At 45.5% G+C, this 1,120,111-nt stretch overlaps 7 protein-coding genes, 3 non-coding genes and 6 pseudogenes across 39 annotated transcripts; 9 read left to right on the forward strand and 7 right to left on the reverse strand.

The window, feature by feature from the left end:
• The first annotated feature begins 6,234 nt into the window (after positions 1–6,234).
• Positions 6,235–6,360, forward strand: LOC118146581 (small nucleolar RNA SNORA27). Its single transcript, XR_004732435.1, has one exon. It is a non-coding gene; the product is annotated as a small nucleolar RNA SNORA27 (small nucleolar RNA).
• A 45,476-nt stretch (positions 6,361–51,836) lies between these two features.
• CPPED1 (calcineurin like phosphoesterase domain containing 1) lies at positions 51,837–309,059 on the forward strand. Of its 9 annotated transcripts, none has more exons than XR_013524651.1 (11): positions 51,837–52,017; positions 75,854–76,072; positions 153,448–153,873; positions 193,047–193,384; positions 197,522–198,771; positions 218,509–218,614; positions 222,627–222,714; positions 223,477–223,674; positions 224,819–224,880; positions 230,595–230,733; positions 308,573–309,059. XR_013524651.1 is itself a non-coding variant. In XM_002755915.7 (4 exons), the coding sequence occupies exons 1-4, from the start codon at positions 51,948–51,950 to the stop codon at positions 193,274–193,276; spliced, it is 945 nt and encodes a 314-aa protein (XP_002755961.1). In that variant the 5' UTR covers positions 51,837–51,947; the 3' UTR covers positions 193,277–194,772. The 9 variants fall into 9 exon arrangements, 3 of the variants coding, with proteins under 3 accessions (XP_002755961.1, XP_009007434.1, XP_009007433.1); XR_013524652.1 differs by having other exon boundaries at positions 223,477–223,551; XR_013524654.1 differs by lacking the exon at positions 75,854–76,072 and having other exon boundaries at positions 223,477–223,551.
• On the reverse strand, positions 106,287–106,427 carry LOC118146631 (U4 spliceosomal RNA). The gene has a single exon (XR_004732471.1). It is a non-coding gene; the product is annotated as a U4 spliceosomal RNA (small nuclear RNA).
• Positions 267,472–858,545, reverse strand: SNX29 (sorting nexin 29). Of its 8 annotated transcripts, none has more exons than XM_035266111.3 (21): positions 858,456–858,545; positions 838,907–838,968; positions 834,617–834,669; positions 810,698–810,822; positions 796,513–796,693; positions 792,541–792,611; positions 790,386–790,634; positions 786,199–786,574; positions 778,140–778,258; positions 770,230–770,305; positions 768,788–768,870; positions 722,213–722,276; positions 719,298–719,426; positions 646,871–646,953; positions 562,146–562,252; positions 484,229–484,345; positions 441,839–441,894; positions 437,113–437,194; positions 362,273–362,413; positions 317,348–317,487; positions 267,472–273,084 (listed from the first exon to the last, which is right to left on the reverse strand). In XM_035266111.3, exons 1-21 carry the CDS (start codon positions 858,460–858,462, stop codon positions 272,955–272,957), a joined length of 2,451 nt encoding a protein of 816 aa, XP_035122002.1. In that variant the 5' UTR covers positions 858,463–858,545; the 3' UTR covers positions 267,472–272,954. The 8 variants fall into 8 exon arrangements, 6 of the variants coding, with proteins under 6 accessions (XP_035122002.1, XP_078200859.1, XP_009007435.3 ...); XM_078344733.1 differs by lacking the exon at positions 858,456–858,545 and adding an exon at positions 847,869–847,967; XM_009009187.5 differs by lacking the exon at positions 858,456–858,545 and adding an exon at positions 847,714–847,931.
• On the forward strand, positions 544,328–544,454 carry LOC118146612 (small nucleolar RNA ACA64). The gene has a single exon (XR_004732459.1). It is a non-coding gene; the product is annotated as a small nucleolar RNA ACA64 (small nucleolar RNA).
• Positions 560,691–561,248, reverse strand: LOC108587791 (large ribosomal subunit protein eL39-like; annotated as a pseudogene).
• On the forward strand, positions 592,487–611,515 carry LOC103796563 (fructose-bisphosphate aldolase A pseudogene; annotated as a pseudogene).
• LOC144578525 (putative uncharacterized protein FLJ32790) lies at positions 744,726–759,384 on the forward strand. The gene is given in 7 exon segments (XM_078344110.1): positions 744,726–744,731; positions 745,092–745,193; positions 745,450–745,514; positions 757,059–757,169; positions 758,976–759,101; positions 759,103–759,161; positions 759,164–759,384. Coding segments are annotated over 7 exon segments (690 nt in total).
• On the forward strand, positions 767,107–767,567 carry LOC100396948 (ribosomal protein L30 pseudogene; annotated as a pseudogene).
• Positions 858,546–869,527: 10,982 nt separating the features above from the next.
• Positions 869,528–1,005,189, reverse strand: TNFRSF17 (TNF receptor superfamily member 17). Of its 7 annotated transcripts, none has more exons than XM_035267005.3 (5): positions 1,004,746–1,005,189; positions 964,721–964,817; positions 872,059–872,176; positions 871,222–871,368; positions 869,528–870,023 (listed from the first exon to the last, which is right to left on the reverse strand). In XM_035267005.3, exons 1-5 carry the CDS (start codon positions 1,004,856–1,004,858, stop codon positions 869,746–869,748), a joined length of 753 nt encoding a protein of 250 aa, XP_035122896.2. In that variant the 5' UTR covers positions 1,004,859–1,005,189; the 3' UTR covers positions 869,528–869,745. The 7 variants fall into 7 exon arrangements, 4 of the variants coding, with proteins under 4 accessions (XP_035122896.2, XP_078200863.1, XP_035122899.1 ...); XM_078344737.1 differs by having other exon boundaries at positions 964,721–997,508; XM_035267008.3 differs by lacking the exons at positions 964,721–964,817; positions 1,004,746–1,005,189 and adding an exon at positions 881,367–888,336.
• On the reverse strand, positions 932,258–938,593 carry LOC144578590 (mitochondrial import inner membrane translocase subunit TIM14 pseudogene; annotated as a pseudogene).
• GSPT1 (G1 to S phase transition 1) lies at positions 953,848–994,799 on the forward strand. Of its 2 annotated transcripts, none has more exons than XM_035267003.3 (15): positions 953,848–954,473; positions 970,514–970,555; positions 970,666–970,707; positions 971,250–971,477; positions 972,978–973,011; positions 976,506–976,583; positions 978,320–978,500; positions 979,147–979,301; positions 979,460–979,600; positions 981,018–981,111; positions 983,187–983,267; positions 985,542–985,715; positions 986,902–986,991; positions 987,152–987,320; positions 989,849–994,799. In XM_035267003.3, the coding sequence occupies exons 1-15, from the start codon at positions 954,098–954,100 to the stop codon at positions 989,899–989,901; spliced, it is 1,938 nt and encodes a 645-aa protein (XP_035122894.2). In that variant the 5' UTR covers positions 953,848–954,097; the 3' UTR covers positions 989,902–994,799. The 2 variants fall into 2 exon arrangements, with proteins under 2 accessions (XP_035122894.2, XP_035122895.2); XM_035267004.3 differs by having other exon boundaries at positions 971,253–971,477.
• An 86-nt stretch (positions 1,005,190–1,005,275) lies between the features above and the next one.
• Positions 1,005,276–1,020,782, forward strand: RSL1D1 (ribosomal L1 domain containing 1). The gene is made up of 9 exons (XM_078344736.1): positions 1,005,276–1,005,394; positions 1,006,457–1,006,596; positions 1,009,593–1,009,731; positions 1,010,821–1,010,969; positions 1,011,061–1,011,162; positions 1,014,924–1,015,017; positions 1,015,104–1,015,229; positions 1,018,058–1,018,351; positions 1,019,953–1,020,782. Exons 1-9 carry the CDS (start codon positions 1,005,314–1,005,316, stop codon positions 1,020,277–1,020,279), a joined length of 1,452 nt encoding a protein of 483 aa, XP_078200862.1. The 5' UTR covers positions 1,005,276–1,005,313; the 3' UTR covers positions 1,020,280–1,020,782.
• LOC118146625 (5S ribosomal RNA) lies at positions 1,019,477–1,019,595 on the reverse strand (annotated as a pseudogene).
• Positions 1,020,783–1,058,538: 37,756 nt separating the features above from the next.
• Positions 1,058,539–1,064,286, reverse strand: LOC118146199 (large ribosomal subunit protein uL30 pseudogene; annotated as a pseudogene). The gene has a single exon (XR_013524666.1). The product of XR_013524666.1 is annotated as a large ribosomal subunit protein uL30 pseudogene (transcript).
• Positions 1,064,287–1,064,547: 261 nt separating this feature from the next.
• On the forward strand, positions 1,064,548–1,108,606 carry ZC3H7A (zinc finger CCCH-type containing 7A). Of its 7 annotated transcripts, none has more exons than XM_078344739.1 (23): positions 1,064,548–1,064,660; positions 1,078,550–1,078,651; positions 1,079,450–1,079,557; positions 1,082,114–1,082,311; positions 1,083,882–1,084,040; positions 1,084,260–1,084,340; positions 1,084,433–1,084,471; positions 1,085,781–1,085,814; positions 1,086,270–1,086,556; positions 1,089,443–1,089,647; positions 1,091,301–1,091,365; positions 1,091,891–1,092,077; positions 1,092,845–1,093,006; positions 1,094,740–1,094,936; positions 1,095,182–1,095,282; positions 1,096,184–1,096,365; positions 1,097,078–1,097,154; positions 1,098,078–1,098,211; positions 1,098,616–1,098,721; positions 1,101,343–1,101,451; positions 1,103,193–1,103,326; positions 1,106,106–1,106,269; positions 1,107,691–1,108,606. In XM_078344739.1, exons 4-23 carry the CDS (start codon positions 1,082,309–1,082,311, stop codon positions 1,107,878–1,107,880), a joined length of 2,616 nt encoding a protein of 871 aa, XP_078200865.1. In that variant the 5' UTR covers positions 1,064,548–1,064,660; positions 1,078,550–1,078,651; positions 1,079,450–1,079,557; positions 1,082,114–1,082,308; the 3' UTR covers positions 1,107,881–1,108,606. The 7 variants fall into 7 exon arrangements, with proteins under 7 accessions (XP_078200865.1, XP_002755967.1, XP_078200866.1 ...); XM_002755921.5 differs by having other exon boundaries at positions 1,079,450–1,079,489; XM_078344738.1 differs by lacking the exon at positions 1,064,548–1,064,660 and adding an exon at positions 1,065,159–1,065,226 and having other exon boundaries at positions 1,079,450–1,079,489.
• Positions 1,108,607–1,120,111: the final 11,505 nt, after the last annotated feature.

Raw genomic sequence — 1,120,111 nt, forward strand, 5'->3', positions numbered from 1 at the left:
AAATGAGTCTTTCTAAACAGAGAGTTTTCTCTGGATGGTTGTAGGGGGAAAAAAGTCAGAGAGATTTAAAGCATGAGAGAGATTCAATTTGTTCAAAGTTCTCAATTGCTAAGATGGAGGAACCACATGGTCAGAACCTAGGAGTAGACTGTAGAAGTCAAGAATGATCCACGGGCTGAACACAGTGCACAGCAGCTCACATCTGTAATCCTAGCACTTTGGGAGGCCAAGATGGGCAGATTGCTTGAGCTCAGGAGTTTGAGATCTGCCTGGGCAAAAGGGTGAAATCCCATCTCTACAGAAAAATCTCTAAATTAGCCAGGGGTGGTGGTGTGCGCCTGCAGTCCCAGCTACTTGGGAGGGCTGAGGCAGAAGAATGGCTTGAATCTGGGAAGTTGAAGCTACAGTGAGCCATGTTTGTGCCACTGCACTCCAGCCCGGGCATCAAAGCAAGAGGATATCTCAAAAAAAAAAAAAAAAAAGTCCCTGTCCAGCAACAGACAACAGGAACCTCAGCTTTACAACCACAAGCAAATGCACTCTACCACGTACTTACAGGAATTAGAAATGCACCTTGCACCTTCCCTAGTTGAATCTCCAGATTAGGATACAGCCCAACAGACACCTTGATTTCAGCCTTGTCGTGTCATTAGCAAAGAACTCAGCCTCACTATGCCAGCTTCTCACCTGTAAAACTCTGAGCAAATAATGTTGCTCTCAGCTGCTAAGTTTACTGTAATTTGCTTGACAGCAATCAAAAGCTAATATACCCCGTATTAGCCAGGATAAATCAGGTTATAGTTTTTTTAAAGTATTTATTTTAGAAACCACAGAATCTCAGAATCATAAAATCACCAAGGTTTCTTTCTCACTCATACTAGCATCTAGTGGGGGTCATCAGAAGGGCTCCACTTTTAGTTACTCAGGGACCTATGATGCGGGAGGCTTGCGTGATTTTAGGATGCATGTCTATGATTGCTGCAGGAAGCAGAGCTAGGATTTTTATGCCAGCAGTTAAATATGCAAGCCTGGGAGGGACACACATCTCTTCTGCTCACTGGCACCCAAGACCTGAGCTAGTCCATGGCCCTGCCTGGTGATAAGGGAGCTAAAAAGTGCAATCCATTTGTGTGCATAGGAAAACAGAACAGGATAACCATGGACAGTATTAGTTTCAACCACTGCTTCTCTCCTCCTTTGTCTCCTCACTTCCAGATTTTGGCAGATTCTGCACAGTACCAGGCATGTGGGGCTGGACTGGAAAACACACTCATTCGAGGTATCAGACTGGTGGTGTACAGGGTTGATGAATCAAGCCTGCAGGCATATGCAGTGAAGACTACATGCTGTAAATGTTTTCATTTGTTGCCAACATTTAAAATATCAGAACGTTTCCTATAAAAGCCAGGATCTAGGGTTTCTCTCAAAACATTTGGAAGATCTTGCAGTGATCTGTTTCAAGAAGGAGGTGGAACTATTAATATATAGATTGATCTACAACATTTCCTAAAGAGTATTGGGGTGGTTGGTGGGTTTGTATTTTAAGTTTTGAGATAGGGTCTCACTATGTTGCCCTGGCTGCTCTCGAACTCCTGGGCTCAAGCGATCCTTCCACCTTGGCCTCTCAAGTGCAGGTATCAGCCCCTGCACCTGGCCTAAAGAGACTTGTTATATGAGAAGAAAATCAAATAAAAAATTTGTGTTCAGGTGCAGTGGCTCACGCCTGTAATCCCAGCACTTTGGGAGATCGAGGTGGGTAGGTCACAAGGTCAGGAGGTCAAGACCAGCCGGACCAAGATGATGGAACCCTGTCTCTACTAAAAATACAAAAATTAGCCAGGTGTGGTGGCATGTACCTGTAATCCCAGCTGCTCGGGAGGCTGAAGCAGAGAATTACTTGAACCCAGGAGGTGGAGGTTGCAGTGAGCTGCGATTATACCACTGCACTCCAGCCTGGGCAACAGAGCGAGACTCCATCTCAGAAAAAAAAAATTATAATTTGTTCCCACATATGCACACATTTTAAAAGATCAAAAGATCTAGAATAATAAATATACCAAACTATAAATCATAGGTACTGATTGGGAATGAAGTGATTTGGGAGGATTCCACAGCACCCCGAAATTTAAATGAAGGATATTATCTGGCCAGGACAACTCACCAAGTTTGGATGCCACCTTAACAGAGATGAGGACAAGCTTAATGCCTTAAATTGAGAAAAAGGATGTTGATTTTCTTAAATGTAGCAGAATAAAATTTCAATTCACTAGGGCCTTCACGTAACCATTTTTCTGAATTCTACACTTAAGAAAAGGACAGACAACAAAAGAACAGCATAGGCAGGAATTTTTTAAAACTTCAGGGAATAGCTGGGCATGGTGGCTCATGCCTATAATTCCAGCACTTTAGGAAGCTGAGGCAGGTGAATCACCTGAGGTCAGGAGTTCAAGACCAGCCTGGGCAACATGGTGAAACCTTTCCTCTACCAAAAGTACAAAAAAAAAAAAAACAAATTAGCTGTGCATGGTGGTATGTACCTGTAGTCCCCATTACTCAAGAGGCCAGGTGGGAGGATGGATGGCTTGAGCCCAGAGGGTGGAGGTTGCAGTGAGCTGAGAACACACCACCGCACCCCAGCCTGGGTGACAAAATGAGACCCCATCACCAAAAAAAAAAAAAAAAAAAATAGAGAGAGGCAAAAAATGAGAATCATAGGGAGATAAGAGAAACAGAAGACCAGACTCAGAGAGGGATGCAACCCTTGCTGTTAGCTTTGAAGATGTAAGAAAGCATGTAAGACCCAAGGAAAGCAGGCAGTCTCCAGAAACAGAGAAAGACAAGGAAATGAATTCTCCCCTAGAACCTCCAGGTGGGAACACATCCTGGCCAGTACTTTGATTTCAGCTCAGTGTCAGACTTCTGGCCTCTAGAATCAGAAAATAATAGATTTGCGTGGCATTTAGCCAGTCAATTTCCAGTCGTGTGTTACAGAGGCAATAGGAAGCTGATACATGAATACTCACTTCTGGAGTATTCACTGCTGGAGAAGCCGGGCTGGGATTTCCGACAGGTCATGCCTCTTGTCACCCTCAGATGGAACCTCAGCAGCATCTCTGCTCTGCTCTTCTCCCAGTTTGACTCAACCTTTTCCCTTTGCATGACTTTCAAGAATCCCACTAATAAAAGTAACCTTTGGTTGCAGTTGATTGGATTTGGACCAATCACTTGCAGTTAAGAGTCCTGATTCCAACTGGAGCACGACGGCTCATACCTGTAATACCAACACTTTGGGAGGCTGAGGCGGGAAGATCACTTGAGGCTGGGATTTTGAGACCAGCCTGGTCAACATGGTGAAATCCCATCTCTACTAAAAATACAAAAATTAGCCAGGCATGGTGGCACACCCCTGTAATCCCAACTACTCAGGAGGATGAGACATGAGAATCGCTTGAACCCGGGAGGTAAAAGTTGCAGTGAGCCGAGATCACCACTGCCCACCAGCCTGGGCAACAGAATGAGACGCCATCTCAAAAAAAAAAAAAAAAAGATTCCTAATTTCATTTGCTAAATCAAGCAGAGGACCATTTGTCAATAGATTTTTTATTTGCAAGGACTGAAATAAAAAGAACTGTAGTGTTTCAAGAACAGAAAATGAAATACCGCATGTTCTCACTCATAGGCGGGTGTTGAACAATGAGAACACATGGACACAGGGAGGGGAGCACTACCCACTGGGGTCTGTTGGGGGGAACAGAGGAGGGACAGCGGGGGGGTGGGGAGTTAGGGAGAGATAGCATGGGGAGAAATGCCAGATATAGGTGAAGGGGAGGAAGGCAGCAAATCACACTGCCACATGTGTACCTTTGCAACTATCTTGCATGTTCTTCACATGTACCCCAAAACCTAAAATGCAATAAAAAAAATAATTGTAGTGTTCGTTAACTCTTAGTTAACCAGTTAATGACAGTAGGTAGAAGTGCCTGTGAGTAGTCAAGATTTGGGTTTGTTTTTGTGATTTCTTTGTACCATTATTTTACTGAAAAAGAGAATAAGAACAGAAGAATAGGGTAGGTAAGTGCCTGGGCTCTGGAGTCATGTGGATCAGAGTTCAAATCCCATCTTCTCTGCTCACCAGCTGTGTGTGTGACCTTCCACCTGTGGCATATTGGAAAGCAACATCCATTCACAAGGCCACCAGTCTTCCTCCTCGTGGTGTTTTGATCTCCTTGTTTCTTTTTCTTTTTCTTTCTTTCTTTTTTTTTTTTTTTTTTGAGACAGAGTCTCATTCTGTTGCCCAGGCTGAAGTACAGTGGAGCGATCTTGGCTCAATGCAGCCTCTGTCTCCCGGGTTCAAGCAGTTCTTCCGCCTCAGCCTCCTGAGTGGCTGGAATTACAGGCACGCACCACCATACTCAGCTAATTTTTGTATTTTTAGTGGAGATGGGGTTGGGCAAGCTGGTCTTGAACTCCTGACCTCAAATGATCCTCCCGCCTCAAGTGCTGGGACTATAGGCATGAACCACTTCGCTTGGCCTGATCTCCTTGTTTCTGACTACTGTCTCTTGTTCCTCAGTTTGTTTCAGAAGTGTTTATCTATTTCTCCCTGCCCCTCCATAAGAATGGAAACGTGTTAACATTCCTTATGCATGCTTTTCTCACCTGTGGTATGAACAATGGCACACAGGTTTTAAAGATGGAATGAGATAATATGCACAAATAAATTATACAGATGCTGGCACCTAGCAAGAGTACTCAATATATGCTAATTAACAAAATAAAATCAAGAACAAATGAGCCTCTTTGAGCCTTGAGTTCCTTTTTCCTAAGAGAGTATTGGCATCTTTCTCATATATATGCAGGTAGGACTTTAAAAGATGGAGTATTGGCCAAGTGCAGTGGCTCATGCCTATAATCCCAGCATTTTGGGAGGCTGAGGTGGGCAGATCGCCTGAGGTAAGGAGTTCAGCAGCCTGGCCAGCATGGCGAAACCCCATCTCTACTAAAAACACAAAAATTAGCAGAACATGGTAGGCGCCTATAATTCCAGCTACTCAGGAGGCTGAGCCAGGAGAATCGCTTAAGCCTGGAGGGCAGATGTTACAGTGAGCAGAGATCATGCCACTGCACTCTAGCCTGGGTGAAAGAGTGAGACTCTGCCCATCCAAAAAAAGGATGAAGTATTTTAAGTGCTTGCCTGGCACACAAATTTTTGTTTCCTCAACCTTCCTCTTATGTTATTACCTGACGTAAATGTGGTAGCATCAGCATGAACTGGTTCTTTTCTTCCCTCTGGTCCATCAGCATCCTCAACAGCTTGGCCAGCATGGTGAAACTCCATCTCGATTAAAAATAATCACTTTCAGACATTAAGACAAGATGTGAGGTCTGTACAGGATGTGAGGTCTGAAACTCTTTGCCAAATACGTAATCACGTTGTCTTGGTTAATCCTGTCTTCATTTGAAGAACGGGAAGCAATCACTTCCTGATTTTCCAGAAAAGTCATTCCTTGGACCTGTTCTATTCCTGCAGTCCCCAAAAAGTCAATCACTTGGCGGATGCTTCCGTATGAACTACTTCTCCAACTCTGGGACTTTAAGTTCTCTGCTTTTCAATCACTGTTTTGCTAAAATTTCTTATAAGCATTGACTAAGAATTTGAGGGCAAGATGACTTAAAAGAAAAAAACAGGCTGAGCACAGTGGCTCACCCCTATCATCCCAGCACTTTGGGAGGCCAAGGGGGAGGATCACTTGAGGTCAGGAGTTTGAGACCAGCTTGGGCAGCATGGAAAAACCCCATGTCTATTAAAAATACAAAAATTAACTGGGCATAGTAGTGGGCACATGTAGTCCCAGCTGCTCAGGAGACTGAGGCATAAGAATCGCTTGAACCCGGGAGGTGGATGTTGCAGTGAACCCAGATCACACCACTTGCACTCTAGCCTGGGAGACAGAGCAAGACGCTGTCTCAAAAAAAACAAAAAACAAAAAAAGATTCCCCGTTGAGACATATGATAAACTAACACACAGTTTATCTGGGTTACTATCATCTTTACTAGCAGGTAAGCTATTCAAGCATATAAAATGCATCTCAATTCTACAATTACATCATTGGGGGGAAATCTAAACATTTTTCATGGTACATGAATTGAAAGTGATTCTTAAATATTTTGTAAGGGAAAACATTACTTTTACTTTACTTATATATATTTTACTGTGTATTCAAATCTGGTAGAACCCCCTTTTCACTTTGCCAATTGGACTTACGTCATTATTGATCATTCAGGTGGGCAAAGAAAATATGCTTTAAAAACTCAGGCAAACTAGGTGTTGGTCTTGTATCCTGTTGAAGGAAACAAATTGAAATAGAAAAAAAAGTCTGGTAGAAAATTATTAACTCTAAATGTGGAATAATATTGAATTAACTTAGAAAATATATATGTATATAATCAGCTAAGGGAAATATTTTGCAATGAATGATATGTTCCATAGCAAAGTTAGAGGAATCATAAATCCAAATCTAATACATTCACGCATTAACCTTACTTTACCTCTAATGATTTTTATGATCTGTGGCTTATTTTTGGTTTTGTCTTTACCAGTTGTTATTAGTAACAGTTACTAGTTGTTATTATTAGTTATTATTTTGTTGTTACCTGACACATAATAATGACATATATTTATGGGGTATAGTGTAATGTTTCAATATATATATGCATTGTGTAAAAATTAAATCAGGGTATTCACCATGTCAATCACCTCATACGTTTATCAATGCTTTGTGGTGAGTACATTCAAAATTCTCTCTTCTAGCTATTTCAAAATATATAATACAATACTGTTGGCCAGGCACAGTGACTCACGCCTGCAATACCAGCACTTTGGGAGGCCAAGCTAGGCAGATTACCTGAGGTCAGGAGTTCTAGACTAGCCTAGCCAACATGGTGAAACGTCAGCTGCACTAAAAATACAAACCTTAGCTGGGTGTCATGGTACGTGCCTGTCATCCCAGCTACTCTGGAGGTTGAGGCAGGAGAATCACTGGAACCTAGGAGACAGAGGTTGCAGTGAGCCGAGATTGTACCACTGCACTCCAGCCTGGGCAACAGAGCGAGACTCCATCTCAAACAACAACAACAAAAACAACATTGTTAACCATAGTCCCCCTGTTGTGCAGTAGAACACGAGAACTTATTCCTCCTGTCTAACTGAGGCTTTGTACCTGTTGACCAATCTCTCCCTATTCTCCTCTCCACTAACCTCCCCAGCCTCTGGTATCCACTCTTCTGCTCTCTACTTCTATGAGATCAACTTCTTTCAATTCCACATGGGAGGGAGATTTTGTGGTATTTGTCTTTCTGTGCATGGTTTATTTCATTTAACATAATGTCCTCCAGGTTCGTGCAGGTTGCTGCAATGACAGAATTTCCTCCTTTTTAATGACTAAATAGTACTCCATTGCATATATGTATTCTTTATCCACTCATCTGTTAATGGACACTTAGATTGATTTCACACCTTGCCTATTATGAATAGTGCTGCAATGAACATGGGAGTGCACATGTCTCTTTGACATATTGATTTCATTCCCCTTAGAAATATACCCAGTAGTGGGATTGCTGGATCACATGGTGGTTCCACTCTTAGTTCTTTGAGGAACCTCCATACTGTTGTCCAGAAAGGCTGTACTTATTTACATTACCACCAACTGTGTATGAGGGTTCCCCTTTCTCCATATGTATGCCAGCATGTTATTTTTTTGTCATTTTGATAGTAACCATTTTACCTGGGGTAAGATGATATCTCATTGTAGTTCTGATTTGCATTTCCCTGATGATTAGTGATGCTGAGCATTTTTCATATACCCGTTGGTCTTTTATATGTCTTCTTTGAGAAATGTCTATTCAAGTCTTTTGCTTATTTTTAATTGGATTGTTTGGGGTTATGTTCTATTAAGTTGTTTGTGTTCCTTATGTATTCTGGATATTAACCCCTGGTCAGGTACATAGTTTGCAAATATTTTCTCCAATTCTGAAGATTGTCTTTTCACTCTGTTGATTGTTTTCTTTGCTAAGAAGAAGTTTCTAGCTTTAAATAATTACCTTTTTTTTCTGTTTTTGCTTTTGTTGCCTGTGCTTTTCAGATCTTATGCAAAAAAAAAAAAAAAGGAAAAAAAATTTGCACAGACCAATGTCAAGAAGCATTCTCTATGTTTTCTTCTAGTAGTTTTGTCATTTTATTATTTCAGGTCTTAAGTTTAAGTCTTTAATCCATTTTGAGTTTATCTATTTTTGTATATGGTGATAGATAGGTATCCAGTTTCATTCTTCTGTGTAGGGAGATCCAGTTTTTCCCAGCATCATTTACTGAAGAGTATGTTCTTGGCAAATTTGTCAAAAATCAGCTGGTTGTAAGTGTGCAGATTTATTTCTGTGTTCTCTATGTTGTTCCATTGGTCTGTGTGTCTATTAGTATGCCAGTACCATGCTGTTTTGGTTACTCTAGCTTTGTAATATATTTTGAAGCTAGGTAGTATGATGATCCCAACTCGGTTCTTTTTGCTCGAGACTCCGTTAGCTATACAGGATGTTCTGTGGTGCCATACAAATTTTTGAATTGTTTTTTCTATTTCTGTGAATAATGTCATTGGAATTTTGATAGGGATTGTATTGAATATGTAAATTGCTTTGGGTTGTATGAATATTTTAACAATATTAATTCTTCTAAGCCATGCATATGGGATATCTATCCATTTATTTGTGTCTTCTTCAATTTCTTTCATCAATGTTTTACATTTCATATCTTTGGTTAAATTTATTCCTAAGCATTTTATTTTGTAGCTATCATAAATGGGATTGGTTTCTTGATTTCTTTTTCAGATCATTCACTATTAATGTGTAGAAATGTTAAGCCCAAAATTAATAGGAGGAAAGAAATAATAAAGATCAGAACAGAAAAAGAGGCTTAATGGACAGCTGTGGTGGCTCACACAAATAATCCCAGCACTTTGGCAGGCCAAGGCAGGTAGGTTGCTTGAGCCCAGGAGTTCAAGACCAGCCTGGGCAACATGATGAAACCCCATCTCTACTAAAAATACAAAAATTAGTAAGGCATGGTGGTACACACCTGTAGTCCCAGCTACTCAGGACACTGAGGCAGGAGGATTTTTTGAAGCCAGGAGGCCAAGGATGGAGTGAACTGTGATTGTGCTACAGCACTCCAGCCTGGGTAACAGAGCAAGACCCTGTCTCAAAACAAACAAACAAACAACAAGGAAAACAACAACAAAAAGTCAAGAAGTCCCAAATCTTACCATCTAAATCAAGCTTGGGTGCAACTCTGGGTATGGTGAATCCTGAGGCAAAAATCTTCTTCATCTGTGGAAATGTGAAAGTATAAAACAAGTTACCTGATTCCAAAATTCAATGACAGGACAGATATAGGGAGACATTCCTATCTCTAGAGAAAGAAAATGGAAAGAATAAGGGGGTCACTTGGCCCAAGTGAGTTTAAAATTCGGCAAGACAAGGCCAGGCATGGTGGCTCACATCTGTAATCCCAGAACTTTGGGAGGCCAAGGTAGGTGGATCACCTGAGGTCAGGAATTTAAGACCAGCCTGGTCCACATGGCAAAACCCTGTCTCCACTAAAAATACAGAAATTCGCCAGGCTTGGTAGTGCATGACTGTAATCCCAGCTACTTGGGAGGCTGAAGCAGGAGAATCACTTGAAACTGGAAGGCAGTGTGTGGCTGCAGTGAGCTGAGATCACACCCCTGCACTCCAGCCTGGATGACAGAGCAAGATTGTGTCTAAAAAAAATTTAAAAATTAAAAACCTCAGCCAAGACAAATTTGTATAAGGTCTCAAGTCCTGAAAATAATCCTCAAAGGGCTGATGCTCTGCCTTCTGAGGCTACAGAAGCCCTGCAAGTCTCAGGGATGTACTAAGAGTCATTCTTCCTTTTTCGTGGAGGAAACACATTTGAAGCTCAGTACCTTTATGAGCTCATATACTGCCTGCGACATTTTGGAAATCCAACAGCTTCACTTCATTTCATTCTGCCTCTGTCCCTTTCAATTTGGAGTGACAGTAATTGTGCTGATACAACATTCTCAAAGCTTCGTGGGTCTCCTGTGCAACTCAGAATCCACACCATCAAGTAAGAGTGTTCTCCACATATCTTTCCTGGATATCCCCATCTCTATTCCTGGCTTCTGCTAGGATGGCTGATTGTTGCCATTAGTCAAATGTTCAGCCTCTTTAGGAACAAGAAACAGCAGTCAGAAACAAGGAAATTAGGCCATGCATGGTGGCTCACACCTGTAATCCCAGCACTTTGGGAGGCTGAGGTGGGTGGATCACTTGAAGTCAGGAGTTTGAGACCAGCCTGAGCTACATGGTGAAACCCTGTCACTACTAAGAAATACAAAAAATTAGCTGGGTGTGGTGGCATTCACCTGTAGGCCCAGCTACTCTGGAGGCTGAGGCATGAGAATAACTTGAACCTGGGAGATAGAGGTTGCAGTCAGCCATGATCCCACCACTGCACTACACCCTGGGTGATGGAGAGAGACTCTCTCTCAAAAAAAAAAAAAAAAAAAGAAAAGAAAAGAAAAATTCAACCTCTTTAGCAAATGGTTTTCCAGCTACTCCGGGAATTCTCTCCAGAATGTTTTATCATCTTTTGAAATATAGATAGACTGGGATTATTTCAAATCACCAAGTTCTGTCTCCTTCTTGCTTAATAGGTTTTTCCTCGATTTAACTCTTTCGTCTTGCATTTTACTGATAAATGCAAGGAGAAATCAGGCCACACCTTCAATGCTTTGCTTGGAAATCTCCTCTGCTAAACAGGCAGATTCGCTGCTTACAAGTTCTACTTTCCACAAAATAGTAAAACACAATTCAGCCACATTTCCTGGCACTTTATAACAAGAACCACTTTTCCTCCTCTGTGCAAGTTATTTTGATTTCCTCATTTTCTTCTTTTTTTATTTTTATTTTTTTATTTTTTGGTTTCCTCATTTCCTGCTGAGGTCTCAAGAGAAGCACCTTTCATTATTATATCTCTATAACAGACTGTTTGTGACAATATATGTATTCTCTAAAACAATAGCAGTTTTCTTTACCAACCTCTTCCCTTCCCTTTGAGTTCTCATCAGTACATCTCCTTTGTCCATATTTCTACCAATAATCTCTTCAAGGCAATGTAGGCTTCTTCTATCAACGCCTCAAAATTCTTTCAGCCTCTACCCACTAGCCAATTTCAGAGCCACTTCCATATTTTCAGATTCTTTCTTCTTTCTTTCTTTCTTTCCTTCCTTCCTTCCTTCCTTCAGTCATTCCTTTCTTTGTTCTTTCTTTTGAGACAGAGTTGCCCTCTGTCAGCCAGGCTGGAGTGCAGTGGTACAATCTCAACTCACTGCAGCCTCTGCCTCCCAGGTTCAAGCAGTTCTTGTGCCTCAGCCTTCCAAATAGCTGTGACTACAGGCATACACCACCACGCCCAGCTAATTTTTGTATTTTTAGTAAAGTCAGGGTTTCGCCATGTTGGCCCAGCTGATCCTTAACTTCTGATCTCAAGTCATCTGCCTGCCTTGACCACACAAAGTGCTGCGATTACAGGTATGAGCCACTGCGCCTGGCCTCTTCCTCCATCTTTACTTGCCTCCTTTTCTGAGCATCTTGTCCTTGTCTCTATCTCTGAATCACCCTCTTCTTTCTTTTATAAAGATACCAGTCAATGGAGTATGGTCCCCCAAGCCTGAATGACCTCATCTTAATTTGATTGATTACATCTGCAAAGACCTTGTTCACAAATATGGTCACATTCACAAATACCAAGGGTTAGAACTTGAACTTATCAATTTTTTTTTTTTGAGATTGAGTTTTGATCCAGCTGTGCAGGCTATAATGCAATGATGCAGTCTCAGTGCACTGCAACCTCTAACTCCTGGGTTCAAGTGATTCTCTTGCCTCAGCCTCCCAAGTCACTGGAATTACAGGCATGTGCCACCATACCTGGCTAATATTGTATTTTTAATGGAGCTGGGGGTTTCACCATATTGGTCAGGCTGGTCTCAAACTCCCAGTCTCAGGTGATCTGCCCATCTCGGCCTCCCAAAGTGCTAGGATTACAGATGTGAGTCACTGTGCCCAGCCTTGAACATATCATTTTAAGGGGCACAATTCAACCACCTATGATGACAATGATAATGATTGATGATGATGATGATGACAATGGAAAAAGAGGGAGAATAAGAGAAAGAAGATGATAAAGATAAGACAAATAAATGATCTTTGAGCACTTACTAAGTGCCATGTAGTATGCAAAGTGCCTTATCTGAATTATTTCATAAAATCATCTATAACCCCTATGAGAAACATCATAATCACATTATCCTCACTGTTCAAATCAAAAAAACTTAGGCTCTGAGAGATTTAAGACCATTATCCAAGGTCTCTCTACAGGCAGAGTGAATCTGAGATTCCGTTCATTTCTGTTGGAATCCTGAGCCTAGGCTCCTAACCACGATGCTATCTTGCCTCTAATGATACTACGTACTGTTCTGTAAGGGCCCAAAGCCAGATAAATGAATAGACTTAGGTTTTTACCTGCAGAAAAAGATATACCAATTTTTGTCCAAAGTGAATAGTAGACACGTTGATTTTAGGCAGTACACAGATGCAGGTCACACGGGGAAAATAATACTCCCCTCCGTGTATTTTTTTTTGAGACAGAGTCTCACTCTCTTACCCAGGCTGGAGTGCAGTGGTACAGTCTTGGCTCACTGCAACCTTCACCTCCCAGGTTCAGGTGATTCTCCTGACTCAGCCTCCTGAGTAGCTGAGATTACAGGCATCCGCCACCATGCCCAGCTAGTTTTTGTAGTTTTTGTAGAGATGGGGTTTCACCATGTTGGCCAGGCTGATCTTGAACACCTGATCTCAAGTGATCTGGCTGCCTCAGCCTTCCAAAGTGCTGGGATTACAGGCATGAGCCACCGTGCCCAGAAAATTTTATTTTTATTTTGAAATAGTGCAGACCTATAGGAAGTTCTCACAAAAATAACACAGAAAGTGCTGTGTATGCTTCAACCAGCTAAATGGTGACATATAACTTTAGTGCTATATCAAAATCAAGAAATAGGCATTGGTACAATATTGTTAACTAGCCTACAGAGTTCATTCAGATATACCAGTTTTTACGTATTGTGTGTGTGTGTGATTCTGTGCAATTTTATTCTGTGCATACCTCTGTACAACCATGGCCATAATCCTGATACAGAACCTACCACCACAAAGGAGCTCCTGGCAGTATTCCCTTTTCGATGTCCTTTATTGCTTTAAGGAGAAAGCCTTGGTTTGCATTTACTGTTTCTTTACCACCTGACACTTTCATCCTCCTTCTTGATCCAAGAGATCTCAAATCTCAGTCTCAAGGTCCCCAGCAGACAGCAGAAGCTACCTAACAGGTATTGATATTGTTTTGTTCCCCCTCTAATTTTATACATGTCTATTAGTGGCCAGAGATGCTAGTTTCCTAGTATTTCCTACTATTAATTTTTCACTTTTTTTTTTTTTTTTTTTTTTGAGATCGAGTCTCCACAGGGTAGAGTGCAGTGATGTGATCTTGGCTCACTGCAACCTTTGCCTCCCAGGTTCAAGTGATTCTCCTGCCTCAGCCTGCAAAGTAGCTGGAATTGCAATCACCATCACACCTGGCTAATTTTTGTAATTTTAGTAGAGACAGGGTTTCGCCATGTTGGCCAGGTCAGTCTTGAACTCCTGACCTCGGGTGATTCACCTGTCTTGGCCTCCCAAAGTGCTGGGATTACAGGCATGAGCCATCACCCCGGCCTGTTTTCCACTTTTAAGCCAAGGTATTTGAGTAACAAAAGTGAATCACAGTAAAGAAAACTAGAAAGGAAATAATAACACAGGAGCCAGGCAGGTAGGGCAAAGAAATTAGGGAAGATGGCAGGCAGATGCTGAAATTTACAGAACACTGGGGGAAGAAAGAATTTGGAACCTAATTCAAGTTCAGAGGTGTTACATGGCATCCCAATAGAAAGAAGCACATGCAAGCATCCTCCCTGGAAAGGGATTTAATTCCCACGAAAACTGGAAATTAGAATGCATTTGGATTCCTTTATTTCAAGGCCTTTCCATTAAAGGAGATTTCGATTTGGCTGGTCACTCACAACAGTGACTCATCTCACCAGTGTTTGTATTCTTCATGTTATTAAATATTGCTGGTGCAGGGGCGGCGGCAGGCGAGGGCTCAGACAAGGAAGCAGCTCCGTGGGGAAGGTCTGGCAGGCAGCTCCTGTGCTGCAAGGACATGATGTCACCAGAGGGCAGGTCTGCAGTTTCCTCCAGTGAGCAGGAAGGAGAATGAGGAGAAAACTCATCCGATCGGTCCCCGGAAGACCCCAGTGTGCACTGAAGCTTACACTGCAGAGACAATGCTGAAAGGCAATGAATGCAACGTGCTAATAGAGATGGCTCGACTAAGTGTTTAACTCATTATTGCAGCTTTTGGATCTCTAATTATTTGAGTAATTCAAAGGATATATTGTAGTGCTTTTGGATAAATGGTTTAAGCCCACACTAAGTGAGTCAAAAAATCAATTAATTTATGAAAACTTACCACTGGAAATAATAGGAGGTCCACCATCTTCCAGGCAGGAAATTTTTCAAGGTGATTTGGCTTATGGTCTTTGGAGTTTCACTTTGTATGTGAAATAATAGAGTTAGTTTTTTTGCTTACAACATTCATGCACTTCATTTATTCAATAATATTTATTGAGCATTGAGCCTCTACAATAATGAGAAACAGTACTGAGCGCTGGAGATATGTAGGAACTGCGCCAGGCATGGTGGTTCATGCCTGTAATCCCAGCAGTTTGGGTGGCCGAGGCAGGTGGATCACCCGCCGTCAGGTGTTTGAGACCAGCGTGGCCAGCATGGCCAAACCTCATGTCTACTAAAAATATTTTTTAAAATTATCTGCATGTGGTAGCTGACACCTGTCATCCCAGCTACTCAGGAGGCTGAGGCAGGAGAATCACTGGAACCCGAGAGGTAGAGGTTGCAATGAGCTGAGAGATTGCAACAGGAGGGAAACTCTGTCTCAAAATAAAATAAAATATAAAATAAAATTCACAGCCTGTCTCAGGCACTGTGCAGTGTGGGTGGCAGCTGCTCTGTCCCACATGCAAACTCTCCAGCAGGTTAAGACAGCTGCAGCCCACACCACTTCAGAGGAACCCTGAGTGGGTCAGCATGTCTGACAAGATATTGCCCCTTGCATCTTTTTTATTTTTTAGTTCCATCTCTGTTGGAAATAGATGCTCGGTGCTGCAAAGAAAATCAGCACTGAGACAAAGGACCTTTCAGCAATGCAGTTTTTACTTCCTGGACTGCAGGAAGGGGACTCCCTCTAGCCATCTTGCCACAAGAGCACAATGAACAAGGGAAAACACACAAATTTATTCCTTACACTTTTGGGGTCATCCTTACTGCTGTGTCTGATCTCCATTAGCTGGAGCCAGACCTCACAATCTAAACTAAACCCTAACTGGCTAATAGCTTAAAACCCTTCTAAAGAGGTAAGCCTGTGAGCCTGTCTAACACAGATACCTTGTTACAGTACAAGGACGTAGAATATACTAGGTGCCTGTAAGCATGGCATGTCTAACAGCTACATAGGATAGGGCTTAACAAAGTTATTATCACACTTACTCTTTAACAAAAAAGGAAACTTTGAAAAGGAACTTTTCTACTTCCCACACTCTCCGAAGAGGAAGACCAGACAATTTAGTGGTTACACTTCTGCTGTAACAAAAGTCTGTCTACCATTCTGTGCTGAAGGGAAAGCACAGAAAGCTACTCGGGAGGCTGAGGCAGGAGAATTGCTTGAATCTGGGAGATGGAGGTTGCAGTGAGCTGAGATTGCACCACGGCACTCCAGACTGGGTGAGTACAGATGGGAAAACTACTATTTACTAAGTAGGTTAGAGAGAGTAGGGTGCAATTCACAAAACACAGCATCTTTTTTGTGGGTGTCACAGTCTGTCCCTACATTGTCATTGGAGAGAGGAGGCGGGATATGTGGTACGATGCAAGCAGATGGCAGGCAGGTTCATATGAAGATGAAGGGAAAAGATAAAGAAGACAAAACCACTGTCTTTGAGAGTAGAACAGACAAGGTCTTGCTCTGTCACTCAAGCTGAGTGCAGTGGCACAGTCCTAGCTCACTGCAGCCTCAGAGTCCTGGGCTCAAGCAATCCTCCTGCTTCAGCCTCCCAAGTGGCTGGGAGTACATGGGCACACCACCACATTCGGCTACATTTTTTTTTTTACTAGTTTCCTAGACATGGAGGTCTCCCTATGTTGACCAGGATGGTCTTAAACTCCTGGCCTCAAGTAATCCTCCTGCCTCAGATTCCCAGAGTACTGGGATTACAGGTGTGAGCCACCATGCCCAGCTGAGTGCTTTCTTTATCTCTTCTTTCTTCTCCTCAGTATTTCTTTCTTTTTTTTATGCCCCCCTTCAGCTCCTACCCCCTCCCCATCCTGCCCAACTGTCTTAATTTCCAAGTTTTGGATAGTCTTCATTAACATTAATAAAATGCTTTGGAATTAAACCTGAGATTGAACCCCAGTTTCTTCTGTTACCAGCTGTGTAATGATGGGCAGGTAATTAAACTACAACTGGACTAACTTGCAAGTCTTCCACAATGGTTAAGTGTTGCTACTAAAAAAAGAAAAACATAAACTACACAGAAGGCTAATCTCCATCTTTGTTGACATTCAAGATGGCCTAGGCCAGGTGGAGTGGCTCACACCTGTAATCCCTGCACTTTGGGAGGTGGAGGCAGGCAGAGCACCTGAGGTCAGTTCAACACCAGCCTGGCCAACATGGCAAAACTCCATCTCTGCTAAAAATACAAAAATTAGCCAGGCATGGTGGCATGTGCCTGTAATCCCAGCTACTCGGGAGGCTGAGGCAGGGGAATTCCTTGAACCTGGGAGGAGGAGGTTGCAGTGAGCTGAGATTGCACCACGGCAATCCAACCTGGGTGACAGAGAGAGATTCTGTCTTAAAATATGTATATATATTGATTTCATTTAAGTATTTCATTGCTTTCAACTGGCCTTGATGGAAACACTCAGAAGTAACGTTCATGCCCTATTTGTTTCATATATGTAGTTGTATCTGTGTTTTATATTACAGCGAATCCAAGACTTTTAAAGCTGAAGAGTCCTTAGAAATAATGTATTACAGGAGGCTGAGGCAGGAGAATTGCCTGAACCCAGGAGGCAGAGGTTGCAGTGAGCCAAGATCACGCCATTGCACTTCAGCCTGGGTAACAAGAGCGAAACTCCGTCTCAAAAAAAGAAAAAGAAAGAAATAATGTATTACACATAGGCAGGAAGATGGGAACTGCAGACCCTGGGAACTACTAGAGGTAGGGACAAAAGATGTGGGCTGGAAAACTACCTATTAGGTCCTGATACGGTTTGGCTCTGTGTCCGCCGCCCTTCCCAATCTCATGGCAAATTGTAATCCCCACATATCAGGGGCCTGGTGGGAGGTGATTGGGTGGATTTCACCCTTGCTATTCTCATGATAGTGAGTGACTTCTCAGGAGATCTGATGTTTAAAAGTGTGTGGCACCAACTCCTAGCTCTGTCTCTCCTGCTCTGTCATGGGAAGACATGCCAGCTTCCCTTTGCCTTCCGCCATGATGGTAAGTTTCCTGAGGCCTCCCCAGACAAGCCTCCTGTACAGCCTGCAGAACTGTGAGTCAATGAAGCATCTTGTCTTCATAAATGATCCAGTCTCAGATAGTTCTTTATTGCAGTGCAAGATACATGTACTACGATTACCATCTGGGTGATGGGGCCACTCATATCCCAAACCTCAGCATCACAAAATATTCCATGTAACAACCCTGCATAAGCACCCCACTGACCAAAATAAAAATAAAGAAATAATACATAATTTTTCAAAGCATCCCTCATGGCGAGGGAAATATTTATTTATTGTATTTTTATTTTTTGAGACAGTTTCATTCTTGTTACCCAAGCTGGAGTGTAATGGTGCAATCTCAGCTCACCACAACCTTTGCCTCCCAGGTTCAAGCAATTCTCTTGCCTCAGCCTCCCAAGTAGCTGGGATTACAGGTATGCACAACCATCCCCAGCTAATTTTGTATTTTTACTACACACAGGGTTTCTCCATGTTAATCAGGCTGGTCTTGAACCCCTGACCTCAGGTGATCCACCTGCCTCGGCCTCCCAAAGTGCTGGGATTACAGGTGTGAGCTACCACGCCCAGCCGGCAAGGGTGATATTTATGATGCCCATTTCACAGAAAGGAAATTTGAGTCTCAGGGAGTGCGACGGTTAATACTGAGTGTCAACTTGATTGTACTGAAGGAGGTGAAGTATTGACCCTGGGCGTATCTGAGGTGTGGTCAAAGGAGATTAACGTTTGAGTCAGTGGGCTGGGGAAGACGGACGCACCCTTAATCTGGGGGGCACACTCTAATCAGCTGCCAGCAAATATAAAGCAGGCAGAAAGACGTGAGGAGGGGAGACTGGCCTAGCCTCCCAGCCTATGTCTTTCTCCCATGGTGCATGCTTCCTGCCCTTGAACATCAGACTGGCTCTCCTTGCTTCTCAGCCTGCAGACAGCCTATTGTGGGACTTTGAGATCATGTGAGTTTAATACTTAATAAACTCCCCTTTATATATACATTTATCCCATTAGTTTTGTTTCTCTAGAGAACCCTGACTAATAAAGGGAGGTATCTTGCTGCTAGTCGCAGACCTAAGTGAAAGAATCAGGACTCAAATCCAACTCCTCATAAATCCAAAATGGAAATGGAAGCTCTAGCCAGGCACAGATGTTCAGCAGCATCCCTGGCCTCTACCCACTAGAGAACAGTAGCACCACCACCAGCACTTTAGGAGGCCAACGTGGGCAGATCACCTGAGGTCAAGAGTTCGAAACCAGCCTGGCCAACATAGCGAAACCCCGTCTCTACTAAAAATACAAAAAATAGTTGGGCATGGTAGTGGGCGTCTATAATCCCAGCTACTTTGGAGGCTGAGGCAGGAGAATCACTTGAACTCAGGATGCGGAGATTTCAGTGAGCCAAGATTGCACCACTGCACTCCAGCGTGGGCAACAGAGTGAGAAAAAAAGAAGAAAAAAAGCGAAAAAAAGAAGCTCAAAATGACAAAAAAATAATAATGTTATTATAGCTAGCATTTCTTGGGCAGTCGCTCTGCATGAAGTGCCTTTTCCAAAGGATTTCTCCACCTTGGAACCATTGGTATTTGGGCCAGATACTGCTTAGTTGTAGGGGGCTGCCATTTGCATTATAGGATGTTCAGCAGCATCCCTGGCCTCTACCCACTAGATGCCTGTAATACCACCAGCACCTCCCCCCAGTATGATAGCCAAGATGTCTCCAAACCCTGCCAAATATTTCTGGGTGACATTTGAGAATCACTTCCCTACAATCTTTCACAGTATTGCTCATGGCAATTGTGACAACCATTTTACAGATAGGGAAACTGACTCTCAGAGAGATATCTTACAGCTAGTCACAGAGCTAACAAGTGAAAGAATCAGAACTCAAATCCAACTCTGCATAACTCCATGTGATATTATAATTATGGTAACTACCAATGAGTAAGCATTTATCCATTACCGTGCTAAGTAAGCACTTCAGGCATACACCATCACAAACCTCACATCAACTGTCAGAAGCAGATACACTCATATTTATTTCAATAAAATAGATCATTGTTTTCAAATAGCCTTGAGGAGCAAACTGAGGCTCATGCAGGGTTATATAACCTGGCCAAGGTCATACAGCTGAAAAGCTGTACAAAAATTACATTCCAGTTTCTGAATTGGAATATAGCTCTGTCTGACTCCATAGCCTATGGTGTTTGCCAACACAAACACCCACGAAGCCTGAGGTCTCGTTACACTGTACTCTTTGCCAATGGAGGATGGGAGAAAATGAGAAACAATGATTTAATCATACATTTACAAGTAAGGGGACAGGCACGGTGGCTCACACTTGTAATCCCAGCACTTTGGGGGACCGACGCAGGTGGATAATCTGAGGTGAGAAGTTCGACCTTGTGGCCAACATGGTGAAACCCCATCTCTACTAATAATAACAGATTAGCTGGGTGTGGTGGCAGGTGCCTGTAGTCCCAGCTACTCAGGAGGCTGAGGCAGGAGAATAGCTGTAACCTGGGAGGCAGAGGTTGCAGTGAGCCAAGATCACATGACTACACTCCAGCCTGGGTGACAGAACAAGACTCTGTTTCAAAAAAAAAAAAAAAATGAGTAAGGTCTGCTCTAATTGAGCTCAGTGGTCATTCATTCATTCATTCCCTGCATATGCTGAAACACTGGAAAGGCAGTATCACACAATCCAAAGAGCATGGTCTCAAATCCTGCTCTACTAATTACTAGCTGTGTGGGCTTGGAAAAGTTACTTAAGTTCTCTGGGCCACCAGCTTCATTTTCCTTATCTGTAAAATTAGGTAATTACCTATGTTTTAGGATTTTTATGAAAACATAATGAAATAACGCATGGAAAGTGTGTAGTCTAGAATGACTACACGTTAAGTGATCAATAACAATTTTTAACAAATTTTATGATTGTTACTGTTTCTCCCCATGAGGAATGGAGCTGGCTACATTCTGAATGCATGCAGAGTTGAATAATATTAAAATAGCCAAAGATAAAATCGTCATTCCAGGGAAATACAATTGAAACACCAAAGCAATCTCTAAGCAGTATGACAGGACAGCATTTAACTGCTGTTCCATATGTTAGCTTTTGGGGGAAAAAATTGTACATGAATCTATGTTTGTCACTTAAAAATTTTTTAAAAAGCTTTTGACTAAATGGTTGGCAAATGCAATGAAATACACTTGCAACACAAGTTGCACTTTTAAAAACATGAAATGCATCTACAGTTTTCTAGATTTCTTGTCATCGTTTTTGCCTGTTTCTACTTTGAGGATTTGGGGGCGAAAAGAAAACAACTTCTGTTGCTAGGAACATTTCAATAAATGAAGACGTATTGCTGCCCACAAAAATGCCCCATGAACCAGTCCTCCTGCTCTCCCACAAACCAAATTATACACAGATGTACGGCTGAGTCTGAAGATGTTTGCTAAGGCTAGTCATTCAATTCTGAACTTAGTTACACATTCAAGACACAAAAGGGGAGGGAAAACAGGTTGAGGGGATAGTCTAGATTCTTTCTCCCAGGGAAGCTCTGCTTATCTTCTTTGAATCTAATCATCTGTCTGACTTGTTTTTGTCTTTATGCAAATTGGTCAAATGTTCTAAAAATCATATGGGAAGGCTAGGTCTAATAGTTCAAGGACAAGATGGATCATTGGAACTCTTCAGGTAATTAGTCTTCCTTTCTAAAGTTACCTCTTAAGAAAATTAATAAAACTAGTAAATCCATTCACTTTGGCTAGATCTTTCAGCTCTCACTTAAGAGAATAGATTTAAAGAGAGAGAATAACTCATTGAGATAAATACTGGAGTCCATATTAGAATAACCAGATTAATATTTATGAGAAGTAATCAGATTAATTTGTGTGGAAGGCAGTAGAGCTTAATGGTTAACTGTAGGGAGCATCAGAGTTTGATGGAACTGGCTTCACATCCTGGCTTTGCTCTTTAATTGCTGGTAGACTTTATATGGCCCAGTGACTCCCACCTCCTGGTCTTTGTGCAGTTGTGCAATCCTCTCCCCTAATGTGGATTGCCCTGGTGGCTTGATTCTAACCAACAGAATATGGTCAAAATAATTGGATGCTATTCTGTGATGAAGCTACACAAGATATGAGTTTTGTCTTGCTAGAAGATTCTGTCCTTGCTGCTTTGGTGAAGCAAGTTTTCATGTTGTAAGCCACCATGTTAGAAAGTGCCATTGCCAAGGAACTCAAGATGGTCTCCAGCCAACAGGAAACTGAAGCCCTCAGGCCAAGAATCCTCAAGGAACTGAATCCTTCCAACAATCATGTAAGTGAGGTTGCAAGCAGACCCTTCCCCAGCTGAGTCTTCAGATGTGACCCCCATCCTGGCTGACATGTCAGTTACAGCCTCTTGAGAGCCCATAAGCAGAGTATTTAGCTAAGCTTTGCCCAAACTCTTGGCCCCCACCAACTGTAAAATAATACATATTTGTCAGTTAAGGATGCTAAGTTTGTGGTAATTTGTTAAGTGGCGTATCAGTCTGTTCTCATGCTGCTAATAAAAACATAGGAGAGACTGCATAATTTACAAAGGAAAGAGGTTTAATGGACTCACAATTCCACCATGGCTGGGAGGCCTCACAATCATGGTGGAAGGCAAAGGAGGGACAAAGTTACATCTTACCTGGTGGCAGGAAAGAGAGCTTGTGCAGGGAAACTCCCATTTATAAAACCATCAGATCTTGTAAGACTTACTACCACAAGAAGAGTAAGGGGAAGCCACCCCCATAGGAGGAGAAACCACTCCCCAGGTAAGAGATTCAATTATCTCCAGCTGGTCCTCTTGACATGTGGGGATTATTACAATTCAAGTGAGATTTGGGTAAGGACACAGCCAAACCATATCAAGTAGCAATGGACAATGAATACAGTAGCTATGCCACCTTGGATGAGTGAGTTAACCTCTGAGCCCCAGTTTTTTCTGTGTAAAATGTGAACGCCAATAGCTACTTCTCAGTGTGGCTGTAAAGATTCAATAAAACAATGTTTAATATTGTAGCTGGCACCTTGGAAGCTTACTTTAAAATTTACTTTTTTTTTTTTGAGACAGAGTCTTACTCTCACTCAGGCTGGAGTGCAGTGGTACAATCTCAGCTCACTGCAACCTCCACCTCCTGGGTTCAAGCAATTCTCTGCCTCAGCCTCCCAAGTAGCTGGGATTACAGGCACCCACCACCACATCCAGCTAAATTTTATATATTTTTTTAAAGGTTACCAATGAAAATTTACTGTTTGAGTTAAGATGTGCTACAAATATAAAATTGGGGGCAGGAAGGATGGGGAGGGATAACACTGGGAGAAATTTTTTGTATTTATAGTAGAGATGGGGTTTCATCATGTTAGCCAGGATGGTCTCAATTAACCTGCCTAGGCTTCCCAAAGTGCTGGGATTACAGGCTGAGCCACTGTGCCTGGCCAAAATTTACTTATATTTTGTGAATCACAACTCAGGAAATAATGAATGTGATATACAGGAGTTTTAAATATATGAATCAATTTTTTTTTTAAATCACGTGTCAGGAAATTCAGTGTTATAGTTGTCACAAAAGGAGGCACAGTTTCAGTTTTGTAAACCAAAAATAAAATTCTAAGGACACACAGTCACGTGAATGGACCCCTCCTCTTAGCCAAGGGCATTCCAAAGTTAACCTGACTAGTTCAGGCCATGGTTGGTGGAGAGTCGGACATGCCTCTTTATACTCTCCCCACTTTTGAAATTCAGGATAAGCCAACCGGCATGAACATCAACACAGACCTTAAAGCTGACACAAAACATTTACAGGCCCGGCACGGTAGCTCCTGCCTATAATCCCAACATTTTGGGAGGCCAATGCAGACAGATCACTTGAGGCCAGGAGGAGTTCAAGACCAGCCTGGGCAACACTGTGAAACCCCATCTCTACTAAAAATACAAAAATTAGCCAGGCGTGGTGGTGGGTACCTGTAGTCCCAGCTACTCAGGAGTGTGAGGCAAGAACATTGCTTGATTCCAGGAGGCCGAGTTTGCAGTGAGCCAAGATTGCACCACTGCACTCCAGCCTGGGCAACAGAGCAAGACTCCATTTCAAAAAAAAAAAAAGAAAAGAAAAAACATGTACAATCTATTCTCTCCGAAACCTGCTACCTGGAGGCTTCATCTGCTGCATGTTAAAACTTTGGTCTCCACAACCCATTATCATAGCCCAGATATCCTTTTCTATTGATTCCAGGTATCCAGATAATAACTTAACTCTTTTAAGCAACTGCCCATCAGAAAATCTGTAACTCTACCTGTAACCTGGAAGCCCCTGTTGCAAGTTATCCTGCCTTTCCAGCTCGAACCAATATACATCTCACATGTATTGACTGATTGATGTCTAGCTAAAAAATATAAAAGCAAGCTGTACCCCAACCACCTTGGGCACATGTCACCAGGATGTCCTGAGACTGTGTCACAGGCATGTCCTTAACGTTGGCAATATAAATATAAACTTCCTAAATTGATTGGAATCTCTCTGGGATACCTGTTTGGGTTCACAGTTTCTACTGCCTAATTCTTGTGCAATGAGGGTTGAGGGGGCAGCTGTGTGTCTGTATGCCAGAGGAATGATCACCCTGAAGGGAGGCAACAGGATACAAAGATCCACAGAAAGATCTCATGGAAAGAGGAGTGCATACGTATTTCATAGGAGTAAACTGGTTTAGGGCTGGGCGTGCTGGCTCACTCCTGTAATCCCAGCACTTTGGGAGGCCGAGGTGGGCAGATCACCTGAGATTAGGAGTTTAAGACCAGCCTGGCCAACATGGAGAAACCCCATCTCTACTAAAAAAAAAACAAAAATTAGCTGGACATGGTGGTGGGTGCCTGTAGTCCCAGCTATTCGGGAGGCTGAGGCAGGAGAATCACTTGATCCTGGGAGGCAGAGGTTGCAGGGAGTCGAGATCACGCCACTGCACTCCAGCCTGGGTGACAGAGCAAGATTCCATCTCAAAAAAAAAAAAAAAGAAATAAAGCAGTTTGCCCATAACTTATAGATTAGATTGCCAGGTATGAGGGAAACTCGGGAGCCCCTTACACTACTGGTGGTTAAATGGTATGGTGACGAAACCCTTCAGCATTTTACATGTATGAACCGTTTAGCCCAAAGATCCCATTTCTAGGATCCCATTTCTTATCCTAAAGAAATGTTCCAGCTGGGTGCAATGGCTCACACCTGTAAGAGGCTAAGGCTGGTGGATTATGAGGTCAGGAGTTCAAGACCACCCTGGCCAACATAGTGAAACCCTGTCTCTACTAAACATACAAAAATTACCCAAGTGTGGTGGCAGGCACCTGTAATCCCAGCTACTTGGGAGGCTGAGACAGAGAATTGCTTGAATCCAGGAGGCGGAGTTTGCAGTGAGCCAAGATCACACCACTGCACTCCAGCCTGGGTGACAGAGGGAGACTCCATTAAAAAAAAAAAAAAGAAAGAAAGAAATTCTCCAAAAAAGGGCACCAATATATTTAAGCTGTTTATTGCAATAGTCCTCATAGATAGTAGGTTGAACCATATGAAATGGCTGATATTTGGCTATTTTTGACCAATGAACACAGCAATTTGATAGAGTTCTGCCTAAAAGAATAGCATCCGAAACAACTTCAGAATCCAAGTGTAACTGTCAAACTGTGGAATATTTTGTACACACATATATATATGGCATATCACCATATGCACACACACTCACATGTAAAATTACTTATGGCATCATCATGTTAAGTAAGAATGCAGCTTGCAAAATAACATCCTGTAATCCCACCATTTTGGGAGGCCAAGGCTGGTGGATCACTGGAGTCACAGAGGGTAGATCACTTGAGTTCAGTAGTTCAAGACCAGCCTGGGCAACATGGTGAAGCCCTGTTCTCCATCTCTCTTAAAAAAAAAAAAATAGCTGGGCATTGTGGTGCATTCCTGTTGTCTCAGCTACTCAGGAGGCTTAAATGGGAGGAACACGTGAACCTGGGAGGTGAAGGCTGCAGTGAGCCATAATCACACCATTGCTCTCCAGCCTGGGCAACAGAGCAAGGACTTGTGCCAAAAAAAAAAAAAAAAAAAAAAACAAGCATGATTTTACTCCCCTAAGCACTGTCATGAAGCTTTATGGCCAGTAGCAAAAGCTCAGGGGGGAAAACTATCCATTAGTTTTTTATATGCACTATTCCCCACTCCATCATGTTTCTAGTATAGGAACTTCCATCTCAGTAACATTCCTAATCCCTCTCCATCCCTTCACAACTCCCCAGGGAAGGAGAAATAACTTGTGCTCGGCATTTGGCAAAAAGGAACTCAGCGTAGATGGCCCAGCCCTTCTGTTTTCTCTTGGTTTAGCCTGGTTCCAGAGACAGCTTGTTCTTACTGCTTCCTGAAACCATGCAAGTTTGGAGGGACAGGGTCTAATTACATATGGCATCAGCATATTAAGTAAAGAAAGCAGCTTATTGGCCAGGTGCACTGGCTCACGCCTGTAATCCCAGCACTTTGGGAGGCCAAGGCAGGTGGATCACGAGGTCAGGAGTTCGAGACAAGCCTGGCCAAGATGGTGAAATGCTATCTCTACTAAAAATACAAAAATTAGCTGGGTGCAGTAGCAGGCACCTGTAATCCCACGTACTCAGGAGGCTGAGGCAGGAGAATCACTTGAACCCTGGAGGCAGAGGTTGCAGTGAGCTAAGATGGCGCTACTGTACTCTAGCCTGGGTGACAGAGCAAGACTTTGTTGCAAAAAAAAAAAAAGGAAAGCAGCTTACAAAATAGCATTCTATTTTGTTGGGACGGGCCCATTCTTGTCTGGCTATGTAATGACTGGGTGACTTTGTCTAACTCTGGCAGAAAGCATTAGAAAACTGACTTGAGGCTGGGGACAGTGGCTCACGCCTGTAATCTCAGCATTTTGGGAGGCCAAGGTGGGTGGATCACGTGAGGTCAAAGTTTGAGACTAGCCTGACCAATATGGTGAAACCCCATCTCTACCAAAAATACAAAAATTTGCTGGATGTGGTGGCGTGTGACTATAGTCGCAGCTACTTGGGAAGCTGAGGCAGGAGAATTGTTTGAAACTGGGAGGCAGAGGCTGCAGTGAGCCAAGATTGCACCACTGCACTCCAGCCTGGGCAACAGAGCAAGGCTCTACAAAAAGAGAAAGCTGACTTGGAGCTGGGCACAGTGGCTCATGCCTGTAATCACAGCACTTTGGGAGGCTGAGGCAGGCAGATCCCTTGAGCCCAAGAGTTTGAGACCAGCCTGGGCAACATGACAAAACCCTGTCTCTACAAAAGTTAGCTGGGCATGGTGGCATGCAGCTATAGTCCCAGCTACTCATGATCACTTGACCCAGCGAGGCTGAGGCTGCAGTAAGCTGTAATCACTCCAATGCACTTCACTGGGTGATGGAGTGAAACCCTGTCTCAAAAAAAAGAAAAGATGACTTGATTTTCCACACCAGCTTTGCCCTCCAAACTTAAAAGACATATTGACCTCCCTGTATATCTAATAAAATATCTTTGTTATCTAACAAAGGAGATATATTGATTTCTGCCTGCCTAATTCCCATGCCCACCTCTCAGTTGTTTGTGAACCAAAATGGAGAATGATGGTGCTAGTTCTTAGATACCCTAAACTATACACACATCCACATTTCTATAGACATTAAAAAGTAGGAATATATGTGCACACACACATATATATATATTTATACACACACAAACACACACACACACACACCCTGCCAACTGGTCTGGGAAAAACTTAATTACAAGAAACTTTCAGGCCAGGTGAGGCACCGCACACCTGCAACCGCAGCACTTTGGGAGGCCAAGGCAGGAGGATCCTTTGAGCCCAGGAGTTGGAGAAGACCCTTGGCAACATAGTGAGATCCTGTCTCTACAAAACAAATTTTTTTTTTTAAATTTAGGAAGTCATGATGGTGTGTGCATGTAGTCCCAACGACTCTGGAGACTGAGGTGGGAGGATCACTTGGGCCTGGGAGGTCCAGGCTGCAGTGAGCCATGATTGTGCCACTGCACTCCAGCCTGAGTGACAGAGCAAGACCCTGTCAAAAAAAAAGAAAAGGAAAAAAAAAAACTCATTTGCTTTTTATTGCTTTAGTATTTCATAGAGACCGTATTTTTATTAGGCAATAAAACTTCCCTGGAGGCTTAGAGACATTTCTTCAATTTCACACATTACCATTTGCATTAACTGTAATGTCAGCACACTCAGGTGGCCAACGAAACATAAACAGACCACCAGCAAAAAAGGGTTGAAGAAGGAGAAAAAAATGGAAAGAATTTTATATATAATATTTCAATAACATAAGCATCTAAGGTGCCAATGATGGAATAAAATCAGAATTTTATTGGGCTTTCTCATCCTGATTTTGGTATTATTTCCATTATGAAGAAAGGAGCGTGACGATTGCAGTTCTTAGGACTCTCAAAGCCTCGAGCCAGTGTTGGCATCATGAAATTTTTACATGGACTTGACCCAGGACGTACTGTTTCCGTAGAACAGCTTCTCCTAATAAGGCAGTAAGGGACAACACAGGAAAACAAATCTCCTTGCTCTCTTGTTTTTGAATATCATTTGCTCTAATAGTCTGTGTCAAGACCTGCATGGCGGAATGTCAGACTGTGCTGTGCTTGTGGCTGTTGTGCACATGCTGAGAAAGATGTTCACAACTGGATGGTGGGTTGTCACAGCACTGGACATAGTGGCCAGCATTGCTCAGGAACACAGCTGAGGGCTGGGCATGGTGGCTCACACCCATAATCCCAACTTTGGGAGGGCGAGGCAGGTGAATCATCTGAGGTCAGAAGTTCGACACCAGCCTGGGCAACAGGGTGAAACTGTCTCTACTAAAAATTCAAACGTTAGCCAGGCGTGGTGGCAGGCACTTGTAGTGTCAGCTAATCAGGAGGCTGAGGCACAAGAATCGATTGAACCCGAGAGGCAGAGGTTGCAGGGAGCCAAGATTGCATCACTGTTCTCCAGTGTGGGTGACAGAGTGAGACTTAGTCTCACAAAAAAACACAGCTGAGGAACTGATCTGCGGCCAGTTCTACTGAGGATCCCATCTGAGGGCTTTTATAAAAAACTTCAGGCCGGGTGCAGTGGCTCACACCTGTAATCCCAGCACTTTGGGAGGCTGAGGTGGGAGGATCACGAGGTCAAGAGATCGAGACCATCCTGGTCAACATGGTGAAACCCCGTCTCTACTAAAAATACAAAAAATTAGCTGGGCATGGTGGCGCGTGCCTGCAATCCCAGCTACTCAGAAGGCTGAGGCAGAAGAATTGCCTGAACCCAGGAGGCAGAGGTTGCGGTGAGCCAAGATTGCGCCATTGCACTCCAGCCTGGGTAACAAGAGCGAAACTCCATCTCAAAAAAAAAAAAAAAAAATGTGTATATGTGTAAAATTTAAGGGGATCTAAGAAATAACACTAGCTGGTTGCAGTGGCTCTCACCTGCAATCCCAACACTTTGGGAGGCCAAGGTGGGAGGACTTCTGCTTTAGTCCAGGAGTTCAAGACCAGCCTGGGCAACATGGTGAAATCTCACCTCTACAAAAATACAAAAATTAGCCGGGTGTGGTGGCATGCCTGTAGTCCCAGCTACTCAAGAGCTCAGGCTGGAGGACTGCTTCAGCCCAGGAGGCATAGGTTACAATGAGCCTAAATCACACCTCTGCACTCCAGCCTGGGCAACAGAGTGAGACCCTGACAGAAAGAAAGAGAGAGAGAGGGAGGGAGGGAGGGAGGGAGGGAGGGAGGGAGGAAGGAAGGAAGGAAGGAAGGAAGGAAGGAAGGAAGGAAGGAAGGAAAAAGGAAAGAAAAGGAAGGGAGAGAGAGAGTGACTTACTGTGCTAGTTCTAGATTTCCAATAATTGATGAAAAAGTTTTATTCTATGTAACTTTGGATGAGTGATTTAAACATTCTGAGCTTCAGTTCCCATGCTTGAGAAATGCGGAAATTTACAGAACACCCCTTGCTGAGTTGCTGCAAGGATAAAATGAGCATATATAGATGCTCAGTTCAACAGCCATTGCTATAGTTCTTCAATTGACCCTAGATTCCCTGAAATCTCTTTGACATCTATGCCCCTGATATGGTTTGGCTGTGTCCTCGCCCGAATCTTGAATTGTAACTCCCACAATTCCCACATTTCATGGGAGGAATCTAGTGGGAGGTGACTGAATCATGGGGGCAGGTCTCTCCCATGCTGTTCTCGTGATAGTGAATGAGATCTGATGGTTTTAAAAACAGGAGTTTCCCTTTAAGTCTGTTATTGGTGTATAGGAATGCTTGTGATTTTTGCACATTGATTTTATATCCTGAGACTTTGCTGAAGTTGCTTATCAGTTTCAGGAGTTTTTGGGCTGAGACGATGGGGTCTTCTAGATATACTATCATGTCGTCTGCAAATAGAGACAATTTGGCTTCCTCCTTTCCTATTTGTATACTTTTTATTTCTTTTTCTTCCCTGATTGCTCTGGCTAGAACTTCCAGTACTATATTGAATAAGAGTGGTGAGAGAGGGCATCCTTGTCTAGTGCCGGATTTCAAAGGGAATGCTTCCAGTTTTTGCCCATTCAGTATGATATTGGCTGTTGGTTTGTCGTAAATAGTTTTTATTATTTTGAGATACGTTCCATCAATTCCGAGTTTATTGAGGGTTTTTAGCATAAAGGGCTGTTGAATTTTGTCAAAGGCCTTCTCTGGGTCAATTGAGATAATCATGTGGTTTTTGTTTTTGGTTCTGTTTATGTGGTGAATTACGTTTATAGACTTGCGTATGTTGAACCAGCCTTGCATCCCCGGGATGAATCCTACTTGATCATGATGGATAAGCTTTTTGATGTGCTGTTGCAATCGGCTTGCCAGTATTTTATTGAAGATTTTTGCATCTATGTTCATCATGGATATTGGCCTGAAGTTTTCTTTTCTTGTTGAGTCTCTGCCAGGTTTTGGTATCAGGATGATGTTGGTCTCATAAAATGATTTGGGAAGGATTTCCTCTTTTTGGATTATTTGGAATAGTTTCAGAAGGAATGGTACCAGCTCCTCTTTGTGTGTCTGGTAGAATTCGGCTGTGAACCCTTCTGGACCTGGGCTTTTTTTGTGTGGTAGGCTCTTAATTGCTGCCTCAACTTCAGACCTTGTTATTGGTCTGTTCATAGTTTCGGCTTCCTCCAGGTTTAGGCTTGGGAGGACACAGGTGTCCAGGAATTTATCCATTTCTTCCAGGTTTACTAGTTTATGTGCATAGAGTTCTTTGTAATATTCTCTGATGATGGTTTGAATTTCTGTGGAATCTGTGGTGATTTCCCCTTTATCATTTTTTATTGCATCTGTTTGGTTATTCTCTCTTTTCTTTTTTATCAGTCTGGCTAGTGGTCTATTTTGTTCATCTTTTCAAAAAAACAGCTCTTGGATTTATTGATTTTTTGAAGAGTTTTTCGTGTCTCTATCTCCTTCAGTTCTGATCTGATCTTAGTTATTTCTTGTCTTCTGCTAGGTTTTGAGTTTTTTTTATCTTGCTCTTCTAGCTCTTTCAATTTTGACGATAGGGTGTCAATTTTGGATCTCTCCACTCTTCTCATGTGGGCACTTATTGCTATATATTTTCCTCTAGAGACTGCTTTAAAAGTGTCCCAGAGATTCTGGTATGTTGTGTCTTCATTCTCGTTAGTTTCGAAGAACTTCTTTATTTCTGCCTTCATTTCATTGTTTATCCAATCAGCATTCAAGAGCCAGTTATTCCGTTTCCATGAAACTGTGTGGTTCTGAGTTAGTTTCTGAATTCTGAGTTCTAACTTGATTGCACTGTGGTCTGAGAGACTGTTTATTATGATTTCAGTTGTTTTGCATTTGCTGAGGAGTGATTTACTTCCAATTAAGTGGTCAATTTTAGAGTAGGTGTGATGTGGTGCTGAGAAGAATGTATATTCTGTGGATTTGGGGTGGAGAGTTCTGTAAATGTCTACCAGGTTTGCTTGTTCCAGGTCTGAGTTCAAGCTACCATTGACTTTCTTCACAGAACTGGAAAAAACCACCTTGAACTTCATATGGAACCAAAAGAGAGCCCACATAGTCAAGTCAATTCTAAGCAAAAAGAACACAGCAGGAGGCATCACACTACCGGACTTCAAACTATACTACAAGGCTACAGTAATCAAAACAGCATGGTACTGGTACCAAAACAGAGATATAGACCAACGGAACAGAACAGAGGCATTGGAGACAACACAATATATCTACAACCATACAATCTTTGATAAACCTGACAAAAACAAGCAATGGGGAAAGGACTCCCTGTTTAATAAATGGTGTTGGGAAAACCGGCTAGCCATGTGCAGAAAGCAGAAACTGGACCCCTTCCTGACACCTTACACTAAAATCAACTCCAGATGGATTAAAAACTTAAACATAAGGCCTGGCACCATAAAAACCCTAGAAGAAAATCTAGGCAAAACCATTCAGGACATAGGAGTAGGCAAGGACTTCATGACCAAAACACCAAAAGCATTGGCAACAAAAACCAAAATAGACAAATGGGACCTAATCAAACTCCACAGCTTCTGCACGGCAAAAGAAACAGTCACTAGAGTGAATCGGCAACCAACAGAATGGGAAAAAATTTTTGCAGTCTACCCATCTGACAAAGGGCTGATATCCAGAATTTACAAAGAACTCAAACAGATTTACAGGAAAAAAACAAACAAGCCCATTCAAAAAAGGGCAAAGGATATGAACAGACACTTTACAAAAGAAGACATACATGAGGCCAACAAACATTTGAAAAAATGCTCATCATCACTGGTCATTAGAGAGATGCAAATCAAAACCACATATTGATACCATCTCACGCCAGTTAGAATGGCGATTATTAAAAAATCTGGAGACAACAGATGCTGGAGAGGATGTGGAGAAATAGGAACACTTTTACACTGCTGGTGGCAGTGTAAATTAGTTCAACCATTGTGGAAGACAGTGTGGCGATTCCTCAAGGACCTAGAAATAGAAATTCCATTTGACCCAGGAATCCCATTACTGGGTATATATCCAAAGGACTATAAATCGGTCTACCATAAGGATACATGCACACAAATGTTCATTGCAGCACTGTTTACAATAGCAAAGACCCGGAACCAACCCAAATGCCCATCGATGATAGACTGGACTGGGAAAATGTGGCATATATACACCATAGAATATTATGCAGCAATCAAAAATGATGAGTTCATGTCCTTTGTAGGGACATGGATGAATCTGGAGAACATCATTCTCAGCAAACTGACACAAGAACAGAAAATGAAATACTGCATATTCTCACTCATAGGCGGATGATGAACAATGAGAACACATGGACACAGGAAAGGGAGCACTACATACTGGGGTCTATTGGGGGGAATAGGAGAGGGACAGTGGGGGGGCGGAGCTGGGGAGGGATAGCATGGGGAGAAATGCCAAATGTGGGTGAAGGGGAGAAAGGCAGCAAAACACACTGCCACATGTGTACTTATGCAACTATCTTGCATGTTCTGCACATGTACCCCAAAACCTAAAATGCAATTAAAAAAAAAAAAACAGGAGTTTCCCTACACAAACTCTCTCATTCTTCTCTTGTCTGCCGCCACATGAGACATGACTTTCACCTTCCACAATAATTGCAAGGCCTTTCCAGCCACGTGGAACTGTAAGTACATTAAACCTCTTTCTTTTGTAAATTTCCCAGTCTCAGGTATGTCTTTATCAGCAGCATGAAAATGGACTAATACAACCTCCTTTCTCTTGTGTCCTACACGATTCCATCTAAACTCTCTTTTTCGGTCTCCTTTATTGCCTTTCATCTTTCTCATGTTCTTAACTTTGACCATCTTTAGCAGTGGGTGAATATTCTCTGTCCTCAGTTCTCTGATTTTCTTTTTTCTTTTTCTTTTCTTTCTTTTTTTTTTTTTTTTTTTTTTTGAGTTGGAGTTTCACTCTTATTGCCCAGGCTGTGTCTCTACCCAAATCTCACTGAATTGGAACAATCCCCACGTGTCAAGGGCAGGGCCAAGTGGAAATAATTGAATCATGGGCACGGTTTCCCTCATACTGTTCTGTTAGTGAATAAGTCTCATGAGATCTGATGGTTTTATAAAGGGCAGTTCTCCTGCACATGCTCTTTTGACCACAGCCATGGAAGAAGTTCCTTTGCTCTTGCCTTCTGCCATGCTTCTGAGGCCTTCCAGCCATGTGGAACTGTGAGCCCATTAAACCTCTTTCATTTGTAAATTACCCAATCTTGGGTGAGTCTTTATTAGAAGCATGAGAACGGACTAATACACTAGTATTCAAGGTTCTCCATCATCTGGCCTCATTAACCCCAGGGATGTATTCTCTTCCCTTCCCTTCTCACACAGTCTGTTACCCACACTCACCTCCAGGGGGCGCTCAAGTCCCTCCTCCCTTTCCATCAGTTGACTATTGACCAAAGATCACAACTGGGCCATATTAAGAGGATGAAGCTGGAGCAGATCAGAGGTAAATTCTGATTCCTCCTCTTGAAAGCATCCTGGCCAGTTTCATCTATTTAATACCAATGAAATAATGTATTCAACATGTGATATAAATTAAATGAATTATTTTAATTTAATAAATTGTCAATGTACATGAATATTTAATATTGATTATTTAATGTCAATAATAATAACAAAGTACTTTTTTTGAGACAGGATCTCGCTCTGTTGCCCAGGCTGCAGTGCAGCTCCCTGCAGTCTACCCCTCCAGAGTTCAAGCTGTTCTCCTGCCTCAGCTTCCCTAGCAGCTGGGATTACATGCATGTGCCACCAAGCCTGGCTAATTTTTGTATTTTTCATTGAAACAGGGTTTCACCATGTTGGCCAGGCTGGTCTCAAACTCCTGACCTCAAGTGATCTGCCTGCCTTGGCCTCCCAAAGTGCTGGGATTGCAGGCAAGAGTCACGGCACCCGGCCCAGGTATCCTTTTTGAGGGCTTACCACGTGCAAGTTCATTGTGTTTACCTGCAGTTTCTTATTTCATTTTCCCCAAAATTCTATGAAGTATTTCATTTCGAAGATGAAGACAGTGTGGTTGAGAAAGACTAGGGGACTTGTTCAAGATTATATGGTCAGTGGTGGGGCTGAGATGCTACCCAGGTCTGTGGGCTCCAAGCTCTCCATCCACATGTGATGCTTTCCCACAGCCCTGGTGTAGATTCCAGTGGTGGGGCCCACATCTAACTTCTTGGCATCCTTCATACTGCCTCAGATTTTTCATCCATCAAATGGCAACAATAACAAGCTGTAATAGTTTCCCAGGGCTTCCATAACACCGTAGCACAAACTGGGTGACTTAAAACAGCAAAAATAGACTCTCTCTCATATCTGGAGGCCAAGAATCTGCGATCAAGGTGTTGGCGGTGCCATGCTTCCTCTAAAGGCTCTAGGGAAGAATCCTTCCTTGCCTTGCCTCTTCCTAGTTTCTGGAGTTTTGTTTGGTTTGGTTTTTTAATGGTCTGGCTCTGTCGTCTAGGCTGGAGTGCAGTGGTGCGATCTCAGCTCACTGCAACCTCTGCCTCCTGCGCTCAAGCAATTCCACCACCTCAGCCTCCTGAGTAGCTAGGACCATGAGTACACAGGACCACACTTAGGTAATTTTTTTTTTTTTTTTGTAGAGACAGGTTCTTGTTATGTTGCTGAGGCTAGACTCAAAGTCCTCGGCTCAAGCAGTTCTCTCACCTCAGCCTCCTCAGTAGCTAGGACCATGAGTACACAGGACCACACTTAGGTAATTTTTTTTTTTTTTTGTAGAGACAGGTTCTTGTTATGTTGCTGAGGCTAGACTCAAAGTCCTCGGCTCAAGCAGTTCTCTCACCTCAGCCTCCCAAAGTGCTGGGATTACAGGAATGAGCTGCCATGCTGGGCCCTGGCTTCTGGCAATCCTTGGTATTCTTTGTCTTGTAGATGCATCCTAGCCACACATTCCAATCTCTGTGGGTGTCTTCATGTTGCTTTCTCTGTGTGTCCTCTTCTCTTCTTAAAAGACATCAGGCCAAGGTGGGCAATCACGAGGTCAGGAGATTGAGACCTGGCTAACATGATGAAACCCTGTCTCTACTAAATACACACAAAAAAATTAGCCAGACGTGGTGGCACACACATGTAGTCCCAGCTACTCAGGAGGCTGAAGCAGGAGAGTCGCTTGAACCTGGGAGGCTGAGGTTGCAGTGAGCAGAGATCGCACCACTGCACTCCAGCCTGGGTGACAGAGTGAGACTCCATCTCAAAAAAAAAAAATCAGGCCAGGCTTGGTGGCTTATGCCTGTAATCACAGCACTTTGAGAGACCCAGGCAGGAGGATCACTTGAGCCCAGGAGTTCAAGACCAGCCCGGACAAGATATCCAGTCAGAAACTCCCAGGGTGAAGTCTTAGGATGAATATGCTTCAAAAGTTCCCCAAGAGATTGTAGTATGCAGCCAGGATTGAGAACCACTAATTGACACTAATATGTTCAGAGTCACAGAATCCTGCTGTGGGAGTGCCTCTGGGTATAGACTTTATATCTCCAGAATATTAAATGCTCAATAAAAATCCAGGCTAGGCTGAGCCTGGTGGCTCATGCCTGTAATCCCAGTACTTTGAGAGGCTGAGGTGGGCAGATCACTTGAGATCAGGAGTTTGAGATCAGGAGTTTGAGACAAGCCTGGCCAACATGGCAAAACCCTATCTCTAAAAAAAAAAAAAAAACCTATCAAAAAAAAAAAAAAAGCCAGGCATGGTGGCACGTGCCTGTAATCCCAGCTACTTAGGAGGCTGAGGCAGAATTGCTTGAAACTGGGATGCAGAGGTCGCGGTGAGCCTAGATTGTGTCACTGCACTCACTCCAGCCTGGGCAACAAGAGTGAAACTCCGTCTCAAAAAAAAAAAAAAAAATTTAAAGATATCAGTCATTGGCTTTAGGGCCCACTGTAACCCAGTATGAGTATTAACTTGATTACATCTACCAAGATCTGATTTACAGTTAAGCTCATATGCACAGGTTTTGGATGGACGTGAATTTTGTGAAGACATTATTCAATCATTCAATCCTATGCATAAAATATCAAGACTTTGGTGAAGCTAAAGTGAGACTCTGTATTAAAAGGTACATATCCCAGTGCCCAGTGACTCTGCAGTGTTTTTGTCTCATCTCACCAGCAATAAGCTGTATTTTTCCCTTGCTGTTCACTTGACTTAGGTGGTTGGCTTATTTCATTTTATATTCTTTTCTTTTTTCCTTTTTTTTTTTTTGAGACGGAGTTTTGCTCTTGTTACCCAGGCTGGAGTGCAATGGTGCGATCTCGGCCCACTGCAACTTCCACTTCCTGGGTTCAGGCAATTCTCCTGCCTCAGCCTCCTGAGTAGCTGGGATTACAGGCACGCGCCACCGTGCCCAGCTAATTTTTTGTATTTTTAGTAGAGACGGGGTTTCACCTTATTGACCAGGATGGTCTCGATCTCTTGACCTCATGATCCACCCACCTCAGCCTCCCAAAGTGCTGGGATTACAGGCATGAGCCACTGTGCCCGGCCCTTTTTTCTTTTTTTTTTTTTTTGAGACAGAGTCTCACTCTGTCACCCAGGCTGGAGTGCAGTGGCACAATCTAGGCTCACTACAACCTCCACCTCCCAGGTTCAAGTGATCCTCCTGAGGTAGCCTCCCACATAGCTGAAATTACAAATGTGCACCACCATACCTAGCTAATTTATTTTTGTATTTTTAGTAGCAATGGGGCTTCACCATGTTGTCCAAGATGATTTTGGACTCCTGACCTCAAGTGATCTGCCTGCTTGGCTTCCCAAGGTGCTGGGATTACAGGTGTGAGCCACCGTGCCCAGCCATTTGGCTTATTTTACCATGTGGACAAGCAGTTCTCCACCCTAGCTTCATATTAGGATCACCTGGGACATTTAAAGACCAATGCTGAGTTCTCAGCCAAGACTCTTCCAATCATAAATTCCCGGGGTGAAGTCCTGGAACGAACAGGCTTCAAAATCTCCCCAGGTGATTTCTAATCTAATCCCACAGCTAGGGTTCAGAACCACTAATTGAGACTATCATGTTCAGAGTCCCAAGAGAGAAAAATCCAGAATCCTGCTGTGGGAGTGCCTCTGGGTATAGACCTTATTTCTCCAGAATATTAAATGCTCAATACAAAAATCCAGACTAGTTCTTTGGGAAGATTAAAAACCAGTAAGATCTGATAGAGTCAGACATGTGTTTTCCCTCCTAGAAAACAAAGTACAGTTATCAGGTTAGCAAACACAGGATTTGGCTTCAATCAAACCGTGCCCAGCAGGGGGAAGATGGGAAAAGAAAATGAAAACGTAGAAAGAGTTGCGTGTATCGACAGTGTTTTCCGACAAAATCGGTGGCGTTCAATTTTGCCCTGAACCCCCAATGACAAAAATGTCATCCTGAGAGGGCCAGGAACCAACTGCAGTTACTTTGCAAGGACAAGTGACAAATTAAACAAGAAGGCAAGAGATGGGGGCTGAAGTATGTGAAATTCTGTTGCTGTTATTCGTTGTGAACTCACCCAGTACCAAGGCTCATGGAGAAACTAAATGGAATTTGAAATCTGCCCTCAGGATTCTCAACATTAGTAAGTTGAACCGAGAAGCAAATTCCACTTTGATTAAGGGCTTTTTATTAAGGGCTTTGTACTCATTAAGGGCTTTCTATGTGTCAGGTCCTGTTCTGGACACTTGGTGTATTCTAATGGATACATAAGCCTTGGGGAGCTTATACCTCTGCAAAGAGCTTAAGTTGTACAGTCAATGTACAGTTGAGTTCAGGAAGTGGAGCTTTAAGGAATACTCTTATTCTTGTTGGAAAAGGGGGAAAAGGTCATTTCACAACCCAAAGTGAATAACTGCAAAACATTTAAATGCTTCAGGATGCTGGGTTCATTATTCAAATGGAAAAAATGAAGATTAGAAAGTTGGCCAGGCACAGTGGCTCAGGCCTGTGATTCCAGCACTTTGGGAGGCCAAGGCAGGTGGATCACCTGAGGTCAGAAATTTGAGAGGAGACTGGCCAACATGATTGGATAAGTCTTGGATGAGATCTCCATCTCTACTAAGAATACAAAAAATTAGCCAGGCATGGTGGTGGGTGCCTGTAATCCCAGCTACTTGGGAGACTGAAGCAGGAGAATCTCTTGAACCTGGGAGGCAGAGGTTGCGGTGAGCTGAGATCACACCACTGAATCAAGCCTGGGCAAGAAGAGCGAAACTCCATCTCAAAAAGAAAGCAATCAGGTATGCATTTTGTCTCACATGAGCAGTGGGATGACTGAGTTCTATCTGTCCTTTGTCCACAAGGAATTTCCTTGTGGGCAAATTGTGAGGGAGGTATGTAATGTTTTTATTTTTGTAGCTATTTTATTTTAGGAATAAAATGGAAGGCAGTTTTGCCTGATGCACTTCTCAGCCTGACTTTTCCCTTTGGCTTAGTGATTTTGGGGTCCCAAGATTTATTTTGCGTTCACAGTATATACAGTCATGTGCGGCATTGTATTTTGGTCAACAACCTACCTACCACATATACTCACATATGATGGTGGTCCCATAATATTATAACACTGTGTCTGGGCGCAGTAGCTCACATCTGTAATCCCAGCACTTTGGAAGGCTAAGGTGGGTAGATCACGAGGTTAGGAGTTCAAGACCAGCCTGGTCAACATGGTGAAACCCCATCTCTACTAAAAATACAAAAATTAGCCAGGTGTGTTGGCACGCACCTGTAATGCCAGCTACTCAAGAGGCTGAGGCAGGAGAATCACTTGAACATGGAAGGTGGAGGCTGCAGTGAGCCAAGATTGTACCACTGCACTCCAGCCTGGGTGACAGAGCGAGACTCCATCTCAAAAATAAATATATATTATAACACTGTATTTTTACTTTACCTTTTCTATGTTTTGATGTATTTAGATACACAAATACTCATCATTGTGTTACAGCTGCCCACAGTATTCAGTACAGAAACATGCTGGGCAGGTGTGTAGCCTGGGAACCATAGGCTATATATACTACACAACTAGGTGCGTAGTAGGCAAGGTCATCTAAGTTTGTGTAAGCACACTCTATGATGCTCACACAATGCTGAAATCACCTAATGACACATTTCTCAGAATGTATCCCTGTCATTAAGTGATGCATGACTGTGTACAGATTAGAGAGAAAAGCTGTCAAGTCCAAAATCTGCAGGGTGGGCCATAAGGATTGGGACCAGGAAGAGCTGCTGCTGCAGTTTAAGTCCAAAGGGGTCTGCTGGGAGGCCAAGGCAGGTGGATCACTTGAGATCAGGAGTTCGAGACCAGCCTGGCCAACACGATGAAACCCGCCTCTAATGAAAATACAAAAATTACCCAGGCATGGTGGCACACTCTTGTAATTCCAGCTACTCAGGAGGCTGAGGCAGAAGAATCACTTGAACCCAGGGGGCAGAGGTTGCAGTGAGCCGAGATTACACTATTGCACTCCAGCCTAGGCAACAGAGCAAGACTCCCTTTCAAAAAAAAAAAAAAGCACTCCCATGGTGAGGCAGGAAAAGAAGGCCTGGAGGCAGGGAATCTAAGGACTTCCTAGAACTAAATCAAATGGAAACACTTCAGTTATAACAGGAAATATCCTCTTCATTTACATAGCACATATACCATACACCCAGTAAACACTCTATAACTTTACTTCATCTTCTTCATTTATGCAGGGTGTGTGCCAAGTAATTTTGTAACTTTACTTTACCTTTTTATTTACATAGGGCATATAGAAAGTAACCAGTGGAAACCTCTAAAGGGTATTTAAACCCTTTAAATACCCTTTACAGAATATTCTGTAACTGAGCTCTTGAGTCCCTATGCTCAGGCCTGCTCCCACCCCGTGGAGTGTACTTTCATTTTCAATAAATCTCTGCTTTTGTTGCTTCATTCTTTCCTTGCTTTGTTTGTGCATTTTGTCCAATTCTTTGTTCAAGACAAGACTCTGGACGCCCTCCACCAGTAACAAGAGCAACATTCAGAATGTTTGACCACATAACTGAGCATTGTGGGCGAGCCAAGTTGACCCATAAAATTAGCCATCACACAGCCTTACCAGGAATGACTGTAAGGCCCAAGTGCTTCTCTCTAAATGAGGCCTTAGGCTTTTATGCCAAGCCCACTGGCTCCAATCCATAAACCAACCTAGCTCATAGTCTTAACAAGCTTTGTCATCCAGCTTCACAAACTGGGGCAGATGAGAAACAAGGGAAAGAGAAAGACAGGACCTGGAAGAGATGCAACAAAAAGCAGAGTGATGGCTCACAGACTGGGAGCAAGGAAACGGAAGATCTATAAAAAGTAGACAGAAGAACTATAAAAGCTCAGCAGCCTAGGGCCTTTGAGTGTTAGGACAAATTGTTCTGCCTGCTTCAAGGAGTGAGGCTATTCTACAGCCCAGTACAGTAACTAAAGTTCTTAATCATATATCTGGGACCGTAAATAACAGTACATTTAGATTAGGGCTTTTTACAAGTATAGCTGTTATAAGAAGTGGGAGGGAAGAAAAAGGGCAGCTTTTTTAAAAGGGTAGAGATCAGGGATGGTAGTAACTGGCCTTTGTGACTTCCACACCCCCACTTCAATACCCACTCCTACATGGGGAATGTAATGGATTATCCACTGGCTCTTTTTAGAAATTGGTTGTTTTTCCTTTCTCAGGGCAATGTCGTCAAGATTTCATTTTAAGAGAATTGTGCTCCCTGTTCTATTTTTTTTTTTTTTTTTTTTAGACAGAGTTTTGCTCTTGTTTCCCAGGCTGTAGTGCAATGGCGTGATCTCGGCTCACTGCAACCTCCACCTCCCAGGTTCAAGTGATTCTCCTGCCTCAACCTCCTGAGCAGCTGGGATCACAGGCATGTGCTACCACACATGGTTAATTTTGTATTTTTAGTAGAGATGGGGTTTCTCCACATTGCTTAGGCTGGTCTCAAACTCTTGACCTCAGGAGATCCGCTTGCCTTAGCCTCCCAAAGTGCTGGGATTACAAGCATGGGTCACTGTGCCCAGCTTGTGCTCCCCATTCTTAGGCATGTAACTAGGGCGAAATTGATACCATGCCTTTTCCAGGGCGGGTCTTATGACTACAGTCAATTTAAACATGCTGTCTATCCTTCCGACCTTGGTTTTAGGTTTTAAACTGGCATTGCAGTGATGCAATGGGATGTTTGCTAGGGACTTCAGAGAAAAAAAAGACACTTCCTTCCTCACCTCCCTAAGTGGTGTCTGGTGAGAATGGGTTCTAGAACTGCTGTAGCCATTCGGCTCCCATGAAGGGGAAGCCTGGAGCTTCCAAGTGATTGGGAGGAAGCCTTCACTCTCTGTAGAGAGTGAAGATAAAGCCAAAATTATAAAAGGCAGAGGGTGTAAGTACCCAACAAGTTCTCCTTGTCTGCTGGCTGGACAGAGCCAATTTATCAAAACAGGGGAATTGCAATAGAGAAAGTTTAATTCACTCAGAGCTGGCTGTATGGGAGACCAGAGTTTTATTATTATTCATATCAGTCTCCTTGTGAAAATTTGGGGATCAGGTTTTTCAAGGATAATTTGGTGGTTAGTGGGCCAGCAAGTTGGGAGTGCAAACTGGTTCGTTCAGAAATGAAATCATAGGGAAGTTGTCCTCTTGGTGCCAAGTCAGTTCCTGGGTGGGGGCCATAAGACTGCTACTGGAAAGGGGTCTCTATCCAGATGCCAAAAGAGGATTCTTGGATCTTGCACAAGGAAGAATTTGGGGCAAGTCCATAGAGTAAAGTGAAAGCAAGTTTATTAAGAAAGTAATGGAATAAAGGAGGGGTACTCTATAGGCAGAGCAGCCCTGAGGGCTGCCGGTTGCACATTTTCATAGTTATTTCTTGATTATATGCTAAACAAGGGGTGGATTATTCATGAGTTTTCCAGGAAAGAGGTGGGGAATTCCTGGAACTGAGAGTTTTTCCCCCTTCTTAGACCTTATTAGATAACTTCCTGATGTTGTCATGGCATTTGTAAACTGTCATAGTGCTGGGGAGAGTGTCTCTTAGCATGCTAATGCATAACAATTCGTGTATAATGAGCAGCAAGGATAACCAGAGGTTGCTCTCATTGCCATCTTGGTTTTGGCTGGCTTCTTTACTGAAACCTATTTTATCAGCGAGGTCTTTTTTTTTTTTTTTTTTTTTTTGAGGTGGAGTCTCACTCTGTCACCTAGGCTGGAGTGCAGTGGTGCAATCTCAGCTCACTACAACCTCCACCTCTCAGGTTCAAGTGCTTCTCTTGCCTCAGCCTCCCAAGTAGCTGGGACTACAGGCACCTGCCACCACACCAAGCTAATTGTTGTATTTTTACTAGAGATGGGGTTCCTCCATGTTGGCCAGGCTGGTCTCAAACTCCTCATCTCAGGTGATCTGCCCGCCTCAGCCTCCTAAAGTGCTGGGATTACAGGTAGGAGCTACTGTAATCATACATAAAGCCCAGCCTAGCAAGGTCTTTATGACTATATCTTGTGCTACCCTCCCAGGGTCCATCCTGTGACATAGAATGTGTAACCTCCTGGGAATGTAGCACAGCAGATCTCAGCCTTATTTCACCCATTGCTATTCAAGACAGAGTTGCTCTGGTTCTGACACCTCTGGCAAGATGGCTGGGCATGGTGGCTCACACCTATAATCCCAGCACTTTAGAAGGCCAAGGCAGGGGGATCACCTGAGGTCAGGAGTTTGAGACCAGCCTAATCAACATGGTGAAACCATATCTCTACTAAAAATACAAAATTAGCCGGATGTGGTGGCGCCTGCCTGTAATCCCAGGTACTCAGGAGCCTGAGGCAGGATAATTGCTTGAACCCAGGAGGTGGAGTTTATAGTGAGCTGAGATAGTGCCATTGCACTGCAGCCTGGGCAACAAGAGCAAAACTCTGTCTCAAAAAAAAAGACCATATGAGCCAGTTTATTGATCCGGGGGGTGTCAGTTTATCCATTAAGTGTAGGGTCTGCAAAATATCTTAACCACTTATCTTAGGTTTCACAATAGTGATGTTATCCCCAGGAGCTATCTGGAGAGGTTTAGAATCTTCCAGCCTCCAAATGGATGACTCCTAAACCATAATTTTATTTTTTATTTTGAGATGGAGATGCTCTGTTACCCAGGCTGGAGTGCAATGGCACAATCTCAGCTCACTGCAACCTCAGCCTCCTGGGTTCAAGTGATTCTCTTGCCTCAGCCTCCTGAGTACCTGGTATTATAGGCATGCACCAACACATCCAGCTAATTTTGTATTTTTGGTAGAGATGGGGCTTCTCCGTGTTGGTCAAGCTGGACTCAAACTCCCCAACTTAGGTGATGTTCTCACCTCGGCCTCCCAAAGTGCTGGGTTTTTAGGCGTGAGCCACTGTGCCCGGCCCTAAACCATAATTTCTAATCTTGCAGCTAATTTATTAATCCAATAAAGGCAGTCTAGTCCCCAGGCAGGAAGGGGGTTGTTTTGGGAGAGGACTGTTGTCATCGTTGCTTCAAAGTTAAACTATAAACTAAGCTCCTCCCAAAGTTAGTTCAGCCTAAGCCCAGGCGCACACAAGGACAGCTTGAAGGTTAGAAGCAAGATGGAGTCAGTTAGACACGATCTCTTTCACTGTAATAGTTTTCCTGGTTATAACTTTGCAATGGTAGTTTCAAGAGGATAAATGGAGAGAAGTTGGATTCTTACAACATCATATGGGCACCTGGATCAAACCTCACCAAACTGCAACAGGGTTTTAGTTTATATATGCCAATTAATCCTTTTTCTGATTACGCTATTTTGAACCGATATTGTATAATTTGCAATGAAACAATGCCTGACTAATTTAAGAGGTGACACTTGAATAAAATCTTGAAAAAGGAATAAGATTTGCCTACGAAAGGATCGATTGAAGGACACTGTAACAATAATTACAACAGTGCTAACAATACAAACCACAGCAAAATGTATCAAACCTTTTACATGTTCCAGAAATTCTGCATCGCATCTTATTTAATTCTCACAAAAACCATATGAGGTTGGTGCTTTTTATTTTATTTATTTATTTTTTTGAGAAGGAGCCTTGCTCTGTCACCCAGGTTGGAGTGCAATGGCATGGTCTCAGCTCACTGCAACCCCTGCCTTCCAGGTTCAAGTGATTCTCCTGCCACAGCCTCCCAAATAGCTGGTATTACAGGTGCCCGCCCCCACGCCTGACTAATTTTTGTATTTTTAGTAGGGATGGGTTTTTACCATGTTGGCCAGGCTAGTCTCAAACTCCTGACCTCAGGTGATCCAACCACCTCAGCCTCTCTAAGGGCTGGGATTACAGGCATGACCCACTCCACCCAGCCTGATTATCTCATTTTAGATGAAGAAGTGAAAGGTCAGAGATTAATTGGTTTAAAGTCACTCAGCTGCGAGATAGACTGAATGGGTCTGCCTGATGCTCAGAAATATGCTCTTCTCATTAAAAAAAAATATTTTTTACATTTATTTTTTATTCCAGTAGGTTTTTGGGGAACAGGTGGTGTTTGACTATGTGAATAAGTTTTTTTGTGTTTTGTTTTTGAGATGGAGTCTTGCTCTGTCATCCAGGCTGGAATGCAATGGTGTGATCTCAGCTCACTGCAACCAACACCTCCCAGGTTCAAGCAATTCTCCTACTTCAGCCCCCCGAGTAACTGGGATTACAGGCACCTGCCACCATGCCTGGCTAATTTTTGTATTTTTAGTAGAGACAGTTTCACCATGTTAGCCAGGCTGATCTTAAACTCCTGACCTCAGGTATTTAACCCGTCTCAGCTTCCCAAAGTACTGGGATTACAGCCACCACACCCAGAATGAGATGGTGCACCCAAAGAGTATACACTGTATTCAAGGAATACACACTTCTCTTGTTGCCTGTTTGTCTCCTTTCAGTCTCCAGGAATAAAACCGCCTTTGCCAAACTTCTAACAGTGAGAAAATTATGGCACTGAAGGAGATCTGACCTGGCCATCCCCTATCTTGCCTTTGGCCTTCAAGTTGCCCTTATTTATTCCTGGACTTAGGCCAAGCTAACTTTGAGACACATTTAATTTGTAGTTGAAATGATAATAGCCCTCCCCCAAATTCAACCGCCTTTGTAAAAGCTAATGTGAGACCACCAGGCTAGGAGGAAGGGAGGGGCTGAATTGTGCTAAAGTATAGTTGTAAATGATTGCCAGCCATATTCTGGAGGCAGCATGATATGCATTTCTCCGATTACTTCTGCAGATAACATCACGATTGCAGAAGCTAAAGTTGACTTTTTTTTTTTTTTTTTTTTTGACAGAGTCTTCTTCTGTCTCCAGGCATGAGGCTAGAGTGCAGTGGCATGATCTCGGCTCACTGCAACCTCTGCCTCCTGGGTTCAAGCAATTCTTCTGCCCCAGCCTCCCAAGTAGCTGGGACTACAGGCCCATGTCCAGCTAATTTTTGTATTTTAGTGGAGACTATGTTTCACTATGTTGATCAGGATGGTCTTGTTCTCTTGACCTTGTGATCCGCCTGCCTTGGCCTTCCAAAGTGCTGGGATTACAGGCGTGTGCCACCGCACCAGGCCAAGATGGGCCTTTTAAGATTTTTTTTCAGGTTTTTTGTATGGCTGAGGACGCATGGCTCCACCTGGACCCACCAGCTGCTCCTGAGGCACCACCCAGAAGCAACTCAGCCTGCAGGAGGACCATTTCCCAGACCCCTGTGATTACAGCCATAAACAATCAGCAGCGAGCACCCATTACCTAGCCAACCCCAGCCCTTTCCCCAAACTACCTTTGAACAACCCTAGTCCCCAAACTCTCAGAGAGATTGATTTAAGTAATAACTCCATCGCCTGTGTGGCATGGTCAGCCTGTCAATTACATTCTTTCTTTACTGCAATGCCATGGTATCCATGAATTGCGTTTGTGCGGCAGGCCAGAAGAAACTGTCAGGCGGTCACAAGCAGACAAGTGAAAAGAAGTGGGTATGAGCTGAAAGAGTACAGTCAGAAGAGATGGGAACAACTGACCTGTGTAGTGATGAGTGGAAGGAGGAGGCAGACATGAGGCTAATAAGAGGTTCCCGGAACTAACCGATGACAGAATTTAGTCATGTGATTAAAAACTTTGGCCAAATTAAATTCAAAGTAGTTTAATTGAGCAATGAATGATTTGTGAATCGGGTAGCCCCAGAATCACAGCACATTCACAGAGACTCCAGGAGTGTCTCATGGTCAGAACCAATTTTTTTTTTTTTTTTTTTTTGAGACAGGTTCTTGCTCTGTCCTCTAGTCTGGAGTGCAGTGGCATGATCTCAGCTCACTGCAACCTCAGCCTCCCGAGTTCAGGTGATTCTTCTGTCTCAGCCTCCCAAGTAGCTGGAATTATAGGCACATGCTATCATGTTCAAGTGATCCGCCTGCATCGGCCTCCCAAAGTGCTGGGATAACAGGTGTGAGCCACTGCACTCAGCCTTGGTAGCTAACTTTTTTAGGAATAAAATGGGAGGCAGGTGGCTGGCTGCAGTGGCTCACGCCTATAATCCTAGCACTTTGAGAGGCCAAGGCAGGCAGATCACCAGAGGTCGGTTGTTCGGGATCAGCCTGGTCAACATGGAGAAATTCTGTCTCTACTAAAAATACAAAACATTATCTGGGCATGGTGGTGTATACCTGTAATCCCAACTACTGGGGAGGCTGAGACAGGAGAATCACTTGAATCCAGGAGGCGAAGGTTGCAGTAAGCCAAGATTGCACTACTGCACTCCAGCCTGGGTGACAAAGGGAGCGAGACTCCATCTCAAAAAAAAAAAGAAGGGAGGCAGGTTTGCCCTCAGCAGTTCCCAGCTTGACCTTTTCCTTTGGCTTAGTGATTTGGGGTCCCAGTATTTATTTTCCTTTCACAGTTGCAGCTATTGCTATCACCCAATGCACTGGTGCAGTTTTGAAGTTGCTCCAGATCGCCCAATAGAGCCATTCCCAACTGCTGCTGAGGTTTGGAATAGGGTTATCTTGTCAAGATGTTCATAACCCATTTATTAATGCAACAACCTTTTAGTGTCTATGCCTCAGGCATCCTGCTTGGTGAGCTAGACAGTCAAGGTAACCATCCTTGGCTTTGCGTTGGTGGCTCATGCCTGTAATCCTAACACTTTGGGAAGCTGAGGCAGGAAGATTACTTGAGTTCAAGACCAGCCTGGGTAACCATCTCTATAGAAAAAGATAATTTTTTTTTTTTTTTTGAGACGGAGTTTTGCGCTTGTTACCCAGGCTGGAGTGCAATGGTGCGATCTCGGCTCACCGCAACCTCCACCTCCTGGGTTCAGGCAATTCTCCTGCCTCAGCCTCCTGAGTAGCTGGGATTACAGGCACGTGCCACCATGCCCAGCTAATTTTTTGTATTTTTAGTAGAGACGGGGTTTCACCATGTTGACCAGGATGGTCTCGATCTCTTGACCTCCTGATCCACCTGCCTCGCCTCCCAAAGTGCGGGGATCACAGGCTTGAGCCACCGTGCCCAGCCATAATAATTTTTTTTGAGATGGACTCTTACTTTGTCACCCAGGGTAGAGTGCAGTGGCACAATCTTGGCTCACTGCAACCTTCGCCTCCCAGGTTCAAGTGATTATCCTGTCTCAGCCTCCCGAGTAGCTAGAATTACAGGCGTGCACCAATGCCTGACTAATTTTTATATTTTCAGAAAAGACAGGATTTCACTATGTTGGCCAGGCTGGTCTTGATCTCCTGACCTCAAATAATCTGCCTGCCTTGGCTTCCTGAAGTGCTGGGGTAACAGGTGTGAGCTACAGTGCCCAGCCAAAACAATACATTTTTTAAAAAGGTAACCAACCTCACAGACCTTATATATGAGCTGGGAAAGTCAACATTTAATAAATAATTACACCTCCAAAAATACAATTATCAACTGTGCAAAGTGCAATGAAGGACAAAAACAGGGTGCTTTAACAAAGAATGAGGGAGGCCTAGTTTAGATCAGCAAAGTGTACAAATGAGTAGGGTATGGCGTCTCCATCGAAGTGTTATTTAAGTACAGGCCTTCAGGTTCAAATGTGCTTTAGCTCAGCAGGGGAAGAGGCATTTTAAGCAGAAAAAACTACATATGCAGCAAGGGAAGTGAATTTGCATGTTTAATGAACTGAATGGCCAGTATGGCCGCAAAACTAGTGGATAAGAGGCAGGGCTTTGAGGCCACCATTAGGACTTCAGTTTCTATTATTCATTCTCTCCTTCACATTTCTTTTTTTTTTGAGACGGAGTCTTGCTCTGTCGCCAGGCTGGAGTGCAGTGGCGTAATCTTGGCTCACTGCCACCTCTGCCTCCTGGATTCAAGCGATACTTCCGCCTTAGCCTCCCGAGTGGCTGGGACCACAAGCGCATGTCACCACTCCCGGCTAATTTTTTGTATTTTTAGTAGAGATGGGGTTTCATCATGGCCAGGACGGTCTCAATCTCTTGACCTTGTGATACGCCCGCTTTGGCCTCTCAAAGTCCTGGGATTATAGGCATGAGCCAGTGCGCCTGGCCTTTTTTTTTTTTTTTTTTTAATGTAATAGAGATGAGCTCTCACTATGTTGCTCAGGTTGGTCTCGAACTCCTGAGCTCAAGTAATCCTCCTGCCTAATCCCAAACTGCTGGGATTACAGGCATGAGCCATTGTGCCAGCTTCTCTTTCACATTTCTTTTTCTTTTCTTTTTTCTTTTTTGAGACAGAGTCTTGCTCTGTTACCAGGCTGCAGTGCAGTGGCACAATCTCAGCTCACTGCAACCTCCACCTTCCAGGTTCAGGTGATTCTCCTGCCTCAGCCTCCTAAGTAGCTGGGACTACAGGCACACGCCACCATGCGCGGCTAATTTTTGTATTTTTAGTAGAGATGGGGTTTCACCACATTGGCCAGGATGGTCTTGATCCCTTGACCTAGTGATCTGCCTGCCTTGGCAGGGATTACAGGCATGAGCCACCACGCCCAGCCTCCTTCACATTTCTTGGTACTCTTCCTCTGGGCCAGGTCATATTCAGGGAATAGGGATATCATAATTAATAATAACAATGGCTGATATTCATTGAGTATCTACCGTTTGTTATTAGAACTATCATTCTAAGCACTTTGATACATGAACTTATTTAAGACTCTCAGCAACTCTATGACCTAGATGCTACTATTGTTCCCATTTCACAGATAGGGAAACTGAGGCATAGAGAAGCTATGCAATTTTCAAGAGCATACAACCAGCAAGTGGGTAGAACCAGGATGAACCCAAGTTGACTGACTCAAGGACTCATAGGCATTTATACTCTTAACTGCTATGATTCATGGGAGACTCTTGTCAAGGAATAGAGAATGGTAGTTGTTGCCATATTAGCTACTCAAACAGTGCTTTGGATGTAGGCAGTTACTTTAGAAAAGAATTTCCCAAATTTGTAAGATCATAAGACCTCCCCTGTAGTGCTTGTTAAAAACAGATCATTTTCAGGCCAGGCACAGTGGCTCATGCCTGTAATCCTAGCACTCTGGGAGGCCCAGGTGGGCAGGTTGCTTCAGCTCAGGAGTTCCAGACCAGCCTGAGCAACATAGTGAAACTCGTCTCTACTAAAAATACAAAATATTAACCAGGTGTGGTAGTGCATGCCAGTAGTGTTAGCCACTTGGGAGGCTGACGTGGGAGAATCAGCTGAGCCCAGGAGGTCAAGACTGCAGAGATAGTGCCACTGCACTCCAGCCTAGGCAACCAGAGCAAGACCCTGTCTCAACAAAACAGAACAAAACAACAAAACACAGATCATTTTCATAGAGATTTGGATTCAATGGGTCCATTCTGGAATTTTTATTTTCAACTTTGGACAAATGCTAGCTGAGTAGTTCAGTGCAATGGCTCTTGAGCTGGAGATATCCTAATTTGGATACTTGAAGCTTTACCACCACTGTAGATGTTTGTCGCCTTGTGCAAGTCCCTTCATCTCTCTGAGCGTCAGCTTCCCCAAACGACTTATGCAGCTAATAACGGCACCACCTCCTAGGGCTGTAGTGGCGATTCAGTTAGCCGCATGCAAAGTGCTTAGCGCCCTGCCTAGTGAACAGCCAAGCAAAGATAATAATAGAAAGATGGTGGCAGCCACTGGAAGTTCAAGCTGAGACAGTCCTCCAAGTCATCCACTACAATCTATAATACGTAAGGCACCTTCTCATTTTATTTTATTTTTTTTTGAGACGGAGTTTTGCTCTTGTTACCCAGGCTGGAGTGCAATGGTGCGATCACCGCTCACCGAAACCTCCACCTCCCGGGTTCAGAGAATTCTCCTGCCTCAGCCTTCTGAGTAACTAGGATTACAGGCACGCGCCACCATGCCCAGCTAATTTTTAATATTTTACTCTCCCTGTGTTGCTCAGGCTGATCTCCCACACCTGGACTCAAACGATCCTTCCTCCTCGGCCTCCCATAGAGCTCGGGTTACAGGCGTGAGCCACCCCAGCGGCTCCTTCTGACCTTATGGTAGAATTGTCAGATTAAAAAAAAATCAGGACGCTTCCATTCAAACCTGCAAAAAGAGAAAAATTTAAAAAAATTAGGACGCCCAGTTCAATTGGAATTTCAGATAATGAAAAAAAATAACAAGTAGCTCCCAAATATTGCATGGGACATATACTAAGTTAATCTTTCTTTAAAAAAAAATCTGAAATTCGAATTTAACTGGGAGTCCTGCAGTTTTACTTGTTAAATCTAGTAACTCTTCCTTTAAAGAAAGACTGACACTAAAGCCTTACCCCCGCCCACGCGTGCCCTAGACCCTAGGTCTCCGCTCGCCAGGCGCGCAGATCGATCCCTGAGGGGCCGCTCACGCCTCCGCCCTGCCCAGGCAGCACTAGCTGCACCCCGAGCGGCAGGCCTCACCCAGTCCCTCCCCGGTCCCGCCCCGAGAGCAAAGGGCGCTGCCCAAAGCCGGACAGGTCTAGCGGCTGGCCTGTGTGAAGTCGCGCGGCTCCCTCCCACGCAGTGTTGTGAGTGAACCCCGGAAAGTTGATCGCCATGTCGACTGCAGAGGCGGGGGGTGTTTTCCATAAAGCCCGGAACAGGACCCTGGACGCGTTTCCCGCAGGTACTGCCCGCCCTCACCCGGGGAGGGTACTCTGGGATGCAGAACCTTCCGCTGGGGGAACCTTTCGTTCACGTTTGCGCGCTGTCAGTCGGACACCATCTGGGGCTGCACCGGGGTCTGCGGGCCGCCATAGCTGCATCAACGCCTGCTCTTAGGGATTCCAGGCGTGCAATTGAGAGTGGGGTCCGAGAGAGTGGTCTAGTCTAGGAGCCTCCCTGGCTTTCATATGACTTCCCCCAGAGAAGGGAAGTAAGGGGAAGGCAGCAAAGAGTAGTTAATGATAGCCTGGGCCCTGCAGCGAGACCGGGTTTCCCAGTCCCCTGCCATCCTCAGCATCTTGGCCTCAGCTTCCACATCTGTAAAACGGGAATACTTGTGGATGTTATTGGATAAGCGCTCGGTGCGTGTTAGAGGCCGTCCGTTTATTAAGGTTGTTCACCGTTATGTATTCTATACTCCATAATTACAGTCATTTACTATAAGTCATTTACCGAAATGGTAACAGTGCCCCATCAGAGCAGTAGAGAGGGAGGACAGTCGGAAGTCGTGGTAAAGTGCCAGGATTTTGGATTTAGATTACCTAATAATCTAAATAATTTACATTATTTAGATTAGTGTCAGACGCATGTTAGGTGCTAAGTTGAGAGGGAGGTTTGTTTCTGGTTCCTTGATTTCCCTCTGTGGCTTTTTGTTGCTTAGAGCCAGAGTGTCTCCCAGGCTCTCACCGCTTTATACCCCCAGGGTAATCACCAGCAAAGTCACCCTAAATGCCCTACGTGATCCGGCTTGTGTCCACCTTCCTTCAGGCTTGTCATTCTCTCCCTTGCCCAATTCTGAAACAGGTTTTGTTGTTGCCGTTGTTTGAATTGCATTTAAAGAGGCCAAGGCCTTTCTTTCCCTGAGGGTCTTGGGGCTTGCCCTTTTCTGCTGCTTTAGCACAGTTGTCGACCTAATTGTAAAGTTCATTCACTTCCTCAGAGACTTTACCTGCTACCTTATCTAAAGTAGGCTTCTCCTGTAATTCTATGGTAAAACCTATTTATTTATGGCAGAGTCTTGCTCTGTGGCCCAGGATGGAGTGTAGTGGTGGGATCTCGGCTCACTGCAACCTCTGCCTTCCCGGGTTCAAGCGATTCTCCTACCTCAGCCTTCGGAGTAGCTGGGACTATAGGCATGCACCACCATGCCTGGCTAATTTTTGTATTTTTAGTAGTGATGAGGTTTCGCCATGTTGGAAAGTCTGGTCTCGAACTCCTGACCTTAGGTGATCTATCTGCCTGGGTCTCCCAAAGTGTCGGGATTACAGGTGTGAGGCACCCGCCCAGCCAAACCTTATTTTTCTTCTTTGCAACTCTTGGTGGAGGAGTGGCAAGGTCAGGAAGACATGTGGGAGCCATACAGCAATGGTGGATTTGAGAAAGTACAATCTGCTATAGTGCCATTCCCTGTGTACATTTGGCCTTCTGTATCTACCAGTTGTGCATCCTCAGATTCACCCAACTGAAGACCGAAAATATTTGGGGAAAAAAGCAATAAAAAGTAACAATATGGTGATAAAAATGATACACATTTAAAAACTAATACAGTATAACTATAAGCATTTATGTTGTATTAAGTATTATAAGTAATCTAGAGATGATTTAAAGTATTTGGGAGGATATGTATAGGTCATATGCAATTACTGTGCTATTTTATGTAAGGGACTTGAGGATTCATGGGTTTTCGTATCCCTGGGGGTCCTGGAACCAATCCCTTAAGGATATCTAGGGATGACTGTATTTTAATGCAACTTGTCTTTTTTAACCAACATGAAGTTTTTGCTCTTTTGCTGGGCAACATTGCACTGGATGATTATATATTTTATGATTCTGTTGATGGATATGCTGAATATGTTCCCTTTGCCTCTCCAAACCTCTCTCCCTTCCCCACCATGCTCCAGGGGGTTGGCCTCCATAAACTACATCAGTGGGCTCCTTGCCTTTTGGTTGTTTTGGGGGTTCAGCTGGTGGGGATCCTGAGCAGAAATTGGAGCAGCGAGAGAAGCCAAAGGCAGCCGTATTTATTCTTGCAGTTTACTCCCTGTGGGGTTTCCTGGCTTGGCTGTCTTCCTCCCCACCCCTGAAGGCCAAGGTCACTGCTTCTCTCAAGACAGCTTTTCTCCTTGTCCTCTCTCGTTCCTGATTTGAGTAACCACTTCCTCCTTTGAGGTATGGAAGTGGCAATGGTTCTACTTTTCTTTTCTCTCTCTCTCTTTTTTTTTTTTTTTTTTTTGAGATGGAGTTTTGCTCTTGTCGGGCAAGCTGGAATGCAGTGGTACAATCTCTGCTCACTGCAACCTCTGCCTCCTGGGTTCAAGCAATTCTCCTGCCTCAGCCTTCCCGAGTAGCTGGGATTACAGGCATGCGCCATCACACACTGCTAATTTTGTATTTTTAGTAGAGACAGGATTTCTCCATGTTGGTCAGGCTGGTCTCAAACTCTGACCTCAGGTGATCACCCACCTCAGCCTCCTAAAGTGCTGGGATTATAGGCCACCGTGCCTAGCAAGTTCTGCTTTTCTCTCCTTGGGCAACTACACTCGCTGCCTTCTGGTTTTCATCCACCTAACCCACCCCAAGTATCCCTTTTTAAACCCTTTTTGAAAGTATCCTAATTTGAGAATGCCAGCTATTTCCTGCAAGGACCCTGACTGATGCAATGGCTGTTTAGTTGTTTCTGGTTTTCGCCCTTGGTAACAGTGCTGCTATGAACGTTCTGTACAAATCTCTTTGTGGACACATGGGAGGGAGAGTTACTCCGAGGCATATACCTAGGAGCTAAGTTCTGGGTTGTAGGGTATAATCATCTTCAGCATTACTAGATATGGTCAAAGTGGTAGTGCCAATTTATATTCCCACCAGCAGTGTAAGAGAGTTCCCTGTTACTCTGCTATATTTACTTATTTATTTTTCAGTTCAAGAAATATTTGTTGTGGGCTGGCTGCAGTGGCTCATGCCTGTAATCCCAGCACTTTGGGAGGCTGAAGCGGGCGGATCACCTGAGGTCAGGAGTTCAAGACCAGCCTGACCAACATGGTGAAACCCATCTCTACTAAAAATACAAAATTAGCTGTTTGTGGTGGTGTATGCCTGTAATCCCAGCTCCTAGGGAGGCTAATGCAGGAGAATTGCCTGGTAAGCAGAGGTTGCAGTGAACTGAGAATGTGCCACTGCACTCTAGCCTGGGCAACAGAGTGAGACTCCATCTCGAAAGGAGGAGAGAAAAAGATGTGTGTGTGTGTGTGTGTGTGTGTGTGTGTGTGTGTATTTTTAAGATTTGTGTTTAAGTTACATGTTTTCAGAGGCTCATAATAATCCAGGCACAAAGCTAGGGTACAAAAAATAATGCTTGGCGAGTGGTGGACTCTGAGGACATTCAGGCAGGGCTTCCCTGAGGAAGTGTTGCTTCCTCTGATTGCTGGAAGAGGAGTATGAGTTAACTGGGCCACAAAGGGAGGGAAGACCATTGTGGACCATGGGCAGAGCAAGTGTGAGAGTCCTAGGGCATGGCAGGATAGGAAAGGTAAGAATGAGGCCTGAAAAAAGTCTTTGAGTCTGGAGCAGAAAGATGAGGTTGGGGCGTGGTGTGGGATGAGGCTGGAGAGGAGGGGTGGTGGTAACTAAGGATTTTCGTCATTTTTCAGTTCAAGAAAGATTTGTTGTGGGCTGGGTTGGGTGATGCTAATACCCTAACAGCATCAAAAGGCTTCAAGCTGGGGATGTGAGGAAGCAGGGACACGTGATCAGATTTTTGTTTTGAAAAGAGTGGTCTGGTTACAGCAAGGGCAATAAAAGCATTTCTACTTTAGAGCAACTTGGGGTGCAATCCAGTTGGAAGCTGGAGCTGAAGGACTTGTCTTGAAGCTACATTTCTGTAGACTCCCCATTATTTACTTGGTTTGTTTTTTGTTTTTTGTTTTGAGACAGAGTCTCACTCTGTCACCAGACTGGAGTGCAGTGGTGTGATCTCCACTCACTGCAACCTCCACCTCCCAGGTTCAAATGATTCTCCTGCCTCAGCCACCCGAGTACCTGGGATTACAGGCATGTGCTACCACACCCAGCTAATTTTTGCATTTTTAGTAGAGACGGGGTTTTGCCATGTTGGCCAGGCTGGTCTCAAACTCTTGAACTCAAGTGATCCACCTGCGGTGATCCATCTGGCTCAGCCTCCAAAAGTGCTGGGGTTTATAGGCGTGAGCCAGCATGCCCAGCCCCTATTGTTTACTTTGAATGTTTTCATTTGCTATAGCTGGAGGTGCCTGTTGGGTTCGGGGTATCTTCCAGTGGAGATGATGGGAGTGCTAAGGTATAGAAGTTTTCTAGGCCATTGCAGCTGCCAGGGGGCCACCGTGGGACCAGAGGATCAGAGAGCATCTCCCCTGGATAAGAATGGGGGTGCTGGAGAGAGACTCGAGACGATAAATCTGTAAAACCCTGCTTATAGGAGGAGAGAGAGTGACCCTGAACTTTTCTTAGCCCTGAGTAAATCTAAAAGTGGGGCCAGCACTTGGTCTCCTCTGTGAGCCACGCAGTCCTATAGACACACCCAGGATTGGTCATTTAACAGAGGGTCTTGAGAGGTCCAGCCTCAGAGTGTTCTGAGAACCCCAGACTTGTGGTTCATGTTATTAGGCACTGAACCTTGGCCTACCATTGCTGCTTCCATTGCACTCACCAACAATTCCCCTGGTCCTGACTCTCTTAGCATCACTGGCAGGTTGGAGAGGTGCCCTTAGAGGTGTCAGAGGCCTCTCCAGACTCCTTGGGAAGCCAGTAGAGTTGCCCCGTGAGCAGACTGAGAAGGTTCAAGAACTGGCTTTTGAGACTGAGTGCAGTGGCTCACACCTGTAATTTTAGCACTTTGAGAGGCAGAGGTGGGTGGATCCCTTGAGGCCAGGAGTTTAAGACCAGCCTGACCTACATGGTGAAACCCCGTCTCTACTAAAATACAAAAATTAGCTGGTCATGGTGGCATGCGCCTATAATCCCAGCTACTCAGGAGGCTGAGGCAGGAGAATTGCTTGAACCTGGAAGGCAGAGGTTGCAGTGAGCTGAGAGAGCACCACTGCACTCCAGCCTAGGAGACAGAGTGATGACTCTCTCAAACAACAACAAACAAACAAACAAAAACCTGGCTTTTCCCCTTTTGCCAAAACACACACCGTCAGAGGGATTTGATTAACTCAAGAAACAGTCCCGAAAAATCACAGCTCTGAACCCGCCGCCTGCACTCCGGAATTAGCTCATTGAGCAGTCTGTTTTTCAAGTGTAGCCTGCAAATTAAATGAAGGAGCTCTGCTTTAAGACCCGTTTTCTGCCCCCACTGATTTACCCGAGTGACAGTATCCCCATCAACTGCTTCCAGTACTGGTATGTATGACGCTTGGTTTCAGTCATCCATTCCCTGCTCACATCTGCTAGGCTCTGTCGACGGATGTTTATTAAAAAAACTTGTACACGTCTCACCTGAGAAAGCTCACATTCCTAAGTCATGTTCAGATATTCATTTTAATTAGGTGAATTGATAATTATGTTTCCTTGACACATATCCTAATTAGGACTACTTTCTCCTAGTAAGTAATTGTCTTTTGAGAAGTTTATGGCTTCCATTTTGAAGAGTCCTAAAAGGGAGAGCTATCAAGATAAAATATGCTTTTAAAATGACTTATATTTAATTATTTTTAGGTCCAAATCTGTTTTTCTAGTTCATTATTTTCCTTTTAGAGAACAAGGCTTATGGATTGTATTCTTAAAACGATTATTTTCTGTCCAGGTGTGGTGGCTCATGCCTGTAATCCTAGCACTTTGGGAGGCCGAGGTGGGTGGATCACTTGAGTTCGGGAGTTCAAGATCAGCCTAGTCAACATGGTGAACCCTCGTCTCTACTAAAAATACAAAAAATTAGCCAGGCGTGCTGGCAGGCGTCTGTAATCCCAGCTACTTGGGAGGCTGAGGCAGGAATATCACTTGAACCCAAGAGGTGGAGGTTGCAGTGATCCAAGACTGGGCATTGCATTTCAGTCTGCACAAGAGTGAAACTCCATCTAAAAAAAAAAAAAATTATTTTCCTGGACATTTCAAATCTCTGTTGCTGTTTCTAAGAAACCGACAGAATTTGCTCCTCCTGAATCTTTCCTTGTACTCTCTGGAAAACTTCTCCAGTGGCATAGACTCAGAAACAAAAACAAACAAACAAACAAACTTGTCTCTTGCAGTCTCACCTGAGAACCTTTCTAGAAACAGTAGACCTGGAAATGCATCTCCAAGTTTGAACAGGTTTGAAAATACTGTGATTTTAAAACTTTTTTTTTGTTCCTCAATTAAACTCTTAAGTGATTTTAAAACTTCTAACGTGATGATGATGATGAAATAAATGCTTTCAATTGTGCCATACATTTAGGCCAAACTGGTTATCTCTTATTTGAAATATGTTTGAGGATCCTCTTAGTTGAGGGTTCCTATAACCAAATAGGACTTATGACTGTTTTTCATCTCTTCGTTCTAATCATCAGTCAGGAGAGGGTGTGACCAGCACACATGTAAAAAGTGCACACTATAACATTTCCAGAAAACAAAATTAATTTTATTTTGGTATGTCAGGGGTTTTCCTCGTTTTTAATTTTTTATTTATTTTGTTTTATTTCTTTTGAGATGGTCTTCCTCTGTTACCCAGGCTGGAGTATAGTGGTGTGATCATGGCTCATTGAAGTCTCAATCTGTGGGGCTTAAGTGATCCTCCTACCTCAGTCTCCTGAGTAGCTGAGACTACAGACATCTGCCACCATGCCTGGCTAATGTAAAAAAATTTTTTTACTCAGGAGGCTGAGGCAGGAGAATTGCCTGAACCCAGGAGGCAGAGTTGCGGTGAGCCGAGATCGCGCCATTGCACTCCAGGCTGGGTAACAAGAGCGAAACTCCATCTCAAAAAAAAATTTTTTTAGAGACAAGATCTTACTATGTTGCCCAGGCTGGTCTTGAACTCCTGAACCCTAGCTGTCCTCCCACTTCAGCCTCCCAAACTGCTGGTACAAGCTTGTCCAACCCGTGGCCCACTGGCCACATGTGGCCCAGGATGGCTTCGAATGTGTCCCAGCACAAATTCCTAAACTTTCTTAAAATTTGAGAATTTTTGCGATTTTTTTTTTTTTAAGCTCATCAGCTATCATTAATGTTCGTGTATTTCATGTGTGGCCCAAGACAGTTCTTCCCTTGTGGCCCAGGAAAGCCAGAAAATTGGACATCCCTGTGCTGGATTACAGATGTGAGCCACTGTGCTTGGCCTGCTTAAAAAATTTTCTTTGGAGACAGGGTCTTGCTCTATCACCTAGGCTGGAGTGCAGTAGCACAATCTCCACCCATGGCAACCTCCCCTTCCTGGGCTCAAGCAATCCTTGATCCTCCTACCTCCACCTCCTCAGTAGCTAGGACCACAGAAGGTGCTACCACACCTGGCTAATCTGTATGTTTTGTAGAGACAGTTTCGCCATGTCACCCAGGTTAATCTTGAACTCTTGGACTCGAGGAATCCTCCTGCCTCAGTCTCCAAAAGTGCTGGGGTTACAGGCATGAGCCATCGTGCCTGGCCAGTTGAGCATTTTTTTCTTGTGACTGCTGTGTTTTTCTACCTGTAGGCTATACATTCCTGAGGAGCACAAAGCCCAGACCTACGATGGTGGACATTCAGTGGCTTTTTTATTTTGAGACAGAGTCTTGCTCTGTCGCCCAGACTGGAGTGCAGTGGTGCGATCTCAGCTTACCGCAACCTCTGCTTCCCGGGTTCAAGTGACTCTTCTCCCCTCAGCCTCTCGAATAGCTGGGACTACAGGCACATGCCACCACACCTGACTAATTTTTGTGTTTTTGGTAGAGACATGGTTTTACCATGTTGGCCAGACTGTTCTTGAGTTCCTCACCTCAAGTGAATTGCCCACCTCGGCCTCTTGAAGTGCTGGAAATACAGGCATAAGCCACCATGGCTGACCTCAGTGACCATTTGATATTGAGTAAGTGGATGAGTATGAATGAATACACTCCACCTGTGCCACTTGTGTGTATCTGTGCAACCCACTGTTCTCATGCACCACAGTCTCTCTGGATTGAACAAAGCTGGGACCAAAGTATTGATCAAACCAATAGAAATTGGTGACCAGTTGCAGTGGCTCATGCCTGTAATCCCAGTAATTTGGGAGGCTGAGGGGAGTGGATCACTTGAGGTCAGGAGTTCGAGACCAGCCTGGCCAACATGGTGAAACCCCATCTCTACCAAAAATATAAAAATTAGCTTGACTTGGTGGTGGGTACCTGTAATCCCAGCTACTCGGGAGGCTGAAGCGGGAGAATTGCATGAGTCTGGGAGGCAGAAGTTGCAGTGAACTGAAATCATGCCACTGCACTCCATTCTGGGCCACAGAGCGAGACTCCATCTCCAAAAAAAAAAAAAAAGAAAAGAGAAGAAGTTGCATGACTATGCCAGGTGGTCATGCACTGTGCACTACTCAAGGCATCTGGAGGCATAGGTTTTGCCTACCAGGTAGGAGCACATCTGCCTGGAGGGAGGGTTACCTTCTCTTTGCATCTGGGTTTTCTGTTAGCCTGGCCTCATGCCTACATAGATGATTCTGCCCAGAGAAGGCGCCTTCTACCAGTTCTCCCCAGAGTGCTGCCTGGGACAGCAGCTGCCTGCTGTCTTGTTAGGGAAATAGGGGGGAAAAATCACAGCAAACATCCACCAAAAACAGGCAAACCCCAAGTGGAGTTCTGCTCTTGAAAAGTGAGAGAGGTTCTAGAAATGTCTTTTCCCCCTCTAAATGTTGTCTTGAATGACGTCTGCCAAAACCAGTGATGCTGAAAGCCGCCTGGCCACAAAGTCCCAGCCCATCTGCTTTCTTAGTTCTCTGAAGAGTTGCAGATAAAGATTTTGGCAGGATGGCCAGTGTGGCAGCCAAGCCATGACTCAGAAGCTTTTGTGTGTCTCAAAAACTATCTTTTGGATGCATTTAGGCCAAGTAAAGAGAGGTTGGGTAAATTTACCTTCGTACGGGTTGAGCATCCTAATGCAAAATGCTGTAACATCCTGAACTTTTTGAACACTAACTTGACGATCCAAGGTCATGCTCAAAAGCATTTTGGATTTTGCATTTTACATATTAGGAATGCTCTACTAGTTTGTATATGCAAATGTTCCAAAATCTGACAAAACCTGGAATCCAAAATTTCTGGTCTCAAGCATTTCAGATAAGAGATATGCAGCCTGTACTTAGGACAAATCATTTGGAGACTCTGAGGATATTGCTGTCACAGTTAATTATTTTGGGGGTGAGGGGAGGGACAGGGTCCTCAAGGACACTATTTTTTTTTGTTTGAGACAGAGTCTCATTCTGTCGCCCTAGCTGGAGTGCAGTGGCACGATCTTGGCTCACTGCAACCTCCACCTCCCAGGTTCAAGCAATTCTGCCTCAGCCTCTTGAGTAGCTGGGATTACAAGCGCCCACTTCCACACCCAGCCAATTTTTGTATCTCAGTAGAGATAGAGTTTCACTGTGTTGGCCAGGCTGGTCTCTAACTCCTGACCTTGTGATCCACCTGCCTCGGCCTCCCAAAGTACTGGGGTTACAGGCATGAGCCACCGTGCCCACGCCCCCCCCCCCACACTTTTTTTTCCCTAACAACTCAGCATACCCTATAGTTCACTATGTGAATTGTTAATTAAACAATATTTACCACTTTGGGATTCTTTCTCATTCAGCAGTCTTAATGTGTACAATTCAGTGGCTTTCTGTATACTCAGAGGTGTCACCACAATGAATTTTAGTATATTTTCCTGAATCCAAGAAGAAACCCTGCACGCCTGAGCTGAAAGTGCCCCAAAGTCCCCCAACCCCTAAACAGCCACTAATGAAGGGCATTATTATCTGCTGCATACCATTCTGGCGGCTTTACAGTGGGGACATTGAGATTGTTAAGTCAGAAAGAGTCCCAAAGTGATAAATATTGTTTAGCTATTCCTCGTTGTTGTTTTTTTTTTTTTAACCACTAAAATAAGATTAGTCCCCAGAGCAGATGAAGGGTATTGCTGGAGACATTTGGATTGTGATTCACTGTGCAGATTGCTATTGTGAGAAACTGCAAAAATTGCATTTTGTTGCTGTTTGCTCTTTAGCCAGTAAGCCTCCAGGCAGCTGTAAAGCTACCCATCTTTGCTCCTTTATAACCAAAGCAATATCCACAGTATATAAAAGAAAAGGGTTGTGGGCGGAGCGAAATTAAAAAAAATATATATATATCTATATATAAAGGAAAAGATGTTAAGAGCAAAGCATGTAAATATATATGTCTCTCTTATCACATGTTTTCTCAGCCCCACCATGTGCTGTGGGAACCAAGAGATGGGGGAGTCTTTAAAAAGCCTGTCTCTGCTGAGATAAGGGGAGGGATTACTATGAATGGTAGTCATGGTACCAGTAACTCACTTTAACCACTTGCTCTGTGCCTAGTTCGAATGCTTTACATGTTTCAAGTCATTGATTCTTCACAACAACACTTTTGAGGTAGGTGCCATCATTCCTACTTTGCAGATAAGGCCCAGAGAGGTTCAGGAACTTGCATCATGTTATGTAGCTGGTGAAGGATAGAAGTGGGCTTTGAACTTGGACACTCAAGCCTCAGTCTGGGCTATACTGGAAGCAGATTAAGGGTTTCAGGAGATGGAGGCCCAACACAGTTGTCCAGCATGGTCTGTCCCCTGCTTCCTGCTTCAGCCTTCTGGTCCCTCAGGGTCTGGGTACTTGCAGGGTCCCCTGCCTAGAGTGCGTCCCCACAGCCCCACCCACTGGCTACTCTGTCTAGTGATCATTTGTAAAGATGGAAAAGTGTAATTGACTTAGTTATTTGCTTGTTTGTTGTGCATCTCCCCCACTGTCATGTAAGGTTTTAAGAAACAAGACTCGTCAGCATTGCTCACTGTTGAATGTCCAACTGCTGATAGCCAGTGTCCTAGAGCAGCTGCTTAGAACATACCTGCTTGAATGAGTGAAGGAGGCTGAGCTGCATCTGCCTACACGGCAGGGAGCATTTGAGCTGTCAGGGGGAAGGGTAGAACGGATTTCAGCAGGAAGAGTTGGTAAAATGGAGAGCATACCCTGGAAAGAGGAAGAGAAGTCCATTCTCATGCTGCTAATAAAGACATACCCAAGACTGGGTAATTTATAAAGGAAAAATGTTTAATGGACTCACAGTTCCACGTGGCTGGGGAGGCCTCACAATCATGACAGAAGACGAAGAAAAGAAAAGGGTTGCTTACATGGCAGCAGGCAAGAGAGCATGTGCAGGGGAACTGCCCTTTATAAAACCATCAGATCTTGTGAGACCTATTCACTAGCATGAGAACAGCATGGGAAAGACCAGGCCCCATGATTTAGTTACATCCCTCTGAGTCATTCCCATGACATATGGGAATTATGGGAGTTACAGTTCAAGATGAGATTTGGGTGGAGACACAGCCAGACCATAGCTGAAGTATGGGGTGTGCTGGAGAAGCAGACAGTGGTCTGTCTGGGAGGAATCCTGGGGTATGTCTTGAGTAGGGTTTCTCAACTCCCAGCATTGTTGACATTTATGGACTGGATTTTGTCGTGGGTTCCTGTCCTGTGCATTATGAGATGTTTAGCAGCATCTCTACCCTCTATCCACTGGATTCCAGCAGCACCACCCACCTCCCAGTGTGACACCCCAGAATGTCTCTAGTCATTGTCATGTGTCAAAATCATCCCTGGTCTGATGGGATTACAGCCACTGGTCCAGTAGGACCAGTGAGATACAGCTAAAAGAGTCCAGGCACAGTGGTTCAGGCCTGTAATCCCAGTACTTGGTGAGGCTGAGGCAGGTGGATCACTTGAGGTCAGTAGTTCAAGACCAGTCTGGCCAACATGATGAAACCTCATCTCTACTAAAAATACAAAATATTAGCTGGGTGTGGTGGCAGGCATCTGTAATCCTGGTTGCTCAGGAGGCTGAGGCAGGAGAGTTGTTTGAACCTGGGAGGTGGCGGTTGCATTGAGCCAAGATTGTGCCACTGCCCTGCAGCCTGGGTGATAGAGCAAGACTCCATCTCAAAAAAAAAAAAAAAAAAAAAAGATACAGCTGGAAGGGCTTTGGGCCCCTTTTAGGCCCAAGTGCTAGAATGAGTGGGGATCCATTGATGTCTTAATCTTTTTCTTCAGCAAATATTGTCTGATGCCTGCCATGTGCCAGACTGAATAATACAAGTGGTTGATATGCTAGAAAGGGAATGCAAACGTGGGCCTGCCCTGGAGCTTTCAGGGTGGTGGCTCTGTAGCCAGGAATTTGATGATCTGGTTAAGGGGTTAGGAAGAGACATATGACAGCAGCTGCCTGAGATGGACCGGAGTAGGGAGAGCTGCAGGAAGCCATCCTGGCAGCCCCCTTCTCCCAGGTGGGAATGATGAAAACCTGGCCCAAGAGTAGGTGGTGGTGGGAACGTGAAGGTGGGACTGCTGCAGGGATGTTCCAGATGTGGAATTTCAGCTTGGCTGGCTACATGCACAGGATGACACTTGATCCTAAGATCTATAGATTGGTGGACTAGGGATGACGTGGCAAAATTAGTGAGCTATAGGGACGGAGCCAGTCTAAAGAAAGATGTGCAGCCATAGAGAAGCAGGAGTTCATGTCCTTTGCAGGGACGTGGATGAAGCTGGAAGACATCATTCTCAGCAAACTAACCCAGGAACAGAAAGCCAAACACTGCATGTTCTCACTCATAAGCAGGAGTTGAGCAACGAGAACACATGGACACAGGGAGGGGAACACTATACATCGGGTGGGGAGTAAGGGGAGGGAGTGCATTAGGACAAATACCCAATACACATGGGGCTTAAAACTTAGATGATGGGTTGATAGGTGCAGCAGACCACCATGGCACATGTGTACCTATGTAACAATTCTGGACGTTCTGCCCATGTGTCCCAGAACTTAAAGAAAAATAGTAATTAAAAAGGATGATGGATTTGCCTGTGGAAGGTTGAATTTAAGATCCTGATGGGACAAGCTGGGAGTTTGGATGTATCCAGAAAGACAAACATACTAATACTATGTTGTACTCATTTTTAAGTTAATTCTGTGGCTTTCTAGTTAGATGGAGAAACGCAACCCCCTAATATTCCCAATTCACGTATTATTTTGAATCAGATTAACAGCAGCCAAAACCTTGAATTCTTAAATATTCTTACTATATAATGATGGGATGTTGTCATGAGAGCCTTGCTAATCAGACTGCTTGATCTCTATCTTACCTTTTTAACTCTGCCTTCCAAAAGGCTAGATTTAGAAAATGTGACTTTTCTTACAAAAATGAAGTTAAGAAAGCTATTTATCATTGCATTCTACCTTGGAATATTTGAAGTTCCATCCAAGTAACAGGTTGAGCATATCGTGAAGGCACAAATTATTATAATGTTGGGTATTAGGTATTACCTAACAAGGTGGCTGGCCCCAGGCCTTTTCCTAGTTGGGTAATGAAAACAGTGATTCGTTTGCCTATGGGGGCGCATTTATTATAGTTAGTCATTGATCACCTAGTAATAGCGAAAGAATCAATGAAATTTCTAATTCTTGGTATATATTAAAAAGTCAGCTTTCATTAGCTTTGACAAATATGCCTAAAAGGGCTAACAAAAAATGAGAGGGGAGATATATTAGCAGAAGCAAATCCAAGAAAACATTTAGTTCATGATTTTAAAAGTTCAGTGGTAAAGAGCAATTGCAATTTGAACATCTGTCTTTCAGGCAGGATACTGGCACATAAACAAAGGCTCATAGGAAAGACTGATGGTAAAGCATGTGTGAATTCTTCCAGGTTTTTAAGATTCTTCTCTGTATGTAGTTGCTTTGCACCTGATAATGTTTAAAGAAAACCTACAGGCCTTTTCTGTCCTTAGTTTGATGTTACCCAAATTCACTGTGTATTTATCCCTCAATTTTGAAATCTGGTTTCTGTGACAGTCTTTTATAATTTAGCTGAAATGTGGAAGTGGCCAGATTTTGTTATTCTCTACACAACAGGTGAATCTGATTTCTAAGGTCAGTTTTTCATTTAAAAGTATTTCAAAGTTAATTTTACAATTGGATTTAGAAAATTATGGTAACTCAGGGTGGATGCAGTGGCTCATGCCTGTAATCCCAGCCCCTTGGGAGGCCAAGGCGGTCTGATCACTTAATTTTAAGAGTTCTAGACCAGCCTGGCCAACATGCAAAACTCATTCTGTACCACAAATACAAAAAAGTAACTGGGCATGGTGACACACATCTGTGGTCCCAGTTACTTGAAAGGCTGACATAGGAGGATCGCTTGAGCCCTGGAGGTAGAAGTTGCAGCGAACCAGGATCATACCACTGCACTCCAACCTGGGTGACAGAGTGAGACCCTGGTTAAAAAAAAAAATTATAGGCCGGGTGCAGTGGCTCACGCCTGTAATCCCAGCACTTCGGGGGCTGAGGCTGGCGGAACATCTGAGGTCAGGAGTTCAAGACCAGTCTGACCAATATAGTGAAACCCCATCTCTATTTAAAAAAAAAAATTGTGGTAACTCATTAACTTACTTTTCATCTTGTTTGAATAGAACTAGGCATTTCTAGCTTGGATACTACTGTCTTCTCTATAGTAATTTCACCTCTCCTTAAATGTGGGAGAGTGATGTCTGTGGCAGATTATGCAGAGTTGAAGGCCTGGGTTGCCTCTCAATGTTTGTAGATCTCCGTCAATGTATTTTCCTTTGCTGGGTCTCCTCTTCCTCACCTCTAAGCAAAATGGAAGAATTACCATAGATAAGGGCTTTTCACTGCAGATGCCAATGGCAGCCAGGTGGTAAATTGGGCCAGGTGGGGACTGTGGCAAATTCGAGACCATAAGCCCCATGTAAAGGCACAACCACTGTGCAGACCCAGAGAGTCACTAGCACACTTCATTTGGGTCTGATGTGGCCAGATTTTCCAAGAGAATCCAGAAAACCAGGTATATATATGAAACTCATGAATTAAAAATGTTGGCAACAAATTCAGAAGTGTATAAATGCTGCTTGGGCCCAAAGCACATACCTGCTAGCCAGATCTCATCCACAGATGTCGAGTTTGTCATCTCTGGAAGAGATCACCATTGAGCACTCACAGAAGATGGATGTCTGGGCCCCAGCCTGTGCCTCAAATCAACCCTGTGCTCTTGGCAGGGACCCTGAACATCATGGCCGACCAGGAAAAAGCTCTGGGTCTTGCCATCATTGTCTTTGTGTACAGTCAGCTAATTTATCAAGATGTTCCATTTGAAGGAAACTTTTTGGAGACAAAAATGTGGGTATCAAGGTGGAAAACTTGGGGGCAGCCCAGAGCATATTCTCTCTTCTTCATGGCTCTCTCCACTCCAGGCCACCCAGCCCAGCAGCACTGAGATTCTGAATAGCTCTTGGGTAGAAGTTGTTGGGTCTTTATTTTGTGATCTTGAACTTGAGTCCTGCAAGACCCACCTCCCTTCCCCGCCACTACCCAGGCGTCAGTATCTCCCTCTTGGTTTTTAATGAAAGGCTGGTTAAAGTAACTCTGAGAGTCCCTCCAGCACTGCCAATTTCTACTACATAGATGGGAAGAAGTGGGCTTCTGTGCATTAAGCTTTGTAATCTCACCAAGGTGAGCCTTATTCAGTGGCCTTATTCGGTGCAGTACTGGAAGATCAGGTGCAGATGTGAAATTAACTGAGATAAGTATGTGAGGTTAGCCCTCAGGTTTATATTATCCATAGCAGACTCTCAGCTGAGCCCAGTGATCTCACCTCCAGGTGTTCATGCCCTCTGTGATCCCCTGCCCTTAAGGTGGGGGCCTAGTGATGTGAGTGTAATGAGCAGAACACAGCAAAAGTGATGGGAGTTACTTCCATTGTGATGTTATATAAGATTGTACCTTCCATTTGCTAGCAGACCCTCTGCCTTGTCTGGTTCAATAAAGCAGGTTTTCATGTTGCAAGCTGCCATATTGGAGAAGCCCATATGGCAGGGAACTGAGGGTAGCCTCCAGCCAGCAGCCAGTGAGGAACTGAAGCCATCAGTCCTACAACCTACAAGGAGCCGAATCCTGCTATCCACTATGCAAGTGAGCTTGGAAACAGATCCTGCCCCATGTGAGTCTGTGAGAGACTTGGAGCAGAGGACTAGCTAAACCATGTCAGACTCCCACAGAGACTGTGAGATAATCAGTGTGGGTTGTTTGAAACTGATACATTTGTGGTAGTTTGTTACACAGCAGTAGACGGCTAAATTATCGTCTCTATGAATCTGTTAAAAGAATTAACATTAAAAAAGTTCAATTTGTTGGCCATGGGTGGTGGCTCACATCTGTAATCCCAGCACTTTGGGAGGCCAAGGTGGGTGCATCACAAGGTCAGGAGTTCAAGACCAGCCTGCCAACATAGTGAAACCTCTTGTCTACTAAAAATAAAAAAATTAGCTGGGTGTGGTGGCACATGCCTGAAGCCCCAGTTGCTCGGGAGGCTGAGGCGGGAGAATCGCTTGAACCCAGGAGGCAGAGGTTGCAGTGAGCCGAGACCATACCATTGCACTCCAGCCTGGTGACAGAGTGAGACTCCATCTCAAAAAAAAAAAAAAAGTTAAATTCATTCTGGACATTCTTATTCATAACAGATTTAGGTATTTTAGTTAAATAAATATGCTTTTACCAGGTATTTAACCCTAAATACCTTATAGGTATTATCCAGAGCTTTGTGTCAGTTGTTTCCAAAGTTTATCATCTTGTTTTGATACCATCTGGGTCAGAAATGAGACCTTAACACTTTAATTCCTTCCACACATATTTAAGTTTGTCTCAAAATTTGACCTTGGTCTTATCATAGTCATCAGTTAGGGCCTGCGACTGGGTTCTTTTTTAAATCCATTTTTGAAGAAAAAGACAGACTTCTCTGTTGTATACTGGAGAACGTGTGTGCGTGCGCACGCGTGTGTGTATGCATGCATGTGTGCTCTACACTCATACCTGCTAATGGGTGCTTTTCCATAAAGTTGTAAAAATAAATTAGAACTCACTAATTAGTAATGATTAACTTCTTACTTTCCAAGAATCTTGACACTGTGTTTTGCAAGGCAATATAACGGGTGATGACTAGATAGTAATGAGTAACACCGAGAAATATTTAGGGCCCAAATTCATAACCTGTACATAGGCAGACATCTAACAATGATCAGGAAAGTATATAAAACCAAACCAAAACAAAATAAAAAATAAACCACCACTCACAATCTCCCTCTTACTGAGACCCCCACACAGGCAGCGCTGAAGGCATTAAGAAGCAGACACCTGGATAGAATAGCAAAGTGGGACTATCTAGAGGCCAACAGCCTTCTGAGCTGAGAGCTTCAGGGAGTGACAGCATCCCGGGCTTCCAGGCTGAGGGCCTTGAGAGACGCTGACCCACGTAGTTATTCTCTCTGAACAGGTGATTATTATTAACAAACAGGTGTTTTTTGTTTTCTCATAGAACCAAGATAAACTAGGTAGGCAGCTGGTGCCTGCTTACCACTGATACTAGAAAGTATTCTCCACGAGGGAGTCTTAAAGAATTGTTTTAACCTGTGTATGATTTACATATGCTGTTTTTCTGCTTTAGAATGCCCCAAGTCGTTTTCCCCTTGGGGTGGGGGGCGGGTAGGTTTTCCTTGCTGCTGTTGATAGCAAACAATATGTTTTATCATACACTCAGCATTTCTCAGCACCCTCTGAAGTGTTATTTTAATTTAAGGATGCCACAGTCACTGTGCTTCTGTTTCTCAACCAAGATATGTAAGTTGCAGGCCAGTAGAGTTTCTTGGTTAGTTGTAGACTGTTGCTTCCCAAATTTGGATGTGCACGTAAGTCACCCGGGGCTCAGTAAAATGCAGATCCCAACTCAGTGGATCTGGGCTGGGGCCAAAGATTCTGCATTGTGAACGTGCTCCCATGCGATGCTGATGTCACACCTAGAGGAATAGGGCTGTGGCTCAGCCCTGCCATCTCTGTGCCATGAGCAACCTGCGGCCTTCTGTTGTCCAGTAACCCTCACCTCATCCCTCTTCATCAGCCTTGTTGCCAGCCAGCTCTCTCCTTCATTAGCATTGTCAGGCAGGTACCATTTGACTGGGCAGTTTTACGTTTAAGCTTTTTCGCTAGGAAAGGTAGGGGAAAAGCTGGATCCGAGTGTCTTTTTTTTTTTTTCCAGTAATGACACTGTCATACTTAGAGTGCCTTAGGAGTGAAACTCAGTTTATACCTCCTTCCATGGCTCAGGCTGCTGAAAGAGTGCTTCCAGAGGGTTTCCAGAGAAGCTGGACTGTGCCTAGGACAGACACGTGATTTTTCCTAGAAAGGATCGTGTTACAAGCTTTCCCTGGCCCTAGTAGATGTCATTCAACTAATACTTAAGCACTGTCCTGGAGGTAACTCTGGGCTTTAGTGAAATAATTTTAATGCAAGTATTGTTAAGAATTCATTTTCAGCTGAGTGAAGTGGTTCATGCCTGTAATCCCAGTACTTTGGGAGGCCTAGGCCCAGGTGGGCAGATCAGTTAAGGTCAGAAGTTCTAGAGCAGCCTGGCCAACATGGTGAAACCCCATCTTTACTAAAAATACAAAACTTAGCCAGGTGTGGTGGTGCATGCCTGTAATCTCAGCTACTCAGGAGCCTGAGACACAAGAATCGCTTAAGCCTGGGAGGCAGAGGTTGCAGTAAGCAGAGATTGCAGCATTGCACTCCAGCCTGGGTGACAGAGGGAAACTTCATCTAAAAAAAAAAATCACTTTTGTCTGGGTATGGTGGCTCATGCCTGTAATCCCGGAACTTTGGAAGGCTGAGGCAGGAGGATCACTTGAATATGGGAGGTCAAGGCTGCAGGGAGCCATGATTGTGCCACTGTACTCTAGCTTGGGTAACAAAGCAAGACCCCATCTGTAAAAATAAATTTAAAAAGGCCAGGCGCGGTGGCTCAAGCCTGTAATCCCAGCACTTTGGGAGGCCAAGGTGGTTGGATCATGAGGTCAAGAGATCGAGACCATCCTGGTCAACATGGTGAAACCCCGTCTCTACTAAAGATACAAAAAGTTAGCTGGGCATGGTGGCGCGTGCCTGTAATTCCAGCTACTCAGGAGGCTGAGGCAGGAGAATTGCCTGAACCCAGGAGGTGGAGGTTGCGGTGAGCCAAGATCGCACCATTGCACTCCAGCCTGGGTAACAAGAGCGAAACTCCGTCTCAAAGAAAATAAATAAATAAATAATAAAAATAAATAAATTTAAAAAAAACCAATTCACTTACATAATGTAAAAAGTTGCCTTTTTAAGGAATGGAGAGATATACATTTACAAAAGATTTCTCCTTCTAGAACTATGCATTGTAAGCTCCAGATATCTTTAATTCAGCCTTGATGAAAAGAAATTGTGATGAGACCAAAAATCACCAGCTTCTGTAGCAGGAACCTTAAGATCATCCAGTTCCTTTTGAGAATGAAGATTCCTGAGTAAAAAAATACCTCATTAGATAGGGAAGGTATATTGAATACTTATATGGGAGTTGTCATTTATTTTAGGTCAGATCTATTTATTTTGTATCTTGTCATCATAAAATTGAGATTCTAAAGTTTTTAGTAAGTAAACAAGTAATAATGAAAGATTTATTTTAATAGCTCCAAGGACTATTGACTTTTTGAAATTCTGACTATTTGTCATAGGAAACGATTTGCTGAAATTTTTGCTGTAGGGAGCTGTTTATAAACTCCTTTATAAAAGACTGATGTATGCTGCTACCTTGGGGTGCTGGCGATCACCTCCCTTTTTTGGTTCTGATTAATTCATCCAGCTTAAATGGCTCTGCATACAGCTCGGAAACAAACACAGCTAGAAGCGTTCGTTGGTGTAAAAAGGTTATGCAAGCAAAATAAATGATTAATAATGTTAAGACACAAAGCAGAATCTCAGTTTTCTTTCATGACACAACTTTCAGATCTTTAGGAAATCTTGTCTACTTCTTGACCGCTTATCTCTAATGCCTCATTCACAGGGATCTATTACTGTGTAACAAATTACCCTGAAACTTCATGGCTTATAAAGCAAACATGTATCATGTCACAGGATTTTGTCAGAAATTGGGGTACAGCTGAGCTAGGTTCTTCTGCCACAGAGTCTCATAAGGCTTCAATCAAGGTATCTGTTGGGGCTATGGTCTCATCTGAAAGCTTGCCAGAGGTGTATCCTCTTCTGAGCTGACTCAGGTGGTTGTTGGCAGGATTGGTTCCTCATGAGCTGTTAGCAAGAGGGTTCCTTTCTAAGTGGAGAGGCATTTTGTTTAACACTGGCCTCTCTAGGGATAGTCACAAGATGACCCCTTTTAATCTCCAGAGCAAGGACTCAGAGAAAGAGAGAGAGAGAGAAAGAAATGAAAGTCATGGTCTTCTTTTAGCCCACTCAGAAGGGACTCCCATCACTGTATTCCATTTATTAGAAGTAGGTTGCAGCACACAGGGAGTGTGTTGCAAAGGGATGTGAATATCGGGGGCAGGGATTTGGGGGGATCTTAGAGTCTTTCTGTCACACACAATCAGTGCTCAGTGAATGACAGTCGACTTCCTTAGTCCCTGCTGGATATGCCATATTGCTGTCTTTCTCATGAGATGCACACACCAGGGTTTCATGCAGCCCTTGTTCAGATTGAGTTCCAGCTGGTTGTGATGTGATTGAACACTGTGCTCTAAGTCGAGGGCTGGTGGGTTTATGTGTATTTACAATTTTTTCTCTAAAGTGCGGAGAGGCATTTTTGTTTATTCACTTCTTTTTTTCTTGTTATTGAGACTGAGTCTTGCTGGCTGGAGTGCAGTGGCGACATCTCCACAAACTGCAACCTCTACCTCCTGGGTTCAAGCAATTTGCCTGCCTCTGCCTCCTGAGTAGCTGGGATTACAGGTGCCCACCACTATGCCAAGTTAATTTTTATATTTTTTAGTAGAGATGGGGTTTCACCATGTTGGCCAGGCTGGCCTCAAACTCCTGACCTCAGGTGATTCACCTGCCTTACCCTCTCAAAATTCTGGAATTACAGGCGTGAGCCACTGTACCTGGCCAGTTTTTTTTTCTTTAACCCTGACAAAGGAATTAAGAAGGGAAAGGAGCCTTGAAGCCAGAGTCCACTCTAAGGTGATAGTAAGCTCAGTATGATGGGTGGAAAGTGGCCATAGAATTTAAAAAGGTTTTCACTGGCCCTTCCTTGCCATTTAGATCTCAGCTTAAATATCACCACTTCAGAGAGGCCTTTCCTGTCTTATTTATTTTTATTTAGTTTTGAGGTGGAATCTCTCTGTCACCCAGGCTGGAGTGCAGTGGCATGATATCAGCTCACTGCAATCTCCACCTCCTGGGTTAAAGCATTCCTCTCACCTCAGCCTCCCAAGTAGCCAGAACTACTGGTGTGCACCACCACGTCTGGCAAATTTTTGTATTTTTAGTAGAGACGGGTTTCACCATGTTGGCGCAGGCTGGTCTCAAATTCCTGACCTCAAGTGATCTGCCCGCTCCGGCCTCCCAAAGTGCTGGGATTACAGGCATGAGCCACCACACCTGGCCCTGTCTGTCTAATTTAAACTAACCATTGGCTCACTCTTCATCTGCATAGTCATTAACAGTCTCTGAGTCTATTCCCTGCTTGTTTACTAGGTTTTCTCCCCCTATGAGCACTGAGTGCAGGGACTCATCCGTCTTAGTCACCCTCATATTGTCAGCACCTCTCATAGGGCCTGGCAAACCAAAGGCTCCCTGTATGATACTTACCCAATAGACAAATGAATCAAACACATGGACATGAAGTGATTTCAAAGAGCTTTTTGGAAATTACAGTATCATCATGACTTCCAAAGAAAATGCCATTTATTCAGTTAACATGGATTGTACATTAAATAATTATAATTATCATTATTGAGATAGAGTCTCGGGCCGGGCGCGGTGGCTCACGCCTGTAATCCCAGCACTTTGGGAGGCCGAGGGGGGTGGATCACAAGGTCAAAAGATCGAGACCATCCTGGTCAACAGGTGAAACCCCGTCTCTACTAAAAAATACAAAAAATTAGCTGGGCATGGTGGCGTGTGCCTGTAATCCCAGCTACTCAGGAGGCTAAGGCAGGAGAATTGCCTGAACCCAGGAGGTGGAGGTTGCGATGAGCCGAGATCGCGCCATTGCACTCCAGCCTGGGTAACAAGAGCGAAACTCCGTCTCAAAAAAAAAAAAAAAAAAGAGATAGAGTTTCATTATGTCGCCCAGGCTAGAGTGCAGTGACGCAGTCTCAGCTCACTGCAACCTTCACCTCCTAGATTCAAGCGATTCTTGTGCCTCAGCCTCTCGAGTAGCTGGGATTGCAGGTGCTCACCATCACGCCTAGCTAATTTTTGTATTTTTGGTAGAGACGGGGTTTCATCATGTTGCCCAGGCTGATCTCAGACCCCTGACCTTAGGTGATCACCCACCTTGGCCTCCCAAAGTACTGGGATTACAGGCATGAGCCACCACGCCTGGCCATACATTACATTATGAAAAAGGAAAAAAAATAGCCTCAGGATGACAGGGTAGCTCTGTCCCTGCGACTAAGTGCTAGCGGGTCATTCAGCAGGTTCTGTCGCCTCTCTAGACCTCACTTTTCTCAGAGGATAAACGAGGGGGGGCCGCAGATTGGAGGTCGTCACACTGTGCTGTGTCCAGCACCAGATCTGTCTCTGGCACCAGAAGTTACAGGTGCTATTCTGTAAGAGCAAGCGGCTTTGCTTGGCATGTTTTTTCAACATTGGTCTGCCATGTGTGATTTTGATTAGAGAAAGGATTCTGTGGCCAAATAATTTTTTAAGCAAGTGAAATCAACAGCGCTTCTGTGCCCATTAATGGCCATTCCAGCTCTGCCTAAGCAGGCACCAGTGGCAGTTCTGGCAGATAAGAGTAGAAACCCAAGGCCCACAAAGCTTTGGCCCCGCAGAGCCAATGGAAGAGCAAGCAGAATGATTTCAGGTGGCCTAGATCCCTTTCCAGGAACATAAAGAGTCCCCACCCCCAGCCTCACACCTCACGGCTGCCCACATCCTACTGCCTTTGAAATGTTAGCATCGATTTTTGTTTCTTCTCTTTTTTTTTTTTTTTTTTCCCACATTGACTTACTCATTTCAGGATTTCATTTCTGGCACCACATCTCCCACCAGATAGCCAGAGCTTCTGAGCGCCAAGTTTTATAATTAAAATTCTGTCACATCCCCCGAAATGGTGGAAGTGATGTGATGCCACGAAGCCTCTCAGTAAAGATTTGTAAGCACTTCACCTAGTAATTTAAATATAATACTTCTGGCAGTATTCAATTTTGGGTGTTGTATTCTAATTTAAAGACGATTATTGAGCACGAATATCCTCTGCGCAGTGTTCTGTTGTGGCTTCGTGCTTCCTTTTGGCCGCCTAGCTTGTCAACAAATGGCTAGATTGTATGGCTGCAGAAGCCCACGTGGACAGTCCTGGCCTTTGGGTATCACCACGTCCCAGGCGTAATTAGTATAAATCAAAACCTCTAGACTATGACAGGAAAATGGTATGTGTGAACAGCAGCTTATTAAAATGACCTACTTAGTTTAAGAAAAATAGTATATCCACTTGCATGGTGACCTGGTTGCATTTTATAACAGATTTTATAACATTTCTCCTTCTTCCTCTCTCCCCCTTTTTTTTTTTTTTTTTAAAGAAAAGGAAGGGGAATGGAAAGGCCCATTCTACTTCATCCTGGGCACAGACCCACAGTTTGGGTTGATGAAGGCCTGGTCCACTGGGGACTGTGACAATGGTGGTGACGAATGGGGACAGGAGATCCGTCTAACTGAGCAAGCTGTCCAGGCCATCAACAAGCTGAACCCCAAACCCAAATTCTTTGTTCTGTGCGGCGACCTCATCCACGCCATGCCCGGTAAGACTTGGGTCATCGCTTGTGACCTTTTCTCCTTCAGCCAGTCATGACTGCATTTGCAGGGAAAAAGATTCTGTTTCAAAGGCATCTTTGTTCAGTCACGGACCATTCTTTCGCTTCATGATTGTTGCAGTATCATTGAACATCCGAAAATGCACACTCACTTTATGTTTAGAGTTTGGCAAGATTAATCACGGTAATTAGGCACAGCTACAGTTCTGATGATTTGAGCTTAATATGAAAAATGGAACAGATTCCCGCACATCACCTTTCTGCATTTCCAGGGACAGACTTGAACTGCTTCCAGATACTATATCCATAAATATAATCTCTCCTCATTTCCTTTCTTCTTACACTTTTATTTCTTCCTTATTTGTTGGTGCTTTTTTGGTTGCAAGTGACAGAAATCAAACTTAAAATGGGATTCCTTGTTTTTTTTTTTAAAGTATGTGTTGCCTCATGGGACTGTAAAGTCCCGGAGCAGATCTGGATTGCAGGCACAGCTGGATCTAGGGGCTCAACTTGGTTATCTGGACTTGATCTGTCTATCACTCTGATTGGCCTTCTTCTGGCTTGACCTCATTCACATTCAGGCTCTCTCTAGATAGTGGCTTCTGGGAGCTCTACGTTTGCATCCTTTTGACAGAAACCACAACAGAAAGCAAGTGCCTTATGCTGGGTAGTCCAGCGTCCCAGGCTGCTGGGCGTAGTGGCTCACTTCTGTAATTTCAGCACTTTGAGAGGCTAAGGTGGGTGGATCACTTGAGCTCAGGAGTTCGAGACCAGCCTGACCATCATGGTGAAACCCCATCTCTACTAAAAATACAGAAATTAGCCTGGCGTGGTGCTGCATGTCTGTAGCCCCAGTTACTCAGGAGGCTAAGGCACAGGAATTGCTTGAACCCGGGATGTGGAGGTTGCAGTGAACCAAGATTGTGCCACTGCACTCCAGCCTGGATGAAGGAGTGAGACTCCATCTCAGAAAAACAAGCAAACAAAAATCAAAGTCTCAGGCTGACACCCCTCTAGCTCACATGGCCCCCCTTCCGCCAGGGTATGGGGTCAGCTTCACTGCAACCACATGGTCTAAAGTACAGGACAGTCTCACCCGCGAAAAAGTGAGATGCTGGAAATGCGACAATGACAGATACCTTCTAGAACTCTTTCCCTTTTCATTTTGCCTACTCTGATGTCCTTCTCTCTCAGGCAAGGATATAGCCCAGCAAGCATATATAAGCAAATGGAGAGTGCCCCTGTCCCTCAGGGAGGCGAGGGACCTTAGACCATTGCAGAAAACCCAGTAGTGGCTGTGGGTGTCTGTTTGGGGCTAGCTGTACCTTGTAAACCAAGGCTGTGAGTCTCACGATGATGTCTAACTCCTTTAGAAGCCGAGGTACCCTGTAGTAAGCCTGGGTATATCAGTTCCTCCTCATCGTGACTCTTGTCTGGCAGCCCACTTATTCAGAACAAAACCCATAATGAAAATGTGAAAATGGTCTGGCACGGTGGCTCACACCTGTAATACCAGAACTTTAGGTGGCCGAGGTGAATGGGTCACTTGAGATCAGGAGTTTGAGACCAGCCTGGCCAACATGGTGAAACCATGTCTACTAAAAATACAAAAATTAGCTGGTTGTGGTGTACATGCCTGTGGCAGGAGAATCGTGTGAACCTAGGAGGTGGAGGTTGCAGTGAGCTGAGATCACGCTGCTGCACTCCAGCCTGGGTGACAGATCCAGCCTGGGTGACAGAGTGAGACTGTCTCAAAAAAAAAATTAAGAAAGGGAAAAAAGAAAGAAAAAATGTGAGAATGGAAAAGGGCAGCGCAGAATTGCTCCCTCCAAAGTCTGGAAAGTGCAGGCAGCAAGGAGAACCCTCAGATCGCCCTTGATTCTCTGTTTCCTGATATTTTACCCAAAGCCATGAATGTGAACACGCCCATGTCATTGATGCCTACCCGATAGAACCCCAGGATGTCCTCCCTGGTGAAGCAGCCATTTTAGAAAGTGGCAGGACAGGCAAAAGGGACATGAAAACAGTAGAGAAAGACCTGAATTAGAACTCAAGTGGCTGGGATGCCAGCCCATGTCTGCCACTGATGCACTGGGTGAGCGTGGACAGACCTCTCATCTTCTTAAGGTCTCTGGTTCTGAGCCAAGAGCCCACTGACACAGCAAAAATCTAAACCCTCCAAGTCTGGAGCTATATAGTACAGGGACAAACAATTCCATGGTAGAGGGAACATCTTGGCAACTCAGCACAGGAACATGTTCACAATAACGGTCCTGAGTTCTGTTTGGTTTAGAGGTAAACTCTTAACCTGACTGTAAACTTGGCTACCCTTGGTGACTCTTGGCCGAGGGTTTCTGGATGCCCAGATTGTACAGTACTGAGAGAGTATAGGTGCCTCAGCTTCTAGAGGAGTTAGAAATCATAGCAGCCCTTGCTGGGCACAGTGGTTCATCCCTGTAATCCCAGCACTTTGGGAGGCCAAAGTAGGCAGATCACCTGAAGTCAGGAGTTCGAGACTAGCCTTGCCAACATGGAGAAACCCCATCTCTACTAAAAAATACAAAAATCAGCCAAGTGTGGTGGCCTGCACCTGTAATCCCAGCTACTTGGACGGCTGAGGCAGGAGAATCCTTTGAACCCAGGAAGGGGAGGTTGCAGTGAGCTGAGATCGTGCCTCTGTACTCCAGCTTGGGCAATGGAATAAGACTTGGTTTCTATTAAAAAAAGAAGAAAACATAGCAGCCCTTATAGCTAGTCTTGGGTAAAACAATGATATAGATTGACCAAAGAGATGAATAGATTAATAAGACTTCCACGTCGTCCGATTTGCAGTCTGCCGGTTTCACCGGGGTCATACAGCCCTGTGTGTAAATCAGTTAGAGCTCTCACTCTGGACTACACAGTAAGAAAACTTATTTTTTCTTAACTCCTTTTACTATCATCCCTAAACTTCTGCTTTTACTGAACACATGAAAATAAGATTTCAGTTTGGGCATACCTATAATCCCAGTGCTTTGGGAGGCTGAGGTGGGAGGATCACTTGAGGCCAGGTGTTTGAGACCAGCCTGGGCAACATAGTGAGACCTCATCCCGAAAAACATTTTTTTCAAATTAGCCAGGTGAGGCCGGGCACAGTGGCTCATGCCTGTAATCTCAATACTTTGGGAGGCTGAGGCAGGTGGGTCACTTGAGGTCAGGAGTTTGAGACCAGCCTGACCAGTTTGAGGCCCACATTGTGAAACCCTGTCTCTACTAAAAAGTACAAAAATTAGCTGGGCATGGTGGCAGTTGTCTGCAACCCCAGGAGGCTGAGGCATGAGAATAGCTTGAACTCCAGAGGCGGAGGTTGCAGTGAGCTGAGATTGCACCACTTCACTCCAGCCTGGGTGATAGAGTGTGAGACTCAGTCTCAAAAAATATATATATATATTAGCCAGGCATGGTGTTGCATGCCTATAGTCCCAGCTATGAGGGAGGCTGAGGTGGGAGGATCACTTGAGGCCAGGAGTTTGAGGCTATAGTGAGCCATGATCATACCACTGCCCTCCAACCTCCAGACAGCAGAGAGAACACCGTCTCTAAAAAAAAAAAGAGAAGAAAAAACAGAAGAAAAGATTTAAAATATTTCTGTTCAATGGTTTCTTCTGTTTAAAAACAGAATATTATGGGGCTCACTAGAATTATATAACATGTTTTTATAGATGTTTATCAACTTGTTCTGAATTCTGTTAACGTATTCAGTCGTATTTCAAAATCAGATTTAAAAAGATTTTCATGCAATTACATTGCTTTTTAAGTAACGTATACCAAGCATACATTAAAAATTGTAAGTTAAAAGATACGAGTTTTATAATCAACCCTGCAAGTTGGTCAAGACTTTGTAAATGTGAATTGGCAAACTTTTTAAATGTGAATTTTATATACAGTGCAACTCAAGCAGAATTTATAATTTGTTCTGAAGTCTTGGATTGTTTTCTGGGGTTTTAATTGAACCAGTGAAAGGAATATTTTGAATATTGTGGTTTGAGATTAAACAGAGCCTTTTAAAACTAGTTACCATTTTTTAATGTGCAATAAGTGCCTTCCCTCTCATTTAGCTCATATGGAGGGTTAGACACGAGAAAATAATTGTTCGCTCTGACTACTTATCACATTCTTCATTATCAAATGCATATATTAATAGGCAAATAAAATCAGAAAGCATTCTTTTAGTTCTGCCGTAAATAGTATCTTGAGCCTGGCCAGGTGCATTGGTTCATGCCTGTAATCCCAGCACTTTGGGAGGCCAAGGTGGGTGGATCACCTGTGGTCAGGAGTTCAAGACCAGCATGGCCAACATGGTGAAACCCTGTCTCTACTAAAATACAAAACGTAGCCCAGGTATGGTGGTGCACACCAGGTATGGTGGTGATCCCACCTACTTGGGAGGCTGAGGCAGGAGAATTGCTTGAACCCAGAAGGTGGAGGTTGCAATGAGCTGAGATTGCACCACTGCACTCCAGCCTGTGCAACAGAGAGAGACTCCATCTCACAAAAAAAAAAAAAAAAAAAAAAAGAAAGAAAGTATCTTGGGCCAAGTGGATTTAAGTTGAAAATGGAGAAAGGCCAGGCACAGTGGCTCACGCCTGTAATCCCAGCACTTTGGGAGACCTAAATAGGCAGATCACTTGAGGTCAGGAGTTCGAGACCAGCCTGGCCAACATGGTGAAACCCCGTCCCTACAAAAATTAGTCTGGCATGGTGGCGTAGGCCTGTAATCTCAGCTTCTTAGGAGGTTGAGGGAGGAGATCACTTGAACCCAGGAGGTGGTGATTGCAGTGAGCTGAGATTGCACTGCTGCATTCCAGCCTGAGCAACAGAACAAGTCTCATCTCCAAAAAAAAAAAAAAAAAAAACCCAAAAAATAGAGAAAAGAACTTTCAGAGTCATTTTTTTCATGAAAGTAAAAATATGCTTTTCCATTATAACTATCCATTATAATATTTATTGTCCACAACAATGTCTTGTGTGCAAGCTAAGTACCAGTTACAATGCTAGATGCTACAGATGTGATAGTGGAAACAAGAGACCAGGTCGTTCTGTGGAGCTAGAGTCTGGGGAGAGATGCACAGAAATGTGATGGGAAGTAGAGTCCTTGGTGCCAAGCGCCCAGGAAAAACCTTAAGAGATGGAAGCTTGTTTCTCACGAAGTCCATTTGGTTTTGTAACACATTTTCGTTTCACAAGCATCTTTTGGGTTATCTTGGTATTTTCTTCTAAAGCTTTGTTATGGGGTAAGCCACATTATAAGTATCAAAAGAAGATTTGTGCAAGTATTGAGACCCATTGATGTTCATCCTTCACTCTTAATTTAGGGTTACTCTTGTCAGTCCTACTGAAGCTGAGGCATCCACCCACTGTTTTTGTCCCTAGGAGCCTTGTTAAATTTCAGCAATTACGTGTGAAGCTGACAAATCAGAACGTGATAATACCACTAGGGTGCAAGGGATTCCTTTGAGTCTTTAGAACAGTTTGTTACTAACATACATGTCCATCCCTGTTTATTAAAAATTGCCATAGCCATACAAAAACAGTTAATACAGGATGATTTCTTCCCTTGATATTAAGTCTTCTTGAAGAGTTCTTCATGTATTGACCTGCACTTGGGCATCTATTCCGTGACTTAGTTTCTGTTGATGATTTAGCCCTGGGAACTCCGATGTTCTGTAAGGGGAGGGAAGCCTGCTTTAGTATTTGTATTAGTCTGTTTTCACCCTGCTGATAAACACATATTTGAGACTGCGTCATTTATAAGCAAAAAGATATTTAATTGCCTCATAGATTCGCATGGCTGGGGAGGCCTCACAATCATGGCGGAAGGTGAAAGGCAAATCTTTTTTTTTTTTCTGAGATGGAGTCTTGCTCTGTCACCCAGACTGGAGTACAGTGGCATGATATTGGCTCACTGCAGCCTCTGCCTCCTGAGTAGCTGGGACTACAGATGCACACCACCACAGCTGGCTAACTTTTGTATTTTTAGTAGAGACAGAGTTTCACCATGAGGATGGTGTCGATCTTCTGACCTCATGATCCACCTGCCTTGACCTCCCAAAGTGTTGGGATTACAGGTGTGAGCCACCACACCTGGCCAGAGGCACATCTTACATAGTGGCAGATGAGAGAAGAGAGGTTGTGCAGGGAAACTCCCCTTTACAAACCCATCAGATCTCTTGACGCTTATCCACAATCTTGAGAACGCCATGAGAAAGACCCACCCCTGATTCAGTTACCTCCCACCAGGTCCCTTCCACAACATGTGGGAATTGGGGGAGCTACAATTCAAGATGAGATCTGGGTGGGGCCACAGTGAAGCCATATCGGTATTATTCCAAAGGATGGTGTGTTAGTTTCCTGTTCCTGCTATCACAAACTACCACCAACTTAGTGGAATCAAACAGTCCCAGAGGTCAGAAGTCCAGCAAGAGCCTGCAGCGGTGTTTTCCTTCTAGAGGTTCCAGCTTCTAGAGGCCAACTACGTTTCTTGGCTCATGCTCCTTCTTCCATCTTCAAAGCCAGCAGCATTGTACCTTTTCTCCTCTGTGACCTCTGCTCCATCCTCTCATATTCCATTACTCTCATTCTCCTGCTTTCCTCTTGTAAAGACCCTGGTGATTATATTAGGTCCATCCAGATAACCCAGGATAATTTTTCCATCTCAAGATCTTTAACATAATCCCATCTGCAAATTTCCCTTTTGCTGTAGAAGGTAGCATATTTGTAAGTTCCAGGAGTTGGGATGTCGAATATCTTTGGAGGGACATTGTTCAGCCTACTGCAGATGGCAGGGACTGAAATTCAGGGTCTGTTATCTGCCAGGAACTGTGTTACTAGCTCATCTACTCATTACAGTCTTGCAAAGGAGGTGTCATTGCTATTTCCATTTTAATTGATGGGGAAACTGGCTCAGAGCAGCGAATTGCTTTTCCCAAGACCACTCAGCTTGTAAACGGGGAACTCTTGTTCATCTGTTTCCAAACCTCATGTGCTTTGTTCTGTAGCCTGGATGGTTAGACAGAAGGTGATGCCCAGAGCAGCAGATGGAGTTGTTAGAGTCGTAGAATCTCTGCCCTACCCAGACCTAGTGGATCCGAATCTGGATTTTAATACAATTCCCAGATGAGTCTGTGGACAGAGAGGTTCAAGAAGCACTTACAGATTGAACATCCCTAGTCTGAAAATCCAAAATGCTTCAAAATGTGAAACTTGTTGAGCACTGCCATGATACCACAGTGGAAAATTCTATACCTTTGGTCCCAAGCATTTTGGATAAGAGATACTCAACCTGTGATAGTGATGATGAGGATGATGGCAACACTGCAGGAAAAGTGCTCATAGATGACATGGTGAAAATGTATGTCTCAGTCTGTTTTCTCTTGCTTATAATGGAATACTTGGTACTGGGTCCTTTATAAGAAATGAAATTTATTTCTTTCAGTTTTGGAGGCTGGTAAGTCCAAGGTCAAGGGGCTGCATCAGCTGAGGGCCTTCTTGCTGCTGGGGACTCTGTGCAGAGTCTCAGAGTGGTACAGAGCATCACATGGGGAGGGGGCTGAGTCTGTTAACTCGAGTCTCTCTTCTTAAAAAGTTACCAGGCCAGGTGCAGTGGCTCACATCTATAATCCCAGCACTTTGGGAAGCCAAGGCAGATGGATCACTTGAGCTCAGGGGTTGGAGACTAGCCTGGGCAACATAATGAAACCCTGTCTGTACAAAAAATAGAAAATTAGCCAGGCATGATGGTGCATACTGGTAGTCCCAGCTACTCGGGAGACTGAGGCGACAGGATCGCTTGAACCTGGGAGGCCAAGGCTTCAGTGAGCCATGATCATGCCATTGCACTCCTGCTTGGGTTCATTAATCCATGAATGGATTAATCCATTCATGAGGGCAGGGCCCTCATGATCCAGCCACCTCTTAAAAGCCCCACCTCTCCACTGGGTGCAGTGGATCTCGTCTATAATCCCAGCAGTTTGGGAGGGGGAGGCAGGTGGATCACAAGGTTAGGATATCGAGACCATCCTGGCCAACATGGTGAAACCCTGTCTCTGCTAAAAATACAAAAAAATTAGCTGGATGTGGTGGCTCACACCTGTAATCCCAGGTACTTGGGAGACTGAGGCAGAATTGCTTGATCTGGGAGGCCAAGATTGCAGTGAGCTGGGATCATGCCATTGAACTCCAGTCTGGGTGACAGAGTGAGACTACCTCTCAAGAAAGAAAAAAAAAAACCCTACCTCTCAGTACAGCCACACTGGGGATTACATTTCAACATGAGTTTTGGAGGGCACAAATGTTTAAACTATAGCAATGTGTGAGGAGCTATTGAAGGACTAGAGCAGCATGCATTCATAATAGATCGAGAAATTGTGTCAGTTAATAAAACAGACTTCTAAGACAAAAACCCTTGTTAATAAGGCAGATGACTCTTATCTGCCTTTTTAACTTTTTTCTTTTTTTTCTGAGACAGTCTCACTCGGTCACCTAGGCTGGAGTGTGGTGGCATGATCTTAGCTCACTGCAACCTCCGCCTCCCAGGTTCAAGTGATTCTCCTGCGTCAGTATCCTAAGTAGCTGGGATTACAGGCACCTGCCACTGTACCTGGCTAATATTTGTAATTTCAGTAGAAGTGGGTTTTTGCCGTGTTGGTCAGGCTGGTCTTGAACTCCTGACCTCAAGGGATCCACTTGCCTTGGCCTCCCAAAGTGCTGGGATTATAGGCATGAGTCACAGTACCCAGCCTGGAGGAAACATTTGTAAAAAGCCATCTTCGTCCTCATCCCTGGCAGCCTCACTTTCTGGACCCTCAACTGCTTGATGTTTCTTCTCACCTAAAAAAATAAACTACAGTGCACAGGAGCCTTTCAGTCAGAACTCAGCATTGTGGGTGGGGACTGCTGCCATCATCTGTTGCTGCTACTGTTGAACAGCTGAGGCAGGTATTCTGATGATGCCACTGTGCTAGTTAGTTTCCTTGGGCACGTTATTTTCTCATTGTGTTGATGGTGTGTCGTATTTTTTACTGTTAAGAACTTAGGTGTGAATAAATGTAACAAAATGATTGTTTCCCAGTAGCATGTAAATTCAGAGTTAGGAATCACAGTGACACCAAATAACCAGAGATTGTTCACATGGGTGGCTGAGACAGGCACTTTTAATTTTGTTATTTATTTATTTTTATTATATTTTTTGAGGCAGAGCCTTACCCCGTCGCCCAGGCTAAGAGCACTGTCATGATCTCGGCACACTGCAACCTCCACCTCCTGGATTCAAGCAATTCTCGTGCCTCAGACTCTCGAGTAGCTGGAAATACAGGTGTGTGCCACCACGCCTGGCTAATTTTTGTTTTTTTAGTAGAGACGGGGTTTCACCATGTTGGCCATGCTGGTCTCGAACTCCTGGCCGCAAGTGATCTGCTTACCTCAGTCTCCCAAAGCGTTGGGATTACAGGCATTAGCCACCACACCGAGGCACGGCCACTTTTTAATGTACTAAATGTCATCGTGTGTGTATGCAAGTGGTTTGTGAACATTCCTTTTAACTGGTAAAAATAATGGTGGATATCAAGAGAACCATTATTCCTTTAGACTTACACATGCTCAGCATTCAAAGGGGAATGCTTTACGTTTGTAGGTTTGTTTTGCTTTTCACACAACACTTTGAATAAAGCAGGATGACCTCTTCTTACAGGACTTCTAGAATAGCACTTTGATGTTCAGGAAAACAGCCACACATGTACACTTTAAAAGGGTCTTTATGTGGAACATTTGGGAGAGCTATAATGGGTTCTTTCATTTGGGTAGTGCATTTGTACATAATCCCTTACCTGCCATCTCAAAGTTCAGAAACCTCTGAAAACTAAGAGTTTTTTCTTAAGTTTGAAGCTAACTCAGCTGGTGGCAAAACTGCCTTCAAGTGACATGAGGCTATTTATGGTCTTTATTGATCCCAATATTTAGTGAGCATATTCATATGTTTTGCTAACAGAATATTACTGGGTTTCATTATGGGGCACCGCCCAAGTCCCAGCTCAAAGTGTTATTTAATATGTGATCTGAAAAAAAAAAAATGTGATCTGTGCCCTGTCTTACCGTTTGAAGGTTAGAAAAATTTGGAATTTCAAAGGAGATCTGGCCTAGGGGGGGTTGGGGTAAGAGCTTATGGATCTGCAAAGTTGATACTTTGGGATTATAGATGAGGAAGCCTTTCATCACTAAAAGCAGAAGGCTTTTCTGATTTAATGTAGTTCCCAAGTTAACTTTAGCACATCCATTGCTCAGTAACTGCATTTTCAAAAGTTAAAAGGGTCCCAGACATCATATTTGAATTTTGGGGACCATTTCTGTTAAGACCAAAGAGACTCAGTACGAAAATGGAATTGAATTTAGAAATGATTCCAACAAATGGAGGAGAGGGAGCATGCACCAAAGTGATATTCGCTATAGATAAAGCCGAATAATCCACTTAGGAAGAAAGGTCTTAACTTCAAGGTAAAGAAGGGCTGGACTTGTGTAGATATGGGTGCAAAAGGCTGGAGAGGAGAGGAAGCAAATCAGTAGAGTGTGGTTAAGAATGGGAGATGCTGTGGGAATGTAAAGTAGAGTTACTGATGAAAGGAGCTAGGCTTTTCTATCAGGAAAAAGCCCCACTGAGACCTGAAAGGTTCTAATTCATCTAGTTTGGTAGCTATTCCCTTTAAATTAGATGTCAAGGGCAAGACCAAGTTCCCCATAAGAGTAGCCATGGCCAAATGACCATCAAGACTCTTTCCTCACTAGGAGATTTTTTTTTTTTTTTGAGACACAGCCTGTCGCCCAGGCTGCAGTTCAGTGGCGTGATCTTAGCTCAGCTCACTGCAACCTGTGTATCCCGGGTTCAAGCAGTTCTCCTGCCTCAGCCTCTCGAGTAGCTGCGATTACAGGTGTGTACCACCATGCCCAACTAATTTTTGTATTTTTAGTAGAGACGGGGTTTCTCCATGTTGGCCAGGCTGGTCTCAAACTCCTGACCTCAGCTGATCCACCTGCCTTGGCCTCCCAAAGTTCTGAGATTACAGATGTGAGCCACTATGCCTGACCCCCACTGGGAGATTTCCAATTCTGTAATGAATGTATAGAATTGGGAAATAAAGCCACTGAACAAAGATAGAATGCTTGGGTGTGCTGGGCATCAGACAAAGAATAAAGCCCTTTGTCTTTCTTTGGTTCCGCAATCCAGCAAGGGTGATATTCATTTTTCTCCAGCTAGGCAGTTGCAAACCCATGAATGTAATTCTGGTAACGAGACAGACCATGATAAGCAAAGCCTCGGAGGCATAATTTTGAAAACCAAAGCCAGGATTAAGGCTCTGGCCAGGAAAGGCCTTATCTCATTGCTCCAACCTCCAAAAGTTCTCCTTCCCCCAAGATTAGTTCCAAGTTCCTAAAGGAAAGAGTGTGTGTGTGTGTGTGTGTGTGTGTGTGTGTGTGTGTGTGTATTGGTGACTATTTTCATTTAGTGCCCAGTGCAAGGCATGTGGAAGGTATTCAGTGAATGCTGGTCAAATGAATCACTGTATGTTTCCCATGGTCTTTAGCAAGAAGACAGCACATGGTAGGCACTCAGTACAAATTTCTGGAATACATGAATAAATAGTCAATTCATTTATTTAACAAATCTGTATTGAGTGTCTGCCTTTTACCAGGCAGTGTTCTAGATGTTTGCACTGTGGTAGTGAATGAAACAGACAGAAATCTGTGCTTCATTTAGAAATAAGGAATATAGATACACGTAGATACATGGAAACATGAAACTCTTTGTGCTTTTTGTTGCTGTCATTCTAGTCTTCTGCAGCATTTAAATGAGGGTAGATAGGGATCTTTTCATTGTTACCTTATTAGATTTTTTAATTCTACAAGTAATACATAGAGACATTCTCCTTGTAAATTTAAAATCTATATTTAAAATAAACTTTGACCTTCCCCCAAGTGCTTTTCTCAAGGACACTATGGTTAAAACTGTGCTTGAATGTAAGCATCCTTTTCTTCTTTCCTTTTTTTTTTCCCTCCCTCCCTCCTTCTCTCTCTTTCTTTCTTTCCTCTTTCTCTTTTCTCTCTTTCTCTCTTTTGTCTCCTTCTCTCCTCCTTCTCTTCTCTTCTCCCTTCTCCCTTCTCTTCTTTTTGAGACAGTCTCGCTTTGTCACCCAGGCTGGAATGCAGTGGTGTGATCTCTGCTCTCTCCAACCTCCACCTCCCCGGTTCAAATGATTCTCCTGCCTTAGCCTCGTGAGTGGGTGGGACTACAGGTGTGTGCCACCACACTAGCTGATTTTTGCATTTTTAGTAGAGACGGTATTTTGCCATGTTGGCCAGGCTGGTCTAGAACTGCTGACCACAGGTGATCCACCCATCTTGGCCTCCCAAAGTGCTGGGATTATCGGTGTAAGCCACGGCCCCCCAGACAGCACGCTTTTCTGAAGTACAAACGTGATCATACTGTGTGCACATTGTTGTGTGGCTTACCTTTTTCTCTTTCATCTGTCTAGAAAATCTTATGTTTGTACATAAAGATTTATATGAGGCTTTTAATAACTACATTGCATTCTGTGGATGGGCATTTCATAATCGGTTAATCTTGCAGAAACTCCAGGTGGGAGTTAACCTGAACAGTGCTGCAATGAGCATCCTCAGATGTGCTATTGTGTAATCAAGTAAGTATTTCTTTAGACTTGAAGTCAAAGTGGCTTACCTGGGTTTGTAATCTGCACTGCCATTTGTACTGAGGGAACACTGGCCAGTTGTCTTAGTAGTTCCTTGGGAAACATCTTTGGAACAAGAAAATGACCAGCGCTTTTCTTCCATGTTATCTCTTCTTTGTAACTGACAGCCTCCATCCCTGTAATGTAAGCAGTATGTTCCCGCACCGCCCCCGTGTCATAGATACTCAGAACATTTCCATTGAGCAGAAACCCTTTTGTTCATAATAAAGTAGGATCTGCTTGTTTTGTTTGGTTTTGTTGTTAAAGAGGCTCAGTTAAATCATGTTCATTTCTGCAGATGGATCATTAGCCTTGAGTGGTTATGTTTAAATATCTACTCCAGGCTCCAAGAAATGCCACTATTTAAAGACAGTTTACCCTGCAGTTCAACACAGAGAAACATAAAAGAGGAGTTCTATGTGTGCAAGAAAGTGACGCCTTAGTTGAAATACCACCAGCCTCTGGAATGGGCTGGGGCTGTCTTTGCTCAGATTTTCCAGCGGGCCGTGTACGAGCCAGATGCTGAGCAGTAATCCGGGAGCAATCAGCCGAGCCCCCTGGCTCCTGCGCTCCTTCACATCCATTACGAACCCTGTGAAAGCATCCAGACAATCAGTGACAATGCCACCCTTCTGGTGAGGCTGATTAAAAGTGGTTGGAACTAATTTACCTTATATGACTAATTAGGGAACTTGGAACATTACTTAAAAAGTTGTTTTCTGATTAGGTGTGTGATCGCCCTTCCACTCCTGCCAGCATTTTCCTCGTGCGACCTGGCGGCTGTCAACCCTTTATTCCAAGTCTCAGCGTCTTAACCCGTTTTGTGCCTCAGATTCCTTCATGAAGTTGCTGAAGCCCCTGGACCCCATCTCAGAATAATTTTTCTAAATATGTAAAATAAAATTCCTAGGATTTTGAAGGAAACCAACTCTATTGAAATATGGTTATCAAAATATTTTAAAAATTGTTAGATATAGTAATATTCATTCTTCTGTGTTGGTCTGTTATATAACAATCTAACAGCAGGCTAATAACTGTCATAGTTTCAAAATGGCAGTGAGTTTAAGGCCAGGCACAGTGGCTCATGCCTGTAATCCCAGCACTTTGGGAGGCTGATGTAGGTGGATCACTTGAGGTCAGGAGTTTGGGACCAGCCTGACCAACATGGTGAAACCCCATCTCTACTAAAAATACAAAATTAGCCGGCATGGTGGTGCATGTCTGTAATCCCAGCTACTTAGGGGGCTGAGGCAGGAGAATTGCTTGAATCCAGGAGGTGGAGGTTGCAGTGAGCCGAGATCACGCCACTGCACTCCAACCTGGGCAACAAGAGCCAGACTTCGTCTCAAAAAAAAAATAGCAGTGAGTTTAGACCATACTCTGAGTTAATCTGCAACAAGTGTGATGTGATGGGGGAAAAAAAAATCCATGTGATTTCTGTTGGTGCAAAATTCAAGGGGGATGTTAATACCTCTGTAATTTCTACTAACTTCTTAATAGAAGGAAATGCTAAATATCAGAAGTTAATGAAAAATCAAGTTTTCTTCCCATCCAAGTTCACAGGAGGAACCCCAAGTCGCCGTGGCCCCAGATTAAGAGCCCACACCCTTGTGCACGTGCACACATACTCCTGTTCTTTGACTTATTGGGACTACCTCTTTGTAGTCAACACGTAGATATTGTAATTGGCCAAAGTATAAACTCATTGGTGGAAACTTTACCTTTAATTAAAGGCCAGAAACCTTCATTGTAGCTAGGAAAATGTGCATATTTGATTATTCAATGAGAAGAAGTAGCAGGAGCTCAATAATTGGGACTAGTTAACAGTTGCCTTTTGATTAGGTTTAAAAACAGAGAAAGTGGCCAGGTGCAGCGGCTCATGCCTGTAATCCTAACACTTTGGGAGGCTGAGGTGGGCGGATCACCTGAGGTCGGGAGTTTGAGACCAGCCTGACCAACATGGAGAAACCCTGTCTCTACTAAAAATAAAAAATTAGTTGGGTGTGGTGGCACGTGCCTGTAATCTCAGCTACTCAGGAGACTGAGGCAGGAGAATTGTTTGAATCCGGGGGTAGAGGTTGTGGTGAGCTGAGATTGCGCCACTGCACTCCAACCTGGGCAACAAGAGCGAAACTCTGTCTGAGAAACAAAAAAACAACAAACAAAAAGCATAATCTTTCTGTCTGGTTTCCAGTGTTCAGATCAAAAATTGAAAACTGAGAGAGCCTTGCTTTATTTGTTTATTTGTTCAGTGGAGCATTTGAGGAGGCTTAAAATGAACGAAAACACAGTAGAGAAGAAATATAAGTCAGGATCGAAGAAAATAAAAGTTCATATAGGAAGAGAAGACCAGAGGCTGAAACAGATAGTAAGATCTTAGGAATCCTGGTGGTTGATAGAATTCAGTTGACAGTTCAGCCAGAGAGAGTTTGTCAAAGAAGCAAAACCTTATCCATATGTAAGAGGAATACAGCTCTTCCTGGAAAATCTTATTTTAAAAGAAAATTTTTATGAAAATTTCCTTCTGGGGCACTAAGTAATACAGTGTCCAGTAAGGCAGTTTCTTTTTTCTTTCTCTTTTTTTTTTTGAGACAGAGTCTCAATTTGTTGCCCAGGCTAGATTGCAGTGGTGTAATCTCTGCTCCCTGCAGCCTTCCTCCTGGGTTCAAGTGATTCTCTCGCCTCAGCCTCCTGAGTAACTGGAACTGCAAGTGCCCACCCCCACACCCAGCTAATTTTTGTATTTTTAGAAGAGACAACAGTTTCACCATGTGGGCAAGGCTGGTCTCGAACTCCTGACCTCAGATGATCCTGCCACCTTGGCCTCCTAAATGCTGGGATTACAGGCATGAGCCATTGAGCCCCAGTAGGGCAGTTTGTAGGTGTAGGTTTCTTTACCTGGGTGTGAGCTTCATGAATGGGCTTCATCCAGCCAGTGGGCCCTGTCAGCTCTGCAAAGTCCAGTGTATTTGCATAGATGCTTGAGGTTGTGGGGATGCTTTGGGGACTGCAGTAGGGAGAATGTCCATAGCTTTCATCAGATCCTTCAAGGACCTGGTGATGGTTCAGTTTACGTGTCTGCCTGGCTGGGCTAAGACGTGCCCAGATAAGCTGGGAAAACATGATTTTTGGGTGTGTCCATGAGGGCATTTCCAAAAGAGATTAGTTTTTAAATCAGTAAACCGAGTGAAGATCTGCCTTCACTATTGTGGGCAGGCATCATCCAATGCATTGAGGGTTTGAATAGAAGAAAAAGATGGAGGAAGGGTGAATTTGCCTCCTGTTTGAGCTGAGACATCTCCTGCCCTCAAACACTGGCACTCCTGTTCCTCAGGCCTTTAGATTCAAACCAGCACTCACACCATCAGTTCCTCTGATTCTCAGGCCTTTGGATTTAGATTGAATGAAACCCCTGGCTTACACATGGCAGATGGTGTGATGTCTTGGCTCTTGTGATAGTGTGAACCATTTCCCGTACTAAGCCTCCTCATATATCTGTGTATCTCCTGTTGGTTCCCTGGAGCACATGACTGATACAGGCTCTGTGACTCAAAAAGACGAGGACCTCTGAGCAATCATTGAGCCAAAATGATGTGGGATCTGAATGCTCTTGTGTTCTGCTCCTGCCTGGGGATGCTGTCCCTCGTAGCAGTCCATGACTGTAGAGGCTGTTAGGCAAATCACTTATGGCAGTCTAATCAGAGATACCAGACCAGCCCTCTGAGCAGAACAGTACTGGAGGCTGCCTCCACCCTCTGTGCTTCCTTGGGGGTTTTCTGCTTTTGTTTTAGTTTGAGATGAAGTCTCGCTCTGTCTGTCCCCAGGCTAGAGTGCAGTGGCATGATCTCAGCTCACTACAATCTCTGCCTCCCTGGTTCAAGAGATTCTCTTTCCTCAACTCCCAAGTAGCTGGGATTACAGGCACCTGCCACCACACCTGATATGGTTTGGCTTTGTGTCCCCACCCAAATCTCATCTTGAATTGTACTTCCATAATTCCCATATGTGGCGGGAAGGACTCGGTGGGAAATAATTGAATCATGGGGAGGTTTCCCCCATACTGTTCTTGTGGTAGTGAATAAGTCTCATGAGATCTGATGGTTTTATCAGGGGTTTCTGCTTTTGCATTTTCCTCATTTTTCTGTTTCCACTGCCACATAAGAAGTGCCTTCTGCCTCCCGCCATGATTCTGAGGCCTCCCAGCCATGTGGAGCTGTAAGTCCAATTAAACCCCTTTTCCTTCCCAGTCTTGGGCGTGTCTTTATCAGCAGCATGAAAATGAACTAATACAACACCCAGCTATTTTTTTTTGTAGAGATGGGGTTTCACCATGTTGGCCAGGCTGGTCTTGAACTCCTGACCTAAGATGATCCACCTGCCTCAGCCTCCTGTTGGGGTTTTCTGGAGCTAGTGAATGCCTTTTGCAGAAGTTTGTGGGATCCCCTGGCAAGCCAACTTGCTGTAGACAAAGTGAGTGTCTTTCTAGCTTGTGCTTAGCTGACTGGAATATTTACATCTTCTCTTTCATCGTTGTTTTTGCTCTAAACACTCATTTCCTGGAGTTAGAACATTTTGCCTCCTTGATGGGCCTATTTTCTGTCACTAAATGAAGCACTAAAAAGGAGCATGATCCCAAAGGGGTTCAATTATCAGGTAATTGGTCAAGTGATCAGAATGTGGAATGAAGAAAAATAATAAGAGGTTGGAAAATGGAGCATTTGAATGCCAGAATGGCTGAGGACATGTATTTCGCAAACCCAGAATTTAGAAAGTCACCTGCATGTTTCAAATTCTGTGTGGTTTTTCCCCAGTTCCTAAGTAGTGTATTGGAAAGCCATGGTAGGTTCTATTCAATATATATTACTTGGTTTGTATGAAAAATTTACTGTTCCCTTCTTTATATATTATTTGAGTGAACTACCACTGTCATCATCCATATTCTTGTGAAGAAATTTTATATTGATCTGCAAGGTAGCACCTTAGGAAATTTCACTTGGATAGTATACCTTTCTTAATTTTTTTTTCTAAAGCACATGAAAGCATATTTTATATTATACTAAAGCCGCTTATTATGTCAACAGTTAAATCTCTTTTATTAATTGTATCCTAAGCAGGCTAACAGTACAGAGTTGACAGTGAGTTGCTATAAATATCTAGCAGCCAATATAATCAGCTGTAGCTGTTAGATGTGACATTAAATGATTCTTGTTTAGTAACATGTATAATTTAAAAACTAGTAGAGCCTGATGAAGCTTCATCTGTTAGCAGTGTGGTGCTGGATCACTACCTGAGTAATGTTTATGCCTGCAAAGTTTTAGATCAATGAATTTACATCTCTCCGTTAATTAGGAAGAGATAATGAACAGCATTAGAGATGAAGGGGATTATGACTCCGTAAATTCTCTGGGACTAGATGAAAGTAAATGTGTTTAATCAAAGGAATAAATCACTTAGTTGAGTTCCACTCCAGACTTCTTAGATCACTGTGTTCCCAGGGCTAGCAGGAACGCGGTTCGTATGACAGACATGGTTTAGAGCATGACACTCTTCTGTTCCACCAGTCACTGCTCATGACCTTGAGGCTGGCAGTTGAGGTCAAGTTGTTGGACTTTAATTCCTTTGCTCATTTGTTTCTCAGATGGGAACAGAGGGGATCTGCCTATGTGCCTGTCCCTGCTTAGTAAGAAACAGATATGGTGTCTATCCTCAGGAAACTTATAGGCTAGTCAGAGACAGAGTCATGAGGCATCTGGAGTTACAAACAAAATGGTGGCTCCGAGCATGTGATACCCAAGAGGGTGGGAGGTGGGTGAGTTAGAGAAGGCTTCCTTGAAACTGGAGTAGGGCTGGGTAGCCCTCACCAGGCTTATGGTTTATTAAAAATTAAATCAGGCCAGGCACGGTGGCTCACATTTGTAATCTCAGCACTTTGGGAGTCTGAGACGGGAGGATCACTTGAGATCAGGAGTTTGAGACCAGCCCTAGCAACATGGCAAAACCCCAACTCTACAAAAAAATACCCAAATTTGTCTAGGTGTGGTGGTTCATGCCTGTAATCCCAGCACTTTGGGAGGCCAAGGCAGGCAGATTGCTTGAGCTCAGGAGTTCAAGACCAGCCTGGCCAGCATGGTGAAACCCCTGTCTACAAAAAAATACAAGAATTAGCTGGGCATGGTGGCATGCACCAGTAATCGCAGCTACTTGGGAGGCTGAGGCACAAAAATCACTTGAACTTGGGAGGTGGAGATTGCAGTAAGCTGAGATCTCGCCACTGCACTCCATCCTGGGTGACAGAGCAAGACCCTGTCTCAAAAAGAAAAAAAAAAACAAAAAAATTCAAATCAAACAATACCAAAAGATATCCAGAAAAAACCTTGATGTTCCTGTCACTATTGACCTGCTTCTCACAGAAAGCTGCAGTTATGTTTTTTCATTAAAAATTATAGAAAATTGTTAAGTGTGGGTACACTTACATATGTAGCATTTTGTTAAAAAAAAAAAAAAAGGCTAGGCATGGTGGCTTACACCTGTAATCCCAACATTTTGGGAGGCTGAGGCGGGTGGATCACAAGGTCAGGAGTTCCAGTCCAGCCTTACCAACATGGTGAAACTCCATCTCTACTAAAAATTCAAAAATTAGCTGGGTGTGGTTGTGCATGCCTGTGATACCAGCTACTCGGGAGGCTGAGGCAGGAGAATCACTTGAACCAGGAGGCTGAGGTTGCGGTGAACTGAGATTGTGCCACTGTACTCCAGCCTGGGCAACAGAGCAAGACTCTGTCTCAAAAAGGAAAAAAAAAATTGCAAATGGGAGCAAAAAGACACAAAGTTTAAATACCTTGTTGTTGTCCTGGTCTTTCCATAGCAGTATATGCGGATATGTTTCACTTTCTTCAATGGACAAAATACCAGCTTGTATTAGGTTGGTAATACAAACAACCTAACACAACCTAAGTAATAAAAGTAATTGCAGTTTTGCCATTACTTTCAATGGCAGAAATTGCAGTTACTTTAGCACCAATTAAATATTTGAGGTTCGGACTGTGCCCAGAATCCTGCCAGAACCAGCAGTGCAGGGCCCCTCCCGGAGTCTGTATATTTGTGTACATGGCCACAGCTGAGAACTGGCCTGTGATGTTGGATGGCTGTAATTCAAATTCTGGCTCTCTTATTTCCTGGCCAAATAGATTTGGGCATGTTATCTCATCTCTCTGTAGCTGAATTTCCTTATCTGTAAAATGCAGATAATAATGGTACCCACTTCATAGGTTTCTCATAAGACTTAAATGTATAAAAGTGCTTAGAATATTGGCTGGCATTTAATACAGCCCAATAACTATGATTACTTCTGTTTTATTTTTAATAAGGACTCTATTGAGATTGGACTCCATACCATGCCACTCATCCATTTCGATTCGTTGGTCTTTTGTGTATTTGCTGAGTTGTATAATGATCACTAAAATCATTATTAAAACATTTTTATCAAGGCAAGGCATGGTGGATCGTGCCTCTAATCCCAGCACTTTGGAAGGCCAAGGCAGGAGGATAGCCTGAGCCCAGGAGTTGAAGACCACCCTGGGCAACTTAGCGAGAACTCATTTCTTTTATTTTGTTTTGAGATGGAGTTTCACTCTTGTTGCCCAGGCTGGAGTGCAGTGGTGCCATCTTGGCTCACCGTAGCCTCCACCTCCATCTTAGGTTCAAACAATTCTCCTATCTCAACCTCCCAAGTAGCTAGAATTACAGGTACCCGCCACCACACCTAACCAATTTTTGTATTTTTGTAGTAGAGACAGGGTTTCACCATGTTGGCCAGAGTGGTCTCGAACTCCCAGCCTCAAGTGATCTGCCCACCTCGGCCTTCCAAAATGTTGGGATTACAGGTGTCAGCCACTGCGCCTAGTGCAAGACCTCATTTCTACAAAAAAAAAAAAATTTATTAGCTGAGTGTGGTGGATGTGCCTGTATTACCAGCCACTTGGGAGGCTGAGGTGGGAGGACTGCCCGAGCCCAGGAGGTGGAGGTTGCAGTTAGCTGACATTGTGCCACTGCACTCCAGCCTGGAGGACAGAGTGGGACCCTGTCTCAAAACTAAACAGAACATTTTCGTGAACCCCGAAAGAAACTCTGTCCCTGTTAGTTGTCATCCCCTATTTCCCTTCACCTCCCACTCCAGCTTTAGGCAGCCACTAATCCACTGTCTGTGTAGATTTGCCTATTCTGGATATTTCATATAAATGGAACCATACAGCATACAGTCTCTTGAGACTGACTTCTTTCACTTTTCATGTTTTGCAGGGTTCATCAGGTTGTAGCTATTGTTGAGTGATACTCTACCGTATGGATGTACCACATTTCATCTACTACTACTACTTTTTGTTATCCTATGGGATAAATTCTTATAAGTAGATTGTGGATTAATTTGAATCACTTTATTCAAATGATAACATTAAGGAAAATGAAATTTAGACCCTAACCCTGACATATAGCATAACTAATACAATGTCATATCTGTACCTCCGTTACTAAAGAATATCCCTGGTGGTCCCGGAAATCGAATTCACCATCTCCTTCGTATTACCTTCTTCCCTTGAAAAATAATTAAAAATAAATGAGAGAGTATTTTTAACATGGAAATTTCAGTCCCAGGGAACTAAGCAAAAGAGAGAGATCCAGTTCCCTGCCTTTGGGCAGACCCCAGGCTGTCCTCTCAAATAGCCGAGGATCTGTTTATTTTAAGACTATACTCTTCTTTCCATTGTTCCCATTTAAAAAAAAAAAAAATTTACCTTTCCAATGGTGCTGACATTGTTCACTTTTTTTTTTTTCTTGGAGACAGAGTCTTGCTCTGTTGCCCAGGCTGGAGTATAGCGGTGCGATCTCCACTGCGTTCAAGCAATTCTCATGCCTCCAGATTAGCTTGGATTATAGGCACCCACCACCACGCCCGGCTAATTTTTGTAATTTTAGTAGAGATGAGGTTTTGCCATGTTGACCAAGCTGGTCTCAAACTCCTGACCTCAAGTAATTCGCCTGCCTCAGCCTCCCAAAGTGCTGGGATTATACCTTTAGTCACTCTGCCTGGCCCACATTTTTAATCAAGAATATTTTGTCTGAAGAGTAAGCCCAAATTTTTTGAAAGTAGGAAGCAGTTTTAGTAAGTGTAGTTCCACTGCTGGCATCCATAGCTTTCATTTATTTCTAGTTAACTAGTCACTTCACAGGACACTGTTTTCCCTGATTGATTTCTTATCATTAGGTAAACCTAAGCGGTCACTAGAAATTGGGAAGAGCTTGTTACTAATGTAAATAATACTACTTATAATAGTGTAGAGACGCAAGGATTGCTGTTTCATTATGAAATAATTGTACCTTTATCCCTTTTTGTAAATGAGCAAACTGTCAGGTCAAACAGTGTGCCTGGCACTGCCCAGCTGATGGGTAGTGACCCTGTGGTTCCAGCCCATCTCAGAAACTGAGAGCTTGGCCTCTTTTTTTTTTTTTTAGACAGTCTGGCTCTTCGCCCAGACTGGAGTGCAGTGGCACGATCTCAGCTCACTGCAACCTCTGCCTCCAGGGTTCAAGCAATTCTCCTTCCTCAGCCTCCCAAGTAGCTGGGATTACAGGTGCCTTCCGCCACACAGCTTGGCCATTTTTCTACCCCTATTTGCCAACTCACAGCCATCCTAGGGGAAACTCTTATCTGCTGTCTTCTGATGGGGTAAGGCTACCTGAAAATTGGGGAAACAGGTACTGAAGGGGAAGACAGGTATTCCTTATTCAAATTTCATGACAGCCAGCCCAAGATGCCCTTTGCATCTATACCTACCTGGTATAAAATGACCTGTCTGTATGTCTCCATCAGGGCAAAGCCACGTGTCTGCAAATGGAAGCAGGCGATGCCTAGTTACAGTCCAGGCCATGCTGCCAGCCCTGGGCCACATCAGTATTATCAGGTTTAGCTTAATAGGATGATGCTGGCCTGGGAATTGCTTCTCTTTGTTTAATAGGCTAGGGCAGCAGTACTCAAAGATGTCACATTTTAAAACTTTACTTATCAGTAAATTAAAAGCCGTCCCCAGAGTCCCTGATCTAGTCCATGATCTAAACACTTGGCACACAATGCAAGAGATTTTAAGCACTTCTGAATAGGAGACAGTTTTGTCAGTTTCAGTACTTGGGACTGCTGACAACATACGCCAGCAGCAGCAGGCCCACACTGGCGTATGACCATATTGGTACATTAAGGCCCCCAGCACACCCTGGAAACACCAGACCCCCAGCATAGTGTATGACCATAGTACAGCAGTCCCCAGATTCCAGTAGACATCAGGGTGACCATCTTGTTCAGAATCTCAGCATCACCATCTTAAACTCTGCACTTTCTGAGACATGTAAAATTGTTTCTACTGGTGAAGGGCAAATTTAGCAATCAGTTATCATTGTCCTTTGTTATCCATGGGGGATTGGTTCCAGGACCCTCCCAAGGATACCAAGATCCACCAATCCTCAGGTCCCTGATATAAAATAGTGTGGTATTTGTACATAACCTACGCACACCTTCCTGTATACTTCAAATCACCTCCAGATTACTTATACCTAATACATTGCTGCATATCACTTCATTCTCATGGATTCAGCGTCATACTTAGCACACGGCAAGTTCAAGTTTTGCTTTTTGAAACATCATGGAATTTTTTTTCTGAATACTTTCGATCAACAGTTGAATCCATGGATGTGGAATCCATGGCTACCGTCAGAAGGGTGACTTCATTTAGAAAAGACAGAACAAGGAGCTTTCAGTGGACGCACATTTGTCCTTTCTGACCTCCCAGTACTTTTGTATTCCCTTCTGACTTTGGAGAGTTTCCCTGGTGTTAGTCCGTTTTCACACTGATATAAAGATACTACCTGAGACGGGTTTAATTGACTCACAGTTCCACATGGCTGAGGAGGCCTCAGGAAACATATAATCATGGCAGAAGGCAAAGGAGAAGCAGGGAACTGCTTCACAAGGTGGCGGAAGAGAGAGAGAGCACAAAGGGCAACTGCCCAACACTTTAAAACCATCAGATCATGTGAGAACACACTCACTGTCATGAGAACAGTATGGGGTAACTGCGCCCCCCACCTCCATGATCCAATCATTTCCCACCAGGTCCCTCCCTTGACACACAGGGATTAAAATTTGAGATGAGATTTGGGTGAGAGCACAGAGACAAACCATATTACCCCCAAATATGTCCACCTGCTTTCTGGTGTAAACCACCTGCATGATGGAAGCTAGATGGCCTGATGGCCTCTCTGCTTTCTTTGCAGTTAGGACTCAGGCATGTAACCCACACCTGAGTACTCAGACTCACCTGAACCAGATTTTGAGCCTTTAGTGAGCAACACAAGGAGAAGGCAGGATCCATGCTCATGAGGAAAGTGGCAGGAAAGTGGCAGCAGAGGCGGGGGTCCTAGCATTAGCATCCAGCACCTGCCATCAGTGGGGTTCTGTGGCCAGGCTTGTGTTTCTCCCTGAAAGCAGTTTTGCATGTGATTTTTTGGCTGCTTCTGCTTTAAATCTGGTTCTGTAGCTTTCTTTCTTTCTTTCTTTTTCTTTCTCTCTTTCTCTCTCTCTCTTTCTCTCTTTCTCTCTCTCTCTTTCTTTCTCTCTCTTTCTCTTTCTTTCTTTCTTTCTTTCTCTCTCTCTCTTTCTCTCTTTCTCTCTTTCTTTCTTTCTTTCTTTCTTTCTTTCTTTCTTTTCTTTTCTTTTCTTTTCTTTTCTTTTCTTTCTTTTCTTTCTTTTCTTTCTTGACAGAGTCTTGCTCTGTTGCCCAGGCTAGAGTGCAATGGTGTGATCATACCTCACTGCAGCCTCTACTTCCTGGGCTCAAGTGATCCTCCCACCTTAGCCTCCCAAATACCTGGGACTGCTGACACATGCCACCATGTCCAGCTAAGTTTTAAATTTTGTGTAGAGATAGGGTCTTGCTCTCTTTCCCAGACTGGTCTCAAACTCCCGGGCTCAAGTGATCCTCCCGCCACTGCCTCCCAGAATGCTGTGATTACAGGCATGAGCCACTGCTCCCAGCCTCCATTTTTGTAGTTGCTGTTGTCATTGCTGTCATCATCATCATCATCATTGTCATCATATCTGCTTTTTAGATTCAGCTGCGGTTCCTGTGTTCTTCCTGAATGCTTCTCCAGAAGTACCGGTTTTTGGCAATTCCTTTTGGTTGTGAGGTATATAATCAGTCTACTTCATTAACACAGTTAATGTTGGTTGGGCTTTCATCTCTTACCGTTTATCTCAGGCACATTGGTGAAGAGTCTGCGTTTCAGAGTCAGAAAGTTAAGACTGCATGGAAAGTAGTACCTTTGTCACTGGGCTGGTGGGAGGCTGGACTGAAGCCTGAGTGGGAACAATGCCTGGCATGTGATAGGCACTCAGTAATTGTCATCACCATGAGTAATGGCGTTTCTTGTATTCCCTTCCAGCTTGTGGGCTTCTTGGAGAGGTTCTCTGCCATTTATCTGATTGCATCCCAAGTATCTGCCTCAGTGCCTGATGACACATTATAGACACTCAAAACATAGAGACTTTTTGGAGATTGTGTTTAAAACTCAATGTCATTTAGGAGCTATTTGACCACCAGCAAGCTCCTGGACCTCAGCTTCCTTATCTGTATAGCAGGGGTGATGATATCGGTATTCCTGGGTTGATTGGAGGATTAAACAGGATTATAAATTGCAGGGCCTGTGAGGGACACTGGGGGCGGCAGTAATGGAGTGATGTCATGGCTGCTTTCCTTTATCCTCACTTGACACAGTGTTCAACTGCGTGGCACCGTGTCCCTTTTCCTGCAGGAAGTGAAAGTGTGGGGGATAGCAAGGGGCTTTGTTTTCTCTTTCTTTGACTCTCCAGCTCTTACTCAGAATATTCCAAAAGCTTGCATGGAGAAGCAGCGACAGCCAAGATGCCCTATGACAAAAAGCGGATATTCATTGCATGATTTGCCTCAATAACGTGTTCTTCTTCTGCCTTTTGTTGCCATATGTTTTGCTCTGTTTTAGAGCAGCTGTAGCTATCTCTCAAATTTATTTGGAAACAGGGTCTTTCCACCAAAATGCTCTGACGCCCTACTGTCTCCTGTAAATAATTACACAGTGTTTTAATCTGGCAGCATGTGTCAGTGTGCTAGAAGGTCTGGTCATCCTTTATTAAAAGGTTGCCATTACAGGCCAGGTGTGGTGGTTGCCATTGTCATTGCTTTCATCATCATCTTCATCATTGTACCTGTAATCTCAGCACTTTTGGAGACCGAGGTGGGCAGATCACTAAGGTCAGGAGTTCAAGGCCAGCCTGCCCAACATGGCGAAACCCCTATCTTTAATAAAAATACAAAAACTTCGCTGGGTATGGTGGTGGGCACCTGCAACCCCAGCTACTCAGTAGGCTGAGGCAGAAGAATTGCTTGAACCCAGGAGGCGGAGGTTGCAGTGAGCCATTACCACGCTACTGCACTCCAGCCTATGTGACAAGAGTGAAAATCTGTCTCAAAAAAAAAAAAAAAAAAAAAGGTTACCATTAAGACTGGTTTGGCAGATCATCTGAAAGGCATGAAGCCCATTGTGGATGCAAAGCATTATTCGATAATAATATCTCGGCTGCTAAGGCCCCCAGCGCGCCGCCTAGGAAGAATTTGTGCACGCACATGCTCCCTTACATAACTTAGCAGTTTTCCCTTTGCAGTTTCCCCGGTGTGAATACAAGAGGTACAAACAGGATCTATGTGGAATATCTACACCCAGGATCTGAGGCTCTGTCTGTAAAATACAAAGCATTCCAAGGGAAGCCAGTAGAGACATTCAATTTTGTGGGTTTTATTTTCCCCATGTAAGTCAGATCCTCCTGTGCAGTTCTGGCAGGCTGACTGCATTGTATTAGGCCCTTGAAATGTGTAGTCATACTTGCAGTTATGCTTTGGAATCTGTCTTCTTCCAAATTATGGTGACCACCCAGCCTGGTCTGTCCAGGACTATTCTGGTTTTAGCACTGAAGTGTCCCACATGCTGGGAAAACCCTCAGCTCGGGCTAACTTAGTTGGTTACCCTCGAGGTGCTATATTAGGGTCCTACCTTACCCTGATTCTAGTTTGTGAAGATAAACATTTTTTTCAGGGGATTGAATCTAAAAATTTTAGAAGTAAGATATGGAAAATTGTTGACATACATTTAACATGAATATTTAACATTCTCTAGGGGAAAAAAAAACGCTTTTGGGAGAGCACCGTAGTTGTCTATAACTCTGATCTCAAGGTCAAAACGGTATCCTCAACTTCCCTAGGGACGCTTACTTGCTTTATTTTGTCTGATTTATTACTCTGCTGGCTGGCTTTCCTGGCATGTGTCAAGGGCATCCTATCGGTTTTTATGTTTTTTGTTTTTGTTTTTTATTTTTGAGACAGGGTCTAGCTCTGTTACCCAGGCTAGGGTACAGTGGCAGAATCTCGGCTCACTGCAACCTCCACCTCGTGGCTTCAAGTGTTTATTGTGCCTCAGCCTCCCGAGTACCTGGGGTTACAGGTGTGCTCCACAATGCACTCACACCCAGCTAATTATTTTGTACTTTTAGTAGAGACGGGGTTTCACCATGTTGGCCAGGCAGGTCTTGAACTCCTGACCTCAAGTGATCCTCCCGCCTCAGCGCTGGGATTACAGATGTGAGCTACCGTGCCTGGCTCACTGTTCTTAAATGCATCTCTGCTGCCACCTCCCAGAGCAGTTTGCGTGGAACTGCCCACATGAGATGCCATGTTGTTACAGATCACTCTCATAATTTGCAGCATTTTGCGCTTGTGAATTTCAGTTTGGGATTCCTATTTAAGACCATAACTATCTACATCCACAGCTTCTCAGTATGGACAGCGTGTCCTTCCCAAATTGCTAGTCCCGTGGACATGTCATTGTATGCGTTTCAGCTGATCCAGAGCTGAACCAACTTCCAGTTCTTTGAGGCATGTTGCAGAGCGCCCCCACCACGCCCCTGCCATGCACATTTCATATATGCCACATAATGTGGATTTAACATCGCGCTGTCCCAAACGTATCTTCTAAATTTGCTGAATGTGTCTAGCTGTTTTCATATGATGAAGCAAATTAGTGAATTAATTTTATTCTGTGGGTATTAGCCTTCTGGAGAGTATTTATACCTATTGCAAAAATGCCCTAATATCCTAACAAGTCGACACATAAAGATATGTATTGAAGCAGGATGTGGTGGCTCATACCTGTAATGCTAGCATGCAGAGAGGCTGAGGTGGGAGGATTGCTTGTGGCCAGGTGTTCATACACCAGCCTGAGCTACATAGGGAGACCTCATCTCTACAAAAAATGCAAAAATTAGCCAGGAGTTGTGGTGTGCATCTGTAGTTCCAGCTACTCAGGAGGGTGAGATGGGAGGATTGCTTGAGCCTGCGAGGTTGAGGCTGTGTTCATGCCACTGAACTGCAGCCTGGGTAACAGAGCGAGACCTTGTCTCAAAAAAAAAAAAAAAATGAGAGAGAGAGAGAAAAAGATGGATGTTGAAATGCTTGTGAAAAGGTCGCCCTAAGAGAATGTCAGCGATTAATATATGAGCATCACTGGCATAGTTGTGATAAAAATGATGTAGTTCCAAGGCCAGAAGAGACCCATTAGAGACCATTTGACACCATTTTTGCAGCTTTATGTCCAGGAGGAAACTGCTCACCTTAGTCTTGAATATGCCACATTTGCCTGCAGCTTCCTGGGAGCAGTTGTTTTACAGTGAATCTGACTTAACTTTTTCTGCTACACATTTTTTTTTCTTCTTTTTGGAGACAAAATCTCTGTGTTGTCCAGGCAGGAGTGCAGCAGTGTGGTCACGGCTCACTGCTGCTTCTAACTTTTGTGCTTAAGCCATTCTCCCACCTCAGCCTCCTGAATTTTTTTCTTTTTTTTGTAGAGACGGGTCTCACTATGTTGCCCAGGCTGGCCTCGAACTCCTGGCTTCAAATGATCCTTCTGCCTTGGCCTCCCAAAGTGCTGAGATTACAGGTGTGAGCCACAGCACCTGCCTGTGCTACAGTTTAACATTTTCTTCAGTTGGGTCTATTGTGAGTCCAAAGAAAAGCTGATATTCTCCCTTTTGGCCTCTGGCTGTCAGCTGTGGAGAAGTTCCTGCAAAATTGGATTTCTATAAATACAATATGCAGGGGGACCTTAGAGGGACTCTCTAGTGGACGCTTTTGTAAGGTGAAGAATCTGCTTATGATGTGCACATATCCCTTTAATTTGTTAAATCAGATTTGTAGACATCGGGTTTAGAAATTGGGCCCTGTTCCCTCGGCGTATTGAATGTGAGTACTTTTAGTATGGGGGGGGGCTTCTCACGTTGGGGAAAAGAGAGGCACCCCTGTGTGTGTTTACCACAGCAGATCTGTGGCTAAGAAGCAGTTACTGGTGAAATAAAGTTGCCTTGAACTAAGGGCTTCATCTGGTTTTTGGTTTGGCTTGAAAACACTCTGTCGAAATGATCTAGAGATGGAGCCAGTTTTAAAATCAATATTATTTCATCTGTCATCAAACAGAGCCTCTAAAACCTCAAGTGGGGGGGTTCAAAAGCCACATTGTACCTGAGTGTGCCCCTTCCATTACTGAGATGCAGTTTATAAACTGTCTCTCTGTTTTCTTCCACCTGAAAAAGCAATGGTTTACAAAGAAATAAAAAAGTCTGCATGCAGAGCCTCAGAGGGCTGTCAGCTGGAAAGGAGGCCTACCAAGATCCCCATGAGACTGACTTTCTCATAATGAAATGGCCAGGATCACCCTTTCAAGCAACCAGAGCTGTCATTCATTACACTGGAGGGCCAGCTTCGTTTCCTCTTTTCCTGGATCAGTCACCAAATAGGATTGGATATCCTCAGAAGGCTATACTTTATGAAAGGGAGACATTAAAAGAAAATGGGAGGGGGCTCCCTGTGGAAAATAGGTTGTGTGTTCACCTTAGGGGCAGAAGGGCACGTGGACATGTGAATTCTGGAGAAGGGGGAGTTTATGAATGTATGAGGTGGCTGGGGTTGTTGAGACTTGTGAAGATTGAGAATCCAGGGGCAGAAAGGGTGGTCAGACCTGAGAGAGGAAGGGACAGCCTAGGCACAGGGATCAGTTACCAGGAAAGGCGGCAATCAGGAACCAGGAAAGGTGGCGATCAGTGACTTTTGCCATTGCTCGGACCACGTGGCCTTCTGCTGCTGCTTTTTTTTTTTTTTTTTTTTTTTAAAGACGGGGTTTCACCATGTTGGTCAGGCTGGTCTTGAACTCTCGACCTCAGGTGATCTACCCGCCTTGGCCTCCAAAGTGCTTGGATAACCGGCGTGAGCCACCGTGCCTGGCCTTTTAATGTTTTTAATATGATTCAGTCTCTGTAGAGACTGCCAAAAATTGCCAACGCCTACTCTATTTCAAGTCATCATGGCGGGGTATTGGGAAAAGTTTTCAATTAGCAATAATTGCGCCTCGGATAAACCTCATTGGCTACGATACTGCCACTGCGCAAAGCTGTTGCTGCTTTTTTTTATTGTTGTTATTCCTTTGCCAAAGACCATCTTTCTTGGTTTTGGTGCAAACGTGGGACTACCCCTGCATGCCTTCGTAGGATTTCACAGCTCAGCTCTTTAATGAGTTACATTGACATCAAAATATCAACAGCTGAAAGTAAAGGTGAATGGCTCAGCTGGGGACAGACATCTCCCGAGGCCAGGATGACACTGCAGAACAGCATCGTTGGGGGCTGGGATGTCAGCATACAAATTTGGGAGTGATACAGACATTCAGTCCATAGCAGCATGTAAAGAAATCCAGTAACTTTTCCAAGAATTGTTTTTTCACAATGAATAGAATAATAGGATAGTAAAAAAAAATTTAGATCATAAATTCACACTATACCAAATTTGTGAAGGTTCAGACATACTGAATTTGCTTAACTGAACATCATTTTGCTATATGTCTTCAGCTTGTAAATCTGAAAGGCAAGAGAGTTTGGAGTTTATGACTACAGAGGCAGAAATAGATAAAGATATATGTTATTAATATAGTAACATTCATGTATTATATAATGTATGTTGATATAATTGTATAATATATTAATAATACAGCTAGTATATTAATACATAATCTAATTAATACATTTATATATTATGTAATGTCTTACCAGAGATGAATTTTAATAGATAATTTCTACTAGATCCAAATGTTTTACTTAGTGTTTTTTTTTTAACCTGGTGCAATTTTTGAAAGCACTTCATTTTTGGCATGTGTCTTAATTTGTAAAATTTTATATATATAAATATATATAGTATATAATATCATAAATATATATTATATAATATATAAACATAGATATAATATATACTATTCTATAAATATATATACTTTTGTATATATGTACATTTTTATACCATTACATATTATCTTTCTTTTTATTCATTGGTTTACATGCCAGGATAGCCTTCAAATGACTGATTTCAGAGTCTAATAAATTTGATCTACTCAGAGCTGACACACATTGATTTATTCCCAACAATCTAAAGACAACCGTGGTTGGACAGAAGGCCGTTATAGAGAATTAAGTGAGGGCTGTCACGATTAAACAAAGCTTCCCTTTTTCATGGGGTAGAGTAATAGATTACATGAGAGTTTCTTATCAAGCGTGACAACTCATTAAACCCCTAACAGAGATTCAGGTGCAAGTTTATGTTATAAACTAACATCATTTAGGCTTTTTAAGAGCAGAAGATGCTTTTCACACCAAAATCCAGTTACAGCCTGTGATGTTTTCTTAATAGACTTTCTTAAAGAAAGCGGGAGACTTTTTATATTCGAACAGTACTTTAACCTCTGCTCTATTCTCATTGTGTTTAATTTTATAAACCAGAACTAGTTTTTATTATGAGAAAGCTTTAATCTTCAAAGCAAAGTTGTGCTTATATACTCAGTAATTTGGGGTAGGGTGGGAAGCGCTTGGACCTGGGGAGTCAGGCAAAGCTGGGTTTGAGTTCTGTGACTGTGGTGGCTCTAGGAAGCTTTCTTTTTACTTCGTATTCAGAACTGCCTTCCGTAGACATTCTTCATTTATGTTATCACTGAGTCCTCAAAATCTTACTGAGGATTAGGTATTGGGCTACAGTTTCTTTTTAACTTTTAAATGTTTCAACTTCTTAGAAAAACTGAAAAGTATAAAAATACCAAAAATAGTCTAAAGATTAATAAAATGAGTACGCATGTTTCTACCAGCCAGCTTTCAGAGGTAAAACATTATCAGTCCTGTTTAAGCCTTCTGTGGGCCAGTTTTAGTTAGGGATTTAGGGCATGTGACAAGAAAATGCCAGGAACAGTGGCATATGTTAAGAGTTTATTTTTGTCTCAGGTAATGGGACGTTTGGAGGCAGGGGTTCCTAGGACCTGGGCTTTCTTAGCTTTTTGCTCCTTCAAGGGTGTGGCCCTTGTCTTCATGCTTACAAAACGGCTGCAGGAGCTGCAGCCATCACATCTGTATTCTATGAAGGAGGAAAGGCCAGTAGCAAAGCGCTTTTCAAGGAGGTCTATCCAATGACTTTTACACTAGAGACCAGAATTGTACAGGAAAATGTAATGTATTTTCTTCTTGTGGCTGGTTTGATCTTCTGATCACTTTCTCCATATCAGCAATAAGGCTGTTTCACTTTTTTATCATGTGTGTGTGTACTGGAGTAGCACTCTTAATTTCCTTAAGAACACTCTGGTAGTGTTACTAGCAGAGACCACTTGCTGCCAACAAAAGGAAGGGTTATTAGATAGGAAGTTAGCAGCTTCTTCCTGAGAACACTCCTATGCTTCCCTCCAGAGGTAAATGTTGTCCTTGATTAAGAGTTTTGGGTTTTTTATTGCATCTCTTTGTATTTTTATTATGGGCATACCTTATTTTATTGGGCTTCTCTTGATTGAAGTTTACATATACTATGTTTTTTACGTACTGAAGGTTTGTGGCAACCATGCATCCAGCATCAATTTTTCTTTTTTTGTTTTTGTTTTTGTTTTGTTTTGTTGAGACAGAGTCTCACTCTTTCACCCAGGCTGGAGTGCAGTGGCATGATCTTAGCTCACTGCAACCTCCACCTCTCAAGTTCAAGGGATTCTTCTGCCTCAGCCTCCCAAGTAGCTGGTCCAGGCATGAGCCATGATGCCTGGCTAATTTTTGTATTTTTGGTAGAGACAGGATTTTACCATGTTGACCAGGCTGGTCTTGAGCTCCTGACCTCAAGTGATCTGCCCACCTCAGCCTCCCAAAGTGCTGGGATTATAGGCTTGAGCCACCACACCTGGCCTCTATTAGCGTCATTTTTTCAACAGCATGTTCTTACATTTTGGTAATTCTTGGAATATTTTGAACTTTTCCTTTTTTACTATATCTATTATGGTGATCTGTGATCAGTGATTTTTGATGGTGTGATCATTGTGGGGCACCACAAACCACGTCCATTAAAGGCGGCAAATTGATAAATAAGTGTGTTGTGACTGCCCCACTCGCTGGCCATTTCCCTGTCTCTCTCCCTTTTTGGGGGCCTCCATATCCTTGAATCACACTAATAATAAAATTAGGCCACTCAATAACCCCATACTGGCTTCTAAGTGTTAAGTGAAGGGAAGAGTCATACATCCTTTGCTCTAAATAAAAAGCTAGAAATGATTAAGCTTAGTGAGAAAGGCATACCGAAAACCGGGAGGCTGAAAGCTAGGCTTCCTGTGCTGAACAGCCAAGTTGTGCTTGCAAAGAAAAACTTTTTAAAGGTGATTAACAAGTGCTACTCCAGTAAACACACAAATGATAAGAAAGTGAAACAGCCTTATTTCTGATGTGAAGAAAGTTTTAGTGGTCAGGACGGGAGATCAAAGCCACAACATTCCCTTCAGGTTCACGAAGTTTAAGGAAAGCAGCAATCTCCACAACAGAAATGTGTAAAGTGAAGCAGCAGGTACCCATGGAGAGGCTGCAGCAAGTTATCCAGAAGCTCTAGCTGAGAACATTGAAGAACACTAAACAGCACCTTTATGCTCCCCTAGGACTTTCATAGCTGGAGCGGATCCATGCCTGGCTTCAAAGCATCAATGGACAGGCTGACTCTCTTGTTAGGAGCTAATGAAGCTGGTGACTTTAAGTTGAAGCCAGTGCCCTTGTGCCATTCTGAAAGTCCGATGGCCCTTCCCAGTGATGCCAGATCTACTCTGTGCTCTGTTAATAAAACAGCGAAGCCTGGCTGGCAGCACCTCTGTTTACAGCATGGTTTACTGAATATTTTAAGCTCACTGTTGAAACTCACTCTCAGAAAGACTCTTTTTAAAATACTGCTGTTCATTGGCAGCATAGCTGGTCACTCAAGGTCTCTGATGGAGATGTATAAGGAGACAAATGTTTTTACATTTGCTAACATCCATCCATTCTGCAGCCATTTCAACTTTCAAGTCTTATTTAAGAAATACATTTCATAAAGCAATACCTGACATACATAGTGATTCCTTGGATGGATCTGGGCAAAGTAAGCTGAAAACCTTCTGGAAAGGATTCACCATTCTAGATGCCATTAAGAACATTTGGGATTCGGCCGGGCGCTGTGGCTCACGCCTGTAATCCCAGCACTTTGGGAGCCTGAGGCAGGTGGATCATTTGAGGTCAGCGGTTTAAGACTAGCCTGGCCATGATGGTGAAATCCCCCGTCTCTACTAAGAATACAAAAATTAGCCAGGTGTGGTGGCGCGTGCCTGTAGTCCCAGCTTCTTGGGAGGCTGACACAGGAGAATCCCTGGAACCTGGAAGGTAAAGGTTGCAGGAGCTGAGACGGCACCACTGTACTCTAGCCTAGGCGCAGAGTGAGACTCCATCTCAAAAAAAAAAGGACATTTGTGATTCACAGGAGGAGGAAAAATATTAACATTAACAGGAGTTTAGAAGAAGTTGATTCCTTTCTTCAAGGATGACTTCAAGGGGTTCGAGACTTCAGTTGAAGACAGAACTGTGGATGTGGTAGAAATAGCAAGAGAACTGGAATTAAAAGTGGAGTCTGAAGATGTAACTGAATTGCAATCTCATGATCAAAACTTGAACATATGAGGAGTTGCTTCTATGGATGAACAAAGAAAGTGGTTTTCTTGACATGGAATCTACCCTTGGTGAAGGTGATTGAACATTGCTGAAATGACAACAAAGAATTTAGAATATTCCGTAAATTCATTTGATAATGCAATGGCAGGGTTTGAGAAAATTTATTGCAGTTTTGAAGGACATTCTGTAGGTGAAATGCTATCAAACAAAGCAGGTTCACATGCTACAGAGATCTCAAAGAAGGAAGGGTCAGTTGATATGGACAACTTCATGATTGTCTTCTTTGAGGAAAGTGCCCCAGCCACTCTACTCCTCCAGCAGCTAGTGTCCTGGTCAGTCAGAGACTCAATGTCAGGGCAGGACCCTCTATCAGCAAAGAGATTATGATTCACTGAAGGCTCACATGATTGCTAGCATTTTTTAGCAAAAAAGTATTTTTAATTAAGGTTTTTGTTTTTTTTTTTGAGACGGAGTGTCGCTCCCTCACTAGGCTGGGATGCAGTGGTGCAATCTCAGCTCACTGCAACTTCTACCTCCCGGGTTCAAGAGATTCTCTTGCCTCAGCCTCCTGAGTAGCTGGGACTATAAGCACCTGCCACCACATCTGGCTAATCTTTTATATTTTACTAGAGACGGGGTTTCACCAGGATGGTCTCGAACTCCTGACCTTGTGATTTGTTTTTAGATATAATGTTATTGCATACTTAATAGACTACAGCGTAGTGTAAATATAACTTTTATATGCACTGGGAAACCAAAGAACTTGTGTGACTTGCTTTATTGAGATACTTTATTGTCACGTCTGGAACTGAACCTGCAATATCTCTGAGGTATGCTTTTAATATTTGTATGTATTCCTCAGAAATACATAAGCTTATTTCACATGTTTTTAAACTACATTAAATGACATCATATCGCAGGTGTGTTCTTTTACAGATTGATTTTCCTGTATGCTAGAGAGGCTTCTGTATTCATATGGATCATTCATATGGATCATTCTAGTTCATTAGTTTTCATTGTTGTAGAGTATTGCAGTATATGACTCTACTACAATTTAGTTAACCATTGTGCTGTTGTCGGGCATATAGATTGTTTTCAGCCTTTTGCTACTACAATTATGCCACTATGACTCAGCGTTCTCCTCTGTTACTGTGCCCATATGCAAGAGAATCTGGAATAATCACTTCAGCGTTCCAGGATATTACTAGATTTTGTCTGCAAAATGGTATGTTAATTTGTACACCTAGCAAAAATGTGTGTGAATGTCCACTGGCCATTTCCTCACCAACACTTTCAGTTGTTGGACTTCTAATATATATTTTTTTGAGATGAAGTCTCACTCTGTTTCCCAAGCTAAAGTACAGTGGAGCGATCTCAGCTCACTGCAACCTCTGCCTCCCGGGTTCAAGTATTTCTCTGCCTCAGCCTCCCGAGTAGCTGGGATTACAGGCACCCACTATCATGCCCAACTAACTTATATGTTTAGTAGAGATGGGGTTTTGCCATCTTGGTCAGGCTGGTCTTGAACTCCTGACTTCATGATCTGCCCACCTCAGCCCCCCAAAGTGCTGGGATTACAGGCATGAGCCACCACGCCCACCCTGGACTTCTAATTTTGACCAGTCTCTTGGATGTGAAATGGGCACTGCGTGGTGTTCTTCTTTTAGCTTTATAGAGATATAATTGGCATACATTTAAAAATGCACACACAGTGAACAATTTTTAAACAGCTTTATTGGAAGATAATCACATACAAAGAACAGCACGTTTAAAGCGTGCAATTTAATAAGTGTTGACATGTATATACCTGTGAAACTGCAATCACAGGGAGTGCACACATCACATCCAAAGTTTCCTCTTTAAGCCAGGCGTGGTGGCTCACGCCTATAATTCTAACATTATGGAAGGCTGAGGTGGGCAGATTGCCTGAGCCCAGGAGTTCAAGACCAGACAGCCAGCATGGGCCTGGAGTTTTCATTGTGTGTAGGTTTTTACACGTTTAACTTATTTAATAGCTACAAGGCTATTCAGGTCATGTATTTTTTCTTGAGTGATTTTTCAGTATGATGTGCCCGTAGAGGGATTTTTTTTTAATATATATATGGAATGTGATTATTGATTTTTTTTGTTTTTTCTAGGTCAGGGTCTGCCTTTTTCATCCAGGCTGGAGTGCAGTGGCACAATCACAGCTCACTACAGCATCAACCTCTCAAGCACAATCGACTCTCCCACCTCAGACTCCTGAGTAGCTGGGACTACAGATGCCAGCCACTGTGCCTGGCGAATTTTTGTATGTTTTCAAAGAGGTGGGGTTTTGCCATGTTTCCAGGCTGTTCTGGTACTCGTGGGTTCAAGCAATCTGCCCACCTCATTCTCCCAAAGTGCGGGGATTATGGGCATGAGCCACTGTGCCCGGCCTTATTGATACTTCTATTGGTAGAATTCAAACCTATCATGTTGCCATTTATTTCCTCCTCCTCCTCCTCCTCCTCCTCCTCCTCCTCTTCTTCTTCCTTCTTCCTTCTTTCTTCTTCTTTTTTTTGGGGGGTAAAATCTGAAATGCCTGCATTCTAAAAGAGCTGTAACACTATTTCTCATTTTTATATATGTTGTCCCTTCCCCCTTTTCCTCTTTTCCTGACTTCTTTCGGATTATTTTTCTTGATCCCATTTGAGTTCTGCTTGGCCCATTAACTCTAACTCTTTGTTGTGGTATTTTCAAGGTTGCATTAGAGTGCACAGTATATACATCTTTAACTTTTCACAGTCCACCATCACGTGATATGACCCCACCTCACACATTACGTAAGACCTTTATAACAATAGCGTCTTCCACTCCTCCTTTCCTGTCCTTCGTGCTATTGGTGTGGCATATTTTACTGCCACAAATAAATACTAAAAACCCTGCCATATGCTGTCATGATTTTCTTTTTCTTTTACAAAGGCAATTTCCTTTCAAAGAAATTTAAATAGTAAGAAGAAAAGGATTCTATGTTTGCCCACATAGTTGCCATTTCTGATGGGCTTCGTGCCTTTGTCTGGATCCAGAGCTGCATCTGTTATTGGTTTCCTCCTGCTTCAGCCTTTCTTTAACCCTTCTTCATGTAGCCAGCGCCACGCTGCTGCTGATGTACTTTTGCAGAATGCCGGTGAAAGTTTTTATGTTACCTTTGTTTTCACTGGACATCAAATTTTTTTTTTTTTTGAGACAGAGTCTGGTTGTCTAGGCTGGAATGCAATGGTGTGGTCTCAGCTCACTATAACCTCTGCCTCCCAGGTTCAAGCAATTCTCCTGCTTCAGCCTCTTGAGTAACCGGGATCACAGGCATATGCCACAACACCCAACTAATTTTTGTATTTTTAGTAGAGACGAGGTTTTCCACGTTGACCAGGCTGGTCTTGAACTCCTGACCTCAGGTGATCTGTCCACCTCAGCCTCCCAAAGTGTTGGGATTACAGGCATGAGGTACTGTGTCAGGCTGGGACATGAATTATGGTTTGACAATTTTGATTTGTTTTGATTTTTCAGTACTTAAATTTATTTTCTTCTGGTTTGTACTACTACCAAGAAGAAACTGCTGCAATCCTTATCTTTGGTTTTAAGCAATTTGATTATAATAGGCCTGGGTGTCATTTTCTTTATGTTTCTTTTATTTTTCATTTTTGGGATACGTATAAAGGTTTGTTACATAGGTAACTTGTACTATTGTTGTCACATATTTGACTTCCACAGTAATAGGGTTTTGTCATACATACTATTACATCACCCAGATATTCAACTCAGTACCCAATGGTTATCTTTTCTGCTCCTCTCCCTGTTCCCACCCTCCCGCCTCAAGTAGACCCCAGTATCCGTTGTTTCCTTCTTTGCCCTCATAAGTTCTTATCATTTAGCGCCCACTTATAAGTGAGAACATGCAGTATTTGGTTTTCTGTTCCTGGGTTAGTGTGCTTAAGATAATAGCCTCTAGCTCCATGCATATTCCTGCAAAAGACATGATCTTGTTCTTTTTAACAGCTGCATAATATTCCATAGTGTATATGGACCACATTTTCTTCATCCATTCTGTCATTGATGGGCATTTAGATTGATTCCATGTATTTTCTATCGTGAACAGTACTGTAGTGCACATTCACATCCGTGTGTCTTTTTTTTTTTTTGAGACGGAGTCTTGCTCTGTCACCCAGGCTGGAGTACAGTGGCACAATCTTGGCTCACTGCAACCTCTGCCTCCTGGGTTCAGGTGATTTCCCTGTCTCAGCTTCCGAGTAGCTGGGACTACAGGCATGTGCCACCATGCCTGGCTAATTTTTTTGTATTTTAGTAGAGGCAGCTTTCACCATTTTGGCCAGGATGGTCTCCATCTTCTGACCTCATTATCTGCACACCTCAGTCTCCCAAAGTGCTGGGATTACGGGCATGAGCCACCGCACCCGACCTCATGCATGTGTCTTTATGGTAGAATGCTTTATATTCCTCTGGATATGTAACCAATAATGGAATTGCTGGGTCGTCTTTATGTTTCTTTCATTCAGTGTTCGTTGAGCTTCTTAGATCTGTGACTTTATAACTTGCATCGTATTTGAGGAAATTTTAGCCCGTATTTCTTCACATATTTGTTCTGTCCCCATTTCTGTTTGAGGGATTTCTGTTGCACACCTATTAACCTGCTTGAAGTTGTCCCAGAGCTCACTGATACTCTGGGGGTGTTTGTTACTGTTTTTGTCTCTTTTCCCTCTGTTTCCTTTCAGACTGCCTTTAAGTTCACTGATCTTCCCTTTTGCAGTGTCTAATCTGCTGTTATTTTTTACTTCTGGTTTTTCATTTTTGAGACAAAGTCTGGCTGTATTGCCCAAGGCTGGAGTGCAGTGGTGCCACCTTAGCACACTGCAACATTTACCTCCTGGGCTCAAGCTGTGTGCCTACCTCAGCCTCCCAAGTAGCTGGGATTAAAGGCACACACCACCATGCCCAGCTTATTTTTTTATTTTTTGTAGAGATGGGGTTTGCCATGTTTCCCAGGCTGGTCTTTAACTCATGAGCTCAAGCAATCCACCTGCCTCGGCCTCCCAAAGTGCTGGAATTATAGGCATGAACCACCATGACTGGCTTCTGCCCTTTAAACTCTTAATGCCTTGATGCCTGCACTCCCAGCTCTATTTTCTCATCTCAGGGAGACGATCAGATCCTGCCTGTGTTCCCTCTTTGTAGCATGGCCTGGAAATCCTGCAGCAGTCTGACGCCTATAGGGTCCATCTCACTAATGTCCTATCTCTTACAGGTCACTGACTACCATAGCCTGCAGGTCCATGTTTTGAGTACTGTGATTTCATTTGTCTTGTCCAGTTTTTTAACTGTTCCAGGCAGGAGGGTAAACCTAGTATGTGTTCCTCCTCCTTGGATAGAAGAAGAAATAAGTCCTGGCTGTGGTATTAATTTTCTTTTTTTATTTCTTAGAGAAGTAGAGCGTCTTTCTTTCTTTTTGGTTTTTGTTTGTTGTTTGAAACACGGTCTTGCTCTGTCGTCCTGCCTTGAATGCAAAGGTGTGGGCATGTTCACTGCAACCTCAACCTCCCAGTCTCAAGTGATCCTTCCACCTCAGCCTCCCAAGTAGCTGAGACCACAGGCATGAGCCTCTATGCCCAGTTAGTTTTCGTATTTTTTGTAGAGATGGGGTTTTGCCCATGTTGCCCAGGCTGCTCTCAAACTTCTGGGCCCAAGTGATCCGCCTGCCTTGGCCTCCCAAAGTGCTGGGATTATAGGCATGAGCCACCGCGCTTCTGAGCACATGGATTTCCTTCTCTCTGCATTCTCTTTTCATCTCAGCCTATTAGTTCCATTGGGATGTCTTTTTCTTAGTAACTTAGAGTATTTTATATATTTACAGATTAATCCCTTATCAACTTATATCAGTTGCTGCTGCCTTTTCTTAGATTTAATTGTCTTTTCATTTTAAAAATTACATTGTTTCAATGAACAGAATTTTTAAGTTTTCACATAGTCCATTTTGTCCATTTTCTTTATGATCAGTGCATTTTGGGGTCTTGTTTATGAAATCACTCTTTATCCTGAAGTCATAAAGATAGTCTACAATAGGCAGGGCACGGTGGCTCACACCTGTAATCTCAGCACTTTGGGAGGCTGAGGTGGGCGGATCATGAGGTCAGGAGTTCAAGACCAGCCTGGCCAACATAGTGAAACCCTGTCTCTACTAAAAATATAAAAATTGGCAGGGCATGGTGGTGTGTGTCTGTAGTTTCAGCTACTTGGGAGGCTGAGGCAGGAGAATCGCTTGAACCTGGGAGGTGGAGATTGCAGTGAGCCCAGATCATGCCACTGCACTCCAGCTTGGGCAACAGAGTGAAACTTTGTCTCAAAAAAAAAAAAAAAAAGAAAGAAAGAAAAGGAAAAATAAAGATAGTCTACTATATTTTCTTCTAAGATCTAAAATGTGCTTTTATATTTAGGTCTTTAGTTTATTTGAGATTGGCTTTTATGTCATGAGAATAAGGATCACAATTTTATTTTATTTTTTTTTCCACTTGGTTATGCCAGTGGCCCTGGTTCCATTTACTGAATAGTCTTTCTGTGCAGAAAAGACTTAACTAGTAGAGAAATCCTGAGATTTATCCTTCAAAAGGCCCATTCACAAGGCTGGCACTTGGTGTGCACCTGAGAACCTGGATTTGGGGATGGTTCCTACAACGTGGGTTATGCTGAACACCCATCTTTCCTCCTGGGAGTCTGGAATTTGGGTACATGTTTGGCAGAGACTGCCAAAGTGACCAGCTTCAACAACAGCCCTGGGTGCTGAGTCATTCATGAGCTTCTTCGACAGGCAGAATGCCACACATGTTGTCACAGCCTACTGCTGGAGGAGTTAGCGCGTCCTGTGTGACCACACGGGGAGAGGAAACCGGTTCCTTGTTCCATGTGTGTTCCTCCCACTCATTCAGCCCCTTTGCTGATCTTATTTCGTGTCCTGTTGCTGAGGTAAATCACATCCAGGAATATGACTATATGTGGAGTCCTATGAGTCCTCCTAACGAATCGTGGAATCTGGGGGTAGTCTTTGGGATCCCCAACAGCTGTCATTTCCCCACTGATATTAAAATAACTGAGCAGCAGCTACAGGGCAGTATTCCAAACTGTCCTTGAACATTCATTTCTTCATCTGAACATCCATCTACTACCCCTGATTTTTCAATGCAGGGAGCATATCCTGTTCACCCAATAAATGATCACTGATAACCGTAGGGAAGGAACAGTCAAAGAGCCACGGTGGCTTGGAGGAGGGTGGCACGCAATCAGCGCTCACTCTTTTCAGCACATCTATTTTACGTTTTTGCAATGAGGGAAATAAATTTTCCCGTATCTATTTAAGGTTGGCAATCATCATCTTTTTATCATCTTGGGACATTTGTAATTCCTTTAATATCTTCAGTTAGGAATTTTCCACCTTCCTCATCTTGTCCGATCATTTAAAATCTCAGGGTTATTTCATAGGCTCCTCATTCCTGCCTGTGTGTCACTGTATGATTTCCAACATGCCAAGCTATGCAACCACTTGCTTTTACTCATAGAGCATTTCTTTAGGGAATAGCTTATTATTGGTTATGTGATTACATGACAGTGTTTTAAAGACATGTCTGTGGTTATGTAAAATGCTGTTTCTCTGAGGATCATGGTCATTTCCACATATTTCTTTATTCATGTAATTATAAGAATATATTCATTTTTGCAGTGTTTTATTTATTTATTTAAAATTTTTTTTTGAGGCAGAGCCTCGCTCTGTCAGCCAGGCTGGAGTGCAGTGGCGCGATCTCAACTCACTACAACCTCCGCCTCCCAGGTTCAAGTGATTCTCCTGCCTCAGCCTCTCGAGTAGTTCGAATTACAGTTGTGCACCACTGTACCCAGCTAATTTTTTGTATTTTTAGTAAAGACGGTGCTTTACCATGTTGGCCAGGCTAGTTTCGAACTCCTGACCTCAAGTGATCCGCCTGCCTTAGCCTCCCAAAGTGCTAGGATTATAGGCGTGAGTCACTGCCCCCAGCCAATTTTGCAATGTTTTAGATACTGTGTTTGAGATGATAGAGACACACACATAGACGATGGTGATTAGTGTTATATACTAGAAAGTGCAAGGTGTAGCGCAGTTAACAGTGAGCCATCTCATAAAACCCTAACAGATGTCTCGTTTGTCCATAAAGGGCATTCTGTCCCATAGAAATTCATGTACCCAACCTGCTCTTCAACCAGGAATTTTTCTCTGGTGGCTTGCATGAACAGATTAATAGTGTCCCCCTAATTTCTTCCTCCGCTGAGGGAAAGCAAATAATCAGGCCCATTGCAAAAACTGCTCTGAGTTGAGCTTCCTGCCTTAAATCACACCCACAGTGAATGGCATCCCTTTATCACCACTAATGACTCTGACATCTCTCTCCACTCACATGTGAGTCTCCCCAGCTCTTCATAAACAAGTCTGTCTCGGTTCATTTATTCTACAAAAAAAAAAAAAAAAAAACGGCAGCCAGCAGAGGATTTATTTTTTTCTGCTGATTTTAAAAAGTCTGATATAAAACCATTCTGAGCGTCTGTGGTGCCATTTATGAGGCAGAACCATTCTTTCTGATGATTTACTCTCTCTGCCGTCCTGCCCAATATATTATGAGTACCGTCCTAGTTGGCCTGAAGTTATTATCATATTTTGTCCTAATTGGGCCCCATTATATTGCTATGCCAGGCAGTTTTCCTGGTTTAGAATAGGCAGCATTATCTAGTGCAATGCTGGCTCCTTAGAGATGTGGATTAAATGACTTGCTAAGCATGTCAAATAGATGTGGACTCTTATTCTTTTCTCTTATGATAATCCAGGAAGGCTGGTGGATCACTTAAGAGAGTGTTTGGCTGCAGGTAACATGCCACCCAGTATTGGGAGCTGAAAGCAGTCGGGGGCCACAGTGTTGCAGCCCAGCGGCACCCTCCCAGACCACGGGCTGTCTCACCTCCTAACATAGTCTCACACTTTGTACTCTCCTTTTCTGCCCCGGGGCCTTGTACCTGCTGTTCACTCTGCTGGGAATTCTCCCCTTCACCCTGCTCCCCCAGGATTCTCATCATCCACTCAGGGAAGCTGCTCTTGACCCTGCAACTGGCTGAAAACCCCTGTTATATAAACAAGGATATATATATATATATATATATATACTGCTGATCCTAGGATCAGAGCAGGAAAACTCCTGTGTTTGACTTTTCTCTACCAGGAGCACCATGCCCAGCCTATAAAGGAGAGGGCCAAGCACTTCCTTCTTCGTAACACTAATAATACATTCTAATTTTACATGTATCTGTAAGGCCCTTCGATTGTCCTCATCCCCAGTAGGTGGTAAACTCCCTGAGTGCAAGGACCAGACCTAATTATAGTTATAATTGGTATTCACTAGCAATGCTTTCGGCTACAGGTTTTTTTAAAGTATCTCTTTTTTTTTTCTGAGGTGGAGTCTTGCTCTGTTGCCTAGGCTGGAGTTCAATGCAACCTCTCCCGCCCAGATTTAAGCGATTCTCCCACTTCGGCCTCCCACATAGCTGGGACTACAGGTGCCTGCCATACCTGGCTAATTTTTGTATTTTTGTAGAGATGGGGTTTCACCAAGTTGTCCAGGCAGGTCTTGAACTCCTGACCTCAGGTGTCTGCCCACCTTGGCCTCCCAAAGTGCTGGGATTGCAGCCGTGAACCACTGCACCCAGCCTGAAAATACGTTTTTGTTTTTTGATGGAGTTTTTTGCTCTTGTTACCCAGGCTGGAGTGCAATGGCGCGATCTCGGCTCGCGGCAACCTCTGCCTCCTGGGTTCAGGCAATTCTCCTGCCTCAGCCTCCTGAGTAGCTGGGATTACAGGCATGCACCACCATGCACAGCTAATTTTTGGTATTTTTAGTAAAGACGGGGTTTCACCATGTTGACCAGGATGGTCTCGATCTCTTGACCTTGTGATCCACCCACCTCGGCTTCCCAAAGTTCTGGGATTATAGGCTTGAGCCACTGCTCCCGGCCTGAATATATCTTAAATAAAGCAGGGCTGTTTTTTTCTTCTTCATGTAATAAGAAGACAAGGGAGCTCTGAGCATAGGCTCATTTGCTTTACACTGTCATGATCAGTGTCTTTGCCAATTTCTTGTTATTTTTCTCACGGTTGCAAAGTGGCTGCTCTAGTCCAGCCATCACCTCCTTGTTTAAGAGAAGAAGGCAGGAAGGGAGGCAGTACCACTGACACCTAACTCTCTTATCAAGAAACCAAAAGTTTCCCTAGAATCCCCCACACCCCCAGGTAATTTCTGCTTGTGTCTCCTTGCCACTTGGTCACCTCTAGTGAGAGAGGAGCTGCAAACCATGTTGTAGCTTTGGCAACCTCTATACTGAAGGTGAAAGGGGAGGAAAAGGAGAAAATGAGAGTGGGGCTAGCCTACTAGTAGCAATCTGCCCCACCCCTGCAGCCCCAGTGTTTACCAAAACAAGCAGTTTGGTTTTTTGGTGTGTGCGTTTGTGTGTGCGTGCGTGTGCGTGTGCATGTGCGTGTGCGTGTGTGTGTGTGTGTGTTTTGTTTTGTTTTGTGATGCAGTTTCACTCCTGTTGCCCAGGCTGGAATGCAACAGTGCAATCTTGGCTCACTGCAACCTCCACCTCCTGGATTCAAGTGATTCTCCTGCCTCAGTTTCCTGAGTAGCTGGGATTGCAGGCACCCACCAACCATGCCTGGCAAATTTTTTTTGTATTTTTCGTAGACACAGAGTTTTACCCTGGTGGCCTGGTCTCGAACTCCTGACCTCAGATGGTCCACCCACCTCAGCATCCCAAAGTGCTGGGATTATAGGCGTGAGCCTCCATGCCTGGCCAGCACTTCGGTATTAATGGACAGGTGGAAAAAACTCACCTGCTTTGACTGTTTGTCCATTCATTGATCCATTCATTCAGTGTCCAGGGCAAGCCAGTCTCTCTACTACTAATTCTGCATGCACACTTTCTTATTCTCATGGCTGTTCTGTCCAGGTAGGCATCACTGTTTTTGTGATTAGAAACAATCTCGGGAAGAATCAATACCTTGCTCAAGGTTACACACAGCTCTGTAAGTGGCAGACCCAATACTCAATCCCGAGGCCGCCTCCCTCCCAAACTCATCCATCCTTCACTGTGTGAGCACTGCTGATCCTCGGATTAGAGTAGGAAGACTCCTGCGTTTGACTTTTCTCTACCAGGAGGTAATGATTATTAGCCTGCCAGAGATTAGCTGCTACATTCAACATGTTTTGGCAAAACAGTTGGCTAATAACATTGCAACTGAACAAAACATATTGAATCTGTAATTTTGGGGTGATTTTATATTTGGGGCCTAAGTAGGTGACATTTATTTTATGAGCAGGGTTATAATTTTTAGCACAGGGCCTTGTAAGGTAGAATAGTAAATAGGAATTTACCCAGTGGTTAGTCTATACCCATAAACTCTAAATAATTTGCATAATTTTTTTCCTGTTTAAGTAGGTAAGGCATTTGCCAGGAGTTTTTGCTTTTTCTTTCTTATTCCTGAAAAATCTGAGCATTCTTGCTTCTGAGTAAATGAATCAGTGATTGTCTGTATTCATGTCCACAGCTTATAGTTTCGTATATGTGAACTAAAATATTTAGAGACATTTCATCTCAGCAACGTTTTTTTATAATAAGCAGGTGTGTGTGTGTGTGTGTGTGTGTGTGTGTGTGATTATAAAAGTAACAGATGTGCAATCAAAAGAAATGTTACAAGAAGATTGAGAAAAATCACTCATAATTCTGTATCATCCAGAGGCAATAACTATTAACATTTCTGGCATATTTCCTTCCTAATCTTTTTAAGTTTTTTTCTTTGCATAGCTGAATTCATACATTATTTGCAGTTTTGTGTGCTGCAATTTTTCATATAATATCAACAACCTCCTTGTTACTACACACATTGTTGTGAATGGCTGCGTAATGTCCTCCCATTAAGAACGCAGCAATCCTCTACTGGGCTGCTCTTCTCATGAGGGACATTCGGATTATTTCCCAGATACATGATGTGTGCCTCGAATTGTTAACATTTTGTAAAGGAAGAACAGTTCGAACCATGACGCATCTGCTAACAGGCCCTCTGCCTGCATCAGGTATTGTGTTAACCACTTATCCCCAGGAAGGCATCAGTCATTATCATTGCCATGATGACTTTGTCCTGGTAGAACAGGATGCTGGCAATTTTTATACTTTAAAAAATGACCAGATTCTTCAGTCTAGCAGGCAGCAGTCCCCTGACACAGGGAAGATGAATACCAAGAAGACAGTGAGAAAATTGCTCAAGTGTTCCTCCAGCCGCTCCCTCCCACTGTGCCATATCTGGCGGCCACTCTGGCGACCTCAGAGCCCTTTTGCTGCCCAGCTCCACTGTCCCTTTTCTTCTCATGGCTCAGCAGCCCCTCTGACCACTGCAGCCTCACACGGTTCCTAGAAGTCTTCAGGGCAGGGCAAGAGTAAGCTGCTCAGACCACCTATTTACTTTTCAGTCTTCCAAAATGTGGCCAATAAAAGCGTTGCAGCCAGAGAGGTTATTTGAAAGCTCAGCCCTGAGCATACCCTTGCCTGCTTAAAAGCTTCCTGGGGGCCAGGCATGGTGGCTCATGCCTAGAATCCCAGCACTTTGGGAGGCCGAGGCCGGTGGATCACGAGGTCAGGAGATCAACACCAGCCTGGCCAACATGGTGAAACCCTGTCTCCACTAAAAATACAAAAATTAGCCAGGTGTGGTAGTGTATGCCTGTAATCCTAGGTACTCAGGAGGCATAAGAATCATTCGAACCCGGGAGGCGTAGGTTGCAGTGAGCCGAGATTGCACCATTGCACTCCAGCCTGGGCATCAGAGTAAGACACTGTAAATCAATCAATCAATCAATCAATCAGTCATTCCCAAGGTGTTTAACCTTTTCCTCATCTGTTGAAGGAGTTTAGTTATATTTGGATATGATATTCACAGCCTTCAGCCCACTTCTGAGTTTGAGGCTTCTCTTGAAGGCCCAGACTACCCTAGACATAAGGACCTGCCCCATTCCCTGCTCACGCTGACAAAGTCAGAACAGAATACAGAAGGGCCAGGCGCCAAGCTCCGTCAGGCTCCAGGGCCCAGGGGATCTTGCTTCCTAGGTGGGAGGTGACCTGATCTTTTTGTAGGTGACCTGGTCCCTTTATCCCTTGGTACAAAGTGATAGCCCATCATGGTCTCTAGGTCTAACCCTCTTCCACCATTAGGGGCAGTTTAAATATAACTTTCTTTCCTTACTGGGGCACTGAGGGGTACAGGCCTCTTTTTAGTCTCACGCAAAATGTTTCAACAGCACGTGAGCACAATGTGTGGACAGAGAGGGACTTCTCACCACGCCTTAGTAAAAAGTCATGTCCTCTTCCCCTGTTTTGTTTTATTTATAATAACTGACATTTATATAGGGCTTACGTGTTCCAGGCATTGTTCTAAGCTCTTTGCAGAGATGAACTCACTTAATCTTCATAACAGTCGTATGAAGCAGGCAGTATAATTGTACATATTGTTACATTGAGTGTAATTATCTTTAGGGTGCCAGGTACTGTGGCTCATGCCTGTAATCCCAGCACTTTGGGAGGCTGAGGCGGCAGATCACTTGAGGTCAAGAGTTTGAGTCCAGCCTGGCCAACATGGTGAAACCTCGTCTCTGCTAAAAATACAAAAATTAACTGGGCACAGTGGCATGCACCTGTAATCCCAGCTACTTGGGAGACTGAGGCAAGAGAATCTGTTGAACCCAGGAGGAGGAGCTTGAGTGAGCCAAGATCGCGCCACTGCACTTTAGCCTGAGCAACAGAGCAAAACTCTGTTTATTTTTTGGGAAGGGGCCATTGGATCTTGGTGCAAAGTGCTTTATCATCATAGTCTGTTCATCCCATTCTCTTTTCTCAGGAGAAAGGCAAAAACAATCATCGGACCACGGAGTATGTTGGGAGCAGATTTTGAGGTCCATAAAATGGAATTGTACCTGACATCTCCTGGGCATCCACGTACTTGGGACAGTAGCCACACAAGCCTTCCCTGGCTCTCTGCTGCTGGTGACACTCCAGATAGTACTCCCGGCTGCTTCTTTGCCTGTCAGTGGGGTTCACCCCATTGCCCTAGCTTTGACCCAGGATCTATCCTGAGCCTCCTTGCCTTGCCTGCTCTCTGCAGTCTGGTGATGGGCACTGGAGAGCTGGGGAGCGCTGGCTAAGACAGGATCCCTTTACTGCCTGACCCAGGTTCATCCCTGTGTGCCTCAAGGCTTGCACTTGGATTGCGATTTTTCTGGGGTGAGATTCACGGTCTCCTTTGTTCCTGTGAGGGGACCATGAGAGGACCCATCTCTCTGATGAGTGATGCCATGGGAACCCTGTATACTCTTAGGGGAGTTGAACCACATCCTGGAGCCAGACATTTACTGGGGAACAGGAAAGTTATTTGCTAGTTAAAAAATTACTGTGTGGCTGGGTGCAGCAACTCACACCTGTAATCCCAGCACTTTGGAAGGCCAAGATGGGCAGATCACTTGAGCATAGGAGTTCGAGACTAGCCTGTCAACATGGCAAAACCCCGTTTCTACTAAAAATACAAAAATTAGCCAGGCTTGGTGGCACATGTTTGTAATTCCACCAACTTGGAAGACTGAGACAGAATCACTTGAACCTGGGAGGCGGAGGCTGCAGTGACCCAAGATCATGCCAATGCACTCCAGCCTTGGTGACAGTGTGAGACACAGTCTCCAAAAAAAAAAAATTATCATGTAATTTGAAAACAGAGACAAAAACAAATTATTGTCCTGTGATTATTGCCAACTAGAAGCAATTATTGTGTAATACTTTGTATAGGTTATGAAATTGCTGTTTTATAGGAAGCAAAAACAAGGTTATGATTTAGATTCTTTTTTTAAATTTTGTTTTCCATCTTTATTCACGTTACAAATGAATGCAGATTAACAAGTCAAGTAGTTGTATCCATCAAGTTATACAAAGCAACAGCACACAATTTCTCACTGGCCCATTGCTCACTCCTAGAGGCAGCCACCCTCTGTGAGTTGAGCTAATTTTGTGGATCTTCACTTTCATTGTTCTAAACAACATGTTTGTCTTGCTGTTTCTGGATCTACTTGCTGTTGTATATTGAATTTGTGTCCTGGTGAATGAGGATTTAGCCTGTCCTTCTCTCCATCCCACTCTGATATTTCATCCCCATGTCTTTCCAGTGTCATTAATCCTAATTTGGTTGACCACATACAGTGGCTCACACCTGTAATCCCAGCACTTTGGAAGACTGAGGGAGGCGGATTACCTGAGGTCACAAGTTCGAGACCAGCCTGGCCAACATGCTGAAACCCTGTCTCAACTGAAAATACAAAAATTAGCTGGATGTGATTGATGGCAGGCGCTTATAATCCCAGCTACTCAGGAGACTGAGGCAGGAGAATTGCTTAAACCCAGGAAGTGGAGTTTACAGTGAGCCGAGATTATACCACTGCACTTCAGTCTGGGAGACAGCACAAGACTCTGTCTCAAAAAAAAATCCTAATTTGCGTTATATCAGCATTTAGTATTTATATATTGCCTGTACATACATTGTTTTAAACATCATTCACAACAGAGCCACTTGGAAGGCATGATTATTTTTTCTGCATGCTTTGTTTGTTGTGGTTTTAAAATTAAGTTTTTGAAGAATGCTAATTCAGCCTCAAACTCTTCTTCCAAAAGTCTGAGTGAACCAATTTCCTGTCAACAAATTTAAAATAATAACCAATCTCAGCTTTTTGGCAGAATGTCTCATGGAGCTATTTCCTGATTGATGCTCTGTAGGCCTGCTAACAACTGTGATTTTAGGATTTCTGTGTCCAACCTAGGAACCCTCTGCACTTCTCTCTCCTTCTTAGATGGATTCCCTCTAAGAAGGAGGCAATGGTAGGTCCAACATGAGAAGAATTTACATCAAAAGATGTCTTCATTCCACCCTCACATTAAAGTGATAGTTTGATAGTTTGGCTGGGTATAGAATGACAGGTGAGTATTTTGAAGGCTTTGTCTCCTTGTCTTTGTTCTTTCAGTCTGGATTTTAAGAAGTTCAATTTTATTCTGATTCTTGATCTTTTATATGAAACCGGAAACACACATAGGATCTTCTCTTTGCATTTAGGGTTCTGCAGTAATACTGTGAGGAACTTTGGTGTGAGTCTGTTTAAACTCATGCCCTTTTGTTCTGGGAAGTCCTTTTGAATTATTTCATCAATTTTCTCTCTCTCTTTCTGAGTGTGTGTGTGTGTGTGTATGTGTGTGTGTTATATGTGGGCAGGGGAGTTCCCCTATACTCTGATACTCATAGTCTGCAAATGTTGGACCTTGTGTTCTGGTCCTCAAATATTATTTCCCTTTTTTTCACTTTCTTGCTTACTCTACTTTTTGAGATGACTCCTCACCTTTATCTTCTAAGCCTTCTACTGAGCTTTTCATTTTTGCTGTCATAGTTTTAATTGTCAAGAACTTTTTTGGTCATTACTCCTTTTCAAATAGCATCCTGTTTTGAAAAATACAGTATTTTCTGTCTCTGAAAATGCTAATATTTTTTGTTTTTGGTTTTTGAGATGGAGTTTTACTCTTGTCGCCTAGGCTGGAGTACAGTGGCGTGATCTCCGCTCACAGCAACCTCTGCCTCCTGGGTTCAAGTGATTCTACTGCCCCAGCCTCCTGAGTAGTTGGGATTACAGGCATGTGCCATTACACCAGGCTATTTTTTGTATTTTTAGTAGAGATGAGGTTTTAGCCTGTTACCTAGGTTGGTCTCCAACTCCTGACCTCAGGTGATCCACCCGCTTTGGCCTCCCAAAGTGCAGGATTACAGGTGTGAGCCACCGTGCCCAGCCTGCTAATGAATTTTTTTTTCCTTCTCTCCATATGGTCTCTGTTTCTTACCATTGGAGTTGTTTTGTTCTTTTTTTCATATTAGAAACGTTCCTTATATGTCTAACGATCCATTTAAAAGTGTATTATTTTTTAAAAAGAATGAAAAAGAGTACAGCCCAGAAAAGCCGATTATTGTGGGGGAGGGAGGCCTTCTTGCCCATGGCCTTCACCATAGCATGGTGAAGGCTCCCTATTTCTATATTATCGGTGGCTTTTGGTTGTTTCTTTTTGGCTCTCGGATTCCCCAGAGACCACTCCTGTTGGAGACTCTGCCTGGCTGCTTTCATTTCACTCTGAGTGTTCTGGGAGCCAACTGAAAGGAAAAGGCTCCATCCTGAAATCCAGGATAAAACCTTTCATATTTACCTCCTTTTTTCACTGGGAAACCCCCGCCCCAGCAGTGTCAGCTGGCTCCCAGAACTCCTTTGTTTACTCTTTTTTTAAACTAAAAAAAGTTTTTTTTTGAAGAGACAGGGTCTCCCCGTGTTGCCAGACTGGTCTTGAACTCCTCTTGATCCTCCCACCTTGGCCTCCCAAAGTGCTGAGACCTTTGTGTACTCTTTACAAAGGCTAAGGCTCCCATCTCCTGCCAAGGTGGTCCAGCTTCATGCAGTTTAAAGCCATCTTTCTGTTTTAGCTTTTCACTCCCGTATCCAAGAATAGCCAAAAATTGAGGTTTTTCTGAAACTAAAATGCAGTTAATCTGACGTGAAGAGCTGGAGCACACAGACCCATCCTTTCCGCACCACTCGAGTTAAGATGCAGAAGATTTGCCAGATTCCAGAAGGCTCACTCATGCCCCTTCTCTGTCAGCAATCTTTCTGTCACCAGGACTCATTGATTTTGCCTGTTCTTAAATGTCATAAAAATGAAATCATGCACTATTTAGTCTTGTGTCTTCTGGCTACTTTGGCTGTGTGTGATGTCTGAGATTCATCCGTATTATTACATGTAGCAGCAATTGGTTCTTTGTTAGGCCATGTAGTATAACCATCTAATGAATAGATCACAATTTATTTATCCATCCCACTGCTGATGGACATCTAGGTTATTTCTATGTGGGGGCTATTGTGAATAAAGCGGCCAAGGGCATTCTGGTTCATATCTTTTAATAGACCTACACATTAATTTCTTTGGGTCTATTCCGAGGAGTGGAATTACTGGGTCATTGGGAAGATGTGGGTTTGTCTTTGGCAAATACTGCCCAAGAGTTTTCCAAAGCCTGTAGATTCTTGACTTTTCTTGCTGCCAGCTGAATATTTAAACTTAGTCAGCTACAGCTTGGTGCAGTGGCTCACACCTGTAATCTGAACACTTTGGGAGGCCAAGGTGGGAGGATTGCTCAAGGTTCGTAGTTCAAGACTAGCCAGAGCAACAAAGCAAGACTCTGTCTCTATAAAACATAATAAAAAATTAGCTGGCTGTGATGGCTCACATGTGTAATCCCAGCAACTCAGGAGGCCAAGGCAGGAGGATCGCTTTAGGCCAGGAGTTTGAAATCAGACTGGGCAACATAGCAAGGCCCCATCTCTACATAAAATTTAAAAATCATCCAGGCATGTTAGTGTGTGTCTATAGTCCCAGCAACTGGGGATACTGAGCTGGGAGGATCACTTGAGCCCAGGAGGTTGAGGTTGCAGTGAGCTGTGATCATGCCATTGCACTACGGCCTCGGAAACAGTGTGAGACACCCCCCGCCCCCACCAGTCTCAAAAGAAGTAGTAATAACTTGGATAAACCCTTTGCCACTTGTCCATGTACTTTCCAGTTTCCAAATTATGTGCCATTCTCTCCTCTCCTGTTTGTCCTTGAGAGTTTCCTGCCTTTACAGTGGGATTTGTGGAAGGAACAAAGCTGAATGTGTTTTCAGTCTGCTATCTTTAACTGGAAACATTTATTATGACTTTAAGATGGCTTTTTAGCTCACTCAGTCTCCCTGAACAGAATACACTTGTGTTTCTTCTGAGTCATTTCTGCTCAGTGGCTTTATAAAAAAAAAAAAAGGTTTAATGCCTCTGCCTCTTACTGGTACTCCAGATGTCATTTTCTGCACTCTGCATTGCCAACGAGATGACAGCATGATTCTGAGTCCACATCTTCATTAGATATTATGATTAATAAACAGTCCAAACTGAAGTTACAGTCTATGGGATGCTTTCCCTTAAATTTTTTTTTCTTGTGTTTGCAAAAATCTTTGTATACAATTATATGGATGTTTAAGCTGATCAAGTCCTTCAAGTCCAGGCAAATCAAAACATCTTAATATTTAACCTTGTAATGTCCCCAAATTAACCTTGTAATATTAATAATATCCCTGGGGTCCAGGTGTTCCCCTGGAGCCATCTTCATTATTTCGGTTAGGGTATGCCAGGGCTAGGAGGCACAGTTGAACTTCTAGAGCCCTGCAGTGGATGTCAGATCAGTTTTCCCCAAAGAACTAATGATATATACTCGACTCTTCACACCTCCCATCCCGGGGCTCCCTGTGGGGCTTCCTTCAGTGCAGAGTTGGTGATAGGCAGGTCAGAAATTGCAAGGAAAACTCAGAGACACCCATGTTTCCAGTGACGGTAACCTCACCAACAGAGAAGAACAAGCACACTCAGTGCTAAGATGCTCCCAAGCTTACAGACTCGGGGATCCCATTCACTTACTACTCAGGTCCTGCCCCAGGGAGCTCACCTTTTGTCCTCTGCTTCAATTCCTGGCACACTTTTTTGAAGAGACAGAGTCTCCATATGCTGCCCAGGCTGGTCTCAAACTCCTGGGCCTTGCGTTTTGCCTCACAGAACTGGCCAGGCCTCACTGCTTCTCCCCTGGTGACAGCTTACTTCATCTTATGTCATTTTACTCATTAAAATAGCGGTCAACCAGGAATGTAGCATCTTGTTGTAGAAGAGTAACAGGCTAGGAAGATTGCAATCACGCAAGTAAAGAATATCCCAGTGCTTGCCGCGTGGTCAGGGTTCCGTGAGTCATGACTAGTATATTCATCATCTATTCTATAGAGTGAATTTCTGAGCAGCTCAGGAACTGTTTTGCTTCACTTGGTCAAACCCAAATTGTAGTTGGCTCCTCTCACTCTTCCTTTGGGGGGTGGAGGTCTCAAGATTATAACCAACCTGTACTCCTTTCTTCACCTCATTTGCTTTTTTATATATCAGGGATATGTTATCCTAAATCTATGAATTCGGTATATTTTATTTCTAATAATGCAACAAATAGTATTTCTCAGTATAGATAATCACATAATTATTACCTCTATGGACCCTCTAATCAAATGTATTGAATATGCTTATTACTCCATGTAATACATTCCCCCCTCTCTCTCATACTGAATTCCCTTATGATCATTGCTATTATACCTGTGGGTATAAATAGTGGTTAGCTTCCTGTACTTGCTGATGAGAGCAATTTTGAAAAGCGGAAAAAGACACAAAATCCACCAATAATAACAGAAATCTCAAATATTTTCCTGGGAAAGAAAACCACGCAGCAAGGGAAGGAAGCGTGATTGTAACCTTTATGAAGTTGAATTAATATATTCATCTGCATTGTAGTGGAATTCAGTTTGTGTGAGTTAGTCTGAGATTTCACCATCAGTTATAACGTGATCTCTGTGACCAGCCATAGTTGCATTCCAGGCGACTAGTTAATGAACAAATTTTTGCACACCATCCATTTGTAAGGTGAAGATGACTAGGAGAATAGTAGTATGTTATAATTCTGGTGTCTTTGCTTTTTAATACCGCTGGCTGCTGCGAGGGGAGATAATTTACAAACAGCGTGTTAGTAAGTTCATGTTGTAATGTTCTTGAGTGCAGGGTTATGATGGATTCGGAAATTGTAGAGTCTTGTCATTATTTGAGGAATTAATATTACTCCATCAGATTAAAATGTTTGAATTCGGATGGCTTTGGGTCAGGCACAGTGGTTCATGCCTGTAATCCCAACACTTCGGGAAGCCAAGGTGTGAGGATCACTTGAGCCCAGGAGTTCAAGACCAACCTGAGCAACATAGTCAGATCCCATCTCCACAAAAATTTAAAAATTAGCCAGATGTGGTGGTGTATGCCTGGTCCCAGGTACTTGAGAGACTGAGGTGGGAGGATGGCTTGATCCCAGGAGGTCAAGGCTACAGTGAATCATGGTCATGCCACTGTACTCTAACCTGGGCGGCAGAGCAAGATTGTATCTCAAAAAACAAACAAAAGGCTTTGATATCCAGACTCTCCCCTGCAGTTCTAGGGACCTCGTTGATAACCTCTGGGTAGATTTGATCATTGGGTGCTGCCGTTTTGCCCATTGCCACCAGCCAGAATGCCTGTCTGGATAATTAAACTGGAAACATTCCGACAGTGTCTAAAACTCCTCTATACTGGACACACATTTGGTTGTACTGTACTGAACGGAACATGGCCAACCCAGGGCACCAGTTGTATATGGTCTGAAGCCTGCGAGAGTTATTCGCTCTTGGTGATCACTTAGTTGACGGTTCCTTGACAGTGCTGTGAGGACAGTACTTAGAATTGAGGGGCAGCGTCCTTCCGCTGAAAGCTCTGGCACAAGCTTCGTGTGCACAGTCTGAGCTTCACAGTCAGGGACACCATCCCGTTCACCACACTCTCCCAGGCACCTAGCCCTATACCCGTAACACCATTGCTTTTCTTTGAAGATAGATACAAGTTCACTATTGCTGCTTTATTTTTATTGTATTCATTTATTTATTGTGAGACAGAGTGTTGTTCTATCATGCAGGCTGGAGTACAGTAGTGCCAACACAGGTCACTGCAGCCTGGGTTCAAGCCAACCTCCTATCTCAGCCTCCCAAGTAGCTGGGAATACAGGCATGCACCACCACATCTGACTAATTTTTAAATTTTTTGTAGTCCCAGTGCAGTGACTCATACCTGTAATCCTAGCACTTTGAGAGGCCAAGGCAGGCAGATCACTTGAGGTCAGGAGTTCAAGACCAGCCTGGCCAACATGGTGAAACCCCGTCTTTACTAAAAATACAAAAATTAGCTGGGTCTGGTGACGTGAACCTGTAGTCTCAGCTACTCGATTACTCAATTTGATTAATTGTTGTAATCAAACGATGCTCTCAGGCTGAGGCAGGAGAATCATTTGAACCTAGGGGGCAGCAACTGCAGTAAGCTGAGACCACCTCACTGTACTCCAGCCTGGGCAACAGAGTGAGACTCTGTATTTTAAAAAAACAATTTTTTTTTTTTTTTTTTTTTTTTGGTTAGAGATGGGATCTCCCTATATTGCCCAGGCTGGTCTTGAACTCCTGGGCACAGGTCATCCTTCTGCCTCAGCCTCCCATAGCACTGGGATTACAGGCATGAGCCACCATAGCTGACCTATTGCTGCTTTATACCTAGAGAAATTAAGACAGCACACGGCTAAGAGGTGGTGTTATAATGACAATAGTTATTGTCAAGATGAATATGTATGAAGTACATGGCCTTGGTGCTCTGGCAGATAGAAGCACTTGTTAAAGGTAGCTAAGGCATGCTGTCATTCACTGTGGCTCACAAGAGTACAGCTAGTGGTCACTGAGGTAGATTTGAACACGAGGTCTCCACACTTCGTCCGTCTCTACCTGTGGTCCCGTCGACAAGATAGTTTCCAGGCTGCCCCTCTCTGGCTGTGCTGAACCCCTTGCAGCTGAACCCTGAGTCCTCATTCCTCCCGTCCCCCTCCCCCATAACTGCACTAAGCCTCAGTTTGCTCATCTGTAAATGATTGTGGTGGAACAATGGGACTGATGCTGCTGAACCCAAAGTACTGCGAAAAAAATAAAAGCCTATCTTGTAAGTGATCCCAGTTACAAGTCCTTTCAAAGTAAACACTTGTCAAGAATCGTGTTGGCCGGGCGCACTGGCTCATGCCTGTTATCCCAACACTTTGGGATTACAGGTGGGCAGATCACTTGAGGTCAGGAGTTTGAGACCAGCCTGGTCAACATGGCAAAACCCCGTCTCTGCTGAAAATACAAAAATTAGCCACGTGTGGTGGTGGTGCATGCCTGTAATCCCAGCTACTCGGGAGGGTGAGGCATGAGAATCACTTGACCTGGGAGGCAGATGCTGCAGTGAGCCAAGATCGTACCACTGCACTCCAGCCTAGGAGAGAGTGAGACTCCGTCTCAAAAAAAAATTGTGTCGTTTCAGAGTTGGTGATGAGTAGTTGCAAAACACTTTCCCTACTCTTGCAAAATGGCGTGGACACTTCAGCTGGTAACAGAAATACACCATTCTATTGTAGAATTAGTCTTGAAATGTTCAAGCCTTGAAATGGGCAAGGTTTTCTAAAAGGATCTCTTGCATAAGATACCACAAGGCCATTCACAGCACCAGGGAAGGGATGATGTAAGGTGTCAGTGGGATAAAGGATCTGAAGATGAGATGAGTGTGGGAAGCTGTGAGTGTTTTATGGTTGGAAGAGGCCAAGCTGCTGACAGCTGAAAGAGCCGCCACTGGTAGCTGCACGAGAATTGATTGCACAGACCACTCATGGAAGCCATGGGCCGGTCAGGAGGTTACCGTTGTCTCCCAGGCAGTGAACTGTAACCAGGAGAAGCAGTGTGGTCTTGCTGGTTCTGCAGGGCAGGAGCGATGAGTAAAGTGTGTGAGGAATTAAAGCAGACGACAGAGGTTGGGCCTGGGTAGTAAGTAAATCGCCCCTAGTCTGTGAGCTCAGGGGCGTCTTAGCACTTAACATGCCGTTTTTGTCTGCCGTTGAGGCTGCCACCACTGTGAACATAGAAGGTGTCTGTGACCCCCTCCTTGTCATTCCTGACCTTTAGGAATCCCCAGAGGGAGCCTGGGGGCTGGAGTGGGGAATGGTTAGCATACATCACAGGTTATTGGGGAAATGTACTCTGACTCAGGCAAGGGAAGCCATGCACCATGGAGAGGCTTGAGAGATGTTTGGGAAGTGTGGTCACCAAGACGTGGTGGTGGCTGGTTTGAGGGCGGCGGAAAGGGAGCGATCAGGGATCAGATCTCTGAGTCGGCAGCTCGGTGGATGGCAGCCTTTCCCTGACTGGTGGAGGCAGTGGCATGGGTAGAAACCAGAGGGGAGAAGTGAGGCATGCTACAAACCCACCTGCTATCCTACACAGCAGCTGGTAGAATTTTCCAGAGAACATTCCTTCTCCCAGAGTATCAGGAGGCTTCAGGTAAGGGAAGTACAGCTGCTCTGACCACACCCCACTGTCCGCTCTCCGGGGGAGTGAATCCCTTTCCTGTAGGACTGGAAGGACCACAGGCTTGGAACTGTACACAGCAGAAATTTACTTTCTCATAGTTTTGGAATCTGAAAGCCTGAAACCAGTGTTGGCAGATCAATTCCTTCCGAGGCCTCTCTCCTTGGCTTGCAGAGGGCGACTTCTCCTTGTATCCTCACGTGGTCTTCCTCTCTGCATCTGTGTTCTAATCAATCCCTCATCTTATAACCACGCCAGTCAGACTGAATTAAGGCTCACCCTAAGACCTCACGTTAGCTTAATTACCTTGTTGGAGACCCCGTGTCGAAATGCAGTTATATGATGAGGCAGTGGAGTCAGGACTTCAGATAGAAATTTGCAGGGACACAGTTCATCCATAGCAGGCATATCCTGCCTGTTACAGCTTCACAGATGGCAGTGAGCCAGAAGTCACACCTGTAATTGCCTAAGGCTTGCCCGCTGCTCTGTTAGGGAAAGAGGCTATAGAAGACAAAGGAATAACACCCTGTGTGCATGTATATGTGTGCGCTATATGTGTGCATGTGCAGTGTGTGTATGCACACATACAGAAGTTGGATGGGAGCCGGATGGAGACGTTGCCAACCCCTCTGTTTGCATCAGAAAGGGGTGAGGAGAGTTGAGAAGTGGGTATCCCAATGTCTTCCTGTTATTTTCTGCCCTCCGCTGATTTCCCATTAGACCACCCCACACACATCTACTGAACATCTTTATTGCACAATGAAAACACACTGGAGTCTGCATCTTACGGTGTCACCCAGCCTTGGGGTCCTTGGTGAAGCCAGTGGCTGGAATTCCAGGAAGAAAGAAACCCCTGAAAGCCAGGACAGGCCGAGGAAACTGCAAGTGGGAAAGGACTTTTTTTTTTTTTTTCTTGAAATAGCGCCTCATTCTGTCTCCCAGGTTGGAGTCCAGTGATGCAATGACAGCTCACTGCAGACTTGACCTTCCTAGGCTCAGGTGAGCCTCCTGTCTCAGCCTCCGGAGTAGCTAGGACTAGAGGTGCACACTACCATGCCCAACTGATTTTTGTATTTTTGTAGACACAGGGCCTCGCCATGTTGCTCAGGCTGGTTTAGAACTCTGCGGCTTGGGTAATCCACTTTCCTTGGCCTCTCAAAGTGCTGAGATTACCGGCATGAACCGCCATGCCCAGCTGGGAAAGGATTTGACAAAGTATGGCAGCAGTCTTTCCAGCAGGGAATTCTTCCTCACTGCAGTTTGTCATTCATCTGGCTGCTCTGCAGCTGGCCTCAGCTGGAGAAATAATTTGGTTTGCAGGTAACTGCTCAGTGTCTACTTACTCCAGGGCCATATTGATTTCATTGTTCTTTTGGCTGCTGCTTATATTGAACCACGAAGTCTGCTCTTTACCTCCCCGAATGAGTAAAAGGCTCCATTAGTGGCCTGTTACATCACCTGACTGTTTCTCCACTTGCTAAGGTTGTCCTGCTATTTAATTTAAAATCTTTCGGCAGCAGTTGAGTGTATCATCATCAGTTCTCCTTAGAGTTGCCATGCCTACAGGGAACAGGGATTAGAGAGGTCTGTCTTTAACTAAGCGGCATCTTTTCTTGTCTCTTTGCCTCAGAGAACACTGGTTTGCTTGTTCTTACTGAGGAAAAAAAAAAAAGAAAAACCTTACCAAGACAGTACATGGATGGATTCATAACATAGTTGAAGTCTATTCACAGAACTTCCATAGGGAAGAGAAAATAGTTTGAAGGTCTCAGAGGTGGTTGGTTATTAACAATTATTTGCCAGTAGAATCTCGTCATCTCTGCATACTGCTGGTTAGGATGGCCTGGTTGTTGTTTTTTCATCTGTTTTTGCCTTTTTTTTTTTTTTTTTTGAGAGTCTGGCTCTGTCTCCCAGGCTGGAGTACAGTGGCATGATCTTGGCTCACTGCAACCTCTGTCTCCCAGGTTCATGTGATTCTCTTGCCTCAGCCTCCCTAGTAGCTGGGACTACAGGTGTCCACCACCATGCCTGGCTAATTTTTGTATTTTTAGTAGAGACAGGATTTCACCATGTTGGTCAGGCTGGCCTCGAACTCCTGACCTTAGGTGATCCACCTGCCCCAGCCTCCCAGAGTGCTGAGATTACAGGTGTGAGCCATGGTGCCTGGTAACAGCCAGCTTTTTTGTATTTTTTCTCTACTCCTAGTTTCCGCAAGCAGAGGGATGGTCTGGTTGAATGGGAATGTCAACACTTGGGTTTGCCATTTGTTTCTTGTTTTGTCTGTTTTATAATCGGGTTATATTCCTTGGTACTTTGCAGCAGTTTCCTTCTTCTTTTACTCCCAGAGGGAAACACAAAATCTGTATCATCATGATGTCTTGCGCTTGGCAGGGAAGCACGAAGTTTCAGTGATATCTGCCTCTTTCTGATTGAGATGGACTTTCAGTGAAGCATAGCGGTCATTTTCCCTTCAGAAGATGGAGGCTTAATCTGAAAAAAATAATGGTGGTAACCTGGACACCTTTGTTCTTGGAAATGCAGTCATTCCACCTAGGTTCCCAGTAAATAATAAATTGTACTGTATTAAAATCCTAAGAAAAGCTTTGTGGCCAGGAGCTCATCCTGTCTATCTAGGGCTTTACCAGTGACTTCTGAGCTATTGTGGCAACGTGCCACTCATAGCCATCCTAGGGACATTCTAAATGTTGTTTACTTTTAGTGCCCCATGCTAAAAGAGTTTAATTGAGGGATAAATGAGTTGAGCATGGAATTTTTAGCCTAATAATAACATATAATTTTATTTGTGTTGAGCTGTAACTTAAGCTTTGCACAAAATATATATAAAATAAAACACTTTGGGCTGGGCACAGTGGCTCACACCTATAATCCCAGCACTTTGGAAGGCTGAGACAGGCGGATCACTTGAGATCAGGAGTTCAAGACCAGCCTGGCCAACATGGTAAAACCCTGTCTCTACTAAAAATACAAAAATTAGCCGGGTATGGTGGCGCACACCTGTAGTCCCAGATACTCAGGAGTCTGAGGCAGGAAATCACTTGAACCCAGGAGGCGGAGGTTGCATTTAGCCAAGATTGTGCCACTGTATTCCAGCCTGGGTGACAGAGCGAGACTCCATCTCAAAATAAATACATAAATAAAATAAAATAAAACATTTTGTTAATTAATGTCAAAGGTACAGAAAACAAGAAGTATTCTTCCCTGAACACCTTTTTAGGAAAAGCTTGCTAGTAACAGTGTTACTTTCCCACCTGCATAGTTTCAAGCCAAGTCACAAACAGGTGCTTTAGAACACAGAAGAAAAGCTGACACTTTTGTATTTTTAGGGCAAAGACTTCCTTCTCCAAGGCTGAGAAAGGCCTGGTCCCTCACTGCTCTGATGGATTTATCTGGGGTGCCATCTCCTGGGGAGAAGACCAGTGCCACACACTCACCAAACCAAGAGTGCATCTCTCTTGGGAAGACAGGATCTGTGTGGAAACATCTGTGCTCTCCTGTCTAGGCCTGTCCAGAACTATATGAAGTCATTCAGTTTTGTTCAGTTTTAACGATGGCCTGATAAAAACGTACAGATGTGTGTGTGTGTGCACAGAGTGTAATGGATGTATAATCAACACACACACATTTATATAGGTGTTTAATTTTTTTTTTCCTAAGACGGAGTTTTCCTCATTGTCCAGGCTGAGTGCAGTGGTGTGATCTCGGATCACTGCAACCTCTGCCTCCTGGGTCCAAGCGATTCTCCTGCCTCAGCCTCCCAAGTAGCTGGGACTACAGGCATACATCACCACACCCAGCTAATTTTTGTTTTTTTATTAGCGACAGGCTTTCACCATGTTGGCCAGGCTGGTCTCCAACTCCTAACCTTAGGTGATCCACATGCCTTGGCCTCCCAAAGTGTTAGGATTACAGGCGTGAGCCACCGCGTCTGGCCTATAGGTGTTAACTTTGAAGGTCATTTGTGCATATGGAGGGAAAAACCAAATCCTATATATAGGTAAGGTATATAGAACAGGCAGGCAAGAGAGAATGAGAACCAAGAATGGTAAGTCAGTCTTTCCCTCTTCCCTTCTGGAGACCACAGCCAGTTTCTTGTAGATCTTTCTGAGAGACATTTCTAAGCATATTTGCATATTTTTCTTAGTATCTTTTATTTTCATGATTTTGCTTCGTTTTTGATATGGTTTGGCTGTGTCCCCACCCAAACCTCTTTTTGAGTTGTAATAATCCCCACATGTCCAAGGGTGGGGCCAGGTGGAGATAATTGAGTCATGGGGGCCGTGGTCTTCATACTGTTCTCATGGTGGTGAACAGGTCTCAGGAGATCTGATGGTTTTATAGGGTTTCTTCCCTTGTTGCTTGGTTCTCATTCTCTCTTGCCTGCGGCCGTGTTAACATGTGATTTTCACTTTCTGCCGTGATTGTGAGACCTCTCCAGCCACATGAAACTGAGTCCATTAAACTTTTTTGCTTTATAAATTACCCAGTCTCGAGTTTTGTTGTTGTTGTTGTTTTGGTTTTTTTTGAGACAGAATCTTGCTCCATTGCCCAGGCTAGAGTGTAGTGGCAGGATCTTGCTCACTGCAACCTCCACCTTCTGGGTTCAAATGATTCTCCTGCCTCAGGCCTCCCAAGTAGCTGGTATTATAGGTGTGGGCCACCACACTCAGGTAATTTTTGTATTTTTAGTACAGACAGGGTTTCGCCATGTTGGCCAGGCTGATCTTTAACTCCTGACCTCAAGTGATCTGTCTACCTCAGCCCTTCCAAAGTGTTGGGATTACAGGCGTGAGCTACTGCGTCCAACCGAATGTGCATTTTCAAATTTGAGTAAAAGAAACCATTTATATCCCAGTCAGCCATATAAGAGAATGCCTGTTTCCCCATGCTCTCTCACCAACAAATCATGTTATCAACACTTTTTTTTTTGAGACAGAGTCTTGTTCTCTTGCCCAGGCTGGAGTGCAATGGCACAATCTTGACTCACTGCAACTTTTGCCTCCTGGGTTCAAGTGATCCTCCAGCCTCAGACTCTCAGATAGCTGGAACTACAGGCACCTGCCACCAGGCCTGTATTTTTAGCAGAGACGAGGTTTCACCATGTTAGCCAAGCTGGTTGTGAACTCTTGACCTCAAATGATCCACCCACCTCAGCCTCCCAAAGTGCTGGGATTACAGGCGTGAGCCACTCCGCCCAGCCAAACAACACTTTCTGATTGTTGCCAGTCTGATGGATAAACACATCAAGAAAAACGTGGCCGAGCTGACTTACTGCTTGAGGGATTGGACCTGAAGTCATAATCTTGTATCTCAACATAGAAATTCATGGAGCTAACTACAGCTCCCTCCTCTACCCCAGTAGAGTTCACCCTGTATCTGCTGTTGGTGCTGACTAGGAGACAGTGTTGTAGTCTTTCCCGTTCATAGCTGAAAACGCCAGCTCTGGAGTCAGGCTGGGTTATCCCAGATGAGGTTTGAGTTTAGGAAGGGTAGATCTGATCATAAAAATATAGGAACAGGCTGGGCATGATGGCTCACACCCAGCCTGTAATCCCAGCACTTTGAGAGGCTGAGGTGGGCAGATCACTTGAGGTCAGGAGTTCAAGACCAGCCTGGCCAACATGGTGAAACCCTGCCTCTACTAAAAGTACAAAAATTAGCTGGGCGTGGTGGCAGGTGCCTATAATTCCAGCTATTTGGGAGGCTGAGGCAAGAAAATCTCCTGAACCCAGGAGGTGGAGGTTATAGCAAGCCAAGATTCACACCACAGCACTCCAGCCTGGGCAACGGAGCGAGACTCTATCTCAGAAAGTAATAATAACATATGCATATGTGTGTGTATGTCTGTGTGTATTTAAGCAAAAATATTACGTGGAATATAGTTATACTAAAAAATGATCCCAATAGCATTCTTGTAAAATCAGATAAGATAATCTGTGTAGAGTACTTAGCCAGGGGTCTGGTACATCGTTGGTGCTTCAGAAACCCAAGCCTTTTCTATTACTCTGATTTGTATACTCTTTTCTGCCCCACTTTACAAAAGGCACCCTGGTCTTTTTACCTCTCCACCCTCACCCATTCCCTTTGGTTAGGAAACCCCCCCCTCCCCTCCTTCTTTCCCCCTCTTCAGCAGGCCCCAGTTCCACCTAAGCCCGGTGATGTTTGGTGGGAATGTTGCTTCCTCCGGGGAAGCACTAAGGGGCCTCCCAGCAGGGCTGGTTACCCCATCCCGAGCTTCCACGGCACCCAGTGCTTCCATGACATGACTTCATAACTCATGCAGCACCACAAGGTCATTGCCTATCCCCATGTTTGGGTCCCTCCCTAGAGCTTGGGTCATTGAGAACAAGGATACTGTCTCACTCATGCTGGTCTGGCCATGACCTCACACATAGTGGGTAGCAGGGGTGCATTGAATAAATGCCTAACTGAAGACAAATAACTTTTGTGCTTCTAGCCCTGTAATGACTAAGACTGCTTAGATTTTGCCTCTGGCTTTGAAAGAACAGTGTCTATATGTGGAATTTAACTATACAACTCTTACTGACTTTTCATTAGGTTACGTATTTAAAATCCCAAATGGGACTGAAGATTTAGGGGCATAGCCACCAACACCTGAGTTCAGAGTGTAAAACTGAACCTTAAAGTTAAAAAAGCAATCATTCTAAATAAGACTTGTTCATGGATTTGACACTCCAGAATCTCTAAACAGAAATTGTGCTCTTTCCTTCCACTGAAGGGACTTGGCAGTAGTGAATCCCTGGATATCACATTGTCCATTGTCAGTCTTGAGCAATGCCTTGTGTGTGCCCAGTGCCCAGTTTGTTAAACTGAATATTCTTATGATGATGTATGTACACACCTTATAGCAGCACCAGCATTAGCTCTAAAGAAGGTGGATACAGGAGAGATGATAACCTGGGAAGAAAAATAATTCATGGAAAACCTTGGCCAGAAGTAACAAGTTCAGTGACATTCACAATTACATATTTTTCTCTTTCATGTTTTTTATTCAAGCAGAATAAAACTCACACATGTTAGATGATTGTCTTCTTTTCTGTGCCCAGTATCACAGTTCTGTTCAGTCCATATTACTTCTTGGCTGAAAACCGTAATATCACCACTTTGCCAGCCCTTCTCCCTCTACTCTCTTCCCCCTAAACCAGGGATGTCCAGTCTTTTGGCTTCCCTGGGTCACTTTAGAAGAAGAATTGTCTTGGGCCACACATAAAATACCCTAATACTAATGATAGCTGATGAACTAAACACACACATACACACACACACACACATACACACACACACACGCCTCATGTTTTAAGAAAGTTTACCAACTTGTGTTGGGCTGCATTCAGAGCCGACCTGGGCTATGTACAGTCTACAGGTTGGACAGACTTGTTCAAAACTATTCTATCTGCCTTTGACCAGTAAATCATCACAAAGACAGTCCTCCCATCTGAGAACATGATTCACTTTTCAGAACATGTCCGGACTCCCACAGCCTCACCACTTCCCTCGCCTGCTGCCCCCATCCACCCAGCACTGTGGTTCTAGAAGGTACCCATGGTGGCTAGCATGCCATTTTCATAAGTCTACATTAGCTTCAGTCTCTGGGTGTGGGCCAGCTCTGCTGGGTCACAGTTCAAGCTTAGAAGAATATCCAGCATGCTGTAGGTGTGTCTGCAGTGACAGAAACTCCACCAATAGTGGCTTAAACAAGATGAAAGTTAATTTCTCTGTTATGCTGTGGTCTTGTTGCTTGTTGTCAAGGTTGGTGTGGAAGGCTCACTGGATGATAGTGCTAGCGTGTAATGTCTTGCTCTTATAATGTGTTGCTGAAGATCAGGTTTGGTTTCTTTATATCTATCTGTCTATCTGAGATAGACTGTCACTCTCTCACCCAGGTTGGAGTGCAATGGTATGATCTCATCTCACTGTATCTTCTACCTCCTGGGTTCAAGCAATTCTCCTGCCTCAGCCTCCCAAGTAGCTGAAGTTACAGGCACCTGCCACCACGCCTGGCTAATTTTTGGTATTTTTAGTAGAGCGGGGTTTCACCATGTTGGCCAGGTTGGTCTCAAACTCCTGACTTCAGGTGATCCGCCCACCTCGGCCTCCCAAAGTGCTGGGATTACAGGGGTGAACCACCTCCCCAGCCCAGACGTTTGGTTTAGAAATTACAAGGTGGTTTTAGTGTGGAGGATCACTGGGGACTAAACTAGAAGCAGAGAGACTTGTAACTCAGAGGCTGTGACAGTAGATAGACAAGAGGCAGTGCTGATCTCAACCAAGGTAGTGTCAGGGGATGGAGGAAGGTGGCCAGAGTCCGCTGTAGCTTAAATGTCGCTAACTTCACAGAGCCATGATTATTTCCTCCAACTGGAAGGACCTTCCCTCTGACCCTCAGAACCATCATACTTTAAGAATGCCTAGGCTGGGCACAGTGGCTCCTGCCTGTAATCCTAGCATTTGGGGAGGCTGAGGCAGAAGGATTGCTTGAGCTCAGGAGTTTCAGAGCAGCCTGGGCAATGTAACAAGACCCTGCCTCTACAAAAAAAATTAAAAATTAGATGAGTGTGGTGGCATGTGCCTGTAGTCGCAGCTACTCAGGAGGCTGAGGGGAGAGAATGGCTTGAGCCTGGCAGTGTGAGGCTATAGTGATCCTTGTTTGTGCCACAGCACTCCAGCCTGGGCCACAAAGCAAGACTGTCTCGAAAAAAAAAAAAAAAAAGTAAAGTAGCACTCACTTATCACTTGCCTTCTCATATTAATTGATTCTGGAAGATAGCCTACCTTTCCTAAAAAGCTGTAAGCTGCTGCTTTTATATATATATAGAGAGAGTCTCGCTCTCTTGCCCAGGCTGGAGTACACTGGCATGATCTTGGCTCACTGCAGCCACCACCTCCCCAGTTCAAGCAATTCTCCTGCTTCAGCCTCCTGAGTAGCTGGGATTACAGGTGTGTGCAACTATGCCTGGCTAATTTTTATACTTTTAATAAAGATGGGGTTTCACCATGTTGGCCGGGCTGGTCTCAAACTCCTGACCTCAGGTGATCTGCCCACCTCAGCCTCCCACAGTGCTCAGATTACAGACATGAGCCTCCACACCCAGCCTAAAGATGTAAGCTTCTTAAGTGTTGGACCTTGACGTTATTTCTCCTTGATTACACAGTTACCACAAGCTGATCCTAAATTTCATATGAAAATTCTGAGGACCCAAACAACCTTGAAAAGGAATAATGAAGTTGGAAAACTCATAGTTTCTGATTTCAAATTTACTAGAAGGCTGCAGTCATCAAAACATTATGGTACTGGCATGAAGATAAACATAAAGATTAGTGGATTAGAATTGACAGTCCAGAAATCCTCATGTTTAGGGTCAGTGGATTTTTGACAAGGATGCCAAGACAATTCAATGGGGAAAGGGTAGTCTTTGCAACAAATGGTGCAGGGACAGCTGGATATCCACATATAAAAGAGTGAATTTGGACCCCGACCTCACACCATATATAAAAATGAACTCAAAATGGATCAAAGCCCAAAGAAGAACTAAAACTAGAAAACTCTTAGAAGAGAGTATAGGCAGAAATCTATGTGATCTTCTATTAGAAAGTGATTTCTTAGAAATAACATAAATGCACAGGTGACGAAAGAGAGAATAGATAAATTGTACTTTATGAAACTTGAATACTTTTGTACCTCAAAGGACATTATCAAAGAAGTGAAAAGACAGCCCACCAAATGGAAGAGAATACTTGCAAATCCTGTATCTGATAAAGGTCTAGTATTCATAATATATAAAAAACTCTTAGAATTAAATATTAATAGTGAAAAGACAAATAGTCCAATTGAAAAATGGGCAAAGGATCTGAATAGACATTTCTTCAAAGAAGATATAAAAATTGCCAGTAAGCACAAGAACAAATGTTTAGCATCATTAGTTATGTAAATGCAAATGGAAACCACAATGAAATTTTACCTCACACCTACTAAGATGGCTACAATTAAAAAGGTGAAAAATAACAAGTATTGATGAGGATATGGAAAGATTGGGACCCTAATACATGGCTGGTAAGAATATAAGATGGTGCTTTGGAAGACAGTCTGCTAGTTTCTTAAACGAGTAAGCACATACAGTTACTATGTAACTCAGAATTTCACTCCTAGGTATACAATCAAAAGGGATGAAAGATATCCACATAAAAACTTGCACCTGGATTTTCATAGCAGCATAATCCATAATAGCCAAGAAGTAGCAACAGCCCAAATGCCCATCAGCAGATAAATAGATAAACAAAATATGATGATATATTTGTACAATAGAATAGTATTCAGCAATTAAAGAATGAAGCACTAATACAGGCTACAAAATAGACGAACCTTAAAAATATCATGCAAAGTGAAAGATTAGTAACAAAAGACTGCATATTGTATGATTCTATTTCTCTGAAATGCCTGGAGGGAGAAATCTATAAGGTAGATTAGTGATTGCTTAGAATTAGGGCAGTGGGAGTGGGGGCAATGGCGAGGGGCTGCTGATGGATGAAAGTTCATTTTGGAGTGATGAGAATGTCCCACAATTGATTTTCATGACAGTCTACAACTCTGAATATTCTAAAAACTACTGAATTACATACCTTCAGAGGATGAATTGTAATGTTTGTATGTTTATATCTTAAGCTGTTATCAGTGGAGGGGAGATTATGAAAATGTCTAATTTTTAGGCTCCTTGGGGTAGCAATAGTGGACAAAAAAGTTGAGAAACACGTCATATTTTAGTAAGATTGGAGATAAGAAACTACATTTGTGGTCAGGCGTGGTGGCTCACACCTGTAATTCCAGCACTTTGGGAGGCCGAGGCAGGTAGATCACCTAAGGTCAGGAGTTCAAGAGTAGCCAATATGATGAAACCCCATCTCTACTAAAAATACAAAATTTGGCTGGGTGTGGTGGCACATGCCTGTAATTCCAGCTACTTGGGAAGTTGAGGCAAGAGAATCCCTTGAACCCAGAAGGCAGAGGTTGCAGCAAGCCAAGATTGCACCACTGCACTCCAGCCTGGGTGACAGAGCAAGACTCCATCTCAAAAAAAACAAAAAAGTAAAAAAAGAAACTAGATTTACAAGACCAGGACAACCACTTTCTCCTTTGGTGCTGTTTCATTCAGATATCAAAATAATAGCAGAGACATCGTGTTGTCTCTAATACTCACTCGGTGTTGACTTTTGAAGTCATCTGCTTTAGAAGAAAACTCTCTTTATGAGAATGTAATTATTCAGAAAGAACACAATTTGTCCTGAGTCCAATTTTGCTGTACATTTTTTTAAATTGAATTCACCCACCGTGATTATTTTTTTAAGAATTTCGTTTAGAAGTACCTTTCTTATACTCTCTCTTTTCCCCATTTTCTCTCTTACTGAGATTTAAGAATAGTACTTATGCAACTCACCTTGTCATTTGTTTTGTATTTGTTCCCATTATAATTAAATATATACTTGTTTACATAACAAGATCTAATTTTTATACATTTGTGATTTTTTAATGTCTTGATTATTTTTCTATAATGAAAGTAACTTATGCTCATAAAAAATGTCATTTTTGCAGGAAAATGAAATGTTTTCTGTCCTTTGCTTCCCCACAGACAGCTACTATTAACAGTTTTGCCATGGTTTTTTAGATATTTTTGTCTCTGAATATACCAACTTGTTGATTTATTTATAACAAAATTGTGTCATACATACTAGCTCTTATAACTTCCTGTTTTCACTTATATCCCCCACTGAGATTTAAGAATAGTACTGCCAGCCACGCCTTGCTCCCCAAACCTTAACAATGCACCTTGTGTGTGTATGCCTGACCACTAAATCCGGATCTCCTTCATTCTTTGCGATGCCTGTTTATTACTCTGTTCATATTATCCATTCCTTATTAATGAACATTTAAGCCAAGTCAAATTTTTATATCTTCTCAGTGATTGCTACAATGAATAGTTATCTTTTTGCACACTTGAGTATGTGCCTGTAGGATAAATGCTGATGAATGGAATTGCTGGCTCCCTCGATATCATGAAGTTATTAAAGTTTGAATGGGTATTTCCAGATGCCCCTTGAAAGGAGTTCTAATTGCCCCCTGAAAGGAGTTTTAATTACTGAGCTATGATCTTAATCATATAGTTGATGCCCTGACTTGACTATTCTCTGGAAATTCTTGTCATTGATATGCTTCCTGCTCTGTGCAAGGGCCTAAGCACCATCTCATACATGTGTCCATCTGTCTTCAAGACAGGTGTGGCCTCCAGGCACCACAGCAGATGAGTTGTCAGGTAAACATGAGCTCTGGGGTAAGATGTCAACATGCAGGCATGTGCTGTTCTTCCCTGCATTTCTCGGGGACAGCAGCAGAGGTGTTGGGGGCTAAGCTCCCTGAGAATGAGGGAAGTGCAAGGGAGATCTCAGAAAACCCGAGACCTGCCTCCCTCCTCCCCGTCACTTCCCTGGGTAGGGGAGTGTTGGAAAGAGGGGAAAGGAAGGTATGCACATACTACATACTGGGTACTTTAAATATGCAATCTCATTTATCTCACAGAATTTCCATACAAGAGGAGATAAGGTGTTTATTTTAGGGGATAGAAGACAGGTTCAGAGGGTAATGTGCCCAGAGGACACCCCTAGTAAAAAGCAACCTCAGGTCCTCTGAATCTATGCATCTCCTTGAAAAGCCACGGGCACCTATGCATCTCCTTGAAAAGCCAACGGGCACCATCATGGGGGCATCTATTAGAATTATGGTGAATGTGGCTGCTTCCAGCCCCACCCTCCACTGAACACCAGACTCAGATCCAGCTGCCCTCTGAACAGCCCAGCCTGGAGGGATCATGAGTATGTTGATAACTTTGGCAGTTTCTTCTCTTTTCGTTTAGCATGGCAGAATGTACACAGCATTACATGTACTACCTTAATCATTCTGAATGTACCATTCAGTGCCATGAGTGTATTTCTATTCGTTGTGCAACCATCACCACCATCTGTCTCCATGGCTCTTTTTATCTTCAAAATGGAAACTCTGTACCCATTAAACAATAACTTGCCATCCTTCCCTCCTGAAAGCCCTGGCAACCAGCATTCTACTTTCTGCCTCTATGAATTTGACCACTCTAAGTGCCTCATATAAGTGACATCACACAGTATTTGTCTTTTCTGTGTGACTTATTTCACTTCGCATATATCCTAAAGGTTTGTCCATGTTGTAGTGTGTGTCAGAATGCCTTTCTTTTTTATGGTTGAATAATATTCTGTTGTATGGATATACCACAGTTTGCTTATCCATTCATCTGTCAGTGGGATTTGGGTGGCTTCCCTGTTTAAGTTATTGTGAATAATGCTAATGTTAACATAGGTGTGTGTCCAAATGTCTCTTTGAGACCCTGCTTTCAGTTATTTTGGGAACATACCCAGATAGAGAATTATTGGAGTATATGGTAATTCTATGTTTAATTTTGGGGGGACCACTATGTTGTTTTCCACAGTGGCTACACCATTTTTCATTCCCATCAACAATGCACAAGGTTTCCAACTTCTCCACATCCTCACCAATACCTGTTATTTTCTGTCTCTTTGATACTAGCTGTCCTCATGGGTATGAGGTGGTGTCTCCTGGTTTTGATTTGCGTTTCTCCAATGACTCCAATGTCCTTAGTGGCCATTTGTATATCCTCTTGGAGAAATGTCTATTCAATCCTTTGTCCACTTTTGAATTGGGTTGTTTTAGTGGTTGTTGAGTTTTAGGAGTTCTCCATATACTTCGATACGAATTCCCTATCAGATATTTAATTTGAGAATATTTTCTCCCATTCTGTGGTTTGCATTTTTTTCTCTGCTGATAGTGTCTTTTGATGCACAAAGTTTTAACTTTTCATGAGATCCAATTTGTCTGTTTTCCCCTTTATTTGCCTGTAACAATACATCAGATTTTGTATTCAGAATGAGTTTTTGATTTCTACCTGTAACCTGTTTCTATCCTAGTCTTTTCCCTGTAAGTAAACATGACCAGCCTCCCAGTTGCTCAGATGTTTGGGAATTAATTTTGAGTTCTTCCTGTAACCAGTACAATGAGGACTTTTGTCAGTTCTACCTCCTGAGTATCTCTTAAATCCTTCTTGTTAAATCTCTAATTTTTTTTGTTAGGATATAGAAATACTATTGATTTTTATATATTTATTTTGCATCCAAGCTAATTTCTCTTATTAGTGCTGGGAGTCTTTGATGTTTTGTTTTATTTTATTTTTATTTTTTGTAGATTATTTGGGATTTTACTATGGAGACAGTTATGTCTCCTGAGAATAGACTGTTTGATTTCTTTCTAATCTGTATGCCCCTCCTTCCTTCCCTGCCTTCCCTTCTTTGCTTCCTTCCTTTCTTCCTGCCTATTGCACTAACCTGAATTTCTGGTATGTTGTTCAGTGAGAGTGTGAGAGCAGACCTCTTCTTCCTGATGTTAGGGAGAAGGCAGTCAGTCTTTCACCAGTAAGTATGATGATCGCTATACTTGTTTATGGATATTGTTTATCCAATTAAGGTTGTTTATTTCTTTTCCTAATTCACAAAGCGATTTTATCAGACAGTGTATTTTAAGGCTATTTGGAAAACAACCAAGATACTAATGTCTGCCTTAATGAATACTGACAAAAATAAATCATACCTCTCAGGGTACCACTGGTGTAAGAATTTTGTAATTATCGTTATAATGCTTTTTAATGTCCTTGAGTGTACCATTAAATTAAAATAGAACTAGGACCTCCAATAAAACTAGGAGGTCCTAGTTTTATTTTAACTGATTGCTTTAAAAAAAATTTTTAAGCGTTTTAAACATTTAACAGCTTTCCACACCGCTCCTGCCATTCCTACCCAAGGTTTCTCTTCATGGGGGTCAGGTGTGTGCTGACATTGGGGTTCCTGTACTCTTGACACCCACTTCTTGGCAGATACCTATCATCCACTTTGGAGACCCACCCAGAACAATACTTCTCTATCCCTCTTCTAAGTCATTTCTTGACATTTTTCAGACTCTTTCCCCTTGTTTCCCTACCTTTCTTCCTATCCTTTATACACATTCTTTTTGTGAGCACAGAACCCTGCTTGAGACAAGAACTCATTGAAGCTTTGTGTCCTTGGGAAGGTTTCTATTTTTTCTGTTCATGATGCTGGTGAGGTTGGCTTTTGGATTTGGGTTCCCATATACGGTGGGACTGTTGCGCAGGCTAGAGTGCATTGGCGCGATCTTGGCTCACTGAAACTTCTGCCTCCTGGGCCCAAGCATTTCTCCTGCCTCAGCCTCCTGAGTAGCTGGGGTTACAGGTACGTGCTACCACGCCCCGCTAATTTTTGTATTTTTAGTAGAGGTAGGGGTTTCGCCATGTTAGCCAGGCTGGTCTTGAACTCCTGACCTCAAGTGATCTGCCCGCCTTGGCCTTCCAAAGTGCTAGGATTATAGGTGTGAGTCACTGCGTCTGGCCATAATGGGACTATTTTTTAGTAAGCTCTGCTAAGTTGTGCTGTGATCTTTCTTAATACTAAGTTGTCGTTAATATTGTAACCCTACAGAGATTCTGATATATGCAAATGAGAGCTTGTTAAAGATCATGCAAATGTTTACATTAAATTTGGCTTTTTGTAATCTAGGATTTACTCTTTTATTTCTAAATTATGTACTAAAAACTATTTCTGTCCCTGGGAAGATTTTTATTTCTTCCCAATTAACTGGTTGTTATGCACACACAGTAGGTCACTGACAAATACGGGAGAATTGATTACATCTGGGGGGTGGGATGTGGAGAGCAGACAGCTGACAGCTTTGCATTCTTGTTTGTACCAGACTCTAGACATCATTATCTTACTATGAATTCTTACAGCCATTCCCAAGGTATGAGAATTATCATCCCCATTTCATACACAATGAAACCAAGACTCAGAGGAACCAAGGGATGTACCCAAGCCATGCAGCTTGTAAGGGGCAAGAGACCAACCCCAGGGCACACTCACTCCACCTCAGCACTTGGGACTCCATGCAAGAGGTATAGAAAGTGTTGGAAAAGCTACTCAAGAAAGAGGCTCATCTTTTTTCGTTTTTTAAACAATAAATAAACAGACACTTTTTTTGAGACAGAATCTCTCTCTCTTGCCCAGGCTGGAGTGCAGTGGCAGGATCTCAGCTCACTGCAGCCTCCGCATCCCAGGTTAAAGTGATTCTCCTGCCTTGTCCTCCCAAGTAGCTGGACAACAGGCATGTGCCGCCACACCTGGCTGATTTTTCTACTTTTTGTAGAGATGGTGTTTCACCATATTGGCCAGGCTAGTCTTGAACTTTTGACCTCAAGTGATCTGTCCGCCTCAGCCTCCCAAAGTGCTGGGATTACAGACATGAATCACTGCGCCCAGCCACCAGGCTCATCTTTGCTGGAGGAAATTCAGGGAAGATGAGCTGCATGGTTTTTTTTTAACAGATTATTGGGTGATATTGATGGTTTCCCTAAAAGCAGCATCTCTCTTTGTTTAGAAGCAAATTTCATGCTACTGTGTGTAATTCCCAGCTCTTCCTTCTTGGTTGCTTCCTAGATGAAGTTTCCTTCCCTTCAAAAGAAAAGTAAGCCTTTCTTTTGAACTGCTCCTTAACTTTTCTGCTTATGGTCATTAAGTCTTTGGACATTTTCCATACCTACCTTGATTAGCATGCAAAAGGCCATGACCAATGCCCTTGAAAATCAGGAACAGGAGATGTTCTGCACCCCAGGGTATTATGAAGTCCTCATCCTGTGCCTCAGGGCAGCCAAGAGAAGTCACCCAGGCAGCAAGGACCTTAGTTTGTGACGAGGACAGTATAGACAGCACCCTGAGCTAGCCCACCAAGTTCAAATCCCCGTTACTCCACTGGGTGTCAGAGAAAGCGAGTTGGTGCACACACAGCTCTGCAATCAGTGTGTGGCCTGTAGGAAGTGCTAGGAAGTATTGTCAGTGATTGAATATCCCAAAATCCCCAAGTCAGTGTGAACAGAAAGAAGAAGTGAGAAGGGCGCCTTGGAGGTCTTTAAGAAAACCCGGTGAGGAAAGTGGTGATGAATCAGCCTTGGGCCACAAGGGTCTCTGAGAGAGTTTGCTATGTTCAAAGCCACAAAGGACTTGTTTTTCCTTAACTAGCATGGGAAAAGAACCAACCAGTAGCGTCTTAGAGAGGATCATATATAAGTCAACACAGATGTCTGCAGTCCCAGTTCGGCTAAAGAAGTAATGTCAATCAATGGCACCTTCGATGTGGACAGTGGGTGAATGAACCCCCAGCACCCCTGAGAGAGAGGCTTCCTGGTCCCTGGTACAGGCAGAACCTGCTTCTCCCCAAGGCTCCTTGCATTGGGCTTCAGGCCATGCAGCCCCTCCCATCTCTGGGACCAGTGGAATGGGCTCAGGAAAGGCTGGCTGATGGCTGCAGCAGGAGCTGGGGTCTGATGTCCAGCCTGCTCAGCCTCCGGTAGAAGTATGTCCTGCTTGCTCCAGGGACTGTGAGTCCTCATTTGTCTGCAGTCCATGCTGGCCTCATGGCTGGTCTGAGCTGGTTCAACCTTGTCCTGGGGCTCCCAGTCCAAACGTTCATTCCAGCCACTTGGCTGGCTTCCTCAAACTTTAAGCCCTAGATCCATAGGGCTAAAACCTTTGCACTCTTTTTTTTTTCAATGAAAATTGTATGTAAACTTGGAAAAAGGAAGGAAAAGAGGGAAGGAAGGGAGAGAGGCAAGGAAAGATCTGGCCTAATTTTCATTTTATGAAGACAGGATTTCATGATAGTGCCCAGGTTTGTCTTGGAACTCTTCGGCTCAAGTGATCCCTCCCACCTCAGCCTCCCAAAGTGCTAGGATTATAGGTGTGAGTCACTGCACCCAGCACACTAATATTTAATCTCAGGATTGACTTCACACCATCAACTCAGCAACCTGGGGCAGGGGGCCGTGTAGACATTGAATCACTAAGGTGTCCTGAAGAAGGATGGGCAGAGGCCCCCAGTGGACTTGTTGATTTGCTTTTAGCACATGACTGCAGTTTCCCTGTGGCAGACGGAGTTAATTTCTAGATTGTTCTCTCTTAATTTTATGTTAGTAAGTACTTAAGTTAGTTATTAAGTTAGTAAGCCTCTGGCTGTCTCAGGACATGACCCTCGCTCTTCCAGGGAAGCCGTGGCGGAAGGAGCAGACAGAGGACCTGCAGCGAGTGCTCAAGACCGTGGACAGGGCCATCCCACTGGTCCTTGTCAGCGGCAACCACGACATTGGCAATGTCCCCACATCCGAGACCATTGAGGAGTTCTGCCAGACTTGGGGAGATGACTACTTTAGCTTCTGGGTCGGAGGTGTGCTGTTCCTGGTCCTCAACTCCCAGTTCTACGAGAACCCCTCCAAATGTCCTGGCCTGAAGCAGGCACAGGACCAGTGGCTGGATGAGCAGCTGAACATCGCGAGGCAGCGGAACTGCCAGCACGCCATCGTCTTCCAGCACATCCCACTGTTCCTGAAAAGCATCGATGAGGATGACGACGACTACTTCAACCTCAGCAAGCCCGCTCGGAAGAGGTTGGCAGACAAGTTCATCCACGCAGGTAGAGGCTCCGGGCCACGAGTTTCAGGGAGGAAGGGCAAGTCTAGAGACGGCATTTCCAGATCCTTCTCCCATCCCTATGCAATGTGGCAAAAAGGGAGAGAGGACTAGGCTGGGGTTCTGAGCTCAGCTCTTGGACTCACAGGCTGCACGCCTGGCTACCTGATATTCCTGTGTCTGGATTTCCTTGTCTGTAAAACAGGAAGAGTAGTAGTAGCTGTCTTGCAGGATGGCTTTGAGGATTAAATGAGAAAGGCCTGCAAGACATGGAGAGCAGCCCCCAGCCTAAGTACTCAGTGTGTGTCATAGCTGCTCGCACAGTCGCGGGGTTCTGGAGGTGGTGGGAGGGGTTTAGTGGGGAAGGAGACCGGGTGGTACAGGTGGGTGTGAATGTGACTTGCATGTGCCTTGGGAGAAGGCAAGATGCCAGGGACATCTTTTCTCACTTCTCTGGGAAGCAGGCCCTTGCTCAAGGGCAGATGATCTTTAAGAGCCAAGCTTCCCACCCATCTTGATCAGCGATGACCCAGAAAATCCTGGGATGTGGCTTTAGTGTACAGTTCACGGGCCATCACCAGTTTTCCTCTGGCAAGGTGGATTAAGTTCTTCAGACTCAGGAGAGAATAATGGATTTAGTCCCATCTTTTGCCGCCAGTCATACATGTGACACACGTGCACACACAGAATGAAGACACTTCATTTCCGGAGGTCACACCTCAGCTTCTGATGGCGCTCTAAGGCAGTAGCCCACCCACCTCCTTTATCTTTGTGGCAGCAGCTACCATGGGCCTTTTAAGAGAAACATTGTGTTCTAGGCGGACACAGGTTACCAGTAACTTAACAGATTTCGATTTTGACAACTGTTCTGATTCTTCTCTTTGTCATCATTTTTCCTTTCAGATCTTTCATTTAGATCTTTACTTTCTCTTTCTGAGACAAAGTCTTGCTCTTTTGACCAGGCTGGAGCACAGTGGCACCATCTCGGCTCCACCTCTGCCTCCTGGATTCAAGTGATTCTCCCCAGCCTCCTGAGTAGCTGGGATTATAGGCGTGTGCCACCACGCCTGGCTAATTTTTGTGTTTTCAGCAGAGATGGGGTTTCACCATCTTGGCCAGGTGTTCAGTCGCTTGAGTTCAAACTCCTGACCTAAAGTGGTCCACCCGCCTCGGCCTCCAGAAGTGCTGGGATTACAGGCGTGAGTCACCATACGCAGCCACCAGGGCTGACTTTCACCAAACACTTCAAGAGTTTAAATATATTTATTATTTGTTATGGGTTAGTGGGAGACAGGTGGCCTGATCCAGTAGCAAGTATTCATTAAAAAAGAAACATTCTGATGCTCTTCTTTTCATCTTTGAGGATTACGTATGTTTGCATTTACTTGTGAAAAGTACAAAAGATCCGGGCCGGGCGCGGTGGTTCAAGCCTGTAATCCCAGCACTTTGGGAGGCCGAAGCGGGTGGATCACGAGGTCAACAGATCGAGACCATCCTGGTCAACATGGTGAAACCCCGTCTTTACTAAAAATACCAAAAATTAGCTGTGCATGGTGGTGCATGCCTGTAGTCCCAGCTACTCAGGAGGCTGAGGCAGGAGAATGGCCTGAACCCAGGGGGCGGAGGTTGCGGTGAGCCGAGATCACACCGTTGCACTCCAGCCTGGGTAACAAGAGCGAAACTCCGTCTCAAAAAAAAAAAAAAGAAAGAAAGAAAAGAAAAGAAAAGTACAAAAGATCCTTTTGTATTTTCTTCTTTTTGGGGGGTTGGGGCGGCAGTGGAGACAGAGTTTCACTCTGTTCCTCAGGCTGGAGTGCAGTACCACAATCTTGGCTCACTGCAACCTCTGCCTCCTGGGTTTGGGTGATTCTCATGCCTCAGCCTTCCAAGTAGCTGGGATTATAGGTACTGACCACCATGCCCAGCTAATTTTGTATTTTTATTAGAGACGGGGTTCCACCACATTGGCCAGGCTGGTGTCAAGTTCCTGACCCAAGTGATTCACCCTCCTTGGCCTCCCAAAGTGCTGGGATTACAGGCATGAGCTACTGCAGCCAACTATGTCTAATGTTAAATGATGTGAATGTCATGTCCATGACTTCCGTGAGTTATTCGTTCTTGTCAACCACATTCCTGAGTGGTATGCAGTTCCGGGATTTTCCCATTGTAGGACATAGCACCTCCAGATATCAACAAGACCCACAGCTCTAATATTTTCTATTTATTATTATTATTTTTGAGAGACAGTGTCTTGCTCTGTCACTCAGGCTGCAGTGCAGTGCTGCGATCATGGCTCACTATAGCCTCGACCTCCTAGGCTTAAGCAGTCTTCCTGCCTCTGCCTCCTCAGAAGCTGGGACTACAGGCACATGCCACCGTGTCCAGCTAATTTTTTTAATTTTTTGTAGAAATGGGGTCTCACTGTGTTGTGCCAGGCTGGGCTTGAACTCCTGGCCTCAAATGATCTCCTTGCCATGGAACCCCAAAGAGCTTAGATTACAGGCATGAGCTCTAACAGGGCACCCTTGGGAGAAGGCTGTTGACCACCCCCCAAGGGCCCTACAGGGTGACATCATATCCATGATGACCCAGCCCCCTGCCCACTCAGGACTGCAGCCCCTCAACCTCAGGAACAGAGTCATTGGCAAACCAAGGGCTGGTCTGTGTCTCCAAGTATTCCAACTTCCTGAGACAGATAGCTATAACCAGAATGGCAGTTAATTGATTTAGAGCAAGACCACAGCGCTGGCCTCCACCCCAGCAGTGCAGTCTCTTCCCATACGCAGAGCTACATGGGAAGCCCAATTATAGTCAGGAGGTTGCTTGGTAGGCATGAGACAGAACAGGAGGGTTAGTTCCCTTTTTCCACTCTCAGTGACATCAGGCACTAGAATCCAGTGGCTCTGTCTCCAGCAGAAGCTCGCTAGCCTGATGGCGCTTGGTTATTTCATGTCTCTATAGTCTGTCCGCTTCTTCAGGCCTCCCACTATCTCATCTGGGTCCTAGAAGCAGCTCGGCACTGTGCTCCCCGCTCTGCTCTTGCCTGTTCTGGTTTATTCTGCATCTACCAGCAAGAGGGGAGTATAACTGACTACACAGCATGAGGCTTTCCTTCACCCCCAGGTACGGCCCAGCTCCTCACCGCAGCATCCAGGGCCCTTCCCAGTTGCATCTGCCTTCCCCTCCAGCCTCTTCTGGTTCACCTGCCTAGGCCCACTCAATTTTTTTGGTCTTTTGAGATGGAGTTTCACTCTGTCACTCAGGCTGGAGTGCAGTGGAACAATGTTGGCTCACTACAACCTCCGCCTCCCAGGTTCAAGTGATTCTCCTGCCTCAGCCTCCCAAGTAACTAGGATTACAGGCGCGTGCCACCACACCTAGCTAATTTTTGTGTTTTTAGTAGAGACGGAGTTTCACCATGTTGACCAGACTGGTCTTGAACTCCTGACTTCAGGTGATCTGCCCACCTCTGCCTCCCAAAGTGCTGGAATTACAAGCATGAGCCACTGTGCCTGGCCTCGACATTTTTTTTTCTTGAGGTGGATTCTCACTGTGTCACTCAGGCCGGAGCACAGTGCTGTGATCATAGCTCATTGCAGCCTCGGATTCCTGAGCTCAAGTGATCCTCCTTCCTCAGCCCCCCAAGTAGCTGGGACTACAGGGGAGTGCTACCATGCCTGGCTAATTTTTTTAATTTTTTGTAGAGATGGGGGTCTCACTATGTTACCCAGGCTAGTATCAAACTCCTGGCCTCAAGTGATCCTCCCACCTGGGTATCCCAAAGCACTGAGATTATACATGTGAGACACCACCTCTCACCTCCCACTCAACTTGGACACCTTCTATATAAGGTTCTCCCCTCCTTCCTACACAGGTTTTTCTTCAGCTTCCCTCATGCCGGCACTTGTCAAGTGCTCAACTCTCAGCTCCCTGCCAGTAGGGACAGGGTTTTACTCAGCTATGCAGTTGGGAGACCTGGCTCAGATATTCGTTCATAATAAATGCTTCATCAGTATTTGTGGAATGAATGAATGAATGAATGAATGTCTTTGGGCCAGGCATGGTAGCTCCTGCCTGTAATCCCAGCACCTTGAGAGGCCAAGGCAGGCAGATCACCTAAGGTCAGGAGTTCGAGACCAACCTGACCAATGTGGCAAAACCCAGTCTCTACTAAGAAATACAAAAATTAGCCAGATATGGTGGCTCACGCTTGTAGTCGCAGCTACTTGGGAGGCTGAGGCAGGAGAATAGCTTGAACCTGGGAGGTAGAGATTGCAATGAGCCAAGATTGCACCAGTGTACTCCAGCCTGCATGACAGAGCATGTTCAGACCATTAAGTTTCCAACACATGACCTCTGTGGTCTTTGGTCTTAGGGAAGCCACTTTTGCCTCTCTCTGCTCTGGTCCCCAGTCTGGCTCTCCAGGGTCACTCAGCAGTCTGTCTCTCTCTTCCCAAGCTCTCCTTTCCACTGCTTCCTCCCAGCACCACCTTCAGGTATACAAAGACACCTCTTCTTGGCCACTGGCCTAAGGGTCTTCACCTAAACCTGCTTCACAGAGGAGACCAGAGAGAGATGAGAGCCCTTTTCGCAATCCCCTGTCAGTTTCAGTGGCCTGCCAAACCAGGCCATTTGCTGACCGACCTTCCAAACACAGAACAAACCTTAGGCAACATCAGAAAGAGATATGAGTCCAGTGTGGATGCTCTCTGCTGTAGGCAGAGAGACTTGCTAGGCTTGGAAACACAGGTAGGTGGGCTCTCCTGGGGGCTGTATGCATCCATGACTCAGTTATGCAGAAAGTGGCTCAGGTCACAACAACGTAATTGGAACTAATTTTGGAAAGCCAGAAGTTCAAGTAATAATATGTAAAATTCATTAACTTAAAGGCTGGGATAAAATTGGGGGTGACAATGGCAGTTGATATTTAATATTGCCTTTGGTTTCTCCCCTCCATGGCAATATTATTTCCTACTACTGTTTCAGTCTCATTTATCTCCTTGTGCTGAAATGCCAGTACTCAAAAATATGTCAAAAGCTCATCAGAATATCAGGGTAGCTTTTAATTATGATAATTGTGTTGTTACAAAATATCCTTTTAAAGAGCACATCTCTCCCCAAACCACCGTGGAGGTAAAACCCATCTTCCTTCCAGCAAGCTTAATGAATAATTCTGAGTCATTGTGTGGGATGAATAAATGATTTAATAATGAGCATCAACAATCATCTCTCATTGTTGCATTAATTTTTTAAAACGGGATGAGGTAAACGAGGAGGAGGGTGTCACTGTGCAGTGGACCACCGGGAGCAGAGGGGTGTGCTGCGTGAATCGAAGGCCGCCAGCTTCCAAGCTCAGGTTTCCTTAGAAACAGATGCATCCTGATTCTACTTTAGAAGCTCAGTGAAAAACCTTCTTTGTATAATAGGAAAACATTGTCAGTAGCCAGTACAAATAAGCAGTTATCAGGGCAGGACAGATGTATCAGTGTGAAGCGGCACCTGTTATTTTCTGTCTTCGTTTGCCCTGCGTGAGGATAATCAATTTCATCACATCCAAGGGATGCAGAAATTGGTTTTCCCCATAATTCTCCCGATACCTAGCTGGAGTAAAAAGGCAGATAGTAGATAATGAAATCTTGGCTGAACCTGGACATTGTCTCTGTCCCTCATGCCTCTTTCAGCAGAGGGTTAATATGTGACCCATTTAATATGGATTCCAATTTAGAAACTCAGTCTTAAAAAACAAAAGCTAGCTCTGTAACTGACCATGTTTCCCTTGATGTCTCGATACATTTTCTTTGTTTCATTCTCAGCAGAGAGATTAGAACTGAGTATTAGAAAGCCCAGAGCAAATTTGGCAATTATGAAAAATTCTAATAAGTTGATCTTCCCTGCAAAAGTTAATGAGTCATTTCACAGAATTAGAGTTTCATTTATAGTATTTATGCTTTTTTAGAAAATGAGAGAGAGAGAGAGAAGAGAAATCTTAGCCTGTGGCTATGGTTTTAAGATTTCAAAGTTTTGGCCGGGTGCAGTGGCTCACACCTGTAATCCCAGCACTTTGGGAGGCCAAGGTGTGTGTATTGCTTGAGGTCAGGAGTTCAAGACCAGCCTGGGCAACATAGTGAAACCCTATCTCTACTAAAATACAGAAATTAGCTGGTCATGGTCATGGGCACCTGTGTCCCAGGTACTTGGGAGGCTGTGGCAGGAGAATCACCTGAACCCTGGAGGCAGAGGTTGCAGTGAGCTGAGATAGTGCCATTGCACGCCAGTCTGGGCAACAGAGCAAGACTCCATCTCAAAAAAAAAAAAAAAAAAATCAGAGTTTTAAAGAACAAAAAGGTCAGTTTCCCAGAATCTACTTTATAGGAAGATAAAACATCAAATTCTGCTTTGACTTCCTATGAGCTGTATCATAATCACTTGTTTAGATCCTGATTCTTCCAGGAAGCAGAGGCTTCGCCTTATTTACCTCTGTAAGGCCAGCTCCTAGCCAAGACTGTCATATAGTAGCCACCCAATAAGTAAATAGTTGTTAATAGAATTGAATTAAGCATGATTCAAGTCTGCTTATCAGCAGGTAATATTGATATCATTTGTGAATTGGTGTTTATGAGCTGACTTTTTATTTGGTTGGGTGAGGGACAGAGTCTCACTCTGTCACTGAGGCTGGAGCAGTGGCACAATCTCCACTCACTGCAACCTCTGCCTCCCAGGTTCAAGCAGTTCTGCCTAAGCCTCCCAAGTAGCTGGGATTACAGGCCCACACCACCATGTCCAGCTAATTTTTATATTTGTGGTAGAGACAGGGCTTCACTATATTGGCCAGGCTGGTCTTGAACTTCTGACCTCAAGTGATCTGTTCGCCTTCACCTCCCAAAGTGTTAAGATTACAGGCGTGAGCCACCGCTCCCAACCCACAAGCTGGCTTTTGTATGGGAAATACTTCACCTAGAGCAGGGGTCAATAGACCTTTTCTATAAAGGGCCAGACAGTAAGTATTCTGGGCTTTGTGACTCTGTGGTCTCTGTAGCAACTACTCAACTCTGCCTTCATAACGAGAGCAGCCACAGACAGTGCACAAACAACAGGGTATGGTGGTGTTCCAATAAAACTTTATTTATAAAAATGACCAATGATAATTTTTCAACCCTTGACTTGGAGAAATGTTCCCATTACAGGGGAACACTCTTGTTCTCCGCAGAACCTTGTCCACATTCTGTGTGTGTCTAGGTCCAGGATGACCACATCCTGGCAACCCCATTGTGGCAACTGCCTGACTCACGGAAGGGTCTGCCGAGAACAAGCCACCTGTAAGTCCTCAGTAGAGGGCATGCCTGGGTGAGGTACATGTTCCCCCAAAGACCAGGATGTGATTTGGAAATGGAGTGTGGATGAGAGGGTCCATGGTGCATGTAGGATATCTAATAATTGGGTGATCAGCTTCACATATATTAGGAAAAATATAACTAGCTTATCAATATAAAGAAAATGATTGAATGATCACCTGAGCTCAGGAGTTTGAGACAAGCCTGGCCAACATGGAGAAACCCCATCTCTACTAAAAGTACAAAAATTAGCCATGCGTAGTGGCACACACCTGTAGTCATAGCTACTTGGCGGGCTGAGGCAGGACATTCGCTTGAACCTGGGAGGCAGAGGTTGCAGTGAGCCAAGATCTTGCCACTGCACTCCAGCTTGGGCCACAGAGCAAGACTGTGACTCAACAAATAAATAAAAATAAAGAAAATGGTTGAGTAAATAACAGTCTGAGTACTGTACAGATAAGGCAAAACTTGTGGGTTTGTACAGGGGGAATTGGTGTCTGGGCTGGTGGGCGGGGGTCCTAGAACGTGGGAGGTGAACCAACAGGATTTGGCTTCCTACATGGCTGGGGATAAGCCACTGAACATTTCTCTGCCTTAGTTTTCTCACTTGTAAAATGAGGGTACTCACCCAACCTTGTAGGGTTGGTGCATCCCTTAAGGGGAGTCCTATATAAAATCATCAGGCTGGCGCAGTGGCTCACGCCTGTATCCCAGCATTTTGGGAGGCCAAGGCAGGTGGATTACCTGAGGTCAGGAGTTCAAGACCAGACTGGCCAACATGATGAAAGTCCATCTCTACTAAAAATACAAAAACTTAGCCGGGCCTGGTGGTGGGTGCCTATAATCCCAGCTACTCGGAAGGCTGAGGCATGAGAATCTCTTGAACCCGGGAGGCAGAGGTTTCAGTGAGCCAAGATCATGCCACTGCACTCCAGCCTAGGTGATAGAGTGAGACTCCTTCTCAAAAAAAAAAAAAGGAAGTGACTTAGCACCATCCCTGGCCCACAGTGAGCATGCAATAAGAGTGTGTTTCTTGTGATCTGTGAGTTTTTCTTGTGATCTATGATTCCAAACCGTGTTGGGATCCCACCATGGGCAAATGTGCTTTATCCATTTGCTACACCAGCACACTTCTCACCCCTGTGGTGCTGGCATCCTTTTTGAGGAGGTTGGTGAGAATCTCTGGGCAAGGACAGGTGGGCCTGGTTTGGGGACATGCCTGCTGCCTGGCCTGCTGATATAGCTGTGTAGATTTAAAAGTGAAATGATGATCAACTCTGTTCACAATGCTAACTGTAGGAAATATAATTTGCATTATAGTTTAGTATAGGAAGTGAGCCAAAATTCTCTTGGCTCCTGGGGTATGCGGGAAGATAGATGATTGCAGCCAATCTGAGATTTTTCAGGGTAGATGAGAAAGGCATGCTACTTTTAATTTTAAGAAAAGGGGGTACTGGTTTAAAAGGATGATAATCATTGAAGTAGGTGAAAAATTTTTATGGAATTTAGTGATAAAATTTAAACTTTTGTTTATTTTTTAAAGCACATACCTGTTTCAAAAGAAAAAACCGTAGACAAATTAAAGTTCACAGTTTAATTAAGCAAAGAATGATTTGTAAATCAGGCAGATCCTGAATCAGAATAGAGGCTCAGAAAGGCTCCAGTACAGCTCCATGGTGAAAGATTTATGGACAGAAAAAGGAAAGTGACCTGCAGAAATCAGAAGTGAGGTACAGAAACAGCCAGATTGGCTACAGTTCAGCGTTTGCTTTGTTTGAACACAGTTTGAACAGTTGACTGCCTGTGATTGGCCAAAACCAGATGATTGGCAAGAGTATGTTATAGTCTGTTTACACATCCAATTCACTATATATACAGAGAAACTTTTTGGCTGAAATTAAAATGTATAAGGAAGGCTGGGTGTGGTGGCACACTCCTATAATCCTAGAACTTTGGGAGGCTGAAGCAGGAGGATCGCTTGAGCCTAAGAGTTCGAGACCAGCCAGGCACCATGGTGAGACTCCGTCTTTACCAAAAAGAATTTTTTTTTAACCAGGCATGGTGGTATGCACCTGTGGTCCCAGCTGCTCAGGAAGCTGAGGTGGGAAGATCTCTTGAGCCCCAGAAGCCAAGGACGCAGTGAGCTATGATTGCACCACTGTATTCCATGCAGGGCAACAGAGCAAGACCATCTCTCAAAAAAATAAGTAAATAAAAATAAAATATGTAAGGAGGCAGCTTGAAGCTCAACTTAACATACATCACCAATTAATATGTTAGTAAACACACCTTTCTCTTTTTTTTTTTATTAGAAAATGAAGTTTATTTTGGCATATGGTTTTACAGGCTGTACAGAAAGCATGATGCTGGTATCTGCTCCTGGCAAGACCTCTGGAGGCTTACAATCATGGTGGAAGGTGAAGTGGGGGTGGGCGCTACACATGGTCTGAGCAGGAGCAAGAGGGAGAATGGGGAAGTCTCAGACTCTTAAACAACCAGATCTCATGTGAACACATAGAGAGAGAACTCACTCATTACTGTGAGGACGACACCAAGCTATTTATGAGGGATCTGCCCCATGACCCAGAAACCTCCCATGAGGCCCCACCTTTAACACTGGGGATTACATTTCAACCATTTATAGAAGACAAACATACACAGTATATCAAACCAATCCTTCCTTCCTTCCTTCCTTCCTTCCATACCTTTCAATGTGTAATTTCATAGTCAGATTTTTTCCAAATCTAGCAAATGTGTCCATAGGGCAGTGCCATCATGTTACAGTGCCCTCTCATTTAAAATGAATTGTTTAGGCTGGGTACAGCAGCTCATGCCTATAATACTAGCACTTTGGGAGGCCGAGGTGGGCAGACCACATGAGGTCAGGAGTTCAAGACCTCAGCCTGGCCAACTTGGTGAAACCCTGTCTCTACTAAAAATAAAAAGATTAGCCTGCATGGTGGTGTGCACCTGTAATCCCAGCTACTCGAGAGGCTGAGGTAGGAGACTCACTTGAATCTGGGAGGCAGAAGTTGCAGTGAGTGGAGATTGCACCACTGCACTCCAGTCTGGGGTACAAGAATAAAACTCTGTCTCAAAATAACAGAGGATTTTGTAAAAACGATCTCAAACTCACCCCTTTCTTTCTTTCTTTCTTTCTTTTTTAAGCATCCATAGAATCCAGAGTGTCTGGGGGCTCATCAGCTTGAGGGAGTTTACCGTCTTTGTTTTATTTCCTAAGATTTAAACTTGGATTCACTTTTTCAGGTTTGGCCTGTTTTAGGTTCTGATCAATTCACCGTAAAACATCACACACTAGTCATTTAATATCTGATTCTTATTCACTGTAAACCTATATAAAAGACCAACTGCCAAAGCTACATCTGGTGTGAAGTGATGGATTAGATTTCTCACTTTGGAGGTATCCTTAACAGTTGGGCTAATTAAAGTTAAAATCAAGTCCTGATGGTAAATATTTATAAATTGAGAATCTGGCATGTGTAAATGTATACTGCTGATTCCTGAAGTTAAGTCAACATTTATCCATTTAGCAAATAGCATGGATCCCGTGCTAGGCACTGAGGATGGAGGGATGAACAAAACAGACGTTCCCTCTCTGAGGCTGTAGATTGCTCTTCAACTAAAAATGCTTGTTTTGTTTTCTTTTGTTTTGACATAGTCTCGCTCCGTTGCCAGGCTAGAGTGCAGTGGCTTAGTCTTGACTCACTGCAACATTCCCGTCCCTGATTCAAGCAATTCTCCTGCCTCAGCCTCCCAAGTAGCTGAAACTACAGGCACCTGCCACCACTCCTGGCTAGTTTTTGTATTTTTAGTAGCTGTGGAGTTTCACCATGTTGGCCAGGCTGATCTGGAACTCCTGACCTCAAGTGATCTGCCCACCTCGACCCGTCTTAAAGTGCTGGGATTGCAGGCGTGAGCCACCGTGGCTGACCAGCTAAACATGATTTAATTTTTTAATTCCATCACAACATTTCAAAAAGGAGCCCCCAGTGAATGGGAAACAGCAGTGTCTATTGAAGTTTATGAAATCAGAATATTATATCTTTTCTTTTGAGGTCATGTTTCAAAAATAGCAATTAGTGTCGTTTTGAAATTAGCAGTGGGATTCCTTTGTAAAACTCCAGTATCCACAGCTTAGTGAAATGCTCATTTCGTCTATTAGTTCAAGTTATTTTTTTATTTACTGCAGTTACCTTCACTTAAAAGACATTTTCCCCAACTATTTCTCACAGTTTAAGGACAAAGCTACAACACTGCTTTGTGAAATAAACTCAAAATTGCTTTAATTTCATTGCCTTTTAAATTTGACTTTAAAATGTTTGCATATTAATGGATTGATTTGGAAGTAAAAGAATAGCATGGTCAGGTGCAGCGACTTACTGCAGCACTTTAGGAGGCTGAGGTGGGCCGGCCACTTGAGCCCAGGAGTTCAAGACCAGCCTGGGCAACATGGTGAAACCCTGTCTCTATGAAAAACACAAAAAACGAGTCCAGGCATTGTGGTTCACACCTGTGGTCCTCGCTACATGGGAGGCTGAGGTGGGAGGATCGCCTGAGCCTGGAAGGTTGAAACTACAGTGATCCATGATGGCACCACTGCACTCCAGCCTGGGTGACAGAGTGAGACTCTGCCTCTAAAAGAAAATACCACTCATTTAGGTAAAGCCCCCTGGGTGCCAGGCACTATCCTGTGAGCCCCTCTGTGGTGACCTTAAAGATGTTTTCTCCAGGTGTTCAGCCCAGTGTGGAAACGGAGCACATTGGTTGTAAGGAGCAGCGGCCCTGTAACTCTTGAGTTTATTTTAAATTTCACAGGCATGGGAAGAGGAAAGGAAGTATTTTTTCTCACACATCTCCCTTCTGTAAGCACTATGCTGTATGCAGTCGGAAGTCCAGATGAGGGGATTGTCCCTTGGCCATTGAGCCTCCTCCTGGGCCGCCCTGCTAGGTAGAGCCCTATGGTCTGTGCTCTGTCTCCCTAGGAACCGTAATATTCTCCGATCTCACTCCTTCATGGTGCCACTGAAGGCACCGAATAAAGCGGTCTCTCCCGAAAAATGCAGATGAAAAGGTTTCTTGAGAGCCATGGTCAATGTTCACTTTTATCTTTATTCACAGTATTGTCAGTGGCTGCTCCCATGGTGTGGCAAACCTACACCACAACCCCACAACGTAGTGATATTTTTTCCATTTTACTGACAAGCAAATTCAGGTCCTAGAGGCTGAGTTGTTCATTCAGTCACAAACTATGAAGCAGGTGCAGGAATAGCTGAGGTTTCTGCGGGGATCAGATGAAAGAATCCAGTACCTTGAGACAGTGTCTGGCTCCCAGTAGGTGCTCAGTGATGGTAAACCTCTGTTCTTATCATTATCATCATTACTGAAAAACATTTTCAATGATTGAACGTGAAAAGGAGGCATAAGGGACAGTGTCTGATTTTCCTGGAATTGGTTCCCCTGACCCACTGCTGAGTGTTGCCATTGGGAACCGAAGTCTTCCTGGCAGCATTTGTTCTGTCACTCTGCTGCTCACCACTCCAGGGTCCCATGGCTCCGTAAAGTGCCACCAGTGGGCACTAAAAACCAACCTCCTCAAGGGTGGGTTTGACTCCAGTAGTCATTTAAAACACAGTGGACACAGCCAAGCATGGTGGCTCGTGCCTGTGACCCCAGCACTTTGGGAGGCCAAGGCAGGCAGATGACTTGAGGTCAGAAGTTTGAGACCAGCCTGGCCAACATTGTGAAACCCCATAGCAACTAAAAATACAAAAATTATGGAGGCATGGTGATGCGCACGTTTAATCCTAGCTATTCAAGAGGCTGAGGCAGGAGAATCGCTGGAACCCAGGAGGCTAAGATTGCAGTGAGCCGAGATCGCACCACTGCACTCCAGCCTGGGCAACAGGAGTGAAATTCCATCCCACCCCCCCAGCAAAAAAAGAAAAGGAAACACACACAGAGGATACTATACTAGTAAAATAATAATAATGACTACTTAATAAATAGTATGCCACAGAGACTGTTGCTCTGATTTTGTAGACAAGGAAATAGCAATCCAGGGAGATAAACTGTCTACCCAGCATCATTTAGCCATGAAGCAATGGGCCTGGGCTTGGGGACTGGGCAATGGCCCTTAGTTCCATGTTCTCAATGAGAATTGCTGTTGGGTTCCCAGAGCACTTAGATGAGCAGAATGCTCCATGGGCATGGGTGTTGATGGCAAGTAGAGAGGAGCCAGGAGGAGCTGGTGCAGCGACCACGGAGGCTCAGCACCAGGATGTCCAAAGGGATCTGCCAAGTGAGGGTCCCAGGAGCCCCCTCGGCATGGAATACAAGGGTGTGGAATTCCCCTTTGGCCTTAGCAGGCAGGAATTTTTCTTTCATAGTAAGCCTCTCTGTTTATCCTTTGACCTTGAGTATGTGAATTGTTCCTTCTGCAGACAAGGATGCTTACTTCTTACCTTTTTCTTCTTCTTCTTTTTTTGGTAGAAACAGGGTCTCACTATTTTGCCTGAGCTGGTCTCAAATTCCTGAACTCAAGCAATCTGCCTCCCCCAGCCTCTCAAAGTGCTGGGATTACAGGTGTGAGCTACCACACCTGGCCTTTTTTTCTTTCTTTCTTTCTTTCTCTCTCTCTTTCTTTTCTTTTCCTTTCTTTCTTTCTTTCCTTCTTTCCTTCCTTCCTTCCTTCCTTCCTTCCTTCCTTCCTTCCTTCCTTCCTTCCTACCTTCCTTCCTTTCTATCTATCTATCTATCTATCTATCTATCTATCTATCTATCTATCTTTTCTTTTCTTTCTTCGAGATGGAGTGTTGCTCTACTGCCTAGGCTGGAGTGCATGACCTCAGCTTACTGCAACCTCTGCCTCCCGGGTTCAAGCAATTCTCCTGTCTCAGCCTCCTGAGTAGCCAGGACCACAGGTGCTCCCCACCACCTGTAGTAATTTTTGTATTTTCACTGAAGACTGGGTCTCACCATGTTGCCCAGGTTGGTCTGGAACTCCTGAACTCAAGCGATCTGCCTGCCTTGGCCTCCCAAAGTGCTGTGGTTACACACGTGAACCACTACACCTGGCCTTCTTCATGGTGTCTTTCATGAAACAGGGAGGGATCTGTGCCCACCCCCGCAGATTCTGGCCAGCCCCTCATGGGTTCAGGCCCAGGTGGGCTCCTTATCTTAAGATTATGGCTGCCAAAAAATAAGCTCACCTAAAATGCAGACCGTGGCTACAGAAAATGGCGATAAAATAAAAACAAAGGTTGGTTTGAGGAATTGTCTTGAGTAAAGAGACAAATTTTGGCAATCAGTAAATTTCAATTGTATTTGATAAAATGGTTATTACTGCCAGTATACACCAACTCAGAATGAATGGAAAAGTAATCAAGTGTCAACTTGGTTTCCTTGGAGTAAATGATCTGAAAAAATTCTTTGACAGCATCCTGTAGTTTGACAGCATCTTAAGGGTCTGTTTCTGAATCTGTCAGTAATCTGATGATTGGCTTCTCAGGAGCTAAGGTGAGCGTGTATATTTACTCCGAGGGAGCCTTATTTGCCGATGACCTTCCCAGTGTCATTTTCTTCAGTTCTTTGTGACATCCTGCATCTTTACTGTGATTTGTGGTCACATGTACAGATGCACTCTAGTTGCACAGCTTGGGGGATCTGGGGTAGGCGCTTGGTTTATAAGCAGTCCATTTATGAGCAGTTTCTTGTTAATAAGAAATGCTGGCTGGATGTGGTGGCTGTCACCTGTAATCCCAGTGATTTGGGAGGCCAAGGTGGGAGGATCAGTTGAGGCCAGGAGTTTGAGACCAGCCTGGGCAACATAGCAAGACCTCACCTCTACAAAATATACTTTTTTAATTAGCCAGGCATGGTGTGGTGTGCACCTCTGGTCCTACCTACTTGGGAGGCTGAGGTGGGAGGATCTCTTGAGCCTGGAAATTCGAGGTTGCAGTTAGCTGAGATCGCACCACTGAACTCCAGCCTGGAGGACAGAGTGAGACCGTATCTACTTTAAAAAAAAAAAAAAAAAAAAGCCCTCTTTTCATACAGTTGATCATATATGGACATTTAGAAAGCATAAGATTATGTTATACAAAGCATTATCTCATGTCATTAAAAATGTTCCCCCAGACCACAGCTCACTGTACTCCATAGATGTACCATGTTCATTTAACTCTTGTCATTGTTGGACATTGAGGCTGTTTCTCTGTCATACATAATCCTGCCTTGAACTTCTTCATGCATAAACAGACCCAAATCTTAACATAAAGATGCTGTGCATTTTCATATTTATGGAACAAACATCTGAAATCATTCTTGGTAAGGCCACATGTGACTGTGTGTCATGTTTTGCTGAAGATATGTAGCATTCTGACTGGAGCTCTTAACATTGGGGTCAGGATTTTACTTAGTGTTATATTCGTCTGTACATTGTTTAACATTGACTGCACATGTTCTCTGCATGTTTCCACGTGTTCCTTGGCGACAAGGGGAACATGTGAGGTGGAGTAAGCATCTGTCCTGCCTTCAAGAAGCTCAGAGGCTTAGAGAAAAGTCAGGAAAGAAACTAGAGAATTACACTTAATGCAGAAGTCATGGAGTTGGGGCTGGCCTCCACGAATCTCACCTGTAATTGCAGAACTTTGAGAGGCCGAGGCAGCCAGATCACCTGAGGTCAGGAGTTCGAGACCAGCCTGCCCAAAATGGTGAAACTCCGTCTCTACTAAAAATACAAAAAAATTAGCTGGGCACAGTGACGGGCACCTGTAATCCTAGCTACTCAGAAAGCTGAGGCAGAAGAATAATCACTTGAACCCAGGAAGAGGTAGAGGTTGCAGTGAGCTAAGATATTGCCACTGCACTCCAGCCTGGGTGACAGAGCAAGACTTCATCTCAAAAAAAAAAAAATCCTGGAATGGGACTCCAGGACACTTTACAGTTGTTTCTTATTAAATAAATTTCTCTCCCCATAAATCACATGGGCAGGTGTTCAAGTAGTTTGCTTGCTACCTATTGAATGGGGCTGTGGTTCCTCTTAAGAATGTATGAGTGTGTGGCATACACCTATAGTCCCAGCTCCCCAGAAGGCTGAAGTGCTAGAATCACCTGAGCCTGGGAGGTCAAGGCTGCAGTGAACCATGATCGCACCACTGCACTCTAGCCTGGTAGATGCAGTAGAACGCTGTCTCAAAAAAAAAAAAAAAACAACCCGGTATGAGTTGTGGGGCACCTGCTGCCCTTGTGACTTTAACATTAGTGACATTCCATTCCTCCTTGCTTCTTCCTTCCCTTCTTCTTTCATTCTTTTGTGGTGGTTGGTCCTTTAATTTATAACAACCTTTACTTCATGACTGTATCTTCATAAAATCACTCCATCAAGCGTCTGCTTTTGAGGCATCTATTCAGTTCATTGAGTATAAATTTGGGGATTGCCCACTCTGTGCCAAACTCAAAGGAAACTTTTTTATGTGATTAATCCATCAGTACACAGGAGTATTGTGACCTGGTGCCTCTGTTTTCTGTCTTCCGGTCAGGGTTATGGAATAACCATTTTCTCGGCTCACTGTGACCTCAGCCTCCCGAGTAGCTGGGATTACAGGTACCTGCCACCACACGTAGCTAACTTTTTTGTTTTTAGTAGAGATGGGGTTTCACCATGTTAGCCAGGCTGGTCTCGAATTCCTGACCTCAGGTGATCTGCCCGCCTCGGCCTCCCAAAGTGCTGCAATTACAGGCGTGAGTTACCGTGCTGGGCCTAGGAATAACCAGTCTTAATCTTGTTGAGGTCACTGACACTATGGCCAAATCCCTGGCCAGGCCCTATCCCAAGAAGGAGCACATTGCTTAAAGGTAAAGCTAAGACCCTCTTGCAGAGGGAGCAGTTCAAGGGGACTTGGGCTATCATTATAATATTTCTTTTTTAAAAAAAAAAAATAAAAGCAGTTATTGCAAGATGTTAATATTTGTTATCTCTGGGTGGTGGAATTATGAATGTTACTTTTTTTTGAACTGGCTGTATCTTTTAAATTTCTCAAAACGTGAAAAAAGAATAATATTATAAGAAGAATCCCTGTAGTGGAGTAAGTATAGGTCAAGAGTTGGCCAACAGTTGCTGTAAAGGGCCTGATTAAATAGTTTAGGTTTTATGAGACAAGAGGCAAAACTGCGGCTATGTTACACGTACTTACATAAACCTCAGTGCAGCCATTTGTGATAGAAATGTAAGAAGCATTCTTAGCTCACAGGCCCCGTCAGAAAGCGAGCGATGGGCTTCGGTGTGCCAGCCCCTGATGTAGGTATCGAATCAGTCACCACTGACGCTTGTATTTAAGGATCCTAGTTACAGAGTCATCAGTTCTTTTCAAAAAATTATGCCGCTTCACATTTTCCACACATAATCTCTTCAGCCACAAGTGAAAGGCCACAGTCTAAATCAAAGAGGAAGCGATTGTCTTTGTTTTCAAGTTGCCAACATATTGGGTGATTTAGTGACTGACGCTCTGCCTCTCATATCTGTTGTCCATTTCTCACTTCTGAATTGCCTCCAGATTGTCATATAGACAGGGCCCAGGGTTACTAAGCCACCGTTCCCATCCCAGTGTCCTTCCCTGTCTGATGAGGAACGGGCCGCAGCACTCACTACGTTTGAAGCTGTGCGTGCCTTTGTCCTACCGAATGCAAATGGCTTGGGAAAGGAGGAGTAGAAACAATGCAAGATTACCGGCAAAATTGTATTCCAGTGGAGTCTCACTGAATGCCACCCTGACAAGGAAACCCTCTGGGACCTCTTGGAGAACAGGGGAACTCTATTATTTTGTAGGACTTTCCAAAGGCCAACTTACATAGTGTTTGTTCACAAATGGATTCTTGGACATGGTGGCTCATGCCTGTAGTCCCAGCTACTGGGGAAGCTGAGACAGGAAGATTGCTTGAGCCCAGGAGTTCATGTCCGGACTGGGCAACATAGCAACCCCATCTCAAAAAATACATATAGAATTAATTAACAAGCAGTCTTCAAAAAATATGGATTATTGGCCACCCCAAAAGGAGAGTGACTATTCTAACTAGTATAGGATAGTACCAATAGCATCATTTCCTTCAGGCTGTACAGAACAGGAAACGTCCATCACCCACCTCAGAGAATAAGGAAGTTCTCTGTGTGGACAGAGGGCCACAGGTGGCTCAGGCTTTCAGCCTGGCTGAACGCATGACCAGGATCTCTATGTGCGCCTGCTGTGCTTCCCCGTCATGACCCGTTCCTTAGGCTGGACTTCTCAGCTGGCTGACGCACTTCTGCACGTCATCTTCACACTGCACAGCCCCAGAGGCAGAAAGGGGGACTTTTTAAAAGAAACGTCACCTTTCTCAGACACCCGGATGGTTTCCTCCTAATCTGTGCTCCTGCCCAGACCCTGGGTGGCAGTGGGAGGAGAATGCTCACAGCCGCATCCATCCTGGTTTGAGGAATGAAGCTTGTGGCCTCCCTGAGCTTTATTGCCCAGAATAAAATCAGAAGGAAAAGGGAGGGTGTGGATATTGAGAGGCAACCAGCACTGTCTCTAAAGACAAGGAAGAAAAGTGCCGCTGTCCACACTTTATTCCAAACACAGTGCCAAGAAGCATCGGGTGCCCAGCATGTTTGATAGTAAGTAAGCCAGGGGTTTAAACACATCACATCTGAAACAACAGCCCCAGGAAGCTGTTATTATTTGAGATGGAATCTTGTTCTCATGCCCCAGCTGGAGTGCAGTGGCATGATCTCGGCTCACTGCAACCTCCGTTTCCCAGGTTCAAGCAATTCTCTTGCCTCAGCCTCCCGAGTAGCTGGGACTACAGGCGCCCATCACCATGCCCGGCTAATATTTACATTTTTAGTAGAGATGGGGTTTGACCATGTTGGCCAGGCTGGTCTCAAACTCCTGACCTTAGCTGATTCACCCACCTTGTCCTCACAAAGTGCTGGGATTATAGGCGTGAGCCACTGTGCCTGGCTGAGAGATCTATTGTCCCCTTTTCAAAATTGAAGTAACAATGTTTGGAAGGTGCAGTCGCTTGTCATTTGGCATTTAAGTAACAGAACTTCAGTGCTCATTCCACTGTCTCCAGTTTCCACCCTCTTGTGATAAGGCCTCCTTTCATAAGGAACATGGTAGTTCTTTTGTAAAATCAGAAATTATGGAACTCTCACTTCCCTTTGATAATATTGGCAAAGACGGGAGATTTGGGTTTCTCCTCCAGGATACTAAAGTATAGCCTCTGAATTGCCACAAGTTTTATTTATTCATTCACTGTCCATCCATCCATCCATTCATTTATCCAGCAGTCTGAAGGGTCACTCTCTGCTATTCATCCTGGAGATGGGTATTCAGTTAAACACATGTAGCCTCTGCCCTTTAGGAGCTCATTAACCAGTCAGGGGAACGAAGGTGGGAGCCAGACATCAGGGCAGAAGTAAAGGAATGTGCAAGGAACAGGACGAAGAAGCGGCAGCCCTGTCTACCTAGACCAGGGATGCTTTCCCACTGGAGGAAAGGAATGAGCAGGGCCTTGAAGGATGAATAAGAGTTCATCAGGCAAACTGAGGCAGAAAGAGGGCACAACATGGGCAGAGGCTGGAGCCACAGAACAGCTTGTCCTATACCAGCGCTGGCAGTGGAGTTGCTCAGTGACTGGACTAAGCTCAAGTGGAGGCATTGTGTTTGGTCACACAACAACATCTAAGGTGTTGGGGAATCCTCAAATTTTACTTGAAGAAGTGGCACAAGTGGGTTTTGCTTTTTTAAAAAAAAAATTACAGAGATGGAGTGTGCACTTGATCACGTCAGGGGCACCGCCTGAGACGTCGGTCACTACCTGAGGAAGTCTGGCCTGCAGACCCGGACTCAACGACGCATGAATGAATGCACACTCACACCATTACAGTGATTCAGGCAGGCTAGGGATGACCGTTGGCTGCTTTCAGAGGGTCAAATGCAACCAATCAACCCAGACTCTCTGTCTATCCACACGATTATTCACCCCAGATTTTACAACAGAGGTTCTAAGTTAACACACTTGTGGATGATTAACATGGGTAAGAGAATGGTTTTACGACTAGTAAAAGCTTCAGATTCCGGGGCCCAGAGTAGTAACAATGGGGTCTCACTTTGTTGCCCAGGCTGGTCTCAAACTCCTGGGCTTAGGTGACCCTCCCACCTCAGCCTCCCAGAGTGGGATTACATGCATGAGCCACCGTGCCTGGGTTTTGCATTTTAGAAAGATGGCCCTGCACAGTTTACCCGAATGCATTTCCTCTGTGTTCCTTCCTAACAGAGCCTTGGTTTTGTTCAGGGCACTAGCATGGCAGGCTGAAACACTCCTTCTCCAGAACCCCATACAGCCGGGTGTGGCCGCATGATCTAGTTCAGGGGTTTAGCAAGTGGGGCTTCCAGAAAGACTTTTTGTTGGCCCTTTCCTCTTCTTCCACCTTGGAACTTGGACCCAGTGCCGGAAGCCCTGCAGCCATCTTGCAGGTTTGAGGATAGAGGCTACAAACTGAGGAAGGCAAAACAGAAAGATGGAAGGAAGCTGGATCCTTAGTGAAATCCTGGAGAGGCTGCGCCCACCTGGGACTGCTCACCTCCTCTCTTTTTATGGGATACATAAATCATAATTAAGCACAAATACAGCCTTTACTTATTTAAGCCACCGTAGCCACTGACATCTGAATGTCATACAGGAGATGAGGCAGCTAGGAAGAACACACCGAGGATGGAGAGGAGATGGGGGTAAGTGTGTTCAGGCAGCCAGGCCAACAGGATGCACTGACCAGGCAGAGGAAGGCAGTCTCAGGTGGCTCCCTCATGCCTGGGTTGGATGACTTCATGGTGCTCCAGTTAAACCCACACAAAGGGGTGGGCATTGGGGCAAAAGAAGTGAGTGGGTTGAGTTTGCAAGCTTGCAAGGATGTCAGGAAGAGAGGTCCACAGAGCCTAGGAACTGACTGTTGGCTGGGAAATGATTCTGAATTTTTGGCAGGTGAAGGTGGTTGAGGTTATAGCAGAAGCTGTGGTTATCAGGGAGAGGGAAAGGGCCAAGAGGAGGGGAATGGACAGAGCCCGGGGAAGGCCACCATTGAAAGGGGTTGTGAGGTCAATAGATCGAGACCATCCTGGTCAACATGGTGAAACCCCATCTCTACTAAAAATACAAAAATTAGCTGGGTATAGTGGCGCACGCCTGTAGTCCCAGCTACTCGGGAGGCTGAGGCAGGAGAATTGCTTGAACCCAGGAGGCAGACGTTGTGGTGAGCCGAGATCGCACCATTGCACTCCAGCCTGGGTAACAAGAGCGAAACTCCATCTCAAAAAAAAGAAAGAAAGAAAAAGAAAGAAAGGAAGGAAGGAAGAAGGAAAGGAAAGAGAGAGAGAAAGAAAAAGAAAGGAAGGAAGGAAGGAAAGAAAGAAAGAAAGAAAGAAAGAAAAAGAAAGAAAAAGAGAAAGAAAAGAAAAGAAAGGGCTTGTGGAAGCTGGGGATTTATGCACAAAGAATAAACTGTTAACTCTAGAAGGAAGTGCCTTGAAGGCAGAGGTAAAGAAAAACGCGCACATTTCATGAATGTGTGTTCTTTAAGGGATCATCACCTTGCCCCTGTTATTCATGCGGAATCTGACTTACCCAAGACCCTCACGTGTTGATGGCTGCAGTATCCCCTTCTTGACTTTCCCTGGCTCAAGTCAGAGGCAGGGCACTTTCTCCCTAGCAAATTTCATCTTGAACAAATTCTGCAAAACATTTTCCTTCCATGACTGGCCGCCACCTCTGTCTACCTCGAGTATTTTTGGATGGATTTCCAATTTGATACATGAACATTCTGTCAGTCAAAACAATCTTTTTAATGAGCCTCTTGTCCTGACAGCTGTGTTTAAGATAGGGCATGGAAATCTAGAAAATTGTCCATTCTGGATTGAAACATTAATGTGTGCCCCACGCTCCATTTCACACACAAGCTGCCATCTTCTTTTAAAAATAAAGAGGAAATTATGAATAGTGAGAAAGATGTAATTTGTGCAAATGAAAAGAAAAAGGTCTTCTGATCAGATACTTAGAGAAGGATGAGAGGAAAGTATAATTATTGAGTGCTGCCTGAGTACAAGACACACAGCTTCCTGCTGTGCCACCCAGGGCGTGTCTCTGATTCTCATTTGATCTTCCCAGTGGCCCTGCGGCTGGTTGATACTAGTCTTGCCTTCCAAATGAGGAAACTCAGGCTCACATATGTTGCTGCCCATGCCATACCTACACAGCTCAGCAACAGCAGAACTGAGGTTCAAGCCTGAGTCTCCCAAGCCCTAGCTCCCACCCCAGGCTCCCTCCGCTTTTCTGGCATCCAAATATTAGTATTAACGAGATATAGCCCTCGTGTTGTATATTCTACAAGTTGTGAATTTGTAAGTCATCAAGGGGAAAAAAATTGAGCATAGCCTCTCACGTAGAAAAGTAATAAAGGGGCCAGGTGTGGTGCCTTATGCCTGTAATCATAGCACTTTGAGAGGCCAAAGTAGGCAGATCACCTGAGTTCAGGAGTTCAAGAGCCGCCTGGCCAACATAATGAAACCCCATCTCGACTAAAAATACAAAAATTAGCCGGGTGTGGTGGTGGGAACCTGTAATTCCAGCTACTCGGGAGGCTGAGGCAGGGAGAATTGCTTGAACCCAGGAGGCAGAAGTTATAGTGAGCCGAGATCGCACCCCTACACTCCAACATGGGTGACAGAGTGAGACCCTGTCTCAAAAAAAAGGGGCAGTGAGTAGAGGTTGGAGGAACATAACTAGTCCTCGAGTCCAGGATAGCGAAGTGATGCTGTAATAACACTCTCAAGGCTGTGTACTCAAGAGGGCAGCCAGGTACCTCCAAGCCCTGGAGAGTGATTATTTCTCAATACTGCTCTTTTCCCTGGAGCATGAGAGCACATCCTCATGCCCTTTCTAAGTGGGATGTAACGTTATGAACAGGAACGTGGCACCCCTCAGCTGCTTCCAGGTATTGGTGTGACGACTGTGACCTCTGAACCTCTTCCATCCACTCTTTCTCAAAACTTGTGCAGCAGAACTATTTCCGTCCTGGTTAAGCTGAAAGTGCACAGCCCTCGGTGTTCTCTTGGCCACTTCTGTGCCATCCCCATCTCCCACATTCTTAATTTTAATTCAGAGAATTTTAATCCTTGAAAAGGGAAGGATATAATTTTTATTGATCAGTAATCAGGTGAGGCAAGAAAAGCATAATTTACATGCTGTCTCAGTTGGTTTGTGCTGCTATAACAGAATACCTGAGACTGGGTAATTTCTGAAGAACAGAGATTGATATCTTGTAGTTCTGGAGGTTGGGAAGTCCAAGATCAAGAGGCTGCATCTGGTGAGGGGCATCCCTGACAAGAGTGAGGAGGAAGGGCAACTGGCCAAACTAATTCTTTTTTTAAATCAGGAAGCCACTCCTCTGATAACAGCATTAATGCATTCAAGAGGGCAGAGCCCTCGTGACCTAATCATCTCTTAAAGGCCCACCTCCCAGGACTGAGCGTGGTAGCTCTCACCTGTAATCCCAGCACTTTGGGAGGCTGAGGTGGGCAGATCACCTGAGATCAAGAGTTCGAGACCAGACTGATCAACATGGAGAAACCCTGTCTCTACTAAAAATACAAAATTAGCCAGGTGTGGTGGCACATGCCTGAGAATCACTTGAACCCGGGAGACAGAGGTTGCAGTGAGCCAAGATCATGGCATTGCACTCCAGCCTGGGCAACAAGAGCAAAACTCCATCTCAAAAAAGAAAAAAAAAGGTCCACCTCCCAATGCTGCTGCATTGGGGATTAAGTTTATAACACTTCAACTTTGGGGGACACATTGAAATCATAAGGCATGGCTATTCTTTAGGGGAGGAAATGGGGGTGGAGGGAAGAATCCTTAAAGCAAAGAAATCCCTTCAAGTTTTAAAATATGAGCTGGTTTTAGGTGAAGGTCATTTTAACAACTGGACCATTGCTTCCTACCCAAGCAAAATGTTAAAAAGAAAGAAAGAGGAAGAGAATCTCAAGAGGAGGCTGTGAATCCTAAGCAAAATGCTTTATATCACATGGACCAGACGTGTGAGCAAATGCCTGAAATGACCAAGCATATAGGTGTTAATGTGGCACCCGTAAGAGGAAACAAGGCTTGAACCCAGGTTTCCAGCAGGATTCAAACCAGGAGCATCTGGACCATCACAGTGAAATCCTTGAGACGCTCAGCTCTGGAAGAAGATATTGCTCCCACAACCTACCCCAGGTCTCACAGGGACAGAGCTGCTTGGCTTGGGCACTCTGTCACCCACGAGTGTCTCTTCTTATGCTGATGATACAGCAAGCAGGAGTAGATGGGCTTCTCCCCCAAGATCCAGGCCAGAGGGGCTGTGCAGATAATACTCCTTTGCTGGGGCAGTCTCTGCCCCCAGAATCCTGGATGCTCTCTAAGAAGCCATAGTAACTATGTGCGTCCCCCTGCCTGTGAGTAGTCCTTAGAGGGCTGAAAGGCTCGGAACTCTCCTGACCTCCCAGTTTACAGTATTTTATTATTAAAATATAGAATGTTTATCTCACAGCCTAGATTTTACATAGCAGTGTGGGGGCAGAGGGAAAGCTGTTGCTCCACTTTCTGAAGGTGCAGTACAGAAATGAACTGACAATAAACAGGTGAACAGGAGAAGCAGCATACAAATGAATTAATGTGCTGAACTTGAGAGCCCTAGGAAAATGAGACTCAAGGGACAAATAGTTGAAGCTTATGTACCCTCTTCCTGGGGGAGAGGGGGATGGAAGAAAGTAGGCAATTTTGAGCAGTCATAAATGATTTTTAGGGGAATTGAATGGGCCTAGGAAGCAGACATTATCTTGTAAATGATTGTTGTAGGAAAGTGAGTGGGACCAGCAAGTTATGGGAAGGTGAGGGGCAGAACTGTGTTGTGAAAAAAAGGTTGTCTTATTATGTAGATAAAGTCTCCCAGGTAATCTCTTGGAGCTGCCCTCAAAAGAGTGGAAGAAAAATCTGCCTGGGCATGGTGATGACTTTTAGTCTCTTCTCTTCTCCATTGGCTAAACTTTCTTGGTTATTTGATGAGATTCCTATGGAGGGATTCTTAAGATAATTGCATTTCTTTTAGAAGAAATTTTCTTAGTCAGACAAGGAAATTCAAGAGAGAGTCTGTCACTGTTCTTGGGGGAGGGAAGGTCAGAGAGAGACCTTGAGGCTGCTGCTTTAGTTCAGCATGTCAAAATGCTGTGTTTTGGGGTACGATTTCTGAGCCCCGACACCAGAATTAAGTTTTCAGAATGGTAGTGAGTAACTCTGAGACAGGGCAGCATATCCTGAATTGAATAAGTGAAAGATGCATTATGGAGTGTATAAAAGCAAGTTGCAAATCCATATGTAGCCTATCCCATTTTTCGGAAATTTTATGTATGTGTATATGTTTCTTTAGATCTATATCTAATATATGTATAGTAGTATACACATTTAAATTATCTGGAAAATACACACTGAATTCCTAAAATAGGAACAGGGATTTCAAGAAACTCCCCTCCTCCTCCTACTTTTTTTTGTTTGATATTCTGTATTTTTGCAACATTTGGGTTTCATTTTAGCAAGTATGCATTGTTTTTGTTTTGTTTTGTTTTACATTTTATTTGGAAATACTTTCAAGCTTACAGAAAAGATACAAGAAAAGGAATAGTGAAAGGAACACCTGCCTACTCTTTACACACACTTCCAACCATAGTAAGTCCTGTGAACATGCTTTGTTCAGGGGAAGATAAAAGGGATTATCCAGCATGAAAAAAGAATGGGGAGGATAGCAGTTACTCCGAAGTTCTGGAACAACAAATACTTATTTTAGGTCCTCCTGAGAAGCTTCCCTTTTAATATTTGCAAGGCTTTTGTGAGATCACCAAACAATGAACTCTCATTCTTCAAACACTCAAACCCTTGGTGGATATTTAAATTAATTAAGTTGTTCTGAAAAATAATTTGGCAGTCATATCAAAAGCCTAAAAAATAAGAATATGAAAACTACATTTATAACCAACAAGAAAAAGGGTGACTGTTTTCACCATTACTTTTTCACGTTGTATTGGAGATCCTAACTATTGCAAAAATCAGATAAAGAAATAAGAGACATGAAGATAAGAAATAAAATGACCTATTTTCAGATGATGTTATTTTTTTAACTCAGAAAATCCCAGGAATCTACACAATAATTACTAGAACTAATAAATGAATTTAACAAAGTCTCAAGATACAAGGTTAATAGACAAAAATAACTGTGTTTTTATATACTATCAGCAAGCAATTGTTAAATGAAATTGCAAAAATAATTCAATTTGCAACAGCACCATAAAATATTAAATTCCTAGGAATAACAGAGGATGTTCAAGACCTCTACCTCTACAAAACATTGCTGAAAGTAATTTTGAAAGACCTAAGTAAATGGAAATGTAGACTATGTTCATGGATTAGAAGGCCAATGTTAATATGGCATTTTCTCCCAGATTGATCAACAGATTCAACAAAATCCCAATCAAAATTACAGCAGTTTTATTATTTGTAGAAATCAGCAAGCTGATTGTAAAATTTCTGTGGAAATGCAAGATACCTATAATGGCCAAAACAGTTGAATTAGATCTGAGTTACTTTTTTAGATGGAAGAGTGTAGACCCTTCGAATTTGAAGTAGATATAGAAGTCTCTTTCTGACCATCAGGACAGATGCTCTTACTTAGAGAATAATTGGCCTTTTTTGTGTGTTCATTAACACAATTCCCTTGCCTGCCTTGTTTGAAATGGCATCCATTGTTTTATAAATGAACCCTTTCACTATGTCCCCTGGCAGTCCTAGGCCACAGATATTGGGGCACTGGGGAAGATAAATACCAGGGAAATTCTGATGAATATGAATAAGTATGCTGGAATCTAGAATTTCCCAGTTGACAACACAAAACTTTTATTTGTTTTTGTTTTTTTGAGACAGAGTCTCACTCTGTCGCCTAGGCTAGAATGCAGTAGCACGATCTAGGCTCACTGCAACCTCTGCCTTATGAGTTCAAGCAATTCACCTGCCTCAGCCTCCTGAGTAGCTGGGACTACAGGTACGTACCACCACACTAATTTTTGTATTTTAAGTAGAGATGGGGTTTCACCTTGTTGGCCAGGATGGTCTTGAACTCCTGACCTTGTGATCCTCCCACCTCAGCCTCCCAAAGTGCTGGGATTACAGGCATGAGCCACCAGGCCAGACCAACAATGCAAAAGTTTTAATAGTGAAGAATCTCTTCCTGAACGAGTCAGGTGGGCTTAGCCATGACTTCATATTCACAGTCTGTACCTCCCAAACCCACTTAAGAAACCTCTGTCTCTTCCCCTTTGCCTCCTGGCCACCCCTGGCCAGAATCTCTCATCTCAAAGCCTGCTAAGGAAATTCCTAACTGGCAGGAGGGATTATTTATGCTTACTTTCTATACGTTCACACCCAACCTTCCTTTTTTTAACTCTTCGTTTCTCTCCCTCTTTTTTCTTTGTGTCACATTTTTCCCTACCACTGAGGCAGAATAAATGCAGTGTGAGTGATGGTTTGCATTGCAGTTCTTACTGTTCTAGCTGGCAACACAAAGCTGGATCACATTTTTACAAATACAGTCTCATGCAGGATGAAAGTAACGGCTGTCCAGTTGGAGTGGATTTCCACTTTCCAGGTCTAAGCCCCAACACCAAGGCATTAAAGAAGTCCAGTGTTTAGTATCGGAATTGTCCTAGGTTGCATCTCAATCTCCTGACTGATTTGAAGCAGGTTTCCAATATTAGAGTATTAAATTATACAGAGACTGTATCCCAATCCTCTGATTGATTTGAAATGAACTTGAATCAGGATAGCTTAAAAATAACTTTTATAGCATCTTCATGACTTGATACCTTGGAGAAAAAGGAAAAATAGGAAGCTAATGCCACAGAAGTCATCCTCTCTTGATGCAGTGGCTGCCTTTGCTGGAAATTCTTCAGGCAGCAATTTAAAAAGATGCTTGTCATCTCCTTACAGCAGTTCATAGCTCAAAAAGAATCTGTACATAACACTCAATTAAGGAATCTTAGAGGCATGTCAGCCACGGATGACTGATGCACAGGCTGAGTGGAAATTCTGCCCAACTCTTGAAAACCACTAAAATCAATCCCCCGTCAGGGAAACCAAGATTTATTAATACTCTTACCTCCATTGAGTTGTGAATCAATGTTCCCCTATCAAAAGCTAATAGAAAGCTGAGATGGAAAACTTCGTACGGGTCCTCGTGGCCCCTCGGCATGAAAGGGGCAGGATTATAACTCAGAGAGAGGTTAGCTGTTGCAGAGCTGGACTGCCCTGCTGTGTGCCCCATTCCAGCAGTGAGCAACCGGCCCTGCCCTGGAGAAGGCCTGCTGGATGGGGGCAGTGATGAGCTTGTTACCGACACCCTGCCCCATGCCGCCCCCCACCCCAGACCTCTGCTTCCCATGAGATGGGCTGTCATTATTATTCCATGTACAAATAAGGAAATGCAAGCTCACAGAGGTCAGCAATGGGTCCAAGGTCCCAAAGCAGAATGGGCTCTGATGTCTCGCTGTGTGGCTTTGTGTTTGTTTCTTAACTTCTCTGGGCCTCAGTTTTCTCATCTGTAAAATGGAGATGATGTGAGTCCCTAGGACAGAGGTGCTTTGGGAGGATGAGAATACAGAGTGCTCCACTGCTGTGCCACCCCCTTCCAGGTCCCTCCTCCTTCCACTCCACCTGGAGCTGTTGCCCTTACTGGAGGTGGAACTAGGAGAACATACTCCAGGTTCAGAACTTCCAGGCCTCCGTGGAGCTGAGAAATAGATTCAGAAACTCACCACACTTCTTCTGGATATGGTTCCAACTCAAGAAGAGGCTCCCTCATTGTCCAACTCAACATCTCATCCCTCATTTCAGACTCCTTGAGCCAACCAGGAACATCCCAGAGCCTTGAACTCAGCTTGAGAACCCAGGAGGAGGGAGTTAGTCACATCTTCCTACTTCTGAGACAGACTTTGGCCTCCTGCCTGCCCATCTCTTTGTAAACCCATCACATAGTCATTGCTTGATTTTTTTCATGCAGGACCCCAGAAGGCCAAGTTTCTCATTGGAATTGGGGGAGAAATCTCTTTTACCAGAAGGAGAAGGTTTTGAACAAGACTGCTTTGCTCACTTGTAGTTTCTCTCATCTTTGTTTATTATTATTTTGATCCAGGGTCTTGCTATGTTTCCCAAGCTGGAGTACAGTGGTGCAGCTGTGGCCCACTGTAGCCTCCAACTCCTAGGCTCAAGCAATCCTCCCTCCTCAGCCTCCTGAGTAGCTAAGACTACAGGCATGCACCCCCACGCCTGGCTAGTTTGATAATATTGTGTAGAGACAGGGTCTCACTATGTTGCCCAGGCTGGTCTCAAACTGCTGGCCCCAAGCAATCCTCTTACCTCGGATTCCCAGCTGGAATTACAGGTGGGAACCACCATGCCTGGCCTCATCTTTTTGGCTAAGTCCTCTTACAGCTAAGAACCCTCATTCGGTCACATTTTCTGTAACTTAGGATGTTAATAATAATTGGTGAGCCCTGAGGGGCAGATGTAGGGGACATGCATATTACAGAGAAGTGCAGCTGTTCTCAGTCTGGGGAGATCGGCTCTGAGAGGCCCTCTGGGCACTTGAACAATCACCATTAATGCTCCCCTCTCTGTTAATGCCAGTCAGTATGGCGTGAAATTTAAACATAAATGAGTTTTTACAGCTAATTATGGCTAATGCAAGCTTCTTTCAAAATTGCCATTTTTTCCAGAATAGTACAGTTTGCAACTATGAGTTAGGCATGAAGAGCCAAATCTCATCAACATAATTCAGCATGCAAACAAAAATAGTAATAATGCTCAGTGCTCTCTATCCAGCCATTCAGTGTTCCCCCAGACAGGGCTGATCTCATGCGATCCCATTTGAGCTAGACACTGGCTTTGAAACCCCAGGAAAGCTATAGAGGAGGGAGTCATTTCCACTGCCCCTCCAGTCCGCACAATGGGAGCCATTCAGTTCTCTACTTGTGGTGAGGATCCATTGGGCGCCCAACCCAGTGGTTCCAGCTGCAACCTGAGAACTGCAGTTTGTGCCCTGGAGTGGCCGTGGCTGCATCTTTCATTCCACCCTGCCCTGTTTATGCCATCTTGATTTTTCTTTCTTTCCTTCCTTTCTTTCTTTCCTTGTTTCTCTCTCTTTCTTTCTTTTGCTTTCTTTCCTTGTTTCTTTCTCTCTTTCTTTTTCTTTCCCCTCCCTCCCTCCATCCCTCCCTCTCTCCCTTCTTCCCTCTGTCCCTTCCTCCCTCCCTTCCTCCCTCCCTCCCTCCCTCCCTCCCTCTATCCTTCCTTCCTTCCTTCCTTCCTTCCTTCCTTCCTTCCTTCCTTCCTTCCTTCCTTCCTTCCTTCCTTCCTTCCTTCTTTCCTTTATGATGGGGTCTCACTCTGCCACCCAGTGGGAGTGCAGTGGCACAATCTCAGCTCACTGCAATCTCCACCTCCCAGGTTCAAGCAATTCTCTTGCCTCAGCCTCCTAAGTAGTTGGGATTACAGTTGCCTGCCACCAGGCCCAGCTAGTTTTTGTATTTTTAGTAGAGATGGGGTTTTGCCATGTTGGCCAGGCTGTTCTAGAACTCCTGACCTCAAGTGATCCACTCACCTCGGCCTCCTAAAGTGCTGAGATTTCATTCCCGATCACCAGATTAGTAAACATTACATTACTTCAATAAGTATTGTAAGCATTACACTACTATAAGAGAGAATGATGCATCTCTCACTAATCCTACCCCACCTTGCTGGGACCTAAAACCCACCACTATTAGTAGGTTAGTGTCTATGCACACATACCCTCTTAGGTATATGTATGCACACATACCCTCTTAGGTATACATATGCACACATACCCTCATATGCACACATTCCCTCTTAGGTATACATATGCACACATACCCTCTTAGGTATACATATGCACACATACCCTCATATGCACACATTCCCTCTTAGGTATACATATGCACACATACCCTCTTAGGTATACATATGCACACATATCCTCATATGCACACATACCCTCTTAGGTATACATATGCACACATATCCTCATATGCACACATTCCCTCTTAGGTATACATATACACATACCCTCTTAGGTATACATATGCACACATATCCTCATATGCACACATTCCCTCTTTAGGTATACATATACACATACCTCTTAGGTATACATATGCACACATTCCCTCTTAGGTATACATATGCACACATTCCCTCTTAGGTATACATATGCACACATATCCTCATATGCACACATACCCTCTTAGGTATACATATGCACACATATCCTCATATGCACACATACCCTCTTAGGTATACATATGCACACATTCCCTCTTAGGTATACATATGCACACATTCCCTCTTAGGTATACATATGCACACATATCCTCATATGCACACATACCCTCTTAGGTATACATATGCACACATTCCCTCTTAGGTATACATATGCACACATATCCTCATATGCACACATTCCCTCTTAGGTATACATATGCACACATACCCTCTTAGGTATACATATGCACACATATCCTCATGCACACATACCCTCTTAGGTATACATATGCACACATTCCCTCTTAGGTATACATATGCACACATATCCTCATATGCACACATACCCTCTTAGGTATACATATGCACACATACCCTCATATGCACACATTCCCTCTTAGGTATACATATGCACACATACCCTCTTAGGTATACATATGCACACATATCCTCATATGCACACATACCTTCATATGCACACATACCCTCATGCACACATATATTCATATGTACACATACCCTCATATGCACACATACCCTCAAATGCACATATTCCCTCATATGCACACACACCTTCTTAGGTATACATGATTTTACACTAGATCACATGATGTTTTTGCAGTAGCGTGCTATACATATTAATGGTATTTAGCACCTTTTGGTGCCATTACACATAAATTATCTCTTTAAAAATGTGCATACTATCATTTAACAGGTCTTCCAGAAATAAATATTGCTAATGGTACTGGGATGCACATTGAACCATATATTAATGTCCACAGGCACAACACACATACATTTGGACATTTCCCTGGGGATTTCTGAAGGATAAATATCTACCAAAATGTTTTTGTTGGGCCAAGGGAATGTACAGTAAAACATGCGACAGTATTGATAGATTGCCCCTTGACATGAGTTCTTTCTGTTCAAATTCTAATAACAAGTAAATGGAATTGCAGTCCTGCATCATTAGGCAATCTTGTCATTGTGTGACCATCCCAAAGTCCTTACGTAAACCTGGATGCTGTATGCTATACACCTGTAGCCTATGGCTCCTAGACTGCAAACCATACAGCATGGTCCTGTCCTGGGTACTGTAGGGCACTGAAACACAATGGTAGGGATTTGTATAGCTAGACATACAGAAGGTACCGTGAAATACAGCATTATAATTTTACAGGACCACCTTCATATGTGCCATTCATCACTGACCAAAACATCAGTGTGCCGCACGTGACTGTAGCTGTTTCTCTCCACCTGCGGCTGTCTTAAGTAGGGAAGGCTGAGTACCCTTCCTTTTTGCCCCTGAGCTGATCCACCTGCCCACAGGTGAATCTGCAGTTCCTGCCAGAACCACAGTCCTGAGAGGTCTCTTTACAGTCTCCTAGAATCTCACTCACCAGAAGCATCGGCTATAGTCCTTTCATGCCTTTCTTTCTCTTTTGCTTTCCTTGCTCTCCTGTTTCCTTATTTTTTTTCCCCTTGCCCCTCTTTGCCACTATTCTCAATCCCTGTTTCCTTCCTTGTTCCCCAGCCTGGAACTGGTAAAAATCATTCAGATCCTGAAACAGAAAAAGGACATTAGGAAAAAACTAAAGGAATCTAATCATGGGCTTTAATAAATCTTAATATGTCAATATTGGCTCATTAATTGTAACAAATGTTATTATCCTGATGTAATATGTTAATGAATGGGGAAAACAGTGCAGGGGATATGAGAATTCTCTGTCTTTGTGATTTTTCCATAAATATAAATTGTTCCAAAATTAAAAGTTTATTTTTAAAAATACGGCCGGGTGTGGTGGCTCACACCTGTAATCCCAGCACTTTGGGATGCTGAGACAGGTGGATCACCTGAGGTCAGGAGTTTGAGACCAGCCTGACCAACATGGTGAAACCCCATCTTTACTAAAAATACAAAAATTAGCCAAGTGTGGTGGCGAGTGCCTGTAATCCCAGCTACTTGGGAGACTGAGGCAGGGGAATTGCTTGAACCCAGGAGGCAGAGGTTGCAGTGAGCCGAGATCGCACCATTGCACTCCAGCCTGGGGGACAAGAGTGAGACTTCGTCTCAAAAAAAACTATACCCTTTGAACAGAAGTCAGGATGCACATCCCACACCTAACGGGTGAGGAAAGATGCTGTACTTCCTAGAGGGTGAGGTGTCTATGTCTTTTGTTTGTCACCCTTCTGTGTGTAGGAGATGTTTCTCCCCCTACCATTTATTTATTTCTTCAGGAATTTATCTATATTATTATGGTCTTGTGAAGTTTTTGTTGGTTTGTTTTTAGAGACAAGGTCTCTCTGTCACCAAACTTGAATGCAATGGCGCAGCCGTAGCTCACCTGTAGCTTTAAACTCCCAGGCTCAAGCAGTCCTCCCACCTCAGCATCCTAAGTAGCTCAGACCACAGATGTGAGCCACCACAGCTGTCTAATTTGGTAATGTTTTGTGGAGACGGGGTTTCACTCTGTTGCCCAGGCTGCTCGAGCTCCTGGCCTCAACCGATCCTCTCGCCTTCGCCTCTCAAAGTGCTGGAATTGCAGGCATGAGTCACTGCACCTGGCCGCCTTATGGGTTTTTTTTATACTTTGGGTTATCATTCCACACTAGTTTATTTGGTTGCTCAGATTGGTAAGCTTTGGCCACTGGGAATCCTGTCGCTTGATTCCTGGGTCCCTTTGCCATACCCCATCGTTGCAGGGTTTTTATTTCTGAGCATCGCTTTCCTTTCTGGCAACACAAGATGTTCCAGGCTCATCTTCTGTATTTCCTGCTCAGTGGTACAGTAGCCATTTCTCCAAGGAGCCATGGTTCCTTTTATTAGAGAATGCTTGCTAGGAAGCGAGATCTGACTGCGAGGCACTCTCATTGCTAGTACGTGCTTCTAGGGGCTCTCAACTGACAAAGCAAGGAAACGAATGTCTGTGTACTGGCCTCTGTATGTACACATCCATAAATATTTCTATGTGAAACCATCCACAACGATATTAAGCTAAACATGAATTACCACTGATATCTCCAACTCTAATCCATTATTACCATATGGATCATTTTAGCTTCCTCCTCTTCCTGTAATTTTTTTGCATTTTTTATTGAGCTGTAATTCACATACCATAAAATGTGCTCTTTTGAAGTATCAAATTTAGTCGTTTTAATGTATTCACAAGGTTGTGCAACCATCACCATGATCTAATTGCAGACCATTTTTACCATTCCACAAAGAAACCCTGCACCTGTTAGCAGTCACTCTCCCATTCCATCCTTCCCTCAGCCCCTAGCAACTGCCGATCTACTTTCTCTGTGGATTTAGCTATTCTCGACGTTTGATATAAATGAAAGCATACAAGATGGGGCCTTTTGCAAGCAGCTTATCTCATTTAGCTTAATACTTTCAAGGTGCATCTACATTACAGCATGTATCAATACTTTATTCCTTTTCATGGCTGAATAACATTCCATTGTATGGGTAACCACACTTTGTTTATCCATCATCAACTGATGGACATTTAGGTTCCTTCCATATTTTAGGAATGCTGCTATCAACATTCACATGCAAGTTTTTGCATGGACTAATGTTTTTGTTTCTCTTAGATACATACTGAGGAGTGCAACAGCACAGTTGTGGTAAATATGCGTTTAACATTTGAGGAATTGCCAAAATGTTTTCCAAAAGAACTGTACCATTTTACATTCCCTCCAGCACTGTATGCAGGGTCTAATTTCTCCAAATCCCCATGAACCCTTGTTGTTTTCCAACTCTTTCATCAAAGCCATCCAAGTGGACAGGAAGTAGTTATCTCATTGTCACTATTCACATTTCCCTAAAGATAAATGATGTTGAGTGTCTTTTCACATGGTTATTGGGCATTTGTATATCTCCTTTGGGGAAATGTCTTTTCACATCCTTTGCCCACTTGTTAATTGGGTTTTCTTTTGGTTGAGTTGTAAAAGCTCTTTAAGTTTTCTAGATATTAGACCCTTATTAGATATATGATTTGCAAATATTTTCTCACATTCCATGGCTTATCTTTTCATTTTTTATAACGTTATTGGGGCACAAAAGTTGGTAATTTTGATTAAGTTCAGTTTATTTATTTTTAGTTTAGCTGTTATGCTCTAACATTTTAAAGAAATAAGTAACTATACATTTTTTCTGGCAAAGTATCAGGTTATTCAGTATTATTATCTTCCTTCCAAACATGGCAATAATTTTTATATGCTTTAATATTATACTGATCTCCCTATCTTGACATTTTTTTATTTTTAGTTTCACTTTTAACATTAAAAAGTTTTCTTAAAAAATCAATAGTTAATTCAATTTACCAAAATACTGGGGTTTTCTTGTTATCATTTTTTAATGTTTCTTTCCTCCTTTCTTTTGCTGAAACATACGTTGTTTCAGCAGTTCTTTCAGTGAAGATTTAGACATGGTAAATTTTTAGTTTTATATTCCAAACATGTCTTTTTTTGCCCTCAAACTTAAATGAAAGTTTAGCTAGGTATAAAACTTGCGGTTCATAGGTATTTGCTGTCAGGATTCAGAAGACATTACTTTTTGAGTCTGTTATTGTTAAGATGCCTGCTATCTGTGTGATTATCATTTCTTTGTAATATTTTTATTGCAACTGTCTTTCTGTGGTTTTTCTCTGTGTTTTCTGTACCACAATTTTATTGAACCATGTATCAGTATGAATTAACTTTCATGTTTCCTGTGTAATACTTTTTATCTAAGGACCTGTGTCTTCCTTCTTTCTGGAAAATTTCTGTGATTTCTTCAAATTCTTCTCACTATTATTTTCTACTTTCTCCTACACCAGCTCTTCTAAACGTCTGCTATTCTTAAGCTATCCTTTGAATTCTTTGAACTCAAATCAAGAGCATGTTCCTATTGCTTATGTCTGAGTCTCTGTATTGTCTTCTGGTTCGTTTTCTCAGTTTTACCTCTCAATTCACTAATTTCCTCTTTGATTGATGTATAGAATTGATCTCATTTATTTATTTTATTATTTTTTATAGTGATGGAGTCTTGCTACATTGCCCAGACTGGTCTCCTACTCTTGGCCTCAAGCGATTCTCACACCTTAGCCTTTCAAAGTACTGGGATTATAGGCACAAGCCACAATGGCTGGCCTATCTCTTTTACTGAGGGTTCTTTTTACCTTAAATTTTAATGGGTATTTCTTTTGTGTCCACCACTTCTAAATGTTCATTAGTGCCTACTCTCATTCAATTTATGCCTATTTTGTTTCATAACATATTTTTATGGGTGTTGGTCCTTTATTAAGGATCCTTTGATATCTCAAATGCATTTATTTGACATATTTGTTAGTTTTAAATAATTAATTTCATCTGGAGTGAAGTTATGTTCCAATTGAAGGGTTCATAGACTGTCTTCCCACGTGATTTCTTCCTGGCAGCTGACTTTAATTGCAGGGTCAGTGCGAGTAAGGGCTATGTTTTTTGTTTTGTTTTCCCTCATTCTTTCTTTCTTGACTAACTCCCCTCTCTCTAGTGGTTTTCATTATCTGCACCTTTACCCCCATTCAGGACCAGGCCTTATAATAGTAGTTTAGAGCCCTACAGGATAAACGTTTGGTTCCTAGACTTGAGCATGTGTCTCTCCTTCCTTCCTAGACTCTCTGGTTGCAACAAGCCTTAGTGCAGTGATGTGCTGGAAACAGCTTCTGCCTACTCATTAGGACCAATCATTATGTTTTAAGGAATGTTGTGAGCTGGTTGTTAAGTGACCATCATTAATAATCAGATTATATAAACTCACCATTAAATAAATTATATTAAAAAGCAAAGGTAATACATGCTCAAAACTGATCACTTGGTAATTCTTTTGCTAAATATTGCTATGATCCATGCTCGTGAGCCTGTTGGCAGCTTTTGTATCTATATCGTAGAAACAGATCTGATATATATGTAATGAGCACTACTGGGCATCTCTTCTACATCTGGTTCAGTGACATCACCTTGGCAACTTGAAATCAGCCACAGCCACGATGGGAGTATTTACACCATGGAAATTGACAAATATGACAGATCAGGTCTTTAAAAAAATAATAACGTGTTAAACATTTACTAGCCTACTATTTCCCCAGCCCCAGGCAGCAGCAGCCTCCTTCCATAAATGGAGGCGCCCACAGCAGCCCCTCTTCAGCCTCCTTCCATAAACGGAGTTCTTCAGCCTCCTTCCATAAACGGAGGTGCCCACAACAGCCCCTCTTGCAGCAGGGAACCAGGCTTTATTTTCCCCATTTTCTCCTGAAAATGCTTTCAATCTCTGTGATCTTCTAAGAGCTGAACTCCTGGTGGCATTTTACTCCCACTCATGCCTTTGCCTCTCCGTTTTGTGTCTGGCCTGTGGAGCTATTTGTTTTGTTTTTGAGCCTACTTATGTCTTTGGGTTTTCTGTGTTATATTTTATCCATTACGGCTGTTTGGAGCAGAGGGGCTTCATCAAATGTCAAAATGCTCTGCTATCTTAATTAGAAGGCCATAAGCGTTATTTTATCGATTGATTGATTCATTGAGATGGAGTCTCACCCTGTCGCCCAGGCTGGAGTGCAGGGGCACAATCTCAGCTCACTGCAACCTCCACCTCCTGGGTTCCGGTGATTCTCCTGCCTCAGTGTCCCAAGTAGCTGGGACTACAGGTGTTCACCACCGTGCCTGGCTAATTTTTTTTTTTTGCCTGGCTAATTTTTGTATTTTTAGTAGAGACAGGGTTTCACCATGTTGGCCAGGCTGGTCTTGAACTCCTGACCTAAGGTAATCCACCTGCCTCGGCCTCCCAAAGTGCTGGGATTACAGGCCTGAGCTACCATGCCTGGCCAATTTTTGTATTTTTAGTAGAGATGGGGTTTCACTATGTTGGGCAGGCTGGTCTCGAACTCCTGACCTCAAGCAGTCCACCCACCTCGCCCTCCCAAAGTGATGGGATTACAGACATGAGCCACCATCCCTGGCCATAAACATTATTTTTAAAAGTTATTTTTATAACTTCTGTCATCCAGATATTTTTACAGGCCTCAACATGTTTTCTTCAGTCTCCTTTGTCTCCTCTCAAAGTCATTCACTTCATCTTCCCTCATTTTCTTCCCTAGTGCTTCTTTGTACTAGCTATGACAAATATGTTAATAATATATTGTATATATAAATTATCCTTACAGAGGTTCTGGACATCACATACACTTTCTATTTGTTGATTATATACCGAATAATACTATACATTTAATATGCTAATTCCACATGATGGTATAATAACATATTTAATATATTACTGTTCATAGAATAAAACACTGGAGACCCCAGGCTACCTAGTGGAAGTCCTCAGCCCCCTAATGTCTCTTCTTTCCATTCCCTGCAGGTGTCAAAGCCGTGTTCTCAGGCCACTACCACAGGAATGCTGGGGGCACCTACCAGAACCTCGACATGGTGGTGTCATCCGCCATCGGATGCCAGCTGGGCCTAGACCCCCACGGGCTCCGAGTTGTGGTGGTCACTGCTGACAAAATTGTTCACCGATACTACAGTCTGGATGAGCTGAGTGAGAAAGGAATAGAAGACGATCTCATGGATTTGATAAAGAAAAAATGACGGTCTTTCCTGTTCCGTTCACTTTTTACTTGCACTCTTTTTTTATTTTCTGCCAGAAACAGCAGCTGCACACAACCCCTTGCTGAAATACAAAAATAGCCCAGGCAGGTTTGTGAATTTATGTTCTTCTGCATAACTCAGAGAGCTGGTGCCCTACCCTGAATTATGTTCAAAATAGAATTGCATTTCCTTTAAAATGGAGCAAGAGAGCCTAGAAAAAAGTTTTAAAAATGATATTAGACTATCTCTGCATGGATGTTTGAGTAAATTCTCCTAATGCTGTGTTTCTGAACTCCACTTTTGAATTGAATTGTTTTCTGGTCGGCATACAATCAAAGCCTGCCTGTCAACCTCAATTCCTATCAGATATCCAAGTATGATTTTTGATAATTCCTTAAACAAACTATACCTGATTGTATTAAATTGTGACTATGATTACCAAATTGCTGGGCAAAACAAACTTCATCTCCTGCCCTTCCCAGCAGAATGAACAGCTGTATTCCTTATTATGAGAGCCATGCAGACTTAGGTAAACAAGGAGCCAAGGAGCCACCTTTCGCTGTTAAATTCTGAGACTTCTGTTATTGCTGATGATAGGAACAGAATGCAGTTCATACAGCTCAGAGCTTAAATTTGCCTTCCTGGGTGCCTAGGAAAGTCACCTTTGCACATAAATTGGCCATTTATCAAAATCTCATCCCTAGAGACTGAAACCGCAGCTCTAAAACGCCCCTTCTCCAGTCGCTGGGCAGCACATTTCAAATTTGTTCACATCCACATTCTGTAGCCACTTTGCAGATGGTTGGTCTCATGGGATCAGAATCCCCCTTCATTTATGTGACTCTTAATTATGTCCACTTTGACAGAAAAAGTGGGAATGTATGCCGAGCTCTCAGAAGAAACAAAGCAGTTTAGGTCTTCGTGGAGAAATGGAAAAAAAAAAAAAAAAAAAGAAACAAAGCAGAAATTCTGGTGGGACCAAAACGGTGCTTTCAGCCACATCCTCTAAATTGGCCCTGATTTTGATTAAATGTACTAATGCAATATCCCTTGACCAAAGAGCGTAGCTTATTTCAAATCAGCATTGTTTTTATGTAACCTGTTTTACTGCATCTTCCCAGCAGCTCCTGACCACTGCTAGGAAGCGGTCAGGCCGTTTACAGCCATTGTTCTGCTGGACAAATAACCTAGGTACTAGGGACTCCAAATCCTGGTAGGGAAAATGTACAGGGTTACGAAACAGCACTCAGTGGGCACTCAATAATGCTAAAATAACTTCCAAAGCTGGTTACCCATGAACTGCAAAGTCCATCAAATGAAAAGACTTTCTTGTTACAAAGTTTTAGTCAACGTAGCAAAACCATGGGAAATTAAATAGATAATTAACTATATAAATTCATAAGAAACAAAAGACGAGAAGTTAATTATATGATAGATTGGTGACACCACAGTTCATTGTTATGTGGCACAAGAAAATTAAAAATTTTTTTGAACAAGAATGCTCTTCTTTTAGTGTTTCACTGCAATCTTGTTTTGCATTTGTTTCTTTACAACAGGTGTAGGTATAGGAAGTCAAGAAAAGGAGTTCAGTAAAGGTCATAGCTACTAACAACCACATATTGGGCCAGACACAGTGGCTCACGTCTGTAGTCCCAGCTACTCAGGAGGGTGAAGCAGAATGATCGCTTTAACTCAGGAGGCAGAGGCTGCAGTGAGCCGAGATCACGCCACTGCACTCCGGCTTGGGTGACACAGGGAGACTCCGGCTCAAAAAAAAAGAATAAAAATACAAAAATTAGCCAGATATAGTGGCACACACCTGTAATTCCATCTACTCGGGAGGCTGAGAGAGGAGAATTGCTGGAACCCAGGAAATGGAGGTTGTGGGGAGCCAAGATTGTGCCATTGCACTCCTGGGCAACAGAGCAAGATTCTGTCTCCCCCCCCCCCAAAAATAAAAAATAAAAAACAAAAATAAAAGCGTGTGGTGACACTTGGATCATAAACACAGAGGGCTTCATTTCCAGGATGGGGTCTTCTCCAGGTGCAAATGAGAAGGAGCCCTCATTGTGGTCTTACACACAAAAAATGCTCTGAATTGTGGCACATGGCTTTGCAGAAGGATGATGTAAAAGTAATGAAAATGAAACTTACCAAATTGCCTTCCCCAAAAACTTAATAAGTAAAAGAACTGATTTAGAAGTACCCCAAGAATATGCTAAGAAAAGGAAATCACATCCAAGGATGATTGGATAAAGAACATGGGGTATGTATACACAGCGGAATACTATTCAGCCATAAAAAATAATGAAGCCATGTATTTTGCAGCAACATGGATGGAACTGGAGGCCATTATCTTAAGTGAAATAACTTAGAAGTGGAAAGTCTAATACCTCATGTTCTTACTTATTACTGGGAGGTAAATAATGTATACCTGTGAACATAGAGTGTGAAACAGACATTGGAGACTCAGAAGGGTGGGAGGAGAGTAAGGGGTGAGAAATTACCTAATGGGTACAATGTACACTGTTCTGGTGTTGGTTGAAGGAAAAGCCTGGACTTCACCACTTTACACATATCCATGTAACAGAACTGCACTTGTACACCTTAAATGTATCCAAATTTAATTTTTTAAAAGGAAGAATCATAATATATTCTGACCACTTTTTAAGCAAACAGCAGTATTTCCCAGTAGGAAGAGGTTCAGAAAGAAATCAGGAAATGTTTTTGTAGATGAGCATTTTGTTATTCTGATGGGTCATGACTAGTGTGTTCACTTGTGGTTCCTTTGCCTTTAAAAAAAAGGGAATGATATTAAAATAAAAAATAAGTGCCTTATACTGTGAAAAATGGTAAAAGGACTCCTGATTCTAAGTGCTATGGTTTTGAATGTTTATTGTGTTTTAAGTGCTTTGGCTCAGATCATGTGGCCAAGGTCACTCAGCTCATCTTGATGGAAAAGGAATTGGATGTAGATGGCCCGAGGCTCGAGTCCACGCTTCTCAACACTGTCCTGTCTTGGAAAACATTTCTCAGGGATGAGAGGTTGTGTCAGCTCAGCCAGTGGCAACGCAATGACTACGGTATTCAGCACCTTAGGCAGCGTTGGCTGGAGGCCGGGGGATTTCCTTCCAGCTCTGCAAAGCCTAGACCAGACCCTGATTGTACTAAGTTCAGGGGGCTGAAGCTTTTCCAAAGAGCAGATGGTTCCAGGGGGTGGATTTTTACTGGAGGAGATTTAGAAACCAAACTGAACCATTATGAGTGATGGGATGCAGTCCTGTCTGCCTCAGTAACTGTCCTCAGCTCTAGCAGATGATGCTTCATTCCATGTCTGGAGTTTCCGTCCTAGGGTGTAGGAAACCACCACAAGCTGTCTCAAGGCAAGGAATGTCACCTAATGCTCCCCTTCCCAATTAATCACTTTTATTGGAGGCAAAAACAAAAACACAAGGGCCTGCTACAGGGGGAAGGTTTTTAAAAGTGACCTCAAGTTGGATTGCAAAGGCACATGTGACTTTGGGAATGGGGCTGAGATATGATCATTTATTTTTTACAAGAAATAATTTTTTTTTTTTTTTTTTTTTTTGAGACGGAGTTTCGCTCTTGCTACCGAGACTGGAGTGCAATGGCGCGATCTCGGCTCACCGCAATCTCCACCTCCTGGGTTCAGGCAATTCTCCTGCCTCAGCCTCCCGAGCAGCTGGGATTACAGGCACGCACCACTGTGCCCAGCTAATTTTTTGTAATTTTAGTAGAGACGGGGTTTCACCATGTTGACCAAGATGGTCTCGATCTGTTGACCTCGTGATCCACCCGCCTCGGCCTCCCAAAGTGCTGGGATTACAGGCTTGAGCCACCACGCCCGGCCTACAAGAAATAATTTTATCTCACATCTTCAGTCATGTCTCTCCTAAGATTGGGGAGAATGGGGAAAAAGTCTAGTAAGCTTTATGGGACTAGCAATTGAACGTTTTATCCTACCTTGTGATTTTCAGTATTATGAGATTATTGGTCACTTGCAGAGTTACAAGGCAAGCACTCATTTTAAGCCTGAATAAGACTAGGGCCATTGACCTTATACGCCTGTAAAAGATACTGTGGTGTATGTAACTGTAGAAACGGTATACACACTGTACTTTAATACTCTAGTCTGTATTCCAGTGCAGAATCTCTTGAGAAACAGTTGCAAAAGCTTCATTTGCATTTACTTGAACTCTTATATTTTTTTTTTTTTTGAAACAGGGTCCCGCAATATTATGTTGAGCTGGGAAAAAGAGAAGATTTAGGAGTAAATTGCCAAGGCAAGTTCAATTAAAAGCTTTCTGTAATAGACACCAGGGATTTTTTATTCAGATAACCTCAACAGTTTTGATTGCACATGTAACATAGTATTCAACAGGTAATACTGATTTTTATAACTTCATAGAATACTCTCAAGCTATGGGAGAGCTCTTATGTATTTTTTAATGAGTGTGTGTGTGTGTGTGTGTGTGTATATACACACACAGTAAAAGTGGAGAATTCTTTTCTTAGAATAATAATTTCAGCGTTTATCTAGAAAAGATTTTGCTGACTATATTTTCTTTTTCCATCAATGGATTCTTAAACATCAGTGCATGTTTAAGAATTTTTCCTTTATGTTTTATCTATGTAAATGAAGTTGACTAAATGTGAATAATCATGTTACCCTTCATTATTATGACTGTTACATTTAAGAAGTAGATGTCTTCGTTAGAGGGGTTTGCAGCACACTTAGAATGAGTGACCTCTGTGCCTGTCTAGAAACTGGTTTCTTGTTATCATTTTGACATCCGCTAAAACATCACTGCTGAAAGTGGCATCCTGCCTGATGTGTCCCCACCCAAATCTTATCTTGAATTGCAATCCCCAAAATCCCCACGTCAAGGGACAGACCTGGTGGGAGGTAGTTGGATCACGGAGGCGGTTTCTCCCATGCTATTCTTGTGATAGTGAGTTCTCACAAAATCTGACGGTTTCGTGTTGGACAGTTCCTCCTTCACACTCTGTCTCCTGTTGCCATGTAAGACATGCCTGCTTCTGCTTCCACCATGATTGTAAGTTTCCTGAGGTCTCCCCAGCCATGTGGAACTGTGAGTCAATTAAATATCTGTCTCTCTCTCTCTCTCTCTCTCTCTAATAAATTACCCAGTCTCAGGCAGTTATTTATAGCAGTGTGAAAGGGGACTAATACACTGCTCCACCCTGTCTAAGGTTAAACTCCTGGTCCTAGCATTGCATCCTCATTCTTTTGCTTGTTTTCTTCAGAGAAATGTCCTTGCTTAATTATCTTTAAGTGTAACCACACACACAAACACACACACACACACACACACACACACACACACACACACCAGAATGCAAGCTCCAGACAGCAGGAACTATGTCTCTTACATTTGCCACTTTATCCCCAGCATCTGGAACTGTGCCTAATGGCAGAGAGTTGCTGCTCAAAGAATACTCAGCAATGGATGGTGAGTAAAGCTGTATAGTTGGCCAGCCACGGTGGCTCATGCCTGTAATCCCAGCACTATGGGAGGCTGAGGCAGGTGTATCATGAGGTTGGGAGTTCAAGACCAGCCTGGCCAAGATGCTGAAACCCCATCTCTACCAAAAATACAAAAATTAGCTGGGCATGGTGGCAGGCGCCTGTGATCGCAGCCGCTTGGGAGGCTGAGGCAGAGAATTGCTTGAACCCGGGAGGTGGAGGTTGTGGGGAGCCGAGGTCGCACCGTTGCACTCCAGGCTGGGCAACAGAGTGAGACTCCATCTCAAAAAAAAAAATGCTATATAGCTATGGTGAACATCAGTAATCTATACCGATTGTCACTATGAACTCCTAACTGGTAGGGGAGGAAGAAAGGGAAGGAGGTGATATTCCTAAGCCTGGTAGTAGTCCTTGTGGGATTGTCCTCAAAGTGAAGTATTGTCAGAAGCTCCATCACTAACTAGCAGCATCATTGCCGTCTTCAGTTCTGTGCTCTCAATGAAGAAATTGGAGGTGATAACAAAAAATATCCTCCACTTATTAGTAGTAATTATTACTTAGTAGTAATTCTAAGCCTGGTTCACTCAACAAATACTGTGCAGTAACCAAAGCTAGTGAGCCAGACAAGAGAGTGACTCTAGACTGAAGGTTCTATGTGAATATAAAAGAGATGGCTTGAAATACAAGCATGAAACTCAGGAAACAATGAAAACTGCATTGTGGGAGTGCATGGGACATGGGAATGAATAAGATTCCTAGGAAAATCCAGCAGCACTGCGAGATGCCTAAGGAGAGAACCTTGAAACAGATGTTTAGGCAAAAGACAAGAAAGATGGAAGTCACAGAGGAGTAAAGGGGAATCTGAAAACTCCAGGCTGTGCACCCTGAACAAAAATGGAATTGGCTTCATCTGGAGTTCAGTGGTTTAAGCCCCCACCGACCAAACTTCCTGCAGATAACTTTATAGACAAAAATACCTACCTGGCAATATGGAGAGTGAACACGTGCAAGGAACTCAAAACCTTGGTGAGTCTCCTGTCCCCTGCATGTTGTTCTGAGGGCAAACCACAATTGCAAAGCAGCACACCTGAGGTCAATAAAGTTTTTCTCAAAATTCACTTTTTTTTTGACATGGGATCTCCCTGTGTTGCTCAGGCTGGAGTGCAATGGTGCAATCTCAGCATGTGGCAATCTCCACCTCCCAGGTCTAAGCAATCCTCCTGTCTCAACCTCCCAAGTATCTGGAAGAAAAGGCAGGCACCACCACATGCAGCTAATTTTTTGTATTTTTGGTAGATGGAGTTTCACCATGTTGCTCAGGCTGGCCTCAAACTACTGGGCTCATGTGACTCACCTTCCTTGACCTCCCAAAGTGCTGGGGTTACAGGTGTGAACCACCAGGTCTGGCCCAAAATTCACTATGTATTAGAACAGAGATACCAGAGGAAGAAGCCCAGGTCACTGGGGAGTGAGGAGTTCCAGCAGGGAGACACCTGGGGAGAAGAATCCTCTAATTTGTATGTGAGCTCCACATGAATCTCTTGCTTACCCACAAAGCATGCATGAGCATGACAGAATTGGCAGCACAAGCTTAAAGAATTAAACCAAGATTTGACTCACTGCCCAGAGGAAGCAACAGAGAGCTTACCATTGGAGTCTGATCAAGCTAATTACCTGCAAAAGCCTCAACATTCTTCAGAAGAATATAACTGAATCCCAGCTCTCCACAGTGTATTATTTACCTAGCCCAGGATACAACCCAAAATTGCTTAACATACAACAAAAGCAACAACAACAATAAAAAGAAAATACCTCACTCTCCAAGGAAAAGACAGTCCACCTTAAGAGGCCCCAGATGTTAGAATTATCACTCCAGGGGAAAGAGCAGCTACTATAACAAAGCTTTATAAAGTAAAGGAAAATATACCTAATATGAACAAAAAGAAAGGATATCTCCTAGAACATAGAAAAAATGAAAATTTCAGAACTGAAAAATATAATATCTAAAATTTTGAACTTACTGGACAGGCTTAATAGCAGAGTGGAGAAGAGGGAGGAAAGTCAGGAAACAGGAAGACAGATCAATAGAAAGTTTTCACCCTAAAACCCAAAGACAAAAAGGATTTTATTAAGCAAACTTCACGACCCTGTATCAAAAGTCTAAAGTACAGTGATGAGTACCAGAAAGGAAACAGCATGAGCCACAAAAAAATATTTGGAGAAATGATAGCCAACAACTCGTATTTGGTGAAATAAAACAAATGTAAATTTCATATGCTCAACAAACACAAAATATGAGTCACAAGGCAAAATATTACTAGATTGGACTTTATAAAGAATTTGCTCTTCAGTGATATTAGAGAGTGGGAGGCAAGCCTGGAAGAATAAATTCCAGCACATTTATCAGATAAAGGGCTTGTATCCAAAATATGTAAAGAACTGCATCCTGGGCAACATAGCCATATCTAGAACCCCTACCTCAAGTGATCCGCCCACCTTGGCTTCCCAAAGTGCTGGGATTACAGGCATGAGCCACCGCACCCAGCCAAGCCCTTCTTTCTAGAGACCAGAATGGAGGGAATGGAAAGGGTGATGAGGCTAGGGCAGTGGGTGGAGACCTGGGATAATGTAATTGATCAATTATTTCCTAGACACATGTTCATTTCCTGCTGATTCCTCCCTGAGAGGCACTCTGTGCTGTGTTTCATGGTGAAGCAGGTGAGGCTTTCTGGATTTATGCACAGCTCACCTTGGTCTTGTCAGGAAAGGGCCAGCATCTGTATAGAACGGGTGACATCTGCCTATCATGGAATCCCTGCTTCTGAGCAGACTGTCTGGGTGTGTTCTAGGCAGTGAAGGAGAGCAGATTCAGGATGTAGCCTATTACTGTGATGTGTGAAAGTCTCTCCTTGGTCTTCCAAGCTGTCCTTTCAGGCTTCCACAAAAACAGCTAATAATTTCATCTCATAATATTTTTGAAATACTCTTTGGATTTGCTCTCTTAAAAAGCCACCAAGGAGGCTGGGTACAGTGGCTCATGCCTGTAATCTCAGCACTTTGGGAGGCTGAGGTGGGTGGATCACCTGAGGTCAGGAGTTCGAGACCAGCATGGCCAACATGGTGAAACCCCATCTCTACCAAAATAAAAAAATTAGCCAGGCATGGTGGCACACGCCTGTAGTCCCAGCTACTCCAGAAGTGGAGGCAGGAGAATCGCTTGAACCTAGGAGGTATAGGTTGCAGTGAGCTGAGATCGCAACACAGCACTCCAGCCTGGAGGACAGAGTGAGTGAGACTCCATCTCAAAAATAAATAAATAAATAAATAATAAAAAGCTGCCAAGGCAGGTTTTTGGCTCAGTGGTGCAGTAGTTCATGCCTGTAATCGTAGCACTGTTGGTATTCTGAGACGGGAGGATTGCTTGAGTCCAGGAGTGCAAGACAAGCCTAGGCAACACAGTGAGATCACCCCTCCCATCTCTACAAATATAAAACATTAGCTGGGCATGGTGGCACACATCTGTAGTCCTAGGTACTTGGGAGGCTGATGTAGGAGGATCACTTGAGCCCAGGAGGTTAGGGCTGCAGTGAGCTGTGTTCATGCCATTTCACACCAGCCTGGGTAACAGACCAAGACCCTGTCTCTGAAAAAAAAGAAAAGAAAAAAGGCTACCAAACTGCAATATCACACCCTTAAACCACCTATCTTGGTGTGAAAAGCTATTAAAATGACATGGTATTGTATTTACCGTATAGGTCCCTGTTTTCCTGTTCTCTTATGTCGTGGGATGAGATCCAACATGATACCCTGAGGGCAGGAACACCGTCTTCATAGCTGCTGGGCCTTCATTGCCTGGCCTGGGACTTGGCCCTCCTTATAAATGTGTGTTGCTTCATTGTGGCTTCCTCTGTGCTGTGTTTCATTGTGAAGCAGGTGAGGCTTTCTGGATTTAAGGCTTCCCTGCTCAGCAGCCCTCCCAACACCATCAACCTTCCCTCCAATTATTTATCCATTCCAAAGACATTTGCCGAGGAAGTACTGTATGCACCCTGTGCCTGGCCCTGGTGAACAGAGAGCAGCCTTAGTCTCCAGCAAGACGACTTAAACACTGCTGTTTCCTGTGTCCGGGGCAGACTTCTCTGCTCCCTGACGTTCCTGGGAAACCTGACCAACACCAATCACATTCATTTCTATGTATGTGATGACATTTCCCACATAGAATGATTTTAAGACAAGATGGGAACTTCTGTGCGGGCTGGACAGCATGACAGTGTCCCCAGAACAACTCATACACACCATTTCCAAACTTTAATTCATCTCCCTTCTCCCTTCCAAAATCACTTTCCCTTGTTTTTTGTTTTTTGTTGTTGTTGTTTTTCAATTTTTTTCTTTTCTTTCCTTTTATCGAGACAGGGTTTACCTCTGTCACCCAGGCTGTAATTCAGTGGCACGATCTCAGCTCACTGCAACCTCTGCCTCCCAGGTTCAAGCCATCCTCCCGCCCCAGCCTCCCCAAGTAGCTGGGACTACAGGCACCAACCACCATGCCTAGCTAATTTTTGTGGGGTTTTTTTTTTAGTAGAGACAGGGTTTTGCCATGTTTCCCAGGCTGGTCTTGAACTCTTAACCTGGTGATCCACCCACCTCAGCCTCCCAGAGTGCTGGCATTACAGTCATGAGCCACTGTGCCTGTCTTGTATTTCCCTGTCTTGACAAGTAGCAGTAGACCCTACCTATGTGCCTTAAAGCAGAAACTCAGGTTCCGCCTCTTTCCTGTGCTCCAATGTCTCACAACTTTCAGTTGCTACGGCCTCAGGACTCTCCTTGGAGAGGCCGCCTCCTCAGGGCCTCCTTGCCTTAGGCGTTTCCTGGTGATGTTCCTTAGTTAGAACAGCCCCCACAGGCTGGGTCCGGTGGCTCATGCCTGTAATCCTAGCACTTAGGGAGGCTGAGGAGGCAGATCACTAGGTCAGGAGTTCGAGCCCAGCCTGACCAACATGGTAAAACCCCATCTCTATTAAAAATACAAACAAACAAAAATTAGCTGGGTGTGGTGGTGTGCGCCTGTAATCCCAGCTATTTGGGAGGCTGAGGCATGAGAATCACTTGAACCCAGGAGGCAGAGTTTGCAGCGAGCCAAGATTGTGCCACTGCACTCCAGCCTGGCAACAGAGCAAGACTCCGTCTCAAAAACAAACAAACAAATAAAAAAAGAACAACCCCCATCCCACCACTCTCCCCAAACTTCTTTCAGGGCCCAGCGCCAGTCTCCCCTGCTCCCTGGCTCCCCCAGCCATACCTGAGTACCTCCCCAAGCACTGCCAGGAGGGCAGCACAGTACAGAAGTTTCTAGTCTACTCCTCTACGAGCTGCGTTTATAGTGAGCACGCAAGACACAAAACGTCACCTCCAGGGCAGGGTGTGTCTCCTCAATTCCAAGATGTACATTGTTTTTCACGTTTTACTGTTTCTGAAATCAAAAATCAGGCTCACCATCAGTGGCCTCCTTAACACTGAGAAAATGCTAGAAAGATAGATACACTTCAAAATGGGTAGGGCATGGTGGCTCATTCCTGTAATCTCAGCACTTTGGGAGGCTAAGGCAGGTGGATCACTTGAGACCAGACTAGCCAACATGGTGAAGCCCCATCTCCACTAAAAAGTGAAAAAGAGGTCGGGCACAGTGGCTCACGCCTGTAATCTCAACACTTTGGGAGGCCAAGGTGGGTGGATCAGAAGGTCAAGAGATCAAGACCATCCTGGCCAACATGGTGAAACCCATCTCTACTAAAAATACAAAAATCAGCTGGGTGTGGTGGCATGCACCTGTAGTCCCAGCCACTTGGGAGGCTGAGGCAGAAGAATTGCTTGAACCCAAGAGGCAGAGGCTGCAGTGAGCCACCACTGCACTCCAGCCTGGTGACAGTGCAAGATTCTGTCTCAAAAAAAAAAAAAAAAAAAAACAGCCAGGCAAAGTGGTGGTGCATGCCTGTAGTCCCAGCTTCTCAGGAGGCTGAGGCAAGAGAATCACTTGAACCCAGCTCATGCCTGTAATTTCAGCACTTTGGCAGGCAGAGGCAGGTGGATATCACCTGAAGTCGGGAGCTCGAGACCAACCTGGCCAACATGGTGAAACCCTATCTCTACTAACAATACAAAAATTAGTCGGCATTACCTGTCTTGCATGTTCACTACATGCACAGCTCTTAGAGGAGTGGACTAGAAACTTCTGCACTGCCTGGCAGTGCTTGGGGAGACGCTCAGGTATGGCTGGGGGAGTCAAGAAGTGGGTGAAAGGTTGAGGAGGCAGAGGTTGCAGTGAGCTGAGATCATGTCATTGCACTCCAGCCTGGGCAACAGAGAGACTGTCTCAAAAAAAAAAGAGAGAAAAGAAAGATAAAAAATGAAAGGAAGGAGAAAAGGGAGGGAGAAGTTAAAGGGATGAAGTTGGCCCACCTGGTTCCAGTGCTGGCTCTGCCACTCAATAACTGTGGCCTTGGGCAGGTAGTGTCCTGTTTCTGGGACTCAGTTTCTTTATCTATAAAATGGGGACAATATAGTACCTTCCCCTTAAGATTAACATGAGCCTACTTGACACCCTAGCACTGATACGTGAACAATCTTGGCAGACTATAACCAAATGCTTCTGCACTATGCATTGTGTCTGTGCAGAGTATTTGTATAATAGATAATCATGGCATTTTTCACCTTCAAACATCACATGTTGTTTCTGAACCCTCATCTTCCAGCACAGAGCCCAGCCATGCATCCAGCTGAGCCTCCCAGACTGGGCTTCTTAAAACTAGATTAGGGCTGGGTGTGGTGGATCAAGCCTGTAATTCCAGCACTTTGGCAGGCAGAGGCAGGTGGATATCACCTGAGGTCAGGAGTTTGAGACCAACTTGGCCAACACGGTGAAACCCCATCTCTACTAAAAGTACAAAAATTAGTCAGGATTGCATGCCTGTAATCCTTGCTTCTTGGGAAGCTAAGGCAGGAGAATTGCTTGAACCTGGGAGGCAGAGGTTGCAGTGAGCCGAGATTGCCCCATTGCACTCCAGCCTGGGCGACAGAGAGACACTGTCTCCCGTTAACTGCAAAAAAAGAAAGTAAATTATGTTCATCCTCAAGTCATGTCTCCACTGACAAATAGAACCAAGTTTATTTATTTCATTATTCAATTTAGTTAAGTGTTTTTTTTCCTCTCCAAGGAATTCTAGCAATAAAGTCACACATTACCCAAAAGATCTCTGGCAGAGGGATTTCTGGGTCAAGGTAACTCACCTACAGAGAGTCTGGAGCTCCTAGCCTGGATGAAAGGAAAGTTCGTTAGCTTTATTTACTTCTTCCGACATAATTGGTCAGCAGAGTATAAATGCTGAGGTCATGTCTAATTAGCGGTGGCCTCTGCCCTTCTGGTCACAGCACCGCGTCTGGCATGTTGGTGTGGATGGAGCAGTTTCACAGGGAGTATCTTTATGAACTAGCTCTCCCATGGAGCTGCTCTAATTATCATTTAAGAAAACAAGCTTTTTGATGTTGTATAGACAGTTCAGCAACATCTCCCCAACAGGGCTGATAATTGTAACAGCCTTTCAGTCCATGATGGGCTTTTCCACAAGTGATCACATCAGATCATGGGGAACTAGAAACTGGGACCTCATCTCTGCTCATGTCAGTCCTGGACACCTTGCCCATCTTGGCTCGTCAAATACCTTCAAGGGCTCTAAAGCTAATCGTTTGTATTGGCACAGATTTTGCCTGGTGTCCAAAATCCAGATTTAAAAACCAGTGGCAATCATTGTGCTCCTGGGTACCATTTATTGTCATGAAATCAAACACAGCATAAAGGAAAACTGTTCAATATCTAAAAGATTAGCGTGGATACAAATATTTGTGGATATTAGTACATTTTATAACTGTTTGTTTAAAAACAAAAACAAGTAGGGGAATAATTTGAATTCCTCAGTCGCAGGATTCCACTGAGTTTTTGAGAGGTGAAGATTTTTCACAAAGTGAGTTACAGACTGAGAGTATCAATCTGACAACACTTTGTTCTTGGCTCACACCATTCAGTTTCATAAAATCAGTAAGATAAAAGCCACGCACCACTGGGGGAGAGAGGAGGTGAGCTCCACCTTCTGTTTCCCTCTCTGTCTGTCTCACACACACTCCAACACCAGTGACCTCTGCTTTTCCATCCAAACACAGGACCAATTACCAGACTCCAGGTTGCTTCCAGGATTTTTTACGGGACCCTGGAATTTAGTGTAGTTATTTGTGTAGTTGTGATCCCCTCCGAGATTGTGAAATCCTTGAGGGAAAGAGTTAGTGCCTAATAAATTTAGGCACTAATTTTATTCTACCCTGAAATTCTACCATGTCACTCACCCATATCGTCCTCTCCATGCGGACTCTAGCTCAATCCCTCAATCCAGTCTTCTGTTCTGTTTTTTTTTTTTTTTAATTGTTTTGTTTTTTGAGACAGAGTCTCACTGTCACCCAGGCTGGAGTTCAGTGGTGTAGTCTCAGCTCACTGCAACCTCCACCTCCCAGGCTCAAGTGATTCCAGAGGCCCACTTACACTCTTCGATGCACAATACTGGTGGTTTCATGCTTTCCCTGAGGCCCCTGCATGGGCCCCGGAACTTTCCAACCCCTTTGCTTATGAATGAATTGCCTCTACCCCATCACACGCCTCTGCATTCCAAATATCTCCACCTTTGCCTGAGCTGCTCCCTAAAATACCTTTCCACTTTCTATCCATCAAATCCCACTAGGATGTAAATTCCTTGAGGACAGGGCTCTGACTCATTCACTGTTCTATCTCCTCCGCTTCAGCCTGCACCTGCCCATAGTAGATGCCCAAAGGTGTTTGTTGATAGACAAATTCAAAAAAATATATTTATTCAGTGCTTACCATACTCTAGACATTGGAGATACAGTGGTGAGCTCCAGTAGTCATGATTTCTATTCTCGTGGAACTACCAGTTTGGAGGACGTCTTCATTATTTATTGCCATGTAACACAATACTCCAAAATTCACCAGTTTAAAGCAATAAACATTCATTGTCTGACATATCTCCTAAAGGTTGGGAATCCAGGAACGGCTTAGCTGAGTGGTTCTGGCTCAGGGTCTCCCACAAGGTTTCAGTCAAGCTGGTGGCTGCATCCTCTGGAAGCTTGAGTGAGGCCGCATCATCCGCCTCAAAGCTCACTCACATGGCTCTTGGCTGGCTGCAGTTCCTTACTGGCCATAGGTCTTTGTTTCTTGCCACATGCCTCTCCAAAGGCTGCCGTGAATGTCTTCATGACCCCATGACATGGGAGTTGGCTTCCCCCAAAGTTAGTGATCCAGGGGAGAGAGAATCTTCAAGATGGAAGTCATGTTTTAAGACCTAATCTTGAAAGTGACATACCATCACCTCTGCCATATGCAATTGGTCACAGAACCAAGCCTGGTACAGTGTGGGAAGGGATCTCACCTTACAGGGTGTAACAGCAGGAGGTGGAGAACATTGGGTGCCATCTTGGAGGCTGTTCCCACAGTGGGGGAGAAAGACAGTAATCAAACATCACATAATGCACATGTAATTGCAAACGGAGCTATGTGCTCTCAAAATACAGCCCATGGTCCTGTGAGGGCGTATAACTAGGGGTCCAACTTAGACATAGGTGGAAACCACAGATGAAACTTGGCCATGGCCTCTAAGGGATGTGTTGATAAGAGATGAGGAAAGGAAAAAGGGCATTCTAGTCCATTGGCTCACAAGCTTGGTTGCTCATTGGAGTCATCTGGCAAGATTTTTAAAATACCGTTGCCCAGACTACCCCTCCAAAGACTCTGATCTAAATGTTCTGGGGTAAAGCCTGGACATTAGGATGCTTTTAAGCTCCCAAGGTGATTTCAATGTGCAACCATGTTAGAGAACAACTGTTGTAGGATAGGGAACCACTCGTTGCAAATGTCTGTTACCAGAGGGAGACTGACATGCTTGAGGAGCTGAGGGTCAGGAGGGCTGGAGGGTAGAGAGTGCAGGAGAGCAACGTGGAGTGGGGGCGAAAGGTGGGCAGATGCTGGATCTGGTGATGTACCCCAGAGAACACCTTAGGGAGGCTGGGCTTGGAGGGTATGAGGAGAGTGAGGCAGTGACAAGATCCAACTGGCATTTCCAAAAGATGCCTCTGGCTCAGATTCAAGAACAGATTGAAGGGGAGCCCTAGGGTGGGGGTACCATTCTGGAATGATAGAACTTTGGTTCCAACTGTGATAGGCAGTGAGGACTTGGACTAAGGCAGTGACAGCAGGTGACAGCAATATGTTGGGCAGAGTCAAGAGTTTTGTTACTAATTCCTATGATCCACTTCAAAACTTTGATTTGACAAATGGGAAACTGAGGTCAGAGAGATGACAGGGCTCATCCAAGGTCATTCCACAATAGGATAAAGCAGAAGGAAAGAGAAACCAGCTTGGCCCTGACAACCTGTGGTTTTAAATGATAAACAAAACCAGAGGAGAAGAGAAAAGGAAATGAGGATGAGAGCATCAGGCGAAGATAAAAGAAGACACATCTAACACCCACACACACACGCTTGCATGCTCACAAATGACAAGACCAAAAGGTCACTGGCAAGTTGAAAAATAGATGGTGTAATTATAAAGCTGTCTGAAATGCCAGCCAGGGTCAGCCCTGTGACCTGTCCTTCCGCGCCTGGCAGGGACACTGGGGGAGGGCTGGGGAAAGCTGCCAGCCCTCTTGACATTCAGCTTCTGTGGCGTGGAGTGGAGGGAGTGTTTCAAGCCATGCCTTGCCTCTGTTCTCCATGGCGGAATTTGTGACTTCCTCATCAAGACAGCCCAGGCCCCTTGACAGCCTGTCCCAACTCTGTGGTCACATGGGAAAAGGTTATTTCCAGCACCCTACTTTTAGCCACACATTAAACAGTTGGGGTCCTTCCTTTTCCATTGGTAATGATCCCCTGCCTCTAAAGAGGTGACTTCTTGGTGTCTTTCTTGAGAAAAGGAGATGGTGACTCACATCGTACCAGCCTGAAATAATTAGTTTCAGGCAAGTGCATGTAGATATGGGTAAATACTTTAAAGTGAAGCCCTCTAATCAATAGTCTCTATGTTTATCAGGAAATGAGCAGATGGTGTGAGGTTTCCTAAAAAACACAGAGACAAGAAACAAATAATTCCACGACATTCTGGGTTAGACAGATCATTAATTGGGTACTAAATTCTACTGAAGGTTTAGGGAAGAATATATCATTCTGAAATGTTAGGGCTAGAAGGACTCTCTAAGAAAATGTAGTCTATGGATGGCCAATAAATGGCACACGTTTCCCTGCATACCCACACCAGACATTAATAATCCATCACAGCACTACTGACCTCTGAGTACTCCTGAAGACAGTATTCCAGGTATGTATTATCAATCATGGTTGTCACCCAAGACCTGCATTATCTTTATATAGTAAAATTAAAATTTTAAATTCTGTGCCTCTGTTACACTAGCCACCTTTCAAGGGCTCAATAGCCACATGTGGCTATTGGACAGCACAGAATAGAACATTTGAATCACTGCGTAAAGTCCAACTGGACAGCCGTAGAATCACATTTCCCAAATGGCAGTCATTTATATATCATCTTCGCACTTTTTGCCACATTGACTCTTAAAAAAATTATCTAATAAGGAAATGTTAAAAATTATCAAAGGAAATGGAAAGCCAGTTTCCTCTTTTTTTTTTTTTTTTGGATAGTCTCACTCTCTCACCCAGGCTGGAGTGCAGTGGTACCATCTTGGCACACTACAACGTCTGCGTCCTGGGTTCAAGCAATTCTCTTGCCTCAGCTTCCTAAGAAGCTGAGATTACAGGTGTGTGCCACCCCAACTGGCTAATTTTTGTATTTTTAGTAGAGACAGTGTTTCACTATGTTGTCCAGGCTGGTCACAAACTCCTGACCTCAGGTGGTACACCTGCCTCAGCCTCCCGAAGTGCTGGGATTACAGGCGTGAGCCACCACACCCAGCTAAGCCTTTCATGAATTGCACACTGTCATGATTAGCATGGACTGAGACAACCTATGAGAAGAAGAGGAGTTTGCTCAAGGTCTGTAAAGAAGAATGGTGAGAGGAGGGGGGATGGCATGCACACATGCATGTACACAAACGCAGGCACACGCACACACTCACAGAGGCATTGAAAATAGTGGCTATCGGGGTGGGTTCCGGGCTAGGCTTCTCCAAATTAGATAATGTCTCTGAGCCTCAGCTGCCTCATCTGTAAAATTCAGAAAGGGTGAAGCAAATCATACCCAGCTGAAGGATGCCTGGAAGTCAGATTTCTTAACCTCAGCAGTGTCAGCACTTGGGGGCTGGATCATTGCTTGCTGTGGGGGCTGTCCCGTGTGCTGTAGGATGTTAGCAGCATCCCTGGCCTCTCTATTCACTGGATGCCAGTAGCACTACCCCTCCCCTGGTTGTGACAACCAAAAATACATTGCCCAGTGTCCACTGGGGGGCAAATTCACCCTTGGTTAAGAGCCACTGCTGAAAGGATGAGAGATGATGTATGTAAAACAGCTCATGGTGCCTTGTGTACAGTAAGTGTTCAATTAATCATCACCATTGTTAATTGCATTCATATTTGCATTTGGAGGGGGGTCTATCATCCCCACTTTACAAGTAAGGAAACAAAACCATAGCCAGGTTTTGAGCAGAGTTCTGGTTGTTTCCTGCATCTGTGTTCCTGCCCCACTTCAGGCAGCCCTACCTAAGCTTGCATCACCTGGACTCCACTGTAAAACCCCACATCAGCTCAGAAGGATGCAGGTGGCCAGAAAAGAGGTTTTCTGCATTTGAACTGGGTTTCTGCACTTCCCACCAGCCAGCGCATCAGACCAGGCTGAGGCAGAGAGGCTCCCTGGAGCTCTCAGGAAGTATCTCAACAATGCCAGTGTTTGTCCCCCATCTTGAGGCTGACAATGATGCCAAGAAAAGCGCAGCTTCTAACCCACGGGAGATGACGTACTGAGGTCGTTTGGAAATTGCTTTAATGCCTTCAAGTGCAACAAACTTATCTGACCTCTCAGTGCCCATGCACACCGTCCCTCTTTCGATGAGCTCACTGAGGGTCAGGACGGTGACTTCCACAGTCAGGGCAGGGCACTGGGGCTACACTGTGAGGCTGCATTTTCTCTGTTGACTTCCTGAGCTTTGTTTGCTCATCCCGCGAAATCCACTTTGCAACGCCTGGCCATTTTCCCCCTCCAAGCTCATCCCTCTTCATTCGGTTTTGGACCTATTGCCCTACATTGATGTTTTTGCCACGATAAACTCTTTGAGCAAAACAGGGTTAGTCTTTAAGTCAGGATGAGAGACACGATTCACTCCCTGCTGTCTTAGCAATTGACAATGCACGGTAGTTTGCTAAAGGCCCTAAGATGTTCCACATTAAGGAAATTCATTTCTTTGTTTTATTTATTTTTTTTTCTGTCTTTTAGTTTTTGTTTTTGAGAGTCTCACACTGTGGCCCAGGCTGGAGTGCAGTGACGTGATCACAGCTCACCAAAGCCTCAACATCCTGGGCTCAGGGGTCCTCCCACCTCAGCCTCCTAAGTAGCTGGGACAACAGTTGTGAGCCGCTACCTCGTTGGCTATATCTTTGTATTTCTTGTAGAGATGGGGTTTCACCATGTTGCCCAGGCTGGTCTCAAAGTCCTGGGCTCAAATGATCCTCCTGTCTGGGCCTCCTAAAGGGTTGGGATTACAGGTGTGAGCCCCGTCTAACTGTTTTAAAAACAACTTTTCCTAAGTCTATTTCATTACAAACGCTTTTCCACTGTGGTGGCAAAGACTGTCTAGCAGTTCACTCAATCCACTTCCTTATTCCAGGTACCCAGACAGACAGTCTCCCTTGCAGTTCAGTCCAGCCACACGATGGAGTTCTAGCAAACGGGACAGGAGATGAAGTATCAGGCACCTCTTCCAGGCTGCCTCGTACAAACATCCCATACAGTGCTTTATTCGATTTCCCTGTCTGCCAGCAGAGTAGAATTGACCCAGGGGGATGAGGAAGACAGATGGAAAGAGCTTGAACCCTCGAACTATCATGTGGAAGGCTGCCTGCCACACACTTGCGTGAACCTATAATGTGCATCATTGATATGGTGGGATGTTTTATTACTGCAGCTGCTATTACTCATCCTGACTACTTGTCATGAACTACTGGTTTCCCCCACCAAATTCATACATTAAAGCCCTAACCCCTATGTGGCTATATTTGGAGATGGAGCCTCTAAGAAAGTAATTAAGGTTAATTGAGGTCAAAAGGGTGGGGTCCTGATCTGATAGGATTTGTGTCCTTATAGTAAGAGACTCCAGGTGGCGCTCAGTGGCTCACACCCGAAATCCAAGCAGTTTGGGAGGCTGAGGCATTTGAGGCTAAAAGTTTGAGAGCAGCCTGGGCAACATAGCGAGACCTGATCTAAAATGTCTTTAATTAGTTGGACATTGTGGCAAGCACCTGCAGTCCTAGCTGCTCTGGAGCCTGAGACAGGAAGATCACTTGAGCCAAGTAGGTTGAGGCTTCAGTAAACTAGGATTACACCAATCTGTTGCTCCAGCCTGGGCAACAGAGCGATACCTGTGTCTAAAAAGATTTTTAAAAAGCAAATACACCAAAGTGTTTGCTCACTTTCTTTCTCTCCACGTGCACCAAGGAAAGGCCAGGAGAACAGCCCTCTGCAAGTCAGGAAGAGATCCAGTGCCAGAAACTGAATTGGCCAGCACCTTGATCTTGGACTTCCAGCCTCCAGAACTGCAAGAAAACAAATGTCTGTTGCATAAGCCACTTAGTGTTTGATACTGCATCGTGGCAATGTAACAAATTTCCGAGTAACAAATGAATTACTACAGCATGCAACACAAAGAAACATCAGGGTGATCAATGTTTTCCAGCTCATACTTGGAGAATTTGTGCCTTACACATAATTCCCGTGAAATTGAACATTCAGTGATATTTGGATAGGCCACATAGGTTAATGTTCACAGAGACCCACACAGGGTCTAAAATGTTGCTGCATGATAGCTCCCTCAAGTATTATATTTTTTAAATGGGAATATTATTCAGTCTTTAAAAAGGACTTCCTACCATCTGTGGAATGGTACCTGGAGGACACTATGCCGGACAAGTCCCAGCACTTTGGGAGGCCAAGGTGGGTGGATCACTTGAGGTCACGAGTTTGCGACCAGCCTGCCCAACATGGTAAAACCTCATTTCTACTAAAAATACAAAATAATAATAATTATTATTATCCAGGCTTTGTGGCAGCTGCCTGTAGTCCCAAGCTACTCGGGAGGCTGAGGCAGGGGAATCAGTTGAATCCAGGAGGCAGAGGCTGCAGTGAGCGGAGATCACACCTCTGGGCAACAGAGCAAGATTTTATCTCAAAAAAAGAAAAAAAAATACTGTATCAATATACACCTTATTCATCCCACATAACTCCAGCTTTACACCCTTTGACACCATCTCCCACTTCCCCACCCCTGGCTACCACTGTTTTACTCTCTGTATCTATGTATTTATCTTTTTAAATTTCCACAAAGAAGTGAGATTATGTGATGTTTTTGTTTCTGTCTCTGGCTAATTTCACTTGGCATAGTGTCCTCCAGGTACCATTCCACAGATGGTGCCTGGCCTGATACAGTATTATAATGATAGTCCTCATGTTGTATATTACACTTCAATTACCTCTTGAGGTGTAATTCACAATATGAGGACTATCATTAATAATACTGTAATATGTACTGGAAATCTGCTAAAAGGGTAGATTTCAAGCACTGTCACCAACATACATGTGCAACAAGTGGTGGAAAGCTAACTCCAATCAGCTTACACCAAAACAATAAAACTGTATTGGCTCATGGGATGAAGAATGGGTGGTGCACCCAGGTCAAGGGAAGGGGGTGGGGAGAGAGTGTGGTCTCAAGGATCTCAGTGTCTCCAAGTCATCCACCTTGTTCCTTTTCACTATGCCTTCACTCCCTCATACTATGGACTCTTATGTTCATGCACCAGGTCCCGATCTTATCATTTCTGTCACCAACCAGAAGAAAAAGAATGACTTATTCCTGGTTTAAAGAATCCTCAGAGAAAACCCTGATTGGCTGGCTTAGGTCAAGTGCCTAATTTTGACCAACCAGCTATAGGCAGAGCAGGGCAGGGTCACTTCAGTAATACAGACAGAGCTGTGGGGGTTCCATTCCTGTGATTGGAGACCTGGCCCCCATGAAATGTCTCGTTCTGAGCGGGCTGTCCTTTGAAGGGGCATGCACCAGATGTGTTCTGAGCACCATGGCTGTTTGGGAAGGTACATATTGATACCTGTGTTAGTTTCCTATTGCTGCTTTGAGAACTCACCCATTTTACGGCAGCTTAAAACAACAGACATTTATTCTCTCACAGTTCTGAAGGCCAGAAGTATGAAATTGAGGTGTGGGAAGGGTTCATTACTTCTAGAGGATCTGAGAGGGCATGTGTGCCATGCCTCTCTCCCAGCTGTTGGTGGTTGAAGCAATCTTTGGCATTCCTTGGCTTGTACACTATCACTCCAGGCTCTGCCTCCGTCTACACATGAGTTCACATGGCTTTCTCTCCCACGTCTGTGTATCTTAAATTTCCCATTCTTTTTTCTTAAAAGGAGACTAGATTGGATTTAGGACCCACTTAAATAATCCAGGATGATTCCATCTTGAGATACTGAACTGCATTTCAAATAAGTTTCCATTCCCAGGTACCTGAAGTTAGGGCATAGACATATCTTTTTAGGGACCACTCTTTAGTGCATACCTGAAAGTACCAGCTCTATTCCTTCAGGGACATATTGGATAATTGTACTTTTATATGACAAGGCATTGAGAGTTATTTTTATTTTTCCTCTCTCTTTTTCTTATTTTTCAAGGTAACATTTGTTGATCTACATAAGACATTCTACATCACTTAAGTGTGTTGGAAATTAAATTTAATGAAGAAAAGACAAGGGTTTGGGGAAAAGCTTCAATTTCATCTTCAGGAAGTCCTTTTCTGGACATCCCTTTTGCACTGTTTATGGAAATTTGCTGTTTTTCTGTAGGTTCCCATGGTAGACACAGTCACCCAGACCCTCCTCTTTGACAATTACCTGCTCCACCAATGAGCAGGCTACTTGACTCCCTAGCCATAACCGATTGGTCCAGAAGTAGACAGGTGGCCCATTCTGGGCCAGTCAGATGGTCTTTCCTTGGAGGAGTCCTGTTGCTATCTGGGCTGGTCTCCTCCATGGAGATTATATGTATCTGAGTCATGGAGATGATATATATCTAAATCAAGGAGGGTCATTTTCTGCCCTGTGCTCTGAAGGCAGCTGGATGATGAAGGCAGAGGCAGATCCACAAAAGGAGGCAATGGTGAGAGAAGGGAAGACAGGACTGGCTTAGACGCAAAAAATAGTAGGTTTGTCCTACTTCCTATTTTTCCTGGGGGAGGACTAGCTACAATGTCTGCACTTCGATGACAGGCATTACATGAGGCCGCTGGATCCCCATGTCAAATTTCCTCCATTTAAAAAAATTGCTTAAAGTAGCCTTGAAAGAGTGTTAACTGTCAGCAGAGAACTCCAGAGAATTCTCTTCTTTGTTAGCCAGTTAACTTCCATTACCTCCCAGTCCACTGCTGCACTTTTTTCTGGATCTTAATTTCCTCATCTATAAAATATGAATAATAAAAGCTACCTCAAAGGATTGTCATAAGAATTAAATAAGATAAATCTGGGAGTTTTTTCTGAGATCTTTTTCAAAAAATATTAATATGGAATATCACATACTGGGGGCAGTTGGCGGGGGTGGCCAGGGGAGGCACAGTGGAGGGGTGGGGAGGCTGGGGAGGGATAACATGGGGAGAAATGCCGGATATAGATGAAGGGGGAATAGAGGCAGCAGACCACCTGGTTATGTATGCACCTATGCAACAACCCTGCATGACCTGCACATGTACCCCAGAACCTAAAGTACAATTAAAAAAGAAACTATTAATATCATATATTACCCTTTTGGTGTTAGACTGTGAATTACTTAACAGCAAAAACCATCACTTGTTGTTGTTTTTTTTTTTTTTGGAAACAGAGTCTTGCTGTCACCCAGGCTGGACTGCAGTGGTGCAATCATAGCTTACTGCAGCCTCGAACTCCTGGGCTCAAGAGAGCCTCCTTCCTCAGCCTCCTGAGTAGCTGGGACCACAGGCATGTGCCATCACACATGGCTAATTAAAAAGAAAAACTGTAGAGATGAGGGTCTCATGATGTTACCCAGGCTAGTCTCAAGCTCCTGGGCTCAAGGGGTCCTCCCTCCTCTCCTCCCGAAGTGCCAGGATTACAAGCATAAACCATCTCATCCAGCCCTTTAAAACAATTTTTTGGCCGTGCACAGTGTCTCACACCTGTAATTCCAGCACTTTGGGAGGCTGAAGCAGGTGGATCACTTGAGGTCAAGAGTTCAAACCCCGCCTGGCCAACGTGGTGAAACCCCATGTTTTCTCTCATTTTGTCTCTACGGGAAATACAAAAATTAGCTGAATGTGGTGGCAGCCACCTGTAATCCCAGCTACTTGAGAGGCTGAGTCATGAGAATCACCTGAATCCGGGGGGGCAGAGGCTGCAGTGAGCCGAGATCATGCCATTGCACTCTCGCCTGGACAACATAGTGACACTGTGTCTCAATAAATAATAAATAAATAAATAAGTTTTAAAATCTCCAGCTCCTGACATGAGATTTGGCACCTACTAGTGTGCTTGATAAAGGTTTGTTAATGAAACAAATAATTGCTATTTGACGACCTCAAACAGCAAATGACTCTTCCTACAAATGACCTCATTTAAATCTTATATCCCCTGGAGAGCTAGATGTTATTATTAACACCATCTTACTAATGAGGAAACAAGGGCTCAGAAAAGGTGGGTACAGTTCTCAAGGCTGCACAGTCAGTGGTTGAAGCAGGCTTTTTAAATTTTTTTTAAGGCAGAGTGTCACTCTATCATCCAGGCTGGAGTGCAGGGGCATGATATCAGCTCATTGCAACCTCCACCTCCAAGGTTCAAGCAATTCTCCTGCCTCAGCTCCCGAGTAGCTGGGATTATAGGTGCACACCACCAAACCTGGCTAATTTTTCTATTTTTTTAGTAGAGACTGGGTTTCATCATGTTGACCAGGCTGGTCTTGAAATCCTGACCTTAGGTAATCCACCCACCTCGGCCTCCCAAAGTGCTGGGATTACAGGTATGAGCCACCGTGCCTTGCCTGAAGCAGGTCTCCAAGGCACCTCTCTCTCTGCACTGTGAGCTTACACTCACAGCCATCACATGAGACTCGACACAGGTGGGCTTCAAGGCACGGTAGCCACTCCTTGAACCTGGGAGGAGGCTTTTACAGCAGAGAAAGGGCAGGTGGGCTGCCCGGACGCTGGAGGCTGAACCCTCTGCTGCCCTGCATCTGTTGTAGGAAAAAGCCTCGTGAGCTGGGTACTGATCTGGGAACGTGTGGTCTGAACTCCAGCTGCCCAGGCTTAGGGGCAGAGGGAGGTTCGGCGTTCCCCATGCTCAGCACGCTAGCTTCCCGCTGCGGTGGGGCCAGTGACAGATGCATTCCGAGAACAAGCAGACACCTCTGTGCTCACCCACTTTAATTAGGTGAAGGAGTCAGGACCCATTAGGATCACCTAGAAATACCATGCCGGGCCTGTGCTCCACCCACACATGCTCCAAATCGCTGCCTTCCCACTGCAACTACTGTTTGGTGAGTATTTCTTTATTTGTAGTTTTTAAAAAATTAAGCAGATAATACAACCGCATGGTAATTTTTTCAAACAGCACAAGAAGATACGTTATAAAAATCAGCTGGGCACAGTAGCTTACACCTGTAATCTCAGCACTTTGGAAGGCAGAGGTGGGAGGATCCCTTGAGTCTCAGAGTTCAGGACTAGCCCGGAGAAACATGGAGAAACCCCATCGCTAGAAAAAATAAAAAATTAGCCAGGCAAGCTGGTGCATGCCTGTAGTCCTAGCCACTTAGGAGGCTGAGGTGGGAGGATCACTCAAAGTTGGAGGCTGCAGTGAGCCATGATAGTGTCATTCCACTGTTGCCCACCAGGGTGACAGAGTAAGACCCTGTCTCAAAAGTAACTACATAAACAAATAATCTGGTCTCACTCTTATCACTGACTGCAAGGCTACCTCCCCACAAGTCATGACTATTTTAACAGTCTCTTGTGTATCCTCCTTCAATAAATGTTTTGTTTCTGAAAAAGTGCAGTGGCACTATCGGCAGCCCCAGATTCCCAGGCTCAAATGATCCTCCTGCCTCAGCCTCCCAAGTGAATGGGCCCACAGGCACGCACCAGCATGCCCAGCTAATTATTTTTATTTTTGTAGAGACAGGGTCCCTATGAAAATATGAATGCTCATGTCCAGGAATACTTATATCTAATATTTAAAAACAGGCACACAATTTTTTTCTAGTTAATAAGACATTTTGGAAGTGGCTCCATAGCACAAAGGATGCTGCATTTCCATGATGTTCATTACATCATTTCCGTATTGGGTGGATGGACGTCTGTGGTGTATGGAGTCATCTGTTATCACCAACAGTGGCTCAACGAGCTCTTTACAGCCTCAGTCCTTGCTTTATGTGCAGTGCATTCACAGAAAACAATTCCTTGTGGTGCAATTGCTGGATCAAAGACTAAACTTTTTTCTTTTTGTTTTGTTTTTGTTTTTTTGAGACAGGATCTTGCTCTGTTGCATGAGCTCTGTTGCAATTCTCCTGCCTCAGCCTCCCAAATAGCTGGGACTACAGATGCACGCCACCACACCCAGCTAATTTTTGTATTTTTTTTAGTAGAGACAGGGTTTCACCATGTTGGCCAGGATGGTCTCAATCTCTTGACCTTGTGATCCACCCGCCTTGGCCTCCCAAAGTGCTGGGATTACAGGCATGAGCCACTGTGCCTGGCCTATTTTTATTTTTTTTGAGACAGTCTCGCTCTGTTACCCAGGCTGGAGTGCAATGGGGCGATCTCGGCTCACTGCAACCTTCGCCTCCCAGATTCAAGTGATTTCCCCTGTCTCAGCCTCCCAAGTAGCTGGGATTACAGGCATGCACTACCATACCCAGCTAATTTGTATATTTTTAGTAGAGATGGGGTTTCACCATGTTGGCCAGGCTGGTTTTGAACTCCTGACAGATGATCTGCCCACCTTGGCCTCCCAAAGTTCGGGGATTGCAGGTTTGAACCACCACACCTGGACTGGATGTGTATCTTTAATTGCAATAGATATTGCCACCCAGTTTAATGTCACCAACTGATGATCTCCCAAGAACATGTCAGTCTCTAAGACAGGTTCCACTTCACTCTGTTTCCCGATGTTTGCGTCCAGTTTGTCTCTTGGAAATCCCACAAGTGTTCCCCTCACTCCAGCCAACTGCCCAACTCTAGGGAAATCCTCTCACACAAGTTATAAACCAGAATTATGAGTCTGGCTGGTAAAAGATCTTTTAAAAATCATTTGCATAGTATACAAAATAGTATACATAATATAGAAATATAAAATAATGCATGCTCATATGAGTGATTGAAATCCAATGGTGAAGGGAAATGGTTAGGAAATAATATTAAATAACAAAGGCAGAATGCAAAGAGTGGTTCTTACTCTTGGCTGGGTACATTGGCATCCCTGGGAACTAGTGGAAATATAGATGCCGAGACCCCCAAACCTGGGGATTCTGTTCAGTAGGCTAGGAATAGATAGAACAAGAGCAAAAGCCAGCATTTTTAGCCAGCTTGCCGTCAGAGGCTATGCACCCACAAAATGTTATCTATTCACTGTGATCTCAAACGGGATCAAAGAACAAAAAATGAGGAACCCAACCAGAAGGAAACAGCGCTTGTCTCCGGGTTTGCTGAGTCTGCGATGCATGTTTTCCTCTGTGTTTTCCTGTGGTTTTGCAAACTTTCCTACTGAGAAAGGATGTTTAGAAATAAAAGAATGTTCTAAAAATGTAGAAGCTCCCTCCCTCCCTCCTTTCCTATTTTTTTCTCTCCTTTCTTCCCTCTCTCCCTTTCTTTCTTCTTTCTTCCCTTCTTTCTTTCCTCCTTTCTTTTTCTTCTTTCTTTCCTTTCTTCCTTTCTTTCTTTCTTTCCTTCTGTGTGTGAGATGGAGTTTCACTCTGTCGCCCAGGCTGGAGTACAGTGGCATCATCTCACCTCACCGAAACCTCCACCTGCTGGGTTCAACCAATTTTCCTGCCTCGGCATCCCAAGTAGCTGGGACCACAGGCACGTGCTACTATGCCCAGCTAATTTTTGTATTTTTAATAGAGATGGGGTTTCACCATGTTGTTCAGGCTGGTCTCAAACTCCTGACCTCAGGTGATCTGCCCGCCTTGACCTTCCAAAGGGCTGGGATTACAGGCATGAGCCACCATGCCCAGCCCATCCTTTCTAATTCAGTTCAGATTGGAGACGACAGTCATAAAGATTGATGACAGCATGTGATCCTGAACTGTGTCCCTTTGCTGTAACGAGCATCACTGGGACAATTATCAGCACTTGAATAAGGTCTCTGAGTGAGAGGTATAGGGAAGTTCTTTGTTCTAATATTGCAGTTTTTCTGTAAATTGGAGGCTTCGAGGCTTCACGGAAGCATCTCTCCATCACTTTGCTGAGATAAGACTTTTTTGGCCAGGCGCAGTGGCTCACCCCTGTAATCCTAGCCCTTTGGGAGGCCAAGGCGGGAAAATCACTTGAGGTCAGGAGTTTTAGACCAGCCTGGGCAACATAAGGAGACTCCATCTCTACCAAAAATACAAAAATTGGCTGGGCATGGTAGCATGCAGCTGTAGTTCCAGTTACTCAGGAGGCTGAGGTGGGAGGATGGCTTAAGCCCAGGAGGTGGAGGTTGCTGTGCACTCCTGAGTAGCTGGGATTTATTAGCATGTGCCACTATGCCATGCTAGTTTTTGTATTTTTTAGTAGAGGCGGGGTTTCACCATGTTGGCCAGGCTGGTCTTGAACTCCTGATCTCAAGTGAACCACCTGCCTCAGCCTCCCAAAGTGCTGAGATTACAGGCATGAGCCACCATGACCAGACTGGGTGAGAGTGAGACTGTTTAAAAAAGAAAATAGAATTGACGTTGACATGGCACTGTGATCTAATCTTCAGATCAATTTCCACCAGAATGTATCTCATACCAAAATTTTAAGAGCTGTTCTAGTTCAGGATTCCATCCAAGATTTTCCATTGCATTTAGTGGTCATGTCCCTTTGATCTGCTTTCACTTAGAATGTTCCTCAGCCTTTCATGACATTGATTTTTTGTTTGTTTTGAGACGGAGTCTCACTCTGTCACCAGGCTGGAGTGCAGTGGCTCCATCTTCTGCTCACTACAACCTCTGCCTCCCAGGTTCAAGCGATTCTCCTGCCTCAGCCTCCTGAGTAGCTGGGATTACAGGCACACACCACCATGCCCAGCTAATTTTTGTATTTGTAATAGAGGCTGGGTTTCACCATGTTGGCCAGGATGGCTTCGATCTCTTTACCTTGTGATCCATCCACCTCAGCCTCCCAAAGTGCTGGGACTGTAGGCATAAGCCATCGCACCCAGCCTGACATTTTTGAAGAGTACAAGCCACTTGCTAGGTATTCGTCCCTTGATGCTGTTTGCCTGGTGTGTTCTCGTTATGCAATTCAGGTTTTGCATCTTTGGCAAGATGATAACAGGCTAATTTTGTGTTTTCCTTCGCATGCCAGGTGAAGCCCCAGATGTCGGTTTGTCCTCTTCTGACTTGTTCACATTGATTACTCAATTAATGGTCCTGCCAGTTTTCGCCAATGTAAAGTTAGTACTCTTTTCTTGGTAATTGACAAGTAATATGCAGGGAAATATTTTGAGATCATGTAAATATCCTGTTTCTCACTAAACTTCCATCCTTTAATTTTTGCTTCCATGAATGAATCTCCACTGGAAAAAAAGTATTCTCAGGATGGTTGCAAAGTGTTACTGCATTCTTGAGAAGCCTAAAAGCAAGCGTGTATCAGGGACCTTTAGTGTCCTGGCTTTATTTCAAGGGGGATATCTCAAAGCAACAGGAAGAAATGTGAAGAAATATTTAGATGCAAAGATTTTAATTGCAACAGTACTTATAAGAGTAAAACTTAGAAATAACCTGAGTTAAGCAATACAGTAAATGAACATCAAGAAATACGAAGCAACCTGTAAAACAGTGTTTTTGAAGAGATCTCCACCACATAATGCTTAGTCATATGCTAAGTAATGTAATATTCGGCTAAATGCAATGTGAGATGCTGGATTGGGTGGTGGGACAGAAAAAGGACATCAGTGGAAAAGCTGATGAAATTCAAGTACAGCCCATAGTTCAGTTAATAGTAATGTGCCAATATTAATTTCTTGGGTTTTATTTAATAAATGTATCATAGGCATGTAAGACGTTCATATTGGGAGGACTGAGTGAGAGATGAAGGAGAATGGTCTCTACTGTCTTTGCAACTTTTCTGTCAACTTGGATTATTCCTAGATAAAAATGCCATTGAAAACTTAACCTGGAGGTGTTAGAAATGTTCTTTTTTTTTTTTTTTCCAGATGGAATCTCGCTCTGTCTCCCAGGCTGGAGTGCAGTGGTGCAGTCTTGGCCTCACTACATCCTCCACCTCCCAGGTTCAAGTGATTCTCCTACCTCAGCTTCCGAAGTAACTGGGATTATAGACACCTGCCACCATGCCCGGCTAATTTTTGTATTTTTAGTAGAGATAGGGTTTCACCATGTTGCTGGGATTACAGGTGCGAGCCACTGTGCATGGCAGTGTTCATTATCTTGATTGTCATGGGTGTATACAAGTATGAAAATATATTACACACATGAAATAGATGCTATTTAATTATGTCAGTTATACCTTTTATGTCAATTATACCTTAATGGATCTTTTTTAAAAAAAAATGCTGTATTTGGTAAGCTCCTCACTGTGCTAAAGTATATACATGGGAAACAAACTGGATGAAGAAATATGAACATATTAATGGATGTTGGTGTCTGTGGCTAGTAGGATTATGAGTGATTTTAATTTTTATTTTACTTTATTATTTCTTGAGACAGAGTTTCTCTCTGTCAGTCAGGCTGGAGTGCAGTGGTGCAGTCATAGCTCACTACGTCCTTGAAGTCCTGGGCTCAGGTGATCCTCCAGTCGCAGCCTCCAGAGGAGCTGAGATTGCAGGTGCACGCCACCACACCTGGCTAAATTTTTTATTTTTTGTAGAGATGGGGTTTCACCATGTTGCCCAGGCTGGTCTCAAACTCCTGGCCTCAAGCGATCCTCCCACCTCAGCCTCAAAAAGTGTTGGGATTACAGTCCTGAACCACCACACCGGGATGGTATAATTTTTATTTTTGTATTTGGCTGTAGTTTTCAAATTCCCTGTAATGGGCATGCAAGACTTGAATACAGAGGGGACCCGCTGTGTTCAAACGGCCTGATGTATGATAATAAACCATTGTTTCCCTGTATGTAAAGTTTCTGGCTCATGGTTGGGGGTGAGAACTGAGTCCCTCCCTTGCTTGCTGAGACAATGCGATAAAACACAAAGAAGAAAACCCGTCAAAACTGAGACCTCTCCGATCTCCTGGTAATAAAGAGCCCAGAAATAGACACACTGAGACCGGAATCCAGGAGGAGGAGTCCTCTGTGTGGGTCAGGGTGGGAGGAGACGGTATTCAATGCTTGCGAAAATGCTGATTCCCAGGCCCCACCAGCAGCAGCACTGGCTTTGGGGCAGGGCCAGGAGGTGTTTCTCAAGCACCCTGGCGAAGCCAGCACAGGTGGTGGAGGTCGAGGCTCCACCCTGGGGCCCGAGTTTGCCTCGGGCTTGCACAAAGCTGGGGCAGGTGTAGGTCATATTAACTGGCCCCTTATTAATCGTCCATGTTCAGGCGCAGCTGCACCTCCTTGGATCCTCCATAGCCGCCAGAAGACGCTCCGGGAAGTCAGAGAGGTGAGTTTCTCCCTCGCTCCGCAGACCTCAGACAAGCCATTTCCATTTTCCTAGTGACCCAACCCTGGAGCAGGCCCCTGAGCTGCCAGTCAATCAGGGGACTCAGTTGGCTGCTGAAGTTCAGGAAGGAGAAGGAGCGAGGGCGTTGCTTGAGAAAAGCTTGGTGTGGCAGGAAGAGGCAGAGGCAGAACATCTCAGGGGACAAAGGCCAGAGCGAGGCTGGATAGTCTTGGTTACAGTGAGCACAACAGGGACAGAGAGGAGCCAGTGGCAAAGGCCAGAAGAAGGCCTTTTTTGTTGTTGGTTTTTTTGAGACATCGTCATACTCTGTCAGGCTGGAGTTCAATGGTGCAATCTCCATATCTGCTCACTGCAACCTCCGCCTCCTGAGTTCAAGTGATCTCTCTTGCCTCGGCCTTCTGAGAAGCTGGGATTACAGGTGCCCGCCACCATGCCCGGCTAATTTTCATATATTTAGTGGAGATGGGTTTCACCATGTTGGCCAGGCTAGTCCCGAACTCCTGACCTCAGGTAATCCACCCACCTCGGCCTCCCAAAGTGCTGGATTACAGATGTGAGCTGCCGTGGCTGTCCTGGAAGAAGCCTTTTTTAACGTGGGAGCTACACATTTTGGGTACTGTTCTTGGAGACAGGGTGGGCGTGCAGAAAGCAGAACGATACCCCTTTGGCTCCCCCCCTCTGCAGGCAGTGACTTAACTAGGAGGCAGCTCCAGAGGCTACATCAGGGGAGCCCCCACCACTTCCTGGGTCATCATTCATCCCTGGAAACGGAAGGGTCTAAGTCCTGGTTCTGGCAGTCCCTATACTTGTGCCAGCTTCCCTCGAGCAGGCCCACATTGCCCCTTCCATCCAGTCTAGGAAAACACCTACTCCTCCCGGGCGGTCGTGACATAAAAGCCCGTTCGAGAGTGGGGCAGGTCCTGGCATCAGAAGCTTCACTGGAAGTAGAGAGACTGGGACCCCTGTTCATCAGCAGGTGTATCAGGGGCAGGGGGGTGTGCCTCGGATGTCAGCCACATCCCTGGCTCCTACACACTAGTGCCTGGTAGCAGCCCCTGAGTTGTGACAATGAAAGTGTCTCCAGACATTGGCAGATGTCCCCTGGGGGACACAATCAATCCTGGCTGAAACCGCTGACCCTGGAAAGATCCTCTTTTTTTTTTTTTTGAGACGGAGTCTCGCTGTGTCATGCACACTGGAGTGCAGTGGCGCCATCTCAGCTCACTGCAGCCTCCACCTCCCAGGCTCCAGCAATCCTCCCACCTCTACCCACTGCCCCCCAGAGCCCCCACTACCAAGTAGCTGGGACTGCAGGCATGCATCACTACACCCAGCTCATTTTTGTATTTTTTGGTAGAGATGAGGTTTCTCCATGTTGACCAGGCTGGTCTCAAACTTCTGAGCTCAAGCGATTCACCTGCCTGGGCCTCCCAAAGTGCTGGATTATACATGAGCCACGAAGCCGGCCAAGAGAGATGCTCGTGAGGCCTGAGGAGATAAGTCGTGGTGCTTTTCTGCCCAGAACCCTCCTAAGACTTTGGTCTCACTCAGAGTAAAATCTGGGCCCTGAGCCTCTGAGTCACCTGCCAGCCACCCCCAGCCCTCGCCACCAGTCTCGCTGGTTCTCAAAGGCACCAGGCATCCCAGCCTCGGGGGCTGTGCCCCTGTAGTTGCCTCTGAATGTCCCTGCTGGGATGTTCTTGCCATCTTTGCTTTGCCCCTTGAAGCAGGGCAAAGGGATCCTCAGTGCCCAATGGCTAAATGGAGAGAGAGCCTCACTGGCTGACCTCCTAGTCACCAAGCTGTAGGCTTTCTTCTGGGCGTGGCCTTTGCTCAGATGTTTCTAAGCATTTTGCCTGGTGCCTGGCACATGGTGCAGTGTTTGAAAAATGTTAACCTGCCATCATTACCTGCCAGATCTAGGCTCTTTGCAACCTTCACTTTCCCCGCAAGACCAAATCAATCAGCATTCTGTTAAAATCTCTCGTTGTGTGCCTTTTTTTTTTTTTAGATAGAGTCTCTCTCTGTCGCTCAGGCTGGAGTGCAGTGGTGTGATCTAGGGTCTCTGTAACCTCCCCCTCTGGGATTCAAGCTATCTTCGTGCCTCAGCCTCCTGAGTAGCTGGGACTACAGGCATCCGCCACCACGCCCGGCTAATTTTTGTGGTGTTAGTAGAGGCTGCGTTTCACCCTGTTGGTTAGCTGACCTTGATCTGACCTCATGATCCACCCTCCTCAGTCTCCCAAAGTGCTGGGATTACAGGCATGAGTCACCACACCCGGCCTCAACGTGTCCTTTTTTTTCTTTAAGTTAAAGGTTTCTCAGCCAGGTGCGTTGGCTCGTGCCTGTAATCCCAACACCTTGGGAGCTCAAGGCAGGAGAATCACTTGAGCCCAAAAGTGTGAGTCCAGCCTGGGCAACATAGTGGGACCCAGTCTCTGCAAGAAGTAAACATTAGCCAGACATGGAGGTAGTGGCGCTATACGGGAGGCTGAGATGGGAGGATGGCTTGAGCCTGGGAGGTCCAGGCTGTGTTGAGATATGATTGTACCACTGTACTCCAGCCTGGGCCAGAGTGAGGCCTGTCTCCAAAACAAAAGAAAAACGTCTTTCTACAGTATCTGTTGAGCTTATGTCTCACTGGGCTAATCCAAATATATTAGGTTATGCTGCAGTCACAAATGGCAACATCCCAGTGGCTGACCCACCCAAGCCTCCTCTTGACTCTCTCAGTGCACTGACTACACTGCCCTCCATGTGGTGCCTGAGGATCCAGGCAGGTTCTACTCTGATTCCACCCGCTCAGTCTGTGGTCCCCAAGGAGGAAGCTGAGAGTCATGCCCCAACTTCTAATTGCTTCAACCTGGAGTTGACACCTGTCACTGACGTTTTGGACAGATCACATGGTCCCAGCTGACTGCAGGGGGCCTGGGAAGTGGCGAGTGAGGGAGGCAGCACGTGCGAACTTGGTGATGAGTCAGTGTTTCTGACAGTCGCCCACTAGGGATTTACCTCCTGGGAGTCGGAATTGTCAACGAAATGGTTAAAATAACAGGCACTATAGATATAAAGAAACCAAAGCGGACTGTGTTCTGAGCCAGTTTTGAGGGTGACAGCCCAGAAACACCGACTTAGTGCAAACCAAGAAGCCTGGAGTGGACGAAGAAGCAAAAGTGACATTCTTATAATTCTGACTGGAAAGGTGTGACGTGAGGAGGGGGGCTTCCAGGTCCTACATAGATAAGTGACAAATGGTTGCATTCTTTTTTCTGTTGTTTTTTTTTTTTTTTTTTGAGATGGAGTCTTGCTGTGTCACCCAGTCTAGAGTGCAGTGGTACAATCTTGGCTCATGGCAACCTCCACCTCCTGAGTTTAAGCAGTTCTCCTGCCTCAGCCTCCCAAGTAGCTGAGATTACAGGCATCTGCTACCAAACCTCGATAATGTTTGCATTTTTGGTAGGGATGGGGTTTCACCATGTTGGCCAGGTTGGTCTCAAACTTCTGATCTCAGGTGGTCCATGCAGCTCAGCCTCCCAAAGTGCTGGGATTACAGGCATGAGCCACTGTACTACCCAGCCGCATTCTTTTGAGTTGCTGATTAGCCTCTCCAAAGAAGCCAATCGGATAAGCATTTTTCTCGGTCAGCAGAGGCCTGACTTTGAAGCGAATGGGAGGCAGGTTGGCCCTGAGCAGTTCCTGGCTTCACTTTTCCCTTCAGCTTAATGATTCCTTTTCCTTTCATAGAATATTGGATAAAAAATTGGTTGGATGTGATGGCTCACACATGTAATCCCACCATTTTGGGAGGTCAAGATGGGCAGATTACCTGAGTTCAGGGGTTCAGGACCAGCCTGGCCAACATGGTGAAACCCGTCTCTTCTAAAAATACAAAAATTAGCCAGGCGTGGTGCCATGTGCTCGTAATCCCAGCTACTCAGGAGACTCAGTTGAACCTGGGAGGTGGAGATTCAAGTGAGCCGAGATTGTGCCATTGCATTCCAGCCTGGGTGACAGAACAAGACTCTGTCTCAAAACTAAAGTTACAAGTATGAAGGCCTCTCAGGGTCTGCAGAGGGATAACTGAGTCTCTCCTGCCTTTGCCCTTCATCTGATGGCAAGGTTGTGGTCGTTGCACCGCAATGACATACCTGATGAATGCCAGCCTGACTGGCAAGGGCTCAGATTTCATTCATAGGCTTAGTTCCTATTATCCATATGTCCAGCCTACAGCTTTCTTGGGCTGCTTTTTAAGAAATCGTTCAGGTTTTCCTTTTTCTGACAGGTTCACATCTGTCTTACTCATTTCTGTATCCCAGTTGCCTCAGCACACAGGAGGTGTCTCATAAATGGTGTTTGCCTTTAAGAATAAAGGAGAAAGTGTTCCAAGTGAACTCTAAGTTCAGGGTGTGGTGTAGTGCCCCCAACTCTGCTGTTGACTTGCCTTGCGGTTTGTGACATGCCATGGTTACCTTGGTTTTTGTTTTAATCTGTGAAATGCAAATGTTAGCACCTCAGCCATAGGCTTGGAAGAGACTTGCATGTGGGAATACAGGCAAATGCTTCATGTGCTTCTGGAGCAAGGTGGGGGCCCAATGATCCCAACACAGTGGTCTCTGGAATGGCTTATTATGGGTCAAGTGCACAGTAATGAAAGGACTCTTGGCCGGGCATGGTGGCTCATGCCTGTAATCCCAGCACTTGGGGAGGTCAAGGTGGGCAGATCACCTGAGGCCATGAGTTCGAGACCAGTCTGGTCAATGTGGTGAAACCCAATCTCTACTAAAAATATAAAAACTATCCAGGCATGGTGGTGGGTGCCTGTAATCCCAGCTACCTAGGATGCTGAGGCATGAGATGGCTTGAACCTGGGAGGCAGAGGTTGCCAGCAGCTGAGATCAAGCCACTGCCCTCCAGCCTGGGCCACGGGTTAAACTCCATCTCAAGAAAAAAAAAAAAAAAAAGACTCTTGCTCAACACATTGTGGATAATAGTCTAGTAGGGCCATGGACCCCTGAGACCAGGACCATGATCATCTCAGAGGAAGAGATGGAGGCATGCGGTAAACACGGCCTGGTGGGCCTCCCCTGCATCACCACCCTCCTGGGGAGGGAACAGTCTTCCACCAGATCCCAGCCCCACAGCTTCCCAAGCTGTTTGCCTTTCAGTGACTCACTTGTTCTCTGTAAAATGGTGATTACAGTTCTGACCTCACAAGTAGCTGTGAGAATTAAGTGAGCATCTATATAAGGTACCTAGCACAGTAGCTCTTTACATAGATACAGGTCAATTCCCACGTGGGGGTTTCCTTCTTATCCTTTGTGCCGTCTTGGCCAAATGTCTGAGAAGAAGCAATGTCCCAGGTGGGGTCCCGCTGACCCAGTCCTCAAGGAGCTCTGGGCACCATGTTGGTGACTGGGGGAGGGAGCTTGCACACACAATTGGCACAGAACCTTGGGGAACGGGGGAGAGCATGGGGCTTGGGGCCAGTTAGGTCTGGTTCCAAGGACGAGTGACTCTTTCCGTACTAATACTGAAGCCCTAATATGTCCTTTTCTGAGCTTGTTTCCTGCATGTAAGTGGAAGGGGTACAGATGATTGATTTAAAAATGCAAAGCATTTAGCACACAGTCTACTTGATAAAAGGAGTCTGTTGCTTTTAGTATCATTCTTATTCCTGTTATTACAATTTACAGTGTGAGAACTCAAGAGGTGGCAGTTGAGTAAGAACTGGGCTGTGTGCATCGTGGTGAAAGTCACAGCAAGAACAGGGAAGATCCAGGGGATGATCAATCGGAGGAGGACTGGAAGGCACCTGTGGATGAGGCCAGGAGGGTGAGTCTGGAAACCCTGGTGAATATTGATCAGAGAGCGCCGTGGTGTCAGGGCTTGGGAGATTCCAGAAAGAGCTGCCTCCATCTGCAGTGGGGACCTGGGTTGGGCAGGTGTACGTATCACAGAACTGCAGCCTTCAGTATGGCAGCCACCAGCCACAGGTGTTTGATGCATTTGAAGAATGGCCAAGGTTGGGTGGGGTGTGGTGGCTCAAGCCTGTAATCCCAGCACTTTGGGAGGCTGAGGTGGGAGGATCACTTGAACTAAGGAGTTGCAGACCAGTCTGGGCAACATGGTGAAACCCTGTCTCTCTACCAAAACTACAAAAATTGGCCAAGCATGTGTAGTAGCTGGGACAAATGCCTATGGTCCCAGCTACTCCAGGATGCTGAGGTGGGAGGATCACTTAAGCCTAAGAGATGGAGGCTGCAGTGAGCTGTGATCGCACCACCACACTCCAACCTGGGTGACAGTGTGAGACCCTGTCTCAAGAAAAAACCATGTGGCTGGGGTGACAAAGGAACTGAGGCTTGAATTGTATTAATTTTAACCACTCCTGATTAAGTTGTAAGAGCTGTTACTCTTTCTATTATTGGGAAACTTAATATGTTTGAAACAACTTGAGTATGTGAATATCTTTACAATGGAAAATTTTATGAAACTTACGTTTGTAGTAAAAAAAAAAATTGCATCTGGATTGAGATACAGTAGGAGCCTAAGATACAAATCTCAGAGAATTAGTACCACTTAAAAAAAATGAATAGCTTATGAATGTTTATAGTGACTTGAAATAATACTCTTGATTTACTGTGTTAGATACAGTATTAAAATGACACATGTTTCTTTTTAAAGGGGATTTTAGTAACCTTAAAAGTTACGTATATGGCTTGTATCTTTTTCCTTTGGACAGTACTGCTTGGAATGGTTTATCCTACTTTCTCTTTGTCAACATTAAGTATTTTATTTTCATTTTGGACCAGTTTGGTGGCCAAAAACAAATGGTATTACATTTGTTTAAATTTCTCCACCTGCCACCTGAGGTCAGATATGTTCTTGGGTCTGTTGGCTTAATTCTAGAAACTGTGTGCCTATTCATGTAGAATTGTTGGTCTTTTCTACCTTGCTGTGTGGAAGATCTTTCTATACTGCATATGTGCTTATTGCTCTTTCAGATTTGTCTGCCTTTTGATTTTTGACTTTTATCATTTGATATAGAGAAGTTAAGGTTTTTATGGTTACACATACAAAATATTTTCTCTATGTTCAGGAAGCTTTTTTTATGCTTTCATTTCTACAACTTGGCTGATTATTTCATCTGGGCTTTTAGAATGTGGTATGAAGTGTGTATCCAACTAATGGGAAATTTGGGGGACAAAACAGCTTCTATTTGTAAATGGGTTTTTAATTATTCAGTTTGTTCATCCTTTAGTCTTGGAAACAATCTTAAAAATCGAGACACAGTCCTCTCTGTTACCAGCGACAAATCCGTAAATGTCTGCAGAAGAAAGGTTTTTTTTTTTTTTTTTTTTTTGGTCAGAGTCAAAAAAAAAAAAAAAAAGTTGAGCCTGATGCCCAAGCTGGAGTGCAGTGGTGTGATCTTGGCTCACTGCAACCTCTGCCTCCCAGGTTCAAATGACCCTCCTGCCTTAGCCCCCTCAGCAGCTGGGACTAGAGGTGCATGCCACCATGCCCGGCCAATTTTCGTGTTTTTAGTAGAGACAGGGTTTCACCAGGTTGGCAGGGCTGGTCTCAAACTCCTGGCCTGAAGTGATCACCCACCTCAGTCTCCCAAAGTGCTGGGATTATAGGCATGAGACACCATGCCCAGCCAGAAGAAAGAATTTGACCCAGGGGCTTATGGCAGAAGAAGAGACAGACCGAGGCAAGTTTTAGAGCAGGAGTGAAAGTTTATTAAAATGTTTTAGAGGAGGAATGAAAAGAAGTAAAGTACACTTGGAAGGAGGCCAAACAGGTAACTTGAGAGATCCAGGCACCGGCTGACCTTTGACTTGGGATTGTATGTTGGCATGCTTCTGGGGTCCTGGGTCCCTTCTTCCCTTCCAAAAAAAATTAGCCAGGTGTGGTGGCATGTGCCTTGTAGTCCCAGCTACTCAAGAGGCTTAAGTAGGAGGATGTCCAGTGGCATGGACAGTGCCACTTTGACAAACTTAATTGTGAAAGTCTGTAACAGCACCAAGTTCATAAATAATTGCCTGTATTTCATTCTATTTAGATAGTTTGAGGTTCCGCTAAAGGTTACTTTTGTGTGTGATGGCATAGTGTTCCAACATACTGATTTTTCTGGATGCATGGGCCGTTGTCTCAAGACTATTGAAGTCCTTCTCTGCTCATTTAACATTTAATAACATACATAACAGTTAACAAATGTTAAATACCCCCTTTAATATATGTTAAACCTCCGTGTCTCTACCCAGGTTTGCATTCTTTCATTGGTTTGTATGTTCTTGCCCTGGTTTCATGTAGCTTCGTAATGTGTTTTTGGTATCTAGTAGCAAAAGTTTCCCTTTCTTTTTCCTTAACAAAATTGTCCTAGCTCATCTTCTGCATTTCAGAGTAAGTTTTTCAAATTCTACAGAGAATTGACATGGGACTAGGGATGTGATGTATTAAATTCATAAAATTTGGGAAGAATGGACTGACATAATTGAGTCTTTTTCATTTACGAGGATGATATATCTCCATCTATGTCAGTCTCCTGTCATTCAGTAAAGATTTACAGCTTTCTATATACAGATCATTTAAAATAAGGCTTAGCTTTGTGACTGTTTTTAAAAAGCTTCCTGTCATATCTTTGACTTGCTTGTTCGTTTCTATGTTGATATAGTGCGGCTACTCTGCTCAATGTAAACGTTTGTCAGTTTTTTTCCTGAGTATTTTCTAGCTGGGACAATTAAATCATCTGTAAATAACAGCAATGTTGTATCTCCCTGCTACTTAAAATTCTCATTACATAAGCTACAACCTGCAATGCAATTTTGAAAAGTAGCAATGGGCAGGGTGCAGTGGCTCTGGCTTGTAATCCCAGCACTTTGGGGGGAGAGAATGGCTTGAGCCTAGGGGTTCGAGACCAGCCTGGGCAACATGGCAAAATCGTGTCTCTGCAAAAACTACAAAAAAAAAAAAAAAAATTAGCCAGGTGTGGTGGCATGTGCCTTGTAGTCCCAGCTACTCAACAGGCTGAAGTAGGAGGATCCTTCCAGCCTGGGGAGGTCGAGGTAGGAGGATTTGAGCTTGGGGAGGTTGAGGCTGCAGTGAGCCATGATTGTGCCACTCCACTCCAGCCTGGGTAACAGGAGACTTTGTCTCAAGAAAAATAAACAGTAATGAAGACATGCATCTTTGTCTTGTTATTTTAAAAAAATTGTAACTTGGGGCCATCTTAAGGGTATTAATTCAGTTCCTATTGATCAGAGAGTTACATCACGCTGCTCTATCTATCCAAGCTTTACATTACATTTTAATATAGATGGCAGAGTCATCTGACAGTCACTTTTTTCTTTATTGCCCTCTCTTTTGATGTCTTTGCTCATGTTTAAACATGAGAACAGTAACTTGGTTTGGCATAAAATTGTCAGGTCATGGCTCAGTCCTTTAAACTTTGTTCTATTCTGGATTTTTTTTTAAACTGGCCTATTGTGGTTAACATTTTCTTATCCTGGATATATGCAGAATTGTTGAACCTCATGATATAAGAACTTTGCCAAGATAGAGAGCTGCTTTCACCAGTTTCGTTTATCCTTTCTGATCTATAAAATGAGGAGTATTTTCACCTCCAAGTTTCTTCAGCTATGTCCTTGTTAATTCTGTTTTAATTACTAGGAAAAGCATCAGTTTCATGATTCACTCTTTCTTGTCCTCCATATTCGTTACCATCTTTTTGGGTCTTCTCCTTTGTGATGTTTTCTGGTCCGTGGCCGTTTCTTCTGCTTTATGGGACAAATGGACTTTCTAATGTTATTTCTGTTCGTTATCTCCAATGCTGAGTTACTGACTACCCCACCCTCCCCTCCTTCTTTTTAAGACTACAGTGGTATGATCACAACATCCACCTCCTAGGCTCAAGTGATTCTCCTGAGTATCTGGGACTATTGGTGCATGCTACCATGCCTGGCTCACTTTTAAAGTTTTGTAGAGATAGGGTCTTGCTATGTTGCCTAGTGTTAGATGTAAAATTTTCAGTGCCACAAAAGAAGTAGCACTCGAAGATAAATTTCCTCAGCAAGGCAATTTACTTCTGCAGAAGGGTGCGGCTCACAGATTTAACAGTGGTGAGTGCACACCTGGACAAGGGAGGGGAAGGGGTTCTTATTCCTGATGGAGTTCACCCCTACTGCTGTATTGTTCCCCTGTTAGCTAGGGTTAGACAGCACAGTCTAGACTAATTCCAACTGGCTATTTTAAAGGGAGCGGTGGTATGAGACACCGTGGTGGGGTACATGGTTTGGTGGGAAGGACGGTTACGAACAGGCAAGAGCAGTAACGAGGGGTCAAAGCAGATGACCAGAGCAGGTGACCAGATAAGTCAGGATGGAGCAGGGGGATGGAGGAACACATGTGAGCTACTGATTAGAACTGGTGAAAAAGGTTTTTTACTGAAACTACAAGTTAAACTTCAAAATGGAGAATTGAGTAAGAGAGCTGAACATACTGACACACTGATTCTTTGAAGAGAAAGTTGACGTTCACTCTATCTAACACTAGGATGGTCTCAAACTCCTGGAGAGCCATCCTCCTGCCTTGGCCTCCCGAAGTGCTGGGGTTGTAGGCATGAGCCACCACCCCTGGCCTGACCCTCTCTTCAGTGCAGTCATGTCTTCTGTGACAAGGTTCTCTTTTAATTTGGGGGAATGGCTTGTTTTAGGCAAAAACAAGGTTTCTTAGTCTTTTTCAGTGATAAGAACGTCTTGCAGGTATGATAATGGATTATATGTGCACATCATGACTCAGATGCTTTGATAGGCATCATCTGATTTGATTACCACAGTCATGCATTAAAGAGATTAGTGTATCCTTTTTTAAAGGATACACTAAGAGGTGAACTAATAATGTTCTGTAGCTACTGAATGTTGTAATTCGTAGGTTAAAGTAGAGAGTCTTTAACTCCTAGTCCCCATATCGGCTGACCACTGAATTGCCCAGGCAGCTTCCTAAATGCATTCTTGCTGCAGTACTAGTCACTAGATCTGCCTACAGAAAGTACACGCAGGTGCGTGTGGAAGGCAGGAGGGCTGAGGGTTCAAGAGCAAAGTCTCTAGACTCAGAGCATGTGGCATACATCTGCAACCCCGAAAATCCTAAACAGATTTCAGTTAATCTAGAAAGTTTATTTTGCCAAAGTTGACATGCCCATGACACACAGCCTCAGGAGGTTCTGATGACATGTGCCTGAGGTGGTCAGAGCACAGCTTGGTTTTGTCCATGCTGGGGAGACAGGAGACGCCAATCAACATATGCAAATGAACACTGGTTAGGTCTGGAAAGGCAGGGCAGGTCTCGAAAGCCAGGACAACTGGAAACAAAGGTGGGAAGGTGTGAGCTCAGGAGGAGACTTCCAGGTCCTATGTAGACAACAGACAAATGGTTGTGTTCTTGTGAGTTTCTGGTTAGCTTTCCCAAAGGAGGCAATCAGGTGTGCATTTTTCTCAGTGAGCAGAGGCGTGACTTTGAATAGAAAGGAAGGTAGGTTGGCCCTAAGCAGTTCCAAGCCTGACTTTTCCCCTTAGTTTAGTGATTTGGGGTGCTCATGACATCTTTTCCTTTCACACCTCTGAGATTGCCTACTGTGTTACTTGAGCCTCAGTTTCCACATCTGTAAGTGGAGGATGACAGTACCTAGGGAGAGTGGTAATTAGTAAATAAGATAACCCACATATATCATAATACCCAGCACACCATAAATACTGAAACTCTGCCTTTGTTTAATTATAGCCATTCCCATCACTGTTGTTCCATAATACTTTGGAACAGAAATGGACAAGTCACATTTAGACCTTTGACCTCTTCGCCAGCCCTTTCCTTCCTCTCCATTGATTATCTCCCATTGGGTAACATTCGTAACATTTATAAAGGTTTACAAAAGTTTTTGTTTCTTTGTTTCTTAAGAGATGGAGTCTTGCAGTGTTGCCCAGGTGGGTCTCGAAATCCTGGACTCAAGCAATCTGCCCACCTCAGCCTCCCTAAGCCCTGGGATTACAGGCATGAGCCACTCACTGCACCTGGCCAAGGTGGTTTTTTGTTTTTGTTTTTTTTTTTTATGTAACTTACATTTTGTTAAAGACTTAGATTATGGTTTTTATGGAGTTTTTTACCCTGAGTCCTAAGCTAACTTGGCTGGCTCTGAAACTGGAGGTATGTTCACGAGAAAACTAGGACTCGCACATCACGATTTTAGTATACATGGTTAAACACTCATTGTTATTGCAGAATCCATTCTTTCTCCATGATTTCAAGCTACAAACTGTTACTGCATAACCTCGTCTGAAAACAGCCCGTATGCCTGCGGAGGGCAGATGTGCATGATCACGGCTTCGGCCCTGAGCGTCATGCTGCTTTTCTCTTGGGAGAGTGGATTCCAAACATAGCAGCTGCCAGAGGCTTCTCATGGACCAAGAGGTGGTGGAGGGCATGGAAGGAAAAGAGATAAGCATCATATCTTGGTCCCTGTCCCTCAGCCCTTGAGTTCAAAGGGCAGAGGCATCCAAATATTTGTCAGATTAATAAATTAATAACATCTGGTCTCCCTCAGAGCACAGCCAAGGTCTATATCTCCTATTCCTCCCCCTCTCTCTGGCTTGATCTGTGGTTTTCATCTAATTTGCAAAAAATTGCATTGAAATGACAATCTCAAGGCTGAAAGAGACTTTAACCTCAAGCACCATGTAGCCCAGTAATATTTTTTTTGTGTGGAGGTGAGGGTTGTGGAGATGGGGAGGAGGAGTAAGAAGCTTTCTGGTTCTGTTGTCAGAGGCATTTGAACCAGAGCAATTCCAGTGAGGGTTCGGAAAATGAGGCTGGGACTTGCCTGGCTGCATTCTGGAGTGTAAGGTATCTCTAGCCTCTAGATGTTTATGGTTAAGGGAACAGATTCATAACACTAAAGAGACCCAGACTTGGGAGTGTCCCAATATCCCGGTATCTTGAACAGAAGTGTTACATGTAAATTTTCATTGCCTCAAAAGAAGTAGCACTTGAATATAAATTTTCTCAGCAAGGAAATTTACTTCTATAGGAGGGTGCATCTCACCAATGGAGCAATGGTGAGCATGCACCTGGACAAGGGAGGGAAGGGGTTCTGACTCCTGACAGAAGTCGCCCCTACTTCTGTGTCATTCCCCTATTGCTAGGGTTAGACCACACAGTCTAAGTTAATTCCATTGGCTATTTTAAAGAGAGCAGGGGTATGAGCTGGAGTGGCAGAGTAGGTGGTTTGGTGGGAAGGACGGCTACTGAAGAGGTCAGAGCAGGTGACCAGGGGTAACTCAGGTCAGAGCAGGTGACCAGGGGAACAGATGTGAGCTACTGATTAGAACGGGCAGGAAAGCTGTTTACTGAAACTAGAGGCAAAGGGGCAAAGAGGACCAGGAAGTTAAACTTTAAAGTGGAGCTGAGCATACTGACACACTGATTCTTTGAAGAGAGACTTGGAGTTTACTCTAACAGAAGCATTCCTAATTTTGGTTTAAAGATGATAATACGGATTCTTGCAAAGTACAGTGATTAAGAAAATTATTCCTTTATCACAAATCTTGTAGCAGAGCATGTCTCTCCCCATGAGCTCTCTCTCTGTTTTTGTTTTTGTTTTTTTTTAAAGACAGTCTTGAACTTTTCCCAGGCTGGAGTGCAGTGGTGCAATCCAAGCTCACTGCAACCTCCACCTCCCGGGTTCAAGTGTTTATCCTGTGTCGCCCTCCCGAATAGCTGGGATCACAGACACACACTACCACCCTTGGCTAATTTTTTATTTTTTAGTAGAGATGGGGTTTCACCATGTTGGCCAGGCTGGTCTCGAACTCCTGACCTCAAGTGATTCACCCACCTCAGCCTCACAAAGTGCTGGGATTACAGGCATGAGCCACCATGTCAAACCCCCCCCCCCCCATGATCTTATTTATCCTATATAAAGGAGTGTTGTACTAGGGTGGACACACTTCCCCTCTTCCTTTCAGGAACGCCCTACTCTATGGAGTAACCATACTGTCACTACTTTACTTCCTTAATAAACTTGCTTTTGCTTTGCCCTGTGGACTCGCCCTGAATTTCTTGTGCAAGATCCAAGAACCCTCTCTTAGAGTCTGGATCGGGACCACTTGCCTGTGACATTGCTGTGTCTCTTTTCCAACAAAGCAGCCTCCCTTATCAGTTTATTCTAACTGCATTTTGTGTGTGGAGCCCTAAAACCAGCTGGCATCTCCAGGCCCCTTAAGATCTAGGTATTATTTGGTGAGTTTTCTTAATCTCCCATTTCATGGGTTTTTGGAAATTAAAAGTGTCCTCCAAGATTTTCCCAATTCCCAGCTGCTTCTAACATTATCATTGTTACAGGAAAGGGGTCCTGGATCTCACAAAAGGAAGAATTCAGAGCGAGTCTGTTGATTAAAGTGAAAGCCAGGTTATTAGGAAGGAAAGGAATGAAGTGTGACTGCTCCACAGAGCAGCTCTGAGGGCTGCTGGTTGCCGTTTTTATGGTTATTTCTTGACATGCTAAACGAGGGGTGGATTATTCATTCCTTCCCTTTTTTTTTTTGAGATGGAGTTTCGCTCTTGTTACCCAGGCTGGAGTGCAATGGCGCAATCTCGGCTCACCACAACCTCCGCCTCCTGGGTTCAGGCAATTCTCCTGTCTCAGCCTCCCGAGTAGCTGGGATTACAGGCACGCGCCACCATGCCCAGCTAATTTTTTGTATCTTTAGTAGAGACGGGGTTTCACCATGTTGACCAGGATGGTCTCGACCTCTTGACCTCGTGATCCACCCGCCTCGGCCTCCCAAAGTGCTGGGATTACAGGCTTGAGCCACCGCGCCCGGCCCATTCCTTCCCTTTTTAGACGATATAGGGCAACTTCCTGACACTGCCATGACATTTGTAAGCTGTCAGGGCACTAATGGAAGTGTAGCAGTGAGGACGACTCGTCACCATCTTGGTTCTGGTGGGTTTTGGCTCCTTTACTGCAACCTGTTTTACCAACAAGGTCTTCATGACCTGTGTCTTGTGCCGTCCTCCTATCTCATCCTGTGACTAAGAGCGTCTTACGGTCTGGGAATGCAGCCCGGTACTTTCAGCCTCATTTTACCCAGCTCCTATTCAAGATGGAGTTGCTGTGGTTCACACACTTCTGACATCATCACCCCATTAGAAATTCTTTCTTAGGCTGAAGGGGTCAGCAGACTGCCTGGGCCACCTTGTGTCACCGTACTGTGCTGGGTGGAGGCTACCGCCCCTTATAGACTTTGTCTCTTGGGCCTCGAATACCCAGCAGTGACTTTGCAGGGTCATCTCACTGCACAACAGGTCACTACCCCAACAGGAGCATCGAAGCCCAGACTGGGTCAGGCCCAGCAGAGCATAGGGAAACGAGAACAGGCTTTCGTGTTAGAATCCGGGCTGTGTGACCTTCGGCAACTTCCTTAACTTCTCTGAGGCACTTATTTAATCTGGAGAATGGGGCTAAATCTTGGTGAGTTATTCTGAGGATAAATGTAAGGCAGCCGATAGCGGTAAACAGCAGATTAAAGGTGAACACCTTTATTCAATCTTCAGCACAAAATCTGTTTGTTTTCTTACCACACCTCCCTTCCTTCCCCACTTTGTAAAGGACAGAGGAGGACACACACCTCATTGTTTCAGATCTAACATGCACCCCCATCCCCATGACTGGCTTTCAGTAGATTATTTACAGGGTTGCAGAGGTCAGCCAACTTTGGCCCGCCTGTTTAGTAAATAAAGGTAAATTGAACAGAGCCTTGTTCACACTTGAGTGTTGAATAGTTGCACGAGAATCTCGTGGCTTGCAAAGCCTAAAATATTTACTATTTGGCCCTTTAGAGAAAGAGTTTGCCATCCTCTGGCTCATAGCAGTTATTCTTTCCAGAGCTGGGATTCAGGCGGCCTCAGTTTGTCTAATCAGATCTGCATTCAGTTGACTGAATCAGCTAACAAGGGTTCACTGCTGTGGGTTCACGGTGTGCTTGGAGAGGGGAGTGTGTGTGGGGTGGTCACAGCCTTAATCCACAGCCCTGCTTCCAGGAAGCTTTCGGTCCATTTGTGTGTGGATTAACAAGGCAAGCTGGGCGCGGTGGCTCACGCCTATAATCCCCACACTTGGGGAGGCAGAGGCAGGAGGATTGCTTGAGCTCAGGAGTTGAGACCAGCCTCAGCAACGTGGCAAAACCTCATCTCCACTAAAAATACAAAAATTAACCAGGCATGGTGGCATGTGCCTGTAATCCCAGCAATCTGGGAGGCTGAGGAGGGAGGAGTGCTTGAGCCCAGGAGGCAGAGGCTGGAGTGAGCTATGATTGCACCTTTGTACTGCCGCCTCGGTAACAGAGCAAGACCCTGTCTCAAAAATAAAAACAAAGCCATGAGAGCCACAGGCCAGAGCTTTAATCTAGACTTGTACACTGATTTGCTTCAAACTTTTAATCTGTCTGGGCCTCAGTTTTCCCATCCATTAAATGGCAATAGTAATAGGAGCCACCTCCCACCCCTATACCATCAGTGTAAAAACTGAATGAGTTATTTTTCTTTTAGAAGTTCTTGATTTGAACAGCATTTGGGCAACACGTGATCTCTCACTTCACATCCACTCCCAACTTTGCCTGGAAAATGTGTTCACCCCTAGAATGACCTGAGGGACCCCACCTCGGGTCCATCTGTCCTTGTGCCAGCCTTCCCACCTCAGTTCCTTCTTTTCCCCACCTGCATTGCCTGCTCTGGCCAACTCATCATTGTATCATGACTGGGCCTCTGCCTGGACCCCGCCCCTACCGACCCCCAGTGCTGACCAGCTGCTGCAGGTGACCGCGTTCTCACTGAGAAGACCAAGGGCCACTCTCTAGGTGGAAACCATGGGAACAGCATCTGCCTGCTAAGGGCATCAGCAAGGACACCTGGGTCCCTGCAGCCCAGACCTTGAGACGGCTGCACTTTAAAGTAAATTGGGGTCACCGAGTCTACATCTGTCCCAGTCCCTCCCATTTCCCAAAGCCCTGGAGCAGATGGTGGTCATTTTCCTCCATTCCCCTCCAGCCACTCCTCATTAACGTGTGCCTTTCTCCGCTGGGGCCTCTCTTAGCAGATGGTAAACGAGGACCCTGTTCATGTCAAATGTTCCTGCAGGGACAGAGGAGGAACTTTAAAGAATGTCAGCAGTTTTGGGAGTCTGTTGTTGAGGGGAGGACGTGATGGAAGGGATGTTCCACCCCCATACCTCCTTCATCCCATCCCTACCCTGAGTCCGAAAGGGCAGCCACCGTGGCCGCCCCTGGGATCTGTCCTCCGGTGCTTCTCCTGCATGGGGGCCCTGGGCTGGGCTTCCAGGCCCACCTGTGTGGATGCTGCCATAGCGGCCTGTTGGGGCTGCTTGCATCTGCTTTCGTGTTCCAGTCAACCCCACAGCAGCAGTGTGGGATTTACGAAAGGGGGACTGGGGGAGGCCAAGCACCGTCCAGTTGTTCCTGTTTCCCAATACTGCTCACCACGCACCTCCCTCCACCTGGAGGCAGCCAGGGCTGAGCAGCTCTCCCTGCACCTTGGGCCCTGCCCCCAGCCCTTCAAAGGTGTCTACCTGCTAATCCTTGGAACCTATGTAGGACAAAAGGAACTTCATTAGCAGCTGTGATTAAGGCATCTGAGATGGAGATTATTCTGAATTATCCAGGTGTGTCAAACAGAATCACTCTGTCTTGGAGACAGAGTCTTGCTCTGTCCTCAAGGCTGGAGTGCAGTGTCGTGATCTTGGCTCATTACAACCTCCGCCTCCTGGGTTCAAGTGATGCCCCTGCCTCAGCCTCCCGAGTAGCTGGATCTACAGGCACGTACCACCATGCCCGGCTAGTTTTTGTATTGTTAGTAGAGACAGGGTTTCACCATGTTGGCAGGCTGGTCCTGAGTTCCTGACGTCAGGTGATCTGCCCCCGGCCTTAATCACAGAAGCTCCTAAAGGCAGAGAGCCTGTCTCAGCTGTGTTCAGAGACAGACGCTACAGGGCCCTGAGAAGTGCAGCAAAGCTGGGAGGAGAGGTTTTGAAGTGAGGGGCTACTTTCACCTGGCTTTGGAGATGAAGCAAAGAGTCCGCAGCCCAAGGAATGTTTTAAGCTACTGACTGCTCCCGTTTCAGCAGCAATAGGAGCCTAATACAGTGTTTTACCTAGGGATGGAGTCTTCGGGGAACAGGGCAACAGGGCACATAGGTCTTCCACTTCTCTAGACGGGATCACATTGCTCTCTTTCAAAAGTCTGAAATGAGTCTCTCTGGGGTAAAACCAAGTTGTCAGCTGCATTCCTTTAGGAAGTTCTAGGGGAGACTGTTGCCTTTTTTCCAGCTTCTAGAGGCTGCACGCATTCCTTTGGCTTGTGGCGCCTTCCGTCCTCAAAGAGCATCTCTTGGCAATGGCTTCCTCTGCCTTTCTCTTCTACTTCTAAGGGGCCCTGTGATGCTGCTGGGCACACCCAGCTAATCCAGGATAACCTTCCCATCTCAGCTGGGTGGCAACCTTGATCCCATCTGTATCCTTCATGCCCTCTTGCCATCACCAGATCCTTAGGGTGTTGCTTCACCAGCTGGAAGTCCCTGTGGCCAGCGGTGCCTTCTCTCTGAGCATTGCTTGCACCCACTGGGCTCATTCTGCCCACTTGGCCCAGCAGGCTGCACTTGGCTTATGCCACTGCCCAAGATCCTATACCTGCGAAGGGTGAGCCAGGCACAGAGGGGTGAAGAGCATGTGCGTGAGCAAGCGCAGGTCTGGCCACTGCACACAGCCTGACATGTTGGCTGCTGCAGCAGGGCAGGCAGCTGCGGGCACTGGCACAGGTGTGGGCTCTTTGCAAGGCTGTGCTTGGACCAGATGTACCACACATGGCTTCCGCTATGGATTCCTGCATCTGAATAGGGGAATGTAGCGGCACCCAGAAGCTTGGAGACACCAGGAACTGCTGAGCCCCAAAGATGGTGTCACAGCCCTGGTTTGGGGAGTCCTAGGTCTGGGTTCCCTGGAGGGCCCACAGCTCTTCTCTTCTTGTCGCCTGCACTGTGGCAAGTTAGTGGGGGGTGGGGGGCATGTTTCAGCCTTGTTTGTGTCACAGCTCCTTCAGTCCCAGCGTTCAGTGGGTCCCAAGTTCTTGGCCTGTGTCCTGGAAGAATGAGGTACATGGATAACTGGAGGGTGAGCAAGGTGGAGAGGAGCTTCGTTGAGCAACAGAACAACTCTCAGGAGACCAGCAGTGGGTAGCTTCTTTCCGAAGGCAGGTTGTCCTGATGAGTGTCCAGCTCTCAGCGGAGAGGAGACCCGAAGTGAGTAGCTCCTTCCCACCGCTGGTAGCCCTGACTTCTGTTCAACTCTGGCTGAGTCTGGGGTTGTTACAGGCTCAGAAGAAAGGAAGTGTGTGCTGATTCGTCCACAGGTAGCTACGAGCAGGCGCAGGAGAATACTAGAAGTTCTGACTGTAGGCTGCAGACTCCACCTGGAACTGACAGCCCAGGCTTCAGGCCATCCCTGGCTTGAAGGTGAGGTTTCCCCAGGGACCTGCACCTTTGCGCCCAGAAACTGCTGGGCCTCCCACCATCAACATGCTGTCCATGGTGCCCAGCCTGTTTGTGCTGAGGGGTTCTTGCAGGCCTGTGCTAAGATGCCCTCAGCCACCCAGACCTCCTTCCTGCCCTCTTTGGCGCCCAAAGTCCAGAGGGGGCCAAGGCTGGGGTGGGGGTGGTGGTGTGTGTGGGTGTTTCAGTATCGCCCTGAGCACACGTACACCTGGCGTGGTTACAACAGTGCCCAGGCTTGGTCACAACTTTGCTTTGAAATTAGAGTGCAGGGAGAGGCCAAGAAGTGGGATCAGGCACTTCTGGGCCTCTGGGGGCAGGGGAGGCTTCCCAGGCCCCTGAGAGCACAGGGATGCCCAGGTCCAGAGCCATGGATGGGCGGCTGCAGCTGTGCCCAGGAGGGCGGGCTCCCACCTGTTCCCAGTTCCTGCTGGCTCTGGATTGGGCAGCCCTGGCCACACCTCCCCCTCTGCAGCTGGCACCCTGGCAGTGGCTGCTCCAGATGTGCTGCTGCTGCCATCACCATGTCCCATGACAGGTGCCAGGGATGAGGAGTTAGATGCCTGCAGGGGCCATTTTTCTGCCTACCACAATGTATTAGGCTTGTACATTTCTGCCAGCCTGGCATGGCTAAAATGGGAAATGACTGTGGTCTTAATTTGGATTCATCGGAGGCATGTTTTTGTATGAGGAACAGTAATGTCTTGAGGCTTAGAAGCGGTGATAAGCGTTAACATGCTCTTAAGTGTTACTTAAGTGTTATTGACTTTGGTATTTGTGGACTTTAAACGAAGAGTGCTAACTTGGGAGTTGGCCACCTTGGGTGTGAGTCTGGCCCTCACTCTCCTATTTGTGTGGCCTTGCTCTGGGAGTCACTTCCCACCTCACATGGTAGCTCTAAAATGTGTTAGCCACCGGTCCCTGTGAGTAATAGATGCTCAAACAATATGACTTTGAAACCAGGGAAGACGAGCAGGATCAAGGGTGGGATCTGCTGTGTGAGGAGGAGGACAGAGTCTTCTTGAACTATAGAGTCCTCAGTCTGAGAACCCAAGAAAACAAAGGCCAGCCTGTGTCTCCAGGCCTCCTTTCACCTTGATGATTGCCATTCCCATGGGATGAAGCTCCCCAATGGTGGGAGGCTGATCATTTAAGCAGTATTCACATTATCTACACGGCAGCCAACCTGTAGCCAAAGGTGGATGCTTCATTGTCCAAACAGTGCTCTTACTTGAGGTGTAAGAGGCTGGCTCACCGAAGCTGAGCTGTGTGTGTAAGATCTTGTGATGTTTTTTGAGTAGAAGGAAGAGTTAGGATTGCTTTTAGTAACTCAACCTCAGATGGAAATCCTGGATCTCTTTAAAGCTGCTGTGTACAGTTGAGCAGGTTGTACACAATTCCAGAATGTCCTTTGATGGAACCAGTAGGAGGTGAAACCTGACCTGTGCCCTACTCGCTAAGCCTGTAAAGCTAATTGTAGGGCTGCATCTGTGTAGGGGAAGAAACATCTCTTTCTCATTTACACAGAGGCAACTTACAAGTTAACAGCAACTTTGTCCCTTGCAATATTCAACCAAAGTTCTTTTAATGCATTTGGGGCAGTGAGAAGTGGGTTGTTCTAGGTCTCTGCCAGAAACCTGGAAACTAAGCTTGTGTTGTATCTATACAAACAAGGACTTAAAGCACAGTGGGTCTTACTTTTTGGCACCATGTGGTGATGGACACACATTGATGTGATATACCTGAAAATGAAGGATTCCTTTGTCACTGATGTTTCCTAAGAGATAGAAAACTTACTTATGGATGTCATGGGACTTGAGGGCTCTCCCGCATTCCTTCTCTGACAGCCTGGTAAGGTTTATCTTTTGTGGGCTGATTGGGAGTTTGTGAAGGATACGGGAGATCAGCAAGGAAGACCTATTGTGACTGGGACGTGGCCAGAAATTAGTCTTACAGGCTGGACACAGTGGTTCATGCCTGTAATCCCAGCACTTTGGGAGGCTGAAGCAGGTGGCTCATTTGAGGTCAGGAGTTTGAGACCAGCCTGGCCAACATGGTGAAAACCCCATCTCTACTAAAAACACAAAAAATTAGGTGGGTGTGGTTGGGGAAGGGTGCATGTAATCCCAGCTACTTGGGAGGCTGAGGCAGGAGAATTGCTTGAACCTGGGAGGTGAAGGTTGTAGTGAGCTGAGTCCACATCACTGCACTCCAGCCTGGGTGACAGAGTGAGACTCTGTCTCAAAAGGAAAAAAAGAAATTAGTCCCATGGCCACGCTTAACTTCCAGGAGGCTAGGAAACATAGTCTGTATAGTCTGTATCCTGGGTGGTCATGTGACCCATTGAAAACTGGATGTTGTGTTCTAGAAGGAAGCAGGAATGGATATTGGTGGCTTCAGGGATGTCCACCACAATGGCTTCCAGAAATGCTCTGGCTACTGGGAAGTTCTCACAATGTGCGGGCAGAGTGTTACATACTTCCTCAGCCCAGCTGCATGGTCCAGCCCAGTTCAGCCATCTTTAACAGAAAGCTCTACAAAGAGGTGGAAGAAAAGGACATGAAGATGAAAGGATGGACACGGCCCTAGTTGCCTTTGGTCCCATTCTCTCAGCCTGAATCCCAGGGCCCACTCTCTCAGCCTGAATCCAGGGCCCATTCTCTCAGCCTGAATCCCAGGGCCCATTCTGTCAGCCTGAATCCCAGGGCCCACTCTCTCAGCCTGAATCCAGGTCCCATTCTCTCAGCCTGAATCCAGGGCCCATTCTCTCAGCCTGAATCCCAGGGCCCATTCTCTCAGCCTGAATCCCAGGGCCCACTCTCTCAGCCTGAATCCAGGTCCCATTCTCTCAGCCTGAATCCCAGGGCCCCTCCTCAAGAGGAGTGTGGCTGGTGACACCTGTGAAGGTAATGACCCTCTTGGGACAGAACGTTGGGCTGTTGGACTAGAGTTCATTCACTACCATTGTACTCGTAGAACTGGCTGAGAAAAGTCTTACAAGCTCCATCTAATGCGAGATTGCCGTGATGGGGTCTGTGTGCCCCAGAGGACACATAAGACCAGTCGTTGGGTAGATGTATAAATCTAAAAGTCTACTTTTGAAAATCTCATTATTTCAAAATTTTCCTTTGGGGTACGTGTTGTAATATAAGTAGCATATTGGAATACATTTTATCATTTCTAAACTGAAAATCTGTTAGGAGTTCATGCTCAGAATTTTTGCTGACAAGGGCACGTGACAAGAACATGTGAAAGCACTGCACCAAAGGGAGGGAGGTTGACATTACTGTAGTTCCCTTCACGCTAAGGCCCCTTCTGGGCCACCATCCTTCTGTCCATCTGAACCAACCCCTCCCCTAAAACCCATGCACCAGAATCACGGCTGGGGGCGGTGGCTCAGCCTGTTTGGGAGGCAAACGCAGCACGATTGCTTGAGCCCAGGAGTTTGAGGCCAGCCTGGACAATATAGTAAGACCTCATCTCTACCCCCCAAAAAATGAAACGTAAATTAGCTAGGCGTGGTGGCGTGTGCTTGTTGTTTGTCCCAGCTACTTAGGAGGCTGAGGTGGGAGGATCACTTGAGCCTGGGAGATGAAATCTACAGTGAATCTTGATTGTACCACTGCATTCCAGCCTGGGTGACAGAGTGGGACCCTGTCTCAAAAAAAAAAAAAGAATGGAAGGGTGCCTGTCTTGCGTACTGAAGTTAATATAGTACAGATTTTTAGTTCGGAGAGTCTAGTTGAATATTAATATTAGAAATTAACACACTTGTCTGGTCATATCCCGTCATCTGGCACAAAGTTTCCTCGGATATTGTCCTGGTCTGTTTCCTGAAAGTGTGGGGTCTCTGCCTCCACATGTCCATTTTTATCCCACGCTTGTGTTATTGATGACAATGGAGCTGTCTTGAAGCTAATGCTTTACTTTTCATTACACAGCACGCTAGACCTCGAAGGCAAACCATTTACACACAAAATACGGGCCGATGAGAAGCCAGCCTTTCAGACAGTTGTGTTTTTTGGTGCTTCTTTAACGATTTTACCTTTCAAGCTAATTTTTGCAGTTGATTTAGAAGAGCAAAGTTGCTGAGAGCGGAGAAGAGCATGGTTATTGTTCGTCCTGCGGTTGGGCCTGATACTTGTCTGTGCATCCACCCAATAGATGACTGGGAGTTAGGAATCTAAAGAGAATAAAACACATGGCTGCCTTGCAAGAGGGCACATTCTAGTGGGTAGAGAGATGGGAGCAAATAAATAAGAAATACATGTTATGTCTGACCATCATGGAGAAACAACGTCAGGAATGCCAGGGCTGAAACATGCTATGTCCAAAGGTCACATAACAGCTTTAAATGAGCCAGGCATGGTGGCTCATGCTATAGTCCCAGAAGCTTGGACCCAGGGTAGGCAGACCACCTGAGGTCAAGAGTTCGAGACCAGCCTGGGCAACATGGTGAAACCCCGTCTCTACTAAATAATAAAAAAAAAATTAGCCAGGTGTGGTGGCAGGCACCTGTAGTCCCAGCTACTCGAGAGGCTGAGGCTGGATAATTGCTTGAACCCAGGAGGCAGAGATTGCAGTGAGCTGAGATCACGCCACTGCACTCCAGCCTGGTGACAGGGTGAGGCTCCGTCTCAAAAACCAAACAGCTTTAAATGGGGTAACTTGGGAAGGCCTCACTGGGAGAGCGACATTCTGGGAAAGACTTCAAAGAGATCAGGGAGGGAGCCATGGTAATATGGAGGGTGGCTTTCTCAACCTCAGCACCATGGGTGTTTGAAGCTGGATAACTCTTTGCCTTGGGTGCCGTTCTGTGCATGGTAGGGTTTTTAAAGCAGCATGATTAGCCTCTGGCCAGTGAATGTGAGTGGCACCCCCTGCCACTTGGCTGGATAAGGCTACCTCCAGGCACGACCACACGTCCACTGGGGAACAGGGTGTTGGAGAATTCCAGTTTGACCATGTCTAGGCCAAAAGTTACTATTTCCTGCCTTTTACATTTTAGGATTTTGATGAGTATGAAGTGCTGCCTTAATTTGCATTTTCCTGATGACTAATGACTCAATGCTTTTTCACGTATTTATTAGGCACTTTTTTTTTTTTTGTCACAGAGTCTTGCTTTGTCACCCAGGCTGGAGTACAGTGGTGCAATCTCAGCATACTGCAACCTCCGCCTCCCAGGCTCAAGCAGCTCTCCTGCCTCAGCCTCCTGAGTAGCTGGGTCTACAGGTACCCACCACCATACCTGGCTGATTTTCATATTTTTAGTAGAGATGGGGTTTCACAATGTTGTCCACGATAGTCTCGAACTTCTGACTTCAAATGATCCTCCTGCCTCAGCCTCCCAAAGTGCTAGGATTACAGGCATGAGCCACTGCACTCAGCCTATTGGCCATTTTTTAGTGAAGTGTCTTGTCAGGTCTTTTGCTCGTTTTTCAATCGGGTTGTTGTTACTGCTTTGTAGGAGTTCTTTATTTCCTGGATGTAGTTGTCTGTGGGATAGGATATTGCACGTGTATTTCCCACCCTTGGGTCTTGAAGGCCGTGATTTGTATTTGCTTTCTGTTGATGCATGAAGAATGATCACAAACACAGCAGATTGAAACTGCCTACATGGATTGCTCTTCTGTAGAGAGAGGTTAGCAGAGCACGGCTAGGTTCTCTGCTCAAGGTGTAATATAGCTGGACTGAATTCTCACGTGGAGGATGTGGGGAACACACTTCCAAGCTCATTCTCTTTCTGTCTGTCTGTCTGTCTTTACTTTTTCTTCTTTCTTTTTCTTTCTTCTTTTCTTTTCTTGGAATCTCCCATTGCTGCCCAGGCTGGAGTGCAGTGGCACAATCTTAGCTCAGTGCAACCTCTGCCTCCTGGGTTCAAGCAATTATCTTGCCTCAGTCTCCTGACTAGTTGGGACTACAGGTGTGCACCACCACTCCTGGATAATTTTTGTATTTTTAGTAGAGATGGGGTTTCACCATCTTGGCCAGGCTTGTCTTGAACTCCTGGCCTCAAGTGATCCACCTGCCTTGGCCTCCCCAAGTGCTGGGATTACAGCCAACCTTGTTAATGTCACTGGCAGGTTCTATGCCTTGCAGCTGTAGAACTATGGTCCCTGTTGCCTTGCTGGCCATCAGTTGGAACTGACATTAGCACCTTAAGGCCACCTGTGTTCCTTTCCACATAGGCCCTTCCATCAGCAAAGCCAGCAACGGGACTTCAAATCCTTGCTGCACTTTGAGATTCTGGTCACAACGATCTCCCAGCTCTAGAGCCAGATTTAAAGGGCTCAGGCAGTTAGGCCAGGCTCCCCAGATAATCGTTTGGATTAGCTCAGAGTCAACTGATTAGTAACCTTAATTACATCTGCTGAATCCCTTTTGCCTCCACATAAGATAACATAATCACAGGTATCCTGTCAGGTCGGGCTCACCTGACAGCATCAATCACGGTGTCAGTCGAGAATAATGATGAGACAGGTGTCAATCATTTTAGGAGGTTTATTTGCCAAAGATTAGGAGGTGTGCCCAGGAGAGAAGTCTGTGCCTTTCTCTGAAGATGATTTTGAAGGTTCCAAATATAGAGAGGAAAGGGGGATATATTGAGAAGTACACAATTTTCTCGTAACAGTGGGAAAGAGGAAAATATTCATGTTTTTGGCTCAGTGAATGTGCATTTTTTTTTTACACAAGATGACATAGATAAATGAGGCAGAGGAAAAATACAAGGAATCTACATTTTTTCATAAGATAACATAGACAAAAATGGGGCAGGAGTCAATCCTATGCATTTGTGCCTGGTGGGCCCTGGGTGACTGCACCTGTGAAGATAAGCTATCAGTTGACATTGCCATGGTGACATTTTAACAGAAACACCTTAGGGTAAGGATCTTGGAGCTCCCCGTTTCTTGGTGGGTAAAATATGGAAGAGGCTTGTAGCTCTTCATCTTGTCACCATCTTTTTTAGGAACCAAAGCGGGGAGGCAGGTTTGCATGAGCCACTTCCCAGGCTGACTTTTCCCTTTGGCTGAATGAGTTTGGGGTCCCAGGATTTATTCATTTTTTATTTTTGAGAGATGGAGTCTTGCTATGTCACCCAGGCTGGAGTGCAGTGGCACAGTCTTGACTCACTAAAACCTCCACCTCCCAGGTTCAAGTGATTCTCCTGTCTCAGCTTCCCAAGTAGCTGGGGCTACAGGCATGTGCCACCACGCCCAACTAATTTTCTTTTAATTAATTAATTTATTTATTTATTTTTGTAGAGACAGGGTTTCATTACCTGTTGGCCAGGTTGGTCTTGAACTCCTGAACTCAGGTGATCTGCCTGCCTCGGCCTCCCAAAGTGCTGGGATTATAGGTGTGAGACACCGCACCCTGCCCTGTTTTGTTTTGTTTGAGACTGGGTCCCATTCTGTCACTCAGGCTGGAGTGCAGTGGCATGATCATAGGTCACTGCAGCCTTGACCTCCTGGACTCAAGCAGTCCTCTTCTTTCAGTCTCCCAAGTAGCTAGGAGTGCAGGCGCAGGCCACCATGCCTGGCTAATGTACTTTTAAAATCCTCTTTGCAGAGATGGGGTCTTGCTATATTGCCCAGGCTGGTTTCAAACTCCAGGCCTCAAGTGGTCCTCCCACCTCAGACTCTCAAAGCTCTGGAATTACAGGCATGAGCCACCATGCCTGGCTGGATCTGGATGTATTTTGATAGGAATTGCTGACAAATCGGGTGTGAGGTGTGAAAGGAAGGACTGAGAGCCAACTCCACACTTTCTGGCCTCCTCACTGCAGTTACTCAGGGATCCTGGGAAGGGAAGCCTATAGGTGGAGCAAGTTTGAGAGCAGGACCAGGAGCTCCCTTTGGAAATGGGAAATTTGAGAGCTTGATGAGATGGCAGGCAGTGGTGTCAAGTGAGCAGTGAAAATCCAGGTCTGCAGTTTGGGAGAACAGCAGGGAATACAGATGTGAACTTGGGGGTCAACAGGATGTGGCCTCTAGTTATACAAGCAGGAGGCTGAAGTCACTAAAGCAGAGAGAAAAGGGCCTGGGACTGAGCCCTGGGAGTCTGGGGAGATAAGAGAGGCTAGGCAGGAGTGCTGTGGGGAGGAAGGAAGCTGGGAGAGAGTCATGTCCTGAAACCAGGCAAAAGGGTCATGAGGAGGAGAGCATGAGTGGCCATGTCAGATGCTGGCCAAGTAACATGAGGACCAGGACTTGACCACTGACCTTCACTCTGTAAAAGTCACTGGTGACATTAACTTTACAAGAAGCAGTCTGGGTGCAGTGGCTGGGTAAGCACAAGATCAGACAGCATCCAAGAGAGAAGCAGGCCGGGCATGGTGGCCCACGCCTGTATCCCAGCACTTTGGGAGGCCAAGACTGGTGGATCACCTGAGCACAGGAGTTTGGGACCAGTCTGGCCAACATGGTGAAACCCCGTCTCTACTAAAATACACACACATACAAAATTAGCCAGGTGTGGTGACCTGCATCCTTAGCCCCAGCTATGTGGGAGGCTGAGGCATGAGAATCACTTGAACCCAGGAAGTGAAGGTTGCAGTGAGCTGAGATTGTACCACTGCACTCCAGTCTGGGCAACAGAGTGAGACTCTGTCTCCCCCCAGAAAAAAAAAGAAAGAGACAGAAGGGACATGTAGAGGGTGTATGTTTAAAACAAACAAACAAACAAACAAAAAAATCCTGTATGGGTCAGGATACAGTAGGTTATGCTGCAATAACAAACACCCCCCAAGGACATTGTCTTCACCCAGTAAGTTCGTTCCCTGCTTGACATATCCATTCTATGCAGGCCGGCATCGGGGTTTGGCCATTGTGCTTCCTCTGGGAGGAGGCTGGTGGAGGGTCTCTCTACATGAGCTTGGTGATCGTCACCCACAGCAGAGGGAAGGGAAGGTAAATCCCACACCAGGCTTCTGAACTCACACCTGGAATGGACAGGGATCACTTCCTTTCGAATGTCATTGGCTAAAGCAAGATGTGTGACTACTTCTCACCTCACTGGGTGCCTTGAAGAAGAGAACTGGGGTACCAACAAATGGAGTTCATGAATTACACGGAAGGCACAACCTGTGCTTGAACCGTTCTGCAGATCATTTACTCAAAAAACATTTGAGGGTGAACTGCTTTGCCAGAAAGTTATTCTAGGGGCTGTGAGAGCAGCAGAGAGTAAGGCAAGGTCCCTGCTCCCGCTTTGCTCTCTGGAACACAGCAGTGTGTGTGGTGCTGTTTCAGACAGAATGGCCAGTGAAAACCTCCCTGAGACTATGAATTGAACAGATGGTAAGGAGGATTCCATAGGTGCACACTCAGGTCAGTGTCACCTTGAGCCCGAGACATGCTGGGCCTGGGGAGCAAGGGAAGGGCCTGGGGGCCAGGAATCAGGGTCACCTAACAGCAGTGGGCTGTGGCGAGGGCTTCATGTTTCAGGCCAAGCCCACTGGCAGCTGGGGTCAAGTTTTCAGCACAGGGAATGACCGCTGATTCTATTTATTTTTTGAGATGGAGTTTTGTTCTTGTTGCCTAGGCTGGAGTACAGTCTTATGATCTTGGCTCACTACAACCTCCATCTCCCAGGTTCAAGCAATTCTTCAGCCTCAGCTTACTGCGTAGCTGGGATTACAGGTGCCTGCCACCACACCTGGCTAGTTTTCATATTTTTAGTAGAGACAGGGTTTTGCCATGCTGGCCAGGCTGGTCTCAAACTCCTGACCTCAAGGGATCCACTTGCCTCGGCCTCCCAAAGTGCTGGGATTACAGGTGTGAGCCACCACGCCTGGCCTCTGTTTTACAAACATCACTGGATATAATGGAATAAGTCTGTGATAAGATAATGGCTTACTGATACACACAACACCATGGATGAATCTGAAAAAGATCATGTTGAGCAAAAGAAGCCAGACAGGACTATCACACACTACACGACGTGATTTACATGATTCCGGGAATATGCCAACATAAGGTGGCCGCCTGCTGAGTTCAGGTTGGGAATTAGCTGGAAAGGGGTGGGAGGGAAGATTCTGGGAAGGAGGATTCTGTATTTTGTGGGGTAGTCGGAAGTGTATGTTACATATGACATATACACGTATACACCTATTTAATACAGTTTATGTGCTGGGTGTCGTGTCTCATGCCTGTAATCTCAGCACTTCGAGGAGTCGAGGTGGGAGGATCATGTGAGCCCAGGAGTTTGAGACCAGCCTGGGCAACACGGCAAAACCCCATCTCCACTAAAAATTAAAAAAAAATTAGCCAGGCATGGTGGTGGGCACCTGTAATCCCAGCTACTCGGGAGGCTGACGCAGGAGGATCTCTTGAGCTTGGAAAGTTGACTGCAGCACTGCACTGCAGCGTGCGCAACAGGAGTGAGATCCTGCCTTAATGTATACACATAGATGTATATACACACACACAGCTTATGTGTTCATACATTTACATCGTATGGAGGTATATATGTGCATATAAAATATTTGCCTATTATAGGGAAAAAGCGGGATAGGGTGGAGACCAGTGGAAGGCTGTGTCATGTCCCAGCAGATGCTCACGGTGACCTGGAAGAGGGTGTGGCAGCAGAGATGGAACCATGTAGATGGCTATGGGTGGAGAATGTGTTAGTTTATTTCTGTCTTTTTTTTTTTTCTTGAGACGGAGTCTTGCTGTGTTACCCAGGCTGGAGGGCAGTGGTGCAATCTCGGTTCACTGCAACCTGTGTCTCCCTGGTACAAGCAGTTCTCTCACCTCAGCCTCCTGAGTAGCTGGGATTACATACAGGTGCCCACCACCATGCCTGGCTAATTTTTGTATTCTTAGTAGAGATGAGGTTTCGCCATATTGGCCAGGCTGGTCTCGAACTCCTGACTTGAAGTGATCCACCCACCTTGGCCTCCCCAAAGTGCTAGGGTTACAGGTGTGAGCCACTGCGGCCAGCTGAGTTAGTTTCTTTCTAGGGCTGGTGTAACACGTGAGCGTGAACTTGACGGCTTAGTGGAAGTTGATTCCCCAGCAACTGCAGAGGCTGGAGGGCTGGAATCCCGGTGTTGGCCTCCCTTCCTCTGAAGAGCCCTTCCTTGGCTTCTGTGGTTTTCAGTAATGCTGGGTGTTTCTTGGTGTGTGGCTGCGTGGTTGTGTGGCTCCAGGCTCTGCCTCCTCACCAGGCCTTTTCTTGGTCATTTCTATTTCCATGTTGTCACTTCTTAGAAGGGCACCGGCATTAGATGGAGGACGCAGTCTAATTTAGTATGACGTGACTTTAATGTAACAAACTACATATGCAAAGAGCCTATTTCCAAATAAGGTCATGTTCTGAGGTTCTGGGAGGACCCGGATCTTACAGGGCTACTCCTCAGCACACTGCAGGTACTGGATGTGGGGCTATTCCTCAGCACACTGCAGGTACTGGATGTGGGGCTATTCCTCAGCACACTGCAGGTACTGGATGTGGGGCTATTCCTCAGCACACTGCAGGTACTGGATGTGGGGCTATTCCTCAGCACACTGCAGGTACTGGATGTGGGGCTACTCCTCAGCACACTGCAGGTACTGGATGTGGGGCTATTCCTCAGCACACTGCAGGTACTGGATGTGGAGCACATGGGACTGGCTGATTTGCTGGGTATCGTGGGAAGTGGGTGAGGGCAGCAGATGACTCAGGTATGACTCAGGTGTGAGCTTGAAATGCTGGATGGAGGCGCCTCTGCCATCATGAGGGACAGAAGGAATGGGGTGGGAGGACTCTGGTTCTGCTTGGGCCGTGTGACATCTGAGATACCTATGAGATACATACATGGGAGAGTTGCGAGTGTGTGGTTGGTATTGAAAGCAGCAGACGAGACTGGGAAAGGGTGTCAACAGAAAGAGAAGAGGCCAAACACCCAGACTTGAGCCCTTAACCTTGAGAGGTTTCCAAACGGCAGGGAGGGATGGAAGTACAGCAGCCTCTGTGATCCTTCAGACAGAAGCAGATGCAAGCTCCAGTGATGGTCATCAAAGAAGGCAGATGAGGCCGGGCGCGGTGGCTCACGCCTGTGATCCCAGCACCTTGGGAGGTCAGGAGTTTGAGACCAGCCTGGCCAGCATAGCAATATCCCATCCCTACTAAAAACACAAGAATTAGCCAGGCGTGGTGCCATGTCCTTTTTTTTTGAGACGGAGTTTTGCTCTTGTTACCCAGGCCGGAGTGCAATGGCGCAATCTCGGCTCACCGCAACCTCTGCCTCCTGGGTTCAGGCGATTCTCCTGCCTCAGCCTCCCGAGTAGCTGGGATTACAGGCACACACCACCATGCCCAGCTAATTTTTTGTATTTTTAGTAGAGACGGGGTTTCACCATGTTGACCAGGATGGTCTCGATCTCTTGACCTCGTGATCCACCCGCCTTGGCCTCCCAAAGTGCTGGGATTATAGGCTTGAGCCACCACGCCCGGCCAGTGCCGTGTGCTTTTAATCAGAAAACTCAAGTACAAGAATCACTTGAACCCAGGAGGCAGAGGATGCAGTGAGCTGAGGTCACATCACTGCACTCCAGCCAGGGTGACGGAGCAAGACTCCATCTCAAAAAAAAAGGCGGATTAGGCCACTGCAGTTGCACTGCGGAGAGAAATCAAATTACTTTCCATGCATTTGTGTAGCTTGTTGAAGCAACCTACTCGGACTCGCCTAACTCGGTTCACACAGGACAGGGAAATGCTTCTGGTTTTCAAAGAATGAAAAAGCTGTTATGGCTACTTGAGGGGCTGAGGCAGGAGAATGGCTTGAACCTGGAAGGTGGAGCTTGCTGTGAGCAGAGATCGCACCACTGCACTCCAGCCTGGGTGACAGAGTGAGTGTGACTCCCTCTCAAAAAAAAAAAAAAAAAGCCATATGATATTCAGCATCAGAACATTTTGAGCCTTGGGTGGATTAAGATGTTCCTTTTGCTCTTTCTCGTCAGGGTTAGGTAACTACAGATGTCTCTGCAGAGGACACAGGATTCCCCTGACCCAGGACACAGGGGCTTCCCAGATTTCTGCTAGATCAGCCCTTGTCCTTGGAGACAGTCTCTGGGCTGTTCTTCAGGGGTGAGGACAAGCTGAGGTCTCAGGATTTGGGAAACTTTTTTTTTTTTTTTGAGATAGGGTCTTGCTCTGTGATCCAGGCTGGAGGGGAGTGGTGTGATTATGGCTCACTGTAGCCTCAACCTCCCAGGGCTCAGGTGATCCTCCTAACTCAGCCTTGCAAGTAGCTGGGGCTACAGGTATGGGCCACCACACCCAGCTATTTATTTCCTTCTTAATTATTTTGGAGAGATGGGGTCTCATTATGTTGTCCCGGCTGGTCTTGAACTCCTGGGCTCAAGCAGTCCTCCTGCCTTGGCCTCCTAAAGTGCTGGGATTACAGATGTGAGCCACTGCACCCAGCCCCAAGGAGGCTTTTGAGGATCCAGATAAACCCACATCCCCTGGTTCCAGTCCTGATTGAGGGTTTGTAGCCACCTGAGCTGGATATCTACACCCAGAAAAGGCTCAGAAGACCAACATGTCACGCCCAGCCACAGAGCCCCTGCTCGAGGGCTGGACATGAGACCCGTGCAGCCATCACTGAGACGCAGGTCAGAGCCTTTGCCCTCAGCTGCCACTGCTCAGCGCCTAGGGCCGGGTCGGTGTCTTCACAGCCAACCTTTCAGGGAAGTCCTGTGAATGGTGGTGGGATCATGGTGCCTTTTCACCAGGAGAGATGCAGAGGAGCCAGCAACAGATGAGGGGTGGAGCACTGAGTACACAGTAAGTGCTCAATAAGTGCAGTAGATACATAAGTAAGTGATCAGTAAGTAGATCACTTAGCGTAAGTGACGGTTACTTATTTCCTTCATTCACTGAAACACCCGAGTGTCTCTTAAGTTCTGGCAATGGTGAGTAAAACCAAGGCGGTCCGCTCCCTCTCCAGCCCTCTGGGTGATGCTGGGGTGCAGCCCACCAAGGAACTGAGCTGGGTGGGGTTTTAGTGTCACTCTGGGGAGACCAGGAGCTGGGGAAGCAAGCTGGCAGGACTGAAGGCATTGAGAGCTGCCACCTCGACAGCCCTGCCCCGGCGTTGGAGGAGGGTGGCACGGGGACACAGGGTTGTCAGCCTCTGGTGAGCTGGGTTCACCACTCTCAGTGCCTCTGTCACCCACAGCGATGATGCGGATGTTCCCGCGGCAGAAGGTGGCTTCCTCGAGCTCCGGGCTGGGCTTGTGTCCTGGGGTGACAGCTTGGCAGGTCACTGCAGGGGGACTGACAAATTCCAAAGCCTGTGCAAACAGGACTTCCACTGATGCCTCACCTTGCTGCGTCCCAGAACTCCTGGTTCAATCAAGAGCGAGAACACAGAATGATAAGCACTGTTCCTTAGGAGGAAGTGAGGGTAGGAAACGGGGCAGGCAGACACAGCAGGCGGACAGCGCATGGAGAAGTCAGGACGCCTGCGGCAAAACATTAGGTTAGAATCAACCTGTTTTTTTCCTGAAAAAGGCATCTCTTGCCTGAGCTCCTCGTCTCTCTGTGCCCATGATACCTCCAGGAGTGAGTCAGGTGTCCTGGGGAGGCAGCGATGAGACTGGGACTCAGTAGTCCCCTGGCCCCCTGCAGGGACCCCCTCCTTCCCTGCATCCTGCTGTGCTCGCACTGAAGTCTGCCTTCCAGTGCTCTGTGGCTTTGGGCACATTTCTCTACCTCTCTGGGCCTCAGGTTCCTTGCAGGGTTGGTGTAAGTCTTATAAGTGTTGTGAAGGGTGAACATGAAGGGCTTAGCCCAGGACCTGGCACATAGTAGGTGCTCAATACATAAAAATAATCAGCAATACAAGGTGTCCTTTAAAAAGTCTATGTGCCTTTGCCTGCCACAGTGGAACACTTTAATGGGACTACCCCGTCTCCACACCAAGGGAAGGGGACTGCCCATCTATTGAGCACTTACTGTATACTCGATGCTCCATCCCCTCATTTGTTTCTCCCGACAACCCCATGAGGTGAGTGATGCTGTCAGTCCCACCTGACAAACAGGCCTCCGAGAACAGGGTACCTGCTTGAGCCATTCTCCCTGCCGCTCTGGAGTCTTGGAGCTGCTTTTAGGGTTTTCTTTGGTATCTATGTAATTTGCCTTCTGTAAACTTGTTTCCTTGTTGGGGAAAATGGGGGTAATGAGGATCCCTGCCTCGTGGGATTGTGAGGATTTTAAATAAGACAAGGTGGGCAGAGGCTCGCTGGTGCCTTCACTGTCTGAGATGTTTCTGGGTCCTGGGTCGTGCCCCAGGATCTTGCTATGGACTGGGACCAGGATCAGAGCAGAGAAGGTAGAGGCATGAGCTGGGGCAGAATGTGAGGACTGAACAGCAGCTGTGTGCGCAGAGGTCAGGAGACCCTTCGGAAACGCTTGCTCGTGGCCAGGTGGTGTTCTGAGCACTCTATACATCTTACTCATTTAGCACGATCATCAGCAGGAAGGTCATTTTTCAGATGGAAGATACTGAGGCCCAGAGAGGTTGAGAGACGAGGCCCAGCTCCCATAGCCAGGCAGGGCAGAACCGGGCCTGGGACCTGGTAGGAGGTCTCCACCCCATGCCCTCAACACTCTTGCTATAATGCCTTTTCTGGTGCTCAGGCTGGAGTGCAGTGGTGCGATCTCGGCTCACTGCAGCCTCTGCCTCCCAGGTTCAGGTGATTCTCCTGCCTCTGCCTCTTGAGTAGCTAGGATTACCAATGCGTACCACTGCACTGGCTAATTTTTATATTTTGAGTAGACACGGGGTTTTACCATGTTGGCCAGGCTGGTCTCGAACTCCTGACCTCAGGTGATCCGCCTGCCTCAGCCTCCCAAAGTGCTGGGATTACAGGTATGAGCCACCACGCCCAGCCAGTTAGTAAGTTTTCATGCATGGGCGGGCGGGGGCTTCATTCTCCTTTCACCTGATTTTTCTGGTTCAGACACCATCTTTGAAGGGGGTGACCCTGGGGAATTGTGAAGCGCTGGCTGTGTCATCAGAGGGAAACCCTGTTTGTGAGGGGCTGGCTTCCCAGGGGAGCCCTCCCTCTTCCCCAGGGAACCTGCTCCACCTCCCTGTGGACTTTGGGCATATCTCAGAAGTCACGTGGCCAGCCCCTGCCTTGGATAGTAACTCCCACCCATTCTCTGTGTGATCAAAAAGCTAACCTCTCCCACTTGCTGCTGAACAGCCCCGTGATAAATGTTACCCTTGTTCGACTTCATTTCTTAAGCAAACTTGGTTGGCCATCTCAGCTGGTGTCAGCCCCGTTGAGACATTGAGCTCCACCTATGGAGGTCTGGCCTACAGACCCTGACTCAATGATTAATGAAGGAGTGCACGTTCACACCCTTCCAGTGATACAAGTGGGCCAGGGATGGTGGCTGGCTGCTTTCAGAGGGCGAAATGCGACCATTCCGCCAGGACTCCCTGTTCGTCCACACTTCTATTCCCTAGATGTTACAACAGACGTTTTAACACATTTTGTGGATAATGAACATAGTTAAGTAAATAGTTTTATGACTGATAAAAGCTTTAGGTTCCAGGGCCCAGAGTAAATACTAGTAACAACAAATTCCCCTTTATCTTCCCTGGTGAGGGCTATCAGCACAAAGCTTACGACAGTAAACAGTGGATACAAAGGGATGTGGGGGAGGCCTTTGATCCTCTCTCCTATGCTAATGGAAATGAAGCGGCTGCCTTCAGCGTGCCTCAGTAAAACCTTTCCCCTTGCAAAATGTTTGAGATTACAATCTATAACTTTTTCTAATAGTTAATATCCTGCCAGCCACCTCGAGTGAATGTCGACACCCAGTTAATGGCACGGGACGGGAAAACAATCCCGCACTGGTGGACTGTCCACCCTCTTTCACCGTCCTCCTAGCTGCCCTTTCACTCTGTGGGAAGAGCTAAGATTCTGGGATAGAAAAGCTTGGGTTTGAATCTGCAGTGATACCGTCTCGAAGCGGCCGGCACTCAGGCAAGCTTCCTGCCTCTCTGGGCTTCAATAGTCTCATCTGCAAAATTGGCATGTTGATTACTGATTTTATTGTAGTCAAATGCACAGGTCGTGAGGGTCTCATCCTAAGTATGTGTAGGTGTGCCGCTGCGTGGCATTCGGTACTTTCACGTTGTGGTGTAGCTGTCACTGGCATCCGTCTGCAGAACTCTTTCATCTTCCCAAACTGAAACGCACGCATTCAACACAAACTCCTCATCCCCCTCTCTCCAACCCCTGGCCACTGGCTTTCTACCTTCTGTCCCTATGACTTTGACTCTTCTAAGAAACACTATTAAGTACATCAGACAGAATCACTCATTCTTGGTAACTGAGTTATTTCAGTAAGCATAATGTCTGTTCTCATGTTATAAAAGGACTGCCTGAGGCCGGGCATGGTGGCTCACACCTGTAATTCCAGCACTTCGGGAGGCTAAGGTGGGCGGCTCACCTGAGGTCAGGAGTTCGACACCAGCCTGACGACATGGTGAAATTCTGTCTCTACTAAATGCAAAAAAAAGTAGTCTGGTGTGGTAGTGTGGACCTGTAGTCCCAGCTACTTAGGAGGCCGAGGTAGGAGAATCACTTGAACCCACAAGGCAGAAGTTGCAGTGAGCCGAGACTGTGCCACTGCACTCCAACCTGCGCAACAGAGCAAGACTCTAGTCTCGAGAAAAAAAAAAAAACAACTACCTGAGACTGGGTAATTGACCACAGTTCTGCAGGCTGTACAGGAAGCATGGCTGGGAGGCCTCAGGAAACTTACAATTATGGCAGAAGTCGAAGGGAAAGCAGGCAGGTCTCATCTTGGCGGAGCAGGAGAGACAGCAGAGTGGGAGGTGTACACACTTGAATAACCAGATCTCTTGAGAACTGTCCCAATATCAGGAGAACAGCAACGGGGAAATTATCCCCCATGATCCAGTCACCTCCCACCAGGTCCCTCCCGCAACACTGTGGATTACAGTTCTACCTGAGATGTGGGTGGGGACACACAGCCAACCCATAACAGTCCTCAAGGCTTATCCATGTGTCAGAACTCCCTTGGTTTTTAAGGCTAAGCCCTCTTCCCTTGTGTGGAAAGGGCCAGTGGTGTTGACCCATTCATCGGGATGATGATTTTTGAGAGGCCATGTCCTGTTTTTGCTGCAGGAAACATAATTAAATCCTTTAGGATAACCTCAAACTGTGAATTCTTTTTTTTCTCCAACTTTTATTGTAGGTTCAGAGGTGCAGGTTTGTTATGTGGGTAAACTGGGTGTCGTGAGGGTTTGGTGCGTGGATTATTTTGTCACCCAGGTAATAAGCCTAGCACCTGATGGGTAGTTTTTCAGCCTCCAAGGAGTCCCCAGTGTCTGGTGTTCCCTTCTTTGTGTCTATGTGTACTTGATGTTTAGCTTCCACTTGTGAGAACATGAGGTGTTTGTTTTTCTGTTCCTGCATTAATTCTCTGAGGATGATGGCCTCCTGTTGCACTCATGTTGCCGCACAGGATGTGATTTTGTTCTTTTTTATGGCTGCATACTATTCCATGGTACCACATTTTCCATGTACCACATTTTCTTTATCCAATCCACTATTGATGGGAACCTAGCTTGATTCCTTGCCTTTGCTGTTGTAAATTCTTTAGGTGCTCTCAGAGTCATCACAGAAGACACCTGTCCTCCAGCAGTGCGTACTGTTGTAGTGACTTCAAACACCTTTCCTAATGGCTCCTTCCCAGGCCCGTCTCAGCTTTTCTAGATCCCAGGGTTCAGCCTAGGACTGGCATGGAGAGGAGTGGTGGGGCTGTGGAAGGTCCGGCTGCCATAACGCTGGCCACACTGCCTCCCTCAGCTGGCCACTGGTGGCCAGTTTCAAGGAGTCGCTGGATGCCCATGTTAGCCCTGGGGTTGGCACTGAAAGGGTGACATTGAGAAGGCGCATGAGTTCCCTGCCTTTTCTGGCTTCCAGAAGCCACCTGCATTCTCTGGCTCAAGGCCCTTCCACCGTCTTCCAAGCCAGCCTGGTGGCATTTTCAAGTCTCTCTCATCCTATCCCTCGTCTCTCTCCTTCTACCATCATGTCTCCTCTCCTGACTCCAGCCCGCCTACCTCTTCTAAGGACTGTTCTGATGCCACTGGGCCCGCCTGGATGATGGGGATGATCTCCCATCTCCAGATCTTCCAGTTAACTTACCTGCAAAGGCCCTTGCACCACATGTATTGGTTTCTGGAGCTGCTGTAATGAGTGATCATAAGATGGGGGCTCAAAGCAATGTATTCTTTTACTTCTAGAGGCCAGATGTCTGAATTCAAGGTGTCAGCACCACCGAGTCCTTCTGGGGGCTCTGAGGGCTGGCGTCCTGTGCCCCTCTCCTGCCCTCTGGTGGCTGCCAGCACCCCTGGGCGCTCCTTGGGTTGTAGCTGCCACATCCCAGCCCCCGCCTGTCTTCCCTCTTTGTGTCCAGATTTCCCCCTTCTGGCAGGGACACCCGTTACTGGGTTACTACCCACTTAAGTGCAGTGTGACCTGATCTTGATGACATGTGCAAAGATCCTGTTTCCAAATGAGGCCACACTCAGGTTTCAGGCAGGCATGAGTTTTGGGGGACACTTCAACCCATTGCCCCTTGTAAGGTCATACATTCATAGGTTCCAGGGATTTGGGTGTCTTTGGGGCTGCTGTTCAGTCTGTCACAGATGGCATCTCACAGAGGTATGGGGCCTCTAGGAAAAGCAGTCCACATGGAGAATCTGGGCCTCATCGGCGTGTCTATCAGTCATCAAGGCTCACAGGGGTCCAGGTTGATGCCAGTGAGGCCTTAATTACCCATCACTTACATGCACATAGAACAGGATCCTCAGAAGCTTCAGCTACAGATGTGGAGCCTTTATTGTCATCGTGGGCTTTGAGGCCACTGTCGGGACAAGTTTCTATGACAGCCCCCCACATCCCTGCCCCTTCATAGTGGATTTTAGGTGGTTTTTTTGTTTTTGAGACATGGGCTCACTTTGTTGCTCAGGCTGGAGTGCAGTGGCATGATCACAGCTCCCGACAGCCTCCTGGGCTCAAGCAATCCTCCCACCTCAGCCTCCTGAGTAGCTGGGACACAGGCATGTGCCACCATGCCCAGCTAGTTTGTGTATGGGTACACACACACACACATGCACGCACACACACATTTTGTGGGTTCTTTTTTTTTTTAGAAATGGAGTCTTACTATGTTGTCCGGGCTGCTCTCCAGCTCCTGGGCTCAAGTGACCCAACCTGTGTTGGCCTCCCAAAGTGCTCGGATTGCAGGCGTGAGCCCCAGTGCCCGGCCAGTACTTCTTAAAGCACTGTCTGCCATGAGGAGAGGTCCCCAGGAGCAGAGCAGGGCCGAGTGCTCAGGAGGGTTGTGATCAAGTGAGTGACCCGAAACAATGTAAAAGGTCACAGTGGGTGCTGCGTGGAGAGGAGCCCGAATGGCAGTGTGATGGCATGGGGAGTGACTGGGGAGGACAGTGTGGTCCTCACATCATGAGAGGCAGTGGCAGCTCTGAGCACAGTGGTGGTGTTAAGGGGTGGGGCCAAGGGCAATAGTGTACCTTACCTGTCTTGCTCACTGCTGTATGCCCAGCACCTGGTATACAGTAGGTGCCTAATAATGGTCTGTTTCTTATGGGAGTGAATAAATAGGAACCTGGTCAACTAGGTAGGAGTAATGGGACAGGAAGAGGCAAGGACTGGTGGCCTCTGCAGCTGCTAGGACAGAGCCCCGATTGCCTCAGCTGGGGAAAGTCATGGGTAGGAGCAGGTTTAGGGCAGAAAACAGATGCATTTTAGTTTGGTTTAAGATGCTCATGAAGCGATGCAGATGGAGTGCTGATTAGGCATTTGGACATGAGGCTGACAGAGGTTTGGGAGCTGAGGGTCCACAGAGCTCTGCTGCCCAGTACAGGAGACATCAGTTATCCGGGGTCCTGAGCACCTGAGACGCAGTCTGCCCAAGCTGAGCTGTCTGGTGCACAAAATAACACTAGCTTTGCAAACTTAGTACCCAAAATGCACGTTGAAATGATGATGTCTTATATGTACTGGGTTAAATGAAATACACCATCATTTTCAGTTGCGTTTTAAAAATATTTTTAATGGGGCTACTAGAATTTGTGTTTATGAAATAGGATCTCACTGTTGCCCAGGCTGAAATGCAGTGGTGTGATCACTGCTCACTGCAGACTTGAACTCCTGGCTCAAGCGATCTGCTTGCCCTGCCTCCTGAGTAGCTGGGAAGACAGGCGCATGCTACCATTTGTGGCTAATTAAAAGAAACTAACAAAAAAATTTAAAAAACCTTTGTAGAGACAGGGTTTTGCCATGCTGCCCAGGCCGGTCTTGAATACCTGGCCTCAAGCTGTGCTCCTGTTTGGGCCTCCCAAAGTGCTGGAATTACAGGCCTGAGCCACGGTGCCCAGCTGAAAAAATTAAATGGCATGCATGGCTAACATGCTATTTCTGTTGGACAGCACTGGTCGAAGTGGCATGGGTAGGGGGTCACTTAGGATGGTGCAGGACAGGAGCAGCAGCCTGAAGACTGTACCCTGAGGTCTCTCCGTATTCCCCTACTGCGGCCTCCTAATTTAATGCTCAAGGCAACGCAGCTGTGGGGTGCCTAGCATGGTGTTCACATCACCACCCTCCCCCAACAGAAATGCCTGCACACCTCCTCCATCTGCAACAGCTCACAGCGGTCTTTGCCCAGCTGGGCTTGGAGGTCCACCTGCAACAATACCTTTCATGGCGCCTTAGTGGGAACTTGCCTTATGCCTGGATTCTCATCCCAAAAGCCTTTCTTTTCTCAGTTCACATAACTAGGTTAAAAATGTCAATTATCTTGCTGTAGGGTCTGAGATTTCAGCCGGTGTAAATTATTTGGGGGGTACAGGGCCAGTGTCAAGTTTCTTTCTCATCCTTTAGGTCTCAGCCTAAAAGTCACTTTAGCCAAGAGGACCCCTTGGCCTTAGCCCCATGGCTCTCCACTGGCCCCCCCTCACCCCACGGGACCTCTGGCCATGTCTGGATGTCACCAACTGTCATAAATAAAGGGGTTCTCCTGGCATCTAGCAGGTGGAAGCCAGGGAGGTTGCTGCACATCCTACAATGTACAGGACAGCCCCTCGCAACAGAGAATCATCCAGTCCGCAGTGTCAGCAGCGCCGAGGCTGAGAAACCCTGGTCTACTCTGTTTAAGGTAGATTCTGGGTTGGAACCAAGAATCTCCAATCAATCCCCAATACTCTTCTGCAATAGTTACTGTGGTCTGAGATTATCCAGATAGTTGACTTTTTTTTTTTTTTTTTTGAGTCAGAGTCTCACTCTGTCACCCAGGCTGGAGTGCAGTGTCGCTATCTAAGCTCACTGCAACCTCCACTCCCTGGGTTCAAGCAGTTCCCTGCCTCAGCCTCCTGAGTAGCTGGGATTACAGGTACGTGCCACCATGCCTGGCTAATTTTTTATAGAGATGGGGTTTCACCATCTTCACCAGGCTAGTCTTGAACTCCTGACCTTGTGATCCACCCGCCTTGGCTTCCCAAAGTGCTGAGATGATAGGCGTGAGCCACCGTGCCCGGCCCGGGATGGTTGACTTCTTAAAAAAACTCTTTTATCTGTCTGTGTCATCTCCATCATGACTCCAACAGTGCCCCGTACCTGTCTTGCTCACTGGTGTATGCCTGGCACCTGGTAATACAGCAGGTGCCTAATAATGGTCTGTTTCTTAAAAGAGTGAATACATAGGAACCTGTAAAGAGGGGTGTTTTTTTCTGTATGAAACTACAATTCCACACTGCCAGTTTATCTAGATCTGCCTAATATAATTAACTCAAAATGGGATTTTGCTCCACTTCAATTCAAAGATAACACGTGTATTAAAAGTCACCTCAATCTCCAGTTGTTGAAAAAGAAATGAGACAGAGACCATACACTCAAGTATCCAATTTATAAAATGTCACCATTTTTATTTTGTCATTGTAAAGAGGTTTATCTCAACCAGGTTGTAACAAAATTTCCACAGCTTATTCCAAAAGAAAATTTTAATACAAGAGATCTTAAAAAATTAAACACATTTGTTTAAAAATCCTATTATGTAAACCTTAACATAAGAGGGTAAGGAGAACATACAGGTTTCAGGGCTTCTCCGGAGACATCTATACCTTATGTACACACAGACTATAATGGACTCTAGATTCACGGCTCTCTCACCCCGAAGACACTCACTGGGACCCGATCACGGGTAATGGGCCAGGCCAGGCGCCCCCCGCAGTGGGGTTACCGTTGCTTCTCCATTCAGAAGACTCGCTTAAGAAGTCGCTGTCAGATGAACAGGCATTCTACCCAGCAGCTAGGCAGAGAGGCCAACATTCTTCTTAGGAGGAATCCTGGCTAACAAAAATTCTAATGAGCTCCACCCACTCCCCTTCACTCCAGGAAATCTGCAGTGTCTGGGGTCACTTAGGAAGCGTTCAGTTGCTCTGGGTGCAAATGTTCGATCCCCCATTGTGTGTCCTTCTGTCCTACACTGATGGTGAATGAGTGGCGTTTCCTCTGCAGTTCACGGAGACTGGTGGCAGAGCTGAGCACACTCGCGGGAAAGCAGGTGGCCTGGGTGAGCAGTGTTCCAGTTAGAATAGGAAAGCATTTATGCACCAGTAAGGGCCTCAAACTGTGAGTGAATCTAGAATCTTCTGCCAGAGGGCTGCTTGTTCATATCATAGGCTCCGTCATCATTTAAGGAAACCAGATTTCTTTTTCTGTTCTCTCTCGAAATTAGCTATAAGGAAGGATACTCCACTTGGTGGTTGGGATTTAGAAACGGAATCGTGTGCTCCATGACAGAATTCAGTGTACCCAAGTCAGGCCCAGATGACGGCAATGGCTCATGGCTAACATGAGGAACACCAGAGATGACGGATCTGGGTGCACATCAACATCCGTGGGATGAGTGGCAGGATCGGTGTGTCTGGGCCGGGAGACCCTGGATGCCGCGCCCTCATTCCTATTGACCCAGGAGCTGAAGCTTTATTTTAGAAACATAATCAAGATTGTGTATTACAAAAACATGAAGATGAACTTTTTTGGCACAGAAATGTGAGATAAAATATACAGTGCTACAGCTGTGCAAAATTAGCACAGAAGCCAATCTGAAAACAGCAAACATTTAACATTAGCGTTAATGAATTAATGCACAATATTTTGAAAAATGTTTGTTACCATCAACCTTGCTCATAAGCAGGCTCCTGCCTTCCAGAAACAGCCGAAGTCTGCCATGACCCTGAGCCAAACACCAAGGCAGAGTCAAGATAATCCTCGCCTTTGGGGTTGAAACCTGGGCGTTAGACTGCCCCCTCCCTTGATGCCTCCTAGCCAGTCTGAGGTACTGGGGAAGGAGGAGTGAGGTGATGTCTTTCTCAGGCAGGTCCCAGGAGCTGAAAACCCAGCCCTTCTTTTGGCATCGGTTCTGTGCCGAGGCTGGAAGATGCTTCTGGAGGGCAGGGCCTCACCCATGTGGGTGCTGCAGCTCATATAGGAGCTCAGCTGAGGAATGATGGATGGATTCTGGGGATGGGTGGAGAGGAGGGGGCTCACTGGGAGCCCAGAGAACATGGCTGAGCCTCCCTGTGAGGGGCTGGATGGAGTCATAGCCCCATAGGAGTTTGAGCAGGTGGGGAGGAAGGCTGAGGCCCAGAACCTGGTCCTAGGGGTGGGCAAAGCATCACATGCACAACAAAGAGAGGCGTCCACAGCTCGCCTGGGCCACCAAGCCCTGGATCAGGGTGTCAGGAAATAAGCTGCTGCTCATCTACCAGGCAGGCTGGGGCTTCACTCCCGTTTCCTACTGTGGGTCATGATCACTGGCCCTAGCCCCAGTTTGTGGCATTGGCTACAGCCCTGCTATCCATCCGCCTGGTGTAAGTGGCTTTCAGGTGCCTCTGGTTTTAAAGCACAACACATCACCTGCCACGGTTCTGAAAAAAATTAAATGGTTATCAAAGAAATCATCTTAATAAGCTCCAAGGTATGAAGCAGGGCCAAGGGCTATGAGCAGATAGGTCCAGGTCCCGCCCCTGCCTCTTCCTAGATCTTGTAAGATGGCACCCTCGTTTACAACTCCACTGGACGATAATCCCTTCTGGAGCAGGCAGTCCCTGGATGCAGCTGGTGACTGGATGTGAGGATGGCCACCACCACGGGCTGTAAGAGCCTCTTCTGTCAAAGTGTCTTCCTCCACCAGAGGCTGCTGATGTTGTTGCTAGCCCCTAAGTGCAATCAGAGAAGCTGAATTTCAGACTGAGTCCAGGAGAATAGCTGAGAAGGTTCTGTCCCAGGTCAGGAGGGCAGGGCTGGGCTGGGCTAGATTTCTAGCAGGCTTGGACCTCCCTTCCTGGAAGCTTTCCTTCTCTCCCAAGGAGAGACACTTCTACCCAGCCCTGCCTTTCCTGAGTCTTCTTTCATCTGGGGGCGAAGAAACAAAAAATGGGATGATGCCAAAGACGGAACCTGGTGATGTTCTGTTTGAGCCACCGCAGGCCACGAAGAAAAAGGATTTGGTGGGGATGATTCTTCCCAGCAGAGGCAGTCACAGAAATCCAAGGACCTCGAAGAGAGAGACAGGCAGGCCTCCCGGGTTCTTCTCTGAATGGGGAGCATTTCCTTTCTCAGATGCTGACTTTGGAGAACCCTGAGTCATATTGGATAAAGGAGACAGACATGAGGTGTGAGGGATCCTTTCTGCAGGGGGGTTTTGCCACTGCTGGGTCATGGGCTGAGCCAGCCCTCAGAATGGAATCCAGGCTTAGGGGCAAATGACACATCTCTGGGGGTGGAGTTCAGGGACCAGATTCCAGCTGCAATCTTGCTAGGCCTAGGCATTTCTGCCCCATTTCTCCAGGAACCGGGAAGACTGCCAGTCCTCTCTGTTGCCTGAAATTCATCCCACTGCACCAGAGAGCAAGACAGGGGTCATCTGAGCAGCGGGATGGGCCCATTCACTGCAGAATATTCTATGAGATTTCGAAGGGGAGGCTTTGGGGAGCCGCTGTCATGCGCCGGTCACACACTTGTGAGCAAAAATGAGGAGATGGTCTGCATCTTGAAGAAGGCTCTAGGGTCTGTGTGTGATCATGGGAGGGGTACCAGGAGCAGGCAGCTGGGATGGTCCCCACGTGAGACCCAGGAAGACGGGAGGGCATGTTTTCTGTGAATAATTCAGCCTTATAAAACAGGGAGGCAGACCTTCTCCCGCTGTTAAATACCAGCTGAGTGCACACTCGTGTCTCACGGGTTCGCATCTGTCCGTCTATCATTGATCTGGGGGACTTTTTTTGCCTTGTTTCTTAACAACATGCAGAAAGTCCAAGGTGCTTCCTGGTGGGGTATCTGGAGAGGGTGAGGACTGATTCGCATCCTGTGTTTTGGATGCAGCTGGAAGAAACGGCTGCGGGTCAGAAGCGTGAGCACAGGGGGATGTCGGAGAGGGGAGGTTCCCTTCGGTATCTAACAGAGAACAGGGAGAGGATCTGCAGTGCAGGTTTCCTGGTTAGGGAGGCACTCCTGGGACCATCTCTGAGTGGGCATCAAAGACATACTTAAAAGTGAACTATGTGGCATAAACCCAACCTGGGGGCCAGGGTGTAGGGCAGCTGGAGCTTTCAGACGGTCCCTGCCTCAGTGCGTGATGGTTCTCTATTGAAAGTTGCCAGCCACGTGGGCTGATGTGCACTCCGGGCCGTGGAATTTCAGATAAGGTATGTGCATTGCAGTGACGTTGGCAGACGAGGGGGCGGGAGACCAGGGCATCTCCGCTACTTCAAACTGGCAGGAGCTGACTGCCGGGGTCCCCACCTCCATACTCACTCAAGCTCATTTGGTCTCACCTGGGCGTGGCTTATCTGGCCCAGGGTCCCCTCAGAAGTTACGGAGACCTCCTCGGTTTCTCTGGAGGGCTGTGTGTGAGTGATCTCAGCTTTCTTTCAAGGCCATGAACAATTGTCCCTTCTTGCTACGAGGGGAACACACAGCATAAACCTTCCAGATGATTCCCTAGAGATTTCCTTGAGCCAGGAGATGCTCCATGCTCACCTGGGCTGTTCCCAGTTTAAGTGTTCCCTGGAACTTCCAGCGTTGAAGCAGTTCCAGGACAAGCCGACGGCTTACCATCTAACCATCACCATCCACCTGTGTCTCTACCTCAGGTGAAGGCGGAACACACAAACTGACGCTTGCATAGTCCGTTTCAGGACCCCTCCTTCCTAGTTACTTAATGTTTACCCCAGAATGCAAACTCAACTGTGCAGAGCATCTGAGGAGGGCTCTGGTCCTTCGAGGTGCTCTGATGTGGGCTCACTAGAGGAGCCCTGGGGGGCCACCAAGCTTTTTGGTCCCCATTCTCCTCTCCACCTGCCAAGGCGCCTGTACTCTGACAGCCACATTGAGATGGGAGGAACAGAGGACCCCATCTTAGGGATGCAGAGTTCTGTTCCCATGGGCAGTGTATGGGGGACAGTTGGGGGTGGAAATGAATCTTGAGTGGAGATAAACGTGATCTGTTCAGTGTCCATGCTGGGTCCAAGTTCACAGACATGGGCCCTGGTCTGAAAATCATGGAACTTTCTGCGGTGGTTCCCTAAGCCAAGTTTCTCATGACGGTGGGGCCAAGGCCACTGCCTTTTGGATAGATTGGATGACACCAGGTTACCGGGTTGCTGCTGACAGCTGGGCCAGATATCTGAGTCCCCTCCAAGGCTCCTAGGGCATGGTCCTTTCGAAGCCAGCGTGGGGAGGTAGGGGAAGTTCTCCGAACTCAAGTTAAACCTCACTAATGGCTCCTTGCCAAGGCCCTGGGAACATCTCTCTGGAAAACAGAGCTGTGTCCCTGCTGGGTGTCTAAATGGCTGTTGGTGGAGGTTGCAATGAAAGGAACCAGTACCCCCCATCCCAGCCCTCTATCAGTTGGACCAGACAATAACCTTTAAAAGCAAAAGGCGAGGCTACCAGTCATGCTAGTTTGAGTGGGAGAGTGGAGAGGCTGGCTCCGCAGGAATCTTTCCGTGTAGGGGATCAGCCGTGCATCTCAACCAGAGGGCACCCAGCCTGACCTGGCGCCCACCCTCCTGCCAGCCATGAACTGCAGGGAGGCCAACAAACAGCCACTGCAGCCCAGGGAAGACCCCATGAGAAGAGGGCCCATGTGTCCGAGTGTGTCCAGCGAGGTGCCACCTTGCTCTGGGGCCAGGGACAGTGCGACTCTGAGAATGACCAGTTTAATCAGGGTGTCATGTGACCAGTGGGGATTGTGTGCTCTCAGGGTCACCAGATGGATGTGGTCGTCACGCCGAGGTGTGAGGGGCCAGCAGCAGTGGCCCAGGTGTAGGCAGCTGGCATGACGTGTAAGGCCCATGGCTGGGGTTCCGTCGAGGTCAGAGGTCGCCGCTCTGGGGCTCCACGTTGCGTGTTTCCCGGGGCTGACCTCGGGACAGTTTGGGGAAGCGGGAAGCCACTTTGGGACGGCTGTTCCTGTTCATGGGCTCTCCGGGAGGGGTGATGTCACTGAAAGAGCAGGGAAAGAATCAGGTTAAGTCTGGGGTTCAAATGCAAATGACCACAGGCCAGGAGGTGAGCCAGGTGTGCACGCAGCAAGAGTGACAAGGTTGGGGTCTGTGACCAGCTCACTGGAGCCACCTCTGGAGAAATGGGAAATGGAAAACCCATATTGTCATGTAAACTTTCCATCTTTTAAAACGACTCCAAGCCTTTGGGTTCAAGCAAGCTTGGCTGTGAGTCTGAGCTAGCTTTACCACCATTCAGGTCTGCGTTTTAAGGCCAGGAAAGCATGTCGTAGGCGTGGCTTTCTTCCCCACATTTTCAGATCATTTTCAATGATCTTCCAGCAAAGGTACAGTTGTCAGTGATGACTCTGGAGAACGCTGTATGTGAAGTCACAAAGGTGACTACACCTACACAGAGGTGTAGAAATACAGGACAGGGGCTTCCTGTGGAACTGATCCTAAGAAAGGCATCAGGGTCCAGCTGTAAGGTGGTTGGGGGTGGTATTGTGCGAAAGAGCCAGGAACAGAAAAACCAGAAGATGCCACTAAGAGGGGGACACCGATCCCGGTTCTGAAGCAGCACACAGCAGCATAGTATGTGCGGTGCCCAGGGGACGGGTCTGGGTTGGGAGGCCCTCACCACATTTGAGGGGACAGGGTAGAGGCCAGGGTGGCTGCACCCTGAGAGTGAAGGGTGCCTGCTGGAGGGCGCTCAGCAGGGAATCTTGTGATGCGGTCGCATTAAAAACAATTAAGTTGTATTTTTTTGTGACAGATTCTTAACTCTGTTGCCCAGGTTAGAGTGCAATGGTACAATCATAGCTCACTGCACCTCCACCTCCTGAGCTCAGCCTCCTGAGCAGCTGGGACTATAGGTACTAGCCACCATGCCTGGCTAATTTTTAAACGTTTTTTGTAGAGATGGGGTCTCACCATGTTGCCCAGGCTGATCTCAAACTCCTGGACACAAGTGATCTTCCTGCTTAGCCTCCAAAAGTGCCAAGGTTACAGATGTGAGCCAGTGTGCCTGGCCAGTCCTTAATTTAATCATGTCTACAAAGTTCCCTTCGCCACATAAGGGGACATGTAAATTCTGGGGCTGGGAATGCTGTTGTTACTCTGTCTACCACAGGCCATTTGACTAGGAAATAAACATCAACAGGACTCAGCAGTTGACCACTAAGAATGATCTTGGTTGGGCGCAGTGGCTCACACCTATAATCCCAGCACTTTGGGAGGTTGAAGCAGGAGGATCACCTGAGGTCAGGAGTTTAAGACCTGTCTGCCCAACACAGCAAAAACCCCATCTTTATTAAAAACACAATAAATTAGCTGGGTGTGGTGGTGGGCGCCTATAATCCCAGCTATTCGGGTGGCTTAGGCAGAAGAATTGCTTGAACCAGAGGTGTAATGAGCCAAGATCATGTGGACTGCACTCCAGCCTGGGTGACAAGAGTGAAACTCTGTCTCAGGAAAAAAAAAAAAAGAATGATCTCTAAGTGGTAAGATTACAGATGTTAGGAAATAGAAATAAGAAAAATCGACTACAATAAATATCTCACTGGGATAAAATGCTTTAAAACAAAACAGAAACCTAATGAGATCTATGTTTGCTCCTGCGTCCTGAGGGCCTCTGTCATGTTGTGGCTTTCTGGATGTGAGCTCTGGGCCCGCTAGACCCTGAAAGGGAAGACAGGACCCCACCCACAGCTAGCTCCGTCCCTGGTTCAGGGAGGACCAGGGACACCTAGTAAGTCTCAGATCAGGATCATCCACCCCCAGCTGTCTCCAAGCACAGTTTCACAAAGAGTTAAGGAGAGACTTGTGTTCATAAAGAAATCATTCCCCTAGAGAGGTGCGTGCAGGATTCCCTGAAATAGCTCAGTGTCTTCGTGCGCCTCAGGAGTGATTCTCTTTACAATGATCTGGTTTGCGTTGCCCCTTTCAGGGATGTGGCCAGTGTGTGAGAGGCCTCTTGCTTCCAATTTCAACTGACATCCTGATAAGCTAACAAAATGAAGACCCCTTTTAATGACTGCCTTCTCCTCCTGTAAGTCAAGTTGTGCTCTGCATTCTGTGCGTGGATGGAAAAGAAACATCTGACCTTGAACAAAGCCAGAGCTGCCCCGAGTTGTTTCTGAGCCCGTCCAGCCTGGTGTGTGCCTCCTATTCCTCCTTGAGGTGGGCGTCTGGCCGCAGGTCTAAAGCGATACACCTCTCTCTTCCTTCATAAGACGACCTGCCTTACCAAAAGTCTTTTTATTCTGAACACTCCTTAGAGGATGTGTCGAAGTTGCTGGAAGGAGGTCTTTGTTCACAGTGTAGGGGACGGATTCTTAAAAACATACAGGAAAGCTTAGATGTAAATGTCAGCTTCAACTGATGCCCTCACAACCCCCTCCCAACATGCTGTTCAGATCTGCGGTGGAACAGCCACTCCTTAGCCTGCCATTACTTGGCAAGGCCAGGATGGGCCCTGCCTGCAACGACCAGAGCCTGGGGTGGGGCCTTGGAGTAACAGTCTCTGAGAGGGGCTGGGAGAAGCCAGTGCCTCATCGGCGTGAGAAGAGAGGTAGCAGTTGGTGGGGCCAGGAAGCTTTTTTAACAAACAGCACCTGCCGTGCAGGGTGGAGAGAGGTCGGACTCTGAGGCAAATGCCTGTGTTCAGTCCTGCTGTGGACCATGCTGTCTGAGCCTTGGTTTCCTTGTCTGTCATTTGGGGATGACTACTGTGTGCACGTCCTAGTGCTGTGGTGCACTTAAGGGCTACTGAAAGCCACCAACTAGCTGTGTTTCTGTAGGCAAATGCCTGCCGTCCCTGAGCCCTGCAGAGAATACAGGTGGGGTGGTTTTAAGCATCATGTGGATCAAATGTGTAGAAGTGATGATGACTGGGCAGCGGCAAACATTCAAACTCACATGAGCTGTGTCCCCAGACACCATGCTGGGCACAAAGCGGTGCAGAAGTGGCCTTGGGCTTGGAGAGCCACAGTCTTGTTGGGGATGGGGAGGGCAGACTCTGGACAGATCGCTGTGGTGGAGTGCAGTGAACACCCCACTGAGGGGGAGCCCAGGTTGTTGTGAGCAGGGCGAGCAGGAGTGAGCTGAGGGTCGCTGTGCGAAGGGCCCTCTAGATGTGAAGATGAGCGTGGGTGACGGTGCAGGCCCTTGGGGAGGGGAGGACTTACAGCCAGGCAGACCCCGCCCAGCTACTTCCTCTTCCCAGAAGGCAGGGTTAGCTCGGGGCATGCACTGAGCAGTCATGGGGCTGTGTCTGTCACATGCCTGTGCCTGACACTCGGGGACTCGCAGTGAGTGTTGGCTGCTGTAGTTGAAGCTGCGACAGTGAGCTTGTGTGACATGCAAGATGGCTTAATCCTTAAGACTCTGTGCAGCAGTGGCGATAGGCAGAGCCACGTCTCATGACTCAGGCTTGGTGGGTGGTGAGATGGGCGCATGCAGGTGGGCTGGAGTCCGGGCTGCTCAGACTCCTGAGAACCTGCTCGGACTCCTGAGAACCCAGGATGAGAACAGGCAGGCCAGGCCACAGGAGGATGGGCTTCATCTGGGACAAGTTGAGTGGATGATGCCTGCAGAAATCTGGCTGGAGGAGGGGCTTTGGTGAGTGCATGATAGCCGGGAAACCCAGGTCTGCATTTTGCTGAGCATGGTGAGCTTGAGCGGAGAGTGCTGGAAGCTGCCAGCATATGTGAGGCTGAACCTCTTGCAACCGCCATCTTTGTAGGTCGAGAACAGCCTAACACTGGTAATGCTGTCTGGCTAAGTAACAGGATCTGAAGGCGTGGGATGGGTGGGCCTGCAAGTGTGAAAACTGGGGAAGGAAGTGGGGCTGCCGGGGATGGAAGAAGAGTCAGGGCCAATGAGAATGCTTAGCCGGACCCGTTCCCTACAGGGGAGAGATGAGGCCAGTGCCATGCTTCCTCCAGGACCGAAATCCAGCGGTAGAGACGCGCGGGCTGTAGCTATGCACTTTCCAGGGAAGCTGAAATGCCTCATGTTTATGATGACACCCTTAAATAAGAGCCATTGATTTCTTTTAACCAAGGCTCTCCCCAGTCCCTGCTGCAGAGGCCTCCTGGCACCATCCTCACAGTGAAATTCTCATCCCTCATAGCCCTTATTAGCTGCCGACCTCTGCCGCGTGCACCACCGATAGTTCTGGAATGACAGCACCGATTCTTAGCTGGCTCCAGTGATAGAAACCAGACCACCAAAAAGCAAACTGTCACTTGCCTGGCATGACTGCATTTTTGTAAGAAAGTGGGCTCGCAGCTCTGCAGCCTAGGCAGGAGAGGAATGCGTGGACAAGGTACGTTCCTGCTGCCCAGCAGGGACTCTCTTGATGCTGGGGCTAGATCTGCTGTAGTTTTACAAACAAGAAAAAGCGGGGTCTGGATGGCAGGAGGAAACGCTCTAGCTTAGCCATGAGAATGGACTGCCAGAGGCCTTAACTCCATAGTCAGTCGGAAAACCTGGGTTCCTTCTGTTAGACACTACAAGACCCTGGAGAAGGAGCCATGCTCCCCGCCCCAGAAACAGTTTTCTCATATATGAAATGAGGACAATGGTGTCAACTGTACATTATTCAGTACAGATTTATGGGATTGGTGATGATTAGAAATAGATTTGGCTCTTTTGACATCCTGAAATGAGAAGGGAAGAGGCACCCGTGAAGTCTGGCCAGCAAAGTCATGGGAACTTTTGTATCTAATACACCAAAGGAACTGGGGAAAGACTTTTTTTTTTTCTCTTTATTTCTTGTTTAGAGATGGGGTCTCACTATGTTACCCAGGATGATCTCAAACTCCTGGCCTCCAATGATCCTCTCACCTCGGCCTCCCAAGTAATGGGATTACAGGCATGAACCACATACCCAGCCAAGGAGGCTTTCACAAAGATTTTACAAACTCCCCAAATACAGCAGACTTCCCAAACTCCCTACATCTATCTAACCTGGGGGAATGGGGCTGGAGGGAGCAGAGGGAACCTTCTCTGAAAAGCCCATCCTCGTCTTTCTGGAACAAGATCAGCCTCTAGGTGCGGGTCTTAGGCTGCCTGGTCCTGACACAGCAGAGGCCCCAAAGGGCTACAAGAGATGGGTATTCAGGAGGGCTGTTTACAGACAGCCTGAAGAAAGAAAAGGCAGTGAGCAAATAGGTGGCTGTTCCAGACTTAAACCAGGTCGGCAAACAAGGGTGGGAGTGGGAGTGTCATCTCTGACATTCTTCATGTTTCCTCTTAGCTGGGGCCAAAACCCATCATGAGCTCTTGGGAATTCAAGAGAAAACACTGTTTACCCTGAAGTGGCCAGAACAGCTCATAAGAGGCACAGAGGCCAAACTAAGCCACCACTCAAGGGTGCAGATACCTCAGCCAGTGGTGCGAGATGTCCCATCATCTGTTAGATTTGGGGAGTGGTCTCCCTATTACTGGCCCTATTCCTTGAGCCAATTATGTTACCCTATTAGGTTGCGAAGGACATACCACCAGGAACAAAATCCAGTCCCCATCTATGTCACCTCATGGGTGAAAGAAAGAGCAACATGACGATAGCGGCCATGCTCAGGGTAACGGCCACTCCTTCAGGTTGACTTTCGCTGGACCACAAAGCAGACTTTCCGAGCCCTGGATCCAGATGCTGATGCTCCTCTATACCTGGGGGGTCAGTGATAAGGGGAAGGCCACTTTCAGGGTGTGATCCTCAGAATCCCGGCATCTTGATTATGGGAAGTGACATCCCTGAGGCCCAGAGTCACCCATCTGGAGCTGAGATAAAGACATGTCGCGACCTTTCCCTGGCTCCGTTTTGATCATCTGTGCTGTATGTTCCCTGTGCATCTCCTACATAACATGGTACGTTTCTCTTTCAGTACCTTTATTTTTAGGTTACCATGGCCTCTGTAACAATATTCATAAGCATGGTTTTAAAGGCCCATTGGAGAATTTAAAAAGCTTTTCTTACGCACCACCCCTCATTCCTTTGCTACCCCTTGTACTGGGTGAACGTTTGCTTCTTACCATGCGGGTTTTGGCACCATCCCATCCCAAACCTGCCCCACATCTGAGTCCATTCATAGGCCTCTTTGGAAAAGGCAAAACTATGAGGACAAAGAACAGACCAGGAGCTGACTATAGAGGAATATTAGGGAATCTAGCGGGGGGTAAAGGAGCTGTTCCGTATCTTGAGGGTAGTGGCTACAGGGTACCACGCCTTTGTCAAAACTTACAGAACTATGCCATAAAAATGAGAAATGGTAGCACGGTAAGCCTCCATCTCAACCTTGACTCAAAGAAGGCAGTATGTAGACTTTTCCAGCATGAAAGAGCCCCTCAGGGAAAAGCCCGATCGCCTGAAGCACCCAGGAGCCAGTGACCTTTGTCCCTGTCTCTGGGTAGAAAGCAGGCACCCTGGGGACAAAGTCTTGGATGACTGCTGACCATGTCATTCACCATCGGGGGACCTGAGCCGGTCTCGATGCCCCTCTCTGGGACTCAGATTCTCTGCCTGTGAAGGGGGATCAAAGTAAAACTACAGAGCCGGGTGCACTTTAAACGGAAGGGTATGGAGTGTGAGCTGTATCATCTTGAGCTGTTTTAAAAAGGGGTGCAAGTAAAAATACATGAAGGAGGAAATCACAGGATCTGCCCTGCAGTTCTGAGACAAAGCCAAGGATCACACTTAGTGCTGGGATGGAGCACAGCCCGCAGGGGTGCCGCTTAGTGAATGTCCTCTCCCTTTACTTCTGAACTTGGCCTTGGCTGCCTCCAGCAGGGTTCACTCCTCCTCTGCGAACCCGGTGCTCAGGTCAGACCTCGGTCCTATTCCTCAGAGCTGTTATTGCTAGAGCCATTTTGGGGTCACAGAGGGAGAGGATGGCCTTGGAAATGTAGTCCAGACTACTGGGCAGAAAACATGGGAAGGAAATGGCACAGAGGATTCTGTCCCCAAATCCAGAGAGTGTTGGCCTCCTGGGCTGCACAGCCCACTGTCACCAAGCTGGAAAACTTTCTGGGGACGTCACTTATCCAGGGCTGCACCTGTCTCTGAGCTCACCTGGAAGGCAACTGGAGAAAAGAACTGGGATGCAGCTGTCAACAAGGAGACAGCACACGCATCCCCATGGTTCCCCTGCCCTCTGCTAGTGGGAGAGGGATGTAAGCAGCGGTGGCAGGCCATGAGTGTTCCTGACTCACGCTTAGTTTCAGAAACTTACTCAGTCTCCATCCTCCCCGCTCCTGGCAACTATCCCGGCACTGGAGGGTGGGGGCGAAGGGGTCTGTGGCTGAGGGCCCCAAGGGTGGCTGTTCTTTTTAAATAAGCCTCTGGGGGGCATTGCATGCTGCCCTGTTGCCAGCATGCAGGTGAAATTGATCTGAGGGCCTCAACTGCTCATCAGTGAAAACGACTGTGAGGAGAGATTAGCTTTTCATTTTGCTTCACCTATGGATCTAGGTTTGGGGAGCTGGTCAATATTCCATTTGCTAGGACCTGCCTTCTGATCTTGGAGCATGGCATCACACAGGCCAAGCCTGCAGCCGAGCTGGATCCCTGCAACCCAGCTAGGACTGAGCTGTGTGGGCGGCAGGGATGTGGATGCAGTCCCCCACTACCCAGCTCCCTGACGAGTCTCTGCATATACGAGTTTAAAAACTCAAGTTCTGTCTCCAAGACATTGAAATCACATAGAATGTGCTCCGCATCTTAAAACCCTTGGATCTGTGGAGTGGGAGGGAGTGGCCTTGCCCGGCCGTGAGGGTCCCGCTGGGAGTTATCAGTGCAACAGGCTGAAAAGCCTTTGCGTTCATTCCTAGGCCACACCTGGGTCTCAGGACTGCGTGGTGGGTGCCCTGTGAAGGTTCAGTACCACAGTGCACTCCCTGCACTCTGCTGGCATCTACCAAGGCTTCTGTCTCCTGCCTCTTGGTTTGAAGTGGGTCTCCAAGACTTCGACTATCCACAAGTGACCCAGAAATGGCTCTGGCAGTACCAAGTGTTCCCTGAAGGCAGCTCTGGGTCTGGTTCTCTTTGGATCCCAACACCACAAGGCACCTGATTTAATTATTTTGGGAGGATTAAAGAAGCTACCGCTTGTTAAGTCTTGAGCTGAAGGAATAACACAAATTCTCATACTATCCTCATGCCGGCCATGTGAAGGGGACGCTGTAATTACCATTGTAACTTTAAAGGTGTGGAAACTACAGGAGGGAGGGTAAATCCAATAGCTAATGAGGAGCAGAGGCTGGTCTTGAATGTGCCATCTGAGCCCAGAGTGCATGACTAGACGCAAATACCTCCAATCTGAGCCCCCAAGAAGCTGCAGTTAGGCGGGGGCTCACATTGGTATGTGACAAGGCAGCTGTTGGCTGCTTTATGAGACGTACGGATGGACAGATAGCAAGGTCTGAACCATAAATAGAAATGGTCCGGAAGGTGGAGGCCATGACAGGCATGCCCAGAAAAGCAAGGGGTACATGGGACTCCCAGGGAAGAACCCAGAAGACTCGGGCAGTGATACAGAACAGGGATGACACAGGACAGACACTGTGACTTTTGGGAAATGAACTCAAAACACTGAGGACACGATCTGCCACCAGATGAATGCAACTCCCTTTGGTAAGGCCAGCATTGTTTCAATAACACTGTGACATTGCTGCTAGGTTTCTGATATTTTTAAGCTTCAGGCCATTCTTCAGCAAGCTCTGGCTGTGTAGCTGGTCCGCTACAAGCACAAGTTAAATAGTGAAAAGGGAAGCGGTAAGAATGTAGAGAAATCTTTTTTTTTTTTTTTTTTTTTTTTAAGAGTGATACAGGCTCATTAAAAGAACAGAACTGAAACAGCTTGTCTACCTACCCTGTGTGGATAACCACCGTTAGGACAGTAGGATATAGTTTTCTAGTTATTTTTTTTGTGTGTTTGTCATAGACTTCCAAAATGAAAGGAAAGCTGCTTTGAAAGTTGGTATTAAGTCAAAGCATTCTGGTCTTGGAATGCCACAGATAATGGTGAAAATGGCCTGGAACAGGGTAAGGATGAAGGTGCTAAGAGGCTCACTGAGTGACCGTGTGGCTGGGCATCACTATTTCTTGTCACCATGGGAGACAAGAAGCTCAAGAAGTAACTGGCCCCTCACCCCTGGCCAATGTTGGAGAAGCAGAATGTGGCTTACAGGGGTACAGGGCCATGTCCAAGGTCACGTGGTAGTAGTCCCCAACCTTTTTGGCACCAGGGACCAGTTTTATAGGAGACAATTTTTCCACCAACTGGGGGAGGAGGGTGGTGTTGAGATGATTCAAGTGCATTACATTTACTCTACATTCTATTACTACGTTGCAATAAAAAACAATTACACAACTCACCCTAAGGTAGAATCACTGGGAGCCCTGAGCTTGTTTTCCTGCAACTAGACCATTCCTTCTGGTGCTGATGGAAGACAGTGACAGATCATCAGGCATTAGATTCTCATAAGAAGTGTGCAGTCTAGATCACTCACATGCATAGCTCATAACAGGGTTTGCACAGTACATGAATCTAATGCTGCTGCTGATCTGACAGGAGGTAGCACTCGGGCAGTAATGCGAACGATGGGGAGTGGCTGTAGATACAGACCAAGCTTTGCTCACCCACAGTGTGGCCCAGTTCCTAACAGGCTGTGGTCCGTACAAGTCCAGGGGTTGGACACCTCTGGCCTACGTGACAGAGCACGGACCCAAGCCCCATCTGATGACTGCTCATCCTGGGCTAAGTGGCAGAGGACAGAGCAGTAGACCTCAGGACTTCTGGGAAGACCCTGCAGTTACTTGAGGCAGTAACCTGCCTCAAGGAAGTCTTTTCTCCCTTTCCCCCATATTCGTGTATCCTTCTGTATCAACCATCTATGAGATCAGACAAGACAATGCATTCAGAGCCCCAAGCCAATTGGGCACATTCTCTGCTAATGGGCTGCCTAGGTCCCATGGTGGATCTTGGCGACTGCAGACCTGTCCCTCGGGAGCCCCATCAGGTGGATACACCACTCCAGATGTATGTGTGAAGATCACCATTAGGGACAAAGACAAGCCTGAGCCAGGGCACCTTGTGGTGAGGCTGCTACAGCCCCCAGTAGAAAGATACTGAGGTCAGAACCGGGATGGGGGTGGATTCAGATCCCAGGCACAATGACCAGTAGGATGGGAGGACAGAGAATGGACTTCTTTTGAGCTTGGGGCCTGGATGGTGGGAGCAGCTGGGGCACAGACTGACAGGTGTATGGATCCACCGGGGTCAGGGTACTGAGAGGCGTGGCACTGTGGGACGTGAGCATCCCCGCGGTAAGCAATGCTCATTAAAAACTAAAGATGCAATGTTTCAAGGATGGCTTAAATTCATACAACAGTCTACCAGTGCTTTCACAGACATCAGCTTTCACCATTTCAAGGCTAAAAGATCACTCTGGGTAAAATTCTGATCATCGCCAACAACTGTGGTAATGAGGGCCTTTGTTGGTAGCCCCTGGTCACCTAAAGTGAGTATCTTGGGTTTCAGAGCTCACTTGGGCTGACATTTCAGAGGGCCTCGTATATCATCTAGTAGGCTGGGCTGAAGTGGGGTTGCAGGATGGTTCTGCTGGTATAAACTGTGCTGACTAAAAACTAAAAGATGCATTACACCTAATTTTCCAAGGATGGTAAAGATTCTCCCTGAATCCCCCCAAACCTAATTTTCTGAGGATGGAAAGGATTCTCCCTGAATCCTGCTCCTCTTGTATTCTCAGTCCCCCTTGTCCCCTCTTTGCATGGGACGCTCCGAGCACATCATCTCTCTGTTGTAATCCTGGCCACCTCCCTCACAGTGCTCTCCCCACCACAGCACCCAGCCCAACAAACTCTGGCCAGAAACCTAAGTAGAAGACCCTCAGGAAGACAGACGAGGCAAGCAGTGAATGAAGAACACAGGCAGCCTGCCCTGAGGACTTGAGAGAGTCCTGCAGTTCCTTGCACGGCCCCTCTTCCGCTTTCTGAAATGGCTGTGGTCACCTGTCGCACGGATGATGTTCCGGTCAACAACAGACTGCATGTATCATGATGATTCCGTAAGATCCTGATGGAGCTGAAAAGTGTACCACACTACTGTGTCTGAGGTGACGCTGGTGTCAACAGGCCTGCTGCACTGCCAGTCACTGTAAAGATTTTAGGGCTGGGCGCAGTGGCTCAGACCTGTAATCCCAGCACTTTTAGAGGCCAAGGAGGGCGGATCATTTGAGGTTGGGAGTTCAACATCAGCCTGGCCAACATGGTGAGGAAGAGTGATACAGTCCATTGATATGACGCCCAAGCGATTTTTTTGTGTTTTCAGTAGAGACATCAGCCTGTCGATCAGCCCATCTATCAATCAGCCTGTCTACCAGCCCGTCTCTACTGAAAATACAAAAATTGCTTGGGCGTGGTGGTGTGTTCGTGTACTCCCAGCTCCTTGGGAGGCTGAGGCAGAAGAACCACTTGAACTCAGGTTTCAGTGAGCTAAGACTGTGTCAGTGCACTCCAGCCTGGGTGACAGAGCCAGACTCCACCTCAAAAAATTAAAGGCAGAAAAAAACTCAAGAGTAGGGATATTGTATCTAAGTGTTGTTATGAAAGTCAAGAAGTTTAAAAACTTTATAAAGTACAAAACTTATACACAAAGGGGATTATTAAAGGAAAATCTCTTTTAAAGTCAGGATTGCCTAGGGGTCCCATATCTGTAAAGTCCACAGGAGTGCACATGGCCTCCTGGGCCTTCACCTTCCCTTACCGCTCAGCCAGAACCACTTCCAGTCCTGCAGCTTCAGCCACAGGCAGGGCCCCACACAGGTGGGCCACTTTCCACTTCTTACCACGTTTCAAGATCCACAAATACCCCTGGGTTACAGGAATGTGCTGTACAGGTTTGTGTAGGCGCACTGTGTGACATTCACACACTACGACAATCACCTAATGACCCATCTCCCAGAATGTATCCCGTCATTAGATGACGTGTGACTGTATTTGGCACAGCTGGTCTGGTGCATCCCAATGGACAAAACCAAATTGGAATCACTCAAGCCCAATGCCACCTAATTAAACTACAACTTTAAGCAGGAAGGCCCCCACGCAGGCAATGCAGTGTACCTGAGACAGCAGAAGGAGGAGGTCCCCTCTGTTTAACTCTTAACAAAAAAAAAAAGTCACCTGAGGTAACCTGCTGTCTAACCGATCCATTATTTTTCCCTCGTCTTCCCTTCCTTGCCCCCACCTCTCAAAACCTACTGTTCTGCCACTGCTCAGTGGGAACTCTCATCCTATTTTGTACAATGGAGGCTGCCTCAATTCGTGAATCACAAAAGCCAGTGGAATCTGTATCTAGATTTACTGTAATTCTGTCTTCTGCCACTATTCACTCAGAAGGCATCAGCGTACAGCCTCCCACTCCTGCTCCTGGAGAATGCCCACCCCTTTATTGGGCCATTCCCCAGTGGCTTCCTCCAGGACTCGGCTCTGCAACTCCATAGCTCCCCTCTCCCATGGCCTCACCTCTGACGGTGCCCTCTCTCTCGGCCTCCCAGCCCCTCTGGCCAGCACTGAGTCTTCATCCTCTATCTCAGGAGAACTTCTTAACAGACTGGTAGGCAACAACTGACTTCCTCGCCTCACCCAACCCCGTGACTCCACTTTTAAACTCTCAGGAAAGTCACCAATGACCACTGTGTTGTCAAAGCCCTGGGTGGCGCTGGGTGCAGTGGCTCACACCTGTAATGCCAGCACGTTGGGAGGCCGAGGCAGGCGAATCACTTGAGCTCAGGAGACCAGCCTGGCCAACACGGTGAAACCCTGTCTCTACTAAAAATCCAAAAATTAACTGGGTGTGGTGGTAGTGCCTGTAAACTCAGCTATTCAGGAGGCTGAGGAAGAAGAATCACTTAAATCTGGGAGGCGGAGGTTGCACTGGGCCGAGATGACGCCACTGAACTCCAGCCTGGGTGACAAGAACAAAACTCCATCTCAAAGAAAAAAAAGCCAACAGTGGCTTGTTCTAGTTGTATTTTCTCGACCAGTCAGCATCTCCACCCTCTTGTGACATTCCTCCCATCTCTCTGAGGACTGCTTTGCCACTAAATCATGGAGGGTCCCGGGTCTTTGCTGCCTGCACTGCTGCTGTGTTCTCGCCCAGTCAGATGGCTTTCTGTAGATCCAAAATGGCAAAGCTTCCCAATTTCACATGTTGGCCCAGAGTTCCAGAGTCCATGTATCCAGTGCCAATTTTGGTGTTTCCATGAATGTCTAGTAAGTATCCCTACCTTGAACATGGCCAAAACATAAATTCTGGCCAGGTGCAGTGACTCATGCCTCTAATCCCAGCATTTGGGGAGGCTGAGGCAGATGATGGCTTGAGCCCAAAGGAGTTTGAGGCCAGCCTGGGTTGCAGAGTGAGACTCCATTGCTACAAAAAAATACAAAAATTAGATGTCGTGGCATATGCCTGTAGTCCAGCTACTCAGGAAGCCAAGGTGGGAGGGCTGCTTGAGCCTGGGAGGCAGAGGCTGTAGTGAGCCAAGATCACACCACTACACTCCAGGCTGGACAACAGATCGAGACCCTATGTCAGAAAAAGAAAAAAAACGAAATTCTGTTTTTTCCCCATCAAACTTGTGTTCCTCCTCTGAGCTTCCATACTCAAGAAATGGGACAGCTGCCGCCTCCACTGTTCAGACCAGCAGTCTGGGGAGCACCTTGCCTTCTCCTTTTCTTCCCATCACATACCAAATCCATCAATGCCCAGTGGCCTCTGGCTTCTGCCTCCAGACACATGTTCACTGCTACCTCCACTACATCTCCGCTGCGACTCCTAAACCCACACATCTCCCTTCTCACCTAGACCGGCAGAGCTCACTCCCAAGCAGTCTCCTGGCTTTCTCTACATTCATCCAAAGGTCTGTCATTCCCTCCTCAGACAAAACCCTCCCATGGCTTCCCTCTGCGTTCAGAATGAAATGCAAATGCTTTTGCCAGGGCTGCAATTCCATGGTCACTTCCTCCAGATACAAGGACTGCTGGCAATGCCCTAACTCCTCCTTGGATGATCAGCCTTCATCCAAAAGTCCCCTCTAGTCACACACCACTGCATTAGTCCCTTGGAGTTTCTTCACAGGATCTGTCACCATCTAGTGTCGTCTTGCCCCCCATATCCCCAGTGCCTAGAATTATGTCCGGTGCACTCAACCCGGTGAGAGAAATCACAAGTGGACTGCTCCCCACTAGCCTCACAGCACCTTGCATTTGCCAGCTTAGACAGGGAGATGGGGTATAACACCAGGACACCAAACTCGCAATCAGAAAGCCCTGGGGTAGATTTCAGACTTGGCAACATCCGGGATGTGTCGTGATGACAAAGCTATTTAACCTCTCCAAGGATGACTTTCAGTTACTAGGAGTGATAATCCATACTCACCTCTCTCAATGGAAGTGGGGATTATGTTACTTTTACAAGTCCATTAATAACAAAAGTGTCCTCTAAGCCTCAGATAATGCTATGGTGACACGGCATGAGTCCAGAGGACAAATGAGCAAAAATAAAATACATTTGAAAATTGATACTACACAGGTGGCGTTACAAGTCGGCGTGATGTAAACACACCTGATACCACATGCAAAAATATATAAGGGTCAAGACGGAGAGCTGTGACTCCCTGCAATGAAAGACGGCCTGGGAGATGGCAGCTAGGGAAATGCCCCGAGTGTGGGAAGGGGATCCCAAAGAGCAACCAGAGGGGCCGGCAGCCCAGCAGACACACAAGGAAAGGCAGCGCCTGCCTCATGGGAGAAAGGCTGACCAATGTGTTTTTCAGTAATTCCAGCAACATCGGTGACCCTTCCACATGCCAAGTAGTACCAGGGCTACAAGAGGAACAAAGCGGACAGCGTCCCTGCTCTCTGGGAGGTCATACCCTGGGTCTGGACACCCTCATCTCTTACTCATCTGCTGCCTACAGTCCAGGCTCCATGCCTCACCTGAGCGACCCAGCTGATACCAGGCCAGATCTCATCACTCCTGCACCAAGCCTTTCTAGGAGAATAAGCCTTCCTATACTCTGAGATCCTCCCTGATCTGCCCTTTCACCTTTCCTCTTCCTTCCCTCCTCCCCACCACTCCAGCCACCCTCAAGGTTCCTGGGTGGCACCAGGCAGGAACACTCCTGTACCCCGTTGCAAGAAAGAAAGGCACTACAGCTGGATGACCCCCTCGTCGCCTCTCACTTTCTCCAGAGGCCCTCCTTGCTGCGCTCCCCGCCCCATCCACCTCCCCTGCACCGACTGTTCTGCATGACATGCTGAGGTATCTGTCTTCTTCCCCAGCACCCTGCCACCTACGGAGACAGAGTGGAACAGAGCAGGTGCTCAATACAAATGTCGGGAATAAATAAGTGTATTCTAAGGGGGGAGAGCGCACATTTCAATACACTTACCTTTATGGGTAACAGGAAAATGCAAACTGAAAAACACTCAAAGGCGGCTCTTACCAGGCACTGGGAGGTTCTAAGGAATGGCGCTCACGCGAAATAAACCGGTATAACCTCAGAAAACCGACGCGTGTGTGTGCATGTGTGTGTGTCTGTCCTCCTCTAACTTGGGAGCTCCATGTCTCGGTGTCTCCTATACAAAATTGTTGAACAAGTTCACAAAGACGCGTGTGAGGATGTTGAGGACAGCGTCCTTCTGAGGAGGAAGCGTGGAAATAGCCCCATGCCCATGCGTGGGACCCATGGACCTGGGATAGCAGGGGAGCAGAAGCAGCACGACACACACCCACTGCAGGGACACAGAGACATCCGCAGGACCTGAGTAAGTGAAAAGCTTCAGAACAAGACACATCTGGTCCCATTTCAGTTAAAACTGAAACCACACATGAAGCAAGTACCCATGTGTATACAGACACGCCAACGGGCAGAGACGAGGACGCAGCCAAGGACGACGTTCATGTTCCACTCTGTACACGCTCATCGTTAAAACAGCTTTAGCCACAACTTTTCCACACACTGCTCATTTGATTAAGAACAAAGCATCCTGGCTGGGCACGGTGGCTCAGACCTGTAATACCAGTGCTTTGGGAGGCCAAGGTAGGAGGACCACTTGAGGTCAGAAGTTTGAGACCAGCCTGGGCAACGTGGCAAAACCCCGTCTCTACCAAAACTACAAAAATTAGCTGGGCGTGGTAGTGCACACCTGTAATCCCAGCTATTTGGAAGGCTGAGGCAGGAGAATCCCTTGAATCCTGGGAGGCAAAGGTTTCAGTGAGCCAAGCTCATGCCACTGCACTCCAGCCTGGGTGAAAGGGTGAGACTCCATCTCAAAAACAAAAAAGAACAAAGCATCCTGCAAAAGAGCCCACAACTGCTGCTTAGAGATCCCCCTAGAACACTCTGCTGGGCCCCTCTTCCTGCGCTGTGATGGCAGGTGTGCACCAGCACTGCCTGCTCTAAGCAGTTGGGGCTAGTCTGAGCTGGTCTACACCAGGCTCAGCAGGTTGGAATGAGTCAGACCCGGTTTTCAGCAACAGAACTACTTAAAAGTTCAACCAGTGAGCACATCTCGCAAGCTCTGAGCAGACGGGCTTGCCTTCTCTACGTCTCCTCCAGCAATTTCCCAGGGTTGGCTGGCTACTCATTTCTCACCTTCCTCCATAGGCCTTCACGGGTGGCCCGAGTGGTCTCGTACAATCTCCCCCACGAATTTCCAACTCCCCATCTGCTAGCACGGCCTCTGGAAATAACTGCAGCTGTGCACTGACCCCAGAGCTGTGAGCCAGATGCCCAATACCTCCCCAGCCTGCAAACCCCAGGCCAAGCCTGACCTACACGGAAGTCAGTGTTGCGGGAGTTACCATCTCTACTTAGTGTCCACAGCCTCTTAAAGCTGGTCATATCCCACTCTCCTGATTTCAGCCCCTCACATGCTGCCTGCTGTCCTCGCCTGTCCTGTCCCTGTGTCCACACCTGCCCATGCCCTGCCATCTGCCACTTGCTATACCCCTCCTGTGGCACGTCAGGGCCTCACACTGCTGGCTGCTCCCTCCTCGGGATGACTCAAATCTCAGAGCTGAGAGGAATTCACATCTTAGCTCAGAAGTGACTTCACTGGAGATACCATGTCTCTTACCAGTCTCCCAGTCTACACCTCCCTCACCCCCAACCCTTGTAAATGCCCTTCATGGCCTGTGTCTCCCACTGCAGTCATTCCATTTGTTTGGTGAGAGCCAACTTGAAAGCAATTTGGTTTTTGCTCTTTCAGTCACCCCCATGAGAATGTAAACTCCATGAGGGCAGCAAGTTGGCTGGCCTGTGTGCTGGTGCCGGAGACATCATTGACGAATGAAGGCCTATTTTTGAGCAAGATTCCTGAGGACTGATGGTTGGTGATATGATGGACCGAGGTATTTCACTCCAGCACTTGAGCCAGAAAATCAACCATGTCCTCACCCCTGCTCTGAGCCAGGCACCGTCCTCGCTGTCTTACAGGTATTGGCCCATCAAACCCTCACAAAAGCCAGGAGGGAAGTTCCGTTATCATCTCCTCTTCCAGATGAGGAAACTGATACACAGAAGCTAATTGGTCCAGGCTTAGAAGCCCCTAGGAGGCAGAGCTGGGGTGTGGTGATGGATGTCGGACTCCAGGGCCCTCCCCTGCCTCATCCGCCGCTGTCTCCCTTTCTGCAGAATCTGTAGATTAAGGTGTACTGGAATGAAGCCTCAGACACTTCCGGATCATCCATGGTTGCACTCTCACTGTGATAGCACAGCTGAGACAGTGGCCCAAAAACCCTTCCCATCTGAGCCCAGACTCACCACCATTTCTACAGACATGGACCAGCAGGAGCTGCTATCACTGTGCTGGGCACAGCCTGGCTGAGTGGTCTCACTGGATCCTCATGGCAGCTCAGTATGGTTGGGTATAGCGATCTCCACCTTACAGCAGACAGAGGCTCAGAATCATCATCTACCTGGTCTGTATCCCCAGCCACTAAGTGGCAGAACCAAGATGGGGAAGCCAAAGTTTGACTCTGACAACCATGTGCTATGGAAGCAGGCCCTGGTTATGCAATGAAGCATCCAGGAAATGATTATTTCTTGTCAGCTGCTCCCTTCCAGAAGTTCCCAGTGGAAGGAGGGTGGCACTTGCATCCTATCGCATGGAAATGGAAACGAAAGCTCAGAGAAAACATTTGGGCCTGAGTCTCACAAGAGGAGGCCGGGCTGATGCCTCAGACTCAGATCTGACTCTGGCACCAGAATTTGCTCCATCCAGCCTTTTGAAAGCAGGGCTTCTCAACTTTGGATGCACCTTAGAGTCACCTGAGGAACTTAAAAAAAAAAAACGGATGCTCAGGCCCAAGCTCCAGAGATTACTGTTGCATTAACTAGGCAGGTTAACGCACCTGGCATGCTTTTAAAAATACAAAACCTGTCCTTTGTATTTTTAAAAGCATGCCGGGTGATCCCATGTGCAAGCTGTGGGTGAGACCCGACTTGAAAGCAGTCTTATGGCTGGGGAAATTCTGCAAATGTAAAGACTAGCCCCCAAAAGAATGATTTCCCCCTATGTCTGAGGTGACAGGTGGCTTTTTGGTGGGTTGAGAAGCTGGTTACATTCAATGGTGTCTGAACCTCCTGGAGAAGTAATTTCTCGACTGTCCTCACAAGATGGCAGATCTGAGCATACTCTGTCGCTGAAGGCTCCCTGTGGGGAAGTCTGCGCGATGGTACTGAGGATGTCCTAAGACTTTCCTGGCAGCTATGGACCACTGTTTCATCATTTCAGACCAGCTATCATTCAAGGAAGGAGGATCACCTGATGATGAAAACGGCAGGCTTCCCTCGCCTGGATGGCACCTCTTTTAGGAGCCTGTCACTCGGCTGAAGAAGAAATATTTAGATGAAGGACACCTTTCCACTGTGCCCTAAGCTGTTCTACCTTTATGATTCAACTAAAAATGTATTTCCGCTTTTGAAAAAACCCAGCAATTCTGAGCTTCCCTCACAGGTTTCCTCCCAGAAAGAGTCTATCATGAAAACACCACTCAAAACTCTTCCATGACAGGGTGAAGAAAATAAAGCAAAACATATTCTTTTCTCCGTCCTATCTCAGCTCTTCAGCCTCAGTATGCTTTTTAAACCATTTTAGTTTGTCACCTTTTTTGAATAGGTAACACAGAAAGGAGTGCTGAGTAAAAGCATGAGGAGGTGAATGCATGGAAATGTGAGTCTCCCCATCTCAGTCCGCCTGGAAGCCATGGTTGTTTTTTAATGTATCTTTCTAGAGGTATCCATTACATATAGAAGCATGTAATGCACAGGTGTGAGTATCCTCATATTTGCTATTTCTTTTTTTGGGGAGACCGAGTCTCGTGCTGTTGCCCAGGGTGGAGTGCATTGGCACAATCTTGGCCCACTGCAACCTCCACCTCCCGAGTTCAAGCGATTCTCATGCCTCAGCCTCCTGAGTAGCTGGGACACCAGGCGTGCAGCACCACGCATGGCTCATATTTGTATTTTAGTAGAGATGGGGATCACCACATTGGCCAGGCTGGTCTCAAACTCCTGACCTCAGGTGATTCGCCTCTTCATGCCTAAACCACTGTGCCTGGCCCATATTTACTATTTCTACAACTAGAAAGGTATTATGCGTGTTCCTATTCCGTGCTTTTTCCTCTTAGTGATTATATCACGGAGATTTTTTCCGTATCACTACACGTGGTATAGAAGGTATTCCCTTCCACGTGGGTGTCTATCAGTCTCAGTATTCTAGCCCATAGGTTGGCAAACTTCCTGTAACAGGTGAGACTGTAAACATTTAAGGCTCCAGGGAGCCATTCGGTCTCTGTTACAACTCTTCAACTGTGCCCTTATAGCAAGAAAGATGCTATAGATGAAGTGTGAATGAATGGGTGTGTTCCAATAAAACTTTATTTACAAAAACAGGCGGAGGGTAGGATTTGGCCTGTGGGCTGTAATTGGCTGACCTCTGTTCTAGTCTGAACAATCTCTGGTTGTTTAACCACAGTCATATGCCCACACAGGGCCAAAGAGGCAAGGCATGCCAGCACAGGGCACAGAAACCATGATGGGCCTTGGCTGCAAATGGAAATCACCTCATAATTACCAACAGATCTCAAAGTAAATGCTGGAGCAGACTTTGTATGGGGACTGTCCTGGGCCTCCTGAGCGGCATCTGGAATAGCAAGATGCCAGGCCTTGGGACTGCCTCAAGCTAGCTTCAGCAGCTGTGCTTTCCTACCAGAGACCATGTGGGGGTGAGGGCTCCGGAGCAGAAGGCGGCATGGGCCTTACGGCTGGGGTCCTGGGGTCCTAGAGTCCCTTACTGGTTTTGTGAGAGGATGAAAAAGACATGAGCATCTCTCTGTGTGTGTGTGTGTGTTAGGATCACCCTGTCACCCAGGCTGGAGTGCAGTGGCACAATCTTGGCTCACTGCAATCTCCACCTCCCAGGTTCAGGAGACTGTCCTGCCTCAGCCTGACAAGTAGCTGGGACTACAGATGCACACCACCACCCCCAGCTAATTTTTTAATTTTTGGTAGAGACGGGGTTGTGCCATGTTAGGCTGGTCTCCAACTCCTGACCCCAAGTGATCTGCCACACCTCAGCCTCCCAAAGTGCTGGGATTACAGGTATGAGCCACTGTGCCCAGCGGACACAAGCAACTTGAGGGGACCTGGCTCATGTATACACTCCATAAATAGCAAACATTATCATGATGATAATTGCTATATCAAAGGTCAAAACTCTACCCCAGGATTTTCCATCTGCTGTGTCCCTAAGAAATAACACTGTGTAACATAAAACTGAACACAACGATGCCTACCCAGCTGCAAGAGCGGCCTTGCCTTCAAAGATACTCCATAAGCTTTTTATGCTGACCCAAAAGGACCTAAAACACGGGAGAGCAGGGGCCTCGCCAGTCCTCTTGCTGGAGAGTGCCTGGCCATAGCAGGTGCCAGAGAATACCTGCTGCCCAAGTGAATGCCAGTATTGGCAGGATCCACGCCAAGGTCCCTGGATGCAGAGCTGAGGAACTGAGAGCTGGACAGAGCTGGGCCCGCCCCGGGGAAAACACAGCCCCGCTCTGACCCAGAGCCCTGTGGGCGGGGGAGATGGGGGATGAACTCAGCCCAGAAAGCACCTTGGAGCACGGGACCTGCCCCTTCTACACCAAAACGATGCCCTGAGGTGCCCTGGGTTTTAAACTAGTTCCTGCTGAGTTGAGACCAATTGAGGCCCCTGAGTAGCCTCTTCCTCTGTGGGGCTTGGGCGGAGTACCCCAGCCTGGAAAGTATGTGGGGTCTTATGGAGAATTCACCCTCATGGAAAGGCCACAGACAGAGGCAATTCTCAGAAGGCTTCACCCTCAAGGCATCTGTCCATATAAGACACAGCCATGACCACTCATCCTGAAAGCCCAGTGCTGTCCAAGAGACCCACATGACATGCTACAGGGGTGAGGCATGGTCTGGGGGCCTGGGGGTGGTTTACAAACAAGGAGACCTTGAAAGGTGTGGGACTCCCTTCCATGTGGGTGCAGAACCTGCACTGTCATTCCCCAGGGAAGCACCAAGCAATGAGAGCAGGGCTCCATGAACTACAACCTCCATCCTTCCCAGTCTGGTCCACACCTGCTGAGCCAGGAGGAGGGACAGATGACCCAACACTGTGGCAACATCCAGTGTGGCCTGTGTGAGTCCCTGTGGGAATGAGTTTGTGTGTGGCCAGGATTAAGAATGAAAAAAAGGGATTAAAAAATTCCTCCTGGACCCAAGAAATGGACCTCAGTGTCCCTTAGTGACATCTTCTTACATCACACCTGCCCATGCCAGGGGTGGTACCTGCCTTCTCTATAAGCATGAGCAGTGCAAAAGTCCGGGATGCCACCTTCACTCTAGACTACTGTGCCATGCTGCATCCCCTCAGCTCCCAATAGAGCAGGCCGGAGGGTAAGGTGTCCCCAAACCCCTGGCATGGGCCCCTGTAGAGCTCTGGAAATGCTACTGAAGGAAGCAGCTCATTTTGCTCAACTCCAGTTTGGAATTTGGGGCTCAGTAAGCCTGTCCCTGTGGCACGCCCTTGTGCCCATCTTGCTTGGTGGCAGGCAAGTGTGAACAGCTGTAGGTTCACAGCAGGAGGCTTAGAGAGGCAGTGATGAGTGACATGCTGTGCAGATCCCAGACATGAACTTGGGGGCCAGGTTTCATTATAGGAGATGGTGCTCGGGGGTAGGAATCCTACCTCTGTCCCATGGGACAGCTTGGTGGTGCTGAGGCCGACTCTGTGGCAGGACATTTAACCCTCACCATCCCCTTGTGAGGTAGGGGGAGGCTGTTAACCTCATCTCCAGACTCTGTTCTTCCAGTTCCTCACTCCTCTTTCACATCCGCAATCAAACCAGCAGCAGGTTTCGGTCGCTCTGCTTTCAGAATACCCCTGGCAGGCTGCCCCAGGCACATCCCCTATCCCCGGGGTGACCATACGATCCCCTAAGTGCCTGTTCCATCAGCCACAACAGAGTTCCGCTCTCTGCTGGCTCCACATGGCAGCCAGAATCCCCCTGGCTGCAGCTTCTATGCGAGAGCTGCCCTGGCTTCCGTGCTGTTTCTCCAGGATACCAAATCCACGCAGCCTCAGGACCTTAGCACCTGCTGCGTCCTCTGCCTGGCTCACTGCCTCAGGTCCCCAATTCATGTCAAACCATCGTAGTGGTCTTCCCGGAGCACAAACAGCACATCCCCAGCCGGCCTCTTTTCCTCCGCAATGACTGTGATGTCCTTTCCTACTGTCCTCTCCCCGGTAATCACCACCCAACATACTCACGTCTCCTTGGTTCTTCAACGTCTGTGTCCCCCATCAGAACATCTGAGAGGGCAGACACTTTGTTTTATCTGCTGTTCAACTATCAGCATGGTAAGTACTTATTGGAGGAACAGATGGATGGAGGGCGGGGAACTGACCTTGTCATGTCCGCTCTCATCCTCCTAGGACTTTCATCTCCACTCCCAGCCCAGCCCTGGAGAAAACCAAACCAGCCTGATCTCACCTGTGACTGTTTCATGTTAATCCCTTTACTTTCATGTATTTTGAAAGCAATCCTAATCATTTATATTTAAAACTTCCTTTAATAAATGTTCTTGCATGGAAGGTAGCTGCTTAAATGTCTCTGTAATTTTCTCATCATGTTTTCTTAGTTTTCTAGTCAAAATAACAGCTTTAAGCACAGTGGTTCTAGATGGATTCAGAAATGAAGATTTTCCCTCTTTTTTTTTGGTAACTGTTTATAATTATCAGTAGATCAATCTGGTATTTCTGTTCTACCCGTGTTATCCTCTTGGGTTAGTGATACAGTTTGGCTGGATCCCCATCCAACTCCCAGATCTCATCTTGAATCCCCACATGTCATGGGAGGGACCCAGTAGGAGATGACTGAATCCTGGGGACAGGTCTTTCCTGTGCTATTCTTGCGATAGTAAGTCTCATCACTTGGTTTTATAAGGGACAGTTTCCTTGCACAAGCTCTCTCTCTGCCTTGTACCCTCCACTTAAGATGGGACTTGCTCCTCCTTCCCTTCCACCATGACTGTGAGGCCTCCCCAGCCACGTGGAACTGGGACTCCATTAAATCTCTCTCCTGTAAATTGCACAGTCTCAGGTATGTCTTTATCAGTAGTGTGAAAACAAATGAGTACAGTTGGGCAAAAGATGGAAAAGGGAGGTCAAGTTTTCCTCCATAGCAATGAGCACCTACTATGTGCCTGGATGCTTTATACTCCCTGCGTCAGCCCCCATCACTATGTTACCAGCTCGGGTTTATTAGCTCTGTTTTGTGGATGAAGAAATATAGGTGCAGAGAGGAGAATACATTGTCCAATGTTGCACAGGTAAGTAACAGACTGAGGACTCAAACCCAGGCCTGCTTCACCCCGTCGTGTGCACTGAAGTGCATTTTGTTTTGCAATGTTGGCATCGAGGTATTCAAACTACAGTCCCCACTGAAGCACACATTTGCCCTCAGTTGTCCGAATAAATATTAGTGGCCCCAAACACCTGGAATGCTCAGGGTACCCCACCCCCACAGCATAGGCTCTTCTCTCAAAGTGACTCTCAAGCAGAGGTGGTCACTGCCCAGGTGTCTGGAGAGTCACAGCAGGGATGTCTCTGTGCCGGCTTTGCTGTTGGGAGCTGAGCAAGGCAGCAGGTGCAGCAGGAGACCTGGCCTGGCATCTGCAGGGCTTGGCGGGCTCAGCTGAGGGACGTCTCTGCCCTGCCCACTGCAGCACCCCCCAGAGCGGGCTCTAGGTGTAGATTCCAAGGGCTGCTGTCTGCCTAGTGGCAAAAGCTGTGTTTCAAGGCTGCCTCTCCACCTCAGGTTAAAATCTGAAGGCTTCTCATCTCCTGGCACCAGCCACTCCCCTTAACTGGGAGTCAAAAGGGTGGGGAAAGGCCAGTCTAGACTGAGAGAACGGAAACAAACAGCCAGACCCTTGCTTTCTGTATGTCTGCATTCCAGAGGAAATGGGTTCCTCCGTCTATTCAAAGGTTCCTCTGTTAAGTCCTCTGCTGGCAAAGGCCCTGGTCACCCACTCCAACAGGACACAGTCTCACCACGGCTGCAGGAGGGGAGTCACCAGCACTCTATCCGTTCACAAGCCCTGGAAGGAACAGTCCCGGGGGTGGAGCCAGCTGGGAAGGGGGTCCGTGCACCTGGTGTGTGACAAAGGGTTGTTGCCATCTGTATGCACTGGGAGTATGTGACACCCTTGCTCTGGAGGGGGAAGGTCTTCCAAATTTAAAAAGGTCCACATGGCAAACCATTCAACAGTACTCTTTGGAGCTGCTTGAGAGCAGGGGCCCTTTCCCTGTTATTACCCACCGCACTCATTCCTTTTTGGTCCCAATCATTTTTGCTCCTCTGAGGGCTGGCAGAATGTCTGTAATTCATGGCTGTGCTAGGGGAGTGGGGCCTCACAGAGCTGGCTTCTGAAGCCCGAGTCTGCTGCTTTCTAGCTGTGCCACCTTGGACAAGTTCCTCAACCTCTCTGAGCTTCAGTTTCCTCATCTGGAAATATGGTGAACACAGGATGCTGATGATAACATCTAACAGTTATTGATTACTGATCCATTTGCCACAGGCCAGGGCTCTGTCGACACAGGCTGTCTGTAGGCATTTCCCCACAGTTCTTGCTGAATAAGTCAGCATGAAGCAGCAGGTAAGAGCTTGCGTTCTAGAATCCTGGCTCTGCAGTTTACCAGCTGTGCGACCCAGAGCAAGTCACTTCACCTCTCTGGGCCTAATCTTCCCCTCCTATTGAAGGGATGGTGAGGGGAGAGAACTAGAGTGATAGCTCTCTCAAGGGCTTCGTGAGAAGTAAATAGAATCTGGCATGAACCTGCGGATCCCAAGGCCTGACACGGAGTCAGAAATGACAACTCATTAAGAAATGCTTGCGGAACAAATGAATCCCTTAGTGGAACATTCTGGAGAATGTTCCTAAGCCACAAAATTCCCCACAGAAAAATGCCACTGAGACACCCCCCCCGCAACCATCATGAAATCGACTTCTTCAGAATAAGACAAGGTATAGAAAGAAACTTTCAAGTCCCTGTAGCTGACAGATACTTAATGTTTTACCAGACAAGCCCCATGACCCCTTCCACTCCCAGTCTCAGTATTGACTGTCGCTGCCTCATGACTCTGGGGTCCACCTTCCCTGACCATGCCTGCGTGTCAGGAGACACCCTTTCCCCTGTGGCCTGGAGGCCGTCTCAGAGTCTAAGGTCCTATTCAGGTAGACGGTGAGTTGCAATCTGGGTGTGCTAAGGAATCAGCTGTCATGGTTCTGGCCCTCGGCTGATGTGCACACCACCCCTTCCCATCCACCTGTTCTCAGGAATGGCACAGGTGAGGATGGTAGGACTATGGACTTCTTTCCCATAGCAGCCTTCAGCAACCAAACCTGCTGCAACACCTTTGCCCCTACACGTGACTCCTGTGGGCTTGCCATGTGATAAGTCAACTGGGTCTAGAGTCCAGGGCCTTTGAGTTTAACTCATGGCATGACCGTAGCTGAGAGCATTTCTCCCACCAGATGGGCTCCTCACTTATAACAAAAGCATGCTGGATTCCACCTTGGCCAATCCAGGATGAGGGAATACGCACGCTCTTGTAGTGTGGTAAGAAAATGTTCTATCACTGGCTTCTCTCTTTCAAATAGAAAGGTGTTCCTGTCTCATGGGCTGGGCCAAATCTTTAAAGCACCAGAGACAGCTTAGCAAATAAACTTGGAAAATCTCCTCCAGTCAAACCCACTCCAACTCCAGAATTCATTAATTCCCATGGTTAATATTTTCCAATATGACTGCCTTATAGAATGCAGGCTGGAAGCACGTCTGGATACAGATGGCATCAGCTGCAGAGTGCTGGGGCACTGCCCACTCCATTGGGGAGGATCAACTGGGACACATCACAGAAGTGTGATCTCGTGGCTCAGTGGGCGTGGAAGCCTGGGCCAAAGGTGTCACAAGCTTCTTACATAGCAGTTCGCTGGCACAGGTGGCTGTGGCTTCACTGACAGTTGTACACCAGACCCCGCAGCACGAGCATATGTTTGCCCACCCACCACCTCTCCTTTCAGGGAATCGTGTCCCCTCCTTCTGGAACGATCCTGTTCAGTCCATGAGCTTAGGCAGGCTGAACGCTCTACCCCTCTGCCCCAGATTTGGCTAATCAAGGTGCTCCATTCCCGGGGCCACAGGCATGGACCCAGATGGACGGATGACCCAAAGCTGTGCCAATCAGAATCTCCCTAGAATTTCTGATGCAGCTATGAGGAGCAACATGATGAATGAGATTTTTCCTAGGACTTTTGTAGGAGCTAGTGAGACCCTCATTCTTCAGGGCCTAGATCTAAACAGTCTGTAAGGTACACAGCTGCCAGGATCTGTCTTTCTATCAGATAGAACAGGCTTGAGAATGAAACCAACAAAGTATCTGAGCCTCTGAATCCAGCCATTCCGGAATCTAGCCTTGTCCCTGGACTTTCCAGTTACACGAGTAGTAAGTACTACTTTTCCACTTTAAGCTAATTTGAAGTGGGCCTCCATAGTTTTGCTAAGCAGAGTCCCTAATGACACATGCTGTTTCTGGGACCTCTAGAGATTCAGATATTTAGCATTTTTAAGTACCTCTCATGGTTCCACACACCTTATTAGATGCTTTTGTTTCACTTGCCCATTTAACTAATGGTTTGTTTAAAAAAAAACAGGCAGTGATAGTCTAGGGCTTATATGCACAGGATTTAAGAGTAAGAGACTGGAACCAACACCAGCCTGGCCCCAAAGTCCATGCTCCCAACACTCTGCCTTCAAACAGAGGTTTAAGAGTTAGACCCAACACCAGGTGCCGTGGCTCACACCTGCAATCCCAACACTTTGGGAGGCTGAGGCATGTGGATCGCCTGAGGTCAGGAGTTTGAGACCAGCCTGGCCAACATGGTGGAACCTCGTCTCTACTACAAATACAAAAATTAGCCAGGCATGGTGGTGGGCACCTGTAATCCCAGCTCCTTGGGAGGCTGAGGCAGAAAAATTGCTTTAACCCAGGAGGTGGAGGTTGCAGTGAGCTGAGATCGAGCCATCACACTCCAACCTGAGTGACAGATCGAGAGACTGTCTCAGGAAAGAAAGTCAGACCCAAGTTCAAACGGTAGCTCTCAAACTTACCAACTGTGTGATCTCAGGCAAGTTCCCCCACTTCTCCAGGTCTCAGTTTCCTCATCTATAAAATGGGAATAACAGTAGGTCCTACGCCTCTTAGAATTGAAGATTACATGAGACCCTGCATGGAAAAGGCTTAGCACAGGGCCTGACACCCAGCAGGAGTCCAGGCTGCATGGGCTGCATTGGAAATAGTGGATCAGTTTAGGGGATCCTTCTGGGAAGAGACAGTATTGCAAGGTTTGGACTAACTGCAAACTAGGGATATCTTTGCCAAACTAATTTTTTAAAAAAGAAAACAGAGGATTGCCACAAACATGAGCCCTTCTGGACTCATGAGACAAGCCAAATCTCCTGAAGTAGACCCAACATCACATGTGGGCCCTAGGATGTACCACAGGCAATCAGGAGAAAATAGCTGTTGGTTCCTCACAATAAACATTCGCCAAGCATAGACTAGTTTCCAGACATTGTACTACACAGCTGGGAGAAGAGGGGAAGAGGTGAGGTTCCTGCCCTCTGGACCTTTCCATCCCAGGGGGTGGGAAACGCACAGGCACTGGCTGCCACAGTGGGGGAAAGATGGGAGGTGATGGGAATCCAGAACTCACTCCCCGCCCAAGGTAGAGGTAAATGGGTGTCAGCACAGCTGCATTAGGAGCTGGCTGAAGGAAGACGTGGCGGAGCCCAACAGAGATGTAGCCGAGAGTGTGACCGCAGGGTGGAGGTCCGGCACGGAGAACCAGTTGGCAGCCTGATTGGGGAGGCTGATGAATAAGTACACACTGGAGTGGTTATGGCCTGGGACTCAGATCACAGAAGTTTGGGTCTGAGATCCTGGATCCATCATGCAGTAAGTGTACATACTTTGAAAAGTTGATGACCCTCCTGAGCCTCAGTTTCTTTATCTGTACCAGGGGTCTGCACATGGTAACTGCCCTCAGAGGGAATACTGTGAAAATTAAAGATAGTAATTCAGGCACTCAGAAGTGCTCCATCAGGTTTGACCATCCCCACTGTTCGCTGTATTCCCCTGCTTATGGCAAGCTCTCCAGGACCCGATATGATACATGGTTCCATAGTCCTTCCTTTCATGCACTAATATCCCCTAATGCTTCGGGATAGACAATGCTGAGAAAGGGGATCCAGGTGTGCATATCATGTAGTAAGGTAACTTCCCCCACGTCTCCCACCAATGTAGCTTTCAAACCTGGAGCGGATGCACCAGGCAGCTAGTCAGTGACTCAGGAAGTAAACAGCAGCAGGTGGGCTTCGGAGATAATCAGCTGTTGCTGTCCCATCAAACCTGCAGTGAGTTCACCATTTTCCCCCTCTAGAACCCTCCAGCCTAGACAGCAGGCAGCCAGACCCCAAAAGTGGGCAGGGAGTGAACAGGCAGAGCTTTCAGAGAAGCCCTGAAGCTCTGGCTCCAGGAGTGGAAAAAGGGACTGCTACTTTTTAGAAAGGGTAGAGGGACCATGTTTTTCTTTTCACCCCTTCTCTCATGCCTCAGCCTGAAGCACCTGATGCTCCTGGGGAGGGAGCAGTAAGATGAATGGTTCCCCCAAAGATGCCCAGGTTTTTATCCCTGGAGAAGCTGGCAGCTGTGGTTACATTCAGGCTTTTTAGATGGGAAGACGATCCTGGACTCTTTAGATGCACCCTGTGGAATCTCAGGGTCCCAGAGTAGTTGCTGGAAGTAAGGAAAGGGCCATGGCATGGGCAGCTTCCAGGAAGTCAGGAAACAGATACCAGCTCATGGCCTCCAGAAGGCACCAGCCATGCTGACAACTTGACTGTAGTCCAGCAGACCAATCTTGGACTTTTGGCATGCACAGAGGCTAGAGAATAAATCTGTAATTTTCAGCCACTAAGGTTATGCTCATTTGTTATGGCAACAATAGGAAATTAATACAGGGGAAAACTTTGCTCTTTAACCAGAAGAGCTGTGGTCCCAAGAGGGTGGGGGCCAACCCATAATGCCTCTCTTTTGTCCTGTCCTCCCTCCACTTGACCTTGGGCAGTGGGGTAGCCATGGGAAGTAGGTTAACTTTGACCCAATCCTTGCATCTTAGACAAAAGTCCACTTGAAATGAATCACAGATCTAAATGCAAAGCTATAAAACTTTCAGAGGAAAACCTAGGAGAAAATCTTTATGACCTGGGTTTAGGCTAACAGTTGTTACACATGACACCAAAAGTCTGATCCAGAACAGAAAAAAAAAAAAAAGTAAGTTGAATTTAATCCAAATTGAGAAGTTTTGTCATGCAAAATACACTGTTAAGAAAATGAAAAGACAAGCTGAAGACTAGAAGAAAATATGTGCCAGTCACATGTTTCGACAAAAGTTTTATATCCAACATATACAAAGAACCCTCAAAACTCAGCCTATGTAAAACAACAAACAACCTAGTTTTTAAGAACAGGCAAAATACTTGAACAGACATAATTCCCCAAAGAGGATGTGTGAAAGAAAAATCTGCACATGAAAAGCTCAACATCATTCGTCATTAGGGAAACGCAAGTTAAGACCATGATGAGATACTATACATCCCTGCGAAGAGCTACAGTAAAGAATCATGACAACATCAAATACTGGCCAGGGTGCAGAGCAGCTGGGCTGCTCCTACACTGTGAGAATGCACAGTTTTTTACATTTAGCATAGGACCCAGTCATCCTGTCTTAGGTATTTGCAGTAGAGAAATGAAAATTTCTGTTCACACAAAAAGCTGCACTTGAACGTTTCCACCAGCTCTATTCAAAATTGCCAACAACTAGAAACGACGCAAGTATCTTTTATGAATGAAATAACAAACTGTGGTATATCCATTTAACCAAACATTGCTCAGTCATAAAAACAAACTACTGATTCACCCAACAACTTGATGACTCTCAGACGTACTGAGTCAAAGACGCCAGCCTCAAGAGGTTACTTACCACATGATTCCATTTATATGACATTCTTGAAAAGACAAACTATAGGGATGGGGACAAGGGCTTGGTGGGAGGGAGTGGCCAGAAAGGAAATGAGGAAAAAGAATAAAGAAGATTTTTAGGGTGATGGAACTGGTCTATATCTTGATGGTGATGGTGGTTACCCAAACTTATACACGTGTTTAAATTCACAAACCTCAATATGAACAACGAAAGACAATTTCACTGTGTGTTAATTTAAAACTTTTTTTTTGTGAAAGTCAAGGCAAGCAGAACTCTGGTCAATCTATTAAACTTGGCCCTATCCCAGAATACACAGGGGGATGCCTTTCTGAGCCCCAGTGTGGATGCAGAGGCAGTTTTGGCTTGAATTACTAGTCTGTGTTTCATCTTCTTCTTACGTATAATGTCACTTTCTTAGCACTTCACGGCAGTGCTGCACGCCCATAGACACCCTTTATCCTACCTAGGTCATTAATCTGTGCAAGTGCACAAACGGCCCCATCATCTACCCTACTCTGTGCTCCTTTGCCACGTGACTGTGCAGTACCCTCCCACTCTGACTCTGATTTCTGCCTTGTGACCTGCCTTGGCAATGGGGCATCAGCCAATGTGACATGCTGAGAGCTTGGATGGCACCTGTGTGGGTGGACTTGCCCTGCTTGTGTTCCCTGGAAGGAGGATAGAAGATCTGTGCCTCTTTCCATTTCACAGCCCCGTTTTTCCGTTCTTCCCAGTCAAGGCCATCCTGCAACCACAGCCAGCTGCTGATCACCAGACATAGACGTCAGCTCAGCCAGCATGAGCTAAGCCCCCTAGCCCATCACCTGATGCATAAGCAATACGTTATTATCACATACCACCAGTATCATGCATGTTTGTTATACAGCAATGACATGGCAGGAGATCACTGATAACCAAACCAAGTAACCATTCTGTTATCACTCCCAGACATCATTTTAAAAGGGCAAGGGGAGGTCCGGCCCAGTGACTCACACCTGTAATTCCAGCACTTTGAGAGGCTGAGGTGGGAGGATTGCCTGAGGTCAGGAGTTTGGGACTAGCCTAGCCAACATAGCGAAACCCCGCTCTACTAAAGATACAAAAATTAGCCAGGCATGGTGGTGCATGCCTGTAATCCCAGCTGAGGCAGGAGAATCGCTTAAAGCCAGACAGGTAGGTTGCAGTGAGCCGAGATCATACCACTGCCCTCCAGCCTGGGTGACAGAGTGAGACTCTGTCTCAAAAATAAATAAATAAAAATAAAAAGTACAAGGGGAAATGCAGAAAGCTGTGAATTTGCTTGACCCACTGAGAAGAAAGCTGTCCCCAAAAGCAATTATACTGTGGCAGGACAGGACAATTTTGGTCTATAAATGGCAGTCAGTTTCTTGTATGCCATGGACACATCTCTCTGATACAGGAGATATTTTATTACTTGTTTTTTAAAGCAAATCCCACATAGGATGGAGGTCATTGTGCCAAAAATACCTAATCTGCTTCCCTTATTCCAAAGTGAAGTTTCAGATGTTCCAATGTTTAAAAATAAAAGACATGAAGTAGGGCAAGCAATTGTAATAATATCTAAGCTGCCAACTCAAATCATTTTGGGACTGAAGTGAGAGTTTGAGCGGAGAAGTAAAAAATACAGTCAAAATACCTTCCCTTTGAGAAGCTCCTAGTACGTAATATTTCTTTTAATCCTCCCAACAAGCCTGTGAGATCTCTGCCACTATCCCCCTTTTATAGATAGGGATGCTGAGGCAGAGGTCAAGTTCACAAGGCTTCTATGTAGCTGAGCTGGAATTTGAGCCCAGGTCTGTTTTGCTCAAACTCTTGCTTTTTCTGTCATGTACCAAGCTGCTGATGAGCTCCTGTAAGAAATTACTTACAGAGCTTTGGCTTAGCCACTGTACTGAAATCTGACCACGGACCACACTAACCACTTTACTGCAGTGAAAAGAAGATCATTATTTTGGGTGTTCCTGGCACTTGCAGTCTGGTCTCTCCACTCAGCAGCTTAGGGCCTGGCCAGCGGATGGCATCTTTATGCTAACAAGATCCCAGAGTCCCAGCCTCCGAGATCGACCTGACCAACAGCTGGGAGGAAAGTGAGTGACCGTGGGTGGAGACAGGAGAAATCTACATTGTCTCCTAAACATGCTCAACCAATGTGCTTGCTGTGTGTTCCTCTGGCCCCCCATGACCTGAACACATCTTTTTGTTTTTGAGACAAGGTCTCACTCTGTCACCCAGGCTGGAGTGCAGTGGTACGATCTTGGCTTGCTGCAACCTCCACCTCCCAGGCTCAAGTGATTCTCTTGCCTCAGCCTCTTGAGTAGCTGAGATTACGGGTGTGCACCGCTGCCATGCCCAGCTAATTTCTGTAGTGTAAATAAAGAGGGGGTTTCACCATGCTGGCGAGGCCGGTCTGAAACTCCTGACATCAACTGATCTGCCTGCCTTGGCTTCCCAAAGTGCTGAGATTACAGGCATGAGCCACTGTGCCCAGCCCCCTGAACACCTCTTAATACCAGCTCTGCCCTGCATCTAAGGAACCCAGAAATTACCTGTGTACACTCCTGCTAGCCACAAAAGTGAATCCTGCTGCAGCCACAGCTTACACTGTGCAGGCTGTGAGCTCTTCAACCTCCTGAGGTAGCAGCTATAATTAGTCCCATTTGACAGAGTGGAAAACAGAAGCACGAAGTCCCTAAAGGCTCTAATCCCAGGTCATTTATATAGTAAATGGCACAGCCTCAAGTCAAAACCAGGCCTGCACGGCTGCTGCGCTCCTCCTCATGGATGAGGCCATTCTGCCTGTACCTTTAATGTGAAAGTCATAAACAAGCCTCGCCCCCAACCCAGAGAGTATGGCTTGTTTGCTACTGCATTAGTAATTTCTCAATCTGCCTTCCCAGAACAAGCTAGTGAGAAAAACATCCTCAACTCTGTCACAGCAAGTTCTCATGTGTAAAAAAGAAAAAGAAAAACATGAAATCCTGTTCTTACTCAGCAAGCCGTGACCTGCTTTATCTTCTGAGTGACACTTGCTAAGCCAGCAGATTGAGCACTCATGGACGAGTGATGGGGCCAAAGCTGGGCTTTGTTCACCCTTCTCTCTGGTCCAGGTAAAACATCCTGGGTGTGTTAGATGAAAGAAGACAAGGGGCTCGGCTCATGGGCAAACAAGCAAGGAATGGTGTTGAACAGGTATCAAAGACCCGTTTTCTCAGCTGGGGCCAAAGCTCTCAGAAGTTCCTTAACCCTCCCTAGCTCAACTTTGTAGCCCTTTCTGCAATTACCTCAAAGAAGGGGCGATGGATAGCACCTTGGACAGTACCAATAGACCTCACGTGGACACAGCGGCAGCAGGGCTTACACAGTGGCTGCAGCCTCTGTACTCTGAGGGCCTCCAGAGGAGACACACAGTGGTGGAAGGCGAGTGTGACCAAGCCTGGCCTCATTTCCTCGGGGCACAGAGGACCCGCAGTTAAAATGCAGGACCTGGAAAGCCCCAACCCCAAAGATATTTAGGAGTGCTCTTTAAGTGCTTCATTTTGGTGTGACAGTGACAAAGGGTAGAGGCTCAGCTCATACTCCCCACACTGCCATGTCCCAGCTGTGAGACTATGGCTTGGCCACTTCACTCCGTGAGGCTGTTTCCTTGTCTGGAAAAAAAGGACTGTAACAACAACCTCAAAGAAAGGATGTGCAAACTTAATTAATGAAAAGCCGACCAGGTGCGGTGGCTCACACCTGTAATCCCAGCACTTTGGGAGACTGAGGTGGGCAAACCACTTGAGGACAGGAGTTCGAGACCAGCCTGGCCAATAACTTCTGTCCTATACAGTGAAACCCCAACTCTACTAAAAATACAAGAATTTGCTCGGCATTGTGGCACACGCCTGCAAACCCAGCTACTTGGGAGGCTGAGGCACGAAAATCACTTGAGCCTGGGAGGCAGAGGTTGCAGTGAGCCAAGATTGCACCACTGCACTGCAGCCTGGGTGACAGAGCCAACTCTGTCTCAAAAAACAAAGAAATGAAAAACTCTTGGCCTAATACCTGGACCCCGGCAGGTGCTAAATACACCTTGGTTTCTCCTCCCTCTGTCTTTCTTGACTGTTGAGTCCCAGGACTTTGTAGCTGGTTTTATAAGACCCAGCGGGCCAGCTTCTCAGGCCAGGTCTGGGCTTCTCAACCTTGGCATTACTGACGTTTGGGTCAGATAACTCTGCTGTGCAGGGAGGAGGCTGTCCCGTGAGATGTAGGATGCTCAGCACATCCCTTGCCTCTACCCACTAGATGCTGGTAGCACTGTCCCCCATGGTTGGAACAACCAAAAATGTCTGCATTCACTGCCAGCTGACCTTGGAACTGGGGAGTAAGACAAAATTGCCTCTAGTTAAAAACCAGAGGGATAGAGGCACAAGGAAACGCACTAGGGTTTAGTAGGGCAGAGGGCAGTGAGTGACAGGGGAGTGGCAACACCAAGAGAAGCACAATCAAAGGTCCTCCCACAGCGCTCTGCAGGAACTCCTTCAGGTGAGTTGTACCCATGAACAGAATTTTGCTTTTTGAATTTAATAGGTGAGAATATCAGACTTTCTTTCAACTCTACTAACCTGTGACCAATTCCCTTGAACAGACACAACTGCCCTCCAAAGACCCACTTTTCTTGGTGAGCTGCTAAAAGCCAAACAAACAAAAAAACTCAAAACCAAAAACCAAACCCTCCATAATCACTGGCTGTGTTCTTTCTACAGGTAACCAAGAGCAGCTGCTGGCTACACAGAGAGGAAAAGAAGCAAAAGGAGCTGCCATAGAGAAGGTGTGAGAAACGCAGGACACCTCCCCGAAGAGCAGGGCATTTGGCTGTGTAGACAGGCCTCACATGGAGTAAGAGGACAGGTGTGCAGGCGGTACTTGGGCACTGAGCGGACATCACTTGCCCAGGGATTAATACAATGGACCTATTTCTCATGGAGCCCAAACTCTTATGAGGACCTCAGTCAGAACTGCAGGGGCCGCTCTGCCCTGAGGCCTGGTGTTGGAGCTGTCCTGCTCAGCACCTTGTCATCGTGATCCCCTGGGGTCAGGTGGGATGCCCTGCTGCCCTCACCCTGCACTGCTTCACATGTTAAACTCATTTATGCACCGAAGTCCCCTTTTGCCCTGGAAGGCTTTTGAGGTACAGTGGACCCCATGCAGCTCACGGATGTGTTAAATAAAGGAGTTGCCAACCGACGTAAACATGAAGAGTTTATATCAAGATGTGCATTTCTGCCACCTCTTGAGAAGGTCAAGGATTTTTGTCTGGCTAGCTGCAGTCCTATACAATGGGAATCAACTGGGTGAGGAGTGGCTCATCCCTTTAGATGGGGCCTATGAGCTGCGCTCCGACACCACTCCCTGCTGACAATTCAATGGCTTAATTCGCTTAGATGATATTCCTGGACCTGCAGGCACCTGAGTGTGCCATGGCATCCCACTCGACAGAGGTAAATTCGGGGTGCCTGTTGATGCTGGAAGATCACAGAACCAAGGCCCCAATTTGGGGTGTCAGTCCTGGTAGCGGGGTGTCCCCTCCCTCCAAATAATACACCTGGTTGACAATGACAAGGCTAAGAAAGTAAGAAATGAGGACAGCCGGCGGCAGTGGCCAACAGGCGCTGCTCTCAGATGTCACAGGTCTGTCCAGGAGCCCCTTTGCGGGGGATGGGGGAGGTGCCACATTAGCATGTCGCCTCCTGCTGGTGTGCAAATGTGCATCAACACATCAGAAAAGGGGCCTAAGATTCCACAAGCCCAAACGGCCTCTTAGCTTCTAAGCTATCCGAGGACCCACAAAGAGTGACTAGGGCTGCCTTTCCAGGCTGCAGATTCTGCAAAGTGCTCCATATCAGAATAAGCTGGAAAACACCAGCAAAGTGTCCTCCATGGCCTCAGATGGCGGCCAGTTCCAGAATCCAGTTCGTTCAGAGAGAGGCCCTGCCTGGCAAAGGCAGCCGCATTTCTAAGCAGAGCTGTCGAGTTGAACCTGCCCCTCCCAGAGGTGTGATGTGGGCTGTGGCTTGCAAAGGCACCATCGCTTCCCCTTGCTGCCCTCGATGACTTGTTGCTGACACTCTCCCCACAGAGGAGGGGCACAGGGATGCCACCACAGCTGTGCTGCACCACCTGCTCCCTGGGTCTGCAGCCAAATTGGCAATGGTGGAGAAGGACAGCCTGCTATTCTTAACGCTCTAGGGCTAGGTGCTGATTCTATAGCTCTCTTCTGCAGAGGAAGGCTTCCCTGGGAGACACTCACTCCCCTCACTAGGCTGACCAGGCTCTCTTAAGCTTTCCTGCCTCCCCCTGCCTCTGCACCGTGGGTTCCAGGCCCCTTCCTTGTCCATAGCTTCCATCCGAGGCCAACACCTCTTCCTGCTCTCTCTTTCCCTGGGCACCTGACCCGATCTCATAACCTCTGTGATCCCCGATATGTCAGCTAATTCCATGTTTTATATCAGGAAATCATATCCCAAAGAGTATTTCCAAATTCCTGAGAGAGACTGGGATTTGAGATGATGAAGTCGGAATTCCTGAGTTCTCAGGAATTCTCCAAATCAAAAGTTATTCTTAAACTATTACTATCATCTTTCCCACGACTTCCTCATTATCATAGAAATCTAAAAGTATTTGCTTCATAATACTGAGTTTGGTAGGATTTGCAACAAACGACAGCCTAGAATGAATATCCAAATGCTGGAAAACACCAGCGAACGCTGTTGGGTGCTGCTTAAAAAATCACACGTGCATCTCCTAGCGAGGCTCATGGCACTAGAGTCTGGTGTCCAGAATGCCAATTTAAGGACTTGCTGTGCTTCCAAAACTTGTTACTTCTTGGAATACCACTCACAGCAAGTATACAGTCTGCATAAACATATTAGTATTTATTTGAAAGAATGATTCATTGTTTGCAGGAGACAGGGCCAGGAACACACAGTTGGAACATGGCATCAGCACAAGGCAATCCTGACTAATGAGATCATGACCGCGTCTCCCCCACGTGCTCCTGTCTCGGTTCCTGCAAACGGCAACCCAGACTCCCAGCTCTGTGTGGTGACACCTCCTGCTCTTGCCTCTGCTTTGTCGCTGTGGACTCCTCCAAGCCATGACTGCTACATCTTAGTTGTCAGCAAGACGATTATAATACACTTCTCTGACCTCTTGACTGGGAGGTCATACATTTCCTGCAACTTGAGATGGGAGAAAACATACATTTCCTGAGGCAGGTCTGGGAGAAACTGACACTAAAGCCAGCTCAGAGGTGGCCTTCCCAGGAGACATTCACTCTGCTTTCTCCTGGATCCGGGCCTGCCTTCAGGATGCAGATAGACCAGTTTCTGACCTCAATGCTTCATTTTCATCTCATCTGCTCCCAAACAGGCTTCCCCTCCTTGTCCCCTTGACCTCCCTGCACCCAGTTATTCGGCCTCAAAAACTTGGCATCTTCTGCTACTCCCTTCCATCACCCGAGCTGCCAGCCTAGTCACCTACTCGAGTCTTACCGTCCTCATCCCAGAGGGTGGCAATGCCACTGCTGCCCCCTTGCCATGAGGACCAGGGAGCATGAGGACCCGATGGAGTGGGGCCCCACATCCCCTCTTGGTAGGGCCTTCCAAACCCAGGTCCCCCTTTCCTCTTGGCCATCTGGTCAGGCCCTCCCCACCTTCTGTCTGAAACATCATGAGGGCACCCCAGCCCATTGCCCAATCCATCCACTACCCAATGCTGGCATGCTCTTCGGAAAGCACAGCCTTGAGCTCATGCACCTGCAACGGCTCCAGCCACAGAGACCAAAACCTCCGCCCTAGGTCCCAGCACACCCTGACCATAGGGCCAGCCGCCCTATTCTCCAGCCACAGGGGATGACTTGGGGCTCCCTGCTCTTGCAGCTGTCCTGCATGCCTGGAAAGAATGGCTTCCCCTTTGATCCAGACCAAACCCTGCATATCAAATTGGTATAAGAGGGCGGGCTTTAGTGATGTCGGGTGAAATTTAAAATCCACACACCCTGTAAGCCAGAATGGCTTCTAGACATCAAGTCTGTAGACCTACCTGCCAAAATGGGTATCCATTAAAATGTTTCACACCACAGTCTATGGGAGAGAAATCTGGAAACCTCTTAACTGTTCAAGTAGAATAACGGTGAAATAAATATGCAACACCCATTACAGTGGATAGTATTAGCTTTTAGAAGGACCGAGAGAAATTAAGAAAGGCAGCTGGGTGTGGTAGCTCATGCCAGTAACCCCAACACTATGGGAGGCCAAAGCAGGTAGGTCACCTGAAGTCAGGAGTTGGAGACAAGTCTTGCCAGGGAGAAACCCTGTCTCTACTAAAAATACAGAAATTAGCAGGATTGGTGGCAGGCGCTTGTAATCCCAGCTACTCAGGAGCCTGAGGCAGGAGAATCGCTTGAACCCGGAAGACAGAGGCTCTAGTAAGCGGAGATTATGACAATGCACTCCAGCCAGGGCGACAAGAGTGAAACTCTGTCTCAAAAAAAAAAAGGCAAATTGTAGAACAGTGAAGTCTGTACTTGACTTATGTAAGTATTGATGATTTCTATTACATAAGAGACGTGACAGTGATTGCAGGAATAGGTGTGAATGGTGGGCCTCATCTTCTACCTTTCTGTAGTGTTTTAGGGTTTTTTCCACACTAGAAGTTCATCACTTCCCCTAACATACCTGCTCCCCACAGTCTCCATCCCTGAGGCTCCCTTTCTGTTGGTAGGAACAGTTGCACACATATGGTGCTTTCTGTGTGTGATATGGTATTCTAACAGCTTCTAAAAGACCACTTTCCTCCTAAGTGGCAGAGCCAAAGACTATTACCGACTCCAAAATCAACACCGTGCGTTCCATGTGGCTCCTAGGGGGTCCCAAACTCACCTGCCTTAGAGGGCCAGGTGGCTGATAGAAGTCAGCAGAGCAGGCCAAGGGGGAAAGCAAGAGGCAGTGGTTGGAACAGTGCCGAACTGGGACATGCTAACCCATGGAAAGTCACAAACACGGACATCGTATTTTAACACACACCTAGCCAGGAGGCCCGCAGGTCCGAGCTCTCTTGCACAGCATCGCCACTCCTTCCTGGCAACTGGACAATGCTGCTATGAGACTGGAAGGTTCTGGCCGGTCCACAAAGCAAGGGAAGTCAAAAGCTGCTACTTCCTGTTAGCAGTGACTTGCAAAACAGAAGGTCTCAGCTCAGGTTCAAGTGGCTCCTGGCAGTGCACAGGTCAGGGCGTGGCATCACTGAGCTAAATGTAACCTGCTCACTGGGAGAACACGGCAGCTCATATTTCAGTAAAAAAAAAAAAAAGGATCTATTTCACAACTCTAAGAGAGAATGCAGCAGCAAATGGGGGCGGGGGCGGGGGCGGGGGTGTGGGAAACTGAGACCGGGTTTTCTACTGAAAACCCAGTTGGGAATTTGTGCTGTGACCTACATTACTCTGCCACCTTCCAGCCCCCTAACTTTCTTTCTCCTCAAGGAGCAGCAGAACATAATGTATTTCCCAAAGTTAAATTACTCTGCAGAAAAACATTTTAATCATGTGCTAAATGACAGTACAGCAAATCACTGAAACTGTCACCGATTTGCGGTCCAGTTCCACTGAGCCAGTCCAAGCCTCCCTCCATGAATGGCACCTCACATCTGCCTGGGTATCTCTGCCATCTGCCAAGTGTCATGTCTCTCAGTAACCACCCTTTCCCCAAATGTCAGAGGACGAACACAACACGGGGCTTCCAAAAGATTAGATGTGGGGAGGCTGGCACTCATCTGACTCTGGTCCCCACCTGGGCCACACTGATACGCAGAGTTCAAAATAGAAAAGAAATGCCCCACTTCCCACCGGCCTACTTTCCAATTCAGAGCTGGCATTAGCAAGGGAGGCAATGGGAGGCAGAGAGACTGGGAGGAAAAACTCAACCTGCTGATTCTTCAACTCTTAGGTTTGTGCAGATGGCAGATTACATAGAAGTCATGATGCCCCTACAGAACACAGTGAAATATGGACACGTAAAATGGAATTAAAAAATGGAAGCATGTATGTGAAAGCAGGTCCTGTCTAAATGTAATACTGGAATGTGTTACAAATGTATGTGAAGGAATATTTGTGAGGAAAAACACAAGCAATTTCTACCCACTGGGTTTTATCTTTCCTGCCCACCTTCTCAGCTCCCAAACCAGAATGAGACCACCATTCCTGAAATTAACTAGATGCTCCATTCACAGAACACACAGGACCACACTGTGCAAGCCAAATGCATCATGGGTAATGTGGTCTGTCCACAAATTCAAATAGAGGAGCTGTATGAGCAGCAGGGAAGAGCCGGGACTGCAACTCCAGAGCCAGGTGGTAATGCTGGTGAGTGATCCACCCAAGTGTATGATATAACAAGGGCAAGAGCATGGTAGGGGACGCTGGCTCAGTGCCTGGGAGACAACAGGAGTCGGGAGCTCAGTGGACATGGGGCACCCAAGTGCGGGAGAGTTGGAGAATGGGGCTCTGATCAATTCTTCTGATTTTTCAAGAGAAGCCAGGCTGGGTGTAGTGGCTCACACCTGTAATCGTATCACTTTGGGAGGCCAAGGTGGGTGGATCACCTGAGGTCAGGAGTTCGAGACCAGCCTGACCAACGTGGCGAAACCCTGTCTCAACTAAAAAAACACAAAAACTTAGCTTAGCATGGTGGCAGGTGCTAGTAATCCCTGCTACTCAGAGGGTGAGGTGGGAGAATGGCTTGAACCCAGGATGTAAGAGGTTGCAGTGAGCCAAGACGGTGCCACTGCACTCCAGCCTGGGCATCAGAGTGATACCCTGTCTCAGAAAAAAGAAGCTTGACATCTGGATTTTTTTAATCTGACACCTTCTAATTTTTTGATGTTGGCAAGTACTTCATTAAGAAAAGTAACAAAACAAAACCCCACTATACTGGCTATGTAAAACAAGTTGTAGAATCATGCTCAGTCTGTAGGCTGCAGGCTTCCCACCCACATCCCCAAAACATAGGCTATGGTGCAAACACCCTAGGATCGCCATGTGCTGGGTGGGGACCCCAGGATCAGCCAGGTCATCCCTCTGAGCCTCAATTTCCACAGCACCACGAAATAGATTTAATTAATTACATTGTAATTACGAAGTATCATAAACCTTGAGAGGTTGTCAGTTTGATGGCAACTTTGTAAGACTTCACCTAATAAAATGGAGCTATGGGGCCCACCTCATTGGCTCTCCAGAAGATGAGATGAGATGGATGCTGTGAAATGCGAGGCTGGCACTCACAGGAAAGTGGGGGGCCCTCGCTTTAATGAACAATCTAGTTGCATTCAGTAACTCAAATGGATTTATCACATCCAACATCAACATCTAAAAGAACTAAGGAGAAAATCTGTGAAGATTTATAAGAATAATTACACTTTGGAAGTTTATTTCCTTAGCCAGGAGATTTCTGTTTTGCTTTGTTTTGTTTTAACCAGAAATCTCTCAGGCTCAGCTTTCCAGCGGAGACAGAAGTCTCGCTGCTTTCTGTGGGCTGCACATGGAGAAAGGACATGATCCCGTGGAGATTCACCAACTCCAGCAAGGTTTGGTTGCACCTCATCCATCATTATCCAGAACGAAACAAGCTGCACAGTCCAACCTGTCATCCCATCCTCCTCAAAAAGGAAGAAGAAGAAGAAGGGGGCAGTGTGATTCAGAATAGTGAGGAAAGCCAAAAAGCTTTTAGTCAAAGAGCTGTTGAATTTCACCTGGGGTCTAGACCAGCACGTAGTCAAAATTCCAGCACCAACGCTGTGTCGTTTGCCACAGTCTCGCACTGAAATTCTTGTCTTTTCTAAGTCTATAAGTTGGACCTTGTGTTCTGCGTGCTAATTAGGCACAAAAGGTTTCTCTCTCAGTGTTGACTGATGGCAACCAGCAGGGCTGAGATTCACATCACACTCAGAGGCTCCCATTAACGTGCAGTTTTTACAATTCGGCAGATGAATGTTTGGGAAACACTGGTCCGAAGATGCCTGTGCTGCTGGAGCCAGGCAGGGGATGGGGGGAGTGGGGAGGGGACATCAACTTGCAGACAGCGCAGAGCCTCCTGCTCACACTCTCAGCATCAGCAGCATCTTAGGAGCAACTTGCTAACTCGTTTTCACCAGGGAATTCACCCGACACATGGTGACTAGGCGAGAGGCTAATTCCCCGTGCACCCCGGGCCAGGGGGCTGTCTCTAAGAGAATGAGAACTCCTCACGTGAACTATCATGGCCATTTCCAAATACTGAGATCAAGGCCCTGGCATCACAAATAAAAGCAGAATAGGAAAATACAGTGCTCTAGATACTGTCTTCTATTCAGGATAAAAAGATACCTGTTATCACAGGCAGCACACAAAGAGATGCCTTCTCACAGAAACCCCCAACAATTAGAAAATCTAAGCGACCATCTTGGAGACAATTTCGAAAGACCTAGGCAGGGAAGAGGAGCAGCTGCTGATGTTTATCTGGATGGTAATGCGGGGCACAACCCATAGACAGAAGCACACCCCACAAAAGCCGACTCCCAAAGGTGCACCCTACAGAGAGAAGCAGAAATCAGCCCTTTGTATGGAACCCAGCATAACCATCAGAACAACCGTTAAAGAGCTACAGTGACAAGAAACTCTTATTTTATCCCAGCAAATCACATTGACCCAGACCAGTGCTTCTGGAATGATAAGTCCCAATCCCACTGGTCTTCTCCATCTGTGTCTGCCACCACATTCAGCTAATTTTGGCATGCCTGGCTAATTTTTGCATGCCCAGCTAATTTATATATTTTTAATAGAGATGGGGTTTCACCATGTTGGTCAGGCTGTCTTGAACTCCTGACCTCAGGTGATCCACCTGCCTTAGCCTCCCAAAGTGCTGGGATTACAGGCATGAGCCACCATGCCTGGCCTGAAGCATAATGATTTTCTAAGTGCATAGTATGTAAACTCCTTTTTTTTTTTTTTTTTTTAACTTTTACAAGAAAGAAGAAGGCAAGCAATTTAGACCCTATTAATATTAATGTTCATTTTTAAGTAATACTCATATAAAGATAAGCTAAGTTAATACTGGTAGGAGAACTTTTCCTTGGGTTCATTACCCAAGCTTGAGAAACACTGGCACAATTTGTTTTAGTTTTGGAGTATCTATGGGCTGGAGAGAAAATGAATCTTTCCTTGATCGAAACGTGGGAAAGTATAAAATCACAAAGCCCTGAGTTTATATGTGAGCCTCAAATCAGCAATGCTCATTTGCAGGCCTGCTCTCTTCCCATCTCTTTAGAAACTCCAAAGCCTGAGGTCTGGCCCCCATCTCAGCACCTGAAACAGCCCCTGGAGTTCACCCGGGTCCCCTGGCGATCAGGGCACCATGGAGAACCGCTGTGCTCCCCGACCTTCCAAAGAGACCAAGAAAGAAGCGCTGGCAGGGCTGGCGGCGTGTGCCTGTGGGAGCGGTACTTACATGAAGAAGGGCATCAGCTGGATGAGAGTCTCTTTCTTGGGGCTGGAGGCAAACTCGGGGACCATCTGGATGACTTTGTTCATGACACTACGCAGGTAATTCTGGAGCTGCTTTCTGCGTTCCTCAACAAACTTGGCATCCTGAGGAAACAAAACACATATTCGCTCAGGTATATGTTCCTTACCTGGTCAGAAACAACCCCATACAACAGGCGATCATCCATCAGCGCCATCCAGAGAGCCAACATTTATTGAGTCACTGCCTTGCACAAATGGTCCCTAAGCCCTTACAATGTATTATCACATGTAGTAACAAGAAAGAAGCTCATGGTATTATTATTATTAAGTGGAGGAAAAGCAGGTCCAAGACCTATAGCTGGTGTGTTCCCATTCAAATGGAATGATTATTTAAGGGGCACCAAAATGTGCCCAATGTGGTGCTGGGGGGCAGGGGAAGAACAATGAACACCAATTGTTACTGCTATGGCCTTCATGGAGTTCACAGGCCAGAGAGGAGACACAAATAAATCCAGTGACCACACAGGTCAGCAGGTAATTATTAATCACACTGAATACCACTCCATAGCATGGGCTTAACTTTGGCTTCAGGGGAGTTTCTCAAAATACAAATCAATTGCCACTGATTAAGAAAGATATTTTATTAACATTTCTGTATTGTCTTGACAAACTAGGATGAATGGTAGCATGGCCCCACCCACAGGGCCAGACCAGGCTGGGCTGGGTTGTGCAGTGTGGCCCCAGAAGGCAGGCACAGGTACCCAGGTCTGAGCAGTTTCCACCACTCAGTGAGCAGGGACTCTATGCTCTGGAAGCCCCTCACTCATCCTGCAGACCCCATGCCACCCCACCCCTGTGTCTGCTTGGTGTTTGTAGACAGGGCCAGCTTGCTAGGTGTGCAAACCATGCTGTCACACAGTCCACACTGGGACTGCGTGGTGATCTGCTGCCCACCTGGAGATTCTCATTAATTTGGAACCAGCGGCTCCACACTGCATGTTGGCATGGGCCTCACATATTCCATAGCCAGTCCTACTCTGTGCATCTGTGCTAATAGCTCCTGGCTTATAACAAAGACACCCTGGGTAGTGAGCGTGGGTGCCAGGAAAGGCTGTCTCTGAGAAGGTGATGCTCCTTCTGGACTGAAGACCAAACAGGGTGAAGAAACAAAGAGCTGAAAGAGGGCAGTGGAGGAAAGGCATCCTTCCAACCTCACAGAACACGAGGAGGAATGTACTGTGACAACGGCATGTAACCAACAAGGAACTGCACTCTGCAGCGGGCCTCAGTACCTCGCCCAGGAGGCCCCATAGATCGGGTGGGGCACTCGTCTCTGCTCTTCCTATGCAGGGGCAAAGCGGCCCAAGACAGGGGCTCAGTTACAATCTGTCAAACCTAGAAAACCTGCCTAGCACCACGTGCCCTGGTCTCTGATGAATAGCTCCCACATTCCAGGCATGGTGGCTCATGCCTGTAATCCCAACACCTTAGGAGGCCAAGGCAAGAGGACTGCTTGTTCCTGGGAGTTTGAGACCAGCCTGGGTAACACAAGGCCCAATCTCTATAAAAAAAACTGAAAAAAAGTAGCTGGGCATGGTGGTGTGTACCTGTAGTCCCAGCCACGTGGGTGGCTGCAGCCGGATGATTGCTTAAGCCTGAGAGGTAGAGTGCACAGTGAGCTCTGATCACACCACTGTGTTCCAGCCTGGGAGACAGATTCTGACTGTATTAGTCCATTCCCACATTGCTATAAAGAACTACCTGAGAATGGACAAATTTTTTTCGTTTTTTTTTTTTTTTTTTTTTTGAGATGGAGTCTTGCTCTGTGGCCCAGGCTGGAGTACAGTGGTGCAATCTTGGCTCACTGCAACCTCCGCCTACCCAGTTCAAGCGATTCTCCTGCCTCAGCCTCCCAAGTAGCTGGGACTTCAGGCGCATGCCACCATGCCTGGCTAATTTTTGTATTTTTAGTAGAGATGGGGTTTTATCATGTTGGTCAGGATGGTCTCGATCTCCTGACCTCATGATCTGCCCACCTCACCCTCCCAAAGTGCTAGGTTTACAGGTGTGAGCCACTGCGCCTGGCCAAGACTGGGCAATTTATAAAGAAAAGAGGTTTACCTGGCTCATGGTTTCACTAAGGTTATACAGGAAACATGGCGCGGAAGGCCTCTGAAACTTAGAATTATGGTAGAAGGCAAAGGTGAAGCAGGCACGTCTTACATGGCTGGAGCAGGCGGAAGAGAGTGAAGAGGAGGTGCCACATGCTTTTAAACAACCAGACCTCACAGGAACTCACTCACTGTCATGAGAAAAGCAAAGGGGACGTCCACCCCATGATCCAATCACCTCCCACCAGGCCCCTCCTCCAACACTGCTGATCACAATTCCACAGGAGATGTGAACAGGGACACAAATCCAAACTGTATCATCACTCTAAAATAAATAAATAAATAAATAAATAAATAATCAATCAATCAATCAAAATCAGAATAAAAAGAAGACTTCCCACAAAGCCCTGTCAAGGCCCTGAGCATGGCAAGAAGGTTCTTTCTTCAGGTGCGCCTCTGAGCCAGGGTTGGCAGATTTAGCAAATGAGAATATGAGACACCCAGTGAAATCTGAACTTCAAATAAACAAGGAATGATGTTTCAGCAAAAAGTATGTTCTGTACAATGAAACCTTCCCATGTGGTACTTGGGATACACTGAAACTACAAAATTACTGGTGGTTTATCTGAACTTCCAATTTCACTGGGCATCCTTATATTTTCTCTGGCAAGTTTCTTGTGAGCACCAGGTGGGAGATGGAACCATGGAGCATCTGTGCCAGCAGGGGTCCCTCAGAGCCACTCTCAAGTCCCAACAAGGTCTTCTTGTCCAAAGCCACCTCTGATAAGCAGCCTCAGAGGAGTGGCAGTTCTCAAAAACTGTCGAGATCTGCACCAAGGTCACCATCAGTCCAGGCTGGTGGCTAACATCTCAGCCTGGCAGGAGGTGGGCTACGTGTGAACGAGAGAAGACATTTGGACAAGGTTGTCCCAGGATTCTCCAACCCAAGCTGGAGCCTCTGCTCACCCAGTCTGAATGCTGGTTCTGCTCCTTGGTCTCCAAGTTTCAACCCGTCATTAAGCAAAGAGATGCTTTTCCTTGGCAAGGTGGTTAAGATGCCAGGTTAGTGCCCAGTGGAGCTCAGGAAGCCTGGTTTTTAATCTGTACAAGAAACCCTAAAGGGAGCTTGAGAGACTCTGCTACAGGAAGACAAGAAAGGAGCTAATCAGCCCTGCAAGAACTTGTGAAGATTTTTCTTTTTTTGGAAGGGAAATGCTCAGAACACTCTAAAACTATGAGGAGAGATCAGAGATGGTCCCCTCATGCTGTATGTGGGGTGCTGCTACACAGCCTCAGGAAGGTGACCCTCCAACCCCAAAATGAAGGTCAGAGGATTCCATCCAAGAATCTAATCTGCCATCACTGCTTGACTAGTTTCTCCTCTCACCTGGGTCCCAGAAGCGCCTAGAGGAATCCCAAATCCCTTCCAAGTGCTCACTTCTCACAAGAGCTGCTCCCTGGAAACCTAAGCCAGGTTCTGCTCTAGGAACATCCAATGTGGCAGCAATTGGAATTAAAAATACATATATCTGATTTTATTTCAGTAAGTTTTGGCGGTACTGGTGATTTCTAGTTACATGAGCGAGTTTTTTTGTTTGTTTGTTTTAGGGATGAACTCTCACTCTGTCGCCCAGGATGGAGTGCAGTGGCGTAATCTCAGCTCACTGCAACCTCCGCCTCTCAGGTTCCAGCAATCCTCCCACCTCAGCTTCCCAAGTGACTGGGATTACAGGCACACACGTCACCATGCCCAACTAATTATTTTATTTTTAGTAGTGTGACTGGTCTTGAACTCTTGACTTCAAGTGATCACCCACCTTGGCCTCCCAAAGCGTTGGGATTACAAGTGTGAGCCAGCGCACCTGGCCTCGAATGAGTTCTTTAGTGGTGAATTCTGAAATTTGAGGGCACCCTTCACCTGAGCAGTGTGCACTGTACTCAAATATATAGTCTTTTATCGCTCATCCTGACCCAACTTTCCCCCTACCTGAGTCCCCAAAGTCCATTATATCACTCTGTATGTAACTGCATACCCACAGCTTAGCTCCCACTTATAAGTGAGAACACACAGTATTTGGAGTTCTATTCCTGACTTACTTCACTTAGTATAATGGCCTTCAGCTCCATCCCAGTTTCTGCAAAAGACATGATTTCCTTCCTTTTAATGGCTTAGTAGTATTCCACGGTGTATATAAACCACATTTTCTTTGTTTTGTCACCCAGGCTGGAGTGCAGTGGTGCAATCTCAGATCACTGCAACCTCCGCCTCCCAGGTTCAAGTGATTCTCCTGCCTCAGCCTCCTGAGTACCTGGGATTACAGGCATGCGCCACCACGCCTGGCTCATTTTTGTATTTTTTGTAAAGATGGGGTTTCACCATATCGGCCAGGCTGTTCTCGAACTCCTGATATCAGGTGATCCACCTGCCTCGGCCTCCCTAAGTGCTGGGATTTCAGGTGTGAGCCACTGGGCTCGGCCTATAAACCACATTTTCTTTATCCATTGACGTCTGTGACATCTTCACTCATGCTCCATTCTCAGAGCTTTCCCTGCCCTGTGTCCTTACAGCACATCCAAGGCTGGTCGCTGGATTTCAGAAAGGTGGGCAAGTTGCACAAAGGGTCAAGACCAGGAGGTGGCTGGGCAAGGCCTTCCATCAGGCGGCAGGGACAGCGTCCCCCAATACAGAAGACAACTTTCAACCCTTCGGAAGAAAAACCCATGGGTTCCTCTACAGCAGGTTTCCCCAAAGCAGGGTTCATTCTTTGAAATTCTACTTCCAGGCTGGCTTTAGCAGAAGCTATTTACCATGGGAAGAGGAAGAAGCCTGGCCCCTGGGTGCAGGGGCAGGCGGGGCTGCCTCACTCATCCTCCTGAATTTCCCTCAGGTCTCACTCTGACCCTAGCGGTGTATACACCATGGACTGAATCACAGCATAGGACTTGGTAAAATGTGATCTGAGGAGTGTAGAAGATTCCAGAATACTTCATGGAAGGCTATATTCTTGCCTATGACTGGGTTTTTTCTTACTTTTTTTATTGTACATTTTTTTTTTCTTTGGGACAGAGTCTCGCTCTATTGCCCAGGCTGGAATGCAGTGATGGGATTCCAGGTTCAAGAGATTCTCCTGCTTCAGCCTTCCGAGTAGCTGGACTTATAGGCGCCTGCCATCATACCTGGCTAATTTTTGTATTTTTAGTAGAGACAGGGTTTCACCATGTTGGCCAGTCTGGTCTTGAACTCCAGACCTCAGGTGATCCACCCACCTTGCCTGCCCAAAGTGCTGGCATCACAGGCATGAGCCACAGCATCTGGTTGAACAATTTGAATGAATCCCTACAATACTTTCTCCAACAACTCTTAACTCTTTCCCGTATTTGTGTCATCATTTCCACCTTCTTGCTAAGGTGTTCGAAGGTAAATTATAGTCATGACATTTTACTCCTAAATACTTCAGCATGTATTTCTGAAAAACTAACAACATTTTCCCATTTAACCACAATAGCATAATCACCTCTAACAAAATTAATGATGAGTTGTTGGTGTTATCTAAGACCTCGCCCATGTTGAAATGTTTTGAGGCTTCAAATGTGCCTGCTGCTTCTGGAATTTTACAAGAGGAGTTACAGTACACCTCTTTATCAGTTCTTTAATAGGTTGAATTCAACACTATTCAGATTGGATTCCCCTGGGATTACATGGGTTCTGACATTTTGGAGAACACGGTGCCACCATTTTCACCATAAGCTGCTCACAGAGACAGACTACATGTGACCCACAGGTATGTTTTATATGGCCTGAGCAATGTTTTGAAACATTAAAACCAAGAGATTTCTCAGTAAAACCCACATTTCTGGCTTCCTTTTAAATAATGAGCAGCCTTGCCAGTGGGTAGGGGCTAAGACAGGAGTGCCTCAGTAGCGAGCCACATAACACTGTCACTCTGCCCAGCCTGCTCCCCTGCCTGGCAGCCTCTGTGGGCCCGGGCATTTGCAAGCCCCGATTTATACCCCTTGCACAGGCAGTATCATGAGCGGAGGTCCTAGAAATATATCCCAGAGGCTATACTGCATCTTCTTCACATCACAAGGTGCCATGTCCTGAGGCTGTCAGAGACCTGCAGTACCATTTACCGGCTCTGTGGGAACACATTTAAATCCCCTGGAATTTCCGTTTCTCATCTGCAAGATGGCGATAGGGTAGCGCTTACCCCACTGGTAATAACCCAGGCTCAGCACCTGGTAGCCAGCATGGCCTGCCAGGCCTATGACAGGTGCTGATGATCCATGGATGTTTAGCTGGGATCCTTTTCCTCAAGAAGTTTAAACATGCAAGAGCGGATGGGGACAGGCTGGGGCAAGTGCTGCGAGCTAACCCTCATGTGCTCAGGGAAGCTCGCAGGGAGGAGTGTCTATGTTTGCAGAAGGGCTGGAGAGAGCGTTTCACTCTGGAGAAGCAGCCCCTGAGGCTGGTTCCTGGAGAAAAGGTGTGTGGCCATTGTGTGGTCAAGGTGGTGCCCTCGGGGAGGGGGGGGGAAGGGCACGCCAAGTGGAAGGAACAGCTAATGCACAGAAGAAACTCCAGGCAGAAAGAGCTTGGCTTGCTGGAACAGGAGAGGGCAGCCCCTGTGGCTGGGTTTAGCAGTTCCAGAGGTGCAAGACTGCAGCGTCAGCAGCAGTAAACCAAGCAGAGCCATGTAGACCAGAGAACAAAGCCAGAGAGAGGTGGGGGGTTGATGATCTGATAAACACTGAGAAGGAGGACAGTAGGGTATAGGCAGCTTAGGCAGAGAGAGCTTTCAAACTTCCATGATGATACTCTGCTACTGGAATTCTTCAATGGATCCCACACACTCTGTCCACCTCCCAGCATGCACAACTAAACTCCTAGTGTGGCTCATGGGAATCTCTCGATCTGACCTCAGCATGTCTTGCCAACCTCCCTGCATGTCACCTTCTCCCCACTGCCTCCCACCCCCAGCCTTGCCAACACCGTAATATGTCAGCAGCCCCAAGTTTATTCTCATGTTCAGCACACAGTCTCCTGATGTCTCCCGTCTCTATCTAGGATGTCCCCTTGTCCCGGAAGGCCTTGCCATTGCAGTCTTTGCTCCTGTGCCACCACCTCTGAGAGACCTCTGGGGACATGCCAGTGGAGGTCACCCAGGCCCTCTCTGATCCAGCCCTCATTCCCCTTTCTTCAAAGCACTCGTTACTTCCCGGGATGGTCTCATTCCTTCACTGCAGGCCTCTTGCTCCCCCACCTCCCTTGCTAGACCATCCCTTTAACTCCGGAGCCTAACACAGTGCCTGGAGATCACAAGAAGCTCCATACACATTTTCTGAAGGAATAAATAGTTGTTGGGGATCAAACCGGGGAGGCAAGGCAGGCTGTAGGGAGAATGACCTTGAGGGTGTTGCCAAAGTCCAGAGAGAGATAACAAAGACACCTGGCAGCAGAGTGGACAGACTGGCCTGGAAGCCAGCTCCCTGGTTCCAAAGAGAGCTGGACACTAGGGAGGGAGGGAATGAAGATGGTGAACTAGGCCTCCAGGGGCCCTGTCTGTCACATGGGGCTCCCAGGAGGAGAGGGGGTAATCCAGGAAAGGCCCTGACACTCTGAGGAGTGTCCAGGTCTTAAAGGGCCATGAGGGATCTATGAGTTTTCTGCTTGGGCTTCTGGAGCCGTAGCCAAAATTCAGATGAGAAGCCATACAACTGGAGGCAGGCCCAGAGCGGAACCTGCCAGACTCCCCTGGGGGCTGCCTAATGAGTCCTCGCGCCCGGGGCTTGGCTGCCACTCTGTGCAGCAACCCTACCGTAACACCGTCGTCAACTATGCCTGAGAGCGATTCACACTGGGAGTTGGTGTTCGCTTTCAAAAAGAACACTCAGGACAACTTTAATAAGAGTATTTTTCTTTCTTCCAGAAAAGGTTAATTTTATTTTGAGCTTCAGGAAGATAAAGATATCATCAAATGAAGAATACCTATTTTTAAAACGATGGAATGCTGTGAATAAGACGACAAGCCTCCTGGAATCAATGCTCAGGTCCCGCCCCCTGCATATCCTGGAATTTCAGTGCATCTTTGCAATGTGGGTCCCGCTCCCCAACGGGTCCTTCCCCAGGAGCCACACTTCATGTGAGCTACAGGACAGACGTGATTCTGCATTTCCAAAGTTCTTTTTCTTTTTATCAAGGAACATCAAGGTATTTTGTAAAATAAAAAGGTCTGGTCTATGGGGACTAGCAGGCAGCTCAGCCCCTTAATAGATACCTGCTTCAGAGTCAGCTGATCTTATAACTCATCACTGACAAGAACATTCTAGAATGTGGACTTGACTACCAAGGACCACAGCCACAAGGCCTCCAAGCTATGAGATTCCATCCTGCACCTTTTTTTTTTAAACAGGGTATCTTGCTGTTGCCAAGACTGAAGTGCAGTGGTACAATCAGGACCTCCTGGGCTCAAGCAATCCTCCTGCCTCAGCCTCCAGAGTAGCTGGGACTACAGGTGCACACATCATGTCTGGTTAACTTTTAAAGTTTTAGTAGACATGGGGTCTAACTATGTTGCCCAGGCTGGTTTTAAACTCCTGGGTTTAATTGAACCTTCCTCCTCAGCCTCTGAGAGTGCTGGGATCACAGGTGTGAGCCACTACGCCTGGTCTCACACCCATTCTGAAACTGGCTCACCAACCCCATTTCTTCTTTCTGGGAACAAAGACAGACTGGGCTTCCCAGCATGCCTTGCAATTAGACAGGAGGCACAGGCTGAATTATGGTTAATGTAAGGTAAGGGGAGTTGGGGCAGGCCACGTCCAGGCCTAGCCAAAATGCAGTCCTCCCCTCCCCCAATTCCCTTTTCCCTTTCTCTGGGAGGGTGGAGCCCACAGGTGGAGTAAGGAGGAGGCGCCTGATCTGCAGTGAACCATGACCTGAATGAGAAGTTAACTCATGGTGTGCCATCGAGTTACAAATTTACGCCCATGCTGGTTACCGGCACTCGTGTTCGTTGTGCTGGCTCCTGCATGGCTAACTCAGTGACTATCTGCCACATGCCTGTGTATGTTCGAGGTGCTGTGTCTTGAAGAAATGTACACTGGCAAACAGATGTGGCCCCTGCCCTCCAGAGCTTGGATCTAGTAGAGCCAACAAGCAGATACGTGAACACACCATGACGAGTGCTGGAACAGATGGACTTGGCTTGGGTGGCTAGGACAGCAGAGCACCTGGGAGGAGTGAGACCTGAATATTCAGAGAAGGCAATGCAGGAAGCAGAGAGGCCAGCCAGGACGCTGCTGCAGGCATTCAGGCAGGAGATACTGGTGGCCAGGGGAGGCAAGGAGAAGCGAATGGGTTTGAGTTCTATTTCAGAGCTTACTGATCTATTTCAGGGGTGACTTGCTGATGGGCTGCAATCATTCACTCATTCAGCCATCCAGTCACATATATTCATTTGTGGATTCATTCAGCATGCATTCTTTGGGGGCCTACTGTGAGCCAGGCACTTCGAGTAAAAAGATAAGTGAGACCTGTGGATACTGCCTTTGTGGAACTGACTGTCAGCTGAAAAACACATGCAAACCAATCATTTCAAAACAGTGTGGCAAAGCCATTACACACACCTGACGAAGGGCTACACAAGGTCTTCCACGGGGAATATGGGGGAGCATGGGGTGAGGGTGCCTGATCTGAATGGGGATCAGGAAGCCCTCCCAGAGGACTGTGTGGCATAATAACAACCATTGTCATGATTGGTAGCAACAGCGGGAGGAGCCATTGCTAGGAACATTTTTGGAGCACTTCCTCTGCCAGGCACTGGGCTAGGCACACCTATGCTTATGCATCATTTCCTTTCTTCTCGGCAGCCCATCAAGAGAGGGGCTCCCTCCCTCCCTCCCTTCTTTATCTTTTCTTCTCTCTTCTCTTTTCTTACCCTCTTTCTCTTTCTTTCTTTCCTTTGAGAAAGAATTTCACTCTGTTGCCCAGGATGGAGTACAGTAGCACAATCTCAGCTCACTGTAACCTCCACCTCCCTGGTTCAAATGATTCTCCTGCCTCAGCCTCCCGAGTAGTGGGGATTACAGGTGTATCACACCATGCCCAGCTGATCTTTCTATTTTTACTAGAGACAGGGTTTCACCATGTTGGCCAGGCTGTTCTCGAACACCTGTCCTCAAGTAACCTACCCACCTTGGCTTCCCGAAGTGCCGGGATTACAGGCAAGAGCCACTGCTCCTGGCCAAGAAAGGGGTTTCTTCATGTTCCCAATTCAGAAGAAGGAAGCTGAGACTGAGAGGTGGCCAGGTACACAACTTCCTGGGGGAGGGGTGCAGACAAAATTGGCCCAAGAGGCCTGATTCCTTAGCCAGTGCCCTTATATCCACTCTGCTCTATGACAGTGGGAGAGAAAGGCGGCTCCAGGGCAGGGAGGAGCCTGAAGATGCCAAAGACAGTAGCTTAGGGGACCACAAGATTCAGGAGCAGAGGAGGGGGAGCTGGGGCAGCCCTGGGAAGCCACGCAGGAGAATCTGGATGCTACCCAAGGAGTGACAAGCATTTTAAGCCAGAGAGTGAGGATCAGCTATTCCTTCTATAAGACTGAAAACAGCTCTGATGCTTCAGTTTTTAAAAGCCACTCTGTTTGATCCCTGGAGCACTGAAAACCTGCCTTTCTTCTTTGAAGCGTTAGCCAGCTGGGAGGTGTGGATGCAGCTCATCTAAACCGCAGGCCCAATCCTGCTATCCTGGGATGCAGGGAACGAGCCACCATCCAGGGCAAATCCATGCCAACCTGTGAACTCTGCTTTATAAACTGGGGGCGTCTGGGCTTCCAGCACCCAGGCCCAAGCAAGTGTTTCTGGGGAGCTCATTATGCAGCTGCTAACTGGGAAGCTGATGAGAGAAATTCCTGTTATTGCCACTTTAAAAACTCTCGACAGAGACATCTGAGAGCAACAAACAGTCGGGCATGATGGGCCCTCCTAGCGGTGCCGTCCCAGACATTGCAGAGCTCCTTTTACCAGCTGCTGACTGGGCGCTTGTAGCAAAGTGTCACGAAGGAGCCTCACCTGATTAATTTGGAGAAAATAATGTAACTGCAAACTTAGAAGAGGAAACTGTTCCAATCCTTACACTGGTACTTGGCCCCAAATATTCATGAGGAAGGTCCCGAGGCGCCCATCTGGGCCAGCCAGCAGGGCGGGGCTTGGCAGAGAGATTGGAACAGTCCTGCAGCCTGTTCACCAGGCCTTTCTCTAGGTGATCACTGTCTGAAATAGGGGAGGCATGAGGGCTTTATTTGAAGGTTTTTTACAAGGGCAGGGAAGGGAAGGAGAGAGCAGAGGAAGGCAGGGCAGGGAAGAGAGGAGGGGAGGAAGAGAAGTGAGTAGGGTTGTGGGGAGGGAGGGGAGGGGAGAGAGGGCAGAGGAAGGCTGAGGAGAAGAGGGCAGGGCAGTTCAGGGCAGGGCAGGCAGGTGAAGGGAGAGAAGAGGAGAGGAGGGCAGGGGAGGGGAGAGGAGGGGCGAAGGAAAGAGGAGTATCAGGGGTGGGGAAGAGGTAGGGAGGGGAGAGTAGGGCAATACAGAGGAAGGCAGAGGAGAAGAGGGCAGAGCAGTTTAGGGCAGGGCAGGAAGGGGAAGGGAGAGAAGGAGACACAGGAGGGCAGGAGAGAGGAGGTCATGGGAGGGAAGAAGAGGGCAGGAGAGGAGAGCTGGGGAGGCAGTACTGGCAAGGGGAGGGAAGAGCACAAAGCAGGGCAGGGGAAAGGCAGGCACGGTAGGGCGGGGCAAGGAAGATGGAGGAAAGGTATGGGAAGGAGAGGAGGGGAGGTCAGAGGAAGGGAGGAAAAGGGAGGGCAGGGTCAGAGAAGAGGGGAGAGGAGAGAACTGAGGAAGGGGCACACACGACGGGATGCAAGTCAAAGGCACCCTTGGTGGGCCTCCCCTCCCCTAAGCCTCTGCAGACACACTGCCTTGGAGGCCAGGGCCACTGTCCCTCTGTGGGGATAAAAGGAGAAAGGCCCTGATGACTCTTTCACCCCAGCAACTCTACTCTGCCACCACTTACCAAGAAAGTAGTTTGGTGATGGACTGGGAAGGTGGGAGGAGGAGAAGAAACTGGCCTAGCCCTGCAGAGGCCATCAAGCTCTCGATCCCTGCTCCCTGGACACATTGAGTCCATGGGATCTGATCCAGTTCTCCATCTAAGCAAACACCTCTTTGACCTCCCCTGTGTGTCAGGCTCTGTTAGAAGAGGCGAACAGCAGCTTGCTGTCCCTGAAGGCACTATGGTTGTCCCTGAAGGTCTATGGTTCATACATGCACTCCAGAAGCCGTCAGGTACCCGTGGTAGGGAGAATCCATCAACCGCCTGCACGTCCTTGGAGTGCCTGCCTCCCTCGAGTATTGCTTGTGAGTCCCACAGATGAGAGGGGCCAGCCAAGTGAAGAAGCAATGGAAAACTTCGAAGTGACCCCATGGGAGGTGGAAGGATCACTTGAGCATGGGAAGTCAAGACAGCAGTAAGCTGAGATCCTGCCACTGCACTCCAGTCTGGGCAAGCAAGAGAGAGACTGTCTCAACAAGAAAAAAAAATTATCTATCTATATTCCCTGAGTGTTCTGTGATGCGCGTAACAGCGATGGGGAGAGTCAGGTTCCCTGCACAGTACTCAGCACAGTACTCAAGGGGCCCTCACCATCCAGCTCCCACCTGCCTCTCCAACCACACCCTCTCACTTGGCATGGCTCCACCCCCTGGACACTCTCATAACACCAAGGAGATGCTCACACACCAGATTTCATCTTCAGGGTCCAACGTAAATGCTTCCCTACATCCCCTGGGGGACAGCTGGTTGCTGCCTGTACCATGAAGCCAGACCCCACTGCAGTTTGGCCTCTTCTGTTGAGACATCCTGACTCTCTCCCATCTGCTGCAAGGCCCTCCTCCTCATCACTGTGTCCATCTTCAGTACCCAGCACAAGGTACACACTCCTCAGTGAACAGTCACAGCTACTGTGAACCCAGTTGCTCCTAAGTGGTGTGGCCACTCCCTCTGCCCTGCCCAACACTGTCCGGTGATTTCCTGCCCCACCTAGAACAAACTCCCAAGTTCTCAAGTCCCATAAAAGGCTGTGGGAGAGCCTGAGGCTTTCAGCTTTCGAGATCTTACTCTAAAGTGAGGGGATCTTACTCTAAAGTCCCAAGCCCTGGGTGGCTCCAATGGGGAATTCCCATGAAAGCTCGGAGACTGCACCACAGCACTCACTTGGTATCACTAAACTGTGCTACATGTTAGAACAGAAAATAAAACCTGATCCCCCACCTACAGTGAGCATGTGCCCAAATCAAAACTTAACCGCAAACACAGGAAGGAAAGCATGTCTCTGTTTCAGAAAAGGAACCGGGCTCCACACAGAGCTCAAGGCCCAGTCACGCTCTCCTCACATGTGCTTCTTGTAGCAATAATCAGACCTTTATCACGAGCTTCCTACATGCCAAGCACAATGTGACAAGTTTACTTCCATTATCTCAGCATACCCTGCAACAGCTTCGTGAAATAGACAGTAAATCCCCATGTAGCAGATGACTAAACTGAGGCTCCAAGGGATTAAGTGGCTTCTCCAAGGTGACCCAGCTGAGTCCCGCACCTGAGCTCGGCAGCATGAGGTTGTCCTGCCTCTTAAGACCCATGCATTCATGACCATAGGAAACCTGCGGCTTTGCTGAAAACAGAAATGAAAAAATGGATTCGTCCTGCAGTTCAACAGGGTGAACCAAAATGCCAGAGTTCTAAAAAGCTTCCTCCTGGCGCAGTGATAAATATTTGTGTTTGGATGAAACCTCATCTTTTTATCTCAACGGAACTCCAGCCTTGAACCTGGGAGGCAGGGGTTGCAGTGTGCTGAAACGGCACTTCTGCACTGCAGCCTGGGTGACAGGGGGAGACTCTGCAGGGGAGTGCCTTTGCTCAAGAGAGATTGTATATGGCGGCCTGTCTCCCCAGAGGCAGGAGCCCACCTGCGATGACTCTTCTACCCTCCATGGTGCTTGGCACAGACTGGGCACTCGGCAGGACACGATAGATGATTCCCATGACAGGAAAGCTGTGGGCTCTATTGCAGCTAAAGCCTAGTTTTTCTTTGTTTTTGACTTTGCAGCCAAGGGAAACTGCAGGCTGGACAGCTGGCAGCGGCAGGGGGAGTAAGAGGAGGAGGAAAAAGGCTAGTTCATGCTTTTTTTTTTTTTTTTTGAGACAGAGTTTCACTCTGTCAAGCAGGCTGCAGTGCAGTGGTACCATCTCGGCTCACTGCAACCTCTGCCTCCTGGGTTTCAGTGATTCTCCTGCGTTAGCCTCCCAAGTAGCTGGGACTATAGGTATGCGCCATAACGTCCAGCTAATTTTTGTCTTTTTAGTAGAGACAGGGTTTTGTCATGTTGGTCAGGCTCATCTCGAACTCCTGACCTCAAGTGATCCCCCTCCTCAGCCTCCCAAAATGCTGGTATTACAAGCCTGAGCCACTAGGCCCATCCTCTTCCTTACGCAGTTTGGCCTCATCTGTTGAGACATCCGACTCTCTTCCATCCACTGCACAGCCCTTCAGGGTCCACCCTGACCCTGTATCCATCTTCATCACAAGGCACACACCTCTCAGTAAAACTACCATATTTTGGAGTAATCTACCAATATTTGGTCAAATTATACAGGAGAATATATGACCCTATAACTCCACCCGGAGGAACTCTCCCAGAGGAATTCTCGTCCCGGACCATAAGGGCTAGGTAAAAGGAGATGTTGCAGATGCACACTCCAAAAAACAGCATCAGCAGTCCCAGAGGCCGAGTGCGGGTATGCACAGCCATGTGGCTGGAACTGCAATGTGACACTGGGCGAACCAAGCGAAAGAGTGAAGACTACAGCACAATGCTGCAGAAGTAAATTAAGAATACATGAAATGACCCAACATATTCTGGAAGGAAACAAATGTACACATACATACTGGGGCTATTGCAGAGGCTGCCTGTGGCAGAGAGAACAGGGATGAGAGGGAATAACTACAGGGGTGTAGAGTGACCAGTGAGGACAGCAGGCCAGGAGCCGGGAACAGCGTTCACTCCTGTGGTGGGATGAGGGGTGGCTTCATTTGTTCATTGATTGATTTTTTATTTTGTTTTTTAGACAGAGTCTCACTCTGTCACCCAGGCCGGAGTACAGTAGTGTGATCTTGGCTCACTGCAACCTCTGGCTCTCAGGTTCAAGTGATTCTCCTGCCTCAGCCTCCCAAGCATCTGGGATTTCAGGTGCCCACCACTACACCCAGCTTACTTTTTGTATTTTTAGTAGAGACGGGTTTCACCATGTTGGCCAGGCTGGTCTTGAACTCCTGACTTTGTGATTGCCTGCCTCAGCTTCCCAAACTGCTAGGATTACAGCCATGAGCTACCACGCCCGGCCCATTCATTGATTTTTAGAGACAAGGTCTCACTACATTGTTCAAGTTGATCTCAAACTCCTGAGCTCAAGCGACCCTCCCACCTTGGCCTCGCAAAGTGGGGTTTCACTCACATTTTTGTATCTGAGGTCCAAAGAGAAAAAACAAAAAGAAAAGATATTTTCTTGTCCATGCCTGTTTACTGCCAGGACCCCCCTTCCATGGAACCCAAAGATAGGATCTGGGTTTCCCACATGTTCTTTCCTAGAAGAGCTCCTAAGACCAGTAATTCCAGAAGCCAAGACTGGTCTGTGCAATTCCAATTGGGAATTCACAGTGCCCCAGATACTTTACGTCTCAGTCTTCCCTGGGGCTGCTGCCCGTTCCTCCCCAACCCTCTTAGAAATTGCTTGGGTAGTGTGGGCCTTGGACCAGCCGAGGGACTCAGAGGGCTGACAGATGGCATGCCCGCTGCCCTTCCCTCGTGATCACTGAGTGAATAGCCTCCCCATGCCCTGAATCCCTTCACACTTGATTCCAAGTGTGATGGTCACCCGGGTCTGGGTTAGAGATTCTCAGAGGTGTTAATGGCAGCAGTGGCAGCATTAGGTGGGACCATCTCTAAATGCTTTACTTGCAGCCTCTACAATCAGTATCAATTCTTCACTGCAGAGGCCACAGGCTGAAAAGGCTCAGTGGACAGAGAGGTGATAATGGAGACGAAATGTTAGCAACAGCCAACGTGTACTGGATGCCAGGAACTGAGCAGAACGAGCTACAGACATTACCTCCAACCCAACAACATTTCACAGATGAGGCTCACAGGAGATAAGCATCACAGACCCCACAGCAAAGGGAAGGTCACGCCCTTTCCACTCTGCTTGGCCATTGTGTGTCCCCAAGAAAGCTCCTTCAGAGTAGGACATGGCTGGGGAGGAACAGGCACCCTTCAAAGCCAGCCAAGAGAGAGATGGCATGGCATTTGTACCCTCCCTGGAGCTGGTGGAGACAAAAGAAACCAGGAGTAAATCAAACACCCCAAAGGCAATCCTATAATGCAATGGCCAGGCTGAAGGTATAAACTGCAAGAAGAGAGGGCGCCAGGAATGCTGGTGAAGGGGAGGAACGTTCTGGCAGATGACAGCCCTTTGAGAGCAGGAGCCCAGAGGGCCAGCTCTGTCTGCTTTTTAAGAGAAGCTGCAAATCTGGATCATTAGGTGAGATCTCTTCATTCTCACATCAGCTGGCAGCTAATTCAAATGCCTGAATATCACAGTGCAGACCAAACGAAATATATCTGCAGGCCATCCAGAAGCAACAGAACAAAGAAATCAATAGGCAGTCAAAAACAGAGTCTGCAAGCTTGTTGCCACCCTGCTGTTATAGTTCATCGAGCTGTGCTACTGACAGGGGACGCCGGCCCATGCTCCTGAAGACCAAGCACACAGCTACAGAAACAATCCAGACAGGCGGGGAAGGGTGGAGCCCAGCTCGCCCTCCAGAGCAGGACTGTGGGTACACAAGGGTGCCGCTTCTCTGGACTCCTTCCTGTGACTGCAACTGCTATAGACAGAACCACCACCCACCACAGCCCACCAGAGGCCATTCAAAATACAGCAGCTACTGCAGCTACTGTATCTTCCAAAACACTGTTCCCAAGGAGGTAGCAGTACCTCCATGTTACAGGTACGAACACTGAAACTTACAGAGTTGAATTAGCTTGCCCTTGGCCACATTAACTAGCGTCAGATCTGAACCCAGGTCTACACGGCTTCCAGGCCCAGCTTCTCCACTGTCCCATTTGCCCCTTTGTTTACACAGGGTAAGTTTGCAAAAGCTCTATGCAATGAAAAGCCCCTGACCATGTGCTTGGTGCCACGCTGGGAACTACAGAAAGGAGACAGGCAGAGCACAGAAGCCCTACCGGTCAGGACCTTTGAGTTTAAGGCAAACCAAATGGATAAGGGGAGGGAGGAAGAGCAAGGGGGTTATTTTAATGTTCTACTTCAGAGCATTACATACTTTAGACAAAGGCTCTGGAGTTTTCTCAGAAGAAGGAAAGTAAAAATTAAATCAGGGCTGAAAAAGGAATCATTCCAGTGGCAGTCAAGATGTGTCCCAACCCAGGCTCTTAGCTTACTAACTGGCCCTTTGCAGAAAAAGTTTGTTAACTCTTGTCCCAGGGATGGTGAAGGCTCAGGTTGGAAAGATCTGGGATCTACACACAAGCCACTTGTCAACCACAAGCATCTCAACAATAACATCAACAAGAACAGAGTCTGGTGTTGAAATCTGTTACAGTAGCTAGCTCAATTCCAACTTGTATGGAAAAAAGAATTGGGGAGGACCTGATTCTGCATTGCCATTGATTGTCCAGACCTGGGACCATAGGGCTAGCATACAAATACCAGCAACGCCGGACAGGAGTCAAGCTTCTCCTTCTCTGACTATAAATAGTAGCAGGTAGCAGCTCCCACCTACTGGGGGCTTGCTCAATGCCAAGCACAGTGCCAAGTGCTATGATGTGGCAGGAAAGAACCCAGGCCAGGAGTCAGACCCTCTGTGTTTCAATCCTGCCTTCACCATTTACCGGGTCTTCAGCCTTAGAAAGCGTTTCAGTCTCATTACCTCTGAAAGAGGGATGATAACCACAGCTGCAGTGCCCAGCACAAAGTAAGCACTTAAGTTCATGTTAGCTATCATCGTCATCATGTCAGGCTACTTAACTCTCACAGTAACCTACAGGTTCAGTACAATAATTTTCTCCACCAGCAGATAAGCATACAAGATACGGTCTTTGCTCTGCAGTTGAGAGTCTCATCAGACAAATGAATGCAAAACTAAGCGATGATCAGAAAACACACACACACCGTGTTAAGGACACGTCTCAGGAATTTGGTGGTGAGCTGGATTTGGTGGGTGAGCTGGGAGGGATGTGTGGCTAGTATAACCTTTCCAGGCCATGCAGACAGATTCCTCCTCCTCAGCTGTCTTCTTTACCACCATCCCCTAACTATCGTTGATTTCTTAACCTGACTTGTCTTAAGCCCTTGATATGCTGCCTTTGCTGAACACGATTAAAAGAAATCAACTCTAGATAAAATGCTAGAAAGCTCAGTGATTTCTTTCATCTTTCACTTCTTTCCTTTGGGACAATCAAATAGTCAAAAGCCTTTTCAACTCTGATTCTATTCCCTCCATATCACGTGAGGTGCCTTTAATGAAGCTTTGGTGGTCACAATTCATAATAGAAAACTTTTCTTCTAACTCTTGCCTATCCAGCACAGATCCCCTTCAGGGCCCTGTGAAAGCCACTAGAACAATCTTTCAAACATTTCCCACTTCGCATTTCCAGACCAGTAGTTGGCGACAGACTACTCCTCCCTCCAGTGGCAGGGGCAGACAGAGGATTCAAGTCCAGCTTTTTTAAGGGTATTCTGTCCCCCTGGACACAGTGAGTAGTTCAAGAATGGACACACTGGCCAGGCACCGGTGGCTCACACCTGTAATTCCAGCACTTTGGGAGGTGGAGGTGAACAGATCACCTGAGGTCAGGAGTTCAACACCAGAATGGTCAACATGGTGAAACTCCGTCTCTGCTAAAAATATAAATATTAGCAGGGTGGGGGGAGCTGGGGAGGGACAGCCTGGGGAGAAATGCCAAATGTGGGTGAAGGAGAGGAAGGCAGTAAAACACACTGCCATGTGTGTACCTATGCAACTATCTTACATGTTCTGCACATGTACCCCAAAACCTAAAATGCAATTAAAAATATATATATATATAAAATAAAATATATATATATATATATATCCAGGTGTGGTGGTGTGTGCCTATAATCCCAGCTACTCGCAAGGCTGAGGCACAAGAATCACTTGAATCTGGGAGGTGGAGGTTGCTGTGAGCCAATACTGCCCCACTGTACTCTAGCCTGGGTGACAGAGCGAGACTCTGTCTCAAAAAAAAAAAAAAGGAAACGTTTACATTGAAAAACTACAATATTTTATCAAAAAAATTAAAGAAGGCCTAAATAGAAAAAATTCCATGGTCACGGATGGGAAGACTTAATGTTATGAAGATAGTGATCAGATTCAACACCATTCCTTATTAAAACCCCAATTGCCCTTCTTTTCTTTTTGCAGAATTGACAAGCTGATCTTAAAATTCATATGAAAATTAAGGAATCCAGAGACGACAAACTAATCTTGAAAAAGAACAAAGCTGGAGGACTCATACTTTTCAATTCCAAAAGCTACAGTCATCAAGGCACCATGTGAGGTAATAACTACGCTAACCTCCTTCACTATAGTAACCATTTTCCTATCTCTATATAGCCCAGAACATTATGTTGCAAACCTCAAATATACAAAATAAGATTTTTTTAAAAAGGATGGTATGGAGCTGGCATAAGAATATTTAGATCAATGAAAAAGAACTGAAATTCTAGAAATAAACTCGCATATTTATGGTCAACTGATTTTCCACAAGGATGTCAAGAACATTCAATGTGGAAGCAATGGTCTTTGTTCAAACAGGCCCTCACCAGACACTGAATATGCCAGCACCTTGGTCTTGGACCTCCCAGCCTCCAGAAGAATGAAAACCTTCTGTTGTTTATAAACCACACAGTTGATGGTACTTTGTCACAGCAGCCTGAGCAGACTAAGACCCCACATGACCTGGTGATTCCACTCCTAGATGGAATGAAATAAGAAAGGTAAACATTTGTCCACCCAAAAACATTCGCAGTAGAGTTTCTTTTTGTTTTTTTCCTTTGATTTTTGTAGAAACAGAGTCTTACTATGCTGCCCATGCTAGTTTTGAATTCCTGAGCTACAGTGATCCTCCTGCCTTGGTTCCCCGCAAAGTACCAGGAGTGTGAGCCACTGCGCCCAGCCTAGGATTCTTCACAAAGGCCAAAAAATGGCAAGAACTCTAATGTCTACCAACTGATGAATGAATAGGCAAAATATGGCATGTCCATACAATGAAATATTATTTAAAGAGAAAAAGGAATGAAGTACGGTGGTCCCTATTCCACAGGATACATTTGAAGACCCCCAGGGGATGTGTGAAACTGCAGATAGCACCAAACCTTATATATACACTCGCATCAGGACAGTAAGAGATTAACAATAATAATGAAATAAAACAATTATAACAATACACTATAATAAAATAAATGTCAATGTGGTCCCACTCTCAAAATACCTTACTGTACTGTACTGTAGATAACTAAAACTTCAGAAAGTAAAACCCTGGATGGGGGGGGTTACTGTACTGATACACACTATGACACAGATAAACCTGGAAAACATGATCCTCCTGTGACTCACAGAAGACTTCAGAGTGCATGATTCCATGTATGTAACATTTCCAGAAGAGGCAATCCTATAGATACAGAAAGCAGATGAGTGGCTGGCTAGGGGTGGGGGTTGGGGAGAAATGGGGAGGGGCTGTATTTGGGTACAGAGTTACTTTCTGGGTGACGAAAACATTCTATAATTGCTCCTGGTGGTGACTGCACAATTCTGGGAATATACCAAAAACCACTGAATTTGAGACTTTAAAGAGGTGAATTACCTGGTACGTGAATCATATCTTTTATAAAAGGAATGAAGCTCTGATATGTGCTATAACAGGACTGAACCTTGAAAATATTATTCTAACAAGCCAGTAACAAAAGGTGACATATTATATCATTCCACTGATAGGAAATGTTCAGATGGGCAGATCCACAGATGCAGGAGACAGCAGAGTGGCTGCCAGGGGTTGAGGTCTGGGTTTGGCAGGAGAGGATGGGGTGACTGCCAAGTGGCACAGGGTTTCTTCTGGAGGTGATGAAAACATTCTGAAACTTGGGGTGATGGTTGCACAACTCTGAATATACTAAGAGCCACTGAATTTTACATTTGAAAAGGTTACATTGTATGGTATGTGCATTATATCTCGATAAAGCTGTTAAAAAATGGACACATGACTTAGACAAATAGAACAATGGAATCTAATCCTAGGACTTTTCTGGGACTATTAGAAAGGAAGAGCTCTCTTTCTGCAGGGAGTTCTGCCAGGGTAAGTCTGGGCCTGCCAGAGGCTCTATCTTGAAGAAAGCCTGTCTGACAATGAATCTGACACAGAAGAAAAGTGAAGGAGAGAGGGAAGGTGGGAGAGAAGAAAGGAGACCCCATTCTGCTGGGATTGCCCCAGCCCTGGAGCTGTACCATCTCTGGCCTTTTCAGTCACAGAATCAAATTCCGCTCATGGCTTTGCTAGTCTAGGAGGAGTTTTCTTCAGTTTCTCACTGAAATTTTGATACCTCCTGGGAATCTCCCACTTACTGTTCTGGTCATCACAGACCCTCCTTCCCTGGGCTTCACATCCTGCGGCCCCATCCTGCCCCCCAACACCCCAAATTCTCAGTGCACGGGCTTATCTTCAAAGCCTCTTCCCACCACTCAGCAGCAGCCTCCCCTCAATCACCTTCCCCACCTGGACTGCACCTGGAGCAGCTGCTTAAAAATAAACATGAGCTATGTGATTCTCTCCACATTCTTCCCACCCTATTAATTATTTATCCAGCACCTGCTTCACAGAAAGGAACTTAGCTGGGAAGGAATAGGAGGAGGAACTGGAAGGAGTGAGGCAGCTCAAAGCAGCAGTGGTGGGTGGCGGTGCCCAGCGGGGCAGGGAACAGGGGTGTGTGTGGTTGAGATGACCCTGGGGGTGGCGGTGGGGAATGGGAGGGTCCTCTCTGTGACTGCGGTGAAGCCCACTGGCTCCCTGTCAGAATGATGTTTTTAAGTTCATGAAACAAGACACACAGGATTAAAGAAAAAAGGCAGAAGAGCACATTTTCTTAAACGCAGGTATCAGAACTATGATGCAGCAATCCGAGTGCTTCTTTGCAGACGCATTCAATCACAAGATGTACTGGCAGCTCTAATTGCTTCTGTAATTCTAAAGTAGTGACCTTTAGCCACGAGCTTTAACGACGGCTGGAGACATCGGCAGGAACTGCAATGTGATATGAAAATGCCTGTGATTGCTTTCTATTGGGGAACAAAGGAGCAGGAACCATTACTACTATTATAATTTGTCATCTAAGCTCACATTTAAAGTTCATGTTTCAGGTAGAGGGTGATGAGAAAAAAAGTGTAGATTTTTTCCATTAATCACCTAAATTTTCTCCTCAGACCCCAGGGTAAGAATTCCTGGGCTAGAAGAACAGGCTGCGACCCTAAGCAGGCCACTCTGAGACTCGTTTTCCCTATCTGTAAAACAGGGCTGGGAATGATGCCCTGGCCACGGTGGAGATGGCGAAGAGAGTCAGAGTTAGCGGGGTGGCATTCAAAGGGCATTTTGGTCAGTGGGCCGGCCACCTTTTAAGGCCATTCCCCAAATCACTCAATCCTCACAGTGCCCTTGTAAGGAAGGTGCCACTGTCTTGAAACTTGAAGACACTGAGGCACGGTGAGATGACATGCTGGTCTACACTGGTGTCAAGATTCAAACCCAAGTACTCTAACCCCAGAAGGCATACCCTCCTCCACCGCCCCTCACTGTCAGACCCTATTTTCAGATGCAGCCTCAGTTCCAAGCCTCACATATCTGTGCGGAGCATGTTGCCTGCCTGGCTTGGAGGCGGTCCTGAGCCTGGACAATACTCAGGTCCTATATTCTCACCAGGAACTAGAATCTTTCCACTGCAGTGGCAGGAAAGGCTGCACGAATCAAACAGAGAAGGTGCCTGACCCTCTATCTAGTGTTGGGCTGGTGCAGGCCCGCACAGTCCCAGTACCCATTCTGCCTGGCACATTATCTCCAAGTTGCTTCTTAACTGGATCACAGCCTCCACATCGCAGTGGGAAGGTCTCTACCTGACCCTAGGACTAAATCAAGTGATTTGTTTAATAAGTAAACAAATAAACCCATAAAATTCTCTGCTAGGCTGAAAATTCCATGAGGGCAGGAACCACACAGATCTTTTTACCACTGCCTTTTTTTTTTTTTTTTTGAGACAGTGTCTCACTCTGTCGCCCAGGCTCTGTAGTAGTGCAGTGGCATGATCTTGGCTTACTGCAACCTCTGCCTCCTGGGCTCTAGCCATTCTCCTGACTCACCTCTCAAGTAGCTGGGACTACAGGCATGTGTCACCATGCTCAGTTAGTTTTTGTATTTTTAGTAGAGACAAGGTTTCACCATGTTGGCCAGGCTGGTGTTGAACTCCTGACCTCAGGTGATCCACCTGTCTCGGCCTCCCAAAGTGCTGAGATTACAGGTGTGAGCCACAGCGCCTGGGCTACCACTGTCTTAAACATACATTTTTTTTGTTTTTAAAGAAATAGGGTTTCACTCTGTCATCCAGCCTGGAGTGCAGCAGTGCAATCCTAGCTCACTGAAGTCTTGAATTCCTGAGCTCAATCAATACTCCTGCCTCAGCCTCCTAAGTAGCTGAAACTACTGGGGCACACCACCACACCCAGCTAATTTTTTGTATTTTTAATGTTTTTGTAGAGATGAGGTCTCCCTATGTTGCCCAGGCTGGTTTTGAACTCTTAGCCTCTACCAATCTCCTTGCCTTGACCTCCCAAAGTACTGGGGTTATGGTTGAACACAATTCTTGAATAAATCTGAATGAAGAGCACATAGGAAGAGGTGGAAGCAGTGAGAGGCTTGAGCCTTGCCTGCAGCTGGGAGCTGCCTGTTTCATCCCGGGAGGGTGACGCAGCACACAGCCACACTCCAACGTGCGAACATAACACACGGTCACTCTCCCCAAGCCAGGCATGGCTCAGAGCCTGATAATCTGACAAGTGAGAAACAGTTGTCCTCTATGGAGGGGACCAAGGTGAGGCGGCCAGGAAGGAAACAGGAAAGGGTCCCATTGGAAGGGTCCAATCCGATAGCAACCACAAAAATGACACGGAACAGTGCTTCTCAAACTCTCATGTGCATGTAACTCACCTGGGGGCCTGTTCACATGCAGATTCTCATTCAGAGAAGGTCTGGGATGGGGCCTGAAATCTGCACATCTGATAAGCTCTCAGATGAGGCTGATGTTACTGGTCCACAGATCACATTTTAAGTGATAAGATATTCAGAAAGAATAGACACATGATAAAATTTCAGAATCACTGTTTGAGGTCTTATTCCATACTGTTCATCTCCAGCCACATTTTGGTTGGAAAGTCTGGCACCAATGAATTAAAATATTCACAACTGTGTTCTTTGCTCATCCACATAATGGCATGAGGTTGACAGCAAAAGGAGCCCGTGGAGGTTACAGAAAAGTGGACTCCTGTCAGAATCCCCAGCCCTGGCTTTCTGAGTACCTATGTCCCTCACTGTGTACCTGGGGCAAGTTATTTCCTCCTCCTGGGTGGTCATCAGTCATTGGTCTGCAGACCAGCTCCATTAGCATTATCTAAGGACCCTTCACAAATGCAGGGCCAGGAGCAGTGGCTCATGACTATAATCCTAGCACTTTCGGAGACTGAGGCACGAGGCTTGCTTGAGTCCAGGAGTTCATGACCAGCCTGTGCAACACAGCCAGACATGGTCTCTGCATACATTAAAAATCTAATAACCAGATGGGTGTGGTGGCATGTGCCTTTAGTCCCAGCTGCTCAGGAGGCCGAGGCAGGAGAATCCCTTAAGTCCAGGAGTTTGAGGCTGCAATGTGCTATGATCATGCCACTGTTCTCCAACCTGGGTGACAGAGCAAGATCCTGTCTCTAAAAAATTTGAAAATAAAATAAAACAAATGCAGGCTGGGCACATGGCACTTTGCAAGATTGAGACCGGTGGATCTCTTGAGCCCAGGAATTTGAGACCAGCCTGGACAATACAGCAAAGCCCTGTCTCTAAAAAAATAATACAAAAATTAGCCAGGCATGGTGGTGCATGCCTGTGGTCCTGGCTACTCAGGAAGCTCAGTTGGGAAAATCACCTGAGCACAGAGAGGTTGAGGCTGCAAGTGAGTGGTGACTGTGCCACCAAACTCCAGCCTGGGTGACAGAGTGAGATTTCATCCTAAATAAATACAGAAATAAATAAATGTAGACTGTGGGGCTTCATTGTAGAGATTCGAATTTACCAGGTCTGGGGTGTGGTCTGATCATCTGAATATGCTTAAACCCCAGTTATTTAGATCACACTCAGAGTGGGAAACCAGGCAAGTGTCAGCTGCGGTGGAACTGTCCCTGGTGCTGACCAGTAGAGAGCAATATGGCCTGAATATGGACTAAGGGCGGATTCCCCCAGAGGCAAGTCATTTTACCACTTGGCTTGCGAATCTGGAAAAGATGCAGCTATGTCTTGCCCTGCTTGGGTGCTGGCATTATTGGCACACCCCTCAGTCACGTGGAACATAGCAGTGAAGACTAATCCACCACAAAATGGAAAGCAATTACTTCCAAAATCAGTGCATTTGGGGCATGTGTGAGAGTATCCAAAACAATGTGAAAGGCATGATTTACAATTCTCCAGTCCTGCCTGGACACCAATGGTATTGCTGAGAGAAATGTCCCAGAAAGCAAACCCATTTTTAATTGGTTGTTCCAGTTTGAAGAATGCCTGTATGGAACTCTCACTTGTGCTTTCTGCTGCAATTTTCCACTGCAAGAGAAGGGAATGAGCAGAGGGTGTAAGGCACAGAGAGAAAGGTGGAAATAAGAACACAGCAGAATGCCAGGTCTGTCTGGGTGGCTCATTTTTCCAGTTCTGTAAAAAGATTTATGCAGCTGTCCAAAAGGAACTATGGCTCCATTACCCAGCATACAAAGTCCCTTCTGCTATCAAGTAGCACATCAAGACTAGATAGTTCACTGCTAGCTTCTGAAAAACCTACCACCTCCCTGCTTATATACTCATCTTTTAAGCAGAACTGAGTACTTTTACTTTGGCTGGCAACAGTGACCAAAAAAAAGTTGTTTTTTTTTTTAATTTGCAAATTGAAAACATTCTATGCTGTTTGGTTTATAAGTTAACGCCTCCTATGACCTGACTTAGAGACAGCTGTAGAGTTAAATCTCTTTTATGCTACTGAGAGATTACTAGAGACTACCTCCTTGTTTATGTATACATGATCCGTTCTCCTTCTCACCCAAAAATTGTAGGCCTATGCAAATAGAGCCCTTAACTGTTTAATTCCCCACTGTTCTTTCAGTGGCTGGCACATAATAGGTGCTCATGAAAGATGTGCAGAATGGATGAATAAATGATGTTCCCCTGACATGCAAGCAGCCCTCTCTGGATTTACTAGCTCAGTCTCTCTTGCTACTCGTCATTGCCCACAATGCTTCTCAGGCAAGGATTTTTTTAAAAATGCAAAACCAGTTTTAAAAACCATGCCACTTTTTTTTGCCTTCAGGATAAAAGTCCAAGCTCCTTAGCTAAGCATGCAAGGTAACTGGCCCTGCCTGGCTCTTCTGCCTCACCTGCTAACGTGCACATGCTCTGCCACGTGTACCCGCTGCTAGCGGCACATGCTGACTGCTCAGTGGGCCCCATGGACCTAAAGAAGTTGTGTTGTTCCATAAACTCAGCTCTCAGAAGTGATGTTACCTCTGCCTGGAATTCTTCCATCTCATTCAACAGCAGAATGCTGCTTATCCCTCAAGACTCAATTCTGGCAGCACCTCAGTTCTGATGCTTCCCCAGTCTCTCGCTCCCTCATCCCCACAGGCTGCCTCCCCTGGCTATTAGCCTACTTGCTACCCATGTTCTTTTCTCCTGGTGACAGTGCTACAGCCTTTCCTTGGAGAAGCAACATTCTTGTCTAGGAGTGGACAGAAATTATCCACCTCTCCATCCAGAGCTGAACCAATGACCTGGCCAATCACAACTGCTGTGACTGGTCCTGGGACAGGTAGGAGATTGAAGCTAGGCCACTGAGCATCATCACTGCTGAGACTGAAACTACTGGGGAAACAACGTGCTCCTTCTGCCTGCAGTGCTTAGCAGACACAGTGGAAGCCCAGAGGCAGCTGATCATCTTTGCCATGAGAGAGGTGGCTAACTAAGAAGGAAGCCAACTCACAAAAAGCAGGCAGAGAAAACAAACAGCACAGGGACAACATGTGAGACTCAGTTTTTTCCTCATGTCAGTGAAAGCACAAGGAGAAGACTGGTCAAGAGACAGATGTCGGATGATACTGAGCTCCTGACTCCAGCCATTCCTGAAGTCATCCCTATGCCTCTCAGTTACACAAGCCAATACACAATCTTGTGAAATTAAAAATGCTTTGATTTTGGTGTTGTCACTTGCAGTAGAAAGCATCCTAGACGATACACTCTCCTGTGTGCTCCCACACCCCGAGTTAACCTTCCCCATAGCACTGCCTCGGGGGCCCTATGAGATTGTGAACGCCCTGAGGGCAGGAAATGTGTCTTATTCATCTCCAAGGCCACAAGACTTGATGTATCACAGATATTCAATAACGGTTTGTAAAATAAAAAAATGAAGAAATGTTTATCTAGAAATTAATGAAGGTTTTCATTTACTTTTTCACTTTAGGGCCTTTCTGCCAAGAACTCTTAGATGCCTCGGGACCTTGGTTGCAGCCAGGTGGCTCTCCACCCCAGAGCCCTTGCTGCTCAGACCTCTGAAGTCATTGGTCCTGGAGGTAACAGGAAGGGCAGATCCAAGCTGTTGAGAAAGTCCAGGGCCCAGGACCTTACCATTACCACGCTCTCTGCTCACCTGGACTTCACCCAAGGACACACACTCATCTCCGGATCCCTTCCCAACACTAGTGAGGGGCAGGAGCGCATGGACATCAACAATCTAACGCGTGCCTGAACCTGTATGTCTCCCATGTTTCTGTAGCTTTGTTCACACTTTCCCCTCCCTGGAACACTCTTCCTTAGTCTACTTAATTATTCAAAGCTCAGATTAAAAAAAATCACCCCCTCCTAGAAGTCTTCTCTGAACCCTGCAGGGCGCCAAATTCAAAAGCCGTTAGAAAGTCTAGGCAGGCAGATAATTTGAGGTCAGGAGTTCGAGACCAGCCTGGCCAATATGCTGAAACCCCATCTCTACAAAAAATATAGAAATTAGCCAGGTGTGGTTACAGGCATCTGTAATCCCAGCTACTCAGGAGGCTGAGGTAGGATTGCTTGAACCTGGGAGGTGGAGGTTGCAGTGAGCTGAGTTTGTACCACTGCACTCCAGCCTGGGGGACAGAGCGAGATTCGGTCCCAAAAAAATAAAAGCTATCAGAGTCAAGGAAGCGAGAGAAGCAAGGCAGGCTGGTGGCCTGGGACCATGTGCTCCAGTGAAGGCCCAGCCTCTGTTCAGTGCCTGACAATGGTTGCCACAAGGAGCTGTGAGATAAGGAGGAAGACCAGCCTTGCTTGCTGGGGAGGCTGTGTACTGTGAGCTGCAGACATGGGTTTATCATCCTTATCACCACTGCCACTGTGAAACACAATCCCTGACTCGGATGGAATGTGACTTGTGGGGTGCCAGCTGACTACCCCCGTGCTGCAACTTTGTCTATGGCACAATCTTAGGGCCTTCACATGGGAAAGTATAGTCACCTACACATCAGCGTGACCTTTCTGCAAGTCCCCATCGCTGCCAAGTCAGGCTCCACGTCTCCATGTCTGCTGATTCCCCTCGGTCCTCAGTGGCCATGCATTCACTGAAATCTCACTGGCACCAATTACAGATATTCTTTTTTCTTTTTTTTTTTTTTTTTGAGACAGAGTCTCATTCTGTCACCCAGGCTGGAGTGCAGTGGCATGATCTTGGCTCACTGCAACCTCTGCCTCCTGGGTTCATGTGATTCTCCTGCCTCAGCCTCCTGAGTAGCTGGGATTACAGGCTCCTGCCACCATGCCTGGCTAATTTTTGTATTTTTAGTAGAAATGGGGTTTCACCATGTTGTCTAGGCTGGTCTCGAACTCCTGACCTCAGGTGATCTGTTTGCCTTGACCTCCCAAAGCTTTGAGATTACAGGCGTGAGCCACTGTGCCCAGCCCAGCTGCAGACATTCCACCTTTCACATTCCTCTCTCACAAGTCTCGCAGCCACACTAATCCCATCCAACTGTCCTCTATAGGGCAGTAACATCTCCAAAAGGATCTTGTCACTACTCTGCTTAAAATCCTTCGATGGCTCCCCAGTCAGCACACAAACACACCTACCACATTTCAGCAGATCACTAAATGTGCTAGCGCTATAAAAGGAAAAAGTAAGAAGTAAAGAAAGCAAACATGTAATGAGGGAACTAACTTATTCTGGGTACCGGGGAAACAGTTCCGCAAGGAGACAGAATTCTAGTTGAGGCCAGGCACAGTAATCCCAGCACTTCGGGAGGTTGAGGTAGGCAGATCACTTGAGGTCAGGAGTTCAAGACCCGCTTGGACAATATGGCAAAACCCTGTCTCTACTAAAAATACATAAATTCGCTGGATGTGGTAGTGCATGTCTATAATCCCAACTACTTGGGAGGCTAAGGCAGGAGGATCACTTGAACCTGGGAGACAAACGGTGCAGTGAGCTGAGATCATGCCACTCCACTCCAGGCTGTGCAACAGAGCAAGACTGAAAAGAAAAAAAAAAAAAAACTATTCCAGTTGAGACCTGCCAGAGGAGAAACATGTAGCCACAAGAAGGCTGAGGAATGGAGTATAAGGAACTGTACGTGCAAAGGTCCTGAGGCAAGAAAGAGCTTTTAGGTTTGATATGTAAGAAGAAGCCTTATAGGGTCACATGAGGTGAGGCAGGGATGCTAATTCCTCGGCCACAGGGATGCTGAGAAGATTAAATGAGAAGGTGCAGGCAGACCTTGGCACCCTGCCTGGCATGCAGTTAGCACTCAATAAATAGCCACTATTCTTATTAAGATGGTGCCACTGATGTGAAGCAGGTCTTGTTTATTTCCTGCTGATAGGAATAAGGCGGCCCAGTTCACTGGGGAGAGTTAAGAGCCAGCATCAAAAGCTCCTTTGTGACACAAAACAGTTCCATTTTCACCGGCTTATGAGGATCAGGCACTTAACTCAAAAAAGCTTCAAAACTCATTATAAAAAGAACTTTGCTTTCCCTCAGAAGGCAGAGGAGCTGAAAAATTAAATGATGAGAAAGTCCCAAGGAGGTGGCTGCACTGAACACAGTTGTGAGTGGTAGAGAAGATGGGCTCTCCAGCAAGTGAGACTGGGCCCTGTACTGCCAGGATACTTAAAGCTTGCTGGACCCCGTTTTGGAGAGAGGAGCTTTGGAGCGGGTTGATTCTGGATCCACGTGAAAGAATGCAGTCTGGGGTCCAACATTCCTTCAGGCCAATACCCACGAATCCAGCCTTAACTGACCCAAGAGGCCATGCCCGTCTCTCAGTGTGTAAAGTCTGATGGGGAACTGCTCCCCAAGAAAACAAGTCCACCAAGGAAGGAAACACTTAGAAAAGCATGTGCACAGAAGCTTTGGGGGCTGCGAGGGGAACAGTGGCCAGGCACGCAGGAGGCAAATGGAGGATGGAGAGATAACGGGTTCTAGTGTGAATGGAGCCAGGGTTCCTGCTCCGACAAGTGGACAGCAAGAGTTCGTTGTTGTTGCTGTTGAGACAGGATCTCGTTATGCTGCCCAGACTGGTCTTGAACTCTGGGCCTCAAAGGATGTTCCCACCTTAGCCTCGAATAGTACTAGGATTATAGGTGTGAGACTCCAAGCCAGGCAAGAGCTCTATCTTTGTAAAGATAAAGGATGGCATCCAGAAAACATAAAGGGAACCTAAGATAAAGGATGGCATCCAGAAAACATAAAGGGAACCTAGAAACCAGTAAGGAAAATACTCCAGAAGAAAAACAGCCAAAGGACACACAAAGACAGGAGAGGGAAGAGGAGATCCAAATGGCTAAAAACCATGAACAGATCATCAGCCTTGTCAGGAACTGGGAAAATGTGAATTAAAAACAAAATGAGGGCCAGTGTGGTGGTTCGTGCCTGTAATCCCAGCACTTTGGGAGGCTAAGGCGGGTGAATCACCTGAGTTCAGGAGTTTGAGACCAGCTGGCCAACATGGTAAAACTCTGTCTCTACTAAAAATACAAAAATTAGCCTGGCGTGGTGGCATGTGCCTATAGTTCCAACTACTTGGGAGGCTGAGGTAGGAGAATCGCTTGAACCCAAGAGGTAGAGATGCAGTGAGCCAAGATAGTGCCACTGTACTCCAGCCTGGGCAAGTGTGATGCCCTGTCTCAAAAAAAAAAAGAAAAGAAAAATGAGACACTATTATGTACCCACTGTGTTGGTGAAACAGAAATAAATTTTAAGTTGAGCAAAGCCAACTGTTGTTGACAATGTGGAACAAAGGAATTCTCACCCACCTGGTTGCAAGTGAACGCTGGTGCTGCCGTCATGGACAACAGTTTGGCAAGAGCTAGGCAAGTTGATGACAAGCAGAGCCTATGAGCCAGCAACCTCATTCATGGGAATACAACCTGGAGAAACCAAGTCTCAAACATATATATCAAGACATGTATACAAGGATGCTAATGCAACAATGACTGAATAGGGCAAAACTGCCAACAACCTAAATGTCCATCAAAGAGAGAGTATATAAATACAACACTGAGGGGTCATTCTATAGACTACCAGTAAGTGTGGCAGCTAATGAATTAGAATCCCTGCATCTAAATGAGTAAATCTCAAAAAATGTGACATTGGCGAAGAACGGTAGTTGTGAAAGACTAAATAAAGAATATCACCATCAATGTGAAGCAGTAAAAAGAAAACCCTCTCATAATCATATGTAATCTAAGGACACAGAACGGTTCTACAGAGTGCTTCCCTTCTGGGAGAAAAGGTGCAAAGAGAGTTCAGCTGTATTTATAGTGTTTAATTTCTAAATGTTAACATTTATTAAATCTGGATGGTGATACGTGTGTGTTCATTACATTTTCCTGTGAATTCTGGGGTACATCTGAAACATTTCATAATAATTTTTTAGGAGCTTGGAAGCAAATCTGATAAAATGTGAACAGCTGTTAATTTTGTGTGGTGGGAATACAGGTGCCTAGTGTCCTATTCTTTGTATTCTTTTTCCCTTTCTTTAAAAAAATCATGACCATACGGTCTCCTTGGGACAGTGTTTATACTACAGTGGAGTATTAAACATACCCTGTGACCAGCAAGTCTATTTCAAAGGATTCCATCCCACAGAAATCAGGGCTCAAATCCAGCAGAAGACATATGCAAGAATTGTTAATTATACCACTATTTGTAATTGAGCCAGACCACAAATCAAACTATCCACTGATAATAAAAGATAAATTGTGGTGTATTCACACAAAGGAGTATTACAGAACAAGGGGAAAGAACTAACAGTTGCTACTTGCAACAACATGGATGAAGCTCACAGATGCGATGCTGAGAGAAAGAAGCCAGATACAAAGGATTACCTACAATATAATCCCCTTTATGTAAAGCTCTAATACAGGCAAAAGCACTCTATGGTATCAGAAAGCAGCACAGTGGCCCCTTAACAAGAGGCAGCTCTGGAGTTCTGGTATCGGTCTATTTCTTTGTCAATTGCTGTTTTCCTAGGTGTGTTCACTTTGTGAAAATCCATCAAAGTGTACCTTAAGATTGAAGGTATGCTATATCTCAACTTAAAAAATAGCCCAAAAAGGCCTGGCATGGTGGCTCATGACTGTAACCCCAGGACTTTGGGAAGCTGAGGTGGGCAAATCACTTGAGGCCCGGAGTTTGAGACCAGCCTGGCCAACATGGCGAAGCTCCACCTCTACTGAAAATACATAAACTAGGCATGTATGGTGGTGCGTGCCTGTAGTCCCAGCTACTAGGGAGACTGAGGTGCGAGAATTTCTTGAACCCAGGAGGTAGTGGTTGCAGTGAGCCAAGATCTCACTACTGTACTGCAGCCAGAGTGAGATGGTATCTCAAAAAAAAAAAAAAAAAAAGCTGAAGCCCATAACACACTACAACAAGAAGCAAAGAAGTGAAGAGGGGGAAGAAGAGAGAATGAAAGGAGGAAAAAGCAAGCATACCTATGTCTGAGTTGTTACCAATCCCAAAAGAAAGGAAGTCAAATGAGTGAGTCCTCCCTGCAGACATGGCATCTGAGGGCTAAGGACACACTGCACTGTGTGAAACAGTCGGCTGGCACGAGCTTGCTCACTCTTCAGGAGAGTCCATGCTGTCAGTGTGCTCACAGCTGACTGTCACAGAGGCTGAGGACTTGCCCAGGTTCACACAGCCAGTGAGGGCAGGAGCAGCATCTGGATCGATGGCCCAAACTCTTTCCCTCCGTACTGCATGGTTTCTAAAGATGCAAGTGGCTCATGACACCGCAGAGAAGGACGACAGAAAGGGAGAGGGTTCCTCCCAGCCTGAGGTTGTGAACTCCAAAAAGGTGGCTTCAGGAAATAACCACTTAGAGGCAACTAGAGAGGCTGATATGTTGGTTTTTTTCCCAGCATGCTAGAGATGAGCCAAGATTGCAATACACAGTTCTCAATTTGTTTTTCTTTTTGTGTTTTTCTGCTGCTTGAAGTTCTGAAATATTAATGGGAATATTGAAGGGCAAGGTAGTAATTATTCTCTGACTATTCGACAAGATGGTAAGAGCCAAGAAATACTCTTCTAAGTTGTGATTTTAATCAGTTGTCCAAAAATGTGAGGAACAAAAGCAGACAGAATGCGAGTTAAGTCTTTTCAGAAGGCTTTTAGAGCTGGAAGGAGAGATTAAATAATGATATACAAGTGAACTCACAGCCCCAGAAATATTTTGGCCACTGTTTAATGCCCAGCAGAGTCAAGGTGTCTTATAATTCACATCAATCACAAAATCCAAAGGGTCCTCAAACTCAGCCTGAAATGAGTGAAGTGGGGCAAGCTGGCCAATTCTGGTAGGCTCACTAGGAAGATCAGACCCCAGAACTGTCAAATAAATCTTTTTTTGTCACCAGGAATAACTAATGCAGAGTTTTCATGGAAACCCTGGCAAATATTAGCTGGTCAGTGTCCAGCGGGCAGGTGAGACAGTGCCACACCACACGGGGACTGAACATCTATGAACGACCATGATGACAGCATCCTGGAAGTGAAGGGAAGCAGGACCAGGGAGAAAGGAAATTAACAACCCATCGAAGCCGGTGCTGCACTGTGACTTCTACACAGCTTCAGTTCGTTATTCAATGAACACATTCGACACTGTACCCAGCACCGTGACAGATCCTAAGAAGACAAAGACTCAAGCAAGACCAGGCTCTGCCTTCTAATTCCATGGTGTAATGGGTGGGAGGACAAGGGGGACTGCAGGAAGGAAGAAACTAAATCAGGCAACCCTGATGTGGTGGAGTATGAGAAACGACCCCGGGGAGGGACAGCCCACGTTTTTGAAGTTGGGGAAGACTTGCTGGTGGAGGTATTAAGGCCTCAGCAGAGGGTGGGACTAGCAAGTTCTATGACTTGAGACCACCAAGAGAAATCTCTTGAATTCAGCTTGTCCGTGTGTGTTACCTAGAAAATACGCAGGATGGGAACATGACAGCAAATACGCTTTCAAGTTGCTGACTGTGGATTGTTTATAAATGACCTTTATTTCTTTACTGGATTTTAATTTGATATTATAGAAAAGTCCTCCCAAGAAACCCCACTTATTAAACACATATATACCGATGCATAGGCCTCCACATACACATTCTGAGCCCGAGGCTCACCAAGGTCTCTCTCCTGAGATGCATTTTCTGGCCAGATGACGTTAGTGGTTGCTCTCCTGGAAAATATCTTAAGAGGCTTTCACTGTATTAAAGAGAAACAGAAATGTGTGATGTATAATGAGCCCAATCTCTCTCTTCCTCTCGATTAATACATTACACGAGGACTATTTCCACGGTGGTTGGCAGAATTAAATGAAACACAGCCTTGAGTTTATGGCTTCATTCATTCAGAGCTGCTCTTCACTCCCATATTATCTGTGGAGCCCCAGCAGTTGAGGGGGATGGTGGGAGAGTAGTCTGTGTCTCTGCTGCGAGCAGGTGGGGGAGTCCCATCATCTTCTGAATTGTCTTCAGGTGACAAAATTTCTGGGTGAAACCTATAGCAGGTGACTTTCTGCATCACCAGCTCCCAGATTTGGGCACGGACTTGTGGGGCTTGCTTCTCCACTGAGTGCAGGGCGGTGCGGCAACATTTGCAGAGTTCAGCTCAATTCCTGGCTCCGGTGTTTACAAGCTATGGGAGCTTGGGTAGGATGCTTATTGCCCCTAAGCCCCAGGTTCCTCATCTATAAACACTTTATATGGAGCCCAATCAGAAGTGCATGATGAGAAAATGAATGTAAAGTTCCCAGTGTGCAAGGCCAGCCTGGCATATGGTGGCTGGTGTTACTTTACATGGAAACGCTGGGTTTGAGGTTTCCGGTGGGGTCGGCCATGTTGGGCTCATCCACTGCACAGGCTCAGGGTCCCAGCATCACTGGTGCTGAGAACATGCTTGTGTGTCTGCCCACTCCATTTCACTACCAGCCCTGTGCCCCTTACCCAACAAACCTGAACACAGACCTTACCATGTGCACTTTACACATGTAACCACCTTCGATCCTGATAAAAACAATACTAGAAGTGGCATGAGTCTTCCTGGTATATAAAAAAAAAGGAGAAACAAGCACAGAGAGGTCAAATAATGTGCCCGAGGCCACACAGGTAGTGCAGTCTTAAGGATCTTTCTCTTTCTTTTTTTCCTTTGTCTCTCAGTGCTTATTACAGCCTCTGATGTACAGAGTTGGTAAAGTCCCATTGAAAGAACAGATGCATAAATGATTGAACAAATGAATAACTGTCTCCTCACAAGTTTCCCAGGAAAGTTCTTACAAGCCTGTGGATAAACTATGAAGGCGGCACCCCCAACTCTACAAATGGCTCTTAAGTGAGGGTGGAGTGGACAGTGTGGGCAGAGAGAGGCCATAAGAGCCCCGCCTCACCTACTCCCTGCTCTCCACAGCACCAAGGTTGAGGACTTGACTTAGGGAGTTAATGTGAACATCCACCAAATGGGCAACGGTTGACTGATTCTGCCCATCCAGCCTCCAACGTCATCTGCAGCTGGCATTCTCGTGGGATAGGCTGTGCTTATAGAGGCTGAAGGCCAGGACTCCGCAGTCCACCTGCCTGGGCCCAGATATCACCCTTGATGCTGCCAAGCGAGGTGGCCCAGGCAAGTCACTTCACGTCCCTGTGCCTCTGCTGCCCATTTGTAAAGCAAGCTAACAGTAAGAGTTCTCTACCAAGGGCAAGGAATAATGAAGAAGAGGTTTACAGTAAGCAAGATGAGGCCCACCAACTCCCCAAGTGTCTATGCCTCAATCCCTAGAACCTGTGAATGTTACTATACAGGGGTCGTTGCAGAGATGAAATGAAAGGACCCTGAGACGGAGAGATTACCCTGGATAATAAGGGTGGGCCCAATCTAACCATATTCCTTAAAAGTAGAGAACCTTTCCCTGCTGTGGTCAGGGGAAGATCTGACAAGAGAAGAATGGTGGGAGAGAGGTAACATGGAAGACGGAGGAAGGGGCCACGAGCCAAGAAATGCAGGCAGCCTCTAAGCTAGAAAAGGCCAGGAGAAGGATTCTCCTCTGGAGCCTCTAGGAAAGAAGTGCAGCCTCACCGATGCTTTGATTTTGACCCGGTGAGGCTCAGCTGGAACTTCTGGCCTCCTGAACTGTATGTGAATAAATGTGTGCTGTTGTAAGCCACAGGAAACTGATCTGGGATGTACAGAAAGAAAGGACACCTTGCATTGATTCTGCTGGCTCATCTGCTCCCTCTCCTCGTTTTCTGGCTGGGAGCCCCGTGGCCTCTCCAGCATTTTGTCTCCTGCAGGAAGCCTTCTCTGCTTCTCTCTCCTCTATATGAAGATTGCACCAGGTTCCCTGCAGCTCACAGGGCTCCTCTGTGAGGACTCATTGACCTGTCATCCTCCCTACAAGACTGCCAGCTTCTTAAGGACAGGGACTGAACCTTAATTCGCCTTCATTACCCCAACGCCTGGCATGACACCCCTGCACTCTGCACACATCTGGCTCTGGTTCCTGCGTGGGGTCCACTTGCTCCCATCTGTGTGCCCACCCTGCTGTCTCCAGGGCTGCGTTTCCAATGGCATCTCCCAAAAAGCTCCCACATCTCAGCTAGTACCAGTCGGTTCCTCTACCACACACGGGTGTATGTGTTTTTAATGAGGATTTTAATGCACAATTTCTCCAGCAAGTTGAATTATCTGTGGCTCCAGGGAAAGTGATCTGCCTTGCCTTAATGCCAAATGAACTTCTGGAGACGGAATCTATTACCCTAAGAAGGAATGACAGTCTCTCCGTTCTCGTTTGCTCCCTGAGCCATAATGAAGACTTTAGTAACATCATCAAAAACAAGTCCTTTACCTAAGCCCTCAAGCTGCCAAAGCCCATTTGGAAGGAATCTCACTGGTCCACTCCTTCAGACCATTAGAGAGCCATTTTTCCTGTCTCCAAAAGCCTGCTTGGTCTCCCGTCTACTCTGCCAAAAATATTCAGCCAAACACAGGGTGAGAACAACCTCCCGAGTCACCTTGAAAGCTTCTGTACTCACTTTTGGAATTGGGATTTTTTTGAATGTGTGCCAACACCCAGCAAAGCGAAGAAAATAAAAGGGACACTCTTCCACTGATTTTCTGTTCATTTGCTCATTAATTTAGGCCATGAGTATCTTGGTATGTCAGGTGCTATTCTAGGAGCTGGGGACAGAGCAGTGAACAGAAACAGACTCCAGCCCTGGTTCATGAGCCTCCATGCTAGTGCAGAGAAAGATAACACTGAAGGGCATGAAGAAGTCATTTCCATCAATAGTATATACTGGGAAGAAAATAAAAGCAGAGGAAAGGGCCAAAGAGTGACTGAGGGCAGCATGAGTGAGGAATGTCAGGAAACTGACATTCCTGAACTGTATGTGAATAATGCCAATCTGAACTGAGACCTGATGAATGCGAGGAGCCATCCATGCAGAAGTCTCGGAATGGTCATTCCAGGCACAGGGCATGACAGGTGCAAAGGCCCTGAGGTAAGAACTGTGTGAATGTCTTAGGACATCACTGTGGCTGAGTGGACAGGGTGGGGGCAGGGCACAAAATGAGGTAGGAGAGGGAGATGAGGGAGCCACCAAGAGATACCTCTGAGGCCACAGTAAAGAGTCCCCATTGTACATGCTAGGGGTATCACTGGAGGGTCTTCATCTACAGTTGACACAATCAGATTTATGTTGTACAAATCTCACTGTGGTTGAAATGTGGAAAATAGGCTACAGAGGGGCAAAAGAGAAAAAGGCCAGCCACTGCAGGTGTCCACACTGTGGTGACAGTGGCTTGGAGTTAGAATAATCTAACTATGGGCCAGGTGCAGTGGTTCATGTCTGTAACCCCAGCACTTTGGAAGGCTGAGACAGAAGGATGGCTGGAGCTGGGGAATTAGAGGCTGCAGAGAGCCATGATCACACCATTACACTCCAGCCTGGGTGACAGAGAGAGACCCTGTCTCAGAGAAAAAAAAGAGAGAATAACTTAAGCAGGGATACAGGAAATAAGTGAACTGCAACTATTTTGAAAGCAGAGCCCAAGGGACGGGCATGTCAGTTTTGGATGGGTGAAGCTGTGCTCTTACTATCTCAGTCCCGCTGAATAATGTCCATTCAACAGAAGCATCAACCCCAGCTTGCGTCATGAGACCTGGTCATTAACATTCTGGAGTGGACTCCTTTGCTCCCTGGACATTAGGCACAGCCAAGAATCTTGCCCTGGCCAATGAAATACAAGTGGAATCGCCACGTATCACTTCCGGGCAGCAGCTTTAGAAGCCACCACCTGACTCGCCCCTACTCCTTGTTCCTGTTGCCACGTGCATGCAGATGGAGCCTCCAGCAGCCTGTACCCCACCTCTGTGATAATCAGAGCCCCGGGCCAACCCACAATGGACAGAGAACGTGAGCCAATGAGAAACCTTTGTTGGCTTAAGTCACCAAGTTCTTGGAGTTGTTACCTTCGCCTAAACAAGCCCCACACCTGTAATATATAAAAGTTAATGGTTGGGCATGGTGGCTCACACCTGTAATCTCAGCATTTTGGGAGGTCGAGACGGGCAGATCACCTGAGGACATCAGTTTAAGACCAGTCTGGCCAACATGGTAAAATGTTATCTCTACAAAAAATTACAAAACTTAGCCAGGCATTATGGTAGGTGTCTGTAACCCCAGCTACTGAGGAGACTGAGGCAGGAGAATTGCTTGCATCAGGGAGTGGGAGGTTGCAGTGAGTTGAGATCGCACCATTGCACTCCAGCCCGGGTGACAGAGCGAGACTCTGTCTCCAAAAAAAGAAAAAAAAAGTTATAAATAACTTCGATATGTATCTATCATGGCTTGACTCAGCTATGAAAGAATAAACTTCATTGAGTGTTGAGCTGATATTCAGGCCAACTATTTCAATATTATTTGAACTTGATACAGTACACAAAGGCATCAACACCTCCAGGGAAAGCTCTGGGTATCCTGTGAACGTTCAATTACACACATGCATGGCATATTAAGGCAACAGATTCTTTGGTAAAGAAGACAAATGTTGGGTCAATACACTATACAATATGCCTGTTTTGTCAATTAAGAAAGATTCAAATTGGGATTAAGATCACTTTCAATTATAAAACTGTCAGACAATCACTAATGATGACATTGTGGGGGAAATACATAGAAATCAAGCTAGAAGAAAACTCATCTGACAAGTGAGACAAGACTAAACGATGATTACTATTTCCTTGAATAACATCTAGGTCTATGGATTCTGCAGTGAACCATTTAATGGGTTCAAGGCTTAAGAGAAACAAGGCATGCAAAAGTCAATCAACCCTGGCTGGGCACAGTGACTCATGCCTATAATCCCAGCACTCTGGGTGGCTGAGGTGGGAGGATTTCTTGAGCCAAGGAGTTTGAAACCAGTCTGGCCAACATGGTGAAACCCTGTCTCTGCAAAAAAAAAATTGAAAATATTAGCTGAGCGTGGTGGTATGTACCTGTGGTCCAAGCTACTTGGGAGGCTGAAGCGAGAGGGCCAATTGAACCCAGGAGTTTGAGTCTGCAGTGAGCTACAATTGCATCACAGAACTCCGGCCTGGGTGACAGAGCAAGACCCTGTCTCAAAAAGAGAAAAAAATTCAGTCAAGCCAAAGACATCTTATCTGGATGTACACCATAATGGTCCAAGCAGACAAGTGAGTTATCCTTGAAGTAACCCAATCAAAGAAAGGATTATAATGTGGCGGATTTTTCTGGACCAATTCAGAATCAATGCACTCCAGAAATTTTTCCCTGGTGATAGTAAAGCAGGTATCCTGAGCTATTAGGCCCCATTGGGGCCAGCATAAGCTTGGCCTTGAACTGAATTCACCAATGGCCTCTGTTGGGTGTTGAAGGTGCCACATCTTGACTCAATCCTCCCTTGGAAATTGGAAGAATCCCTCAGCTCTGTCCTGAGCAGCAGCTAAGGTGCATTTAAGGGAACAGGGTATGTCCTAGCCAAATGCAGAGAAAAAGAAAGAAGGAATCAAAGGACAACTGCAGGGCAAGGCATGGCCCCTCCTTTGGGAGGCCAAGGTAGGAGGATCACTTGAGATCAGGAGTTTGAGACCAGCCTGGCCAACATAGAAAACTCCTATCTTTACTAAAACTATAAAAATTAGCTGGGTATGGTGGTGAGCACTTGTAGTCCCAGCTACTTGGGAGGCTGAGGCAGGAGAATTGCTTGAACCCAGGAAGTGGAGGCTGCAATGAGCCAAGATCTCACCACTGCACTCCAGGCTGGGCCACAGAGCAAGAGTAGGTATCGGGGGAAAAAAGGACAATCACAGTTCAACCAGCTAATTAAAAGTTAATTAAAAATAAAAAGGGAGCACAGGGTAGAAATGGGGCTGTGGCCCCAAAACTGCTCATGACCTGAGTGGTCAGATCCACCCTCACTGCCAGGAGCAGGACCATAAAACTGGTTAAGAATCAGCCTGTGCACCTGTATAGCTAGTCATTACTGGGCCAGGCCCACTAAGGTGGTGTCTTTTATTCTCAAGCTTGTTTATTTGCAAATAGGATTATGTTGGGGGGAAAGAAAGCATGTTGCTTGGCTGACACAGTCTTCACAGGGAAAAGGTCTGCTGCTGTGAGGAGCCAGCCACGGGATTAGCAGGGACTGATTATCTCTCTAACCTGGAGAGTAGGGTGGAGAGCATGAAGTAGACCCAGTTCCCTGCTCCAGAAGCGGAGGCTGCAGTGAGCAGAGATTGCATCACTGTACTCCGGTCTGGGAGACAAAGTGAGACTCTATCCCCCCCCCAAAATAATAATAAATAAATAACAAACAATAACAGAAAAAACCAGTTCACTCCTCCAGCACAGGAGAGACCCAGGATGGCTTCATGCTCTCTTTCTATGGGACGCAACCCCAGAAAAACCCTCCTGCTCCTCAGGGCTCAGCCTCATCTCACTCAGCTTGACCCTCATACTCCAGTGTTCTCAGGACTGGTGAGATTTATTTTGCCTTAAGTTTTGTGTAACTGGGGGACCTGAGGAGGGAGGAGCTGGGAAGAGAGTTGTTTGAGGCTGCAGAGAAAGCATGGAACAATGTGTAATATGTGGTGGGTGCAAAAATGGCCCCCAGAGACGTCCACACCCAAATCCCCAGAACCTCACATGACCAGAGGGACTCAACAGATATGATCAAGTAAGGATACTGAGACAAAGGGAGGGGTCGGGCATTATTTAGGATCATCTGGGTGAGCCCAATGTGATCACAGGGGAATTCTAAGAGGAAGAGGGTCATGACCAGAGAAAAATGTGACTATGAGGACAGAAGCAGAGGTCAGAGTGATGTCTTTGAACACAGACGGCCATAAGGCAAAAATGCAGGTGGTCTTGAGCAGCTGAAAAAGTAAGAAGTGGACTTGCTCCTGGGGCTCCAGAAGGAAGAGCCCTGGCTGGCGCCTTGATTTTAGCTCTGAGACTGATTTTGGACTTCTGACCTCTGGAATTCTAAGGTAATAAATTTGTGTTGTTTCAGTTCCCTACACTTGTAGTGCTTTGTGACAGCAGCAAGAGGAAACTAACACAGCAAGAGTTCACTTAATGTTGTTAACAGGTTCTTGCAAACTAGGACTTTAAGCTAAAAGCAGTACTGTATGCCCTGGGAACTGAACTCCTGTTTATATCAATTTGTCCATGGTAAAGTTCGTTTCATAACACAATACATCATTTGCTTAAAGTTGCAGTTCCCAAGCAGCCCCGGACAAGGTTAAGCCAGGACTCACTGAACACAAGGTAAGACTTTTGCCATCCAAATTCCCTCTTTCCACCTTGTGCTACCACAGCGTTCCCTTAGCACAAGATACAGACAGTATCAGCCCAGAAGCTGTCATGGGAAGGGCTGTGCCAGGATTGTGTTTCTTGCATGTAACAATGTCTTATAACGATAATACACTGGTTAGCAGCACACATTCTTTTATGACATTTTAAGATATTCCGAATGAGTCCCAAGATTTGTATGAGCCTACGAGTCATTAGATCAAATCAGTATACAATTGTTTCCCTTTTTCAAAAGAATTCTTGTACTCCTTGCTATGAACAAGTAGAGAGTTTCTGTCTGCCATGTCTAGGAGTTCAGCTTTACTTTTCCCCAACAGAAAAATAAGGACAAATGTATTCTGGGCCTGGGATAAACATGCTTTGCAACTGTTTACATTCAAACTGAGCAGACCTTCAAGTGATCAGATTTCAATCTGTTTTATACACAGAAATCTACACACATGTAAACGTCAGGGTCAGTAATAGTACATGTCTCCATGAAATTCCCAAGTGCCGGGAGTGGATTATAGAAACTCTTGCTCTGTGTTTGTGTGATAAAGGTTAAAGGAAATCCTAGCAAGGTACCTCCTGAAGACAGAAATTAGGGATTCATTCCATATGGCATCTGCCACATGGCTTTGTCAAAAGATAGAACGGCAGCCCTCACACTTCCTCATGAACAGCATCACCTAGAGGGCTCGTTAAACCCAGACTGCTGGGTGTCAGCCTCAGAGCTTGCGAATCAGCAAGTCTAGGGTCAGGCCAAGAAAGTGCATTTCTAAGCAGCTCCCAGGGCTGCTGCTGCTGCTGGCTGGGGCCACACTTTGAGAACAACCATGGTAGAGAGATCACACTCAATACAATGCCTGATGTCTTACACATCCTAAGAAAGGTCATGGCTCCACCTCCTCTGATTGGACTGTCCCTGCCAAGCTATCAAACATACATTGAAACTGATCAAGTGCCCCTGTCTCCTTCTTGACTCTAAGCCAAGGGTTCTCCAGTTTGGCCGCAGAGTGCCATCACGTAGAGAACTATTCAACCCCTCGATGTCCAGGCCTCACTACAGATCAGTTAAATCAGAATGGGGTGGATATGGGGCATAGGGAGTCCTCAGTCGTTTTCAAAATGCGGCCATGACAGAGACCTGCTTCCCTAAGCAAACATGAGCAGTGATGTAATGATGCCGCCTGGCTGAAGCTGACCATGTGACAGGGCTCCAAGCTAGGTCTAGACCCAGGCTTGTCTTCTCCAGGGCTGGACCCAGCCCCTTGCACAATGATACACAATTGGTGCTCAATTAATGACTGCTGAGTGAATAATACTAACCAACCAGAGAGGGCTAGCCCCTCCTTCCTCAAGGGTACCCAGATGAAGACACAGAAACAAACTGGGCATTCATAAATCATTGGCCTTCATGAGGCAAGTCACCATATAACACCAACAGCAACAACAAACTCCTCTGAGAAAGTTACAAGCCACAGTCACAAGTCGACATGAACACCAGGACAACTATAGGTGAAAACTAGAAGAGCATTTTTTGGTCTAGAACACAGGTTGGTAAACTAACCTACAGGTCAAATCCAACTGCTATCTACCCTTAAAAATACAATGTTACCAGCACACATCCAAGCTCATTTGTGTCCATACTGTCTATGGTTGCTCACACAGAACCCCAGCAAAGGTGAGTATTTGCCACTGAAATGGTAGTTCCCAAAGCCAAAAATATTTGCTCTCTGGCCCTTTAAAGAAACAGTTTTCCAACTTCTGCCATAAAGACATGAGAGGACATACACACACACAACGTAACGGCGACTGTCTTTGGGTGGTGGAATTATGAGTGGCTATTTCTTTTTTCTATTTGTGCTTCTATCTGCCAACTTTTCTTTAAGGAGCCTGTGTTTTTAAGTAACAGACTAAAGAAGAAGAATGAATAATCTGTTTTAACGCAGGCAGTGACAAGCGCATTTCCTGGCGTGGAGCGGTACCTTGTTTCCGATGGCCTTTTTGGGTGGGAAGTTGTAGGCTCTCACTTGAGGGTACTTGTTCTGTAGCTTGTGGTGCAAACTCCTGAACTCTGTATACCGCCGATAGATGTTCCATTCGTCGTCTTTTATCCGGATGTAGACCTGCCAAGAAAGAGATGGATAATGTACATTTCTCTTAAAACCCTTATTATAAAGCAGTAGGATTTCGGCAATGCTTTCCCCATGAAAACCAACTCCAGCAGGAGTCACGTCTGTGTCATCCACCACTGGACGCCCAGGTCCTGGCATAGAGTGGGGACTCACTGGTGCTGGCTAAACAGACGGGTACAGGAAAGAATGACTGAATCAGGCAAGTTATGGGCACAACATACTGTATGCTATTTTCCCAACGTCAACAGAGATCCACAGCCCAATGAATAGCAGAGAAGCATTTTTCACGTTTCTGTCATGTGTACTGCAGCATTAACAGCTTGCTGGTGACAGGCTAGTCAGTCTTTCTGGCCTCTTGTTTCCTCATCTGTAAAATGGAGCTCAGAGCAGCGCCTCGCTCCAAAGGTGGTTTGGAGAGCAATGTGGTGGTGCCTGGGACTGCACTGACCACCACACAGACAGGGAAGAACTCAGTTTCAGAAGGGAGGAAGGGGGCCAGAGTGAGATCTGCCCCACTAGACAGAATGCCACATCCAGATGGGATAAGCGTAACTGGGACATAGGATTTCCTTATTTTAATCAAGTTATGACTCCTCGGAGAATACTCTGGGGATACAAAATGTGAGGGCTGTTTCATCAGCTTTTTGCAGGCCTGAGCACCTCCCAAGGCCAAGTAGCAACCTCATTACAAGGAAAAACAGAGAAGCAGGAGACAGATCAATCTACTTTTAAAAATTACCTGAGTTAAGAACAGCCCAGAGAGAAAAGTCCCCAAGGATAAAGGGCTACTGTAATTTATACTCCATGAATGTCAATACACATCTTTAAAACCTCTATGACCATGAAAAGTAGGCATCTCTAATGTGATAAATTCTGCCTCTACATGAAAGCCACCCATCAACCCCAAACACAGACATTATATGTCTGTACTCTAGTACAGCTACCAAAGAATGTCTCACATTATTCTGTGAACAGGAGGAAGGATTAGAGACTAAAACCAAATTGCAATTAATGAATGGATACATGTTTTCAATGGAGTTAGATGGAGAAATAGAATGCCTATCAAGTTTACAGAAGCCCCAGGGTATCTGATGACCTTAGGAGCAATAATGTCATCCCAGTATTGCTGACATCACGTCACTACACCTATAATCAGATCAGTTACTCCAGGCTTTTTCAACGAACACGAAATATTAATCTCTAATTTGTTCAAGCTAACATTGTAGGGGTCTTTGAGCAGCTGAATGCAATTCTCATCCTATACATCTTTTCTCTCTCTCTCTCTCCTTGGAGAAATGTCTCTTCATGTCCTTTACTCGTTTATTTATTTATTTGAGATAGAGTCTCACTTTGTTGCCCAGGCTAGAGTATAGTGGCGCGACCTCGGCTCACTGCAACCTCCTCCTCCCAGGTTGCAGTGATTATCCTGCCTCAGCTTTGTGACTAGCGGGGACTACAGGTAACTACCAACATGCCCAGCTAATTTTTTTGTATTCTTAGTAGAGACAGGGGTTTGCCATGTTGGCCAGGCTGGTCTCAAACTCCTGGCCTCAGGTGATCCACCTGCCTTGGCTTCTCCAAGTGCTGGGATTACAGGTGTGACTCACTGCGCCTGGCTGTCATCCTATATATTTTGAATGAACCGTAACTCCTTGTGATGTATACTTATAAAAGTCCAAACATCCCGTGGAGAGTGGCAAGTTCAATCCCTTCTCTGATCAACATACACAAAACTAACTGTCTAGATCAGGGTGGGCAAACTATGGCCCATGGGCCAAATTCAGCCACATTCATTTGTTTTGGTTACTTTTGCAATATAAACAGTACCCCACTTAGGATGGTAATTGTCTTGCAATTTTTCAAGTTTATAATGATATGAAAGCAATAAGCATTCAGTAGAAACCACACTTCAAATTTTGACCTTTTTTTTCCAGGCTATTGATATGCAGTATGATATTTTACATGAGCTGTTCAACACTTTATTATAAAATAGCCTTTCTGTTAGATGATTGTGCCAAACTATAGGCGAATGTAAGTGTTCTGAATAGGTCTAAGGTAGACTAGGCTGAGCTATGATGTTCAGTAGGTGAAACGTATTAGATGCATTTTCAACTTATGATATTTCCAACTTACAATGGGCTTATCAGGATATAACCTCATCATAAGTCAAGGAATATCTGTATAGCAGAGTTAGGAAGCTGAAACAGAACATACAGCCTGCAAAGCTAAAAGTATTTCTTCTGGCCCTTTACATAAAGAATTTGAAAACCTCCCTAATCTAAATAACCAAGAAGTTGTTATTGTTATTTTTCCACCAACATATCCAAGATCTGATGTGGAGAGGGGCAGTCCTTTCCACATCTTACCAGCCACTAAGTCAGCTGCATTAACCACCTGAGGCCCAGGAATCCTCAATGCACCAAAGCTTCTCCAGTGATTCTGACAAGTGGGCGATTTCAGGAAGTCCTGATGTAACGCACAGCTCACCTGTCAGACAAGCCATGCAACCTTTCTGGCCATTCATTTCCTCTGAAATGGAGCTCGGAGCAGCACCTCCCACCCAAAGCGATATGGAGAGAATTCAGGTATACAAACAGCACAGCTACGTCCGGGATCACAGGGAACACCATACAGACGGGGCGGAATTGGACGTGGGTTAGCAATGAGTAGGCCAAGGTCAAGATCTGGACTTGCAATGATCAGCCCAACCGAACGAAGGTCACACGCAGATGGGACCAGCACACACAGGTGCACAACTTGTTTATTTCAACCAAGTAGAGAAAACATGAACACTGTTTCACTAGCCCTTTACAGGCCCTAGCACCTTCCAAGGATACACAGCAGCTTTAATACATCACAAGGGAAACCAGAGAAGTGGTAGAGAGATCAATGCCGTTTAAAAAATTATACAAGAACAGCCTCCAATGACAAATGGCCATTGTAATTTAAATCAGTGAACGTCAATATACATCTTTAAAACCTCTTTAATGTAACAATAAAAACAAGTCTCTCATGTGAGTGATAAATTCTGACTCTAGGTTTTACAAGAGCCAACTGTTTTTGCTCCCTGGAGGCCTAAGTCTCCCTCTTCTTCTCCTCCAATCACTCTTTCTCTGCCTTCCACATGGGCACCTCCGCTCCTCCCCATGCCCACCTCTTCCTGACACATGCATGTGCGCTCCGGGTCCCTGACACATGCATGTGCGCGCCGGGTCCCTGACACACGCATGCGCACTCCGGGTCTGCATGTTTCATGTGTAGGCCAGTGACTCCAAAATCTGTATCTCTAGTCTGGACCTCTAATACAAACTCCAGAGCAGGACATGATATCCCCTAGGTACCTAGAACTCAAGCCTAAATCCACACCCAGGATCTGATCTGCCCACCTATTACATGTTGAGTCCTATCCCAGGCACTTCATGCATCTCACTATCCAACCTCATGGTAATCTGCAAGGCAGATGGTACGAACACCCCCTTTTCAGATGAAGAAATGGGCTCAGAGAGGTCACATCACTTGCCCAGGGTAGGTGGGGACATAAGGAATTTGAACCCACGGCTGCCTGCCCTCTGCCCTCTAACAGTTTCTATCACAGTGTTACTGGACAGGGGTTCCGATCCAGACCCCAAGACAAGGTTCTCAGATCTCGTGAAAGAAAGAATTCAGGGCGAGTCCACAGATTAAAGTGAAAGCCAGCTTTTTAGGAAAGTAAAGAAATAAAGAATCAGTACTCCATAGACAGAGTAGCCCCAAGGGCTGTTGCTTACCCATTTTTATAGTTATTTCTTGATAATATGCTAAACAAGAGATGGATTACTCATGCCTCCCCTTTTAGACCATACGGGGTAACTTCCTGATGTTGCCATGGCGTCTGCAAACTGCTACGGCGCTGGTGGAAGTGTAGTAATGAGGATAACCAGAGGTCACTCTCATCACCATCCTGTTTTGGTGGATTTTGGCAGGCTACTTTACTGCAAGGCATTTAATCAGCAAGGTCTTTATGACCTGGATCTTGTGCTGACCTCCTATCTCATCCTGTAATGTGGAATGCCTAACCATCTGAAAATGCAGCCCAGTAGATCTCAGCCTCATTTTACCCAGACCCTATTCAAGATGGAGTTACTCTGGTTCAAACGCCTCTGACAACAGCACGCTGCTGCAGTGACACAGAATCCTGAAGGCCCCAGGAACCCCAGGCTAGCAATGTGGGTCACGGGGACCAGGAACCCTTGCCTCGTTCCCCCGAAGCACAGGCACCTCTTTTCAGATCCTGTGTTCTCAGAATGGTCTCCTTGCTACCAGACGTTCCAATCTCACCTCATTTGTGCCTCTCCCTTTGGATCTAATTGAATCCAATCTAATGCCATTAAAATCACCCAGAATTACCCGAAAGTCTGATCCACAACAGCAATGCTGTAAACATCCATGTTAGAAAACTTTCTCTGCAAATTAACTTGTCCTTGAATTATATCTACTTAACCAAATCACGGGCTTATTTCACTGATGATTTCAAAGGGCTTACACCCAAAATTGTTCGAGTTTTTTGTTTTGTTTGTTACTTTAAAGGGCTCTCCCCTCCAAATTAAGTTTGATCAGCCCCAATTCCTTCTGTTCGAGCCATAAAGATAATAATTCATCGGAGGGATAAAAAGAGTTCACCTCTTCTGACACAACAAAGTTCCCTTTTAAAACAAGCAATAAAAAAATCACTTTATGTCGAATCTCCTTGACTCAGCAAAAGAAAATTAGGAGGGTAATATGTGTAATCGGACATCGGGGCAAACTTTCTCTTCTTCATTTTAAGAGGAAGCTCAAATCTGAAAGTTTATTTCCTACTGAGAATTACCCTTGCCATGTCTGTAGTAACGGCAGAGGTAAAGGGAGGTTAAAGGGAGAAAAAATGCAAAAACCTCAGTCCATCAATGAACAGAATCCAGAACAAACTCTAGTACAATAAGGTCTCAAGGAAACGCTTTCTTTTAGAAGGTGAAGAATGTCTGCCAGAGTGTTCCTATGAATGCTTCCTGTGCCCTTTCCTAACCAACAGCACTCTCCTGCAATGCTAAGTGCCAGCCCCTAGATTTCTTCCCCCATTTGTGTGTGTGTGGTTTTTTTTTGTTTTGTTTTGTTTTTGAGACAGAGACTCGGTCTGTCACCCAGGCTGGAGTGCAATGGCAGGATCTCAGCTCACTGCAACCTCCGTCTTCCAAGTTCAAGTGATTCTTCCGCCTCAGCCTCCCGAGTAGCTAGGATTACAGGTGCTCGCCACCAAGCCCAGCTAATTTTTGTGTTTTGGTAGAGGCGGGATTTCACCGTGTTGGCCAGGCTGGTCTTGAACTCCTGATTTCAGGTGATCTACCTGCCTTGGCCTCCCAGAATGCTGGGATTACCAGTCTGAGCCACTGCACCCAGCCTTCCCCATGTTTGAACTTGACCTAAACGGAATCCTCTGGGTCTTGTTTCTTTCACTCAGTTCTGTGAAGGTGAGATGCAGCTGTGCTGCTGTGCATGGCCTTCATGCTCCTGTGCACTGTTGCACAGTATTGCACTGTATAAGCATTTCCCTTTTTGTAACCGCCTGTTCTGCTGCAGTGGACATTTAGCTTGTTTCCAGTTGACGCTACCATGAATAAAGCAACTCTAAATATTTGCGTGTGTTGCTTTTGCACTCGTTTCTTTTGGGGTCACAGACCTAAGTGTGAAAGGTGAAATCATAAAGCAAGGAGGAAAAAACATGGCAGAATGCCTTCATGACCTTGGGCAGGAGAAAGAATTCTTGCACAGGTCACAAAGGAGCCTTCTGCATGCTAGAAACGTCCTGGCTCTGTGTCTGGGCAGTGGTTATAAAGGTCTACACAGAAGTAAAACTAATTAAACGACAAACTTAAGATTTATATACCTGATCTAAATATGATGTTAATCCTGAATTTAAAAGCCTAAACAAAACAAAGCCCTGCCTTCACTGTCCTTGGGAGAGTCAGCTTTCATCCTAACTTGTGGGGCGGGATGTCTAAGCCAGGTCGTAGATGGGGCAGGAGGCAGTGCCAAGGCTCTGTGGGTGTGCATCCACATGGGCCTGACGTATCGCCGTACGTCAGCATTGGGTGGGAGCCCAGACACTGGACCCTGGCCTCAGAGCGAAATGGGTTCGAATTCCAGCTCACCCCTTACAGCCAAGTGATCCCAGATAAGTTAATTCACCTCCTCAAGCCTTGAGTCTCCACTTGGATAAATGAAGATATTGCTAGAGGCTAAAGTCCTTGGGAGAGGAGGAGAACTGAGCAATTATATGCAGGACAACATTCTGTACATGTAGAAAAACATCGAATGTTCCAAGGTAAAATTTATCTCAGACACACAGATACAAACATGCACTCCCATAGGGGGATGGAAAGAAAGGAGTGTGGAGGGAGTCAGGCAGAGAGAAAGAATGAAGATGTAGCCTGTAATCCTAGCACTTTGGGAGGCTGAGGTGGGTGGATCACAAGGTCAAGAGATCGAGACCATCCTGGTCAACATGGTGAAACCCCATCTCTACTAAAAATACAAAAAATTAGCTGGGCATGGTGGTGCGTGCCTGTAATTCCAGCTACTCAGGAGGCTGAGGCAGAAGAATTGCCTGAACCCAGGAGGCGGAGGTTGTGGTGAGCTGAGATCACACCATTGCACTGCAGCCTGGGTAACAGGAGCGAAACTCCGTCTCAAGAAAAAAAAAAAAGAGGGTTGAAGCCCTCAATCTGGTTTAAGGGAGTGCCAAGCATAGGAACAGGCATCTTTAGCCCAAAGCATGTCATATCTCAGGTGCTCCTGCAAGAGGCAGAGTGGCAGTGTGAAAGGGCATGGCAATGGAGGGAGAGAGGCCTCAGTCCACATCCCCACAATTACCCTTTCCAACTGTGACCCTAGGGATGACACCCCACCTTCAGACTCAGCCCCTTTATCTGTAAGACAGGCCAATGCCAATGTCACTGGGTGGCTGAGATGTCTGGCCTTGCCCATGCCTGGCAGGCAATAAGCAATGGCAGCTGTTAATATCATAACCTTTATCACCTTCATCATCGGCTGCCTTTGTGTACGTGAACTTCCCTATTACAGAGTTAGGGCTAATTATAGGATGTGCAATCATGAAATTAGAGCAGGTAATTACCATGCCTAATTAATTGTCAAATGCTAGGCAGGCGGGGAAACACAAACATAAAGCGTGCTCTGTGAATTGGGCAGCTAAGCATCCCTTCTGCTTCCAGAAAACTCAACAGAAACAGCAGAGTTCAGGAAACGACCTTCTCGAGCCGGTTTCTGAGTGCTAAAACAAAATCCAGGAAGCGTTCCCTGGGCTTCTGACTCAGAACAAGCTCGGTGAACCTCTCTGCTGGCTGCAGGCCGGCCTGGGCATTTATCCAGCCCCTGTCAAGCAAGCCCCCAGGTTCCCAGGCAAGAGTGCTATTTTAGGAGGAGGACCTCATAGGAGATACTTGATGGATGTTGTAAACCCCTGCAAGGATCAGAGCCCGTAGAGAAACCCACTGACATGAAGGCGGCGAGAACTCACTGACATGCAGCTAATGTGGAACCAACACGTCAGGCTGCCCCTGCTTCCTGCAGCAAAGACCAAATGCCTCCCTCTCCATTTCAAACTTCACGTAATTCCTTAAGGATCCAAAGTTCTGTACTGCGAAACTAAATACTTTTTTATGCATGCTGTAATATTCAAGACCAAAAATGAGTATTAACTGGAACTTTCTTAGACGTATGGAAACAGCTGTACCATTTCACAGCACCTGTCGTGGGCCACACATGTTACACACAATGTTCGCAAAAGCCCTGCAATTTTGTTTGTTTTTTTGAGATGGAGTTTTGCTCTCCTTGACCATGCTGGAGTGCAATAGCATGATCTCAGCTCACTGCAACCTCCACCTCCTGGGTTCAAGCAATTCTCCTGCTTCAGTCTGCTGTAGCTGGGATGACAGGTGCCCGCCACCATACCCGGCTAATTTTATATTTTTAGTAGAGATGGGGTTTCACCATGTTGGCCAGGCTGGTCTTGAACTGCCTAGTGATCTACCCATCTCAGTTCCCAAAGTGCTGGGATTACAGGTGTGAGCCACTGCACACACAGCCAGCCCTGCAATTTTATGTGCCTTAAAACAGACATGGAGCGGCTAAGAAATGCGCCCTCTATCGCCCAGGGAGTGAGCAGAACTAGCACCAGGACTTCAGTTTATGCTACTACCCCCAAAGCCCATATCGCATCTTCTCCATCTCAGAGAAACACAAGTGCTATCAACTCTCTAAAACCCCGATACCCTTTATGCGGACTGCTAAATGCAGAGAGAGTCACATGACATGAGGATAACAACGATTCTTCAAAAAATGGCTTCAGGTTCCTAATTCATTTTGCTTCTTTAATAGCCAGGAAATGAAATGATTTGTGTTTTGGTTCAAGGCCTGTGTTAATGTATCCTAACAAAACTTTCCTTTTAATGAAATGGCTTCATGTGTTATTAACTATAAGTGTCCTCACTGCTAGAACAAAATGCCTGAATTACTGTATGGCCATGCCGATGGAGGGATATTATTGCAGCCAAATGCCGAGAAAGACAAATAACTTAGCCGAAGAAAAACGACTTTTCAGTTCACTGGGTTATGTAAATAAGGCCTTCTAGTAAAAGGGGAAATGCATCATTTACTAAGAATTGCCAGCACCATTCCGAAGACCTTTGAAAGAAGGATTAGAGTAAGGGTTCGGATGTGGCAGAGACCCAGCCAGTCTCTAGTTCTCCTGGAACCTTGCTACTGTAACTGTGGCTGAAGAGCAGCCTCTGTATCTCTGGGAGAGAATCGAGGTGCACACAGTATGTTCACTCCATTTCAGCCCATGCCCTACTGTCTCTGGATAAGTGACTCAATGCTTCTCAAAGTGACATGGCTGGCAGTACCCAAAGACCAACCCACCCCAGCACACTGCCTGTGCTGTTTTCTTGGTTTTTAGACACGATGGGAACTGGACGCTAGGTTGAGGCGTGTACTCCTTCAAGACCTTCCTTAAGCCAGGTCTCCTTCCACAATCCCTGCTGTCCCCCAGGCAGAACTATGTGTTTCCTGCTCAGTCACCGCCCGGTGGCTTGTTGCATACCAAGCTCCAGGCTGAGCCCTGGGGCTATCATGGAGAACAAAACCAGACGGGATCCCTGCCTCCTGGAGCTCAGTTCTCAGGGAAGTCCGGTGACCTGATACCAATAACCACTCATAGGAGCATACGCTTTCAAAGGGAGATGATGGCTGCAGAACGAGCCTGGTTCTGCAAGCGGCACCAGGCCTGGGAGTGGGGTTGAGCTAGCTGAGCTTTGATGTTTGACCTGGAACCAGAATACTGAGTAGGAGGTTGGGCGTGGTGGTTCACACCTGTAATCCCAGCACCTGTAATCCCAGGCTAAGGCGGGCAGATCACTGTTGGTCAGGAGTTCGAGACCAGCCTGGGCAACATGGTGAAACCCCGTCTCTACTAATAATACAAAAACCAGTGGGCTGTAGTGGCGGGCACCTATTATCCCAGGTACCTGGGAGGCTGAGGCATGAGAATCACCTGAACCTGGGAGGCGGAGGTTACAGTAAACTGAGATCATGCCACTACACTATGGCCTGGGTGACAGAGTGAGACTCCAACTCAAAAAAAAAAAAAAAAATTTAATAAGAGTGGATGGTCTTGGAAGGGAAACAGCTGTAGGGCAAAGCAGAGGGAACATGTGGCTCATGGAACAGGGGACTAGTGAAAGGATGCTGGAGCAGCTGGGGCAGAGAGGACAAGGGACCCACGAGGATGCTAAAGGTGGCCAGAGCCTGGTCTGAGATGTTAGACAATGATAAAGTAGATGGAGCTACAGAGCTGGCACGGTAGTTGTCCCCTCTGCCTGGAATGCCCTGTCCCTGGACAGCCTCAATGCCTATACCCTTAACTCCTTGAGGCTTCTGGCTCAACTGTCACTGCTGACCCCAGCACTGACCACCATCTGGCATGCTAGATAGACCTGTCTGTTGTCTTTCTCCTTCAACCAGAGGATCAGCTCCATGAAGACATGGATCTGGTCAATTCTATCCAAAGGAAGCACCAAATTAACAGTCAATATATATTCACAGGACTAAAATTTTAAGGACAGAACAAATGAACGAATAGACAGGTTGGAGTGGATGCAGGCAGTGTATTCACGTGTCAATGAGAGAACTGCCAGGGAATGTCTTACTGACGGGTCCTGTCCCTCTCAACCCCGCAAAAGTAGGATGTCACCTGTGTCTGTGTGTATGCCTGATGAATATATGTCAAGCACACGAACTGGGGGCTGCTCAGAGCATGGGGCTGTCATCTACAGCTCTTATGGATTTGGAAGAGGAAAATGAGAGCACAGATCTTTACTCTAGTGACCACAGCCATGGACCATGACTACTGGCCATGGACCATGGTTGGCCCATTCACTTTCACTTGTCATAAGCCCTGATAAAGAGGAATTTGACACTTTCCCTTACTGAGCCTGAGTCACTAGTCTAGCACAGAGCTAGTTAGAAGTGAAACAGGGACTGAAGTCCAGATCTGCCTGACTTCATGGCCCACATCTTTGCATCACCGGCCACCGCCTTTTGCTCCACGCCTAGAAGAGCCAGGGGAAAAGGCAGGCACTCTTGTTCCCTTGACTCACCGAATTTCTGGCCCAGGTGCCCACCCTTTGGCTCTAAAACAAAGTCTATGAGTAGATATGTCATGGGCAGTGGACAGGACCATTTCCAACAAAAGTAGATGTGAATGGCCTGTTAGAGGACTCAGGGAACAATCTCCACTTTATGTCACCCTGCTATGTTAATGGACTTTCCAATAACCTCAGAACCTGCTGAGGACCCCAGGGCTCAGGCAGCCAACTGCTGTGGCCTCCTTCACTCCCAAGTCCTACCAACACCAGCCCCTGCTAGAAAACTAAGGAGAAGACAACTTAAGCATGAAAGTGTCCACACTTTGGGTTCATGGCTGGTGAGGCAGGAAGCTGGCCTTTTCTAGAGAGTGGTGGACACAAGCAAGGCAGGAAGGCCTATTCAAATATGCTCTGAAGACGGGCTGGGACTCAGGGAGGGGGCTGCCACATCTGAAGGCAGCTACATCTGGTAGTAGTCACTAAAAGTTGTCCCCGCTGCCGTAGCTCTCTCCCATGATCCCTGTGCTGCTGTCCATACAGTTTTTTTAAAAGTTCTAGGCTGACGCTATTATAAATGAGACTTTTCTAAGTTTGTTTTACTCAGGTGGTTTATTGTTGGTGTATATAAACACACCAGATTTTGCATGTTGACTTTGTATCCTATAACTTCACTGAATTCACTTATCAGTTCTGGCAGTGTTTTGTGATTTTTTTTTTTTTTTTGGTGGCATCCTTAAGATTTTCTTTATGACATGATACCATCTGTAAATGGAGATAATTTAACTTCTGCCTTTCCAGTTTGGATGTCTTTTATTTCCTTTTCTTGTCTAATTGCTCTGGCTGGGACTTCCAGTAGTGTACTGAATAGAAGTGGCAGGAGCAGACCTGGGTGTCTTGTTCTTTATCCCAGAGGAAAGGCTTTCAGCTTTTCACTGGTGAGTATGACGGTTATTTGTAGGCTTGTCCCATACAGATTTCTTATGTTGAGGTACAACCTTCTATACGTCATTGATTGGAGGCAGGGGATTACCATCAAAGGATGCTGAGTTTTGTCATAATATTTAGGGCTTTGGGAGGCCAAGGCAGGTGGATCATGAGTCAGGAGTTCAAGACAAGCCTGGCCAAGAAGGTGAAACCCTGTCTCTACTGAAAATACAAAAACTAACCTGGCGCAGTGGGGGACACCCGTAATCCCAGCTACTTGGGATTTGAACCCAGGAGGCGGAGGTTGCAGTGAGCCGAGATCAAGCCACTGCACTCAAGTCTGGGTGACAGAGCAAGACTCTGTCTCAAAAAAAAAATTTAGGAATGAATTTAAGTAAGGAAGTAAAAGACCTATAAGCTTAAAAGATCAGGCATTGATGAAATAAACTGGAAAAGACAATTAAATGGAAAGGTACCTCAAGTTTATCAACCAGAAGAAACAACACTGTTAAAATGTCCTTACTACATAATATAATCTCTATCAAAATTCCAATGACATTTCATATAAATAGAAAAACAACCTTAAAACTCATTTGGAAACACAAAAGACATTGCATAGCGAAAGCCATGCTGAGAAAGAACAAAGCTGGAGGTATCACAGACCCTGATTTCGAACTTTGTTACGGCAGTAATCACTTGGTGCTGTCATTAAAATCAGACACACAGACCATTAGAACAGAATAAAGCACAGAAATGAATCCACACATATATGGTCAACTAATCTTTGACACAGCCACCAGGAAAACACACTGGGGAAGAGACTGTCTGTTCTATAAATGGTGATGAGCAAACTTAATATCTACCTTCAAAATAATGAAATTAAACCCCTGCCTTACACCATATTAAAAAATTATCATGAAATTAATTAAAGACTTAAGTATTAGATCTGTAAAACTCCTAGAAGAAAACATAGGAAATGAGCTTTTAGACACAGGTCTTGGCAGTGATTTTTTTTGAATATGTTACCAAAGCGCAGGCAATATAAGCAAAAACAAGCTGGACTACATCAAACTAAAGAGCTTCTGTACAGCAAAGGAATAGCAAAATGAAAAGACCACCTAAAAATAGAAGATATTTGCACACCACATATCTGACAAGGGGCTAATGTCCAAAATATATACAGAATTCCCAAATAATCTGATTTTAAAATGGACAAAGGACCCGAATAGACATTTTTCCAAAGAAGACACACACAGCCTACAGGTGGATGAAAAGATGCTCACACCACCAATTATCAGAGAAGTGCCGATCAGAACCACAATGAGGTATCACCACACACCTGTTAGGATGGCCCTTCTCCAAAAGACAAGAGGTAAGTGTTGGTGAGGGTATGGAGAAAAGGAAACTCTTGTACACTATTGGTGGGAATATAAATCATGGAAAATAGTATGGGGGCTCCTCAAACAATTGAAAATAGAAGTGACATACAAAATCCAGCAATCCTACTTCTGGATAAGTATCTAATAAAGAAAGTAAGGCAGGGTGTGATGGCTCATGCCTATAATCTCAACTCTTTGGGAGGCTGAGTCAGAGGGATCCCTTGAGGCCAGGAGTTCAAGGATGAACCTGGGGAACACAGTGAGATTCTGCCACTAGAAAAAAAAAAATTTTTTTTTAATTAGCCAGGTGTGCTGGTGCATGCCCATAGTCCCAGCTACCAAGGAGGGTAGGGAGAGAGGATCGCTTGAGCCCAGGAGGCAGAGGTCGCAGTGAGCTGTGATCGCAACACTGCACTCCAACCTGGGGGGCAGAGCTAAGACCCAGGTTGGAGTGCAGTGTCTTTAATTAATTTTAAAATGTCTTTGATTAATTAAAAAATGAAATGAAACTTCAAAATAAAAAAGGAAATTAAATTAGTATCTTCAAGAGCTATCTGGACCCCCATATTCACTGCAGCATTATTCACAAGATATGGAAACAAACTAGGTGTCTGTCAACAGATGAATGGATAAAGAAAACGTGGTGTGTGTGTATGTATTGTGTGTATGTATAAATATACATACACACATGCCACATATGGAATATATGTGGTACACACACACACACACACACAGTGAAATAATATTCAGCCATAAAAAAGAAAAAAAGCCTGCCATTTGTGCCAACATGGATAAACCTGAAGGGCACTGTATAAAATGAAATAAGCCTGACACAGAAAGACAAATACTGCATGACTTTGCTTACAGGTGGATGTGTAAGTAAGGTTCTACGGATAAACTCACAGAAGCAAAGAACAGACGGTGGTTGCCAGGGGCTGGGGGATGGATAAGGGAGATGGGTGATGTTGGTCAAAGGGCACATCTTTTAACTTTGTGTTAGAAGATAAGTAAGTTCCGTGGACCTGATGACAGCATGGGGACTCTAGCTAACAATACTATGGTACTGTTTATTTGAAATCTGATGAGGGAGCAGACTTAAATGTCCTCAACTCACTCTTTCTCTCTCTCTCTCTCTCTCTCTCTCTCTCTCTCTCTCTCTCTCACACACACACACACACACACACACACACTGCTCACTTGGGGAGGTGGTGGTTATGTTAATCTGATTGTGGTAGTCATTACACAATGTACATCAAATAATCATGTTGTGTGCCTTAAATATACGCAATTTTTATGTATCAATATTTAAAAATTAAAAAACAATTTTTAATAATAGAGGTTGATATGGTTTGCCTCTGCATCCCAACTGAAATCTCATTTTGAATTGTAGCTCCCATAATTCCCACGTGTTGTGGGAGGGACCCAGTGGGAGATAATTGTATCACGGGGGCGGATCTTTCCCATGCTGTTCTCATGTTAGTAAGTCTCACAAGATCTGATGTCTTTATAAGGTGGAGTTTCTCTGCAAAAACTTTCTTTGCCTGCCGCCATCCATCTAAGATATGACTTGCTCCTCCTTGCCTTCTACTATGACTGTGAGGCCTCCTCAGCCATGTGGAACTGTGAGTCCAATTAAAGTTCTTTCTTTTATAAATTGCCCAGTCTCGGGTATGTCTTTATCAGCAGCATGAAAACGGACTAACAAAGAGGTGATAGGCAATGAACGAGTTCTAGCCTGGCCCCAGTTGTGTTGTCTGGAGATAAGGCACAGGCCCAGCTGTCACATCTGGGTTTGAGTAGCAATGCAGAGAAAGTGCCTCTGGCCCCACCCCAAGTCAGAGCAACAATGACCAGTGGTGGGCAGCAGTGCCCAGGAGCCTGGCATCCTAACAAGGGGCGTCTTCAGCATGGACAGCAGCAGCAGGGGACACAGAGAAAATCACAATGGGCAAGTCCCTGAGTCCACGTGACACAGCTCATGGGAAACTCAGAAATAGCTGAAGCCACTGCCATAGGAGCTAATTTCCGGCAATCAAGCTGCTGGGGGCTCCAGTGATCACAGTGGGGGGGATGTATAAGGAAACATGACTTCATCCTGCAGTCACATGTTGCAGTCTGGATATTTGAGTCATGCACATGATCCCCCCCTTAGCAATGTGCATTGCTAAACCGGCTGCTCCATTTGCAGCGCTGATATTCTGCATAGAGTTTTCTATTTCCCTGGGAAGGTAGAACAGGCTTCTGCTTCTCTCTTCCTAAATACCTGCCAGGTCTTCCCGGGATGGGGGGAGGCGGCGAGGAACAGAAGCTGGGCCTCTGTTTAATCTGAAATCAGGGAATTGAGACACTGATTATGATATACTGATAAGTACAATTCCAGTCACGTGTGTGTATAATTAAATCCCCAGAAATAAGACTGGGATACAAATTAAAACATTAACAGTGGCTGCTATTTCTGAATGGTGATAGATTTTTATTTTCTTTATCGTCTTTCAAGATTTCCAAATTTCTTTCTTTCATTGAACACAGACTTTGGTAAGAGAAAAATTAAATATTTTTCAAGTAAGTGGGACTGCGAGAAGCAATGTCCAAGAGTAAATGGGGGAAAGTGAAGCTGACCATGGAAGCGGGGTCTAGCCCAGGCTGCAGGGCCAGAGCTGAGAGCTCACTGGGGACTAGACCCATGTCAAGAGATCGAGCCCAGCCCCTGGAGCAAAGCCAGAACTGGGCCCCAGGGTGTTCAAGATGTTTGAGATACTCATCTCCACACTGGCCTGAAAATTTTCTTATCTATAAGAACATATATATATTTTGAAACAGAGTCTCACTCTGTTGCCCAGGCTGGAGTGCAGTGGTGTGATCTCAGCTCACTGTAACTTCCACCTCCCAGGTTCAAGTGATTCTCCTGCCTCAACCTCCTGAGTAGCTGGGATTACAGCTGCCCAATACCATGCCCGGCTAATTTTATATTTTTAGTAGAGATGGCATTTCACCACGTTGACCAGGCTGGTCTTGAACTCCTGACCTCAAGTGATCTGCTCATCTCGGCCTCCCAAAGTGCTGGGATTACAGGTGTGAGCCATGGCACCCAGCCAGCCTGAATATTTTCTATCATAACAAATTTAAAGGAAAACTCCTCGTGGAAGATATGATGCTCCAAATTCTTTTCCAACCTGAAGCAGAATTGCTGTGATGGATGGGAGGTTACTTTCCACCCTGCAGCCTCAGCACCAGAGCCTTTGAAAAAGGTTCTGATGGAGGAGACAAGTTTTAAGAACAGATTAAGTCTCCATTTGTCTTGGAGAGAAGGAGTAAAGGGCTGCATGAGAACTGCTCTGACTATAAAATTCCACGTGGGCAGGAGGCCAGATGTGCCTCTCCCCGTCATCACAGTAACAGAAGCAGCAAAACCACCTCTGGAAACTCCTTCCAAGTCAGCCCAGCTGCACATTCACAGGCATCTAATCTCTTTTAAGTTCACCCAGCGTTCACTGAGCACCTACTAGGCACCAGACTTATGCTGGCTCCAAGGAGAGATACTGAGCTGGACCAACAGTTTGGAGTGATTATGAACACAGTAAGGCTAAGGCTGCCTAGGATCAAATTTTGATTTCATATTCTCATTAGCTGTATGACCTTAAGTAATGTGCTAAACCTCTCCACATGTGCTTCAATTCCTTAAGGTAGAATATGGGCAATTATCACATCTGCCTTCTAGGGCTGTGTTTGAAAATCAACTACTTTGCTTGACATGTAAATATTTCACAAAAGTTGGCTGTTATTAGCAAAAGCAATGTGTCTTTTCTAAAGAAGTTCACACATCTGGCATGGCATGGTGACTCACACCTGTAACCCCAGCACTTTGGGAAGTTGAGGTAGGTGGATCACTTGAGGTCAGGCGTTCAAGACCAGTCTGGCCAACATGACAAAATTCCGTGGCTACTAAAAGTACAAAAATTAGCCGGATGTGAAATTAGTAGCACATGCCTATCGTCTCAGCTACTGAGGAGGCTGAGGCTGGACAATTGCTTGAACCCAGGAGGCGGAGGTTGCAGTGAGCCAAGATCATGCCACTGCACTCTAGCCTCTGCGACAGAGCAAGACTCTGTCTCAAAAAATAAAAATAAAAAAAGAAGTCAATACATTTGAGAGGCAGACAGCCTGCCAAAAAGTTATAGTCCAGTGCAGTAAGCATTATGGCAGAGGGACACACAGGGGAGGCTAGGAGATAAGCAGAGGTGACGTGGAATGCAGTGTGGAGGTCATCAAGGAAGACTTCTTAGAGGAGCTGATGTCGAGCAAAGCCTTGAAGGATAAGGAGAAGCTGGCCAGGGAGAGGAGGAGTAACAAGAAGGAAGCCCAGGCTAAAAATATAGGAGTTTTCTACTTTGCTTACACTAAGACCTTTCCAAACAAAATGTTCTTGACAATAGGAAATCGATGAGAATATAATGGCCTTAAAAATAATCTGAGCATTTGAACAAGCAATACACTCAACTCTGAAAATACTAAAGCAACCACTATGCCCAAGAGACGGTTTTAGGGCTTCCCCCTCTGAAGGAAGAGTTTCAGCCACACTAGGCCTGTTTGGCTGTGTCTAGACTGTGAGACCTGGTTGGGTAATGAAGTCGCATTCAGCCAGGCAGCTCTGATGTGAAGAAATGGGCTGGGGAGGCCATGATTCAGCAGCCATTAGCATGTCACCTTCTGATATGGTCATGAACAGCCCTCTCCCTCCTGCCACAGCTAACTGTGCTTTATGGAATGGGAGCTTCTCTGGCTGCATGGAAACTGAGCCACGCCAGGCTCTGCTCCATGTTGCCATGTTTCTGTTCGGCATGCTTCCAACCACACCGGAAGCCAGGCGCTTTTCTCCTGGAGAGAAACTGAGCCGGGACAACAGTGTTGCTGGTCCTTCTATTTTCTTAGTCACAGACTCTTAGATTACCAGAAAGAAAAGACAGTTCACTATGGCTTTGGGAGAATGGGGTATTACTGGAAGGGTGCAAGAGTATCTCAAGAAACCAAGAGCTGGAAATGTTGCTGGGTCTCTTGAGGGGCAGCACCGCTGAGCAAAAAGCCACCCAAGTCCAAGTTAGCTGCAAGGCCACGAAGCTCCTCTGAGCACCCAAGGGATCCTGCTTCCTCCCTGCAGGCTTGCTTTCTCCACCTCCTGAGCTCAGGGTCCAGACACAACACTCCCTCAATCCAGCCCCACCCGCATGCAGGCTGACCCAGTCTCTGAGGTACAATCCCTCACGGTCCAAGAGGAAGTCTCCAGGTGAGCAGTGGTCATCTTTCTCTGCCTGCCATCTACTTCCTCTTCTTCAGTTCTCTTTTGGGGACCCACGCTGCACCCAGTCTCTGTCTCTGGGCTTCCTGTGGGTCCCGCTCCAGCTCTGAGCCTAGAGGCAGGCATGAGATCAAGGCTGGGAAAATCAAAGTCCTGCCTACACCACCTTGAAGGTGTTCTGCCCCATCCAGGCTGATCAGGAGCCTGTATGACCAGGAGAGAGCTGAGGGTTTTCACAGCCGCGTTTGGCCTGTGAGGATCTAAGCTCAGAGCTGCTGGTGAGTCGCACAAAAGAGGAACCTAGCAGAGAACAGACACTACAGAGGGAGGCAGAACCTAAAGTGGGAGGAGGGAGACGGTGGAGGGGGAGGAGGGGGAAGGAGGGAGGAGGGGGAAGGAGGGAGGAGGGGGAAGAAGTGGGGAGACAGGAGAGGAGGAAGAGGGAGGAGGAGGGGAAAGGAGGAGGGGGAAGGAGGAGATGGAAGGAGGGAGGAGGAGGGGGAGGAGGAGAACGGAAGCTACCAGAGAACAGAAGGAGGCGGTGGGAGGGGGGAGAGGAAGAAGAGGGAGGAGGAAGAGGAGGGGAAGGATGAGGGGGGCAGGAAGGCAGGGAGGAGAAGGGGGAGAAAGAGAGTGAAAAGAGGGGGAAGAGGGGGGAGGAAGAAGGGAGAAGAGGTGAGGAGGAAGGGGGAGGAGTGAGGGAAGAGGGGGAGGAGGAAGTCAAGTAGCTGAGACCCTGGATTAAGCTACACCAGAACGTTTTACTTATATAAGGCAAAAAATGGTTTTGTTTTAGCCAGTTTAGGGTAAGATTTTGCTACTTCTAATAAAAAGACCTGAGACCAAAAGGGAGTCTCATGGGGCCAGTATCTGGGTAGTTTTCTCCTGTGTGGGTGTTCACTCCAAGCCAATGAGCTGTGGCCAGAGCCTGCCTCTGTGCATGTGTGCAGCGTGCCCAGGAAGAGAACACGAGTGGATTGTGATGAACTCTAAAGGATACCCCCCTTCCTTGGTGCCCACAGCATTGCGCTTTCTGGGTTCCACTGGCCCTCTAACTGATCTACACAATTCAGAGCTCCTTCCTGTATCCTTCACCGTGAATGGGAATTGCTGGCTGGGACAACCTTGCAGCTAACACACTTAGTACAAATATTTCCTTTCTCCCTCCAGAAACAAAACCAGTGGTCACTTTCTAACAAAACAGAGATAATAAATACAAAACCTTCCAATGAGTACCGATCTTTAATCAAAGAGCGGCAAATTCTCAGGCAGCCATGGACGCAAGGCCACTCAGTGTCTGGCGGGGCTTGGGTTGGATGTTTATTCCTCCCCTGTAACCAAGCAAGGTTTCTGTCTGGGTTTGTCTAAAAGACCTCTGCCTCTCTGTCCTGGTGTTATGGAGACCTGCCCCTGCTAAAGTGCATTTAAGAGGCTTTAGTTAAATAATGCCAAGCAGATGGTGGTCAGCTTGGGGCAGATATGCTACAAAATGCCAACTAAGGCCCCTCCAGGATCACAGATGGAACATGGCTGACACTTCCCAAAGGGCCTGAGGCTTCTCCAAGTGCAGTGCAGAGCCTAAGGTGAAGCTGCTAAAGGCTCTCCATCCATCTACAGATGCACAGTCTTTTTTTTTTTTTTAACAGCTGCAAGACTGTGCTTATGGTCTTTAATCTTCCTCTTTGAAAAGCATCCAATTTAGGAATTTTTGCAGTAATAATTTCAGAGTAATGAAAAACAAACAGAACAACAGAACATTCAGATGTGATAGGCGCACTCTCCACCTCTCTCTAATGTATGTTTAAAGAGACGTATTAGTCATCACTAGAAACCCTCTTGGTCTCCCCACGCAATCAAACAGCGCCCACATGCAGACCACAAACATCATAACACAGTCAATTTACCCAATGGACTCATTTCTCCCTCATAGCAATGCCAAGAAGATCACATTCAGTTTTGTTTTAAAATTTCCTCACATACAAGATGGGGCTGGGATGGACGCTTTTCCACTTTGCAGGCTTGCAAAGCACCGTGGTAGAGGTTCATTTTGCCAGGTCCAAGTCTTTTTACAGTGGGTAAATTAGGCGTGAACAGGGCCTTGCCTAAAGGCCCAGAGTAAGCAGTGGAGACATGATTTGAACTTGTTTTACCAGCCTAATCTGTATTCTTCCTCCAGACGACCCTGGCCTTAAGCAGTAGAGAAAGAGCTCAGGCTCTAGACAAGGCACTACGTGGGCCATTCTTGAGACCTGCCGTATCTTTGCAAAACACGGGCAGATGCTTCCCAGTCACTAAGGGTAGCGGGTAGGAAGGCTCCACTCCAGGGAATAGAGGCTACAGTGCAGGCTGTGAGACCCACTGCCTCAATTGACCCCCCATTCCACCACCTGCCAGCTGGATGACCCTGGACAACCGACCTAACCTTTCTGAGCTCTATAGAGGCTCAGAAAGGTTAGGTAGGTTGTGTTTTAGCATCTAGAGAGCAGGGATATGATAAGCATCCACCTAAAAGGGTTGTTGTGATGTAATGGATGACCAGTGACTATTATATTATTATTAGCAATTCTGCGAAGGGGTTGAACTCTCCTTAAATGTTACGTGAACACACAATGCTACCTGACCTGCCCTGAATGTACTGCTACTTAGTAAGGGGAAGAAAAGGGAAAAAGGGTCTGGTCTGATATCACAGTTCACTGCCCACTAAAAGAGGGTGGCATTATGGCAAAGGACGCCTGGAGTGTCACAGTCAACTTTGTCAGTGCAACTCAAACACTGCTTTGGTCCTGAGATACACAAAGTGTTTTCTCTGGAGGCCATCAGCAGATAAGATGCTAACACCCTGGGCCTTCTGGGAGCTCAGAGGGTGGTCCTGAGCAGCTCCATCCACTCTGGTATGTCTCTGTGAAGGCCAGCAGCTCAGAACCTTTCCACCTTTGGAAAAGCTTGTAATGCTGATGCATCCTTTCCCTGAAAGAAGGCAATTTCACATGTTTCACTACCAAGTACTCACACACATATCCCTCCAGGCACACACGCACACACCCCACCAGATACACACATACACACATGCTACCGGATGCACACACTACCAAGTACTCATCACATCCACCAGATGTAGAGACACACACACATGCATACACACACATGTGCACACATGCCACCCAGCAAACAGCCTTACCCCACCTCAAAACTATCCTCTACCATCATTCTCTCTCTGCTTATTGACAGCATTTGGCAAGATGAGAGATTATCTTGTCTACTTTTTCCAGTATCATGCTGTATTTATTAATGCCATAAGTTGACACTGTCTGTTTACAAGATGAACCATCTGAAATGGCAGGCAACCACAGCCGCAGACCTCAATCAGACCTCAATCTATGGTACATATCAAGCCATTTATTTATTGATGGCTCTCTGTCCTCTCCCCACTAGAATATAAGCTCTGCATGTTTAAAAAATGTATTCTTTTAATTGACAAATAGTAATTATACATGTTCTTGGGGTACATGGCCACAGTCTTACTCACTATGCCCCAGTACCCAGACCAGTGCCTAGAAATAATGGACTCAATAAATACTACTAATGAATGAATGAATGAACATCACCTCAACATTTACTTGCAAATCCAGCTTTACAAGTGTCCATCTTTACTATACAATGAATTCTTTGAGGGCAAGAACCAAGGTGGAAACCCCTAGGAGCCCTCAGTTCCTGGAGAAGCCCAATGGGTGCTAGATGGGTGGGGTAGGTAAATGGAAGGCAGAGAAAAAAAGAAGGCAGGCAGGCAGGAAAGAAGGCAGGAGGGAGGCTTACCCTCCGCACTGGGCCACCCACATCTCTCTCTCTAATGTACACCTATCCTTGCTGATGAGAGTCTGGCAGTGAGCGAAGGACAGATGCCTTTGACAGTCAAGACTAAGGTCTGTGTATGCAAATCTCTGTGTGTGACACCTCCTCCAGTCTTCTGCACAAAGAAAGACTTTGGAAAGCCTACTGGACGAAGTTACCCAACAGTGAAAACTGGGAAGTCAGAGAAGTCTTATATAAGACAAGAGGAAGAAACAGGGAGGTCCCAGGATCCACAGCTCAGGGAGGGAAGAGACAAGGAACACTGGCTAATGTGAGGACAAAGAGGACTTCCTTTGCTAGGCTCTGGGAGCCGGAGCGGCAGCAGGCGGCCATCGCCACCTAGAGGTCAGTTACAGCCACGGCGGGTGCTGGCCAAGCTGATGGTGTGCAAGGCTTGCCTGGTGTGTGGCTGACCAGGAAAACTGGAGGTGCTCAAAAAAAAGGTCCTTCATGGGGTAGACCCAGGGGTCTGGAAGTCCCAACCAAGAGGGCCACGAGGTATGGGGCTTTAGAAACCCCAGGTGTAGATCATGGTCCGGCGTACCACCCAAATCAGACTTGGCGGGGTTCTGCCAAAGAAAAGGGCATCGTGGAGATGGCTGATAGACTCAGGTCTTCTAGAAGGAGGAGGGAATCTTTGTCAGGAGGGACAAAGTCCCTGTCTCTCCTCTGATCCCTTCTCTACACCACAGCCAGAGCAATGGTTCCCAAGTGTAAATTAAAGTCCTCCAAAGGGCGGGGCGTGGTGGCTTATGCCTGTAATCCCAACACTTTGGAAGGCCAAGGCAGGTGGATCACTTGCAGTCAGGAGTTCGAGCCAGCCTGGCGAACATGGTGAAACTCCATCTCTACTGAAAACACACAAAAAATTAGCCAGGTGTGGTGGCACACGCCTATAATCCTAGCTAATCGGGAGTCTGAGACAGAATTGCCTGAACTTGGGAGGCAGAGGTTACAGCGAGCCAAGATCGTGCCACTGTACTTCAGCCTGGGTGACAGGGTGAGACTCCATCTTAAAAATAAATACAGAAATAGACAAGAACCTTCAATGATGTGCTACTACACTCAAGCTCAAGTCTGAATTCCTGGACGGACATGGCTTGCGGCATCCGCATAAATCTGCTCTTGCTCACCTCTCTTTGGGTTATTTCCTATGTTTGCTCTTAAACTCAGCAACAAGCCACATTCCCAGCAGCACCTGTGGCCCATGAAAACTTGTAACTAGCTGTTGACTATGTGAGCTGAACTCCAAAGTCCCTAAATGCCATGTGCTATGTCACCTCTAGAGTTCTGGGCAGCAGTTCTCTCAGCCTCTATCAAAGAGCTTCTTATATCAGTTAGGAATCATATTTGGCTCCAAAGTAGCAGGAATCGAATCACCTGGGGCTTGTTTTCTGATGGACAAGCAGTCTACAGGGAGGCAGTCCAGGACTGGGATGGCTGCTCTATTCAGTCATCAGGGACTGAGCCCTTCCATCTTCCTGCTCTGCTATCTTAGCTGCAGGGTTGTTATCCCCTAGGTTACCACGTGGCCCAAGGCAGCTGTTGGAGGGCCAGCTATCATATCTCAATTCTATGTAGCAGGAAGGAGAAAGAGGAGAAAGGCAAGGCACGTACCACCTAGATGAGGTACCTCCTTTAAGCAGCCTTTCTGGGAAGCCACAACCATACATCCACCTATATCTTATTGGCCAGATCTTAGTTATACAGCCATATGTAGCTGCAAGAGAAGCTGAGAAATTTACTATTTTCTATGTGGGCATAATGCCCAGGGCTCTGTTACTAGGAGTTAAGTAAAAAAAAGAAAAAGAAACACTGCTATTTTTGGCAACCAACTAGTAGTGTCTGCCACACTCCTTCAGACCAAATTACCACATCTTGATGGAAGGCCAGGGGACAAAAAATTCCAGAGATTCCTTTCCCGCAATCTAAATGTCTATAGCCTTATTGAGGACTCGAACAAATGTAGCTGAAAAGATAAATGACAATATCAAGCAGAATTAAACGAACCACAAGTCCCACTGCAGTCTTTGAACGGTAAGTTTTATGCAAAAAGGAAGACAATGAACAATTACTGAGGGCCAGTGAGGTGGCTCATGCCTATAATCCCAACAATTTGGGAGGCTGAGGCTCATGGACTGCTTGTGACCAGGAGTTCAAGACCAGCCTGGGCAACACAGTGAGACCCCATTTCTAAAAAAAAAAAATTACTGGACTCTATGCCAGCTACTTTCTATGTTTTTACTTCTCTTAGTTTTCACAACAACCCTGCCAAGCAGGTATTAGCGTCCGCATTTTGCGTAAGAGGAAATAAACTGGGGTTGTATGATGCGCCCAGGACCACACTGTCCATCAGGATTTCCAGCAAGGATGGCAAATCTGCCAAGTCTAGAGCTACACACCTACTCTAGTCTACAGCAGTGGCTGCCTGGGGAAGATGGTGGTCATGTGGAGGGTGATTCTGAGAATGCATCTGAGCTTGCTGAGAAAGTCTGTGATTAATTAGCCATGTCTGCCACAGACATGGGAATGGGGTGGGTGGCACGAGAGCCACATATGTAACATTCCTGTTTCAGAGGCTTATAGCAGTTGTTTCGTCTGTGGAAATGCCACACTTGTGTTCTGGAGTCTATGGGAGAACGAAGGGTGGGAGGGGAGGAACATGCTGCCACTGGGTAAGATGGCCCCAGGTCTTGTGCTGGGGATCCTTTTTGCATGTAGGGCCCCATACCTTAAGAAAGTGGGTGCTTAGCAACTTGCCAAGATGAAGGCCACCTCCATGCTCTAAATTATTCCTCTTACTAAAAAACGGCCTCAGAAGTAACAAAAGAAATGACAGTACAGTCAGAACAAGGAGTAATTTCATTTTAAAACCCAACTGTAAAAGGACAGACCTGTGATCTCACAGCGGAGCAGAGGTGACAGTTCCTATCCGACAGCACCAGGCCTGCCAATACCCTCACTGCCTGGCTCCTCTCCTCACACCCACGGGCCCATGTGACCGCACATTTGGAGGGGCCTGGCAGTCACAGATGCAAGTCCCCTCATTCCCACACCAGTCCCCAGGGCTGGCAACCCTCCCTCACATCCGTCAAAGAAGGAGAGAAAATGACTGGGGCAACTTCCAGACTCAGATCAGATGCCCTGCCCATCCACAAAACCACCACTCGCCCCTTCACTCCTTCCTGCCTCCAGGCTATGTCAGACAACTCTCCTCTGAGCTCCTTTGGTCTGTAAGGGTACTGTAATTAGCAGTGGGCATCTGCCTCTGGCCTCCGACTTCCGGCATTTAGCACAGTCCCTGACACGGAGAAGCTACTGTTTGACAGCCATCCACTACTGAGAACAGTCAGCTCCAGGTACCCCACTGTCTTCTCTACATGACGTTGTCTCAGTCACAGCACTATTAACGTTTGGGGCCAGGTAAGTCTGTGGTATGGGAGCTGTCCTGTGCATTGTGAGACATTCCACAGTATCCCTGGTCTCCACCCATGAGATGCCAGTAGCAACCACTCCAGTTGTGATAATCAAAAAGGCTTTCAGGCACTGCCAAATGTCCCCTTAGGGGCAAAACTAAAACACCTCTGGCCAAGAATCACTGAAGGGCATTATCTCAGAGACACCCAACAACTTGCCCAGGGCCACACAGCTAGCACTTGCACTGAGCACCCTACAGCTGTTCTATCTCATTTAAGTCCCACGGTAACCCCCCGGGGTGGGTCCAGTAACCCCATCCCACAGATGACAGGACTGAGCTTCGGTGAGGCTCAATAACTTGCCCAAAGCTAAGCAGCTGGGCACGGGCCCTTTCTAGAACTGAATACAGAAGAACCATATGGCTAAAGCTGCTTGTCCACGGCCAGAGGCATCACTCCCTTATTTTAGGACAGAGAGAGTTGGAGGTACCAGGCAAGGCTAGTTTGGTTGGAAACCATCTGTTTCTTGAAGCAATGCAATCAGTGCATGGCGGCCTTTCCTATTTCTGTTAGTGCTAAAAGGCTACTGCACAAAATCTCTTTTGCTGGTAAATAAAACATAGCAGGTCACAGGTCATCCCGCACACTGAACAGTCACCAGGTCATTAAATGATTGGCGACAGGAGGCGGCTCCCACTAGGTGATAAGCCTGTGATACTCCCAGCTCCATGGACTCCTTTCTCTCCCCTACCAAGAATACTGCTATCCCAGGAGATGAAATGTCAACTTGGTGGAGCTGGCAGGGAAGCTAATTTTCTATTACAGAGCATCTCCATTTTCGCACAGAGCCCTGAAATTGTGTTTATGAACCTAATGTGTACTTTAGAGGAATGTGGTTGGCAGTAATGAGCACATAACTCTCAGGAGTTTGGAGGCCGCCGAGTAGCAGATTGTTGAATCAATAAAAATAGCAGTAAGTACCTCTGCAGCGCTTCTATTCAAGGACAAAAGTGGCTACTTTGGGGGCAGGAGATGTACCTTCTCCCTTGTTTGTAGAAGGTACATATTCGATGTAATACCATGGTCAAAAGCCTTGTTATTACCCAGCATTGGGTCCCTGGTTCAGCTTCTTGGCAAAGCTCATCTCAGTTTGCTTACGAGGCAATGAGCAAGCAGGGGTACAATGAATCAAGTCCAGGCACTTCTACCTCCTCATGTGTTCTGGGTTTTCTCCACTCCTGCCCTCAGTTCTTTATCAGCTTTACTTGCCAGGACCTCCAAATAGTCCCTGATTGACCCCAGCTTCCCCAGGGCCACCACAATGACTGGCCTAAAGCACCCATCGTACCATGTCACCCCCCTGCTTAAAATGCTTTGGGTCAATGCCCAAGCTCCTCAGCAAGCAGTCAAAGCCCACCTGAACAGCTCATGCTCTGGGCCACCTGGTTCACATCGCATCCTCTTTGCTAATTGTGGCCTGACCACTCTCCGGGAAGCCTCCATCTTCCCTTCTCTCACCCTGTGTGAGCTGGACAGAGCCTATGACTCAGGCCTCAGCCAATCAGAGCACCTCACTCCCTTGGCCACAATGAGTGGTACAGGAATGGGCATATCACTGCCTATGATTGGATGAAGCTTTTGCAATTAATGGGATAGAGCACTGTACCCTTAAAGTCAAGTTGATCCCATTTGGATCTTCCACAGTTGACTTCTGCCCATGAGAAGAAAGGCTGTGTGAGAATGTGCCCAAACAAAAGTTGGAACAGCCCCATCTTCCCTTCAGACAGTCCTCTCTTCCCTGCACCCTCCCCCTCTCAACACACATCAGAGTGTCTCCATATATCATGGGAGTTGTATCAGTCTGTTCTCACACTGCAAATAAAGACATATCGAGACCAGGTAATTTATAAAGAAAAGCAGGTTTAATGGACTCACAGTTCCATGCAGCTGCGAAGCCCTCAGAATCATGATGGAAGACAAAGGAAGAACGTCTTACATGGCAGTGGCAAGAGAGGATGAGAACCAAGCGAAAGGGGTTTCCCCTTATAAAACCATCAGATTTTGTGAGACTTACTCACTACCCCAACAACAGTATGGGGGAAACCACCCCCATGATTCAATTACCTCCCACCGGGTCCCTCCCACAACATGAGGGAATTATGGAAGCTATAATTCAAGATGGATTGGGGACAAAGCCAAAGCATATCAGGAATCATGCAAAATCACCAGCAAATGCACAGCTGGTGTCTGCCCCTGTCACCACTACCTGTGACCAAACACAGGAATTTCAGCCATGGGATTTAGGTAAGTTCACTGGAGTTGTGGGGAAGAGAGAGGATAATGGTCAGCAGGAAACCCACAGGCTTTGAAGTGAGAGAGACCTGGATACGACCTGTGTAACCTCAGACAAATAGCTTCTGAAGTGATTGTGACTTCTCAATGCAGGAACAGAGCAGGGAGTTGCAGAGCAGGGGGCTGCATTTGAGCTCCTGATCAACCCATGCCTGCAACCAGCTTACCCCATTCTGTTTTTGTGTAAGTCAGTTTGGTTTGGGTTTTCTGCCACTTTGGGGTTAAGATGCCAAATACAAACATCATTACCTGATTTGCACTTTATAATCCACCTAAACCAGCTCACTCCAAGCTCCCACATATGCCATGCTCCCTGTCCTTGCCAGACCTATTCTCAACCTGTTCCCTCTGCTTGTCCCCACCATGCCATCTTTGCCTGGCTAAGTCCTATTCATCCTGGAGCTTGCCGCCAGCGTCTTTTCCCTGCAACATCCTTCTGTGGTCTTTTCTCAATTATACTCAACTTCTGTGTTCCCCCGATGCCCTAGACCAAGGTCTATCGCTATCCCTCCTCCCTGTCCCGTGCTGCTGTGCCTGCCTCCCCATCCATCCCAGGTAGACTGAGCACCACCTGAGGGTAAGGAGCTCTGTCTCATCTCTCTATCCCCAGTTTTGGGCACCATATCCAGCAGAAATTAGGTCGTGTAGTAAATGTTTGTTGAAACGAAACTGAGTCTTGTTCCATGGCAAACCTCCCCTGAGGCCAGCAACTCTTCCCCTAGCTTGGATAGATAATCACTTGGAGTCAACCTGGCACCTATGGGTAGAATCTAGTGAATGTAGAAACCAAAACAAATCACTACTGTCTAAAAGGCAGAGAAGAAAAAGGGGTAGGGCTGGATTCAAGGAGGTTTGAAGCACCTGATCAGAACAGCTTGTTGTCTTGGAGGAAGACTGACAGACATGACTATGAGCCAGACACTTCAGGGAAAGTCTCAGCTGTGTCTCTGAGCACTGGACAGCCATTCCCATAATTAGCAGTGTGGAGTGGACTGATGTCTGAATGAATGAGATGAGGGCCTGCGATAAAGTTGGGCTTTTCCAGCCAACAGTGAGGACAAGAGGATTTTTTGGGGAAAAAAAACATCTGCTCTCTTCCTATCAACTTCTCAAAACCTTTAGTATGTCACCAGATGCTGGGCTGTACATAAGCAGGCGATGTCACCATAAAAAATAACTATAGTCAAACAGGATCACTGACTTGGTGGCCCCCCCAAAAAAGAGTGCTCAATTATCTTGAACAATGTAAGAATCTGCATTTTCCTGAAAAAGATGTTCACCCGCAACTGAAGATATGGAAATATATCATGGGAATCATGTAAACATATTGCCCAATACTCAGCTGGTATCTGTCACGGTCACCACTATCTGTGACCAAAGACAGGGATTTCAGGGATGGGATTCAGGGAAGTTCACTGGAGTTGCAGGGAGGAGAGGGAAAGGTGGTCAGCTGGAAACCCACAGGCTTTGAAGTGAGACAGACCTGGATCCAAGTCTTGGTTTTGTCACTTATAAGCTATGTGTCCTTAGTCACCTTGCTTTACCCCTCTGAACTTCAATGCTCAACTATAAATGAGGGGATAGTAATGTCATTCTTGCTGTTGCCCTGGAGGGGCCACTGCAAGACACAGGCCTCATACATCCACAATCGGCACACTCCCTGGAACATCGCCATCACCATCACTATCACTCCTGAGCCTCAATCCTAGGCCTTCCCAGAGTTAGATGTGAATGGTTTTATTTGCTGATTTGGGGAGGTTTTTATCCCGCTGGAAGCCTGTGCTCTAAAAGCCCTTCCCTAGTGTCTTCCCGACAATGGTGCCAGCAATGGAGACACTTAGATGGGTGATGAGAGGGGCAGGGTACAGGGAAGAAGGGCTCTCTGAGTGATGGGGCTGTTCCAGCTTCTGTGAAGGCAAATGAAGCACTCTAGCCACATCACAAACACAAGCTCAGGGAAGAGTTTTGAAAAATAATGCATGAGCTGCCAATCTTGTCCTTTAACCTGCATCTCAATTCCAGCCAGGGAATTTTCAAAAGGCATCCAATTAGGCACTTCAGCCAACTGGTTTCCAGGATTCAGGTCTCACAGCAAGGGAATATTGATTTTGCTGTTTGCCCTAGGAGAGCAGGCTGCTGGTTTACACCATCTTCTTCGCATTTATGAAATCTCGGCTCTGTTCGGGTGGTTTCTCTGGACTTTTGTTACTACAGATTAAAAATCAGGCTTAGAAGAGGTGAAAATCGATCCAGAATGTACTGACTGAGAGTCTTTAGGAGGATCCAAGACTAGGCTGGGCACCAGGAAAGTTTTTGGTTTTGATTTTTAGAATTCCACTAACAACAAAAACCCACCATGTATAGTGCTGTCCATCTGCAGAAATAGGCAAGGGAGAAAGGTGCCCAAAGTTTGTGCAAAGCCGGTGGGACTTCTTCAATTACTGGAATGCTTTAAGAAATCAGTTTTTATTTAAGATATGGTGCTGGTCTGTAGCATTTATTTTACTTTTTTTTTTTTTTTTTTTTTTTTTTGAGCCAAAGTCTTGTTCTGTGGCTCAGGCTAGAGCGCAGTGGCACGATCTCAGCTCACTACAACCTCCACCTCCTGAGTTCAAGCGATTCTGCTGCCTCAGCCTTCTGAGTAGCTGAGACTATAGGGGTGTGCCACCACACCCTGCTGATTTTTTTTATATTTTAGTAGAGACAGGGTTTCACCATGTTAGTCAGGCTGGTCTTGAACCCCTGACCTCAAATGATCCACCCACCTAGGCTTCCCAGAGTACTGAGATTACAGGCATCAGTCACCACACCTGGCCCCTATTTTACATAGTTCAATCCTGCCCTTAGAAAAGAATGTAAGGCAGCTCGTTGGGATCCAGTTAATAAAACAGATTAATAGCAGCCATTTCAAACTGAGAGCTTAGTACATACCAGGCTGATTCTAAGTGTTTCCTATAGGTTAACTCATTTAATCCTCATCCAGGTTAAGTGCTTAGCATACCTAACAAGACACAGGAAAGTCATCAGGAGCTCCACTGCCATGAAACTTTTCAAGGAATCCCCCAGACAGGGCCAACTCTTTCAAATTAAAACATCCATGCTAGCTCCTTTTCTGAGCAACGTTCTTGATAAGCTCCTCTGACCCCTCTCTGTTCATTGAGCACAAGCCTCTTGGAGTGCGAGATCAATCCTGAATTAGCCATTCAATCAGAGGCAGTGACTACATTGAATATCCCACCAGATGATAAAGAACAACTACTGACTGTGCTGAGCTTTTAAGATTCTAGGCAGAGACTCAGAAAGGAGTGTCCTTGTCTCAAAAACAAATGGGGCCAGGCGCAGTGGCTCGCGCCTGTAATCCCAGCACTTTGGAAGGCCGAGGCAGGCAGAACATTTGAAGTCAGGAGTTCAAGACCAGCCTGGCCAACATAGTGAAACCCCGTGTCTACTAAAAACACAAAAAATTAGCCAGGCATGGTGGTCCATGTCTGTAGTCCCAGCTACTCGGGAGGCTAAGGCAGGAGAATCGCTTGAAGGAGAGACAGAAGCTGTAGTGAGCCAAGACAGCACTATTACATTCTCGCCAGAGTGACAGAGCAAGACCCTGTCTCAAAAAAAAAAAAAAAGTCATGCTCTTCCTAGAAAGATTTCAAGCTGATGTTTTAGGGTGAAGTAATGATTGTTGTTGTTGTTTTTTTTTTCCAGAAGAAAAGGTAAAACACGTGACTGGTATCCACTGTGGTTTGATTTATCAGAGTATCTTCAGGAAGGCTCTCTCCGCTGCCCTGGCCAGGGGTTGGCAGAGCAGTCAGGGAGGAACAGCATGGCCCCCTCTAGTAGCACACAGGTGACTCTGCTGTGATGTCTCAGTGCAGCATTGCCATGTTCCCAGCAGGATACACCAAGTAGCTTCCACAGGGAGGAGCACGGTGGAGAAAGCCCACACAGGTCCTAGGCCCAGCAAGATCCAGGCAGATGCTCTGTCTTCCTCTCACACACTGTTCCCTCCAGACGCACTCCTCTCAAACAGGGCTGGCCACCTGGCCTGCTGGCTCTTTTCATATGGCCCACACAAACTAAGAATGGTTTTCACATTTTTAAATAGCTGGAAAAATATCAAAAGAAAAGCAGTATTCTTTGGCATGGGCAAAGTATATGAAATTCAAAGTTCAGTGTCAAACAAGAAAAAAAGCAGGTTTTTTTGAACACATCCAGGTATGGTGGCTAACACCGATAATTCCAGCACTTTGGGAGGCTGAGATGGGAGGATTGTTTGAGTCCAGGAGTTGGAGACCAGCCTGGGTAACATAGTGAAACCTTGTCTCTGCAAATAATAAAGAAGAAAATAGCCAGGCATGGTGGCAAGTGTCTGTAGTCCCAGCTATTTGGGAGGCTGAGGTGGGAGGATCACCTGAGTTCAGGTGGTGGCAGCTACGGTGAACCATGATTGTATCACTGCACTCCAGCATGGGTCTGGGTGACAGCCTGAGATCCTATCTCAAAAACACACACACACACACACACACACACACACACACACACACACACACACAGTCACATCCAATCATTACACATAGCCTATAGCTGCTTTGACTCTGTAAGAACAGAGCTGTGTCTGAGATGGAGACTGCACGGCCTACAAAGCCGTAAAATATTTACTATCTGGCCCTTTACAACAAACACTTGTAAGCCCTTGCCCTAAAGACTGCACAAAAGATAAAAGGGGAGAAGGGAAGAAGAGCCAAAAGTAGAAATGGGTTTAAGAGAGTAGAGAGACACTTCCGGATTTTAAGCCTTCCTAATAAGCCACAGTAATCAAGACTGTGTGACACTGTCAGAAGGACAGGCCTAAAGATGCATAGAACAGAATCAAAAGTCCAGAAACAAATCCATTCATCTATGGTCAACTGATTTTTGACAACAGTGCCAAGATCATTCAGTGGGGAAAGAACAGTTTTTGTTTTAACAAAATGTGCTGGGAAAACTGGGTATCCACAATCAAATGAAGCTGGATCCTTACCTCATACCATATACAAAAATTAAGTCAAGGCTGGGTGAAGTCGCTCATGCCTGTAATCCCAGCTGAGACAGGCAGATCACCTGAGGTCTAGAGTGCAGTATCAGCCTGGCCAACATGGTGAAACCCCGTCTCTACAAAAACAGAAAAATTAGGTGGGCATAATGGTGGGTACCTGTAATCCCAGCTACATGGGAAGCTGTGGCAGGAGAATAGCTTGAACCCAGGAGGCAGACTTTGCAACAAGCTGAAATCGTGCCACTGCACTCCAGCCTGGATGACAGAATGAGACTCCAACTCAAAAAAAAAAAAATTCAAAATGGATCAAAGAACTAAATGTTAGAGCTGAAACTATAAAATTCTCAGAAGAAAACACAGGGCTAAATCTGTGTGTCTTCAAGGAGGCGAGGGATTCTTAGACATGATACTAGAAGCACAAGCAACAAAAGGAAAAACACCTAAACTGGACTTAATCGACATTAAAAACTTTTGTGCTTGAAAGGACACTATCAACAAAATGGAAGGACAGCCACAAAACTGAAGAGGATACATTCAAATCCTGTATCTAAATAGGGAACTTGTATCCGGAATCTATAAAGAACTGTTACAACTCAAAAATTTTTAAACCTATGATTTCTAAATATGTAAAGGAATTGAACAGGTATTTCTCCAAAGAAGGTACATAAATAGCCAATAAGCACATGAAAAGATGCTCAACGTCATTAGCCATTAGAGAAACACAACACAACAAGATACCCCTTCATAGTGCGAGGATGGCTACAATCAAGAAAACTGGCATGTAACCTGGCAATCCTGCTCCTGGGTAGATGCCCGAGAGAACTGAACACAAATGTTCACACAGAGACTAGCACAGGAATGTTCATAGCAACATGATTCATTACAGTCACAAACTGTAAGCAACCCAAATGGCCATCAGTAGATGAATGGATATGCAAAATGTGGTCTATCCAAACAATGAAATATTATTCAGCCATAAAAAAGAATGAAGTAGTGATGCATGCTACAACACAGATCAAACTTGCGGATACTATGCTAAGTGAAAGAAGCCAAGCAGAGAAGGCCACACATTGTATGATTTCCACGATTCTAAGTCACAAATGGCAGGTCTAGAGAAAAATCTGCAGAGAGATATACAAATCATTCTATTATAAAGACACATGCTTATATCTATCGACTGCAGCACTCTTCACAATAGGAAAGACATGGAATCAACCTCAATACCCATCAGTGGTAGACTGGATAAGTAAAATGTGGTACATTTACACCATGGAATACTATGCAGCCAAAACCAGAATAAGATCATATCCTTCGCAGGGACATGGGTGGAGCTGGAGGCCATTATCCTTAGCAAACTGACACAGAAACAGAAAACCAAATATTGCATGTTCTCACTTATACGTGGGAGCTAAATGATGAGAACACATGGACATGGAGGGAAACACCACACAATGGGGCTTTCTGGAGGGTGGAGTGGAAGGAGGGAGAGGATCAGGAAAAATAACTAATGGGCACTAGCTTAATAGCTGGGGATGAAATAATGTGCACAACGGACCCCCCATGGTACAAGCTTACCTATGTAACCAACCTGCACTTCTACTCCTGAACTTAAAATCAAAGCTAAAAAAGAAAAGAAAGTAGATTACTGGCTGCCAGGGGCCAGGAGGGGAAGGGTTGTGGGGGTGACAGAGAGTGCCTGCTAACAGATCCAGAGTTTCTCTAGGGTGATGAAAACCTTCCAGAATTATACAGTGGTGATGGTTGCATAATCTTGTGAATATACTAAAAAGTGATTTTATTGCACACTTTGAAAAGGTGAGTTTTACGGTGTGTGAATGTCTCTGTTTTTTTTTTTTTCTTTTTAAGGACAGGAGAGAGAGAGAAGGCTGAAGCTCAAGGCAAGGGGAGGGAGGATGTGACAGGTGCTGACTCCTGCTCTGGGCCATGTTCCAACTTACACCGTTCGCAAGCACAGCTTCTTTCAGTCTCAAGTCAATCCGGTGGGGTGGGTGACGTTCCCATTTTATATATGAGGCTCTAAGAGGCGAGGCTGGCCCAAGGCCGTGCAATTCTAGGAGGCAGAGTTGGGCTGGATCCCCATGTCCCCTGCACCCACACACCAGCTGGACAGTTTGGCCAGCCAGCTGAACCCACCAGACACTCAGGGAGAGCCAGGGAAATACGACTCAGCATCTGGAAAGCACTACCCTACACCAAGCATGTTAGTGCTCTTGCCCCACCGCAGGTGTCAAGGTGTACTGCTACCCTAGCAAAAAAGGGGGAACTGAGGGTCAGAGAGGCAAATTAAGTGGACCAAAGTCACATGGCTAGTAGGTGGCTAATATGGTTTGGCTGTGTCCCCACCCAAATCTCATCTTGAACTGTGGCTCCCATAATTCTCTCATGTTTTGGGGGGGACCCCGTGAGAGATAAACGAATCATGGGGGCAGCTTCCCCCATGCTGTTCTCGTGGTAGTGAATAAGGCTCATGAGATCTGATGGTCTGATAAGGGGAAACTCCTTTTGCTTGGCTCATTCCCTTCTCTAGTCTGCCACCATGTGAGATGTGACTTTCACCTTCTGCCATGACTGTGAAGTCTCCCCAGCCACGAGTCCATTAAACCTCTTTCTTTTGTAAACTGCCCAGTCTCTGGCATGTCTTTATTAGCAGCATAAAAACAAACTAATACAGTGGCTAAATCAGAAGCCAAGCCTGGACTCCACACCAGCAAATCAGGACCTGCCACTCCCTGCTGGCCTCTTTTGGTGACTTTCGATGACTCTTAGGTGTCACTATCTTGTCACCAGGTTATTGGAGACACGCAGCTGCTGGCCCACCAGCTATCTCTCAGCTCTCTTCCCTGTCCACAGAGACTGCTTCCCATTTCAAGGCTGGCAAGTAACACTTTCTCAGGTGCCCCTGCAACTAGGACAAGAGCAGGTGGAGGGCCTCTGGGAAAGACTGGCCTCACTGATGAGAGTGGTCGGGAAGAGAAGCCTTGCTTCTCCCCTGCTCTGACCCCTGCCTTGGAAGCTGGGGCTGCCATGTGCAAGTGATGGGAGACAACTGTCCACAGGGCAGATGGATGATCCTGTTTGTGACTTCCTCTCCAACCTCACCTTACATCACTCTCCCCCTTTCTTGCTGTGTCTCCCTCTCTCCAGCCAGATCTCCTTCCAGTTCCTCCAAATGACCTGGCTCCTGGCCACCACAGGCCCTCAGCCCAGAACCTTCCCTGAGTCTAGAATGTTCCTTCCACCCCTACACCTGGTTAACTCCGACTCAGTCATCAGATCTCAGTTCAAGTGTGACCTCTTCCGATTTTAATGTGCTCAGTAGTCCCTGGGCTTTTGGACTGTGCATTTATGACTGTGGTCATTTCTTCAACTATAAGCATACCTGGCACCCAGCAAGGCACAGCCTCACTGCTGGTCTCTGTTAAATGCATTCCCAAATCTGGGCTGCTACTTTTGCCTGCTTGAACAGAGGTTGAGATCAAACAATCACTGAAAAGACAGGGTCTGCCAGAGTAAAGGGGTCCTGGGTTGGAGTGAGGGGGTTAATGAAGAAGGGGAGAGGTGAGCTGAGTGGTAAGGAGAAAAGGAGAAGAGCAACAGTAGAAAGAAAATGGAGACAGAAGAGTGCTGAACCCAGCTGAGCTCTTTTTTTTAATTGCATTTTAGGTTTTGGGGTACATGTGAAGAACATGCAAGATAGTTGCATAGGTACATACGTGGCAGTGTGATTTGCTGCCTTCCTCCCCTTCACCTATATCTGACATTTCTCCCCATGCTATCCCTCCACAACTCCCCACCCCCCGCTGTCCCTCCCCTATTCCCCCCAATAGACCCCAGTGTATAGTGCTCCCCTCCCTGTGTCCATGTGTTCTCATTGTTCAACATCCGCCTATGAGTGAGAACATGCGGTATTTCATTTTCTGTTCTTGTGTCAGTTTGCTGAGAATAATGTTCTCCAGGTTCATCCATGTCCCTACAAAGGACACGCACTCATCATTTTCGATTGCTGCATAGTATTCCATGGTGTATATGTGCCACATTTTCCCTGTCCAGTCTATCATCAATGGGCATTTGCGTTGATTCCAGGTCTTTGCTATTGTAAACAGTGCTGCAATGAACATTCGTGTGCATGTGTCCTTATAGTAGAACGATTTATAATCCTTTGGATATATACCCAGTAATGGGATTGCTGGGTCAAATGAAATTTCTATTTCTAGGTCCTTGAGGAATCGCCACTCTGTCTTCCACAATGGTTGAACTAATTTACACTCCCACCAGCAGTGTAAAAGTGTTCCTATTTCTCCACATCCTCTCCAGCATCTGTTGTCTCCAGATTTTTTAATGATCGCCATTCTAACTGGCATGAGATGGTATCTCAATGTAGTTTTGATTTGCATTTCTCTAATGACCAGTGATGATGAGCATTTTTTCATATGTTTGTTGGCCTCATGTATGTCTTCTTTTGTAAAGTGTCTGTTCATATCCTTTGCCCACTTTTGAATGGGCTTGTATTTTTCTTGTAAATCTGTTTTAGTTCTTTATAAATTCTGGATATCAGCCCTTTGTCAGATGGGTAAACTGCAAAAGTTTTTTCCCATTCTGTTGATTGCCGATTCACTCTAATGACTATTTATTTTGCCGTGCAGAAGCTGTGGAGTTTCATTAGGTCCCATTTGTCTATTTTGGCTTTTGTTGCCAATGCTTTTGGTGTTTTGGTCATGAAGTCCTTGCCTACTCCTATGTCCTGAATGGTTTTCCCTAGATTTTCTTCTAGGGTTTTTATGGTGTTAGGTCTTATGTTTAAGTCTTTAATCTTAAATCTGGTGAAAGTTTCCTATGGAGGGCTGATGCCTTGGTTGGGAACCGGGCGGGGCTGGGACACCTGCAGTGAACTGCCTGCCTGGTCTTGCAGGACTGGTGGCTGCCTTTAAGTCACCTGATGCATCAAGCACATCAGAATAAACACAGCCCAGAGGCCCCCCCATGACCTCCTGACTCCTGCCCAAGCCAGACCAAGAGGTGAATTTTTGAGGCTGCTTGGAAAGGTCAACAGGAAACTCTCTGTAAGCCAGCAGCCCCCTGCCAAGAGTGAACGTGAGCTCCCAAGTCCAAGCCCAAGGTTCGGCATCTGCGCCACACAGGGGTGAGGAGCCCACACCAGGCAGAGCTGGTCCTGGCAGTGCAGATGGATCGCTGGGGCCCTGGGCTGTGGGCAGCTGCAGCAAGCCTAGCATGAACCTGCCAGGCAGGGGCCCTGGGCTGGGGAGAAGGGTACTGCCTAGAATGGTTTGGAAGGCCAGCCCTGCTTCATTGATGGTGCAGCAGAAAAAGTGCTAGCAGTCAGCATGCATTTTTGAGGTTTCGTCTGAAGGAAGAAGGGGAAGACAGTGGAGACAAATCAGAGTACTAGTGTGCTCCTGACCCCTCCCAGGGCCTTTGGGTCCTGGGGCTATGAAGGAGGAGGGGTCGGCTGTGGGGAAGGAGCCAGGGTCCGGAGGGGAAAGAAAGGAGACCAGCTAACCAGCAATTCAGGGGGACAGAGATGTTGTCTAATTGCCAGCCCCATTCTGCCCCTCTATTTCATATGCATGGCCCGAGATTCATTCACTCCCTCCCTCCCTCACTCACTCCCTCCCTCCCTCAGTTGTCACCTACCATCCACAAAAGCCACCATCTCCCATGCCTGGCACAGGCAACCCCCTTCTCACACCACCCAGACCCACTGCCTCACAGCCATCTGAACTCCTGATTCTCTCCCCTACAAGACAGAAAATGCAATGTGTGGAGCCTCGGGCCCATCCAGTCCCTCCTGAGCACAGAGCACAGTGTGTGACACCTTGACAGAACTCACGTTAAAGAGACGGAGTGAGTGAATGAATGAGTGGGTGGGTGAGTAAATGGGTGAGTGAGTGAATGAGTAAGGGAGTGAATAAGTAAGGGAATGAGAGAGTGAGTGAGTAAGTAAGGGAATAAGTGAGGGAGTGAGTGAGTAAGGGAGTGAGGGAGTAAGGGAGTGAGGGAGTGAATGAGTGAGTGAGGGAGTGAGGGAGGGAGTAAGTGAGTGAGGGAGTCAATGAGTGAGGGAATGAGTGAATGAGTGAATGAGTGAGGGAGTGAGGGAGGGAGGGAGTGAGAGAGTGAATGAGTGAGGGAGGGAGTGAGTGAGGGAGGGAGTAAGTTAGTGAGGGAGTGAACGAGTGAGGGAGTGAATGAGTAAGGGAGTGAGTGAGTAAGGGAGTGAGGGAGTGATTGAGTGAGGGAGTGAGGGAGTGAGTGAGGGAGGGAGTAAGTGAGTGAAGGAGTCAATGAGTGAAGGAATGAATGAATGAGTGAGGGAATGAGTGAATGAGTGAGGGAGCGAGGGAGTGAGGGAGGGAGTGAATGAATGAGGGAGTGAGGGAGGGAGTGAATGAGTGAGGGAGTGATGGAGGGAGTGAATGAGTTAGGGAGTGATGGAGGGAGTGAATGAGTGAGGGAGTGAGTGAGGAAGGGAGTGAGTGAGTGAGTGAGGGAGTGAGGGAGTGAGGGAGTGAGTGATTGAGGGAGTGAATGAGTGAGGGAGTGAAGGAGTGAGTGAGGGAGTGAGGGAGGGAGTGAATGAGGGAGTGAATGAGTAAGGGAGTGAGTGAGGAAGTGGATGAGTGAGGGAGTGGATGAGTGAGGGAGTGAGGGAGGGAGTGAGGGAGGGAGTGAGGGAGTGAATGAGGGAGGGAGGGAGGGAGTGAGGGAGTGAGGGAGGGAGGGAGTGAGGGAGGGAGTGAGGGAGGGAGTGAATGTGGGAGGGAGTGAGTGAGGGAGTGAATGAGTGAGGGAGTGAATGAGTGAGGGAGTGAGTGAGGGAGGAAGTGAGGGAGCGAATGAGTGAGTGAGGGAGGGAGGGAGGGAATGAGTGAGGGAGGGAGGGAGTGAGGGAGGGAATGAGGGAGTGAGGGAGGGAGTGAGGGAGGGAGTGAGGGAGTGAGTGAGGGAGTGATTGAGGAAGTGAGGGAGCGAATGAGTGAGTGAGTGAGGGAGTGAGGGAGTGAGTGAGTGAGGGAGGGAGTGAGGGAGTGAGTGAGGGGGTGAGTGAGGGAGTGAGGGAGTGAATGAGTGAGGGAGGCAGTGAGTGAGGGAGTGAGGGAGTGAATGAGTGAGGGGGTGAGTGAGGTAGTGAGGGAGTGAATGAGTGAGGGAGGGAGTGAGTGAGGGAGTGAGGGAGTGAATGAATGAAGGAGGGAGTGAGGGAGGGAGGAAGTGAGGGAGTGAATGAGTGAGGGAGTGAGGGAGTGAGGGAGTGGGTGAGGGAGGGAGGGAGGGAGGGAGTGAGTGAGGGAGGGAGTAAGTTAGTGAGGGAGTGAACGAGTGAGGGAGTGAATGAGTAAGGGAGTGATGGAGTGAATGAGTGAGGGAGGGAGTGAGGGAGTGAGGGAGTGAGGGAGGGAGTAAGTGAGTGAGGGAGTCAATGAGTGAAGGAATGAGTGAATGAGTGAGGGAGCGAGGGAGTGAGGGAGGGAGTGAATGAATGAGGGAGTGAGGGAGGGAGTGAATGAGTGAGGGAGTGATGGAGGGAGTGAATGAGTTAGGGAGTGATGGAGGGAGTGAATGAGTGAGGGAGTGAGTGAGGAAGGGAGTGAGTGAGGGAGTGAGTGAGGGAGGGAGGGAGTGAGGGAGGGAATGAGGGAGGGAGTGAGGGAGGGAGTGAGGGAGTGAGTGAGGGAGTGATTGAGGAAGTGAGGGAGCGAATGAGTGAGGGAGGGAGGGAGGGAGGGAGTGAGGGAGTGAGTGAGGGAGGGAGGGAGTGAGGGAGGGAATGAGGGAGGGAGTGAGGGAGTGAGTGAGGGAGTGATTGAGGAAGTGAGGAGCGAATGAGTGAGTGAGGGAGTGAGGGAGGGAGTGAGGGAGGGAGTGAGGGAGTGAGTGAGGGGGTGAGTGAGGGGGTGAGTGAGGGAGTGAGGGAGTGAGGGAGTGAATGAGTGAGGGAGGGGGTGAGTGAGGGAGGGGGTGAGTGAGGGAGGGGGTGAGTGAGGGAGTGAGGGAGTGAGGGAGTGAATGAATGAAGGAGGGAGTGAGTGAGGGAGGGAGGGAGTGAGGGAGGGAGTGAGGGAGTGAAAAGAAACAAACCAGGAAAGGAAGCAAAGCAGAGCAAGAGAACAAGAATGAAAAATAGTAGGAGAAGTAAAGAGAAAGAAACATACCACATTCATTTTGGCTATGTTGAAAAATGACAGAATTTCAGTAACATTTTGAAACCCCCATAATTCTTTACGAACACACTGTTGCCTTCTCTCTCATTCTAAGCTGAAATATAAACTGTCTTTTGGAATCTGGGGTTTGCTACTTTCCTTTCAGATATTCAGAGATGTCAGGCCTAGACTGGGACATTGGAAATACCCTAATGACCCCTCAAGTTCAAAGACAAAGAAAGAGGCCAGGGATGGTGGCTCATGCCTGTAATCCCAGCACCTCGGGAGGCCAAGGCAGGCAGACCACTTGAGGTCAGGAGTTCAAGAGAACTCAACATGGTGAAACCCCATCTCTACTAAAAGTACAAAAATTAGCTGGGCGTCGTGGCAGGCATCTGTAATCCCAGCAACTTGGGAGGCTGAGGAAGGAGAATTGCTTGAACTGGGGAGGCAGAGGTTGCTATGAGCCATGGCACTCCAGCCTGGGCCACAAAGTGACACTGTTTCTCAAAAGGACATAGCCAAGGTCCCCTGGTCACAAAGTACCTTAAGATGATATCCCTCATGGTGGGCCAGGGGCTAGCACCCTGCAGAGTCCTTCCAGGCAGCAGGGGAGGTCGGAGAGGCCCCTCAGCCCTCCTGAATTTCAAGCCAGGCCGGTGCCTGAGCAGTCAGGGGTACAAATGCCTGAGCAATAAAGGCGATTTCCAGAAATGGCATCTGGCAGGGAGGAAAGCAGCCAGGTGCTTGTGCGCCACTCCAGCAGGCAACAGCACACCTTACACACAGAAATGTCACGCATCGCGCTTACGCCAAGCTGTTTCCATCTCCTTGTACTAAAAACAGTGCGTGTTCCTGTCTTCGTTTCTTCCCATCTCCCCAAATAGAAATGTCTGTCTGTGAGCTCCTTAAGCCATGGTCTCCTGTCGAGAGCTGGTGCCTGACACCTGGGCCCAGGGAGGAGGTGCGGCCCTCACCTACGCCAGTGCTGTTGGGGGGCGGGGGCTGTAGCAGAGCATGGCAGTGGTCTCAGGCATTGCCAGGAAGAGAGCTTTAACTCCCTTTGGAAAATCAAACTTCAGCCATGTGTGCATCACCAACGTAAAACTCCTGGGGTGTGTGGGGTGCTGACTGAGTGCCACTGCCCCCTGCCTCCTGTCATTTGATCCTAGCAGCTGCCCCAGTAGCAAGGCATACCCAAAACCCAACACCAGAAACTAACCTGTCATTTCAAGCTGCCCAAGGCCCAGAGGCCAGGGGAACAGACAAGGTGCATCCTCATCATGGAGGGGCCAGCTCTGGGAGTCCCGGGATGATGGGTGGTGGCAGCCCAAGGGCACCCCAATGTGCCAGCCCAGGACTCCCAGGAACAAAGCAAGAGAAACCCACAACACTGAGGACCAGACTATGCTACTGGATGTAGCTGCTGGGAAGAACTGTGCTCATCGGGAGGAAACATGTATCTAAACTGCTGTTTTCTAAACTGCGTCCTCAAACAGCTGTGTCCCAAGAGATGTCTAGAAGGATTCATTAAAAGGGAAGTAGCCAAATCCACCCCCAGGACCTCTCCGGCGGGACAGGTGTTCAGAGCCTTACATCCGCCTTCCTTCGGTCTGGGTCTCCAAGAAGGAGCTGTTCCCTTCAAGTAAGTTACTTGACTGTCTCCTCACTGGTCATCAGCCTAATAAACGGGACCCTTTTCTGATCTAGACAACACCTCCGAATTTTAAGAAACAGTTGTAAGGCAGAAGTGTGTTCCTGCAAATGCCTTTATTCTCAACACTGGCTAAGACCAGATGGGTCCTATCAGCTAATACTTGCACTGATTTCTTGGCGTGGGAGGACTAGGGGGAAACAGAAGGAGATAGAGGAAGACAGAGGGAAAGGGAGAAGGCAGGAGGGTGTGCACATTACCTGCAACTGAAAAACGGCTGTGAAGGCCAAATTGCTGCAATCCCTCCAACCCTCTCCTGGGCTAAGGATGGGCAGAGCAGCCCAAGGTGAAGCTCCTGGTATACAACCTGGTCACAGATCACAGCCTGTCCCCATGAAGAGATGATCAACCCCAGCTATAACCAACAGGACTGACACCAAAGACAACGAGTTCCAGTTCCGTTTTCTCAGGGACCTCAGAAGGCTAAATTTATCCTTCTTGTTTGTAGCAGAAGTTACAAAGTAGCAGCATGGAGGGGCTTCCTGGCGCCATGCAAGATGTCAGGCCTGGTGCCCCCTCTGTTCTAGCCCTTCCTTACAGGTTAACGTCAATGTGCTCATGGGACTGGAGCAAATGGAGCCTGTCTGACCGGTGCTGTCCTGGATGAGGTCAGCAGGGCCTTCAGTGTCAGATGCAAGAAGTCCAGAAAGTCCCCAGCTACTGTGCAAGGCTCTTGGAGGGTCTGTAGCACTTGGAGGAACTGGCTTTGTGTGGGTCATGGGAAGGCCCTGCTTTCAGATTATGGGGTACACAAGGCACAGGCGTTTCAGGACACGGTTTAGAAAACAGTGGTTTAGATACACATTACCCGCTTGACTAACATTTCTAGGCATATTGCTCTGGCTCTGAGATAGGACACACAAAAAAATGAATGAACATCAGCTCCCTCTCCCTGCTCCCACTTCTGCTGCCTTCCGCCCCAACAAACACCCTGTTTTCCAGTTCTCAGGGTACAGGGCATCCTCAGGGCCCAAGTTTCTTAGAGCTGACAGATCAGCTACTTCCTATTTTAGGGAAATAGAGAAACAAAAACAGCCACTGAGAGCTTATTATTGTTGCAGACAGTCTGGTCGACAATTAATTTTATCTTATCAATTTGTTTTTGTGATAATATTATCCCCATTTCACAGAGAAGACAACTGAGGCCCAAAAAGGTCAAATAAGTTGCCTGAGGCCATGCTGTAGAAGTCAGTATGTTTAAATCCATAGTCCAAACTCTCCGCCCCCAGCACATCAAATGGCATGAAATAAACACCACCCAGTAAACTTGCCCATTAACCTTGATCTAGGGCTGGTCAAGAGAATAAGAAGAGGAGGTTTTAAGAAGGATGCCCCATGTAAGGACCTCAAAACAGAGGGCAAGGGACAGATACTCTGACCAGCAGGTCAAGCAGAGGAGACTGACCCTTAAGCACCAGCATGAGCATCAGGAATGAAAATAGCTATGAGCTGGAATGAGCCCAGAGAAAGCCAAACAGGGCTGCTGATCATTAGTTTTTTTGTCTTTGTTTTTGTTTGTTTTGTTTTGAAATAGGGTCTCACTCTGTCGCCCAAACTGGAATGCAGTGGCACAATCTCAGCTCACGGCAACCTCTGCACCCCAGGTTCAAGCAATTCTTGTGCCTCAGTCTCCCAAGTGGCTGGAATTATAGGTGTGCATCACCATACTTCTCTAATTTTTTTTGTTTTGGGTCTGTTTGTTTGTTTTGAGATGGAGTCTTGCTCCATTGCCCAGGATGAAGTGCAGTGGTGCGATCTCAGCTCACTGCAACCTCTGCCTCCTGGGTTCAAGTGATTCTTCTGCCTCAGCCTCCCGAGTAGCTGGGACTACAGGCATGTGCCACCATGCCAGGCTAATTTTTTATTTTTAGTAGAAACAGGTTTTCACCATATTGGCCAGGCTGGTCTCGATCTCCTGACCTCAGGTGATCTACCCACCTCAGCCTCCCAAAGTGCTGAGATTACAGGTGTGAGCCATCACACCCAGCCAACAGTTACAGTTTTTATGATCCTGTCAGCTGAGTTTCTAAAGGGGGTATTTCAATCAGTGAACATTAAGGCAAAGGAAGAATGATCGACATTATTTCCCCTCAAGACATTTCTTTTCTCTGTTTTCAAGGTGACAAAAGCTACCCAGAACTGTGGCTAACCAAATGTAGAGAAACGTAATGACTCATGGTGGGAGGGAGACCTCCGCAGGGTCTGAAAGGAACGGGACAAATACAACTTTTCAGAAGAATGTGATTGGTTTTGTTTCCCTGGGGCTCTTTCCACTGGGGAACCCACTCGCCATCCTGCATATTCCTAGTGGCTCTGCCACAGGACCCACCTCTACCCACATCCTCGTCCCTATGCCATGGCTCTGGCCTGGCCAGTCACACTACCCCGTGCACCAGATCTGTTCCACCAAAGCCCTTCCCAAAGACCAATGCACAGTCAAGACACTGAGAGAAAGCCTTCTGCCCCTGGCAGTTCCAACAGTGGTGAGCTCTGCTCCACGGCTGCAAGACCCAGCCTCTTGCCCCCACTCTTCGTTCTGCGAGCTGCCATGGAATTGTAGCAGAGTGAGTGCCTCTCCTTTCTTCAAACGTTTTTTCCTCCCACATAAACCAGCCCAGTTCCTGTCACCAGCAAGTGAAGGCACTGACCTAGATAGCCCTGTACTTGGACATCACAGTAAAGGCAGGGTCTGACTCTGGGCCTACAGGAGGTGAAGTGCAGCACATGTGTGGCATCGCTGCTCCTATGCTTAGTGCGCTGCTCCCGGCTCTGCTTCCTGCCGTCCCCTCTTCTGTCAGGATGCTCTGCCGAGCCTTCTCTGCCTGATTCTCCTTCCGCCAGCCCAGGCTACCTTTTCTCCAGAGGTTGTATCTTCCTGAGCACTCCCCCATGCCAGCCTGGGCAAAGTGCCCAAACCCTGGACTTCTCTACCCTCCTGGTGTGTGTCCCTTATTCATCATTAATATTTATGGTGAGAGCAAAAATGCATCTGTTTCCTCTGCCACACCACAAGGTTTTTGGAGAACCAGGGTTAAATCTTAGAATATAAGGATATACAAACAGCCGTGACTAATGGTAACTGGCAAATTTGTAAGTGGGAAGGACAGATGTGCTCAGTCTGGGCTGCCAATAAACCCAAGGACTATTCCAGCCCAAACCAATGAAGAAAGGCCTTCCCAATGACCCAAAACAAAGCAGCCTCTACTCTAAAATGTCCCGGTCCCCTCCACTATCACTGGGTCTCATTCCTTCCCAGCATTCATTGCTGAATAAAAGTACAGTGCTATCTGTTGAACTGTATATTGAGCATGTACTCCTTGGGAGCTGCTCTTTCTCTCTTTGGCCTCATGAGTATATCCCCAGTAGATAGAAGGCCTGCACAGAAGGTCCCACGTATTCATTGGTGGTTCACTGGTTGGCTGCTTAGTTGAAAGAATGAATGAATGAAAGAATAAATGAATGAATGAACAAGACCTCAGAAAGCAGCTTGTGAGCTAAAGCTGTGTCCTGAGCATTATCAGATCTCACAGCACCGGCTGTGCGCTTAGATCACAGCTCAGAAGATGCTATGACCAAAAGCAGCACCCCTGAATTCTTAACACTCTGAGCAGAAGAAGTTTTTGACATGATTATTTCTTGACTTCGTTCAACTCAGAGAGAAAACTCACACTTTACATAACACACATGGACCCATTTTCTGACACCCTTTGCAAAAGGTCAAGGTTTTTTTGAAAAGGGAATGAGTTTATTTCACTTTTTGATGTGTTCCATCAGAGTTGACATTTTTCATTAGACCACAGAGCAGGAGAGCATCATTCGTACACTGTGGATCAATAACTTCAATTAAAAAAAAAAAAAAACAGAAGAAGAAAAAGCTCCAGCCCCTAAATGAAAAAGCAAAAGACATCACACTATAATAAATCTAATACTCTCCTCCTCACAGACTCCTGGGGCTCAGTTAATTGGAGCGATGTTCTCAGGGTCTGTACTGATTGGACCCTCACATCAAGGGGCCAGTCCTCATACCCACTCTCACTTCACCCTTTGTCCATACATCTTTCTTGGGGCCTGGGAGCTCACAGGGCCCCCACCCCACTCACTCCCAACCCTACACTAAAGATTGCTTCAGACTGGGCACAGTGGCTCATGCCTGTAATCCCAGCACTTGGGGAGGCAGAGGCAGGTGGATTACCTGAGGTGAGAAGTTCGAGACCAGCATGGCCAATGTGGTAAAACTCATCTCTACTAAAAATCCAGAAATTAGCTGGGCTTGGTGCCACATGCCTGTAATCTCAGCTACTCGGGAGGCTGAGGCAGGAGAATCACTTGAACCTGGGAGGCAGAGGTGGCAGTGAGCCGAGATGGCGCCACTGCACTCCAGCCTGGGAGACAGAGCAAGACTCTGTCTCCAAACAAACAAACAAAAAAGACTGCATCAAGCATCACCTCCTCCTGGAAGCTTCTGTGACTGTCGCCACCACTTAAGTGCTTTATAAGTCATATTTTATTAATTTCATTTGATCCTAGCAACTAATTTATGAGCTTTAAACCACTATATTTATTTTACAAATGAATAAGCTGAGGTTCAGAAATGTTAACTTGCCCAAGGCTATAGATCTCTGAGGGCAGAGCTGAGGTGCAAATTCAGGAATGACCGATTCCAAAGCAGGTGTGCCTGATCCCAAGGTCACAGGCCATCAGCTCTGTTCCTCGGAGCAGATGGCACAACAACTGATGTAAGTGTCCCCCCAAGGCTGGGAACCTCACAGACATTATCCCTCACTTCACAACCACCCTGCAAATTGGGTGGCATTGCCCCCACTGTGCAGACAAAGAAAATAAAAGCGGTCCCTTTTTGGCACCAGGGACCAGTTTTGTGGAAGACAATTTTTCCATGGACTGGGGCTGGGAGAGAAACTGATGGTTTGGGAATGAAACTGTTCCCCCTCAGATCATCAAGCATTAGATTCTCATAGGGAGTGGGCAACCTAGATCCCCTGCATGTGCAGTTCACAATGGGGTGTGTGCTCCTACGAGAATCTGACGCTGCTGCTGATCTGACAGGAGGTGAAGGTCAGGTGGTAATGCTTGCTCACCCCCTGCTATGTGGCCCTGTTGCTAATAGGCAGTACCTAACAGCCCAGTACCAGTTGGGGACCCTTGAAATAAAGCACAGCAGTTCCATAAGCTGCCTGTAGTCAGAGAACAAGAAAACGATAAAGTCAGGATTGCAATTTGTATCCATCTACTACAGAAGTCTATGCCCTTTCTAAGATAGCACACTGCTACCGACTCCTCTAACCACAAACCTATTTAGGAAAAGAATCTAACATACAAACAAGCCTGAAGAACAACATGGTTCCCTACAACTGTTTATGACAAGGAGAAATTAGAAAAAACTTAAGTGTTGAGCAAGAGGAAACAATCAAAGAAATAATATGAGCATGTGATGCTGGAATACTGTGCACCAAAGCGATGATTTTGGTGTATGGTACAGAACAACATGAGAAAAGTCTCGTGTTAAATTAAAAAGCAGATGCAGGGCCAGGTGCAGCGGCTCACATCTGTAATCCCAGGGCTTTGAGCAGCTTGATCCCAGGAGTCTGAGGCTTCAGGGAGCAAGGATCTTGCCACTGCACTCTAGTCTGGGTGACAGAATGAGACACTGTCTCTTGGGGCGGGGGGAAGGGGGGACAGAACACAGATGTTTATGTGTGACACAGAGGAAAAACTACATGGTGATATTAACTGCAATCGTATTTGTGTGTTGAGATTAACTAGAAGGAGATATTAATCGCAATCCACCTATGTGTTGGGATTAATTAGAAGGAGATATTAATTGCAATCTTATCTGTGTGTTGGGACTAACCAGGAAGAGATATTAATTGCAATCATATCTATGTTCTTTGTTTTCCTTCTGACTTTACTTTCTGAATTTTCTATAATGAGCACGTACTACTTTTAGCATTTTTTTTAAGTTTTGTTTTGTTTTCTTTTTTTGGTAAAGAAACTGGCTATTACCAGCTAAGACTGATCTTACCTCATTTTAATCCTTGGAAAGGACACCACTCTGAGTTCTGATTAAGGATAATTCAAGCCATGCCCATGTCCAAATTGTCTCTGTTGATTTTTTTTAAGGGGAATAATTGCATTTTATACTAAACTTATTTGCAGTTCAAATGCAGCTGAAAACTCTGTTTTGATTACTTGTTTAGAGAAAGAGCAACATTAGAAAATGCCCAAGAATCACATTTGCATGATGGGTGATGAAGCAGGGAATTACAGTTGGGATAACAAATGGAAAAAAAAAAAACCCTGAATATTCAACAGCATGTATTGAATCTAAGGCCTACTCTTACATTCACATTTACATCCAGCAAATTTTCTTTCTCTGCTTCATGCAATTTCCTGTGTCTTTAAAGGCAAAAAGCACATTTGGCAAATGATGCCTCTGCTCAGAGCTGTGCTTCGGGTAACTGCTAAATTGGAGTTTAAGTGCTTTGTCTGATCTTATTTAGAAACTGCTCTGGGAACTTACCCTCAAAACGTTTCTCCTTTCTCACACTAAGTCAGCTGCCATATTCCCAGTCATGGGGCCTTTTCAGGAAGACACACCAGGGCTCCGTGTCAACAGAAGCCAGCACTGAGAATCCTGATGTTCAAGGTCAGCAAGACATCAAGGGTGAGCTGCACCTCTCCCCACTGAGACTTCCTCTTGGGGTTCAGCCTGCCCTGGGCTCAGGCATTGTCCCTGCCTGTTTTATTAACCATCCAGCATGGGTGATGTTTCGGATCACCATTATTTGATTAACCACTAACAACTGAATAGAGAATTACAAAGTCAGGCTGGGCATGGTGGCTCACGCCTATAATCCCAGAGCTTTGGGAGGCCGTGTCGGGTGGATCACAAGATCAGGAGCTTGAGACCAGCATGGTCAACATGGTGAAGCCCTATCACTATTAAAAATACAAAAAATTAGCTGGGCGTGGTGGCAGGTGCCTCTAATCCCAGCTACTTGGGAAGCTGAGGCAGGAGAATCGCTTGAACCCAGGAGGCAGAGGTTGTGGTGAGCTGAGATTGCAGTACTGCGCTCTGACCTGGGTGACAAAGCAAGACTGCCTCTCAATAAATAAATAAATAAGAATTACAAAGTCAAGAGCACTTTCTATACCTAAAGTATTGTTGTTCTTTTATCAGTTCCCCATCAGTATTTGTCAAAAGGAAATACCTCGCTTCAAGGTAAAGTGAGAAAACACAGATAAATAAAAAAAAAGAAAAACACAACATACAAAATCTCATCACCCAGAGAAAGTCACTATTGATTCATATCAGAAGTAACAAACTGGTAAATCACGCCCGTTAAAACATTTAATTGGTTGCCAACATTTAAAAAATAAGAGGTTTTAACACTGAAATCCAGATTTTCATCACAAAAAAACAACAGTAACGACGAACCTGGAAAACGGAACAGAGAGTCTGAAATCCTGCATAGTGACAGAGGGTTGGCACTGAGAAGAAGCCACCCTGAGTCATTTCCCAGCTGGGCTCTGCACACACCAAGGTGTCTTACATCTGGCCTAGATCTTTCCATTTCCTTTTCCTATGTTAATATACAAATCTTAATTACAATTTTTAAAAATGAACTCAAACTATCCATTCTCTTTCGTTACCTGCTTCCCCCTCCCCCGTTCTGGTATATAAAATAAATAGCGTTCCAAGCTGACATCTTAGATCTACATCACTGTCCAGGTACAGTGGCTCAGGCCCTGCAATCTCAGAACTTTGGGAGGTCAAGGCAGGTGGATCACTTGAGACCAGGAATTCAAGACCGGCGTGGCCAACATGGCAAAACCCCATCTTTACTAAAAATACAAAAATTAGCTGGGCATGGTAGTGTGTGCCTGTAATTCCAGTTACTCAGGTGGCTGAAAGAAAAGAATTACTTGAACCTGGGAGGCAGAGGCCACAGTGAGCTCAGATTGTGCCACTGCACTCCAGCCTGGGCGAAACAGTGGGACTCTGTCTCAAAAAAGTAATCGTAAAAATTGATACCCAATTCACACACCATGAAATTCACCTTAAAAAGAATTTTAAAAATTGGAGCTACATCACCTTTTCTTTTTCTGAGCTCAGTTACCCAGGCTGGAGTGCAACGGCACAATCCTGACTTACTGCAACCTCCACCTCCCAGGTTCAAGCAATTCTCCTGCCTCAGCCTGCCAAGTAGCTGGGATTACAGGCATGCGCCACCTCATCTGGCTAATTTTTTATATCTTTAGCAGAGATGGGGTTTCACCATGCTGGCCAGGGTGGTCTTGAACTCCTGACCTCATGATCTGCCTGCCTCAGCCTCCCAAAGTGCTGGGATTACAGGCGTGAGCCACCACACCTGGCTTACATCACCATTTTTAATGGCTACATATCTATCCTTCCTGAGTTTTTCCATAATGAGTGAGTATTCCTTGTGGAGGCATATTACATTTCTATTCCACCATATATTCCCAGTGTCGTCTTGCTGGGTTTCTCCCTGCAAGAGGATTATACTTTCCAGCTCATTATCATTAGACCTGATCAGTGTTTGGAGGGAGTGATGTGTGTCACTTCTGGGCAGCTTTCGGGATCAGAATAAGGCCTGCCACTGTCTCTTACCCCGCTGCCATGAGAGCTGCATGCCCCAGTTAAGGGCTGTTGCTTCTTCCTGGATCCCGGCATAGAGACAGTGTAAGCACAGCCACAGCTGACCCCCGATGGATGTTCGGCATGAGTGGGAAACAGAAGGGTAATAAACTTACTGATGTAAGCTACCAAGGTTTGACGACTGTTTATCACAGTTTATAACTTAGCCCAAGCTACCTGATATATCAAAGGATAAAAACAGTATTTTATTTAAAAAAAAAAAAAAAAAAAAACTGGCCAGTGCAGTGGCTCACGCCTGTAATCCCAGCACTTTGGGAGGCCGAGGCGGGTGGATCACGCAGTCAAGAGATTGAGACCACCCTGGTCAACATGGTGAAACCCTGTCTCTACTAAAAATACAAAAAATTAGCTGGGCATGGTGGCGTGTGCCTGTAATCCCAGCTACTCGGGAGGCTGAGGCAGGAGAATTGCCTGAACCCAGGAGGCGGAGGTTGAGGTGAGCCGAGATTGCGCCATTTCACTCCAGCCTGGGTAACAAGAGCGAAACTCCATCTCAAAAAAAAAAAAAAAAAAAAAAAACCACTAAAAAACTAATTTTTTCCCCAACAAGCCTTTAGTACTCCTATAAAATAATTTTAAAAGTCTCTGGCCAATGCTCAAGGCCTGCCCCTGAAGGTCTTGGCAGGCTATGGCTTGTGATGGTTCTGTCTGCCTGCAGGAGAGTCCGGGTTAGCCCTGCAGAAAACACACCAAGTTTTGTGGCTATGACAGAGATGGTTATGTGTCAACAGTGCCCAAGGGTAGAAGAAAGCAGCATGAAAAATACATGTAGCTCTCAGCACAAGAAGCTCACAACAGAAGAGAAATTAAGACCAGCTGGGGAAGAGCAGACCCTGGCCACCCAATCATCTGTGCAGACTCCAGGACACACACTTTTTGAGTAGAACCGGCCCAGGCCTCCCCGGGATTCAAAGTAGGTGCATATGTCCATCTGTGTTGGTTTTTTCCTCCTTTTCTCTATCTGCCTCTTTCTCTACTTCCCATTCTGCCTCCATTTCCCATTCCATCTCTTTTTTTTTTTTTTTTAACTTTTTAGTTAGCTGAGTAGTGTGTACCTCACCAAACTAAATCAGTGTACCACAGAATTACGTGTGCAGCCTGGACTCCCGGCCGCCTTCTAAGATCTGCTACTCCTGTGACTAAATACATGGGCATCATCCAGAGACCAGGGGCCTCAGGGGCACTCTGATCTTACAGCATCTGTTGAGCTAAGGAGTATCCATGATTTCAATTTGCTTAACCTCTATGCAACCGGTCACATCCACATTTCCATCCTGTTTCTTTTTTTTGAGACGGAGTTTCGCTCTTGTTACCCAGTCTGGAGTGCAACGGCATGATCTTGGCTCACCGCAACCTACGCCTCCTGGGTTCAGACAATTCTCCTGCCTCAGCCTCCTGAGTAGCTGGGATTACAGGCACACGCCACCGTGCCCAGCTAATTTTTTGTGTTTTTAGTAGAGACGGGGGTTTCACCATGTTGACCAGGATGGTCTCAATCTCTTGATCTCGTGATCCACCCGCCTCGGCCTCCATCCTGGATTCTTAGCATGTGCAAGGTGATACTGCTTTCTACTTTCTCCTAGCCCCTCACTTTCACCCTGAGCCCCGATAACCTGAATGACCCACATCAGCCACGCTGCACCACACCCCCAAAGGACAACCACAACCGGCACCTCCAAAAGCATGTATCAGTCTCACCTGCTTGTGCATTTAGATGAATGCAATCACCTGGGTGTGTTTTCTTTTTGTTTCTATCTTTTGTACTAGTTTCTTTCGGTCAACATTTGTTTATGAGATCCAGCCACCTTGTTGCCTGTAGTTACAGATCTTTAATCTCCTTGCAGCCCAATGTTTCACTGTATGAATGTACCCCAATTTATTTACCCATTTGTCTGTGGATGAGCATGTCATGGTTATCCTGAATGTATTGATGTGGCTGGTTAGCATTAATTTTCTCCTCACTATGGACTGTAATTCCATGATGACAACAAGCTAGTCTACTCTCTCATCACCATAATCTAATACTTAACACAGTACCTGATCCATAATAAATGAGGCAGGGAAGGGATACAGAGGAGAGAGAGAGGGAGGAAAAGATGCTATTACAGGTACACCCACAGATGGGACTCCATTCAGAACCAAAAGGTCTATTTCAACAATCAAAGTAAATAACAGCCTGATTCCTGCTTGCTTTATAAGCTACTTCTCTCCCTGCATATTTCACATTTAATTAAGCCCCCAGGCTCTTAAACTATTTCTGCCTCTAACTGCTAATAAAGATATTTAGATGTTGTTAGCAATAATTTGCAGGTACCAGCAGTCTCTGGCTCTCTCCAAGTAGGCTGCTTACCAAGGTTCTAGCTGCCCAAGGAAGGGCCCTAAGACAGAATACTATCAACACACTCAAAAGATAAAGCCTCCCTATTCAATTATCTCTTCAATTTTCCATATAAAATATGCAGTGAAAAAATCAAAACTCTTAGGCAAGATAAAGAACAGAAACTGACTATGGGGCTTCCTGGTCAAAGACTCTGGCCTTGGACAATGGCCACACCCTAGACCTTCACACTCTGCTCTCAAACGTTCTTGATTTTACTTGTGATGGAATTTGACAAGAGAAAGTCGCTGCACTGCCACCGGGGAAGAGAAACTGGCTTCCGAAATCTGCAAAGTACAAAGTCTTCCTCTTAAAACTAAGTCTTTCCAATCACGCCTCTGAGGCTCTAATGTGGACATGTGCAAAGCTCAGGCTGTCAGGAGCCAGGCTTCCCTCTGAGCAACCAGCTCAGAATATGCTTAGAACTTCACTTCATGGAGCTCACACTCTAGGGTGAGAAACAGGACTATCCCTGACACCAGGCCCCTTGTCCACCTCAACAGCGTCACTTTTTGGCCACAAGCCCTGACATGCACTTCTTCTTCAAAACCTTGTAGGCTGGGCGAGGTGGCTCACGCCTGTAATCCCAACATTTTGGGAGGCTGAGGTGGGTGCATCACTTCAGGTCAGGAGTTCAAGACCAGCCTGGCCAACATAGCAAAACCCCATCTCTATTAAAAATATAAGAACTTAGCCAGGCTTAGTAGTACACACCTGTAATCCCAGCTACTCGGGAGGCTGAAGCAGGAGAATCATTTGAACATTGTAGGCAGAGGTTGCAGTGAGCTGAGATGGCACCACTGCACTCCAGCCTGGGTGAACAGAGAGAGACTCAATCTCAAAAAAGAAAAAAAAAAAGCGTGTCCCAAATACACTTGGCACCTATAACCCTTCGTTCCAAAGGTTTTACATTTGGACACAGTTATCTGCCTGCCCCTCTGTGCTTGTAGGGTTTGACTGAGCCCCAAAGCCCCAAGCTGGAGCGGAGGCTCTGGCTGCAGCTTCCTCATCCGGAAGTGATGCTGCTGCTCATCCCCGACATTCGTCCCAAGGTTGATGGGAAGCAGTGTGTGGAGACGGTCTGTGAGCCATCAGGCAGCTGTTCAGTCATCAGCTCTTATGATCTATGTTTATGCAATGAATGTTTTCCCATGGCCTGTGGCATGGGAATAATAACTTTTATTTCTGTGTTGAAAAAAACAACCCTGTGCGTTGGTGAGTCAATGCTTCTCCTAGCTTTAGTGAGCTGACGATCCATTTTTGGAACTTGAGTTGTGCCGATAGCATGAAGACTTGATATCATCTTGTGTTCACCCAAACCCAGCATGAAGGCTGGGGTGTGTGTGTGTGTGTGTGTTTGATTCTTTCTGAGCTGGGCTCTGAGAAGCCTGACTCTCATAATGAAGTAGACAGGGTGGCACTGATGCTTTAAGCTTCGGATGTTTCTTTCCTACCTGTTCCAGATACAGAAACACATTTCCAGTCCAACCTTTAAAGCTTATCTCCACACACCACTGGCAGCCTCATCCCAAGAGACAGTGAATCCCAATCCGTGCCAGGCTTCAAGAGAGTGAAATTGTCAGACTGCTCTGTCGGGGGCAGGAGGAAGCAGATGAACTGGCGGCCATGTGGAGGCCTCTTCTCAGGGGCTGGGAGAGAAAGGTGTGTGAAAAATGTGTAGTTTGCTGACTGGATTCTCAGGAAGTCCCTGAGGATGGTATTTTGACCTTGAGAGCACAGGACAGTAGAGATGTGATGGGGAATCTCAATGCTGGTGCTAGAATGCTGCTGGTCTGACTTGGCCCAGACAACAGGAGGCAGGTGTTGGGGCAGGGAGTAGGAAAGACGTGGAGGGAAGCGTAGTTCAAGAACCTCACTTGCCAGAAGAAGCCGAAAGGCAAACAAGCTGCTTTTTCCAACAGGAGATTTGAAAGAAGTTACTTGCTGGACTGCCTGAGTAACAGAGTTACGTTGCCAAGTCTGCCCCTGCCCCCACCCTGCCTAATTCTGCATTACTCAAAAAGAACAGGGGAAACAGATAGGCAAGGGAGGTGGTAACAGTAAGAAAGGCTATTTACTGAGCCTTTCATAGCATATCACAGCTCTGATTCCTCTCCACCACCTTCATGAGGGGAGGTATTTTCATCTGTTTGCAGATGGGTAACCTGAGGCCCAACAGGTCCGATAACCTTCCCAAGGTCACATGCCAGTGAGTGGCAGAGAAAACTGCAAACCTAGGTCTAGAAAGCCTGCCAGCTCTATGTCTTTTAGGAGAAAAATGCCACCTCTTTCTTAAATGAGTATCCTTAAGAAAGGAGAGAGAAAGTGAAATACTGATGGTGACAATGTTTGACGATGGTGATGATATGGATGATGACTGATGGTGGTGGTGGTGGTGGTGGTGGTGGTGGTGGTGGTGGTGATGACGGTGATGATTGGTGGTGATGATGGTGGTGATGGTGATGGTGATAGTGATGATATGGATGATGACTGATGATGGTGGTGGTAGTAATGATGATGGTGTTGGATGGTGATGATGGTGACAGTTGGCGGTGATGATGGTGGTGATGGTGATGATGATGATATGCATGATGACTGATGGTGGTGGTGGTGGTGGTGGTGGTGATGGTAATGATATGGATGATGACTGATGATGGTGGTGGTGGTGGTGGTAGTGATGACGGTGATGGATGGTGATGGTGATAATTGGCGGTGATGGTGATAATTGGCGGTGATGGTGATGGTGATGGTGATGGCTCTGACTGAGGAGGAAGGAGGAGGGAAACTAATGATGACAATGTTTATCAAGGCAGATGACAGCAGTGGCAGCGGCTAGGATGTTCCCTAAGCACTTCCCATGTGTCAGCCATTGTGTCAAGTTCTCTCCATTCTTTACCTCCTTATATCTAACAGCACTCTGATAGGAAAATTCTAGTTATGGCTACAGTTACAGTAAAATGGTCAGTGTTTACCTTGAATACCCTATCTGTGTTAAGGAAAATGACATCAAGAAAGATCTAGGAATCTCTCCACTGTTCACATCACAGCTGGCTTTTAAGTATTCATGGTCAAGGGCCTGGCAGAGCCTGGGGAACTGAGGCCGCAGTCTCCAAACCTCCTTTGAGACCTTGGTTTTTACTCTCACCCTGGCTAAACCTTTGCCTGGACTTGTTAAAGGGCAGAGCAGCCTGCTTTGAATTTCCACCTCCGTGGCTCTTAGGAGTAGCCTCCATCACTTCAGGCTTCTAGCTCTTAGCAAGAAGAATGAAGCAGTGGCTGCTGGCTTGGCTTCTCAGTCTGTGTTTTCAACAATTTGGGTTTTGGAGGCTTATGGATCGGGGGAAAAGCCCAGCTCTATTATTTGCCAGCTGTGATCTTAGGCAAGACCTTAACCTTCCTGTGCCACAGGTTTTTTTATCTGTAAAATGCAGCTACTGACCATCTCATGTCTCAGGCTGGCATGAGAATTGAGTGAGGTATAGTAGAAAAAGTGCCCCGCATAGTAACTGGTACACGGGACTTAACAGACATGGTCTCCTCTGCGTTCCCATCTTCCTGTCAAACTGCAGAGGAGACAAGGAGGTGCTGCCCTCAGCAGCACTGGCAGCTCCCTCCTTCCCTTGCTCATCACTGCCCCCAGGGCGGGCATGGGGCCTCATGGGCAGGGCTATCAGTGTTTATCCTAAAGCAGGTGACTCCTGTGTCCATCATTTACCGGAGGCTGCCTCTTCATCTCATCTCACCTTGACTGAGCACTCACTATGGGCCAGTCCTACTAAGCGGCTTTACATCTCATTTAATCCTCACATCAACTCTGTGAGGACGGTGCTGTGATTATTTCCTTGTACAGCGACAGAGACTGACATCCAGAAATGTTAAGAAAGTTCACAGCACACAGAGGTGTGAAGTTGGGTTTCGATCGACACAACACCACGCTACATCTTGAGAATCCACGTCAACCACCTGCCAACGCCAGGGTGTGCCTCACTGCAGAGGTGTGAGTCCTTCAGCAGACCCACTGGCTTCCCAACACCCTTACCTCCCAGGCCTCCAGAGGAGAAGATGAAACGCTCTGATTTTATTGATTCTGAGACAGGAATTATCTTCGCATTCTGACATTTCTGAAATCAGGATGGGTCTAACGGATGATGGTGTCTTAGTTTCTGTGAAATATTAGACAATAATGGGCTATCAACTCATTCATTTCTTTATTCATTTCGGTTGTCTGTTCATCAATAAGTAATAATATCAACACAAGAAGGCAGTTTTGCCTCCCAGGAGACATTTGGCCATGCTTAGAGACATCAGGTTGTCACAACTAGGCAGTGGGTGTGGGTGCTGCTGGGTAGAGGCCAGGAGGCTGTTCAACATCCCATCAGGCACAGGAGATCCCCTGTAACACAGAATTACCCAGCCCAAAATGTCACCTGTGCTGCAATTGAGAAACCCAGGTGTGGAGATGCACATATTTCACCAAACCGGCTCTAAGCCAAGGCTGAGCTGTGAGCAGGCTGCAGGCTTCAGTGGATGTGTGCTGATTTGGCCAGTCTACCACCACCTCCCTTCTGCTAGTCAGAGCACCTTTACCTTTGGGGAAAACACCTTTCTCCCACTGACCTGTGGCTTTAGGAGTAGGCATATGACACCCACCCAGTATCACACGCACCCAAGCACTCGGGTCAGCAGACATGTGGTATGACCTGGATCACTGAGGATCAATGAGAGTCACTTCCAGGACTGTTGTCAGCCTCAGAAGAAATAAAGGCCTTTCCCCTGGGGGCAGCATGGATCTTTCCAAGGCGATGCTAGCCTGGAGCTGTACCCCACCGCAGCCTGGCTATGAACACAGCCAACACAGAGCAATGCAACTTGATAGAAAGACAAGGGGCTGACTCTGATGACATTGCACCCCTAAAATTCAAGCTCTGCCCTTGGTCTTTTCCATCAGGCAAGTCAATGAATGTCATCTGCTTCCTGTCAGTCTGAGCTGGGTTTTCTCCTCTTGCAAGCGAGAGCGTGCAGGTGTCGATGGAAAGTGAATGTTTTGGTGAGAAAATGAATGTCTTTCTGTCAAGTTGCATTGCTCTGTGTTGGCTGGGTTCATAGCCGGGCTGTGGTGACGGGGTGCAGCTCCAGGCTCACATGGAGGTGGTCAGCTTGTCTCCTACACTGTCCCCATTTGAGGAGTCCTGCCCTAGATATGAATAGGAATCACATTACAGGGGCAGGCCGGGTCCTGCTGAGGAGATGGCTGTGTCCAGAGGATGCTGTTACAGAAGTATTGGGCATGCTCAGATTCAATCCCTTCCACCAGATGCAGGGACCGAGACACAGCTCCTTGCATAAACCTGCCTACAAAAAAAATAAGCACAAGGACCAGCAGAGAGAAACATCAGAACTACACGATGCTTACAGCACTTACTACAGAGCAGGCTTCTCAATGGTGGTGCTGTAGAAATTTGAGGAAAAGTCACTCTCTGTTGTAGAGAAACGTCCTGCGCACTGCAGGATGCTGAGCAGCACCTCCGGCCCTGCCCACTGGATGCCATAGCCCCTTCTACCCACCCAGTCTAGCAAGGGAGCCATCAGACAGGTTTAGGCAGATTTCTAACTACTGCTCCTGGCAAGGAGAGAAAGTTTCACGGAGAACTGGACTTCTGAGCTGACTGTGCAGGAGACTCCAAGACAGGACCTGATACCAGGCATGTGAAGAAAACGTAGAAACACGGCAGGTGCAGTGGCTCACACATGTAATCCCAATACTCTGGGATTACAAGGTGGGTGGATCACCTGAAGTCAGGAGTTCAAGACCAGCCTGGCCAACATAGCGAAACCCCATATCTACTAAAAATAAAAAAATTAGCTGGGTGTGGTGTCTGGTACCTGTAATACCAGCTTCTCAGGAGGCTGAGGCAGGAGAATCACATGAACCCGGGAGGCGGAAGCTGCAGTGAGCTGAGATCGTGCCACCACTCCAGCCTAAGCAACAGAGTGAGACTCCATCTCAGAAAAAGCAGACAGACAAGAAAGAAAGACAGAAAGAAAAGAAATAAAGGCTGGCCCAGAAACACAGAGGGACAGAAAGCAGCACCAAGACTACACCATGCCCAGGAACCCTAAGACCACAGCCAGACTGAACAGATCCCTTTCCCCTTCTCGCCTACTCCACTAGGAAACAACTTTCCAGCAAAACATACATACAGTCCCCACTGTCAACCTGAACATCCTACATCTGATGTGTGTTGTGGCTCCGGATCCATTTTCTCTCCTGCTCAGGTTAATTTAGAGGAAGGACGCTGGCATACGGTTTTGCAGCAATTGATGAAGTGGTATGTAGAGTTACGGCTGTCTTAAGTATGAAATATCACTAACCAATTAACATTCATTTTAAATCTGTACTCTAACAATAATTGGTCGTTAAAAGTTGCAGGTGAATACTATCAGGAATGGCTAGGAAATCATGGCAGGGAAGCACTTACAGCTCCCACGTGCATTTGCATGTGGTTCTGGTTCCCAGAGAAAAAAGCACCCTGCCACTTTATGTATTCCCTTCCCCTCCCCAGGAGCTCAGAGACTCAACGCTACAGCCAAAGAGACAAAGTGTAGAATACCAAGAAGCTGTCCAATTACTGCAGGCAGAGAAAACACTTGCTGGAGGGGTACAGCGCTTCTCTCCTCAGGGCTCAAGAAAAGCAGGGAGAGACGGGGAGTTATGGATTTCCTCTTCCATCAAGGACTAAAGAGGGACAGAGAGAAAGAAGAAAAGGGGAAGGGAAAAGATGAGGAGACAAGAAGTGGGAGGAAGGAAAGAGAAGAGAAGAAACAGAACAGGAGAGAGGCAAGAAGAGGAAGAGATGGGGGAAATGACAGGGAAAAGGAATGAGGAGGGGGGAAAAGGAGGAAGAGGAAAGAGAGAAAGAGAAGGGGAAAAGGAAAAGGCCAGGGAAGGGATGGAGAGTGCGTGAAGTGGGGACCAAAGGGGAGAAAGGAAAGGAGAACCTCCCTCCCCCACCCCCGACCTACTAGCCCATCTCCCTCCCTGATGCCCCAGAGGAAGGTCCTCATTGCCCCTGACCCTCACAGATAGATGCTGGGAGACCAGGTGAGCCAGACAGCCTGAAACAAGGAGCACAGAGGCAGCTTCCATGGAAGCTCACTTCTGGAACCAGGGCCCTCTAGATACCAAACACAGGAAGCCCAGTGTGCCAAGAGGTGCACACAGCCTGGGCCACATCTAAGAAACACGGGGCATTCTCACGGAAGGCCGGCCTGAGGGAAATGCAAGTTCCATAAACAGTAAGATGCAGATGGATTATGGAGTAGAATGCAAACCGCCCCTGACTGTCTAACATAGAATGGCAGTCTCCCAAGAAGCACTGCGCCTGAGGTGGCTGGCATCCTGGCAGCACCTGGGAGGCCCATCCCCTTACTCAAGCGTATCTCACTGAGCTCAGTGCCTGCACGCAGCAGGGGCTCCATAAATGTTAAGTTTTATTTTACTTTTAACTAGCACATAATAATTACACAGAGTTATGGGGCCGATATGGTCTGGATGTTTGCCCCCTCCAAATCTCATGTTGAAATGTGATTCCTGATGCCGAAGGTGGGCCTAGTGGGAGGTGTCTGGGGCATGGGGCAGATACCTCATGAATGGCTTGCTGCCCTCCCCATGGTCATGAGTGAGGTCTTGTTCTGTTAGTTCACGTGGGAGCTGGTTGCTGGGATAGTGTAGCACCTCCTCCTCTCACCATGTGACACGCCTGCTCACCCTGCACCTTCTGCCACAACTAAAAGCCTCCAAGTCCTCCCCAGAAGCCGAGCAGATGCTGGCATCATGTTTTTTGTACAGCCTGCAGAACTGGAACCAAATAAACCTCTTCTCTTCAAAATTACCCAGTGTCAGGTGCTCCTTCACAGCAATGCAAAATGGACTAATGCAGGGGCACAATGTGGTGTTCTGATATATGTACCCATTTTGTAATTATCAAATCAGGGTAACAAGCAGATCCATCATCTCAAATACTTCTCATGTCTTTGTGGTGGGTACATTCAGAATCCTCTCTTCTAGCTATTTTGAGACATACAAGATTGTTAACCATAGTACCCCTGCTGTGCATCACCAGTAAGATCACCAGAACTTCCTCCTGTCTAACTGTGACTCTGCACCTGCTGACCAATGAGTGACAGGGCTGTGCCCCCAGCCAAACCCCTGGGCTTTACTTGCATCTGTGCTAAGTGCACTCGAGGGGCAATTTAAGAGAATCTGAGAGGGACTCAGCATTTAAAGAGGGCCCATGAGCAGCCTTTCGGGTCAGAATCTGAACAGAGCGCAGCCTGCCCAGTTCTGAGTTTCTTGCCTCCCACGGGCTGATGCAAAGGGGCTATGGTTGTCTTTTTCAAACCAGAGGACAAGCCAGGAGGCCATCCTCAGAACCTGTTTAACTGAGGCAGATGCAGGTGTTCCAGAGTACAGCCCTGGCCACATGCAGAAGGAGGTCCCTGCTCCACCAAAGCTCCCAGGACAAGCTGCACAGGGAAGAGGTCTTATCATATCCTCCTGACAACATGATCTCCCCAGGGGAAATGTGGGTTTAAGAGGCATCCCTTTGGGACACCACTAAAAGTAAATCTACTTATTTTTGGTGAAGAGAGTGAGCCTTCTCAGCCTGGATTGGGGAGCACAGGGAGTATGTAAGTGGCACTCCAGGGCAGGTGCCATCTGTGCCCCATGGAGACCTGCTGGGGAAGAGAGTCCATCTGCATGCCAGCCCTGACCAAGTACACTCACCAAGCCTCAATTCCTCCCCTGGATGTGTGAGATCACATCCTAGACCAACCCTGATCATGAAGTGAGATGGAGGCAGACGTTGGGCCTGGCACAGTGGATTACCCTGAGACATCAATGCCACCTGCCTGTAAGGAGACCTTCATGGGTGGATTAATTCATCTTAGCAAGTTTTTTAAGTTTATACTCTGTCCAGTCAGGGGGTGAGAGCAAAAAGACAAACTATCCTTGCTGTGTCCTTACAAGGCCTCATTCAAATACCTCAGAGATGCTCAGTGCAAGTATGAAGCTCAACGGTGCCAGGAGGAACCGCTGAGTGCATCCTGACAGATTCAGAGGCAGTTCTGCTAAGTGGGCAGCAAGGCCATCTCAGCCGTTAATGGGGCCCTGCTCCCTCCCCGGCCTTCAGGACAGTGTGGGACTTGTGCAGTGCCTGTACCTTGTAGAAGTGACCTCCAAACTGCAGACAGTGGCCCATTCACTGCCAGCTTGTGGATCCTGGTTTTCTGCTCCCAGGACATACAAGCAAGTAAGAATTTTTGCCCAGACTTGGAGCCTCACCTCTCTGGGAGGTCTCTCTTGTTCTGGGGCCCTGCCATGGGGCCCTTAGCCTCTACCTGTCTCCTCAATGGAGTCTCTTTAAAAGACAACAGGCTGGGTGCCGTAGCTCATGCCTGTAATCCTAGCACTTTGGGAGGCCAAGGCAGGTGGATCATTTGAGGTCAGAGTTTGAGACCAGCCTGGCCAACATAGTGAAACCCCATTTCTACTAAAAATACAAAAATTAGCTAGGATGGTGGTGGGCACCCATGATCCCAGCTACTCAGGAGGCTCTGGTGGGAGAACCACTTGAACCCTGGAGGTGGAAGTTGCAACAAGACAAGATTCTGTCACTGCACTCCAGCCTGGGCAGCAGAGAGAGACTCTGTCTCTAATTAAATAACAAATAAACAAAACCATTCCACGCTTTTGAAAAACAACAGCCAGGCAGGAAAATGTCTTTTCAGGACTTCCACTTTTACCACAAATCTCCCTTCAGCTGAAGGAGCAGAAATGATCATCTGATTATGACCAGGGAACTTGGAAAAGGAAAATGACTGGGGAATCACAGATCAGTATCTCAGGAAGTTCCTCTGCTTCAGGTTTCTGTTTCTGCAACAGTGGAGGTGAAGATGGGACATGGTGACCACGCTAACAAGGTCCCAGTTAAGCCATGGTTACTATAACTGGGTGAAACGAAAATGACTTCCAAACACCATTCTTACTTTTTACTTTCAGTTTTGGAGTCAAGATCTCGCTGTCACCCAGGCTGGAGTGCAGCAGCAAGATCACAGATCACTGCAGCCTCGATCTCCTGGGCTCAAGCAATTCCTTCACCTAAGTCTGCCAAGTAGCTGTGTTTATAGGCGCAGGCCACCACACCTGGCTCAAACATTCCTCTTACTTTTTAATACAGTCAGCCCTCCGTATCAGCGAGTTCTGCATCCACAGATTCAACTGACCACAGATTACCAATACTCAAAAAAGTGCATCGCTACTGAACATGTTCAGACTTTTATCTTGTCATTATTCCCTAAGCAATACTGTGTAACAACTTTTTACATAGTATTTGCATTGTATGAGGTATTGTAAGTAACCTAGCGATGACTTAGAGTCTACACGTTCTCCTGTAGACTCTAATGCACTTAGGTTATGTGCAAATACTATGTCGTTTTACATGACGGACTTGAGTATCCTCAGATTTGGGTAACCATGGGGTCTTAGGAACAATCCCCTGTAGACACTAGGAGATGACTGTATGGTTATTTACGTACTGCCTCATTTAGAACAATGGACACAGCCATTTGGGAGCAGCAAACGAGTAAGGCCACTCTCAGTAAGGTGGCTCTGAAAGCTACAGGCCGATGCAGGAAGTGTGGGGCAGGACACCTGGCATGCGGACCGTCCAGCACCTGTATATGGTCACGTGCTGCCTGCCTCCAAGACAACGCAACAGGAGAGAGGATGAACAAGCTGTCTCCTCTGCACAGCAGCGCACCACTGAACACGGCATTGCCTCCAAGGTGCCACTGTCTCGAAGGCCCTGTCTCTTCCCACGTAGCCACTCCTCTGTCTTCACACCTCGGCTTCCTTCTCGGTGTCCTTCCTGCTATCTCCACCTCACCTGGCTCCCTTCTCTGCACCCTCAGGCCTCCTCTGAGAGATCACTACACTCTGGCAAGTCAGGGACCCTGTTATTCTTTCCCACATCCACCTTGTCCACCACCCTCTGCCACCTGTCTCTTCCCCAGCACTTTCATTTCCAAGAAGGACAGTTAATTACTGCTATTTTGCTTCCACTTCAGAGATCCCACCACCAAGTCAGCAAGACTGACCTGACCACGCCCTTCACTGTTATCTCCCACTTTGTGACATTCCCCACACTTGTAAAGATTATTTCACACTCCTCTTCTCCATTAGAACTCAGCTAATGAGATGAGCCTTGCCCAGGCCCAACACTCCCTTCCCAACCCAAACCAGATACTCAGTGACAACTGTGACCACAGAACAGAAACAAAAAACAAAACAAAACAAAAGCTGCCGATCTCCATGATGAGCAAACGTGACAGCAGCATGCTCTCACCTCCCCGACCCTTTCCTGATAAACTGCTGGGCAGCTCTCCAGATGGGTCATTTCTGGGCACGGAAGGAGTTAGGAAAGGGAGAGAGGGTCAGGCAGCCCTAAGACACAGCAGAAAGATGAGTGGCCAGAAAGCAGCACAGATTCCTTCACTTGGTTAGCTACTACGATCTAGTGCAGAACACTTCTTTTGATTTTCTCATATAAAAAGTAAATATAAAAACACGGACAGCTCACCTGCCATGAGGGTGTGTCCACCTCTACCTATAGACTCTTTACAAAGCCCATGACTTTCAGCTTTCCAAGTAAAAAGTCAAAATCCTGAATATACCTTTCAAAACACACATACGCATATGCACGCACAGAGGTGAGCTCTAAGTTTTCTTCAAAGCCTAATACTTAAAGAATTTATGCACGAGAGGCTGCAAAGGTCTCCACCTTAACAGACTTCTCACATTCCCAGGGACCCATCAATTCCATACTCTGGTCTTTGCAGCTCTCTCTCAAATGTGAGAATATTACCTTGTCACCACTATCAGCGGCCCATGGCAGCTATGACAATGAGTGACGGGTCAATGAGAGAGTGTCAGAATTCCTTGCAGGAAACATGTTATGGAAACAGGTTCATTTCATAGAGACAAATCTGTCAGGCACACGCCTCAGTGGTCAGGCGAGGAGCAGCATGGAGCAGAGGCACAGGGCAGAATGTGTGCATGCCCCAGAGGGAGTTATTCAACCCACAGAGTCCCAGATGCTTCATCTATTAAATGGGCATCATGAAAACAGTGTCTACCTCATAGGTTGCTGAAAGAATTAAGCAACAATGTGCATTAAAGAGCGTGCAGCAGAGGCTGGGGCTGCCCACCTGACAGCTGGCTCTCCCACCCCTCTGCAAAGCCTCGTGTAGCCACCCTTGAACTTTGGTTGTCTTCGTGGAGATCCTGTCTCCCCACCAGGTGCCAGATACACTAGGAAAATGCTGTCTTGCTCCTTGCAGCCCTGTAGAGCCCTTGGTGAAGCAGATGCTCCATACAGTTTTACTGAACACAGGGACGTGCCCAGAGACATTCTATTCAACAAGGGAAAGATCTTTGCATGCTTCCTTCCAGGTTTAAGGGCTTATCACAAGTCAAGTGGTTATTAGATCACAAAGGTAAACTCACACGTAGCTATGGGCCAAGCATTTCATATGTCATCACACGTGGTCGCATCCACACTGCAAAGTGGGTAGTGTCCCATCCCTCCCCCTTGTTCCTTTCTTTGCAGAGTGAGGCTACCTTTACTGCACACTGTCTGCCTTCCCACTAGACTAGTGAGGCTGGTGAAGGCCAGCTCAATGTCAAGTTTGGCTGCCGCTGGCTCTGCAGGTGTGGCGCATACCTGGCATATAGCAGGCCCTCAATAAACAGCTTTGAGATGAATAAAGGCTTTATATGGAAGGGAAATTTTAAAATTCTTCCTATATGGAAAGATAAAAGCAGACAGAGGACAGCAGTGACACCTATGTCCAGCAGGAAAGAGAGCTTTTTGCCTTTTGCTATTTGTTTCCACCTACATCAGGCTTTCCTGGGAGCCCTGAGCATTCCAGGAACAGCTAGGGGTTGGTGTGCTGTGATCCTCAGAATGCCAGGGTGGAAAGTTCTCAAGGAGAGCGAGAGAGTAAAAATAAGGGCAAGGGCTCCCCTGGACTGGCTTGGCCTGCAGCACAGGAGCCCACGCTGGCTGGGATGAAACTCACAAATCAAATAGCAAATGGCTGCCTCAGTCCACGGCCGGCCCTCCTGCCTATCTGGCATACAACAGGTATGAGAGGAAGGACCAGGTGTGAGCAAGAGAGAAGGGCTTCAGCCTTAGAATGAGGCCTTTTCTCCCTTAAGTTTGGAATGCTATCTGCAGAGGCGGAGGCTTCTCAGAGCTCACATCATTGCAGCTGCAGTTCCCAGTTCTGCATTCGGTCCAACCATTTCATCTTGCTCTACTTAATGAATTCTTCCCTCTCTGCATAGCTACACAGGAAGCAAGCATAAAGACAGAGCTGTGGGTAAAAGAAAACTTGAGGGCCCAAGGGGTAAGCTATCTTAAGAGAGAGAATGAAAAGGAAGAGCTGAGAACTGCAAAGCCTGAAGTCCAAAAACATTACCATCCTCCAAGCCACCTGAAGCTTCATGCAGCTTGCCAAGATGCTGTGATCTATTATTAATAGAAAAATAATACACGTTCCCTGCATTACATATATAAATATGCTTAGCTGGATTAAACCTTCAAAATGGCCCAGAGGCCAGGTACAGTGGCTTGCACCTGTAATCCCAGCACTTTGGGTGGCCCAAGTGGGAAGATCACTTGAGGCCAGAAGTTCCAGAGCAGCCTGGGCAGCATAGTGAGACCCCGTCTCTTAAAAAAACATTTTTTTTTAATTATGAGCATTGTGGTACATGCCTGTAGTTCCAGATACTCAGGAGGCTGAGGCAGGAGGATTGCTTGAGCCAGGGAGTTCAAGGCTGAAATGAGCCACGATTGTGCCACTGCACTGCAGCCTGGGTGACAAAGCGAGACCCTGTCTCCAACAAAAAAATAATAACAATCACTCAGGCTACGTGATTTCGTTCTGCAGGATGGGGGATGGAAAGAGGTCAAATACTGAACGAGTCTTCCTGGGATACCAACATTCCTCAGGCCAAGACCACACCCTGTGGCCTCTAGGAAACAGAACTTATTCTAGAAGAAAAAAAGCTTTGCTGAAACAAGGCAACCCTCTTTACAAAGGAGATCTAATCGGTTCTGCTGTGCAAATGGAATATTGTACAACAGCCAGTGTTTGCGGTGGCTAGACGGGAAGGCTGAAATTAATCCCACACGGAAGACAGATTCCAACTGTGCTTACTAAAGGTATTTTTCAAAGGGAAAGACCTAAGATCTCAGGTACGTAACTGACACATTACTTCATACCGATCCAGCAGCTGTAATAGTTGAAGAAAACAAACACGTGAGCTTTTCTAATGTCTACCACACCTTTAGAGACACTCCAGTGGGATGTTAAGATAGTGAATCTCAAACCTGTTTGAAGTCAAGGTATTCAGGGACTAAGACCAAACATCTGCAACGGTATGAACTAGAAATTAATTGACAAATTTAATTCTGTCATATGGAAGTGCCAGGAAATTAAACCAAAACAAAACGGTGTGTTGACCGAGAGAGAAAGAAAAAAACTCAGCGCAACAAGGTAGTGGCTGAGGTTAATTTTGTTTTCTATTTTATTTGACACTCCTTATTCGTTTTGTCTCTGGCTAGTGCTGCCAGCAACCAAGCACTGGCAGAGCCTAATGTGTAAGAAGCGCTTGAAAACTTAAAGTCAGGAACTCTCAGATATTACATTGGTCCTGAGGGGTGGAAAAAGGCTGCCATTTATCATTTTTAGTGGCAGAACACACCTCAGCTCCCTCTCAGAATAAGGGAACATAAACCTTTTTCAACAATTTGCATTCCAACATGTCAATGCACAGCACTTCTTGCTAGAATCCTCTAAGCCAAATATAATTCCAGATTCTTCCACAAGTAGTGAGGGCTTTATGACCACACACAGCAGGGAAATTATCTTTTCTTTGGCATGTAGAAGGAATTTTTTTTTTTTTTTTTTGAGATGGAGTTTCACTCTTGTTCCCCAAGCTGGAGTGCAATGGTGTGATCTTGACTCACTGCAACCTCTGCCTACCATGTTCAAGTGATTCTCCTGCCTCAGCCTCCCGAGTAGCTGGGATTACAGGATGTGCCACCAAGCCTGGCTAATTTTTATATTTTTAGGAGAGATGGGGTTTCACCATGTTGGCCAGGCTGGTCTCAAACTCCTGACCTCAAGTGATCCACCCGCCTTGGTCTCCCAAAGTGCTGGGATTACAGGCATGAGCCACTGGGCCTGGCTGGAGGACATTTCCCCCAACCTCCCCCAACGTAGGCTCTGGGACCCTGACATTGCTCAAACAAGACATGCTGAGATACTAGGCGGCTAGATAAGTTACTGTGAACCAGCACCTACTCTGACAACTTCCCAATGCAAACTGTCTCAGCCTGGCTCTTGGATTTGGATCTGGCTTGCTGGAAAAGGTGTGCATTGCAGTGGATCCACAGAGGTCCTATGGAGAAGTCCTGGCTTGGCTGCAGGCATCCCCTTAGCCTGCCATCTCAGGGGTACAGGTGGCTGTCCATGCAGGTGAGATCTTAGTTGAGCTGGGCCCTGCCTTTTGGAATGAGGGCAACTGTCCCAGCTGCTTCTAAAATTTTTTTTTTTTTTTTTTTTTTTGAGAAGGGTCTTGCTTTGTCACCCAAGCTGGAGTGTCAGTGGCACTATAATAGCTCAGTGCAATCTCAAACTCTTAGACTCAAGCAAGGCTCCTGCCTCAGCTTCCCTAGTAGGTGGGGCTACAGGTGTGCACCACCATGCCTGGTTAATTTTTACATTTCTTTTCTAGAGACAGGATCTCGCTGTGTTGCACAGGCTGAAATACAGGGGCTATTCACAGATGCAATCAGCTCACTGCAGCCTCAAACTCCTAGGCTGAAGCCATTCTCCTACCTCAGCCTCTGGAGTTGCTGGAACTACGACCAATGCCATCACGCACAATTGCTTTTAGGATTTTTAAAGAACTTGCTTCTACCGTCTTTCAGTAATGTGGACTCTCTATAGACCGGGACCTTGTCAGAGACTGCTTTGGGGGCTGAAAACATGTCAGTAAACAAGCTTCTCTGTGTCTTTGTTTCTTTACCTAAAAAATGAGGGTAAGAGTTTCCTACCCCACAGGGTGGCTATAAGGATTGAATGAGCTATTACACAACACACACACCAGTGAGAGGTGGCTATTAGTTACTACGTCGGTTTTTGTTAATCACAGTCTATCTGTTCCTTCATTTTGGTGTGACCCAAATATCAATCATTCATAGAGCACCTTGCTAAACTTTGGACTGTTTTCACGATTGTTTATTTAGTAGTGTTTTTTAAGCTGATTCATTTCCTTTTCACCTAAAATACATTTTACAAGGGGACTGTATATCACCATGGTAAATGGAAAAATAGAATTATGTGTCATAACTAGGAGGCAAATATAAAAATGAAAACAAAGAAAACAAAACAATCTAATTAACTTCAAGCCCGCTGCCTGCCAAAGGCACTGACCCCAGCCTTGCTGCTTTTCCTAAGAAGAAAGATCAGAGGGACATAAGAGGTAAGAGAGTGACACAGGGACTTTCTCTTCCAAGGAGCTGGAAGCCAGGACAAGCTGAAAAGGGGGGCGGGGCCTTCTCCCTGCAGGGTGTGGCCTTTAATGGCCAGGGTACTCCTTCTAAACCCTGACTTGGCACATAAGACACCATCCTGCCATCCCATGCACTGGGAGAGCTTGCTCCAGGGCAGCCGCTCTGCAGACCTTTCTGTGTTGGGGAAATGTTCTAGATCTTTGCTGTCCAGAACAGGAGCCACCCACCACGTGCAGCTACTCAGCATGTGAAATGTGGCTGGTGCAAGTGAGGAGCCGAATCTTTCATTTTATTTGTTTTTTATGAGACGGAGTCCTGCTCTGTTGCCAGGCTGGAGCATAGTGGCGCAATCTTGATTCACTGCAACCTCCGTCTCCCAGGTTCAAGTGATTCTCCTGCCTCAGCCTCCCAAGTAGCTGGGACTACAGGCACGTGCCACCACACCGGGCTAATTTTTTGTATTTTAGTAGAGACAGGGGTTTCACCATGATGGCCAGGATGGTCTCAATTGCCTGATCTCGTGATTGGCCTGCCTCAACCTCCCAAAGTGCTGGGAAAACAGGCGTGAGTCATCATGGCCAGGTTTTTGGTTGGTTGGTTGGTTGGTTGGTTGAGACTTTGTCCCTCAGGCTGGAGCACAGTCATGTGATCTCAGCTCACTGCAACCTCTGCTTCCCGGGTTCAAGTGATTCTCCTGCCTCAGCCTCCCTAGTAGCTGGTATTACAGGCATTTGCCACACACCCAGCTAATTTTTTGTATTTCTAGTAGAGATGAGGCTTCACCATGTTGGCCAGGCTGGTCTCGAACTCCTGACCTCAAGTGATCCACCCACCTCAGCCTTCCAATGCGCTGGGATAATAGGCATCAGCCACCGCACCAAGTCTCATTTTAATCAATACGAATCTCAAGAGCCACATGTGTTCAGGAGCTCTACTGAGAGAGCTATATGTCTTGGCAATCCAATCAAATTTATGTTCACTTTAGGGCTATGCCCTTGTAAGATTTCCTTCAAGGGAAATCTTACAAAATCACATAGTGACTGCCACAGGAATGTAGTTGAGGATGGTCTACTCTATCGTTTATTATTGTTTAATCTCAAACGCTGTGTGGAAATTTCTTTTAGAGCTTCTTTTGAAGAATTAACATAGTTTCTTATTATTAGCAACTGATGTATCCAAATAACCACCTTTCCCTTTCACACTGGCTGCCAGGAAGCCCACAGGAAATTCATAAGTCAATGAGAGCAACTGTTTAGAATCTCATAACACATACAAATGGTTTCTACATTTTCCTTTTAAACTCTTAGTGGACATTTTCTCTGATATATTTTTTTACTTCTATGTTCTCATTCTTTTCTAGCTGTTTCTCTAGAAATTTTCTCAGAATCTCAAAACTTTTTTGGAATTAAATAGCATACTTTTTTTTTTTTTTTTGAGACAGAGTCTCATTCTTTTTTTTTTGAGATGGATCTTGGCTCACCGCAATCTCCACCTCCTGGGTTCAAGCAATTCTCCTGCCTCAGCCTCCCGAGTAGCTGGGACTACAGGTGCGCACCACCATGCCCAGCTAATTTTTGTATTTTTAGTAGAGACGGGGTTTCACCTTGTTGACCAGGATGGTCTCGATCTCTTGGCCTCGTGATCCACCCACCTCAGCCTCCCAAAGTGCTGGGATTAGAGGTGTGAGCCACTGCACCCGGCCTCAGAGTCTCATTCTTATTACCCAGTCTGGTGTGCAGTGGCATGATCTCGGCTCACTGCAACCTCTGCCTCCCAGGTTCAAGTGATTCTCCTGCCTCAGCCTCCTGCCTGGCTACTTTTTGTATTTTTAGTAGAGACAGGGTTTCAACAGGTTGGCCTGGCTGGTTTCAAACTCCTGACCTCGGGTGATCCACTTGCCTTAGGCTCCCAAAGTGCTAGGAGTACAGACGTGAGCCACTACACCCTGCCGGCATACTTTTTTAAATTCTAAAAAAAATACTCTTCAACAGTACCAGTATTTTAAATGACTCACCTTCTATGCAGTATCATTTATATAAAGTAAAAACATGGCAACAAAGGCTTTCTAAAATGCTTCCAAACATATGCTCTGATTTTGCTCTGCAGGCACCAATCAGAAGCATCATTTGCTAAAAAGAGAAAAATAATTGCACGCAAGAGACACCACTTCACATCCCCCAACATCAGAGGGCTGCAGAAGGCCAAAGGTTCATGGAGTGAGGTTGCTCCCCATGATGCCGAGCGGCCAGGCCTGTGGCTGGCTGGAAGCAGGGCCGCGCCCAGGAGAGCTTTACACAGTGAAGGACAGGGAGAGAGTGGCTTCACGGCCACAGTGGCCACTGTGGAAACAGTCACCCAGGCAACGGCATATTTGCTAAGGTCCATCTCATTGCATAGCTGACTTTCAGGAGCTGAAACTTGCCAGGTTGCTTCATGGGGTGAACGGGGTAAAATGTCAAAACTGAAAGGTCAAGGAAACGACTCAAGTGATGTCACGTTTTAATCTTGCTCTAAGATAAAGCTATCTGCTTCATGTTTTTCATACCCCAGGCTACGCCTTCCAGTGCTCTCAAGACCACAAAGCAGAACTTGAAGGACACTCAAATAAAGAATTAGGTTGGATAAAAGGACAAAGAGAAGAGGATTTTTGAAAATCCATAATATCAAATTCTTTTTAAACTGAAGCTGAGAACAACATGAACGCACAAGATTCTCCTCTGAATGTTGCCCAGCTGAACATGTAAACAAAAACAACCGTCTCGCACCAAAGTCTAACTCATCTGTCCCTGCGAATTTCAGTAAGATGTGCGTGCTCTGCTTAGACCTGAGACCAAGCAGGTGAGAAATGAATACAGAGTGTCTCCTGCATGCCAGGTATTTCTAATCTCACAACAGTTTTACATGATAGATTACTGTTTCCATTTTACAGCTGAAGAAACTAAGATGCACCTCAGATCATAGGCTCTAAACCAGGCGTTCCATTTTCAAGTTCAGTGTCCTTTCTTCACCACTCTGCTCTTTGGGGGAAAATATCTTATCAGCCAAGCAGATTTCTTCGATAAGTCAATTTCTCACTAAGAAAGATGGCAACAAAATCCAAGGATTTGCAAAGAGTTCATGGGGAATAAAACAAAACGTAATGACAATTATTTTAGCACAAGAGGAAAGGAGAAGCAGGAAGCAGCTGGGGCTCAGCACTGAGAACAAAGCAGTCCCAGAACAAGGGCGCATAAAAGCCTGGAATTCAGAGTCCATGGTAAGAGAGGGGAGAAGGAAGACAGACATGCATACAAGGCGTGGGCAGGGCTAAAAGAAACTTCAGAAAATCAGACAGAAGATGGAGAACTGGAATCCCCTTGATTGGGCAAAATCACCTCTTACAGACACACGTCTCACCACCCCGGACACTGAATGCCCACCAGGGTGCAGCCACCACTACCCCAAGGAAGCAGAGGCGGTGTCTACAGGTTCTGCTTGTCAACTATCCATTGTCCCTTCTTTTGGAAAGAATTATCTGGCTCTGATTTGGGGAATCTCGTTTCCTCACTCTCAGACATGTGGTCAGGTGAGGTAAACACCCACCCCGGGCACAGCAGTGGTCATATGAGCCGAATCAGGCCAGTCACAGAGTCCATCCCCCAACCCCAAGGTGTAGGAAGAGGCTTGAGATCCAAGACAGACCACGAGACCTGCCGATCCAGACAGACCGAGAACCTGGCACTACTGGGGTCATCCTTTCAACCCACAGACAGCTAGCCTGAGAGGGTCACCGAGCAGCAGACACAGGACACGGCAGCAGGTTCCTGATGGCAGGTGCAGCAGTGCTTCAGGCCTGACCTACTCCTAGACTTTTCAGATGCAATGCAAGACAACCTATCACCATCTCTGCTCAAGCAGTCTGAGCTGAGGTTCCGCAGCACCCACACTAAGAGGCCTAACTGGCATGAAGAGGCCCATCGTATCGTCCCGCTCAACTGAAAGCCACAGACTTCTTCTGCAAGGCCTCTGGGTAGTTAAGATGTGGGTGTTTGGAGGGCCATCGCCTCCTAATCACAGTGCCTCACCACCAAGAGGCAAAGCACCACAGCAGGACAAAAGGGCGTCTTTCCATCCAGCTGTAAGGTCCACCTGAAAAACAAGCCACTCACCTGATACACGTGGAATGCATTCGCTGCTTTGCCCCGGAGAAACACTGAGGGGATCCAGACGTTGATCAGCGCCCGGTTTGATCTGACCAAAAGAGAGAGACCAATATTGGGCATTTTTAACTCATTTAAAAAAAAAAAAAAGAGGAAAGGAGACAATTTTGTCATCTAAGAGGTACTATGCACAGGCAATTTATAACAACCTACATCACCAGTGATAGCAAGCTAAAGGACAAGTTTAAGTCATATCACTAAACCTCTCCCTCTCTCATATATATGCCATCTGTTCTCTGGAAGAAGAAAGTTCTTAGGGAGTGATCTGGCCCATCATGTATCTGAACCTCAGTCTCCGCATCTGTAAATGAGGATAATAACTGCAAGCCCCAAGGAAGCTATCACAGGAGGTCACACACAGCAATGCCCAGCGTTTCTGGAGCGCCCCGCAGGCATGCTGCCTCCTCACTGAGCTGACTTTACACCCTGAGCCCATCTTAGGAGCAGACTCCACCAGGGAGCTCAGGAGACCAACACACATGGCAAAGAGGGTAACAGCTGTTTAGGATAGGAGGAGGGAAGCACGAGAGAAAATGACATTAGAACATCAGGCTGATGGGTACAAATATCTCTCTTTCAACTTTTCCAAAAATGTGATGTATATGGGTCTAATACAGCAAGGTTTAAGTTCAAATGCAAAATAATTTACTGAGTACCTACCATACATGGCTCCATGCTTCTACCTATAGTAAAATCATTTATTCCTCACAGGGGCTATTTGATGCATGTGTAAGGTATTTTGGTTATGTCACTCTTTCGCCTTATGTGATGACTTTAAAGTTAACTGGTAAGTCACTAGGTATATACACACATGCCACTATCAAATTTGCACCTGGCAGTATCCAAATTATGCAGAGATAATAAGCTGACTGTCCCTGAAACTTCAAGATCAATTGTAGTGATTATAAAAACGGTACTGTACCATTCTGGAAGGGCTGGAAGGTCCCAGCCTTCACCTCTAATTAGAGCTGTTCCAGAGCTAAATGCTTTCTCCTGAGCTCTCCTTCTCTCTAAAGAGCAGCTCATAAAAACTCCCCAGCCTTCTGGGCTTGGAACACAATTTGAGACACCAGTGATGGAAGATTCCATGATTCAATGTTCTCACAACCTCTAGAGTAAAGACCATTTCATTTTCACAATGAAAATAACCCTTCAGGTAATGGTTCTCTCCTGAAGCAGCATTTCTTCTAATCTCTGAGCTGAGGTGCTGACCTCCTTCGAGGGGTAAATTAAACCCCACTGATGACTTCCCCAGGGCTCAATGTAATTTGTACACTGCAATTCTGAGCCACCAAAACTGGTTTGTGTATCTAATCACTTTCCTCCTGGAAAGGTCCCTGAAATTGTATTAGTGCCTACAACATTCCCCTTTCATTTCTGTGCCAGGCTACGAGGCAGAAATATAACTAGCACTCTGGTGTTTATTAACTTCCCTGGAATGGAGAGGACTGGACAACCTCCCAGGGTTACAGCAAGGTTACCCTCAGCCTGGATTATATGGTTCTCTCTTTCAGTGAATCACTGAAATCAGAATTGATTGTTTATATAACCATCTCCTTCCGAGGTGTTAGTTCATTTGTTCATCATTTTGTTCCTTCACTCACTCACTCCTTAAACAAGCACTCATTGAGAAGCGTACTAGACATAGAGCAGTAAAAGCAGACATTGCCCCTTTCTTCATGAAACATTCAGTTTTAACATGAGAGAGACAAATCTCCATAAAATTTACTTTGTTGTGGGCGGGGCGCAGTGGTTCACACCTATAATCATAGCACTTTGGGAGGCTGAGGCAGGGGGATAATCTGAAGTCAGGAGTTGCCTGGTGAACATGGTGAAACCCTGTCTCTACAAAAAATACAAAAATTAGCTGGGCATGCCTATAATTCCAGCTACTTGGGAGGCTGAAGCAGAAGAATCACTCGAACTCAGGAGGCAGAGGTTGCAGTGAGCCAAGATCACACCACTGCACTCCAGCCTGGATGACAGAGTGAGACTCCATCTCAAAAAAGATAGATGATAGATAGATAGATAGATAGATAGATAGATAGATAGATAGATAGATACACACACACACACACACACACACACACACACACACACACACACACATATATATTTCAAACTCTATTGTGGTCAAGGAAGATACTTAGTATGATTTCAGTTTTTAAAAACTTGTTGAGACTGGTTTTGTGGCCTAAGGTATGTCTTTCCTGGAAAGTTATGTGCACTTGTGAAGAATGTGCATTCTGCTGTCATTTGGTGGAATGTTCTATATATGTCTGTTATATCTCATTGGTTTCTCATGTTCAAATCTTCTATCCCCTTACTGACCTTCTGTATAGTTATTCTATCCATTATTAAAAGTGGGATACTGAAGTCAACCCTTATTGTACAACTGTTTGTTTTTTCTTTCATTTCTGTAGATTTTTTAGATATGTTCTGAAGCTTTGTTGTCAGGTGCATAAACGCCTATAGTTGTTACACAGAAATTGTTTACTACTATTATAAGTGCCATCAAGGAACACTGGATCTTCGGAGAGTGACTTCCAGGGCCTGCTTTGGTCTGGGACACCAGAGAAGGCTTCTTTGAAGCAGCAGTGTTTGGGCCAGGCTTTAAGGGATATTTAGAGTTAGCCAAGTTGGGGAAGGGAGATTGCGGCTGAGAAAGGTCCTTCAGTAAGGGGAATGAGCATCTGTGAAGAGCACTGAGTCTAGACCGGGACTGCCTGGGTTTGCATCCTCGTTCCATTTTATCATCTGTGAGGTGACACCCGTCTCCGAAGGTTGTTGTGAGGACTGAGTTAGAACAGTGCCCAGCACAGAGGTGATCCTGTGTACATGAGGCTTAAGTGGATAAAATAATAATCCTAAAGTGAGAAGACCATGTGGGTTAGATGAGTGGAATTGCCAGGGTGGCTGGCACAGGGAGAGGAATGGGAAAAGGCTGGGGATGAGCCAGAGGTGAGTGAGGGCCTTCTTTATAACTTCCATGAAGGATGTTGGTCTCCATGCTGAGAGGGGAATGGTGCCATTGCTGCCTCTGGCTTTAGTGTAGATGAGGAAACTGGTTGAGGGAGGTTCCAAATCTCTGGGGAGAGACAATGTGGCCTGGTTCAGGCAGGGACCATGGCTAATTCATCCCCTCTATTGGGAACCTGCCTGGACACCAGCCTGCCACAGGATCTGGGTGAATTCTTGCTATAATGAGTGCTTCCAGCCTTGTGTCTGAGACTCCCCTCTGTGGCTCTCTCCTGTCTTTCCAGTTTCTTCCCATGACTGCCCTCCACCGGGCTGCCATTCCAGGATCCTCTTCACACTGTCCTCCCCCTTTCCACAAGCCCACAGCAGGCATATTCACCTTTGATTTTCATCCTTCACTTCTCACCCACCTCAGCCTCTCCAGCCTATCAGCCTAACAGCCACCTCCAGCCCCAACCCCAGCAGCTACCCCAATATCCAGTGGTCCTGGGATGGCCTCATGCCTTTCATAATCTCACTTTCATTGCCAATACACACCCTGCAAGGTTTGCAACAGGACCTTCACCTCACAAATGGGGAAGGTGAGGCCCAGTGAGGATAAATGGCTGGACCGATGCCTGAGATTTCAACATAGGCAGCCTGGCTCTGAAGAAATGCTCTTTCCAAGGCCCAGCCCTGCCTGCACTAGAAAGGGCTTTTCCTGGGCTTTTCTTCCCAGGGAGGCTGAACCCTACATTTGCCAGAGGGGAATGAGAGAGGAGAAAACTTATCCCATTTTATTTTCCAGCTGAAGCAGGATCTATTTATCCAAAACCCAAGAAATCCTGAACAAAAATTGGCTGGGTATGGTGGCTCACGTGTGTAATCCCAGCATTTTGGAAGGCAGAGGTGAGTGGATCACCTGAGGTCAGGAGTTCGAGACCAGCCTGGTCAAAATGGTAAAACCCCATCTCTAGTAAAAATACAAAAATTAGCCAGGTGTGGTGGTGTGTGCCTGTAATCCCAGCTACTCAGGAGGCTGAGGCAGTAGAACCACCTGAACCCTGTAGGCCGAGGTTGCAGTGAGCCGAGATTGTGCCACTGCACTCCAGCCTGGGCGACAGAGTGATAGTCAGTCTCAAAAAAAAAAAAAAAGAAAAAGAAAAAAGGCTGCTGGCCAACTAATCTCTCCCTAGGGGTACTCAGCAGAGGCACCACATAGAATCTAATGCAATCAAAAATCCAACCAAGGCACTGACGACTGTTGTTTCCAATAACCCAGGGGCCACACAGACAATAAAATGAGTGAAGTTGGTCACTTCCCAGCAACAGCCAAGAGTGGGGGCTGTGGTAAACTGGACAGCAAATGGCCTGTGCGAAGGGGACAGCTTTTACTCAGCTCCTGTGGACTGTGGCCTTACAAGCATAAGCATCTGATTTTTAAAGAAAATAAAGGAAATTTGAATTTTTATGTGTTATCTTCCAACTTCTAAATGTCGGCCAAACAAAATGTTTTTAAATACCCAAGGGGGAGATCAAACATGTCTGAGGGCCACACTGAGGCTGCAGGAAAACCACTTCCCACGTCTACAAGAACCACATCAACCCTGTGTAGTTCTCACAGTGATTTCTGTTCCCCCCCGAGGTCTTCTGCAACAGAAGCCAACAACAGTCCAGTTTCTAAAGGACTCCTTGTGAGCACAGGCTGTGGACTTACATTTCAAAATCCGACAAACTCTGGTCTTCAGATGTTTGACTCAAATCTCCAGGCACCTACCATGAGGAGAAGGGAGAAAAAAATGCATAATGGTCACCAAGGTTTGCATAACCACAGAAGAATTCTGCCTCCCCGTGATTCCTGAACACTTCCTGTTCAGAAGGAAGTGAAAAAGCAGTTACTGGAAAGCAGTTACTGGAAAGCAGTAAGAGATGGCTGCAGATGTTATTGCGGTAATAAAAATATGCCAGGATGAGAGATCTCAACTATCTTTACGAAGAAGGGACTGTTAATCCTATTGAGACAATCACAGGCATGTAAGAGCATGTAATTTTGGATAAAGGCCCAATTAGGATCTGAGACGCAAGTTATCAGATGTGCAATGGAAAAAATACCCATTGTCACCATGATGAACATTACACACACAGGCACTCCCAGTAGGTAAACACAAAAGGCCAATGTCCACCCCACACCATGGCTTCATCCTTTCCCCTCATAATGCATGAACAATTTTAGGTAGCAGAATATGGCTTCTTCTGATTCAAAAGGACCACATGAGACAGTGATTATGGGAGAGAAACTCAACTGTGTGGCATGATAAACCCACCATTAGTCCTGCTTAGAGGTCCTGACCACACACCGTGGAGGTGGGGGTGAGGGCAAGCAGACATTCAGAGGTACATGTGACACCCAGTAGGCTACCCACCCTCAGCTACCCATGAGATACGAAACTGATTCTCATAGCTGTCTCAAGGATTGCAATTATTATGTAAAGCAGACAGCAAAATGCCAAGTAGTGGTAGATGTTCAATAAATGTTGGTATTTTTCTCATACCCAGGAAATGAGCTTCTTTTTTTGATCTGCTAGAAACTAAACTAGCTAGAATTTAAAGGAGGAGGATCAAGACTAAGAGAAGTGGAACAGAGAAGGGTGAGGGGCAGTGAAGGGAAAAAAGACAGCACTGACTTCACACCTTTTACCTCTCAGGGCTTCCCACCACCCACAATCCTCATCAAGCTTCACGGTGAACCTGAGGGCAGGTATTATTCTCCCCACTTTACAGATGGGGAAACTGAGGCTCAGGGAGGTGGTATAACTTGCCCAAGGTCACACATCTAGGAAATGGATCTGTCCAACTTCAAAGACTTGTCTGCTATAAACCCTCAGCAAACAGGAAAAGTTAGCTAAAAGGTGAAAAAAGAAAGTACGATTAAAGTAGTCTTGACAGCTTCAAGAAGAAATGAACAAACTTGAAGGTTAGGACACATTAGAAAGCTCTCCTTAAATAAGCAGTGGAGGCTGAGAGAAGCGGCTCATGCCTGTAACTTCAGCACTTTGGGAGGCTGCGGTGGGGAGATTGCTTGAGCCCAGGAGTTCAAGACCAGCCTGGGAAACATAGCAAGACCTTGTGACTCCTAAAAATAATGGAAAAACATTAGCCAGGCATGGTGGCACAAGCCTATAGTCCCATCTACTCTGGAGGCTGAGGTGGGAGCATCATTTGAGTCCCGGAACTTCAGGCTGCAGTGACCTATGATCACACCACTGCACCCTAACCTGGGTGACAGAGCAAGACCCTGTCTCAAAAAGAAAAAATTAAAATTAAAAAGAGAATTAGCATTTTGAACTTTTCTGTACTTTCTACAATTAAGACATATTAACTGCATAACCATAAGCAGATAGAAATGATCAATTTCAGTGCCTATCACATTATTAAGTAATCAAATATCCTTTCCACATCAGCCAACTCCATACATTTCACTCAAATCCAGAAAGCAAGATGGCAGAGCTGCTGCCTTCCAAACAGTTATGCATCATGGATGGAAAAAAGCAGAGAAAGGGTTCTGAGGCCATGTCACCTTCTAGACAACACCCATTCTCCCCTTTGTACATCCATGTGGAGACCAGTAGAAATAGCCAGGACACCAGCATCTTCTCTGGCAGACACTGTGGAGCAGCTCTTGGCCACTCCTCTTCTCTGGGTTTCCCCCTCAGCACTGGGGCTGGCGAAAGGCTCTTCTGGGCATGCTGTGGGAATCAAGTGAGCAGGCCAGAGGGGGACTCACAGGCCATCAGCTCCACTGCTACCACCTTTAAATGCAGCCTCATTTCCAACAGGAAGTGAACAGAGTTTGCACCCAGGAACCTCATTCACAGGAACCTCTGGCTGTATCTACTCCACAAAGCACAAGCAGAAGGCAACCAAAAGGACCAAGGCGAGAGATAAGGCAGGTTTTTCAAGGACAAGCATTACTCTACAATTACAGAAAACAAAGGGCTTCTTCAAAAATCATTAATTCTGGAACAGGGTATTTTTTGGATAGGTAAGTTTCCCCTCAGGGATGCTGGTTTTCAGGCAGCATTTTGAACGGTGGATATGAGTACCCAGGAGCTGCTCAATCCTTCTGACTTAGAGGCTTTTCTTCTAATTACGTGGCATTATTGGGATCAGTAAACCAGGAGATTTTGTGCATCTACATGAGTACCAGAGAGACTGCTTGGAAAAAGCATTTGGGAACTTTCTAACCTCTGTGGAATTTAACTTGATAACAAGGCCAGGCACCGTAGCAAATGCATGATAATAATTAAAGGCCGAGCCTACTCAACATCAAATTTTCTTTTCTTGCTGTCTTTCAAGACTGGAGCCAGATATTAGCTAGATTTGACAGCAGCCCTTTACAAAGCCAATTCTATTTTATATTCTGCCATAAAGAGAGGTGGAGCAGAGATTATTTTGTAAGAAAAATCAACTTTCTACTGATACTGGTCACAAACACCCCCTGTGACCTCCTGAAGTCTAGAGAATCTTGCAGAACCCATCCCTGGGATGCAGAGTTCTCCTTAGTTTACCCTCACTATGGGGCACAAACCAGCCATCAGCATACATGGCTATCTCCATTCGCCTCTTCCTGACCCTGCAGAGAAGGCAGCTCACCATCTGCCTGTGGTCTGGCCACTCATGTGGCAGTCTTCAGGCTCAGGGAAAGGCAGAACCCGTTACTAGAGCAACAGAGCAGCCAGCATTCCTGAATCATGCCGGAGCAAACACCCTCAGTGCTGCACACACAAGGATGTGAAACAGCAGATAAGACCAATGGGGAATCAACTTCTGGGCTATATCAGCAAAGAAGTTCCCATCATCTCCCCTGACTCAGGATTTTCTGGGTTTTGGAGGGGGGAGGTGGGGAACAGGGACAGGCCAATGACAACAGCTCTCTCCCTCATCGTGAAATTCTGACCCCAGTGCCAGCATGGAACTCTGACATAGGCCCACCCTGCCACCTTGACTGACAAGTCCTCAAACGTGGGAAGATACTAGAGTTTCTGTCAAAAAAATGAAAAATATTCACTCTGTGCTGAATAAATGTTTATTTAAATAAAAAAGAAAGACAGAAGAGGGAGAGAAAAATAAAAGCGGCCAATCTGCCAAACCCATAGGGAAAAAATTATACCTCCTCCCATTGGCAGAATAAGGGTCCAAGCAATGGGGTGGCAAAGATGGACAGTGAATCCTCCCCTCATTGCAGCCTCCCTCACTTCTAGTCCAGAGGGGTATGCAAGTTTGACACCACCACCCAGTATCATCAAAGGCTTCCTACTCCACGAGGCTCTTCCACAGTGAGTAGGCAGACATGTGCCCCTATTTCACGGGCAAGGACAAGACAGATCACTGTGAATAAACATAGAGGAAGTAAAGATGTCAGGAGCCCAAACCACATCTCTTAGTCTACTCAGCAGCCTCTCACTCAGCCTCAGTGATTTCAGGTGCTCATTCTTTCTCCAGGTGGAGAAGCCACATGAGGTATTCTGATCAATCATCCCATCTGAGGTCCCAGTGAACAGCCAGCACCAACTGCCAGACAAATGAGACTGCCATCTTGGATATCCAGCTCAGTCAAGCCCTGGTTGATACCACATGATGCAGAAGAACCATCCAGCTGAGCCCAGTCAGCCCACAGAATCATGAGAGATTTTTTAAATAGGCATTTTTTTTAAAAAAGCCATTAAGTTTTGGGGTGGTTTCACACACAGTGATACATAATCCATAAAAGTAACTCGCAGAAGGTCACTCAGCTAGCAGCACAGGTGGAATTCAAATGCAGGTGGTGGAATTCAAATGCAGGTGGTCTGGCTCCAGAGTCTGCACTTCTAACCGCTAAGCTATACTGCCTCCTGCTACAAAGTCTCTATTCTTTGCATCTTGCCTCTGGGATACCCAAAAGATGAAGTAATCCAAATTCATACTCAAGAGCTTTAGCTGATAAACAGACCTCTGATGGGTGAAGAAACTCTGAAAGGACTCAACTGCTAAAGAGCAGACATACAGATCTACAACTGGGTCTAAAACCTCGAGCCTCCTTAAAGCTTGGGAGTTTTCTGATTTTATTTTGCTGTTATTGCTGCTACAGGATGACTTAGGAGGCTTTGCCCCTGGGAAGTCCCAGGTCCTTTTCCATCTCTAGGTACACAGGTCAGCTTCCAGATTCTGAGCCAAGTATATAAACTCTCAGGAACAGATGGAAATGCAAATGTTTTGAGTTCTAATCCTGGGCTTCCTCTGATGATTTCGGAAGTCACCTGGCTTCTATAAACCTTGGTTTCTTGCCTACCTCATGACAACCAGCCTCTGATCACCCTATTAGAAAGAATCAACAAAGGTAAAGGAAGAAGGCCAGCATGTGTTGAATAATGACTATGTGCCAAGGACTTGACGGTCTCACATTTAGTCCACAAACAATTTGTGAAGCAAGTATTATTGTAAGCTACTGCTCCCTTCTCCTCTTCCTCAGCCTCTCTGTAAGGTTAGCTCTTCTCACCTAAGACTCAGTGAAAATATGAATTCCTAGGCGGCACCTTTCCATACCACCAGAACTTAACAGCGTCTCCACAGCAACCCTCTACTGTTCATGTTCCTCAGCTTGTAATGACTCCACACTGGTTATCTGTGGATTGGAACCCTCCTTGTGAAGTCAGGGAGCTCTACGTGCTCACCACACTGCAGCTTGGCCAAGAACCCAGCACATGTAGGCAGTGAATTAACACAATGAATGAATGAATGAATGAATGAATGAATGAATGAAGAATCAATGAATGAATAAATGAATCATAAGATACGCTATGCTTCCACCTTGAAATGCCAAGAGATTTTTAGACTGCTTTGTAGCAAATTCAGAATCTCAATGCATGGGAAGGATAAGTTAGATAAAAAAAGAAACAAAGAGAATCTTATTTTCTTCCTTCTAATTACCAGGTTCTCAGATTCACTGCTCCAAAGAAAAGCAAAAAGGAAGATGCTACAGAGGCAGCAAATCTTTGTTCCAATCATGAAATGGCAGCCATAATTCATGTTTTCCAGACTCCCTTCACTTCTCACTCATCTCTGTTTTCAAATAGCCTGGACTTAGGCAGTTAGCTCTCCCTTTTTAAAACTGTCAAAAAATGACAACTGTTTTCCATTCCACCAATACTCTTGCTTCATCATCTCATCTTTTAATAAGGAATAAAATGTGAAATGGCATGGTTCTATCTCTTGGCTTGGTTGGTCAAGCCAAGCAACAGGCTCAGGCCTGACGTTCAGATCATAAAGTCGGCCTGGGCTATCCACGCCTTTGGGACAAAGCCAGCCCAGGTCTGAAGCATTTTCAGGGTTCTCTGTTAGTTTTATCATTGGTTTTAAAAACACACAACTAGAGGCATCGTATTTCTGTGGGTGTTGTTGTTGTTGTTCTCTGTGGTTTTTAAAAAGAGCTGAGGTCAAGGAATCCTTGCTAGCAGTAAAACATTGGCAAATAAGAGCTTTAAAGAGTTTTGTTTTATCCTCTGGGTAGCCCTGAAACCTCACACAAACACAGACTATCACATTTCTGTGAATTAGTTTTTGGTATGTCTGTTTTTCCAAAAATATAAGCGAGTCGAGGGCAATATTCTCAGAGTCCAAGGTGGTAAGGAGAGTTCAGTGAATGTTCCCATTGGATGGATATATAGGCAGGTGTGAAAATGGGCAGATGGATGAATCAAAGGCTGGAGTAGGGAAGGGGTGGGAGGCAAAAGTCACAGGAAGTTATTAACTTACTAATTTATTAAGAATGGTCATCTACTTTCTAAGAATTAAAGAGTGATGGACATCATGAGCACAGAAACAAGGAGGCAAAGACATTTATTACACCACCACTTAAGGTAATAAAAGCCTGGAAACAAGTAATGAAATGATTAACTAAAATACAGCACAGTCACAGTCAGGCTGTGCAGCTATGAAAAGAACAGCAGGGATCTCCTCTAAGAAGGAGAAGATCTCTAAGATATAATGTCAAACGACAAGAGCAAGACACAAAACAATGTGTCAGGTGAGCTACTATCCTCATGAAGAAGTAGTGAGTCGGGAGACACATGTCTATGTGCATGTACCATTTCTAGAAAGACACAGAAGGACCTGACAGCCATGAATGCCTTTGCGAGAAGGCACTGAGGAGCAAGTGTCAGAGGAGAGAGGAGGATTTATTTCTACATGTAAAATTTTATACCTAATAAATTTTTGCCAGGTACATGAGTTGTTAATCATTCAAAAAATATCAACATAGCAATCACACAATTTTAAATCTAAAGAAAAACCCTATCATGTCTATGGTGGAAAGAAATTCAAAATACTGAAGGCCTCAGAGAGAGTGGAGTGGGAAACACCAGGAGATGGCATGAAAGGACATTCTAGGGTATTGGTCAAGTTCTATGTGCATACACAAGTATTTTGGAAGAAACATGTACTGCGATCTGCAATTTACTTTGAAATGCATCCCAAAAAAGATAAAATGATGGACAGATGAATGAGTGGATGAATGCGGGATGGATGATAAATGGACAGATGATAAAATACGGCGAAATGTTAATGGTTGACTCTAAGTGGTAGGTATACAGGTGGTCACTGTAAAATTCCTTCATTTAACTGCTTTTAAAATTTCAAGTAAAATGCTGCGAAGTTTTTGTTCCACCATGCTGGAAGAATGACTGCATTACCTTTCTATTCTCTATACAGAAAATGAATTAACAGTACTGTCTTCTAAACAGGCTATCAGAGTATGCAGCTTAAAATGGTAGGAGAAAAGGGACTAGCGAAATGTGTCTGAGGGTTAATTAATAAAACTATGATGTTGTCTGGATTCTGTAGTATTTGTAGTATGTATCAGCTCTTTAGTCATGATAATTTGTAAGGTTGGGCATGGTGGCTCATGCCTATCATCTCAGTAACTGAGGAGGCTAAGGCAGTGGGATCACTGGAGCCCAGGAGTCTGAGCCATCCTTACCACCTGGGCAACACAGGGAGACCCCATCTCTACACAACATTTAAAAAGTAGCTGGGCTTGGTGGCATGCACTGTAGTCCCAACTACTCATGAGGCTGAAGTGGAAGGACTGTCCGATTCCAGGAGGCAGAGGCTGCAGTGAAATGTGATTGTGCCGCTGCACCCCAGCCTGTGTGACAGAATGAGATCCTATCTCTAAACAATAAATAAAGATAGCCTGTTGTGATTTATTTCCTCCTCCTAAATAAGTAATTTTTTTTTTTTAAGACTGAACAAGACTTTGGTCAGCTGGGCCTGAGCTCTGACTCAGCAGTGTGGCTGAGAATAAGCCACTCCACTTCTCTGGGCCTTCCTTCCTTCCTTCCTGGAAAATGGGGACAACAGAAGCTGTCTACTGAGGCTGCTGGGAAGCTCTAACAGGATCCTGCAAGAACCACCCTGCCCAGCACCTGGCAGAGAAACATTCTGAGCTCTGTGGAAACTCCGCTGAGGGCAAGGTGGTCTGGGTGTTCAGCAGCCCTCACCCAGAGTGAGGGGCTGACTGCTTCATTCCACAAATGCACACTAGCTATTCACATGTTTATTCCACAAATCTGCCTACTTTCCACTCAGCAGTCAGACTCTCTGCAGATGCCAGGGAGAGAGGAAGCCCTGAGAACTATTCTAGGAGCTGTTTCAAGGCTCAGTGGCCATAGCCCTTCCTGTATTCTCCTATGAGGGTGGGCTTTACTTTGACCCACTCCGCCTGTTGAGTTTCTAAGGAAGAGTTCCCCTTAAAGGATTACACAAACATAATTTTTAATTTTAGAAAATGCTAAACAAATGTTCTTGTATTAGCCTGTTCTCAAACTGCTAATAAAGGTAATTAAAAAGGAAAGAGGCTTAATTGACTCACAGCCCCACATGGCTGGGGAGGCCTCACAATCATGATGGAAGGCAAGAAAGAGCCTTCCATCTTACATGGAAGATGACTTACATCTTACATGATGGCAGGCAGAAGAAGAATGAGAGCCAAGAGAAATGGGAAACCCCTGATAAAACCAGCATACCTCATGAGACTTAATCACTATCATGAGAATAGGATGGGGGAAACTGCCTTCATAATTCTATCGTCTCCCGCCAGGTCCCTCCCACAACACGTGGGAATTATGGGAGCTACAATTCAAGATGAGATTTGGGCGGGGACACACAGAAACCATATCAGTTCTCATGCACTATTTCATCCTTAACTCCTGTTGAATACCCAGGGAAACTGAGGCACAGATCAACCAGAGGATGCCAAGGAAAGGCATCTGTGCAAAACCTAGAATCTGAACTTGCTCACGCTAGTATTACAGTAAAATGGGAGTGCATGTAGGATTTCCTAAGATACACTACAATCCCAAGGAAAACTCTGATGTAAAAATTGTCCTGGGACCATTGAGCAGCATTTTACAGCACTGAGAGATATTAAGGATGTTTAAGCAGCAAGTCTGCGGTGCTCATTGCAGGCAGGAGCAGACTTAGATACCAGCTTGTAAGAACTAACAAGGTACCTGCCTTTCTTGCTACTTTAAATGTCTGCTTGCAAACAGAAATCCCTTACCAGTACTACATTCAAGCGTGTTACTAGGAGAACCCTCCAGGGCAAGGACACTTATTCATTTTTGCATTTCCAGCACCTAAACCCAGTACCTCCCTATACTCTAAATCAGGGGTCAGCGAACTATGGCTGATGGGCCAAATCCAGCCTGTTTTTTGTAAATAAAGTTTTATGGGAACACAGCTGCACTATCAGAATATTGTGCATTAAATAAAGTTGTATGGGAACACGGTCGCACTCATCAGCTGGTCGTGTATTAGATAATGTTTTATGGGAACACAGTTGCACTCATCAGCCGGTCGTGTATTAGATGAAGTTGTATGGGAACACGGTCGCACTCATCAGCCGGTCGTGTATTAGATGAAGTTGTATGGGAACACGGTCGCACTCATCAGCCGGTCGTGTATTAGATGAAGTTGTATGGGAACACGGTCGCACTCATCAGCCGGTCGTGTATTAGATGAAGTTGTATGGGAACACGGTCGCACTCATCAGCCGGTCGTGTATTAGATGAAGTTGTATGGGAACACGGTCGCACTCATCAGCCGGTCGTGTATTAGATGAAGTTGTATGGGAACACGGTCGCACTCATCAGCCGGCCGTGTATTAGATGAAGTTGTATGGGAACACGGTCGCACTCATCAGCCGGTCGTGTATTAGATGAAGTTGTATGGGAACACGGTCGCACTCATCAGCCGGCCGTGTATTAGATGAAGTTGTATGGGAACACGGTCGCACTCATCAGCCGGTCGTGTATTAGATGAAGTTGTATGGGAACACGGTCGCACTCATCAGCCGGTCGTGTATTAGATAATGTTTTATGGGAACACGGTCGCACTCATCAGCCGGTCGTGTATTAGATAAAGTTGTATGGGAACACGGTCGCACTCATCAGCTGGTCGTGTATTAGATAAAGTTGTATGGGAACACGGTCGCACTCATCAGCCGGCTGTGCATTAAATAAGTTTTATGTGAACACAGTCGCACTCATCAGCAGGTTGTGCTTATCTATAACTGCTTTCAGACTACATTAGCAATGTGGAGGAACCACGATAGAGACAGCATGACCCACAGAGTCATCTGCTATCTGGGCTATAGAAAATGTTTGCCAATTCCTAACTGATAGCTGGAAAGACACAGAAAAATTATTTGTAATTTCAGGGAAATCTCATTTGTCTATGTAGGGAGAAACAAATCTTTGAGCTCCATAGCTTCAAAAAAATGGCAGGGGCTTGAGAATAAAACAATGCCCCTAGCTCTGGACGGAGAAGCAATGCTAAGACATTAAGGAGTTGGGCATTTATTTGCACCCATTCATGTAATTCTTTGAGCAACCTGTTTCCCATGTTCTAGAGAGGCTCAGAGAGGCTAACTAACCTGCCCACAGACACAGCAAGAGTTCAGTCAACTTTGGCTGAATCCCAAGCTGTGCTCCTTGTAGAACACCTGATGTCTCTCCCAGAAGAAACAGAAAAAAAATCTGGGCTCATCTCCTCTGAAAGAACAAAGCCCTAAAACTTGGCAGTTGCAAAAGGCGGTGTCTTACAAAGGGAACTGAAGACGCTCTAGCAATCGGAGCCTGGGTACGACGGAGCCATTTGCTGCTAACTACACTCATGGACTGTATTTTCAACATTATAAGCACGATTAAATCTATGGATGAAGAGGCTCTGTGTTTCCTGCCTATTTGCAGATAAAAGCAAAACAACCCTGGAATGTTTCCTCCAGGGTTCTTCCTTAAATTTCCACCAGTCACAAAAAAGAATGCCGCATCCTGGAGGCGGCTTCAAGCATGGAGGTAGGAGTGGGGGTGAATGGTTTCATGAAGCTCTTCACCAATTAGTTTTGGCTAGCAAGGTCTCCCAGAAAAGACACAGGGTCTTAAGGTCAGATGGCTTAAGGTCAAGTAGACTCAGGCCTCAACACCTAACAGTAAAATCTTGAGCCTCATTTTCCTCATCTGTAAAGGTGGGCCAGTACTCACCCACCACAATGCCCACGATGTCCTATTTTTAAAATGCATAGCATCGTGCCAGCTCCACAACAGTAAGCACTCAATAAAATGGACTTTCTCCCCCTCCCACCCTAAGCCCCTCCCTTTCACATCCCTGCACTGAAAAGGTAACAAATGACAAGAGGGATGTAGCCAGCTCTGACCCTGAGCCATTGTCCCCTTAGCTCAGCTTGGATCTGAACCCGTTCTCCACTTCTAAGACACCAACATTTCTCCTCATCCCTCTCCCAAGGCTCGACAGCTATTCCAAGTAGACTGGTGCTGCAGCCCTGGGAAGGATGGGGCACAGGACCAAGCCGCAGCCTTCCCTCTTGGCCTTTGTACGATGAGTAACAAGGAGAACTGCCGCAGTTTTGCTTCCCGCCCAATCAGTGCTGAGGCAGCAGGAATGGAACTGCTAACTCAGTTTCTATGGATCAGTAACGAGAATCTTTTTTTATTTTTTAAGACACAGAGCTTAGCTCCGTTGCCCAGGCTGGCGTGCAGTGGCATGATCTTGGCTCACTGTAGCCTCTGCCTCTTGGGTTCAAGTGATTCTCCTGCCTTGGCCTCCCAAGTAGCTGGGATTACAGGCATATCCCGCCATACCCGGCTAATTTTTGTGTTTTTAGTAGAGACAGGGTTTCACCATCTTGATCAGGCTGGTCTCGAACTCCCGGCTTCAAGTGATCCACCCACCTCAGGCTGCCAAAGTGTTGTAATTACTGGCGTGAGCCACCATAGCCGACTTGGGTGTGGCTCTCTCATATTTGCTCTTTCCTCTCTTGTGGAAAAGGCAGCTTTTTTTTTGTTTCACTTTTCACCCAACACTTTTCTTATCAACACTGAGCGGCCATAGGCACTGCTGCCTGTTTGGGAAGATTAATCTCATGCTGAAAATAATCCATGGGCTTTCCATTCCCTGCAGCCTCAAGGTTTATTTATTTATGTTTTTAAAAGCAAACCCTTTCTCTTGAATGGCATCTTACCAAGAACTCTGGTATTGGCAATAGTGTCACACTTGCTCTCTGGGACAGTGAACTGGTGGCTGCTGGACTGAGAGCAGGTAGGCAGAGCAGTGAAGAGTGTTGAGGGAGAAGCAGCCATCGGGTTCACCTTGTCAACTGCCTCTTCGTAGCTCTGTGAGCTGGGCAAGTGGCTCCACCTCTCTGCACTTCTGCTTCCTCCTCCGTGGAATGAATATGGTAATTCCATCTCCCTCAGTGGTTTGTTCTAAGGACTCAGTGAGATAATTTGCATAAAGTACTAGGAAGAGTACCTGAACCACCAGGGTTCTCTGCAAGTGTGACCTTGGCTATGATTATGTGGAAGTAGCACCAGCAAACGAGGCCCCAGGAAGAGTCCTTAGCTGGCTTAAGCACTGATGAGCATGACCTTGGTCTTCGTTCCAGGAGTTCAGAAACATACCTGAATCAGGAGTTACTGGCTCAGAGCGCCTGGGGGTGAGGGAGGAAGATTTTTTGGTGCCCTGGAATCTCATTGTGCAGCTAGTCCAAGAACAGAACTCTGCAGTGATAGAGACATCTGGCCAGCTAAGGCCACCCCTGCCTGAGGACAAGGCCATACATATTAAGCTTGGTTTGCAGACAACATCTTCTGCTCCCAGCAGACATCATATGTCCCTCAGTCCTCATCCCCGATGCTGTGCAGGAGCTGGTGAGGTGTGAGTCCAGGAGGCCACACATCCCATTGGTCTCAGAGAACGTGGTGCATCTTGCTGCCCATTCCCCAACAATAAATTCCTTCTGTATCCTTTATGTGGGAAAATCCTACAAAGTTACTTGAAAAATAAAGCCAGTGGCATCTCGTCAGGTCTTTCTGTCACTCTATACCTATTACTCTAAGTGGTCGATACATCTAAGTGGCCTAGACCACAGAGGCTTCTCCTTCATTTGCATGTTTATTTGGGAAGGTTTAGGGATAGCTGATAGACACTGGGTGGGAGGTGTCTACAGTCCCCTCAAGCCACACCTGCAAATGTCACCTGGCAGAGAAGGGAGGCTGCTGGGGCACAGGCGGAGGTGAGAGCGCTGAGTACTGGCCTCCCTCCTTCACTTCTCCCCTGCCTTGGCCTGGTGTCCTCTTCTCAGAGCCCTAGAGCCCTGAGGGACACAATGTGAATGCCACCACTCCTTGAGAAAAACTTCAACTCTTTGAGGATGACAATCAAGATCCTCTAAGAACGACTTGCCGTGGGATTCACTTCCTGCCGCTGGCAACATCCCACCTGGGTTCCTTCCTTCCACAAGTCCCCAGATGTGGTTCTGTCAAGGTTTATTCTTTCAAAGCCTACAAAGCTCAGGTGTCCCCCAATAAGCAAAGACTTTAGAACTGATAACCCCTTCTCCCCTGTATCCCCACAGAACTTATTTTTTTCCTTTTTGAGACAAAGTTTCACTCTTGTTACCCAAGCTGGAGTTCAGTGGTGCAATCTTGGGCTCACTGCAACCTCCAACTCCCAGGTTTAAGCTATCCTCATGCCTCAGCCTCCCAAGTGGCTGAGACTATAGACATGCACCACCACACCCAGCTACTTTTGTATCTTTACTAGAGATGGGGTTTCACCATGTTGGTCAGGCTGATCTTGAACTCCTGACCTCAGGTGATCCACCTGCCTCAGCTTCCCAAAGTGCTGGGATTACAGGTGTGAGCCACCACGCCCAGCCTCCATAGCACTTTTTATGTATGTCCATTATAGCACCACCTACATTGCATGGAGATCATCCGTTTACTTCCTACTGCCTGGGTCACACAGACTTTCTAAGAAAGTAATCCCAACAGGCAACCAAAGCAAAAACGGACAAATGGGATCACATCAAGTTCAAAGCTTTTGCACAGCAAATGAACAATCAGCAAAGTGAAGAAACAACCCACAGAATGGGTGTAAATATTTGCAAACTAAGCATCTGGCAAGGAAAAACATCTAATAATAGTCCTAGCACAGTGGCTTACGCCTGTAATCCCAGCACTTTGAGAGGCCGATGCGGGTGGATCATGAGGTCAAGAGATCAAGATCATCCTGGGCAACATGGTGAAACCTCACCTCTACTAAAACTATAAAAAATTAGCCGGGTGTGGTGGTGCATGCCTATAGTCGCAGCTGTTGGGAAGGCTGAGGCAGGAGGATCAATTGAACGCAGGAGGTAGAGATTGCAGTGAGCCAAGATGATGATACTGCACAGCCAGTGACAGAGTGAGACTCCATCTCAAAATAAAAACAAAAAACAAAAAACTAATAATCCAATTAAAAACTAGGCAAAAGATCTGAAAAGACGTTTCTCAACAGAAGGCATACAAATGGCAAACAGGTATATGAAAAGATGTTCAACATCACTGATCACAGAAACGCAAATGAAAACTACAATGAGCAAACGTCTCGCCACAGCTAAAATGGTTCTAATCCAAAACACAGGCAATAACAAATGCTGGCGAGAATGTGGAGAAAAGGGAACCCTCGTACACCACTGATGGGAATGTAAATTTGTACAACCACTACAGAGCACCGTTTGGAGGTTTCTCAAAACACTAAAAATAGAGCTACCAAATGATCCAGCAATCCCACTGCTGGGTACATACCGAAAACAAAGAAAATCAGTTTATCGAAGAAAGATCCACGTTCCCATGTTTATTGCAGCAATATTCACAACAGTCAACATTTGGAACAACCTAAATGTTCACCAGCAGATGAATGGGTATCGAAAATGTGGTACATATTCACAATAAAGTACTAGTCAGCCATTAATAAATAAAAGAGAGCCTGTCATCCAACAGCATGGATGAAACTGGAGGCCACTATGGTAAGTGAAATACAACAGGCACAGAAAAACAAACATCTCATGTTCTACCTTATTTGTGGGAGCTGAAAAAGAAAACAATTGAACTCATGGAGACAGAGTAAAAGGATAGTTACCGGAGACTAGGAAGGGTAGTGTAGGGAGGAGGTGGGAGAGGGGATGGGTAATGGGTACAAAAAATAGAAAGAATGAATAAGATACAGTATTTGACAGGAAAAAAAACGAAGTTGCCATATCTGTTTTTTTAATGTTATAAAAAAATTACTCAGCAGGCCACGTGTTGTGGCTCATATCCTAGCCTATAATCCTAGCACTGTGGGAGGCCAAGGCAGGTAGATCACCTGAGGTCGGGAAATCCAGACCAGCCTGGCTAACATGGTGAAACCCCGTCTCTACTAAAAGTACAAAAATTAGCTGGCCATGGTGGCAGGCGCCTGTACTCCCAGCTACTCCAGAGGCTGAGGCAGGACCATCACTTGAGCCCGGGAAGCAGAGGTAGCAGTAAGCCAAGACGGCACCATTGCACTCCAGCGTGGGCAACAGAGTGACACTCCATCTCAAAAAAACGCAAAACAAACAAACAAAAAAGCCTTCAATAACATTTACAAACTGGAAAAAAAAAAAGAGTTGGTATATCTATTTTTTTAAATGATACTAAGAAATTTACTCATCAGGCCGGGCAGGCTGGCTCATGCCTGTCATCCTAGCACTTGAGAGGCTGAGGTGGGTAGATCACCTGAGGTCAGGAATTAAAGACTAGCCTGGTGAACATGGTATAACTCCATCTCTAGTAAATATACAAAAATTAGCCAGGGGTGGTGGTGTGCACCTGTAATCCCAGCTATTTGGGAGGCTGAGGCAGGAGAATCCCTTGAACCTGGGAGGTGGAGGTTGCAGTGAACCAAGATGTGCCAGTACCAGGCTGGACAACAGAGCAATACTCCATCTAAAAAAAAAAAAAAAAAAAAAACTTACCCATCAGCTATGCTATTAACTGTTAATTCAGTGGCCACCAAACTGTAATGCATATAATGAAGAGTTTAATGATACTTTTTAAAATGATCTTCTTATAATGCTGTGTCTTATCTCAGAATACTCAAGACCTATCCCAGTACTTGACAACAGGACAATAATCCATGTATGTAAAGATAGCATGTATCCTTCCACCCTGACAGAAAGGTCTGGAAGGATAAAGCTCCAAACTCATCACAATGGTGACCTCGGGGGATGGGAATGGAGGTGAAGGTAATAGCCAAAGAGATGCTTAACTTAATGTCTAAAGGTTCATACTGAGAATGTATTCATGTATTACTTGTATCTTCTAAAAGATTTTTTTTAATAATAGCAGCTGTAGTAGGTTGAATGACAACCTCCAAAAAGATGTCCACGTCCTAAACCTCAGAACCTATAAATGTGAGTTGTAAATGTAGAAAAAGGGATCTTTGCAGATGTAATTAACCTCAGACTCTTGAGACGACAACATTCTGGATTCTCCAGGTGGGCTCTAAATCACATGACAGGTGTCCTTATAAGAGAGATACCGAGAGGCACCAGGGAAAAGCAGGAGAAGGCCAAGTGAAGACAGAGGCAGAGGTGCATATGACATGGCCATAAACCAAGGAACCCCTGGAGCCACCAGAGGCTGGAAGAGACTGGGAAGGATCTTCCCCTAGAGCCTCCAGGGGAGCACAACCGTGCTACTGAGGGCACCCTGATTGCAGATTCTGGCCTCCAGAACTGTGAGCAAATAAACGTGTGTTGTTTTAAGCTAGCATGTTTACAGTATTTGGTTACAGCAGCCCTAAGAAACTAAAACGGCAGCTAATGTCCAGTAACCGCATGCCCAGCGCCAGGCCCGGTGTTATGCATTTTTTATACATCATCCTCCTAAGGAGTGGGTATCATGATCATCCTCATTTTTCTGGGGGGGGGGGAGGGGGGAGTAGACTCAGAGAGTTGCCTTAACTTGCTCAATGGCACAGGGCTCTGAGTGGCACAATGAGGACCGGAAGCAGGCAGTGTGGGTTCGAGTCCCCACTAGGTTGTAATCCAACTCACAAGACCATGGTGGTGAAGTCACACAGAGTGAGGCTCATGCCATGACTGATCTTAATGAAAGTACCTGACCTCTGAGCTTCACGTTTGTCAGTCAGGAAGCAGGGAAATACTACTTCCCTGCTGGAGTCACGAAAATACTGAGTTGGGTGTCATATATCACAGGGCCTCAAACAGAGGAGGTGCTCAGCAAACACCTCCTGAATGAATGAGAGGCAGAGGTCAGGTAGGGCTGCTGCCTCCCTTAATGTAGGACTTGGTTGTTATTCATTGGCAGGGATGGTCATTTCAAATGGTTGGGCTTTGGGAGCTACTTGAAGACATATTCCTCATGATGAACATGATGACTACAGGTACAAATCATTTTCTAAATTCATTTGCACAACCGTATTCACAACTCTATGAGCTCTTAGAAATGCCAGATGGCTGGGTGGGGTGGGTAGATAGATGATGGGGGTAGGGGTGAGTGGGAGGATAGATGATGGGTGGGAGGAAAGACGGATGATGGGTGGATGAATGGATGGTGGGCGGCTGGGTGGATAGGAGGATGGATCATGAGTGCATGGATGGATGATGGGTGGGTGGATGAATGGTGGGTAGGTCGACGAGGGGTGAGTGGGTAGGTAGGTGGGTAGATGGATGATGGGTGGATGGAGGGATGAGGGGTGGATGGAGGGATGATGGGTGGATGGATAGATGAGAGATGGGTGGATGGAAGACAGGTGGGCGGATGGATGGTGGGTGGATGGATGAACAACGGATGGGTAGCTGGGTAGGTAGATGGATGATGGGTGGTTAGACAGGTGGAGGGATAAAGGGTGAGTAGGGGGATGATGGGTGGGTGGATGGGTGGCTGGTGGGGGGATAGATGAAAACAGTTTGGGCAGGTAAGTGGCCTTCCTCATCCTCAGATTCTCTAAGCCAGTACCCTACTGATGCAGTTTTATTTCTGAACCCCTGGAACCAAGACCAAGGTCATTCTGATCAGCCCTTAGGCCAGCTAAGGCGTCCTCCTAAGGTCTCGTGCGCTGGTGCAGTTTCCAGATCATTCCTTTCTGCAAGGTTAAGAGATTAGGGCATCGGCAGCAGTAAGTAAGAGGAAATTCTGGGAGTTCTGTCTTCAAACACCAAGAAGTCATACACCAGAATCTGCCTCCTGGCCAACTTGCTCTGTGACATTCAATAGTGAAGCCTAGTAGTAATTCCAAAAAAGGATCTTTCAGAAATACTCATATGTAAATGTTAACACATGCCCCCAAACACATGTACCAGTGCCTCCCATCGGCAGCTCAACAATAGTCTCATCACTGCTGGGCAGCCCAACTCACTGGCAGATGACTTAGGAAGCCAATCACCAAAACCGTCAATTAGCCCTGACCCATTCCTCACAGAGAGCAAACCCAAGCAGCAGCCCTGCCAGAGAGAAACCAGCCTCATTTCTAATCTCTTCTGTCAATAAGCAATAAGTGACGAAGTTCTGCTAAGTGAAAATGCCAGGCATGGTGGAATTTCACATCCCTTTTATAATCACTTTATCAGTGCTTCCCCAATACCCTTTGGAAACCAATGGCTCTCTGAGAAGATGTTTTGGCAACGGAGTCAAAGCAGCAAAAGGGCACAGTCCTGGACCCACAGCCTGCTCTGCTCCTAACAAGCTGAGTGGCAGCAGCCAAGTCATTACCCCTACTCTGAGCTTCAATTTCTTCCCTACAGAAAGGAAGACAGCTGGGTATAGTGGTTCATGCCTGTAATCCCAACACTAGGAGGCTGAGGCAGGTAGATCACTTGAGCCCAGGAGTTAAAGACCAACCTGGGCAACATAGGTAGATTCCCATCTTCACACAAAAAAGTTTGTTTTAATTAGCTGGGCATGGTCACAGCTATTCAGGAGGCGGAGGTGGGAGGATAATTTCACTCCAGGAGGGTGAGGCTGTAGTGACTCTACAATGCACCCAGCTTGGGAAACAGAGCAAGACCTTGTTTCAAAAATAAATAAATTCATCATCTATTTTTTTTAAGAAAAGGAAGAAAAGACTGGATAGGAAAAGGGGATGGACTATGGTTGTGTGCTGCCCCACCTCCACTCTCCTGTTGGGAAACCATCCTTCCAAGAGATGTGATCCAAGGGTGAGCACTAAATAACTTCGGCCAATCAGCATATCTTGTTCTTCCGGCCATAGTGACTGGTTCAGGACTGGTCAATTAATTAAGGTGGTTCAGAGCGAATCAGGGGGTTTCTGCTGGCAACCCTGGGCAGAGACTTGCTCTTTCTCTTGAGTCTCAACAGCCTAAGAATACTGCAGCTACTGCTATTTCCATGAGGGGACAGGGACTAGGCTGGAGGAGCGGAAGGGAATACTGAGAACAGAATTAGGCAGAAATGTACTAGGTTTCCATGATATCCCAAGGCCTATGGGTCACTGAGAAGCTGACACTTGCTTCGATGGTTGGCATGCATGTCCCTTCAAACCTCATGTTAAAATTCATTCCCCAGTGTTTGAAGTGGGGCCTCATGGGAGGCGTTTGGATCCTGGGGATAGATCCCTCTCCGCTCACTACAATCTCTACCTCTCAGGTTCAAGTGGTTCTCCTGCCTCAGCCTCCGAGTAGCTGGGATTACAGGTACACACCACTGGGCCCAGCTAATGTTTGTGTGTATTTTTAGTAGAGACAAGGTTCACCATGTTGGCCAGGCTGGTTTCAAACTCCTGACCTCAGGTGATCCACCTGCCTCTGCCTCCTAAAGTGCTGGGATTACAGATTTGAGCCACCGTGCCCCGCCTCTATTAGTTTCTACAGGAGCTGGTTGTTTAAAAGAGAGCATGGTACCTCCCCACTCTCTTGCTTCCACTCTCCCCAATGTGATCTCTGCACATCGGGAGCACCAGCTCCCCTCTGCCTTCTGCCATGAGTGGAAACATCCTCATCACGTGCAGATGCCCAATCTCAAACTTTCCAGTCATCAGAGCCAAATAGACCTTTTCCTCACAAATTACCCAGCATCAGGCATTCCTTTACAGCAGCACAAAATGCACTGAGGCTCACCTACCTCTGGACTTTTCTGTATCTACCATAATGAATTCCGTGCTTTGCAGAGGCCAGTTTGTACTGGGTTCTTTGATTCTTCCACTGGAATCATCCTAACTAATACAAAACCATGATCCCAAAGGTCTCATCCAGCTCCAGCATTTATTTCATTTTATTCATAAGATTTTCTTACTATGCTAAGGCCTGAAAATGAAAACCCAAAAGAAATGCCTCAAACCCTATTGCCAAGGAGAGATTCTGGGCTATTTCGGGCCACAGACTAGGGCACTCTTATCTTTGATCCCCAGTTCAAAGCACAGTACCTACAACTCAGGAAACAGAAAAACTCAACACACATGGGCTAAATGAGCAGCTCAGTAAGACAAAGGTTTTGTATACTGCAGGCCCTACATAGGCTTTAGTTAGCATCATTCCCATCACCATGGCAACCACCGTAACTATCACCAGCACTACTATTTGATGAGTGCTTACTAGGTACTGAAGGCACACAGCTCTGCATCTATTACCTGTCTGAAGCCTCCTAACCCACACATCGAGTGATCAGGACCACTCACAAGTAACTATGCTCTTTTTTCCCCAGGAGCCTAGAAGACTGGCCCTCCCCATGCACCTACAGTTAGATGTGTCTGTGAAACTTGCTTTACCAATGAAATAAGAGATGTGACATGTAATTTCTGGGTGGAAGCTTTAAGAGTCAGTGTGTGCTTAGCCAACATCTCCTGCCCCTCTGCCACAACCTGGGTCTGCAGGTGAGGATGGTGACAACGTACAGCAGTGGCCCAGTCAACCCATAAAGGACAACTGACGTGAAAGAGACAGAAATCTATGTGTTCATACATCATAGGATTGTTTATTACTGCAGTGTAACTCAGCCTACACTGACTAACATACCACACCCTGTTTTACAGATGTGAAAACTGAGGCTCAGAGAAGTAAAGCTCCTTGACTGAAACCACATAGTTACTGCAGCAGAAAGGCTGATACAGCCCTGGAGAACACAGAAAGTCTGGCCGTTGTTCCCCAGGGTCCTTGATCCCCACCTTTACCCGAGGTGACTTGGGCTTTCCATGTAAGCCTTGCCCACATTCTCCTGGTTAGAAAACTCCAGAACCAGAAAAACCTCTGGACCTCAGAAACCAATAGGCAAGACAGAGTAAAAGTCACAGAAAGCAAGTTCATCAAACCAACCCTCAAGACGTGAAATTACAGACATGTGAGAAAATATACAATGTACAATAGAATGGGGCAAAGAAACACGAGGAACAAGAAGGCAAATAAAGCGCATTACTGAAGAACAGGCCACAGTGAGTCAGTATGCAGAAATTTCTGCCACAGAACTTTTTTTTTAATTTTTAGACAGAGTCTTGCTCTGCTGCCCACGCTGGAGTGCAATGGTGAGAACTTGGCTCACTGGAACCTCTGCCTTCCAGGTTCAAGCAATTCTCCCTGCCTCAGCTGCTTGAGTAGCTGGGATTACAGGCACTGGCCACCACGCCTGGCTAATTTTTTTTATTTTCAGTAGAGATGGGGTTTCACCATGTTGACCAGGCTTGTCTTGAACTCCTGACCCCAAATGATCCACCTGCCTCGGCCTCCCAAAGTGCTGGGATTACAGGTATAAGTCACCACGCCTGGCACCTGCCATAGAGTTTCTATACAATCAATCAATCTTTCCTATGTAATCAGTTACAGGGAAGCAGTAATTTTGGCTCAGATGATTTGTGACCAAAGTAGAGAGCAATCACGGTTTTAAGACTCACTTTGTCCATAAAATAACTAGTGATTACTCAGCTTCACCTGGCATTCAGCCTGCAAAAACTCACTCCTGGGGGCTGGTAGAGATGCCATGCATGTGGCATGGAAGCTGTCTTCAGTGATATTCCTGTGGTATGCAGCCTCCTGAAACAGACCCTGGTGGCTGCTTTCCTGGTCCTCACTTCCTGGGTAATCCCCTGAGTGTGGTTTGGCCCTAGTGACTTGCCTCTATCCTAATGGACAGATTATAGTTAACTCGTAGAATGCCATTTCTTTTTTTTTTTTTTTTAAGACAGGGTCTCACTCTGTTGTCCAGACTGGAGTGTAGTGGCACGATCTCAGTTCACCATGACCTCTGCCTCCCAGGCTCAAGCAATTCTCCTGCCTCAGCCTCCCAAGTAGCTGGGATTATAGGCATGCATCACTACCACCTGGCTAATTTTTGTGTTTTTAGAAGAGATGGGGTTTTACTACATCGGCCAGGCTGGTTTCGAACTCCTGAGCTCAAGTGACCCACACGCCTTGGCCTCCCAAAGTGCTGAGATTACAGGCATGAGCCACTGCTCCTGGCCAGGATGCCACTTTGAAAGCTTAGACTACAAAACACCCTGATTCCTATTTAGTTGGTCTCTCTCTTTTGCTTTCTTTGGCCACACTGAAGAGGCCTGAGTAGGCAAGAAAGAGGAACTGAGGCCCTCAGTCCAAGGGCCTATAAGAAACCAAATCCCAGCCAGTCACAGTGGCTCACGCCTATAATCCTAGCACTTTTAGAGGCAAAGGCAGGCAGATCATGAGTTAAGAGATCAAGACCATCCTGGCCAACATGGTGCAACTCCATCTCTACTCAAAATTCAAAAATTAGCCAGGCATGGTGGCGTGTGTCTGCAGTCCCATGCCTGTAGTCCCAACTACTCAGGAGGCTGACGCAGGAGAATCACTTGAACCCGGGAGGCAGAAGTTGCCATGAGCCGAGATTGCACTACTGCACTCCAGCCTGGAGACAAAGCGAGATTCCATCTCAAAAAAAAAAAAAAAAGAAAGAAAGAAAGAGAGAAAGAAACCAAATCCTCCTGCCAACAACTACATGGGTTAGCTTGGACACAGATCCCTCCCCACGGGAGCCCTGAGGTGTCTGCAGCCGCCAGCTGAGGCTGCAGTTGCAGCCCGAGAGAGACCCTGCAGATAAAACCAGCTGAACGGCACAGGGACTCCAGGCCCACAGAAACTCAGATGATAAATGTTGTCACTGCCAAATGTCATTTTTCCTCTCAGTGTTGGGACAATTTGTTATGTGGAGAAAGATACAATCGCTAAATAGTGAGTTTCATTTAGCTATTTCTGGTGTTCTCACTTAATGAATCATTGGCATAATGCCAAATCACTCCCAATGACTCTATGGGGCCCAAAATAATGGGCTAAAACTTCAATCCATGGATCATATCTGGAAGAGTGTTCCTCAAACCCCAGTACATCACAAAGCACCACCAGGATTCTTGCCACACTCACCCCCGGCCCCTCACTTGCAATGTTGCTGAATAATGTGGCCTTTTCAATCCACTCATTTTTTTTTTTTTTTTTTAAAGACAAGGTCTTACTATATGCTGCCCAGGCTCCTGGGCTCAAGTGATCCTCCTGAGCAGCTGGGATTACATCATCCATCTTTACTCACTTATAAAATCTACTTAAAAAGAAAAGTATATATTACTCTAGCAAACAGAAAGCCAGTATCACTAGAAGGCCACTGGATCTGATGAAAGCCAAATGTGATTAAATCCTAAGTATTAGTGGTTCTCAACCCCAGGAGCATGAGAATCACGTGAAACAATGAGAACAGCCAGGTCCCATCAGTGATATTCTCCTTGGCATCAAGGCATCTGGACGTTCTGAGCAGCACCTACTGCAGCTGTGTCCGACAGCTCTGAACTTCCCAGTGGCTGATGGCACCCTGACCCTGAGGCTCACATTCACTCTGTCAGGAGTCTCAAAGAGTTAAAGCTGTACTAGCACCAACCTGAGACCACATCAGCATGGCCAAAAGGAAAAGAAAAAGAGAGCATCTTCCCCAGCAGAGACTGTATTATTCAACACCTGACCCTGAGCCAGCTAACATCACTCTATCTAAGACCGGGGCTGTATGTCTCAAGCTCCATACACACAAACTCAAGAGCTAGACAGACACCTCTCTTTGGGCAACCCTCTGTGGAAATTACTGATCAAAATAAAGACATCCTGAGCGACAGACACTTGTAGGTTACAGCAGCTGGTGAGGGACTGGATTCAGTCATTATAGCTCAGCTCATATTGTGTCTCCTCCTCAGGCAGCAGACTGTTTGAGTTCAGGGTACAGTGACCAAGGCTTGCTCTCTGCATCACTGCTGCCTAGGTCAGTACCTGGCACAGGGAAGACACTATTAGCATCCAATAAATAAACAGATGAAGTGTCATTCAAACTAAATCTCGGGGAATGGGCTAGACACAGCCCACCATCCAGGGAGAGACATGTTATTTCAGAAGGGTCCCAGAGCAGCAGGGCCAAGCTTCTGAGAGCCCGCCCTTGCTCCTCCACCTATAGCTTCTCCAACTAAACCCTGGGCTGAAGGCGCCAGTTCTCTCTGTGACTGATGGATAATTTCATACCCAAATTGAAAACCATTTAAATTGAGACATCAGGAAAATCAGAGGCAGGCAACATATGATATCTCTTTATATTTGACAGCAAGTAAAAAATGAAAACAGCAGTGTTGACCATCTTGAGACAAGTAAACTCACAGTCTCTTGGTGATTGGTAGGGCAGACAGAGAATGCTTCATTTCAGTCAAATTCACCATGTGTGTTCTGGGCATCTGTAGTCAGGATGCTAAGGTGAGAAGTGGGAACTAAGATTCGTTCATTCGGCAAATGCTTTATACTCTATCAGGTGCTAGGGACACAGCCATGCACAAAATGGACAAAGGAAACAGCAAATAAACAACTCTATGCCAAGTAGTGTTAGCAATATGAAAAAAAAGCAAGCAGGAGAGAGTGCTAATTTACCCAAGCGTATGAAACACACTGGTGTTTTACTCCCTACTTTGGATGTTTAGAGGTATTTACTATTTAAGCTAAACCTCATACAGTTCTTTGGTGGGCATTCCTAGTGTCAGTTAAAATGAGGATACGGGCCAGGCATAGCAGCTCACACTTGTAATCCCAGCACTATGGGAGGCCAAGATAGGAGGCTCACTTAAGCCTAGCAGTTTGAGACCAGCCTGAGCAATATAGTGAGACCCCCATCTCCATAAAAATTTAACAGTTAGCTGAGTATGGTGGTGCATGCCTGTAATCCCAGCTACCCAGAAGGCTGAGGTGGGAGGACTGCTTGAGCCCACAAGTTGGAGGCTGTGGTGAGCTCTGACTGCACCACTGCACTCCAATCTAGGCAACAGAGCGAGACCATCTCTTAAAAAAATTAAAAATAAAAAAATTTAAAGAAATAAAGGTAAGGACATGAAGACTCTAAAAAGAGACATGCCAGCTCCATCCCCTACCAGTCATGGAGACATGGGGACTGGAAGATATAACCTGTCTTATCTGTGCCTTAGTCTCCTCAACTCTAAAATGGAGACATGAGAACCTCCATCACTGTTTGCTACCATATGAACAGCTCATGGAATAGGGTTTGGTATGTAGTAAGTACTCAGGACACCTGTCTGCTGGTAGGAGTGTAAAGGACACTCCCAGTTTTAAGAACTTCATTATCTCATGGAGAAGCCAAAGGATACACCCATGTAGCTAGCAGATTAGAGTGTTATGAACAAACCATGTCAATTTATACCACCGTTCTCACTGCCTAACAGGCCTACCCTCCGGTCAACTCATCCTTCAGAACTCAAGTCAAACAGCTCCTCTTGGAAACCTTCTGTGACATACCCCAGCAGGTAATTAACCCCACCATTGTGACATCATTATAGCTGATACCTACATAATTCTATTTCTTACTCACTGCTCATTCTTTCATTTCACCATGCATCAAGAGCCTGCCATCTGCCATGACCTCACCCTCCACTGCAAGGACATTTAGTGCATCTAGTCTTCCATTACTAAAGACAACTTCTTGGGGGCCAAATTAACTGGGTGTAGCTCAACAGAACTAATTAACTAATGAATAAACAAAGAACAACATAAGATTAGACAAAACGAGTGGTCCAGAGGGGGAAAGGATTACAGGAATTTAAAAAGCACTGGAAACATACCTACCAAAACTCAGTATTGACAAGGCCACTAAGGGCTTTCTCAAAGAATGAGCAAGACCTTGAAGGATGGGGAAGATTTGGAAGAGTATGCTTTCACATGTATTCATGACTGAAGAATGCACAGTCTCAAAACAATCTGAACAGTATAAATGATCCCATTTGTGTTAAAAATAGATGTGTGTTATGCATGTGTGCGTGTGTGTATATATGCCTGCCTATATGTAAATGCATAAAAAATACCTGGAAGGGTATATACCAAACGCTTCATAGCAGGATCGCTGGGAGGAAACACTTGTTTTTCATACTCTATATAGCTTTGCATCATTTATATTCTTTCAGAAATGTATTTTTATATTATTTATATAACTTAGAAAAAATGTTAAAACATGTCTTCTAAAAGACAAATGGTGAAAAGGCAGAGTGCTGCAAGTAGAAGGAACAGGAAGAGCAAATGCTGAGGGACAGGACTGGGTGGAAAAACAGCAGACGGCAAGAGATGAGGGTGAAGGCAAGAGTCAGGTCCTGCTTTGCATCTGCCATATTATTTTTAAAACAAAGCTAAAAAAATGTCTGTGTTGCACTGCAGCACTGGGGGCAAGAGTTGGCTGCGAGCTTTACTCAAACAGGACAGGGTGGCTATTCCCATGGGAGGCCCACACACTCAGGCCGGCACAGCAATGACACTCTGGACAGGAGAAACTAAAGGAAACCACTTTCCCAGAATAGAAATCAAAATCTGGCTGGGTGCAGTGGCTCATGGTAATCTCAGCACTGTGGGAGGCTAAGGTAGGAGGACTGCTTGAGCCCAGAAGTTTGAGACCAGCATGGGCAACACAGAAAGACCCTGACTCTACAAAACATTTCAAAAAATAACAAAATTAGCCAAGCACGGTGGTATGCATTTATAATACCAGCTTCTCTGGAGGCTGAGGGGCAAGGATCACTGTGCTCAGGAGTTTGCGGCCGCAGTAAGCTATGACTGCACCTCTGCATTCCAGCCTGGGTGACAGAGAAAGACCCTGTGTCTATTTAAGAAAGGAAGGAAAAAGGAATGGAGGAAGAAATGAAGGGAGAAAGAGGAAGAAATGAAGGGGGAAAGGAAGGAAGATAGGAAGGGAGAAAGGGAAGAAGACAGGAAGACAGAGAGGGAGGGAGGGAGGAAGGGAGGGATCTAAAGGAACTAGAGGTTCTTCCAACTTTATCAAAAGCCTTGGCCAATCTCCAATGCCTGGCTGGCAACATCAGTTGCATCCCAAACCACAGTCACCTGCTTTGGGGTGGACGAGGCCCTCTGTTTTCTATTATGTGGGAGAACGCCATTTGAACTCGATCAACAAACTCACCTTTTTCAGAAACCAGGGCGGCAGCTGTGCAGACCTCATGGGCAAGAAGGCTGCAGCCCAAGAACACTGGAGTGTAGGTAATACCAAGATGGTGTCTACCCCTCAGGGGGAGGTCATTTACAAAAGAACAGGGCAAGGGGACCCAATGACTTGACTTTTTGCAACTAAATCAGAAGTCCCTTTACCAAAATGTATCTATTCCCATCTAATCACATAACATGCTGGTCGCCCAGAAAAGAGACAGCAATGAATCTAGGCACAATCTGCTCTGGTTCCCACAGACCAGCTGGCCAGGGAATCAAACTCCATGAAACACACAGAAAAACAGCATTGATTTTACTAGGAGATTATATAAATTCATTTCAGGGAGGTGGGGAAGCCTCCTAGAATTTGCTGTGAAATGCCCTTGGTGCCTGGCCCAGAATGCTTAAGTCAATGATGGCCCAGGAGACAAGGAAGCAGAGATGGGCCTTTATTTATTTTTTTCGTGATGAAGTTTTGCTCTGTCATCCAGGCTGAAGTACAATGATCTCCTCTCACTGCAACCTCCACCTCCTAGGTTCAAGCAATTATCCTGCCTCAACCTCTGCAGTAGCTGGGATTACAGGGACCCACCACCACACCCAGCTGATTTTTTATTTTTAGTAGAGACAAGGTTTCAGTATTTTGGCCAGGCTGGTATCGAACTCTTGACCTCAGGTGATCCACCTGCCTCGGCCTCCCAAAGTGCTAAGATTACAGGCGTGAGCCACTGCACCCAGCCGCCTTTATTTTTTAAGAAAGGTTTTGTTTGTTTTGTTTCTGTTTTTTGTTTTCTGTTTTCTTTTTTGAGACAGAGTCTCTCTTTGTTGCTTAGGCTAGAGTGCAGTGGTGCGATCTCGGCTCACTGCAGCTTCCACCTCCCGGTTTCAAGCGATTCTACTGCCTCAGCCTCCTTTGCAGCTGGGATCACAGGCACATGCCCAGCTAATATTTACCATGCCCAGCTATTTTTTATTTTATTTTTAGTAGAGATGGGGTTTTACCATGTTGGTCAGGCTGATCTCAAACTCCTGACCTCAAGTGATCTACCTACCTCAGCCTCCCAAAGTGCAGGGATCACAGGTGTGAACCACTGCGCCTCGCCTCTAAGAAAGATTTTTTTTTAAGAAGAAATCTTTAAAAAATATATAGAATGTCAGATGCAACTTGTGTGGAAGATGTGACTAACCAGAAGTGAACTGTTTTAACGCAGGGAAAGAAATGTACTAAATTAAGGAGTAAGTATAATATAGTCAGAGGGCTTGTATGACTATTAATATAATCATGTGATTATTACGTAGCCCTGGAAATACTGTGTGTGTTAATTTAGCAGAAATTGAATAAATTAAGTTAGTATCTAGATGGATGTGTCATGGCCAGTGAGATTTACAAGGTGGAGTTGAGACAGAACAGAAGATGCTGGGAGAGTCCACATTTTTGGGATGACAAAAATGAAAAGGTCAAGGATGGTGTCATCGTCTGACCACGTGGAGGAGAGAACCTGGCCCAGACTAGCTTCTAGAGGAGTCTCATGTGGATGCCCCAGGCCCAGGAACCCCTTTTCCATGCCCATGACATCATATAAAGATAGGAACATGCTAATAGCGTGCATACCAGGCAGGAGCAAAGAACCTGGGGTCTTGAGATTGCTACATGTGGGAGAGGAGAGTGGAGTCTCGGGCAGTTTCCATAAGAGACAAAGAATAAGATCAGAGGAAGCTTATGTATTAAACAAGAACAGGCCTTCTTGCACCAATAATGAATGCGCGTCAAGAGCTGAGGATTTTGATGAATTCAAATCTGTGCACCTGCACCTGGGTCAGATGAAATTCAAAGGACAAAGAGAGGTCACTTAAGGAAGGAGTTAGTGGTAACTAAAATGAGAACAAGGGGCCTCTGGGCCCCAGGATTATGCTGGTAGCTGCTGCCTGTCACTTCTCCTACAGGTGAGGTTGTGAGTGGCCAACTCAAACCAAGCGTTCACAAACATACGCTGGAGAGGAGAAGACAGGTCGAACAAAGGGGTCAAAAGATGCCTTCCAATCCCAGCATCTATTCCTTCAGGATCAGTGGCAGGAAAGACCTCAGCATTATCCAAGCAGGACCTCTGTCTCCATGCCAAATCACCATGAAGTTAAGCCAAAGAGTCACAAGCCACACAAAATGTATTCTGGGCTTTGACCTTCTCAAAGGCAGAGACTGTATCTTCCATGTCTGCTACATCTCCACAGCCTGCCTCAACCTGGTTAAAGCAGCCACACAAAACACAGGCGACTGACAGGCGACATAAGCCAATGTGGAAAATACCTCCCTTGACTCACAGCTGAAGTTGTTATAGAGCACCAAGTTTATAAATCTTGATTACTTTGCACCTTGCAAGTGCTTTCTATTTGCATTAACATAGGACCAGCTTTAAAGTTAAGCTTGCGTACACTGCATTTGCCAGCAAACGCGAAACTCTGATCTTCATGGAAGTGTATTTTAAAGTTCCACACCTGGAAGCCTTGGACAACCAGAGACTCCACACACTCAAACCCCTCTTGGGTCCCCAGGGGAAATCGAATATGTATGGTGACAGAGCAAGCCAGGTAAAAGATGAGACTTTAACACTGGTGCATCAAAAAAGAAAGATCTGTTGTTTTAATACTGCCGACTCCCCCCAGGTGCAAGAAGCACCTGCATGAACAGCAAGGGGCATGTGATCACTTGCGGTGTTCAGCCCTGGTGAGGAAAACACAGCGAGGCCCAAAGAGAGGCTTTTCTTCTCTGGATCTGAGAGGTTTAAAGCGGGTTCCGCCAGCATCTTTCCAAATGATTTTGTGTCAAAGACTAATATTTCTGAGTTAAGCCTCTCTGTGAGATATATTTTTGGTAGACTCTCTTAAACGGCACTTTTAAAAATAATCTCCTTCAAGACGGCAGACGATTAAAACAGGGATGTCCAAGCGCTGAGTTAAAAAGCCTCTTAGGATTTGGAACATGAAGCTTAGCGCTGCCGTGGGACAGCAGACAACTTGGTACTTGATCATTAGCTATGCAGCAAGCGCCACCCGACAGAAAAATAGAATTCTTATTAAGCTTCCATTCTTAAATAGCTTCAGCCCTCAAATGAGATCACTCCCTCTGAAGATTTTAAAGATACCAAGAAAGTCCCAGGGAGCGTTTTATTTTAAAGGGAATCTTATTACAAAACTTGGGATGGGGTTTTTCCATTTATCTCATCCCTGGATTTGAAATTATTCGTCTTTCTCTCCCATCAGCTCAGGCATCTCAGAGGAAGAAAGGTGCCCCTGGAAACACAGATAGCTCACATCAAGAACCCATAGGAGGTGTGTTATTGAGCAGGATGGGAAGGCAGCTTTCTGGATAATCAAATGTGCTAGTGAACAGAGTGTTAGCAGAGATACTACAGGTGCACACTCAGATGGATACATCATATGCTCCCTGAGTGACTATGTGTTCTAGGCTCTGAGGAGACGAGAAAGAAGACAATAGTCTCTATCTCAGGGAAGCTCCTGGTCCACAAGGAAAAATGAAAAAGTCAATACCAAGTGGTACTGCAGAGTGGCCAATGCCACAGCACAAAGTGCCCCGGAAACACTCATCAGGGGCCGGTCATACAGTGGAAGGCTGGCAATGGCCCACTCCACAGGGCCCCTCAGAAAACACACAAGTCTTGGATGATGAAGGGGAGATGAAAAGGCTTTGCAGTTTTTCAGGGCAATTGCAATGAACAGTAATTATCATGGCCACATACAGCAACGTAGATGTTTATTAAACTGGAGACAATGGGAGAGTGGAAGGGGAAGGAGAGAAAGAGGGTTACAACCACAGAGTGTCAGGCACGGGGAAGAGACAGACAGACACAGGAAATGAGAGAGAGAGGCAGATGTAAAGACAAACAGAGGCAGACACAAAGAAGGAAGCAGAGAGAGACACAGAGAGACAGGGAGGGAGGGAAAGGGAGACACAAAAGAACCACAAAGAGAGGCATACAGAGACAAAAGAAGAAACAAAGAAACAAAAAGGGAGAGAAATGGGAGACAGTGGGAGAAAATGCAGAATATAGACACAGCCCAGGCTGCAAAGACCCAATGTGCTTGGGAAAGGCAGTGCTATTCGGACCAGACCTGACCAGGCTGGTGAGTGGGTGGGAGGCCAGTTGGACCCAGGAGTAAACACAGGCAGACCCACTGTACCCCACAGCCACGCTATGTCACCTCCTCTCCCTGGGGCCCTGCAGACTCCATGCCAGGGCAGGCTCATGAGATAAAGCCGGCTCTGATGATCTCCCTGCTAGCTAGTACATCAATAAAAAACATGACATTTAATGTTTTTCCTGCTTTTCCCAAATGCACTCGTCGGAAAACAGTTCCATGAGCATCTTCTTCGAAAAGATGTTCCCTGGGGAAGTAATTCTGGGAAATGCTGCCATACCTACCCCATCCCTTGTGGAGAGGCATGGAGCACCCTCGTGTGTGACCACAGTAGAGAAGACCATCAAACTATCTTTAATCCAACATTTTTCAGGCTTAGTGTATCACAGAACCCCAGCTCCTTTTTTAAAAAAATACATGAACCAACTATGCAAACCCTCACTGAATCACTCTTCTGCTTTTGAGAAACTCTGTCTTTTCTAGATTACAAGTTTCCAAAGAGCACTTTTTTTTTTTTTTTTGAGATGGAGTCTTGCTGTGTCATCCAGGCTGGAGTACAGTGGCATGATTACAGCTCACCGCAACCTCCACCGCCTGGGTTCAAGCAACTCTCCTGCATCAGCCTCCTGAGTAGTAGCTGGGATTACAGGCATGCACCACCACGCCTGGCTAATTTTTGTATTTTCAGTACAGACAGGGTTTCACCATGTTCGCCAGGCTGGTCTTGAACTCCAGACCTCAAGTGATCCAGCTGCCTCAGCCTCCCAAAGTACTGAGATTACAGGTGTGAGCCACTGTGCCCGGCCTCTAAAGAGCCCTTCTGATATTAACACCAAGTGATGAGTATGCTAAAAACAACAGCAAAACACACACACACCACACAAAAAAACTCCTGATGTATGAAATAAGAAGGAGAGATAAGAAAGAGAGAGATTTTGCTTTTCAGGTAAAGAATGGGCATGTTTGAGAGCTTCACCAAAGAAGCATCTGAATGTTTAAAATCATCCAGAGTGCTGTGTCTGGAACACAAAGATGCCAAATTTTGCTTGAAATTGGAAAAAATAAGAGAATGAGCAGTGTGGTGGTATGGAACAAGAGTCCTGGCTTTGCATTCAGGTGCTACCATGAAGCCGTGCGCCTCTGGGTGAGTCATAAAACCTCTCTGTACCTCAATTTGTTCAGCTGAAAAGTGCACCTAATGAGAAAATTATAAGGACTGTCTGGAGAGTGCAAGGCAAAAAATGCAAGTGAAACACACAGCAAAGGTGTACCAGAGGGTGGTTCCCTAACCAAACACACAAGGGCAGGGAAGAGTGAGAGAGTGGGGTGTGGGGAAGGAGCTGACAGCGTGGATGCTTGCAGTCAGGGCAGTAGTTCCACAGGCGGCAAGTCACACCAAGCCACACCATCTTTTCTGCTTAAGTGGAGGTGATCAGAAATAGGACTAGGACGGAGAAACAGAGCCTTGCCAAAGGGGCAGAAAAAAAAGAGGAATCCAATGTCCATTGTATAAAGAGAGCTCTTGTTTGCATCTGCCATGGGAACAAGCTGCATTTAATCAGTGGCCTCACCTTGAGCTTTCAGCGCTGTGCCTTTAATTGACCTCTCCAACTTGCAGACTTACAAGGTTCTATTTCCCTGTCTACATTTATTATTCACACTAGGAGCTGTTCCCCCAGAGTGTAATCAAATCCTGCTAAAAGGTAAAAAAAAAACTCCAGCATTCATTCACATCTTATACCAAAGGGGGAAAAAAATAATGAGAAGAGAGTCCTAAAAATACTCACAGTAAAAAAAAAAAAGAAGAGTGAAAAATTCAACCCTTAATCCAAAACTCCTTTTCCTGAGAAATAAGTGACTTAGCCAAAAAGGATATACAGGCCAAGTTTGCTGGCTCACGCCTGTAATCCCAGCAATTTGGGAAGCCAAAGCAGGAAGACAGCTTGATGCCAGGTGTTCAAGACCAGCCTGGGCAATATAGTGAGATCCTGCCTCTACAAAAATAAGATAAAATAATTAGCCAGGCTTTGTGGCACACACCTGTAGTCCTAGCTACTCCAGAGGCTGAGGCAGGAGGACTGCTTGAGTCTAGGAATTCGAGGTTACAGTGAGCTATGATGGTGCCACTGCACTCAGCCTGGGCAACAGAGCAAGACCCTGTCTCTAGAAAGAACAAAGTATATAATGATACAAGTTAAGCATTCCTAATCCTAAAATCTGAAATCCAGAATGTTCCAGTGAGCACTTCTTTTGAGCACCATGCTGGCACCCAAAAGTTTTTGGATTTTGGAGCACTTCAGGTTTCATATTTTTAGATCAGAGATGCTCAACCCACTAGCATAATAAAAATATTCCAAAATGTAAAGAAATCTGGAACATTCATCATCCCAAATATTTCAGAAAAGAGCTGCTCAACCTGTGTTATAAAAAGATACCACTGAAAGGAAACTAACCCTGTTCATCTCGTTTTTATGAATTATCATTTGGTCTATGCGCTCATCCTCTGCTCTGTGAAAATGAAGTTATCATGTAGTAAACACTTACTGAGCACTACTACATGCCAGGCATGGTGCTAGGCACAGGGGATCAGAGTTGGAAATGGGTCATGAGGCCAGCACAGAGAGTACCATTTCACTGGCAGAACCTTACAGAACCTACGGCCAGCACCATATTTATTCCCAGCAGCTAGAAGAGGAGATTTGGGTTTCTACCTAAAGCAGAGAGTCCTGACCCTGAGTCACTCGAATACCCTGAGGTCTGGGAGGAAGCCTCATCCAATGTGGTCAAGGATCCAGGCCCAATGGAAAGGAAAAGAGAAAAGGCTGAGATTCCAATAGTAGATGCCTCTCCCAGTGAAAAGCCAGAGCAAAAATCAAAAGAAGACTCCAGGAGGAAAACCGAGCTGGAAACAGCCTTCTTCCTTTTGCCCTGGATGTCTGACTCTAGGGAGATGACAAAGCAAGCCTAAGTTAATAATTGGGGTGTCCCCTGGGGACCCTGGTCCAAGTGGCCAGCTCTTCCAACAGCCTTCAGGCCCTTAACTACCGTTTTACTTGCTCCTCCCTTCTGGCCATCACACCTTGCAGGAGGAAAGGATCTGATGACAATTAGAGCTGCCTTTGGGTAAATGGCTATCTCTGTCCTGGAGGGCATCAGACTTAACCAAGAGGAAGCATGGCACACAGGAGAGATGAGCTGGCATGGCATGGGGACTTACTGGTGACATTCATCTACTCATTCACTCAATGGGTCAACCCACATTCACTGAACACCTACCATGTGAATCTCTGAAACCCAAAGGGAGCAGAAAGAAACAAAAACTTGCCCTTCTGGGCATGAAGAAAGTAACACTGATCAGTGATACTTCAATGTAATATTACATTAAGACAGGAAGGGAGAGACACATATCAGCATCATAGTCAACACGGAAAATCTGACCTTGTCAGGGCATTAGGGAGGGCTCCTGAGGAAGCATTGAGCTGATATGCAGCCTGGCACTGAGCAGTATTCCAGGCGAGGGAACACCAGGAGTGATGGCCCCAAGTGGGAGGCAGCAGAGGGCATGAGGTTCAGCACCCTGGGAGAGTATGAGGAAACACTGGTGGTGGGGGAGAGGGGTACAGCAGCCAAAATCCTTCAGCAACTCAACTGCCAAACTCATAAAAGAGGAAAATACTTTGTTTGTATGCCCAGTGCATTGTTGGAACTACGTCATGACCTCCTAAAGGATTATGGGCCTCAAAAAGGATATTCCTGCAGCAGCAATATTCTTTATTCCTGGTGGAGGAGGTTGAGAGGAGGTGGTCATCCTTTCCAAAGCCCCAAAAGTCCTACAGGGCAAGATCTCTGGGTTTTCACCCAGTCTAACTGAGCCTTCTAGTCTAAATGGAGGATTTCATCTACATTGAGGATTTCCACCCAGGATGCTATCCCAACACTACTGTAAAAACAAAAATGGGAAACCATGCAACATCCAACAGGAGCCTGGTGAAATCAATTATAGTTTTGTCAGTTAAAGGGAACAAGTACAGTTCTTAAAATGAATAACAATTCTACTTGTGAAATAAAATTAAAAGATCTCTAAAGCATACTGTTAAATGAGGAAAGGCAGGATACACTACAATAAATTCAGCAGGCTACTTGTTATTAAAATATGTAGGCACGTGTAAGCGGTGTGCTGAGGCATCACTTCTATGTGGAAAGAGAAACCCAAGACTAGTAACAGTTACTACCTCCGGGTAGGAAAATCAAGGGGTCAGAGACAGGAAGAGATTTATTTTACCCTTTTGTACTACTTAACTTTTTAGCATGGGGATACTAAGGCTTGTCCTGAGTCTAAAAACTTTGATACTTTCCAACTGTTAAAAGCAAAAATATTACCATTAGTATATCTTATCGTACAATATGATAAAAATTTTTTAAGAAAAAAATAGGGCTAGGTGTGGTGGCTCATGCCTGTAATCCTAGCACTTTCGGAGATTGAGGAGGGAAGATTACCTGAGGTCAGGAGTTTGAGATCAGCCTGACCAACACGGAGAAACCCTGTCACTACTAAAAATACAAAATTAGCTGGACATGGTGGTGCATGCCTATAATTCGAGCTACTCAGGAGGCTGAGGCAGGAGAATCGCTTGAACCTGGGAGGGAGAGGTCATCATAAGCTGAGATTGCACCACTGCACTCCAGCCTGGGCAACAAGAGCAAAAATACGACTAAAAAAAAATAAAGAAAAGATATAATTTTTTAAAAAACTGATTTTTTACATCAGACCCACAACCACCACTTCTCAATGTAAGAGTCTGGGAGAGTTACAATATTCCTGAGTCTCAGCTTTGTCTTCTGCAAAATGGGCATCATAATGGTAATAATTATTAGGGCATGTGAGGATTAGATGAATTACTAACATTCAAGAGGGAAGCCACATTTTTTACTGAGATCAATTAATAAATATTAGCTATTAATGTCAGCAGTTATTCGTTTGTACTTGTTAATTGGTTGTTTATATTATCCGCCATGAGAATGATGCACTGATGGTGCTCTCCAAAAATGTATCTGCAGTAACAACAGTCATCTACCATTTACCACCTGACACTCACAGGGTCAAACTGAACTGTCCTATGAAATGGGACCACTGCTGGGTTCCTGAGTGCCCACTGGACCCCTCTCTTTTCAAGGCTAGCCCTGGAGTAGGCTGGGACCCTTGGTGTTGGGCAGGCACAAGGGAGAAACTGGCCCACCTTGAAGATCCACCCCACTCACACGAGAGACAGGTCAGGGCCAGGTCTCCATCTCCACATCCCATAGTCCTTTCTCAGAGGAGGTAAATTAGACACTGCCCAAGTCTGTAATGTGCAACATGGGTGGGAGGGCCACTGCAGGGATGCTGGAACCTTCCCTGGGGGAAATAGGTAACACAAGGGGCCCCCTCTCCCATACCTGTTCCCTGCAATTCCCTAGAGCTGGTGTAGCTTGGAGAAAGAAAATGGGCTTTGTAATTAAACCTGAGTTTGAGTTTGAATCCAGGCCCTATTACATACACACTCACAGAATGACTGCAGGTTTCACTGAACCTCAGTAAACCTGTAAAATGGAGCTGATATCACCTCCCTGAAAGGATTATTAGTATACAACAGGCCCTTCCTAAATATGCTTCCTCTTAAGGAATCTCCTAACTACCTAATTAAAGAAATTCACAAAAACATGTACAAAGTCTTGGAGCTGTCAGGAATTAGGGAAGCAAACTCGGTCAGGGACTACACTTTTAGGCTTTCAATACGGTGGGGGCAGGGGTGCGGATTACATTTGCACACTGGTCCCACTAAAACAAATGGGGTCTGGTGTGAACTGGCACCTCTGACAGTGCTTTCCTAGACCAACGTTTATAAGCCTCCTAATGGAGACACACACCACCACCTGTGACACCGTTGTGGCAAAAAACCAAACCTGAAACTTGTCAAGCCCCCAGAGTGAATGACCAATTTAAAGGAAAGGTAGGGGACAGAGGACATGACAAACACCACCATACAGTTGAAATTAGCAAAATCTTCACTGGGAAAACCTGCAGTTCAAGGAGCCAAGTGTCTTCCACAATAATGACAAAAAAGACAAGAGAAAAAAAGAGAGACACTGCAAGGGAATCTACAAATTAAAAGAGCCTGAAGAGGTGCATCACCCAAATGCACTATGTGAACTTTATCAGGGTCTTGATCAATACGAAGAAATGAAAACTTCTTTTGAGCTAAGTGGAGAATATTGAACACTGGGTATTTCATGATTTAATGAAATTACTATTATTATTTTTTCTTTTTTGATATAATGAAATGATAGTTAAAAATATGTGTGAGGCCAGGTGTGGTGACTCACGCCTATAATCCCAGGACTTTGGGAGGTTGAGGTAGGCAGATCATTTGAGGACAGGAGTTTGAGACCAGCCTGGCCAACAGAGTGAAACCCCATCTCTATTAAAAATGTAAAAATTTTACATTTTTACATTTAGCCAGGTGATGGCAGGCACCTGAAATCCAAGCTACACAGGAGACTCAGGCACTAGAATTACTTGAACCCAGAAGGTGGAGGTTACGGTGAGCCAAGATCACACAATCTTTCTCTGTCGCCCAGGCTGGAGATCTGCACTCCAGCCTCGGCGACAGAGAAAGATTCAGTCTCAAAAAAATAAATAAATAAAATAAAAATAGGTGTGATAATGGTATGTGATTATATCTTAGCAGTAAGTATTGAGTATTTATGAATGAAATCATTAAGATCAGTTGGGTACACACCCAAATAATCTGAATTTAGAAGTAACTGGTAGAGTATGAGCACAGCAAGAATGACCTGAGTTTATTATTAATGAGGCTGAGTGACAGGGACACAAGTTTTTGTTATGTAATTCCCTCTGCTTTTACAAATGTTTTAAATCTTCTACTTTTATTTAAGGTGAATGATGAAGCCATCGGCTAGGAGGGGATAAGGACAATACATATAACTGCAAAGGAGACATAAAAACAGTGAGAAAGCAAGAAAACCAAATATCATGCAGTAGAAAATGACAAAGTCTGTGAGAAGTCAGATGTAGAACCCAGGATGGGGCACAAACAAATGAAAAGAGGGGCAACCTCATCTGCGGTCAGGAAAATGCAAGTTAAAGCCATCTCATGCAAAAAGGCTTTGGTGGGTACAAGCGGGAAAACATGAACCATTTTCCCCTTGCTGTCACGCCACAACCATTAACAAAGACAACTTCTTAGGACAGAATGTGGGGGGTTTCTCCCTACCACCCAACAATGAGTTCTGCAGCAGCTGCCAGCAGCTGGGTATTCTCTGATTCAATTCTGACACATCTACCTGGAGGCAGCATCAGATCCCACAGGGTGAGGCTCAGTCCCACAAGACTGAGCCAACCACAAGCCCAAGGTTGTCTCACCTGTGCTTGTGACTGACTAGTAATAAACTACGGCTCTCAAAACAAATTTTGTGAATTTCTTTCTTGGGTTCCATTCATTTGCAAGAGCAACACACAGAAATCAGGGAAACACATTTTCTGCTTGATTATAAAGGATATTCCAAAGGATACAGATGAAGAGATGCATAGGCCAAGGTATGGAAAGGAATGCAGAGCTTCCATGCTCTCCCCGGTGTATAGACCTCCAGAAACCTCCGCTTGTTCAGCTACCTGGAAGCTCCCTGCATGCCATCTTCCTGGGCCTTTTATGGAGACATCACTGGGTAACCAAGATTAACAATGATGTGACTGGATAAAGGGGTATGGTCTAAGACTAACAGACTGAGTGGGGAGACCCTGCAAGGCCTGTCTCTCCAGATCTTTCTTGGATTCTCTGGGCAGTATTCTTTCCTCCAGGGTGCGAGGCTGGACCACTTCTGAAATGGGGGACTTGTGACCTACAATCAGACAATGTGGGTCAATTTCTTTATGGATAGCAGGGGATGATTAGAGTCCTGCCTTGGGTAGAAAAAGAACAGGTGAAAAGAGAGCGGTATAAGGTCAGAGAGATTCTGTTTTCTGAGACCTTTTTCTGAGGCCTAATGTGCCTCCAACATTATAACAAGGGCTATGAGAGTTATGGCCCAGGAACAGCGGATGAAAACAAGTATATAAAACATCACAGTAGAGATGTAAAAGTGTCAGCAGGAACTTTGCAGACAAACAGAAGGATAATAAATAGGTTACTTTTACTGTATCAAACAGTGAAATTCAGTCAAGTTTGAGATGCCATATACTAAAACCCCACAATTTCACACTTAGGTACTGACCTTAAAGAAACATTTGTGTAAGGGACACAGCAAGTGATAACAGATGGCTGCTGATATCATGAAAAGACAGCAGGCATTATGCATCCCCCGACAGAAAACATCGCCCAATAACAGTCATATAATCAGCAAAATTAAACCTGAATCCAAACCTTTAATTTAAGGAAACACAGGAAATAAAGAAGCATATCAAATCACAATACAGATACACCATCAGCAAAATTTAGGTGGTGAAAACTTCGGTAAGGCAAATCCAGTGTCTTCAGTAAACAAATTACGAGACAGAAGGTGAGAGAGAGAAATGAGAGAAGACTCTATGGAAGAAAAGAAACCTAAGACAGTAGCCAATTCGTAGAGAAACCAAGTACAATGATGGTCACCCAAGGGCTTGGGGAGGGAAGAATAGGGAGTGAGCGTTTAATAAGGGTTTCAGTTGGAGAAGATGAAAAAGTTCTGGAGACGGATGTTGGTGATGGCCACACAATGTGTGAATATACTTAGTGCCACTGAACTATACAGTTAAAGATGGTTAAAACAGTAAATGTTACGTTAGAGGTATATTTTACCACAATTTTTTTTGAAATTTATTTATTTAACTTTAGGTGCATACTATATCTGGCATTTCTCCCCATGTTACCCCTCCCCACTCTCCCCACACCCCTGCTGTCTCTCCCCTACCCCCTCCAACTGCCCCCAGTGTGTGATGCTCCTCTCCCTGAGTCCACGTGTTCTCATTACTCAACACCCACCTATAAGTGAGAACACGTGGTGTTTGGCTTTCTGTTCTTGTGTCAGTTTGCTGAGAATGATGGTTTCCAGATTCGTCCAAGTCCCTACAAAGGACACGAACTCATCGTTTTTTATGGCTGTGTAGTATTAGACGGTGTATATGTGCCACATTTGCTTTGTACAGTCTATCATCGATGGACATTTGGGTTGGTTCCAGGTCTTTGCTATTGTACACAGGGCTGACGTGAACATACGTGTGCATGTGTCTTTATAGTAGAATGATTTATAGTTCTGTGGGTATATACCCAGTAATGGGATTGCTGGGTCCAATTGAATTTCTATTTCTAGATCCTTGAGAAATCACCACACTGTCTTCCACAGTGGTTGAACTAATTTACACTCCCACCAACTGTGTAAGAGTGTTCCTATTTCTCCACATCCTCTCCGGCATCTGTTGTCTCCAGATTCTTTAATGATCTCCATTCTAACTGGCATGAGATGGTATCTCAATGTAGTTTTGATTTGCATTTCTCTAATGACCAGTGATGATGAGCATTTTTTTATATGTTTGTTGGCCTCATATATGTCTTCTTTTGAAAAGTGTCTATTCATATCCTTTGCCCAGTTTTGAATGGGGTTGTTTTTTTCTTGTATATCTGTTTTAGTTCTTTGTAGATTCTGGATATCAGCCCTTTGTCAGATGGGTACATTGCAAAAATTTTTTCCCATTCTGTTGGTTGCCGATTTGCTCTAATGATGGTTTCTTTTGCTGTACAGAAGCTCTGAATTTTAATTAGATCCCATTTGTCTATCTTGGCTTTTATTGCCATTGCTTTTGGTGTTTTATTTTACCAAAATTTTTAAAATTTAAAGGAAAAGCAACATAGAGATGTATTAACCAATTACAATGTGTGGGTGTCACATGGATCCTGAATCAAAAAAAACTATTCAAAGGTAGGAGGCAATTGGAAATTTGAACACTGACTGTGACAACATAAAGGAATTACTGGCATTGGAGTGATAAGGATATTGTATTTATTTTTTCATATTTTTAGACATAAATACAAATATGTCTATAGATGAAATGATATCCAGAATTTGAATGAAATGATATAGGAGGAGGAAGCAGATATAGATAACCTGAAACACAGTCGGCCGTGACTGATAATTGTTCAACCTGACAAAGGATACGTGAGTATTACACAACCTGCCTAAATGTGGACATCTTACATAATGAAGAAGTTGTAAAACGAGGACGCTATTATATGTCTGCACAAAAGGGCAAATGTTAGATGCTCATGGCATTGTAGTTTGCAGTAACAAAATAGTGGAGACATCCTAAATGCTGACAAAGACAGGACTGAATCAAAAATATTGTGCTATTTCATTCCACAGAGAACTACAGATCTAAGCAATTAAATGATGTAGATCAGTGGATCTCAACCAAGGGTGATTCTGCCAGGTTCTGAAATCCAGAGGACATGTGGCAGTATCTGGAGACATCTGTGGTTGTCACAACCTGGCGAAGTGAAGCTATTGGCCTCTAGTGCTGGAACCCAGGGATGATGCTAAACATCCCATAATGCTCAGAACAGCCCCCACAATAAAGAATTATATCATTCAAAATATCAGCAATGCTATGGCTGAAAAGCCCTGTACCAGATATATGTGAATTACTCCTCAAATCATAATACTGAATTAAAAACAAATAAACAAAAACAAGTGGCCAACAGATATATACAAAAGTAATATCATGTAGGTACATGTTAAGAACACAAAAGACTGTTTACTGTTCATGGAAGCTTAAGCATGTAGTAAAGTATGAAAAGATGGGTGGGTGGGGATACTATATGCCGATATTTGAATATAGATGACTAGAAGGAGGAATGACTAACAGGAAATGTTCCTTCAACAGAATTTGTGACATTTTACTTATTTTACCCCCTCACCATAAGAAAAAGCAAACGAGGCAGAGGTGAATGTAGGCAAATCTGGCCAGTGAGTGCATGGTTGCTTGCTCTGTTAATCTCTGGGTTTTTCCATTGGGCTGTGTGAGGCAGAGGCTGGATGGACACACAGAGTTGGGGCAACACTCACCGGTCCCCGGAGATCGATGAGCTCCTGTCTCATCTGGGACACGAGGGCTTCCTTGGCCACCAGGGCCCTGTGCAGGCGCTCATTGAACTCAATCAGCTCGCCATGCATCTCCGCCACCTGGAACACAAGCATCAAAAGGTGAGGCTTAGAGGCAGACATTTCGCAGGACTGATCCCACCTTCTCTGGACTCTCCTTCCTGCCATTTGTCAACAAGGCATCTGTAGGCTATCGGGGTTGGAGTCAATGACACTGCTTACCTGTGAACCACACAATCCACCTGAGAGGTCAATGTGTTTTCACCTGCTTCATTGTGATACTTCAGAGTCAACAGTATGACATTTATGGTCAAAATAGGATTGTATCAGATCAAGTTCAGACCTTGAGCTTTTTCTTTTCCTTTTTTTTTTTTTTTTTAAAAAAAGACAAGGTGTCACTGTGTCATGCAGGCTGGAGTATAGTGGTGTAATCTTGGCTCATCACAACCTCTGCCTCCCAGGTTCAAGCAATTCTCCTGTCCTCAAGTGATCCACCATCCTCAGCCTCTCAAAGTGCTGGGATTACAGGCATGAGCCACCACACCCGGCCTGATTCTTAATGAATAAATGCTGTTCTAGCAAAGGCTTTCTCCACATCTGACTTGTGCCTATCAAGAATTTTGCTAATGGCACAACAGCAATAACTGATCATTTGATTCACCAACTCCTCGGCTCAGAAAGTCAAGAAAACAGAACCAGAGCTTTATCAAGGATAGTGACAACAATGGTGACAGATGAAATCACAGCAGTGCAGCTATCCTGAAGTCACTGTTTATCCCATGTCAGGCTAAATCCTCCCGGAGCGCTCTTCACAGCTTTGTCACACTGCCTCTGAGGCAGATGTTATTATTCCCACCTTACAAAAAGAGAAACAGTGTCTCAGGAGTGTAGGGGGCTTGCCCAAGGTCAAACAGCTAACAAGGAACTGACACAAGAGCCCTGGCTGTGTGCTATGGTCCCACCACTCCACTCTACCCACATGCAACCCACATGGGCCTGCTGTGAGCTGCTCAATTCTTCCACATTTAATTATTCGATATTCTCAGCTGATCCCCAATAAATACAACTGGAGGTGGCTATAGACGGTCTACTGTCAATGTACAGACTATTCAACGACAATTTACTTAAGCATTTTAGACAAACGTAAGACGTAACCCTGCTATGCTCTTAAAGAACACTGAAAGAAGAATACTGTAAGCATCTTTGAGAGAAGTCCCCAGAATCCTAGGTCAGGCAGATCCTTATCTAGTCCCCTGGCTCCCTGCCCTTCCCAAGAGATCACCTCTTCAATGCCCCAGATCTCACCTAAGCACTAACTATACTGTATACGAAGTGTGAACAATACCAGGCCATTTACAATAAGTACTTTACATGAGGTATAGAAGACATTGTCACAATAAAGGAAGGATATAGGGAGAAGGTTTCTGAAAAAACATGGGGTAACCAATATGTGTCTCATCTCAGGAGGAATAAAAGGGAGCCCTCTTTTGTTGTTGTAATGAGGGTAAATCACATAAGACAATGCACCAAGATATGAATGACAGCCAAGGAGGCATGTTTCCTTCTCATTCTTTCTACTTTTCTTTATTTCAGCTCCCATTCATCAGGGAGAGAAGCCACTTAGACCCTTTATAAAGAATTAAAATTCTTCACCTGAACTACAAGGAAGCCATTGTGCAATCAACATGAAATATATCACGCTTCCATTAACTGGCTCTATGAGTTCCCCTCCACAGACACCCCTCTCTGACCCAGAGGTACAGACACTTTCAAACCAGAGAGAAATAATAAGTGAAAATGACACATAAGATACTGCAAAGAACCACGCAATTAACAAAGGGAGAATAAGTCACTGAGCCTTTTTAGCAGCTTTTTTCTTTGTACAGATGTAAAATTAATATTCCTTTGTTGTCTTATTCCTTTTGGATAAGAAAATCTTGAGTCGATCATCTTTTGGCCTTTAACAAACAAATATAGTATTGCTAATAATGCCAATGTGCCCCCTCCACATAGAAATCACATAAAGCCTCCACAAGATTCCTCTGGGCTATGAATCCATTCACGAAGCAGCAAGCTGGAAATCCACAGCTGCCAATATTACTGCTAAATACCTGCCAATGTGCCCCCCAAAAAATGTGAACCTTAAATAAATGCCACTGTCATTTCCAAAGCAAAGCAGGGTTTTGTGTTTTGTTTCTGTTTTGTTTTGCAGTGGGAGCCAGAGTGTTACTGCAATTTTCCATAAATGCAGAAATTATCAAAACATCCCAGCTCCAAGTGATGTTTACCATAAGCTGTCAAAACCCTGGTTCTCTTTTGCAGCCAGAAGAGCAGAACTTGACCACATCAGGCAAATCTTTCATTTCCCTAGGGAATGAAAAGGAAAAATCTGATGCAACTTAAGAGACATAATTTGATTAAAATAATAAATTTCCAGCAACCATTAAAACGACGACATTCATTGTTACTAAGCTAATCTCTAAAACTCTGAGTTTTTATATTACATATCCCTACCTATAGCCATTGGTATAAACAGCTTTCATCTTACATAAATGATACCAAGCTTACTGCTCCTCAAATAACTATTTCCAAACTCCAGTATAACTAGAAATAAATTCAAGACTCAGAGCCTCGGAAGAGAGAATGTGAGATCACAAATATTTCCTGTTATCATAAAAATAAAAGTAGGCTGCACAACCACTGCCTCTTGGAATTTTTATTAGGCTTTGAGGGCACTTATGGGTTCTCATCTGCCCTTCTTATTTTTCACCAGCCACAGAAAATAGGACAGAGAGCGCCACCCTCCAATCCATTCTCCCCCAAGCAGGTACAACGATCTTCCCAAAGTAACATCTAATGTTGTTACCTGCTGTTTGATACCTTCAGCGCTTCTACTGCTCTAAGAGTACAATCAGAACTCCTTCAAGATGTAGCCCTAGCCTTTCTCTCCAATCCCCCTTCTCCTTTTTGGGGTCTCACTAACTCAGCCCCCACAGGCCTTCTCTGCTCCATAAACATGCTGAGCGCTGGGAGGTCACCCTGCAGACAAGAAGAGAAAGGTATGACCAGTGGAGGAAACTACAGGTACTAATGCTGGCACCAGAGGCTGGCAGTGAGGAGGCAGAGAGAGGTGGTTCAGGAATCAGGACTTGATGCAAGATGGGCCTGGGCTTGATCAATTACTAACAGTGTGTGTGTGTGTGTTCCAGTGAGAACCTCAGGCTCTGCATCCAAGAAATGGGCATTAAAAAGCACACCTATCTCACCAGGCCACTGTGGGGATGGCAGGAGATGCTGCACTTAGCAGGTCTGGCAGCATATCTAGGGCAGGGTAAGTGCCCATTGGATAAGATGTGGTTTTATGTGATAGGTGACCATGACAGGAGACATGGAGGAAGTGGTGGACAAGTAGGTCTCCAGGGGCCAAATGCAGAAAGTCCACAATCTGCCACACCAAGGATAGAACTGCTGTGGGGAGCACTTAGTGTCCCCCAAAGCAAAAGCACCACAAAATTGCTAACCATCTTCCAGTCACAGTGCTAGGATCTCAGGGAGGAGCAAGGACAGCCATTTAGTTCACATCCTTTGATATTTGATAAATTATGATAGAGTGACTTGGGGAGAAGACAGGGAAGGCCCAACGGCTCCAAGAGTTAACAGTCGGGAGTCACTTATCTAATGAGCCTTGGCACATGCCAGGCAGCCTCCCATTGCCTATCCAAAACCCCCACCAGGTACGTGTGTCATGGTATTATCAGTCTGAGAGTCTGATGGGCTTCCTTCTACCCTGTTGTCATACTTCATGAAAATTAATCAATTTGCAGGTAGTTAAGGAGAAGATGCCATTTGACAACACTATGACAATGATAAATAAAAGCAAATACCAGGTGGAGATACAATGACCAGGGCTGACACAGCCCCAAACCCAGATCAGCATGGGACCAGGAAGGAAGCCTTGATTCTCCAAAAGGCCCAAGGATACCACCTGGCCAGTAGAAGTTATGGTTCTGAACTTGTGACACAACTTATCAGTTAATCAGATGCAAAGACTATGCATCATCATCTGGAATTCACTTTTTGAGCTGGAGAGAAGGTAGAATATTCAAGAAGTTCAAGTAACATGGCTATTTGGCAACATCTATCAAACTTTTTAAATCACTCGCCTTTTATTTCACAAATCACAGCTGGGCAGAAATTGTGCCTCTCTACCTGCATGTGATCTCAAAATACAACTTTAGCTCCAAATGGCTGGGATCCACCTAAATGCTCATCCAAAGGGGACTGGGTGAATATCTCAGGATTCCACTACTCCCCTGCCAAGACAGCACCAATCAATCACCACACTCCTTCCTCAGGAAGATACCCGGGCAGCCATAATCAATCAATCAATCAGTGTGTTGACCAGTAAGATGATGCCTATTTGGTGGCCCTGGCCTAAAAGATGGGGGAAAGCATCACCAAGAAGGTGACATTTGAGTTGGGTTTTGGAAAATGATGTCTTCGGAGCTTTAGGAGACAGAGCAATTCCTTCCAGCTGGAGTATCAGGAAAGATGATCGCCAAAAATAATGTGGCTGTGAGAAAACTTTTAAGTCTGTGAAAATACTAGGAATTATCCTAATTACCTGCCAAATCATGAAAGGATTATAAATTTTTCAAAAACTCCTCTGGCATTTCCTTTCATACAAGAATGTTCCCTCCACCTAATCACATTCAAGTAAATCATGCTTTACCCTCCCCTCCAGCTAACAAATTAGATGCTTCTTGTTTAATTAGATCAAGATACACCCCCCAGATTCCAATAGCAACTTGGCTGTTTGGGTCACATACTCAGACTCTCCAAGATTATTCACTGTGATGCCTTAGAATCTGTCAGTTTAAAAAAACTCACAAGCTGTTTATTGGCCCTGTTACTCTGACTGTGGGGAGGGGCCTGAAGCCTCTTTCTGTGATGATGAAATTGCACCCACCTAGTTAAAAAGTGAACCTAGACCGTTCCCACTTTGCATTCACACGCTCTGGAGAACCAACGAAGTGTCAGGCCTCTTATAGGCATTAGGTGCTCCAGCTGATGTAATCCCAGGAACCCCACTGCAGGGCAGGCATGCTTTCCTTACCAATGAGGCACAGGGAGGTTGGCTTATAAGCCTAAAATGTCAGGGTAAGGAAGTGACAGAGTGGGGATTTGAACCCATGCCTTGATGGCCCTACTATCTGTGCTGTTTGCACCCCATCTTGGGATATGATACCTTTGGTGGTTAAGGACAATCAGTTTGTACTGCAGAGTAGAGGGAAGTGGCATAGTTTGGACCCGTGGCTCCCAACCCAAGTTGATCACTAGTCACTGGGAGGGCTTCCAAAAAATGCAGATTTCTGAGTCTTGGCCTCTGAAATTCCGACTCAGTAGACTGAGGGGAAGGAACACAAAGAAGTACTTTTTAAAGCCTGCAGTGACGGTAATGGTCAGTCAGAACTGAGAACCACTGGTAAACACAGAGGGAGTGATTCACAGAGTCAGCTTTGAACGGCAGTGGGGCCATTCCCTACTTGCAGAAAGCGGTTTTCCTGTTCCTCATTTGTAAAACAGGGATGTCACAGAAGCTCCTCCACTTGTCAGCTCTCTACCTCTGGACTCTCACTGATGCAAACAAAGCCATGGCCAGAAGGAAACAGCATGAACCCTGGCTGCAAACAACAGACGGTGGCACAGTCATCTCTCAGTATCCATGGGGGACAGGTCCCAGGACTCCACACGGATGGCAAAATCCATGGACACTCATGTCCCTTTATAAAATGGTGTAGCGTCTGCAACAGAACCTACACGCCTCCTCCCATATACTCTAAATCTTCTCTAAATTACATATAGTACTTAATATGATCTAAGTGCTATGTAAATAACTGTTATACCATATTGCTTAGGGAATAAAGACAAGGAAAAAAAAGTCTGTACACGTTCAGTACAGATGCATTCTCCGCGCCCGGTATTTTTGCTCCTCAGCTGGCTGAAAAACAGATGCAGTCGCAGATACAGAGGGGCCAACTGTAACTGTCACATGCAGCGTTGCTACCTAAGTAATGACACAGCCAGTGCCACACACATACTGCAAGTGTGTCTATGACTGTGATATGCACAGGGCAGCTGACAAACTGGTATGGGTATGCCACCTGTTTTCTACCAGTAAGAGACCAAAGGAGCAAAGAAACTGAAAGCTATCATTCAGATATTTTTCAAGCAATTGCAAATTGCCATGAAACACTGGAGTTTCGGGATTTTTCTAGGGTTTTTTTTGGTAATTTATAAAAGTATCAGTCTGCAATGAAATGAAAGTTGTTTTTTGTTTGTTTGTTTTGAGAGAGTTTCGCTCTGTTGCCAGGCACCAGGCTGGAGTGCAGAGGCACGATCCGCCTGCAACCTCCACCTCCTGGGTTCAAGCAATTTCCTGCCTCAGCCTCCCAAGTAGCTGGGACTACAGGCGCACACCACCACGCCCAGCTAATTTTTGTATTTTGTAGTAGAGACGGGATTTCACCATCTTGGCCAGGCTGGTCTCAATCTCCTGACCTCATGATCCATCCACTTTGGCCTCCCAAAGTGCTGGGATTACAGGCGTGAGCCACCATGCCCAGCCTGAAAGTTTTTTAAAAAAGAAAACTGGTTCTCACAGTTTGAAGAACATTTATCTGTAACTGCTGTGTTCGAGGCAATCTCTTGCATTCATAATTATGAAAAACAAGGATAAAAAAATAATGAAAAGAAAGCAAAACTATAGCCATGTTTGAATAAAATTCAAGCAAGTTAAAAACAAAAATGAGATAAAACAAATGCTATCAACATCTGTCATTCTTTCAAATGCATACACAAGTTAAGCATCCCTTATCCAAAATGGTTGGGACCAGAAGTATTTTGGATTTTGAGTTTTTTGGATTTTGGAGTTATTTGCATTATATGTACAGGTTGAGCATCCCGAATCTGAAAATCTGAAATCCAAAATGCTCCGATGAGTATTTCCTTTGAGCATTATGTCAACACTCAAAAAATTTCAAATTCCAGAACATCCTGAATTTGGGATTTTTGGATTTGGGATGCCCAACCTGTACATTGTCTTACAGTGCCCATTTAGCCTTGAAAACTAAGAAAACCAGAAATGTTAATTGAAATAATGGGTGTCTAGATCTAGCACCAGACACAGAGTCACAGGAAATCCTCATGGAATTCCTTTACTCTCTTTGACCTCAGCACTGTGGGTCCAGGGAGTGACGGTGAAATCTGAATCCCAGTTATTAGGGCTCCAAAGCCCATGCTCTTCTCATCGCATGGCCTTTCAGGCAACAAATAAAAAACCCAGGAAGAGAAACACCGTGTCCGTTTGAGAGTAGGCGAAATGTGGGCATGGGGAGGCAAATGGCCTGTCTAAAGCCACACAGCTCATTTTCTTTCCTAACAGAGCCACAACTACACACCAAGCATCCTGCTTTTAATTCAATGCTCTTTACTCCTCTACTGGGAGGCCACAAGACTTTTAAACAAGCTGAGGAATGGGGAAGTGTTCTGTAAACTGAGGGTGCTCTCTTCCTGGAGGAGCAAGGTAACAGTGTGGAGGGGTGGGCAAGCTCAGGGGGCCCTCCCTGCACACTAGGAATGTTCCACATCCTCTCCAAGCAGTACTCACCTGAACCCTACAATTCCCCTGGGAGGCGAGTGGTGTTACTGTCCCTAATTTTGGAGCTAAGAAAACTGAGGCCAGAAAGGGTGGGCAACTTGCCCAAGGCCACAGAGGAAGTAAGCAGCAGAATTGGGATTCGGATTTCCAAGCCTGTGTTTTGGCCATACTGCTCTCTCCTCCCTCTCAGCATATGCCATCACTGTGATGCTGAGCTAGTGTCTCAAGGCACCAGTGAACAGCAGAGGATCTGGAAGGGTGATGAGCCAGGGATGGAAGACTGACAGCATCCTGAAGGTAAGGGACACTGTCATGACTGTCATGCACACACATGTATACACACACACACACACACACACACACACACAGAGCCTGGGAAAGGCACCACCAACCCCACAGTCAGTGGCCACCATCGGCAGGCAGAGGGGCACACACAGAGTCTGGCAAAGGCACCACTGACCTCACAGTGAATGGCTGCCATCAGCAGGCAGAGAGGAAAAGCCATGTGGGCTCTGGCTGCTCCCACATCCCCCTCAGTGAAACCCTAGCAATAACCTCGGCCATTGCAAGGCCAAAGGAGACTCTCAGAGAAGAGTCGAGGAGCTTCCCAGAAGCCAGAGTAGGCCTTCTCCAGAATGGTTCTTGCTTCAGGTGAAGGCAATATGGAGAACAGCTTCAAACGAAAATCCCAACATGAACACATTCTTGGAGACAGGCAGACATGACTTCTGGATGTTCCATGTCAAGGAGAAAAATCAAATCCAGGTCCTGTCTACTCACTGCTAGGTGACCTTGTGTAAAGAATCACACATCTTTGATTCTTGGTATCTTGTTTTTTTTACTTTTGTTTTCCATAGACAGGGTCTTATTCTGTTGCCCAGGCTGGAGTGCAGTGGTGCAATCATGGCTCACTGCAGCCTAGACCTCCAGAGTTCAACCAATCCTCCTGCCTCAGCATCGGGACCATAAGCATGTGCCACCATGCTCAGCTAATTTTTAAAAAATTTTTTGTAGAGATAGGACATGAGTATGTTTCTCAGGCTGGTCTTGAAATCCTGGACTCAAGCGATCCTCCTGCTTCAGCCTCCCCGAGTGCGAGGATTACAGGCATGAGCCACCGTACCCAGCTCTAACTGCTGGTATCTTATTTGTCAAACGATGATACTGTCATCTATTGCACAGGTTTGTCATGAGGTACAAAGGGATGAAAGAGTTCAGGCAGTCACCAGTACCTGCCATGATGAGGACACGGATATAACAGAATGAGCACCTGCTATGGGTCTGACAGCGCTCTAAGTACTTTATACATTAGCACACATTACGAGCCTGGGAGGTGGAGATTTACTCCCATTTTACAGATGAGGAAAACCAGGGCTCAGAAGGGTGACTCGAATATCCCAAGACACACAGTCTGGAAGGGAGGGAGGTGGTTAGTTTGTGTCCAAAGCTTATGGTCCTGCAAATACTCTTTGGAATTTCTCCTGTTTCTTTCTTCCTTCCAATCCAGGTTTTGCTTGGGTTCTGCTGTGCAGAGGGTTGGCCCCAGGAAGTTATTCACACTTGTTCTGATGAGGCAGGCGCTCTGGAATCTTGGGACTTATCTTCCTCAAAGCCACATCATAAAGCCACCATGTAATAAATTCAACTGAGACCCGTGGGGCAGATCATCCTGAAGTGCCACCGAGATAATGCTGTGTGGACTCTGTCTGCAGAGTCAGTTAGTAGAGGCCTGTAAGTAACCCGGTGATAACTTCTCATTTCAAAGGCTCCCAGGATCTGCTCTGTAGCAAGCCCCTCCACACTCAGAAGGCTAAGCTGGCAAGAGGTAATGCTTACACACATTAGGCTGGGATTAGAATTGAAGAGAGAAAACACCCATCACTAACAACAACTCAATTAGTAAGGGACGCCTCTGAGAAGCAGACATTTAGGTGACTGTCTTGCTCAGCTACAGGGCTGACAGGTCTCAGTCTTCAATGCTGGTCATCATCTCTCCAGACACGTGGCCTTTCAGAGAATACACAGGCAAGTCAGGGAGGGAAGCTTCAGCAGCAGCTGCTACCAGCCTGGAGACACTGATGCTCCCCTGCCCCCCGCCAAAGGCCCTCCAAAAGCCAAGGCAGAATCCACAGACATAACGATGTTACAGTAGCAGCCAACACCTTTCTGGTGGTTGTTTGAGACAAATGAGCAATGACAGGGAAAATAAAGCAAAAAACTCAACCGCGAGCCCCAGCCCTCTGCTGAAAGGGGTGTTCCTTTAAGAAGAACATGTGAGAGGCACTGATGCAGCTGTGAGACTTTTTAAGCAGGCTCCCAATTCACACCTGTCCTGTGAGAGCAGTACCAGGAGAGGGTGTGCAGCGTGGGTAAAAGGCAGAGCCAGGCTGTTGGGATTAAAACCCACCTTTCCTGACTTCCTAGATGTGACTTTGGGCAATATACCTTCACTTCTCTGGGCCCCAGTTTCTCATCTATAAAGTTACATTAATAACAATGCAAATTTCAAAGGGCTTTCGTGAGGTTGAAATAATAAAAGAAAGACATGCTTAACTTAGGGTTTGGTATACATGAAATACTCCACAAATGTTGACTACCCATTTAAGAGGCACCAGCAAAAGTGTCCACTACCACTGGTCCTGTAGAATGTACATCCTTCATCTCTCCCCTGTCTGTCTCTGCTCCTCCATCCTCATTCCCAAACATACATTCAGAAGCCCCCTCCCACCTGGACAAACACCACCGCCTCCCTGCTGCCTCGGCCCCAGCTCATGTTCAAATGATCTTCCTGAAACCCAGGATCACACCCCTTTACTACTTAAAACCCTTCAATAACATTTACAAACTAAACTGCAGGATGCCTACGACTTGCTTTGAAATAATACTAGGAGTGGCGGGGGAGAGTGGGACTGGCTTGTGTGGGTGGCTGCTGGAGCTGGCAGGACTGTGTGCTGGGCACATAGAGGTGCGTTCTACTATTCTGTCCACATTCACATTTGTCCATAATCCAGACTTAAAAAAAAAAATCTTTCAGTAGCTTTCCACACATTTTCTTGGCATGGCATAAAAGCAACTGGTGGGAGAGGAGGTGGGAGGGGAGCGGAGAAAACATTTCAAGAGAAGGACTGACATGGATGGAATGAAAATACGGCTGCACACCCACCTCCCCACCATGCATACATCCTAAAATTCTATCCACGCTTCAAAACGTCACTCAAATCTCAGTTCATCTCCTTGCCCAACTCCCTTGATCCATTCGTCTGCCTCCTCCAGAGATCATCCCCCAGTAGTAGTGGCAACAATAGTTACTGCTTTCTGAGCACTTACTACATGTCAAGTACATCTGGCTTGACATAAAGGTTCTTTTGTGCAATAAAAAGGAGTGCCCTGTCTGGCCACAGCCCCATGGGACCTGAGTTTGGTGAGTGGAGCACAGCTAGATACAGCTTCCACTGGTCCCCCCCACAGCCATAAGCTGTTGTGCAGTGTACAACCTGCGCATCTGCACACAGAGGCCTTAGACATCATCCTAGGTGCCAGTGTTGTTCCTATATTATAGGGGAGAAACTGAGGCCCCCAGGGACTACAACACTTGCCCATGGTCACATGGAGATGGCTGCAGTAGCTAACACCCAGACCCATGTTCTCTCTGTTACATGAAGCTCCCCCAGAAGAAGGTACAGCATGCACTTCTGCAGACGGTAATGCTTCCTAGGCAATTAACAGCTCTAGCGCAGAGCACAGGATCTTACCCAACTCCACGTGTCTTGTGGGAGGATCAATGCCAAAGCTACTGACAACGCCAGATACTTGGAGGGCTTATTTCTGCTGGATCGATCATGGGAGGAACAATGGAAAAAGGGCGGAGGCCTCTCTCCATTAATGTAGCATATGAGGTGGTTTACTTGGCACCACACAATGCATGTAATTATAGCCCATCACAAGCACAAAACATGGTACTTGGCAAGCCACGTGAAAATGGGACCGGAATTACTTTAAAAGACTCTGCTGGCCTCTCCTTTCAAAAGCACGAAGGTTACAGGCTGGCTCGCAGAGGATGGCTATTGATTTCCCAGGACCTGGAATTTGGAAGGCAGTGCAGCGTCAGCCTCATCTCCTCCCCAGCACAGCCTGCTAGGCAGGCAGCTCAGGAGGAGAAAGAGGAAGAGGGAGATATGGTGAGGCCACTGTCATTAAGAGCAAACATTTACTAAGCATGTATTTGACACCATACGCAATCCTAAGCCCCATTCTTGTGTTAACTTATCCATACAAGGCAAGTCCATGGCTCCTCAAAAAACGTATCTTCAATATCTGAAAATTCTCACATTCATTCATACATTCTACAAACATTTATTGAGCATCTTCCATTTCCCAAGCCCTGTTTTAAATACTATGGATACAGCAGCAAACACCAGAGAGATTACTGCCCTCATGGCTTCTGTATTCTAGCTAATGGTGCCATCTGCAGATTGAGGAAATGGGGGCTCACATAGGTTTAATCCTAGGCAAAGCTGACACTAAAGGCCATGGGACTGGAACCAGAGCCTTTCTCATACCACCGTGCTGGATAATCTCTCTCTGCTCTGGGTTATTTTATAAATGCTCTCCTTTGGGAGGTTGTATTAGTCTGTCCTCATGCTGCTGATAAAGACATACCCAAGACTGGGTAATTTATAAAGAAAAAGAGGTTTAATGGACTCAACAGTTCCACATGACTGAAGAGGCCTCACAATCACGGCAGAAGGTAAAAGGCATGTCTTACATGGCAGCAGACAAGGGAGTCAATGAGAGCCAAGAGAAAGAGGAAATCTCTCATAAAACCATCAGCTCTCATGAGACGTACTACCGCACGAAGAGTATGAGGGAAATTGCCCCCATGATTCAATTATGTCACACCAGGTCCTTCCCACAACATGTGCGAATTATGGGAGCTACAATTCAAGATGAGATCTGGGTGGAGATATAGCCAAACCGTATCAGAGGTCAAATGCACCTCCCTCCCTCCCTGCATAGGCCTGGAAGCACTAATTCATTTGCTTAGCTGGTCGTTCATGTTTCTTCATTCATTCAACAAACATTTACTGAGCAACTGTGTGCCAGGCACTGACCTGAGCTTTGACCATGAGTATGACAAGGACCCTGCCCCTGACCTCACAGAGCTCCCTGTCTTGTGGGGATCAAGGTGGTCAATGATTCCCAGACAATGTGGCCAGTGGCACAGCAGGAAGACTGAGGTCCCTGGGAACACCAAGTGGAGGCAGCTTCCCATCCTGGGGCATGTGCTACTAAGCTGAGGCCAGAAGCAGGAAGAGGTCAGCCAGCAGCAGGCAAAACAGGTTCATTCCCAAGCCCTGTCATACATCCACTCCCATTTCCTCGGCTAAAAAGTGGGGCTCCATCCTGTCCAGCAGGATTTTCAACAGGGTTAAGATGTAACTTCAGAGCAGCCAGCCGGGCGCAGGGCATGGGGCAGCTTCTTATCCCTGGAACTGGTTGCTGGACCCAGGAAGTTACTTAGTACCACGAGGCTAACACCGGCACACCAATTCAGAAGCTCTTCTGGAGAATACTTCACCCTCAAGTGCTGCTTTTCCACTTATTTTGCAGGGAGCTGGAAAGCACAGGCTTTTATATAAAGATGAAATTCTGAAATTATGTGGCTCTTTGTCATATTCTAATGTCTTGAAAAATCAGTGGAGGCCAGTATGCGTTTTTAATCATATTCCTTTCGAAGTAATATACAGAGACCTCCTGAATATTTCAACCATGGCCTCAATAAATTCTGTCCAAGTTTCAAGAGAAAAACAGTAAATGTAAGAACATTAAATTTTATGAGCATCAAAAGGTTGTTTTCCTTTGAGAGTGTATTTCTCATACCCAACAGCACTCACACAAAGCTGCCAAGAGTTTCCTTCAGGTAACAGCTGGCTTGCTCCTCCCAGAAAGAGGTACACAGCCATTGGCTCCTGCCAAGCAGTAATTCATGAACACCAACACCTGTACAAAGTGAAGAATGTGATCAAGTGTGAATGAGCAGTGTGGGGTAGTGGTCTGGGGAATGAACTTGGAGCTGTGGCAGGATTCTGTCCCAGGCTGCCAGTAACTTGCTGGGTGACTGTGAGTAAGTTATTTGACCTCTCTGGGCCCCAGTTTCTGCATTTGAAAAATGGTGGTCATAGGAGCTCTTACATAATACAGTTATTATAAGGATTAAATGAGCCAATACACAACTCATGCTTCATGAATAAAATGAGGTTCTGATTCTCACGGCTTTGATTAACACACAGAACTGTACATCCCTATAGCTATAACTTCCACCCTACAGATATCACAATGGAAAAACAAGATGGTATAGTTTAAAACAACAACATGGAATTTAACAACAGACAGACTGGGTTTGAATCTGGGACCACATTTTAGAGGCTGTGTCCCATGAACAGGGGCAGCTGTTGTTTCTGTACAGTTCTGAACATTCCTAAGCCTCATGGTTTCACCAGCAACATGGAGACTGTAATCTCTTCTCTCCAAGGGACACTGAAAACATGACTGAGCCCTCGTATGTTAAAGTGCCAACCACAGTCTTGCCCTCAGCAGGCATGCAGCATACATCTGTGACTTTTCTCCCCTTGCAGAGAGCAACATGCAGTAAAACTTATTCTCTGGGTGACTCATTTCCCCATGACATACTCAGTGAAGACAGTGCAAAAGGATCACAATGCTTCCAGGCCTGGCCACCCCCGCCACAGTGGCTCATCACATGTGATCTTGTTTTCTATTCAGCAGTCAGCATTACAAGACCACATCTACCTCCCAGAACCTGGGAGAGGTAAAAGAGTTCATGTTCTCCACAGCATCTATGAAGCTTCTTTACTTCCTGGCACAATGTACTGTGCTGGAAGTGACCTGGCAGCTACTATCCCATAGCTGCTCTAAACCCTACAACAGCAATGTCATGGAGACAAGTGGGTCCTAGTAGCAGAGATACTGGTGCTCACCTACCTGCTCCTCAAGCTTCCCAGCCCCTTCTGCACAACAGGGCACAAACTTTTGACTACGCTGGCCAACAGGCTCCAGGTGGAAGTGACAAATGTTTCTACTGAATCACAGTGTATGACTGATGGCGTGCGACCCTGCACCATCCCTTCCCCGTCACACTAGGTAAGGAAGCCATGGTGTAGCTGGAAGACAGGAGCCTCTATCCGCCTAGATTTCTGAGTCACTATGTGGAGCAGAATAATCCCACTGTTGCCCTTGAGCAACCCACACTGGACACATATTATGACAGGAAATATAATTTTGCTTTGTTCAAGGCCAAGATTAGGGATCACTTGTTACTAGGGCAGAACCAACCCTATTCTGATACGTGTCAACCTGACAACCCTGTATCTTCCTAGCTCTCTCACAATGGGCCTGAAAGTCTCAGACACATTAAATCATTTGTTCAAGGTCATATAAATAACAAGTAGTGAAGTTAGATTTTGAACCCAGGTCTATGCACAAGGCTTGTATTCTGTCTACTACATGGGCCAGGCAGTACTTTGTAATGAATCGCTCTGTGAAAGCCCCAAATACAATTCAAATCTCTCCTTGGGCTCTAATAATAATAGTAGCCATAGGTTGGATGCATTCCGCAGGCCAGACACTCTTCTGGGTCCTTTATCAATATTCTTCAGTGTAATCATCATGTCTCTTCAAGGCATTATGCCCATTCTACAGGTAAGGAAATAGGGGCTTAAAGAGACTAAAAGATGAGTTCTCATAACCTGATGGCGAAGTAAATAAAGGAAAGATGCCGATGGTGACAGATTAAGGATATGGGTCCCTTTAGTGGATGTAAAGCAAAGACCCCACATAAATGGCTATAAAGCAGGACACTGAGGAATCCTCCCCACTGGAGGATCTCAGGCCTTCAAGAGCCCACAAAGATGCTTCAATGCCCAAGATACCACATGCTCAGAGTGAGCTAATCAGACTCTTAGAGATGTCTGCTGCTAGGATTATCAAAGAGATGGGGGAGATCACCCCTTCTGGTCCCTCCCAACTGTTCTCGCAGTTCTAGCCTCCGGTCTTCCTGGCTACCAGGCACAAGTAACTGGTAATAACCTCACGATGCCCCCCAAGTGGTCACTCTGCTCCAGATGACTCACAGACCAACATTTCCAGAACTGCAAAAACACATGTTCATGCAAAACCATGATCTTTCCATTCTGCCTCCCACATCCATCCGTTCACCCATCTATCCATCAACCATCTTTACTATTATGTGCCAAGCTCTGTCTGGACACGGGATACAACAGTGAACAAAAAGACAAAAGTTCCTGCCTCCTTTGAGCTTGCAACAAAGAGCCCAAGGTAGGAATGCTTATTGACTGAGGGACACTGTCTTTATGCCTCGTTACATAGAAAAGGACTTCAAACAAAAGGTCAGACTTCCATAGAAATTCTGCTTCCTTTGCAAAGTCCTGATTCTGCACTTGAGAAATTTATCAGGATTTCTACCGCTACATTCCATTCTAGTTAGTTTCTCCAGGGAAGGAGAAAGATAAGAGGATGAATGGGGGGGGGGAATGATGACAAAGATGGGGGGAAAAAAAGCAACTTTTGGCTAAGAAACTAAACCTGATCATTAAGTCTTAGATTTAAAGAAATCTAAAATGTGATTTTCTCCAATTCCTCATTTGATGCTAAAAGATCCTTTTTCAGTGGCCCTCATGGTAAACATCTCTTTTTTTCTCTCTGCCCCAGATTAATTCCCCTCTTTTTCACAGAAAGGAATCCTGCTTCTTCCTAAGAAACCACCTCTCTCCCCAGTGGTCTAGGGAAGCTGACCAAACGCCCCCACTGCCTGGTAGGCATGAGCCTTTGCCCTGCCAATCAGTGTATTTCATCCTTTGGCCACAGTGACTAGTTCAGGGATGGCAGAAGACTCATCAAGCTGATGAGGCTCAATTCCAAGAATCTTGTTAGAGCTACTGGGAAAGAAACCCTCTCTCATAACCAAAAGTGCTAAGCTCATAGGACGTAAGCCTGGAGCTGCTAGGAACCATCACATAGAGAGATCCTTCCTAAGAAAGAAGACCACAAAAAGAAAGCAGAGAGCAACAGCAGGAAGGAAACATCCACATTCCCTCACCTGACCTCTGGATGCAGCCCTGCTGAAGTCCCTGGATGTCCTGTTTTCACAATCAAAAAGCTTCATATTTTGTTAAGCCCAGTTTGAGTTTCCTATCATTTGGATTACATTCCTGACTCACAGAGCCACCAAGTACTGACCAGTTTCTGCTTGAACATCTCCACTCACAATAAACTCACTATCACTCATCTTTTTTTCTTTCTTTCTTTTTTGAGACAGACTCTCGCTCTGCAGCCCAGGCTAGAGTATAATGGCATGATTGTGGCTTACCACAACCTCTGCCTGCCAGGATCAAGCGATTCCCTGCCTCAGCCTCATGAGTAGCTGGGATTACATGAGTAGCTGGGATTAGCCACCACACCTGGCTAATTTTTTTTTTATATATTTTTAGTAGAGACAGTATGTCACCATGTTGGCCAGGTGGGTCTTGAACTCCTGACCTCTGGTGATCTGCCCACCTCGGCCTCCCAAAATGCTGGGATTACAGGTGTCAGCCACCATGCCCAGCATATCACTCACCATGAAACAGCGACGATAGCGCATTTCTCTTTCCACTGAACTCCCAGGTATCTCTGTGTAGTCCCAGGACAGCCCACAAGGACCACAGGGGGAACAAGTCCAACCTCTCCCTCTATGGGGCATTCCTTATCTGAGGGAATTCTAAGCTGCAGGGAAGCATCATGAATTCTCCATCTGGAAACACTGTTCTGGTTTGGGGCCATATGTTGTTAAGTATGTTTCTTTCAATCAATAAATAGTCCACAAGGGCCTCCCATGTGGAACATGGGTCTGAGGGTGGGAATAAGGGCAGTGGGCTGCAGAGAGGGACTCTACAGAGTCTCATCTCACAGGCCCCTGCCATCGAGGATGGCAACAACCAAGGGTAATGTTATCAAGCCAGTCATTTCTGATTTGCCCACGGGAGAATGGTATGGGCTCTGGGTTCTGGGAGACCTGGTATGAACGTTACTGTGCAACCTCACACAAACTACATGGCCTTTCTGAGATTAGTTTTCTCATCTGCAAGGGGAAATTTTAATGATATGGATTTGCTGAAGCTGTGAGGAGAATGTGACAAGCCTTGTGGGGCCTTATGCACAACACCTGATGCACGGTGAGGACCTCAGAGGGGATGAGTTTCCTTGTTCCTGGGAATACCTCCCAGTGGGAAGGCAGCCAAGGAAGGCAGTTCCCCTGCTGACCTGTTCCGGAGGAGCTTCCTTATTTGCCCCCATGGTTCTGAACAAAGTGTACTTCCCTTCCTCGCCCAACTCCAGGGCTCATGATTTGCTTCCACACTGCTTAAGAAAGTTCAGTGGACTCCAACACTTTCCTTTTCAAAGAAAACAAAAGCCTTGCCTTCAACAAACTGCAGAGGCAAGGTCTGGCCTGAATAATTGATCAGCCTCCCACCTTCCTAATGACTCAGCCCCAGAAAACGCTGATGACACATTAGGTAGAAATCTACTTATGCTAAGAAAATAAGTCAAACACCTATTCCAGGATGCACTATCTCCAAATGCAGGCTCCTCTGGCAGCTGCTGCAAAGAGAACCTAGATCCAGCCCATAAACCGCAGCCCTTTCAAGTTGAAGCAGCTGTGAGAGGGCCATGGCAGTGTCACCCAACTGTGCCTCAGCCACAGAAACTTCTACTTGCAATCTGTATGCTTCTTTGGAGCTTTATTCCCAGGACCAAAAGTGGACTGTCCCAGACTTGAGATGATGAGGGAAGATGCTGACAATGGCAGCAAAATCTCATGGTTTCTCCATGAGGCCGTTGTCCTCACTCTGCCAGGGAAACCACCCCATCACCATCACTGAAGGACAATCCTTCCCCTCATCAATAAAATTTGGGACAAATGGGTTAAATGTTCACAAGTATTCTTCAAAGTGAGATTTTTGACCAGGTGCAATGGCTCATGACTGTAATCCAAGCACTTTGGAAGGCCAAGGCAGGTGGGTTCCTGGAACCCAGGAGTTCAGGACCAGCCTGGACAACATGGTGAAACCTCATCTCTACAAAAAAATATATATATATAAAATAGCCAGGCATGATGGTACGTGCCTGTAGCCCCAAATACTCAAAGCCAAGGTAGAGGATCACTTGAGCCCGGGAGGTTGAGGCTACAGTGAACCGCGACTGCACTCCAGCCTGGGTGACAGAGCCAGACCCTGTCTCCAACAACAACAAAACACCCATCACACTGCATACCTTAAATCTACATAATTTCTGGTTACCATTCATATGTGAATAAAGCTGAAAAAAGTTAAAAGGAAATTGAAAGATGTAGCTCCAGCAACTCTAGAGTCAGTGTGACCTGAACAGAACTTCTGGAGGGAAGGCAAGCCTACCTTTTCCTCCCAGCCCCATCACCTCCCGGTTGGGTGACCTTCAGGAGGTGACACGATTTATGCAAACTCAGTTATTTGTCTGTAAAAGTGTTTACACTACCTGCTGCCTAAGATGGTTAACTTAGAAATGATCAAACTGACAAAACACTTCCCAGGCCTGGCCAGTGCTGGTGCTCAATGGTGCCCAGTCCCTCTGCCTTCCAAGGCTTCTTGTGGTGTCTCCCTACCCATCCCCTTTCTTTTTTGAAACAGGGTCTTGCTTTATCTCCTACGCTGGAGTACAGTGGCACCATCACAGCTCATCGCAGCCACAACTTCCTGGGCTCAAGTGATCCTCTCATATTAGCCTTCCAGGTAGCTGGGATTACAGGCGCATGCCACCACACCCCGCTAATTTTTGTATTTTTTAGTAGAGATGGGATTTCACCATGTTGGCCAGGCTGGTTTCAAACTCCTGGCCTCAAGTGGTGCTTCTGCTTCGGCCTCCTAAAGTGCTGTGATTACAGGTGTGAGCCAATGTACTTAGTCAACAGAGTTCTGTCATACCTTGATTTTCCATCTCTCAAATGGAAGAACAGGTGACTTGTCACTTGCTAACCCTTCAGAATACACAATAAAGCGCAAATGTCACCACTCTGAATGCAAACCCTGAATAAAGAGAAAACACTTTGTTTTTCACTTTGTTCTCTCTGAAAGGATGGAATTTTAAGGTATGGGCATGACTACAACACAGACCATCCAGTGAAACGTGCCAACAAGTCCAGGCCAATCTGAACAACATGGTGACAGACACAGGGTAGTGAGGACAGAGTTTCATATCACCTGCTACAAAATTTTTTGTTAAATTCCTGCCAAGAACTGCTCTGCCGTCAAATTTATTTATGACTCCCATGTCAGCGCGGGATGCTGAGCATAGAGTCTATTCTGAATACCTTGGCTTTAACTGCTACAGTGAGCTCCAAACCACAACTCTCTCCCTACAAGCTGGAAGACCCACAATATCAAGTCATTTCAACCTCCTGTTAGCTACTCTGAGAATAATCAATGTCTCTGGGTCTCTGGTGATGGCCTAATTTATTTAAAAATGTAAATATTCTATTTTTCTATGTCCCAAAATGCCAACTGTTTCTTCTTCTGTGATTTAATAAGGGTTTCATACAGATATCAAGTGCCAGGCCACTGTCACAAGCACAGCGCCAGACGGACTGTCTTCCTGGATGTGCCTTGACTCACAGGAAGCAGGAGAGGGTAGCAGTGGAGGTGAAGTCCAACTGCCTGGGTTCAAATCCTGATCGTGCCAGCTACGGGCCACATGAGCTCGAGCATGAGGTGATCCTGGCGGGGCCTTGGTGTCTTCATTAGTAAATGGGGGGGATAACTAGGGTACCCATTTTATAGTTATTGTGAGAAATCCACTGAAATAACCTGGGAAAGGCACTTAACACGCCATCTAGCACATAAGGAAAAGCAAAGAGCACACATGACCACCAGCCTCCCCAAATCCCCCACCATGACATGATGTCACTCTGACACCCAGTCTGCAGTGCATCAGAGCTCACCATAACCTCACATGCCTGGGCTCAAGAGATCCTCCCACCTCAGCCTCCTGAGTAGCTGGGAATACAGGCACATGCAACCATGCTCAGCTAACTTTTTTAATGTTTTGTAGAGATGAGGTGGGGGCAACTCCCTATGTTGCCCAGGCTGTTTTGAACTCTTGACTTGAAGAGATCCTTCTGTCTTGGCCTCTCAAAGTGCTGGGATTACGGGTATGAGCCACTGCACCTGGCCTCATCATCATCATTAACCATCATTGATTTGAAGTTTTTTCATTTGATGAAATGAATTCTTATACTCCCAGCATCAAGGGTTTCATTTCAGGTAAAATTAAAGCATCTTTTCTAAGTCTGGAAGACTCCTCTCTCTACCTCCCTCCTGTCCTGGAGTCCAAGGCCCTCAAAGATCTGTAACCCAGACATCTAAGGCAATAGCGAGACGCTGATCCGCCTTCCTGGAGATGGCCAAAGCGGCCACTCTGTCTGTCCTGGGACACCACTCCGGGAAGTGCTAAGTGTCGTGCTCACATCTCCCTGGCTGCAGGTGACATCATTTCCCACAGGAACAGCAGTGAAGCAACAGTCAACCTCCCTTGCATGTGTCTTGGCAGGGTTTGTTTCCTGACGCATATTTGCTGCTGGAATGATGAACGGATGACAGGCACAGAGGTTTGTGTATGACATCAACTTTGAAAGACTGCTGCTTTTTTTTTTTTTTTTTAAGGCTCTGGGGCTGATAACTTAAAGCAGAAGGGGCCGACACAAATGCCTACAGGGACCAGGCTGGTAAAATAAGGGAGAGAAGCAGGCTAGGTGGGGACAGGGTGACAAGGTGAGGACTCCCCTCTTGAAAACAGAGCCGCCACTGCTGAGCCCCAAGTGAATACACTTGCCGCTGTGAGAGCTTTCCATTTTCTCAAGAGAAACTGGAAATGGTGAACTTTATGGGAAATGGCCTGATTGTTTGGCATTTAGGCATTGTCAGTAAACGCAATCCTAAAGACTTCATTGGCCAAATTAAACAGATCTAAAGGCTATATGTGGCCCAGGATGCCAGATTCCTATCTTTGATTTAAAGGAGTCCCATAATTATTTCATCTTTGGGGTGGGGAATAATACTTTGTTATCAGAATAGCATTCCTGTATCTATCTGTTTATGCATCAGCGTTAAGTCAGATTTTTCACGAAAACTGATTTGTACAGTGCCAAATATAGAAGAACATTCGAATGCAGCCAGGGATGATTTTTCCCCCAAGGTGAGACTCACCTACACAGGAAGACAGAGCTTCACAAAAGCAAAGCACCAGAACTCCAAGTCTCTAATGTTTGTCTATCAAAGGACCCACCAACAAACAGTTGCTGTGAAAGTTGCCCCAAGCTAAGCGAGTTCCTTGGTGGTGTGCTTTGTTTTCAAATATTCCATCCCAAAGATCTCTAGACTGCTTAGGTTTTCAAATCAACATTTGCTATTTTACTGTACTTGTCTTTACTTAAAACCTCAAAGACCTAAAGTGGTGGCTTCAGAGGTGACAGTACCTTTGAAGTGATTCCCTAAATCTAGCTCAAAGAAATGAGCCATGTTTCCTCTTCCCTACAAGGCCATCTAAAAATTAAACAACCCAGATATTCAACAAACAGACCCATTAGCCACAGAAGGAGACAACGAACATTCCCTTGAGGTTGCATTCATCGCAGTGAGATGGCAAAGATACATGCAGGACACAGAAATGCGGGATGCATCTGCCTGGCAGCCCCATCTGACACTCTCGATGCAGGTCTCTGAGAAGAACTGAAATGGACTTAGCTAAACACGGCCTTTCTTAACCTGGTCATCCTGCAGGATAGGACCCTCCTTCGTACCCAGTCCCCAGGACACAGGCTCTGTGAGAGACAGATAATGGTTGAAATAATAAGACCTCCTCACCTGCTTAGGAAGACATTCTTATCAGGATCCATGAAAAGATGAGAGAGTATGGACTGGGAGCCCTGGGGAAGAAGAAATCACACCCTCTTGATCACAGCTACAAGCCCAGCACCTGCACAGCACCAGGCCCATCACAGGTGCTTGACAAATGCTGTTGAATGAACAAATGTACACTGAATTCAACACACCCATATTGATCACTGATCAAATGTAACTGATCAAATGACATAATCTCCGAACTTCAGAATTCTTCTTTTTCAAACACGGCAAACTACCAACATCAGAAGAGTTGTAAAAATTGACTGCCGAGGGGTTCAGCAGCTCACGCCTGTAATCCAAGCACTTTGGGAGGCAAGGCAGGCAGATCAGGAGTTCAAGAACAGCTTGGGCAACACAGTGAAACCCTGTCTGTCTAAAAACACAAAAAATTAGCCGGGTATGGTGGCACATGCCTTTAGTCCCACCTACTTGGGAGGCTGAGGCAGGAAAATCGCTTGAACCTGGGAAGTGGAGATTGCAGTGAGCCAAGATCACTCCACTGCACTCCAGCCTGGGTGACAGAGCAAGACTCCCACTCAAAAAAAAAAAAAAATTAACTGATTGCCTATAAATGTAGTACCCAGCATCCCATGAATGAGCAACGTACACTGCTGAATATTCAGTGTGCTAAATACTCCATTCCCTCCTCTCTTTCCTCCCCTCTGAAGTATCACCATCAGAGCATCTGTGCACGCACACTAACCACATGAGCAGGGGTGGCAAAGAGGGTCTCATAGTGGGCCCAGGAGAGGAACAGGCTTGGAGGTAAGGCTTGATGGACAAGGGCACATGGAGTGAGAAAGAAGGAGGGCAATGGCAGCCAAGAAGACATGACAGAGGAGCACACAAGACTGTGAGGACTGACGAGGAGAGCAGAGGCCAGAAGAACCAAGGGTGGGAATGGGAAAGTGCTAGAGATCAGACTGGGAGGGTAAGAGAAAGACAGAGGTGCCCCTTGTGGCAGCCAGGAGCTGGGATGCAGGTGGACCTAGAAAGTGGGTCTAAGGACAAGGCTCTTGAGCATCAGGAGCACATGCCCATGGACCTTGGGGGAGCCCACAACCATCCCACCCAGCACTAGGTCTTCCTCAAGCTTGCTGATCATGGCCTTCAATACAACGAGGACGGGGGAGGACAGTCATCACTTTAACAGGCAAAAAGCACACACAGAGAGTAACACATTTTTAAAATACCACCAATAAAACAGCTTTAACAAGCTTTCCTAACAGGCATGACTAGCAAATGAGCAACCCAGCTAGATGCCAATGTTAATTTGCTCAGAATCCATGGAAAATTATGGAGCTTCATGCAGGGGAAAGCCAGATGCAACCATTTGGCAACAAGCTGAGGACACGCATATGTGCATGCATACGCCTGCATATGCCTGCACACATACCACACACACACACACAGACATACAGACACACACCACACACACACACACATACACACAGACACACGTGCACATGCCATATGCACACCTGGCTCCGAGTCAGGTGAAAGTTCATTTCCATGACCATCAATTTTCTTCTAGGATGAGGGTGATAGTAATAATGTTAATAACTGCATCAGTAACAGCAAAAATAAATAACTCTCACACTGTAAATTATTTTATTATTAATTAATTATTAGAGATGGAGTTTTTCTCTGTTGCCCAAGCTGGAGTACAGTGCCGTGATCTCAGCTCACTGCAGGGTCCACCTACTAGGTTCAAGCAATCCTCCTGAGTTAGCCTCCTGCGGAGCTAGGACTACAGGCGTAAGCCACCACTCACCTACTGAAGTTCCTGGGGTCTTCACTGTGCTTGGTCAAATTGTTTGATTCTTAAAACAACATTATGGCCAGGCGCGGTGGCTGATGCATGTAATCCCAGCACTTTGGGTGGCCAACGCAGGCAGATCACCTGAGGTCAGGAGTTGGAGACCAACCTGGCCAACATGGTGAAACCACCTCTCTATTAAAAATACAAAAATAAGCCAGGCATGGTGGCACACGCCTGTAGTCTAGCCACTTTGGAGGCTGAGACAGGAGGATTGCTTGGACCCAGGAGGCAGAGGCTGCAGTGAGCCAAGATGGCTGCCACTGTACTCCAGCCTGAGTAACAGAGTGAGACTCCATCTCAAAACAAAAAAATCTGGAACAGGTCTTCTGTTGTTCCTACTTCACGGGTGGGGAAATTGAGGCTCAGAGGCATTAAGGAACATTCCCACAACGACACAGTGTGTCTGATGTAACAGCTCATGTTCTCAGCACCTACATATAAGCTATACTACTTCAAATGCTTTTTGGAACAAGACATGGTATACATGAATAAAAATTAAATCAAGTTTTGGACAGCTTCTGTATCCTTTTCTGGTACCAAGCTAGGCCCAAGAAACTCATGACCAAGAGACCCATGTGGAACATGTAGAGAAGGTGCTGACTTTTGATCTCTGTATAGGAGTTTCTGGGAATGAAACTGGGCAGCCAAGCCCAGCAGCCTGGAAAGTTGGGCTTAGACAGCAGAGGCTGAGTCTCAGGAGGGCCAGTGAGGCCTGCCAAGCTCACAGCAGCCAACAATTCATGGTAGGAGCCTGTGGGGTGCAGCCACAGCCCCCCTTCCAAACACAGACACAGGCTCTGAAGCAAGGAACTGCAGTTGGCTTCACAAGCCCAAAGAAGAGGAGAAACTGAACTGCTCCCAGTGTGTGGATGACAGCTAAGGAAGCCTTCGGGAGTCTGTAAGCCAGGGGGCTAGCATGCCTGGAGCAGACAACCATGTTCTGTCAGGGCTCAGTCCCAGAAACCGCAGGGAAGACCAGCTTTTCCATCTGAACATGAAGCAGCCCCCAAACTCCTCCACCAGCCAGACCCACACTGGGCAGCCGAGCAACCAAACAGAATGCAGGACTAAAAATATCTGACGTGATTTTCTAGGAGCAAGGATGTCACTATCAGCCCTGAAGCCTGCCACAAGTGCCACCAGGACTTGTGTGCTGGTTAAGAACCAGGGCTCTGGGGTCCAGCTGCCTGGCTCTGCTACCTGTTAAGACATCACCTCAGGCCACTAAACGTGCTGGGACTCAGTTTCCATGTTCTGTAAAAAGTTGACAATGGTGATCACGTGTCATCCAGAGCTGCTGGGAGGATTTAATGGTTCATGCACGGAAAGCCTGGCTCACAGATGCATTGCATGAGTGTTAGCTGTCATCACTTATGACCATCAAGCCCATTTCAGGCTCAAGTGTGGTGGCGTGATCTCAGCTCACTGCAACCTCTGCCTCCTAGGTTCAAGTGATTTTCCTGCCTCAGCCTCTGGAGTAGCTAGGATTACAGGTGCCTGCCACCACGCCTGGCTAATTTCTGTATTTTTAGTAGAAACAGGGTTTCGCCATGTTAGCCAGGATGGTCTCAAGGTGAGAAAACAGGCTCAGAGGAGTTAAGTCCTTTACTCAAGGCCATAAGAGGGCCATCATTTCCTGAGCATATCTCTACACCAGGCACCAGGCCAATTCATTTCACGTCACTGTTCCTGAGCCTCCTGCAACAAAAGTAACTAATACTTAAGCTGTAAATTATTTAATTCTCAAAACAATATTCTTCAGTGGGTCTCTGTTATCCCCATTTCACAGATGGGGAAACCGAGGTTCAGAGACGTTGAGAAGCATGCCCATGATGATGGAGTGTCTCAGACTCAACAGCCCAAGCTCTTGCACCTACCTGTAAGAACCACTGCTCAAATGCTTTCTGGAACAAGACGGGGTATAAAAAACTGCTAATGCATCTTAGTCCCTTCAGAAAAAAAGAGCCGTTGTGAAAGAGGAAGAGCAGTATTTGTGCTAGTCAAAGAACAGGTCTGTAAAATACATTCAATGGAAACTAAAAAGAGAAGGGCCACTTGGCATGTGTGTCAACACCTCAATCCCACCCGAGCGATCTAAAGCAGAAGACTCACTGCCAGTGAACTGTGAATCAACACACGCCAGATAAACGTACTCAGCAGCTGGCATGTGCAGGCACCAAGATAACATACGCTGTTTCTTGCAAGGGCTGTATGGGGTACAAATCACTCTCCAATCATTTATGCCACTGAAAGATACAATCATAAAAGCCATTAAGAGGAGGGCTAGCTCGCAGCAAGGATCCAAATTACCTTCACCAGAAAACACGGTTCAATCCTGGGGTTTATGTGCCAGGCACCATGCAAGTGGTTGGGATGACAAAACCCAGTAAGCCAGGACCCTGCCTGTGGAGAGTTCAAGTTGACATGGCCGCTAGCGGCAACCTAGCATCCATCCAGGTCTTTGCCTACAGTTGCTGAGCTGCTGGGATGGAAGCCTAGGGCTGCTGGGGGTATTTTTTCTCTTTTTTTTTCTCCTTGAGACAAGGTCTGGCCATGTTGCTCAGGCTGGAGTGCAGTGTGTAATCATGGCTCACTGCAGCCTTGAACTCCTGGACTCAACGGATCCTCCTGCCTTAGTCTCCTGAGTATCTGGGACCACGGTATGTACCACCATGCCCACCTCAACTTCGTTTTTGATTTTTTATAGAGACTGGGTCTCACTACGTTGCCTAGGCTGGTCTTGAACTTCTAGCCTTAAGCCATCCTCCTGCCTCAGCCTCCCAAAGTGTTGGGATTATAGGCATGAGCCACCATGCCTGGCCAGGGGGTTACTTTGTCACTGTAAATTAGAGGCCCCCTGAGGATAAAGCCGAGATAGGAAACCAAGCTCAGGGAATCATGGAGAAAGCCTCCCGACATCACATGGCTCCAGCTCCCACATCCAGCCATACCTTCAGGCAGCATTCTCAGAACTGTCTGTTACATGAGCCAATCAACTCCATCTTTGCCTAAGTAATTTACAGAAGCATCTCTGGGAATGATAAGGAAAAAAAAATCTGAATAAAACAGGGAGAGATATGTAGGTGAAAATACAAGGCTTAGACTGTGATAGAAACATGTTCAAATTTAGAGGACATCCAAGTGAAAGGATTAACAATTCTTTTCCAAGAAAGATCTGAATGTAGTAGGACAGTGGAGTGACCGAGAACTCGGAAAATCAAGGCCTCTAGGGACAGAGAACGAGGAATCCAGGCACACAGCAATCAGTCATGTTCCAGAAGTCCTGCTCACGGCCTCACCCTGGCTGAGAGTCAAGTGTTTTGAGGTGGAGGTCACATCCTATGCTTCTAAGCATTGTTAACAGTGTGAAAAACATTGTCACCAGGGATATGAGGCAGCAAAGGGCTTTCTGTTTGTCATGTAAAATGATTTTCTTTACTTCTAAGATACTTGAAACCATAAATGCATCACTTTTCAAGTTACTTGCTATAAAAAAATCTACAGCTGAAAGGCCAAAGAGATCAACAAACTAGAAATATCTCTGGCTGAGGGTAATACAAACATTAGCAGTAAAATAATTAAAGCAGCAGCTATGACAAAAGAACAACTAGTGTTTATTGAGGTATACTCTACGGGAGGCACTGTGCCAAATGCCTCATATGCAGATTCTTCATAAATCTTCCCAAGACTGTAAGGGAGAGGTATGTGCAGGTCCATTTTACAGATTAGCAACCCAAGGACCTGCAAAGTGGTGACCAGCCTAAGTGGCCCTTAGAATCCCACAACAGTCTGACTTTGGGACACTGCTCATGCCACCAGGTGACACTGTCTGAATATGGTCTCTGGGTGGGGTCAAACTGCACAAGGAAATTATGCGGAAATCCACAGGACGGTGCCATGAGCAGGATGGTGGCAGAAAAGGCCCTGTCTACCTGGCACTCAATAGAATGATGCTCAGACCTAATCCCAAATGGTCACCTCATGGGAGTGACCTCAACAGGTGACCCAGTTTAGTACCTTTCCTGCCTGCCCTCCCTTCAGGCATCAGTAGCCTCACTTCCGGTTTCCTCTCTCCCCACCCGCCACTCACAGGCTCTGTTTCCATGTGCCAAGCAACTCTATCTCTTTTAGGGTGAACTGTGTCACCCCGTAATTCACATGTTCAAATCCAAACCTCTAGTACTTGAGAATGTGACTGTACCTGCTAACAGAAGCTTTAAGGAGGTAACTAAGGTTAAGTGAGGTTGTTAAGGTGGGCCCTAAGCCAACTGCTGTCCTTATAAGAAGAGGAGATTAAGACACAGTCATACACAGAAAAAAGACCACACGGGGAAGACGGCCATCTATAAACCAAGGAGAGAGGACTCCAAAGAAAACAGCCCCGCTGACACCTAGATCTCAGTCTTCTAGCCCCCAGAAGGTACAAAGAAACATTTCTGTGATAACACCCAATCGCTAGTACTCTGTTAGGACATCTCTAGCTAATGAATACACCATCCAATCACCTCAAATTAGAGGATGTCCACTCTGCTACAAAAGCTAATATCACTTGGAGACTTAAAAAGACCCCATCACTAGAAAGGAAGCTTCTTGGGGGCTGCAATTTCACCGATGCTGACCAAGACAGTAATGTGACTGACACAAAAGACATGAAATCGAGCCAGGGAACTTACAAGGGGAAGAGAGAGGTTGTCCAACAGAATATAAAGGGACCCATGGAGATGGGTCATGTGGTCCTACAGGTTTGACCTCTGATTCTCACAGAGCAACCCGGCATCCCATCGGCCCCTTCGGTCAGCCTCATCAGTCAGTCTCACCCAAAGCCTTAAGGGTTTCTCTCTACCTACAGCAGCTGTCCCCACTCCTAATCCAGTCTTTCCCAGATGCCTCAGACCTTGGCCCACAATAATAAAAAGTACCATGTTCCAACCAAATGGGGATACTTCCACCTCACACCTCCTGCAAGGCCCAGTGGCCCACGCCCCACCACACTGTCCCAGCCTCAGTGGCACCTGCACTACAGTACCACGAGGCTAGGTGCTAGGATAGTATCCCCTGTATTCCAAGAGTACTCCAAGGCTCATTCATTCATATATATACATACATATATATATACACATATATACATACATATACATACATACATACATATATATATATATATGACACACGCACATACACACACACACGGCTCTCATATAATATATATGTATAAAACCCCCTCCCGGGATACAGGGGATATGTATAATATGGTCTCTGAGTGTATAATATCCCCTGTATTCCAAGAGTACTCCAAGGCTCATTCATTCATATATATATGATACGTGCACATGCACACATACGCACACACAACTCTTGTATAATATATATGTATAAAACCCCCTCCTGGGATACAGGGGATATGTATAATATGGTCTCTGGGTGTATAATATCCCCCGTATTCCTTGACCTCCTTGGAATACGGGGGATATTATCCAAGGTCTCAGTCTGTCGCCCAGGCTGAAATGCAGTGTTGTGATCACAGCTCACTGCGACCTCGACCTCCGGGCCTCAAGCAATCTTCCTGCCTCAAATTCCGCCACTGATATCACTCAAAAGCTCAAGCAAGCTTCTGAGTGACATTAGTAGAAGAAAAAAACCTCCTAAGTAAAGTCACCCAGAGCTGTGTCCCAGTTGAAATGTTGCTTTTATTGCTGCTGCTCTAATTTCCCTGGGTATCTTGCATTACCTGGTAGAGTTTTGGGGCTTCAGAAGTGGATGTCTAGGTAGCCTGGAAAGTTTCGGTTTCAGCAACCTCCCTGTCTCCTGAATAGCTGAAACTACGGGCACATGCCCCCACACCCAACTAATAGCTTTAAAGAACTATTTTTTTTGGAGGCAGAATCTTGCTATGTTTTTCAGGCTGATCTTGAACTCATGGCCTTAAGCAATTCTCCTGCCTTAGCCCCTCAAAACACTGGAATCGCAGGCAATGAGCCACTGTGCCTGGCCAAAAGTTATATTTAAATATAATACAGCTGATAAAATAAAGAGCAAATCTACTTTTCTGTATATTCTTTTGTTCTCAGAAATTGCCAAGATGTCAACCTCATACAAGATAATAAATAACAAGAAGCAGCAAAGTGCTTCCAAATATTTAATTAATGCATTTTATCTGCTTCACTACCTGGGAACAATGGGCCACAGGTTGCAAGAGCAAGTCTAAACCTCAGCACTGAGTTCTTGCTTTTGTAAAATGCTTGTCACAACCTTAATATTACTTAAATGTAGTTTTTTTCTGTTATTATTAATTAGGTTCCCCCTAAAAGTCGGTATCACAATTAACCTTCAAAGAGGAGCTGCCAGAATGCATTTGAATAATTTTCGCAGAGCAAACCTCTTCCAAATCACCTTGCAATGGCTTTTCAATCCTTCCTCTTAGGCAGTTTCCTTGTCAAATTAAAATCTGTTATGATACCAAGCAAATAAATGTCTTTGACATTGCAACAATGCTGCTCATTCTTAAAAATGCCTTTCAGAGGGGGCAAACTCGAAGGGCTATGGTCAAAATGCAGACATTTTCGATTTCTCTTCTTTCTTGCCACTTGGGAAGGGCCTGCGAAAGTGCAGATATAAGATAAATGGCTAGTGAAGGGAAATTTTTGCAAAGGAAAGTCAGTTAAAAACTGGGGACAGTTCCGTGTTTTCTGTCTTTCATAAGGCTCTTGTTTTGCAAGACAGCTGTAATATACCCATCACTGTGGAGAACTAAAGGGCCAGTGGGGGGGGGAACCCTCCTGAGTAAAGTCACCCAGAGCTTGCGTCCTGGGTGAAAAACATTTTTATTGCCGCTATTCTAATTGCCCTGGGTATCTTTCATTACCTGGTTAAGTTTTGGGGCTTCAGAAGTACATGTTTAGATAATCTGGGAAGTTTCGGTTTCAAAAAACTCCCAGATCAATGGATTGCTGGGTCAGGAGGCCCATTTGTCAGCTCTGATCTGTGTTCATAGCACTGTTTATTGGCAAAGGGACTAGGAGATGGGCTAGGGACTGAGACTAGAGCTTTAAAGTCAACAGTGTGGGGAGCAAGAGACAGGAAGAGGATCAATTCACAAATGGGCTTAGGCCAGAGCCTGCAAACAGGTTTTGCTCACCCAGTACAATTTTAAAAAAAGAATATATGGCCAAGCGCAGTGGCTCAGGCCTATAATCTCAATACTTTGGGAGGTTGAGGCAGGAGAATCACTTCAGCCCAGGAGTTCAAGACCAGCCTGGGCAACATGGTGTGACTCCATTTCTACCCGCCCCACCCCCCCAAAAAAAAGGCCAGATGCCAGCACTGAAAATGCCAAAAGTATTTCCACAGGGAGAGAATCAGCTAGAGAGGAGAAAGGCCATCCTCTCTGGACACTCCTGTCTTCCCAGTTCTCCTGGGACCTCATGTCTCCACTGGCCTGGAACTTGCTGGCATTGAGTTGCCTTTGCAGCACCGAGAGACCAGTGGTGATAGGCTACTCTGTTTTCTGAGGCTCCAAGGATGCTGTCCGTCAATGTCAACTAATGAGACCCGAAAAGACCGTGGAATGGCCCCCAGAAATGACTAGAATAGGGCCCAGTCTCATGTGAAAGTTCATAATCACATGAGGAAAAAAAACCCACACACACTGTGATGGTCTAATCCAAGTGTCTGCAGACTGGCTGAATCTCAGGCCCATGGATGGACTGAGAAAGTTCGCCAGATTCTTCTCTGGGATCTCAAAAAACACTTAAAATCAATCTCTGTATTATCAAACTGAAAACACTCCTTTAAAAGTCTGGAACAGTTTAAATAACAACTCAAACCAGTAATAATAAAAGTTAGTACTTAACAACTGCATGAAAATACTGTTGCATCTAATCCCAACATCCCTGGGAGGCAGGTCCACATGGTAGATGAAGAAGACAAGGCACAAGGAAGGGATAAAAACAGATCTCCAACTCCAGTCCACCTGGCTTCAGCGCCCACACTCTTAATTACGCCCCCCCACCCCGCCCTGCCAGTATTTTCCTAAGCATGGACTCAGAACCCAGGATTGTTTTCTGTGGTGCCTGGACAAGCCAGTCAATGATGCTGAATTCCAGACAAACCTTTACTGCTTCTCATGCCTTCTCAGTCTTGTGGGTCAGGGCTTATCCGTCATTGCCCGCCAACCTTTGCTCACTTTAAAAAAAAAAAAAAAAAAAAAAAAAAAAAAAAAAAAAAAAAAAACACCTCTAGGCAGAAAACAGTGGCTGACTAGAAACTAACCACTGTATTCATCACACTACTTTTGAATATATTTTTCTATTGATGGCAAATGATGCTGGTTTAACAGATGAGTTCACTTTAGGTAACAAGTGAGAGAAAATTTAAAGAAAATATTAAATCAGTAGTGGTGGGCAGATAGCACAACTCATGACTCAAGAAAAGGAATGACTCAAAGTAATCGCATTAAAATGCCAAGGCGCAGGAATGACTCCAGCTTTACTAACTGCATCCTGACAGGGGTCCCCAGTGACTCCAGTGACAGCATCCTGACAGTGGTCCCCTACTGACTGTATCCTGACAGTGGTCACCCAGTGACCACATCCTGACAGTGGTAGTGACCGCAGTGGTCCCCTATTGACTGCATCCTTACAGTTGTCCCATAGTGACTCCAGTGACCGCATCCTGACAGTGGTCCCCTACTGACTGCATCCTCACAGTGCTCCCCCAGTGACTGCATCCTGACAGTGCTCCCCTACTGACTGCATCTTTACAGTGCTCCCCCAGTGACTGCATGCTGACAGTGCTCCCCTACTGACCACATCCTGACAGTGGTCCCCCAGTGACCGCGTCCTGACAGTGGTCCCCTACTGACCGCATCCTCACAGTGCTCCCCCAGTGACCGCATCCTCACAGTGCTCCCCCAGTGACCGCATCCTGACAGTGCTCCCCCAGTGACCGCATCCTGACAGTGCTCCCTCAGTGACCTCATCCTGACAGTGGTCCCCCAGTGACCGCATCCTGACAGTGGTCCCCATCTCAAGCATCCTGACAGTCCAGGGTGCTTGAAATGATCCCCAAGTTACCCAAAAGAGTATTAGAATTCCAACTTAGATTAGTTTTTATTCATCATCTTAAGTTCTGATTTTTGTTTTCTATATTATAAAAAATCTATGTATGCTGCAAACAACCAAATGTATATTGCAGTGACTCACAGTTCTTTTTATCAATTGGCTATGTGATCAAAGAAGTTTCTCAAACCCAGTACTAAACTCTGTACTTTATTTACACAGGACAGAATCCCAAGAGATCTGTCATGAACACTGAGGTGCTGGAGTGGCCCCCGCCAGGGTCCCCTCCCTGCCCTCTCTTACGATAGCTCCTGATTTCCACCAGAGACCTCAAGCAGTTCTGGGCAATCTGCCTCCTCACCCAGCTCCAGCATGGAACACAGGATGTAGGTTAAGCCAATCAGGGAGTTCTCTCCACTCCCGTCACCACCATGACTGGCATTATGGGTTGTACCTCAGATCCCCTGCTGAGGACGCCGGGACAAACACCTGTTCTCACCCTGCAGGTAGGGAGAAGTCTGGCTCTGTTGGAGCCATTTTTGCTCCAGTGAAGGAAACCAGGAAGGGCTGTGTCTCGCAGACACAGTACTGGGACCCTGACCACAGCCTGAATCTCCTCTGGAGCCCCTTCTTATCTGGACCTCACCATCACATAAACCACAACAGGTGCTTTGATGTTTGAGTCATCCAGAATCAAGGGCCTAACACAAATGCCAACGCTCATCCAAGCTGGGCCACCTCCCGGACACAGCTGTGATGTTCCCGGCTCGCTCTCCTTCCCACCCCACCATGGAAGTCACATCAGGGCCTCTGCTCCTTTGAGTGGGTGGCAGCATGTGTTGGTCTTCTCACAACTAGATCTATGACCCTTAGACACACCATCCGTTTGAGCCCAAGTTTCTTCTCCCTGGGGCCCTGGAGGACCTGGGTATCCAGGGCTGGCCAGAGGCGCACTTACTCACTTACTCAGTCCAGTGTGCACATTCAGCCCAGCTCTCACTGCCCTCTCAGAACTCTTCTGTTCACTGGAGCTCATCTTCTAATCTCTCAACCACCTGCACAGCCCCAAAAACAAAGCATGCCTCCCCTGGGTCTCTCAAAGGCTCTGCAACAACATTCCATGGAAGAAAGAAATAGTTATGACCCACGATGTCACATGCCCTTGACATAAGTCATCAGACCTCACTCCCAGGACTGACCTGGCAATCACTGTGATTCCAGAGGTCAAAGTGTGGGGGCTAAACTCTGAAAGGCCAAGATGTTTCTTAGCAACTGGGTCGGCCTGGTTTGGAAGTCATTCCTCCAGGACACAGTGAGCAAACTCCACTGGAGTGTCCTTGTTCTGAGGGGGAGGGTGGGGCCGCTGGGGAAGACAAGACAGCTTTGGTCCCTGCATGGGGAACTAAGGGGGACTACAAGGTGGATATGGTGGGAACAGAGCAGTGTGGCAGGTGCAGGAGGGACCCTCTGGAAGTCAGGGGGAAGCTGAGACCTAGGGGAGGAAGCAGAGGCAACCGGGATTGTGGCGAGGACCTCCTGGAGGTGGTCAGATGAGGAGAGTGAGAATTTTCTTTCATGGGTTTTGCTCAGGCGTTAACTCCTCAGTCTTGACGTGCTCTATGCCCAGAGAAGGAAAAATAAACGTGGTGCTTTTTTCTGTTCTTGCTTATCAACATTAAAATGCTACCACTAACCTTTTAAGCACAAATGTGGGACCTAAGGTAACCTCAGGTCCCAGATTTGCTTAAACTCCTATCTACCTTTTCATCTAAACAATCAGAACACAGTTCTGATTAGATCATGACTCTGAGACAAGAGTTTGGAAGAAAGTGTCACTGTCATTTTGTCACACTGAACGGTGATACTGTTCTCTTACTGGCCTCGTTTGTCTAAACTGAGCTCCCTGAAATTGGTCTATGCTGGAATGTGGAATGATCTTAGTTTCCCTAGCGCATGACACAGTGTCTGGAACGCAGTGGACAATTCAGAATATTCTATAAGGGATAAGTGAGAGATCACTCACCATATACACACACACACACACACACACACACACACACGCACAGGGATTAGTGAGGATCACTCACCATCCATATACACACACACACAGGGATTAGTAAAAGATCACTCACCATGCATGCGCGCGCACACAGTTAACCTTAAGTATTTTCCAGTGAGGCAGCCAAAACAGTAACTTGTCACTATTCCCAGCCTCTGACCTCTGGTTCCCACAGCTCAGGCTGATGATGGTGGCTGAGCATTTCCTGCCTTCAAATTTATTCAGAACAAACACAGATAAATCCCTGCTACATGCCAGTCCCCAGACTGGGCACAGGCATGGCAGCAAGAAGATAGGCGTGATTCTAGCCCTCAGCGACTCTACTGCAGTTCTTTCCAAGCTCCTTCCAACCACAGGGCCTGTGCACACAGTGTGCCCTCTGCCTGCTATGCACCTGCCCAAGCCTCCAGCTACCTGGCCCCTTCTTAGCCTGAAGGTCTCAACTGGAAGGACACCTGCACAGAGGGACCTCCCCCTGGGAAGTCAGGGTCAAGCCCTTCACTCTCTCAAGCCCACTGTTATCTTAGCACAGTAGTAATTAGTTTGTTCATTTCTCTCTCCAGGGCCCATCTCTGTCTGCCCCACTGGAAGGTGAGGTGGCAGAGAGGTGGCAGCTCCCGGAGAGGAGGGAGGCCAGGGACGTGATGTAGCCACACCCAGCCCAGGAGCCGTCAGGCAAGGCTTCCTGGAACCTGTGTTTCCACAACCCACTCTGGTTTCTTTCCACGTGGGAGGTTGAAGAAACCTGCCACCAAGAACCTAATTACGGCTGAACCCAAGCAGTTCTTGCCTTCCAGGAAATTTCCAAGAGAAAGGGTGTGCATCCCTCCCACTTCCTGGTTTGATGACTCCACAGGCACCCGAAGTCAGAGCAGCTTTGGCCGGGACAATCTTCTCTCCTCCTGGTAGGTCGGTTTTCTGGTCTGTGAAACAGAACCTTGTGATTTCTACCTCACTCCTTGCTGGGATGATTTAACGCAACATCACAGATCAACATTCTGGCTCACAGCCGACAGGCTCTCAACAAATGGCAGCTGGAAACACTGTATTTTTATATGAGAGTCTCTCTGAGGAGGTGGGATAGGAGTCCTAATTTTTCTTTTTTTAAGACAGGGTCTGGCTCTGTCACCCAGGCTGGGACAATCATAGCTCATCACAGCCACAGTCTCCTGGGCTCATGCAATCCTCTCACCTCAGCATCCCCAGAACCTGGAACTACAGGTATGCACCACCATGCCCAGCTAATTTTTTTACTTTGGTGGAAACAGGTTCTCCCTATGTTGCTCAGGTTGGTCTCAAATTCTTAACAGGACCCGTTTAGGATTAAACAAGTTTTACTGGGGGTCTGAAGAAGCTCCCCAGGCCTTCACAAACAAGTTTATTGGGGGTCTGAAGGAGCTCCCCAAACCTCCCTGATTTAGCAGGAGACAAGGGTAAGCACCCCACACCTGGACCCATTTAGATTAAGTAAATTTACTGAGGCGCCAGAGAAAGGTCTTCAGGACTCAGACCTTAATTATAGATTAGGAGAAGCTAATCACTTAGGTCTTTAGATGAAGTACACTTACGGATAGACATATAGCTTAGAAGATATATAAGCTCTGGAAAACTTTGCAATTTTGAATTAGTCTGTGGATAATTTCCAGTCCTTCTCCCTGTACCTGGTTACAGAAATAAAAACTTTCTTCTCCCAGTTCATCTGCATCTCATTATTGGGCCATGAGAATAAGCAGCCCAACTGCTGGTTTGGTCTGGGAACAGAATTGCATGCATAAGCCATTGCGTCGAACCAGGAGCCCTAATTTTTAACAGGTCTGACTACTGTTCTGGTTCTACCTGTGGGGTGCTCAGTCTTCCCCACCAACAGAGGATGGAATGAAGCTGCTGGGTTCCGCCCTCCCAAGTAACACCTCCCTCCATGCAGTTTGTATCCAAGTCACGTTCCCATCTCCAACCAGAGGCAGAAAGCCAACACTCTCTACCTGCTGGTTTCCATCCAACAAACAAGGCATCAGCGAGGAGGCAAAACATCCAGAGAAAATTAGGAGTCCCAATGCCAAAGGGGCTTCTAGACAGAAAAACCTGCCTGATCAAGGCCACTGCTGCTTATGGTTCAACAAAAGCCTGCTGGCTGTAAAATCTACCAGAACATGCAAGCTTCCAGGTGTGCGCGAGCTTGGAGCAAGATGTGAATTTCAATCCCAGCTCTGCCGCCCTCTGGAAGAGGCTCACTCTCTCACAGCCATGGGGGCTCATCTGTGAAATGGGCCAGGGATGTTTCAGTCATAGCACTGCTGAGAATCAAGAACACAAAGAGCCAGTATGGGGCTGAACACAAGGTAAATCCTACGTCGGCGGCATGATGCTGGTATGACGAACACTGCCTCAGCTCAGCCAAGGCTGTTATTACCACTCCCATCCAAACAAAGCATGGTTCCTCCAGGCCAGCAGAAATACCAGATGCTGGTAAGTTTCAGCTCTCAGTCAGGTCCTGGGCTGAATGCTTTATGTGCATTACCTCATTTCAACCCCCCACCACAGGGAAGGGTGTGTCATTATCATCACCATTTTGCAGATGAAGAGACTGAAACTTGGGGAGGTTAGGGTACATATCCAGAGTTAGGGAACATACCCAGTTAAAAATGTTCATTTCATTCATTTACACTCATTTCACAGTTTGTCTGTGTCTGCTGGCCACCAGGCACACCATGGTGCGTAAGTACACTTAGTCCCTGTTAAGCTGATGTCAGGTGTTAATTAAATGCACAATGAATTGCTCACAGGGTGAGGAAGTGAGACTGTTTGGTGGCAGGACAAGGAAATTTAAACCATGTTCTTTGTGGCTTTGCAAGCAGCACATTCCCACCCTTGGGAGAAGGGAAGCCTCTGTGGGTCTACAGACCGAAGAAAGGCTCAAGAAGTGTGGGCAGGTGGGCCCCAGGTCCCAGGGTGACTTCCAGGTTCTCAAGTCACCCTAGGACCTTTGTGTTCTTGATTCTCAGCAGTGCTATGACTGAAACATCCCTGGCCCATTTCACAGCATCTCTCGATAAGTCCTTAAGCCCCAATGTAATAACAGCTTATTTGTGAGGGCTTCAGGGAAGAACCAAGACAGAGAGAGACACAGAGAAGACAGAAGGGAGATGAGGGGAGCCACCTGCTCAGACTGAGTTCTGTGCATCTGGGGTCTGCGAAGGTCCCTGTGCCCAAGTATGGCTCCAGAGGGAGTAACAGCCAGTAGCAGAGCCTTTAAAGGCCCATGCATGGGCCCTGGAGCAGCTTCCACACAGACTGTTAACCTGAAGACAGTCCACCACTCCCTTCTCCGAGGTCCTGGGTGCCTGCACAATAAGAAGGTGGAAAAAGAAAACTTCCGGGCAAAACATCACCTGTGATTGAATTTCCCCTCATCTGGGCAGATAGGAGGCGAACTGGAAAAGAACAATTCATATTACATTCCGTTTAATAAAGGAACCACTAAATGAAAGGTTTCCAGCCCCCTGTGATGGGCTGCTGCCCTAGCCACCACTGTATCGTCTATTTTGAATCCAATAACCAGAATGCAACTTTGAAACCCTGTCTCTACTCAAACCCCTCCAATAGCTTCCCACAAGGTCTCAGATCTCACTTTCTGCCACCTTCCAGGCTCACTGTGCACCAACCTGGAGCTCATCGTTCCATCCCTGGGCGGGCTGCAGGAAAGAGCCAGGAGGGAAGAGGAAGCAGAGAAGCCAGGAGCAGGAAGGAGGGATGGGAGAGAAGGAAGTGTGCCTGCTCTAACCGAGCCCACGGCGAGTGGGATCTTAAGATGTGGAAAGGGGAAGGCGGGGCATAACAAGGACCTTGGGGGGCACAGAAGGATTGGGAGGGAGGTCCCTGAGGTGACAGCAAGATCCCGATTTGGGTAAGAAGAGGCCTTTTGAGTGTGATACTAGTTTAGATACAAGTCAGCTCCACCCCTGGGGAACCTATCCCAAACTCTTCCAGCCCCACTGGCTACAGCCAGTCCCTCCCATCTGCCAAGCTCTCCTGCTTCTGGCCTTGACTTGTGCTGTCTCTCTGCCTGGGATGCTCCCCTCCTAGATCTTTGTACTCCAAGCATCATCTCCTCTCCCCAACCAGCAGTCACCCAATCACATCACTCTGTGTCTTCTTCAGAGAACTTAGCTGTATCTGAGAACAGCCTGGCTACACAGTTGTGTACCTGCTGACTGTCTAACTCGCTCACTGGAAAGGACCTTCCACGGGAGCAGAGACCTGATGCAGTTCACCCCATTACATCTCCAGCACCTGACCCAGGAGAGATGCCCACTGATTTATTAATAATATTGACAGTCTTTTAGACTTTTAGTCTTTTAGAGCAGGGTGTGACAAACTCTCTACCATGAGCCAAATCCAGTCCACCAACCATTTTTGTAAATAAGTTTTATTGGAATTGTATGAGTCTGTGAGGGCTGCTCTAACAGAATACCATAGATGGCTGTTCAAACAGAAATGTATTTCCCACAGTTGCAGAGGAGCAAAGTCCAAGGTCAAGGCGCCAGCAGGGTTGGTTTCTCCTGAGGCCACTCCACAGCTTGCAGATCACCATCTTTTTTCTGTGTCTTTACATGGTCTCATCTCCGCATGCACACAGGCCCCACCCTAGTGACATTTTATCTTCATTGCCTCCTACGGGCCCTATCTCCATATACATTCACACTGGAGGTTAGAGAGTCAGTATGTAAATTATGGGGGCAACACAGTTCCGTCCATGTAATAGAACACAGCAATGCTCACTTGTTTACACAGCATCTCTGGCTGCTTTCCTGGAACGACAGCCAAGTCGACTGCTGGAAGCAGAGGCGTCAGAACCACAAGGTGTAAAGAATTTACTTTCTGGCCACCCTTTATGGAAGAAGGATACTAATCCCTGGTCCAGAGCAAGGCTCCTACCGTTGAACACATCACAACAACAGTCATTTTCCACATCACTTTCAACTGTGAGACCCCCCTGTAGGCCGGTCCAATGCACCTGGCTACTCTTATTTTGCTTTGCAATTACCAGCACTTCTATCATTCCCCTGAGACAAATGGAGTCAGCAAGGCCTCCCACAATTTCAGAGGATGAAACCAGAGATTAAAAAGTATAAGCCCACACAGTCATAATTAAGATATGCACAGAAAATTAGGAAACAGAATTTCCTGTCAAATGCCAGCCCCAGAGCAAGTCTGTGGAACTCTTGGTTTGCTAATACCACGTCCATTAATAATTCAGAAACCACTCAAGGATTATAGAGAAGATGAGAACTTGGTGCCATGGGCCTCCTGGTAGGAGACAGATGACACCATGTGTGTCATGTTTTAGCCACCAAGATCTATCAAGGGCAAGGACTTGACGGCTTTTATTCCTCCTGCTGCTTGTTTCTGCTCATCCACAGTTTCAGTCAGAACCAATTCAATTTAGCACTGCAACTGCTCAGTATCCCTGAACATCCTTTTGGACTTTGTGCTATGAAACCCATTAAGTTGTCGAATCAAAGATCCTCCATTGCAAAAGCTTACAGGAAAGACGATGCTGAAAACACAGTTTTAAGTTTTTAAAATAAAGACTTAGCGGGTGTTTTCTGCATATCAGGATCCATTCAAGCCTATTCATAAACATTAATTCATTTAGTCCTCACAACAAACCACTATTAAGATCTTCACTTTACAAATGAGGAAAATGAGACGCAGAAAGACCAGGTAATTCAGCTGAGGCCACATGGCCAGGAAGTCACTGAGCCCGGAGTCCAACCCAGGCTGTCTGGCTCCAGAGCCCGCACCCAACCACCACTCTGGGCTTCCTCTCTTTCAGGTATAAACTATGTGCATATGTTACATCTGCAGTCCATTCATACAACAGGTACTTCTAGAATTAACAAGCTGGGCACAGTGTCTCATACCTGCAACACCAGTACTTTGGGAGCCCAAGCAAGAGAACTGTTTGAGACCAGGAGTTTGGGACCAGCCTGGGCAACACAGAAAGACCCCAACTGTACAAAAGTTAAAAAAAAAAAAAATTAGCTAGGCCTGGTGGTGGCATACGCCTGTGATCTCCCAGCTACTCAAGAGGCGGAGGTGGGAGGATTACCTGAGTCCGGGAGTTGGAGGCTGCAGTGAGCTGTGATTGCACCACTGTGCTCCAGGCTGGGAAACCGAATGAGACCTTGACTCTAAAAATAATAAAAAATAAACATAAGTGGAAAAATGACTAGTTTAGAAACCAAAGAACTGGACTTCAATCCTAGGCCTTCCACTTAACAGCCAGATGATTGTTTTCGAGCCTCAGTCTCATTAGCTATAAAGCAAGGATCATAAATACCCTCCACATTATAGGAAGCCATTGTTACAGGATTCAACTAAAGTGGCTCATTCATCATCCATCACATAGAGAATCACTGCTCAACTGATACCAGTAGAGCAATTAAGACTCAACACACTGGGCCCTGGGTGAGATGTGGGAGATGGGACAATGAGCAGAATAGAGACATCCCTGCCCTCATGGGGTCCTGAGTCAGCTGCTGTAACATATGTGAAATAAACACTAACAAGAAGAACCACAGAATTCAGAGCTGGGACGATTCTCTAAGGGATGGATGGAATTCCGCAAGAAGTCTGATGGAAACTGCCCCAGTTCATACTGCTAGGTCATGGAAGGGCACTTCTCACCTGGCAGAATCTTATCAAGCTATGGTGGCAGGGGCTTTCCCAGAAGAGAGAAGCGCAGGTACAAAGGCCCTGGAGTCAGCATGCGGTTAGGTACCACCGTTTTACCCATCCTGCAACTCAGGAGGTGGGCATAATTATCACAGAGTCATCAACCAAGCTTCTGAGAGGTTTAAAAAAAAACAGGCAAGGCATAGTGGCTCATGCCTGCAATCCCAGCACCTTCAGAGGCCAAGGCGGGTGGATCACCTGAGGTCAGGAGTTCAAGACCAGCCTGACCAAGATGGTGAAACTCCTATCTCTACTAAATATACAAAAATTAGCTGGCCATGGTGGCACACACCTGTAGTCCCTGCTGCTCGGGAGGCTGAGGTTATAGTGAGCTGAGATCTCACCATTCACTCCAACCTGGGTAACAGAGTGAGACTTGGTCTCAAAACAAAACAAAAGAAAAAAAAAACCTCCCCAGGGTCCTGAAGCTCCTATATGACAATGCTAGGACCTGAAAAGCCAGATCCTCCTGACTCAGAAGGCCATCCCAACTCCAGCGAGCCACACAGCCTTCTGGGAAAGGGCTTTTAAAGCTGTATAATAAGGCTCAGGTATAACTGGTTGTCTTAGAATGCTCACAGGAATGTCTGAGTGTTAACTTGGATAAGCTCTTCTATCTCCATTGCTTAAGAGTAAATAACTCGTGAAGAATATCAGTTTCTCACTTACCATGGAGGTTATTTGGCCAATAAACTGTTGAAACAACAGGACTACTTAGAAGCTCTTCTCCTCTGTCCCAAAGCCAAGCAGAAACATCTAACACTCCACAAAGAAGGTTCTTGAGGAGGGGAAGATGAAGTACAAGATCTTAAGCTCCAAAGAAATGCGAGACACCCCTGGGCTCCCCCTGCCCTCGTGCCTCACTTCTGCTTCTGGCTCAGGGGGTGTATTTCTTGGCAAAACCCGCCTCAGTGGGACACTTCATTTTCATATACATTTAGAAGGAAAGCTCTTCCTGTAGATAAACAGGTTTTCTCAAAAAAAAAAAAAAAAAAAAAAAAACAGACCCTCATTCTCATCAATGGCCCAGAGTTAAGGTAAAATCTCTACAATCCAGTTGCCAGCTTTTCAACTCAACCTCCATTAAGCATCTATTATACCCCAAGCTCTGGCCAAGCACTGGGAATTCAGAAAGGAACAAGCTCTGACTGAATGATAGTGTTTGTTGTAAGTACTGTGCTAGATGGAAGCCCAGGGGGCTGGGATGGGGACATTCATTCATTCATCAAATAGCAATCAACCACAGCAACTGCTAAATATCCCCAATATCCTTTTTGCCTTTGAATTATAAAACCCACCAAATTGTAGCTGGACACAGGGCTGCAAGATAAAGACTACATTTCCCAGCTTCCCTTGCAGCTCAGAGCAGCCACCAGACTAGCTAATATCCATCCAGCAGGAGGTGAAAACTAGAGATATGATCAACTTCTGGGTCACACAGCCTTCCCATAGGCCAGTGGAGCAACAAAACTGAAAAAACCGGGGCCCCAGTTCCTCATGGAAAAGAGCTGCCTACCCACCTCATACCTACTACTTCATACTTTTATGCAAAGAAAGGAATAACTCTGTCTTGTTTAACCCAATGATAAGCTATGTTGAGTTAAACCAACACTCTCATTAAAACAAGCCTCAGTTGTGTGGCTGCCATCCTCCTCCAGGTGCCAGAGATACAGCAAGATGCATAGAGATGCCCAAGGTCTCTTCCTCCAGCAGCTGACAGTTAAATTGGCAACAGAAAACATACAAAGAAACAAGTAATTCAGACCATTTTTCCAAAGGAAGTAAGCAGGGTAAAATATGGGAGCTGAATCTAGGCATGACCACGCCCTCTCAAGGAAGGGAGAGCTCAGACCTAAGGGCGGAGGAGCCATCCGCCTTGAGAAGAGTGCTTCAGGCAGAAGGGGCTGCAAGCTCAACCGCCCTGCGTCTCCTGGAGGAAATGGGAGGCGGCCAGCGTGGTGAAGTCCAGTGAGCAGAGGGAACCAAGAGCCAATAAAGGAGGTCAGAGGGAGGTGATGAACCCTACCTGGGAGGTCCCTATAGGCTGCCCAGAGAAAATAACACCTGGACGGGGGCACAAATGAGGATGTGTTTTGAGCAGGGACTTCAATTCCTGTCCCCTTTGTAATGGAACCTGGTGGGAGAGACCTCAACCCATTCCAGCAGGCTCTGGGAGGAGATGCACTGAAAGGGTGGAAAGAAGTTTCCCCAGAAGTTTCCTTACCTGGGGTAGGAGGCGGGGTTCAGAAAACAACTCCCTGAAGTCCCCAACAGGGTTTGAAATGAAGAGCTTCATTTCTCAGCAATGCCGATCCACCCTATAGAGTTGATTAGAAAGGACTGGCCCTCGCTTATAACTTCCTTTTTACAAGAAGCCTTCTACACTGTCTTTTTATTGCAATTTATAACTAGGTATGGTCCTCCCAGGGAAATCCTATCTCGTCACTTACCTCCTACCCCCCTTCCACAGCTGTTGTTTAGGAAAGAACAAACTTCCCCTGTGGGGAATGTGCTACTTGTTCAGATATTTTGCCCTGAATTGACGCATTTTGAGTCCTTCTTTACTACAGCAGGGCACTGCTCCTACGTGCCAGGATGCCCTGGGCAGTTGCCACCTCACCTTTCTTGTTGTTAAGCTTTATTGAGATTTCACCGAGAGCAGAGTGCACATATTTAAAGCATACCATCTGATAAGTTTTGATGTTTGTGAAACCCGCACCCCAATCAAGACAGAGAACATGTCCATTGCCCCCAAAGGTTCCTTCAGACTCCTGGTAACGCCACCCTCCCATCCCCGTCACCAGAAAGCCAGTCATCTGCTTTCTGTCCCTATAGATTAGCTTGCATTTTCCAGAGTTTCCTATAAATAGGATCATGGAGCAAATGCTCTTTATGGTCTTTTCTTCCCTTGGCATAATTATGTTGAGATTCATCCATGCTGTTACATGTGCCAGTGGTTCATTCCTCCTTGACACGATTTATGTATCTCTTCACTGCCAATGGCCATTTGGCCTTTTCTAGTTGTTGGCTAACACAAAGTTGCTCTGAATATTTGTACACAAGTCTTTGTGTGAACATCTATTTCCTTTTCTCGCAGATAAAACCCTGGGAAGGGAATAAGAACCTTGCCTTTGAAGGTGGAGTATTATCTCCTTGGTCCATCCTTTTTTCAGGGTCAAGTATTAAGATTAGCATTTCAGTGAGTCTCTCCAAATGCAGTGCATGTATGATCTCTGACATGAGAGAACTTCAGCTCATGCAGTGGTAAACATTATATGCCAACTATGCCTTGCGTATGTTATGTGTGTGTGTGTGTGTGTGTGCACATGTGTGTGTTTATCTTGGTGATCCTGCTTCTATTTAAACTCTGCTGCACATTTAGCTCAAAAAGTATGAAGACAAAATACAAACTAGCACCGAGCTGGAACTTTAACTGCAAAGGTGAGAGGATGCACACAGACTTCGGGCCAAGAGTAGGGGATGGTCAAAGGCACTGCATGACGGGTACACAGTGCCTTCAACTCCACTGCCCTTTCTAAGGAAAACCCTTCCAATTCCTCCAAAACACTCAAAACCTGCAGCCAGATACTAACTGGCAGGAGAGATTTAATAGTGTTGAACATATTCACTTGAAGTAAGGCGTGAGATCCCACCTTCCTCTGAGAATCACTGGGAGCATTCATTCATTCACCACATGCTCAGGAAAGACATACTACATGAGAGGTATCACAGTAGGCTCTGGGACACCACAGTGTAACAAAACAGTCTCTGCCCTCAAGGAGTGGACAAGCTAATGGAGAAGCCAGACGGGACACAAATAAATGTCTCTGCTGGGTGCTACCAAGAAAATTCAGACAAAGAGGGGCTGAGAGAGAAACAGATGGGAGAGGACAGGTTACCTTGTAGGGGGATCAGGGAAGAAGATCTTCTGCAGGGATAAATCTCTGAGCAGAGACCATGCACTGCCTTCAGCACAGCAAGCCCCTGCAGGCTGTTAGCCTACTGTTACATTGAGAGGTTAGAGCTTAGGTAGCCCCGTATCTGTCCATCTTCCCCCCTTGAGCACCATGACTGCAGAATGAGGGATGCGTCAGTGGCTGACACAGTGCTCTGTCCACACCAAAGGTTGTTTGTGCTGAGCGCAACTCAAACAGAGCCTGACTGCAGAGGAAGCCCAGTTCTTCTCTTCCCTCTCTTGCTGTATACAGAAATCAGAGCAGAACTGCAGAATGCCCAGATAACCCCCAAACACACTGGTGGGTAATCTTAGGGCCGTTTCTCTCAATGCTAATGGCCCAAAGAGAGACAACCTTTCCATCACCTCTCTCAAAGTAAGGCTTCCTTTTTAAAAGTCTCTGCCATAACCAATTATGTTTGTCCCGTTAGCCCCAGCTGGTCGTGACCTGCATTGCCCCAACTCATTCTCTCCTTCCTACATGCGACAGGCTTCTTGCATTTCTTGATGTAACAGACAGCTTACATAATCACACTTGCATCTGCCGGGACTTGATGGCATTCTTGTTGCTTGTGCTCATTAGATAAATAAATCCTTACATGCTGTCAAGACTCTCCAGCTGAGAAATTGATGGACTCGTCTTTAATTTGTACCCATCTAGAAATACCATTTATGTGTAAACAGCAGTAGAGAATATCACACAGGCGTTGCAACAAGCTGCCTTATACCTCAGAAGTCCAGGATTTTTCTGTCTTGCTTCCTGTTTATCCTTGACACCCAAAGCAGTGACTAGCACACAGCAGACACTCAAGAGGTATTTGCAGGACAAGGCAACAAATATGAAGTAGGGGTGATGATGGCACCCACCAGGAATTAGTGATTTGAGAATTAATGACAGTATCTGTAGAGAGCTCCAGGGAGGGCCAGGCCATAGCAACAATCCAGCACGTGGCCGCTATTAGAAGGCTGATCCCAGCCAAAGGGATAACAGGCAACCGGAAGCCTGGATGAAATCCGTAAATACCCCAGGCCCTATGGGGGAAAGGTGCACATTACTGAACAATCAGAATGATACACAGCAGAGGCTGCGGGACCCAGAAGCCACCATGAGCAGGCAATTCCATCGAATGCCACCTGGTGGGGCCAGATAAGCAGCAGGCATGTATGTACCTGCCAGGTGTTGGCACCACTGGCGAGGTGCCATCTCTGCTGCTGGTTGGGAAAAAAACCCTCAGAGCAGACACCATGCACCGCCTTCAGCACAACAAGCCCCTGTAGGCTATAGGCTACTGTTACAACTGGGAGGCTGGAGCTTAGGGAGCCCCATATCTGTGCATCTCCCCCATTTGAGCACCATGAAGGCAGAATGAGGGATGGGCTCAGTGGCTAATACAGTGCTCTGTCAACACCAAAGGTTGTTTGTCCTGAACGCAACTCAAACAGACCCTGATTGCAGAGGAAGCCTACCTCTTCTCTCCCCTCTCTTCACCGTCCGGGAGTTAAGAAGATCAAGGTCAGCAGAGAAGTAAAGGTCAACATGAGAGGATCTCAGAGAAGCAACACTCTGCTGACTGACAGAGGTGTGTTTTGTGATTTTAATGAACAACACAGCTACGTTGGTGCCTACCAGCCAAGGCTGAGCCTGGTGGAGGGCATCTGGGCCTTGACCACTGTACAGATGAACAGGCCTCAAGACGGATTCTCCAAGCATTCTAGGCTCCAGCAGATCCAGGACCATTCATGACCCTGCATGGCCTCTACATTCTACCACTGACAACTTCTCCCCTATTCTTGGCCTAGGCATTCAACAGGCAAATGTTTGATACCTATTAAGCTTCCCAACTCCATGCCAGACTCAGAATAAAGTGGGTAGGAAACTGTAGCCAGAGCAGCCCTGCATGAAGGCATCCATGCCCCATTCAAGATGTCTGATAATTCCACACATCTGGCACTGTCCCCATGATGTTAGTGACATCACCTCATTTAATGACAGGAACTGCATTCCTCATTGTATACTGGAGGACACAGTTCTCTCTGTGGGCTTAACAATCTGCCATCTTTCCCGCACCCTCCCCCGGCCAGGCACCTGCATGTACAATCATTCATCCTGGAATGGTGATAATATGCAGTTGGCATCACCATTCCACATGAGCGAGGAGAAAATGTAGACCCGGTCTGGTTAAGAGTACACAGAATTTCAAGACAAATATTTCTATATCAAAGCCATTATAGTTGACAGAGTGGATTCTGAAATCCACTGCTGAAATAGAATAGTCTGTTAAACAAACTGTTTAAGAGGGAGATGAAGGTTCAGAGGAGAGGGGCCTGATGCAGGTAACTCCTCTCCCTTGTAAGGCCTGTACTGAGCATCTAATCACGGTCCCTGCAAAGGGTGACCTACTTCCCTCACACAGGTGTAGACAGCCCTGAGGCTGTGTTCCTGCAGTCACCAAAGCCCTCTCTTACAGCAAACCTTTGAAAAGCAGCCACTCTGCCCACCTCCCCCACAGGCAAAGACTCTGCCCAAACTACGGGGCTGGCCACCAGTGACTTACACAGGACAGCTTGGCTGACATAGTTATCCTTTGCTGTCGGATTCTTAGTAACTTTTCTGAAGAATTTCTAAAGTGCTGGGGAAGCAATATTGAATATTATCCCCAAAGGCCATGCCACTGCAGCAGGAGCCCTGCCATCAGCAGGGGCCTAACTCAGAGCAATCATCATTAAACTCTAAAGTTGCCTTCAATTTCCACTGGAGGGAATGTAGTTAGAAAGGCAGTGAAACATGCATTCAGACACATTTACAAGCTCAGCCCTGGCCAGAACAGAACAAAGATTCCAAAGCCTCTGTAATATGTGAATTCTCCAGCCAAAGATTCTATTTCAATGAACTGCAAAATGAATTAAATGTCTGTTTTCCATCTGAAAAGGTTATAGCTCGTTGGTACTCCACCTTGATGTACAGAAAAGGACAAGGGCTTTGACCAAATTCTAAGTGGAAACACAGTCTTTCCCTATTCAAAGCCCAGAGTACTATAATTAAAAATTGTAATTAAGAATGGTACCGCTCAGAAGTTTTCAGAGTCTGAATGGGTGAGTCCCCAGCATCTAGGTGCAAAATTTAAGGAGGTGGCAAAAAGCTAAGTAATCACGATAAATAATATTTCCATGCAAAGTTTTGAAATATCAAAATGCTAAAAAATGTATCTATGGAGAACAAAATAGCAAAATTTTAAATCAGACAGGAGGACAGGCTCAGGACCACTGATTTTTTCCTCTGGCCTACGGCTCTGCTTTTCCTTCTGAAGATGGTCAAGTATGCCCAGAAAAGTGAAGGGACCTGTCAGTGTCACAGTCACTGATGGCTAAAATGCCTAGGGCTTGAGGCCCTCAGCACTGTGCTCTCATGTCCCTGTCACCTTGGGCAGGGATTACTGCCCTAGCCTTGCCCTGCTCCAGTCCTGATATAACTCCTCAGCCACGGGGATCTTCACAACACCCAGGTCTCACCTTGTCACAGCTCTGCTGACACTTATCAGGTGGTTCTCCAAGATCCACACAGAAAAGCAAACAGGTGGCCAGAAAGCCGGATTTGGCAAGCAAACATGTTCTGCTTGATGCTCAGCGTGTTGAGTTAAAAATCAAAATCAGTCGCCAACATTTTAAATTTTTATTTTCAAATAAAACCCTGATGTGTGACTTGTACAAACAAAGGTTTTGACTACACTCGGCCCACTTTCCCGCAGAGCAGAAATAGCTGGAGCTCAGGGGTTGAGAAAGGATGACTCTTCCCTTGGCATCAGCCACCATGTGCTGGGCACCATTCAGGGTGCCGGGGGGACGGTGAAGAAAAGCAGCCAAAACACCTGCCCTCATGGAATTGATTTCCAGTAGGGACAGACAATGATGAGAGCAGGCAAAATACACAGTAAATGAGAAGACAACTAACACGAATAAAAGCAAAGCAGAGAAAGGAGACAGACACAGAGGATCAGGAGGGGAGAAGGAAGTTTTAACACTGTGGTCTGGGAAGGGCTCACTAAGGAGGGGATGCCAGAGCCACAACCTGATAAAGTTGAGGGAATGAGACTTCCCCAAGAAATGTATTCAGCTGCTGCATGCCTCAGCTTTCTCATTTATGAAACAGAAATTATAAAAAATACCTTCCTTAGTAGGGTCACCATGAGGATTAAATGAGATAGTATATCCGGAGTGCTCAGCAGAGTTACTGGCATATAAATGCTCAATTAATGCTGAAACCAGCATCAACACCTCCGCCACCCCCCGCTTCATCACCTCCCAACCTCCTACATCCCCACCCCACTACCATCTCCTCCTCCATCACCTCCATCATAAACACCACCATGACCATCACCTCCATCACTTCCTCCCCTACTACCTCTGCCTTCTCCTCGTCCATCAATAACATCTCCATCACTACCACCTCTTCCTCCCCTTTCATCATCTCCATCAATAAACCCCTGCTATCACCACTGTCACCTCCTCCTCCATCATTAACAGCGTTATCACAAATTCTGCCTCCAACATTTCCATCACCACACTTCTTCCTTCCCCTTCATCACGATCTCCCCTTCCACCACCACTACCTTCCGCCTCCATCAGTAACACCCCTGACATCACCACCATCACCCCCTCCTCCATCAATAACACCTCCACCACCACCATCTCCATCTCCTCCTCCTCCACTACCTTTTTTCTAGCACCTTCTCCTCTATCACCATGAGGATAAAGATGAAAAGAGAGTTGAGCCCCCTAAACAATTTAGGCTGTTTCAGACCTTCTTAGATCATTCCTCGTCCCACTGCACTCACACGCTGCCTCCCCGACAGCCGTGCTACTTCCTGGCACAGTGACTGCTTCACAACCCCTTTCTTGCTGAGGTAAGAGACCTGTTCTGTGCTGCCCAAACATTCACTGCTTTTTCAAAAAATACCTACTTACATTCCTGTATTTCACATTTAACTACAAGGCAGAGATTCTTTTCCCAGCATTCTGCACATGGCAGGCTCTGGCTGGCACATGTCTGGAGAACTGAACTTACTCCACTGGGACCCACCTGCCTCTCCTTTCTCACGCTCCTCAGCTATGAAATCATGTATGAAATGCTCACATGAGGGACTCAAAAGACCTAAATATACACAGAATGCATGCACCAACTCGAAATTCTAGTTCCCACAGATTTCAAATAATCAGAAAGCTGAAATAACCAGATTTTTATAGTGTCACACTATGATAATTGATGTTCCTAATTATGGCCTTGAGGCACGGCATGCTCTTTAACTGCCTTCTAAATTATCGGAGATCAAATTATGTTCAGTTGCATTTTACCATTAAGTGTATTTTAATTATATTCTCATTCTTGGAAAATTAGTAACAGGCACAGCTGAAATAGATGATCAAGGCAGCTCTGTGAATAAAACATTCTCGATAAAGCCCAGCTTTCCAGAATGTTCTCGCAAAATCATATTCTGCCACCATGCTAGGTAAATGAAAGTTTATAATTTATATCCTCTCTTTTTAAAAAAAGAATATGGCTACTTATATAAACAAGTGACTTATGGAGTAATATTCTTAAGTGAAGTGAGGAAATAAAATAGGAGGAGAAGCAAGAAAATAAATGAAGCTGACCAGGCGCAGTGGCTCATGCCTGTAATCCCAACACTTTGGGAGATCAAGGCAGAGGGATCACTTGAAGTCAGGAGTTCAAGACCTGCCTGGCTAATGTGGTAAAACCCTGTCTCTACTAAAAATTAGCCAGGCATGGTGGCATGCACCTGTAATCCCAGCTACTTGGGAAGCTGAGGCAGGAGAATTGCTTGAACCTGGGAGGCTGAGGTTGCAGTGAGCCAAGATCTCACCATTGCACTCCAGCCTTGCAGAAGGAGTGAGGCTCCATGTCAAACAAAACAAAATAAACAAACAAACAAAAAAAAAAAGCAAGAGAAAGTAAGTGAAGCCAACAGTAAGGTTAGAACCAAAAACCAGATGTCGCAAGGTCTCCACTTTTGCTAAAGACAAGCTCACATTTCCACCAAGCTTCGTAGAATTCAAGGCCCAAACAAACAAACAAACAAACAAACAAAAGAAACCACTAGTGATAGGATTCACAGCAACCAAAAGATCTTAGTACTTGGTCAAGAAAATCATTCCTGCTACTTACGCCTGGGAAAAATTTCAGTCGCATACAAATCACTCCTATTACACACGTTATGCATAAGCAACAACTGCTTTCCCAATGTGTTAACAGAAAACATCACGACGATTTTCAACTGAATGTATCCCGTCACATCCCACGGCCAGAGGTCCAAACCTTAAATGCCACTGAAAATGGGTGAGATAGGCTGGGCCGGGGGAATAGGACAGAGAGAGTACAGCTAAGCACTGTGATAAAGCAGAAGGTGCGTGTCATTCTCAGGGACTCAGCTGTGACTCCACCCAGCCAACCACTGCTATGTGGAAATAATTGGCCCGATGCTGCCAGAAATGTAATTTTTAAAATTATAAAACATTTCAAGCGTGCAAGAGAATAACATATATCTACATACAGGAAATGAGGAACCATAATAAGACATATACCTGTGTACCACCCTGCCCACCTTAAGGTATGGAATCTTTTGGAACTTTTGAGAACCTCTCTCCAATGTTAGCCCTCTCCCATGAGCACAATCTTTTGATATTCACTTGAGGTGGCTGGCAAAACATTATGGAGAATATTAGGGAAAGTTATAGATTATAGTCTCAAACCTTTGGGAAGGCTGAAAGGTTTTACTGGGGCAGGCAGAAGGGGGCAGGCAGAAGGGGGCCTGCCAGTTCATTAAGTTAGGGAGAATATAGGGATAGTAAGAGGCTTTTCCCAGGTTATGTCTGTTTACCCCACATTCCTTTGTCTCTACTTGGTTAACTCATGTCGACTTTGTGCTGGATGGTCCTCTCAAGGGGCGATCAAAGGGGAATCACTTGTTAATAGTGTTTACTCTGGGCCCAGAAACTAAACCTAAAGCTTTTATCATTCCTAAAACTACTCTTTTAACCACGTCAATTATCCACAAGTGTGTAACTTAGAACCTCCATTGTAAAATCTTGACTGAGTAAATGTAATGGTGGAGAGGGAGTATTGGTTGATTGGTCACATTTTGCCCTCTGAAAGCAGCCAACGGCCATCCCTAGTCCACTTGAATCACTGTAACAGTGTGAGAGTGCATTCATTCATCCATCATTGTGTCAGGGTCTGCATGCCAGACCTCCACAGGTGGTGCTCAATGTCTCCTCAACAACCCTACTTTCTATGTTTACCATGCCTTTGCCTTTCTGTATAGCTTACAAGTGTGAATTCTTAACCTACCTCCTATTTCATTCTACATTTTTCTGACCTTCTTACGCATGTGTTTGGCTGTAACCTGCTGTCTTTGAGCCACATAATTTTCATGAGATCCATCCAAACTAATGTGCACAGCAGAGGTTCATCCATTTCCATTGCTGTGTTGATTTCTATGCTGTAGCACAGTTTGTTGTTGTTGTTGTTGTTGTTGTTGTTGTTTTAAGATGGAGTCTCACTCTGTCACCAGGCTGGAGTGCAGTGACACAAACTCGGCTGACTGCAACCTCCGCCTCCTGGGTTCAGACAATTCTCCTGCCTCAGCCTCCCGAGTAGCTGGGACTACAGGCATGTGCCACCATGCCCAGCTAATTTTTGTATTTTTAGTAGAGACAGGGTTTCATCATGTTGGCCGCGATGGTCTCGATCTCTTGACCTCATGATCTGCCCACATCAGCCTCTCAAATGTAACATACTTTTTAAAAATCTCCTCTCTTATTGATGGATATCTAAGTTGTATGGAATGTTTTGCCGTCACGAGCGAAGCAGTGAACATGGCTATGTGTGTTTTTCCTGGTGCTCATGGGCAAGTGTTTCACTTGGGGCTAAAAATCTGTATTTTAATACTGGTCAAACCAATTATATTTTTTTAAAAAAAACAAAAACAACTATGTGGACCAACACCATACCTCTATCAGCTGCCAGCCTACAGCTTGCGACAGGCTGACAGCTTCATGGTAAACTGCAAAAGAATATTCTCTGAGCAGCAAGATGGTTCAGGCTGCATTCCTTCCTGTCTTTTATCTAACTCAATTCAGTAACAAAAGAGTCTCATGTTGACAGATCACATGACCTTGTCGCAGGTGTTTATAAATATCATTTCCTGAAAATTGGCTTTTGAAAACTTTTGAACAGTGAAGAGTTTGGGCTTCTCACTAACACAAGCCCAGAGGCTCCTAAAGAGCCAAGATGGATCCTCTTAAACTGGAAGTGCTTTTAGAAAATGTGTCCTGGTGAGACTTCTTTTAAAATGCATGCACCCTCACAATGTGGGCCCTAGACACTCCACCGTGTTTTATAAAAGGTCTTATCTAGCAGGAAGTTTCCAAAATGACAGAACAGGAAAAACTATGGTCTCAATGTGTGTATTCGTTCCCTCAAAAACACATTGAATTCTAACCCCCAAAGTAATGTGTTAGAAGAGTACGGCTTTTGGGAGGCACTTAGGTCATGAGGGCAGAGCCCTCACGAATGGGATTTGTGTCCTTATAAAAAAGGCCCCAAAGAGACCCCTTGTCCTTCCATGATGTAAGAACACAGCAAGAACGTGCCCTCTATGAACCACTAAGTGGACCCTCACCCCACCCCACATCTGCCTTGACCTTGACCTTCAGAACTGTGAGAAATACAATTCTGTCATTTATAAGCGTCTCTGTTTACGGTGTTTTGTTAAAATAGCCTGAATCCACTAAGACAGTACATAATAAAAATAAAGAGAATATTACAGCATCGCACAAAAAACATACAAGTATGCCTGTTATAACTGCAGAAACTGATTTTCATTTTTGGAAATCAGTTTCATCAAGTTTGACAGAACATGGCCACGGCCATTTGCTTATACTCAGCTGTGTCCACGCCACTTTGGCAGAGTTGAATAGTTACGACGTACATCCCACCCACAAAGCCTAACATGTCCACTCTCCGGCCCTTTACAGAAGAGGTTTTCCCATCTCTGTCTTAGATCACTGGGTAATACTCATATCCTAGATTCCGATAAAGAAAGGACTGTCGGCACTGGTTCTTTTTCTGCACCATGAATTGAGACAGAACCAGATTCTAAATACGTTATCTTTCTTTTGTATATAATTGAAATTTACCTTCAGGATCAATATTCTTTAAACATGGTACAAGGGATGACCAGCAGCTGCAGTGTTAGATAAGGAGGAAAGTGACAGTGTGACTGTCAAGTGTATTCAGGATACCTGTAAAAGAGCTTCGACTCTGAGAAGGATTGAAATCTTTTTTCCTCTGTCCATAGGGCAGGGTAAACCGTGACTAGAGTCCTCCCAGAGAAACACCAGAATGTCCCTGCCACAGTCTCTTAGTGCCTATCTCATGCAAAATCCATCCTCCAAGCCAGGATTCAAAGAGAAGCACGGTCAACATTATCCCCACTTTCATGCAAGTTACATTCTAGAGGGGAGACAGGCCATAAAGAGCCAACAAGGATGTAAACTAGAAGACTAAAGATCCTGCTATTTCAACCAAGAAAATAAAACTGGGCAATACGGTGAATTAACCTGACGCAAGGCACCATCCGAACAGACTGGACTATCAGGGAAGGCCTCACTGAAGTAGTGACGCTGAACAGAGACCTGGAGGACACGAAGCCAGCCATGCGGAGATTTGCGGGGAGAGGGAATATGGGAAACACGTGGGCCTGGAGGGTGGAATGACCCTGGCCCTTCCTAGGGGGAGGGGGAGAGGGCTCCAGAGTAGAACAGGAATATGGTGACAGGTGAGGTGGGAAACATGGCACACACCAGAGTGTGGATGGATTTGAAATCAGCTTGCAGAGGCCTGGAAGGAGTCTACTGGTAGTACTCCCAGCAAGAGTAAATGGCAGGTTAGACTTGTGGTAGCAATACAGATAGAAAACAATGGCTGGCTTTATGAGATATTTCAGAAGGGACTAAATAACTCAATGAGTGACTTGATGTACACAGTCAGGGAAAGAGAAATCAAGGAGGACTCAGGCTGTTTAACTGGACTAAGTAACTGAATGGAAAGTGGTATCATTTAGAAAGATGGAGAAAACCACAGGACAGGCAAATCAGGAGGAAGAACTGTGTTCTATGCTGGCCTCATTCAGTGCGAGATGCCTTTAAACGAGTGGCCCTCAAAGGAGGGCATTTTTACTTCCAACAGCAGAGTGGGGAATGTCAAAAGACATTTTTGGTTATCACAACTGGGATAGGGAGATGTCACTGGCATTGAGTAGGTAAGGCTGGTAGAGATGTCACTGAACACCCTGCAATGTGTGGGAGAGCCTCCTACAGCAAAGAACTACACCATCCAAAATGTTATTAAGGCCAAGTTTGCAAAACCCTGCTTCAGATAATCCATGGTGATGTCACGAAGGCAGCTGGAGCAACGTGTGTCTGGAACTCAAAGAGCAGTCATGGTTACAAGTACACAACTGGTTTTTCTCAACAGCTTGTTTTTCTTGTGTTGCTATTCTCTCTCATCATTCTTTTTTTAGCTGCTCTGCTGGGGAAAGGCAGTTATACAGGAATTTAAAAGGGATTGAGGTTAACAGAGCTAAGGAAAAAGTGTCAAAACTATTAAGCCGTTCATAAACACTAAGGCAAAACACATTGCCAAACAACGGAAGATAAAAAGAGTAAAATACACAGATCTCACTCCACAGTGATGCGAGGTGGAGAAATCACCAAGCTGATCACTGAGGATCAATGCTATCAGGGCGCTGTCTCTAAAGCAGTATGGGGACATGAAGGGAAATATGATCAACTCTGCTTTGGTGGGAGAAAGTGGTGGAAGAAGGGAGGCAAGAAACGGTTCTTTTCACTCATATCAGAGAAATGCAAATTAAAACTACATGGAGATTACATTACTCACCTATCAGATTAGCAAAACCTCGTAAGAAATTGTATTTATGCCAGCCAGGTGCAGGGGCTCACACCTGTAATTCCAGCACTTTCGGTAGCCGAGGCAGGCAGATCACCTGAGGCCAGGAGTTCAAGACCAGCCTGGCCAACATGGTGAAACCCTGTCTCTACTAAAAATACAAAAAAATGAGCCAGGCGTGGTGGTGTACACCTGTGGTCCCATCTACTCAGGAGGCTGAGGCAGGAAAATCTCTTGAACCAGGGAGGTGGAGGTTGCAGTGAGCCAAGATCACACCACTGCACTCCAGCCTGGTTAACAGAGCAAAACTCCATCTCAAGAAAAAAAAAGGAAAAAAGAAATTTTATTTATGCCATTAAGAGATTTCTAGCTTAAGAAAAAAAGGTATAAATATTAAATGAAGTAAAAAAAACCCATAATTCAAAATTTAAATTAGAAATACCTGTATAGACTATAATATATATTCTACTAAAAAACAAGGGATCTGGTGGGGGAAGGGCGGGAAGAGGCAGGTGGGGAAGAAGAAAGAGAAAGATTTTCTAGCTGTGAACACTGAACTGAAAAGGCTTAGACAATAACCAACCCAGCAGCAATGAGCATTATGAGATTATGCTGTATAAATACCTCTTCCAAGTCAAGGAACCAGGACCACCTGGAGGAAAAGGTGCTTCTAAGTCTAGGGCATGAAGTACAAGAAGGACCTAGAATACCTTAGTTTCTTTGCTTTAATGCCCAGCATGCTGGCAAAAACTAACTCTTGAGGTCTCAGTAATCAAACTAAACACTGTCCCATAGGTCACAAAGAAAAAATACTGTGATGAACTGGAAAACATCAAATAGGTTTAAATACATAAATTTGCGATGGTTTTTTTTTTTTTTTTTTTTTGAGATGGAGTCTTGCTCTTTCACCCAGGCTGGAGTGCAGTAGCATGATCTAGGTTCACCACAACCTCCATCTCCTGGGTTCCAGCAATTCTCCTGCCTCAGCCTCCCAAGCAGCTGGAGTTACAGGCACCGCCACAACACTCAGCTCGTTTTTGCATTTTTAGTAGAGACAGGGTTTCACCATGTTGGCCAGGCTGGTCTAGAACTCCTGATCTCAAGTGATCCACCCACCTCAGCCTCCCAAAGTGCTGGGATTACAAGTATGAGCCACCACACCCGGCCTTATTTTTTTTTTAATGACTCATTGGTCCTCTCTGGAAGAGAGAAAGGATCCAACTCACTATCATGAAAACGGATAAATAAAATAAAGCCTTAGTTTCCCTGGCTTCCTCATTGCATTAGGATAAAGTTAATGTAGATAACAACTGGAAATACCACCAGGCACGTGGGACTCACACCCCATATGAAAGCAACTGTGTCTACTGTCATTTTACCCACATCGACACCCCTGGGCACTGGGGACACCCACACCCAACCATCATTGGGTGGTGAAAGGCAGCAAGGGTCCTCCCAGCCATGGGAGGCAGCAGAGGATGCCTGGCCTATTCTAGAAAAGAAAGTAGGAGAATATTTTCTGTCTCTTATTGGTAGGAAAATCTAGAAACACACAACATGCATATATATTGCCCTTACTAAAGGCCAGAAATTCTTCTAAATGTTAGACACATACTACGTTATTCTTCACAGTAAGACTAGGAGATAGGAACTATTACCATTCCCATTTTACAGATAAGAAAAGTGAGGCTCAGAGAGGTTAGTAACTTTCTCATCATCATAGACTTGTTCATGGCAAGAAAAGGCATAATCTGTGCAGACCTGTCCAAGATTCTGTGAAGTATGAAACCTTGACAAAGGTGATAAGTATCAGCCCTGCAGAAAACCGCCCAGGGGACGAGGAGTCTAGGGAAATTATCTGTGTTATTATTATCGTCACTTTCATCACCACCATACCGGTTATTCACTGAGCATTCACTTAGATCATTCCACATCAACTATGCCATAAGAGGAATGCTAATTTTTTTATTTTTTATTTTTTGAGACAGAGTCTCATTCTGTCGCCCAGGATGGAGTACAGTGGCGCAATCACGGCTCACTGCAACCTCCAATTCCTGGGTTCAAGCAATTCTCCTGCATTAGCCTCCCAAATAGCTGGCATCACAGATGTTTTATTTTGTATTTTTAGTAGAGTCAGGCTTCTTCCATGTTGACCAGGCTGGTCTCGAACTCCCAGCCTTAAGTGATCTGCCCGCCTGGGCCTCCCAAAGTGCTAGGACTACAGGCGTGAGGCACCATACGCAGCCCATAAATGCTATTATTATTCCACACTTTCTGGAGGGGAGAAGTGAAGTTCAGCAAAGTTGGGAAGATTTCCCACAGATGTCAAGTGACACACAGGTAGAGCCACACTTGGAAGCCAGTCAATGACACTCCACAGCTCACATGTTCTCCCAGCTTTACTGAGGTACAATTGACAAATAAAAATTGAATATAGTCGAGGTATACAAAGAGATGATTTGAAGTATGTGTACACTGTATAATGATGACTGCAATCAAATGAACACATCCGTCACCACCCACAGTTACCAAAACTCTGTGGTCTTTGTAACCCTATAGGGGGTGCTGAGGACACTTCAGAAATCTCTTAGCAAATTTCCAGTAGGAGAGGCCAAGAGAAGGGAAGGAAGCCAGGGACACGGAGGTGAACAGCAGTGAATACACACACGAAGGCAAAGAGCATTGGCTTGGGGGCAGTCATTTCTGTGTAGAACAAAACAAACCAATATTTTGTTTTGTCAGCCCAGATTTTGACATTTAGACATGGTACATCCTACTGGCTTTGGTTGAAAATCGCCCCCTTGCTTTGGCTGTGGATGCAAGTGAGATTTGACGCCCAGAACCCCCAGGGCCTCAGCTCACCACACACTGCCCCATATGCAGCAGCGAAACCCAGGCCCCAACAGGTGTCACGGCCCCTGCCCCAGTGTGGCTGCTGGTGTACTCTGCCCCTGTCTCCAGCCTCTGACCCCTAACCCTGTCTTCTCTCTGCACGGGGGAATAAAGTGGCATATTCTAGAGGCGTGATTCTCAACCAGCAGGGATTCTGATGCCAGAGACATCTGGCCACACCTGGAGACGTTTGTGGTTATCACAGTTGTGGGGAAGAGGGTGCCACCAGTCTCTAGTAGGCAGCAGCCAGGCATGCCAAGAAACATCCTACCACACACAGGACAGCCCCATGAAAAGGGATTCTGTGGCCCAAAATGTCAGTAGTGTTGGAGCTGAGAACCCTGGCACAGAGCAAGTCACCTGACCTAGCTGAGCCTCACTTTAGTCCTTTGTTAAGTGGCGATAACCATGTTTACCCTTCATTAAAGTGTTTATGAACAGTAAATATATCTACTGCCTGGCCCATGACAGGCACTCAAGATAGGAGCTGATTCTAATGGCATAACTATCCCTGTTGGCATCACCACCATCGTTAAGTAGGAGAAGTATCTGCATTAGGGACTGGCACACTGTGACCTGCTGGCCCCCTGTCTGTTTTGGTAAATAAAGTTTTACTGGCACACAACCATGTTTACAAATTGTCTCGGGCTGTTTCAGTGCTCCAGTGGCAGGGGACCACATGGCCCACAATACAGAAAGATTTTACTATTCATCTCTTTATAGAAAAAAGTCTGCTGGCCCAGGAATGATCAAGAAATATGAAATGCTATACAAAAAAAAAGGTTATAATTCTGATGTGTCAAAAAATTGCCGGAAATTTCTTTGTTCCCTCCACATACATAAGGGCCATAGGCACAAAGTTACAGGTACAGAGCATTCTAATTGCTGAAAGTCAATTTTATCTATTCAATTTTATCACTTTTCATCAAAATTGACTGCCACTGTGCTTTAAAATACACTCCATCAAAGCAGTTCAAACCTCTTAACACAAGGAAGGCTGTTGTTATAATATTTACAGAGAAACTGGTATTTCACTCTCCTCCCGAGCCAGAGCACGGGAAGGGGAGAATTTTCTGTTAATTTTAAAAGCTTTTTACCACCAAAGGAAGAAAATTTTTTCAAGAAGACAAAGAGATGGTATTTTAGCATTTAAATCTAGTTTTCCTCACATAGGGAAAATGATTTCTACATATTACAAAGTAGGAATTGGGTAGTTACCAGAGAATATATTTCATTTTCAGGAGAAAAACTGAGTTTAAAAGATTCATTTTTGGAAATGTTTATCTCGAGCTCCTGAAGATGAAAGCACTGGTGCACCGAAGTTGGTCTTTGTCAAAATACAGTTTGCAAGTTTTTATAAGACTCATCTCCCTTCTCTACCTTAAAAATTGATTTTTTAAAAAATCTACTTGAAGGGAGTGGGGGAAAATAAAGAAACAGAACCCAATTTCAATATCCTTTGCTAAAGAAATAGTCTTAGCTCAAGTCGCCTATGTAGCTCAGAGAAGTCAGTGAATTGAAACTTTTCTAAAATACTTGTCACTGTAAAAGAGTTGCTGAGCGTTTGCCCTGGCAAAGCTGAGTTTTCAGTACTGAAAATGGAACCTGTGAGTCACTACAAGGAAGCCCAAGGAGACAGGGTTCCAGAGGTAAAATGCACCTTCGTCAACGGAAGCTGCAGAAAAAGCAGGATGCCGCTGGGAAAAAATTAGCCACAAAGGAAGTTGTGAGAGTTGTTTTCCGAAAAACAAAACTAAGAAATCAGTGGCCGACTTGGCAAGCAAAAGTTCTTGGGTTGGTACGAAGAGAAGGAATGTTCAGGGATTCTGGAAACTTCTCCCGAAACAAGAGGCTGGCTTCACTGCCCCACGGCGGGGTGTGCCTATCCTTAAAGGAAACTGGTGACCCCAATGCCAGTCATCCTAGGAAAGTCAACCCTGAGACAAGGAGAAGTGAAACAGCAAGGACACGGGATGTAATATGGTTTGGCTGTGTCCCCACCCAAATCTCATCTTGACTTGTAGCTTCCATAATTCCCATGTGTTGTGGGAGGAACCTGGTGGGAGATAATTGAATCCTTGGGGCAGTTTACCCCAGACTGTTCTCTTGGTAGTAAGTCTCACGAGAACTGATGGTTTTATAGGGGGGAACTCCTTTCACTTGGTTCTCATTCTCTCTTTGCCTGATGCCATGTAAGACGTGCCCTTCACCTTCTGCCATGATTGTAAGGCCTCCCCAGCCACATGAAACTGTGAGTCCATTAAATTTTTTTTTTTTTTTTTTTTTAATAAATTACCCAGTCTTGGGTATGTCTTTATCAGCAGTGTGAAAACAGACTAATACAGGAAGGGACAGTCATCTTTTCCCTGGGGCTCCCTCCAGCTGCATTACGCCTGGACACAAAGGCCCAGAGAGATCCAACGCAGCTCTAGTCCTCAGCCAAGCAACAGCAAGCCAGGAAGGAGGCAGGGAGCCAGCCTAGGGACATAGGCAGGTCTAGGCTATGACTGAAAGGACATGAACCTACCCAGAAAGGAACTATGCTCCCCGCTGAGCACAGGCAAAGGGCAGGGAGCTGGGGCCAGCTAGCAGGGAGCCATGATGGTGGTTACACGACCCCATAGCTTCCCAGATCCCTGCATACAGATGGCAGAGGGAGGCGGGTGACTGTGGACTTCACAGGCCTGGGAGTAGACAGGGTGAGTCTTTAGAAACCAAGAAGGCGGATTCTCCCTGAGTAAGCATGCCGGGACATTTTCAGCCCATCGGAGGAGGGAGGAGGGAGGCATGAGACAAGACTTCCAGAGACCCCATGCATAACAGGGCTCAGGGCTGTTCCACTGAAAGTGACACTGTCTGTCCCCAAAACAGGTAAATGAGACAAGAGGGTCCCCCTCCGCAGCAGGCACCCCACCTGAGAGATGAGTGGGGACAGGCCATGCATACAATTCCCCATACTACAAATTGGAAATGATGACTTCCAGGCCATAGATGCAGACATTTGAGGCTCACAGAGGTCAGGTGACAGGGCCCAGTCATGCGCCCAGAGCCAGGATTTTGATTCTCACATTCTGACCAACAGTGGGGATGGACCATCATCTCTTGGTGTTTGTATTTAAAGTTCTCTTCCACAGAGAGTGGCTGGGAGCTTTGGGTCTGGAATCTGAGCACCTGCATGACCCTGACCATCAGTAAGCTTATCACACCTCAGTTTCCTCCTCTGTATAAGGGGGATAAGAGTAATACCACCCACACAGACCGGTTATAAGGATCACATGAGATAAATATGGTGCTTAGCAATATACTTGGCATTGTATAAGCACTGAATAAATGCAAGCTTGCCAGCCTGATAAGGATTTTAACAATCACCGAGAAAGATATCTGTAGCTTTCCAAAAGAACAGAATGGCTCAAAATTAATTGATAAAAAGGGTTCTTTGTACTTTATTTTTTTAATCCATTCAAATATGCCCCCTAAGTGGATTAAATAAAAATGTTCAATATGTTCTTTCTACCAGGCTATTAGATCAAAGCATATTATTAGCTGAGCTAAATAATTCATTCGGTTAAGTTGCACTGTAATAAATCAGGAGAAGCTACAAGACCTCAAAGTCATTCCAAGTCCAATTTCCAGTTTCTTTCAGGCTTTAGAAAAGTCTTCCACTAGAAGACAGTCACAAAATGTATCAGGATACAGAAACGGTGAGCTTAACCTCTACCGCGGGCTAGCTAATCTTTGAAAATGAACATGCTGTCTAAACAGCAGGAAAGCAGGATCACAGTTACTGTTGTCACCAGAACTCGGTCCAAATATCAGCTCTGCCACTTCCTGGCTATGCAACTTGAGATATTCTACTCAACCTTTCTGAGCCTCGGTATCCACCACCACTACCTCACAGGGTTGTCGTGAAGATTACATGATGCATATAATAAGGCCAGGAGGGGTGGCTCATGCCTCTAACTCCAGCACTTTGGGAGGCCAAGGTAGGAGGATCACTCAAGACCAGGAGTTCAAGACCAACCTGGCCAACATAGGAAGATCCTATCTCTTTGAATATATATAATAAAAAGATGCATATGATGCCCCTGCCCAGTGTTTTACACATAGTACATGTTTATTAAATGGTGTGAATTATATTAATTTGGATTTAAATAATATATCTACTCATTATTCATTCATTAATAAGAGAATGAACTACTCTGCTGAAAATTTCTATTTATTCTACGTAAGAAAGAAAGTTGCTCAGCTGGACATTAGCAACAATTCTTACATAAGAGTTTAAAGTTAGGAAAAAAAAATCTCTGATCCTTACAGGACTAACAATAGAGCCACTGTGCCTTGTATCAGCCTCACAGGAGAAGAGAACAGGAACAGGCAGGGGACAGAAGATTTTAGATCCTTCAAATGAAACAAACAATAATCATCACACTATTAGAAGCAAAGTCCTAAGTCACACTATTATATATCAGAGGATATTTCTAAAATGATGAGCATCTGGAGGCAATGCTTTTTACAAGATGTCTTCTAAGCCAAACTGCTACACGCCATTCAGGCTTAAAGTCTTCTGGCAGTGTCCCTTACCATTTTAGTAGAGTACCTTTAAGAAACAGAAGACTCTCAGCACGACTGAGATGATGGGGTCTGAAATGACTGGGTACCATTTTAGTAGAGTACCTTTAAGAAACAGAAGACTTTCAGCACCACTGAGATGAATGGGTCTGAAATGACTGGCTGGGACTTAGGAAAAAATTCCTGTCCAAGGGCCAAGAGCGACCATGGGAAGAAGGTGCAGCTATCCCCATGCACCTGTGTTAGGGAGAATCAAAACAGAAAAAGACAAGGAAAAGAGATAACTTTCCAAGCCTACCATTTTCAGAAAAAGAAACATTAATTGTAGCATCTGAAACCTAAAAGACTCTCTCTAGAAGGAATGACAAACAGTGCTAAAAAAGAAACTATGGAGGCGTCCTGCCTCTGTCTCACTCTATGGTCTATCAGTCAGTTGTCACCTGACACACCCAGGTGGTCAAACCTTCGCACCTGCTGTTCCTGCCATCTGGGCTGCCCTTCCCCACCCTGTCTCACTGGCAAAGTCCTATTCTACCTGCAAAGCCCAGCTTCGAAATGAACATTTCTGCACTATCTTCTCTAACACCCCACACCACATCCCCTCCACCAGCAGATCTGACAGCACCAATTTCTTTTCAGACTGCTTGCTGCTATAAATTATTGTTTTATCGTGGTAACTCCACTAGCAGGCTGTGAGGCCCCCCAAGGCAAGGGAGAAGACTGATTCTCCAATACATCCACTGATCTGGCTTTCACTCACTCTTCACTCACTCATCCATTCATTCACGCACTGAGCACTAAAGTGAACCTTGGTTTTCTGCCACCGTGGCATGCGCTTCCCCTAGCAACAGTCCCAGTTTTCATCTGAGGATCTATCCCTCTCCCCAACCTCTCTTCTCCATGTCTCAATGGAGCTCTTCCCTGTCTTAGCACCAGCAATACTCTATGATCAGCTCAAAGGAGAGAATGGAACCTAAGCTAATTCTATAGAGTTAATATAAGGTTTTTTGACAGGAATGGAGAGAGACTCACTTTTTCCTATGAATGTGAACCTGGAAGAAAACCTGTGTGCCCAGGGGTGATCACAGCCATCTGTGACCCTGAGGAAGAAAACCTATTGATATAGTTTGGCTTTTTCCCCCCAAAATCTCACCTTGAATTATAGCTCCCACAATTCCCACATGTCCTGGGAGGGACCCAGTGGGAGGTAACTGAATCATGGGGGCACATCTTTCTTGTGCTCTTCTCATGATAGTGAATAAGTCTCTTGAGATCTGATGGTTTAATAATGGGGAGCTCCCCTGCACAAGCTCTCTCTCTTTGCCTGCCACCATCCAGGTAAGGTGTGACTTGCTCCTCCTTGCCTTCTGCTATGATCGTGAGGCCTCCCCAGCCATGTGGAACTGTGAGTCCATTAAGCCGCTTTTTCTTCCCAGTCTTGGGAATGTCTTTATCAGCAGCATGAAAATGGACTAATATACCTACCAAAAATGATGTCAACCCAGAAAGGAGAGAGGAAAGCTCTAAAGAGAGAGAAACAGCAGTCTGGTGACACAGCTCAAGTATCAAGCATTTGCCACAGCTAAAGCCACCTTTCTCTTGAGCCAAGGGATTCCCTTCCTGGAGATCATCACGATAGGCTTGACTCAGTGGTAATAACAAGCTGAATAGATACCAGTCAATTCTTGCTCTTACAAAAGTCTATACCGGATCCAGCCGCACAACAGGGCAACTCTCCTCCAAGCATTGACTCAGGGATCCAGGTTAGTATCATTTTCTAGCTATGCATCATGGAATAAATGGCTTCCAGAATCAACATAGCAGGGGAGCAAGAACCAAGAAAACTCATGCCCACTCTCCTATACCTCAGTCTGGGGTAACACTCATCACTTCTACTTTCAGCCCAGCGGCCAAAACTAGTGACACAGTCACAAGCTACCCATAAAGGAGACTGGGAAAGGCATCTGTCCTATGTGTCTACAAAAAGAAAATGAGACAGGCCTTGATAAATAACACAGTCTTTTTCACAGACAGCTTGAGCTAAGTTTTTGTTTTTGTTTTAACTCTGCAACCAAAAAAAAACTATTAAATGATACAAACATCAACCAGGTACCAGAGGTCAGGAGCGAAGATGGGACCACAACAGCGAACAAGACAGCTCAGCAGCTGCTGCTGTGGAATGTAAAGCAGAGTGAGAGAACATGGGGAAAGAATGGGGGAGACAAGAACACACATTAGTGAGGCACATTCATGACACTATACTAGCAGGGTTAGGAGAGGTGACACAAAGGATGTGACGGGACAGCTGGGGCAAACTGAACCCAGTCTTCAGAAGTGCTGTGGTGTGATTAGAGAAGGCTTCCAGGATGAGATCTGAAAGATCAGAAGTCAGCCAGGGAAAAGGAACAGGAGAGAGTTCATAAAAAAAGAACAGGGTTCCAGGTGGGAAACCTGCCCGTGTAAAGGTCTGCAGTGAGAACACGTGCGTTTGGGAAACTAAAACATGCTCAGAGCAAGATGAGAAGCATGAATAAAGAAGAAGGCAAGAGCAGAGCCAAAAGGTTTAACATGTGAACACATTACATTTAAAGGAATCTAAGGGCAACAATGAGCCACTGGCAAGTTTTAAGACGAAACAGAAATGCCCAAGCAGAGTGGGCCGGGAGTAGTGTGTCACTGTCCATCTACATGCATTAAATGCAACAAGTCCCTCCTCCCTGTCTCAGCGTTCTCCACTCCCCCCACACCCCCAGTTTCTCCAGCTCCACACTGCCAGTGACAGGCCCTTGATGCTGCCAGCAGGCTGAGCTCACGCAGTATTCAGGAAAGCCCTGTCCCTTCACCAGATGTATTCTGAACTCTAAGCCCAACCTTGACAGGACTAGATCTCTTTCACTCGCCTCCATCAAGCCCATATGACTCCTTCTGGGGACCCAGCAGTGGCTTCCTGAAGCCACTTCCCGCCTCAAAGAGGAAAGCAAATATAAAACAGGCCCAAAATAGTGTGGGTCTGAAAAGCTGAAAACCAGCCACTATAATTACAAGTATTTTTATCTGTCGCCCAAAAAGGAGTATTGGATCATTTTCCAAGTGTTTCTCTAAAGGAAGTTCATCTGTTCATTCGCAAGTACTCCAGACTTCCAGATCTGAGACACAACCGGAAGTGAGGCTTCAGCAGAAATGGAAGGGAAACAGAAACACGGGGTAGACAGACAGCAAAGATCAGGACCTTGGTGCCTCACCATAAAATGGGAAATGAATATCCAAGGTTCTGTAACAGAAATCAAAAGATCAGCAAAGATAAACACTACAGGGCTGGGGGCGCAAGCATGCCTGCACAGAGGCAGGACTGTCACCTTAACACGCCCCAGGCAAATGCAAACACTTAACTGAGAGGCCAAGGGAAAGGAGGGAAGAAAGTAGAGCCCCTGAGAAGAAGACTCTGCCAATAGTGGACCCGTTTCCTCCTGCTGCACGGTGGGTAACCTCAGCACACAGGAGTACAAGAGGCATCAGAACCAGCCTGCCATCCAGGCCAGCACATGCAGCTGTTTACCCAGTAAGTGCTCACATCAGAAACTGTCACCAGATAGAATCTGTTTCCTTTCTCCCTCCTCATCTCTTCCATCATTCCCTAGTTCTTGACAAGCTAATAGCCAGCATGTTTGTCACTGCATTTATTTTCCTAGCTCCACTTAGAACTAAAAGTCAGAGCTAGTAGGCAAAGGCAGGCCCAACTCCGGTTTCTAGTAAGGCACAGAGAAGGACACAGAGGGCGATGGGAAGAGTACCAACTCTGGTCAGTCAGGGGGTCAAATCTTGCTTCCACCCATGCTAGGCCCATGACCTCAGATAGGCGATTTAGCCCCTACAAACCTCGGCTTCCACATCTGTAATGCAGAGAACAATTAATCACACACTCCATGTAATGCAATTAACACAGTGTCTAAAAATAGATGAGCCCCTCGATTTACACTAACTGCTATTACCTTCATTATCTATTTTTGTGCAGACAGGGACTCACTCTGTCACCTAGGCTGGAGTGCAATGGTGCCATCATAGTGGTGCAGGACAGATGAGCCCCAAAGAAGGGCTTAGCCTGCGAGGGTTCTTGGCTTTGCCCAGGAAAGAATTCAAGGGGAAGCTAGAGGTAGAAGAAAACAGCTTTACTGAAGCAATGGTGTCACAGCTCCAGTGGAGTTACAGCTCTGGGATGGCTCCTGCAGAGCACGGCAACCTGTAGAAAGAGGGTGGCAGTTCAGGGCAGTTTTGCAGTCACATTTATACCTACTTTTAATTATGTGTAGAATAAGGGGTCGTTTATGCAGAAATTTCTAGAAAGGAAGTATTAGCTTTTGGGTCATTGGGTCATGGCCATGGAAAAGGTTGGGAACTCCTAGATGCTACCATGACAATAGTAAATTGACATGGCACACATGGGCATGTCCGATGGAAAGCTGCTTCCACCCCAGCCCTGTTTTAGCTAGTAGTGAATTTGGTCCAGTGTCTGAGCTCTGCCTCTGAGGTCAAGTCCCACCTCCTACCTCAGTAGCTCACTGCTGCCTCGACTTTCTGGGCTTAAGCAATCCTCCCACCTCAACCTCCTGAGTGGTTGGGACCACAGGCACACTGCTGTGCCCAGCTAATTAAAAGAAAATTTTTTTGTAATTACAGGGTGCTGCTACATCACCCAGACTGTAACATCAACATCTATAGCTGCTTTACATTACATGTCACAAAAAGCCTAACAGGTCACAGAGTACCACACACATAACAGACTTTCAAAAACATTGGTGGGAGAATTTCTCCAGGATCAACAACCCAGATTCTTCACCTAATGAATGACAGGTAAGGAAGAAAGGGAGAGGCAGGAAGACACAGGTGACAGAATGCATAGACTAAAAGACACTGAAAAGATCCACCACCAATCATGAGGTAGGGACCTCACTGGGATCCTGACTCAAACATCCGTTTAACCTGCACATTTAAACACTCACCAGACAATACTAAGGAATTACTGACAATACTAAGGAATCCTTAGTCCTTGACAATACTAAGAAATTATTGCTAACTTTTAGGTGTGATAATGATTCTGTGGAGTTTTTTTCTGTTTTAAAAATAGGGCCCTTACATTTTACTACCAATATATTCCTAACTACTTAGACGTGAAATCAATGTTGTGCTTTGGATTCCCTACTAAATACTATGTAATGCTGGGGAAACAGGAGGGTAAGTGGATAAAACAAGAGCCAAGAGTTGGTAACTACTAAAGTAGGGTGATGAGTATATAGAAGTTATTTATGTTCTTTTGTCTATTCTTTACCAGTATAGAAGTTCTTTATGTTCTTTTGTCTACTCTTTACCAGTAATAAAAATTTTTTTTTTTTTTTTTTTTGAGACAGAGTCTTGCCCTGTTGCCCAGGCTAGAGTGCAGTGGCACATTCTTGGCTCACTGCAACCTCCATCTTCTGGGTTCAAGCAATTTCCTCAGCCCACTGAGTAGCTGGGATTACAGGCACCCAACACGATGCCAAGGTAATTTTTTGTATCTTTAGTAAAGAAGGAGTTTCACCTAATTGGCCAGACTGGTCTCAAACTCCTGACCTTGTGATCTGCCCACCTCAGCTTCCCAAAACACTGGGATTACAGGTGTGAGCCACCACACCCGGCCCAAAAATATTTTTCTAAAACAGATAGAGACAGCTGTGAGATACAGCCTGCCTCTTCCTCTTTTGGAGACCTTTGTTAGGGAAGTAGTCCATTTGTAAAGGAGGCCATACTGGAGGCTGGAAACCGATACACTAATAAAGACTGCAGGCTGTGATCGCACCTCCTCATCTCCAAATCCCTCACCTCCCCAGGGCCCGTGCGGCTGTGCTGCTGACATGAGTGTGTGTGTTGTTAACTGAAGTCAAGGCAGACAGCCAAACAAAGGGCACACAGGCAAAACAGCTCCAAGCTTAGCCATGATGCACAAATGAATTACTCCAGTCCCTTGCTCGGGAAGTTGGGGAAGAGAAAGAGTGAACCAGTGGCCTCCTAAAAGACCTTCTGTTATAAGAAGCTCCTCTCCCTGACACTGGCCTTCTTTAGCAGGCTTTAAAGTGCGACTATGGTATTGCAGTAACGTGTGGTTTTTAAAAGAACTCTTACCTTTGAAAGATAGATTCTGAAATACTTAGGACTATAATGATATGGAATCTGAGATTTTCTTCAAAATACCAAGGGGTCTGAGGTTTGAGGGGTGGAATGGGATACAGATGAAGCAAGATTGGCCAGGAGTTAATAACAGCCACAGCCAGGTGATGAGTACATGGAGGCTCATTATTTTAATTTATTTCTGTGTATGTTTCTAATTCTACATAATAAAAAGATTTTAAAAACTCATTGGAGGTTTAGCCCTGTTAGTCATTCACACTTTAGTGGGAATTACACCTACCCTGCTTGAAACAATAGCTTCTTACCCTTTTCTACTCTTATACAGGAAGCACTTAAACACTCAGCTTTGCTTGATATTTAAACTACATGAGGTAAGAGCCTGATCTGAATATACTCAGCTTCATGTGATTATAAAGAAAAAAATGTCCAGACATGGTGGCTCACACATGTAATCACCACATTTTGGGAGGTGGAGGTGGTCAGATCACTCGAGGTCAGGAGTTTGAGACCAGCCTGGTCAATATGGTGAAACCCTGTCACTACTAAAAATACAAAAATTAGCTGGGTATGGTGGCACACACCTGTCATCCCAGCTACTACAGAAGAGGAAGCAAGTGAACTGCTTGAACCCGGGAGGTGGAGGCTGCAGTGAGCCTAGATAATGCCACTGCACTCCACCCTGGGCAACAGAGAGAGATTCTGTCAAAAACAAACAAATGAAAACAAAACAACAACAACAACAAAACTCGAATCAAACCTTTTGCAGTGTTCACACCAAGGGCTTGAGACAGTTGGTGTGACTCGCCCCATCTTGGCTGCTGGACCTATCTGCTCTCCCCCCGCTCTCGAGGGCTGTCGAGTCGAGGTAAAAATGGCTAAGCCACTGAGGCAAAAACAGAATGCAGAGTAAGGGCCTGCGGTTTATGCGGACATTGTGCTGACTGCTTCATATCCCCTTTAGTCTCTCTGTAAGCAATAGGCTTGCTGCAATTGAGGTGCCTGAGAGGGGCAAAGACCCCTGCCCATATTTTCTCAGAAGCTGAGCCTCTGCTCTACCTCCTGATGGAAACATAGTTAACAAGCCACCTTAAGGGCACCATTGTTTGTTTGCACTGTGTATCTTCGAAAAACATAGATTAACTCTTAAACTGCTTTGTGAGCTGCTTTCACAAGCCCCTGATAACTATTTTTACGTGATTTCTGTTCCCTTTTCTGTTTGCCCCCTTTTCTGCTGAGCTAAAGTAAATGTAACAAGAAAAAAGGTATAAAAGCTGTCACCTACAAAAATAAAGTTGCTGTTTGACTGCAAGTCACTCAGACCGCCAGACTCCGCTTTTTCTTTCTTCTTTCACTTCCGCGCGCTCTCTCCCTCAGGTTGAACGAGACATCTACGTTGGTGGTCTCAGGGACTCCCACAGGTCGGTAGCCCCCCGGCAGACGTGCCGGACCCCAACTCCTTTCATTTTAAGTATCAGTTTAATGTAGATCTCAGCTCAGAGTTTTTCACCCTGCAGAATCCAGTATTTTACTGAAAAGTGCAGGCTGCTCTTACATAAAAATGACTTCTGGATACATGAAAAGTGCTGGAACCCATCAGTGCCAGTTTATGAAGCAAACACTGGTGGTGTAACTCCTCCCAAGGTCCTGGCTGCTTTAGGAATTTTTACACTTTATTAAAATGATGATCACATTCACAGCTATCTACAGCATGTGATTATGAGTGTATTTTTTACCAGCTTGATGTTTAAGCTTACTTTTCCATTAATAGCAACTCTGCCATTATAATGAGAACAAATGTTGCTAATATACCATTTATTTTACCCATGAGAAAAATTCAGGGACTAACTACACTCAAACAGTAAATGATAAGTGTCTTATAATTTTAAAAATCAATCAACAGCTAGCTGAGCCCTGCCATATGGAAGGAAGTAAAGTGCTGTTTGCAGAGGACGGACTGGCAATATTGAAGTAGAAGATATACAAGTGGAGCAAACAGCTGGAAAACGGTGCCGGCAAGCAAGCCTTGGGAGAGCCAGAAGGCAGCATGAGAGCGCTAAGCCCTGGTAAACAGTGAGTAGAAGGAGAAATGAAGGAAAACGACATCTACTGATCACATACGGATACAAAGCTTTATATAAGTTAGGGTGCCGGTGGTAAACACAAGAAACAGATTCTAACCTAAGCACAAACACAATTCATTATAAACAGGGAGGAAAGTGGGAAAAACAGGCTCAGGAAAGAAACTAGGGCCAGGCATGGTGGCTCATGCCTGTAATCCCATCACTTTGGGAGGCCGAGGCACGTGGATCACCTGGGGTCAGGAGTTCAAGACCAGCCTGGCCAACAAGATGAAACCCCGTGTCTATTAAAAATACAAAAAACAGCAAAGTGTGGTGGTAGGCACCTGTAATCTCAGCTACTTGGGAGGCTGAGGCAAGAGAACTGCTTAAACCCAGGAGGCAGAGCTTGCAGTGAAACAAGATTGTACCATTGCACTCCAGCTTGGGTAACTGAATGAGACTCTGTCTCCAAAAAAAAAAGACAAGGCAAGGAACTGAAAACAGAGCAATTCTAGCAAGTTCAAGACAGAAAACAACTAGAGTTTTATTCAACTCACTGCTATTCATCTATTGGATAAATGCTTATTGTTAATTGCTACTGAATAAATGTCCTCCCAAGCACTGCTGCGTTCTTATATGACATCAGAGTTAAAGACCCCATTGGCCTAGCTCAGATCATGTGCCCAGCCCTGAACCTAAAACAGGGCAAAGTACTTGGACATACTGTTCCACCCAGGCAGGAAGCTATGGTTGAGAGGAAGGCCCTCCAAACAAGTCAGGACAGAAGGGAGGAGAGAAAGCACAAAGACTCCTCCTCTCACTGCAGGCACTCCTCTGGGTTCTTCATGTGTAATTCCCAAAACAAACCTACTAGCAGGTATTACTGGCTGCGTTTCACTAACAGAGAACGTGAGGTTCAGAGAGGTAAAGAGGTCTGTCCAGGAACATATGGCAGTAAGTGGCAAATCTGAACTCAGTCTGACATGCGATACATGTGCTTTCCAAGTCAACAGGCTGCAGAAGGCAGCAACAAAGTGATGCAGGCTCCAAGTCCAAATGTCACCAACATGTCACACTGTTGTGAAGGCAACTGCTGAAAAAGAATAGAAAATCTCTGAAGATAAGTCCAAACCAAAGGAAATGTATTTAAAAGAAGTACAGAAGCAAGAGGCTCAGAAGAGATCTATCTTGGATGTGTCCAATATCTTTTATCTTCAAAACCTTGCTGAGAACAATTGTTTCTCTCCTGATATGTTAGAATTTCAATAAGGATGGGGAAGTTTACACAAGAAATTCTGAGCATCATCACTAACAGTCCTTAAGAAGTGGGGAGGAATTATCTAAAGAAGCTGTGGTTAGGTGCTGACCTCTGCAGAACTGCCATCGAAGACACAGCTCCAAGCCGGTGGGTAGTATAACCCTACCTCTGCACTTCAGTCCTCTGTCCTGACCATCAGAACAGGTGTGTCTGCCTCACCCACAAGACGGCAAGTCCCTAAACACAGGCACTGTGTCCCACTCATCTAAGTAACTTAAGGCCATACTTGGCATGAGGAAAAGCTCATGCAATTCACAGAGGAAACATCAATGACTTTGCAACCAAAGTCACTGCAAGTCAAGAAAGAAAGAAGAAGAAGAAGAAGAAAAAAACCTCCACATAGGAAAGTGAATGCCACTTCAGGGATGTCTCTGTTTCAACCTCACAACTTCCTTGGCTCATCTCCCACAGCCATCAACACTGCTGCTCCCAAGGTAGGAAAAGCCACCGAAAGAGGAGAAAAGAAGCTAAGGGATGGATACTGAGAAGGCACTCCGTGGATGTGCATTAACTGAGGTGGCATCATTACTCAATCGCCTCCCTAGGCTCTCCAAGCTATGCTTCCTGCTAACATTGAGGGCCAGAAGTTTGCCTCCTCTACAGAACCCATGGCTCTTACTAGATATCTAATCCTTTCTGCCTTTTTTATTTTTTGAGATGGAGTCTCACTCTGTTGTCCAGCCTGGAGTGCAGTGGCGTAATCCTGGCTCACTGCAACCTCCACCTCCCAAGTTCAATGGATTCTCTGCCTCAGCCTCCCAAGTAGCTGGGACTATAGGTGCATACCACCACGTCCAGCTAATTTTTGTGAATGGAAACAGATTCAAGCTGGTACACATGATTTCCCCATGTTGGCCAGGCTACTCTCAAACTCCTAGTCTGGAGTGCTGGGATTATAGGCTTGAGCCACCACATCCAGGCCCAGCACTGCTTCTTAGCAGCTAAGGACTCGTGACGAAGTTACTAAACTTCCCATCAGGAAGTTTCCTGAGGAGCACACATGTTCATCTTCATAAAAGCCCCAGCACAGTGCCTGGATCGAACAGTACGCACCTGACAGCTGCTGCTAGTGTCACAGGGGCTGTGATATGACTAGTGTTGTACCCCTGCCAGATTAACTTACACCTGCCAAAATTCACCTGTCCTCCTTGTCTTCCCAAGTTAACAATCACAGGGTGTCAGGAACAACATTTATACCTCCAACCCTTGGCTCAAGATGCTCGCCAGCCATTAAAAGATGGCTTTACAGCACTAGCTTTAGGTTCTGCGCTGTCCAGGACACTGAATTCCAGGTCAACGAGCACGGATTTGTCACATATATGTGCAGATAGGTGAGCTACACATACACTCAAAGACACCTACATAAAAAATGCTCAGAAACTCCCTTCACACTGGGATGAATCACCATGTTTAAGGTGTTCCAAATACCCTTATTATGTAAAATGAGATGGACTGGGCACGATGGCACACACTTGTGATCCCAGCACTCTGAGAGACCAAGGCATGAGTACTTTTGGAGTTTACAAGTTTGAGATCAAGTTGGGCACCACCTCCTCCTCCTCTATCAGTAACACCTCCTCCACCACCTCCTCCTCCATCAGCAACAACTCCATCACAACCACCTCCTCCATCACTTCTACCACCATCACCTCTTCCTTCCCCTTCCCCATGATCTCCTCCTCCACCACTGCCTCCATCAGTAACACCCCTGACATTACTACCATCATCTCCTCCTCCATCACTTGAGTTAGAATGCAAGATGTTTCTAAAGCCACCTTCCTTCTTTAGAGTTGATTTAGAGACCAGACACAACAGATAGTAACATTGGCGGCCTGAACCAGCAATGAGCTTACAGGGTCCCCTTCTAGGGCCCTGGGCCTCTGAAACCCACCCAAGCTCAGGCATGACTCTACAGCAATGAGTGAGTGTTTTCCCTATTATAAAAATAAAACTCACTGTAGAAGATTTGGAAAGAACCGAAAAGTATATTTGTATACTTAGCATGGGTACATACAGACATAACTTTTTTTTTTTTTTTTTAGAAGTGAAAGGTCTCACATATTTATTACTGAACCCAACCAGCCAAACCCTTCTTCTTCTTTTTTTTTTTTTTCCAGCATGAATAACGGAAGCACTGAGGGTTGTACAAACTAATGCCTTCATAACAGATCCAGAGAGGAAACTCTGTTCCAACTTCTCCAGATAGCAGTGACATTTTTCAGCTCGATTTGGTAACATGATTATGACCTTCAGACAGCATAAATATGTGTACCATCTCATGCGTAATTTCTTATAGACCAAGCTTGGTTCTTCTCTAATGTCTCCTTTTGGAGTTGTACCTGATTTTATTACCGGTTTTCATCCAAATCCACTGGGGAATGGGATGATTTTGCTTTAGTTTCTTGGCCAGGAATCGCTTAATCCTTAAAGTCTTGTGAGAAGATATGGCAAGAAACGGAGTAAAGTACACACCGTGATGGCGGAGAAAGGAAGAGAGCCAGACGTAACTTATAACACCACCAAGGGACTATTACAACATGTACACACACCTCGTCACAAACGTAGCTTCTCAACTTTCCCATCAAGTATGCTAACCATTGATGGTTTCTGAAAAACTTCTTTATCACATCCAAAAATTACCTTTATTCCTTTTATGACAAATATTTTCTATCACTATCCATACAGTTATGAAATGAGTCTTCATTACCTACCAAGATAAATATCTAGCTTTCCTCTTTGAGGCTACTAATGAGATGACTTACATAGATGAATTTCCTAATATTAAGCCATCCTTGCAATCCTAAATAAACCTTATGTTTTTTGTACACTGTTCATGTAATATGCAATTCAATTTGATTAATAACTTTCTAGAATTTTTGTGTATCTTATATATAAATGATTCTATTTGATAGTTTTCTTTTTTACCCTATCTTTGTAAGGACTTTTTTTATACCATGGTAATGCATACCTGAACCAAGACAGAGATGTATAAAAACCCTCTCAGGAAATAGAAATAGCAAGTGACTCTTTGTACTGCCTTGAAGAGTTTCCTAGAAATCACCCTGAAACCATCTACAGTTGCTGTCTTCTCAGGAGGCAGTTCTTTAGTTACCTGTACACTTTATTCCCAAGTGTTCTGGTCTTTTTTTTTGAGGGTGAGGGGGTCCCTTCGACCAGTCTGCCTCATCTTCAATTAATTCTGATAATGAATGTTTTCCATTCATTATCAAAATAATTCACCTCATCCACATTTTCACATTTAACAGCACAAAGGTGCAGGTGACATTCTCTTCTGTTTCAATCTCCAAATCTGAGCTTACATTTGTTTTATTTTTAATGTTAAATATATATGTTTTCTCTTATTTCCTTTTCTTAAGTGCTAGAAACTTCCAATAACTAACTGACATTTTTCAAATGATCAGTTCCTACATCTCTTTCTAAAGCACACTGGTTCTGTCTTGCTGTGTTTTGTGGGGCTAAAGGGTTGCTTGGTTGTTTTGCTCACGTGTCTTTAGAACAGCCTGGGCTTATCCTGGAAAGTCTCCAAAGCAGCCAATTTCAGAAACAAAGACACACAGACTCCAGACTCCACCGGCCTTACCTCGATGAGCTTTCTTTCATAGGAGCTTGCAAGTTCTTCAGCAACTTCTCCCGGCTTCTGTTCAGTGACTGTAACTTCCCCATCAACACTCCAAAGATTTGGCACAACTTTAGAGAAAGGGAGACATGTCATAAATATTTTAACAGTATCAAAAATTATTCTCCCAGTTTAAAAAATATCTTTCTTGAATTCATATTGAAAAAGCACTGAAGAAACACACACACACACACACACACACACACACTCCTCTCTCTCTCTCTCTCTCCCTCTCACTCTCCCCCACCCTCACTAATTACTTCAACACTGGGACATTTTCACCTAAGTACAATAAAAGCTGTGATAAGGCCAGGCATGGTGGGTGGTGGGCACCTGTAGCTGCTTAGGAGGCTGAGGTGAGAGGATCAGTTGAGCCCAGGTCAAGGCTGCTGTGAACTATGATTGTGCCGCTGCTCTCCAGCCTGGGTGACAGAATTAAGACTTTGTCACTTAAAACAAAGTGATAAGTTGGATTTTTAAAATGCAAGAACTATCATAAATGAGAGAGAAGCACAGGAGTAATGGAATAACCTTGATACTAGTTTCCATTTCAGGAGAAAACTGGCAAGATGGAAGAGCCTCTATTTGCTTTTTTTTTGGGGGGGGGTAGCGGGGAAGATGGAGTCTCCTCTGTCGCCTAGGCTGGAGTACAGTGGCATAATCAATCATATCTGACTACAGCATTGAACTCCTAGGTTCAAAGAATCCTCCTGCTTCTGACTCCTGAGTCACTGAGACTGCTGGCATATCCGTGCTGTACCAGGCTAGTTCTTTTCTTGTTTTGTTTATTTTAGTTTTTGCAGAGACAAGGCCTCAATATGTTGACCAGACTGGTCTTGAACTCCTGGCCTCAAGTGATCCTCCCTCCTCAGCTTCCCAAACTGCTGAGATTACAGGTGTGAGCTACAGCATCTAGCCCACTTCCATCTCTTATATTTGCCAAATTTCTTTTTCTACAACAAAAAAGTTATCCAGTGAGGTAGTGCCTGCCTACAGCCAGCTGCAGAGCACTAATGGAGGTCAGAGTATGTGTAAAACCAAGGATTGGTATTTATAAACCATACTTAGGATGATAGCAAGAAAGGCTCTAGAATACCTTGAAAACCTACATAGAACGTCAATGCCAAAGACATGTTAAAAAGACTGGCTCCCAGGTCAGAGCAAGAATGTGCACAGGCAGCTCTGAGTATTGTTTCCATGATTGCGTATATGTTTGCTTTGTAGAGAAGAACAAATGAAGAACTGGGAAAGAACCATATAGTTCCAAGAAAAGCAGGAAACAAGAACAGGGAAGATGTCCTACACTGATGGCAAAGAGAAAGATCCACGGCGTGTTTTAAGATGGATTAGTCTCAAGCCCAAAACAAACATCAACAATGCAGGATAAGGTCACCTGAGGTCTGTGTTGTGGGACAAGAAGCCCCTTGGATGCTCTATCAGCTGTATGGAGGGGGCAATGAGGCTCAACAAGCATCTGAGACTAGCCCCCCCAATGATAGGGGGCAGCCTTCAGCCAGAGGGTGAAAGTCAGGAAGGCTGAGCAAAACCAGGAGTCAAAACCGAAGCCACTAAGCCTGGCAGCCAAGTCTCCTCGGATCACACTGTTAGGCCTGCCGAAGCCACAAGCCCCCTGAGTGACAGCAGGGAACATACAGAAAGAAGCCCTAAGTCCTGGGCCATGAATGCAGGGAGTGGCCCAATCACAGAGGGTAACCTCAAATAGTTACGTGAAGGACTTCCAGTTAAAGATGAGAGCCTCAACACAGTAATTTACACTCAAATCCTCTCAAAATCCCATTAAAATGTCAATTAAGGCCGGGCGCAGTGACTCACCCACCTGCAATGCCAACACTTTGGAAGGCCAAAGGGGGTGGATCACTTGAGGTCAGGAGTTTGAGACAAGCCAGGCCACCATGGTCAAACCCCCGTCTCTACTAAAAATACAAAAATCAGCTGCATGCAGTGGCACACACCTGTAATCCCAGCTACTTGGGAGGCTAAAGGAGGAGAATCACTTGAACTAGGGAGACAGAAGTTGCAGCAAGCTGAGATCATGCCACTGCACTCCAGCCTGGGCAATAGAATAAGACTCTGGCTCAAAAAAAAACACACACACAATTAAAATGTTTCCTATGAGGTGATGATGAATATGATAAGTACCCTGATTTGATCATTAAATTCTGTGTACATTTATCACAGTATCACGTACTACGCCATACATACGTACAATTTGCACAATTACTGTGTCAAAAATAATAAAATCAAAAAAAGGTTTTTGTAAATAAATCGCTCAAAAAAAAAAAAAAAAGCATTGGAGAGGAAGTAAAACAGCAAAATGACAGAATCTGAGAATCAGGTAGATGACTGACAAGTTACTTGTCAGACCTGAGAAAATTTCATTCCTAAATAGGCATGGGTGCCCCCAAAATAATAACTGATGAGAATAGAATGAATCACAAAAGGCTGATGATCTGTTACCACAAGACACCTCTGGAAGTGAAACACAGGACTAGAAAGTAAAAGAAAGGTTTCAAAAGTCTGTTTAAGAAGCGATTAGCAGAATACGTGTTTAGTCTCTGGAGAAAACACGGTAGGTTTGGACTGATTTGAGGTTGGGATGTCCTACTAGAAATGGAGATAAAAGTCACACACACTGAACTTCTCAGTTTCTCCCATTCTTCTTCCCTCCCTGCAGCTCCACTCATTCCCAGAACAGCAGGCAGCCAGCATTTGCCTCTAAGCCAGGAAACGGAAAGCCATTCTCCAAGGAATCTAATACAACTTTAGAGCCCAGGAGTAGGGGAGTTCTCCAGTGGTATGGCACAGCCAGATCACCCCCAAGAGGCCCAAAGTCAATGTTCATAGTGCTTCAAAACAATTTCTAACCCCACTCCAACACCTGAATAGATACCTCAAACTCACCTCCCATTTGAGAAAAGCACCTAAGATTCAAGACTGAGACAGGAATAAATGGAAAAGCAACTTGCAGGAAAGGGGGACTATTTAGGGAAAACACTTCAAAAGCAAGTTGTTGGTAATATTTCCAGAGAAAGAGGAGGAGACGGTGTAGTCATGAAATAAGAATAGGGAGATATTTAAAAAGAAGAAAAAGAAGAACACAAAGCACACAAAAGCCCTTTGACAGAGTGAAACTATGACAGCAGAAATAGAACAGTGACTGTAAGGGAAAGGGTAGCAAAATTTCCAGAAAATAGAGGCAAAGCAGCCCAGGCAACATGGCGAAGCCCCAATTCTGCAAAAAATACAAAAATCAGTGCAGTGTGCACACCTGTAGTCTCAGCTACTCTGGAGGCTGAAGTAGGAGGACTGTTTGAGCCTGGGAGGCCAAGGTTGCAGTGAGCTGAGATGGTGTCAGTGTACTCCATCCCAGGCCACAGAGCAAGACCCTGTTTCAAAAAAAAAAAAAAAAAAAAAGAAAAGCAGGCATTGGGGGAGAAGAGACAACTGTAAGTCCAAATTCGAAGAGATCAAGCAAGGAGAAAAAGATAACACAGAGAAGAGGAAATCAAACAAATAATTCAAGAACGTCCCAGAGCCAACGGATACGAGGGACACAATGGAAGAGTTCAATGAATGTCCAGAAAAATAGAAAAAAGCAAGTCACACTCGTGGACTTCAGAACACAGGGGACCGAGAAGAAAGGCTACAAACTTTTGAAATGGACAAATAATTTTCACAAAGGATAAAAACTAGAAATGGCATAGGATTTCTCAACAGCAACACAGAAAGCTAGAAAACAATGACAAAATATCTTCAACGTCCTCAAGAAAAATTACTTCCAGCCTTAAATGATATACCAAGGCAAGCCACGAGAGAGGCAGGATGAAGGCATTTTCAGACATGCGACCCTGCAGAAACTTTACCTTGTACCTAAAGAAGGGAAGAAATCTAGGAATCAGAATATATTCCTCCCAAGATATAGGGGATCCCACACAAAAGTGAGCCAGGGAATTTCTCATAATAACCAAAAGGCAGACACAGTCCAAATGGCTATCACCTGATAAGTGAACAACATGTGCTCTCGCCACGCAAGGAAGTCCTATTCAGCCATGGAAGGATGGAGAACCGATTGATGCCGCAATCTGAACAGACCGGCAACGCATTAAGCCAGAGGAAAGAAGCCAGATCTGAAGAGCCACAGATTACCCAATCCCACATACATGAAATGTCCAGAGAAGGTCTTGTTTGCAGGGTCTGGGGGAAGGAAGAATGAAGACTGACTGCTAAGGGGTAAGGGATTTCTTTGTAGCATGATAAAAATGCTCTGGAATTACAGAGTGGCAATGGTTGCACAATATAGAAACCACTGAGGGACGGACATGGTGACTTGCACCTGTAATCCCAGCACTTTCCGAGGCAAGGTGGGTGGGTCACCTGAGGTCAAGTGTTTGAGACCAGCCTGGCTAGCATGGTGAAACCCCGATTCTACTAAAGACACAAAAATTAGCCAGGCATGGTAGCACACGCCAGTAATCCCAGCTACTCGGGAGTCTGAGGCACAAGAATCACCTGAACCTAGGAGGCAGAGGTTGCAGTGAGCCGAGATCTCACCATTGTACCCTAGCCTAAGCAACAATAGCAAAATCCGTCTCAAAAAAAACCCCTAAAATTATGTAGTCTCAAAGGATAAAGTGTATGTTATGTGCATTATATCTTAAGAAAGCTGTTAATAAAAGTGAGTTGAAGAGCGTTAGCCCACGAGCAGCAGGCTTCTGACTGAAGCAGGCTGGAAGGCACCAGGAGAGACTGCCCTGGGTGCAAGTGAGAGGCGGCCTGAAGTCCCTGCATGTACCAGGGGATTTACAAACTGAGGGCAAACTTAGAGTTGAATTAGTGATGAGTATATGGAAAACTAAAAATAGGCACACACACACACACACACACACACACACACACACACACAAAGCATTTACACCAGAGAAATCAAGAGATCATGCAGGAAAAGCGATCATGCACCTCACAGCTGTGGATAGCAGTTTCAGTTATAATAGTGTAATCTCGGAATATTGATCTAACCGAAATGATGATATGACTGTGCCAGAGGATGGGGAGCTGTGTGTGTGTTTTCTGAGGTGGAGTAGTCAAAGACAGTTACCCTTCCTCTTCCACAATAAGAAATAAATAACTCCCACAACTTAAAAATTAGGAAGTGTCAACGGCATGTTGATCAGAGCTATGGAGGCGACAACCCAAAGCATCAGTGGAAAAGTTTCCAAGAGGGGTTTCTGAACGGTGGGAAGCGGGAGACAGTGATAGCCAGAGGCCTTCTGTCTTTTGTAATAAAGCTAAAAGAACCAATGACTTTATCTACGTACCTGCCAAGTTTTGATTTAAAAACACAAACAAAATTATGTGTAAACTATGATTATATATTAGTGATATGTAAACTATGTAATTAGAATTTGAGGAGAGCCTGAACTTAGCAATGCAACTTAGAAAAGTCAGGTAAGAAAGCAGTGGAGTCCATCACCAGGGCAACCAGGACACCTTAGCAGTCACCACACCACGAAGCTGGCTGGCTGCAGGTACTCAGCAGAGCCTGGCACTAATATGTGCCCAAGATGGAGAACTCACAGCCCTGCTCTGCCCCTGACCTCCAAATGATCTCCTCATCTCGGCTGGGCACAGGCTGCTTCCCTCTGCAAGGAGGTCCTGCTCATCATTATTCGTTCAACCCACCTGAAGTCCAAACATCTCAGGAGCAATCAAGCAACTAGCCTGCTGTCCCAAGACACCAGCCCCTCTGGGACTGTATTTAAGAAGAATCAGCAACCTTCAACACTGGTCGGGGGGTGAGGGAGGCAGATAAAGAAATCAGTTTATTGAGCTTCAAGGCCTAGGGACAGACCCTGTACAGTCATGAATTCACAGAAGTTCTCTTAGCAAATAGCTGGTCAACCTTACCCTACAACTACCTGACCTCCTGTTGCTCTGGCTCAGCTTTAGCAAGTATATGAAAAACTTCAATTCCATGTATGAAATAACACAAAATTAATCCTAACTATATCATACTTTTCCCATCAGTAGGCAGCTTCAAAGATGGACCCCAGGCAGGGCACAGTGGCTCACGTCTGTAATCCCAGCACTCTGGGAGGCTGAGGCAGGAAGATCACTTGAAGTTAGGAGTTCAACACCAGTCTGGCCAACAGAGTGAAACCCCGGTCTCCACTAAAAACATAAAATGTACCTGGGTATGGTGGCACACGCCTGTAATCCCAGCTACCTGGGAGGCTGAGGCAGGAGAACAACTTGAACCCAGGAGGCAGAGGTTGCAGTGAGCTGAGGTCGCGCCACCGCACTACAGCCTGGGCAACAGAGTGGAACTGTCTCAAAAATAAATAAATAAATAAATAAACAAAGATTATACACATACTTGTATAATCCCTACCCCTTGAGCATAGGCTGAACTTACTGACTTACCTCTAATAAACAGACTATGGCAGAAGTGATGGGTTTTCACCTCTGAGACTATGTTATAAAGACTGTGGCTTCTGCCTGAGGTGGCCTTTCTTGTTCTTTTTTCTTTTTTCCTGAGGCGAAGTCTCACTGTGGTGTAGGCTGAAGTACAGTGGTGTGATCTCAGTTTACTGCAACCTCCATCTCCCTGGTTCAAGCAATTCTCCTGCCTCAGTCTCCTGAGTAGCTGGGACTACATGCACACACCACCAAGCCCAGCTAATTTTTGTATTTTTAGTAGAGACGGGGTTTCACCATGTTAGCCAGGCTGGTCTTTAACACCTGACCTCAGGTGATGCCTCCCAAAGTGCAGGGATTACAGGCATGAGCCACCACACCCTGCCTCTTGTTCATTTATTTATATGAGCTACCTATGGAGAGAACCTCATGGAAAGGAACTGATGCATGGAGCCAACAGCCCTTGTAAGCCATACGAGGGGCAGTGCACCCTCCTCCAGTGGAACCTTGGGACAACCGCAGCCTCCAGCTGACACGCTGATAGAGCCTTAAGAAAGACCCTGAGCTAGGCATGTAGCTAAGCCACACCCAAACTTTCCTGCCACACAAACTCTAAGATAGTAAATATTTGATATTTTAAGCCATTAAACTGTAGGGTAATTTGTTACACAACAATAGATATCTAACCTAGAGTCTTTAACCATTCCATAGTTACTTCTTGGGAGACTTTATTTTTTTATTATTTTTTTGAGATAGAGTTCTGTTACCCAGGCTGGAGTGCAATGGAATAATCTCGGCTCACTGCAAACTCCACCACCTGAGCCATTTTCCTGCCTCAGCCTCCTGAGTAGCTGGGATTACAGGCACAGGCCACGATGCCCAGCTAATTTTTTGTATTTTTAGTAGAGATAGGGTTTCACCATGTTGAGCAGGCGGGTCTCGAACACCTGACCTCAAGTGATCCACCCAACTCTGCCTCCCAAAGTGTTGGGATTACAGGCGTAAGCCACCATGCCTGGCTGAGAGACCACTTTAAATTAGACCAAGTTAGACCCTGGAGTCACAGAGATGGTGCTATCACCCCATGTGGATGACATGTACAAAAAACAGAAACAAAATAAAAAACTAAGAGGCAAATGTGCCACGTTGCTCCACAGCATAAGGATTAATATTTACAAAGTGAGGGAAACAACCGAATAGGTTAGATGTCTCCCACCTCTCCACCATCAAAGATGAGTATGTGGGATCAAGGCATGAGAGGCCATTCACTCCATTAGGCTAAGTTCATACAAGTACAAGGTCGGACTTATTTTCAAGTCAGGAAGTTCATTTGCCCCGGGAATAAAAGAACATCTGAGTATTCAAGGAAGACAGCACAATTAAAGTCCGAGTAACGTCAAGTCATTTGAGAGACAAAAACAACAGATGACAACGCCATTCTACATGCTTTGCACATGCCCCCCCACATTAAACCAATCAGTTTGTAAAGAATCAATTGTGACTAAATTCTAAAAGTCAAATCTAAACAATAAATATAAACATTTACAACTGATCAAACTAAAACTTTCCTAAGTTGCATCTTTCCTGAGGGTGATCTATGAGTTTTAAAACTGAAAGAATGGGGCTGGAAGTGGTGGCTCACATCTGTAATCTCTGGGATCTTGGGAGGCCAGAAGTTCAAGACCAGCCTGGCCAAAATGGCGAAACCCCATCTCTACAAAAATCAGCTGGATGTGGCTGTGTGTGCCTGTAATCTAGCTACTTGGGAGGCTGAGGCAGAATTGCTTGAATCCAGAAGGCAGAAACTGCAGTGACCCAAGATCGCACCACGGCACCCCAGCCTGAGAATTATAAAAAATAACAATAAAATAAAATAAAATGCAAAGAATGACAATACCTAAGAGAAAAAATATGCTTCTCTATTCTCGTCAATGATAGCTCACAATGACTTCCAAAACAGAAGGCTTCAAGACTCTGGTCAGCAACGAAATCCTCAACCAAAAACTTAATCATTAATTTCAGCCCATATTCCGAGTTACCTTGACAGTGTTCAGAACTTTGTATTTTACCCTGGTCAAGGACTGCATGAAAACTACAGCTTCTGGAATCCAAGAAGGCAGAAACTTTCATCTACATGGCTGGATATTTCCATTTTCAATCAGAAACTTACATTGTGCTTAAAAACCTCAAATAGAAAGGTCAAAAAGCAAAAAATCGGGCTATATTTAATTTCAAATTTTCTAATCAAAGTTTGAAAACTATAATGGGTTGTCATAGAAATCAAAATAACGATATTGCTTCAATTTACATAGCACTGCAGGCTGGGCACAGTGGCTTAAGCCTGTAATCCCAGCACTTTGGGAGGCGGAGGCAGGTGGATTACAAGGTCAAGAGATCGAGACCATCCTGGTCAACATGGTGAAACCCCGTCTCTACTAAAAATACAAAAAATTAGCTGGGCATGGTGGCACGTGCCTGTAATCCCAGCTACTCGGGAGGCTGAGGGAGGAGAACTGCCTGAACCCAGGAGGCGGAGGTTGCGGTGAGCCGAGATTGTGCCATTGCACTCCAGCCTGGGTAACAAAAGCGAAACTTCGTCTCAAAAAGAAAAAAAAAAGCACTGCAGATTACACAGTGTTCTCAAGTCAGAATCTCCCTGGAGCTTCCAAGCAGGGTTTAGTCTGGCCATTTCAATCTCATGCCAAATGTGAAGATGGTGATGCTATCAACTGGGACTTCCCATGGAGCCAATCAACCTAGTTAACACCTACCTTGTTCACGGGAAACATCCACACTCTACTTACTTGCCTGTACTCTGAACAGTCAGCAACTTTCCCCTGTATCTCCCTGATGGCATAATTATAGAAGTTCTGAATGGGAAAACAATGATTTGGCAAAAACTAGAAGTCTTCTCTCTTTATATTCAAGTAGACACTGAGACTGTGTTTGGTAGAAGTATGTAGACATTTATGTTCAGTAAGAACTAATTTTCCTGCTCCAAAAAAGCTGTGGATTAGTCAGTACCATTAGCAGGTCATCTAAACTTAAAGAACATTCACAGCTTTTCATCTCCTCGAAGCCTGCCATACCTGTTTGGGGGTATCTGTGTTAACTCATTGAAAATAGGTAGAAACTGTTGGGCTCGCTAGCAGGCACTAGAGAACACAAAGCGTTTTCTAAATTATTTCAGTGAAACTTCTGATACCATGGAGAGTGGCATGACAAACAGTATGATGAGGTTACTGTTTTGCTTTCGATGTGAACAAGCTGAGCATGACCCAGATGTAAACAGTGTGAGATGCTGGTGGCGAAAATAGATAAAGAATCATTTTAAATTTGGAGATGGTTTCCTAGGAGATTCAAATGCACAAAATGAGGTATGCCCAGGTACCAGAACAGTGTGCAAGGTTCTGTGTCCTGGGAAATTTGGGACACTATATGGCTCTGAAGGAGAAAGGATGCTTCTAGGTGAGGTACCAATCATCTCTACAAGACACCAGGTACCCACAGTGTTCCAACACAGGAAATGGTCTTCCTAACGGAAACATCCGCCATCTTCAAGTGCTCACTGTGGCAAAGGAAGAACACAGGCAACAAGACCGTGGAACTCTGCAGTGAAACAGATCCTGGGATCAAAGTCTGGCTCCACTGTGCAGCAAGGGGTGACTATGGGCAAGTCTTTCATTCATTTCCTACAAAACTCACTATGAAGATTTGTTACCTGCCAGTTACCAGGTACTAGAGATACAGGATGTAACAATAGGGGGAAAAAGAGTGCCAATATGAAGTTTATATTCCAGTGGGGAAACTCAAGAAGTGATTATTTAATAAGCCAGACCAGGAGAAAAGCTAGAAGACATTAAGATGTGAGAAAATGATGGTGGCGAATGCTAGTTAAGTAAGGTATGAGGAAAGGCCTCACTAGGGAGGAGCTGCCTGAGCAGAGACTGGGATAAGGCAGGGAAGTGAGCCACACACAGCCCTGGGGAAAACATTCCCAGGAAGAGCAAATGCAAATGCCCTGGGGCAGGATCCCACATATTCTACCAATGGCAAGGAGGCCCAAGTGGCTAAAGGATAATGAAGGAGGGAGAGATAGGTAGGGAATGGGACCAGAGAAGGGACAGTGAGGGTTTGCAGGCTATTATTGTTTATTCTGAGCAGAACAAGCAGCCCCTGGAGGACTCAGAATAAGTGGGATGATTGGACTGATTTATTTTAAGGATCACTCCACTGGGTATATGCAGTGCAGAGGCTGGGAGGTACCGGCCAGGAAGTGAACAGCTCGGATCTCCCTCCAGAAGATAACTTGCCATTCCATTGCAAGGAATGCAGTTACCCAACAGCCTCCAGCTGCAGCGCCTTCCAGATGTGCCGCTCATCCCGGGCAGCCCTGGTCAGCAGCTGAGCACACGTGGCTGCTCCTGCAGCGTGAGGGAGGGTCCAGTGCCCTGCCATGTCTCAGACTCCAGCACAAACACAAATCCACAGGCAGCAACAAAGGTACTAAGGGGCTACTGTCTACAGGGCCCCAGGAGTACAGCATGGCCTGGACAATTTAACAATCCCACTTAAGGCTTCAAACACCACTGTATATGAAATCTCTACTTCAGACCCAAGAAAATGGAGGGCCATGTTTTTACAAAACGCTGTCAAGGACAAACCCAGTGATGAAAACCCCAGCCCACCATTTTTCAAAATCCACTGCTTCGGACAGACATCCAAGGCCATCTATTAAATGCCAAAGGAGCTTACTCCCCTACATGCCAACACACACACACACACACACACACACACACATACACAGTCTCTTTCTGTCACCCATGCTACTATTTTTGGTTGTTTACTCACGATTTAAGAAAACTATAAATTTTAACCTTTCCAGAAAGTTGAAACCAAACGCTTTAAACCATATTATACAAACCTACTACCCAAGTAATAGATTCTCCACTACAAAGCAGGGGACTCCAGTGATATCCAACTCAAGAAAACACTACCCCAAAAATACAGACTTGGCCGAGCATGGTGGCATACTCCTGTAATCCCAGCACTTTGGGAGGCGGAGGGGGTTGGTTCACTTGAGGTCAGGAGTTCAAGATCAACCTGACCAATATGGTGAAACCTTGTCTCTACTAAAAATACAAAAATCAGCCAGGTGTAGTGGCAGGTGCCCATAATCCCAGCTACTCAGGAGGCTGAGGCAGGTGAATCTCTCAAACCTGGAAGGTGGAGGTTGCAGCAAACTGAGATCATGACACTGCACTCCAGCCTGGGCAGTAGAGCAAGACTCCGTCTCAAAAAAAAAAAAAGAAAAAGAAAAAACTACAGACTTGACTGTATCCCTCAAGAACAAGACCAAGATGAAGGCCCATGTTGTCTGAGTGGGATATTTTTTTAAGTAATAGTTGGAGAATTGCAGATGATCAATACTGTGGGCAGAGACACAAGCCATCCCTGTGTTCAAATCTTGGCTCTGTCACAGTAACACTGTAATTCTTAACAGGAAATATACATATATTTGATTTCACAACATTTCCTGGCATACAGCTCCAAAGTCCGTTGGAATCTCCAGAATGACAGGTGGTGTTTGTATGCTACTGAGATATCTGGGAGATACGGATCCTGCACAGTCTCCAGAGGGGCTGGTTGGTCAGAAGCACAGGTGACAACATGGACTTACAACTGGCATGTGAAGTAGGGGCAGTCCTGGGGACTAAGCCCTTACCCTATGGGGTCTGTTCTGATTCCAATTCCTGTCAGAAATGAACTGCATTAGAGGAAGCCCAGCTAGCGTTGGAGAGTTGCCTGGTGTGGAAGAAACCCCCACACACGTGGCAGCAGAAATGATGTGGAGAGCAGTGTGAGTATAAAAGGAGAAACAGGTTGAGGACCGTGTGGTGGCTCACACCTGCAGTCCCAGCACTTTGGGAGGCTAAGGCAGGAAAATCGCTTGAGCCCAGCAGATCAAGACCAGCCTGGGCAATACGGCGAGACCCTGTCTTTATCTCAAAAGAAAAAAATATATAAGAAAAGCACAATTACTAATCAGCAGATCTTGGAATCATAACTTCCTTTCTCTGAACCTCAGTTTCATTTGTAAAATGAGGATAATGGTAACTCCTATGAGAATTAAACAAGAGAAAAATAAATTACTTTCTATTCTCATTCCAATTGTCAAAGATATGAGCGTTTTCTTTTTCTTTCTTTTTTTTTGAGACAGGGTCGCTGACTGTCTCCCTGACTGGAGTGCAGTGATACAATCATGGCTTACTGTAGTCTCGAACTCCCTGGGTTCAGGTGATCCTCCCACCACAGCCTCCCAAGTAGCTGGGACTACAGGCATGTGCCACCAAAATTAGATAATTTTTGTACTTTTTTTTTTTTTTTTTTTTTTGGTAGAGATGAGATTTCGCCATGTTTTCCAGGCTGGTCTCAAATTCGTAGGCACAAGCAATCCACCCACCTCAGCCTCCCAAAGTGCTAGGATTATAGGCATGAGCCACTGTGCCTGGCCAATATGAGAAGTTTTAAACAGCCAAATGCAAGAGTGAGAGCCTGCCCTCTTTTTAAAATCAGAATGCCTCTCCATTAAGTTTCATCTCTCATGGGTCTTTCCTGAGAAATCTGCTCACCTGTTTGGAAGCTACATCTCTCTTCCAAGAGATCGGCTAAATATATAATGCATGCACAGGGACAGCTGGGAATGGCTGTTGCATAAAATCAGAGCTGTCATAACACCTTCCCCAGCCACAGTCCCACCTGCTCATGTGATGGAGCCCAGCAGAACCTCTAATGGAAACTTCAGTTATGTTTTTCCCCCAAGTAAAAAGCAGTTTGACAGTGAAAACCACTTGTTTGCTGGAATAAAACGCATGCCCAAGTGTGCCAGACAGTGATTTCCTGCCCTGAATGAAGCGATGCAGAAGTACTTGCTCAGCAGAACTCTGGGCCCTAACTGCATTCTACAGACTCCCAAGGGGAAGTGTCAGCTTGTCAGCAAAGGGGCAGGGTATCATGATCACCCCAAATGTTGTTTTAAAACAGCTAATTCCAAACTGAAGATGTACCTAGGTTCAAAAATTAAACTAGTAACAGAAATGCATGTAGTATGGTTCTATTTTGGTGAGAGTGGCAAGGTATCATCCAGGTGTGTACATGGTGGTCTGAGCACAAAGGATACACTCAGGCTGTTAACTGTGGTGCTGTGGGGTATGGAGGGCAAAAGATATTAAGTGTTTTCATCCTAAACATGTGAAGCCTTTTTTTTTTTTTTCCTTTTTTGAGATGAGGTCTTGCTCTGTCACCCAGGCTGGAGTGCGGTGGCATGATCTTGGCTCAGTGTAACCTCTGCCTCCCTGGTTCAAGCAATTCTCCTCCCTCAGTCTCCAGAGTTGCTGGAACCACAGGAACTTGCCACCACACCAGGCTAATTTTTCTATTTTCAAAAGACAGGGTTTCACCATGTTGGCCAGGCTAGTCTCAAACTCCTGACCTCAGGTGACCCTTCCACTTTAGCCTCCCAAAGTGCTAGGATTACAGGTGTGAGCCACTGCACTCGGTCCAATGCAGCATTTTTATTTGGTGCAATAAGCACATGTGTCTTCCACAATTCATTCTTAAAGCAGCAGAGCTATATATATCAGAGGTGAAAACTGTAAGGCCTGAGTTTATGGAGTGAAGCCTTCCTTGGGAAATTACTATGCAAACTGCCCTTAAGAAGAGACCTTTGGAATTTCAAAAGTCCATGTAGGCCACGTGCCATGGCTTATACCTGTAATCCGAGCACTTCGGGAGGCTGAAGTGGGCAGATCACAAGGTCAGGAGACCATCCTGGCCAACATGACGAAACCCCGTCTCTACTAAAAATACAAAAACTTAGCTGGGCATGGTGGCGGGCGCCTGTAGTCCCAGCTACTCAGGAGGCTGAGGCAGAAGAATCACTTGAACCCAAGAGGCAGAGGCCGCAGTGAGCCGAGATTGCGCCACTGCACTCCGGCCTGGCAATAGAGTGAGACTCCGTCTCACCAAAAAGAAAAAAAAAAAAAGCCCATGCAGAGGATTTCACAGAACTGCCTCAGTCCGAGGACTCTATGCCATACCATAGGCTGTTAGATATGGTAGAACTAAAAATGACACATCAACACAGTGAGGACAGAAAACTGCAAAAGGCACAGGGGCCGGAGCCACACAGACCTGGGTTTAAATCCCGGCTCAGCCACGTTCTACAAGGGGCTCAGCTGCCTGGCACACAGTCTCCTGCCCAGAATGAAGGGAATAATCACACCTTTCTTGCAGGTTAACATTAGAGGAGACATCAAGGAAGAGATGAATCAACCAGAAGGCTGCCTGATCCAGAAAGCATGCTCCATAGATGGCAATGGTGTTGGAGGTCACTGGAGTCATTAATGGAACAAGGTCAAGATCATGACCTTGACCATCTACCTAGATTAGAAGCTTCAAAAGGGCAAAGACTCCATCTGGTTTCTCAGAGCCCATGAAACAGCCACAAATTGACTCTCAATCCTTCCTGACTGAATAAATGCCCAATCCCTCATTTGAGCCTAACTGTAAAAACCTCCCCCAACTACCAAAAAAAAAAAAAAAAAAAAAAATCGGTCAACAAAGACAAAATTTGTCACTTTCACTAGGGATGCCATCCAACTAACATGGTACATTGAACATGGCTTTATAATGTTTTCTCTTTATTTCTTTAAACAGTTTATTTTCTCAAATTATTTAAGTAATATATGTTTGCTGCAGGGAAAATACACATCCATTTTTAAATGTTAATGGCCCTGTTGTACATATCCCAGACCCCTACAAATCAAGGAATAGGGACAGAGTAATAAATCCCAACCAGGCCAACACGTCATATGACAATCTGTTAGATTTCTATAGAGCTCATATTCTCTCCCATGGGATCCAATCAGCTATTCAAGAAGTTGGGGCCAGGCACGGCAGCTCATGCCTGTAATCCTAGCACTTTGGGAGGCTGAGGTGGGCTGGCCACCTAAGGTCAGGAGTTCCAGGCCAGTCTGGCCAACATGGTGAAACCCTGTCTCTACTAAATATAAAAATTACTCTGGCATGGTGGCAGGCACCTGTAATCCCAGCTACTCAGGAGACTGAGGCAGGAGAATCACTTAAACCTGGGAGGCAGAGGTTGCAGTGAGCTGAGATCACGTCACTGCATTCTAGCTTGGGTGACAGAGACCTTGTCTCAAAAAAAAAAAAAAAAAAAAAAATAGAAGTTGGACAACTGTCCAAGAAGAGAGGACATGATAATAATGAGAACCACACCCGTTAATATTTAACTGGAGGCTAAGTGCCCAGCACCATGGCAAGCACTTTACATGCTTTGATCCAGTTCATCCAGCTTCCCATTCTGAACATGAAGGAGCTGAGTCTACTATCTTAAAAAAAAAAAATGCATAGAGGTTGGGTGCAGTGGCTCACACCTTAATCCCAGCACTTTGGGAGGCTGAGGCAGGCAGATCACGAGGTCAGGAGATCAAGACCAGTTTGGCCAACATGGTGAAACCCTGTCTCTACTAAAATACAAAAACTTAACTGGGTATGGTGGCAGGCACCTGTAGTGCGAGCTACTCAGGAGGCTAAGACAGGAGAATTGCTTGAACTGGGAGGCAGAGGTTGCAGTGAGCCGAGATCACGCCACCGCACTCCAGCCTGGAAACAGAGCAAGACTCCAACTAAAAAAAAATTTTAATTAAAAAAAAAAAATACCTAGAAACAGAAGGTAGTCTCATAGTTGCCAAAGGCTGCCAGGGAGAGGGAAGTGACTGCAAATAGGAACAGGATCTCATTAAAACGTGGAGTGGGACAGTGGTGATGGTTGCACAACTCTGTGAACACCTAAAAAAAAAAACACTGAATTGTCCACTTAGAACAAATGAATTGCATGGCATGTGAATGCTATCTGAATTACACCAATTCAAATGCCCAAGTCCAGAGCACAGAAAGTGCAGGTCACCCTTCATCACTGCCCTGGCCTCCTCACCACTGTCACAGGTTTACATACACTAACTGGTTTTGTTTTCTATCAGAGACAAATGGCAGAGCTTGCCATGTCACTACCTCTTAACTCCACAGCAGGCCTGCGCTCGCCTCCCACCAGTGTACATGTACCAGCGCCATTCTTTGTCATCGCTGAACCAACCATCTATTCCAACAGTCTGTTATTGATCCCAATTCAAATAACACCACTATCTACATCCTCGTGCCTGCCTCTATGCGCATGTGTTTAAGAATCTCTTTGGAATGGACTTCTAGAAATGGAACTGCTGAGTCAAAGGGGACATAGTTTAATTTCTGACAGCTGACAAATTCCCAGTGAGCGTTCTGTGACCCTGAATAGCCACCTCACTTCCGAGACCCTCAGTCTCCTCATTTATGAAACCAAGGGGAAGACTTTGAGTCAATTTCAGTTCTAACATTCACTTTTTAAACAAGATCCAAAGGAAGAACGATTAACAGCAAAGCAGAGCTGGGCACATGCACAGACCTGAGCTCAGCCAACACTCACGCCGGGAACCTGGCTGAGAAAGCCCCAGAGAGCAAGCAGAAGGAGAAAGACACAGACGGTGGAACGCGCTCCAAGAGATGAGGAGGACCTGGGCACCCTCACCCCACGAGAGAAAAGAGAAGCTCAGAAGGCAAGGGCAAATCATCCTCAACGGGCTGGGCTCTGTGAAGAGATTTGTAGACAACAACAGGTAACCAAGCCAGCCAAGCCAAGTGGGAAGGAAGCCCAAAGCTGAGGATACGAAACCCTCAAGGAACACCAGGCACACAAAAGATGAGGACGAGAAGAAAGACACTGTTAACAGGAGAGGTTAAAAAAAAAAAAAAAAAAAAAAAAAAACTCACACAATGAATGTTGGGAATCCAGAATCTATCCCTGCTTCAGGAACCTACCAGGAAAACAATGTCAAGGCTGGAACAAGGATGCCTGTAGCACCATCAAAAGAAGACGACTCATAATCCCTGAAACTCAAGGTCAAGGCAAAGTCTACTGTTTCAAGATGATAAAAAGATAGGTTTAAAAAAGAAGTCACATTGAAAGCTCACTTCCCTTATGAATTCTGAAGAATGCCATGAGATCAAGTCACAACTGAGATAAAAAAGGGGTCACAGGGACACGCTCAAGCAGCCTCAATGTGGTGGCTGTCTCCCACAGGACAGAAGAGCAGAGCGGAGGAAAATGGATGCATATCGGCCGGAGCAAAGACCTGAGGGGTTGCGTTCATGGGCAGACCAGATACCGCAGGGGATTAGGGGTCGGCAGGGCACTTCAATGTGGCAGTGAACGAGCAGAGGTCTATTATATCAGCAAGGCGCAAAGGGCAAAGGGGGACCCTGAACCATCCACAACAAAGACACATGAAGAGGGCTGGGAGAGAGGGGAAACTTGTTAAAATGCAGATTCCTGGGTCTCAGTTCTCAGAAATAAGTTCAGTGCATCTGAGAGGAAGGCCAGGAATCTGCATTTAATAACTATTCAGTGTGATTTCCATGTATATTACAGTCTGAGGACCACCATTAGGCGATAAGAAAATGTCTCAGAGATAAGAAAAACTAGAAAATGGGAAAACAATCATATTCAAGGGCTCTCATCCAAAAGCCACACGTGACCGTGGGCTGGCTTCAGTCCGCTCTTCTGTCCTCTAAGAGTCGTCTGAGTCACTGTGCCCTGAGCCACAGCTCTCACAAATACTGCGGGGAGCATGGGCTGGAGGAGGCAAAGAAACATCTTAGCATCAACCTCACCCAAAGAATTAGGGCTTGCTCAAGCTGGGTTGGGGGTGTGGGGGGTAGCGGCAGAAAGGAGGAGGAACCCTGTTAGCCAGCAGCCACAGCAAGCCAGCAGCACCGATGCTGCCTCCTCTCAAAGATGGGGTAGAACCAACAGCCAGGTGGCCCAGCTGTGACCACGCTGTATTTTGAACCACTCCCATGTGTACCTGGAAGCTGAGTGCATTTTTTTTGCCTATGTGAGGAGACCTTGATATATCTGGAACAATGTAATAAATGACAAACCAGAGGCTATTTCAAAAACCCACGGAGATGATATGCAGCCTAGACAACTTCCCAGAAAATTTTAATCATGTCTAAGAACCCAAAGCAAGGCAGCTCTGGGGAAGCGGAGAGCAGGAGAGAGAGGAGGAGGAATGTGGGGAAGGAGGCGTGGCACTCCTGCCAGAGGGCTGAATCCCGTTCTCTGCCGATGGAACCGCTCTTGGCTGCAAAGGATCTCTTTGTACCAGGCTATCATAGTGAGAGAGAATGACACAAGACACAAGTCCTCCTCCGACAGAGACTCAGGGAAATTTCCCAAGGGAGGCTGGAAGTCCTCTAGAGTATATAATTATATATTGGATAAAAAATATCAATGCTTTTCATACTGGGCATCTTCAACAGAGGAGATGTGTGATTCAGGAACTACTTCCCAAACCTTTACAAGTTCCATGTTTCCTCTGAGCTACTAGGAAAGGCAGCAAAGTACCATTCACTCTCCAAGTAGGCTCTAGAATTCTGATTCCGCCATTGCATTTGCTACCCCAATACATAAATGGAGAGGGACTGCCATGGGTCAGGGCCCTGGGCCCCATGGGGAGTGGAACCTGAAAGGCTATTGCCTGCTGAACACTTACATCTGGCTTGCAGCAAATGAGCAGAAAAATAAGGAGAATTTCCAGGAGTAGCAATTTCTATGCAAAACATAAACCAAAGAGGGTGCCTCAGGAGAGCTCCTGCAGACAAGGATGCTGGGCCTCTGTGGGGAGACCTCAGCCACACCTAGATCTGACTAACTCGAAGCTCCATCGTGGGTGGGGCTGTCATGGGGGAATGTTCTGGCAATGGAAATGGCAGGTGTGATGACAGGGGAACGTGGGGTCCTTCCAGAAACAGAAAGGCCAGTGTGACTGAAAGAAGATACACACAGAGACAAGGTGACAGGTCACAGTAGGACGGCAGGCAGCAGCGGATGACACGGGGCTGGAGGCTGTGGGGGAAACACCACATCTTATGCTCAGGATGAGGCAAAGCTGGTGGAGGCCTTTCATCAGGGGAGCCAGCAGCTGTGATCTGTTTGCTGATTGCTAAATCACTCTGGCTGATATGTGAAAAGCGGACTGCACAGGAGCCAACATGGAAAGAAAGAGACCAGCTCGGAGCTACAGCAGCATCCCCAGGCAAGAGACTATAGGAGCCTGACCCAGGCGACAGCAGTAAGGACAGTCACAAATGGCCATGCATCTCTAGGATGTATATTGGAACTGGCAGGACTGGCTATGGATTGTAAATGAGAGACAAGTCTGCAGAAAAACACAGGATGACTCCCAGCTGGTTTCAGCAACCAGGTGGTGGCATTTATGAGTGTGGGCTGGGCAAGGTGGCTCATATCTGTAATCCCAGCACTTTGGGATGCTGAGGTGGGAAGACTGACTGAGGCCCAGAGTTTGAGACCAGCCCGGACAACAGAGCAAGACACTACAAAAAAATTTTTTTTTAATTAGCCAGGCATGGTGGTGAATGTCTGTAGTCCCAACTAACTGGGAGGATCGCTTGAGTCCAGGAGTTCAAGGCTGCAGTGAGCTATAGTTGTGCCATTGCATTACGCTCCAGGCTGGGCAACCGAGCAAGACCCTATCTCTTTATAAGAGAGAAAGACAGAGAGAGACAGAGAGAGAGATGCTTGTGGTAGGCAGAATGGCCCCCAAAAATGCCCATGCCACAAAGCTGCTGTGAATATGCAACTGCACATAGCAAGAGAGACTTTGCAGATATAATTAGAGTTACAGACCTTGGCATGGGAGACTATACTGGATTACCTGTGTGAGCCCAATCTAATGACATGAGCCCTTACAAGCAGAGAACATTCCCTGGTTGAAAAACAGAAGAGAGGGATGGCAGGAGACAACCACAGAGGAGATGCAGAAGAGGAAGTCAGATTCCAACTGTGAAAAGGACTCAACATGCCATTGCTGGTTCTGGGATCTAGGGACCTCTAGAGCTCAGGGCGGCCCCCAGTGGAAAGCCAACAGCAAGTGGGAACCTTAGTCGTTCAACCACTCAGAACTGGAGCCTGTCAACATCAGAATGAGCAAGGAAAGGGATTCTCCCCTAAAGTCTAAGAAAAGGAATGCAATCCTGCCAGCATCTCAACTTATTTCAGCCCACTGAAATCTGTGGCCAACTTCCGACCTCCAGATCTATAAGATAGTAAGTTTCCAGCCATTTATTGTCACAGCAAAAGAAACGAATACAATGGGGAAGACTGGGGAGAAATTGAAGGTTTGGTGGGAAAGGCAGAAGTTCTGCTTTAGCTATCATAAATTCAAGCGGAGGAAGCCAGTAGACTGAAGGTTATGAGCACATGGAACCAGCCAGAGCTGTCACTGGCCATGCCTGCCTCTTCCCACCATCATTCCCAGTAGGACAGAAGTCCCACATACCCAGGAACTCTGCCTTGTTCCCCATTTTAAGTCACATAGTAGCCCAGTACCCAACACATAGCAGGTGCTTCATAAACAACTGCTAAGTGTGGAATGTCCCTCTTTGAAAACAATTCTCAGGAGGCCGGGCGCAGTGGCTCACACCTGTAATCCCAGCACTTCGGGAGGCTGAAGTGGGCAGATCACCTGAGGTCAGGAGTTTGAGACCAGCCTGGCCAACATGGTGAAACCTCATCTCTGCTAAAAATATAAAAATTAGCCAGGCATGGTGGCAAGTGCCTGTAATTCCAGGTACTCAGAGAGCTGAGGCAGGAGAATTGCTTGAACCTGGAAGCCAGAGGTTGCAGTGAGCTGAGAACTGGGCAAAAGAGTGAGACTCCATAAAAAAAAAAAAAAATTCTCAGGAAACAATCAACAGAGTGAAGAGAGAACTTATCAAATGGAAGAAAATATTTGCAAAATATGTCTGACAAGGGGTTAATATCCAAAACATAAAAGGAACTCAAACAACTCAATGGCAAGCAAACATAACCTGATTTAAAAAATGGACCCAGTATGCAAATAGATATTTCTCAAGGAAGACATCCAAACAGCCGGCAGGTGTATGACCAGCTGCTCAACATCACCAATCATCAGGGAAATGCAAATCAAAACCACAATGAGCTAGCACCTCACACCTGTTAAGACGGCTGTTATCAAAAGAAGAAAGATCAATGTTGGCAAGGATGTGGAAAAGGGAACCTTGTACACTCTTGGGGCGGTGTAAATCAGTACAGCCGTTAGGGGAAACAGTATGGATTTCCTCAAAAAACTAAAAACAGAGCTGCCATATGATCCACCAATCCCACTACTGCGCATTTAGCCAAAGGAAATGAAACCGGTATGTCAGAGTTATTTATCTGCACTCCCATGCTTACTGCAGCGCTATTCACAATAGCCAAGACACTGAATCAACCTGAGTGTCCATCAACACATGAATAAAGAAAATGTGGCATATATACACAACGGAAAACTATTCAGCCTTAAAAAAGAAGAAAATCCTGTCATTTGTGATGACATGGATCAGCTCGAAGGACGTTATGCTGAGTGAACTCAACCAGGCACACAAAGACAAAATACCACATGATCTCACTCAAGCGGAACCTTAAAAAGTCAAGCATAGAGGCAGAAAGCAGAATGGTGACTGCCAGAGGTTGGAGCCGGGACAGGGGAATGATAGGGAGATGCTGGTCAAAGAGTACAAAGCTTCAGTTGGACACGATGAATGAGTTCTGGCAGGCTACAGGATAGCATGGTGGCTATAGTTAATTATACCATATTGTTTGCTGAGCATCGTGGCTTATGCCTGCAATCCCAGCACTTTGGGAGGTCAAGGCAAGCAGATCATTTCAGGTTAAGGGTTGGAAACCAGCCTGGCCAATATGGCAACACTCTTTCTCTTCTAAAAATACAAACATTACCCAGGTGTGGTGGTGGGCTCCTATTATGCCAGCTACTCAGAAGGCTGAGGCAATAGAATCACTTGAACCCGGGAGCAGAGGTTGCAGTGAGCCAAGATCGAACCATTTCACTCCAGCCTGGGCAACACAGCAAGACTCAGTCTCTAGAAAATGAAAAATAAAAAAATACTCGATTGTTTCCTTAAAAAATGCCAAGAGACTAGATCCTAAATGATCTCATCACCAAAAATCTGGTATGTGAGGTGATAAATATGTTTATTAACTTGATTTAATCATTCCACAATGTACAGATCAAAATACCGCAATGTACATTGTAAATATGCAGTTTTTGTCAATGATACTTCAAAACAGCTGATGGAAAGAAACAATTCCTGCTCCACATCCGTGCCATTACTGCTGCAATTCCTTACCCCTGCCTCCAGGCAATCTCCTGAAAAGCGCTGTCTCCATTCGCCCTCTCCAGCCCCTCTCCTACTATCTCATCAATGCTGTGTGCTCAGGCTTTCACCCCTGTCGTCCACTGGCTGGGTCCTGACAATGCCACCAATGGCTGCCACTAGATGACTCAGGGGACCAACTGTGCTTGCCTTGCTTGCCCCATTGGCAGCCAGGGCACAGCTGCACTCTCCCCTCCTGCAAGCATGCTCTCAGGTGGCTTCTAGGACCCACGTTCTTAATGTCCGCCCTGGTCAGCCTTCTGCATTTTTTTTTTTTTTTTTTTTTTCCTGAGATGGAGTCTCACTCTGTCACCCAAGCTGGAGTCCAGGGGTGCGATCTCAGCTCACTGCAACCTCTGCCTCCTAGATCCAAGCAATTCTCCAGCCTCAGCCTCCTGAGTAGCTGGGACTACAGGTACACTCCACAATGCCCAATTCATTTTTTGTATTTTTAGTAGAGACAAGGTTTTGCCATGTTGGCCAGGCTGGTCTCAAACTCCTGATCCCAAGTGATCCGCCTGCCTCAGCCTCCTAAAGGGCTAGAATTACAGGCCTGAGCCACTGAGCCCAGCCTCCTTCTCCACCTCTTCTGCTGGTATCTCCTGTTTTCCACATCCTAATGTAGAACGGCCTCAGAGCTCAGTACTGGCCCATCTACACTCACGCTCTCAGATTGTTATCCAGTCTTGGGGCTTTCAATGCTCTCAATGTGTTCCATCTGGTGTTTTGGGCCCCGGCATTCGAACTGATCTCTTGCTACAAACGTCCCTTCTGTCTGTCCTTAGATGTTCAGATATCTCACACTCAGCATGCCCCTACCAGAGCTCCTGCATAGCCCCCACAAAGCCATCCCCATCCTGGTTAGCTGCTCCCTCCTCATCCTTCTAGCTGCTCGGGAGGCATCTGGTACTGCTCTCACTCACACTTCACAACCCGTGTTCCTGAAAATCCTTCCAGCTCCAGCATCCACATAAGGCCAGGGGCAGGACACTGCTTACCATTCTCACTTCCCCATCTGGTCCCAGCCACCACCGCTTCTTGCTTGGGTTCCCATAACTACCTGCCAGCTCTTCTCTGCCTCTACTCCTGCCTCCCACACTCCAGTCTCCACATAGCAAACCTCTAAAATCCTAACTCAGAGGCCACCCCTCCTCAGCTCCTCCAGTGGCCCCTTCTCACTCCCACCTGCGGCCAGCCTCCCTGCCTACTAACCCCACCAGGCCCTGGGCGATGCGACTGTCTGAAGGCTCTATGGCTTCTCCTCCTCCTCTCTGCCTTGCTGCCTTCTTGGTGTTCCTAGGACACACCAGGCACACCGCTAACATCCCCCGGCCCATGTCCACGTGGCCAGCGACCCCTGGGCAACTCTGCTCAGGCAACACCTTCTCAACGAAGCTCATGCCGACTCATTTAACATCACGGTCTCCCCACACTCCTGAGTCCCCTTAATCTTCCCTATTTTGACTTTTATTCCATATCAATTAACAGCTTCTGGCATGCTATATATGCTTGGTTTATCCTACTTGTTGATCATCTGTCTCCCCCTAACTAGAATGCAACTCCACAAAGCAGGAATCTTTATCTGTTTTGTTCACTTTCAGCCCAAGGGCCTAGAACAGTACCTTGTCCACCATAACAGGCACTCAATAAACAGTATTGAAAGGAGTCATGAATGAATGAAAGATCTACACCAAGGTGAATGCATGGTCACCAACAGGTAATAGCCCAAATGACTAAGACTCACCACCTCTGAATCTCTCAACTCAAGTACTTGCCTGGCATGTGTTGCTGAGGGGCAGGAGGGGCAGGGAACAGCTCCTGATTGAATCCTTCAACACATCTCTGGAACTGCCAGACCCACAAAAATGACCCCAACACTTAAATACCAATAGCTTCTCTACCTAGGTCTGGAAATTTCTCCAATCCATCACAAGAAGCCTCCCCTACTCCTATCCCAGCTCCCAGGTCACAGAAAGGATGGCTTGAAATGAAAGAGTAGAATTTGTTAAGCTGGTGCTAAAGTGGATCTGATGAGCAATTAGACAGCTGGAAGAGCCAGCTGCTCCCTTACTGTGGGCACCATTCCACTTGGAGAGGCAGCTGGTGACCCACCAGAGGCTCCCCATGGCTGGGCGCCCAGAGCCCCTCCAACATTGGTTGCCCCTTAGGGGTGTGAGCCAGGGAAGTGGAGCGGGCACCAGGCACCCTGGCACCACAACAGGGCTGTCAGGAGCAGGGGGAGGCAATGCTGTGGCGACAGGTCACCTGGTACAGACAGGAGTGAGAAAGGGCACTGATGGAAACGGGGAACGTACAGTCGTTCGCAGAAGCAAATCATGAATTATTATTAGGTGGTGATGATGATTTCAGCAAGCACTTCCTATGAACTTCATATTACACACTGCCTCACTGAATTCCATCAGTCAGAGCAAGCAAGCGTGTTCCCCGATCTTGGAGACAGGAAAACTGAATTCCTTAAAGGTCAAGAAGCCAGTTGCTGAAGAAGAAGGGCAGGAGCTCAGCAGGTCCAGAGGAGATCAGAGGTAGCCGCCATGCGGGAGGCCAGACCAGACCCCTCTGGCAACTCCAGCTTTCCAACTTCCAGCCAGGAGGGTCAAATGCTTTTACACAGGAGGATAGAGGAGGAAGATGGCAAAGTTTCATTCAAATCTGTCACTTTGAAGTTTGTGGATATAGCTCATGGACTGTTTCCTTTGTCACTCAATTCTGCTTGCAGAAACCCTGTGGATTTGGGGGAAAGCTGGTAAGAACAGAAGAGATGATTTGTGGGAATTAACTGGGCTTGGGAGAATGCTGCAGTTTTCTTCAAAGGAAATTAGTTATGGGACCCAGGCATGGTGGTTCATATCCATAATCCCACTATTCAGGAGACCAAGGTGGGAGGCTTGAGGCCAGGAGTTGGATACCAGCCTAAGCAAGATAGCAAGATCTCATCTCTAAGAACATTTTTAAAACATTACTTGGCCACACATGGTGGCTCACACCTGTAATCCCAACACTTTGGGAGGCTAAGGTGGGTGGATCACCTGAGGTCAGGAGTTCAAGACCAGCCCGGTCAACATCACAAAACCCCGTCTCTACTAAAAAATACAAAAATTAGCCAGGTATGGTGGTGGCCACCTGTAGTCCCAGCTACTCAGGACGTTGAGGCAGGGAAATTGTTTGAACCTGGGAGGCAGAGGTTGCAGTGAGCTAAAATTGTGCTGCTGCACTCCAGCCTGGGTGACACAGCAAGACTCTTTAAAAAAAAAAAAAAAGACTTGACATGGTGGCACACACCTATAGTTTCAGCTACTGGGGAGGGTGAGACAACTCCTCTTGAGTCCTCTCAAGAGGACTGCTTGAGCCCAGACGATCGAGGCTGCAGTAAGCCATGATCATGCCACCGCATTCCAGTCTGGGTGACAGAGCAAGACACTATCTCTAAAAAAAAAAAAAAATCTATAACTAATTTTATTTAAGGTTTTTTTTTTTTTTTTTTGAGATGGAGTTTCACTCTTGTTACCCAGGCTGGAGTGCAATGGCGTGATCTTGGCTCACCGCAACCTCCACCTCCTGGGTTCAGACAATTCTCCTGCCTCAGCCTCCTGAGTAGCTGGGATTACAGGCACGCACCACCATGCCCAGCTAATTTTTTGTATTTTTAGTAGAGACGGGGTTTCACCATGTTGGCCAGGATGGTCTCGATCCTTTGACCTCGTGATCCACCCGCCTCGGCCTCCTAAAGTGCTGGGATTACAGGCTTGAGCCACCGCACCTGGCCAAATTTTTTTTTTTTGAGACAAAGTCTTGCTCTATTACCCAGGCTGTAGTGCAATGGCATGATCCTGGCTCACTGCAACCTCCGGCTCCTCGATTTAAGCAATTCTCCTGCCTCAGCCTCCCAAGTAGCTGGGATTACAGGCATGCGCCACCACGCCTGGCTAACTTTTGTATTTTTAGTAGAGACAAGGTTTCACCATGTTGGCCAGACTAGTCTCAAACTCCTGACCTGGGGTGATCTGCCCACCTCGGCATCCCAAAGTGCTAAGATCACAGGCATGAGCCACCGTGCCCAGCCTGTGATTTTTTATATTGCTGGCTTGTGCATCGTAAAGGTAAGGTTATTAAAAACCCTCAATAATGGTCCACTGAGGGTCAATAATATTAATGACCATAATGGTGATGACATTTATTAAGCAGTTTTTTCTGCTGTTCTAAGTCCTTGGCACACATTAACTCATTTAAACCTGAGAAAAGTTCTTTTGATGCAGGAGCTATTATCACTCCCTCCTTACAGATGAGCCAAGTGAGGGAGAGACTTTATAGGCACTTTGCTCAAGGACAGGAAGCCACTAAGAGGCACAGCCAAGACCTCAACCCAGGCAGTCTGCCTTGAGCCTATACTCCCAACAAAGTGGGGTCTTGGTGATGTCCTGCACAGCCTGGCCACATGCCCTGCAGCCAAGAGGGCAGGGTCCTGGAGATGACGAAGAGGGCCCTCGTGGAGTTCTGAGGAGCAGCCAACAGCTGTCTATTTCCCAGTACCTCATGGTCTGCAGGAGTAACTGCAGTGCCCAAGTCAGCAATCTGTGTACCAGCCCAGGTGGACTTCAGGCGACTGGAGCTTTCTGGGTAGAGACCAACCCACCAGCCCATCACGAATGCAGAACAGGCTCTTCTAGAAAACCAGTCTTTCTGCACTGAGATCAGATGTCACCTCCTTCAAGACACCTGTCCCAACCCACCCAGGACAGCACTGCTCTATGGACCTCACACATGGGGCAGTTACAACCCAGCGCTTCAGCCATCTGTGCACAAATCTGCCTGCTTTTCATCTCTGGTACAAAACTGAGTGCTTAAAGAACAGGAACAAATAACAGCCTGCTCCCAAAACACAACCCAAAGAGGGCATCAAGCTCTGTGTTGTACTTCAAACCAGCACCCAGTGGAGCAAGTGAGCAGGGAAGTGGGGAAGAGGCTAGCCCACAGGCATATGAGTCCTGCAGAAAAAGCTCTGACACCCTGATCCACAGCCATGCTTCTGGCCAGCTCCTGGCCAGCTAACAGCTACCTTAAAACCCTCTTCTCCCTGATAGGCCGTTCCAGAGTGAGGCCAAATGGCCCTCTGCCCAGCTCCCACCTATAGCTTCTCTCCTGGGGCTCTGACCTATATCTCTTCCTCTGACACCCCATCTCTACAGATTGAAAATTGCAAAAGAATCACTATTTTGGCTCCCTATGGGAGCTGGGCATAGGCTCTGCCACCTTCTATATGTTTCTACACACAAGGCTTTCAACCCCCATGCTCGCTCTTTTATCTAGGCTTTGCACATGCTCCTCCACCTGCCTGGAACACTTTGCCCACGTAAGCCTGTCTAATACTTCAAGGCTTGTTTTATGTTGGTTCCTGCATGAAGCCCTCCCTGATGATCCCCACCACAGCCCCAGTAACGAGCTTCTGCTCTGGGCTCCCCTGACACTGGAGCTCCCCAACCTGGTAGAGCCCACACCTTACTGAGATTGCTCCTTGACCTGATGATCTGCCCTTCCCACCTCCTACAAACAGCAGGAGGGGATTCTCCTGTATCCGAGAACCTAGCAGAGGGTTGGGACCCAGCAGGTGTTTAATATTCAACAAATAAGAAAATGAATGGAGTGAAAGAGTGAGTAAAGGAATACATGAGTAATGGGGGCCTGGACAGCTCAGCACACAGACGGGTTTTGATCACCCAGTAGTTTACACAGTGTTCCCTAAACACCGAGAAGTAGTCTAAGAACTTTCACGTGTATTATTCACCTAATTCTCAGTGATCTCCCTGTGAAACAGTCTCCACCTCATTTTGCACATGGGAAAAACAAAGGTACAGAAAAGCTCAGCAATTTACCTGGAGTCACATCAATGGAGGGTTGTTACATGAAGATTCAGACCCAGCAGGCTGGTTCTACAATCTATCCTTTCATCTACATATTGTACTGCCGCCAGTGGTTAGAAAAGTGGCCTGGAATGAGCCCCACCTCCTGGCATCCACACCCTTGGGCAGTACCCTCCAGTGTTGACTCTGGGCCTGGCCATGTTACTTACTCTGGCCAGTGGAGCATTTGCAAGTATGAACCTAGCAGAGGCTTGATAAGCCTTGCATGTAGGTTTGTCCTTCAGGATGCTCCCTCCTATAACTCTGAGACCCCTGCAGCATGCATAAGCCCAAGCCAGCCATGTAGAGACGTGATGTGAAGGAGAACGGCAGGACTCAGCCAACAGCAGAGCCGAGGACCCCATGGCCTTCACTGAGTTGGCCCAGGCTCTTCCAGTCATTTGAGCCATGAGCTGAGCCCTAGGACATCATGGAGCAGAGACAAGCTGTCCCACCACATCCTGCCTTAATTCCTGACTCACCCAATTGTTAGTAATCAAAATCAGGGTTGTTTTAAGCTACTAACTTTGGGAATGGTTTGTTGAGCAAAAGCAATTAAAGAAAACATCTAGTTACTGTCAGACACAGAACCATGTAAAGCACAGCACTTCCCAGGTACTGAATGCAATCAACAGACACCACTACAGCATACTCTATACTAGTCACTGTTCTGGACACTGAGACTTTGCAGAGAATAGAAAAGTCCTTATCCTCAAGGAGCTTAGATTTTACTGGGAGAGTGAGACGACCAACAAATGAATGCATTTTCTTTTTTGTTTTTTGAGATGGAGTCTCACTCTGTAGCCCAGGCTGCAGTGCTTTGGCATAATCTTGGCTCACTGCAACCCTGGCCTCCCAGGTCCCAGTTCAAGCAATTCTCCTGCCTCAGCCTCCCAAGTAGCTGAGATTACAGGCACACACCACCATGCCCAGCTAATTGTTGTATCATTAATAGAGACAGGGTTTCACCATGTTGGCCAGGCTGGTCTTGAACTCCTCACCTCATGATCCACCTGCCTTGGCCTCCCAAAGTGCTGGGATTACAGGCATGAGACGCCATGCCCAGCCATGAATGCTGCTAAGAGCTGCTCATGCGCTGCTAAGAGCTGCAGACAAAAATAAAGCAGTGCCAGCAGTGCCATTTTGGATAAAATAATCTCCTGATAAAGTGGCATTTAAGCAGACACCTGGCTGGACATGGTGGCTCACACCTGTAATCCCAGCACATTGCGGGCAGAGGCAAGTGGATCACTTGAGATCAGGAGTTCAAGAGCAGCCTGGCTAACATGGCAAGACCTCATTTCTACTAAAAATACGAAAATTAACCAGGCATGGTGGTGCACGTCTATAATCCCAACTACTCAGAAGGCTGAGGCCCCAAGAACCACCTGAAGCCAGGAGGTAGAGGTTGCAGTGAACCAAGATGGCACCACTGCATTCCAGCCCTGGTGATAGAGTAAAACTGTCTCCCCTCCCCTCAAAAAACCAAGAGACCTGGATGAAGAGAGGAAGACACCCATGTAAAGACTGGGAGGAAGAACGCCAGGAAACAGGGTCAGCAAGAACAAGGGACCACCCAAGATGCAAGAAGATGAAGAACAAGTATTGGGTGCTTCTTGGGGAGGAGGAAGAGGCCAGGGCCAGATTCTGTAGGGATGAGGGTCATGCTTAGGGCATGATTATGTTCCAGACAGGAAGGGAAGCCTTAAAGGCCAGATGGCCTGACAGCGACATAAGCCAACATTTTTTGGTTTTTTTTTTTGAGACAGAGTTTTGTTCTTGTTGCCCAGGCTGGAGTGCTATGACACGATCTTGGCTCACTACAACCTCTGCTCCTTGGTTCAAGTGATTCGCCTGCCTCAGCCTACCAAGTAGCTGGGATTACAGGCATGCGCCATTACGCCCTGCTAATTTTCGTATTACTTATTAGAGACCAGGTTCCTCCCTGTTGTCCAGGCTGGTCTTAAACTCCCGACCTCAGGTGATCTGCCTGCCTTGGCCTCCCCAAGTGCTGGGATTACAGGTGTGAGCCACTGTGCCCAGCCCGACATGATCTAACATCTATTTTCAAAGGATCACCTGGCTAAAGAGAAGCCTCAAGAAAGAGTGGCATGGCCAGAGTGAACATAAGGAGAGCAGGAGGGAGGCTACTGAGACAATCCTGGCATCTGACGACAGCGGTACTGGGAGGCGGGAGGGCAGTGGCAGAGGGAAAAAGGGGTCAACCCTGCCCTTGTTCCCTGGTAATCCTGCACAGTGTATAGTAAGCAACACACCATGGATTATCTTCCTTTCTCTGGGATAAAAGTTAAGTTCACTGTCACTCTTGTATAACTGCAGGATTGGACTAAGAAGCACATTGGTCATAGCTGGTTTACTTCTTAAAGACACTCCCCAACAGTACCTCTAGAGAAATGCCATGTAAGGAACACAACCTGAAAATTTTTTTTAAAAATGAAAAACTAGTCTGGAGGCTGCTGGGAAGTGGGACTTTTAATCCTTAGTTGAGGCTTAAAATAAACAACATCGAAATGCCCCACTGAGTCATGCCACTACAAAACGCAGGCCCTGCTGAGTGCGCTTGGTAAATGGAACATGGGCCTGATGACTCTCTGGGAAGAAACTCTGTGCCCATGCCAATCACAGGCCCCCAGTTCCTTTCTTATTATATGTCACTGTTCATTGTAGTCACTCACTCTCTTACTTCATCTGGAAGAGGAGCTTCTCTAAGTCCGAAAGTATTTATGTTTACCCATACAATGATTTTCAGGGAAAAGCACGAGGAAACAGGCTGTGCAGGCCATAGGAAAATTAAGTAAAGGCAGAAAGGCTAAAGGAGGAATATACCCTGGTAACAGGGTTTTGTCTAAAAATGTAAGCCCGGATTCCTGTCTTCTCCACTTTATCTCCCACATTCTTTCAACTTATTTTAATTCCCATCGTCTCCACCTCAAGAGCCAGTCTTTGTCCCTTGCTAAGATGACTGCTACAACAGCCAAATGGTCACCCCACAGTGGCCTCTGCCTTTCTGAATCCTCTCTGTGGAAAACAGAAAAGTTCCTCTTTACAGTTTCCTTTCTTGTTAAAGAATAAATCATAGGGCCGGGCGCGGTGGCTCAAGCCTGTAATCCCAGCACTTTAGGAGGCCGAGGCGGGTGAATCACGAGGTCAAGAGATCGAGACCATCCTGGTCAACATGGTGAAACCCCATCTCTACTAAAAATACAAAAAATTAGCTGCGCATGGTGGCACATGCCTGTAATCCCAGCTACTCAGGAGGCTGAGGCAGGAAAATTGTCTGAACCCAGGAGGTGGAGGTTGCGGTGAGCCGAGATCGCGCCATTGCACTCCAGCCTGGGAAACAAGAGCGAAACTCCATCTCAAAAAAAAAAAGAATAAATCATAAATGTGCTAATAACTCTTTGTTAAGCCCTATCCTATGTGGCTGTTAGACATGCCGTGCTTACAGGCATGTAGTACATTCTATGTCCTTGTACTTTAATCAAGGTATCTGTGCAGCAAGTGCTCACAGGCGTGTCCCAGCTCTCTATTGCTGTTACCTGTTTTAAAAAGTTTTAAGTTGTTAGCCAATCAGTTTTAGTTTAGATTGTGAGGTCTGGCTCCAGCCAATGGAGATCAGATACCGCAGTAGGGATGACCCCAAATGCATAAGGGATAAATGTGTCTGTTTTCCTTTGTTCATTGTACTCCCGTGGCAAGATGGATAGTGAGAGTCCCCCCTTCCTACAGCCCAGGAAGTAAAAATTACATTGCTGAAAGATCCTTTGTCTCAGCACTCATTTTTCTTTGCAGCATTGAGCACCTATTTCCAACACTCTCCCTATTGAGTAGGGAAGGTGATCAATTTAAAATGCAGGGCTGATCCTACCAGAAGAGTCCTCTGTTTAGGACTCTTCAAAGTTTTTCTATCTTCTTAGGATAAAGATCAGACCCCTGGAGGGGTCTGATCTTCCAGGGACCTACAAGGTCCTGCTCCCCTCACTCTCTGAGTTTTGGCAACACAGGCCTCTTCTCAGCCTCCTGACATCACATATCCCTTTGTGCCTCTGGCCTTCCTCATATCCAAGGCAAGGAGACAAATCTGCCAAGGAAAGGGGACACTTTCTCCTCCCACAGATCTGAGTTCCAACATCTCTTCCTCAAAGAAGCCACCCCAGATCAGTTCCCAACATCCAGACCTAACCAGACCCTGTGCAGCTGTTACTACTGCCAGTGACCACCGTGGGCCTGGGGTCATTGTTCTAAGAATATCACCAACTGGTCATTCTGTGCTGGTCACACATAAAGGCTGGCTTTGACTCAGGGCCTCAACCATGAATAATCAGGATTAGCACTGGTTTTTGTTGTTGTTGATATTTCTTTGTTTTGGAGACGGAGCCCCACTCTGTTGCCCAGTGGAACGATCTCGGCTCACGGCAACCTCCGCCTTGAAACAATTCTCCTGCCTCAGCCTCCTGAGTAGCTGGATTACAGAAGTGCACCACCACACCCAGCTAATTTTTGTACTTTTAGTAGAGATGGGGTTTCATCACATTGCCCAGGCTGGTCTCAAACTCCTGACTTCAAGTGATCTGCCTGCCTCAGCCTCCCAAAGTGCTGGGAGTACAGGCTTAAGCCACCATGCCTGGCTGATGTTTCTTTTTTCAAGCAGAAATTGAGGGTATGAGCACTGTTTTTAATCCAGAGACTGGTCCCAGCTGTGACTCACCCAAAAAGGAAGAGGGAATTAGGGGCTGTCTGCCTGCAGTGATGCCTGTCACCTGCACCCTCTTGCTTCCTCAGAGCCTATTTCCATGTTAATGTAAGTCAGCCTGAATTACAAACTCCAGGGGAAGGATAACAAAGTCGACACAAGTCTGTACCCTTTGGTCATCACCTGTGCTTTATATGGAAAGGAATAACAGAGATAGGAACACAGCAGCTGCTGTTTATGGAGTGCTTCCCACACACCAGGTAGGGTGTTACCTTTTGTTGACTTATCCACTCTGTTCAAAAACCTACTCATTAAGCATTGTTAATATCCCTATTTCACAGAATATGATTTTGGGGCATACGGAAGTTACTACCCCACAGTCAAATGACTGATAGGTCCAAACACATAACCTGCATCCCCAGTGCCTTCCAAACAAGCCGGTTCCTGAAGAAACTCTGTGTCTCCCCAAGCAATTCACCTCTCCCTACCCTCACCATCAACCCCAGAGCTGCCAACTCAAGTGTTTCCAGCCAAGGAAACAGATGCCACTTCTGCACGAAAAGTCCTTCTGTTTCAGAATTCACTGACCAAGGCCTGTGACTGGTTCCATACACCAGGAGGAGGAGTGGCAGCAAAGGAGGCTCAATAACACACACAGGTTTTTGTTTGGTCAAAAAGGAAAAAAAAAAAAAAAAAAGATAAAGTTAAACTTCACTATTTTTAAAGACGTTTAAGAGACTTTTCCCTCATAAATTTAACTAGAAGTCGCCATATCCTACCTTACAAAAATGTAAGAAGTTGTCGCTGTCATTTGAAACCCAAGGAAATGACATGAATTCAAACAAAGTAATGAGAATAGCAGTCGCACCTGCTGAGCGCTTTACATACCCTGTCACCGTGTACTACATGCATCATGAATGTAACATCTCAACAACCTTGTGAGGGAGCTTCTCATTACACCATTTCACAGATGAAAACACGGAGACTGGGGGATGTTAAATGACTCGGCTGAGGTCACACAGCTCACAGGCAGCAATGCCAGGATTCTACCATAAGAACAACCAATTTCAGAGCATACACTCTTGACCGCTACTTAAGGAATCCAACAACAAAAATCTTCTCATTGTTCAATTTAAGTATACCATTTAGAAGTAATTATTTTTTTTGGAGGGGGAGAAATCAATGTTTTCTATCACTGTAAAAAACTATGCCCTTTCAGACTATTTTTAAAGCAATGCTACCACCAGTTCGCTGGATCTTACCTGAGGCTTCATTCAACAAATATTATAATTAGACCTGCTAATAAATTGCCACAACAAATCTGAAAGGAGAAATGTGACTGTTCTTTTGAGAACATAAAACTGCCATTTCAAATTAAGTAACAGTAACAATGGTGAGAAATGTGACTTGCCAGCAACGCACATCTGTGCCTGAGCATTAACACTACTGTGCAGGCATAGCTCACAGTAGGGTTCATGCTCCTATGAGAATCTAATGCCACCTCTGAGCTGATAGGAGGTGGCGCTCAGGTGGTAATGCTTACTCACTTGCCACTCACCTCCTGCTGTGTGGCCTGGTTCCGAACAGGCCACAACTGTTACAGGTCCATGGCCTGGGGGTTGGGGAACCCTGCCTTAGGGTGCCAAAGTGGAGTCTAGAATTCTGAGAATGGAAGAAAGGACTGTTTTTTCCTCGATATAATAACACAGACCAGGTTAGTGTCTTCCTTGTTAACCCATCCATACCACTCCCTCCAGCTTAAAGATGCTGAAGTGTTTCTCAAACAGTGATAAACCATCCTCCATTTAGACACCAGGGCTCTGATCAGTACTGAAAAGACAATTTGGCTTCCAGGAAGCACACAAGAAACCCTCCATTCTACACAGGTCATTTGTATAATTTTTTTTTTTTTTTTTTAGATGGAGTCTCACTCTGTCACCCAGGCTGGAGTCCCATGGCATGATCTCAGCTCACTGTAACCTCCACCTCCCAAGTTCAAGCAATTCTTCTGCCGCAGCCATCAGAGCAGCTGGGATTACAGGCGTGTACCACCATGCCCACCTAATTTTTGAATTTTTAGTAGAGACAGGGTTTCTCTTATTCACCAGTCTGGTCTCAAACTCCTGACCACAAGTGATCCACCTGCCTCAGCCTCCCAAAGTGCTGGGATTACAGGGGTGTGAGTCATCACACCTGGTCTGTGTTATTATATCGAGGAAAAAACAGTCCTTTCTTCCATTCTCAGAATTCTAGACTCCACTTTGGCACCCTAAGGCAGGGTTCCCCAACCCCCAGGCCATGGACCTGTAATAGTTGTGGCCTGTTCGGAACCAGGCCACACAGCAGGAGGTGAGTGGCAAGTGAGTAAGCATTACCACCTGAGCTCCACCTCCTATCAGCTCAGAGGTGGCATTAGATTCTCATAGGAGCATGAACCCTACTGTGAGCTATGCATGCACAGGATCTAGGCTGAGCGCTCCTTATGAAAATCTAATGCCTGATGATCTGAGGTAGAACAATTTTATCCTGAAACCACACCCCTACCACCAATAGAGTAATTTTATTAGTGAGAACATAATCTCTACCAGAGCCACAAAGGACTCCATGACATTTGACAATGGTTACAGATATGCTGAATGCACTTATGCAAGGACACAAAGTTGTAACAGTTATCCTATTTAATCCACATGAGTCTCTGATGTAGGGGCACCGGGAGGTGCTTCTTTCTGAGCAGAGGCACAACCTGGTACTCTGAGAGGGTAAATGAGCCCACCAGGTTCCCATGAGGGTAGAACCAGGCCTGCAATCCAGCTTCTGATGTGTTCTAAAGGGATGGACCTGAAACCCAAGCATACAACTACTCAACCTAATTATATACCCCACAGATGTCTGGGTCAAAATAGGGTATCAGACTGGTCCATGCAAAAATTATTTTCCACGAAACCGGTCTCCAGTGCCCCAAAGGTTGGAGACTGCTGCCCTAAGAGATCAAGAAAAACCAGCAGGATCTAGTAAAAGTTAACTAACAATCCCCCACCTTCCTGAGTCCCTGAGTCTAATGTGTTCTTATTAAACTATGAATAAATTCATTGTAGAGGGATCAAATACCAACTGCAGTAGGAGACATCAGGTGTGTAGGAGAGGAATGGAATGACAGGGTGGCAGAACACAAGCAGCACAGGTTCAGAGGCCAGCACAGGTTCACGGACTCTACTCCAGGCCTGACTCCAACCCAGCTTCAGGAGTGGCATGTGAATTGGGCCTGGCCACTCAGAGCTAGGCAACCTCCCTGGCCAGCTATGGGTTCTTAGATGAGCATGGTGGAGTCTGGAAGCCTGGGCACAGCCTCCTGGCACAAAGGCAGGAGCCCCCCTTCCACACTGAACATGAATTGGAAAGTTCTGGAACTGCTACAATCATCCTCTAGCCATAAGGAGAGAGAAAACTGTCTTAAGATGGCCCCATGACAGATGACACTAGTGTTGAAAGAGATGGGGAAATAAAGACAGGCCAGGGAGGCTGGGCATGGTGGCTTACACCTGTAATCCCAGCACTTTGAGAGGCCAAGGCAGGTGGATCACTTGAGCTCAGGAGTTCGAGACCAGCCTGGCCAACATTGGGAAACACCATCTCTACTAAAAATGCAAAAATCAGCCAGACATGGTGGCAGGTGCCTATAATCCCAGCTACTCAGGAGAGAATTACTTAAACCTGGGAGGTGGAAGTTGCAGTGAGTCAAGAATGCAACACTGCACTCCAGCATGGGCAACAGAGTGAGACTTCATCTTAAAAAAAAAAAAAAAGACGAGGGAGACAAATAAACACAGGCAGACCAACACAGAGACAGAATAGGTCCTGGCAACACCAAATCCTTGATGATGAGATTGTCTGATCAAGACAAAACTTTTGTTAAATAAATCAATAAAGTCTCTTTTAATGTAAAACAGTAACTTCAGGGCTTCTTGCTTCAATTTTAAGACAATTATCTTTTTATTCACAACAATAAATTCTAACAGACCACCAGGCCAATCCCAGACAAGAAGAATTTTAACCAATACTCATTATTCCTCTTAAAAGCAACCTAGGCAGCTTATACAATTATAACTGGAATCCTGATTAATTTATTTACTACTGGAATCAAGGTTTAAAGCTTACCTAGAAAATGAACAAATACAAATATTTAATTTTTTCAAGAAAAGCGAGCAGGTACTTGTTTCAACGATCATGCATACTACAAATAGAAGAAATCACACATTAAAAAGTCAACAGATTTGATTAGGTAAAAATTAAAAACCACTATGGATCAAAAAGATTTGCCACAAGAATGACAAAGACGGCCTGGCTCGGTGGCTAATGCCCGTACCCCAGCACTTTGAGAGGCCAAGGCAGGTGGATTACTTGAGGTCAGGAGATCGAGACCAGCCTGGCCAACATGGTGAAACACCGTATCTACTAAAAATACAAAAATTATCCCGGCTTGGTGGCACACACTTGTAATTCCAGCTACTTGGAAAGCTGAGGCGGGAGGATTGCTTAAACCTGGAAGGAGGCAGAGGTTGCAGTAAGCTCAGATCACACCACTGCACTCCAGCCTTGCCGACATAGTAACTCTGTCGCACCAAAAAAAAAAAAAAAGGAATGACAAAGGAATGCTACTTTATAAATAAGAAGCACAGCCACATCCAAAATATCTAATAGAAACAAAAACTGACAGAAAAAAAATCAAGATTGTTATAGACTCAATACTAAAAAACTAACTGACAGCAAAGAAAACAACAAATGGTTGACAGGCTTGGAAAAATCGAAACATGGTAAAAATACAAAATAAAACTTGCAATCAAATTAGCAACTAAAATGACAACACCCAGTACAAGGAGGGTGAGGCCTCCGTACTGGCACACCATACACAACTGGCGTCAATACATGTTTTCCTGGGAAGCGTGTTGACAATCTTTGCCAAGACCCTAGAGAAATAATGAGAATCATACACTAAAATGTGGGTATAAAGATCCACACCGTGGCAGTAATAACCATAGCAAACGACTTCAATGCCCAGCCGTGGAAAGTATCAGAGAGATCATGTGGCCATTAAGGCCATTCCGAGAAAATATTTAAAGACACAAAACTGCTCATGATATAATGCCAAGTGAAATGAGAGAATGCAAAATGATGCACATAGAATGATCTAATGTGTTTTATACAGACATTCTAAATACAAAGAAAAAAGACTGGGAAGAGGTGCTTTGAAACTTCAACAGTGCTACTTCTGGGTGATGAGATTACAAGTGATTTTTCTTTTTCTGTCCTGGGACTAATTTTAAAAATTCTATAGACTTATATTTCTTCATAATCAGAATTTTTTTTTTTTTGAGAGACAGTGTCACTCTGTTGCTCAGGCTGGAGTGCAGTGGCATGACACTAGCTCACTGTGGCTCTGATTTCCTGGGTTCAAGCAATCCTCCTGCGTCAGCCTCTGGAGTAGCTGGGACCACCCCACATCTGGAAATTTTTTTTTTTTTTTTTTGGTAGAAACAGGGTCTCCTTCCCTGAAGTGATTCTCCTGGCTGGCCCTCTCCAAATGCTGAGATTACAGGAGTGAGCCACCAAGCCCCACCCAAAAATCTTTTAAATTACATTTTTCAATACAAATAGCTTTGGTTTAAATAAGCCAACATCTGGTGGATATTTCCTGGGTCCTGAGCCAGGTGCTTTGGGAGACAAAAGCAAATACTCCTGTCCTCAATGAGTTGATGGTCCCGTGAGCTACATATAACCCAGCAAAGGGTGCTGACCACTTAAAAACTCTACTGGTTAGCCAAATGCTCTCTAGAGCTAGAGACGTGGGCTCCAGGTGGTCACTATGCGCCATCTCTAACACATGTCATGTACGGAATGCACTTCCTGGCAATGAACAATTAACACAATGAACACCAGCCATCTCCAGCAGCCTCTACAACCAGGGCAGACTGCCTGGCATCCTCCCCCTCCTTCCACCTTCATCAAGGAAGCTCCATTTTATTCAGAAAGACCACGTGCCAAGCTAAAAGATCACACTTCATAACTTCCTTCCATCCAAGTGGTGCCACTGACTAAGTTCTGGCCAGTGAGAGGTAAACGCAAGTTGTGAGACTCCCAAGAAAGCTCCTTCAAGGAAGGTGGTCGGGGAGAGTCCTTTTGGCCCTCCTGTTTTCTCCTGTTTCCTACCTAGAACACACACATCGTGGCTAGAGCCTCAGCAGGCATCTTAGACCAACCTAAGGATAAAAGCCATGAACTAAGGATAGCAGAGCAGAAAGATAAAGTGGACCAGGACACTGGCACTGTGGCAGAGACACCCGCCAGCTCTGGACGGCCCAAGTGTGACCTTCTAGGAAAGATACGTGTTCACTTAAGCCACCAGGGCCCTATCTTTGTTACTGGCAGCCAAGCACAATTCCAAACTCAAAGAACCAGTTACACTATTATCGGTATGGTAACTGCAGTGGTTTGCAGTCCCCGTTGCAAATCCCTGAGGTTCCTCAGAAGTACCTATCCAAGGCCAGACGCATTGACTCATACCTGACATCCCAGAAATTTGGAAGGCCAAGACGGGCAGATCACTTGAGGTCAAGAGTTCAAGACCAGCCTGGCCAACATGGTGAAACCCTGTCTCTACAAAAATACAAAAATTAGTGTGGCATGGTGGCACGTGCCAATAATCCCAGCTATTTGGGAGGCTGATGCAGGAGAATCACTTTAACTCTGGAGGCAGAGGTTGCAGTGAGCCAAGAACAGGCCACTGTATTCCAGCCTGGGTGACAAAAAAAAAAAAGAAAAAGAAAAAGAAATGCCCATCCAAAAGGCTGGGCTGTCACCCAGACTAGAGAGCAGTGACACAATCTCAACTCAATGCAACCCCCACCTCACAGGTTCAAGAAATTCTGCTGCCTCAGCCTTCTGAGTAGCTGGGATTACAGGTATGTGCTACCATGCCCAGCTATTTTTTTGTATTTTTAGTAGAGACAAGGTTTCCACCATGTTGGCCAGGCTGGTCTCAAACTCCTAATCTGAAGTGATCTACCCACCTAGGCTTCCCAAAGTGCTGGGTTTACAGGTATGACCCACTGTGCCCAGTTTGAAGATTCTGACCGTTGATGATTTTTCTTTTTCTTTTTTTTTTGGTAAAGACAAGATCTAAGTGTATTCCCCAGGTTGGTCTCAAATCCTTGCATCCTATAATCCTCCCACCTTGGCCTCCCAAAGTGTTGGAATTACAGGCGTGAGGAATCGTGCCCAATTCTTGACAATTGATTTAAAATTTTAAGAGATGGCTAAGCACAGTGGCTCATGCCTGTAATCCCAACATTTAGGGAAGCTGAGGTAGGCAGATCACCTGAGGTCAGGAGTTCAAGACTAGCCTGGCCAACATGGTGAAACCCTGTCTCTGCTGACAATACAAAAACTAGGCAGACATGGTGGCACATGCCTATAATCTCAGCTACTCAGGAGGCTGAGGCATGAGAATCACTTGAGCCCAGGAGGTAGAGGCTGCAGTGAGCTGAGATCACACCATGATGCCATTGCACTCCAGCCTAGGCAACAGAGAGAAACTGTGTCTCAAGAAAGAAAAGAAAGGCAAGGAAGGCAAGGAAGAGGAGAAAGAGAGAGAAAGAAAAAGGAAGGAAGGAAGGAAGGAAGGAAGGAAGGAAGGAAGGAAGGAAGGAAGGAAGGAAGGAAGGAAGGAAGGGAGGAAGGGAGGAAGGGAGGGAGGGAGGGAGGGAGGGAGGGAGGGAGGGAGGGAAACAATCAATTTATAAAAGGTCCATATACCAAAAAGAATTGAAAGCAGGGTCTCAAAGAAATATCTGTACACCCATATTCATAACAGCATTACTTACAATAGCCAAAAGGAGAAAGCAACCCAAAAGATAATAATATTCATATTATCAGATGAATGAATACACAAAAAAACAGCAGACACGAAATATAGAATTATCCAGCCTTAGAGGGGGAAGAGATCCTGGCACATGCTACAACATAAACCCTCAAGGACATCATGCCGAGGGAGGGAAACCAGTCACAGGAGGACAAATACTGTCTCACTCCACTTTTACAAGGTACATGGAATAGTCAAATCCATAGAGAGAAAGCAGAATGGGGTTGCCAGGGGCTGGGAGGGAGGAGGATCAGGAGTACCACCCTCCATGCTGTTGTTCCATGGGTTTGGAGTTTCAGTTTAGGAAGACGAAAAAGTTCTGATGGATGGTAGTGATGACAATACTGCAAATGTAGGTAATACCATAAAATGATATCCTTAAAAACTGTTACAATTGTCAATCGTATGTTTCATATGTTTTAACCACAATAAGTTTTAAAAGGTCTAAAGGCTACTGGTCTGCCCACCTCCCCTCCACAGAGGCTCATCTCCTTTCTCTGGCTTGTAGGTCTCACCCTTATCCAGCCTCAACCCCCACATCCAGTTACTTTCTCCTCAGTTGCTATGTGTGTCACAACAGCATGCCAGCCTGGTTGCTTCTGCAGCCCCTGCATCATGAAATCTTACCCCATCCCAGGCCCCATCATTCATTCATTCATTCATTCGAGATGGAGTTTTCACTCTTGAGATAGAGTTTTCCCTCTTGTCACCCAGGCTGGAATACAGTAGCACAACCTTGGCTCACTGCCTCCGTCTCCGAAGTTCAAGCGATTCTCCTGCCTTAGCTTCCCAAGTAGCTGGGATCACAGGTGCCCGCCACCACGATCAGCTTATTTTTTGTATTTTTAGTAGAGATGGGGGTTTTACCATGTTGGCCAGGCTGGTCTCAAACTCCTAACTTGAAGCAATCTGCCTGGCTTAGAGGTAAGCACATATATCAGGTGAAACTGCCTACTCCCAGAAAGAGGCATAGCTCCCGAGCTCCCTAAAGGCCCTCCAGTGGACACGCTTTGTGATTCCCACTGTGCATGAAAGGAAACACCGCCAGGCTTCATGCTGGTGGGGGTGAGGAGTGTGGGGTAGACAGGGCTTTTCACCCTCCTGGCCTACCTCCCACCTGCCTACTCTAGAGAGTGGGGTGCTGGATCTGCCCGTCCCCAGGTAAAACTGCTGCAAACAGCCAACACATTCCTGAGAAGTTACTGTGAGACTGAAGGTCAGTATCCCAAGAGAGTCCATAAGAATGATCCAGCCAGCCAGAGGTCTATGCCTGCACCAACCTTCAAGTTCCAGGGAAGCCCTCGTGCTGCTCTGTGCCTTTACTCCCCACCCTCCTTTCTCCACACATTCATGCAGCCCCGACTTGCTGACCCCCACCACGTGTCAATCACAGTTCCCAGGGCTGGTTGGAGGTACGAAGCATTCCCTTCAAGCAACTCAGGGTCCACTAAAAGAGGAAAGCCTGTGACGAGTGTTCAGACCAGTGTCAGCATGGGGACAGGGGAGATGTCACGGGACCAACGTTGTGCCTCAGAGTCTGGACTTAGGAGGCCAGTTTGCCAGGGTAGCAATCCCTGGTCTGCTGCTCAAAAGCTGTGCGACTCTGCAAATTGGGTTGAACATAAGTACCTCATCTCATAGGGTGGTGGCCGGGAAAGAGGAATGTCAGCATCTGAAAGAGCTCACTGTGGTACCTGGCACATAGGGAGTCTTCAATCATTGGTAGCCCATGGCTGGTTCTCACGCACAGCAGCACAGACAGCAAGAGTGACAGCAGTCAACACAACAGGAGGAAGAACAGCATTCACTGGACCCAAAGAGTCCTTCCTGGGTAGGTCACACCTCAAACTAAGTATTCGGGGATGAGGAAAGTCATGCAACAGAGATGGTATAACGGGAAAAGGCTTCAAGGCACCAACCATTGCAGTAAATAATAGCCTTGCGTAATCCCAAGTGGTTCAGCATTGCCGTGGTATAAACTACAAGAAGAATAGCAAGAAATGAAAGTACAAAAGTAAAGAGGTCGCCCACAACAGATGGCTCAAGACCACTGACTTCTCCCGTACCCCACACCCTCCTCAGTCTCCCCATGGGTCTTCAAATGAAGGCTTTGAAAACAAATCCTTCAAGACTGCATTTCATTCTTCAGTTTGGTCTTTTGGTTCAACCAAATGATGTGTTAACTCTTGGAGCAACTGGGGATGCATATTTAATGAGACTTATATCAGACTGATGTGGGAAAACAGAGATAGGAAATCAAAACCCATAGTATTGGGAAATAAATATATAAAGCAGTTCTGGGTTGCCTATGCACCAGAAGCAGCATATATGAGACAGAGACAGACACAGAGACAGAGAGACAGAGAGAGAGAGAGAGAGAGAGAGAGAGAGAGAGAGAGAGAGAGAGAAAGAGAGAGAAGGAAAGTTTTAAGTAACATTTATTCTGCCCCCCCAACCCTAGCAGAAAGAAATCCTACAGAAACAGAAAATTGTACTTTTCCAGTAATCCCTAAATTGCTATTTATTTCTGAATCCTTACCTGTTACCATTCAGTTTCCTAGAGTTTCCATGCACTGCCAAAAGAACTGTGATTTTTTATGTCAGAATCTACACCCCAAGCACACACACATACACACACACACATACTCAATTTACCACCCATGCTTTCATCCACTTTTCATTGTGTTTAAGTTTTCTGTTCAAAACACTGACGAAGTTTCCTTTCAATGAAGGAAATGTGGATGCAAGTCTTTTTTTACCCAGAAGTTTTTTTCATTTCTTTCCTCTGTGTTATTTTGAGTCTTGCTACTGAGTCAAAAATCAAGAACCCTGAAAAATATCCCAGTGTTACGCAGGTGAAAATGTATCAATACAGAAAAGTAACTTGGGAAAATGGAAAGCAGAAATAGTGATTTCCATAATAAAACTCCTGACAAACTCGAGCAGTAGTGCACAGAAAAAAATCTGCCTGCACTGCTCCCATCCGACATGCCAAAAATGTACCTCTGAATGTGAAAATGGATCACTGCAGCTTCCTAACCAAATTTCAAATTAAGTACTGCAAGCCCGGGAGACAGCCTCACACAGCAAGCTAGAAACATGAGCACTGCAGGATGCCTGGCACTAGCTGGTCTCTAAGTGACTTCAGCCAACTCTGGGGCACGCTGGTGAAGGGGAACTCGACAGTTTGTGCTTATCTTCCCTAAACTTACTCCACTCCAGGGACAATCAGCGAGAGGCAAAGGAAACAAGGAGTGAGCAAGTGAGCCTGTTTCCGACTGACTGCAAAGGTCATCTGATAAGGTGAACAGCTTAGAAGAAAACGTTAAAGAAAAATGAAAAAAAAGACACAAAATTAGGGCAGGACAGAGAGCGATTCCAAGAGAAAGAGACCAAGCCAAAGACAGAGAGAGAAGGAAAGAGAGGCAAAGGAGGAAGAAATGAGGGAGAGAAGTAGACATACACACACTCGGGAAGAGAAGGAGGAGGGAGAGGAAGAGAGAAACACTCGCTGGAAGAATGAGAGTCACATTTAAGGTAGGGAGCTGAGAACCAAACAGGAAGTCGTCAACCCATCATCCGTCCACTCAGCGGGGAATGAACAACTCTCCATCCAACAACCCCCCCCCAGAACCGCTGACCTGAAACCAACAGCATTTAATCTCTAATAGCAAATCATTTTGAGGCATAAAATTAACAGAAACACTGGTTTAAAAACAAACTTGGATAAGATGCCAACAGTACACATGACTAAAGAAAAAACAGATAAATTCAATTTCAACAAAATTAAAAACATGTATGCTTTAAGGATACCATCAAGAAAATGAAACTCACTGAATGGGAAAAAAAATGTATATAAATCACATATCTCTGATAAGGGTCTAGTATCCATAATACACAAAGAACTCATACAACTCAACAATAAAAAAAGACAACTAAACAAATTAAGCAATGGACAAAAGACATGAAAATACATCTTCTGAAGATTTATAAATGGCCAGTAAGTCCATGAAAAGATACTCAACACCATCGACCATCAGGGAAATGCAAATCTAAACCACCACTTCACATCCACTCGGATGTCTACAATAAAAAAAGACAGACAATAACAAATGTTTGGTGAGGATACATTAGAATAACTGGAAGCTTCATTCACTGCAGGTGGGAAGGTACAGCCGCTTTGACCCAGCAATTCCACTCCTAGGTCTATGGCCAAGTGAAATGAAAAACATGTCCACACAGCTTGTACACAAATCTTCACTGCAACATTATTTATAATAACCAGAAAGTGAAACCCATTGACTAACGAAAGGGTAAACAAAATGTGGCATATCCTTAGAGTGAAATGTTTTTTAGCCATAAAAAGTATGCCATCCTGATTCATACTTCAACATAGATAAACCTTGAAAAACTTATGCTAAGTGAAACAAAGCTACCACAAACCACCAAGCACTGTACAACTCCACTGATAAGAAGCGTCCAGAAAAGGCACATCCACAGAAAAAGGAAGCAGAACGGGGCTTGCCAGGCCCTGGAGAATAGAGAGTGAGTGCACACAGAAATGGGCTTCGTTGTGAGGGAGGGAAAATGTTCTAAAATAGATTGTGGAGACACACAATCTCCCAAGACTACAACTTGCCAGGCTGGGACTCAGGAGGCACAACTTTATATTAAAAATCGCCAAATCATGCACTAAAAAGGTGAATTGTATGGCCTGTGTATTATATCTCAATAAATGAGATATAATACATTTGTATGTATTTTTTTCACCTTTCATTTTAGATTTGGGGGTACACCTGCAGGTTTGTTACATGGGTATACTGCATTAGCTGAGGTTTGGGGTATAAATGGTCCCATCACCTGGGTAGTAAGCATAGTACCCAACTGGTAGTTTTTCAACCCCAGCTCCTCCCTTCCTTCCCCTCTAGTAGCCCCCACAGTGTCTACTGTTAGCATCTTTATGTCCAGGAGTACCCAGGGTTTAGCTCCCACTTGTAAGTGAGAACATGCAATATCTGGTTTCCTGGTGGGGCACTAATTTGCTTAGAATAATGGCCCGCAGCCGCATTCATATTGCTGCAAAGGACACAATTTCTTTGTAGGGCTGTATAGTATTCCACAGTGAATATGTACCGCATATTCTTTATCCAGTCTACCACTGATGGCAACCTGGATTGACTCCATGTTTTTTCAGGGAGGAGGGAGGAAGGAGGAAGAGGGAGAAGAAGTGGGGAGGAGGAGGAATAGGAAGATGAAGACAAAGAAGGAGGAGGCATTTCCAGCAAACCAAGCTGCTCTTCCATCTCTCATCCAGAACTGTGGAGACCTGAATGTGAGGATCAGGGTTTCAATCTCCCAAGACTACTACTTGCCGGGCTGGGGCTTGAGAGGGCAAGCTCAGGGAAGACCACCTACCCCTACCAGCCTCCATGCCCCTCCAAGCCCACACTGGGTGAGCTGTGAACTCAGCGTTGAGGCTGAAAGTGAGCACAGAGGTGTCTCCACAGGACAATATTTAGAAGGACCAATCTGTGCTGACTTCTGTGTGTCATCTCGTTTCCAGCCCCCTCAAGGAGACATTTTATCCCCAAAGTCACCCCCTAGGCTGCAGTCATCCTGGGTGACATAGTGAAACCCTGTCTCAAAAAGGAAAAGAAAAGGTCATTGTTGGCTGTGGGGAGAATCACACTCTCATGAATAGCCCGAACCCCAATGTTTCCACTACTCCACCATGAAGCTCATGAAAGATTAAAAACCAAAACTCTTCTTTGGTTTACCAAAGGAAACACAAACATGATTCAAACATTTATTTGTTTCTTTGTTTGTCTGAGACCGAGTCTCACTCTGTCACCCACCCTGGAGTACAGTGGCGCAACCTCAGCTCACTGCAACCTTCACCTCCTGAGTTCAACCAATTCTCGTGCCTCAGCCTCCTGAGTATCTGGTATTACAGGTGCATGCCACCATATCCAGCTAATTTTTGTATGTTTTGTAGAGACCAGGGTTCCACCATGTTGGTGAGGCTGGTCTCAAACTCCTGGACTCAAGTGATGCTCCCACCTCGGCCTCCCAAAGTGCTGGGATTACAGGTATGAGCCACCTTTCCAGCCAACTTGAGCATTTAAACCACATCTACTAACATGGCTTACAAGTGCATCTCCTTTAATGTCCACAAGCCCTTTAAAATGTCCTCAAAGACTTGAAGGTTTCATCCTCAAAATATGGGCTGTCCAAGCGCCTAAATCAGAACAACTGCTAAAAACCTAAACAGGGGCACACAACCAGAAAGGTTCATGAGTACTCCCAGACATGAGAACTCATGAACCCATTAAAACAAAGGGTCAGCAAGTTGATACCAAGCCCTCACACGGCCCAGAGGAAAAATCCTTGAAATACACAGGCCAAGAAAATGAGCTGACGATTCACCAAATAGAAATCTGATTTATAAACACAGGAAAAAAGTATTTTATCTCCATAGCAACTCATGAATTACAAATATAACCAGCTAGGTTTTTGCCTACAGGAGTTCTAATGGCAACACCCATGAATGCTGGTGAGAGTGGCCAACAGGTCCTGCTTGCTGGTGACACTTTCAAATGGCCACGGTCCAGGGGAGCAACATGGAAATCTGAAACAGAAGTCCAAAAAACCTTAGCACTTCATTCGACAATTCAGCTTACCAGACCACATCCTCCAAAATAACTACAAACATAGGGAAAATCTGTATACAAAAAGCACTCCCTGCAGCATTTTACAGGATAGTAACAGTTTTTTTTAAAAAGGCCTGCCCCTCACCCCTTTCCCTCCGACAGATCCATGGCCAGAGATTTATTTCTCTTGACAACCAAGGGCCTCCGCCTGGATTTCCAAGGAAGAAATTTCCTTTGAAGCACCGGAACTTGCTACCACCAGCACCTCGCCCTACCAATATCCAGCGCTGACTCCCGAGCAGAAGAAGGAGCTGTCTGATATTGCTCACCGCATTGTGGCCCTGGGCAAGGACATCCTGGCTGCAGATGAGTCCACTGGGAGCACTGCCAAGCAGCTGCAGTCCACTGGCACCGAGAACACGGAGGAGAAGCGGTGCTTCTACACCAGCTGCTGCTGAGAGCTGATAACCGCATGAACCCCTACATTGGGGGCGTCATCCACTTCCATGAGACACTCTACCAGAAGGGGGATGATGGGTGTCCCTTCCCCCAAGTTATCAAATCCAAGGGCAGTGTTGTGGACATCAAGGTAGACAAGGGCGTGGTCCCCCTGGCAAGGACAAATGTAAGGCCACCACCCAAGGGCTGGATGGGCTGAGTGCTGTGCCCAGTACAAGACGGATGGCACTGACTTCGCTAAGTGGCATTGTGTGCTGAAGACTGGCGAACACACCCCCTCAACCCTCGCCATCATGGAAAATGCCAACATCCTGGCCCGTTATGCCAGCATCTACCAGCAGAATGGCATTGTGCACATCATGGAGCCTGAAATCCTCCCTAATGGGGACCATGACTTGAAGCGCTGTCAGTATGTGACCGAGAAGGTGCTGGCTGCTGTCTACAAGGCTCTGAGAGACCACCACATCTACCTGGAAGGCACCGTGCTGACGCCCAACATGGCTATGCCAGGCCACACCTGCACTCAGAAGTTTTCTCAAGAGGAGATTGCCATGGCAACTATCACAGCACTGCGAGCACAGTTCCCCGCGCTGACCCTGGGATCACCTTCCTTTCTAGAGGCCAGAGTGAGGCGAAGGCATCCACCAACTCAGTGCCATTAACAAGTGCCTCCTGCTGAAGCACGGGGCCCTGACCTTCTCCTAGGGCCAAGTCCTGAAGGCCTGGGGCAGAAAAACAAGAAGGTGGTGCAGGAGGAGTACATCAAGCACGCCCTGGCCAACAGCCTCGCCTATCAAGGAAAGTACACCCCAACCAGTCAGACTGGGTCTGCTGCCAGCAAGACCCTCTTCCTCTCTAACCATGCCTACTAAGTGGAGGTGTTTCCAGGCTGCCCCCAACACTCCAGGCCCCACCCCTTCCCACACTCTCTTGAAGAGGGGGCCTCCTACTCCGGGGCTCTAGGCTGGCTTACCCATGCTCTTGCCTTCCTCATCACAGGGGTGTGCAGTGTCGTCTGTGAATGCTAACTCCATCACCCTTTCCAGCACACTGCCAACTAACAGCTACTTCAGCCGGGGGTGGGGGGGGGGGGGGAAGGCCCAACAAGTTGAAATTGACTAGAACTCTGGTCTATCCTCTTCTAGCTGGAATATCACACAGTTGTTACAAATTAGAGCAATGCAGTCCACATAAATGATAGAAGAGGCTTTGAGATAGATGATTAAGTGAGAAAAAAACAACATACAACACTGTATGCACAGCAGGAGTTTACGTTTTGTTTTTTAATTTTGTTTCTTTTTTTAGATGAAGTCTAGATCTGTTGCCAGGCTAGAGTGCAGTGGCATAATCTTGGCTCACTGCAATCTCCGCCTCCCAGGTTGAAGCCATTCTCCTTCCTCAGCCTCCCACGTAGCTGGGACTACAGGCAGGCGCCACCACACCCAAATAATTTTGTTTTTTTTTAGCAGAGAGGAGGTTTCACCATGTTGGCCAGGATGGTCTTGATCTCCTGACCTCGTGATCTGCCCGCCTCGGCCTCCCAAAGCACTGGGATGACAGGAGTGAGCCCGGCCTCAACTATGTTTTTAAGAAAGTGTCTACAGAGAGGGAAAGTCTTTTAAAGGAAGTTCTGTTTCCTCATTTTCCCTAGTGAGCTGGGATGGTATGGTAGAAAGGGACTGATTTAGAACCCAATCCAGGGAACTTTGCATCCTATTTAATCAACCTGTCCCCTCGTTTCCTAATCAGACAGTTGAACCTTTAAATGACTTGTTACCAGCATGGCACAGTGGTTCAGATCTGTAATCCCAGCACTTTGGGAGGCCTAGGTGAAAGGATCACCTGAGGTCAGGAGATCGAGACCAGCATGGCCAACATGGTGAAATCCCATCTGTAATAAAAAATATGAAAATTAGCAAGGCATGGTGGTGCATGCCTATAGTCCCAGCTACATGGGAGGCTGAGGCCGGAGAATCATTTGAACCCAGGAGGCAGAAGCTACAGTGAGCTGAGATCATGCCACTGAACTCCTGCCTGGGCGACAGAGAGTCCGTCTCAATAAATAAATAAATAAAACTATTACAAGGGAAAAAGATTATTCTTGAGAGTCACAACCGCAGCTTGCAGCCCAAATCATTTCTAGATGATGGAGTAGTATTAATGTATTCACTTTGGATTTGGTTTCCCTATTTTCTCCACAACCTAACTCAAAGATAAGCATTTGGGGCATTCAAGGCCTACCATCTGCTCATTAGTTAAAAAAACAAATGCTAAAATTTGTCTACTTGCAGCTTTGTTTGATCTGTCTCAAAATACATTGGCATTTCCCCTAATGTTGAACAGGTCCTTCCAGTATTTAGGCAAGACTGATGAACTCATTTGCAGAATGGTCCAGTTTCCACAAACAAGCTGTCACCAAAGCAAGAGGGTTAGTTTGGACTTTGCAATCCTGCTACTGTTTACCAAGGCACCTTTCCTCAGTACTACTGTGGGCGCAGCAGATGGGTTACTAATAAAGAGAATGTGACTGCCTATTTGAAAACTACAGGCTATTTTCTGCTACTGATAAATCATGGTTTCACTCTGCCCAAACAGGAAGTCAGACACAGCGACATTTCTCAAGTTTAAGAACAAGTTCCTGAGTCTACAGACTAGCTTCAGAAGCCATCTTTCCAGACAGTTTGCAAGCAAATTTGGACAACTAATGAAAGCTTGTCTTTTACATTTTCTTGGTTTTGTTTAAACACTCCTAGAACAGGAGTGTCCCAACTATGTCTGAGGCTAAATCTGGGCTCACACAAGTTTTTGTAAATAAAATTTTATTGGCATACAGCCAAACCCATTCATTTATACAATGTCTATGGCTGCTACGACAGCAGGACTGAACAGTTATGACATAGACCCATCTGAACAACAAAGCCAAAAATATTTACTATCCGGCCTTTTATGGAAAAAGTTTGCTGAACCCTGTCCTAGAAAGAATGAAACCCGTTCCTCTGAATTACCTAGTAAGTCCAACCAGACCATAATGAAACAGAACTGAGCTGCCTGAGCCATCTAGGTGCAAGCACAGTTGACCAGTACAGGTAGGACAGCAGCAGTAACCTCAGCACCAGCTCAGTTCATCCCTTTTGACCTGGCTGAAGGCAAAACTACCCCAAGAACAGCAACGTTCTACCCTACTTCAAGCACGAGGTAAACCCTTTTGATGGTAGATCTCTGAAGAACACATGAAGTATCTTCCTTGACTTTTTTTTTAGAACATCACGTGACAGTCTTTAAAAAAAAAAAAAAAACACCATTCTTCAATGGGAATTGTAAAAGATGAAAAATGATAGGAAGAATGTTTATTTGGGGCTATCTGATATGGTCCACTGGAGGTAAGTCACAAAAGTATCTCTACATTGGCAAAACTCATGCTCGGTCCAACTGGCCATTTGACATCAGGGACATGAAACCACTCTCTTTCTTGGCTTCACCGCATATACAACGTGGAAATCGGTTAGATGCGCATTTAGATCCAGACCAGGCCTAAAATCCTAGGAGTATCCTCACCACCTCCATCACTGATTCATGCACACATCCAGATCATATTTACTGAACACCTACTACGTGCCAGGTACTATACTGGTGCTTTAGGTATGGAGGCCAATAACACAAACAGGAATCCTGCCACCAGGGAGCTTACAGACTAGTGGAAAAACTGAAAACAAGTCAAACCACTAATAAGTAAGACCCAATGCAAATTGTGACAAGTGCTCCAGAGAACACAGCTGGAATACTGAAGTGGGGGGGGTGTTCTTGCAGAAAGGCCACAGAATGGCTCTCTGAGGAGGTGGCAAGTCACATGTCCACACTAAGGAATGAGGGCAAGCTAGCTCTGCAAGGCACTTAGGAGTTGGGGAGAAAAGTGCACTTAGAAAGATCAGCAGGAGTCAGAAGACTCGGTGGAGGCTCCCTCGTGTGGTCACGGCAGGGAGGCAGGCTACCCCACATCTCCAGCTTTGCAATGAAGTTCCTCTGGCTCTTGACCCCCCATGTGGCATCAGGCAGATCAAGTCTCTGTCCCCCTAGGTTTTTCACTTCAACAGTGGGGAGACCCAAGAGACAGTGACTTAAGTCTGCCCAGCCCTGAGGCCAGAAAAGCATGTCATGTTTCAGGAACTGAAATGAGGTGATACAGGCAGAGAATAGCATAGGAGGGGAGTGGCACACCAGACAGGGTTGGAAAGGTGGGCAGGGCCAAGTCAGGCAGGATCGGGAAAGTCATGGTAAGGCATCTGGATTTCATTTTAATAGCAATGGGAAGTCACTGAAGGGTTTTAAGCAGGAAAATACCCTGAGCATATTTGCATTTTTAAAAGCAAACTCTGTGTTGTGAAGAACGGAGAAAGAGGGGCCAGAGTGAAAGCAGAGAGCGCACGGGATACTGCTGCTGTCATGGTCTGTGCTGGAGGCAAGGGAAAGCAGCTCAGCTTGACCTCGAGTGCCTACTTGACAAACATCTATAACACTATGCTGAGAAAGATTTGGATGTTTAGACAGGAATCACTGGGGAAAAGTATCCTGTTTGATTAACAACACCTGCCACAGGTGTAGAAGGGAGAATAGCAGTAACATGTCAGTATCTGTCCTCCATCTCTCTACAGAGACTGAGAACATTCCAGTACCTCTAACACCACTGTGTCTACAGCTCAGCTGGGGGCTTTGTTAAAGTGCAGACTCAGACAGTAAGGTCTGGGGTAGGGCCTGACATTCTGCATTTCTTTTTTTCTTTTCCTGACAGGGTCTCACTGTGTTGCCCCACCTGGTCTTGAATTCCTGGGCTGAAGTGATCCTCCTACCTCAGGCTCTCAAAGTGCTGAGATTACAGGAGTGAGCCAGCCCAGCAACATCCTGCATCTGTAACATTCACCCAAGTAACAAGGCCACTGCTGCTGGTCCAGAGATTTCTTTCTTTTAAAACCAGAGTCTCACTCTGTCACCCAGGCTGGAGTACACTGGCACGATCTCAGCTCACTGCAACCTCCGCCACCTGGGTTTAAGCAATTCTCCTGCCTCGGAATCTGGAGTAGCTGAGATTACAGGCACAAGCCATCACACCTGGCTAATTTTTGTGCTTATAGTAGAGACAGGGTTGCACCATGCTGGCCAAGCCAGTCTTGAACTCCTGACCTCAAGTGATCCGCCCACCTCGGCCTGCCAAAGGGCTGGAATTACAGGTGGAGCCACCATGCCCAGCCTCAAAGACCTCATTTTGAATAGCAAGAATCTAGAAAACACTTATTTTCCCCCCATACATTTGCGTAAGATAAGCTCCAGCTCCCAGGGCCTAACACATAAAAAGGACACTCAGCAAATGTTGACCGAATTGAGTTGGTGATTTCTGTGTGGCCTTCAGCCTTCAATTGCTATGAAAAGAACTCTGAAGAACTCCAGGCAGTTAACCATAAAACATGGGCAACAGCTCAAGTGTGTATCGTCCATCTTCTGTGGAGCTGTACCACACTGTCCCTGAGGTGCCGATCATTTGGGTGGGGGTAAGGGGTCCAAGAGAAGAAATGAGGAAAATGCAGAGGCGAGAAATAGGCTTAACAGAGTTGATCCTGACCACAGGGTCATGATCGGAACACTCAGCTCTGTGAGATGACAGATCAAGTCCAATGGGGAGGAAGTGGGGGGCTGCTATGTCCCCAGAAAAGCAGCACCCCAACCCGCCAGACTCTGAGATGCACTGTACTACAACAGCAATGCTGGCTTGTACAAAAGCCCAACGGTGAGTTTGCAGCCTCATCCCAGACTGTACCACAGTCCGGGCCCAAATCTTAACTTATCTGATCATCAGCCAAGTCCAAATTTCCCTCTCAAAGACAGATTCAAATCAGGTTTGAATTAAGGATGGTAGCCAGACCCTGCCACCTGCAGATGAAATCAGCTAGCCAGTGGATGTGTTATATAAGTGCTACCAAAACCTGAAGGCTTGGTGGTGCGTGGCGGCTCACGCCTATAACGCCAGCACTTTGGGAAGCCAAGGTAGGCAGATCGCCTGAGGTTGGGAGTTCAAGACCAGCCTGACCAATATAGTGAAACCCCATTTCTACTAAATATTAAAATAAAAAAATTAGCTAGATATGGTGGAGTACCTGTAATCCCAGCTACGAGGGAGGCTGAGGCAGGAGAATTGCTTGAACCCCGGAGGCAGAGGTTGCAGTGAGCCAAGATCACACCACTATACTCCAGCCTGGGTTTCAGAGCAAGAATTTGTCTCAAAAAACAAACCAACAAACAAAAAACTCCTGAGGGCTCAGTCCATGCCCTTCGGCTTCCCTGGAAACTCAAGCCCTCTTTCTAGAATAAAAAGAGAACCTGTGGCTCCATGAAGACCCCTTCAGCCACATGAGCTGCCTCCTATCAACCATACAGTCTACAGATTCTCTTTCCCTCTCTCTTCCTTTTAAACTCACAGAATTACAAAACCCTTAATTTTTAAAGAGTTTATCTTAATAGTGCACATTCATTTTCAGGGGGTCATTAAAAAATCATGAGAACATTCTCCTGTTGCAGGGCGGTGATTCATGCTTTCTGCCAGCATCCACTTCATTTTTGGGCCTCTGCTGGTTACAACATCCCAAACTCCCAGACAATATTAATTCAATTTATTCTGTACCTTTCTAGTGGCTGCCTATTAACATTAAACACATACAGCACTTTTCAGATCTCCAGAATGTCAAACAAGACTGTTCTTCAGATAATCTAAGTATGAAAAGATTAATCATCACTAGGATTAATTGTTAGAAAAGAGTGGAACAGCAGAGAAGTCATTTGTATGCGAGGGGTTTAGTACCTTGGATGAATTTGCCCCTTGCTAGAATGCTGGAGGATGAGGGCTGGATGCTGGCTAGTTTCCCAGTGTAAAACACAGAATTCAATTGCTTCATCTGTCTAACTGGGGTTAGTTAAAGGGCAGGAGAGCCTCTTCATTACCTCTAGTATATTATTGTGGAGTTAACTACATTGAGGGTGGCCAAGTCAATGTGGGCTGGATACTAGAAAGTCAATACATTTTTTAACACATGAGGAAGAACAAGACTTGTTTGGGCTTTGCTGAGATCTGGTCAAATTCCTACATTAGCTCCTCAAATCTTCATGCAATGCAGGAAAGGCCTTTAACTCTGCATGCTGCCTCTACCTTACAACTTGTATCTGAGCTGACCTGGATGCTATATTAGTCCGTTTTCACGATGCTGATAAAGACATACCCAAGGCTGGGCAACTTAACAAAACAAAGAGGTTTAATGGGCTTACAGATCCACATGGTTGGAGAGGCCTCACAATCATGGCAGGAGGAGGAACAAATCACATCTTACATGGATGGCAGCACTCAGAGAGAGCGCTTGTGCAGGGAAACTCCCATTTTTAAAAGCCATTAGATCTCATGGGACTTACTCACTATCACGAGAACAGCAGGGGAAAGACCTGCTCCCATGATTCAATTACCTCCTACTGGGTTCCTCCCACAACATGTGGGGATTGTGGGGTTACAATGCAAGGTGAGATTTAGGTGGGGACACAGCCAAATAATATCAGATGCCTACTGCAAAGTTTATGATACGCCCAGAGCCAAGTAAAAAAGATGTCTCTTAAAGGTAGATATATTAAGACTTTGGCTGTCTTTACCTCTGATCAGAAGACAATAAAAAGCATTGACATTAATATTACTGATATTAATCAAGATTAATCAATACCAAAGGCAATGTTTGTTAGGATAACAAATGTTAGAAAGATTTTAGACTGAATTAAGAGGTCAAGATCCACAGGCTGGTTTGAAACGTTATCGACTATCCTGCCCATGCTGAACAGAGACAACAGTCTTCACCGTTTGAGGGGAGAATGCCCAAGTTCGGTTCTGAACCGCCCCTGTGCACAGTCATGGATCTCAATCCACAGTTAATGAGAACTGATCCTGCTCTTAGAACCCTGTCACATTTGCCTGGGCTCATTCTCAAGGTACTGTGAAAGTGTACAAAAGGACACAGAACTGGGGCTCCATCAGGCTTGTCTTGGTGGACTACCTGGTTTTGTGCCTGCCTACCATCCAAACAAAAAAAACAAACCCTTTGCCAAGACAAAGATCCACCGGTAAATTCAACTACCCTCTCTGCTTTTGCACACATACACTCTTTAGAAACCTTCAGTGAGCTTTGGCCAATTCAACTCCCTGTTTTGACCTAAAGAACTCACACTTAACCTTCTACCTTCTGATCAAATGTCACTTTCTCCAAGAACCCTTTGCTGATCTAGGGAACAGGTGAGGAGCTCTGCACGGTGCTCATGCTGCACCTGGATGTCCTCAGCACCGTGTTAGGAAATGCATCCTGTGGTGTGGTCACCACTCCCTCCTCACCAGGGTGGGAGCCCCAGGGGAAGTGACCACATCTCAGGTCTGCATCACAGCATTCCACTGGGGCCCGGCCATGGCAGGCCCTCTACAGAACAGGTGTTGGAGAAAGCAGTAAGCAGGGAGAGGGAGGGAGAGAGAGAGAGAAAGAAGGAAGGAGGGAGGACAGAGAGGAAAAGGAGGAGGAAAAAAGAAAGGAGAGGGAGGAAAGGACGGAACAAGGGAGATGCTGAATTTTCCATATCTACTTGGTTCTTGAAGGCTGATGCCAGGTGCCCAATAACGTACTACTCAAGCAGAATAGTATTTTACATGCTGAGAAAGAAACAAGAGGCAAAAGAGTCTCACCCCACTCTCCAATACCAACAGCATGTTGGCTAGGGGAGGAAGGCTATCACAGGCAAAGGCACTTCCCTGGGCAAGAGGTAAAAGCCATGGCTCTGGAGTGAGCAGACCTGGGCATCCACCTGAGCTCTCCCCTCCATTATCCACATGGCCTTCAATGAGTGCTGAACACCTAACAAGACTCCGTTTCTTCCTGTGTTAAACAGGAGAATGATGAGACTGCATCAGAAAGTACTAAGGTAAGGATTCCATTAGCCCCTGGCCATGAAATGCTTGCCAGCAGCCTGGCAAAAAGTAAGCCCTCAATACATGGCAGCTGCCATGACGACAGATGAGGTGGTGCCCTCTAGGTCTCAATGCCTCATCACACCCAAAAGCACTGGGCACACCCACAGGACAAAGCAGCAGCACAGTCAACAGGTTTCAATTCAGTCAAGTACACATGGCTCTCACCTAAATTTTTTGTCTTCTCTTGTTGCCCAGGCTGGAGTGCAGTGGCTAGATCCTGGCTCACTGCCACCTCCATCTCCGGGTTCAAGCGATTCTCCCGCCTCAGCCTCCCAAGTAGCTGGGATTACAAGCACGCACCACCACACCTGGTTAATTTTTATATTTTTAGTAGAGACGGGGTTTCACCACGTTGGCCAGGCTCATCTCGAACTCCTGACTTTAGGTAATCCACCCGCCTCAGCCACCCAAAAGAGCTGGGATTACAGGCGTGAGCCATCATGCCCGGCCTAATTTTTCTATTTTTAGTAGAAACAGGGTTTTGCCATTTTAGCCATGCTGGTCTCCAACTCCTGGCCAAGGTGATCCTCCAGCCTCAGCTTCCCAAAGTTCTGGGATTACAGGCATGAGCCACTATGTGTAGCCTAATATTAATATAATCTCAATTTTACACATAAATAAACTGAGGTCCAAGGAGGGTATGTAACTTGCCTAGCATCACACAGTTGCTGAGTGGTACCGCTGGTGTTCACCCTCACATGGTCTGACTCCAGAAACCCTACTCATAACCACAACTCACAATGAGGAAAAGCATTTCAGATTACTAGTGTCAAAAGGAGGCGAGCGCTAGAGTCCCAAATTTAGAATCCAAACACCTAACTCAATTTCCCGCTCTATCACTTGACAGTTGCAGAGTCCTGCACTGAGCATCACTTTAGCCACTTTTAAAGTGAGAATAATTTCTACATCAGAGGCCTCAAAGGGCCGTCAAAGGATCCAAAAGAAGACAGCACTCTGCAGGCTGGGCTCAGTGGCTCACACCTATAATCCCAGCGCTTCTGGAGGCTGAGGTTGGTGGATCACCTGAGACTGGAAGTTTGAGACCAGCCTGACCAACATGGCAAAACCTCATCTCTACTAAAAATAGAAAAAGTCGCTGGACATGGTGGTGGGTGTCTGTAGTGCCAGCTACTTGGGAGGCTGAGGCAGGAGAATCGCTTGAACCCGGGAGGCAGAGGTTGTGGTGAGCCGAGATCACACCGCTACACTCCAGCCTGAGCAAGAGAGTGAGACTTTGTCTCTAAAAACAAAAAAAACACAACAAAACAGCACTCTGCAGACAGTGCAGCTTCACCCAGATGTGAAGTACCCAGCCCCACTCTTCCTGTCTGCACCAGAAGCCCAGCGGGAAGCTGCCCCAGCTGACTGTCACTTTGACGTAAACACAAAGGCTAGTGGTTATCTTTTATCAAGTGGTCTTTTTCCCCAATAAAAATAATGCATGTCCGCCGTGGAAACTGGAGGGTAAAAATAAGCAATAAATAACCACTGCCCTTAATCCGACCAGTTGTGCACCTTTGAGAAGTTTCCAGGAAACCAGGAAAAGATATGAGTGGTGTGAGATGGATGAGGAATAAAATACAGAAGTGGGTCCAAAATCCCTCTGAATTAAGCCGACAATGTAATTGAGGGAAGAACAATCTGTACCAAAAATTAGAACCACAAGGACAGTTCATTTTCTTCAAATTAGCAGTTTAACCCCAACAAATGTCTGTAATAGGGCTTAACAAACTACATCTGATGGTGAATTCCAGCCTGTGGTCTATTTCTATAGAGTATTTACATTTTAATGGAGGAGGAGTGGAGGAAGAAGAGGGGGAAGAGGAAGAAGAGGGAAGAGTGAAGGGAAGAGGGAAAAGATTGGCACCAGCCAAAAAGTCTAAAATATTTGGGCCTTTACTAAAAGACCTCTGGTCTCTAAGATATAATAGAATGTGAGTATCTACTTCATGTAATTTGGAGGCATAATGAAATTTGTGCACATTTTAGAAAAAAAACAAATACCACGAAGGTGCTGCCCAAACACAGGTCAGGAAGACACAAAACCACCCCCGTCTCCAACGACATCTATACAAGCAATAGCAGAACGCATCTAATTTGGCATGGAGTAAAGGGTGCCCAGAGCCTAGATGGAAAACAGAATGAAGAGGTCACAAGGAAAGGAAAGGCTTAGAGGATGGGCTGACATAAATTTCAAGCCCGCTTGTTTGATAATGTTTCAGTAGGCACATCAAACATTTCTCCCAGTACACAACCACCGCTCCCCCTCCGCCGCCATCCACCCTCACTCCTGCACCCCCGTCAGCAATCAGTGTGAATTTACCAGGCTTGCTTCTGCTTCCTCATTTGCTCTATGACCTTGGGCAAATGACTTAAGCTCTCTGTGTTTCTGCATTTGCAAAATGAAGATCATAATAGCAGCTACCTATGTAGGATTAAGAGAAGATTCAATGAGTCTATGTACATGTCTCAAAGCAGTGCCTGGCTCAGAGTTAGCACTACTAAAATTTGAGCCTTTATTCTTTATCACCCTCTCTACCTAATGTGGAAAGGTCCAGTTCAAAGACAGGGAGAAGAGAGAGTTTGCTCAGTGGTCATTGCTGGTGAGTTGAAATGAGATTCTACGGTCAGTGAAGACACCCTGGAATAAACAACCCTCTCTTGGGGGTTCCTTATTGCCCCCAAGGAAACATAGGACCACACGGGGAAGAGGCAGTTGGGGGATTTTCAGCAGACACATTGAAGAACAGGAAGACAGGACCCAGGCACACGGGGCTCTTGGCACCACGATTTTCCAGCAAATGCGATGGATGTTCAGTCCTTCCCTTCCCCATACTCTCCCACAAAGGCACCAAAGTTAAACCCAAGTTGCTGGTTGCTGTAAGTCATGATTATCCCATCTAGTCATCCTTTTTGTTTGTTTGTTTTTGAGAGGAGTCTTGCTCTGTCGCCCAGGCTGGAGTGCAGTGGCGTAATCTCAGCTCACTGCAACTTCCACCTCCTGGGTTCAAGTGACTCTTCAGCATGAGCCTCCCGAGTAGCTGCAATTACAGATGCATGTCACCACGCCCAGCTAATTCTGTGTTTTTAGTAGAGATGAGGTTTTACCGTGTTGGCCAGATGTCAAACTCCTGACCTCAGGTGATCCACCTGCCTCAGCCTCCCACAGTGCTATGATTACAGGTCTAAGTCACCGAACCCAGCCGATCGGTCATCCTTTGGACAGGAACAAGATGAGGGCCTGATTTCCCAGGCTCAGTGACCTAGATAGTGACCCCCAGCTTCCTGTCCCCACCTTCCAATCGTTCCCCTCCCCGCTCAGCCTGCTCCGTAACAGCACCAAGTTTGCCATTCTTCAGAAGTACCAGAGATTACTACGTGTGCCTCGAAGAAAATGCTGAGTGGAATGAAGAAGGAAAAAAAAAAAAACTTCATCATGCGATTCATATATGGGCAAGAGCTACAAACAATTCAGGGCGCTAAAATTAATTTGCTCCCCTGCCAATGAAGAGAGGGTGAGCATCGAGGCAGACTGTAACAAAGACGTACTTAATGTGTACGGCACATATTTATTCATTTTTAGAAAATGTGCAGCGCTACCACCCCCTTCTCCCATAAAACCGGACCGTCCTACTCAGCTGCTATTCTTATCCCTTGCTCATTTGCGTAATTTTAACACTGCAGAATATAGCCAGCCTAAGAATATGTTTTTATAATTACACCCATCACAGGAACTGTCAGCATCTAATGACGGATAATTTCAGCTATTATAAGAAGCTTAAAAGATCATTTTCATGAATAATTCGTAATATGAATCATTAAATTCAAACAATGTCAGAAATTTTTTAAAAAAAAAGAAAAATATTTTAGGTGCCTAACAGTAACCATCCCTTTAAATGCAGAATCCAGTTTCTGATGTACACAGAAACAACATAATACACAGGGCAGATCAGCACGAGAGGGGAAGCAACATTCAAACTGGCTCTGTTTGTCACTTCACTCTTTCGATTTTTCACCAGGTCCCGCTAGCCTGAGGATAAAATTCCGGCCTCACAGCAGGTCCCGCAGAGTCCACCTGCTTGATCCCTGCCTGTCTCTCCTGTTCATCTCTCACCTCCTCCTCCTCCTCCTGCAACCCCAGGTCCTATGCAGGCCCCTAACCTCCCAGGCCTCTGTGCCTATGGACCTGTTGATCTCCTTACCTCCCTCCAGCAAATAAAACCTGCCTGTAAATCAAACAGGCCAACAGAACTAACACGCCAAGTGATGTATCTTCCTGGTAAACTTCCGAGCAAACTGAGTACGTGGATCCAGTCAAACCTGCACCCCAAGCTTCTCAGCTCTATAAATTAACACACATTCTTGTTGCCTTCAATTCACAGCAGGGTAACAGTGGGGGTTCTTCTTAACTAAAATAAGGCTGCAGGCCTCCAGAGACCCTGGAGTAATAGCAGAATCAGTTTCCAAGGCTGGTCTGGGCCAAAGCCAACGAAGCAGACCACTCAGTCAGGGACAGAGAGACGAGCTAAAGCCAGGACAGGTGGTGGTGGTGGTTCTGCCGTGTGTGTGTGTGTGTGTGTGTGTGTGCGTGCGTGTGTGTGCGCGTGTGTGTGCGTGTCTGTGTGTGTGTGTACTGGAAGGCAGTGGAGTGAGGGGCATCAGGATTCATGTATGAGTGATTGAGCCAGACCCAAGAGAGGACAAATCACCTATGAGGTGGCTTGGCCAAGAGGTATGTCTACACTGCATGGTGGTGGCACAGCCTCCAAATCCACTCTTTTCAGTGAAACATGAAAACCAAATGACAACTCCCATTTCCAAATGAAACTGGTCTGTGTATCACTTTGCAATTATAAACACATTCTATGTCAAAAGATGCACGCATTTTCAGTAAGAAAAAAATGTTTATACACTCAATAAGGAAGAGACAGAGAGAGAATGGCCTTCACGACCAGGTAAGAACATCAGACTTAAGTACACCATGGCATTCCAGAATATTACCCCTTTCTACGCAACAACGGCCTTCACACTATAGACTATATTTCACTAGCAAGGTAGTGACAATAATCAGTAAGTCACAACTGATGCTTGTTAAAATGGAGTACAACAGAATATAAAATATGAGAACGGTCTGCACCTAATAAAGGTTAAGTATGGTTCCTGGAAGGTTGTGTCTCAATCACTATATACACAACTGTGCATGCTTAGAATAGTATTTCTTACTGTGCGCCACAGTCAAAAAGGACTGAAAACCAGTTTTATAACGATGTCAGATCAAAAGAATAACAGAAGATGACATCAGGTCAGAGATGACACCTGAAGATAGGACATACTGTTTTCAAACCCACACTGTGAATCAACAACTGCACTTCTGTACGTCTTTCCCGCCAAAAGCCCTCAGGATGTAAGGACACAGCTTACTACAATCTTCTTTGTAGTAGCAAAAACCTGGAAATAAACTAAATCCCACCTGTAAGGAAATGATTTGAAAAGTTATAGCATAGCCACATGATGGCCTCTAATGTGCAGATACTAAGAACAATAATTTAGGTACACATCTTTTGATCAGGAGCAAATTCATGACTGTTCAGTGATACATTCTAACCTGAAAAAGGCAAGGTGGATCAGGGATCGGCACACATCCTCTTTAAAGGGCCAGATGGTAAATATTTTCGGGTTTGCAGGCCACAGGTCTCTGCAAGATCTATTCAACTGTCATACTGTAGCTCAAAAGCAGAGATGGAAATAATGAATGGATATGGCTATGATCTAATAAAACTTTATTTATTTAAAAAAGTGGCATGCCCATGGGCTGTGGTTTTCCAACCCCGATATAGACTAATTCCATTTTTGGAAAAGAAATAGGTAGAACAGATATACATTTGTAGAGTATAGATTTGTGAGATGACTTCTGGTGATCTAAAAAGGGTAGTATTGGGAGAGATTAACTTCTTTACATACCTCTATTGCTAGACTTGTTATATATTATTCATTTTTAAAATTCTAATAAGGTATTCAATTATTTTTAAAAACCAATGTATGAAGTATAAGCTCTGGTGCCTACTTTCACTGAAATCAATTCTCTATAATATATCCAAACAATTTTATCACTGCAAATAACACATCCTTCCATAATTCATATTTAATTGGATGTCACCTGTCATAATTGGAACTCTCCAGCTAAAAATTGTCTCCAAAAGGTGGGAAAAGTAATAACAAGTCATTGGAAACCAAGAAAACAAATTTTATTCTCCTCTTCTAATGAGGAATTGAATTATACAGAAAAAGTAGTTTAAAACTTATAAGCCTTGGATCCACTGTTCAGTTAGGTCAGGTACTTACCATCTGCATTTTATAGGTGGAGGATGGGGCTGAGTTTATGCCATCCCCAAATAACATGACAATTGAGCATGAAGCCAAGATATAGACCCAAGTCTGAATTCCAGTTTAATGAAATTCACTTGGCACTGATCAATAGTGGATAAATAGCACATATGCCCATGGTAAATCCAATCCTTCATGCTCCAAGAGCACCCTAGATTCACAGGGGAAATAAGCAGGGGACTAAATGCAGCTGGCTACCTTATTGCTCAAACATTAAGACAAGGATCACGCCTGTTTCACAAAAACAGGGGTGAGTCACTGCCTCCCCTATGGGTGGTAGACATACTACAGGTGGGAGATACACTACCTGAACTACCTGTCTACAGGTGTTTGAAACCTGCATGTGGTAGTATGCCTAAGTGTTGAACAGACCATATTTTACAAGTCTCCACTGAACTGACCTCAAGACTATATCTCTAGCACCTCCTCCCAGGTGGCTCATCAAAAGCACAGTAGCTAATAAACAAGTGTGGCAGAAACAGCAGGTGTTACGGCTGGGCATGGTGCCTCACACCTGTAATCCCAAAACTTTGGGAGCCCAAGGCAGGAAGATTATTCAAGCCTAGGAGTTCAAGACCAGCCTGGGCAACATAGTGAGATCCTGTCTCTATAAAAAATACAAAAAATTATCCGTTTGGGCTATAGCCCCAGCTACTTCGGAAGCAGAGGCTGAGGTGAGCCATGATCACACCACTGCACCCCAGCCTGGGCAATGGAGTGAGACCCTGTTTCAAAACAAAGATAAAAGAAGCCCAGCAGGTGTCCCCTAATAGCAATTCTTTTCTTCTTTAGCAAGAAAATCAGCAATTTTTGCTGGGTACTTGGCCATCTAGATGGAAAACAAAGAGACTATGTTTCCTAGCATCCCTTGCAGCTAGCTGTGGCCTCGTGAAAGTGTCAAGAGCAAAGTAAAGAGAAGACTTGTTAACTTGAAGACTTAGCAGTAGCAGCGATCCAGAATGAAATGTAAGGGAGGGTGGAGCGGAGAGAGCGCATGGGCAGGCAATGTGCCCAAGGTCACACTGCTAGCAAAGGGCAGAGCTAGAACTTTGTGGACCAACACCCATGGCCTAAGTCTTCATGCTATAAGGCTTCCCAGTCCAGGCTGCAAATGAATGTTGTCTTACCTTCCTTAGGAAGACAAGACAAAGGAGACTAGACAGTGGAGAGCTTGCATGCCCATCAAACCTGACTTCTTGTCATCTCGGACACATGTGTGGATGGTTGCTGACAGGTGCCTGATGTTATGTACACTCATATTGTACCATTACCTGATTTTCCTGAACTCTCTACCAATGTTTTATTTATTTTGTGTGTGCGCATATGTGCGTGCGTGCGCCATCAGATTTCTTTTGAGCCCATAAAAAGTCCATGAGTCAAGTAAAGGGTCTGGGGAGGGGTCATGAAGCACTTCAGCCAGGGAATGCTTCTCCCAAGACTGTGTGCAGCAAAGTGCCATACCTACCCAGAAAAATATATTCCAAAATATTAACAGTGCTTGAGTGTTTATAAATGATATTTTCTCATTTTTCTCTTGTATCTACTTTAATTTTCTATAATGAATATGATTTTGAGTTTTTAATAAGGAAAAGGAAAACACAAATTGTTTTTCAACAACCTTACTGCTGAAGAATCTTATTGTTGTAACACAATTTAAAGCAAGCCATGATGAGCTCCGCAGGCTGCTTCCGGCTCAGGGGTCTATGCCTGCTTGCTGTATACTCCAAATCCTTCCTTTTGCTCAGAAGGCAGCAAAGACCACAGAAGCAAGGCCCCAAAACTGTGCCCGTAACACTCCTGACTGGCCAGCAGTAGGACCCCGGCACTCTGCTAATGGCACTATAATGAGGTCAGCCAGATGCAAATGAGGGCAAGAGTAATTAAGGTAGAGCCTTGCTTGGCTTAATTGGCTCCACCTGCAGGAAAGGGGGTGTTTTGGAGGAATTCATTTCCCCAAATAGTGAGATTATGAGGACAGAAACAGAAAGAAAGGGTAAGGGGGAGCTTGGCAAGGGGGAAAATTCTGGGTACAGCACGTACCTCAAATGCCTCCCAGCAACTCTGTTTAAGTACACCCAACTAGGGCATCACAGGACACAAGGTCCACCCACCTGCCTGTTCCACTCCCTGGCTTGGATGCCTGGGAGAAATTTTGAACAGGAAAGGCCAGGTACTCCCCTCTGGAGCCCAGGTTCCTGTGCCTACCCAGTCACCCCAGTGTACGAGCTCCAGGTGGGTAGATATCGGGTATTACTCACTTCTGTATTGGGACATCAGAGATCCAGGCCCTGCCATTCCCCCACTGTGCAGCTGGGGCAAAGCACTTGATTATAACAATCTAATACTTACATAGAGAACATGGATGGGACTCTACACACACAGGCCCCAGTATACTTGTTCTGATTTTTGTTGTTTTTCTTTTTGTTGTTGTTGTTGCTGCTGCTGTTGTTTTGTTTTTGTTTTTGAGACAGTTTCTCTCTTGTTGCCCAGGCTGGAGTACAGCGGTGCTCACCTCAACCTCTGACTCCCAGGTTCAAGCGATTCTTCTGCCTCAGCCTCTTCAGTAGTTGTGCTAACAGGCATGTGCCACAACGCCCAGGCAATTTTGTATTTTTATTAGAGACAGGGTTTCTCTCCCGACTTTGTGATCCACCCATCTGGACTTCCCAAAGTGCTAGGATTACAGGCGTGAGCCAGGGTGCCTGGCCCTATTCTTTGTTTTTGTAGAGATGGAATCTCAAACTCCTGGCCTCAAGCAACCCTGCCACTTCAGTATCTCAAAGTGCTAGGATTACAGGTGTGAGCCACCGTGCCCAACCAGTCTCTGACCTTTCTAAGCTTCAGTTTTTCCATGTAAATGTGGACAGTAGTACCCACTTCACAGGACAGTTCCCATGAAGCAGTTAGCACAGGGCGTAGCAGATGGTGCTTAATCCATGTTAGCTATTATTATTATTGGGTGCTCAACAACTGCATTCATGCATTCACTCACGCACTCATTCATTCATCAAATGTCTACTGATCACCCACCAGGTGCCAGGCCCTGTTTTAGAAGCTAGGTGCACAACAGTAGCAAAACGAAATCAGTCCCTACTCTCATGAGCATATATCCTGGCTATAGTTTCTTGAATCTGTCACTAAATAAAGAAATTACATTTTTTGGGCTGGGCACAGTGGCTCACACCTGTAATCCCAGCACTTTGGGAAGCTGAGGCGGGTGGATCACAAGGTCAAGAGATCGAGACCATCCTGGTCAACATGGTGAAACCCCGTCTCTACTAAAAATACAAAAAATGAGCTGGGCATGGTGGCACGTGCCCATAATCCCAGCTACTCAGGAGGCTGAGGCGTTCCAGGAGGCAGAGGTTGCGGTGAGCCAAGATCGCGCCATTGCACTCCAGCCTGGGTCACAAGAGCAAAACTCCGTCTCAAAAAAAAAAAAAAAGAAATTACATTTTTAAAGTATGAAATAGGTAGCAATAGACCTGGGAATGACCAACTAGGAAATATCATGGCAGAGAAATCATGGAGGACTTCCTGGAGCAGGGGCATCTGGAGGTGAATGTGGTGCCAGGCATGAGGAAGACTCTAGAGTAAATAGAAGGCATACCACGGAGAGGACAAGGAGGGAGTCTATTTCTACTGAAATGCAAAGAATGCAATTGAAGCCATAAACGAGTGAATTATCCCCAGGCAAGGAGAGAGGTGCTCTCTCTGTACAGGGTGTCGATTCTTCCATTCAGTCCTAGCAAAAAGCAAACATTTAGGCAAGTCATTCTCCACCAAGGTCCATGGCATCATTACCCACTGGAGCAAAACAAAAGGACCAGTTCCCTTACAAAAGCTGCAATTACAAACTTAAAACAGCATTTTCACAATCAAAATGGCATTTTACAAAACAAATCACCTGTCAGCTCCCAGGATAGAGAGGAGTTGAAAACAAAAGATGATTGACAACACCAATAATCACAGTGCTAAGACAGCCCCAAAAAGTTAACGACAACAACCACAAATATACATCTAGCCTCCACTTCTGAGGAGGGAGCTCAGGCGCTCCAATTGCTCCCGTGGTGTTTCTAGGTCTTTGTTTCCTACCAAGCAATAAAAATAGAATGAACAACAATCATGAATCGATATGTGATATTTCCAGGGAATTTCATTTGCAGTGATTTGGGAAGGGAAAGCCTCCTGCCAGGCAGGAAATCAGGTTGAACAAATAAAACCTGGTCACCAGAGAGACAACAGAAACTTCCTGAACCTGGGACTGGATCTTCTTGGAACTTTGGCCCAAAATTTGATGATGTTTTCCCAGCAGTGAGGCTCAAAGGGGTGGCTTGAGGGGACTTACCATCCCCCCATCCCTAACTCCATCAACCTCATCCTCCTACAAGGCCACTAGAAGAAGCAGGGACTCCTGGCTGCCTACCCAGCATTCATCATTACTCCTTCCTTACATGCCAAATAAGCACCACTTTTCCCAGCCCACCTTGCAATTCGGGGTGGCCACAGAGCTGGGTATTGTGGATACCTGTACAGGGTTTTATTTAAAGGCTGGGCGCAGCGGCTCACACCTGTAATTCCAGCACTTTGGTAGGCCAAGGTGGGTGGATCAACTGAGGTCAGGAGTTCGAGACCAGCCTGACTAACATGGAGAACCCCTATCTCTACTAAAAATACAAAAATTAGCTAGGTGTGGTGGCATGTGCCTATAATCCCAGCTACTCAGGGGGGCTGAAGCAGGAGAATAGCTTAAACCCAGAGGTGGAGGTTGCAGGGAGCCGAGATCACACCATCGCACTCCAGCCTAGGCAACAAGAGTGAAACTCCATCTCAAAAAAAAAAAAAAAAAGTCAGGAAACTGGTTAATCACACAAATACTGTTTTGTCAGGATAATGGATTGCAAAACTTTTGCAAAGGTTTGCCCTATAATTCTCATCTTATTCATCCATCCACTTGGAGAAACTAATTTACAGGTGTCTGCTAATGTGCTGTGATATTTCACAGCCTGGACACTCTCCTAAATGCATTTCCAACCCAGGACAACATCAACCATTGCCCAATACTTTGCGTGTGTCATCACTTTTAAACTGTAAACAATTCTATAAAGTCAATGTTGTTTTCTTTTCCCCCCTTTTTATTTCAATAGCTTTAGGGGTATAAATGGCTTTCAGTTACATGAACGAACTGTGTGGCAGTGAAGTCTGGGCTTTTAGTATACCTGTCACTCGAACAATGTGTGCACTGTACCCAAAAGGGAGTTTTTCATCCCTCCCTCCCCACTCGGAATCTCCAATGTCCCTTATGTTTCTCTATATGTCCCTGCGTGCCCACAGCTTGCCTCCCACTTGTAAGTTAGATGTGTCATTTTTCTGCTCCTGAGTTACTTCACTTATGATGATGGCCTCCAGTTCCACCCAAGTGGCTGCAAAAGACAGTATTTCATTCTTTATGACTGGCTAATTTTTTTTTGTTTTGGGGGCTTTTTTTTTGAGACAGTGTCTCACTCTGTCCGCCAGGCTGGAGTGCCTCATCCTCCCAAGTAGCTGGAATTACAAGCGCATGCTGCCATGCCCAGCTAATTTTTGTATTTTGAGTAGAGATGGGGTTTCACTATATTGACCATGCTCATGTCAAACTCCTAACCTCAGGTGATCCAACCTGCCTCAGCCTCCCAAAGTGCTGGGATTACAGGCATGAGCCACAGTGCCGAGCCCTTTATGACTGAGTAGTATTATATGGTGTATATAAACCACATTTTCTTTATCCACTCCAGAAAATATTTGCAAAGTACACATCCAACAAGAAGTTAAAATACAGGCTCTCAAACATAAGGGACTTAAAACATATCGGCAAGGAAAAAATAAATAATCTCATTAAAAAGCAAGCAAACAAGAACAGGTATTTTTCATAAAAAGATACACAAATGGCCTTCAAACACATAAACATAATATATATATATATATATATATATATATATATATATATATATATTATCTTTACTCCTTAAATGGAAATAATGAAGCTCAGACATGGCAACTTATTCCAGGAACTCAGAGCTAGTGAATGACAGGGCTGGGATTGGACCCAGTTTCCACCAACTGGAAGCCCCGTGCCTACCTTTCCCCTCCCATTCTATTAACACTTTTCCAGGCTCCTCCTCCAGGCAATGGCTTCTCTCTACCACGGACAAAGGAGGCTTCATGGACAGAGAGCATGGCCAGTCTACTGCTTCAGTAAAGCAGTAAGTCAATGGTTCTGCTTTGTGCTGACCCTGATGTCCAGTTACAAGTCCCTCCCACTCTGACCCAGCTCCTGTTGAGACTCACAAGAAACGATTGGATTTCAGTCTCCAGGGGGAAAAGGCGAATGGGGTGCATTTTTTCTCAGAACCAAGTACATGGTACATGCTAGCCAGTCAAACAGAGGCTGCCCCACATAGACAGGCATCTCTGGGCTAGCTCATCACACACCACCACTGAGGTCCAGGGGAGGCAGCATACCCTATCCCTAGAACACGTCTGGGAGAATAAACTTCCGAAGTGCTGGGAAAGCCCAGACTTAGCAGACAGATCTGGGTACTTCCTAGGTGGATGACAGTAATGATTAACTTCATGTGTCAGTGCGGCTGGATCACGGTACCCAGATATTTCATCCAATACCAGTCTAGATGTCATTGTAAAGGTATTTTTAAATGAAAGTAACAGTGTAATCAAGAAAGCAGATTATCTTCTATAATGACAGTGGGCCTCATCCAGTTAGCTGAAGGCTTTAAGAAGAAAGAGGAAAAAAAAAAGGAAGTCTCATGAGGACGTATGAATTCTGCCCCAAGATGACCTTTGGACTTCAAGTGCAACATCAGTTTTTCCCTGGGTCTCCACCATAGGGGCACACCTTGCAGATTCTGGAGTTAACAGATGCCACAATCACAGGGCATCTGTTATTCATTCATGCATTCATTCATTCATTTATTGTTGCCCAGGCTGGAGTAAAGTGGCACCATTTCAGTTCACTGCAACCTCCGCCTCCCAGGTTCAAGCAATTTTCCTGCCTTAGCCTCCCAAGTAGCTAGGACTACAGGTGCCCACCACCACATTAAGCTAATTTTTTTTTTTTTTAATAGAGATGGGGTTTCACTATATTTGCCAGGATGATCTTGATCTCTTGACCTCGTGACCCACCTGGCTCAACCTCCCAAAGTGCTGGGATTGCAGGTGTGAGCCACTGCACCCAGCCCTAATTCCTTAAACTATAAATCAACGTCGATCTGTCTACACACACACACACACACACACACACACACACACACACACAAAATTAGTCAATATTTCAGAACCCTGACTAAAAGAGTGAGCTTCAGCACACCCACCACTCAGAGCCTTGGTTTCTCACATCCATAAAATGGAGACAACAACCCCATCCTCACAGAGCTGTCAGACGGAAGAATGCTGCAGGGGAAGAAGTTCCCATGGGGCCCAGCACATTACAGGTGCCCAATAAGCACAGCTTTTGTTATCTGTCAACCAAGGATTTCTCCAGATGGTTACAAGGCCTTGTGGTAAAAGGCTGAGCTGTATCAGAATTGATACTCGGAATTGCCTGTTTGTTTACAGGTTTAGTGCCCATCTCTCCCACCAAACCTGAGGGGTCTCCTTGGACCGGAAGTATTCCCAGAACTGTGCCTGGTACTCTATGATTCAATTAATGTTGGCTGAATGAATGAAACGATGCCCTGACCTTGTACTCTGCACAAAGCAAACAACTTAACTTCCCAAACCACCCAGTGGTTTTGGAGTCTGTGCAAAGAGTGAGGGAGGTGGTGGGAACAACAGCTTCTGAAGCCTCACTTTGCACCAAAGGCTGTGTTGAGAACTTTACATCTAATTCTCTCAATTACTTCTCAGAACAGGGTTACAGGTGAAAACAGTGCCCAGAAGCAGTCATTTCAAGCAGGAAGAAGAGCAACCATGAAGTCTCCTGTTTATGAACTTAGTATTTGAAAAGGTAAAGGCCACTTGAGATTCAGCCCCTAAAACAAATACAAAATAGACCAGGGCAGAGTCAAATAAACGAGAGAGAAGAGAGAGAAGAGGGGAGAGATAGAGGAGGGGAGGAGACAGAGAGAGAGGAGGAGGGAGAAAGGGAGAAAATAAGGGAGAGAGGGAGAAGCAAGAGGGAGGGAGGGAAAGAGGGAGGGAGAGAGGGAGAAATAGGGGAAGGGATGGGGGAGAGAGGTAGAGGGGAAAGGAGCAAAGGAGAGAGGAAGGGAGAGGGGAGGGCATGTGCCTCCCACTTTGAGACCCCAGCAGTACTGTGACAGCAGTGACTGGCTCTGACCAATACACATGCACACCCTGAACCTGTGTGCCCAGGACATAGCCAAGGTGGAGGGATGGGACAGACCCACAGAAGCCACATGGACTGAGGGCTGGACAGAGAATTCCCCAAAGAAAGCACAGGTTACTAAGTAGACAGAAAGTAGCTGATGTTAAAGGTGCATATGCACACAGACAGAAGCTGAATCAGGACTACAACCCAAACGGATTCCACTCTGAAGTCCACGCTCTTTCCACCACTGCGGGCTACACTTCTCAGCCATGCAACGTCAGATAAGCAGACTCTAATGAAGTGATAAAAAAAAAACAGCCTCGATAACAAAAACAGAGGTCCAGCATCCTGAAGTCATGCCACCTTTTTAAGGACAACACATAAACAAGGAATGCTTAACTGAAGTGCAGAGCAGCAGGTAGGCAAGGTCCAACTCATGCTATTGACCCAAGAGGGCTGAGCAGCAGACAGCTGGGGACGCTGCTGGTCTCACGTCTCCTATGTGGTCCTGATGAGACTACAGAGAAGTCAGACACATGGCCGATGGCCCAGGAGCATCCCTTCAGCCACCCACAGGTCCTGGCCATGGAGCCATTGAGCCCTACCAGGATCTGGTCCCAAGTCTGGAGCTTGAGAGTGAGAGGACAGCAGGTGGTCACTCAAATTCATCAACACTCAAGGCTGGGCACCGTGGCTCATGCCTGTAATGCCAGCACTTTGGGAGGCTGAGGCGGGTAGATCACTTGAGGCCAGGAGTTTGAGACCAGCCTGACCAACATGGTGAAACCCTGTCTCTACTAAAAATACAAATATTAGCCAGGCACAGTGGTGCATGCCTGTAAACCCAGCTACTTGGGAGGGGCTAAGGTGGGAGAATCACTTGAACCCAGGAGGTGTAGGCTACAATGAGCTGAGATCACCCACTGCACTTTAGCCTGGGTGACAGAGTGAGACTGCATCTCAAAAAAACAAAAAAAAGGAAAGAAAAGAATCATAACATTCTCTGAAGCTTCAGCACCAATGATCAACAGCTGCTAAAAGAGGGGACAAGAAGAGCACAGCACAGGACCCTGCCTGACACAGCACTTCCAGATCCTCTCATTTCTGTTCACAGTGCCCTCATCTCCAGACTTGGAATCCCACAGCTAAGTCCACAACCTGCCCATCATCTCTCTGGCTCCAACCTGTCAGAGCTAGGACGTTGTACTTTACCCCACCTGTAACCCGTGAGTTTCACAGGGAGTACCTGCCTGTCCCATTTGGCAATAAACAACTGAAGTTATCAAAGCCCTCTTTTTTCCCATTAGTAAACCGAGATTTGCAGGAGAAGCTAAAAGCACCTTACGGAAGGGGGAGCTATAACATGGTCTCTCCATCGCAATTGGCACCTCCAGTGTAAATGACAACATAATATGCCCGTGCAGAACAGACTTCAAACAGCTCCTAACAAAGCTAAGTACATATCTAAGGTGCAACTTCATAGTGTGAGATCTCCATAAATGCAGAAATAAATGAGTAACAAGTGACTCAGTCTTTCGTCTTTCCTTTTTTTTTTTTTTTTCTTTTTTTTTTAAGAGATAGGGTCACTCTATAGCTCAAGCTAGAGTGCAGCAGCATGATCATGGCTCACTGTAGTCTGAACCTCCTGGGCTCAAGCTATCCTCCCACCTCAGCCTCCCATGTAGCTGGGACTACAGGCATACACCAGCACACCTGGCTAATTTTTATTAATTGTTTGTAGAGAGAGAGGGTCTTGCCCTGTCATCAGGTTACAGTGCAGTGGGACAATCATGGCTCACTGAAGGCTATTGGCCAGGCTGGTCTGGAACTCCTGGGCTCAAGTAATCATCCTGTGTCAGGTCAGCCTCCCAAAGTGCTGGGGTTGTAGGTGTGACCCACCACACCTAGCCAAGTGACTTAGTATATCTGAGAGACATGTCTCTAGCACATTATTGGACACCCTTCCTACCACAGACCCTCACTAGCTATCAGGCATTCCTTCTGACACTCCAAGAGCACAACCCCAAAGCAAGCATCTAGGGCATCAGGTCTCTTTCTGAAGAGCCACACATATGAACGAGAGGATGGAGAGCACGTGCCTCTGAATGAGTGCCCAGCAGGGACAGCAGGGACAGCAGAGCTGGCTGGCCACCACACTCAATGCTCCCCTTCCACTGGGTAGAGTTCTTGTACAAAGCAGCTACCCAGCCAGAGAGAACACTTCCGAGACCCCTCTGCACCCAAGTGGGACTGCATGACCAGTCCTCACCAATGGAATGTGAGCAGAGCGGTGTGGTCACTTCTGGAAGAAAGGAGAATGGTAATAATCATCTCCCTGCTCTTAAGTCGTATGAAATGTTGCTTCCCCAAACTTGCTTCCCTTCTCAGGGAATGCGGTTTCCATCAACATCAACATCCGTTACTCTGAAATCACTCCTGAGAGTCACTTGGATAGACACTGGTAACAAGTTTTTATTAAGCACCTTTTGTGCACTTGCTTAAAAAAAAACCTGCAAGTTTCTAAGTTCCAGACACTGCCCACTATGTGGTCACACAGTGTAGCAGAGTAGACACATCCACACAAGATGTGACCACAAAATAACCCAGAGTAGCAAAAAGCAAATGTCAAAATCTAGTTACTGCTTGTAGCAAGCACCGCAGGGCTTCAGTAAACTGAAAGATCCAAGTAATCTGATTTCTTTCAGTTAACAGGTGAAGAGCTGGATCTTGCCACAAATGCAACAACCAGTCTGACCAAGCATAAAGGAAGTGGCGTTTCCAGGAGAGGAGACTGGATGAGCCAAGAGTGGGGTCGTAAAGTGGTTGTGACAGGGGCACATGAGACAAACATAACCGCAGAGCAGCTTCACAATGAGCGGTGAGAGGCAGTACGCTGCAGTGGAATGTGAAGGTTCAAGAACAGAGATGAAATATAATTAATACCCACAGTGGATTCTTGCAGGAGCCAGGGATTGGGGCACAGTAAAGGCACTGGGTTAACTCACACAGGGGTGGTGAACACCTTCCATTGAACCTCCCTGGTCTTTTTTTTTTTTTTTTTGAAGTGGAGTTTTACTCTTTTGCCCAGGCTGGAGTGTAGTGGTGTGATGGCGGCTCACAACAACCTCTGACTCCCATGCTCAAGCGATTCTCCTACCTCAGCCTCCCAAGTAGCTGGGATTACAGGTGCCTGCCATCATGTCCAGGTAAATCTTGTATTTTTAGTGGAGGTGGAAATTTCATCATGTTGGCCAGGCTGGTCTTGAACTCCTGACCTCAGGTGATCCACCCATCTCAGCCTCCCAAAGTGCTGGGATTACAGGCATGAGCCACTGCGCCTGGCCTAGCCTCCCTGGTCTTCTTAACTTGATGGTACCTATTTGAAGAGACAAATTCTGAGGCTAAATCTGGATTTAAGAAGAAAAATGCACCCTTGATTACTTTACAGTGTCAACCGCTGGCCAAGAATCAGCACATTTGTAGCATATTTGCTGACCTTGAACTTCATTAACTGGAAAGTGATATCCTCCAAGGCAGTGGTTCCAAACACTGCACTCCAACATGCACAGTGGAATCACTTGGGAAGCTTTAAAAAACAAAAAAATCCTCATTCTTAGGTCCCACTACTGATTTGGGGGTCTGGGTGGGGCCTATCATCAGGCTTTTCAACAACTTCCCAGGTGACTCCATTAAAAGCCAATACTGAGAACCACTGCTGTTTGAGGTGAAGAGATGGAAAGCTGGGACAGTAAGGAAACCAGCAGAGAAGAGAAGCTCCTCTCCTGCTGGGGCTACTGGAAAGACTAAAGCTACAGCTGCTGACAACCTCTTGCCAGCTCAGGGAGAACACCTGGCTGAGAAGGCGGCCAGCACACAGTAAGGTATGGCAGCTCCTGTGTGCTGACTCATGGGAGCTCACCATGTGCGTCTCTTCCCAATACTGCAGACAGTGACATCGTGTTGACCGTTTGAAATCAGACATAGCAGGAGGATTTACACCATGGAAATCTGCAAACATTCTAAACCAGGGTTTTTTTTTTTTCCAGAGAACTAGCTGTTAAACATTTACCAGCATATCATTCCCAACAGTGAAAAAATAACAGAGCTGAGAAACTGAAGAAAGGAAGAAAATAACTTCTGATGATATTGTTCGACTCCCTGGACCAAACCGTCCCTGAAGGTAGATCCTCCTCGACTTCTCTCTTATTTACGACAGATTAAATCAGATTTCATGATTCTTGTCATCACAAGAGCTCTAAACAATGCAACCAGGGCAGGGTCAAGGTGAAATGCTAACCGTGGTCACTAGAAGCAAAAGCCGCGCATGACCAGGAGAATCCAGCTGAAGGCACAGATGAAAAACACAGTTACATGGGGGTGCCCCACATTACATAGAAGGAAGATCTATGAATTCATCTACTACTAGGCTCTCCACAGCTGCAATGGAGCTGGAATCAACTAAAGGCCATGAGATCCAACAACAGCCAACAGCCCCTATTTGATTTGTATTCATCTATGTTTTAAACATTTATAGAGCACATACCATGGCAGCACTGTGCAGGCACTTTGAACACAGCAAGGGAAAACACAGCAAGGGAAAAGACATGCAAAATCCCTGCTCTTGTGGACTGTACACTGGAAGGTAGAACACAGGGAAGAAAAAAAGCAAGAAAATTAACGACCAAGATACGATGAGGGCCTGGTAAGTGCTGTGATGAAGATAAAAGACAGAGATTGAATGAGGGAGGCGGCACAAAGTAAGACAGGGCAGTCAGGAGGCGGCGGCATCTGAGCGGAGACCTGCATGGCAAGGTGGAACCAGCCATGCAAAGATCAGAGAAGAGCATCCCCATAGAGGGGCAGCACATGCAAAGGGCCTGAGGCAGGAACCAGCTTGGGATGTTGGAGGATCAGCCTAAAGGTCACTGTGGCTGGGCTGGAGACAGCAAGGCAGAGGGTGGTGGGAGATGAGGTTGGAACTTAAGAGCCAGATCACAAGCACTGAAGGCCATCATCAAGAAATCAGGACTGGAAAACCATACGTGGTAAACAGCAGAGGGAAGGGATTTATGAGGTTCCATGTTTATTCCACTGGAGAGAGGCGGGGGAGAGAGAGAGAGAGAGAGAGAGAGAGACAGACACACACACACACACACACACACACACACACACACACACACACCAGCCAGCCAGCCAGCCAGTCAGCTTTTGTGGATTGCTATTCCTTGCAACCAAAGAAGACTGCCTCAAACAAAGACATCTTTGCCTCTGTGCACACTGTGGGTGGAAACAGCAGGCCATGCAAGTGGGGATGCCCTGAAGCCTGCAACAGTTCAGAAAAAAGAATAAAAAGTTATGCTGCAAGCTCCCCTGAAACACTGTAGTCCAGGAACCATCTAGCCCACGATATCCATCTTCAATCAATCAGGCTTCTAAACTGCCCTGCCCCATTCTTTGGAAGCCCAGGGAAACTGACACCCCAGCCAGAGCACGACACACATGTGGGTGTGGAGCAGGGATTGCTGGGTGCACTCTGGGAAAACTTACACCCCAGGAAGAACACAAAGCATATGCAGATGTGAAATCAGAGATCACTGAGCTCACCCCTGGGAAACTGACACCCCTGCCAGAGCACAAAGCATATGCAGGTGTGGTATGGGGATCACGGAGCTCACCCCAGGGAAAACTGGCAGCCCAGTCAGAGCACAAGCCACACAAAGGCGTGGAGTGGGGACCGCTGAGCACATCACACAGCAAAAACACAGCACACCAGACAGGCTGATGACTTCCCAATTTTTACTTCTTTTGTTTCTGAAAACAAACTTTTTAAATTGTTCCCAAGCCCCCCTCATCTGTCAAGTTCCTCGAACTCAGTCTCCTGCCCTAACTGCTGATTATCTTGATGGCCACCAGCAATGGTCTATTTCTCCTCCCTCTCTCCCTGGGCTGACTGCAGATTAATTAAGTGGGGATGCCAAGGAGAGCTCATGGCTTTAAAATCCATCACTACAAAACAGGACTATGCCACAGTAGCCAGGAATGGTTATGACAGTGGAGTATCCAGTAACAGAGGAGGTGGGAGGAGGAGCCTTACAGCACAAGAGCAAACACTGTGTACTTGGAAAAACAATTCCACAGAAATAATCACTCTTTACAAGGATGGACGGGCCTGTATCCAGAAAAGAGGTAATAATTTGCTATGGAACACATGAGCTATAGAAATCTAATCAAGCTTGACAATTGAACAGGGGAGGCTGGTGAAATGACTACTCATATTACCAAGAAGTCCAGGGTGGGACTGTCGTGCCAGGCACAGCTGGATTCAGGGGCCCTGAAGACAGGATTAGAGCTCGCTTTCTCTCTAGCTCTCAGCTCAGCTGCTCTTTCTGTGCGATGGCCTCATTCCCAAGCTTCATGTGGAGACAAGCTGACTACAGCAGCTCCAGTCTTCAAGCTCAACAGGAAAGAAAGAATTCTTGTTGATTGTGTACTAAAGCCCTGAGATCTAGCCAGAGCCAGCCAGCTGAGGTCAAGTGCAGGGCCGAGGATGAAGCCACCGACATCACAGGACTGACAGTGAGGGAGGACACTGGTCAAGTGAAAAGTGGAGCAAGCACAGAGGACTTATATGTCCACTACCCACACTGGATGGGGAAGTCACTTGAGCTATGTGACATGGACAGACCCCTGTCTCTCTGGAGTCATGTGTGGCCAACCCCAGCAGGAGGATTTCTTCTTTAATACATAGAGTACATTGTCAGACACATGCTCCTGGGAAGAGTCCAGGAGCAGCCCGCCACCTAGCATGGCTCTGTTCTGCAGCAAAGACCTCCACAGGAACATCCTTGCTGTGGGACCATCAGAGTAACCAGCCTCTCAGCTGCAAATCTAACCACTGACCACACTGAAAGAATGACACCAACATCCACCTAATCGTGGGGCCAAACTACACAACTTCAGAGACGTCACCTCCAATATCTAGAGGGCGGTGGCCACCAGGGCTGGCAACAGCAACCCAAGATGGGTAAGTGCACAAATGGGGCAAGGGCTTCCTTTGGCCAGAAAAGCAGACAACACATGGGGCAGGGGCAGAAAAGGTAGGTTTTCCCAACCCAGGTGTGGGAAAACCAAAAGCTAGAGCTCTTCTCTGAGGCACCAAGTGTGTCCACCCAGGGACTTTTGACCAAAAAATCCTGATTTTTTTAACAGCAGCCTCCCACCACAATCTCCAAAGGATGATGATGAAATGAAGAAGACGTCCACATCCATCTAAGATCAAATTCATAGCTCTGTTTAACTGTGTATTAGTCTCCCATTGCTGCTATAACAAATTACCACAAACCTGGCAACATAAGACAACGCGTATTTATTACATAAAGTTCAGGATGGCAGAAGGCCAACGTGGGTTTTTTTTTTTCTTTTTTGCAACCTAGGAGTACAAGCCTCTCCATAAATGCAGTAATAAATGAGTAACAACTGACTCTATTTCCTTTTTTTTTTTTTTTTTTTTTAAAGAGACAGGGTCAGGCCGGGCATGGTGGATCACAACTGTAATCCCGGTACTTTGGGAGGCCCAGGCAGGCAGATCACCTGAGGTCAGAAGGGCGAGACCAGTATGCCAAACATGGCAAAACCCCACCTCTACTAAAAATACAAAAATTATCTGGGTATGATGGCACGTGCCTGTAATCCTAGCCACTCCAGAGGCTAAGGCAAGAGAATCACTGGAACCTGGGAGGCAGAGGTTGCAGTGAGCCAAGATTGGGCCACTGCACTCCAGCTTGGGCAACAGAGCAAGACTCTGTCTCAAAAAAAGAAAAAAAAAGCTAAAACACCCCCATGGACTCTCTCCCCTTAGGTCCTGAATGAGTGAGAAGTAATTCTGAAGAGCCACTGACATCTCACAAGAGAGATTCTCGGGTCTAGTTATGGAAATCAGTGTTCTAAGGTCAAGCCTGAGTCTCCAATCAACCGCCAGTAATGAAAATGTTATTTTGATCACATTAGTCTAATTCCTGCATCTATTTCTTATAGAGAACTTGAGGGGGGAAAAGAAGAATCATGATTATGCATTAAAACAAAGTTACAATTTGCTGACCACTTGTTATAGGATAAGAACAGAACATATAAGCATCTCATGTAACGGCCATCCTTGCTCCCTCAGTGCCAACTGACATCCAGCAGAACTGGCGCTACTCAGGGCTCTCTAATAATCCATGAGCTGGAAAAAGAAAAAGCTCTATTCCATGGAATGGAGGAGAAAGGGGGAAGGAGGAAAGAGGAAGGGAGAGAGGAAGGGAAGAAGGAATTTTTAAAGGAAAAAGGCCGGGTAAAGAGCAGAAGAATGAATTAATTAATTAATTAATTTTTAAAGGAAAAGGGCGGTGTGAAGAGCAGAAACTGACTCTCCAAGTGAGAGTTTGCCAGGGTCCAAAGACCTTTCCTGTTCCAAGTGCTGGGCACACTTCCATCAGGCCCGATGCCACTAAACATCTGAAGCACCCAACTACTTCTTCCCTTCCAACTCTCCAAGTACCAACAGGTGAGACTCCCAGCTTCCCAAGAACCCAATCAGCGAGAGAGAGGAAACTGTTTCTGGTCTACCCAACAGCCCTGTGTCTCACTAGTGTTGAGTCAACTATTCTGGTGTCTATCATTGTCTGTGTGCTTCACTAATTGAGTCTACTCCTAATAAGCCTGTCTTGTCCACACAGCCCTAAGGTTGAAGTGATGCACATGCTCTCCCCAGACCCCTCAGGGAGCTGCCAAGGGGTCTTTGCCAGCAGGAAGCCAACTTGCAAACATCTTGCTTTGAAATTTCAGCAATAAGCCCAAAATGAAAGCATGACTTCACAGTGATCTCCTGCTCTCTCTCTCCGTAAGTGAAACTTCCCTACACTGGAGAGGAGAGAGGGTGTCCAATACCATTAACAACAGAATTGATCAAATGACCAGTAAGAGTTACAAGGAAAGTGGAACTGCCAGGCAAGTTCCTCATGGAAATGGGAGCCCTTACACCAAGGTTCTAACCCTGAAGGAACAGCACCAGGACAACCTGCCCTAATGTGAGAGACACACACAAGCACAAATAAAGGTCTAAGCTTTTGGCAAATCTGACATCACCAAGGAAAAACAGCCCTTGAGAGGCAAATAAACCAGTCTCACTTATGGACCACATTGTGGGGGAGAAACTCTTTCCATTACATAATGAAGCTACCCAAATTCCAGTCCTCATTTTTGCTACTTAAATAATTATTTTCTTTGAGAGACCAGATCAGGCTTCCAAAAAAAAAAAAAAAAAAAAAAAAAAAAGAGGGTGGGAATCTGAAATTCGTAAAATTAAATATTGTCAATGTCTATTCTAAAAGTTCATTTTAAGTTGTTTTGTTTAAATCCTGGAGGCATCTTCCCTAAGAATGTAATAATGCAGGTGGTGACCTCTGAATAGCACTCAGCAATCTATTCAACCCAGAAGGCGTTTGGGGCTTAAATGGCTGTTCACGCTTTTCCCTACTGACAGCTCGCAATGTCATGAACAACTTATTTCCCAAAGACAAAAACAATCTTTATATCCTCAAACTAAAAGGTTTATATTACGGAAAGTGCATCTAAGTTCCCACCTAGAGTTTAAGAAGCTAGACCCCAACACTGGGAACCAAGGAAATCATAGATGGAGAAAGAACTACCCACTCTCCAACCACTCTCTGCCCCTGGCTCCTCCAACTCCCAAACACCAGGAGCCACCACAGCCTGGCCAATACATACTTAACAGCTTTCAACAAACAGAGGCAGTAACTAGCTGGGGCTGAGGAGTGAGTAATAGATGACATCAGTTGAAGCTAGATAATAAACTATTGAAGCCAGTGGGCAATTTTTCAAAGAGTTGTCTTTTAATAAGGCTGTTCAGGGTGCCTGGCACACAGCTGGTGCTAATATTTAAAGTGACAGAAGGATTAAATTGCAGGACTTAATGCAAGCAACAATGAAACACGGGAACATGTCCACACTTGAGGGTATTCCTAGAAACCTTCCACCGAAGGAGAACTCACAGAGAAGGTGACATGGCCTTGAATTACAAGGTAAGAGAAAGGAGAGCAAGAGACTGCTGCTGGGTGAAGTTGTGGTGCGTACATAACCACCTCGGCTCTAATCCATGTCAGAGGTGTTTTAACTACATCCTGAAATGGCTCATACCCAGCTGTGGCTCAGGGCACTTAGGATGGGTCTGGGGAAATGTACCTTCAGTTGCCATGAAAAACCATTCTGTACATTGTAGGTTCTATAGGCCCATTTGGGGAGAATCACGCTCAAAATTTTCCTACTTAGAAATGCATTGTGTACCAATGAGGTTTTCAAATCAAAAGCAAGCCCAGTAGTGTTTATTTTTAACCCAACTTTGTCTTATATTGAATCCAAGTTCTGTGTAAGTAACATGCAGATTTCACAAAAGGTTGTGGTGCTGTCCACAGGTCACCTGCATTGGAGTCACATATCTAGACGTGCTAGCTAGGACCTCATCCTAAATCCACTGGAGTAACTCCCAGAGGCAGGGTCCTGGAAAGAGGCATATTTAATGGGCTCCCCAGGCAATTCCTCTGCACAGTAAAGTTTAAAAAAACTTTATAATGCAAAGAATCAGAGGTTTGGAGAAAAATGCCCAAGTTCATTTCCTCCACAGATACATGTACCAGCCCCTTAAGCTCTCCTAAGTCTCTAATAACAAACTTTAAAATAATGGAAAAAATACCTGCTCAACACAAGGTTACTGAGTCAAATCAGAGTGCATTTTACCCTTGCTTGGAAATAGTAAAAGGGCCAGACAAATACTGCTCATTCAAAACATGTAATGAATGACTAAAAAGCCAGTTGCTGGGGAAACAGAGATGAGATGTAAACACTTGGAAGACCAACATATAAATAATTCTGTATAATGAAATGAATTCAGGGCCTAATAACAGTATCTGTATGAAAAGGGCATGAGCCCACAGAGGAAGAGGATTGATTCTGCACTGATAACCCCCAGAATGACCACAGATACACACCAAATATGAATGAAGCAGGGCATGTTATAAAATAGTCTCACCAATAAGCTGATGCCGATCAAATGGGAACCAAAAGAAATACACAAGCTTCAGAAACATTCATGTCTTTATTCTACTACTAAATAAGCCATAGCCAGATTGCAATCCGATCCTGTCTCCATCACACAGGAAAATAACAACCATTTATTATACAACAGGTACCATACCAGAAACTCTGCATCCATTGTTTTGGAAAACCCTCAGAACACCCTCATGACACTGGTGTGATGTCCTGGTATATACAAGAAAAGAATTCCAAGCGGTCAGGCAGTCATGTGAACATGAATTCAGTTTGGTTGACTCTGAAGACATGTCGACCAGGTGTGGTAGCTCACACCTGTAATCCCAGCACTTTGGAGGCCAAGGCAGGTGGATCACCTGAGATCAGTAGTTCAAGACCAGCCTGGCCAACACAGTGATACCCCATCTCTACTAAAATACAAAAATTAGCTGGGCGTGGTGGCAGACATCTGTAAGCCCAGCTACTTGGGAGGCTGAGGCAGGAGAACTGCTTGAACCTGGGAGGCAGAGGATGCAGTCAGTGGCCTGAGATTGCATCACTGTACTCCATCCTGAGCAGCAGAGTAAGACGTTGTCTCAAAAAAAAAAAAAAAAATCTGTGAATGTGGAATGTCCACCATTTGTTAAAACAGCCACACTCTATGAGCTTGTCTTTAAGGAAATTTTGTTACGGCCTTTTGGCAAAACACATCAGCCAGAGTTAAAACTCTTTTCTTCAGGCTGCCCTGAGAAATATTTTAGGAGATTTTAGAAGCAGTACATGGCCCTACCTCGTTTGGTGAGATCATCATGACTGTTCTTCTGTCTACTGGAATTTCTGATTAGTAACAATAACAATAGCTAAAATTTATCCAGCACTTATACTGTGGTAGGCATTATGCTAAGATGTCCACATGAACTGCCTTATGAGGAAAGCACTATCAACAAACCTCTTTGTACAGAAGAAAAAACTGAGGTGCAGAGAGATTAGAACACTTAATTAGAGCTGGATTGGAACGTGATCAGCCTAAGTCCACCACTCTCATTATCTACCATCTTGGATTTCTGTTGCTTGCACTCATAGTCTGCTGTGACTTCATCATACCACAAGGTTCACTGCCACACAACTGTCTCAAGACTCTGGACATAAAATTCCCTAAGTACACAAATCAGTACAACTGTTGCTAATAGTCTAGTTAATGAGTCTTATAATATTAGTTATGCATGTTGCAGGAATATGCATTGGTTTTTCCACCTGATTAATTTTCTGGAATCCTGAGCAGCACCATTATTCTACTCCATCCACATATGCACTCATCACATGTTCAATGTCTACTGCTTGCCAAGTAGGGGTGTTCATAAAAAAACCCAGCCCCTCCCAACCCGGGCTCAGGTTCCCCCTCACCTTCAGCTGTTTGACCTTCTCTTTTCAGCATCTGGACAGCTCCTACATACTTCTTCAGCTGGACTTTGAGCACCTCGTTTTCTCTGCAGGTACAAAAATGTTAAAAGATATACATTTAAAAAGTGACAGTGTGGCCCCACGGCAAGGGGAGGAGGTGGGTGGTAAATTTGTGTAAAGAAAAACAAAATTTGCATGTTTTAAATGTTAATATATTCTCATGGTTTAGAGATCATCACAGGAGAAGGCTGTGCTACCAAGGGCATGTTTGCAAAATGCCTTTAAGAACTGTTCTTTCATGAGACAGATAAGCACCAATTGGTTTCAGTGTCCACAAATTTAGAACACGGACACAGGCTGTGCTTAGCTGTTTATAAAACCCATCTATCAGGTGTTTATTCAGTTTCAGGAACTCTAGTCTTCTCTCCATTTACAAAAGCATGTACTGAGTACCATACATTCACCCTAGGGAATGCTCTTAATCTTTTTATCAACTGTGACATGCAGTAAACACATATTATCTGCCAGGCATCATGTCAAGCGTTTGTATGGTATCTCCTTGAATCCTTCCAAGGCACTAACACAACCTTCATTTTACAAATAAGGAAACTGAGGCATAAGGAGAAGCAGTTTGACCAAGTCCGCACCCACCCCCATGTAAGATTACACTAAAGAACACAAAACACAGGCTATCACAGGACCCCACCTACTGAATTTACTTCCCGGGTACACTGGCTGACAACAGAATGTGAGGACCAATGAGGAAAAAAACTGCCATTTGTTCAGTATTTAGACTTTACATATGTCTCTCTGAATCAAGCATGCATCCATCCATTCATTCGTCCATTCATTCATCATTCAGTGGAAAGATGCTTCATTGAGAAGAAAAATGCACAATGGCCTGCAGTATTCTCCACATTTTACAGGACAGGAGTTGGATGAATAAAGTTTCTGACCAAGGACGCCAGTAAAACATACTAGTAAGATCTGAACCCAGGTCTCCCTGCCCCCAAGTGAGGACTTTGTGCCACCTTCTTTAAGATTCAGACTTGGTTTCTGACCAGCTCAACCAGAGGGAAGTACCTCTTCTACATTTTCTATTTCTGCCCCACCCTCTACACCTCAGGTCTTCAGCCTAAGTGCCTTTCAATGTGCTATAATATTTTTTCTTTCCTTGCATTGGAAAGAGCTGAAGACTGGGTTTCTTCTATGATTATAAAAATTAAAATGCTCATTGCAAAATACCCAATCAGAACACATTTAAGAAGAAATGCAAAAACATGCGAAGACCCCAATGCCTTGAAATAAACCCCATTAACATTTTTATGTCCATCCTATTATTTCTCTAGGTGACACACACATTCTAAATTTTAGGGGGGATTAAACACTCCTCACATCGATTTACTTTGTGTGAATGTTTGAGGCTTTTTTTCCCTTGTTTACTGTTCCCATCAACATTTCCCCATGGTAACCAATGGTAAAAGCCTAGTATATGCCTTTCAGGCATTCCTCCATGCTCTGACAATCACTATCAATCCAATACATTCAGAGCTTCTAAGACAGGATAGTATCAATTTTTCTGAGACTGGGTCGTCTCATGTAATAATGCACGACAGTAAGCCTCTCGGTCTATTTATGGATGAAAATACCACACACTGGGATAGATACGCCAAACACTGACTTAGTTGAAAAACTTGAGACTGCTCATCCCTGGAGCCGAGTGTCTGTTTTCAATGCATCTGACTACATCTCAGCCCACGACGACAGCATTTTCTTTGTATTTTGCTTCTCTGTGCTGTATTTTGGCAGATAAGAACATCAGAATCAAACTCAGACAATACCATAGACCAAACAACTCTATGTTCGTCTCCGAAGCTCTGGAGAAAGTAAGCCACAAGGGAGCCCCTTAGTTATCCCCTCGTCCTAGACAAAGCCTGTCATGGATGCCTCCACAGGTGTTTGCACTTCTTCCATCTGTGACACGAATAGCAAATGTTTGAAACTAAATAACAAGCCCTCAAAACATTTATGAGAGAAAATTTTCCCTGATGGGGATTGTGCAGCATGGTTTTTTGTCTGTTTCTGAGACAGAGTCTCATTCTGTCGCCCAGGCTAGAGTACAGCGAGGTGATCTTGGCTCACTGCAACCTCAGCCTCCCGAGTTCACCAATTCTCCTGCCTCCGCATCTCAAGTAGCTGAGATTACAGGCGCACACTACTATGTCTGTCTAATTTTTGTATTTTTAATAGAGACAGAGAGTTTCACCATGTTGGCCAGGCTGGTCTCGAACTCCTGACCTCAAATGATCCACCCACCTCAGCCTTCCCAAGTGCTGGCATTACAGGCTTGAGCCACCAGACTACAGAGCATGTTTTCTAGGATTCCTTTAGCCATTATCCCGCAGCCCAGCCTACTCCCAGTCTCCACATGTGAATTCAAGTCACATATCTTAAAACCAGGGAAAGAAAGCAATTTATACATATTTCTAAACCATAGTTCATGCAAGAATATTTTCCGAGGAACGCCATGACCAACACAAGCCATGCCAATGTTTGCAGCCAGGTCTCCTCTCACTTGCTTACAGTAGTCAGGCTGATCCTCAGCTTCCCTGCTCAACTTTAACTCTGTGACCAGCACTAAAATGCTTCAAAAATAGCTGATTTTCTACTGTTTTGAAGAAATCTTTTAATAGTGTGTTAAGATTCCAGCGGCTCACACCTGTAATCCCAGCACTTTGGGGGGCTGAGGCAAGCAAATCACTTGAGGTCAGGAGTTGAAGATCAGCCTGGTCAACATGGTAAAACCCTGTCTCTCTTGAAAATATGAAAATTAGCAGGGTGTGGTGTTGCACACCTGTAAATCCCAGCTACTTGGGAGGCTGAGGCAGAAGAATCGCCTTGAACACAAGAGGCGGAGGCTGCAGTGAGCTAAGATCATACCACAGCACTCCAGCCTGAGCAATAGGAGGAGATCCCATCTAAAAAGAAAAAAAAAACTAACATAACAAAACCAAGATTTCTTTTTTTTTTTTTTAAGATGGGGTTTCACCATGTTGGTCAGGCTGGTCTTGAACTCCCAACCTCAGGTGATCCGCCTGCCTTGGCCTCCAAAGTGCTTGGATTACAGACGTGAGCCGCCACGCCCGGCCTGAAACCAAGATTTCTAAAACAAATCAGACATCCATCAAAATGATGACAAACCAGCCACTGGATGGACAACTTCAGGAGCCACAAATTCACCGCAGCCAACTTTGTACCAACAAAATTGTTAGACTTTGCGAGAAATTAACAGTCTCAGGTCTCTGGACCACTGAAATGTCTCTAAATGAAACTCAAACATCTGGCTGGCATGCTGACCACTTCAAGAGGAAACTGGCTCTGGCTCTCACCCCCAGAATGTACTAAGTCTTGTTGGGTCTGGGGGTGCTTTGAGACAGGGTGTTGCTCTATTTCCCAGGCTAGAGTACAGTGGCACGATTATGGCCTACTGCAGCCTCAGGCTCCTGAGTAACTGAGTAACTGGGACTACCAGGGTATGTTACCATGCCCAACTAATTCTTTAATATTTTTTGTAGAGACAGGATCTCCCTACATTGCCAAGGCTCATCGCCTCAAGCAATCCACCTGTCTTAGCCTCCCAAGATGCTGGGATTACAGGCATGAGCTACTGCACCTGGCCTCATTTTTTCATTTTTATTCTGAAACAACTGTAGGTTAAAAGGAAGTAACAGAGATCATACCAAGAGGTCTTGGATACCCTTGGCCTAGTTTCCCCCAAAGGTTTATCTTATGTAACTATAGGGCAATATCACAACCAGGAAATGGACCAGGGCACAGTGTGTATAAATCTATCCACGCCACTGTTGTGTAACTTTTGCTCCTGAGATTCCTTTGCCGTAGAGCATCTCAGGATGGAACACAGATTTGAAGACCCACAGCAGTCAGACAGGATATGCCAACGAGTAAAACAAACCAGGCCTGAGATACAGGGAGAGGGAGCGGGAGCACAGCAAACCAGAGAGCTTTTCTCTCACCCTAGCAGGTTTTTTTTTTTTTTTTTTTTAAACTTAGCATGTTACCATCCCAAGAAAATAATTCCCAGAATTTAAATGACTAACTTGCAACCAACAGGACTTGAATTTATAGACAGAAATCACACAGAACTTACTGGTCTTATCACTACATAGGTCTCCATTATGATCAAATAAAAATGTCTTTTCATGTGACACCTCATGAGATCATGAAATTGATCAGATAATTAAATGCATTTGACCTACGAAAGTCCTCAGAAACCTTCTGAGCATGTACAAAAGAGACACAGAAATAATGGCTGAGCCCACCCCAGCAGGGATTTCAACCCCAGCACAACTAGGTCCCCTGAAGCCTATCAGCCTCAAGGAGACAGAAGCAAGGTGAGCAAGGAAGACCACAGGTCTGCGCAATCTCTTGGGTGGTTAAGACTCCTGTGCAGATGTGAACAGGATCCTCCGGACCAGCTAGTTTTGCTAAGAGATGCTAAGGAACTTTCCCCGAGTTATGGAGCTCAAGCCTCTGCTTCCAACCCCCTCGGGCATCTCATAAATATAAGCAGTGGTCACAGGTGAGCCTTAGAACATATGAATCAACAGCCTCAACAACTGTATACCTTCTGACCCAGCAACTCCACTTCTAGCAAACTGTATTGAGAAAAGAAAGAGAAGTCTCAAAACATATGCATGAGGATGTTGTGAACATAAAAGAAACTGGTTACAAATTATTTGTCTGATAATGTAGGAATGGGTGGAAAAGTTATAGTACATCCTCCTCTAATAGGCTGCTATGGGACTGTCAAAGTTATGATAAATATGTATGTTTATCCCCAGGGACGAACATTTATAATAGACTGATATACCATTAATGCATCAGAGTACAAAGTATATTTATTATAACCCCTTATACCTATTTAGAGGTATATGTTTGCACTGGAAACATACAGACCATAATGTTAACAGTGCTCATTTCTATATGATAAAATTGGACATTTTTATTTGATTTTCCAACAAAGCACTTTTTAAAAAGTATTAAGGGTAAGGTTAGAAATACCCACCCCTAGGCCAGGGGCAGTGACTCATGCCTGTAATCCCAGCATTTTGGAAGGCTGAGATGGGTGGATTACCTGAGGTCAGCAGTTCGAGACCAGCCTGGCCAACATGGTCAAACCCTGTCACTATTAAAAATACAAAAATGAGCTGGGCAGGGTGGTGCATGCCTATAATCCCAGCTGCTCGGGAGACTGAGGCACAAGAACTGCTAAACAGGAGGTGGAGGTTACAATGAGCCAAGTGTGTCTGAATATAGGATTCAGGGGTGGGTATTTCTTTTTCCTTTTTTTAAAGAAATACGTATCTCCAAATCCTACAGTCACATCAAACATAATGATGAAAGGTTGAATATTTTCCCCAAAGACTGAGAACAAGTAAAGCAATTCTTCCCCCACCACTCCCATTCAGCACAATAGATTCTCGCTGAGGAAATAAGGCCCTTCCCACCTCCCCCCCACCAAAAAAAACCCCATGCAGGTTAGAAAGGAAGAACTAAAACTTTCCCTATTCATAAATGACATGACTGTCTGCACAGGAAATCCCAAGAATTGACAAAAATGGTCACAGAATTACTGAGGTTTTCAACATCACAGAACGCGGGGTCAAATGTGAATATTAACTGTATTTCTAAACACTACCAATGAACAATTAGAAGAGAAGTTACTTTTAAAAAGAATGATTTATAATAGCTCCAAAAGATGAAACAAATTCATATAAATCTAACGAAATGTGGCTAAGCTCTGTATGCTGAAAACTATAAAATGCTAACCAAAGAAATCAAAAAGGAACTAAATACCTTGAAATACCAGGATCATGGCTTAGAAGACTCAAAACAATTAACGTATCAATTATCCCCAAATTGATCTATAAATTTAATGCAAGCCCAGTCTAAATCCCAGCAGGATTTTTTATAGACTAGTCAACTACAACATTCATATGCAAATACAAAGAAATGAAAATAAGCCAGAGCAATCAGGCAAGAAAAAGAAAAAAGGGTATTCAAATAGGAAAGGAAGAAGCCAAATTGTCACTATTTGCAGACAACCTGATAGTATATCTAGAAGACCCTATCATCTCAGCCCAAAATCTCCTGAAACTGATAAGCAACTTCAGCAAAGTCTCAGGATACAAACTCAATGTACAAAAATCACAAGCATTACTATACACCAATAACAGACTTAAAGAGAGCCAAATCAAGAATGAACTGCCATTCACAATTGCTACAAAGAGAATAAAATACCTAGGAATACAACTAACAAGGAATATAAAGGACCTCTTCAAGGAGAACTACAAACCACTGCTCAACGAAATAAGAGAGGACACAAACAGATGGAGAAACATTCCATGTTCATGGTTGGAAGAATCAATGTCGTGAAAATGACCATACTGCCCAAAGTAATTTACAGATTCAACGCTATCCCTATCAAGCTACCAATGACCTTCTTCACAGAACTGGAAAAAACTACCTTAAACTTCATATGGAACCAAAAGAGAGCCCACATAGCCAAGTCAATTCTAAGTAAAAAGAACACAGCGGGAGGCATCACACTACCGGACTTCAAACTATACTACAAGGCTACAGTAATCAAAACAGCATGGTACTGGTACCAAAACAGAGATATAGACCAATGGAACAGAACAGAGGCATCGGAGCCAACACAACGTATCTACAACCATACAATATTTGATAAACCTGACAAAAACAAGCAACAGGGAAAGGATTCCCTGTTTAATAAATGGTGTTGAGAAAACTGGCTAGCCATGTGCAGAAAGCAGAAACTGGACCCCTTCCTGACACCTTACACTAAAATTAACTCCAGATGGATTAAAGACTTAAACATAAGACCTAACACCATAAAAGGAAAGAAAATCTAGGCAAAACCATTCAGGACATAGCAGTAGGCAAGGACTTCATGACCAAAACACCAAAAGCATTGGCAACAAAAGCCAAAATAGACAAATGGGACCTAATCAAACTCCACAGCTTCTGCACAGCAAAAGAAACAGTCACTAGAGTGAATGGGCAACCAACAAAATGGGAAAAAATTTTTGCAGTTTACCCATCTGACAAAGGGCTGATATCCAGAATTTACAAAGAACTAAAACAAATTTACAAGAAAAAAACAAACAAACCCATCCAAAAATGGGCAAAGGATACGAACAGAAACTTTACAAAAGAAGATAAACATGAGGCCAACAAACGTGAAAAAATGCTCATCATCACTGGTCATTAGAGAAATGCAAATCAAAACTATATTGAGATACCATCTCACACCAGTTAGAATGGCGATCATTAAAAAATCTGGAAACAACAGATGCTGGAGAGGATGTGGAGAAAATACACTGCTGGTGGGAGTGTAAATTAGTTCAACCATTGTGGAAGACAGAGTGGCGATTCCTCAAGGACCTAGAAATAGAAATTCCATTTGACCCAGCAATCCCATTACCGAGTATATATCCGAAGGATTATAAATCGTTCTACTATAAGGACACATGCACACGAATGTTCATTGCAGCACTGTTTACAATAGCAAAGACCTGGAATCGACCCAAATGCCCATCGATGATAGACTGGGCAGGGAAAATGTGGCACATATACACCATGAAATATTATGCAGCCATCAAAAATGATGAGTTCGTGTCCTTTGTAGGGACATGGATGAACCTGGAGACCATCATTCTCAGCAAACTGACACAAGAACAGAAAATGAAATACCGCATGTTCTCACTCACAGGCAGGTGTTGAACAATGAGAACACATGGACACACGGAGGGTAGCACTACACACTGGGTTCGTTGGTGGGGAATAGGGGAGGGACAGCTCCCAGGGGATGGGGAGTTGGGGAGAGATAGCATAAGGAGAAATGCTGGATATAGGTGAAGGGGAGGAAGGCAGCAAATCACACTGCCACGTGTGTACCTATGCAACTATCTTGCATGTGCTTCACGTGTACCCCAAAACCTAAAAGGCAATTTAAAAAAAATGAAAATAGCCAAAATCATTTTTGGAAAAGCAGCACAAAGCAGGAAGACTCATATTGCCCACTTTTAAGACTTCCTGTAAAGCTTCAGCCCTCAAGCCAATGTCATATAGGCAAAATGACAGACACACACCAACAAGACAGAAAAAGGAATCAGGGAAATAAACCCCCCCACACACACACAGCAAGCAATGTGACAAAGGTAGGAAGGCACTTCTGGAGAAAGGACAGTCTTTTCCACACATGATTTTAGAACAAGACATTCATACACACAGGAAAAATAAACTTCAACCAATACCTCACACCTCATACAAATACTAATTAAAATTGGACCACAAACAAATGTAAAATAATTTAAAACTATAAAAAGTTTAGAAGAAAATGTCAGAGAAAATTATACATAGCCTGAGTTAGACAAGGAAGAGTTCTAAGAAACAATACCAAAACCATCATCCACAATAGAAAAAAAGTTTAACTGGATATGCTTTGTGAAAGCTTTTTTTTTTTTTTTTTTTTTGGTGGTGGGGGTAGATGGAGTTTCACTCTTGTTGCCCAGGCTAGAGTGCAGTGACATATTCTCAGCTCACTGCAACCTCCACCTCCTGGGTTCAAGTGATTCTCCTGCCTGAGCCTCCCAAGTAGCTGGGATTACAGGCACCCGCCACCAGGCCCAGCTTATTTTGTATTTTTAGTAGAGATAGGGTTTTGACATGTTGGTTAGGTCTGTCTCAAACTCCTGTAATGGAATTTAAGTAATGGAATATCTACTCATCAATAAAAAGGAATGCACTATTGATATATGCACATGACACCATGTCTGGCTAATTAACTAGGATGAAACTCCAAAAACATTATGCCAAATGTTTTGGGCACAGTGGCTCATGCCTGTAATCCCAGCACTTACGGAGACTGAAGCAGAAGGATCACCTGAGCCTACATGGTTGAGACCAGCCTGGGCAATATAGCAAGACAACATCACTATTAAAAAATTTTTTTAATTAGCCAGGCACAGTGGTGTTCACCTGTAATCCCAGCAACTGGGGAGGCTGAGGAGGAAGGATTACTTGAGCCCAGGAGGTTGAGGCTGCAATGAGCAGTGATCACACCACTGTACTCCAGCCTGGGTGAAAGTGAGACCTTGGCTCAAAAAATAAATGATATTTTCAAAATTAGCCAGACATGGTGTCATGTGCCTGTAGTCCCAGTTTCTCAGGAGGCTGAGGCAAGAGGATCACATGAACACAGGAGTTGCAGGCTGCAGTGAGCTGTTATCACCACTGCACTGTAGCCTGGGCAACAAAACAAGACTGCAATTCACAAGCAAAAAAAAAAAAAAAAAATCTATTAAAAAGGTATTAATCAGGGGAATGCAGACCTACTATGTGGAAAAGGAGTCAGTGCTGGAAACAGAAGAAGCTGGAAGACAGGAGGCTATTACAGTCATCCAGGCAAAAAACGATGGTGGCCAGAACTGAAAGGACTGAAGTGGTAGCCGTGGAGATGGAGAGAATTCTATATTCAAATATTCGCCTGTCCAATTCTGGAAAGCCTTGCCAACTCCCTCCTACTCCCAGCCCCAAATGTGCTTGCTGGCTACCCTGCAGATTTCTTTAAAAGCATGGGAATGAAAGCAAATCATTCAGTAGGTGACAAGTACCTCTCAAATAGCTTCCAGTGACTGCAATAATTAATGTTTGTAAGTCAAAGCAATTATGCCTGCCCCAATGTCAGAGTAAACAACCAGCAACCTCAGATAGCACTACTCCAAGGAAAATTACTCACAACAAAACTAAGGAACCTGTTAAGAACATTTGGTAATTCACAAGCATCAAAACACCACACTAATATATACCTATGGGAATTATGCTTTCCCTAGATGCATAAAAGCACATCTACTGCCTAGCAGGTACTTAGTAGGCATCAACCATAACCACACCCAACTACAAGAAGAAAGTGGCCCAGTTGCCAGGCTAACCAAGACCATGAGTACTGCCCCAAACTAGGCACCAATAAAAGGCAGGAAGGGAGGCACAAATCGCCTGGCTTTGTGGTGTTTGCAGCCATGCCTAAGTCTTCAAAGCTCAAGTTCATTGCAAAATAAAACGCCAACTCCAACCCCCCCTCCTTTTCTAAGGCATCATAACCGCTTCAGCCTATTGCTACACTGAGCCTAACACACAGTCTTGCACTGCTCTTTACAGAACACTTTTGCCCACACACCCTCAAGTCACTGTGACCATAACAATGATGCTAGTAGCTACCACTTGGTCCAGCACCGCGTTGGGGAGGAGAGAAGGGGAAAGGGGTAAGCAAAGCTTTTTAGATGCCTGCAGACTGAGATACCTACAGAGGAGCTAAGTAATGTTCCTGGCAAGTAACAAGCTGATGAGTGGCAGAGCTGGGACTCAGACCAGACGGTGCGACTTCAGAGTGAAACCAGACCAGTCCTCTACACCAGGGATCCCCAACCACTGTGGCTGTCAGGAACCCAGCCTACAGTAGGAGATGAGCAAGCAGTGAGCAAGCATTACTACCTGAGCTCTGCCTCCTGTCAGATCAGCAGCAGCCTTAGATGCTCGTAGGAGAACCAACCCTACTGTGAACTGCACATGCAAGATCTAGATTGGATACTCCTTATGAAAATCTAATGCCTGATGTTCTGAGGTGCAACTGTTTTATCCCAAAACCATTCCAACACCCTGTCCCCATGGAAAAGCTGTCTTCCGTGGAACCAGTCCCTGGTGCCAAAAAGCTTGGGGCCCAGTGCTCTACACCATCTTTGTGAAACAATCAATCATAAGAGGGCTGAAGGAATAAACCCACCCACCCAGCACCTCTAGCACTGAGAGCAACAGGGCAAGAGGGAAAGCAAAGGATGCCTTCCAGAGCACCTTCCCCCCAATGTCACCTTGGAAAGCCTGCTCCCGGATTCTACCAAGGCTGCTGCCCGGCTACCCAATACACCATGCTCTCTAGGCTAGACCTGTCCCCTTCCCCTCCTCTTGCAGCTGTCAGGGCTCCAAGAGTAGCTGAGACATCCACCTAACACAGCCCCCCACCTCCACTCTGGGATTTGGCCAATCACAGCTCTTCCCTGTTGCCCATACCAGCCAAGCTCTTTCTGCCACCTGCGTTTTTGGTAAGGTTGATCTGATTCTCTGTCTGCAACTCTCCCATCTGCCCCAGGCCCCTGGTGAGCAGCTATAAATTTTTTTAAGTGTCTCCTCAAAAGCCCTCTTCTCTTTGAAGTCCTTCCTGCCAACCCTGCCTCCACCACATGGAGTTTGTGACAGCTCCCTCTTCTACCCCCAGCACATTCTAGACAAGCTTTTCTCTTAACAAGTTTCACACTTTAACAGCCGTGGTTTGTGCTCGTCTTCCCCTATCTGGAGTATGAGATCCCTGATGACAGTAGCCATGTGTTGAGAAACATTCTCTGCCCCATGGCTCCCTCATGGAGGACACTTTTAGTTTGTAATTAGTGATAGGTGGGTAACAGCTGCCTACTTGATGTATTTTTAAGCTATGAGTAAATCTGGAACACCTGTGTATTAATGAGAATCACCTGTCTAAGAGCAAATAAATAACTGGATGAAAGTCTGCTCAGGGCCTTCAGTCTTGGAGAACTGTCAGCCCCACAGGCTCTCAGGCTGTTCGTCCCCAGGACAGACCCACTCTGTTGTGCTGTCCGGGTGTCTGCCTCTCAAATACCTTCATCCCGCCTGGGTGGGGGTCTTCTGACTGAGCTGGATCTCAGTAGCCACGTCTTATTTATCTCTGTACCAGGAAATATTGCCCTTGTCCAGAAGGAAACGGAGGCTTCATATAGTTAGTGACTGGCCAAGGTCAATCAGGAGTGGAAGTGGAACTGAGATTTGGGTAACTCCAAAGCCTATACCCTCCTGCACTAGGCCAGGGTTCTTCCGGATGTGGTCAGAGGATGGAGGATCTCTATAATGAAGACAGCAGAAGAGCCTCTCCAGAGAGCAAATCTCCCCATAACCCTGCCTTTCCATTCCCAAGCAATTCAGTCCAAAACTATTAGAGATTAATTAACTTACAAGGGGATGGATCAATAACTAAATAAATTACAGAAAACTGGAGCCAGGTTTCTTGTCATTGGAAAAGAGAATAATGAATATGTAAAGTAAGAAAGTGAGAAGTCAATGGTGGTGTGGGACAGGGATTGAAGGTATCCATGTGAACACACAGGGCCATTTCAAAAGGATACAGAAGCCAGCTCATAAGAGTTCCCACTGACAAATGAGATGGATGAAATGGATTCAGCTTATAATCCATTGCTATCACTGTTTTGATGCTTGCATGCTCTGAGACTATTCAAGCATCAAAACAGTGATAGTAATAGCATACAAGCTGAATAAAATACAAACTGATGAATCCAATATTAATTAATGAAAAATTTAATGCATAATAGGATATTTACAGCTGAAAAACCTCTCTACAGAATACATACTAACTGTAAAGGCGAAACTCCACAGGGAGGGAGCATAACAGACATCGTTTTAATTCAGAGGATCACAGTTAACATCAGGCATGGAACAAATCGAAGCCATGCACCACCTGCTAGGACTCCCTAGAAATATGCATCGCTGTAACATTCCTACCAAAGATGCATAAACTGAATCTAATCAAAAAGAAACAGCAAGCAAACCAAAGGCACAGACATTCTGACAAGAAACTGACCTATCATCTTCAAAAACGTCAAGGTCATGAAAGTCAAGAAAAGAGGCAACTGTTCTAGCCCCAAGAAACATAAAAATTATACGCAACGTGTCATTCTAGACTCTACGGTGCTGCAAGAAAAGACGTTGCTGGGACTACTGGTTAAAGTTGAGCATAATGTGAAGATTAGACAGCAAAAATGTGTCAGCGTTAATTTCTATCTCTGATTGTTATATTGTTGTTACAATGGAAAATGTTTTGCTTGTAGGAAACACATGAACAGATTCAGGGTGAAAAACTTCAAAGTAAAAAGCAGATACCCACGCCCCTCTCTGTAATCATGCTCTCCAGGTGGAGTCTGGAATGTGTATTGTGGCAAGCCTCCCAGACACTTCTGGGTCACTCTGGCACCTGGGAGCCACTCCCTGCCCTGTGTCCCCTACCATATCATAATGATAACAATTACTGCTCATAGCCCTGTTCAAACAACCGTGGTTTTCACTCACATTGAAGAAGTCTAGGTAACTTTTCCTTTCCTTCCAGTTTTCTCTAATAAGACAGGGCAAGAGCTGCCAGGGGACTCAAATTCCAGGATGTCTGCCTTCCTCCTTGGCTGTTCTCTGGATTGAGCTGTGTGGCATCTCATCTCTGCCAGCTGGAGAGGGTGGAGGACGGAGCTGTAAAAAGCTTCTTTGATTTTTAGTGCTCTCTACCCCTTACCATCGTTGCACTATTTTATAAACCCCATCTCATTAGCCACCTGGTAAATCCCACTCAGAATGGCACACTGGCCCCTTGGCTGCATATCCAGAGCCAGAGAAATAGCCCAAACAACTCATCACTCAAGAAGGTAATTAATTACAGATGACACACACTCAAAATATCCTGAGTGCAATGGGAAAATTACAGGGTTCCAAACTTAACAGCCAGAATCATACTTATCAGTCCCTCAGCCCTTTGTGCCATTAAAAAGTGTTTGCAGCTGGGCAAGGTGGCTCACACCTGTAGTCTCACCACCTTGGGAGGCCCAGACAGGCAGATCACCTGAGGTCAGGAGTTTGAGACCTGCCTGACCAACCTGTAGAAACTGTCTCTACTAAAAATACAAAATTAGCCACGTATGGTAGCACATGCCTATAATCCCAGCTACTCGGGGGGCTGAGGCAGGAGAATCACTTGAACCCAGGAGGCAGAGGTTGCAGTCAGCCAAGATCTTGCCACTGCACAGCCTTGGCGACAGGAGCAAAATTTCATCTCCAAAAAAAAAAAAAAAAAAGTGTTTGCTTTGAGGTCAGACAGCCCTGAAGGGAATGCTGGCTCTGCCCCTGTGTGAGCTTGGGCAAGGTTGCTTAACCTCTCTAAGCCCCAGTTTAGCATTCATAAAATGGGATGATGAAAGTACCAACCTTCAGGAACTATAGAGAGAACTAAAATAAGTATGTGTGTATATAAATCCACGTAAAGTGTTTGGCATATGGTAAGTATTAAATAAATGTTAGCAGTTATTAATATGCTGTCATTAGCATCATCATTATTAATAAATGCAAACCAGGGCTCCAATGTCATTATATTCCAAATCAAGGTCATCTATTTTCTCCTAGGGAATGAGGACTAGGGAAACACTTAGAATAACATTCAAATCATCACCTGGACATATTTCCAGATTATATATCAAATTACTGGGTCCCCTTGCCCCCTCCCCAGCCCCACTCATCCCCTAGCTAACTCCTATGGCATGGCGGATTCACCTTCACCCCTTCAGAAAATATTTATCCAATTTCCCTCAGCTGCTTCAGGTCCCTTGAGGGATGCAGCATTTCCCAAAACAATGGGAAGGTGAGGGAGCCTCTCACAGACTGAACTGCTTCCACATAAGCCAGTTTGGGATACCCAAGGTACCTCCGATACAACAACTCACCTTTTAAAGGAGTGAATGTAAGCAGTACCACTGCATGGAAAGGTAAGTAAACACAAGTCTGGCAACCCAAAAAAACACCTCCAAAAAAGGGGGTGGGCGAGAAAGAACGAGCAAGAGAAACTGCTATGAAATAGAAAATTGTTTCCCTGATGAGCCCCAAGAAGAATAAGGAGCAGCAGATGGAGAGAATGCAACTGGGAGCCTATCCCGGGTTTTTTGTTGTTGTTTTTTAAGACAGAGTCTCTCTGTCACCTGGGCTGGAGTGCAGTGGCATGCTCTCGGCTCACTGCAACCTCTGCCTCCTGGGTTCAAGCTATTCTCCTGCCTCAGCCTCCCAAGTGGCTGGGATTACAGGTGTACACATCCAGCTAATTCTGTAGTTTTAGTAGAGATGAGGTTTTGCCACGTTGGCCAGGCTGAACCTCCTGGCCTCGGGTGATCCAACCGCTTTGGCCTCTCAAAGTGCTGAGCTCTATCCCAGATCTTTCAGTGTCCCAGGCATAGAGGGACAGGGGAATTAACAGAAGAATGAAGCATGCCAGGGCGGTACACACAGAGGCATCTTGTGAGTGGTGGGGCCCATGGCAGAGTACAGAACGTGTGCCCATTGTCCATGACTCAATACCAGGCAGACAGAAATATGGCCTTGTGAGGCCAGATCTTCAAACTCTTCAAGAGCAGCTGAAAGTCTAGATTCCTCTGGGACACATCAGGCCTTTAACCACTGATTCACTGTTTTTCAAACATCTCACGTGCCAAACACAACACAGCTGTGAGCCACAGTCTGCCCTGGCCACTGAGTGCTACATCTCTCTTGACTTTGACCTCCTGGCATTGAGTGTGGCCATCTGTGAGACCAGAAGTCTACTTGCTGAAGTGTCTCTTCATTAGGCCAAAAGGAGATGGATTAAAACCTTTGAAATCCTGTCAGAAACACATAACCTGAATCTAAGCATGAGAAACAGCTGACAAACCCAAATTAAGGGACATTCCACCAAGCAATTGGCCAGAAGAGGGAAGCAAAAAAAAAAAAAAAAGTTAAGGTCATGAAAGTCAGAGAAGCTGTGGAGATATTCCAGATTCAGAGACAGGCCCCGCAGTGCAGTGCCTGATGCTGGACTGGATCCTAGATCATGCAGAGAGATTAAACATGAAAGGTTTAGTTGGCCCCATTGGTGAAATATGAACACAGACTAAACATCACATCATAATGCTGCATCAGTGTTATTCACACTCTAGTCATGTAAGCAAGTATCCTTATTCTTAGAAAATTATGTACTTGAGTATTTAGGGGTAAACGGGCATGATGTTTGCAACTAATTCTTCAATGAATCAGGAAAAGTTGGTATGGGTACACAGAGATAGAGATACAGATAAATCTATCTCCAATATAGCAAAATATTAACAACTAGTGACTCTGTAGGCAGGGCACATGGTAGTTCTTTTTTTATCCCTGCCATTTCTGAGCAAATCTAGATTACTTCAAAACAAAGACTTTAAAAAAGAAATCTCTTTAGAAATGAAAAGCTCCAGCCAGGCACAGTGCCTCATGCCTGTGATCCCAGCACTTTGGGTGACCAAGGCAGGCAGATCATGAATTCAGGAGATTGAGGCCAACATGGTGAAACCCCATGTCTACTAAATATACAAAAATTAGCTGGGTATAGTGGCACGTGCCTATAATCCCAGCTACTTGGGAGGCTGAGGGAAGAGAATCGCTTGAACCCAGGAGGCAGAGGTTGCAGTGGGCCGAGATCACGCCTTTGCACTCCAGCCTGGGCAACAGAGCAAGACTCCATCTCAAAAAAAAGAAAAAGAAATGAAAAACTCCCAACAACAAATATATGAATTTATAATAATGGCCCACACAAAAAATTTGATCAATATAAATACAGCATATTAAATATTAAACCGTATGTGGGAATAACAAGGCCCACCAACTATCATTACTTTGAAAAATACTGGGGTTTTGAGGGGTGCCGTTCACCTGTCTCCTCTGTGACAATTCCAGCAGAGCCACTGACAGAACCTAGGAAACGCTTTGAGTGGCATCTGGGAACAAGGAGTACAATCACTATTATCTTGCAACCTGCATCTCAGCAAAGTGGGCAAGACCTCCAATGCATCCCTTTCCTACAATGCAGAGGCGTGGCATCTGGGGATTGCAATTGCTGTGTAGTTGTTGTTGTTGCTGATAATGGCCAGAGGGTAAGACATCCTGCATCTGAATACCAAAATAAAAGCTCAATTTGGCTATTGCACAAGTCACAATAGTCTCATCAAATGTAGGCCTCTTGAGACTACAGGCAGAAACATCCACTGCAAATGCAGCAAGGGTAACAAGATAACAAAATACAATGTCGGCCTTGCAGTGGAGAGAGAGAGGGGAGGTGGCTGAAAGAGGGAGATCATCAGCACGCACCCAACAGAACCACACCCCACTCACCTGGCCGGCTGGAACACATGCTTGTGGGGCCAGCAGGAGGGAGAGCAAGAAAAGAGAGGGAAGAGAGGGAAAGGAGGTGGTTTTATAATTAGGTGCAAACTTGGCCTTCCTGGCCAAGTAATCTCCAGTTCCCCCAAAGATCCCTCCCCACTGCCCTAGTCTCTCATACGTGGCTGATTCATTCACTTCTGTTATCTACCTGACCCCTGTAGGAATTCCAGTTTGAGACCCCTACTGCAATATGAACTCCGGGACTCCTACAAATTCCACAGGCAGCTGTGGACTGGGAATCTCAGAACCAAAGCAAGGACATGGTATAAAAATTAGGTGACCACAGAATTCTAAGTCCAGGTTCATACAAACAGCCTTTCCTGTGGCAGCTTATGGTTCGGCAACCAGGGCAAAACTGCCATTAACCCTCCTCAAATACGCACCTGGCCCTTGACACAAACCAGTCCCAAAGGATCCAGCCAAATAAACCACATTTCTGAAGAAACACAATGATTTTCCCCCAACAGCTAATGACTGCAAGAGTTGGTACAGCAAAAGGAAACCAAGACTCCCTCAAGCTGTCTGTCACTGCTGCTAGTCTATGCTTGAGTAAAACATGTTTCTGCTATGTTCCATTCCAACCCATACCTTGGAGATGAACTGTGGAAGAACTACAAAAGGCATTTCTAGGAAGTGTCTATTCTCTGGCCTCGAGGCTCCCAGTACAAAACTCAAGAGAGCCAAAACTGTACCTGGAAGCCTCTTAAGATGGCTTTTTACAGGTCAGTGCCCAAGCGTGAAAGAATTCTGTGGATTCTAGGAAGCACACAAGGCTTAGGGAGTTGTAAGACCACAAGGGAAATGGATGCCAATTGTTTACAAGGTAAACTGGAACTCTTGAGAATAAGGCTACCAGCAGGAGGCTCTAGGAGATCTGAATCTATTGCTTTTCTTTGTAACAAGGCTGTTCTTCAGCCATGACCTCCTGAAAATCAACAACTCTAGGCCTCCCCAGTTTCTACAGCCCAACATTCAGCATGGTATTCGGCATGCAATTCAGCCTCAAGGACCGTCTGATGACATCCAAAATGAAGCTCGCATACGGACCTTGTTTGGATCCTGACTCAGGAGGAAAGGGCTATAAGAGACATTTTAGGAAAAATTAAGGAATTGTGAATATGAACCATGTGTTAGATACTGTGGAATTACTGTCCATTTTCTTTAGCATAATATTGTTACAGGAAAGGCGTCCCGATCCAGGCCCCAAGAGAAGGTTCTTGGCTCTCACACAAGGAAGACACTTCAGGGTGAGTCTTAAAGTGAAACCACATTCATTAAGTGGTAAAGGAGGCTGGGTGCAGTGGCTCACACCTGTAATCCCAGCACTTTGGGAAGCTGAGGCAGACGGACCACGAGGTCAAGAGACTGAGACCATCCCTGGCCAACATGTGAAATCCCATCTCTACTAAAAATACAAAATTAGCTTACTGTGGTGGCGCGTGCCTGTAGTCCAGCTACTCGGAGGATGAGGCAAGAGAATTGCTTGAACCCGGGAGGCAGAGGTTGCAGTGAGCTGAGATTGCACCACTGCACTCCAGCCTGACAACAGAGAGAGACTCTGTCTCAAAAAAAAAAAAAAAAAAAAAAAAAAAAAAGAAAGAAAAGAAAAGAAAGTAGAGGAATAAAAGAATGGCTACTCCATAGAGCAGCCCGAGGGCTGCTGGTTGCCCACTGTCATGGTTATTTCCTGATGACTTGCTAAAGGAAGAGCGCATACCCTTTTTAGACCACACGAGGTAACTTCCGGATGCTGCCATGGCTTTTGTAAACTGTCATGGCACTGGTGGACTGTCGTGCAGCAATGAGGATGACCAGAGGTCACTCTCATCGCCATCTTGGTTTTGGTGAGATTTGGCTGGCTTCTTCACTGCAACCTGTTTTATCAGCAAGGTCTTTATGACCTGTACCTTATGCAGACATGACTTAGAATGCCTTAACCAAAAAAAAAGAAAAAAAAGCAATTGCTCAGGATTCAGTTTTCTTTTAACATTTGAATTCAGGATTCAAATGTTAAAAGAAAAAAAAATAGAATGCCTTACCCATCTAGGAATGCAGCCCAGTAGGTTTCAGCCTCATTTTCCCTAGCCCCTACTCAAAGTGGAGTTTCTCTGGTTCAAATGCCTCTGACAATACTATGAGGTAATATAGGAGAACGTCCTTGTTCCTGGGAAAGAAGAGCAGAAGGATTTAGGGAAAAGAATCATAATATCTAAAACAACTCTGCTATCATTTAGAAAAAGTTTATTTACATAAAACATATCTATATATAGTATGTATCCCTGAACGTTTCTGTTTATTCATTTATTTAGAAAAACAGTGAAAAATGTGCAAAAAAAAGTAAATCTAGGTAGAGGGTAGGTATATTCAAGTTTACAGTACTAGCACTTTTCAGAAGGTTTGAAATTTTTCTAAATAAAAAGGAGATTTTTAAAAGATACGAAGTATTTGGCTGGGTGCGATGGCTCATGCCTGTCAACTCAGCACTTTAAGAGACCAAGGCAGGAGGATTGCTTGACCCCAGGAGTTTAAGACCAGCCTGATCAACATAGGGAGATTCCGCCTTTAAGAAAAACTAAGGCCGGGCATGGTGGCTAACGCCTGTAATCCCAGCACTTTGGGAGGCTGAGGCCGTCGGGTCACAAGGTCAAGAGATCAAGACCATTCTGGCCTACACGGAGAAACCCCGTCCCTACTAAAAATACAAAAATTAGCTGGGCTTGGTGGTGCATGCCTGTAGTCCCAGCTACTCAGGAGGTTGAGGCAGGAGAATTGCTTGAACCCAGGAGGCAGAGACTAAAGTGAGCTGAGACTGTGCCACAGTGCTCAGCCTGGTAACAGGCTCCATCTCAAAAAAAAAAAAGAAAAACTAAAAAATTAGCCTGGTGTGGTGGTGCACGCCCACACTCCCAGCTACTCAGGAGTGTGAGTCAGGAGGACTGCTTGAGCCCAGGAGACTGAGGCTGCAGTGAGCTATGATCTACTGCACTCCAACCTGGGTGACAAAGCGAGACCCTGTCTCTACCCCCAACAATAAAAAAAGAAAGAAATTTTTGAAGGCTAAATAAATCCATATGCAAGACTCATGACATCTTTTTTTTTTTTTTTTTTTTTTTTTTGAGACGGTCTCGCTCTGTTACCCAGGCTGGAGTGCAGTGGTACAAATCTCAGCTCACTGCAACCTCTCCCTCCCAGATTCAAGTGAGTCTCCTGCCTTGGCCTTCAGAGTAGCTGGGACTACAGGTGCCCACCACCACGCCTGGATAATTTTTTTGTATTTTTAGTAAAGATGGGGTTTCACCATGTTGGTGAGTCTGATCTCGAACTCCTGACCTCAAGTCAACTGCCCCCCTCTGCCTCCCAAAGTGCTGTGATTACAGGTGTGAGCCACTGCATCTGGCCTCATGATGACATTTCTATGTCTCATTGAGGGTAAACAGATGAAACTCAGCCTGGAGGTTAACTGGTTGGGGGTGGTAGGAGCTCCTGCCGCCTCAGTAGTACCCTGAATGCTGAAGAAATCATTATCTCAGCCCTCCCATGAACCGACTGGCTGGCAAGATCTGCTCTGAATGAGCAAGGATTAGCAGCCATCAGAGTAATTACTTTTGTGAAGCAAGATGAGCTCTAATCCAGTGTAATCAATTGGCCTACTACCAGCTGCTTGTTTGCCTTTAATTTCACCCTTGCCGGCAGCTTCCTTCCTTTGTCCTTTGTCCACTGGGATTATTATTAAAGGGGGATTTATTAGTATTATTTTAAATGCCTGTTTAGAAAGGGATTCTGGAAAGGCAACAGTGACAGCAGCATTATTTTTTAATCTTTCAAAATCCTCCATTAAAAAAAAATATAGGCTGGGCACAGTGGCTCACACCTGTAATCCCAAAACTTTGGGAGGCCGAGACAGGCAGATTGCCCAAGGTCAGGCATTTGAGACCACTCTGGTCAACATGGTGAAGCCTCTCTACTGAAAATACAAAAACATTACCCAGGAGTGGTGGCACATGCCTATAGTCCCAGCTCCTTGGGAGGCTGAGGCAAGAAAATTGCCTGAACCCTGCAGGCGGAGTTTGCAGTGAGCCGAGATTGTGCCACTGTATTCCAGCCTGGTCAATAGAGTGAGACTGTCTCAAAAAAGAAAAATAAACTGGTTAGCAAATGCTCACGGACAGCATTTGTAACAAAGCTAGGTGACAAGGTACCCCCACAAACCCCAAAATATAAGCAGGAGAAGATAAAGTTACAGCCACAAGTCCTATATGACATCTGTGTAGAACATAGAGGTAAGCCACAGATCTTAGGAAAAGCCCCAAGAAGGACCCCTCCAAATCACTAACAGACCCTCCAAATCATTGACAGGCCCCCCAAATCACTAGAAGTCCCCAGGATCACCAACAGGTGATCCCTGGAAGGAAAGTATGAAAGGAAAAGAAATCCTGGGGCCCCCAAATCACTAAGCTAAAGGGAACAGTCAAGCAGGGAACTGCTTAGGGCCAACGGGCCTCCCATTCTATTCAAAGTCTCGCCTCCACTCAGATGAGACGAATGCCCATCTGATTGCCTCCTCTGGAAAGGCTAATCAAAAACTCTAAAGAATGCAACCATTTGTCTCTTACCTACCTAGGATCTGGAAGCCCTGCTTTGAGGTGTCCTGCCTTCCAGACAGAACCCAAGTTCATCTTACAGTTGGTGATGGGTGTCTCCTGTCTCCCTAGCATGCATAAAACCAAACTGTGCTCTGACCACCTTGGGCACATGTCATCAGGACCTCCTGAGGCTGTGTCATGGGCGAGTGTCCTCAACCTTGGCAAAATAAACTTTCAAAATTAACTCAGACCTGTCTCAGATATTCGGGGTTCACAAAAGCATGTTGGGCCAGGTTGAGAAGTGCAGTAAAACCGGGAGATAGTTCCTCTCACCTAGCAGATAAGCGCAAGGAGATCCACAGTGACCCAGGCCCACCTCCACTGACTCTCAAAACTGGACTGCCAGGACTCCCTTCCAGCACTGGGCCCTGCACTAAGGGGAAAAGCTACAGAAGCAGAATCAGAGTTTAGCCGGAGCGGGCCACTAGAGCAGAGGGAAAAAGAAGGTCCAGATGTCATGGGGGAGGAGAAGAGCCAGCAAAGCTCAGAAGACAAGCTGCAATATACGCACCACCACGTCAAAACAACAGAAGAGAGTTCTGCTTCCTCTGCCACTCCTCCCTCTGAAAGTTTAATTTCCTAACTACACATACAGAGAAGCAACAAAGTGGTATCCAATAAAATCCTACACAACATTATGAAGAGAGAGAGAGTAAGTAATAGAATACGTCTGCAGATAAAGGTATGCCAGAAATGCTCGTGTGACTGTGACCTGTTGCAAAGCAAGCTGGAAGACAATACAAAATTGACAGAAGACCTAAAAGAACAACAGTCGCCAGAACCAGAAAAAACGCAGTGAGGTGACCAAACTCAGGAAATTAAAGAAAATATTTCAGAAATGAAGACCAACCTAGAAGGAAACCTAGAAGATGAAAGGAACGAGCTTTAAAAAAAAACTAAAAGGAAATGAAGAAAGGGACAGATTTGAGAGGAAGTGACAAATACTGAAGACAGGACAATAAGATAAACAGAAAAGAGAAGTCCCTGGAGAAGAAACCAAAAGAACAGATACTAAAAACTCAATTCAAAAAAACTTTGTTGGAATGAAGAGATTTGAAATTACATATTGAAAGAGAATGCCGTGAACCTGAGACTACTGACTGAACAACGAACACCTAGACAGAGTCTAGAAAATCGCTGAACTTTAGAGAAAGAAGAATTCCTTTGGGCAAGTTTTCTAAGGAGAAGAAAACTAGATTACTACCAACTTTAACAGCAATGCCTCAAGAAAATGTAGTAACATATTTAAGATTCTCAGAAAACATGACCTACAAATTTTTTGATCCATGATACTGATTTTCAAGTATGAAGAACAAGATGTAACAACTCTGTGAATACTTTAACCATCAACAGTCCCTTGCAGAATCTATCTCAGATTAAGCTTGCAATAACCAAAATGACTAGAGAGATATCAACAGAGCACTGGTGGAAAGCATTCAACATAAACTTAACTACGACCAGGATTCAAAAGGAATGAGTGAAGTATATATTGGCCATATGCTCAGGTAACATACATTTAGAATGAGTATTTTCTTAAAATGAAAGAAAGGGAAAGCACATTCCAGTTTTTCGTTTGTTTGCTTTTGGGACAGGGTATCACTCTGTTACCCAGGCTGGAGTACAGTGGCACCATCACAGCTCACTCAGCCTCCAACTTCTGGCCTCAAACAATCCTCTTGCCTCAGACTCCCGAGTAGCTAGGACTAGAGGTGTGCACCACCACACCTGGCTAACTTTTTCTATTTTGTAGAGATAGGTCTTTGCCATGCTACCCAGACTGGTCTCAAACGCCTCAGCTCAAGTGATCCTCCCATCTCAGCCTCCCAAAGTGCTAGGATTGCAGGTATGAGCCACTGTGCGCAGCCCTCACATGCCAATATTTTTGTCTGTTCTCAGCAATTATATTGTTGTAGTAATGTTATTCTAAGACTTTATAGGTTTCTATGCATAGGAATATATACATAGATATACACACATAGACACACATAGATATTTTAAGATAAAATACCTCATGATTTCACACTGAAATTTCCAATTCAAACTCAGTATTACAGGGTTATTTAAGCTATTTTATATATTTAATCCATATACAAAGCATCTCAGGGATACACAGGATAATACACTTTGAATGAGCCATAATAACTCATTTGCTTTCTAGCACAATATAGACACAATAGCCTCGGAAAAATAATACACTATTATGATCAGAGCAGGAACTCCAGAGAAGCCCATGTGTCATCTAAGCCAAATACTGTCCTTCCAAGTCACACACGTACAACTGTAAAAAGAAAAGAAAACACCACTCAGGTCGGAAAACTACACACACTTCCTAATACTTTGGATGCTATTCAGGATCGGTGAAGACAGGTGACCACCACTGAGAGCATCACAATCATGTAGAGGGCCTGGCCGATACCCTGGAAGGTCCTGTTTTGATTCATCTCTGGTCTCCAAAACTCAAAAGGCCTATTAAGCGAGCTTCTTGATTGTCAGGGTTCTGTGTTTTTTCCAGGGCCACGATGGAATATTCAGGACATCTGGCCCTTTATGTCCTGGGTTGACTCAACAGGTGACGAAAGCCAGGCTGGCTTTGTGCAATCTGGGGACATTTGGATGCCATACTGATGAGGGTTGCATTCCATGAAACAGAGAGCAGTGGCATCTCTAGCATCACACTTCAATGAGCACGACTTAAGCCTCCCACCTCTTCTGGCTGCTAACAGTTTACATGCCTGTCCTGGCACCAGCACCCTTCCAACACAACAACCACCCCCAGGTCATAGCAAATACAAGGAACATAAGCAAGGGAGCCCAGAGGAACCCATCAGCCCCTGCCCCTGGGCCTGCAACCACGAGATGCTCATCCTGCCAGGGTCCCTGTGTGTCTTGTCCCCTTCAGCCTGTAGCATCTGTAACCTCCAGCCTGGCATCTCCTGCCATGGCTCCCTCCCCCATGTCCAGTGACTACTGATCAGATGAAAACTAAGATGACACAGAGGCTTTACCCACAATGTCCAAAATGGTGAGGACAACAAGGTTTAAGACAAAGTGGTCTGGGTTATCACCAGTGAGCTAACCATCTCTGCACAATAGCTGAAGAAAAGCCAGACAAAACACAGAAGCCAAAAAACTATCACATCTAGGCACACAGTGTTCTCCCAACAAGAACGTAAGCTCCATGAGGGCAGGGAATCTCAGCTGATTGCTGGAGTGCTGTCTCCCCAGTGCTGAAACCAGCACCCTGCCCATAGCAAGCACCTAGCAAATATGGACTGACTGAAGGTAAAACTGTTAAAGACAAAGCACCAGATACAGAATTCATTCACTCATTTTAAAATACTGGAAAAAATAATTGTATACTGTTCATATATAAAAAGCAACTGAACTGCATAGGTGGGTGGGTGAATTTTAAGTGATACAAATCCCATCTCAATATAGCTATTAAAAAATTAACAATAGTTAAGCATTATTATATAGTAGGAATTAAGACAAGCACTGGGGCTGTGAAAGAATATGACAAGGTCTGCTTCTGAAGATGACAGGTGTTAATTTTCATTAAGACCTACACAGATAAATACAAATAGGAGGGTCATGAGGACCTAGTCACATCTCGATTAAAATGGAGCCATAAAAATCATAACTGACATCACATACGAGAATGCTAATGATCCAGCCCAATTCCACTCTCCTTCTCCTACTTTACAGCTAAGTAAACCGAGGCTGTGAGGAGGAAAGCAGCTAGACACACCTGACAGAAAAGTAAAACTTTAAGATTTTTAGATTATAACCTGAACTCAGCCAGCAGTGGTGGCTCACACCCATAATCCCAGCACTTGGGGAGGCTGAGGTGGGATGATCACTTGAGGATCTTGGAGTTTAAGACCAGCCTGGAAAATACAGGGAGACCAAGTTTCTACAGAAAATAAAACGATTAGCCAGGTGTAGTGGTGTGTACCTGTTGTCTCTGCCATTCAGGAGGCTGAGGTAGGAGGATTCCTTGATCCCAGGAGTTGTAACCTACAATAAGCTATGATCGAGACACTGCACTCCAGACTAGATGACAGAACGAAACTCCATCTCAGAAAACAAAACAAAAAAAACCTGAACAGCCCAACTCCAGGACCTGCACATTTTCCCCACACTGCCCCAGTTATAAACCCTAGTGAAATGTGTATCTCCAGGTTGACCAATTCGAATCACTAGAACAAATGAAAATCAACATTTGATAGCAACACTCAGATGTAATCAATCTCTTTCACGATTCATACTAAAACAACACAAAGACACATCCTTTGGTATCCATGGGGTATTTACTGATTCCAGGACCCGCCTCAGACACCACAATCCAAGAATGCTCAAGTCCCCTATATGAAATTGCGCGGGATTTATAAATAGCCTAAGCACATGCTCCTGTAGGCTTTAAATCATCTCTAGATTACTTATAATACCTAACATAATGTAAATGCTGTGTAAATAATTGGTATACTATATTGAATTTTTGTTTTCTATTATTGTATTGATGTTTTGTATGTTCTTCCTAAATATTTTCAATCCGCAGAATCTACAGATGTAAAACCCGCAGATACTGAGGGCTAACCAGACAATTTCTGGGACATTCACTATTCCTATTTCACATACAAGGAAACTGGGGCAGAGAAAGGTTATCAGTTTGTCTAAAGACTCAATCTGCTAAGCAGCAAAGATTTAAACCTGCACTTGTCAAAAGCTGGGCAGAGACATCACTAGTATCTATCAGTCTGCTAAGGCTGCCATAAAAAAATACCACAGACTGGGCGATTCAGGCAACAGAAATTGGTTTCTCACAGTTCTGGAGGCTGGAAGTCTAAGACCAAGGTGCTGGCAGAGCTGGTTTCTCCTGAGGCCTCTCTCCTTGATTTGTAGACAGGTGCCTTTCCCTGAGTCCTCACACAGCCTTCTCTCTGCCAGCATGTGCCCCTGATACCTATTTTTTTTTTTTTTAATTATAAAGGGTCTTGCTCTGCTGCCCAGGCTGGAGTGCAATGGCACAATCATAGCTCACTGTAGCCTCCAACTTCTGGGCTCAAGCAATCTTCCTGCCTCAGCCTCCCAAGTAACTAGGACTACAAGTGCACACAACCATGGCTATTTTTTTTTTTTTTTTTAATTTTTGTAGAAACGTGGTCTCCCTATGCTTCCCAGACTGGTCTCTAACTCCAAGAGATCCTCAAGTGATCCTCCCGCCTCAGCCTCCCAAAATGCTGGGATTACAGGTGTGAGCTATTATTCCACACCCAGCCTCCCCCTCTTCTTATAAGGATGTCTGTCCTATCATATTATACCTCCATGCTTTTTTTCTTTTTTTTGTTTGTTTTTGAGACAGAGTCTCACTGTGTCACCCAGGCTTAAGTGCAATGGTGCAATCTTGGCACACTGCAACCTCTGCCTCCCAGGTTAAAGGCACTTTTGTGCCTCTGCCTCCCAAGCAGCTGAGGCTATAAGTGTGTGCCACCATGCCTAAGTTGTTTTTTTTTTTTTTTTTTTTTTTTGTAGAGAAGGGGTTTCTTCTTCTTGGCCAGGCTGGTCTCGAACTCCTGACTCAAGTGATCCACCTGCATCACTTCCCAAAGTGAAGGAATTATAGGCGTGAGCCACCACGCTCAGCCAACCCCTCACTTATTACCTCATTTCACTTCAGTTACATCCTTAAAAGCCCTATCTCCAAATACAATCACATTGGGAGTTAAGGTTTAACATATATATTTGGGGGATAGCAGGACATAAATAACTCACTCGATGACAAACAGTGACCTACTTCTGGCCAGGGGCCAATACCTGCTGCAAGTTTATAATAAAGGAAGTTTATAAAAAATACAACCTAGTAATACATCAGTAACAATTTAGATAATCCCTAAATATAAACCCTAAAAATAGAATAATCCCCAAATAATTAATCCCAAGCCAATCTCCCTTTAGAAGTTAACTAAGCAGTAAATGAAATATAATTAACATTTGTTGAGAGACCTCTCAGGAGAGGACACTAAGCTATATACTAACCCCCCTACGTCACAGACAAGAGAACTGGTTGTTGTTATTTTTTAATATTAACAATACTTTCCCTTTATACAACCACTTTCCTCCCCCTAAAACTACAAAGAGCAAAAACGCCAAACATACAATCTCTTTCAACATGCTGTTTCTTACTAAGAGGAGGGAGAGTTCAGCAACTTTTAAACAAGCCATACGGCACAGATCCCACATCCATGTCATTTGATAACCTCCTCATCTTTTTTCATTGTTCACCATTTATAAAGCACCAACAGCATTATTACGTGGAAATAAACCTATTCCTCTGAAGGAGCTTTGAGAATTCTTTTGTGCTGCTCAAATGCTGCATTGAAAGCTAGTGAACTCCGTAAGACATGGTTTGTCTGTTATTAATTCCTCTTCCAGCCCAGCTTTGGTGAACAAAGGAGCCAATGTCGCTGCTGAGTTGGCCGAAATCCCATGATAAATCTACCTTCCATCTGCCCAGAGCTCAAATGGGCAGCAACAGCTAGATTCTCTTGCCCTTTCCTTTGGGCAGAGGTCGAGGATGAAAATCTCAACTTATCTTGCCAAGATGGGACCATCATCTTCTTGCCCTGAGTTTCTGCAGCCACAGAGGTCACTAGGCTGCGTACCCGCCACCTGCTCTCTTGATGAGTTTCACTCCACCATCCCTCCCACATCATAATTCCTGCAGCTCAGGAGCACAGGGCAGATGCTCTAGCTACCTCCTAGGAGACACTGCTCTGTAATACCAGTAGTGCACCAGAAAAGTGTCTGTCTGCCCTCTGGAGTGGGAGTTAACAGAACATGCGGTTCCCAATAATGACCTTGAGTTACTCAGACTTGCTTCTACAGAACCACTAATAAGAACCAGATGGGGCTGGGGCACTGGCTCCCAGCACTTTGGGAGGCCAAGGCGGGGGGACCACTTGAGGTCAAGAGTTTGAGACCAGCCTGGTCAGTATGGTGAAACCCTGTCTCTACTAAAAATACAAAAATTAGCCCAGCATAGTAGGGCATGCTTGTAATTCCAGCTACTTAGGAGGCCGATGCAGGAGAATTGCTTGAACCAGGGAGGCGGAGGTGGCAGTGAGCTGAGATCACACCACTGCACTCCAGCCTGGGCAACAGAGTGAGACTCTATCTCAAATAACTAAATAAGAAGCAGAGGGGGAGCAGCACCCATCTGAAAGTTAAGGGAATCAAATCACATTAAGTCATAAGCAAGGAAATATCTCTGCAGGTTATCGCAGAGGTTGGGAAATGAGGCCTTCCCTTCCCCCAAATATTAACATTGGCTTCAGAAGCAGGAGGTATTTGGCTCCTGGTTGGCGGATATAAGCTTCTCCTGGGTGGGACGCAGAGGAAGCTGCGTGACAGAATGGGAAGAGCTAGAATTTGGAGCCAAAAGACACAGATTCAAGACCTCACTCAGCACTTGGCCACTAAACAGCTATGTCAGGGGACCAAAAACTAGAGTCCACAGGGCAAATCCAGCCACCACCTGTTTTTGTATATAAAGTTTTGTTGAAATACAAAAAACTCAACTCAACTCATGCCATTAGTTTATATCATATCTGTGCCTGCTGCGAAAGCTGATCACACAAACTGGGTCATTCTTGTTACACCCAGCTAAAACACAGTCAAGCGACCAGTGGGGAAAAGCACTCAGAGGACATAACATTGCTCCAAGAATGTCACTCTCTGCAAGCCTGGCTGTGGCAACTGCCTGTCGGATCCTGAACCCGCTTCTATCTACTACTGAAACACTGGCTGCCATTCTAAGACTAGCTTTATCTACCACAGCCACTCACCAGGCACAGGCTGCTGGCTCCACAGAACTTCCCAGCATCAATGAACTTCCATCCAGAGCAATGTGTAACATTCCCCCTGTTTAGAAACCTCCAACCTTCTCTTTGTTCTTTGGATATACCAAAGACCACCTGGTCTGTGTTTACACCCCGAGTTGCAATTCTTGCTTCCCAAATAAAAGGTTTTAAATTTAGATTCTTCTCTCTATTTCACTTGACTCCAACACTGCTTTCACACTACAATGGCAGAGTTGAGCAGCTGCAACGAAGACCATATGGCCCACAAAGCTGAAAATACGTCCCATCTTCACACAGAACACAGGACTGACCCATGCCCTGAGTGCCACTTCACATGCATTACTTTACCTCTTTCAATCTCAGCGCCCATGATCCTTAAACTGGGAATGGCATGACCATCTGTCCTTCCTATCCCGAGGGATTATAAAAGCCTCATTCGTTCATCCTAATATCACGTCAATGACAATGACAATTGTTTTAAGCCCTTACTATCTGCCAGGCAGCATTCTAAGCACTTTGCCTGATTTCACGTCATCCTTCGTCAGCGCTGAGACAACGGTAATATTATAAACCCATTTTATGATGAGAACACTGAGAGCTGGAGAGGTGAAGGATGGTGACCAAGATGACCCCTCTGCCAGATGGTAAAGCTGGGATCCCATCTGAGCTCTTACTCCATTCAGCACCTTCTTCTCTTCCTGGCCCTGGGGGACACAGAGGTATTGGAGGTACTGCACAACACCAGAGTGAAGTGACAGATCTCAGCCCCGCACTGACACCTTGCCACCACCCTCTGGCCTGTCCCCACCTTTTCCCTCCAGCTTCGCTCCTCTCCTCCTCCCTTCTGTTCCCTCCCGTCTTGAATTATCAAGAAGAGTTTGCCATCTTCCTTTTCAGAAACATACGGGGCCTACTTCTCAGTTGGTAAGCAAAGCCAAACAAGGAAAGCCACCAGGTACCGATTTGCATTTCATTCTCAGGCAACACTTCATGTTGTTAAGTCCATAAAAACAGTTCTAAAACATAGAGTAACACTTCCAGAATAAAGACTCAAAGCTTTGGGTATAATTTTGACAAATACATGTGTAACACAGAACATTGCCACTAATAAGCAGCAGCGGGAATGTCTGCTGGGAACTTCAGAGTTTACCACCTCATGATTCTCACTGCATCCTCGTAAATGCCTTGTGAGGCTTGGGATTCACTGGACAGTGGAATCCAGAGAGGTCAGGGAATTGCCTGACAGTGCACAGCCAGTAAGCAGCAGAACTGACTGTCAAAACCAGGTTTTCTACCAAATCTAACAACTGGGCCATGCCACCAGGCCACAAGTCATTAGAGGCTGAGTGAGTACATATAACAATCATTGGTGAAACAGGAACGCACCCAAATGCCGTACAACGCCCAAGCTCAGGCCTCTCTATCCTTTCAGTCAGGAGAAATCCCTCTACTCTTCAGTTCCCAGTCCTGAAATCTGGGCAGCCTGTGGCTGCTGGCACTTGCCAAAGTTCCCCAGGGAAAGCAACACTACCCAAGAAGAGAGCTACCGCCCTGAACCAGCCTGTCCACTGTAAAGGCAAAAACCCACCCACAGCCTCTGGAACATAGCTATAGCCAGAGATGGGTGCTCAGCAGACCTCCTGCCCTCCCTGAGTCCTCCTGCTGCAGCACAGGCTCAAAACATGAGAATCTTCTGCTAAAAAAGCCCATGCTCTGGTCAGACTTCAAAACCACACATTTGCTGCTATCTGACTCAGGATGACCACAAGATGGGAATAACTGTAAGTGTTTTTTCTCTCCCTTAAAAAAAAATGTAAGCCTTTTCAGAAAGGTTTAGGGAGGTAACAACAGAGCCCAGAGCTGGGTTCCAGTTGGTGCTCTTAGTCATCACGTGAAGATGGTGTGGGCAGCTTTGTGAAACCTCCAATTAGCAGCAGGAATAATATAGTTCTACAGGGACCAGCTCTCAAAGAGCCTGTGTCAACCAGGGAGGAGTGTGAGGCTGACCCACAGGATCCATCAGGAGCTAGAGAAGGAATTACAGACCACAAAAAGGCACCTGGCCTAGTGAAAGGTCCTTCCAAGCTCTCCTCCAAGCTGCAATGTGATCCAAGATATGTAAATATCATGCCACACCCCCAAGACCCTAAACACTCTGGCCAGAATTTTTCTCCTGGGCTCCAGGTCATCAGTAAATCCTACAGCTATATCTCCAGCCATCAGGGACTCCGGGATGTCTCAGAGGCAGTGCAGACAGGACATACACAACATATTATCTCTCGCATTCCTGACACACTCCACACACTCTCACACTCATACACCTCACACACTCATACTCCTCAGTTACACACACTCACTCACACACACACATACACACACTCACTCACATAGCCTCCCCTCCCACAGAACCCCTTCTCTAGGACTGTGTCTACCACCTACTCAGCCACTTGAACCAGAATCCCGGCTGCCACCCTCTACAGCTCCCTCCATAACCAATCCGTCCCCAAAGCCTCCATCCCATGTCAGAGCATTCTTCCCCACTTCCACTGCTGCCCCACAAGAACAACCCATCTACCCTCCTACTGCCTGAGCAGATATACGCACTCTCTCTGTTCTGATATACGCACACCAGCAGGCCAGTACACCCAGGCATGCAGCTATGCACACACCTCCCCGACCAATAACCTCAAGGGTAAGTGGCCTCCCCCGTGTAACAGAGAGGAGAAAAAGAGCTGACTTTGCTCCGTGGATCTAGATCCAGCACTCTCAACTGCCACAAACGCTACACCACCTCCCCAGTCGCCGGCTTACATACACACGTGTCATCAAGGACCCTGCTGCCCATCACCCACGCACCATCACCCGCACTGCCACTCTCACACCATGGGTCCTCTGCCACAGGTATCTGCCCCCACATCTAGTGCTGGGCTTCTCAACTGGGGCGATTTCAACCCCCAGGGAACACTTGGCAATGTTTGGAGATGTTTTTAGTTGTCCTAACAGGAAAGGGAGGGGCACTTCTGGCATCTAGAAGTCAGAGGTGCACAGGACAGCCCAAATGTCAGCACGGAGAGTAAGAAACCTGATCTAGAACTCGAGCTTCCCAGAGCCTGTCCACCTTCTTTACCGTTTCCTGCAGCATCAATATTAATAAATGAATGTGGCCAGGCACAGTGGCTCATACCTAGAATCCCAGCACTTTGAGAGGCCAAGGCAGGAGAATCACTTGAACCCAGGAGGCGGCTGTTGAACCCTGGGCGGTCCCCAGGCTGGAGTACCGTGGTGCGATATCAGCTCACTGCAACCTCTGCCTCCCAGGTTCAAGCAATTCTCCTGCCTCAGCCTCCCAAGTAGCTTGCATTACAGGTGCACACCACCACGCCCAACTAATTATTTGTGTTTTTAGTAGAGACAGGGTATTGCCATGTTGGCCAGGCTGGTCTCAAACTCCTGATTGCAGGTGATCCACTTGCCTCTGTCTCCCAGAGTGCTGGGATTTCAGGAGTAAGCCACTGAACTCAGCCATGAATGCATTTTAAATGTCTGCCATGCCCTCCTGTTCACACAGTATGTCCATGTGTGCCCTGCCCAAAGATAAAGCCCCTTTACCAAGGCAGTGAATGGCAAAGGACCATTCCAGCCCAAGTCCTCCAGCCAAACCCATGCCCATCGACAAGACCCACGGGGCCTCATGGGATCATTTCTGAAAAGGAAGCCCATATCAGCTCCTGCCTAGGAGAGGTGCATTTCGGCTGTTTCAATGTCACAGCCTCACCGGGTCGTAAACAGATTAGATGGTGTCACCTGCGCTTTAAACCTAAAGGGTACCCTCCCTAGAAGTGGGGTTCCCTGGCAGTGAGCCTCCCTAAAGCTTTGTCAGACTTCTCCTTTTTAAAAGAACAGCTTTGAAATACAATTCACATACCAAACAATTCACCCTGTTCAAGCGTATGACTCAATGGTTTTCAGCCTATTCACAGAGCTATGCAGCTATCCCAACAATGTTATCATAGAACATTTTCATCACTTCCAGAAGAAACCTCACAACTGACAGCAGTGAGGCCAAGTCTTATGATTGCCTCCAAAGCCATCCTTCAGCTGTGGTGGGAAACTCTGTCTGGAGAATGCTCTCCCCAACAGGTACAGTTCAGAAGGGGACCACCAGCCTCCTCACCCCACAGCCTGGGTGCCAACATTCCACCGTCTCTCCACATGATCTGAGGCAAGAAGAAACCAGCATGTGAAGACCTCACTCTAAGAGCTTTTCTCCTCCTGAAGGAGCTCTCTAGAGGGCAATCAACCAGAATGTGTCAATAGAAATTTACGTAACGGGGGGCATGGTGGCCCATGCCTGTAATCCCAGCTACTCAGGAGGCTGAGGCAGGAGAATTGCCTGAACCCGGGAGGCGGAGGTTGCAGTGAGCCAAGATTGCGCCATTGCACTCCAGCCTGGGTAATAAGAGCGAAACTCCGTCTCAAAAAAAAAAAAAGAAAGAAAGAAAGAAAGAAATTTACGTAACGATCTAATCATAACTCAATACGTCATCGTTAAGAAGGTTCCAGGAGCAAAGGTAAGCCAGAAATGTGGCTGAAGTGTCTGTGTGATGAGGGATGAAGTAAAGGGGAAACCAGGAACGGACAGTAGGCTGGGCTCTAGAAACCACGCTGATTCCCCTGAGCTACTGCCGAGGCATCACTCCAGGGTCATGAGGGCACCTGTCAGCCCGTTGAGTTATGAGAAGAAAATGCTAACTGCGGTGAGATCGGTAAGGAGGTGGGAATCTAGGAGCAGAGAAACCTAGAATAGGAGCAACAACATGGGGCTTAGATACAAACCAAGGTGGGATGGATTCTCTGAGTGACCATTCACCCTGCAATGTGACCCCTGACAAGGGTTCCTTAAACTTTGTTTCCTCACATGGAAAGGGGAATCATCCTCTCCTCTAGATCCTGGTTGCTTGACCTCTGGGCTTTTTGCACATCCTCTGCTTCCCCCGAAGACTCCTCCCTCCACCCTCATGTGCTCAAATGTCATTTCCGGCAGCGAAACCGCTTGAATCCCCGCCCTCCACCATAGACACATGAGCCCTCACTGCCTATGTTTGCTGCTTTCTTGACAGCCTACACTTTTCCTTCAGAGTAATTGTACTAGAGTGAGTGTATCATTACTGTCTGCCTCCTCCCCAGAATATGCCACTTCATTACTGTCTCCTGGTGCCTGTCACACTGTGGAAACTTGGTGATTTTGTCTTTGAGACGCAGCACATTGTGCTGGCTGAGAGCTTGGGTTCCAGAGCAGGGGGTCAGGTGAGCTCTTTTGGTAAAAGGTAGGCTGGAAATGTATCAGGCTCTGTGAGCCACACGGTCTCCTTTGTAACTACTCACTTCTGCCGCTGCCACATGCAAGCTGCCAAGGACCATTCCTAAACAAATAGGTTACAATAATGCTTTATTTACCAAATCAATGGTGGCCCTGCAGGTGATAGTCTGCCAACCCCTGATGTAGAATTCTACTGAACCTGGATCCTGGCTCATTCACTCCCCAGCTTGTTACCTTCAACAAGTCATGACCTTGTTGTGCCTTGGTCCCCCATCTGTAAGAGGGCAGTGGTACTTCTACGTACCTCACTGGGAGGATTAAATGAATGTCTGAAATATACTCAGTACTCAATAAATGTAAGCTGCTGTCCTCATAATTGTCATTACTTAATGGTGGTGATAATGGAATCAATGATCACACCTCCCAATCCTAGGCTATTAATGGTGGTTACCAAGATGATGATCATATTGATGATGGTGGTGGTGGCAGGTGGAAGAGTCAACCCTGACAAAAAGAAGGGCAACCAGGTGAGCTCAGGGAAGGAAGAAGAAATATCAAGAGCTCTACCTGGGCCCATAGGCTCTGTGACATCTGACACCTGGACAGTATGGATGGCCAGACAGGTGGTCACCACAGCCACCTCTCTGCAACCTCTTCAGCATCTGTGGCAGAGTTCAGACAAGGACCATCAGGTGACTCCAGCTCTGGGCCAGACAAACAGCTGGCGTAGTCACAGGCCACTGGAACCAGATTTCTCATGAGGGAGACATAGAAAAACCAGTTTCCAAATGGGACAATCACCTCACCAGCTGTGAGATGGCCAGGAAGGCAGATGACTCGGTTCAGCGAGCAAAGCTAAGACTTTGCCATAGGGTGACCCACAAAGTCAAAATTCCTTTGAATGCAAAGGAATTTTGAAAGCCTTCCATGTGAAAGGCTGAAAGCCCCCGGTTTACCGTCATCCTCACCACGGGCTAATCCACAGGAGAGCAACATGCAGCGGAAGACTGAAAGCCCCCAGTTTATCATAAGCCTTACCATGGGCTGATCCACAGGAGAGCTCCACGCAGCAACCCAAAGAAAGGATGGAGCATTTTCTTCTTCCTAATAGGGCATGTGTTTTTACTTTGCAAAATCAGCGTATAAATAAATAGTCCAAACAAACCAATAGTTATCAAATTCGCAGCATTAAGTTGGACACAAGATCCTGCAGAAGCACTGAATAAAAGTATAACATATCATGGCTTCCTGATTTTTAACAGCCATACACACCCAACTCTAATGCCTGAAGCTACTAGTGGCAATCATCAAACAAACACAGGCCTCTAAAGGAGGGTGGGTACTCGGGATCTTTGGATTTTCCAGGAGTTGTGTCTACACAACAGTTTGTCTCCTTCTTGGTCCAGCCACTGGAAAAGTAAATGGGGAAAGGCTCTGGTAACGAAATGACCCAATACCATAATCAGCTTCAAGTGAAACTGCATGCCACGCTCCCATGCACACTGCAAGACTCGGCTGCCTATGCCCCGCGCCTTTGCACTCGCCAGCTGCTCTGAGTGGAGAGCCCTTCCTTCACCATGTTAGCCTGGCTGGCCCTCCAGTTTCAAGGCTCAGCCTTGCCTGGCCTCAGCCCATGGGTAAATTTGTTACTCTGTTTAATTTGCTCCTAGCACTCACTGCTGTGAATGCCCATCATGGCTCCCTCATTTGTCTCTTCCATTCGCCTGGCTGCTCTTCAACAAGAGCCCTGCCCACTTATCTCTGTATCCCAAGCACTTTCCTCATTGTCTGGCACACAGGAGATGCTCATTAAATGTTTGTTTCATCAATGAATTAATGTATTTACTTCAGCAAACCTCCAAATTCACATTTTTAACCGAGACTCCTGTTACTATTATGATGACAATGGCAATGATTACCACTATTAATACTGCTACTATGAATAGGTGGCATGGATTAAATGCTTGCCATGCATTAAATACCATGACAAATACTTTAAACAATTCTCCTGACAACCGTCTAAGGTAGCTCTATGAGGCAGGGACAAACAGGACCTAGAGAGGCGAGGCGGTGAACCTGAGGTCACATGGCTAGTGTGCAGCAGAACTGGCTGACTCTAGTCAGCCAAAACGGAATCAAAGTTTGGCCAAGCGTGGTGGCTCACACCTGTAATCCCAACACTTTGTCAGGCCAAGGCAGGTGGATGGCTTGAGTCCAGGAGTTTGAGACCAACTGGGACAACATGCCGAAACCCCATCTCCACTAAAAACACAAAAATTAGCCAGGCGTGGTGGCGTGCACCTGTAATTCCAGCTACTCGGGAGGCTAAGGCAGGAGAATTGCTTGAACCTGGGAGAGAGGGGCTGCAGTGGGCCGAGATCGTGCCACTGCACTCCAGCCCGGGCAACGGAGTGAGACTCTGTCTCAAAAATAAAATGAATAAATAAAAATAAGCAAAGTTTATTCTTAATATGTGAATGGAAAAAAAAAAAAAACAGACCTGTAAAAGTAGGTTTATAAGAAATGTTTAGCTGAGTACAGACTCAAACTAAAGGGCGATTTTGCCTTCATGTATCAGTCTTCCTCTTTTCTTAGGCATAAGTGGCTTGACCTGAGATCTAAAATGACAAGCAAGTAATCTTTTTATGCCACTAAATTGCTGAACAACGTGACAGGCTGTATATGCACCACATAACTAGAAAGCACACTGCAAAAAGGAAAAAGATGTTTGTGAAATGCGTGTCACTCAAGCTCCTTTCTTCTTTGGGACAATTATGTGGGAAATGCATCAGCAACAGAGATTCCAAAGCAAAAACATGGGCCTACTCAATTTATACTCTCTCCTATATGAAATCATTTATTTCCCACTTAATAAGATGCCAACCTGTCTCCAAAAGTTCTGATAAGTGGCCCCTTATCTGTTCCTCAAAAGGCTGAACATGACAAACTCTTGATTCACTCATCTGATGGCAAATGCAAATTCAAGAACAGTCATGGGAGAAGTGAGTCAAAATGCATGAATAAGGCCGGGCGTGGTGGCTCACACCTGTGACCCCAGCACTTTGGAAGGTCAAGGTAGGCAGATCACCTGGGGTCAGGAGTTCAAGACCAGCCTGATAAACATGGTAAAATCCCATCTCTACTAAAAATACAAAAATTAGTCAGGCATGGTGGTGGGCATCTGTACTCCCAGCTACTCAGGAGGTTGAGGCAGAAGAGTTGCTTGAATCCAAGAGGCAGATGTTGCAGTGAGCTGAGGTGGCACCACTGCACTCCAGCCTGGGCAACAAGAGAAAAAAACTGTCTCAAAAAAAAAAAAGGCATAAACACACTATGTATGAATTCTGCGGCCCAAAGCAAGAAAATCCCACGATTAAATACAAGCCAAATGCCCAGGCTGCTCATACAGCTTCCAAATGCCAGCCTGTTTAAAAGTGAGAAGTTTCAAGATGTATTATCAAGCAAAAAAGTACACACTCATAAACAGTACTCAATCTTGTCAAGGTTGTAATGCTAGGCCAGGGGCAAAAATGCAGCAGCTAATCTTCTCAAAACCATGAACCTACCGGATCAAGGATTCCCAAGTCTATCTTATAATCCTTATTGCACAGTAATTCACTATTGCATGGGTTTTCTTAAACCAGCAGAATGAGTATTCTATTAACCAGAAATCTTGGTCAACTGGAAATTCTGTTTTCCAAACTCCATTCAAATGCCTTATTTTGTAGCTCATTTGCCTCACACTCTGCTCTGTGCTCTTCCTGACATTTCTTCTGCACCCCACCCTCATCCCTACCCCAGGGCCTTTGCATATGCCCTCTCCTGTCTTCCCCCTTCCAATCTGGGCTCCTTTGCGCCACCCCCTGACTAACCAAAATGCTTTCTCCAACTAAGAAAGCAAATCCTCCCACCAAAAGATATCCCCCTCCATAGGTCCTTCACAGATTCACATCATCATCTTGTACTGTCTTCTTGGAAGTTGTACTACCCAAGACCTTATTTGTCAATTACTTATCTCTGTCCTCCCCACCCCACCCCTGTAAAATGTCCACATCTGGACACACCCTCTCCTCACCCACACCTGCTCATCTTCTGCACCAGCAAACAGTTTCCAACATCCATCAAGCCAGAAACAGAGCCTGCAGCAACTTATGATCCATTCTCTCCAACAGAGACCACAGGATTGCCAAGGCAGGCAACAGTCCCCGGCCCTGGCTGAACAAAAGGTTCAGTTTTAACAAATACACATCCTCCCAACACCCCACCCTAGACAAAGACCCACACTGGGCAGGAAGCTTCTACAGGGGATTTATATCCTCCTGTTGCCACCAGCCCCTCCACAGCACTTCACACCGCTCTCAATGGAAACGCTTCCCTAACCATGTGAATTCGTCCATGCTGCATCCTCAGTGCTGCTCCATCACCAATAGGATCACAACCAACCACCAGTCATCATGTGCAAGACTCTGGTCCGGCCTCAGTTCACTCCAGCTCCTCTCCAGTTACCCTCAGCACCCTGAGTAGCGGAGACTAGTCCATCAAAACACACCATGTCCTCCCTCCCGTGCTTCTTGAAAAGCCCTCCTCCTGGCCACCCCACCTCACCTACCTGCCAAACCCTTAATCAGCCTTCCAGAGGCAGATCCAGCGTTCCTCCCGGGACGCCAGTCCTGCCTTTCTCAGCAGGGTGAGCCAGTTCACCCTGGGGACTCCCAGAAACCATTACTATCTACCATCAGAAGCCAACAACTGGCCAGGTGTGGTGGCCCATGCCTGTAATCCAAGCACTTTGGGAGGCCAAGGCACGTGGATCACTTGAGGTCAGGAGTTCGAGACCAGCCTGACCAATATGGCAAAACCCCATCTCTACCAAAAATATAAAAATTAGCTGGGTGTTGTCGTGTGCACCTGTAGTCTCAGCTACTTGGGAGGCTGAGGCAAGAAAACCACTTAAAATCTGGAGGCGGAGGTTGCAGTGAGCCACGACAACACTCTAGCCTGGGCAACAGTCAGACTCTGTCTCAAAACAAAACAAAAAAAAAAAGCAGCATCAACTGTGTTGTGTGACAAACATGTGCTTGCCAGCACTCCAGGGTAAAATAAGACAAAGTTGTCACTGCCCAGCACCATGACCTACATGGAACAGGCATTCCCAGGTTTGCATTCAGAGGCCAGTTATGACACACCTCCGACGAGCCAGGCCCCATTCAAAGCACCGGACCGAAAGCAAATAGGACAGACAAGGCCCCAGTGCCTTTGGGCTAGCTCAAGGTCATCAACCATGGCCCACATGACAAATCCAGCCTGTTGTATGTACTTTGTGGCTTCTTAAATAGCTTTATTGAGATACCATGTGCCTACCACACATTTCTGCTCTGTTTCTGTGAATGACGTTTAGAGGAACACAAACATGTCCATTCATTTATATGCTGTCTGTGGCAGCTTTCTTGCCACAAAAGCAGACTTCAGTAGTGGTGACAAAGACCATATGGCCTGCAAAGACAAAAATATTTACTGTCTGTCCCTCAACAGAAAATATTTACCAACTCCTCATCTACTTAGGAGGGTGTGGATGCCCCAGGCAGGCCCACTCAGCCAACCAAGTATCCATCATTTCAGAAGGTCAAAGAAAAAGACAAATGGTACTAGGATGCATGACCACAGGGTGGATGGACAAGGCCCCTCGGAGGCACCGACATCTGTGCTGAGCCTGGACACCTAAGAAGGAGCCGACCATGCCAAGATCTGAGGGAACAGTGTTCAAGAAGGGAGCCATCACCTGCAAAGCCATGAAGTTAAAAGAAGCCTGGAGTTTCAGTTACAGCCCAGCAGGAAGCAGATGGTACCATCAAAGGTGTTGATGGTAAGGTTTAGTAGACCATTTACAGAGAAGCAAGGTAAAAAGAAACCAACAGGGATGGTAAGGGACTTGGGGGCTGACAAGTGCGCAAAGACTGTATTAGTCCACTTCATGTTGCTCAACGGGAGTACCTGAGGCTGGGTAATTTATACACAAGGGAGGTTTATTTGGTTCACGGTTCTGAAGACTGTTAGAAGTTCAGTGGCAGCACCTGCTTCTGGTGAGGCCTCAGAAAGCTTTCAGTCATGGCAGAAGGCACGGGGAGCTGGCGTGCCACATGGCAAGAAAAGCAGCAAGGGCGGGGAAGGTGGAGATGCCTGGCTCTTTGTAGGCAACCAGCTCTCACATGAACTACTAGAGCAAGAACTCACTCATCACCGAGGGGAGGGTGCTAAGACATTCAGGAGGGACCCATCTGTCCCCATGACCCAGTACCTCCCATCAGGCCCCACCTCCAACATTGGGAATCACATTGTAACCTAAGATTTGGAGGGGACAAGCATCCAAACTGTATCAGACCCCCAAAGGGTAAGGGAGGCGGTGGTTACCAGAGCCCAGCATCACTCAGGCAGTGATGCCATGGCACTGAAAGAAGGTACAGCCTCAGCAGGGAGGAAGACGAGAGAGTAAATGCCCGAGGCTCAAGTCCTTCCTGCCAGAGCCCCCCACTGACCAAATGGGCCAAAGCCAACCAGAAGTTGGGGGTGGGGGGAGCCCGTGATAGAGTCCACCAAGCTGCACTTCCAGGACAAATTGCAGAGTGGAAAGGGAGAAGGCTGGAAAGAAAATCCAGAGGGGAAAACACAGCCCATCTGGCATCCCCTGTATATCCAAAGGTCAGAAAGGTGGTCAACATGGCTTCAAGGGCCATGAATAGAGACATTATCATCAACCTCAGGTATCAGACAGTGGAACTCTTTGCCGGACTGATGGGGGGAGGAGTAAATGAAAGATGAAATCATCACGGTATTGCTGTCAAAAATGTACTCAGGTATGGGTTTTGATCAGCTATAATGTGTCAGCACTGCTGAGAAAAATCAGGAAAGCAAGAAGAGGACGATTTGCCTATCTCAAAATCGTATGTACAGTCGCTACTCCTGGCAGAAGGCCAGAAGTGAAAGCAGTCAAGATCCCAATACTTCAGACCCCAAAGAGAAGGCCCTCAGTCCAGACACTGATGCTCTAATGCCATCAAGAAATGGGGGACAGCACTAACACTTCTGCCATGAAGCTACATTTTTAAGTGCTCAACCGGAGCTGTTATTAATATTTACGTTAATTTTGTGCAAAATCTTCCTATACTTTGTCTCATTTTAGGATATAATTCACCATTTTAAAGTACATACATGTTCAGTGGCTTGCAGTATATTTGCAACACTGTACAACACCACAACTAATTCTGTTAATAGATCATTTCATCACCCCAAAAAGAAACCCTATATCCATCAACAGTCACTCCCAACCACCCATGTCCCAACCAAGGCCCCTGACAACCACCAATGTTCCGTTTCCATAAATTTGCTTATCCTACACATTTCATAGGAATTAAATGATGTAATAAAACCAAGTCATTTTTAAATGCTTAGCACAAGACTGTTTTCCTGGATGTGACCTTCTAAAGTTGGTGGGCTAGTGGGCAGAACACATAAGCTTCTCTGATATGTAACCCCAAGGGGATAGACTCCAGGCTGAAAGATCCTGAATCCAAACTAAAATGAAGATTCTTGATGTTAAAAACTTAACATCTATTCCTACCATGCCTCCCATCTGCCCCCTAGCAGAATGAATACAGTCAGAAAGTGAAGTGGAGGCAGTTCTTGGGGTCCAGCAGACCCAGCAATGGGGCAAACAGTGAGCACCCAGCCCGCCACCCAGGCCTCACCACATCATTTCCACACCTGGCAATGTCAGAGTCATGGTGCTGTTCCCTGCTGTGGCAAATCTCATCATTCCCACTTGGCCCTAGAAACATTTGTTTGAGACATTTGACTAGCCTGCACTTTTGGAAAGAGACTTACTCAGAGTTCCCACAGACAAGAGAGGTGAAGAATTTCACTAAAGAAAATTGGTGCCTATGATTGGAAGTGGCTGCCTAGATACACTGAATTCTAAGATTCTGGGGCCAAAAACAGTGCAGTGACTGGAAGTGGTTGCCTAAATACACTGGATTATAAGATTCTGAGACTATAGAGTGCAGTGACTGATTAGTAATGTCTGCAAGAGCATGGGAAAAAGGAGTAGCAGCAAAGAACCCTGTACTTTCTCTCCCTCTCTCGAATGTTCACCAAGGCCACTGAGCCCAGTACCCATGAGGTATAAGCTCTTCCAGTCCTACTGGGGATTTTTCTTTTTATATTTTTAATTTACATTAACTTATTTTTAATAGAGACAGGGTCTCCTTACGTTGCTCTGGCTGGTCCCAAACTCCTGGGCTCAAGTGATCCTCCTGCCTCAACTTCCCAAAGTGTTGTTATTACAGGTGTGAGCTACCGTGCCCAGCCCCAGTGGGGATTCCTGTTCTCCTGCTTGTGAAACACACAACCATGTCTCTATGCAGATATGGCTCATGGAACCTACAGTCTCATAAAATCTTTTGGTGAAACTTCAGCCAAATCTTTAGGGAGAAATGTTGGGTCCAAGACATCCGAAGTTGAAGCCTAGAAACCAAACAGTGAGAGTTCTCAAAATCCTCTTGCATCTGCTCAATACTGGAAACACTGGTTACTGGGAATTAGTTCTTGAGAAGCAGCCCAACATACAGAGTGCTGAGCCATCGTCTCTGAAAGAATCGAAGGGTGAGGAATGCAGCCAAGTCCCTACAACGCTCCACAGGCCATGCCTGGAACAGGGGATTAGGCAGAGAGATGAACTTGGCTCGGTATCATCACTCACCTGCAGAGGTGCCAGCGAGCTGGGAGCCAAAGAAGCCCTTTGTTAGACTGGTGTCCTCAGCAGGGGGCACTCGGAACCTTCTTTCTGGCTAATTGCAAAGATAATGCAATTAAGCACAAGATGTGCTTTCTACCAAAGCCTATACCATATTAATTCCAGAAGGGCTGATCTAAAACCAGCAGGCAGGTATGCTACAAATCTCATTCTCCACCCATTCCCCCATGATTAGAGAAATAATTCCATGCCGCACAACACTTGTTCTGAGTTAGGATCAAGTTAACAACAATTTACTGGGCACTAACTAGAGGAAGTGGGACAAAAGTCAATATTTAAAGACCAAGCACTGAGCTAAGGGCTCCCTGGTTTCACTTAATCCCCATATCCCCATTTTACAAATAAGGAAACAGGCTCAAAATTGCCTGAGGTCACACAGCAGGAAATGAGGAAACAAGAGTCAACTCAGACCACCCTGAGTCTCAGGCGCACAATGCACGTTCTTTCCATCATGCCACTCCGCCCTCTTGTCCCACAGCCTGGAAAAAGCATCACATCTATGTTCAAGAAAAAGAACTGATGTGAGCTTGGCCTATGAGACACTTATGAACTCATTAGGCAAATGGACTACAAAAGATGTGAGACTGTTCCAGCAGGACTACTGGGTGCCCACATCTTTGACAATTAAAAGTGATCTACCAGGCCAGGCGCAGTGGCTCATGCCTGTAATCATAACACTTTGGGAGGCTGAGGTGGACATATCACTTGAGGTCAGGAGTTCAAGACCAGCCTGGCCAACATGGTGAAACCCCATTTCTACTAAAAACAAAAAAATCAGCCAGGTGTGATGTCACATGCCTATAATCCCAGCTACTCAGGAAGCTAAGGAAGGAGAACTGTTTGAACCCTGGAAGTGGAGGCTGCAATGAGCTGAGATCACACCACTGCACTGCAGCCTGGGTGACAGAGCAAGGCCTTGTCTCAAAAAAAAAAAAAAAAAAAAAAAAAAAAAAGTGGTTTACCTGGGAGGTACAGGCTGCAGTGAGCCATGGTGGCACCACTGCAATCAAGCCTGGGCAAAGGAGTGAGGCTCTGTCTCAAAAAAATTAAAAAGCAGCAACGCTTTAACTCGTGCACAGTCAGCTGGAGTTGGTTGCTTTACCTAGCATCTGAGAACTTATACCAGACACTGAAATGTAACATGAATTGTAACACAAGTCTGGGATGCTGGGAGAATACAGAGAATGAAGCACCAGAGGAAATCACAGTGCCTTCACAGAGGTGGGGACACTGCAGCTGACTCCTGAAGGATGGGATAGAAGCCAGCCCTCGGGCAGATGTGGACAAGCACGTACAAAGGCCAGGAAGCAAAAAGGGCTTTCAGAGAGTGGCCCTGAACGATGTTTTGAATTCATAGTGTAGGAAACGGCACCACTGAAGCCCTCCCAGGAAGAAATGTGGGGTCAGGGACAGGAATTCAGTTCCTGGATTCTTCACTTACAAGCTCACATGAACTTGACCAAGATGAACTTGACCACCAGTCTCTGCTTTTTCATCTGAAAAATCCAGAAAATCAAGGGTGCTACATAACCAAGGCATAAGAGAAAACCGGCACACAGTAGGTGATACCAGCACCACTATGGCACACGGTGGTCTGGGGTGGAAGGATAATATGGCAGAGCACTCTGGGAGAGCAGGGCACCCAGGAAACTGCTGCTGTGAAACCTCCTGCCCTGGGCACAAGAGCAGTTCCTTATAGGACACCTCATGACCCCGGGTTCCCTGCTCTTGGCTCACCTCTCATTCTCATGCTGTGGAGGGCCACTATGTGCTCCCACCCCCATTACCATGAGGTCTCCACTGTCCTGCCTCGGGGCTTTCTCCAGAGCCAGAGAAGGGGACCAGCCCTGCTGGCTGGACAGTGTGGAAGGAGGGAGGAAACAGTCAGCACCTTGAGGGGTTAACCGTCAGCCTATAGGGGGTGGATGTTGGTAGATTAACGCCCTGTCCTTCCAAGGCGATTACGAGGCACGTTCTCCACACACCTCAGGGGACCCTCCAGCCACCCAGCCACAGCCATCTCAAGACCCCCTTTTCTGACTGCTGATGCTTCCCTTCTCACCGTTTGGTTCCCTCACTGGAGCTTCCTAGGATTGGCTCCCAGATAAGCACCTGAATCCAAGCCCCTAACTCAGGTTCTGCTCCCAGGAGAACCGGAACCAGAACAGGGATCTCCCCGCCCAGCCACCTAGCAGGCCCACCCCAGAGAACTGAAAAGGCCCCCTGGTCCTTGACCATGCATCTGCATACACACAAGCTCTGGAGGAGCAGGGGGCACAAGGAAACTCAGTGCCCAGAGGGACCACGCCCAGGGCTCCTACACTCCCATTCTCCTGGGGTTGGATAAACAGGCAGCCCTGAGAAGCAATTCATTCATTTGGCCAAGTCTGCTGGCCAGCCATTTGCTAAGGACCTACAGAGGCCTGCCTGGCAGATGAGGCCACGGAGCAGAAAAACAAAACATGGCTTTAGGCACTTATGAAATCAGTCTGGTAGACAAGGAAACCCCCCTGCACACCAGGGTCCGAGCAAGTCCCTGCCCCATGTCCACTTTCACTGGACTTCATGGTGCTCCCTGGAGGCAGGAAGAGGCAGGGAGGAAAATCCAGGCAACCCGGGCCCTTTCCTGAAGACTCCATGAGGACGGGGCAACAAGGCTCACACTTGCAATCCCAGCACTTTGGGAGGCAGAGGTGGGTGAATCACTTGAGGTAAGGAGTTTGAGACCATCCTGGCCAACATGGCGAAACCCCATCTCTGCTAAAAATACAAAAATTAGCTGGGCATGGTGGTGGGTGCCTGTAGTCCCAGCTACTCAGGAGGCTGAGGCAGGAGAATCACTTGAACCTGGGAGATGGAGGTTGCAGTGAGCTGAGATCACAACACTGTACTCCAGCCTGGGTGACAAAGCAAGACTCCGTCTCAAAAATAAAGTAAAATAAAAAGATTAGAAAGAAGTGATGGAGTTAACCAAGAAGATACCTGGGGGAAGAGGGTCTTGGTGGAGAGAAACCTTAGAGCCAAGGCTTCAAGGAGGTACAGGGTGACAGAACAGGCAGAGAGGTGATAGGAGCACTGCATCATGTCAAGTCCTTTTCTGCCACTCAAGAGCTTTGGCTTTACTTCAAGGGAAGTGGGAAGCCACTGCAGGACCTTAAGCAGAGGAGTGATTTCGTGAGGATGGACCCGGCCACCTCTAGCACAGGACCCTTCCTTGCAGCAGTGTCACTAGAACAGGAAAGGCTCCAGGACTCACAGTCACTTAGTGTACCCATGCTGGTTGTAGATTCTCCAGGAGGATGAACTGGAGAAGGTTCTGGATCCTCCCTGCTTTCACACTCCCAGCTGCCTCCACCCCTTTCATTTTCCATCTCAGCATGCCACTACCCTCGACTCAAACACATCTCAAACTCCACAGTCTGCGCTTGAGAAGCAGCTAGCATAGAAAAGCTGCCTCTCATTTGGTCCTCAGTTACAGTAGGCTCAGCGTGTCTGTGGCTTTTCTAATGAAAACATCATTACCCTGAAAAAGGGCCTGTAACTCAGGCAACGGGAGGAGTCCGAGGTCTTTTCACCAAGCCGAATCCCCTCCTCCACTTGTTAATGAGCGTGTCCCTGGCTCACATCATCCCTGTGCTCTCAGGAAGATAAACATTCTGTGGCTCTTAATGTACACTGCTGCTCCCAGTGGCTTGCTAAATTGTGCCTGTTCTTCCGAATCCACTGACTTAACACAGTATTTTTCTACCAAGTAATACATAGAATTTTTCTGAGCACAGAGAGCCGCATAATTACATTGTTACAAACCTTCTAACCAAATACATTTCCTCCCGGGATGGAGTTTTCCCTCCTGGTCTGCACAGTGACAACAAGCGCCAGAGTCTCCTGGGGCAGGGAAGGGGTGGTGGGACATCACGCAATCGGGGCTGGACAAGCAAGAAGTCCAGAACAAGGCATCCAGCAGAGGCAGCCACTGGTAGAAAGCCACTGGCAGAACAAGTCGAAGGCAGAGTGAGAGACCAAGCCTTGTTCACGTAACATTCTTCATGCCTAAATACCCACTGCCATGGTCTAAATGTTTGTCTCCTTCCCACATGGCCACACATGCTAAAATCCTAACCTCCAACATAATGATATTCGAAGGTGGGGCATTTGAAAGAGTTTATGGTTATGAGGGTGCAGCCCTTTATGAATGGGATTCGTGCCCTTATAAAAGAGGCCCCAAGAGCTCCCTCATCCCTTCACCATGTGAGAACATGTGGAGAAGGTGCCACCTATGAACCAGGAAACAGGCCTCCCCAGACACCAAATCTGATCACACCTTGACCTTGGACTTCCAGCCTCCACAACCAGTAGACATCTGTTTGTCATTCATAAGCCACCCAGTTTTCTGGTACTGTGTTTTGTTACAGCAGCCCAGATGGACTAAAGCACCTGCCAGTCACCTGCTGTGGGTGAGGCATTGGGCTCAGACCTGAGGATGAAGAGATGGAGATGGGGGGAATGCCAGGACACCCTCTCTCATGGGATTCTAAGTTTAATAGGGGCAACAGATCCTAATCAGACACACAAGTATGTAATTAGGAACCAGAGCTAGCCTGCCAGAATCTCCAAAAAGAACAGCCTGCTCCCACCTCTGGGGTGTCAGAGGGGGCAGGGAAGCCAGCTCCCACTGTGGGGGTCTCAGAGGTGGGGACAGCCTGCCCTAGCAAAGCCCTCAGGCCTGGAGAAGCAGTTTTCTCCTCCAAAAGTAGGTAAATAGGTTTTTCTCATTCTGGGGGAATTACAGAAAATCTGCCATCAAATTCTTCCCAAAACACACTTCATTCCAGCGCTTTCAGAATTCCCTTTAGGAAGAAAGGAAAGAAGGGGGTGGGGGGGTGGTGAGGAGGGAGGAAGAAAAAGAAGGGAGGAAGGGGAGAGGGAAAAAACAAACTTCTAATTATTTGTATGTCAAACTCCATAAAAATAAAAAAGGACTTTACATCTAATTGTTCTCAATGCTTTAATAGAACATTCCCCAATAAAATATCTCCCAGCAGTTTAACCTTCAAAGCGGGAGGAAATCGTCTCCATAATTCAAACTTGAAGAAGGTAGAAGAACGGAACTAGAACATATCAGACAAATTGCCTTCTGTTTTTCTTCAATTTAAAGCTCAACAATTTGTCTTCCTGTCACACTGCCTTGCTACATAAAATTTTCTGGGAAAAAAACAGCTCACTATAAAGATTCAGGGGAAACGGCCAGGCACAGAGGCTTGTGCCTGTAATGCCAGCACTCTAGGAGGCCGAAATCGACAGATCATTTGAGGTCAAGAGTTCGAGACCAGCCTGGCCAACATAGTGAAACCCCATCTCTACTAAAAAACAAAAAAAAATTAGCCAGATGTAGTGGTATGCACCTATAATCCCAGCTACTCAGGAGGTTGAGGCAGGAGAATCGCCTGAACCCAGGAGGCGGAGGCTATAGTGAGCTGAGATCACACCACTGCACTCAAGCCTGGGTGACAGATCCAGACTCTGTCTCAAAAAAAAAAAAAAAAAAAAAAAAAAGAAAAGAAAAGAAAAGAAAAAACAAAAGATTCAAGAGGAAACGTCAGAGAAGGACAAAATGTGGGGGGATCTCCCCAAGGGCCTCCAGACTGCACGCAAAACCATCCAAGAGACCCAAAGGGGTACATGGAAGGCTCTGGATTAGATACTCTGGAAAACGTTATAACCCTCTCCACAGCTGAAAATAAACGACGTGCCATTCATTCTTTCATTCAGAGATACGATCGTGCTCTGCTGCCCAGGCTGGAGCACAGTGGCACAATCACGACTCACTGCAGCCTCAAACTCCCAGGCTCAAGTGATTGTCCTGCCCCGGCTTCCCAAAGCACTGGGATTATAGGCATGAGCCACAGTGCCCAGCTCTTTTTCAACAATTATTACCCTTGACTAAAAACAGCCAAGGTTGGGGCACAAAAGAAAGCTATAGTAATAGACACAACAACAGAGACACTCTGTGACAGTCATCAAGTCATCAGCTCACTACACTCTAAAGACCATGAAGAGTGAATGGCAGGGGACTTTCCAGCAGAGTCTGCATTCAAACCCCAGCTCTGCTGCTTTGTGTAGGATCCTGAGCAAGCTGCTTAGCCTGTCAGCCTCTTGTGAACTGAGAAAACAAAAGGACCCTGCTCAGTGGCCACCATGAGGATTCACTGAGCTGACCTATGTGAGACAGAACAATTTTTGGTGTACAGAAAACACGTGGAAAATGGAAAAAACAAGATGGGTATTACATTTTGTCAATAATGAATGAGTGGAATCTGTCCCAGGGACCTGTGGGGTATGTGCTGCATTCATCTCTCAGCCTGACTGGCCAGCAGTGAAGTTACTACTCATACAGGTCAGTTTCTTTGTGTTGGAAAAATGGAAAGAGTCTCAGAAACACTGTCTCTCACTGGTTTGGATGTGGTGGTTTGCCCCATTTGATGGGTAAACCTGGGGTTCAGAGAAGGAAAGTGACGCATTCCAGGTTACAGAGCTCAGATAGGGCCGGGTTTCTGAAGACTTCAGTGCAAAGCCCAGGGCAGTTTCCATGAAGCTACAGTCTCCTGCTCTCCACATGCCCATCTGAGGCAAAACCTTGAAATGACCACCTGTAGGTATCCCATCTTCCCAATCTGTAAACCAGTCTCCTGGTCTGGACATGGGAGGTAACAATTCCAAAATGTGCTTGGTATCACCTCTTAACAGAAAAGTATATAGAAACCAAAGATTCCATGACATGAATCTTTTCATGTGTATTACTCCTTTTTTTTTTTTTTTTTTTTTAAGACAGTGTCTTGCTCTGTTGCCCAGGCTGGAGTGCAGTGGCGCAGTCTCAGGTCACAGCAACCTTCACCTCCCGGGCCCAGCAATCCTCCCACCTCAGCCTCCAGAGTAGCTGGAACTACAGACGTACACCACCATGCCTGGGTACTTTCTTTGTATTTTTTGTAGGATGGGGTTTCACCACATTGCCCAGGCTGGTCTCGCACTCATGAGCTCAAGCGATCTACCTGCCTCGGCCTCAGGATCACCTGAGAATCATCTGAGGTCAGGAGTTTCAGACTAGCTTGGCCAACATGGCAAAACTTCATCTCTACTAACAATACAAAGATTAGCCAGGTATGGTGACGCAAACCTGTGATCCCAGCTAATCAGAAGGCCAAGGCAGGATAATGGCTTGAACCTGGGAGGGGAGGTTGGCGTGAGCCTAGATCACACCACTGCACTACAGCTTGGGTGACAGAGCAAGACTCCCTCTCAAAAAAAAAGAAGAAGAAGAAGAACACCACAAATGTAGTCATGTGAGAAATGTAAAACCATAATGGGGAAGGGGAAATGACTAGGGTGAAGGACCACCCTCTCTCCAGAAATATTGAGAAGAAACCGCCCTTCCAAGATCTGAAGATCTGGAGGGTACAAGCCCCAGGCAGAAGAAACAGCAAAGACATTTAACAGGAAGCAGGCAGGCCAAGGAAATGAAGGTGGATTTTCTATTTTTTCCGAGTACAGTGGAGTGTTATATGCATAAGAATGGCATGAGCTAACTTAACACTTTTTAAAAAGTAAAATCAGAACTCACTCAAACAAAGGAAATGAACATCAAGGAACTCTGACCTTAGAAATTAGATTTTAAGAGACTGTTGCTAATTTGATTGTGTGATCATAGTATTGTGGATGGTTACACTTTTTTCCTCGTACTGTAAGAGATTCATATATAAGCAGGTATTTATAGCTGACGTAACATCTAGGACTTGCTGTAAGTTGTTAAACAAAAGACAAAGCAGAGAGTGTCACAGGCAAGGCAAAACAAGAGTAATAAGTGAGTAACTGGGAAGGTTGGGGGATGGGTATCTAGGGCTTGTTATACTATTACATCTATTTTTGTTTCTGTTTGAATAATTCCATAATTAAATTTTTTTTAAATAAGCAGAAACAAACATCATAAAATTTTGAGTCTGTGGCCATATAGCAGACAGAGGAAAGGTATCTTTGCTGGGTAAGGTCCTCTGAAAGCCAAGGTCACATCCCCATTAGCAATAAACTTGGGAGGAAAACACGGGTCCTAGCCTCACACCCTCCTCCATCTGAGGGCTTCTGTCTGTTAAATGACTGTATCTCTTGCCTGGCTGAGCAATTTCCCATTCAGATAAAAGAGCCAAAACAAATTAACCCCAATCTGCACAAATGAACCAAAATCACAGGCTGTGACCCTGCTGGTGACCCAAAGACGACCTCCTCCTCCGGACTTGGGACCTCCCGACACTGTGACCATGGTAATTCAAAGGGATGTAGCTCGCACACGCTATCTCGAGATGTGATCACCGGACAAAAATTAGCTCATTAGTTGCTGTTCCTGGTCACAATAACCTGTCAAAGGGCTCAGGTTGTTGAAGCTGTGATGCTGACTCACTCTTCAAAAGATCTGCTCCTCAATGACCCAGGTTAAAAAAGGTTGCACAGGCCAGGAAGGGAAGTAAACAGCCTCAATGAAGACACTAGTGCTGGCAAGGGCCTGTGTTAGGTCTGGCCTTGTACCTTGAGGAGCTAGGCAAATAATTCATTCACATCTTGTTTATCCATCCTCAACCCCCAGTAGCAAAGTCTGCTGGGAAGACAAACTCTAACCCAAGAACCAAACAACTAGAATCATACTCATCACGGTTGATCTACCCAGTCTCTCTAGAATCATTCACCCTGCTTTAGCGCTGACCATCATCATCATCTCTTGCCTGAATGGCTCAAAGAACTTCCATTATTGTAACACTGGCCTCCTCCTATCCACTTCTCCATAATGCCCAGGAGAGCCTTATGGCTCTGTCCATCAAACAGATCTGATCAATTACTCCCCCTCTTTAAGGCCTTCAATAGTTGTCCACTCTCCACAGAAGCCCTCACTGGGACCTTGGGAATCTGTTGCCAGGCCACCCTTGCAGAAACCCCACCCTCAATCATTCCCCAAATGTACTCTGGACTCCAGAATTCCAGGTTACAACCACAATGGGCAATCTGAAGCTTCCTTGACACAGCATCTTCCTTCGCACCTCTCTCCCTTGGCACAAACTGTTCTAACTGGAGTGCACTTCTGAGAGCTTCTGTCATCCTTGGGTACTGAGCACCTAGAAACCATACCTGACTGAGGCTGGTAAAGATCACAGGATCTTTACCATTTATTAGCCTCCATTTGTTAGCTTCCTGTGTCTCAGATACCAGCCCACACTTCTTTACCTGTAGTATCTCATTCAATCCTCACCAACACCATGAGGTAGGTTCTATTATTTTTCCCATTTTCATGATTTTGAAACACTGAGGCTCATAGAGGTACAGTAACTTGCCCAAGGTCACAATGCTAGCAAGTGCTTACTGCAGGGTTTTGAATCAAGGTCTTTGTAAGTTCAAAGGTCATTTGTTAATCATTATGGGGACAACCTGATCTCCCGACTACAAAACAGAACATATTCTCCGTCGTCACCCCAAGTAACAAAAGAAGTGAATTTTCCTCATGAGAGATTCCTGTGTGCCAGACACTAGGCACAGACCACTATGTGCCTTCTGTTTTATTTAGAGTGATAATGTGCTCAATTAAAAAACAGAAATCACATTGCTCAGCATCCCTAGCATCCGTAGTTCAGGCCACTGAGAAGTAAGAGAAAGTGTCTGAGTGACTCGCAGGTAACCTCTGTACAGGAAGTTGACACACACTTTCTCCCTTTCCCCTGTGCTTCATCCTTTCTGCTGCCAAGAACACCATGTCATGGCTGGAGCTCCAGCAGCCACTTTAGACCATGAAATGAAATGACCTTGGAAACACAAGGCAAACACAGCAGAACAACAACATAGAAGTAATTGACAAATGTCCATCTGTTCATTCAACAAACATCCACTGAGCATCTATTAAGTACCAAACACTGTCCAGGCCCCTTGAGATAGATCTATCGGCCAACTAATGAGACAAAGGATCCTGCCCTCATGAGTCTTAAAACTTAAAACCAAAAGGCAGTACTAAATAATAAATATAAGAAGTGAGGTATTAGAAAGCAAGAAATGCTATGGAAATAAGAAAAAGTTACACAAAATAAGGAAGACTCATCATGCAGAGGAGAGACTGGACAATGAAATCTGAGGGACAAATGATTGAAAAACAAGAAAAATGAGATCTGCTAAGATCAGTCCCCAACAACCTTGGGACAGAGCCTGTCAAGATACAAAGAAAGGCAGAGGCATCTGTGGATTTAGCTCAGCCCTAACAGCTCCTTAGCTCACATTATCAGAAACAAGAGGGAAGGCGCTCAAAGGCAAGCCTATTACACACTAGGTTGTCATTTTTAAATGGCCTTTTCAGCGTGGATAACAAAGGGCATTCTGTACCCCATGGATGGCATTCCAGGTCCCCACCTCTTCACTTTAACCTATGTGGCTCAGCTCTCAGGGAGCTCTCTCGGGTCTCAGAGAGCATCCAGTAAGAATGCATTTGAAGAAAGGTTCTTCTACTTAAAATAAAACATCTTCATGATGGCTATTTGGTGGCTGGAGCTGGGCAGCGGCTGGTATGAGTCTCACACATATTTGCTTCAGCTACATTTGGCACCAGAGCACGAATTCAGCGAACTCTGGTTTGCTCAGGGAACCGATCAACTCTGCAAACTTCCAGAATCACTAGCCTTGACAGTTGTCTCTCTTTAAACCAAATCACTGCTGCTGCCAAGAATATCTCCCCTCTGCCGAGCTTCCTGTTGCTCCCCTCCCAGGCTCCAAAATAACAAGAAGTTGCTTGGCAGTGATGTCACATTGCCACTGTCACCGCCTGCAGGGCATTCACATGCTGGCTATATTTAAGACCCAGGCTTCATGTTCAGTGACATGGAAATTGCCACCTTGTGAACCGTACCGAAAAGGCAAGATTTGAAAAATTATTTCTATGAAAATCAGGCTGCAAATTCTGCCTCTCCAGAGGCAAAGAGGAAAAGTCAAGGGGTTAAACTGAGCTACGGGCTCTGGCTCCTTGGATCAGCTACATCCAACTGTTTCAATTCCAACCATTTCCCGTAAGTAACTCAAACACCAGCATTTACTTAGCGGCCACTGTTCCCCTTTCCTGGGCTCTTTTGTTATCCCTCAAAACCATTCTGCTATTTTTCTTTCTCTCTATACATCTCTACCTACTTCTCATTAGAAAAGACAAGAAATGAAGCATTCACGAATGGGAAAAGCATTTCCCTCCCCAGTGAGTAAGTACCATAACCTTTCCATAAGAGCTCTGTCATATTTATTGGTTTCCGTATTACTTTTTATCTCCTCCTGCTTCTGTCCTTCAATGGGGGAAAGTGATGGGCTAGAGCAACATTTCAGACACAACCTTCTCCCTTTTCCCTTAACAGCTGCATGTTCTTCACATCTTGATGAACTGCCCAAGTCCATGTTTGGTGCAGATTTTTCAAGGAACATCTGGCATCGAGTACTAATGACTCTGACGCTCAACGATTCAATGCGGGCACGCGCTTCAAAACGCAGATGTTCATGCAAATATACCTTGCTGCTTGCTCCCTAAAAAGTTGAGTTCATCAACAAAACCTGAGTCTTTGACTGGTTTCCAGGAGCATTAGAGAAAATAAACAAGCACATAGCTTTCTCCCTTGTATGTGATTGCTCTGAGATGTCACCAAGCTTCTGTTCCTCTCCCATTATGCTGCGTCTACCATTTTCATATTTTAAAAAACTATCTAGAAAACCTATACTGGTTACAAAATTCTCAAAGGCTCATAAAAAAATTTATATGGCTTTCCACTGTTGGTCACGTTTGAGAAGGTGCTTCCATTATTTTAAGTTTCAACATTAATGCATTCGGCATTTCCATTCTCCCACCTTTGGGAGTTCCACATCATTACTCCCAAAAGAAAAACCAGCTGGGAATATCATGCATGCCAAGGATACCGTCACCTTCCACAGCCACAGAAGCAGGAGCCAAGCAGTGATGAATGTTGGTAGAACTAGCTCAAGTTCTGATGAGCCTGCAGCCAAGAACTCAGGCCGTGAAAACATTCCTATCTTTTGACCAGGTGCAGTGGCTCACACCTGTAATCTCGGCTCTTTGGGAGGCCCAGCCGCATGGATCACTTGAGGTCAGGAGTTCGAAACCAGCCTAGCCAACATGGCAAAACCCCCTCTCTACTAAAAATACAAAAATTAGCTGGGCATGATGGTGCATGCCTGTAATCTCAGCTACTCTGGAGACCGAGGCAGGAGAATCGCTTAAACCTGGAAGATGGAGGTTGCAGTGAGCTGAGATAGTGCCACTGCACTCCAGCCTGGGCAAGAGGGCAAGAGTCTGTTTCAAAAAAAAGAAAAAAAGAAAAGAAAAATCACGTATTTTGCTCTGAGATACTGCTTCTGGAAATGCACATGAAGGAAAGAAACTGACAGAAACACAGATGCTGAGATACCCACTGCAGTGTTACCTACAATCTCACAAGACTGGAAGCAGCTGCAATGCAAACCCAGGTGGAAACCACCAAGTACTCTACCGCATGCTACAGAGACAAAAATCACCTGGGGTCAGGCGCTCTCACACTGTCATGGGACTAAAAGAGAGGACGCTCTTTAGGAAAGGATTTTCATAATACAAGACCAAGAGCCTTTACAAACATGCTTACCATCTAACGTGGGAATTTCACTTTTTGGAATCTAGCTTAAGAAAATGAGTTTTGTTGTTTTGTTTTTTTTGTTTTTTCGAGACAGAGTCTCGCTTTATTGCCCAGGCTGGAGTACAGTGGCTCGATCTCAGCTCACTGCAACCTCTGCCTCCTGGGTCCAAGTGATTCTCCTGCCTCAGCCTCTCGAGTAGCTGGGACTACAGGCGCGCACCACCATGTGTGGCTTATTTGTTGTACTTTTAGTAGAGACAGGGTTTCACCAAGCTGGCCAGCTTGGTCTCCAACTCCTGATTTTGTGATCTGCCCACCTCAGCCTCCCTGAGTGTTGAGATTACAGGTGTGAGCCACTGCACCTGGCCGGAAATTATTTTTAAAAGGTGGAATAGGTTTATAAAAATACATGTTCATAGAAATACTAATCCTAAAAGGGAAAAAAGTGGTTAAGAAAAAGGAATGATGTGAGAAACAAGGACATATCCAAACACAGAACTCCACAAAGCTATCAAAGCGATATCCATGTAACTGAATAACGTGAGAAAAAGTCTGTTGTTTATTGTATTATTTTAACAAAAAAGATGTTTTCAAAGCAGACCTCAATTTGTAGATTCAGAATGATCTGAATGATATAAAACACATATACACATAAAAATAAACTGCAATAAAATGCCCCATAAAAAACATGTTGATGGTAATTGTGTTCAGGTGGTTCTCCCCTTTAACCTTTGCTGGTTTTCCCAGACTTAAGACTTCTAACTTGAAAATTACTTTTATGTACAGTGGGGAAAAGCCCTAATTTTAGGGAAAAACCTTAAAGATCCAAACTTACACATTTCATTTATGTGCAGGGGGAAAGACTCTTGCATTTAAATATAATTTGAAGTTTACATAGAAACAAACAATATAAATTGTATGTATACAACAAACAGTGGTATGACTATAAAAATATCCTTAAGTGAACTAAGAATGAAAATAATCATGTTAGGGGCACGGGATTTGGGACTCTTTTCCCCATTTTGAGTTGTTATGCAGCTTTCCCAATTTAAAGGTTATTTTTTAAAGTATGAAAACAAGAGTTCCCTTAACAAATCTCAGGCATGGCAGAATTCCATGGTAGAATTCCATGGTAGAATCCCACCTGTGTACCCCTTAAACTGAAAGCATTCAACTTCACATTGAGTGAGCAAAGCCAGCTGCAGAATGGGTGCATGTTGAAAGCTCACAGGCAGATCCTTAAAAACCCACAAAATAAGCTGTCTCCATCTCTTTGGGGCTACTATAACCGAATACCTGAGACCTGGTAATTCATAATGAGTGGAAATTTCTCTTCTCAGAGTTCTTTAAGCTGGGAAGCCGAAGATCAAGGTGCTGGCATCTGGCGAGGACCTTCGCTAAATTATCAGGTATCAGAAGGCAGGAACTGAAAAGGGAGCCGAACTGACCCTTTTATAACAGTATGAATCCCACCCTCTCCCCACCCCAGTCATGGGGGTGGAGTCCTCACGATCTAATCACCTCTCAGGTCACCACCTGTTTATACTGTTGCTTGGTAATTTTCAACATGAGTTTTAGAGGGACAACCTTCAAACCATAGCACAAACCTACACGTTGTTTATGGTTCACTTAAAAATAAAATCTAAAACAAAAATGACAAATGTTAGTAGTGCTAATTGTTGCAGTGGGTCATAGTATTCTTTATATTTTTTGAACTAGCCAATCAACAAGAAATCAGCCCCCATTGGTTCTGAGTTAAAAATCAGCCTTTGTAAGGCTGATTTCAATGAGCTTATCCGTTCAGACCACTGCCGGCATTCTCTCTAAGTCCTTGCTACTTAAAGTGTGGGCTAGGAACCAGCAGCATCAGCATCACCTGGGAGCTTATTAGACCTCCATGATATCAGGCTCCACTCCAGACCTGCTCGATGAGAATTTAAATTCTAACCTGAGCCTCAGGTGCTTGGTGGCTACATTAAGGTTTGAGAAACGCTGCTCTATGCCACCAGTTGTCAACCTTGGCTGCACACTGGAATTACCTGAGCGTCTGGGTCTTAGCTCCAGAGATTCTGATTTAATTGGTCTGGAGGGCAGCCTGGACATAACCATTTTAAAAGCTCCCCAGGTAACTGTGATGTTCAGCAAAGTTTAAGCAACATATTCAGCTCTTCAACCCAGGGAATTCTTTATTAGGAAGTTAGTTACATCTGAGCAACAGTAGGCTAGATTAACTCCAGAAAATGACTTTTTGCAGGCTTGAAAAGGAGGCATAATTTACTTCCATGAAAGCAACAGTAATCATCATTTTACTCAGTACTTACGAAGGGTACTCAATGTGCTTAGCACTTGACATCCATTATATCTTTATCCTCTTTCTTTTTTTTTAGTTTGTAGGCTTTCTCTCTTGTCACTATCCAAGTGTAAGAAAGGCACCCAAAGTGATATGTAACTAGCTATTCTCCTAGTAAATCAGGAAATTCTCTTCTCAAGTGCTAAATACAAAATCATAAGATTGAACATTATGAGGTATCTATACATTTTAAGATATTTTAATGTATCATATAATGACATATATTTTAAAACTTTTAATATGATATAACATGTTATATAGCTGTAGGTGGGATGTGGTACCTCAAGTCCGTAATCCCAGCACTTTGGGAGGCTGAGGTGAGCAGATCACTTGAGCCCAGGAGTTGGAGAGCAGCCTGGGCAACATGGTGAAACCCTGTCTCTACAAAAAAAATACAAAAAATCAGAAGTAAAAGATCTTTATCCTCTTTCTAAGGGAGAGTCTATTAACATCATGGTTTTCTAGATAGGGAGCATTAGGGGTAAAATGGCCATCTAAGATCACACATCTGGAAGTGGTAGAAGCCCTTGCATGACCCTGAGAACAAGCACCACCTTAAATTGAACAGCTTAGGTCCTCACTTGTGTCACCCTCGCCCTAGCCCTGAAAAGCAGGACTGACATCCACACCTGCCCCATACGACACTTCCTGCTAAGAGTGACCGCACGGAAGTGGAACTTCTGGAACTATCAGCCCAGAAGTTAAAGTATTTGCTTGCATATCCTTTCCTTCAATTTCCAGCACCCACAGGACAGAATCAGCTGTATCTCATTTCTCTCTGATTGACTAAGCTTCACAAAGAAGCTTAGTCATGTTTGATTAGTGAATCAACAAATAAACAATATCAGCCAGGAGTGATGGCTCACACCTGTAATCCCAGCACTTTGGGAGGCAGAGGAGGGTGGATGACCTGAGGCCAGGAGTTCAGAACCAGCCAACATGATGAAACCCTCCCTGTCTCTACTAAAAATCCAAAAAATTAGCCAGGTGTGTCGGTGGGCACCTGTAATCCCAGTTACTTGGGAGACTGAGGCAGGATAATCGCTTGAACCCATGAAGTGGAGGTTGCAGGGAACTGAGATCATGCCACCGCACTCCATCCTGGGCAACAAGAGCAAAACTCCATCTCAAAAACAAACAAATAAAAACAGTATCAGTCATTCATCTGTGACTGAATTTCATCAGTAGCATCAAACTGCAGGAAAACAGCTCCTCCTAAGCCATCTTCCCTCCTGACTGACATGTGTATCTTGTACTCACCCCTGGCCCCGCACACCAGCCCTACCCACCCCATGCACTCAACACTCCTTGGCTGATCTAGGGTGTATCATGAAACCAGCCAGCTGCTGATAAGCATGTGCTTAACAATGAAGAAGGGCACAACTCACTCAGCTCATGAGACTTAGCCAAGGGAAAAAGCCAGTGACCTCAGGAAAGTGAGCTTAACACCCAAGGAGATGCGAATGATGGGAGAACCAGAGTGGGTCACATGCGCAGCAGGTGCTCAACAGCGAGTTCACTGTAGACTGGATACAGTCTCTGGACAAGGACTGAAAAAGATCATGGTAACTGAAAGGGACCTTGCACACAAAATTCCGATACATTTGCAAATTGTCTTGAAAAGGAGAACACTAGGTAAAGAGCTAAAACAGAGATTCTCACTGGGGACAATGCTGCCTTCTAGAAGTACAATAAAATCCAGTCTGAATCACCACAAGGATGATGGGTGCTACTGTCAGAGCTGTTTGAACCATAACAGCTTCATGTGGAATAGGAGCTGGCCAAAATGGGCTGAGACCTACTGGGCCGCATTCCCAGGAAGTCAGGTATTCCTAGTCACAGAATGAGACAGGAGGTCAGGAGGACTGGCATCACAAGATACAGGGCACGAAGACCTGATGATAAAACTGGATACTGTAAGGAAGCCAGCCAAAACCCAGCAAAACCAAGGTGGTGATTAAAATGACCTCTTGCCATCCTCACTGCTCATATATGCTAATTAGAATGCATAAGCATGCTAAGAGACACTCCCACCAGCACCATGACGGTTTACAAATGCCATGGCAATGTCCCTAAGTTACCCCAAAAAGGGGGAGCAACCGTCAGTTCCGGGAAATCCTGCCCCTTTCCTGGAAAACCCAAGAGTAATCTGCCTCTTATTTAGCATATAATCAAGAAATAACCATAAGTACTCTAAGTCCACCGCCCACGCCACTGCACTGGGAGTAGCCATTCTTTTGATTCGTTACTTTCTCTAATAAACTTACTTTCACTTTAAGGACTTACTCCTGAATTATTTCTTGCACAAGATCCAACAACCTCTCTTGGGATCCAGATCAGGACCCCTTTCCATTAGCCCTACCAAGATTTACAGCATCGGGCCGAGGATACCAACTGTCCTGAAAGGCCAAGTCAGTACCATACAACCAAGATCAGCCTACCTCCTGCAATCCTTTCAATCATCCTGTGGCCATTCATGTAGGTGGAAACCTTACTTATCATCTAAGCCTTGAAAGGAATGCCTTTAATATATACTGACTATGCCACATTTACTTTACACTCCGCCCACTCTCTGCTTTTTTTCTGTATTCCTTCTAAAGAATGACTTCCGATCTTCTTACCTTCTCTAAATCAAAACTCATGCATGAGAAGTAGGTGCAAGCACTTGATGTCAGCATGTTTCCTAGCAGAGTTGCACCTGACCAATATGTACTGAAATCTATTTTGTATTATAAATTACTTTCCTTTCATTTCCCTTTCAAATTACAGTAGTGTTACACTGATTTTTTTAATTACTTGTGTAGGTAGGTTATATTTGCTACAAATTTCATTTAGGAATAGTGAAGGGGGTGTTACCAAATATTTTTATTTAAAATAGATACTGAGTCTGCTAAGATCAAGTCTAAATATGCCAAAGGAACTAGACCAGGGGTTTGCTAATAAGGTCAGATTATATCAGACCAAAATTATCTAGCCAAGGAAAAGCACAATAAGAGAACACAGCACAAAGACCTTTGGACTACCACTTAGAATGGCTGAGCCCCGATTTCACCTACTGAGACAGGCTGCACAAGACAGCTGGCACAGGAGTGACAGCACAGTAGTGTTACTCTGGAAAATCAACAGAATCCAAGTGTCACAAGCCCTCTGTGGAAGCAACCCACTGCCGAGGACATCTGCAGGCTGCACCTCACCGCATTCACTGCCCCCCTCCCCAGCTCAGTCTGATGGGGGGAACATCCTGGTTTTCCTTTTGAGGAAACTCTCCACTTTTTTTCCTGTTCTATGGCGTTCAGGTGAGGGAAAGCCAGCCACCCCCAGCTCCAGGGGAATGGGACCCAGGCTTCGGCAGCAAAAGTAACACAGCTGGCCCAGGAAATGAGAGTGAATCCCAGGACTTCTCCAGAGCTTCTGGAAACAAGTCCTCTCCTCCCACTGGTGGTATTAAACTGATGGGATTCAGGCTGGGGCCCTTGGGGGCCCTCTTGTCACCACAAGAGAAGAGTGACTTAAGAATAAAGCCAAGACCAAGGGAAAGAGAGGAGACATGGAAAGGCATGAAGACTGCATGACACCTGCTGAGAGCTTTGATCCAGCCCAGCGAAAAGCTAGCTTTTCTCCTAAAGGTGTAAGTTTCATGAGCCAATCAATTACACTTTTTCATAGGTAATTTAGGGTGGGTTTCTGTCACCTACTACCTACTCTAAATGGTAAGACTCCTTCTTTTTTTCGTGTGTGTGTGTGTGTTTGTGTGTGTGTGTGTGTGTGTATGTGTGTGTGTGTGTGTGTGTGTGAGAGATAGGGCCTCACTCTGTCTCCCAGGCTGGAGTACAATAGTACAATCACAGCTCTGCAGCCTTGACCTCCTGAGCTCAGGTGATTCTCCCACCTCAGTCTCCTGATTCGCTGAGACTACAGCTGTGCACTACCACGCACGGCTAATTGTTGCAATTTTTGTGGAGAAAGGGTCTCACCATGTTGCCCTAGCTGGTGTCCTGGGCACAAGTGATCTGCCCACCTCAGCCGTCCAAAGGACTGGGATTAGAGGCGTGAGCCACACCTGGCCTCTACGTGGTAAGATTCTAATGAACAGCTGAGGGGGTTCCAGAAAGTCCCAATTCCCAGAAAATGCATAAGCATGTGGATGGTCATTTGACCTGCAGATGGTCATTTGCCCCAAGATAGTATTTTGGGGCAAATGACCATCCGCAGGTCTAAAGCCTAGCCTGTCTACTTTGTGCCAAGAGAAGATGCCAACAAAAGGACAACCATCAAGGTGCTAGAAGCACTGACATTTCTCAGTGACACTCTTACCAACTGACACTGTCACTGGCTCCACGGTCCCTTCACTCCCTCATTTAGCCAATATGACCGAGCAATGTCAGGGACTATGCTCGGTGTAAAGACAGGTCACTGCTCTCATGGATCACACAGTCTAAAAGGGAAGACAGGTGGTGCATGAACGACAACCCGGACTGTGACTGTCAATAATAATGCTATTCAGGAACATGCTCCCATGGAAGTGTATCTCAGAGGGACCTGACCGGGCTCATGATTGGGTATCAGACGATGCACAAAGCCTTCTTTTTTTTTTTTTTTAAGGGGTTTGCTCTGTTGCCCAGTCTGGAGTACAGTGGCCAATCTCAGCTCACTGCAGCCTTTGCCTCCTGAGCCCACATGATGCTCTTATTCTCCTGTCTCAGCCTCCAGAGTACCTGAGATTACAGGCATGCACCACCACATCCGGCTAATTTTTGTATTTTTGGTAGAGACAGGATTTTGCCAGGTTGACCAGGCTGGTCTAGAACTCCTGACCTCAAGTGATCCGCCCACCTCGGACTGCCTAAGTGTTGGGATTACAGGCATGAGCCACCGTGCCTGGCCAACAAAGCCTCCTATATTCATGTAGTCAGAAACAGAAAGCCCCACTCAAACTCACTTGAACAGAAAAAGAGTTTTACCGGCCTATACAACTAGAAAGTCAAGAGGTAGCTCTTGACCAGGTAGGCTGATCCAGGAGCCTAGTGATGTCATCATGCCCAGTTCTCTACCCTTCCCCTTCATTCCAAGCTGTAGCATAAGCCTCACCCTAAGGTTGCCTCCCCTCCTGCTAGTAAAAAGCTAAAGTAGTTCGTCTTTAAACCCTTATAGCACATGCTCCAGAAGAAGGCAACCACCCAATGACCAAGGGAGAATCTTCCTGCAAAGTTCCAACAAACCTCCAACCATACCTCTGAGGCCAGAAGTAGGTCACATGTCCACTGTCTGAACTGAGTCGAAACACCATACCTCACTGACTCATGCCATGGGAACCTGAACCAATCACTGTACAAAAGAGATGGAATTATCTTCACCAGATTAGTCAATGTTAAAGGTTGGTGCTTGAGAGAGTTCTACCCCTACCACAAACCAAGAAAAAAAAAAAGCTTTGGCTTATACTCTGGTGTGAGAGAAGTGCAGCAAGGGCTTTCAGGAAGACAATACCATGTCCACTATAGCAATTCTTCTTCTAGTAAAGGAACCCCTCTCTTCTTCCCCGCCTCTCATCCATAAACACAGGCTTCTTAAATCAGACAACAAAGCAAGTGTTAATTTTTGAAAGGCATGTAGCAAAAACTGGGTCTTATTTCTGGTCTCTACTAAGCCTAAGAGCAAAATTTCATATTATTTTACAACATGGATTTAAGATATTCCTCCAGAGCATGTTTCTTTTACCAAACAGAACAGAATAACGTGGGCTTCATGAAAAAGTGACAGCTCAGGCGCAGTGGCTCACGCCTGTAATCCTAGCACTTTGGGAGGCGAGCAAGCAGATTACTTAAGGTCAGGAGTTCGAGACCAGCCTGGACAACATGGTGAAACCCCGTGTCTACTAAAAATACAAAAATTAGTCAGATGTGGTGGCACACGCCTGTAGTCCCAGCTACTCAGGAGAGTGAAGCAGAACAATCACTTGAACCTAGGAAGCAGAGGTTGCAGTGAGCCAAGATTATGCCACTGAACTCCAGCCTGGGAGACAAAGCAAAATTGCCTCTCAAAAAAAAAAGTGACAAATTATCTCCTTTTTTCAGTCTCATGTACAATGCTGACATCTTGGCCTGGGGACCTTATCTCAAGCAGTTTCCAAGACTCCAAAAGTGCTACCATACGGATGACAAATTCTTGGCAGGCTTGCCACCACATCCCCTTTCCATGTGCACAGCAGACATTGCTAATCAATAACAACAATCTTTCCTGTTGCGCCTAGACAGGACTCCAGCCGCAGAGTTGGCAGCAGGATGAAGCCTACTGACTTTTTCCCGCTACAGCAGGCATTCTGAACTGGAGAGAGAGCACTGAAAAGGCCCAGACCCTTGGTTCCGAAGGCCATCCCTGGCCCAGGCTGGGCTCAAATTCAAGCCAGTAGCCCCCCATAATTCAAGTCAGTATGCCTGACCTTCTCAACTCTCACCATTTTCCTCTTGTAGTAAAAACATAATCAGTGCCTTTGGATGGAGACTGAAAAAATGTACTGTCCTTTTTCCAAAGGACATGACAGTCTTCATATTTCTCCAATGATTTAAAAGCAAAGGAAGGCAGAGGCTGAGCCTTGGGTGGAGTATGAGATTTAAAGGCAATGAAGGTCTCCTGGGATGCAGAACAGCATGATCTGAGCAGGGCTCCCAAGGCCCTTCCAGGTTGCACAGTACAGTTCTCAATCTCACACACACAACACTGTCACGGAAGCTCTCACTGCTCAGCAGCCCAGCAGGGACAAATAAACAAAGGGATGCACACTGGGCAGGGAGGGCTGGAAAAATAACACCAAGAGGAGCTGACGGTCTAATGAATGCCAGGGGCCAAGGGCTGTAAGATGCTCACTGCAGGGGAGGCTTGGACTAGAGAAGGGCCCAGGAGATTCTGGCCTCACCTCAGCATCCCCAGCCACCTAGAGCCAAGGCACCAGCCAAGAATAAATTAGGTGACATTCACTGAGCACTTACTGAGGGCCTGGAGCTCAGCTGAGTGCTTAGGAGCCTCAGCTTATGTAATCAACCCAACAATCCTAAGAGAAAATACAAGAGACATGGTTTTGCTGCCTACTGCTTGCTTTGGGGACCTGGCAAGCCTGTCAATCATGGCCCTCTGCTCACTCTTAACCATAACATGCCCAATAAAAAGCCTTTCCTAGGCTGGGCACAGTGGTTCATGCCTGTAATCCCAGCACTTTGGGAAGCTGAGGCAGGTGCATCATTTGAGGTCAGGAGTTCGAGACCAGGCTGGCCAACATCATGAAACCCCATCTCTACTAAAAATACAAAAATTAGCCAGGCACCTGTAATTCCAGCTACTTGGGAGGCTGAGGTAGGAGAATCGCTTGAACCCAGGAGACGGTGGTTTTAGTGAGATAAGATTGCACCATTTCACTCCAGCCTGGGTGACAAAACAAGACTCCATTTCAAAAAAAAAAAAAAAACTTCTCTAAAATGTTATATATAGACATTAGGAAAAAGAGTCTCTTCCTTTGGATCCCATGCAAGGCTTAGTGCCACCAGAGGCCATTTTTGCTCTGTGCAAAGGACCTTCCTAAGAATGACACCAGCGCACAGAGGATATGGGGCCAAGGGAAGATGGAGGGATAAAGCACTGGTGTCTTCAGGGACCTGAGTCTCACAGTGCTTGAAGAAAGTGACCTGTCCTTGGATTTCCCAGCCACTGCAAGAAAAAATTCCCCCAGTGACCCAAGCTAATTCGGTGTGAGTTTCTGCCATCAAAAGCATGTCAGTGTCGGTGTGGCAAATGAGAGTTAAGAAGTTGTGGTAGAGCTAGGACCAGAGTCACTGTGCTGGGTCTAAGGGTTGGCCACAGCCCTCCAAAGCCAGCAGTGACCATGACGCGTCAACATGATGCTTTATGCTACTGCACAAAGGAGGAAGGAGGGAGAGTGCTCATGCCACCCAAAACCCCTTTAAGTTTCTAAACAGGTAAAGAACCAGAGGCTCAGAGCATTAAGAGAATGGCCCCAGCCATACAGCTGACAACATGTTCATGTGAGTGCCGTAGAACTGCCCCGAAGTAAGGAATAGTCACAACAGAAGAGTCATCTCAAGACCGGCCCCAATGAGACACAGGAAGGGAAGTCTGGAGAGGTGCTTTGAGAAGCAGTCCAGGCGGTTCCCCCAAGGAACACTTTCTCCACCACCTTCGTGACTCTCAACCAACCAGAAGCCCCTGCCTGGACCTGGCAGGTTGAGATGACATGTCTACTTAGGTGCAGAGAAAATACGACATGCTCCAATCCCTAATAACCAAACAAGGGGCTTGTTCATTGAGGACTCTTAAGAGTATAATGGAGAAAACCATCACAAATTGCTCAAGTAATGAAAGTAATTTATTGGTTCACATACATGAAAAGTCCAGAGGAAAGACAGCTTCAGCAAAGATCAGATCCAGAAGCTCAAAGGAGACTATCAGGAACTGTTGATATCTCTCTCCCTCCATTTCTCCACTGCATGGTTCTCATGTGGGGTTAGAATCTCCTCACAAAATAGCAAAGATAGATGACAATGACTCCTGGCTGGCACCATCCTCTCAAGGATGCTATAACTGGCTCTTATCAGACCATCTTGACCACATGCCCTCCTATAAAGCCTGCATGATGGCCAGTGGATGGAGCAACCTAACTGTCCAGGCCTAGATGGGCTGCCCTCCTCTGGAGTCCTGTGGGGCAGTGGGTAGGGGCAGTCCCATCAAACCACAGAGGGGAAGGAGCAAGGATCCACCAAGGAAAACTGGGGGAGTGTGATGACTAATTTTGCGTATCCATGTGTCCGAGCCACTGGATGCCCAGATAGCTAGCCCGTAATGGTGTTTCTGGAAGAGATTAGCATGTGAATTTATGGACTGAGTGAAACAGATGGCCCTCACCAATGTGGGCAAGCATCATCCATTCCACAAAGGGCCTGAGTAGAAGAAAAAGAAGGTGAGTTCTCTCCCAGCCTGACTGCTTGAGCTGGGACACGGCTCTTCCCCTGCCCTCAGCACTCCTGGCTCTTAGGCCTTCAGACTCAGATGGGAATCTATACTACAGGTTCTCTGGCTCTTGGGCCTTTGAACTACACCATAACCTTTTCTGGGTCTCTAGCCTATAGAGGACAGCTGTTGGGAATTCTCAGCCCCCATAATTATATGAGCCAATACCTTATAATAAACCCCTTTCTAGAGATACATATACATGCTATTGGTCTGTTTGTTTGGATGACCCTAATATTAATAGAGGTAGTATCTGCCCCAGGTGGAAGCAGATGCCTGATGGGTACAGCAGGCAGCCTTCACGGCTTCCAGTGACCCCTGCTTCCTGCTAGTCACACTACTGTGTTTCCCCCAACACTGAACCAAGGTTGACTGTGACTACAGAATACAGCAGAAGCAATCATGTGTCACCTCCAAGGCTAGATTATTAAAAACATGGTGGCTTCCATCTTGGGTGTGCTCTCTCCTGCTCCTGGGTTACTCACCCTGGGAAGTCAGCTACTGTGTTGGGAGCAGCCCCACGGAGAGGCCCACATGGCAAGGAGCTGATGCCTCCTGCCAACAGCCACAGGATGAAGCTTGCAAGTGGACACTCCAACCCTAGTCAAGATTTCACATGACGGCAACTCTGGCCCATGAAAGACTGCAACCTCATGAGAGACCCTGAGGCCCTGGCTAAGCCATTCCCAGAGTCCTGACTCACAGAAATTGTGGGGGATAACAAATATTTGTTGTTCTTAGTGACCAAGTTTGAGGATAATTTCTTACACAGCAAGAGCTACCACCGTTATAATACAAAGACAAGAACCAGAAAATGACCCCCGTAATAACCTAAGGACCCATTTACTTGCTTCCTTCCAAGCCACTTGTCATATAAATGTGTGTCTTTTTTCTTTTAACATCTGTTTCATGGCTTGAGTTTTCTAAATTTAAAAGGAAACAGGGCAATCAATAATTTAGAGGAATATGACTTACAAATCCTTAATTGCAAATGATTACTATGCCTCTGCCTCGGGAACTTGCAGCTGCCCAGGGCCAAAAAGCACCAGGCTAGTTACATGACCTTGCCAGGAATTCTGAGCAAAAGGAATGTGTAATCAAATGCTAGATTTGCTCAGTGATGCTCAGTTTTACAACCATGAACTCAGAGCCAGTGAAACACACACATACACAAGCACACACTTAGCATTCAAGTATTTCACTGTTCTGAGTAGGAAATAGACTAGCTCCTAATTCTTTCTGCATTACTACTGTTAAAATAGAACTTCTGATGAAGTAAAGTAACATAATATTATATTCAAGAAAAATGGTAATGATAGTTAACATTTACTGAGTATTTATAAAGCATACTGAGCCAATACATGGTCTCTCATTTTATTTATTCAACAAAACTCTATGAGGTAAAGAGTTTTCTTATTACCATTTGAAAACTAAGGAAACAGGCCAAGCGCAGTGGCTCACACCTATAATCCCAGCACTTTGGGAGGCCGAGGCGAGTAGATCACTTGAGCTCAGGAGTTTGGGACCGGCCTGGGCAACATGGTAAAACCCCATCTCTACAAAAAGATACAAAAATGAGCTGGATGTGGTGGTACACACCGGTAGTCCCAGCTACTCAGAGGCTGAGGTGGGAGAAGTACTTGAATCCAGGAGATGGAGGCTGCAGTGAGCTGAGATCGCATAACTGCATTCCAGCCTGGGCAACAGAGTAAGACACTGTCTCAAAAACAAACAAACAAACAAACAGGAAAAACACTAAGGAAATAGAAACAGAGAAGTTAAGTAACTCACCCAAGGTCACACACCTAGTAAGCACGAAGGCCATGGTCTGACCCCGTCAGTACAAGGCATGCACTTATGCCATAAGGCCCTAGCCATACCCACCTGCACTGTGAAACCTGCACCTGAACACCCACGCATCTGAGAAGAGGGTAGCGCCGATGCACTGAGCCTCTTCTTCCAGCCTGTGACACTCCACTGCCCTGCCCTGTGCCCCAGAAGCTACAGCACCCCATATCCCGGCACCAACTGCCCAAGCAGGCCACTGTCAGCCAACAGTGACAGGTGCTTTTACTGTGGCCAGAAGCAAGAAGAAAGTTCTGACCATGGTCAGAGATAAACTCTATCCGGAACATGTCAGCAAGTTAATTTCTGAAAATGTACATACCCAACTGATCAGTTTCCCTACTTCCAGTTTCCCCTTTTGAAATATTCATCTGTTTTACAGATATCTGTTCCTTCTGCCTGCACACTGCCAACTTTCACACACCTTAATCTCTTAGCTACCCACTGCTTAAATAGGGATTGTAAAACTTCCTGTTTAGGAAACTGGCTTTATCCGCTCCATTTATGGGATAAAATTTTCCCAACAATTGTCATGCACTAAAACACTCTTCCTGTGGAATACACTTAGGACGCCTCGCTCGTGTCTACTACCATATGCACTGTCACATCTTTTCTTCCTCATTCAGCCCCTTTGGCAGGAAGAGATCATCATCTCTATCTCAGAGATGGGGAAGCACACATGTGCAGAAGTTGAGCAATTCACCCAGAAACACATAATTTGCAAATAATGATGCAGAGAGTCAAGACTAGGCTGACTGCTAATACAACCCATTAAGATGACAGGGAGGCCTGGCACAGTGGCTCACACCTGTAATCCCAGCAGTTAGGGAGGCCAAGGCCAGCAAATCACAAGGTCAGGAGATCGAGACCATCATGGCCACCATGGTGAAATCCCATGTCTACTAAAATACAAAAAGTTAGCCAGGTGCAGTGGCATGTGCCTGTAATCCCAGCTACTCAGGAGGCTGAGGCAGAGGAATTGCTTAAACCTGGGAGGCGGAGGTTGCAGTGAACCAAGATCACACCACTGCATTCCAGACTGGCAACAGAGCAAGACTCCATCTCAAAAAAAAAAAAAAAATGATATAGCATATCATTCTTTCTCTCTTTGCTGATTCAGAGCCCTCAGCACCAGGGTCTCTAAAGGCTTCAGTCTTTATTTTGAACATCAAATACAATTACACTGCAGAACTCCAGCATGGTGAGGCAAAAGAGTGGTCCAGGTGAGAAAATGTCAAACTAGGCACATATTACACTATTTATAACAGTCATTTAACTGTCTCTGATGCTCTTGAGCTATCATTTTAAAATATGATGAAAAGGGGAAAAGCTCAAAGAATGGAAATTAATCACAGGATCATAGTGCCAACATTCAATAAGACATACCAAATAATTACATTAGAGCCATTCACAGCACCTCATGCCACAGAGGGCTAAAAGCTGCTGCTATAAATTGACTTAACTCTGGGCTTCCTTACACATCCACAAGACATGTTTATCTCGTGGTTTTATTTTAAAGTAGATTTAAAGAACAATCAATAAACTGCTTATCTTACCCAAAATGAGAACAAACTGGAAACAACCTGAATGTTAAATTGACCATATTAAATTGCCCATTCCAATCCGGAATGGGCAATTTAATATGCCGTGTTAACTCAATCAAGTAACACATCCAGATACATAAAAATGGTTAACATGAGGCCTATATGGAAACCATAAAAGCTGCTTTTGCACTCCTAAGCAGTGCTAGAAGGTAGACTAAACAAGGACAGGCATCGATTATACGTATAGTAAAAAAAAAGTTAGTATATGAGCAAATTCAGCAGGAAAGCATGTGAACTGGGACTCTGGGCAGTTTACTTTGCAGCTGTCTTCAATACTACATAAACAAAGTGACAGAAAAGGAAATTAAATGGCTTTTAGATATAAGGAGGCTCAACCATACTGTTAATTAGAGAAATGGGAATGAAAAATTTCCTGCCAGCACCATTTCCACCCCTGACGTTATCAGAGACCCAGAAGTTGGCTCCCATGGCTGTGGGCACAGCTGTGTGGCAGGGAGCCCTCTCCCATGCCACCGTAGAACACACGGCTCACACCCACGGCAGACATACAAATGCCCCACACTTTGACCCAGCAATCCTACTTCCAGGAATATTTCCAAAACATGTACTCATACAGAAAGAAAATGACAAACGCAAAGGTTGTTCACTATGGCATTAGTAGTAGCAAAAGACTGGAAACCATCTCAATGGCTGGCTGTCAGCAGACTGGTTAAACGAATTCTGATGCAGTCAGACAAGGAAATGTCAGGAGCTCTTAAAAAGTGGAGGGCAGCCCCATGCAGACCAACAAAAACAATCTCTGAGATGTCAAGTGAATGCTGCATAGGACACACTACCATTTCACATTAAGATGAAAGGGAGGAAGAGGAGAAGGAAAAGAAAAGGAAAAACAGTTTATGCTCATGTATCTGCTTGTGTGTACAGGGAGTATCTCTGGACTCGGTAACGATGACCTCCACTAGGGAGCAACCTGGGTGGCTGGGATAAGAGAAGGGGGACTTGCACAGGTGAACCTTTCGTATTTTGAACCAGGTGCATACATATTATTTACTCAATGAAATAAGTTAAATTCAAATACATACATCTTTTGTTTTAGTCTTTTTTTTTTTAAACTAAAAAGTTCAGGTGAACATGTGCTCAGGTTTTAAGGAAGCCCCCACATGCTTACCTCTGTGCCCCTCACCCTCTCCTACCTGGCCAGCGCCTGGACCTTCATGCCCTGCCGCTCCTCCTGCTCAGCCACCTTCCTTTTCAACGTGTCCACCTCTTGCCGAAGCGCAGCTGAGTGCTCCATCTCACCGTCAAGCAGGTTCCGCAGCGATCTGGGAAAAGGGGGCCCCAACAGTTCAGAGGCTGTCAACCCAGACTCCACTGAGCCCAGGACACAGCTCCTAACCTAAGTCAAGTCCTAAGCCATGCATTTTCCACAAGGCTCTGTATAAACCACAATCCAAGTCTATCTCATGTGAACTGGAGAACCAAACTCTAATTGAGAGCCTTAAGAGTGTAAGAATTAAGGGCAGTCATCTGTGGCCTGGGCTCTGTGTCCCTGATCGCCTGTGAGGAGGCCAGACTTCTGACATCTTAAATCAAGGGAAAACAATGAGGTGAGCCAATTCCAGCCAAGTCCCTTTACAGACACCCCACTCAAGGTGTAGCACATTACAGTGAGACGATTTTGTCACAGCTACACCAGGCAAGAGATTTAACAAAGGAAAGGATGCCAGGAAAGGCCAAAAGAATAATTTGAGGCATAAAAACAGAATATCCACTCAGATTATCTGACAGATATCTAGTCTCATTTCCACCTGTGCCTATAAAACACACTGAGAGCCTGTTTCATTGCCAACTTCAGGTGAAATAAGTACACCTTTCAGGTGAAATAAGTACAAAACGTCTTACACTGCTATAGCATCTGAGATAGCATAGATAGTATTTTGCATTTCCAAGTTTGTTAACTCTCCAACAGGGGGCTTGCAGCCAGCACAGGATTCACTTGTGTATCTGTCATCTCGGGTCTTAAATAAGGGAGAGGACACTAGGTCTTTTAGAAACCATCACCAGTGACCACCTAGAAGAGAGCTAAGCATGGTGCTGCTAACCATTTACTTCACTCTACATGGCTGTTCCTGGAAAATATTTACCAACCATAATACCTCTATATACTAAATCCAGAGGACACTTGCCATGTGACATCAGAATGTAAGCAAAAACATGGCCAGGCACTGTGGCTCACGCCTATAATCCCAGCATTTTGGGAGGCCAAGGTGGGTGGATCACTGAGGCTAGGAGTTTGAGACCAGCCTGGCCAACATGATGAAACCCATCTCTACTAAAAATATAAAAATTAGTCAGGCATGGTGGTACACACCTGTAATCCCAGCTACTCGGGAGGCTGAGACAGGAGAATCGCCTGAATGTGGGAGGCGGAGGTTGCAGTGAGCCGAGATCACGCCACTGCACTGCAGCCTGGGTGACACAGCGAGACTCCATCTCAAATTTAAAAAAGAATATAAGCAAATACATCTGACTCCCACCACACTCTGATCACCCACTGATATCTGCAAGACTTGTGTTCCGTGAGAGCTTTGAGGAAATTTCCCTCCTGGGGCCTGGGCCTCCCTGACAAAAACATGGTAAATTTTTTCTTTCCTTCTGGGAAGCACAAAAAAGTAACAAACAGCAACTCTTGTTCTTCACAAGGTAAGACAAAATCTATGGCTTCTTCTAAGATAATAGCTGCAGCTGGAGCAAGGAAAAAGAATCCTGCAATGGCACAAGCCCTTTGTTGAAACTTTATTCTAGTCGGAAAATGGTGCAGTCTAAAGATTCCTTTTAAAAACATCCTCTTTTGTTTTAGAAATCAGGCTTGTTTGCTTTTATATGTTTCCAGAAAGGACAAGAGAGAAGCTTGTCAGGCAGGACCCAAAATGAGGTTTAAAGGAGAAACATGACTGTGTGTAAAAGAGGGTGTGAGTAAAAGAGGGTGTGAGTAAAAGAGGGTGACGTGAACACACTCAGACCCTCCCTTGTCCCAAGGAGGAAGTGAATCGTGCTTCTAGAAGCTCAGGGGGTAACTACAGGTAAGCCCTCTATTACCACCCCACAGTCAAGGTAAGTCAGATGGGAGCCAGCAGCCAATGTCAGGTGGTATCTAGCACGGGTTTCCAAAGGGAACAGAGATTAATAAAACCCTTCGCCCTCTCAAGAGTCTGCAATTGGGTTTTTGGCCAAGTCAAAAGAATCTGAATTTCATCTTTCCCCAAGTATCCCTGATTTGGGCAAACTTTTAGATAAGTATTCAGATGCCCGCAACATGATAGGTCTTCAATTAATGATGACTAAAGACTGCCTAGAGGCCGGGCACAGTGTCTCATGCCTGTAATCTCAGCACTTTGGGAGGCCAAGGAGGGCAGATTACTTAAGCTCAGAAGTTCAAGACCACCCTGGACAACATGACAAAACCCCATCTCTACTAAAAATACAAAAATTAGCCAGGCATGGTGGCATGCGCCTATAGTCCCAGCTACTCAGAAGGCTGAGGTTGGAAGATCATTTGAGCCTGGGAGGTAGAGTCTGCAGTGAGCAGAGACTGCACCACTGCATTCCAGCCTAGGAGACAGAGGCAGAACTGTCTCAAACAAACAAACAAACAAGACTGCCTAGGCTAAGGGGGTGACAACTCAAGGGAATAAGGCTTCTTTCCGGGGTGATGAAATGTTCTAAAACTGACCGTGTTGATGTTAACTCATATCTGTGAATATAGTAAAAACTACTGAATTATATATTTTAAATGAGTGAATTATAGTCTATGTGAATTAAATCTCAATAAAGCCTGTTTTATTAAAAAAAAAAAAAAAAGAGTTAACGATTGCTCTGCTAGATTCTTAGCTTGTTCTATGAAGGTGTCATTAATCATAAGGTTCCCACTCCTTACTTACAAACCAATCACAAGAGATACCAAAGTGGCACATGCCTGACATTAAGAAATAGCCAGTTACGATTTTTACCAAGAAAGTGAAATATGCCTCATCTGTTACATTCTCTCTGCCCCAGAGGCTGAGTGTCAAAGAAAGAGGCTATTCCTCAAGCCTGAAAATCACAGTACCTGTTCTCCTCCTCCAGCTCCTCCTTCCTGTTCATCATGGCCACAATGGCCTGGCGCAGTTCACCTAAGGGAAGAAAACAAAGTCAAGAATAATTGGCAGGCCTCGCCTGTTACAGGATCCTCACCTCTCCGAATTATATACTATTAAGGATGACTTGTCTAGATAAGCTCCCTTTTCCCTTTCAAAAATAACTCCTATACCAGTCTAAGAGACTCGGCTGATCAGGGTCCTGGATTTTAGAGCTCAGTCTCTGAAGTCAGGTCCCAGCTTCAAATCCTGCCACTGCAACAGGTTAACCTCAGGCAAGTTAGTGACCCTCTCTGAGCACCAACTCCCCTGTCTATAAAATGAGACCTTATTAGTCACTATCTCCTAGAAGTGTAAGAATTCAATAAGGCAATATGTACGTGAGATGCTTAGAAGGGTGCCCAGCACAGAACAGAATTTAGCAAGTATTACTGATCAGTATCATGACAGTCTTTGCAGAGCTGTAACAGCAGAAGACAGGAAGATGGAGATGAGGTAGCCATGTGGCTCACAAGCACAAGTGGGTTAAACTGGGCACATTTTCAAGAGTCAGGGGATTTACTGGACTCCCGTCTACCTCGACCTTGGGGAAAAAAAGGATTATTTAAGTGGTCTATGCCTTAGAGCATCACACTAGATAGTAGAATTTTCTAAAGTGTCAAACAAGATCACCATGGGCAATACAGAAAATCAGCCCCAGACAGCGATGTGGCATTTAGAAATCAAGTATCTGGGTTCTGGGCCTTGCAGGCATGGGATAAGAGGGTCCCCAATGCTGCTACTGAGACTTTGTAGTTGAAAATGTCATATTCCAGGGGGAAATTCTAGGAGGAAAAACTGTTTCCCAGGAGGTTTCAGAGAGCAATGCTTGCCTGGCAAGTGCAGCCTCAAGTAGTCTTAAGGGATGTAGCCTGGGCACAATGGCTCATGCTTGCAGTCCCAATACTTTGGGAGGCCAAGGTAGGAGGATCATTTGAACCCAGGAGTTCAGGACCAGCCTGGTCAACACAGTGAGACCCCATCTCAAAAAAATAGAGAGAGAGAGAGATCTCAGCCACAAGCTCCCCCCTCCTTCCAGGAGCCCAAATCACTGCCCAGAAGCCACCAGTGAGAAACAAAAGACAATGGACACTGACCTGATCCACACCATCACCCTGGCCTCACCCTTCCACCCTTCCCTGCCTTCCCCCATCCCATACACGGTGTATCTCCGGCCTCCTGGACAAGGCCCTTTTGTTTTTATCAACACCAAAATGACTGATATCACAAGCACAGCCAAAGCAGTACTCTGGTAGTGGGCATCTTTTTAAAAATCCATCATAGAAAGACAAGCTGTCAGACTCTTCCACCTTCCCTGAGTGGCTATGACATAATGTTCAGATTAATGGTGGAGAAGGAAAGGGACTGAAAACTGGTATAGCCCCCAAAATGTTCTTTGGATGGGCTTGAACCTGAACACACATTCTCTTTTGCTGCCACGCTGGCTGTTCTGTGACTCTTTTGGGGCAGTAAAGCTAGTAGGTAATGTTGGGGTGATTTCTATAGATCAGCTAAATATCATACTTTGCCAAGCACGAGTAACACACACGAGCAGAGGCATTCCCAAGCATGTAATTTTCTCTCCTCTCCCCAGCACCGTGCAGCAAATGATTTGTTTAGTCTCTATTATTGTGATTTCCTTCATCTTTATGACCTACTGCAGCTCACATTTCAAGTGAAAACAGAGCAACACTACACCACTGTGGACTCTGCAGAGCCTGGCCCTGCCGGGGGGGTCCCCTCTCCCATGCCTGAAAGGCAAATGGCCATCTCAACATTGGTTCTTTGCTTGGCTTCAGAAGACAGAACCACAAAACCAGGCAAGAGTACAGGGGAATGTTAACTTCAACCATCAGAAACTGATCTGAGATAAAATGCAGCGTTGAAAATGCTGTGGACAGGATGGATTCATCCACAAATGCGGCTGGGCAAGGAACCATTTGGGAAGCAAGACACCAGACTTAAATAAATCTCTGCTCCTGCAATGTACTAAAATAAATTTCTGATATAGTAATGTGTAAATATGTGAAACAAAGCAATAAAAACTACAAAAGTCTACGAACAAACATGTCTTCCATCTTTCTTACCATGAAGCCAAAGGCCAAGTCTGTTAAAGAAATAATAATTTCTGTATCTGCACATCAAGGGTGCATCTAACACACACAAAAAAATTGGTCCATTGTTCGTGGAACTTTAAGCTCCTCAGGGCAGCAAACTGGAAGAGGAAAAAGAATACCCATTCTTTTTTTTTTTTTTTGAGATGGAGTCTCCGGCTCTGTCACCCAGAGCACAGCAGCACAATCTTGGCTCACTTCTACCTCCACCTCCCAGGTTCAAGTTACTCTCCTGCCTCAGCCTCCCAAGTAGCTGGGATTACAGGCACCTGCCACCCTACCTGGCTAATTTTTGTATTTTTAGTAGAGATGGGGTTTCACCATGTTGGCCAGGCTGGTCTCGAACTCCTGACCTCCAGTGATCCACCTGCCTTGGCCTCCCAAAGTGCTGGAATTACAGGTGTGAGCCACCGTGCCGGGACTTGAACACCAGTTTTCTAATCAGATCTACCTTTGATTCCCACGTCCTTCACACTTGAGTTCAGGGTCCCAGCAAATGATATCATCCTTGCTTCCCAGCTCCTTCAACTGGAAAAAGTGTTGCTGGTTTCGCCAGCCTCAGAGAACAGAGCAGGGGCCAGTAAAGCTTTCCCAGAACATGGCCACACCCATCCATTTCCGCAATGACTAAGTCTGCTTTGATGAGCTGTTTTGACAGAGATCGTGGAGCCCACACAGCCTGAAATAACTGCTATCCAGCCCTTTCCAGAAAACATTTGCCAGCCCATCTTAGGAGAACATCACAAGTTCTTCCCTCCACACCCCACTCAGCCTTCCTTCTTCATTCAGGGCGGAAGGCAGCTCTGACACTGTGCCAATCAGGTGGGACCGCTGGCTGTACCCACACAGGACAATACAGACTGAGAGAAACAGAACAGCAGTAGGGCTGTTCCTGCCCCAGATTCCTTTTTTATGGCTGAATATTATTCCACTGCAAATATGTATATGCATATGTATATACATGGTGGTATGGGTAGGGGAGATGGGTGATGTTGGTCAAAAGGGCACGTCTTATAACTTTATGTTAGAAGATGAGTAAGTTCTGTGGACCTGATGACAGCATAGTGACTCTAGCTAACAATACTACAAGACTGTTTACTTGAAATGGAATGAGAGAGTATACTTTACGTGTCCTCATCTCACACACACACACACACACACACACACACGCACCCCCCATCTTCCCTCAGGGAGATGGTGGATATGCTCATCTGATTGTGGTAGTTATTAAGTAATGTAGACATACATCAAATCATCATGTTGTATGCCTTGAAGACATATAATTTTTGTCAATTAAATAGTTTTTAAAAAATTTTTAATTAGGCCAGGTGTAGTGGCTCACAACTGAACCCCAGCCCTTCGGATGCCAAGACATGCAGATCACTTGAGGTCAGGAGTTCGAGACCAGCCTGGCCAACATGACGAAACCTCATCTCTACTAAAAATACAAAAATTAGTCAGATGTGGTGGTGGGCACCTGTAATCCCAGCTACTTGGGAAGCTGAGGCAGGAGAATCACTTGAACCTGGGAGGCAGAGATTGCAGTGAGCCGAGATTATGCCACTGCACTCCAGCTTGGGTGACAGAGTGAAAGTCTGCCTCAAAAAAGTTTTTTTAATATTAATAACAGAGGTGATAGGCAATGAAAAAGTTCTAGCCTGGCCTCAGTGCTGCTGCATGGATATAAGGCTGCATCTACTCCAAGGGCTCCATCACCGCTTCTACCCTACTCACATCTCCACCCAGGCCCTCTCCTGAGCTCCAGACCGTGTGTACAGTAGCTTCTCTGGCACTGCAGCCTCTGCTCATTTCCTTTGCTCTTCCTTGGTTAGACTCCAACCATACCAAACCGACTCTCCTTCTTTCATGCCTCTGTGTCTTGGCATAGGCTATTTCCCAGCATCTGGAAGGCCTGGCCCCCTCCCACACTCTAAGTTGTCCTTCAAGATTCTGACAGGGGAGTGCTTTTTCTGAGCAACTGCTCACTGGCTAGAGCAGTTGTGGGAGTCAGCAGGCCTGCCCTGCCTTACTCTTGTCCCCACTCAAAGACTCAGCTCCCAAAGGCCTCCCATTCCCATCCCCACCCACCTCACCTGCAATAAGTGAGACCAAGGGTGGTTATTGACTCAAACCAAGTCTATGATATTGAGGCTTCAGAACTTCAGATATGCCAAAACCTTACAAGAGACATGAAGGAAGGTGGCAACAGATGCATCTGGCCCAAGAGTGAACAGTTCCAAGACAGTTCCAAGTCGCCCCGCCACAGTGAGTATGGAGACACACTGAAAAAGTGACTTGCTGAAAACCAACTGGTCAAAAGACCAATTTAATAAACCCATCCCAGCCAGGTGCAGTGGCTCACACCTATAATGCAAGCATCTTGGGAGGCCAAGGTGGATGGATTACTTCAGGTCAGGACATTGCAATCAGCCTGGCCAACATGGTGAAACCCCGTCTCTACTAAAAATACAAAGATTAGCTGGGCATGGTGGTGTGCACCTGTAGTCCCAGCTACTCAGGAGCCTGAGGCAGGAGAATCACTTGAACCCAGGAGGCAGAAGTTGCAGAGAGCCAAGATTGTGCCACTGCACTCCACCCTGGTGACAGAGCAAGACTCCGTCTCAAAAAAATAAAAATGATAATAATAAAATAAATAAATAAACCCATCCTTAAATAAAACCCTAAATTGGGCCCAGGACCATTGGCTGGAGGCTCCTCTGTTGCCAGGTACAAAGGCCTAGACAAATGCAGATCCAGCCACAGACAGAGGGTCACCAATCAGGGGAGCCAGCAAAGCTCCTCAGGGCAAGCCCACTCAGCCACCAAGAAAGTACCAAGTCTGGCCAAGCGGCAGGTGTCAAAAATGTCACATGTGCTACCATGGAGCCCTGCAGCCTGGCGTGGCTCAGTGAACTCCTCATTCCTGGCTTAGTCCTCTGCTGCTCCACCATAGCCAAGGTGGCTATCCAAGGGCAGGCGTGGGAAGTGAGAGCCCACTGCCAGTGACCACGTGGCCAAAGGGAATATAGCAGTCACACACAAATGGCCTCCTGGGCTCCTGCGCGGCTCTCAGCTCCCAGACCCTTGAGAGTTCCTATGGGGTTCTGTGCCCTTGTGTTCTAAATGTGTGGGTTCTGTGTCCTCACAGCCAAACGATCCAAGAAGAGTTAACTGAGTTCCCACTGCACCTCATATGCACCTCCACGAAAGCACACTGTCCACTGGGCTAAACACGCTCATTTGCAGCTCTGGCCACCAAAGCCCCACCCACAAGCCTGTGCATCCCTTGTGCACTGGGATCCAGTGTCCTGCACAGGACACATGTAAGACCTGGTGAATGATCAAAGGTAAGATGCGTAAGTGGATTAACAAACGAATGAATGACTGACAGTCACCCATTGCTAAAATGCCACCCTCAGCTCCAGGAACTGAGCATGGAATAAGCTGGGCAGAAACGTCAACCGCGTTAATTGTAAGCTCAAGGCCTCCGCAGAGAACACTAACCACCAGGTTCACAGCTGTAATTTCCTGCCCCAATGACAGAGATTCAGGCTCAAATTGGGCTTTTTCCATCTTGCATCTCAGGAGTGTGTCAGGCATGGGGAGGAGGGGATAAGGCCCCATATATCATTGCCATGACCTCAAACAGGACAAGCCTACAAAAACATTCCCCTTCTTTCTCGGCAGTGACCGCACAAATGCTCAATTTCAAAAAGAACAGTGGAGCAGGGACCAGCCCCCAGTCCCCAGGGACCCAAACATAAACACAGACACACAGCCAGATGACGTACAGACCCATTCACACAAATGATTACAGTCCTTGGAGGCTGCTATATAAAGCACTGAAACAGTGACGCCAAGGGAGGGGTGAGATCTCATCTCCAGCCACCAAAGGCCCCCAGGGGGAAATTATCCTGAGACTAATTGATCTTCAACTGCCTTTTCAAAATTAAAAAGGGAAGAGATTGCTGACTGTGATGACTAGACACGGTGACGTGTGGCTGCATGTGTGCGCACACACTCTCTCACATATATACATAGATCTGTGTAATAGTTCCCTGGCTTTATATAGCATCTTTTTCCAAAGACCTCAAAGAGCCTTTACAAACACTCCCCTGGGGCCCATTCTCAGCTATATTTAAAGAGAGAGCTCATGAGGGCACATGTACAAATAAAGAATTTTCCTCTACGGGGATGGACTTAACCTACATCATCGTTTTTCAAACTTAACATCCTGCTTTTTATATCTTTGTCTGCCTACCCACTCCCTTTCCTTTTATCTCTTAAAAGAAAGGATAAACTATATCGAGCTCCAAAACATAACTTTTAAATCACTCAAGCTTGTTCTAACTTTTCGTTCTGTTTCTGTCTCTTGCCTCCCTCTTCCCCTAGCCCACCCAGAGTTTCTATTCTTTTCAATTTGTTAAGATGAAGGAGCAAGAAATGTCCCAAGACCCCCTTCCCAGAGCTCAGATAACCAGTGGTTACCATGCACTGCCTGCTTCCTGCATGCTCAGCAATGTGAGAGGTACCTGAAACACACAATCTCATATAATTCTCAGGAGGTCCCTGAGAAGAAAGCATGATTATACCCACTGTATGAATAAGGCAACAGCAGCCCAGAAAAGGGAAGTGACTTGCCTCAGGCCACACAGCCAGAAAGTGGCCAGGCAAGGACCCACACCTGGTCAAGCTCGCTTGAAAGCCTGTCCCCCAAGTGGGCAGTGCCAGGCCCAACCCAGCTCCTGAGATGTAGCTCACAGCCTCAGGACTCACACCAGTTCCCAGTGTATGGCCTCGGGCAGTTCTCCCTGTCTTTCTGTGTTCGCTTTTGGACAATCAAAACTGTGACAGAATTCTGGCCCTTTCCAGTTTTAGCACTATGGTTTCTACATAATTATAGTCTCAAAACAGAAAACAAAAATGTGAGGAACTCATGGGAATGGGAGGGAAAATGGAAGAAAGTCACAAGGTACAGAAGAAAAACGCTTTGCAAAATCTTGATAAGGTTCTAGATCTTTTATTAACTTTTCCATATTTGTAATTTTTTGCTTTTCTCTCTCTTGTTCATGTGTGTGCTGTCAAACACACACACGGTGATTTTTATACAGACGTACTACAAGTCCTTAAGGCAGGTGTCCTAAAAGCAGACACAGACAGGGCCTCCAGGGAGCTATATCCTCACAGGGACATGGGCACACTGGGACAACAGGAGCCCGGCCAAGGAGCAGTCCCCGCCTCCAATCTACTGTCTACTCGAGGACGTGGCTGCCACCTGTACTGACTTGAGAGCAGCCAGAAGTCACGTTTTTACACAGATCTGATTTTTAAACACTGTAAACTGAGGCTCTTACCACACAGGTCCAAGAGATCACACTATGGGCCACCGCTGTGAGCCTCCTGTCCTACAGTAAGAGTTTGAGCACCCAGCAGCTTGGAAATGTCAAAGTAATTAGCACACTTTTGCACGGCCATTTTTACGAAGCAGTGTTCCACCCACATCGGCCAATGTCAGAAGTATAGAGTTGGAAGGGGCCTGAGATGGATCTAATGGAGGCAGACAGGGGACAGTGAATGACTCCCCAGAGGAATTCCCCCAGCAGCCTCAAAGTGACTAAACCAGAGACCAAAGAGAATCCAAACAACCCTGCCCTGCCCCACTCACAGAAGGCTTAAAAACACAGCACTTAGGTATGTATGAATTTATTAGAAGTCGTAACTCAGGTGGGGTTAGGGGTGTCTCTTTTAATTTTGTGCCTTTCCACATATATGTTCTCATTTCATATCACAGTGTCAAAAGGTGGTCTCTAGGCCAGGCACGGTGGCTTATGCCTGTAATCCCAGCACTTTGGGAGGCCGAGGCAGGCGGATCGCTTCAGGTCAGGAGTTTGAGACCAGCCTGGCCAACATGGTGAAACCCCGTGTTTACTAAAAACACAAAAATTAGCTGGGCATGGAGGCAAGTGCCTATAATCCAGCTACTCAGGAGGCTGAGGCAAGAGGATCACTTGAACCCAGGAGGCGGAGGTTGCAGTGAGCCAAGATTGTGCCACTGCACTCCAGCCTGGGTGACAGAGCGAGACTCCGTCTCGAAAACAAAAACAAAAAAAACGGTGGTCTCTATATTTACTATCTACAGTCTTTTTTTAAAAGGCATGATGAGCACATTAGCTTTAAAGGAGTACTCACCAGAATTAAGGGCACAAAGTTGTAGAGGTTGTTTTGAGCAGGAGAAGCCATGGAACTGAAAAGACTTACTTGCCTAGTGAGAAGGAGGTGGGGAGCAGTGGTACAACTGAAGGCTTTTTAAAAATAACGTATTGAGGTACAATTCATAGAATATAAAATTAACTATTCGAAAGTGAACAATTCGGTGGCATTTAGTATGTTCAAAATGTTGTGCCGCCATCACCACTATCCAGTTCCAGAACGTTTCTGCCACTCCAAAGTAAAACTTCTTACCTATTAAGCAGTTTCTTCCCATTTCATCCTCCTCCCCGGCAACCACTGATCTACAATGCGTTATTGAATTTACCTACTCCAGATACTTCACATAAACTGAACCATATCATATGTGTTTTTTTTAATAGGGTCTTTTTGCCCGGCTTCTTTGACTAAGCATATTTTCACAGTTCATCCACATTGACGCATGCATCAGTGCCTCACTCCTTTTTATTTTTTTTTTTAAATGGATTCTCCCTCTGTTGCCCAGGCTGGAGTAAAATGTTGCCATCTAGGCTCATTGCAGCCTCTGTCTCTCAGGTTCAAATGATTCTCATGCCTCAGCCTCTCAAGTACCTGGGACTACAGGTGTCCATCACCACACCCGGCTACTTTTTGTCTTTTTTAAGTAAAGATGAGTTTCACCATGTTGGCCAGGCTGGTCTCGAACTCCTGACCTCTAGTGATCCACCCACCTTGGCCTCCTAAAGTGCTAGGATTACAGGCATGAGCCACTGTGCCTGGCCCCTCATTCCTTTTATAGCTGAATCATGTTTCATTGTATGGATATGCCACAATTTGGTTATCCATTCTTCAGATGATGAACATTTGTACTGAGCTGTTTCCACCTTTTGGAGATTATAAGTCACGTTCCCATCAACATTTGTGCACAGGTACCTGTGTGAGTCTCTACTTTCAATTCTTTTGGATGTGTACCTAGGAGTAGAATCACAGGGACATATGGTAATTCTATTAACATTTTAAGGATCCACCAAACTGTTTTCCATAATTAGGAGAACCGCTTTTCAAAGTTACTAGATCTCATTTACAGAAGAGTTCAGAAATTATTACAGCGAATACCTTTGTCTCCATCACCCAGCATGGTCAATTCGATTATTTCACCACAAGGACTCCAAATATTGTTAAATGCTAAAACCTTGATCTAGTTGAAAAAGCAGTTATGGAGAGTGAGACGGGGGTGGAAAGGAAGACAGCTGCTCCCCTAGGAAGGATACTCTTGCAGGGTGCAGTGGCAGGCTTATTTATCAATTACACATGAGGCTCACCCACTTCTCCTTCAGTGGGCAGAGAGCTGCAAGCGAGGCACACACGTGTTTCACAAAGAAAGGCCTCAGGGAGAAACATACAGCAGAAACCAGCCAGAGGTCCAGGTTCAGATGATAAGCGGAGTACAGGTGTTAATTAGATGACTTCAATAAATGTGAAGCTGTACATAGTGGGGCGTACCCATTCTTCACTGCACCACACAGAATCAGTAGGCCCCCAAGAAGATGGCACATTCTGCAAAGATATTCACGTGAGCTCTTGTGAATAACAGGCTGTCCTACATGCCTTTACAGAGCGATTCCACTTAGTACCCAGCACCACACACACACACACACCAATGCAGGGGGAAGGTCTGGGCTATGCAGTAGAGGCAGCAAAAACTCCCCTGAATTTCTCTAGACAGAGCATGTCTGATCCTGCTATGTCCCACCCCGGCCTGGAGTTTTACTGGCCTAGCTCTCAAAGCTGCGTGGGTCTATAATCCCTAGGGAGACTGAGAAACCCACTTTCTTCTTTCAGAACTTGTGGAGGAGAATCCAGTCCCTACCACAGATAGGATGGGATTCTCAACCAAGAAGAAGATAACACCAGCAGCTGTGAGACCAGCGAGGGGGCTGAAGGGAAAAGCAGCAGAGTGGGAGGGACAGGCCTCAGCTTCTGCCAGGGGCAATTTTTCATCCACTGCCAACCTTGAAGGCTAGGTCTGGACTTGACTGTACTAAAGGAACCAGTAAGTTCCTTATTTCATGGAACTGGTGGTGTCATGCCCCATTTCACAGAAGGAAACACCAAGAGAAGTTAAGTGTTCCTAATGACAACTGCTAGCAGGGCACCAGCCATGTGCCAGACACAGGGTGAAACTGTGTCAATTATCTCATTCAGCCCTTCAAATCACGCCATGAAGCAGGTATTAGAATCAAACCCATTTTACAGATTAGGAAACTGAAACACATGAAGTAATTTGCCCTAAATTATGAAGGAATTATGATGTATTAAAGACCACCCTGGCCAACATGATGAAACCCAGTCTCTACTAAAAATACAAAAAAATTAGCCAGGCATGGTGGCATGCACCTGTAGTCCCAGCTACTCAGGAGGCTGAGGCGGGAGAATTGCTCAAACCCAGGAGGCGGAGGTTACAGTGAACAGAGATCATGCCATTGCACTCCAGCCTAGGCAACCGAGCAACTCTGTCTCAAGAAAAACAAAAACAAAACAAAGGAATGACAATGCAGAACTGGGACTGAAAGACAGGCCATCTGACACTGGAACCCACAACCACAGTGATACTCACTGTCTCCCTAATGGGATCTCAGAATGAAGAGGCCAGGGTTCAATGTTGGTTCTGCGCAAATCAACATTCTCAAGACGGTCACATCATCCTAGAGACAGAGCCTCAACACGCTAGGGGCAAAGCCAGCTTGGCCACGGGTCATGGACATGTGCTTCTCTGCACCTCTCTCCTGCTAACAGAGCCCTTCAGGGGCAGACCTGAAAACCATCCATCTCTGGGATCCAGGGATGCCTACATGCAGCTGCACCCCTGGATGCTGGAGTAGGGGAACAATATCATTCCCTTATTTTACTTAAGCCAGTTTTGGCTGCTTTCTGTCCCTTTCCACCAAGTGAGTCACAGCTGTTCCACATGTTACGATGTGGAACCTACATTGAGTTGGCATGGGAGGCAACATGGTCAGCAAGGTGGGAGATAAGCAGGATGAGAAAAATGACATTATAAGCAAAGATGTGTGATGTCACGGCAAGTAACAGACAAGGACTGTGGGCCCAGCCTCTAACTGGCAAGGCATTTCACACGCATTGGGGTCTCAGATGTTCCATCTACAAAATGCAGCAGTTACACAAGCTGATCTTCTAGAATCCTTCTAGCTCTCAGCTGCTGTGATTCATCAAGAATAGCAGATGAGCCCGACCAGTTTCTGGCTCCTGCAAGCGAATGTTGGGCATTAGCTGTCCCCGTCATCTGCTCCTGTCCACTGGACGGCATGCAACCAGCAGAGATATGACCCTGACCTGTCCAAAGCCCTGAGTCTGCCATGGCCCCTGGGGCTGCGAGGCCAACATCTGTTGTCACTGGCCTCATGCACAGTGGAGTGGTGGGGTTAACTGATGGCAAGGAAGATTAACTACATGGGAAATACTCATAAATAATTAGGACACAGAGCTGCACAGCTTCGTACCCCTTCAGGCTGTGGTATCATATGTATGGGCAATTCTCAAACAGACTCTCACACATAATCTGCAATTAATTAGAAGCAGACAGCCACTGAGAGAGTGAAGGCAGATCTCACCCCAGAATGATTCTCACCGACTCCACGCCATCCCACTCTGCACCTGACACTTGGAGAAATAACCAGAATATCCTTAGATAGAACAGGGGCACCATGTAGTCAGGAGGGGCCAGGTCCCAGCCCCAGCTTGGCGACTTTATCTCCTATGCAGTGTGGGTGTGCAGCTTGTCTGCTCTGAGGCTCAGTTTCCCCACCTCTGAAATGGGCATGACAGCACCTCCTGTCTACCTCCTAAATTATGGAAGTGACTCAGTGGGGAAAAGAGATTAGGCACCTGCAAAATGTAAGATGCTCTGCTAATGCCAGGAGAAGGAGTGACTGCTCAATTCACTTCCTCAGTCCTGGAGAGCAGGGAAGGGAAGCAGAGGATGCTGCCCAGTCTTGGAGTCAAGGCAAGCTAGGCCCAGAAATGCACAAGAGACACTCAGAGCGTAACTGGACAAACACAATGGGAATTGTGTTGATCTCCTGAAACTCAGAGTCCACCATGCTGTCCCAGGCAGCGTACTTTCCATCACTGTGATCAAATGCCACCAAGGCCTCCTTCCAGGTGCCCCAATGAGCCCACTGCAGAGGTGATCTCTAACGTTGAATATAGAGGGAATATTCTACATTCCGTCCTCCTCCGGCAGGAAGGAATGGAAGTTCCACATCCAGCTGTACCCAGTGCAGGTACCTGCGCTCCTAAGCTAGGGATAGTAGGCTATTCAGGACAGTGATGTTGGAGCAAAAATGTAACTGGAAACTGAACAGTTAGTGCGTTTTGACATGCAAGGATTTAGCACCCTTTCACTCATATCCCTGGAAACCCAGCTCAGACAAGCTCTCCTGCAGAAGACTCCCCTGGACCTCCCGAGATAAAGTCACTTCTCTCTCCTGGGGCTGCCGTGGTCTTTGCCATTCACTTCACAGCCTCCCCTGCTAAACGGCGAGTCCCATGTGGAAAGGATCCAGCCCATTCCCTCTGCATTGCCCTCAAATATGCAGCCTAGTACGTTGCCTGATGGCAGCACCTTCATGAATACACATGGACGGGACTAAATCAGTCCTGGATCTTGACCTCAGTAGCCATGCAGAGATGACACTGGAGGTGCCAGAGGCTGCCCTGTCCCCTGCAGCCAGCAAATTCTGAGTTCCCTCCTCCCCAAGAACTACCTTTGTTCTGATTCAAACTTCAAGAGGGAGGGGAGGTGGGGGCAGGAGCAGACTGCTGCCTAGAGAGCAAAGCTCCAACCTTAAGGAAGCACCTGTGGCTGGTGAATGAGCACTCTCAGGACAGACTGGCGGTTGAAGACTCCCCTTCCCCGCCACCCCCACCCTGTCTTCTACAAAGGGAGGCAAAGGGAGAGTTGAGCTGTTGACCCAGCTTCACCCAGCAGTAAACTCCATGGGCCTCCAGTGTTCAGGAGTCACATAGCTTTGGAGCTTTGCAAAGCACGGCAACCTCTACGTCCAACCTGTGTGCATCCTCTGCCAGCAGAGCCCTGGGAACACTGACCACAGGGTAGGTGTGTCTGTGGATGCCCTGCTCCAGAATGAAGAGTGTATATTTCACTACTATGCAGTGAGTGCTTCCTAGACCCCCACCACACGCCCCATCTCGGATCTTCAGAGAAGCAGGCAACATGGGTCTAGGGGAGCAACCCCACACACTCTCAAATTTCACCTCCCCAACTCCCATGATCTTATTTTACCCCAGCAGCCTCCTGAAGATCTCTCGCTCTCACTCAGGCCTACCTAAACCATTGAAACAACGCTCAGGCCTGCTGCTACCCACACTGTTCAGTCTAGGTGACGTCTCCATCACACTCAACTAAACATGCTCTGCTGGGTGGCTATGCCCAAAGCCACTCTCAGCCCATTCTCCTCGGCCACCTGCCATCTTGGAGGCTGGAAGCAGGCACTTGCCTTTCTTGCAGCAAGAGAGGGCCGGGGACCTGGCTGTAGTCGCTGAGATGTAAAGGGAAGTCTGCTAAATGGACTCCTGGGCAGGGAGGGGAAAAGGAGCCTGCCTCAAGTCCCTGAGGTAAGAAGGAACTTGGCAAGTCTGAGGAGCAGCTCAAAGGCCGGTATGACTGGCAAATGACAAGCACAGAGCGTGGAAGGCTTTGCAGGCCACAGCAGAAACATGGGGTTTGCTCTAAAGTACAGAATGAGGCCACAGCAGTGCTCTGCAGGGAAGTGAGCTGACTGGTGGAGGGTGGAAGGGTGCAGGCGTGTGCATGCATCTGTCCAGGTGGACTGCCATCCTGCTGGGGTGCAGGGGCATGCATCACTTCAGCATCCCTGGCTTTCTAGGAGTCCTTGCGAACATGCCATTGTATTAAGACCATGGCTCTCTCAGAAAAACACTACTTTCTGGCTCACACCTGTAATCTCAATATTTTGGGACACCAAGGTGGGAGGATCACCTGAGCCTAGGAGTTCGAGACTAGCCCAGCTAATTTTTGTATTTTTAGTAGAGACAGGGTTTCACCATCTTGGCCAGACTGGTCTTGAACTCCTGACCTAACGAGCCACCTGCCTTGGCCTCCCAAAGTGCTGGGATTACAGGCATGAGCCACTGTGCCCAGCCTCCTTTTCTTTATTAATTACCCAGTGTCAAGTACTCTGTTATAAGCAACAGAAAACAAACTAGGACAGAGATAGCTTAGTGCGTATGGAGCAGAGGCGGGGTCAGCCTAGGTTCAAACCCTTGCTCAGGCCATCACCAGCATAACGCTACATAATGGACTGAACCTCCCTGATAGCTAGCTGTGGCATCAGGGCACAGGGATATGATCATTCAACTCACAGGGCTGTTGTGAGTATTAAGAGAGCTACAGGCGATGGAGGTTCCCGTAAGCACAGTGCTCAGACATGGTAGACACCCAGCAATGCCTCTTACCCCTCACCTAAAAGAGAAAATGCAGCACCTCCAAGACTGGAAAGGATGAAGTCCAGAGCCAGAACCAGCCTCCAGGTGCCGAGACACCTTCTGGTGCACCTGCTGCCTTGGTTCCCCATAGTCAAGTCCAGCCCAGTTGTCCTTTTCTCATGGAAGCCACTCACCATCATGGAGTCTCCCCATGGCCTGGCACAGCACTTCTATGAGGAGTGCATCAGACCTGGTGTTCCAGCCACAAGAGCAAGGTGACATTCTTCCCCACCTCAGTCCTGGCCCTTCCTAACCTCCACCAGAGCTTCTCAAAGAACGCTAAGCAAGGCTAGTAAAAATCAACTTCCTCTACCAGTGGAAGGGCTTCTCCTACCCTAAAGATTGTCCAAGAAGAGCCTGGCCCAGCTGCATCTCAGCTCGGGGAGCACAATTATCCTCCTTGGAACAGCAAACAGCAATTGATATCGAATGGAAAATTTATGGTTCAACATGGACCTTTTCCCTTCTTATTTTTCTAGCAATTCCTAATACATTTCCAAGTCTCATTCAATTACCGTCAATCAATCTTTGGCCTTAAAAAAAAATTTCACAGCTGAATTCGTTTCATAGCTTCAACAGTACCTAATTCTATCACTTAAAACTAGATTGTTAATTCCTATAGAGAGCTTTCATTCCTAATGAAGAATTCCTATGGATGGGTAGAAGAACACGCTTGCAGAGCCTGGGGAGAATGTCTGAGAAAGAAACTCCAGCACAAGCAGAGGCCTGGACCAGGCGGGCAGACAACACATCCATGGTGCTCACTGCCCACTCGTCACCTCAATTGTCTTCTATTCACTTGACCAGCAACTCCTTTCATTTTTCTTCTTTTGAGGCAGAGTCTCCCTTTGCTGCCCAGGAGGAATGCAGTGGTGTGATCTTGGCTCACTGCAACCTCCGCTTCCCAGGTTCAAGCGATTCTCCTGCCTCAGCCCCCTGAGTAGGAGAATCACTACACCCACCACCACACCTGGTTAATTTTTGTATTTTTCAGTAGAGACGGGGTTTCATCATGTTGGCCAGGCTGGTCTTGAACTCCTGGCCTCCAGCGATCCGCCTGCCTCCACCTCCCACAGTGCTGTGATTATAGGTGTGAGCCACCGCAGGAAGGCAGGAAGGCAGGAAGGAAGGCAGGAAGGAAGGAAGGAAGGCAGGAAGGAAGGCAGGAAGGAAGGAGGAAGGGAGGGAGGGAAGGCAGGAAGGAAGGCAGGAAGGAAGGCAGGAAGGAGGGAGGGAGGGAGGGAAGGAAGGAAGGAAGGAAGGAAGGAAGGAAGGAAGGAAGGAAGGAAGGAAGGAAGGAAGGAAGGAAGGAAGGAAGGAAGGAAGGGAGAAACCCACAGTGCCATGGTCAGATTGGCCAGTGTTGTCCTCCAGCTGGAGCAAATGCCAGGTGTCCCCAACCCATTTTCTTCTTCTGTAGTAACTGAAGCTCCTTGGCTGGCCAGGTGACCACTCAGAATAAAGACATCTCCCACCTTTGTGTGCAGCTTTGCAGCTGTGGCCATTTAACTAATTCCAGCCAAGGTGAGGTTAATAGGAAGTGATGCTGGACCATGTGCAGTGGCTCACACCTATCATCACAGCACACTGGGAGGCCAAGGATGGGGGATTGCTTTAACCCAGGGGTTCCAAACCAGCCTGGGCAACACAGTGAGATCTCATGTCTACAAAAAAAATTCAAAATTAGTTGGGCATGGTGACATGCACCTGTAGTCCCAGCTACTTGGGAGGCTAAGGTGGGAAGATTGCTTGAGCCCAGGAGTGCAAGGCTGCAGGGAGCCAAAATCGTGCCACTACACTGCAGCCTGGGTGACAGAGCCAGACCCTGTCTCAAAAAAAAAAAAAAAGGAAGCAATACTGGAAGTGGGGGGTATGCCCTTAAATAAAAGGGGCCAGATATGGTGGCTCACACCTGTACTCCCAGCACTTTGAGAGGCCGAGACAGGAGGATCACTTGAGCCAGGAGTTATAGATCAGCCTAGGCAACATAGTGAGACCCTAAAATAGAAAAATTAGCCAGGCATGGTGGTACATGCCTGTAGTCCCAGCTATTCAGGTGGCTGAGGCAGGAAGATCAACTGAGCCTGGGAGGTGGATACTGCCATAAGCTATCATCATTCCACTGCATTCCCGCCTGGGTGACTGCAAGACCCTGTCTCAAACAGAAAAACAAGCAGCAGCAGCAGCAGAAGAGGAAGGCGTGGTATCTCCCCTCTGGCAGAAATGTGCATGGGATGGACACATGGACAAGGGCAACATTTGAAATGTAAAGACACCAGCAAAGAAGAGGGGATTGGGCCTCAAACTGTTAGGTGGGAAGAAGTAAAATTCTACCTTGTCTAAATCAGCTCAGGGTCTCTGTCACAGAAACCAGGCAAGAGCCCACCTGACACACCACTGATGCAATTCCTGGCAAAGCAATCGACACACTAGGAAGGCAGCTTTTCAGTCCATCCCTCAGCCACACAGGCTGGGGGTGAGCAGATGAAACTCACAAAAGCCAGGCCTCTGAGTCCCCGGTGACAGCATCTCGAATTATTAAGCCGTGACAACCTTGCTTCAGCATCTCTCCCTCCTCCCTCGAGTTACTCAGATGGAGATGTTGGCTCTGGCCTTCCAGAGGAGCCACAGCTGAGGCTTATGAAGATGGATTAGTACAGACTCCTCCAGGAAGCAATCACTCTTCATCTCCTCCCAGCCAGGACGCCCACCGCTGAGCTCACTGGTGAATATGGTTGCAGTCATCCACTCCCAACTTCTCAAGTCATTCACGAAACTTAATATCCACACGAAAAGAGCTTTTCAGAGCTCTTCTTTCCAAGCTAATCTCTCCACTCCAAGGACTGTGGCTCATCTGTGCAGCAGGACCACACACCACACTGCTGAGCCTGATGGCTTCTGGGAGGGAGGGGAGAAGGACTAGGAGTCCCCTGAAACACAGAAAGCACTATCTTTGTGTTTTGAGTTTTTCCATCATTAACATGCATCACTTGAGTCACCAGTGCTACTTAGAAAAGAAAATCACATATAGACTAATAAGAGTCATACTTTAATAAAGATTTGTGGGTGGATTTTTTTTCCCCAAAAGGTACTGTAGAAGTTAGATTCTTAGCACCGTCTGGCCTCATTTTGGGGTAACTGTGGCCCTCACCATGAAGAAACTGCTCACTGTGTTGCCTCATGCTCTGAAGACTGAGGCTGACTTTCCCGGATTCCAAAGTTAGCCTCCATCTCCCCCTTGCGAGTATGAGCAGGGACCCAGCAGAAAGAAGCACTAATAAAACGCAAGTGGAACTGCATGTGAAGCCAACTCTTGCAACCCCACCACCCTTCCCAGCAGACATAAATCAAGCCTTGGGCATTCTTGCCAGTTCGCTTTCCTCAGTACAATTTGTCTTTTGGCTCTTACCTCTGGAAAGCAAAGAAAGCTCTGCATGCAATGTGCAACAATAAAGACAAGGGTTGCCAACTATTTTTAATAAAGATTTGCGTGGATAAACATAAGAGGTTTCCAGTATTCACAGTGATGGGTGTACCCACTATTTAAGGAACCTTCCAACCATACTTTATAAAAATAATGGCCCCAAACCAAAGCTAATCCCAGAATAATCCCGGAGAAAGCCACACCTCCAGGGAACTGACAGTCAAAAAAACAGAGGCAAAAAGTTTTTTGTTTTTTGGGTCTTTCTTTCTTTCTTTCTTTTTCTTTTTTTTTTTTGAGGCAGAGTCTCACTCTGTTGCCCAGGCTGGAATGCAGTGGTGCGATCTTGGCTCCACGTCCTGGGTTCCAGTGATTCTCTTGTCTTAGCCTTCTGTGTAGCTGAGATTACAGGCATGCATCACTATGCCCTGATAAGTTTTGTATTTTTAGTAGAGATGGGGTTCCACCTTGTTGGTCAGGCTGATATTGAACCCCTGACCTAAGGTGATCTGCCCACCTCAGCCTCCCAAAGTGCTGAGATTACAGGTGTGAGCAATAGCGCCTGACCACAGGAAATTTTTTTTAAAGCACTGGCCTCAAAGAACCATAGCCTGGGTGATCTCTGTGTCTGATTTTCCTTGAGAAGATTCTCCTGGCAGCTCAGTATCCACAAGCAACAAACTATGCCTTGATTTTCAAACAAGGCACACAACTGCCAGATGGTATGGGGTCAAGTGGTAGCCACCGTTTCAAGGAAACAAACTCTGATTTTTTTTGCTGCCTCATCTGGAATGTGGGCTTCCAGTTCCAGGAAACTGTAAGTGCATATAGGTCACTTTTTCAAGTATGGTTCATCGTTTTTAGCAGCGAATTCTAGAAGGGTTCTAATCACACAGTTACGGCTTCATTTAGAAATGAAGAATAAATTGATGATTACAAAAACATCACAGAAGGATGCTAATGGAAACAAGGAAACATTAAGAAGACATTGTCCTTGTTTTTTTCTTGTAAATTTAAGTTCCTTGTAGATTCTGAGTATTAGCCCTCTGTCAGATGGATAGACTGCAAAAATGTTCTCCCATTCTGTAGGATGCCTGTTCATTCTGATGATAGTTTCTTTTGCTGTGCAGAAGCTCTTTAGTTTAAATTAGAACCCATTCATCTATTTTGGCTTTTGTTGCTATTGCTTTCAGTGTTTTAGTCACAAAGTCTTTCCCATGCCTGTGGCCTGAATGCTATTGCCTAGGTTTTCTTCTAGGGTTTTTATGGTTTTAGGTCTTACATTTAAGTCTTTAATCCATCTTGAGTTAATTTTTGTAGAAGGCATAAGGAAGGTGGTCCAGTTTCAGTTTTCTGCATATGGCTGGCTAGTGTTCCCAACACCATTTATTAAATAGGGAATCCATTGCTTGTTTTTGTCAGATTTGTCAAATATCAGATGGTTGTAGATGTGCAGCATTACTTCTATGGCATTATTTCTGAGGCCTCTGTTCTGTTTCCTTGGTTTATATATCTGTTTTGGTACCAGTACCATGCTGTTTTGGTTACTGTAGCCTTGTAGTATAGTTTGAAGTCAGGTAGTGTGATGACTCCAGCTTTATTTATTTATTTTTTTTTTTTTGCTTAGGATTGTCTTGGCTATATGGGATCTTTTTGGGTTCCATATGAAATTTAAAGTTGTTTTTTCTAATTCTATGAAGAAAGTCAATGTAAATTACTTTGGACAGTATGGCCATTTTCATGATATTGATTCTTCCTATCCATGAGCATGAAATGATTTTCCATCTGTTTGTGTCCTCTCTGATTTCCTTGAGCAGAGGCTTGTAGTTCTCCTTGAAGAGGTCCTTCACATCCCTGGTAAGTTGTATTCCTAAGAATTTTATTCTCTTTGTAGCAATTGTGAATGGGAGTTCACTCATAATTTTGCTCTGTTTGTCTGTTATTGGTATATAGAAATGCTTGTGATTTTTGCACATTGATTTTGTATCCTTAGACTTTGCTGAAGTTGCTTATCAGCTCAAGGAGATTTGGGGCTGAGAAGATGGGTTTTCTAAATATACAATCATGTCAACTGCAAACAGATAATTTGGCTTCCTCTCTTCCTATTTGAATACTCTTTCTTTCTTTCTCTTCCCTAATTGCCTTGACCAGAACTTCCAATATTATGCTGAATAGGAGTGGTGAGAGAGGGCATTCTTTTCTTGTGCTGGTTTTCAAAGGGAATGCTTTTGACAAACAACCCCATCAAAAAGTGGGTGAAGGATATGAACAGATACTTCTCAAAAGAAGACATTTATGCAGCCAACAAATATATGAAAAGCTCATCATCACTGGTCATTAGAGAAGTGAAAATCAAAACCACAATGAGATATCATCTCATGCCAGTTAGAATGGCGATCATTAAAAAGTCAGGAAACAGGCCGGGCGCAGTGGCTCAAGCCTGTAATCCCAGCACTTTGGGAGGCCGAGGCGGGTGGATCACGAGGTCAAGAGATCGAGACCATCCTGGTCAACATGGTGAAACCCCGTCTCTACTAAAAAAATACAAAAAATTAGCTTGGCATGGTGGCGCGTGCCTGTAATCCCAGCTACATAGGAGGCTGAGGCAGGAGAATTGCCTGAACCCAGGAGGCGGAGGTTGCAGCGAGCCGAGATCACGCCATTGCACTCCAGCCTGGGTAACAAGAGCGAAACTCCGTCTCAAAAAAAAAAAAAGTCAGGAAACAATGAAGCTAGAGAGGATGTGGAGAAACAGAAACACTTTTATATTGTTGGTGGGAGAGCAAATTAGTCCAACCGTTATGAAAGACAGTGTGGCGATTCCTCAAGGATCTAAAACCAGAAATACCATTTGACCCAGCAATCCCATTACTGGGTATATACCCAAAGGATTATAAATCATTCTACTATAAAGACACATGCACATGTATGTTTACTGCAGTACTATTCACAATAGTAAAGACTTGGAATCAACCCAAATGCCCATCAATGATAGACTGGATAACGAAAATGTGGCAGCCAGGTGTGGTGGCTCACGCCTGTAATCCAAGCACTGTGGGAGGCTGAGGCAGGTGGATCACAAGGTCAAGAGATCGAGATCATCCTGGCCAAGATGGTGAAACTCCATCTCTACTAAAAATACAAAAATTAGCTGGATGCAGTGGTGGGTGCCTGTATATCATCTCAGTTACTGAGGAGGCTGAGGCAGCAGAATCACTTGAACCTGTAAGGCAGAGGCTGCAGTAAGCCAAGATGGTGCCTCTGCACTCCAGCCTGGCAACAGAGCAAGACTCCATCTCAAAAAAAAAAAAAAGAAAGAAAAAGAAAATGTGGCACATATACATCATGGAACACTATGCAGCCATAAAAAGGATGAGTTCATGTCCTTTGCAGGGACATGGATAAAGATGGAAACCATCATTCTCAGTAAGCTGACACAAGAACAGAAAACCAAACACCAGATGTTCTCATTCATAAGTGGGAGGTGAACAATAAGGACACAGGGACGGGAATATCACACTCTGGGGTGGGTTTGGGGGTGGGGGTTTTAGGGGAGGGATAGCATTAAGAGAAATACCTAATGTAGATGGCCGGTTGATGAGTGCAGTAAGCCACCATGGCACATGTATACATACGTAACAAACCTGCACATTCTGCACATGTATCCTAGAACTTAAAGTATAATAAAAAAAATAAAAATAAAGAAGATACTTTCCTTTTTCATTGCTACCAAGGGACAGCTGTGACTAAAACTACAGCTGCCAACATAAAATGATTAAAATGGGGGTCAGGCTGGGTGTGGTGGTTCATGCCTGCAATCCCAGCACTCTGGGAGGCCAAGGCAGGCAGGTCACTTGAGGTCAGGAGTTCAAGACCAGCCTGGCCAACATGATGAAACCCTGTCTCTACTAAAAATACACAAATTAGCCAAGTGTGGTGGTGTGTGCCAGTAGTCCCAGCTACTCGGGAGGCTGAGGCAGAAGAATCACTTGAACCTGGGAGGCGGAGGTTGCAGTGAGCCAAGATCATACCATTGCACTGCAGCCTAGGCAACAGAGTGAGACTGTCTCGAAAAAATAAAAAGAAATAAATAAAATTCGGGGTCAACCATTTAGTAGGAGGAAGAACAGAATGAGAGAGATGCTAAACGTTCTGCAAGGCAAAAAAAAAGGGGCCATGAAGGTACATTAGGACACTTGGTTGAAAAAGAAAATAACGCAGAGCCCCGAGAAAGGAAAGAACAGAAGGGGCTGCTCCCTTCAGCCCAGCAGGATGCTCAGGATGCGCACACATACCCCGACCTCTTCCACCAGGAAACTGCTCATGTCTCAAACGTGCAATTCACGAAGCGGCGGCAGAAGAGTGTCCCACCAATGAAGCAACAGCTGAAAGACTGGAGGGGCACTCCTTGTCCTGGGAATTGAGAAGAGCTGGGCCAAAGTCGGGTGTTTTCACTGTGGGCAGGTGTTGCACTGATCGTTTCAATGTGGAGAGTACCCAAAGGTCATCCTCCCAATCAGAAAGTCCCCGGCCCTCCTCCAGGTGACCAGCATCCACTGTCTGGACCGTGACCACCACCTGCCAGCTGCCCTCCCTGCTGTCCCCCAGTCCACCCAGGGGCCAGAGGACCCAACTAAGGCACAGGTCTCCCAGCATCCCCACCTTGGGCCTCTGCCCTGACTGTTCCCTCTGCCAAGTACATTCTTCCCTCCACATCCCCACAATCCCTTCCTCACTTCATTCAGGCCCCTACTCAAAAGTCACCTTGTCGGACAGGCCTCTGCAGACAGCCCTACCTGGGGCACAGCAGCCCCTCCAGCATGCTGTGTCCATCCTCTTGTTCAGCTTTACTTTGCCATAGAGGACAGAGCCCCACCTGACATGTCTCCTCTGTTTATAGATCCCTAGAGCAGCACATTTCAACCAAGGGCAGTTTTACCCACCCGACCCCCTGGAGGATGCTGGGTACTGTCCATAGACAGTGTCACAGCTGGTGATGCCACCAACATCTAGTGGGTAGAGGCCAGAGATGCCACACAATCTCCTACAATGCACAGGACAGCAAAGGATTATCCAACCCAAAGGTCGGCAGTGCCACAGTGGAGACACCCTGCCTAGAGCCCAGCACAGTGGCCAGCACCCAGCAGACCTTAGTGAACATCTGGTGAAAGAATGACTGAAGGATGAAAAGCCAGAAACTACTGGGCATGCAGTTTATGAGGTGGGCTGTGAAGTCCCACACTCTCCTACCAAGGACTCCCTGTGCTGGACAAGTTCCTGCATCACTGAGCCTTGATTCTGTTCATGAGTGAGACAGGGGTGAAAACAGCAGCTGCCTTGCAGGGTTGCTGCAAAGCCTAGACAAGGGAAATCATGTCCAGTAGTGAGCACAGCGCCTGCGCACTGACAGGCTCAAGCGCCATGTATCCCGGGTTCAGCACATCTAGCACTCACCATGGAAGGTGCCACTCCAGGTAGATGGATTTGCATTTACAGTTCTCAGGTCCAGCTCCATCTCAGGGCCAGGCAGTCACAAGGGCACTGCATCACAGAGGGAGGAGAGCCAGCACCCCAGGGACACAGGCACGCATGGGCACTCCGCTCCATCCCCCAGCCCAAGGATTCACACTCCCTGAATCAAAAGGGCACAGCAGCTTGGTGCAAGTCCTTCCAAATGGTGGTGGGAGTCTGAATACAAAAGGGCAGAGGGCATGGTCAGAACTGGGCTTCCTTCTGGAGGCTGGCAGGACTCCACCATCATCAGGAGTCCGGGCCAGCAGAATGCTGTGGGGGAACCAAGAGGCTAGAGGAGAGCCGCCCTCAGACAGGCTGTATCTGCTCCTGTCCCTGGAGCCTCCCTGTTTAGGTCACCAAATACTAAGCTGTCAGTTGTCACCTAACTCCCCAGGAGCCACATGGCACCAACTCACAGGCCCTTCCTCACACACACCAAAGTCCTCTACGAGCGACGCAACCCCATTCAACAACCATGGTGCCTCTTCCTTCCTCTGGGGGAAGAGGACATGGGAGGTTCGAGAAGAATCAGGGAGAAGGGCGGTACAAGAAAATGAAACCAAGGGCCCTGGGTTTAGTGCTGAGCCGATCACCTCGAGGATTCACACACCACTCTCTTCCTACTTTATTTGAGCAGATGTTCACAGCAAACATGTGAAAGAGAAAACAGATCCTCAGCAAAGGCACCCAGCCACTATTACGTATCTAATCACAGCCTGAAACCTAAGTGTCTCTTTCCTTGTGAAGTGCTCTGAGCTGGAGGGGAACCACCAGTTCTCTGACTCCCCATTTTCACAGGAAGAGAGACCCCCCCACCCCCAATTCCCCCCCCCCACTCTCTGTCCATCACGCTCTGCTCCCAGAAGGCAGTGAGTGACGTGGCCTATTTGGGCCAGGCAGGAGGTGCTCTTCCTCTGCTCAGCTCCTGTGGGTTCTCTCAGGACCCACCCACCTATTCATCCACCCACAAGGTGTGCCCAGGAGCTACCCCAGGGGGTCTCTACCTCTGACGTTTAACTCAGGGACAAGGTTTTTGTAAGCCCACCTGCCCACAGGTTCAAAGCTCTGTTTTCCAACCAGCTTTACTGATGACAAAGCTGGCCTCTTGATCTTCATGTGTCTGTCTGTCGGGAGGAACACCTAAGCTCTGTCTTTGTTTGTTAGTTTTTTGAGACAGAGTCTTGCTCTGTTGCCCAGACTAGAGTACAGTGGGGCGATCTTAGCTCACTGCAGCCTCTGCCTCCCAGGTTCAAGCGATTCTCCTGCCTCAGCCTCCTCAGTAGCTGGGACTACAGGCACGTGCCACCACACCCAGCTAATTTTTTTTGTACTTTTAGTAGACACGGGGTTTCACCATGTTAGCGAGGATGGTCTCAATCTCCTGACCTTGTGATCCACTGCCTCGGCCTCACAAAGTGCTGGGATAACAGGCATGAGCCACTGCGCCCGGCCCTAGTCGTATCCTAAAGGATGAATAAGCACAACCCAGGCAAAAGAGGAGGAGAGGGGAGGGTGTCCGGTCAGCAGGAAGAGCATGAACTGAACAGTGTGTGCATGAAACAGACAGTGCATACACACACCTGGAGGCAGCTTGGTGCTGCTGAAATGCAATGTAATGTCCAATCCAAGGGCATACAGTGGCCACTGTGAGTGGGAGCTCCAGTACGCCCAACCCCCTATTCAATGGGCAGCTATGTTCCTCCAGAAGGTGAACTCCAAAGCTCAGAGTCTGGGAGGGGAGCAAGGTAGCTGACATGGGAGTGGAAGGGAAATCCTTTAGGGTGTCTTTCGACTTTTGTTCCATATAAATATACGTTTGTGTAAAACCCAAATTTAAATATGAAGTTTTAACATTAATATTTAAGGTCTAGGGCAGGAGGGAGAAGAGGAGGAGGAGAAGGAGTTGAAGGAGGGGGCAGGGGAAGGGTTGGAACTGCTGGGCTGCAACCAGAATGTAAGCTCCCCTGCCCCACACTGAGCGTGTCCTCTGAGCCCAGCGTGGACGGGCACTGCACATGGCGAGTTTTATTCACCTCCTTCGGGAAATAAGGAAACGGACAAAGTAAAGGGCAAGGCTGGGACGTGAGCCCTTCACGTGGGACTGCAGGAGCCTGGGGTGCTCTCCTCCAGGGCAGTGTGGTTCCCCCGCTATAATAAAGCAGACATGGCTGACCTGCCCAGCCCAGCCAGGCTACCCCTTCCCAATAAACTCAAACCTAACTGCCTCCCCGCAACCCCCACCTTACAACTTCACAAACCGAGCTGTCCCAGCTCTGCCAGGGGCACATCTCAAACAAAGCTGACATTTTGAACAAGTCTGACCGCGTCTCATCCCCGGAGCAAGAGGCCCATTTTGGATCGGCTCTGAATTGCATCAAACGGTTACATAAGCTGCTGCCTGGCCCAGCTGGGACAGCCGGCTAGAAACCTCCAGACCAAAGTTGATCCCAGCTTAGAGTTCAGGGACAGCCCTTCCTGAAAGTCTGTACACAGATAAAGAATCTGAGCTGTTAGGGAGGTCAGCAGGAATGCAGCAGACCTCAAATAACACAATCAAATGCTAAAAAGGAAACCAAAAAACTCATGTGTGGCCCAAACCAAGAGCATAGAAATGATACTGAGACCTCGTGAGCTCGCTGCAGCCTGGATCATTTACCACAGGCAAGGGAGAACTTGACGACCCGGGGAACAACCAGCCAGATTCAGGAAGTCAGCATGAAATATAGCCCCTTCCAAATGCCCTGTGGCTTGGTGCAGGGTCTCCAGGTGGAGCTAAAACACATTCTATCTTGGCTAAGAGCCTAGCTGTGCGGCCCAGCTCTATCAGCCACCGGCTGTGTGGTGTTGGCTAAGTTTCTTTGCGCCAAGCACTCCCATCTCCTCTGTGAAACGGAGATCACTGCGAGCTCTCACAGGATCGCAGACATGCGTGAGTTAATGGGTGACCAGGACGGACTCAGTGCTCAGCAGCAACATCACCACTGCTTCCTCAAGGGCTTCAGAATGGCAACAAGAGCCCCTCAGGCCATCTGGACATCCTACAGGGTCCAGATGTGGCAGAACCAGAGGTGCAGCCCAGGAGATCACTGTTAGCCGCCTTTGCACACCACAGGGAGGCCCCCTCCTGGCCCAGCATCGCCATCTCTGCAAGACCTCCTGACCGCACCTGCACCCAGTCCTTAACCCTTCCCTCCAGTCGCCCTCTGCGCCTCAGCCACCCTATCCTTGCTAAATTCATCCTGCTGTCATCGGCTCCTCCTTCCCCTCCTGGCAGCAAGGAATCCAGGGTCTCTATGAGTGACTGGCACTGTCCTCAGACAGTGTCACAACTGGGAACACTTCATTTCAGTCTGAAATGAAAAAGACCCAGCAGTGGGTCTTTTTCCAGGTAAGGAGCTGGGAACTGTATTACATAACCTAAAATTTCTATTAGGAATTTCCCACTTCACAGGAACTCATTCACTTGGGTGGACTGAGTGGGGTCGTTCAGAGCACACAGACAACAAAGAATATCTCACTCCCACATGACCCAGTGGCCTCCCGTTTTTCCCCATCCAATCATTCATCATTTCTTTGTTTTATTACCATCGTTACCTCCGCTAGAACGCTCTGTGGGCAGGGTCCATGTGAAAAGAGCTAACAGCTACAGAGTACTGAGCACACTGTCAAGGCACTTTCTATGTATGAACTCATTTAGTCCTCACAACAGCCCCTGCTGCTGGCATTCTTAGAATGTGCATTTTAATGATAGGGAGATTTCAGCATGTGGCAGAGCTTGTGCATGGCGGAGATGGATCCCCACCTCTGGCTCCTCAGCACCTAGAACTGTGCCCAGCACATGAGAGATGCTTGGGAAGTGTTTGGGGAATGAATAAACAGATGATAAAGGAGTGAGGCATGTCTAAATGCCATCTGGAACCTTCCAATTACCAAGACACTAAGACAGTCACTGAAGGACCAGTATACAAAATTTGGTGGGAAGTTTCCCCTTTAAAGAAAGATTGTCAGTGTGACTCATCTGTGTTGGCCACGCCACCTAGATTCGCTCCTACAGGTTAAGGGGCAGGGGGCTCAGACTGCAGCCGATGTAACGGCCCCCACTACACCACCTTGTCCTGAAATGTTATCATCGAGCCCTCGGCCAAGCAAGCGGCTGGCTGCGGGGCCTCACCTCTCTGTCTGATGTTACTACAGCACTCCTCAACTTCATTTCTGGAGCTACCGAATGTTTGGAATTGTGTTGCTAGGCGACAAGCCAGAACGCCTCACTAGTATTGAGAATCTCTTCCAATAACAGCTGAGAGGAAAAAAAGGACTCACTCAACACAGCCTACCAACAAGTGAGGATGTTTTTCTTGCCCTCTCTGCCCTGGCTCATGATCAAAAGCTGTAACAAATCACTAGGAAACAAGTAGGCTGGATGGATGATCTGGGCTCACCTCACTCTACCACCTTCACTCCCCAGCCCCAAAAAAGGGGTGAGAAGGCAACAATTAGGATTCAAAAGCTGAATACTCACAGCTATCAATCATATCTCATGAAAACCAATGACACACGGGAAATGTTTTCTGATGAGCTGCAAATTCCCTTTTAGAACAGGACCACAAAGTGACTGGCAATGCATGACTGTGACATACTATGGCGAACAGAGAGCTGCATACATGTTTGATGCTTTTCAACTAGAAAAGACCATTGCTCTCACCACCACCACCACCCACAACCTCACCACTGAAAGGGGTACCACGCTGGATATCAAAAATTCAGATAACCACCACCCGTAGCTGTGGAAGGAAAACGGCAGAGAAAAGACCAGGGCGCCCCCTGGTGGCTCCAGTGCAGCTCTTCCTGCAATTGGCAGGAATAAAGCCTGAGCTGCTTTCTTGCAACCTCCAGCTCCAAAAAAAACATATATTCAAACGAAATTAACTCAAGAGTAGAAACTTCGTTGTTAAAAAGAAAGTGAATGGGACGTAAGGCTGCTGTAAACACCAGAAAGTACCAACTGAATGAATTTTCATTAAGTTCTAGTAAGGTGGTACCAGTGAGCTGTACACGCCCACTGTGACAGTACTTCTACAGCTACTGAGTCCGGATCACTTAGTCTGGTACATTCCACAGGTGTGTATCCTTAAGCATCTACAGCTTTCCTAAATTCTCATCTTCGTTGCAGGACCGATGGCACACAAAAGCTCCCAAATGTACACAGACACAAACAAATGCTCCCTGGGATGTCATTTTCTTCCTTTTTTTTTTTTTTTTTTTTTTTTGAGATGGAGTCTCACTCTGTCACCCAGGCTGGAGTGCAATGGCACAATCTCAGTTCATTGCAACCTCCACCTCCCAGGTTCAAGCAACTCTCCTGCCTCAGCCTCCTGAGTAGCTGGGATTCCAGGTGCACACCACCACACCCAACTAATTTTTTGTATTTTTAGTTGGTCAACCTGGTCTCGAACTCCTGACCACATGATCCCGTGGCCTCAGCCTCCCAAAGTTCGAGGATTACAGGTGTGAGTCATCACACCCAGCTGTCTTTTTCTTTAGGTTCATTTTTTTGCTAAGTTTCATTCCTTGACCCACGCAGGAGGCAAGAGGTTAAAAAAAATAAATAAAAGCCTAAGACAAAATGTAGTTTGTGGAAAACAGTCCTGCTTCTTCCTTCTGTCTCAGGGTTTCTCACATGAGCAGTACTGCCATTTGGGACTGGATAATGTTCCATTGGGAGGAGCTGTCCTGTGCACTACAGGACATTCAGCAGCATCCCTCGGCTCTAATCACCAGATGCCAGGAGGACCCTCATCCCAGCAGTGGCAACCAAATATGTCCCAGACATGGCCAAATATCCCCTGGGGGTTGCAATCACCCCCAGCTGAGAACCACCATCCTGTCTGATCACTTCCAATCTTCAGGCCTCCAGAAAGAGCAGCCTGGTTTATGTCCTCTTAACAGGGGAAGGCCTGAGGGGTAGATATCAGGCAAAGGGAACTTGAGAGCCTCTGCAGTAGGGATGGTTTCATTAAGATGGGGAATCAAGTCGACCTACTGGCAGTTCAGCAACAAGGCCCAGATGTTGCTTTCAGGAAGACTCGCTAGCAATGTACCCTTTGAGGGTGCTAATAATCACACCTACCAATTACTCAGTCTTTAAGATGCCAGGTACTCTTTTGGATATTTTTTTCCAATTGTTCTCATCAAGGGATAATTTACATAGCATGTAACCCTTCCATAGCTCAGGTGGTAATTTACATAGTATATCTTCTGAGTATTTTCCATCTGCCAGTTCATTTTATCCTCACAACTGTATCACATGGATGCTATGACAGCCCCATTTTATAGACAAGAACGCTGAGGCACTGTTAACTTAAATAACTTGCCCAAGTTCCCACTGCTAACACATGTAGGGATGTGCATAAGAACATAGCCGGTCTAGCTGGTTCAACATCAGCAAGCAGAACGGTCGAACCAAAATTATGATACGCAATTGCCAGTGTTGCCCAGACACTATGTGCAATTACCACCTACTAACTACCTAAAGTGTTTCGTGTTTCTTATGTTTTTCTAAAGCCTGGAACACTCCGATGGAGGGTTGTGAAAGCGAAGCAACTTCTCCCCAGGAAAATCCATATATGTGCACACACAAGCACGATTTTGCACACAATCGAAAGAGGTGTCTGAAATCTCTAAAACTATCTATGAGCCACCAATGAGGTTCCCAGTTCCAATATATTCTAGGCTCTGTGCTAGATGCTTCATATAATTCCTAGGAATCCACCAAGGAGATAATATTACCACCATTTCAAGGACTGGAAAAATGAGTTCAGAGAAGTTAAAGCATTTGCCTTGGGTCACACAGATCTTTTTTTTTTTTTTTTTAAGACACAGTCTCACTAAGTCACCCAGGCTGGAGTGCAGTGGTGCAATCAAGGCTCACTGCAACCTACAACTCCTGGGTTCAAGTGATCCTCCTGCCTCAGCCTCCCAAGTAGCTGGGACTACAAGCACATGCCACCATGTCTGGATTTTTTTTTCCTTCTTTTGTAAACAGAGGGGTCTCAAATGTTGCCCAGGCTGGTTTTAAACTCCTGGCCTCAAGCAATCCTCCTGCCTTGTCCTCCCACAGTGCTGGGATTACAGGCATGAGCCACTGCACGCAGCCACACAGCTCTTGAACATCAGTGCTGTGCTCTGCCTGAATCCAGTGTTCTTTCTAACACATCATACTGCCTCTTAACTCAGTTCATCTGTGATCACTGACATCAGGGCATTATGAAACTAAAAGATGTACAAAGTGCAGAAAGGATTTACACATCTAACATTCTAGTGGCTCTGATGATATAAGCTTGGCACTGACAGTGAAAGGGCTGCTGGTCACTCAGAATTAAAACCTGAAGGTGACATTTGCCTTTCACAAAGAAGGCTGTTGATTCACCTCTACAAACCTTGTAAGACAGCATCTTAGCAAAACAGTCCACAGGGGTCTGGGCACTCCCACAAATACCACTCTGCCTCTTTCCAGCCCAGTCACGCTTCCCACATAGGCCAACACCTGGCCTCGGGTATAAAAAGTAATGGGCCAAATGTCCAAGCCAATGTGTTTACTGATACTGGCTTGCCTAGCCAAAGGTCATTCAAAGTCACCTGAACTGTCACCACATCTGCAAAGGAGACAGTAGGCAAGGGGGAAAGGAAGACGCCTGTCTTTGATATCGAAGAAACTAACAAGGTCAGGCAAGCCATTAGAAACTTCAGCAACGCGGCTCTTTAATCGCCGCAAATAAGAATGTGGGTGTCCTGGCTCCTTTCCCAGAAAAGATGGTCAGCACTGCAAACAATCTTTGAGGGCAGCCTCCTCCACTTCACAGCTTGGGAAACTGAGGTACAGAGAGGTCAAGGGACCTACTACTCTCAGAGCCAGGATAAAAACCAACTGTTCCCATTCACTGAAAGCAAACGGTTTGTAATGCATCATTCCACTACAACCAGCTGCCCCTCCCTGACACAACAGGGAAAAAGGTGAAAATCCACTCCCTTGAGCAAGTCATATTACCAGGCCTTGACTGCATCTGAAGATAGAGACACAATGGTGACTACAACTGACTGGAGCCTGCCTTCAGGGACTCGGTTTCAATTCATTCCTGCAGAATGTTCTCTTAACTTTCCATGCTTGTTAGAACTAAAATGTTCCTCCTTCCCTCTCTCCCTTCCTCCATCCCTTCTTTCCTTCCTTCCTTCCTTCCTTCTTTAAATGTTTCTTAAACAACTACTTGTCAGGCAGGATTGGAGCCACCAGGAAAATGGCAATGAACTAGCAGACAAAGCCTGCATCCCAGTGGGGGCTGCAGGAAAGAAATTAAAAAGGCCGGACAGGGTGGCTCACACCTATAATCCCAGCACTTTGGGAGGCCAAGGTGGGCAGATCACCTGAGGTCGGGAGTTCGAGACCATCCTGCCCAACATGGAGAAACCCCATCTCTACCCCAAAATACAAAATGAGCCAGGCGTGGTGGCACATGCCTGTAGTCCTAGCTACTCAGGAGGCTGAGGCAGTAGAATCACTTGAATCCGGAAGGTGGAGGTTGTGGTGAGCCCAGATGGTACCACTGCGCTCCAGCCTGGGCAACAAGAGTGAAACTCTGTCTCAAAGAAAAAGAAAGAAAAGTAATTAAAGGGGGAGTGAGGTTACAGGGAGCTCTGAAGCCTGAAGTCAGCAGCCAGGGAAGAGGCAGGTGGGGTGATGGGATGAGGGTGCCTGTGCTGGGCTCCTCTAGATGAACAGCCAGGGAAGGAGAGCCTCTTGCAAGAGCACCTCTGCCCACGGGGGCTGCAACAATAAAACACTACAGACCAGATGGACTGTGAACAACAGGGACTGATTTCCCACAGTTCTGGCAGCTAGAAGTCTGAGATCAAGGCCCAACAGAGTTGGGGTCTGTTGAGGGTCCTCTTCCTGGTTCACTGATGGCACCTTCTCAGTGCATCATTGTCACACAGCAGAAAGGGCAAACAAGGTCTCTGGGCCCCCCTCTTTTTTTTTTTGAGATAGGATCTTGCTCTGCTTCCCAGGCTAGAAATACAGTGGCATGATCTTGGCTCACGGCAGCCTCAGCCTCCTGGGCTCACCTCAGCCTCCTGAGCAGCTGGGACTATAGACATGCTGGGACTACAGGCATGTGCCACCAAGTCTAATTTGTGTGGGTGTATAGAGACAGGGTCTCTCTGTGCTACTCAAGGCTGGGCTTGAACTCTGGGATCAAGCAATCCTCCTGCCTCAGCCTCCCAAAGTGCTAGGATTGCAGGCATGAGCCACCGTGCCCGACCTCTGGGGTCCCTTTTATAAGTGCACCAATCCCACTCATGAGGGCTCCACCCTTATGACCTAATCAGCTCCCAAAGGCCCACCTCCTAACTCCATCACACTGGGGGTTAGGACTTCAACCTAGGACTTTTAGGGACACACAAACATTCAGTCCATAGCAAACGGGACATCCTAAGAGACATGAGTGCTTTTCTCTGAAGGCAAGGCATTACACAAGCTTGTGGGTCTGGGAGATGGGGTGTGAACCCTGCCTCCACCATGCACTAGCAGTATGACCTTCAGCAAAGCTTCTCAGTTTCTTCAACTACGAAACAAGTCTAGCACTGCTATTTTGCATGGATGCTGTGAAGATTAAACATTATCTATATATTGAATGAATGTGGAAATGATATACACTGTGGATATATTTTATGTCTAAGATTATAGACATATAGATGGTAGGCAAAATGAATAAGGAGGTATTTGCATTATTATTCTTTTCCAGGAACTTTTTTTTATTTTTTGAGACTAAGTCTCCCTATGTCGACCAGGTTGGATTGCAGTGACATGATCTCAGCTCACTGCAACCTCTGCCTCCTGTGCTGAAGCAATTCTCCTGACTCAGCCTCCCAAGTAGCTGGGATTACAGGCATGCATCACCACACCTGGCTAATTTTTATATTTTTAGTAGAGATACGGTTTCACCATGTTGGTCAGGCTAGTCTTGAACTCCTGACCTCAGGTTATTGATCCGCGTGCTTGGGCCTCCCACAGTGCTGGGCTTAAAGTAAGAGCCTCTGTACCTGGCCTTCCAGGCACTCTTTGAAGGAAAATCTGAAATTGCCCCAAAAATGGGAATGAACTTACAGATGGATTTGATATGTGAAGACTGGCAGAGGCCAACCAGAGAGAAACCAGGATGGAAATGAGACACCAGGCAGGGTTCTAGAATTCAAAGCCTAAACAGCAGGACTAGGGTTCGGATCTGGTTCTTGAACCATTGGGGAGCAACCAAATGGGCTCAAAAACTGCTCTCCAAGGGGGTCTCCAGATGCGACTTCAGAAACAACTGGCCTCCCTGGAGCGATGCCACCACCTGACACGTCAGTAACCACATGAGGTGGCACTGGATATTTATACTATTCCCTTCCATGGTCCTATACTCCTGGCCCAGTTCTCTGAATTCCTGGGCAAAGTCCTAACCCTGAAGAACTACAGACCCACTGCTCACTGCTGTAAAAGCTTCCAGATATTTGAGAAGGCTCCAATTACAAAGACGCCTGGTTCCACACTCAAGTCTAATGCCTTCCTAAGCTAGGGAATTTGGTCCTCAGAATAGCCCTGAGATGACAGTGAGAATGTCCCTATTTCATAAATGAGGATATGGAACCCAGAGAGTCCCAAAGGAAAAAAAGAAAGAGAAATCTAGTTAGGAAGTCCTGGAGCTGCGGCTGGAAGCAAGGACTCTGACCCTCCCCACCCTCCCACCCTCCAACCCTCTACCCCCAACCCACTCCCCGCTGGGGTGCATCTTTCCCGCTGCGCCTAGCACAGCTCTATGGGTGTTAGAGCACCATGCTTAGGGCAGTGACGGCCCTGTCAGCAACCTGAGACTGTGGACGCCAAGACAACTCAGGACTCCCCACCCCAGAGGCATAGGGGAGCCCTCAGCATTGCCAGGGGAAGCCCTCACCATTGCCAAGGGGAGCCCTCAGCATTGCCAAGGGAAGGAACAGAGAAGGATGGAAGAAATGCACTGCTGAATGTGTTCCGCATGGCATGCAGGCTTCAGAGCCTGCTCTTTGCAAGGGGAAGTGAAAAAAATCCTATCACTCCTGCTTCAAGCCCTCCACTGGCTTCCCTTTGCATGTGGGATAAAATCTAAACAAACCACCCTCTCCGGCATCCTCCAACTCACTCTCCCACTCACCTCTGGCAGCACAATGCCAGCGGTACCACCCGCCACCAAAATGGGCCAAACCCCTCATCCTGAGACTTCAACTCCGCTGTCATCTGAGATAGCCCTTTCCTGACAAAATGCCTTCAAATAGGGCACATGCTTTGCCTTTATTGATTTTGGTTTTTTGAGACAAAGTTTTGCTCTTGTTGTCCAAGCTGAAGTGCAATGGCATGATCTCGGCTCACCATAACCTCCGCTTCCCAGGTGCAAGCAACTCTCCTGCCTCAGCCACCCAAGTAGCTGAGATCACAGGCATGCACCACCACACCTGGCTATTTTTTTGTATTTTTAATAGAAACAGGGTTTTACCATGTTAGCCAGGCTAGTCTCAAACTCCTGACCTTAGGTGATCTGCCCACCTCAACCTCCCAAAGTGCTGGAATTACAGGTGTGAATCACAGTGCCCGGCCCATGCTTTGCCTTTCTAACGCTTGCTACTTTTCCTTACCACGAGTCTGACAGCTTCTGAGGGCAGGACCTTTCCTTCTTGTTCATCAACATACAAGCAAAGAGTAGCAGCATGGTGATCATATTATACTATGAGCACTGGGCAGACATAGTTGCAGGGTTTTTTCCATTTGGGTTTGTCTGTTTGTCTTTAAGACAGTCTTGCTCTGTCACCCAGGCTGGATTGCAGGAGAGCAATCATAACTCATTAAAGCCTCCACCTTCTAGGTTGGAGCAATCCTCCCACCTCAGCCTCCCAAGTAGCTGGGACTACAGGCAGATGCCAGATGCCCCAACACACACATTAATTCTTAAATGTTTTTTTATTTTTTTGAGACCAGGTCTCACTCTGCCTCCCAGGCTGTAATGCAATGGTGTAATCTTGGCTCACTGCAGCCTCCGCCTCCCAGGCTCAAGTCCCTGAGTAGCTGGGACCACAGGTACCCACCACTATGCCCAGCTAATTTTTGTACTGTTAGTAGAGATGGGGGTTTGCCATGTTGGCCAAGCTATTCTCAAACTCCTGACCTCAAGTAATCCACCCACCTCAGCCTCCCAAAGTGCTGGGATTATAGGCATAAGCCACTGCAGCCGGTCAATTTTTAAAATATTTTTGTAGAGGAAGGGTCTCACAATGTTGCCCAGGCTGGTCTTGAACTCCTGGATTCAGGCAATCCTCCTGCCTCAGCCTCCCAAAGTTCTGGGACTATAGGCAATGAGCGACTTCCCTGGCCATAAATAGAGTTTGAATTAAAGAATCTAGCAAACGGCAAAAGAAAGAACAGAAGAGAATAAAAAGAAAGAAAGAAATTGCTTTTCTCTGCAAAAAGAAAAGCACTCCCGTCGACTCTTAAAATGCCATTCCTCGGCCACTTTCACACTGCATGGCCACAATGTCCTTAAGCTGCCCAAGCCAAGCCTTCCCACATAAATGAGGGCCGGGGAGAGACAGCTAAATCCTTTCTAAGTATAAGAACAAGTGGGAACAGAGTCTATGTCTGTCAAACAGCTCAAGTCAGCACCCATGTCCTAAAAGCACCCTGCACAGCTTAGAAGGGACACCTGGCAACGTGGCACCTCCCCCTGGTGACATGGAAACACCCACCCAACACCCGCCCCTGCTCTGACCCCGCAGAGCCAGTCCTGCTGCAGTCTCCTGCAGGTGCTGGATCAGCTGACCAGATCTGTTTCTGCCTCTCCTGTCTCTCTCTAGCTTTCTGGCTGGCCCAAACAGTGACACTGTGAGGCCTGCTGCAGAGACTGAGCTGGTGCCCTGCAGCCTCAGACATCCATGGCAGGACCTGTGTAGAGAGCGCCCACCCTTCCCAGTCACACAAGCCGGAGACACAAGCAAAGCCAGAACAAGACAGGGCAGTGCTCCTAGCCCCCAAAGGACCATGGCCCCTGCACGGGGTCTGTCTATGAAAGCCCACTGCCTAACAGCTCCTCCTCCAAAAGCACACTGCAGATGTGGTGGCAGCTCTACCAGCAGGAACCAGGTTGCCAGGTTAGCCTATCGGAGACAAAAAACTGCTGGTTCCCAGCAACATCAACTAGGAAGAAGAGGGAAAGAATACACCGCTGAACATCGAAGCTGCAGCCCCAGAAGTGTTGCTGTGTGACTGTGAACACTGTATTTGCCCTCTGCCTCAGTGACTTTCCCATCTATACAATGGACCAGTAATGCCAGTACCTTCTTGGTTACTATAAAGCCCAGGATAACTTCAGAGAGGCATCTGGCATAATGCTGGCTACTTCACCATCTAATGAGGACAAATCATTACCATAACTGTTTAAGAGGGAGTCTTGCTCTGTTGCCCGGGCTGTGGTGCAGTGCCATGATCACAGCTCACTGCAGCCTTGAACTCCTGGGTTCAAGCAATCCTCCTGCCTCATTCTCCCAAGAAGCTGGGACCACAGGCATATGCCACCATGACCAGCTAATTTTTATTTCATTTATTTATTTATTTTGAGACAGAGTCTCGCTCTGTTGCCCAGGCTGGAGTGCAGTGGCACGATCTTGGCTCACAGCAATCTCCACCTCCAGGATTCAAACGATTCTCCTGCCTTAGCCTTGAGTAGCTGGGACTATAGACACTCACTCCCATGCCCAGCTAATTGTTTTTTGTATTTTTAGTAGAGACAGGTTTCACTATATTGCTCAGGTTGGTCTCGAACTCTTGACCTCAGGTGATTCACCCACCTCAGCCTCCCAAAGCGCTAAGATTACAGAAATGAACACTATGCCTGGCCCTGTCTTCATTACTTACCACCAAGAACTCCTCTCATTGCATGCCCATGAACCACATTTGTCTAGCAGTCTTAAGTATTATAGTCACCCTGCTTGTTATTAAAGCCTGCTAGTAACAGAGCTGAAGCATCACAGCCAAAGGCAGAGACATGTGCTATTCCAGAAAGATGCAACCGCTCTGCATCCGTGTCAGCTTCAGTTACTCTGGTTCACAATGTTTCTCTCTCACCCTCATCTCCCATTTGTACCATCCTGGTCCCCCAGATTGGGACCCACAAAACTATTTAATCCAAAATTTTGTTGAAGCATGTTGCCACAAATTAAGTTTTTAAAAATGACAATAGTTAAATAAAACTGGTAAAAAGAAAACAAAATTTTCTTCACTATAAAATTTGGTGTTTGGCCAACATAGTGGCTCACATCTGTAACCCCAGCACTTTCAGAGGCTGAGGCAGGAGGATCAGTTGAACCCAGGAGTTCAAGACCAGCCTTAGCAACATAGCAAGACCCCATCTCTACAAAATAAGCATTAAAAAACAGCCAGGTGGGGTGGCATCCACCTACAGTCCCAGCTCCTTGGGAAGCTGAGGCAGGAGGATCACTTAAGCCCAGGAGTTCAAGGCTGCAGTGAGCCAGAAATGTACCACTGCATTCCAGCCAGGGCAACGGAGGCCCTGTCTCCAAAAATAATAATGATAAGTTTAAGGCTCTCAGACCTGGACGCCCACATATGACTGGTCCACTGCCGCTTGCCCTGGCTAGGTGACAGTGGAACATATCTCCTTAGGTAACTAACAATTGGCAAGAGTGGGCCAAGCACAGTGGCTCATGCCTGAAATCCCAGCACTTTGGAAGGCCAAGGAGGGCAGATCATGAGGTCAGGAGTTCAGGACTAGCCTAACCAACATGGTGAAACCCCATTTCTACTAAAAATACAAAAATTAGCTGGGGGTGGTGGTGGGTGCCTATAATCCTAGCTATTCAGGAGGCTGAGGCAGGAGAACTGCTTGAACCCAGGAGGCGGAGGTTGCAATGAGCCAAGATCACACCGCTGCACTCCAGCCTGGGTGACAGAGCAAGACTTCATCTCAAAAAAAAGGATTTGGCTGGGCACAGTGGCTCACGCCTGTAATCCCAGCACTTTGGGAGGCCAAGCCAGGCAGATCACGAGGTCAAAAGATCGAGACCATCCTGACCAACATGGTGAAACCCTGTCTCTATTAAAAATACAAAAATTAGGCTGGGCACGGTGGCTCATGCCTATAATCCCAGCACTTTGGGAGGCCGAGGCAGGTGGATCACGAGGTCAAGAGATCAAGACCATCCTGGTCAACAAGGTGAAACCCCGTCTCTACTAAAAATACAAAAATTAGCTGGGCATGGTTGGTGGTGCACACCTGTAATCCCAGCTACTCGGGAGGCTGAGGCAGGAGAATTGCTTGAACCCAGGAGGCGGAGGTTGCGGTGAGCCGAGATCGTGCCATTGCACTCCAGTCTGGGTAACAACAGTGAAACTCCGTCTCAAAAAAAAAAAAAAACAAAATACAAAAATTAGCTGGGCATGGTGGCATATGCCTGTAGTCCCAGCTACTCAGGAGGCTGAGGCAGGAGAATCACTTGAACCCCAGGAGGCAGAGGTTGCAGTGAGCCAAGATGGTGCCACTGCACTCAAGTCTGAGTAACAGAGTGAGACTTCATCTCAAAAAAATAAAACAAAAAAGATGAAAAAATAATGATAAACAAATAAATAAATAATTGGCAAGAGAATAGGCTTCAGAGTAAGAACACCTGGGTCCACTGCCAGAGTCACCACTTACTATAGCTAAGCACCATGCCTGGCACACAGCAGGTGCTCAGTAACTATGTGTTCAACTAGCCGTGAGGCCTTGGGCAGGAACCTATCTTCCTAAGCCTGTTTTCTTATACAAAAAGAGAGAATCATATAATCTGCAGCTCAGAAATCTGCTGGGAGATTCAATGAGGAAACATAACAAAAAATGCTTCAACACAATACATGGCATACAGTAAGTTCTGCCGGAATATACTGTTACTTTTTTACTAGCTTCTATTTTGATAGACCATTACTGTCAGCATTAGAATAATAAACAGACACCTTTTATTAGAGAAGGGTGGGGGCCGGGCACGGTGGCTTACGCCTGTCATCCCAGCACTTTGGGAGGCCAAGTTGGGCAGATCACCTGAAGTCAGGACTTTGAGACCAGCCTGGCCAATGTAGCACAACCCTATCGCTACTAAAAATACAAAAATTAGCCAGGCATGGTAGCAGGCACCTGTAATCTCAGCTATTTGGGAGGATGAGGCAGGCCAATCACTTGAACCTGGGAGGTGGAGGTTGCAGTGAGCTGAGATTACACCAGTGCATTCCACCCTGGGTGACAGAGGGAGACTCCAGGAAAAGAAAAGAGAAGAGTGGATAAAGAATATAGGGCCTCCAAAAACAAATGAAATGCCACTCTCCTCAGACCTGCTGTTTCTTAACAAGCCAATCACATTCCTGAAGTTTGGTGTGAGGGTTTGTCAAGAATTGGTGGTAACCGCTGACAGAAGAGGAGACAGAAAAGGAAAGCCACTGGCCATGAGGGTAACTTCAGAGAAGGGTTAGAAGGGCCCAGCGGGGACAGAAGACACTCACTGCCTTGGGAAGTTTTTTTTTTTCTTTCTTTCTTCCTTCCTTTCTTTCCTTTCCCTCTCCTTTCCTTTCCTTTCCTTTCCCCCTCCCCTCCCCTCCCCTCCTCTCCCCTCTCTCCCTCCCCTCCCCTCCCTCCCTCCCCTCCCCTCCCCTCCCCTCCCTTTCTTTTCTTTTTCAGACAGGGTCCAGCCCTGTAACCCAGGCTGAAGTGCAGTGATATAATCATAGCTCACGGCAGCCTGGACCTCTTGGACTCAAACAATCCTCCTGTCTCAGCCACCCAATTAGCTGGGAATACAGGTACACTCCACCACATCCAGGTAAATTTTTTAAATTTTTTTACAGAGACAAAGTCTCACTATGTTGGCCTGGCTAGTCCCAAACTCCTGCCCTCAAGTGGTCTGCCCACCTCGGCCTCCCAAAGTGCTGGGATTACAAGCATGCGCCACTGCACCCAGCCTACGCATTGACTCTTAACTCTGATCCCAATGCTGTTCTAAGCACACTACAGTTATCCTGATGACCATGAGAGAGGTGTTGATCCTGTCCCTATGTCTTGATAAGAACATGGACATGAATAAGGTTGGAGCCACTGAACTGGAACCTGAGTCCAGGCAGCTGAGCTTCGGAATGTGCCCTCCCAACCCTGACAGCACAGTGCCTCCCTACAGCAACAGGCACAGCTGCAACTCCAACCAGGTATCACTCCATGTGCCCAAAACAAGAACTGGGAACCTACCTGCAGAAATGCAAGGTACCCCCGTGGCAGAATTATGGGTGCTTTACTTTGCTCCATACTGTCTTTACTGCTTTGCTAAATAATTAACTTTTTCATAACAGGCTTCCGTGTTTCTGAAGTCCCAAAGGGCCTTGTAGAAGGAGAGTAATCATGTGGGTCTGAACACACCATCTTCTCTTCAGTAGTAAATAACCACAAGAATACACCCCCTCTGAATGCCTCAGGACAAAACACCCTTTGCAATTTCAGACACACCTGAGAGGGGAAGGTTGCTGGGCAGAAGACTTCACAATTATCCCCAAGCACTGAGGATTAAATAACCTAGCTCTAGCTCAATTACAGTACAGAGGCAGCCGCCTGCATGGATTATTACATGAAGCCAGAGAAGCCACTTGGCAGGAAGTGAGTGAAGCATTCACTGCTTTGGGGGGCAGAGCTGATAAGTTTCTTTGCCAAGCTCCTCTGGGGTTTGCAAGAGTCAAGTGACTGCTCTAGAGTAGAATCTCAAGTGCTTCACATGCTGGGATGGGATGCTTCATCTGAACTGGGATGGTGTTTGCAAAACACTCCTGGAACAACTCCTGCTATGGACTGAACTGCATCCCTTCTCAAACGTACAAGGTGAAGCCCTAACTCCCAATCTGAGTTTATATGGCGATAAGGCCTTAATGAGGTAATTAAAGTTAATAAGGTCATAAGGGTGGGGCTCTGATCCCACAGGACCAGTGTCCTTATAAGAGAAGTGAGGTCAGGCATGGTGACTCACACCTATAATTCCAGCACTTTGGGAGGCTGAGGTGGGCGGAACACCTGAGGTCAGGAGTTCAAGACCATCCTGGCCAACACGGCCAAACCCAGTCTTTACTAAAAATACCAAAAAACTAGTCAGGCATGGTGGTGCACGCCTGTAATCCCAGTTACTTGGGAGAGTGAGGCAGAAGAATCAATCGCTTGAACCCCAGAAGCGAAGGTTGCAGTGAGCTGAGACTATACCATTGCACTGCAGCCTGGGGGACAGAGCAAGACTCTGTCTCAAAAATAAAAATAAAAAAGAAGAGAGAAGGGATACCAGGAAGGATGTGCCTGCAGAGAAAAGGCCACATAAGGACAGAGCGACAAGGCAGCCAGCTGTCTACAAGCCAAGGAAAGACGCCTCACCAGAAATCAGCCCTGCTAGCACCTCGATCTTGGCCTTTCAGCCTCCAAAACTGTAAGAAAATAAGTTTCTGTTTTTGTTTTCATTTTTGAGACAGAGTCTTGCTCTGTCGCCCAGGCTGGAGTGTAGTGGTGCAATCTCAGCTCACTGCAGCCTCTGTCTCCTAGGTTCAAGCAATTCTCCTGCCTAAGCCTCCTGAGTAGCCAGGATTACAGGTGCCCACCACCACACTCCGCTAATTTTTTCTATTTTGAGTAGAGACAGGGTTTCACCATGTTGGCCAGGCTGGTTTTGAACTCCTGACCTCAAGTGATCCGCCCACCTCAGCCTCCCAAAGTGCTAGGATTACAGGCAGGAGCCACCGTGTCGGGCGGAGAAAATAAGTTTTTGCTGTTGAAGCCACCCTATCTGTGGCCCCTTGTTAGGTAGCCCAAGCAAACACCCTGGACACCCAGATGGACCCACTCTTCTTACTCCTCTTGCATGTGACCCAGGAGGTGACGGCAAGATGGGGAAACGCAATTTAAAACCACCTTCCTCAAAATTTCTAGGATTCCTCACCCCTCATCTGTGCTAGATGACACCCAGGGTAGACAACAGCACTGTCCTTGAAGACTTCCTAAAGGTACAGGCACCACAGAAAACAGAACCCTCCCAACCGCCACCCCAGCCACCCACACACAATCCTAACCACAGACCACGTCTCTTCCAAGTGTCAAGGGTCAAATGCAGACATGGTGACAGTTTTTTCTTCAGAGATTCAAGATGTAAGCTCTGGATATGTCCCAAACTTGCTCAAGATGCCAAATAATAAAACGATTTAGTTTCTAAAAAAAATTATATGAGTCAAAACAAGGAAAACAATCAGTCACTGACTAAACTGGACTGTGTTTAAGGGCATGTAATCAGCAAAAATACACAGGCAGGGCCAGCGACTTCCTCAAAGACAGAAAGCGGCTAAGGGAGACCCCGATACCATGCTCTATGGAGGCCTGAGAAGCGGCTGACAAAGCAAACCATGTATCTGAGATGCTGGGACCTCACCCCCAGCCACAGGAACTCTTGGGAAACAGAATGTCAGACACCTGCTGGGGCACACAGGGATGCCTGCAGCCCTACATAGGGTGCCTACAAAGGTGAGGGCTGGAAGGCGTGATCTCAGGAGCTGCTATCCTTTAAAAAAATGACCATAAGTCAAAAACGCAGTGTTCTTTACAACAGCTGTGCCTCATAGCTGGAGTAAAGTCTTGTCCAGCTACACCAAGGTGCAGCCCACACAGAGACAGAATAGTAGGTGCTGGAAAGTTGATGAGGCGTTAGATCTCAGCAAGTCACAAGGTGGCTTCTTTTTCCCATCTTTAGTCCGTTCCATTACTTTCAGCTCAGCATCAGGATATCCTCAACGCTATTTTGTTTTTTTGGAGACAGAGTCTCGTTCTGTCACCCAGGCTGGAGTGCAGTGGCGCGATCTCGGCTCACTGCAACCTCCATCTCCCAGGTTCAAGTGATTCTCCTGCCTCAGCCTCCTGAGTAGCTGGGATCACAGGCGCATGCCACCACACCCAGCTAATTTTTGTATTTTTAGTAGAGACAGGGGTTTCATCATGTTGGTCAGGCTGGTCTTGAACTCCTGACCTCGTGATCTGCCCACCTTGGCCTCCCAAAGTGCTGGAATTACAGGCGTGTGCCACCACACCCAGCTCCTCAACACCTTTCTAATGAGACTTGCTGACCCCTCTCTTTTTTCCCTTCGGCTTATGAAAATTTACTTCTATTGTGTTTTTTCACCACTAAAATGTATTATCTTGGTCTTTCCTTCTTGCCTTGGACCAAGGGAGAGACACTTGACTACTCTGACAACCTTAAAGGGGATCCCAGGGATGTCACTAACAGCATGATCTTTGCGACTGAATCCAGCAATCAGAACTTTATTGGGGTTTTTTTCCCTAAAATTTTTTTTCCCCTAAATTTTTATTTTACCTTTTTTTTTTTTTTTTTTTGAGACAGAGTCTCACTCTGGTGCCCAGGCTGGAGTGCAATGGCGCCCTCTCGTCTCACTGCAACTTCCGCCTCTTCGGTTCAAGCGATTCTCTTGCCTTGGCCTCCTGAGTAGCTGAGACTACAGGCATGTTCCACCATGCTTGGCTACAGAAGTTCATTGTTTCCTCAATTGAAGTCAAGCAGTCAGCACTGGGTACAGAAGCTGTGATTTTTGGCCAGTGGGTCCATAAAGCATGGCCTGATGGCAGGATTTGGCTGTTTTGTCTTAAGCCCTACTTTTCCAGCACAATTCCCTTTCGAAGAAGCACTTCCAAAAGGGCTGAGCACAGGGGCTGCACCCGAATGGGCTTTCCTGCACTGCTGATCACACCACTTCTGGTCTTTCTGGTGGTTACAGAGCTTCCTGGAAGTATGAAGACTGAGATACTTGCCATAGGCCGTGGCCAAAAAGAAGCAGCACCCAGCCCTCTTATGAACAATGAAAGCAGGTCTCAGTCAGAATCCACAACAGGCAACCACAGCCAGGCACACTTAGTAAGAGTTTCCGATCTTAGCGTCTGCTCTTGGTTGGGGGCCGTCCCGCACCTAAGGCAGGAAGATGGTGGCCGCAAAGAAGACGAAAAAGTCGCTGGAGTCGATCAACTCTAGGCTCCAACTCGTTATGAAAAGTGGAAAGTACGTGCTGGGGTACAAGCAGACTCTGAAGATGATCAGACAAGGCAAAGCGAAATTGGTCATTCTCGCTAACAACTGCCCAGCTTTGAGGAAATCCAAAATAGAGTATTATGCAATGTTAGCCAAAACTGGTGTCCATAATGGCACCAGTGGCAATAATACTGAACTGGGCACAGCATGTGGAAAATACTACAGAGTGTGCACACTTGCTATCATTGATCCAGGTGATTCTGACATCATTAGAAGCATGCCAGAACAGACTGGTGAAAAGTAAACCTTGCAAAATTTTCCTTTAATAAATTTTTTCCGAGCTTGTTTTAAAAAAAAAAAAAAAAAAAAGAGTTTCCTTCCATTGTCTTCATTTTACAGTGACCAGCTATTTCAGTCAACTCATACTGGTTCTCAATTTGCAGTAATGAGATTAAGTTTCCTTTTTCAAAAAATAAAGGCATTCAAGTTTGTTTAAGTGTATCATTAAAAGTAAACTATAGTAGACCAGGCGCAGTGGCTCACGCCTGGCATCCCAGCGCTTTGGGAAGCTAAGGCAGGTGGATCACTTGAGCCCAGGAGTTCAAGAACAGCCTGGGCAACATAATGAGACTTACCTCTACAAAAAAATAAATAAATAAAATGAATAATAAAGTAAACTATAGGGTAAGTAACAGTGCTGTGGTAAACAAAATACAAGGGAAAAAAAGCCAGCTACAAACTCACCCACCCCGTGTCCCACGGACCGAATGAGATGTTAACACCCGCTCAGCCGAGTTCAGGGCTGAGGAGCGCCACAGTAAACCGCACAGGCTCATTATATAAAAAGTGCAGCCAGCCATTCCCACGCAGCAGCCTCATAGTGTCTGCTCACTTCCTGCTCCACCCTTGAATCAGAGAATGCTGGGTGTCTCCCAAACTCCTTCTTCCTTCCCTAGCAACAAAAACTTTTTTATTTTTTTTAAATCAGGAACAACTGCCCCCTCTGCAGCCAGGGGAGGCCATGGGACAAATGCTGGCCCAAGACATGGGTGGGATATGAGGAGCACCCATTGGTTTACATAATAGCTGGTTTATTCTTTGTTATACAAAGCCATTCAAACCGAGTCTTCCTTGCCATACTTCTAATACTTTTTCTAGGTGGTAAAGTTGAAAATAGTTAAAGCCTGATCATTAGCAACATTTAACCATCTTGGAGAGACACATTCTTCTCTCCAAGGTACAAAAATGAGTTCTCCAGAGTTACAAAGGAAATTCAACTAGAACAGATCCTCTGTAGCTAACTGCATGCGGGAGGCAAACCCTGAAACCTGGAACCACAGAATTCTATGGCAATGCTGCTCCACCCCGAAGCATGCCATTTAGCTCACACATAGGCCCAAGCACCATGCGCTAGCCATGGTTGTTGAGATCCACAAGCACACACCACACCTCCAGTCTACAGCCAGGAACATACACACCTGACTTTAACCACAGTCACATGGCTACAAGCCCAAAGGCACTGCCATGAGGCATGGGCCAGAAGTCATGCCAGAGCTGGTGGAGGTGGCCGAGAAAGTACTTACTAATTGTCATGGACTCCGGCACTGAGGCAGAAGGTAACAGGCTGCTCAGAGGACTTCCTTGGCCTGGAGAGCTAGCTTCCACACTAGGAAAAAGCAGGCGGGAGGAAGTTATACTCAGCCCCTGAAAGTACACAACCTCACCATTCCAAAAACTTGCAGAGGTCAGTTTACTCCAGTACCTCTACTAGAAAGGACAGAAGCAGTCATCTGAAATTAGTCGGACCTCGTTATCTGAAGATTCCGTATGTGGAAAATCATCTACTCACTGAAATGTATTTGTAACCCTAGAGTCAATACTCAAAGTGCTGTCACAATCATTCATGAACATGTGCAGAGGCCAATAATTTCAGTCCCTAAGGTGCATGTTCCCAGCTGAAGTCGAACAGCTAGGACCTCAGATCTTACACCTTAAACAAGCATTCTCTTTGCAGTCTATTTACTGCCATCTTTTCAGCATTTTTTTCACTTTTCTTTTTTTTTTTTTTTTTTTGCGCAATCTCAGCTCACTGCAACCTCTACCTCCTGGGTTCAAGCTATTCTCCTGCCTCAGCCTCCCAAATTGCTGGGATTACAGGCCCATGCCACCACTCCTGGCTAATTTTTGTATTTGTAATAGAGATGGGGTTTCACCATGTTGTTCAGGCTGCTCTCAAACTCCACACCTCAGGTGATCCGCCCACCTCAGCCTCCCAAAGGGCTGGGATTACAGGCATGAGCCACCAAGCCTGGCCTTGTTTTTCACTTTCATTGGTGATTTTGTTGTTTAAAATGTCCCCAGGTAACAGTGCTGAAGTGGCACTGCCTAGTGTTCCTAAGCAGAGGAAGGCTGTGATGTGCCATATGGAGATAATCTGTGAATTAGAGATGCTTCATTCAGGAATGGGTTACAGTGCTGCTGGTAGTGAGTTCAATGTTAATGAATCAACCATACACATTAAACAAGGGGTCTTTAAACAGGAACAGACATAAAACCAGGTTATGTGTTAATCAGCTGACAAAAATGTTGTGACCAGGCCGGGAGTGGTGGCTCACACCTGTAATCTCACTGCTTTGGGAGGCCAAGGCGGGTGGATCACATGAGGTCAGGAGTTCAAGACCAGCCTGGCCAACATGGTGAAACCCCATCTCTACTAAAAACACAAAAAAATTAGCCAGGCGTGATGGTGTGTGCCTGTAATTCCAGCTGCTCGGGAGGTTGAGGCAAGAGAATTGCTTGAACTCGGGAGGCGGAGGGCGCAGTGAGCCAATATTGCGCCCCAACCTGGGCAACAGAACAGAACTCCACCTCAAAAAAAAAAAAAGACTAAATCCGAACATAAATGTGAAGTAAGCCCTTGCTCTTTAATCCTGCAGGTACACTCCAATCTTTAAAAAAGAATAAAATGCACAGCTGTGAATAAGACATCTCAATGCCAAAAGCAACTGGGTTTCTTAATATTAACCTGTACCGAAGTTCAGAATCCGGGAGAACATGGTCCTCTAGTCCTGTCCCGTTCTCCAGGCTACCGAGGGGGGCATCTGTGCAGAGAGAGCAATCAAAGAAAGAAGGTCACTTTTCTCATTCCATGTTCTCCATAAGACAAAGACACAATGCAGACATGGGCTCATTTGCTACATCGGTTGACTAAGACAGCTTTCTCCATCTCGCCTGCGTGCTGGATTTTAATCAGCTGTTTCCTGTTGTTCAGAGATCATCTCAGCCTGGGCATCAGTCACTGCAGAAATAGAAAGCCCTATACTTGGCTGGGCGTGGTGGCTCACTCTTGCAATCCCAGCATTTTAGGAGGTCAAGGCAGGTGGATCACCTGAAGTCAGGAGTTCAAGACCGGCTTGGCGAAACCCCGTCTCTACTAAAAATAGAAAAATTAGCCGGACATGTTGGTGCACATCTGTAATCGCAGCTACTCAGGAGGCTGAGGCAGGAGAATTGGTTGAACCCTGGATGCAGAGGATGCAGTGAGTCTAGATCAAGCCATTGTACTCCAGACTCCAGCCTGGGCAATGAGGGCGAAACTCTGTCAAAAATAAAAAATAAAAAGGCTGGGCACAGTGGCTCACTGAAATCCCAGCACTTTGGGAGGCTGAGGAGGGCGGACCATGAGGTCAGGTGTTCGAGACCAGCCTGGCCAACACAGTGAAACCCCATCTGTACTAAAAATACAAAAATTAGCCAGCCATGGTGGTGGGCACTTGTAATCCTAGCTACTCAGGAGGCTGAGGCAGGAAAATCGCTTGAACCTGGGAGGCAGAAATTGCAGTGAGCCAATACCGTGCCACTGCATTCCAGCCCAGGTGACAGTGCAAGACTCCATCTCAAAAAAGAAAAGAAAAGAAAGCCCTATACTACCCCTTAACCTATGACTTTTTTTTTTTTTTTTTAGACAAGGTCTTGCTCTGTCATCCAGGCTGGAGTACAGTGGAGTGGTCCTCCCACCTCAGCCTCTCAAGTACCGCAGACTACAGGTGCGTGCCAACACAACCAGCTAGTTTATTTTTTATTTTTTTGTAGAGATAGGGGTCCCACCATGCTGCCCAGGCTAGTCTGAAACTCCTAGGCTAGCCCTCCCAAAGTGCTGGGATTACAGATGTGACCAACTATTTCTGGACTGTGACATTTTGGCCTTGAGCCACCTAGAATTACGCATGAAGTCCATATTCAGAACCAACGTCAGAATCAGGGTAAAATAAATCCGCTTGCTGTTAGACAAAACTGCTCCTGCATGTGGTGCCTGAAGTCAGACACTGGGGGGCAGCATGGTCTAATTTCTGACAATGTCTGCAGCTTTCTAAAAAAGCCACTTTTCCCTGCATTAAGTGCATTTAGGAAAGGAAGAAGTGGGGCCATAAGTAGTCTCTGGAACTCACAGGCTAGGGACATGAACAATTTTCATAAATGTATTTGCTGCGGTTCCAGTTTCCTTTCAGGAAAACGTACAAATCCATGAGCCTCAGGCTGCATGGTGACATTAAGGCCAGTATCACTCAGAAGCCTTGCTTATTCAAGAAACTTCTTGGGCTGGACAGTGGCTCATGCCTGCAATCCCAGCACTTTTGGAGACGAGAAAGGTGGATCACTTGAGGTCAGGAGTTCAAGACCAGCCTGGCTAACATGGCGAAACCCTGTCTCTACTAAAAATACAAGAATTAGCTGGGTGAGGTAGCACATGCCTGTATTCCAGCTACTTGGGAGGCTGAGGTAGGAGAATTGCTTGAACCCAGGAGGTGGAGGCTGCAGTGAGCCGAGATTGCATCACTGCACTCCAGCCTGGGTGACAGAGCGAAACTCTGTCTCAAAAATAGAAAAGAAAAAAAAATAAATTTCTTAATAGTGAATGCCCCCTATGGAACCAGCGCTGCGTCAGGGACAAGGAAGATGGCAATGGAGAGAGCATGTCTCAATTCCTTCCACATCCATCCTCCACGCCATTCCTTGCGTCTTTGCCTGGCTTACTCATGGCCCCCCAAAAACCCCCAGCTCTTTAAGGGCTGAACTTCAAGGAAACTCACCAGGAAAAAGAAAAAAATTTTTAAGCATTTTTTTCTACCTTGCTGTCTGCATCAAGTTATTGTGCTGACTCCAAATTCGCAAAAAGTTAAAGTCTACTTCACCTCCCCCTTTTCTTAGAGGCAGGGTTTGCTGTCACCCAGGCTGGAGTACAGTGGCACAATTATAGCTCACTGCAGCCTCTAACTCCTGGGCTCAAGAGATCCTCCCACTTCAGCCTCTTGAGTAGCTAAGACTACAAGCATGAACCCTCATGCCTGGCTAATTGTTTTATTTTTATTTTTATTTTTATTTTTATTTTAGATAAAGGGTCTCACTATGTTGCCCAGGCAGTCTCAAGCTCCTGGTCTCAAGCTATCCTCCCGCCTCAGACTTCCGAATGTTAAATCTTAATGCACGTAAAACTCAATGAGAACTCTCAGTAAAGGTGTCATCAACTCACCCTATAATGGACCCTGGCTATCCCTGGAATTCATCCTCCCACCTGGTCAACTGGAATTGCCCAAGGAACCCCTCCCTCAGTCCCCAACCCCACCAATCCCTCCTACTTGGTGCTCCCCTCTTTCAGCCTTCCTAACACTAATCTTCCACCCTCCTCCCCACCATCTTTTCTCTGATTCCTGAGTGAAGGTGGCCCTGAATCATGGCCCTATGGCCCTCTGTCACCCTCAGCCAATCTGGCAAGGTCCTGGCTACAGCTCTCACCTCTGTGAAGATGACAACACTCCAGCCCTCACTTCTGGCCAGGACTTGTATTGAATCCCAGTCCCAAATCTCTAACTGCCTTCTAGAAAGCTCTACCAGGATACCCTCCTGTGCCTACCAATGCATCCCATCTTAACTCATACTAGGCTACAAGCTCACAAGGGCATGGCACCCACCCTCCATGCCATCACAGAGCTAGGGGATCCAAGACCACTCAGTGCCATGAAACTACCTCATTCCCTTTGCTCACAAGTCATGTCCACTGCCCCATGGTTCAAAGGCTTCAAACCATCTAAGGGGCCTTCTAAAGCAGGCGTCCTGAGTTCTGTCTCACCCTTGCTAATCTAACTCATCCAGAGTCAAACCATTCCCTGAGGCAAAGACAGGGATTCCAAAACGCACAGTGGAAATCCACAGCTAGGGCAAAGGCAGGGATCCACCCAGTATTCCAGACACGACACCCACGCGGACCCAGGTGATTGACCACAGGCCCCTTCACAATGCATACCCACGACTGGCTCCCACTTGTAGGCCTGACGCTTTGGGTGCACACATCATAGACAGTCTCATCCTCAAGGCCCCAAAGACAGATACCATTATCTAATTTTATAGATGAGGAAATGAACCTCGAAGATTTAAGCAAGTTGTTCAAGATCACAGAACTAACGAGTGCCAAAAGTTGGAACCCTGGTCCATCCAATGGCAGAGCTAGGCCCATACCCACTATAGTATACAGGCCCGCATCCAGCGGGATAATTGAATTAAGAAGACCAGGAACCCCAAGCAGCATGTGACCAGTATAAGCTGACTGGGAAGCACAGTCACAGCAGTGTCCAGCCAGCCACCACAACACTGACGATCAAAACAGTAAAACTGCCCACTAAGAGCTAAGTGCTAAAACCAATCACAAGGCAGCACTACCACAGTCCCTCCTCAACCTCAACAAGCAACTCCCAAGATCCAGCGTGAGGACAAGGAGAAACCGAACTTTAGACTCAATGGGGAAAAACGGGTTTGAGAACCCGAGGTTTCAAAGGAACCTAAGACAGACCTTGGAAATTATGCATTTCCTAAACCCAACACTAAATACAAGACCCTCAATGAAGAGACGAGCAGTCGCATCGTTGTAGCGATGGGTGATTTTTCACCCCTGTTTATAATCCTGCTCGCAGGAAACATGGTTAGCCCTCCCTCCCTCCCTTGCAGCTGTTAAGTGACGTTGGTCAGTTTGCTTTGCTCAGGTGTAGACACCATGTACTCCCAGAGGAACCAGGCCTGGTTCCCGATCCTCATCTGCTCATCTGGGGTCTCCTATTGCAGGCTGGGCTGCTGTACCCTTCTATGAATGGCTCTGTCACCCAAGAAAAGCAACTCCAAAGTGCCTCCCTAAACTACAGAGCTGTCTCTTCCAAGAGCCAGAATTCCTTTCAGGGCTCCCACTTCTTTGCTCCTTTCTCCCTCCCAACACTCAGCTAGAGAAAGCATCCTCTCCTTCTAGCCAGTGCCTCCATTCCTTGTCCATCGCCCTCCCTTTGCCTTCTCTAACTATCCCACCTGGCAGTGACTGTAAAGGCACCAGCACGTTCAAAGATGACAAAAGTCTCCTAAGGCAAGGAGCCCTCCATGTGGGAAGGCTCCCTTAAAAGACGAAGTGGCTCCAGAATGAGAGGGAATGTCAGAATGTTGGGAAGGGAGGAAGATGTTCCTCAGAAGGGACAAGAGGCAGAAACAGCACAAAAGGAATGGAGTCTCAGGAGAAATGCTGGCAGTGGCCACCTGGGCAGGCAGACAGTCTTGGCACCACCCAGCCCCACACCTCCCATGGAAATGGGGCATCAGGACAGAAGGGGCTTGATGCAACCTGGTGTTCCAATCAGGCTACCCACTCCCTTGAATTTCAGTCCAACATCCTAACACAGCCCTGGAATAATGTTCCTTCCTATGCCATGTCCTGCCCCTGCACTTAGCCCCCGGGCTGTCCCAGATCACAAGCCCCCTGACAGCTTCGTTACTGCAGTGAATGGAAATGCTGGCTGACGCCTGCACACATCATCTCTAGAGAGTGCAACTGACATCAGCTGGAGCGCGGATCCCGTCAGCAGTGAGAAGATGGAGCGGAGTCTACAAACTGACAGCCGGATGTGGGACCACAGGAAATCTGCAAGGACTCAAGAGGCTGATGGAGAGCTACCTTTCCTAGAGATGCTTGCTAGAGAAAGCCCAGAGTGGGAGGAAGAGCTCTGGGTTCTCTAAGACCAAAGCCTAACATGTATGAAAAAGGTGGCCCAGATGTCTGATGGTTCAGGGGGCTCAGCTAAGATGCAAAGGAGCTGCTGAAACAATCAGACCACCCACTGCAAGCACCTCACACCCTGCAATAACTCAGGAGTCCACTACAAGGCGCCCTCGGTGGCAAACAGAATAAGGTGAGCAGGAAATTGATTCATGAGACAAAGGCACACATTCAACACTCCCCAGGGGTCCTAGACACACCCTGAGACCACCTGCTCTCTCCCAACCCCTGCCCCTCCTCAAATCACTTGCCTGCATCTACATGCTGCTAAATAGGCAATGGCAAGGTCACCATCCCCCTAATCTTTGGCTATTTGGAGCAAGGATGGTCCAGAGATGCAGGACTTCTGTGGCCTGGCCTGTAGACATGAGCTAGGCCTACCACACTGTCACTTTTAGGGGACCTCAACTGAAACCCAGTGAGAAAGTCCAGTTAGTATGGGAGGTCATGTGATTGAGGCAATGGTATGTGCCAAGGAGGGTGTGAGAATGAACAGGGAGCGAAGATGGACTAGAAAAGATCAGGTGCAGTGGCTCACGCCTGTAATCCCAGCAGTTTGGGAGGCCAAGAAGGGCAGATCACCCGAGGTCAGAAGTTCAAGACCAGCCTGACCAACAGGGTGAAACCCACATCTCTACTAAAAATACAAAAAAATTTAGCCAGGCCTGTTGGCACATGTCTGTAATCCCAGCTACTCCAAAAGCTAAGGTAAAAGAATCGCTTAAACCCAGAAGGCAGAGGTCTCTTGCAGTGAGCCAAGATCACGCCACTGCACTCCAGCCTGGGCGACAGCGTTAGACTCCATCTCAAAAAAAAAAAAAGGAAGAAAAAGAAGAAAGAAGAAGAAGGAGAAGGAGAAGGAGAAGAAGAAGAAGCAGCAGCAGCAGCCGCCGCCGCCACCAGGCACAGTGGCTCACGCCTGTAATTCCAGCACTTTGGGAGGCCAAGGCAGGCGGATCACCTGAGGTTAGGATTTCAAAACCACTCTGACCAACATGGAGAAACGCTGTCTCTACTAAAAATACAAAATTAGCTGGGCATGGCAGCACATGCCTATGATCCCAGCTACTTGAGAGGCTGAGGCAAGAGAATCAATTGAACCCAGGTGGTGAAAGTTGTGGTGAGCCAAGATCATGCCATTGCACTCCAGCCTGGGCAACAAGAGCAAAACTTAGTCTCAAAAAATAAAAAATTTTAAAAAAATAAGAACAAAAAATAAGATTGACTAAGATAAGAGGAGATGGGCAGACCTCCATCAGGAAGTAGAGGGAGGCAACATGAGAAAGATGGCAGCACCCTGCCAAATCGAGAAAGACCCCTCCATGCCAATGCCCTAGCTCCCAGGCCATGGAGCTCTCACCAGGGGCCTTGGCATGTGCCTGGCACTTTCCCCATATTAATTCAGGGTACCTTCACTGTGGATCTCAGAGGGATCTGACATAATCACACACCCCACTCTCACAGGGCTGTGGTCAAGAGCAGATGAGTTCATCAGGGGTGGCTTTGCAAATGCTGGCTCTCATCACTATCATCCCCATTTTTCCAGATGAGGACACAGCAACTGACAGACAGGAAGCACTCAGACTCATTTTACAGCCGGGAATGCTGACGCTCAGTGCAGTAATGCACTCAGGCTTATACAACTTTTCAGAGCTGGGACTGCATCTGACTGGCCCCTGTCCTGCTGCCAGTGACTGTCCCCGCCCCTCCTCTGCGCTTGAGCTAGTTTGAGTAGGTTTCTGCTCCTGCCAAGTGACAGGAAGAGTCTACACCCCAGTTCAGAATTTCAACAGCTTCCTGAGTGACTGGTGGGCTCCAGTCATAATTTCCTAAATCTGGGCCCAGAGAAGGGACATTTGCTTCCTAGAAAAACAAGGAAGCACCTAAGTGGGTCGGGCCAAGTCCTCTCTGACCCAGCATTGCTCTGGGGGCAGGGACAGCAACTGAGCACTTCTCTGAGCCAGATGCTGTGCCAGCTGCATTACACTGCACCCCAGGGGCAAGCAGGGCTCAACCACGTCCTCCCCATGGCCTGCACTAGCTAAAGAAAACAGTAACAAACCACACGGGCATGCGTTCAACCATGTGGAATGGTAGAAAAACGTTTACCCATACAAGAAAACACAATTTTTTTTCTTGAAACAGAGTCTCGCTCTGTGGCCCAGTGTGGAGTGCAGTGGGATGATCTCAACTCACTGCAACCTCCATCTTCAGAGTTCAAGCGATTCTCCTGCCTCAGCCTCCTGAGTAGCTGCGATTACAGGCATGTGCCATTACGGCTGGATAGCTTTTGTATTTTTAGTAGAGATGGGGATTCACCACGTTGGCCAAGCTGGTCTCAAACTCCTGACTTCAGGTGATCCACTTGCCTCGGCTTCACAAAGTGCTGGGATCAGAGGCATGAGCCACCGCGCCCGGCCAAGAAACAGCTTCTAACCAAGCCACTTCCTAATCCCGAAGCGCTTTTCTGCACAGGGTGCCAGGGCCTTTACGGATAAGGGTTCAGTTACCTTCTTGCATCTCCAAAGAGGCAAAACCGTGGTTCCTCTTTGTGGTCAGCTTTTACACAACCAAGTTCAACAAGCCACTGGAGAGGTAGAAAAACAGGCCTGGGGGCCCTGGTGACTTGCCAGTCCAACACTCACTCCACCAAGAACAACTCAGGACACCCAGGTTCAGGTAGAGAAGCCAAGCCCTCTCTCGTTTCTGAATCTCAATGAGCCCCACCTGGCCCTGAGACCCCCTGCCTCCTGGCTCCTATTCCTACCTGTCCAGGTAACTCAGATATTCCCATTGGTTCTGGAAGCCAAAGCTCTGATTGGAGGAAGGAGTAATCGGGAGACACCCACCTGCTGGGCTGTAGGAGCCCACGCCACTGACAGGGAAGAGGATGTCGGAGTCATTGTGCAGCACCTTCAGTGGAGCCCAGCTGTGCATCTGGGAGAGGCAGGTGTTCCCATCCAGTGGCCTAAGGTGAAAGAACACAGCTGCAGGACAGGCCAAAGAGCCTGGAGGCCTCATGACTCACCAACAAGCATCTGCCAGCATCCATGGTGCCCTCCTGAGAACTAACCAGGCCATAGCACAGCTGAGAAAAGAAGGAGGTGTGGGCCTGGGAGGCGGAGCATGGAGTCCAGATCCAGACCTCTTGCATTTGTTTTCTCAACCAGTGTTTACCGAGCATCTGCTATACGCCAGGCACTGGGCAGCAAAAGAACCAGTGAACAGTGTTGATCCTGCCCTTAGGGAGCTTGCAGTTTGGTGGGAGGCACAGACACGAATCAAATAATCCTCCAAGAAGTTGTGGAGGAAGGTCATTCCAGGAAGGTCATGGAAGGCTGCCTGGAAGATGCAGGGCTTAAGGAGGGAGCTGCAGGAAGCCCAATCCCCCATTTAAGAGAAAGGACAGAAGCTTCAGGGAGGGGACAGCACATGTATCATGTGCCATCTGCTCCAGGTTCCAAAATGACAGCAGCCACTTGACCTGAGGCTAGCGATGCTCTGCCTCGCTGCTTCTCAGCCCCTTGTGTGTAAAGGAACAGAATCAGACCAGTCATGTCTGGGTCCCTTTCAAGAAAGGGAGTCGGCTCAATTACTAACCAGGCTCATACACTGTTATATTGTCACCTTACCCACAGAGTACAAAACTCTAACGTGTACCATCTTTGTAACGCCAGGCAGTGTGGTTGAGTTTTTTTGGGAGTAAATACCCACTGCAGCACTTGCCTCTGAGCAATGGAGAAACATTTAATAATAAACACCAGGAGGTAGTTTGTAGTACAGTCATACCCTGGCATCTGCGTTATGTCGGTATCCGCCGTTCCGTAAACCCCTTGCAAATCTGAGGATCCTTAAAGTCCCTGGTTTGGTTTCTTTTTACAGTCGGTGTCTTGCTCTGTTGCCCACAATGGAGTGCAGTGGCACAATCATAGTTCACTGCAACCTTGAGATCCTGGGCTTCAGCAAGCCTCCTGCCTCAGCCTCCCAAGGAATTTGGACTCCAGGCATGAGCCACCATACCCAGCTAATTTTTTGTTCTGTTTTGTTTTCTGTGAAGACAGAGTCTCGCTATGTTGGCCAGGCTGGTCCCAAAATCACAGCCTCAAACGATCTTCATGCCTCAGCCTCCCCAAGTGCTAGGATTACAGGCATAAGCCACCTGACCTGGCCTCAAGTCCCTGATGTAAAATGGTGTAGTATCTGCATAAGCACATCCTCTCACACATGTTCTCTAAATCATCTCTAGATTGCTTATGATACCTAATATAATTCAAATTCTATGTAAATAGCTGTTACACTGTATTTTTGTATTATTTTTATTTTTTTTATTATTTTGTAATATTTTTGATCCACGGTTGGTTGAAACCATAGATGTGGAACCCACAGATGCAGCACCCATGGATGCAGAGAGCCAACTGTACTCCAGGGTTTACAATGTCATTTTGTATCTCAGCAGATAAAGAAGACTAAAGCAGACCAAAATCATACCCACCTAGGAAAGGACGGAAGGAGGGCAGGGGAGGGAGAGGGATGGGCAGACAGAGGGAGCAGGTGCAAAAGAAGAGTGTGTGGCTTGTCCAAGGCCCCAAGGCTGTGGGACTGCAGCCCAGGACTTTCAAATCCAAGTGCACTGGGTCTCTCTTCTCCTGTCCAGAAGTGACATTACTTATACAGTTTGTCTTTATTTTAGAGCTACTCTAAAATGAACAGATATTATCTGTAACAGACCAGAGAGATACATATTTGAGGCTCTGCAGCATACTATTCTTTGTTGGTGTCTCTTCACAATTCTTTAAAAATCTAACAATCATTCACTGCTTGGGGGTGGATTTGGCCTACAGGCAAGGATTGCCAGCTCCTATTTGAGACACTTATCAGGTAGAAGTCTCCTTTCAGCCCTCTCCAGCTTTTGGCCAGACATCTGGCACAGAGAGAGAAACGCTGGAGGAAATAATCCTAGCAGAATTTTGCAAGACATATCATTCAACCATGGCTGTCACACAATGAGGCTTTCAGACAGCAGGGTGCGGGCAAAAGAAGCTGCTCCCGCCTGGGTCCTAACACCAAGCCCAACCTGGGCAGAGTCTTGGGTGAACTTGGCCGTGCCTTGGGAATCTGCCAAGAGGCCCCACCTGAGGCTCTGACCTGGCCACTGGAGACCACGGGGCAGGCATCCAGAGGTGGTCAGGGGCGCCCTTTCAGGAGAAGACAGCAAAAGCAGCCAGTCCTTTCTCGGCCACTCCACTGGCTTGGGGCAGATGCAATGTTCTGCTGGTTTCTAAGATAATTCTTGACCCTTCCCCCAACATATGCAAGTGCAAGGTCAAGCCAGGCCCCAAGAGGATGAGGTTTCGAACCCTAGAAGGGAGCCTCAAGGACCACCACCGCAAAATGAATTACATTAAAGATTGTTGGCCAGACACAGTGGCTCACACTTGTAATCCCAGTAGTTTGGGAGGCCGAGGGAGAAGGATCACTTGAGCCCAGGAGTTCGAAACCTGCCTGGGCAACATAACGAGAGCCCTGTCTCGAAAAAAAAATTTGTTTAATTAGCCATGTATGGTGCTGCACACTGTAGACCTAGTGACTGGAGGGACTGAGGTGGGAGGATCTCTTGAGACTGGAAGGTTGAGGCTACAGCAAGCCAAGGTTATGGCACTGCCTCCAGCCTGGGCTGCAGAGCAAGACCTTGTCTCCAAAAAAATAAAATAAAATAAATAATAATAACAGGCCAGGCTCTGTAGCTTATACCTGTAATCCCAGCATTTGGGGAGGCCTAGGCGGGTGGATCACCTGACGTCAGGAGTTCAAGACCAGCCTGGCCAAAATGGTGAAACCCGTCTCTACTAAAAATACAAAAATTAGCTGGGCGTGGTAGTGAGTACCTGTAATCCCAGCTACTTGGGAGGATAAGGCAGGAGAATCACTTGAACCCAGGAGGCAAAGATTGCAGTGAGCTGAGATTGTACCACTGGACCCCAGCCTGGGTGACAGAGCAAGACTCTCTCAAAAAATATCTATGCATATTAACTCATTAGGTCATCTTCATAACACTGGATGCTCTGACACATAATTTGACATGTTTTGAGATCCTAAACATTAAGGCGTCAAGGCTTAAACTACAAAACCTTCGCTGTTAACTGTCTCCCTGTGGCTGCACATTTAGGTCAGCTCCAGGGTTCCGCTTCTCTGAATAAGGACTTAGGTATGTAGATGGGGCAACTTTTCCCTGAGTCAAGGGTATGTCCTCCAGGCAGCTTCTTGCACTCAGATTGCTAAATCAAGTGGGATAAACATCCTTCAGCTCATGCCAGTTTGTCAAACTGCTTCCCCCCATGGCCATCAACTACTCCAGCTCAACTGCTTCTAGCTGTCTACGAGGGCAGCCCCTGGGCACCACCCTTGAGACCCCATTTCAATAAAAAATTCCTCCTCAGATGATGCTGAGGAGTAAGCCCAACCTTGACCAACAGAGGATCTTACGGACAACAGGGCAGCAGATTCGGCCAGAGGCTTCGGAAATCCATAGTGAGCACATTCCCCTCACACATCCGCTGTACACCAGCCCCCTTGACCTTCCCTGTGAACACTAGCTTAGAATCAAAATCAAAGCATTACTCAGCAGGCCATCCCATCACTCCGCTGTGCCTTCCCCAGGCTGCTCTGTGGAAGGGTCAATCAAGATCCCTCTTTCTGCCTGAAGAGCTGTCCAGAGTCTGCAGGAGGCCCTCTGGCCTCAGAGGGCATGGGCCACGTGAAAGTTACCCTGCACTGTGTTGGGCATTTACACATCACAATGCTGGGGGCTGCCCTGGCTCACACACCAGCCTCACCCATGGGGCTATAGTCAGTGGCATCAACAAGCAGCATCTCCTCAAAGGCCCAGATTACAAAGTAATGGCACATGGCCAGGTGCGGAGGCTCACACCTTTAATCCCAATGCTCTGGGAGGCTCAAGCAGGTGGATCACTTGAGCTCAGGAGTTCAAGACCAGCCTAGCCAACATTGTGAAACCCTATCTCTACTAATAATATAAAAAATTAGCCGGGTGTGTTGGCACATTCCTATCGTCTCACCTGAACTGGAGGCTGAGGCAGCAGAATGGCTTGAACCCGGGAGGCAGAGGCTGCAATGAGCTGAGACTGCACCACTCCAGCCTGGGCCCTGGAGCAAGACTCCATTCCGAAAAAAAGCACCTTTGAGGGTTAATTGTATGTGTCAATTTGGCTGGGCCACAATACCCAGATATTTGGTCAAACATTATTCTAGATGTTTCTGTAAGGGTACTTTTTAGAGGAGATTAACATTTAAATCAGTAGATCTGGGGTGAAGCAGATTACACTGCATAATGTGAGGGGGCTTCCTGCAAGCACTATGAGGCCCCGATAGGAAAAAGATGGACCTTCCAGTGGAAGAAGAAATTACCCCACGGGTTGCCTCTGGACTTGAACTGCAACTCTTTCCTGGATGTCTAGTCCACACAACTATCCTGCAGATTTTGGACTCCCCAGACCCACAATCATGTGTGCCAATTCCTTAAAATACATCAAGAGAGAAGATCAGGCACAGTGGCTCACGCCTATAATCCCAGCACTCTGGGGGGCTGAGGCGGGTGGCTCACTTAAGGTCAGGTTTGAGATCAGCCTGGCCAAAGAAGGGAACCCCATCTCCATTAAAAACACAAAAGTTAGCCAGGGATGGTGGGTGTCTGTAATCCCAGCTACTCAAGAGGCTAAGGCACGAGAATCGCTTGAACCTGGGAGGCAGAGGTTGCAGTGAGCTGAGATCGTGCCATTGCACTCCAGCCTGGCTGACAGAGCAAGACTTCATCTCAAAAAAAAAAAAAGAAAGCAGAGAGAGACACAGACATAAACAGAGACAGATAGAGATGGAGTAAGAGGTAGAAACTGAGGCAAAAATAGAGCAAGACGGACAAGGAGATACACACATCCACACACAGAACACCCCCCTCAGCCCCCCCCCCACTGATTCTGTTTCTCTGAAGAGCCCTGAATAACACAGCAGGTCACAAGACTTGGATGTCAGGTACAAAAACATTTATACCCTATGAACAAGAACAAGGCCACTGAAAAGCTGCCCTCATAAATAGTTCCATCATAGGAAAAAAAAATCTTGTGTGTGAAAATATTCATTTGAGAACAGCCGATGAAAAAAGCAAAAATAAAAACCATCAACCTAAATACCCAACAAAAGGGGAAACATTTCACCAGTCATAACAAGTTAATCTGACAGAACAGGGTTCTGGGGAGAAATGGAACCAATGAATGTGTGCACGGATAGAGACCAACAGACAGGCAGGCAGGCAGGCAGGCAGGCAGACAGACAGGTAGGTAGGTAGGTAGATAGAGATAGATAGATAGATAGATAGATAGATAGATAGATAGATAGATAGATAGACAGACAGGTGGGTAGGTAGGTAGACAGACAGACAGACAGACAGACAGGCAGACAGACAGGCAGACAGACAGGTTTATATGGAGACACTGGTCCATGCAATTGCAGAGGCCAAGAAGTTCCATGATCCACAGTCCACAAGCTGAAGAGCCAGGAAAGTTGGTGGTGTGGTGAAGTCCAAGTCTGAAGTCTCAGAACCAGGGGAGCAGATGGTGGGAGTCCCAGGCCCACAACAGAAAACCCATGTCCCAGCTGAAGCTTGCAGGCAAAAAGGAAAGAATCCCTCCCTTCCTTCACCTTTTGCTCTTTTCAGGCCCTCAGTGGATTGGATGGTATCCACCCATGTTGGGGAGGGCTGTCTCCTTTACTGAGACCACCGAGTCCAACACTAACATCCCCAAAAATGTCCTCACAGAAGTAACGTTCAATCTGGATACCCCATGGCTCAGTTAAGTTGACACACAAAATTAACCATCACATCAACAAATCAATATTCATAATTATGTAGAAACATGAAAAGCCTTTGACAGATCAGCTAGGCATGATGGCTGACACCTGTAATCCCAGCACTTTGGGAGGCCGAGGCAAGCAGATCACCTGAGGCCAGGTGTCCAAGACCAGCCTAGCCAACATGGTGAAACCCCATCTCTAACAAAAATACACAAAGTAGCCAGGTGTGGTGGTGCACACCTGTAGACCAGCTACTCGGGATGCTGAGGCACGAGAATCACTTGAACCCCAGAGCAGGCTGCAGTGAGCCAAGACCATGCCATGGCACTTCAGCCTGGGCAACAGAGTTAGACACTGCCTTAAAAAAATGACAGTATAAGCTTTGGATTACAGCATATCTGAATTCAAATTTCAACTCTGCCAATGGCTTTGACAAATCTTGACTCTCAATAGAATCCTGTTCTTCTATCTGTAAAATGGGAATGATACCCACTAATCTCACACGGTTGCTAGAAGTCTTACAATACAGTGTATAAATCACCTGCAGCACCTGGCATATCTCAAATGATCAACAAAGTAACACTATTAGTACAAGCATCCATGCAAAAGGGACTAGAGTAAAAATTAAAAACAAAAACAGGCACAGTCTCATCAGAAAAAAAAAAAACCTAATTTTAAGACAACATGAAAATGAAAATCTTAGGAAAAAAGGCATACTGTGACCTAAACAATACCATAAGATTCAGGCCACACAGAAAGATATATTTCTGTATATTCACATTACCCTTTTTATTTTTTTAGAGATGGAGTCTTGCTGTGTTGCCCAGGCTGGTCTCAAACTCCTGACCTTAAGCAATCCTCCCACCTCAGCCTCCCAAAGTGCAGACAATACAGGCATGAACCACTGTACCCAGCCTCATTTTACACTTTAATGGACTGGATTTTGCAGCAGTCATGATTAGGATGGCACTGGGCACTACAAAGCCTAAGAGGTAACTGGCTTATTTGGGCTTTTGGGGGGTTTTATTGAGAAGGAGCTCCACTCTTGCTGCCCAGGCTGGAGTGCAATGGGATCATCTCGGCTCTGCCTCTGATGTTCAAGTGATTCTCTTGCCTCAGCATTCCAAGTATCTGGAGTTACAGGTATGTACCATCATGCAGGGCTAATTTTGTATTCTTTTAGTCGAGAAGGGGTTTCAACATGTTGGTCAGGCTGGTCTTGAACTCCTGACCAGGTGATCCACCCACCTCAGCCTCCCAAAGTGCTGGAATTACAGGTGTTAGCCACCGTGCTCAGCCAACTCCACTGTTAAAGCAGAACGTGCAGGCAAGTTAGTGCTATTCACACCCCTGCAGATAAACACAGAAGTCAGCCTACTACAACTATTCTCCGAACCCTCCTTCTTCCTCAGCTTCCTGTGCTAGTGGCAAGTCAGAGATGCTAGGAAAATACAGTCCACGAAAATGACAGATGTATGTATAAAGCAAAAATTTCAAGGCACACATTGTGACCTTAACTTTATATTAAGTGCCCTCAAATTGCATTCCCTTTCCCTCTTTTAGTTCTCAGAGAAATAGCAAATAACACTCCTTCCAAGTAACTCCTAAATCAACACCTGAAGAATGAATGATGGCCTGAGCAAACATAAAACTTGCAGTCCTGTTTCACTCAATACCACAGAAACAGAAAACGGTGAACCTAACCCCCCTCATTAAAAGCGCAATGGGAGGCTGGGCACCATGGCTCATGCCTATAATCCTAGCACTTTGGGAGGCAGAGGCAGGCAGATCACTTGAGGTCAGGAGTTAGAGACCAGCATGACCCACATGGTGAAACCCTATCTCTACTAAAAATACAAAAAGTAGCTGGATATGGTGGACACCTGTAATCCCAGCTACTCGGGAGGGTGAGGCAGGAGAGTCGCTTGATCCCAAGAGGTGGAAGTTGCAGTGAGCTGAGATCACTCCACTGCACTTTAGCCTGGGGGACAGTGAGACTCCGTGTCACACACACACACACGCAAAAGCATGAGGGGAACTTACTTCTCAAGAGACTCCGAGTGGCCCCTGTGCTTCCTTCCTGATGAGTTTCTATACATGTCATCTTCGTTTTCATCCACATCTTCATCATCAATGCTTTTCACATCAAGCTTCTGGTACCCAAACTCCCCGTTCAAAGACAGGGAATCAATTTTCCATGAGTTACTGCTCTGACTTCCATTGGAATTTGGCCCAAAGGGGCTTTCAAAGGCCGACATGATATTGACAGAGGAGCGGTCAGAGTTCTCCTCTGAGCTCTCCCCTGCCCCAGGTATCTTTTTAAATACATCCCCAGAGTTCTGCTCATCTTCCTCATCATCAAATGAGATAATGTTGGTCACTTTTTTTTTCTTCTTCCGCTCCTTTTTGCATTTGGTATCTGACAAAAAAAAAAGATTCGGTATAAGAAAAAGTAGGCAAGACAAAAAAATGACCAAACAACTCACCTCCAGGAAAATACTACTCAACTGAGAAATACACTGTAACACTAATTCAGACTTTTAAAAAATCCTCAGCGAAAAACTGTCTCCAGAAGATCGAGCAGAATGGATGCAGGCCTCTACCTCTGATTTAAATAAACACACCACAGAGCACACACTGAAACTGTTCTAAAACAGTCACTTTGATGCGAAGGATGCTACCATTATTGAAATGATCTTCAGTGCTTCACTTTAAAAAATATTCTCATGGCTGTAGATGAGCCCACAAAAACCAGCTGTGGGGTGTGGTCAACTGTTGAACAGCCTCAAATTCCTGCCATTCCTATGCAATGCCCCTTTACAACGGGGCTTTGTGGTTCTTCCCAGCCTGAGATGTCTATTTCTGCACCCTCTTGAATTTGGCTGGTGTAGTGCTCTGCTTTTTTTTTCTTTAAGAGTCAGGGGGTCTCACTCTATTACCCAGGCTGAAGTGCAATGGTGCAATCGTAGCTCACTGTAACCTCAAATTCCTGGGATCAAACAAACCTCTGGCCTCAGACTCCCGAGTAGCTAGGACTACAGGCACATGCCACAACACCCAGCTAATTTTTTTTTTTTTTTTTTTTTTTAGAGATGAGGTCTTGCTGTGCTGCCCAGGCTGGTCTCAAAACCTCTGGCCTCAACCAATCCTCCCACCTCAGCCTCCCAAATTGCTGGGATTATAGGCATGAGCCACCATGCCCTGCTTTTACAAATAGAATGTGACAGAAATGGCTGTGTACAGTGGCTCATGCCTGTAATCCTAACACTTTGGTGGATCACTGGAGGTCAGGAGTTCCAAACCAGTCTGGCCAACATGGCAAAATCCTGTCTCTACTAAAAATACAAAAAAAAATTAGTCAGACATGTGGTGAGTGCCTGTAATCCCAGCTATTTGGGAGGCTGAGGCAGGAGAATTGATTGAACCTGGGAGGCGGAGGTTGCAGTGAGCCGGAGGTTGCAGTTAGCCAAGATCGTGCCATTGTACTCCAGTCTCGGTGACAGAGCAAGACTCCCTCTCAAAAAAAAATATGTGGCAGAAATAAAACTATGTGAGTTTCTAGTGCCTAGGCATAAAAAAGGTCTCACAGCTTTGCCTTCACTCTCTCGGATAGCAGCCTTGACCCCACACATAAAGAAGGCAGTTCAGCTGACTGGAGGATGAGAGGCCATGGGTAGAACCATGGCCTGATGCCCCAGGACTGATTCCAGACATGTGGGCAGGGCCACCTTGGATCTTCCAATGTAACCACCAGCTCCCAGGAATGGGCCCAGGGGACCCAGCAGAAGAGCCACCATGCCAACCCACATAAAAAAGTAACGAGGCCCGGGCACGGTGGCTCACACCTCTAATCCCAGCACTTTGGTAGGCTGAGGCAGGTGGATCACGAGGTCAAGAGATCGAGACCATCCTGGTGAACATGGTGAAACCCCGTCTCTACTAAAAATACAAAAAATTGGCTGGGCATGGTGGCGCATGCCTGTAATCCCAGCTACTCAGGAGGCTGAGGCAGGAGAATTGCCTGAACCCAGGAGGCGGAGGTTGCGGTGAGCCGAGATCGCGCCATCGCACTCCAGCCTGGGTAACAAGAGCGAAAGTCCAACTCAAAAAAAAAAAAAGTAACGAACTGTGGTGATTTTAAGCCACTACATTTTTGAATCACTTGTTATATAACACAGGCTAACTGAAACAGAAATCAAGCCTGCTTTAGTGACCAGCACTCAGAGAAGACTCTTTGTGCCCCCATTTTAATAATCATGCTTGGATGTAAGACACTTTGAGCCAATTCCAAAAATCAAATCCATCTAAACCAATGTGTGATGCGGTGAGGCCTCACTGGTATAGCACAACTCTGAGAGTACCTCAAAAGTAGAGCTCCAAAAATGGGTGGGACTACTTCTCCTTTGGGGGTAGAAATTTCAGTGTCTTTGTTACACAAAGCCATCAAAAGCCCTATCTCCTACATCATTCATGCAGGGTATCTACTGGAGAAGCAGAGGGCAAGACAGAAAGGTCACTGCATACCAAAGACACCATGGGATTCCGTACTTTCACCATCCATAATTCCAAAGGGATGGCCACAATTACTGCCTTGTTTAAGAGATTTGAGAATACTAAGTATTTAAGCCCAAAATTTCCAATTTCAACTAGGTACAGTGGCTCATACTTGTAATCCCAGCACTTTGGGAGGCCAAGGTAGGAGGATCACTTGAGGCCAGGAGTTCAAGACCAGCCTGGGCAACATAGCAAGACCCTGTCTCTACATATACATACATACACAACAAAATTTCCAATTTTGCTGTAGCAACATCTTAATGTCCCAAAAGTCTCAAGGGGTATTAAAAACTTACCAAATTAATCTTAACTGAATCAACTTTCTTTTTAATTAAAAATTTTAAAAAACAGACTAGGTATGGTGACTCACACCTGTAATCCTAGCATTTTGGCAGGCCAAGGCAGGCAGGTCACTTGAGGTCAGGAGATTGAGACCAGCCTGACCAACAGGGTAAAATGCCATCTCTGCTAAAAATATAAAAAATAGCCAGGCATATTTGTGTGCGCCTGTAGTCCCAGCTACTCGGGAAGTTGAGGCGGGAGAACTGCTTGAACACGGGAGGTGGAGGTTGCAGTGAGCTGCGATCATGACACTGTACTCCAGCCTGGGCAACAGAGTGAGACTGTTTCAAAAAAAAAAGAGTTAAGAAATTGAGACAAGGTCTCATTACATTGCCCAGGCTGGTCCAGAACCCTTGAACTCAAGCGATCCTCCTGCCTTGGCCTCTCAAAGAGCCAGGATTACAGGTGTGAGCCACCAAGCCAAGCCTGATTCAACTCTCTTTTGCCTCCCAGAGCCTAAAGTCAAAGCTGATAACTCCTCTCTTCCCTGAGGATTCCACTTAAAATGCCATCCCTAGTGGGAGGCAAGCCCAATGGGAGATGCACCCTATAGCAGCCTATGCTTGGTTTTCATCCCTTTTATCCTAAAGATCATAAATTATATGCTTTTTTTTAAAAAAAAAAAACGGAGTTTTGCTCTTTTTACCCAGGCTGGAGTACAATGGCACGATCTCGGCTCACTGCAACCTCCGCCTCCTGGGTTCAGGCAATTCTCCTGCCTCAGCCTCCTAAGTAGCTGGGATTACAGGCACATGCCACCATGCCCGGCTAATTTTTTGTATTTTTAGTAGAGACAAGGTTTCACCATGTTGACCAGCATGGTCTCGATCTCTTGACCTCGTGATCCACCCGCCTTGGCCTCCCAAAGTACTGGGATTACAGGCTTGAGCCACTGCACCCGGCTCATAAATTATATACTTTATCATGAACTACCCACCCACACCCATCCCGAAGCAGACTGCGGGCTACCTGCTGGCAATCTGTCTTTCCTATTCAGCTCACTGCCTAGCACCCAGAACATGATGAAGGGACAAATACAGGAATGAATGAATAAGGATCAACACCATCTGGCTCCCCGTGTCTCTCACACCTCGCTTTCTGTTTGCTGTGGCTGAGCTGCTCATTTTTCCACACTGCAATTCTTGCATCTAGGTAAGGCCATCAGAGCCCTTTCAGAGTGAATGAGGATGAGAAACAGAAACACAAATGTGAACAGAAAATGCAAGTGGACTGGACTCCATTCCCCTTGGAACAACTTTCAGGTGACGAGGTGTCCACCTCAACAGCCACATTCTGCTTCCCTCTGCTCTGCCTAGAGCACAGCTCCTGCTCACCAGCGCTGACGTTCCTGGACATGACGGGCAGCGGGTCAGTCTCCTGTTCGGGTTTGATGAGGATGGAGACAGCAGAGGAGGCTGTGATCTCCCTGAACAGGCTGCTCACTCCTTGCGTGGACTCCTTCAGCAAGGAGGTCACATTCTGCGTTGACTCCTTTAAGAGGTCTGAAACGGTGGGAGCAAACTTACTCTGCCCATTCAAATCCTTGTTGTCGATGTTAATCGCAAAGAGTATGGAGTTCAGACCTGCCAAAAAAAATGGAAAAGTCTGGAGTGCTTGCTGATGGGTAGTCATCCGCCTAACAAGAGAAGACAGCTGCAGACAACAGAGTACACAAGAGGAGACACACCAATCTTAAACAGATATTAAAAACCTTCCATACAGAGGTTGCAGTGAGCCAAGATCGCACCACTGCACTCCAACCTTGGTGACAGAGCAAGACTCTGTCTCGAAAACTCCAACAACAACAAAAACACCTCCCTTGGCTGGGTGTGGTGGCTCACGCCTGTAATCCCAGCACTTTGGGAGGCTGAGGAGGGCAGATCATGAGGTCAAGAGATCGAGACCATCCTGGCCAACATAGTGAAACCCTGTCTACTAAAATACAAAAAAATTAGCCAGGCATGGTGGCATGCACCTGTAGTCCCAGCTGCTCAAGAGACTAAGACAGGGGAATCACTTGAACCCGGGAGGCAGAAGTTGCAGTGAACCAAGATCGCACCACTGCACTCCAGCCTAGCAACAGAGTAAGACTCAGTCTCAAAAAAAAAGAACTAAAACTTCCCACAAAACTGGGGTCAGCAGATACCCATTATCATGGGAGTAGAGTCATGTCACATTCTTTCCCTAACAGCCAGGAAGACAAATAGGAATAAGAAGTCAGATGGGAGAAGGCGAAGACACAGCTCTGGGATCAGGCTGCCTGGAGGTGAATTCCAGCACTGCCATCTACTAGCTACAAAACCTTGGTCCAGCAACTTATCATCTCTCTGTACTCCAGTCCCCTAATCTGTAAGATGGGGACAATATTATCTCCCTCACAGGATTCTAAGTATTAAAGGCACTCACTCACGAAAACACTCAGCTCAGTAAACCATCAAATGTGCACTGACAGCACCACTGTCATTGCTGTAGGCAGAAACTTACACTGGTATCTTATGACCTACAAAGGAAATCATGGTCAAATCCTTTTTCTTATCAATGAACAGGACATAACCCCAAATACATAAGACTTAGTATAAACTTTCAAGGAAAAACAAAAAGGAGGCAACAAAGAACTTGGAAAGAGGAAGCAAGCTGCCCACTTCAGTCCAGCTGATTCCACCTTTCACCCTTTAAGTCAAACAGCAAAAAGTGTAACAGTCCACAGAGTAACAATAACCCAGGGCCTCCAGGTTGACTAATCATGTACATGACTCCTGACCTCACATGATTCTCTTACAGCCCCATGAAGTTGACTGCTAAGACAGCATGATTCCCACCTCACAGAGAGGAAAGAAAAGGTAGCAAAGCTTACAGCATCCACCCCAGGTCACTAGGTAGCAAGGGGTAAAGCCAGAATTCAAAGGTAGGTCTCCCACCTCCAATTCCCCCCAATGCATATTACATCTCCAAAGCCCAACTAAAAACCTTCAAATCTACGCTTTCTCTGCCAGGGTCTCACATTCTAGATAAATCGACCCAACATTCTAGCCTGGCACAGTGGCTCGTGCCTATAATCCCAACACTTTGGGCTCAGGAGTTGGAGATCAGCCTGGCCAACATAGTAAAACCACATCTCTACTAAAATGCAAAAATTAGCCGGGAGTGGTGGCAGACTCCTGTAATCCTCACTTCTCCCGAGGCTGAGGCAGGAGAATCACTTGAACCCAGGAGGTGGAGGTTGCGGTGAGCCAAGATTGCATGCACTACTGTACTCCAGCCTTGGTGACAGAGTGAGGCTCTAAGAAAAAAAAAAGGATGCAAAATGGACCCAACATTCAATGCTAGTTAAAAAAAAAAAAAAAAAAAAGACAGCAGCAAGTGACTCATTAAGTTATTGAGGGACAGGGAAGAATCACAGCATCCCATGGGGTTGTGGATCTACCCCAAGGCAGCCCCTCTGCTCATAAGCATCACAAGACCCGGAGCTCTGGCTTGGACCAGGCTTACCAGCTGCCATGGTAGGAAGCATGCTAGACCTCTCTTCATCCATCACAAACGACCAGTCTTCATAAAAAGTGCTGCAGATTGAAAGAGAAAAGGAAACAGTTCTTAGTAGTGGTTCCCTGTGTCCATTGACCAGGCAATTCTATTAGCTCCCTGGAAGATCTGCACCTGGTTACCTCAGGCGGGATATGATTTGTCTGAGGTCTCTGCTGGTTTAAAGCTTCTGGTTATGAACAGAAGATGGAACCCATACATCCTACAACTTCCTTGCTGGTCCCCTGACACCGCCAGCTTTAGAATACTAAAATAGACATGATATGTAAATGTATCTATAAAGCAGCAAAGCAGAAGGAAGCAGACAGATGGATGACTTCCACTCAAGCAATGACCCCCAAGAGACAGACAGGAAATCTAAGCCCAGACAACAGGGCTTGCCTGATTTGCCTAATACAAGAAGAGACCATTTCAGACAGAAATCACAGAGCCTCTATGGCTTCATTAATCAGGGCATTTAACATGATGCCTGCCTTGGCCAGGTGCAGTGGCTCACGCCTGTAATCCCAGCACTTGGGAGGCTGAGGCGGGGGGGATCATTTGATGTCAAGAGTTCAAGATCAGCCTAGTCAACATAGTGAAACCCTGTCTCTACTAAAAACATAAAAAATTAGCCATGCCTAATAGTAGGCACCTGTACTCCCAGCCACTTGGGAGACTGAGGCAGGAGAATCACTTGAACCTAGAGGTTCAGTGAGCAGAGAACGAACCACTGTAGTCCAGCTTGGATGGAAGAGCAAGACTCCGCCTCAAAATAATAATAATAATAATGATAATAGCAATATAATGCCTGCCTGGGTTACCTGAATGCCCAAGTTATCCTTGGAAAGGGCTAGGAGGCTAAAAAGGCCCCACAAATCTACATGGCAGGTGAGGTAGGGGTGTCAGGGAAGCCTACGGGGCCTGTCCAAGCTCATCTGGCCAAAAAATGGTCCAGCCAGGGCTTAAAAGCTGGTCTCCCAAATCCAACTTCCAAGCTCTCTCTGACTCCCCGTTAAGATACAGCAACCAAAAATCCCCAATGCCATAACTTCCCCGCTAGGTCATTGAATTCTAAATTAATGGAGGCAAAACTCAATTTCACTAAAGCAAAATCAGGGATAAGCAACCTGTAAGTTGAGTGAGGGACTGGAAAAATTAGCCACTGAAGTGACTGAATACAACCAACAGAAAGGGAAAAGAGACACATTTCCAATATACTTAACCAGAAAATGTTAAGTATACACACAGACCACATGCTCAAGCTGACATTCTGACGGCACCTGATTCCCAAAATCACGATTCTTTAAAAATCTGAGCCCATGACCAGGCACAGTGGCTCACGCCTATAATCTCAGCACTTTGGGAAGCCGAGGCGGGCAGATCACAAGGTCAGGAGTTTGAGACCCATCTGGCCAACACAGAGAAACCCCATCTCTACTAATTTTACAAAAAAATTAGCCGGTATGGTGGCACGCACCTGTAATCCCAGCTACTAGGGAGGCTGAGGCAGGAGAATTGCATGAACCCAGCAGGCGGAGGTTGTAGTGACTCAACATCGCACCATTGCACTCCAATCCAGTCAACAGTGCAAGACTCCGTCTCAAAAAAAAAAAAATTCTGAGCCCGTTTTGTGCGTCTAAATGAATGTGTTTTTCCCACATCAGGTTAGGGAATTGGCTAGTGATCCAGGTAAGGTCAACTGTGATTCTTAACTGCTGGACTCGCTTCCTGTTCACTTCAACTTTGAGACTGAGTATATAACTCTGAACTACCCGTAAATGATATGCAGCAAAGAGCCTCACAGAAATTTACTTCAAGAAACCGGAGTATGTTCTCCTCAACCAAAGTTGGTTAATGCCCCAGAGGTTCAGACTTCTCAGCCCCTGGACTCTGACCCTGAGCGGTACACAGGTGCCATCAGGGTCGGTCCTCTCCGCTCCCAAGCACTCCCATTTTAAACTCATAGAGGTTACTATACAATTGAACAAGATGCCACAGGCAACAGATAACTTTAAGGGTATTTTTAGAGTCCCAGTGCACAATACCAGAAGACCTGAAACATTACCAGTAGAGGGGTGACCACAGCAGTAGATAAAGCAGAAGAGGGGACCTGAACTAGGGAACACAGGGCAAGATAAAAATTAAAGGAGCACGTCACACTACTGACAAACTGCCTACTTACTGAATTTAGTGAAATTTCACTGTTGAAGATCTGGGTATTGCTGATGGAGAAGTTACTTAAGGAACCAGAACAGGATTCATCAGTGTCGCTCTGTATCACTCAAGAACACTAAACAACATGTCTTGTCCACTATTCTTAGAGCAAAAGTAATGCCCACAGCCAGGCATGGTGGCTCACGCCTGTAATTCCAGCACTTAGGGATGCCAAGGCAGGTGGATCACCTGAGAGCAGGAGTTTGACACCAGCCTGGCCAACATGATGAAACCCTGTCTCTACTAAAAATACAAAAATCAGCTAGTGTGGTAGTGTATGCCAGTAGTCCCAGCTACTCAGGAGGCTGAGGCAGGATAAATTCTTGAACCCGGGAGGCAGAAGTTATAGTGAGCCAAGATGATGCCACTGCACTCTAGCCTGTGCAAAAGAACAAGACTCTGTCTCAAACAAAACAAACAACAACAACAAAATAACAAAATTATGGAAGTTTTTGTTTTTTGTTTTGCTTTGTTTGTTTTTGAGACAGAGTCTCGCTTTATCGCCAAGGCTGGAGTACAGTAGCATGATCCTGGCTCACTATAACCTCTGCCTCCCAGGTTCAAGCAATTCCCAGGCCTTAGCCCCTCCAAGTAGCTGGGATTACAGGCATGCACCAACACATGCAGCTAATTTTTGTATTTTTAGTAGAGAAGGGTTTCACCATGTTGGCCAGGCTGGTCTCAAACTCCTGACCTTAAGTGATCCACCCATCCTAGCTTCCCAAAGTGCTGAGATTACAGGCATGAGATACCATGCCCGGTCTAAAATGGAAGTTTTAATAAAAATAAATGACTTGGCCAGGCACAGTGGCTCACATCTGTAATCCCAACCCTTTGGGAAGCCAAGACAGGCAGATCGCCTGAGGTCAGGAGTTTAAGACCAGCTTGGACAACATGATGAAACCCCATCCCTCCTACAAATACAAAAAAATTAGCTGGGCCTGGTGGTGCACACCTGTAATCCCAGTTACTCAGCAGGCTGAGGCAGGAGAACCGCTTGAACCAGGAAGACAGAGGTTGCAGCGAGCCCAGATAGTGTCACTGCACTCCAGCCTGGGCAACAGAACATCTCAAAAAAAAAAAACCCAGCCTAAAATTTCGATATTGTTTTTAGTTTGGGATTGAATGAATGCAAGAATCCCAAATTAAAATTCCAGACCTGGCAATGGTAGTTTATGCCTGTAATCCCAGCATTTTGAGAGGCTGAGGCAGGAAGATCACTTGAGCCCAGGAGTTCGAGACCAGCCTGAGCAACTCACTGAGACCCCATCTCTGCAAATAAAATTTTTTTAATTAGCCATGTATGGTGGCACACGATTGGGGCCCTAGCTGCTCAGAAGGCTGAGGTGGGAGGATTGCTTGAGCCAGGGAGGTCCAGGCTGCAATGAGCCATGTTCATGCCACTGCACTCCAACTTGGGCAACAGAGCAAGATCTATCTCAAAAAAATAATCCAGAAAGTAAAGAGCAAGCTATGTCTTAAGACAACAGCTCTCTCCACATCTAAGCTGGCTGTAGGCAGGTGCCATGCCAAGCCCTTTACAGGCAGTCTCTCGATGATTCTCCCCCAGCTTTCCCCACAGCTCAGCTGAACACACCAGAGCTGTCACAGGGAGGCCCATCCTAGATTGGGGAACTAGGATGAAAACCCAGGTGGTCTGACTCCAGACTCCAGGATCTTCACCCCTTGCTCCACCCCATTCCAGGTCCCATTCCAGCCACGTACCTGAGCCTGCAACGGTCGGCCAGGAGCATGTGCAGGTAGCGCTCCAGGGAGTGCTCGTTGAGGGCACAGCGCAGCCAGGCGCGGCCCCGGCCCACGTCCGAGGCGATGTGGCGCAGGGAGTAGAAGCGCTGCAGCTCGTGCTTGTTGAGGACCTCCTTCACGTAGTACCAGAACACAGGCTCTACAGAGAAAGGACACAGGTGCCTGGCACTTGGCCTGGGGCACTCGGCCTGGGGCACTCAGCAGTGGGAGAGGAACACACACAACCCCTAGATGATGTTGGGGATTGTAACAGAGTATCCCCTTAGCATGGAAAAGGTGGGAAATAACAGCAAAAACATGGAATCAACCCAGATCCCCATCAACAGTGGACTGCATAAACAAAAGGTGGTAACATTTACACCACAGAATTCTATGCAGCCATGAAAAAGAAACAAAATCATGTCCTTTGCAGCAACATGGATGACTAGAGGCCATTATACTAAGCAAATTAAACAGAAAGAGAAAACTAAATACTGCATATTCTCACTTATTAATGGAAGCTAAACAGTGGGTACACACAGACATCAAGACAGCAACAAACACTGGGGACTACTAGAGGGAGAAGACAGAGAGGACAGCACAAGCTGAAAAACTACCTACTGTACTATATTCACCACCTGGGAGATGGGTTCAATCGTGCCCTAAACCTCCACATCACGCAATATACCCAGGTAATAAACCTGCACGCGTACCCTCTGAATCTAAAATAAAAATTGACACTGGGAATGGTGGCTCACTCACTCCTGTAATCCCAGCAGTTTGGGAGGCCAACGCGGCGGATCACTAGAGGCTAAGAGTTCGAGACCAGATTGGCCAACACAGTAAAACCCTGTCTCTACTAAAAATGCAAAAATTACCTGGGCATGGTGGTGTACACCTATAATCCCACCTACTAAGCAGGCTGAGGCAGGAGAATCACCTGAACTCAGGAGGTGGAGATTGCAGTGAGCCAAGATCGCATCACTGCACTCCAAGCCTGGGTGACAAAACAAGACTCTGTCTCAAAAAAAGAAAAAAAAAAAACAATTAGGCCAGGCGCAGTTGCTCATGCCTGTAATCCCAACACTTTGGGAGGCCAGGGCAGGCAGATCACAAGGTCAAGAGATCGAAACCGTCCTGGCCAACATGGTGAAATCCCGTCTCTACTAAAAATACAAAAATTAGCCAGGCATGGTGGCACACGTCTGTAGTCCCAGCTACCTGGGAAGCTGAGGCAGGAGAATCACTTGAACCCAGAAGGCAGATGCTGCAGTGAGCTGAGATCATGCCACTGTACTCCAGCCTGGCAACAGAGTAAGACTCCGTCTCAAAAACAGATATATATATTGTATAAATGTATATGCATATACATTTATATATATAATTTTGTATCCTGATTCATTTATTTTCTTGTCTCGATCATGAGCATTTTCCTATTATCATTAATAGTCTTTTAAAGATGATTTTTGATGACTTTCCACTAAAATATAACTATTTCCCTACTACTAAGCACATAGCACATGGCCAATTTTCCCTCTATACAGTAAAGAACACCCCTGTACATAAATAATTGTCCTCATTTCTAGTTTCTTAGGAAGGATTTCCACATGTTGAATTACTCAGTCTCAGGACAGAAACATATTTAAGACTGTACGAGAAACTTAAGAAAGTTGGTTTTTATCCATAAGACAGTCATTCCTACAACTACTTGTATCTGCTCACATTCCACCACTTTTTGTCCACATGTACACAGATTTTTACATACATTTAAAATTATTATTTATGAGACAGGGCCTCTCCCTCCGTTACCCAGGCTGGAGCTCATTGCAGCCTCAACATCCTGTGCTCAAGTGATCCTCCTGTCTCGCCCCCCGAGTAGCTAAGACACAGGCACACGTCCCCATGCCCAGCTAATTTTTTTATTTTTATTTATTTGTAGAGACAAGGTTCTGCTATGCTGCGCAGGCTGGTATCAAACTCCTGGCTTCAAGCGATCCTCTTACCTGAGATTCCTAAAGTGCGGGAAAACAGGCAGGAGCCACCGTGCCCAACCCCAGATTTTTTCATAGTTGTAATGCTAGTGTACACATAATTTTGTATCAATTTTCTTCACTTAACATTGGCTCTTCAACACTTTTTCATGCTGGCAATAACAATAACAGCAACTACTATTTACCGAGCACTAACTACACACCAGCCATTGCAGTAAACGCTTTACATCTGACATCATAACAACCAAGGCCATCTCCATATGAGAGACAAGGTCTGAAGCCAGGACAAGTGAAGTAACTATCCCGGCAACACAGCTACTAAGCAGTATGGCAGAAAGGGACCTCACAGCTCACTGCAAACCACTAAATCACACTGCCCTGCAAAATGAGGGAACCTGGCCTTCTTTAAAATGATCACATTCACAACTGTTTAATGTTCCAAGCTGAGTCTTTGCAGCCAGACCTGGCTTCCAATCTAGGAGCTCAACAGGCTCACAGTCCCCTCTGAAATGTGACGAAGGCTTTGGACCTGCCTTCCAGAAGGAGGCAAGTATAACATCTCCAGAAACTGTATGGCAGGCTAGTTAAGTTCACTCTAATGTTTTAACTCAACTTCACCGGGATCCACTCCACTCTTCCTCTGAGCTGTGAACCAAGCTAGGATATGTGTTACCAGCTAGAGACAACAAGAACTCATTCCTAAGGCGCTTCCAGTCTAGCGGGCAGGACAAACAAAGGAAAAGTTCATTCAACCAAATGACCTCAGCAAGTCACTTGACCATGCTAAGCCTGAGAATCCTCTCCCATAAAATCAACACAAAGTACAGAATCGCCCAGGGTTACTGGGATAACTGGAAAGGGAAAGAAAGCACTGAGCACAGTGTCCAGTCCATGATGATGACCAACCAGCATTTACTTAACAATTAATTCCCTTCATAGCAGAGAGCATTGGCATGGCTTCATTTTGTGTTAGCAGCATCTAAATGTATACATATGTATGAGTGTGCATAAGTATTTGTGGATCAAGCCAATCACTGGGATCATTCAGAATAAACTTCCCAGGAATAACTGAAAACTGTCAAAACTATCTTGTCTCAATTCCTAAATGTTAAACTAATCCCTTCCCAAGCCCATCGAATCAGTCTAAACCACCCAACTGTACAAAACAGCCTTCCTTCCACTCTCCATCTCACTCAGAAACCAGGATAGGGAATCTGGCGGCAGCAATGCCCTGGGCCAGCTGGCCAACAAAGTGTTTGGAAAGACCCCAGACAACCGTCTGCATGTCCATCACGCGTGCAATCAAGTGACTCTCACCTGCAGCCTGTCTTGAACAATTCAGTCACCTCCCTCTGACCTTGAATCTACTGAATGTTTTAAAGTGTGTTTTCACCTTTCAATTCTGCAAATTGCTTACTGCTACAGAATCTTTTTAAAGCTTGTCAGGGTGATGCTGATGATGATAAGAATTATTCCAGCAGGGTTCCACTTGCACTGCCAGAATTAATGTGGTCTATTTAAAGTGCAGCTCACCTGCCAATTAGTGCCTGTGGTGTCCATAATTTAATTTGGGGATATATACTGATCTGCTTTGAAACATGGGGTTAAGTCCAAAAGCGGGCAAGGGCTTCTGGTTCTCCAAACACCTGAAAGTCAAATGCCACCAAGAACAAGTGCCAGGGAGGGGTGTTGAAGAGGACTACCCTGGGGCACCTATTAACAGAGGATGTCTGACAGCAAAGGCTTTTGGCAAAGTTTCTATCACGCCTCAACTATCACCGATGCCAAGAATTCATACCTTGGAGACCCCAAGGAAGGCAAAAACCTTGGCCCAAATTCTAGTTCAGGCACTGTGTGACCTTGGGAAACTTATTTTGTCCTGTTTTCTTCCTCTGTACAATGGAGAGAACAGTACCTATCCGTATGGATTGCTATGATGGAAAAATGAGAAACAGGAGTACATGTAAAGTGTATCCAATAAATGCAGTGAATAAAGGTTAGCCATAGTTATTAACATTCCTGGCATATAACTGGTGCTCAATAAAAACCAGCAATTAATATCATTACTACATTTGCACCAAACAGCATTCCTATTCCTTGTTTTTGGGTTTTTCTCGAGGGGGCAGGGTAGGGACAAGTTCTCACTGTCACCCAGGCTAGAGCACAGTGGCACAATCATAGTTCACTGCAGTCTTGAACTCCTGGGCTCAAGCAATCCTCCCCCGTCAGGCTCACAAGTAGCTGGCACTACACGTGCACACCACCTTGCCTGGCTAATTTTTTCTTTTTCTGTAGAGACAGAGGTCTCACTATGTTACTGGGATTGGTCTTGAACTCCTAGAATCAAATAATCCTCCTGCATCGGCCTCCCAAAGCACTGGAATTACAGATGTAAGCCACCATGCCTGGTCCCTTTCCCTTTCTTCTAGCAAGAGCACCCCGCTTTTCTATGGGGAACACATTCCACTGGCATCCTTCAGCACTACCCTAACCTCTCCCCACTGCAGGGGTGGACAGCTAACCCAGGGCAGGCAATTAACTGGCCAGAACCAGGGCATATGCAACTTTCATTTTTTTAATGTTGCATGAAAATATTATTTATCTTGATTGATAAGCTTTTTGGCACCACCTTCAATTTTGTGGCCAAAGTGAGTGTCTCACTGACCTCACCCTAGTCTTAGCCCTGGGCCACAGGGACCCTTCACACAAATTCTACTGGAGCCACTAGAAGAGAGGCTTTGTCTCCTCCAGGAGCTGAGGTCAGCAAACTACGGCCTGGGGGTCGAATTTGGCCTGCAGACTGTTTTTGTAAGCACAGGGTTACTGGAACACAGCCACACCCACTTGCTCCCATATTGTCTGTGGCCAAGTTTCTGCTCCAGTGGCGGAGCTGAGTCACTGCAACAGAGCTCGCATGGCTCACGAGGCCTATAATGTGGCCCTTAAGGAGGCAGTGTGCCAACTCCATTCTAGAAGTAGGATCTCTAATAATCATGGAAACCTGGAGTTACCTGGGGCCATTTTCCACCCCATCATGTAGAGAGACCACATCTAGAAAGACATCCAATCACAGAGAAGCTGTGCTGAGAGACAGATGGAAACAAATTTGGGAGAAGTCAGGACGCTTGAATCCCACTCAACTCAGAGAGGAACTCTTAGTTACTTGAGTCAGTAAATAAATGTCCTTCATCTTTTAGTTTATTTTATTTTTCCTTACAGATTAATTAGGATATTTTTTTCTTTTTTTTTTTTGAGGCAGAGTTTCACTCTTGTTGCCCAGGCTGGAGTGCAATGATACAATCTCAGCTCACTACAATCTCTGCCTCCTGGGTTCAAGTGATTCTCCTGCTTCAGCCTCCCACGTAGCTGGGATTACAGGCACACACCACCATGCCCAGCTAATTTTGTATTTTTACAAAAAGAGATGGGGTTTCTCCAGGTTGGTCAGCCTGGTCTCGAACTCCCAACCTCAGGTGATCTGCCTGCTTCAGACTCTCAAAGTGCTGGGATTATAGGCATGAGCCACCACGTCCAGCCTTTTTTTTTTTTCTTAAATCAGTCTAAAGGATTTTCTATCATTTACAACCACAGGAACTAATGCAGTGAGACAGGGTATGTTCTTCAGTCCTCTGACAACCATCTATAGAAGACCAAGAACACGCCAGGCACTAAGCAACACCTGTGCTCCACAGCCATGGTGGGTGAGGGGCATCTCCTCAGTGTGACAACGGTGCCCCAAAACAAACAAAGCACTGCTGAACAACCATAACAACAACCAAAAAAAAAAAACAGAACACCCAAGACCAGCCTGGGTACCACAGTAAAACCCCATCTCTAAAAAAGGAAACAGAAAACCCAGCTACAAGGAGCTGGGTATGACGGCATACACCTGTGGTCTCAGCTACTTGGGAGGCTGAGGCAGAGGAATCACTGGCGGTCAGGATTTTGAGGCTGGAATGAACTATGACTGTACCACTGCACTCCAACCTGGGTTGCAGAGCAAGGCCTTGTTTCTAAAAACAAATCAAAACAAAACCAAAACCCACACACAAAGAAAATCCAACGCCATGGAGCTGGGTTAGTCTGGCGGTAGGCCAGAGATACAAAGGCTGTGTCAGGCGAGAATCTCCAACCTTTTGATCTCACTGTCCCAGAGGACTGTCATGACTCTGGGCATCTCATTCACAACTGAGCATGAAGAAAGGAAACAGGATGAAGCCAGCTCTATCGCCCCTGTTACTGGAAAAGAACAAGTAATCCCAGAAAATCATAAGGGAGCAGAGAACAAAACTCAAAACTGGCTTAATCCTTCAGGATCCCTCACCAAGATAAAGGAGGACATACCAAAGTCTAGAGCAAAATCCAGGTTCTATAAAAGCCAAAAAAAGACAGAGGGATGAAGCCAAGGGCAGAATCTAACAGAATCAGCCATACATGGTATCAGCCATGCCAGGAACAAAGGTAACCAAGTTCACTCATGTGCCAGCCTGAGAACTCGGTGAATACAGGTGCTCCCAAATCTGTCACATCCCAAACTGAACAAGCCTGACTACAAGGCACAAACGGACTGGCAGAGCAGAGTTCCAACAAGGGGCTGCGCTCTGTCACTTGGCCATTTTCCAACTAGCCACAAGACTGCCTTCCAGAACCAGAGCTCAGCATAATACCATTCTACAAGAGTGTACAGCACAGCAGCTCCTTTATTAAAGAGTGGGAAATAAATTAACCAGGCATGGTGGCGTGCATGTGTAGTCCCAGCTACTCAAGAGGCTGAAGTGGGAGGATCGCATGAGCCCATTAGTTCAAGGCTGCAGAGAGCCATGATTCCACCACTGCACTCTAGCCTGGCAACCGAGCAAGACCATGTCTCTTAAATTAAAAAAAAAAAAAAGTGGGTAATTTCTAAGAAGCACTTCTAAATCTTGTGTCTTACTTCCTTTTAGGGGCATATGCCATCATAATCTGAAGAGTCATTTACATTCTTACAGGAGCAAGGCAAAGGGCCCATGGAACTCACAGCTCACAGCCTAGATAACTGTGATCTAAAAACTGACAACTCAGAGGCCAAACTCAGTCTCTTTTGAGATGGAGTTTCGCTGTTGTTGCCCAGGCTGGGAGTGTGGTGGTGCAACCTCTACTCACTGCAACCTCCGCCTCCTGGGTTCAAGCAATTCTCTAGTCTCAGCCACCCGAGTAGCTGGGATTACAGGCATGCCACCACCATGACCAGCTAATTTTTGTATTTTTAGTAGAGATGGGGTTTCACCATGTTGGTCAGGCTGCTCTCAAACTCCTGACATCAGGTGATCAGCCCACCTCAACATCCCAAAGTGCTGGGATTACAAGCAGGAGCCACCACGCCTGGCCAAGTCTTTTTTTTTTTTTTTTTTTTTTTTTTTTGAGGTAGAGTCACTCTGTCACCCAGGCTGGAGTGCCAGGGCATGATCTCAGCTCACTGCAACTTCCGCCTCCTGGGTTCAAGCAATTCTCCTGCCTCAGCCTCTCAAGTAGCTGGAAGTATAAATGCCTACCACCACCAGCAGCTGATTTTTATATTTTTAATGAAAACAGGGTTTTACCATGTTGGCCAGGCTGGTCTCGAACTCCAGACCTCTAGTGATCCACCCACCTCAGCCTCCCAAAGTACTGGGATTACAGGCCTAAATCTTAATTTATAAGATATCAGGATTAAACACCTTTGAAACAAGGAGAAGTCACATTTGCCCAAGAAGTATCAGTCCAGCTCCACTAGATCTTAACATGCTGGGACACGTTCATACCCCTTAGTAAACGGACACTGGCCTAAGCCCCTGCCACCCTGGGTATCAAGGGCCCACACCCAAGGGACCCTGTGGACAGCCCCATGATCCAGCAACCCAGGAGTTAACACAGAGACCAAGGGGCACAGCACACTGGCTTCTGACTTCCTCCCTAAGGCCAGTTTCTTTCTGCCAGTTGTCAACCACTTTTTTCACCTCAGTGGAGTTCAGCATTTTCTCTGCATCTTTAGCAACATCCTTCCAAGGCTTCCCTCACCAAAAGCAGCTGATTTGCACGTTCATGAAACAAAAGAAAAACACCAACAGGGAACCGAAAGCAGGGACGGGAGGGTGAGGAACTGGACTTCCCCTCACCGTCAAAAGGATGGACCCAGGGCTCCCCTGGCGCATCAGCTTCCTACAAAATTAATTTTTCTCCAGAAATGAAATTGTTACCCAAGGTGACCCAATGAAGCAAAATACAAATTCTGCTTTGAGTGCAATCAACCATTTTCAAAAAACCCCGCTGAGGATCAAGGAAGTTGGTCTCTCTCATTTTACAGTTGTGGGTATACTACCACCCACTGCTTCCCACTGACTGTGAAGATGCGTACAGACCGCTGAGGGTAGAGGATCCGCTTCCTGGGAAAATGAGCAGTGTGCCCTAAAGTCAGGATCCTTGAGTGGTTATTTTGAATGCAGTCCTTTGGTGGCCTCTACTATGCAGGGGACCAGGTGCCTTGCAAGACACTGGAGCTATAAGGATGAGTGAGGTCAGATACAGTTGCTCACTACCTTCAAAAAAGAGAAACAGTAAGAAAACAGGTAGTGCAGCCAGATGCAGTAGCACATACCTGTCATCTCAGCACTGCAGGAGGCCAAGGCAGGCAGATCACCTGAGGTCAGTTGTTTCAGACCAGCTTGGTCAACAAGATGAAACCCCGTCTCTACTAAAATATAAAAATTAGCTGGGCATGGTGGCACATGCCTGTAATCCCAGCTACTCAGGATGCTGAGGCAGGAAAATTGCCAAATCTGGGAGTTGGAGGTTGCAGTGAGCCAAGATCACACCACTGCACACCAGCCTGGGACAGAGCGAGACTCTGTTTCAAAAAAAAGAAAAGAAAACAAAAGGAAAAAGCAAACAGGTAGTGCCATACATAGGTTTGGCGGAAGAAGAAATCAGGACTAGAAGAGGGGCACAGTCCAGCTGAACCACATAGGGAACTCATGAGCGGCTTTTTAAAACAATTCTGAAACTTCAAGAGAGAAGAGAACAAAACCATATGAGATACCACTTCATAAGCACTAGGATGGCAATCATGAAAACATAAAAGAGGAAGCCAGACATGGTGGCTCAGGCTTGTCATCCCAGCACTTTGGGAGGCCGAGGTGGGAGGATCACCTAGGGTAAGGAGTTTGAGACCAGCCTGGGCAAGATAGGAAGACTCTGTCCCTATAAAAAATAATTATTACTATACACATATATATGAAAAAAGGGGGGTGGTAATCACTCTCTGGTTCTTACCATGTATACAATTAAAGTTCTATACCTCTTCTCTAATTTAAAAAACCAGCATAGGCCGAGTGTAGTGGCTCACGCCTGTATACCCAGAACTTTGGGAGGCCAAGGCAGGCAGATCACTTGAGGCCAGGAGTTCAAGAGCAGTCTGGCCAACATGGTAAAAACTTCTCTCCACTAAAAATACAAAAACTAGCCAGGCACAGTGACGCATGCCTGAAATTCCAGCTACTCAGGAAGCTGAAGCAGGAGAATCACTTGAACTCAGGAGGCGGAGGCTGCAGTGAGCCAAGATCGCACCACTATACTCCAGCCTGGGCAACAGAGTGAGATTCTGTCTCAAAAAAATTAACTAATTAAAATAAATTAAAAAGCAGGCTGGGTGCAGTGGCTCACACCTGTAATCCCAGCACTTTGGGAGGCCGAGATGGGCAGATCATGAGGTCAGGAGATCAACATCATCCTGGCCATGGTGAAACCCCATATCTCTACTAAAACACAAAAAATTAGCTGGGCATGGTGGCCATGCCTTTAGTCCCAGCTACTCAGGAGGCTGAGGCAGGGGAATCGCTTGAATCCAGGAGATGGAGGTTGCAGTGAGCCAAGATCGTGCTATAGCACTCTAGCCTGGCGAAAGAGTTAATATTTATTTATTAAGATTCCGTCTTAATAAATAAATAAATAAATGCCAGCATTGGCAAGTTATGGAGTTGGCAAGGATGTGGAGAAACTGGACCTCTTGTGCATTGCTAATGGGAATGTAACATGGTATACCCACTATGGAAAACCCTCTGATGATTCCTAAAAAGTTAAACATGGAATTACCATATGATCCAGGATTCTCCTTCTGGGTACATGCCCCAAAAGAACTAAAAGTGGACAAAACAAATATTTGTAGCTCCATATTCACAGCAGTACCATTCCCAATAGCCCATAAATGGAAGACACCCAACTGTCATGGGAATAAACAATGCATGGGCTCTACATACCCTCAAAAATATTATTCAGCCTTTAGAAAGAAGGAAATTCTGACACATACTACAACATGGATGATCCTTGAAGATGTTATGCTAAATGAAGCCAGACACAAAAGAACAAATATTGCATGATTCCATTTATACAAGGAACCCAAAGTAGAATGCACTAAGGCAGAAAGTACAATGTTGGCTGCCAGAGGCGGGGGTCTGGGAAAGTGTGTGTTAGTGTTTAATAAGTACACAGTTTCGGTCTGTAAAAATGGAAAGGTTCTGAGATGAATGACGGTAATGACTATTGTACAACAATGTGAATGTATGTTAAGTACACTTACACTGAACTGTACACCTCAAATGGCTGAAATGGGAAATACCATTATGTAGATTTTACCGTATTTTTTTTTAAGAGAGAATAGAAATTTGGCCAGTAGAAGCCTGGGTTAGAGTTGAGGAAGGAAGGAGGGTAGCGGAAGGGAAGAACTCCCAGATTTGAAGAGGTTCAAGACAGCAGAAACCAGGAGGGCTGTTCAAAATACAGGATTGGTCTGTGCACAGTGGCTCATGCCTGTAATCCCAGCCCTCTGGGAGTCTGAGGCAGTCAGATCACTTGAGGTCAGGAGTTCAAGACCAGTCTGGCCAACATGGGGACACCCCAATTCTACTAAAAATACAAAAATTAGGAGGCATGGTGGTACATGCCTGTAGTCCTAGCTACTCAGGAGGCTGAAGCACAAGAATTGCTTGAACCCAAAAGACAGAAGCTGCAATGAGCCGAGGTAGCACCACTGCACTCTAGCCTGGGTGACAGAGCAAGATGTGGTCTCAAAAAAAAATAAAAATAAAAACGAATACAGGACTGAATCATCTAAATTAGTGAGAGGCACCAAGGAAGGCACAGGCAGTGGCGCTGAAGGCCCTGCCCCACACAGGAACTGCCATTAGTGCTTTAGTTGCTGAATTGTGGAGAAGTCCCAAGAGTCCCAAGGCAGGGGCATGACAGGAAGGGAGCTTGTAGGGCTCAGGCCATCATTTCTTTGCCAACTGGATGTAAGAGTGGTGATGTCTTACCTGGCGCTGCCTGTCAGCCCTGGTGTACAGCACAGCATATGAGGTAGAACAGAGACAGGCAAAGTCAGTCGGGGAGAGAACCCTAGAAGCCATGTCAAGAACTGGGTGCTTTGTCCCAACTCTACAAGAGACCCATGGAAGAGCTTTAAGTCAGTGGGGGTATGTGGAATAAGTCAGGGAGTGGGATGGTCATTAAAGAAGACCACTTCATGATGCACAAAGTGGCTTAGAGCTGAACAAGACTGAAAGCAGAAAAACACAACTGGGAGAAAGAAGAGAACTCACTGAGGATCGAGAAGCTGCGAATAGCTCAGGGACCCATGTGAGAGACAGAAAACAGTGCTCTGTGCAGGACTGGTTTAGGAGCAGAGAAGCAGGAAAAGGCTAGGAGGAAGCACAAGAGCGGTCCAGGAGACCTGGGTAAAGAGCAGAGCCATTTACTAAGCAAGAAACACAGGAACACATATAGATGAAGACCAGAATTCAGTCTTGGAGACTGACGAGTCCACACTTTACAACCAAATAGACATTCAAGAGACGGAGTTCAAGGAAGGGATCTGGGCTGCGGATCTGACTAAGAATAAAAGGCACATACATAGCAACTTCACCAACGAACCCAAACAACGTGCGTAGAAACAAGAGCCAACAATGAATCCAAGGATGAATAATATTTGAGGGTACAGAAGTGATATGCCAAGAAGGATCAGAAAAGAAGAAGAAAGCATGCCAGGAGGCTATGGCATCGCAGAAAGCAGGGGAAGGCAGTGTTTCAAAGTCGGAAGATCCTCAGTGCCCGAGGCTGCTGAACAGACAGGGAAGATTACAACTTAAATTTTACAGGCAGCTCAGCAACAGTAACTGTGTCTCTGGTATATTTTGAACAGCAACAATCACCTTGTAATTTTTTTGAGACTCAGTCTCGTTCTGTCACCCAGGCTGGAGTGCAGTGGCACAATCTCGACTCACCGCAACCTCTGCCTCCTGGGTTCAAGCAATTCTAAATGTGAGCCACCGTGCTCACATTATCTTATTGGTAGGTAATATTTGTACATATTTATGTGGTACGTGTGGTATTTTGATACAGATCTTTGCCTTTTTTTTTCTTTCTTTGGGCAGTCTGATTCTTTCAGACTATTGTTTGATTCATTTCTGAAAATGAGTAACTGGTGAAATAAACAAGAATCAAAGATCTAGGAGGCTCTCTGAGCCTACTCTAGCCCCAGGAGACTGCCCAAAGAGAGAAAGAGAAAAAAAAAAAGATCTGTTGAAGTCATTACACATTCTATGCATTTATCAAAATATCACATGTACCAAGGCCGGGCACAATGGCTCACGGCTGTAACCCCAGCACTTTGGGAGGCCAAGGTGGGCGGATCACAAGGTCAGGAGTTCGAGACCAGCCTGGTCAATGTGGCAAAACCCCATCTCTACTAAAACTACAAAAGTTAGCCAGGCATGGTGGCACACACCTGTAATCCCAGCTACTTGGGAGGCTAAGGAAGAGAATTGCTTGAACCCAGGAGGCAGAGGGTGCGGTAAGCCGAGATTACGCCACTGCACTCCAGCCTGGCAAGAAAGCGAGACTCCATCTCAGTAAGAGAAAAACAAAAGATCTGTTGGACCCAGGCACGGTGGCTGACATCTGTAATCCCAGCTAGTTGGCAGGCTGAGGTGGAAGATCACTTGAGTCCAGGAGTTTGAGATCAGCCTGGCCATCAGAATGAGATCCCCATCTGTAAAAGGGTTTGAAAACCAGCCAGTCATGGCGGTGCAAGCCTGCAGTCCCAGCTACTTCAGAGGCTCAGCAAGGGGATTACTTGAGCCTAGGAGGAGTTCCAGGCTTCAGTGAGCCATGATCACACCACTGCACTCCAGCCTGGGCAACGAAGCAAGACCCCAACCCTAAATAAATAAAAATAAATAAATAAATAGAGCTGTTGAAGGGCTGAGAAAAACGGAAGCATAATACAGCAACAGGAGGGAGAGGGAAAGACTAAGAATTCTGTGAGCACAGAATTTCCACCACTGCCACTAAATGCAATAAGGTCCAACTTTTGGCTGTGAAAGGGGAACCAGCTGAAGACAGCACAGTTTACTCAGCAATGACACTGATACAATAAAGTGACAAGAAAGATTCCAGGATTCCCAGCAGCAGCCACAGGCAGGGCTCGAACTGAAAGCTCAGGGGAGGAGGAGATCACAGGACATTTGTTACATGACATGAGCCACTTCAAGGTTCAGCTCCAAAGCAGATCACCATGAACAGTTTCCTCATCTGTACAGTGGTGATAATAAAGGTCCCTACTATTCACAGAGCTATCGAAGAATTGAATGAGTTAATTCATATCAAAGTGCAAGGCTTGCACTAAGTACTAAGTGTTAATAGTTATTATTTAGCATGTGCCTGTCATTCACATGGAAATGTTTTCCAACATTAAATTGGATGATAATAGAATCTCTGGGGTTTCTGTTGCTGGTGTTGAAGACATTTAATTATGAAATGCCATGCTATCCTCAGGCATCAAATTAAAACAGATTATTAATTTCCCAGCAACTGGCACGTCACACTGGTGAAATAAACCAGTGTGCTGCAGGTCCCTGAACCCAGAGGAGACTGTACCATGTGGCTCTGAGAATTCTGCACAAAAGATGACTTCATTTAAATTCAGATGCCAGACAACACCATAACATTTTGACTACAATTAAGACATGGATTTCTGTGTGCACACATACCACCACCAAGTCCCACACGATGACTTTCCCGTCCTCTATTAAAAAATAAACAAAAAAGAAAAAGAGAGAGCAGAAGGAAGACAAGTTCCTCCAAGCTATGGCCAGGCAGAGCAGTACCTGTTTCGGTTTTGCTGGCAAAGCCCGCTGCCTGCTTGATCGCTGCTGCTGTGAGTGCCAATCCTCGACTCCTCTTCAAGCCATGCTGTAGGACGGCTTCAAACTGGGCACACAGACAGGTGACCCTGGGAGAGAACCAATGACTCATCAGTCCCCCCCAGAAAAGGGAGTACCAACTAGGGCGGCCCCAGCATCTCCAGGGAGTGAGTAAGCTGCCAGGTGTAAACTTCCGTGTGAAGGCAGACAGGAGACACCTGAATTTGCAGGCTGGGTAGCTAACCTGCGACACTCTGCACACCTCCCATGTTGATGTTCATTTCACAGAGCTCAGGATGTCCAGCACAGTCTACCCATATACATCAGACTGGCACAGTAACAATTCACAAGGAACCAGGGAATAGGGACTGGTGCCAGCTGTGGGGGGTACAGTGGGAGGGACAAGTTAAAAACCAATCAGTTCCATGTGGGGAGCAGTTGGATGTTAATTGCATCCAATTCACAAGTTTTAACTCTAATTCATATCACATGTAGTTCAAGGAAGAAGGCTATGTTTTTGGAGACTGAATTCACCAGGCTGCCAAATTGGAATCACTATGTGATTTCATGGCCTGTTACACGCTCTAAAATATATATATATATATGTGTGTATATGTATATATATATATATATATATGAATTCTGATTCTCGTTCTTTATTCTAAGAGATTACATGCTCTAAAAATAACAACCATATGAATTCTGACTTATTTTTTATTCTGTTGTAAGAGATTACATTGTGAAGTCAGATTGTGAGTTGATGGAATTTTCAATTAAGTTACAATTACTGTGCATTTAATTGAATTTGTTTCTCAATAACCAAAGAAATAAGAGATTCAGGAACAAGGAGATGAGGTCACAGCAACTACACTTGATTCTTAGCAATCTTCCCAGGGCTCCTGAGTCTGCCTGATTGGGTCTGTGGACACTACTGAGCCTTTTCTACTCATTCATGCAACAATGTGCAGAAATTCTGAACATCTCCCACATGCCATGCACTGTTCTAGGCTCTGAGGAGATGAAGGTGGGAGTGAGATAGGCAAGGTTTCTGCCTCACTCATGTGCATGGTTCTGGCAAAGGGAGGTACACGAATAAGTTAACTAGACCATTTCAGTTAATCAAAATTTAGAAGTAAAAAAGACAGGATGAGGTGGGAGGTGGCAGGTGGCGATGGGGCAGGGACAGGCTTGGATTCTGTGGGCTGAATGGAGGTGGCCTTGGAGTTATAAGCTGGACATGACAAGGGAAGGAAGGTGGATAGACAGGCCCAGTGCAAAGGCCATGGGGCCACCACCATTGAGCCCAGCCTCGCCTAGCCTTGGGCATTTGCTGCTCCACCCATCCTGACACCCGTGGTAACAATACTCCAGGTGTTTATCACTCTGTGGGTAGTAAAATATTTTCATACCCATTATTTTACTCCTCTCGTCAACACTATGATCTAGATGAGACAAGTATTATTGTCTCTATTTTACACTTGAAGAAGCTGAGGCTAAGGACACTTAAATGACCTCCTGAAAACTGCACAATAAGCAGCAACATCTGTACATGAACCCCATCCTTGCAAACTGATCCAATGTACTTTCTTCCATCCCCAATATCACCAAAACAAACATCCTTTATTCTAAGATAAATGTCCTCTAGCTCCCTTACTCCATCTTTACTTGTCATCTGTCTATAACAGACAACTCTAACACAGCATCAGCCAATCACAGCATGCCTACCTTTTCACTGTAATCTATGCCCATGACAGACATCACCAATCGACCCCAGCATTGTAGGCCACCACTGGCAAATGACCAAAGCTGGCCCTCCACAGAAAAAAGCCTATTAGCCATCACAAATCTAATACTTCCCCTTAACAACACTGCTTGGTTTTCACCTTTTACATTATCCTTCCTGGATCCCTGACACCTAGCTCAGTACCTGGTACACAGTGTGTGCCCCACAAGTATTTTTCCAGTGGGTAGGTAATTATCATAGATGTGCATATGCTAGTCTCTGTACACACAGGCACGTATTTTAAGACTTCCTGAAAGCTGGGACATCACCAAAACTCTGTAAATACCACAGAAACCAAAACCATGGCACATAGGTACACTGACCCAGATCAGCTGTCTGTCTCAGAGAGAGAAAGGAAAAAAAAAAAAAAAAAAAAACCTGGAGTGTGTTGAGAGTTCTCTGTAATTAACCAAAGCCTCTATCTTGAAAATAATCATTTGCAAATACAGCAATCAACTCAACAATCACTATCAGTTTGCTTGGTTCCAACGCACAAGTCAGTAACTGCCCAACCAGCTCTAGATAAAACCAGGGCCCTAAGAGGAATGGAAAGCAGGCAAACTGCACAAATCCAGTCCCCAAGGTTTGGGTTACATCATCAGTACTGTGTTACAGAGGCACACAGGTCACAATTAACCTAACGTGCACGAATACCCAGGTGGATGCTAGTCCTATAATTAGATCATTATGATGCCTTCCTTGCCAAAGACCATTCTTCTTAACATCCTCCCCATGTTCCCTTTCCACCTCCCCTTTGGATCTGAGCACTATCTACTGGTCATTCGAGACTCAGCTCTTGGCCAGGCTCAGTGGCTCATGCTTGTAATCCCAGCACTGTGGAAGGCCAGGCAGATGGATCACCTGGGGTCAGGAGTCCAGACCAGCCTGGCCAACACAGTGAAACCCGGTCTCTACTAAAAGAAAAATATATATACATATACACACACACACATATATATGTATGTACAAAAATTAGCTAGGTGTGGTGACACATGCCTGTAATCCCAGCTACTCAGAAGGCTGAGGCAGGAGAATCGCTTAAATTCAGGAGGCAGAGGTTGCTGAGCCCAGATTGTGCCATTGCACTCCAGCCTGGGCAACAAGAGCAAAACTCAGTCTCAAAAGAAAAAAAAAGACTTAGCTCGTGTATTCCCTCCTCCAGTAAGCCCTCCTGAATGTTTCCTCATTCTGAGCTTCCTCTTACTACAGTGCTTGCCACTCTGTTAACAACAGTCTGATTTCCAGGGCTGCCTGCTCTTGCTAACTATAAGCTCACGTGCACTTAGTGCCATGCCTGGTTGTTATAGAGAATGTGACCAACATGATCACTCTAGTCAGAGAACTCAAGATTATAAACCTGATGTACATTTTGGTGGGAGACGCATCTCAGGAGATTTCATATAATTTGTCATTCGAACCCAGGTCAGTTAAAACTACTGAATCAAGTAGAACATACTTGTCCAAGCACAGGAATCTACTCTTTAGCTTCTGGTGGACACATTACAGAAGCAGCAACTTATAACTATGTCATACACCATGTCACACTAAAGCTTTCCACTGCTTCCCATCTTATATGGGAAGCAATGGATGATAATTCCCAAAACATGAAAGGGGCACTAGCTTTAGTATAGTCCTTTATTTTCTTTTTTCTTTCCCTTTTTTTTTTTTGAGACAGGGTCTTGCTCTATTGCCCAGGCTGGAGTGTGGTAGTGTAATCATGGCTCACTGCAGCCTCAACCTCCCAGGCTCAAACGATCCTCCCACCTCAGCCTACCAAGTGAGTGAGACTACGGTCATGTACTACCATACACAGCTAATTTTTCTTTATTTTTTGTAGAGATAGGGTCTCACTTGTCAGGGCTGGGGCTTCCTTATTTTCTCAGCCTAGTCTCTATAATTTCCCAGAATGCTCTCTGCAATACTTGGCTTCACTATGGAGGTCAGCTGCCTCCTTGCCATTTTATCACATCAAACTTCCATTCCAACTTAATGAACTAGGAATATCGTTTTAAAGAAGTGGGTCACTTAACAATAGGATTATTTTAATTTTTTTAAAAGCACCAGTGAGGTGGGGTACAGTAGCTCACACCTATAATCCCAGCACTTTGGGAGGCCAAGGTGGGTGGATCACTTGAGGTCAGGAGTTCAAGACCAGCCTGGCCAACATGGTGAAATATTATCTCTACTTAAAACACGAAAACTAGATGGCAGGCACCTGTAATTCCAGCTACTCAGGAGGATTCCTTGAACCCTGGGGGCATAGGTTACAGTTAGCCAAAATCACACTACTGCACTCACTCCAGCTTGGGCAACAGAGCGAGACTCCGTCTCAAAAAAAAAAGAAGCACCAGTCACCAGTCAGGCCAGCCACGATGGCTCACGCCTGTAATCCCAACACTTTGGGAGGCCAAGGCGGGCAGATTGCTTTGAATGCAGGGTTCAAGACCAGCCTGGGCAACATGGCAAACATGAGATTTTGTACTAAAACTACAAAAACTAGCCAGGTGTGGTGGCATGTGCCTATAGTCTCAGCTACTTGAGAGGCTGAAGTGAGAGGATGGCTTGAGCCTGGGAGATAGAGATTGCAGTGAGCCAAGATTGCGTCACTACAATCCAGCCTGGTTGATGGAACCAGGCCCTAACTGAGGGGGAAAAAAAAAAGAAGCAGCAGCAGCAGCATCAGTCAACAAAATCATTCCAAGTTTTTATGTATATGGCTGTTTCCCAGATGAATGGATAAATAAAAAGTTGTCTATCTGGGATGGAGATAGCAAACCACCATGGCATGTGTGTACCTATGCAACAATCCTGCAAGATCTGCACATGTACCCCAGAACTTAAAGTACAGTTAAAAAAAAAAAGTTGTCTATCTATGCAATGGAATATCATCTGGCAACAGAAAAGACAAAGGGGCTGGGCCGATGGCTCACGCCTATAATCCCAGCACTTTGGGAGGCCAAGGCAGGCAGATCACCCGAGGTCAGGAGGTTGAGAACAGCCTGGCTGACATGGGGAAACCCCATCTCTAATAAAAATACAGAAATTAGCAGAAATTGTGGTGAGCCAAGATCACACCACTGCACTCCAGCCTGTGCTACAGAGCAAGACTCGGTCTAAAAAAAAGGAATAAGGTACTGATCCATGTAACATGGAAGAACCTTGAAAATATTATGCCAGACCCAAATACCACACACTGGATGATTCCACAAAATGTCTAGGAAGGGTAAATACAGACAGTCTCCAACATAACCATGGTTTAAGTTATGATTTGTTGACTCTACAATAGGATTATCAGGACATAACCCCATCATAAGTCAAGGAACATTTGGCTATAGAAAAAGAAAGTCAATTAATTCGTGGTTGTCTAAGGCTGGGGTTGAAAGTAGAAATTAACTGTTAACTAGAACAAGGGAATTTTGGGGGATAACAGAAATGCTCAAAAACTGAATTGTGAAAACTGAAAACTATAAATTTATTAAAAAGCGCGCGCGCGCGCGCACACACACACACACACACACACACACACCCCACACATACAAATCCCTGTAATCCCAGCTACTCCGGAGGCTGAGGCTAGAGAATCACTTGAGGCAGAAGTTGCAGTGAGCTGAGATCATGCCATTACCCTCCAATCTGGGCCACAAGAGTGAAACTCAGCCTCAAAAAAAAAAAAAATGAACTGTATACTTACAAGGAGTATATTTTTATGGGATGTAAATTAGACCTCAACAAAGCTGCTTTAAAAAAAAAAAACCTCCCCCAAGTGCTCAGTAAGTCTGATAAAGTAGCAAAACAATTAGTGAATGGAAAATGAAGTAACTTCCTCCTGCTGCATTTAAAAGTGTCTACCAAGACCAGCATAGCCGGACTGTGCGCCAGTTCAACTAGTTTTCTGTTAATATTTGGCAAGCATTTGTTTTCAAAGAGCTTTCTCCTATATTTCTTTTTTTTTTTTTTTTTTTTGAGATGAAGTCTCGTTCTGTCACCCAAGGCCAGAGTGCAATGACACAATCTCAGTTCACTTCTGGATTCAAGAGATCCTCCTGCCTCAACCTTCAGAGTAGCTGGGATTACAGGGGCACGCCATTACACCTGGCCAATTTTTTGGTATTTTTACTAGAAACGAGATTTCACCATGTTGGGCAGGCTAGTCTCGAACTCCCGACCTCAAGTGATCTGCCCGCCTCCACCTCCCAAAGTGCTAGGATAACAGTAGTGAGCCACTGCACTTAGCCTGTCCTATATGTCTTTTCTTTCTTTCTTTCTTTCTCTCTCTCTCTCTCTCTCTCTCTCTCTCTCTCTCTTTCTTTCTTTTTTGGAGCTGGATTCTCACTCTGTCACCAGGCTTGAGCTCAGTGCTGCGATCTCAGCTCACTGCAACCTCCGCCTCCCAGGTTCAAGCAATTTTCCTGCCTCAGCCTCCCAAGTAGCTGGGACTACAGGCGTACACCACCACACCCAGCTAATTTTTGTATTTTTAGTAGAGACAGGGGTTCACCATGTTGGCCAGGATGGTCTCAATCTCTTGACCTCATGATCCGCCCACCTCAGCTTCCCAAAATGCTGGGATTACAATCGTAAAAAACTGCTCTCGGCCCTGTCCTATATTTCAAAACTGCTTAATCTGCCACACTATTCTATTAAAAGATTTCTAAGAATCCTATACTTTTGTATGACAAATGTTAAAACAACAGGATCAGCCATGAATGCTGCATTTTTATGAACCAAATCAAATTAACCTTGTGACAGAAGGACCTATTTCAACTTGATTCTTTTTTTTTTTGTTTTTTGAGAAGGAGTCTTGCTCTGTTGCCCATGCTGGAGTGCAATGGCGTGATCTTGGCTCACTGCAACCTCCACCTCCCAGGTTCAAGCAATTGTCCTGCCTCAGCCTCTCGAGTAGCTGGGATTACAGGCATGCGCCACCAGGCCTGGCTAATTTTTTATAGTTTAGTAGAGACAAGGTTTCACCATATTGGCCAGGCTGGTCTCGAACTCCTGACCTTGTGATCTGCCCACCCCACCCTCCAAAGTGCTGGGATTACAGGTGTGAGCCCAGCGACCCTTTTACTATGTTACAGCTTTACTGAAGCCTTTTTGAGAAAACGAAGTACAATCATGAACATGAACTAGATTATCCTCATTTGTAAAATTACCAAGTTGGCTGGAATGAAGTCTGCTATATCTATGAAAATTTGTCAATAAACAGCATGAGCCGTATCTCAGGTTTAAGAGAGTAAGTAAAAGGCCATTACATGACAATCATTTGAAATGGGCCATGAGGCCAGGCGCAGTGGCTCACACCTGTAATCTCAGCACTCTGGGAGGCCTACAAGGGTTGACTGTCTGAGATCAGGAGTTCCTGACCAGCCTGGCCAACATGATGAAACCCCATCTCTACTAAAAATACAAAAGTTAGCTGGATGTGGTGGTGAGTGCCTGTAATCCCAGCTACTCAGGAAGCTGAGACAGAACAATTGCTTGAACCCAGGATGTGGAGGTTCCAGTGAGCTGAGATGGCACCACTACATTCTAGCCTGGGCAACATGGCAAGATTCGGAAAGAGAAAGGGGAGGGGGAGGGGGAGGGGGAGGGGGAGAGGGACGGGGAGGGGGAGGGGGAGGGGGAGGGGGAGGGAAGGGGGCCATGAGCTCTATTTGTTTAATTAATTAACTTTTAAAAAAGGTTCACACACTTAATCCATAAATTTCACTGGCAGAAATCAATCCTAGACTATACTCTACAAATCAGATATAAATCTAAGAATAGGTGGGGATCAGTGGCTCTCACCTGTAATCCCAGCAATTTGGGAGGCTGAGGTGGGCAGATCATTTGAGGCTGGAAGTTTGAAACCAGCCTGGGCAACAAAGCAAAACCTTGTCTCTATTCCAAAAAATAAGTAAATAAAAAGTTTTTTAAAAGCATTAACATTACAGGTGTGAGTTGGGCACAGTGGCCTGAAACCTCGTTTGTACAAAAAAATACAAAAATTAGCCCCGGGCATGGCTGCATATGCCTGTAGTCCCAGCTACTCAGGAAGCTGAGAAAGGAGGGTTGCTTGAGCCCAGGAAGTGGAGGCTGCAGTGAGCTGGGATTGCACCACTGCACTTTAGCATGGGTGACAGAGCAGGACCCTGTCTCAAAAAAAAAAAAGAAAGAAAAAAAGTTACAAACTGCCTAAATATTTAACAGTTGGGGAACTGGTTAGATAAGCAATAGCTATTAGCTCCTTAAGTCTTAAAAATACCTACCAAGGCCAGGCGCGATGGCTCACCCCTATAATCCCAGCTCTTTGGGAGGCCGAGGTGGGTGGATCACAAGGTCAAGAGATCAAGACCATCCTGGTCAACAGGGTGAAACCCCATCTCTACTAAAAATACAAAAATTAGCTGGGCATGGTGGCACACGCCTGTAGTCCCAGGTACTTGGGAGGCTGAGGCAGGAGAATTGCTTGAACCCAGGAAGCGGAGGTTGCAGTGAGCCGAGATCACACCATTGCACTCCAGCCTGGATAACAAAAGCGAAACTCGGTCTCAAAAAACAAAAAAAATACCTACCAAGAGCTTATACTAATAATCCAACATCTTTATAATATAAATGAAAAATAAGCAGGATAGAAAACTGTATGTTAAGTATGCTCCCAGTTATGCTTAAAAAATACAAACAGGCTGGGTATGCTGGCTCACGCCTGTAATCCCAGCACCTTGGGAGGCTGAGGCAGGCAGATTACCTGAGGTCTGGAGTTAGTTTGGCTTTTTATTTACTTATTTTTTAAAATAGAGACAAGGTTTTGCTTTGTTGCCCAGGCTGGTTTCAAACTTCCAGCCTCAAATGATCTGCCCACCTCAGCCTCCCAAATTGCTGGGATTACAGGTGAGAGCCACTGATCCCCACCTATTCTTAGATTTATATCTGATTTGTAGAGTATAGTCTAGGATTGATTTCTGCCAGTGAAATTTATGGATTAAGTGTGTGAACCTTTTTTAAAAGTTAATTAATTAAACAAATAGAGCTCATGGCCCCCTTCCCTTCCCTAAAAAAACCCCATTTTTACTAAAACTACAAAAAATTATCCAGGCATGGTGGCACACACTTGTAATTTCAGCTACTCAGGAGGCTGAGGCAGGAGAATCACTTGAACCTGGGAGGCAGAGGTTGCAGTGAGCCAAGACTGCGCCATGGTACTCCAGCCTGGGCAACAAGAGCAAAACTCTGTCTCAAAAAAACAAAAAAAAAAAATCCTAAGGGAATTATGTAAAAAAATTAAGAACCACTTGGTGAAAGATTACTGGTCATGGTGTTCCTGTTTTTATACTTTTCTGAATCTAATTCATTTTCCAAAACAAGCATTTTAAAATGTATTCATGCTTCAAGAACCAGAAATACTGTTGCCTTGAACTACAGATAAGGAATGAAGAAATACAGTTTAAAGGTGAGGAAGAATCATGCAACCACTTAAAATACTTATAGAAAACTTGGAAATAGCATTTTTTTAAAAGGTTAGATTGCAACGTTAAGTTAAAAAAAAAAAACCTACAAAAAGATTTAAATGTTTCCAACCCACAAATGTTAAACACTGCAATAAAAGATAATATATCCCATAAATTTGCATGAAGAAAAAAAAAAGACACCATAAATTTAAAAGTTGATTTTTTTCTAAGTTCACAAAACTAGGAGAGGAACTTGATGCATAATAGTAACAAAAGTAAAATAAATCATTTTTAACAAGAAACAGACAAGCCCTTTATGAAGAAAACCATAAAATTTTATTAAATAACATAAAGATTAAACTAAATAGATAAATAGAAAAGACATTTTCCTGAATAGGAAGACTTACTAAAATCAAATGTCAATTCTTCCCAAATTAATGTATAAACTTAACACAATTTTGGCCAGGTGCAGTGGGTCACACCTGTAATCCCAGCACTTTGGAAGGCTGAGGCAGGCGGATCATAAGGTCACGAGTTCAAGACCAGCTTGGCCAATATGGTGACACCCCATCTTTACTAAAAATACAAAAATTAGCTGGATGTGGTAGCATGCACCTGTAGTCTCAGCTACTCTGGAGGCTGAGGCAGGAGAATCACTGGAATCCAGGAGGCGGAGGGTGCAGTGAGCCAAGATCGCGCCAGTACACTCCAGCCTAGACAACAGAATGAGACTCCATCTCAAAAAAACAAAAAAAAACCTTAACACAATTCCAATAACAACGGCAGGAAGGACTTGGCACCTCTTGTTCTGGAGTACAGAGATTTAAAAAAAATAAATTGATGGAACAGCATAGACAGTGCCCCCCAAAATTCTAATACATATGGGAGCATTTCATCTATAATAACAGTACGCTTCAGTCAGATGGGCAGAATGGGCTGCTTAACCAATGACATTAACACAAAGGATCATGGGGCTGAAAAAAATAAGGATAAATTCCTATCTCCTAAGAATAAACTCCTGACACAAACCACAGACAGAAAGAAATTCCAGATGTGTCAAGATCAAAGAAAAATGTTAAGTGTAAAAAAAGAAAACCTTTACAGTAAAAATAACTGAGAAAAATACTGAAGAACCTGAGGATAGGATGCAGTACTCAAAAGCCAAATAATTTTAAGGTTCACTAAATTAATTACATAAAATTTATAAATGCCTACATGGCAAAAAGATATCATAAATACAGTGGAAAAATAAACTGGCTGCTGAGAAAATATTAACAGAACATATGACTAAAAAAATTAATATTCACAGAAACTCTGTTTCTACAAATGGATAAGAAAAAGACAAGCAACTCGAAAAATAAAAAGCAAAGAAGGTGAACAACCACAAAAGGACGAAATACACTTGGCCGATAAACACATGAAACGATACTCCTGGCCGGGCATGGTGGCTCACACCTATAATCCCAGCACTTTGGGAGGCCGAGGCAGGTGGTTTATGAGGTCAAGAGATCGAGACCATCCTGGTCAACAAGGTGAAACCCCGTCTCTACTAAAAATACAAAAAGGTAGCTGGGCATTGTGGTGCGTGCCTGTAGTCCCAGCTACTCGGGAGGCTGAGGCAGGAGAATTGCTTGAACCCAGCAGGCGGAGGTTGCAGTGAGCCGAGATCGTGCCATTGCACTCCAGTCTGGGTAACAACGGCGAAACTCCATCTCAAAAAAAAAAAAAAGAAAAAAAAAGATACTCAATCTCACTAATAGCCAAGAAAGAATAGTAACACTGAAGCCCAAGTATGACTAAGGACTTTAAAAGCAATCATAGTGCTAGCAAGAGTATGGAGAAATAGGTATTGTTGATTGGAACGAAAATATACATTGCTATATCTTTCTGTAAAGAGATCAGACAGTATAATTTTTTCTTTTTTTTTTTTTTCTGAGACAGGGACTTATTCTGTCACTCACACTGGAATGCAGTGGCACAATCATGGTTCACCACAGTCTTGACCTCCCAGGTCCAAGTGATCTTCCACCTCAGCCTCCCAAGTAGCTGAGACCACAGGCACTACAGTCCAGTTAAGTTTTTTTATTTTTATGTTTGTAAAGACAGGAGTCTCACATGTTGCCCAGGCTGGTCTGTAACTCTTGGGCTCAAAGCAATCCTGTCTTGACCTCCCAATGTACTAGAATTATAGGTATGAGCAACTGTGCTCAGCCAGTATAATGTTTTTTTAAATGTGCATAGCCCTTTAACCCAGCAATTCCACTTCTAGGAAATCATCCTATAAAGATAAAGGCCCTAACAGCTAGAAAATGAGCAAGAAATGAAGAGACAGCTCACGAAAGGGGATGTGCAGACAGCCAATAAGCATAGGAAAGATGTCCAACACCATTAGCCATTAGGGAAACACAAATTCAATCACAGTGAGACACGACTACACACCTAGCAGAATGGCTAAAATACAAAGTCTTGGCAAAACCAAACGCTAGCAAGCATGCAGAGAAACTGAATCACTGACACACTACTTGTGGGAACGTAAAACAGGACAGCCACAATAGACAAGACTGTGGCAGTTTCTTATAAAACTAGCTATGCAAATACCATACAACCTAGCAATTACACTCTTGTGCCAGAGAAATTATTGTTGGCAAGAAAGAAAAAGGTAGACTCATGCACTACTGGTAGAAATGTTTAGGAAGCCAGAAGCCATTCTCTTTGACCAGCAACCCAACTCCTGGAAACCCACATGAAAAATATAAAATCCTCAGTATATTAAAAAATGATGCTTAAGAATTTCTACTGTTTCATTGTCCATCATAGTAAAAATTAGAAACAAAGTCAGTATTTCACAGGCAACTGTTTCTACATCTGCAACATGCAATGCAATGTAGCCTTTTAAAAAGAATTATTAGCCAGGCATGGTGGCTCACACTTATAATCCTAGCACTTTAGGTCGAGGGGGGCAGATCACTTGAGGTCAGGAGTTCGAGACCAGCCTGGCCAAGATGGTGAAACCCCATCTCTACTAAAAACACAAAAAATTAGCCAGGCATGGTGGCAGGCACCTGTAATCCCAGCACTTTGGGAGGCTGAGGCAAGCAAATCACCTGAGGTCAGGAATTCGAGACCAGCCTGACCAACATGGAGAAACCCCATGTCTATTTAATATGCAAAATTAGCTGGGCATGGTGGCACATGCCTGTAATCTCAGCTACTTGGGAGCCTGAGGCAGAGGAATCACTTAAACCTGGGAGGCGGAGGTTAAAGTGAGCCAAGATTGCACCATTGCACTCCAGCCTGGGCAACAAGAGCGAAACTCCATCTCAAAATAAATAAATAAATAAAATTATTAGAACTGTAATTTGGAAATGTTTCAACACTGGAATTCCAAAAGAAAAAATAAAAATGCAGAGCATTATGTATGATTCCATTTTTGTAAAACAATGGCAATAAAGGTTATATATATACATGTATATATGCATGGCTATTTTATTTGTAAATCATTGTGTAAGCACAGAAAAAAGTAGAACAAATAATTCTTGGTCATTAACATAAGCAACCCAAGGAGAAAGAGAACATATAGAACAGAAAAAAGGGGGCCCTCTCTCTCTCTTCCCAAAATAAAATAGTTGATGAAAACTAAAAAGAAAAGAATTCATGCCCAGCAACATGATAACTAACAAGACAGCAGTTTTCATGGTACCGTAAGCGTGAAGGTCTGAGAACAGCAGACAGGTACATACAAATAATGAAATCAATCTTTGTACAGAGGAACCAGAAGTTGTAAAAATAGCCTATCTTTAAATAGTAAATCATAATTTCTGATAATTTTCAAATGTTACTCATATAAACAATAATTGTCCTTCCTGACATAGATCTCCAACTCTTGGTTTAGATGCAAACGCTGCCTGGATTCTCTTGGCAGATGAGGAACATCAAAATCAGGAACAGGTGCTGGCAGCTGAGAAGGAATCTGCTGAAGGAGCTGGTAAATCAAAAGGGAAAAAGAGAATGGAGAAAAACAAGAGCCCCTGGATGCAGGCAGGAATCAATGAAAAACAAGAACTCACAGGAAGACAATAGCCAATGGGATCTCCAAGTCTGGTCAAAGTCCACAGCCTGAGAGACCAAAAAATTCAAACCAAAAGCTTGTTTTAAAAAAATAAAAACTCGGCCAGGCACGGCACGGTGGCATGCACCTGGAGTCCCAGCTACTTGGGAGTTTGAGGAGGGAAGATCATTTGAGGCCAGAAGTTCAAAGCCAGCGTGGGTAATATAACAAGACCCATCTTTAAAAACAATTTTTAATACAGAAGAATAAAAAATTTAAAAACCAATATATATTTGTTCTCATTCCCGCTTTCGGGCCAGTAATGCATGAGACCACCCTTTTCTCCTCTTTTTTTCTTTTTGAAATGGAGTCTTGCTCTGTTGCCCAGGCTGGAGTGCAGTGCCTCCCAGGTTCAAGGAATTCCCTGCCTCAGCCTCCTCAGTAGCTGGTCTTACAGGCACCTGCCACCACACCCAGCTAATTTTTGTATTTTTATTTGTTTTTTTTGAGATGGAGTCTGGCTCTGTCACCCAGGCTGGAGTGCAGTGGTGCAATCTCAAATCACTGCAACCTCCACCTTCCAGGTTCAAGCAATTCTTCTGCCTCAGCCTCCCAAGTAGCTGGGACTACAGGCACATGCCACCACAGCCAACTAATTTTTTTATTTTTAGTAGAGACAGGGTTTCACCATGTTGCCCAGGCTGGTCTTAAACTCCTGAGCTAAGGCAATCCGCCCACCCTGGCTTCCCAAAGTGCTAGGATTACAGGTGTGAGCCACCGCGCCTGGTCAATTTTTATAATTTTAGTAGAGACGGGGTTTCACCATCTTAGCCAGGCTGGTCTTGAACTCCTGACCTCGTGGGTGGATCACGAGGTCAGGAGTTCAAGACCAGCCTGGCCAAGATGGTGAAACCTCATCTCTACTAAAAATACAAAAATTAGCTGGGCACAGTAGCAGGCACCTGTAATCCCAGCTACTCTAGAGGCTGAGGCAGGAGAATCACTTGAACCAGGGCAGCAGAGGTTGCAGTGAGCCAAGATTTCGTCACTGCACTCCAGCCTGGGTGACAGAGTGAGACTCTGTCCCCACCAAAACAAACAAGCAAATAAACAAACAAATTAGCTGGGTGCAGTGGTGTGAGCCTGAAATCCCAACTACTCATGAGGCTGAGGCACAAGAATCACTTGAACCCAGGAGGTGGAGGTTGCAGTGAGCAGAGATCATACCACTGCACTCCAGCCTGGGTGACAGGGACTCTGTATGACAAAAAAAAAAAAATTCAGATTAAAAAAATGGGCTTAGATTGGTCAGGCACAGTGGTTCATGTCTGTAATCCCAGTACTATGGGAGGCCCAGCTAGGTGAATCACAAGGTCAGGAGAGTGAGACCATCCTGGCTAACATGGCAAAAACCCATCTCTACTAAAAATACAAAAAATTAGCCGGGTGTGGTGGCACATGCCTGTAGTGCCAGCTACTCGGGAGGCTGAAGCAGGAGAACTGCTTGAACCCAGGAGGCAGAGGTTGCAGTGAGCCAAGATTACAGCACTGCACTCTAGCCTGGGTGACAGAGCGCGACTGTCTCAAAAGAAAACAGGGGGGCTTAGATTTGTTCAATGTCCTAGAGGTTCCCCATTGCTAGAAATAATCTTTCAAAAAAAAAAAAATTCATTTAATCAAGCAGTAAAATAAAAGTATGCAATCAGAACTGTCTTCTACGGAGCCTCAAAAGCGGAAGTCAAGTGCTCAGGGTAAGGGAGAGGGAGAATCCAATTCACCAACCCCAGGATTTTTGGCCAGGATGGCAAGCCTCGTAACATCCAGTCAAAACCTCAAACTAGTTACAGGCTAGTAAGAAACTTGTGATGCGGAGAAGATAAAAATCACACGACCAACTTTCGGAGACATTTAAAAGAGAAAAAAATTCCTGAAAAAGCCGTTTCGTTTCGTAAGTCCCCTGGGAGATACATTTGACAGTTTCCAACCGCATTAAGAATAACATCAGGATCAACAAAGAACAGCTGATTTTGGTTTTTCGCTTCCTGAAAAGTCCAAAACTGATTCTAATTTCTCAACAGGTTAAAAAAAAATCACCAAAACAAATCATTCTTTCCTTGCATGCTTTGAAAGGAGAAGAAATACTCTCCTATGATTTGTTCTGACAGTCACCTAAAAGGTTCACAAAAAATAGCAATTTCTTTTGTTGTTTGTTTGTTTGTTTGAAACAGGGTCTCACTCACATCACCCAGGCTAGAATGCAGTAGCGTGATGATGGTTCACTGCAGCCTCGACCTCCTAAACTCAAGCGAGCCACTTCAGCCTCCTGAGTAGCTGAGACCACAGGCCTGCAACACCACACTCAGCTAGCTAATTTTTTGGGGTTTTTTTTGTAGACATGGGTTTTCACCATGTTGCCCAGACAGGTCTCGAGCTCCTGTGCTCAAGTGATCCTCCCACCCTGGCCTCTCAAAGTGCTGAGATTACAGGGGCAGGCCACCGCACCTCAACAAAATTAACACTTTCTAAATGCTCTAAGATGAATACCTGAAGCCAACCCACTCCACCCATATGGTAAAGAGATCCAGTCTGTGAGTGTGTGGTAAATGCCTACCAAGTGTCAAAACACCTGCATGTCATTATAATGAAAATCACAACAGTTAGCCATTACTGGAAACTGACTACCTGCCAGGCAGTGTTCTAAAGGTTGCACAGACACTGACTCATAACAACTCTCTGAGGTGAATACCATTTACTACCCATTTCAGAGATGAGGAAATTGAGGTGCAAAAGAAACTTGCCCAAAATCTCAACACAACTCGAACTGGCAAAGCCCAGATTCAAACTCCAAGCTTCAAAGCCCATGCTGATTCCACTGCCCCCACTATCGTTCCTGTTCATAATTCAAAGGGAAAACTTCCAGATTACGTCCTCTGACTCCATATGGAGTAAAGACACTTTGGCAGAACAGTCAGGTGTCTAGTCTTCGAGGTAACTAACTTCTAGGGCCTACAAAGCTCCTGGGCCATTATTTCTAGAAGACAAAATATTCTAAAGATATCTTAAAGCTTCTTCGCAGGCCAGTCTGACTGAAAGAACATGGAATAATTTTAATGAACCACAAGAATGAGTCTTTGTTCCTAGGGAAAAACAGAGCTAGAAAACAACACCAACAGAAAGCAAAGAGGAGAAGCACGTATTTTGAAGCCTAGCAGCTGCCACCACTTCTTCCTGGGGAGGCTTCTCAGGCCTCTATCCAAAGGGAAAAACAAGTCTTGCCTGCCATTTCCCCTAATGTCAATGCTGTTTTACGTTCCATGTGAAGACAGCTGCATCTCACGGTGTCTGTCTCATCACAAGATAAAACATCTCTCTCTCTCTCTCTCTCTCTCTCTCTCTCTCTCTCTCACACACACACACACACACTTGCACACACTCACCTTGGATTTCGTATTTTGGCAAAATAACACAGTGCACCATCTCGTCTCCCAACCCAGCAACAGCTGCTCTGTCCTGCTAGCACTGTCTCTCCTCGAAGCATCGCTTCTCCACCAACGCCTTGCAGCTTTCTTTCGGTGGAAGGACATATACTATTATTTACTTACTTGTCTTGAATTTGACTCACTCTGTTCAGTTACATACACCTGTCTAAATAGGAAAATCCTTTAAAAATAAAAAAAAAAGGAAAGCTCCATCACAAATGTAAACGGAAAACTGGCATCATGTGACATAAAAACAGTAGCCTTAAAACTAAACATAATTAATTCAAGAAGGAGATTTAAAAAAAATAATAAAACAACAAAAAAAAACTAAACACAGGCCAGGCATGGTTTATAGGCTCATGCCTATAATCCCACCACTTTGGGAGGCCAGGGCAGGTGGACCACTTGAGGTCAGAAGTCTGAGACCAGCCTGGCCAAAATAGTGAAATCCCGTCTCTACTAAAAATACAAAAAAATGATCCAGGCTGGGTGCAGTGGCTCACACCTATAATCCCAGCACTTTGGGAGACCGAGGCAGGTGGGAGTTCGAGACCAGTCTAATTAACATGGAGAAACCCCGTCTCTACAAAAAACACAAAATTCATGGAGTGTGGTGGCACATGCCTATAATCCCAGCTACTCCAAAGGCTGAGGCAGGAGAATCACTTGAATCCAGGAGATGGAGGTTATGGTGAACTGAGTTGAGCCATTGCACTCCAGCCTGGGCAACAAGAGTGAAACTCTGTCTCAAAAAAAAAAAAAGATCCAATATTTGTGATTTCCTTTGGTTCAGCTTAAACCAAACTAAGTCCCTCTCCCTGATATCACTGAGACTGGAAAAGAATTAAAAGGAGAATAACTCAGCCATTAGGCAACTGAAAGGAATTGAATACCATGCATTTAACACCTAACATGATGTTAAGTTCATGCTGTGACATGAATCTCTCATTTGGGGAAAGTGTGTGCTTAAAAAAAAAACAAAAAAAAAAAAAACAGGACATGGTGCTAGAGAAAGAAGACCACATTGCCATTCCACTATCCATAAACCATGTGATCCATTTACCCTAGGTCTGTGTCCCCAGCACTTAGGAGGTGACAAAAGAAAATGCTGCACAAATGGCCACCCCCAACTTTTATGACCGCAAGAATAGGGAAACTGTCCCCTTCTTGCCTGCCCATATCCCAGGGTGGTCACAAGGATCCAGTGAGACTCATGACCTACACAAGAGCATTTTCAGGGCCAGCCGTGGTGGCTCACACCTGTAATCCCAATACTTAGGGAGGTCAAGGCAGGTGCATCACCAGAGGTCAGGAATTCAAGAGCAGCCTGGCCAATGCGGTGAAATCCTATCTCTACTAAAAATATAAAAATTAGCCCAGTGTGGTGGTGGGCACCTATAATCCCAGCTACTCGGGAGGCTGAGGCAGGAGAATTGCTGGAACCCAGGAAGTGAAGGCTGCAGTGAGCCGAGATCATGTCATTGCACTCCAGCCTGGGTGATCAACTAAGACTCTGTCTCGAGGGAAAAAAAAAAAAAGGGACCAACCAGAGCGACACAGTGAGACCTTGTATCAACAAAAAGATTTAAAATTAGCCAGGCATAGTGACACACACCTGCAGTCCCAGCTATTTGGGAGGCTGAAGTGAAAGGATGTCTTAAGCCCAGGAATTTGAGGCTGCAGTGAGCCCTGATGGTGCCACTGCACTCCAACTGAGTGAGAGAGTGAGACTCAGTCTCCAAAAAATAAAAAAAAAATTTTAAGTATGGTCAAATCAATTTATAATACAAATGTATAATTTATACAGATTTATAAACTATAACAATACAGCGCGGGGGTCAGCCAAGCACAGCCCTGGGTCAAATCCATTCCTTTGCAGGGAAAGTTAGTGGCACTGAGGTACAGAGCAAAAAAAGCAGGCCCAGACGAACTGGACTATACAGGGAGGGGAGTCATGTCAGGAATCTGGAAGATTTCCTTGAAAGCTGGGCACGGTGGCTCACACCTGTCATCCCAACACTTTGGGAGACCAAGGTGGACAAATCACCTGAGGTCAGGAGTTCAAGACCAGCCTGGCCAACAGGGCAAAACCCCATCTTTATAAGACATACAAAAATTAGGTGGGCATGGGGGCGGGTGCCTATAATCCCAGCTACTAAGGTGGCTGAGGCAGAAGAATCACTTTAACCCAGGAAGCAGAGGTTGCGGTGAGCCAGGATCGTGACACTGCACTCCAGCCTGGGTGACAGAGCAAGACTTGGTCTCCAGAAAAAACAAAAACAAACTTCCTTGAAAAAGCAGTGAGAAGCTTTAAAAACAAAAGATAAAAAGGCCAGATGGCTAGAACAGAGAGCAGGTGAAAGCATGTGAGGCCTCCACACTGTGTTAAGGGTGTGGGTCTTTCTCCCAAGAGCAAAGAGAAGGCAGCTGGGAGATTTCAAGGGGGCATGAGGTGAGGGAATCTGCATTCTGCATTGAGTGGTGAAAGCAGGACAAGAACGAATGGGGAGAGCTTGGAGCTGCAGCGGCTGTTCTGTGAGATGCCGGAGATGAAGACCGCAGGCCAGCAGAGGAGCTGGAGGGAAGTGAGCGGATTTGAACTCAACTCCAGGGTTGCGCCAGCCATCAGGGGTGAGGAAGGGTGGCAAGACATCTATCTTGTCAGTCCTCTTAACAGTTTTTTGTTTTGTTTGTTTGCTGTTTTTTGAGATGGAGTCTTGCTCTATTGCCCACACTGGAGTGCTGTGGCATGATCTCGGCTCACTGCAACCCCGCCTCCCGGTTCAAGCAATTCTTCTGCCTCAGCCTCCCAAATAGCTGGAATTACAGGTGTGCACCACCACACCCAGCTAATTTTTTTATTTTTTAGTAGAGATGGAGTTTCACTATGTTGGTCAGCCTGGTCTCAAACTCCTGACTTCATGATCTAACCAGCTCGGCCTCCCAAACTGCTGGGATTACAGGCATGAGCCACTGCACCTGACCAACAGTTATTTTTAAACATTCATTGACCTTCCCTCTTGAGATTCAACTTTCTTCCTTTTTTTAAATTTTTGTTTGTTTGTTTTTATTTTTGGTTTTTTGGGTTTTTTTGTTTTGTATAAGAAGGAGTTTTGCTCTTGTTGTCCAGGTTATAGTGTAATGGTGCAATCTCAGCTCACTGCAACCTCCACGGGTTCAAGTGATCTCCTGCCTCAGCCTCCCGAGTAGCTGGGATTACAGGACTGTGCTACCATGCCCAGCTAATGTTGCATTTTAGTAGAGACAGGGTTTCTCCATGTTAGTCAGGCTGGCCTCGAACTCCCGACTTCAGGTGATCTGCCTGCCCTGGCCAAGTGCTGGGATTACAGGTGTGAGCCACTGCATGAGGCCTTTTTTAGTTATTTTTTTGAGATGGAGTCTCACTCTTTCACCCAGGTTGTATTGCAGTGGTGTAGTCATGGCTCATTGCAATCTCTGCCACCCGGTTTCAAGCAATTCTTCGGTCTCAGCCTCCCAAGTAGCTGGGATTACAGGCATGTGCCACCACGGTGGGCTAATTTTTATATTTTTAGTAGAGACTGGGTTTCACCATGTTGGCCAGGCTGGTTTTGAACTGCTGACCTCAAGTGATCTGCCCGCCTCAGCCTCCCAAAGAGCTGGGATTACAGGTGTGAGCCACTGCGCCCAGCTGAGATTCAACTTTCTCACAGAATAGGGATGATGATGTGGCCTTTCCAACATGTAGGTGGTGCCACCTTTAGCCAAAAATATTTCAAAGGTAAGACCAAGCCTCTGATATTAAGAAGGAATCCCCCTGGGGTAAAAGAGAATAATTTTTTTTTAAACCCAGCCTCAAAACCAATTTAGTCACTAAATATCACACAACAGAGAAAGAAGAGACCATGGAACTCTAGCCCTTCCAAAATGTCTAACCTAGGCTGTAGCATTTTGCCTTTATGCATCTGTTTTCTCATCAGTAAAAAAGGGATAACCCAGACACAGTGTGGCTCACACCTGTAATCCCAATACTTTGGGAAGCCAAGGTGGGAGATCACTTGAGCCCACAAGTTCGAGACCAGCCTGGGCAACATAGTGAGACCTCGTCTCTATAAAAAATACAAAAATTAGCCAGGCATGGTGGCTTGCATCTATAGTCCCAGCTACTTGGGAGGCTGAAGTGGGAAGATCTTGAGCCTGGGAGGTTGAGGCTGCAGTGAACTATGATCACACCACTGCACTCCAGCCTAAGTGACAGAGCAAGACCCTGTCTCATGAAAAAAGAAAGGATAATACCTCTGCTTCTCCTGAGGACTAAGCATCAACATAAATAAAACACAGCAAAGGCAGTCACATACTATAACTATTAATATTACTTTCTGTTTGTTTTTAGAGACAGGGTCGCTGTCTGCCGCCCAGGGTGGAGTGCAATGACACGATCATAGCTCACTGCAGCCTTAAACTAGTAGCCTCAAGCAATCCTCCTACCTTAGCCTCCCAAAGCATTGGGATTACAGACATGAGCCACAGCAGCTGGCCTATTATTAATAGTAAGCAATGCACTCCTTTTAGCCATAAATGACAGATGTCACAGAAGGAATGAACTTTTTTTTTCTTACTATAAAACCAAACATTTTCTGTAACAAAGGTTATGGTAGTCAATTCTATTATATAGGTTCAGTATTCCTTATACAAAATACTTAGAATCAGAAATCTTTCCAATTTCAGGCTTTTCTGGACTATGGCATATGCATATTATATACTTACCAGTTAGGCATGCCTAACCCAAAAATCCAAAATCCAACTTGCTGCCATTAGCATTTCCTTGAGCATCAAGTTCGTTGTGAAACTCAAAAAGTTTTGGATTTTGGAGCATTCTAATTTTGGGTTTTTGGATGAGGTATATACTCTATGTAAGAACACATTAACCTAACATTCAGAGGAGGATTGGCTCTCTCAGAAAATGGACAGCATGGTAATAAAGAAAAGTGATCAAGAAGTGATGGATACACAGACTCACACCACACACACCGATACACACACATACACACAGACAAACCAACCCGGCCAGGAAAGGGGAGTCCTTCCTAATTACCTCTGCATCTCAGGCCCTTAAAAGAGGAAGGACTAATTGCACTGGAAGCTTTGGTGTCCAGCAGAATCACCTGGGGAGCCTTTTGAAATGCAAATCCTCAGCAAGCTCTTCGGCTTCAGTACATACACACACACATTCATGCACATATACACATCCTGCTCCAGTACAACTAGGATGGGACTTAGACGATAAGCCTCCCAGGAGATTCTGATGCAAGCAGACCTTGGATCCCTGTGTAGACCAAGGCCAGGCCTCATAGTAGGCCCTCAAGAAGAACTAAATTGATCAATCAGTCTAATGATCTAATGCCACAAACATATACTGAGAATCTAATGTATGATAGGCACAAAGTACTTGTGTAAAACACTGAGAAGTAAAATTTTTTTTTTAAATGGAGAAACATCCTTTCATGATGATGGATGAGTATGTAATACACATCGTCATCTGGATAACAAATCTTTACTGAGTACCTTCTAGATGCTTCTAGGCACTGGAGAGACATCTGTAAACAAGACAGCAAAACATCCCTGCCTGCACATAGCTGACATTATAGTGACAAGAGACAGATAATAGGCAAAATTAAAAAGCTGAATGTATATATAGTCTGTTGGAGGGTGATACATATCATGGAGAAAACCTAAGCAAAGAAGGAATGGATTATAAGATGTATCATTTTAAACCTGTGCCAGTTTCAAATCACCCACGTAGCTCTATTCCAGGCAGGTCTACATGCTTTGCTCATGGCTGTTAAAGTTTTACAGAAGAACAAAGGAAGGAAAGGACTGAAAAAGGAATGATGGACATGGGTGGGTGGGCTAGGGTGAGAGGGTGGGAGATATGAACAGTTTCCAGGATGAGATGAACTCTGAGCAGATAAGTTCCCTTCCCTTTCCTTCCCATGCAGGAATGTCCTTCCTGCCACCCCAGGGGCTGTAGAGTGGGAATCAGCTCTGACTGAGCTGACAACACATTTGCAGCAAGGACTGGATGCCTGTGCGTCTCCTACCTTTGCCAAGTCCTATGTGTCTCCTTCCAGCCAATGTTATCAGCTTATGCAATTACGTCAGCCTTTCCTGGGTTGTGAATGTCAATGGCCATTTTTAAGACATTTTTTTTTTTTTTTTTTTTTTTTTTTGAGACACAGTCTCACTTTGTCACCCAGGCTGGAGTGTAGTAGTGCAAACTCAGCTCACTGTAACCTCCACCCCATAAACCCTTGATTTTCCCCAAAATTAGTCTAGGCTCAAGCGAGTCTCCTGCCTCAGCTTCCCAAGTAGCTGGGACTATAGGTGTGTACCACCATGCCCAGCTAGTTTTTGTATTTGTAGTAGAGACAGGGTTTTGCCATGTTGGCCAGCCTGGTCTCAAACTCCTGACCTCAAGTGATCCCCCTACCTAGGACTCAAAAAGAGCTAGGATTACAGGCATGAGCCACTGCATGTGGCCCATTTTTAGGAAATATTTGTTATCATAAAAGAAACAGATAATCACAGTAAAAAACATGAAACATACCAGAAAGCAATATTCCCAATATTCTCACCCCTACTGCTACCTCAGGCCACATTTCGGTGTTTGGCCAGTGCTATCTGACATAGCTAGGACCACTCTGCATCCCTAGAATTTCGTATCCTGCTCTTTTTACAACATATGCCTTTTACTACATATGTAATTTTTAAATCACTACCTATGTGCTTTTCTGTTGAAAACAAATTCTATATAAATATCATTTTTAATGACTATATAACATTTCATCCTATTAATGCACTATACTTTATTTAACTGTTTCTCAATTATTGGGTATTTAGACATCTAAGTTCTTATAATTATTATTTATCCTGAAAATAACTTTATATGGAAAGGTATCTTGAATAATTCCTTCAGAATAGATTCCTAGAAAGAGAATTGCGGAAAATGTGGAGTGTTTGAAATGAGTAGTCACTTCACAGAGTCCATGGGTGACTCAAATTTCAGCGCTGTACCTCAGCTGCAGAGGCAGAGCACAGAAGCCGGTCACCTTCTGCTGCCTTTTCAACCTCGATGGTCAATGGTTTCAGAAGAGACATATTTACCTGCTGTCAGAATCCGAGGCGATCTCCTTTCTCCCTCCAAAGCGGATCTGGCACTGCACAGAAAAAGAAGCTGCTGAGATCAGCTGTTGGGATGGGACACTCAAAACGTTACAAAACAACCCACACAGGGCTTAAGGGTCAGGAAGGGGACACAGGACCAGAAGCTCTGCATGTCACATCAGGACGTCCCTGTGCCCTGGGTGTCAGCACAAGACTTAAGAAGGTGCACATCCTAGCCTTCAAGCTGCCACTTAAAGGAAACCATATCTCCTGTACCCCACACTTGTACAGAAACAAGCCTTGTGGGAAAACAATGCTAACAGGAAAACAAAACACACAGCCATCTGTGCATTATCCAGGAAGCTGCTCCTGCTGTCAGCAGCAGTCTACAACACAGAGCTCTTCATGGGTGATAACTACAAATTCCACCAACCTGCACTGATGGGTCCCTTTGGACAGAGCCCCAGAGTTGTTATGACTGACTATGACGTTACAACAGCCTCATACGAGTCATCCTGTTGTGCAGAATGACAATTTACTGAGAGTGGATAAAAATGAAACCAGGCTACCTTTTGAATCGGTAAAATTAAAATATAGAGAACATATACTTTGCCATTTTAACCATCTTTAGGTGTAAATTTCAATTTACAATGTTGTGCAACCATCACCATTATCCACTATTCTAGTTTTCTTTTCCTTTTTTTTTTTTTTTTTGAGACGGAGTCTTGCTCTGTCACCTAGGCTGGAGTACAGTGGCGTGATCTCGGCTCACTGCAACCTCCTCCTCCCAGATTCAAGCGATTCTCTTCCCTCAGCCTCCTGAGTAGCTAGGATTACAGGCATGCGCCACCACGCCCAGCTAATTTTTGTATTTTTAGTAGAGATGGGGTTTCACCCTGTTGTTCAGGCTGGTCTCGAACTCCTGACCTCATGATCCACCCAGCTCAGCCTCCCAAAGTGCTGGGATTACAGGTGTGAGCCACCGCACCCAATCTCTAATTTTCTTAAAAAAAACAATAGGGTCTGGCTCTATCACCCAGGCTGAAGTGCAGTGGTGCCATCACAGCTCAAGGCAACCTGGAATACCTGGGCTCAAGCAATTCTCCCAAACAGCCAGGATTACAGGCACATGCCATCAGGTTCAACTCGTATTTTTTATTTTTTGTAGAGACAGGAGTCTCACTATGTTGCCCAAGCTGGTATCATACTCCTGGCCTCAAGATATCATCCTACCCCAACGTCCCCAAGCACTGGGATTACAGGTGTGAGCCACCGCACCTGGCCTACTACTGTCTTTTTCCTTTTAAAGGTACAGAATCTCTGCTATGTGTAGCAGTCTTGCAGGACTCCTAAACTTATTATCAAAACTACTACACTGTGTGTGTGTATGTGTATTTGTGTGTGTGTGTGTGTGTGTGTGTGTGTATAATTTTAAATGACACATTAGTCAAAACACATGAAATGGTACACTTGAAATGCTATATTTTATTTTATGTAAAATATACATCAGTAAAGTTTATTTATAAAAGTCATATGCAAAAAAAGTCATATACAACACTTTAACCCTCAAAATAACAATAATAACAATAACAGCAGGCCAGATGTGGTGGCTCACATCTATAATTCCAGCACTTTGGGAGGTCAAGGTGGGTGGATCACCTGAGGTCAGGAGTTCAAGACCAGCCGGGTCAATGTGATGAAACCCTGCCTCTACTAAAAAAATACAAAAATTGGCCAGGCACAATGGTTCATGTATGTAATCCCAACACTTTGGGAGGCCAAGGCGGGTGGATCACCTGAGGTCAGGAGTTCGAGACTAACCTGGCCAACATGATGAAATCCATCTCTACTAAAAATACAAAAATTAGCTGGGCATGGTAGTGGTCACCTGTAATCCCAGCTACTCAGGAGGCTGAGGTAGGAGAATCACTTAAATCTGGGGGGCAGAGGTTGCAGTGAGCTGAGATCACGCCACTGCACTCCAGGCTGGGCCACAGAGGGAGACTCCATTTCAAAAATAAATAAATAAATAAAAATTAAAAAATAAAATACAGGCGCAGTGGCTCATACCTATAATCCCAGCACTTTGGGAGGCCGAAGCAGTCGGATCACATGAGGTTGGGAGTTAGACACCAGCCTGACCAATATGGAGAAACCCCATTTCTACTAAAAATATAAAATTAGCTGGGCATGGTGGCTTGTGCCTTTAATCCCAGCTAATCGGGAGGCTAAGGCAGGAGAATCACTTGAACCAGGGAGGTAGAGGCTGCAGTGAGTCAAGATCGTGCCATTGCACTCCAGTCTGGGCAATAAGAGCAAAACTCCATCTCAAAAATAAATAAAATACAAAAATTAGCCAGGCACAGTGGTGCACACCTGTAGTCCCAGCTACTTGGGAGGCTGAGGCAGGAGAATCACTTGAACCTAGGAGACAGAGGTTGCAGTCAGCTGAGATTATGCCACTGCACTCCAGCCTCGGCAATAGAGCTAGACTCCATCTCAAAAAAAAAAAAAAAAAAAAAAAAGGAACCTCTGGGCATAACCTCCAATTTATTTCTCTCTAACTGCTACATTTAAAGTGGTTCAACTAGCCTCCTCACTTTATTGTATTTTCCATTTCTGCAGCAAAGAAAGAATAAGCTAATAACATGGGCTCCAGATGTTACCATATTAACAGAGGACCAGGCTCTGTCCAGGCCCTTTACCTGCTTTAACAAGCCAATTCCCTCAGCAGCCGTACACAGATAAGTGACCCAGTTACAGAACAGAAGAAGGATGCTCAGGGAGGGTGCGTGAGTTGTCCCTGTACACACAGAGCTGAAGAAGTAAAGCTGGCCTTCAATTCCAGCTACATCTGAGCCCAAAGCCTGTGTCCTTCCTACCACACAATGCCTCAAGGCTTACGTAGTTGCTACATTCTCTGGGCTCACTTCAATACTCAACATACATCCCAGCCACATGTGGTGTCATGCACCTGTATGTAGTCCCAGACACTCATGAGGCTAAGGTGGAAGGATTGCTTGAGCCCAGGAGTTCGAGGTTACAATGAGCTATGAAGGCACCACTGAGCTCAAGCCTGGGCAACAGCAAGACCTTGTCTCTAAAAAAAAAAAAAAAAATTAACATACACCCCTATTAAAGTACTTACCTCCCTATAGTGTAATTCACACATATAATTGTCAACTGCGCCTTCCAAAAGTGAGCTCCTAGAATTCCCAGATTTGGATCCTATCTCTGCCACTTACTAACTATGACACCTTGAGCAAGTTATTGGATCTCTCTGAGCTTCAGTTTTTTCATCCATAAAATGAAACCAATTGCAGGAACTATAATCTCACAGTGTTGTTGGAAGGATTAAATACAAAGTGCTTAGCAGAGAGCCTGGCACACACTGAAGGTGTGATCAATGACATCTAACAGTAGCACGCATCTGGCACATGCAGCAAGCAGATTCCAGTCTCACGTCCAGGCTTGCTTCCAAGCCCAGCCGGAGCCAAGCATCAGAAACAGCATCACACCCGATCACAGCAGAGCCACCTGGAGCGTCCACATAGCTAGGGGCAGCAGCAGAGGACCCCAGGCATGGCCTCCTTCCTCCTTGTCCTAGCCTTCTTGTCCTCAGCGGTCCTAACTCCAGACCACCACCTCTGCACCCAAGTTGCCCTCAAACACAAATGCTTGGAAATGAGACAATGAGACTTTGAAACCCACATCAATGCTCTTTTTTTTTTTTCTTCTCTTTTTTTGAGGCAGAGTCTCATTCTATCACCAGGCTGGAGTACAATGCCATGATCTCGGCTCACTGCAACCTCCGCCTCCTGAGTTCAAGTGTTTCTCCTGCCTCAGCCTCCCAAGTAGCTGGGATTACAGGTGCCTGCCACCATGCCCAGCTAATTTTCGTATTTTTAGTACAGACAGGTTTCACCATGTTGGCCAGGTTAGTCTCAAACTCCTGACCTCAAGTGAGTGATCTGCCCACCTTGACCTCCCAAAGTGCTAAGATTATAGGTATGAGCCACTGCGCCCGGCCCAATGCCCTTCTTGAAGGGACATCATGAAGGATGGGGTCCTCTAGAGGGCTTTGGAAATTCAAGACACAGAACTTTCTCCAACCCAAATCTGACCACTTTCCCTGCTCTATCATTTCCTAGAGAAAATGATTAGATCGCTTCACTGTTCCCAGATATAATGTGGGAGTTGGTCTGTGTATGTTATAGGGAAGAAATGACCTATATTAATTATCTGACACCATTACTCGACCGAAAAGGCAAATGTGTGCTTTCTGCTTACCTGCTTCACTGCATCCAGCAGTCGCTCCAGCAGAAATTGTCTTTTGTCATTGTTCTGTGATCCTAAAATAGAATGAGGCTTCATTAGTTCTGCTTGATGCTCATCTTCTATTAAGACTTTCTGACATTATGGTACATGGTTGTCCCCAACTAGATCAGTCCACTGATCTTTAACAAAATCAACAGCATGACCAGGTTCCAATAATCTGTAATATTACAATGAAGTTTGCCCACTGCCTGTTACTGCATCAAAGGAAAACAGCTGAACTAATTTTCCCCAGATTTGAAGAACATGGCTAGAATGGTCTAAGGGCTTCTCAACCTTTGGCATTATTGACATTGTAGAATGTTTAGTAGCATCCCTGGCCTCTACACATTACATGCCATTAGCACACACAAACCCTGAGTTGTAACAAAAATGTCTGCATGTAATCCCATATGTCCCCTGGGAATCAAAACTGCCCCCAGTTGTCAACCAGCAGCCTAAAATAAAATAAAAGTTTCCCAGTACAGTGGGCACTGCCCACTGGCTGATCTCACTACCATCTCCAACATCCTTTTTCCATGTCACCTTCAGCAATCCAAGCTGAAAAACCTGATTACTCCTTTTCTCAGCAGCTGAGTCTGAACTTAAGCAGTCTGGCCAATGAGAAGCCAGTAGAAGTGCACTGGGAGAGTTCTGGGAAAGATTCCTTTCTGATATAAAGAAAAGCTACAAAGGGCATCATTCCATCCTCCAACCCTCATGCCTTAATCATAAACATGTTGGGTGGAGCTGGAGTAGCATTTTGCCACCATGAAGTCATGAGCCTGGGGGAAAGACCTTGAGAATCACAAAGACACCAGCCCTTAGATCTCTGAGTTAAGCCAAGACTAGAAACAAGCTAATTCTCACAAAATAATAACCCTACTTGTCCACACCACCGCACATCGGTCTGTTACTTGCAGCCAAAGCATTCCCATCTAACACACATGAAATACACTGAACTTCCATTTAAGGTCTCAAGTACAGGCACTTGAAAGCACGCAGACAGTTGTCAGAGCCACACCTGATCTCCACAAGAGGCCCAATACCTCCAAGCAAGATATAAAGCCACAGAATATGACGTGCCAGACACAGAGCACACTGACTTCAAAGGATATTGAAATTCAAGTTTCAAGGGCAGATGCTCGACATGGCAAGAGTTGAATTGCCGTCAGGCTGATTGTGTCTTGGGCGACTCTACGTGGGCTGCACCAGGGAGCAGCAGTGGATCATTATCTCAGAGATGGCCAGTGATTCCTCTAGTCAAGCCTGGGCCAGCTGGTTGATAACAACCACCACCACATGCTGGGCACACCCTCCATGCCAGGCACCAAGCTGGGCACTCTGTATGCATCATCTCCTTTCACCTTCACATCCACCCTGCAAGCCAGGACCCCAAACACAGACGGGGTTTCCCCAAAGCTGAAGCCCACAGAAGTCAAGTGACTGTGTGCACTGATCCACCCAGAATTTATTTAACTTCTATTGTGTGTGAGGCAATGTTTTAAGAGCTGAGGACACAGGAGTTAAATGGAGCTAAAATCCTATAATCCCAGCACTTTGAGAGGCTCACACCTATAATCCCAGCACTTTGAGAAGCTGAGGCAGACAGATTGCTTGAGCTCAGGAGTTTGAGACCAGCCTGGGCAACATCACAAAGCCCTGTGTCTACCAAAAATACAAAAAATTAGCCAGGGATGGTGACACACACCTGTGGTCCCAGCTACTCATGAGGCAGAAGTGGAAGGATCACTTGAACCCAGAAGGCAGAGGTTGCAGTGAGCTGAAATTGTCCCACTGCACTCCGGCCTGGGTGACAGAGTGAGAGCCTATCTCAAAAAAAAAAAAAAAAAAAAAAAACAAGAAGAAACAAATCACATAAAATTAAACTAATCAATGAAAAAGTATTAGAGTCATACTAGCAGGAAAAAAACAAAGAGAGTGATGGGATAAGGAGGAAGCAAGAAGGCTGTTTTAGCCAAGGCAGCCACTGAGATCTCTCTACACAGGTGACATTTGAGCTAAGCCCTCTATAAAGAGAAGGAGCAGCTATGGAAAGATATGGCAGGCCAGTGTTCCAGACAGTGCAAACAGCAAGAGGAGAGGCTCTGAGGCAGGACAAGCTTAGCTCTAGTCTTCCAGGACTAGAAGGAAGTTTGCTGTGGCTTGACCAAAAAGCAAAAAAGCAGAAGGAATGATCAAAGAGGCAGGCAGGGGCCAGTCACATAGGATCTTGTGGACCATGATAACGGGGTTAGATTCTGTTCAAATTTGAATTCTAATTGGTGGAACTGTAATCCTGACTCAAGACTTCTAAAGCCTGTGTTGGGACCATGATACAAGGATCCTGCCTTACCCCCAGGCCTGGTGATAAAATTAGTCAGCAGATCCTTTGAGTCACACAGTAAAATAACTGACTCTTCAAAAAGTACCATTAGTATTTTTTCTGGAAGAGGATTTGATCAGGAATAGCCTAGATTCCATTCCCACCAGCCATAAGGCATCTCAAGGCATCACTCAGGATGGCTATAGACCCATCTGGCCAAGGTCCTCCCACACCTCTGGACACGTGTGTCTACCAATCAAACACTCTTTGTTTCAGAATCCAGGGTTTGGATTCTGGTCTTCCCTCCCTAACAGCAGAATAGAAAAGTCAGGCTTGCTTTCTTCCTTTTTCCAAGTATGAGACCTGACAGTTCTGCCTGCTCTTGAGCAATGCCAACTGGAAACCTGACAGAGTTCCCCGAACTGGAAATGCCTTTGCTATTTTTTTTCTCATTATAACAGCAATTCATGTAGGAAAAAAAACAGGGTAACAAATCAGGAAAAAATGCACAAAGAAAATAAAAATCTCTATCATCTCCCTACTGATAATTTTTTAATGCAGTGCTTCTCAAACTTCAATGTCCACAGAGACCTCAGATCTCATGGACACCTAGTTAAAAAGCAGCAATGGGCCAGGCACAGTGGCTCACATCTATAATCCCAGCAATTTTGGGAGGCCAAGGCGGGCAGATCACATGAGCTCAGGAGTTCAAGATCACCCTGGCCAATATGGCAAAACCCCATCTCTACTAAAAATACAAAAATTAGCGAGGCATGGTGGCAGGCACCTGTAATCCCAGCTATCCAGGAGGCAAAGGAAGGAAAATCACTCAAACCTGGAAAGCAGAGGTTGCAGTGAGCCAAGATCATGCCAATGTACTCCAGCCTGGGTAACAAAGTGAGAGTGTCTCAAAAATAAATAAATAAAGAGAGAAAGGGCATTTAATAGGCTGCAGGGAGCACAGGTGGTCTCAGGACCACTTATCTCAACTGAGAGGAACAGTGGAGGGAGCACTGAGCGGGAAGTCACAAGGCCTGAGCTCTCAACCTGCCTGGCCTGCTTGCTAGCCATGTGACAGGGACAGTCACTTCCCTTGTCTGGGCACTGGTTTCTGGATGAGATCATGCCCTCCTAGCTCTACAGTCTGCTAATGTGGGGATTCTGCAGAGACAGGAGGGCAGAGTAATCAACGTGACCAGTCTCCTTCTTACCTTCTCCCTCTGAATCCAGTGGAGAGTACAACACCCCCACCAGGGCCCAGAAGAATCTGCCAGCTTCAAATGTTGCTGCCATTCAGAGAGAAGCAAGAAGAATGTGCCACCTACTGAGTCCCAACCACAGGCTAAATCATGAAATGACTGACCTATTTAATCCTTGACAACGAAGGAAAAGTGGCTGCATTCAATAGAGAGAACTGTGACTCGGAGAGGAAAAGACCTTTACCCAAGGTTAGACCCTTGGGAAGTGGCCAAGGGGGAATTCAATTCCAAGTCCATGGACTCCCGGACCTTCCAGCTGCTAAGCACTACTCACCCTTGATCTCTGTAACAAACTGCAGCAGTGACCCACTGCAAATTCAGCAAACACTTCACAACACAGGAGCGATTCAACCCCATATTCCTGCATCCTCATCTCCATGGGCAGCCAACAGCCAACAGTCAACCAGTTGAACGAGAGCAAGCTTCTTTTAAATTTCTCATTTAGATCACCATCAAAATAAAAACAGAAAATGGAAAGGCACCCCAGGGAATACCTCCAGGGGTCCACAAACCTGTCTGAGAAAAATAGTCAGCTGTCACCCCCTAACTCTACTCAGAAACCTCAGGTGCATGGGAAAGTCAGTCACCTAGTTGACTTTCTTTCATGTTTTGTTGTTGTTTGTTTGTTTGTTTGTTTGTAGACAGACTCTTGCTCTTGTCGCCTAGGCTGGAGGGCAGTAGCACGATCTCGACTCAATGCAACCTCAGCCTCCTGAGTTCAAGCAATTCTCCTGTCTCAGCCTCCCGAGTATCTGGGATTACAGGTGCACACCACCACACCCAGCTAATTTTTGTATTTTTAGTAGAGATGGGGTTTCATCATGTTGGCCAGGCTGGTCTCAACTCGTGACCTCAGGTGATCCGCCTGCCTTGGCCTTCCAAAATGCTGGGATTACAGGCGTGAGCCACTGTGCCTGGCCTTTGCCTTTAATATTTAGAACCCTCAGGATCTAATGTTTAACATTTAGAGTCCTTTGGGTCCTACATTAATTTTTACCACAAACCTCTAGCCTTCTGTCTCAGATCGCCATTCAAGCTGCAGTGACCTCCTAGAGAGAAAGAACAGAAATTAAGAACAAGAGCAGGGCGGGGTGGCTCATGCCTGTAATCTCAGCACTTTGGGAGGCCAAGGTGGGTGGATAACCTGAGGTCAGGGATTCCAGACCAACTGGCCAACATGGTGAAACCCCATCTCTACTAAAAATACAAAATTAGCTGGGCGTGGTAGTGTATTCCTGTAGTCCTAGCTATTTGGGAGACTGAGGCAGGAGAATCGCTTGCATCTAGGAGGTGGAGGTTGCAGTGAGCCAAGATTGCACCATTGCACTACAGCCTGGGCAACCAGAGAGAAACTCCATCTCAAAAAACAAACAAACAAACACACACAATAGCCTGGGTTAGAATCTTACTCCACCAGCCATGTGATCATGAGCAAGTCAGTTAACCTCCCTGCTTCAGGCTCCTCATCAGAGAACTCACCTCTTGGGAGGATGAAATGAGTGAAATTGTGTTGTGCGCCTAGTACTGTGCCTGGTTTATACCAAGCACTTAATAAAATTAGCTATCATCACTGTTGTTGGCAATCCTTACCCCAAGGTATCAAGACCTCTGGCTCCAAGAAGTCCTTTCAACTAGCTACCTTCTCTCCAAAGCCCAGGCAAAGCAATTCAATCCAGACCTCTGTGTTACAGCCCTGAGAGATGAAAGGGTGAAAGAGGCCCTGGGCATGTGGGGAGGGGTAAACAAGCAGGACACAACCAGGCGCTCTGGCTATATTCCTTCTTAACCCTCACAACCCTGGAGCTCCAAGTAAACTGGTTCCCATTCCACAGAGGTGGGCCACAGAATTTTTTTTCTTTTCTTTTTTTTTAAACAGAGTCTCACTCTGTCACCCAGGCTGGAGTGCAGTGGCACCATCTCTTCTCACTGAGGCCTCTGCCTCCCAGGTTCAAGCAATTCTCCTGCCTCAGTCTCCTGAGTAGCTGGAATAATAGGCGCCCACCACTGTACCCAGCTAATTCTTTTATTATTTTTAGTAGAGATGAGGTTTCGCCATGTTGGTCAGGCTAGTCTCAAACTTCTGACCTCAAGTGATCGCCCACCTTGGCCTCCCAAAGTGCTGAGATTACAGGTGTGAGGCACCACACACAGCTCACAGCGAAATAGTGGTATTTCGCTGCCTCTCAATGCAGTGGTGGAGGCAACACTAGACATTTCTCTGGTAAGATCCTTGTAACACATTAAGCAGGTACAAGCAAGAAAAGAAAAAGAAGGCAATGCTCTTTGAGTACCCACTGTGTGCAAGGAATTCTGCCCAAGGGCACACAGTCAAACAAATGCTGCAGTGGAGGCTGAGCCTGCTCTCCCTAACTCTCACCCAACAAGTGGAAACCTGAGCTGTGCTTGCAAAAATGGGAAGAACCAGAACGGGTAAATCCGTAGAGACAGAAGGCAGACAGGTGGTTTCCAGGGGCTGCGGTGGTAGGGGGATGGGGAGCTACTGCTTAAAGGATATAGAGTTTCCTTTGGGTGATGAAAATGTTTTGAAACTAGACAGAGGTGCTGATTGCACAACAATGCCAATATACTAAATGCCCCTGAATTGCTTGCTTTAGAACAGTTAACTCTTTGTTTTGTAAATTTCACCTCAATTTAAAAAAAAAAAATTAAGAGATGGAGTCTGGCTCTGTCATCCAGGCTGGAGTACAGACAGTATGGTGATCATATCTCACTGCAGCCTCCAACTCCTGGGCTCAAGCAATCCTCCCATCTCAGCTTCTCAAGTAGCTAGGACTACAGGAATACACCATTATACTTGATTAATTTTCTATTTTTTGTAAAGACAGGATCTCACTATGTTGCCTGGGCTGGTCTTGAACTCCTGGCCTCAAATGAGCCTCCTGCCTCAGTCTCCCAATGTGCTGAGATTACAGGTGTGGGCCACCACTCTTGGCCCAGTATTTTTATGAGAAGGACTGCAACAGGTAGATGTTGGCTGAGAAAATGTTCCTATTCTAAAGAACTACAGTAGGATTCTCGCAAGGGCTGGACAAAGCAACTGCACGGAGAACCCAGTCCCTGTATTGAATGAATCACACAGTAGAAAAGCTACTCCCAACAGGGTGGGGTGGCTCATGCCTGTAATCCCAGCACTTTGGGAGGCCAAAGCAGATAGATCACTTGAGAACAGGAGTTCAAGATCAGCTGGCCAACATGGTGAAACCCCATCTCTACTAAAAATATAAAAATGAGCTAGGTTTGATGACAGATGCCTGTAATCCCAGCTACTCGGGAGGCTGAGGCAGAGGCTGCAGTGAGCTGAGATAGTGGCATGGCACTCTACGCTGGGCAGTAAGAGCAAAACTCCATCTCAAAAAAAAAGAGAGAAAAAAAATTAGCCAGGCATGGTGGTACCTGCCTGTAATCCCAGCTACTTGGGAGGCTGAGGCTGGAGAATCACTTGAACCTGGGAGATGGAGGTTGCGTGAGCCGAGATCACACCACTGCACTCCAGCCTCGGTGACAGAGCAAGACTCTATCTCAAAATAAAATAAACATATATATTTATATTTATATGTATTTATATTTTTATAAAATAAAATAAATGAATTTAATAAAAACCATGCCTTGCTTCCACTGGCCCCTCCAGCTGTGCCCCTATCTCCCCCTTGTCTGGCATAGCTCTTTCTTCATGAGACAGCAAGTCTCATGGCAAAGGGCCTCAGTGACAACCACCCTTGTCTCAATCAATGTTCCTAGCTCTGGCCCTATTACTCTCATTTCCTTTACCCTGCGCTGAATTATCTACACAGGGGCTAGAACATCTGGAAGCACAGATGAATACACAATAAACGACTTACTGGTATTACAGGATACACACAATGATGTTACATGATTCATTCAACGTGCCCCTCAAAACTGCAACGGACAGGCACAGCATTTCTGTCAGCCCTGAGTGTGCATCTGTGGCAGGCTGCCCCACATTTGTTTCTGATTTTCACTGACCCTGCACCTTTAGCATTCCCTAGAATGGGGGTCAGCAAACTCTTTCTGGAAAAAGTCACACAGTCAGTATTTTAGGCTTGTGGGCCATAGGGTTGCTGTCACTACCTAGCTCTGCCACTGCAGTGTGAAAAGAAGCCATAGATAATGTGTAACGAAGAGTTCTTGGGCCGGATTTAACAGCCCACTGCCCTGGCAGAAACAATGAAATAAGGATGGCAGGTTAAAAATTAAAACAATAGTGTCTGTGTGTGAAGACCTCACAGCCACCATGCAGTTAGATGGTTAAACGTGAGCAATCCCCAGCACACTGTAGACCAGGCCCGCATCATAATCATGCTCTCAGCTTCCCTCGCCCTCTAACCAAGGCCCCACACACAGAGTCTTACAGGGAACAAGGACATCATCAACCTGTTGTCGCTGCAGAATTCATCCTCAGTTACAACATCTGGGATGCCTGGTGCTACCAGCCCAATGATGACTTTAGTGTTGTCGCTGTTGTTTCACTCCCATCCCACCCCTCAAAATCCACTACTATTCCAAATAAAGAAACTGAAAGAAAGCAGAAGTAAAGAAGAAGGGTGTCAGAAAGACTGCCCAATATATGCCTGGGGCACATACAAGACCAAGAGGGACCCCTGCAATGCCCATGGGGTCAGGTGGGGCATGGAAATGAGCGGGGTGGGCTGGCAAGGCACAGATCACAAGAGCAGAGCAGGTGTCCCTCTAGACATGGCAGCTGTTACCCAGCTCTGGCAGACAGTACCTCATAGCAATACCAGCAATTGCCCCATCTCCTGGTTTTTCAAGAGAGGCTGAAAATCCAGCTTTTTTGTGTCAGTTAGCTGGCACCTAATTATACTGATGTTAGAAAAGTACTCCAGCCAACTCTGCATGAACCAAACACAACACACCTGGGGCCAGCTCTGCCGCCAAGCCGCCATACCGACACATAGGTTTAACCCTCACATCTACCTGGAAGGTGGGGCTGGCTGCCCTGGTGAAACACACAAAGGAACTGAGGCTTAGAGACATTGATCATTCACCTAAAGAACAGCTTAGATGTGACAGACCCAATATTTTACCCCAAACCTTGTACCTTCAACCTCCACAAAACCAGGCTCACTCCTTGAATGGCTCAATCTTAGCACAGAAAAAGGGCTCCATCATCAAAGTGCCACCAAAGAAAAACCAACCTCCTGATGGCCGGCTCAAACGTTCTCTTCTCAGAGAAACCTTCCTGTCAACAATCCTCCAGGGACACACTGCTCTGTCTCTACACAGTGCTCCCATAGCCCTGCAGTCCCACTACAGCACAGGTATAATCCCTGCTGCAGAAGGGATTACTCACTGTGAGCTCATGGGGACAGAGACTGGAGCCTCACGTACTCCCCAGTCACAGAAGGAACTCAACAGTTGCTGAATCTAGATTCTGGCACGGTTCACTTCTGTGGCTCCTCAAGTGGTTGCTTTAAATAAAAAGGACCAGAACTGGCCAGGACACAGCGGCTGGCTTATTCCTGTCATGGGCAGAGGGAGGTGGTGGTTTTATCTATTCCAGCCTTAGCACACGTGCAGATAAAATGGACAATCACTCTTTCCCAAAGTCAGGGCGCTGGCTCCCAGTATTGTGGGGTTAAGTTGCACAGCTGGCCCAGGACAAAAGGACAGACTGTCTGCCACCACACAATGCAAAGAGGAGACTCTACATGCAGCAGATGGGCTTGGGCCATCTATGTGGGCTTATGGAGTCTAAGATCAAAGACAAAATAAATGAGCAAAGAATGGAGACCATCAATTGACTCTAGAGCAGGCCAGGCACAGGGGCTCACACCTGTAATCGCAGCACTTTGGGAGGCCGAGGCAGGTGGATCATTTGAGTTAAGGAGTTCAAGACCAGCCTGGCCAACATAGTGAAACCCGGTCTCTACTGAAAATACAAAAATTAGACAGGGCATGGTGGCGCCCACCTATAATCCCAGCTACTGGAAAGGCTGAGGCAGGAGACTCACTTGAACCCAAGGGGGTGACGGTGGCAGTGAGCCAAGATTGCAACACTGCATTCCAGCCTGGGCAACAGAGTGAGACTCTGTCTCAAAAAAATTTTTTTTTACTCTAGTAACAGGGATTGGGAAACATTTTCTGTAAAGAATAAAACAGTAAATATTTTAGGCTTCTCAGTCCAAAATCTCCTGAAACTGATAAGCAACTTCAGCAAAGTCTCAGGATACAAAATCAATGTAGAGAAATCACATGCATTCCTATACACCAATAACAGACTTAAAGAGAGCCAAATCAAGAATGAACTGCCATTCACAGTTGCTACAAAAACAATACAATATCTAGGAATAAAACTAACAAAGAATGTAAAGGACCTCTTCAAGGAGAACTACAAACCACTGCTCAAGGAAATCAGAGAGGACACAAACAGATGGAAAAACATTCCATGCTCATGGTTAGGAAGAATCAATATTGTGAAAATGGCCATACTGCCCAAAGTAATTTATAGATTCAACACTATCCCTATCAAGCTACTGATGACCCTCTTCACATAACAGGAGAAAACCACCTTAAACTTTATATGGAACCAAAACAGAGCCTGCATAGCCAAGTCAATTCTAAGCAAAAAGAACAAAGAAAGCTGGAGGCATCACGCTACCTGACTTCAAACTATACTACAAGGCTACGGTAACCAAAACAGCATGGTACTGGTACCAAAACAGAGATATAGCACAATGAAACAGAACAGAGGCCTCAGAGGCAATGCCACACATCTACAACCATCTAATCTTTGACAAACCTGACAAAAACAAGAAATGGGAAAGGATTCCCTGTTTAATAAATGGTGTTGGGAAAACTGGCTAGCAGTGTGCAGAAAGCAGAAACTGGATCCCTTCCTGACACCTTACACTAAAATTAACTCCGGATGGATTAAAGACTTAAACATAAGACTTAATATCATAAAAACCCTGTAAGAAAACCTAGGCAAAACCATTCAGGACATAGGCATAGACAAGGACTTCATGATTAAAACACCAAAAGCATTGGCAACAAAAGCCAAAATAGATAAATGGGATCTAATTAAACGTCAGAGCTTCTGGACAGCAAAAGAAAGTCATTAGAGTGAATCGGCAACCAGCAGAATGGGAAAAAAATTTTGCAATCTACCCATCTGACAAAGGGCTGATATCCAGAAACTACAAAGAACTAAAACAGATTTACAAGAAAAAAAATCCATTCAAAAGTGGTCGAAGGATATGAACAGATACTTTTCAAAAGAAGACATATATGAGGCAAACAAACATATGAAAAAATGCTTATCATCACTAGTCATTAGAGAAATGCAAATCAAAACCACATTGAGATACCATCTCACGCCAGTTAGAATGGTGATCATTAAAAAATCTGGAGACAGATGCTGGAGAGGATGTGGAGAAATAGGAACACTTTTACACTGTTGGTGGGAGTGTAAATTAGTTCAACCATTGTGGAAGACACAGTGGCGATTCCTCAAGGACCTAGAAATAGAAATTCCATTTGACCCAGCAATCCCATTACTGGGTATATATCCAAAGGATTATAAATCATTCTATTATAAAGATACACGTACATGTATGTTCACTGTGGCACTGCTTACAATAGCAAAGACCTGGAACAAACCCAAATGCTCATGCATGATAGACTGGACAAGGAAAATGTGGCATATATACACCATGGAATACTACACAGCCGTAAAAAACAATGAGTACGTGTCCTTTGTAGGGACATGGATGAATCTCCTCATCATTATCAGCAAACTGACACAAAAACAGAAAAACACCGCATGTTCTCACTCATAGGCGGGTGCTGAACAATGAGAACACATGGACACAGGGAGGGGAGCACTACACACTGGGGTCTGTTGGTGGGGACTAAAGGAGGACTGCAGGGGGTAGGGAGTTTGGGAGGGATAACATGGGGAGAAATGCCAGATATAGGTGATGGGGATGGAGGCAGTAAACCACATTGCCATGTATGTACCTATGCAACAATCCTGCAAGTTCTGCACATGTACCCCAGAACCTAAAGTGCAATAAAATATATATATTTTTTTAGGCTTTGCAGACCATCCACTCTCTGTCACAGTTGCTCAATTCTTCCATTGCATAGCCTGAAAACAACCACTGATAATAGTAAATGAATAGATATGGCTTTGTCCCAATAAAACTTTATTTGCAAAACAGGAGGCCAGCCCAGTTCACCAGTTCTTGCTGTAGAAAAAAAACACTATCATGGCAATGTGCAAAAACTTTAAAGTGACAATAGGCCAAGCATGGTGGCTCACAACTGCAATCCCTGCATTTTGGAAGGCAGAGGCAAGAGAATAACTTGAGCCTAGGAGTGTGAGACCAGCCTGGGCAACACAGTGAGACCTTGTCCCTACAAAAAGATTTTCAAAAATTAGCTGTGTATGGTGGCCCACACCTGTAGTACAAGCCATGACGGAGGCTGAGGTAGGAAGATCACTTGAGCCTATAGGTCAAGGCTGCAGTAAGCAATGATTGCACCACTGCACTCCAGCCTGAGTGACAGAGCAAGATCCCATCTCAAAATAGAAAGAAAGAGTATCTTCCCTCCTGGTTACAGAAATGCAAATTATATGCTTACTAATAATCACCACATGGCACCATTATATAACTAAAAATTAACCAAGAATTTTTTTTTTTTTTTTTTTGAGATGGAATCTTACTCTGTCAGCCAGGCTGGAACACAGTGGTGTGATCTCAGCTCCCTGCAACCTCTGCCTCCCAGGTTAAAGTGATTAACCTGCTTCAGCCTCCTGAGTAGCTGGAATTATAGGCACCCACCATCATACCCAGCTAATTTTTATATTTTTAGTAGAGACGGTGTTTCACCATGTTGGTCAGGCTAGTCTCAAACCCCTGACCTCAGGTGATTCACCCGCCTCAGCTTCCCAAAGTCCTGAGATTACAGGTGTGAGCCACTGCACCCGGACTCCAAGAAACATTTAAAGTGAAATTCCCCAATGCTGGTAAAGCTATGATAAATCAAGTACACACCACTGGTAACAATCTATGGGTACAGTAAATGCTGAAAAGCAATATGGCAATGCATATCAAAAGCTACAAAAAATATCAAATTCCTTTTTGACACCTTGGAAATTAAGCTAGAAAAGGAACAAGGAAATGAGAAAAGATAGAAATAACAATTTAACCTGGCCCTCTACGTTCCAGGTCCTGAGAAAGGACAATATATTCATTACTTGCTTTAATTTCCATTTTCTGATAAGAGAATTAAGAGTCAGAGAAGTTCAAAAATCTGCCCAGGCCAGGAGCAGTGGCTCACACTTATAAACCCCAACACTTTGGGAGGCCAAGGTGGGCAGATCACGAAGTCAAGAGATCGAGACCATCCTGGCCAACATGGTGAAACCCTGTCTCTACTAAAAATACAAAAATTAGCGGGGCATGGTGGTACAAGCCTGTAGTCCCAGCTACTCGGGAGGCTGAGGCAGGAGAATCGCTTGAACCCGGGAGGCTGAGGTTGCAGTGAACTGAGAACATGCCACTGTACTCCAGCCTGGGCAACAGAGCAAGACTCCATCTCAAAAAAAAAGCAAAAAAAGCTGGGCATGGTGACACACACTTGTAGTCCCAGCCTCTTAAGGAGCTGACGATGAGGAGGGAGGATCACTTGAGCCCAGGAGTTTAAGGCTACAGTAAACTATGACTGCACCGCTGCACTCCAGCCTGGGTAACAAGAGCGAAACTCCGTCTCAAAAAAAAGAAAACAAAACGCTGCCCAAGTTCTTCAATAGGGAGTTAAATCCACAACTTGTCTGCATGCAAAGCTTTTCCACAACAACACGATGACTTCCTGGGCATCAATGGGCTCAAAGATTTTTATTGTAGTGTCCTAGTATAGGAGTCGTCAACTATAGCCCCCAAGCCAAATCCAGCTGCTGACTTTACCCTAATAAAGTTTTATTGGAACACAGCTACATCCTTTCATTTACACATGGTCTATGGCTGCCTTTAAACTATGACAGCAGTATGAGGCTGCGACCAGATGGCCACAAAACAGAAAATATTTACTAACTGGCCCTTCACAGGAAACACCTACCAATCCTACCCTAGAAAATCATAATGGAATCTACTGTCTTTTGCAATGGGGCAGAGGTTAAACAGCTGCGGTACCTCAGTGTGCTGGAATGTTATGCTGCCTTTTCAAAGAACTGTGAAGAGAAGGGACGTGGATAAGTGCTATCATGTAAGCAGAAACACTCATTCAAATGGAGATGCAAAATGCATATGTAGAGTGTGCTTTGAACAAAGGCAGAAGTGGAATACCTAAAAATTTAAATATTACATGTGCCAGGAACATATATTTAAAGATACATTCTGTTTTCACAATAGTCTTTAATGTCATTTTGGGTTTTTGCTTTTTTTTTTTTTAATGTTGTAGGAGGAAAGAGCAGCTTCCAAGAAACACAGATGCATCAAAGGAAAATGAGATGGAGTGGGCAAATTTCCCTCCTTGGAGGAAGTGGGGTAATGCCTGGGTGGGCAGAGGAAACACTAGTGCCAGGTCTCTGAAGGGATCCTGGACAGCAAAAAGTCAGGGCAAGGAAAAGAGTCCTCACTCCCCCTCTAGGATTCAAACTGCTCAGCCTCCACCCAACCTACTCCCTACAGGATCTCCCACTCCAGGAAAAGGCAATTCTGGTCCAGCACAGTGGCTCACACCTGCTACACCAGCACTGTGTGGGAGGCCAAGGCAGGTGAATCACCTAAGGTCAGGAGTTCAAGACTAGCCTGGCCAACATGTTGAAATCTCATCGCTACTAAACATACAATAATTAGCCTGGTATGCTGGCACTTGAGATGGGAGAATCGCTTGAATGTGGGTTGCAGTGAGCCTAGATCGCGCCACTGCACTCCAGCCTGGTGATAGAATGAGATTCTGTCACCAAAAAAAAGATAAGGCAATCCCTTTCAGCTGCTCAGGAACAACACCTCAGAGCCACCTGTCTCATGAAGCCTCTCTTGCCACATCACATTCCTAACCACCCCATCCAAAATTACAGCAGCCCTTCCTCTTAAATTCATCCTCCATCCAGACAATCTAGTAGGACACACTCCCGCATGGGTCCAGACTAGACTTTTGGTCCAGATCTGGACAAGCAAAGTCACAGTGACAGGTCTCAGGATGACCACATGGCCAGCACGACTCCAGTGGGTAAGCACCAGGACTCTGGCTAGAGCACTTGGAAAAGAAGCCCATTCTGTGCTTGGGTGTTGCTAGGTTGGAGGATGAGGTCCAAGAGCTGCTGGTGGCTATCTTGCCTCCGTGGAGGAGTGGCTGCCTGTGGATGAAGTCAACAGAGGAAAACCAAGTTGACAGCCAGACAGAAAAACAGTCCTGTTAGTCCTTTAACACATGAATCCAGCTAAGCCCAAAGCCAGCCCTTTATCTAGACTTTTCCATTACAAGACACTATACATTCCCATGTTGCTGATATCAGTTTGATCAGCTTCTGCCACATTCCACTAAAAAGAGTCCAGGTGCTGGGTGTAATTTCAGCACTTTGGGAAGCCAAGGAGGCGGATCACAAGGTCAGGAGTTCAAGACTAGTCTGGCCAACAGAGTGAAACCCCGTCTCTATTAAAAATACAATGTAATCCCAGCACTTTGAGAGGCCGAGGCGGGTGGATCACGAGGTCAAAAGATCGAGACCATCCTGGTCAACATGGTGAAACCCCGTCTCTACTAAAAATACAAAAAATTAGCTGGGCGTGGTGGCGCACACCTGTAATCCCAGCTACTCAGGAGGCTGAGGCAGGAGAATTGCCTGAACTCAGAAGGCAGAGGTTGTGGTGAGCCGAGATCACACCATTGCACTCCAGCCTGGGTAACAAGAGCGAAACTCTGTGTCAAAAAAAAAAAAAAAAAGAAGAAGAAGAAAGAAAAGAAAAGAGAAAATTAAAAGATAAACCATGGAGGGGGAGAAAATTTTTGTAAACAATAAACCTGATAAGGGAGTTATCCAGAAATTACAAAGGATTCTTACAGATCAGCATAAAAAGACAAACAACCTAATTTTAAAATGGCCAAAGGATCTGAATAGACATTTCTCCAAGGAAGATACACAACTGGTCAATAATCACAAGATAAGATGCTCAACATCGCTGGTCACTAGGAAAATGCAAATCAAAACTACAAAGAAATACCACTTCACACCCACTAGAATGTCTGCTATTAAAAACACTCTTGGTGAAGGTGTGAAGAAACAGAACCCTCATACACTGCTGGTGAGAATTTAAAATGGTACAGCCACTTTGGAAATAGGTCTGATACAGTTTCTCAAATGGTTAAACACAATTACCATATGACCCTGCTATTCCACTCTTACATCTACGCCCAAGAGAAATGAAGAGACTTGCCCCCACAAAAACTTGTGCGTGAACATTCACAGCAGCATTATTCAGAAGAGCTAAGAAGTGGAAACAACTCACATGCCCATCTATTGATGCACAAATACACGAAATGCATGATATTCATATAAAGGAATATAATTTGGCCACAAAAAGAAATGAAGTACAGATATACGCTGTAGTGTGGTTGAACCTCAGGAAAATTATACCAAGTGAAAAAAGCCAGATACAAGAGGTCAGATATTGTATGATTTCATTTACATGTACCCGCAACTGGCACATCCAGAGACAGAAACTAAATGAGTGGTTCCCAGGCGCTGAGGGAAAAAGGAAAGAGGAATGACTGCAACTGGGTACAAAGTTTCTTTCTGAGGTAATTAAAATGTTCTGAAATTAACTACTGTGATGTTTGCACAGTTGTGAATATACCAAAAAATTAATAATAAAACTAAAACAAAAAGGGGGGAGAGACCTAAAAGATTTCAAAGACAAACCAATTTGCACTGTTTAAACCTTCCTTAGATCCTGAGTTTTTAAAAATACATTATAAAATAAAATGTTAATGCCGGGGCGCGGTGGCTCACACCTATAGCCCCAAACTTTTTGGGGGTCAGGCAGGTGGATCACATGAGGCCAGGAGTTTGAGACCAGCCTGCCCAACAGGGCGAAACTCCATCTCTACTAAAAATATAAAAATGTTTAGTATTACTAGTGATGTTGCGCATTTTATCTTAGTGCACCAAGCCGGGCATGGTGGTGCACGTCTGTAATCCCAGCTACTCAGGAGGCTGAGGCAAGAGAATTGCTTGAACCCAGGAAGCAGTGAGCTGAGATCGTGCCACTGCACTTCAGTCTGGATTACAGAGACAGACTCTGTCTCAAATAAATAAATAAATAAATAAAATATTATAAGTAGGACACGAAAGAAAGAGGAAATATTTCCATGCCACTTTATTTTACTGTGTGCCAGTTATCAATCCCACAAGTGGGGAAACCCACTTTCAACTGCATTCTCAAGAAACAATTAAAATATACCATTGGACTTCCCCTTCCTTCCTCACAGACCACTTTTTCTGCCTCAATTACAATCTTTCCAAAAGAAAGTTTGGATCTTCATGCTTTTTCCTGCAAAGTCATTTGTTGGTTTCCTTTTCTAATTTGTTTGGCTTTAGATGTAATGATTTTTTTTTTTTTTTTTTCTGAGACTGAGTCTCCCTCTATCACCCAGGCTGGAATGCAATGGCTCGATCTCTGCTGACTGCAACCACCACCTCCCTGGTTCAAGAGATTCGCATCCCTCAGCCTCCTGAGTAGCTGGGATTATAGGTGCCCACCACTACACCCTGCTAATTTTTGTATTTTCAATAAAGACAAGGTTTCATCATGTTGGCCAGGCTGGTCTCAAACTCCTTACCTCAAGTGATCCACCTGCCTCAGCCTCCCAAAGTGCTGGGATCACAGGCATGAGCTGCCACACCCAGCCAACATAATGATTTTTTAGTTAAATTTTAAAACTTCCTGAGTTTTCACATTATTTCTCCCTGAAAGATAAACTCATCTACTTCTATTGGCTTATCAATTTCATTTTCTCTTGGGCTAAAGGTAGAATGAAAACGGTCCAAAACTGTGAGCTTGGTTATATTAAAAGGAAAATATTTTCAGAGACTGCCTAGTCCTAGCCCTCCTCCCATAACTGGGCAAAAACAACCCCACTCCTATCCGCCGTGAACCCTTACAGAAAGAACAGCAGGCAGCTCTGAGATCCTGATAATGTACCTCCTGATATACATGGTACCAGTCACTTTACCTGATCAGTGTTATTTAGTCATTACAAGCCTAGAAGACAAGTACTACTATGTATCCCTATTTTGCTGGGACTCCCAGAATCATCAAGTAACTTACTCTTAAATCACAGTTTCATGTGGCAAAGCCAAAATTTGAACCCAGGATGTCTGGCCTCAGGGCCTGCACTTACACCAACCTACATTACCTCCTGGTGGAAGCCAGCTCCTAACATTTTTATTGTGGTATCACTAATATTCACGAATAAGAAACCATACTTAGGCTTAAAATCATTTGATATGGCAACCAAAGGTGGATTACTTCCCAGGAAACTCCCCTCGCATTATTAAGACTGCCCATATCACAAATCTTGGTCTTGAATAACAGAAGCAAAAGGCACATCTCTTGTTTAAACAAACAACAACGAAAAAGATCCACAGAGGTAACTTTAAAAATCAAAAATGAACACAGCAGTATCCCTTGGCCTTGTCCCCCACCCCGACCCCTACACCCGCTCAACCTCCAGAAACGCCTGGGGGAAAGACTAGGGCCAAGAGGGCTGGATGCAGAGTCCTCAGAAACAATTCCACAGTGAAGGGAAAACAGGCACTATGAGGATAGGCGGGGCTTCCTAAATAAATCCAGATCCCAGAGTGGCTGGACAGACAGGGGAGAGCTGAGAGGCTTCCCTGAGTCACTCCCATCTCCACATACAAAACCCAGGAATGACTTAGCACCAAAACACCAATAAGACTCCTCAAACGAAAGCAGGGTAGAGGCAGGAGACTAAACTTCAGAAAACACTGAGGACAAGCTGTCCACACCCATCTCCCTTTCACGTCCAGCATCCCCACCAACACCACTATTCCCCCCACCCCCACTCCCGCCCCCATGGTGAGAGGAAGAAGTTTGGACTAGGAAGAGCAAGGACGAAGTGATGGTCCCCAGATGGGCTGGGCACCGGACAAGAAGGGAAGGGCAGCAGGACAGAGCAAGAGAGACCTTAAATGATAATGAAGAGCCAGGATAAGGCACGGAAGGGGATAGAATATGCAAGGACCACCGCAATGTAAAAGCCAGGACCCGGGAAGGAAGCTGAGTGGGTAACTGGGAAGAACTGCTGATGGGAACAGCAAAGCACTGCGAGCAAGGGTGGAGGAAATGAGAGGGATGGGGAAGACAAAGGGGTTGGAGAACTGAGCTCCGCTGGGGACCAGGAGCTCCTGGGACACGAAGGTACTGAGGTCAGCAATCTAAATGTCCAGAAAGACTCTGCCTATGTGGAAACTGCAGGGAATGGAGACCAGGGGCCTGGGGAGCGAGGATGACTGGGGACGGGGAACCCGGAACTGGAGTTGGGACGCAGCGGGTCTAGGAGTTAGGAGAGGCTGAGACCCGGGAGGTCGCAGAACTGGGGGTCTGGACACTAGGCAAGGGGGTCGCAGGACTGGAACGACTAGGGACAGGGCTTTAGGAGCTGGTCTTTATGGATGGACAGAAGTCAGGAGACCAGAAGCGCCCGGCCACGGGAGCTCAGAGACCCGCAGGTGAGCAGGGGCCAGCAACCGGGCGTCCCGGGGGCCACGGGTCTGGAAAAGGGAGCGACGGGGAGGATGTCTGTGAGGGAGCGGGGCGCGGGGACTCAGGGGCCGGAGTGTGCAGCTGGAGCGGCTGGAGCTGGGGCGGCCGGGGCGGGTGACAGCGGCGGGGCAGCCACTCACCGCTCATGGTGCCGCTCCCCGGGCCGGTGCCTGAGCCGCGCCGCGCCGCGCCGCCGCCGCTGCAGCTTCTGCGGCCGCCGAGCTCCAGACAGGCCAGGAGACAGGAGCCCCGCCCCGGCCGCCCCGCCCCGGAAGTAGAGCCCGGCCGCCGGCGAGGCCCCGCCCGCCGACCCGGAACGTAAATACCGGCGCAGGTCCAGGTCACTAGACGGAGGGTAGAGAGCTGTGCTGAGTTGACGTGGGCTGGGGACTCCTGGTGGACTGGAGACCCCTCGAGGAGGTGCCGCTGGCCCCAAGTCCCCTCCCCGGCCCTCCTGAGGTTCCCACTCCTGTCGGGGCGCCAGAGAGAGAAGGCCACGTGTGTTGGGGCGACTTCGTCCCAGAGAGGGATGCGGGCTGGAAAAACCGAGTAACTGGCCGTGGGCACAGGCGGATGGGCAATCCCGGAGGCCCTCTCTCAGGAGGCGGGTTTTGAGCCCACACCTGGATAATGAGAGGAAACCAGCCCAGGAAGATCCCCAGGGAGGAGGGTGTTCCATAAGGAGGGGCAAGTGGAAGCGCCCTGCCTGGAGGGGTTGACTGCAGCCAGGGAATGAGTGAGAAAATAGGCCTGGCGCAGTGGCTCACGCGTGTAATCCCAACGCTGTGGGAGGCTGAGGAGGGTGGATAACCTGAGTTCAAGGGTACGAGAGGGTGAGTGAGAAAAGGGTGGTGAGAGAGGAGACTGAAGAGGTGGAAGGAGGCCCTTGCAGACCAGAGGACGGAGTTTGGACTTTTATACCTAACTGTAGGAAGGAAGGGGAGTGGGAGGCTATTATAAGAATGCCAGCAGAGACCAAACGCGGTGTCTCACGTCTGTAGTCCCAGCACTTGGGGAGGCTGAGGCGGGCAGCACGCTTGAGGCCAGGAGTTCGAGAGCAGCCTGGGCAACATAGCGAGATGCCGTTCTCTACAAAAACAAAAAGAATTATTCAAGCAGAGGACTGACACGATCTGAATTAGGTTTTAAGATGTGGCTCCTGACTGGGCACAGTGTCTCACGCCTGTAATCCCAGCACTGTGGGAGGCCAAGGGGGGTGAGGTCAGAAGTTCGAGATCAGCCTAGCCAACATGAAACCCCATATCTACTAAAAAATACAAAAATTAGCCAGGCATGGTGGCATGCGCCTATAGTCCGATCTAGTCGGGAGAGGCTGAGACAGGAGAATCACTTGAACCCCAGGGTCAAGCGATTGGCAGTGGTGGCAGTGAGTGGAGATTTCCCGACTCCAGCCTGGGCGTCAGAGTGAGACTGTGTCTAAAAAAAAAAAAAAGGCTCTTCCTGGGATGATGATTAATTATAATGGGGGCAGGAGAAAGAGCAGCTGGTTAGGGAGCTGTTACAAATGTCCAGGCAAGAGGTGGTGCCTGGCTACAGTGGTGACAGTGGACATGGGAAAGGTGATGGATTGAGTATGATCACAAGTGTTACACGTTCACAACATGCTTATGAAGCCCAGGGTTTTGTCCCGTTTTACACATGGGGGAAAAGGGACCAAAGGAGTATGTTCCCAGCTTGTTTTGCCTACACCCAGAGTGAAGAAATACATTTTATATCACAACCCTGAAAACATACCCATACATTTAAGGAACTGTTTAAGAAAACAATTCTGTAGGTAATACATTCTCTACTTTTCTTTTTTTTTTTTTTAATGCTGATGGAAATTTACTCGATTGATCCATAATAAGTCTTTGTTGTTTTTTCTTTCATTTTGAACTGGAGTCTCGCTGTCGCCCAGGAATGCAATGGCGCGATCTTGGCTTACTGCAACCTTTGCCTCCCAGTTGTAGCAATTCTCCTGCCTCAGCCTCCTAAGTAGCTGGGATTACAGGCATGCCACCACCATGCCCACTGATTTTTGTATTAGTCCCATAATGTGTTTTGCTGGGGTTCCAAGCCCTCATTCTTTTTGTAGCCTCATGATAATTGGCAGGGTGTGGTGGCTCATGCCTGTAAATCTAGCACTTTGGGAGGCCAAAGCAGGTGGATCACCTGAGGTCAGGAGTTCAAGGCCAGCCAGACCAACATGGTGAAACCCCCATCTCTACTAAAAATACAAAAAGTATCCAGGTGTGGAGATGGGCGCCTGTAATCCCAGCTAACCCAGGAGGCTGAGGCAGGAGAATTGCTTGGACCAGGGAGGTTGCAGTCAGCCGAGATGGCACCACCACACTCCAGCCTATGCAACAAGAACAAACTCCATCTTAAAAAATAAATAATTTATAAGCGTCTGAACTCTCTTGAGGGATAGGTATTCACTCTGTGATTCTCCCCCAGGGTACAGGTCAATAAAATGTGTCTACCTTTTCTCCAGTTAATCTGCCTTTCATGAGTTGATTTTTCAACAACTTTCAAAGGACTAAGAGGAAGAGGAAGTTTTTCCCTGGCCCCTACAGTGGAAAGAACTAAAGCCCAGCTGTGGAAGCACAGCTAAGCAAATCGTGGCTGTTAACCAAAAACGAAATTCTAAGCCCCCCAGTCATCTGAATGGAGCCCTCCTCTTGGCCAAAGGCATTCCAAAGGCAACTGGAAAAACGAGTTCAGGCCATGACTGGAAATGAGAGCCAAACAGGCCTCACAATCAACTCCTCCCTTTTGGAATTACTAATAGAATAGACTTTTTAAAAAAAAATACTTTTTTTATTTTTTGAGACAGAGTTTTGCTCTTGTTGCCCAGGCTGGAGTGCAATGGTACAATCTCAGCTCAACACAACTTGTGCCTCCCAGGTTCAAGTGATGCACCTGCCTCAGCCACCCAAGTAGCTGAGATTACAGGTGCCTACCACCATGCCTAGCTAATTTTGTATTTTTAGTAGAGATGGGGTTTCTCCATGTTGGTCAGGCTGGTCTCAAACCCCTGACCTCAGGTGATCCACCTGTCTTGGCCTCCCAAAGTGCTGGGATTACAGGCGTGAGCCACAGCGCTTGGCTTTTTTTTTTTTTTGAGACGGAGCCTCACTCTGCCACCCAGGCTGGAGTACAGTAGCATGATCTTGACTCACTGCAACATCTGCCTCCCAGGTTTAAGCGATTGTCCTTTCTCAGCCTCCTGAGTAACTGGGATTACAGGCCTCCACCACCACACCCGGCTAATTTTTGGTATATTTAGTAGAGACAGGGTTTCACCATGTTGGCAAAGCTGGTCTTGAACTCCTAACCTCAGGTGATCCACCCGCCTCGGCCTCCCAAAGTGCTAGGATTACAGGCATGAGCCATTGCACCCAGCTTTTTTTTTTTTTTAAGACACAGTTTTACTCTGTTGCCCAGGCTAGAGTGCAGTGGCAAGATCTCAGCTCACTGCAACCTCCACCTCCCAGGTTCAAGTGATTCTTGTGCCTCAAACTCTGAAGTAGCTGGGATTACAGGCGCATGCTACCATGCCTGGCTAATTAGTATTTTTTAGTAGCGATGGGGTTTCACCATAGTGACCAGGCTGGTCTCAAACTCCTGACCTCAAATAACCTGCCTGCCTCAGCCTCCCAAAGTGCTGGGATTACCAGCATGAGCCACTGCACCCTGCCAGAACAGACTCCTTAAGCCTGGTAGGAAACATTTACAATCTATTTTCTGAAGCCTGCCACCTGGAGGCTTCATCTGCATGACAAAATCGTGGTCTCCACAACCCCTTATCTTAACCAACATTGCTTTCTATTGATTCTAAATCTTTAGACAATAACTTAACCCTTTCAACCAAAATCTTTGAATCTAGGCCAGGCCCTGCGACTCCCGCCTGTAATCCCAGCACTTTGAGTGCAGATGGATTGAGGTCAGGAGTTTGAGACCAGCCTGGCCAACACTAGGAAAACCCATGTCTACTAAAAATATAGATATTAGCTGGGCGTGATGGTGCACACTTACAATCCCAGCTACTTGAGAGGCTGAGGCAGGAGGATTGCTTGAAGCTGGGCAGCAGAGGTTGCAGTGAGCCAAGATCATGCCACTGCAATCCAGCCTGGGTGAAAAAGCAAGACTCTGTCTAAAACAATAAAAAAGAAAATCTTTGAATCTACCTATGATTAGGAATCACCTCTACCACCAACCCCCTCCCCATACCTACTTCTAGTTGGCCTGCCTTTCTGGACCAAACCAATGTACATCTTACATGTACTGACTGATGCTTTATGTCTTTCTTTTTTTTTGAGACTGAGTTTTGCTCTTGTTGCCCAGGCTGGAGTACAGTGGCATGATCTCGACTCACTGCAACATGTGCCCCCAGGTTCAAGCGATTGTGCTGTCTCAGCCTCCTGAGTAGCTGAGATTACAGGCACGTGCCACCATGCCTGGCTAATTTTGTATATTTGGTAGAGACAGGCTTTCTCCATGTTGGTCAAGCTGGTCTCGAACTCCCGACCTCAGGTGCACTTTATTGCACTCCAGCCTGGGCACTGGAGTGAGACCCCATCTCAAAAGAAACAAACAAACAAGAAAGTAACAAAATGCTGATTTTAAAGACTGGAAGGCCCGCATGGTGGCTCACACCTGTAATTCCAGCACTTTGGGAGGCCAGGGTGGTGGATCACCTGAGGTCAAGAGTCCGAGACCAGCCTGACTAACAAAGTGAAACCCCGCTCTACTAAAGATACAAAAATTAGCCAGGTGTCGTGGTATGCAACTACAATCCTAGCTACTCGGGAGGCTGAGACAGGAGAATTTCTTGAACCCAAGAAGCGGAGGTCACAGTGAGCTGAGATCACGCCACTGCGCTCCAACCTGAGCCACAGAATGAGACTTCATCTCAAGAAATAAAAATAAAAATAAATAAAGACTGGAAATGTGAGACTATGCCAGTCATCATACATTAAGTGAAAAAAACGCCATGCAAAATAGTCTGTATGCCGTAATTACACTAGTGCCAAAAAACAGACATGTGTAAGGACTATGAAAAAATCTAAAAATGGGAATACTTGTGTGTTTGGTTCATGAGGTTTTCCCCATTTTCTTTTCTTTTTCTTTCTGTTTTTGAGACAGAGTTTTGTTCTAGTTGCCTTGGCTGGAGTGCAATGGCGCGCTCTCAGCTCACCCCAAACCTCTGCCTCCTGAGTTCAGCCAATTCTCCTGCCTCAGCCTCCCGAGTAGCTGGGATTACAGGCATATTCCACCACACCCAGCTAATTTTGTATTTTTGGTAGAGACAGGATTTCTCCATGTTGGTCAGGCTGGTCTCGAACTCCTGGCCTCAGGTGATCTGCCCGCCTCAGCCTCCCAAGGTGCTGGGATTACAGATGTGAGCCACTGTGCCCATCCTCCCATTTTTTTTTTTTTTTTTTTTGAGACAGAGTTTCACTCTTGTTACCCAGGCTGGAGTGCAATGGCACGATCTCGGCTCACCGCAACCTCCGCCTCTTGGGTTCAAGCAATTCTCCTGCATCAGCCTCTCGAGTAGCTGGAACTACAGGCTTGCGCCACCACACCTGGCTAATTTTTGTATTTTTAGTAGAGACGGGGTTTCACCTTGTTGACCAGGATGGTCTCGATCTGTTGACCTAGTGATCCACCCACCTCGGCCTCCCAAAGTGCTGGGATTATAGGCGTGAGCCACCCTGCCCGGCCCCATTTTCAAAAATATACTTTATAGCTGTTAATTTGCTACTTCAGGTAAAAAGTTGGCATGTCTGGTGCCAGGCACAGTTGCTCAGGCCTATAATCCTAGCACTTTGGGAGGCCAAGGCAGGAGGTTCCCATGAGGCCAAGGATTTAAGACCAGCCTGGGCAACATAGCAACACCCTGTCTAAAACGAAATCTTTAAATTAGCACCTTTAGTCCCAGGTACTCAGGAGGCCAAGGTGGGAGGATCATTTGACCCCTGGAGTTTGAGGCTGCAGTGGCTATAATTACACACTGCACTCCAGTCTGGGTGACAGAGCAAGACCCTGTCTCTAAAAATAATGATTAAAAAAAGTTCCAAAACCAAAGTTCCCCATATCTGAAATGTGTACAAAAGCCACAGAGCCCCAAGACCTTGAGGATCTATGATATGGCACCAATAGACAACTTAGCAATGACCAAAATCAACAGATAACAAGAGGGCATCCCATTTTGCATTGCCTTTCTGTAAGACCCTAGGACCTTTGCACAACCCCAGAAAGGGAATCCTCCCTGAAGGACTAAGACTGTAGCCCAAAAACATGGGGAAGTCAGAAGTGGAATTAAATGGATGTGTAGAGGAAAAATAAAATACATTAAAGACACCTGGGTTTAGACCAGGCACCGTGGCTCACACCTGTAATCCCAGCACTTCAGGAGGCCAAGGCGGGCGGAGCACAATGTCAGGAGTTCAAGACCAGCCTGGCCAATATGGTGAAACCCCGTCTCTACTAAAAATTAGCCAGGCATGGTGGTGCACGCCTGTAGTCCCAGCTACTCAGGAGGCTAAGGCAGGAGAATCACTTGAATCCAGGAGGTGGAAGTTGCAGTGAGCTAAGATTGTGCCATTGCACTCCAGCCTGATGAAAAAGGAAGACTCCATCTCAAAATAAAAAGAGGCTGAGGCCTACTGGGCTGCATTCCTAGACAGGCAAGGCATTCTAAATCACAGGATGAGATAGGAGGTGGGCACAAGATATACATCATAAAGGCCTTGCTGATAAAACAGCCTGCAGTAAAGAAGCCCGCCAAAACCCACCAAAACTAAAATGGCCATGAAAGTGACCTCTGGTCATCCTTACTGCTACACTTCCACTAGCGCCATGACAATTTGCAAATGCCATGGTAATGTCAGGTAGTTACCCTATATGGTCTGAAAAGGGGAGGCATGAATAATCCACCCCTTGTTTAGCATATCATCAAGAAATAACTGGCCAGCCATGGTGGTTCACACCTGTAATTCCAGTACTTTGGGAGGCCGAGGCCAGTGAAACACTTGAGGCCAGGAGTTCAAGACCAGCCTGGCCAACATGGTGAAATCCCATCTCTAATAAAAATAGAAAAATTAGCCAGGCGTGGTAGAATGTGCCTGTAATCCCAGCTACTCGGGAGGCTGAGGCAGGAGAATAGCTTGAACCCAGGAGGTGGAGGTTGCAGTGAGCCGAGATTGCACTACTGCACTCCAGCCTGGCGACAGAGCGTAACAACGGCCCTGAGGGCTGCTCTGTCTATGGAGTAACTATTCTTTTATTCATTTACTTTCTTAGTATACTTGCTTCCACTTTATGGACTCGTCCCGAATTCTTCCTTACATGAGATCCAAGAACCCTTTCTAGGGGTCTGGATTCGGACCCCTTTCTGCTAACACCACTACTATGGTTTGAATGTTGTCAATGTGTACTGAGAACTGGGGCCTTTAAGACGTGATTAGGGACAAGCACAGTGGCTCATGCCTGTAATCCCAGGACTTCTGAGGAGGGTGGATCACCTGAGGTCAGGAATTGTTGATCAGCCTGGCCAACATGGTAAAACCCCATCTTTACTAACAATACAAAAATTAGAGGAGTGTGGTGGTACACGCCTGTAATCCAAGCGACACGGGAGGCTGAGGCAGGGGAATTGCTTTAATCTGGGAGGTGAGGTTGCAGTGAGCCGAAAGTCATTGCACTCCAGCCTGAGCGACAGAGCAAGACTGTGTCTAAAAAAAAGGGTGATTAGGACATGAGAGTACGTCCCTCATGAATGGGAATAAGGCTATTTTAAAAGAAGTTTCACATAGCATTTGGCTAATTTGCTTTTCCACTCTTATGTCACATGAAGGACACGGCATTTTTCTCTATTTACCTTTCCGCCTTCACCCATGTGAGGACCACTAAAAAGGCCCTCATCAGATGCTAATACCTTGATCTCAGGCTTCCCAGCCTCCAGAACTGTGAGAAAATAAATCGCTGTTCTTTATAAATTACCCAGTCTTGGGTATTCTGCTATTCCAGCACAGACTTAAGACAGCCACTTACTGGCTATCTTACCTTCCTCTGACTATGTTTTTGTCATCATCCATAAACTGGAGATAATGTCCACTGAGCCAGGTGCGGTGGCTCATACCTGTAATCCCAGCACTTTGGTAAGTCGAGGCGGGTGGATGACAAGGTCAAGAGACCAAGACCATCCTGGCCAACATGGTGAAAGCCTGTCCCTACTAAAAATACAAAAATCATCTGGGTGTGGTGGCATGTGCCTGTAGTCCCAGCTACTTGGGAGACTGAGGCAGGAGAATCACTTGAACCTGGGAGGTGGAGGTTGAAGTGAGCCACGATCCTGCCACTGCACTCCAGCTTGGAGATAGAGTAAGACTCCGTTTCAAAAATAAATAAATAATGTCCACTTATCCAGTACGTTTTTGTTTTTGTTTTTTGAGATAGAGTCTTACTCTGTTGCCCAGGCTGGAGTGCACTGGCGCAATCTTGGCTCACTACAATCTCTGCCTCCCAGGTTCAAGAGATTCTCCTGCCTTAGCCACCCAAGTAGCTGGGATTACAGGCATGTGCCACCATGCCTGGCTTATTTTTGTATTTTTAGTACAGACAGGGTTTCACTATGTTGGCCAGGCTAGTCTCCAACTCCTGACCTCAGGTGATCCACCTGCCTCGGCCTCCCAAAGTGCTGGGATTACAACTGTGAGCAACCATGCCAGGCCATACCCAGGAATTTTTTGTGTGCTTCAAATGAGTAAGTATAGGCGGACACCTGTAATCCCAGCTACTTGGGAGGCTGAGGTAGGAGAATCTTGAACCTGGGAGCTGGAAGTTGCAGCGAACTAAGATCATGCCAGTGCAGTCCAGCCTGGATGACAAAATGAGATTCTGTCTCCAAAAAGTAAAATAAAATAAAAAAAACAAGTTAGTACAGGTGAAGCACTTAGAATAGTCCTTGGCGCATTAAGAAGACTATATAAAGGTCAGATATGATTATTATAGCACACCCACATTCTGGGCTGAAAACAGTATCTCATGCACCATTATCACACTTTGCAATTACACATTTATTTATGTAATTATAATAATGCCTGATGCTTTCATTAAACTGGAAGCTCACAAGGCCAAGAACCACCTGGGTACTGCACACTGACTTCGTCTGGATGATTCTAGGCTTCTCCTTTTTGCAGAAGTGCATAGGATAAATTTCCTTTCCTTTAACAATAAAGAGAAAGGAGTTCGGGGGATAGGGGAAAGATAGCATTAGGAGAAATACTTAATGTAGTGACAGGGTGATGGATGCAGCAAACCACCATGGCACGTGTATACCTATATAACAAACCTGCATGTTCTGCACATGTACCCCAGAACTTAAAGTATATCTAAAAAAAAAAAATAAAGAGAAGAATCTGATCTGTCCTGAAATGTGTATGTGTGTGTATAGGAGAGATGCGCTCTAGCCATGGAAATGTGTGACTGGGGCTGGGCATGGCGGCTCATGCCTGTAATCCCAGCACTCTGGGAGGCCAAGGTGGGTGGATCACCTGAGGTCAAGAGTTCCAGACAAGCCTGGCCAACATGATGAAACCCCATCTCTGCTAAGAATACAAAAATCAGCCGGGCATGGTGGCACATCTGTAATCCCAGCTACTTGGGAGGCTGAGGCAGAAGAATCTCTTGAACCCAGGAGGCAGAGGTTGCAGTGAGTTGAGATCACATCATAGCACACTCCAGCCAGGGCAATAGAGCAGGACTTCGTCTCAAAAAAAAAAAAAAAAAAAAACAGGCTGGGTGCGGTGGTGCATGCCTGTAATCCCAGCACTTTGGCAGGCAGAGGTGGGCAGATCATGAGGTCAAGAGATTGAGACCATGCTGGCCAAGATGGTGAAACCCCATCTCTACTAAAAATACAAAAAAAAAAAAAAATTAGCTGGGCATGGTAGCAAGTGCCTGTAATCCCAGCTACTCAGGAGGCTGAGGCAGGAGAATCACTTGAACCTGGAAGGCAGAGTTGCAGTGAGCTGAGTTTGTGCCACTGCACTCCAGAGCGAGACTCTGTCTCAAAAGAAAAAAAAATGTGTTACTGAGATTTACAGAATGCTGTCCTTTTTTTTTTCTCTTAGTAAGTCAAGAGTTTAGAGGGCTCTAGTGAGAAGATTGTCACATTAGCATGTTCAAGGTGAAGAGCATCAGCTAGGATGAGCAAGGTTGTTTACAACCACTGATGGTGTGGAAGGGGTCTGTGTTAAATGCTATACAGATAACACCATTGGGGACCTTAAGAAGCTGATGATTACGGCCCAGACCAGGGCTATAACAAGAACAGCCCTTTCAGGGACAAGACTGTCCTGAATAAGTGGTATACAATTTTTAAGGACCGTATATCACTAGGGGACTATAAAACGCAGTAGGAGATGAAACTGGAGCTTTTTTTTTTTTTGAGACAGACTCTAGCTCTGTGGCCCAAGCTGGAGTGCATTGCAATCTCAGCTCACTGTAACCTCTGCCTCCACGGGTTCAAGTAATACTCCTGCCTCAGCCTCCTGAGTAGTTGGGATGACAGGCACCCACCACTGCACCCAGCTAATTTTTGTATTTTTAGTAGAGACAGGGTTTCACTGTCTTGGTCAGGCTGGTCTCGAACTCCTGACCTAGTGATCCACCTGCCTTGGCCTCCCAAAGCGCTGGGATTACAAGCATGAGTCACCGAGCCTGGCCTTTTTTTTTTTTTTTTTTAGACAGAATCTGGCTCTGTTACCCAGGCTGGAGTGCACGGTGCCATCTCAGCTCACTGCAACCTCCACCTCCGGGGTTAAAGTGATTCTCCTGCCTCAGCCTTCAAGTAGCTGGCATTACAGGCACCGACCACCATACCCAGTTAATTTTGTATTTTTAGTAGAGATGGGTTTTTACCATGTTGGCCAGGCTGGTCTCAAATTCCTGACCTCAGGTGATCTGCCTACCTTGGCCTCCCAGGGTGCTGGGATTACAGGCGTGAGCCACAGCTCCTGGCCAGAACTGGAGCTTTATTATCAACAGATTAAAATTTTTTTTCCCTTTCCCACCTTTCTATCCCACCCTCACCCCCCACACTGGTATACATGCTTGTTTTGTTTTTGTTTTTTTTTTAAGCTTCACTATTAGTCCAGAACATGCTTGCTTTTAAAAACTCATATTAATAAAAACTTAGATGTCAGAAAAAAAGAGTTTAATCATGAAACCAAGGAAGTTTCTACAGTTAAGTTCCCAACAGTAACCAAGAGAAATATAGCTAATATAAAGAGTTTCCAGGATTAGAGGACAAAAGCTGTATCAGCAGCTGAAAAATATAGTTATTCTAAAGAGATCTGACACATCATCTATTCCGACAAAAGATTTTTTAAGTGGCACTGCATGAGTCGAAATGGTTAATTACCTAGCAGAAATTGATTTCTCTATCTCTGTAACACTCGACGCAGCTGGCAGGCTGTTGTAATAGTCATTCGTTTTCGTGGTGACGAGAATGGTTGCGCCTTCCTCCATGGCTGGGAGTGGAAAGCAATGGTCAGAATCAACCTTTGGTTTGTTCTTAACACAGTCTTCACAGGTACATTCTTCCACCGTGTACTGCAGGCCTCTCGGAAGAATAATTTCATCACCAGTCCCGCTCTTTTCCAGGTTGACATTAGCCACGCCCAGGAGACCTGACCCTGATAATACAGAAATAGAAACATTAACCTAAACGTCAGAGTGTGGTCAAGAGAGTCTTAGCAGTATACATCGGGACTCAAAGCAATGTGAGACAGATTTTTTCATTTTGTAGAGATGGGGTCTTACTGTGTTGCCCAGGCTATATTCAAACTCCTGGGCTCAAGCAATCCTCCCATGTTAGCCTCCAGAGTAGTTGGGACTACAGCTCCATGCCACCACATCCAGCTTGAAACAGATCTTTTCATTAAAAAAGAATAAGTATGGGCTGGGCACAGTGGCTCACACCTATAATCTTAGCACTTTAGGACACCGAGGTGGGCAGATCACTTGAGGTCAGGAGTTTGAGACCATCCTGGCCAACATAATGAAACCCCGTCTCTACCAAAAAGTACAAAAATTAGTCGGATGTGGTGACACATACCTATAGTCCCAGGTACTCAGGAGGCTGAGATGGGAGAACTGTTTGAACCCAAGAGACGGAGGTTGCAGTGAGTTGAGATCACACGACTGCACTCCAGCCTGGGCCACAGAGCAAGACTCCATTTCAAAATAAATTAGTGCACACAGAAATAGGGCACTGGCTATACGTGTTTGGGAATCCAATCAAGAACAAAGGTGCTACCTAAGTATTTTTATTTTAAGAGGCACTTAAGTAGAACATTTCCTTTTCTGGGACTGGTTCTTTATTGCTTAAAAAAGATAATTATTTTTTAGATGATTGCTCAAATAATCTAGGAGCAACTGGTTATTCATTTCTAACATTTTTCAATAGCAAAATGTTCACCCAAGCAAATAACACTTAAATTTGTATAAAAACATGGACATAGATCTTGACAAGTATGTTCTTCCTGACAGTAGCAGACCTGGTTAGGAGTTTCTGATAATGTGGCATTTAATCAATGTGCTAACGTTAGTCAAAGAGACTGATGTTTCCCAAGAAAGCATTAGTACTTTCAATAGAGTAATTACCAAGGGAAGAATCCTGGGAAGGTTGACTTCGTAGAAAACCTGCCAAGTTGTCAAAATCAGAATGAAGATGTCTCACCTCCACCAAGTTCATTTAATGTAACTATTTTCCAACATACTCGAAAGGGCTGCAACCAAGTGAAATAGTCAACGCTAAAAAAAGAAAAGGAACTGAAACTTACAATAGCCATCTCCTGGAAATAGATTTCAAAGATTCACCAACAAACCAACCTGTGTTTTTAAATTCGTCCTTTAATGGTTCCGAGCTCATCTTCTTCAGCAAAAACATTAACACAAAAACTGCCAAAGAAATTATCAAGCTGAGTCCCAAACAGGTCCAGAGAATCACATTTGTTCCTTTCACTGAATTGGTCCCACCTTTATGAAAAGAATGTCAGACAGATAATGAGCTGATAGTGTAATATTCACACACTTTATTATTTATTTATTTATTTTTGAGACAAAGTCTTGCTCTGTTGCCCAGCCTGGAGTGCAGTGGCATGATTTCAGCTCAGTGCAACCTCCACCTCCCGGGTTCAAGCGATTCTCCTGCCTCAGTCTTCCAAGTAGCTGAGATTACAGACTTGCGCCACCACACCTGGCTAATTTTTGTCTTTTTAGTAGAGACGGGGTTTCACCGTGTTGGCCCGGCTGGTCTCAAACTCCAGACCTCAGGTGATCCACCCACCTCCACCTCCCAAAGTACTGGGATTACAGGCTTGAGCCACCGCACCGGGATGATTTTTGCTATCAAAATAATCAGGTATGAATTATTTCCATTCAATCACCTTAATTAATGAACATCAACTTTTAAATTCTAAATATCACTTAATTAGAAGTTTCCTTTTTAAAAAAAATCTATGTTGCTAATAGTGCTGAATCATGTAGAGTTCAGTCCCAAATAATTACTTTGTTTCCGTAAACATTAAAATCATTGCCTTGTTTCCTTTCTCTTTTTGATTCAAAAAATCTCACCATCATGCCCATTACATTGATTCTCTGAATAAACAGTCTCTATAGATAGAATAGTTCACACCAATGAGTAATCATTCAAGCAGTATTACTTACTTGCATTACAATAACGCTGACACGTTAGAGGAGGAGTATTAGAACATCGAAGTTGACAAGGTTTGCAAGCATGCAACAAACTGTCAAAATATTCATTTTGGGAGCACTGCTGAGCCATCTGCAACATGATCACAAAAAGAAAACAAGGGAGCTACAGAAAGAACACTCTAGAAGGACAAGTAATGTCTCGACAAGAATTCCAGAGCAAATGCAGCAATAGCAGCTAGAAAGTCTAGGAGAACAATGAACTTCGCCTGCCTCGTGGGTTCTTACAGGGGCCGTCTGTTTCTTTGCGATGGCCAAGGATTTGAATACCACATCTAACTCAAGTTTCTAAGTTTGAGTCTTGGATGGGGTAGGAGATAGGGTGTAAATATCAGGGCAAGTCATATCTGAAACAGAAACTGCTTATTTATAGAAGAAATTTCTCAGCCAGGTGACAGTTGCAAGATGCAGACAAGCCCACAGCATCAAGCCAAAAGTTTGGTAACAGTTTCTGGAACATCTGTTAATGAGCTGTACTGTGTGAGGGGGGCCAGGGAGATAGACAAGACAAGGTCTGTGTTGTGCCTCTTCAGATCTTAACATCGAGGCCAGGCACAGGGGCTCACACCTGTAATCCCAGCACTTTGGAGGCCAAGGTAAGAGAATTGCTTGAGCCCAGGAGTTCAAGACCACCCTGCGCAACGTGGCAAAACCCTATCTCCACAGAAACATTTTAAAAATTAGTCCAGTGTGGTTCACACCTGTAATCCCAGCACATTGGGAGGCCAAGGTGGGTGGATCACTTGAGGTCAGGAGTTTGAGACCAGCCTGGTCAACATGGTGTAACACTGTCTCTACTAAAAATACAAAAATTAGCTGGGCGTGGTGGCGGACGCCTGTAATCCCAGCTACTTGGGAGGCTGAGGCAGGGAGAATTGCTTGAACCTGGGAGGCGGAGGTTGCAGTGAGCTGAGATCCCACCTGAGTGACAGCAAGTCTCTCTCCCAAAAAAAAAAAAAAAAAAAAATTATGCAGGAAAATCAGAGGTGATACACGAAGGAAGACTCACAATGCCACTGACAGAAAGAGGGGCATTTGGGGTAAGAGCTTGTGGAAAAAGGGTTGAAGGGAAGATAGGTTTGGGGCATTATAACAACAATACAATAATCTACGTTCCGTTGTTGAAAATTTAGAAAACCCACATGAACAGATAAGAAAACATTTTTTAAAAAATCCACAGTCCATGGCCAAGCGCAGTAAGTAGCTCATGCCTATAATCCCAGCATTTTGGGAGGCCGAGGCAAGCGCATCATGAGGTCAGTAGTTTGAGTCCAGCCTGACCAACATGGTGAAACCCCGTCTCTACTAAAAATACAAAAATTAGCAGGGCATAGTTGGGAGCGCCTGTAATCCCAGTTACTCAGGGGCCTGAGACAGGAGAACTGCTTGAAACTGGCAGAGGTTGCAGTGAGCCAAGATCACGCCATTGTACTTCAGCCTGGTGACAGAGCAAAACTCCGTCTTAAAAAAAAAATCCACACTCCAAGCATCCAGAAATAATCACTGCCAACATCTGGTGTGTTCCAGAAGTTGCAAACCGGCCTGATAATGGAAGTATTCTTCTGTTTGACCGATCTTTGATGTATACCCTAATCCAGAAGGAATTCTAGATAGACAGATTTATAAAATGCCTTTTCCTGTTTACATAAACGGATCACTTGAATTTGCTTTTTTTTTTTTTTTTTTTTTTTTTTTCAGATGGAGTCTCACTCTTTCTCCAGGCTAAACTGTAGTGGTGCAATCTTGGCTCACTGCAAACTCTGCCTCCCAGATTCAAGCGATTCTCCTGCCTCAGCCTCCTGAGTAGCTGGGATTACAGGTAGGTACACACCACCACTCCCAGCTGATTTTTATATTTTTAGATGAGACAGGATTTCACCATGTTGGGTCACTCTGGTCTTGAACTCCTGACATCAGGTGATCCACCTGCCTCGGCCTCCCAAAGTGAGCCTCTCAAAGTGCTGGGACAGACATGGGCCTCCCAAAGTGAGCCTCTCAAAGTGCTGGGACAGGCATGAATCACCTTGCCTGGCCAATAATTCTTATTTTTAAAATTCATATTATTAAAAAAATAAGTATTCAAACAGTACCAAACATTTTTTTTTGTCAACTCAACATGGATTAGACAAAGATTTTTCAATGAAAAGTAAGTCTTTTTCCTACTCTAGATTTCCTATCTCTTGCCAGAGGCAGTAATTATTATCAGTCTCTCTCTCTGTTTTTTTTGTTTTGTTTTGTTTTTGAGGCGGAGTCTTGCTCTGTTGCCCAGGCTGGAGTGCAATGTCGTGATCTCGGCTCACTGCAACCTCTGCCTCCTGGGTTCAAGCGATTTTCCTGCCTCAGCCTCCTGGGTAGATGGGATTACAGGCACCTGCCACCACACCTGGCTAATTTTTTTGTATTTTTAGTAGAGATGGGGTTTCACCATGTCGGCCAGGCTGGTCACAAACTCATGACCGGTGATTTGCTCGCCTTGGCCTCCCAAAGTGCTGGGATTACAGGCTTCAGCCACTGCGCCCGGCCATAAACACATTTTTTTTTAATGCAGGACTTGAGCCTAGGAAAGGTTTTGAATTTAGATATTGTTCAAAACCTCAAATTCCTCTGGGGTCCAGGCAGTAAGATAAGTGGAGTCTCCCTGGGTAGGACAGGGAGAAGCTGAAGCAGCCGGCCTGGGGCTCCACTCCCTCGATCTCTGCCAGATGCTGTCCTTTGGAAGACAGGCAAAGGAGAAGGGGAAAACATGATTAGAGAAATAGGGAGAGAACAAAAATTATCTCCCAGGCTGGGCACAGTGGCTTATACTTATAATCCCCCTACTCTGGGAGGCTGAGGCGGGCAGATCACTGGAGGTCAGGAGTTTGAGACCAACCTGACCAACATGATGAAACCCCATCTCTACTAAAAATACAAAAATTAGCCAAGTGTGGTAGCACATGCCTGTAATACCAACTACTTGGGAGGCTGAGGGAAGAGTACCGCTTGAACCCCGGAAGCAGACATTGCAGTGAGCCAAGACTGCGCCACTGCACTGCAGCCTGGATGACACAGTGAGACCCTATCTCAAAAAAAAATTATCTCCCATAAGAGTTAAGCAAGGAAAAGTTTTAGTCTGGGATAGGAAGTGGAGTGAAATTCTACAGGAGGATCAGAGGCAGTGCACCAAGGAAGCAGGTCATTGGTGGCCTTTGAGTGTATCCCTGGTGCAAGCTAGATGGTAGATATTTAAGGACTGGTGAGGAAGAGAAGGCAGCCATGCCTGGGGCCAGGCGCATTGGCTCAAGCCTGTAATCCCAGCACTTTGCAGGACCAGGCAGGCAGATCACCTGAGGTCAGGAGTTCGAGACCAGCCTGGCCAACATGATGAAATCCAATCTCTACCAAAAATACAAAAAATTAGCCAGGCATGGCAGCACATGCCCATAATCCCAGCTACTTGGGAGCCTGAGGCAGACAAATCACTTGAACCCAGGAACCAGAGGTTTCAGTCAGCTGAGATCACACTACTGCACTCCAGCCGGGGCAACAGAGCAAGACTCTCAAAAAAAAAAAGGAGCCATGCTTGGAAGCCAAGAGAAGCAGGAGGAAGAAAGCTTTGTAACTCTTAAGAAAGAGATACACTTGCTCAGGTGCTTCAAATCACATGTAGTTCACTGCGGCATCACATCTGTTTCTAAGAGCCAAGAACAACCTAACTGTCCGTCACTGGGAGCCTCATAATGGAAGACTATAAGGCCATCAGAAAGAATGAGACAAGTCAGACGCAGTGGCTCACACCTATAATCCCAGCACTTTGGGAGGGTGAGGTGAGCAGATCACAAGGTCAAGAGTTCAAGACCAGCCTGGCCAATATAGTGAAACCTCATCTGTACTAAAAATAAAAAAAAATTTTTTAAATTAGCCAGGTGTGGTGGCAGGCACCTGTAGTCACAGCTACCTGGGAGGCTGAGGCAGGAGAATTTCTTGAACCTGAGAGGCAGACTTTGCAGTGAGCCGAGATTGCGCCACTGTACTCCAGCCTAGGCAAAAGGGTGAGACTCTGTCCCAAAAAAAAGAAAAAGAATGAGACAGATGTGTTCTCATATAAAAGATAAAGCACGAAGTGAAAAACACAAAGTACAGACTGGGCACAGTGCCTCACACGTGTAATGCCAGCATTTTGGTAGGCCAAGGTAGAAGGATCACTGGAGCCCATGAGGTCGAGACAGCCCGGGCAACACAGGGAGATCCCATCTCTACAAATAATTTTAAAATTAGCCAGGTGTAGACTGGGCGCAGTGGCTCACACCTGTAATCCTAGCACTTTGAGGGGCCAAGGCACACGGATCATGATATCAGTAGTACAAGACCAGCCTTGCCAACATGGTAAAACCTTGTCGTAACTAAAAATACAGAAATTAGCCAGGCATAGTGGCACATGCCTGTAATCCCAGCTACTCAGAAGGCCAAGGCAGGAGAATCGCTTGAACCTGGGAGGTGGAGGTTGTAGTAAGCTAAGATAGCAACATTGCCCTCCAGTCTGGGGCAACGAGAACAAAACTCTGTCTCAAAAAATAAAAATAAAATAAAATAAAATAGGTAGTGTCTGAATAGACAGACCTAAACAGAGGCTCTATTTGCAAAGATAGAAAGAAGACTCTAGCAACAGACAAAATCTAAAGAAAGAAAGACTCGCTTTCCATTGAAAAATCTTTGGTAGTGTTTGAATACTTAATTTTTTTAAATATGATTTTTTTTGAGACAGGGTCGCCCTCTGTCTCCCAGGTTGAAATGCAGTGGTGTGATCATAGCTCACTGCACCCTTGAACTCCTGGGCTCAAACAATCCTCTTGCCTCAGCCTCCCAAGTAGCTAGGACTACAGGAGTGCACCACCAAGCATAGCAGATTTTTTTTCTTTTTAGTTTTTTTTAGGTACAGGGTCTCACTCTGTTGCCCATGCAAGTCTTGAACTCCTGGCTCCAAGCAGTTATCCCACTTTAGCCTCCCAGTGTGCTGGGATTACAGGCATGAGCCACTGCACCTGGCTGACTAGGAGCATCATTTTGAAACGAGGATTTTTAAAAGTTTTATAAGACTGATGCTGATGTAATCACATCACCAGAAGAGTGCTGTGTTTGCTCTCGCATGACATCAAAAGAACAGAGAGGGATCCACTACTGACGTCTCCCTCAAGCTTCTCTTGTCACTCACAGCTCTAAGGAAGCAAAGTGCTGCTGCGTCAAACTCTCAGAGCCATGAATAGCTTCTTCTGCCACGGTCCGAGCTCCAGCACCAAACGCTTGGCTGCTCATCCACAGAGGCAAGAGCCAGACAGGGGCAAGAGCCAGACAGGGGCAACCTAAACTCCTTATGAGCTCCCCCTGCAGAGCCTCACTCTGGCAACCAGGCATTCCTGACTTCTAGATCCACTGGTTGGTGACATCTGGTCCCACTCTCAGACCTTCATCTCCTCAGATCCTACAACAATTGTGCAAGGTCTAGTTGCTGCCCTTATCCCGTAACACTCACCCATGGTGGCTCAGCTCCCCAAAGCAACCCTGACTGTTACCACCTATTTAACCTTGATGTTTTGAACCTACAGGCTTTCTTGGGTTTTTTTGGTTGTTGTTGTTTTTTTTTTTTTTTTTGTGATGGAGTTTTGCTCTTGGTGCCCAGGCTGGAGTGCAATGGCGCAATCTCAGCTCACCGCAACCTCTGCCTCCCGGGTTCAAGCAATTCTCCTGCCTCAGCCTCCCAAGTAGCCGAGATTACAGGCATGTGCCATCATACCCAGCTAATTTTGTATTTTTAGTAGAGACAGGGTTTCTCCATTTTGGTCAGGGTGGTCTCGAAACCCCAACTTCAGGTGATCCACCCACCTCGGCCTTCCAAAGTGCTAGGATTACAGGTGTGAGCCACCACACCCAGCCCTTGTTTTGTTTTTTTGAGACAGGGTCTCACTCTGTTACCTAGGCAGGAGTACAGTGGTGAGATCAAAGCTCACTGCAGCCTCAACCTCCCAGGCTCAAGTGATCATTTCACTTCAGTCCCCTGAGTAGCTGGGACTATAGGAACATGCCACCTTGCCTGGCTTGTTTTTTTTTTATTTACCTTTATTTTTTTGTAGAGTTGGGGGTCTTGCTATGTTGCTCAGGCTGGTCTCAAACTCCTAGATTCAAGCCATCTGCCCACCTTGGCCTCCCAAAGTGCTAGGATTATATGTGTGAGCTACCATGCCTGGCCTAGGAATTTTTTTTTTAAACAGAGTCTGGCTCTGTCACCCAGGTTGGAGTGTACTGGCGCAATCTCAGCTCACTGCAACCTCCACCTCCTGGGTCAAGCACTTCTTTTGCCTCAGCCTTCCTGAGTAGCTGGGATTACAGGCGCCCACCACCATCACCAGCTTAATTTTTTATTTTTAGTAGAGATGGGGTTTCGCCATGTTGGTCAGGCTGGTCTTGAACTCCTGACCTTAGGTGATCTGCCCGCCTTGGCCTCCCAAAGTGTTGGAATTACGGGCGTGTGCTACCGCACCCAGACAGCATTTTCATTTTGTACTGGGCCCAACAAGTTAAGTATTCAGTCCTGAGTGACTCAGTAAAGAGAATGTTAGAAAGTTCTCATTATAGGATTTGGATTTATGTCAAAGTTATTTGGGAGGGTTTGCAAAAACAGGGCTTAGCTGACGTTGGTGGGATATGGGGGGATTCTGTAATTGGGGGATATCTCAGAATCAGTAGAAGTCTCCAGAGAAACAAAACCAACAGGAATATAGAGATAAGGACAGAGATTTACTTTAAGGAATTGCTTCATGCAATTGTAGGAGCTGGCAAATCCAAAATCCATAGGGCAGGCTCGAAGGCTGAATATCCAGGTAAGAGTGGATGTTGCAGTCCTGAGTTTGAAATCCACGGGGCAGTCCAGGCAGGCTGGAAACTCAGAGAGGGTGTCTGTGTTTCTGTCTTGAGGCTAAATTCCTTCTTCTTTAGGAAATCTTGGTCTTTGCTCTTAAGTCCTTCAACTGATGGGATGAGGCCCACCACAATATGGAGGGCAATGTCCTTTGTTCAAAGTCTACTGGTTTAAGAGCCAGGTATGGTGGCTCAGGTCTGTAATTCCAGCATTTTGGGAGGCTGAGGCAGGCTGGAGAACAGGAGTTCAAGACCAGCCTGTCCAACATAGTGAAACTCTGTCTCCTCAAAAAAAAAATACAAAAATTAGCCAGCATGGTGGCATGCACCTATAATCTCAGCTACTCAGGAGGCTGAGGCAGGAGATTCGCTTGAACCCAGGAGGCAGAGGTTGCAGTGAGCAGATGTTTTTGTTTGTTTGTTTGTTTGTTTTTATGGAGTTTTGCTCTGTTGCCCAGGCTAGAGTGCAGTGGCTCAATCTCAACTCACTGCAACCTCCACCTCCCGGGTTCAAGCAACTCTCCTGCCTCAGCTTCCCACGTAGCTGGGACTACAGATCCACACCATACCCAGCTAATTTTTGTATTTTTAGTAGAGATGGGGTTTCGTCACATTGGCCAGGCAGGTGTCAAACTCCTGATCTCAAGTGATCTGCCCACCTCTGCCTCCCAAAGTGCTGGGATTATAGGTGAGAGTCACGGCACCAGACCTTTTCTTTTCTTTCTTTTTTTTTTTTTTTTTTTTTTTTGAGATGGAGCCTTGCTCTGTCACCCAGGTTGGAGTGCAGTGGCTCGATCTCAGCTCACCGCAATCTCTGCCTCCCAGCTTCAAGCAATTCTCCTGCCTCAGCTTCTCAAGTAGCTGGGATTACAGGCATGTGCCACCACGCCCAGCTAAATTTTTATGTGTATTTTTAGTAGAGATGGGATTTCGCCTTGTTAGTCAGGGTGGTCTCGAACTCCTGATCTTGTGATTCACCCCCCCGCCTCAGCCTCCCAAATTGCTGAGATTACAGACATGAACAACCACGCCTAGCCTTCTTTTTTTTTTTTTTAATAGAGACAGGGTCTCCCTCTGTTGCCCAGGCTGGTCTCGAAACTCCTGGACTCAAGAGGTCCTCTTGCCTCAGCCTCTCCAAGTGCTAGAATTACAGGCGTGAGCTGCCACATCCAGCCAGTATTTCATTATAGCAGCTCAAGCAGACTAAGACAGACATGTTTTTTTGTGAATGAGAAATAAACCGCTAAGATGTGGGTGTTGTTTGTTACTGCAGCAAAACCTCATTTATCTTGACCGATAGAGTCCAAAGCCATTGCATTAATTCCTCTGCAATACTCTCTTTACTTTCACTAAAAACTTTTTTTAAAAAAAATTAATTAATTTTTTCGAGATGCAGTCTCACTCTGTCACCCAGGCTGGAGTACAGTGGCACAATCTCAGCTCACTGCAAATTCTGCCTCCCAAGTTCAAGCGATTCTCCTGCCTCAGCCTCCCAAGTAGCTGGGATTATAGGCGCACACTAACATGCCCACCTAGTTTTTGTGTTTTTAGTAGAGAAGGGGTTTCATCATATTTGTCAGGCTGGTCTCGAACTCCTGACCTCCGGTGATCCACCTGCCTCTGCCTAACAAAGCACTGGGATTACAGGCATGACCACCCCACCTGGCAAAAACTTCTTTATGATGACTGTATCTCTGTTTGAATGAGCAAGCCCTTTCTAGTGCATGCAATTCAAAATGAAAGAAGCCTCAAACGAACACAAAACTGGCCAGGCTCCGTGGCTAATGCCTGTAATCCCAGCCCTTCGGGAGGCCGAGTTGGGCAATCACTTGAGTTTGGGAGTTCGAGACCAACCTAGCCAACGTAGAGAAACCCTGTCTCTACTAAAAATACAAAATCAGCCAGGTGTTGTGGCACATGCCTGTAATCTCAGCTACTGAGGAGACTGAGGCAGGAGAATCACTTGAACCCAGGCGGCAGAGATTGCAGTAGGCCAACATCACGCCATTGCACTCCAGCCTGGGAAACAAATGTGAAACTCTGTCTCAAAAATAAATAAAAAAGGACGCAAAACTAACAAGAACGCAAAGGAACAGCAGACAGCACACTAGAAATACTGGTCCTCTGGTGTATACACAAACTGCACACAGGTTAGTTTCTTCCACGTGAAACAGCCTGAAGGAAGTGAGCTTTGTGCTTAGGGGAACCAGAGAAGATGAAACAGCTTGAAGCTGGGGTCTGAGGAAGGAGGGAGCCAGGAGCCCTGCTGAGCGAGTCCTGCAAAGGCAGAGTGATTGCAAAGACCTTCTTCCTCCCTTCCTCTCCCTCAGACTTAGATCTTTGCAGGTTCCTCAGGAGCCTTGTTTACTTACCGACATGAAAAGGCTAATTTGATATGGGGCCAATTCTCGAGGCTCTCTGCTAGTTTTCCACGAAGATTCCCTTTGAAGATGAGCTCCTCTGAAGGCTCTCCCTCTACAGTCTTAGAAGTGTGACATTCTGCAGGCTCTTTAGAGTTTTTCAAAGTGGCTTCACTCTGATTTCCAGGGTGTCTTGACTGTTTGCAACTGGGAAGGCTCATGGTGTTGGGGAAGTTTAATTTTTCTTTTTTTTTTTAAGACTATTTTTCTTTCTTCTTCTTTTTTTTCCCCAGTAAGGACCTACATGTCTTCAAGAACATTAAAAAGAAATTGTTTTTAAATTTTTTTTTTAGACCTTTTTTGTAGATCCCTAGGGTCTCACTGCTGTCCAGGCTGGAGTGCAGTGGTGCCATTAGGCTACCTGCAGCCTCCACCACCTAGGCTCAAGCCTCCTGAGAAGATGGGACCACGGGTGTGAGCCACCATACCCAGCTAATTTTCCATTTATTTTTCTTTTTGTGAGATGAAGTTTCACTCATTTGCCCAGGCTGCAGTGCATTAGTGCAATCGCAGCTCACTGCAAACTCTGCATCTTGGGTTCAAGTAATTCTTCTGCCTCAGCCTCCTGAGTAGCAGGGATTTCAGGTGCCCACCACCACACCCAGCTAGTTTTATGTTTTTTTTTTTTTTTTTTTTTTGAGACTGCATCTTGCTCTGTCACCCAGGGTGGAGTGCAGTGATGCAATCTCGGCCCACTGCAACCCGCATCTCCTGAGTATGAGCGATTCTTCTGCCTCAGCCTCCCTAGTATCTGGGACCACAGGTGTCTGCCACTACGCCCAGCTAATTTTTGTATTTTTAGTAGACACAGGGTTTCACCATGTTGGCCAGGCTGATCTCGAGCTCCTGACTTCAGATGATCCATGATCCACCTGCCTCAGCCTCCCAAAGTGCTGGGATTATAGGGGCATGAGCCACTGTGCACTGTGCACTGTGCCTTCTTTTTTTTTTTTTTTTTTTTTTTTGAGATGGAGTCTCCCTCTGTTGCCAGGCTGGAGTGCAGTGGCACAATCTCGAGTCACTGCAACCTCCACCTCCCAGGTTCAAGTGGTTCTCCCGCCTAAGCCTCCCCAGTAGCTGGGACTACAGGTGTGTGCCATCACACCCAGCTAATTTTTGTATTTTTAGTAGAGACAGAGTTTCACCATGTTGGCCAGGATGGTCTCAATTTCTTAACCTTGTGATGTGCCTGCTTCAGCCTCCCAGAGTGCTGGGATTACAGTTGTGAGCCACTAGGCCTGGCCAATTTTTTGTATTTTTAACAGAGACAGGGTTTCATCATGTTGGCTAGGCTGGTCTCAAACTCCTGACCTTATGTGATTCACCCGCCTCAGCCTCCCAAAGTGCTGGGATTACAGGCATGCGCTACCACACCCAGCCTAATTTTTAATTTTTCTGTAGAGATGAGGTTTCACTATGTTGCCCACAGCTGGTCTCAAACTCCTGGGCTCATGAGATCCTCCTGTCCGGGCCTCCCAAATCCTGGGATAACAGGCATGAGCCACCACGCTCAGCCTGACTTTATTTTTTCCAAGCAGTTTTAGATTCACAGCAAAACTGAGAAGAAGGTACAGAGATGTCCCATATGCCTCATGCCTGTACACATGCACAGCATCTCCAACAGTCAACATCCCCCAGCAGGATGGTGCATTTGTTATGATCAGCAAACCCACATTGACAAATCATTGTCATTGAAGCCTGTAGCCAACATTAGGGTTCACTCGTGGTGACATGTATCCACCATCATAGAATTATACAGAGTAGTTTTACTGCCCTAAAACTCTTCTGAGCCCTTTCTCCTCATCCCTCCCCACCTAATCCCTGGCAATGACTATCTTTTTACTGTCTCCGTAGTTTTGCGTTTTCCAGAATGTCATATCATTGGAATCATACAGTATGTTGCCTTTGTAGGTGGATTGCTTTCATTCAGCAATATGCATTTAAGTTTCTTCCATATCTTTTCATGCATTGACAGCTTATTTCTGTTTAGCCCTGAGTAATATTCTATAATCTAGATGTGCCACAGTTTATTTATCGATTCACCTACTGATGAACATCTTAGTTGCTTCCAAGTTTTGGAAATTATGAGTAAAGCTGCTATAAGCTTTTATTTGCTTATTTTATTTATTTATTTATTTGTTTATTTTTGAGATGGAGTCTTGCTCTATCACTAGCACAGTGGCAAAATCTCAGCTCACTGCAACCTCCACCTCCTGGGTTCAAGCAATTCTCCTGCCTCAGCCTCCCGAGTAACTGGCACTACAGGTATGCGCCACCCTGCCCAGCTAATTTTTTTTTGTATTTTTAGTAGAGACAGAGTTTCACCACGTTGTCCAGGATGTTCTCAATCTCTTGACCTGTGATCCACCCACCTCGGCCTCCGGAAGTGCTGGGATTACAGGCATAAGCCACCGTACCCCGCCTCTTTTTCTTTTAATTGTTATTTGTTTGTTTGATTATTTAAACACTGACTTCTCCCTGTGAGACTTTTTCTTTTTTTTTGAGACTGAGTCTCATTCTGTTGCCCAGGCTGGAGTGCAGTGGCATGATCTAGGCTCACTGCCACCTCCACCTCCTGGGATCAAGCAATCATCCTATCTCAGCCTCCCGAGTAGCTGGGATTACAGGTACATGAGACCTCATCCAGCTAATTTTTTTGTATTTTTAGTAGAGGACCTCGAGTGATCCACCCACTTCAGCCTCCCAAAGTGCTGAGATTGCAGCTGTGACCCACCATGCCTGGCCTGGACTTTTTTATCAATGTATATATATTTTTTTTTGGAAAGTCAGAGTCTCACTTTGTCATTAGGGTGGAGTACAGTAACACAATCATAGCTCACTGCAACATCAAACTCCTGGGCTCAAGCAATCCTCCCACCTCAGCTTCCCAGGTAGCTAAGAATACAGGCATACACCACCACCCCTGGCTAATTTCTTTATTTTGTAAAGATGAGATCTCACTACATTGCCCAGGCTGGTCTCAAACTGGCTTCAAACGATCCTGTTGCCTCGGCCTCCAAGAATGCTGGGATTATAGGTGTGAGCCACCAAGTCTGGTCCTTGTCTCCACTTTAAACACCAATCGCCACAAGATGAGAGCAGCATGTGCATCATTAGATGATTTGAGAGGCAGAGAAAAATCCTTCCATTCAGTGATTATTGATCAAGTGCCTGCTATATTAGATTCTAGGCCAAGCACCAAGGTACCACAGTGAGTTCATCTGAGATGTGGTTCCTGCCCTATAATGGCGTTTGCAGTCTAATGAAGCAAACGAAGGTTAATATAATAAATAAAGTACGAGCTGGGCACAGTGGCTCACACCTGTAATCCAAGTGCTTTGGGAGACCAAGGCGGGCAGATCACCTGAGGTCAGGAGTTCAAGACCAGCCTGGCCAACATGGCAAAACCACATCTCCACTAAAAATACAAAAATTAGCCAGGTGTGGTGGTGTGTGCCTGTAATCCCAACTACTCGAGAGTCCCAAGCAGGAAAATTGCTTGAACCTGGGAAGCAGAGGTTGCAGTAAGCCAAGATTGCACCACTGCACTCCAGCCTGGGCAACAGAGCAAGGCCCTGTCTCAAAAAAGCCAAAAAGACAGCAGTGCATGCTGTGTAAGGTGTGCTCAGTCTGAAGGGCAGTTCTCAAGGCATAGACACCCATCTGGGGAGCCCTCTGTCTTACCAGAATGGCTGGCAGCAAGCAGGGGAAATAGAAAATCCCCTGAGGGGTCGTTGCTAAGATGGTATATTAGTCCATTTTCACACTGCTATAAACAGCTGCCTGAGACTGGGTCATTTATAAAGGAAAGAGGTTTAACTGACTCACAGTTCCACATGGCTGAGAAAGCCTCAGGAAACTTACAATCCCTGCAGAAGGAGAACCACCTTCTTCACAAGGTGCCAGGAGAAAAAGAGGAGAGAGAGTGAAGGGGAAATGGCCACTTTTTAAACATCAGATCTCGTGAGAATTCCCTCACTATCACGAGAACAGCATGATCCAATCACCTTCCAACAGGTACCTCCCTGGAAACATGAGGATTACAATTCAAGATGAGGTTAGGTTGGGACCACAGAGCCAAGCCATATCAGACAGTGAGTAGGATCACTCTTGCTTCTCCTCCTTGGTTCCTGGACCCATGTAGTCTTCCTGCTGGGGACACAGCACCATAGAGAGCTCTCTGGTTTAACACATATGCTGCATCCTGAGTGGCAGCCCATCCTTTCAGAGTGGCGCATATAAACTGATGTTTCATCTATGCCTGTAGGTGCCTGTTCCAGAGCTTTCTGCAACCAGCTGCTTCTAGATAGCATAGAGGATAACATGCAGTGGTCATGGGCACACTCCCATTCCGCCTTCACTGTGAAGCAGATCCTCTCTGGTCATATGCTATATTGTATGGGAAGTCATGCCTAGAGCTCAGACATCCGTAAACCTCCAATACTGGCTGGAGAATCTATGAGAATCTGTGAGTAGAAAAGGCCAAACCCTATCCAGACAAACCCAAAGTAGATATCAATCCTTGTGAGGATGAACTACAGGCAGCCGCTGGGGCCTTGCAATTCTGCTCTGTACTGTGGGAGAGGTGAGTGATAGATTTTCATGGCTGCACAACACCTTTATTTTTATTTAAATTTTTTTGTAGAGGCCGAGCACAGTGGCTCATATCTGTAATCCCAGCACTTTGGGAGATCGTGGTTGGGTGAATCACTTGAGGACAGGAAGTCATGACCATCCTGGCCAACATGCTGAAACTCCGTCACTACTAAAAATACAAAAATTAGCCGGGCATGGTGGGGGTTGCCTGTAGTCCCAGCTACTCAGGAGGCTGAGGCAGGAGAATCACTTGAACCCAGGAGGTAGAGGTTGCAGTGAGCTGAGATTGCACCACTGCACTCCAGCCTGGCCAGAGCAGGACCCCATCTAAAAAAAATTTAAAAAAATTTTTTTAATCCATTCAGTCTTCAAATTTCTATTAAGTGCCACCTATTTGTCAGATACTGTACAAGTCTCTGGAAGCAGAGAAGTAAACAAAATAGTTGCAATACACTGGGCACAGTGGCTTACACCTATAGTCCCAGCACTTTGAGAGGCCCAGGCAGGAGGATCACGTGAGCCCAGTAGTTTGAGAGCAGCCTGGTAACATGGTGAAACCCTGCCTCTACAAGAAAAATATAAAAATTGGCCGCTTGAACTTTGGAGGCAGAGGTGGCAGTGAGCTGAGATCACAGCACCATATTCCAGCCCAGTGACAACAGTGAAACTCTGCCTCAAAAAAAAAAAAAAATCCCAGTAGGATTTCTTTTGTTTTAACTAAATATTTTATTTTTTAGACAGAACTTCGCTCAGTTGCCCAGGCTGGAGTGCAGTGGCTCAATCTTGGCTTACTGTAACCTCTGCCTCTCAGGTTTGAGCAAATAACTTTGTTTTTTTTTTTTGTAAGAAAGTATCTCACTATGTTGCCCAGGCTGGTCTCAAACTCCTGGGCTCAAGCAGTCCTCCTGCCTCGGCCTCCCAAATCGCTGAGATTTCAGGCATGAGCCACTGTGCCCAGCCCTGGTAGGATTTCTTGTAGAAACAAACAAGTTGATTCTAAAATGTACATGGAAAGGCAAAGGAAGTAGAAGAGCAAAAACGATTTTGAAAAAGAATGAAGTTGGAAGAACTGTGCTATCCAATTTAAGGCTCACTATAACACTACAATAATTAAGCCAATGTGGGTAGTGAAGAAACAGACATACATAGTAAGGGAAAGGAATAGAGAGCCCCAAACAGACCCATGAAAACGCGGCCAATTCACTTCTGATAAAAGTGTAAAAAGTTGAGTGGAGGAAGGAGAGTTTTTTAACAAGTTGGAATAAAAACACTGGAAATAAAGGAAATGTACCTCTGCCAAAACCTGACACCTCAAACAAAAACCAACTTAAAATGCCTCCGAGGCTTAAATGTAAAACTGTGAAACTGTTAGAAAAAGAAAAGTTTCCCAAAGACAAAATCTTAGGAACTTGGGATAAGTAAAGAGTTCTTAGATGATAAAATCAATAAATTGGGTCTGATTAAATTAAAAACTTTTGCTTTGCAGCTGGGCACTGTGGCTCACACCTGTAATCCCAGAACTTTGGGAGGCTGAGGCAGATGGATCAAGAGGTCAGGAGTTCAACACCAGCCTGGCCAAGATGGTGAAACCCGTCTCTACTAAAACTACAAAAATTAACCAGGTGCAGTGGCAGGCACCTGTAATCCCAGCTTCTTGGGAGGCTGAGGCAGGAGAATCGCTTGAACATGGGTGGCAGAGGTTGCAGTGAGCTGAGATTGAGCCATTGCACTCCAGCCTGGGCAACACAGCAAGCCTCCATCTCAAACAAAACAAAACAAAAAACTTTTGCTTTGCAAAAGACACATTAAGAGAGTGAAAAGTCTGGGTGCAGTAGCTCATGCCTGTAATCCCAATACTTTGGAAGGCCAAGACGGGAGGCTCACTTGAGTGCAATCCCAATACTTTGGGAGGCCAAGATGTGAGGCTCACTTGAGTGTAATCCCAATACTTTGGGAGGTCAAGACAGGAGACTCACTTGAGCCCAGGAGTTTGAGACCAGCCTGGGTAATACAGTGAGACCTTGTCTCTACTATTTAAAAGAGAGAGATAGTGACTGAGTGAAGAGATGGCTAGGTACAGAGACTCACACCTGTAATCTCAGCACTTTAGAAGGCCGAGGCAATAGGATCACTGAGCTCACAAATTTGAGACCAGTCTGGGAAACAGAGCAAGATTCCATTTCTACAAAATAAAATTGTTTTAAATTAACTGGGTATGGTGGCACACGCCTGTAGTCCAACTTATTCAGAAGGCTGAGGCAGGAGGATCACTTGAGCCCAGGAGTTTGAGGCTGTGGTAAACCATGATTGCACCACTGCACTCCAGCCTCAGCAACAAAGCAAGTCCCTGTCTCTAAAAAAAAAAAAAAAAAAAAAAAAAAAAGGCCGGGCGTGGTGGATCACACCTATAATCCCAGCGCTTTGGGAGGCCGAGGCAGGTGGATCATGAGGTTAAGAGATCGAGACCATCCTGGTCAACACGGTGAAACCCCATCTCTACTAAAAATACAAAAATTAGCTGGGCATGGTGGTGCACGCCTGTAGTCCCAGCTACTCTGGAGGCTGAGGCAGGAGAATTGCTTGAACCCAGAAGGCGGAGGTTGCGGTGAGCCAAGATCGTGCCATTGCACTCCAGTCTGGGTAACAAGAGCGAAACTCCGTCTCAAAAAAAAAAGAAAAGATTAAGAGATAAAACACATGGCTGGGCACAGAGGATCACACCTGTAATCTCAGCACTTTGGGAGGCCAAGGTGTGTGGATTGCTTTGGGAGGCCAAGGTGTGTAATCTCAGCACTTTGGGAGGCCAAGGAGTTCAGGACCAGCCTGGGCAACACGGTGAAACTGGCCTCTACTAAAATACAAAAAAAATTAGCTGGGCCTGGCAGTGCATGCCTGTAATCCCAGCTACTTGGGAGTCTGAGGCAGGAGAATCACTTGAACCTGGGAGGCAGAGGTTGCCGTAAGCCGAGACTGACCCACTGCACTCCAGCTTGGGCAACAGAATGAGACTGTCTCAAAAAAAAAAAAAAAAACCGGAGAGAATGAGAAGATGAGCTACAGACTAGGATAAAATATTTGCTATCGTATATCTGACAAAGAATTTATATCCACAACATATAAGCAACATTTAAAATTCAATAGTAATAAATGTAATGTGTAATAAAACATGGAATCCGGCTGCGTGCAGTGGCTCATGCCTGTAATCCCAGGACTTTCAGAGGCCAAGGCAGGCAGATCACAAGGTCAGCAGTTCGAGACCAGCCTGGCCAACATGGTGAAACCCCATCCCTACTAAAAATAAAAAAATTAGCTGAGCAGGGTGCACACACATGTAGTTCCAGCTACTCGGGAGGCTGAGGCAGGAGAATCGCTTGAACCCGGGAGGTGGAGGTTGCAGTGAGCCAAGATGGCACCACTGCACTCCAGCCTGGGTAACAGAGCAAGATTTCATCTTGGAAAAAACAAGTGAATAAAACATATAACCCAATTTTAAAATGGGCAAAGAGTTGAAAAAGCGCTTCACTTAAGTGACAAGTAAGTGCATGTAGGAAGTAGAAAAGTTCTTTTTTAAAGTTTCCTTTCTTAAAGAATAAGTGTGCTAATAACTTCATTAAGCCCTCTCCTATGTAGCTGTTAGACTTGCCATGTTTACAGGCACGTCGTACATTCTAAGTCCTTGTACTTTAACCAAGATATCTATGCTGGACATGCTCACAGGCATGTCCCAGCCCTCCATTGCTTTTACCTGTTTAGAAAAATTTAAGTTGTTAGGCAATCGGGTTTTAGTTTAAATTGTGAGGTCTGGCTCCAACCAACAGAGATCAAAAGCAGCAGTAAGGACGACTTCAAATGTGTAAGGAATAAATTCATGTGTGTTCCTTTGTTCATTGTACTCTCGTGGCAAGATGGCTAGAGGGAGTCCCCTTCCTGCAGCCCAGAAAGTAAAAATTGCATTGCTGAAAGGTCCTTTGTCTTACTGCTGATTTTTCTTTGTGGCCCCAAGCATCTATTTCCAACATGTATTTCCAACAGTGCATGAAAAGATACTCAATATCATTATCCATTAGGGAAATGCAAATTAAAACCACAGTGAGCTATTAAGAACCTATTAGAACGGCTCAGATAAAAAACATTGGCCATATCTAGCACTGGTGGAGATGCAAAATAAACAGAACTATCCTGTATTGTTGGTGAAAACACAGAATTATTCAACCAATCTAGAAAATAGTTTGGTAATTTCTTATAAAATTAAACATATTTACACCCATAGCAGAAATTTTTTTTTTTTTTTTTTTTTGAGACAGAGTCCCACTCTCTTGCCCAGGCTGGAGTGCAGTGGTATGATCTCAGCTCACTGCAAGCTCTGCCTCCTGGGTTCAAGTGATTCTCCTGCCTCAGCCTCCTGAGTAGCTGGGATTACAGGCATGTGCCACCATGCCCAGCTAATTTTTGTATTTTTAGTAGAGACAGGGTTTCACCATGTTGGCCAGGTTGGTCTCGAACCCCTGACCTCAGATGATCCGCCCACCTTGGCCTCCCAAAGTGCTGGGATTACCGGTAAGAGTCACCACGCCCAGCTCATTTTTATTTTACTTTAAGAGCAGCTTTGAGAAATAATTCACATATCATGAAGATAACTGTTTTGTTTTTGGTTTTGAGACAGGTCTCACTCTGTTGCCCAGGCTAGAGTGTAGTGGCACAGTCCTAGTTCACTACCACCTCCACCTCCTGGGCTCCAGCAACACTCCCCCTTCAGCCTCCTGAGTAGCTGGGACCAAAGGCACACGCCACCACACCTGGTTAATATTTTAATTGTTTTGTATAGATGAGATCTCCCACTGTTGCCCAGGCTGGTCTCAAACTCCTGAGCTCAAGGGACCCTCCCGCCTCAGCCTCCCAAAGAATTGAGATGATAGGCATGAGCCACCACAGCCAGCAAGATCACTCTTTTAAAGTGTATGGCTGGGCGGGGTGGCTGGTACTTGTCATCTCAGCACTTTGGGAGGCCGAGGCGGGCAGACCGCTCGAGCCCAGGAGTTTGAGACCAGCCTGGGTAACATGACAAAACCACATCTCTACCAAGAAAAATACAAAAATTAGCTGAGCATGTTGACACACACCTGTAGTCCCAGCTACTCAGGGGAGCCTGAGGTGGGAGGATTGTTTGAGCCCAGGAGGCGGAGGCAGCATTGAGCAAAGATTGCACCACTGCACTCCAGCCTGGGCAATTACAGCCAGACCCTGTGTCAAAAATAAAAAATAATAAAGAAAGAAATAAAGTGTATAGTTCGGTGGGTTTTAGCATATCCATAGACTCATGTATCAATCATAGTTACCTAATTCCACATTTCCATTACCCCCAAAATAAACCTGTCCCCACTAGCAGTCATTCGCCATTTCCCTCCTCCAGCCCCTCACAACCACTAATCTACTTTCTGTCTCTGTGGATTTGCCTATTCTGGACATTTTATATAAATGGAATCGTACAGCAGGTGGCCCTTTACTTCACATAATGATTTCAAGGTTCATCCATAACATAGCATGAATCAGTACTTTAATCCCTCGTATGGCCAAAAAATTGTAATCTGTTCTCTGCGTATGCCAAATTTTGTTCATGTATTTATCAGTTCATCATAAGTTCATAAACATTTGGGTTATTTTCACTGTTTTTTTTTTTTTTTTTTTTGAGATGGAGTCTCACTCTGTCGCCCAGGCTAGAGTACAGTGGCTTGATCTTGGCTCACTGCGACCTCCACCTCCCGGGTTCAAGCAATTCACCTGCCTCAGCCTCCTGAGTAGCTGGGATTACAGACGTGTGTCACCATGCCTAGCTAATTTTTGTATTTTTAGTAGAGATGAGGTTTCACCATGTTGGTCAGGCTGGTCTCAAACTCCTGACCTTGTGATCCACCCAACTCGGCTTCTCAAAGTGCTGGGATTACAGGCGTGAACCACTGCACCCAGCCTTCACTTTCTAGCTGTTATGAATAATGCCGCTGTGAACAGTCAGGTCGAAGTCTTTATGGGAATATGTTATGTATATGTATGTTTTTTGAGATGGAGTCTCGCTCTGTTGCCCAGGCTGGAATGCAGTGGCACAATCTCGGCTCACGGTTGCCTCTGCATCCCAGCTTCAAGCAGTTTTTGTGCCTTCGCCTCTCAAGTAGCTGGGATTACAGCCATGCACCACCACACACGACTAATTTTGTATTTTTAGTAGAGATAGGATTTTGCCACGTTGCCCAGGCTGGTTTTGAACTCCTGACCTCAAATGATTCACCTGACTTGGCCTCCCAAAGTGCTGGGATTACAGGTGTGAGCCACTGCACCCGACCCAGAACTCATTCTTTTAGAAGGATCCGGGCATGAATCCATTCATGAGCTCCGAGCCTTCATGACCTAATCACCTCCTAAAAAGGTCTCACCTCTCAACGCAGTTGCACTGAGGATTGAATTTCCAACAAGTGAACTTTGGGGGATACATTCAAACCACAGCAGTGCCTGAGGCCTCAATTCTACCCTCCCAGCCTGTGGCACTTTGGCCAAAAGCCTCTTTGCTTCTCCTATTAACCTTCAGGAGAATTTCTAATTTTAGTAAATAATAACGACCAGCATAGTCACTTTGCTGAGAGCTCTCCTGGGCTGGCTGTAACATCAAGGCCTGTTCGTATTTCCGTTTTCAGTCATTTATTCCCTTCCTCGCTGGACCTATTTTTAAAACTTTCCAAATCAAACAAAAGCAGTTTCAGAAAAAACAGCTGGCCACATCACAGTTTGGTTCAGTTCTACAGAGAGCCTGACTCTGTGAAAGAAAGCTTTTTTTTGAGACAGTATCGCTCTGTCGCCCATGCTGGAGTGCTGTGATGTGGTCTCAGCTCACTGCAACCTCCACCTCCCAAGGTTCAAGCGATTCTCCTGCCTCAGCCTCCCGAGTAGCTGGGATTACAGGTGCCTGCCACCACATCTGCCTAATTTTTTGTGTCATTAGTAGAGACGGGGTTTTACCATGTTGGCCATGCTGGTCTGGAACTCCTGACCTCATGATCCACCCGCCTTAGTCTCCCAAAGCTCTAGGATCACAGGCGTAAGCCACTGTGCCTGGCCAAAAGAAAACTTTTTTAAAAAAGCAAAGTTCCCACCAATTTAGCCTTTCCAATAGCTGAGAACTGCCAACTTTATTATGTAGTGAGAGCTTTAGGGAGTGCTCTGAGTCCATAGGAAGGCAGTTACGATATTTAAATTATTTTCACTTATTGGTCTTTTTCTTTTCTTTTCTTTTTTTTAAGCAGCTAATAGATATTCCCTTTGCCCTACACTTGATTCCCCAAATCTGATGTGTGATAATAAAATTATGAATATATGAATAATTTGCACACATTACATTTTGAAATTGCACTGAGAAGTGTTACCATGCATTTTAAGTATCTTTTTGGAAATTTCCTGATTAAGAGGTTTTCAGATATGGAGAGCATCAATTTGGAGCTATGATTAAAATGAATTCCTTTATTTCTATGTTTAAGATTATGTCGATGGTGCAGATGACATGATTTTAATGTAAATGTGAGCCTACTTGCAAGTCTTTTTCATTTAATGTGTTTTCATTGTGAATCTAATGATATGCAAACTCAAGCTTTCAAAATAGATGTCTCTTCCAAGTTTCAACAGGCCGAAATGCTAGGCAAACTGCTTTTTTCATTATTTTAGTAGTTAATGGAAAAGTCTGCTTTGGACATGTGATTTTTCTAACACTTTCACCATCTTCACAGAGGATTCATTTTTTATAGGCCTTGTGTCTCTAGCTTCAGTACAAAACAAATGCTGACCTAATTAATGGAAGCTTGCATCCACCGGGCTCTTCGGAGATGCTGGGTGCTGTGCTGTGTTTTGCAATGATTCTCAGCTAACCTTCTCATCAGTCCGGTAAGGCAGGTGCAATCATTCCTACTACTCCCATTCCACAGATGAGTAGGCTGATGCTGAGGCGTTACAGAGCTTGCCCAAGGTCCAATGGCAAGAATAAGGCAACAGGGCCAGACATGGTGGCTCACACTTGTAATCCCGGCACTTTGGGAGCCTGAGGCAGAAGGATCAGATGGCCCAGGAGTTCAAGACCAGCCAGGCAACATAGTGTAGACCTCATCTCTACTAAAAAAGAAATTTTTAAAAATTAGCCAGGCATGGTGGCAATACCTGTAGTCTCAGCCACTCAAGAGGCTGAGGCAGGCAGACTGCTTGAGCCTAGGAATTTGAGACTGCAGTGAGATATGACCATGCCACTGCACTCCAGCCTGGGTGACAGAGACAGACTCTGTCTCAAAAAAAAAAAAAAAAAAGTCCATTCCTGCCTGTTTTATGAGAAGAGACTGCCTTGGGAACAGAAGGGATGCTGCAGATAGTTAAGAGGGGATTGCTTCCTCCCTCGACCCCCTACCAAGTGAGACAACAACAGAGAGGCCAAGGTGGTGATGAAATAGATGGGCAGAAGTCCACGCGTGGTGGCTCAAGCCTGTAATCCTAGCACTTTGGGAGGTTGAGGCAGGTGGATCACCTGAGGTCAGGAGTTCAAGACCAGCCTGACCAACATGGTGAAACCCCATCTCTAAAAAATTCAAAAAAAAAAAAAAAAAGAAAGAAATAGACGGGCAGAAAAAAGAGTGGGAGGTGGGGTGCGGTGGCTCACACCTGTAATCCCACCACTTTGGGAGGCAGAGGTAGGCGGATCACCTGAGGTCAGGAGTTCAAGACCAGCCTGACCATACTAAAACCTCGTCTCTACTAAAAATACAAAATTATCCAGGCGTGGTGGCACACACCTGTAATCCCAGCTACTCAGGAGGCTGAGGCAAGAGAATGGCTTGAACGCAGGAGGCAGAGGTTACAGTGAGCTGAGATTGCGCCACTGCACTCCAGCATGGGCAACAAGAGTGAAGCTCCATCTCAAAAAGAAAAGAAAAGAAATCCCGTCTCTGTTCATTTTCTCACATTTAACATTCAGAGTGGCAACATTCCCTATAGCATGTTGGTGTTCAGTACCTCCCTTAGTAGGTCAGCTTCCTGATGAGGTCAGTAGACTCCTGCCACAGCCTCCACTTATGCAGAGGATAGACTTTGCAAGGATGTACAGGGCTATCCATTCTGTGTGAGGTGAGAGCATTCCAGAGTCTCCAAATAGCCTACTACTGAGCCATACAGTCCCATAATGGAAAGCCAACCCTCCCATCTACAGGTAGCACCCCAAGAAGGCCAGGAGTCACTATTCCCTAGGAGACTTTCCCACTAGAAGTTTCCATTGCCTGGATGCTCCCTGTACTTTGAAGTGTCCCTGGCGACTTTCCATGCTGCCTGCCACCTGACCTTAATCCTCTTGAATTCCCCAGGTTGGGACACAGAGGTGGATTTTATTGTGTGTCCTCTCTGCTATGACCTCTCTCTGGTTTACTGATTGTAAAAAAATGAATCAGGCCAGGCACAGTGGCTCACGCCTGTAATCCCAGCACTTTGGCAAGCCAAGATGTGCAGATCGCTTGAGGTTGGGAGGTCAAGACCAACCTGGCCAACATGGTGAAACCCCATCTCTACTAAAAACACAAAAAATTAGCCAGGGATGGTGGCACACTCCTGTAGTTCCAGCTACTCAGGAGGCTGAGGCAGGTGAATTGCTTGAACCTGGAAGGTAGAGGTTGCAGTGAATCCAGACTGTGCCACTGTACTCCAGCCTGGGCGACAGAGTGAGACTGTCTCATCATCATAATAATAATAATAATGACAACAACAACAACAACAAAGGCCAGGTGCGGTGGCTAACACCTGTAATCCTAGCACTTTGGGAGTCTGAGGCGGGTGGATCACCTGAGGTCAGGAGTTCAAGACCAGCATAGCCAACAAGGTGAAACCCTGTCTCTACAAAAAATACAAAACCTAGCCAGGTGTGGTGGCACATGTAATCTTAGCTACTTGGGAGGCTGAGGCAGGAGAATCACTTGAACACGGGGTGGTGGAGGCCACAGTAAGCTGAGATCACACCACTGCACTCTAGCCTGGGTGACACAGTGAGACTCCATCTCAAAAGAATACAAATAATAATTAATTAATTAATTAAAAATAAATTTAAGGCCAAGTGCAGTGGCTCACGCCTGTAATCCCAACACCTGGGAGGGCCGTAGCAGGTGGATCATGAGGTCAGGAGTTCAAGACCAGCCTGGCCAACATGGTGAAACCCTATTTCTACTAAAAATACAAAAATTAGCTGGGTATGGTGACATGTTCCTGTAATCTCAGCTACTTGGGAGGCTGAGGCAGGAGAATTGCTGGAACCAGGACCTGGAAGGTGGAGATTTCAGTAAGCCAAAATCACACCACTGCACTCCGGCCTCGGCTACAGAGTAAGACTCTGTTTCAAAAAATAAAACAAAAACAAAATAGCCATCTTGGCAACAATTGATGCTGCCTCAGTGAGGAGGCAGGGCAGCTGTGGACCTGGGGCCTGGCCAGCAGGTTACCTGTCCTCCACCCCCTAGTGTCTGATAACCCTGGGATGAATCCAACTAAGCATGGACACTGGGAGCCTGCCAAGAGCAAGAGAGGTTTTCAGGAGACGGCCTGGAGAAGCCTGGCTCCAATGCCATCATGAGCATCCGGTACTCAGTCAGTGTCCCTCCTGGGCATTCTGTAAATCGTTTCTTTTCTTTTTTTCTTTTTTCTTTTGAGACAGAGTCTCACTCTGTTGCCCAGGCTGGAGTACAGTGGCATAATCTCAGCTCACCACAAACTCTGCTTCTTGGGTTCTAGCGATTCTCCTGCCTCAGCCTCCCAAGTAGCTGTGACTAAAGGTGACTGCCACCACGCCTGGCTAACTTGTGTATTTCTTTTTTCTTTTTTTTTTTTTTTTTGAGATGGAATTTTGCTCTTGTTACCCAGGCTGGAGTGCAATGGTGCGATCTCGGCTCAGGCAACCTCCACCTCCTGGGTTCAAGCAATTCTCCTGCCTCAGCCTCCCAAGTAGCTGGGACTACAGGTGTGCACCACCACGCCCAGCTAATTTTTTTGTATTTTTAGTAGAAACGAGGTTTCACCATGTTGACCAGTATGGTCTCAATCTCTTGACCTCGTGATCCACCCACCTCGGCCTCCCAAAGTGCTGGGATTACAGGCGTGAGCCACCGCACCCAGCCAACTTGTGTACTTTTAATAGAGACAGGGTTTCACCATGTTGGTCAGGCTGGTCTCGAACTCCTGACCTCAGGTGATCTGCCTGCCTCAGCCTCCCAAAGTGCTAGGATTACAGGATTGAGCCACTGCGCCTGGCAAGCCACCATTTCTCATCCAGATGGCTACTGAGAGCAGGACCCCAGAGTGTGTTCATTTTTAAGTGCAATGTGACAACCAGGCCTCGAACCTGCTCTGTGGGCTTTCCACTAAGAGCCCACAGAGCTGTGTTCAAGACCTGGTTCTCCCACTTACAGGGCTTGAGCAATTCACTTTCCCTCCCTGAGTCTTGGTGACCTCTGCTGTGAAATAGAGAGAGACACCTACCACCTGCTGTCAGTGACCAACAAGGCAAGATCGAAAGAGGGAGGTAACCATCACCATGGGTCTTGTTCATGGAAGAGGAGCAGAGGAAAGATTCATGCATGATTAATGACTGGCGGCACTTTCCTGCTTGCCTTTGGAATGAATCAAAAATAACTAAAAATGTGTGGTTGAGGCAAAGCATTTGGGTCTGTGGGGACTCTGCAATGGACAGAGGAGGCCTGGGGCTGGCTGAGTCATCTAAGTGGGTGATTGTTTTTTTCCTGTTTGCAAAATGAGAATCAGGTTCCAGAGGGGATACATAGAGTAAAATTAAACGTTTCCCTCCAAGCCTCCAAGCATCCTCCCAGTGGAAGGTTTCCCAGGCAGCATCACTGGGTAACTTTCCATTGTCACTATCTGAAACAACTGAGAGAAAGAATGGCAAATTTCTTTTCTTTCTTTTTTCTTTTTTTTTTGAGACAGAGTCTCACTCTGTCACCAGCCTGGAGTGCAGTGGTATGACCTCGGCTTACTGCAATCACCACCTCCTGAGTTCAAGCAATTCCCCTGCCTCAGCCTCCCAAGTAGCTGGGATTACAGGCATGTACCACCATGCCCGACTAATTTTATTTTGCATTTTAGTAGAGACGGGGTTTCACCATGTTGGCCAGGATGATCTCGAACTCCTGACCTTGTGGTCCACCAGCCTTTGCTTCCCAAAGTGCTAGGATTACAGGTGTGAGCCAGCCACTGCACCCGGCCTTGTTTTGTTTTGTTTTGTTTGAGATGGAGTCTTGCTGTGTCACCCAGACTGGAGTACAGTGGCACGATCTTGGCTCAGTGCCACCTCCAACTCCCGGGTTCAAGCAATTGTCTTGCCTCAGCCTCCCCAAGTAGTTGGGATTACAGGCACAGCCCCACCATGCCTAGCTAATTTTTTTTTTGCATTTTAGCAGAGAAGGGGTTTCACCATGTTGGCCAGGGTAGTCTCGATCTTCTCACCTCATGATCCACCGGCCTTGGCCTCCCAAAGTGGAGGGGTTTCAGGCGTGAGCCACCAAATCTGGCTGGAATGGCAAATTTCTTATCCAAAGACAATGTCTCTCTAAATCCATCATTTTTTTTTTTTTTTTTTTTTGAGACAGTTTCATTCAGTCACTCAGGCTACAGTACAGTGGTACATTCCTGGTTCACTGCAAACTCCACCTCCCAGGTGCAAGCGATTCTCCTGCCTCAGCCTCTCAAGTAGCTGGGATTATAGGCATGTGCCACCACACCCAGCTAATTTTTGTATTTTTAATAGTTTACCATGTTGGCCATGCTGGTCTCGAACTCCTGGCCTCAAGTGATCCACTGGCCTTGGCCTCCCAAAGTGCTGGAATTACAGGCGTGAGCCACCAGGCCCTGCCTAAATTCTGAAATCTTTATAGATGAAATGAATTACTTCAAAATAATGCAGGAGAGGCAGATTGGGTACATGTACAGATTAGATCAGGTCAGTCTGATGTGATGGCTGATGAGTATGTGAGGGATTTTTTTTTTAATCAATAAAAGTTTGTTGTTTTCAAACAGCAAAAAGTTTTTTTTTAATATAATATCCAATGAGAACACATGGACACAGGGAGGGGAGCATCAGACACTGGGGTCTGTGAGGGGATGGACAGCAGCAGGTGGGGAGTTGGGAAGGGATAACATGGGGTTAAACGCCAGATATAGGTGATGGGGAGGAAGGCAGCAAACCACATTGCCATGTATGTACCTATGCAACAATCTTGCATGTTCTTCACATGTACCCCAGGACCTACAACGCAATAAAATATATATATAATAAGAAATATATATATAATATCCAATATTCAATATGTATCAAGTATTTTTTCTTTTTAAAAAAAATTCATTTCTCAATTATACCTAAAAGAGTCTTTTTAAAGTTAATATCCTCTTTCTTCTTTTTTCTTTTTCTTCTTTTTTTTTAGAGATGGAGTCTTACTCTGTTACCCAGGAGGGGGTGCAGTGGTGCAATCACAGCTCACTGTAACCCTGAACTCCTGGATTCAAGTGATTCTTCTGTCTCAGCCTCCCCAGTAGCTGGAACTACAGGCATGCAACCACACCTGGCTATTTTTTATTTTTTTAGAGTTGGGGGTCTTGCTATTTTGCCCAGCCTGGTCTTGAACTTCTGGCCTCCAGCAATCCTCCCACCTCAGTCTCCTAAAGTGTTGATATTACAAGAATTAGCCACCACTCCTGGCCTAAAGTTAATATTCTTTAACAAAGCCGTTTCACTTTTAGAAATTTAGCTTGAAAGAGATGCAAAGCAGATTACTAGAAAGAGTTAGGTGGTTCATAATTGCAAAAAAATGAAACTAAAAAACATGCCTATTAATAAAAGACTGAGTAAAAAATATGGTACAGGCCAGGAGTGGTGGCTCACGCCCATAATCCCAACACTTTGGGAGGCCAAAGTGGGAGCCCAGGAGTTCAAGACCAGCCTGGGCAACACAGGGAGACACTATTTCTACTAAAATACAAAAATTAGCCAGGTGTGGTGGCACACACCTGTAGTCTCGGCTTGGGAGGCTGAGGCAGGATTGCTTGAACCCAGGAGGTTGAGGCTGCAGTGGACCGTGATGCCAAGATTGAGCCACCACACTGCAGCCTGGGTGACAGAGCAAGAGCCTGTCTTAAAACAACAAACAAACAAAAACAGAAACAAGAAAATGAGTACAACCTCTGTGGAGAGAATTAGCAATATCCACTTCTAGCAATTTATTCAATATGCGTAAAATACAGAATGGGCCGGGAACAGTGGCTCACCCGTGTAATCCCAGCACTTTGGGAGGCCTAGGTGGGTGGATCACTTGAGGTCAGGAGTTCAAGACCAGCCTGGCCAACATAGTGAAACCCGTCTCTACTAAAAATACAGCCCAGGTGCCGTGGCTCACGTCTGTAATCCCAGCACTTTGGAAGTCTGAGGTGGGTGGATCAGGAGGTCAGGAGATAGACACCATACTGGCTAACATGGTGAAACCCTGTCTCTACTGAAAATACAAAAAATTAGCTGGGTGTGGTGGTGCACGCCTGTAATTCCAGCTACTCAGGAGGCTGAGGCAGGAGAATTGCTTGAACCCAGTATGCGAGATCACGCCACTGTACTCCAGTCTGGGCGACAGAGCAAAACTCCATCTCAAAAACAAAAAGAACAATAAAACATATTGTACATTAAAAAAAATTATGTATATGATATATGTTAGTATATGCATAGGAAAAACTAGAAAGGAAGAATGTTAACCAGGCCATCCAATGGCTTATTTCTCTGTATGTTCTCAGGTGCTGAGATTATAGGCCTGAGCCACCATGACCACTAAGCCTTGAATTTGAAGCCTGGAACATACATAGAATCTACTTGATAAATATTTATGGACTGGAAGGAAGAAAGGAAGGGAGGAAGGATGAGAGGAGGGAGGGAGGCATAGAAAAGAGTCCTGGCCCCGAAGTTGTTCACTGTTATTTGCAGCCAAGCTTGGAAACAGATGCGTGGGCAGAGTGCAAAGACCACTGGAAGAAAAGGGCTCTGAGCTGGTAGGGGCTGTGCATAAACTCTCTTTCTCCTTATGTTAGCATCCTCCTTTCCACAGAAGAGAAGTCATTTGCCAAGTCATCAGGCACACAGCCCATCTTCAAATTCAAGGCTTAGTGGGCATGCTGGCTCAGGACTATAATCTCAGCGAGAGGATTGCTTGAGCCCAGGAGTTAGAGACCAGCCTGGGCAACATAGTGAGACCCTATCTCTTAGAAAAAAATTTAATTAGGCTGGGTGAGGTGGCTCATGCCTATAATCCCTGCACTTTGGGAGGCTGAAGTGGGCAGATCACCTAAGGTCAGGAGTTCAGGACCAGCCTAGCCAACATGATGAAACCCTGTTACTACTATTAAAAATACGAAAATTAGCCAGGGGTGGTGCCAGGCACCTGTAATCTCAGCTACTCAGTAGGCTGAGACAGAAAATCACTTGAATCCGGGAGGTGGAGATTGCAGTGAGCCAGGATCATGCCACTGCACTCCAGCCTAGGTGACAGAATGAGACTCCATATTGAAAAAAAAATTAATTAAAAAACAAATTCAAGGCTTATATGGTTGCAGAGAACCCTCTTCTTTCAGGATAAATGAGAACCAGATTATTCCTGCTAAGTCAGGGGCACAAACACTGGCAATTAATACACTGTACTTCCAAAGCAGACAGATCTTAACCAGAAACTCTGGGAAAAGGACACATACGTCAACCTCTGGGTGAAACTGGCTTCAAGTAACTCAAAGGTGACACCCAATGTTGCTCTAGGGAACTACACCAAAATCCTAAACTGTTCAAGAAGAGGGAGCAAGGCTGCCCTCTCCTTCCACTGCTCTCCAGCCAGGTCCATAAGGCTCTGAGAGGCTGGGCTGAACAAGGAGACCAGCAGGGCTTGGCTAAAAGAGCCTCCCTGCTCAAAAGCAAGCTCAGAGCAAGATGAGCTGCATTCTTGGGGTTGCCGTATCTTTTCTCTGCATGAATAAGCTGCTACTGACTTAGTTATCTGGACTCTTCTCTGATTCCTGTGGCCGCATTTGAAGGGCAGAAATCCTGGCAAGAGGAAACGCTGATTTGGACTAAAAACTTGACTGAGGCTAACATCTGAGGAGGACCCTGGAGTCTTAGGAGTCTAGGTGGGAATCTGCTTTGCCTCCTACCAACTCTGTAGCTCTGGTCACATAACTTCACCTTGCTGAGCCTCAATTTCTTGCCTGTAAATGGAGATGATGATACCTATTTTGCAAGGTTGCCCAACTTGATTGCATGAGATCACCAATGTACACAGTAATAAAATAGAAAAAGCTTAGCAAGTGTGGATACTATTGTGGCTGACATTTACTGAGCCCTTACCAAAGACTTTGATAATGACTGCCTTTTTTCCTTTCCTCCCTCCCTTCTTTCTCTTTCTCTTTTTAAATTTTTTAATTTTTGTATTTTTTGGAGACAAAGTCTTGCTCTATCACTCAGTGGACTGGTGCGATCTCTGCTTACTGCAACTTCTGCCTCCCAGGTTCAAGCAATTCTCCTGTCTCAGCCTCCTGAGTAGCTGGGACTACAGGTGCACACCTCCACACCTGGCTAATTTTTTTATTTTAGTAGAGATGGGGTTTTGCCATGTTACCCAGTCTGGTCTTGAACTCCTGAGCTCCGGCAATCTGCCTGCCTTGGCCTCCCAAAGAGCTAGGATTATAGGTGTGAGCCACCACGCCTGGCCCGGATCTCGCTCTGATGCCCAGGCTGGAGTGCAGTGGCCCCATCACAGCATCATGGCTCACCGCTCACGGCAGCCTTGACTTCCTGGGCTCAAGCAATCCTCACGTCTCAGCTCCTTCCCGCACAAGAAGCTGGGATTACAGGCATGTGGCACCACACCCAGCTATTTTTCAAATTCTTTGCAGAGACAATGTCTTGCTATGTTGCCCAGACTGGTCTCAAAATCCTGGCCTCAAGGAATCCACCCACCTCAGCCTCTCAAAGTGCTGGAATTACTGACATGAGCCACTACACCCAACCACCAATCATTGCCTTTTTTTTTTTTTGAGACAGAGTCTTGTTCCGTGGTCAGGTACCAGGCTGGAGTGCAGTAGCATGACCTCAGCTCACTGCAATCTCTGCTTCCTGGGTTCAAGCAATTCTCCTGCCTCAGCCTCCCGAGTAGCTGGGACTACAGGCGCATGCCACCATGCCCAGCTAATTTTTGTATTTTTAGTAGAGACGGAGTTTCACCATGTTGGCCAGGATGGTCTTGATCTCTTGATCTAATGATCCGCCAGCCTTGGCCTCCCAAAGTGCTGGGATTACAGGCATGAGCCACCAAGCCCGGCCTCATTGCCTTTTTCAATGCTCACAACAAACCTCTGAAGTAGCTGATATATTTTTTTAGACGGGGTTTTGCTCTTGTCACCCAGGCTGGAGTGTAGTGGTGCAATCTTGGCTTTTTGCAACCTACACCTCCCAGTTTCAAGCAATTATCATGTCTCAGCCTCCCAGCATAGCTGGGTTACAGGCACGTGCCACCACACCTGGCTAATTTTTGTATTTTTAGTAGAGATGCGGTTTTACCATGTTGGCCAGGCTAGTCTGGAATTCCTGGCCTCAAGTGATCCGCCTGCCTCAGGCTCTCAAAGTGCTGGGATTAGAGGCATGAGCCACTGTATGTGGCCTGAAGTAGTTAATATTTCCATCCGCATTGTGTAGGTGGGAAAAACTGAGGTCCAGAGAGAATGATGACGATCATATATTAATAAGTAGCAAAGCTGGCATTCAAATCCAGTCCATCTGACTTCAGAGTGCCCACTGTGAAGCATTACTCCATAGTGGCTCTCTTCATCCCTGAGATGTCTGAGGAAAACAAGCAAGCATATATACATATAGTGGCTCCAGTATATCATTGTTAAGGAGATCATTCAAAACCAAATGTACGCTGGGCGCGTTGACTCACACTTGTAATCCCAGCACTTTGGGAGGCTGAGGTGGGTGGATCATCTGACGTCAGGTGTTCGAGACCAGCCTGGCCAACATGGAGAAACCCTGTCTCCAAAAAATAAAAATAAAAAATAAATTAAAAAAAAAAAAAACAAATGTACTTGGCTGGGCATGGTGGCATCTGCCTGTAATGCCAGCTACTCAGCAGGCTAAGGCAGGAGGACTGCTTGACCCCAGGAATTCCAGCCCAGCCTGGACAGCATAGCAAAACTCCCCTCTCTAAAAAATATAATAAATAATTTTGGCTGGGTGTGGTGGCTCACACGTGTAATCCCAGCACTTTGGGAGGCCAAGGCCAGTGGATGACTAGAGGCCAGGACTTCAAGACCAGCCTGGCCAACATGGTGAAACCCTGTCTCTACTAAAATCATTTAAAAATTAGCTGGGTGTGGTGGCACATGCCTATAATCCCAGCTACTCTGGAGGCTGAGGCAGGAGAATTGCTTGAACCTGGGAGGCAGAGGATGTAGTGAGCTGAGTTCGCACCATTGTACTCCAAGCTGGGTGACAGAGCAAGATTCCGTCTCATAAATAAATAAATAAATAAATAAAATTTTTTTTAAGACAGAGTCTTGCACGGTAGTTCAGGCTGTAGTGCAATGGTGCAATCTTGACTCATTGCAATCTCTACTTCCTGGGTTCAGGCAATTCTCCTGCCTCAGCCTACTGAGTAGCTGGGACTACAGGCATACACCACCATACCCAGCTAATTTTTTTGTATTTTTAGTGAGACAGGGTTTCACTGTGTTGGCCAGGATGGTCTCGATCTCCCGACCTTGTGATCCTCCTGTCTCAGCCTCCCAAAGTGCTGGGATCACAGGTGTGAGCCACTACGCCCAGCCAAAATTGTTTTCTAAAAGATTAAATGTACCCAATTTTTAAATGGCTCAAGAGTCTGAAAAGACATTTCTCTGAGGAAGATGTAAAAATAGCCAGAAAGCACATTCAAAAGTGCTGTTTCTTTTTTTTTAAATAAAAATTCTCAAGCCAGGTGCTGTGGCTCATGCCTGTAATCCCAGCACCTTGGGAGGTTGAGGCAGGTGGATCACCTGAAGTCAGGAGTTTGAGACCAGCTTGGCCAACATGGTAAAACTCTATCTGTACTAAAAATAAAAATACATGCACTGAGGCCAAGAGAAACTTGAAAAAAAAATTAAATTTAAAAGAGAGAAAAATACAAAAATTAGTTGGGTATGGGAGCACATGCCTGTAATCCCAGCTACTTGGGAGGCTGAGTCAGGAGAATCACTTGAACCCAGGAGGCAGAGGTTGCAGTGAGTCAAGATCACACCACTGTCCTCCAGCCTGGGCAACATAGTAAGACTCCATCTCCCAAAAAAAATACATGGGCATAAATGTGACTGCAAAACTGCCCTGAGGGGCTATTCTCTGCTTACCCGGTAGCCTGGCTCTGTGGAAGCAGTCACCTAAGAAGCTATAACACCGCCACTTAATAAAGCTGTTTTATTTTACCTCCAGCTTGTCCTTCCTTTCTTTCATGGGCAAAGCTAAGAACTCTCAAGGGCTAAGTCCCACTTTGGGGGGTCACCTGCCCTGCATCACTGGTAAGTTTCATTTGGCCTCTAGGGAGAAGGTTGTTAGCGTTAAAAGCATGGCTTAGGGTCTGACAGGTGAATGGATAGTAAAGAGGCAGGGAGGAGAAAGAAGGGAAGGTGTATTCCTTGCCTTCAGCCTTCCAGATCCCAGGAGAACTTGTAGTAGGAATAGGGCAGGGCTGTTTCTAACTGCAATCAAGTACAGGAAATTAACCAGATTATACACTGTTCACATTGCTCAGCAAAAGCATGAAGTTTGCAGATCTCTCAACAAGACAGTCAAACACCACTGCCAACAGCAACAAAGACAGGCTACCAGCAACTAACTGAGGTATCCGGAAGAGAGACTCAACACCACCACGTCAGGTAGGCTCTGCCCAGCCCCCAGCCCCCAGTCCCCAGACGACAGACTCAGGGTTTGGACATGACTAGAATGAGTCCTCAGCCTCCAACTGGTCTATTCTGTAGCTGTGGGAATAGCAGGGCTCTGTGACATTTCCATTAGGATATGTGTTTCAGTAAGGATGACTTAGAGTGTAAGAGCTGTGCGACAAATACAAGGGCCTTAAAATTTACTTGTACATTTCATCATTTCTGTAAAAACAGCTTTATTGAAATATAATTCACATGCTATACAATTCACCCTTTGAAGTGAACAATTCCACGGTTTTTAGTATTTTCAGAGTTGCGGCATCTCACCACAATCAATTTTAGAACATTTCATCATCCCCCAAAGAAATCCTATACCAGCAAGCTGCAGTGACTCACACCTGCAATCCCAGCATTTTGGGAGGCTGAGGTGGGAGGATCACTTGAGCCCAGGAGTTTGAGACCAGCCTTGGCAAAATAGCAAGACACACATCTCTACAAAACTAAAAAAAAAGTCAGTTGTGGTGGTGCACACCTGTAGTCTCAGCTACTTGGGAAGCTGAGGCAGGAGGATCGGTTGAGCCCAGGAGTCGGAGATTTCAGTGAGGTGGTATGATTGCACCACCACACTCCAACCTGGGTGACAGAGTGAGTGCTTGTCAGAAAAAAAGGAAGGAAAAGAAAGAGGAAGGAAGGAAGGAAGGAAGGAAGGAAGGAAGGAAGGAAGGAAGGAAGGAAGGAAGGAAGGAAGGAAGGAAGGAAGGAAGGAGAAAAGAAGGGAAGGCCTGACATCGTGGCTCAGGCATGTAACCCTAGCTCTTTGAGAGGCTGAGGTGGGCAGATCATGAGATCAGGAGTTCGAGACCAGCCTGACCAACACGGTGAAACCCCGTCTCTACTAAAAATACAAAAATCAGCTGGGTTTAGTAATCCCAGCTTCTCAGGAGGCTGAGGCAGGAGTATTGCTTGAACCTGGGAGGCAGAGGTTGCAGTAAGCCAAGATTGCACCATTGCACTCCAGCCTGAGCAACAGAGCAAGACTCTGTCTCAAAAAACAAACCAAGAAAAAAAAAAAAAGAAAGAAGGAAAAGGAAAGAAAGGAAAAAGAAAGATTCCACATCCATTAGCAGTCACTCCCCAGGTCCTTCCAGTCACTTCCCAGCCCCTGGCAACCACGAATCCATTTTTGTCTCTGTGGATTTGCCTGTTCTGTACATTTCCTATAAATGGAGTCATACACTATGTCATCTTCTGTGTCTGGCTTCCTTTTGCTTAACATGTTTTCAGGATCCATTCAGGTTGTAGGATGCACTTCATTCTTTTTCTTTTTCTTTTTCTGTTTTTTTGAGATGGAGTTACACTCTGTCACCCAGGCTGGAGTTCAGTGGTGCAATCTTGGCTCACTGCAACCTCTGCCTCCCAAGTTCAAGTGATTCTCCTGCCTTGGCCTCCCGAGTAGCTGGGATACAGGTGCCCGCCACCATGCCCAGTTAATTTTTGTGCTTTTTTTTTTAGTACAGATGGGGTTTCAACCTGTTGGCCAGGCTGATTTCAAACTCCTGACCTCAAGCGATCTGCCTGCTTCAGCCTCCAGAAGTACTAGAATTACAGGGGTGAGCCACCGCACCCACTTCATTCCTTTTTATGGCCAAATAACATTTCATGTATGAATAGACCACATTTTCTTTATCCATTCATTAGCAAAGGGACATTTGGATTATCTGCACTTTTTGGCTCCAACAAAATAATGAGAGTACCGACAATCATGCTGCTATGGGCATTTGTGCACACGTTTTTGAGTGGACAGACATTTTTAGTTGTCTTGGGTATTTACCCAGGAGTGGAATTGCTGGATCACATGTTTAACTTTATGTTGCCAGGCTAGAGTGCAGTGGTGTGATCTCAGCCCACTGCAACCTCCACCTCCTGGATTGAAGCAATTCTTCTGCCTCAGCCTCCCAAGTAGCTGGGATTACGGGCATCCATCACCATGACTGGCTAATTTTTGTATTTTTAGTAGAAATGGGGTTAGAGATGGGGTTTCACCATGTTGGCCAGTCTTGTCTCCAACTCCTGACCTCAGGTGAGCCGCCTGCCTCAGCCTCCCAAACTGTTGGCATTACAGGTGTGAGCCACCACGCCTGACTATACCCACTTTTAATAACATAAAGATTAATGCATAAAATGCATTATTGGTTTTACTAGAATTTCTAGGGCAAGGGTGGTATTGGTCCTCAGGGCACTGCCATGGAAATGGGCAGTAAGTCCTGAGTGTTGTCATGGTGATGGTGACCTGACATGGCACACTGGTGGGTGTGTCTGATGGAAAGCTGCTTCCACCCCAGCCCTGTTTTAGCTAGTCCTCAACTGGATCCTGTGTCTGAGTCCCACCTCTGGAGTTGAGTCCCTCCTCCTACCTCAGCAGAGCATCAGTAAAAGAAGAAAGCTAAGGCCTCTGTTGATCTGGTGGGAGTGTCTGCCTCATCTTTCCCCCAAAGCTCCCTCCTTCTTGTGTGGGGATGAGACAGGGAGGCTTCTATACACCTCCAGGGAACAACGTCCACATCACGGTTCCTGTGAATACTGCCCCCAGGAGTGGGCGGAGATTAGCCTACAAAGTGGTAAACTGTAGGTCTGTGGAGGGGAGAGACGTGGAAAGAAAAGGATCCCTTGAGGAACATCCTCATCTATATCATCTCAATCTGTTATCTCTATCTCCCACAGCAGCCCTGACTGTGCTTGCCTGGGTCTCTGTTGACTGTGTAAATATTTTGTCTCACCAACAGAATTATGACATTTGAAGACAGGAAATAGAATTTCTTTTTCTTGCTATCTTCCAGATAAATTGTTATAAACCAAAACTGTGGACACATGCAGTGGTAGGCAGAATAATGGCCCCTAAAAATGTCCACTTCCTGATCCCCAGAACTTGTGAATAAGGGACCTTATATGGCAAAAGGGACATTGCAGATGAGTTTTAAAATTCAGCTAAGGATATTGAGGTCACGTGTTGTGGCTCAAGCCTGTAATCCCAGCACTCTGAGAGGCTGAGGCAGGAGGATTGTTTGAGGCCAGGAATTTGAGACCATGCTGGGCAATATAGCGAGAGGCTATATCTACAAACAATTTAAACACTAGCCAAGTCTGGTGGATCACCTGAGGTCGGGAGTTCGAGAACAGCCTGAGCAACATGGAGAAACCCTGTCTCTACTAAAAATACAAAATTAGCCAGATGTGGTGGTGCATGCCTGTAATCCCATCTAGTCGGGAGGTTGAGGCAGGAGAATCGCTTGCACTTGGAGGCAGAGGTTGAGGTGAGGTGGGCCAAGATTGGGTCATTGCTCTCCAGCCTAGGCAACCAGAGCAAAACTCCTTCTTCGAAAAAAAAAAAACCAACTAGCCAGACATGGTGGTATGTGCTCGTAGTTAGTTGCAACTACTTGGGAGACTGAGGCAGGAGGATGGCTTGAGCACAGAAGTTGGAGGCTGCAGTAAGCTATGATTGCATCACTGCACTCCATCCTGGATGACAGAGCAAGACCCTATCTCAAAAGAGAGAGTGAGAGAGAGATCTTGAGATGAGAAGATAATCCTGGGTTATTCACATAGGCCCAGTAAAATGAGCTCATTCAAATGGGTCTTTAAAAGAGTGGGGAAGTAGGCTCAGGGTCATAGAAGTAAATGTAACAACGGGAACAGAAGTTGGAGCGATGCGGGGCCACGAGTCAAGGAGTTCAGGCAGCCTCTGGAAGCTGGAGAGGACAAGGAAGCATATTGTCTCCCACACCTCCAGAAGGAATGCAGTCTTGCCAACCCAATTCTGACCTGCAGAGCTATAAGGTAATGAATGTGGGTTGTCTGGAACCACTAAGTTTATGGACGTTTGTTACAGCAGCCACAGCAAACTCATGCATCTACCCTCCTCCGCCACCTCACTACCATTGCAATCATCATGGTGAATGCTGACTGAGTTTACTGATGTGATCATCAGGAAAATGAATACATGGAAAATATATACAATTATTACCCCTATTTTATTATATTGAGACAGGGTCTCGCCATGTTGCCCAGGCTGGAGTACACTGGCATGAACACTGCTTACTGCAGCCTTGAACTCCTGGGCTCAAGCCATCCTCTTGCCTTAGCTTCCTGGGTAACTAGGGCTACAGACGTGGGCCACCACACCTGGATTTTTTTTTATTTTTTTACCTGTAGAGACAGGGTCTCACAATGTTGCCAGGGCTGCTCTCAAACTCCTGGGCTAAAGCGATCTGCCTGCCTCAGCCTCCCAAAGTTCTGGGATTATAGCTGGGAGCCATGTCAATGGGCCTGTTACCCTCATTTTACAGATGAGAAAACTGAGGCTCAGAAAGGTAACGTAATGGAAGTTTCTATCTGGTTTGGTGTTTGTTGTGGCAGCAGAAACTGACCTTAGCTAGTGCAAGCCAGAAGCAGGCAGTGGCCCTGAGCAGAATAAATCCTTAAGGAAGTACCATATGGGACATAGTGGGGCCTAAGCATGAGTCTTCAAGGTGACACTTTCACCTCCCAGATACCCATCTTTGGGATTTCTTTTTTTTTTTTTTTTTTTGAGACCGAGTCTGGCTCTGTTGCCCAGGTTGGAGTGCAGTGGCGTGATCTCAGCTTACTGTGAACTCCACCTCCTAGGTTCAAGATATTCTTTTGTCCAGCCTTTCTGAGTATCTGGGATTACAGGTGCCTGCCACCATGCCAAACTAATTTTTGTATTTTTACTAGAGACAGGGTTTCACCACATTGGTCAGGCTGGTCTCAAACTCCTGACTTCATGATCCGCCCACCTCAGCCTCCCAAACTGCTGGGATTCCAGGCGTGAGCCACCAGGCCTGGTCCGTTTTTCAAATTTCTAATTTCTCTCTGTTTTTTTTTTTTGAACATGAAGTTTCACTCTTGTTGCCCAGGCTGGAGCGTAATGGCAAGATCTCAGCTCACTGCAACCTCCCTCTCCTGGGTTCAAGCAATTCTCCTGCCTTAGTCTCCTGAGTAACTGGGATTACAGGTGCCTGCCACCATGCCTGGCTAATTTTTGTATTTTTAATAGAGACAGGGTTTCACCATGTTAACCAGGCTGGTCTTGAACTCCTGACCTCAGGTGATCCACCCGCCTTGGCCTCCCAAAGTGCTGGGATTACAGGTGTGAGTCACCACACCTGGCCTGGAATTTCTAATTTTTCGTTAACAAAATGCAGTATTTGTTGACAGCTAGGGATACAATGGTGACCAAAAAAAAAGAGACATGATTCCTGCTCACGCAATGCTGTGATGCTCACTTACAGCTAAGGGAGAAAGCAGGTTAATCAGCTCAGCACCATGAAAAGGGACACGCTGCAACCCTGCTAAGTGCTGTGTGCGAGAAGCAGTGTGAGCACACGTAATAGGGAAGCCACAGGTGCAATGACATGTGGGCAGTGAGGAGTCACTGAGCCTTAGAAGCTAGAAGGGAAGAGCCACCTGCCTCCTCTCTGGTGTCTTAGACGACAGGTTTTATTTTTTTTCTCCTGGTCTGCTTTTTCCATATTTGGTACCACTACCAGGAGAGTTGTGCAGCATGGCCACACGGAACTTCCTGAAGCAATTTTTCTGCTTTTTCTTTTGAGTCAGAGTTTCACTCTGTTGCCCTGTCTGAAATGCAATGGTACGATCTTGGCTCACGGTAACCTTTGCCTGCCAGAGGCATAAGCCGCCACACCCAGCCTCAATTATTTCTTTTATTAAGGTTAAATACATATACTTATAAAACGCAAAATATGACCAAGTGCAGCGGCTCATACCTGTAATCCAGATACTTTGGGAGGCCAAGGCTGGCTGACTGCTTAAGCCCAGGGGTTCAAGATCAGCCCCCATCTAATCAAGACCTCAATTCTACAAAAAATTTAAAAAATTAGCCAGGCATAATGACATGCACCCACAGTCCCAGCTACTCAGGAGGCTGAAGTGGGAACCCAGCCCAGGCTTAAGCCCAGGAGTTCAAGGATGTAGTGAGCTGTGATCACATGACTGCACTCCAGCATGGGTGACAGAGGGAGACCCTGTCTCTTTAAAAAAAAAAAAAAAAAGACCAGGCTCAGTGGCTCACATCTGTAATCCCAACACTTAAGTAGGTCAAGGCAGGTGGATCATTTGGGGCCAGGAGTTCAAAATCAGCCTAGGCAACAGGGTGAAATCCTGTTTCTACTAAAAATACAAAAATTAGCCAAACATGGTGGCAGGCACATGTAATCCCAGCTACTCAGGAGGCTGAGGCAGGAGAATCAGTTGACCCTGGAAGTGGAGGCTGCAGTGAGCCAAGATGGCACTACTGCACTCCAGCCTGGGCAACAGAGTAAGACTACAACTCAAAAAAAATAAATAAATAAAAAAGCTGAGCAAGGGGGCTCATGCCTGTAATCCTAGTACTTTGGGAGGCCAAGGTGGGTGGATCACCTGAGGTCAGGAGTTCAAGACCAGACTGACCAACATGGTGAAACCTTGTCTCTACAAAATACAAAAAATTATCTGGGTGTGGTGGCACATGCTTGTAATCCTAGCTACTTGGGAGGCTGAGGCAGGAGAATCTCTTTAACCCAAGAAGCAGAGGTTGCAGTGAGCTGAGATCGCGCCATTGCACTCTAGCCTAGGCAACAAGAGTTAAACTCCTCTCAACAACAACAAAAAGGTACCCGATATAGTTTGGCTGTGTCCCCACCCAAATCTCACCTTGAATTGTAATAATCCCCATGTGTCAAGGGTAGGGCCACGTGAAGATAACTGAATTATTGGGTGCAGTTTTCCCCATACTGTTCTTGCAGTAGTGAATAAGTGTTGTGAGATTTCACAGTTTTATAAATGTGAGTTTTCCGCTCAAGCTCTCTTGCCTGTCTTTGCTCCTCCTTTGCCTTCCGCCATGATTGCCATGATTGTGAGGCCTCCCCAGCCATGTGGAACTATAAGTCCATTAAACCTCCTTCCTTTATAAATTACCCAGTCTCAGGTATGTCTTTATTAGCAGCATGAGAACAGACTAATAGAGTATCATTTTTAACCATGTTTAAGTCTACAGTTTGGTGATTTAATTACATTCGCAATGTTATGCAACCATCACCACTATTTCCAAAATTCTTCATCACCCCAAACAGAAACTCCAAATCCACTAAACAAGAATTCCCATTTTCCCCTTCCTCCAGACCCTGGTAACCTCTGCTCTATTTTCTGACTCTGTGAATTTGCCTATTCTAGGTGCCTTGTGTAAGTGCACAGTATGTGTCCTTTTGTGTCAGGCTTATTTCACTTAGGTCCATGTTTTCCAGGTTCACCCATGTTGTGGCATGTATGAGAACAACATTCTTTTTTATGGCTGAACAACATTTCACTGTATGGAAATACCGCTGTAAGGCCTCATTCACTCAGCCACAATGCTAGATCCTTAAGTGCTTTTCTGCTTTAGATATATTGCTAAGCTTGTTTCTTCTCCAGTCTCCCCATCCAAAAATTTGGAGCATTTCTTAAAAGTAAGGCTCTGCAGATAATCTTTTTCTTTTTTTTTTTTGAGACAAGAGTCTCACTCTGTCGCCCAGCTTGGAGTGTAGCAGTGCTATCTTGGCTCACTGCAACCTCCACCTCCTGGATTCCAGCAATTTGGGGCCTCAATCTCAGCCTCCTGGTATTACAGGTGCCTGCCAACATGTCCAGTTAATTTTTGTAATTTCAGTGTTTCACCCTGTTGCCCAGGCTGGTCTTGAACTCTTGACCTCAAGTGATCCACCCCACCCCTCAGCCTCCCAGAGTACTGGGATTACAGGCATGAGCCACTGCACCCAACCTCTTCCTAATATTTTCATTCTAATTTCTCACAGAGAATTTCCACCCGGAAAGCCCATCCTGAGATTGCAACTCCTTTCCCTGCACCTCTCTATACAACTAGGATTCAATCGAAGAGGACTTCAGAAAGGGAGATGGAGGCTGACAGCTGTGGCTCATGCCTGTAATCCCAGCACTTTGGGAGGCTGAGGCGAGTGGATCACGAGGTCAGGAGTTCAAGACCAGCCTGGGAATATGGTGAAACCCCATCTCTACTGAAAATACAAAAATTAGCCAGGTGTGGTGGCATACACCTGTAATCCCAACTATTTGGGAAGCTGAGGCAGGAGAATCGCTTGAATCCAGGAGGTGGAGGTTGTAGTGAGCCGAGATCATGCCACTGCACTCCAGCCTGGGCAATAGAGTGAGACTCTGTGTCAAAAAAAAAAAAAAAAAAAGAAAAAAGAAAAAACAAAACAAAGGGAAATGTATACGTGAACCCCCAGGTACTCAGTGTGGAGGGACCCTCACCTGCACCCCTTGAACAGCTTATAATTTTACAGTCCTGCACATTATAATGCCTGCGGCATCCAAGTCTAGCTCTTATTGTCAAGAAGGGAAGTGGGAAGTGAGAGCAGCCAGTCCTCAAAGCTTCCTTCCTGTCCCCGGGGTGTGTATGTAGCCAGTTTCAGGGAAAATGAGGAAATAGAGACACTGAAGCCAGTTTGTCCAGAAGCTAATTGTGTGTAGTTGAAAGGCTGGCTCTGTTCTGAAATGAAGTTCTCGGTATTTATATGAAATTATGCTGATAACAGATGGGAAGTGTTGTTTTAATTTGGCAAAATGAAAAGATGACTTTGTCCTTCACCCAAAATTTTAGAAAATTTACTGATCTGTGAAATTCTAAATTCCACTGAGACACTGGTGCACTCATGACTCAGAGCATCCCATGGGCTAGGAAAGGAAGGGAATGAATCGTTCACACCAGTTCGCAGTGTTACTCTGGGAGAAAGAGATGGCGGCTTCTCCTCATTGTTTTCATTATGGGGCATGTCAGCATCTCAAAAGTAAAGAGTAGCATCTGCCATCACTGGGCTTCAAAAATTATCAACCAAGGGCCAAGCTTGACTTATCTTTACACGTCTACTTCCCCTTGGATTTCTCTTTTTTTTTTTTTTTGAGACGGAGTCTTGCTCTGTTTCCCAGGCTAAATGACAATGGCGAGATCTCAGCTCACTACAAGCTCTGCTTCCCAGGTTCAAGCAGTTCTACTGCTTCAGCCTCCCAAGTAGCTGGGATTACAGGCGTCTGCCACCACGCCTGGGTAATTTTTGTATTTTTAGTAGAGACAGGGTTTTACCATGTTGGCCAGGCTGGTCTCAAACTCCTGACCTTAGGTGATCCCCCCAACTAGGCCTCCCAAAGTTCTGGGATTACAGGTGTGAGCCACTGTGCCCAGCAAGTTTTTATCTTAAACACCCTGCAGCCTCCATATTTCCTATGAATTGGTAGTTGGATCCATAGACTTTTTTGTATTTACGTTCAATTTTTTTGTCAAAAAATTTTTCAAAAATGGTATTGAGCATGCTTTCCTCACAGAGAAGCAAAGACCAATCGTCTTTTTATGGTGTCAGCAGCCACTGGTGCTTGATGACAAGATCCACAGTTCATTAGGAGTGCTTCTCTATTTCTATTTGATGAGGTCACCGGGTGACCAACCCCTCCCAGTTCACCTGGAACTTCTCCAGTTTTAGCCTCTTCAGTCCCATGTCCCAGGAACCCACTTAGTCCCAGGACGGTTGGTCACCTTGTAGGAAAGCCAGGGTTTTTAGGCAGTGACTCTTCCCACTCCACTCCACCTCCCTTTGCCATAGTGTGCAGAGAAGTAGGAGACAGGATGTGGATAACGGCTGGAGAATGCAGGTAGAGGGTTCTGTATCAAGTGGCCAGTCTTGGGTGTAATTGACACCTTAGTGGTTGTCCACCTAGTATCCACTTCCACCTTCTTGCAATACCCTGATTTTTGATTAGGTAATGGTGCCTACCCACAGCCCACATGCTTCATGGGTACTGATGACAGCCCCTCCTCCCATGACCAGAACCCAGGATGAAGCCAGTCAGTGCAAGCCAGTCCCCATGCCACGCCTTGGGCCAATAAAACACAAGGAGTGGTTTGTCAGAGACATTTTGGAAAACATTTCCTTATTCTCTTTTTAAAATTTTTATTTACTTTTATTTTTTCATCTAGAATTTCTGAAGATCATTCTTTAAAATATATATATGTGTGTATGTACATATGTGTGTGTGTATACACACACACACACACACATACACCATTGACTGGGCAAGGTGTCTCACACCTTCCAGCACCTTAGGAGGCTGAGGCAGGAGGATTGCCTGAGCCCAGGAGTTCAAGATCTGCCTGGGTATCATGGTGAGACCCCATCAGAACAAAAAAAATTGTTTAATTAAAAAATATACGTTGGGAGTGGTGGCTCATGCCTATAATCCCAGCACTTTGGCAGGCCAGGGTGGGTGAATCACCTGAGGGCAGGAGTTCGAGACCAGCCTAGCCAACATGGTAAAAACCCATGTTTGAATACCCCATGGTTTACTAAAAATACAAAAATTAGCTGGGGGTGGTGGTGCACACCTGTAATCCCAGCTACTTGGGAGGCGAGTTTATGTCACTTTGTGTAAACATATGCTTTCATTCCTCTCAGTCAGAAATACCTAGGAATGAGATTTCTGGATCGATTTGTGTTTACATTTTCATTAAACTTCCCAACAGTTTTCCAAAGCGGCAGGCCCCATTTCACTTTCCTACCATCAATGCGGATATGTTTATAAGCGGTGAGGATATGGTTCTCCACATCCTCACCACTTATAATTCTCTTTTTGAATAGTAGTCATCCTAGTGGATATGAAGTGGTAACTCATTATGCATTGTTTTTTTTTTTAAAGACAGGGTCTCACTCTGTTGTCCAGGCTGGCACAATCATAGTTCACAGTAGACTCAAACTTCTGGGCTGAAGCTATGCCCCCACCTCAGCCTCAGCCTCCTGAGGCTAGGATTACAGGCACACACCACTGTGCCTGGCTGATTTTTTACTTTTTTGTAGACACGGGAGTCTCACTATGTTGTTCAGGCAGGTTTGAACACTCAGCCTCAAGGGAGCCTCCTATCCCAGCTTCCCAAAGTGTTAGGATTCCAGGCATGAGCCACCACAACTGGCCTCATTGTGTTTAATTTTCATTTCTATAATGATGAATGTTGTTTAGAATTTTTGTTTTCTTTTTTTTTTTTCTATTTATTTATTTTTAAATTTTTTTGGAGAGGCAAGGTCTCACAATATTGTCCAGGCTGGAGGACAATGATGCAATCATAGCTCACTGCAACCTCGAACTCCTAGGCTTAAGTGAGCCTCCCACTTCAGCCCCCTGAGTAGCTGGGACTACAGGTGTGTGCTACTATGCCTGGCTAATTTTTATTTTTTGTAAAGGAGAGGTTTCACCGTGTAGTGCAGGCTGCTCTCAAACTCCCGGCCTCAAGTAATGCTCCCACCTTGGCCTCCCAAAACACTGGGATTACAGGTGTGAGCCATCGCACCTGGCCTGCTTAGCATCTTTTCAGGCAGCACTTCCTCACTCTCAAGAGCAAGGCATGAAGAAACAGCTTCTTCTAAAGTGACATGGGGTTCAGGATCTTCCCACCATCCTAGGATGGAGCTGACTCAGAGGAGGGCAGAGCTCAGAAAACTGTACAGAAACAGGATCAGACCCCTGATGAAATAGTACACGAAGTCCGTCCAGCTTCTGGCACCAACAGATTCTTTGTATTGCTGGGTGCAGCGGCTCATGCCTGTAATCCTAGCACTTTGGGAGGCCAAGGTGGGTGGATCACCTGAGGTTGGGAGTTCAAGACCAGCTCTGCTAACATGATGAAACCCCGTTTCTACTAAAAATACAAAAAATTAGCCGGGTGTGGGGGCATGTGCCTGTAATCCCAGCTACTCAAGAGGCTGAGGCATGAGAATCGCTTGAACTTGGGAGGCAGAGGTTGCGGTGAGCTGAGATTACATCATTGTAGTCCAGCTTTGGCAACAAGAGCAAAACTCTGTCTCAAATTAAAAAACCTTTTGCATTGCGTTGTATTGCCTACACCAACTTGAGCTGGGTTTTGTGTAACTTGCATTTTGTTGAGCATCATGGAGCATCATGGAGAGAGGCAATCTTCCTTATCAATTCTGGGACAAAGACTGAGCATTTTACAGTCAATTTTGCATGCTTGCTATGGTGAAGACAAATAACTCAGTTTGAATAGGACAAAGAACTTGATAAAAGGAGGCAACTAACTTCAGCAGAGATATCAAGGAATAAAAAGAAAGGATGATGACTGGGAGCAGTGGCCCACGCCTGTAATCCCAGCACTTTGGGAGGCTGAGGTGGGAGGATCATGAGCCCAGGAGTTGGAAGTTGCAGTGAACTATGATCATTCTTCTGCACTCCAGCCTGTAATCCCAGCTGCTTGAGAGGCTGAGGTAGGAGAATCACTTGAACTTGGAAGGAGGAGGCTGCTGTGAGCTGAGATCACACTATTGCACTCCAGCCTGGGCAATGAGAGAGAGAGAGAGAGAGAGAGAGAATGGTACAGAAAAGGGAATGAGCTAAAATTGAGATTTTTTTAAAAAACACTAAATTGAACCATAATGCAGAGTATTATTTATTAGCTAGAGCTAAGAATTTTTTAATATGAATAGTTCCTTTGTAGAAAGAACATGAAATTGATATCTGAATGAATCCCATTGTATAGAATCTGTAACCTGTGGTGTGCCTTTTTATTAGCATTATAGAGTTCTCATTGTATTGGATGGGTTCAGTTGCTCTCCATTTACCTTCTCCTCATTTTTTAAAAATAAAATCTAAATAGCTCAAATACTGATAGAGAGATACAATAAGGTATATTACTTTAACAGCAAAACAAGAATCCCTTCGAGGGAGGGAGTTTTCTTCGTTGGTAAAGATAGCAAGTTAATGCTTGGACTAGAAAATGAGCCCTTTTTAGGTCTTCGGGTCCTAGGGGATCAAAGCTTCAAAGGAGAGTGAATCAGAAGAATAGAAAGAGAAGTTGGGCTCTTAGGGGGAACCCTAGAGGGAGAGAATGAGGGCAAGATGAGCTGAAAAAAAGAAATAAGAAGCCAGTACCTCTGGGCATGGTGGCTCCCACCTACAATCCCAACACTTTGGGAGGCTGAGGTACCGGGATTGCTTGAGTTGCTTGAGGCCAGGAATTCCAGACCAGGCTGGGCAACAGGTGAGACTTTGTCTCCATAAAAAATTTAAAAATTAGGCCTGGCGTGATGGCTCATACCTGTAATCCCAGCACTTTGGGAGGCTGAGGCAGGCAGATCACCTGAGGTCAGGAGTTCAAGATCAGCCTGACCAACATGGATAAACCCCATCTCTACTAAAAAATACAAAATTAGCCAGGTGTAGCAGCACATGCTTGTAATCCCAGCTACTTGGGAGGCTGAGGCAGGAGAATCGCTTGAACCCGGGAGGTGGAGGTTGCAGTGAGCCAAGATGGTGCCATTACATTCCAGCCTGGACAACAACAGTGAAACTCCATCTCAAAAAAAAAATTTTTTTGTTTTAATTAGCCAGGCATGGCGGCACATGCCTCTAGTCCCAGCTACTCCGATGATCAAGATGGGAGGATCAAGTAAGCTTAGGAGTTTGAAGCTACAGGAAACTGTGACTGCACTATTGCACTCCAACCTGAGTGACAGAGCAAGAGTCTGTCTCCAAAAAAAAAAAAAGGAGCCAGTAAGGAAAGGCGTGTATTCTATGAGGTGACTTGACTCCACAGTTTCTCCTAACATCTCCTCTTGGTTGGCGTGGAAACTATAGAAGAGATTGAATCCACATTGGGTTTGACATGGTATGAGAAAGAGACAGACCATTATAAACCAGAGCCCAAGAGGCAGGGAAGGCTAGGAAAATATAAACCTCCTGGGAAGAAGCAGAGATCAAGGGGAGGATATTGGACTTCCACAGGCCCTGAGGTATAGGATGGAGGGTGTTTCTTTGACAATTTTAGATTTCACCTAGATCTATAGCAACCATTACAATCGATGACTTAGGAAATAGATGAATTCCTAGAAATTGGCACAAAAAAGGAATAGAGTGCTAAAATAAACTGATACATATTAAAGAAATTGAAGAGTAACCAAGACCTCCCTCTCCTAAAAAAGCCTGGGCCCATGGATCCAGATGGTTTTACAAGTGGATTCTTTTTTTTTTTTTTTGAGATGGAGTTTCGCTCTTGTTGCCCAGGCTGGAGTGCAATAGCATGATCTCAGCTCACCGCAACCTCCACTTCCCGTATTCAAGCAATTCCCCTGCCTCAGCCTCCTGAGTAGCTGGGATTACAGGTGCCCACCACCATGCCCAGCTAATTTTTGTATTTTTGGTAGAGACGAGGTTTCCCCATGTTGGCCAGGCTGGTCTTGAATGCCTGACCTCAGGTGATCCGCCCATCTCAGCCTCCCAAAGCTCTGGGATTGCAGGTGTGAGCCACTGTGCCTGGCCTCAAATGGATTCTAAAGCAGTCCAGATCCAGGCACAGTGGTTCATGCCTGTAATCCTAGCTACTCAGGAAATTGAAGTGGGATGATGGCTTGATCCCAGGAGTTCCAAGGCTGAGGTGAATTTCAGGCCTGCAGTGAGCTATGATTGCACCACTGGACTCCAGCCTGAGCAACAGAGGAAGACCCCAACTCTAAAAAACAAAAAAAAGGAAAGCAGTCCAGATTTTTGATGGTTAATATTAGCAGTCACCTTGATTAGATTGAAGGATGCCTACATAGCTGGTAAAGAATCGTTTCTGTGTGTTTTTGTGAGAGTGTTGCCAAAGGATACTGACTTTTGAATCAGTGGACTGGGAGAGGAAGACCACCCTCAATGTGGTAGGCACCATCTGATAGGCTGGGATCATGGGTAGAACACAGCAGGCAGAGGAAGATGGGATAAGCTGGCTTGCTGAGTCTTCCAGTCTCTCTCCCAGGCTGGACGCTTCCTCCCATTCCTCCTACCCTTGGACATCAGACTCCAGGTTCTTTGGCCTGTGGACTCCTGGACTTACACCAGTGGTTTGCCAGGGACTCTCGGGCCTTCACCCACAGACTGAAGGGTGCACTGTTGGCTTTCCTGCTTTTGAGGCCTTTGCCCTCATACTGAACCCCTAGTGGATTCTTTCTTCACCAGTTTGCAGATGGCCTATCATGGGACTTCACCTTGTGATCATCTGAGTTACTTTTCCCTAATAAATCTGAGTTAATTTTCATCTGAGTTAATTTTCTCTAATAAATCTCCCTTACAAGTATCCTATATGTCTGTCCCTCTGGAGAACCCTAATGCAAGATGACATGAGTGTAATCTTGACTCCAAAACCAGATAAGATAAATACAATTATACATGCATTTCACTTTCAAATGTAGAGGCCAACATTCTAAATAAAATATTGGCTAATTGAATCCAAATGGATAAGAAATAGTGTATCACTATAGTAACCTAGGACTGATTGAATAAAGTGCCACAAACTGGGTGGCTTAAAACAATGGAAATTTATTTATCGTCTCAGGGTTGTGAAAGTTAGAAGTCTGAAATCAAGATGGCAGCAGGGCCATGCAGTCTCTGAAATCTATTGGGGAGAATCCTTCCTTGCCTCTTCCTAGCTTCTGGTGGTTTACTAGCAATCCTTGGCATTCTTCAGTTTGCAGCTGCCACAACTCAATCTCTGACTCCCTTGTTACACGCTGTGCTTCCCTTGTATATATCTGCCTTCACATGGCATTTTCCCCTTCTCATAAGGACACCAGTCATAAGTGAATTATGACCCACCCTAATTACCTCATCTTGATTACATCATCAAAGACTATTTCCAAATATGGTCACATGCATGGGCACCTAGGTGTAGGACTTCAACACATCTTTTTGGGGGACACAATTCAAACCACAACAATCATGATCAAGTAGGGCTTATCACAGGAATGCAAGGATGGTTCAACATAAGAAAATGTATCATTAGGCACAGTGGCTCCCGCCTGTAATCCCAAGACTTTGGGAGGCCAAGGAAGGCAGATTGCTTGAGCCCAGGAGTTTGAAATCAGCCTGGGCAACATGATGAAATCCTGTCTCTATTAAAAATACAAAACTTAGCTGGGTATGGTGGCGTGTACCTGTAGTCCCAAGTTCCTGCTACTTGAGGTGGGAGAATCAACTGAACCCAGGAGGCAGAGGTGGAAGTGAGCTGAGTTTGCACCACTGTACTCCAACCAGGAGACAGAGCAAGATTCTATTTAAAAAAGAAAATCTGTCATTGCAATTCACCACCCTGATGGAGGTATATCATATGACATGCCTAAAAGAGGTGTACCAGGGCAAGGCACAGTGGCTCACGTCTGTAATTCCAGCTACTCAGCAGCCAGGTGGGTCACCTGGTGTCAGGAGTTTGAAACCAGCCTGGTGAACATGATGAAACCCTGTCTCTACTAAAAACAATACAAAAAGTAGCTGGGTGTGGTGACCCATGCCTGTAATCCCAGCCACTCAGGAGGCTGAGGCAGAAGAAGCACTTAAACCTAGGATGTGGAGGTTACAGGGAGCCGAGATTGTGCCACTGCACTCCAGCCTGGGCCAAAGAGTGAGACTCCATCTCAAAAATAAATAAATAAATAGAGGTGTATCTTATGACAATCACAATTCATGCAAAGAAAGCATTCGATATCATTCAGTTGAGAATACTATCCCATATGGGCAAAATGGCAAAGTAGTCCCCCTTCTAGAACTATGTCATGGGACAATTTCATTCAGCAAACACTCCCTGAGTGGCTCGCATGTACTAGGCACTGTGATAAATGCTATTGCTATGTGGTACCCTTTAACATTCATCATAGCCTTATGCAAAAGATTCTGTTATGATCCCCATCTTAGAGATGCATACCATAAAGTGTGCTTCTCCACTGGGAACCACATGGCCGTGAAGCTGGTACCCTCCTTTCTGAAAAACAAGAGCCATAGCTCTGCCGTGGGCACAATGAGTTTGCTGATCTATGTTGGAGGCCCCTGGAGGGCAGCGTTCCCTTTCGATGTGCCAAGATATACAGGTCAGCAGAAACCAGGCCTGGAAGTCTGCAAAGAGGAAGACTGACAGACTTTGGCCGTCATTGGTGTCCTCTCTCATGAGAATTCTAGTTCCAGGCAGAACCTCAACTTTCTTATTTATAGCTCTCTTTTCCCCAGCTGGAGAGGGAGCTCTGGTGATGTCTTCATCTGACAAATAACACAACCAGAGCTGAAAAAGCTGCATGAGACCTGGTGAACTGCTGGGGTGACTTGAAACTGGTGACACCTGGCTGGTCACAGTGGCTCATGCCTGTAATTGCTGCACTTTGGGAGGCCAAGGCCAGCAGATCACTGGAGGGCAGGAGTTTGAGACCAGCCTGGCCAACATGGCAAAACACTGTCTCTACTAAAAATACAAAAATTAGTTGGGCATGATGGTGGGTGCCTGTAATCCCAGCTACTTGGTAGACTGAGGCAGAGAATTGCTTGAACCTGGAAGGCAGAGGTTGCAGTGAGCTGATATCTCACCAACGAACTCCAGCCTGGGCGACAGAGCCAGACTCTTATCTCAAAAAAGAAAGAAAGAAAGAGAGAGAGAAAGAAAAGAAAAAAGAAAGAAAGAAGAAAGAAAGAGAAAGAAAAGGAAAGAAAGAAATAAAGAAAAAATAAAGAGAGAGAGAGAGAAGGAAAGAAAGAAACTGGTATCCCCAACTGCCCTAGAAGCCAGAAAGCCACCTATATGCTGTAGATGGATGCCCAGTAACCTCTGGATCCCACTCTTAGAAACATCTATTCCTGGAATGTGAGTGGAGGTAAAGCAAGATGATGGAATAGAAGCCTGCACCATTCATGCTCTCTGCAAGAACACCAAATGTTAACAACTACCTGTACACAGAAAAGCACTGTCACAGGAACCAACAGCAATCACAATCTCTGGTTTTTTGTTTTTGTTTTTGTTTTGTGTGTTGTTTTTCTGAAACTATGACACGCTCTGTCACCCAGGCTGGAGTGCAATGGTGTGATCTTGGTTCACTTCAACCTCCGCCTCCCAGGTTCAAGAAATTCTCCTGCCTCAGCCTCCTGAGTAGCTGGGATTACAGGCAGGCACCACCACACCTGGCTAATTTTGTATTTTCAGTAGAGATGGGGTTTTTTTTTTCATGTTGGTCAGGCTGGTCTTGAACTCCCAACCTCAGGTGATCCACCCACCTTGGCCTTCCAAAGTGCTGGGATTACAGGTGTGAACCACTGCTCCGGGACCATCCCTTGAGTTTCTATGGAAGCCAAACGACCAAGGGTCAAATTGCTTTGGTGTCTTAGATGAACTTGAAAGGCAGTCTAGGATACAGAACTGCAATTCCTAGGCAACTCCTAGTGCTGGGCTGGGCTGAGAGCCAGAGAACTAGGGTGGCATGTGACCTAGAGACATTCCTGGAGTACCAGCCCTCCCCCAATACCAGGCAATGCAGCTCACAGCAGTGAAAGTGACTTCTCAGCCATGCATGTGGTGTCTCACGCCTGTAATCCCAGCACTTTGGGAGGCCAAGGTGGGAAGATCACTTGAGCCCAGGAATTTGAGGCCAGCCTGGGCAATATGGTGAAACCCTGTCTCTACTAAAAATACAAACATTAGCTGGGCATGGTGGTGCACACCTGTAATCCCAGCTACTCAGGAGGCTGAGGTAAGAAAATTGCTTGAACCCCAGAACAGAGGTTGCAGAGAGCCAAGATCACACCATTGGACTCTACCCTGGGTGAAAGAAGAAAGTCTGTTGAAAAATAAATAAATAAATAACAATGGTGCAAAGATTTGTCCAGGAAGTGTCAGAAACTATCAGGCAAATTATTGGCCAGGTGCAGTGGCTCGCATCTGTAATCCCAGAACTCTGGAGGCCAAAGTGGGTGGATCATGAGGTCAAGAGATCGAGACCATCCTGGCCAACATGATGAAACCCCATCTCTACTAAAATACAAAAATTAGCTGGGCATGGTGGTGTGCACCACCTGTAGTCCCACCTACTTGGGAGGCTGAGGCAGGAGAATTGCTTAAACCCAGAAGGCGCCTGGCGACAGAGCAAGACTGTCTCAAAATGAAAAAAAAGAAACTATCAGGCAAATTATCATTCTCCAAATTTATGTTTCATTAGAAACTGAAATATGGAAACACTAAGTTGACTGTACACAAACAAAACATTTCAAATGAGTACTATTGGACATCAGCCAGTCCTTCTGCTAGACAATTATAAACAGACTTCAATCGCCTGGCTGGAAATTAAAGGCCATCCCACTCTCAATCTGATACTGCTGTTCTTAGCTTAGTGACATTAGCAATGTTTAGTCCCAGCCACAAAGATTAGCACCCACCGGCCTGACTTATCTGACAAAAGCAATTTAAACCCCAAAGAAACAGGATGTAATTTATAGGGGGTAAAGGCAGGAAATGTGTTTCTAAGCACTAAAATAATACTATCTTTCTCTCTTTACAACTCAAGTAGCAATATAAGCAGTATCACCACTCCAAGGGGCATTCAGCAATGTGAATGAAAAGGCTGGGAAAAAAAAGATATTCTTGGCTGGGCTCTGCGGTTCATGCCTGTAATCCCAGCACTTTGGGAGGCTGAGGCAGGAGGATCCCAGGAGTTGGAGACCAGTCTGGGCAACATAGAGAGACCCTCTACCAAAAAAAAAAAAAAAATTAGCCAGACATGCTGGTGCATACTTATAGTCCCAGCTACTCAAGAAGCTGAGGTTGTCAGGTGCAGTGCCTCATGCCTGCAATCCTAGAACTTTGGGAAGCCAAGGCAGGTGGATCACCTGAGGTCAGGAATTCGACAGCAGCCTGGCCAACATGGTGAAACCCCATCTCTACTAAAAATACAAAAATTAGCTGGACATGGTGGCAGGTGTCTGTAATCCCAGCTACTCGGGAGGCGGAGGCAGGAGATTTGCTTGAACCAGGAAGCAGAGGTTGCAGTGAGCTGAGATCACACCAATGCATTACAGCCAAGGGGACAAGAGCAAGATTTTGACTCAGAAATTAAATAAATAAACAAATAAATGATAAACTTGGAAAAAAAAAATAGAAGCAGCTGAGGTCAGAGGATCACCTAAGCACAGGAGGTCAAGGCTGCAGTGAGCCATGATTGTTCCAGTATTACTCTAGCCTGGGTGACAAAGCAAGATCCTGTCTAAATACATATATATGGGTGTGTGTGTATATATTCTTTGATCCAGAAGTTCACTTTCAGAAATTTCCTTTACAGACTTAAGGAAGTCTTCAAAGTTTTGGTTATAAAAATGTTCATCGTCATGTTATCAAGAGGAACTTCACAACAATGCAGTACTACGTAGTTATGTGTAAAAAAGGCACAAAACCAGATCCTCTGAGATATCAACAAATTTGGGAGGAAGAAGGTGAAATTGATTGATTGGTTGATTGACTGATTGGAGACAAAGTCTCACTCTGTTGCCCAGGATGGAGTACAGTGCAACCTCCGCCTTCCTGGGTTCAAATGATTCTCATACTTTAGCCTCCTAAAGTGGGATTACAGACACATGCCATCACACCCAGCTAATTTTTGTATTTTTAGTAGAGACAGGGTTTCACCATCTTGGCCAGGCAGGTCTCAACTCCTGACCTCAAGTGATCCTCCTGCCTCAGCCTCCCAACGTGCTGGGATTACAGGCATTAGCCACCATACCAGGCCAAGGGTGAAATCTAGAATCAGAATTTGAATAGATATTCTCAAAGATATATTAATATGAATGCCCAAAAGCCCATGAAAAGATGCATAAAATCACTAATCGTTAAGGAAATACAAACAAAACCACACTGAGATAACACTTTATAACCATTAGGATGGCTGTTACTTAAAAAACGAACAGAGGCTAGGCAATGTGGTTCCCACCGTAATCCCATCACATTGGGAGGCCAAGGCAGGTGGATCATCTGAGGTCAGGAGTTAAAGACCAGACTGGCCAACATGGTGAAATTCTGTCTCTACTAAAAATACAAAAATTATTCAAGTGTGATGATGTGTGCCTGTACTCCCAGCTCCCTGGAAGGCTGAGGAAGGAGAATCACTTGAACCTGGGAGGCAGAGGCTGTGGTGAGCTGAGATCACACCACTGCACTCCAGCCTGGGCGACAGAGTGAGACTCCGTCTCAAAAAACAAAACAAACTGGGCTGGGCATGATGGCTCACACCTGTCATTGCAACACTTTGGGAGGCTGAGGCTGGAGATTGCCTGAGGCTAGGAGTTTGAGCCGAGCCTGGATAACACAGTGAGACCCTGTTTCTATTTTAAAAAATCAAAAGCAGAAAACGGCAAGTGTTGGTAATGATTTGGAGAAATTATTGGAACCTCTGTGCACTAGCACGGGAATATAAAACAATGCAGTCACTGTGGACAACCATATGACAATTCCTCAACAAAATTAAACTGAGAATTACCATATGATTCAGCAGTTTTGCTTTCCAGTATATACACAAAACAATTGGAAGCAGGGGCTGGGCGCGGTGGCTCAAGCCTGTAATCCTAGCACTTTGGGAGGCCGAGGTGGGTGGATCATGAGGTCAAGAGATCGAGACCATCCTGGTCAACATGGTGAAACCCCGTCTCTACTAAAAATACAAAAAAATTAGCTGGGCATGGTGGCACGTGCTGTAGTCCCAGCTACTCGGGAGGCTGAGGCAGGAGAATTGCCTGAACCCAGGAGGTGGAGGTTGCGGTGAGCCGAGATCACGCCATTGCACTACAGCCTGGGTAACAAGAGCGAAACGCTGTCTCAAAAAAATTAATAAATAAATAAAAGAAGAAATTTCCTCAATGAGTAAAAAAGCAGACTCACTAAAGAAGGGGGTCATTAGGACCCTTTACAGTTGTGGCATTAGCTTCACAACTCGCTTTATCTGTCTTTGTTATTCCAGCATGATCGATGTTTTTTCAACCCAAGCTAATTTTAATTTTCTTATTGTATATATATATATATATATATATATATATATTTTTTTTTTTTTTTTTTTTGAGAGAGAGAAAAAGAGAGAGATGGGGTCTTGCTATATTGCCCAGGTTGGTTTCAAACTCCTGGCCTCAAGCAGTCTTCCCACTTTGGCCTTCCAAAGTGCAAGGATTACAGGCCTGGGCCGCCATTCCCAACCCTTACTCTATATTGATGTTTTTATATATAAAAAGTGGAATATTTTATATTATTGTCATGGTTACTGTGAACATTATGAAACTGGTGGGCTTAGAAAAAAATCTAGGGCCGGGCGCGGTGGCTCACGCCTATAATCCCAGCACTTTGGGAGGTCGAGGTGGGTGGATCATGAGGTCAAGAGATCAAGACCATCCTGGTCAACATGGTGAAACCCCATCTCTACTAAAAATACAAAAATTAGCTGGGCGTGGTGGCACACGCCTGTAGTCCCAGCTACTCAGGAGGCTGAGGCAGGAGAATTGCTTGAACCCAGGAGGCAGAGGTTGCGGTGAGCCGAGATCATGCCATTGCACTCCAGTATGGGTAACAACAGTGAAACTCTGTCTCCAAAAAAAAGAAAAAGAAAAAAATCTAGCAAAACCATAGCATGGCATGGGATCAAATGAAGATTGATTAAATCAATACATCAAATGAAGGTTGAGTAAATCAAATACATCAAAACTTCAGTCTTATTACAGAGCTGAATAACAATGGCATTAATTGAGGTTATTGCCACAGAGAATAATGTGATTCATCAAGGTATTCATAAAGTGATTATACCGTAATTGTGAACTGCACTTAAGATTTACATATATTACTTATGTAGGAAGTAATGTATAAACAATGTCAACAATAACCACTCTAAGCAGTGGTCCCTTCAATAATGTACTCGGCCGGGCATGGTGGCAGGAATCTATAATCCTTGCTATTCAGGAGGGTGAGGCAGGAGGATGGCTTCGGTCCAGGAATTCCAGGCTGCAGCAAGCTATGATTGTACCAGTGTACTCCAGCCTGGGCAACAGAGGAAGAGCTTGTCTTTTAATAAAGAAACACAAAGGCTGGGCGCCGTGGCTCATGCCTATAATCCTGGCACTTTGGGAGGCTGAGGCAGGTGGATCATGAGGTCAGGAGTTCAAGACCAGCCTGATCGACATGGTAAAACCCCATCTCTACTAAAAATACAAAAATTAGCTGGGTGTGGTAGTGTGCACCTGTAATACCAGCTAGTCAGGAGGCTGATACAGGAGAATCGCTTGAACTCGGGAGGTAAAGGTTGCAGTGAGCTGAGATCACACCACTGTACTCCAGCCTGGGCAACAGAGCCAGACTCCATCTCAAAAATACATACATACATTCATACATACATACATATATACATAATCAAAATAAGTTGGGGAGGCAGTGTTGAAAGACTTCTGCCTCTTTTTGTTTGTTTTGTTTTGTTTTGTTTTGTTTTCTTTTTGAGATGGAGTTTTCGTTCTTGTTGCCTAGTCTGGAATGCAGTGCCACGGTCTCGGCTCACTATAACCTCTGTCTCCTAGGTTCAAAGGATTCTCCTGCCTCAGCCTCCTGAATAGCTGAGTTTAACAGGCATATGTCACCACACCTAGCTAATTTTTGTGTTTTTAGTAGAGATGGGATTTTACCATGTTGACCAGGCTAGTCTTGAACTCCTGACATCAAGTGATCCAACCACCTCGGCCTCCCAAAATGCTGGGATTACAGATGTGAGCTACCACGCCTGGCCTCCTTGGTTGCTTAGTTTTTTGTTATTGAGTTGTTCTTTGTATATTCTGAATATTAGCTCCTTATTAGATACATGATTTGCATATATTCTTCTCCCATTCAACGGATTTTTTTGTTTGGTTTTGTTTTGCTTTTTAGACAGAGTCTCACTCTGTCACGCAGGCTGGAGTGCAGTGGTGTGATCTTGGCTCACTGGAACCTTGACCTCCCAGGCTCAAGCAATCCTGCCTCAGCCTCCTAAGTAGCTGGGAAGTTAGGCATGCACCATCATGCCCAACTAATTTTTTTTTGGTAGAGACAAAGGTCTCTCTATGTTGCCCAGGCTAGTCTCAAACTCCTGGGTTCAAGTGATCCTCCTGCCTCAGCCTCCCAAAGTGCTGGGATTGTAGGTATGAGCCACTGTGCCCCGCCCTCTGGGTTTTTGTTTTGTTTTGTAGAAGCCACAGGATAAAACAGATTATGAGGGGATGCTTTGACAAGCTACACACAGTGGAGTCATAGTATCCCTGTATTTAACTTGGTAAATGCAACTATGAAGGTTTGAATGTGAGAAAGGCAGAGAGAGAAAGAGAGACAGAAATTAGACAGATAGAAAGAAAAATCCTTTAAATAATGCAGGGGTTTCTGCTCTCCACTCTGTAACAACACAGAACCCGTGGGCTGAGTGGAAGGAGGAGAGGGCATAGCTGCACTTCCCCCTCAGGCTATCTCAAAATCTAGCGCCTTTCACATTCCCTGTGCTCAGCAGGATTCCAGTTTTTGTTTGTTTGTCTGAGAGAGAATCTCACTCTGTCATCCAGGCTGGAATACACTGGAGCGATCTCAGCTCACTGAAGCACCTACCTCCCAGATTCAAGCGATTCTCCTATTTCAACCTCCTGAATAGCTGGGATTACAAGCACACACCACCACATCTGGCTAAATTTTTTTTTGTATTTTTAGTAGAGATGGGTGTTTCACTTTGGTAGTTAGGCTGATCTCAAACTCCTGGCCTCAAGTGATCCACCCACCCCAGCTTCCCAAAGTGCTGAGATTACAGGCATGAGCTACTGTGCCCTGCTTATTTATTTATTTTTGAAGCAGGGTCTCACTATGTTCCCCAGTGAGTGGTGCTATCATAACTCACTGCCTCAGCCTTTCAGGTAGCTGGGACTACAAGCACACACCATCTCATTGTCTATTATATCTTTTTTTTTTTTTTTTTTTGAGACGGAGTTTCATTGTTGTTACCCAGACTGGAGTGCAATAGCACGATTTTGGCTCACTGCAAACTCCGCCTCCTGGGTTCAAGCAATTCTCCTGCCTCAGCCTCCTGAGTAGCTGGGACTACAGACGAGCACCACCATGCCCAGCTAATTTGTGTATTTTTAGTAGAGACCACCTTGTTGACCAGGATGGTCTCGATTTCTTGACCTCGTGATCCACCCACCTCGGCCTCCCAAAGTGCTGGGATTATAGGCGTGAGCCACCGCACCAGGCCTGTCTATTATATCTTTAACGCATCTCCAAGGTTTTCTAATTTCCATTTTGAACACAGAGGGCCTCAGTAGGTAATAGTATCTGGCCTAAATGTATTTTGTTTCTTTTGAACATTTTGTTTTGTTTTTGAGACAAAGTCTCCCTCTGAGTTTCATTTTGAACATGTTTTGTTTTTGAGACAAAGTCTCCCTCTGTTACCCAGACTGGAGTGCCGGGGTGTGATCTCAGCTCACTGCAACCTCCATCTCCCAAGTTCAAGTGATCCTCCTGCCTCAGCCTTCTAAGTAGCTGGGATTACAGGTGCATGCCACCATGCCCAGTTAATTTTTGTATTTTTAGTAGAGACGGGTTTTGTCATGTTGGCCAGGCTGGTCTCGAACTCCTGACCTCAGGTGATCCACCCACCTCAACCTCTCAAAGTGCTGGGATTACAGGCGTAAACTACTTTGCCCAGCCTTATTATATCTTTAACACATCTCCAAGGTTTTCTAATCTCCATTTTGAACAAAGAGAGAGCCTCAGCAGGTAATAGTATTTGGCTTTAATGTTATAAAATTTTGTTTCTTGTGTATGTTTTTGAAATGACCTTATTTTCATTGTAAGAGACACTTGTTTCCCATTTATTATAGAAATAAAGTTTCCTTTTAAAGTACATTTGTTAGATTATAAAAGGGTGTCAGTTTGAAAAAAAAAAAAGCAATAAGTAAATAACGGCACAGATGATAAGTGCCGATGGCAAAAATGTGAAGACTGAGGCCAGGCATTGTGGCTCACACCTGTAATCCCAGCTCTTTGGGAGGCTGAGGCAGGTAGATTACCTAAGGTCTGGAATTCAAGACCAGCCTGACCAATATGGTGAAACTCCGTCACTACTAAAAATATAAAAATTAGCCAGGCGTGGTGGCATGCACCTATAATCCCAGCTACTCAGGAGGTTGAGACAGGAGCATGCTTGAACCCAGGCAGTGGAGGTTGCGGTGAGCCAAGATCTCACCATTGCACTCCAGCCTGGTTGACAGAGTGAGAGACTGTCTCAAGAAAAAAAATAAATAATAAAATAAAAATAAGTAAATAAAAGGTTATATATAAAGCTAAAACTATGCCTTGTTCCACTTCCTTTTCTCCCTCTTCTAAAGAAATCGCTTTCCTCAAGTTGGCCTGAAGCCTCTCTGTGTCTGTTGTAATGCTTTTTTTTTTTTTTTTTTTGAAACGGTGTTTCGCTCTTGTTACCCAGGCTGGAGTGCAATGGCGCGATCTCGGCTCACCGCAACCTCCGACTCCTAGGTTCGAGCAATTCTCCTGCCTCAGCCTCCCAAGTAGCTGGGATTACAGGCACGCGCCACAATGTCCAGCTAATTTTTTGTATTTTTAGTAGAGACGGGGTTTCACCATGTTGACCACGATGGTCTCGATCTCTTGACCTCGTGATCCACCTACCTTGGCCTCCCAAAGTGCTGGGATTACAGGCTTGTTGTAATACTTTTCATGCTTGTATATATTCCCATAACAACATAGAGTATTGTTTTTTCAGCTTGAGTCTTTAAAAGTTTTTCACATCAGCAAGGCACAGTGGCTCATGCCTGTAATCCCAACACTTTGGGAGGCCGAGGTGGGTGGATCACCTGAAGTCGGCAGTTCAAGACCAGCCTGACCAACATGGAGAAATGCTGCCTCTACTAAAAATATAAAATTAGCCTGAGGTGGTGGTACATGTCTGTCTCAAAAAAAAAAAGTTTTTCAGAAATGACATCATATTGTACATAGTCTACAACTTTCCTCTCTGTCCCCAACATTTTTTTAAGATCTGTCCCTGATGATACATTTAGATTTGGTTCTTTTTTTTTTTTTCTTTGAGACAATACAAAGGATCTATTGGCGCCTACAACTAAAGAAGTCTGGAGGCTGGAGTGCTGTGGCATGGTCATGGCTCACTGCAATCCCCACATCCCCGGCTCAAGCCATCCTCCCACCTCAGCCTCTGGAGTAGCTGAGGCTAAGGTGCTGTGATACTACGCCCAGCTGAGTTTTGTATTTTTTGTAGAGATGGGGTTTTGTCATGTTACCCAGGCTGGTCTCAAACTCCTGGGCTCAAGCTATCCAAGTGCCTCAGCCTCCCAGAGTGCTGGGATTACAGGCGTGAGCCACCAGACCCAGCAGGATTTGGTTCATTCATGATAATTGCTGAATTGTATTCCATCACATATAGTTATCTCTTCTTCTACTGCCAGACATTTAGGTTTTTCTAATTTGGGATATTTTAAGCAGTGCTGTAATGAATACCTTTTTTTTTTTTTTTTCCTAATTCAGACATAGTATCACTATGTTGCCCAGGCTGGAGTGAAGTGGCTAGATCTCGGCTCACTGCAACCTCCACCACCAGGGTTCAAGTGATTCTTATGCCTCAGCCTCCCAAGTGGCTGGAACTATAGGCACGTGCCACCACAGCAGGCTAATTTTTTTTTTTTTTTTTTAATAGAGACAGGGTTTCACCACATTGACCAGGCTGGTCTCAAACTCCTGACCTCTGGTGATCCAGTTGCCTTGGCCTCCCACAGTACTGGGATTACAGGTGTGAGCCATGGTGCCTGGCATGAATACCTTTAAACCCATCTCTTGGTGCTCACCAGGGAGTTTCTCTAGCTCAGTATTTCCCAATCTGTTTCATGTCCAGCTCACAGAAGAAATAGTAATAGAGTATTTGTACGCAGGAGGCTCCTCACGGCCAGAGGCCACACGCCCAAAGGCTAGAGCTACTTAGGTCCTGTGGGCACTGAGAGCATCAATTTCTCAGCATCTCTCATTCACTTGACCGCTCACAGGTTGGGAAGTTCAAATCAAGGGAATGTACTTGGCGATGAAACTGTATTGCTGGCTTATGGGATAGGCACATCTCCACGTCAATACTATAGGTTGCAAAATGCTTTCCCAAGACGTTACAGCATATACATACCACCTACCAGTGGTATGTATATGTCTCTATTTCCTCACATCTTTACCAACACTTTATGTTAACTTGACTTTTTTTTTTTAACAGGGTCTCACTCTGTTGCCCAGGCTGGAGTGCCGTGGCAACATTATGGCTCACTCACTGCAGCCACAACTTCCTGCACTCAAGTAATACTCCCACCTCAGCATCCTGAGTAGCACTACAGGCATGCACCACCATACCTGGCTAACTTTTTAAACTTTTAGTAGAGATGGGGAGGGCTTACTATGTTGCCCAGGCTGGTCTCGAACTCCTGGACTCAAGCAATACTGCCATCTTAACCTCCCAAAGTGCTGGGATTACAGGTGTAAGCCACCTCACCTGGCCTTCTTACCCCCTGCAGAGAAAAAATCAATTCACTGAGATTGTGGTATTACAGTAAAGAAAGAGGTCAATTAATGCAAAGCTGGCCAGGTGGAAGACTAGAGCTATTACTCAAATCAGTCTCCCAGATAACTCAGAGACTAGGGATTGTATGGATAATTTGGAGGGCAGGGGGCTAGGAAATGGGTGCTGCTGATTGGTTGGGGATGAAATCATAGGGGTGTGGAAATGGCCCCAGTGTGCTGAAAGTGCCCCTTGGTGAGGACCATAGGACTGATTGAGTTGTAATTCACAGGTCTGATGGGGTGAGTTGGTTGCCAGAATACAATAGTCCGAAAAACATCTCAAAGACCAGTTGTGGGTTCTATAATAGTGGTGTTACCTATAGCAGTAATTGGGGAAGTCACAAATCTATGGCTTTTGGCCATGACTTCTGAGCAGTAAGGGATGATAGAAACTTTGCCTACGTTTTAACAGAATTCACTCCCTTCCCACAACCTAAATCCTGGCCTACTTACTGGCTTAGGTAGTCCCTGAGCAAGGAGGGGGTTTACTTTAGGGAGGGATTTTTATCATCCTTGATTCAAAGTTAAACAATAAGGCAGAGTGTGCAGTGAGCCTGGATCAGCCACTGCACTCCACCCTGGGCGACACAGCAAGACACCATCTCAAAAAAAAGTTAAACAATAAGCTAAATTCCCTCCGTGCTTAGCTTGATTTACACCTAGGAATGAGCAAAGACAGCCAGCCTGTGAGGCTAGAAGCAAGATGGAGTCAGCCATGCTAGAATTCTCTCACTCTCATAATCTTTGCAAAGGCAGTTTCAAAGCCAATCCCATAATACATGAATAGATGCAGGAAAACAAACAAACCCCTTTATAGAAGGTGTAAGAGAATAGATGACTGTTGGCCGGGCGCGGTGGCTCACGCCTATAATCCCAGCACTTTGGGAGGCTGAGGCGGGTGGATCACGAGGTCAACAGATCAAGACCATCCTGGTCAACAAGGTGAAACCCTGTCTCTACTAAAAATACAAAAATTAGCTGGGCATGGTGGTGCACGCCTGTAGTCCCAGCTACTCGGGAGGCTGAGGCAGGAGAATTGCTTGAACCCAGAAGGCAGAGGTTCTGGTGAGCCGAGATCGTGCCATTGCACTCCAGTCTGGGTAACAACAGTGAAACTCCGTCTCAAGAAAAAAGAATAGATGACCGTTGATTGATCCATGAGGCAAGAGTAATTACAGTGAAATGAACTGAGGATAGGGACAGTCTATAATATGGCTTGAAAACTGCATATTGGGCTTCTGGAGAAACATACACTGTGAATGTCTAATCTGATTTCCTGATCTCTGAGTCATGCACTTAATAAAGATGGTATCGATAAGAGGTCAGTCACATTTGGGGAAGTGAAAAGTCAGGAAGAGAAGGTAGGACCCCAACATCGTAAATTGTGTTGTGTTGATTATGCTAACATCAATTCCCAGGAAATGAATTCAGGATCAGAAAAATGTTTGTTGGCCCTCAGTAGACTCAGAATGAATTGAAGTAAAATGAATGAATAAATTGGTGTGTGCTCTGCTACCAAAGAGAGGTGCGTAGTCCAATGTCTCTCTTTTCCCTGTGTGCTAAGGAACTTAGAGCTAAATCAGTTGCTGTAGCTTTCTTTAATCAAAAAGAGATCTTGGTCAGGTGTGGTGGTTCACACCTGTAATCCCAGCACTTTGGGAGGCCAAGGCAGGAGGATAGCTGGAAGCCAGGAGTTCAAGATCAGCCTGGCCAACATAGTGAGACCTCCCTCCCTCCCCCCATCTAAAACAAAACAAAACAAAAAAATGTCCTGGCATGGTGGGACACACCTGTAATCCCAGCTACTCAGGAGGCTGAGGAGAGAGGATTGCTTGATCATGGGAATATGAAGCTGCAGTGAGCTAGGACTGCACTCCAGCATGGGCAACAGAGTAAGGGTGAGATCCTGTCTGGAAAAGAGGAAAGGGAAGGGGAGGGGAAGGGGAAAGGGAGGAGAAAGAGAGGGGAAAGGAAAGGAGAAGAGAGGGGAGTGGAGGGGAGGGGAAGGAGTAGGGAACAGAAGGGAAGGGGAAGGGAAGGGAAGGAAAGGAAAGGGAAAAGGGGAAAGGATTTCAATTGTAGGAGTAAATAAAAGAAAAGAAAAAGTGTGAAGCCCAGGTGGATCAGGCTTGCAATCTCAGCGCTTTGGGAGGCCGAGGCAGGTGGATCACTTGAGGTCAGGAGCTCCAGACCAGCCTGGCCAACATGGTGAAACCCCGGTTCTACTAAAAATACAAACATAAGCCGGATGTGGTGGCGGGTGCCTGTAATCCTAGCTCCTTGGGAGGCTGAGGCAAGAGAATCGCTTGAACCTGGGAGGTGGAGGTTGCAGTGAGCGGAGTTTGCACCACTGCACTCCAGCCTGGTGAGAGAGCAAGGCTTTGTCTCAAAACAAACAAAAAAAAATAATAATAAAAATGAAAAGAATCTTGATACCCTTTCCCCCTTCTTTTCTTTTTATGTCTTGGTTTCTGCGGTTTTATTATAACAAACTTCAAATCCTCTTTGGAAGTTGATAGGGATTTGAATCAGTGAGATTTTAAAATCGGAAATATATCTATTTACGTATTTATTCATTTTATTTTTAAAATAAAACAAACCCTTGTGTCGAGCGAGGGGTGACTTTCAATAGATGGCAGCGAGGGAGCTGCTCTGCTAGGTACGAAACTCCGACCCGGAAGTAGATCGGCTACGAAAGGTTTAGTGCCAGGTTCCCCACGAACGTGCGTTGCGTGACCGGCGAGGGGCGGCCGCCTTTCCGGCCACCCCCTGTTTCCCAGGACCAAGGGCTCTCGGTATGGACCCCGGTTCCATCGCGCGGCGGGGCACGCCCTGCGCAGGGCGGAGTGGCCAGCGGGCGGCGACGACGGGGGACTGGCCATCCAACGCCAACCGAGGCCCTCTCCTAGGAAATCAGAGATTTATTTTTAATCCAGCTGATCAGAAGAAAGCTTACTCATTAAAGCTTTAGAAGATATTCTTTACAGGAGCTGGGGTACGCAGTTTCTGATTGAGTCCCTAAACAAGAAACCCCAGTGCATAAGTGGATTTTGCGTAAGTGAGGATGAAAGAGCGCCCAAGCTATGCAGTCTAACAGAACTGGGTAAATTATTCAACCTCTTTGAACTTCTGTTTTTCTCCTCTTGACAATATGCAAATAGCACAATGAGCCCTTCAGGGCTGTTGTGATGTTAAAGGTAAATAAATTTTCATTTTTAAAAGTTTTGCCTGGGCATGGTGGCTCACGCCTGTAATCCCAACGCTTTAGGAGACCAAGGGAGGAGGATATCGTGAAGCCAGGGGTTTGAGACCAGCCTGGCCAATGTAGTACAACTCCATCTCTAAAAATAGTAAATAAATAATTTTATTTTTTACTTTCGTTTTTTAATTTTTTCAAGATGAGGTGTTGCTCTGTTGCCCAGGCTGGAGTGCACTGTGTGATCATAGCTCACTGCAGCCTCAAAGTCCTAGGCTCAAGTGATCCTCCTATCTCAGCCTCCCAAGTACCTGGGACTACAGATGACTGCACTGTGCTAAGGTTTTTTTTTTTTTTTCTGTTTTAGTCCGAGATGGTTATGAATGTGCCCGAGTTTTTTGTTTTTCTAACTCTGAGGCATTTTATTATAAAAAGTTAATACTCATATACATAAAATAATATGTACTTAAAATCCATGATACATTTACTTCATTTTTTAGCTTGACCTTCTAGTAGATCTTTAGCTTCATTGATTTTGGCTGCAATATAAGGAGATCCTCCTTTGTCAGGATGATTTAAAAGCATAATTCATCGATGAGCATCTCTTATTTTCCCTTCATTGGCAGTAGGGCTTACACGTAGTATTAATGCTTCTTTCCATTTTGTCATTTTGGGTTTAAGCCCACCTCTGTAATAGCCACCACTGAAGGCAGATTTTGGTAGACTTTGAAAAACTTGTTTTACTTGAGGCTCCATATGCTTCATGGCTTGCAAAACAAGCCGCTGCAATGGTCAGTCCAACTGCTACCATTGTGCTGGCCGTGGCTGCTGCGGCTGGGTTCCCTTGCTTCCACCGGGAGCCTGGCTCATCCCAGTGCAGATGTTGAGGCCTACCTTGTTTGTTTTTTGAGACAGGTCTCACTCTGTCATCAATGCTGTGCAGTGGTGCAGTCATGGCTCACTGCAGCCTATAGCCTATATCTTCCAGGCTCGCGCTATCCTGCCACGTCAGCCTTCCAGGTAGCTGAGACTACAGGAATACACCTCCATGTTCAGCTAATTTTTACATTTTCTTTTGTAGACACAGGGTCTTGGCTTTTTTGCCCAGGCTGGTCTTGAACTCCTGGCTTCTAGCGATCCTCCCATCTCAGCATCCCAAAGTGCTGAGACTACAGGCTTGAGCCCCTGCTCCTGGCCAAAGGTAAATACATTTTAAAGTAACATTAAATGTAATAAACCGAATCATCCAGCAGTTTCTTTCTTTTTTTTTTTTTTGAGACAGAGTTTTGCTTTGTTACCCAGAGTGGAGTGCAATGGTGTGATCTCAGCTCTCTTCAACCTCTGACTCATGGGTTCAAGTAATTCTCCTGTCTCAGCCTCCCAAGTAGCTGGGATTACAGGTGTGCACCACCATGCCTGGCTAATTTTTGTATTCTTTTAGTAGAGACAGGGTTTCACCATGTTGGCCAGGCTGGTCTTGAACTCCTGAACTCAAAGTGATCTGCCCACCTCGGCCTCCCAAAGTGCTGGGATTACAGTCGTGAGAGCCACCGTGCCTGGCTAGCAGTTCCACTCCTAAATGGACATTCTAAAGAGTTGAAAGCAGGGACTGAAATATGTACAGGTGTCATAGTAGCATTAGTTACAATAGCCAAAAGACAGAAATGACCTGTGCCCATCCACAGATGAATGGATAAACAATACATAGTGTATATACATACAATGGCATAACTTTCAGCCTTACAAAGGAATGAGACTCTGATACCTACTACCACATGGATGAACCATGAAGAACATCATGCTCAGTGAAAAAAGCTGGTCACAAAATGATAAATATTATATAATTCCACTTTTATGAGTTAACCTAGAATAGGCAACTTCACAGACACAGAAAGTAAAATTGAGATTACCGGGGTCCATGGGAGGGAGAAATGGGAGAGTTAATGTTTACTGGGTATGGCATTTCTTTTTTTTTTTTTTTTTTTGAGATAAAGTACTCTGTTGCCAGGCTGGAGGGCAGTGGTACGATCTTGGATCACTGCAACCTCTGCCTCCCTGGTTCAAGTGATTCTTCCGCCTCAGGGTACAGCATTTCTTTTAGGGAAGATAACGTTCTGGAGATGAATGATGGTGATCATTGAAGAACAATGAATGTGAATGTTCTTTTCTATTTTGAAACAGAGCCTTACTGTGTTGTCCAGGTTGGAATCCTATGGCTCACTGCAGCCTGGACCTCCCAGGCTCAAGGAATCCTCCCACAAAAAAAAATACAAACATTAACCAGGCGTGGTGATGCATGCCTTGCAGTCTCAGTTACTTGGGACACTGAAGTGTGAGGATGGCTTGAGACCAGGAGGCTGGGTTGCAATGAGCCAAAATTATGCCACCTCACTCCATCCTGGGTAACAGAGCTAGACTCTGTCTCAAAGACAAAAAAAGGCCAGGCACAGTGGCTCAGGCCTATAATCCTAACACTCTGGGAGGCTGAAGCAGGTGGATCACTGTGGTCAGGAATTCAAGACCAGTCTGGCCAACATGGTAAAACCCCATCTCTACTAAAAATACAAAAAATTAGCTGGGTGTAGTGGCAGTAGCCTGTTACTCATGAAGCTGAGGCAGGAGAATCGCTTGAATCCGGGAAGCAGAGGTTGTAATGAGCTGAGATGGTGCCACTGCACTCCAGCCTGGGCAACAGAGTGAGACTTCGCCTCAAAAAAAAAAAGATTAAGAGATAATAATAGTTTATTAATATGCTACAATTGCTGTGATTACATATTTGTATAATATATACATTATTTAATAGGCTAACTGTGCATCTTAAAACTATTGAACCTAGTTGAGGGGAGTTTTTCTCTCCCCACCTATAAGATACCTTTCCCGATCAGGGGTCTGTAAGAATGTGCAGGGACCCTGGAAAGTCTTAGGTGTAAAGTATGACAGGCGGCCAAGTGCAGTGGCTCATGCCTATAATCCTAGCACTTTGGGAAGCTGAGGCAGGTAGATGACCTGAGGTCAGGAGTTTGAGACCAGCCTGACCAACATGGTGAAACCCCATTTCTACTAAAAATACAAAATTAGGTTCTGAAATTTTGTTTTCTTCCCTTGGCAATGGATCTTGACAATCAGGAATTATGATTCCCGGTTTCTGCAGAATAAATCAACTTTTCATCTGAGTCAAATGATGATTATTAGGCTTCCTCCGTGCTCTTGAGTTACGAGTCTTTTACATGCACAAAGTGGATGTACTGGGACAATCATTACAACGAGACAGCTATTTCCAACATAAATCAACAAGCCCGGTTAACCTGGGACAGCTGCTGCTGTTGAGATACCTTTTAAGGGCAAAGCTCTGGCCTAGGAAATTGGCAGCTCTTGAAGTGGTCCTGGTAGCTTCATTCTACCAGCCAGGGCAAATCCATTTACAGGGAAACCCCGGGGATAAGTGAGTGTTAATGTCTCCTGGGTTTTAGTCACAGACAGCACCATGATTTTATTGACTAAGATCTCTTTCTCCAGATGGATGGACTCAGAAAATGAGGCCTGCAAAGCGATGTAAAGGCTTGACTCACAGAAGCGTCTCTGATTCCTGGGAAAACCAGGACAACTGGTTTTCGCAGCCCTTCATTGAAAAGGCAGTTAACCCCCAGGAGCTGGCAAGGAAGCCAGTTCTGGCAGATGAACTGGTCAATTGACTCTCCTTGAAGACAGAGCTCTGGGGCTCAATGTCATTTTGATCATGTTGGCATTACCAAGTTTTTAACCACATCGTCATCATCATCATCTGCTATTGATTCGGTCTTTCCCTATCATTTTTCAAATTTTATTTTTGTACAGATGAAGTCTCCCGCTATATTGCCCAGGCTGGTTTTGTGTTTTTAGTAGAGACAGGGTTTCTCCATGTTGGTCAGGCTGGTCTCCAACTCCCAACCTCAGGGGATCCACCTGACTCGGCCTCCCAAAGTGCTGGGATTACAGGTGTGAGCCACTGTGCCTTGTCCTTTTTTTTTTTTTTTTTTGAGATGGAGTTTCACTCTTGTTACCCAGGCTAGAGTGCAATGGCGCGATCTCGGCTCACCGCAACCTCCGCCTCCTGGGTTCAGGCAGTTCTCCTGCCTTAGCCTCCCGAATAGCTGGGATTACAGGTGTGCACCACCATGCCCAACTAATTTTTTGTATTTTTAGTAGAGATGGGGTTTCACCATGTTGACCAGGATGGTCTTGATCTCCTGACTTTGTGATCCACCCGCCTCAGCCTCCCAAAATGCTAGGATTACAGGCATGAGCCACCGCTCCCAGCCAGCCTTTTTTTTTTTAAATCTCATACATGACAAAGATTTTTTGCTTGGCCAAACTTTAGTCAGGCTTCTGAATCTTCTGCAAAGCCCATCTGTGCACTTTCTTATAAAATCCAGTTTTAGCAAAGAACCCTGCTAAGTCAGTGTAGCAAGAACCCCCCACCCTTGATATCCGATCATCTTCCATATCTGATCATGTTCCTCATCCTCTACCAACCTCCAGGTAATATCTGGTCACCCTGGCCTGCCTTCTGCAAGAATCCTTTTAGGTGGGCTTAGCCAGAATCCCTCTTATCCCTGATGTTTCCTCTTAGTTGTTTCCATTCACTGCCCCCCTCCCTGATCTTTGGATATAAATTCCCATTTGCCCATGCTGTAAAGGCAACATATGGCTGGCTGTGATGCTCACTCCTGTAATCCCAACCCTTTGGGAGGCTGAGGCAGGAGGATCATTTGAGCCCAGGTGTTTGAGACCAGCCTGGGTAACACAATGAGACCCGCCCCCTACAAAAAAATTTAAAAATTAAGTGGCTTGAACCTGTAGTCTCCACTACTCCAGAGGCTGCAGTGGGAGGATCGCCTGAGGTGAAGAGGTCGGGGTTGCAGTGAGCTGTGATCATGTACTACACTCCTGCCTGCGCAACAGAGCAAGAGTTTGTCTCAAAAAAAAAAAAAAAAAAAAAAGGCTGGGCGACGTGGCTTATGCCTGTAATTCTAGCACTTTGGGAGGCCAAGGTGGGTAGATTACTTGAGGTCAGGAGTTCAAGACCAGCCTGGCCAACATGGTGAAACACTGTCCCTACTAAAAATACAAAACTTAGCTGGACATGCTGGCAGATGCCTGTAATTCCAGCTACTTGGGAGGCTGATGCAGGAGAATCACTTGAAACTGGGAGGTGGAGTTTGCAGTGAGCCGAGATTGGGCCATTGCACTCTAGCCTGGGCAACAAGAGCAAAACTCCATCTCAAAAAAAAAAAAAAAGGGAATCTTGACATTCCAGGTAAGTTTGTGAGTGATTGTAATTCTTTATACTGTTCTATATTTTAAAAATTCTATTTTTTTATTGTTTATTTATTATTTTTTTTAGACGGAGTTTTGCTCTTGTTACCCAGGCTGGAGTGCAATGGCGCGATCTCAGCTCACCGCAACCTCCGCCTCCTGGGTTCAGGCAATTCTCCTGCCTCAGCCTCCTGAGTAGCTGGAATTACAGGCACGCGCCACCATGCCCAGCTAATTTTTTTTTTTTTTTGTACTTTTAGTAGAGACGGGGTTTCACCATGTTGACCAGGATGGTCTCCATCTCTTGACCTCGTGATCCACCCGCCTCAGCCTCCCAAAGTGCTAGGATTACAGGCTTGAGCCACCATGCCCGGCCTATTTTTTATTTTTTAATTTATCTTTTGTAGAGATAGAGTTTTGCTATGTTGCTTAGGCTGGTCTTGAACTCCTGACCTCAAGCACTCCTCCTGCCTCAGTTTCCCAGAGTGTTGGGATTACAGGCATGAGCCACCATGCCCAGACCAAAATTCTCAAAGTTGAAAAAAACTCCCCCTTTCCCACCTCTACTCTTGCCTCAAACAAATTTATCAAGGAAGATAGAAAAAAATCTTTCAGTAAAGATTTAAGAACCTAGGCTGAAGTCTGAAAGTATAAATAATTTCATATGTGATTTTTTTTTTAGACAGGGTTTTTCTCTGTTGTCCAATCTGGAGTGCAGTGATATCAACAGGGCTCACTGCAGCCTCAGCCTCCTGGACTCAAGTCATCCTCCCACCTTAGCCTCCTGAGTAGTTGGGACTACAGGCGTAAGCTGCTGTACCTTGTGTTAACTTTTTACTTGGAAACAATTACAGACTCACAAAAAGTTGCAGAAATAGTCGAGAGGCAGGGCACAGTGGCTCACACCTGTAATCCCAGCACTTTGGGAGGCCGAGGAGGGGAAGACCACAAGGTCAAGAGATCAAGACCATCCTGGCCAACATGGTAAAACCCTGTCTCTACTAAAAATACAAAAATTATTTGGGTGCGGTGGCAGGCACCTGTATTCCCAGCTACTAGGGAGGGTGAAGCAGGAGAATCATTTGAACCTGGGAGGTAGAGGTTGCAGTGAGCTGAGATCGAGACAAGGCACTCCAGCCTGGGTGACAGAGCGAGACTCCATCTCAAGAAAAAAAAAATAGTAAAGAGGTCCCAAGTACCCATCACCTAGCTTCTCCCAACAGTAATATCTACCATAACTATTGTACACTACCAAAATTCAGGAAATTGACATGAAGACAACATAACTATCTAGACTACACACTTTACTGTGATTTCACTTGTTTAACCTTTTATTTTTGACTTCTTTAAGTTACAAAAGCAATTTGCCCATCAATGGATAAACAAATTGTGGTATAATCCATACAATAAACTATTAGCCATCAAAAGGGATGAAGTGGCCAGGCTTGGTGGCTCACGCCTGTAATCCCAGCACTTTGGAGGCCGAGGTGGGCGGATCAATAGATCAGGAGATCCAGACCAGCCTGGCACAGTGAAACCTCGTCTCTACTAAAAATACAAAAATTAGCCAGGCATGGAAGCACATGCCTATAGTCCCAGCTACTCGGGAGGCTGAGGCAGGAGAATCGCTTGAACCCGTTAAGCGGAGGTTGTGGTGAGCCCAGATTGTGTCATTTCCAGCCTGGTCAAGAGAGCAAGACTCCATCTCAAAAAACAAACAAACAAACAAAAAACCCACAAAAGGATAAAGTACTGATACCTGCTTCAACATAGACAAATCTTGAAAACATTATGCTAAGTGGAGGCACGATCCAAGATGGCCGATCGCTAACATCCCGGGATTGCAGCTCTCAGGGAAGGCGCGGAGAACTAGAGGACGCCACACTTTCAGACAAAGTCTGGTCGCTCACGGAGCAGAAGATCCCCCAGTGGTGGAAACACACAAGTCGCCAGCGCAACTCTCGTGGTCGGCGCAGCGGTTCCGCCAGCACCTCGGCGCGGCAGCGCTCGGTGCAGAGTAAACAAGACCGGTTCCCCTTCTGACCGAGGTTTGGAGGCCCGGGAAGGCAGAGTCGCCTACTACAGAAACAAGAAGGAAGCCCGACAGGAGAATCCTGGGCAGAAAAGCACCATCAGTCTTAACGCAGCTGCTCTGGCCCTGGGAACTAACAACCTGGACGTCCACTCAAGAGACCTAATCTGAAAGTTGGTAATTTCAAAGACGACAGGAGGATAAATTTACAATGACGGGAAGAAACCAGCGTAAAAAAGCTGAGAATACTCAAAGTCAGAACGCCTCTCCCTCTAAAGATGATCACAGTTCCACATCAACAATGGAACAAGGCTTGATGGAGAACGAGCGCATCCCAATGACAGAATCACTCTTCAAGGAATGGATAATAAGAAACTTCTGTGAGTTAAAAGAACATGTTGTAGCCCAATGTAAAGAAACTAGGAACTTTGAAAAAAGGTTTGATGAAATCCTATTGAGAATAGACAACTTAGAGAGGAGTATGAGTGAATTAATGGAACTGAAGAATACAATACAGGAACTCCGAGAAGTATGCACAGGTTTAAACACTCGAATTGTTCAAGCAGAAGAAGGGATATCAGAGGTCAAAGTCCAACTTAATGAAATAAAACGTGAAGAAAAGATTAGAGAAAAAAGGATAAAAAGGAATGAGCAAAGTCTCCAAGAAATGTGGGACTATGTGAAAAGACCAAATTTACGTTTGATAGGTGTACCTGAATGCAACGGAGAGAATGAATCCAAGCTGGAAAATACCCTTCAGGATATTATTCAGGAAAATTTTCCTAAACTAGCAAAGCAGGTCAACATTCAACCCCAGGTAATACAGAGAACACCACAAAGATATTCCTCAAGAAGAGCAACCCCAAGGCACATAATCGTTAGATTCACCAGGGTTGAAACGAAGGAGAGGATACTAAGGGCAGCCAGAGAGAAAGGTCAGATAACCCACAAAGGCAAGCCTATCAGACTTACAGCAGATCTCTCCGCAGAAACTCTACAGGCCAGAAGAGAGTGGGGGCCAATATTCAACATCCTCAAAGAACAGAACCTTCAGCCCAGAATTTCATATCCAGCCAAACTAAGCTTCACAACTGAAGGAAAAATAAAATCTTTTATGAACAAGCAAGAACTCAGAGATTTTATTACCACCAGGCCTGCTTTACAAGAGCTTCTGAAAGAGGCATTACACACAGAAAGAAACAACCAGTATTAGCCTTTCTAAAAATACACCAAAAAGTAAAGAGCACCAACATAAAGAAGAATTTATACCAACAAATGGATAAAACAGCCAGTCAACATCAAATGGCAGTAACCCTAAATTTAAATTGACTAAATTCCCAATCAAAAGACACAGCCAAAACCCAACGGCATGTTACATCCAGACCTGTTTCACATGCAAGGATACACAAAGACTCAAAACAAAGGGATGGAGAAAGATTTACCAACCAAATGGAGAGCAAAAATAATAAATAAATAAAAAGCAGGAGTTGCAATTCTTGTATCGGATAAAATAGATTTTAAAGCAACAAAGATATAGTGGTAAAAGGATCAATGCAACAACCAGAGCTAACGATCCTAACACCCAGATAGGAGACTTAGATTCAATGAGACAGAAAATTAATAAGGATATCAAGGACTCGAACTCAGATCCAGAACAAGTAAACTTAATAAATATTTATAGAGCTCCCCACTTCAAATACACAAAATATACATTCTTGTCAATACCACATCACACCTACCCATTAGTTTAAATGAACCATTGATTGGCCATTATTAATACCCAATTTTTTTCAAAATAAAGCAATATTTCCATTTACTCTCCCTCTTTCTCTTCCTCTTTCTTCCTCTCCTTTACTTATTTTTTTTTTTTTCTTTCCTTCTCTCAAAAAAAAAGAAATCAACTTGTAAACCTCTAGATCCAGGTCGGCAATGTCTCTTTCATTGCTTGATATCCTTTCTTCCCTTCCCTCCCTCCCCACTTCCTCCCTTCCTTCCTTCCTTCATCCCTTCCTTCCTCCCTACCGTCCTTCTTCCCTTCCTTCCTGCCTTCCTCCCCCCCCCAAAAAAAAAAAAAAAGAAAAAAGAAAACATTATGCTAAGTGAAAAAAGCCTGCCACAAAAGGTCCTGGTGCTATTGTGATACAGTAAGAGATACATATTTGGGCTCTGCCCCCAGTTTCTGGCACAGAGGTTCTAAAACTCTTGAAATTTCCTGAACCATAGGGGTGCTAGGTGCATCATTTGCTCTAATACTTGGTCTTTGACCCCAGTTCCTGACACGGAGCTCCTAATCCCTTGGCATTTCCTAAGTAAGAGGAATGTCTTTTGTTCTAATGATGCAACCCAATTTTTGTGTGTGTGTGAAGGAGTCTTGCTTTTGTCGCCCATGCTAGAGTGCAGTGGCATGATCTCGGCTCACCACAACCTCCACCTCCTGGGTTCAAGCAATTCTCCTGCCTCAGCCTCCTGAGTAGCTGGGATTACAGACATGTGCCACCATGCCCAGCTGATTTTTGTATTTTTAGTAAAGACAGGTTTTCACCATGCTGGCTAGGATGGTCTTGAACTCCTGACCTTAGGTGATCTGCCCACCTTGGCCTCCCAAAGTGCTGGGATTACAGGAGGGAGCCACCTCACCCCGCCTAATGATCCAGCTCCTGATGGGCTCCTAGAAGATGGCTGGTTACCAGAAAAGCCAAGTCATGACTAGAAGTTTAGAACTTTCAGCCCCACACACAACCTCTGGGGTGGGCAGAGGGGCTGAAAGTTGAGTTAATCACCAATGGCTGATAATATAATCAATCATGCTACATAGCGAAGCCTCCATAAAAACCCAGAAGAAGACAGTTCAGAGAGCTTCTGGGTTGCTGAACACGTGGAGGACCCTGGAAGGTGGCACACCTGGAGAGGGAATGGGAGCTCTGTGCCCCTTCCCACATATTTTGCCCTGTGCATCTCTTCCACATGGCTGTTCATCTGGATCCTTTGTAATGTCCTTTATGGGTAAATGTAAGTAAAGTGTTTCCTTGAGTTTTTTTGTTTTTGTATTTGTTTTTTTTAAAAGACGGAGTCTTGCTTTGTTGCCCAGGCTAGAGTGCAGTGGAGGGCTCGGCTAATTGCAACCTTCGCCTCCCAGGTTCAAGCAATTCTCCTGCCTCACATTCCTGAGTAACTGAGATTACAGGTGCACCCCACCACATCCAGCTAATTTTTGTTTTTTAGTACAGATGGGGTTTCACCATGTTAGCCAGGCTGGTCTCCAAATCCTGACTTCAGGTGATTCCACCTTGGCCTCCCAAAGTGTTCAGAATACAGGTGTGAGCCACCGTGTCTGGCCTGGTTCCATGAGCTTTGTGAGCCACTCTGGTAAATTACCTGAATCCATAGAGGGAGTCCTGGGAACCCCCAATACATAACCAGTTGGTCAGAAGCACAGGTCATAATTTGGAACCTGTTAATGGCATTGGAAGTGGGGGGGGGGGCGTCTTGTGGGATTGATTCCTTAACCTGTGGAGTCTGCCCTAACTCTGGTTAATGCCAGAATGGAGTGAAATTATAGGTTATCCTGGCCTGGTGCGGTGGCTCACACCCATAATCCCAGCACTTTGAGAGGCCAAAGTGGGCAGATCACAAGGTCCAGAGATCTGTACTATCCTGGCCAACATAATGAAACCCCATCTCTACTAAAATACAAAAAATTAGGGTGTGGGGGTACGCACCTGTAGTCCCAGCTACTTGGGAGGCTGAGGCAAGGGAATCACCTGAATCCAGGAGGCGGATATTGCAGTGAGCCGAGATCACACCACTGCACTCCAGCCTGGTGACAGAGAGAGAGACTCCATCTCAAAAAAAAAAAAAGAGAAAGAAAGAAAGAAATTATAGGGTATCCTGTTGGTGTCTGCTTTAGAATTGGTTGGTGGTGGGTAGAAACTCCCCCACATACTGGTGGAGTACAACTGATCCTTGAACAACATGGGTCTGAACTGCAAGGGTCCACTTATACACGGATTTTTTCTTCAATCAAATAAGGATTAAAAAGACAGGATTCTCAGGATGCAAAAACCCAAGTATAGGGTGGACTGACTTTTCATATACACAGTAGAGATTGTGGGGTTTTAGTATGATTGGATGTTGGTATCTGCAGGGCTCCTGGAATGAATCCACTTCCTCTACCCAGAAAGGACATACTCTGTGTTGAGTGGAGACTGATGTGTAAGAGTGGGAAAAACTCTGGTTTTTCCTAAGTTTTTTTTTTTGAGACAGAGTTTCACTGTTGTTACTCAGACTGGAGTGCAATGGCACAACCTCCGCTCACCGCAACCTCTGCCTCCTGGGTTCAAGCAATTCTCCTGCCTCAGCCTCCCGAGTAGCTGGGACTACAGGCATGTGCCACCATGCCCAGCTAATTTTTTGTATTTTTAGTAGAGATGGGGTTTCACCTTGTTGACCAGGATGGTCTTGATCTGTTGACCTCGTAATCCACCCCCCTCGGCCTCCCAAAGTGCTGGGATTATAGGCGTGAGCCACCGCTCCCAGCCTTTCCTAAGTTTTCTAAATTTTTAGTCCTGGGGCACAGAGTGGTGGTTCATGCCTGTAATCCCAGCACTTTGGGAGGCCAAAGTATGCGGATCACTTGAGGTTAGTAGTTCAAGACCAGCCTGGGCAATATGGCAAAACCCGTCTCTACTAAAAACATAAAAATTACCTGGGCGCAGTGGTGGGCACCTATAAGCCCAGCTACTCTGGAGGCTGAGGCAGGAGAATTGCTTGAACCTGGGAGGTAGAGGTTGCAGGGAGCCAAGATCATGCCACTGCATTCCAGCCTGGGCAACGGAGCAAGACTCCATCTCAAAAAAATAAATAAATTGGCCAGGTGCGGTGGCTTACACCTGTAATCCTAGCACTTAGGGAGGCCAAGGAGGGTGGATCATGAGGTCAAGAAATTGAGACCATCCTGGCCAACATGCTGAAACCCCATCTCTATCAAAAACACAAAAATTAACTTGGCGTGGTGGTGCATGCCTGTAGTCCCAGCTACTCAGGAGGCCGAGGCAGGAGAATTGCTTGAACCCGGGAAGTAGAGGTTGCAGTTAGTGGAGATCACACCATTGCACTTCAGACTGGCAACAGAGAGAGACTCTGTCTCAAAAAAAAAAAAAAAAATTAGCCGGGCATGATGGCAGGCACCTGTAATCCCAGCTACTTGGGAGGCTGAGGCATGAGAATTGCTTGAACCTGGGAGATGGAGGTTGCATGAGACGAGATCATGCCACTGTACTCTAGCCTGGATGACAGAGTGAGACTGTCTCAAAAATAAAAATAAAACAAATAAATTATTAGCCCTGTCTCTCAACAGTCTTAAATGAGTATCAAAGGGCAGTATCATCCCATTTAAACTTATTAAGTACCTTTTATGTACTGGGTATATACTAGGCAGTGGAAATTTAAAGATTAAGACCCTGCCCTCAAGTTGCTCAGTCTTAGCACATTGTAACTAGAAGCATTTTTCACTTTTCTGCTGGAACTCTGTCTGGCAGGTCAAAGCTTTTGAAAACCAGTGGAGTGGATGTTTTCATGAATATCCATAATTATCCTATTCAGAGACAAGGAAATTAGTGACATCAACTGCTTGTCTAAGCAGCAGTCTGAGCAATTTCTGCCTCTGTCCCTAGAAAAACTACCAGGCACAATGAAACTCTGCTAATTGAATTAGATGTGAAGAACTAACCTATTAGAATGTGATCATTCAGTGCCCTAGGGATGCTACATAAAGGAGAGTAGGATTCAAAGACAAAATGCTTAGAGAAGTATGTGTATGTAGTTCATTATTTGAGCCAGCTGATTGTGTTGACATTTTCTTAGGAGTAGGTGGGTGGGGAGTGAAAATCTGGAAAGAAAGCATTTTATTTTGAACACATTGTATTTTTTCTTGTGAACATAAGAAAAATATTTTATTCAATAGCAATACTGGTCTCGCATAAATGAAGTTGTAATTTTTATATCAGTTAAGTTCTCTGTAAATCTGACACAGTCACTTAATACCAACTTTAAAATGGACATTGTTTAGTATGATTCAGTTAGGTCTTCAGATAACTATAACAATAGGCTATAACCAAAACTTTGTATTAAGTGAAGGCAAACTTGGCCGGGTGTGGTGGCTCAACCTGTAATCCCAGCACTTTGGGAGGCTGAGGCAAATACTTTTTTTTTGAGACTGAATTTCATTCTTTCACCCAGGCTGGAGTATAGTGGCCCAATCTAGGCTCCCTGCAAACTCCGCCTCCCTGCAACCTCTGCATCCCAGGTTCAGGCGATTTTCCTGCCTCAGCCTCCCTAGTAGCTGGGATTACAGGTGCTAACCCACCACCATGCTGGGTTAATTTTTGTATTTTTAGTAAAGACGGGGTTTCACCATGTTGGCCAGGCTGGACTCGAATTCCTCACCTCAAGTGATCCTCCTGCCTAAGCCCTGCAAAATGCTGAGATGACCAGCGTAAGCTACCATGCCCAGACTATTTTATTTTTATTTCAGTAGGTTTTTGGGGAACAGGTGGTGTTTGGTTACATGAATAAGTTCTTTACGGGTGATTTCTGAGTTTTGGTGCACTCATCACCCAAGCAGTGTACACTGTACCCAATGTGTAGTCTTTCATTCTTCACCCCACTCCCACCCTTCCCCTGGGTCCCCAAAGTCCATAACTCCCCTAGTTTTCAGAGAGCATGGACCACAAACTTGATGAGAAACTTAAAACCAGTCTCCAGGTTTTTTGGTTTTTTTAAATTTAAGACAGAGTTTTGCTCTTGTCGCCCAAGCTGGAGTGCAATGGTACCATCTCAGCTCACTGCAACTTCTGCCTCCTGGGTTCAAGCGATTCTCCTACCTCAGCCTCCCTAGTAGCTGGAATTACAGGCATGTGACACCACAGCCAGCTAATTTTTGTATTTTTAGTAGAGACGGGGTTTCACAATGTTGGCCAGGTTGGTTGGTCTCGAACTCCTGACCTCATGTCATCCATCTGGCTCAGCCTCCCAAAGTGTTTGCATTACAGGCAGCCACTGCACCCAGCTGGTGTTTCTTTAATCCATAAAGTTTGCTAGTTTAATATTAAATTCAAATTACTGTAGCCTAGAACTCTTTTGAAGATACCTGACAGCTTCATTTTTGACCTATTTCATTAGGCTGAGTTCTCTTTTACAATACAGATGTTGAAAATTAAAATACAGATCTAGATTTAGATTTTGTTAAGGTTTTGGTGTTTTCTTCAAACAGCCTAAGGTTGTTCAGAAGCATCTATTCTATGTATGTACTTCCTTTACTCCATAATTTGTGGTCAGATTAGTTGCACCCTGTCTACAATCCTTTCAGAAAAATATTAACAATATGTTTTTCTCGGTCTTGGGCTCCACATGGGTGAATTACAGGAAAGCTTAACAGGTACTCAGAGCAACATTTTTTTCCTACTTCATGATGGACCTAAATGCGAACCCTAGGTATTTCTCTTTTGCTTTTGTTCCTTTCCCAGGTTTACCTAATAACAGTCGGTAAGTGTAAGATGCAGTCAATGGGCCGGGCGCGGTGGCTCACGCCTATAATCCCAGCACTTTGGGAGGCCGAGGCGGGTGGATCACGAGGTCAAGAGATTGAGACCGTCCTGGTCAACAAGGCGAAACCCGGTCTCTACTAAAAATACAAAAATTAGCTGGGCATGGTGGTGCGCGCCGTAGTCCCAGCTACTCGGGAGGCTGAGGCAGGAGAATTGCTTGAACCCAGAAGGCGGAGATTGCGGTGAGCCGAGATCGCGCCACTGCACACTCCAGCCTGGGTAACAAGAGCGAAACTCCCTCTCAAAAAAAAAAAAAAAAAAAAGGAAACCACTTCACCTAATAGTGCGTAAGAAAGGAAGCTGGACTCACCAAAACAATCCTATTAGTTAGGTACAGCCGGATACACCGTGGAATAAGACAATCCTCTGTTTAATTTGCAGACTCTTTCGCGGGGAGGAGGAAAGGATGGAAAAGTGTGAGTGAAGACTTTAAATGACGAGTCAAACAAACAGTGAGTCATTGAAAGTTTCCAGTTAACAATCCCTTCTGCCTGGGCAGAGCCTGGGCCCCAGCGCTTTATGAGCCTCACTGCAGTTCTAAGTTGGAACATCTCACGCTTTTATTGTCTCTTCCACCAAATGATTACATAAAATGAAATCAGTTTTGAAATCTGCACTGGCTTTGAAATGTAGGGCAAAATCTGGTTGGGGGTGGGGAGAAAATAAGGTAGGGAGACTGTGAGGCAGAGAACGCAGGAAAGCTGGTGAAAAGAGAGGACAGGAATTTTCAGGAGATGAGTTTTTCTTCCCACGTTATAGATGCTGTCCGTTTTTGTGCACCTGCATCCCAACAGGCCGGAGTGGACCCCTCCTTGGGCTAAAAGACTCAGTCTTCGGCCCAGCCGAGAGCTGCACCAACCAGGGCCTGCCCCTGCCCCTGCCCCCACCCAGTGACAGGTGGGGCCGCCGAGCGGCCACCAGACGTCAGCCTCCTCGTGCGGCCTGCTGGGAGCCGGAGCCGCTTCCGGTTGCGCCCAGTCCCTGAACTCCGACTCCCGTCGGCCCCCGGGAAAATCGCAGCGGTGTCGCGCGCTCACTGCTGGAACTTGTAGTTCGGCCTCCCGCCGCGCTAAGTAGCCGGAAACGGGGGTGGCCAGAGCGAAGAACTACCGAGGCGAAGGTACGGGTGGCGACGCGGAGTCAATCCGCGCCGGGCGCGGGGTTGGCGGTGAGGCTGTCGGAGGTGGTTGGGTGGGAGGAGATCCGCTCGCACACACGAGGAGGAGGGTTGAGTCGCCGTCGCCGCCGCCTCCGTCTCTGTCGTCGTCGCGAGTGTGGAGTCGGGACTGGAGCTGCCGCCGCGGCGATACCGGGGATCTTGTCGCTAGCTCCCGGCCTTTCTGCTCTGCCGCCTTCCCTTGGTCGGCGCGGCCCACTCCTCCCCGGCCGGGCGCCCCTGCCTCTATTTCCCGCTCTCTGTCCACCACACACACGGCCCCCCCGATCATGGATCCGGGCAGTGGCGGCGGCGGCGGCGGCGGCGGCGGCGGGAGCAGCGGCAGCAGCAGCGACTCGGCCCCCGACTGCTGGGACCAGGCGGACATGGAAGCCCCCGGGCCGGGGCCGGGGCCGGGCCCGTGCGGCGGCGGCGGCGGCGGCAGCGGCAGCGCCGGCTCCCTGGCGGCGGCGGCCGAGGCCCAGCGGGAGCAGCTCAGCGCGGCCTTCAGCCGGCAACTCAACGTCAACGCCAAGCCCTTCGTGCCCAACGTCCATGCCGCCGAGTTCGTGCCGTCCTTTCTGCGGGGCCCGGCAGCGCCGCCACCCACAGCTGGCGCCGCCGCCAACAACCACGGAGCCGGCAGCGGCGCGGGAGGGCCTGCAGGTAAAGGCCTGGGACGCGGGGCAGCCCCAGGGACCCGGGAGGTAGCCGGGCCGGACGCCGGAGCCCACATGGGGAGGGGTGCGGCCGGGGGACGCGCGGCCCTAGGACTCGACCGGCACGTGGGGCGCTGACAGTGGCGCTGGCCGCCTGGGTGGGGCGCCCCAAGCCCGGGAGCCGGCCTGCGCGGGGCGGCACGGCGGTGGCCAGGCAGGGAGCTGGCAGCGGGCAAACGCGACTAAAGACCCGGACCTGAGTGCTGCCCCTTTGCCCCCCTGCCCTGCCCTGGGGTCTGCAGTTACCCCCTTGAAATGAGAACCATATGGGACAGAGTGGGGGTCGTGGCGGATCAGTGCCACGAGGCGCAGAAATGAGGACAGGACAGATGGAGCCAGGAGTCAGTCGGGTGGGCGTTTAGAGATCCTACGAGTTGTGGAGGACAAATGCCCGAGTTTTCCATTCACCTTAGGCCCAGCGGAGAGAGCGTCACTTGCTGCAGTTTCTACTATAGAAATTGTAATTAGGTTTTAAATTATCCATGGCCCCGAACCGTCCGGAAGAAATCCCAAGATGCATTGCAGGCTTGTGATCGGGCAGAAACTTGGCTATCAATACCAAGATGTGTTTTACCCTTAGCCTTGTGTACGCTTCTAAAGTTTACAAAGTGCCGCTAAGTTAGGATTCCTCAGTGTGTGATAGGAGACTATATTGATTTGTGTCTTTTTATAGTGAGGCTTAGACTTTTCTCCTTTGTCAGCGACATGTTTCGAGAATTTTCATTGCTGTAAAATCGTTGACCTTATTCAGGTTGCTTGGAATAACTCTGTGTTCGTGTGTCAGTAATCCAGTCTGTTTGTTCAGACACTTGCGCGCATTTGTTATAATTTAATAGTTGTCACGTGGCTTTCTGACCGTAGCTAGTAGACAAACATTCTGTGATTTTGAGTCAAGTTTGGTTTTCAAACATCTTCCATTACTTAGGGGCTGCTGAAGTGGTAGATTGCAGGTGCTGACGTTGTAGGAATGTCAAATGAGCGAACTTAAGTATTCTCATAATGGTGCTTATTTTGTGGTAGATAGCATGCTTTTAGGTACTGATTTTGTAGGAATGTCAAAGTATTTTCTTCCTAATGGTGCTTATTTTAGGAACTATCAGTATTTCCTTAAAGAGACAATGAAGAAGGAAGAAAAGGCTGAATGTCCTTTCATCTTTTAGCCAGGACATTGGTTGGCTGTATCATGACTTCAAGCACATTTTAAGAGAAAACATATTGTTGATTTCTTTCTTTAAAGTTCTGTATTGTGGTATTTCTTAGATAAGTGAACATTATAAGAGTGCTCTAGGAGTTTGGTGCTCTTTTGAGGTAAAAGGATAGAGTTAGGAGAAACACTCTTACGACATATGTATGTCAACACAGTGGATTTGGTGGTTTTATTGACTATGGCGTTTCTTTTATTTGTGTGAGCGGTTGATGTTTTCCTTTTGAGGAGATTGAGCTCGTTCAGGGTGGTATGGCCGTAGTCGATGTTTTCCTTTTGAATAAGGAAGCTTAGCTTGTAATTCTTGACTTAGATCAAGCCATTTTGACTGTCTAACCTAGTTCACTTATCAGCTCCTAAAAGTGCCCATTTCTCTACCTTATCTTAAAGATTCCGTTTATCCAGCCATTTTTTTTTTCTGGCTCTTTCGGTGGAGGCACCAGCACCACTCCGACTAGACTTAGGACTCCATTTACAGCCTGTCCAGCTAGTCATCCAGGGATAACCATCCTTGGTCTAGAATGTTCACTGTTGAGTGACTAGGTATTACCTCTCATGCAGGTTTTTCTCTTCCTGATAGTTGCTAATTTGTAGTTACATTAATCTTTTTTTCTTTGACACTGCTAGAAGTTGGAGGTACGAAAACCTGTAGGGAAGTAGCTGTCAGAAAATCCCTACATTATAGTCAGCTTTTTTGTTTTTAATCAAAAAACTGTTTTGGTGTTACTGACTTTACCAGTTGCTTCTACCAAAATGCCAGTTAATGTTTTTAAAAATTATATGTAGGATGTCTGTTTGGGAAAGAACTGATTTTCTTTCTTTTTTTCTATTTTGTTTTTTTGAGACAGAGTCTTGCATTGTTGCCTGGGCTGGAGTGCAGTGGAGCATTCTCAGCTCACTGCAACTTCTGCCTCCCAGGTTCAAGCGATTCTCCTGCCTCAGTCTCCCAAGTAGCTGGGATTACAGGCACCTGCCACCGCATCTGGCTAATTTTTTTTTTTTTTTTTGTATTTTTAGTAGAGGGTGTTTCACTATGTTAGCCACGCTGGTCCCAATCTCCTGACTTTGTGATTCACCCGCCTCAGCCTCTCAAAGTGTTGGGATTACAGGAGTGACCCATGGCTCCAGGCCACTTAGTTGTTTTTTTTTGTTAGATGAGAAACTGGGTTAGTGATTTTAGGGTTACTTGGACTTTTTAGAATAGCCATAGCTTCTAAATAATGGTGTAGTGTTCTTTGCATCATCCCACCTTTAATGCCTCTCGAAACTCTATTCCATTAAGAAATAAGTATGGAATAAAACCAGCAGGTCTCAGTTCTTACTCAGAGGAGGCCATGGTGCCTGGCCTTTTTTTTTTTTTTTTTTTTAATGATTGAAATATAACTCACACACTGTAAAATTCACCTTTTTCCTTCCTTCCTTCCTTCCTTCCTTCCTTCCTTCCTTCCTTCCCTCCCTCCCTCCCTCCCTCCCTCCCTTCCTTCCTTCCTTTCCTTCCTTTCCTTCCTTCCGCTCTTGTTACCCAGGCTGGAGTGCAATGGCGCGATCTCGGCTCACTGCAACCTCCGTCTCCTGGGTTCAGGCAATTCTCCTGCCTCAGCCTCCTGAGTAGCTGGGATTACAGGCACGCACCACCATGCCCAGCTAAATTTTTGTATTTTTAGTAGAGACGGGGTTTTACCTTGTTGACCAGGATGGTCTTGATCTCTTGACCTTGTGATCCATCCGCCTCGGCCTCCCAAAGTGCTGGGATTACAGGTTTGAGCCACCGCGCCCGGCCCAAATTCACCCTTTTCAATGGTACAAGCTGGGTGCATATAATCCCAGCACTCTTGGATGTTGAGGCAGGTGGATTGCCTGAGGCATCTATAAAACATAGTGAGACTGAGACCCTGTCTCCACAAAAAAATTAAGAAAGTATTGCTAGGCGAGGTGTCTCACACCTGTAATCCCAGCACTTTGGGAGGCTGAGGTAGACAGATCACCTGAGGTCAGGAGTTCGAGACCAGCCTGGCCAACATGGTGAAACCTGTCTCTACTAAAAATATAAAAATTAGCTAGGTGTGGTGGCAGGCGTCTGTAATCCTAGCTACTTGGGAGGCTGAGGCAGAAGAATCGCTTGAACCTGGGAGGCGGAGGTTGTATTGAGTGTAGATTATACCATTGCGCTCCAGCATGGGCGACAGAGTGAGACTCTGTCTCCAAATAAAATAAAGTAAAATAAAATAAATAGCTGGATGTGGTGACGCAAGCCTGTAGTCCTAGCTACTTGGGAGGCTGAAGTGGGAGGATCTCTTGAGCCCAGGAGTTGGAGGCTGCAGTGAGCTATGATCACACCACTGCATTCAGCCTGGGTGACCAAGTAAGACACTGTCCAAAAAGAAAACCTAAAGTCTACGGTTCAGTGGTTTTTAGTATATTTATAAGGTTATGCAACCATCACTACTTGGCAGATGCTTTTTAGAATATTCTCAGAAGTGACCTCTTCAGGCCACCAGCGTAGAGAGGATCCCTAATCAAAGTAGTGATTGTTTAATCCAGAAGGGCCCTAACACTTATTATTATGTTAAATTATATCTATTGAAGACTAGATGATAGGTAAGATTCTTTATTTGAGAATCTGTTTTTCTTTGAGACTCAAGTGCCTGCAATAACAATGCTCATATATGCTGGAGTGGTGGCTCATGCCTGTAATCCCAGCACTTTGGGAGGCCGAGGCGCGTGGATCATGAGGTCAGGAGTTCGAGACCAACCTGGCCAACATGGTGAAACTCCGTCTCTACTAAAAATACAAAAATTAGCTGGGCATGGTGGCACGTGCCTGTAGTCCCAGCTACTCGGGAGGCAGACATTGCAGTAAGCTGAGATCGCACCATTGTACCCCAGCCTGGTGACAGAGCAAGACTCCGTCTCAAAAAAAAAAAAAAACCACAAGAAAAGTGCTCAGATAAAGGTGTTGTTTAGGCTTCAGTGGGACAGTAGATGGGGTAGAGGAGGCCCTACAATATCCCTGGAGTATCACAGTAGTATTTCAGTGCGTTTTGTTATTTCTCCTGCCTTGGCGGACCTTTTTGGTCTTGTTTCATGATTTTACACGTATGAATGGCTTGAGAGTGAGGATTTAGGGAAAAAGCAAAGGCATCATCTAGGGCTATGCTGTGCCAAGCTGAGCAGTTGTTTAAACTGTTAGAAATTTTGACTGGGATAAACCGTCTTTGGAGCAGGTTTTACACGATGAGATTAGTACATCTCTTATTTCATTCTTCTGTTCTTTTTTTTTTTTTTTACCTTTTCTGAAGTTGTACTGCATGAAAAGACAGCAATTTCAGTTTATCAGGACAAGTTAAGGAAGTAATGCAGAGGACAATCATTAAGCCTTGATTTGCTTGCTTTATTTCGCTGGGGAAGAAGCATCTGAAAGTGTTTAGATAGTAGTCTTTCTGGTTGAAGAGAAAGGAATGAAAAAGAGATTTGATAACCTTCTGGGTTGAGTGAGCAGTATTAGAGTGGAATTTTTTTTCAGAAATGCAGATTTCTAGTTTTGCTCAGATCTGTGTACTAGCAACTGATTAACATTTACCAGTCCACTGAATGTAGGATGCTGTGCTAGGCACTTGAAATAACACCAAGATGAATAAATTGTGGTCCTGAAGGAATCTAGAAAGGGATCAGATGCCCAGTGTAGTCTAGTGAAAGTCACAGCGTGGTAAGCAGGCCCTACAGAGAGTGTAGAGAGGGCTTTCAAAGCTGAGAACAGCAGTCCCTTATATAAAACATTTCAGCCTTGTCACTCTAATAAAACTAAAGATTTATCTGTTATCTGCTCACTGTTCTTTGTGAATGCCTTTGTGTGTGTGTGTGTGTGTGTGTGTGTGTGTGTGTGTGTGTGTGTGTGTGTCTGGCCTCCTGGCTCAGGGTTGCAGCCGAGGCCTGAGTGCCAAGGTTGTGTGTATTTTAAAAAAACTTTTTACTTATTATTTTTAGACACAGGATCTTACTCTGTCACCTAAGCTGGAATACAATGGTGTGATTACTGTAACTTTGAATCCCTGGGCTCAAGTGAGCCTTCTGCCTCAACCTCCTGAGTAGCTAGGACAATAGGCATGCACCACAACATCTGGCTAAGTTTTCTTTAATTTCTTTATTTATTTAGAGAAGGAATCTCGCTCTGTCGCAGGCTAGAGTAGTGCAGTGGCCCAATCTCTGATCACCGTAACCTCTGCCTCCTGGGTTCAAGCGATTCTCCTGCCTCAGCTTCCCAAGTAGCTGGGATTACAGGCATGCACCACCACGCCTGGCTGATATTTTTTGTACTTTTAGTAGAGACTGGGTTTAACAGTGTTGGCCAGACTGGTCTCATACTCCTGACCTCAGGTGATCCACCTGCCTCGGCCTCCCAAAGTGCTGGGATTATAGGTGAGAGCCACTGCATCTGGCCAAGTTTTGTATTTTTAAGTTTGCAGAGAGTGCTGAAAGTAGTGCACTATAATCTTTTTACACTACTTGTCTCTTTCTTGTTAAACAGCAGTGAGTTCAGTTACTATGATTCTGGCTAGCGTTATCTATTGGGGCATGTTTAGAGTTTCATCATTCCACCCTTAGTTTTTAAAACTCTTCTGAAGGCAAGAATTTTGCTACTAAAGGTTCTTGATTGTCCGAAAATTGATAGTTTTTAGCTGTCGATTGTTGATTTGTATCAAAGCTTAAAAATTTCTGCCTTGTTTTCAGTAGTTTGACAAAGCAATTTGAGGCTCAGATTGATAGTTGTTACAGTACTCAAAGCTGAACCAGTTTCCCATTATAATTCTAGTTTCAAAAGGAGAGGAACACTTAAAGGCTTTCCCGAGCATCTTTCATTAGCCTGACCTATCAGTGGTGACGCTCACTCCCATACCACGTTCCCACTAGGTAATTGTATGTCACTTCACTTGGAAAAAACAGTGAGCATTCCGAAGGATGTTACTGGGTAATTTTTGGTTGAATATTTCTTTTTTTTTTTGAGTCAGAGTCTTACTCTGTTGCCTAGGCTGGAGTGCATTCTCTGCTCACTGCAACCTCCGCTTCCCAGGTTCAGGTGATTCTTCTGCCTCTGCCTCCCGAGCAGCTGGGACTACGGGTGCCCGTCACCATGCCTGGCTTATTTTTAGTAGAGATGGGGTTTCACCATATTGGCCAGGCTGGTCTCGAACTCCTGACCTTTTGATCCGCCCTCCTTGTACTCTCAAAGTACTGGGATTACAGACATCAGCCACCGTGCCCAGCCGGTTGAGTACTTCTGTAGAACTCCAGTATGTTACCATACTACTTATCCTTCTCATTTGGGTGGTTAATTTTGGTAGCAGAAAGATGTTTCTGTTTTTGTTTTGTTTTGTTTTTGAGATGGAATCTCCCTCTTGCCGGGGCTGGAGTGCAGTGGCTCGATTTTGGCTTACTGCAACCTCTGCCTCCCGAGTTCAATCAATTCTCCTGGCCAGGTGCGGTGCACTTTGGGAGGCTGAGCAGGCAGATCACTCAAGAGATCACCTGACCAACATGGTGAAACCCCATCTCTACTTAAAAAAAATTAGCCAGGCTGCTGGTGTGTGCTTGTAGTCCCAGCTACTGGGAAGCTAAGGCGCAAAAATCACTTGAACCAGGAGGTGGAGGTTGCAGTGAGCTGAGATTGCACCACTGCACTCCAGCCTGGTGTCAGAGCGAGTCTACATCTCAAAAAAAAAAAAAAATTATCCTGCCTCAGCCTCCCTAGTAGCTGAGATTCCAGGCATGCACCACCATGCCTAACTAATTTTTGTATTTTTAATAGAGATGGGGTTCACCATGTTGGCCAGGCGGGTCTCGAACTATTGACCTCAGGTGATCCGCCTGCCTTGGCCTCCCGAAGTGCAAGGATTACAGGCTGAGCCATTGCACCTGGCCGTTTCTGTTATTTTTGTACTTTTTTGAGGCTATCTGAAATGAAGTTCGGTTTATGTATTTTCAGTATTACTCAAATTGTTTTTTTTTTTTTTTTTTTTTTTGAGACCAGTCTCGCTCTGTCTCTCAGACTAGAGTGCAGTGGTGTGATCTTAGCTTACCACAATCTCTGCCTTCCCAGTTCAAGCGATTTTCCTGCCTCCACCTCCCAAGTAGCTGGGATAACAGACATGCACCACCCCACCATGCCCGGCTAATTTTTGTATTTTTAGTAGAGACAGGGTTGTACCATGTTGGCCAGGCTGGTTGAACTCCAGACCTTAAGTGATCCGCCTCCCAAAGTGCTGGGATTACAGGCATGAGCCACTGTCCCTGGCCTCAAACTGTTTTTGAAGTAGATAAGATGTAGATCATAAGATTATCTTTCAGGATTGTTTGAAAAACATAATGGAATTTTAGTTACTCTACGCAAAGTCTAATCAGGTTGATAATGTTGCATTGCTTCAGCGTCTGAATAGATTCTTTGAATGATAGAGCTGGATATGACCCTAGCAGTTGTACAGTCTCATTTTCAGATAAAGGAACTGGAGCTTTAGAAATGCTAAGTCAATGCCTAAGGTCACTCACAGAGTTAATGACCCAGTTGAGTCTAGAATACAGATTTGCCACCTGCTAGTTTAGTGCTTGTTCTGCCACATCATGCTGTTTAATAATGGGGGTTGGGGGAAGGGTATGCCTAGAGCTAATTACTACAACCAGCATGGGTTTTCTGAGAATGGCCTTGGCATTTGCTTAACGTTTCATTCTTAAAGTTTTCTGAAATTATTTGGGGGCTTTGAAATACTTGCTGTAATAAATTTATTGAGCAATTACCACCACTGCTTAATATGCCCTTACCAGTTATTTAGTCTTTACAACATCCTCTTGAGGTTTAGGTACTGTTGACCCATTTTGCAGGTGAGAAAATTAAGGCTCAGTAAAGCTAAATAACTTAGGTCACATCCATGAGAGAAGCGAGGCCTAGAATCCAGGCCATTTCAAAGTTTATTTTCGTAGTGACTGCTAGAACTTTCCTTGTTACTTTGGATTAAGTAGACTGAGACTCTTCAGAAGCTGGGCCCATGAGCTTGGACTACAGCATTTCTCTGTTCTGTCTCAGTAGTAGCAGAATAACATTTGTCATAAGTAGGCAATGCTCTAATTTAAAGCAATATTTTGAAATTACTTATTTTTACATTTTAGCAAGTGTTGCTGTAAAATACTTTAAAACAGCGCTGTTCACCACTGTACCAGTGTGCCTTTTTATTTTTAGAGTGTTAAGTAATTAAGGCAAACCCACATTTTTTATGTGTTCTGCAGACTTTCCTTTCTCGTGTTTGCTTTTACTGTTTTTCAGTATTGTCTGTGGGGAAAAAATACCTCAGCTTGCAAATTTTGTTAAGAGATGGAATCTTGCTCATTCTTTGCTGTTGGAGGGATTTTCATGAAAAAAATTCAAGAAACATTGTCTCGTGTGACCTTACCAGATAAGTGCCTATTAAGAATTGCTGGCTGCTAGATTTATCATCTCAGCCTAATTTTCTTCCTGAGACAAATGAATCTTGCTTTTTTTGTCATTACAACCCTGGCTAATCCAATGGAAATATAATATGAACCACATAGTTAATTTAAATTTTATTTCTTTAATTTCATTTTTTGAGACAGGGTCTCACATCGTTGCCCATGCTGGAGTTCTGTGGCACAATCCTAGCTCATTGTAGCCTCAACTTCCTGGGCTTAAGCGATCATCATGCCTCAGCCTCCTGAATTGGGACTACAGCTATATGCCTCCATGCCTGGCTAATAATTTTTTTTTTCTTTTTATTCTTTTGAGATGGAGTCTCGCCCTGTCGCCCAGGATGGAGTGCAGTGGCATGATCTCAGCTCACTGCAACCTCCACTTCCCGGGTTCAAGCGATTTTCTTGCCTCAGCTTCCTGAGAGGCTGGGATTACAGGCGTGAGCCACTACTCCCGCCCAGGCCTGGCTAATTTTTAAAATTTTTTTGTAGAAACAGAGCCTCGCTGTGTTTCCCAGGTTGGTCTTGAACTCTTGGTCTCAAGCAGTCCTCCTACCTCAGCCTCCCAAAGTGCTGGGTTGATAGGTGGGAGCCACCACACCTGGCCCAAATCTCCTGAGTGTAGTACTTTCCTAACCTCTTCTTAGAAAGCGAGCACATTTAAAATTGTTTTCACTCTTTTGAACCCTAATGGAAGTGAAATGAATGTACAGATGGAGGCTAGGGTTCCTAGTCAGAAAAGTGAAATGAGGCCAGGCGTGGAAGCTCACGCTTGAACCTGGGAGGTAGAGGCTGCAATGAGCCAAGATCGTGCCACTGCACATTAGCCTGGGCGACAGAATGAGACTCCATCTCAAAAAAAAAAGAGAAGTTCCTCATAATAGCCATGTTTCCAGTGCTTAATAACCACATGTGGTCGGTGACTGCCATATCACAGCACAGATAGAAAACATTTCTGTCGCTACAGAAACTTGGACAGAATTTTGTCACACATGTTTCTCACTTTTCTTGCAATGTAAGACACTTCTGTGACAGCACTGAAGTTGTATTTTTCCTTGAAGAACACACCATTTAGCTAAGAAAACTAAAATTTTAGTTAGGATGGCTGTGTTTGTTTTTTGATACAGGGTCTTGTTCTGTCACCCAGGCTGGAGTGCCAGGGATGTGCTCACGGCTCACTGCAGCCTCCACCTCCCAGGTTCAAGTGACTCTCCTGCCTGGGACTACAGGCTTGTGCCACTACATGTGGCTGATTTCTAAATTTTTTGTAAGGACAAAGTCTCCTTGTGTTTCCCAGGCTCTTCTCAAACTCCTGGCCTCAAGCGATCCTCCTTGCCTCCCAGAGTGTTGGTTTTACTGGCATGAGCCACTGCACCCAGCCTAAGGATTCATTTTGTATCTAAAGCAGGACGAATTTAAATTGCTGATTTATGAAATATATGCATCAAGCACTTTTTAAGCATTAGCCAAACATTTGTGTTTAAAACATGTAACTTGAATCAAAACATAGCTTTTCTTACCTGCCATGATAACTGTGGCCTTGACTGACATATGCTGTGTCGATGTACTGGCCAAGTAGGATTTTCCATATTCAAGTCCTTTGGTCCATGATCAAAGCTTTTAAAAAAAATTGTATACCTTTTTAAAAAATTGAAGCAAAATCCACATAACATAAACTGGCCAGGCGCAGTGGGTCATGACTAATCCCAGCACTTTGGGAGACTAAGGTGGGAAGATGACGAGGCCGGGAGATCCAGATCATCCTTGCCAACATGGTGAAACTCTGTCTCTACTTAAATACAAAAAATTAGCCAATCGTGGTGGCATGTACCTGTAGTCCCAGCTACTCTGGAGGCTGAGGCAGGGGAATTGCTTGAACCTGGCAGGCGGAGGTTGCAGTGAGCTGAGATGGTGCCACTGCACTACAGTCTGGGTGACAGAGCAAGACTGTGTTTCAAAAAACAAAAACATAAAACTAACCATTTTAAAGTGAACATTTTAGTGGCATTTAGTATATTCACATTGTGTTGTACAATCAGCACTTCCATCTAGCTCTAAAACATTTCCTTTTTTTTTTTTCTTTGAGACAGGGCCTCATTCAGGTTGAGTGCAGTGGTGCGATCTTGGTTCACTGCAACCTCCACCTCCGGGTTCAAGTGATCCTTCCACCTCAGCCTCCCAAGTACCTGGCACTACAGACACGTGCCACCACACCAAGCTAATTTTTAATTTTTTTTTTGAGACAGTCTTGCTCTGTTGCCCAGGTTAGAGTGCGGTGGTGTCATTTCGGCTCACTGCAACCTCCACCTCCCGGGTTCAAGTGGTTCTCCTGCCTCAACCTCCTGAATAGCTAGGATTACAGGCACCCATCACCATGCCTGGCTAATTTTTGTATTTTTTTTTTTAGTAGAGATAGGGTTTCACCATGTTGACCAGGCTGGTCTCAAACTCGACCTCATGTGATTTGCCTGCCTCAGCTTCCCAAAGTGCTGGGATTAGTCATGAGCCACCACCATGCCTGACCTTAAATTTTTTACAGAGACAGGATTACAGTGTGTTCCCCAGACTGGTCTCCAACTCCTGGGCTTAAGCAATCCACCCACCTCAGCCTGCCAAAGTGCTGGGATTATAGATGTGAGTGACTACACTTGGCCTCCAAAACATGTTAATCACGCCAAAAAGAAACCCATATTGATTTTGCAGTTCCTGCCCACTCTCTCAGCTTTTGGAAGCCACCAGTCTTTTCTGTCTCTGTAGATTTACCTCTTCTGAATATTTCATATCAATGGAATCACAGAATATGTGGCCTTTGTGTTGTTTCACCATAATCAAATTTTTAAGTATCAATTTTAATATCCAGTTTATCAGGCCAGGTGTGGTGGCTTATCCCTGTCATCCCAGCACTTTGGGAGCCAAGAAGGGCGAATCACATGAGGTGAGGAGTTTGAGACCATCCTGACCAACATGGTGAAATCCCATCTCTACTGAAAATTAAAAAAATTAGCCAGGCATGGTGGGACATGCCTGTTGTCCCAGCTACTTGGGAGGCTGAGGCAGGAGAACTGCTTGAACCCGGGAGTTGGAGGTTGCAGTGAGCTGAGATCTTGCCATTGCACTCCAGCTTGGGCAACAAGAGGGAAACTCCATCTCAAAAAGAAAAAATCCAGTTATCATTTGTGTCACAGGCAGTACTGTTGGTTGGCTGTCTTCTGGTAAAGTCTTTTCACTTCATGTTTTAAAATTAGTGGTAGTGTACTAAGTATCACAGCCAATTCATTAAACTTCCTTTATTATAAATTATACTGTTAGTTTTTCCTCTTTTTTGAGATGGAGTTTTGCTCTTGTTTCTCGGCTGGAGTGCAATTGTGCGATCTCAGCTCGCTGCAACCTCTGCCTCCCAGGTTCAAGCAATTCTCCTGCCTTAGCCTCCAGAGTAGCTGGGATTACAGGCACATGCCACCACACCTGGCTAATTTTTTTATTTTTAGTAGAGATGGGGTTTTATCCTGTTGGTCAGGCTGGTCTCAAACCCCCAACCTGTGATCCACCTGCCTCGGCCTCCCAAAATGCTGGGATCACAGGCATGAGCCACCGTGCTCAGCCTAGTTTTTTCGTCTCTCTCTCTTTTTTTTTTTTTGAGACAGGGTCTCACTCTGTCACCCAGCCTGGAATGCAGTGATGCAATCTTGGCTCACTGCGACCTCTGCTACCTGGTCTTAAGCAGTTCTCCTGCCTCAGCCTCCTGAGTAGCTGGGATTACAAGCGTGAGCTATATCCCCAGCCTAATTTTTGTGTTTTTTATAGAGATGGGGATTCTCCATGTTGCCCAAGCTGGTCTCAATCTTAGTTTTTCCTTTTAATTTGGCAAATGGCAGTTGTACTCAGTGGTATGCTCTGACAGCCTTTTCACTTTTTAAAATAGTTAATAAAGGTGTGTTTCTAAACATAGAGATAACATTGGAAAATTTGAAACCATAATTTCATTCCTTGGGAGGGATTCTAACTTCTTTTACTAGCAGCTGTGAACAGTGCAGGATGTGAGAAATTACATCCTAATCATCTATTTCCTAGCCATGAACAGTTCAACCAAGGAAAATTCTAAGCCCATGTTCATTAGTAGCCAGTAAAATCTGGATGTCATATGCATCATGAATTAGACCAGAGTAGAAAGAAAAGTAAGAGTTTACTGTGTGTGTGAAGACAGGGTGGAAATATATGTATCGGTTTTATTTTTACTTTTCAGACAGGGTGTCACTCTCTCGCCCAGGCTGGAGTGCAGAGGTGCAATCACGACTCATTGCAGCCTTGACCTCCCTGGCTCAGCCCACTTTGCAGCTGGGACTACGGCACATGCCACCACTCCGGCAATTTTTTTTTAATTTTTTTATACAGATGGGGTTTTGCCATGTTGCCCAGGCTGGTCTTAAACTCCTGCCATCCTCCCACCTGGACAACCAGAGGGTTGGGACTACAGGCATGAGCTGCCATGCCCAACCCATTTTCAACTTACAATCCATTGTAAGTTCAGGAGCCATCTGTATTGTAAATCTAATAGTTGGTGCTAGGAACTAAGTGGTCTGGTGTAAGTACTGTTTTGTTTTGAAAAGCTGTCAGAGTTAGGGATACACTTGAGAGTGTTGGGGAAGCCTACCATACCAATCATATTCTTGTATGAAGGTACACGGTACATCATAACTGTATGTCCATTATAGCTTATTACTTGTACACTGATTTTCAGCAGGGCCTATCTTAGGAAGGGGGAGATGGCACTTGCATAACTTTGAAATGCCTGCAGTTGATTCTGATGTGCCTGTATGTTAGATGGCAGTGATTGCACAGTCTGTTTCATAGGGCTTTTGCTGGGGATGAGCTAGTAATTGGCATATAGGGCTCAATAAAAATTAGAGCAAATTGGTACCACCTACAGCCCTATCCCCAACGCAATATGGATTTGTGAGTGCTTTTTATCCTTGTCTGGCCAATAATAGATACTCAATACCTATTTATATTAATTATTATTATTATTTTTTGAGATGGAGTTTTACTTTTGTTACCCAAGCTGGAGTACAGTGATGCGATCTTGGCTCACTGTAACCTGTGCCTCCCAGGTTCAAGCAATTCTCCTGCCTCGGCCTCCCCAATAGCTGAGATTACAGGTATATGCCATGCCTGGTTAATTTTTTTTATATTTTTAGTAGAGATGGAATTTCACCATGTTGGCCTGGCTGGTCTTGAACTCCCAAACTCAAATGATCTGCACCCCCCGTCGGCCTCCCAGAAAAAGTGCTGGGATTACAGGCATGAACCACCTTGTCTGGCTAATACTCAGTACATATTGGTAGGATTGAGTTGGAGTAGTTATATACTAGGTGGACACTGACATTTGTTGAATATCTACTACATGCCAGGAGTTCTTTAATTGACCCTAAACAAATTATTCTCTCACTTCCTCCCATAAACTCCTCAACAATCCTCTCAGTTCGATGGTTTATCATGCCCACAATTTCAACGGAATAAGTATATTCGCAGCTTGTGGTAAGCCAGGAGTTAAACCTAGGAGTCAGCTCAGTTCCAGGCTCCGAGAGTACCCCATCCTGTCACATCCTTCCTAGGATGGCCTATGAACTCTCAGTACTGCCTGGCTTTCTCTGAAAACAGTAAGTTTTCCTTACCTTACCCTTAAACTTTTTTTCAGAATAGAAAAGCAAAAAAAGAAAGGTTAATCTGTATTGTATCTGAAGTACATTTTCTCTCCCCTTCCAAACCAGGTTCAAATGAGTTTCCCCATTTGTGAATATGCTGCTCATCCCACAGCTTGGGGTCATCTTAGACCTTCTGCTCTCCCTTTCTCCCAACTCCTGTCAGGTGTAGCCCTCCTGCCCTCCCAGCTGAATTGCTCAGTTGTCTCCATGGCATGCTTTCTTGCAGTGGTGATGCAGGTCTTCTTGCCTGTAGGGCTTTTCCCACTCTAGTTCATGTAGTTTAAGCTGCATGAAAAAGATCTTCCTGAGTGGCAGTCTGAGCCTGTCACTTAAAAAAAAGCAACTTGGTTGTCCTTTACCTATCGGGGCAGGAAATGACTTTACTTTATATTTGATGCTATTGAAGGTTGGGCCCAAAACCCTTTCTCTTGACTCTTACAAGTGTTGATCCTTTCCAGGCAATGATTTTGCAGGTTACACATTCATTATTTTTTCATACTTGCTGTGCCTGATTTGTGTGATTTAATTCTTTGGTGTCTTTTTCTGTCGTGGAGATTCTTTAAAGCAGGGGCACATTCATATTGGAGTATAATTTAGGTTTGTCTATATCTGACAAACTAAAATACAAAAAGCAGACTTAGATATTTGGCTATTAGTATGTATATCTCCTAAATCTCTTCCAGTAATGTCATAAATAAATTTGCAGTGTTGCAACTGGTAACTGGATTGTTGCTTGGTCTTAGAGTTCTAGTGGAGGAAAAAATTGGCATCATTGGAATCACCTTTTCTGCAGCTGTTTTAAGGGCTTATATGTATTTTAGGGCTTTGTACAAATGTCACTTATCTTATTGGTATTTTATTTATTCAGGGATTTTGATAACATGAGTATGGAATACTAAAAAGGGCTAATCACAGGCCAGGCATGGTGGCTCACACCTGTAATCCTGGCACTTGGGGAGGCCGAGGTGGGTGGATCACTTGAGGTTGGGAGTTGAGACCAGCCTGACCAACACAGAGAAACCCTGTCTCTACTAAAAATATAAAATTAGCCGGGCTTGGTGGCATGCACCTCTAATCCCAGCTACTTGGGAGGCTGAGACAGGAGAATCACTTGAATCTGGGAGGTGGAGGTTGCAGTGAGCTGAGATTACACGATTGCACTCCAGCGTGTGCAACAAGAGCAAAACTCAGTCTCAAAACAAAAAGGGGGATAACCACAGCCTTCTTGGGCTAGATTTCCAAGAGAGAATCAAGACGTAGATTTGTATTTGTTGAGCACATCTCTAATTTGATCTGTGCTGAGCTGCAGATTATTACTTTGACAGTATCTGGGAAGAAAAGGTTTATAAAGCAAATCAAAAGAACAAGCATGCTTTTATGAATACATTGAAACTACTGAAAATGTTTCAAAATTGGTTGTAATTGGTAGAATTTTGAAAAACAGGTTAAGCAGAAACTTCTAATTCGAAGGCCTGAGTTAGCTGCCATTGATCTGGGTTACTGATTGAGGCTTCTGTTGTTATTGAACTTCTATTTTTACTACATATTAAAAGATAAGTGAAATGGATGGATAAATGTCAATTTTTAATAGAACTTATTTCTGTTAAACAGCACCTGTGGAATCCTCTCAAGAGGAGCAGTCATTGTGTGAAGGTAATAATGTACTCTGTGAAAGTCTACTTAAGAAAACATTAGGTTGTCTATGGTGTGTAAAGCTAGATACTGTTTTGTAAATATATATTATATCTCAATCTCTTGTCTAGGTTCAAATTCAGCAGTTAGCATGGAACTTTCAGAACCCGTTGGTAAGAAAATTTCTGTCCATATTAATACAGTAATATGAAACTCTTTCACTCTCAAGATTTAAGGTGCAAATGTAAGTGTTATCATTATCGTAATGACTACATTTAAGACACATTAAGTCTTTGCTGTTAGTATTTAGAGAGCAGAACAAACTAGGCACTAGCACTGCCTTGATAAACTTAGTGATTCCAAATACAACTGAGTGGAGGAATGCTAAAGTCAATTTAAATACCTGTACACATTCTGTTTTTCTTTTTTTAATTTCACCTGGGTGCAGGTGGGCTAAGGCCGAAAAGGGCGTTAGCCATACACATTCCGTTTTCTTGGTGAAAAATTTTCTTCCTTTTTATAACTTTATTGTTAAGGGTTTTATGTTCCCAGGGTGATTAAAGTTGATGCCAGAGGTTTTCCTGCTTTTGTGTCACTAGGCATTAGAAAATGAAACTATATATGCAAAGTTCATTTGTTGTTTTAAAGCTTGTGTATTTTAAAGTATAGATTGTAAGTCTTTTTCAGAATACTAAGTTAAAATGTCTTCCTTCAGTAGAAAATGGAGAGACAGAAATGTCCCCAGAAGAATCATGGGAGCACAAAGAAGAAATAAGTGAAGCAGAGCCGGGGAGTGGTTCCTTGGGAGATGGAAGGCCGCCAGAGGAAAGTACCCATGAAATGATGGAGGAGGAAGAGGAAATCCCAAAACCGAAATCTGTGGTTGCACCGCCTGGTGCTCCTAAGAAAGAGCATGTAAATGTAGTATTCATTGGGCATGTAGGTGAGTTGCACTCAAGGCAAATAAAGTTACTGATACATCAAACGTAGAACATCCTTTTTAGCTACTTGAAGGTGTTTAGTGAAACTGAAGTGAATTAATTGAAAATGTCTTGATTTTTAACTTGTTGGATTTTTTTTTGGTGTTTAGTGAAACTGAAGTGAATTAATTGAAAATGTCTTGATTTTTAACTTGTTGGATTTTTTTTAGCTGGCAAAAACTTGCAAGTAGTTTTTCTTGAAGTTTAGGCATCAACTTCAAGAAAATGTAATGGCATAGGTGCAGGAAGAAAACTTTCAGTAGGTTGTATGTGACATATACTTAGACTATTGACCATTGATGGTGGTTCAGCATAGTATGATATCCATTAATATCTTAGAAAATGTGCCCCTTTTTTTATATGAACCTCAGTTAACTGGTTAATTTTAATGGGATTGATCTTACTAGATAGCTTAATTTTGTGTGAAGCAGAAAATCAATAGTTTAATTTCTGGATGCTTGCCAGGTTGCTGGTTTAGTGAAAAACAAAAGAACAAATTTGAAAATGTAAAGGCATGGCAGGGCGCAGTGGCTCATACCTCCCAGCACTTTGGGAGGCCCAAGCGGGCAGATCACAAGGTCAGGAGTTTGAGATCAGCCTGGCCTACATGGTGAAACCTCATCTCTACTAAAAATACAAAGATTAGCTGGACATGGTGGCGTACGCCTGTAATCCCAGCTACTCAGGAGCGTGAGGCAGGAGAACTGCTTGAACCCGGGAGGCGAAGGTTGTAGTGAGCTGAGATAGCACCACTGCACTCCAGCTCTGGGCAACAGAGCAAGACTCCATTGTGAGGAAAAAAAAAAAAGATAGAAAAAAACTGTAAAGGAGCACATACCCTATTTGCCGTAAGTGAAAAGAAAAGCTCCTAAATGTAGTTCACAGCTCTTCAGCTGCTTTTGCTCTCTGAAACTCCTCTTGGGGAATTTATATTCTGTTGACCCTGTGCTTTCAGGGTAATCTGTTAAAAAATTATTTCCTTTATCAGTAAGTATTTCTAAGTCATTATTGAGCCTCATTTTCTTTTTTCTTTCTTTTCTCTCTTGTGGCCCAGGCTGAGTGTAATGGTGTGATCTCAGCTCACTGCAACCTCCCTGGGTTCGTGCAATTTTCCTGCCTCAGCTTTCCAAGTAGCTGGGATTATAGGCGCCCACCATCACACCCAGCTAATTTTTGTATTTTTTACTAGAGATGGGGGGTTTCACCATGTTGGTCAGGCTAGTCTCGAACTCCTGACCTCAGGTGATCTGCCCACCTCACTTAGCCTACCAAAGTGCTGGGATTACAGGCGTGAGCCACTGTGTCCATCCTTGAGCCTCATTTTCAAAAGGAGAAGGGTAACTAGGATTTATGCCCCAAATTCATTTGGAAAATTGAATTATGTTAAAGGTCACTGTTGTTTGCATATGTAGCCATTGGTTTTTGTTTTTAACCTCTGGTTTGCATGTTTATCCTACTTTTAGATGCTGGCAAGTCAACTATTGGAGGACAAATAATGTAAGTCTGTATTTTTTGTTAAATAACAGAGTTAGTGTGATTGAATTTTAGGCATTATAAATAGTCATACAGTCACACAAAGGAGATAAAAAGGGTCCCCCCAAGAAAAATTAATAATAAAATTACTGGTAGGTAATACTGATGTTAAGAAGTGATTTTTGGCCTGGTGGGGTGGAACACACCTATAATGCCAGCATTTTGAGGCTAAGGTGGGAGGATCACTTGATTTGAGGTTTAAGTTTGAGACCATCCTGAGCAACACAGTGAGACTGTCTCTACTTTAATTAAAAAAAAAAAATAGTTTTTGTAATGTGATTATTACTACTGTTAAATGTGTTTCTGAAAGCTTTTTACATTTTTAAAAAATAAAAAATGAACATAGAACCCTTGGAACCCTAGATTATGGGAAATCTTAGTCTGCTTTGAATATAACATACATGGGAATAACAAAAGCCATCTCTTGAATCTGGTGAATGGGGGAAATGTTTTTTCCTCGTTCATCAGCTCCTTAAATATTCATGGATTTAATGAAAGACATATAGACCAGTTAACATGCTAAGATAATTTTTTGATCATATATAAATTTTCTAGGTATGAAATTACCGTGGCTGGCCTCTAGTAAAGCATTTTAGTATTAACAAATTTTGATAATTAAAGAATCCTGAATTTTTAATTGCTTCTCTAAATTAGACCCATTTCTTCAAACTGTGTAATCATAGGGCCTACAGGGCATGCCATCATCTTGCCTAAATAATTTTTTTTGGGGGGGCGGTATATAGGGTTTCATTCTGTCACCAAGGCTGGAGTGCAGTGGCATGATTTTGACTGCAGCCTTGACTTCCTGGGCCCAAGCAATCCTTCCACTTCAGCCTCCCAAGTAGGTGGGATTACAGGTACATGCAATCAGGCCTGGTTAATTGATTAATTTTTTTACTTTTTATAGAGGTAAGGTTTTGTCAGGTTGCCTAAGCTGGTCTTGACTTCTTGGGTCAAGTGATCTGCCCACCACTGCCTCCCAAAGTGCTGGGATACAGGTGTGATTAACCACACCTGACTAATCATCATTGGTAATATTTCCAGTTACTTCTGAACATTTCCACAACAGACATGCTAAGACAGGCTGTTAAACAAAGGTCCTTCACCAGGGCTCTGTGATTGAAGTGTCAAAGCCATTAGATGTTATAATTCAGGACAGTGTATATTTTTTGGTGATGGGCTGTAATTTTTGGTGGCATCACACAGGGTTTCCACATGCAAATGCTTAGGTGCAATGCACTATGGATGTTTACATGAAAAACACAGATGAAAGCTATAGGGAAAGGAGGGCTTTGATTTGGATTGAGTCAAGGGAAGTATGCATTACTAAAGAACTATTTTAAAACTATGATCTCATTTTGACAAGTAATATTAATAAGACTTCATTGCCTAGACAACATTGTTGCAATTTTTTTTCTTTTCTCTGGTACCTGTATTTACATTTACTCCTATTTTTTTGTGTGTGAGATGGAGTTTTGCTCTGTCACCCAGGCTGGAGTGCAGTGGCGTGATCTCAGCTCACTAAAACTGCTGCCTCCCTGGTTCAAATGATTCTGCTGCCTTAGCTTCCCGAGTAGTTGGATTTACAGGTGCCTGTCACTAGGCCCGACTAACTTTTTTTTTTTTTTTTTTGAGGCGGAGTTTCGCTGTTGTTACCCAGACTGGAGTGCAGTGGCGCGATCTCGGCTCACTGCAACCTTTGCCTTCTGGGTTCAAGCAATTCTCCTGCCTCAGCCTCCCGAGTAGCTGGGACTACAGGCGTGCACCACCATGCCCAGCTAATTTTTGTATTTTTAGTAGAGACGGGGTTTCACCTTGTTGACCAGGATGGTCTCGATCTCTTGACCTCATGATCTACCTGCCTCCGCCTCCCAAAGTGCTGGGATTATAGGCATGAGCCACCACGCCCAGCCACGTTTTGTATTTTAAGTACAGACGGGTTGGGGGTTTCACTGTATTAGCTAGGATGGTCTTCATCTTCTGATCTCATGATCCACTTGCCTCAGCCTCCCAAAGTGTTGGGGTTACAGGTGTGAGCCACTGCACCTGGCCTAATTTTATTTTTAAATTTACTTGGCTGGGCATGGTGGCTCATACCACTGCCAAGGCGGAAGCCTTGAGTCTGGGCTTCGAGAACAGCCTGGACAACATAGTGAGACCCTTATTTCTATAAAATATAAAAATAAAACTATATTTATTTTAAGAAACAGGGTCTTGCTGTGTTGCCCAGGCTGGTGGGCAGTGGCTATTTATAGGAGGATCGTAGCACACTATAGCTTAAAACTCCAGTGCTCAACCAATCCTCCTACCTCAGCCTCCCAAGTAATAGGAATACACGCATGCACCACCATGCCCATCTTATATTTACCTAAAAAAAAAACAAAATTTCCTTATTCTGAAATAATTTTAGATTTATGGAATGGTTGTAAAACAGTACAGGAAGTTCCCTTCATTCATCCTGCCCTGATGTTAACATCTTATAACCATTTTTATTCATCAAAACTTCCTTATTACTGGTGAAATTAGTCATGATTACTTGGTTAAGGTGTGATCTGTCAAGATTGTCCAGTATACGGCTGTTTTTACCTTTATTTTATTAATTTAGTTATTTATTTTTGAGAAAGGGTCTCTTTTGTCGAGGCTGGAGAGCAATTGTGTAATCATGGCTCACTGCAGCCTCCACCTCTTGCACTCAGGCAGTCCTCCCCGCTCAGCTTCCCAAAGCGCTGAGATTACAAGCATGAGCCACCATACCTGGCCTGCTTTTTTTTTTTTTTTTTTTAAAAAGAGACAGGGTTTTGCTCTTAAACACAAGCTAGAGTGCATGGTGGAATCATAGCTTACTGTAAACCTCAGCCTCCTGAGTAGCTAGGACTACAGGCATGCATCACCACACCTGGCTAATTTTTTAATATTTTTGTAGAGGTGGTCTCACTGTGTTGCACTAGGTGGGAGGCTGCAAGGGATCCTCCCACAGTGCTGGGATTATGGGCATGAGCCACCACACCTGTACACTTTATCTGATAATTTCAGACCGTAAATACCCTTTTTTTTTTCACTTAAACTTTCCATAATTTTAGCATCCACCAGTGGTACCTTTACTTTATTCTCTGGCCAGGTGTGGTGGCTCTCATACCTGTAATCCCAGCACTTTGGAGGCAGAGGCAGGCAGATCATTTGAGGTCAGGAGTTGGAGACCATCCTGGCCAACATGGTGAAACCCTGTCTTCTAAAAATATAAAAAATTAGCCAGGTATGGTTAATCCCAGCTACTTGGGAGGCTGAGACAGGAGAACTGCTTGAACCCAGGAGGCAGAGGTTGCAGTGAGCTATCACACCACTGCGTTCCAGCCTGGGCAACAGAGCAAGATGCTGTCCCCTCAACGATTTTAACATTTTTCTCATTCCGCTGAGTAATTTCTAATTGTTTACTTATTTTATTCTTTAAATGTTTTCAGGTATTTGACTGGAATGGTTGACAAAAGGACACTTGAAAAGTATGAAAGAGAAGCTAAAGAGAAAAACAGAGAAACTTGGTATAGTACACTTTGATGACACTAATAAATTACTTTTAAGGAAACGATGCCTACTTAGTGCTTCTGTAGCCTATTAAAATATAAATTGTTGAAGTCTAAAATGGTATAACAAAGGAAATTTCCCCTCTCTTCATAATACACAGTAGATCAGTTCCTAATGACTTAATACCTTACACAGAGAAATTTGGAAATGATCCATACATCTGGTAATAGACTTAACAGTATTATAAACCATACATTTAACTGGGTCATTCTGCAACCACTAAAAACTGACATTTACACAATTATAGTAACCATGAATAGAACTTGCATTGTGGTGGCAGTTGGAAAAGCAGAAAATATCACTGTTCTTAAGATATGACCATATGTAAATAAAGGCTGGAAACAGAATGGAATGGAATTGTTGACAGTGGTTGCTTTTGAATGGTGAGAGAGTCAACTTTTTTAATAAGGGGAAAATCCTAGTCAATTTTGTTATTATAAAAATTGAGTTCATGCTATAAAATACAGATGATGAGGTAATCTAAATTAATGCCTACGATTATGGATGGTTTGAATTTATATAAATTTTTGCTTGGCATTGTAGTACTGAAGCAATGCTTAGCAGGTATCCATTACTCCCACATGGTGGATTAGTGGCTTTGACTTTTGAAAAATAACTGAGGACAGCCATTTTTTATTAAAAAGTTGTATTGGGCCAGATGCGATAATTCACGCCTGTAATCCTAGCACGTTGGGAGGCTGAGGCAGGCAGATCACCTGAGGTCAGGTGTTTGAGACCACCCTGGCCAACGTGGTGAAACCCTGTCTTTACTAAAACTACAAAAATTAGCCAGACGTGGTGGTGGGCACCTGTAATACTGAAGCTACTCAGGAGGCTGAGGCAGGAGAATCACTTGAACCCAGGAGGCAGAGGTTGCAGTTAGCCAAGATCATACCACTATATTTCTGCCCGGGTGACAGAGCAAGACTCTGTCTCAAGACAACCATTATAAAAATGAAGTAATAAGGGAGTTCATTATCACTTAACACACAGTGTTAGGCACCATGTGTAAAAAATGAATAGGAAACCATGTTTCATAAGGTCTTCAGTCATTCTGTGATTTTCACAGTGTACTGGCACTAGATCACAGATTTTTTTCCTTTGTAGTTACAATGGCATCAGTATTTAATCTTTCTGTGTATGTTGAACTTATAAATAATGTTCTAGACTGTATAATTGACTGTTTAAAAGTTCTAAGGGTTTGAATCAAAGTAATACCCGTTTTATTCTTTCAATTTTTTTTTTTTTTTTCTGAGAAATTCTTGCTCTGTCACCCAGGTTGGAGTGCAGTGGCATGATCTCGGCTAAACTGCAACCTTTACCTCCCAGGTTCACATGATTCTTCTGCCTCAGCTTCCCAAGTAGCTGTGACTACAGGCGTGCACCCTATGCCCAGATAATTTTTGTATTTTCAATAGAGACGGGGTTTCGCCATGGTAGCCAGGCTTGTCTCGAACTCCTGACTTCAGGTGATCTGTCTGCCTCTGCCTCCCAACGTGCTGGGATTACAGGCATGAGCCACCACACCCAGCCCTGTTCTTTCAATTTTCATTTCACCAATCCGGTTCATGATTTAGATGTTGTGTCGTGGACATAAAGCTGGATGTCATCAATTATATCTTTAATGATGAAGAATATCCTAAAAACTCTGATGTTCTTTGGAATATTATTCTTATTTTTGAAATTATTTCAGGTACTTGTCTTGGGCCTTAGACACAAATCAAGAAGAACGAGACAAGGGTAAAACAGTAGAAGTGGGTCGTGCCTATTTTGAAACCGAAAAGAAGCATTTCACAATTCTAGATGCCCCTGGCCACAAGAGTTTTGTCCCAAATATGATTGGTGGTGCCTCTCAAGCTGATTTGGCTGTGCTGGTAAGAAAGACATTTCTAATCCATCTGTATATTTGTTAGCAGCCCTGCTTATATCTTTAAATTTGAATTTATCTTTTTAAAATTTTATCTTCTAAAAGCTGAAATTCAGGTTGCAGTGAAGTAAATTTATGTACACGGTCACAGTTTTCATCATACTAATCCGTTCCAGAAATCTTCAGAATTTGATTTACTTCGGAAAATATGTTTCACCTTTTCTCTCCTTTGTTCTTATCTATTACCATGTCAGAACTTAGTGTCCATTAAATGCCAAGCCCACTGTTAGGCACCATGTGTAAAAAATGAATAGGAAACCATCTGTTTCATAAGGTCATCAGTCACTCTCTGATTTTCACAATGTACTGGCACTAGATCACAAATTTTTTTCCTTTGTAGTTACAATGGCTAGAAAGCAAATGTTGGAATTTTAAAATATGCAGGTATACTAGATTTTGGGAATGTCGGGGATTGGAAGCATCTAGACATTGTTTGATTTGTGACATTCAAAAGCAGGTACGTCATAACTAATTTGCTTCTATGTTCTTGCAAACAAAAAAAACTTGTGATGTAAGTGAAAGGAAAGATATTTTCCTGCCATAAGGGTATGCCTGAAGGTGTAGGAGTAAATTATTTCCTTTCTTGCCATTAGGTAATCTCAGCCAGGAAGGGAGAGTTTGAAACTGGATTTGAAAAAGGAGGACAGACAAGAGAACATGCAATGTTGGCAAAGACAGCAGGTGTAAAACACTTAATTGTGCTAATTAATAAGATGGATGATCCAACGGTAAATTGGAGCAATGAGAGGTGAGCATAGATGTCTGTTATTTTATGTTAGTGGAATTAGGATGGTTTTGTTATTGTACCCCTTTTTCTCTAGGGTTTTTCTAAACCTTAATCTGTTTACTTAGGAAACTAGAATTCTTTGTTTACATTATAATTGAATTATTTATAAATATTCATAGATATGAAGAATGTAAAGAGAAACTAGTGCCATTTTTGAAAAAAGTTGGCTTCAATCCCAAAAAGGACATTCACTTCATGCCCTGCTCAGGACTTACCGGAGCAAATCTCAAAGAGCAGTCAGATTTCTGTCCTTGGTACATGTGAGTAACCTTTTTTTCCCTTTTTTATAAAAGGATGTTATTACTTAAATTACTTATAAAGACATATGCTGAATAACATGTTAACATAGGTTATTGAGCATATGTCTTTATAAGTAATTTAAGAAACTATAGCCGGACCCAGTGGCTCACACCTGTAATCCCAGCACTTTGGGAGGCTTAGGCGGGTGGATCACCAGGTCAAGAGATCAAGACCACCCTGATCAATATGGTGAAACCCTGTCTCTAAAAAAAAAAATAAATTTTTTAAATAAAAAAGATGTATTAAAAAATATATTTATTAACTGTAACCTTAGCTTTAAAAATACCAAGATCTTACAAATCGACAGGAAGTTAAAAAAATAAAAGAAAGGAAAAAGAAAAAACCAAGATCTTTGCCCATTTTTAAACTGGGTTATCATTTTGTTATTGAGCCATAAGAGTTCTTTTTAATACTGACTACAAGTCCCTTATCAGGAAGAGTATGATTATAGGAGTTATTTTCTCCCACTTTATGGGTTGCCATATTTCACTTCTTGATGGTGTCCTTTGAAGCACAAAAGGTTTTATTTTTGAAGCTTTTTACATTAAGGTGTGTATTTTGATTTAATTTTTGTAAAGTCTATGTCTAGGTTCATTTTGTTTTTGCATATTGCTTAAGCACAATTTGTTGAAAAGACTATTCTTTTACCATTGAATTGAATTGGCACCCTCATTGAAAATCAGACAATCATAAATCTAACAGTTTATTGCTGGACTCTTTGGGTTTTTTTGTTTTTTTTTGAAACAGGCTTTGACTCTGTTGCCCAGGCTTGAGTGCAGTAGCATGATCTCGGTTCACTGCAACCTCTGCCTCCTGGGTTCAAGAGATCCTCCTACCTTAGCCTCCCAAGTTGCAGGGAGTACAGGTGCATGCCACCACACCTGGCTGATTTTTATATTTTTAGTAGAGATGGGGTTTCACCATGTTGCCTAGGCTGGTCTTGAACTCCTGGACTCAAGAGATGCACCTGGCCTTTTGGCCTCCCAAAGTAGTGGGATTACAGGCGTGAGCCACTGCACCCAGCCAATACTATATGTTTAAAGGGGAAATTATTTTATGGAATCTTGGTTGCATAGCTGGCAAAGTGCATAAAAATTAAATAGAGTATAGTCAATTTATTACATGTGGGCTATTTGCTGTGGAATGTTTTCCTAAATTTTAATAAGTTTATGAGGAAGCCTTATACTGAGCAGTTTTGTAATTTTAGTTTTCTGTGGAATAAGTAAGATGAAATGGATAAGAAATTGGTTGAATAGAAAGAATACATGAGTAGAATGAAAATATTGTTATAACCTGTTTAAAGTTATGACTATGTAACTTTACATTTTGATATTTATGTTGACTTTTGTTTAATGGATATTGTTGTTATATTCTCAGTGGATTACCGTTTATTCCGTATCTGGATAATTTGCCAAACTTCAGTAGATCAGTTGATGGACCAATCAGGCTGCCAATTGTGGATAAGTACAAGGTACCCAAAATATTATTATTATTATTATTTTAATCATACCCACGGCTATGATTTATTACAGCAAAGGGGTACAAAGAAAAATCATCAAAGGGAAAAGTCCAGAGGAAATCAGGTGCAGATTTTCCAGAGTCCTCCCAGTAGAGTCACAGGATGTACTTTCTTCCAGCATGGGATTGTGACATGTGTGAAGTGTTTTCTGCCAGGGAAATTCATTAGAGACTCACTGTGAAAGGTCTATATTGGGGGGCTGGTCACTTAAGCACCTCTGCCTAGCATGTACCAAGATTCCAGACTCTCAGAAGGAAAGCAGACATTCAGCCTAAACCACAATGTTTGCACAGTTTAGGCACAGTGAGCCACTCTTATCAGTTAGGGTAGTATAAACACCCCCAAAATCCAACTTCCCAGAAGCCAGCCAAGGGCCAACCTTGCCAGCAAGCCTTTTTTTTTTTTTATTGCATTTTAGGTTTTGGGATACATGTGAAGAACATGCAAGTTTGTTGCATAGGCACACACATGGCAGTGTGACTTGCTGCCTGCCTCCTATCACCTATATCTGGCATTTCTCCCCATGCTATCTCTCCCCAAGGTACCCAAAATATTATTAAAGAAATTGGGTTTCCTGGGAGGTGAAATTATTGTTGTGTATATGTTTCTAATTATGAAAACTTTATTTCATTATTTTTTGAGATGGAGTCTTGCTCTGTTACCCAGGCTGGAGTGCAGAGGCACAGTCTTGGCTCACTGCAACCTTCGCCTCCCAGGTTCAAGCAATTCTTCAGCCTCAGCTTCCCAAGTAGTTGGGACTGCAGGAATGTGCCACCGCATCTGGCTAATTTTTTTTTTTTTTCCCTGTATTTTTAGTCTAGACAGGGTTTCACTATGTTGGCCAGGCTGGTCTCGAACCCCTGACCTCAGGTGATCTGCCCACCTCTGCCTTCCAAAGTGCTGGGATTACAGGCATGAGTTACCACGCCTGACCTGAAAACTTCATTAACAACATAGCATTGATATCTTTTTCTTAATGGCTACATATAAGTGGTAAAGATAGACAATAATTTATTCAACAAGTTTAGTTTATTTTAGCTGTTTCCCGATGAGCCAGGGATCATATCTCAATGGTAAACCATAGATGTAACTGCTGGATCAAAGGATTTTCTCATTAAAATTGATGGATATTGTGATTAGCATCACAAAAATAATGTGCTAACTTAGCATGAATGTTAATTTTATCACAGCCTCACCAGCACTGGATGTTTGTCTTAAAAAAATAAACTTCTGACCAGGTGCTGGCTCATGCATGTAATCTCAGCACTTTGGGAGGCTGAGGCTGGTGGATCATGAGGTCAGGAGTTCAAGACCAGCCTTATCAACTTGGTGAAACCCCATCTCTACTAAAAATACAAAGAGTAGCCAGGTGTGGTGGTACACCCCTGTAGTCCCAGCTACTTGGGAGGCTGAGGTAGAAGAATCGCTTGAACCTGGGAGGGAGAGGTTATAGTGAGCCAAGACTGTGTCCGTGCACTCCAACCTGGGTGACAGAGAGACACTCCATCTCAAAAGAAACAAACAAACATAAACTAACTTCTTTGTTTTTAACTGGATTTCCAACTTGAATATATTTTAAGTTTTGCAGTATCAATTTATGTAATATTTTCGTCCTTCTCAAATACATCATTCTTTCATTAGCTTCATTCTAAATTTCTTTAGCAAGTATTTTTTCCAATTTTATGTGTGAGGAAACAGTCCAAGAGATCAGGAGACTGTAAATGTGTGCAAACAGTTCCGATCTTCCAACATAAAATTCTTTGCTGTTTTCTTTACCATACTTTGTTACCATGCATTATACTTTGTTTTTAAATTGTGGGCATACTGAATTATTAATATGATATACATATGCTTATGACACAAATTGTTACAGAGTATTTTTACTGTATTTAAGATGAACCTAAGCCTTCTCCTTAAGCAAATGATTTTCCCTTACGAATAAACAGTGTAGAATTTCATCTTGGGCTGTTGAGCTGTTATACAGCACCTGTAAGTCTGAAATTTGGTTTTATTTTACATTTCATCAGGATATGGGCACTGTGGTCCTGGGAAAGCTGGAATCAGGATCTATTTGTAAAGGTCAGCAGCTTGTGATGATGCCAAACAAGGTAAGAATAAGTTATGCTGTTTCCCGTCTATTTACTGATTTTTTTTTTTTTAAGAGATAGGGTCTTGTTCTATCACCCAGGCCAGAGTGCAGTGGCAGAATCATAGCTTTTCACAGCCTCGAACTTCAAGTGATCCTGCCAAGTAGCTGGAACTATAGGCATGTACCGCTCTGCCTGGCTATTTTTTTTTTTTTTTTTTTTAATAAAAATTGAGATGGGGGTCTCACTTTGTTAACCAAATGAGTCTCTAACTCCTGGCCTCAAGCAATTCTCCCATCTTGGCCTCCCAAAGTGCTAGGATTACAAGTGTGAGCCACCACGCCTGGCCTCCACTATGTTATTTTTGACTGCTCAATTGCTGATATTTGCAGTACCCTGTTCCTAAGAAACTCGGAGGCAGGGCTTCTCTAACAGCTCCAAAGACGTTGTTTATGCAGGACCTCAGACTTGAATCAGCAGTTCCTGCAGACAGATTTTGTTGATTTAAGTAAGAATTTATTTACTATGCTAACCCCAGACAGAGTAAATTAGAAAAAGAATCCATTGTCAAATGTAATATTTAGACATAATTGGCACCTTACAAATTGTATTATCTGGCTTTTTGATGCCTTGTGCATTGGAGATTAGAGTAAATAGTATCTTCTAAAATGTTTCTATTTTAAAGCCTACGTTTTCCTATTATCTTTGCAACTTGAAGGCTAACATTTGAATGAAAATAATTGTCATGTTGAGTTCTTTTTTTTTTTTTTCTGAGACAGTCTCACCATGTCAGCTCACTGTGACCTCTCTGCCTCCGGGGTAGCTGGGACAACAGGCATGCGTCACCACACCCAGCTAATATTTGTATTTTGAGTAGAGACAGGTTTCATCACGTTGGCCAGGCTGGTCTCAAACTCCTGACCTGGTGGTTCACCCGCCTCAGCCTCTCAAAGTGCTCAGTTTACAGGCATGAGCCACCGTACCAGCCTAACCTCTTGTTTATAATAAAATAATCCATTGAGTTGGATGTGGTGGCACATGCCTTTAGCCCAGCTGTTTGGAAGGTTGAGGCATGAGGATTGCTTGAGCCCGAGTTTTGAGGCTGCAGTGAGCTATGATCACACCACTGTAGCCTGAGTGACACAGCAAGACCCTGTCTCTAAAGAAAAAAAAGTTTTTTAATACAAAAATAAAGAAGTTTATGGAAGCCTAAAGTTCTAATGCCAGCATTGCTCCTCAGTACTTCCTGTGCTGCCTCTGGCAGTAAGGTGAAGGAAAAGAACAAGTGACATGAGAGGGGATACACATGAAATTTACCATCAGTGACATTTACTGCATTAATAGTGCTATGCAGGCTGGATGCAGTGGTTCACACCTGTAATCCCACCACTTTGGGAGGCCAAGGCCGGTGGAACACATGAGGTTAGGAGTTCAAGACAGCCTGGCTAACATGGTGAAACCTTGTCTCTACTCAAAATACAAAAAGTAGCCAGGCATGGTGGCGGACACCTGTAATCTTGGGAGGCTACTTGGGAGGCTGAGGCAGGAGAATCACTTGAACCCAGGAGGCAGAGGTTGCAGTGAGCTGAGATCACGCCTCTGCACTCCAGCCTGTGCAACAAGAGCAAAACTCTGTCTCAAAAAAAAAAGTGCTGTGTAGCCATCATCACTATCTAATTGCAGAGCACTTCATCACATGAAAAGGAAATCATGTGTTCATTAAATAGCTGATACACTTTTAAAGCTTTAGTTCATTAACTTTTTTTAGCACAAATTTTCCTGATAACATTTAAGTAGTGTACAATTCTGATATTTGGAGATTGATAGGTAATGGAAAACAGGTCTATTAAATCCTTCATTGAATTCCATAATAAAAATTATATTCATAAAGCTGAAATCCAAATATTAAATTGTTTTTGGTTTTGAAAAATGAAAAAGGTAAATGGTAGTGTACAGTGTTCTATTTGGAAATGATTAGAATGTGATATTTAAAAGGTGACATGTTAATATTTTTTTTCTTCCCCCTCTTAATGACTTTCTTTTAACAGCAAACACGTTAATACTTTACTTGGCAGTTCTACTTCTAGGATATGATTTTCACTGATCATATCTAGGCTAAGATTTTATGTCATACAGATATAATAAGAGTTTACAGTCAAAAAAATATTTTGCCTAATCAACAACCACAGAAAAATATGACTTGTAACTCTTCATTGAGCAGACATTCAGATCACTTTATGTTCTGTAATGCAGTGAAATGTGTCAGAAAACCTCCAATCTTGGTTTCTTTTAAAGCACAATGTGGAAGTTCTTGGAATACTTTCTGATGATGTAGAAACTGATACTGTAGCCCCAGGTGAAAACCTCAAAATCAGACTGAAAGGAATTGAAGAAGAGGAGATTCTTCCAGGATTTATACTTTGTGATCCTAATAATCTTTGTCATTCTGGACGCACATTCGATGCCCAGGTAAACAAATTATTGTTGTCATAGTGGGTTTTAATGTCTAAATGAAATTAGTATGTCAGTGCCTTTTGTGGTGATTATTGGTAAAATGCCAGTAAACCCAGCTTAAGTGTGTAGAAGGAATGGAAATAGGTACCTCATACATGATAGATACCTTATACAGACAAGGCCTTCAAGCTGATACAAGTGCTTACTGGATAAGGAGTATTCTTTGGGTAAGTTCCTTTTTATGTTTGATCTTTTGATACATTTTAGAATATTATTTACTTTGACCAGACCACAGTTACTGTGGAAGTAATGGTTTATGTGCTCATTCAGAGCACATAGCTTTACAGACAAGAAATCACACAGGTTTCCCTGCTATTAACCTAACCCCCTTGGGAGAATGACGGAGTAAATGAATGGCGTGGTTAATAGAATTTTTTAGTTTCTGTTATAAGGTATGACAACTAATCAAATTGATTTTGATGCCAGATTTAAGGTTGTTTACTGGAACTTAGATATTGACAAATGTGATAAGTTTACATCTAGATACCTTCTGAGCAGTGATGATTAGCTTAATTCCTTGGGGAATATAAGGAAAGGCTTCCCAGAGAGAAGTAAGTCGGCCTGCTTATCTTTTGTTTTGTTTTGGAATGGGGTCTCCCTCTGTTCAGTGGCATGATCTCAGCTCACCTGCAACCTCCACCTCTGGGATTCAAGCAATTCTCTGCCTCTGCCTCCTGAGTAGCTGGGATTACAGGCACCCACCACGCCTGGCTGATTGTTTTGTATTTTTAGTAGAGATGGGGTTTTCACCATGTTGGCTAGGCTGGTCTTGAACTCCTGGCCTCAGGTGATTTTCCGGCCCCCTGCCTTGGTCCCCCAAAGTGCTGAGATTACAGGTATGAGCCACTGTGGCTGGCCAGCCTGCTGTGTTTTTAAAGTTGACCAGGCACTTGCCAAGAAGATAAATAGGGTATAGGATATTGAAATTCATGCTTTGAGGTCAGACAGCCTGACTCATCCTGTGAACAAAATTAGTAAGACAAACCTATCACCTCTAACAAAAAATCATTTTAAGTTGGTCTTCAACTGACATGTTAACACTAATTCTTGAGACACTATATGGCACTTGAGAACAATGAATTCTTTTTTTTACCCTAAGGATAAAGATAAGAATGTGTGTGTGTGTGTGTTTGTTTCACAGATAGTAATTATAGAGCACAAATCCATCATCTGCCCAGGCTATAATGCGGTGCTGCATATTCATACCTGTATTGAGGAAGTCGAAATAACAGTGAGTTTGTTTTAAGTTGATTGGTTTATTTCGGTTTTATTACTGTTTTATCTTGATGATTCTAATCAGCAACAGTGATATACTTTTATATCTATACCTGTCCTTAAAGATCCTTTTATTTGGCATTATTCTAATTTTCTCATACCCTTTTCTTGTTTAGGCCTTAATCTGCTTGGTAGACAAAAAATCAGGAGAAAAAAGTAAGACCCGACCCCGTTTTGTGAAACAAGATCAAGTATGCATTGCTCGCTTGAGGACAGCAGGAACCATCTGCCTTGAGACCTTTAAAGACTTCCCTCAGATGGGTCGTTTTACCTTAAGAGATGAGGGTAAGAGCTTTTAAACTGACATCTAGTAGTATATCCAGAATACCTAGCTTTGGTCATCTTCATCATTTCAGTACGGTACACACTGCAACAGGTTCATAGGAAACTTGGATTCACATTCTGTATTTGTATGAGTGTCTTACGAGTTGAAGGAATGAACAGAATTGACTATGTCTCTTAGCCAAATCTAGTAATGCCAAATCCAGTAATGCTCTACATGAAGAATCTTAATTTTGATGGTTTCTGAGTAGTGGATTTGGAGGGCTATTTTGTTTACTAAGTAAGACATTTCTATGATGAATCCTTCGTAACATATCTAGAGATTAAAAGGGATCTAGAAATTGATTTTTTTAACACCTAATTTTTCAGAGGTCTGATGTTTGTGACCTTTTGTGTGCATCCATTTTTGCCTACTTCTGAGTGACGGAGAACAACTAATATTCCCATCTTGGGGTCATGAAATTCTGTGGCATAAAAACAAAATGGTTGTTATGAAACATTTCCCTATGGGTTGTTAGTATTTCAAACCATTTTAAGACTATAGAAAAATTTACATAAAACTTTACAGTTCCATTGAAATACAGAATAGTCATTTCACATGTTCCTTCCATTTAGCAAAAATTACTGTTTATCTACAAAGTGTCTGGAACTGTGCTAAGCCTTCATGATTAATACAGTTCTTGAACCTTATATTGGAGAAAATTGTATAAAGACAGTGTTTATTTTACTTTAAAGTTCCAGAACTCTTCTTGTTGATAATAAAATTGGTTATTGGATTTATCCTATTAACAAAACAAAATGATAGTTTTAGTTCACCATTCAGAACCTGATAAAATCAGGAAGACAGAAGAAAGCAATTAATGTAGCAGGAATTCTTAACCCTAGAATTAATGTTTTCTTGGGTTTTAGGTTTTCCACAAGACCCAATGGATTTTGTATCCCTTTCAGTCCACATGAGTACTACCAGAAGGATGTTTTCACTGTATTGTAGTCAGTGGCAATTACTGTATCTTTTCAGTTACTTAAGGATAGGTTTTGGGATTTTTTTTTTTTTTTTTTTAGCAGCTGAGATATAATTTCCACAATATGAAATTGACCTGTTTTAAATATGCAATTCAATGAATTTTAGTATGTTTAGAGAATTGTACAACTATCACTATATACTAATGTTAGAACATTTGGAACACCTAAAAAGAAACCTTATACCGGTTGATAACCACCTCTTATTCTCACCTCCAGCCCTAGACCACCACTTTTCAGTTTGTCTTCTATAGATACTCTATAAATAGAATTGTAAATGTGTGGTCTTTCATGTCTAGTTTATTTTACTTAGTATGTTTTTGAGGTTCAACCATGTGGCATGTTACTTATTCCTTTATCACTAAAGAATTCCATTGTGTGGATATTCCAAAAATACAGATAATCCCTTTTTTTTTTTTTTTTTAATCCAAAGAGGTTTTTGGCCTGGCATGGTGGCTCAGGTCTAGCACTTTCAAGAGGCCGAGGTGGGTGGATCACCTGAGGCCAAGAGTTCAAGACCAGCCTGGCCAACATGTTGAAACCCCACCTCTACTAAAAATACAAAAATTAGCCGAGTGTGGTGGTAGGCACCTGTAATCGCAGCTACTAGGGAGGCTGAGGCAGGAGAATCACTTGAACATGGAAGGAGGAGGTTGCAGTCAGCCAAAATTGCACCACTGCACTTCAGCCTAGGTTACAGAGTGAGTCTCTGTCTTCTTAAAAATAAAAATTAAAAAAAAGAGGGCCATGTGCAGTGGCTTATGCCGTAATACCAACACTTCGGGAGGCCAAGGCAGGCAGGTCACTTGAGGTCAGGAGTTCCAGACCAGCCTGGCCAACATGGTGAAACCCCATCTATACTAAAAATAGAAAAATTAGCTGGGTGTGGTGCTAGGTGCCTGTAATCCCAGCTACTTGGAGGCTGAGGCAGGAGAATTGCTTGAACCCAGGAGGCTGAGGTTGCAGTGAGTTGAGACCACGACATTGCACTTCTGCTGGGTTACAAAGCAAGATTACATCTCGGGGTCAGGGGTGGGGAAAGATATGTTTTTGATATAGGGAACTATCTCTTTACCAGCTCCCTCAAATAAGACCCAGGTTTTTTTTTTTTTTTTTTGAGACATAGTTTCATTCTTATTGCCCAGGCTGGAGTGCAATGGTATAATCTTGGTTCACTGCATGTGCCACCACACCCGGCTAATTTTGTATTTTTAGTAGAGGCAGGGGTTTCTCCATGTTGGTCAGGCTGGTCTTGTACTCCCAACCTCAGATGATCTGCCCACCTCAACCTCCCAAAGTGCTGGGATTACAGGTGTCAGCCACTGCACCTGGCTAAGACCCACTTATTAAGACTACCTAAATAGAAGTATCTTGGATTTGGCAGTAAGGCTAGTTAATTAGTAATTTACATTGTAAAAAATATTTTTGTGATTTAAAATAATAAGCTTTAATATCTTACATAGACTTGCTATGCACTATTGAAAGATTTTTTTTTTAAATTTCATTTCTAGGTAAGACAATTGCAATTGGAAAAGTTCTGAAACTGGTTCCAGAGAAAGACTAAGCATTTTCTTGGTGATCCTGCACAATACTGTGAGGAAGATTGACTACAAAAGCCTACTTCACACCGCCTTCTCTTATTTTCTGCCCATTGATAAACCTCTCCCCATATTTTGCAAAGAGAAAATTCACAGCAAAAGTCCACATTATATCAGCTTTCTCATATTGAGAGCTCTGCTATGCCACTATTGAATTTTTCCCAAGATTCTCGCCCCTAGCCCCCTCCCTTCAAACTCTGCTTCCTTGGTCAGATTTGGCAATAGCTTTGTAAGTGATGTGGACATAATTGCCTACAATAATGAAAACCTACAAGAATTTTTTTATTTTTCATTTTCCCCTTAGGCATATTTAGTATTTTTTCCCCCAGGCAGATCATTCTGAGTGTGCGTGTGTGTGTGCACATGTTACAAAGACAACTACCATGTTAATAAAATATTCAATTTGAAATCCTTTTCGGTATTTGAATTGCTTTTGAATAGTGTTTTTTATCTGGATGTAACATTGTTGCATTAGCTTTTTAACTTTCCCAAGTAATTGAATACGTTTTATTACTTGGACTTTTCTAAACTCTTTCCCTACCCACCACTTTAAATGAGGCATTCAGTGTTCAAGTTTGTATTAAAGGAAAGGATTAGTTTGACCCCTTCTTTTGATGGTTAATGCATACATGCCGTTAAACCCCTTTATCCAACTGTGATACTGCTTTACTAGGTCTTTCAGGTTTTTTTGTTTTTTTTTTTTTTGCCAATTTATATTGTAACATGATTTCTTAAACACAGTAAGTTGTTTTAAAATAGAACAGCATACTGTAGGTTTTATAACTAAAGCTTAATGAAATTGTATCCCTAGAGAAAATTCCATTAACTCATTACATCAGTGGAATTTACAACAAATAAAGCATGTTTGAGACCAGGCAAAAATTATTCTTTTAGTATTTATAAGAGCTGCATGCCTCTAGTTTGAAAACCCTATCAGTTGCAAGTGCCAGTTCTACAAGTGACCCGGTTTACTCTTTGTGTCAGTAACTTTAAAGATTAGATGATCCTTACTGGTTAAAGCTAAATCTCAACCCAGCAACTAAATGAACATATTTAAAATCATCAGAATTTGCACAGACTAAAATTATAAGCGATAAGAAGAATCAAGCACAGTGTAAGTTTTATCTCAATAATTTGAAATTGACTGAGTTTTCTTAAGTGTAAAGCTGACATTTGCTAACCATGTTTTTGATGAACCACAATGCAGCATTGTGGTGGTTTTAGACTGAATGACTTTCTGCTGTGATTATCATGAGAGAGAAATTTTTCATGTGAATAAATGAGAAATGGAGGCAATTTGGGTTTAGCAGAAACCCCCTTGATGTTGAGTGTTGCCATTTGTCAAAGATGGCCTCTTTTAGATTGTGATTTATCTCTAAATATGATACTTTGTAATTGTATATATATTTAATAACAAATCCCTTCTCTGTAATTTTGCTCCTCAGAAAAGAAAAGCCTAGACAAACTGTATTTCCAGTCACAAAACATAAAACTTAATCTAATAGTTGTTTTTTTTGTTTTTTTTTTTGAGGCAGAGGCTCACTCTTGTGCAGGCTGGAATGCAGTAGTGCGATCATGGCTCACTGCAACCTCTGCTTCACAGATTTAAGCAATTCTCCTTCCTTAGCCTCTTGAGTAGCTGGGATTACAGGAGCCTGCCACCATGCCCAGCTAATTTTTGTATTTTTAGTTGAGACAAGGTTTCACCGTATTGGCCAGGCTTGTCTCAAGTCCTCATCTCAAGTGATCTGCTTGCCTGGGCTTCTCAAAGTGGTGGGATGATAGGTCTGAGGCACTGCACCTGGCCTACTGTTTTCTTAACTACAAAATTCCCATTCATTTCATGGATGAGGCAATGTCTTATGAACAAAGTTATTGTCCCACAGCTTCTTAAAACTATAATTATGGCTATGAAATTTAAATAAATTTTATTATGTCTGCAAATCTCTGGGCTTTTATTTTTCTGGAAAATATAGGAGCTTTAATCAAAACATAATATTCTTTTTGTAATTCTATGTTAATAAAAACAAATACTAGCAATTGCTTGAGTTTTAATGAATATTCAAAAGTTCAAGAGCCACTGAAATCACTTCCAGAGATGAGTTCTCTTTCTAAATTGAACACACTTTAAAAAAATCAGTTGTTTGCTACTAAAACATTTACACTGTTAGAATATTATGTGCATGTTGCCAAGACTCTTAAGTAACTTGGATATAAACTGTGAAGGGCCTACCTCTAAAAAGTAACAGGTAGTACAAATAAAAATGTAACTATAAAACTTCCACTGGATTCTTGCACATTTGCAAGATTAGATTATTCAAAAGAAATTTCAATGCTAAAATTAACCAGCAATATGAGTTCTAGGGGCTTTGAAAAGTATTCTCATCTTTTTAAAGTTGATGCATTTCAAACTCCTGGTTACACTGGCTATTCATTTGGATAAGGAAATAAAAAGTCTAAGTTGAACTTGGCAGTATGTGAAGACGTTGGACCTTCATAGAGCAATAGAAATTCCTTTTCTGTCTTCTGCCTTCTGCAAATGCAAACGTGTTTATATGGTCGACAGTGCAAAAATAGGATAGTTGGCTGCATATTTACAGTATTACCTAAGCATTTTTTTCTCTAACCTAGCTCTACTAAATTTTTTTTGCATCTTTTTACATTAATGATGTTCTTTATATAATTTTCATGCTAGATTTATTTAGTTTTTTTAATTAATAAACTGCATTTAAGAAATACTGAAATACGTAATTGCCATATTAAACCCTTGTTTCTTACTGTAGGAGAGGGGGAAGTACAGCACTCATTTCTTGTTTTTAATTTGCAAAAGTAACTTATCAGTGAAAATCTATGTAAAATGAAACCAGAATTGGACTGAATGTGTATTGTCTTGAGCTTAAGTGACAAATAGCAAAGTGTTACTGAATAATTAAGCCCATGTATTTTTGTTTGGAGTTGAAAATCTTTGAAGTATGTGATAGCTGACTGTCAAAAATTCCTAAACTTCAACAGTGCAGGTTGTTCACTGTAACAAGAGGTAAAACTCATATTTGCTGGTTACTGCTCTCACAACATGCTTTGAACTGCGATGTAGTTGAATAGTTGCCGGCATCCGCTCAGCTGAAGAGCTGCGAATATTTTGGGTCAGACTTGGAGCCAGTGGTTTTGTAACCCAAGAAAAAAGTTGAACCAATGGTTGAAAACTGCTCCCAAGATGAACTCTGAAAAAATCCAGCTGAACTACCCTGGCGATCTTCAGGAACCCTAGTAACGACTGTAATTACTCCGTGATCTTTGATGATTATTACACCACAGCATTCTAGCGCCTTTCCTCAGTGGCATGGACTTCCTCATGGACCGCTGCTTCATGGAAGATATTGCTTTGGGTAGAGATTTAAGGTAGTCGAGGGGAAAACACGCAGTTTTATTACAGCTGTTAACATTAGGCAACTTTCAACCTTAAAACTCTTTGTGAAAAATCTGGTTATAGCACTGTAGCTCTGATTTTAGGATGGTTAAATGTTAAATTCATTGTTGGCCTACCTTATCAGAACAAACTGTGCCATTAATCCTCTCACAAACATATGTAAGGTAGAGAGCAACCAGTGGACTTGGGGGATGATGATCTATCTCCAAATAATAAGGCTTTTATTTCTGCCAGCTGACTTTTTCAGTGATTCTAGCAGATGCCATCTAATACATTCATGATTTTGTTTCTTTAGAGATCTTGCCATGGCAGCAACTTGTTAAGTAAGTATAATCACGTATGCACAAAAGACTTAACTAGTTTTAAACTGAGCAGTCAGTTGGTTAGATTAGATTTCATAGTAAATGCAGTAGGAAGTGTTTTTATTTTCCATTAGTAAAGCTGTGGATTCTATTTGGTTCAACCTTTGATTGTTTTTGGCTCTAGGATATTCTTGACTTTTCAATATCCTAGAACTTACTGCATCTTCCCTTCAATAAATACACTTCTCACATACCTCTGATCCTATGCTTCCTTGAAACAATAATGCTAGACGAGTTGTTTACTAAAGATTATTATAAGGGCCTGAAGGTGTGGGACTGGAGATTAAAACCTTTATGTTCTCCAGTGTAAGGGAAAAGCAGATTGGCACTATGTCTGATTAGGCAGAAAACAACAGGATTCCTTAAGTGATCCTTGAAATGGTTTTCTGCCTTATCATATTTGCCACTGTGCTCTTTAAAACGACGTGGAAACCTCAGGTTTGTGGACAGCACAGGTGGAATGACGTTTTGTGCTTCCTGAGGCTCCCCTCTGCCAGGCACATGTTAGCTTAGTGCTTCAAATGTCAGCCCAAGTCCTTGCTACCTCCTTTTCCTAGTGCCTGGGGAAGAGTGCGTGTGTTGGAGCTGGAGCTCTTGGCACTCCTCAAGTGATTGTTCTCACCGCCATTTCCTCCACATGCATTAGGTGAAAGTGAGGTCTGAGCCTCCTGCAAGGTCTACATTTTAAAGACTCACACATCAGGCTCTCAAGTGTACACACTTACTTGTTCTGTTTATTCTAAAGGAAATGTGGGTATCTCCCAGGCCAGGATTTAGTAATTAGTTTTTGATAGACAGCAGGTTATACCTAGATCTCATTTTTTTCAAAAAAAAAAAAAAAAAAACAGGATTAAAGGGAACTGATTAGGTTTGCTGAGTTTTAGCCTAATTCCAAAGCATGGAAGAGTGCTCTAGGTAGGAAAGAAATCTTTTTCTTACGATTTGTAGCTACCTACTGTGCCTGACTTGATGCCTGTGTGAGGATTAAGCCCTTAGTCTGCTCTTGCAATTATTCAAATGACACATTAAATTTGCTTTTGTAATAACAATAAAAGTTGTCATCTTTCCTTTTGAAGGATTTGTCGTTTCTTTGGAACTACCTGTGTCGTTACAAGCCAAAGTTGTGCCCTTTTCTGTACAATCCTTTTATTTTTGTATCAGGTATTGGAACCATCTGCCAACAGGTTTGTTGGATGGCTGTAACAAGCTCTGTCACCTAAATGATTCAAAGGCATGTCATCTGCTTGCATATGGTATGCAAGTATTTTGTATAATGTATACAACAACTACCTTAGGAAACAAAAATAGCAACCCTATAGGAAGTTAGAGATGCTGAATAATAAATAACTAGATTACAGCATGTGGTTTTCTGTCAACAGTGAGTTGAGGAAAACATAAATTATTGTCAGAACTATGAACGTCTATATTCAGGATTTTTAATAAAGATCAAGAGACCAAATAGTGCCTGCCCTTTTTTTTTTGTAACATACAAGACAAAGTTTCCTTTACTTTCTCCTCTGCTTTATCTTTTTTTTTATATTGCCCTTTTTATCTTTTTTATTTAAAAATGTCTAGTTAGTTTTGATTGACATTTCATAGATTGCAAAAGAAAAATTATAGGTATATTTTAAGGCTCTGGATGATGTTATTTTTCTCTGGACAGAATTTACTTTTCCTTTTGTCTAGCAGTTAGACTACAGGCAAATTACCTCAATCTAATCATAGATTCCATTTATTCAAGGCTAGGCTTTAATTTGTTAGGTATGGTCAGCTCAACTGAATAATGACTGCCCTCCCACACCCAGAATATCCACATCCTAATTCCTGGAACCTGTGGATGGCAAAGAACAACAACAGCAGCAACAAAAAGGAGTTTGTGGAGGTGATTAAGCTAAAGATCTAAGAAGGTTGAGATGGGGAGATTATTCTGAATTATCTAGGTAGTCCCTAAATGCAAGGACATATATCCTTGTAAGAAGGAGGTAGAAGGAGATTTGACACACACAAGAGGAAGAGGCAATGTGACTACAGATTCGGAGACTGGAGTGACGTATTCACAGAGAGGATGGTCCCTGTCACTTCCAGCGTCAGCAGCCACCGCAGGGAGCATAACTCCCCTGGAGCCTTTGGAGGCAGTGCAGCCCTGATGCCATCTTTATTTTGGGCCAATGATGCTGACTTTGAACTTCTGGCCTCCAGAACTTTGAGGAAATAAATTTCTTTTGTTTTAAGACATCAAATCTGTGGTAATTTGTTACAACTGCCACAGGAAACCAATAAAATGCTGGTCTCTTTCTTTTTACCCAGTGACTGGAGTTGGACTTTTGGAACTTTTGGGATCCCAGACCTAGTATATAGCAAGGCCATTCAGCTGAGGTCCCAAAAGTAAAACCTGAATTTTCATCTCTCTAGCCCTAAATATTTGTCACAAGCTCTGCTCAAATTCTCAAGGTCTGAGTGACTACTTTTGAAGTGGCGAATGCTTTTTTTTTTTGCAAGAAAAAAAGGAGAGAAGGAGAGGAAGAAAAAGATTAAGAGAGAACAGGAATATTGCTTTATTCTAAAAACGGTTATTAATAATGGCCGATCAATATTTTGTGTACTTAAAGTGGAGAATGTATATTTTGTGTATTTAAAGTGGAGAGCTCTATAAATATTAAGTTTACTTGTTCCGGAACTGAGTTCAAGTTCTGGATATCCTTATTAATTTTCTGTCTCGTTGAGTCTAAATCTCTTTATGGGTCTTATGTATCTGGGTGTTAGAATCGTTAGCTCTTATTGTTGCATTGATCCTTTTACCACTATATCTTTGTTGCTTTGAAATCTATTTTATCAAATGCAAGAATTGCAACTCCTGCTTTTTGTTTATTTATTTATTTTTGCTCTCCATTTGGTTGGTAAATCTTTCTCCAACCCTTTGTTTTGAGTCTTTGTGTATCTTTGCATATAAAATGGGTCTGGATGTAGTATACCATTAGGTTTTGGCTGTATCTTTTGACTGGGGGATTTAGTCAATTTAAATTTAGGGTTACTGCCATTTGATGTTAACTGGCTATTTTATCCATTCGTTGATGTAAATTCTTCTTTATATTGATGTTCTTTACTTTTTGGTATATTTTTAGAAAGGCTAAATACTGGTTGTTCCTTTCTGTGTTCCTTTAGAAAGGCTAATACTGGTTGTTCCTTTCTGCCTGCCCTTTTTACTCAGTATGCAAGGGCAAGAAGAAATTAATGATAAAAGTAAGATACACAGTGGTTACCTGAAAGACAGCAATTCATTCCTGTGTACTCACTAAGTTCCTGTTCGAACTGTTTTAGGTAAATCACTTTGAGGTTTTGGCAGTCAGCCTCTAGGTATTTGGTTTTAAACCAATCATAGCTTAAAACTTGGGACCACGCTTGCTATTAAAGTAGGGGTTCAGGCTGGGTGCGGTGGCTCACACCTGTAACCCCAGCACTTTCAGAGGCTGAGAGGGGTGGATCACTTGAGGTCAGAAGTTCCAGACCCACCTGGCCAACAGAGTGAAACCCCGTCTCTACTAAAAATATAAAAATTAGTTGGCCGTGGAGGTGCATGCCTGTAATCCCAGCTACACAAAAAGCTTAGGCAGGAGGATTGCTTGAACCCGGGAGGCGAAAGTTGTAGTGAGCCAAGATCACGCCACTGCACTACAGGTTTGGGCAACAAGAGCCAGACTCCATCCCCGCTCAAAAATAAACCCGGAAAAATCGCATCAATACCTTGGATGATGTAAATCTGTAGTGAAGAATTGGATATCTCAATCTAGAATAAAGACCAAATAACAACAAAACAATGTTAAAGCTTTCCAAACTTAAGAGTCTTAAAAAACAAGTTTAGCCTCTTTGGCCATGTGAAAAACATCATGGAAAATGATTGATTTACCTGTTAGTGACAAGTTTTAAGCCTTTATGGCCATTTTGACAAAGAACCATAAAAGTCATGTACTGTTATGACATCCCTTTTTTGTTTCCTTATATTGCATTTGTCCTCTGTAGAGTTAATTCAGTGTGTTGGTCTTAAAAGTGAAATTTGCCAGATGTGGTGGCACACACCTGTAGTCCCAGCCACTCCTGAGGTGGGAAGATGACCTGAACCCAGGAGTTCAAGGCACCAGTGGACTACAATAATGCCTGTGAATTGTCACTGCACTCTAGCCTGGTCAACACAGTGAGATGCTGTCTCTCTTTTTAAGTGAAACTTCTTATTACTGTGACTCTTTCCTTCAAATTGTTTCTGAAAGCTTTGTGCACCCACGTTACTTGAAAGAAATATTTTCCTACGTTTTCTCCTAGGAATAAGAGACTGCCTACAACAAATGAACAAAATTCCTCTAGCTGATGAATGTACTTTTGAATTATTTGGAATATGATCCTTCTGTTAAAAATTAGGCCACGCTGGGTGCGGTGGCTCATGCCTGTAATCGTAGCACTTTGGGAGGCTGAGGCGGATGGATCACGAAGTCAGGAGTTTTGAGACTAGCCTGGCCAACGTGAAGAAATGCCATCTCTACTAAAAATATTAAATTTAGCCAGGCACGGTGGTGCCAGCCTGTAATCCCAGCTACTCAGAAAGCCGAGGAAGAATTGCTTGAACTCGGGAGGTAGAGGTTGCAGTGAGCCAAGATTGCGCCACTGCACTCCAGCCTGCATTACGGAAGCAGGACTCCCATCTAAAAAAAAAAAAAAGCCAAAAATTTCCTCTATGTGCACTGGGTAACATTTAATGTTAGCTGCACATTTTTTTTAACATCCCCTTGCCCACATTTGATCCCTTAACATTTGCCTTCAATGCAAATGATGATCATCCCCAAACACAAACAGTAATACGAGTTGGCATGTTTAAAGCATTTTCATTAAAAGTTCTGTTCTGGTTTGAGCTTAGTCAAGAGTCAAGCTCGTGGTAATAACTGGTAAAAATAATTCAGAGGGCATAATGGGGAAAAACCCACATTTAACTTGTTTTGTGTCTTGTAGTTATAATTTTTAATGAGGATTTCATTCCACTTAACTAGGCACAGTACTCCCAAAGCACTTTTACTTTGTATTTGCTTATAAAATACACAAGTTCCACATTTCCAAATAATTAGAAGAAAATAATTTGAACATTTTCAGTATGGAGATAAATAGGCAATGGATATCCCAATAACCCTGATTTGATCTGTACACATTATATGAATGTATCAAATGATCACATGTACCCTGAAAATATGTAATACTACAGAAGTTACTTAAAAGCAGATGACATCACTATCTTTACTATCTTTATTAATTCACTGGCAAATATATCGGGTTTTAGAATAAAAAGGAAACATCAAAGATTTAGATTCTTAGAAGTAACTACAATTTGTAAAGACGTTCCAGGAGACAGATATTGTATGACAAAGGAGAGGATTTTTTTATTAAGGTACAATTTGCATAAAGTGAAAATCACAGCTCTTAAATTTACAATGAGTTTGTCAAGTGTATACACTGTGTAAACACCCATCAACATGCAGAACATTTCCATCACCCCAGAAAGTTCTCTTCTGCTACTTTCCAACCAATCCCCTCTTGCCAAGGCATTTGCTGTTATGCCATCTATTATAATAGTTTTGTCTGTTTTTGAACTCTACATTAATGGAATCGCATAGCTTGAACTCAATTCTGTCATCCCTGGCACATAACATTTTAGAGATTATGTTGTGCATATCAGCAGCTCATTTTTTTTTATGAGTAATACTCCATTTCATGAATATTCTCTAAATGATCTATCCTTGAAGGGAGATTTGATTTTGCTTTCCAATTAGCATTCTTTGACAGGTTAGTTGCAAATGCAAATACCTTTCTTCTGAATTTATCTAATACAAGGAAGTAAAACCAGAGAGAAAAGTCTCACCACTTATTCCTTTATCTACTTTTATAAGACTTACCAAAGATAAACAGATGATGTAGTGATCCCAACAGGTGGTGAAATAACATGAGCTTCCTTCTTATCTCCCTTTCCAATCTTAAAGACAGTCTTCCCCGTATTGCCTGTGAGGGGCCTCTTTTTTTTGTTTTTGAGACTGAGTCTCACTATCCCACGCTGGAGTGCAGTGGCACGACCTTGGCTCACTGCAACCTCCGCCTCCCAGGTTCAAGTGATTCTCCTCCCTCAGCCTCTGGAGTGGCTGGGATGACAAAGCATGCGCCACTACGCCTGGCTAATTTTGTATTTTGACTAACCTGGCTTGCACCTCTACTAAATAACTGTTTTAAACTTCAGGGCTAAATCCTTTTTCTTTTTTGGGAGATTTATTCAATTCTGTGCATGAATAACTTCTGTAAGTCCTTTTATAGATCCCTTATTGATGGCCTACCATAATACTTTATAGTACAGTAGCTATGTAAAACTTCCCTGCCAGGCACAGTGGCTCACGCCTGTAATCCTAGCACTTTGGGAGGCCGAGGCGGGCGAATCACAAGGTCAGGAGTTCAAGACCATCCTGGCTAGCATGGTGAAACCCTGTCTCTACTAAAAATACAAAAATTAGCTGGGCATGGTGGTGCATGCCTGTGATCCCAGCTACTTGAGAGGCTGAGGCAGGAGAATCACCTGAACCAGGGAGGTGAAGGTTGCAGTGAGTGGAGATTGCAGCACTACACTACAGTCTGGGCAACAGAGCAAGATGCCGTGCCAAAAAAAAAAAAAGGCTAGGCGTGGTGGCTTACACCTGTAATCCAAGCACTTTGGAGGCCAAGGCAGGTGGATCACCTGAGGTCAGGAGTTCAAAACCAGCCTGACCAACATGGTGAAACCCCGTCTTAAAAAAAAAAACTTTCCTAATTTGAATAAAGATGCACTTTGAGATTTTGAGTTGTCATAACATTTAACTAGGAGGTTAAAAGAACGCAGTCCTGAAAGTTGTCAGCTGGTTATCGTCAATGATAAAAAGAGACTAATGGTATTTCTTTCAGCAAACAGAAAAAGAGAACTAAACTTGTGTTATTTCATCTATTTTTTTTTAATGTAGAAATCACTTTTAAGAGTGGCCTTAATAGTCCATTCCTTGGGGAATATAATTCCTCTAAATACATGTTGGCTCGATTAAGAATGTTTCTCAATTATGTATTAAGTAGGGTTGGTGTACACTATGATACTTAGGAGCTAAATGGTGTGCTTGTGATACCTACATAGATTGTACGAGGACAAAGAGTTAAAAATAAATAGCAATCCTAATAGGTTTTCTATTGAATACCTCTTTACATTTCTTTCTCTGTCAATCTCATTGTTCTCTTTCTTCCCCAGCCCTCCACCCCAAACCCCCAAATCAGAATCGAATATTAATTTCTTTTTCTTTTTTTTTTGAGACGAAGTCTAACTCTGTTGCCCAAGCTGGAGTGCAGTGGTGCAGTGCAGCTCACTGCAACCTCCATCTTGCAGGTTCAAGTGATTCTCCTGCCTTAGCCTCCCACGTAGCTGAGACTACAGGCACGCACCACCATGCCCAGTTAATTTTTTTGTATTTTTAGTAGAGATGGGGGTTTTACTATGTTGGCCAGGCTGGTCTTTAACTCCTGACCTTGTGATCCACCTGCCTCAGCCTCCCAAAGTGTTGGAATTACAGGCGTTAGCCACCAAGCCTGGCCCAAATATTAATTTCTTTACTGACTGGCTATTTCTTTCCGCTTGAATGCAGGTAAGCTGCCTCCTGCCCTCATTTGGGCCCTAAGATGCACAATTTCTTTTCCAATCCATTTAATAATGATGACATTATTTTTAGCAAAAGCAAAAAGAAGACAACCTTGTGCTATCAGGAACATGCCAGACGTTGTAAAGATATATTCTCTGAAATCCTAGGGAGCCAGCTTCATTTAACAGATGAACACACTGTGAAGATATATTCTCTTAAATTCTAGGGAATCAGCTTCATTTAACAGATGAAGACATTGAGGCTTGGGAGATTAGCTACCTTGTCCAAGGCTAAACAACTAGTACATCATGGATGTGGGATTCAGACTGATCTTTCTGACCCAAAATACCATTTTCTTCCTATCTTCCTTAAAATGTCACATTCTACATTTCAGCAATATTGTGTCACCTCTTGATTCCATTATGTTTAGGTTAACATTACTTAGCAGAATTCAGTACCAAGAATATGCTGAGTCTTAAACTGCTTTTGGATAATCCAGACATCACTGACTGACTATGTGGCATTTCTTTCGTTAGCTGCCATTTGTAACCACTCTGACTTGACAGCGCTGTATAAAAAAGGATTTCTAATAGTTTCCTAGGGTTACTAGTTGATTGCAACAAATGTTTACTTTGAACTAGAATCTGAGTTCCAAGCTGGGTATAATCCACATGCCTATAATCCCAGCTGCTCAGGAGGCTGAGGCATGAGAATCACTTGAACCTAGGAGGTGAAGGTTGCAGTGAGATCGCGCCATGGTACTCCAGCCTGGGCAACAAGAGTGAAACTCCATCTCAAAATAAAATAAAATAATCTGAGTTCCATTATTAAGTATGAAGTTTCTTAAACTTTATGTTTACCATTCAGCAATATGTTCAATCTTTGCAATTAGTTGAATTATTTATCAAATCCTTAAAAAAATTAACTTTATGTACCTACAAAAAAGAATTTCAAGCAGTTTGAAGAGAGGTATCTTAGTACCTTCCAAGAGAAACAACTTAATAGTATTCATGGTATTAGTGAGACCTGGGTACTCGAATGTTGAAATTAATTATTTTGGTTTTTGTAAAAATGAGATTTTGCTATGTCATCCAGACCCAGGAACTCCTGGGTTCAAGCAATCCTCCCTCCTCAGCCTCCCAAAATGCTGGGATTACAGGTGTGAGTCACCGTGCCTGGACTATTTATTTATTTTTAAATTTTTTTTACCCTGTCTTGTGGTGCTGACAATATGGTCTTTTACCAGTATGTATTCTTCTCAACTTCAATGTTTATCAGTGTTAACATATCTTCAGATATCTCCACTCCTTCATGGCTTCCGTAACCTGGCACCCTCTTGGTTTTCATTCTTCTTTTTTGAGACGAGGTCTCACTCTGTCACCTAGGCTGGCATGCAGTGGCACAATTATGGCTCACTGTAGCCTCAATGCCCTGGGCTCAAGCGATCCTCCTGCTTCAACATCATGGGTAGCTGGGATACAGGCACACACCATCACACCCATCTAATTTTTCTATTTTTTTTGTAGAGACAGGATCTCACAATGTTGCCCAGGCCAGTCTTGAACTCCTTGGCTCAAGCAAGCTGACTGCCTCAGCTTCCTAAATTGGTTTTCTTTTATATCCTCAACTACTTCTCTGTTTCCTCTTAGTTTGTTATTGAAGGTTTCTTTACAACTCTATTCTTCCTCTAGACTTCTTTTTGCAATCTCACCTATTTACAAAGTTTTAATCATCACCTCCACGAAAATGACGTCTAATTTCTTTTTTAGTTCAAGAATATTCTCTTCCACATTCCAGATCCACTTAGATGTACTATTGGAACTTCAAACTCAAAATATAGTCATGGGTTGCTTAATGATGAGAATACATCCTGAGAAATGTGTCTTTGGGTGACCTCATAGTTGTGGGAATCAGCGTACTCACAGAAGCCTAGATGGTATGGCTTGCTACACACCCACGCTATGTGATAAAGCCTATTGCTCCTGGACTACAAATCCGTACAACACATTACTGTACTAATACTACAGGCAACTGTATGTAAGATACAGTAGGCTGGGCATGGTGGCTCATGCCTGTAATCCCAAAATTTTGGGAGGCCGAGACGGGTGGATCACTGAGGTCTTCAGTTCGAGACCAGCCTGACCAACATGGAGAAACCACGTCTATACTAAAAACACAAAATTAGCTGGGCATGGTGGTGCATGCCTGAGGATAAGGCTGAGGGTGAGGCAGGAGAATCCTTGAACTTGGGAGGCGGAGGCTTCGGTGGGCTGAGATCACACCACTGCACTCCAGTCTAGGCAACAAGAGTGAAACCCTGTGCGGGGTGGGGGGTAGGCTAGGCGCGGTGGCTCACGCCTGTAATCCCAGCTCTTAGAGAAGCAGAGGCGGGAGGACAGATTGAGCCCAGGAATTCCAGACTTGTCTGGGCAATATAGTGAGACCCTGTTCTCCACAAAAAGGAAAAAAAAAAAAAAAGTAGCCGTGCGTGGTGGTGTACGCCTATAGTTCCAGCTACTCGGGAGGCTGAGGCAGAACTGCTTGAACCCGAAAGTCAGAGGTTGCAGTGAGCCAAAATCAAACCACTGCACTCCAGCATGGGTATCAGAGAAAGATTCCCTCCTAAAAAAAAAAAAAATCATTAATTAAACCCATCCAACAAGAGAATGGAGAAGTATCTCCTAAACATGCCTAGAACAACTCTGGAAGGTTCCAGGAGACACCTTTAAGGGTGGTTACCTCTGGGGAGGCGGGTGGAGTGGGAAGAAGACATTACAAGGCAAGCCTGTCTGACCCAAGGGCCACACACAGCCCAGGAGGCCAGGCTTTGAATGCAGTCCAACGCAAATTCGTAAACTGCTCAAACATCATGAGATTTTCTTTTGCGATTTTTTTTTTAAAAGCTCATCAGCTATCATTAGTATTAATGTATTTTAAGTGTGGCCCCAGACAATTCTTCCAGTGTGGCCCACGGAAGCCAAAAGATTGAACTCCCCTGTTCTAAGGTATTCCATTTGTCAGTTATCCAGCCTCCACTCTTACTTCTTTGTTTAGCTACAAGGTCTGGTTCTAATGGCTACGCTGGAGTACAGTGGAGCGACCTTAACTCACTGAGTCTCGAATTCCTGGGCTCAAGCGATCCTCTAGCCTCTGCCTCCCAAGTAGCTGGTTCTACAGGCGCGCACCACCACGCAGGCTAATCTTTTTATTTTTTGGAGACAGAGTCTCGTATATTGCACAGGCTGGTCTCCAAATCCTGGAATCCTTCTGCCTCGGCCTCCCACCGCGCCGGGATTCCTGGCGCCAGCTAGCGCCGGGCCAACCACGCTTATTTGTATAGTATCTTACCTCTCGCCACTCTGCGAGACCAGAAGCTCCTTAAGAGACTGGCTCCGACGCATCTTTCGGTCCCTCACGCCGCTTAACGACGCGCCGGGTGACTCCTGTGCCTCATATTTCATGGATTCCCCACCAGCCTGGATTGGAGTCACCTAAACTCAACCAGCAGGTGGGAGGTGGAGCCAGGACTCAGCGCTCTTCCAGCGCCACACGCGGCCTTCCCAGAGGTAGGGACCATGGCTGCGGAGGACACCACTGGGCCGCCTGACGGGACTGTTCTCCCGCCTCAAGGAACTTTCTTGATCTCTATCGTGTAAGAGTAAGGGGACACCCAGACTACTCCTCAAACCTTATAGAAAGCGGCGGGAGAAGAGCGGAAGGAGAGGCGCCGCCTCAATGAAGGGACTCTTTGACAGCCACCACAGCCCCTGAGAACGGAACCGTGCACCGCCCAGGAAATAACGCACACGGCCTCCGTTCCCGCCCCCTCGCTTCCGGGTCTGTGCTTCGCTCGCGCGTGCGCCTCAGACGTATGTAGTGGGTTTCCGCACGCGCACCTTCACGAGGTGAAAGCAAAATGGAGGACTCGGCCGCGACTGCAACCTCCACCTCGACTCCAGCTGCCCCGACAGCACGGAAGCAGCTGGACAAAGAGCAGGTGAGTGGTTCCTGGGGAGGGTGGCTTGGAAGCGGGGTGGCGGTCATCTCGTGAGGCGCAGGGTGCCAGGACCCGAGTGCGTGCTCGACAGAATCCCCCGGGGCTCTGGTAAGGTCGATGGCGGGCTGTGTGCCTCAGCTGTCTCTCCCGTTTAAATACGTGGGTGGGCGCCTGCTTCCCCACGGTCCTGCGGCCTTGAATTGGGTTGCAAATGTACTAGATGATGAGCTAAATGAGATCGACCTGGCGACCTGGCTTAGCTTCCCTATACTTAGGCCTTGGCCGAGTCGTTTACTTTTGCAGGTCTGTTAGCCGTTATTTAAAATGGGCCCTTCCGGTCCGCGCTATCCAGGATCGGAAGAGGCAAAGCGAGTACCGCATTTTGGCCAGGGGTCTGGCACAAGGTAAGAAAGTACTCAGTAGGCTGGGCGCGGTGGCTCACGCCTGTAATCCCAGCACTTCGGGAGGTGAGGCGGGTGGTGTGAAAAGTTCGAGACTAGCCTGGCCAACATGGTGAAACCCCACCTCTACTAAAAATACAGAATTAGCTGGGCGTGGTGGCGGGCATCTGTAATCTCAGCTACTTGGGAGGCTGAGGCAGGAGAATTGGTGGAACCCGGGAGGCAGAGGTTGCAGTGAGCCGGGATCTCGCCGTTGCACTCCAGCTCGAGCGACAACAGTGAGACTCCGCCTCAAAAAAAAAAAGGAAGAGATAATAAATGCTAAATGCATTCGCTTTGTGCTTTTCCTGGGATTACTGCTTTCATCACCGAGGGCAGGAGGAGCATGTTTCCGTTTGGCCCAGTCTCTTAAGTAGAAGAGACGCCCTGCCATAGATGGTGCTGGAAGTGGGTACTTGTTTGACGGATTCTTAGAATTCTCTGAATATAAATTGCAGGATCCTAATAGATAAGGTTATGGAGGTTACCCCTTGAAATAGAAGTTGGAAGGGAAAAAGTAGAAAGTGTGGGAGGGGACAAATGCTGTTAGATTGAGAACATTCACTTATTCGTGTAAGTTATTGTGAGAACATTTCACTTATTTGTCTTCTCCACTTTGCAGGTTAGAAAGGCATTGGACGCTCTCTTGACACATTGCAAATCCAGGAAGAACGATTATGGGTTGCTTTTGAATGAGAGTGAAAATGTATTTTTAATGGTGGTATTATGGAAAATTCCAAGTAAAGAACTGAGGGTCAGATTGTAAGTTGTGGTTTTCTCCCTTTGCTGTTTTTATCTGCCTGTTCATTCTTTGTAATTCGAACAATTCTATGGTATTTTCTAATGGAAACTTCGCAAATTTTTAATAAAAACGAGACACGAAGTAAAACAACATCTAAAAGAACCGTAGAGGATCGGTGAGGTGGTGGACGCCTGTAATCCCAGCACTTTGGGAGGTTGAGGCAGGTGGATTACCTGAGGAATTCAAGACAAGCCTGGCCAACATGGTGAAAGCCTGTCTCTTCAAAAATACAAAAACTAGTGAGACATGATGGCAGGTGCCTCTAATCCCAGCTACCCAGGAGGCTGAGGCTGGAGAGTCACTTAAACCCAGGAAACGGAGGTTGCAGTGAGCAGAGATGGCTCCATTGCACTCCAGCCTGGGCAACAGAGCAAGATTCAGTCTCAAAAACAAAAAAAAGAGAGTAAAAAAAGAATTGTAGGAATTCAGATATGCTAACATTTTCTCAAAATTTCACCAGTTTTCTGAGCTTGGTTGACAGCTAACCTAATCAGGTCTGTTGAATAGAAGACCTAGTGTTTGGAAGAATAAAGGTGAAATAAGTTAAACAGCTTTTTTTTTTTAAGAATCTTTTTATCTTTCCATGTCAAGCAAAATTTCCTTGAGGCCTCAATTTACTCCTTTATTCACAGACAATAAAAAACTGCAGTGGCTCCTTTGTATGAAAAAGACAGGCCGGACGCGGTAGCTCACGCCTGTAATCCCAGCACTTTGGGAGGCCGAGGCGGGTGGATCACGAGGTCAAGAGATCGAGACCATCCTGGTCAACATGGTGAAACCCCATCTCTACTAAAAATACAAAAAAAAAAATTAGCTGGCCATGGTGGCGCGTGCCTGTAATCCCAGCTACTCAGGAGGCTGAGGCAGGAGAAATGCCTGAACCCAGGAGGCGGAGGTTGCGGTGAGCCGAGATCGCGCCATTGCACTCCAGCCTGGGTAACGAGCGAAACTCTGTCTCAAAAAAAAAAAAAAAGACATCCATGGTGGTTATATAAAATGCTTCTTCAGAACATAGGTTGTAAGCCTAAGAAATTAGTTAAACTCTTGTATTTTATTTTCTGTAAGATGTAGCATAATTATGTTTGCTCGTCCCCCTGGTTTATGTTTATTTCATGTTTTTTGGTTTCACTTCTTTTCTCTCTTTTTTAAAGACACAGGGTCTTGCGCTGTTGCCCAGCTGGAGTGCAGTAGTGAAATCTGTGTTTACTGCAACCTCAACCTCCCTGACTCAAGTGATCCTCCCACCTCAGCTTTCTGAGATGTTGCCCAGGCTGGTCTTGACCTTGGGCTCACACAGTCCTCTGGCCTCAGTCTCCCAAAGTGTTGGGATTACAGGCATGAGTCACTGTGCCTGGCTTGTTTTAACTGTTTCAGTTCTTTATTTTCTTTCTTTTTTTTTTCCTTTTTTTTTTGAGACAGTCTTGCTCTGTCACCCAGGCTGGAGTGCAGTAGCGCAATATCAGCTCACTGCAACCTCTGCCTTCTGGGTTCAAGCTATTCCCCTGACTTAGCCTCCTGAGTAGCTACGACCATAGCTTCATGCGGTATAGCTACATGCCTCCATGCCCGGCTAATTTTTATATTTTTTTGTAGAGGTGGAGTTTCACCATATGGGCAAGGCTAGTCTCTATATTATGATCCACCCAACTCGCCCTCCCAAAGTGCTGGGATTACAGGCATAAGCCACCATGCCTGGCCTTCAATTCTTAAAAATTGTTTTGGGCTGGGCCCAGTGGCTCACACCTCTAATCCCAGGACTTTGGGAAGCTGAGGCCGGCGGATCACTTGAGATCAGGACTTCGAGACTAGCCTGATCAACAAGGCAAAATCCCGTCTTACTAAAAATGCAAAAATTAGCCCGGCATGATGGCAGGTGTCCGTAATCCCAGCTGCTTGGGAGGCTGAGGCACAAGAATTACTTGAACGCAGAAGGCAGAGGTTGCAGAGACTCCAACCTGGGTGACAACTAGACTCCATCTCAAAAAAAAGTTATGTTGGCTGAAGGTGGTGGCTCACACCTATAATCTCAGCATTTTGGGAGGCTGAGTGAGGTGGATTGCTTGAGCCCACATATTTAAGACCTGCTTAGACTACCTGGCAAAGCCCCATCTCTATGAAAAATACAAAAATTACCTGGGCCTGTGCCCAGCTGGCACACGCCTGTAGTTTCAGCTGTGCTGGAGGCTCTTGTGAGCTATGATCACACCTCGGCACTCCAGCCTTGGCAACTAAGCAAAACCCTGTTTCAAAAAAAAAAAAAAAGAAAAGAAAAAGTTATTATCATTATGGAGCTAAGAGTTTTACAGAAGGTAAAATTCTGAACCAGGCCTGTCCTGATGAAGCTAGTTTAATAATAATTATATGTGCAGGAATTTGGATGTCTTTGCTATTTTAATTCTTGTTGTATCCCAAGTGTTAATTGATGTTTGGGCCTGTGTGCGTTTGTGATTTGCTTACCATTACAAGTGAGGTGGTTTTTTTGTTGTTGTTGTTGTTGTTGTTGTTGTTGATTTGAGATGGAATTTTGCTCTTGTTGCCCAGGCTGGAATGCAGTGGTGTGATTGGGGCTCACTGCAACCTCTGCCTCCTGGGTTCAAGCAGTTCTCCTGCCTCAGCCTCCCGAGTAGCTGGTTTTATAGGTGTCTGCCACCACTCCCAGCTAATTTTTTGTATTTTTAGTAGAGATGGAATTTCACCATGTTTTCAGGCTGAACTCGAACTCCTGACTTCAGGTGATAGACCCACCTTTGCCTCCTAAAGTGCTGGGATTACAGGCGTGTGCCACTGCTCCTGGCCATGAGATGTATTTTTAAATGTTGGTCTCGGTACAATATTTGCTTCTAGCATGACTAAAGTTACTTAAATGACACTAAGTTTATTGTGTATTCTGTATAATACAAACATGCACAGTGTCTGTAATAATGCTTTCCTCAGTTTCTTTTCACGGATTTTGTAGGCCCTTACCTCATGGTATTCGATCGGATTTAGAAGATATCTGTTTATTTACGAAGGACGAACCCAATTCAACTCCTGAAAAGACAGAACAGTTCTATAGAAAGCTTTTAAACAAGCATGGAATTAAAACCATTTCTCAGGTAGGAAGCCTGGTTAATATTTCCAAGTTATTTAGAGGATTTAATTCAATTGAAACTATGTCACAAATACATTACTATATTTCCTAGTATTTTTCTTCTACTTTTCTGTCTTTAATTTAATTTGTGGTGGTGTGTACATCAGTAGCTTTTATATCTTGCAAGTTATAAAAGGGTGGCTCATGTCATTCCTTTTGGAGCATCTTGTTTTTCTCTGATTCACTGTTTTGTAGTTGATGTACTTACCTTTTTTACTCTCTGGATGTAAGGGATCTAAGTTTTTTTGTGTGTGTGAGATGGAATTTTACTCTGTCTCCCAGGCTGGAGTGGAATGGTGCGATCTTAGCTCACTGCATCTTCCACCTCCCGGGTTCAAGCAGTTCTCCCTCTTCAGCCTCCCAAATAGCTGGGGTTACAGGCACATGTCATCATGCTAAGCTAATTTTTATATTTTTGTAGAGACGAGGTTTCACCATGTTGGCTAGTCTGGTCTTGAATGCCTGATCCCAGGTGATCATCTCACCTTGGCTTCCCAAAGTGCTGGCATTACAGGCGTGAACCACTACACCTGGCCTGGATCTAAGTTTCTTTAGCTGGGGTCCTTTCTTATTTATCTCAGTGTTCCCAGCATGTAGCATAGTGCCTAGCACATTTTAGGCATTCACATGTTCAGTAAAGTATGAGAGGAATGGCTCTGGGACTTTTTTTTTTTTTTTTTTTTTTTGAGATGGAGTTTCACTGTTGTTACCCAGACTGGAGTGCAATGGCATGATCTTGGCTCACCACAACCTCCGCCTCAATTCTTCTGCCTCAGCCTCCCGAGTACCTGGGACTACAAGCATGCACCACCATGCCCAGCTAATTTTTGTATTTTTATAGAGACAGGGTTTCACTTTGTTGACCAGGATGGTCTCGATCTCTTGACCTCATGATCCACCCACCTCGGCCTCCCAAAGTGCTGGGATTATAGGCCTGAGCCACCGCGCCTGGCTTGGCTCTGGGACATTTTTAAATACAAATATAAATTGTTGCATAAGTATTTCTTCTTGTTTACGTTCCTAACTTTTTGTTTTTATTCTCTATGCTTCTTAGATTATCCCCTTCCAAACTCTAAAGAAGGAATATAAACCCTTTGAAGCCAAGCTCCGCCTTCTGAGCACTTTTGACTTCTTCCTTACTGATGCCAGAATTAGGCGGCTCTTACCCTCACTCATTGGGAGACATTTCTATCAAAGAAAGAAGTAAGTTTCTTAGTAATAAATGGACTTTAGCAGCTTGAAATTTCTAGGTATGTTGTATGCATTGTATTCTGAATGCCTGTGTTTTTTATAGAGTTCCAGTATCTGTAAACCTTCTGTCCAAGAATTTATCAAGAGAGATCAATGACTGTATAGGTGGAACAGTCTTAAACATTTCTAAAAGTGGTTCTTGCAGGTAGGTAAAAGGCATTCATGTGTGCCTCCTTCAACCTTGTATTTGACAATGATTTTATATACTTTTTAAAAAGATTTTGTTAATGGTACCAGATCCCTTTTTAAAACTAAAATCTATTCCTTAGAAGTGATCAATTCTCAGGCCACGTGCAGTGGCTCATGCCTATAATCCCAGCACTTTGGGAGGCTGAGGCAGGAGGATCACTTGAGCCCAGGAATTGAAGACCAGTTTGGGCAACATAGACGCCCTTCTCTACAAAAAAATCAAGAACATTAGCCAAGTGTGCTGTTGCACCCCTGTGGTCTCAGCTACACAGCAGGCTGAGGCAGGAGGTTAAGGCTGCAGTGAGCCCTGGTCTTGTCACTGCCCTCTAGCCTGAAAGACAGAGCAAGACTGTCCTTAAATGAGTGTAATCTGTTGAACTTTGCTGTGTTCTAGAACAATGCTGTCTGATAGAATGTTCCACTGTGATGGAAATGGTCTGCATCTGTGCTGTCTCACACAGTAGGCACTAGTTGTATGTAGCTTTTGAACAAGTGTAATGTGACTACTGTGTTAAGGACTGAATTTGTAATTACTTTAAAGTAGGCAAATATAGCTAGTGGCTGAAGGTCACTGCACTGGACAGGACAGCTCCAGATGCTAAGGAAAGCAAGGAGAGTAAGATGAATGCTTAGAGAACATGAGTAGTTTTGGGCTTTCAGCTTGTGCTTTATTTATTTGCCATTGCACTCAGTGGTGCAGTTGTACCCTCCAACTCCTTGGGTCAAGCAGTCCTCCCACTTCAGCCTCCTGAGTAACTGGAACTACAGGCACATGCCACCATACCTGCCTAAGTTTTTAATGTTTTGTAGAGGCAGGGTCTCACTACATTGTCCCTTCTGGACTTGAACCCCTAGACAAAACCAGTCCTCCCATCCTGGTCTCCAAAAGTGTTGATTATAGGTGTGAGCCACTATACCTGGCCTCAGATTGTCCTTTAAAAGCACCGTATTACTCCTTAAAGTGAAGATCCGCCTCATTCTTGGTTTAATTTCCTATTAAGTGAATTCAGCATTTATTCTGTTCATCTGTCTGTTTGCTATCTGTGTTGTCACATTCATTTAACCTTACCCAGGATACTGAGCTAGGCGAAGCCCCCACACCTAGCCTTTCTTACTAGAACAGGCGTTTTAGGTTAGTGATTGCTTCCGACCTTTGGGTGAGCAGAGGATATGGCTTAGGCTATTTTATTAGGCTGTGAAGTGGGTTAATTTTGTATGCTTGGCCGTATACCATCTTGGAGAGGTAGGGCAAGTTTTAAATGTATTGAAAATATGTTTTATGAAGTAGTTCACCTGCTGACTGCGGTGTGGAGCTGGGTAGCTGCCAGAAGGGCAGAGCTCTAGGGCACTGCCCTTCCACCCAGAGATACCCAGGAGCCCATCATGCATAAACATGGTCACACACAGCAGAAAATGGAACCACAGAGACTTCTTGCCTCTGCTTACTAGGCAGGCCTGACCCCAGCGTAGTGTCTTCAGGTAGAGCAGAGAAGGGTGCAGGGTGGGCAGGACAGGTGGTCTCTGGTGTCTTCTGCCTGCTGCTGGGAAGCCCTTAATCGGGTGTAATGAAGTAGCCGAGAAGCATTGGTCATTGGGCCTGGACCCCTACTCCTTTGCTTAAAGGCTGATGTGAAAATAGTGGCTCGTAGAAGTGGTTGACTAGAAGGTCAGACTTTGTTTATGGGACCCATGAGTATCTGGGAGAAGGGTATGGTACCCCGGAGGCAGGTAAAGGAGCATCAGTCTCCTGCCACTGGGGATTTTCCAAGGCAAAAGCAACAGCTTAAAGAAAGTTGCAGACAACTGAGAAAAAAATCGTTCTTTCATTTCCTCTCTTACCTTTCCCCAGCATAATAATTTATTTTCCTCCTCCACTTCTGTTATTCCCCCTTCCTCCTTCATCACCATCTTTCCATCTGGGACACCCAGGTGTGCTCGCAGGCAGGTGGTAACAGGCTCAGGGAGTGGGCACTGCCTAGTTTTTGGCTGCAGAGAGAGAGGAGCAACAGCTGGTCTCATCCTCATTCAGACATTGTGCCAACAGTGAGCCTCCCTTCTGGCTCACTTCATTTTGGCACCAGCGCTGAGCACTGAGCCCTCCAGGCTTTCCACTTGGCTTCTTGCCTGCACTCTGCTTCACCTGAAGGGATGGTCTTGCTCTTAGCCAAAAGACACTATTCCACCAGGGACAAGAACTATTTATTCTTGAGTGGAGCAGTAGAACTAGAGAGAGCAGGTGACCCTCCTGGAGGTAGGTCTCCTCAGAACAGCTTGACGGTGGACTCAGTGACCTGCGGTTGTCTAAGATAAAGATAGAAACTCTTCTGGCTCAGCCTCCTGGTACTCCTAGCCTCACATTTAGGTGCTACTAGCTCTTTAATCACTCCGTCAGCTGGCCATAGTGGCTCACACCTGTAATCTCAGCACTTTGGGAGGCCACGGTGGGTGGATCATTTGAGGTCAAGTGTTCAAGACCAGTGTGGCCAACATTATGAAACCCCATCTCTACTAAAAATACACAAATTAGCTCTGTGTGGTGGCTTGTGACTGTAATCTCAGGTACTAGGGAGACTGAGGCAGGAGATTCGCTTGAACCCAGGAGGCAGAGGTTGCAGTGGGCTGAGATCTCACCACTGCACTTCAGCCTGGCGACAGAGCAAGACTCCATTTCAAAAAAAAATCACCCCCTGATGATGTGACATTTTATTTAAGGTAGAAGGAATTTCTAGAATATGAAAGATGACAATATATATTTAGGTCAGGCATGGTGGCTTATGCCTGCAATCCCAGCACTTTGGGAGGCCAAGGCAGGAGGATCACTTGAGCCGAGGAGTTCAAGACTAGCCTGGTGGATCACTTGAGCTCATGAGTGAGAACCCATCCCTACAAAAAATACAAAAATCACCTGGGTGTCCTGTAGACCTAGCTACTCTAGAGGCTGAGGTGGGAGGATTGCTTAAGCCCAGGATGTTGACTGTGCCACTGCACTTCAGCCTGAGCGACAGAAAAAAACCCTGTCTCCAAAATGAAATAAAGTATATTGAGAACCTAAAGGTTTTGGCCGGGCGCGGTGGCTCAAGCTTGTAATCCCAGCACTTTGGGAGGCCAAGGTGGGTAGATCACGAGGTCAAGACATCGAGACCATCCTGGTCAACATGGTGAAACCCCATCTCTACTAAAAATACAAAAAATTAGCTGGGCACGGTGGCGTGTGCCTGTAATCCCAGCTACTCAGGAGGCTGAGGCAGGAGAATTGCCTGAACCCAGGAGGCAGAGGTTGCGATGAGCTGGGATCGCGCCATTGCACTCCAGCCTGGGTAACAAGAGCGAAACTCCCTCTCAAAAAAAAAAATAAAAGAGAACCTAAAGGTTTTAATGGTTTGTTTTTTGTTTTTCAGACTGTTTTGCTCTGTTGTTACCCAGGCTGGAGTGCAGTAGGCAGATCTGGGCTCGCTGCAGTCTTGAGCTCCTGGACGCAGGTGACTTTTCTGCCTCAGCCTCCTTAATAACTGGGATTATAGGCATGTACCATCATGCCCAGTTAATATTTGTTAGTGTGGTAGAGACAAGGTTTTACCATGTTGCCCAGGCTTAATGTATCTACCTTAAAAAAAAAAAAAAGAACTTGAGGATTATGTATTTATATTTTTCATATGCCTGCCTGATTTTGAAAAAATGGTTTTTAAAAATCTTTTCTAATACTGTATTAAATTTCAGTGCTATACGCGTTGGTCATGTTGGAATGCAGATTGAGCACATCATTGAAAACATTGTTGCTGTCACCAAAGGACTTTCAGAAAAATTGCCAGAGGTACAGTATTGCAGGTGCATCCATTGATTGTTCATTTAAAAGAAACAAAGCATATATAGATGATGTTACTGTTTCCTTTGTTTCAGAAGTGGGAGAGCGTGAAACTCCTGTTTGTGAAAACTGAGAAATCGGCTGCTCTTCCCATCTTTTCCTCGTTCGTCAGCAATTGGGATGAAGCCACCAAAAAATCTATGCTTAATAAGAAGAAAAAAGTTAGTAGAATTTAAAATACTCACAGGATGAATAATCAAGGCGGTAAACTCAGTGCCTGGGAGAAGGAAGTAGACTGTCATCCCTGCTCGACTTTTCTGTTATCTTTTTCTGGTTTTCTGGTGGTTGTCCTTTTATGTTCATGGTTCCCACTTTATATGAGGTAGTTGATATTAGTATCAGTAATTCACGTTAAGATTTATTGATAAATTGGATGTTTTTGAAATTTTTGTTAGATCCCGTGCTTGCTGGTTTTTTTAGAGAGATAGGGTCTGGCTCTGTCCCTCAGGCTGGAGCACAGTGGCGCCATCAAGGCTCACTGCAGCCTTGACCTCCTGGGCTCAAGTGATCCTGTGTCAACCTCCCGAGTAGCTGGGACTACAGGCATGCTCCACCACACCCACCTAATGTTTTAATTTTTTTGTACAGTCATGTTCTTCCTATATTTCCCAAGCTGATCTTGAACTCTTGGGCTCAAGTGATCCACCTGCCTCTGCCTCCCAAAGTGCTGAGATTACAGGCATCAGCGGCTGTGCCCAGCCTGGGTTAACTGGCTTTTGAGAGGGCCTCAGTTAAGTTCCTATCACATATTTCCAGTCATAGAAACATCACCTTACTTCTAAATAAAGACCAAAACACTTAACAATATTAAACATTGAAATAAATGTGAGCTATTTATACTTTCGAGGCAGTAACAAAAGCAATAGAGATAATTACCCAGTCCATCCAGGGTTTTAGGTACCTGGAGCTTAATCCTGACAACTCAGGGAAAAGGGTGACAGGCAAGAGCCAACCCTAGGAAAGAAAAGACACAATTTCATCACAGGACACACGCATATACCCACATTCACTGGGACTGTGACTAGGATAATTTTAACACACCAGTTCACCTAATGTTCACATATTGGGGTTTGGGAGGGTATGCTGACTGACACCTCCTGAGGTTGGTTTGTAGGTTTTCAGTATTACTAATACTCGAGCAAAAGAAGCTTTCGGAAGGAAAAAAAAAAATCAGTTTTGGCTGAGCACAGTGGCTCATGCCAGCACTTTGGGAGGCCAGGCAGGCCAGATCATGAGGTCGAGAGATCGAGACCATCCTGGCCTGTGTGATGAAACTCCATCTCTGCTAAAAATACAAAATTAGCTGGGCATGGTGGCATGTGCCTGTAGTCCCAGTTACTTGAGGCAGGATAATCGCTTGAACCCGGGAGGCGGAGGTTGCGGTGAGCTTAGATGGTGCCACTACACTCCAGCCTGGGCAACAGAGTGAGACTTTTTATCTCCAAAAAAAAAATTTAATTTTTTGCTAGTTGTTAGACTGATCTAGGGTTTCTCTCTTCAGCCATGTTAATTGTGTCCAACAAAGTTGTAATTTTGTTTTTGAGACAGTTTTGCTGTCTCCTGGACTGGAGTGCAGTGGCATGATCTCAGCTCACTACAACCTCCACCTTCCAGGTTCGAATGATTGTGCGTCCACCTCCTGAATAGTTGGGACTATAGGCACATATCACCGTGCCCAGCTGATTTTGTGCTTTTACTAATGCGGTTTCACCATGTTGGCTAGGCTGGTCTGAAAGTTCTGACCTCAAGTGATCCTCCTGCCTCAGCCTCGCAAAGTTCTGGGATTACAGGCATGGGCCACCGCATCCAGCCAAGGATTTTTCTTTTTCTTTTTTTTTTTTGACAGTCTTCCTTGGTTGCCCAGGCTGGAGTACAGTGGCATGATCTCCACTCACCGCAACCTCTGCTTCCTAGGTTCAAGCAATTCTCCTGCCTCAGCATCCAGAGTATCTGGGATTATAGGAGCGTGCCACCATCCCCGGCTAACTTTTTGTATTTTTAGTAGAGATGGGGTTTTGCCACGTTGGCTAGGCTCGTTTCAAAGTCCTGACCTTGTGATCCACCCACATTGGCCTCCCAAAGTGCTGGGATTACAGGCGTGGGCCACCGCGCCCTGCTGGATTATTCTTACTTTGAGACGGAGTTTCACTCCTGTTGCCTAGGCTGGAGTGCAATGGCCCCATCTTAGTTTGCCGCAACTGCCGCCTGTGGGTGTTCAAGCAATTCTCCTGCCTCAGCCTCCCAAGTAGCTGGGATTACAGGCATGTGCCACCATAACCAGCTAATCTTGTATTGTTAGTAGAGACAGGGTTTCTCCATGTTGGTCAGGCTGGTCTCAAACTCCTGACCTCAGTGCTGGAATTACAGGCATGAACCACAGCACCCAGCCCGATTATTATTATATTTTTGGAGATGGAGGTTCTCTCTCATTGCCCAGGCTGGAGTGCAATGGCACAATCTCAGCTCACTGCAACTTCTACCTCCTGGGTTCAGGCAATGCTCCTGCCTCAGCCTCCTGAGTAGCTGGGACTACAGGCGTGTGCAACCATGCCCAGCTAGTTTTTTTGTATTTTTAGTAGAGACGGGGTTTCACCATGTTAACCAGGATGGTCTCGATCTTTTGACCTCGCGATCCACCCAGTTCGGCCTCCCAAAGTGCTGGGATTATAGGCGTGAGCCACCATGCCCGGCCGGATTATTCTTTATACTCTCTAAACTGTACTGTGTTTCAGAAAAATCTCTAAACTGTATACTTTAGATAGCCAGATTCAAAAATACAAATGTATAATTTACTGCATAAAATTCATATTTGACTGTGAGTCAAAAACTGTGGTTGAGGTTCCAGTGCTGATAAGGGAGTTTGTTCTCTATACAGATAAAGGTCCATTCATGGAGTTATGGATAATCAGAACTGCAAGTGGTGAATCTATGCCATTTGTTAACCAATAGAAGTGTTCCTGCTAAAACTTTTTATGATGTGTTTTGCCAGGAGGCAAGGAAAAAACGAAGAGAAAGAAATCATGAAAAACAAAAGGAGAGGAACAAAATCAGAAAGAAGAAACAGGCTAGCAAGGCTGCATCAGTCCTTAGTAAAGACACCGTGACACCTGAAGGTGGTGACGCTACAGTGGAGAAACCTGAATTGAAGAAGGAGCAGACCCCAGGACATGGGAAGAAAAAGCGTGGCAAAGGAAAAGCTCAAGTTCAAGTGGCAAATGACTCCGAAGATGAAATTCCGCAGCTGGTACCAATAGGAAAGACTCCAGCTAAGGAGAATGTAGAGGTATTGTTTTTAATATTGAATATTCATAATGGATTGGTTCAGTGGCTACTTTTAGGCAGGCACTGTGCTGAGCAGTGAATGCTGAAAAATACTGGAACAACTATGAAGGTAGTTATCATCTCATGATTTACTGTCTTTTTTTTTTTGAGATGGGGTCTTGCTATATTGCCCAGGCTGGTCTTAAACTCCCAGGCTCTAGCAATCTTCTCACCTTGGCCTCCCAAAATGCTGGGATTACAAGTGGGAGCCACCGCACCTGGCCCCAACTGGTTGGTTGTTGTTGTTGTTAAGATGGAGTCTCACTGTCACCCAGGATGAAGGTGGCATGATCTCAGCTCACTGCAACCTTCACCTCCCTGGTTCAAGCAGTTCTTCTTCCTCAGCCACCCGAGTAGGTGGGATTACTAGTGTGCATCACCACACCCACCTTATGTTTGTGTTTTTGGTAGAGCCAGGGTTTTGCCATGTTGGCTAGGCTGGTCCTGAACTCCTGGCCTCAGGTAATTTGGCCTCCCAGAGTACTGGGATTACAGGGGTAAGCCACCACGCCTTGCCCCCAGTTGGCTTTTACACAGAAAATTTGGGAACCCCTGCCCTAAACCATGTGCCAGGGATGTACAGCTACATTTGGAAGAGTCTGAGTTTGCTCCCAGGTGCCTCCAGAAGTCCTTCCCATCAGACATAGGTTATAGGGAAAGGTGTTTTTCCTCTGAGAACCAGGAAGACCTCTGGGTGTTCTTTTTTTTTTTTTTTTTTTGAGATGGAGTTTCGCTCTTGTTACCCAGGCTGGAATGCAATGGCGCGATCTCGGCTCACCTCAACCTCCACTTCCTGGGTTCAGGCAAATCTCCTGCCTCAGCCTCCTGAGTAGCTGGGATTACAGGCATGAGCCACCACACCTATCCCTCATTCTTTTTTTTTTTTTTTTTTTTTTTTTTTGAGAAGGAGTTTGGCTCTTGTTGCCCAGGCTGAACTGCAATGGCACAATCTCCACTGACTGCAACTTTTGTCTCCCAGGTTCAAGTGATTCTCCTGCCTCACTCAGTCTCCTGAGTAGCTGGGATTACAGGTGCCCACCACCACGCCTGGCTAATTTTGTTTTGTTTTGTTTTGTTTTGTTTTTTAAGCCTACAGAACCCGGTATTCCTAGGTGATCTCTCATCCAAGTACTAACCAGGCCTGACCCTGCTTAGCTTCTGAGATCAGACGAGATCGGGCGCGTTCTGTGTGGTATACCTGTAGACTAATTTTTGTGTTTTTAGTAGAGACAGGGTTTTATTATGTTGGCCAGGCTGGTCTCGAACTCCTGGCCTCAAGTGATCCGCCTGCCTTGGCCTCCCAAAGTGCTGGGATTACAAGTGTGAACCACTGCACCCAGCCTCCCTCATTCTTTTTTTCTTTTTTTTTTTTTTTTTTAATTTTTTTATTTTTGGAAGTACTGTTGTTTGTAGCCTCTCTCATTCTTAATGGTGGAATACAGCTCATCTCTGTCATCATGCTGAGGTGTATACCTTTTGGGTGTTAACTAATGAAAACAGTAACTCCTAGAATTAGTGTCAGGTTCTGTGGTCTTTTTCTATATTATACTTTCTTCTTCCCAGATTCAAAAACATGCCACAGGAAAGAAGTCTCCAAAAAAGAGCCCTATTCCCAGCACACCTCGTGGGAAGAAAAGAAAGGCCTTGCCAGCATCTGAGACCCCAAAAGCTGCAGAATCTGAGACCCCAGGGAAAGGCCCACAGAAGAAGCCAAAAATCAAAGAAGAGGCAGTGAAGGAAAAAAATCCTTCGCTGGGGAAAAAAGATGTGAGACAGACTCCTAAAAAGCCAGAGGCCAAGTTCTTCACCACTCCTAGTAAATCTGCAAGAAAAACTTCCCACACCCCCAAAAAACGGCCCAAAAAAACCAAAGTACCCCTGTCAACCTAAAGTCAGATTCAACCAGAAGGGAACCTCAGAGCTTATTAGAAACACTCAAGTCCTGACCCCATTGGCATCCTTCTCCTAGTGTCAGGCCTAGACTTAAAGATTTTTTAAAAACTTCCATAGGTAATTCTGACGTTATGTTCCTGGGTATAGTAATCTATTTTTAAATTGTCCTTCTGTGTGTTTGCTAACATAATAGAAGAAATATAGAGTGCTTCTCCATGGTTGTTCAGCACTTTGGGAAGACAAGGTGGGAGTATTATTTGAGCCCAGGAGTTTCAGACCAACCTGGGCAATATGTGAAATTCCATTTCTACAAAAGGAAAAAAGATGGTGGCATGTACCTGTGCTACTCAGGAGGCTGAGGTGTAAAGATCAAGGTGAGCACAAGAAGTCAAGGCTGCAGTGAGCCATGATCACACCACTGTGCTCCAGCCTGGGTGACAGTGTGAGACTTGTCTCAGAAAAAAAAAATAAAGTTTAACATTGCTTTGCTTCTGAGTATACATACTGGTGGCTTTCTGCATCATGTGAGTCTGACTCGAGGTCTCTGATGTGACCCTTTTCCTCATCTACTCAACCATCACATGGACTCCATCACACTCCTTTGTCTTCATTCCCAAAGTGGCCCAGTGAGAGCCTTGATGGATAAGAATCAGCTGCTGAATTTAGGAGAAACACGAGTTTCTTGGCCCTCATGCTGAGCTTGTTGGTCTAAGCTTGAGTCACTGCATGAGCATGCATATGGGAAGGGAAATTAACATGGAGTCATTTATACAGCTACTGAATATACCTACAGGAGGCAAGAACATGATTTATCTTCCCTTCCCCTCTTCCACGTTACTCCTCAGTCCATACATGTAGATTTGCTTATGTATGATAACGCTAAGGAAACTTGGGAGAGTAGACTTTTTTTTTTTGGAGGCAGAATTTCACTCTTGTTGCCCAGGCTGGAGTTCAATGGTGCAATCTCAGCTCACCACAACCTCTGCCTCCTGGGTTCAAATGATTCTCCTGCTTCAGTCTCCCAAGTAGCTGGGATTATAGGCATGCACCTCCATTCCCAGCTAATTTTGTGTTTTTAGTAGAGATGGGGTTTTTCCGTGTTGGTCAGGCTGGTCTCGAACTTGACCTCAGGAGATGTGCCCTCTCCCAAAGTGCTGGGATTACAGGCATGAGCCACCCTGTCCAGTCAAGAGTAGACTATTATTGTTTGCACAATTGTCAAGTATATTCTGAGGCAGTGAACTTTTAGGTACTAATCCTTTCACTGCATGTGAATAGGTATGCATCTATAGTAAGTTATAGATTGACTGCAGTGCAGGAATATGCTTGAATGCAAAAGGCTGAAGTGGGGCATCATGTGGGTGCTGGGTGTCTGGCTCACATCTGTGTTCTGAGCACTTTGGGAGGCTGGTGGATTGCTTGACCCCCAGAGTTTGAGACCATCCTGGGCAACATGGAAAACCTCATCTCTACCAAGAATTAGCTGGGTGTGGTGGCATGTGCCTGTGGTCCCAGCTACTTGGGAGGATGAGATGGGAGGATTGCTTGAACCCCAGGTGGTAAAGGCTGTAGTGAGTCATGGTTATGACCCTGCACTCCATTCTGGGCAAGAAAGAGAATCCTGGCCCCGTTTCCAAAAAACGATGTTCGGCATGATGGCTTGCCTCTGTAATCCCAGCCAAGGCAGGCAGATCATTTGAGGCCAGGATTTCCAAGACCAGCCTGGCTAACATGGTAAAATACAAAAACTAGCTAGGCATGGGGCAGGTACCTGTAATCCCAGCTACTTGGGAGGCTGAAGCAGGAGAATCAGTTGAACCCAGGAGTTGGAGGTTGCAGTGAGCTGAGACTGCACCACTGCATTCCAGCCTGGGCAGCAGAGCAAAACTGGAAAAAAAAAAAAAACAGTTACGTAGGTCTCCCACAAGTTAGAGGAGTCTGGGCAGTGGGGGAGATGGTCCTACTCTTGCCCAGGCTGGAGTGCAATAGTGCCATCAGCTCCAGTCTCAATTTTGTAGGCTCTAGGCAATCCTCCCACCTCAGCCTCCCAAGTAGCTGTAACTACCGGGGCATGCCATCACACCTGGCCAATTTTTATATCTTTTGTAGAGACAGGTTTTGCCTATATTCCCCAGGCTGGTCTCAAACTCCTGGGCTCAAGTGACCCTCCCACCTCAGCCTCCCCAAAATGCTCAGATTACAGCCATGAGGCACCATGCCAACCAGCTTTTGCCTTTTTTTTTTTTTTTTTTTTTTTTGAGATTGAGTCTTGCTCTGTCACCAGACAAGTGCAGTGGCGCAATCTTGGCTCACTGCAACCTCTGCCTCCCTGGTGTTCAAGCGATTCCCCTGCCTCAGCCTCCTGAGTAGCTGAGACTACAGGTGCGCACTAGCGTGCCCTGCTAATTTTTTGTATTTTATTAGAGATGGGTTTTCACCATGTTGGCCAAGGCGGTCTTGATCTCTTGACCTTGTGATGTGGCTGCCTCAGCCTCCCAAAGTGCTGGGATTACAGGCATGAGTCACCATGCTGGGCCTGCTTTTGCATTTTAGTAACACAAATTTGAAAGGTTAACTCTTCAAATTATGAAAGCCTCTAAAATATAAAATTATTTATAATGCCACTGTCCTTTCGGGCTTCTATAGATGAATATACATTTAAAATGTGGGAGTTTAGCTTAATCGATTTGTTTTCCATAGAAACTAGGTTCTCTGAGTAGCTGGTTAGATAGACTTGTTTCACTTACTCCAAGATCTGATTTGTTTGGGACAAACCCACATACATAATCATGTCAGTCTCTTCTCTGCATGACATAATTTTCCAGCAATAGCTGTGTGGTTTTTGTAATCCTGTCCTCTAGCCAGTTCAAGATTTTGCAACACGATGTGATTCTTTGGCCTGTAGTTCAGTGTTGTTGAATATGGCCCAGGTCTTTACCTTCCTGTTCCTGCATCCAGTTTCATTCTAATAATGTTTTCTGTTGAAGAAACTGGCTTTAATTTCTTGAACAAGATGCTGGTATTATCATCTAACATAAAGCCTATTTTATAATAAAATGTTGACTAATGAGCCCTGTACTGAAAGTGAAAAACAGTGGTTGTGTGTGTACGGTTTCTACTGAATATGTATCACTTTTATACCCTCATAAAGTTGAAAAATCATTGAGCTGAATCATCATAAGCTGTGTACGTTCTGTACAGGTTTCCAAGGCTTCACAAGTATTGCACACACATTCCTAGCCAGGTGATAGGGCTATAAGCTGATAGTAGTCTCCCCAGGGGCCAGGAGAAGGACCAGAAATCTCTACTATGGTGTATCATACTCTTGTGGGCCAAGTATAAGGCTGATATTTGATTGTTAGCACTGGGTTTCTGGAATCCAGCCTGTTCACCAGGGAAATTGAATGGGTCACATTTTTCTTCTGAAGGAAGTAACTGAGCTTTAGTTAATTTGTTTTTTTAGGAATGGTAATAATTAAAATTCAATATATATATTTTGAGACAAGAGTTTTGCTCTTGCTGCCTAGGCTGGAGTGCAATTAGCAAAATCTCAGCTCACTGAAACCTCTGCCTCCCACGTTCAAGCGATTCTCCTGCTTCTGCCTCCCAAGTAGCTGGGATGACAGGCGCCCACCACCATGCCTGGCTAATTTTATATTTTTAGAGAGATGGGGTTTCTCCATGTTGGTCAGGTTGGTTTTGAACTCACAACCTTAGGTGATCTGCCTGCCTCAGCCTCCCAAAGTGCTGGGATTACAGGCGTGCATTCAGCCTAAAATTGAATCTTTTAAATGCCATGAATGTGTTTAAGTCAATCCAAGTGTTTAATGAAGATTACACTGTGGCTGGGCACGGTGGCTCATGCCTGTAATCCCAGCAATTTGGGAAGCCGAGTTGGATGGATCACCTGAGGTCGGGAGTTTTAAACCAGCCTGGGCAACATGGCAAAACCTCTTCTCAATTAAAAAATACAAAAATTAGCGTGGTAGTGGGCACCTGTAATCTCAGCTACTCAGGAGGCTGAGGCATGAGAATCATTTGAACCTAGGTGGCAGAGGCCACTGTAAGCTGAGATCACACCACTGCACCCCAGCCTGGGTGACAGAATGAGATTCTGTCTCAAAAGAAAAAAAAAAAGGATCACATCGTATTTCAGTCTCCTTGAGAAATACTAAAATGAGGGCACCAAGAAGTTGCTCAGTGTCATGCTATTCCTAACACCTGGCCAGAAACCCTTGCTCTACTTTCTGTGCAGTCTTGCCATTTAGTTAAACATTTGAAAGTTCTGCACTCCCTACATTTTTTAGCTGAAATTGCTACAGGTTCTTTGTTTTTGTTTTTGTTTTGCCTACAGTTAGTATTTATATTCAAATGCCGAGATTTGCAATTTGGACTTTATGAGCCATGAGAAACCTTCATCAAACCTTGGATCCTAAGGAAATTAGTGCATCTGATAAAAGACCATGAATAAAATTCTGAATATGGGGATCATTTCTCCATAGCGGTCCTGGAGAGAGAAAATGGCAAATTATTTAGGTGGTTCCATTTATTCCCAGATTATAACATGATGTCCAACACTAAAATGATTAGTATCTCCTGTACATATTACTCAGCTGGGTCATTTTCTTTTTCTTTCTTTTTTTTTTTTTTTTTTTTTTTGAGACAGAATCTTGCTCTTGTTACCCAGGCTGGAGTGCAGTGGCACAATCTCAGCTCACTGCAACCTCTGCCCCCTGGTTTCTAAGCGATTCTCCTGCCTCAGCCTCCCAAGTAGCTGGGACTACAGGCACATGCCACCATGCTCGGCTAATTTTTGTATTTTTACAGAGTTTCACCATGTTGGCCAGGCTTATCTAGAACTCCTGACCTCAGGTGATCACCCTCCTCAGCCTCTCCAAGTGCTGGGATTTTAGGCGTGAGCCACTGCACCGGCCTGGGAACTTCTTTCGATGTCAGTTCCTACACTTTTAAACTTAGGTTGTGCATTTTGGGGGAAGTGGAGATGGAGATCACAGGAAGGATGCCAAATCCTCTCCAAGCCACCTCTTTTCTACTGAATGGAGCAATGGACCTTAGAAACAGAAATGAAATAAAGTGGCTGGACCTGGTGGCTGATGTGTATAATCCCAGCATTTAGGGAGGCGGAGGTGGGCAGATCATCTGAGGTCAGGAGTTTGAGACCAGCCTGGCCAACATGGTGAAACCCTGTCTCTACTGAAAACACAAAAATTGGCCAGGCCTGGTGGTGTACGCCTGTAGTCTCAGCTATTCTGGAGGCTGAAGAAGGAGAATTGCTTGCATCTGGGAAGCAGAGGTTGTAGTGAGCTGAGATTGCGCCACTGAACTCCGGCCCGGACAGCAGAGCGAGACTCTGTCTCAAAAAAAAAGAAAGAAAGAAAATGTAACTGACTGTACCCAGCAAAACAAGGACCACTGAAGCAGTTCTTAAGAGCTAGTAGAGGGCTGGGCATGATCACTTACACCTGTAATCCCAGCCCTTTGGGAGATCGGAGCAGGAAGATGGCTTGAGCCCAAAAGTTTGAGAAACAGCCTGGGCAACACAGCAGGCCCTTGACTCTACAAATAACTAAAAAACGGACTGGATGAGCAGGCACAGTGCCTCACAGCTGTACTCCCAGCACTTTGGGAGGCCAAGGCGGGCAGATCACTTGAGGTCAGGAGTTCGAGATCAGCCCGACTAATATGGTGAAACCCTGTCTCTTCTAAAAATACAAAAATTAGCCAGGCATGGTGGTGCGCATCTGTAATCACAGCTACTCAAGAGGCTGAGGCAGGAGAATCTCTTGAACCTGGGAGGCAGAGGTTGCAGTAAATGGAGATCGTGCCACTGCACTCCAGCCTGGGTGACAGAGTGAGACCCTGTCTCAGGAAACAAATTGGCTGGGTGTGGTGGTGCCCACCTGTTGTCCCAGCCACTTGGGAAGCTGAGGTGGGAGAATCCTTTCATCCCTGGCAGTGGAGGGTGTGGTGAGCCATGACCATGCTGCTGCACACCACCTGGGTGACAGAGTGAGACCAAAAACAAGTTAACAGAAACAACAAGGCCAGTGCAGTGGCTCACACCTATAAATCCCAGCACTTTGGAAGGCCGAGATGGGAGGATCACTTCAGGCCAGGAGTTCAAGACCAGCCTGATCAACATAGCAAGACCTGGTCTTTTAAAAATAGTAAAAAAAGCAAGCAAGCAAACAAGAAAGAAAGAACAAAACCAGCATTCATCATAAACCATTCAGTTTCCCAATACCAAGCGAAAAGTTTCTCACACTTTTCTTTTGTATTTATTTATTTATTGTGTGTGTGTGTGTGTGTGTGTGTGTGTGTGTATAATAAATGGGGTTTCACCGTGTTGGTCAGGCTGGTCTTAAACTCCCAACCTCAGGTGATCCGCCCACCTTGGCCTCCAAAGTGCTTGGATTACAGGCGTGAGCCACCACACCTGGCCTCTCACACTTTTCTAGAAAGAATTTGTGTAAGCAACATAGTGAGACCCATCTCAATTTTAATTTTAATTTAATTTATTTATTTTTATTTTTTAAATTCTTTGCATTTATTTATTTATTTGCTTGTAGGACATCTCACATACAATATTTTTTATTTATTATTTTATTTATTATTTTTATTTATTTTATTTTTGAGACGGAGTTTCACTCTTGTTACCAAGGCTGGAGTGCAATGGCACAATTTCGGCTCACCGCAACCTCTGCCTCCTGGGTTCAGGCAATTCTCCTCCCTCAGCCTCCTGAGTAGCTGGGACTACAGGCACATGCCACCATGCCCAGCTAATTTTTTTTATTTTTAGTAGAGACGGGGTTTCACCATGTTGACCAGGATGGTCTTAATCGCTTGACCTCCTGATCCACCCGCCTCGGCCTCCCAAAGTGCTGGGATTACAGGTGTGAGCCACCGTGCCCGGCCCTTATTTTTATTTTGTTTTATTTTGAGACAGAGTCTTGTTCTGTTGCCCAGGCTGGAGTACAGTGGTGCCATCTCAGCTCACTACAATCTCCACCTCCCGAGTTCAAGTGTTTCTCTTGTCTCAGCCTCCTGAGTAGCGGGATTACAGGTGCTTGCCACCATGCCAAGCTAGTTTTATATTTTTAGTACAGAAGAGGTTTCACCATCTTGGACAGCCTGGTCTTGAACTCTAGACCTTGTGATCCACCTGCCTAGGCCTCCCAAAGTGCTGGAATTACAGTCTGATGCCTGAGAATAACTTGAACCCAAGAGGTGGAGGTTGCTATGAGCCAAGATTGCGCCACTGCACTCCAGCCTGGTGGCAGAGACTCTAGCTCAAAAAAAAAAAAATCTACAATTGCACTTAAAAATTTTACCTGTGGGCCAGGCATGGTGGCTCACGTCTGTAATCCCAGCACTTTGGGAGGCCGAGGCAGGTGAATCACAAGGTCAAGAGATCAAGACCATCCTGGTCAACATGGTGAAACCCCGTCTCTACTAAAAATACAAAAAATTAGCAGGGCATGGTGGCGCGTGCCTGTAATCCCAGCTACTCAGGAGGCTGAGGCAGGAGAATTGCCTGAACCCAGAAGGCAGAGGTTGCGGTGAGCCAAGATCATGCCATTGCACTCCAGCCTTGGTAACAAGAGCGAAACTCCCTCTCAAAAAAAAAAAAAAATTTTTGCCTGTGGCTGGGCGCAGTGGCTTATGCTTGTAATCCCAACACTTTGGGAGGCCGAGGTGGACGGATCACCTGAGGTCAGGAGCGGTGGCTTATGCCTGTAATCCCAACACTTTGGGAAGCCAAGGTGGACGGATCACCTGAGGTCGGGAGTTCGAGACCAGCCTGACCAACATGGAGAAACCCAGTCTCTAAAAAAATAAATAAACAAAATAAATAAATAAATAATTTTACTGGTAAGACAGGTTCTCACTCTTTTGCCCAGGGTAGAGTGCAGTGGCACAATCATGGCTCGATGCAGCCTCGACCTCCTGGGCTAAAGCAATCCTCCAACCTCAGTCTCCTGAATAGCTGGGACTACAAGTGAGCACCATGTTCAGCTAATTAAAAAAAATTTTATTGAGACGGAATCTCACTCTGTCACCAGGCTGGAGCAGATTGGCGCAATCCCAGCTCACTGCAACCTCAACCTCCTGGGTTGAAGCAATCTCCTCCCTTGGCCTCCCAAGTAGCTGGGACTACAGGTACCCACCACCATGCCTGGCTATTTTTTTGTATTTTTTAGTAGAGACGGGGTTCCACCATGTTGGCCACGACAGTCTCGATCTCTTGATCTTGTGTTCTGCCCACCTCGGCCTCCCAAAGTGCTGGGATTATAGGCATGAGCCACCACACCCATCAAAAAAAGTTTTTTTTAAGAGATGGAGTACCTCATTATGTTGCTCAGTTTGATCTCAAACTCCTCGCCTCTAGTGATCCTCCCACCTCAGCCTCCCAAAGTGCTGGGATTACAGGCATGAGCTACTGTGCCTGGCCAGGGCTTATTTTTTATCTCCAAAATGGGAATAGTATCAGAAAATATTTTTAGTGTCCTCTGCACCTCTTAGTCTGTCAATAAAATTTGTAAATAACAATAACATACATAGTTCCACTTCCTAAGCATAAGAACAGTTAATTTTTTTTTGAGACCGAGTCTCGCTCTGTCACCCAGGCTGGAAGGCAGTGACGCAATCTTGGCTCACTGCTACTTCTGCCTCCTGGGTTCAAGTGATTCTCCTGCCTCAGCCTCCCAAATAAGTGGGACTACAGGCACAGGCCACCACACCCAGCTAATTTTTGTATTTTTGGTAGAGAAGGAGTTTCATCATATTGGCCAGGATGTTCTCAATCTCCTGACCTCATTATCCACCCACTTCAGCCTCCCAAAGTGTTGGGATTACAGCTGTGAGCTACTGCACCTGGCCCACAGTTAATAGTTAACATCTTGATTTTTTTTTTAACAATTTTTTTCCTATGCTTAAGTATTTTTCTACCTTTGTTTCCTTCTGGTCTATATTTTCCAAGATTCCTTCAATGGTATGATTTGTAGTGAACAAATGCCAGCCCTTCTTCGACTCATCCCTCTGAAATGTCTATCATTGAGAGCATGACAAAAATGTCTAAAGTCCCCTGGTTGTAGGGGTGGTGTTTCTGAAAAATGCACACTCCTGGTCTCACTGCAGACCTGCTTAACTGGAACTACTATACAGTATATGCGGGACTTAGGAAGCTGTGTTTTGACCAAGAGGCCAGGTGATTCTTCTCCTGAGTTAGGGCTGGGAAACGGTGCGAGGCGGGAGACAGTAGCTGGAAGTCGTCTTGCCTCTCTTAACGTCCTCACTGCCTCGTAGTAACGTCGTTCCCAAATTCTCTGCAGGTGAACAAAATGAAATGGTCAACTAAAAGCCAACCAGGGTAAAACAGATCTCTTATTTCTTCTTCTTTTTATTTTTTTTACATGGGAGCATTGATGTGAACTGCTATATGCATTTATCCCCAGTCTCTCCTTGTGAGAAGTGAATTTCTTCAACGTTTATAGAACAGAGGCATTCACATTATTGGATTAATTAAGGAAAGAAATTGAACTTGATGTGCGAAAACTTCTGCTCGTGAGAATCCAGGTTATTTTAATTATCCAATCAAGAGCCTAATCCGTATAAGAGAAACACAGCAGCTCATTGACTATCTTTTCAACCGAGGACAGCTTGTCTTGACAGAGGGCGTCTGGCTGTTTTGGGGAAACTATTCCTGACCTTATTTTAACTAAAAAGCTGCCTGCTATACCAGGTGAGAGAAGCTATCATTTCTTTTATAAAACTTGTAGCTTGCTTTTTGTTAAGTGTGTTTGAAAGTCACCTAGAAGGCTGTCTTATATATTAATACTGTTAGTTGGGCTGCATATCTTTTCTGTGTTAAGTTACAATGCATATTTCTTCAGAGAGCTTGTATCTTGTTCATATCCTTTGACTATTTTTCTGTCAAAAAATAGACGGTTGGATTTTTCTTTTTTTTTTTTTAAGACAGGGTCTGTGTTGCCCAGGTTGGAGTATAGTAGCACAATCTTGGTTCATTGCCTTCTGAGTAGCTGGGATGATAGGTGCATGCCACCATGCTTGGCTGATTTTTGTAATTTTAGTGTAGGCGGGGTTTCATCATGTTGGCCAGGTTGGTTTTGAACTCTTCACCTCAAGTGATCTACCTGCCTTGACCTCGCCAAGTGTTAGCACTACAAGCATGAGCCACTGTGCCTGGCTTTTAAAAATATTTTTTAGTTTTTAGTAGAGACAGGGGTTTCACTATGTTGCCTAAGCTAATCTCAAACTCTTGGCCTCGAGGGATCCTCCCACCTTAGCCTCCCAAAGTGCTGGGGTTATAGGTGTAAGCTACTGTGCCTGGCCCTAAAAAACTGGTTCTTGGAAAAAGGTGGCAGATGAATATGTTCCTGCAAAGCAGGGGAAAAAAAAAAAAAAACATTTGCCATTTAATAACACAGGCAGAAAAGATCAGCTAAAGAAAAAATCAAAGGGAATTATGCCCATTTTATATCAACATTCTTGTCTACATAATGGGAACCAATAAGTTCCTAAAACTGGATGAAGAGACAAAAACCTAAAAACTGGAAGAAAAAAGGCAGTGAGATTTAATATTGTGGGCCAGGTGCACGTGTATAGTCCTACCACTTTGGAAGGCTGATGTGGGTGGATCACCGGAGCTCAGACCAGCCTGGGTAACATGGCAAACCCTGTCTCTACTAAAAATATAAAAATTAGCCGGGCAGCCGGGTAAGGTGGCTTAGTCCTAGCCACTCTGGAAGCTGAGGCAGGAGGATCGCTTGAGCCCGGGAGGCAGAGTTTGCAGTGAGCCGAGACCATGCCATTGCACTCCAGCCTAGGTGACAGGGCAAGATCCTGTCTTGAAAAATGAAATATCGTGCATACAAATCTTGAGTTATTGCCATTGTAATTCAAAGCTTCCCAGGTCATTTTGCGAAAGTAATATTTTCAGTACTCAAACCTGGTTTTCTTCTTTAGAAAAAAAACTATCACCTAGTCTTGCTTAAGATAAATGTAAGACATCTTGTACTGCTTAACCAGGATAATAACAGCTTAGGAGAGCTTATTTGAAGAATGTAAGGATGGCTAGACATTGGGGAATCAGAAACAAAATTGTTAGTTCACCAAAAATTGGCGAACACCATAGTTTGCCACAGATGCTAAGAAAATTCAGCTACAAAACTCACCAGCAATTTAGAGTTAAAACATCATATGAGGCTGGGCGCAGTGGCTCAGGTCTGTAATCCCAGCACTTTGGGTGGCCGAGGCGGGTGGATCACCTGAAGTCAGGAGTTCAAGACCAGCCTGACCAACATGGTGAAACCCTGCCTCTTAAAAAAAAAATGAAATGCCAAATTAATAAAATGGTACCATTAAAAGTGAGTTCAAGCCTAAAAGGCCAAAGCCACTAGCATTTGTCATTGTTTTCATTGTTTTTTTTTTGTTCTGACATGCCCTAATGTTTTGTGACCAACTCTGTTCCACTTAGTATTAAATCTGACACCTAAAATGTTTAGCGTATACAGTTGCAAAGACATAATTACTTGCAATTGTGTAAATAACGATCTTTGAAACTAAAACTATTTGATTCTCAAATACATCTGTTAGACTCTAAATCCCTAAGGGAGTTGATGGTCATGATCACCCACTTAAAGAAACTACCTGGACCAGGTGTGGTGGCTGACACCTGTAATCCCAGCACTTTAGGAGGCTGAGGCAGGAGGATTGCCTGAGACCAGAGGTTCGAGACCAGCTTGGGCAACCAGGTGAAACCCTGTTTCTACAAAAACATATTTAAAAAAATTAGCCGGGGGTGGTGGCAGGCACTTGTAGTCTGAGCTACTTGGGAAGCTGAGGTGGGAGGATTCCTTGAGCCTGGAAGGCAGAAGTTGCAGTGAGCCCAGATTGCACCACTGCACTGCAGTCTGGGTGACAGAGTAAGACACTGTCTCAAAAAAAAAAAAAAAAACCTGGACAAGCAATGTTTTACCACTTCTTCCTATTTGAATTTCTTTTCCATTCCTGTTGTCTCCATGATTTTATAGTAGTGTATCATTTTTTTGAGACAGAGTTTGGCCCAAGCTGGAGTGCAGTGGTGCGATTTAGGCTCACTGCAACCTCTGCCTCCCAGGTTCAAGTGATTCTCCTGCCTCAGCCTTTCAAGTAGCTGGGATTACAGGCATGTGCCACCATGCCCAGCTAATTTTTGTATTTTTAGTAGAAACAGCGTTTTGCCATGTCGGCCAGGCTGTTCTCAAACTCCTGACCTCAGGTGATCTGCCCGCCTTGGCCTCTCAAGTGCTGGGATTACAGGCATGAGCCACTGCACCTGGCCGTTAAAGTCTTTTTGTGCTTAACCTTCCTTCAGCAGTCATTTACTGCTGGAAAACCCTGAGACTTCATACTTTGTTGGGCAGTATGAAGCACTCATCTCTTCAGGAAAGATCATTGAATAGCAGATGTGCTCAGGTTTTCACTCAGTAAATGACTTCTGTCTGTGTATTAGGAAAAACAATTGATCCAGGCACAGTGGCTCACACCTGTAATCCCAGCACTTTGGGAGGCCAAGGTGGGCAGATCACGAGGTCAGGAGTTCGAGACCAGCCTCCTGACCAACGTGATGAAACCCTATCTCTACCAAAAAAAATAGAAAAGTTAGTCAGGTGTGGTGGCACGCTCCTGTAATCCCAGCTACTCAGGAGGTTGAAGCAGTAAAATTGCTTAAACTCACGAGTCAGAAGTTGCAGTGAGCAGAGATCGCGCCATTGCACTCCAGCCTGAGCGACAAGAGCAAAACTCTCAGAAACACACACACACAGAAAAACACAATTGATTTGGAAGTTGGCTATGAATCTGATTAATTAGAAGCCAAACCTTTTTTGAAGGGGCTCTGATGTGTTGATAAAATGCCACATGACTCTTTCTCAGTTAAAATCGTGACAGGGACTTGAGTTACACTGGTGGCTATGGAGTTCTGCAATCCACAACTGATGCTCTCTAGTAACCAGTGACCTCAAGTGAACTCCTGTCCCCAAGGCAAGAGCAGCCACAGGAGCATTTGGCAATTACTCTCCCCACCCAAGATTCTCCCTTGGTAAACTTTGTACCTACTGGGTCCCCTTGGTGGCGGAAGAGAAAATAAATTTCCTTCAAGTGACTGTCCAGTCTTCTTCAAGTCCATGTTCTTAATCTTTTATTTTTTTTATTTATTTTAATTTTAAAAATTTTTTAAAAGATGGGGTTTCACCATGATGACCAGGCTGGTCTTGAACTCCTGACCTCAGGTGATCCACCCACCTCGGCCTCCCAAAGTGCTAGAATTACAGGCATGAGCCACCGAGCGCAGTCTAATCTTTTATTTTTTTATTTTTATTTTTGGAGGCGGGGTTTCATTCTTGTTGCCCAGGCTGGAGTCCAATGGCACAAAATGAGCTCACTGAAGCCTCTGCCTTCCAGGTTCAAGTGATTCTCCTGCCTCAGCCTCCCTAGTAGCTGGGATTACAACCATGCACCACCAGCAGGCCTGGCTAATTTTTGTGTTTTTAGTAGAGACAGATTTTTTCCATTGTTGGTAAGGCTGGTTTCAAAATCCTGACCTCAGGTGATCCGCCCGCCTTAGCCTCCCAAAGTGCTGGGATTACAGGCATGAGCCACCACGCCTGGCCGGTGTTCTTAATCTTTTACCTTGAATTTCATCACTTGTTTCTGTTTTGATTCTTTTGGGCTTTTTTCTTTTCTTTTTTTTTTTTTTTGAGATAGAATCTTGCTGTGTTGCCCAGGCTGGAGTGCAGTGACGTGATCTCAGTACAACCTCTGCCTCTGGAGTTAAAGAGATTATCTTCTTGCCTTAAGCCCTCTGAGTACCTTGAGCTACAAGTATGGGCCACCATGTCTGGCTAATTTTTTTTTTTTGAGACGGAATCTCACTCTGTCACCCAGGCTGAAGTGCAATGGCATGGTCTCGGCTTACTGCAACCTGTGCCTCTCTCGGGCTAAAGCTATTCTCCTGTCTCAGCCTCCTGAGTGGCTGGGATTACAGGTGCCTGCCACTATATTCATTTTTCTCCATTTTAATGTGTACATTGATAGACATGGACAGCTATAACCCATGTAAACAAAAAGTTTTTGGGAATCACATATATATAGAGAGACAGGGTCTTGCTCTGTCACCCAGGCCGGAGTACAGTGGTGAGATCTTGGCTCACTGCAACCTCTGCCTCCCAAGTTCAAGCAATCTTCTGCTGTAGCCTCCCAAGCAGCTGGGATTACAGGCATGCACTACCATTACCACCAGGTACAATGGCTGATATTTGTAATTCCAGTCCTTTGGGAGGCGACGTGGGCGGATCACAAGGTCAGACGACCGGGACTGTCCTAGCCAAAGTGGTGAAATTCCATCTCTACTAAAAATACAAAAATTAGCTGGATGTGCACCTGCTACTTGGGAGGCTGTGGTAGGAGAATCACTTGAACCCGGGAGGTGTAGGTTGCAATAAGCCGAGATGGCGCGATTGCACTCCAGCCTGGCGACAGTGCAAACTCTGTCTCAAAGAAAACGTAAAAAACAGGTTTACCATCAAATAGTAATGATGCTTCAGGAAGAAGTTAAGCCTACTTCAAGAACCCTTGGCCTTGTACATCATTTTCTTTTTGTTTTGTTTTTTTTTTTAATTTTTTTTTCTGAGATGGCATTTCACTCTTGTTGTCCAGGCTGGAGTGCAATGGCATGATCTTGGCACACGACAATCTCCACCTCCTGAGTTCCAGCAATTCACCTACCTCAGCCTCCCAAGTAGCTGGGATTACAGGCATGTGGCACCACACCTGGCTAATTTTGCTTTTTTAGTAGAGACGGGGTTTCTTCATATTGGTCAGGCTAGTCTCGAACTCCTAACCTCAGGTGATCCACCCACCTCGGCCTCCCAAAGTGCTGGGATTACAGGGATAAACCACTGCGCCCGGTCATTTTCTTTTTTTATAATTGAGAATGGGGCCTTGCTCTGTCACCCAGGCTTTAGTGCAGTGGCACAATTAAGGCTTACTGAAGCCTCAGCTCCCACAGTATCGGGAACTACAGGCACATGCCACTAATGCCTGGCTATTTTTTATTTTATTTTATTTTTTATTTTTGAGACAGAGTCTTGCTTTCACCAGGTGCCAGGCTGGAGTGCAGTGGCACAATCTTGGCTCACTGGAACCTCTGCCTCCCAGCTTCAAGCAATTCTCCTGCCTCAGCCTCCCTAGTATCTGGGACTACAGGCATGTGCCACCACGCCCAGCTAATTTTTGCATTTTAGTAGAGATGGGGTTTCACTGTGTTGGCCAAGATGGTCCTGAGCTCTTGACCTCATGATCCTTCCACCTCCGCCTCCCAAAGTGCTGGGATTACAGGCGTGAGCCACTGTGCCTTGCCTTTTTAAACATTTTTTTATTTTCTAGAGACAGGGTTTTGCTATGTTGCCCAGGCTGGTCTTGAACTCCCGGGCTCAAGCGATCCACCTGCCTCAGCCTCCCAAGTGCAAGGATTCATTTTCAGAAGTAGACTTTTTGGATGTCTGAGACAGCTTTATGAAATTTCACTTGCAAACCAGAAGTCTCAGGCCTCAATCACTTTAGAGGTTTATTTTGCCCAAGATGAGGACATGCCCAGGAAAAAAAGACACAAGCCACAGGAGGATCTGGAGTCAGCACTTTATCCAAAGAGGATTTAGAGGGCTTCGCTATTTAAGGGAAAAAGTGGGCAGGAGGTGAAAGGTGGGAAAGAAAAAATGTGGGGAGGGATATGGTCACATTGTACTGAGGCTTTGAGTAATCACTGAAACTGTATGTTGCATGTGGAAAGGAAGGAGAGGAAGAACAGTCAATCATGTGTTCCTCTTCAACTCAGGCATTCTGCACGTGACCTGTAGATGAACGCAAGAATCACATATGTGGCCAGGCGTGGTGGCTTATGCTCTCTTAGTGCGTCTCAGTTCAAATGTTAGTTTTTTTCCACTTCTTCTGCAGAATTGGTGGTCTTTTTTCCCAGCTTGGATCAGTGAAAGGATTTAGAATCTGCTAATTTGGCTGGGCATGGTGACTCATGCCTGTGATCCTAGCACTTTGGGAGGCCAAGGTGGGCGGACCATGAGGTCAGGAGTTCGAGACCAGCCTGACCAACATGGTGAAACCCTATCTCTACTAAAAAGACAAAAATTAGAGCCAGATGCAGTGGCATGTGCCTGTAATCCCAGCCACGTGGGAGGTGGGTGAGGCAGGAGAATCGCTTGAACCCAGGAGACGGAAGTTGCAGTGAGCAGAAATCACACCCCTGCACTCCAACCTGGGCGACAGAGCAAGACTCAAAAAAAAAAAAAAAAAAAGGCATGAGTTTCAGGGTGGGTCATGGGGGGCGGGGTAGGGGGCGGGCAATTTATAATCCTTCCTTGTCTCTCACCTTTGAAGATAAGCTGTTAATTTAGATTGTCAGGGTAAGAAAGTCCCCCTGTGAGACATGTGGCCTTCTATCTTACAGCTATCAGTTTAGAAACAAAAGGAAAGGCAGGTTTGGTTTTGCTTTGTGTGACTCCGTTTCCAAGCTTAACTTTCCCCAGAGGCATAATGGGTTTGGGGCTGACATTTTGTTTTCCTTTCACACTGTAAAGATGTATCTTTTTATTTCCTTTTCAAAATATATTTATTTGAGATAGGGTGTTGTCCTATCACTTAGGCTGGAGTACAGTGGCTCACTGCAGCCTCCATCTCCTGGGTTCTAGTGATTCTCCTGCGTCAGCTTCCCAAGTACTTGGGACTACAGGCATGCACTACCACACCTGGCTAATTTTCTTAAAAGTTTTAGTACACTCCTGTAATCCCAGCACTTTGGGAGGCCGAGGCAGGTGGATCACAAGGTCAAGAGATCGAGATCATCTTGGTCAACATGGTGAAACCCCGTCTCTACTAAAAATACAAAAAATTAGCTGGGCACGGTGGCACGTGCCTGTAATCCCAGCTACTCAGGAGGCTGAGGCAGGAGAATTGCCTGAGCCCAGGAGGCAGAGGTTGCGGTGAGCCAAGATTACGCCATTGCACTCCAGCCTGGGTAACAAGAGCATAACTACGTCTCAAAAAAACAAAAGTTTTAGTAGAGGCAGGGTCTTGCTATGTTGCCCAGGCTGCTCTTGAACTACTGAGCTCAAGCAGTCCTCCCACCTTGGCCACCAAAAATGTTGAGATTACACGTGTGAGCCACTGCACCCAGCCAAAAGATGTATTTTAAGCCATTAAGAACTCTGACCTCTTAAGAGTCTCCTCAGAGGGGTATTTGAGTCCTTCCTAAAAGTCAGCCCTTTAAATTACCTTCAGGGTATTAGGGTAACGGGAGTTCTGATTGAAAAGGTGTAATGGAACAGAAGGAGTTAATTAAGTTTACAAGTCATGGACAGACTTTATGTTGTCTTCATTTCCTTATCATTGGGAGTATTCCGAGCTCAGAATTTTCCCAATGCAAAAAAAGGCTCTGAAGAGCCGGACCTGGGAACCTGGCCAGTTCCCTGATCCAGTTTTTGGTAAACACCTCAAGGATGTTAGTTACATGATGAAGACATGGACAGTGCCCTGACTTGACCCTTCTTTGTTTTAAAAAGTATAAAAGATTGTTTAGCAGAAGCCGAACTGAGCTTCGATGGTGATTTGGTTTGGACTTGTGAAAACCCGTGCTGCTTTATTGCCGGTGTTGAAGTTTGTGAGCGTCTCTAGGTATCCTTGTAAATAAACTTTTTTTTTCCTTTCTTTGTAAATAAACTCTTTTTCTCTATATACCTCGGCTGGTGTTTTTCTTCCCACGAATCTGCCTGAAAAGATTAGAAAATCCAAGCTTGGTACTGAGCAGTGCTCACACAAAAGGCAAAGTAGGCCCAGCGTGGTCGCTCGCGCCTGTAAACCCAGCATTTTGGGAGGCTAAGGCTAGTAGTTCACTTGAGGTCAGGAGTTCGAGACCAGCCTGGCCAACATAGTGAAGCCCTGTGTCTACTAAAAATACAAACATGAGTCAGCTGTGGTGGTGTGCACCTGTAATCCCAGCTACTTGGGGGGGCTGAGGCAGGAGAATCCCTTGAACCTGGGAGGCAGAGGTTGCAGTGAGCCAGGATTACACCACTGCACTCCAGCCTGGGCAGGAGTAAGACTGTCTCATTTTTTAAAAAAAGAAAAAGAGGCTGGGCATGGTGGCTCATGCTTGTAATCCCAGCACTTTGGGAGGCTGAAGCAGGAGGATCATGAGGTCGGGAGTTCAAGACCAGCCTGACCAAAATGGTGAAACCCTGTCTCTACTAAAAATACAAAAAAAAAAAAAAAAAAAAAAAATTAGGCATGGTGGCACATGCCTATAACCCCAGCTGGTAAGGGGGCTGAGACAGGAGAATTGCTTGATCCCGGGAGACAGAGGTTGCAGTGAGCCAAGATCGTGTCACTGCACTCCAGCCTGGGTGACAGAGCAAGACTCCGTCTCAAAAAAAAAAAAAAAAAAAAGGAAGAAAAAGCTAAGTAATAAATATGATTCACAGCAAAGAAGAAAGGTTTCTATTTGAGCTTTCATAGACATTTTCTTCCCTTAACCACTGCAGCAAAAACCTCACCATGAACCAACGCGCCCAAACTTCTCCATGGATGAGATTGCCCGGAAGACAGGAGTTCCGGTGCTTGTCTTGCTCTGAATGTCTGCTTGTCACCTGCTTAGGGTTATCGACTGTGATTCTGGGAATCATTGTTCTTGTACAGGACCCTTCTGACTCTGTGGTTTTCTCTACTGGATTAACAATGATAGCCATAGGTGCTTTTTTTATTGTCCTTACTGGGCTGACAGCCCTGTGCATAGTTAGAGTTGATGAGAACTTGGAGCAAATCACAAGGCTGAGACTAGGAGTGACACAAAGAAGAAGAAGTCCCCCAGGAACTACAGAGCCGTCCACAGCTCAGTCAGTGATTGCCAGCACCGCGCTGTAGCTGTACATTAAACCCTGGAATCTTCTTCTTTGGAACTAACTCTCCTGAGCATTGTTTTTAAATACAAATAAAATCTGGCTTTTAAGAAACTTTTTCTGATTTTGTAATGTTCTTGTTCCCTAAAGCATAAGATTCCCTGTGCAGAAGGACCTTCAGGTGATGGCTCTCAAATTTGTGCCATCTGGCCGGGTGAGTGTCTCTCACCTGAAATCCCAGCAGTGTGGGAGGCCAAGGTGAATGGTTTGCTTGAGCCCAGGAGTTTGAAAACAGTTGGGAAACGTGGTGAATCCCTCTCTGTACACAAAATACAAAAATTAGCCTGGTATGGTGGCACATGTCCATAGTCCCAGCTGCTTTGGAGGCTCAAGCAAGAGAATCACTTGAGCCCAGGAGGCAGAGGTTGCAGTGAGCCAAGAGTGTGCCATTGCATTTCGGCCTGGATGACAAAGTGAGACTGTCTCCCCTCCCATTCAACAAAAAACTCCATGTCATTGCTGGGCACGGTGGCTCATGCCTGTAATCCCAGCACTTTGGGAGGCTGAGGAGGGTCGAACACCTTAGATAAGGAGTTCAAGACCAGCCTGACCAACGTGATGAAACCACATCTCTACTAAAAATAAAAAATTTGCTGGGTATGGTGGCGCATGCCTGTAATCCCAGCTACTTGGGAGGCTGAAATAGGAGAATCACTTGAGCCGGGAGGCAGAGGTTGCAGTGAGCTGAGATCACGCCACTGTGCTCCAGCCTGGGGGACAGAGTGAGACTCTGTCTTAAAAAAAAAAAATTCCATCTAGGCCAGGTGTGGTGGTTCATGTCTGTAATCCCCACATTTTGGAGGCCGAGGTAGGTGGATCACTTGAGGCCAAGAGTTCAAGACCAGCATGAGCAACGTGGGGAAACCCCATCGCTACTGAAAATACGAAACCTAGCCAGGCATGGTGGCGGGCATCTGAAGTGTCAGCTACTCAGGGGGCAGGGGCAGTCACAATAACTGCTTGAACCTGGGATGCAGAGGTTTCGGTGAGCCAAGATTTCTGAACCAGGCCTTAGGGAACAACCTCTCTGATTTTCTCCTGCCCTTTTCCACCCCAAGGCAAGAATCTTCTCTCACCTTGCGTCTTGGAATTGGCTATAAAGAAATAATGTGACGGACCTTGTCTGATAGTAGGTCACAATACTCCCATTTCGGAAGGGGCTGCATTCCATACATTGAAAGAAGGAATGTTGTCTGACCTACTTTGATTGCAGGTCACAATACCCCTACTTGAGAGGAGATTCTGCCATCTATCCCGGAAGTGTTGTGGGAATCATGTCTTGGATCCACCACAGTTGGCTGAAGCCGGCAGCCCTAGAAAAGTGGACCAGCCAATTGGACCCAGACCATCTGAGCCGGCTAATGCTACAGCGCGACTGAGTTGCCATCAAGGACAGCACCAGCCCGCTCTGGTCACTCCGGAAGCTGACTAGTCTATGCATGGCTGAAGCTTAGGACATCATCAGAGTAAATGTGGCTAGAAATCCTCCGTCCAGCAATTTTCTCAGCCATTTTCCTTATGATACTAGTTGGAGTACTACTGCTTACTACTGCTCCATCGCTTTGCCCAGCCACCTGCCCTGGGTAAAGACCTCTTCTGTCCCTGCTCTGTATAAACATGCTACTCTTTTTTTTTTTTTTTTTTTTTTGAGATGGAGTTTCAGTCTGTCACCAAGCTGGAGTGCAATGGCGCAATCTCAGCTCACTGCCACCTCTGCCTCCTGGGTTCAAGCGATTCTCCTGCCTCAGCCTCTCGAGTAGCTGGGACTACAGGTGCATGCCACCATGCCCAGCTAATTTTTTGTATTTTTAGTAGAGACGGGGTTTCATTATGTTGATCAGATGACCCCAGTCTCCTGACATTGTGATCTGCCCGCCTTGGCCTCCTAAAGTGCTGGGATTACAGGTGTGAGCCACTGCGCCCGGCTGCCTGTTGCTTTTTTATTTTTATTTTATTTTTAAGAGATGGGGTTTCACCATGTTGGCCAGGTTGGTCTTGAACTCCTGACCTCAGGTGATCCACCTGCCTCGGCCTCCTAAAGTGCTGGGATTACAGGTGGGAGCCGCCGCGCCCGGCCCAACATTTTACTCGACTTTGTTCCTACCCATTGGTCTCTCTTGTCCCTCAATTCCCGCAACAGAAGAAGGAATGGGGCGCAGAGAGACTATGAGTCTGAGGCCTTGCTGTTTTTCCACAGTCTGTTGGTATCAGATTGTGCCCTCTGTGTCCAGTCACATTTCTATGCGGTTGATAATCACAACTATCCAGTGCCTAAGAGGACAGCGTTCAGGGAGCTTCCGGAGAGCTGAACACGTGGAGGTGGCTGGGGGTAGCTCACCTAGGACACGGAAGCTGTGTGCCCCTTTCCCATACTTCACCCTACGCATTTCTTCATCTGTATCCTTGGTAACACTTTATTATTATTTATTCGTGAGCCGGAGTCTCGCTGTGTCACCCAGGCTGGAATGCAATGGCGCAATCTCGGCTCACTGCAACCTCCGCCTCCGGAGTTCAAGTGATTCCCCTGCCTCAACCTCCTAAATAGCTCGGATTACAGGTGTGTGCCACCATGCCTGGCTAATTTTTGTATTTTTAGTAGACGGTATTTCACCATGTTGGCCAGGCTGGTCTCGAACTCCTGACCTTGAGTGATCTGCCCGCCTCAGCCTCCCAAAGTGCTGGGATTATAGGTGGCCGTCACCACGTCTGGCTACTTTTTGGATTTTTAGTAGAGACAGGGTTTCACATTGTTGGCTAGGCTGGTCTTGAACTCCTGACCTCAAGTGATCCATCTGCTTTGGTCTCCCAAAGTGGGAGCCAGTAACATCCTTTTTTTTTTTTAGACAGAGTCTCACTCTGTAGCCCAGGCTGGAGTGCAAGTGGTGTAATTTCACACCCAACTTAACGTTTACATTTTTAGTAGAGACAGGGTTTTGCCATGTTGACCAGGCTGGTCTTGAACTCCTGACCTCAGGTGATCTGCCTGCCTTGGCCTCCCAAAGTGCTAGAATTACAGGCGTGAGTCACCATCTCCTGCCTGGTAACATCCTTCATAATAAACCAGTAAATATATTTCCCCGGATTCTGCAAGCTGCACTAGCAAATTAAATGAACCTAAAGAGAAGGACGTGGAACCCCAACTTGAAACAAGTCAGAAGTTCTGGAGGCTGAGATTTGTGACTGGTGGGAAGGGAGAGGGCTGTTGTGTGTGACTGAGCCCTCAGTTTGTGCAGCCTGATCCTACATCCCGGTAGGTAGTATCAGAATTGAGGCTGGGCGTGGTGCCTCATGCCTGTAATCCCAGCACTTTGGGAGGCCAAGGCAGGAGATTGCTTGAGCTCAGGAGTTCCAGACTAGCCTGGGTAATATGGCAAAAGTCTGTCTCTGAAAAATACAAAATAGGCTGGGCACAGTGGCTCACACCTGCAATCCCAGCACTTTGGGAAGCCGAGGTGTGTGGATCACTTGAGCTCAAGAGTTTGAGACCAGCCTGGTCAACAAGGTGAAACCTCGTCCCTACTAAAAATACAAAAATTGTCCAGGCATGATGGCACATGCCTGTGGTCCAACTACTCAGAAGGCCGAGGTGGGAGGATCGCTTGAGCCTGAGAGGTTAAGATTGTCCCACTGCACTCCAGCCTGGACAAAAGAGCTAAACCTTGTTTATTATTTAAAAAAAAAAAAGAGGCCGGGCACGTGGCTCAAGCCTGTAATCCCAGCACTTTGGGAGGCTTGAGGTGGGTGGATCAAGAGATGAGGTCAAGAGATCAAGACCATCCTGGCCAACATGGTGAAACCCCATCTCGGCTAAAAATACAAAAAATTAGCTGGGCGTGGTGTCATGAGCCTGTAGTCCCAGCTACCCAGGAGGCTGAGGCAGGAGAACAACTGCTTGAACCCAGGAGGCGGAGGTTGCAGTGAGCTGAGATTGCGCCACTGCACTCCAGCCTGGAGCCTGGTGACACAGCAAGATTCTGTCTCAAAAAAAAAAAAAAAAAAAAGGCTGGGTGGCTCATGCCTGTAATCCCAGAACTTTGGGAGGCCAAGGAGGGTAGATCCTCTGAGGTCAGGAGTTCAAGACCATCCTGGCCAACATGGTGAAACCCTGTCTCTATTAAAAATACAAAAATTAGCCAGGCATGGTGGGAGGCACCTGTAATTCCAGCTACACAGGAGGCTGAGGCAGGAGAATAGCTTGAACCTGGGAGGTGGAGGTTGCAGTAAGCCAAGATTATGCCATTGCTCTCCAGCCTGGGCAACAGAGAGAGACTCCGCATCAAAAAAAAAAAAAGAGTTGGAGGGCACCTAGATGTCTGATGCAGAATTGATTGATTGATTGATTGATTGGTATGTGGGGAGAAATCCCCACACCTGTCATCACAGAAGTCTTCTGTGTTCATTGTTGTGGTGTTAGAGCAGAGAAAAAACAATGTGTTTTTCCCCTCAGTGATCATGCTATCCAAAGTAATGTACAGATTCAATTCAATTCCTATCAAAATACCAATGACATTTTCATAGAGATAGAAAAAAATCCTAAAATTTGTATGAAACCAAAAATGAACTCAGATATCCAGTGCAATCCTGAGCAAGGGAAGAAAGCTGGAGGCTTTAATTCTAAATCTTCTGGGTCAAAAAGAAAAATTTAAATAAATAAATAAAAAATAATTTAAAAAGGAAGAAGAAGAAAGCTGGAGGCCTTCACACGTGGTTGCTTGCACTGGTAAGCCCATCATTTTCGGAGGCCAAGGTGGATGGATCACTTGAGTCAGGAGTTCGAGACCCACCTGGCCATGCCAAAATCCTATTTCTACAAAAAAATACAAGAAATTAATTGGGAGCCAGGTGTGGTGGCTCATGCCTGGGAGGTACTTTGGGAGGCCGAGGCCAGCAGATAACCTGAAGTCAGGAGTTTGAGACCAATCTGGCCAATAATGGCAAAACCCTGTCTCTACTAAAAACACAAAAAAAGATTTAGCCGGGTGTGGCATGCCTGTAGTCAAAGCTACTCAGGAGGCTGAAGCAAGACAATTGCTAGAACCCGAGAGGCGGAGATTGCAGTGAGCCATGATCATGCCACTACACTTCAGACTCCTGGGCGACAGAGTGAGACCATGTCTATTAAAAAAGAAAATTAGAAAATGAGTTGGGTGTTGTGTCCTGTGCCTGTACTTCCAGCCACCCAGGAGGCTGAGGTGGGAGGTCAAGGCTGCAGTGAGCCATGATGGCACCACAATCTGGGCCACAAGATTTGTTTCAATAAAACTGTAAGTTAAAGAATGCTGAGATTCATTTTACTTTGCTACAAAACTAAGGTAGAATTTGTAGTTGGGCACTGAGTTTAGTATTATTTAACCACTGAAGTAGGAGATTTTTGTTGGCCTGATGCGTGTTCCTTGATATGTAAAAATGCTTTTGTCACAAAGGAGAGCATGTATAACTGTGAAGACTGCATTAGCTCTATGGAGTGTACCAACGTCACTTTCTTGGTTTTGATATTTAATACATTAACATTGGGGGAGGGTGGGAGAAGCGTCCAGGGAACTTCCTTATACATTTATTGGGACCCTCCTATGAATCTATGATCATCTTAAAATAAAAAGTTAAACACATTTTAAATAGTTTCACAAAACTACGTAAATGAAACAGAATACTCGGTGTTCGTTTTTCTAATATTACATTTGAATGGGACCTCAAAATGTAGTTGTAATGATAAGAATTAACCACAAGATGGCACTAGTGGTCTATTACATCCCTCCGAAACTCACAACCCCTGCCTCCCCGTCCCCCACGCCCCCAGAGCAAGAAGAGTTCCCGTGAAGAAAGGACGTGGCAATTTTTATTTATTTTTTTTTTTTAAGCTGGAGTCTGGCTCTGTTTCCCAGGCTGAAGTGCAGTGGCACGATCTTGGCTCACTGCAACCTCTGCCTCCCAGGTGTAAGTGATTCTCCTGCCTCAGGCCCCCAGTAGCTGGGATTACAAGTGTACACCATCACACCTGGCTATTTTTTGTTTTGTTTTTGTTGTTTTTTGAGACGGAGTTTCGCTCTTGTTACCCAGACTGGAGTGCAATGGCATGATCTCTGCTCACTGCAACCTCCGCCTCCTGGGTTCAAGCAATTCTCCTGCCTCAGCCTCCGTAGTAGCTCGGACTACAGGCGCGCACAACCATGCACAGCTAATTTTTGTATTTTTAGTAGAGACGGGGTTTCACCTTGTTGACCAGGATGGTCTCCATCTCTTGACCTCCTGATCCACCTGCCTCGGCCTCCCAAAGTGCTGGGATTATAGGCGTGAGCCACCGCGCCCGGCCAATTTGTGTATTTTTAATGGAGATGGGGTTTTGTCATGATGGCTAAACTGCTCTCGAATGCCTGATCTCAAGGTGATCCACCTGCCTCGGCCTCCCAAAGTGCTGGGATTACAGGTGTGAGCCATGCGCCTGGCTGGATATGGCTATTTTTAAACTGCCATTTTTAACCATTGCTGTTTTTCTGATTGGAAGCACTGTAAAATCCCAATACCTTATCCTTTATTTTATTTATTTATTTATTTATTTTGAGATGGAGTCTTGCTTTGATGCCTAGGCTGGAGTGTAATGGTGTGATCTTGGCTCACTGCAACCTCCACCATCCTGGTTCAAGTGATTCTCCTGTTTCAGCCTCCCAAGTAACTGGGATTACAGGCAGTTACCGCTACCACGCCCAGCTAATTTTTGTATTTTTAATAGAGACGAGGTTTCACCATGTTGGTCAGGCTGGTCTTGAACTGCTGACCTCAAGCAATCCACCCGCCTCAGCCTCCCACAGTGCTAGGATTATAGGCATGAGCCACCATGCCAAGTGTATCTATTCTTTTATAGGTGAAAATACAGAAACCATAAGAAAAGGAATAGCATTTAAAGGTGGCAAATGAGACATTCTCTAGAGGAATGTCACTTCTCAAAGTGTGGTTCCTGGAGCAGCAGAATTTGTAAGAAGTGAGAAACCTCAGGACTTTACCTAAACCTACCAAATTAGATTCTTTTTCTTTTATTTTTATTTTTTGAGACAGAGTTTCGCTCTTGTTACCCAGGCTGGAGTGCAATGACTCGATCTCGGCTCAACGCAACCTCCGCCTCCTGGATTCAAGCAATTCTCCTCCCTCAGCCTCCCGAGTAGCTGGGACTACAGGTGTGTGCCACCATACCAGCTAATTTTTGTACTTTTAGTAGAGACGGGGTTTCACCATGTTGACCAGGATGGTCTCGATCTCTTGACCTCGTGATCCACCCGCCTCGGCCTCCCAAAGTGCTGGGATTATAGGCGTGAGCCACCGCAGAATCTCACTGTCACCCAGGCTGGAGTGCAGTGGCCTGATCTTGGCTCACTGCAACCCCTGCCTCCTGGGTTCAAGTGATTCTCCTGCCTCAGCCTCCTGAGAAGCTGGAGATTACACTGTTGGAGTACAGGTGTGGGCCACCTTGCCTGGCTAATTTTGTATTTTTAGTAGAGCCAGGGTTTTATCATGATGTCCAGGCTGGTTTCGAACTCCTGACCTCAGGTGATCTGCCCACCTCAGCCTCTCAAAGTGCAGGATTACAGGTGTGAGCCACCACGACTGGACAGATTCTTTACCTTTTTCTTTTCTTTCTTCTTCTTCTTTTTTTTTTGTGATGGTGTCTCTGGTCACCCAGGTGCAATGGTGTGATCTTGGCTCAGTACAATCTCCGCCTCCTAGGTTCGTGATTCTTCTGCCTCAGCTGCCCAAGTAGCTGGGATTACAGGCACCCACCACCATGCCCAGCTGATTTGTTTTTAGTAGTACAGGCAAGAGTTCACCATGTTGGTCAGGCCAGTCTTGAACTCCTGACCTTAGATGATCCACCCACCTCAGCCTCCCAAAGTGCTGGGATTACAGTCATGAGCCACTGCACCCAGTCTACTCAGTCCTGAATTAGTTGGCTTTTTTTTTTTTTTTTTTTTTTTTTTTTTTTGAGAGTGTCTCACTCTGTCACCCAGGCTGGAGTGCAGTAGCCCAATCTCGGCTCACTGCAGACTCCACCCACCAGGTTCAAGCAATTCTCCTGCCTCAGCCTCCTGATTAAGGGTTACAGGTGCCCACCACCATGCCCGGCTAATTTTTGTATTGTTTAATAGAGACGGGGTTTCACTATGTTGGCCTGGCTGGTTTTGAACTCCTGACCTTGTGATCTGCCTGCCTTGGCCTCCCAAAGTGCTGGGACTACTGGCTTAAGCCACCTGGCCTTGAATTAGATTTTTAACAAGCTCAGCCGGATTCAGTGGTTGATGCCTGTAATCCCAGCACTTTGGGAGGCCTAGGTGGGTGGATCACCTGAGGTCAGGAGTTCGAGACCAGCCTGGCCAACATGGTGAAACCCCGTCTCTATTAAAAATAAAAAAATTAGCCAGTCGTGGTGGCAGCTCCTGTAATTTCATCTACTCAGGAGGCTGAGGCAGGAGAATCGCTTGAACCCGAGAGGCAGAGGTTGCAGTGAGCCAAGATCTATTTTTTTTCAGATGGGGTCTCACTCTGTAACCCAGACTGGAGTGTACTGGCAAGATATTGGCTCACTGCAGCCTCTGCCTCCAGGGTTCAAGCAACTCTCCTATCTCAGCCTCCTGAGTAGCTGGGACAACAGGGATTCGCCACTACGCCTGGCTAATTTTTGCATTTTTAGTAGAGATGGGGTTTTCATCATGTTGGGCAGGCTGGTCTCGAACTTCTGACCTCAGGTGATCTGCCTGCCTGGGCCTCCCAAAGTGCTGGGATTATAGGCGTGAGCCTCTGCGCCTGGCCATCACATGGAAATCTTTGAGGATCGCCTTTCAGTTCCCCTCAGTCTTGGCGGTGCAGATCAGTGGCCCTCAAGGAGCAATGTTCTTTCCTTTCCTTTTCTACTTTCCTTTTCTTTTTCCTTTTCTTTCCTTTCTGCTAGAGTCTGGCTCTGTTGGCCAGGCTGGAGTGCAGTGGCTGATCTCAGCTCACTGCAATCTCTGCCTCCTGGATTCAAGCAATTCTCCTGCCTCAGCCTCCCAAGTAGCTGAGACTACAGGTGTGTGCCACCACATTTGGGTAATTTTTGTATTTTTGGTAGAGATTGGGTTTCACCATATTGGCCAGCTGGTCTCGAACTCCTGGCCTCAAGTGATCCACCTTCCCTGGCCTCCCAAAGTGCTGGGATTACAGGCATGAGCCACTGTGCCTGGCCTCAAGGAACCATGTTCATAATCAGCTTCTTACCACCTTCCATCAACCATCTGGCCTCCTGTATTTTGGATTATTTCTCATTAGCAAACTCTTCATTTTTACAGAGTATTTGTATATAGGAATGAAAAAATGGTAGCTGGGCGTGGTGGCTCACGCCTGTAATCCCAGTACTTTGTGAGTAATCCCAGTACTGCCGCCGAGGCGGGCAGATCATCTGAGGTCATGAGTTCAAGACCAGTCTGACCAACATGGAGAAACCCGGTCTCTACCGAAAATACAAACAATTAGCCGGATGTGGTAGTGCATGCCTGTAATCCCAACTACTTGGGAGGCTGAGGCAGGAGAATCGCTTGAACCGGGAAGGCAGAGGTTGCAGTGAGCCGTGATCACCCCATTGCACTCCAGCCTGGACAACAAGAGAGAAACTCCATCTCAAAACAAACAAACAAACAAAAAACAGTGCAGATGACAACTGAAGCCGGAAATGGGAAGGAGACTGCTTGGTAAGTAGAGAACTGGAAGAAGAGAGGCTCTGTGCTGGTTTGTTATATTCTCTTACTAGAATCACTGCTTTGGAAATCTGATTGCTTGGTAAGTAGAGAACTGGAAGAAGAGAGGCTCTATGCTGGTTTGTTATTTTCTCTTACTAGAATCACTGCTTTGGAAATCTGTTCTGTGCATTCAGAACCTTCTTCAGGTACCACAACCCTTCCTTTGAGGTGCTATCCTTCCGTTTTTTTTTTTTTTTTTTAAGCAGTATTGACATTTTCCCTAGCTCCAAGGGTGGGTATGTAATTTAGGTCCAAGTCATCACTGTATAATAAAATTTTTGTTGTTGGTGATGTTTTCTTTTTTCCTTTTGAAACGCCGTTTCATTCTGTTCCCCGGGCTGGAGTGCAGTGGCGTGATCTTGGCTCACGGCAGCCTCCGTCTCCCCAGGTTCAAGGGATCCTCCTGTCTCAGCCTCCCGAGTAGCTGGGATTACAGGTACTTACCACCACATCTGGCTAATTTTTGTACTTTTAGTAGAGACAGGGTTTTGTTGTGTTGGTTAGGCTGATCTCAAACTCCTAACCTCAAGTGAACCGCCCATCTCGGCCTCAAAAGTGTTGGGATTACAGGCGTGGGCCACCGTTCCCAGCCTTAACATAATTGTTTACAATATAATTGTATAACCCGCCACGCCTTGCTTTGATTATTGATTCAGGATTGTCATGTTGAGGCAGGAGAATGAGGTCTGGAGGCAAGGAACCTAAAAACTTCCTAGAACTAGGCAGAGCGCGGTGGCTCACACCTGTAATCCCAGCAGTCTGGGAGGCTGAGGCGGGTGGGTCACCTGAGGTGAGGGGTTCGAGACCAGCCTGGCCAACATGGTGAAACCCCATCTCTAGTAAGAATATAAAAACTAGCTGGGTGTGCTGGTGGGCACCTGTAGTCCCAGCTACTTGGGAGGCGGAGGCAGGAGAATCACTTGAATCTGGGAGGCAGAGGTTGCGGTCAGCCAAGATCCTGCCATTGCACTCCATCCTGGGCAACAAAGCGAGACTCTGTCTCAAAAAATAAATAAATACATATATAATAAAAATAAAAAACTTCCTAGAAGGGGAAAACCCTACCTTTCATTTTTTTGTCTGAGATGCAGTTCAGTAGCCCGATCTTGGCTCACTGCAACCTCCACCTGCTGGGTTCAAGCAACTCTCCTGCCTCAGTCTCCCAATTAGCTTGGATTACAGGCATCTGTAATTTTTGTATTTTTAGTAGAGATGGGGTTCCACCATGTTGGCCAGGCTAGTTGAACTCCTGACCTCGTGATCCGCCCACCTTGGCCCTCGGGAAGTACTAGGATTATAGGTGTGAGCCACTTGGGCTGGCCAAAACCCCAACTTTCTGTGCCCAAGTAAATAACTTTGTAAGTTCATGTCTGCTAGACAGGAAACATCCTCTTTATTTGCATAGGGTGTTTACCAAGTAACTTTGTAACTTTACTTCATCCTCTTCATTTACATAGGGCATACCCAAGTAACCAATGGTAAACCTCTGAAGGGTATTTAAATCCTAGAAAATTGCGTAACTAGCAATCTTCAGCCACTTCCTCTAACCTGCTACCCGCTCCATGGTGTGTGCTTTCGTTTCAAAAAATATGTGCTTTTTTTCATTGCTTTGTTTGTGCGTTTCGTCCAATTCTTTATTCAAAATGTCAAGAACCTGGACACCGTCCACAGGTAACAGGGTGACCCAGTTCTGGCCAGTGAGTCAGGTCCAAGTATTTACGGAAATGTTTGTGAGAGCAAGGCTTTGTGGGAGTTGCTGAGAAAATAACACCGAAGCCTGGAACTGGCAGTTATACTGCCCCAAGGGGAGGGTCAGCCTGAGAATGGGAAGCGGAAGTGACAGATGGAGACAGAATGCCTGAGTTTCTGATGATACTGACACCAGACTTACCTGGACAATTAAGTTTTTTGTTTGTTTGTTTGTTTTTTGAGATGCAGTCTCACTGTGTCGCCAGGCTGGAGTGCAGCGGCATGATCTTGGCTCACTGCAGCCTCTGCCTCCCGGGTTCAAGTGATTCTCCTGCCTCAGCCTCCCGAGTAGCTGAGACTATAGGTACACACCACCACACCCAGCTAATTTTTGTATTTTTAGTAAAGATGGGGTTTCACCGTGTTGGCCTGGATGGTGTCGATCTCCTGACATGATCTGCCCTTGTTCGCCTCCCAAAGTGCTGGGATTACAGGCATGAGCCACCACACCTGACCCTGGACAATTAAGTTCTAGGAGCTCATAAATTTCCTTTCTTCCCCTTAATCTTGTTTAATTGGGGCTCACTACTTAAAGTCTCCTATAACTAAAAAATTCTTTTTCTTCATTTTCTTGAGATGGAGTCTTGCTCTGTTGCCCAGGCTACAGTGCAGTGGTACAATCTCAGCTCACTGCAACCTCTGCCTTCTGGGTTCAAGTGATTCTCCTGCCTCAGCCTCCCTGGTAGCTGGGATTACAGGCTTGCATCACCAAGCCCAGCTGATTTTTTTGTGTTTTTAGTAGAGATAGGGTTTTACCATGTTGGCCAGGTTGGTCTCGAACTCCTGACCTCAGGTGATCCACCTGCCTGGGCCTCCCAAAGCACTTGGATTACAGGCATGAGCCACTATGCCCAGCCAAAAAATTCTGGACATATACACTCATAACTCCTTGAAAGAAAATACCAGTGAAGTGCTTGAAAGGGATCTGGCCCCCAAAGGGTATTTGAATCACTAAGACTTGGGCTTCTTGTAAGATCTGACCTATAATATTCTAGTTCGAATCTGGTTAGAGCAACTTCATTGCCAGATTTTGACACCCTCCTAGCAGAAAAGGTGCCAAACCACTGTCGTACGTTCTGTGGATAAATTAGCATATTTTATTTTATTATTTTTTGAGATGGAGTCTCACTGTGTTCCCCAAGCTAGGATGCAGTGGTGAGATCTTGGCTCATTGTAACCTCCACCTCCCAGGTTCAAGCAATTCTCCTGCGTCAGCCTCCTGAGTAGCTGGGATTACAAACGAGTGCCACTACACCTGGCAAATTTTTGAATTTTTGGTAGAGACGGGGTTTCACCATGTTGGTCAGGCTGGTCTGGAACTCCTGACCTTGTCATCCACCCACCTCAGCCTCCCACAGTGCTGGGATTACAGGCATGAGCCACTGTTCCCAGCCAAATTAGCAGATTCTAAATCCTTTCCCTGATCCAAGCTGGGAAAAAAGACTTCACTGATTCTGCAGAAGAGGTGGAAAAAACTAACATTTGAACTGAGAAGCACTAAGAAATCTACCCTGAACCCAAGACTACTGAAAACCTAGTTATATATATTTTGGAAAAAAATATACCAGCTCTAAATCCATCCTACAATGAATGTATATGAAATAAACATATATGAACATTTTGGTTGTATCTTTTTCTTCCAAAAGGGAACGCGCGTGCGCGCGCACACACACACACGTGCATGCTGGGATATTTAGTTCTCTGCCCATATGCACTTACAGTGGTGCACGCTCACAGAAATACCTTTTGTTTTTGTTTTCTTTTTGAGATGGAGTCTCGCTCTTGTCGCCCAGGCTGGAGTGCAATGGCACCATCTCAGCTCACTGCAACCTCCACCTCCCAGGTTCAAGTGATTTTCCTGTCTCAGCCTCCCGAGTAGCTGGAATTACAGGCACCGGCCACCACACCCAACTAATTTTTTGGTATTTTTAGTAGACATGGGGTTTCACCATGTTGGCCAGGTGGCCATCCTGACCCCAGATGATATGCCCACCTCAGCCTCCCAAACTGCTAGGATTACAGGCATGAGCCACTGCCCCCAGCCAGAAATACCTTTTGTAGTGAAGGCACATACCTTAAATATTATACTTGAAGGATGAATGATGTTAGGAAGCAGAGGTGGCTGAGGTTTTTTGTTTGCATGTCCTTTTAATTATTTTTTTGTGATAGTTCACATTTATAGCACTATCAGATTACCAGGATTTTGATTTAACATTCACATTTATTCCTTTTTTGCAAATGTCTTAGAAATCTGTTGATTTAAAATTTTCCTATAAATCCATCTAGAACAGCAGAGGTAGGTCTGGGCTAAGTACATTTTTTTTTTTTTTTTTGAGATGGAGTCTCATTCTGTCACCCAGGCTGGAGTGCAGTGGCAAAATCTCGGCTCACTGCAGCCTCTGCCTCCCAGGTTCAAGAGATTCTCCTGCCTCGGCCTCACAAGTAGCTGGGATTACAGACACGTGCCACCACTTCCGGCTAATTTTATAATTTTAGTAGAGACGGGGTTTCACCAAGTTGGCCAGGCTGGTCTCGAACTCCTGACCTCAGGCGATCCACCTGCCTCAACCTCCCAAAGTGCTGGGATCACAGGCGTGAGCCACCACTCCTGGCCTGCTAGGTACATTTTGTAACAGCTTCCCAGAGGGAACATGGCTTTGGATGTGTTCTTGGAAATATTTGTGTGGTTACTTAACGGAAGACTTATGTATTTTTTTATGTTTATGGTTTCCGCGAATTTCCGAATATGCCTTGGCTCCCTGCCAAATGATATAAAAGTCTGAGTAAAATTTATGATCCTTGAACATGTTAAAAAAAAAGAAGTTGGCATAATATTGTTGATTAGCTGAATTAAAGGGGCTTGACAGTAGTTTCCTCTGAGGTGATTAGCATCCTTTAATCTGTGGTGTCAGTGAGGTGTCGTCTTCTGATTTTAAGGTTTTAAGTTATCACTTGCATATCCTGACATTTTCGCATATTTAAAGACAAAGGTCGGCTGGGTACAGTGGTTCACGCCTGTAATCCCCACACTTTGGGAGGCTGAGGCAGGCGGATCACAAAGTCAAGAGATGGAGACTGGGACCGGGGATGGGCCCGGTGGCTCAAGCCTGTAATCCCAGCACTTTGGGAGGCCAAGGCAGGTGGATCACAAGGTCAAGAGATTGAGACCATCCTGGTCAACATGGTGAAATCCCGTCTCTACTAAAAATACAAAAAATTAGCTGGGCATGGTGGCGCGTGCCTGTAATCCCAGCTACTCAGGAGGCTGAGGCAGGAGAATTGCCTGAACCCAGGAGGTGGAGGTTGAGGTGAGCAGAGATCGCACCATTGCACTCCTGGGTAACAAGAGCGAAACTCCGTCTCAAAAAAAAAAAAAAAAAAAAGAGAGATGGAGACCTTCCTGGCCAAGATGGTGAAACCCGTCTCGACTAAAAATACAAAAATTAGCTGGGCATGGTGGCATACGCCTGTAATCCCAGTTACTTGGGAGGCTGACACAGGAGAATCACTTGAACACAGAAGGCAGAGGTTTCAGTGAGCAGAGATCGTGTCACTGCATTCCAGCCTGGCAACAGAGCAAGCAAGACTCCCTCTGGAAAAAAAAAAAAAAAAAGACAAAGGTCTCAGACCCTGCACCCCAATGTATCAGGTTCCCTTAATCTGTATTTTTGCTTCTTTCCATTCTATAGTTCATTTCCCAAATCCACGTTTGGGGATCCTCAAACAGCATTTTTTTCTTAAATTTTCTTTTGCGACTGAGTGTCGCTCTTGTTGCCCAGGCTAAAGTGTAGTGTTGCAGTCTTGGCTCACTGCAACCGCTGCCTCCCAGGTTCAAACGATTCTGCCTCAGCCTCTAGAGTAGCTGGAATTAAAGAAATGCGCCACCATGCCCGGCTACTTTTATATTTTTAGAGACAGGATTTCACCATGTTGGCCAGGCTGGTCTCGAATTCCTTACGCAGGTGATTTGTCCACCTCACCCTCCCAAAGTGCTGGGATTACAGGCATGGGCCACTGTGCCCGGTCTCACAGTGATTATTCAACAGAAACGTAATATTAAACTTTGCAGGCTGCACATTAAGATTTCCAGGAGTACTGACAAAATTCAATGCATGTGGCCTGTCAAAGTGTCCTGAGGCCATTTATCAAAGATTGAGCACATTTTGAGTACTAAATGTTTCTTTTCTAAATGTTTTCCTAAATGTTTCTTTCATATTTTGAGTGCTGGAAAATGCAAGGTACTTCTTTTCTGGTACAGTTCTGTAATATTTGCAAACAGGTCGTTTTTGTTATTTGTTCTTATTTGAGGTTGGTCCTGTGGTCAATTCATTTCAGTAGGTAACATGGTGCTAATGGCCCCCAGATTGTGGGCGTATCTCTTAAGCTTCATTTTAATTTAATTTTATTTATTTGTTTGTTTATTTATTTGTTTATTTTGAGACAGAGTTTTGCTGTTGTTACCCAGACTGGAGTGCAATGGCACAATCTCGGCTCACCGCAACCTTCGCCTTCTGGGTTCAAGCAATTCTCCTGCCTCAGCCTCCCGAGTAGCTGGGACTACAGGTGCACACCACCATGCCCAGCTCATTCTTGTATTTTTTAGTAGAGACAGCGTTTCACCTTGTTGACCAGGAGGGTCTCGATCTCTTGACTTCGTGATCCACCCGCCTCGGCCTCCTAAAGTGCTGGGATAATAGGCGTGAGCCACCGAGACCGGCCAAGCTTCATTTTTAAGGCAGAGACTCCTGACCATTTCTCCACCTCAGTGCACCTAAGGGATCTTTGACCCTCCATCCTCCCATTCAGGAACATCTTCTTCCAAGGCAGTCACCCCCAGGGGGTCTGGGGAGCATGCTTTGCAATCTCTGGGGATGAGGTGTATGTGTGCAAGTACCCCTTCCCATCCCAAAGATTACTGCTGGAAAGATTACTTCATTCATAGTGGAAAGTATAATAACTCCTAGGCTGGGCGTGGTGGCTAACACCTATAATCCCAGAACTTTAGGAGGCCAAGATGGGCAGATTGCTTAATCCCAGGAGTTTGAGACCAGCCTGGGCAACATGGCAAAACCCTGTCTCTATCAAAAAATACAAAATTAGCTGGGCATGGAGTTGTGGGTACCTGTAGTCACCGCTCCTGGAAAGGCTGAGGTGGGAAGGCTGCTTGAGCCCCAGGAGGCTGAGGTTGCAGTGAGCTGTGATTGTGCCATGTGCTCTAGTCTAGGCAAGGGGGAAAAAAAAGGATCTGCTATTTATTGAACAGTCTCTGTGCCAGGTGGTTTATATATATTATTTAATCATCACTGTTCCAGGGGGATCATTAGCCACATTTAAAGATGAACTCAAGCCTCTGAAAGATACTTGCCTAGGGCCACCCAGATGGGTAAGGAGTGAGGACTTTCCTGCAGGCTTCCCAGACTCCAAAGCCCCTCTCTTTCCACAGTTGTGCTACCTACTCATAACATATTAAATGTTCACCTTGTACTTATTTGGGAGCGCTTAAATGAGTCACTATGTTTATCACAATATAAAACACCTTTTTCCTTTGGGGGGGAACTTAAGTTGTGTGTGCCCGTGTGTGCGTATATATATACTTTTTTTTTTTTTGAGATGGAGTCTTGCTCTGTTGCCCAGACTGGAGTGCAGTGCCACGATCTCGGCTCACTGAACATCCCCCTCCTGAATTCAAGTAATTCTCCTGCCTCAGCCTCCAAGTAGCTGGGACTACAGGCATCCACTACCCTGCCAGGCTAATTTTTGTATTTTTAGTAGAGATGGGGTTTCATCATGTTGGCCAGGTTGGTCTTAAATACCTGACCACAGTGATCTGCTTTCCTTGGCCTCCAAATGTGCTGGGATTACAGGTATGAGCCACCGCAACCAGCCCAGTGAATATATTTTTAAAAACCAGACACTTTTGATATGTGTGCATGCCAGCTCGTGCTGAGAATCTCAGATAACTTTGTACATAATGCTGAAGTGCCACTGTGGAAGCTGGTATCCAGGTACCGCATAGGCCAAGGAGAATTAATTCCCAATTTTTTTGATGGGTGCTAGGAGATGGGTTATTTTAGTGAGACACTTAATTTGGTGACCAGCTGAAGGGAAAACGAAGGCAACCTGAAATAATCCTATATACTGACTCCTAATACACCGGCGAACAGGTACAACATGCAGAGGCGTGGAGGATTCAAGGCAAGAAGGCTGAACTTGAAAGCTAATATAATTTAAGTAAAACCAAAAGCAAATGAAAGAGCAGCCCTTGTTTTCTTTTTTTATTTTTAAATTAAAAAAGACTGTGGTACAAGCCTGCAGTCCCAGCTACTCAGGAGTCTGAGGTGGAAGCACTGCTTAAGCCCAGGAGATTGAGGGTGCAGTGAGCTGTAACTGATCACGCCATTGCACTTCAGCCTGGGCAACTGAGAGAGATCCTGTCTTTTTTTCTTTTTGAGACAGAGTTTCGCTCTTGTTGCCCAGGCTGGAGTGCAATGGTGTGTTCTTGGCTCACAGCAACCTCCGCATCCTGGGTTCCAGAGATTCTCTTGCCTCAGCCTCCTGAGGAGCTGGGAGTACAGGAATGCACCACCATGCCCGGCTAATTTTGTATTTTTAGTAGTGACAAGGTTTTTCCGTATTGGTCTGGCTGATCTCAAACCCCCGACCACCTCAGGTGATCACCCACCTCAGCCTCCCAGAGTGCTGGGATTACAGGTCTAAGGCCTCCCACTTAGCCCTATCTGTATTGTTTTTTATTCCTGCCGCACTTGCCCGCCCCATTTGTATTTTTTATGGCATTTGCTACAATATCTGGTGATTAGCTCATAACTTCCTTCAATGAATCTAGAAGGTCTGTCCTAAGACCTATCCATATCTTTAGTTTTTAAGACAGAGGGTGCAAGTGGGTGGCTCATGGGCTCAATGCTGCCTATGGACATGGCTTATGTGTACTGTAGTGTTTTTTTCTACTTAGCTTTTCAAAATAGGGATATTTGTTGTAATAAAATCCCAATTTCTGGCTAATCTTGAAATATGCCTGGAATTTCTGGCAAAGCTGCATTTGCAGACCACAGGGCAACAAGGGAGAGGGCTGGGAAGCAGTCGTTACCTTAGTTAGCGTAGGCAGGGTGGTCACCAGTCTACCGAGTGCCAGTGATGCCTGTGCAGGCTCCACTCCTTAGGTCACTGCTGGACCCCTACAGGAATGAATCAGCCTTTTGTATGACTGGCTTCCCCACCATCTCCTTTAATTAATTAAAAATTATTTTTTGAGACAGAGGCTGGAGTACAGGGGTACAATCTCAACTCACTGCAACCTCTGCCTCCCAGGTTCAAGTGATTCTCCTGTCTCAGCCTCCCGAGTAGCCGGGATTACATTACAGGCATGCACCACCATGCCTGGCTAATTTTTGTATTTTCAGTAGAGTTTTGCTACGTTGGCCAGGTTGATCTTGACCTCCTGACCTCAGGTGATCTGCCCGCCTTGGCCTCCCAAACTGCTGGGATTATAGGTGAGCTACTGTGCCTGGTCAAAATTACAATTTTTTCTAAAAAATGAAACACACACAAAAAAAACAAAAACCTGCTCCTTGCAGAGGGCTACTCCACAGGCAGTGTGCCCAGAATAGCCTGTCACCATCTCCTTTCTGGTGTCTTTTCTTCACAGCATTCATTGATAACCACCCTGTCTACTTCTCAATCTAGCATCTATAACAGATCTTTTAAGTACTGATTGCTTCTACATCTTCCCCCTTCTCCTGCCTTTTTTTTTTTTTCAATTGAAAGCAGGTACTGTTTATTAACTGACCAGCTTAGAAAAATAATCACGAGAGACACCTTAGTTCATTCTAATAAGCCTGTTAATTTGGTCCTCCCTGTTGCCTGCATCTCCACCTTCTACAAAATGGGTGGTCTTTTTCTTCATTCCGCCCTGTGGAGAAGATAAAGGGCCACAGGAAGTTATTTGCTTCTTTGAAGCGTTTTCCAACAGTATAGATCTCATGAATCAGATCCTCCATGCAGATGCCATATTTTCCAAGAGATCGAGCAATCAGAGTGTTATCTGTTAAAGCAATTCGCTTCTTTTTGATTTTGCCATAACCACGTTTGTAGATTAGTTTATTTACTGACTTCAGATTTGGGTACCCCCATGCAATATATGGCTCTACAATCCTCAGCATGTTAACTGAAGCCTTGTTGAGCTTCACAAAGGTTCCATTGAAGATCTAACGAAGGCGAAGAAGCTGCAACACCTTTCGGACCTTTGGGCTCACACCATCAATACCTCTGATCCTGATGACAAACGCCAGTCTGGCTTCTGCAGGTACATAGAAGTTGCCAGCTTTCCTTGCCATCCTCGCCATTCGAATTTCAGTTCTGTATATCTGCCTATATTCCTTGTGATAATGCTTCGCTTTTTCATAAATAAGCTTCCTCCTTGCGTTTTGAAGCATCTTTTGGGCAAACTTCTTTCTCAGGCGCTTGATCTTCAGCTCTGCAAAATTCCTTCACTTTTTCTTAAGGGTTTCCGGCACAGCAGGAACCTTCTTCTTCTTGTTCTCTTCAACACCCTCCGTGGTTCCAGCCGGACAAAGAGGAAGTCGGCACATGCCTTTTTTTTTTTTTTTTTTTTTTTTGTAGAGACGTTGTCTCGCCATGGTGCCCAAAGTAGTTTTGAACTCTTGGCCTCATTCGATCCTTCTGCCTCAGCTTTCCAAAATGCTGGGATGACAGGTGGAGCCACCGTACCTGGCTTCTGCCCACCCCCACTTTTTCTTTAGCATCTCCTAACATACTCTATGATTGACTTACATTGTTTGTTGTCTGTTTCACTCTCTGGAATGTAAACTTCATGAGGATAATGATCTTGGTTCTGTACACTGACACATCCTATGCATCTAGAATAGTATCTGGCACAGAGCAAGTGCTCTGTAAATATTTCTAAAGATAATGAAGAGGTCACTCCTAGGTGGCTCCACAGACTCCTCTGCCTACCCTAGCCACCCCTAGAACCACTGATGCACAGAGTCTGTCCCCTTGACCTGACTATAGGCTGGTTGAGACCAGGAATCTTGTCTTATCCAACTTTGTAGCCTCAGGTGCCTTGCACAAAAGGCATGGGGCATATGATAAATCCTGAAACAGTGTACTTATCAGTGTAATATCCAATGAAGAAACTGAAAATTTCTCTCACTTGAGTGGAAGCCTGAGGAATGACTCAGTCTATTCTCCTTAGCACAGTAGTGCCCAGTGCTGCCAGGGGTGGGGGAATACGTAGTGTCATTACCTCAACAAGGGGTGGAGATGGGATCCCAAGAAGCAGGCCCCCCATACAAAGACATCCTTTACTTTGCTGTCTGTGGTAGGCAGAATAATGGCTCCCCAAAGATGTCCACATGCTAACCACAGTAACCTGTTGCCTGGCAAAAGGGAGTTTGCTGTTGTGATTAAGCTATGATCTCAAGATGAGATTATTTTAGATTATCCAGGTGGACCTAAAGCAATCACAAGAGCCCGTTTTTTTCTCTTTTTTTTTTGAGATGGAGTCTCCCTTCGTCGCCCAGGCTGGAGTGCAGTGGCATGATCTTGGCTTACTGCAAGCTCCATCTCCCAGGTTCAAGTGATTCTCCTGCCTCAGCCTTCCAAATAGCTGGGATTACAAGGGCCTGCCAAAGTGCTGAGATTACAGGTGTGAGCCACCGTGCCAGGCTTTTTTCTTTTCTACCTGCACCACTGCATTAGAGTATCTCCTACTCAGCTTCTAATCAGATCTTAGCCTTAGGCTCACTTAAGTCGTCCACTCCAGAAGTATTTAAGGGGCGCTAGGCACTATCAAGGGGCTAAGAATATAGGACAAAAGAAGCAGGGTTGGGCAAGGCAGGGTGACTCATATCTGTAATCCTGGCACTTTGGGAAGCCAAGGCAGGTGGATCACTTGAAGCCAGAAGTTTGAGATAAGCCTGACCAACACAGCAAAACCCCATCTCTACTAAAAATACAAAAATTAGCTGGGCAGGGTGGTGGACACCTGTAATCCCAGCTACCCAGGAGGCTGAGGCAGGGGAATCACTTGAACCCAGGAGGCAGAGGTTGCAGTGAGTTGAGATTGCGCCATTGCACTGCAGCCTGGGCAACAGGAGCAAAACTCCGTCTTGAAAAAAAAAAGTAACAGGGTCTCTGCTCTCCTGTAGGGGTGGAGGCAGACCACAAACAAGAGCCCAAATGCCTGAGACAGGAACAGCACTGGGTGGTCAAAGGGGGATGGAAAAAGCCAAACAACACCTAAAACAGGAACTAGGCAAAGAAACCACAAGATAACAGAAAACCCAAGGGAGAGAGGATGGCCAAAACTCGGCCAGGGTGGCAGGTCCATGTTTCTTCCAGGCAAACCCGAATAAGGAAGAAAAGGGGTAGTAACTGGGGTGGAGGTCCCTGAAATTCCCTCCTTTTCCAGAAGGCCTAATGATAATTCCATCTTGTGATTTAAAAAAAATACCCATAAAGTTAGAAACCAAACTCCGTTGTGAGAGACTCATTCTCACAGGCATGCCTGCACTTCTGTTTTTGTTTTTTTTTTTAAGTTTTTGAGACAGTCTTGCTCTGTTGTCAGGATGGAGTGCAGTGGCGTGATCCTCGGCTCACTGCACCCTCTGCTTCCTGGGTTCAAGTGATTCTCCTGCCTCAGCCTCCCACGTGGCTGGGACTACAGCTCATGCTATCTATCGCCCAGCGAATTTTTGTATTTTTAGTAGAGGTGGGATTTCACCATCTTGGCCAGGATGGTCTTGGTCTCTTGACCTTGTGATCGGCCCACCTTGGCCTCCCAAAGTGCTAGGGTTTCAGGCGTGAGCCACCACGGCTGGTGCACTTCTCTCTTAAATGTATATATTCACTTCACAATAAAAGCTGTTTGCAGCTGGGTGCAGTGTCTTACATCTGCAATCCCAGCACTCTGGGAGGCCGAGGTGGGATTGCTTGACCCCGGAAGCATGGGACCAGCCTGGGTAACATGGCAAAACCCTGCTAAAAAAAAAAAAAATTGTCCCAGCCACAGCTACTCAGGAGGCTGAGGTGGAGGGGATCACCTGAGCCTGGGAGATCAAGACTATAGTCAGCCATGATTTTGCCTTTGTATGCCAGCCTGGTGACAGTGAGATGATCCTGTCTCAAAAACAAAACAAAAAAAAACCTTGCTGTTTTCTTCCCTCTAACTCATTCTTGAATTCTTTCTCTCCATTGTGTTAAGAACCTGGAAACTGGCTGGAGCTGGGGTCTCAAAGGCATCCAGAGACCTCCTGAGCCTTCTGGCAATAGGACTAGACAAGATCACGATGACTGCTTGTAAGATCATACAGGGCGATGTGTTACTGAGCAATGTTTAGATGGGCTGTTAGGGAAGACCTCTCCGTGAGAGGCTGTTGGAGCTGAGGCCTGAATGATGAGGTGGGTTCTTCTCTGGCCATGAGAAGAATCCACCCCTTGTTTTCGAGATGGAGTCTTGGTGTGTTACCCAACTTGAAGTGCCAGTGATGCGATCATGGCTCACCACAACCTCTGCCTCCCAAGTTCAAGCGATTCTCCTGCCTTGGCCTCCCCAGTAGCTGAGATTACAGGCACCCACCACCACAGCTGGATAATTTAATAGAAACATAGTTTTACCATGTTGGCCACGAACTCCTGACCTCATGATCTACTCGCCTCAGCCTCCCAAAGCGCTGGGATTACAGGCCTAATCCACCCTTTTCTTAGAGGAGCTTCCCTAAAACCATAGCCCATCAGTTCTTCAATATTTCTGTTGCAGCAGTTACCTGGTGTTATGGACTGAAACACTTCCCAATCCCCACACCCTTACCACACAGTCTGTATGTTGAAGCCCTAACCCTAATATGACTATTTGAATAGGGCCTTTTAGGAAGTAATTAGGGTCATAGGGTTCCTAATATGACTATTTGAATAGGGCCTTTTAGGCAGTCATTGTCCTTAAAAGGACAACAGTTTTATGAGATTAAGGCCCCACCCTGTGACTTCCAATGACTTCACTGCAAGTCACAGGGTTCCCACCCTAATCTGATAAAACTGTTGTCCTTTTAAAAGAAAGGAAGACAAATCAGGGATTCCTGCTCACAGAGAAAAGGCCTATGAGGACACAGTGAAAAGACGGCTGTTTGCATGTCAGGAAGAGGCCTCACCAGAAACCAGCCCTGCCAGTACCGGGACCTTAGACTTCCAGCCTCTAAAACGGTGAGAAAGGTTGGGCGCGGTGGCTCAGGAGTCTGAGACTGGCTTGACCAACATGGAGAAACCCCTTTTCTACTAAAGACACAAAATTAGTTGGGCGTGGTGGTGCATGCCTGTAATCCCAGCTACTCGGGAGGCTGATGCAGGAGAATCGCTTGAACCCAGGAGGCGGGGGTGGCAGTGAGCCGAGATCGCGCCATTGCACTCCAGCCTGGGCAACGACAGCAAAACTCCATCTCAAAAGAAACAAAAAAACAGAGAGAAAATAAATTTCTGTTGTCTAAGCTGCCTGGTCTGGGGTATTCTGTCATGGCAGCCGGAGCTAATACTCTGGTTTGTAAATCTACATGACCCAGACCCCTGGAAGAGCCACTTTAGCTAGTGTCCCCGCTTCTCTTGTCCCTCTTACAGCCCATTCTCTGCACAGTAGCTGGAGAGAACTTAATATAAATCAGGCCTTGGAACTCCCGATTCAGACTCAATGAATGACCCCCATCCACACCAAACTCCAAATTCCACATGGCAGCCCCTCTGACTCACAGATCTCTCTACCCTCTGGCACACATCAGCCAAGGAGGCCTTCCCTGTTATCCAGACACCAAGGTCCAGCCTCAGGGCCTTTGCACTGTTTACTGCCTGGGGACCACTTCCCGCATGGCTGCATGGCTGTCACCTCCTAAGAGGCGTTCTGTCACTTTTTCCTGCTTGAATTTCTTTGGTCTTCACGGTCCAAAACGGTCTTCTGTGGGCACCTGTCGGCCCAGATCTCGCCCTCCATCCTGTGGCGCAGGCACTGTGCCGCACCCACTGCTGAGCTGGGCGTTTTACAAGACGCCGTGCCCGCAGCGCGGCTCCCGGCCGCAAAATGCAGGTGGACGAGGCGGCGTTTGGGCTGGGGCCTGAAGGGCAGGGATCCAGGTGCTGCAAGAGCCAGCAGATGGAACTGGAACGAGGCTGTCTCCGGCTGCCCGGCTGCCGCTGGGCTCCGCGCCTCCGTTCCTCATCGCAGGAATGGGAACAATCACGGTTGTTCTGAGGATGCAGTTATTCTCCGCAAGCAGGGCGCCCTGGATGAAGACTCGCCAAGCCAAGCAGGCTCCAGGGTGAGCTTCCCGATGCCGACTGTAGCTCCTCTCCCCGCTGGACGCTGCTCCAACTCCCCGCGCTTCTGCTCAGGCCGCGGCCGGCTGAAGCCCCAGAAAACCCAGGCGCTGGTTAATCCGTCTTCAGACCGAGCGCGTCCAGTGTGCAACGTCGCCTTCCCATTGGCTCACCCGGTGGGCCGCGCGTCGACGCCGGGGCTCCGGATTGAACGGCGCGCCCGGGTCCCCTCCCCCGGCCCGACGTGGCGCCACTGCCCCCAGCCCGTAGCTCCGGTGTAGCCAATGGCGGCGTCTCCCGGGCGGCAAGCGTGGCCTCCCGCCGCCAGAGGGCGCCGCCGCGAGCACAGCCGAGCCGCCGCCGCCGCCGCCGCCGCCGCTACCAGAGGGAGAGCTGCGAGCGAGCAGCCAGGCCCCGCAGCCGCCGCCGCCGCCGCCGTCCGCTCGCCGCCGCCTGCCTTCCGCCGCCGGCCGGCGCGTCGTCCCCACAGGTAGGAGTAGGTGGGCGCCGCCGGGGATGAAGCAAGCGCGCGCCCCCGCGCTCCTGTCCGCGCGCGCGCGCGCCGCCGCCGCCTCGTGCTCGCGCGCGGCCGTTAACGGACGGCGGGGCGGGGGAGGGGCGGCGATCGGGGGACCGCGGACCCGAGAGGACCCTGATGGGAGCGGGGCCCCGACCGGCGCGCGCGGAGGGGCGGGTGGGCGCGCCTTCGCCTTCCCCCACCGAGAATAACGTGACCCACTTCTGCCTGCCATCCCTCGGCAAAATGTCTCCTTTCTGGTTATTTCACTAAAAAATTTTTTTGCTGTTATTTTTGCCTGCCCTGGTGATCGCGGGGACCCCGACTCATCGTCTTGGGTTTGGGGGCGGGGAGGTTGCCGGCGGAGGGCTTGGCTCATTAATTTTGGGCTCATCTCTTTTTTCACCCCCCTTCTTTTTTTATTTTTTCGCGCGGGGCGCAGCTCTGGGCCGGGCGGGGGCGAGGCCTCGGGGTCCGTGGAGGAGGGAGCGCCGCCTGGAAGGACCCAGACCTGTCAGTTCCCATTAGCTGGGCTTCCGGTGAGGCCTGGGCAGCGCAGGGGTGGGGCCGCCTGCGGCCGGGCGGGAGTCTCAGAGGTCGCGCCTGCCTTGGGACTGGGTGGGTTTGCCGGGAGTTGGATATTCTCCCGTCCCCACCTGTCTAGGGATGAAAAGGAGGTGCCCATGTTCGGTAGTGAATCACCAAGAACGTGCCGTGGCCGGTACGGTGGCCACTGACCCCCTCGGCCGTGTGGGACGATGGAGCCCATGAAATGGGTGGAGTTTGAGTTGTGGTCCCAGCTGTGAAACGTACATCTGATTTTAAATATTTAGGATGAGAAAGAACATAAAAGATGTCGTTGGTAGTCTTTTATACTCAAATACTTGTTGAGATTGCCATGTTTGGGGCAAATTGGATTAACGAAAATAATCTGTCATTAAAATTAATCTTGGCGGGGTGCAGTGGCTCATGCCTGTCGTCCCAAAAGTTTGGGAGGCTGAGGCAGGAGGTTTGCTTGAGTGCAGGAGTTCAAGACCAGCCTGGGCAATATGGTGAGACCCCTGTCTCTACAAAAAATACAGAAAGTTAACCTGGCTGGTGGTGCATGCCTGTAGTTAGCTGCTCGGGAGGGTAAGGTGGGAGAATCCGCTACTCGGGAGGCTGAGGTGGGAGAATCCCTGGAGTCCAGGAGATGTGCCGTTGTGCTCCAGCCTGGGTGATAGACTGAGACGCTGTCTGAAAACAAAGAAAAAAACAGTTAATCTCACTGCTTTTATTTTTCCTTTTTTTTTTTTTTAAGTGTGGCTATTTGGAAATTTAAAATGACATGTATGGGCTGGGCGGGGTGGCTCACGCCTGTAATCCCAGCACTTTGGGAGGCCGAGGCAGCTGGATCACCTGAGGACAGGAGTTCCAGACCAGCCTGGCCAACATGGTGAAACCCTGTCTCAAATAAAAATGCAAAAGTTAGCCGGGCGTGGTGGCGCATGCCTGTAATTCCAGCTACTGGAGAGGCTGAGGCAGGAGAATTACTTGAACGGGGGGGGGGGGGGGGGGGGACAGAGGTTGCAGTGAGCAGAGATGGTACTGCTCACCCTGGGCGACAGAGTGAAACTCCCTCTCTAAATAAATAAATAAATAAATAAAATCACACATATGGCTGGACAGCACTCAGCTGGGGCATCCGAGTGGGGTGGCTCTGAGAGCCAATCTGCTTATCTTTCCTGCTTCTGTCATGGCATGTGGCCTCCTTCCCTTAAGTCTCTCAAAGCATCCACTGCCTCTTCTCATCCTGAGCCAAACTACTGAACTGAAGTACAATGGGGTCTCCTAATTTGCGGAATAATTCAAGTTAATGGACAGAGTTTTCCCTGTTGAAAAATGTTCTCTGCTGTATGCTGGCAGCTACAAATACTTGTATGAGGTTTTGCTTACAATGAGTTATTGAGGCTGAATATTATCAATATTTGTGTGTGTGTGTGTTTTGCAAAGAGCCCATTGATTTTCTGCCATCCAAATGAAGTGGAGAATTCCTACCTTTCTTTATGTTACTGTGACTTTGGGTTGGGGGTTTTACACAGACTGACATCCTCTTTCCATTCCCTAGATTCTGTCAGTTTCTGCAAATAACAGCGGTGGTTTTGTCAGCCACATTGTTCCACAATTCTTAATTTTGACTGATTTTAAAACCGGCCAATTGGGGTGGGTTAAATTGTCATTATAAGTGGAAGAGAATCAATTATAGAAACTGAACCCTAGGGAGGGTGAGAATGACTGTTGGAAAGTTTTGAGCATTTCAGTAAAGGAAGAAAGAAACAAAAGATGTCTGTATCCTGTTGCCAGATACCCTAGAAAGGGCTTTCTAGAGACAGTATGGCATGAGCAAACTTTTTGTCTTCTGGATAATGTCTTGAAGTGTTTTGTTACTTTTTTTTTTAAGTGAAAATATTTTTCCTCCAGATTTCTGATGAAAATTATTTAAATTATGAGATGTTGGGAACTCCAGAAGAAATTTTAGATAATTTTTAAGGAGAATTTATTAAAGTATTAATCTAGAAGTTTAAAAAGTACTGCTAGTGATGTTTTAATTTACATGTCACGAAAGGCATTTTAAATGAGGTGATTTTCATTTATGTAAAGCAATGAGGTTACTTTTTCACAAATAGCAGAAAGCTTTGTGTTTTATGAAAAGGGCTGAACTTGGAGTAGGACATTAATCTGGAACATTTGGTAAGAAGGTGAGAGTGTGTTGGGGTTACGTGTCCGCACACACTTGGTTGGGAAGACTTTGTCGGCTGGCGGTCTTGGGCATATCGTGGTGGTACAAGTGTCCCCAGACAAATCATTTATCATGAAGATTTTGCATGAAATATTCCTGTTGTGTTGTCATAGGTAAGATGAAATGTTCCTGCAAACAACCTAGCAGGGCTTGGGTGCCGAGGGAGGCTTTTCACAGACCTTCCAGATTCTTACAGAATCTGAAATCTGACAGCAGTTTCAAAGTGGATAGTTCTGTGGAGGGGGGGGTGGGGCGGGGAGAGAACTCCTGCCAAAATGTAACATTACCTTCCTGTTGTTGTTTGGCAGACCCACTAGGATGAAGTTTTCCTTTTTGGTAAAAGGGAGAAACTGTTTCATAAAGTATCTGGTAGGAGCTTCAACAATCTTTAATGTTTTACCACCTGGGTTTGCAGCCTTCTAAGGCTTGCATTGTGCCCCACGTGTTTTTGTAAGTGTTGCAAGAGCCAGTTAATACACTATTGCCAAACAAGGATGATAATAATGATACTTTGTCGTTGTTTTAAAGCTATTAATGTTACACAGAGAGACTTCAGTCTGGGCATAGAATTGAATATAAATTCGAAATTAGCATTTTTCCTTCCCTCTCTCTCCGTTGTTTTTTTTTTTTTTTTTTATTGTTGTTGTTTTTTTAAAGTCAGGATCTTGCTCTGTCATCCGGGCTGGAGTATAGTAGCATAGTCATAGTTCACTGAAACTTCAAACTCTTGGGCTCAGGCAGTCCTTCTGCCTCAGTCTCCCGAATAGCTGGGACTACACATGTATACCACTGTGTACTGTTACTTTTTTTTTTTTTTTTTTTACTTTTTGTAGAGATGGAGTCTTCCTGTGTTGCCAGGTTGGTCTCAAACTCCTGAGCTCAAGCAATCCTCCCACCTCAGCCTCCCAAAGTGTTGGGATTATAGGCATGACTCACTGTACCCAGCCTATAATTTTTCAATTGAAATGTAGGCATAAGTACAAATGCTGGGCCTGGCAACCTCTGTACTGCATTCACTGGGATGCTTTGGTCCTGTGTTAGCACTTCTCGTAAGTTTGTTTAATATTATTTGTTTTAAAACATATTTTGTTCTATATGTGGGGCATATTCCCTTGGAAGATTTTCCCTGGAGTGGTGTCCTGACTCCTGGCCCACTGCATTCCTGTGAAACCCCTCTGCTTTGTCTGAATTGCATTAAATGACATCTGTTGAGCATATCTTTTTGTGTACATGTGTGCACATGCATGCCTGTGTTTCTTTCATTGCTTCTGAATGGCTTTAAAGTGCCCTGTTCATCAGAGCCATATTTGTCTTTCAGATCCCAGCCCAGGGCCACCCTAGACAGGTGCTCACTCCCCTCCAGGCATCATTGGCACATAAGGTGCAGAAGAGCCAGGTGGATAGGCTCTCGGGCTTGGAGCCAGGCTGTCTGGCTTTGAAATCGAGCTGTGCTACTTCCTAGCTGTAATCCTGGGCTGGTTGCGTCACTTATCTGCATTTCAGTTTCTTTATAGTACCTGTCACTTAAGGTTAGCATGAGGATTAAATGACTTAATACATAAAAAGCATGTAGAGCAGTGCCTGACATCCAGTAAGAGCGCTTCATGTCAGCTATTATTTCTGTCTCAGTATGTTACAGTCACATTTCCCTTACCTTGATGTCTTCTGTTAATGAGAGCTAGTTTCTAAAGTTATCATGTAAGGTCAAAAGCTCATGGATGTGGATGTGTTTGTCTAGTACCAACATTGTAACTAGACTTTGGGATAATGAGTTTAACCTACCAGGCACTCAGTAAATACTAAAGGAATTCTGAAGATCCAGGATGCCCTTCGATCTTACCTACCTTCAAGATTAGTAACAAATTTTAAATCAGCTGATCCCAGAATAATATTCCAGTTTGCAAGAGTTCAATTAGTTTAATGAAATTCCTATTTAATTGAATTTCTTGCTTTAAAATGAACTGTTCAAAGTGTCTTCCCTTGGGCCAGGCATGGGTCACGCCTGTAATCTCAATGCTTTGGGAGGCTAAGGTGGGCAGATTGCTTGAGCCCAGAAGTTTGAGACCAGCCTGGGCAATATAGTGGGACACTGTCTCTACAAAAAGTACAGATTAGCCGGGTATAATGGCATGTGCTTGTACTCCCAGCTACTTGGGGGGCTGAGGTGGGAGGATTGAGCTCTGGAGGTTGAGGCTGCAGTGAGCTATGATTATGCCACTGCACTCCAGCCTGGGCCACAGATCGAGACTGTCTCAAAGACTAAACAAAAGCACAAAGTGCCTTCTTCCCTGGAAGTCTTTTTTTATTTAGGAGAAGAGGTGATCGGTGAAACTCGTCATTGTATACCTTGAGGAGTTGCTTTTGGTTTCAGGTGTTTTTCCATCGCTGTTTCCAGACAATTCCCACTATTTTAATTCACTTCCCACCTTGTTCCCCTAAAGGGTTGAAGGCCAAGTCTCACCAGAGCAGGCTCTCTTTGCATGGAGCCATTTCCTGTTGGCCACCCTCCTTCTTTACGCTTGCTTCTTGTGAACAGTTTTACCGGCTTCTAACTCCTGGGCCTCTGAACTTTGTATGAGGTATTCTCTTAACACTGGGCTGCTTACTTCATTCTTTCATTCAAGTATTTACTGACCTGGACCCAGATATTGTTCTTATAATGAAGGCTAAGAAGTACCAGGTACCTGCTGAAGTGAATAAGAGGGATGAGACGGGGTGTGGTGGCAATTTAGGGTGGCAAGGGAAGGTCCCTAACAGTGTCATTTAATCCGATTGCTGAATGAAAAGGAGCCAGCTCTGTGGAGAGCTGGGAAGTGTATTTTGGGCAGAGGGAACAACAAAGACAGTGGCTTAGAATCATGGAATGCCTGCGTTGTTCTGGGAGCTCATAAAAGGTCACTGTGACCGGAGTCTCCTGTGTGCAGCTGGGGGAGGGAGGGGCTGCACAGCTCCGGGACAGGGGTCTGCTAGGTCACTGTGCGGAGGCAAGGCTTCATTCCAGCATCCTGAGCAGCCGCTGAAGGGTCTTAAGCAGGAGTGCAAGAACTGGGGTGTGTGTGTGTGTGTGTCTGTGTGTGTGTGTGTGTGTTTTAAAAATTGTTGGCCAGGCGCGGTGGCTCAAGCCTGTAATCCCAGCACTTTGGGAGGCCGAGGCGGGTGGATCACAAGGTCAAGAGATCGAGACCATCCTGGTCAACAAGGTAAAACCCCGTCTCTACTAAAAATACAAAAAATTAGCTGGGCATAGTGGTGCGTGCCTGTAATCCCAGCTACTCGGGAGGCTGAGGCAGGAGAATTGCCTGAACCCAGGAGGCGGAGGTTGCGGTGAGCCGAGATCGCGCCATTGCACTCCAGCCTGGGTAACAAGAGTGAAACTCCATCTCAAAAAAAAAAAAATTGTTTTAGGCCTGGTGCTGTGGCTTAGGCCTGTAATCCTAGCACTTTGGGAGGTTGAGGAGGGCAGATCACAGGGTCAGGAGTTTGAGACCAGCCTGGCCAACACAGTGAAAACCATGTCTCTACTAAAAATACAAAAAAAATTAGCTGGGTATGGTGGCAGGTGCTTGTAATTCCAGCTACTTGGGAGGCTGAGGCAGGAGAATCACTTGAATCCAGGAGGCGGAGGTTGAAGTGAGCCGAGATCGTGCCACTGCACTCCAGCCCAGGTGACAGTGCAAGACTCCATCTCAAAAAAACAAAGAAACAAAAACTTATTTTAGAGACAGAGTTTTGCTCTGTACCCCAGGCTAGAGTGCAGTGGTGTGATTATAGGTTGCTGAGCCTTGAACGCCTGGGCTCAAGCGATCTTCTTCCTTTAGCCTCTGAGTAGCTGAGACTACATACAAGTGGGAGCCACCACTCTGGGCTGATTTGTGTTTTTATTTTTATTTTTAATTTTATTGATCTATTTATTTTCGAGACAGAATGTTGCTCTGTTACCCAGCTGGAGTACAATGGCATGATCTCAGCTCACTGCAACCTCTGCCCCTCGGGTTCAAGTGATCCTCACGCCTCAGCCTCCCAAATAGCTGGGATTACAGGTGTGTGCCACCATGCCCAACTAATTTTTGTATTTTTAGTAGAGACGGATTTTATCATGTTGCTTAGGCTGCTCTTGAACTCCGGACCTCAGGTGATCCACCTGTCTTGGCCTCCCAAAGTGCTGGGATTAGAAGAGTGAGCCACTGCGCTCAGCCCCTACATCATTCTTTGTGGTAAAATGGTGGGGTAGGTTTAAAAAATATTTCAAGATGAACCACATACCAGAAGAAAATATAGGAGTGAGTATTTTGCAATATCAGAGTAGTGAAAATATTTCTGAGTATGTCAAAATCCAGAAGCCATAAAATAAAATACTGATAAATTCAGCCATTAAAAAAAAAAAAAACCCGTTGCTGTCAAAAATAACTAGTCAGAAGATTGACATCAAATTGGAAAAAATGCCACTAACATCAGAAAGGACTATTTTCCTCAACATATAAAGAGCTTCCATAGGTAAGTAAATCTCAGCCTGGAAGAAAACTGAGCAGAGGATATGAGCAAACAAGTCATGGAGAAAGAAGTATAGATGATTCTTAAATCTGAATGCTCAGCCTTGCTAATGATACGCTAAAACAAACACAGCCTCACCACGTTGCCACACTGTTTCTTACCTCCCTGGTTAACAAGGATTCACACATTTGATAATGCCTGGGTGAAGTGGTGAACCAGGACTCCTGTGCATTGTTGGTGGGCGTATCGTTTGGTATATTATGGCAGTAGCTGGTGAAATAAACAAATACATATGCTCTTTATCCCATAGAAAAAAATTTTTTTTAATGGAGTCTCGTTCTGTTGCCCAGGTAGAGTACAGTGATGCGATCTCTGCTCACTGCCACCTCTGCCTCCCGGTTCAAGTGATTCTCCTGCCTCAGCCTCTCGAGTAGCTGGAGTAACAGGCACGTGCCACCACACTTGGCTAACTGTTCTATTTTTAGTAGAGACGGGGTTTTACCATGATCGATCTGCCCACCTTGGCCTCCCAAACTGCTGGGATTACAGGTGTGAACCACCATGGCTGGCCTATCTTATAAAAATTCTTTAAAGGGATGCTTAGATGTATATGAAATGCCCTGTGTACATGGTGACCTTTAAAGAATGGAAATAACCAAAACGTGCATTACCAGAGGTCTGGTGAAATTATGGTACAGCCGTATCACAGAAGGCAGTGTGTACTCACAAAGAACACACTGATTGGATACTACATGAAGACAGGAGGTGCAGAACTTGCTGGTAGCTCCAGTTTGAATAAAAAAGAACACATGCACAGAATACTTTTAACTTTTTATTTGGAAATAATCATAGACTCACAGGAAGTTGCAAAAGTAGTACATAGAGTCCCATGAACCCTTCACCCCCTCACCCCCGCTTCCTTCAGTGGTGACATAACTGCAGGAAATTGACAGTATAGCACTGTTAACCAAACTATGGGCCTCAATGGGTTTTAACCAGCACGTGTGTGTGTGTGTGTGTGTGTGTGTGTGTGTGTGTGTAGTTCTATGCAGTTTTATCCCATGCATAAATTCATATAACCATTCCCACAATCAAGATACAGACTTGTTCTATAGAATGTCTTTGTCAGACTTTTCAGAGACTGATAACAATAGTTGGTGGCCCTCAGGGAGGGCAAATGAGCAGCTGAGTGATAGGATGGGAAGGAGACATTCCTTTTCCCTGTCACATTAAAATAAACAATTTGGGATGTCTGTGAGATATTCAAGTGGTAATGTCAAACAGGCCTAGGATCAGCCTGGGGATGGACAGGAGAGTTGTCATGGGGTCCTACATGAGGGCATTTGACATCTGGGCATGGCGGGAGGACCTTTAGGGGAGAGTATGGCTGGGGGAGATCTCAAGAGTGAGTCTTCAGGGCTCTCAAGGTGAGAGGTCTGTGGAGATGGAGCCTCAGTGTGCAGAAGACAGTAGCCTGTGAGGTGGGGACACACCTAGCCAGGGCTGTTAGGTGGAAGTTGAAGGGAGGGGCTCCTAGGAGGGGGTGCTGCTGAGGTTGAGTAAGAGAAGAGACTGTTGGGTTTACTTTGTAAAAATTGAGGCCAGATTTTAACAAGATCCAAAAATAAGATGGTACATTTTTAAATATCTTTTTCTTTATTTAAAAAAAGGAATACGGGGCTGGACAAGGGTGCTTATACCTGTAATCCAAGTGCTCACACCTATAATGCCTGTGCTTTTTAATCCTGCAGGGATTAAAACAATTAGCTGGGCTGGGCGTGGTGGCTCACACTTGTAATCCTAGCACTTTGGGAGGCTGAGGTGGGAGAATTGCCTGAGGTCAGAAGTTTGAGACCAGTCTGGCCAAACATGGTAGAACCCCATCTCTACTAAAAATACAAAAAAAATAGCCAAGTGAGGTGGCATGCACCTGTTAATTCCAGCTACTTGGGAGGCTGAAGCAGCGGAATTGCTTGAACCAGGGAGGTGCAGGCTGCAGTGATCCGAGATCCGTGCCACTGCACTCCAGCCTGGGTGACAGAGCAAGACTCCATCTCAAAAAAAAAAAAAAAAAATGCTAGGCATGTTGGCACACCTGTAGTCCCAGCTACTCAGGAAACTGATTGGGGAGGATGGCTTGAGAACAGAAGTTCAATGTTGCAATAAGCTGTTATGGCACCGCTCTACTCCAGCCTGGATGACAGAGTAAGACCTTATCTCAAAAAAAACAAAAAACCTAAAACACAAAGTGGTGTGTGTGTGTGTGGTTATTTCACAGGTAAAACTAATCAATGGTGAGGGAAAAAAATTAGAGTAGTGGTTTGGTGAAGGGGCCTGAGGGAACTTTCTGGGGTGACAGTTAATGGTCTATATCTTTTCTTTTTTAAGAGACAAGATCTCATTCTGTTGCCTAGGTTGGAGTGTAGTGGCGTGATCAGCACTTCACCGAAGCCTCCAACTTCTGGGCTTAATTGATCCTCTTGCCTTAGCCTCTTGAGTAGCTCGGACCACAGGCACTTATTTTATTTTTGTAGAGATGGGGTCTCTCCATCTTGCTTAGGCTGGTCTAACTCCTGGGCTCACGTGATCCTCCTGCCTTGGCCTTCCAAAGTGCTGGTCTGTATCCTGATAGGGCTCTGGGTCACATGAGTTTGTCAAAACTGACATTAAGATTTGTGCATTTTACCTTAAAAAACAAAACTATAAACAAATACTGATCTCGAATGATGTGTGTGCTGAGATGTTTAGCTGTCTGCAGCTCACTTTGGAATTTATTAAAAACAGTAAGATGGTCTTATGGATGAACAGAAGGGTGAGCAGGTGGATAAAGATGGGCAGAGGTGTTCTCACAAAACATTAATTGTAGGTTTGGCCTATGATATTCACTGTAAATTTTTTTTTTTTAACTTTACTGTGCATTTGAGAACTTCTAAAATAAAAGTTTTTGGGGACACTTTAAAAACTACTGAACATGAAATACTCTGTCATATTATTTTTAAATATTGCCTGATATGATCCTAGATCTTTAAACATATAAAAGGGTGTATTTTGTGCATTAAAAACGTCTACATCCATTTCCTTTTAATCACTTACTTGTGGTGTCAGCTCTTGGCCGCACACCTTTTATGTACAAGATTAAGGTTCAAGATTTTCTGACACTTTCTGGGGAAATAGCTCTAAGGCTATAAACTTGGTGGATTATCATTACCCAGGCATCCATTCTTAGTCAGCAGATTAACTTTTTGAGTCAACCTCAACTAATTCCCTATCGTGGCTAGACAGAGGCTGAGAGAAAGGTCCATCATTCACTGAATAGTGTGGCCATCGTCCTGGTTTCAGGCATCCTTTTCTTTTGTTCCCTCCCTCTGGCCTGACTGCTCTGGCTCCCTGAATACTACTCTGGGTTCCTCTGAGCTCTTAAGTTTGAACCAAGTAAATTGCCCTGTTTACTTATCTCTCCAAGAGAAGGCTCAGAGGATACATAAACTTTAACAAATTTGTTTAATTTTTGTACAGAGGTAATTCATATATGTGGCTCCAAATACAATTTTGAACGTGTAGATTGAAGAGTATTGTCCTACCCCTGTTCCAGCCCTCAGTCTTCTGTTACTGCTGCAGTCTCCCATGATTCCATCTGGAGCTATTTGTGTCTATAGAGCATATGTGAATATATATACCTGCCTGCCACTTCAAAACAGAACAAAACAAACCAGTCTCATATCATGGACACTTTGTGCCTCATCTTTTTTTTTTTTTTTCCCTAGAATTCAGCCATTTCCTTTTTGATAAGACATTGGGTTAATTTTTTAAAAAATTACTGTTTTCAAGACAGGGTCTCAGTCTGTCACCCAGGCTAGAGTACAGTGGTGCAAAGGTGTAGGCTCACTACAGCCTTGACCTCCTGGGTTCAAGCCATCCTCCTACCTCCATCTCCTGAGTAGCTGCGACTAGGTGCATACCACCAAACCCAGCTGCTTTATTTTTATTTTTATTTTTTTGAGACAGTGTCTCACTCTGTCACCTAGGCTGGAGTGCACTGGCATGACTACAGCTCACTGCAACCTCCACCTCACAGGCTCAATCAATCCTCCCACCTCAGCCTCCTGAGTAGCTGGTACTGTAGGTAAATGTCATCATGCCTGGCTAATCTTTGTATTTTTTATTTGTTTTGACACGGAGTTTCACTGTTGTTGGCCAGGCTGTAGTGCAATGGCATGATCTCGGCTCACTGCAATCTCTGCCTCCTGGGTTCAAGTGATTGCCCTGCCTCAGCCTTTTGAGTAGCTAGAATTACAGGCCCCTGCCACCAACCCTGGCTAATTTTTTGTATTTTTAATAGAGACGCAGTTTTACCATCTTGGCCTGGCTGGTCTTGAACTTCTGACCTCAGGTGATCCACATGTTTCAGCCTCCCAAAGTGCTGGGATTACAGGCATGAGCCACCGTACCCAGCCTGTATTTTTTATTTTTTGTTGAAGCGGGGTTTTATCATGTTGCCCAGGCTTTCTTTTAACTTTTTTTTTTTTTTTTTTTTGATATGGAGTTTTGCTCTTGTTGCGCAGGCTGGATTGTGATGGTGTGATCTCAGCTCACCACAACCTCCTCCTCCAGGGTTTAAGTGATTGTCCTGTCTTAGTCTCCCGAGTAGCTGGGATTACAGGCATGCGCAACCACACCCAGTTTATTTTGTATTTTTACTAGAGATGGAGTTTCTCTACGCTGGTCAGGTGATCCACTTTGGCCTCCCAAAGTGCTGGGATTACAGGCATGAGCCACAGTGCCTGTCCTCTTTTAAAATTTTTTTGTTGAGATGGGAGTCTCCCTATATTGCCCAGGTTAGTCTTGAACTCCTAGGCTCAAGTGATCCTCCTGCCTTGACCTCCCAAAGTACTGAGATTACAGGTCTGAGCTACCATGCCTGGCCTGAGTTAATTTTTAAAATCTTTTTCTTTTATAAATAGTGCTTCCTTAAATTACTTTATACATACAAATATAAATTTAAAAAAAGAAAACACTTCTATTAAGGACATGGACTGACATGTCCAAGTAGATAGAAGTGTGGAATGAGCTTCCATGCCCACTCATCCAGCTGGAACCGTGATCCTTATTTTTGGCATTCTCGTTTTGTTTCTACCCAGCTACTCCCCTTTTGGCTAAACCATTTTAAAAGCACATTCCAGAAACTGCTGTTTTACTCTAGAATGGTGGACTTCTTAAACTTATTATTTAAGTATACAAAGTACAGAGCATAGTATTGAAGATTCCCGTGTACTCTGACCCCTCCCCCGGTTAGCAGTGGTCTCCTCTTTCCTCCCCACCTCACACCACCCTCCCCTTTTTTGTTGTTGCTGGAATATTTTGAAGCAGGTCTGCTACATCATATCCTTACCCATGTAAACACTTCAGTAAAGTACCAACTTTAGAGCACAAAAATAGTGAGAACTGATGGTGTTTAAAAGAAGAAAGGCATTTGGGACATTCCAGCCGCCGTTTCAGGCTTATACTTTGAAAAAATTAGATTTAAACATAAAACTGCAAATGGCAAGCAATAATGAAACTAAAAAATTTCAGCAATGTACTTAAAACACGAGTGGAATTTCCCTTCCTGTCACCTAGGTCCAAATACATGGTTTATGTGATAAGATGTTGTCTTAACTTTAGGTCTTAGTTGTTCTCAGCTGGGGCTGATTGTGCTTTCCCCACTGTGACATGTCACCATATCTGGAGACATTTTTGATTGTGAGTGGGGTTGGGATAAGGAGCTACAGGCATATTGGGCAGAGGCAGAAATACTGCTAACATTCTGCAATTGCAAGACAAGGAATTAGCTAGCCCAGAATGCCAAGCCTGAGAAACTCTGGTTTGGGCCACTGGGAGAAGATGTTTTATCACAGATCTCTTCTCTGTGGCTCTCCTTGAACTTGGGGAACTGCTCAGTGAACGGTAATCAGTGGAGGTGGGGCCCAAAAGAATGATACATGTTGACATTTGCAAGTGTTATTTTGAAGATAACATTTTAATATCCAGAAAATTCCAATAGAAGTAACTTTATTTATATCATCATTTTATCTGTTGTATCAACAATAATTATTTTGGAAATTTGTGTGACAAAATATGTATGAGGTTTACAGACTTGGCTTACAAGGAAGCCAGACTCCTTCTGAGGCAAGCGGATGTGAAACCTTTTATTTCTGGAGAACTTCCAGAAGCAAAACAAGGCTGGAACTGTTCTAGGGACAGCTTATGCATGCGTGTAGACAGGGAAGAAACAAAACCTGAAGCCAAAGGAGGGAGGAGGAAAGGAAAGAGAGACATGACTTCTTCCTGGAGACTGCTTAGCATGGGTATATGAAGTCTGTATAGCTGTTCAGCCTTAAAGCATGTAAAAAACCATATGCTTATGGTGTGCCGGACCACAGGGGACCCACGAAGATGACTCCTGTATGGCCCCAGCTGTCCAGGACCCTGGAGTCAAGTCAGAGATGGATGTGTCCACAACTCATTGTGTGACAAGGTGTGGATTTATGGGTGTTTTGATTAGAGTCCAGGGGCCCTGGTACCTTATGTGCTTTTGTGCCTTGTTTCTTTCCAGATTGCTCATTTAGAAAGTGGATGTGTGGGATAACATGTCCAGTGTGTCCGAGGAGAGAAGAAAAAGGCAGCAGAACATTAAGGAAGGACTGCAGTTCATACAGTAAGAGCTTCAGAGTTCTTGTGTTCTTGCCATATTGTAATTCTTTGATGTGGACGTATGTTTTGTGGCGCATAAGAACTCTTTAGTCATGTTTAATAGGTCCAGTTAATTTGGGTTAGAAACTCCGTATTCTAGCCATATTTTTCCTTTCAGCCATTTGGGCATTCTTGCATTCAGAGGCAAGTCTTAACTGTTGCTGGCTTTTAGGGCTATGATTGTTAGTCCCCCCCAAAATGGTAGACTGAGGAATTTGAATTTGTTCTCATAAGAACAGTGCTGCTGAGTCCAAAGTGACAGAAAATGAGCATCTGGCAGCACAGAGGGCTTCTGTGATCAGACGTGTCTGTTCAGAAGTTCAGTGTTTAACTGGACTTCTTGAAGCATGTCAGTGATGAGACAGCTGTGGTTTGGATGGACATGTCTGGGCAGAAGGGCCTCTTTGTTCCTTCTTAGGAAGGAGACATTCTCTCTATACTGCAGTAAATTGGATCAAATATTGTTAGTGGTTCTGTACTATTTTTAACCTTTTTTTGGCATTTGAAGAATTGGAGATTTTAAAAATAGAAGTAGATTGAAAGTAAAGTGTTGTACTTAAAACATACCAAGTAATAGTTTAGTTTTTTTTTTTTTCTTAACTGTGGTCATCTGTGAATAATGGTATTAAAGGAAGAGGAAGTCTTTGAAATGTGCCTTGAATCACTGGCAAGTTAATGGAACCACAGATTTACAATGACTTCTGGCTGAACAAGTCCTGATAAGGAGCTTGATAATTACAGTTAATTTGTTTCTTCTTCTTAGGTCGCCCCTGTCATATCCAGGAACACAGGAGCAATATGCGGTAATGACTCTGGGAAGGTCTGCTTGAAAGCTCTGCAAGTGGCTTGTGAACTGTAATCTGTAGCAGGGGTTGGTAAATGATGGCCTCGTGGGCACAATCTGGCCTGCTGTCCTTTTTTTTTATTTCAAATAAAGCTTTATTGGAACATAGCCACACTCATTTGTTTGTGTATTATCTGTGGCTGCTTTTGCAACATATGGTAGTTTTGACAGAGACCATATGGCTCATGGAGCCTAAAATATGTACTGTCTGGGCATTTGCAGAAAAAGTTTGCCAACCCCTTATATATAGGACTTTTTTTTTTTTTTTTTTGGCATACTTGCACAGTTGTCCTGTATTTTCTTTCCTTTATTAGTGTAGTTTTGAATTAATTTATCTTTTGAGCTCCTTGAAAATTGCTTTTACCTCTCATGTCATGAAAGTATGTGGGACAGAATTTATTGAGAAAGAGTGTGTGCAGCATCTTTTTCTGTTAGGAGACAGCAGCAAAGCGGGACTGCATACCGAGAGGAAAGAATAGTGATCTGCTAGTTAAGAGCAGGGAGAAAGCCCAGTTCATTGGGTCTTTGAGTGGAGACTCTTGTCTCTGCTAACTATTTGTTCACCCGTATTTTGTTTTGTTTTTTTCTCTGAGGGTTTTGAGGCTTCTAAATGTCACCTTCTCACTGCTTCTCTTCCTCCTCCCCTTTTCTTCTCTCTTGTTCCTTCCCTCTCTACAAACAGATTTAGAATAAAAAAGGATTAGAGCCAGAAATAAACTGTAACAGTTGTTTCATTTTGCACTTGTGGAACTGGGGTCTAAAGATGTTAAGTGGCACGTCACGAGTCACATTGATTGTTAATAGTTGATCTGTCCAGAATTAAAAAATAATTTAATCAGCTTAGACAGGAATTCATAAAATGAGGCAAAACAAGTTGAATATTTATGTGATCTTGTGATGAAAAGGAGCTTTTAAAATACTCAAGTATGGGTGGGTGTGGTGGCTCACACCTGTAATCCCAGCACTTTCGGAGGCTGAAGAGGGTGGATCTCTTGAGGCCAAGAGTTTCAGACCAGCCTGGGAAACATGGCAAAACCTTGTCTCTACTAAAGACACACACACACACACACACACACACACACACACGTGTACATATGTACACACACTACCGAGTATGTGTGGGTGTTGAAAGTAAACCACTAGAAACAGCTGTTTTAGCTGAGTGTGGTGGTGGGTACCTGTAATCCTAGCTGCTGGAAAGGCTGAGGTACAAGAATCCCCTGAACCCAGGAGGTGAAGTTGCAGTGAGCTAAGATCGTGCCACTGCACTCCAGTCTGGGTGCCAGAGTGAGACTCTGTCTCAAAAAACAAAACAGAACTAAACTAAAGCATGCTAGAAATCATGAAGGAAAATGACCGATTTTTGTACATGCCAAAAGAATGTGTATACTTACTCGATAAGAAAAAAGTTTAACATCCCCTCCTGGGAAATCAGTAAATGACCTGAGCAGTTGACAGAAAAAGAACCACGGCCCAGCGCAGTGGCTCACACCTGTAATCCCAGCACTTGGGGAGGCCGAGGCAGGCGGATCACAAGGTCAGGAGATTGAGACTATCCTGGCTAACATGGTGAAACCCCGCCTCTACTAAAAATACAAAAAATTAGCTGGGTATGGTGGTGCGTGCCTGTAATCCCAGCTACTCTGGAGGCTGAGGCAGGAGAATTTCTTGAATTTGGGAGGCAGAGGTTGCAGTGAGCAAAGATCGTGACACTGTACTCCAACCTGGGTGACAGAGACAGACTTGATATTAAAAAAAAAAAAAAAATACAGGGGGTCCATAAAAATGTGGAAAAGCTCGACTTCACTGGTAAAGACACGCAAATACAAAAGGATACCATTAACAACAAAAAACCCAAAAAACACAAAAGGATAGCATTTTCCACCTAGAAATTGGTAGGTATTTTACACACGTACACATACCCTACCTGGTGTGTGTGGGTGCTGTAAGGTAAAGCACTAGAAACATTTTTATCATGGCCTTTTTGGAAGGCAATTTGGAAATACTGTTCAGAAGCCTTAAACTATTCATTCTCTTTGGCTTGGGGCCTCCACTTGGTTTTTCTAGTAGGCACAGAATTGGAGATATGAACAAATATTTATAAGCTACTTTTGCTGCATTTTTCTTTTCTTTTCTTTTTTTTGAAATGGAGTCTTGCTCTGTCACCCAGGCTGGAGTGCAGTGGCGTGATCTTGGCTCACTGCAATCTCCACCTCCTGATTAAAGCAATTCCCTGCCTCAGCTTCCTGAGTAGCTGGGATTACAGGCACACACCATGACGCCTGGCTAATTTTTATATTTTTAGTAGAGACAGGGTTTCAGCATCTTGGCCAGGCTGGTCTTGACAGACCTTGTGATACATTTTTCTTAATAATGAGAAACTGAATTTCCCCTTGAAAAAGCCAGCAAGGTAGAATCTCTAGCTGAGATAGCAGTGACTTGGGCTGCATCTCACAATTTCTTAGAGCAATGCTGCTGTACTATCAGATTGCTTCTTCTCAAGTTTTGGGTATAAAAATTAAAATTTAATTATACCATATCTTGTTTAATAAAAGGTTTAAAGTGGTAACTTTCTTTTTTTAGGTATATTTGCATGCTCTCGTGAGAAATCTTTTTAATGAAGGAAATGACGTTTATCGGGAACGTGATTGGAACAACTCGATAAGCCAATACACAGAAGCTTTGAATATAGCTGATTATGCAAAGTCTGAAGAAATTTTAATCCCCAAAGAAATAATTGAAAAACTATATATAAATCGTATTGCCTGCTATTCTAATATGGTGAGTTGTAAGTTTTAAAATGTTTCTAGAGTGAAAAATTTTTTTTCGATGACTTAGTACATTAATAAAAGTCAGTTTCTTAAGTTTTTAAGAAAGTCATATTACCTGCTTTTAGAGTGGCCTGAGGCTTTAAAAATTAGCTTTGGACAAAAGGTTAGTTTTTTAAGAAATAATTTATTCCTTAGTTACTGGTTCTTGACAATTCCCATTTGAGTATGGCTTTTTTTTTGAGACGGAGTTTCGCTCTTGTTACCCAGGCTGGAGTGCAATGGTGTAATCTCGGCTCACCGCAACCTCCGCCTCCTGGGTTCAGGCAATTCTCCTGCCTCAGCCTCCTGAGTAGCTGGGATTACAGGCACGCGCCACCATACCCAGCTAATTTTTTGTATTTTTAGTAGAGACGGGGCTTCACCATGTTGACCAGGATGGTCTCGATCTCTTGACCTCATGATCCACCCGCCTCGGCCTCCCAAAGTGCTGGGATTACAGGCTTGAGCCACCGCACCCGGCCGAATATGGCTTTTGACGGTGTGTCTGCTTATAAAAAAGTCATCCTGGGAAGATACAGGCCTTCACAGATCAGTGTCTGTCAGGTATCCGTGTTTGTAGTTAACGTCTTAGTCAAGGTCCAGTTAGTCCTCTTACAAGTATTTTTTTTTTATCGAGAAGTAGTAATTGGTCTTCAAAGGAATTAACACTAGGGGTTTACATTTTTAAGCTTAAAAAGCTTTCGAAGTGTTTTTGTTTTCTGTTTTTCTTTTTAATTTTTGAGATGGAGTCTCACTCTGTCACCCAGGCTGGAATACAGTGGCACAGTCTCAGCTCACTGCATCCTCTGCCTCCCAGGTTAGAGTGATTTTTTCTGCTTTAGCCTCCCAAGTAGCTGAGATTACAGGGGCCCACCACCACACCTGGCTAATTTTTGTATTTTTAGTTTCACCATGTTGTCCAGGCTGGTTTTGAACTCCTAACCTCAGTTGATCCACCCACCTTGGCCTCCCAAAGTGCTGGAACTACAGCCATGAGCGACCGTGTCCTTTCTGAAATGCTTTTAATTTTCACTATGGGCACTCAGTAAAATTTGACCATGAATTTAAGAAAAATATTCATGTTGTCACCCAGCTTTTTGTTAAAGAACATTCACTGATTATTTTGTTTTCGGTAATATATTCCTTATCAGTTAGCTGTTTGGGAGTTACCTTTCTGTTTGACCTCTTAATGTACTCCAGGAAAGGGTAACTATAGAGGAGAGAATAGGAGAGGGACACGTGGGGACATCAGTTAGGTCTGGAAAGCTTTATTTCTTGAAGTTCTGTGGACGTTCTGGCCAAATATTAGCATTTGTCTGACCTGGGTGGTGGGTACATGGGTATTCATGACATTCTTTCTACTTTTGTGTATTTGAAATTTTCTTAAAATAATTAAAAAAATTAAAAGTAATACTGCTAACTTGGAGTTTAGAGGGAGGGTAATAGGATGGGGTATTAATTTGTTTTCATTATAGGAAGGCCTTAGTGCAAGAAAATAAATTGTTTGATTGCTGACTTTATTATTTGGTCTTACACCCCAGGGTTGCCATGATAAAGTTTTGGAAGACTGCAATATAGTCCTCAGTTTAAATGCCAGTAACTGCAAAGCCCTGTATCGGAAATCTAAGGCTTTAAGTGATTTAGGAAGATACAGAAAGGCTTATGATGCTGTAGCAAAGTGCTCCTTAGCAGTGCCTCAGGTATGGAATTTATAGTTTATTTGTTTATATCATAACCATTTACATAATAAGAAATGGCATTCAAAGAGTTAAATTTTCCAGGCATCCATCAGCCTGCTTCAGTTGGGTATAATTGCTAATGAAGCAGGTCTCTTGGCAGGAAAGGTCACTGATTTGCCTATTCTTCTTCACAGTTAGTAAATATAACCCTTCATTAATTATACATACTTATTTTTTCAGGATGAGCATGTAATAAAACTAACTCAAGAACTAGCTCAGAAATTGGGATTTAAAATAAGAAAAGCATATGTCAGAGCTGAGGTAAGCTGGAGTTCTCTCCATAAGGTGTTTTCATTTTGTTTTGTAACTTGGAGTCAGTTCTGTTTCTAAATTAGTGTCTTTATTTATTTCAGCTCTCATTAAAATCAGTTCCTGGGGATGGTGCTACCAAGGTAAAGTTATTTTTTTCTGTAAAAATTATAATTGTTTTTAAAGGGAACGATGGGAACAATTCTGCTTTTGGTATTTTTGATGTGTGTTTATTTTTGGAACCTTTTTATTTCTTAAACACGTAATTGGCCGTAGCTTCCTGCCATTACATTTATTTATTTGTTTGAGGTAGGGTTTTGCTCTGTTGCCCAGGCTGGAGTGCAGTGGCATGATCTTGACTAGCTGTAACCTCCATCTCCTGGGCTCAAGTGATCCTCCCACCTCAGCCACCCGAGTAGCTGGGACTGCAGGCACATAACACCATGCCTGGTGAATTTTTGTATTTTTTGTTGAGATGGGGTTTCACCATGTTACTCAAGCTGGCCTCGATCTCCTGAGCTCAAATGTTCCTCCTGCCTTGGCTTCCCGAAGTTCTGGGGTTACAGGCATCAGCCACCTCTTCTGGCTACTTCCAGTCACTTTACAAAAGAAAACCTACAACTCAAGTAATATATTTTAGCTGCAACCAGCATTTCCTGAATGCTGCAGAAGAGCGCTTTACAGGATGTTACTAGATGCTAGATTTCAGTGCAGAAGAGTGGTTCAGGGCCAAATACTAGTTTGGGGAGTCATTTGTGATAAAATAACAAAGGTTTTTGTGTTTGTTCTTTTTTTTAAAATTTTAAAGTAAATTGTCTTGGGACTATTAGGATGCTAATAGCTATTGTGAGTTGGGCAGTGAATGGTGGCCAGATTAGTGCCTGGTATTCTGCTGAACAGCCTTTGAGAAATTGCTGGTCCACAAGAAATAAGTGGCAGCACTGCTAGAGCAGCACCTCATCTAACACCACGTGTGTGAAGGTTTGCGTGTTCCATTCATTTCTTGGATCTTAATTGGGAGTTAAATTTCTGTGGAAAGCTGCATTGCTCTCTTAGGGTGAGTTTTTTTCTTTCTTTCTTTCCTTTTTTTTTTTTTGGAGACAGAGTGTTGCTCTGTCACCCAGACTGGAATGCAGTGGCATGATCTTGAGTCACTGCAACCTTCGCCTCCTTGGTTCCAGCAATTCTCCTGCCTTAGCTTTTTAATAGCTGGGATTACAGGCGCTGGCAGCGTGCCTGGCTAATTTTTGTATTTTTAGTAGAGACGGGCTTTCACCTTGTTGGCCAGGCTGGTCTCGAACTCCTGACCTGGTGCTCCACCCTCCTTGGCCTCCCAAAGTGCTGGGATTACAGGTGTGAGCCACTGCGCCCAGCCTAGGGTGAGTTTTACCAATTGTTTTATGGTTTAGAATCCTGAAAGTATTATGACCCAGTGTTTGGTTTAATTTCTAGGCTTTGAACTACTCTGTGGAAGATATCGAGCCAGGTATGTTTTCACATATCATCTTAACAGTTGGAATGGTGCCAGCTTTGTACCTGATATCTTTGTATGTGATGTATTGTTGTCAAATAAAATCGATGTGTGATTATATTCATATGAATACATAATATTAAAGTGAATGATTTCCAGCACTCCCTTTGTGCCTTTGGTTGTGCCAGCAAGTGACTGGTAAGTGTTGGATGTTAGTAAGCAATCACTGACACTCACTGTAGCCTTGCACTGTCTGGCAGCTGTGCCCAAAAAGAGGCGCAGGCATTTTGTGAAAGAAGGATAAGTTTTCTCAAGTGACTTGTGTCTATTTGAAAATACTTTACCATCAATTTTATTATTTTTATAATTGCCTTCATATTTTCATCTTCATATCTCTATTATTGGGGATTAATGCTATTATGTTGTAATTACAATGAAAGTGACTGAGTACATTTCCATCTGTGTCACAGATTTATTAACTCCAAGGCAAGAAGCAGTTCCTGTCGTCTCTTTACCTGCATCCAGTTTTTCTCATGAAGTTGGAAGTGAGCTGGCCTCAGTTCCCGTGATGCCCTTAACTTCTGTTTTGCCACTGCAAGTGGAAGGGAGTGCTCTGCCATCTTCTGCAGTGCTGGCAAATGGAGGAAAGATGCCCTTCACTATGCCGGAAGCTTTTCTAGATGATGGAGATATGGTTCTTGGAGATGAACTAGATGACCTCCTTGATTCTGCACCTGAAACTAATGAAACTGTTATGGTAAGTTTCAATGTTGCTCAAGTTTTTTCCGAAGACAGTCAATTTTTTTTAAATTGTAATATAACTTGATAGACTTTTTCAGAGTGCTTATAGGCTAAATTTGTTTTTTGTTTTTTTTTCCCTTGAGAGTTTTTTTTTGTTCTTCTCTAATGGAACTGGTTAATTTGATCATTTTGAAATAAAAAAGAAACAATGCTATCTAGTAATTAGCCAACTGTTTTTCAGTTCATATTGGGATCACATATTATGCAAAGAGGAAATATAACATTCTGATAAAAAATAGACATTTGATATTTAAGAAAACATGAGTTTTATAGATTAAGGACTTCTTAAAGATAATTGTCTAGTAACCACATACTTGAAAACAGCGTTCAGCCCACTATAGCCCACAGGCTAAATCTGGCCTACTACCTGTTTTTATAGGGCTTGCAAACTAAGAATATTTTTTACAATTCTTAAATGGTTGGGAGAAGAACAAAAAAAGAGAACAATATTTTTTGACGTGAAAATTATATGAGACTAGTCTGGGTAACCATAGCAAGGCCCCATCTCTACAAAAATTAGAAACAGCCTGGGCCGGTGGTACGTGCCTGTGGTCCCAGCTACTTGGAAGGCAGAGCGGGGAGGATCACTTGTGCCCAGGAGGTTGAGGCTGCAGTGAGCCCTGGGCTCACTGAGCAAGACCCTGTCTCAATCAGTACAAATAGGACATTCCAATTTCAGGGTCCTTAAGTAAAATTGTACTGGAAAATGTGACTATTCATTTTATGTGCTGTCTGTGGTTGCTTCTGCATTGTAACGGCATAGCTGAGTCCTTGAAACAGAGACCATGGGGCCTAACGAGCATAAAATACTTAGTATCTATCCCTTTATACTTTGGGCAGGGTCCTTCCACTGGAAGCCTGGTAATTAAGTGATTCTGTGTCTACCGGAGCAGAGCGTGCACTTGGGATCATAAAATGAGCATCTCCTGGCTACGCCCCTCGGGTGGAAGGGGCCAGATGCTGCAGCTGCTCTTCCATTTCTGTTCCTAAATTTCATTGTTGATTTTTTTCCCCCTTCCAATCAGGGATCTTAATTACTTTCAAAATATTTTCAAAAAATATATATTTTAAAAATCAAAAAAAAGAAATAAAGAAAGACTCTTTTGCCAGGTGCAATGGCTCACACCTGTAATCACAGCAATTTGGGAGGCTGAAGCAGGTGGATCACTTGAGGCCAGGAGTTCCAGACCGGCCTGGCCAACATGGCAAAACCCTACCTCTACCAAAAATTACAAAAATCAGCTGCACGTAGTGGCACACATCTATAATCCCAGCTACTTGGGTGGCTGAGGCAGGAGAATCACTCGAGCCTAGGAGGTGGAGGTTGCAGTGAGCCAAGATCATGCCACTGCACTCTAGCATGGGCAACAGAGCAGCACTCTGTCTCAGAAAAACAGAAACAAAAAAGACTTTTCTGTCCCCTGCCATAAAGCATGATAAATTAGTAGTAGCAGTGGTAGTATGATGATGATGAGAGGGAGAAATTCTGAGTTGGTTTCCAGGGCTGGTGAAATGTATGATGTCCATGTGTGAAAGGTTGACAGAGCTGGATTTGATTTTTACCAGCTCTGTGATATTGGGCAAGTTACTTCACTGTAGTACATCATTTTCCTCATCTGTGTGATTGTGATCACAGTAGGATTTATCTGAGAGAGCTATTGTAAGAACCAAGTAGATAGCATATGATACCATAATGTAAGGTACGTGGAAGCTCTCAGTGAGTCGCAGCTTTCATGGGGTCTGGGGAAGTTAGAGTTGTGTGTTCTTGTCCAGTTGTAAGGTCACACCTCTAGAGAGGTTGTCCCAGTCCTCATGTGCTTCTCTAGCTCCCTTCTCTGGATCACCTAACCTCTCACTGCACCACACATATACCCACAATTCCTCTTTAGTGATGGAGATTCTTATGAGCCTTATAGTCAGGTAAGGGTAGGGAGGCATAAAGAAGTTTTGCAGATGAAACATGAATGTAACATTTGGATTAAAATGTTAGACATCTGTCTGGGTGCGGTGGCTCATGCCTGTAATCCCAGCACTTTGGGAGGCCTAGGTGGTGGAGGCCTGGAGGTCAGGAGTTTGAGACCAGCCTGACCAACATGGTGAAAACCCCATGCCTACTAAAAATACAAAAATTAGCCGGGCTTGGTGGCGCGTGCCTGTAGTCCCAGCTACTCAGGAGGCTGAGGCAAGAGAATTGCTTGAACTCCGGAGGCAGAGGTTGCAGTTAGCCAAGATTGTGCCACTGCACTCCAACCTGGGTGACAGAGTGAGACTCCATCTCAAAAAAAAAATAAAGTTATACATCCCACCTCGATTGTTTTTAAAAATTATTCTTGAAAAGAAACAAGCTCTGTAACTAAAATTATTTTAAATGAATCTTGATTCTGATTTAAACTTTGTTTTATTGTTGTTGTTGTTGTTGTTGTTGTTGTTGCTAGATTGTTTGGAGACAGAGTCTTGCTCTGTTGCCCAGGCTGGAGTGCAATGGTGCAATCTTGGCTCATTGCAACCTCCGCCTCCCCAGTTCATGCAATTCTCCTGCCTCAGCCTCCTGAGTAGCTGGGACTACAGGCACATACCGCGATGCCTGGCTAATATTTTGTATTTTAGTAGAGACAGGGTTTCACCGTGTTGCCCAGGCTGGTCTTGAACTCCCGAGGTCAGGTAGTCTGCCGCCTTGGACTCCCAAAGTGCTAGGTGGCATGAGCCACCATGCCTAGTCTAAACTTTGTTATGTAACATGATTGCCCAGTGTAGTAATACTTTTATTTGCCATTGTTGAAACTAGTTCAGCCAAACCTGTGACAGCTTCATGAATTTTAATCACATCTTTTTTCTTCTGCAGCCATCATCGTTAGTCCGAGGACCCCTTCAGACAGCCAGTGTCTCTCCTAGCATGCCCTTTTCGGCATCTCTGTTAGGAACCTTACCCATTGGTGCGAGGTATGCTCCTCCACCCTCCTTCTCAGAATTGTATCCATCTTTGACTTCATCCTTAGAAGATTTTTGTTCTTCTTTAAATTCATTTTCAATGAGTGAATCAAAACGAGGTAAGAATCTAATCTAAATTGTAAACAATTGCAGTTAATTTTCTAAAAATGAAATGTTTATTTGGTAATCATTTAACTGATTCTAGGTAGTAGACATTTGAATTATTTTCACAGTAGCTAAAAGTATAAAGACTAAGCCTTCAGTTTTGAATTCACCTCGACTTAGCTGTGCCATTCTGGAGACCCAGGAACAAAGGCATGAGAAGAGAAATGTGTGTGGCACTGGTGTTTCTGTAGGATAGTTTGTTAAGCTGGGAGTTTATTGTTTTGGGGTGAAATGACTATTAATGTATTCTCCCATAAAGGTGTATCTCATCTTAAAGGGTGTTAGAGACAGGCTATGCTATTTAATTCTGAACTAGACAAACACTAATTTAATCAGTGTTTAGAATGATAGCAGTTAGATGTGTCTATTTTAGGTTTCATCTGTGGAGCTCAGTAAACGGTGGCTGCTGCTTTAACTTCACTTGTGCTGAGTTTGGGGTCTGACCCCTGTTTCTGTCATCCTAGGTTTAACACACATACTTCAGACAATCACCAGAAAAATATTTTTTTGAAGGCATTGTTACATGGCTAAAAGGGCAAAAATCTTACATAATTAACTTAAAGATTTACAACTGAAGAAATGAAAATATATGGGAGACAGATGGCAGAGAAAATAATTGAACAGTAGACTAAGAAGAAGAAAGTAGGCCGGGCGCAGTGGCTCACGCCTGTAATCCCAGCACTTTGGGAGGCGGAGGCAGGAGGATCACTTGAGCTCAGGAGTTTGAGATCAAGCCTGGGAAATGTGGTGAAACCCTGTCTCTACGAAAAATATAAAAATTAACTGGGTGTGGTGGCGTGCACCTGTGATAGTTACTCAGGACGTGGAGGTGGGAGGATTCCTTGAGCCCAGGAGGTTGAGGCGGCAGTGAGCCAAGATCGCGCCACTGCTCTCTAGCATGGGTGACAGGATGAGACCCTGTCTCAAAAAAAAAAAAGAGAAAGTAATTGAAAACTTTAATGTTATGGTCAGTTCCTGCTTCTTTTTTTTTTTTTTTTTTGAGACAGAGTCTCAGTCTGTTGCCCAGGATGGAGTGCAGTGGCAAGATCTTGGCTCACTGCAACCTCCACCTCCTGGGTTCAAGCAATTCTCCTGCCTTAGCTTCCTGAGTAGCTGGGATCACAGGCACCTGCCACCATGCCTGGGTAATTTTTTTGTATTTTCAGTAGACATGGGGTTTAAGCATGTTGGGCAGGCTGATCTCAAACTCCTGACCTCAAGTGATCTGCCCTCCTTGGCCTCCCAAAGTGCTGGGATTATAGGTGTGAGCCACTGCACCTGGCCTCATATTTTCAAAAGGAAAGGCTCTTTTCCCATTTTTAAATATGAAGAATTTTCTTGGTGTTTTTAGCAGTCCCACTTGGTGGGCCCTGCCTTAGCTTATTTCTCTGAATTTAGGTTTTTATTTAAATTTCTTTGTACCCTTGGTTTCTAGAGGAAAGCAGACTCTAGAGCCTTCTTTGGGTGTCAACATTGAGCAAGAAGGTTTCTCGGCACTGGGATGGGAGAATAGCGTGGGAGGCCATAGCCAGTAAGCTACTAAGCCCTGATGTTCTTATTACATGATTAGAATGAAAAGGTCTGTTGAAGTTTTTTTATTATTTTAGATCTGTCCACCTCAACTTCTAGAGAGGGAACACCGCTTAACAACAGTAATTCTTCCCTTTTACTTGTAAGTGCCACTTCCTCTTTTGTAAATACATCTCTTGAATTGAAAATAGTTACTTAAGTAACTGAGTTATTTGAATGAACATGACAGTCTCCCTTGAATTTTGTGTGTGCTGTAGGAAATTGTGTTACAGTAAGACTTCTGGAACGTCTAGTAACAACGGCTCTGTGTTTAAGACTTGATTTGTCATAGCAAAGTAATCAGTATTGCAGGCAGTGTAAGATGCTTTAGCATAGCATAAACAAATCAAGGAAATATAAGATCAGAGCATGTAAAGTGTGTGTACTTTTGCAGAAGAATAATATGGAGGATCAAAAAAGTTGGGGGGGGGTGGATGCCTAGAAACCCAAAGAGAGGAAAATGTAGAAAGAGACAGTTTTTAAGACAGAAGAGCATTAAGGATGGAGTAGTACTGACCTCAGTTTATGAAGACTCTTTTATTTTTCAGATGAATTCAGTTCCTTTCTTCAGTGATAATGCAATATTTGTTGGCTGTTTTTTTTTTTCTTCTTCTTATTTTTCTTGCAGATGAATGGACCAGGTAGTTTGTTTGCTTCTGAAAATTTCCTGGGAATTTCAAATCAGCCTAGAAATGACTTTGGAAACTTTTTTGGAAGTGCAGTTACCAAACCATCTTCATCAGTGACCCCAAGACATCCCCTTGAAGGAACCCATGAATTGAGACAAGCTTGCCAGATCTGTTTTGTAAAATCAGGTCAGAACAAATTAACAAGCAGAGAGTATTAAACTACTTGCTCATAACCTTGAAAGTTCTTAGGAATTTGTAAATACATGTGAACAACATCAGTTACTGTGGTTCTTCCGTCCCTATTTTGAATTCTTCCAAAAAAGTAGCAGTTACTGATTTAGTGCCTTTGGAGTCTAATAGGATAAGCCTCTGCTCTTACTTGATGTAATTTTATTTATGGAATCATGTAGAATAGAATATTTACCTATTTTTGGAAGCTTTTTGAAATTTTAATGAAACTTCTTATGTTCTCAGTATATACTTAAGAAGTTGGTTATTTTCAAATAGAGCAAGAACTAGCAAAAAGCATTATAAGACCAGTATACCATACAGTGTCTATGGAAATTAAATACTTGTTATCTTGTTTCATATCTTTACTCTTAAATCAAGTGACATAAACACAGTTTATTCTGATCTGGAGTCAACTTCATTTTCTTTCTTAGTTTAACAGTGTTCTTGACTTTTATAAGCCATCGAAATTCCTCTCCAGATTATTTCCTTACTAGTTAAGTAAGGGTATTGTTTTGGCAGGAATGGTGTTGAATAGAATATTGTGTTGTCTGATACACCATAAAAGGCAAAAATCACCTTAGTAGCCTATGTACATTTTAGGGATGTGGAAGTGGGATTTCTGTGGGAATTTAATAATTGATGTTCATCTGTTCAAGTCTGCTTATAAATTTACCTGTAATATTTTTTGCGCATATGAGCAATCCTCTTTACATCTTTTTCAGGTCCCAAGTTAATGGATTTCACTTACCATGCTAATATAGATCATAAATGTAAGAAAGATATTTTAATTGGTAGGATAAAGAATGTTGAAGATAAATCATGGAAAAAAATACGTCCAAGACCAACAAAAACAAATTATGAAGGACCATATTACATATGTAAAGGTATATTGTCATTCCTTAATTGGTATACATTACATAAGTGATGAACTACAGTCATGCATAACTTAGTGACAGGGACACATTCTGAGAAATGCAGCATTAGGGGAACATCACACAGTACTTACACAAACCTGGATGGTGTAGCCTGTGACGCACCTGGCCTGTCCATGACATAGTCAGTGGCTCCCCAACTACAGACTTATACAGCATGTTATTGTACTGAATACTGTAGGCAACTGTAACACAATGCTATTTGTGTATCTGAACATAGGAAAAGTACAGTAAAAACACAGTATTAATCTTATGGGACCACCATTATATATGCAGTCTGTAGTTGACTGAAATGTCAGTATGTGGTATAGGACTGTGCCTCCTACATTTATTATAATGTCTAATTAATATGTAATTTATTGCATTATGTTATTAGAACATTATTGACTGTTATAAAAAATGTTTAGAGCTAATAGCAAGTTCCTTGGATGGAGATGTTAATATTTTTTATATTGTTTTTACTGTCCTTTTTAACTTTTTTTTTTCTTTTTTGAGACAGAGTCTCACTCCATTGTCCAGGCTGGAGTGCAGTGGCACAATCTTGGCTCACTGCAACCTCTGCCTTCTGGGTTCAAGTGATTCTCCTGCCTCAGTCTCCTGAGTAGCTGGGAATACAGACGTGCGCCAATATGCCTGGCTAATTTTTGTATTTTAGTAGAGAAAGGGTTTCGCTATGTTGCCTAGGCTGGTTTCAAATTCCTGGCCTCAAGTGAACCGCCTGCCCGCCTTGACTTCCAAAAGTGCTAGGATTACAGGCGTGAGCCACTGCAGTGGCCAAGGTTTTATATTACTTTATTTATTTATTTTTTAATTTTTTGCGACAGAGTCTAACTCTATCTTTCAGGCTGGAGTGCACTGATATGATCTCAGCTCACTGCAACCTCTGCTTCCCAGTTTCGAGCAATTTTTTCATTACTCAGCTACTGAATAGCTGGAATTACAGGCATGTGCCATCATGCCCAGCTGATTTTTGTATTTTGCAGTAGAGATGGGCTTTATCACATTGGTTAGGCTTGTTTTGAAGTCCTCACCTCAGGTGATCTGCCTGCCTCAGCTTCCCAAACTGCTGGTATTACAGGTATTAGCCACTACACCTGGCCTATAACCAGGGTTTAAGCAGAATACTGTCTTCAACCTTAAGTTCTTTCTAAACAGAATCAAAACACTGAGCTAAAGCTTTGAAAAGTAGTTAGGATGCTTTTGAGAGAACTTGGTATTTCATGTGATCAAACAAGTTCATGTGAATGAGCTTCGAATGATTTTCTTTTTCAACTGAGGTGTAGTCCATGAGAGTATCAAGGCTTTTCTCACGGTCCGTAATAAAAACAATTAAGGCTTGTGGTATTTTTTTTTTTTAAGAGTTGATACCATCCATTCCCAGATAATAGTATGTGTATCATTGTTTGAGGCTGTCCACGAATTGTTTTACAAGTTCACATGATGCCCTAAATGTTACTAATATTCATTGGCTTTAAGGAAACAATTACTATCATTTCATTTTTGGTTTGTTTTGAGACTGGGACTTGCTCTGTTGCCCAGGCTGGAGGGTAGTGTGGCAAGATAATTACTCACCATAGCCTCAAACTCCTGGGCTCAAAGGATCCTCCCACCTCAGCCTCCCAAGTAGCTGGGAGTACAGGCCAATTGCCATATTTTCAATGTCTTTCCATTGGCTGTCTTTCTAGATGTTGCTGCTGAGGAGGAATGTCGATATTCAGGCCACTGCACATTTGCTTATTGCCAAGAGGAAATAGATGTATGGACGCTGGAGCGGAAGGGGGCTTTCAGCCGTGAGGCGTTCTTTGGCGGCAATGGAAAGATTAACCTTACTGTATTCAAACTTCTCCAGGAACATCTTGGAGAATTTATATTCCTATGTGAGGTACGTTCTTCCAAAACATATTTTTCCACTGTAAAGTTGTATGTACAAGCCCAGAGGTATTGTCCTGCCATGTGATAAAATATTCATTCAGTAAATGATAGCTACTACCATTACCAAAAAGAATACTAAAACTTCATATTGAGATTTAATTTTGTAATGATACTGAAACTAGGACAATATTCTGGGTGTACAAAATTTATATTTTATATTATGCTTTTTTGATAATCTTTCTCTCTCTATTCCAGAAATGTTTTGATCATAAGCCTAGAATGATAAGTAAAAGAAATAAAGATAATTCTACTGCTTGTTCTCACCCGGTTACAAAGCATGAGTTTGAAGACAATAAGTATGTTGATAGTTTCTAATTTCTGTAATGACAAAATAGATTCTTTTTCTAGATCCATATAAAAACTAGTAGTAGTGTCTGCCCAGGCATTGCCCTTTCCTCATTTGTTGTTGTTTTGAAGAACAATCACGACTATTTAAAAATGTCTTTTGGTAGATTTGGCTGGGAAGTGAATAATATATTATGTAAAACAGAAAAGCATTATTGATGTATAGCTTCTCATGGTATGGATTTAGGTATTTTATGGCTTAAAGTATAAGTACCCCCCACAATTAATTCAACAATTGCATGTAGTGAATTGGTCTTTTTGTTTTGTTTTTTTTTTGAGACTGAGTCTCGCTCTGTTGCCCAGGCTGAAGTGCAGTGGCCTGATCTCGGATTGCTGCAACCTCCACCTTCCAGGTTCAAGTGATTCTCCTGCCTCAGCCTCTTGAGTAGCTGGGATTACAGGCGCCCACCAGCATGCCTGGCTTTTTTTTTTTTTTTTTTGGAAACAGAGTCTTGCTCTGTCGCCCAGGCTGAAGTGCAGTGGCATGATCTCAGCTCACTGCAACCTCCACCTCCCGGGTTCAAAGGATTCTCTTGCCTCAGCCTCCAGAGTAGCTAGGATTACAGGCACCTGCTAATTTTTGTATTTTTAGTAGGGACGGGGTTTCACTATGTTGGCGAGGCTGGTCTCAAGTGATCCTCCCTCCTCAGCCTCCCAAAGTGCTGAGATTACAGGTGTGAGCCACTGTGCCTGGCCCTGTTGTTTTTTTTCTGATAAAAATTTAAAATGTGTTGCCAGTGTAGAACTTTATGTATGTATGTATGTATGTATGTATGTATGTATGTATGTATGTGTGTGTATTTGAAAAACCTATGACAGAACAGTGTTAAAATGTCACTGTTTTCATCTTAGGTGCCTTGTCCACATTTTGCGAGAGACAACAGTAAAATACTCCAAAATACGTTCTTTTCATGGTCAGTGTCAGCTTGATTTATGTCGACATGAGGTTCGGTATGGCTGTTTAAGGGAAGATGAGTGCTTTTATGCCCATAGTCTTGTGGAGCTGAAAGTCTGGATTATGCAAAATGAAACAGGTAGGTTTGTGTGTGACTCAGAAGTATGTCTCCTCAAGAGCAGTCAGAGTTTGATGAAACAGTAATTTGGGCCTAGTGTGGTGGCTCATGCCTGTAATCACACTACTTTGGGAAGCTGAGGTGGTTGGTCCCTTGAGGTTAGGAGTTCCAGACCAGCCTGGCCAATATGGCAAAACCCCATCTATACAAAAAATACAAAATTAATTGAGTGTGGTGGCGTGCACCTGTAATCCCAGCTACTGGGGAGGCTGAGGTGTGAGAATTACTTGAACCTGGGAGGCAGAGGTTGCAATAAGCCGAGATCACACCACTGCACTTCAGCCTAAGTGATAAAGTGTCTCAAAAAAAAAAGGGAATTTGGAGACCCACCCTTCTCCATCAACCAGGTGTGGAAAAGCTATTGATTTTGTCCTGAGCCTTAAACTTTTGATTTTTAGAGTTGCCTCTTTTGAGTGTGTTCTCATGTTATTAATTACCGATCCGAGTTGTTACATGCATTTGTAGGGAGGAAAGATTCCTCAGAAGGCACAGAGAGCCATATTTGTGAATATTCCATTTCAAAAAAGAGTGATGTGGTATTCATCTTTGATGATGGATTAGGCTGCGTAAGAATAGTTGGGAAGCTGATGGTTGTCCAAGTCTGGCTGCACCCAGATTGGTGGGCTGTTGTTGTTATACATATAATTTAATGGAAGGATCGTATATTCCCCAGGTATATCACATGATGCTATTGCTCAAGAATCTAAACGATATTGGCAGAATTTGGAAGCAAATGTACCTGGAGCACAGGTATCTTCCTCTTGTGCACTTTCTGCATTTGGTACTTTCTGGAATTGCCTGATAGATGTTGGTTTTTGCTGGGTATATTTAACACAGTCCAGTTATTTTCTTAATGTTTATTCAGTTGAGTCATTCCTATGTGAAAAAATTTTGTATTTTAGTTGATCATCATAAAAAAAATTAGGCATCCCACAATGCCTGCCAAGAGCATAGGACACTGTTTTCGTATTTCGTTTAATTGACCAAACACTTACGGTTTTGGGTTTTATGGATTCTTGGAGTAAGGCAGAGGAGTAGATTATGTTTATAGTTAGCTTTCCACCTGGCATATCTCATTTTTCCATTGCTCTCCCCTAAACCCCCCGATCCAAATGAAATAATTCTAGTCATCAGTATCAAAGATGAGTTTCATCAAATTTGGGGCCAGGTGCAGTAGCTCACGCCTCTAATCTCTGCACTTTCGAAAGCCCTTGTGGACGGATCATGAGGTCAAGAGATTGAGACCATCCTGGCCAACATGGTGAAGCCCTATCTCTACTAAAAATACAAAAATTAGCCGGGTGTGGTGGCGTGCACCTGTAGTCCCAGCTACTCGGGAGGCTGAGGCAGGAGAATCGCTTGAACCTAGGAGGTGGAGGTTGCAGTGAGCTGAGATCGTGCCACTGCACTCCAGCCTGGCAACAGAGCAAGACTCCATCTCAAATAAATAAATAATGTTTGGCATATCATATAATCTGCTTTAATGATATTCTGTTACATTTAGGGGAAGAATTGGAGATTGAGTTATCAGATACAATGGTCAAGTCATCAAGCCAGACAAAACTGAAAAATTGTATACAGTTGTGAAAAAAATACATGTTGATTTGGCATTTTGTTGTCGGAAAACTGGTTTTCTGTTAAAAACATTAAAGCTAATCTCTTAATTGCTTAAGGTACTTGGTAATCAAATAATGCCTGGATCTCTTAATATGAAGATCAAGTTTGTGTGTGCCCAGTGTCTGAGAAACGGTCAAGTCATTGAACCAGACAAAAACAGAAAATATTGTAGTGCAAAAGCAAGGCATTCGTAAGTATTGCGTGTGGAAACAATGCCTATTTTGTCATTTTCTGTTTCATAGGTATAAAATCATACACATCAGAAAAATGCTTAAAGCTTTGAAGAGAGGAGAGAAAAATAGCTAATTTAGGAGTATTTACAAACACAAGGGAAGAGATTTTTAGGACCTAGTAGATAAGAATTCAAAAGTAGTGGGTTTTTTCCCTGTATTTTATCAGTTCTTTGTTTAGAGTTGGTAGGGAATGTTTGTAAATGTTAATAGAAAGTGAAAATATAGAATCATAAGGCATTTCTTTTAGAAGCATTGAGAAAAAAAATTCTCCGTTTCCTCGGGTACAAACTTTGTACCTCTCCCGTTGTGTATGTCTTCTGCTTGTGTGTCTTTGTTTTTTTCTGAACTCCATTTTTCTTAGGTGGACCAAAGACCGGCGTGCGATGAGAGTGATGTCTATTGAACGTAAGAAGTGGATGAACATCCGTCCTCTCCCCACAAAGAAACAAATGCCTTTACAGTTTGATGTACATACGTAATTTTTAAGCCACTTTTTTTTTTAATTAGGCATTTCAAATCATTAGAAAATAGTAGTAATTCAGATTGGAACTCAAGGCCTTTAGATAATATTCATCAGTAATAATGTGATTTAAATGGTTCCTCTGTTTTCCTTCCCCTTTAGTATATGTATGGTTCCAGAGCAGTTTTCATACTGATGGAATTTTATGAGTTACTTGGAAAAAGTAAATAGATAGTGGATCTGAGGAAAAGTTATGGGGACAATTTAACTTATTTTTTAGATGAATTACTTTGGGGAGGGAGCAAATTTTATTAATTGTGATTCCTTTGGTTTGATACCAAACCCAAGGTTTTCAGTAGTATTATGAATGCTGTTGATGAGTTTGTTTTTATCATTCCTTGTCTCTTTCACTGAATCAAGGGATACTTAGCTATACGACACCTAACTTTATCAGACTTTCTAAAAGTAACCCAAAGGAAAATGTTCAATGTTAGAAGGAACATGCCCTTCAAAACTGGAAAATACTAGTCCGACTTAAAGTTAAGATAGTATTTCATTCAGCAGTGCCACATTCCATCTTGGTACACTGTAGCATCTTCCCTGATATTGCAGATGACTGTTTGCGCAAACTACTTGAGTTTTCCTGGACTTTCCTCTTTACAAGAGAGAGGATCTGGAGACCATCTAGAGGTACTTGACACTTGCGTTAGCAGACAGGGACACTTGGAGCATTGACAGGTAGTATAAGCTGTCTCCCCAGATGGAGGAAATGTGGAAGGAACCTTTTGCCCAGAGAAGCAGGGCAGGTGGACCGAAGAGTCCCCTTGTAAATGAGACCTCCCTCTGAACTGCAGGAAAGTGTTGAAGATGTATCTTTCACCACCTACAGTAGTTTACAGTTTTATAAAACTTGCAAGAGTAACAGTCTTTGCAAGGCAGTGGTATGTTTATGTTTTATCCAAGTGGTTTTAGACTCAGATTTTTTTAGTGGGTTATGTAGGAGGGGGAAAGAGGTTTATTTGTAACCCTGATTTCTTGTGGTTTAAAGGATGATGGAGATAATATGTATATCAAGAACTTTGTTAAAATGAGGACAACTAGGAACAACCCAGTTCCTGAGGCAGCTGCTTAGAGTGTTGGTTATTCTTGAATCTCAAACATGGTGTATTACTGTGTGACATTACAGTAGCTGATTTCCTCTTTTTTTTCCCCTGCCATACTAGGTATTACTAAGGGACCTTTTTTCTTAAAGAAGAAATTATGCTGTGTGTGTGTATGTATGTAGACAGTGTGGTGAGGTGCAAAGACAGTGGCTTCAAAGCCTGCCCGAAGGGCCCTGGTCAAGTTATTCAGCCTCAGTTTGCTCATCTGAAGCAAACTGAATTACCTCTAGATGCTCTCCAGACCCTCTCTCCCATGAGTAGGAAAGTCCAGGACAACTCAGGTGGTTTTCTCGGACAGTCATCTTCAAGATCAGAATAATTACGTGCGATGGTGTTATGTAAACACCCAGCACAGTGCCCGGCTGTCTCCTTTACCTTCTCTTCTCCCTGCTCGTTATCATTGAGCTTTAAAAGACTATGGTAAATGTTTCCCTAGTAATATGACTAAATACTTATTGGGGTTTGTTGGGGGAAAGAATATGACTATTTTATGCACTACTGACTTTATGCAGAAAACTTTAAGGGTGGGGTCACTGACATTGGTCCTAGGCAGGAAATGTGCAGTGTTAACAGGGCTGTCCGAGCTTTAGCAAAAACTCTGAAAAACGTGACAGATGCTAAGCATTTAATGTCATGTAAGCTAAATAATATAGGGCCAGCTCCCGTTGAAGCACAAACTAAGATAAGCTAATAATTAGTTGTACTAGGATTTCTGCCTCTTACGGACAAGTAGGTTGATGGTATTCAAGAACGGACTGTCAGTCATGGAGGTTTTCTTGGTTCCGGGGTCATGATTCTTATGGAAGTCTGCATTCTGCTGATCACGATCACTTTATTTTCCTACCAGTATCACTGTGTTTACTTTGTTAAATAAAAATACCAATAACCTGAAGAGGTATTATTTGAAAGCTGTGTAACTCCATGGTATGGCTAGTGTGAGAACTGTCTTCTGATAATGCATATGTAGTGAATTCTGGCCGAGGTTAGCGTCCAGTACTGATTATAAGTAAGTTAAATTTCTGAAATGTTTTGGGTACTGTTTAGTAACCTTTGGAGTAGGCTGCAGTTTCTTTACTGCATTCGAGTGCTGATGTGGAGGAATCAGGAGTGTTCTGCAGGGGACACAGGAGCTGTCAGACTGAGAGAGCCAGAGATGTTCATTATGAGATTAAATGTTCTGAATAAGTGAGTTTATAGACGTTTGCTTGTAAGAAAATGTTCCATGCTTTACTCTGTTGTGGAAATTTTCTTTTGAAAAATTTTGAGATGGAAACCTTAATATCAATGTCATCTCATATATTTAGGGCATATAGTCAGTTTGAATAGAGTCAAATTAATCTTACTTTATAATTTGATTACTAAGTATTAGCATGGATAATTAATGCTTATTTTGCTTAAATGTAAAAATTAGGCAGTTTTATTATGTGTACTTTGTTTTAATCATATTCATGTTTTTTTAATACAGCTGTGCAACCACATTGCTTCTGGGAAAAAATGTCAATATGTTGGAAACTGTTCCTTTGCTCATAGTCCTGAGGAAAGAGAAGTTTGGACTTACATGAAGGAGAATGGGAGTAAGTTAATCTTTTAGCTGTGTCCTTGAGCTAGCTGGCCTGAAAGTTCCTTTCCTCTCTATAAATATGCCGGCTTCCTGTGAACACAGAAAGCAGTTTGCATTCTAAATGGCTGCACCCTGTTTTGTCAGTAGCTCTGTTGGTGATGCCTGGGAAATGTGGGCACAGCCTCAGGGGGGTAGGATCTGCATCTGATCTGTGTTTGGTTAGGTCAGATTTGGATATAAATATATAGGTCTGTATCCTTAAATTTAATAGAGGTATTCCTAAAAAATGGCTTCGGGGGGAAATTCACTACTCCTTGACTGTTTAAATCAGATCATCTGCTCGTATTGGAAATAGTTTGCCCTCTGAATTAACCAGGTTAGAATTGGGGGTTTCTTCAGGGAGCCATTACTAATCAAACAGGCTCAGAATCAGAGGTCCAAGGAAAGAATGTTTATCTTGGTCAAATTCCAAGTTTATTGTGGGAGCCTTTGAGAGGAGCTGCAGACAACCTTTCACTTTTGACCATAAAATGTTTTACTACAAGGATCATTATTCTTTAATCTTAAGTAAACTGATGAAAGGTATACTGACCGCAGACTGGATTTTAAGAACCAACCAGATTTGACTGTCGCCTGCCATGTTTCAACTACATAAATAGTCACTGATGGGTGGAGGGGATTCCCTCTAGCTGTCTTGTTCAAAGTAAAGCCATGCAGTCCTGCCGTACTGAAGATGCCCTTACATACCAGGCTCTTGCAATGACTCCTGCCACCACTGGTCTTAAGGAAGAAAGAGTTGGAGTTTCTCTCTAATCTTTGCCTGATGATACATTGTTAGAAACCGTGAGCAGACAACAAAGCTAAGTTTTGACCAGATTCTCATTACCAGAGTTTTTAGCACAGTGGTTCTCAACTGGGAACAAGTTTTGCCACTCACCTCCCCTTCCCTGGGGACATTTGGCAATGTCTATAGAGACATTTTCATTGTCATGATTGACAGAAGTTGCTACTGGAATCTGGTGTGTAGAGGCCAGGGATGCTGCTGACCATCCTGTAATGCATAGGGCATGTCCCCAGCAAAGAATTCTCTAGCCAGAATGTCAATTGCACAGAGGTTGAGAAACCTCGGCTGTAGCACTTGGCAATAATGCAGAATACACCTATTCTTGCCATAGGAAGCAACTGGCAGCCACTGCCCAGGACTTGGTCATGGTTGTCTTGTCAGTTGCAGCCTAGCATGTCTGCCCGCTGGGACTGTGGCTTGACTGATGGACTCCCATCAGGGTCAGAATCTTGGTCCAGTAGTAGCATGTTTCTCATCTTTCTCAGTAAGCAGTGAGGAGTATATCAGCTCCAAGTCCCCCAAGCCACGTAAGTAGCCTTGTGTGGTTCTAGCTCTGACACTGAGTGTGGAATGCAGGGCGACAGAGGCAGTGCTGAGGCTTTTGTGGCAATACCATTTATAATGGTTTCTGAGTTTTAAACACCCCAAAGTGTTATGCAAATGCAGGGGGGCGTTCATTAATCTTGAGAACTAACATTTGCCATCTAACAGTCCTGAAATTAGTTCTTATGCATGTGAGTTTACCTGCTGCTTGGACCGGGCGATCTCTCCATGTCTAATATAACAGTCTCCTTCAGCCCTCTTGAGTTTCTTTTGAAATGTATGCTGACTGATACAAAACGTGAACACAGTTGTATGTATTTAAATGGTGTTTAGTTGTAGCTGCTGAAAGTATTTCATTTTTCTTTAGTACAAGATATGGAGCAATTTTATGAACTCTGGCTAAAGAGTCAAAAAAATGAAAAAAGTGAAGATGTAGCCAGTCAGTCAAACAAGGAAAATGGAAAACAAATTCACATGCCAACAGATTATGCTGAAGTTACAGTAAGTACTGTGGCTCATTTCCCCTCACTTAGCCAAGCTGTTGATGGAGCCTTTTTTTTCTTTCCCATCTTCTCCAAAACCTGGCTCCATGACTTACTTACTGCCTGCCCTTCTCTGTTCTGTGTCTTCATCTTCTCTCTCTAATGGTTTCCTACCACTAGATGAGTTCTCCTCATGTGAAAAAATTCTTTTCTCAATCCTTCTGACTTGGGAGCCAGAGAATTGTAAATCCAAGTCCTCCTTTCTCTCCTTACTTGCCTGGCACCCTCAGTCAATTATTTATGTCTCCCAGTGGGGTTGTCTTGATGGATTAGTGAAGTGTGAGGAGTCTCTGACTCTTCCCCAGAGGGAGGCCCCAGCAGATGGCTCAGGAATGTGGGCTGTCTACTCCACTGGACCTTACATTCCCCACTTACCGCCTGCAGTCTGGCCTCTCCCTCTCTGGTTGTTGGGGACATTAAGTTACCAGTGGTCTGTTAACTGTTTTGGTTTTCTGTTAAAAATTTCAGAAAAGTGCAAGGATAATATAACGAATATCTTGAGCCCACCATTGCAAGTTAACTGATGTTAACAATTTGTTGTGGTTCCTTCTGTAAAATAAATAAAAGGCTACAGATAAAGTTGGAACCCCATATGTTCCCCTTCCCAGGGGGAACAGATCCAGTGTGTATTTTTCCAGGCGATGTTTACCTACGGATGACACATTTATTCTTAAAAAAATCTACAGTTCTGCTTGGTATGCCGTTAAAATTTTTCGTAAGTGTATGTGTTACAGCACTTATTTTTTGTTTTTTGGCAACTCGGTCTATTGAGACAGTTGGATTCATATTCACTGCCCCTTGCAGGGCTTAGGTGCGGCCTGGCCTTGCCCAGTGTGTCTTGCTTGTGACGTGCCCTGTGAATGTCTACCTTTGATTCCCTTGCTACCTTAGTGCTCCTTGGTGTTTGTTTTATTATATATATATATATATATATATATTTTTTTTTTTCTCTTCCTTTTTCTTTTCTTTTTTTTTGAGACAGGGTCTTGCTCTGTCACCCAGGCCAGAATATGTCATACGCTTATGGCTCACTGCAGCCACAACCTCCCAGACTCAGGTCATCCTCCTACCTCAGCCTTTTGAGTAGCTAGGGCTACAGGTGCTCACCACCCCACCTGGCTAATTTTTGTGTTTTTTATAGAGACGGGTATCTTGCCACATTGCCCACACTAGTCTCAAACTCTTGGGCTGAAGGCCTCCTCCTGCCTCAGCCTCCCAAAGTGCTGTGATTATAGGCATGAGCCACCATGCCTGGCTGCTCCATAGTGCTTCTAGAGAAGGGTCACCTCGACTTGCTGGATCATAAGGCTTACCTGGGGGTGGGCACAGTGGCTCACGCCTGTAGTCCCAGCACTTTAGGAGGCCGAAGCAGGCAGATCACCTAAGGTTAGGAGTTACAGACCAGCTTGGCCAACTTGGTGAAACCCCATCTCCACTAAAAAATGCAAAAAATTAGCCAGGCATGGTGGCGTGCACCTGTAATCCCAGCTACTTAGGAGGCTGAGGCAGGAGAATCACTGAAACCTGGGAGATGGAGGTTGCAGTGAGCCAAGATCACATCATTCCACTGCATCCTGGGCAACAGAGTGAGACTCCGTCTCAATAAACAAACAAACAAACAAATAAATAAATAAGGCTTACCGGGGGTGTTTAAAGAGTCTTGGAGCTGGGTGTGATAGCTTGCACCTGTAATCCTAGCCACTCAGGAGGCTGAGGTGGGAGGATCCTTTGAGCCCAGGAGTTCAGGCAGTAATGAGCTCTGATCTCACCACGGTACTCTAGCCTGGATGACAGCGAGACTGTGTCTCTAAAAGAAAGTCATGAAAAGTCTCATTCATACTCCACACTGAATGAGTCCAAATCTGTTTTTATCCAGTGTTGCAGATAATTATTGCCCAGGACATTTGGGAAATACTTTAGCACTTAGAGTTTGCATCTGTTGTAGCATTTAAATCCTCTCATAACAGTTCCTTTTGTATAGGTCTGTTCCCCACAGGGCCAGCGTCTTTATGTTCCTGATGCTATAGCAGGGACTCGGTTCATGCATACCAAATGGAGCTGCTGCTCGTCCTTTTGGAGTTGGCATGGGGCCTGGTCTTTCCCGTCCTCTGCTTTTCTTCATGGTGTTAATTCATTCCTGAATGCTTGTTTGTACCTGCCTCTTGTCCTCCCAGCAAACATCCTTGTTTGCATGCCAGCAACTATTGCTTCATTACTGGAGACTTCCTGGATAGGTGGCAGGATTTGTCATCCTTCTTCTCTGTGTCCTGAGTGGTGGCTTGCTTTCCCATGCTGTGCTCCTTTCCTTGTCCCTATTTCTTTCTTTTTTTTTTGAGATGGAGTCTTGCTCTGTCACCAGGCTGGAGTGCAGTGGCACACTATCTCGGCTCACTGCAACCTCCATCTCCCGGGTTCAAGCGATTCCCCTGACTCAGTCTCCTAAGTAGCTGGGACTATAGGCGTGTGCCACCACACTCAGCTAATTTTTTGCATTTTAGTAGAGATGGGTTTCACCATGGCCAGGAAGTTCTCCATCTCCTGACCTCATGATCTGCCCGCCTTGGCTTCCCAAAGTGCTGGGATTACAGGTGTGAGCCACTGCGTTCCGGGCCCTTGTCCCTATTTCTAAACTGAGTTTTATGTCTTGCCTGGCTCTCCCACCAGCCTGGGCTTTCTGGAATTGAGTCTGGATCTTAGATCAGGTGACCGATGGGATATGTGTCTTTGCTGCACATTAGGTGGACTTTCACTGCTGGATGTGTGGGAAAAACTGCAACAGTGAGAAGCAGTGGCAGGGCCACATCTCCTCTGAGAAGCACAAAGAGAAGGTTTTCCACACCGAGGACGACCAGTACTGCTGGCAGCACCGCTTCCCAACAGGGTATTTCAGTATTTGTGATAGGTATGTAGATTTTTACAAGTTTTCCATGTAAAAATTGCTGATCTCAAATTTTAATGGATATGTCAGCTGACCCAGAATATCTGGGTGCTAAAGTTCTAATGTTGCTGTGCCCTGACAGACCCTGAAGAATTCTTGGGTTTTGGCTGAAAGCGTTGAGTTGCTCATCAAACCATTCCTTTCACTCTTCTTAGGTTATATGAAAAGATTTAATAGTCTTCTAATACTAATTGAATAGAGAAGTATGTTCATTCCAATTTGTCCAAATGACTTTTGAGTTCACCATTGTGATTCTCTAACCCTTTGCCACAAACTTTGCTCACAGTAAATGTTCATCAGATTTGAAAAGGTTTTTACATTATATTTAAAATCTAAAAATTAGATCAAAGGAAGATGTTAATATGTATCACTCCTTTAAGTTTTCTTAGAAAGTTTTTCAGTATGGTGGGGCACAGTGGCTCATACCTGGAATCCCAGCACTTTGGTGGGTGAGGTAGGTGGGTCTCTTGAGGTCAGGAGTTCAAGACCAGCCTGGGCAACATGGTGAAACCCCATCTCTGCTAAAACTACAAAAATTAGCCAGGCATGGTGGCAGGTGCCTGTAATCCCAGCTACTTGGGAGGCTGAAGCAGGAGAATCACTTGAACCCAGGAGGTGGAGGTTGTAGTGAGCCCAGGTCGTGCCACTGCTGTCCAGCCTGGGCGACAAGAGTGAGACTCTGTCTCAAAAAAAAAAAAAATTTTTTTTCAGTGAAAAACTAGATAATTCTGAATTGCTCATTTTGTTAAGTCACTGTCAGTATTTAATTCCCTAATTTAGATCCTTGTGATCCTTAAAAGTATTGAAGACATTTTTTCCTTAATGCCACCTCTGATTTATTTGTTACATCAGGAACAACTATAGTCTTTTTTCTCCTATCAGTCAATACTTTTCACAGAGTACATTTAAATAAAGTACTGATGTTTCCTTTTAAGATGGAGTCTCGCTCTGTCACCCAGGCTGGAGTGCAATGTTGCAGTCTCGGCTCACAGCAACCTCTGCCTCCTGGGTTCAAGTGATTCTCCTGCCTCAGCGTCCTGAGTAGCTCAGATTACAGGCACGCACCACCATGCCTGGCTAATTTTATTTTTACTAAAGACAGGGTTTCACCATGTTGGTCAGGCTGGTCTCGAACTTCTGACTTCAGGTGATCCGCCTGCCTCGGCCTCCCAAAGTGCCAGGACTACAGGTGTGAGCCACTGTGCCTGGCCCGAGTTTTCGATTGTAGATGTCATGGCTATAAAATATTTACCTTTCTAGGCTTGAGGTTCCTAACTAAAAGTTGTATGCAAATCATAAAGCTAGTGAAGCATACAGTTTCAAGAATCACAGCATGATTTTTTGAAATAACTTGTGGACGCTGAGCAGCTGACTTGTCCTCACAGGTATATGAATGGCACCTGCCCAGAAGGAAGCAGCTGTAAATTTGCACATGGAAACGCCGAACTTCATGAATGGGAAGAAAGAAGAGACGCCCTAAAGATGAAGCTCAACAAAGCACGAAAAGATCACTTAATTGCCCCAAATGATAATGACTTTGGAAAATATAGTTTTTTGTTTAAAGATTTAAACTAATATGCTGGCTTTTATGTATGATACCTAATCAGAGCATTGACCAGAAAAATTGAAAGTGTTCTAAGGCACATAGCAGAGGAGCTGCAGATTTTCTGCTTGTATTGGCGTATATCGTTCCTCCTGAGCAGCAACCCACAAGTAGGTAGGAAAATGGGCTGTTTCACAGGTCTGGCCACGCTCTCACGGAACCATTGGCATCAGATGGTGAAGTGACTGCTACCCGGTTGCCATCTGTTGAACAGACTTTTGGATGAAGTGTGTTGGGGAAGAGGATAAGGTTATATCTAGGACAGCTCTTTGAGTTGGTCCTTCATATTAAGAATCATGACGGTAAGAGAATCAACACTTGTACTGGGATCAGAATACATGATGGATGAAATTCTTTACATGTTTTAGCAGAATGAATTTGTTTAATATAATAAAGTTTGCTACTTATCTGTATGTAGGTTGCTAAAAAGGATTTTCTTAACTCAGATTTTAAGCCAAATAACCATTTAACACTAGTATTTGTTAAATGGGGTATTTTTCTGTATTTGTATGTTTCACTATAATAAGGGAATTAAGGATAATGTGCATTGAGAATATTTTGAAAAATAATTAATTGATTCAAATTTTATTTCTTGGTCTTTTGCTGTTTAAATGATGATTTTGAAAGATTAAACCTGTACTGTTGGTATTGTGTTAGTGTATGGACCAATACTGCCTGTAATAAAGATTTTATATATAGATGCCTTTCATTTTTTCCTGTGGTCCTTTCCCACAAAGAATTGATGATACTGGGTATAAAAATCAAATTGTTTTTTTCAAAAACATTTTCATTTAGGCAATGACTGACAGAATGCAAATTGGGACATGAAAGCAACTTTTGACTTCACCCTTCTCTCCTCCAACTTTGGGCTCAGGGACTGCTGTTACTGATTGGCTCTTCTATGTAAGTCTTCTTGGGGCACTGCTCTGTTTCATTCAAATGAGTTACACAAGCTGGGCGAAAAAAATGGTCAGCTGGTAAGACCTGGGCTGTGGGATTCCACCAGGACAGCTGTTTGGCATAAGGCATTTGATAGGGCTCAGGGGCTTTAAAGACAGGATCTACCAGGCTGTGATGTAGCCATCGTTTAAACCCTCAAGCAAAGTCACTTCCTCATGGGAACACTGAATGTGTGGGATATGGGGAAATAGAAAAGGGTCTTTTTTCTGTGTGAGTTGACTAACGGAGAGGAAGGCATGGCTACATGGAGTGAGAGGAGAGGAGTGACACGGGATGCTATCTGTGACTCTGTTAAAATACTAGGAGAGGCCAGGTGTGGTGGCTCACATCCAGCACTTTGGGAGGCCGAGGCAGGTGGCTCACTTGAGGTCAGGAGTTAGAGAACAGCCTGGCCAATGGTGAAACCCCGTCGCTACTAAAAACACAAAAATTAGCTGGGCGTGGTGGCAGGTGTCTATAATCCCAGCTACTTGGGAGGCTGAGGCAGAGAATCGCTTGAGCCCAGGAGGCGGAGGTTGCAGGGCCAAGATTGTGACATTGCCCTCCAGCCTGGGCGAAGAAGCAAGACTCCATCTCAAAAAAAAAAAAAAAAATACTAGGAGAGTCTCTGTTCCTTCCATGTGTGAGAGGTCAGTGGAGGCCAGTCACCGAACAGGGTGCATCAGGGGTGCATACTTTTTTTTTTTTGAGACAGAGCTTCGCTCTTGTTACCCAGGCTGTAGTGCAATGGTGCGATCTCGGCTCACCGAAACCTCCGCCTCCTGGGTTCAGGCAATTCTGCCTCAGCCTCCTGAGTAGCTGGGATACAGACACGTGCCACCATGCCCAGCTAATTTTTGGTATTTTTAGTAGAGACAGGGTTTCACCATGTTGACCAGGATGGTCTTGATCTCTTGACTTCATGATCCACTCGCCTTGGCCTCCCAAAGTGAGGGGTGCATTTTAACTGCAAAAATAATCGTGTGTTGCGGGTAATGTTTTCTGTAAAATGACATGGTAATGTTATTCTGCTGAGGCTCCCTAGTCTGATGATGGTTGTTAAATTTTTTTCTTGTATGTACTTTCTCCCAAATTCCGTATGTCCTCCTTTTCCAGGGAGAGTAGATATTAAAAAGTTGTCTCTGGGCCGCGTGCGGTGGCTCACACCTGTAAGTCCAGCTACTTGGGAGGCTAAGGCAGGAGAATTCCTTGAACCGGCAGAGGTTGTAGCAATCGCAGCATTGCACTCCAGCCTGGGCGACAGAGTGGGATTCCATTTCAAAAAAAGAAAAAAGTTGTCTCTGATGTTCTGTTTTTTTGTTTGTTTTGTTTTGAGACAGTGTCTCTCTCACTCTGTCGCCCAGGCAGGAGTGCAGTGTCACGATCGGCTCACTGCAACCTTCCCTCCTGGGCTCAAGAGCTCCTCCCAACTCAGTCTCCCAAGTGGCTGGAATTACAGGCACACACCACCATGCCTGGCTAATTTTTGTATTTGTGGTAGAGACGGTGGTTTCACCAGGTAGGTCTCGAATTCCTGGTCTCAAGTGATCTGCCCACCTTAGCCTCCCAAAGTGCTGGGATTACAGGTGTAAGCCACCGCACCCAGCCTGTTTAATGATTAAAAAGCCAGTTGCTTTAACCTTTGGAATCTAGGCTAGAAAACAACCATTGAGGATCCTACAGGTGCATTTTCTGTGCCTCAGCTTTCCACCTTCTCAGCAGTTCTCTAAGCTCTGAACTATCTTTTATGTAAATTCCATTTCTGCGAACTTAGCCAGTTTCATGCTCTGGTTTGCAGCTCAGAACCCTGCCTGCCACAGCCTTGGTCTCAGCATTAGGAAGTCAATGTTAATTAGTCTATGGTGAGATCACACCCCCATCCTATAAGTGCCACCGGGTTTATTGCAGCAGCTTTGGAGAAGAACATGGTGTGCAGGGGAGGATAAAAGGAAAGGAAAAAACAGTGAACGAGCAAAACTCCAATCCTATTTTATTAGGAGAGGAAAGGATTAGCTGATGTGTCAATTTAGGCATGTTCTCTCATTGTGTTTTTTTAATGTTTACAAAATGATGACTGAGATACAATGCAATTGACATAAACTTTACCATTTTAAAGCATACAATTCCGTGGTGTTTAGCATATTCACAATGTTGTGCTATAATCATAATCAATTTTAGAATATTTTCATTACCTAAATAAAGCCCACATGCCTTAGCCATCACTCTCAGAATCTACGCACTTGTTCTGCCTCTCAAGCTTTGGGGAAGCACTACACTGCCTTTTGTCTCCAGGGATTCTCCTGTCCTAGACATTTCATATAAATGGAATCATATGATATGTGGCCTTTTACGACTGGCTTCTTTCCTTTAGCATAATTCTCCAAGGCTTGCCTGTGTCATGGCATGAATCGGTACTTCATTACTTTTTTTTTTTTTTTTAAGAGAGTTTCACTCTGTTGCCCAGGTTGGAGTGCAGTGGCATGATCTCAGCTCACTGCAACCTCTGCCTCCTGGATTCAAGCAATTCTCGGGCCTCAGCCTCTTGAGTAGCTGGGACTACAAGCACCTGCTACCACACCTGGCTAATTTTTTTTTTAAACAGAGTCTTGCTCTGTTGCCCAGGCTAGCGTGCAATGGTGTGATCTCAGCTCACTGCAACCTCTGCCTCCCCGGTTCAAGTAATTCTGCCTCAGCCTCCCAAGTAGCTGGGACTAGAGGTGCCCACCACCACAACCAGCTAACTTTTGTATTTTTAGTAGAGACAGGATTTAACCATATTGGCCAGGCTGATCTTGAACTTCTGACCTTGTGATCCGCCCACCTTGGCCTCCCAAAGTGCTGGGATTACAAGGCATGAGCCACCATGCCCAGCTCTTCATTACTTTTTGTAGCCACATAATACTCCACTGTTTGGATGGACCACATTTTAAAAAAACTTTATCCATCGGTTGATGGACATTTGGGTTGTTTTTGCTTTTTGGCTATTGTGAATATGAACAGTGCTGTGCAAGAATTGTGACTTCAGTTTTGTTTGGCTGTAGTGAGCCGCCACATCTGCCCTGAAGGTGTAAAGGCTACAGATGAGTCTTTCTTACCCTTACGACCCCTTCTTCTCTGCATAGTGCTCCCACCCTGTGACTGAGGTGTCCCGGGCAGGGGGGACCACTGCCCAGAGGTGCCCACCCCTCTCCATCACTCACCCTTCCTGGAGCTTCCTAACCTCTGACAACTGTTTGTATAGAGCCCCCAACATTTGTTTTGATTTAGTTCCAGGGACTGCTCCAATTGGGAAACTGCAGGAGAGCAGATAGGGCAGGCTTCAAACACTCTTGGTTTTTTTTTTTTTTTTTTTTTTTTTTTTTTAAGAGACAGGGTCTTGCTCTGTCCTCCAGGCTGGAGTAGAGTGGCACAACCTTAGCTTACTGTATCACTGTAGCCTCAACCTTTGGGCTTAGGGGACCCTCCTACCTCAGCCCCCCAAGTATCTAGGACTACAGGTATGTACCACCCTGCCCAGCTAATGTTTTTTTGTATTTTATTTTTTGTAGGGTTAGTGCCTCACTATGTTGCCCAGGCTGATCTCTAACTCCTGGGCTTAAGCAATCCTCCTACCTTGGCCCCACAAAGTGCTGGGATTATACGCAAGAGCCACTGTGCCTAGCTCCTCAAACACTTCTTAATTGGCCTGGGGAGATGAGAATACATACTGCTTTATTTGATGCAAGGGATGAATGCCAATTTCTAGAAAGCCCATTCTGTGGTGATGATACAAAGTCTCCACCATTATCCAGAGTTCCTAGGCCAAGGGCCTGGCCTTTTCTTCTGTATAATCTGCTGTCCCATGTTATGTTAAGCATGTCTTGTTTTGTAAGTAAAGGCTTGGAAGCTTTCAAAATTAATAAGCATTGCCAACATAGTGAAACCCCATCTCTACTAAAAACACAAAAATTAGGCTGGGTACAGTGGCTCAGGCCTGTAATCCTAGCACTTTGGGAGGCTGAGGCACGCGAATCACCTGAGGTCAGGAGTTTGAGACCAGCCTAACCAACCTAGAGAAACCCTATTTCTACTAAAAATACAAAATTAGCTGGGTGTGGTGGTGCATGCCTATAATCCCAGCTACTGGGGAGGCTGAGGCAGGAAAATCACTTGAACCTCGGAGGTGGAGATTGTGGTGAGCCAAGGTCATGCCATTGCACTCCAGCCTGGGCAACAAGAGTAAAACTCAGTCTCAAAAACAAAAACAAAAATTAGCTAGGCATGGTGGTGTATGCCTGTAGTCCCAGCTACTCAGGAGGCTGAGGCAGGAGAATCTTTTTTATTAGAGACTGGGTTTCACTATTTGGCCAGGCTGGTTTTGGACTCCTGATGTCGTGATTCACCCACCTTCCCCCCCAAAGTGCTGGGATTATAGGCATTAGCCACTGTGCCCAGCCAGGATAATCTTTTGAACCCAGGAGGCAAAGGCTGCAGTGAGCTGAGGTCACACCACCGCACTCCAGCCTGAGTAATAGAGCAAGACTCCATCTTAGAAAAAAAAAAAAAATGAAATTATTTCTCTCTGGCTACAAAGAAGGATTAATATCAGGGGGAAATCCATGGCCATGCATCACAGGAACATGTTCTGATAAACACATTGTTAGGTGCTATCAGTGTTGTGTGAACATCACTGAGTACACTCTCACAAACCTAGACAGTAGAGCCTACTACACACCGAGGTTATCTGCCAGGCAGTGTATGGTATAGCCTGTTGCTTAGTCTATAAACCAGTATAGCATGTTACTGTGCTAAATATCTTTGGCAACTATAACACAGTGGTAAGTATTTATGTATCTAAATTTACCTGAACACAGAAAAGGTACAGTGGGCCGGGCATGGTGGCTCACGCCTTTAATCCCAGCACTTTGGGAGGCCAAGGCAGGCGGATCACTTGAGGTCAGGAGTTCGAGACCAGCCTGGCCAACATGGCACAACCCTGTTTCTACAAAAGATACAAAAATTAGCCGGACATGGTGGCACACGCCTATAATCCCAACTACTTGGGAGGGTAAGGCATGAGAATTGTTTGAACCCAATGCATGGAGGTTGTAGTGAGCTGAGATGGTGCCACTGCATTCCAGCCTGGGTGACAGAGCGAGATGCTGTGAAAAAAAAGAAAGAAGAAGGAAAAAAAAGGTACAATAAAAACAGTATCATAATTTTCTAAGATGACAGTCACAGCACATAACATATATATATTCTTCTGTCCCATTCCCTCCTCAAACCCCCAGCAACTTGATCTTGGTATAAAAAGTTACCACAAAAACCTCAGATACAAGTTGGTGTGGACAAGTTAGGGCTGACCTAACCTTTGAAAAGCACTACAGCCTGACCCCAAAGGACTAGTGTATTTTCAAATAAATTTATAATTGTTTCAGAAGAATATTCTGGGCCAGCTGCAGTGGCTCAGACTTGTAAAGTCCAGAGCAGGAAGATTACTTGAAGCCAGGAGTTCAAGACCAGCCTGGGCAACACAGTGAGATCCCATCTCTAAGAAAATAAAGAAGAGAAGGTTCTGCTGACAGAGCAGTGCCCCAGTTGCTCAGAAAGTGAAGAGGAAAGGAGATATTTTATTAATCCAGGTGGTTTTGGGGCCTCCCAAAACTGCCTTGCATTTGCTCACAAAGGACTGGGGATTTCGTGAGATAAACCACAGACAACAAAAGTACTTTGGACCTTATAAAACCTGTACACAGTCAGATGTCTTACGGAAGTGCAGGGTAAATTCTGTTCCAGCAACCTACACTGGTGAGACACTGAATGAGGACACTGGTGACTTTTGACCATATTTATTTTCTTTAGTAATAAACCATATAACTCTACACAACGAAATCAACAGAAGTATAAATGGCAAATTAGAAGGTTATTTTTTAAAACTCTATATATTTTTTCTCTTTAAAACAAGATTATATAAGAATAACAATATACTGGGCACAGTGGCTCACGCCTCTAATCCCAGCACTTTGGGAGGCCGAAGCGGGCAGATCACGAGTTCAGGAGCTCAAGACCAGCCTGGACAACATGGTGAAACCCCATCTCTACTAAAAATACAAAAATTAGCCAGGCAATTTTGCAAGGTGGTGCATGCCTGTAGTCCCAGCTACTCAGGAGGCTGAGACAGGAGAATCGCTTGAACCCGGGAGGCAGAGGTTGTGGTGAGCTGAGATCACACCACTGCACTCTAGCCTGGGCAACAGAGCTAGACTCTGCCTCAAAAAAAAGAAAAAGAAAAACACTGTATGGCTGGGTTTGTAACACAGATAATAAGGGTAATAATAACACAACAAAAGGGGATGAGGGACAAGTTACAAATAATTAAAGGAATTAATGCTATACTAGAAAACAGCATTAATATACTTACTACAAAATATACTTATCACAAAAGAAGGCAGTAAAGAAGAAACAAAAAGATGTGACAGGTAGGTACGGTGGCTCATGCTTTTACATAATCCCAGCGCTTTGGGAGGCGGAGGTAGGCAGATCGCTTGAGTCTAGGAGCTCAAGACTAGCCTGAGCAACATGGCGAGACCTTGTCTCTACAATTAGTTAAAAAAATTAGCTGGGTGTGGTAGCACACATCTGTGGGGCTCACTACTTGGGAGGCTGAGGTGAAAGGATCGCTTGAGCTGGGGTTGTCAAGGCTGCAGTGAGCTATGATGGCATCACTGCACACCAGCCTGGGCGACGTGAGACCCTATCTCAAAAAACAACCAAAAAGAAAAAAAGTGGCATGTAGAAAACAAGTAGCAAAATGGTCGGTGTACATGAACTCCCAACATGCTGAGCCTGGTTGGTTGACACGTTAAATGTCTGGGCAATCGAGCAAGACAGCCATTGATCGCCCCATTCTACACCCACAGAAGCAGAACCAGACAGAAGATGATGATAACTGCACCTGGGTCACATAGCTGACTTGTGGCAGAAGTGGCAGCTCAACTGCTGGCTGTTAGCTGTGCCTTTTGTTAGTGGCTGAACACCATACTGCCTTAATGCCCTCAAGGTTTTATTTGTCTAGTTTGTAGTTATTGCACAGGAGGCCAAGTCTTTCTTTTCTTTTCTTTTGAGACAGAGTCTTGCTTTGTTACCTAGGCTGGAGTGCCGTGGTATGATCTTGGCTCACTGCAACCTTTGCCTTCTGGGTTCAAGCAAGTCTCTGCCTCAGCCTCCCAAGTAGCTGGGATTACAGGTATCTGCCACCACGCCCAGCTAATTTTTTTTGCATTTTTAGTAGAGATGGGTTCCACCTTCTTGGCCAGGTTGGTTTTGAACTCCTGACGTTGTGATCCACCCACCTTGGCCTCCCATGTTTCATCATGTTGGCCAGGCTGGTCTCGAGGCATAAGGCACTGTGCCCAGCCTTTTTTTTTTTAAGAGTCTGGCTCTGTCACCCAGGCTGGAGTGCAGTGACATAATCTCGGCTCACTGCAACCTCAGCCTTCCAGGTTCAAGTGATTCTCCTGCCTCAGCCTCCGGAGTAGCTGAGATTACAGGTGCCCACCACCACATCCAGCTAACTTTTGTATTTTAAGTAGAGGCAGGTTTAACAATGTTGGCTAGACTGGTCTTGAACTCCTGACTTCAGGTGATCCAGCCACTTCCCCAAGTGCTGGGATTACAGGTGTGAGCCACTATGCCCACTACACCCTGCATGTTTTTTGTTTTTTTTTTGAGATAGAGTTTTGCTCTTGTCCACCCAGGCCATAGTGCAATTGCACAATCTCAGCTCACTGCAACCTCTGCCTCCCAGGTTCAAGAGATTTTCCTGCCTTAGCCTCCCAAGTAGCTGGCATTACAGGCATGCACCACCACACCCGGCTAATTTTGTATTTTTGGTAGAGAAGGGGTTTCACAATGTTGGCCAGGCTGGTCTTGAATTCCTGACCTCAGGTGATCCACCCACCTCAGCCTCCCAAAGTGCAGGTTTTTTGGGGGGAGGGTCTCACTCTATCACCCAGGCTAGAGTGCAGTGGTACAATCTTGGCTCACTGCAATCTCCCCTTCCCAGGTTCAAGTGATTGTCTTGCCACAGCCTCCCAAGTAGCTGGGATGACAGCAGGTGGTGCAAGCCACCACACCCAGCTAATTTTTTGTATTTTTAATAGAGCGGATGTTTCATGTTGGCCAGGCTGGTCTTGAACTCCTGGTCTCATGTAATCTGTCGGCCTCGGCTTCCCAGAGTGCTGGGATTACAGGTGTGAGTCACCATGCCTGGGCATGGAGGTCAAGTCTTGATCTGGGCCCACGTGCCATGGGGTACACTTGTTCCTCTCCCTCATGGAAACAATTCGTTCCTGTCATTCTCAAAGCACTCTTCATCCTTCACTGACTTCACCTTTTTTCAATCAAAAAATTAACTTAGAAAGGATCTGACATTTAGAATCAGGGAGGAACACCCATTATTGAACACCCTCCTTGGGTGTGGCATTTTCAGGAACCTACTTATCTAGTGCAGCCAGCTATCGAAAAACTAGAGAAGAAACAACCTGGGTTATATAACCCACAGTTGAGATTCCAGCACTTTGGGAGGGTAGCCAAGCCTGAGAATCCCCAAGAAGCCAGGGATTCTTGGGCTTGGCTACCCTCCTTCAACTATTTCCCAAACAGCAAGTAACATGACCTTGACTTGTGCCCATAAAAAGAGCTGGTGAGACCTTCGGGGGTCCATGGTGCAGTGAACCCCTAGGGACTTCTTGTGCCAGTCTGCATTTGAGGCTGAAATTCTTACCTACCAGCTTCATGACTTCAATGAGGTGACTTTTCCAAGTCTTGCTTTTCCCATCTACAAAGTGAGTGCAGGCCTGGGAGCGGTGGCTACTTGGGAGGCCAAGGCGGGTGAATCACTTGAGCTCAGGAGTTCAAGATCAGCCTGGCCGACATGGTGAGACCCCTGTGTCTCCTAAACATATAAAAATTAGCTGGGTGTGGTGGCTCCTGTGCCTGTAATCACAGCTACTCAGGAGGTTGAGGCACAAGAATTGCTTAAACCCTGGAGGCAGAGGTTGCAGTGAGCTGAGATTGTACCACTGCTCTCTAGGCTGGGCAACAGAGCAAGAGTTTATCTCTAAATAAATAAATAAATAAAAGAAAATAAGAATAGCTGGGAGCCGTAGTTCATACCTGTAATGTAGCGCAAGCCTTCAATCCCATCACTTTGGGAGGCTGAGGCAGGGGATCACAAGGTCAGAAGTTCGAGACCAGCCTGGCCAACATAATGAAACCCCATCTCTACTAAAAATACAAAAATATTTAGCTGGGTATGGTGGCATGCACCTGTAATCCCAGCTACTTGGGAGGCTGAGGCAAGGAGAATCGCTTGAACCTGGGAAGCTGAGGTTGCAGTGAGCCGAGATCATGCCACTGCACTCCAGCCTGGGCGACAGGAGACTCCATCTCAAAATCATAATAATAATAATAAAGTGAGTGCAGGCAGTACAGCTCCTCCACCTCCTAGAGGCTGCGTGTAGGGAGATGGTACCTGGACACCCAGCACTCAATAGATGCAGGTCACAGAGTGGGAGAAAGCAGTAACTAAGATTTATTGAGCACTTACCATGGGCCTGGCACTTACCATCAATTCTGCAGGGTCCAGCCCTGCAGGGTCTACTGGGTATTCTTTTGTGTGCTGAGACGATAGATCGCAGGAAAGACACAAGACCTAGAGACAAGAGAAGAATTCAGCGGGGTTGGGGGACAACTACTACCAAGGCGCGGAGTCCAGTAGTGGCCCCTAATGCCTGGACCCGCTGATATTTATTGTATACAAGGCATGGGGGATGGGCAAGCAGAGTACATCATTTGACATGATTGGTAGGGTCAAGCAAATCACGTGCTTACAGTACAGGGAGCCCCTCCCTTTCAGGTAGCCACTGCAAGGAGGGGAGGCACACACCACAGCATCTTTCTACGCACTTATCAGAAAGATCAAAAGCTTTTAGGATTCCTCTGTTCTTCTCGCAACTTCTAAGAACTTAAAAAGAGCACGAGGTGGCAAAGTGGAACATCAAAGTGGACAAGGATGGTGACCATCAGAGCACAGCACCACAGAGAGGCATTTAAGCCTCTGGATGTTTGCGGCCAGCCAGGCTAATGTCAGGCCTTCTTCAAGAGTAGGGCAGACTGTTCTCTGAATTCCTCCAGTGAAAAGGGAAACTCCCCTTCACGGCCGGCTAAGTAACGGGCGTCTTCCCAGGCGCTGGCCCTACCTCAAGGCTCTCACCTTCGCCTCCCGATCACTTCCCACAATGTCCCTTCAGTTCCTAATTATATTTCACCGGATTATGTCTATACTATACAACTAAGATGATTCTACAGTATAATACTAAGGCAAAGATTAATAATAGAGAATAATGATTTAATAAGATTGATTATATAATTATGCGATTGTTTCTAAATCTATTTGCTGTCATTGCTATAACTAAGTAATCAGGAAATATATCATTGCTATACTAAGCAATCAGTAAATATATCTGGCATCACTGCTATATCTAAGTACTCATTTATTATACCGGGACGGATTGCCTTCAGTCTCTTGCCTTGGCACCTGGGAAACTTTCTTCCCACACAATTCACTCATTTTTAAAAAATGGAATATTTGTTTAGAGACAGGGTCTTGCTCTGTGGACTAGATTGGAGTGCAGTGGCTAGATCATGGCTCACTGCAGCCTCAAACTCCTGGGCTCAAGCAGTCCTCCCGCCTCAGTCCCGCCAAGTGCTGAGACTGGGGCTGAGCAATGCCTCTTGAACCCTCAGAACAAACCTGTTAGAGGTCCCTCTCACTCTGTTACCCAGGCTGGAGTACACGGCGTGATCTCGGTTCACACGAACTCCGCCTCCCGGGTTCAAGCAATTTTCCTGCCTCAGCCTCCCAAGTAGCTGGGATTACAGGCACACACTACCAAGCCTCGCTAATTTTTGTATTTTTAGTAGAGACCGGGTTTTGCCCCGTTGGCCAGGCTGATCTCGAACTCCTGAGCTCAAGTCATCTGCCCGCCTCGGCCTCCCAAAATGCTGGGATCACAGGATGGAGCCGCCGGGCTCGGCCGTGTTTTCTCTTTTTTTCCCTCAGTTAAGCGGGGATAAAAAACGGCTCGGGAGGCTGAAGCAGGAGAATCGCTTGAACCAGGGAGTCGGAGGCTGCAGTAAGCCGAGAACGCGCCACTGCACTCCAGTCCGGCGACAGAGCGAGACTCCGTATCAAAAAAAAAAAAAAAAAAAAAATGGCGCCT

Source organism: Callithrix jacchus, chromosome 12 (genome assembly GCF_049354715.1).
Source record: "Callithrix jacchus isolate 240 chromosome 12, calJac240_pri, whole genome shotgun sequence".
Taxonomy (NCBI): domain Eukaryota; kingdom Metazoa; phylum Chordata; class Mammalia; order Primates; family Cebidae; genus Callithrix; species Callithrix jacchus.

Bases quoted from the DNA above. Each gene is read 5' to 3' on its own strand.
- CPPED1 (XM_002755915.7), top strand. From the start codon at position 51,948: ATGTCGACTGCAGAGGCGGGGGGTGTTTTCCATAAAGCCCGGAACAGG. The intron at 52,018-75,853 runs GTACTGCCCGCC...TTTTTTTTAAAG, and splicing joins CCTGGACGCGTTTCCCGCAG to AAAAGGAAGGGGAATGGAAA. The intron at 76,073-153,447 runs GTAAGACTTGGG...TCGCTCTTCCAG, and splicing joins CCTCATCCACGCCATGCCCG to GGAAGCCGTGGCGGAAGGAG.
- SNX29 (XM_009009187.5), bottom strand. From the start codon at position 847,810: ATGGGAGCACTGTGTAGAGACAGAGCAGTGTGTCCCTGGAGGATTGTT. The intron at 770,306-778,139 runs GTGGGTGTCTCC...CTCTCTGCACAG, and splicing joins GGGCTCCTACAGCCCAGCAG to ATGCCCCCCTCGGTAGCCTG. The intron at 441,895-484,228 runs GTGAGTGTTGCC...TCCTCATGGTAG, and splicing joins TCATCGATCTCCGGGGACCG to GTGCCTGGAGATTTGAGTCA.
- GSPT1 (XM_035267003.3), top strand. From the start codon at position 954,098: ATGGATCCGGGCAGTGGCGGCGGCGGCGGCGGCGGCGGCGGCGGGAGC. The intron at 986,992-987,151 runs GTGAGTTTGTTT...TTTCTTGTTTAG, and splicing joins TTGAGGAAGTCGAAATAACA to GCCTTAATCTGCTTGGTAGA. The intron at 987,321-989,848 runs GTAAGAGCTTTT...TTTCATTTCTAG, and splicing joins TTTTACCTTAAGAGATGAGG to GTAAGACAATTGCAATTGGA.
- TNFRSF17 (XM_035267005.3), bottom strand. From the start codon at position 1,004,858: ATGAAATATGAGGCACAGGAGTCACCCGGCGCGTCGTTAAGCGGCGTG. The intron at 964,818-1,004,745 runs GTAAGATACTAT...TTTTTTTAAAAG, and splicing joins GTCTCGCAGAGTGGCGAGAG to CTTTGATCATGGACCAAAGG. The intron at 872,177-964,720 runs GTAAGAAAAGCT...ATCATGTTGCAG, and splicing joins GGCCACAGTTATCATGGCAG to ATGGCTCAGCAGTGCTCCCA.
- RSL1D1 (XM_078344736.1), top strand. From the start codon at position 1,005,314: ATGGAGGACTCGGCCGCGACTGCAACCTCCACCTCGACTCCAGCTGCC. The intron at 1,006,597-1,009,592 runs GTAAGTTGTGGT...CGGATTTTGTAG, and splicing joins AAAGAACTGAGGGTCAGATT to GCCCTTACCTCATGGTATTC. The intron at 1,009,732-1,010,820 runs GTAGGAAGCCTG...TATGCTTCTTAG, and splicing joins GAATTAAAACCATTTCTCAG to ATTATCCCCTTCCAAACTCT.
- ZC3H7A (XM_002755921.5), top strand. From the start codon at position 1,078,584: ATGTCCAGTGTGTCCGAGGAGAGAAGAAAAAGGCAGCAGAACATTAAG. The intron at 1,084,341-1,084,432 runs GTAAGCTGGAGT...TATTTATTTCAG, and splicing joins AAGCATATGTCAGAGCTGAG to CTCTCATTAAAATCAGTTCC. The intron at 1,086,557-1,089,442 runs GTAAGTTTCAAT...TTTCTTCTGCAG, and splicing joins AAACTAATGAAACTGTTATG to CCATCATCGTTAGTCCGAGG.